Source organism: Grampus griseus (genome assembly GCF_964374135.1).
Source record: "Grampus griseus genome assembly, chromosome: 15".
Classification (NCBI taxonomy): Eukaryota; Metazoa; Chordata; class Mammalia; order Artiodactyla; family Delphinidae; genus Grampus; species Grampus griseus.
The window spans coordinates 20,770,056-21,845,504 of record NC_139009.1 but is presented as its reverse complement, the minus strand read 5'-3'; the positions used below and the strand labels follow the sequence as shown (position 1 = coordinate 21,845,504).

At 43.3% G+C, this 1,075,449-nt stretch overlaps 24 protein-coding genes, 1 long non-coding RNA gene and 3 pseudogenes across 48 annotated transcripts; 13 read left to right on the top strand and 15 right to left on the bottom strand.

The window, feature by feature from the left end:
* Positions 1-77,040: 77,040 nt before the first annotated feature.
* On the bottom strand, positions 77,041-100,427 carry FOSL2 (FOS like 2, AP-1 transcription factor subunit). Of its 2 annotated transcripts, XM_082672225.1 has the most exons (5): positions 99,566-100,427; positions 92,649-92,717; positions 89,367-89,618; positions 84,811-84,918; positions 77,041-82,355 (listed from the first exon to the last, which is right to left on the bottom strand). In XM_082672225.1, exons 1-5 carry the CDS (start codon positions 99,665-99,667, stop codon positions 81,834-81,836), a joined length of 1,053 nt encoding a protein of 350 aa, XP_082528351.1. In that variant the 5' UTR covers positions 99,668-100,427; the 3' UTR covers positions 77,041-81,833. The 2 variants fall into 2 exon arrangements, with proteins under 2 accessions (XP_082528351.1, XP_082528352.1); XM_082672226.1 differs by lacking the exon at positions 92,649-92,717.
* Positions 100,428-151,640: 51,213 nt separating this feature from the next.
* Positions 151,641-586,400, bottom strand: BABAM2 (BRISC and BRCA1 A complex member 2). 2 transcript variants are annotated; one of them, XM_082671824.1, is made up of 12 exons: positions 586,290-586,400; positions 582,500-582,651; positions 545,604-545,680; positions 500,701-500,795; positions 455,326-455,520; positions 436,697-436,771; positions 356,137-356,246; positions 251,455-251,554; positions 248,358-248,428; positions 245,475-245,557; positions 193,064-193,217; positions 151,641-151,962 (listed from the first exon to the last, which is right to left on the bottom strand). In XM_082671824.1, the coding sequence occupies exons 2-12, from the start codon at positions 582,625-582,627 to the stop codon at positions 151,899-151,901; spliced, it is 1,152 nt and encodes a 383-aa protein (XP_082527950.1). In that variant the 5' UTR covers positions 582,628-582,651; positions 586,290-586,400; the 3' UTR covers positions 151,641-151,898. The 2 variants fall into 2 exon arrangements, with proteins under 2 accessions (XP_082527950.1, XP_082527951.1); XM_082671825.1 differs by lacking the exons at positions 545,604-545,680; positions 582,500-582,651; positions 586,290-586,400 and adding an exon at positions 529,476-529,586.
* Positions 186,701-187,178, top strand: LOC309833500 (serine/arginine-rich splicing factor 5-like; the record flags this gene model as incomplete). The annotated part of the gene is given in 2 exon segments (XM_082671832.1): positions 186,701-186,755; positions 186,758-187,178. Coding segments are annotated over 2 exon segments (414 nt in total). The 3' UTR covers positions 187,117-187,178.
* Positions 187,442-188,146, top strand: LOC309833499 (annotated as a pseudogene). Its single transcript has one exon. The product of its transcript is annotated as an uncharacterized misc_RNA (transcript).
* On the bottom strand, positions 573,822-574,042 carry LOC309834009 (mitochondrial import receptor subunit TOM6 homolog; annotated as a pseudogene). Its single transcript has one exon. The product of its transcript is annotated as a mitochondrial import receptor subunit TOM6 homolog (transcript).
* A 320-nt stretch (positions 586,401-586,720) lies between the features above and the next one.
* Positions 586,721-660,715, top strand: RBKS (ribokinase). 5 transcript variants are annotated; one of them, XM_082671830.1, is made up of 8 exons: positions 586,721-586,770; positions 603,508-603,640; positions 609,765-609,828; positions 610,978-611,040; positions 614,603-614,767; positions 622,679-622,770; positions 627,910-628,098; positions 660,340-660,706. In XM_082671830.1, the coding sequence occupies exons 2-8, from the start codon at positions 603,629-603,631 to the stop codon at positions 660,511-660,513; spliced, it is 759 nt and encodes a 252-aa protein (XP_082527956.1). In that variant the 5' UTR covers positions 586,721-586,770; positions 603,508-603,628; the 3' UTR covers positions 660,514-660,706. The 5 variants fall into 5 exon arrangements, with proteins under 5 accessions (XP_082527956.1, XP_082527952.1, XP_082527955.1 ...); XM_082671826.1 differs by having other exon boundaries at positions 586,732-586,889; positions 660,340-660,710; XM_082671828.1 differs by lacking the exon at positions 586,721-586,770 and adding an exon at positions 603,111-603,361 and having other exon boundaries at positions 660,340-660,710.
* LOC309833502 lies at positions 607,763-622,905 on the bottom strand. Its single transcript, XR_014297775.1, has 4 exons — positions 622,853-622,905; positions 609,296-609,472; positions 608,241-608,383; positions 607,763-607,855 (listed from the first exon to the last, which is right to left on the bottom strand). It is a non-coding gene; the product is annotated as an uncharacterized lncRNA (long non-coding RNA).
* A 1,421-nt stretch (positions 660,716-662,136) lies between the features above and the next one.
* MRPL33 (mitochondrial ribosomal protein L33) lies at positions 662,137-671,113 on the bottom strand. Its single transcript, XM_082671833.1, has 4 exons — positions 671,019-671,113; positions 670,143-670,161; positions 667,794-667,900; positions 662,137-662,439 (listed from the first exon to the last, which is right to left on the bottom strand). Exons 1-4 carry the CDS (start codon positions 671,038-671,040, stop codon positions 662,390-662,392), a joined length of 198 nt encoding a protein of 65 aa, XP_082527959.1. The 5' UTR covers positions 671,041-671,113; the 3' UTR covers positions 662,137-662,389.
* Positions 671,114-672,734: 1,621 nt separating this feature from the next.
* Positions 672,735-673,217, top strand: LOC309833718 (cAMP-regulated phosphoprotein 19-like; annotated as a pseudogene). Its single transcript has one exon. The product of its transcript is annotated as a cAMP-regulated phosphoprotein 19-like (transcript).
* Positions 673,218-733,959: 60,742 nt separating this feature from the next.
* On the bottom strand, positions 733,960-756,622 carry SLC4A1AP (solute carrier family 4 member 1 adaptor protein; the record flags this gene model as incomplete). The annotated part of the gene is made up of 14 exons (XM_082672436.1): positions 733,960-734,373; positions 735,595-735,664; positions 737,072-737,139; positions 737,817-737,903; positions 739,915-740,161; positions 742,355-742,466; positions 745,828-746,014; positions 746,395-746,464; positions 747,755-747,915; positions 752,416-752,555; positions 753,110-753,170; positions 753,960-754,082; positions 755,545-755,740; positions 755,957-756,622. The coding sequence occupies 14 exons, from the start codon at positions 756,620-756,622 to the stop codon at positions 734,324-734,326; spliced, it is 2,238 nt and encodes a 745-aa protein (XP_082528562.1). The 3' UTR covers positions 733,960-734,323.
* An 89-nt stretch (positions 756,623-756,711) lies between these two features.
* On the top strand, positions 756,712-768,508 carry SUPT7L (SPT7 like, STAGA complex subunit gamma). 4 transcript variants are annotated; one of them, XM_082672401.1, is made up of 6 exons: positions 756,712-756,823; positions 757,925-758,025; positions 758,745-759,363; positions 762,798-763,122; positions 764,032-764,269; positions 765,850-768,508. In XM_082672401.1, the coding sequence occupies exons 3-6, from the start codon at positions 758,951-758,953 to the stop codon at positions 766,110-766,112; spliced, it is 1,239 nt and encodes a 412-aa protein (XP_082528527.1). In that variant the 5' UTR covers positions 756,712-756,823; positions 757,925-758,025; positions 758,745-758,950; the 3' UTR covers positions 766,113-768,508. The 4 variants fall into 4 exon arrangements, with proteins under 4 accessions (XP_082528527.1, XP_082528526.1, XP_082528528.1 ...); XM_082672400.1 differs by lacking the exon at positions 756,712-756,823 and adding an exon at positions 756,936-757,133; XM_082672402.1 differs by lacking the exons at positions 756,712-756,823; positions 757,925-758,025 and adding an exon at positions 758,055-758,550.
* GPN1 (GPN-loop GTPase 1) lies at positions 766,151-788,032 on the bottom strand (the record flags this gene model as incomplete). 2 transcript variants are annotated; one of them, XM_082672404.1, is made up of 14 exons in its annotated part: positions 766,151-769,168; positions 770,685-770,792; positions 773,852-773,942; positions 774,587-774,626; positions 775,938-776,020; positions 776,747-776,893; positions 777,538-777,583; positions 778,612-778,706; positions 778,913-778,991; positions 783,371-783,408; positions 784,131-784,197; positions 784,965-785,004; positions 787,090-787,183; positions 787,883-788,032. In XM_082672404.1, 14 exons carry the CDS (start codon positions 788,030-788,032, stop codon positions 769,083-769,085), a joined length of 1,164 nt encoding a protein of 387 aa, XP_082528530.1. In that variant the 3' UTR covers positions 766,151-769,082. The 2 variants fall into 2 exon arrangements, with proteins under 2 accessions (XP_082528530.1, XP_082528531.1); XM_082672405.1 differs by lacking the exon at positions 787,883-788,032 and adding an exon at positions 787,272-787,872 and having other exon boundaries at positions 766,828-769,168.
* A 6,959-nt stretch (positions 788,033-794,991) lies between these two features.
* Positions 794,992-830,356, bottom strand: ZNF512 (zinc finger protein 512). Of its 2 annotated transcripts, none has more exons than XM_082672537.1 (14): positions 830,249-830,356; positions 829,669-829,727; positions 819,295-819,482; positions 818,391-818,486; positions 817,703-817,786; positions 816,921-817,045; positions 816,296-816,382; positions 815,784-815,882; positions 815,026-815,193; positions 811,933-812,127; positions 801,479-801,580; positions 800,490-800,552; positions 799,222-799,320; positions 794,992-797,133 (listed from the first exon to the last, which is right to left on the bottom strand). In XM_082672537.1, exons 1-14 carry the CDS (start codon positions 830,276-830,278, stop codon positions 796,825-796,827), a joined length of 1,704 nt encoding a protein of 567 aa, XP_082528663.1. In that variant the 5' UTR covers positions 830,279-830,356; the 3' UTR covers positions 794,992-796,824. The 2 variants fall into 2 exon arrangements, with proteins under 2 accessions (XP_082528663.1, XP_082528662.1); XM_082672536.1 differs by having other exon boundaries at positions 819,295-819,479; positions 830,249-830,336.
* Positions 830,357-831,047: 691 nt separating this feature from the next.
* Positions 831,048-857,573, bottom strand: SPATA31H1 (SPATA31 subfamily H member 1; the record flags this gene model as incomplete). The annotated part of the gene is given in 10 exon segments (XM_082672735.1): positions 831,048-831,301; positions 831,304-831,433; positions 831,435-831,559; positions 831,562-831,820; positions 840,358-843,869; positions 844,119-848,675; positions 849,825-851,656; positions 852,055-852,150; positions 853,010-853,104; positions 857,430-857,573. Coding segments are annotated over 10 exon segments (11,004 nt in total).
* Positions 857,574-866,657: 9,084 nt separating this feature from the next.
* On the bottom strand, positions 866,658-896,439 carry GCKR (glucokinase regulator). The gene is given in 23 exon segments (XM_082672734.1): positions 866,658-866,958; positions 867,776-867,901; positions 867,905-867,910; positions 870,345-870,386; positions 878,092-878,175; positions 878,290-878,369; positions 878,567-878,663; positions 879,048-879,121; positions 879,470-879,548; positions 879,552-879,567; positions 879,800-879,846; positions 879,850-879,898; positions 880,538-880,656; positions 881,982-882,008; positions 882,010-882,088; positions 884,903-884,997; positions 886,137-886,190; positions 886,414-886,480; positions 886,789-886,862; positions 887,245-887,313; positions 888,373-888,528; positions 895,511-895,640; positions 896,261-896,439. Coding segments are annotated over 22 exon segments (1,614 nt in total). The 5' UTR covers positions 895,514-895,640; positions 896,261-896,439; the 3' UTR covers positions 866,658-866,787.
* FNDC4 (fibronectin type III domain containing 4) lies at positions 891,228-893,715 on the top strand. Its single transcript, XM_082671785.1, has 7 exons — positions 891,228-891,305; positions 891,486-891,630; positions 891,717-891,832; positions 892,064-892,268; positions 892,743-892,832; positions 893,161-893,285; positions 893,450-893,715. The coding sequence occupies exons 2-7, from the start codon at positions 891,510-891,512 to the stop codon at positions 893,483-893,485; spliced, it is 693 nt and encodes a 230-aa protein (XP_082527911.1). The 5' UTR covers positions 891,228-891,305; positions 891,486-891,509; the 3' UTR covers positions 893,486-893,715.
* Positions 896,440-896,498: 59 nt separating the features above from the next.
* Positions 896,499-938,407, top strand: IFT172 (intraflagellar transport 172). Of its 2 annotated transcripts, XM_082671975.1 has the most exons (48): positions 896,499-896,634; positions 899,229-899,372; positions 899,949-900,061; positions 900,492-900,531; positions 900,837-900,902; positions 901,114-901,193; positions 901,412-901,499; positions 902,322-902,536; positions 903,437-903,560; positions 903,972-904,067; positions 904,982-905,143; positions 905,499-905,552; positions 905,794-905,897; positions 906,072-906,157; positions 908,982-909,094; positions 910,088-910,255; positions 918,650-918,786; positions 919,019-919,126; positions 923,042-923,126; positions 923,413-923,505; positions 924,089-924,166; positions 924,404-924,652; positions 924,833-924,911; positions 925,111-925,231; positions 925,424-925,568; positions 926,614-926,703; positions 927,284-927,381; positions 927,558-927,693; positions 927,779-927,895; positions 928,235-928,377; positions 929,969-930,062; positions 930,224-930,288; positions 930,481-930,661; positions 930,903-931,012; positions 931,134-931,263; positions 933,803-933,901; positions 934,108-934,217; positions 934,348-934,411; positions 934,500-934,586; positions 934,880-934,996; positions 935,587-935,697; positions 935,885-936,004; positions 936,752-936,847; positions 937,067-937,126; positions 937,202-937,300; positions 937,619-937,772; positions 937,978-938,069; positions 938,279-938,407. In XM_082671975.1, the coding sequence occupies exons 1-48, from the start codon at positions 896,596-896,598 to the stop codon at positions 938,366-938,368; spliced, it is 5,250 nt and encodes a 1,749-aa protein (XP_082528101.1). In that variant the 5' UTR covers positions 896,499-896,595; the 3' UTR covers positions 938,369-938,407. The 2 variants fall into 2 exon arrangements, with proteins under 2 accessions (XP_082528101.1, XP_082528100.1); XM_082671974.1 differs by having other exon boundaries at positions 937,067-937,300.
* Positions 938,408-938,492: 85 nt separating this feature from the next.
* Positions 938,493-940,162, bottom strand: KRTCAP3 (keratinocyte associated protein 3). Its single transcript, XM_082671747.1, has 7 exons — positions 940,032-940,162; positions 939,692-939,876; positions 939,557-939,616; positions 939,183-939,389; positions 938,924-939,058; positions 938,709-938,822; positions 938,493-938,586 (listed from the first exon to the last, which is right to left on the bottom strand). Exons 1-6 carry the CDS (start codon positions 940,060-940,062, stop codon positions 938,748-938,750), a joined length of 693 nt encoding a protein of 230 aa, XP_082527873.1. The 5' UTR covers positions 940,063-940,162; the 3' UTR covers positions 938,493-938,586; positions 938,709-938,747.
* A 128-nt stretch (positions 940,163-940,290) lies between these two features.
* Positions 940,291-951,449, bottom strand: NRBP1 (nuclear receptor binding protein 1). The gene is made up of 18 exons (XM_082671746.1): positions 951,332-951,449; positions 948,355-948,584; positions 948,048-948,170; positions 947,758-947,859; positions 947,282-947,371; positions 947,088-947,128; positions 946,624-946,718; positions 945,035-945,118; positions 944,793-944,851; positions 944,535-944,633; positions 942,394-942,526; positions 942,088-942,193; positions 941,889-941,939; positions 941,655-941,790; positions 941,397-941,450; positions 941,246-941,309; positions 940,928-940,983; positions 940,291-940,842 (listed from the first exon to the last, which is right to left on the bottom strand). Exons 2-18 carry the CDS (start codon positions 948,562-948,564, stop codon positions 940,738-940,740), a joined length of 1,608 nt encoding a protein of 535 aa, XP_082527872.1. The 5' UTR covers positions 948,565-948,584; positions 951,332-951,449; the 3' UTR covers positions 940,291-940,737.
* A 16,143-nt stretch (positions 951,450-967,592) lies between these two features.
* On the top strand, positions 967,593-987,631 carry PPM1G (protein phosphatase, Mg2+/Mn2+ dependent 1G). The gene is made up of 10 exons (XM_082671973.1): positions 967,593-967,868; positions 982,332-982,401; positions 982,873-982,958; positions 983,301-983,433; positions 984,117-984,532; positions 985,111-985,248; positions 985,575-985,809; positions 986,195-986,324; positions 986,617-986,719; positions 987,037-987,631. Exons 1-10 carry the CDS (start codon positions 967,749-967,751, stop codon positions 987,241-987,243), a joined length of 1,638 nt encoding a protein of 545 aa, XP_082528099.1. The 5' UTR covers positions 967,593-967,748; the 3' UTR covers positions 987,244-987,631.
* Positions 987,632-988,200: 569 nt separating this feature from the next.
* ZNF513 (zinc finger protein 513) lies at positions 988,201-991,670 on the top strand (the record flags this gene model as incomplete). 3 transcript variants are annotated; one of them, XM_082672546.1, is made up of 4 exons in its annotated part: positions 988,201-988,241; positions 988,794-988,949; positions 990,166-990,753; positions 990,844-991,670. In XM_082672546.1, the coding sequence occupies exons 2-4, from the start codon at positions 988,925-988,927 to the stop codon at positions 991,668-991,670; spliced, it is 1,440 nt and encodes a 479-aa protein (XP_082528672.1). In that variant the 5' UTR covers positions 988,201-988,241; positions 988,794-988,924. The 3 variants fall into 3 exon arrangements, with proteins under 3 accessions (XP_082528672.1, XP_082528670.1, XP_082528671.1); XM_082672544.1 differs by lacking the exon at positions 988,201-988,241 and adding an exon at positions 988,390-988,535; XM_082672545.1 differs by lacking the exon at positions 988,201-988,241 and adding an exon at positions 988,681-988,707.
* An 810-nt stretch (positions 991,671-992,480) lies between these two features.
* Positions 992,481-997,891, bottom strand: SNX17 (sorting nexin 17). Of its 2 annotated transcripts, none has more exons than XM_082672547.1 (15): positions 997,722-997,891; positions 997,154-997,228; positions 996,007-996,124; positions 995,421-995,485; positions 995,030-995,140; positions 994,828-994,918; positions 994,582-994,669; positions 994,268-994,337; positions 993,880-993,972; positions 993,580-993,783; positions 993,316-993,441; positions 993,075-993,152; positions 992,848-992,922; positions 992,714-992,755; positions 992,481-992,621 (listed from the first exon to the last, which is right to left on the bottom strand). In XM_082672547.1, exons 1-15 carry the CDS (start codon positions 997,782-997,784, stop codon positions 992,508-992,510), a joined length of 1,413 nt encoding a protein of 470 aa, XP_082528673.1. In that variant the 5' UTR covers positions 997,785-997,891; the 3' UTR covers positions 992,481-992,507. The 2 variants fall into 2 exon arrangements, with proteins under 2 accessions (XP_082528673.1, XP_082528674.1); XM_082672548.1 differs by lacking the exon at positions 997,722-997,891 and adding an exon at positions 997,557-997,654.
* A 206-nt stretch (positions 997,892-998,097) lies between these two features.
* On the top strand, positions 998,098-1,003,914 carry EIF2B4 (eukaryotic translation initiation factor 2B subunit delta; the record flags this gene model as incomplete). Of its 5 annotated transcripts, none has more annotated exons than XM_082672542.1 (13): positions 998,098-998,203; positions 998,582-998,625; positions 998,949-999,084; positions 999,283-999,486; positions 999,752-999,834; positions 1,000,022-1,000,113; positions 1,000,346-1,000,460; positions 1,000,662-1,000,738; positions 1,001,436-1,001,538; positions 1,001,773-1,001,900; positions 1,002,039-1,002,216; positions 1,002,614-1,002,794; positions 1,003,473-1,003,914. In XM_082672542.1, 13 exons carry the CDS (start codon positions 998,170-998,172, stop codon positions 1,003,670-1,003,672), a joined length of 1,575 nt encoding a protein of 524 aa, XP_082528668.1. In that variant the 3' UTR covers positions 1,003,673-1,003,914. The 5 variants fall into 5 exon arrangements, with proteins under 5 accessions (XP_082528668.1, XP_082528667.1, XP_082528666.1 ...); XM_082672541.1 differs by having other exon boundaries at positions 999,280-999,486; XM_082672540.1 differs by lacking the exon at positions 998,098-998,203 and having other exon boundaries at positions 998,488-998,625.
* A 3,509-nt stretch (positions 1,003,915-1,007,423) lies between these two features.
* GTF3C2 (general transcription factor IIIC subunit 2) lies at positions 1,007,424-1,028,836 on the top strand. Of its 2 annotated transcripts, XM_082672535.1 has the most exons (20): positions 1,007,424-1,007,556; positions 1,015,161-1,015,431; positions 1,015,595-1,015,916; positions 1,016,511-1,016,796; positions 1,018,619-1,018,713; positions 1,019,517-1,019,594; positions 1,019,740-1,019,838; positions 1,020,916-1,021,143; positions 1,021,318-1,021,429; positions 1,021,635-1,021,743; positions 1,022,679-1,022,705; positions 1,023,039-1,023,064; positions 1,023,249-1,023,378; positions 1,025,363-1,025,507; positions 1,025,615-1,025,776; positions 1,025,960-1,026,047; positions 1,026,693-1,026,821; positions 1,027,116-1,027,268; positions 1,027,419-1,027,526; positions 1,027,836-1,028,836. In XM_082672535.1, the coding sequence occupies exons 2-20, from the start codon at positions 1,015,185-1,015,187 to the stop codon at positions 1,028,052-1,028,054; spliced, it is 2,763 nt and encodes a 920-aa protein (XP_082528661.1). In that variant the 5' UTR covers positions 1,007,424-1,007,556; positions 1,015,161-1,015,184; the 3' UTR covers positions 1,028,055-1,028,836. The 2 variants fall into 2 exon arrangements, with proteins under 2 accessions (XP_082528661.1, XP_082528660.1); XM_082672534.1 differs by lacking the exons at positions 1,007,424-1,007,556; positions 1,022,679-1,022,705 and having other exon boundaries at positions 1,015,155-1,015,431.
* A 2,626-nt stretch (positions 1,028,837-1,031,462) lies between these two features.
* On the top strand, positions 1,031,463-1,041,041 carry MPV17 (mitochondrial inner membrane protein MPV17). Its single transcript, XM_082672223.1, has 8 exons — positions 1,031,463-1,031,510; positions 1,031,920-1,031,994; positions 1,038,741-1,038,856; positions 1,039,054-1,039,146; positions 1,039,231-1,039,326; positions 1,039,575-1,039,607; positions 1,039,866-1,039,918; positions 1,040,907-1,041,041. The coding sequence occupies exons 2-8, from the start codon at positions 1,031,925-1,031,927 to the stop codon at positions 1,040,974-1,040,976; spliced, it is 531 nt and encodes a 176-aa protein (XP_082528349.1). The 5' UTR covers positions 1,031,463-1,031,510; positions 1,031,920-1,031,924; the 3' UTR covers positions 1,040,977-1,041,041.
* A 1,595-nt stretch (positions 1,041,042-1,042,636) lies between these two features.
* UCN (urocortin) lies at positions 1,042,637-1,043,436 on the top strand. The gene is made up of 2 exons (XM_082672224.1): positions 1,042,637-1,042,777; positions 1,043,039-1,043,436. Exon 2 carries the CDS (start codon positions 1,043,052-1,043,054, stop codon positions 1,043,430-1,043,432), a length of 381 nt encoding a protein of 126 aa, XP_082528350.1. The 5' UTR covers positions 1,042,637-1,042,777; positions 1,043,039-1,043,051; the 3' UTR covers positions 1,043,433-1,043,436.
* Positions 1,043,437-1,043,967: 531 nt separating this feature from the next.
* On the bottom strand, positions 1,043,968-1,061,087 carry TRIM54 (tripartite motif containing 54). Its single transcript, XM_082672222.1, has 9 exons — positions 1,060,579-1,061,087; positions 1,048,640-1,048,812; positions 1,047,943-1,048,114; positions 1,046,084-1,046,179; positions 1,045,172-1,045,405; positions 1,044,890-1,044,912; positions 1,044,649-1,044,773; positions 1,044,418-1,044,510; positions 1,043,968-1,044,110 (listed from the first exon to the last, which is right to left on the bottom strand). The coding sequence occupies exons 1-9, from the start codon at positions 1,060,744-1,060,746 to the stop codon at positions 1,044,100-1,044,102; spliced, it is 1,095 nt and encodes a 364-aa protein (XP_082528348.1). The 5' UTR covers positions 1,060,747-1,061,087; the 3' UTR covers positions 1,043,968-1,044,099.
* A 2,154-nt stretch (positions 1,061,088-1,063,241) lies between these two features.
* On the bottom strand, positions 1,063,242-1,064,732 carry DNAJC5G (DnaJ heat shock protein family (Hsp40) member C5 gamma; the record flags this gene model as incomplete). The annotated part of the gene is made up of 4 exons (XM_082672733.1): positions 1,063,242-1,063,297; positions 1,063,761-1,063,905; positions 1,064,102-1,064,315; positions 1,064,620-1,064,732. The coding sequence occupies 4 exons, from the start codon at positions 1,064,730-1,064,732 to the stop codon at positions 1,063,242-1,063,244; spliced, it is 528 nt and encodes a 175-aa protein (XP_082528859.1).
* Positions 1,064,733-1,075,449: the final 10,717 nt, after the last annotated feature.

The window sequence follows — 1,075,449 nt, the reverse complement described above, 5'->3', positions numbered from 1 at the left end:
ATGTGATCTATTAGCAGCTGTGAAAACAATGGACAAAGGACTTGTCAAAAGCCAGAGGCAAACTCCAAAAGCTTATAAGCTTCTCTGATTTTTGCCACTAAAATGTCCTACGAGGACATGTCCTAGAGAAGGTAAGATGCTTCACTTCAGATTTTAGCAACAATCAGCAGGTGTTCCTTTCGCGAAAGGCACAGGCCCATGAATTCAAATCTTTTAGGGATGGCAGTCCATGCCTTGGTCAGAAGGCATCTTAGTGACTAAAAAAGCTGAGAGTGTGCTGTTGTCCAAGAAACCACAAGGTGCCTGTGATTCTTTTTAATGGTTGTGAGCCGTAGTAAATAAAATTGTTCTCTTCTTTCAACAAAGGAAAACCTCATCCCTGGCTCCTGGGTGAGCTCTGCCAATGTGGTAGAATGTGTGCCGTCATTTAGGACAAGTACCCACTGGTGTCTATCTTACAAAAGACCCATGGCTAGAAGAGGAAGGGTACACACCAGAACTGTGGCAGGGGTGGAACCAGGGGTGTCAATTTCAGAATAATCTGCACGGATGCCACTCATGCCCTGAGAATTGTCTGCCCCAGTTTCAGCTTTTCTGAAGCACCTACTGGCCCTCACCATGACGGCCTCGTGTCACTCATTCCTGCATGGAACTAAGTCGCAGGATCCTGGTAGGCCTCCTGAGGGAGAAGTTGGGCCTTTCTCTTCCTGTCGTCTTGGCACCCCTGGCACCCCTCCCCACAGAGCACCTAGCTCGGTGTCCTGCACATACGAGGCCCTCAACAAATCTTCATTCATTGGTTAACTCTTCTCCAAAGGCAGAGACAACTGGTTTAACCAAGCCTGTGTTCTCCAAGCCCTTCCCAGCCACAGAAGGGAAAAGAGGCTTGGATTAGGCGTCTCCAAACCTGAATGTTACCTAGATGCCAGTGTTCCTGTGGATACAAAACACAAGCCTGGATGTACACACGTACACACACACACACACACACACACACACACGGGCAAAACACTGTCCAGTGCAAGTAACTGAGCAGATTTAGCTTCCCTGGGGAAGCGGATTTTCTTATAATCAATATACTAATGATAAGAAGAGTATAATTAAGGAATGAAAAAGTAAGAGACAAAATGAAGAAGGGACCAGCAATGCATGTCTAGAAAAAATACAATTTTCAAATATCACAGCATTAGTAATAAAAAAAAAAAAGGACAGGGCAAATCCCAGTAGAACATACACTCCATGAGACCTGTCCTCCTTGTTCTTTGCTATGTCCCCCACGGCTGGCACATTGCCTGTCATAGCAGGCATTCATTCAATGTTGGATGAATAAATAAATGAATGAAAGTCAGAATAAAAAGGAAAGAGACCGAGCCTACTATAAAAAGATCAGCTCAACAGGACAGAACAGAAAAGATGAAAGGGATACACATCATGTTTTAGGACAGAACACTGAGGAGAAAGACAGGCACAATGCTCTAATACCATGAAGCACGATGGGAAAAAATAATGGACAAGCAACATTGAAGCTCACAGCCCATGGTCTTCCCCAAGGTCACACGATTATTCTCCCAGCTCCTTGGTTCTCAAGCCTGGCTTGCACATTGGAATCACCTGGAGAGCTTTCAAGAAAAATACCTGTGCCTGGGCTTTACCCTCGGACCTTCTGAATTAATTGGCCTAGGCTGGGAGTTGGGCATCAAGTTTAATGATGGATTCCAGTTGAGCCAGGCCTGCCCAGCACTGAGGGATGAAGAGGGCTTCATCTCTCCTGTTCTGGACGAGCCAAAGGTCCCTGGGACGTGGCTTGATGCCAGAACAGGCCACGGATGCTGACAAAGTCAGACTGACCTGGCAGCCTCTCCAGAGAGGAAACCCACAGGAACCCTGGGTAAAATGCTGGAGCTTCCCTCCGAGGTCAGGGAGTAGATGGGGAAAGGGCCAGATTCTGGCGCCTGGAGAGGCCCAGTCATTGAGCACCAGGATGTGTGGGCTACAGTTCCAGAACAGCCATGGTGCCCGTTACCACCCGCAGGCTTTTCCTCTTCCTTGCATCTTGGTTTCCCGGCCTGTGAGACTGATGGCATGAATTCCATGTTCTCATGTGCAGTGTGAAGAACTGGACAACAGCCGTTGGGGAAGGGGTGAGACGAGCTGCCTACTTCAAGCATATAGGGTACCTCTCTCCCGCACAAATCTTTGTGCAGAGAAGGGCACCGTCACCAACTGGCCACCATTTACAGATGGGGAGCATGTGGCCCCCACGGCATGAGCCCTGACATCCTCCAAATCACACGCTGTTCTGCTTGTTGGTCCCTCTCTCCCCTCTCTCATCCACCATCTCCAGACTCTGAGCCCCCCAGACCCCCCAGTGCTTCCCAACCTTTATGCCTCCCAGCACACGGAAGATGGTGGTATTTGCACAACACAGAGCCTGAGCATATGGGGCGATCTGCAGCCTGAGATGATCAGCCAGACAGCCCCCAAGCCCCTTCCCACCCTCCCCCGCCCCGAGCAGGGCTTGGGGGTGTCGTCAATGCATTTCCCCATCTGTACACCTTAGTGCACCTACACCCAGGTGAAGACTTGAACAGCATTTGCTGAGCACCTACTAGGTGCCAGGCATGCTCTAATCAAACTCATAAATGAATTATCTCATTTAATATCAGCTACATTCATGAGGCTTAAAAGCCTTGACTAAGGTCACCCAACCAGTAAGTTGTAAAGAGGAGGTTCTGACCCACGTCTTCTACCTCCACAGCTGTGAGTTTCTCCCAGGCGTGACTGAGAGATGAGCCTGATGAAATGGTCTTAAACACCCTTCCGGAGGGAAACCCGGGAAGGAGTCTGATTGTGCGTTGGTGGAGGGCAGCCTCTGGCTCATGCACCCAGCTGGGCAGGAGAGTCTGGCAGTACGACCATTCCCTCCTGGGCGCTGAGTCTGAGCGGGCCACCCAGCCTGACCGCCTCACGGCCTGGGCTCCGGGTACCCACTAACCTGTGGAGGCCATCTCAGGAGGACCAGAGAACCAAACAGGGATGCTCTGCTCCATTCCAGTTGGTGGACGCCCGGCTGTGACCTCCTTTCCCCTCCTCGGGAGGATCCCACCAAGAGGCAGGAAAGCAGCAGGGACTAGGTCAGAACTGGTCAGAGAGCACCTGAACCTTAGCGGCTATCTAGTCAGTCCCCTCCACCCCCATTGCACAGAGGGGGAGACCGAGGCAGAGAAAGCCGGAGGGCCAGTCTGTGACTAAGGGTCTTGGATTCCCTGATTCAAGTCCAGGGCTCTTTCCCCATTCATCATGTAGGGCTGAATCACCCCGACCACTTGCAGCAATGGAATTTTTAGGCCAGTTTTACTGATAAGAAATGAAAACCCAGAGAGGATTAGTAACTTGCCCAATTGCTCAGCTACTCAGGGTAGAACCCAGAGTGCTTGCCCTCTCTACCACAGCCCAGGAGTGGTCAGGTTCAAGTCAGAGACACTCGACACAGACCCTGCACTAGCAGATACCAACATAAAAACCAGGGCCCGCACCTCCATTCTGGGAAGAGGGTTCCCATGGAGACAGGTCGGCCAGCATGGCCAGTAGGCACTGGAACACAGGAGAAGCTCTTCCCTGGATCTTCCAGAGCTGAGATCCCCGGGGCAGGGCCGGGGGAGTGCCCTGGGGAGAGAAGTGGTGTGAGAGTCCTCTGCCCACTGAGGGGGGTGCTCCTGAGGGAACCGTGCCATGTGGCTAAGATTTCCCTTATTCCATTTCTTTTGCATCCTTTGAGAGTTACGATCTGTTCCTCAAATCCAAAGGGAATAACCACAGTCTCCTGGCCTTTCCTGGGAACCTCGCGTGCTTAGGACCATGCCGGGAGGATCCTGGTTCCTGCAGCCCCTCGTGGCCTGACACCACATGCTTCCCTGGCCTGTGTTCAGAGTGGACCACCTGCTAGGAGGGCTTCTCCCGGACCACGGATCCGGAGACGGAAGAGCGCCTCTCTACCACCAAATCGGGGCAGCTTACCGGCTGTCGACGTCTCTCCATCCGCACTGCTGATCCAGGCTGGGGCCTCTGGGCCTTGGGCTGTGGGGCAGGAGACGGCTGTGGCCTGGCGTCACCAGCTTGCTGCGGAGCTGGGCTGTCAGCCACCCTCACACACGCTGCACGCGGTGTTGATAGCCTTAGTAATGACGACGATGCACAAGTGTGCCTGCTTGGCCGGCTCCCTGTTTACCTGTGATGGGCATCACCTGGGAAGAGGGCCGTGCAAGGGGGCTGGGAGTGGGAGGGGGCCGGCCTTCCGTCCCAGGGCGCCGATGCAGATGGGCCTGCTGGGCCAGGCGGGGCTGGGCAGGCAGATCTGCGCTGGGCTCCAGTCATCAGCGCAGCCAGGTCTAGATTAGGCACAGCCCCGCGGAGCTCTGTCACCTCAGGCTCTGTGTCCCAGGGAGCGCCTGTGTGCCTCTCTTCGGGGCACTGCTGGCTGAGGTAGGCCAGCCTGTACTCCTTTCTTCTCTCCCTGATTCTGGAAGGACCTTCTTTATAACTGCAGGGTGATAACCTGTTAGAACCCAGAAGAGAAAACCTGAGGAAAAGGAATTTTCAAATTCCCAATTTTCTCCATTCTAATCCACGTACATTTTCATACTGTAACATCTCTGAAGACAGTCTCTAAGAAACCACAGAAATGTTTAGAAGCTTGCCCAAGATCACACGGAGAGCAGGTGGTGAGACCAGATTTTTAATACTGTTTTTTCTGCCCCAAAGGCCAGTCCTCAGCCCAAGACACAATACTTCCTTACTTTTGTTCATTTCCGTTTGTTCCTTGATTGACCCTCGTAGGCCTCTTAGGGGCCAAACACGTGTGACCAGGAACACCCAGGGCTGTAGGCCTTAATCCCAGGCTCTCCAGAGAGCAGCCGGAAGCTCAGGGTGGTCTCCATGGAAACCCCGGACGCCTCCTCCTACGCCCCACTCCCTTTCATCTTTGCTCTGGGAGCCACCTGGAGCCAAGTTTCCAATTGTTCCTCTCTGCAGACATTGAGATCCAGGTTTTCTTAAGCAGAGCGAGGCGCCAGGCTCTTGACCTGTAGCATCTCTCGCCTGGATTCCTGGACCAGCCCCTGCAGGCTGGCCACCACAACCCCTCGCCCATCCCCGAGGGGTTGACCTTTTAAAACCCTTTCCCCTCGCTCATCTCCCCTGCCCTCCACTGTGGCTTCTGCTCCTGTCACTCTAGCAGACGTACTCTAAGCTCAGCAATTTGTTCAATCCAGTGGACGGTGAGGCCCTCAGACCTCGTCCTACCTGACATCTCAGCAGCATTTAACGGCTGACTGCTACCCTTCTTCTCAGAAAGTGCTGTCCTGGGCCTGCATGTCTGTAGTTTCCTGCTTTCTTCTCTCCAGTTCTTCCTTTTCAGTCTCCTTTGCCAGCTCCCCCTCTGCTTCTGGAGCTCCTCAACACTCTGGCCTGGACCTTCCTCTTTCTCTCTCTGTCTCCCAAGGTGATCTCAGCCCCCAACCACACACACACACACCCACGGCTTCATTTAAAATCTGTGCATCACTGACTCCTACCTTTCCATTTCCAGCCAGCCCTGTCTTTCAACCTTCAAACCCCATAAACTTATTGATTCATTGACTCAGCATCTCTACTTTGATGCTTCATAGGACTTCAAACTCAAGGGGTTAAGAACGGGCCGTATGCTCTTCCTGCACTCATTTGCACTCCTACAGGAAGTGGCAGCAGTGGTTGTAGACAGACCCAAGAATGATTCTTGGAAGCTTCATCTCCTCAGCCCCAACAGATCATTCATTGCTGAGTCCCATCAATTCTAGACCCTCAATCACCTCGTGAGCTCACTCATCGTTCTCTGTCTCCACCGCCCCACCCTGGGCCCATGTCACCATCTCTGCTCCCCTGAATGGCTGTAATATCTGCTCCATGTCCCCTCTTGCTTGTTCCAATCTTGTTTGGTTTTTTTTTTTCACACAGCAGCCTGAAGGATCTTTTCAAAGTGCAAATCTGATGTCACACCCTCGTATAAAAGCCTTTGACAGCTTCCCACTGCCCTTTGGACGAAGTCTAACCATCTTGGCGTGCTTTCTAAGGCCCTGCATGTCCCCCTCCTCCCTCTAGCCTTAAGCCCTCCTCTACCCTTTTGCTCGGACCCCAGGCTTGCTGGGCTCCTTTCACTTCCTTGAACGTGTCATCCTTTTTGCCACCTCAGAGCCTTAACACATGCTGTTCCCTCTGCCTGGAACTCTCAGGCCACACCAATCCCCTTCCCACCCCTTGGCCTCACTAGCTCTCCTTCCAGGCTCAGCATAAATATTTCTTCCTAAAATGCTTTCTCTGGCCCAGCGAGTGTCAGGCCCTGTCTCATGGTTCCCTGGCCTTGCTTCTCCTCCAATATTCAACACACTTGGAATTGCTCGTTCAAGGTCTATCCTGTCTTTCTGATTGCAAACTCCAGTAGGGCAAGGGCCAAATGGTTCTCTGCTGTGTCCTTAGTACTTAGCACAGGGCCTGACATCAGCAGATGCTCAACAACTGCTACATTGATGAAAATACCCAGCCTGGCTCCAGTCACCCTCCGGAGCCCCTGGTGAACAGAAGCCAGTGCTACCTCATGGCAGATTAACTGCTCCTGCCCTCTCTGTAGCTGCGTTACATCACTTACTTAATTTTGTCAGCCATCCAAACATGGGCCTATTGGAACCGCCTGCACAGTCTCTGCAAAGTCCCATTGCAGCTTTGCACACAGGAGGAAACTGTGTCCCAAGAATTGCACTCTTGGGACCAAGAACAATACATCACCACACAAAGGAAGGGAGCCCTGCTTGGTCTCTGTCTGGCCCAGGTGTCCTCCTATGCTTGAGAAATCTCTCAAAATAATCCTCCTAATAAAACCCCAGGAAAATCTGAAAATTTCCCAGTCTTGTAACTGATGGATAGTGAGCCAATCAAGGACTGGCAAATAGATTTGAAGGTCTATCAGAGTCTCCCCTGTTTCCAAGATCCCCCCGAAGAAAATGCTTGCCAATCGGAGACTGCCAGCATTTCCTCTTTCTTCCCCTATGAAACTTATTCTCCTTTCAGACACCTTTGAACCCCTGTGGAAACGAAAGTGACTGCAGACGGTACCCTGTGGCTGCAAGTTTGTAAAGAAACAGCCTTGACTAATTTTCTCTTGGGTTTTGTTTGATTTTTCTGACTGCAATCTTGGTGCCATGACTCAGCTCCAGCCTGACCTGCCTGTCACTGTGGACCGTGACTCTTGTCCAGGTGTGGTGTCCTCGAGTCTCACTGCCCGTGGACCATCGTCCATATCAACAAGTCCGTTTACGCGGGACCTCAACTCCACTCTCCTTTAGGTTCCTTGGCCGTTTTACTCACTTGTCGAATACTGGGTGTTTATACTTGGCTAGGGTTCCCCTTTAGAGCTGCGTCCTTAGTGATTTGCTTCCACCCGTCCCTTTGCTCTGTCCTGTGTGCTCGAGTGTTATTTCGTCGAGAGCAGGAGGACCACAGAGTGGAACACAGGCCTCATTCCTGTAAGCTGGCTGTTTGAACCAGCCTCACAGAACAGGGAGGTGGCAGTTCTCTGCAGATCAGCACCCTCTGAGAGCAAACTTTGCTGTAAGTCACCAATAAAGCCAGAAAAAATGTCCTCCCATCCTGGCTGTTTGTCCTGAGACCTTGATTTTGATTCGAAGAGAGCATTCTCTCTCTCTGATATATTCTACCTGCCAGGGACTCTGGTCGTTGGGTCTGTGTTCAGAGGCAGCTGACCATTAGGTCAGGGGCCCGAGACAGAAGATTGTAAGAGCAACTTCAGTTGACTGTAACTTTCAGCTGACAGTAGCCAGGAGTCTTCTCAATCCAACCTGTGTCCCCTCTAGCAGAACTTCACCAAGGATGACCTGGGCCTTCAATGGACACTTTGGGGAACACTTAAGTTTTTTCTTTAATTGAAGTATAGTCACTGCACAATATTATATAAGTTACAGGTATACAATATAGTGATTCACAGTTTTTAAAGATGATATTCCATTTATAGTTATTGTAAGATATTGGCTATCTTCCCCATGTTGTACACTTCATCCTTACAGCTTATTTTATACCTAATAGTTTTGCACTTCTTATTCCCCTACCCCTATATTGACCCTCCCTCCCTCCCTCTCCCCACTGGTAACCACTAGTTTGTTCTCTATATCTGTGAGTCTGCTTCTTTTTTGTTATATTCACTAGTTTATTGTATTTTTTAGATTCCACATATAAGTGACATCATACAGTACTTGTCTTTCTCTGTCTGACTTATTTCATTTAGCATAATGCCCTCCAAGTCCATTCATGTTGCTACAAATGGCAAAATTTCATTCTTTTTTTTTTTTTTTTTTGCAGTACGCAGTCCTCTCAGTGTTGTGGCCTCTTCCATTGCGAAGCACAGGCTCCAGACATGCAGGCTCAGCGGCCATGGCTCACGGGCCTAGCTGCTCCGTGGCATGTGGGATCTTCCTGGACCGGGGCACGAACCCGTGTCCCCTGCATCAGCAGGCGGACTCTCAACCACTGAGCCACCAGGGAAGCCCAAAATTTCATTCTTTTTAATGGTTTAGTAGTATTCCATTACATACATACCACATCTTTATTCATTCATCTGTTGGTGAACACTTAAGTCACTTCCATACCTTGGCAATTGTACATAATGCTGCTATGAACATTGGAGTGCATGTATCTTTTTTAAAAAATAAATTTATTTATTTATTTTTGGCTGTGTTGGGTCTTCGTTGCTGCACATGGGCTTTCTCTGGTTGTGGCAAGCGGGGGCTACTCTTTGTTGTGGTGAGCAGGCTTCTCATTGCGGTGGCTTCTCTTGTTGCGGACCATGGGCTCTAGGCACGTGGGCTTCAGTAGTTGCATGTGGGCTCAGCAGTTGTGGCTCGCGGCTCTAGAGCGCAGGCTCAGTAGTTGTGGCGCATGGGCTTAGTTGCTCCGCGGCATGTGGGATCTTCCTGGACCAAGGCTCGAACCTGTGTCCCCTGCATTGGCAGGCAGATTCTTAACCACTGCGCCGCCAGGGAAGCCCCTGGAGTGCATGTATCTTTTTGAATTAGGGTTTTTTTTTTTTTTCAGATATATATCCAGGAGTGAAATTGCTCGGTCATATGGTAATTCTATTTTTAGTTTTTTGGGAAACCTCCATAGTGTTTTCCACAGTGACTGCACCAATTTACATTTCTACCAACAATGTACGAGGGGGAAACACTTGATTTAAGTAGAACTGCTCATTTGAGAGGTACCTTAGAACAAGACCAGAATAAAATTCCTCAGGCCCAATGAGCAGTGTTTATTGATTGGTACCCTGACGCTTCTAAGCAGAATTCCAGTTCTTCAAATTTTTTTGGTCAAGGGTCCACAAGGAACTTGATGACTCAAAATGTAAAACATCTGGGATAAAACCGCCTCTCTCATGAACCCCCCCACTTCTAACACTCGCCGGCTCTTCATCATACACTCTCTACCACTCACACAGATCTGACCCCAACCCCTCTACCTCTTCCTTCCCCTTGTCTGGATTTCTTGCGTTTTTCTTAACGAGCCCCTTGACACTCCAAAACATCAGTTTCCTTTAAAAATACATACTGTTTGAGACTCACACATGCCACCTGCCATAGAGTTTAAACCCTGATCTCAGCACACCCAAGAACGATTGCCCAAGATTTCTCCAAATCTTGACAAGACAGACACCTCCTTTCTGAAGAATTTGGAATCTCCCAGGAGCCTATAAGCCAGGCTTGCCAGAGCTCTACCAACAAATTCGCATGTTGGTATGAAGATTAAGGGCTAAATTAGCAATGAAAAAAGCAAAATAGACCAATCCAGGGTAAGACTCAAGGAATCCCAGCATGCATGCTAAACCAGCAGCATCGAGAGAGCCCAGGAAACAGATCAGAATTTACTAAAAGTGATTTCTGGGACCGCCCCTGTCAAAATCGATTGGCATCAAGAGAATGAGAAGACAAGCCACAGACAGGAGAAAGTATCTGCAAAAGACATATCTGATGTGGGACTGTCATCCTAAATACATAAAGAAATTCTTAAAACTCAACCATAAGAATATGAACAATCTAATTAAAAAATTGGACAAAAGACCTGAAAGGATACCTCACCAGAAGACATACAAATGGAAAATGAGCATATAAAAAGATGCTTCACATCCTATTTTTAGGGAAATGCAAACTAAAATCCACCACACGCTTATTCTAGCCAAAATACAAACACTGACAACACCAAGAGCTGGTGAGAATGTGGAGCAACAGGAACTCTTATTCATGGCTGGTGGGAGTTCAAGATGGTACGGCTTCCTACAACACTAAACATACGCTTGCCCTACAATCCAGCAATCACAGCCCTTGATATTTACTCACAAGAATTAAAGATTTATGTCTACACAAAAAACAGCACATGGATGTTTATAGCAGCTTTATTCACAATGGCCCAAACTTGGAAGCAAACAAGATGTCCTTCAGTGGGTGGACTGAGAAATAAACTGTGGTACATCCATACCATGGAATATTATTCAGTGCTAAACAGAACTGAATGATCAAGCCACAAAAAGACGCGGAGAAACCTTAAATGCATATCACTAAGTGAAAGAAGCCAATATGAAAAGGCTGCATACTGTGTGATTCTAACAATGTGACATCCTGGAGAAGGCAAAACTACGGAGACGGTGAAAAGATCACTGGTTGCCGGGGGTGTCGGGGGAGAGAGGGATGAATAGGCAGAGCACAGAGGATTTCTAGGGCAGTGAAACTATTCTGTATGATGTCATGACGCTGGATACATGTTATTCCACATTTGTCTAAACCCCAGATTGTACAACACCAAGGATGAATCCTAATGTAAACTGTGGACTCTGGATGATCACGCTGTGTCAATGTTGGTTCATGGACTGTACCGGACGTACCACTCTGGGTGGGGGGGATGCTGATGGTGGCGGAAGCTGTGCGTGTGGGGTCCAGGGGATGTATGGGAACTCTCTGTACTTTCTTCTCAATTTTGCGGTGAATCTCAAACTGCTCTGAAAAATAAAGTCTATTTAAAAAATTAAAGAACATAAAAATTGATTACATCTTGATTCGGTGTAGTAAGCAGAGAAAAGATGAATCAAAAGGGAGATTTTTAGAGACAGACTAGAAATTACTTTCCAACAAGATTCAGGAGTCAGTCTCAATGCTGATATAACAGCAGTCCTCTCAAACCTGAAATCAGAGACCCAGTTTGCAAGCAAAAAGGAGAATGGGAGATAGCCCCGCTGTCTAAGCTATAGCACCTAGTGGAATACTTTGAAAGGACTTTGAAACAGAAACGATATAAAATGTAAAATAAATGCATGACTTTACAGATGAAACAATTAGATGGTCTAATTCTAATTGGCCTCAGATTGATAAAGATGCCCAGAAATACTGTAAACAGAAGGGACACTGGGACGAAAAGACCAAGCTTATGTCTTGTTAGGGGAACCCCCTTCCAGGTGTCTAATGCAGTTGCCTAGAGGCAGGCCTCCTTCTAGGTGACACTGCCTGCTCTGAATCCCTTGCAGCTTGGCTCAGGCGGCCTGACTGGAAACAGCTGCCTTCTCTTGGAGGCCCCTAGGCCAACTGTTGCCTAAATTATGGCTGAGACGGAAGCACTGGATCTGCAGCTGGACCTCACAAGCCCTGCCAACCCTCTGCCGACTGTCTTCTGGGCTCGATACACCCACGGCTGGAGTCAAGCCCCTGGGCTTCCCCAGCTGCCATGCGTGGTCCTGGGGAACCACTGTGTTTTGCATCCAAGTTTTCAGGCACACTCTATATACCAGCCTCACTTAGCCTGGCAATAGTTGGCTGAAGGTCAGTGTGTACATAGGATGGTCGAAAGGACATTAGGATGGAAAGAGGGCTTAGAGGATCTAGTTTTCCACTCAAAAAAAATACAGTCCAGGACCAGCAACCCTGGCAGCATCTGGGAGCCTGTTAGAAATCTGGGCCCTCAGGCTCACCCAGGACGTACTGAGTCAGGAAGCAGATTTTAAGGAGATCCCCAGATACTTTGTGTGCACAGTAGGATTTAAGAAGCCCTGGTCTAGAACAGTGGTTCTCAAAACTTGCTGCATATTAGAGTTGCCTGGGGCACTTTAAAAAATGACTAAGAGCCCTGTCCTAGGCCAATAGAATCAGAATCTCTAGGAGTGTGGCCCAAGCACTGTTCTTTTTGGTGTTATTGCATTGTGTTGTTGTTAGTCATGTTGTTTCCCAGGTGGTTTAGATGAGTAACCCCCAGACTGAGAACCTGGAGCATCCCAACCCTTTTATTTCAGAGAAGGGAAAACAGAGGCCCAGAGAAGGTGAGTGGGCTCAAGCCCCGGGCCCCCGACTGCTGGTGCAGAGCTCCCCTACCACCCCAACTTGTGCGCCTTCTCATTACCACGTGAGCCTTGTTGGAGCCCCTCTTGTGTACTGGGACTTGCCAGCATTGACCCCTGTAGCTTCCCAGCTCTTCTGAACAAAGCATCTGTTGTTTGAAATACTGGAAAGTCTGTAACTGTCCATCACTACGGAAGTGATTGAATAAGTTGTGGTATGGCCACGCTATGGAATACTACACAGCAATGAAAAAGAATGGGGTGGCCCACACCAACCAACAAAGCTTTGCAGGGTATAATGTTGAGTAAAGAAACTAAGAAGATAAAGGTATATATTGTGAGAGCTCTTTTTTGTGAAAAGAATAAGAAAAAACAAACAACCAACCAACAAAATACTATATTTTTCCTATAGGACTGGTGGAGCCAGAGGGACCCTGTGTGACCAGGCTGAGGAGGTGTGGCCTGTGGCAGAAAACCACAGGGAAAATAACCTCAGCGCTAGGAGAGGCTCCAAAGTGACCACAGACTCCTCCGCCAGAGAATCTGGTACCTGAAGGCAGGGCACCACGGGGAGATACAGTTGTAAAAAGTCCAGCAGGCCCTTCCCTGCCCTCCCCCGCCTTCCACCCAAGAGCACCAAGCTCTCCCAGAATGGGGAAAGGAGATGGAGACAGAAGCGGACCACTTCCCCCGTCCCACAACTTTCCCAGGCTGACTGGAAGGAAGCTGGGCATTTTGATAGCTCTCCCATGGGGCTGGATATCTTATTACATGAGAGTGACCAGAAAATCAGTAGGAGCTGCCTGGGGCTTCCCGGCAGGGAGAATGGACCCGAAGAAACATCTGCAGGGGCTGATAAGAGAATAAAGGTGCTTTCTTCATGTGCCATACGTCCAGCCCGTGCAGCACCGGGTCACCTGGGTTTCATCTGCCCCACAGCCCGGTGACCAGAACTCAGGAGCATCACCCCTGAGGGTGGCCTAAGAGCAGCACGTGCTTCGTGAGCTACTTCTACATGCGCCGTGAGGCCCTCGACCTCACGGAGCTTATATTCTAGGCAGGTAGAGAGGGAAACGTGAATTCGTTTTACAAATGCACATAAGATGATGATATGAACACATGCGGCCAGGGGACCTCTCCCAGGCTGATTTCAAGGCTCTGTGATTAGTGGGATCCTGGGAAGAGCCAGGGTGGTGACCATGCAGAGGGAAGGGAGGCTGAGGTAGGGGAGGTAGGAGGGGCTATTCAAGCCTCGTAGGCCTTGGTCCTATCTGGGTCTTTACCTTGTAGGCCTTGGTCACGTCTGGGCCTTTACCCTAAGAGAAACAAGGAGCTAATAAAGGGTCGCAAATGGGAAAGTGACAGGATCTGCCTAATATTTTAAAAAGGGGACTGATGGCTGTGTGGAGTAGGGACCATAGGGAGACAAGGAGGGGCCCAGACAGGAGGCTGTTACCCTCTGAGCAGGAGGTGGAAGAGGCTTGAAGCCAGCGGATGGTGGTGGGGATGGAGAGAAGCGGGTAGAGAGATGTTCAGGAAGTAAAGCCAATGGATTACGCGTAAGAGGGGAGAAAAAACAATGCCTCAATTTCTGCCCTGTGCACTGGCATGGACAGTGGTTCACGCACTGAGTAGGGACCACTAGGCAGGGAGGAGGTTTTTGGAGAATGCTGAGGGAGGTCATATGTTCAGGTATGGACACTCGGGAGATGCCAAAGAGGCAGCAGATAAAGGGATCGAAAACTCTGAAGAGAATTCTGGGCCAGAGTTATGCGGAAGTCAGATGGCCATTCCAGGTGTGGTGGGATGAGTCTGCCTAGGGAGAGAGGATGGGGGAAGGGGAAGAGAAACATCTAATGACTGCATCCTAAGGAACGCTGGTATTTAGTGAGCAGCTAGAGATGGAAAAACCTACAAAGGAGACAAAGAAAAACTAGCCAGAGAAGTAGAAGGTTTACGTCATGGAGAGAAGAGTGTTTCTAACATGGAGATGCTGCTGAGAAGACACGGATCTGAGACCTGGGAAACTGGGTTCTAGCAGAGGGGGCTGTTGCTGGTCTTCATGCTGTACCTTGGAGTCTTGGCTCAGCTCTGTGCCCCTGGGGACACCTATGCCCCACCTGAGACTTTTGTTTACCAGTCAATGGAGGAAGAAGTTTGGATCATCACCAAGGTCCCTTCCAGCTAAGCATCATTCCAGAGAAACATCATGGTGGAGGCACGCTTCAGCTCCTGCCTGGCCCTGCTCCCCACCTGCATCTCACCACATCCTCTGGGTATGTTTTGTGGTCACATTCCTAGAGCCACAGGGCCCATGTGTGGGTGGAAGGGAATTCCCATTCATTTGATGTTCTGTGAATGCTGGGCCTTCTATGAGCCGATCTTAGCTATTATGTGGGAGACAGAAAAGATGTAAGATGTAATCCCTACATTTAAAGATCTCATCATCTCTTTGGGGAGATAAGATGAACATACACAAAAAATGAAGCCTAGAGACTGTATAAGTAAAAGGAAAGAGCATGTAAGGGTACACAGAGCCGCCAGGCAGAGGACGAAGGGTGGGACCCTGCGGGAAAGCTACCTAGAGTAGGCAAACCTTGAGCCAGGTCTGGAAGAAGTGATGTGCGCTCATCGGAAGAGCTTGGGCAAAGGCATGGAGGAGAGCCATGAGCAGACTGATAGAGGGTTGGCAGGTCTGACGGGATGGGGTGGGGATTCCCAGAGATGGGGAGGCATGGGCGTGGCTGCTTGCATCCGGGTCCAGGGCACAGAGCCTGGCCCAGGGCAGAGCCAGCACTACAGGTCCAATATGCCTCACGGGACCTGTGAAAGCAGATATCATCCCGCGGGGACCTGCTCCCCCAAGGGTGACTTCAGGCCTGAGCGAGATACATGGACTTACGGACTCACAGCACGTCACAGCCAGGGCTGGGACTGAGGAGAATATCTGAGAATTGACTGTGCTTCTCACCAGACCCTCTCCCTTCCTCATTCCCCCAACCCAGCCAACAGAGGGTCCTTTCTCACTCTGACCGTTTACAAGCCCCCTCCTCCCTCTTCTCATTGGCCTTGCACCCGGCCTCTCGCTCTCTGCCCCAGGGTGGTGGGTACTGCTGGGTTCCTCCCTGACGGCTGCCTGCTGCACCTTCAGCCCAAGACAGTGCAGCTCTTCTCCAAGAAACCCCACTGCCCACACGAGGAAGGCGACTCCTCCCCGCTTCCCCTCACCTCCAGCTCACGTGTCCCACTGCCCTCCTTTCTCCTCGGTCTTGGTTTGCTTCTTCCCTTCTCTTTATCATTGGGCCTCCTGCCTCCATCAGGGATTCCCTTCTGGTAGGGACACAAGCCCCTGGCCCAGGCCCTCAAGCCTTCCACGATGAACCCAAGCCTCCCCTTCCCCCCTTCCCCTGAGAGACTCCCTTTGAGCAAACCACACATTTCTGGCACCACAGTGACCCCCACATCTCTGTTCAGGGTGTAACTTCAGCCTGAAATACCTTCCTCCTGTTTCCATCTAACAAGTTCCTTCCTACCCTCCAGATGCAGCTCAAACCCCATCTGTCTCATCTGGCAGCCAGGCAAAATGCATACGACTATGTGCTCTGGAGCCAGAGACTTCTGACCTTAATCTCTGCTTAGCCATTTTGAAGCTGTTTGCCCCTGGGCAAGTCACTTCCTGTCTTCTGAGCCTGTTCCCCAATCTATAAAAGGAAGGGCTGGTCCATACTTCAGCGAAGCGAGGATGAAACGAAGCCAGGAGTATGAGGTGCTCCATGCAGCATGTGGTTCCCGGCAGCGAGGCAGGAATGCTTACTATTGGAGCTTGTTTCCAGTCACCTCCTACCAGCTGTGATCTCACCCTCCTTTGAAGCTCTAGCATAGTTTGCAACTCTCTTTCGGCATCCAAATCGGCTGTCTATTATAGGTGGCAAACTTCCCTAAGGCTTTTGTGTCCCTTTGGGTCCTACACAAAAGGTATTTGTTGAATGGAAATGAGGATGGACCAGTAATGACCCATCCTGGGAAGGTCAAACACTTCCCTGTGGCTGGAGATGCCCCAAAACCAACAAAGGCCAGCAGCTACCTTCTCACCTCAAAACTACCTCACCACCTGTCTCACACCTCATCCCCAGGCACTGGGCTACCTTTGCCACCTCCCAGGTCCTCCTGTCCCTCCAACACAGTGATCTTGGGCAGGAACAGGCCTGGCTGAGCAGAGAAGACCCCTGACAATGGCCGAAGAAGAAGTTGTGCCCCAGTGGTTCCCGCCTTATCAGCTTGGCCACTCCACACGGCCTCAGGTCTTTGCACTGTGCACATGGAATGCCGCACTCGGGGAGTTTCCTTCCCAAGGCCCCTGGTGTCCTCTCCTACCAGGCGACCTCATATAGAGCCACCTCCATCCAGTAGAGATGTTAGCATCGCTGGTCCCCAGGGAGCAGGCCCTTGAGGCAGCTCACAACTGCCCACCCCTTCCCAGCACCCTTCAAGCTCTGCCTACAGAGGAATATGTGCACAGCACGGCCCACACTGTCCTGTCACACCCTTCCTCACCCCAGGAAAATAGGTGTCAACTTACAGCTGTCCATATAACTCAACGCAAAGAGAATCTGTTCAGGTGGCAAAGCAGAGTCTTTCCCTATTCAATTCCCTTCCTCTGGGATGAGAGACCAAAATGATCAGATGGACCACAGGTACCATCCACACAAAGAGACGGGGTGAGCTCCTAGTCACAGGGACTGGACCCTACTGAAAAGTTGAGTGGGGGATAGGTTCATCAGCAGGCCAGCAGCCACCCCGGCCTAGCAGATTCCCTAGAGGCCCAAGATAAATTGCCATCTGTGCCCCTGAAAACTACCTTGCCATCCCCCCTGCCCTCCTCGGTGTGCCTCCTCTGGCCAGGCCTGCTGGCACCTGGTGTCTCTCCCTAGAACAGCACTTATCCCCTGCCTTTGGCTGTCTCAACACAGATACAGAGCTCCTGGAGGGATCTGCCTCTCTATAGCCCCAACTGCCAACCATGCTGGCACATAGTAGCTGCTCAATAAAAATTTATTGACACGAATGAAGCAAAGAATTAGAATGTAGATTAAGACCTAGAATTTAAGCTTCTCCCATTGGTGCAAGGAAGAAGGAAGATGAAGCCTCCTTCTTCTGACATCCCAAACTGAGAATCTCCGTTCTCCGTCTTCCAGTTACCAAACCTCCGTATCAGACTCCTTCCTCTTCTTGCCCTTATCACCACGAAGCCTTTCCTGACTCCCCAGTCCCCAGAGACCATTTCCCTTGGTTGCCTCGGCCCTTCACCTGCTATTTGACTTGTACTATCTTGGTTCTTAATAATTTGCAAGCAAGATTTCTCTCCCTATCCAGGACTGCAAACTCCAAAAAGGCAGGAAGCCTGTGTTCTGCTTTTTTGCATCCCCCAAAGCAGCAACACAGGGTGTGGCCCAAAGTCAGCATTTTGTAAATTAGTAAAATGACTGAGTGAATTGATGAATGGCTTAATTTCCAAGGGAAGGAGAGTTTCCACATTATCCCACAACTCCATACATATCTATGGGGCACAGGGAACCTCTCGTGTCCTCTCCAGAGCACACATGCACACGGCATATGCAGGAGTATCCCACACACTCCCCTCAGGGTGCACAGGACACTCTGGGTCCCCCCCAACCCCACACCTTCTGAGTGCCCTCTGCTCCCACTCCAAGAACATATGTTTCTTTCACATCTCTAGTGCAGGAGAAATAGCTCAGGGGCTAAGACAGGCAGCCCAATGTAATCCTGACTTGGTCCTGTCTTGTTGGGAGGTTTGGCCCTATATGCCTCACATTTCTGTGTCTATTCCCTTTTCTTCTTTGTCCCTTTATTGTTACCATAAAACACACGTTTCAGCCTAGCATATAGGTATTCTCTATGATTCTCTTTGCTTTCCCTCGTGGTTGCAAAATGGCTGCCACATCTCCAAGCATCCCATGTTTATATAACAATGTCCAAAGGCAGGAAGGACACATGGCTCTTCTGGTGTATGTCTATGTTTTGTCAAGAGAAATCATTCCCAGAGGTCTCTAGCTGACTCTTCCTTGGGTCTCAGTGGGCAGAACTGGGTCAATCACTGGCAAGGGAGATGGGATTACCATGTCTAGACTAGAGCAAGCATGACTCATCTCTTAGGGCTGGTACCACCCTCCTTGAGCATACTGTTGATCAATATCTAAGCAAAATTGGGATTCTACTCACAAGGTAGAAAGTAGGAATGGCTGCTGGGAAGGCAGCCAGCAATGTCTCCCACATCACCAAGAACTCTCAGACCAGAGCAGGTTTCATCCAGTTGGGAAACAATAAAATGTGTTCAGTGGAGTACCAGGCACTTCATTTCATGTGAAAAATGCATTTTGAAAACCTGCACATTTTAAAGCTCATGCAAATTAAAACCAATCCTGACAGTGTCTGGTAGTAGTTTCTGTTTACTAGCTAAATTTGTAGCACCATGTGGTAGTAGCATAAACAGTTTATAATTCACTTGGCCTGCCAGGTTTCAAATTATGCAATTTGTGAAGAATTTATAAAACTTTGGGGGACTTGCATTATTTCATGTGTTACATATAAATGAAGCCTTCATTAATACTTTTATTAATCTTTTAAAATAAAATCGTATCTTAAAATTTATTAATATTTTATGCAAATTTTCTACTTTGCACAAAATATGATACTATCGCAAAGGTAAGTTGGTCAGGCCAGCTGTGATGCGTGTGAGTGGTAGGATGGGGTGAGGGGCAGCTGGGGTTCATTTTTCCAAAGCACAGGGAGGATGACGTGAAATAAAGGAATTAGTGAACCAGCAGCAAGACTTTAGGCAAATTACTCTCTGCCTCAGTTTACCTCATTTGGCTGGCTCGCTGGTTGAAAGGCCCCTTTTTGCTCTAAAAATCTATGGTTCTGTGGATCCCATAATGAGTGGAAAATTTTAGGATAAGCAACTACATTTTAACACTGTCTTGCACGCTTTACATTTGAACCACACAAAAGCATTTTTATGTTCACTACTTCGCAAATAGTTAAGCAAATAGTCATGGGGAAGGACAGATGAGGTCACTCAGGAAGCCAAAGGCCAAGGAAAGCCTGATTCCCTCCCCCACAGAGCAGGTAATGTTGACCAGGTGGTAATGTTCCCGCCCCTTGAGGGGGACGGGGTTGGATTCCATTCAAAACCTTCTTCCACCGCATAGCAGCCTCAAATGCTCTCTCCACCTGCCCAGAAAACACTAGTGAGACTCCAGCAAGCTCCCTCTGGCTGCTCAGATAGCAGAGCCGTTTTTCCAAGTTTAGCCCTGGCTGCAGTGTGACTTGAGAACTGTCTGGCGACACTGAAGTAAGAGGAAGTCACCAGGCTCCACCCAGCCCCAGCACCCCCCTCCAAGGCCCCCTGCTCTGCAGGTAGAGAACAGAGGTCCAAAAGAAGAACTGAGGGTCACAGGGCTTTGGTCTAGCCTGGACACTGTTGCCTCATACAATAGTTTGAATGAAAACGTTGAACTAGTTGACTTTTTAAAAGTGGGATGATTCTATATTTAAAACTTCGTATTTCTGGCTTTTTGGAAAATGTGGATGACCTTGAAACATGAGGGCCCACATTCCTGCGTGGTAATAACCGCCGGAGCAGGGTAAGTGCATCCTCCCTTAGGGGGAGTGTGCGCCTCCCAAATGCATTACAGTCCCACCACTCGTTCACCTCCCTGAAGTTATTTGGGTCTGAGACTCCCTGGTGTAGCCACAGGATGTTTAGTTCTTCCTGGGTGGGCTCGCCACACTCCTGCAGGCCTCATTCTTTCCAGGACGCCAGCTGGTGCATTTCCCCCAAGGGACCGTGCTCTGGAGGGAGGGACGCCACCCCTCCCACTCCGCCATTATTTGTGGGTGCAGGCCTCCCTCTGCTCTGACGTGGGCTGTTAATAATCCTGGGCAGCATTATTAGCCACCAAGTGCTCAGGTCACAGGAGGTGAGAGTCTCTGTCCTCTGCCCTGGTACCCCACACGAGGAGTCCAGTGGCCAATTCTGAAGGCTGGTGTTTTCACAGAATTATCAATATGTCAGAGACCTGCCCGCATCAGGAGAACAGTAAGCTGGATGCGAAGGGGCAGGAAAGCACACTACAGCAAGAAGGACTGATGGAACTGCAGGTGTTTAGCAGAGAAAAGAGAAGACCCAGGCAATGTGATGCCTTCTTTTGAACACATGAAGGGCAGTCATGTGAGAAAAGGGTTAGATTAGTTACTACTGTTAATAGCGCTAACACAACCACTGCTAGCCACTAGTAACAAATCTCTATCTAGTGCTTACTATGTGCCAGGCACTGTTCCAAGAAGACACATTGACTAATTTTGACACAAAAAGTAATAAATGGAAGCATAGGAAGACAGATTTTGGTTTAGCCAATATTGTCCAAGGATGGAAGGGGCTGCCCCAGTCAGTAGTGAGCTCACTGTCTCTGGAGGAATGCAAGCAGATACTGGAGACTACTGAGGTGCATCAAAAGGGTGGTTGTATTAAATGATTCTTAAGGTCTCTTTCATCCTCGACATTCTGTAATTCAAATATTTTAACTTCGGGGACCTCCCATGGGGACTGAGTGGGAAAGACGCAGTGCTGGGTTCAAATATCAGAGAAGCAAGGAATGAAGAGGTGCACTCAGCACTGTGGCTCTAATGTCAGGAAAGTGAGTCTGTCTGAGGTCAGGTCAAGGAGGACGAAGTGTACATTCACACAAGTGCGCTCTGAAGTTCATATATGCAAATCTCTGGGAATGGACAGATATGCCAAGATACTCAGTTGTGCAAGAGACTTCTTGGGAATTTTTGTGTGGCTCGCCACCCGCTGAGAATCAGACAGACCAGAGCTGATTAGCTTATGTGGTTAGGGTGGTGTTTTCCAAACTACTGGTTCGGACCCATTGGTGGGTTATGACATCAATTTGGTTGGTCGCAACTAGCATTAAAAGAAAAAATCAGAGTGCATCACAACTAATTACTACACACTGTTTCTTTAAAGTGTAGTTTCAATAATGCATGAGTGTATGTGTGCACTGAATTATGATGTGAAATTGGTGAATAAAAGCCAACCTCCTGGACCAACCTCTGATGGACTCTGTTCCCAGTTGTTCAAGGACAGACGGAACAAAAGTGCCCACAAAACTGAGAAGGCATCTTGAGACCAAAAATTGAGGCCGGCAGCTCCGTACAGTCCATGGGTCAGTTTATTGCAGGGTAACTTACTCACAGGGGGCATCTGGACCAGGCAGACAACAATCCAACTGAACCTGCAGCTACACTCTGTGCCGCCAAGGGGCCACTGGGACAATTTTATAGTTAACCCGGGGTAGGGGGACAGGTGCTTGGAAACAGGACCCGCATTCCTAAGATTTATGATGGGTAACTAGTCTCGTGGGTGCCAGGAATATGTAGCAAAGGTCTTCATCATTGTTTGGGGACTAACAGAGCATAGAGGTTACCAGGTCCAAATGATTATTAAGCAATATCTATTAACTACAAAGCTCTTGATGACAGAGAAGTGATTCACTGCACAGTACTTTTCCTGAGTAGTGTCAGCAAAAGGACAGGAGAAATTGTATAAGGCCCAGGATGGCATCAGTTATGCTAACAGCCATACACCGGTCAAGGAGCCAGTGGCAGAAGGCACAGGCTGATCCCAGACTTTCGTCAGGAAGATGCTGTCAATCTTCTCTGATGAGGTTGTTCCCCTGAGTGTCCCGCCACTTGTAGACATCCCTCTCCGTAATACCAGCCACGGTTTCAGTGCTTTCATTGCTCACACTCCTTACCACACCTCAGGATTAAGCCAGAGCTTCTGCACCCACTGAGCCTCTGGAGTCCGCCCAATAATCAGGTCTGTTCCCTTGACCCTTCCATCTCAGCACTTTGATGCCTCTCACCCAAGATTGCCTAAGTGCCTGAATTATGGCAAGGAATTAGCTGCATAATCCCCTTCCCAGTTTCCTGAATTACTTAACCTGCTGAATAGATTGATTTACAATTATCTGCAGACTGAAGGAACTGACCAAAGGTGGGGTGGGGGGAAAGAACAATGGTGCGGTCTATGGCAAAGCTATGCTGAGCTATTCTCCTCACACTAGCTGCCTACCAGGAACAGCTGTTCCTCAAGGACCCTTCTGGAAGACAACAGGCCATCAGTATTTGTGGAGCAGAAGTACCCTGTTGGCGCTCACCTAAGGCCTGGAGCAGATTATTTAGACACCATTTCACAAGAACTGGAGCTGGGGCAGAGTTATACAACGCCTTTTGCCTTACATTGGAACAACTTCTGTCAACAATCCATTTCTACCCACTCTGATTTATGATGAGTGCCCTGAATGGGCATTAAAAGCCAGGACGCTATGACTCATGTAGCTTGAACGTAGGATGGGTTTGTTTTGAAGTTGAACGCCAATAATAAATCAGTGAATGCTTCAAAGACTTAAATTTTCTACAATTTTTGGAATAGGTAATATATGGACATATTACAAAATTCAAAGGAATGAGAGAATGTAGGCCCTTCTCACTGCAAGTGAAATGCAAGTCTCCCTCCCTCCTCTTCCCCACTCAACCAATTCCCACCCCTACCCCCAGCCCTGCACACACCATTGAAACCACTGTCATCAGTTTCTTAAGTATCCCTCCAGAGATAGAACATTCTACATATATTATCTCAAATCGCTTAGTAGTTTTCTCAAAGAAGGGCAGCAATGGTCCACAGTAGACTAGACACCTGTGTCTAAAGCCTGAATGATATTGATTGAAATAGGGAGACTCAGACCTTCAGTCTGCTGTGGGAAAACCTGGGTCCATAATACATGCTATTTGTATAAACAGAGTAGATTATATTCTGGTCCATTATGAATGAATAAACAAATATATTTCAAGCATTAGCTATGCGCTGAAAGTAACGATGGCTGATGTCTTTTGAGCACTTACTAAGCCCTCGTATACATCATTTCACTTCATCCCGGTGATAACTTGGGAGGTGCGTGTGGACTGGCTTCCTCAGCTCCCGTAGCATCCTCCTGTGTACCTTCCTACTGCAGAAGCTAGAAAGCAGCTTGCAGCTGATGCTCTGGTTCCACCAATTAGAAGGACTTGCTTCAATTTTGGAACATGGGAGGAAGGCAGACACTGTTTCTCTGCTGTTTTCTGCACTAAACTCTGATTGATATAAACATCTATGAGGTGGATACTATTATTATGTCTGTTTTACATAGAAATTGAGGCACAGTGTAGCTAAGTAACTTGCCTGGAGCCAGGATTTGAACCTGAGCAAGATGACTCCTTTATTACACATTGCTAGGTGCTTTCATAAACCTTTCCCCTTTTAATCTTGTTGGGTCAAATATGAATCACTGCTATTTACAGATGGAGAAATTGGGGCTCAAGTGAGTTTCTCATCCAAGGTTGCATGGCTAATAAATGAAAGCCAAAATGAGCCAGTAGCTTCTGACCCCTATCCTAGTTCTTATTCCACACTTCCAAATACCACCTGAGTAGTTTCTTTAGGAGAATTCAAAGTTTTCAGGAAAACTGGCAGTCCAAATGTCTGCCAGTGACTTTATCTTAGCTGAAGATGCAGACTTGAGGGTGTGGCCAAGATGGCAGGATAGGAAGACCCTGAGCTCACCTCCTCCCACTGGCACATCAAAATCACAACTATGTACAGAGAAACAATCGAGGAGAATGAACTGAAGACCAGCAGAAGAGGTTTTTCACAACTAAAGGTATAATGAAGGAACCACAACAAGACGGGTAGGAAGGGCGAGATGTGGTGTAGTCAAGACCCATACTCCTGAGTAGGTGACCCACAAGTGAGAGATAATCACCGTTGCAGAGGTTCTCCCCAAAGAGTGAGGGGTCTGAGCCACACATTGGGCTCCCCAGCCCTAGGGGGTCCTGCACTGGGAAGATGCACCCCCAGAACATCTGGCTTTGAAGGCTGGGGGCTTGCATACAGGAGAGCCAGAGGGCTGTAGGAAACAGAGACTCTGCTGTTAAAGGGTGCACAAAATCTCACCTGCTCTGAGACCCAGCACAGAGGCAGTAATTTGAAAGGAGCCTGGGTTAAACCCACTTGCTCGTCTTAGAGGTCCTCCCAGAGAGGCAGGAGGCAAATGGGACTCCCCCGAAGACAAAGATGCTGGTGGCAGCCATTTTGGGGAACTCATTCTACCACAAACACACCGGTGCTGGCAAGTGTCATGCTGGAGTCCTCCCTCTAGCCTATTAGCACCAGGGGCTCACCACCCACTAGCCAGTCAGCACCAGTCCTGAGACCCTCTCCCCCCCACAGGCAGAGCAGCCAGGTTAGTGGTGACCTGGATCCATCCACCCTGGACCAGCCCCAGCCCCAGCCCCAGCCCCAGGATCTCCTGGACCCCGTAGCCAGCTGTACCAAGATACGGTCCTACCCACCAGCAAGCAGGCAGCCTCTGCACAAAGTAGGGCCTGGCAGCCAACAGGGCTGGTGGTGAGCCCCATCTACCAGTGTGCCCGTGGTAGTCCACCTGCCACAACAAGAGGACACATGCAGCCCATATATGGGGCATCCCTAGAGCATACAGCTCTGGTGACCAAAGGAAGTAAGTGTGTTGCTGTGTCTCATAGGATGTCTCCTACATAAGGCCACTTCTCCAAGATTGTGAAATGTAACCAACCTACCTAATACATAGAAATAAAAACAGAGAATTAGGCAACATGAGGTGACAGAGGAATATCTGCAAAATGAAGGAACAAGATAAAACCCCAGAAGAAAAACTAAGCTAAGTGGAGATAATCTACCTGATAAAGCATTCAAGGTAAGTATCATAAAGATGCTCAATGAACTTGGGAGAAGAATGGATGAACACAGTGGGAAGTTGAACAAAGAGTTAGAAAATATAAAGAAGAACCAAACAGAACTAAAGAATACAATAACTGAAATAAAAATACACTAGAAGGAATCAACAGATTAGATGATACACAGGAACAGACGAGCAAACTGGAAGACAGCGTAGTGGAACTCACCCCAGCTCATCAGGGAAAAAAAAGAACTTTAAAAAATGAAGGTAGTTTAAGAGACTTCTGGGACAACATCAAGCATGCTAACATTTGCACTGTAGGGGTCCCAGAAGAAGAAGAGAGAGAAGAAGGGGCAGAGACTATATTTGAAGAGATAATAGCTGAAAACTTCCCTAACCTGGGGAAAGAAACAGACATCTAGGTCCAGGAAGCACAGAGTCCCAAACAAGATCAACCCAAAGAGATTGAAGCCAAAATACATTTGTGATTAAAATGACAAAAATTAAAGATAAAGAGAGAATCTTAAAAGTAGCAAGGGAAAAGCAACTAGTTACATACATACAAGGGAACTCCCACAAGACTACCAGCTGACTTTTTAGCAGAAGCTTTGCAGGCTAGAAGGAAGTGGCATGATATATTTAAAGTGATGAAAAGAACAAAATCCTATGACCAAGAATATTCTACCAGGCAAGGCTATCATTCAGATTTGAAGGAGAGATAAATAGTTTTATAAACAAGCAAAAGCTAAAATTGTTCAGCACCGCTAAACCAGCTTTACAAGAAGTGTTAAAGGAACTTCTCTAAGCAGAAAAGACCACAACTAGAAATTTGAAAATAAAGAAAGGAAAACATATCACTGGTAAAGGTAAATATACAGTAAACATAGTAGATCAGCCACTTATAAAGCTGGTAGGAAGGTTAAAAGACAGAAGTAGTAAAATCATCTGTATCCACAATAAGCAGTTAAGGGATACACAAAACAGAAAGATGTAAAATATGATGTCAGAAACATTAAATGTGGCGGGGGAATAAAAATGCAGGGTTTGGTAGAATGTGTACAAATTTAAGAGATCATCAACTTAATCATATATGTTATATATTTTTATACGTATATATAGTTATACTTATTATAAACCACATGGTAACCACAAACCAAAAATCTATAATAGATGTACTCACAAAAAAGAGAAAAAAATTTAAAAAATAACACTAAAGATAGTCATCAAATCACAAGGGAAGAGAGCAAAACAAGAAAGGAAAAAAAGGAACTATGAAAACAACCAGAAAACAATTAACAAAATGGCAATAAGTATATATCAATAATTATTTTAAATGTAAATGGACTAAATGTTCCAATCAAAACACACAGAGTGGCTGATTGGATAAAAAAAAGAAAACACAAGACCCATATATATATGCTGCCTATAAGAGACTCACTTCAGATCTAAAGGTACACACAGAATGAAAGTGAGAGTATGGAAAAAGGTATTCCATGCAAATGGAAACAGAAAGCCGGGGTAGCAATACAATCAGACGAGATGGAACTTAAAACAAAGACTGCAACAAGAGACAAAGAAGGACATTACATAAGGATCAAGTGATCAATCCAACAAAAAGATATAACAATTGTAAATATATATGTACCGAATATAGGAGTACCTAAATACATAAAGCAAATATTAACAAACATAAAGGTAGAAACTAACAGTAAGACAATAATACTAGGGGACTTTAACACCCCACTGACATCGATAGACAAATCATTCAGGCAGAAAGTCAGTAAGGAAACACTGGTCTTAAATGACACAGATCAGACGGGCTCCATATACATATATAAACATTCCATCCAAAAGCAGCAGAATATGTATCCTTTTCAAGTGCACACTGAATATTCTCCAGGATAGATCACATGGTAGGCCACAAAACACGTCTCAATAAATTAAATAAAATTTTGAAAAAATTAATCTATTTATTTATTTATTTTTGGCTGCATTGGGTCTTTGTTACTGCACACAGGCTTTCTCTAGTTGTGGTGAGGGGGGACTACTCTTTGCTGCAGTGCACGGGCTTCTCCTTGCAGTGGCTTCTCTTGTTGCGGAGCATGGGCTCCAGGCACACAGGCCTCAGTAGTTGTGGCACTCGGGCTCAGTCATTGCGGCTCACAGGCTCTAGAGCACAGGCTCAGTAGTTGTGGCACATGGGCTTAGTTGCTCCGCGGTATGTGGGATCTTCCCGGACCAGGGCTCAAACCCATGTCCCCTGCATTGGCAGGATGATTCTTAACCACTGCACCACCAGAGAAGTCACAAGCCTCAATAAATTTAAGAAGACTGAAATAGTATCAAGCATCTTTACTGACCACAGTGATATGAGACTAGAAATCAACTACAAAAATAAAACTGCAAAAAACACAAACACGTGTAGGTCAAACAACATGCTACTAAACAACCAATGCATCACTGAAAATATCAAAAAGAAAATTAAAAAAAAATACCTGGAGACAAGTGAAAATGGAAGCACAATGATCCAAAATCTATGGAAAGCAGGAAAAACAATTCTAAGATAGAAGTTTATAGTGATACAGGCCTACCTCAGGAAACAAGAGAAATCTCAAATAAACCATCTCACCTTACACCTAAAGGTACTAGAAAAAGAAGAACAAACCAAAAGTTAGTAGAAGGAAAAAAAGCAGAAAGTTTAGAGCAGAAATAAATGAAATAGATACTAAGAAAACAATTTAAAATATCAATGAAACTAAGAGCTGGTTCTTGGAAAAGATTTCTAAAAATTGCTAAAGCTTTTGCCAGCCTCATCAAGAAAAAGAGAGAGGGCCCAAATAAATAAAATCAGAAATGAAAGAGAAGTTACAACTGACATCACAGAAATACAAAGGATCATAAGAGATTACTACAAACAATTATACACCAGTAAAATGGACAACCTAGATGAAATGGATAAATTCCTAGAAATGTACAATGTCCCAAAACTGAATATAGAAAAAATAGAAACTGTGAACAGATCAATTACCAGTAATGAAATTGAATCAGTAATAAAATTTTTTTAAAAACCCAACAAACAAAAATCCAGGACAAGATGGCTTCACAGGTGAATTCTACCAAACATTTAAAGAAGAGCTAACACCTATCCTTCTGAAATTCTTTCCAAAAATTGCAGAGGAAGGAATGCTTCCAAACTCATTCCACTAGGCCAGCATCACCCTGACACCAAAACTGGACAAAGACACTACAAAAAAAAAAAAAAAGAGAAAACTACAGGCCAAATCACTGATGAACATAGATGCAAAAATCCTCAATAAAATAATAACAAACTGATTCAACAATACACTAAAAGGCTCATACACCATGATTAAGTGGGATTTATCTCTGGGATGCAAGGATGTTTCAATATCCACAAATCAATCAACATGACACATCACATTAACAAATTGAAGAATAAACCATATGATCATCTCAGTAGATGCAGAAAAAGCTTTTGATTCAACATCCATCTATGATTAAAAAAAAAAAACTCTCCAAAAGTGGGCATAAAGGGAACATACCTCAACATAATAAAGGCCATATATGAGAAACCCACAGCTAACATTATACTCAATGGTGAAAAGCTGAAACAATTTCCTCTAAGATCAAGAACAAAACAAGCATACCAACTCTCACTACTTTTATTCAGCATAGTATTGGTAGTCCAAGCCATAGTCCAGCCACATCAGACAAGAAAAAGATATAAAAAGAATCAAAATTGGAAAGGAAGAAGTAAAACTGTCACTGTTTGCGAATGATGTGATACTATATATAGAAAATCCTAAAGACACCACCAAAAACTATTAGAATAAATGAATTCAGTAAAGTTGCAGGATACAAAATTAATATACATAAATCTGTTGTTTCTATACACTAACAATGAACTACCAAAAAGAGAAATTAAGAAAACAATTCCATTTTACAATTCCATCAAAAAGAATAAAACACCTAGGAATAAATCTAACCAAGGAGGTAAAAGGCCTGTACTCAAAAAAGGCTCTAAGACATTGATGAAAGAAATTGAAGATGATGCAAACAAATGAAAAGATATACCGTGTTCACAGATTGGAAGACTTAATATTGTTAAAATGCCCATACTATCCAAGGTAATATACACATTCAATGCAATCCCTATCAAAAATCTAATGGCATTTTTCACAGAACTAGAACAAATAATTCTAAAATTTGTATGGAAACACAAAAGACCTTAAATAGCCATAACAGTCTTGAGAAAGAAGAACAAAGTTGGAGGTATCATGCTCTCTGATTTCAAACTATACTATGAAGCTACAGTAATCAAAACAGTATGGTACTGGCACAAAAACAGACACATATATCAATGGAACAGAATACAGAGCCCAGAAATAAACCCACACTTATATAGCCAATTAATCTAAGACAGAGGAGACAAGAGTATATAATGGAGAAAAGATAGGGACTTCCTTCATGGTCCAGTGGTTAAGAATCCACCTTCCAATGCAGGGGATGTGTGTTTGATCCCTGGCCAGGGAACTAAGATCCCACATGCTGTGGGGCAACTAAGCCCATGTGCCACAACCACTGAGCCCGTGTGCTCTGGAGCCCATGCACCACAACTAGAGAGCCTGCACGCTGCAACTACTGAGCCCGCATGCCAAAACTAGAGAGAAGCCCACGTGCCACAACTACAGAAGATCCCGCATGTCGCAACTAGGACCCGACACAGCCAAATAAACAAATAAATAAATTTTTAGAAAAGAGAGAAAAGATAGCCTCCTCAATAAATGATGTTGGGAAAACTGGACAGCTACATGCAAAAGAATCATACTGGACTACTTTCTCACACAATATACAAAAATAAATTCAAAATGGATTAAAGACTTAAATATATGACCTGAAACTATACAAGTCCTAGAAGAAAACACAGGGAGTACACTCTTTGACATCAGTCACAGCAATATTTTTTTGGACCTGTCTCCTCAGGCAAGGCAAACAAAAGCAAAAATAAACAAATGGGACCACATCAAACTAAAAGCTTTTGTACAGCAAAGGAAATTATCAACAAAACAAAAAGGCAATCTACTGAGTGGGAGAAGATATTTGCAAATGATATATCTGATAAGGGGTTAATATCCAAAATATACAAAGAACTCATACAACTCAAAAAAAACCAAACAAACAGATTAAAAAGTGGGCAGAGAACCTGAATATTTAGACATTTCTTCAAAGAAATACAGATGGCCAACAGACACATAAAAAGATGTGCAACATCACTAATCACCAGGGAAATGCAAGTCAAAACCACAATAAGATATCACCTCACATCTGTCAGAATGGCTATTATCAAAAACAAAAATAGGGCTTCCCTGGTGGTGCAGTGGTTGAGAGTCCGCCTGCCAATGCAGGGGACGCGGGTTTGTGCCCCGGTCCGGGAGGATCCCGCATGCCGCGGAGCAGCTGGGCCCGTGGGCCATGCCGCTGGGCCTGCGCGTCCGGAGCCTGTGCTCCGCGACAGGGGAGGCCACGGCAGTGAGAGGCCCGCATACCACAAAACAACAACAACAACAAAAAAAAACAACCAAAAAAACAAAAACAAAAATAATAAGTGTTGGCAAAGATGTGGAGAGAAAGGAACACTTGTGCACTGTTGGTGGGAATGGAAATTGGTACAGCCACTACGGAAAACTGTATGGAGGTTCCTCAAAAAATTAAAAATAGAACTACCATAGGATCCAGCAATTCCACTTCTGGGTATTTTTCCAAAGAAAACAAAGACCCTAATTTGAAAAGATATGTGCACCCTAATGTTCATAGCAACATTATTTACAATAGCCAAGATGTGGAAGCAACCTAAGTGTCAACTGATAGATGAATGGATGTATACATACGTATATATGTGGTGTATATATATACAGTGGAATACTACTCAGCCATAAAAAATAAAATCTTGCCATTTGTGACACCATGGATGGACCTGGAGTCAAATAAATCAGACACAGAAAGATATACACTGTATGAGTTCACTTATATGTAGAACCTAATAACCAAAACAAATCAATAAACAAAACAGACTCATAGATACAGAAAACAAACAGATGGTTGCCAGAGCAGGCGGGAAAGGGTGGATAGGTGAAACAGGTGAGGGTGATTAGAAGGTACAAACTCCCAGTTATAAAATAAATGAGTCATGTGGATGCAATGAACAGCTCGGGAAATATAGTCATCAATATTGTAATATCTTTGTATGCTGACAAGTGGTAACTGGACTTACTGCGGTGATTATTTTGTAATGTATAGAAATAACAAATCACTATTTTGTGCACCTGGAACTAACGTAGTGTTGTAGGTCAATTAGAGTTCAATAAAGAAGGGGAGGAGGGGCAGTGAGCATGAGAAAGGGGGCGAGGGAGAGAGGGAGAAAGAGAAAAAGAAAAAAAGATACAGACTCACTGTGAAAGGTAAGTGAGAAGAGGAGACCCTCCTGTGGCTCTCTTGCCTCACACACATCTGAGGATTATCCTGTCTCAAAGGAGAAAATTTACCCTCCTGCACAACAGAAATGAAGTTCACATTGGCTATTTTCCTTGACATCAGCGTATGGTGTCTGTTGAAAATATTCCACAAGGTTGAATGGTCAGGCTAACCAAGAGGGATCAAAAAGATGACTTGTTACTCCAAAAGAACAAACTCTGGACAGTGACTCTTTTCTTTCCCATACTAAGGCTCCAGGTTGCACTGGACTTTCTGTGGAAAAGGTTTTGATCTAAAAAGGTATTTGCTAGGGATTTCCTTGGCAGTCCAGTGCTTAAGATTCTGCACTCCCAATGCAGGGGATGCGGGTTCGATCCCCGGTCAGGGAACTAAGATCCTGCATGCCAGGCAGTGTGGCCAATAAAATAAAATAAAATAAAATAAAAGATATTTGCCAGACTCAACTCCAGCTAGCTTATGTATATATCCAACACCTAATCCACCAACAAAAGACCATGATTTGTCATCTTTGAGGGTATTCAAAACATGTAGCACAGATTTTTAAAGTAATTCAAAACAGAACAGAGTCAAAAGATATTTTAAGGTGTGACAATATTCTTTGGAAGTGGCTCCCAGAAGTAAGTGAAAGAATGGCAAATACCCATTTGGACTCAGAACTTCTGGTCTGTCTATTATATGAAAGTTCATTACTTTGTAGTCATTTCTTATAAATAATAACGTTCTGGTCTATGAAAATTCATTTTTGAAAGATTCATAACAACCACATCGATCATTTAGGATGATTTTGGTCCTAAGCAACACAAAATCCAACACAAACTGGTTTAAGAAATAAAGGGGATTTCTTTTTGGCCCGCTGCCTCTTTTGACTTCCCCCTATTCTGGGTCCTCTCATAATAGTCTTTCCCACCCCCATCACATCCAATACCCAACAGCTTCTCTTCTTGCCTCCAGTTGCTATGAACGAGCTGCTCATGACTTTATCTAAGACCCACTCTCCACATGTGCACAGGATCCTGTCCCCTCTCTCTCAACACACCAATGATCCCCTCTCAATTACTTCCTACTTTAGCAAACCAACATGGTATAATTTTTCCTGATGTCAAAAATCAAAACAAAACTTCTTGACTTCATAACCCCCTCCAGCTTCAATCACATCTTTCTTCCTTCTTTGATGGTAGAAGTCCCTGATGGATTTCTCCATTCTCCTGGACTATCAATTCCTCACTTCCTTTCAGTGAGTTCTGATTCCACTAGTTGAACCACACAGTTATTCTTAGGTTTACCAATGACTTTCTTGTCGCTAAATCCAGCAGTCGGTTTTTCATCTTCATCGTGATCTACCAGCAGCATTTGATACAGTTGACTACCCTGCCTTTTTTGGAAATCCTTTCTTTTCTTGGATTTCAGGATAACTCTTTCTTGGTTCTTCTCTTCCTTTGTTGTCCACTCTTTCCTGATCTGCTTTGCTAATTTCTTCCTCATCACGCTGATCTTTAAACCCTGGAGTACACCTTGGTTTGGTTCTGGGCCTGTTCCTCTTCTACAGGTATATTCACATCTTGGTTGATTTTACCCACACCCATAACTTCATACACTATCTATATTCTTTCAAATGTTGAACGATTTCTCTCCAGGACTCTAGGTGCATACCTAACTGGCTAGTGAACATTTCCACTTGGATATCTAATGGACATCTGCAACTTAACGTGTCCAAACCAAAACTACTGACAGTTCTGTTTCCAGGATAGCTCAGTAAGCTCCTATGAGACAGACTCCTGTAGATAATAACTATGAACTCTTAAAAACTACCAGTTACCTGAAGGCCTTGGAGAGTGAACAGAAGCAATCAGTTTCTGGAGAGGAATCAACACTTGGAAAAAGCAAATGCACAGGGTGTGTTTCCTGTTTCGTTTTTGTTTTTGTTTTGCCTGAAGCAGGCCACAGTAGAGTCACAACGGGCAGATAAAATGATAGAAAACCTGCAGTCCTTCTGGCCTGAAGAAGCAAAGGAGAGCGTTTAAGGCAGCCACAGCCTTTAGAAAGTGAGGGGAGGAATCCAAGAAAAGAGAGACCCAGAGAAGAAGAACCACACATTTTATGTATAAACTCTGTCCAGGTCTCTGGCCAATTCCTGAAATGTAGCACATGAGGCAGGCTTAAGAGGCCCAGATAAGAATAAAAGAACTGAACTGAGTTTTGAACTGTGGCCCAAGAGACAGTTTATAGTTTGATACAATCAAGTTGACTGCCTGCTAAAGCAAACAGTCCAGCATTTGGGGGAGCTGCAGAACAGAATCCAGAGTATGCACAAATTAATCACAATGCCCAGCATAGCCCCAAATTTCTCAACACATGAAAAAAGTGGAAAATGTGACCTATACTCAAAAGACAGTCAACAGAAACTGAGCTGACCCAGATGTTAGAATTAGCAGATCATAATTTTAAAGTAAGCTGTTATAACTATGCTTCATGAGGTAAGCCATCATATGTTTGTAAACAATGAAAAGATAGAAAACAGCAGAGAAATAAACTCTATTTTTAAAAAACTAAATGGAAATTCTAGAACTGAAAAAGATAATATTTGAAATAAAAAATTTACTGACTAGGCTTAACAACAAAATGGGGATAACAGAGGAAAGAGTCAATGACCTTGATATTAGACCAGTAGAAAGCATCCAATCTGAAGAACAAAGAGGAAAAAAGATTGAAAAAAAAAAATGAACAGAGTCTCAGAGGCTTAAGAAACACTATCAAAATGTTTAACATCAGCTTCCCTGGTGGCGCAGTGGTTGAGAGTCCGCCTGCCGATGCAGGGGACACGGGTTCGTGCCCCGGTCCGGGAGGATCCCACATGCCGCGGAGCGGCTGGGCCCGTGAGCCATGGCCGCTGAGCCTGCGCGTCCGGAGCCTGTGCTCCGCAACGGGAGAGGCCACAACAGTGAGAGGTCAGCATACCGCAAAAAAAAAAAAAAAAAAAAAAAAAATGTTTAACATATGTAACTGGAATCCCAGAAGGAAAGGGGAGAGACTACTGGACAGAAAAAAAATAAGAAATAGCCCAAATCTCCCCCAAATTTGGTGAAAAACATACATTTACAGATTCAAGAAGCCCAGTGTACCCCAAGCAAGATAAATACAAAGAAAACTTCCTCAAGGCATGCTGTAGTTAGACTGCTAAAAACCAAAGATGAAGAGAAAATTTTGAAAGTAGCCAGAGAAAAAGGATACATTACATATAGGGGGAAAAAAACCAACTCAAATGACCCTGACTTCTCACCAGAAATAATGGAGGCCAATATCCAATAAGGGGTTAACATCCAAAATATACACAAAATTTGTATAGATATCAAGGCGGGTGGGGGCATGGGATGAACTGGGTGATCGGGATTGACATATATACATTACTATGTATAAAATAGATAACTAATGAGAACCTACTGTATAGCACAGGGAACTCTACTCAGTGCTCTGTGGTGACCTGAATGGGAAGGAAATCCAAAAAAGGGGGATATATGTATATGTATAGCTGATTCACTTTGCTATACAGCAGAAATTAACACAACATTGTAATGCAACTATACTCCAATAAAAAATATATATACACAAAATTTTATACAACTCAATAGCAAACAAACATATAACCCAACTTAAAAATGAGCAAATGACCTGAATAGACATGTTTCCAAAGAAGGTATACAGATGGTCAACAGGTACATGAAAAGGTGCTCAACACCACTAATCATCAGGGAAATTATCAAAAAAGAGAGAGAGAAAAAAATGCCGATGAAGATGTGGAGAAGAGGGAACCCTGTGCACTGTTGGTGGGAATGTAAAGTGGTACAGTTGCTACAGTATGGAGGTTCTTCAAGAAATTAAAAATAGAACTACCATATGATCCAGCAATCCCACTTCTGGATATATATCCAAAGGAAATGAAACCATTATCTCAAAGAGATATCTGTACCCCCATGTTCATTGCAGCATTATTTACAATAGCCAAGGTATAGAAACAACCTAAGTGTCTGTCAAAAGATGGATGGATAAAGGAAGCGTGGTATATGTGTACAATACTATATTGCTCAGCCTTAAAAAAGAAGGAAATCCTGTCATTTGCAACAATATGGATGAACCTGGAGGGCATTGTGCTAAGTGAAATAAGTCAGACAGGGAATGACAAATACTTGATGGTATCACTTATACGTGGAATCTTAAAGAAAGGCGGTGGGAGGGAATCAAAATCATAGAAACAGAGAGCAGAAGAGTGGTGGCCACGGGCTATAGGTCAGAAAAATAGGCAGAGGTTGGTAAAAGGGTACAAACTTTCAGGTATAAGATAAATAAAGTCTGAGGATCTAATGTGTAACATGGTGACTAAAGTTGATAACACTGTATTGTATAATTGGAATTTTCTAAGAGGAAAATTTAAATGTTCTCACCCCACCACAAAAAAAGGTAAATATGGGAGGTGATGGACGTACTAATCAATTTAGATGGGAGCAATCCTTTCACCACGGATCCTACATCAAATCGTTATGTTGTGTACTTTAGATATCTTACAGTTTTATCAGTTATACCTTAATAAAGCTGAAAAAAGGTGGGGGGCCCAGGGAGAAAAGGAACAATGAAGAAGCCAGTGGACCCACATCTCTAAAGTAACTGAGAGTAAAAACTTTCGACCCGGAATTCTGCACTCGGCAAAACTATTCTTCAAAAATGAAGGTAAAATAAAGATATTTCCAGATAAAGAAAAACTAAAAAATGTCACCATTAGCAGATCTTCAGTACAGAAAATGTTAAAGTTCTCAGGCTGAAGGAAAGTAATGTAAGAAGGAAATTTGGATTATTAGAAACAAATGGAGACCACGGTAGATACTAATAACCAGATAAATACAAAAATTTGTAATTCCCACTTCGCCCCACCCACACCTGCTTCTCCTTGTAGGTTCCTCATCTTGGTGAGGAAAACACCATCTTCACATTTCCCCAGGCAAACACCTTGGCTTAGATCCTTCTCTCACTGTCCAGCAAGTAGTCTTGGCTCTACTTTCAAATCAATATATATTCAAAATCTGACCATTTTCTCTACGTCCATTTGCCTTCCTGGTCCAAGCCACTAGTGTCTCTTGCTTGGATTACTGCAATAGCCTGCTAACCAATCTCCCTATTTCTACCCTTGCTACCATGCAGTCAATGGCATAGAACACAGCAGACAAAGGATTCCTTTTAAAGCCTATGTCAGTCCTTCCACTCTTCTGCTCAACAGGCTCCAACGGCTTCCCATCTCAGCAGGGAACAAAAAGAGTCCTTGTCACAGTCTACAAAGGCCCCATGTGATGTGGTCCCTGCTACTTCTCTGTTCTTCCTCCCTCCCTCTCTCACTCATTCTGATCTGGCCACGTTGGCTGTTCCTTGCTTCTCCTCAAACCCACCAGCATGTTCCTGCCTCAGGGACTCTGCTCTTGCCCCAAAATCCTTCTCTGATATTTATGACTCACTCCTTCAATTTTCTCCCTAAATAATGCCTTATCAGTGAAATCTTTCCTAACCATCCTCCTTCATCTTTAGTTTTAGTCATAACACTTCTTGCCTTCATATTCAGTTAAATGTTTGTTGAATGAATGAACGACACAAATACCTATAACACAAGGCTGAAAGCTCAGATAAAGGGCTATGAAAGTTCAGAGGAAGGAAACTGTTATTTCTTGAGTATCCTTCATATTCTAGCACTGTTGTTTATACCATTTAATCTTCATTACTGTCCTGTTAAGTAACTCATTGCCACTAATTTACAGAGAGATGTTGAGGCTCAGAGAGGTTGTTTGCCAAGGTCACATGCATAGTAAGTGATGGCAGCAGAATTCAACCTAGGTCTTTATAATTTCATTTATACATTCATTGCAACACACAGCTCCCAAAACCCCATCTGGCTCAGATGAGGGACAGAGAGGAAGCATCTGGAAAGACTTTCTGGAGGAGGTGGCATCCTGAATCCTGTGAGATAAGAGAAAAAATATTTATATCTATTTCTCAGTTCCTGGCACAGAGTCTTAAAACCCTTATAATTCCCTAAATGATGAGAGCCCTAGGAGCATCTTTTGTTCTCATATTGGTCTTTGACCCAGTTTTTGACACAGAATTCCTAAATCCTTTGCAATTTCCTGAGTGATAGCAGTGTCTTTTGATGTAATGAAGTGGCCCTTGGTGGGTTCTTGGATGGGGGCTGGTCACTGGAAAGACCAAGCCACGATTAGAAACTTGGAAATTTTCAGCCCCACCTCATATTCTCCAGAGAGAGGAGAGGGAAAATGGAGTTAATGATCGATCATTATGTGATGAAGCCTCCATAAAAATTCCAAAAGTATGGGGCTCAGAGAGCTTCCAGGTTGGTGGACACGTGGGGAGAACAGCGTGCACGGAGAGGGTAGGAAGTTCCTCACCACCCCCCAACCCCACACACCCTGCCCATGCATCTCTTCCATCTGGCTGTCCCTAATTATATCCTTTTATAATAAACCGGTAAACAGTAAATAAAGTGTTCCTGAGGTCTGTGAGCCATTGCAGCAAATTAGTCAAACCTCCGATTTACAGCCAATCAGTCAGCAGCACAGGTGGCAACCTGGACTTGCAACTGGCATCTGAAGTGTGCAGGGGCCACTCTTGTGGGACTAAGCCCTTAACCTGTGGCATCGGACGCTATCTCCAGGTAGACAGTGTCAGAATTGGATTAAATTCCAAATTAAATTGTAAGACACCCAGCTGGTGTCACAGAATCGCTTGGTGTCGGGAGGTGGGGACGAACCCCACACATCTGGCATCAGAAGGGCTGTGAGTGTGATAGAAGTGCGAGAGCAAAGGAGACACACAGGAGAAGTGGGTTTTCCTAACACAGTTCCCAAGGGAAAAGATATAGGCAGGAGGTGAGCATCGCTCACGATATCAAGGGGTTGGGATGGAAGATGAAACTGATAAATGGAGAGGCACATCCTAAGACACATGTAAGAGGAGGCGTGATACCAAGAGCAACCTTTGCTACTTCACGATTCTGCCTGAACTTTCCAGCAATTAGAGTTGTCCCCAGATGGAGCCAACGACCTAGGGAAGCAATAAGGATGATATTGTTTATGATTCCTTATCTGTACTGAGTGCTTCAGAATTTACACGTACTTTCACATCCATAACCTCACTGATCCTGTGACAGTTCTGTGACATAGGAAAGGGCAAGTATTCTTTCCCCGTTTTATACCTGAGGAAGATGAGGCTCAGCGATTAGGCTCAAGTCCTTTCACTTGAGGTTCAAAGCTCGTTTGAGGTAGTGAGAGCTCCGTTCTTGAGCCGTAGGGTTCCATGGGTGGGAGCCGTAGGGTTCCGTGTTGGATTGTCATAGTGGGGGGTAGTGTGAACAATGGTGAAAGAACATGATGGGCTCTGTGGACTTTATGGTCCTGGTTCAGTCTTTTTTTTAAGGTTTCTTATGGTAGTAAAATATATCTAACATAAAATTTACTCTTTTAATCATTTTTAAGTGTACAGTTCAGTGGCATTAAGTACATTCACGAAGTTGTGCAACCATCGCCACCATCCGTCTCTGGAACTTTCTCGTCATCCCAAACTGAAGCTCTGATCCCATCAAACACTAACTCCCCTTCCCTCCACCCAGCCCCTGGCAACCACCATGCTACTTTCTGTCTCTATGAATTTAGCTATTCCAGATACATAATATAAGTGAAATGACACAATATTTGTCCTTTGGTGTCTGGCTTATTTCACTTGGCAAAACGTTTTCAAGGTTCATTTGTACTGTAGCATTTATCAGAATTTCATTCCTTTAGAAGGCTGAATAATATTTCACTGTATGGTATATACATACATTTTCTGTATCCATTCCCAGGTGTTGTGGTTCAATCTTGCTAACAAAAGGAGCAGCCTCTTTCTCCAGAAATAGTTCCCCCTTTACGCTGCCAGCTCCAAGGGCAGAATATACCAGCACCCTTTCTCCTTACCCCAGGGAGGCTCTCCCCATGCAAATGGGGTCATTTGCCCAAAGAACTACCTACTTGGGGGATCAGATCCCATTGTGAACACAATGGAAGTTTCTAGTCTTCTAGAAGACAGTATCGTGTGAGGGCAAGGCACCAGAACTTCTTTCCCTGAAGAACATGAATGGCAAAATGCTCCAGGTCTCCCCCTCCCCCAAACCAAGAAATGTAGCTCGGCTGCCTGAGTTGCCTGGGAAGAGGGAGAGAGAAAGAGAGGTGGCCAATGGGGGACAGCCACCACTTCTACCTCGTTCCCTCACAGTCTCCCAAGATGCCCCTGTCCCTCTCAGTCATTACCAACTAGAGGCCGGCCAGAGCTGGGTGGTGTGGCCACCTGTTGGGGACCGGGGGTGGTGCAGCCTTGGGGCCCGGAGAGGCCCCATGCTTTCCAGCTGGACCTGCTGCAAGCACCAGGCAGCAACATCCCTGCTCCACCTCCACCACTGGGGAATGAGAGGCTGGCAGGCTGAGACTGCTGCAGGAAAAGCTAGATAGAAGCCCAGCTGAAAAACAAAAGCTGAAACAAAAGTAGCCCCTATATCCAGACAGAACTTTACTCAGCATTAAGAAGAAATGAGGGGCTTCCCTGGTGGCACAGTGGTTAAGAATCCGCCTGCCAGTGCAGGGGACACGGGTTCAAGCCCTGGTCCGGGAGGATCCCACATGCCGCAGAGCAACTACATCCGCCTGCCACAACTACTGAAGCCAGCGCCTAGAGCCCGTGCTCCGCAACAAGAGAAGCCACCGCAATGAGGAGCCCGTGCACCACGACGAAGTGTAGCCCCCTCCTCGCCGCAACTAGAGAAAGCCCGCGTGCAGCAACGAAGACCCAACGCAGGCAAAAATAAATAAATAAAATTAAAAAAAAAAAGAAGAAATGAGCTATCAAGCCATGAAAAGACATGGAGGAAATGTAAATGCAAATTACTAAAGGAAAGAAGCCAATCTCAAAAGGCTCCCTACCGTACAATTCCAACCCTATGACGTCCTGGAAAAGGCAAAACGATGGAGACAGTAAAAAGATCAGTGGTTGCCAGGGGTTTGGAGGGAGAGAGGAGTGGATAAGTAGAGCACAGGGTATTTTTAAGGCAGTGAAACTATTCTGTGTGATAGTATTATGATGGATACAGGTGTCAAAACCCATTGAGTGTACAACACTGAGAGTAAAGCCTAAGGTAATCCGTGGACTCTGGGTGATAACATGTCAGTGTAGGTTCACGGATTGTAACAGATGGACCACGCTGGTAGCGAACGTGGATGGTGGGGAGGCTGTGCATGTGTAGGGCAGGGGTACACGGGGGACCATGGGTAAATGGGAAGTCTCTGTACTTCCTGCTCAGCTTTGCTGTGAACCTCAAACTCCTCTAAAAAATAGTCTATTAAAAAAACAAAAGCAACCCTGGGTAACAGAGAGGGCCACCTCCCTCTTCAGGCCAGGAGTCACTCAGCGTTAGGCTCAGAGAGACTTGCTTGCCCCCAGGAGGGGGCAAGGCCCATTTTTCTCTTCTGATGCCATTTCTTCTTCCCAGGGGGCAGGGATGGAGAGGCACTCCTTTGCCTTTTAAGTGTAGGAAGGGGATTTCTGGAGTCCTTTAAGGCCTCTGCTTGATTCCTCAGCTCAAATCTGACACCTCACGAGGCCTCCCCTGACCTCCGTAACCCCTAGTCACTCCCCCTCCCTATCTGGAGGCCTAGTTTTCTGCCCAGCACTCTTCACCACCTGAAATTCACCTACTTGCTTTCATATGCCAAAACTAAGACAGAGCCTTGTCCCTGGTGTCCAGTGGGAGGCACAGAGTAGGAGCTCAATAAATGTTTGTTGATCAAATGAATAACTGTGTGACCAGCTGCATAACCGAGGGTGAGGCAGTTAAACCTTTCTGGACCCCAATTTCCTCATCTGTAAAATGGGCGATTAGACTTAATGACCGTGCTCTCTTCTTGCTACAATGCTCTGAGTGTTCCAGCAAGTATCAGAATGACCTTGTTTTCCCACCCAAGGGCTTCTGCCAGGCCATCAGGTGACTGCGAGGTACTTAGGAAGAGAATCCCTAGCAGCCTGATCGATGCTGTCTGCCTTCTCAGGCTAGGTCTGCAGATGCAGGAGAAAGGCCAGAGTGTGAGCTGAGCAGATTGGGGTGTGGGGAGCCCCCCGCCTAGAATGTAAGCTTTAGGTTGGCGGGGGTTCATATTTGCTTGTGTAGTCCATGTCCCTAGAACAGGGCCTGGCACACAGTGAGCTCACCAGACAGTGACCATATGAGTAAAGCAGCAGCCCTCAGAACATGTTTCCAGTCTTGGGTGAGTGTTCTGTTTGGGTTGAGTGTGGTATGAAAACAGCGACAATACTCCCTCCCATTGGTGGAGCCCTTTGCAAAGCGTTTGCACGTGCACGTTGCATTTGATTCTCATGACAGCCCCATGAGATAAGGACCATCAAGTATTATTATCCCCAGTTTACAGATGAGATAACTGAGGTTCCAAGAGTTTAGCTTGCCCGAGGCCACACAGCTGGTAAATGGCAGAGCCTGATCTCAAACCCAGGGTTTTTGTTTTTTTTGAATTTTATTTTATTTATTTTTTTTATACAGCAGGTTCTTATTAGTTATCCATTTTATACATATTAGTGTATATATGTCAATCCCAATCTCCTAAAAACTCAGGGTTTTTTGCTCCAGACCCAATGCTTGTGTGTTGCTGGTTGTGCAAAGCCCTGCAGGTGGGCTGGAGAAGGAAGCCTTATGTTAGAGCCAGGGCCCCGAGGATAGAAAAGGCGCAGAGACTGCTGCGACTGGGAGGATGAGTGAGGAGGGGATGGGGTGGGGGAGGGGGAGGACTGGGGGAGGATGAGTGAGGAGGGGATGGGGTGGGGGAGGGGAGGACTGGGGGAGGATGAGTGAGGAGGGGATGGGGTGGGGGAGGGGAGGACTGGGGGAGGATGAGTGAGGAGCACGAGGACAGCAGGCAGAGCCAGATGCTCCCTCCACTCCAGCAGTGGCTGGGACCGCTGGGTGAGAGGCTGGAGAGACCACTGGCCTCACATAGGCGCTCTGCCCCTCAGGTCCAGACATGCCCAGCTGCAAACAGGTCCTTCATGGGGCACAGATGGCAAGGATGTGGGCAAACTGGTTTGAGGAATACAAAAACCAGCTTAAAGCTTTCTTCCCTTTCCCACACAAGGCACCAGACCTGGCCCATCATCCCTATGCCAAGGAACTCTCCAGAATGGCGTCTGGCCAGCCCCCAAATCCGCCTGACTTCACCGAAGTCACTTATATGTCTCTTCAAATCATACACACACACACAGAGCCACCCCAGAGCCCTCGCCCTGGAATTCTCCAAGCTGAGCCCGCTCGGGCCCTCCCCTCACCCCCACCTGTGGAAATCCTTTGCTCCCATCCTGGTTCCCTGCGCTGGGTCCCACCTGGTGCAGGGGTCACAGATGCCGGCCGCATTGCATCAGCCCACATCGGGGAGCCCCGGGGAGCCAGCAGTTATCACAAGTCCCTGAGGCCTTCCCCAGAAACCACGAGGCAGTGATGAGGAAATGGAGGGGGACGGGTGGGTCGGGGAAGGTGGCGGCCCACCCACTGGCCTGTGTTTGTCAAGGAGGGCATGGAGCGAGCAGCAGAGTAGAGGTCATCGCGAACGCATGCGCAAGGAGGGACAGACGGGGAGACTGAGGACCCACCTGAAAACCAGCGGGAAGAGGCGCCGTGTCAAAATGTCGTCCTCTTGCTGGAGGGGTGCTTTTCTTTCCAGACGCCGCAGCAAGATCCAAAATGGCCGGAGGGGGACGTCTCGGTTAATCACTGGCCGATGTGTGGGTCTGCTCTATCGGCCCCAAGGCCCGCGCTCCTGCTGCGTGCCAGGCTCCAGAGCCAGAGTCCTCCTTCCTGCTTCACAAGGAGATTTAGATGCCGCTTCCCCGACGCCCGGCTGCAACAGGGCCCCCAGAGCTAGAGCAAACAGGTGATTACCACCACCACGTGTAGCTGGTACTTGTTTATTGATCCCACGTTTCTTGATCACCTACTCTCCCATGCCGTGTGCTAACGGGGTTCTCATTTCCTTAATAGGACGCCTCCCAGAGATGGTTCTGGCGGCCACGACGGGGAGGGTGTGCTTCTGACCTGGGTGGGGTGATCAGACGCCCCGACTTGCCTGGGACAGTCCCATTTTATGTCTGTTGTCCTAGCCTCATTGTCCGCAGAGCCCCCTCTCACTCTCAGAGGCGTCCTGGTTTGGAAGATACATGATAGGTTTGTGGGGGGCCTGGCCCGGGGACTGGCTCAGGGGAGTTGTGTGTGATGTGCCTTGTTCCCAAGAGGGGCAACTGGACTGAGAGAGGCAGACACTAGAGGGCGCCAGTTAGCTGTACTTGGCCGGCAAAGTCCCCAGGCTGTGGCCCGATTGGCTGCCAGGGGACAAGGCCTGTCTGAGGAGAGTCGCAGGCAGAGGCCGGCAGGTGGGAACCAGTGCTCAGCAGAGCCCTAGCTGAGCCCTTTCCTGGCCTACACCCAGCCTGGCCCGCCTCCCCCCACCCCCCCACCCCCGCATCCAGCCAGCAGGGTGCCAGAGCAGTGCCTACGAGGGAAGACGGGTCCTGGCACTACCTCCCCTCCTCCATTTCAGCCTGCACAGGCCCCTGCCAGCCTCTCACCCCACCCCCGGGCCCTTGGGCGTGGCATGGCCCACCCTATGGCCCACCCTTGCTGGAGACCTCAGGCCCCTGGGCCTGCTCTCCCGATGGTTTGTGGCTGGGCCTCAGATGGCCGTTCTGGAATGATAGCCAGGCCGGGTCCAAGGAAGCCTCACAGCCCTGGAGGGGTGAAGGTGGGTGGGGAGGGCAGGAGGTAGGATGTAGAAGGGACCCCGGCCACGTGGACTCAGACGCAACACTGGGGTCTGGGCATCCTCTCCTGTGGAGAGCCCAAAAGGCTTGCTGCCCATGAAGAGCCCGCTGCCCGCCGTCCTGACCTGGCCACTGCCCTGTCCACCCCACAACTGGACACAGGATTGGCCTCCAGGGAGGCAAACTCTCTGTTCCCATCTGTTCCCCAGCCCCCAGCCCCCGTGACTCCTCTCCAGCAGGTGAACCTGATGTCACCGGGCGCCAAGCAGGAGAGAGCAGGCCGCACAGAAGCTGGGTTGAGGCCTGTTAGAACCGCACGCGCCGGCATCCAGCAGGCTCGGCCCCGGGTTGCGGCTCTGATATCGGTAGCTGTGTGACGTTGGGCATGTTGTTTAACTTCACTAAGCCTCGGTTCACTCACCTAGAAAAGGTTATAAGAGCGTCTATTTCGCAAGGGTGGTGGGAGGAATAAACGTGGTAAGAACACAGAGCGCCTAGCTCAGTGCCTGGTACCCAAGCAGGCAGTGCCCACGGTGGAGGAGTCTCTGAGCAGCGCCGGCCGGGCCTTTCAGTCCCCGCCCAGCTTTCCTCCTGCAACAGGAGTCCTCGTCTGCAAGAGAACAAAGATGGACCATAAAACGTGTAATGGGGCACACGGTTCGTGTAGAGGAATTCCCTATTTGACATCACGGCTGCCTTAGTGCCAACAGCCTCAACCTCTTAAAGAATCTTTCATTCATTCGTTCATTTGTTCGTTCATGCATGAGTCCCAGGTTATAACTGTTGTCCTGACGTAATGAGTAATAGCCTCCTTTCGCTCTTGAAGTGTCCCGGTTTGGATGATCAATGATATGCATCACCCTACCTAGTGTGCCAGGTTCTGTGCCTGGCGCTAGGGATTGAGAGAGAGATGCTATATAAAGACACTGGGCCTGTAAAGCCTTATATAGGGCTCACCAGCCAGTGAGGAGACAGACAAGGAGATGACTGGAGAAGTGTGAGAAGCGTGGGGCTAGAGATGTGTGGCCAGCTGGTGCCCCTCTGCCCCATAAAACCCTCCCAAGAAGTACCCTTTGATTTATCTCTCCTTGGGTTCACTTACTTTCACTTATTTACAAACCAACTTTTTGAGGTCAGTTCATGCCATACATTTTCCACCAGATACATGAAGTAGCAGGTCCTCTTATTCATTATAATATTATTTTTCTCCAGCCTCAGAAGCTGCCTTCTATTCAGATATTTGTGGTCTTCTGTTTTAAGAGTCACAAATATCCCATCTTCTCCTTCATGATCCCATAAACATCGGTTTTCCAGAAGCAGGTACTAATTTAGTTTTTCATTCTCATGGAAAAGTACACAACTGGAAGATGGCAGTGATCTCGAGGCACACTCTGAAAGCCTAGTCCTCATAACTTAGGCCAGAAACACCTCCAAGACATTTAATGAAGTTGAGGGGAGTCTTGGGGAAAAGGAGGGAAGATGAGAGAAAAGGAGCGGGGGTGTACCCTGGGGTTGGCTGGGGGTCAGGGCTGGAGCGGTCACCTCTGGGCTCCTGCCTACTCATCTGAGTTGGGTTGGGGAAGGACAACTGCCCTCCCCAAGGGACCACAGGCAGCCAGGCATGAGTGTATGCGTGAGGGTGGTGCCCCCTCGCCACCCACACCAGAATCAGTGTTGAATGTGGAGGCTTTCAGGGTCCCAAACCTGCCAGGTTCCCACACACTGTGCCCATTCCCCTTGGCCCAGGTCTCATCAAACACCTTCCTCCTTCCCCCACCCACGCCTTTCAGGTTCCTACTCAGTTAACTCAAGGACACCAGGGTCCCACATTTGCTGCAGGGTCTCTGTGTGTGTCCAACGCGAGGTGCACCACAGGACTCATATCTGTCCCACCTTCTCACCTGGGGATGGATCTCAGGATTCTATCTCACCATTATCCAAGAGTGTAACTGGGTGAAAATCATGGCTGTACCCGGCCAGCCGCAGAGGGAGCATCACCTTATTTAGATGTGCTGCCCCCAGGGGAGGAAGGAAAGGAAGGAGGAAGAGGGAGATGAAAAGCAAATAGGACCAAAAGGAGAAGAAAGAAGAAGGCATGGGTGATTCTGAGAATCAGGGGCAACTAGTGATGTCATCACAAGGACTGTTTCACCTGGGTCAGTGGGAGGGGGCATGGTGACTCATTTATGAGACTTGCCCTCATATCCCGGAGAAGCCATTCATTTAGCAAGTCATCAAGTCTTTCAGCACATGTTTATTGAGCTGTTACCGTGTTTCAAGCACTGGACTAGGCACAGGGGAGGGAGAGAGAACTGACAAGACACAGGGAGCTTGTGGCCTAGAAGGGAAAGACAGTTCCACTGCAGAGTGTAGGTGTGCCGGGGGCAGAGGGAGATGGGGCCGGAGGCCAGGGGGCTCGGTGCCATTCAGAGGGAGTGGCAGGAAAGACTGCCCCCCAGGAGGGAAGGAGAGGGTGGGGAGGGGACTCTGTGATACGTGCTGTGGGAGGAGTAGGCAGACGCCCTATGGAGGCGGGGGAGGGGAGTTTCAGGCAGAGGAAGGAGCATCGTGCTAGAAGGCACGGAGGTTTCAGGGTGGAGGGAGATTTGGGGAACTCTAAGAGGATCCTGAAAGGGTGCAGGAGAAGGTGGCAAGAAATGAGGTTGAAGAGCTAGGGAGAGCCGATCCTGAAGGAGCTGAGATGCTCTTTCCAGGCAGTGAGGCCCCCCGAAGGTATAAACCCAGGAGAGCGTGCTCAGATCCCCTCCTGGGAGAGGAGACCCTTCGTCTAATGTGGGCAAGTAACTCTGACAGCTGGGTGACCAGCTCGCTCACAGAGAGACGGGCCCCAGTATGGAGCTCTCACGGGAGTCTGGCCTGCACTGGAGGTCTCATCACACATCGCCCCATGCCACCGTCCAGTGATCCTCGGAGGTAGATCGATTTCCCCAGTGGACGGATATAAAGGCTGAGGTGCCGTAGGCATTGAAGCTTACCCACATCACACAGCCAATAAATGGCAGAGCCAAGATCAGAAGCCAGGTTGTCTAAGCTCTTAACTGCTTCCAAAATCTACCATCCCTAGGCCTCCCTAGGACCTCCTGCTTGAACTCACTTTCCATGATTTTTCACAGCTCTTCCTCAGCCACGGCCAGTTTCATGGGATTCTCTTGAAAAAACAGCCAGGCTTCACCACGATGTGTGGCCCACCCTGGCTCGACCTTCTCACCCATGCCCCATCTTGTCCCATCATAGGACCTGGAGCCCTGGTTCCCTGAGTCAGGGGCTGAGGGGTCCTAGCTGTGTGGACCCCATACTCTCTCCCTGTCCCAAACCTCTACATCTCTGGGGAAGCTACCAGGACTCCCTCCTGGGGGAGCTGGAGCCAGGTCATCCTGTAGGCCACGGCCCACCAAGATGACTAGGGCTCCCAGGAGGGACCCTCACCCCAGAATTGCCTTTTGCAAATAGGAGACTTGGGTGAGAACCACGAGGACAGGCCCCGGCGTGACCAATAGCAACATCAGACCTCGCCCAAGCCCATGGTGGTTCCTGTTCTGCACAGAAGGAAGGAAAGACCTTTTCCACCTGGCCTAGGGTCCCAACACTGTCCATCTTTCCTGGCTGGCGATAAATTCCCAAACATGTTTTTGCCTTTCCCTCTAAAATGTAATCTTGGGTCTATTTCAAGGGAAACGCTACTCTGTCTGCTTCTGATTCATACTCACTGAGCTCATCAAAACCAGAATTATTTGGTAATCCCTGCTGGGCTTACTGGATGCCCTCTGGGATCTGTAAAAATCTCTGTTCCTCAGAAACAGGAAGTTTCAACAGAAGGACAGATGCCGGTTGCAAAAGTCAAAATTTGAATCCTCTCTGCCTACTGGAGAGGCACTTTCCTTCTTTCTGCCCATCCACAGACGTGGATTCTGTGCCTACTGTGTGCGGAACGCAGAGATGATCTTTAAAAGGGGCTCTGAATTAATTCCTTAGAGCTGCCGTAACAAAGTATTACAGATGGGGTGGCTTAAACAGAAATTTATTTTCTCACAATTCTGGAGGCAGGAAGTCCAAGATCACGGGGTCTTCAGGCTAGTTTCTTCTGAACCCTCTCGCCTTGGCTTGCAGACAGCCGCTTTCTCCCTGTGTCTTCACATGGTCTGCCCTCTGTGTGTGTCTGTGTCCCGATCTCCTCTTCTTAGAAGGACACCGGTCACATTGGATTAGAGCCCACCCGTATGACCTCATTTTAACTTAATTACCTATTTAAAGACCCTGTCTCCAAATTCAATCATGTTAGGAATTCAACATATGAATTTGGGGGACACAATTCCGCTGATAAGAGGCTCTGATCTCAAGAAGTCATTATCCTGTGACAACGGCTTTTTCTTTGATCTCGATCTGAGGTTAGGCCCTGAGATGAGGTGGTTGAGAATATATTTCCTGAGCTGTTGTAGCCTTTCTAAGGCAGGATGACTCGATAGACTAGGCACTGAGCTGTCAGATCCGGATTCAAATTTTGCCTCTTTCGCTTACTAGTTGGATAATGTAGCCCAAGTTACATAAGCTCTGAACCCTCAGTTTCTCACCCGTATAATGAGGATCATACTGCCTGCCTCACAGGGAGTTTTTGTGAGGATCCAAAAAGATAATACGTGTAAAACATAGCACAATGTCCGGGAACACAGTAGGTGCTCACCAAGGGGGAGTTCCCTTTCCAGGTGTATTTCCTGCAGGGTTTCCGCTTCCAGGGAATTAAGGATGTATTCCATCCATTCTCTGGGGAGGAGCGTGCCGGGAAACATAAGAAACTCAGGTACAGGGTTAAGATGTCAGCTTCCTCAGCCAATCCACAGCCCAAATGCCTGACCACCGTTTGGGCCAGAAGAACCCTTCCTTGGTCACCTCTTATAGTCTGGGCTGATTGGCTCACCAACTCTCCAACCTACATGTGGTCTCCTGGCTTTTCCACCTGTTACTACCTCAGAAAATATTCTACCCTGAAGGCAGCCAAGCCCCAGAGCAGGAAGAGGCAAAAGGAATCTGAACTTGAACTTCACCGGGAGCACCCACTGCCGGGACCTCTGGGAGAATGTGACGTAGGAAAGGGTGGGGATGGCTGTCGGGTCCGGGCTGAGCCCAGCTGTGGAGAGCTGGTCTGGCAGAGAAAACAAGTCCAGAGGCTGGCAAAGACCAGACCTCACAGTCCAGAGACGTAGGTGCTGGACTAGTCTAGGGACCCGGGTTCTAATGCCAGCTCTGATAGTTCCCAGTGGTGGGCAATTCACATGACCTCTCTGAGCTTCAGTTCCTCTCAGAGAGACAAATGGGATAATGTGTTAGAAAAAATCGAGTTCATATTTTATCAACAAGTCTAAAAGGTACCCTATTGGCATCTCTGGGTTACCACAATTCCCCAGCTGCCTAGGGATGAAGGGAGAAGTCCTTGTTGCTTTGGTTTCCAGTTTCCTTAAACTGCCAGCATTCTACACACACACACACACACATACACACCACTTTGCAGCAGATTAAGGATGCATTACTTCTCAAAAAGAGTAGCATTTCCAGCTCTGGAACGAGAGAGATGAGGGCTCATTCTGGGCCACATTCCCTCTTCAACATCATCCCCACCCCCACCCCTGCACAAGTGTGAGTCCTCTCCCCTTCCCCCTCCCTCCCTGAATTACTCATACTCCTGGAAACATGACTGATGACTTCGGGATGAGTAAGAGGCCCATGAGCGTCAACTGCTGGGAGGGTGAATGAGTTCAATACTCCCTCGAGCAGGGCCACTTAGACATGCGCCAGGAGTCCTGCTGGGGGAAGGGGCCACAGGACCCTGGACAGGAGCTAGCCTTTACTCAGCAATGAGCTAGAAGTCCTTTTACCCCTTCTCCCTTCTGCCAACCCCTGGGTGCCGATGGCCTTCTCAGCAGGAGGTGACAGCCCACACCCCTTTCTGGGCAGTGGGTGCAGGGCCTCTCAGTGAGCTCCAGGACACTGCATTTCTCTGACCCAAGCACCCCTGGCCTCACCCCAGCACAGCCAGGCCCAGGGCAGCCCTGAACTTGGCAGCCTAGCCTTGGTTGCTTTGAAAGGGCCCTAATCCAGGGCTCAACCTGCAGGGTGCGTATGTGGAGCGGGTGTGTGTGTTTATATGCTCCTGTCCACCCTACTCCACAGTGCCAGTTGAGCAAATAGTTTTGGTCTGTTTTCCATTTTCCACGTGTCCCATTTCTGAACATTTGGTGGAAATGAGATCCCAGCAAAGGGAGGTATTAATTCAATGTGTTTTGAAGTGTTTATTTTACATGCTTGGATAAGCAAAACAACATGCAAACTAGATTGTCCTGCACTTAATACACAGAGCTGAAGCATCAGTTTCTCCATACCTACAATGGGTGTAGTCAGGACACAGATGGCATGGAAAATAACACCAGGGCTGGGAAGCATGAGGCAGCCCTACCTCAACGTTCTCTGCAACCAGGAAAAGACAGTGCCCTCACTCTGAGTCTCAGCTCCCCAGACAGTCCCTCCGTGTAGGAAACGGGGCTCACCTCCAAGCTCGCTCCGTGAGGATCTTGAGGTGTCGGCTGGGACCCAGCATGATGTCCTTTGAATTGCTAAAGACAAGAGCAATGCATTAAGCGGAAGGACTTTATTAAGGTGTTTCGGGACAGAGGCACTAGATCGCAGAAGAACATGTTAGGAGGATCAATTGTTTGATGGCATTTTGAGATCCAAAACGCAGGGGCTGAAACATTAGTGAGGCAGGAAAATGGCCTGGCCGGGGAGCCCCCTGATTCCTCCCCACCAGCCCTTCTCCCAGCGGAAAGGAGGGCTCCTCTCCCCCATCTTCACTGTTTACTATCATTAGCCTCAGTCATTTAAATGTAGTTTGTTAGAAGTTCCATATAAAGCAGAATAAATCGTAAGCAATAAACTCAGGTGTTTTAGGATCTTTCTTTCCTTCCCTATAACTCAGCTGAAACCCCTTGCTACCAGAGTAGCAGGACATTAATCACAGTCAATTCATGATCCTTTCCCCCTTTTCTTAGGGTCAGGGCAGATCTTCTGGGAGGTTTACAGGGAACCCAAGCACCGGGGTACATGTCCATCCCTCTGTCGGGATGGCTGCTGTGCTGATCCACAGCCTGTTCAGGACACAGCTCTTCCCCAGGGCCGCAGTGAGGGTCCAGGATTCATTCTGCTGCCCTGGACCGTCAGAGACAGGGGAGGTTCTGCAAGGGTTCCCCTGCCTCCCTGAGATTCTAACCCCGACGTAGGGGAGCATGGTTGCTCTAATCCCTTCCACCCATCCTAGGGTGGGTTATCTTGTCTTAGAAGTGTTGTTGACTAGAAGCTGAGGGCGGGCTGCTCTTTATCACGTTGTGTTCCCCAAATGTTATGTCTCTATTCCTCTGAGGACTTGGGCTTTCAAAACCAAAGCAGGAAATCTCCCTTTTGTGTCTGCCCTGCATCTTGCGCTTGAGCTCGTGCTTACTTCCCCTCGGCAATCAGCACAGAACTGCCCGAGTGGTGACAAGGGCAGAGAATAAATACTGGAGGGGATTGTTGGTATTTCAAAACTGTGCTACCCCATGGAGGATTCTCACTACCTGGTTTAGGACTTGCTATAAAGCTCTAGTAATCAGGACGGTGGGTATTGACATAAGAATAGACAATGGAATCGAGGGAACAGAGTCTAGAAGTATTGAGTTCGCCAAAAAGTTCATTCGGGTTTTTTTTTTTTTTTTTTTTTTTTTTTTGCGGTACGCGGGCCTCTCACCACTGCGGCCTCTCCCGTCGTGGAGCACAGGCTCCGGACGCGCAGGCCCAGCGGCCACGGCTCACGGGCCCAGCCGCTCCGCGGCATGTGGGATCTTCCCTGACCAGGGCACGAACCCGTGTCCCCTGCATCGGCAGGTAGACTCTCAACCACTGCGCCACCAGGGAAGCCCTCATTCGGATTTTTGTAACATCTTATGGAAAAACCCGAATGAACTTTTGGCCAACCCAATGTATCCACACACACGTGGTCAACTGATTATTAGCAAATCAGCAAAGACACCAAGGTGATTCAATGGGGAAGGAAAGTCTTTCATTTTACACGGTGCTAGAACAACTGGATATTCATATATTAAAAAAATGAGCATTAACCCTTACCTCACATCATACTCAAAAATTATTTTGAGATGGATTATAGACCTAAACAGATAAGCTAAAACTATAAAGCTTCTGAAAGAAAACAGAGGAGAAAATTTTCATGATCTTGCAGAAGGCAGTTTTCTTAAACAGGTCACAAAAAGCACAAAACATTGTTTGAAAGAAAGATTTATAAATCGGACCTCATCAAGATTTTTTAAAAATCAAGAGACGTTGTTACAAAAATTGGCAAGCCAGTCTACAAAGAAATATTCACGAAACATATATCTGACGAAGTTCTGGTATCCAGCATATACAGAGAGTATCAACAGAGCAATAATAAAAAGGACTCCCCCAAATAAAGAGATAGGTAAATAAATAAAAGAGAGCAAAAGACTTGACCAGACATGTCACAAAAGAAGATTGGCCAATAAACAAATAAAGATTGCTCAACATCATTGAGTTAATCAGGAGACGCAAATAAAACCTCTGTGCGGTTTTATTTGCTACCTACTGGAAGAGCTCAACTGAAAAAGACCAGCAATTCCAAATGCTGGCGAGGACGGGGAGCAGCTGGGACTCAGACATTGTTAGCGGGGGTGTAAAATGGTCTGACCATTTTGGAAAACTGACAGTTTCTTATAAATTTAAACATACACCTGCCCTATGATTCACCAGTTCCATTCCCAAGCATTTACCAGAAAGAAATGAAAACATTATAGTCACCAAAACACTTGTCCAAAAATGTTCACAGCAGGGCTTCCCTGGTGGCGCAGTGGTTGAGAGTCCGTCTGCCGATGCAGGGGACGCGGGTTCGTGCTCCAGTCCGGGAAGATCCCACAGGCCGCGGAGCGGCTGGGCCCGTGAGCCATGGCCGCTGAGCCTGCGCGTCCGGAGCCTGTGCTCCGCAACGGGAGAGGCCATGACAGTGAGAGGCCTGCGTACCGCCAAAAAAAAAAAAAAAAAAAAAAATGTTCACAGCAGTTTTACTCGTAACAACAAGAACTGGAAACAAGCAAACATCCATCCATACGTGGATAAATGAACAAACTGTGGTATTTTTGTACACTGGAATACTACTCAGCAATAGAAATGAACAAGCTACAGGCATGCCTTGTTTTACCGTGCTTCACTTTATTGTGCTTTGAAGATATTTTGTTTTTTACAAATTAAAGGTTTATGGCAACCCTGTGTTGTCAGATGATAGGTAGCATTTTTTAGCAATAAAGTATTCTTTAATTAAGGTATGTACATTTTTTTAGACATAATGCCATTGCACACCTAATAAACTACAGTATAGTATAAACATAACTTTTATATGCACTGAGAAACCAAAAAAATTATGTGACTCGCTTTATTGCAATATTCGCTTTATTGCAGTGGTCTGCAACTGAAACTGCAAGGTCTCTGAGGTGTGCCTGTATCGATAGATGCTATATGGATGAATCTCAGCAATATTATGCTAAAAGAAATTAGCCAGCACAAAAGAGTACATATAGTATGATGACATTTATATGAAGTTCTGCAACAAGCAAAACTAATCTATAATGATAGGAATTAGAACATTGGTTGCCTCAGAGAAGGAGGTGGGGATTGACAGAAAAGTTCTGGGGATCTAATGTACAACATGGTGATTATGATTATAGTTAATAAAACTTTTTTTAAAAAAAAGAAAAAGGAAAGGAGAATAGGGCCAGTTTGTGAGGTGATGGAAAGATGCTGTATCTTGTTTGGAGACGTGGTTACACATACAGGCATCTGTCGAAACTCATCCGGTTTTACACTTAAGATCTATGCATCTCACTATATGCAGAGTATATATACCTCAATAAAAAGCAAAGAAAACAGTTTCCAGAGCCTCGGGAGATGGAGAGCTGCGGAGCTGGGTTTAATGGGTCTAGAGTTTCAGTTTTGCAAGATGAAAAACTCTGGAGATTGGTTGCATAACAATGTGAATATACTTAACACTACGGAACTGTACACCTAAAACGGTTAAGACGGTAAATTTTATGTAATGTGTATTTTACCACAATTTAAAAAAGCAAACAAAATATGCTACCACGTACAACCTAACAAACCTTACTCGTGAGGAGTCAAACACAAACAAGTTAATTTCATAATATTTATGTAGTCCTTGAACTCAAAGAAGCAAGGGAAATCGGTGGGCATGGAAGGTGGTACGGGCAGCCGTGGACAAGTAAGTGGGCACCGCCGTAGGGCTGAGGAACACGGTGGACCCTTTAAACATCCTAGGTCTCTGCCCGCTTCGGCTCCCCAGAGGACAGAGAGGATGGAGCTGGAAGATTCGGGAGACCTCTTCCATGAACCCATTTTCTGAGAACTTGGTGCAGCCAGTCCCCTGGAGGTTTGTACAGACAAGAAGGACAAGGTCCTGCCTCAGTTGTGTGCGGCAGGGCCAAAGGAAGGAGGTAGGTGAGGGGAGCGTGTTGAGTCCCTGCACCAGAGGCCTCAGCGCACTAGCCTAAGCTCCACCCCTAACACGCTATGTGGTCCTGGCCAAGTCCGTCATCTGTCACCCCCGTCGGGAGGCTAACTCAGGGCTTCCTACGCAGAGCTCCTCAGCACCCGCTGGGACTTCCCTTGGGCTCAGCTGGTCCCAAAACCAGACAGGGGCAGGCTGGGGGCCCAGGGGGCCGAGGAGCGTCGACCCCCTCCTCCCACATGTGGCTGACATCTAGGCCTGCTGCGTGGCTGACGGGTGATGCGGACGGCGGGATGGGGGTGGCGACAGTCGGGCCAAGTGGGAGGAAGGCAAGCAGAAAGGGCATCGTTGAGAAGCAGCGAATCATGAAGCATGCTGTTCATCGATTCGGGCTAATTAAGAGACCAGCATGATGGCCATAGTGCTGGTAATTTCTTAATGCCCGGTTGTCACAGTCCCTGTGGATTAGCCCCTCTACCTCCTCATCGTCCCAGAAGTGCCCTGGGGGATGTCAATGCGTTGGGGGCACCTCTAGACTCTCCTGGCCTTTGCAGTACCTGCTGCCTTGAGAGAAGGGGAAAAAGAGCTGGCGGGCACTTATTAAGCACCTCCTACGGGTCAGGTCTGTGTTAAAAATGTTCATAAGGGGTATATATCGTTTGGTCCTCCTAACACCCTGAGAGGTGGGACCCATCATTCCCATTTTGTCGATGGGAACATGGAGGCTCAGAAGGAGGAGTGGACTTGCCCAACATCTCCTGCTAAATTAGACATAGTTCCTGCCCCCTTACCTCACTCCATCACAGTGTAGAACTGTCTCATTTGTAAGACTGAAGATACTTCTAGATGTTCTACTCTGACCCCCCCCCCCCATGGCAGTCATATGCTCTAACAATTAACCTCCAGGTCTTTCCAGCGACCCTCTTCCCTTGCTTGCTGGTGATAGAAACTCCCTCCACTGAGACAGATTTTAAGGGCTTGACTGAGAATGCTCCCCAGAAGAGGGAAGGTGAGATCTTAATTTTTCTGAAATAAATTGGAAAAATGGAGGGACGGATAGCAGTTACAGTGTGCTGCAGAGGTGGATGGAAGAATGAGCTTGCCTTGTCCCAGAGCCTAAAGGAGCTGTTGTGTCTGGAGTACAGGGACTGGGGGGATGGGGGTGGGCAGAGACGAGGTTTGCATTCTCTTTTATCCCCCCGGTGTTTCTAGCAGTGTTCCCCCTGCAGCCCTGTGAAGACTGGATGAGTGGTGTCAGGTGGGCAGCTCGACAGGGTCTGGGGCTCAGCAGAGAGATCCGGGGTAGAGTGAGACCTGGAGCTGTGCCGACCAGAGACGGCTAATCTCTGGGTAACCCCAGAGCCTGCCGCGGTGCACGGCGAAGCTGCTCGATGATGGAGATGGCCGACTGGCTGAATTGCAGCAGATGCCCTCGCTGTGGCCCCAGTGCTTACGATACTGGAAAGAGATTCTAGAGGAACAGCCTGCCCCACCCCACTGGAAGTCTGGTGTCCCCAAGTTCTCCCTATGTTGCTAGACCCAGCAGCATCCACCAGCTTCCGGAACACGTTGCTACCATTGCAGTGTTCTCCTCAGGCCCCCCTGCCCTTGCCTTCCCCACAGCTCTCCCACTGAGCCCCCTGATTCCGCAGTCCCATTTCTAAGCTGGAAGCCTCCCAGCTGACAGCGGGACCCGGGATGCAAGACTCCCGGTGCTCACACACACACGTACACACACTTACACACTCACACGTACTTCAGCATCCTTCTCGACAGGCCCCATGTGTCCATCAGACTGACTCCTGCTACCGGGCAGGAGACCTGCTTCTGGAAGACAGAGAAGACACACAGAAACACACGGCATCTTGAGTCCACTTGGTCGTTACTTGGAGGACTGATTTGGTCCCGAACTCCATGAGCTGCTGAAGATCTTAGGTGACAGCCCTATCATGAAAACCAGCCAGGCCCAGGAATCCACCCTCCTGCCAGCATTTTTCAACCCAGGAAGGGATAACAGGCAGTTACGTTTGCCTGCAGAGAGCAGAGAGTAGGAAGCCCATCCTGACCGAGGTGTGGAGGATGGCCGCGGTGTGAGGCCCACCTGCCCACAATCACCCAGTGATTGCAGAAATCTTTTCCTTTTAAAATCATGGGGAAGGGGCGAGCTGAGGGAGACAAGAACCTAGGTATGTGTTTGGCGTTCTACCCTGTTTGTAATTGGGAGCAATTTTACAAACTTGCATCATCTTTCCTAATACAATAGACTTAGGGGTTCAAAAGTGCTGGCACGATGTCTTTTAAATATTTAGAAACCTTCTCCACCCCTACCACCAAAGCTGAGTATTTGTTTTTTAAAAATAAACCCTTGGCAAGGATGCCACGTGGTGTCCGCAGCACAGGTAACTGTTGTGCAAGCCGGCCCGCCCGAGGGCCGAGGGTGGGGACCTGCCCACAGCTGTCACCCTGTTCCTAACAACTCCTCGGGGCACACCCTGCTCATTAGGCCCCGGCCACGCCTGGCCGCCCAGACTCTTGGTGGAACCAGAATGCCGGGAGCGGGCGGCTCCTTGAACCCTGAACAATCGGCTGTGAGAAGTTAATCCAGACCAAGGGCCGGGGTGCCCAGAAAGCTGGGTGCTGGGAGCTCCCTCTCCCACGCCTAGGACGGGCCTGGGCAGCCTGCACACTGGCCCAGCTCCCGGGTCTCCAGGTGGCCAGGAAGCAGCAGGGGCCCCAGAGGGAGCCCAGCAGAGCTCTAGGCAGTTCAGGTGGACTTGTGTTTAGAGGCTGCCTCTCTCAGGGGAGGGCTGAGCCACGCCGACATTACCTCACTCCGGCTCAGTGACCCCCAGGCAGGTAAGGGATGGGACTTGTTTCTGCATTACAGCTGGGGAGCCCAAGCAGAGCGGATGGGCAGGCAGAGAGGGGAGGCCACCGTCAAAGCCCGGCACCTGCCCCGTCTCTGGCACCAGCTGGGCGAACGCCCATGCCGGCAGCGCTGCTGCCCCCTGGAATGGATGCTACCGTCTTGGGGTGGGGATGTGCCTCCACTGAAACAAGCTGCCTGTCCCCCACCCAGATAATCCAGGCCTGTCTCCCCTTCCCCCCGCGCGCCCCCCCCACGCCCGCATTTGCGGCCTGTGGCATGAGGAAGGATGGGGCTGCCCAGCCTGGCCCCGCCTGGGAAGTACGTCCCACTGGTGTGTCTGCCAATTCAGGATAAACCGGATTGGGGTTAGGCAGGTGGCAACACGCTGCAATTTGTGGAGGCTCCTGGCCTCTTGCTCCTGTGACACCAGGAGGGTGAGGGTGGCAGCCATCTCTGTCCATTCATGGGGCTCAGGCCTGCCAGAAGACAGGCGGGAGTCACAGGCCGCAGGCTGGAAGCACAGAATCTGCAGAGACCCAAGGAAGCTGCCGGGAAAGAGCCCTGGCTTGGGACACAGGAGTCCCCAACACAGCAAATCTAGCCCCCCACTAGTGGGCTGGGACAGCCCTCCCCTCCAGGGGCCCATCTGTCCAATGATGGATTGGATTAGATGAGATCCCCTTACTCCATACTCCTCCACTGTCATCAGGCTGGGCCCCAACTCCCAAATCCTCCATTGCTTCTCTCAATAAACCCATTCTACTGGGGAATTAGAATTAGCCTCTGTCTAAATTGAAGGCCATGCATGTGCAGCTCTGGGCGGGCAGCCCTGGGGTCTCCTGAGAAGAGAGGAGAACCAACCGAAAGACAGGGGGCCCTACCTTGTACCTCCCACCTGGCCCCCATCCCAAACCCTGACCTCGTGAGGCTTACCCGCTCTCTCCAGGTCTCCAAAGCGGGGCTGAGGCACTTGGGCCAGAACCCACTCCTGGAGACATGGGCACAGAAGCCCTGCAGGTATCATGCAGGATGGGGGGCTGTGAGCCCCGCAGTGGGGAGCCCCCCAGGGTGCCAAGGACCAGCCACAGGGCTTGAGTAGGAGTTCAAAGCCCCCCTTAAACCAACTCTGCTTCAACACTCACCCCCTAGGAAGGCCCAGAACGAAGAAAGTCCAAGCCCCACACCCCCTTTGCTAACCACTAGAATTGGTTACTCATTTGCAGAGCATGTTTTGGTCGACAACGCTTTTTCCCATATGTGATGTCATTTGATCCTCACAACAACACGATATTTCCCCATTTTACAGAGAGGGAACTAAAGCTCAGAAACTCAAGCTTCAGAAGTGGTGAAACCACAACAGGGAGCCGAGAGGTCAAGTTCCAAGGTCAGTGCTCTCTGTGGGGCGCTGTGTCCCTATCTCCAGGCCCTAGGGACCCAGAAACACGCCTCTGGGACTCAGACAGTGGGCTGAAGCCTTCCCAGCCAGCAAGGCTATGTGTCTGCAGTCCAAAGGGCCTAGAGACCCACCCACACTGTTGCTCTGGGCCCACATGCAGGTTCATAGAGAAGGTTGGTAAAGCAAAGCCATTCTGCAGTGGGCCTGAAACTCAGGGTAGACCTTCCCTGGAGACTGACAGGGCTGGATCTCTTTCCTCCTGCTGAAACCCATAGCTCTTCTCTTAGAGGAAGAGACCCATTTGCCGCCTTCAAATCTCTGAAGAGCCGTGAGGAACGGGGAATGGCCATCTTCTGTGGGGATGACGGGTGGAAGAGGCAATAAGCAGATGGGTTACAGTGCAAGGAGGGACCAATGGAAGGAAGGACCCTCCAGGCTGGGTAATCGTTCTGCCCTGGGAATGTTATATAGGAAATTCAACTCCTGTAATGCTGAGTGGGAAGAGTGGGGCTACGTGATAGTTACACCTTTTCACACCAAGAGCCTATGATGAAATGGGAACTCTCTTGGCTTCTATGGCCCTTGAATTCCCCTCTATGAGTACCATACTGGATCAAGATAAAGTTGTTGCTGAGTGTCTCTACCTCCTGCTGTTACAGACTGGGATGGAGTGGAGAGAAGAGGTCAAGAAGCAGGGATGGTGGGCTGTGTGGTGGCCCCTGGACCACAGCCAGCTGAGAGTCTGATGTGGGAAGGGTCTGCTGGAGCTCCATGCTCTGAGGGCCGAGTGCCCTGAGGCCATCTTTATCTGCTGTCCCCGAGAGGTAACTGGGGCATTCCCATTGATTTGGGCGGCCAGCCAAAGACCTGCCTGGGCCTCATGGGCAGCTGTCTCCTTTGCCACAGTGACCAGAATGAGTTGCCAGGTCAAGGCAAGCCCGGCCTCGGCCATGGGTGTTGGTCAGCCACCTGTGTCCAAGCAGCAGCTGGCCAATCACTGGCCATCCATCCTCTGCAGCTGGCCTGGATTGTCCATATCGAAGAGGAGCTCTCTTAGGACATCTGAGTAACTGAAATCTGGAATCTGGAGCTACAGGTGGAGTGATTGGACTCTAGCATCCCAACACTGTCTGCGGAACACCTCAAGCTACAAAATTGTCTGCCGCAGTTCCTTGAGGGTTAAGAGAAACCAGACCGTCCCCCTTGTCCAGAAAGCCTCCCAGGAGTGTGCTCAGTTGGTGAACAGAGGGTGGCACCATCCCTCCCCCACCACACCTCCTGGCCACCCACCTCCTGCTTGGTTCTTGGTTTTCCCCTGGAGGCATTTCCTGCCATCCTGGGGAGGTGTGGGTACAAGCAGCCTTCAGGCTCAGCCCAGCCTGGCCCATGTTCTTCTAGGAGTCCTGGGAGCTACTCCCACTCATTCATTCGTTACTCAATGCTTCCTGAGCACCCGTGCACCTGCAAACCTAAAACAGCAGATAACTCCCTCATAGAAAAATGGGCAAAGGATATGAACAGGTGATTCCCAGACCTGGCCTTGCTACTTATTTGCTGTGTAAATTTGGGGAAGTAACTTAACCACTCTGTGCCTGTTTTCTTATCTGTAAAATTGTGATAATAATGCTTCTAATTCACTGGGTTACTGTGGAAACTGAATGAGATAATCCACATGTTATGAGTAGAATTGTGTCCCCCACCAAATTCACGTGTTGAAGCCCTAACCTCCTGGTACCTCAGAATTTATTTGGAGACAGGGACTATAACGGGTGATGACGTTAAAATGAGGCCATTAGGGCCTATAAGGGGTGATGACGTTAAAATGAGGCCATTGGCCCTAATCCAATATGACTGGTATCCTTGTAAGAAGAGGAAAAGACAAAGAAATGGGCACACAGAGAAAAGACCATGTGAAGAGGTAGCAAAAGGGTGGCCAAGGAAAGAGGCTGAAGGAGAAATGAACCCTGTGGGCACCCTGATCTTGGCCGTCTAGCCTCCAGAACGCTGGGAAAATAAATGTCTGTGGTATTTTGTTATGGCAGTCCTAGCACGCTAATATACCACCCAAAGCACTAGAACAGCATCTGGCATATGGTATATACTCAATAAATACTAATTATTGCCATAAATATTATTGTTTATCTCAGCTGTATACCCACCATATTCGTTTCCTACTGCTGCTGTAGAAAATTACCCCCAAACGAACTGGCTTAAGATAACACATATTTATTTTCTTATAGTTCTGTAGGTCAGAAATCCCACTGGACTAAAATCAAGATGTCTGCACGGCTGTATTCCTTCTGGAGGCTCTAGGGAAGAACCCATTTCCTTGTCTTTTCCAGTTTCTAAAGGCCACCTCATTTCTTGGCTGGGGCCCCTTCCTTCATCTTTAAAGCCAACAGGGTAAGATGTTCCAATCGATCTTCCTCTGACCCTCCTGCCTCCCTCTTATAAAGACCCTATGATTACATGGGGCCCACCAGATGATTCAGGATCACCTTCTCATCTCAAGATCCCTAACTTAATCACACCTGCAAAGTCCCTTTTGCCATGGAAGGTCACATGTTCACAGATTTGGGGGATTAGGACATGTGCATCTTTGGGAGAAGGGCCATTTTTCTGCCCACCACACACATCATCTATGATTAAGTGAAAAAAGCGAGCCATAGAACAACACCTATAGGTTAATCTCATTTATGGAAAAAGATACTAAATCAATTTATAGAGAGAAAGAAACTCACACAACTATTAACCATGGGGAGGGAGTCGGGGCTTTTTGTGTATTGTTCTAACTTTTTCTTTTACAGTATGCACATATTCACAGATTACTTGTGTAATTTGATTTTTTTTTTTAAGTAATCCAAAGCAAGAAAGAAGAGATGTGTACCCATCCTTGGGGAGCTCAGTCTAGGGACGTCAAACAAATCAACAGCCTCAAGTCCTCTCGCTTCATGGTCTGAGAAGTGGCAGCTGGCGTGGAGGCTCCCGCCCGCCTGGGTGACACTACCTGAGGTGACACTTCTGCTGGGCTCTGAAGGATAAGAAAAAGTTTCCCAGATAGAGAGGAGGCAGAAGCGTGTTGCCAATGGCAGCGGGCCTAAAGGGGCCGCGCTTTACCGGGCGGTGTAGGAGCCATGGAGAAGAGGCCAGAGGCAGGACTGGGCTGCTTGGCTGTGGGCAGGCCCTGTGCTGAGTGGTGGTGTAGGCATTTCCTCATTAGATGTCAGTGAACTGAGGCTGTGTGTTTTGATGAGACGAGAGAAGGTCTGACTGGATGAGAAAGGGCATGAAAGCAGGTGGCAGGGCCTTGGTGCAGCTGGTGCAGACAGGGAGAGCTGGGGAAGGGGGCAGGTAGGGCAGAGCCAGAGGCAGTGCCTTCCCTCAGTCCCCACCCACCTCCCACGGCCCCATCTGCAAGCTTAGCCCCAAGGCAAGTAGCAGGAGCAGGACAAGGTCTCCGGCAGCCTCTCCTAGGGTTGTGGGAGCTTCTAGGCCTGACCTGGGACCTGCTGCCTGGGGGCTGACTGCCAGGTCTGCATGGTGTGTGCAAGGCAGCTGGCCACAGACCCGGCCAGGTCATCCTGGCAGCGAGGGGACGGCACAACACCATTTCTCTTAGTCCACTGGGGCTGCTATAACAAAATACCACTGATTGGGTGGCTTATAAACATCAGGAATGGACTTCCCTGGTGGCGCAGTGGTTAAGAAGCCGCCTGCCAATGCAGGGGACACAGGTTCGAGCCCTGGTCCGGGAAGATCCCACATGCCGCAGAGCAACTAAGCCCGTGCACCACAACTACTGAGCCTGCGCTCTAGAGCCCACGAGCCACAACTACTGAGCCCACGTGCCGCAACTACTAAAGCCTGCGCGCCTAGAGCCCGTGCTCCGCAACAAGAGAAGCCACCGCAATGAGAAGCCCACGCACCTCAACGAAGAGTAGCCCCCGCTCGCTGCAAGTAGAGAAAGCCCGCTTGCAGCAATGAAAATCAAACGCGGCCAAAAAATAAATAATTAAATAAACAAATTTATAAATAAATAAACATCAGGAATTATTTCTCACAGTTCTGCAGGCCAGAAGTCCAGGATCAGGGTACCAGCATGGTCAGGTGAGGGCCCTCCCAGGGTCTCAGGCAGCTGACTTCTTGCTGTGTCTTCACCTGGTGGAAAGGAAGCAAGGGGTGTCTCTGGGGCTGGTTTGACAAGGGTGCTCATTCCACTCATGACCTAATCACCTCCCAAAGGCCCCACTTCCTAATACCATCACCTTGGGGGTTAGGCTTCAACATTTGAATTTTGGGGGGACACAAACATTCAGATCATAGCACCCTCAAAGGGTTCCCAAGCTGGGGTGAGGCTGGGTCTGTGGGCGGGGAAAGCAGACAGAGGGCCTTCAACCCGTGGCTAGCCACCCTGTGTGCTTGTCCTGACTTGCAGAGAGAGCCCAGCCGTGTCTCGAAGATGTAACTGCAGATAACACAGAAGGCACCTGTCAGTGGCAGAGGGGAGAGGTGATTGGGTGGGTGGGATTAGCTTAGGGGGTAGCCAGTTCCCGTGTTCCAATGGCACCCTGGCCCAAATGATGGACCCACATCTCTGCTCTGCCAGTTTCAAGCTGTGTGGCATTGGACAAGTTACTTAGCCTCTCTGGGCCTCAATACACCCATCTCTAAAGTAGGGGTAATAATAGTATCTGCTTCATAGGTTACTGTCTGCTAAGTGCTTGGAACAGCCTAAGTGCTAGTGGTCATTCCTGGGGACCCTCCATGGATCTCCCAGCTCGGCCTGGCAGGCGAGGACCCCTTCAGGGTCTCCACAGCGCCTTATCCCTACCCTCAACCAGTCACCCACTCACACCTGCTCCTTGGGCCCATGGGGTGGCCCCGTCAGCAGGACCTGTGGCACAGGGAAGGGGGAGGAGTGATGGCTTATGAGGCAGTGGTTACGGGGTGCGAGGGCTCTGAAATGGTGGGAGGTGGGGACGGGAGGAAGCAGGGGTTTCAGAGTAGCAGAGACTCCCTCGGGGAGATCTGTCCAGGGCAGAGACTGCTGGTCACCGAATGCCTGGCTTTGGGGTATCAGAGCCAGCTTTGACGGGAGCCAGAGCTCCCAGCTGTGCTTCACAATGCCGAGGTGTCTGTCATTATCTGCAGGGCTGTTGCGAAATGTTCCAAGCAGAATTACATACTTTTAATTCACTTTAATTGTGTAAAAGACCTGCATGTCAGGCAGCACTTGTGAGAAGGGGATAAGGTGTCACCAAGTCAGAGAAATGCTGATGATCGGGGTCCACTCAGCAGAGTTGGGGGTGGGTGTCTGGATACTGATGTGGCTGTAGGATGAGCAGGCCAGGGGCTCTGGAATGCTAATATTGTTCTTGGAGATCTGCTGATCTGTTGGAGCCCGCAGGGAGGCCCATCTCAGATGAAGGGGGCGGAGCTCAGCACTGAGGAACTCAAGGAAATCATCCCAGTTTGCAAACTAGTGGCATAGCCGGGAAAAAGTAACAGCCTGTGGTTTTCTAATTCCATTGCCAAATGGGGGCAGGGGCCTACTGACCAGGGTGTGAAATGCAGGCTATCGATTTGTTTGATCTGTGAGGGATTCTCAGAAAAGGCCCGACCAAGGCAGGGGTGGAAATGATTGCAGAGGAAGCCCAGGCCTGCCGCAAACTGGCTGTGTAGCCTGGGACGAGCTGTTTGCACTCTCTGGGTTCCACCTCAGTCGTGTCGTAATAAGGAAGGATGGCTGCATAACGATGACACAATTATCATGCAGGGCTTACTAGGTTTGAGTCACCTTAAGTACATTATCTCACATAATCCTTCCAATAACCCTATGGAGTTATCCTCATTTTGCAGATGAGAAAATGGAAGTTCAGGGAGGTTGAGTAACTCATCCAAGTTCACTCAGCTAATGAGTGACCCAACAGGGATTTAAAGACTTGAATGGCTTTAAATGGTTGCTAGCGCCATGCTAGATCCCTCGGGGTCAGCTCTGTGCTCCATCTTGAGCGTGAAAAATAGGGAGGGGTCGCCCCCGTTCCTTTGCGCTCTACCTCACTGCTGCTTGAGGGCCGGGTCCTGGTCGATGTGCAGGCAGTGGGTTGGGATGGCCCTGGCCGCCACCAGGACCCCCGAGCACGTGGAGAGGAGGTGAGAGCCCTGGCACCTCCACAACCTATACACCTCCCGTCCCCACAGGTCTGAGAAAGGCCACGCCTTTGCTTTAAACTGAACTCTTCTCTCCAAGAGCTTATTACACATACCCTTTACACAGCAACTTAATCAAATAATAACTTCTGTGCAAACCTCTACAAAGGACCTTTTCACCCAGGGCTCATTTAATGCTCACAACCTCGCAGGTGGGGATGTTGTCATCATCACCACCATTTGGACAGTCAACTGAGGCAGAAAGGTAGCCAAGGATAGGTGCTACAGTCGCTTGTGGCTCTTCAATGACCAGCTGGGTGCCCTTGGACAAGTCACCTATCCTTCAGAGCCTGAGCGTCCTCATCTGTAACCTGGGGGTGGTTGTGAGGACTAAAGGCAGAGTGGGTGTGCAGTGCTCAGTACTCTGCTGGAACAGAGTAAGCACTCAACAGTGATAGCCTGTATGTTTTTAGGTCCCTTTTTTAAAATGGACTTAATTTTTTAGAGCAGTTTTAGGTTCACAGCAAAACTGAAAGTACAGAGAGTTCCCATACACCCTCTGGCCCCCGCCAACACACACACACACACATGGCCTCCCCACCACCAACATCCCCCACCAGCGTGGTTACAGTCCCTGAACCCACACTGACACATCATGACCACGCAGAGTCCCCAGTTTACATTAGGGTTCTTTCTCAGTGTTGTACGCTCTATGGACAAATGTATAATGCCGTTTACCCCCCATTATAATATACAGAATACTTTCACTGCCCTAGAAGTCCTCCGTGCTCTGCCCATTCATCCCTCCTTCCCCCTGAATGCTCGGCAACCACTGATCTTTTTACTATCTTCATAGTTTTGCCTTTTCCAGAATGTCATATAGTTGGAATCGCACGGTATGTAGCCTTTTTTAGACTGACTTCCTTCACTTAGCAGTATGCTTTCAAGTTTCCTCCATGTCTTTTTGTGGCTTGATCGCTCATTTCTTTTTATCACTGAAGAATATTCCATTGTCTGGATGTGCCACAGTTTCCTTCTTCATCCACCTACTGAAGGACATCTTGGTTGCTTCCAAGTTTTGGCAATTATAAATACAGCTGCTGTAAACATCCATGTACAGGGTTTTGTGTGGACATAACTTTCCAACTTGCTTGGATAAATACCTAGGAGCACCACTGTGGGTTCAAAAAGGGTATGTTTAATGTAGGCTCTTGTTTTTTTATCCAGTCGACACTATGTCTTTTGATTGGAGTATTTAGTCCATCAACATTTAAGGTAATTATTGGTAGATACATATGTATTGGAAACAACCTAAATGTCCATTGACATATGAATGGATAAAGAAGATGTGGTATGTGTGTGTGTGTATATATATATATATATGTATATATATATTACTCAGCCATAAAAAGAATGAAGTAATGCCATTTGCAGCAACATGGATGGACCTCTAGGTTATCATACTAAATGAATTAAGTCAGAAAAAGACAAATACTATATGATATCACTTAACACGTGGAATCTAAAATATGACACAAATGAACTTATCTACGAAACAGAAACAGACTCAGACATAGAGAACAGACTGGTGGTTGCCAAGGGGGAAAGGGGAGGGGGGAGGGAAGGAGTGTGAGTTTGGTATTAGCAAATGCAAGCTATTTTTTTTTAAATTTTTTTTGGCTGCATTGGGTCTTCATTGCTGCACACAGGTTTTCTCTAGTTGCAGTGAGTGGGGGCTGCTCTTCGTTGCGGTGCGCGGGCTTATTGCAGTGGCTTCTCTTGTTGTGGAGCATGGCCTCTAGGTGCACGGGCTTCAGTAGTTGCAGCACACAGGCTCAGTAGTTTGGCTCACGGGCTCTAGAGAACAGGCTCAGTAGTTGTGGCGCACGGGCTTAGTTGCTCCGTGGCACATGGGATCTTCCTGGACCAGGACTCGAACCCATGTCCCCTGCATTGGCAGGCGGATTCTTAACCTCTGTGCCACCAGGGAAGTCCATAAACTATTATATATATGTATAACTGAGTCACTTTGCTGTATACCAGAAACTAACACAACATTGTAAATCAACTATACTTCAATAAAACAAAAATTTTTTTTAAAAAGAGTATATTTAGTTTTGTAAGAAACTGCTAAACTGTCTTCCAGAGCGGCTGTACCATTCCTCTTTCCCACCAGTAATGGCTGTGGCTTTTATTTTTATTGAGAAACAAGAAGTGACTAGCTTAAGATTATACAGCCATTTGTTGGCAGAAGAAGGACCTGAGGACAGGTCCTCAGGACCTGAGGGTGGTTTCCCTTTAACCACATTGCCCCTCAGCTAGACACACCAACCTCACACCCTGACAAACACTCACACTTATTCACTATGGCTTTCAAGACCCAATTCTTGGTACAGATGTGTGTGGAGCAGTCCTCTTCTGCCCCGTCCAGGAAAGCCTGCCATCCAGTCCGTGCATCTGAGAAGATTGTGATGCTCTTGCCCCATGCCCGGGTGCATAGGGGCCAGTGTCCAGGTGTTCCAAGCTTACCTGCACCTGGAGAAGAACCAGATGTCCTGGAAGGCTCTTTCCCCTGTCAAAGCAGACCCAGCCAGCCCCACAGTCCCAGGAGTCACTGTAACTTCATCAGGGACTGGCAGAGGGAAAGAAACGGCCCCTACACTCGCCCCTTACTCCAGCTCTGAGTCCTTCCTCCCTTCCTCCCTTCTGTAGGTGAAATTCACATAATAAAATTAACCATTTTGGGGCTTCCCTGGTGGCGCAGTGGTTGAGAGTCCGCCTGCCGATGCAGGGGACACGGGTTCGTGCCCCGGTCCGGGAGGATCCCACATGCTGCGGAGCAGCTGGGCCTGTGAGCCATGGCCACTGAGCCTGCGCATCCGGAGCCTGTGCTCCACAACGGGAGAGGCCACAACAGTGAGAGGCCCACATACCGCAAAAAAAAAAAAAAAAAATTAACCATTTTTAAAGCGTACAATTCAGCGGCCTTCATAACATTTCATAATGTTGTGCAACCACCACTACCTGTTTCTAAAACATTTTTATCTCCTCAGAAGAAAAACCCTGTGCCCATTGATCTATCCCCCCCATCCTCCCTGTCCCCAGCCCCTGGCAACCACCAACTCACATGCTACCTCTTTGGGTGTACCTATTCTGTAACAGGATAAACGGAATCATATAGCCAGACCTTTGGAGTCCGGCTCCAAACACGTTTCTCGGACCACACTCTCTGTAACTCCCTGAGGAAGGAGGAGAAGCAGGGGCTTCTGCTGTTTCCTTTGCTTCCGTCCCTGCCCCCGGTCTACATTGCCCTGCACCCCCTGACCACAGCGTCTGTGGCCCACCTCATCCGTTCCATGCCATTTCCTAGTTCCTGTAACTACCCCCCAGCTGAGGACCTTGACGCTTCCTAGATTCAGTCAACAAATAGCTTCTGGGCTGGCAGGGGAGACAGACAGGTAAACAGTCATTGCAGCGGTAGGATGAGACACTGCTAGCGGGTTTTCAGAGTCAGGGGAGCCCAGAGGAGAGACACGGAACCGAGCCTCGGGCTGAGGGTGGTCAGGGAAGATAACATGGAGACTGGGGGTCCCGTCTGTCTTGTTCATGCCGTTTGTTTCCTCAGCACAGTTCCTGGCACCTAGAACAGGATGAATGACAAGTCCATCCATCAATCAAAGCAGCTCTTGGCTAAGAGCTGAAGGATGAAGTTGTTTATACCATAAATTGGGCATAACTTACCTGAAGATTGTAGGCAAAGATTCAGCGCCTATAATACCCTGAAAGACATTTCAATCTAGATCAACATGGAAGGGGACGGGGAGTCAAGTGGCAAGACGTGGGGCCAGATCACACAAGGCCTTGGAAGCGGCACAAAGGAGATTGACTTTAACCTGAGTGAAAAGAGGAAGGACTTCAAGGAGATTTGCATTTTAGGAACTCAACGTTCTAATCTAGGTTAGAGATATGATGACCTAAGGATGTGTCAGGCGGACAGAAGAGAGATCATTCTTGCCCTCCTGCAGCTGATGTTCCAGTGGGGAACAGAGATACTTAATATGCTGTTTAAAATAATTGAGTAGTCCCAAAGGTGCAAGATGATCTGAGGGATGACATGGCAGGGAAATGTTTAAATTTCAGTGACCTTTAAATTGAGTGACCTTTAAATTGAGACCTGAGAAATGAACAGGAGATGGTCAGAGAGAGAGGCAAAGAGATTTCCAGGCTACACTAAAGCTGTTATGAAGGTCCTGAGCAAAATGTGTTGAAGGAACTGAGAAAAGTCCAATGTGGCTGTTGAGAAAATGTGAGGCTGGGAGTTTGACCAGATGAGGCTGGGGAAGAAGAAGGAATCAAACCCCAAAGAATCCGCTTACACATTTTGAAATCACCCTCAGCAAAACAGGAAGTTTTTAATGATGTAAGCAGGATTCTCGTTTTCAAAATAGGATCACTTGCATTTCTCTTTTGCATTTCTGTGCATGTGACCTCCTTCCTGATCAGTGCATTCGTCTGCTTGCCTTGAAAGTGGTGTCAGAATTATCAAAGAAAAACAATTCAGAGAAGGAGATAAGTAGTATTTAGCTTCTGACGTTGAAAATAAGATTTTTCAGCCAGGCGATAGTCTTGAAAGACTCTCTATCAAGAAAAAGATGTTCTGGATGTCTTTAACTTTCTCTTTAAGATTTCAAGAAGCTAACCTGACAGAATTGATCTTAGGGCATTATCTAAAGAAGAGAGCCCAGCCAGAGGTTAGGACTCCGCGCTTCCACTGCAGGGGGCACAGGTTCGATCCCTGGTCGGGGAACTGAGATCCCGCGTGCCACACGGTGCGGCCAAATAAATAAATAAGCGTGCAAGCTACCAAAAAGAAAAAAAATGAAGAGGAGAACAGAGGAGAGAGTCTCGATCTCTAGTCTGGAGGATGTTGGGGAGGAGGTAAGAGAGGAGGCAAGTGTGGAAGGAAGTCAGGTGTGCACCCTAGTGGTCCATCCTCCAGTTGATGTCCCAGATAGCAAAGGTGTGTTAGATGAGGGAGGGAGGGGAGACTGGGAGGAGATTTCCTTAAGTATCTCTCTAGAGGTCTTCACATCAAAGTAAATTGCAGGGTGGTTAGGCACAGGGAAGGTTTGAATTTAACCTTCTGAAGCCACCCTGGGTTCCCATGCAGTGTTAAAATGATGGCTGCATTAGATCTGTAGCTGTGGGTTTTATATAAGAAATAGACAAGAAGCAGATGGATTGAAATCCTGCTAAGCATTTTTTTTAATGCATTGAACAAACAACAACAAAAAGTATTGACTATGGCCTGTCATTTAATAGTTACTTCCTTATCCAATCCCTGGGTCCCAGAACCTGCAGTCGCAGGAAGTAGACAGTGAGCACTCTGAAGGTCCCAGGGGGCCTGCTCACCAATGCCTGTTTCAGGTGTAGCCATGGGGGATAATGCACAAAGAAGGGCCTCCCAGAAGGAGAAGCCCAGAGACACAGACAGTGGACAAAGCTCCACTGCCGGGGAGGGGGCTTCCCTCCTCCAGTCTATCAGTATCTGATCGTTGCCGTGAACCAGTGTCGGATGTGTTCCCTTGATTCCCTTTTCTGAATGGGAGTCTTCACTGCAGTTATCCTATTCCTATTCCACCTGGCAAGTAAGTATGGGGTGGAGTGTTTTCACTTAGATGTGTTCAGACCATACAGAGCTTCGTCTGAAGCCCATGCAGAGGGCTGCACATCGCCTGATGATCCTGGGCCCTTGATCTGCCTGAGGCTTTGGAGTTGTCTCCCCGGGGGAGGAAAGGAAATAATAATTCAGTGTATGAGAAGAGGGAGGCATATACATTTTGGGGTGGCCAAAGGGCAGACTATGGCAGAAACCGCCCGTTGGTTACTCCAGTACCCATTCTTCCCTTCTTCCTCAATAACACAACCCCCAGTTTTATGACTAAGGCTGTGTATCACTAAGGCTCTATTTAAGATTACATTTCTCAGACTCCCTTGCAGCTAGCTCTGACCATGGGAGTAACTTCTAGCTAATAACATATAAATAGAAGTGTCATAAGGTTTTTCAGGAAACTCTCTGTAAGAGGGAAGGAGTTGAAATAAAAGAGGGGGAGGAGAAGCCTCTCTCCCATTCCACCATACTGCTTCTTGGAAAGCAAATATGATGGCTAGAGTTTGGTAGAACACAGATCATGGAAATTAGGGCCATATCTTGGGAATGGACAGGAAAGAAAAGCTAGAGGATTTTGGCCCCTGACAACTTCATGAAACCACCAGACCAGCCCTCAAGCTCTGGCTCCAGACTTTTATAGGAGAGACTAAAGCTCTGTGTGTTCAAGGTTCTGTTTATTTGGGTTTTCTGTCACCGGCAGCTGAATGTAATACTAATGGATATATCTCTACCACAGGCTTTGAGTGGGAGACTTACATAATCAATTTAGTGGTTGGGTCCCAGAACCTGCAGACTGTGAACACACAAAATGTTGGCACTATGGCTGCAGAATGGGGATTGGAGGTGACATCCCAGGTGAGGGATGACAGGGGTTTGTACGAGGATGGTGATGGTAGGGTTGGATAGCACATTCAGATCTGAAGCATATTTAGGAAGTGAGACAGGAGTTGGTGGTGGTGAGGGAGAGATGAGAGTCAAGGGCAGGAAGAGGGAAACCAAAGAAAATGGCATTGCAAGGAAGGAGCGGTGAGCAGAGCCAGCTGCCGTGCCGTGGTCAAGGAAGATGCGGGCTGAGATATATCTGTAGGATTTGGTCACAGGGAAGTAGTCTCAGGGCAGTGGAGGTGGAAGCAGACTTGAGTGGGTTGAGGAAAGAGTGGGAGGTGAAGAAGTGGGCCCAGCGAGTAAAGATAACTCCTGCGAGGCTGAAATAGGGATGGAGTCAAGGGAGGGCTCTTATCCTTTTTAAGATGGGCAAGACTGGACCTCATTTAATGGGAAGAGCCCTTAGAGAGGCAGAGGTCAACGACGGAATAAGAAGAGGTATAAGCTGCTTGAGGAAGGTCCCTGAGAAGAAGGTGGGAGGAATGAGGCTTGGGGAGCAGGAGGGACCCTTCTCTGTTAAAGCAGGCAAAGGAGGGCAGGCAGGAGACACGCTGTCTCTCTCCCGAGCTGTGGGCAGAGCCCCTGGCCTCCCTGCTCCCCGCTCCCATCTCCCCATCTTGCACATCTGCTGCCTCAATATTCCTAGTGTGTGACGGAAGCCATGTCCATACCCGCCGGGCCCCTGCCTACAGCTCCCAATACCTCAAAACAAAATTCTCATTTCTGCTTACATTTGGGGTCTCAGCTTAAATGCCACTAGTTCTGGGAAGCCCCACAGATTAGGGAAAGTCCCAGTGATAACTGCACCCATGACAGCTTTTGTGTCTTCTTTGAGATGCCCAGTGAACTTGTAATTACTTGATCGTACTCCCATTAGACGATGGCAGGGGTGTGCGTGTATGTGTATGTGTGTGTGTGCGCACGCATGTGGGTGCTTCCTTATCACCTCTATCTCCCCAGCACGGAGGACAGGGCCTGGCACGCACAGGCACTACATTGGGCTGAATGACTGACTGATGAGAAGATTCAAGCCTGTCATTGAGGCTCTCGAGATCTCAGGTTCAATTTCCAGCATCCCTTAAACCTGCCCATGCTCCAGATGTTGGGGACTACTTCCTGGTCCCCAAAGCTGTCCCACGCTTTCCTCCCGCACTGGGTCTTTGCTCAGACTGTTCCCTGTGCCAGGAATGCCTGCTCACCACTCTGTCCTGTACAGACTCCACTGCTCCTCCCAGCCCAGGGCCTCTTCCGCTGCAGAATCTTCTCTGAAACCCTCACCTGCCACAGGCTTAGCCACTTAACATCTTCCACTGTGAATGTCTGTTTTCCCTGTCCCTTTACTCCCATCAGATCGTAACCTCCTTGAGGGAAGCTTCTAGTTCATAATTGATTGTTATTTCAAATGAAAAATTTGACTGTGAGGCAAAGAGACACCTTATATAACACTTGGGTAAATAGAGTCTTATACAACTGTGTCCCCAGTGGTGGCTTTAGAGTGTCATGCACTTAGTAGGGACACAAAAATATTTTTGAATGAATATTTTCTCCCTCATACCTGCAAGACTATGATGGTGACAGTCTCCATCTGCACATTAATTTTTTTAATTAATTTAAATGTGGTTCTCCTATGTTTACAACACAGAAAAGGTGCCTGTTTTCATCCGGGAACAAAGTCTGTCTTTTCAGATTTATTCCGTCTTTACTTGAGAAACAAAGGCATGTCTTATAGAGCAGATCAAGGTGGTGACTGTCTTTGCCAGTGTACCAGATCCACCACTGCATAAGGGAAAAGGAATTTCTCCTGGAGCTGATCATTTCCAACATGTTCAGCAACATTTCTGAACAAGACCACCAGTGTAAAGGATATGAAATCTACAAAGCACTAAAGCAAGGAGGAAACTGCATCACTATTCATAGCTATTATTTTCCATGCTAATGTTTCATGATTGTTTTTTAGTTCAGAAAATAGAGTCATTGGGATTCTCAAAAATACTACCTAAATTGAAATCCATAGAGACAGAAAGCACACTGGTGGTTGCCAGGGACTGGAGGCAGGGGGGATGGGGAGTGACTGCGTAATGGGTCAGGGTTTCCTTTAGGAGTGATGAAAATGTTTTGGAACTAGATAGAAGTGGTAGTTGCACAACATTGTAAAGGTCCCAAATGCCACTGAATTGTTCACTTTAACATGGTTACTTTTATGTTATGTGAGTTTCACCTTTGGGTCAGGCCTCCAAAGGGTCCTCAGAGACATTCAGCTGAGCACCGTGACAAACCAGTTGAATGTGTGTATTTTGGTTTGTTACTCCGTTGGCTGAGTCCTTAACAAGGACTTGTTAAGGTGTTTCGTTTGATTAAGGACTTTCTAGTTCCAGAGGTGGAGCCTGAAGCAGGTTTTATTTTTTCCTTTAAACCAGGGGAACCTCCCAGAGACAACAACTCGCAGACTGTGGATGGCGCCCCAGACGCTTCTCTGGGCCGTTTGTCCGTCAGGGCCCAGTGGGGAGGAAGGAGGACAATCCTGCCCCAAAGAGCAGAGTCACAGGCTACAGTTTCTCTCCACTCCAGGCAGGTCCCACAAAGGTGAAGGCTGGTTGCAACGAATGGCGGGTGGACTTGTCCTAACAGCTCGCAGCTTCTCAGGAAGCCGTCCTTTTGTTGTCGCGTCACGGGGGGAACAGACTCCGTCAGAGAGAGCAAGGGCAGGTGCTAAAGCAACATCCTGGATCAAGTGCCAGGCTGGTGGGGACGGGCGGGGCGGCCGTCAGCCCTGCTCAGTGGGGCCTGCTGTGTGCAGGCCTGGCAGGGCCCCGGACCAGCGGCGGGGGCTGGGCTGACCACATACCAGTACCCGTCCATCTTTTAAAGACGCAGGACCCAAAGGGAAATCACACCCTTTCATTTCAAACATGGCCCGGGAGCCCAGAGCCCAGTGGCTGTGCTATAATCAAGTTGCATCAGTCAACTTTATAACCAAGTCTCCTCCTTTTTTTTTTCAGCACTTCATACCTTCTCCTATGCCTTCACATACGTGTCTCATTCAGTAACCCAAGAGACAAACACTGCTGACGGCCTTGGAAAATAGCAGCTCCAGGAGAAATTCCTTTTCCCTTATTCAGCGGCAGTCCAGTAAACAAAGAAAGCCCAGTGACAAAGTTGTGTTCACTTGGGAAACTCTAGGTCCAGCAAAAGGGGATAGTCCCAGGAGTCGCTCACCAAGTCGTCTTTCCCGAGGGAGAGAACCCCGCTTAATCTTTAGAACTCCAACTGTGTTGGATATGTAATCAATAGAGTTTACCATCAACCCAGGTCGCTGAACCAGTGACCAGTTCAAGACAGCCTAGACTCAGCAGGAATTGCAAATTCCCCAGCAGACCCTGTTAGAGCCCAGTGGAGGTGGCCCCTTATTGTTTTTCTCAATAAAAGACTAAAAAGCTGTCTGCATGTTTTGAAGGCATCGACAGCCACCCAGAGAAACAGGACTGCTTATGACTCCATCTAATAAGCGCCTGGCAACCATCAGCCTCTCTAATTGCCATGTGAGTGAAGAGGTGGGAATTTTAACAAACAAAGTCGATTTCGAAGTGTTACTGGAAGATGAAAAATGTCACAGAAGCGCCTAGCCACGAGAGGCGAGCAGAGACGCCTGCTTCTCTCAGGACAGCATAATCCCGAAAGCCGACGGAAGCCGACACGAACCCTCCCAGCACCTGCCTCCTTGACACTCACAAAGAGACACGTCAGCTGCTCAGGAAACTACAGGTACCACTGAGACACCCCAGACCCTTTCCTTGTTGTCTACTCGGGCAGAAGAGGCGGCTTGGAGGCCCGGTGCCGAGAGTTCTGAGTGCCCCGTTCCCTTATATTCCAGGCCCTCTCGAAAGGGAAAGGAGATACGGGAATCCTTCCCACGCGGGTGCTGTCACAGTATTATTGTTACCCTCACCCTCTACAGAGCGGAAACTAAGGCTCAGAGAGGTTACGAGCAGTGGGGGCAGGCCTAGGATTCAGGGCCCCTGTGACTCACAGTCCAGTGCTCTTGGGTCCTCCAGGAAACGAGGCCTACACCCTGGGCTCATCTTACGCAGATTAGGAGCAAGTGGCGTCATCTCAGGGCCCGACTCTCAGCTGGGGCCAACCATCGCGAGAGCTAACTAATGACAGGTGTGCCTCCCTACTGTTTATATTAAAGGGAACGAGCGCCCAGAATAGATGCTCCCCCATTTACCCCGGGGTTTCCTGGTCTGCAGGGCAATGGGATCTGGCTGACACTTCTCAGTGTTCCACACCCAACAAACCGGCTCTATTCAAAAAGGAAGTCCGGAGATGTGATCACCCCACTTATCTGCACACCTTGGTTGCTTCCAGAGGCCTTTCCTGTGCGTGACCTCACGTGACCACCTGGACCATCTGAGCAATACCTTAAATTGGTTTTTTGAAGATTCTTGAGTTTCCAGCAACCTTGTTGAAATATAATCCAAAGTACCCCCAGGAAGGGACAGCACTGTGAACCATTAGTGGTTTGCACTTGGCAGCCAGCTGAGAATCAGGCCCTGAGAAGTGGGAAAAAGGACTGGGAGGGTTTGGAGAGGGTCAAGAAGAGAAAGAAGCAAGAGAGAGGAGGCGGGGAAGGTCTGAGCCCCTCCCAGCAGCTCACCTCCCAGTTTTGCAGAAAGAGGTTCCCGCGGAGCCATTCCTTGCTTCCCCACTCCCACCAGAGAGACCAACTCTGCCCACGGGGCCAAAGGTAGAAAAGTCTACAAGAAAAAAGGAGACGAGACAGGAGAGATGGGAAGAAAACACAGAATAAACCAACCATCAGAGGCTCTTCAATCTTAATTCATTTTATTCTACAAAATGCTACTCAATTGAAAGTGGAGAAGCTAACCAAAAAAAAAAAAAAAAAAAAGGAAAAAAAGTTGTAATATGTTCTCTCTTCCATAGCAGCAAGCTTTTTCTAACAAGCTTTCTTTAGTGCAAATACTGTAGGCTTGTATTACAGTAAAATAACAAAACAGAACAACAACAACAAAACACCACCAGAGATGCTTTAGAGCAGAGCTACTCCTCAATTTTCAAAAGTATACAAAGATTTCTGAGATCACAGTCCTGCCTGGAGAGGCCTATTTAGCAGCCTTTCCAATGGGACCATTCCACCAATACTTAAAAAAAGAAAGAAAACAAGGTGTTCAGAAAGATAAATTCCCCATCAAGCTGTAGGAATCTTGTACAACTTTTTTTTGCCTCCAGGATCTTATAGCAGTCTTTACGCCACATCATCGACATACCTCAAATACAGATGCACAAAGCTTATGATTGTCTACTATATCCAAAATACTATATATACATCTCTCACTGCAGAAAAGACACCCTGATACCTATTCTTTATACAAAGGTGAAGATTTCCTTCCTCAATATCAAGTAACCACAAACTAAAAGAAATGGAATAAACTTTTAATCATACAGAGAAAATAATTTTTTGAGGAACAGGGCAGGTTCTCTTACAATGTAGACTTCTTGGTGACCCCTGTCCCTAGAGGAATGACAGTTCATCTTTCAAAACAGACCTTTTTTTATACAGTTTATACAGCACAAGTCACAAATCATTTTAGAAACAAAAGAAGTATCATTAGCCTAAATTTTTAAAAAAATTATAAAGAAGAAAGAGAGGGAGAGAGGAACTAAGCATTTTAATGCTATCTGTTTCTATTCAGGCTTGGTACAACACAAAGATGTAAACATTTAAAATAAATAATAAAATAAATGTCAATTTCTTCTCCCCCTCCCCTTCCCACGCCCCGCTCAAAATTTGACCCAGCTCCTCCTGAACATGTCAGCGTTAGAAAATTAAAACCCTTTTTGATGTATGACCAAAATACTAGAAGCATGAAAAGATGTCAAATAGGTAGTGGGGTGACTGGGTTTCCTTTTTAAAAGGTGCAGGAGGACATGGGCACACTTAGAAATGTACACACGAACACACACACACACACACACACACACACACACACACACACGACCTGTCAATAAATAGTGAGATGCTGGCTTTTAAGATGAATGCCAAGAAGACTCAACAAGCAGAAAATAGCAAGACCCCTTTACTTAAGTTTTTAAAAGAAAGTTACACACACCACGTATCCTATTGGTCCACAAATTCTATAAGACTCAGGTCAACCATCTGAAGAGTGCAAAGGAGCACATCCCAGGGAAAACAAGTTTAGAGGTGGAAGGATATTGTAGGGGATGGGTCTTTGAGAACAAACCTCGGACTGAAGGCAATCTTGCCTCGGATCTTTGGAGAAAGACCTTCTCACCTCCAAGTGTTTTTGTTTATTCATTACTTGTGGGCTTTTAATAAGGGAAGTCCTCATGGCTCAGTCTCACCCTAAAGAAGGTATATATATATATATATATATAAGTGCCTAACACATCGTCTGGCACATAGTAGGTGTTATTCTTTTCCTTCTTAAAGAGGCCACGTGGATGTCTCATCAGAGGAGGAAATCAACCTGAAAGTTACAAGATGAGACCGCAAGAAGCACTGGTGGTCCATCAGGGAAATGGGAGAAAAGTCCCAATGCCTGGAAGTTGAGCTCATCCTTAAAGTGGAGCCATGTGGGAGCAGAGAGGAGACTCCTTTCCCCAAAGCCTGAGAAAGGGAACCAGTAGCCTCTGATGGTTCTTGGCGTTGAGATGCTTGTGTTATTGGGCACAGTGAAGACACCTGGCCTGTCTCACAGGCAGAACAATGACTTCTTTCTGGAAACGTCCTCAATGAACTCTCTGCTTTGAGTTGGCTCTGGCAATCGCCTGAACTTCACCTGGGATCTCCTCTCTTTCCTGTGTCAGCAGCTGTCCCCATCCACCCAGCCAGGAAGAGGACTATTCCCAGAGAGGCCAGCCAGGTGGCCAAGGGGACGGTGTGTTTCACACCAGCCTGTCAAGGGGTGCCTGCCCTATGCCATCCCAGAGCTGCCTGCAGCCCAACTGGAGTCCACACCAGCTGCCTCACGGCTGGGGACACAGGGGGAGCACAGGGTTCCCTGCCCGAGCACAAAGGCCTCCCCGCTGCGGCTGCTCCCTGAGGGGGAAGAGGAGGAGGCAGGCCTGGGTCTGGTGTGAACTTGGAGAACAGCCAGGAGGAAGTGACTGAGGGTACACTAGTGTGTTAGGTGTGAACATTCCGCCTTCTCCGAATAACCTCTGGCTTTGGGGAAGCCAGACTACCTCCCAGAACAAAGCTAGAGGGTCCTGAATAGAAACACGGCTCCGGAGGCCTCAAGATCCTGAGAGGCGGCTGGGCTTTTGCTTTCTGCTGGTCCCAAAGCCAACGCAGCTTGAAATCGGAACGAAAGCCAGACACTGTCTCGGGCATGTCCAGCCCGGCCCCAAGTCACATACCGGGACCTGCCTTGGGATCAGGGCTGTGCAAAGTGGGGCACAAAGGGACTTTTAGAAATAAAACACCAGAAAGCAGCTTCGTTTAAGAAATATATATATATATGCAAAAAGAAGCAAATAGCTCCCAATTGGCCACAAACACCACTTGAGATGATTAAGCCTTTCAGAGCTGAGCACACCCCAGCTCTCTTTGCCCGTCTCCTGCTACTCCTTGCTGACTTCCACGTCCTTGATTAATCTGAAGCCAGAGAAACCCAGTGGCCCAATCTTATTAGGAGCGCCCCGCCCAGAACTTCTGGGGAACTGGGAGGGCAGTGTCACAGCCAAGGAATGTGGGAAATAACATTTTTAAAGCATTTGGGGACAAAATACTTTTTCTTTTAATCTCCTCTCTCTTCACGCCCTATCTCTCCACACGTCACTCCCAGTCACAGCAGTCTGTGTATTTTAGGCATTTGGCTGTTCCATTCTGTGTGTCTAGTGCATGGCAAGTGGATAATGGACATTAAATGCCAGCCCGCGTGCCAGGCCTGGGTACGTGAAGGGAATAGGGAACAGGGAACCATGTCACTGCTCTCTTTCTCTCTCTCTCCCCGGAGTCCAACTTTGAGTTCTAACCCCCACTGGGTTGATTTAAATAATATCTATATAATTTTAAATTATCATCCAATGATCTCTAGAGCTGAATCACAATAGCGGGGTCTCCCTCAGAGCACTAGCCCAGCAGAAGCTCATTCTGGAAGATCAACCCTGGGGAGAAAAAGGCTTTGAGGGGTGGGAGGTGGGGACCACGCTGAGCTCTGCTGAGCTGTGCTCTTGGCGAGGCTGGAGGACCCCTTCCCTGCCCCCCACCCCATGGGAAGGGAGCAGCTAGCTTGCAGCGGGAAGCAACACATCTCCTGTCTGATTTCAGCAGCCCCCAAGCATGGCATGTACGCTGCAAGCCACAGTGACAGCTCTGGGCCAGCTGCTCACAACTGGCTGATGGATCTGAGGAGCACGCTGGGGTGAGGGGCAGGGGAGTGTACAAGCAAAAGCACTAGCTCCATTAGGTAGCAGACGGCCACAGGGGGTTGAACAGGCACCTGGGTGAGAGGTGAGAAGCGGGTGCTGGGGCTGCTGCGAGGCGAACCCCACTCCGACTGCCTCCCTCCTTCCTCCCCCTGCATTTCTGTCCACAGCAGAGGCGCTTTTGAGGCTTGGGGAGGGGCCAGGCCCACGCTCATTAAACCTCCGTGGGTGGCATCACCCTGAGAGGCAGGGTGGAGGAGGGCAGAGCCGGCAGGGACTTGGAGTGATTTGTGGCTCCTAGGGAGGGATGCCTCCCTGGTCCGGAGAGAAGGGTCCGGGGCAGAACGCCGAGGCAGTAATTACAGGAGACGTCCTACTCAAGACACCCATGTGGATTGTTGGCACTATTCCTGGCCCGGTAATTAGGCATTTGGCAAACCCAATCTGTGCCCCGGCTGTCTCACTCACACCCTGTCTTTTGGCCAAGCCGCTCCTCCAAAAGCCGTCTCCGAGGATGGGGAGGAAGGGTCCTCCGAGCCTCCCAGCGGTGGCGGCATCTCCTCGAGAGCTCAGGGAGCCCTGCTGGTGGTTCTGGAGATGGTGGTGGACCGGGAGTGTCAGGGGAGGAAAGGTTCTGTATTGCACATCGACTGTCCCCTTCTGGACAAGTCAGCCCCAGCAGAAGAGTCACCTGCTGCCCCATCTCCAGAAATGAAGAGCTTTAATATTCAGACCACCCAGATGAAATGTCATGGCAAATTTGATAAAAACCAAGAGGAAGTGAAATTGACACTGGGGGAAGGAAGGGGCAAATAGTGGGAAGGTGAAACCAAAAGGCACTGAGCATGCTTGGTGGGGCAGAGAAAGACACCATCACTCCAGAGACATGTCGTGACAAAGGGACGGGAACGGTCCACACCCGCTTCAGGCTCTTCAGAAGCCAGAGAGATGCCCGGGTCCGCCGAACCAAGTTGTCCAACGTTTTTCAAGAAACAGGATTTGCTTTGCAAGATGAACGAGGGAGGAGGTCCCGTGACTTCCAAGAGATCGTCCAAGTCCTCCAGCGCCTCACTTCCAAATCCCACCTGGGTCTCCCCAGAACCAGGAAGCTCTCTGGCAGGGTCCCCTTCTTACCCTCGTGGCCCTGGAGTGCTGAAAGGTGCTGGTCCCTGGGAAGGAGGCAGTGACGAGGACGCCCCTGGGAGCTGGGTTACAGAGCCAGCAGAGTCGGGGAGTTCAAGGAGTCTGACGACTGGTCCCCACTGCTACTGCTTCTGCGGTGAGCCTTGGAGCAGGACTCAGAGGGCGACGCAGGCGACTCCTGCTCCAGGACGCTGGGGTAGGTGAAGACGAGGTTCGAGGTGCCCGGGGTGATGGCAGGAGTGGAGGTCACCACTATGGGGGTGTGCAGGGGCTCCTCCCCATAGAAGCCCCCAGCGATGCTGATGGGCTTGATCACGGAGCGCTGGGCCTTGTCCAGCCCCGCCGACGAGGACGAGGGGCTGTCCTCTTCCAGGGGCTCCTGCTTCACCACCACGGCGCCTACCCCTCCACTGCCCCCACTGCGCAGGGCCTGCAGCCCGGAGGCCGGGGGTGACCGGCGCTCCTCGGGGCTGATCTTGCACACGGGCCCGTGGGCCACCAGCATGAACTCCAGCTTCTCTTTCTCCTTCTGCAGCTCAGCGATCTCCTTCTGCAGGCCCGACTTCTCCTCCTCCAGCTCCTCCGTCTCCTGCAGGGGAAGAGGGGTACGTGAGGGACGGCAGGGGCTGCGCTGGGGGGTTGTCAAATCCGGCTGAGAAAGGGAAAGCCAGCCATGTGCTCAGAGGACAGACCATGAAGGCAGCAAGCTCACAGCCCACCTGCACGTTTAAGGTTTCCTTTTGTTTCCAAAGCTCCAGACTGAGAGAAGAGGAAAGTCAGCTTGGAGGAAGGGTGAATTAACGATCGTAGCTGTCATGATCGAGCACTTACTTTGTGCCAGGCACTGTGTTAAGCATTTCACAGGCATTATCTCATTCAACCTAGCGGTTTCTTGAAGCAGGTATCAGCAACCTGCAGGTATCAGTTTGCAGATGAAACTGAGTTTCCAAGAGGTTTAATCATTTGCCCAATGCCACAGAGCAAGCAGGTAGGGTAGCCCAGATTTGACCCCAATGTAGCTGACTCCAGAGTCCACATGCTACTACGCTCTTCTGCCTTGGTGCCAGGACCGCCCCCCGGTACGCCTGAGGGGTGAGTAATAGTGAGATCCGGTGGGGGAAGGGGGCACAGCATGCAGCTCCACCCCTCTCTCCTCGTGCCTCCTCAGCCCCATCCCGCTCGCCGTGGACACATGGACACTAAATTCTAAGCTGCGTGGCAGTGCAGATTTCTGTCTGCGCACACAAGCCCAGGACAGTGCCCAGCTTATAGGAAGATCTCAATGCATCCCGTCTGGATCTTCACCGTCCCTCTTCCCTTTTTTGCTCTAAGTAGAAAGCATATGTTTCAGGACTCACAGAAGCCCGGGAGAACATTCAGTTCAGCCCCCGAGCTTTAACAGATGAGACCCCTGCCAGCCTGAGCGGGCACGTGAGGCTGGCATGGACCTCAGCCCTTCCTTTCACACAAAGCCAGAGAAGCAACAGATGCACATGCAGGGGGTCGTTATGGAATACGGAAAGGCACGTGTCACCAGCCTCTTCCCCACTTTTCCCGAACACAGATTCCTGTTTGAGAACGAGATGACATGGGCCAGAGCTTCGCTAAGCAGCCGAGTACAGCACATTCCGAAGTGAAAAAAAGTTTCCATCTGTCTCAAGGGTCTGACGAATGTCATGAGCTTATGAGAGGCTTCCTGTGGAGGATGTGGCTCAGGGCCTGGGTGGCTGGGTCGTAGGTGGGGAGGCGCGGGGGAGTTGGGTGTGAGGCTTCTAGGGAGGTGGGGGGAAAGCTGAGGGGCCTCAGGGGGGCAGGCTCTTCTGGGGCTGGTGGCAGAAGCACCTGGGGGAGACCCAGGGGGCATGGCTCCTTGCAAGGTCAGTGGTAGGGAGGGCTCTGCTGGGGGAGTCTCCCCGGGGAGTGCTGAGCACTCATGGATCCGCCTCGCGTGACATCGGAGCACCGCCACTCCTCCTCCCCGCCTCTAACGCCGCCACGGGGCACCACTACAGGCACCGCGCGATTCACGCCGTGCACGTTCAAGACCCACGAGCGAGGGCTCCAGGATGGACAAAGGGAAGCAGAAGCCGGTGAATGGTAACTGGGAGGATTAAATAAAGTAACAGGACGTGCAAGGCAATGATCTCCAAAGCACCATCCTGGCTGGTCGTTGCAAGGATTGCCGACGGAGTCTCCCTCATCTCCTCACTTTGAACACATTCCACCCAGGAGAGTCAGTCCTGGCTTTGGGCTTCCCCCACACGGCATACGGCCCATCCTGGAGGGCGGGGCTCTGGAGGGAGTTATGTGACGTTGGTCAGGTCAAGCTTTTGAGAGGGAGGGGTAGGGCCACGGGCCCCCAGGTGTGGGCAGTTAGGCAGCAGGGGAGAATGACTCACAAAGGCAGAAGGAGGTACCAAGGTGACAGCTTCAGGCTCAGGGCAGAGGCAGGGAACCCTCCCAGCCACGAAGGATATGAGAAAACCCCAAGACAGTACAACTCAGCTGCACGTGACCCATCTCCATGAGACCTAGAGAGCGTCACGACCCCTGCAGGGGTGAAGGAGCCCAGAGAGCAGTTCCCCACAATGCTCGCCCGCCCAAACTAGATGGCTGAAGCTAGGCCGGGCCACTCCTGCTGGTGGCAGGCACCCTGGGAAGAGGAGCCCCAGAGGAGGCAGGTCTGGGCTTGCCTTGGCTCCTGGGCTCGCCAATGCCAACACCCTCTGCCATCCCTCACCCAGGAGCCCCAGCAGGTCTCAGTGCAGGGATTGCACAGGTGCTGAATGAGAAAGGGTACCAGGCCCAAGAAGCCTGTCCAATTCTCTCTGGGCCCAGGCTGGTGCTAAAGGCCAGCTCCCTCTCCCCAGCCCTCTCCTTTAATCAGGGCAGTGCTGACCCATGTGCTAAAAGGAAGCAATGTTTCTGTCTGCACTGACTCACATGTCAGCCACTAGGGGCAAGGAGGAGGGGAGGGCCGGGAGCCCTGGGGTCCCTGCTCTGGCCCGCCCAGAAATGCGCCCGCCCCACGCAGAGCTCCTCACCGCCTGCAGCTTCTCGGTCAGCTCCCGGCGGCGGTTCCGGCACTTGGCCGCGGCCAGCTTGTTCCTCTCCCTCCGGATTCGACGCTTCTCCTCCTCTTCCGGGGACAGCTAGAGGCCAAGGTCAAGGATCACGGTTAGGCTCGGATAAATGGCTCACCACCTTTTCGGCTGTTAACTGCATTTGAAGTAGGGGAAGAAGCCCTTCTGGAACTGGGGAGGGGAGGGCCGAAGGCAAGAGGAGCGCGGCTCAGAGGCCCAGAACACGCGGCTCACTGCTGTGTGGACGCCTGGGAGGGCGCTTAGAGCTGAACCCCCCCTGGAAGGTGATGTCGCGTGTTTGAAGGGAGAACAGGGTAGCCATGGGTCAGGGACTCACCAGCCCAAGCATGATGGCAGCACGTGTCAGGCCAGCCCCGACTCAGTGCCAAGGCCCGAGAGAACGGGCTGGGACTGCTTCCCGCAGAGTCCCCTCGTGCCAGGCCCGCCCCACCCACTTATGCAGCTTCCTCCACTCTCCGCCTAATTACTCCTCCCCATAACCCTGCCTGCTCTGTGAGCCTCATTATCTCCACGTGATTAAGTAGCTGGGCCCAGAGTAGGAAGCACCCAGGGGGGCATGTTCTGTTGCCAGAGGGAGGGCCACCCCACTCCCAAGCCCCTCTGCCAGCCCTCGAGTGCTGGCTGCTCACACTTCAACCCCGAGGACTCACCCGTGAGCCTGGCACAGTGCCGGGCTGGACGGGACCAGCGAAAGGAGGAGGGGCCCTGAGGCAGGTTAAACCCTGCTGCCCACCACATCCACTCATTCAGCCAATGAGCCCTTCTGCACGCCAGGCACAGTGTGAGGGCTTAGAGGTTTGTCAACAGACCAAGTGAACACAAATCCCCCCGCAGCTCCTCACACTGAGGTTGGTTAGGGGCCCGCGGCTCAGGCCAGAGGGCAAGAACTCTGCCCCCACCATCGGGGCTGACACTCTGCTTACACAGAGCCCTCCTTCCAGAGGAGGGCCACCAGCCCCTCGCAGAGGTGATGTGAGGAGATGGCTGGGGGCCAAGGCAGAAAGCAGTTCAAAAGGACAGACCACCCCTTCAGTCATCAGACTGACGGCACCCCTACAAGATGCCAAGTACAGTACTTGGGGCTTAGAAGATTCTGGGGGAATAAGACCTGAGTCCTACCCTCAAGGGATACATGGGGAAAGGGCCAAAGCCACTTTTGGAGGGGCTAAGAGAGAAGCCGCCCCACTGACGGATGCTGCCTGGACCACCAGCCATCCTGTGAGGGAGGGAGCCACTGCCCAGGCTGGGCCCAGGCCAGAGTCCCCAGGACGCTCCCTGCAGCCTTGAAGGTGTGTGGCTGTGACGTCCTGAACGGGACACAGCATCACTGCAGCAGCCTCCAGGAGGTGCGCACTGACCTGAGCCCATCCAGCCAGTAGCATCTCTGTTAGTCCTCAGGCCCCTTCCAGAGACCCAGTCTTGGAGTCCACGCTGGAGTCCCGGTTCTACTTCCCTCCTTAGGCCCCTCCTCTGCCTAGGAACCCAAAGAGCCGTTGGCTCCACGGTCTCCCTTCTGAGAGGCGTCAGGCAGCTGGGAGCCAAACGCAGGTGTGGCACTTCTGGGTGGACTTGGACAGATTACTGACCCTTCTGAGCCTCAGAGCCCCATTTGTAAAATGGGGTTAATAGGACCTGCCCTGCCTTCCACAACGTTTCTGCAATGATCAGATGAGATGCAGTGTGAGAGTCCTCTCTAAACTAGAAAGTGCTAGAAAGAAGATGCAATTCAGAGGTCTCCTCTCTGATGCCTTTTCTGCACTCACTGAGCAGCAAGTCAATTGGAGACCCAGAGTCCACAGATTCAGGCACCCTGTTCTCTGTGGAGACCAGCTGAGGTCACAAGGCCACTTGGCCAAGGCCCTGAATACTGGCTACTCCTAACCCTGTCTCAACCTGAGTCCAAGAGGGTAACCCTGCTGCAGTCGTGGGTTCAGGGCTCAGCACTGAAAGGCTACCAGGGTTCCCCTTGAGGCCCAGCTAGCCCCCCTCCTCCTTCACTGATGAGGGGCAGAAAAGATGGAGAGCTGGTCCTGGTCCACTTTGGCCTCCGTTCCCCCTTGGCTGCTTCTGGACAAATTCTGACCTCCCAATTGCCCTAGAAGCCTCGCCCCTATGTGGTGAGGTGTGGGGCAACTTGTGGGAGCTCTAGGCTTAGGAAGTGTTCAGGGGCGGTGACAACACGGTTACAACTTGAGTGTGTCAGCACCACCACATACCCATCCACAAGCCACACACACCCGCCCCTCCCCGCCACTGCTGGCCTCAGAGGGAGCCTCTGGGGCAGGTTACGGAGGAGGGCAGTGAGGCACCAGGCCAGTCCCTGGTAACAGGTTCCTCCCCCTGGGGGAGGCTGGGAAGGCGGAAGTGAGCCTCTGAGAAAAGACCCTCGGGCTAGGAACCCAAAGAGCCAAGGTTCTAGGATGCCGCCACCTAGGCTTCCTCCAAGCTGCCAGACGATTATCTGAACTCCTAACTGACATGGGATAAAACACTTCTGGCTCTCTCTTTCCCTCTCAAAAAAGGAAGGAAATTCTCCAAATTGTCTTAGGGCACGCCTAGGTGGTGCGGTAGGAAAACCACAGGGCTGAAGGTCAAAAGAGGTGGATTCCAGTCCTGGCTCTGCCACTAACTCACTGTGTGAGCCTGGACAAGGCCCTTCTTTCTGGGCCTCAGTTTCCTCATCTGTAAAATAGGTGCAGAGGGAAAATTATTGAATTTTCTATAATTATTGAAAATTATAGAAAAGCTGGTCTCCAAAGTCTCTTCCAGATATAAACTTCTAGATTTGGAGTGAGCCAGGTCCAAAAAAGGATGAAGAGTATTCAGCACATCTTGCTTTGTTGTCCTGCTAACCCAAGAGTCCCTCCCAAGCCTGGCTCTTACTCAGGGGTCCCTTACATACAGGGAGAATCCAAATCGTCAGTGGCTACAAAGCTTAGCACCCTGGGCTCCCTGAAGGAGGCACATTTATAGAGGACCTTAGGATCACTGCTACTGCAATATTTATAACTACAGGTATGGAAAGCAGCAGTGAGGGGGATACTGGCCATTTGCCCCAGCAGCAGACAGCACCCGGGAGCTGTGTCTGTTACTGTCTATTACACACACCCCTCCAAGTTGCCCCTGCACAGGGCCCTGCCACTAATAGAACCAACCAACATGTAATGGATACAAGGCCCAGCTTTTTCCTCAGAGGAACGGGGCTCCTGTGAAAGCTTCCGGTTCCTCAGAGCAGTGACCCTTGTGATTCTAAGTGTCCTGGGGACTAGTGGCACTGGATCTGCAATTATCCACTGGGCACCACGTTTGAAAGGTCCTTGGATTGGAACAAGGAGTGGAGGTGGACAGTGGTTGAAATGGGGAGGGGTTCCAAAGCTGTAACTGAAGTAATTCTTCAAGCTAACATTTCATTTGAAAAAGGGATTCTACTGCCAAAGTATCTCCCTTCCCTGGACTTGTGGTGGCATGGTGCTGGAGAAAGAGCACCGCACAGGGGTCCAGGGGCCTGGTTCTAGGCCACGCTTCCCCACTCACTTGCCAAGTAGCCCCAGGTAGCTGTGTCCAGGCCTTGGCTGTGTCATCTGTGAAGGGGGACAGATGGGGCTCTTGGAAGGCTCATTCCCTCCTTTCTGGAATTATGCATGACTCTGATTTCTCTTTTGGGAAGCAGGGGGCCATCGCTGCCCTGGTAATCTGTTAATACAGACAATGGGCCTTTTGAGTGTTGGGCCCATCTAGGTAGTGAGATGCTACCTAGAGAGCAGAGGCCCCACCCTTTGCTGGCGTCTCTCTCAGCCAGGTTGACTCCTGCTCAAAGCTGAGCCCCTTGAGGAAAAAAAAGGCTGATGATATCTGACCACCTCCCCCCCCAGCCCCGGGAGCTCAAGCAGCTGAGCAGACTCCAAAGACCCCAGCGTCCCTCCACTTCCGGAATGTGCATCCCAGGCACTTGAAACGGGGTCCTGCCTTGAGTTGGAGGCCTGAACCATGGAGGGAGAATGGAAGTAGTGTGGGCAGTACTGGTCTAGAAGGGGCGGGGGCCTTTAGGACTGCTGGGTGTCTACCAGATACTGGGAGACAGTTAAGGACTCCCCAGAAAGCTCCCAGCCAGGGTTCACTGGCTGCTTGTCCTGTGGCCCCTGTACCAAGTTATCAGAGAATGATACTGCTATAGGCAGGGCCTAAGTCCTGCCCATGTGCTGACGCCTCACCACTCACTATGTGCTTTCCCACCATGATCTCATTCGGCTGGAAGCAAGTCCTGGCCAGCAAGACCCTATCTCCATTTTGCAGCTGAGGAAACTAAGACACAGATTCTAAGGGACACAGGCGAAATGCCTGACTCTCAGGTCTCTAGCTCTGCCTCCACTGGTCCTGAGCTCCTTCATCTCCCCAGCGCTCCCGGAACGTCGACCCTGCTCCCTGCCAGTCTTCAGAGAAACACTGCGTTATAAGGCCTGGAAAGCCACCAATGCGGCTCCTGATAGGAACTGTACCTGTTCATCTCTCCTCCTGCGGCCCACAGTGGTGCCAATGGTCTTGATCACGCCGGGTCTTGGGAGGGCCATGTGCCCGGGGACAGAGGCCAGGCCCGGCAGGGGGCTATAGGGGTGCGAACGGGGGTACGGGTTGGACATGGAGGTGATCACCGTGGGCTGCACCATCCACTGCAGGTCCTGGCTGGTCGTGATGGCGTTGATGGTGGGGATGAAGGCGCTGCCTGAGCCAGGCATATCTACCCGGAATTTCTGAAATGAGGAGAAAAGTAGGATTGAGCCAATAAATACTGCAGAACAGGACAAGCAGAGCCAGGAGGCCAAAACTGGCAGAAAGTAAAGTCAGAGCCTGGGAAGCCAAGGTCAAGACACTGGGTGGACTTCCTGCACATCCAAGAATCAAGGGGATCTTAACTATTCCTGGGACCCCCATGTCAGATCTGCTCCCTGACTGAGGTCCTGGAAACTCCATCCCCAACTGGCTCAGCGAGGATGTGGTCATATCTCCAATGGCTTCTAGGATACATGTGGTCCCTAGCAGCTCACACTCAGCAGGTCCTCTCTGAAGCCCTCCAGGCCAGCTAGGCCCCCATTTGCAAGAGAGCAGGCCTTCCACCCGGGGCCTCCTGAACTTCTGGGTCACTTGCCATTATTTCCGAGGGTACCAGCTTAGGATCCCTTGAGGAGATTTGCCGACCATCTGCTTTGCAGCAACGAGGATCACCAGGAAGGTTGTTATGTCTGCTTTCGTTACTTTCCAAACAGGCTCATGATGGGGTTGTGGCCCCATCAGGGTGAGACCAGGTCCATGAAAAGATAACCTCTGACCCATGAGACTGAAAGTGGTAGCGTCTGCTGCCAGACTTCCCCTTGCTGTCCTTGTCCTCCTTGACCTTCACCCCCATCTTGCTTGGGGCAGACACACTGTGTCTCTCTTTATCTATCTACATATCTATCTATCTGTGCTCACAGGCGTGTCTGTGTGAAACTTTGCTGCTAGCTCTGAGTTTTCTCCCTGTCACTTAATTTATGCCCAGACCACGTTGCAGAGCTCTGTGGAACATGCTGCAGGAAGCATTCTATTTAAAATATAAGATGATGACAGAGTACAAAAGCTAAAATGGGCCATGCTCCTCAGCAGCTGGGCTTGACCTTCCTTCAGGGCAGCTACTAGAAAGCGAGAAGGAGGGAGAAGGGAAAGATCCCCTACTTCCAGATTTTCGGGAGAAAGCTCCCCTCCTGAAACCCTCAGCCTTGGATAATTCCTGTTTCCACAAAAAGGTTCTGCACATCCTTTCTTCCCTAACTTGGTGGATGAAATATTGACAACAATAATAACTAACACTTACTGAGCACTTATTAAATGACAGGAACCATGGTAGTGTTTAACCTAGATTGTCCCATTAATTTTCCCTCTGAGGTAAGAACTACCATTATCTCCATTTTAGAGGCAGAAATTCAGGCTTAGAGAGATTAAGTAACTTATCCAAGGCCACGTTCTAATAAGCAGTGGGGTCAGGATTCAAACCCAGTTCAGCCTGACAAAGAGGCTAGGTCTCTCAAATACAGTGCAACACCAGCTTCTGTAGCATTGTTTTTTCCTGCCTCAAAATCCAGCCCCAAGTGCTGGTATCCATCCCCACTGCCCTCGGACAGAGCATCAGGGTCATCCCCACCAAGGGTCCCTACAGACCTTCCCTCACCCAGGACTCCCCACAGGTCTGGTTGACCCCAGATGAAATCCCAATGCCATTAGCATGGATGCTATAGCATCTCCCCTGTATTGGCCCAATCAGACCAACCAGGATTAGAAGTGTCAGCAGCAGCGGCAGCTACCACCACCATGGGCTTTGCCCCTGGTGACAACAGCCGGGTTGCTTTGTGTAAATACTTCACTGCAGCTGAGGGAGCTGTGGACCCTTCGCTGTGGACCCTTCCTTGCTCACTCCCCTGCCAGCTGCCTGACCCTAGTCTGGGTAGTGGAATGTGGCTGTCTCACCTCCCAGACTGCCCTGGGGCCCCAGGTCAGGGGCATTCAGTGAAGAGAGTGACCCAGTGCAATGAATTCTGGGATTCTATGAAGTTACCAGTGCAATGGATTCTGGGAGTCCGTGAGGCGAGTTGCCCAGTGCAGTGGATTCTGGGATTCTGTGAAGTTACCAGCGCAATGGATTCTGGGAGTCCGTGAGGAGAGCTGCCCAGTGCAATGAATGGATTCTGAGTCACCTCCCAAGGCAAAGACAACTGGACTTTTTATCCGGAGCTCACTGAAAAGTAATAGGTGTATCTGGGTATGTGTGTGTGAAGGAGGGCAGGATGCAGTGAACACGGAAGGATACAAGTGGGAAATGATCTTCAAGGAGGAAAAACAGACAACCAGGGCTGGCTGTGAGGAGGCAGGGCAGTGAGAACACGTGAGCGGCTGAGTTTGTGCAGAAGCACTAAAACCCAGGCAGCTATGTTTCTCTTGGGCTGCTGGATTGGGAGGGAGAATGGGGAGTAGTCTGAGTCAGGAGGCCTGGATCTGAGGCCCTGGTGGATCACTGAGGACCCGGTTTCCCTGTCTGGAAAGGGGAGTAGTAACACCAAACTCACTGCACTATCATGAGGATTAAATAGGAAGCTGCTTGTAGTCACGGGCTCTAACAGCACACCAGCGGCTCTCAACCCCGGCTGCACGTTGGAATATTCGAGGAGCTTTTTAAGAACACCAATGCCGCAGCCAGCCTCACCATTACAGGTCTAAATGCATTGCTTTGGGGTGGGGTTCTGATAAGGTGCTTTAAAAAAATGCCTGAGGAGGTTCTAACGTGCAGCCAGGGTTGAGAAACGCTGCTCCAAATAAGCGAAAGGTGGCGTCATCGTCATCACGACCACCGTTGCCACCATCACCATCCTCAACATGCATCGTCCCTGGAAGTGTCTGTGCGCTTACAGTGCAAAAGGGGTGGCCCCAGGGAGAATGCCAGCTTCTCATTCCTGGGAAGCACCCAACATTTTTATTGTTTCTCTTCCCAAGTCCGGTCCTGGGTTTGAAAGACACCCGAGGCATCCAGCAGGATGGTTTAATGTGACCTTCCACTTCTGTGGGGGAACTGTCAGCTTTCCTTTCAGGAAAGCACCCAAGAAATTCATTCCTCCTTCCAAAAAAACAAACAAAAGGGCTCCCATTTCAGGCTGGGAGAGGGAAGCCAAAAAGCTGAAGCAAAGCTGAGAGACTAAGATCCCTTAGGACTCAGTGGCTGACTCCCAGCCCCTCTTGGGGCCCTCCGGTCCACTCACTCTGTGATGGCAGGTCCACGGAAGGCCGTGCCCAGCCATCAGCCAGACTCCTTGCAGCAATGGCTTGGTCTAGACAAAACAAGACAGCAATAAAAACAAGGCAGTAGGTAATGACTGCCTCTGAATGCATGTACAACTTGTTTCAGAGGGAGGTAAAGCCATCTGGAGAACACACTGGCTCTCAACTGCAAGGAAAACACGTCCTAGCCCCTGAGGGGACTGGGGCTGTGATAAAGAAGGCTTTTGTCTGCAGGTGGAGGCTCTCTGAGACACACACAAGTTTAAGTGAGATCTGACAGATGTGTCTTGTCTCAACTCCAAAGGTATTTTTCAGAAAGCGACACTGGGGTTGGAGAGGAGAGGAGGCCTAGGAGTCTGTGAAGCCAGAAGTCAGCCTGGCATTCTTCTCTGACAACAGACCCAAGAATCAGTCAAATGTCATGCTGGGGAGAAATCACGGCTCTCTACGAACGGGTTAACACTGAACAGAAACCAAGATGGGGTTTCCCAGCTGCGGGCATTAGGGTGGTTTGATCCCTGATGCAGCACCAGGTGTGTGCTGGGAGTGGGGGGCTACAGGAGGGAACCCAGGACCCTCACTTGACTCCCCTGGGGCTCTCCAGCCCCCCGGAAGCTCCTCCTATAGGGACAGAATCGAAGATGCTGGATGGCTGTGTGGTATTCCAGCCTGGCAGAGCCTCCAAATGCTTCCTTTCACTGTGTCATCCTGTTGACTTCTGGGTGGGCAAGAATGCCTATAAAAGGACAAACTGCCCCCCACCCCCACCAACCTCCTAGAGCATCTTGGCAAACTTCCGCTGTCAAAGGCCAGATAGTAAATATTTTAGACTCTGGGGGCCATGAGGTCTCTGTTGCAGCTACTCAACTCGGCCCTACTAGCGTGAGTGCAGCCACAGACGAGATGTAAACTAACGGGCGTGCCTGTGCTCTCTTAAGCCCTATTTACAAAAACACTCGGGCCAGAGTTTGGCAGCCTCTGTCCTAGAGGATCATTCTCATCTCTCATGCTCAGGTTAGTGGAAAAAGAATAAAGAGAGGAAGTGAGAAAGCAAAAAATCACAACTGTTCTTCTAACCCAGGGAGTGAAGGGATGGACTCTCACTAGACAGGTTGAATCTCCAGAACCTGAAGCCCAAGTTTGAGCCCTTACGAGCCTTGCTGCAGGTCTTTGGGCAGCAGAACCTCCTTATCCGGAAGCATCCTGAATTTAAGGGAGCTGCGGGGCCGCTCAGTAAGTACGTGTGTCCTCCCACTGCCTATGAGAAAGACAGCTCAGAACACAGGGCCCCTAGGGCCACCCAACTTCATCAGGTCAGACAGGTCCCTGTAGCCCAGCAGTTGCTAATTTGGGAAAATGACCTTTCTGAACTCTGCAGGGCCTTGGATTCAGAAAGAAGGGTCACAACCACGGCCTTCTGTAGAAAGGTCCAGGAAGTAGGGTTTGGGTTCCTATTTTCTGCAGATGTGGATGGGGCAGGGCTTATCCCAGAAACTCCTGGGCTGGGCAGAAATGGCATTTGAGATGGAAGTCAGAGTTGGTGTTTTGGGCCCATCACCTCAGCCAGGTGTTTCTCCATCAGATTGATTCTTGACGGGGCCACAAAGCACTCGAGCCATGAACCCCATGAGTACCTGTGACCTGCCTAGGCAGGCAGAAAGGATTATCCATATCTGGGAAGAGACTGGGTTCTTTCTCTTAAGAACCCCTTTTTTTAGTTTCCCAGCACAGGAAAAGGAAAATTCCAACATCCCAGGAGACTGGCTTGGGGAAGAGGAGAAGGCAGGGCAAATGCTGCTTCAAATGCCCCAGAATAACCTTGCTGAGGTCCAGTTTGACTCAAATGCTCTGTATTTTTACCTAACGTGGGGTGTTCTCCAAAACCTTCTATATGGAATTCAACCAATTTTCACAGATTCTGCAGTGGACATCACTTTGACCTTTGACCTTTCGTTCCTCTCTGAGGAAAGCCACTTAGCTCACCATGGAAATGGTCCTAATAACTCGTGATTTCCCCAAATTTTACAAACACTATCTCAGGTGACCTGCCTCCTGTCAGGTTCACTTGAAAGAATCATGCTATCTTTCTTCACCTAACTGCCAGGGTGAAGCACAGCAAAGAAGAAAAGAAAAAAGCAAGGAAAATAAGGCGATCGACACAGAGTTTCCAGCAGGTTCCCCAGTGTCTTTCCTCCCAGGGCCCTTCTGGACAGAAATTCCACCCCAAAGCATGAGAGGACTCTCTCCACCATTCTGTGGATCCCTTTTGTACCTCCACCAATCCTGGGACAGCTCTGCACTCCACGGGAAGGGGATGCCATCTCATCTTCTCTACAACCACAGCAGGTGAGCGTGGCCAAGTCACTGCCACGTGACAGGGTGCGAGACAGCAGCGGGCAAGAGGAGTCTTACACCCTCCCTCTCCAGCCCAGTGAGTCCAAGAGGGACAGAGTTACTGAATGGAGTTACAGATATATTTGCCTCAATCAGGGCAGCTGCCGTCATTTTGAAATGCTGTGGCCATCAAAAGATACCACATACAACACAGATGAGACACATCCATTAAACACGAATTCTTTTTCTTTCTTTCAACAAACAGACCAGAAAGTTAGCCTCCCGAATTCTCAAAATCAGTACCTTTACTCCTGTATAGCAGAGTGGGGAAACCTAAGGTAGAGGTGGCAAAGGTGCCTGCTTTTGGTGTGCCTTGTCTCGGTGACTGCTGTCCCAGGAAGACTCCTGAGATGAAGACCAACAGGATTCGGGGTCACACCCTGCTTTGGACCCAGAAGATCACCCAGACCTCATACATCACACTTGGTTCTTCATATGTCAGATCTTTTGATAACTTCCAAATATCAAATTCACCCTCAAAAGACAAAGATATGTTAGGAGGGAGGGTTTTCAAAAGAATTTGCTGAAGGCAGTCCCAAAGAGGGATGTTGTAAAACCTTTCTGAATCTAATAGCCACAGCATTCAAATAAGTATTTAGTCTTCTCAAGGAACAACAATGAAGGGGACAACAGTGATTTGGATGCGTAAGTTCGGGTGTGTTTGTAATAAGACAGAAAAGAAAAAAACAGAGCCTCCTAACTTTACACTCACCTTGCATAATGAGGCAGGCAGAAATGAAGTAATGGAAATGCACTCAGGAGTTTGGATAGGAAAATTCAACTGCCACTCAGACAATACGTGACTGCGGTTTCACCCCATTCACTTTGATGAAACAGTGACACTGACTTCCACCATCAAGAATCAGCGGAACAGACAAATTCCTGGGATAACATTTCGTTTGATCCTAATCTACAACATCTGTGAGATCAAGGCAAAAAAAAAAAAAAAAAAAAAAAAAGGCACCAGACCCTTAATATACACCTCCCACCTTCCCACCAATTCTGAAGACCACCTCCCCAAATAAAATTCCCAATGTCCTAATACAAACAATATCAAGAAAACAAGCCTTGGGAATTTGAAGACATTGTGCTGACAGATGTCAAAATAGGGAAAGAAAAAAAGCACTCCCTTTTCAACTACGTTGAAAAGAAACTGCATTTCAAAGTCAAGCAGCTCCTAGTTAACCACTGTTAAATATACGGCATTTATTTGTCCTGGATTAAAAAGAAAAAAATCCTAAGAATTCCGAAAACTCACCAGGTTAACACTCTCTGGGGCTGGAAAAATACATTCCCCAGATAGTTCTTCTAAGAATGTCCCGTAGGGGGCACTAGAGAGGTATGATTGGGGCTGACTTGGGAATCACAGTCATTTCTGGTAAAAGTTCTTTGATGTGAGGAATGTCCCAGCCTGGGTACAGTTGGCAAAAGTTCACTCTGGGGAATTTTGTGTGTGTGTGTGTGTGTGTGTGTGTGTGTGTGTGTGCGCGCGCACGGGCGCGCGCGTGTGTGTGTGTGTGTGTGTATGTGTGTATCTTGGAAAAGGATGGTTGCCAAAGAAGAGAGCTAGTCTGGTATTCCTTGAACTGTCCCCCTTGATTTATTTTCACAAGTTATCTGAGGAACAGACAAATGGCAGCCTTGGAAAAGTTCTGGGTCTTGTTTTTGTTTTGTTTTTCATTAAAAGGGGGCCCAGCTGATGAAAACAAGTTATGAAATGACCTATGTTTGTGTAACTGGCTGAATTGCGTAATGCTCAGGGCCTGAAACGGTTTAAGAGTCGTGCAGCCAGGCAGGGCATATATCTGGTAGGTGTTTTCCTAGGAAAGTTAGGAGAGAGAGAGAAAACAACAACAACAACAACAATAAAAAGAAAAAGCCAGGAGGGGGAGGTGTGTGCAACTATTAGTGACAAATCAAATCACCAATGACCAACCTCTGAGATTAAAACTATAACTGGAACAGGAAATATTTTCCATGCTTCAAGTTCCTGCCATATACAAGAACAGAGGTTTCAACAGAGTTATCTGCCCCCCACCACCTTCCCCAAGTCACTGAAACTCATGGCCATGTGTTAAGATCAAGCTTTATGAAGTGAGAGAGGAGAGGAATGTTCTAGGTTGAGTAAACAGCAACAAACTTCTCAGGAATATCAGACCCCACAAACAAAGAGAGCAGAGAAAAATAATATTCACTTGCCCAGGGTGAAACCAGAGAATGCTCTTACACTGATTGGTCCGCTGAGATGCCACAAAAGGAAGAAGGACCATCACTAACTGTCAGGAAAGTCTCCCCGTAAAGGAAGCTGAGAGAAATAAAGTGACTACAGGTTTTATCTGGTATGCAATAAAGTTACCTCGAGCCAGAGTGGGGTCACAGACTTGGGAAGTAACAAAAGCTTCTCGCGTCAGTCCTTAGGACCACAGAACAGCTCTGCTCAAAGTCACAGAGATGAGAGAAAAAAACCCTGCCTCCCTCCCCCACCCCCTCCCTCAGGGGTGGATAGGCTGAGAAACTTGTCCAAAGCTACAATACCTTGCCAATCCCTCTGGTTTGAAAGGCGCCTCACTCAAGCTGCTGGGCCGAATGGGCAGGCGTATATGCAAGAACCCCGTGCACCAGTTATTACTAATTGCAAAATCCTCATGTGTTACAGCATGCTAGGAATTAGCCAACAGCTGCTTTTTGCTTCGGTAATGAGGCCCCATTACACTCTGCTGGACTGAGTTCTCTTCCTTCTTCCTAGCACTGGTTTCCTGTCTGATTTTCTTCCAAAACAGGGAATTGCCTCCGCTCACATCCTGGGCTCAAAGCCCTAGTGACACAGATTATTCAGTTGGGGCACTGATGTCCGGTCTGACTTCCCATCTAGGCCCCAGGGTCTGAGAAAAGCCAGGCGGCGAGGTTGTAACATCTCAGTGATGAGTGCCACAGAAACGGCAGCCAAAGGAGCAGATGAGAAATCAAAAGATCCCTTCCTGGTTCGGAGAGGCAGAGAGGGACTTTTTGGGGGCTGTTGAACCGGAGAATGAGGGAATGGGTTATAAATGACTCTGACCCATTGCCTAACGATAGCTGGATTCAATACAAACCACCAATGGGGCTGCAAAGCAAACAAAATCAAACACTTTGGAACAAAATTGGAAACTCATCACCTTGGTACCCATTATTAGGGGTGCACTGGCTGCACCCTCAGTGCACAGACTAGGCTCTCTACAGTGGTGCTTATGGGGACACCAGGGCAGGTAGAGGGAAGACACAGAGAAGCCGTTTTGAGGACTCACCAGGTACGGGGAGCCACTCTGGAATAAGATACCCCTCTTCAGTTACCAAAGAGCACCGTGTCTCCATTTTATTCTCCATCAGGGTCCCTCCTCCCTGGAAGCCCACCCCAACCCCTTCTGGTTGGCTGGCGTATAGAGGCCAAGGCCACTGCCTTACCAGAGCAACTCTTGCTGCAGCCAGTTTGGCTACAGACTCTGCAGATCCTGACTGAGACGGGTTTCAGGTTCTAGCGGCCTTGTTTGTTAAGCCAGCTCCCTCACAAGCCTCGGGATGGGGGGGTGGCTGCTGCCGAGGACAGGCACCCCACCAGCACCACCAACCCAGCAGCACCCTCCTGGTATTTATTTATTCTGGTATTTATAGACAGATCGCACGCACAATCCCTCCAGTGCAAACCAGTCCGCCTGCTTTAGAAACAAGTTGTTTTTCGGCTTCCAGAACCACTCAGGAGCCCAAGCGAGGTCTCTCCACCCTCCCCGCCCCCCTTCTCTCTGCAGGCGTCCTTGCCCCAAGGTACTCCCAGACCCACAAGGCGCCCCTTCTGGTGGCAGTGCAGACTCCTTCTCCGACCCTAACAGGAGATGGATGGGCGCCGGGCACCTAGGCGCAGCCGAGCCAATCAAGGCTGACCTCCTCCTTCCTTCCTGACCTTCGCACCTGATTCCCAGAGCGCCAACCCGCACCCACTCCGGATTACTTGAAGGAGCCCAACCATGTTTCCGAGTCCCCAACATTTTTCAGAAATCAAGACCGATGGGGGCCGGGGAAGAGAAGGAGAGGGTTTTTCTCAAGAATAAGGTCCCGAGATGTAGGGAGGGGCCCGTGGGTGCAAAGATTTTTTTTTTTTTTTGTCCACCACGGAAAGAGAGGAGAATGGAGGTGGATTCCTGGGAGAGGAGGTACAGGCTCCTGGGAAAGGGACCTGCAATTCCAGGAGCTGGTCTGGATAAGATGTAGTGTGAAGGATAGGGTTTGCTGGCTGTTCCAGCCCGCTCGCCGCTCCAGTTTAAAAAAAAAAAAGAAAAAGTGTTGGCGTTGGGTAGAGGGGATGAAAGGAGGTGTGGGCAGGACAAGACGAAAATCCAGAACTTACAATGGTGGCCCGTAGGAATTTTCTCGCCAAACCAAGAAACGGAAAAGAAAGCAAGAGAGGCAGTGGCGGCGAGAGGAAGGCGGGTATCCGCCCGCGCCGCCAGGTGCACCCGGGCCCCGCACCTACCTGCTGGCCGCCGCCGCCACTGGAGTAGGACTCGGCGTGCGCAGGAGAGCCGCTGCTGCCCCGGGATGAGGTATCAAAGTTCCCGGGATAATCTTGGTACATGATCCGCGGTGGGGGCCCGAGAGGAAACAGGGTGTTTTTCTTCCCCCGCCCTCGCCGAGGCCGCGCACCGGCTGCTGAACGCTGGCTCCCTGCGGGCCGCGCCTCGGGCTCTAGTCTTCGCTCCCGGGCTTCTGCCCCTCGGCGGCGACACCCCGGGAACAGTGCCCCCCGAGCGCCGAGCGCTGCACTTCTTTCCTGCTCTACGAGCGCTGCGGGTCCGGCTGTCCACCCGGTCCCTCCCACTAAAAAGTCCGCGCGTCCCTCTGTCCCTCCCCTGCGCGCGCCCTCCTGCCCCCGCGCGCAACCGGAGCTCAGCCCGGACCGCCGGCTCAATCAAAAATTGGAAAGTAAAAAAGAATAGGAGCCCGGCGAGTCAAGCCTGCCAGGTCTGGGGACCCCCGATTTCAGGCAGGGCAAAAAAAGGCGAAAAGAAAGGCTGCCCGCTTGGAGAAACTTCTATTTCCTCCTTTTAGAAAAGGAGCTGAGAATAAACTTCCTGTGGCCGACTCGCCGCCAGAGTTTCGAGCGGTTCGGACACTTGACTAGAAGAAGGCAGCCTGCGCCCGGCCCGCGGCCGGTGGGGTTCCAGTTGAGCCGGCGCGGAGAGGGACGCGGCTCCGCTCCCCGTGCCACAGCTGCGGCGCCCGGACCTGCACCCCTTCCCCGGCGCCCGCTCCCGGACGGGCCCGTGTCGCCCGTCCGCGCCTCTCTCACTCCCTCTCTCTGTCCCCGCCGAACGCCGTTCGCTTGCTCGCTGGTTTGCTCGGAGCCCCAGCGCTCTGCCCGAGATGAGTCACTACAATGGCACGAGTTCAACTCCACACTCTTTATTCTCCAGCCCCTGCACCTCACGTCAACCCCAGACTCCACCTTGCAGGGAGGAGCGCGCGGGGAGGCGGAGGGAGAAGGCCGAGGAGGAGGAGGAGGAGGAGGAGGAGGAAGAGGCGCGGGAGGAGGCGGGCGCAGCGCCACCCTCCCTGCCCCGGCTCCCGGCCGCGCTGACGCCAGCCGCACACCCAGCGCTAGGAAGGAAGGGGGTGGCGGGTGTGGGAGCGGACCGCTGGCGCGGTTTGGGGGAGCCGAGGCTCCTGGCCCTTCCCCCCCCAGCCCACCCCCGGCCCCGCGCCCTTGGTCTGCTCCACTGGCGCATGTTGCCAAAGATGGTCATTTGCGTTAGAGGACGCGAGTGCGGGTTCCCTCGCTTTCGGGTGACGTGGAGGGAGAGGGATTCCCTCGCCGGCTCCCCAGCACGCCACGGCCTCCCCCCCTTCCACCACCCTGGGAAGGGGCGCGGGGCGGGGCCCCCGAGTGCGGCCGCAGGGGCCTCGGCGCCGGGTTTTAGAAAATAATCACAGTCCCGAAGAGCGAGACGGGCGGTTCGGTGCGGCGCCACCGCGAGGCTGGGAGCCGGGCGCGCAGAGCCGCTCGCAGGGAGGGCGCGGCCGCGCATGGTCGTCGGCGTCCTCCGCGGCGCCGCCTGAAGCAGCAGGCGCCCTGGACGCGCTGGGTATCCGCACCTCCCTGAGGCCGGGCCTTGCCGGGGCGAGGCGCCGCCGGGCGGGGCCGGCCTGCCTATTTTCCCCTCCGTGGCTGGCTGCCCACTGCTTCCCGCCCCTTCCCCCCCCCCCCGCCCCGTTTTTTCGGCCCTGAAATTAATTTGTTAGGAGTAGCCTTGAAGACGAAATTAAACAGTCAAGACATTCAGGCCGCCCTCTACGCTGGGCAATTAGGACGCATCTAATAGGAGTAATCGGGCATTATAAGCAACCTTGACTGTTACGAATTTGGAAGAAAAAAAGAAAAGGGAAGAGGGAGGCCCGGGAGAGGGTGTGCCCCAACGTTGTCTTCAGCTGTTTTGGAGCGAAGTTCAGGCAGTAGGTAGTGCGGATTCCTAGGTTCTCCCGCCTCGCTGGGCGGGGTGCGGGGTAAAGAGCACAGGCCCTGGAGTATGAACGCCAGGCTATGCTGTTTACGAGCTGTGAGACTTTGGGCGACTCCCTTAACCTCTCTGGGCTTCAGTTTCTTCCTATCAAACGAAGGGGTTGAGACATGACCTTCTAAGGCCCTTGTCAGCTCTGGAACTTCAATCCTTCTGCAGAGATGATCCGGAGGAGCACTGTACTAGGAGTCAAGGAATTTGGGTTCTGGTCCAGGCTCTGCCTTAGTCTCGCTTTACCCAACTCTTACGTGTACCATCTGTACCCCCACAGGGTCCTTGTGAGGACCCAACGGGAAGATGTGTGAAGCCTTATGCACTGTAACACATCACGGTTTCGGTCCTCAGTTTCCTTATCTTTAAAGTGGGGGTGTTGCTAAGAAAGAAAAATAGAGCCGGGAACTCAAAGCTTTCCCGGGGCTCTATATAAAGCGCTGGCGTTTCCGGGACGGCTGGCGGCATCTGGCCGCCCCAATGGCCCCAAGATACGGTAATCCCAAACAATACTCGGGGTCATTGTTTACAACTATAAAACACATTCTGTCCTGAGCTCCATCCCCAAGGACGCGCGCGAAGAGGCGAGGCTGGCCGGGCTCCTCGCACCTCCGCCGCCGCCTGCCTGGCAGAGTCCCCAACTCCCCCGGTCAGGGCGAGAAGTGTCGGGCAGACGGATGCGCGCACCCAGCGCGGGGGCTTGGCGTTTTTGTTTTTGACTTTTAAATCCTGCGTCCTGCCTGCCTGGGTGTGTTTACGCTCCTCTCTCAGCAGGACTGTGTAAATGCAGTCCTTTGACGCAAAACCGTTCAGCCCTTTCCCCAGCGGCAGCGGCAAAACCCAGAAAACTGGGGGTGGGGACGGTGGGGGGCGGGTGGAGCGCAGGAGAAGAAATCGTGACACTTTCTTCCTCGCTTCTCCGTCCCATCCCGCGCCACACGGCCCCCGGCCGCCTTGGCGAGCTCTTGGGGGGCTACAAAGGGAGTCGCGGTCTGGGCGTCCAGGGCCCTCCCGGGAGCAGCCGCGTGTCGAAGCGGCGCGAACAGACGCACTTTTAGTTTTCCTTTGAGCAGCAGCGGCTGCCCGGGCCTCCCCCGCCCCGCGCTTGAAAATCCGGATGCTTCTGCGTCTCTCCCACACAGTACTTCCAGTAATTCGGGGGGAAAGAAGGAGGGGGAAAGGGAGCGGGTTCTTCCTCGGTGGCCTCCGCCGTCCCGGGCGCGTCCAGGCCCGGGCAGGCGCCGCCGGGAGCGAGCGGGCAGGCGAGCGCACCCTAGCGCCCTCACCCGCCCCCGCCCTGCTAGCTCCCCAGCCCTTTCCTTTCTTGTGGGTTCCCGTAAAGCCCAGCAGCCCCGAGACGTCTGCAGAGCATCACGGAATCTGTGCTGATGCAAGTCGCTAGCCTCCCTTTGGTGCGCCCCGGCCTGCCTCGGAGCGCTTTGATCCCGGCCTTCCCCGACTCCAGAACTTGTGTTGGCTCCCTCTGCCCGCCGGGAGGCCTGCGTTCTGCAGCCTGCCTTCGCCCCTCAGTCCTGGAGCACCAGACACAGAGCTGCGCCCGGTGCTATGGGCAGCTATGGGCTGGTGCAGCTGGTGCCTCGGACTAACTGTGAATGCCAAACCGAGAATTTACCTTCCAAGCCCAGTTCACTGCCCCCTCCGGGGGGAATCATTCCAGGATCACCCAATTAGAAGGGATCCTCTGACTCCCGGGAATAGGATACTAAGAAGAATAGGGGCCAGTCTTTCCTGAGCACTTACCAACAGTCAGGCCCCAGGCTGAATACTTTACGGGGATTGTCCCATGCAAGCCTCCGAACAAACGTTTGAGGTGGGTATTCTTCCCTGGTTGCAGATCAAGAAAGGGAGATTAAGTAACTTGACCAGGAAAATTAGTTAGAGGGTGAGTGACCCAGTTGGAAGTGCAGCTGGTCCTCTATGACTCCAGGCTCTTCCTCTTACCTAGGACATGTGTGACCTGCCTCCTACTGGAATGTCTTTGTTTCTCTCTTACTGGTCTCCAGAAAGCGTGGACTACCTCTGGTGCATGACTTTTCCTCCACTTAGAGGTTCTCCTTAATTCTCTGCCCAGCACTATCACTCAGGGTAAGGAAAGGTCATGTCATGTGAGGGAAGAGGAGGCAGTAAGCTGGGATGGGGTCTCATTGCCTCTCTGGGTCTTGGGACCTCCCTGCACTGAAGTTAGGTGTTTCCTCCTCTGTCCCTCCTGTCCAATGTTTGGCCCCGAAATGGTTGCCTGCTCTGGGCTGCAACTGGCCCGCACATCTGAGTGCTGGACAGTTCATGAAGCCCTTTCACATACATGGCCTCGTTCTTCCTCACGTTAACATCTGCGCCAGGGATGTAACAACAGCCAGGGTGACTCTGGATTGCCAAAGTGGAGGCCGAGGAGCAGAGTGGCAAGGCAGCCTCCTCAAGATCTCCCAACCCGTGGTTGCCAGAGCCCGAACTCAAGCCCATCTCACCTGACTTTACACCCAGCCTGTTATCCATGCTCCCGGGCTTGACAGGTCAGAAGCAGAGTCCATGGCTTAATAATACATGGTCCTTTATCCACCATGCCTGAGAGAATGCCATCATTTCTGTATTGTGAACCATACATGTTGATGATGTTTGAACGTTTCTGAAAGCCAGGTACATGCTATCATCAGTGACTATTTAATACGGAAGCGTTTCTGTTTGTCCCAAGATCTCTGGATCACTCAGGAGTCCATCAGAAAACAGACCTCAACCCGGATGGTTCAAAGGAAGAGGCTTTAAAAATGAAGCATCTTCATAGAGAAGTGTGAGCAGGGCTAAGAGAGCAACAAGGGATCTTGCCACACCCAGGGCCTAGTAACAGCTGGAAACGGTGACCATGCCCAGGGTTCAAAAGGGAAGAAAATAGTGTTATTAGAACCTACTGCACATGGGACCACGGAAGAAAGGCCATCCATCAGGATAAAGAGAAGCAACCCATGCCAGAAAGACACTGAAGAGGATGGAGGAAAGGATCCCAGACCATCTCTCCCGTCCCCTGTCAGCCTCCCAGGCACAGCGAAGAGCAAGGAAGGGTGAGCAGTGGATCTGGCGGGGGTGGGAAAGGCACACTCAGCAAATGAGGAATAACCAGCAAAGATGCTATTAAACCCAGATGTATCTTCTCATGGGTGACATTTCAGGATGGGGGAAATACAGTCAATCAGTAAGTCTCACATCTCACCCCGAGTCGGGGTAAACATGAGAATAACGCGCACAGCTTTTCAAGCTGCACCTCCCCTCCCTTTAAATGCCACTGATACATTCAGCCACTAATCCAGAGGGAATGTGTTATATCGTTCAGGTGTGGGGCAGAAAGAAAGGCTGGGAACCACGGATCAGAAGAGATCAGCATCTGGAGGAAAGAGCTGGATGAATAAGCAAGGTTCACTCCTCCCTGTGGCCTTACATTCCAAGAGGGGCCCACCAGCTTCAGTATTCTGAGGCATGACATGGGCCCTCACCCACCGTGATTCCCATTTCATGTATGGGGTTCACACCAAGGAGGAGATGTGAAAGCAAGGAAGTCCAGAAACTATTGCTCTAGAGGCCGACCTAATAATAATATTAAAACGGAATGTTCTGCATCTGGGTGGTGGTTACATCTGTACATATGTGAAAAACCCATCAAGTTCTACCCTCGGATTAGGACATCTATTTACTTTTAGGACATCTATGTACTTTACTGTATGTTACCTTCAATTTAAAGAATACAAGCAGACAACCACAAGCCCTTCTGATCGCCTTAGACCACATTTAGCGTTATATTGAAGTCTGCGCAAGACTTCTCAGAAAACATAGGCAAAGGAGGCCTTTCTGGTCCCCACTTACGGCCCCCAGGAGACTCTGAGTCGTGACTGCCCTAGAAAGACTCAGGCAGAAAGAAGGTGCTTCCCCAGTTGCCCACATGTGTGTGCGTGTGTGTGTGCGTGTGTGTGTGTGTGTGTTTAAGCCGGATACATTCCAGAGATAAGTTAACCAGTGCTATTATTCAGAAATATCTTTATGAGTCACAACAGAAGTTACCTCTGGTAGGAATGTTAGTTGGGTCTGGAAAGGAGGAACAGGACCGCTTTGCTCGCTTCCTCTTCTGGGTCTAAGATCTGCATGAGGAGAGGCAGCTCAGATTGGGCTTTGAGTTGAGAAGCAGAGGTCCAAGGATGGCCCTGCTATGGCCGGCTCTGTGACCTGGGCCAAGTCCCTTGATATCTCCAGGCCCCTGCTTTCTTCTCTGCCACCAAGAGGCTGGACTGAACATAGGCCCTGTCATAGGGCAAGGGATGCACAGAAGCCCTAAAGGGGGAAACTCTTTCCCTACCATTCCTCTACTGGCATGAGTCTCCTGCCAGGCATCTTCAAGTCCCACATGAAAACACATCTCTCCCACCCTCCTATCCTGAGGACCCAGAAGCCCAGCATGAGCTTCCCCACTCCTGCCCCATCCCAGGCCAGAGGCTCTAGGCAGGCTTCCTCCACTTCTAATCTGGTCAGAGCGTGGGACCCATCAGCCTGGCCCGAGGATTTGCCCAGCATGTAGAGGAAGGGGGAGGAGAAGCCTGAAGCCTGGATGGACGCTGCCTTCAGGCAGTTCACAATCTAGCTGAGAAAAATAAAGAGAACACACACAATAGTGCGGGCATGAAGCAACAACAATGGTGACACCTATAAAAACCTTTAATAGGGCTTCCCCTGTACCAGACAGTGTTTTAATTGTCGTATATATTAACTCGGTTAATATTCACAACAACTCTATGAGGTAGCTACAATCATCCCCATTCAACAGATGAGGAAAACTGACGTCAAGAGAGGTAAATTCACCCAAGATTCCAGAGCAAAAGAGAAAGAGTTGGAATTTGAACACCTGCATTCAGGCCCCAGACTCTTGGTATAGAAGGCGCTAACGAATCTTCCCCCTAGCTCTGCATGGAATCACGACAAACCATCTCTACACGCTTAGACACCCCACCCACCAGGGTGTCATCTGATCCTCTCAACAGCCTATGCAGTAGCCAGGACCCACATTATTGGCCCTATTTTCCAGATAAAGAAACTGAGGTTCAGGAAAGGTAAGCCATGGGCTGAAGATCACACCCACCTTGCATGCAGAGCCGGGTGTACCCAGGTCTTCAGACTCCCATGTGCCAGGCCTTTGCTTTTCTCCTTCACGCGCTGGGTCCATAGCGGATACAGGAGGAGCTCAGAGAATGACCAAGGGCGGGAGGCCTCGTTGCTTGATCCAGGTCTCCTTCCTGGATCTCCTCCATACTGAAAAACATGGGGATTAAATGACATAATGTTGGGCTTCCCTGGTGGCGCAGTGGTTGAGAATCTGCCTGCCAATGCTGGGGATACGGGTTCGAGCCCTGGTCTGGGAAGATCCCACATGCTGCAGAGCAACTGGGCCCGTGAGCCACAACTACTGAGCCTGCGCGTCTGGAGCCTGTGCTCCGCAACAAGAGAGGCCGCGACAGTGAGAGGCCCGCGCACCGCGATGAAGAGTGGCCCCCGCTCGCCGCAACTGGAGAAAGCCCTCGCACAGAAACGAAGGCCCAACACAGCCAATAAATAAATAAATAAATTTATAAAAAAAAAAAAAATGACATAATGTTTGCATTTTGATTTAGAATATTTAAGCAAGGGGGGAAGCATATGTATTTTTTCACACACATATATGTATATATATATACACATATATATATTAGACACATACACAAAGTTAGCAAATATAATGAACAAAAGATGCCAGACACAAAGCAATACTGATTGTGTTGTCCCATTATATAATTTTTTAAAGGCAAAATGAATCTGTGATGTTAGAAGTCATTGCAGGTCAGGCAGAGTGGAGGGCGTGAGAGCTGAGTTCTGTTTCTTGGCTGGGTCAGGCTTACAGATGTGTTCACGTTGTGAAAACCCAGTGAGTTGTGCACACAAATTTGTATACTTGACTGGATGTATGTTTTAAACGTCAATAAACTTACCCTAAAATGCCACCCGTACACACATGCCCACGCTCACGCACGTGTGCATGAGCGGGAGAGAGATCTGAATTGTGATACATGTGAGAGGGAGAATGATCTGAGCCACATATGATCCTCCACCGATAATTTCCTAGAAGAAGACGCAACGTGAGCTACGGCCTCAAGCCTGAGTTTTCCAAACAAGTTTGAATGCTACCCTCAGGGGGAAGTTGTTTTGTTTGTATTTGCCTTACTCAGGAGACACAAATCATGGGCTACAACCAGAGAATAAAAATCTAGCTTTAAGGGGCTTCCCTGGTGGCGCAGTGGTTGAGAGTCCGCCTGCCGATGCAGGGGACATGGGTTCGTGCCCCGGTCCGGGAGGATCCCACATGCCACGGGGCGGCTGGGCCCGTGAGCCATGGCCGCTGAGCCTGCACGTCCAGAGTCTGTGCTCCGCAGCGGGAGAGGCCGCAGCAGTGAGAGGCCCGCGCGTACCACAAAAAAACAAACAAACAAACAAACAAACAAACAAAATGTAGCTTTAAGCTGATCACCCTGGTAGAGGATGGAAGGGAGGGGGAAGAGCCCAGCGTGGAGACTGAGAGGAGAGAGGTGGGGGGACCGCAGTGGGCGAGGGCCTGGGAGGGCAGCGTCCACGTTCAATGCTCCCACCCCCGCCCCCGCCGGGCAGTCCCCAGCACACCAACCATCTGGGGCGTGCTCATGTGGAGGGGGCAGATGTGCACAGACTCACAGACACCCCAAGTACAACACACACAGAGGGGGCAGGCGCTGCCAGCACCCCTACTGAGCACCACCTGGGTGTCAGCACACCCCGCCCCGGCACCCCTGTGGATCAGCTACTGTGGGTCACTGAGCGCATGGGCTGCCACGGGGACCCGCACCCCTAAAGACACACAGAGCCCAAGGAGCGGTGGCCCTGTTATCTGCCCAGTGAGCACATCACGCGATTGCCTGCCTCGGACAAGGAAGCACTTGAGAGGTAGGGGATGTTCCTGGAAGGAAGGAAGGGAGGGAGGGAGGGAAAGAGGGAGGAAAGAAGGAAGGAAGAAAGGAAGGAGGCAGGGAAGAAGGGACACCACTGGTTTTTCTTTTGAGGCAACTGAGATGTTTCAACAGCCCTAGGTGTGCAGGCGAAAGACAAGGTTTGAGTTCTGGCTCTGCTACTCAGAGCTGCAAACCCTTGACAAAATCATTTCATCTCTGTACACCTCGTTCACTCATCTGCAAAGTGGGGCAGAGAATGCTGATTTGTGCACAGCTCAGTGCTCAGAAAGGGCCATGGGCTTAGATGAGAGAGGCCTGGGTTCCAATCCTGGCTCTGCTGCCTGAGAGCCAGGGGACCTTGGGCAGTTACTGAACCCCTCCAAGCCTCACTTTCCTGCCTTGTGATGTGGTGACGATGATAACACCAAGACCTCAGGGCCATGGTGAGGATTATGCATGCATGCATTCATCTAAATATCTGTCCACTGTCTATTTATTTATACTCTGCTTATTCCCAAAAGGATTTCTGTAGCTATGGGGAAGATTCAGTGAAACAACACACAGGAAGGGCCTGAGGCATGGTTGGCTGACAGCACCGCATCCCTTTCTCTGCCTACCTCACAGGGTTGGGTTGAGCCTCCAGTGGGATAATGTTTCTGAAAATGTCTTGCAAACTAGGGAATTCGATACACATGACAGCTGGAGAACGTGGAAAAGAAAGGAAGGATTTGGGGACGCTGAGGCAGGAATGGACATCCAGCCACCTCACCGAGGAAGAGCTTGGGTTCTTGGAGCACTGAGGGTGCCCACCCACCACCAGCTAGGGGCCCATGTGCTTAATACATAAAGCAACTCTAGGAGGAGCCGTGGCTACAGGGTCCTGTAATGTCAGAGCTAGAAGGAACATGAGCGATCATAGGGTACAACCCCACCTCCCTACCCCATTTTACACATGTGGGAACCGAGGCTCAGAGAGGGAAACGGGCTTGCCTCACATCATCCAGGGCAGCAGAGGCAGAGCTGGGACAAGACTCACTTCCCGATGCAAAGTGCAGAGCACCGTTTCCACTGCCCCACGAACCTGGTACGTTTCTCCTCACTCTGGTCTGGGGCACTCCGAAGCAGGTCTGCAGGAGCCTCACTTCCTGGGGTGAATTCTGGTAGCTTAAGCCAGGAAGGTTTGCTCCCTCCCCTGGTAAGTGTGCCTGGGGCCCCACCCGGATGACACACCCAGGGGCTCCTGAGCAGTGACTATAGCCAAGAGCAAACATAGAGCCTTATTGTTAGGGACATCGATTGCTGCACTGGGTTGGGCATTTATTTATTATCACAGCTATTTCTTTTCATCAACAGAAGGCAAACATTCCCCACCCCAGTAACTGGAAGGCTACTACGTGTACCAGAGGATGGCTGATGTCTCTTGAGGCCGAGTTGGGAGCAGAACGAACCTACTTACATGGTCCTTCCATCCGATCCAATTCAGGCAAGGGTAGGAGGGACTCAGGCCCGACCTACGGGAGAACTGCCCACACCATCAGGACCCAGAGGCTGCGTTACTCAATACCTTCAAAAGCTGTGGGGTGGGATTGGGAGCCAGAGCTTGTTCTATTCCTCTCTTTGCCTCCTCAACTTTTGGCAAGATACTAAACCTCCGCCTTGGTGTGATCACCTGTAAAATATTAGGGGCTGTAAGGATTAAACAGAAGACATGTGAAAGCACCTAGCATAGTGCCTGATATACGGGTGCTCAATAAACAGTCCTGGATCTGTGTCTGAGAGCATGGTGAACCCGTATCTGCAGATGAAACCGTCAGGCCACAGCGGCTCCACACATTACAAGGTGGATCTGAGCTGGGTTGCCCCTTCTGGGGGAGGATAGTAGCCTGGCCGTAATCTCGCTTGGCGCCAGGGAAATAAACCTGGTGGCCTTCTCAGTCTATGCCAGTCTCCTTATTTAACTTTCGTGCCAACGTTCCCATCTTTCTTTTGGGCCCAGAGTTGGAGCCCTGCACCTCCACCCATCCCGTCCTCAGGCTCTCTCTCTCCTCTCCCCTTGGGACACACCTTCAGTCCCTTCTCTTCCCCCACCAGCCCCGTCTTTCCCGTGGGAGGCCTAGGTTTCTTCTTGCTCCCATTTCAGAAGATCCAACTTCTCTGGGATTTTTTTCCCCCAGCAAAGGTAGGAGGGATTTCGTTGGGACCTTTAGCAGAAAGCTCTGGAAGGGCAAGTTCCCAGGTAGCTTTCTCTAACGAGGGAGGGCCGAGCAGCTGGAGTCTGAGGTGGAGGTGAAGTTTGGATCCGAGGGATGTGGTGAGCATGTCCTGTGGGGCAGAGCAGCGGAAATGCTCTTTCCTCCGTGGCTTCCTCCCAAGGGCCCCGAGCAGGCCCGGGGCCCTTGGGAGGAGGCCTTCACCCGCAGCCTCGCCCAGGCTGTCTGCGGCTTGGGGGAAGGGCTTCTCATTTTCCAGATTCTTGACTCTCATCTTGTAATGGATCATTTGTTACTTCCAGCAAAATGCCTGGCAACAGCTCTGGGGATGGGAACCAAAGACTCGAACTCAACTGTTTGGTTTGACCTCAACAGACTGTGAAAGCTGGAAAGGATGCCCAGGCAACACAGAGACCGGTCCTCCTTCCAAAGCAGCACAGGAGTTCTGCGGGGTGATAAAAGAAAATGCTAGTCGATAAAACGACTCTATTTTCAAGTAAGTTTGGAAAAGACTGACTTCAGTGGGTTTCTCTACTCAGGACTTCTCCCAGGCTTTTGTAGGCCAGTGCAAATTATGAATGTCCAGGATGCATTTTCCAAAAGCGTCCCTTGGAAATAGCGATTCAGCCAGCCCTTTGGCATTATGGTGAGGAAACCGAGGCACAAGGTTCTAGGGACAGAGCCACCAGTGAGTCAAGGTCTCACGACCTCAGGGTCTATGCACTGTCTCTGACCCCAGGATTAAGCTGGCTCACCGTTTTCTGATTTTGTTTTTGCCTTGTAATCGGGGGCAGGAGGTAGTGGGAATAGAGTTTATTTATTTAGGTGTATTTTATGTGCTCTGAAGGACAGAACTAGGGCCAGTGGGTAGAGGTTCCTGTTGAGTGGAATTTCAACTCCACCCAAGTTAAGAACTTTAAAATAATTAGACCTGTCTGGACGCGAACTGAGCCAACCCATGAGGTAATGAGTTTCCCATCACTGGAGGGGTCCAACCCACGGCTGACTGACCACTGGGTGGGGTAACAGATGGCTCCCAAAAGATACGTCCAGGTCCACATCCCTGGATCCTAGGAATGTGGGCTTATTTGGAAAAAGGGTCTTTGCAGATGTGATGAAATTAAGGATTTCAACACGAGGAGGTCATCCTAGATCATCTGGATGGACCCTAAATCCAGTGACAAGGGTCCTTATGAGAGTGGGGCAGAGGGAGCTCACACACACACAGGAGAAGCCGATGTGAAGACAGAGCAGAGACGATGCGCTAAGGCGACAGAACGCCGCAGCTGCCAGGGCCGGGAAGAGGCCCTGCCACACCTTGAGTTTGGACCTCAGGGCTCCAGGACTGTGAGAGAATAAATTTCTGTCATTTTAGGCCAGCAAGTTTGTGGCAATTTGTTACAGTAGCCACAGGATAAGGGTTAGGGATGCTGGCAAGGGCCAGATAAGCACAGATGGGCCAGGGAGGCTTCCCCGAATGGCCCTCGGGCCTCTCCTGACTCTCTGCCCAGCGGTCGTCATGCCTCCAGGACACCTGTGACTCGGGGACTGGAAAGCTGTGCCAGGATTTCCCACCTGCCCCGGGAAGGGGGAGCCATCAGGGTCTAAGGCCTGAGCTAGGAAAAGCCAGTGGGGACAGCTTAGTGGCCGAACCCTGGCTGGTGCTCCCCACGGCCCCCAGCAAAGGCCCCCACTTTGGTGTCTTCAGCAGAGTGTCCCTTCAATTCAAAGAACCTATAAGCATCTCTACTAAGTGATCAGATGGCCTGTCAGATGGGGGCCCACGGGAGCTTCTGCGTCAACCAAGCAGGGTCTGCCCTTGGGTCCCCTGCCTCAGTGACAGAAATCAGTTCCCCCAACACACACACGCACGCACGCACGCACGCACGCACGCACGGAAGGAGGGCCAGGCACGCACTCCGAGGACAGCCTGTTCCCTCACTGCTCCACGCATGCACGTCTACACGCACGCAGGGGCCCTGTGGCAACCGCCTCTCTGCTCCCGAGACAAGTGATAACACGCCTGCCGGCCCATCTCTTCTTGCTTCAGTCCCTGGCAGAGTAAGACCCAACCCAAGTTGCAGGGCACAGCAGGATAATTGCCAGGTAAAGGAGGCGGCTGAGGTTTGACTGTCTCAGCAACAATCTGGGGAGACCTGGGGACAGGAGAGAGGGGGACTGAGGCCAGTGCCCCCCCTCAAAGCACCTGACTGCCCCCAAGACCTGCAGCCGTCTGCAAAGCCAGTGTCGGCTGCTTTGTCCCTACAGCCGAGAGCCCAGCCCGCCGGGCACCTCCTGGCTGGCTGCCGCCTGCCTCCTTGGGGGGCAGGATGAGCTCTGCCCACCTGGGCGAGCCAGGCGGGGTGCTTGGCAGGAGCCCCAAGCCCGGCACACCTGTGCATGTGGCGGCCTAGCTCATGCAGAGCCCAGCTGGCCTTGGGGGTGAGGAGGGTTAACCCCTGCCCAACTGCAGTCACAAGAGGACACCCAGCTCCCCCCTAGCTCCCACCCCACACACCCAGGAACCCGGGATCTGGTCTCAGAGGCAGCCTCGCTTCACTTCCTGGTTCCCTCTTTCCACTTTCCAAATCCTCTACAGACTTACCCCAAACACAAGAGGGAACATGGCATTCTCCCCTCTCTAGGTCACAGACGCTTTGGTAACTGCGCCCGCGGGCGCTGTAAATGCTTGCAGGCTTGTTTTGCTCAGCTGGGCCAGGGGTGGGCTGAAGCCAACCCCCAGCACCCCACCCCGCCCCCGCCCTCGATTGCCTTCTACCCCTCCTGTCACCACCCTAATTTCAGGCTCAACTGTGCGCGGTTAGGGCTTAATTAAACTCTTGTCTCGCTTTCAGAAGAGACATTTTCTGCCCCAGGGAGTTGCTACCGAGCTTTGTGAGTTAGGCAGGTCTGAGCAGGCTCTCAGGTGAAGATCTGCCTGGTGGGAGAAAAAACATCGCCTCCTAGAAGCTGCGGAGCTGTGGCCAAAGGGGAACCAGCAGGGCAGGAGGTGGGAGGCAGGGATGCCCCAGCCTTGGCAGTGAGGCCGCCCCCCGGCACGGGGGGCCTCGCTGCCTCCGCAGCAGCCATTGCGTGCAGCACTCAATTATTGCAGGTCACGCTGTCCAGGTCACACTGTTCCCGTGCCCGCCCTGCCCTGCCCTGCCCAGCCAGCAGCAGCCTCCAGCGCCTCCCGCCCACTGCTGGCCGCACCCTGGACTCAGCATCCGAGATTCCTCCCTCGGGGCCAACGCCCCACCCCCAACCCAAGGGGCCTCGGGAAGAGGAAAAGGGCCCAGCGAGTGGGCTCTGTGATCCAGGCCCTCAACCCAGGTCGGGCCTGCCCAACGCTGGTTCCAGGAGGGACTCTGTGGTATGGAACTTTCTAGAGAAATGTGTCTCAGGGAGAGGCCTGGGTCTGCCCCTTACTACTTAGGTGCCTTGAGATTACTTCCTCTTTCTGAGCCTCAGTTTCCTCATCTGTAGATTGGGCGTGCTCATATACCTCTCCCACAGGTGGGGAGGGGAATTGAAAGAGACAACACGGGAGAGAAAGCATTTTGTTAACTTGGGTAAAAGGCTGGGGCTTCCCTGGTGGCGCAGTGGTTGAGAGTCCGCCTGCCGATGCAGGGGATGCGGGTTCGTGCCCCGGTCCGGGAGGATCCCACGTGCCGCGGAGCGGCTGGGCCCGTGAGCCATGGCCGCTGAGCCTGCGCGTCCGGAGCCTGTGCTCCGCAACGGGAGAGGCCACAACAGTGAAAGGCCCGCGGACCGTAAAAAAAAAAAAGACTGTACAAATATTAGGAAGTATTTCTATCAACATTAAGCAGGCAGTGAGCAAAACCACTGCTGGAGCTGCATTCCCGCCTCCACCCCCTAGCCCCGCCGAATATCACTCCACGGTCCTCTTCCCACCCCGCGCCCTGCCCCCGACCCGTTCTACCCTGTGAGCACCGTGTCCCCTGCACGGCCCCCCACCCCGCCCCCATCTCCTCCATTTCTTTCCTCCAGCCTTCAAAGCCCCCTCAGGCGTTCCCCACAGACGTTACCAACAGGGAAACTGAGGCAAGGAGCAGGAAGACCCTTGTCCAGACCACACAGCTTGCTTGTGGGGGCCAGTGGTCGGAGCCTGGTCTCCAGACACCTTGCTCGGGCCCAAAGCTCCCACCGCTGTCACTGGGATGAATCTGCTTTATAACAAACTCTTTGGGTTCCTGTGAGGCAATCATTAAAAACAGACAAGATTCTGGGGAGTGTGGCTCTGAGTCAGGGTCTCAGGGACTGTCAGAGCTGGAAGGGACCTCAGAGGTCAACCCCCTTGGAGAACTGGGCCCCAGAGAGGGGCCCTAGCTGCCCAGTCACACGCCCTGGCCTCAAACTCTCCCTGGCCTGTGCCGGTGGGAAGGGACACCCTCAGCCCTCTGTCCCAGGAAGCCCGGTCCTGCCCAGAGGGTCCCCCAGGCAGGACATGGGAGGCCGCCCTAGAGGCCTGGAGGGAAGCCCATGGGCCACCGTCCCCAGGTGATCCCAGGTGACCATGGTGTTTATATCTTCTGAGAGCTTCCTTGTGGGATGAAAAAGAGCCCAGGACAGGAGGCTTTTCATCTTCCCCTGGGAGGACCTGGGTGCTGCCTCAGAGCACTTCAAAGCCCTTCCTGCCATGGTCTCATTCAGCCTCGCCTGAGTGCTGGGGTAGGGAGGGAGTCAGGGCTGGGGAACTCTGAGGACTTGAGGGTGGTGGGGGAAGGGAGAGGTTGTCGAAGAACATGACTTGTCCAAGGTCACACCATTGAGCAAGTCACTTTTCCTCTGCGTACCTCAGTTTCCCCATCTCTAAAATGATATCTAATAATGCCTCATGCTCCCCAGATGACTTGTGGCCCATATTGTTGACAATGAGGGCACAAGCATGTTGCTCGGTCCATGGCAGGTGAGCATAAATGGTGGCTTCTTCAACAAGCCAGTTTTCTCACTTGTGAAATGGGAGCAATATGCCTATCTCACAGGTGGGGTGTGATCAACTAACACACGTGCCTCGAACAGGGCCTTGGCACATACCAGGCGCCCTGTCAATGTTACTTCTCTTCCCAAATCACTGGACCAAACTACCAAAACCCATGCCTATGGACCTCCTCCTATGTTCCCAAGTGTCCCCAGAACTCAGTGGTCCAGACTCCCCCGGCAGCCGCTCCAGGGCTCTGGCAGGTGAGAGGCTCTGCCACTGTCCCATCAGCCTCGTTGCAGGGCTGGGCTGGAGCCCACATTTTCTGAACCTTTCCCAGGGGCCGGGGGCTGTGAGTTCTAGCCCTCATGGCGCTGCCGACTTACTGTGTGGCCTCAGGCCGACCTCCTGGATTCTCTGTTTTCCCATCAGTAAAATCAGGCTAATGACCATCAGCCTCCTGCACTGGGGTGTAGTGAGAATTAATTAAGGTTTGTAAGAGGCTTTGAGATCCATGGACGAAAGGCCCTGGAGAAGGGCAGAGTGTTGTTATCCATTATTGGTACTGCTATATTGCATCCAAAGATCTCACAGTCTCTTACAGATGGTAATTAGTACCTTGCAGGGGTGTTTTGAGGGTGATTAGTCCCATTTCACATTTGGGAAAACCAAGGCACAGAGAGAAGTTAAGTCAGAGCAGGATGGAAAAGGGAAGAGCGGGCCCAGCGTTCCTAGAATCTATTGCCACCCTGGCTCTTGTATCCTCAGCCCCCAGGGTACACTTGAGCATCTTCCTTAGGACCAATCAGCCAGGGTCCACGAGAGGCTGGTGAGGTGCCTCCTCACCTGTTCCCCTGATTCTTCCCTCGGGGAAGCCCATCCCCAGTCTGGCTGGGCAGCAGGAGCTGGCGCTGAGGGGCCTGGAAGAAAAGCCGTAGCAGGATATGAAAGCAGAGGGCACGACAGGACGGGGAGAGTGGAGACCCAGGGCAGCCCACTGCTTTGGGGTGCTGGGCACAGATGCTCCCTTTCACGCTTAGCTCCCCAAACTCCTCCTGTCGCCTTGAGGGTGGGATCGTATCAAGTTCCAGTGAACCAATGCCAGTCCAGCCTTCCAAGCTCTCTCTCCAAGGGCATTCAAGAAGGTGAAGAAGCATGAGGCTCTAAGACTAACGAGGCGGGTGTTTCTGGGCTGTCAGTCCATTGAGGACTCATTGGACTAGAGAGCCCCCGCCTGCCTTTTCTGGGGGAGGCCTGTTTGTTTCCTGGAGACAATCAGGAGGCCCCGTTGCTTGGGGTTGGCTCCCTGGTGCCCTGCTATGTGGATATGGTAAATTTTTTTTCTTTTTAAAGTGTCCCAGAGCTGGTAGTTTGAAGGCAAGTTGCACTAGTTTGCAGAATAAGCCATGATTTTAAGTACATAAAGTAACATCAGTGCTTTAACGTAGCAAGCTACAGAGGTGTTCCACAGCAAACCCAGACTGAGAGCACGAATCCCCAACAGGGCTGCCATATTACACAACTGCAGGCACTTTTCCTGCTCTCAACCCCACTCCCTAGGAACCAGAGCACCGAATGAGGGACACTGATATTCAGGGACATGCTGTAAATGTTTAATAACAAGCTCTCAGAAAACAAAACAAACCCAAAAAACTTGACATGTAGTGTTTGCCAATTTCAGTGGTATAAATACTTCTGCGGACTTCAAGCTACTGACGTGACATCGACCAGCTTACCCAATTCTCCAAACTCTGACAGTCAGCTCTCTTAAGCTGGTTCACATCAGCTTAAGATGCACACTGCCATCCCTTGAGACCATTTCCCCAAGGAGAGAGGGAGCTAATTGGTACCATAGGGAAGGAACTGGGAGGTCCCTCTCACCCAAAGTCGTTCCTTCATCGATTGTTTTGTCACCAGAAATTCCTATGAAACCTTCAGTTCCAGTAGAGCCGTGACATAGATGGAGAGGAGGGGGACTGAGGTACCTGCTCCGGGGATTGTATTTCTAAGGAAATGGGCATAAGATGGGCAGATTTTGTGAAGGGATGGAATTATAAGGGGTACAGGTAATTGTCAAAGTGAGAGGCCTCAGGATAGAGGCTCTGGGGGGAACCTGAAGCACAGCAATTTTGAGACTCTCCTGCCTCCAACTAAACAATAAGGGGCACAAGAGGCCTTTTGAAATGACCTATACTATTCAAAGAAATGAGAGAAGCTACTGCATCCATGAACTAAGAACAAGATGATATTTTAAAAGGTGACACTGGAAAATAAAAGAGCTCTTTGAAATTAATCTGATAGAAAACCTTGAAAAAATCTAACAGAAAAGTCAGAAGATAAAGTCGAGAAACTTTCCCAGAAAACTGAGTAAAAAAAGGCAAAAACTTAGGAAAGAGGAAAAGTAAAAGATAAAGAGAATTAGAGAGTGGATCCAAGAGTTCCAACATTTGCTTGTAAGTAATCTCAGAAAAAGATAATGGAGAAATTTAAGGGGAGAAATAATCAAAGAAATAACAATACAAAAAAATTTCCCAGCACTGATAAAACGGGTGACCAATATGAAAGGACCTACCAAATGCCTCACATGATAGGTGAGAAAAGACCTACACCAAGGACCATCATTGTCAATTTTCAGAATGGAGAGAAATAAAAGAACCTAAAAACTTCCAGGGTGGAAAAAAAAGCAGGTCACATGCAGAGGATCAGGAATTCAAATGAAACCAGACTTCTCAACAAAGCAAAACGACAAGGGAGCTATGTTTTTAAAATTATGAAGGATAACAATCTTTAACCAATACATGGTTAAACTAAAAACTAAGTGTGAAGATAGAAAAATATATACAAAAACTAGATATGCAAAATCTTCAGACATGCAAATCTCAAAAAAAGTTTACCGCCTATGAATCCTTTCACTGGAAGCTGTTATTTGAGGTACTTTCCCCCAAAACAAGGTGAAAAGGGGAAGAGCTAGGAAACCAGGAATGGAAACAGGTGAGTGGTGAAGAGACATCTCAGATGATAGCTGTGTCACAGTCGTGGAGAACAATCTATCCAGACCAAAGCCTAAGGCCTCTAGGAGGGGTGTCCGTCCCATGGGTGATAAATGACAGACCTGACCTGTTACCCAATGCACTGTAGTGAGGGGAGTTTTACTCTCTGTCTCAAGGTTAGATGAACCATATTGCAGTGTGTTAAGAATAAACGCTAAGGATGGATGAAAAGATGTTAGGGGAATTAAGAGAGACCCTTCATGATGTCCTATAATTTCTCTGAAAAAACGGAGTTAGGTCATCTGACAAAAGGGGAGGGAGACACAGATGCGGGCCTGAGTCAATGGCGAAAGTGTAGAGATTCTGTGTCAGGAATGAAGGGGGCAGTTAACCAGGAGCAAAAGTGCTCCTGAGCGTCGGGTACCACACGTTTGCCCCTGTCAGTAGAGCCGTGTGGGAGCTGGTGTCTGCACCAGGACTGGGTGTGAGGTTTATTCCCTGATCATTTATTTTGAAAAAACTTCAAACCTATAGAAACATTCCAAGAACAATACAAAGAATATCTATATCCCCTTCTCTGATAAACATCTTACCACATTTGTGCTCTCTCTCTCCATTTGTGCATCTGTCTCTCTCTCTCCCTCTCTCTCTTTTCTTTTTTTTTTTTTTTTTTTGCGGTTCGCAGGCCTCTCACTGTTGTGGCCTCTCCCACTGCGGAGCACAAGCTCCGGACGCACAGGCTCAGCGGCCATGGCTCACAGGCCCAGCTGCTCTGCGGCATGTGGGATCTTCCCAGACCGGGACACGAACCCGTGTCCCCTGCATCGGTAGGCGGACTCTCGACCACTGCGCCACCAGGGAAGCCCTCTCCCTCTCTCTTCATACATATATATACATCTGCCTTTTTCCGCCTGAACCATTTGATAAGAACTTGTAGACAGGTTGCCCCATGACCCCAAAATACTCCAGTTTGTACTTGCCCCAAACAACACCCTCTCCTTATTACTATCATTCAACCCTCCAAATTAGGAAATCAAAATTAGTTTAAAGCTATCCTTTAATCCATGGACCCCATCCAAGTTTCTCCCACTGTCCCAACAATGCCTCATTTGCCTTTCTGGTCCAGGATCCAAGTCAGGATTCCGAGCGGCATCTAGTTGCCATGCCTCATTAGTTTCCTTCAATCTGGAACAGGTCCATCCTTCCCTGTCTTTCACGACCTTGACAGTCTTAAAGAGTACAGGCCATTCAGTCTGAGGATGTCCCCCAATGTGAATCTTTCCAGTGTTTCCTTGTGTTCACTCTCAGGATGTGCACTCTTGGCAAGAATACCACAGAAATGGGCTTCCCCGGTGGCGCAGTGGTTGAGAGTCCGCCTGATGATGCAGGGGACGCGGGCTCGTGCCCCGGTCCGGGAAGATCCCACATGCCGTGGAGCGGCTGGACCCGTGAGCCATGGCCGCTGAGCCTGCGCGTCCGGAGCCTGTGCTCCACAACAGGAGAGGCCACAACAGCGAGAGGCCTGCGTACCGCAAAAAAAAAAAAAAAAAGAATACCACAGAAATGATGCTGTGCTCATATCAGGACATCACATCTGGGCACATGTTACTGACCTGTCCCACCAACAGTGATGTTAACCTTGATCACCAGGTCAGGTTGGTGGCTGCCAGGTCTCTCCATCATCAACTCACCATCTTTTTCTTTGCCTTTGATAAGTATGTTGTGGGGAGATACTCCAAGACTACACCAATATCCTGTTCCTCATCAAATCTCCGCCCACCAGCCTTAGCATCCTTTGATGACTCCAGCCTTATTCAACAACTAGGAAGGTTGCCAAATGGTGAATATCTATTTCCATCACTCGTTCTATACATATAGTTGGCATTCTACTGTAAGGAAGAGTTTTCCGTTCTCCGTCATTTATTCATTTATTCCCTTATATCAGTATAGACTCACGGATTCTTATTTTAATCAAACGGTTGTAATCTGTTACCATCACTATTTATTTTGATGCTCAAATTGTCCCAGATTTAGCCTTCCGGCAGATTCCTGTGTCATTTTGACATGTGCCCATTATTCTTTGACTGTTTCCTTAGTTTCTGGCACAAAAAGATGTTTTAAACTCATCTTGTAGTTTTCCTGTTCTAGCCCTGGGATCAGCTATTAACTCTGGTTCCTTTTAGTGGAGAATGATATTTTTTTAAAACTAAGAAGTGGGCTCTTGACGGCTTATTGCTACTGGGTTATCATTGCCTCTAGGCAATTGCCTCTAACCAATAGCATTGATTGTTCCAGAATAATGTTAAAGAACAGTGGCAAATCCTGGCACCCTCTTCTTGCGCCTGACCTTGATAGCAATATCCCTGATGTTTCAGCATCACACGTTGCGCTGTCTATTGGTTTGACATAGATATTTTAAAACCACATTAAAGAAGGATCCTTCTATTTCAATTTTACTAGGAGTTTATTTTTTTTATTTTATTTTTTGCGGTACGCGGGCCTCTCACTGCTGTGGCCTCTCCCGTTGCGGAGCACAGGCTCCGGATGCGCAGGCTCAGCGGCCATGGCTCATGGGTCCAGCCGCTCCGCGGCATGTAGGATCTTCCCGGACCGGGGCACGAGCCCGCGTCCCCTGCATCGGCAGGTGGACTCTCAACCACTGCGCCACCAGGGAAGCCCAGGAGTTTATTTTTTTAAAGCAGGTATGGATATTGAATTTTATAAAATATATTTTTTGGCATCCATCTAAATGGCCAAGTTGTATTTCCTCTTTTGATATATTAATATGAGTTATTGTATAAAATTTAGCAGTATTAAACCACACCTCTTTCTCTGAATAAAGTCTATTTGGTCAGGATGTACTTTTTAGAATATAATGCTTGATTTAATGTGTTAATATTTTATTTCAGAATTATGTATCAGTATTCATAAGTGAGAAGAGCCTGGCATTCCCTTTTTTTCTTGTCTTGGTTGGATGTCTTGGTGGGGTGGAAACAGGATGCAGGTGAATGTGCAACAGAAATGAGGGCTCCTGGAGTTAGGGAGGAGAGGAAGGTGGGTAGGTGGGAGAAAAGAAGGTAGAGGGGGTCCCTGGAAGGCATACAGGAGACATAGATGCACAGCAAGGTGAACTGCCTTCTGAACGGGAACTTGAAAGAATGGAGCCCTTTCCAGTGAGGTCAAGTCTCAGATTTTGGCCAGGGGGTGGCTTGCTGAAGAAAAGCTGTAAGTCATGGGGCTTGGAAAAGTCAAACTGTGAGGCAAGGATCTGGACTGTGCACCTGGCTGTCGAAATCTCCCCAGGTGGAAGCCAAGAAGCTGGCTGAGTCAGTGACAAGGCCAGTGGGGTCATGACCTGGAGGCTGATGGAGATTGCCACAGTGGGGAGGGGCAGGTGGCCTGGCTGGCTGAGAAGACCCCCAAGGGGGAGGTGACTTCTTTTTCTTTTTAATAAGGGTGAAATAGCTTGACACATGGCCAGCGGTTCAGAGCTGGGGGGGGTGCTGTCCTGTCCTCTCCTGGGCTCAGGTAAGGAGGTGAGAGAGGGGAGTTGACAGCCTGGGAGGCCAGGCGTCAGGGCAAGCAGAATTCGGTTGGCCAGAACTGCTGTTGAGGGAGGGGCGGCTTTTCTAATCTCAACTTGAGGACCGATTCAATTGAATGAGTTAATGGATGTGCCTGGCACAAAGGAAGCCCAACAGAATCACTATCATTATTATTATTTGTATTAAGTAATTAAATGTCTTTAAGTGATGCTAAAAGGCATTTGCAGACATTGCCCAAGAAATGTGATCGACACATTCTATTTACAGGGAGAACTGGTTATCTTCCCCCCCCACACCCCTGCCCCATCCTCCCTTTCCCATTTCCAGACAGCCTTTGGCATCAGCCAGTCCCCTGACTCAAATCCCAGCAGCCCAATGGCAAGTTGCAGGGACTTGAGGAAACTCGGGCCTCATCTGGAAAATGGGTAATGACACTTCCTGAAGTTGAGACAGGGCACCAGTGCCACAGGGACCACTGAATCTTGCAGCACCCTGAGCCCAGGACTGCCTAGCACTGCAGGTTTGGTGGCTACTCAGAGGCTGAGCAGATCCCGGGTTAGAAAGGGGACGAGAGGGGGAGCCCCAGCCAGGGCCTGGATTCCTGCAGCTCAGACTGAGGAGAGAAAGGGGGGGGCGGGGATGTCAAGAACAGGTTTTCCGGTCCAGAGAGGCACTAATCTGTCAAGCCTGAGATCCAGGAACTCTGGGAACTCCGCGTCAGGAGAGCATGGATAGGCAGGGAAGGGTGCCGGTCCTTGGCCTGTGGTTCGGTGGGTAGTCTCTGCAGTTCCGCATTTAAGCTGGGAACCAAGCAACCAGCCTCTACCACACGCCTCCATCCCACCCATTTCCTGCCACGCTCCTGGTCCCGAAGTCCCCTCCTGGAGCCTGTGTGGTCACAGGCCCTTCCCAGGGTCACTGCTAGGGCTGCCTCTTTCCTGGGTAGGACCCTCGCTCCTCAAGGGACAGGGCATGCTGGAAAAGCCTGGGTGAACCTGGAGCCTTGTCCTAAAAGCACCTTATCACAGAGCCAGGGAGGGAGAGGGAAGGAGGGCAGGAAGGATGCGACTCCCTCAGCAGGACGAGCCTCTCCCGGGGGAGGGCTTCCATCCGGGGCTCTGGTTGCTGAGTAATAATGATGATGATATTAATACTCATTCAGCATGTAACACGTGCCTGAATCAGAACCCGCACTTTACAGATGAGGAAACTGAAACTCAGAAGAGAGTTTGACTTACCTAAAGTAACAGAGCTGGTCAGTGTCAGGGCAGAATTCGAACCACATCTATGGAGCGCCAGGGCCTGTACTCCCGTCCGCTCCACGGTGCAGTGCATGAGTATATAGAGAGGTGGGGGGAGCTCAGCAATCAGCCAGGAGTGGGGTCAGGTGTGAGTTACTTAATCTCTCTGGGCCCCAGGTGCCTCTGGTGGAAAATGGGCATAACGATAGCTCCCACAGAGAGGCGTGGAAAAGAGCAAATCAGAAAACGTAGCTGTAGCCCAGTCGGCTGGGGTCTCACAGGATCAGTGTGAAACCCCACACCAGGCTCCGAGGAACCCAGGGCCCTCCCCAGGATTTCTGCAGATCACCCAGAGTGGGGGTGAGATGGGGGGCTTAGGTTCAGGGTCCCTTAGCCTCTGGGCCCCACCTCTGTGTTTCTCTCTCCATGCCACCCTGTGGAAGCCCAGGCTATCTGTCCCTTCCTCTCTCTCCATCAAAAGCCAGGTCTCCCACACCCAGAGGTAGAGGTCTTCACCGGCCAGTGGACAGGGAGGACAGAGAAGCAAAGAGCTTCCAAATGAACACAGCATGCTCGGGTTCTTCAAATGCCCTTCAGTCACGAGACTTCCACCTGCCCTCTCGCTGCAGGGCCCCAAAGTCCCAGGCCTCAGCTTCTCATGGGCTCCGGCACCCCCTGCTCTCTCCCCCCACCCTCCCCTCCCTGTGTGCCCTCTCCAGTTTTCTCCCTCTGTCAGGCAGTCCACTCAGCTTCCCCATCCCCTCCTGCCTGACTCCTTCTAGACCCTTCTCAGCACGTCCAAGCCAGCCAGGTGCTCAGAGCAAAATGACCTTCATCTAATGGAGCCGCCTTCTTAGACAGCAGACTACGTTACTTAAGCAGGGCAGGGGCACACAGATGAAGTGGTTTGCCTTTCCCATCACCATCATCCTTCCCTGCTGGCAACCTGCCCTTAAGAGTTGTATGGTGTAGTCGGTGTAAAAAAACAATTCTTGTGTTCTCCGTTAAGACCATTTGGAAATAAGATAGAGTTAAGTGTTCTAAGTAAACTCAGGGAGGGGAGTAACTGTAGGGAAAACAGGACGACTCGCTGTGTGGCCTCAGGAAGGTCTCACCTCCAGACTTTCCATTCACCTATGACAGGGGAAGGGGACAGGGCAGGACAAGGTGGCCCCAGAGGGCCTTCTGGCTGCTCCCCGCGTCCTGGAGAAGCTTTGGGAGGCGTGACACCCGCTTGACCGTCAGCCAAGGCCCCGGGCTAACCCTGTGGCACGTGCAGCCTGGCAGCCCCTGTCCCTACACACTGTGCCAGGGAGGCAGCCCTGCGCACGCAGCAGCTGCAGGCAGAGGGGCTGGACGCTCCACGGACAGAGGACTGTGGCTTGAGCTGTGGTTTGCGCCGCGCACCAGGAAGGCTGAGCAGGGAGAAGTGGGTCCTGCTTCCTGTCTCAACCACTGACTGTTACTTTGAACAGCGAGCTTCCTCTCTCTGAGTCTTGGTTTCTCATCTGATAAGGAGGGCCTGGCCCAGCCAGCACAGATCACTAGGCCCTGGGCCTGTGGAGCCTGTGCGGGAGGCCACTCTTTGGGGCTGGGATTGGGGGACACCCTAGCTATAGGAAGAGCTGCCTGCGGAGGCAAGAGAGACACAAGAAAGGAAACTTTAAAGACTTAGCCAGCCTCCAGACTCTATACCCTAACACACAGAAATCAACGCAAGAAAGGAAGAGATATTGTATAGCCCCAGGAGCCTAAAGTGCTAAAGAGAAGTACTTGGAACGTTGCCCCAGCGCCCTGATCCTTCAGCACTCCCTTGACCTACTTTGCGCCAGGCAAGGCCGAACCACCAATCCTGGTCACATCCACCCTGACCACATCCTCGCCAGCCCCGTCGAGGTGTTTCCTTCAGGTCCAACCACCACCAGAGTCCCTCTCCTGAACGACTCCGTCTCAGACCACCAGGACACCTGATTTCGCCCCATCAACCTTGGGTTTGGATGAATGAAGGCATGTTTTCAACAATGACTAATTACTGGTGCCAGGCTCTGAGTTATGCCCCGAGTGTGCTGGGCATCGTGATGGCCCAGCCCAATCCCCTTTGCTGAGGACTTGTTGCCCCAGTTCCTGGGAGGGCCAGCCAGTCATCTTCTCCTTCAGGCATGGCCTCAGCTATAGGCAGCTGCCTCTCCCAAGATCTCGCCTTTCCCAGGGCAGCACAGATCGATGACGGATGGATTCGAGGGTATAAAGGGCCCATTTGGAATGACTCTGGAGAGCAGCTCTGGTTCCAGAGCTCCCATGGGGCTGTCACTGGGCATCTCTGCTCGGCTCCCCTCTGCCCAGCCCTGCTTCCTTGTCCCCTTGACCCCAGGGGTTGATCCCAAGTCCACTCCCTAAGAAACATCCCGCACACTGTCTGAGAGCCTGCTTGCAGGGAACTCAGCCAGCAACACAGACGAGAGATGCGGCCCTTGCTCTGCAGAGCGCTCAGTCTCGTTGGGAATAGAAACAACAACAACAGCGGTAATAGTAACCACACAGAGCTTCCTAACGGCCGGTCACTGCTGTGCGTTTTACATCCACTGTATATCAGCCGGGCCTCAGTTGAAAGAGACAGAAACTCAGCTGAAGCAACTTAAGTAAAATAGGGACTAAATTGACTCATGCAACTGAAAAGTCCCCTAAACTTCTGGATTCAGCTCCTGTCGGCTCCGAGTGTTGCCATGGTGTCAAGAGTGTGGGTCCGAGGCCCTGTTTCCAGGGATGGCTTCAGTCTCGGGCACAGCCTCTCATTTGGTGGCTGTATTAGTTTCCTGTGGCTGCTGTTACAAACTTGGGGGGCTTAACACACAGATAGTTACTCTCTTCCAGGTGTGGAGGTCAGAAGTCTGAAATCACGGTGTTGGCGAGGCCTGTCCCTTCTGGAGGTGCCGAGCGGAAGATCGTCCCAGGCCTCTCTCCCCGCTGCTGGTGGTTACTGGCAATCCTTGTGTTCCCTGGCTTGTAGCTGCGTCACTCCCATCTCTGCCTCTGTTGCCATGTGGCCTTTTCCCTGTGTGTCTCCAGGTCTAAATTTCTCTCTTCTTATAAAGATACAGGTCATTGGATTAGGGTCCACCCTCATCCAGAACGGCTTTATCTCAACTTGCTTACATCTGCAAAGACCCTATGTTCAAATAAGATCACCTGCAGAGGCAGTTAGGACTTGACCGTATCTTTTTGGGAGACTCCATTCAACCCTTAACAATGGCTAAAGGCTCCAGCTTTCCTTCTATAAGCCTAGTAACTTCAATGGAAATGAAGTCTCAGTAGCTCCAGCTAAAGTCCCAAGTATGATTCCCACTGGCCTGGTGTGAGTCACGTGTCCATCCCTGGGAACCTATCTCTGTGGCCAGGGCAAAGGAATATCCTTATGGGCTGGGCCTGGATCATGTGCTCACGCTGGAACCAGGAAGTAAGATCAGCCCTACCTGGACCACATAGCCAAGTACAAATCCCTGATGTCACCCAAAGAAAGAGGAATGGACCCTGGAAAGGCCGAAATAACAGATGCTTCTCGGTCTCCATACTTCCAAGTACCCTGCAGGGTGGGACTTATTCCAATTTACCGAGTGGGAGATGGAAGCTCGGAAAAGCCAAGTGACTTGCAATGAGTGAATGGGATTAGAACTGAGCCAAGACTAACCCAGGTCTATCTGGCTCCCAAACTGGCTTCTCTCCCCAAGAGGTGAACCCAAGAGCTCCTAAGCTGTTCCCCCTCAGATGGGACAGTCAGGCAAAGCCTCTCGGAGGAGGTGGATCTCGGGCTGTGCCTTGACGGGAGGGAGAGGAGAAGCAGAGGCCTGGTGCCGGAGAGCGCGAGGCCTTTGCTTGGGGCAGAGGGCTCTCTTAGAGCCGTGGGGAAGGGGCTGGAGGTGTGGCTGAGGCCCACTTCGAGGCCCTGGCACTCTTCTGTTTCCCATGGGCCGTGGGGAGCCACTGAAGATTTCGGAACCGGGAAGAGACGAGGCCCTTGATCAGCTCACAGGGCGCAGTCTCAGCGGAGCATCAGTTGTGGGGGCGAGGCTTGGGCCAGGACCATCAGGAGGCTGTCGCCACAGTTCAGGTGGGAGGCGATAAGCACCAAGTGGGGCTGGAGACGAGGCAGCTCTACCCGCGGCCGCCTCACTGGCCCCCAAAGCCGAAATGGAACCCTGTCCCAGCCCAGACCCCCACCCGCCTCTGTTGCTTTCTGCCTCTTGATACCAGCTGTAAATTATAGGAGATGACCAAGGACTGGCTGGGACTTCCCTCACACTCATGTCTAGTGTCGGCCCTCAAAAACCCCTCCGGACAAACCATGCCAGTGCAGACCTCGATGTGGGCGAATCATTTCGTACTGGATGGTTATGTCCTGGCACCAAAGGCATTTCCCCAACCAAGAGGGAGGGCGGCGAGGCCAGCTGCTGGGCCAGCTCAGGGGAACGGGGATGGGGGATGGGGGTCAGCTGCCCCCTGGGGCCCCAGGAGCCGGTGCCCTTGGCAATGGGCTCCCCTGCGGGCTCTCTGCAGGGAGCAATGCAAGCAGGGGGATTTCTCCTGCTGCACAGAGGCCCGCAGCTGAGGAAGGAAGCCCACGGGCTGCTGGCAAGCCACCCCCGGGGCCTGGCTTAAGAAGGGGAGTTGGGGGGCCGCTCAGGTGGACTCCTCGAGAGCTGAGGGCTCCGTGAATCTTTCGCAAATGAGGCAGAGCCTCACAGGACAGGAGAGAGGTTCGCATTGTCCCCAGCGCCCTCTCGTGAAGTGTGTGTGTGTGTGTGTGTGTGTGTGTGTGTGTGTGTGTGTGTGTGTGTGTGTGTGTGTGTACAACATGCGTAGAATGGGGGGTGGCAGGGGAGAGGGACGCTTCGCAGTCTCCATTCTTCCTGGTGCTAAGTCTGTGGAGATGGTCTCAGGCCACACCTATGACTGCACTTCCTCTCAGGGATCCTGGAGGAGATGGAATGAGACCCTTCCCCAGTGGGTCCCCCAGTCTTTCCAGTGACTCAGTATGGAGCGCCTTGCTCACCTTCCCCTCACCTCCTGGCATTTGAGAGAAGGGGAAGTGTGTGGGCAGCTCTGGGATTTCTCGGTGACCGTTCCCAGTCCCCCTGCCCGGGGCACTTACTGCTCCGGCTGCTGGGAAGCAGCCCACGGGAGGGGGCTCGCTCTGCATCAGAGGGAAGGCCCTTCATGTCTCACTGACTTGGCTTTTCCCAGAGCTCCCCCTGGCATCAGAAGCTGTCAGCTCCACTCCCCGAGCACCTTGTCCTGGGGCGGTTGAGGCCTTCGCTTTAGGGCAGCGGTCCTAGGCTCCCAGTTCCCCAGCTTCTAGAGGCCGGGAGCGGAATGGCATGAAAAGGAGCCCCGAGTTTCTCAAGGGTGGATTCAAAAAGGTGGGGTCGGGGAGGCCAGGGGGAGGCTCTGCCCAATACCTTGTCATTTATAACGATGAAGCAGAAAAATCTATTCTCCTGAAAAGCTGGTACACTTCTTTTTATCGGAAAAAGGAGAGCTTGACACGACAGCACAGACTTTTGGACGAGTCTGCCTGGAAGCTGTGCTCAGATGCGACAGCAGCTCAGCCCACGGTTCTGGGACAACTCTCTCCTCCTCTACCCCAGCCTTGTATTCTTTTAACCTGACTTTAAAGGCCTCTTATATTTGTGTTTTCCACTGTGAGTCATCTCTAACCTATTTGGAAACAGGACAGAATGACTGAATGCATGCATGCATGCATGAATGAATGAATGGTAATCTTGACTGAGTAAATGTGCCAGGCTCTGTACTTTATGGTATCGACTTATTTAAGCCTCCCAACAACCCTCTGAGAAGATATTTTTAGCATGCCCGTTTCACAGCCAAGGGACTAAAACACAGTGAGAATAAAAGCTTACCCCAGGTCAAGGCTGCCTGGCTCTGCATCCTGCTTCCTACTGGCACTATCCTGCCCCTGAGAATGAGTGAGTGAAAAGAGCCCGTAAGTGCTGGTGAAGGAAGGGGAAGGGGCAGGGGGAGGGCAAGTGATGGTGCTGGTGCTGGAGGGTCAGAGCTGAGGCTGGAAATGCTGGTGGTGGGAGCGATGGAGGTGGGGCTGCTGAGGAATCCTTCTCACCTGGCTGCTTCCAGCTCTCCCATGAGAGGGTTCCTTCAGGTGCAAACACAAGGCAGCTGACAGTGTGGGAAGCTGGTCCCTGGCTTGCTTGTGGCCTTGGATAAGTTCCTTACCCTCTCTTGTCCTCACTCTGCCCATTTGGGAGACAGTGGGATTCAGGGATCTGGGAGGCCTTTTAGCCAAGACACACCATGCCTCTTCCCATGGATGGAGCCAGGGCAGGGGGTGAGCTCTGAGGGTCAGGCAGCCTGGCCCCAGTGGGACCTGGAGGGCATGGGAACAGGTTGGGAGGGCTCCAAGCTCTGGCAGCTCTTGGGGGCCACAGTCCTCAAGCCCAAACCACCCTGTCCTCCCTGAAAACTTCTGGGTTCTCAGAGCTGGGAAGAAACCCAGAGACCATCTAATCTGACCTTTTATTTTACAGACAAGGAAACTGATCCTGGGGAAGGGAACTCCCGGGGGCCCCCCACTAAGCCACGGCAGATGCAGGGCTAGACCCCAGCTGCCTGTCTCTCCACCCACCTTCCAATGCCCACGGCTCTCTTTCCTTAAAGCTCCAGTCACCGGCAAGAGGGCTGCAGGCAGGAGAGACCCCAGAGCATCTGGCTGGGCCAGCGGGATCTCCAGCGGTTCCTCCGGCCTTCATGTCATCCTGGGCCATGAGTCAGGGAAGCATCACTGTGACACCAACCCAGTAAACTACGACTTTTGAGGTCGAGCAGTTGCTTATGACTAACGCTCACACTAAAGGTGCTGCGTTGGCCCTGGGAAAGTGGCAAGGGAGGCTCTATCTCTTTCCGGGAGCCCCTGGGCCCCCCGGACCCTCCCTCAGCTCCACGTCTACATGCCAGGGCTCCTCAACCCCAAGCTTGCGTCTGCTCGCAGCTGGGGGTGCCTTGGAACGAATACGATGGGTAATTCATGGTAGGACGATAACAGCTGAGACAGGGAGGGAAAACCCCACAGCAAGAGCGAGGGAAAGAGAGGGAGAGAGAACTGGGCTCTGGCTCCTGCGCTGCTGACAGCTCATCATGGGCTTGTGGACAAATCCTGTCCCCTCTCTGGTCTCAGTTTTCTCCTCTATAAAATGAGAGCTTGTGCTGGCTGTCGGTGTATCGTTCTGCACGCTGACCTGGGAGGATGATGGGGTGCTATCCCTCTCACGGGGTATCTGCATTATAAGGAAAAGAACTGAAAAGGGTGAGCTTCAGCCCAAACAGCTGCGACCCCAGCGAAGAAATGTTGGCCACCTCCCCGCACTGAGCCCTCCCGTCCCCTGCCTGACACAGTGGCCCCTGAAGCCCTCAGAGCAGGTCTAAGCGGGCGCGGGGGCGGAGCAGAGGGACTGGGCCTGGGGCCTGGGGCAGGTCAGTGCACTTGGACAGTCTTGGCTGTAGAATGAGGGATCTCACCCACCCCTGTGGGCATCACACCTACCCTTACACTCCCACCCAGATCCACCCAGGGCTACAGAAAACTCCCTTAGGCACTGCCCACCCCCAACTCATGCAGCCCTGGAGAGGGGGTGTGCAGGCCCCTCCTGGTCTCCCCGTACAGCTTTCTCCCCGTACAGCTTTCTCAGGCAAGCTGTCCACTGGACCCTACTACACAGAGGTCACTCCCTCCACCTCCACTCACCAGTCCATCAGGACCAGTGCCGGGCCTGCTCTTAGAGACAGCTTCTCCAGAGAAACCTACTCAAAGCACTGAGAAAGGAATGGAATGAGACTGAAGAGTAGCGTTTGTTTCAGGAAATCTCTTAGCTTATGAGGCAGGACGTGGAGCAAAGGAAGAAACTGAGGATCGCGGAGGGTAACTCAGTAAGTAGGTGGGGACTGTGGGGCTTGAACCCGGGAAGCCTCCACACCGGCCTCGGTGTCGTTTCAAGGTTGAAAGCACAGAGGCGCACCAGCCTCTTCTCCCTCATCTCTGCGTGGGGATTGCACCAACCTCATGGGGTGCTGCTGAGGAAGTAACAGGGTAATGGACCCACATACGTGACGTTTATTGCTGTCATTACGATTATTGTTACTCATGACGCCCACCACGGCGAGCGCGATCCTCAGGGCCTCAGGTGCCCAGTAGCCACGCCGCCCATGGGGCCCCTCCCCGCAGTGCCCCAGGAAGCCGCCCTGCCTGGCCTCTGACGTCTGTCCTGTCCGGGAGCCCTCTCCTTTCTTGTGGTTCCATGTTTGAAAATCTCCCTCTGTTTTCCCAGCTCCCCTCTAACCAGAATGGCCCAGGCTCTCTGTCCCTCTCTGCACATGAGTGACTTTTGCTGAAAAGCAAACATCATTGGGCACCCAGCCTCGTGGTTTCAGGCTGTGCGGTTTACCTCATGACGTCATCTTCCTTCCTCCAGATAAACCAGAAGAGACTTAACAGCTCAAGGTCTCGGCTGGTCCTAGAAAATGGGGCCTGCACTGACTCGTCCTTTGAAGATTCAGAGCAGAGGAAGGCGTCCCCAGGCCTGGCCCAGGGTCAGGCTGACCTGGCATGGCCGAAGGGGGTTTTCTAGCACCGAGAACCTGGGTTCCTACTGGCTTGGACAGGGCTCTCTAAATGTAGGAATCAGGCTCAGGGCAGGAGCTGGGGCCCCTGAGGCTGGTAAGGAAGGGCTGGGACCTCCTGGGCCCCAGCTGACAGAGCACCGGGCCCTGAGCCGCCATCCACAGAAGGCAGGAAGGCAGTAGCAGCCTGAACCCGGGGACCCCACACCTTCCTCAGACCAGGGCACAGCCCCCCTCCCTGTCCCCTGCCAACCACACAAAGGGTGGGGTATACTGGGGCCGCTTACATCTGTGGAATACCCACCTTATCCCAGGCTCTATGCTTTATTATCTCATTTAATGTTCTAACAGCCCTTTGAAGTAGGTAATTTATAGAGTGCTCAGTGACAGATGACAGATCCAAAGCTCAGAGAGGTTTGCCCAAGGCCCCAGTTAGCAATGGGCCTGGCACACAGTCAGTGTTCAGGAATGTTTGCTGCATAGAAAGGAGCCCAGATGCTACCTTCCCTCAGAGAAGCAGAGGTCTCCAGGGCTTCCAGGACAAGACCATTTCCCTTCCGAGGGCACTCATACCCCCGGCCAGAGGGGTCCTGGCTGAGTGGGGCCTCCTCAGAAGGAGCTTGGACCTCAGGCTGGGGCTGGGGGTGGCCAGAGCAGCCCAGATTCATCTCATGTCAGACCTGTCCACTGCTGGGGAGCATCATGGTCCTTCTGTCTTCCCAGTGGGGCCCCATCTCCTTCTACTCGATCCAAATTCTTACTGGGCCTCCACCCTGTGCCAGTCCCGCTCACTCCACAGGGTGTGACAGGGAACGTAGGGAGGGGAGAGAATACAGAAACAAAAAGACATGGTTCCGGTCCTCAGGGAGCCTACGCTCTTGGCAGGGATCGTGACAGGGACAAGGGCCAGCGCCACCGCCGCAGTGTTCGTGGTCACCGCAGTACTACGTGCCTCGCCCCACACTTAGCATGTCACACACTTGTCTCATTGAATCCCTGTTAAAAAACCACCTGTGAAGTGGCCATTATTCCCATTTTACAGATGAGGCAACTGAGCCTCGGTCTCTCGCCCAAGGTCACCCAGGTAGGAAGTGGCAGAGCTGGGATTTGAATTTGGGACCGTCAGACCGTGGGACTGTGGTCCCGATCACAACACTCCAATAACTCTGACCCGAGGCAGGACCCATGTTCCAGAAAGATATACTGAGTGTGCAGAGGAAGGGACGCAGGGGAGCCAGGGCCCCGTGAAGGGAACAGAGGAGGCAAAGGGCACTCTCAAGAGCGGCCCAGCATGAGTCAAGTTTCATGGTGCACATGCGAGCAGCAAAGAGCTCCATTAGGGCAGAGCCCCGGGCCTGGGAAGCGGGGTGCCTTTGGGAAGAGAGATCAAGGACATCTGCAGGGCAGAGCAGATGCTGGGTGATAGCCTCCACCCTGCTGCAGCCTGGGCTCCTCTCAGAAGGTTGTGTCCTTGGGGTCAATGGCCAGTCCGGGAGGGAGCTTCTCCAGGGCTGGGCCACCCTCCTCTGCTCTCCGTCAACCTGCTGCCTCACTCCCTGTGGCCCAGATGCCTTCCCGGGTCAGCTGTTCGGACTAAGCAGTCCCCAAGAGGAAAGCCTGAGCAGCTCTGAGACTGCTGGGTTTGTGGGCTGAGCTGGAGGTCTGGACAATAATGAGAGCTGATAGAGCCCACGTGGGTGGCCTCCAGGAGAGCCTGGGAGGAAAGCAGGCAGGGCGCCTCTGTCCTTGGCCTGGGCTCCCAGAGCTCATTTGGAACAGGCGTGGCCATGCTGCAGGCTGGGCTGGCCGCAGCGCCTCCGGACCCTTCGGATTCTATCCCCCAAATCACGGCTGGTCATCACGAGTCACTGCTAGGTGGCCACAGCTGCCTGCAGGCCCTGATGGCGGTGGGGAGATCTTTCCTGCACTCGGGGGTTCACTCCACAGCTGGAGCCCTGGCAGCTCCTCTCTGCCCTCTGCCCTTGGCCACGCCCTTCTCTCGTCAGCCCGTCCTCTGCTCCCCCATCAACAGGAGTCACTCTTTGGGGCCCCAGAGCAGGCAGGATCCCGGGGAGGTGGACTTGGAGGTGGGGGAGGGGCACGGCCAAGGGCAGCAAGCCCGGAGCAAAGGCCTGGGACGGCGTCTGAGCTCAGCTCCCTCTGGCTCACGCTCCTGGCAGGAGGCCCAGGCTCAGGGCCAGCCTCACAGGCTGATTCGTGACTGAGAAGCTGCCTCCTGGGCCCTGCTCCGGGTGGGAGGAGCCTGGGAAAGTCAAGTTGTCGGGTTGGCCCAGGCTGAGTGCGGCGGCTCGAGAAGCACGGAAAAACCGTTGTCTTCATTAAGCATCTGGGTGGAGATTGAAGGAATCAGCAGGAAGGCTTTTCAAATTATCCAGACCTGGGCTGGCAGCCGGACCCCGGGGGAAGCAGGTTTGCCTCTTTTGGGTCTTAGAAGGCTCCTTGCTCTCCTTCCTGCCATGGTAATTAGCTGGGGCCTCTCTGAGAGGTGAGTAGCATTTTTCCGTACTGCTCTGCCATCCAGCTGCCCAGCCGAGGCCTCTGACTCTGGAACCCGGGAGGAGCAAGGTCCCCAGGACGTAGTTGCCATCCCCACAGTGGGCCTGGTGAGGCCCACCTAAAGGCCAAGCTTGGGGGAAACAGGGAGCAGAAATGCGGCCAGCCCAGGCCCTCAGGCAGCCTTGTGCACAGTGGCGGCTGTGGCCCAGTGACCTCTGCAGATGGCCGGGATGGAGAGGGTCAGCCACCAATGACCAGCCCCTTGATCTCTCTGGCAGCCATCGGCCTAGACCTCTGATCTCAAAGAGCACGACGCCCACCCGGGCGGACCCCCATCCCTAGGCACTGCTCTCTGTTTCAACTTTGGAGGCAGAGTAAGAAGGGCCAGTGACTGGTTGGATGAGGGGATTAGAGAGAGTGGGGGGTGGTCTCTTGGGCAACTTGGGGTGCCGTCGTCTGAGTCAGAGGCCCGAGGCCCCTCTGGGCCTCCTAAGTCCAGAGGATCCCCCATCCTACCCACTTCCAAGGAGGGATGACTGAGGTCACGACTGCCCAGCTCCAGTCGCTCTGTGGAGTCAGCGTTCTGGAAACTCACACAATCTTCTCTCTACCTGTAACAAAAATCATGAAATAACCCAAATACACTCAAAAGAAGGAAAAAGGAGTAGCATGAAAACCCCCCACTCCCGTGAGCCCACCACTCAGCTTCAACGCTCATCAACACTTTCTAATCTCTTTCACTTCCCACCCCACTTTAAAAAAATATTTGAAAAGAATCCTAGACATATTATTATTTTTTAACATCTTTATTGGAGTATAATTGCTTTACAATGGTGTGTTAGTTTCTGCTGTATAACAAAGTGAATCAGCTATACATATACATATATCCCCATATCCCCTCCCTCTTGAGTCTCCCTCCCACCCTCCCTATCCCACCCTTCTAGGTGGTCACAAAGCACCCAGCTGATCTCCCTGTGCTATGCGGCTTCTTCCCACTAGCTATCTGTTTTATGTTTGGCAGTGTATATATGTCCATGCCGCTCTCTCACTTCGTCCCAGCTTACCCTTCCCCCTCCCCGTGTCCTCACGTCCATTCTCTATGCTAGACATCATATTATTACCTATAAATATTTCTTGTCTCCTGGCAGTGGCCACATGGAAGTGACCTGAGCAGTTCCCACGTCAGTCTCCTTTGGGGCGGGGCCTGCCCCTGTCACCTCTGGAGCCCAGCTCCTGGCATGGTTCTTTAGGGAGAGATCACCGAGCTGAAGTGATCCAAGGGCCATGATGTGACCTGTGTGCTGTATGACAATCTCTAGGTCATCCTCCTGTGACAATCTCTAGGTCTAATTTCTATGACCTAGAAATCATGGCCCTTGGGTCACCTCGGCTCAGTAATCTCTCCCTAAAGAACTGTGTCAGGAACTGGGTTACAGAGGTGACAGGGGCAGGCCCTGCCCCAAAGGAGACTGACGTGGAAACTGCTCCAGTCACTTCCACATGGCCACTGCCAGGAGACGAGTCTTCCTAGACCAGCCTGGATCCAGAAAGATGTGGAATCCTCTCCTGCCTCCCCAGCATCCTCAGGACCAACTCAGTGGGGTTGGGAAGCCCCTTAATGGGGCCTACACCTCCCTGCGGCCCCTTTCTCACCCTCTGTCCTCTCTATGCCCCTGTGCTGGAGTGTTCAGGCCTGTCTCCTGGCCCAGAACACCCCTTCTCCCTGCCTCCAGGCCGCTGCTCAACGTCTCCTCTGAGAAGCCCTCCCTGACCAGCCTGGGGTTGCTCCTGTGCCCGCAGCCTAAACCCCCAGCCCTGTTGTGATGACAGTTCAGCGTGTCCGGGGCTTTCTGAAAGGCAGGACTGTGTCCTGAGTGTTTCACACGCAGCCAGGCCTCCTCACCAGGGATGCTCTGTATGTTTGCTGCATGACTGTTGGTGTGCAAATAAAGGAGTGAATTTGCAGAAGAACAAGTCAGTGGAGTAGAGAAACGACTGGAAGCATGTGGCAATGGGGAAATGCTCTTCCAGATTCTCTGTCCATCTTCAGAAACTGGAAAACAGATGGAGCCAGTGGAAGTGTGGGGATGCTTCTCTGCCGGCTGGAAAGAGGGTCTCCTGCCCCTACCCGTCAGCCAAGGCCTGGCCGTCCTGTCCGGTGTCCTGTGTCACTGGATTCTTGGAAGCCCCCAGGCAGTTTCTCTGCCTGGGGCGGTCTGGGAACCGGCGTGGGGCTCAGCGCGCACCCAGACCCTGCGCCTGCTGGTGGGGTCTGTTTGCACAGGGTCATCTGGTTTCAATCCAGTGAAACCTTCAAACTTTCCATGGGAACATGTTCTATTTTAAACTCTCCCGGATGGGCTGGACAAACTCAGCCCAAGCAGGCTTTGAGCCCTTGGGCAACTGCTGGGGGACTTGCCACCGCCAGCTGGCCCCCCATCAGCAGGAGCAGGCGTGGCTGGGGGGCTCTAGGATCGACGCCCAGCTCCACTCTGGACTCCCTGGACGACCTCAAGCAAGTCCCTCTGCCTTCTGGACCGCAGTCTCCTCAACCTTACTGCACAGGGTTAACAGCAGGGAGCCCGAATGCCTGGTTTCAAATCCTGGCGCCGCCCTTAGTTAACTGTGCGAATGGCGAAGTTACAGAACCTCCCGGGCTTCAGTTTCTTCATCCATAAAATGGAAATAAGCTGAGCTGTTGGGATTACCTGAGAGAAGCGCTCAGCACAGTGTCTGGGATAAGGCAAGGCCTATACTAAGCGTTGCTTATTACAGATCTGGAATTTCTTATCTGGAACCTTTGGTCACTTGTGTTTCAGAGTTCATATGTTTTTGCATTTTTAGGAAGGTAATATAATGCATAGTCCAATACCTCACATAATCCAGTGAGGGCTGGGCAGTACCCCATCATCAAACACAGTAATATTTCCTCATGAACACCCATGAATAGTCACCCTAAGGGGGAAAATTATAGGTAGCCTCACGTTTGATCAGGCCAGGTTGTGCTGCCATATAAGTTATGAAAAAAACTTTGGGTTTTCAGAGCTTTGGGGAGTTTGGAATTTCAAACAAGGGATTGGGGAAGGTGTATTGTTATTATACTGGTCTGTTTAGGAGGAAATGCTGAAATGCTTTCCACTGATCTGGGGTGGCTCCAGGGCCATGGACGGGGAGGGCAAGGTGAGCCCGCTGTCGAGCAGGGTGGCGGGCCACCCCCTCCTGCCCAACTGGGCTGCCCACCGTGGCCTGCCCACTGTGGCCTGCCCTGGACTGGGCCCAGTCATGCAGGGCCTCCACCAGAAACTGGGCACCTTTGTGTGAATTTGAATAAAGCACCCCTCCGTGCAGGCTCAGCACTCATGGGGGTGAGACTCAGTCAGCAGACAGCGAGCTTGTATGCAGAGAACTCATCCCTCCCTCTGGGCAGGCCAGCACCACGTCAGCAAACCACACAGACCAACAGGGTGGCCCTGTACCGACGGGCGCTGGAGGGGCTGGTATCACCCTCACCTCATGTGGACGCAGTGTGACGGCTCACCTTTGTCTGAGAGTCACGAATTACAGAAGCTTCCCATGGCGTAGAGCAGTGGAAGGAGCCCCTTCGGGTCAGGACATCTATCTGGGGGCGCCTGAGGCTGATTTCTGACCCACCTCCCTCCCCTGCCCTCTGCTCTGGCCACGTGGGCCCAGGAGCACAGGCTCAGGGCTATGTGGGGAGAAGGGAACAAGCTCCTTTCATCTTAGAATCCAAGTGGAAACTAGGGCTGACATCCCCACGGGGGTCATCTCAACTGACGTATGTCCCGACGGTGGACTACACTGTCCTGGATGTCTGCCCAGAGCTGAAGCACTTACAGATCACTGTCACACACTCCGATTTATTAGCCACAAGGGTCTCATTACCCCTGTCGTATATTTCAATAAAACCAGGTTCAGAGGTGAAGTGACTGGCCCAAGGTCATACAGCAGCAGTTGGCGGAACCTAGGCTTCCCGCCTCCCCTTCTAGCGCTCTCTTTCCCACAACTCATGGCCTCTGGGGCCACCACCTCACAGCTCGTCTGGCAGTGGCCTCACAGGGACACCTTCCCTGCTGCCTGGGCGGATGCTGAGGACAGATACCCAATCAAAGGCGGGTACCGGAGAAGGAGCTGGGCAGCAGCCGGGTGGGACCTGGCCCCCGGGTTCTAGTCACGCTGGCCAGGAGGCGTCCAGTGACTGCTCCACCTTGGGCTTGAGGAATTACGCCTTACTGGGTGCCCAAGGGTTAAACGCAAAACCTCAGCTCACAATAAAATACAAAGAGCAAACGAAACAACAGCCGGGGTGGATAAAGGAGATTAATGCTTATAAAAGTGCTTTGAGCCTCTGGAAGAAAGGAGACACCAAACACAAAGCTCCCTTCCCCAGCCTTGGGTCACTGTCGGGCAGCTCTGAGCCTCACGAGGGAGAGGGAAGGCGTGGGAGACGGGTGGGAGTCCACAGCTCAGGGCATCCTGTGAGGAAGGGGGATAGACACCCGCACCCAGACTCGAGGGGACAGTCTTGCTGAGATCACGCAGCCCACAAGGCAGAGGGAGGTCAGCTCTGGCCCACGCGTGGGAGGCCTCACGAGCCTCGGGGCCCCCGGACAGAATTGACGTTCAGCACAGGTGGGGAGGCTGCCAGGCCCCTAGGGGCTCGAAGCTGGGCCAGGGGCCCTGAGGACTGAGCGCTGGCCTACTGCAGCTGGACAGGTATGGCAGTCCCCCATGCGGGGTAAGGGCAGCTCCAGTGGGGCTCTGCAGGGCCCAGGGATCGGGGTGGGAAGAGGCAGGAGCCCAAAGCAGATACCTGTGGCCCTGACAGGAATCGGCACAATGAGAACAAACAGTACCTGGAAACAGACGCAGAATCGTGGCTCCCAGACGGGGCAGGAGAAAAGAGGCAACCAGCCCAGGCCCGGGCCAGCGCTCCACGCGCCACTGCCCCCTCCTGCCCTCCCTCGAGCCAAGGGGCTCTCCAACAGGGAGTTGCAGCCACCACCTCGGCCGGCCAGGGATCCTTTCCAGAATGGGCCAGGTGACGCTAATCTGGGCTGTGGGCGGTCTCTACAGGGCCTGAGGGCAAATTGGAAAAAGGTGCCCCTACTGGGCTGCTGCAGCCCCAGGCTCAGCTCCAGGGTTTGCTGAGTAGCTGGGAGGCGGGGGCTGCACTTTCACCTCCTCCCCGCCTCCCTGTACAAGGTGGGCCTGAGCTGGAAGGCTCCCTGCAAATCAGGACCCGCCTGCCTTCCACGGGGCCTCTGAGGTCTTCCTTCCCACCTTATCCCTGCACCAGCCCCGTGATGCTGGGAACCAGCCTGCTTGGTCCCTGCCTCAGCTGAGTCAAAGAGGCAGGTGAAAAAGCACTGAACTGGGAGTCAGATTGGGTTTTAGCCTCATGCTGGGTCCCTGCCCCTCTCTGGGCCTCAGTTTGCCCATCTGCGTTAGTGTTGGTCCAGATGGTCTTGATGGTCTTCAGAAGCCTGGACATTGGTGATACATTGACAAGTGCCTGAGTAAAGGTCGCCCATTGCCTGGGCAAGGCCCCCGTGCCCCCCGCTTTTCCCACAGAGTGGCAGGAGTAGAGGCAGAGATGGGGGTTGATGGTGCGGGCAGCATGGGAGGGGCTGGATTCCGGGTCTTTCCCCACTGCCTGGGTCTCCTGTGTCCCAGGGAGATGCCTCAGAGAGGGCTCGTGCTAGGGGGACAGCGTGGCTTTTCCTAGAGTGGATGACACCCTGGCTCGTGTGGGTGTGGTCACATGCCTCCCTGCAGCCTGGGAGAGGGAGCCCGGAGACCTGCGTTCTCCTCCTAGCGATGCCTATTATGAGCCGTGCGGTCACGCTATGGGGACTCCACTTTCTTGTCTGTAAAATGGGGATAAAAACTTTTACCTCTTAGGGTCGTTGTGAGGGTGAGAGATGATGTGGCGAAGGGTCTGACCCCGGGGCCGGCACGGGGTAGACAGATGGGAATTGTCATCCATCCCACCTTTGGCCCAGCCGACTCCCCTGCAGCTCCCTCCTTCTGGGATGTTCTTTCCCAGCTCCCATCCATCAGAGCCCATGGGACAGACAAGTGCCACCTCTCCCAAGTTAGATTTCATGATCCCCTAGCTGGAATCTATCTCAAGAGCCCTTTTTCGCCTCCACCATAGACTCTTCCTCTTCCCCCTATGTTCTCAGAATGTAGTTGCTTCTCTGTGGGAGGCCTTGGGGGCAGGCCAGATCTGATGTCTCTTGGAGCTGATCTCTCAGTGCCCAGCAGAGCCTGGCACACAGTAGGTGTCCTAGCAGAGTGTGTGCAGTGCCCCAACACTGAGGCTGCCGGCCGGGGCCTTCACGGGGGAAGCTCAGGGAAACCTCTGCGATGTGCTGGCCAGGCAGGTGCTGAGGGCTTAGGCCGTCCCCTCCGCAGCCGCTGCCCCCAAAGCCTCCTAGGCTGGCCAGGTGTGGCTGGGGTAGAGCTGGGGGTGGGCTGAGGGCTCCTTCATATCAGTAATGGTAGCAGCAGCTCCCATCCACTGTCTGCTTGTTACATCCCAGGTGTGTTATGTCCATTATCTTTGCCCAATCAGCACATGGTTGTTAGGTAGGTGCTCTTATCATCCCACTTGATCGACAAAGAAGCTGAGGTTCAGAGATGTGTAGGTCAGGCCAGTGAGTGGCTCAGTGAGGACTTTTGTCTCTTTGGTTCCAGACTGTTTGCTGCCTTCCCTCCAGCCTGGGGGTTCTGGGCTGTGTTCAGGTCAAGCCCCTGGGCCTCCCATAGGCCCTGGCTGGCGAGAGGCTGGCAGAGGAGGGCATTCCCACTATTCTCTGAGGCTCCGAGGCCTTCCCTTTGGATTCAGAGCTCCTCCCGCGTTGATGCCCACAGGTCTGTACATGCCAGGTTTCAGGGACTCCCTGGGGCCTCCAACTGGGCCTGCCCCCAGGCGGGCTCCCCCACCCCCCCACCCCGCCACCGGCTGCTTCCACGCCCAGGCCCTGAAGGCAGAGGACTCAGGCTCCTGCTGCCCCTGCCGGGTCCTCCAGCAGTGCGGCCTGGCCACCAGCAGGTTGCCTACCTCACGCTCTGTGCCCGCTGGTCTCAAAGCCCAGGCGCTGTCCTCGTGTGCCATCTCATTCCCATCTCTTCCTGTTCGTCCCTTCCCAGGATCTCCCCTGCTCCAGGGCCCCCACCCCGGCCTCACCTCAAGGTGAGATTCCTTCTGCAGCTGCTGGCCCTGGGCTCCTCTGCCCCTTGCTGGCTGACTTCCAGTCACCACACAGATGAACCTGCCTTAAGTATCACTTTGATTCTGTCCCTCCCCTGCTCACAAGCCTTCAGGGCTCTCTGTGTCCACCTGCAGCAGCTGGACACCTCAGCCTTCGTGGGAAGGCCTTCAGAAGCCAAGCGTTTTAGTGACTGACTGCCTCTGTTCTCCTCACCGCCCCGCTCAGCTCAGCCTGGAGACACAACACCCTCCTCGGGGTCTCACCCAAGGCACCCACCTCAGTGCTTCCTCCGCTACCCTACCAGAATATTCCAGCACCTTCCCCCATCCCCCCTGCTCTGGAGTCTCTGAGGCATGAGCTGGTCCACCACCACACGCATTCCCCTACTGCTTGCTAATTGAATCGCCCCAGATTAGTGTTGCCCTCGTGCCTTACCTACAGTAGATTTAAGTAATTATTTATGGAATACATTTATAATAGGGAAAATCAAGCAATAATTTAAATGGCCCCAAATAAAGGGCGTGGTGTAGGAACTATGGAGAAATACGAGGTAGATCTTTCAAAGATGGTCGTGCTGACTGTAGCAAGATGGCAAACCCTTATGAAATCATGTTAAGTAGAAAGAAAAACAGGATACAAAATTGTTCTGTATTGTTTCTAAACACGTTAAAAAAGAATAGAAAGAAAGACTGGAAGGAAATGCCTTTATTCCTCAGGCCTCAGCTGGGCTATCATTTCCCTCCATGGAATAGGTACAAAGAATTTGCTGCACACTGTTTAACACCCCCCCACCAAACACGGTCATGTTAGGAGGATGGGTCACGAGTGGCTTCTGTCCTCTGCTCCTTTCATATTGAGAAAAAGACTAGGATACTGACAGTGTTGATGGGAATGACGTGGAGGGTTGGCTGGGAGCTTGTTGCTGGCTGTGACACCTGCCCAGGTGCCCACCTTCCAGGTCACACCCACCTCGGGCTGATCCAGGACCCAATAAGCTGAGCTTTCAGGCAGGACTCCTTGTGGTCCCTCCTCAGCACCCTAGGGGACCCTGTTCCCCCACATCGGGTTCTCTAGAGCTGAGTGGGGGGAAAGGCGGCCCGCTGCCGGCACACCTGCCCCCCGTTCTCCCATCTACCCTCCGCTGGGCCAGCAGGGGAGGGCAGGCAGGATGGGCATCAACACACATGTCCTCTGCAGTTGGTGGTACCTTCACCGCGTCCTCAGGCACCTCTACCAGGCCCCAGCCGGGCAGCGTGAGGGCCTCTATCTTAAGTGGTGGCAGAGGCAAACTGCTTACGTAGCTGCTGCATCTCGTGGTTCCCAAAGGTTCCCCAGGCCCGGTCAGCCTTATTTTCATAATCAGCCTGTGAAAAGGGCTCATTATTTTATAGATGAGGGACCTGAGGCTCAGAGAGCAGCCAGCCAGGACTCAGCCCAGGCTTCTTGCTTCGCTGCTCTTTGCCTGCCACCTCTGGATGTTCTGGGTTCCAGGACTGACTTTCTGGGTGGGTTCCTTGGGGACCCGAGGCAAGCCCATACTGGGGCCTGGGAATGGGGCAGGTTCCAGGACAGGAAGGCGGAGGGCAGTGCCCTGCCCCTTCCACTTTCCTACTTTAGGTCTTGGCTCAAATGTCACCTCCTCAGTGAGGCCTTCCCTGAACACCCTGGTTAAAAGCGCACTCCCACTGTCCCTGCTTTATTTTTCTTCTCCTCTCATCTTCTACCATGTGCACAATTTCCTACTTATCTTGTTCATGCTCCCTCACCCCTGATGGGGCTGGAAGCTCCACGAGGGCAAGGATTGTTATGCTCTATTCACTGCTGTTATCTCCAGTGTCTAGAACAGTGCTGGGCACCAAGTAGATGCTCAAGAAATAATTGAATGCATCCGAACTAGGCATCATGAGCTCCCCAGACCAGTTGCGGAACTCGCCAGGAAGTTGAAACATCATGGTGAGGTAAAGGGATAAAATATTGGTGCGGCCAAGAGGCTGAATCTGTGCTTAGCGGACCCCTCTTCCAGGAAGCCCTCCCTGGTTTGCATGGCCTGGACATAAGGATTGTGAATCTGCTGCTCTCACCACACAGCTTATCACTGCCTCCATAGCTTATCAGCAGCAGGGGAGGGGGTACTTGCCTTATCTCCCTGGCCCTTTGTGGGCAGGGCTGGTCTTATCATCAGTACAGCCTCAGTGCCAGGATCAGTGGGGATGCTGACAGATGTCTGTCTAATGTATCAATGGGATTCAATTCTTACTTCTGCCCGGAAGCAACTCCCGCCTCTGGGCACATAGAAAGTGCTCAGTAAACAAGTGTGGAGCAGATGGAGGGCTGCCTGGCTGGGCACCGATTTCTGTTCTAATTTACATTTGTTTATCCTAACCTGTCAGGCTGGGCTCAACTGTCTCCTCCTTGAACTCAGCCCATCTTTGGGCTCCAGGATGGCCCTGGCACCTCTTCCTACAGCCTCTGCAGGCCCGCCCACCCTTCCTTGGGTGTGGGACTCTCCTCAAGGTTTCTGGATGACGCTACCGTCTCCAGACCTGGAAACCTGCTTCTCACTCTCTGGGTGCCCTGTGGAGACCAGGGAGGCTCACATGTGAACGAGTGGGGGACGGGGTGCTGGAGAGGGAGCTGTGATGGTTACACTGGGAGCTCCTCCTGTTTCTCCAGTTAGCCTGTGGGCCTGGCCCAGGCAGACCAGGCTTTCTAACAGGGGTTCCAAAAGGCAGGAAAGGGGTTAGTCATCGACAGTCAAGATTTTAAGGAAGGCTAATGTTTATTGCATGCTTACCAGCAAGAAGGAACCCCAGCTAGTAAAGGGTTCTAGTTTTGACTGGAAACATGCCCACTCAGTGAGGTAACTTCCAGTCTGCGGCGCTCACCGGAATGTAAGCAAGTATGTATGTAAGTCCTTGGTTTCAAAGGGGAAATAAATGATTACTTAAGAAATGCGGTTTAATAAGCAAAACGTTTGAAACAAGGGGGTCTTAGGAGCTTGATGGAAGTGACGAGTTGGGGACCTCAGGTCAAGCTGCCCACTCAGCACAGGCTCACTGAGGACCCCGGGAGGGGGGAGGGGCCGTGGGCCTGCTGGGGCTGGTGGAGGAGGGACAGCTGGCAGCAGGAGTGTCGCAGATGCTCTAGGAGGGAGTAGCATCTACGGGACTGGAAGCCAGGGGCAGAAAAGGGTTCTCTTTCTTTTTTGGTCAGGTGAAGCTTAAGGGTAGGGATAGGAAAGGAAAGGAAGCAGTAAAAAGAAGTCAAGGGGCAGCCTGCATCAGACATAAAAGGCACTAGCATCAAAGACACCTCGCGGGGCTTCCCTGGCGGCGCAGTGGTTGGGAGCCCGCCTGCCGATGCAGGGGACACGGGTTCGTGACCCGGTCCGGGAAGGTCCCACGTGCCGCGGAGCGGCTGGGCCCGTGAGCCATGGCCGCTGAGCCTGCGCGTCCGGAGCCTGTGCTCCGCAACGGGAGAGGCCACGGCAGTGAGAGGCCCGCGTACCGCAAAAAACAAACAAACAAAAAGACAGCCTTGCCTGAGCACTTCCTCTGCCAGCGCTGGTCTAAGCACCTCACACGTCCGGATTCACTGAGTCCTCTGCCAGGCCCAGGACGCAGGTAGTTGCCCCAGTTGCTTGCAGGGTAGGAAACTGAGGTCAAGCGGCTTGCTCAATTTCACGCCTCCGGTAAGTGGTGGAGGCGGGACTTGACCCAGGCCAGCTGGCTCCAGAGCCTGCGGGGCCTCAGCTCCTGACAAGCCAATTAGCCCAGGGCTCGGTTTCATCCACGCGAGGCTCCGGCCTGGAGAGAGTTCTGGAAGGGGTTGCTCCCCGGTGGCTGCCGGCCACTGATCAGCCAGCAGCTGGAGTGGGCGAGCGTGCGGGCCACCAGTCCTGGGAGGCTGGGGTGACAGCAGGCGAGGCAAGGGGGTGCCCCAGAGGGCAGCCTGGGTCTCAGTGAGGGCGGAAAGCGGGGAGAGGGCTGGACTGGGCGACCCGCCGGCCAATGCAGGCTGAGAGCTGTGGTGCGGAGTTGCGGTGAGGCGTCCTCCCCCAACCTGTGCCTGCGCTGAGTCCCGGGAGCGGGCACCGGGGCAGGCTAAGCAGCACCAGGTCATCTATAAAGCCCCCCCGTGTGCGTGTGTGGGTGCTTCGAGGTGGAATGCGTCTCCCCTCAGGGCAAGCTGGTCATGTCAGTGACCCCTGCCCCAGATCTCGTGCCCCCAGGCATGACACCAGCCTTCACTCAGCTGGGCTATAACATGAACCCAAGGTAAACCCCCCTGCACGAACCTACTCCAACTTACGCACCCGAATGACTCGAAATCCCTTCAAAATTTCCCCTGGGGAGGTGGACGACATTGCCTTCCTCAAATGATTTTGTACTTCTCAGGAACTGCCATCAGAGCCCTGAGGCCTCCCTTTGGCTCTCTCTGCAGCGGTGGCCTGTCCTAGTTCTCTGAAGGGTCAGAGGACCAAGAAGGGAATGGATGCAAAGGACCCGGAACAGGGCCTGGAATATCACTCAGGTGCTCAAGAGGGCGGCCGTCACTATTAACACCCACCCACCACCTAATTTCTAGGGGCGCCTGGTACCCTCCTAGCTTCTACTCTTTCGGCACCTGCCCACACAGCCACAGGTCTCTGGGAGCTGGGAGTCCCATTCTGTGGCAGAAATGTGATCATGGAGTCGAAAGGGATGAATTTTTATGAGTGGCTCCTAAACCAGCTCAAAGGGCAGATTCCAAAGAGGACCTGGAATGAGGAGACTTCTGTAGAGCGACTCTGCTCTCTGGGGGCTTCAAAGAAGGGGACGGTGGGCCCTGCTTTGGAGGAGCAAGTGTCTGTCCCACGCTATCTGGCTCATTCCAAGATGGTACCAAGGCAGCTGGCCCAGAGCAGAGAGGGCCATGCTGGTCATTCCTGGGTTGCTTGTGGGGTTACTTTTCCTGCCATCATTAGTCATAATTTATCATGACCCCAAGCATGACCTTGCAGGCTTGTTAAGTGTGGCTCTGTGAAGGGGATCAGAAAATGAAGGAGCCAACGTGGGAACCCTGGAGAAAGAAAACATGAGTTACGTTAGGAAGTAACCTTTGGAGCTACTGCATATTTAACGTGGAGTCAGTCGTGGATCCTGCTGTCTTTGGTAATACCTTCCTTTGGTAATTTTCCCTAATGATCAGAACAACTACTTTCGTCTTGTTTTTCCCAGATGTTAGGCCATTATTTCAACCAAGCGTGTGTTGGACTTTAACCTGAGAATATGGCACTAGCTTTGAAGTCAGATTTTTTTTAAAACCGTGGGCTGGCCCTGGCTCGACCATCTGAAAATCAACTGGTATTTATGTATATTTAGACAGCCACATAGCTAGACCTATCCGCATCTACAAAGACTGCTTCAAAGTATCTTAGCTGGGGACACAGACACACAGAACTGCTGTGTGAAGCCTGGCCTTGGAACCGGCATCCGACCTTGGCCAGTCCCAACCACCCCAAGCCTCTCTCCTCCTGGGGAAAATAGCAAAAACAAGTATATGAATGTCTTATACAGGGCTCTGTGTATAGTAGATGCTCAATAAATATCTCTTTATTTGGAGAAGCTGGGAAAAGGAAGTAGAAAGAAACAGAGAGACCTGAGTTCACTTCCTTTGTGTAATAAGGAAGGGGATGGAAAGGGAGAGATAGAGGGAAAGTAGATATGATGGATGAATAAGGAAATATACCCATTCCCTGTCCGTGGGTAAGTTATTTAACTTCTTTGAGGCTTAGTTTCTTTATCTATAAGATGGGGATAATAACGCCTACCTCACTTAGCTGTTAGGAGGATTAGAAAAGTAGCTAGTATGGAATGTCACTCATAGCTCACTAAGGGCGGGGATCACCGTTACCACCACTCAGTACCCTGCGTCTATCACATGTCTGGTCTACTCTCCTGACTTTTACTCTCCTAGCAGTGCCGTGAGCACCAAAGATGCATAAACATAAAGGTGATGTTTCTTCTCTTGTTTTCATTTTAAAAAGCACCAATGAATTAATCACGATGCCATTAACAGAACTCGATGTCACGTTACCATTAGATACTGTTAACATTCGCGTTAAGAACCGTGGCACAGGCCGGTCCCCACGAACTGGGGCAGGTTCTGGGCTTGTTCTATTTATAGGCCCAAGCAAGAGGCAAACCGAATGTGGTCATTTCTCTGGCTAGGCTGTGACTCCAAAACAAGGGTCTGTAGCTGTCAGGAACTGAAACTGAGTCAGAAGCAAAAGTGGCTTGTGCGGCTCTAGATTTTCCTGCCCATGGGGAGGCGGGAGGCCAGACAAAGAAGCAGGTCACTGTGAGAGGCTGAGGACCTGCCGAGAGTTCAAGCAAGACGAGCGTGGGGCAGAGGTGGAGGGAACTCTCACGGATACACCTAACCCCTCGTTCGTTAAAATCAAGATGACATCATTCTGTTTTCCTAGTCACACAGACAGGGTCACTCTTCCAAAGGGGGCGTATTCATTGGCAGGACTTTTTAACAGGGGCATTCTGCCTTTTTAGGAAAAGGCCAAAGTCAACATCAGAAAATCCTTTTTCTGGTCTGCAATAGTAACAGCCACTGTGTAGCAAACGTTTCTATGCGCCAAGCTCTGTGCTTTATATGCTTTTCTTATTTAATTCTCACAACCCTGGGAGGCAGATGGTATTTATTCCCATTTTACAGATGAGGAAAACAAAACTCAGTGAGATTAAGTAAAGATCCACACTGGAGCCCGCTCACCCCAACAGAGGCTCCCACCACTCGACGCTCCCTACTCTTCCCAAGCCTGCGTCCAGTGACCTCATGTTGGGAGCTTGGAATTGGTCATGGTGGAAGCATTTACACCATGGAAATCGGCAAACAATACAAACCAGCCCCCTCCTTTTATTTCTCTTCTCTTTTAAACTGCTGAAGAACTGCTCATTAAATATTTACCAGCCACTAAGTGGGCAGAACCAGGATTCAAATACAAGTCTCTCCTCCTCAAGCCCACCCTCTTTCCAGTTCATCCCCAGGAGAAAACGAGCTCTCTCTCTCTCTCTCTCTCTCTCTCTCTAACAAAGCACCATCTCCCTATTGTCAGTGGGTCCTCAGGAAACCGAGAGGCTGGGAGAAGGCTGAACACTGGCTGCCCCGGTCTCTTATGCCTCCTCCCCGGCCCCCCAGGAGATGCAGCCATTAGTAGTAAACACTCAGAACATCTGAGTCCTTTTCCTTGTCTGTGCTGAGCTAAGGATTCAACTGAAATTACAAGGGCCGAGTACGCTGGAGACAGGATTTACAAGGTAATAATAATGTGCTGTCGTATATGGCACTTTTGATCTTCAAAGCATTTTATAGCCATTTACTAATTAGTCCTGGGCTGCACTCTGTGCGCGGGTGCAATGCTCAGCGATGGGCTGAACTAGCAAGAAGTGTTTAAAAAATACACAGGCGACTGTCGCCTGTTTACAAGTGCCGCTTGCTTCCGCTGCTGTTGTGGGTAGAGATAAAAATCTCAAAAACACTGGTTCTGAGTCCCTGGCATTTGAAATACGAAGTGGCTATTGTCACCTTCTGTTCTTTGGCGCCGCATAAGAAAATGAGCCCAAATCTTCCCCCTGTGCGAAGGGGGCTGAAAGTCTTTTTAAAAATCATATCATCTCCATGCTCACAAACCTACACACAGTACATCATCCTTCGCTGGGGAAGAAAGAAGTCTCCGTTTGTTTACTAGAGTCACGGACGAACGTGAGAAGCGGTACTGGATCTGGAGCTGGGAGCCCGGGCTGAGTCCTGACTCTGGCACTGACTGGCTGGTGATCATGGGTAACTCACTTAACCTCTCTGATCTTGCTTCCTCATTTGTGGAACAGGGGTGACCTTCCTCACTTGCTTACCTCACAGGTCTGCTGCAGAGATGTGCTGAGATAAAGTGCAGGACAGCACTTCTGGTTGGACTGGGCCTGCTTCCCAGACGTGCAGGCTGCCGTTGACCATCTGGCCAGCCCGAGCCATCTGGACCCCAAGAGACTGGCAGGGGCAGGAGGGCCACTCCCAGGTCACACTGCCCAATACTGGCCGCTGTCACTGAGGACTGGCGATTTGAAATGCCAGGGGTCCCGGCCACGTGACCTCACCCCACCCCACAGCTGCCAACCACCCCCGGCTAGAACTGGAGCTGGAAACCCTTACTGGGGTAGGCAGCTGGCCAGGGTCAGAAGAGACTCCAGCATGGTTGCGACCACGTGCTCAACAGAATCACCTGGGGAGTTTTATCACAATCCGGACGCCCAAGCCCCAGCTAATGAGATATGATTCAGCGGGCCTGCAGCGGGACCCTGAGAAGCAGCTTTTTAGAAAGCTCGCCGGGTGGTTCTGACTACACGGAGAAGTGACTTACTCAGGGTCACACCGCCGGCTGACAGCAAAGCTACGGCGCCGACGCACGACTCTGGACTGCTCTCTGTCATGGGAATTCCCAAGGTTTCAAGGCAAAGTACTCAGGTGGTGAAAGATCCCAGAGTGGGGCAGCCCTTCGGCTGGAAGCCAAGCTGGGAGGTCTGTTCTACCTGTTCTCTCACCTCCTGAGAACATCCCTGGGTGCTGGAGAATACAGGATGGAGAGGTTCCCTCACTGGCCCCCAAAAGGGCCCCGAGCTGGCTCGCTTTCAGGCTGACGCGGTGAAACTGAGCTCCACCAACCACAAGAGGAGCTGAGGGAAGAGTGAGAGGCTGGGTTCCACCTGTGCGGGCCCTACAGCGGGAGAGAGGCAGGTGGGCTGAAGTAAGAGCACAGGCCACTCAGCCTGCTGGTTTCTCTCGCCTCCGTGCCGAGGTCCCACTTCCCTGTGTCGAAAGCCCTCAGGGTGGGACGCCGCTAAGCTAAACTAGACCTTGTCAAGCGGGCAAGTTGGCTGTGGCCAGCCTGGGTGTAAGTTGAGGGAAGTCGTGTGACGGCTCCCGACTCCCAGGTTTGCCCTAATTTGCTGGGAGAGTTTCTTTAGCTTGTGGGCCTTAGTTCTCGCCTCTGACGCTGAAGGGAGCAGCAGGGGAGAGGGGCTGGGCGTGGAAACACGGTGACTTCTCTTCTGAAACCCCGCCTGGCCCTGATGATCCGTACACTTAGGGACGATGGAGCTTGCTCGGGGCACCTTCCCCCGCTCCGTTCCCGGACGGCTGTGGAGCTGGCAGGCCTGAGCGCAGGGGTCACCCACGGGACCCAACCTGTGTCTCCCAGGTATAATTCGCACAGTGCTTCGTCAGCCCAAACAACTCTCCCATCAGCCTCGGGAGGAGGGATGGAGAGAGGGATGGGTTCCTTGATGCATTCAGCAACCTTCAGCGACTGCCTCCTGGGTCAGGATGGGCTTTGTACACGGCACACACACGGGGGCCTGGAGATGGGTGGGGGAGCGGCGTTTGACGCTGGCTCCCAATTGTTCCCGAGCGCTGGCCTAGGGCCCAGCTGGGTAGGTGGCTGAAACCTTGCCAGTTGGTCAGACTCATTCGGGCAGCACCTTTCCAGTGAGGGACTGTCCAAATGGGAAAGGTTGGGTGTGAAACACACACGCACAAGGCGCTAGTTCCAGGGGGAAAGGAAAAAGCTATCTGAAAACTTAAAAGAGGTCTCAGAGACAAAGGCTTTGGAATCAGGGCGTGTGCATTTATGATGTCTTACGTTCCCTGGAAAAGTAACAGCATCCTGATTTGTGACTTTATTTCTTCCAACTAAGAAGTATACTGAAGGAAACAAAGAGGGGGCAACCAGAGGTGGGGGGCTCTGGGACCCAGATGCTCGCCAGCCAGCTCAAGTGTGGGTTCCAGTCGGGGCGCAAAGCTGCTGTGTGAGTGAAATGCTGCCGTGAAGACATTCCAATGGCTTCCAGGAAGCGGCCATATGTGCTGACACGCATGTGGACAGAGCAGCCTGGCTGGCCACCTCTCAAGACTGGTGTTTCCTAGAGCTTTCCATTGGCAAACGCTGCCTCCTGGAACTGAGGGACAAAGGTTTTGAAATAAGCCCTGGTGGGAAAGGGGGAGAAAAAAAATTGTGGTTAGCACAAACATCTTGAAAAAAAAAAAAAGTGCAACTCAGAGCTTTCAACCTAACTCGGAACAGTTGTTATTTATTGTTCATGCATCTTGGATTGGATTTTCCTTCCCTGCTGATGCAAAGCCCTCTGGATTTTTCCAAGGGAGGTCCATACAGTTCACTACCGTGCTATCTCTCATGGATATTTAAAGGGCCTGTACCCGGACCTTCCTGGCTGCCAATTCCTATTAGACATCAGGACTCGGGTTCCGTCTGCCCTGCCCCAGGTCAAAGCCAAGGGTCCAAGCTACAAGCCAACCACCCGGTCGCTTTCGTGATCTGAAATATCAGCAAGGTTGCACTTTTACTCAGGTGGATCTCTGACTTCACAGAGACAGAGAGGGTCTAATAAGAGGGATTTCTAAGGGATCCACGGCCTCCATTCGTTGGCAGACGTATTTGTAGTTCGATCTACTGGCAAGAAAGCCAGGCTGGGTGTCAGGAGAACGTTCCCTGGTCAGCCACAGACGAGTGACAGGGTCTGGGGCAGACCGTTAGGCTTTTCCGCAACCAGGTTCGAATCTGGAGAAGCAGGCTCTCTGTCAAACGGCAGGAGAGGGGCACATGCCACACTGAGCGTGCCAGGCACTGCCTTAGGTGCCAAGGGTTGTGAGATGACCCAGATGTGTCACCTATCATGCAGGTGATCTCAGTTTAGAGAAGGAGCAGACACACGAGAGATACCAACTGCGGTGGTGAGGGCGTTTACGGCAATGCCATGAGGCACCAGCCTCGGGCCACCAGTGAAGGAGGCGGTGAAGTAGCCATTTTACAGGTGTTTGAGGCAAAAGACACAGCAGGAGCAGAGGCCTGGGGGCACGGGAGGGCTTGGCAGGAGCTGGGAACTAAACACTCTTCCGGAAGAGAAAGGGTGAGGTAGAAAGCAGAGGGAGAGGAAGCCGCAGAGGTGGCGGTGGGCACCGCGTGTGCCTGCCAGGCTTCCCTCCCGCACCCCTGATGCCTGTGAGATCAGAGCAGTCACACCGGACTTATCCAGAAGTGGCTCACCTGGACCTGTGACTTGAGCTAGGAAGGGCCACCAAGACACCTGTCACCATCAGTACCACAAAGGCCTCGGTACCTCACCCACGTCCATGTTATTTAGGACATGGTTCTCATAAGCTCGGCGCTCCAGGCTCCCAGGAGGTCAGAAGGCCCACATTAGGAGTCGGGGAGCTAACTTAAAGGCAGAGGGCAGACCTGCTGAAGCTGCGAGAGGCAACAAGGCGAAACCCGTCTGTGAGAAGAGAGCAGAGGACTGCTCAGCAGTCACGAAACTCAAAAGGGTGGTTCATTGTCGGCGGTTCAGCGTCACATGGGTGGTTCAGCGTCGGGCGAAGAGCCCCACACAACTCAGCAGCCCCGGGGTCGCCACTAAGTCGCCGCTAAGAGCAGCCATTGATGACACCTGCCTGATCCCCTCTCCTAATGCCAAGTCACCGGAAACCCTCTTTCAAATTTCCGTGCTTTGCTGAATTTTTTCAGTCCCAGTCTCTGCAGCCTCTCTGCCACATTCATGCCTGGGCCCCCGTGTCTGGAAGCTCTCTGTCCCTGGGACATTACACATCTAGACCCTCTCCGTCCCTCTTCCTCTCCCTCCCGCCTTCCCCACTCCCATAGAAATCGAGTTGGCTACTCTTCCTGTCCTGCTCGCCACTCCCCTCGCGTCCTCTCAGGCTCGAAACACCCTCAGCAGAGAATCTGCCCCTCCCCCCACCCCAAATCTGGGTCTCCAGCCCTTATTTATCTCCCAAACTTCCAGGCCCACATTTCCAACCACCTCCAGGACATTGTGACCTGGGCGTCTCTCTATAACTCAAGCCAGTGTGTTCCAAATGTACTTTTTCATCAACATTACTCATTTGAAAGTGCTTCGGCCCCCTGGTACTTCTGTAACAGAACCCTCAGTTTCCACTTCTCCCTAAACCCCTGCGGTGAAGTCATCCTGAAGTTTCTTCCTCTTCCTCCCCTGTGTCCCAACACCTGGGCTCCCTCTCTTGTTACCTTTCACAAAACTGCTGTTTCTCCCCGGGACAAAAGGCTTACTTTGCGGGCTTCCCTGGTGGCGCAGTGGTTGAGAGTCCTCCTGCCGATGCAGGGGACATGGGTTCGTGCCCCGGTCCGGGAAGATCCCACATGCCGCGGAGCGGCTGGGCCTGTGAGCCATGGCCGCTGAGCCTGCGCGTCCGGAGCCTGTGCTCCGCGACGGGAGAGGCCACAACAGTGAGAGGCCCGCGTACCACAAAAAAAAAAAAAAAAAAGGCTTACTTTGCTTTCCTGTTGCAACTAAATCAATTCTCTTTGAATGTGGGTCTCTGTCACTACCCCAACCGAGACCCTTCATCTGCCCAAACTCGCAGCCTGGCATGCCATGATTTTTACTATTTGCACTTTTCCTCGGTTACATTTTTGGGATCGTGCCTCCCCCGACCTTTGAGAAGCTAAGAAAGCTAAGGATGCTCTCCCAGAAAAACTGCAGGTAGGTCTCCTCACTGTGATGTCACATGCAGTCGGGGGACGCCGCAAGCCCCTTGAAGCCCACGCACGGTCCAGGATGCCGGCCCGCACTCCCGTCCCCTCCAGTGTGGCCACCTGCTCTTCCTCACACGTGCCATTTCCACCTTGGGGCTTTAGTCACGCTCAGGCCAAACGCCCTTGCCCCCATTAAGGCTTCCCTGGTCACCAGAAGGTCCTCTCCCTGCTTGCAGATGCTCTCTGTGCTTCTGCTGGGGCACGTGTCACGTGTGCACACGGCTTGCTGGCCGGGCTGCCCTGCCAGACCTGGAAAGCAGGGGGCATGTCCCCTTCTCTGTGACCCCACAGGCCTGCCCATACAGAGGGCCCAGTGTGGACTTCATGGCTGTAATTAAGGTAACTACCGACGGCCACGAGGTTTGCAAGAGCAGTTAAAGCACGTCCCTTGCACACTGTTGAGGAAAGTGAAAGACAGCAACCCCACAATGCAGGAGAATGCAACGTTCAGCTTCTGAGGAAGAAAACTATAAACTGTCGTCCATTCTCAAACTTCAACCTATGCCGATGGTTAGTGAGAAGGATAAACACCTTCCTCCATCTGCATCCTGACCCAGCCAGACCACCACCTTCTCTGAGACTTAGGACCTCAAACCCCTTGCCCACGATCGTCCTTATGGGAAGGGGGACTGTGTTGAGGCAGAAGGGGCCCCCGAACTAGGGTGAGGCTGGCCGGGCGAGAGAAGCCCTGAGTTTTGTTTCCCCACAGTGAGGAGGGGCAACAAGCCCACCCTGATGCGACGCTCACACACAAGACGTGCGGGAAGGAACCTTGTCAACTGGCTGCCGCCACTCGGACGTGAGGGCCGTTCGTTTCTTCCCCGTGTTTCACCTGCTGCTATTTCCCCAGCGGTATCTGTGTTTGCTGGAGGGGAGCCTGGCGGCCCTTCTGTAGAGGGTCAGATGTTGACAGGCCGCTGCCCGTCTCCGCTGCATCTGCGTTACTGCCTGAAGGACACCGTGGAGTGTGACGTACCCCAGCACCACTGGGCAGGGTGGCGTCCCTGTCGCAAGTCACAGGGGAGGACACCAGGGGCACAGGCTGTTGGCTCCAAGATAGGTGCCCGATGAGGGAGCGGTGCTGGCTGCTGCTGGAACGGGCCCTGGGCACGGGGGCAGGGGCATCTCTCCCCCGCTCTCCCTCCTCAGGCCCGGCCTCACACTGGGCAAATCTCATCAGCTCAGTTTTTCCTTGGAAACTTCTGGGGGAGGGGCCACACCAGTGCAAGCTCCTTAGACCGAAAGGTCTTGGCGAGAGGGAGCAAGCTTTGCAGCAAGCTCTCTCCTTCTTCAGAAAGTTCTGAAGTTTCCTGTTGTGTCCTGGGCTTTCCCTGCCAGGGCAAAGGGTGTGACGCCCGGGGGAAGCAGTGCGGAGAAGGGCTATTTAAAGGCATGATGCCACCAGCTGTTGTCGTGAGTGCTTCTCAACGCGGATCCTCACCAAGTCAGCTCACGGAGGCGAGGAGGAAGGGGAGAGTGACAACTGGCTCCCATCCATTTATAGGTTTTCTTTTGAAGTGCTGTTTTCATTTGTTTCAGTTTTTAATCAGAGAAGATGGAGAGCTGCCCAGAGTATATTGCCTGCCAATGGCACTAGTTGTCTGTCACCTTTTAAAAAACGCTCTCACCCAAAGACGAAGTGTATGGTAAGCTTTAAAAGTCTAAGTGTGTTACAGGGGGTGGGGGGAAGGTCTTCTCATGTCCCCCCTTAACTGGCCAAAAGGGCCCTCAGGGAGGGAGGCCTTGAGTCAGTCAAGCTCCTCATTCTACTCCCACTGGAAGAGACATTATCTTTAGACCAAATTCAAGCTAAACGTGCCTTAGGACAGCATAGGGCTCTGACCCTCTTCACTGAGCTCAGTCCCTCTGCCCTGGGTTTTATTTAGTTTTTCGGCTGCGCTGTGTGGCATGCAGGACCTTAGTTCCCCGACCAGGGATTGAACCCGTGCCCCCTGCTCTGGGAGCACAGAGTCTTAACCACTTGACCGCCAGGGAAGTCCCTTCACTCTGGGTTTTATAAGATCACAACTCCATCCAATCCCAGAGTCGCAGGCTAGCAGAATAAAACTTAAAGAACTGACCCCAGGCTAAGGCCAGGTAGGTTGTCCATGAGTTGGAAGCAGGACTGGCTCCTGGCCTCAGCTCACAGGCGCAGCAGGGGCGGAGCAGACAGACCCCTGAGGCCAGGAATCAGCATGCTGGGCTGCTCAGCAGGTCTACTCTTCTGGGCCTTGGGTCCAGGAGCAAGTCTCTTCCCTTCTCTGGGCGCCAGTCCCTCATCTTCAAGGCAGGGAGCTGTGCCTGATGATCCAAGGCCTTGCAGGCTGGAGGCTGTGAAGGGCAGGCAGTGTGGGCTCAAGGCCTGGCCCTGCCCTTTACTGGCTGTACCACCTGGGCAAGTGACTCACCGGTTTAGCTTTAATTTCTTCAACTCTAAGAGGTGAGCCACGACGCCTACCTTAAAGTATAGTCCTCACGAGGATTAAATGAGATGTTCCACGTAAGCACTTGGCCTGGTACCTGGCAAACTAGTTGATCAATAGGTGTCAACTGTTACGGTGGGGACCCAGCTGGGTCTGAGGGGGAGAGGCGGACAGCCAGGGCACTTGTGGCTGCAGAAGAGAAAACCCCTGTGTGGATGGAGAGGTCCTATGGTCCTTGCTCCCGGTTCATCCTTTCCCCTGGGCCTTCTTGGGTCATTTTTGACATATCGTATTGAGCTGGTAGCTGGAGGCACAGAGGTGGTCAGTCTCAGGATCGGACACCCAGCCAAAGTCGTTGGGACACTGCGCACCTCTTGAAATGCAGCCCGGAGCTGCTGGAGACGTGCTCGTGGTGCGAGCGGGAGGCACCCGCGCCCCGGCCGGCTTCTGCTTGAGCTGCTGCGTGTGCTCCCGTGCGTGGCTCTGGTCAAAAGCTTGGTCGGGGGGAGGTCGCAGCCGTGGACTAGATGGATGTTCAAGAATCATGTGGCTCTGGCTACCCCAGACGGGGGTATTGAAGTGGGCCCAGTCCTCAGACAGACCTTTTTCTGTCCAGGTCAAGAAGTATTATAAAGGGGAGGCGGTGGGGTAAGTGAAAAGGGCACTGAGCCATGAGGCAGAAGACATGGGCTCTAGTCCAGGCCCTGGCTCGCTGGGTCATCGGGAGCTGGGCCTCAGTTTCCTCACCTCTAACAGGAAGATGGATACTTGGCAATCTCTAAGTGCCACCCAGTAATGGTTCCGAGATACCCATGTGACCTTGAGCAAGCCACTTAACCTCTTTGCGTCTTGACTCTTCACCTGTTCAGTGAAGGCACCAGCCAAGCCCAGGCCCCGACGCACCGCAGGTGACGGTGGTGAGGGGAGACGGTGGTCGCCTTAGCTGGGATGCTTCTTCACAAACATGGCAGAGCTCTGAGCAGATGTTCAGGGAACCACAGGCAGCTGGTGAGAGGGAAGGAAGGCCTGTTCCTCTCGGCCATGTCTGCCCTCCAACTGAGAGGAGGTCCAGAGTCAGGGAGCTCAAACTAAGTTGTCAGGGGAAACAACGCCTGGAAAATCCAATCATCTATGTGTTCTGGGGAAGGGGCTCTGGGGGCACTAAAGAGAGTGGTGACAGGGAGCTGTCAGGAAGCTCCTCAGAGGCCTCGAGATGAGGGCAGTTAGGAAACTTTCTCCAACAAGTCTCATCAAAAGGGATTTTCCCCGCTGGAATTATAGGTCTAGATTTACTCAATGGACCTTTTCAAAAGAACAAAAATCCATGCAATCAACATCTGAACAATTGAATCAGTGCGGCTTTAAGAAAATGAAAACAACAACAGAGAACAAAAAGCCCTAAGAGGTTGGAGACTCCGGGGAAAGAGGAAGGAAGCCCGTAAAGCAGATTAAACATCGCACAGGTGGCACTCACAGCACTGCCGCGTGGGGCAGGAGTCAAGGTCCCATTTCGCAGGTGAGAAAACAGACGCCGAGCGAGTTTAGTTGAGATACAGCCTGAGCCCAGTGCCGCGGCGCTCCTCTTGCCGCGGGAGCGCCACTTCAAGGAGGAGGCCCTGTGATCTTGCCGCCTTCAGCCTCATATACTTGGGGCCTCGTATTTGGCAGGAGCCTAGGCAATTGCTCTCTTCCCAAACTGGACTCAGTAGCCTCTTTCTGGAATTCCCAAATGCTTTCCTCTGGGCAATCGTCAGATGAGCCTTACGACGCTTGCTGAGTCAGGCCAGGGTGGCGGTGGATAGCGCGGGGTGGGAGGAGAGGTTCGGGGACACGAACCTCCTCGTCAGGAAATCAAGGACACACAAATCAAGTCAGAATTCATTTTTGCAAATAGAGGCAAGTTCCCAAACATCTAAGGCTCCTTTCTTTTTCCAGTTTTCTTCTGCAGCTGTGACTTCAACTGGCACATGTTTTTAATCAGTCCTAAGCAAGCCGACTGTGGTCTGAAATCAAAGCAGTGCCGTAAACAGCGTAAGACAAGTCCCGCTAATCTTCCTTGTGGTCTTGCCTTGTCCTCATCGTCCCGAACGGCCACTGTAAATACTGACTCACTTGGGGTTACTGTCCCCGTGGCAAAGGGGTCATCCTTATAATAGAATCTCTATAGAGAGACCCGGTTCTGCCTCAATGCCTGTCACCCCAAACCCTCCAAAGGCCACTGTGAAGACGGCCCATCCAACTCTGGGCGCCTTGGTAAGCAAGTGCCCGGCACGATGGGACCTTATTTTGTAGCTGTGCCCTGAGCGATGTCAGCCTGGCTGCTGGTATGGGCTTTAGGAACAAACAAGTGGCTGTAACTGGTTCATGTACACGGTCTCCCTAAATGTGCCAACCCTTGGGCAGGCCTGGTTCATTTTTAGGGGGTCCAAGATCGCAAAACAAGGACACTAACACACTTGAGATGCAAAGGCTTGACATCATACCGAGAACACAGTATCACACGCTCACAGCTTCGGGCAGAGGCCCTCGCCCTCGGCTGGAATCAATCTCCCCTCTGCTGGGTTCCGTGGCACAGTGGCCTCCAACCTCAGGCCCAGCCATGGTCCGCCTTGAGTTTGAGATGTTAGACTCTGTCTTACACAGCTCGGGCTCCTTGCCCGTGAGAAGGCTGAGACCGTAGTCTCAGTATGTGTAGTCTCAGTATGTGTTGAATTAAATGAAATGCTGTTTTAGGAGGACTTCAACAAACACTCAACTGGGCTCCATTTCTAGACACCAAAGTATTGGGATGAAATCTGGCTCCTTCTCAATCACAGGGTATTTGTCAACGTGCACTGAATGCTCACAATTACCTAGTGGTTCTTCCTCCTTCTGAGACTCTCCGAGGAGGCCTCCTGGAGCCGGGCCAGTTCCTCTGGGGCTTGAGCAGCGCGCAGTCAGCTTCTGCAACTGCAGGGCCAGGCCTTGCTCAGGGGTCGGGGTGGGGGGCTGTAGTCGCCTCTGCTCCCCGGGCGCCCCCTGCTGCAGTGTCTGAGGGGAGGAGCCCACGTGGGCCAACTGGCCAAATGAGAGGGAGGGGCAGGGCAGTCCTCGTGGGCTCCCCTAGCCGCAGGGCTGCCTTCCTCCCCTGGGCTCCCAGCTCTGTCTGCAAGCGTCTGTCACAGTCCAGCCATCCCCCGACATCCCACTAGAGGCTCCTTCACGGCAAGCCCCGCTGCTCATATTCAGACATCTCTGCAGCCCAGCTTCAAGTCTAGAGCCCGACGCACAGCAATTCAACAAACATTTCTCAAACGACTGTGAAAGCTTGGCTTATTTAAAGATGTACTTTAGAATTATAAAATTTTACAACAGAAAGAAACCTTAGCGGCCATATAGTCCGATCATTACAGGGAAGGGAAAACTAAGGGCTGGAGAAGTTGATGGTCCCTCTCACATGGCCTAGCTCTTCTCTGGAAGCCCCTTGGGGGCAGAATTTGGTGGTGGTTTACCCTTAGTGCCCCATGGTGCTCACCTTCCTTAGGGCCTGACAGCAGGAATGAATGAATGAATGCATGGCTGTCCCAACGGGCTGCCCTAAGGCCCCAGAGCTAGTAGGCAGAATCTGAGCCCACCCTCCCTATCTCTTTACTCTCAGGCTGATGCTCTTTCCATCGTGAACCTGCTTGATGAGAAGCTGGGAGGAGGGGGCAGCAGCGTGGCCACTGAGAAAGGCCGGCCCCCCTCTCCTCCGGGGGTGTGTGTCAGCTGAGATGACGCAGTGCACCTGGCTGGGCTAAGGCTAGGGCAGAGAGTGGGTAGGTGGGACTAAGGAATATGGTGCTGCCTGAGGCCTGGGACCCCAGAGCAGAGCCACCACCCTTTGTTCACCTGTCTCACCATCTGCGCCTGCCTGGTGTGCCTTGGATGGCAGGTGCCTTGGCAACGGGCATCTCATGTTCTCTGCTGGCTCTGCCCAGGGCCGCACAGGTGGGAGCTCAGCCTTGGCTCTGCTCGTGGCCATGCAGATGCCTGTGGAGGGTGCTGGGATCTCCTACTCACGCAGCTCACCTGCGCTGGACTGCTGGGGAGAAGCCGCCGCCTGTCTGATGGCGGTGAGTCACCGTCAAAATCACAGATTACCCTCCTCCCCTTAATCAGCAACAGGGGAAAAACCAAAGGATGGCCCTCAAAGAGGAAGTGCTCGGGGTCCCAGGCGAGCTGACCATGCGTAGTGCGGGGCCTGGTCATGCCCCAGCGGGGATGGTGCCTCCAGGCTTCCGCTCAGCATCGCCAGGCATCGGCCTGCACAGGACAGTGCCGGACCCCCAAAGGGCTTCGAGAACGCTTAGGAGATCAACTCTTTGGAGCACGAAACAATCTTCTTCCCCCCCAGAGAGTCTCTCTGGGGCTTTTAAGTAATGCTCGCCTGGTTGTAAACCGGGTTTCTCCCAACAGACTCTCAGCATCCAGAGGCCGAAGCTCTGTCTCCTGGCGCGGCTCAGGCCCCTGCCTGCTGCCTTTTGAGCGCACACTCTGGGTGTTCGCCCTCCTAGCTGGCTGCTCACAGATACCCCCTGAAGATCTGGGGCAGGGGCAGCAAGGACGGCCATGGTCCCTCTTCAGTCTAATCCCCCCGCCCAGCAGCTGAAATGATATTCCCAGACACCTGGCTCTCTGGGTTTCCAGATGGAAAAGCAACAATTCCCAAAGAAGAAACTACTGGAAGGGAGAGGACATCCGCAGCCTACCCTCCCTGCTGGGGTGCAATGGCCTTAATGGGAACTTCAGGTGGGCTCCTGGGCTGGGAGTGTGGGCAAGTTCCACAGCAGGCTGGCAGGAGGCAGAACTTCTGCAGGTGGAGGGCCCTACGGGTCCTCTCAACCATGCTGAGGTTCATGGCAAAGATGGGGAGGGGCGCAGAAGCAGAGCTCACTTGCCCTGCAGGCCCGCAGGGCTCATTCCACCCTGCACGAGCACAGGGCCCGGCACATGCTGGCAACAGCTAGCTGTGTGGCCGTGTGCCAGTTACAAAGAGGGAGGGGGGGGGAAAGGCCTGGAAGGAAAGAAAGGACATACATACAATGTGGATAAATGATATCCACACAAGGTATGAAACAGGCTTGTTCAAACGATAGGTGTAATCCATTAGTGGGTTGTGAAATCAACCTAGTGGGTCCTGACCAGCATTAAAATAAAATGAAATCAAAATCAGAGTACATCACATGTGGCAAGTAGAATTTTTTGTGTGTGAAACTTTTGTGGATGTAAAATAAATGTCTTCCTGTGGATTGTGGTAAAAAAGTCTGGAAGCCAGGAGTATAAAGGAAGGGAGGTGCCTACCACCTGCTAGACTCCGCGCTATTTGTTTTCATCTATACTATTTTACGTTTACTCCTCCTAATGGGACTACTACCACGCAGGTATTAGTACAGGTTCCCCCCACCATCTGAAAGTAGAGCATTCCTATGAAACCTTTCGAAATGGCATAAAGCGAAGAAGCGATGAGCCTAGGACACATCTTGCTAACGGATGCAAAAATAAAATGAGACAAAGCAAGATGCTCGCAGACAGTTCAAAGCTATGGTGGCCTGATGCTGAGATGCCGAGTGTGGTTCCTGGGGAAGGAGCTTGGCGGCGCCACTCTGGCTGCTCGGGGTGTGCTCTGCCTCTACAAGGGTTTGCCACAAAACAAACGCTGAATGCTATTTTTGCTTTTTGCCTTTTTTGATAAAAGTGAAAATCCTCTTTGGATGTCTTTTAGTTACTGAAAACAGGTACTAATGTAGGTCTTTTGTAAAAGCAAAGTGGGGCTTCCCTGGTGGCGCAGTGGTTGAGAGTCTGCCTGCCGATGCAGGGGACGCGGGTTCGTGCCCTGGTCCGGGAAGATCCCACATGCCGCGGAGTGGCTGGGCCCGTGAGCCATGGCCGCTGAGCCTGCACGTCCAGAGCCTGTGCTCCGCAACGGGAGAGGCCACAACAGTGAGAGGCCTGCGTACCGCAAAAAAGAAAAAGCAAAGTGGCATAAAGCGAACTTTCAAAAAGTGGGGGACACCTATATCTTTATTTTTGCCAATGAGAAATCTACAATTCAGAGGTGCAAAGTAACTTTTCTAAGATCACACAGCTAATAGGTGGCAATGCTGTTTATGATTCCAGAGCTGCTTGACTCCAAAGAGCACATTCTTTCCACAATGCCATGATTTCCAGTGGAAAAGGCGCTGGCAGCTGAGCGCAGAGACCAGGCCTCCCCCTCGGGATCTGCTGTGGGACACTGAATCACTCCTCCGTTTCCTCATTCACACAACGAAGGCATGGGAGCGGTGATTTCTAAATTTCTTTGATTTGGTGATCCTCCCCCTCCCAAACATCATTTTAGGCATATCTCATTCTCCTTCATTAAAACTCCATAAAATTGGACTTCCCTGGTGGTGCATTGTTTAAGAATCCGCCTGCCAATGCAGGAGACATGGGTTCGAGCCCTGGTCCTGTGAGATCCCACATGCTGCAGAGCAACTAAGTCCGTGTGCCACAACTACTGAGCCTGCGCTCTAGAGCCGCGAGCCACAACTACTGAAGCCCGCTCGCCTAGAGCCCGTGCTCTGCAACAAGAGAAGCCACCGCAATGAGAAGCCTGCGCACCACAAAGAAGAGTAGCCCCTGCTCGCCACAACTAGAGAAAGCCCGTGCAGAGCAATGAAGACTCAACGCAGCCAAAAATAAAAATAAATTAATTAATTTAAAGAAGAAAGGTGCTTATGTTTTTAAAAAACAAAAACAAAAAAACTCTGTAAAACTGGAATTGCCAATGGCCCAGTAATGAATGTTGAGGGCTCCTTACTGCCAACTCCCATTACACCTACGTTTGTTCTTACAAACCCCCCTAAATGGCCCTCTTGTAGGTCTGTGTGTCCAGAGGTGGTGACTGGTATCTTTAGCTCTCATTTAGGGACCTGCATTGGGTGACTTTTCAGTAGAATTATGACTGTGATAACAAGGGATGAAAGCGATGAACTTGACCTCCCTCTCACTTGTCCACCTGGTTCCTGGAAGTATTAATGCACTCTACAGAAGAACAAGGCCTAGTCTGAATGTCTGGGAGAAGGAAAAGAAGGGCACGTGCAATTCAAACAAGTGCACATGGGAGGCACCATAAATGTTCTCTAAATAACGAGCCCCAGAAGAGCAAAGGATACCCGGAAGGTTCCTTTAACAGTAAAGTCATCTGTCATCTTAAAGCTCTCCAGGGTTGTGGAGAAGTACCACGTCCGTAAAGTACTATAAAATGGGAGGCATTATTACCCTGACATAATCAAGCTTGAGTTGTGATCCTGGCTCTGCTTCTCACCTGCTATGTGACCTTGGATGAGCCACTTCACCTCTCTGTACCCCAAATGCCTCATCTGTAAAGTGAAGGGATGGCTTCTGAGCTTACTTCCAGGTCTAACGTACAGTCATCCCCTGGTATTCGCAGGAGACTGGTTCCAGGACCCTCGCGGATACCCAAATTCAAGGATGCTCGGGCTTCCCTGGTGGCGTAGTGGTTGAGAGTCCGCCTGCCGATGCAGGGGACACGGGTTCGTGCCCTGGTCTGGGAAGATCCCACATGCTGCGGAGCGGCTGGGCCCGTGAGCCATGGCCGCTGAGCCTGTGCGTCCGGAGCCTGTGCTCTGCAACGGGAGAGGCCACAACAGTGAGAGGCCCACGTACCGCAAAAAAAAAAAAAAAAAAAAGAATGCTCAAGTCCCTTATATAAAATGGCATAGTAGGGCTTCCCTGGTGGCGCAGTGGCTAAGAATCCGCCTGTCAATGCAGGGGACACGGGTTCGAGCCCTGGTCCAGGAAGATCCCACATGTCACGGGGCAACTAAACCTGTGCTGAACCTGCGCTCTAGAGCCTGCCAGCCACAACTACTGAGCCTGTGCTCTATAGCCCACAAGCCACAACTACTGAGCCCACGTGCCACGACTACTGAGCCCACGTACCACAACTACTGAAGCCCATGCGCCTAAAGCCCGTGCTCCACAACAAAGATAAGCCACTGCAATGAGAAGCCCCCGCACCGCAATGAAGAGTAGCGCCCTCTCGCCGCAACTAGAGAAAGCCCGTGCATGGCAACGAAGACCCAACGCAGCCAAAAATAAATAAATAAAATAAATAAATTCATGTTAAAAAGAAATGGCATAGTAGTTGGCCCTCCATATCTTTGGATTCTGCAGCCTTGGATTCAAACAACTCTGGTTTTTGATACTCCGTTGGTTGAATCCGTGGATATGGAACATGCAGATACGGAGATCCGACTGTACTTGCATATGACCTATGCACAACTCCTGTATACTTTAAATCATCTCTAGATTACTTAAATACCTAATACAATGTAAATACTATGTAAATAGTTGTAAATACAATGTAAATGCTCTGTACATAGCTGCTGTGTTTGGCAAATTCAAACTTTGCTTTTTGGAACTTTTTGGAATATTTTTCTTTGAATATTTTTGAAATATTGTCCTGATGTGGAACTCACGAGACATGGAGAGCCGACTGTACCATTATCCATTATTAATATTATTGCTTTGGGATCAATTTAACCACTTAAGCCACAGACAGTTTCTTTAGTGGAAGCAGTAATTTAATAAATGACCTCTCCCTGTGCTTTGCTAAAGGGGTTCCCTCCTTAATAAGCACCATCAAAGGCATGGCAAGAGGTTTCTATCTATCTCCCTTTTGTCTCTGGGTCTGACTTAGGACCCCAAGTATGGAGGCCAGCATCCATCCTTCAGACCAGCAGACAACCAGACATTCACTCGTTCATGCCGACCGAGCTCCTGAGCTAGACAAGGGCTGGTTTCTGCAGGGGCCAAGGGATGAATCTGAGTAAGGCCTGGCCCTCAGGGGACACACAGGCCCTGGACTCGCAGTCAGACTGCTGCCTGCTCACCCTGGGTGGGAGTTGGATGGCTTCACTTCACAGTCGGGGGCCAAGCCCTCCTCCGCTGGCTCCTTCTTCCTGCTATTGCTCTGGAACAACCAGAACAAACTTTCTGCCTGGAGTTGGCTTTCATTTCTGCTCAGAGCTCTGCCAGGCCATTAGCCAGCAGGCCAGACGTCTAGCACTTTTAATGACAATAATAATAATTTGCATTTATACAAGGTCTTTCATCAGGGAATCTTAAAGTGTTTTACAAACAATAATTAATTCTCCTTGGCAATTCTGGGGGCCAGCTATGTAGGAGTCCCTTTGCTTTGCAGGTAAAGGGTACTTTCCTGAACCACGCAACATTTTGGGGGCCTCCCTATCTACCCAAAACCTACCCACACTCAAGGCCTGGCATAAGCCTCAGGCCCTCCGCAGAGCCTGCAGCACCTGTAAGAGTTATAATGTTTTTCCTTCTCCTGAGCTGGAATTTGTCCCCTGGGAACCCCTACCCACGGGGCCTCCTTTTGCCTTCTGTAACAAAACAATCCTACCTAAACTGCCTGGGGTTGCTGGTTGGCGTCCCTTATATACACGTTGTCTACCTCTGCGGTCACCCTTGGGCGGAGCTTTGTGGCTCAGTCTCGCTGAGGTTCAGTGAAGCCTTGTGAACTGAATGGCGGGAGCAGCTGAGGCCTCCACCGTGTGCTCTGAGCTCCAGGGCCAGGCTGACCTCCTGGGCAGGAGTTCCCCGGGTGTTACTGGCTCTGGAGCCGTGGGTCTGCCCATCTTTAAATGCAGCTCTTTAGATGTTTCCCCCTCTGTGTAGACACAGGAGGCTTCCTGCATTCATTTCTGGGGGCTGCACTTCAGTGACCCAGAAATACCCTAAATTTCTGTTGAATGGCTGAATGACAATGAATGGATATCCTTCTTTCCTAAATCGATCATCTTAACTCTAGGCAATAACTGTCAGTCGTTAAGGACTGGTTTTTGGAGACCAAGCCAGACAACAACCTCTTTAGTGCTTCTTTTTTCTTAAAAAAATGTTTTTTAAATCCTTTATCAGAATAAATACTTGGCGCTACACTTGAGAAAAGGATTCACTGATTGCTGAGCTGGAAACCCACACGAGGACAGGAGCTCCATGCCCCTCCTCCTCTTCCAGGGGTTAGAGACAAGGGAGGACTCAGCACTGGGGGGCAGGGGCGTGGGGGCAGAGGGGCGAATGGAATCCTTTGCTAAGTTGATTTCAAAAAGCTAGATCTTCTGGGGAAACCAACAAATCCCTTGAGTGGCTTCTGGGTCCTTGCTGGTAGCTTTACGCCTGAAAAGACACCGGCCCTCCCTCGGCCAAGAGTACATTGTTTGGGTGAGATTTTTCTCACAGCGGCTTGCCGTGGAAGGAATTCCGAGCATGCATCAAAGGCCCTTGTTCTCCTGAAACCTGCGCCCTGTGAACATGAGGTTTGGCTTGTGGTGACAGAGCCTCGTTTTGCTCTGACTTCACGTGATTCCCACTTACTGGCCTAGAATCAGGGGTGATCAGTTTTGGCTTGGATTTGGCCTGGCTTATTGACCTGGGGGAGGCTTGGGAGGAGAAAAGTGGGCTAGAGAGGAAATCTGCTACTACCCTCCCCGAGTCTCCATGTATTTCTCTCCGATGGGCCCAAAGGACCCGTGCGGTGGTTGTCAGGCAACAGTGCCAGGCACACGGTAGGAACTCAAACCAGAGTAGCTTCCTTTCCTCCCAACCTCCCCTCCCACCGCCTAGCACTTTAATTTAACACACATTTATAGAATAGCGCCTGTTTACAGGAGGGCCTGGAGTACCAGGGACACTGCCTGAAAGTACCTGCACCTAGTAGGCATTTAATAGTTGTTGGATAAGAAAATGAACTAACTTGGTCCTTGGTATTTTACAGTTTATAATATGCTTTTAAAAATAACCTCATTTTGAAAAGGGAACCCTCCTGCACTGTTGGTGGGAATGTAAATTGATACAGCCACTAGGGAGAACAGTCTGCAGGTTCCTTAGAAAACTAAAAATAGAGCTACCATACAACCCAGCAATCCCACTACTGGGCATATACCCTAAGAAAACCATAATTCAAAAAGAGACATGCACACCTATGTTCATTGCAGCTCTATTTACAATAGCCAGGACATGGAAGCAACCTAAGTGTCCATAGACAGATGAATGGATAAAGAAGATGTGGCACATATATACAATGGAATATTACTCAGCCATAAAAAGAAACAAAATTGAGTTATTTGTAGTGGGGTGGATGGACCTAGAGTCTGTCATACAGAGTGAAGTAAGTCAGAAAGAGAAAAACAAATACCGTATGTTAACACATATATATATGGAATCTAAAAAAAAAAAAAAGGTTCTGAAGAACCTAGGGGCAGGACAGGAATAAAGACACAGACATAGAGAATGGACTTGAGGACACACAGAGGGGGAAGGGTAACCTGGAATGAAATGAGAGAGTGGCATGGACATATATACACTGCCAAATGTAAAACAGGTAGCTAGTGGGAAGCAGCCACATAGCACAGGGAGATCAGCTCGGTGCTTTGTGACCGCCTGGAGGGGTGGGATAGGGAGGGTGGGAGGGAGACACAAGAGGGAAGAGATATGGGGATATATGTTTACGTATAGCTGATTCACTTTGTTATACAGCAGAAACTAACACACCATTGTAAAGCAATTATACTCCAATAAAGATGTTAAAAAAAAACACCCCAACTTCATTTTAATGCAAGCAACAGTCATGTGTGACATAGACAGCATTACTCTACTTCCACTGTACACATGAAGAAACAGGCTTGGAGAGAGTAGGTAACCTACCCAAGGTCAGGTGCGTGGTAAAGGCAGAGTGGGGTTCAGATATGAGCCAGTGCCCTGCGACAGCACACTGCCAGCCCCGGAGGGCCTTCTCTGGCCACAGGCTTGGAGCAGGAAAGGCATGGCTCTGGTGCACCCACGTTCCACTAGAAGGGTCCTTCTGAGCACTGCTCCCCACCCCATATCTGGCCATAACCTCTGCAGCTAAAGGTGTGGGGCATCTCATGCATCTGGTGACTTGGAACAGTAAAATTTTTAAATTGGGAACATTTGCTAACTGGGAGATTTCTTTCTCTTAGGCCCTGGGGCTCTGGTCCGAAACTAGTGTACAGGGCTATTCCCCAATGTCAACTTCATGGGCTCCCACCACCCTTCCCTACAGGGTGCAGCCACACTGATGCCCACACTCCACCCACTCTCCCCCCGGTCGCATCTCTCTAGGGCACAGAGAGAAGTGCTCTAGGCCACAGGACTCTAACTGCTTCTTAGCACAGCGCTCTGCACGGTTAAGGGGCTCAGAACAGTGACAAACTACATTCCTTCTTATTCCCAGAAGCTTTTTAAGATCCAAGAAAGGGAACAGGAAGTAGATACTGAATCCTCGGCTACCCCGGGCTCCCAGCCTCTTTTTCTTCCCAATCCTCTGGCCTCTGGACTGCTGGGAACCGCTGATAGATGCAGAATGAAAAGGGTAGGTTAGGAATCTTTCAAAATTTGCCCACATGGCTGGCCGGCCCCAGTACAATTTCCAATGTGAGTTGAGAGGTGGAAACCAGATCTGACCACAAAGCTGTCTCACCCACGGAGAGTTCATAACAGCCTTCTCAAAACCATGCTGACAACACGCCCTGCAGAGGAGGGTGTCCTGGCGGAATGTCGTCACCGCGCACACTGGGCGACGTGTAACCCAGCGCCTGGGGAGTGAGGTCAGTCCCCACCATCGTGAGCTCGTCTGCTCTGGCCCTCTTAGCACATTTCTTTGTGCTGCTAGCATATTACCTCTGAGATCTAACTCTGTGGAAAATTATGTGCATTCCTTAAGCGGAGCCAGTTTTAGGTCAGAAGTTGGCAAAGAAGAGCCAGGACTTGGGCTCTCCAAAATAAGCACCTCAACTAGATCAGGGCCCTTGGTGCAGCTGGGGGAGGACCATGTCTTGGTGCTCCCAGCCCCGGGGCTCTGAGCCACCCTGCACTGTGGCAGTGCTGAGGGTATGGGTATTACTGGGCGTGCTGGGGACCAGCCCAGGCTGCTGTGGTCTCAAAAACCAAGGCGAAGGAGAGTTAACCTGTTGTTGGTCAGCAGGACCCTGTGAGGGGAGCCCCCCACTAGACTTCTAAGATGCCAGGTAGCAGGAGTGGCTGCTCCATTGGGGAGGGCAGCATCTGCTCCGCACCAAGGAGTCTGGCCAAACGAGCAAGTGGGGGCTGAAATCCAGTCCCTGACCATTTACTCAGCTGTGTGCTCGCCCAGGGCTAGATGCCTAGAGAAAGGGGGAGGTTTCTCTTACCCAGAGCTATTAGCCAAGTCTGCACCAACCCAAAGGGGCACCTTTTTCTAGTCTGCACAAAAGTTCTTCATAGGCCAGAGTGGCCTTGACTGGAGGACCATGCAGTTCTGTGCTTTGGATCCCCTATTATGCCCTGGGAACGTGGGTATGGGATGCATGTCACTGGGATGCAAATTTTATGTTAGAATCTTGTTTGGACTGGCACCAGGGGAAGAAGATTAAAAAGATTAGCTCTTCCCTAGTCTCTGCAGTTTTCAAGGCTTCTTCCTGTCTTTCTCACCATGGCCACCAACCTACCTTGCCGCTTTGAGCTATCCTGCGCCATCTCACTGCTCAGACTCAGAGACAGGCAAACACAAACAGCGGGTGGGGTGGGTCCAGGCAGCCACACAGGTTCTCAAGGCAGCATCTGGCTCCCTTTCCTACCATAGTTATCAAGCAGATGAATCAGTGTTCTCCTCCACGTGGGTACAGACGGGTGTCCCACCTTGAACCATGCCACTGAATTCAGTCAGACCTATACAGCTGGGGTGTCTTTTTACCAAAATTGGTGGACACCAAGGACACCAGAGCCCTCAGACCAATAAACGAATACAGACATACAGCAAAATAAACTATACAAACACAGCAGAATAAGCCCCCTCCCTTTGTAGATTTCAGCAACCTCAAGGCGCGCTTTGCATTGTCACTGCTGCAGGGGAGAGAGAGGGCCCCTTCTAGTTAGCCCCTTATTAGGTGCTTCAGGAGCTTGTGCTGTAAAAGAACTGCACGAGTTCAAAAGCCATAGAAAGTTGGATTTGAAAACCCTAAAGGTCATCTAATCCAGGGGTGAGCAATGTTTTCCTGTAAAGGGCCAGACAGCAAGTATTTTCAGCTTTGCAGGCCATATACCCTGTCTCTGCAATTCAACTCTGCCCTTAGAGTGACAGCAGCCATGTGCAATATGTAAATGAATGGGTGGGGCTGTGTTCCAATAAAACTTTATTTATAAAAACAAGCAGCTGGCTAAACTTGCCCTGGGGCTATTGTTTGTCAATTCCTTACCTGTCCAACCCCTCTATTTGCAGAAAAGAAGTGAAGTGGCTCCTTCCCAGTCACAGGACCCACCTGAGACCATCCAAGACCAAGACCCCGGGGGAGGAACAGAGATGCTGCTGCAGGCCTCAGAGCCACCAGTGCGGAAGGCCAAAGTAGCCACTGGGATAACTGGAGGTTTTGACTCACACATTCAAGTTCTCCAGAGAGAACTAAACTACAAGTGGAAAATCACAGGTTGAAATCTAATGGGATCGGGAAAGACAACCCACATATAGAGCTCGGCTTGCAGAGATGTAACCATTGGTTATATCCTCATAAGTATATGTTGCTAACGTTCATTCATCAGTTAAACTCAGGCACTGTCTTAAAATGTCTCTGGTGAAGGGCTGGAAAAAATGGGAAACAAGGACCTGGAAAGCCACTGGCACTTGCCTGTGAACAATATGAGAAGAAAATAGCAACTTCATTTTTTCCAGTCAGCAGCTAGTCAAACATCAAACAGTACAGAAATGGTCAGAAAGGACAGACGCTCTCGTCCAGAGCCGAGAACAGGTTGTTTCGGCTGTCAAGCATTTTCAAAACAAGTTTTCTTGGTCTCATGACAGCCTGTGGCAAGAACAAGCAAAAAAAAAAAAGTGGAGGGCTTCCCTGGTGGTGCAGTGGTTGAGAGTCCGCCTGCCGATGCGGGAGGCATGGGTTCGTGCCCTGGTCCGGGAAGATCCCACATGCCGCGGAGCGGCTAGGCCCGTGAGCCATGGCCGCTGAGCCTGCGCGTCCGGAGCCTGTGCTCCGCAAAGGGAGAGGCCAGAACAGTGACAGGCCCGCGTACCACACACACACACAAAAACGTGGAAGACCCCCTGATGGCCTCTCCGGGCTTCCACGTGGGCTGGCTCTGCCCGCACGGCCAGGTTTGCTTTCTGAGTGCATGTAAAGCTGGTCTTAGGGCTAATGCCACCTTGCCAGTGACACCACTGAGTAAAGGGCTCCTCTAAGAACTCTCTGGCATCCAGATAATCATTCTAGTCTGAGGGGAACAGGTCAAAGGCACTCTTAAACCCAAGGGTGCTGTACTGCTCCAGCCTACGCCCTGCTTTGTTTTAATTTTCACCTCCTGTTACGTGGGCAAATTACTCCTCTGAAAGCGAGGTTAAAAGCCCTGTGCTTTGAGATGGATTTTTCCATCTCAACCGCTGAACACTTGGTCAGGGTGGGGCAAAGGGATCAGCAAGGAGGCACTGCTGGGGAGGAGGGCGAAGATCAAGCTGGTCTAGAAAATGCCATGAACTCCGTAGCAGGAGTGAACTTGCTCTTAGGGGCAGCAAGCATGAAGCTGAGAGCGGCAGCGCTGAAGGACATGCAGCCGAGTGGAGATCTGGAGATGACAGTTGTCAAGTAGTCCAGAGAAAATGTTCACAAGTCAACCAAGCAAGTGTGTTGGGAATTCTCAGACCCCCTGAATTAGTACAGAAGAACTCAAGGTAGTAGACCCAGGCTGAAGTTCAGACTCAAATTCTGGATAGCTGTGTGACCTTGGGCAAAGCACTTCCCTTCTCTGGGTCTTCTTTGTTTCACTTGCATAGTGAGGCAGCTGGACTGTCCTCCCAGCTCCAGTACTGTGGTCCCCAGACTCCCCAGAGCAGGGAGCATGCGGTCAGTTACTATCATGCCTGCTCTGGCCATCTCAAGTCACTCACGCCACAGGGACAGCTAAAGTCGCCACTTTTAGCAGTGTTCCTGGAAGAAGCTCTGTGAAAGAGGGCTTGCACTTATTCCGTGAGACAAGTTATCAGACCACAAAGGCTGTCTTCATTCTGCCAATTGTCTGTGAGAATGTTCTGAAGAAAGATGGCTGGGGAGATGTGAAGGCTGGTACCAGACATCCTGCCCCACTTGACCTCTGCTCCCACCCCAAACACACACAGCGGGACCCATCAGCATTTACTGTCTCTACCCAGGAAGTGATTTGAAGGCACTGCCGAAGTCTGCTGAGCAGAGCCTTTATTACCTGAGGGACGAGACTAGAAGATGGGGGGGGTCCCCCTCCCCAGGAAGGCGGACAGATTGTTCTGACCGATTCCTGAGCTGTCCCTCCACAAAGGATGCCCATATCAATTTAAATTTCAAATAAACTTCAAATAACATTTCAGTGTAAGTATGTCCTAAATTTTGCATGGGATATACTTATACTAAAATTATTTGTTGTTTATATGGAATTCAAATTTAATGGGGCAACTTGTATTTTTAATTGCTAAAACTGGAAACCCTAACTCTGGAGAATAAGAGTCAGTCTCTTGGGTATTGAGGTGGCAAAGAAAAGGTGAAAGGGCCCAAGACAAGCATTCCTTTATAGTGGTGCACAAGTGTGACCACAGATCTCAGTTTTTACTGCCTTCCTTACTATTTCCAAGGCAAGAAGGCTCTATTATGCTTTATATATCTATGCCAAGGCAGGTCACTGTATCAATATGTAATCTGCTAATTTAAGAAAAACCTTATTGCCTACAGAAAAGGAGATCAAGTGTCTTAGCACAGCAGTTAATAAGAAGTCACCATTAATTGAACATCAACAATAACCCAGACATGTTACAGTCATTTTCCCACTTAACATTCACAGTCCACTGTGAGAGAGGACTGTTATCCTCATGTACAGATGAGAAAACCAACATCCACAGCGGTAACAAAATACTGCTAGCAAGTGGTAGAACCAGGATTTGAATTCTGGCTGGTCTGATCCCAGAGCATCATTCCTTCTACCGTGCAGAACTCTGTTACCTGCCTCTTTTCTTTCCTTCTCTCCTGCCTCATCTACTGCTGCCCTCTTCAAAGGAGACTGGCCTACCTGGAACCCCATGGTTCCTGGCCTCTGAGCCTCTGTTCCCTCTGGCAGGAGTGTCCTCCCTCCATCTCTGCACATCAGTTCCTACCCACCCTCTAGAGTCAGCCACCTGAATCTCAGGAAACAGACATCATCATCTCTCCTCGGGACTCTGACTGCGTTTCACCTGCATGTTGCACATGCTGCTGCCTGATAAGTTATTTATGTAGAATTTTCATCTCACCTCTGGTCCAGTGAAGGCAGACTGTGTCCCACGCATCACTTAACATGGTGCCTGATACCTACTTTGAATTCAATAAATATTTGCTGAATGAATGAATAAAAGAATGGGAAAAATGCTGGTGATCTGGGCAGGACCTAATCAAAATGACTGCCACTACAAATCCACACTGGGGCTTGCCAAACCTGTGTGCTGACCGAGGCAGAGAACCCAGAGACTCTGCAGTTACAGACAGACAGTTGAGCTCACTTGCCTGGCAATTTTGGGATAACTCAGGCAATCAGTCTGAGGAAGAGTGGCAGGGCATTATAAGAGCAGAATGTCAGTCTAAAAGTTGGGAAACCCAAGGTATATCCTCAGTTCCTACACTAAGTTACACTGTGACCTTGGACAAGTCACTTCACTCTGTGGGGCCTCAGCTTCATCATCTGTAAAATAGGTGTAACGGCAGTACCTGTCGCATAGGGTTGTTACAAGAATCACAGGAATTAAAATATATAAAGCATTTACAGCTGTGCTGGTGCAGTGACAGCCTTCAATGCATATTTATTCTTTTCATTGTCTATAAGATGATCAGGAGAGACTGGTTGATCCATTATCACTTATTCTCAGAAAGAAACAACATAGTCTTGCCTTTACATATACGTTCCCATAAATTTCACTTTTCTGGGCAACTGAAATAATGACAATTTAAAGATTATCCGATCCCCAAAATGATCAATAATGGAAAATTTTGGTCTTCTAAATTTGATTTTTAGAAGAGCTACAGAGCTTCCCACTTTGCAATTTTGACTTGTACTCAGTGTACTGAGTAGTTAATGTCATGGATGCCCTATCATTGGAACAGAATCTCAACCAGTGATGGACGGTTCCAAAAATCAATCAGTGGGCTTTGTAGCTGGGACTCTTCACAACAGGTGGATGAGTTTTAGCGCCTGGAGGGCAGCAACCCTGTGTGTCTGTGTGTGTGTGTGTGTGCGTGTGTGTTGTGGTCCCCAGTGCTTTGCACATACTCTGTATATACAGTTGACCCTTGAACTACATGGCTTTGAACTGCATGGGTCCACTTAACCACGGAGATTTTTCAATTGTAAATACTACAGTACTACACAGTCCGTGATTGGTTGAATCCGCAGATATGGAGAAACTCTGGATACAGAGGGTCGACTGTATGTTATATGTGGATTAACCCTCGCATTGTTTGAGGGTCAACTATTGTGTATATAGCTCTTAAATGTTTGCTGAATGAATTACCAGCAATAACTTCACTGCAGAAGCCGTTGTTCCACTTGATTCTTATAATCACGGCTGCTCTAAAGCCTGTTCTCCCCATGGCCGTGGCACTTCTACCTGGCAACCCGGCCCTGACCATCCAGGGCACTTTTTCTCCTCAGAGGGGACTCTGGATAAGAACTACCCTAGGTCACTCCAGCCTCACTTCTGCTTTCTTGGCTTCCATTTTCCATTAGGCATGACTAAGTGCCAGAAGTTCTGTCTGGGAAGATAGGAGTCACTGGAATTTTTTGTCCTCTTCTTGACTGTGCAGCCTTCCTGCTGGTTTGGAGGCAGCTGTGAAGCAGTGTCTTTCCTTTGGCCTGCTCCATTATCATACCCTTCTTCTTCTTTTGCTCACTGATTATAGTAATGAGTTCAGCCACAGGAATGGTCACCTTCCCTTAAAGGTACTCAGTGCCAGGTCTCCACACTCTTAGGAGAGTTATTTCTGCTCAAGAATACCTTGGACTTTCCCCGTGGCCACAGCATCCCTCAGCCTGCTGGCTGAGCCACTAGGAAGAAGGTTCGATGCCCGGCCACCCCAAGGGAAGGTGGTGGATATGTGGATGCAGGCATGCTGCCCTCCAGCCCTTGACTCCATTGTGCTGTCCTGTGAGCAAGGGAGCGGGAAACAGGCAGAGTGAAGGGGAGAGGCCAGAGGCGGCTCGGGCCGGCCCTGGACCAGTGATCGGGTAAAAGGGCTCTCATCTTTGTACTGTATGGCCTTGAACAAGTTCTTCCAGGAAATGAAGATGATGAAGTGAATGTCAAGTTTACGCCAATCACTGGGCTGAGGGTTTTCAATATACCAATCACTGCATTTAATTTCCACCACAATGGTTAATGCTGACCATACTCGATTTGGTGGCACTAGATGCCTAAGGTTCCTTCCGTGTTCCACGTCCTGAGACTGGCCCCTACTGTCACACTTACCTTCCTAAATGCACCCCTGCTTGGTCACCCAACCTAGCTCTGCTATTGGCTGTGGATTTTGGAGGTCACTGGCATAGTGGTTACTACCCCAATATCTGCTCCCTGTTTTTGCTCACCTCTATAAAGCTGTGATTTTAACAAGTCATGAATCTAGTTCATGTTCACAGGTGGTCCCTGTGCTGAAGGATCTGACCACAGAAAAGACAGAATCCCATTTCTGCAGAAGCAAGGCCTCTGCTTGTCACTAATGATGTGCACAGATTAGACGGTCGTCCTTTGATGCTTCCCCTATTTCTAGAATGCATGCCTCAATGAGAAATGATAGAACCATGCGGCTTGGCCCTCCTGCCTTGGCTGGACTCCACATCATAAGCCCTGAGCAGCCCCGGCGGCACCTGTCAGAAACCAACACGCACATCTGAACAGTCAAGCCTAATTCCCGAGAAGCTGTTTTAACTTGACATCTGAAAAAGTATTACATCTAGAAGTATTTTACTGGGTGTGTGTGTTCAAGGCATATGTGTGCACGTCCCGCAGCTGAAGTGTTCTATAAATATTAGATACGGGCTGTACAAAAAAACATCACGTACGGAGTGTACTTAATTCCATTTAGCAATGTTTTCAATTTGTGTCTGACCTCTGGCAACAGAGATGGAATTTTGTCAACACGAACAAAAAAGTATGCTAAACTTCCTTAAACACAATTTTCACTTAAAACCCCAGAAATATGTTAGAGCTCAGTGATCATCAGCTACTAGCCCAGTACTTTCAGATGAGGGTACTGAGGCCCCGGAAGGTGAAGTGTCTTTTCCAGGTTCACACAGGAAATTAATAATGGCGTCCAAATGAGACCCAGGTCTCCTAACTCCCAGGCTGTTATTCTCTGCATTTTCTTTACTTACTGTACGTGTTCCCTTCCAACCGTTCAAAGGCAACTCCGATTCCATGAATAAGCGTGTGTTTCTACTTTCATATACTATAAAAATCCAAAACCAACTCCCCTATTCCTTCCTTTCTGACTTTATAGGACATCTGTCTATTTTTCCAAGAAAACGTAGGGTTGTAACTCACAAACAAGGAAGTAGGTGCACTTGGTTATCATGAACGTTTTCCCATCCTGGGAGGGATACCCAAGCCTGAGCTGATCAGTAGCTCTCACAACAGCACAACTAAGTGAATTCCCCCAACTAAGATGCGTTCATCTCCCAGTTACTCTGCTGTGTGCAGCTCCTTCTGGCTTGCATGACTGAGACCAGAGAGTAAAGCCTCACCCTGTTTCCCACTGAGAAAGCAGCATGGACAGGGGTTCAGTCCTGAAAACAGCCCTCAGAGTGGCCAAAGAGTGGAATCAAAGGAAGCCAGGAGCCCAGCTGGAGGGCCTGGGAGGGACGGCCCGAGAGGTCCTGTGGAAGGAGCGGGGAGGCTGCGCGGGGCTGCGAATGCTCTGTGCCTGGTACAGCCTGGTCTGCACAGGCTGGAAGTGTGGTGAGCAGCCCACTCCAGGATGAGGGCTGTATTAGCAGTAATTGATGGCCGCGCTTTTTAATGGAGCTTATCATTTCACAGCAACAGATGTCAGGTTCTAATAAATAACATGTTCTCTCTGCCCTACGCAATTTGGAGAGGATGCCTGGATGCCAGGCAGATCTGGAGTCCTCCCTGTCTCTGTTGCTCTCTCTTCTGAAGGAAAAAACAAACCAAATCCCTTGAAGATACTTTTCAAAATGATTCTCTGTGAGAGTTCAAAGATCCAAGAATTTCATGGTATTTATTTCCTTTATTTTTCTCCTCACAACTTCCTTCTCTTTAAACCCTAGGAGGGATGGGTCAGCTTGTGAACACAGGAACCCGGGGCGCGTGGGGGAGAGGAAGGTTTGGCGCCCTTAGCCTTCCCCAGTTCCTCGGGAGGCACCATCACTGGTTCCTCTCCTGTCTTCTACGGGTGCTCTCATCCCCCAAGCGAGGCCAGCCTGGGCCTGGAAAATTCCCTCTTCTCTCTTGAGGGGAGTTCAGCTGAGATGAGGTTGGGAGTTTTTAGAGGGAACTATTCCTAGGAAACTCAAGGCAAAAAAAAAAAAAAAAGAAAGAAAACCTATGAATCATAGCAGCAGCTGGGCTTGCAGGCTCTGCACTGAGGTCTGAGCTCCGATGGGGCCCGTGTGGCCGAGCTTTCTGGGAGCCCCAGCCTGGTTGCTCTGCCTAGCTCGGGGCTCTCCCTTCCATTCCCAGGACGCTTCCTGCCCAGAATGGCTCAGTTCTGCAGCTGCTCCCCTCGCAGAAAGGCTGTGAGGGTGAGCAGTCAGTGGCCACAAGTCTTACCTTCCTGGTCAACCCCTACCCCTGGGTGCCAGATGGGAGTTCCAAAAATACAGTTATAAAGGGGAGGGATGGGCGGGGGCGGGGGGGGGTGTTAGTGGTCCTGGGAGAGGGAGAGGGCTGCAAAGTCCCCGTCAGGGTTTTCCCTAACGCAGAGCGATGACTGGATACCTGGGCCCCAAAGCTGGTTCAGTCAGCGTTCCCTCTGGCCAGCTTACCAAGCACAGGGACTGCAGAGAGAGGCCTGATGCCACAATTAAATCTTACCAGGAGATGTGAGTAGGCTCACATTATAACCACTTATGCTTCAAGATCACCCTTCCCCCCACGAGCCCTACCCTGGTCTCTAAAGAATTCTCAGGCCTCAGGGCTCCTGCGACCGTACTGTGAAGTACCCTCTTAGGACTGGGATTTCCACGCAGTGCTCCATGGCATCCCAGAGGGGTCCCGGAGGCCAGAGTAAGAGAAGGGATGAGGGCACATCAGGTGGGGACATCTAACCCCCTTCTCTTGAGGAGAGAAGATCTGTTTTTACCTGTTTTACTTAGAGGGCTAATGCATAAGGCTGGACTGAAGCATTTAGCAGCTAATGAGAAGTTTGAAGGAAACAGTGTCTTTGGGAATACTAAGGTATTAACGATGAAAAATAATTGAAATAGCCCAGAATGTACAATTTTAAAAAATTATTGAAAGAGAAAGTTATTCTGCAAAGACAACAGAATGACAAATAACAGAAGTATGCACGGTGAAGAGCCACGTATGGGGAATGAGGGATTGCTTTGGGAGTATCTCGATAAGTTTCTAAATAAGAAAATAACATCTCTTTCTGACATGGAGTCAAGAGGGGAAACAACAAAATGTGTTAGAAGGCTCATGATGAATTGCTTGCATGTGTTGACCGAGAAGCTATTTTTCGAAATATTCCATTTATATAATGGATTTAATGCGTGACAAGCCACTGCAGTAGGTGGTTTTAGGGTTCAATGCTGCTCTGAGAACATACTCAGGCCCCTAGGATCAACCTAATGCTTTATACAATGAAACTCAGGGAAAACTCACTCCACTTATTCACAGATTTATCAAACTAGAAAGGATTATAAAAAATTATCTGATTCATTCATTTAGACAGAGCTAAAGCTATGTATAAGATACCAAGGTAGGTAACGAGAGGGTTCAGGTTTTTTTTTTAAGTGATAGTTGGTTTTATGTAGATTATACAGTTGAAGGATGGAGGTTTTCCACCTTTCAAACTGGCTGTACTGGCACCAAGAAGACACAACCATAGGGGACAGCAGCCATGGACGGAGCAGCCTAGAACTTAAGAATCTCTGGCCAAGTCACTGAGGTTTGAGGGACTGTTTACTCGGTTGCATGCGAAGCTAGCAATGCTGACTCCACCATCTTTTAATTAAAAATCTCTGTTTTTCCTCCAGGTATGATGACGCTGAATTCTAACATTTACTGAATGCTTATGATATGACAGATCCTATGCTGGACAATTCACCTACATTACCCTGTGTAGTAGGCAGAATTCTAAGATAGCTCCTAAGATTCCTCAGCCCCTGGTGTACACTCCCTGTATAATCCCCAGGACTGAAAAATGATGAATTTCATTCCTGTAAGTGGGTTACGTTACATGGAACCTAATGGATGACTTTAAGGAAGGGAGATTAACTGGTAGGCCTGACCTAATCAAATGAACCCTTTAAATCAGAGACTAGATGTCAGTAACACAGAAGTCAGAAATTGGAAACATGAGTGTTTGATGTACTACTGCAAGCCTGATGATGGAGGGGCCCACGTGGCAGGGAATGGCCTCCACCTGACAGCCAGCAAGGAAGCAGGGACCTCAGTCTTACAACCACAAGGATCTGAACTCTGCCAACAACCTGAATGAGCTTGGAAGAGGCCCTGGGCCTCCGATGTGGTAATGGCCCCAGCCAACACTTTGATTTTAGTCTTTTGGGACCCTAAACAGAGAAGCCAGGAAAGTTGTGTTGGATCCACAGAGAGTGTGAGATAATAATTTGTGCTGTTTTAAGATATAAAATTTGCGGAATCAACAATAGAAAATCACACACCCCATTTGATATTCTAAACTAGCTTCACTATTTTATAGATAAGGAGACAGATTCAGACTATGAATTTGCCTAAAGTCACACAGCTAGTGATAGCAGAGACAGGTTTAAACCCAACTCTCTCTTGACTTTAGGGTCAGTGCTCTTAACTGCCACATGCATTTCCTCTCTGTATTTATGTTACTCAAATGCCAGGCCTCTGAGGAGGGAGGCTCAGACAAGTGGTAAAGAGAATGGGAAACTTCATCTATCTGCCTGGGTGTGGATGTGCAGAAAGCCAGAATAAAATGGAGCATAATTTTTCTTTCTTTTCTAAAATTCTTTAGAAGTCAACTGACTATTAAAAGCCAAAGTAATAACAATGTATTGTGGGATTCATAATATATGAAGAAGTGAAACATCTGAATATAATAGCACAAGAGAATTACATTGTTTTAGGCTTCTACATTATACTTGAACTGTTGTAATATTAATTCATGGTAGACTGAGATAAATTAAGAATATATTTTAGTGTGCTAATAACTAAAATATGATACACAGAGCTATAACTAAAAGATGAATATAAGAGAGAATGGTATACTAAAAAATACTCAGATAAATCAAATGGAAGATTTGGAAGGGAAGAACAAAGGGATAAAGAACAGGGGAAATTAAACAACAAATAGTAAGAAGATAGACTTATACCCAACCAGTTCATTAATTATATGAAATATAAATGAATGAAATACTCCAATTAAAAGGCAGAGATTATCAGACTAGATTTAAAAAACCAAGTTACAAAAGGTTTCCTTGACATATAAAGGCACACATATGATGAAAGCAAAAGGATGAAAAAAGATATACCAAGCAAAAAATAGGCACAAGAAAGCAGGAATGAAGACGCAGATGTAGAGAATGGACTTGAGGACACGGGGAGGGGGAAGGGTAAGATGGGACGAAGTGACAGAGTGGCATGGACTTATGTATACTACCAAAATAGATAGCTAGTGGGAAGCAGCCGCATAGCACAGGGAGATCAGCTGGGTGCTTTGTGACCACCTAGAGGGGTGGGATAGGGAGGGTGGGCGGGAGACGCAAGAGGGAGGAGCTATGGGGATATATGTATATGTATAGCTGATTCACTTTGTTGTAAAGCAGAAACTAACACACCACTGTAAAGCAATTACACTCCAATATAGATGTTAAAAAATAAAAATTAAAAAAGAAAAAGAAAGCTGGTGTAACTATATTAATATCAGACGAAGCAGAATTCAAGTGAAGTAGTGTTATCAGAAATACCGAGAATCATTTCATAATGATAGAATGGCCAATTTATCAAGAAGACATAACAATTCCAAATATGTATGTACTTAAATAACAAAACTTCAAAATGCAAAAAGCAAAAAATGACAGAACTAAAAGGAGAAATAGACAAATACAAAATCATAGGTGGAAATTTTACCACCTCCTTTCAGTAACTGTTATAATAATAAACACAAAAAATAATAGTAAGGATATAGAAGATTTGAACAACACTAACAAGTAATTTGACTTAATATGTATATAGAACACTATATCTCAGAACTGCAGGACACACATTCTTTTCAAGTTCACATGAACTATATCAAGATGGACTATATGTTGGGCCATAAAACAAGTCTCAACAAATTTCAAAGGATTAAAATCACACAGATTATAATCTCTGACCAAAACAGAAATTAAACATCAGTAACAATAAAGCATCTAGAAAAATCCCCAAACACTTGAAATTCAAGCAGCACAATTAAAAATAACTCATGGTTCAAAAAGAAATCACAAAGGAAATTAAAAATTTTTTCTAACAAAATGATAATGGAAAAGACATACAGATCGCCAAGAAGCACATGAAAAGCTGCTCAACATCACTAATTATTAGAGAAATGCAAATCAAAACTACAATGAGGTATCACCTCACACCAGTTAGAATGGGCATCATCAGAAAATCTACAAACAACAAATGCTGGAGAGAGTGCGGAGAAAAGGGAACCCTCTTGCACTGTTGGTGGGAATGTAAATTGATACAGCCACCATGGAGAACAGTATGGAGGTTCCTTAAAAATCTAAAAATAGAACTACCATATGACCCAGAAATCCCACTACTGGGCATATACCCAGAGAAAACCATAATTCAAAAAGATACATGCACCCCAATGTTCACTGCAGCATTATTTACAATAGCCAGGTTATGGAAGAAACCTAAATGCCCATTGATGGACAAATGGATAAAGAAGATGTGGTACATATATACGATGGAATATTACTCAGCCATAAAAAGAAACGAAATTGGGTCATTTGCTGAGATGTGGATGGATCTAGAGACTGTCATACAGAGTGAAGTAAGTCAGAAAGAGAAAAACAAATATCGTATATTAACGCATATATGTGGAACCTAGAAAAATGGTACAGATGAACTGGTTTGCAGGGCAGAAATAGAGACACAGATGTCCATACAAACGTATGGACACCAAGGGGGGAAAGCGGTGGGGGGGTGGTGGTGGTGGTGGGATGAATTGGGAGATTGGGATTGACATGTATACACTGATGGGTATAAAATGGATGGCTACTAAGAACCTGCTGTATAAAAACAAAAAAAATATCAAATTTTGTGGGATACAACTAAAGCAAACTTTAGAGAGAAATTTATACCTTTAAAGGCTTATATTAAAAAAGAAGAAAAGGGGTTTCCCTGGTGGCGCAGTGGTTGAGAGTCCACCTGCCGATGCAGGGGACATGGGTTTGTGCCCCAGTCCGGGAAGATCCCACATGCCACAGAGCGTCTGGGCCCATGAGCCATGACCGCTGAGCCTGCGCGTCTGGAGCCTGTGCTCCGCAATGGGAGAGGCCACAATAGTGAGAGGCCCGCGTACCACAAAAAAAAAAAAAAAAGAAAGAAAGGATTAAAATCAATGATCTAAGTTTCTATTTTGAAAAAATTGAAAAAAATTAAACTGAAAATAAATTGAAGGAAATAATAAAGATAAAAGCATAGATTAATAAAATGGAAAACAAACCATGGATAAAATCAACAAAGTAAAAGCTTGTTTCTTTGAGAAGATCAGAAAAATTGATAAACCCCTAGGTAGACTGTTTTTAAAAAAAAAGGGAGAGGAAAAAGATACAAATTTTCACTGTAAGGAATAAAAGAAGTTATATCACTATAGCCCCCATAGATATTAAAAGGAAAATAAGACAATACCATAAACAATTCTATGGCAATCCATTCAACAACTTAAATATGATGGATAAATTTCTTAAAAAAACCCCACAACTTGCTACAACTAACACAGGAAGAAATTTTTAAAAATCTGAATATCCCTATATTTAGTATAGACATTGAATTTTTTTCCCCACAAATAAACTCTACCAAACATTTAGAAAAGAATAATGCCAAACCTACATAAACTCTTTCAGAAAACAGATAAGGAAGGAAAACTTGTCAATTCCTTTTATGAAGCCAGTGTAGTGCTATTATCAAAGTCTAACAAGGACAACACAAGAAAGGAAATTTCAGACTAGTATCATCCATGAACACAGATGTAAAACTTTTAACATAATTTTAGCAAATCAAATCTAATAATATAAAAAAGGATAAAATATCATGACTCAGAAGGGTTTATTTATCCCTGGAATGCAAGGTTGGTCTAACAGTCAAAACCTAATTATCGTAATTCACCACTCTAATAGAAGAAGAAAAGCCACAGGATCATGTCAATAGAGGCAGAAAAAGCATTCTACAGAATTCAACACTCACTCATGATAAAAACTCTTAGCAAAGTAGGAATATAAGGGAATTTCTTCAATCTGCTAAAGACATCTATGTAAAACCTACTGCTAACATCAATTTTAATGTGGAAATATAAGGCCAGATGTCTGCTCACAGCACTTGTGTACAACACTGGACTAGAGGTCCCAGTCAGTGCAAGTAGGTTAAAAAAAAAAAAAAAAAAAGAAACTAAAAAATGTAAAGATTTAAACACTAGAAAGAAAGAAGTAAAGCTGTTAACAGATGATATGACTATTTATGTAAAAAATTCTAAGAAATCTATTAAAAAAGCTACTAGAACTTAGTAGGATTGTAAATTTAGCAATGTCACAGTACACAAGGTCAATATAGAAAAATCATTTCTATTTCTATATACTAGCAACAACTGGAAAATAAAATCTGAAAAGCTATCATTCACAATAAAAGCAAAAACATTAAAAAATATCCAAGACTTCTACACTGAAATCTTAAGACATTTCTGAGGTAAATTACAGAAGATCTAAATAAAACCATGTTTACTGATAGGAAGAATTTGGTATTGTTAAAATGTCGATTCTTCCCTTGTTGACCTACAGATTCAATGCCATCCCAATCAAAATCTCAGGAGGCTTTTCTTTTGCAGGTTGGGGTTGGAAGTGGCAAACTGATTCTAAAACGTATACAGAAAAGAAAAGGACCTAGGACAGCCAAAACAATCTTTAAAAATAATAAAGTTGGAGAATTTACATTTCCTGATTCTAAGAACCATTGGTATTGGTATATAAACAGAAAAATAGATAGATGAAATAGAATATCCAGAAACAGACCCACTCATATATGGCCTATTTATTTATTTATTTATTTTTGCGGTACGCGGGCCTCTCACTGTTGTGGCCTCTCCTGTTGCGGAGCACAGGCTCCGGACGCGCAGGCTCAGCGGCCATGGCTCATGGGCCCTGCCGCTCCGCGGCATGTGGGATCTTCCCGGACCGGGGTACGAACCCATGTACCCTGCATCGGCAGGCGGACTCTCAACCACTGCGCCACCAGGGAAGCCCTGGTCTATTTATTTTTACAAAGGCATGAAGGTAATTCAATGGGGAAAGAAAGGTTTTTTTCAACAAATGTTGCTTAAATTAACCTGGAGATATATAAACAAAAAAATTAACTTTAGTCTCTACCTCATACCACATCCCCAAATTAATTTGAGATGGGTCATAGACCTAAATGTCAAACCAAAACCAAAGCTCCTAGAGAAATACACAGGAGAATCTCTTCATGACCCTGTGGAAGGTAAATAATTAAGAGGATACAAAAATATTAACATAAAAATAAAACACTGATAGGGCTTCCCCGGTGGCGCAGTGGTTAAGAATCCGCCTGCCAATGCAGGCATCACGGGTTCAAGCCCTGGTCCGGGAAGATCCCACATGCAGCAGAGCAACTAAGCCCGTGCACCACAACTACTGAGCCTGCTCTCCAGAGCCAGCGAGCCACAACTCCTGAAGCCTGGGCGCCTAGAGCCCGTGCTCTGCAACAAGAGAAGCCACCGCAATGAGAAGCCCACGCACCACAATGAAGAGTAGCCCCCGCTCACCACAACTACAGAAAGCCTGTGCGCAGCAACAAAGACCCAACGCAGCCAAAAATAAATAAATTAAATAAATAAAAACTAAAACACTGATAAAATAGATTTAATTAAAAATAAAAAATTTCTGCTCATCAAAAGATACTGTTAAGAATATGAAGAGTTGTGGAGAGACGTAGACGAGTTGAGTCCTGGTCTGCGGGGAGGCTGCCGGCTCCGTCGCAGACTACGGACCTCTCTGGGTCTCAGCTGCCAAAGATCCTGTCCGGTAGGTGAGTGGCTCACTTTGAGGGAAAGGCTTCTCGGATTGAGGCTTCTTCATGGCCGCTCAGATCGCGAGTGGTCAGGGCTGCTCTCTGTGCGGAGGATGGCGTCCAATGAGCGCAGTTTATTCGAAGAAGTACTAGCCTGACATGAGTGGCTGTCGAGTATTCATCGGGAGGCTAAATCCAGCGGCCCGGGAGAAAGATGTGAAAGATTCTTCAAGGGGTATGGACGAATACGAGATATTGATCTGAAAAGAGGCTTTGGTTTTGTGGAATTTGAGGATGCCAGGAATGCAGATGATGCTGTATATGGACTTGATGGAAAAGAACTCTGCAGTGAAAGGGTTACAGTTGAACATGCTAGGGCTCAATCTCGAGGCGGAAGAGGTAGAGGACGCTACTCAGACCGTTTTAGTAGTCGCAGACCTCGAAATGATAGACGAAACGCTCCACCTGTAAGAACAGAAAATCGGCTTATAGTTGAGAATTTATCTTCAAGAGTCAGCTGGCAGCCTATCTGTGTCGTTGGCCTTATGACGAGGAGAGCCTGTGGGTTATCCTAATTGTTGTCTCGGTCACTCTTGGTTGGGCCTGGTTGACTTTGCCAGTCAGCTCCTACAGTGATCAATTGGCCACCTCTAGATCTGTGTTTGTCGGTCTAGACGTAATCGGTGCACTTCCTTGAAGTGCCAGGTTGCAGTGATCCCAGAGCGTTGATAACGTGATCTGATCCCTAAGTTGAGAGCTGTCTTCCTGTAACGCTTCCAAATAAGAGGTCCTGGTCAAAAAGAGTTCAAAGATACGAAATTAGGTGGTCGTTGGAATCCTGATCGCAGTAAAGTGGTCCTTGGTAACTACACAAGAGTAGAACATGTCTGCATCCGCCAGTAGTCTGCTAATAGGGAGGGCTGTGCGATTAAAGGCTTCCATCGATTGGGTAGTGTCCTTCAAGTGGGTGGTGAAGAGCCAGTTGGGCATATGTCATGAAGGTTTCTCCGACCGATTAATGGTTTGCTGCTTGACTAGCCTAGGGAAATAATAATAAGGGATCTCAAAGATTTCATGAGACAAGCTGGGGAAGTAACCTTTGCGGACGCACATCGACCTAAATTAAATGAAGGGGTAGTTGAGTTTGCCTCTTATGGTGACTTAAAGAATGCTTTCTGGAAAAAAAATAAATGGGAGAAAAATCAAATTAATTGAAGGCAGCAAAAGGCACAGTAGGTCACGAAGCAGGTCTCATTCCCGGACCAGGAGTTCCTTGAGGTCTCGTAGCCGATCTCGTTCCCGGAGTCGCAAGTCTTAGAGCCGGTCCAGGATCCGGAGCCGGAGCAAGTCCCGTTCTGTTAGTAGGTCTCCTGTGCCTGAGAAGAGCCAGAGACGTGGTTCTTCAAGTAGATCTAAGTCTCCAGCATCTGTGGATCGCCAGAGGTCCAGGTCCAGGTCCCAGTCCCGGTCAAGGTCCAGATCAGTTGACAGTGGCAATTAAACTGTAAATAACTTGCCGTGGGGGCCATTTAAAAAAAAAAAAATTTTTCCCAAACCATACTTGCTAAAAATTCTGGTAAGTATGTGCTTTTCTGTGGGGGTGGGAGTTGGAGGGGGGTGGGTTGGGTTGGGCTGGGTATCTTTGTAGATGTGGACCACCAGGGGTTGTTGAAAACTAATTGTATTCAGTGTTTTTGATAAGCCTTCTGCTCACATTTTTGTGAATGTCTGAAGTATACAGTTTGTGTATATTGACAGAGCTCTTTTATAACTAAAGCAAATTTAATTTTTTTGTACTAGAAAAATTTGAACGTTTTAGTTCCTGGTTATTCAAATATGTTGATACAGAATTAGTTTAATGCCTCACTTAAACTAATTAATAGCTTTGGACACTTAAAAGAGCTCTAAATTTGCTTGTACGTAAAGGCTTAATTTGAGTTTTCCTTGTTAGGGTCAAGGGGTGTCCGTCCACCCACCCTTTAACAGCTGCCTGGCAAAGACGTTAAAGCAGCTGTTTGTTATTGATAATAAAAGATTATAAAACTGAAAAACCAAAGAATATGAAAAGGCAAGCCATAGATTAGGAGAAAATATCTCTAACACATATTTCTGACAAATATATAAAGAACTTTTAAAACTCAATAATAAATAGACCAACAACCTGATTAAAAATAGGCAAAATTTGAACAGACCCTTCACAAAAGAAAACATACCAATAAGCACATGAAAATATGCTCATCATTAATCATCAGGAAATCAAAATTAAAAACACAATGCCACATCACTTCATCCCCTATAGAACAGCTAAAATTAAAAAGACTGATAATACCAAGTGTTGGAGAGGATACGGAACAACTGGAACCCAGCATATTGCCGGTGGGAGTATAAACTGGTAGGACTTCGAAAAAGGTTGTCAGTTTCTTATAAAGTTAATCATACACATACTCCCAGGTATCTACCAACAGAATTGAAAACATATGTCTATTACAAAGCTTATATAAAAGTTCATACCAGCTCTATTCATAAAAATCCCCAAATTGGAAACAACCTAAATATAATTAGCAGATGAATGGATTAGTACATTATAGTATATTCATATAATGAAATATTGCTCAGCAGTAAAAAAAAGGAATGCCATAACAGATAACTCTAAAATAATTATGTTGAATATAAAAGACACAAAAGAGTACAATCTGTATTATTCCATTTATTAGAAGTATCTAGAAGAGGAAAAACTAAGACATGGTGATAGAAATCAGACAGCGTTGTCTTGGGGGTGAGGAGACTAATTGGAGAGGGGTAGAAGGTAACTTTGTCAAAACTCCACCAAAAGATACACTTAGGGACTTCCCTGGTGGTCCAGTGGGTAAGACTCTGCATTCCCAATGCAGGAGCCCGAGTTCGATTCCTTGTTGGGGAACTAAATCCCACATGCATGCTGCAACTAAGAGTCCGCATACTGCAACTGTGAGCCCACCTGCTGCAACTAAAAAAGATCCCGCATGCTGCAACTAAGACCCAGTGCAGCCATAAATAAATAATTGTTTTTAAAAAAGATACACTTAAATCTGTCCACTTCATTGTACGTAAATTATAAGTGTATGTCAATTACATGACAATAAATAGCTTTAAAAGATATATGCAAAACCCTTGCCTTCAAAGGACTCACAGGTCCATTAAGGAAATGAGATATATACAAAGATGTGAAAAAATCAAAGAATAATACAAAAGAGATTTCAAAGCAGTATATGACCAACAGTCAACCAAAACTGGAAAGAGGGGAACGAGCTGCCTGCAAGTTAGCATGGATGGGAAAACCATAAGGAAGAATGTGGAAGGAAGGGTAGACTTGCAGGAGCAGAAGGACAGCAGGAGGAGAGCAGTGGGCACAGGCACCGTGGGACAAAGCAGAAGCTAAACCCAACGGTCTTTCACATGTCCACCCACTGACTGACCCTTCATATCAAGCCCATCAGTAGGGAGGAGTACAGTCTTGTTTTACACGATGAAGTTCAGGAAGGTTATAGCCCTGCCCAAGGCCACAGAGCTTATAGATTAGAACTTGTGATAGGAACTGGGGAACACATGACCCTGAAGCCTGTGCTCACCTGGCAGAGGGTAATTTACTTGTGAGGACAGAATTTGCTGAACAGCCACGAGCAAGAAGTACATGTCATAGGAAGAGCCCTGGCCAGAAAGTGTCCTTTCTAAATTCACATGCTTAGAATTTTGCTCTGCAGGAGGGAATAAACAGCTGACTCCACTCAAAGGGCTCTAGTGCTGTTCATAAACCGTGAGAGTGTTTATGTCCTGGGCAGAGCTCTCCAAGTGAATTATAGCCTTTTACGCACTGTATACATACAATATTTTCAGCAGGGGGTGTAAGGAATGCTGCAGCTGACTTTTCTCTCTTTCTGTCCTGTCTCTCCACCTTCTCCACCAAACTCTGGTCTGTACTGCAGGACAGTTCTCTGGTTGTGCTTATCCATTACCTGGCCTTCTGACACAGCTCAGGGAAGTTACTCAGGTCAATTTAAGAAGGAGCTTTTAAACTATTTCTTCTTCCTAGCATGAGCTGCTGGCTTTCTCTTTTATTACATTTAAAATGGATCCATCTTCATTACAGTAGAAAGCAGACTTTTTTTAACATTACTTCGGATGTTTTCTTTAGGCTGGTAAAGTAAAGCAAATGTCTCTTGCAACTCTGAACCAATCTGTTAAGATAAACAGGCTTCACTTACGATATTCCTATACTGAAATCATAGGCTTGTGGTCTGCAACTCCTTGAAGACTCAATTCATACATTCTAAAATGTCTACTTAAGAAGCGCGCGTGTGCGTATATGGACGCACGGACACACACACACACACCGAGATAGCTTTGCCATGGAAACCACAAAAACACATCTGGTTCAGACTCCACAGCACATACCACAAATAACAGCCCATCTTCTAAGGGCAGATCCTTTGTATACACAGGGAAAGCCCGGAGAATTAAACAACTGCAATCCCTCAGATGTAAAGCTTACATCATAATCCCCCTTTTCAAGTTTATTTCAAGATAAGTCAGTCTTACTCATTGTTATTAGTCACATTTGCATATGTTTGTTATTTTCCTTAAATAGAATTTCAGACTTGGGCATCACAGACAAAAAGGAATACAGGGAGGACGGGCACACTAAAGGTTCAGGTAACAACAGCTCTGGATTCCACATGTGAATCTGGGGAGGTCTGGATTTCTAGAGAAAGCTACTCTGTCATTTAAAAGAGCCCCAACCCTGCTATGAGTGAAGGCCTTGTACTACAGAAAATATAGATGCCAGTGGGTACCTGAGGATGGAAATTGGACCCAGGGAGGGGAAGGAAAGGGCAAGAAGTCTTACCAATCAAGAGCATTCTAGGTCTGAAAGCCCAGGTTTTACTAGTAGGTACTTTAAAACCGTCACACGTTTGATATGATAAAGGCTTTGATCTCTCCTGTTGGGCTATAAATTCCATGAAGACATGGACAATTTCTAATTTATTTATCATTGTATCCCCAGCAAGGGGCACATTGCCTGGATCACGGTAGATGCTCAGTAAATACTGGATGAGCAATAAAGAGGATGCTGAATTGATATTCTTCATTTCTGTGATTCTTTGGATCTGATCATCCTTCAGCTGGGATCACAGGTGTGAGCACATGGCTGTACGGAGTGATACAGTAATAACCACCTGCCACTCTTATGATTTACTTTTGGAAACTATGGTGTTGATCCACTGTTGCTTCAATCTAGGAAGGCCATGGCTCGTGAAGACTGGTGTTCCAGATACCAAAGTCTTACCTATAAAACACTCTCTGCATTTACACTTACGTATTCCATATGACTGGTGAAAGCTTTCTACAGAGAGATTCATGTGCAATAGTTGTATCTCTAAATTCCAAGCTCCAGCTAACTTCAACCTTTATCAAATTCCCAACTTACTTCCATAGGATTTTAACAGTCCTAAGCTATCTGTGTAGCCATTTATTCAATCAAAGAAGACATAGGCCCTACTTTGGGTAATGGCTGCAGAGATGCAATGGGATATATAATTCACTCTGTTCCTTCAAAGACATTATAGTTCCATATGAAAAACTAGGTACTGGATCCATGTGTTGACTACTAGGCAAAAATTCTATTTGTTTACTGTCAGCTGAAGTTTTCCATTAAAAAAAACTGAAAGTAGCTGCCAATATTTTCTTCATCGACACCAGTTATTCCTTAACTCCAATTTCTACCTAGTACTTATTCTCTAATCTAAATAGAAAGGTAGAGGGACTTCCCCGGTGGTCCACTGGTGAAGAATCCGCCTTACAATGCAGGGGACGCGGGTTGGATCCCTGGTCAGGGAGCTAACATCCCACATGCCGCGGGGCAGCTAAACCTGTGTGCCACAACTACTGAACTCGCGCTTCTCAACTAGAGAGCCTGCGTGCCGCAAACTACAGAGCCCAAGTGCTCTGGAACCTGCTTGCCACAGCTACAGAGGCCACATACCCTGGAGCCTGCGTGCCACAACTAGAGAAGAGAAAACCGTCGTGCCACAACTCTAGAGAAGCCCGCACACCACAACGAAGAGCCTGTGCGCCGAAACTAAGACCCAACGCAGCCAAAAATAAATAAATCTTAAAAAAAGAAATAAAATAAATAGAAAGGTAGATTTCAGAAAAATCATATAACCCATTTAAAAAGTAAAAAAGGCAATCTACCTGAGGAGGCTAGATGAGGAGTTGGCTAACTTTTTCTATAAAGGGCCAAATAGCAAGTATTTTTTGCTTTCCAGGCCACATGTGGTCTGTTTCAACTACTCATTCTGCTATGGTTGCATGAAAGCAGCCATAGAAAATAAGTTTAAAAATGGGTGTGGCTGTTTCAATAAAACTTTATTTACAAAAACAGGCACAGGGCAGGATTTAGCCTCCAGGCAGTAGCTTGCCCAACTCCTGGACTAGATAAACAAAATGTTTCTATTTGCAAGAAGTAACAATTGATTCACTTACTTTGCTCTTTTGGCCATTTCATTTCCGTCCCATCTGGGGCTGTATGGATAATTTTTCTGGGCCTGGGAATAAAGCTGTCCACTGTTGGTAAAGTGATAGACGGACTGGAATGTGAGAGTCGGCTGGTCTCGAGGAAAAAACAGGGGCAGGTCAACTGCAAAGACAGAGGAAAGGAAAAGAAAGTTAGGGCTTAAATGCCTTTTAATACACTTTTTGGGCTAAACCTGAATGTTGGGTACAAGACTATTTGAACCACAAGTACTGGTTGAGGCTTAGGCAAAAGGTATGGAGAGAGAGAGACCAAGAAATACAAGGTGCCTTCCCTGTCTTCATGGAGTTTACAATCTAGGAGGAGAGGCAAATCACCCATAAATAAAAATTCAACCAATATGAGGCCTGATGTGCAGGTGCTGAAGGAAGCCTAGGAAATGGTGACAGAAGCTGGCCACCCCCAGCCACCTGACCTGCTGTGGCACTTACCTTGTCCACTATTCCACAGAGGAGTTAGTTGTATATGTGCTTTAAGTCTCCATTATATCAGAAACTCCTCAAAGGTGAGGCACTGTCTTCCTCATCTAGAATTCGATGGAGGAGGTGGGATGGAGACCATCTTTAAAGAATGGATTTGGAAAGGGGATCAAGAGGGCAAGTGATAATCTTTCTTCTTTATAGGATATGGCAACTGGGCCACCAGAAAAAAGAAAAACGTTATCACTTACTTCCAATCAAGCAGTGAATTTTGATACTCAGCAGTTTTACATTTTTCCATATGTGTTACCATACATATCTCCTAAACCAGTAGGAGCTCCTTAATGGAATGCAACAGGGACTACATATGTCTACTGTTGCAGTATAGACTGATTCTAATATTTGCTGTTAACAAGTATTATGTGCTTTATTTGTTCATTTTGGGATCCTTTAACTCAATTTTTAAAAATAAAATGACTTCCTTTAGTTGCGGCATGCGGGATCTTCAGTTGTGGCATGCATGTGGGATCTAGTTCCCCAACCAGGGAGCGAACCCGGGCACCCTGCATTGGGAGCGTGGAGTCTTAACCACTGGACCACCAGGGATCCTGCATGCTGCAACTAAAGATCCTACACGTAGCAATGAAGATCCCGTGTGCTGCAACTAAGACCTGGCGCAGCCAAATAAATAATTTAAAAAAATGACTTCCTGCTTTCAGTTGAGGCAAACCATCATTAAAAATGCAGACTGTTTCAATGGCACATGCCTCAAGGCATATTAATATGTATTTCTGTAAATGTTACCTACTTGAAGGACACAGAACAGGCACGTTAATTAATTTACAAAAAATAATAAGAAAAATGTGTATAGACTTTTATAGCTTTGCAGAGTACCTTTATATACTTTATCTGATTTGATACTTATAACTCCTTGAAGCAGACATTATTTTTACCAGCTGCATTTAACAGATGAACAGACTCCGAGAGGTTTATTAATTTGCTCAGGCCATAGCTACGCAGACACAGGACTCAAGTCTAGTCCTATGATTTAAATCCTAAGCTCCTTCTACTGGTCACATTGCCACCTGCTCTTGGGTTTACTGGTATCACCTGCTCACAACACACTCACTACGTCAAAATTACAATTTAGTAAGCTAAGGTCTCCCCTGTGAAGGAGGTATCGGCTTCAACTTTTCGGCTCCATGAGGCAAATACATGACAGAAAAATACATACTAGATAGTTATACATGTATCACCATGTCAGTGAGGGCGACATTTGACTTGGATTAGGCCCACTAAGTACCCAAAATGATTTCTTGAAGGAAGTTAGGCTTGCAGCAAACTTAAAAAACTGTCCAGTTGGTAAGGCCTCTTAGACGTCTAAGTATATCTGACTCTGACTCAGTGCTGCAGGGGGTTTCTGACAAATGAATCACACCACGACCAAAGAAAAGTGGCAAGATTTTGAATGTCCACTCTTTAATCACATTTTCCAAGTGCCTCAATGCAGTTTCAATACATGTCTATTTGTGCCAAAGCAAAGATGTGGTAACATATAGGAATAATACAAAACATGAAAAACAGAGCAATTCAAATGATAAGTCATTGCATTCAGAAAACCCTTTGGAATCCCTTCATCTTACAGAGCTTCATCTGTAATGTCTTCGGTCTTTTTGGGTGTTTTTTGTTTTTTCTTTTTTTTTTTTTTACATTTTCTTGGCTGCCCCACGTGGCATGTGGGATCTTACTTCCCCGACCGGGGATCGAACCCGCACCCCTTGGAATGGAAGAGTGGAGTCTTAGCCACTGGACCACCAGGGAAGTCCTGTCTTCAGTCACTTTGAATAAATATCGTTTTCTAAAACTGTTTATCTCTTTTCTGATCACTCATTTCATTTCCTCTCATTAATTTTAGAAAAATGCCTATTCACATATTCTTTCCTTTGATTTCAACTATGTTTATAAGTTTCCACACATTAAAATGAGATTCAGATGAACCCCCAAAGCAACAGCAATAGCACTGGTGAAAAGTGTTTAACATGCAAGCTTCCCTTCAAAACAGCAATAATTTCAAATAATAAAATTCAATGGCAATAATATACAAATTCAAAGTAAGAACAGTCACCCTTCAGTATCCCAGCAATACAGATAATACCATAGGCTTCATGATTCTCAAGCTACCAGCTTTTTGGAGCTTTGAAATGCATTATATTTTTTGTTCCTGTTATTTTGTTTTCTAGAAAATGAGTTGCTGGAAGCTTTTTTGAAGTCAATATTAAAATTCAAACACAGTGGCTACAGGGGGCACAGTGGCTGTAGCGGGGGCAGGACTGGTCAGAGTCCCTCAAAGGTAAAGTCGGTAATCCACATATTAATTCACATATGAGAAAATAAAATTAGAAAAATATAAATACCTTGCTCAGCTTAACTAGGGTATATCCTGCCTGGACCAGTCAGCAGTCACTAAAAGGATGGCTTCTTTAAAAATGGTCTATGCATAAGAAGGAGTGAATAAATAAACGATTTATGAGAAATACTTTGCATTTTTCTTAGAAGCATGATTTGAATGGTACCAATTAGTCAAAATTTTAAAAAAACTAAAACTTGTTTTCCTTATCCCCGAACGTTTCTGACACTTCAGTTTTTGCCTATAGGCTAAGTCATGATTTTCTGATGCATAGTAAAATAATGACTGGTGGGCCTTCAAACAGCTAACTTGCTTTATGGAACTCCCAAGGTTCTAAGCAGTTTGGGCTCATCATCTCAGCCATGTCAAATCTGAACATTTTAACCTTTGCTTCCTTAGAACCCAACCTGTCTACTAGCTCGGGTTTAATTCCCAGAGTAGAACCATTCCATTTGGTTCAGTTACTCGCTGTCAGTATAATGTTCACAACTGCTTCCTATTTCCTTCTTTCTGTATACAGAGACTGAATTTTGGTCAGCTCTCGAGTCAAAGAAGGCATGGTCCCCACCTGTTCAGTATAATTTCAATAACCATTTCTGAAGCATTACTTTCTTCAAGAACTTGTCGAAACAAGTCACATCCAAACACTGCTAATTCTGCTTAACCTGGGCATTTCACAGGAGTCACTCACGGGGCTCTGACACCCTGGCAGAAGGCAGGAACAATTAAGTTCTGCACCAGCTTGCCTCGTACTGGACAGTGGCTGCAGTAACAGGTTCCACTGGTCACAGTCCCAGAGCTGGTGGTGCTGTCCAAGCAACCACCCTCCGTGCAGCTTTGAGAGGGAGCTGAACGCACTGATAAACTCTGCTGCCTCTCTCTAAACCATGCTGAAGTTCCGACAGTTTTACCTTCTCTAGTAAACAAGCGTAACTGCCCCTATGTGCTCATCCTTGCACCAGAAGAAGACTTCATTAGATTTATCTAAGTTCATAAGACTCTCTAAAAACTGCTCACTTCCCCCAAAACCTCAACAATGGAAAAGTGACACTGAACAGCCAAAAGAAAGGCCACACTGTGTATCTGACCCACAGGACAGCTGCCAGATACTCACTCAACATTTCAGGCATAGTTCTAACAAGTTTGATCATATGGTTTTTCCAGAAAAAAAAAAAAAATCTAATGATAGCAAGATTAGGGCAAGGGACATTAACACCAAGTAGTGATAATTAGCAGTCTGGCATAAAGCAAGGAGAGAGAATACTAACTAAAAGCAGACTTAGGAAATCAAAAAGCAGCCGAGTCTGGGGTGATTCAGTGTAGGAGCAAAAAGCTCCACTGTCCCTCAAGCTGTAACCATACATAGTGACATCCACTCCCAATCTCGGTAATATGGCCAGCACTCTTGGTTGCTTACCCAACAGCCATTCTCCATCCTTCTTTTTTACGGGCAGAGCCCTCCTCCCACCCCATAGTCGAAGAGTGCTGGGTATTCACTCCCTCAGACTTCCCATAAAACCAAGGTATAGAAATGTGACTCAGTCCTGCCAATGGGACCTGAGGGGAAGTTGGCCAGGGGTCTTCTGAGAAATATTTTCCTCTCTAATTAAAGACACATGTACGGAGAAGCCCCCATTTCATTCTTGCCTAGATCTTATCACGTGAGATCTTGGGACTTGGAGCTGTGCACCCATCTCATGACCATGAGCTTTTGGAAAGTCAGTCTGACATCACTAAGCTGAGAATTCATCATTCTCTGGTACTGCCCAGCTCTGGATTTCTTGTTATGTGAGATGATTACAAGCCCTAACTATTTAAACCTATTTAATCAGGTCTTCTCAGACCTGCAGTCAAAGGCAACTAAAGGAAATGTTATTTCTTGCAGCTTCTGTTCAAGGAGGCAGGATAATTGTATAATCTATTTCAGAAACATTTCCACCAAGCATGGTTAAAAACATTCAAGGCGCATAAATAGGAAAGTTTTAGTTGTCTGGAAAATTCAGTTATGTGGGACAGTTCAATCCTTGAAAACGCCAAACAAACGAGGGGTTAACCATAATTGCTTCCCTGGGAGTCACATCATCAAATATTTTCGTCATTATTCACAAGTCAGCCATTATTTCATTTCTCCAAACCTTCCAAACTCTATATTCTTGTGTTCTTGGGTTAGCAGGGAAGATGCTCACGGAGTCACTCTGTGGTGGTGATGGTCCCATTGCCACTTCCAGTCCTCTCAGGCCCCTCTGGTTCCTCGAAGCCTCATTAGGAGATAGTTTTAACCCCACGTTGAATGGCTGTAAACTTCCCTTCCAAAGATGATTCCCACTGAGGTCAATTCTTCCTAAAGGTAGTTTGTACACGTCTCATTCCCAGGCTGCCCCCACAGTGGGCACACAACCAATTAGGGAAGCTGCCGTTTATTTACTGACCACCCCGATCTTACTAACCACACGCTAAACCTCTGAGACGCACAGATTCTAACCACTAGGAAGTTAAATACCATACATTGCCTACAAGAAATATAAAAGTCAAGTTTTCCAATTCAGAAGTGTCCCTACTCAAGGCATTAAAAATCAAATGGTGTCTCCTTTTACTATCACTGCCTTCCATTTAAGTGACCAAGGAGACTAAATATTAACCACATTTTATTAAACTGGTTTCAATTTTTCACTATCTTTTACTGATTTGATCACGTAAACAAATTACCTTTGGGGTTTTACTAGTATTACCAAACTAAAGCCTGAAGTTTCTTGAATTTTGCTGTAAACGCTAAAAATCCTAATATGGGAGGTGACAGCACGGTATGATGGAAAAAGGTACCTACAGCCTTTGGAGTCAGATAAAAATGGGTTCAATTGCTAGCCTCATTCATTTATTAGTGGTGAGACCATAGGCAAAATATTTCATCTCTTTGAATCTTGATTTTCTCATCTGCAAAATGAGGATAATAATTCTTATAGCATTGTTGAAAGAACTGAACAAAAAAAGAGCAGGTACTAAATAAACATTCCTTCTCTCCCCCTACTCATCCTTTTCCTTAGTTTTTTTTTTTTTTTAATCTGGCTTTATACACTCTTCCATACATGTGAAATTTCTAACTACAGCATAAATTTTCAGTGTTTAATTTTAACTATTTTGATGGATATCTTTCTAAACTTTGTACAGACTTTCACATCTCAGTAAATATAACATACTGAAAATAATTTAGCCTTTTCTCGATGACAGAGAACACATGAAAAAACCATTATACACAAGAGTCTCAAGTGTTAAGAAGACTTCGCTTGCTCTTTCACAAATACTCCCTACCAGACCCCCCCAAACCATCCTCTGTTAAAGAGTCGATGTGCCTTTAGTGTGGTACCGAGGTCCCCAGGGCTACTGGGATGTGCATGCTGCTTGCCCCCGACCACGAACTTTCTCTATTTATTTCTGTTGCCTTTTCCTAGCCAGCTCTCTTTCCTTTGCCACTTCTCACCAAGGCCAACTCAGTCTCAATATGGTCTCTCTTTCTTGCCTCTTCTCTTTGCCTTTTGTCTACTTCATCCCACATGTATCTCAGCTTCTGAAGAGTCAGGTACGGCTGCCTATCCATCCCTAGGACCAGGACCCGGCGTGGATCAGGGGCTGCACGATATGAAGTGATGCTGTGTGAGCTCGGGGTCGCTTTCCTCAGGCACTGTTCTGAGTTCAGAGACTGTCTCCTCCTCTTCCTTCTCTTGCTTTTGTTTGTTTCCTTCTGAGTTTACAGCTGCCCCAGACAGGTGAAGTTATAGGAAATCCGGCCTCTGCTTACATTGTGTTTAGCATTTGCTTTTGAGGTACTTTCTATCAATAGATACAAATTAATCATTTCAACACCCAATGAGCCAATCAAATAAAACTGTAAGAAGAATCTCAAGATGAAAGGGATGCCATAGCGCTGGCCCAGGAAGAGCCAGGTTCTCACACCTGCCCGCACAAACGAACCCAGGCTGAATTAGGCTTCTCCCGCCACGAGCTCAGAGCTTCTCAACTGGACGTGAGCATCGGCATCACCCTGGAATTAACGTTGCAGATGCTTGGGCCCCATCTCAGACCTCTGGTTCCTGAAAATGCACCTTAAGTGACTCTGATATGCCTCGCCAGGTAGGAATCACTGCAAAGACTGAGCACTCCTAAGGATCGGGGCCATGAATTAGCACTTAGCACACAGCATGACACATTGCTAAATGCTTGTTGAACTAAAGGAAAGGAGCATTTAAGGGAAATGCAAAATTAAAGCCTCAAGGAGATTCCACTTCATACCCATTAGATTGGCAAAGATTTTAAATCCCAACAATCCTCAACTGTTGTCAAGGAAGTGGAACACTGGGATTTCTCATCACATGATGCAAACGTCAATTTCTATAACCTCTTGTACAGTAAAAGCGAAGATGTACATACTTCATAACTCAACATTCCTACTCCTAAAATACTGCCGCATGTGCATAAGAAGGTAGTTAGGAGAAGGTTTGCTGTAGCAATGTTTGTGATAACAAAAATTGGAAACATCTTCAAATGTCCATCAACTGGAGACTGTGGTACATTCCTCAGTGGAAGACCTTATAGCTGTTTAAACAAATGAGCTAGGGCTACATGTACCAACATAGATAAATCTTAAGGACATAATGTTCAGTGAAAAAAGCAATTTATAGATGAACATTGTTAAGTATATACTTACAAAGTCCAAAAACATGCACACATTATTACACACTGTTTATGAATGTCTATGTGGTAAAAAGCATAAAACTGTGCACAGGAATGGTAAACACCAAATTAAGGATAGTAGTTCCCTCTGGGGGTAACGGGGAAGGAGAGAGGGACAGGAATGCATCAGGGAGGGTTACTCAGGGAGCTGCAACCAATTTGATAATGTGCTCTTTCTTTAAAAACAAAACAAAACCAAACCAGAAGCACTTATATCAAAATACTGAGATTTGGCTAAGGTGGATACACAGTATTTGTTTTTATACTTTTTATATACTTGAGTAGGCTTTAAATATTTATAATTTTTAAAAGTTTTTCAAAAAGCAAAGACACGTGTTCATAGCAGCAGAAAACAGTCAACATGATTCCATTTACATAAAGTTCAAAACCAGGAAAATTTCATGATATATTGTTTATGGACATATGTTAGGTGATAGAACTATTAAGAAAATCAAGGGCACAGTTGACATAAAATTGAGGGTAGTGGTTACTTCTGAGAAGGACACGCTTAGGGCTTCTAGGATACTGGTGTTATGTTCCATTTCTGAAGTCGGTGGTGTGTTTTTTTTTTAAGATTTAATTTAATTTATTTTTGGCTGCATTGGGTCTTCGTTGCTGCGTGCAGGCTTTCTCTAGTTGCGGCGAGCGGGGGCTACTCTTCGTTGCGGTGCGCGGGCTTCTTATTGTGGTGGTTTCTCTTGTTGCGGAGCACAGGCTCTAGGCACTCGGGCTCTAGAGCGCAGGCTCAGTAGTTGTGGCTCACGGGCTTAGTTGCTGCGTGGCATGTGGGATCTTCCCGGACCAGGGATCGAACCCATGTCCCCTGCATTGGCAGGCGGCTTCTTAACCACTGCATCACCGGGGAAGTCCTGGTGGTGTTTTATTAGTTTCTAAAGTACATAGGTATGTTTTATATGTTCCTCATATATATATATACATATATATATATATTCAAATAAATACTATTTTTAAAAATGAGAGCATTTATAAAACTAAGAGGGTCAGGAAAGCTGAATGGTCTTCATGGGAAAAAGAACACCACAGTTGTAAAGAAAAATAAAAAGCACAGAAGAAAACTGCATAAAAACTGGACTACAGCTTATACAGGCACTAAGAAGATGTAGATTCTCTCATGAGAACACTGTCAGGTTGGCAAAATCAGCTGGTCAGCTGGGTCCCTTCTTTTCTCCCAAATTTACTGAGTGGAAGGTAGGGTGCCAGGGAGAACAAAGGCGTCCATGCCCTGAGCATGGGCGGGAACAGGAGGCCCGAGAAAGGGGGAGAAGCTCCCACAGTGAAGCACGTTGGACAACAGCTGAGGCGTGAACATGGTGTCCATGCAGAGGAAGGGGGACCCTGCTTGAGGTGGAAGCTCTGCAGACGACATGCACTTTGAGTCGGTTCTAGAAGGTTAAAAGCTGAATCAGAATGGGAGTCTGGGGGATACTCCGTAGAGAGGAAAGAAGTCGGTAAAGCTTCGATACTGTGTAGACATAACAATTTTCCTTTTTTATTTGGCTCTTTTGGTATTGTATATATTCAATTTAGAAAAGCCATAACCTGCCCTCTTTTATCAATCATGCTTTCTTTTCCACCACTGCCCTCACCTTGGTACATGCGGAGAGCAACAGGTGATGCAAAGACGAAGGGAGCTGACGCTGGCCTTGGAAGCTCGTGGCCAAGCTGCTCTCCCTTCCTGGAGGGCCCTCCTCCCTTTTCTGGGTTTATCTGGGTTTCTTCTCATCAAGACTCAACTTGTAGGAAATGCCTCTGTCCTAGAACTCTGCATGCGTCCAGCTCATACTCCTGAACAAGGCCCCCTCGGGGCTGTCCTCACCAGGAGAAAAGGAGAAAACCAGGGGCTGAGGTCAGGACCGAGGGGTCCCCAGCATGAGAAACCTTCCCTACCCCAGTGCTTCTCTGTCTGCTTTCCCTGGTTCATCCGTTCCCTCACCCGTCACACGTTTTGGGAGCACATCCCATGTTGCAGGCCCCATGCTACACCTGAGGACCCACGCTTCCTGGAAGTGGATGGTAGGTTACACTTCGTGCTTCCTGCAATGCCACCTGGTTTCCGTGTCCCCTGCGGTTGCGTCCCGTTTGGATCCTGTGGATCCTGGCATTTCCTCAGTCCTGGCTTCTTGTTCAGTCCCTTCAACCTGCTCTTGCTTCTGTGGCCTTCTTCCAGGACACCTCTCTTGCCTGCTCTGTCACTCACTGAGTTCTCCATCCTCCACATTCCCATAGCCCAGCCTCGGCTGAACTGCTAACAATGAAGTGTTCTTGTTATTTTATATCCTCCGCATGTGAACACTGGGCTAGACACACAGCAATTAGTTGCTATGTATCTACGGACTGACTGGCAGAGATCATAAAAGTGAGGAGATGTTGACTGCACTAGACATGTAAAGAAGGAAACATGTGGGGCTTCCCTGGTGGCGCAGTGGTTGAGAGCCCGCCTGCCGATGCTGGGGACACGGGTTCGTGCCCCGGTCCGGGAAGATCCCACATGTTGCGGAGTGGCTGGGCCCGTGAGCCATGGCCGCTGAGCCTGCGCGTCCGGAGCCTGTGCTCCGCAACGGGAGAGACCACAACAGTGAGAGGCCCGCTTACCACAAACAAACAAACAAACAAACAAACCAAAAAACAACAACAACAAAACAAGGAAACGTGTTTCTATGAGATGCAGAAAAAAATCTAGCAACAGAGAACGCCATAAACAGCATTTAATACTGTTTAAACTTCTATTTTTAAAAGAATGTAGTCACAATAAATAAAGTCCTGGCCTGGGAGGATTAAAACAGAAATCTGGCTAAATTAAGGAAGAATTTGATTAAAATAATTCTTAAATAAATTAAAATATATTCAAATGCAAAATCCTTGGTATTTAAAAGCTGGGCAAATTCTTTAAAGAGTCATCGGCTTTTAATTTCAAAAATTCATGGATGGTGTACCAAATGCAAATGATTAGAAGGAAAGGACAAAATTTTTAAAAGTAGCAGGACCGACCCTGGTCCATTTAAATTCCAGTCTTTAAAGATTAGAACATCCTACCAGGCACAAATCTGCAAATACTGAGACTACTCCAAAGTGAAGGACGACTAACTTGGCTTTATGAAGAAAAAAAATTTTGAAACGAATCTAGTTATTTTTATTTTTGAAAGGGTCTGGTTACAAGCTTTATATCCTAGAGAAAACAGCAACAAATATCTAATTTGATGAGCATTCGTGGAGCAACTACTTTGAGCTGGCTCTAGGGAGGCCAAGCTGACCAAAGCCCGGTCCTCCCCCTGACAGGACAACACCAGCATGCACTTGATCGTCACTCTACTCAGGCAGGGAAGCGATGGTGAGGGTTATAATAAAGATAGTAACTGCCTGGGGTGTGGGGTGGAAAGATAGTCCATCTAAGGGCTTCTAGAAGGCTTGTTAGATAAGCAGGGCCTTGAAAGACAACCAGGATTCAGACAGGCAGTTGCAGTGGGAGGGTTATGACGGGGAAGGGAGAGAGAAAGGTGAGGGAATTCCAGGCAGAGGGAACAGTGTCGAGCAGTCAGAGCAAAGGAGATGAGGGAATGCGGGTGATCAGGGTAGAGGGAATACCGGCCCAGAGGACAGGATGCCGGTGCAGAGAGGCTCTGGATACAGACGCCAAACTGTGGAAAGTCGTGAGCACAAAGCAAAGGAGTGTGGATTTTCTTGCGTGGGCACTGCTAGCCTTGAACATTTCTAGGGGAGATATCCCATACCACCCACTCTGGTGGGTCAGAAATTGTCCTGTAATTTAAATACCCCCAACACGGTAGAAATCTTCTAGAATGGAGAATGTTTTGGAAGGTATAACACATAAATCAAAAATGTTATTATTTATTATTAGAGGAGCGCAGTCATTCACGTCTCAGCTTGGGAACCGATTCCTCTTTCCAACATCCCCTAAGACTTACTAGTGCATCCCTTACAGTCAAAGGGAGGCCCTGTGTGGCAAGCCTGAGGATGGCCTGTAACCGATTTACAGGAGTCTTCCGTTTTCTCTCAAACAACTCTGCCTTTCTAGGCGGACAATCCTTACCGTGGGGCCTGAGATTTGGGATTGGGTGTAAGATTGGGGTGGGACATAGCTTAGGTTAAATACATGTCAGTGCTTGGAAACCAGGCCCCTCAAGAGTGATTTTGTGTTTCCTCATAAGACAGGGTTAAAATCCTGGTCACCATGTCATTCCCCTATGCAGAAACCTACATGAACTTATTTTTTATTTGTGTATTACACATGCCAAACATCCTCCACTCCAGATTTATACTGTGCTGGGGTATCAAAATTACAGGAAAATGTCTGACCCGCTAGATTAGGTGGTTATGGAAACGTTTAAAGATAAGCCATTCCATTCTTTGGTTGCTTTAGGTTCAGTTCCATCTGGTGAGATGGACAGGAAAGAGCTTATCTCGGTGAGGCTGAATTGTCACGTGAAGAACATGTGCTCTGGAGGTGGCAACCTAGGTTCCAGTGAGAGGTTGTATCACGTTGGTAGATTAACTGAGCTTCTTTCCTCATCCATAAAACTGGAAAAACTCCAACCTCCAGGTTGAAAGTAAAGCAGGTGGTACAACATCTGGCACATAGAAAGTGCTCAATAAATAAAGGTTGGAGCCTAAAGGAATGTAAGAACAGGATGGTACAGTGGAAAGAATACGATCTTTGGAATTTGACAGATCTGGGCTTGATTCCTAGTCTACTGGTTATGACCTGAGTGACCTCAGGCAACTTATTAAACTCTCTGAGTCTAGGTTTTCTCATCTTTAAAATGGGATAATACCTACGTTGCAAGACTGTTGGGTGGTTTACGTGACATAATGAATATACATAGAACACTTGGCACATAGAAGATATTCATAAACGATACTTATTATTACTCACTTTTCTCTTAGAAGCAATTAAAACAAACAGACCTGAGTCTATATAATTTCTTTTTCTAACCTGACTCCCAGCTGAGAAAATACAACCCATAGATTAAAGGTAGCCAGGTTCTTTCAATTAAGCTTCCAAGTTAGTTCTGCCCATCATTTCACGCGGGGCAAATTCAGGAGTCTTTAGGAACTCTTCATTTTTAATTCTATAATCTTCTTCCTTCAAACTAAAAAAAAAAAAAATCATAGCTCTGGAGAATGTAAGGTCAAATGGGTTTTGCAGCAAAAGTTGACCAGAGACCAGAAAACATTTGAACAGAGGGAAAGCCTGATGAAAACTTGGTCAGTTTTCCTTTGTGCTTGGATAAAAAAGACCAGAAATGTAATCAATCTTTGTATATTTCAAGATTCCTATTTGGTCCGTGAATTATCCAAGTTTTTGTTTAGTTGTTTTCTGGCCATCTCCTTAGTCATTATTTCTTCTGTGAGAAGGGCTGGGGGATACAGTAGGAGAATGGAAATTAATTCATGCTCTTCCTTGATAGCAACTCCCCTTAGAAATTTCACTTCAGATGAAAGTATGATCGCTGTCTAAAATGATGTTTTTAAACTGTCATATTCTCCTAACTTGAATTAAAGAGAATACATTGTGAAACACAAGGTGAGCGTGTTGAGGCAAACCCTTGAGTTGCTTAACTTGTACATCCAAATGTAAAGGAATAAGATCATGTTCAAGCAAAGGTATTGGATCACCGTTCTCCTAAGAGAAGCATATTTGCACTCAATAACTGGAAGCTCCAAAACATTTTTCTTCCTTTTTATTGTTTTGATTGAAATCTTTCTAAGGCAGCCTTCACATTTACTTCTTCCATAACCCCCTTTATTTTTTTAAAATAAATTTATTTATTTTTGGCTGAGCTGGGTCTTTGTTGCTGCGCACGGGCTTTCTCTAGTTGCGGCGAGCAGGTTTCTCATTGCGGTGGCTTCTCTTGTTGTGGAGCACGGGCTCTAGGCGCGCGGGCTTAGTTGCTCCGTGGCATGTGGGATCTTCCCGGACCAGGGCTCGAACCTGTGTCCCCTGCATTGGCAGGAGGGTTCTTAACCACTGTGCCACCAGGGAAGCCCCATATCCCCCTTTAAATGACTCAAAGTCGCAATTATGAACATTAGCTCTCAGAGTGGGCCATACAGCCATGACATCAGGCTGAACGACGCAAGTGTGTCTAAGCGTCTAGTGTCTGTTGTCTATAGTTTCTTGGTTCCCTCCGCCCCCATCTCCTGGCTCAGGCTATAGGTTAGGCTATACCTATATACCACAGACCTTCTCTGGACAGTTAAGCTGCTAGGAACTACGGAACTAGTGCACCAAACTTATTAGCAGGTGTAAGAGTCAGGCCTGAGGTCCCTGTGAGTGAAACACACGGACTGAGTGAGACCTCTTTGGTCTATTCCCTTCCTTTTGGCTGTGTTTTTTGACAGCTAGGCTTTCAGGGCAGAGCTGAGCTAGGCAGGTGAGATACTTAAAACTCTCCATGTCTTATCACAACAGAGGACATACTTGTTAAATCACAGTTCAGAAAGGGGCCTTGGAAACCATCTATCCATCTGGTAACTGAGGAGCCTGTGGTACAGAGCGGTGAGCTGCTTGGGCAGCTGACAGAGAACCCCAGGTCTTGATCCCGCATCCAGCGAGCCTCACTGTCTGACGCCCCTTGTGACTTGGCAAATCTCCCTGTAGGAGGAACGTAACCGCAGCTACCAAAGCTGCTTTTACAGTACGACTTTGGGTTCTCTCTTAACCCAACTCTGAAAAATCTCTTGCTAAAAATTAGGCATGGTGGTTTTTATTTTTGTGTTCCATTCCTTGGTTTCTTTCTTTCTTTCTTTTTCTTTTTAAATGCTAAGAAAAAGGAAGGAAGTCAACATTTACTGAATACCTGCAACGTGCTGGGTGCTTCCTGCCACACGGTTCTCTCTTGCCCCTTTTTACTAGGGAGTAAGGCCATGCGCGTGGCAAGCCCAAGCGCTTTCCGGCAGCCGTGAGGAAGAGATGGGGCCAGGCTTAGCCCTGGGCCGTCTGGGTCTGAAGCCCGTGTTCTTTCTACCACAAGTGCTACAAATTAGATTTACTGCTTGTTTCTGACATTCTGGAAGGAGTTTCTACTCAGGGGCATTTTGGCTCATCTGCCATCTCAGCCAGGGGTTGCTACGGGCAAGCAACGTTCTCTGGCCATGAATCAGAAAGCGCACAGAGGTCTGAGACTGACCCGCACGGCCACGACAGACCTACAGGAGGGACAGGATGTGTTGTTTGTCCAGAACTTACGAGTTATTCCCCTGGGTACCATGAGCTCAGACTTTTAAGAATTTTTATTTTTGATGCTTTGATTTCCTTGTTTTCTTCCTTTTGATTGGGAAAGTATTTTATGGTCACATCTATGGGGTTTTAATGGCATTTGACGCTGTTGCTCAGTTCTGTTCTTCTCCCATGATTTCCACGACACCGTATTGATCTGTACTTCCCTTCCTTTTAAAATGTTTACCGTCTTCTTTTCTCCATCCGAGTAACAGCCCCTCACAAAGCTCAGGTGAGGGACTATTAACCCTGGAGGCTTGGCCCTCAGCCTTCCTCCTTTAGAAAGTTCCAGAAAGCCCAGTCTCTCAATACCCTCTGATGCCTTCAAAATCTCCACATCCTTCTCTGACTGCTCACCTTTGCAGTCTGAGAATCCCAGAGGCCTGGTGAATGCCATAATACAAGCTTTTTGGTTTAAATGTTTTCATATATATTGTCTCATCTGTGATGTTCAAGGGGGCGTATTACCCCATTCACAGGTGAGAACACTGAGACTCAGGAACAGAAGGAAGCTCATTGAGAATTCCAGTTGTGTGACAGAGCTGGACCTTGAATTCAAGTCTTTCTTCAGATTTTAACCCCCTGGTTCTGACATCGTCAGGATGTTCTGCTATCGGCAGGGGAAGAATCATGCCACATGTCTGAAATAAAAGCCGTAAGCTTGTTCCTCGCTCACCCTCACAGACTGGGTCTAATATTCGACCAAGCTCAGGACCTCTGAGTCAACTCTGACTCTTCATCCTGCTGCTTCCATTTCTGGTAAGGCTCACTGTTGGCAGCTCATCCTGGAGAGGACTGTGCACAAGGCGCTGTCCCACCGGGAGGGGACTGGTGGGGCTCGAGGCACATCTACTTCCATCGTGGACAAACAGAAGTGGGAATGTATATTTTTTAAAGTACCAGTCCACTTTACACAGCTGAATATACTTTTGGTTAAGCCTAAGAACAACTGCATTAGGCCTCCCATGCCAACCCTTTTAGGTCAGCTCCAAATACTAATCAATTCACACCTGAACTAATTCAATAAGCTTTCTCAGCAGCCAGGAATTGCTTCTCTACCTGTCCTACAAATTGGTGCCAGCTTAATTACCTTAATTCTACCCCCTGTTCTAGCCTATAGGGACTAACCAAGGTCTCCTGGATAAAAGTACAATTCTTACATGCTGGTGTGGGCAGCTCAGGGAAGGCCTACATAGGTTTTCCTTCTTAAGATGGTGGGTGTGGTACAGCCCATCAGGCTCCAGTTAAGACTAAGGTTATGAACACAGAAGCTGAAGCTCATATACACAGAGCGTTGAAGACAGATGAAAAGAATCAGATTAGGAATAAAAAAAAAAGGGAAGATCCAAAGGGCTTTAACATAAAGTACCTTAAACCTGGTCACACCTTAGCAGAGCCTGATGTGGACTCAACAGCTAATCCCTTCTCATTCAGCCTGCCTGCACTCTTACTGTAAAACGGCCATTCTCACCCACCCCACCTTATTCTTGACTCTTTACCAGTACTCTCTATGATGGAATTATCTTTGTTTCTATAAGCCAAAGGGTTCACTTTAGGTATGTTATTAATGGGTTGAATGGAGAAATAGGTTGGATTCTTTCAATGTTCAACTTGCTAAGTCATCACTTACCTCTAGCTCATGGAAAAATTAAACCAGAATCTGTAAAGGGGTGCCCTGAGTAGGCACCGATATGGATCCAGAGGAAAGGTGTGGGAACCCCAGGTCTAGAGGAATGCTTTACCAAGAGGTACCATTTTTTATATGTGCAACACACACCTCTATCTAAATATATGTATGTACATGTGTATGTATTTGGTTTAAAGTGCAGGGAAGTTTTAAGACTTGTACAAAAGAGAAGAGAGAGCTGCCTGTCTGAAACTCAGAGATGGTGGCCGTGAGCATTCCCGACCATGGGGCTCTTGACCGGTGAGAGTTACGGCATCTTTTAGCACGGCACAGAATGACCTATGGGGTTTTTTAACTATTTAAAAATCAGTTATGATTTGGTATGAGAGTAGGACCACATGCATTATTACAAGTCAAATAAGAAAAGAGTATGCGAGTTTGTACATTTAGTTATAAAGACTCCGAGTTGCCCTACCTGCACTAGCCCTGTGCAAAGGGCAGGGGCTTTTGAGATGAAGCAAAAATGTACTCTGCCCTAAAGAGCTCATCACTGGGGAAAGTCAGTAAACAAGACAATCACACTATAGAATGAGAAGTCCTGAAGTGGGAGGGTGCATTAAACGCACTGGGGTTCAGAGGAAGAGAGGCTGCCTCGCTACTACTCAGACTTTATTTTCTTCCTCTGTGTTTCATAATATGCCATTTTCCTTTGGATAATAAAAAGCAGATAGTGAGATCAATGGCCTTGCTTTGCCGATGTGCATCACTGCTGAACTGTCCCGAGGTTTCTGGCTAACTCTCACGTCCAGGGACACCTGCTTTGCCGCCACATTCACCTGCGTGTGGCAGAGAAGGCAGCGTGCAGACACCACGTGGTTCACGAGGGGCCGCTCGGGCAGGCCAGTTAGCGGCGCCAGCCGATGCTTCACCCTCTTCCATGTTTTGCTCACGAGGGGCTGAGCTCTACAGCCAAGAAATACTGTGGTTGGACAGGCCGTACTGGCTCCTGGGACTGCAGGACCAGAGCAGGGTGACAGGCCGCTGGGTGCCATCGGGGGAGGGGGGTTCCTGTGTCAAGGCCTCAGGTGGAAGTGGACGTACTGCAGAGGGGGTCGCAAATGCTCTGAGGTGAAGGGCTACTTCTGTTGTGTTTCATTTTAACTTCCAATCTGTCACAGACGGATAAAATAAAACTGAGTGACCAGAAAAACAATCATGCTCGGATGCCGGAGCAATGTCAAATTGCTGTAAAAGTTTCTGAGTGTTTACTCTCAGTGTCTCCGCGCCTCTTCACGGTCGGGTAATCAGCTGCAGGCTGCACTTTGAGCCTCCGGTCAGGGGAGCTGCAAGATGTGCCTGATACAGACTTTTTTTTTTCCCTTTTTTTTAACATCTTTATTGGAGTATAATTGCTTTACAATGGTGTGTTAGTTTGTGCTTTATAACAAAGTGAATCAGCTATACGTATACATATATCCCCATATCTCCTCCCTCTTGCGTCTCCCTCCCACCCTCCCTATCCCACCCCTCTAGGTGGTCACAAAGCACTGAGCTGATCTCCCTGTGCTATGGGGCTGCTTCCCACTAGCTATCTATTTTACATTAGGTAGTGTATATATGTCCATATCACTCCCTCACTTTGTCCCAGCTTACAGTACCCCCTCCCTGTGTCCTCAAGTAATCACATTTTCAATTTCAGTGCTTGTGACAGGTCTGTTTATAGTTTCTATTTCTTCTTGGTTCAGTCTCGGAAGATTGTGCTTTTCTAAGAATTTGTCCATTTCTTCCAGGTTGTCCATTTTATTGGCATAGAGTTGCTTGTAGTAATCTCTCATGATCCTTTGTATTTCTGCAGTGTCAGTTGTTACTTCTCCTCTTTCATTTCTAATTCTATTGATTTGATTCTTCTCCCTTTTTTTCTTGCTGAGTCTGGCTAATAGTTTATCAATTTTGTTTATCTTCTCAAAGAACCAGCTTTCAGTTTTATTGATCTTTGCTATCGTTTCCTTCATTTCTTTGTCATTTTCTTCTGATCTGATCTTTATGATTTCTTTCCTTTTGCTAACTTTGGGGGTTTTTTGTTCTTCTTTCTCTAATTGCTTTAGGGGTAAGGTTAGGCTGTTTCTTTGAGGTGCTTCTTGTTTCTTGAGGTAGGATTGTATTGCTATAAACTTCCCTCTTAGAAGGGAAGCTTTTGCGGCATCCCATAGGTTTTGGGCCATCATGTTTTCATTGTCATTTGTTTCTAGGTATTTTTTGATTTCCTCTTTGATTTCTTCAGTGATCTCTTGGTTATTTAGTAGTGTATGTTTAGTCTCCATGTGTTTGTATTTTTTACAAATTTTTTCCTGTAATTGATATCTCATCTCACAGTGTTGTGGTCAGAAAAGATACTTGATACAATTTCAATTTTCTTAAATTACCAAGGCTTGATTTGTGACCCAAGATATGATCTATCCTGATTGGGTTTTGGAGCTGGGACAGTCCAGGCCTCCGGAGTAGCTGTCCTGGAATACATGTGCTAGTGGAGGTGGCGTCCTGGACAATCCGACCACCAGTTAACTGTGGCTCTCTGAGGGTTTGCAGAACTGAAGACAGTGTCAAGTTCTCACCATGGCTTTCTCTGCTGCTGGGGCTGCCTTCTTACTCACTGTCCCTGTGCAGATCCCTAGATATCTCTTTTCTTAGCCACCTTCTCCCTAGCTAATTAGTCTCTCACTTTCAGTGAGGCTTATCTTTTATTTATTTATTTTATTTATTTGTTTTTGGTTGCATTGGGTCTTTGTTGCTGTACACAGGCTTTCTCTAGTTGCAGCGAGTGGGGGCTACTCTTGTTGCAGTGCACAGGCCTCTCATTGCGGGGACTTCTCTTGCTGCGGAGCACGGGCTCTAGGTGCACGGGCTTCAGTAGCTGTGGCTCGCGGGCTCTAGAGCACAGGCTCAGTAGTTGTGGCACAGGGGCTTAGTTGCTCCGCGGCATGTGGGATCTTCCCGGGCCAGGGCTCGAACCTGTGTCCCCTGCATTGGCAGGCGGATTGTTAACCACTGCGCCCCGGGGAAGCCCGAGGCTCATCTTTTGTAAAAAAAAAAAAAAAAAAAAAAAAAACGAAAAGAAAATCCGTCCTCCTGTCTCTTCCTAATGTCCTCTGTCACTCTGGATCTTCTCAGGATAAACACCCAGTCTGTACCGCACTGTGGTCACCTCTGCTCCTACTCCGAGAGACGCCTTCTTGTTTCTTCTCAGAATGTTCCTGCTACCTCCTTGTCTCACGTGAAACCTGGCTTTCTCCCTTGGCCACTCCCTTGAGTAGAAGCCACCTGTTTTCCCAGACTCGCCTACACACTCAGCCTTGCCCCCAAGAAAAGCATCCCCATTTGAAGCTTCTACCATTTGGCTAGATCGCTTGTGTTGGTCCTCGTTGCTGTTATCTACTCAGTCTCCTGGCTACACACTAACTTCTTGAGAACGTCTACACTGGCCTCAAGTCCTCCTCTCCACTCTGGTTTCTGTAACCATCCAGGGTAACTTCAGCATCTACAAGGGCAACCTATCCAGCGCCCACTTCCCTGGGGCCACACCCCCAACCTTATCATCTATTCATGCTCGCCGCAAAATAATAACTTCTAAAATACTACTCTGTGACCACAATTTAAAACTTCATTGATTCAGAGACATTTTTGAGTGCTGGCTATACTCCAGGCACTGCTAGGTGCTGGTAGTATAGGAAGGAAGTAAACTACTCTTAGTTTGCTGTACCAGCTCTGATGACTATGCCAAAACTTTCTGTCTCTTTAAAAAGCCGAATCCTATCCCTGACATTTTCACTCAGGAGGTAATCCAGCTTCCAAACTTCTCAGAGAAAATGGACACTCGAGGGCGAATTATCTTCCTTTCCTGGCACTTCCCCCCTCCCCACCTCTCATATATGCATCCTTTCCTTCTGTTTCAGAGGAGGCGGGGTTCCTTCTTGTCCAAAGCTCTTTCCCCGACCCGTGTTCCAGGTTCCATACTCTTAAGCCACTTCTAGGATTTTGCTCTTTCAATGATCTCTCTCTCTCTCTTTCCCCTCTAAATTGTAACTTCTCCTCCACTGGTTCCTTCTCATCCTGCTGAAGAATCTCTTCTTCCCATAAGGATCCCTCTTGACCACCACCCCTACTAGCTATTTCCCATTAGCTCTTCCTTTAATTCTCTAAACCCCGTAAAGAGGTCTGGCTCACCTTCTTCATTGTCAATTAATTCCATAACCCACTCACACCTGGCTTCCCCCAACTCTAATGCATGGATGTTTCTTTCACTGCTTTTCCCACTCTAACATGGCACATGTTAACTACCAAAGCAAATGCTTTTCACTCTCACCTCACTTGCACACCCCTGCCTTCCTGGTGTCCCTCTCTCCTGGTTCTCATCTTTCCTCGCTGCTGCTTCTTCGTCTCCATCTGTCTCCTGACTGCCACCAGCTGCCGCCGTCCCCAGAGTTGTTTTCAGTCCTCTCATGTTACAGGCTCGTCCTGTGGCCATTCCCCCAGTCCCGTGCTACATGGATCACAGACCTGCATCAGCTAGGATGGCTCTCCCTAAGCTCCAGCCTCACATCTTTGGCTATTTGTTGACTATCTCCACCTACTTACCACCTAAACACCTCAGACTCGATATATTCAAACTCATTGTCTTTCCCCTCAACTCTGGTCTCCTTCTTTTTTTTTTTTAATTTTATTTTTTTTATACAGCAGACTCTTATTAGTTATCTATTTTATACATATTAGTGTATGTATGTCAATCACAATCCCCCAATACATTCCCCCCTGCCCCCCGCTTTCCCCCCTGGGCCCCTTCTTAAGTTTCCACTCTCTACGCAGCTATCCAGCCATGAATTACACAGCAATCTGCAACCCTCCCTTACTTCCTAAATCTGAGTGTCCACAAAGGCCTGCTGGTGAGGTAGTTCCACTGTGTCTGAAGTAGTTCTAGAATCTGTCCTTTCCTCCCCCTCCCTAGTTCCACTGTTTCAGTGCCTTATATTATCTTGCCCGGACTAGTTATCCCAAGTGGTTTTCCTACCCCTGGCTTCTTCCCACTTGAATTCATCCTCCACTCTGCCATCAGACCTATGGCATATGTCACAGCTCTGTTTAGCATCCTTCCAAGACTCTCCATGCGTAATAGGACATACTCTGAACTCCTTACATGCAAGGCTCTTCATCCTCAGGCACATTTCTTTCCCGCTTCATCTCCCATTACTCCCTTAACTCACATACCCTAAACATGCAACTTTATGAATTATTCCCAATCTTCTGAATGCACCTCATCAGTCCACGAGCACTCTACTCTCTCTGGGATGTCCTCTCCTGGTTATCTCCACAGCGTAGTTCTGTTAGCACTTGAAGACGCAGCTCTAGGGCGTTTCTGTAAAACCCCACAGAAGGGGTTTTATACCCCTGTATTTTACGCCCATGTTATGGCTCTCCGCACAGGCTTGTATTACTGTATCTGCATATCTGCCTCCCGCACCGGAAGGCAAACTCCTAGGATACCTCCCCATTTCTGTGGCCACCCCTCCCAACAGACGGCTGCGTCTGTAGGAGGTCCACAAATGTCTGAGTTGAACGGACACAAGGTTTTTCTCTTTGACAACAGGACCAAGTTTTTAACCTCTGCATGCCCTGACGTTCTTTTTTTTTTTATTTTTATTTTTTTTAACATCTTTATTGGGGTATAATTACTTTACAATGGTGTGTTAGTTTCTGCTTTATAACAAAGTGAATCAGTTATACATATACATATGTTCCCATATCTCTTCCCTCTTGCGTCTCCCTCCCTCCCACCCTCCCTATCCCACCCCTCCAGGCTGTCACAAAGCACCGAGCCAATATCCCTGTGCCATGCGGCTGCTTCCCACTAGCTATCTACCTTACTACGTTTGTTAGTGTGTATATGTCCATGACTCTCTCTCGCCCCGTCACAGCTCACCCTTCCCCCTCCCCATAACCTCAAGTCCGTTCTCTAGGCCCTGACGTTCTTAATAATAGTGCTACAGAGGCACAGCAGGTGAGGAATGCAATGGTTTCACAGGTAACTGCCAGGTGACAGAACTGGCTAGAAGTGATTGTCTGTGAGCGGTGTGGGGCAGAGTACTTTCGCTTTTCACTGAATTTCTTTGTGGAGTATTTGTTTTTGTAACCATGTTCATGTTTCTTTGATAAAAGTAAAAAATATAAAATTCTTTGGGTACTTCCCTGGTGGTCCAGTGGTAAAGAATTTGCCTTCCAATGCAGGGAATGAATGCAGGTGTGATCCCTGGTTGGGGAACTAAGATCCCACATGCCACAGGGCAACTAAGCCCACGCGTCACAACTACTGAGCCCGGGCGCCTCCACGAAGATCCTGCCTGCTGCAACTAAGACCCGACGCAGCCAAAAAATAAATAAATAAAAAGAAACAAAGAAAAAAAGAAGTCAAATGTTAAAAAAAGAAAAAATTCTTTGTTGGTTATGAATAATCTATCGATATGTCTACAAACTGCAAAGGACCATTTTCTGTGTGTTTGAAAGGACGGTCAAGTTCTGAGGGCTTAACTCCAAGGGGGCTGCATAATGAGCGTGTGCCGATGACCAGGGAGCAATCCTAGCGGGAGGCTGTACCTCCAGGGTCACTTGGCCAGCAGAGCCCTGCGCCTGAGAACAAAGCAGCAGCTCCGCAGAGAGAATAACGCATTTGCTTCGACAAGTCTGCTTACGTACACAGATCATTCTTACCAATGTGTGTTCACACCCGTGGGTATGTATGTTTGTGTATATGGCTTTTAAAAAAACATACAAAAATACTTTAAGAAAATATCCTTTTGTTTCTTGTACTCCCTGACCTGGGCACAGTGTGGAGGGAGCAAGCCTTTGAAAGCTATTTCTCCCAGCTTAAGAAAACTAGAATTTTAATGTTAGGCTGAAGATTTTCACACGCACACACATTTGGTTAAAGGAAGTGGGCCTGAATGCTGGGCAGCTTAGTGCAGAAAGGGTGCAGCTGAGATCTCCACTGAGGACAGCTGTACCCTAGGGTCAGGTGGCACTGCCATGGACAGCAGCAGACCGAACGGTCGTATCAGCCAGCACGAATCACAAGTAGAGTCTTTCAAAGGCCAGAGATGAAGATAAATCAATCCTTGCTAAAAACATCCGATGGCTTTGGGGCAGAAAGGCATATTTTGCTTTGCTATGTGATTTCCTCAGTCCTTAACTACAGAAGTGTATCAGAATTGAATTCTAGTGCGCATCCTAAACGGGAGCTGAGTCACAGGTACCTCAGTGCTGCGTCTGCAGTCTCAAGCGGGTGACTCACGTCTGTAAAATTCTGAGAGAAAGTACCAACCGACCCGTTGCTTAGTCATCTTTCACATGGATGCTGGGTTCACGAGCTCTGTAAACGATAATGAGCGATCTAGCCTTTTACCATCTCTTTATTCTTTTCTAAACAGTACAAATTACATCTCTAAAAATAACCTCATGCAAGTGAGTCACTGCGACCTGACAAGCTTCCACAAGCTACCCGGCTAAACTGTAGTATTTACTTGTGAAGGTACAAATCTTACTGTCATATTAGCCCCATTTTTTTTTTTTTTAAGATCAAAATTTGGTAGACTTGGGGAAAGGAGGAGGGTTTCATCAAATGCTTTAAGGAAAACACAGTTTACTCCTAACCTTTGATATGGGCAGGGCTTTGGGGTGGAGGTGGCGGAAGAAATCCTCTGAAAGCTGTTTCTAACAGCTTATGAAAACCAGAATTTGAATATTTCAAGTTGAAGATTAATCAAAGACTCTGAACTTTTAGTAAGGGGTGCTTATTGGCTGTTGAAGGAGAAGTATCAGTAATCTTATTTACTCTAAAATCCTGAACTGTGAATTTATGACATTTTTGACAAAAGACCCAGCCACACTAATAAATGCATCTTATTAGACATTAACCTTTATCGTCCCAGCAGGCGGCTCCCTCACCACGCCCTGGATTCTCTAGCCACGCAGCTAAGCTTTGGTACCCCACCTGTTTGCTGGGTAGCTGTCCAACCCTCAGACCAGGCCTGCTGGTCTTTCGCTTGCTCGCCTTTCTGGGCCTGGCGTTGCCAGCTCTCAGCAGCCCCACCCCAGGCCTGTTCCAGTTAGTCAATAAGTACAATGAACACAACCTAAGGCAGGAGCAGGTTACCTGCAAGGAGCTTATACCTTCATAAATTAGGTAGCAATACTGAAATATCAAAGCACTGTTAATCTACACTCTGGCTGAAGCCAGAAGACTGGAAGGGTTTCCTTCTCATCAGTGTTTGGTCAGGAATGGAATTACTGATACCTCTAAACCTAGGAAGTTTCCACTGCCGTTTCAGCTTCTCCTTGAAGAGATCAGACCACTTGGCCATAATCGGATGGCCACACGATCAGCCTCCCCCAGGGCACAGGGGTGCTTTAGAATAGAAAGATGAAATCACTGGTCCATCTGAAAATTCCCCAGGAAATGGCCTACAAAGCCCACTGCATGGCTTCGACCTGGGCAGAGGCTGAGTCACATTAAATCCTTCCCATCTCCCGCTCCCTTGACTTGTCCCAAGGAGGAGGCCAGCTGGAGTCACCTGGCCTCCGCTCCTCACCCTGGGGAGCAGCTGCCCCCTGAAGGGGTACCTGCTGCAGCCTGTTGGGTCTGGTCCTTTCCGCTCGGACTTCACTAACTCAGCCTCAGTCCCGGGCACCTGCCGTGGCCTGAGCCCTACCTACAGGAGCTGTCGCTCACGTCTACACCCCACTGTGGGCTCCGCCGCACTCTGGTTTCCCTCAGGACGCACTGTCCCGTTGTCTCCCTGTCATTCTCGCAAGTTTGATGTTACTCAACCTCCCCAAGCCTCTTTCCTCACTTGCAAAATGGGGAAAATAACTATCTACCTCTCGGGGTTGAGATGACGAAAAGACACCTGTAAAGGAAAGTGCTTTATAGGCTGCAAGTGTGCTCTGAGCACCGCACCCTCCCAGCTCAGTGAGGGGGGTCCCTGGGCTCCTGCCAAGTGCCTAACACCGTGGGGGGCACTGCACATAAGAATAACATAATTTAAAAGATCAATTAGCCCTAGCAATCCTGGACCTTGGCAAGCAAATTAACGGGAATAATGAAGCAAATACGCAGGACAATTAAAGAACCATTCAATATAATACACGTTAAAGTCTCACAATTACGTTAATCAGATTGAGATGGAGGTGATCCGGTTAGAAAACTGGAGATAGGTTTTAAGAAATGGTGCAAGAAATATATGGACGTCACGGAGAGACGGCAAAGAGGCCAAAGTTGAGTGAGAGAGAAAGCCCGGTGGGCAAGGGGAGCCTTGCCCTGAGAGAGGCCGGCGGGCACTTCCGAGCAGAGGAGAAACACAATGAAGTGGTGTTTCAAGGCGATTAACTTGGTGGCGGGGCGCAGGAGCGGCAAACCAACCAGCTGCCAAGGAACAGTCCAGGAGGGAGGTGATTGGCTCTACACTGGGGTGGGGGCAGGGGAGTGGCAAACAGGGGTAAGTAGCACCTGCATTTCCAGAGCACGTGAGGGTTTCCAGTTGGCTTTCATGTGATTTAATCTTCACAAAACCCTGTGAGGTTGGCAGGATAAACAACAATACCATTTTACAGGTGAGGAGACAGTCTCAGGGCCAGTGTATGGTGAGGCTGGAAACTCAACCCAGGTTTTCTGACTGCGAGTGAGTGTTCCTTCTACTATGTGCGTGGTTCTCAAGACTAGCTACGCATCAGGCTTACCCAGGAAGCTGTTTTTAAAATATGCAAGTTCAGCAACGCCCGCCCCCTGCCCCACCCATTCTGGATTCTGATTCAGTAATAGAGGGGGGCGGGGAGAGGAGAGAGGCAGGGAGGTAGGTGTCCAGGTGTCGGGCTTTTTCAAGGCTTTGAGGGGTCCTGATGTAGGATCGGGGCTGGAACCTTGCGGGACCCAAGTGGACAAAGGGGGTGCAAGTAGAGGAGCAATTACCCTCCATTCCAAGATTTGGAGCCTCAGTTCATGGAGTCTGGTCCTGCCATTAAATGCCGGGTGGAGCAGAAGCCATTCAATCCAGGGAATCTAGCCTGGGACGCTGTTTCAGCTCCATGTGTCTGTCTTCGCTCTTATCTTTTATCTCCACCAGCCAGAGTAAAAAGAGTTCTGTGGATTCCGGAAGACTGGCGGAGAGCAGTGGCTGTGAAGACCACCTCCTGTGGTGGGGGGCTCCGCACTCTCCCAGGTCTGAGCGAGCACGGGTGCTGCTGGGCCCCAGCCTCCCCATCTCCTATCGCTCTTCACTCCACCTGCTACTTCAGCCCTGTCAGTTCCCAGTTCACATGGGGTCTTAGGGAAGCCTTGTCCAGCTTCCTCGGAACCTTCTCCAGTTCCACAGAACTCTGGAAATCCCTACCCTGCTGTGGGCTTTCTTGGTCTCACAGACTTCCCTGCTAGACACTGAGCAACTGGCTGGCAGGCACTGTCTGGCACCAGCTGGTTTTTCTGACACGGGAGAGGCTCAGTGACTATTGGTTTACCTTGTGTGGTCTCTGAATCTGAGACAAACTGAATAAACTTCTGTCCAGTTCTCAGCTTTCTGTTCCAGCCCACCACCCTTTGGGGCAGATATGAACTTCTATGAAGGCACACGTTCTGACTTACACTGAGGTTGGAATCCCGGAGTTGGGCCATGTCGGCCTTCCCCTTATTTTGCGCCTTTGTCCAAGCAATAGGTTGCCCCTTTTATTATATGGGGTTCATCCTCCACTCTATTTCCGTCCTGGAAGCTACAGGATTTAAGAGGTTTTGCCTCAATAATCATTTCCCCATGAAATAGCCACATTACTAAACCAAATTGACACAATTTCAAACCAAAGCAAAAAACTTAGTATTTCATTTATCCATGATATGAATTTATCATGGATAAGTGTTTGATTTCTATTAGGCTTTTTGAATTACAGCTCTGAACATAGTTCAGTCATGGACCACCATTGCTGATTTTGTGAATAGTTAAACTGGAATAAATACTAGAAAGAATCTCTTATCTCCTGTTTATCATACCCCACCTTCAAAGTAGAATCTTAGGGCTTCCCTGGTGGTGCAGTGGTTGAGAGTCCACCTGCCGATGCAGGGGACACGGGTTCGTGCCCCGGTCCGGGAAGATCGCACATGCCACGGAGCGGCTGGGTCCGTGAGCCATGGCTGCTGAGCCTGTGCGTCTGGAGCCTGTGCTCCACAACGGGAGAGGCCACAACAGTGAGCGGCTCACGTACAGCAAAAAAGAAAAAAGTAGAATTTTAAAACCTTTTGGATGCTTTCCCAAAAGAATTCTCCCAATTCTCTGCCAGCTAATACTAACTCTCCCTTCTCTCCTCTTAAAAGGTATTTGTGCCCACTGTATCTGTACTTTCTACAAACATGCCAACCAAAAGTTAATGCCCTTAACAGTAGAAACCACCTCTAAAATCTACCATGTGCCTAGAACTAAATGAGTAGTCATTTGAAATTATTAAATGTTACTAATTAGCATAAATTTCATAAGCTGAGGGTAATTACCAAGCTTAAGCACACATCTATGAAACTTCAAAATCCATTTTAAATTTGCCAATTTCAAATTGATAGGCAGAGTCTTCCAATGTTACAGTGTATAGTTAACCTTCCTGGTTGGCCCTTTCCCTTTTAACTAATGGCTCTATAAAGGATGAATGTGGGGGTGATACCTGCTTTCTGTATGTATCTAAAATCTTTCCCAGTATTATGGTATTGCTTCAGTTTCTATATGTTAATGGAACCCTTACTGTAAAGAGCATGGACGTTTACCATACTGCCAAAAGCAATGTACGGATTCAATGCAATTCCTATCAAAATCCCAATGGCATTCTTCACAGAAATTTTTAAAAATCCTAAAATTCATATGACACCACAAAAGACCCCAAATAGCCAAAGCAATCTTGAGCCAGAAGAACAGACCTAGAGGCATCATACTTCTTGATTACAAAATATATCACACAGCTACAGTAATCAAAACAGTATGGTACTGGCATAAAAACAGACACATAGACCAATGGAGCAGAATAGAGAGCCCAAAATAAATCTACACATTTACAGTCAACTGATCTTTGACAAGATTACCAAGAACACGCAACGGAGAAAGGATAGTCTCGGTAATAAATGGTGTTCAGAAAACTGGATATCCACTTGCAGAGGAATGAAACTGGACACTATCGCACACCATACAAAAAATCAACTCAAAACGGATTGAAGACTTGAACATAAGACCCCAAACTAAAAAACTACTAGAGGAAAACATAGAGAAAAAGCTTCTTGACATTGGTCTGGGTAAAGATTTCTTGGATATAATACCGAAAGCACAGGTAACAAAAGCAAAAATTGACAAATGGGATTGTATCAAACTAAAAAGTTACTGCACAGCAAAGGAAACAATCAACAGAGTGAAAAGACAACCTATGTGATGGAAGAAAATATTTGCAAACCATATATCCGATAAGGGGTTAATATCCAAAATATTTACGAAACTCATACTCAATAGCAAAAAACCAAGTAACCCAATTAAAAATCAGGCAAAGGACCTGAAGAGATATTTCTCAAAAGTAGACACACAAAGGGCCAACAGGTGCTCAACATCACTGATCATCAGAACCACAATGAGATATCACCTCACACTGTTAGAATGGCTCTTAGCAGAAAGACAAAAGATAACAAATGTTACCAAGGATATGGAGAAAAGGGAACTACTGATGGGAATGTAACTTGGTTCACTAATTATGAAAAATAGTATAGAGATTCCTCAATAAATTAAAAATAGAACTACCATATAATCCAGCAATCTCACTTCTGCGTATACATCCAAGGAAATGAAATCGGTATCTTGAAGAGATATCTGCATTCCCATATTCACTGTAGCATTATTCACAAGAGCCAAGATATGAAAACAACCTACATGTCCATCGAGGGATGAATGGATCAAGGTAATGTGGTTTACATAGACAATGCAGTATTAATCAGCCTTAAAAAAGAAGGAAATCTTACCATTTGTGACAAAATGGATAAACCTGGAGGGCACTGTGCTGTGTGAAATAAGTCAGACACAGAAAGACAAATATTGCATGATCTCACTTCTATGTGGAATCTTATAGTCAAACTCTTGGAAACAGAGAGTAGGACGGTGGCTGCCAGAGTTGTGGGGGAGGAAGAAATGGGGAGATGTTGGTCCAAGGGTACCAAGTTTCAATTATGCCAGATGGATAAGTTCCAGAAATCTAATGTACAGCATGGTGACTGCAGTTAACAACACTGCATTGTACACTTGAAATCTGCTAAGAGAGTAGATCTTAAATGTTGTCACCACATACAAAAATAAGAAAAGGAAAAAAAAACAGGTGACTTTATGAGGTGATACATATGTGAATTTGCTTGATGGTGTTGACCATTTCACAGTGTGTATCATAACATCTAGCTGTACACCTTAAATATATACCATTTTTATTTTTCAATTATACCTCAAAAAAGCTGAAAAAAAGAGTGGCATGGATATTTAAGAGCCTTCTTTCCTTCACAATACGTTGACAGGTTGATCTCTCAGAATTTCCTTCTTTGAACAAGAACACCAGGAACTATTTGAAGACTGGCTGAGTCACGTCCCTGCAGCTCGAGGCACAGTGGTGCCCGTGAGGGCCCGTGTTGTGAGGAGAGGAGGTTATGTTGGTTCACTCCCTGGGCGGGCGAGACCTTGAAGGAACAATGTCCCTGATGCAGCAGGAAGTAGCCCTAGTGGCAGGTGGTGGCTCTGGTCCAGCTTGAGGCCCAACCAAATCAAACACACCCAACCACCTTGCATTTACTAAAACCTCTTCTATTTGAATGAGAGGTGAAAACTCTAAGACTCTGGGTCTGCGTTCTTCTGAGGAATTCCATACATGTGAAGCAGCTGCCTCCCTTTATCTCCGACACTGTCAGACAAGTAAAGCATTCCACAGAGCTTTAGCTGTGTTCTCGGATGGCTATCATCTTCTAAATCGGGAAAACCAAATAAGATGCTCTACATCCTCTTTGTCTCCAAGGCTCTGGCACATAATCTGTATATGTCAACTTGGTGTTCACGTACCCCCTGCATAACTGACGCCCGCATCCCAGGCAAGCAGGGCAAGATCATATCATTGTAAGAGTCAAGAAATAATAGCACTACATCATTGTGTGAGTAAGATGAGGCAAGGCAGAGCTGAAAGGGCTCAGCGTTTGAATTTAAACGTTTGGGACCTGATTTAATCATTCTGCATTTACCACCTGTGGGATCTTAGGCACGTTACTAAACCCCTCTGCTTTCTACCTTTCCATCTGGAGAATGGCAATCGTGATTTTTATCTGGCAGGATTGTTGTAAGGATTATGAGACAATGCACATAAAGTATCTAACGCAGTGATTGCCTCACAGTGAGTGGTCTTTAAACGACAACTATTAGTGGGATGTGGATTGAGGGCCCAGATACTTTCTCTTCCATAGAAACAGCAGAAGATATCAACAGACTGAAGGAAGAATCTTGCCATCGGGGTGAACAGGACTCGTGGTTCAGGAGTGAGAAGATGAAGGTGGTTTCCAGTTTAGGTTCAATCACATCCATGACCAACAGCAGCAGTGGCCAAAACCCCCTCCAAAGCACAAAGCCCACAAAGTGGAAACAGAGGTACCAGCCATCAGCACTAAACGGCCTTGTTCTTAGATCTGGTCCTTTCTTAAGAGACAGTTTTAATATAATTTTCTGGAGTAGTGGGCTATACTGATGATTTTCTAATTTTAAGTTCCTTGAGGGAAGGACCGTATCTTATCTGTGTACCTGATATACTGCCTGGCTCAAGATGGGGCTTCAAAACATAATTTTTAATTGAATTAAAGTAGTGGCCTTAACCCTGTTTTCCAGGCCAGAGTAGAGAAAAATAGCACATGTACTATAAACAATGCCAAGGCAATATTCCTTCCAGCATTTTCATAATACGTATGTTAGCCAAGTACTGCTAAGTACTATTAGTCAAGTACTGTTAGAGCCTCTGATGTGATCTTCAGCGTAAAAAAAAACCCGACAAGAACAAAATCCAAAATATCTTCAGATTATTTTTATTGAACAGTCTGGGTTTGTTTTTACTCTTTCTACAGCCCATGTTCATATCTGTAGCCTCCCTTTTATGGGCTCTGAAGCTATAAATCTTAAAGAAGACAGATAAGGTAGGCACCTTGTTAAACAAAATCCCCACCAATATGACAAACATTCAAACAGGAGTGGCCTGCCTTTATCTCGTCGCCACCCAGTTTTGACGGAGTCTGTTTCCCTTTTACAAAGGGTTTGCTGTCTGAGAAGTGAACATTTTACCCAGGAGGCCAAAAGTCACTCCCCAGCAAGGTATTTCCCGAAGGAGCTGTACTGTCTGTTCCAGAGTGTGTGCTGCGGCTGCTGAACTAACTCTCCAGGCTGCCGTGAATGCCTTGATTTTTATCTATGGTTGGAGGGATTGCGTTTTCTGATAACCTCAGTCCACTCCCCTGAAAACGTGGGTACGTATCCATCTGCTGACTCATTCTGGGTGCAGAGAGCACAGAATCCCCTACAGAGGGTGGAGACTGCAGAGGCTGAAACTTCGGAGGAGGAGGAGAAGGGGGAAGGGGGTGGGATGGAGAGAACAGCAACCCAGAGGGCTGGATTGATTATTTACAAACTAGTTTGCCAGCAGCCAGATAAGGGATGGATCCCGGCTGGTGGCTGTTACCGTGCTGCTTCTCTTAGGTCTTTCACTTAATGATAAAGAAGATTTGATGTGTTTATTAAGTCATTTGGTTGCCCTGGAAGTTGGACCTGTGCCTGTGATGATAACTGTCTAGCAATGACTCCTGTTCGTTACAAGCCTCAGCTTTTGTTTGCTGAAATGTGGGATTTAGTTGCATCTTTGTAGGTAGGAGACACTTTTAAAGGGATGGTTTTGAGGAAATTTAGATACACAGAGCTTGCCTTTCACTGGGAAGGATCACGATATAGCTCTGCGGGATCTCTCTGCGAGGAATAATCCCTCGGCACACGTCAAGTCGCACTACACACTGCGAGTGTGAAGACCACTGATCCACACAGGAGAACCAGACAGGATTCTGACCAGGGCACTGGGGCTGATCAAAAGCGTGGCGGCCAACAACGTTTGTGATCTCAGGGGGACTCAGCCCCGAAGTGAGTTACGCGCACAGCATGAGGAACACCAACTGATAGTCACCTTTTCAAGGGATGGGTCTGCTCCTTGTCACATTCTTAGAATTCATAAAGATTTATTTGTGTTACTACTAATGACAGCGTTCCAGTTCTTTTAAAAAATTACTATGCAATGTTTGATACATGCCAAAAAATACTTGTAATGCACGTTTAACATAGTGAAAAAACAGAACGTGAATGAATCCACACTCCCTCTCTGAACAAAGACACTACCCACAGGTCGAAGCCCCTTGTGCGCTCCCTCTTCCACTCGATCCCCCTGCCTCTCTCCCCAGAGATAACTACTATCCTCAAATATCTGTTTGCCATTCTTTTGTTTTTTAAAAACATGGTTTTGATGCCTATTTCTGTATCCCTAAATAATATTTTATCTGGTTCTGCTTGTTTTTGAGCTTTTTATATACAAATTCTATCACATAGTATGTCTCCTGTGACTTGCTTCTTTCAGTCAACATTGGGTTTCTAACATTTCATCATTACTGTGTGCAGATATGGTTTTGTCATTTCCACAACGGTGTGATGTTCCATGGGGTGAGTTTAACACTAGTTATTTATCTACTCCCCCATTAGTTTGTACCACGACTAACAATGCCACCATGACTGTTCTTGTACATGTGCTCCTCAAACACTTTTCCTCCTGGGCAAAGTCAAACAGATTTCTCAGCCTTCCTGCGGTGAGGTAGAGTCCCATGACTGAATTCTGACCCATGGACTGTGTACGGGAGGGATAAATGCCACTTCTAGACCTGGCCCCTACCACCCTGTACGTGCTGGTCTGAGGGAGAAGATGCTGAGGCCCCAGGGAATGGTGCAGCCACTGAATAGAAGCAGCCAGGTGCCAGGACGCCTGCATGAGGCAGAGCCCTCCCCCACTCCCTAATGACGGTTGGTGAAGTGATAGCACAACAAAATAAACCTTTACTGTTAGCCACAGAGGTGGGGGTTGCTTGTTGTACGTTAGGCTTTCCTGACTACTACAACCTCCATTAAAATAGATTAGAGAGTGGGTATGTATGTAAGAAGGGGTCAGGTCAGGGCTGGGTGTGAGGAGAGAAGGAGGGAGGTGTGCCTATAAAACGGCACCAGGGGTCCTTGGGGTGATGGAGACGTTGTGCGTCTCAGTTGTGTCACTGTCAATATCTTGGTTGTTGATAATGTACCACGGTTGTTCAAGATGTTACTGCCGCTGGAGGAAACTGGGTAAAGGGCACACAGGATTCCTCTGTGTTATCTGTTACACTCACATGTAAATGTACAATTATCTCAGAAGAAAAAAGTTTTAAAAAACTACGAAAGACGGTATGGTAAATATGGAGAAGTATTAACAAAAGGAGGAAGGCAATTTCTCCCTTGTTTTTGGAAAACAGAAATGTAAAGTGGCATTAGGTACAGAGGATGGCCCTGAGACCCAGCCGTGTGCCCCAATGCACATGACTTTGCCCTTGGTTTCTTCACCTTAAAACAAGGGCAATACCTGCCCTAAAACTTCACGGGGCTTGGGGAGATACAAATTACATGAGATGATAAATAGCAAAGTACTTTGAAATATTGAAAAGTTTTATACAGGATGTTGAAGACACATTTCTAGTAACAACTTGGGAATGACAAAGCATAATACAAATCCCACCTACATTTTTAAGAGCTGGAAAGCTGCGGGCTATGAGTCTTTGTGTTAACTCAGCGACCAAGATTGAGGGGATGTTAGGGATTGCACATCTGTGGTAACAAGATAAAAGTACTTGTTCCAGGTGCAGACAGAGTGTGAAATATGCTACTTCTAATGTAAGAAAGAAAAGAATCAAGAATTTATATTTATTTTATTCACATAAAGAAACTCTGCAAGCTGGAATTGAAAAACTAATAAAAGTGACAAGAAGAGGACCAGGGTGGATTGAGCAGGGGTGAGGGTGAGACTTTCCATAGTGTGCATTTTTTTTAACTAGGTGAATATATTGCCTATTCAAACAATAAAATGCAAAATTTAAGGCACATTCTTAGGGACGGTTCCTATATTGTGTGTGTGTGTGTGTGTGTGTGAGAGAGAGAGAGAGAGAGAGAGAGAGAGAGAGAGAGAGTTACTTTTGTTTTTCTCACGGCCTTACTTAGTTCCAGGAGGATGAAGTTTGCTGAGTGTTATCACTGGGGTGTGTATTTGTGTGTTCCCATGTGTGTGTGTGTTAGTACAAGTCTGCATATGCCAGAGAATTTTGGACAAGGTCTTACCTCCTTCATGTCTCCCCACATTGGAAATACTCAGGAGTCATGGAGTGGGGACCACTGGTGCAGCAACCCCTGCTTTTCAATTTTCTGTCCCTTACCTTATTACTATGTTTAAGAACACCAACTGATTTAATTATATTATCACTTTACATGGGGAAACTGAGGCTGACCTAACTCACTTTACCAGACAAAATGAGATTAGAAATAGCAGCTGAGGTCCTTCCTCCCTCTTCTGCACTACAACCACTAGTCAGTAACTCCTTGGGTCTTACGTGGCTTAAAACACAAATGCTCTCAGGGTACCGAAGTTAAACCCAGGTTGTTTCAAAGGACTTTCTAGTTGTTACAAGAATTAAATTTGAAAAGCTGAAATCAAGAAGCAATTCTTTCTGACTGTGTTGGTTTTCTGCAGCCTCCACGATCTCGGCCATAATGGAAACAATGAACCATGTTGGAGTAAACCGTCTTTGAACCTTTGAGTGTAGAGTCTCTTTTTGTCTACTCTCTGCAGAGTCCACTAAGCCTACAATCTTGGGCTGTTCACCTCCCAGAAGAATGGGTCTTTTGAAGTATGCTGTCGTCTTGGTTGGAGGCCAACTGCACATGCTTTCATCTTCTTGTAAACACAATGTTCAAGCACTGTCCCATCGAAATGGGTTCTACCTTCTCATTGACTGACTGTGGTGGAATGATTTGAACTGAAGGTTTGGCCCACTCCATTCTTCCAACATAAAACAAAGGTTATGCCACTGGGAGATGCTTTGCTGAGACCACAATTCATTTCTGAAGTCTCAACCAAACACGAGCTGAAGGATTAACTTTGCAAATTCTTTTAATTTGTCTGACACAGGAGACAGTTTATAAAACATATGAGGTTTCCAGGCTACAGCCAAATGAAAAAATAAGAAATATTAGCATAGCCAAAGAGGTTTTAAAAGAAGACTGTTCATTGGGAGAAGCCTCAGGGAATCTGAGTACAGCAGACTATGAGTTCCTTTAGAAAATGAACATGTCCCATTCAGCCCTATATCTTTAGTATTCAGTATGGTGCCTGTCACAAAGAATATGCTTAAACATTCATGGAGTTAGTTAAATGCAGCTGCCACCTGGGAGGACATAAAAAGACAAACCCCATTTCTACAAATGTTAGAGCCTATAAAGCTAAATGAGACCCTATGTCTAACCTGACAGACTAACTGGAAAAATGCACAGAGCTAAATTTGTATCTTTATTGGGAAACAAACTGAGGGGTGACAGTGGTTTAGGTCAGAGATTGCTGGGTGCCTGGCATTTAAAATGTGAATGTAGTTTGCTAATTCCCTGGCCTCATGGATAGATTCGTTTTGTAATTATCTTCACTAGACTCACCTGTATGCAAAGTTTGCTGATCACTGGCAGGTACTATGGTTTCCCTGGAGACAGGGAATCCTTAATCCACCTTTTCAACACTTGGGAGAGTTCAAAAGACTCACAGTACAAAGAGACAGATTCATAGTTGGGAGCATCAGAAGTAGCACTGGGAGAAGTAACTCATTTACAGAAAAGAACTAAGGCTTAGGATTTGTACCCACCATGTACACTGGGGTAGGGACTGTCCTGATGATATACACACCTAGAGTCTTTTAAGTGTTATAGAAGTGGCAATACATATATACTATATTACATATATAGTGTTATACAGTATATGTACTGTGCTCCCCAGCCTCTTTCAAATCATAACATGTACTCAGAAAGTGCTGTGATTTTATGGCACTATGGGAAAAATTTATGAGGCTGGCAGAGGTCACTGACCATAGGGTCCAGCTTCTCCAAGGACTGAAACGATCAGTAGCCTGTCTGTAGCCTGTCCGCAACCCAGCAGTATGTCCTAGCGCGTGGGCTGGGAAGCTTTAGTGAACTGTTGAGAACAAGAGTTCTGGAAAGGTCTTAGTTCAAATGCTGTTCCCTTGTACTACTAGCTGTGCAACTTCTGGGAAGTTACTTCATTTCTAGGTGCTTTAGTTTCCTCTACTGTAGAATGGGGATAAGTAGCCATCTTACAGGGCTGTTGAGAGAATTACATGGAATTAGGAATGTAAAGTACTTAGTACAGTACTTTGCACATAATAAGCATTCAGTAATAAGTGACACTATTTATACAAAACAATGGCATTATCATCTTCATCATCACCACCTATCATTAGAGGTCACTTCTTATCATCTTGGTAACCTCTGATTCAGAATGAATTAGATAAAGAAAAAATACCAGGTTGACTGAGACTGATGAAATGTGAATAAGATGCCTGCCTACTAATGAACTTTTTATTTGTTCATTTTTAAAATTGTGGTAAAACATACAGAACATAAACTTACCACCTTAGCCATTTCTAAGTGTACAGTTCAGTAGCATTAAGTATACTCCACTGTTGGGTAAACATCACCACCATCTATCTCCAGGACTTTTCTCATCTTCCCAAACTGAAACTCTACCTATGAAACAACAACTCCCCACTCCCTGTCTTCCCATTCCCTTGTAACCTCTATTCTGCTTTCCGTCCCTGTGAAATTGACTACTCTAGGTACCTCATGTAAGTGCAATCACACAGTATTTGTCCTTTTAATTGTGTTTTGACATTCCCTTCACCCTCACCTATCTGAATACCAGGGTTTAAATCTAGCCAAGGGTCATTCTCAGTCTAGAAGTCACTCCTCAAAGCCTCTTTCAGTACATGCCAGGCCAGGCCATGTCAAGAATTTGGACCACCTCTATGGGAGGAAAAGTTACCAACAAGGTTTCAAGTTCCAAACCAGAACCCCATTCAGTGTGAAGTATGACTGAATCCTTTTGTTAAGGGTTCAGTCAGGCCAAATAGTTCTGAATCATCCAAACTGGGGATGACCAGGGGTTTCTAGCTTGGGATAGATTCCAGGTGAAGCTGGTGAGAGCCTCCACCATGCATTTGTTTCATGTAAATGTTCACTCGTTGACTCGTCACCTGGATATGCAGTGGCTCATAAAATTCAACATATCCCAAACTGGGCTCAACATTTCCAAATCTGCTCCTCCTAATATAATCCTTGCCTCAAATGATGGCGTCATCGGCTGTCTAGATGCCTATGGAGGAAATCTGGGAATCATCCTACTTCTTCCTAGTCCTTGACAGGGATCAACTACTAAGTTTTGCCAGTTTTACTTCCATTCTTGAAATATTTTCTTTCCCTTCATCTCTATCATGACTGCTCTAGTTCAGGTCTAATTATCTTTTCCCTAAACTATCTTTGTAGGTTTCTAGGTTCACATTTCAAATCACCTTCTACATAATATCAGAATAATCTCTTTTTATAAAAAGCAAATATATGCCCCTTCTCTACTGAGCATTCTTCAGTAACTTCTTGCTATCCTCAGGATAAAGTCCATATCCGTCAGACTGGTATACGACGCTCTCTGAGTTCTGGGCTCTTACAGACTCGCTAGGTCAATCTGACACTCTTCAGGCTCTATTATATTGATACATTAGAAGAATTCTAAGCCACTTACAGTTCCTCACATATACTCTGTGTCTTCCCACAGTGCTTTTGTTTATGCTAGCCTCTCTGTCTGAAATGTTCTTACTGCCCTCCTGTCCTACCGGGTTGGGTGTCCCTTCTCTGCATCCCCCAAACATCTGGTGTACGCCTAGCACTGCACTTTAAATGTTTCACTGTTGTTTTTATATGTTTATCCTCACTAGACTGAGCCATTCCACAACAGGCAGCATTCATCCGGTATCCCTAGAGTCTTGAAAGTGCCTGAACCAAAGCAGATGTTCAATACATGGTGAATAAAGGACTAAATCAACAAACAAATGAGAATAACTATGGCATAGGTGAGGTCTGGATGCCACTGGAAGGAAGGAAGGAAGGAAGGAAGGAAGGAAAACACATTGGAAAAGAAGAAGTAAAACTGTCTTTATTTGAAGATGACATATAGAGTGTACATAATATTCTAAGAAATCTACTAAAGGTCAACATACAGAAGTCAATTGTACCCCTATATATTAACAATGAACAATTAGACTATGAAAATTAAAAAATACTCCATGCACATTAGCTTAAAAGACTTAGGAATTAATTTAACAGAAGATGTACAAGACCTGTATACTGAAAACTATAAAACACTGCTGATGGAAACTAAAGAAGATGTAAATAAATGAAAACATACACCATGCTCATGAATCGAAAGACTCAGTGTTTCTAAGACGGCAATTCTCCCCAAATTGAGCTATATATTCAATGCAATCCCAATCATTCTTTTTGTGAAGAAACTGACAAGCTAATTCTAAAATGTATAGGAAAAGGTAGAAGATCTAAACAGCCTAAACAATTTGAAAAAAGAAACACAAGGTTAAAGACTTATCCTACCTGATTTCAAGGCTTACTATAAAATGAAAGTATAGATACATAGATCAATGGAACAGACTAGAGATTACAGAAATAGATATACACTTATTTGGTCAATTGATTTTTGGCAAAAGTGCCAAGGTAATTCAATGAGGAATGGACAGTCTTTTCAACAAATGGTGCTGGAACAAATGGTTATTAGTTTCCAAAAAAAAAAAAAAAAGAACCATGCCCCTTACCTCACACTATACACAAAAATTAACTTGAAATGGATCACAGACTTACATTTAAGAGCTAAAACTATACTCTTTTTAGAATAGACAAGGCAGAAATTCTTGCTGAACTAGATTAGGCAAGAATTTCTTAAGCAGGACACAAAAAGCATGGCCCTTAAAATCAAAAAGTAATAAAATGGACTTAATCAAAATTTATTTTTTTTGCTCTTTGAAAGACATAGTTAAGAAAATGAAAAGGCAAGCCACAGATTGGGAAAAAAGATCTTCAGAAGATATAACTGAAAAGGGGCTTGTATCCAAAATATATAAAGAATTCATAACTCAAAAATAAGACAACAATCCAATTAAAAACAGAAAAAAGATTTGAACAGACACTTCACAAAATAACTTACTTGGCAAATAAGCACATGAAAAGATGCTCAACTAGCCATTAGGGAATTGTAAATTAAAACCACAATGAGACACTACTACACACCCTATAACAACTGAAATTAAAAGGACTGATAATAGTAAGTGTTGGAGAGGATGTGAAAGAACTGAAGTCCCATACACTGTTAGTGAGAATGTAACAACTTACAGCCTTCTGGAAAACAGTATGGCAGTATGCTACTGAGTTAAACATATATTTACTATATATGATCCAGCATCCCCACTCCTAGGTTTTTACCGAAGAGAAATAAAAACATATGTCCACACAAAGACTTGTGAAAGAAAGAAAATATAAAAGACTATACTCTTTATGATTCCATTTTTGTGAAATTCTATAACAGAATAAACTATAGTAATGGAAAATATGGTCAGTGGCTCCCTGGGGCTGGAGGTCAACGGAGGGGATTCACTGCAAAGCCACGAGAGAAACTTTTTAGGGTGATGAAAATGTTCCATGTCTTGATTGCGGTGCTAGTTCTTTGACTGTACGTGGTTGCCAACATTCATTTAAGTGTTCACTTAAAATGGGTGAACTTTACTATGTGGAAATTACACCTCAAAAAAGATGGAAAAAATATGCTTCGTGGACTTACGAAAGTTGGATTTGTACAATTAGGAAGCATACAGTATGCAAAAGGAAAAGTCATTAAACCTTAAATCTGAGCATTATTTTCTGGCTTTTTCCTTATGCTGAACATTACTCAGTTCTTCAAGCTAGCGTTAAGATGTCAGCAGTACAATACTGAACACATACTGTTGTAAAAGTACTCAACCTGTCTTAGTATCTTAGAACTGAGCCATTCAAACATAGGAAAAATAATTGGATTTAAGAAACCTGGTTTCTAGTCCTATTCTTCCCCTAACATCATACATGGCCTTGGTCCAGGCATTCAGCCACATCCTAACCCTGTAATACAGAGAGTTTTCAGAGATTCTTAACCTGAGGTCCATGCACCTTCACCTCCTTCCCCTCCACAAGGGTCCTTGGATAAAATTCAGGGCATCTGGGAACTTGCACGGGAAAAATGTATGTCTTTATATTCACTACTTTTAACTGAAATTTAGCATTTCCTCTGATTATGAATGCAGGCAACCAACTGTAGCAGTGTTAGCAGTACCTTGACATCATTATCAAGAGAAATCACAGATATTTTCATATCACATTGTGGTTGTTGCTCATATCTTCAAATATTCTTTACGCTCATCACTATTTCTAAATTGCAGTGGTTATTAGATTTGCCATGGATATTGTTATTTAAGGTATTAACAAAGAAGCTCTTATATCTCTGTTATTACTTTTTAAAGATTTGATAATAGTAATTTAATATAATTGGCTTCCTTGTAGTACTATATAATTTATTTTATGCATTTTAAAACACTGAAGAAAGGATCCATAGGGTTCACCAAAGGGGTTTTTGGCACAAAAAAGTGTTAAAAACCCCTGGGCAAGATGACCTCTAACCATTCAATTAACTGCTAAGAATTCTATTCAAAACTGGCATCGAGATAGATAGCTCATATTGTAAATAAGATAATTAAAAGCACTTTAAAACTGTAAGGTGGTACACTAACTTAAGAGGTTGTCTTATATAGGCCCATGGGTGAAGCGATGTTTTCAATGATTTCACCCCTTAGTTGTTGTTTTTTTTTTTTTTTTTGCGGTACGCGGGCCTCTCACCGTTGTGGCCTCTCCCATTGCGGAGCACAGGCTCCGGACGCGCAGGCTCAGCGGCCATGGCTCACGGGCCCAGCCGCTCCGCGGCATGTGGGATACTCCCGGACCGGGGCACGAACCCGTGTCGCCAGCATCGGCAGGCGGACTCTCAACCACTGCGCCACCAGGGAAGCCCCACCCCTTACTTTCTTAACTAAATTATGGGGAAGGAAAACGGGTGGTGATATCCATTATTTGCATCCACATTTCTTTTCTAAAGAAAGATTTTCAAAATTTATGGGTCTTGACTTATTTGGATCCTGCTTTGAACAAACCAACTGTAAAAAAACATGTTTGAGACAAACAGGGAAATTTGAACATAGACTGGGTATTAGATAATATTAAAGAATTAGATGTAATAATGTTATTTTGGACACAGCTCTTTTAAAAAATTCTTATCTGTTAGAGATGCACGTTGAATTACTTACAAGTGAAATAATATTTCACATCTGCTTCAAAATATTCCAGAAAATTAAAAAAAAAAAAAAGAAAGAAGGTAGACAAAACTATAATATGGGTGATGGGTACATGGGGGTTCATTATATTTTTCTCTCTACTTTTGTGTTTTGAAATTTTTATAATAAAAAGTATTTTTAAAAAAAGATTCATAGGCTATGAGGATAGATCCAGCCCACAGAAATGCTTGGACTGTACTCTGTATAAAAAAAAAAATCAAAATCATGTAAAGGAGCATGCAGCTTGCCACAGTTCCTACCACTCCCACTTGTCTTAGAACCTGGGCTACCTCACATCTATGTTGCCTCTTTGGCTGTAGGTTTGCATGGACTTTGTATAATGAACCATTATAACTGACCACATTACTATGTCTAAACAGGTTAAATCTAGTTTTTGATAATCAGGAACTGGTAATTCTTTTCTGTTTGTTTCGTTATTGTTTTTTGTTTTTAACCCCAATCTTCATTAAAAAAAAATTGAACTATAGTTGATTTACAATATTGTGTTAGTTTCAGGTTTATAGCAAAGTGATTCAGATATATATATATATATATATATATATATATATTCTTTTTTACATTCTTTTCCATTATAGGTTATTACAAGATATTGAATATAGTTCCCTGTGCTATACAGTAAAAATCCTTGTTCATCTATTTTATATATAATGGTGTGTATCTGTTAATCCCATACTCCTAATTTCTCCCTCCCCCCCTTTCCCCTTTGGTAACCATAAGTTTGTATTCTATGTCTGTGAGTCAGTTTCTGTCTGTAAATAAGTTCATTTATATTATTTTTTAGATTCCACATATAAGTGATATCATATAATATTTGTCTTTCTCTGTCTGACTTACTTCACTTAGTATGATAATCTCTAGGTCCATCCATGTTGCTGCAAATGGCAATATTTCATTCTTTTTTATGGCTGAGTAATATTCCATTGTATATGTATACCGTATCTTCTTTATCCATGAATCTGCTGATGGCCACCTAGGTTGCTTCCCTGTCTTGGCTATTGTAAACAGCACTGTTATGAACATTGGGGTGCATGTATCTTTTGGAAATAAGAGTTTTTGTCTTTTCTGGATATATGCCCAGGAATGGGATTGCTGGATCATATGGTAACTCTATTTTTAGTTTTTTAAGGAACCTCCATGCTGTTTTCTATAGTGGCTGCAGGAGCTGATAATTCCTTAATTAAGCCACTTACTTTTCTCTTTCTATGGCCACAGAGTGAAACCCTACTTGAGCCAATATATTTGTGCCACTGGACAGGGGATCACAGCTAGACCAACTGTCACCATCACTGAGGAGTGACACTAGCTTCATGCCTCACTGCCTTCAGATCAGTAATGTCTTTGGTGAGATGTCCACTTACATTCCTGGGAGATGAGACAGTATATGCATATCTCCCAGTACATGGATGGTCACTGACCCTCTACGTTTGTTCCTGGGACTTACAGTTCTCTGTGAAACTCCAAAGGCTTTCGACATTCATCATATACGTGGGGATACTGCCAACCAATGACCTGAAGCATTATAGTAGTATCGTTTATTAGCACATAGGCTCTGGAATCAGTTCCTGGATTTAAATCCTAACTCTGTCACAGTGAATACATTTACTCTTTCTGTGCCACAGTTTTGTCATTTGTAAAATGGGGCACTACTAGTAATTATCCTCAGAAGGACGTTGTGAGGAAGAATAACAATATATATACGCAAGGTACTGAGAACAACTTCTAGAGCATGGTATACACTTAATAGCTGTTAACTATTGTTACTGTAACTATTATCTTCAACAACAGCAAAAGTTTTACAACCAAAATAATGCCCATGTTTCAATAATACTTTAAAATTGATTCTAAGAAAAGGTTATACTGCATGAGATTGATATTACAAAAGTTACTCTTTGTAAACAGCTTCCTTTCTTTCATTGAGTGAGGCGCCTTCTTGGGTTACAATTTGTTAATTTCAAAGCCGCCGCATATGTTTTTAAGTCAAAATCACTGAGTATTCATGACCTTTCTTTAATCAGATAAACTCACTTTAGCAATTACTCCAACGATTACAGTTGAAAAGAATAATATAACATATATAAGAGGGTATTTGGTATTGTGTATCTGATTTACAACCTCTTTCCTTACAAGAAGTCCTTTAAGGTCACTGAAGAGGTCTCACAAGGTATTAGAATGAAGAGAATATTCCCAATGAAAATTAATGAAATGAATTCTCAAACCAGGGTCAGAAATTACAAAAAAAAGACTTTCTGGAAGTAGACTCTAAACATGAAACAGAAGTCTCAATTTGAATCAAAATAGTGACAGTGGTTGCTAAAGGACTGGAGCTATTTGAGCTGTAAACCTTGAAGAGGGTGTGTTTGTGTGTGTAATCAGAAGACGAAAACCACTTTGCCCAGCAGAGCTAACCACTTTCAAGGAAGTCCAGGATAAAAATTAACCCAAATGTTTAAAGTATCTAAAATACCCATAGTTCTCTTAATCAAAGCAAAAAGGCATTTTGCATTAGAAAGTAGATTTTCTTTTATCTTTTTCTATATTTTTAAATCATTTTGAACAGTACAGAGAACTGATTGGTTTCACTTTTTGTTCATAATCAATTTTAGTTCCTGTTGCTTTTGATAGTTATTATTACTACTAAAATGATAAAATTAAATCACAAAGCTTTACATATTCCTGATCTGAGGTAAATATATTAATTCAAAAATAATATCGCACTTTTTATAAATCTGGCTTGAAATGAATTCTAATGCATATCATTGTGGTTCCTAATTTTAATCACTTTGTTGATTCTGATTTACTCTTCAAATCTATTTATTTACATAAAAATGAGATCTGTATCCAAAAAGCAAGCAGGTTTGGGAAACCACACAGTTTTGGTTTTACTGAATTATCTAGTAGCCATCTTGTTTGTTGCTGCTAAATATTCTACTAGACATTGTTTCTGTGGCAAAGAGATGAGTTCACACCACTTTGCTCAGGAGCTGAGTGGCTGTCAATTTCACAGCTTTGCTTTGAGTGGTGAAACGACAGTGACACATCAATGCAAATAATTTCCTTGGTTATAGTAGCAATCACACAGCCTGACACAATCAGAGCTTGGAAGGGGCATTTGCAACAATAAACAGAAGGCTCTGATTTTTACTTAAAATTTCAAAAGCTGTCCTGATTTCTAGCTTATTGGCCTTGATTACAGGCCTATGAGGAAAGAATTATTTAAATGACTAGCAGAATTAGTCTGCAGTTGTCAATTTCCTCTAGCTTTCAAAAAAAAGAAAAAAAAAGAAAAAAAAAAAGACTTACCAGAAGCTGAGCTCTCTGTAAAGCAAAATTACTGTTTTCTGGACTAATGTAAGCTTAAAACTAATGAATGTCCAAATGTGTGGAAAGAGAGACAGATAAGGACAAATACCAAAAGAAGTATATTAGGGAATCTGCGTGAACTTTAATTATTGAAAATAAAGAAAAAAAATCAGAGTAAGAAACTCATCATCTGCTAGAACAAATAAACCCTGCCACCTCCTTCTGCCTCTACTATAACAACTGTGAAATGGAGTAACAGAGCATTCAAAGTCCTACTAAGACCTACCTGAAATAATGGACAGAGCAAAATACAATGAAAATTATTTTCTTCTTTTAATTTCTTTGAAAATATAAGATTGTCTATAACTAACAGAAAAAGCTGTATTGTATTTACATGATGACATATATAGATATAACATATATGACAATAATAGCACAAACAAGGGGGAGAAGGAGGAGCAAAGCTGTTATATTTTACCAGAATTAAGTCACTATTAAACTGAAGTAGACTGTGTTAAGTTAAAGACGGATACTGCAATCTCTAGAACAAGAAAATTAAAAGAAAATTAAAAGAAAAAAACAAGATAGCTAAAATATCAACAAAGAAATTAAGATGGTACACTAAAAACATTTGTTTGACACAAAATGAGGCAGTAAAAGAGAAACAAAAAAGGAATAAGACAAACAGCAAACAATATCAAAATGGCAGGCCCCAATCCAACTATACCAATAATTACATTAAATGTCAATGGATTAAACTCTCTAATAAAACAGCAGTTTGTTTAAATGTACACAAAAGCAAAACCCAACCATATGCTGTCTACAAGAGACACACTTTAGATTTAAAGGCATTAAAAAAAAAGGTTGAAAGCAGTGGGCTGGAAAAGGTATACCAAGCAAACAAAAAACAAAATAGAGCTGGGATGGGTTATTAATATCAGATGAAATAGACTTTAAGACAAGAAATATCTAGAGACAAAAAGGAACATTCCATAACAATAAAAGGGTCAATAAGCCGGAAGATATAACAATTATAAACGTACGTGTACCTAAGAACAAAACCAACAGAACTGAAAGGAGAAATAATCCTTCCTGCATTTGTTAGTAGTAGCTACCTTCCTCAACCAAAGGCTTTCCCCAGTTCCTGCCAGGAAACCCTTTCCTACAGCTACAGCTATAGCTCCTTCCAGCTTCTGGTAGCCACACTCTCCTCTTGCCCATGCAGTCCTAGGGAAGGTAAAGACTCGCTGCTGCTAACCATCCCTTTTGGTTTTCTTTAACTCTGTCCACACCTTTGAACACAGTCCTTCCATTGAATTCTCCCTAGTTACCTGTATGATGCGCCATCTGTTTTCTGATGGAAACTTGACCTATATCTAAACTCCTCTCCTTGATTTGAAAGAGACTAGTAGTTTCTTACTAAATCGGCATTCTCTCTTTCTCACTCAAGTTAAAAGAACTCTGATTTTTAGTTGGGCGTTTGCTGTCCCAGAAAAAGAACTACATTTCCCAGTCTGCCCTAGCACACATGCTGAGGCCTTATGCACTAAGTTCTAGAACGATGACATGTAATTGGAAGTGGTGCGTGAGACTTCTTCAAAGTCTCATTACATGAGAAGGTGTGTCCCCTCCTTCCATCTTTTCTCTATTCTCTTACTTGGATTGTGACAGCTGGAGCTCCAACAGCTTTTTTGGCCTATACGCAAGAAAGTCACACCCAAGGGATTATGGAGTATAAAGCTTGAAGGAATCTGGGTCCCATGTGACCTCTGGATATGTCATTCCAGCCCTGGACTGCTTCCTTATACACAAGAAAGAAATACACTTCTACCTTGCTTAAACCATTGTTTTTCAAGCGTTTATTACCACTCCATCCCGATACACATGGCCTGTGAGGCACTATCCTATCTGGCCCTGACTCTCTTTCTAAAGTCTCTCATGTGACTCTCTTTGCTCACTGTGCTCCTGTCACACTGGCTCATGCAAAGCCCTTTGCTACCTTTTGTAGCTCTTTGCACAAGAGGACTTTCTTTCTCCTGAAATCTCTTCACTGAACCTGAATGGCTGCTCATTAAGGTCTCAGCTGAAATGTCAGCTCCTATGAGAAGGCGTCCCTGACCATCCCAGCAACAGCTCCCCTCTTAGCCTCTTTCAAAGCCCTCTGTTTTGTTCCATTACGGTACTTGTCGCCATCTGTAGCACATATTTGTTAGTTTACTTCTTTATTGTCTGTCTCTCTCATTAGACTCCATTAGGGACAGTGTCTCTCTTTCTAATTCTCTCTCATATATATAACATATGAAGTTTTCCCTGTGTCACTCATCATCACTTTGTTCCTTGCATACAGTAAGCGAGCTTAGAGAACATTTGTTTTTAAAGATGCGTATCAGTGTACCACACCTTTATCTGATCTCTTTTCTCATTAACTAGATCAGGGGTTGGCAAACTTCTTTTGTAAAGAGTCAAAGAGGAAATATTTTAGGCTTCACCATTTTTGTTGCATATTCTTCTTTTCTTTCCCCTAACAACTCTTTAAAAACATAAAAACCATTCTTAGCTCAAGGGCCATATAAGAATAGACTCAGGGTGGAGTTTGGCCCATAGGCTGTGGCCAACCAACCCTTGCTCGAGACTCTGTGTGTCTTAAGGTCAAGCCTGAATTATTTACTTATATCCCCTGGGACCTAGCACAAGCCTGAGCTTGTGAGAACAGCAGGTTCTCACAACAGCAGGTTCTCTATCAACTCAGAACTCAGGTGAATTGGATTAAATTGATTGGGTTAGGGGTCGAGAAGAGAAGAAATGAAATGGAATACCTAAAATGGTCAGATTTGGTCCAATATGTATTTTGCCAGGGAGATAAGGCCTATGGTCCAGGCTGGATGACTCAAAGGGTCATTTACCAAGGAGTTACAGGTAACTGTAAAAGATCTCAATACCCTCTCCTTCCAAGCAGCAACCCTGCGACCTTAGGCAGCTGCATTCCTTATAGTGCAGCTGACAGGGGCCCATGAAAAACAGGCCATTTTCCCCAGTGGTTGCTTTTGTTCTGTGTCACTGTGCCTTGCTATCTGGTTCTCTTGTCATCCAGTATTCTGAAAAGCTGCTGCCTTAAAGATAGCATCTACCTCCAGAGGTAAAATACAGCTTGGCAAATACAGAATTACCTACATAACCACTACAGATAATTCTTAGATGATGGCCAGGAAACCTTTCTGAAAACAGTTTCTGAATGAAAGCAAGTCCCTGATCCTGCTGTGGTTCCAACTCTTGCGATATGTTGATATGGATGAAGGAAAGAAAGAAGGAATAAATGGATGAAAATTCTCCATGGTCAGAGCTCCCCTCCTGGAACTGCCAGAACGCCAGGAAGTTGCAGTGTCTCCTGAGAGATCCCAGAATCCGTACAATGTTCTTTCTCCCCTAGGGCATTCTTACTTCCGAACACTCTGGCAAGGTCTGAGGTCACAGCCATCAGCCTCAAGAGAGGACTGCCTCTTTCCTCTAGCATCCAGAATGCTCGGAATTATTGCCAGCACCTGCCCTCTCGACAAACCTCTTCCTGGGCCTGGGCAGAACAGAGGGTGGGGGAGACCAGAGACGTTATCTGTGTCCTGCCAGGTCTTCATGCTGCATGGAGCAGTGAACCAGCCACAGAAGACTGGCTCCATCTCTAGGCGCTTCCTTCTTCCTTTTTCTTGTTCTTGAGATCTCAGAATAATTCAAGGCAATGTTCTATCATTAAGTCTCCCCACCCCATAATGCCACCCCATATTCAACTCCCATCTTCATGACGAGAAAAAAGGGAATAAGTGGTCCCATGGGGGTTGTAACCAAGCAAGCAGATGCTTCCAAAAGAAGGTAAGTTTCAGATGCTTAACTGTATGACTGAATAAAACGCATCACCTAACCAAGCTTCACTACGATGTTACAAGTCCTACATTTTAGATATAAGAAAGTAGCAGAAGGGTGGAAATAATTTATTTAAAGACAGGCTGTGAGTTAATGACGGAGCAGGAAACAGCATCAAAATCCCCTGATTCACAGACAAGGTCTTATCTGCCAAAGAGCCGAGAACGTGGGCCGTGACGCTAAGAGCGGAGAGCAAACGGCCCGGGGAGGAAAGGAGTAAGAGCCTAAGGAAACACTTAGGAAAAAGTAAATTAAACAAATCTCAGGGTCCCTGTACCTGTTCTAATGAGTGTCTGGGGGTTCTATGTTTCTGAAGAAGGTAATCAAAACTAAGTGAAAATATGACTTTAGGACTTAATTTTGCATGTGACAGAGGAAGGCAGAGAAGGGGCTGTAAGAAATAGTGGATACACAGTACTGTGGGGAAAACATTCTTTGGGGAATAGACCTTGCAAAGGAACAAGAACTGCCGTGACACTGAATGCACTGAGAGGAGAGCCGGCAGGAGCTAAGAGGTGGACGCTCTTTTATCCCGGAACAGCTCTCCTGCCAGGCCCCACCAGAACAGGCAGCCTTGAGTTGCATGTGGAAAACACAGGTGAGAAAGATCAGTGCCGAGGATATCTTTTTTCCCTTATATCTGATATGATCTGACATCATCTTTTATTTTATTATTATTATTTTTTTGTGGTACGCGGGCCTCTCACTGCTGCAGCCTCTCCCGTTGCGGAGCACAGGCTCCGGACACACAGGCTCAGCGGCCATGGCTCACGGGCCCAGCAGCTCTGCGGCATGTGGTATCTTCCCGGACCGGGGCACGAACCCATATCCCCTGCATCGGCAGGCGGACCCTCAACAACTGCGCCACCAGGGAAGCCCTGACGTCATCTTTTTTGAAAATGGAATCATGGCTAGGAGACCAAAGTAAGTTTCGGGACAAACTGTTGAGATTTCATGCCACTTTGGGATGAAGAAATTGGTTGAAGCAGTCATCTAATTTACTGTTTGTAACTGTCCTCCTGTGTGTCCTTCCTTCTGCGTCCTTCTCTCACAGCTACTCCCGGAGGCCTCAGACCATAGCCACTACCATTCATAGCAGGGTACAGGTCCCTATTGCTGAGCTGGGCTAGAGGAAACACACCAGACTAATCCCCCAGGCAGCTGTCCAGGGTCATGAGACACAAACCAAGCTTACAGTCAGGATCTGGGGTCAGGTTACCAGGCTAGAAACAGAATCACTGGGATAAAGATGGTGGGGCAAAGTGGACAGAGCAAATAGGAAGTGAGACCTCAGAAAGCAATTAACACTCAGAACAGAAAACCAAAGCCGTGATAAGGTCAGAATTAGAAGTGAGAGCTGGAAGCAGCAGTACGAAGTTCTGCTCAGTAGAGCCACAGAAGATGGTGAGCAAAGAGGAGAGTGCCAGGAGGCCTTGACTGTGGGACTTCCTCTTCCACCTGGCCCTGTATTGTAGATTAAGCTCCATCTGCTGATGTCTCCACAGGACTTACCAACCAAATCCCCAGTGACACGAGAGGGACCTAAAACAGAGGGAGGCTTGTCCTAGTGATTTGAACAAGGTCATATAATTAGTTGGAGGCACACCCAAGATGAAAATCTTCACCTCTCCAACTCTCTGCTTATCGGTACGCATAATTAATATAGAGCAACATGCTTGCATTTTTCAGATGCATTTGAAAAGATGGTCCCCATGTAAGACTAGTTATCGAGTAGGAGCTCCACATGAAGCACTGCATGACAAGGTGGTTATCACTGGGAAATGCCTTAAACGACAGGGATAACCAACTTCTTAGAAGTACGTATGGCCAACTCTCAATTATCTCTATGTAGATTATACCGTGGTAAGGTTTTCATTAGAGTTTTCTTCCCTCTACCACTATGGACATTTTGGGGTTTCTTCCCCTACTATCTGTTGATGTGACGTCAGGTAAGACAAATTAAGAACTATTTTAGCCTAAGCAAATCATAACCAAGAAAGTAAAACTGCTGGGGAAGAAAAATCGTCCCAAGTCGTTATCTTTGTACTGACAGCTTGGCTAAACAGGGCCAAAGCTGTGCATCCTGAAATAGTTTATTTAAGTCTAGGGTAGTTCCACATACTGCGTGAAGTCAACCCAAACCCACTGCTTTTGTGTAACTGGACTCGGGAGAGCTGAAACTTCTGCGCCTTTGGCTTGAAGTCTGGGCATGTTGCATATCAAATGACTAAAGAATAAAGCTCGTAGCTGACTTGCAACTCAAACCTGGCACCATGGGTCACTGGTTCTTATATAACAAAGAAATATACAAAAGAGACTCTAAATGATCCATTAAGCGAAAGCTGGAGCAATGTTTACTGACTGATTAATATCATACAACAGGAATTTAAATACGCCTACTGTGTGGAAAACACTGAGAAGTCATGTCAGGAATTCATCAAAACATAGTCCCACCTTTAAGATATATATTATATATTACCAAAGTTACAGATTTTTTTCACTTAATAAGAATGATAACCAAATGATCAAAGCAATATGTTTTGAGTAATCTTGAAAGTTTTGAGGCCTGAATCTGGAAAGATACTTTGAAAACAGAAATCTCTCTAGGGTAGGGTTTCTTAAATTCAGCACTACTGACATTGTGGACTCAATACCTTTTTGTTTTAGGGACCTGTCCTATGCACGGTAGGACGTTTAGCTGCATCTCTGACCTCTACCCACTAATGCCAGTAACAACAACCGCCAGCCCTGGTCCCCTACCCGTCGTGACAAACAAAAATGTTTCCAGACATTACCAAATGTCCCCTGAGCAGCAAATGATACCTTGTTGAGAACCACTGATCTAGAGATATTTTCTCTTGAAGACCACGCAGTAAGTAGACTTATACTAAAGTAAAAGGAACCAAGTCAGGACACTAAAGTTTGTCATATTCATTATTACATGTGGTTTAGTACATTTTTAAATGCAGGCTGACATGCTAATAGCAAAAGTATACTCACTGTGTACAAGAAAACAAAAATCTTTCCACATCAGCAACAGAGTGAGTTTTGTAAAGCCTTCTGCATCATATTCCACGACACCCCTAAGTAATAAAAACATACACACAAACAAAAAACCCTCATAAAAACAAGGGATAAAGGAGATGGAAACAAGTAAAGAATATATTCATAAAGTCAGGGTTATTGAATCCGAGATGCATTTAAGACAAGTGAGTGTTACCACAGGAAGGATGTGGGATTTGGAATGAAAGCAGCTAGGTTTAAGTTACAGCTTTGCCATTTTACTATCTGTTACAACCTCGGGCAAATCACTTAACCTTTGGAGCCTCAGTTTCCTCATCCGTAGAACAAATATAATCATATTTGTAAACTTCATCATGGAGTTGTGAAAAACAAGTAAAGTAAACCATAAAATGTTATGCAAATGTTAGTTATTAGTGATGAGCAAAAGGACAAATGAAGAAATCAGGGCAAAAATGACCCTATGTCTGTACAGTGATAGTGAAATCTCACTCACTTAGGCACTGAACAGTAACAAGCAGTGACAATATTACTAACTACAGGATTATATACTACTTTCTTCCCAAGGATTTGGAATCCTTTCTCTTGTGTCCCCCTATCCTCCCCACCAGGCTCAAGACAAAGTAGCAACGTTAGCTGGTTGGACACTGGGTTCAGATGGGAGATGCACGCTTCAAGCGTCAATGGAGAACAGCCTCTGAGCACGGAAGGGCCTGGAGAGAATTCTGATAGGCTCACCTCCCCCATTTCCCTCAAGAGCTAAGTGCTTAGGGGGTGTTACCATAATGTGCCAATACTAACCACACAGCGAGGACAAGGATAATGTTCTCTCTTGTCCATACAAGGAGGCCTTTGTTGTCCTTAGAGATGCCTTCATCCTGGCTGAGTCAGGCCAGTCAGACCATTAATACTGATGGCCTCCAGGTTTAAGTAGGAAGGAACAGTTGAACTCATTGGGAAGGTAAGGGAACTAAGGCACTGAAGGCTTAGTGATTTGCTCAAAGACTGTTGATACATCACTAAGATCTGCTGACTTAAGTCAACAACTCTGTTCACCAGTTTGTATTTCTTTTAAGGATATGTAATTTACTCAACACTATAACACTGATATCTAAACTTTTTAGATCCTGCATCCTGTAAGCAAAAACGAGCACAGAATCCTTTTCATTACGCATATAGTACAGTATATGGTAGTACTTGTATATGATTTCGTAATTGTATACAAGTACTACTATATTATATGTATAAAAAAACACAAAAATGTACATAAACCGAATGAGATTTAAAAACAAGTGTAAATTCGATTGTCACCCTTTTCGTGAATGGAGTGAGGTGGGGAACACACCCCTGAGGTATGTGTACCCTGCTTTGGAGGTTATTGTGTTAACGTCTGCATTTTCGATTATATATAAGAAAGATAATCTTACTCAAAAATGAGGAGACTAACGGTGTCATTTATTAACCACTGTTTGTATCATAAGCACTTTCTCAAAATGCTCATAAATAAAGCTGAAAAAAGTCTTAAGTATTAGAGACTCACGTAAGAGACAGTCATACTGTTTAGATATTGATACTTCTATTTTGGGGATATGACAAATTTCACTGTGGATAATGAGAAAATTTCTTGAAATTGTTTTGAGGAGTCAGAAATTTTGCTTATAATTATGCCACATTTGTAAAATTATACCCCAACCTTATTTTTTCTTAAGATTTTTTTTGACGTGGACCATTTTTAAAGTCTTTCTTAAAATTGTTTCTGTTTTATGTTTTGGTTTTTTTGGCCTCGGGGCATGTGGGATCATAGTTCCCCGACCAGGGATTGAACCCACACTCCCTGCCCTGGAAAGCGAAGTCCTAACCACTGGGCCGCCAGGGAAGTCCCCCCAACCTTATTCTTGACCTCATCTTTTCTTTCTTATTCCTTTTGCCCTAATTTCTTCATTTACTTATTTAAAATTTTAATACACACACACACACACACACACACACACACACACACACACACACACCACTTCTCTGGAATAAGGTGGGAGATAACTAGACCACTAAAACCCTTAGGGCTTAGTCCCCCCAGTAGGTAGAGGGATTCACCTTTTAAAGAAGACTGTGAGGAAAGTCCATTCTCCAACTAAGCCCTGAGGGGAAAGTTGATAAGGGCTCTACCATCATTAAGGAAACAGCTGCAGAGCAGCCCACCTCGGGCAAAGGAAAGGGCCAGAGCACAGGGAGGGTGGGAGGAGATGTCTACCCTGGAACTGCAGCTATACACTTCCCTCCTCCCTTGTGGGGCCTTCTTCCAACTCCTAATCCCAAGTGTGAGTCATCGTGATGGTGTCTAATGCCAGACTTCCTTCCCGAATCTCTGTGGCCCTGTGGGGAGCCGTGGTCCTATCAGGAGACCTGAGTCCTGGGAACAGGATCCCAGCCTGGCTTTCTCTCCCCGAGATGTGTGACTTCCGCCGGGTGCCTGAACTGGCCAAGGTTTCGGGGCTTTCTTCAGTAGAATGTGCCAGTCATGCCTGCCTGCTTCACCTCATGACTGCTCTGTGATGACGGAGGTGAAAGTGTTGTGCAGACTATAAAGAGCCTGAGAAGAAGCAGGCCTTATGCCCACTGTTACTGCAGTGTTTGGGGCTAGTCATGCGCTGCTCCAGGGAAGATATTTGATTCTACTATTTGCTAAAGAATGCTCAAGAAAAAAGTCTTCCTGGGAGCTTCAGTGTAAGCAACACACCAAGAAGAATCAAAATGGCATTCGGAGGTATCACACGGAAGAACTGCTATTTTCTTAATCAAGCCCTTATATTAGGGTCATCAGGACGTGAGTGCATCATTGATTTGTGGTTTAAACAAAGAACTTACGTGCCAAAGTGACTGAGAAAAGCAGCGATATACTCTCTTCTTTTGTGATATCCTTGAATCACATACTGCACCTGGAATAGGAACCCAAAGCTGAGAAGTGGAGTAGGAAATCATTAAACATTTTATTATGTAAAATTTCAAAGATTCAGAGAAGTAGAAAGAATAGCAAATTGAACACCCATATTCCCACACCTATATTCAACAACTGTGAATATTTTGTCTAGTTGCTTTATCCAGCCATCTACCTACCTATCAACCTGTCAATCAATCTTGCTGAAGTGTTTCAAAGGAAATTAGAGACATCATGACAGTTTGCCCCTAAACACTTAGGCATGCATCTCCGAAAAACAAGACATTTTCCTGCATAACCACAATACTGTTATCATACCAAATTTAGTAATCATTCTCTGAATTCATTTAGTACGCTGTCCATTTTCAAAACTTCCCAATTGTCCCCAAAACATTTTTGAAAAAAGCAGGGTGTAAACAGGGATCAGGCATTTAATTCAGAAAGTCTTTTACTATAGAATAATAGTACCTCCTGGGGTGTGGATGTGTGTATATAATATTGACTTTCCAAAGAGACTGGGCTAGTTGTCTTATTCTGTATTCTCGATTCTCTGATTGTTTCCTTCCTTTTTTCTCTACCTTCTGTATTTCCTAAAATTGGAAGTTAGAGCTAAAGGTGTGACTAGATTCAGGTTAAATATTTTGGGCAAGAAAACTTCCTAGGTAATACTGAGTTTGATCATTGGTTAAGGTGATGCCAGCCAGACCACTCTACTGTAAGGGGATGTTTCCCCTCTGCCATAGTGAGTAATCCAGGGGTACACCCCTCAAAGCATGGGAAGATCTAGTTCCCATGAACCTTTTACTTAATGGTTTTAGTATCTGTTGGGAGATCCTTGTCTGAATCGATTACTTCACTAGGGCCTGAAAAAATGGTGATTTTTGTATTCTCTCATTCCATCTGCATTTATCAGCTGGAATTCTCTATAAAGAAGAGCTTCCTCTCATCCAGTGGGTCTATTTGGTTATCTTGAACTACAACGCCTATTGAAACGGCACAGTAATGCTCAATTCTTTCTTTTTAAGCTCATAACGTTCAGAATAAGGAGTGTTACAACAGGAGATTTTATTTTGCCTTTTTATATTTCCTTGTTATCACCAAATGACAGTTTCTATAAAAAAAATTTGTGAACTCATTAAGCTAGGCATCTGAAAGTTAGTCATTTACCCATCAGCGTCTAACACAAAAATACATTCCTTATGAAATGTCTTCATAATGGCTGAAAGAAACAGTGGGAGAAAAAGACCCCCCAAATTGTTTATATTGGCTGTAGTCACACTGAGTTTCCATGGATAACAAAAGCCTGAGATAAAGTGCTTGAAATAACCTTGACACAATTGGTACTGATAGCCATTTGTACCCTTTAAAAGTAAAACAATTCTATTTATATAACAGGGGTTTTATGTCAATTTATAAAAACAGTGCTTGCTTTGCAGGCTTAATGCAGGATCAGAAATGTTATTTTGGGAAAAGAAAAACAGATGATAAGTTTGCTTAAGTGGCTTTGTTTAAAAAGGGGATGAAAACAGTTCTGTATACTTGATTTTAAAAACAGAAAACCATTCTAACAGAAACCCACAACAAAACTGGCTATAAAGATAGATTCCAATGTAATTATGGAAATTCATTTGAAGAGATTGTTTCTAAAAGCAGCCCATACTGTCCTCGTTTGTGGCAAGGAGAAGAACATCAATTTTAAAAGACAAGCAAAATTAATGAAAGGGAACCAGATAAGAAAAACTGACTGATTCTTGTATTTCTGGGAAAATGGTATTACAATTTTTCTGAGGAAAATGTATGACTAGAAATTAATCTCAATTGGAGAGCTTTAAAAAGGCTTTTCTTCTTGGTTCTGGAAGACCAAATTTGCATTTTTCTCTATAATACTGGGATATCTAGATTTGAAGGCAGTGCAAAGTCCCCCAGTGTAAATAAGAAATCTGTGCTCTGATCAGTTTTGTAGGAGGGCAGTGGCTGGGGGAATTTGGTCCAATGAGCAGCAACCAGTCTGTGAGAGTTAAAGACCCTGGAATCTGGGCCGAGCCCACAGACTGTGGAGTTGCCCGATTTTAGTTTCTCTGACATTTAAAAAATAATACGGAAGCCTTTGAAATATTATTATATTTCTAAAATATTTTCTATATAGAGATGAGCTATCTTTTGAATGAAAGAGACAAACAAAAGATTTATTTTCCAAGCCATTGTGAACAAGTCAACAGGAGCAAAGAAAATAGGATTTGGGGAATTAAGCAAACTGGGTCCATGTGGGAGAAGAAACAAAGTCAGTATTGCTTGCGGATTAATATCTCCGGTTTTTAGCTACATACACTGGCTGGACATTAACAAGCATATTGTATACTTTGTAGAAATAGCTGACAACAACCATTAGTGGAAGCTCAGCTACTTGCCAGTGTAAGGGCTCATTAACACAGCTAAGAGACGGCTTTAGATAATCTGATGTGCCTGACTATAAGACAAGCTGACCTGGAAATCCTGCCCCTAGAAGCAGGACTCTGGCAAACTGCTCCTAGACATGACAGGGAGAATCAAGAGCCAACTATTAAGAAGTGCAGTACAGAAAAGCAGGAAGAGATAAAAGCAGCTCTACAGAATTACTGTGATATTAACTAGTGGCAAACACACACACACACACACACACACACACACACACACACGCATGCAACAGATAATTGGGAAATGAAAGTTCAAAATTTTTAAACTGTAAGGAGGTGTAAGATCTAGCAAAAACTTAGGGCATAAAGGAAATTCAAGAAACAGGAGATATACATTTAAAAGATGAAGATAAGACTGGAACAGGAGGTCAGAATCCTCAGAAAAGGAATGAGGGCAAAGAAATCAGGAGAGAAACTGATGAGATGTAATTCAAAGTAGGAAAGGTTGATGTCAGACGGAGGCTGAAACTAAGAGGATGGGGTGCAGAGGATGGTGTGTGCACCATGATGCTGGGTAGATGACACTGGAGGAAGGAGCCTCACAAGGTGGGGGAGGCAGAGGACTTGCTTTTACCTTGTTGGTGAGCAGGTGGCACACTTGAGGAACATAATCAATGAGACATCCTCCTCCTGGAAAAGCTGGGATATGAAGAGCTGAGGAGCCGCCAAGTGCACTGAAAGGACAAGAGAACAATGGACACTTCTCTCAGGGCTCAGGCAGTTTAAGTGACACCCCAAACAGACTTGGCTTCTCGTGTCCAACTCTGCCCACCAACTGCCTGAAGTAATGACGATGGTTACAGGGGCTTCACTTTACGACTACATTTCCACATATATTCTATCCATTTTGTTAAGACAACATGTTCATGTTACACATGACTAACAGCTAACGATTAATGACAACTCCTGATCCTATCACACAACAGTACAAATTAGCAAATTTTGATTGGCATGGGTAAATGTCTTACCAACATTAATGGATTGTACCTGTTACTGAAACACAGGCTTTTATACTCTTGATTATGCCCAGTTCATAATTGGGCTGAGCAAAGGTAAGTCATTCATTAAACTGAACAAAACTGAACTGACACAACGCTGTAACAGTGTACCAAAGGGACTAGTTCTGCAGCTCACCAGCTTTGTTGCCCTGGGCAGCCTCCTTGGGCTTTAGTTTCCTCATTCTTAGTGTGAGGCAAGTGGTCTAGGGCAGGGGATGCAAAAGCCTGGGGTCTACCCAGCACAGGCAGGTTTTGTAAATGAGTGGAGAGAACCAGGTGGGGACTCTTGAAGGAACTGGGGATTTTGTGCACAGTGGGAAGGGCTCTCACTGATCAGCCCCAGCCATCTCTGACATGTAGGAATACAAGCCTGGTCTTACCAGATCCTAATTTTTCAAGTGAAGCCAGAAATCCAGATGATTTAATCTCTCAATTTTTAAATGGTGGCAATTAAATAAACATTTTCTGAAACACCGGGGTCCCGTGTCTGTGGGTCAATATGGGTAGGAAGTGTGCAACTAATCCCAGTAAACACTGATATTCAATTCATCTAAACAAGAAGGTACAGTCAAAAATCATCAATCCAAACACTAAGACGCTCTTGATTCAGAAACATTTTCCAGAACTTTCCTGGATATTCTCTTTTCAGTTTAATTAACCAGCGTTAAGATTATTTTAAAAAATTGTTCAGAACCTTATAGCATGCATTTTGTATATCATCCTTAATCTTGATTTCATCTTCTTTCCTACTCTCACTTTCCTTCGGTCCTAATTTGTTTTTCTTATTTGAATTTTATTTTAACATATATATTTCTGTAAGCCTCTTAAAGCCTCTCTGTAAGACAACGGAATATAAAAAGACCCCTAAAATCTCTTAATGTTGTGATTATTCATTATCCAAGTCCCCATAGTAACGAGGTTGTAAATGGAAGCAAAACATTTCACAACAGTAACAGTCTAGAAAATCCTTCTCAAATAGTGTAGAGCAGATTGACTCAGCCTAGAGTTTGTGGTACAAGGAACAATATATGTAACTACTCAAAGGACTCCAGATCCAGCCTGTCTCCCTATTGACTACAGATTTCTGAAATTAATTTTTCTGGTAAAAATGAATATTATGTTTATTTATTTACAGGAATGAGAAATCCCAAGAAACAAATAAAATTCCAGGTGGTGTGAGCAACTCAATATGGAGTGGAAGTATTCGCTGTTGACTTATCCTACTCAGATGGTAATTAAAAAGCACAATAACTGACAACTGAGAAAATTCTGAGACAGCGTTTGACTAAGTAGGACGTGAATATGTCATGTACACCCTGCAACTGCACAGAATCAGCAAGGACATCATTTCCATTCGCTCCTCTCAGAGTAGACATTGGATGAGACTTAGCCTCAACTCTGAAGAAGGCTAGGAAAATTCCTATGACTTTCTGTGAACGAGAGGAAGGCTTTCTGTCCCCTCTTTTCATGCAAAAGTACACAGAGGGCACACATCTCACTGGAAGTGTCTAATGGTTCCATTAGGATGGAAAACGGATTAACAAGAAAATTCTATAGTACAAGAAAAATAAATCCAGTATTTACAGCCTGTGGTTCTTGGAATATCTGCACAACAGAGAAGAACAAGATCCAGGCTTCTCATAGGTTGCTTAGAGGAACAATCCTTAACATAATAAAATTAAAAAAAAAAAATTCGGACAGTTCTCTAGAATTGATAGTAATGGCCTTTGACCTGTAAATAGCATTACAGGATAAGTTCTTAATCATTCACTAAATTGAATACAAGGAGTAAAAACAGCATGCGAGTAATCCTCTCAACCTGAAACTCTCTCTCTGCCTCTGAAATACAGCCATTAAACAAAAATTACCTATAATAATAGAAAGAAGCAGAGGTATGGAGAAATCCAATGACCAGCTGCTCTGCTGCCAGGCCCATCTCTCTGCACTCTGCTTCTGTGATTATCAAGAACTAACCCTTGTTGCTAGGTGCCTTCTCGTTATCTAATTTAATCCTCTCCACAATTCAACAAGGTGGGAATTACCACTGTGATTTTACAAGTGAAGGAATTGAGGCTCAGAGAGCAGAAGAAATTTCCCTGGGTCCACACAACTAGGAAATGGTAAAGCCAGGATCTGAACTCAGGGAAGCCTGTTGCCAGAGTCCAGGCTGCTGTTACTGCTGAATTATGTGCCTCCCTGAGAGCAGGGGGGATTTTAATCTTGAAAGGGCTACAAGGGGACTTCCTGGTGGCGCAGTGGATAAGAATCCACCTGCCAATGCAGGGGACATGCGTTTGATCCCTGGTCTGGGAAGATCCCACATGCCACAGAGCAGCTAAGCCCGTGCGCCACAACTACTGAGCCTGCGCTCTAGAGCCCACAAGCCACAACTACTGAGCCTGCGTGCCACAACTACTGAAGCTCGTGCACCTAGAGCCCATGCTCTGCAACAAGAGAAGCCACCACAATGAGAAGCCTGCGCACTGCAACGAAGAGAGCAACTAAGCCCATGCGCCACAACTACTGAAGCCCGCGCACCTAGAGCCGGTGCTCCGCAACAAGAGAAGCCACCGCAATGAGAAGCCCGCGCACCGCAAAGAAGAGTAGCCCCAGCTCGCTGCAACTAGAGAAAGCCTGCACACAGCAATGAAGACCCAATGCAGCCAAAAATAAATAAAAAATTAAATCTTAGGGAAAAAAAAAAAAGGGCTACAGGGATGGAAAGACACAGTGGGTATGGCTGGTAAGTGAGCAGGGTCAGGATTCCAGTGAGGCTAAAGGGCTTCTAGAAGCACTCAGACCACCACCGAAGCAGGCACTGTGCTGTACAGCCCATCTCCCCTTACAACTTTCCACAAGGCAGCAGGACAAGTATTCCTCCCGATTTTGTTCACACCTCAGTACTCTCCCACCCCAACCATCAAACAACCAGATTCACTGCCTCTTGGATGTGAGGGACCGACCACTCTGTCATGTCCAATCATGAATGACTTAGCTGTGCAGGGGAAGCCTCAATGTGTGAAGCACTTCAGATACCAGCAAGGATAGTTTTAAATGAGAGTTGAGTTTTTAAAGGACACTCGCTGCACGCTTTATTTAACTCAGCAGTTTCTCTGCCTGTGAGGGCTCTGAACCTGACTTCCAGCATCACACGCTGATAAGTGCCACTGATTCATGTATAAATATCCGCCTCATTGGTAAATATTTAACAGGCTTGCTATAGCCTGAATGCTGCCCTGATCGCACTGAATAAACAAAGTCAAGTGCCTTGAAATAAAAGAGCTATTATGTTTTCAAAGTGTGCAAGATGGAGGAGGTAAGGCCTTGTGATCTCGAATCCTTTAATATTCATGAATCAAAAAATACTGGGCTGAGCATGTACAACAGAAAACTCACCCTGTGCAGGGATGCCCGGCCTCACTCAGCCATTCCCAGGAATGCAGGGCTGGCTGGCGAGAAGCAGGGCCTCACTAACTCGCTAAGTGGCTGAGTTGGGGCTGGGGAAGGGGTGAGGGGGAGATGAAAGGGACCACTGGCTGTAGACTCTTCTGATCTCTGGAGCGGTGCAGGGAGAAAGCAGGGCTAAAAGGTGGGGAACCAAAATTGGTGTGACAGGGTCTCAGGCTGAACTTGGGAGAAGAAACGGGTGAAAAGGGCTGCTTTGATGAGAAAGCACCGTCTATCTCTTTATGGACTGTAATGAAACATGAAACTGCTTGATAATTCTTAGAACTGAAACTGAATCTGTGGATAGAAATTAGAAGGACAAGGCCAGAGCTCGAGAAACCTTTCCAACAGTGGAGTTGAACAGTCCGAAAGTTAGCCAGAAAAACATTTCCAGGTCTGTCTCCTTGGCTCTAAAAGTCAAATATAAGAACTGTCTATGTACTAATACTATTGTTTCCATGCAAATACAGCTAATTGAGCCCTTGTGGACCTTGCTCTGTCAGCAAATATTCAGAGCGCCTCTAATATTGAAGACTTGGATTGGCTACAGTCAACAGCATAAAGGAAATATCTTTGAGCATTTTGACATGGAAAAATGCAGGCAGTCAGCCTGTCTGCAAGCTTGACTTGGGACAATAGGGTTTTAACTCATTATGGAATAATAACTCCCTTCTCCCCATGTTGGGCTTTACCTTACTGGCCAAATAAAATGAAGAAAACATGATTTGGCACTGGAGAAAACAAGAAGGGCCAATGATTTTCAACTGTAGTTCTTGCTGCTGCCAAGTTTGCTCTCTTTGGTCTTACTCAACTTTCCATGAGTGCAGCGGGGATAACACTACTCTCAAAAGGACCCATCTCTCTCAAGGGTTAAAGTAACAATTAGAGTTACACTAATATTAAAATAGCACCATGCACCCCAAGAGAGACGTTATTCAAGAATGCCTCTTGTGTGAGTTTTCTATGTCCAGGGTTAGGTCAGAGATGCTTCAATCGGCCTTAGTGTCCCCTTCTGCCTTTGAACTGGGTTCTGAAGTTGCCCTGGTTGCCTCCTCCATAGTATGATTCAGGGGAGTGTTGGAGGGTGAAGCATGGAAATAGGGAACTTCAAGGATGATAGATGGACACCAGCAGCCACTAGGCCCCAAGCTAAGAGAAATCTAAAGAAAGGTGAGCCTTCAATTCAATCCAACAAACACGAACTGTATGCCTAAATCTGTTTAAGGACTTGAGTTTTCCATTCTGAATATGTGACTAGGGCACCACTGTTAATTCCTTTCAAGGTACAGAAATGCCAGGGACCTCAAGAATCTAGGGCACTCTATAATGACAGAGTATGTTTCCTGGTGGCTTGCCAGGAAAGCCATTACAATAAAACAAAAGTCACTGTTATTTATTGAGTATCTACTTTTGCCAGGCACTCTAATAGGCATTTCGTTATCTCTAAACCTCCCAAGAACTCTGCCAGATAGACCTAATTAGCCCAAGTTACAGATGAGGAAACTGAGGTTCTAAGAGTCTAAGTATCTTGTCCAAGATTACCCAGCAAGTAAGTTGCAGACATAGGCTTGAATCCCAGTCTTTCTGGTTCCAAAGCCTGTGTCCTTCTTCTTTAGAAATTCTTTCATAAGAAGGATGGTGTGGAATTTCTAAAACTCTTACCCCTACTAATCCCTACCTACATACTGAAACAGTAGTATAAGCGGCTGAAATTATCCTCAAAAAGCCTTCATACATGAAATTCATCACCTTGTCATCTCACTTTTTCTTAAGATATCATCTGTCACAAGAAGTTAACTGGGTAGGATTAAAAAAAAAAATCATATGTAGGTTCTGAAAACCCAAAAGTACATAAACACTACACCATGGAAACAGTCTGCTTTTTGTTTTTGTTTTTTCCTAACTGGATTTTCTTTTTCCTAGTAAAGCATTTTCTAGAGCTGCTGTAGCCCTTGTCTCATTTTATAGATTCAACTTGGAGCCATCTTAAGAGTCTCTCCACTGCTCAGTTAAACAAAATCAGGCTGTAATTCAAAATGGAAAAAAACTCAATGAATATAACAGGAGAAGAAAATAAAAGATCAGAATGACAAGTTAAGTTTATAAGTAGGAGAAAATTTGGGGAGTCGCACTGGATGAGAGGTTCACTGAAGCATCAGTGTGGGCCTGGTTGTATTACATTTATGCACCTGATCTAATATTTCCACTAAACATACTTCACAGCATAAAATCAGGTCTTCTTAGAGCACTGTATTCCATTTCTTGTTTCCCATTTTTAGAGGGACATATAAAAATGGAAACGTTCTGAGACAATGATAAGTATGATTAAACACTCAGAAAATGTTCCTATTTGGAGCAAAGTCTAAAGAAGTTGAAATTGCTAAGTTAAATTACTTAGAAGGTTATGGAATTATGAAATAGAGTAATTTAAAAATGTGGGGCTTCCCTGGTGGCATGGTGGTTGAGAGTCCGCCTGCTGATGCAGGGGACACGGGTTCGTGCCCCGGTCTGGGAAGATCCCCCATGCCGCGGAGCGGCTGGGCCCATGAGCCGTGGCCGCTGAGCCTGCGCGTCTGGAGCCTGTGCTCCGCAATGGGAGAGGCCACAACAGTGAGAGGCCCGCGTACCGCAAAAAAAAGAAAAAAATGTGAAGGCATACTACATGGATAATTTGAATCAGGTATTCTTTGCTTAGTCACAGTATAAATAAAGAGAGTTTCAAAGGCAATATGAGGGATTTAGTTGGTAAAATGAATTCTCCACAGAATGGAGTACTGAATAATAGCTCCATTTATGAAGTACTATGTATTAGGCACTATACCAAGTGCTTTTCCTATATGATATCCTCTCCTCTTCACATCAGTCTCTGAGAGAGGTGCTACCCCATTATACAGATGAGAAGGCTAGAGCTTAGAGAAGCTACATAACCATCTCTGAAATCACGTAGGTGGTAAAATGGCAGAAGGGCATCTAAATCCAGGTCTCTCTGACCTAAATCTACCCCACGCTTAGGTCTTCAATGATCACTTTTGTGACATCTGGTTCCACGTGTGTCAGATCCATCAGGCTCCTCCTGGTTTGGGTGTTTCAGGCAGATGCCTGGGCTGACTGAGCCTGTAAGGCTGTTTCCAGGAATATTAATTAAACTTATTTAGGTACCTGAACTGAAGTGGTTAGGGACGTTTTCATTCTAGGCAAATGAACCCCTGGAAACTCTGAGGGCCAGAGGACTTGATGGACACTTTCCAGGAGAGAGGAGGTGAAATGCAAGCAAGGAAACATTATACTTAAATACAAAAGACGAGAATATTGTAATTACAGAGTCTGTCTAATGACATGAACACTCACCAAGTTTTTGTTCAGAAATGTGTTTAAGTTTGTTAACATCTCAGAAAAGCCTTTGAGGGACAATCTTAACAGATGTCTACCATCAGGATTCTGTTAGCATATGGAAAAGCTTTTAAATCCCTGAAAAATGACAAATGAACTTAGCAGATGTTCTATTAGGATTTGGTATGAATCAGGCTCCCGGACTTCAGACTATACCACAAAGCTACAGTAATCAAGACAGTAGGGTACTGGCACAAAAACAGAAATATAGATCAATGGAACAGGATAGAAAGCCCAGAGATAAACCCACGTACATACGGTCACCTTATCTTTGATAAAGGAGGCAAGAGTACACAGTGGAGAAAAGACAGCCTCTTCAATAAGGTGCTGGGAAAACTGGACAGCTACATGTAAAAGAATGAAATTAGAACATTTTCTAACACCATACACAAAAATAAACTCAAAATGGATGGAAGACCTAAATGTAAGGCCAGACACTATCAAACTCTTAGAGGAAAACATAGGCAGGACACTCTATGACATAAATCACCGTAAGATCCTTTTTGACCCACCTCCTAGAGAAATGGAAATAAAAACAAAAATAAACAAATGGGACCTAATGAAACTTCAAAGCTTTTGCACAGCAAAGGAAACCATAAAAAAGACAAAAAGACACCCCTCAGAATGGGAGAAAATATTTGCAAATGAAGCAACTGACAAAGGATTAATCTCCAAGGTATACAAGCAGCTCATGCAGCTCAATATCAAAAAAACAAACAACCCAATCCAAAAATGGGCAGAAGACCTAAACAGACATTTCTCCAAAAAAGATATACAGATTGCCAACAAACACATGAAAAGATGCTCAACTTCACTAATCATTAGAGAAATGTAAATCAAAACTACAATGAGGTATCACCTCACACTAGTCAGAAGGGCCATCATCACAAAATCTACAAACAATAAATGCTGGAGAGGGTGTGGAGAAGAGGGAACCCTCTTGCACTGGTGGTGGGAATGTAAATTGACACAGCCACTATGGAGAACAGTACGGAGGTCGCTTAAAAAACTAAAAATAGAACTACCATACGACCCAGCAATCCCACTACTGGGCATATACCCTGAGAAAACCAAAATTCAAAATGAGTCACGTACCACAATGTTCATTGCAGCTCTATTTACAATAGCAGGACATGGAAGCAACCTAAGTGTCCATCGACAGATGAATGGATACAGAAGATATGGCACATATATACACTGGAATATTTCTCAGCCACAAAAAATAGACGAAATCGAGTTATTTGTAGTGAGGTGGTTGGACCTAGAGGCTGTCATACAGAGTGAAGTAAGTCAGAAAGAGAAAAACAAATACCATATACTAACACATATATATGGAATCTAAAAAAAAAAAATGGTTCTGATGAACCCAGGGGCAGGACAGGGATAAAGACACAGATGTAGAGAATGTACTTGAGGACATTCTTGAGAATGTACTTGAGGGGGAAGGGTAACGAACTGGGACGAAGTGAGAGAGTGGCATGGACATATATACACTACCAAATGTAAAATAGATAGCTAGTGGGGAGCAGCGCATAGCACAGGGAGATCAGCTTGGTGCTTTGTGACCACCTAGAGGGGTGGGATAAGGAGGGTGGGAGGGAGACGCAAGAGGGAGGGGATATGGGGATATACTTATGCATATAGCTGATTCACTTCGTTATACAGCAGAAACTAACACAATACTGTAACGCTATTATATTCCAATAAAGATGTTAAAAAAGAAAAAAAGATATGGTATGAACTACTTATAATGATGCCCGGCCACACAAGACATGAACAAGCAAAGGGAAAGAAAAGCTGGTTTCCTCTTGTTGTATCTTGATCCCTGGCCTGTTACCTGCAGTACGATTCCACCAAAATTTCTTTAAGAAGAGAAACTATTTTCAAATACTAGTCTTTAGGAATGAGTGAATTATTCTGAGTTTGTTAGAACTTTGAGGCTCCAACGAATGGCTTTACTTCTCTGCTACTGCACAGGTAGAGGTTATTTTTCCTATGAATTACTTTTGAAACATACTTACTGAAAAAAAACCCCAATACATGCATATATCAAATCATTACGTTGTACATTGTAAATATCTTACATTTTAATTTGTCGATTATACTTCAATAAAGCTGGGGGGGGGAATCAATGCATACAATAGTTACCCTAGACTAAACCCACAAGCATTTTTATAACTCCCTCCTCCTCACTGCACACAGGTTTTAATGATGGTCAAAAGAAGAGGCAGAGAAAAAATTCCCTCTGCCTGACCAGGTAGAGAAGTGTACCCACCTGATTCCTGTTTGCTGGCATTTACTAAAAGCTCAGTCCTATGAACAGCATGAGGCAACTTCACACACACATCACTGGGCTCAAAGAGCTAATCTATAGGTAGCTGGAGCCTGGCTTGCACACACAAAGAAATGAAAAGATACCAGATGCGGTTAGCCAGGCTACTGGTACACAGCGCTTTACAATTTGTTTCCAAAGTGCTCCTCATTTGGATTTTTACAACAGCCTTACACAGTAGGTAACAAGTATTAATATACTCACTATAGAGATGAGAAGACTGAGGCTTGAAATGGATGCCTTGTCCAAGGTTTAAGCCTGGCAACAGTCAAAGTGAGATTGGAATCTTTCCTCTGCGCTATTTTCATGATTGCGTAAGAATGGTCTAGGGAGCCTATTAAAAGCTCAGATACCCAGGCCCCACCCCAGAGAAGTTGATTGATTAAGTTCAGCGGGTCTGAGGTGGGACCTGCTTCCCTAGAGGATGCAGGTGCAGGTGGTCCTCACACCCTGCTCTGTACCTCACCCTGAGGATGCACAACAGGGACTGAGGACCAGAAGGTGTGTGGTAAAAGCAAATTTGCCTCCCATCCCCGAGGCATTAGGTCACTGACTATTTGAAAGGCACTGTGGACAAAAGCAGGAAGACGAAGAAAGCAGAGATATGCTCTTAAGGAGCTCCAGGCCTAGTACGGGAGATGCGACATTCATGGAAACAACTAGAAAAAAGATGATAACTGCTAAGTGTGTACATGGGCAAAATGAAGTCTAGTCACATGCAGGTAACCAAAAGGCAAGGCAAAGAGCAGTAAAACAAGACTGGGGCTGGAAGGGAGGAGGACACAGAGACTACTCAACACGGCAAGGCACATAATCATAGGCTAGGAACTCCACAGACGGCAGACCGTGGACCACAGAGAGCAGCTTTTTGCCCCGATATGAGAAAAGCCTATTTCATACTTCGGGCTGCCTGGGATATCTGCTGGTAAAAGGGCATCTGCCTGGAGAGGGAATAAGAAGCTATGATGGTCCATCCTGATGCATCGCCAATGGCGAAGTGGGCAGGAAAGAAAATTCAAGGTTAAAAAAGAAGTTCTGTTTAGTCATGGAGTGAGAGATGTCCTGGAGAGAAGGAAAGGTCTGGGGTTTGAGCCTGAATCTCAGCCAGTTTCCTTGCTTAACATACCTCTTTTACACTGACAACTTCTAAATTTATATTCTCGCTCAGACCTTTCCTGAACTCAGGACTCACATGGCCAACTGCCTACTGAACGCCTCCACTTGGATGTCTAAAATGCACATCAAACTTACCCTTCTCACCAGCACACTCTGCCTGCAAAACCTAGTGCTCCTGCTCTCATCCCGTTTCAGCCCACGGCAGCTCCAACCGATTGGTTCCTTAGGCCCAGTCCAATCTAACGTAACTTCTCCTCTGGATTCTTGCCTCCAAGGATAAGCTGGGGCTGCTCCATCTCGGCGCACTGGCTCAGTTCTTCTGCTGTTCCTCTGCCTGCAACTCTCTTCCCAGCTGTCTACTGGGCTTCCTCCCCTGCTTCAGGTCTTACTCAAATACCACCTTCTCAGTAAGGTCTCCTCAATAACCTATTTAAAATAACCCACCTTTTCCAGTAACCTCTCTTCCTTGTCTTACTTTTTTTTAATGGCGTATAAATGGCGTTTATCTCCGTAAAACATTCTACATATTGTATTTGTTTACTGTCTCCTCCCATCACCCTTCACTAGAATGTAAACTCCTCCAGAACGAGGATCTTTGTTCTGTTTACTGCTAAAACACCAGAAATAAGAATAAGGCCAAGTTCATTGTAGGCACTCAATAAATATCTGTGGTATTAAAGTTGAAAGAATAAGTAAGGAAAGATATGAGAGTTAAATTTCCAAAATGGACATTAGAAGTCAGTAAATGTATATTATCTTTTCTGAAACAGTCACTGTGAAAAAGAAGGTTTTAAGGGTCTAGGACAGGGGTTGGCAAACTTTTTCAGTAACGGGCCAGGTAGTAAGTATTGTTGGCTTTGCAGCCCTAAGGTTTCTGTCGGAACTACTAACTTCTGATGCTGTAACAGGAAGGCAGCCATACACAATATGTAAACGAGTGTGCACGGCCGTGTTCCCATAAAATTCTATGTATGAAAGCTGAAATGTGAATTTCACACGATTTTTACAAGTCACAAAATATTATTCTTTAAATGTTTTTCTAACCATTTAAAAAATGTAAAAATCATTCTGAGCTCGCAGGCCATACAAAACAGGCTGCAAGACAGATCCAACCAGTGGGCTGTAGTTTTCTGACTCTTGATCTAGGATTAAAGGATCACTTGAAAGTTCTACAGATGCTGAAGGTAGGAAAAATATCCAGGAAGAAATACAGGCCCAAAGACCTAGATTAGATTAGCCAAAATGAAAAGTGGGCCCTTGGGTCAAACCTCTTAGAAACCGTATTCGATCAGCAGGTAAACCACAAGCATTAGCCTTTGCCAGGCAAGGGTGAGGTGAACGTTAGGCAACTCGTGGACTGTGGGAGTTCTCATAATGATACTGGATTAGAACTGTGCAAGAGGGAGCTATTTATATGATCTCAAATGACGCTTGAGGCATGTTCTGGTGCTTTTACTTCTATGCTAGGTGAAAACGCTGCCTACAAAAGCCTTCCTCCCACCCGAAATACTAGCTGTTCGCTGGCGACTGATCCTCAGAAATATTAAGATGAATCATATATGCTCTTTTCACAGTGCAAAAAGAGATAATTTTAAAATTCAGAAAATGTCACTTTGGGTAGTCACAAACCACACAGTAGAAAAGCTGCCCAGCCTGAAAATTGTAAATAAATAAAATCCTGTTCCTGCATGGAAACCTTTTTCCTCATTTAGGTTCCAATGCTGCCCTGGGACTTGCCTCCAAGGTTGGCTGCTGTTTAAACGTGTTGGTTCCCATAAGCTGCTGATGGGAGGTGGCCTTTGTTCCCCAGCCCTCTTCCCCCCCCCCCCACCCCCGGCCCTCCTAGGCTAACCCCCGCTGTTCTTGGTAATGCACAGTGCTCAGCCTTGACCTCAAGCTGTGTTCTTTTTGCCTGTAGGCAGCTCTCAGCTGCTCTGTCTACTGCCCTCGGCCGGGTTGGCCTGAAAGGTGCCAGCTGATAGTGGCTCAGTCTTTACCTGGGCACGGGGAAAGGACTCCTGTGTTTCTTTCTGCTTCCTGCTTGGAGAGACAGGTATTTTTGTCTTTGATCCCTAAGCTCTGTCTTCTTTCTCCTGTCACTAACCAGTTCACTCCCTATTTCCTCCTGTGCCCCTACCCCCCGCCCGCCCTCTTCTGCAACTTCATCATTTTCCCCACATTGCACCGTTTGGCACAGGAGAAGGAGGGAACCACATCAAATAAAGGAATGCAACCACAAAAGCTGCCTTGAGAAGCAAGGCCCCAGATTCTTTTTTTTTTTTTTTTTTTTTGCCAATTTACCGTTTTTGGATTTGTTCTCCCATAATCAAATCCTCCCTATCGTGTTAACAATGTGGTGATGTGTCAATACACTGGAATTCTGCTTCAATCAGCGACCCAGAGCTTAATAGGAAAATGAAGCAATAAAATGTTGGTCTTACTGTTAACCTTAAGCTAGGTCTGTACTTAGGATGGGGATGTTGGCTTCTTGATGGTATGCGGGCCAAACCTTCAAAGTTTTGTGAGAGCTCGGGGTTGTCAGCAGAGGCCTAAAGCATTATTCAGGCGTACTTCTGCGGTCGAGAGGTGCAATCACTCCAAGTACCACTGACTGGAGCACGAAGCACCCCAAATTTTAGCAAGCCAGAGAAAGTTCAGACTGAATTTGCGTGCAGACATTGAAAAGACATATTCAGCTTACAGGCGACAGCAACTCTCGGGTCTGGCTCTGATGATGTCTGTACTTATCACAAAAGGATTTGTGTAAAGTTAAAGTGTTTTTTTTTTTTTTAAAATTAAAAACACGTGCCCAACATCCAAACCATTCAGAGACAACGATAAGGTGCCGCAACCCCCAAACGCTGGGAAGTCACTATTCCCTGTCCTTAGGATATATGTGTTATCGTTAATGTTTAACAACAGCTGGCCAATAGTCATCGTAAATGAAAACACCAGTTAGGGGTTGAGCACTTTTGATGTAGTGATTTTATCTTTTGTGACTAACTTGGTAAACCCAACTGTTCAGGGCATGAAGGGAAGTACTTTTGTTGTTTTGGTTTGGTTCACACGGCGTAGTCACATGCGATGCTGGTTAATGTTGGAAGTCAGTCTGCTCTCGAACATCATCTCTAGCAGATACAAGCAGACATGAGCGGACCACAGACAAGCCACTAGGCAGTGACCGGCCACCTTCAGCTGTCCCAGAACACCCAAGTGATGTGATATCCTCCAGAGATTCTCTTAGGGAGAGGAGAAGAAATCTCTCTCCTCCCGTCCCTCTTCTAGGGTAACATATTAGAATCTTACGATGGAAAAATGTGTGATTTAAGAAAAAAAAAAATCCTGTAGCCGGTCCTGATGTGAACTAACAGGACAGGTTTTCAACTGCCCCGGCACCATCAGAAGAATTACCGTGTCAAACATACAGAAGGAGGAGTCTTTGATCCTTACGAGTTAAGGACCTTCTCGGCTAACAGGCATTTTTTTTTTTTTTTTTTGCGGTACGCGGGCCTCTTACTGTTGTGGCCTCTCCCGTTGCGGAGCACAGGCTCCGGACGCTCAGGCTCCGAACGCGCAGGCTCAGCGGCCATGGCTCACGGGCCCAGCCGCTCCGCGGCATGGGGGATCTTCCTGGACCGGGGCACGAACCCGTGTCCCCTGCATTGGCAGGCGGACTCTCAACCACTGTGCCACCAGGGAAGCCTCCAGCTCCCCCTTTAAAAGCCAAGTCATCCATGTCATTCCAGCTGCCCGTCTTCCTGCCCCTCCTCCCCACCACATCCCCATTCTGCCCAACGGGACAGAGAGTAGGACCAAGGCAAGGCAGTGAAGGGAAGCGGGGACCGCAGGCTAGCGCCTGCGCAGAAGCCCCGCCTCTGCTCCACATTCTGCTGTTGCAGCTGAGGCGCCTGGTCCCTGTCCCAGCTACCGCCCCTGGAAAGGACCACAAATGTGAATACAGAAGTTATCATTCTACCAAAACACCACACGTCTGCTGGATGGGGGCGCTGCTCCCGTCTGCAGAAGCCCCGGTCCTCCACAAGGCATGCTCCAAAACCCACCCGGAAAGTGGGAGGACCCATTTTCTGGAGACACTGGGGAGAAGGAATTGAGGAAAAAGATGATGAAAAAGGACATCTGGGAATCTGAAGAGGTGAGGGACTGAAGAGGCGTAGTCAGAATTTTAACAAAAACAACATGTATTGAGTAGATTCCTGTCATTTAAAAAACATTTTATTTTACTAAATAAATTGTTTACTTACTAATGAAGGAAGTAGGAGTTCAGTTCTGTTAACACCCATCTGTGCAAAACCGCAGACTGCTTCTGAATATCATAATTTATTTACCTGTATCTCTTATTTCAAAAAATACCTCCATCAGTTTAAACGCTATTTCTATCCAGTTCTCTAAAATAGATGATTCAAAACAGCCACAACAGTAAACACAGGTCTACATACTCCCAGACAAAGACTGCAGGGCACGCCTGGTGAGGCGCAGCAGGAGGCCCAGGACAGCACATTGGTCCAGGCAGCTCAGGGAAATCTGGGTTTGTGGGGAACATGACAACCCCAGAAGGCAGGTGTGTTTTCTTTCTTTAACCCAGTGACACAAGATGCAACAGAAGGAGAAAGTTTGAGTCAGGAAGGAAACGAGTTCTGGTAAATGTAGACAAGGATGATGCCAATTTAATTGGTCAGATATAAATGAAATTGGCCTAATAATTTCTTTGCAACTCACTTTCTTGGTTGCTTCAGAATTTTGACTACTATCATTTTCTTAAGCTTTTAAAACCAAAACACTCAAAATTTACTAACAGAGCAATACTAATAGCACAGAGGGAGCTGTCAACATGACTTATTTAAAAAGTATGACTGGGACTTCCCTGGTGGTCCAGTGGTTAAGAATCCGCCTTCCAATGTAAGGGACACAGGTTCGATCCCTGGTCGGGGAACTAAGATCCCACATGCCGCGGGGCAACTAAGACCGCGAGCTGCAATTGAAGAGCCTGTGCGCCTCAGTGAAAGATCCCGCACGCCACAACGAAGATCCTGCATGCTGCAACTAAGACCAGACACAGCCAAATAAATAAATAAATAAATATTTTAAAAGTAAATAAATAAAAAGTATGACTGAACCATAGCTATTGAATCCTGACCCTGCAGTAGTGAGTGTATCAATATGGCATCAGTGGCATCAATTTCACCCATTCACACAAAAGAACATGCTGAATGGACCCCTTGATGTAAGGGTTCAGTTTAAGACACTCTATAGCTCTCAAGAGTCCTGAGTACTCTCCAAAAATAACAATCCCATAGAAGCCCATGTGGATAATCTTCGAGGAGAAAGGCAGAGGAGGGATCCACAATTTCGGGGCCACCTGGCAAATTCTGAGCATCAAAGTATGCAGGGCTCAGTGGTCCAACTCAGAGCTTACAGCCCCTCAGGAGCGGGCTGGGCTCACATCAGCACCTCTCCTTCCCAGTCGGACCGAGACTGCTTCTCAATACAGGTGACGGCAAACTCAGGACAACTGTCTCTTCTGAGTACTTTCTCATTTTACTGGGCACTAACATGGGATCAGGGTCTCTTCAGAGCCAGAGGAGCCCTCACACTCACTCACATTATATCCTCAAACTATAAAGCTGCAGCCATGCTCGTTGCCTGAGCAGCAAACACACCAACTGTCCTCCAGACTCAACATATGCTATCGGGCATATTCTGAGAGCCTGGAGCCTCCTCAGCAGGGTGAGGACTGAAAGCCAATTCCTGGAGAATAAATGACAGGTTCGTATGGGTAGGACCAAATCACAAACGTAAACAACAAATTTCAAACAACTGAAGTATCTGTCAATTGCAGTGTCGAATCCATTAGAGCAAAATCTTCTGATGCAGCCACGAGAAAGAATGACAGTGACTTACAGGTCCTGAGTTAGAAAACTGGCCGTGATGTATTGTTAAAGGGGAAGAAAGCAAGTTGCAGACTGGTATGCAATGTATCATACCATTTCTGTGACTAAACTAAAGCAACAACAGTAACTACAAAAACCCAAAAAGAGCTAGCAGGAACGACATTGTGAAAACACGGAGTCTACCTGCTTTGCATTTCCCAGTAAATCGTATTTCCCCTCTTTTCACTGAGGTGAAGACTTGAGGCTCATTGATTGTCCTAAGGAAGAGGGTGGTACCACACAGGCCAGAGAAGCCCCGAGCATAGGGAAGAAGATAGCTATAGCGCAGCCCCCAGACGGGAATGGAAAGAAACAGAGGCAGAAAAGGGAGAGAATCAGAGAAAACAGGGTCTGCCTGGGTGTCTTAGAGACCTTCCTTGGGCCTCAGTGTGTGTATGCGTGTGTGTGTGTGTGTGTGTGTGTGTGTGTGTGTGTGTGTGTGTGTGTGTGTGTGTGTGTGTGTGTGTGTAGAGACAGACAGACTGACAGGGTAAAAGAAATAAGTGGAGGAAGTAGGTGTGGGTATGGGGGGGTGGGCAGTGATGGGGAGAGGACAATAGGTCTAGATCACCTGAGGGAAATCCAAGTGCAGAGGAGTTTTTATTCCACTTTCCACTTGGGGCTGAGGAGATCATGCTGCAGAGTAACCTTGACTAAGGGGAAGCTATGGTCTGACACAACTATGACATTTTACCCTGTGTACTCCGTTCTTCGGTACCACTGGAAAGTTACAGTTGCCATTTATTACCTGTGTGTGGATGAGGGGGACCAGGGTATAAACAGAAGTGAATGTAAAGAATAGAAGGTCCTGAACTTGGCAGGCGAGGGTGGAAAGGGAAGGGCAAGGACCCAATGAATGGAGCACCTGAGTGGTGAGCAGAGTAGTACAGTTTGCTTCTGGGGTTGGGAACCTAAAATTCCCGAGGACATGGGGACTCCATATTATTGATCTGATTCCCACCATTATTTGGAAGAACAGTCATAACAGCTAACACATATTGAACACTTTCTGGGAGCCACGCATTGTACTGAGAACTCTCATTTATTATGTTTATTTAAGCCTTACGAAAGCCCTGTAAGGTTGATATATTTCACAGATAAACAGTAAGGCCTGGCAGGTTAAGTAACTGACTCAATTAACTCATCTGGTAAATCATGGACTGGACGGAGCCAGGACATTTAATTCCTAAAGCCACACATCTCACCACCACCCAACCCCTGGCCTCCCACCGCAGACCATCTGGCGGTGGGGCCTTGGCAATCACTTAGCTTTTCTGTTGCCCAGTTTCCTTACATGCTCAATGAGGATGGGGCCAACTAACTCTCAGATCTCTTTCGGTTCCATCATTCCACTCTGGTCTAATGCAGTGGTGTATACAGATAGGTAGCTATTTGATTCAGAAAGCTGGGAGTATCTCTTATTAAAGAAGCTTTACGAGAAATCCTGTAACACCGGAAAGATCCAATCCTAATGTACAAACTTCTCTGGCACAAAATTAAGAAAGAGTGACTAGCTGACGCAAGCACATTATTCAGAAGCAGCAGGTCTAGATGCTGTAAAGAGGGCAGGTACTAAATCCAGGGAACAGGAACACTGAGCCATTACCGTCCAACATGATTCCGCTCACCAGCCTGGGTCCAGTGAAGCCCCTGCAGAGAGCAGCACCACAGTTTTATTTTGCAACAGGGACACTTGGACATGAAGCCCTACATGCTCGCTTGACTCCTCAATGGTCTGTCCAACCTTTCAAGCACAGTTGTGGAGGCCCTGTTACTACTACATGTTTTTCTCAGCTCCCACTTGCGACTACAAGCCTATTCCTTTGAACTAAACATGAAACAATCTCTCACTGAACAGTTTCTTTGCTTGTGATCCTCTGCCTGACGTTTTGTCTGATTAAATAGAAGTAAGCTCCTAGCACAAGCCTTGAACAAGGATAAGCATTTGTGGAGGCAGGATAATGGCTCCCCAAAGATGCCCACGCTCTGTCGCCAGAACCTGTGGACATGTTACCTTACGTGGCAAAAGGGACCTTGCAATGCGATAGAGCTTAATGACCTTGACGCGATTATCCTGGATTACCTGAGCGGGCCCAGTCTGTTCACAGAGTCCTCAAAAGTGCAAGAGGCAACAGAAGAGTAGGTGAGACAGATGTGACAATGGAAGAAGAGACAGAAAAGATTTGAAGTGTGAGACGGACTGGATCTGCTGTTTTTGAAGATGGAGGAAGAGGGCCATGAGCCAATGAATGCAGGCAGCCCCTAAAAGCTAGGAAAGGCCCTCAGCCGACCTCCAGCAAGGACATGGATGTCACTTCTATGACTGCAAGGCGCTGGATTCTTCCAGCATCCCAAGGGAGCAAGGGAACAGATTCTCCACTAGAGCCTCCAAAAAGGAATACAGCCTGCTAACACCTTGATTTTAGGCCAGTGAGAACTGCACTGGACTAGTGACCTACAGAACTGTAAGATAATAAATTTATGTTGTTTTAAGCTGCTAACGTTGTGGCAATTGGTTACAGCAGCCATAGAAATCCACACAGCACTCAAAATACGACTGTTTTTTAAAGCAAATACAATGAGATGAATTTATCTTTCTTTATGCAACAAGGTAAATAATGATAGTAGTGGCGTATATTCTATGGAATAAAACAGAGTCATTAAGTCCTTTATTTTTTATTTTTTTTCAGGCTCCGGACGCACAGGCTCAGCGGCCATGGCTCACGGGCCCAGCCGCTCTGCGGCATGTGGGATCTTCCCGGACCGGGGCACAAACCCATGTCCCCTGCATCGGCAGGCGGACTCCCAACCACTGCGCCACCAGAGAAGCCCCATTAAGTCCTTTATTGACAGATGAATGGATAAATAAATAAATGAGGAAAGCTCTTTTTTACAGTAGAAAGCCAACTAATAAATGTAGAAGGAAAGATGAAGCTAGAAAATCATCAGTGGATGTTAAAACTAGTGGTTTAAAGTCTGATGAGGATACTTAACATAGTCTCAACACTTGTCTCCATGAAGTTCTTATTAATCACAGAGAGAAAATTAGTAACATTACAGTGAAGATACCTTGTGGACATTGCCTTAACCGAGCGATCAAAGCTGACATCACCAATCCTGGGACAAACTGACTTCACATGCATCTCGGTATGATGCACTCGGGACACACACCATGTCTGCAGCACTGCTACCAAATTTCATAATCTGAATCTAATCATGAGGAAGCACCAAATGAATCCAGATTGAGGAACAAAACAACTGGCCTGTACTCTTTGAAACTGTCAAGGTCAAGAGAGATAAAGACAGACTGAGAAACCATTCCAGACGAAAGAAAAACAAAGAGACACGACAACTAAAGGCAACATGTGATCCTGGACTGGATCCTGGACCAGAGCAAAAAATAGCTAACAGGGATATTATGGGAACAATTGACAAAATTAGAATATGGACTGTGGATTAGATAATAGCGCTGTGTCGGTGATACATTTCCTGACTTGATAACTGCCCTGCGGCTATGTAAGAGAAGGCCCATGTTCTTAGGAAATACAATTTGAAGCATTTAGGGTAACGTCCGTGTCCCCAGCTTACACTCAAATGGCTGAGTTAAAAATAATCATAATATATAAATACAGAGACACAGAATACTAAGGCAAATGGGGCAAAATATAAATGATTGGTGAAACCAGGTAAAAGATATAAGGCAGTTCCTCATTCTAGTAACTTTTTTCTCTTTTTAAATATCAACATAAAAAACCCTATTCCCAAACCATATAAATTATGCTTTCAATTCTTACGTTTATATTAGATCTACTGTTATATGACACACAAAGAGAATTTTAGGGAAAGCAAATATGAGTTCAATGAACTTAATTTTCTGTAGTGTAATACAATATATAAGTGGCTAGGTGACTTTTCAATTAATGTTAATATGCTATTTAATACCTTGAATACAGTAGGCAAGCAATATGTACTTGTGGGCTAAAAAGAAGTAATTTATTTTTAGTAGGAAAGTCAGCATCCCAAATAAAAGCATGGAGATACATACATGATATGAAATAAAAACTTTTTAAAAATTAGCTTAAAGTGTGAATGAGCCAGAAAAATGAGGAGGTTAAGAACTCTTGCTCTGGAATTGATGGGCTCAAGGATTTGAAATCCAATATCCACTTAGTACACTGACCTTAGGGCAAGTTGTTTAAAACTTCCCTAAGCCTCAGTTTTGCTCATCTGTAAAATGGAGATAATAATAAAGCTCACAGGGTTACTGTGAAAAGTGAATTAAAGAATCCTGTGCCTCAGACATAGTTTAAAATGTTATTTATTATTATTATCTAATGAGTTCTAATGCTTCTGTACTTGATTGTTTCTTTCATGGGAAAGAGAATCAACATTCAAACCAAACTAAAAAATAAATTCGTTTAGTGGGTATCCACTGTCAAGTGTTTGAAAAAAATCACACTTTCAATGAACTTCAAAAACCAACTTATCCTGGAGGAAAGCGTAGTTAAAGGTTCTTTTTAAACTTTCTAGGTCACTAGTCTCACTGGCCCCTCTTTCTCTCCTCTTCCCTGAGACTCCACAACTTTAGACATGTTTCTTCAAATAGAGAAATGCTTAAGCATGTTAGGCTTCCTGCTTTTTCTACTGTAGGCCCACTGTTTATTTTCTTGAATCTGGAGTGAGTCTCAGGTCAAACCTGAACTACTTCCTTAACATTCTGAAATCCATTGATCCAGCTTCCTTCACGTTCACCTTCCAAGTGGTCCCTTCACTGCAGTTCATCTGGATGCTCAAAAATGCTCTTACTGAACAAATGATCTTTGACCTCCACACAGTACTGATTAGTATAGATCGTTCCTCACACATAAAATGCCTTCTGGCCATTATGTCTGTCCAGTCATATCCATCACCTTTTCCAAAAGAAGTAAGCAGCAATCCATGGAGCCTTTCTTGACCATCATGAAATTCTTCTTCATGCACTCACTCAATGCATTCATTCAACAAATATTTATAGACATGGCAAGGAACAGGACAATTGTTCTTTCTCTTAAAGAGTTTACATTCTACTAAGGGACAAGCAATATAATAATAAATGATAATAAAATAATTGAGGAGAACAGAAAGCACAAAGAAGGAAATAAAATGTCATAACGTTAAAGAGCATGACTGTTCATGTGGGAGGCAACTTCAGTGCAGTCAAGGAAAGCCTTGCTGAGGAAATAGATTTAAACTGACACCCATATGGTAAAGTGGAGCCAAGCAAGTGAACATCTGGGGGGAAAGAGCCTTTCTGGCAGAGGAAAGAGCAAGTGCAAGTGCTCAAATGGTAGGTAAAGAACCTGGAGTGCTAGAGGCACAGAAAGAGGTCAACGAACGAGGCCAAAGTGCAGGGCACAGGGGAGGGTGGGAGAAGGTCAGATGTGCTGGCAAGGGGTGGATCGTGAAGGTGATGGTAAGGTATTTGGATTCTATTCTATGCCCAAGAGAGGGTTTTACATTGTTTCTTTCTTCTTATGGTAGATATTTCATGGGCTTATATAAGCTTTCCACACAATAGGTGCTTAATACATGCTTGTTAGGGGCATAAATTAGAAAAGCATCTAGGAGAGAAATGGAGCCAATACTCTAAGATCATGGATGATGGTTTCTGTCACCAACTTGTACCTGTGCTCCATCAACCTTGACTTAAGGTCAATAAGTTTGTTACATGGCATGAAAACAGAATTGTCATGGCAACTCTAATTAGATGGGTTTCTTTCCAAGGAGGATGAACCAAGTACTACACTTACAGGCTGGTTTGGCTCTCTAAAATACCTGAAAGAATTGCAATGCTCTACAAGTTGGAACATTTAGTACAGGGAGGGCCCAATTTACCAACAGAGTGGGTTCCTAAAGTTGGCTTGTTTGTGAGGAGTTTGGGGAATGCATTTTCCTTTAGAAAGAATGTTATAAAGGAGGTTAGACTCAGGCCAATCCATTAAAGCTTTTTAAAATTCATAAAAGTGGCAGAAATACTGTAAATTTGCATTGAGAAAATAATAGAAGTGAATTCTTTTGAAATGTAGCAATTAACCAAAAATTAAGTTGGAGCTTTTAATTTTTCTTCATACTGTCATTTGAGGAAAAGAAGTTTTAATTAAAAGAAAATGAGGAGAGAAGTAGAAAATTTAGTAGAGATTCTATTAAGGAATTCTGGGCACCATCAGGCTTTTAGACATTAATGTCACTAATTTTTTATTATTATTACTTTGGATTCAGGTGTCTCTCAGATAGCTTAGTCATGATCATGGTCGTTTTTGGCTCAGAAATAGAAGAGAGCAAACCATGAGGAGTGGCTGTCCTGAGGTTGCTGGGCCGTCTTGAGGTTCTCCAAGGAAATGGAAGAGATTAAAGAGAAAGATAGCCTAAAATACAATTATGGGAACTATGAGAAACTGAAAAAGTAAAATGAAGGAAAAAGGGAAAGAGGAAATTCCCATGAGAGTAGGCAAGAGTGGAGTGGTAGAAATTGGCTCACCTAGGACAGCTTGATTGTTAACAAAAAAACAGGGAAATGAAGAGGAAGGAGAAAGGAAGAAAAAGAGGACAGGTGCAAAGGGAAGGAGTGGGAGGGTAAGGACCAAACACTGACTGATCTTGGATGGATGGAAGAGAAGAAAGTTTTCATTCTTTTTTTTTTTTTTTTTTTTTTTTTGCGGTATGCGGGCCTCTCACCGTTGTGGCCTCTCCCGTTGCGGAGCACAGGCTCCGGACGCGCAGGCTCAGCGGCCATGGCTCACGGGCCTGGCCGCTCCACGGCATGTGGGATCTTCCCGGACTGGGGCACGAACCCGTGTCCCCTGCAACGGCAGGTGGACTCTCAACCACTGCGCCACCAGGGAAGCCCAGTTTTCATTCTTTTATTCAAATATATGGGATATTTGAAAATTAAATGGTACATTCTTCTAAGACTGAATTTGCACTTAATATAACTCTGTTGCATATTAAAGAGAGTTTAATAAATTACTGTTAAATATACAAACACTTGTATTATTTTTTGTATACAAAAATATATTGTTTTGTTGTAACAACAAAATAACAACAGCAATCACTTATTAAATGTCTATTACCTGTTAAGCATTATATATATATATATATATATATATATATATAATCTCATTTAATCCTCACAACAACATGAGATAGTTATTAGCCCCATTTATAGATGAGGAAACTGAGGCTTAGACCAGTTAAGTAGTCTGCCTAAGGTCACACAAGCTAGTAAATGATGAAGGCCATATTAGAACAAAATCTGATTCCAAAGTGCATTATCTCAACTTCTCTGCTCTATACCTGCCTCAGTAAATATTACAACAATATTACAACAATCAGACCTTCAACAAGTATTTGACTAATTCTTCTTAACATTCATAGATGTAGAATTAACAGTAACATGAATTCATATGCCAAACTGCTTTCTCTAGAATCTTCCTCTTCTTTAGATTAACATATTTTACCACTGGCAATATGAGACCTGCAATGAGCACTTGGGGAAGGCAGCAGTTACAGGATAGATGGCATTCGCCAAATCATATAAGCATATCAATAGACGCAGAAAACATACGATAAAATCCAACAGCCATTCATGACAAAAACTCTCAGCAAATTAGGAATAAAGGAGAGCGTCCTCATTTTGATCAAGAACCTCTATAAAAATCCTACAGCAAACATCATACTTAATAGTAAAAGACTGAAAGCTTCCCTACCTAGGATCAGGAACAAGGCATGAATGTCTGCTCTCACCACCCTGATTCAATAGTACTGGAGGTCCTAGCCAGTGCAATAAGGTGAGAAAATAAAATAAAAGGCATACGGATCAGAAAGGAAAGATAAAACTGTCCTTATTTGGAGATGACATGATTGCCTATGTAGAAAATCCCAAGGAATCTACTAAAAGCTCATAGAACTAATAAACAAAATCAGCAAGGTTGTAGAATATAAGAGTACCATATAAAAAGTAATCATATTACTATATATACTAGTAATGAACATATGGAAACCAAAATTAAAAGCATAGTACCTTTTATAATTGTGCTTCAAAAATAGATAGATAGATAAATAAATCTCTAAGTATAATGCAAATGTAAAATAGCACAAAGGAGTTCTTCTGTGGTGATGTAACAGTTCTAGATCATGACTGTGGAGATGGTTACATGAAACTATACATCAGATAAAATTGCACAGAGCTACATACACATGTGCATACATACACACAAATGAATGCAGGTTTAAAAAGTGATGAAGAGAGGACAGATGAAGTATGACAAAATGTTAAATATGGAGGATGACTATCTGGAGTGCACTATACTACGTTCTCTGGTTTTGCGGATGTTCGAAAACTTTCTTAAAAAGATATTTTTAAGTCCCAACCTAACTCAACGTAAAGACAACAGTTAATCAGTTTCCAAAACCAACCTGACTATTCTCTTTTGTGGTGACTAATAGGAAATTCAGACGTTAGGATGAAATTCTGTGGCACCCTCTGAAGGTTTTGGCTACTATATGCTCAGGGAATGCAAACTCACTTTATTGTCGAGCCAAGAAACGTATCATGATAAACCTGGAGGACCGAATCATATATAGATCTCATTCTGAAACCAGATTTAAAATATCTGAATTGTCTTTACCTCTGTCTTCATTTGCATAAGGAATTAAGAGTTAACCCTGATATGAAATCACTTTACATCTCTGTTCCAAAATCTCTGTTAAGTATTCTGCTTAAATGTTTTGTTTAAAAGAAATATAATCATTTCAAGGAATCTTCTCCAAGGAACTACTTTTTTTCTACCTTTTTGGAGATTCATTTCTAAGCGACTGGCCAAAAGTATTTAATGGCTAAGCTTTAATGACTACTGTGCTTCACTTTCAAGGAGCACCTAATCCAGGAGTTTCTACTGGCACTGTTAGGAGGAGGAAGGCTTGATTGCTCTTGATTTTCCTTTCTCTTGCATTTTATAACTCTCTCTCAAGGGGAAAAACAGAAAATAATTCCTTTTTCATTGGGGAAAAAAGTCACTAGAGCACATGCTTTTGACGTCTTTCTCTTTTCTTGAGACATGAAGGTGAAATACTATCTCCTGCTACCACCTTTGCCACTGGGCACATTCCAAGGCCTTCTTTAATATCCAGCCTAACCATTTTCAAACCTTGGTGAAACGCTTACTCCTTAGTCTTTCAGGAAGTTGCCAGCACTCTCTCCTATTCTAGTATACGTCATTCATAATGCAAACACAGCACTTTCTACTGGGGAAAGGGGATAAAGACTGGATTTGATCAGTCAGTGCACCACAGTCATAGTTTGCGTGTGCCAGGCATCACAGATATTCAGCCTGTACACACCAGAGCAACAACACCAACTGGTTCCATTCTGATGATGGAGTCCCATAAATTCTGATTGATCATTGCCACAGCTATACTGATTGCTAAATATTTCGGAAAGCACCATAGTGCCAAGTGTTACGGTAATTCTTTACATGCATTAAAAGTGCTCTAAAATTAGGAGTTTGGCATTAAAATATATACACCGCTATATATAAAACAGATAACCAACAAGGACCTACTGTATAGCACAGGGAACTATACTCAGTATCTTGCAATAACCTATAATGGAAAAGAATCTAAAAAAGAATAGATATATACATATATGTATATAACTGAATCACTTTGCTGTGCACCTGAAACCAATACAACATTGTAAATCAGCTATATTTCAATAAAAATTTTAAAAAGATGACACAAAGAACAATTTTAACAATACAAAATTTTTAAAATGTTAAATTTAAAAACAATTTAAAAAAATTTTTAAAAACCCAGTACTTTCTATGTTGTGGCATAATTTACTATTTCCTGTGTTGTTCTTCCTCATAGACTGTGAGCAGCTCAAGAGTGGAAACACATCTTTCTTCTTTATCTTTGTAGCTACAGGACCTGGCTCCATCCCAGACGCGTGAGAGGTACCAGATATCTTACAAATTAATACAAGGCAGGAAAGCAGGGGAGGAGAGCCACAGAAGAAAGCCTGGCCCCTACCCCTGCTCCCCCTGCACGCTTTTCTCTTTCAAGAGGCTAACGTGTTGAAGAGATGGAACGACATTATGCAAAGCCATGGAGCCAATGAGCCCAGGGATTTCTACATTTAAGGAAGGAGGCATAAGAAAAGAATGGAAAGTTCCTCTTTTAGACACTATGGAAATGGAACCACAGGGTTAACAATTAGGACAGTTAAAGGTATGTGAACAAGGTACATAATTATACCTAGACTTCTGCTTTCTCTCTATACCAATTACTTTAAATTACAGACATCTAGCTTTAGAGTTTAAGGTTACCTATTTTATGGAATAATTTTGTTTCTAAAAAGGAAAATCATACAAGAATCTCTATCTCAAGTAAACCATGCCTATATCTCAATCCCTAAGATTGGATTTGCAGCATGATCAAAAAAATCACTACCTCCTAATGGCAGGAAACCCTAACTGCAGGCCAAATGTCTAAGTAAAAACAGTCCTCAGTACTGGCCCTGAGGAATAAAGAACCCTCAGCGGCTGGACAAGTATCTGACACATGGCTGTTCAGTGAATGTATGTTGAATGAATGAATGAGTAATGTGACAACAATTACAACACGATTACAGCACATACATCATCTTCTACTAACCTGGCAGGCCTTCCCTCCTCTCAGTTGGCAATGCTTGTAAGTCAGTGTCTAGAAACTTAAAAAAATGTTTTCTGTTCCTTATCAAGGTGACCCTTTTCCCCCAGGCCACACCTTCTACAGGGAATCTGAAGATCAGGCTAAGGTCCAAAGTTTCTATTATTGGCCAAGTCTCCACCCCCAATTTGTGGGATGCCAATCCTAACAGATCGAGAATAGGTAATCGGAATCTTCTCCACCCAATGCAGCCATGACAGAAAACACTGCCTCAGAGATAAACAAAGTAATCATCACCCCAACTCCACCTCCACTCTGAGGAAGAATCAGGAGAGAGAGCTGTTGACTTCCTGCTATGGACACACACAGCCCGGGGGCCCACATTTAGCCAGGAAAGGATCTCTGAGCTGTGGGAATGGGGTGTGACAGCAACTATGACCAACTCAGCGGGACGTGAATATCCAAACTTATTACTGTAAATAACTTATGAGGGACCCTCAGACCTAATTTAGCCTCACTGTACCTTTCAGGAAACTAAGCTCAGACACGTTAAAAGACTTGCCTGAGAACACAGAGCCGGTAGAGGCAGAGCTGTGACTAGAAGCACCTGCCCGCGCTTCTCGCCTCCCGGTGGAGAAAGGGGAGCAAGGATCAAAGAAGAAAGAGGGTGAAACCTATCATCAATCAGTTCATCTGACACTCTCTTAGAGGTTGCTTACCCCATCGCCCCATTTGTCAACTCCAGAGCCCTTGCTCACCTGGTAGGTTTGTCGAATCCTATCTAAACAGGTAGAGGAGAAAATTGTTAGTAGGAACATAAGTTCCTTTATGTAAGAAACTTACATAAAGGTCTGAAGCATAGGAGAAGAGGGTGGACACTCAAGCAGGTATGCAAGAAAAAAAGAAAAGGAAACCGAAATTGTGGGAAAGGTACAATAAAAGAAGAATTTGTCTAGAAGGCGGTGCCTCAGGGGCCCTTTTTGGACATCGGAAAGACTGAGTAAGCACAATCCCATGAGGGTGGGTCCCGATTCTAAGTTGTAAATATTGGGGTTGGAAAAGGGGGTATTTTTGCTAACTTAAAAAAAACTGTTAAAGTTCTCAAAAACCACTGTCCTACAGTACTTATAAACCAAACTCAACAATTCAGTTTTTTTTTTTTTTTTTAATAGCAATACCCAGTTAAGAAATGTTCCATAAACATGCATGGCCTGCTACAGACACAACATCTTGGGCTGGGCTCTCTCTGTCTTACCCTGAATCTGTTCTGATCACAGCCGGGCTGTTCTGGACCAGCATGAACTCTGGAGAGCGGTACCCAGAGCTAACTACCTGCACAAGAATCTTCTATCACAGCTCAGTGAAATCTGCTGCAGGTGGGCAATCCCATTCTCACAGGTGTGTACATACACACACACACACACACACACACACACACACACACACACACACACACACACACACACACACACACACACACACACACCCTTTAACACCTCCCCCTCTCACTCACAATTCTTTATGAATTGCTCAGGAAAAATGTATCCTCTCTCTTTGTTCCATTTATGAAGCAAAGAAACAAAACACAAATGAAAACAATAACAGCAGAAATCAGGGACCTAAATCACAGAGGAGAAGCTACCAGAACTTAGCGGTGAACTAGACATATACTATGATGGAAAAGGAAATGAAATTAGACCTGATTAACAGTCAGCCTATACCACCAAATTTAAACTCTCTTTGAAATATCCCAAAATCACCATCATTGTTTTCACAGCAATCTTTATCTATTTTTACAGTGTCCTCTAATTTAACCTTATATTTTTTCCTCAGGTGCCAGCATTCAAGACGGTTGTGTATACAGATCATGTGAAACATTTACTGACAGAATACTGAACTAATGCTATCCCCTGGTCAAGTTTGTTGCTTTAAAAAATTGTTATTGTTTTTTATTTGATTTCTAATAGTGCAGCAATTCTGTTTTCTGAGATACTTCATCCTTAAGTATTCAGGGGAGCTACTACTATAGTGGGTAAGCCCTCAGATTTGGAGTCAGAAAGATTGGCTTCAATCCCCATTCTGCCACTTAGACAGCTAGTGTCAGTACTCACCTCACAGGGAGACTGTGAAGATCAAATGAAATAACGCGTGTACATCACTGAATGCTGTGCTTGGCGTAGGGCAAGCACTCAAGAAATATCAGATGCTATCCTCTCCCTCTCCTCCCTCTTGTAGCAGTAGTAGTAATCGTAGTAGTCGTAGTAGCAGTAGTAATAGGGGTAGTTGTTGTCATAGTGGTAAATAATGGCAAAATCACACAGAGTTTGTAGTTAGGTAGGGCTGCAGTCGAATCCTAGCACTGTCACTTAATCAGGGCTGCTGTAGGCATATAAGGAATCTTTATAAAAAGATATACCCCTCCCCCAAAGATAAATGACAAAAAGATGCCCCTTCCTCTGGATTGAGGCACATGACAAAGGGCACGGGCTTGCTAACAAGAGCAGCTGCGCAAGTGGAACACAGGTGGGATTTCAGGCCCCAATCACCATCCCATGGATCAGTAAAATCATCATCATCATCATGAAGAACCCAGAAGAAAAATGAAGACTCAGAAAAGACGTCAACAGTTCTGTTTACTCTCCATTGCTGATCTTTCTAATATTCCTGAATTCCACCTGTCTAATGGAGTCTTGGTCTATAGCTCTGATCAGGTCATCCTGATGGGAGACTCTTGGCCCTCTCTCCTTCTGGCTGAATTACATACACATTCCTAAGGCTGGCATTCAAAGTTCCCTATCTGCCTCTGAGCTTTATAACCTGGACGCTTTGTGAATACCTGCCTTATTCTTTCCTACCTTTTGCTAGAATATAAGTACCATGAGGACATAGATTTTTGCCTATTGCTCAAACATGTAGCCCCCAGCAGAGTGGGTGCTCAACAAATACTGGAAAATAAATACATTTGCTCATTTCAGACCCTTTCACCTGGAAACCCTCCCAGCCTTCAAAATTTTATCTTTCCCCCCATCTCCGTTCTACACGAAAGCTTCCCTGAGTCCTAATACATTTTCCATGGAATAATCAGAAAAAACTGCCCAATCTGAAAAGAAAGTCAGCAATGTAATTTTTTAATTTTAAAAGCTGAAGTATTGGTAAAATTATATACTCCTCTAGAAGTAGCCAAACTACTCTAGTGCCCTTTGGGAGGAATAAATTTATATTCATCCATTATAGCTATAAGTCAGGTACATATAAATGCCACAGATTGGTAATGTCTATTTAATTAAAACAAGCAAAGTAAGTTACTTAGCTTCAATCCATACTCTACAAAAGAGCTGGGACCTAAGCCAGCTGAAATTTTAGATCTCATTAATTTCACAGGAAAAACTGCATTGAAGCTAAAATGGTGGACCCTGGAGACAGAAAGTCAGAAACCTGGGCAAGTTAATCTCTCCGTGCCTTCTTCATCTGTAAAGTGGGGGATGATAACAGCACCTCCTTTATTAGTTAGGATAGGTTAGGCAATGCTGCAGTAACAAATAACTCCCCACACATCAGTGTCTTATCACAGCAAAAGCTCGTGGAAAGTCAGCTGCATGCACGAGCGACTGTCCTGGGCAGCTGTCCTCGATTCAATGGCTCAGTGATCCAGGCTGGCTGAAGAAGACAGTGACTAGAGAATCTAGTAAAAGAGGCTTTTTACCAACCCAGCGTGGAAGTGGCACTGTCGCAGTGACCCTATTTCTATAGAGACTGAGAAAAGATATTCCAGAGAGCCAGTACAAGCCCCACAGGTGACTCAAGCACTGGTTCACACTGCACATAACCGTAGGGCCTCTGTGCTTCTGCGTCCCTAAAAGTTCCTAGGTAACATTCTGCATGCTGCTTCTGTCTCAGACCAGGCTGCTTCTTAAATTCTCTAAGGTCATGGCCTAATAACAATCATAATTTTCATACCATCTACTGCCAATCTCTAGTTCAATGCAAATACAAAATTATACTTCTGGACTTCCCTGGTGGCGCAGTGGTTAAGAATCTGCCTGCCAATGCAGGGGACACAGGTTCGATCCCTGGTCCAGGAAGATCCCACATGCCGAGGAGCAACTAAGCCCGTGCGCCACAACTACTGAGCCTGCGCTCTAGAGCCCGCGAGCCACAACTACTGAGCCTGTGTGCCACAACTACTGAAGCCCTCGCACCACAACTACTGAAGCCCACACGCCTGGAGCCTACGTCCCGCAACAAGAGAAGCCACCACAAAGAGAAGACCACACAGCGCAACAAAGAGTAGCCCGTGCTCGCCTCAACTAGAGAAAGCCCATGTGAGCAATGAAGACCCAATATGGCCAAAAATAAATAAATAAAATAAATAAATTTATTTAAAAAGTTATATTTTTCCTGGAAAGCTACAAAAATTTAAATAGGATAAATAATGACATCTGTTCAAAGATGGACGTTAACAGACAAAATGAACAGATAGGTAACATACAGGGAGAAGATAACGGCAAAGACTGAAACAAGGGATTAATAACTAAAATATGTAAGGAACTCCAGGGAATCAACATGAAATAATGTAAAAATGGGCAAAGAATATGAATAGGCAATTCACAGATGGGGAAACTTAAATGGGTAAAAGCAAAGTGATGATCAGTCTCCTAGTAATCAGAGAAATAAAAATTAAAGCAAGATGCCATAAAGATTGGCAAAAATTATAAATTCATAGACTACAAAGTGTGGGCGAGGATGTGGGAGCACAAGCATCCTCCAGGGCTGCTGAGACTGGAAATCGGCACAGCCCTTCCGGAAGGGCAATCTGGCCCTGCTGTACGAATGTTCCCTGCAGCACGCTGAGACAGCTTAGCTGTTTGTCACTACGGAGATGAAAAGCAACGTGTGGTGGATGCCTGGTATGGAACCCCACGTGGCAATCAGGTTCAACAACCTACATATAAAAGGAAAGATCTTAAAAGCATAAAGCCTAGCGAATGTAAGAAACAGAACGAGAACTTGAGTGTATCACCTATGTAAATGAAAAGCATCACTTATGTAAAGTCCACAAAACTACACTATACCTATTTTAAGGGCGTATCAGAAACATTATTAATGGGAATGGGAATCGAATGGAGATGAGGGTTAAGAAGTAACGAAAGAAAATAAACAGCCCTTGAACAGACTGGTGATCATGATACTGTGCCAGCAGGACAAATTCAACTCTCCACCCTGAGGTTCCATAGACGCTCATATACCCACACAAAAAAAGTAGAAAATCATGGGCAGGAATTAGTTGATAGTTATCCATGAAGTTCTCCCTAAAATTACTGACTGAGGTATGCAGATCATTTTTGAAGCACTAAAGGCACACATTTGTATTGTGTTTTACAGGCTTTATTTTGTACTACCTGTTGAAAATTTTTATTATATTTAAGTCTCTTTTCCTTTTTGCTTTTATTTTCTCTCTCTCTTTTTCAGTACATCTAAAGAAAAGATGAGAGTTCTGATTATTTGTACTCATAGGTTCAATTTTTTCTTTTGGATATTTAAAGATAATGTTATGGACAAGTTAAATAATGCCATGACCTACTCTTCCCCCAGCTGCATGTGTTAAATTAACAAAAGCCCCAGCTAACATGTTCCCAACACATAACCTAGAGCAATAATACTAAGTTCAGCTTTGTCGAGTCCAATTCACCCTGCTGTTTCTGAAACAACTAGATGCTGGAATTAAAGTAGAATTTTCTATCCTTTGAGGAACTGTTTTTTGGGTTTTTTTAAATTTTATTTATTTATTTATTTTTTGGCTGTGTTGGGTCTTCACAGCTGCGCGTGGGCTTTCTCTAGTTGCAGCGAGCGGGGGCTACTCTTCATTGCGGTGCAGGGGCTTCTCATTGTGGTGGCTTCTCTTGTTGCGGAGCACGGGCAGGCTCAGTAGTCGTGGCACACGGGCTCAGTTGCTCTGTGGCATGTGGGATCTTCCCGGACCAGGGCTTGAACCCGTGTTCCCCGCACTGGCAGGCAGATTCCCAACCACTGTGCCACCAGGGAAGTCCTGAGGAGCTTCTTAACATGGTAAGAATACAAGCAGTCCTTGATAAAGCTACTGACAGAAAAGTCAATTCTTAAATCTGAGGGGGAGAAGGGAAGGGGGATAAGGACAGAGAAAGAAAGGGAGGGAAAGGGCACCGAAGGAGAAGGGAAGGAAGGAGGGAGGGGAGGCAACAGGAAGCAGGGGACAGGTGGGGTGGGGGAGGAGCCAGGGAGGGGGAGAGGAAGGTCAAAGCTGAGGACAACTAACAGAGCAAGGTAAAGTAATCCAATACTGGGAACACAGTAAGCACCCCGGTCACAAGTTGTCCTCCATTAAGCAGTATTTAACCAAACCTTTCTGGTATCTTCCCTAGGGTTTATTTTCCTTCTCGACCCAGCAGTGCTTTTCCAGCTGGTCGCACGCTCCTTTATCAGAGTGGAGGAGTGAACTGCCTCCAGAGATCGTTCTGAGACCTCGGAGCACTCTCAGTTCTGAAGCTTTTAACTTCCTCTGGTAAAGGATGCCCCTGGCCTGCCGTTCCCAATTGCTCCCCTGGCCAACCATCCCCGTGGCTCACCCCACATGACTCTCCTGAGGGAGGAACATCCCGTCTTTGCATCGGTACTGTGACCACGGTGATCTTTCACCATCCGGAGCTTCAGCTCTGCTTTGTGGCCAGGCCTCTACCAGTGCTTGCGTCTTGCCAGAGGCTTTGTCTTCATTTTGCAACCTGTTCCTGCTGATGCACTGCAGTTTCTTGCCAGCATCTTTGTTAAGTCTCAAGACTTAAGAAATCCCTGGCAAGAAGCTGTGGAGGATTAGATGAGGCTACAAACTGGAGATGAAACTCCTGATACAGCCAAGTCCTAAGAGTTTGGCCACGCTTGTTCTTGATTTTTTCTTTCCTTCCCTTCATATTAAAAACCCACTTAAACACAACAGAAGAGCTTTTAAGCAAAATTAACAGTGGTCTGTCCCTTGGTGTCAACTAAAGCCACAAGCCAAAGGGTGTTCCTTACGCACGTGGAGATTTAGAGTGCCATGTGGCACCTCGGCCAACATCACAGCCTCTTTGAGTGGGCACTGGCTTCCCCAAAAATATCATCTCTCTTGGCATCCTACTCGAAGCCCCATATATAAAAAATAAACATAAATGAAAATGTGTGCGTAAAGCAGCAAACAAATGTTGAGGAGACTGAGGGTCCACATTAGCCACATGGTATTTTTGCGTAAAAACAATCATTATGTGACATTAGGACCAAAGAATATGAAATTCAGATTCATCTCTAAAATCCGGCATCTTGTTTATTTCTGCTATCCTCATTGTATAATACTAGGATTCCTTCTTTCCTTATAGTTAAATCCTTAAAAACAACAAAAAAGACATTTTAATATAGAATAGCATACTGGTTTTTTTTAATGAAACACAGGACATCACTCTTTTTTTCCTACATTTTTCCCTACTTAAAAAAAAAAATGAACTGTAGTTGATTTACAATATTGTGTTAGTTTCAGGTGTACAGCTACATATATATAAATATATATAAAGTGATATATATATATCAAGTGATATATATATCTTTATATATAAAGTGATATATATATCACTTTATATATATATAAAGTGATTCAGTTACATATATATATTCTTTTTCATATTCTTTTCCATTATGGTTTATTATAGAATATTGAATATAGTTCCCTGTGCTATACAGTAGGTCCTTGTTGTTTGTTTTATATACAGTGGTGTGTCTCTGCTAATCCCATACTCCTCATTTATCCCTCTCTCCTCCACCCTCACCCCCTTTCCCCTTTGGTAACCATAAGTTTGTTTTCTACACAGGTTATAACTCTTTGGTTATTAGTGAAATTTACCACCACCCCCCCACCCCATAAAAAAAAAAAAAAGCTTGGTAAACTTATAAATGGCCTAGAGTTTTTCATTACAAAAGCCAAACCTTGTAGTTCTAGTCTATTTTTGGAAAGGTCAATGATGCTACCTATTGTTTGAATTTGATTGGCTGTTTCAGTCAAGTAAGCAAGAGGAGGAAGTTACTTAAACTATTATTTCTAGATGACGAGGCCAATTAATTGCTTCGGCAAACTCCCAGCTGCCTACTAATATGCGCTTGACCCCTGTGGCTAATTGAGTGTGTGCACAGGATGGTTACAGATGGGTAGTTCGTGGTCCTTTTTTCCATCTGAAATGATACACTCCTTTTATTAACAGGGAGTGAAGAAGAGGGTTAGTATCTATAGATAACATTATATTTCATTCACTTCTCTAACAAATTATTAGCCTTTGCAGCCTTCCATTAGTAGATGGTAATAATGTACAAGAATATTCAGCAGAGAGGCACTTGGACCTAGTGAGAGGCAAATGGTGAATGATGATCCGTGAAAAATGAACACAGAAGACTCAACAGTGACTGATGAGGGAAAGGAATTTAGTGCAAAGGCTCAACCTTTCGTCCTGCCTTCTCCTTTTAGTGTTGTGTGCTGTCAATAGCCTAATAGATAGGAAGGGTTGTTCAGAAAGTAGGTTCTAAATCAACCATGAAGAAGGTAAACAAGAGTAAAATGTGTTATTTCCCTAAAAGGCACATTTCATACATTTAGTGGAGAAGACAGCAGTGCTAACTGTGATTAGCAGTTCATTTTTATTAACATGTACAGAATGAAGAGGGGTTTCCTAATATTTACTTCACAAAATAACAGGGTGTTGGGGACTGCCTAGCTCTACCCATGCATGCCCTGCTTTACTGTCAATTACGGAGCACGCACTTTGTCTTACTGTCCAGGGTTTTTCGTTCTATACCTGACTGTGGTTCCCCAATTTTGGCCAGAAACTCAAGGGTGATAGGCTCTTGACACTTCAGTTGCTGCGTGCTGCTACCTTCCTCGAACCCAGTCTGCCAACCTTGACCCAGCACACTAGCTGGCTCTCTACTCCTCACCTGCTTTACTGCCGAATTAAGGGAGAACACAACTCCTGAGCTCTTCTCCAGTCTTGCCTTGGACACTAGTTCCTCATCTCCTTAGCTAATACCTACTCTAAGTTTTATCCTCTGGACTTTAACTTCAGTCTATACAAAATAAGAATTCATTCAGAGAATTTATTGAGCACTCACTATTTGCCAAGCACAGTTCTAGGAGTTGGGTGTACGGTAGGGAACAAAGTCATTTGTGAAAATTTTACGTTGAGAAACAAAGACTGTAATCTGCTAGAAGAACCCACAGCCGCCTGAGCAGCACATGCAGGCTAGGAATAGGAAGAGCTGGGTGGCACTAACCTGTGCCGGCCTAGCCAAGAATATGCACGTGAAACACGCCACTTGCTGCACTCAGGTAATGAAAGAGCAGAGGCTGTGAGGCGGCCAAGAAGTCAATTCAGCATGCAACGTAACAAATGCCACCTTGCTTCTGGGATTACACCAACTGGCACGATGCTTCCAAAATCAATTGTCTGTCCTCAATGCTGACCCAGCAAAGGGATTAGCATTGGATTATAAGAACGAGTCCAAGAACTGCAAAGACAAGGAAGGCACGAAAAGGTATGCTGGGACAGAACCATGGGAACAGGTACACAAATTCGAGCCAACAAACCCCAAATTCTAGCTTTTAATAATCGCACCTAAACAGCGGCCACTCCTCATCCTGCCTTCCCAGGCTGCTTAGTGGGAGCGGCCCTAGGGGCCCTAAGGCCCAGTCACCCACTTTCTCCTTCTTTGGCTGCCCTAGGGGGTCTTGCTCTGGTCAGAATGCTCCCCTCTCTGTCCTGCTGCCAAAATGACCACACTGTTAATCCACACCCCCTGGCCTCCATCCCTAAAGCCCACAAAGAGCCTGTTTTAGGGTTGTTTATTTGGGGAGGGTTATTAAGGTCAGAACTGACTTTTCATATAGTTAGGGCATAGTTAAAAAGCTCTCTTCTCTTCTCTCTTCTTCCGCCCTCCCACTTGCATCGTGCAGGTCATGGCCCAAGATTATGGATATCACAGGAGGTCTCTGCTTACCCAAAGGCCTGAGCTAAGACTGATATTAACGAAGAATACTGCAGCCAAGTAAAAGGTCTAATATCTGAAGATTGGAAGAAGACCCAGTCTCCCGGTATTCAGTCACTGGAGCTAAAGGCAAGGAGGGGGCAGGTGCTTTGAATGTAAAGCAGGAAGGCAGCTTGGGTACCAACAACCCAAAACTATGTTAAAGCAAAGTCTTTGGTTAAAGGTTTTCAGACCCTCTGACAGTATAAACGCAGGCTGCAAACTTGCTTGAAGGCCGCCTGTAGTTGTGAATCCCCAGGAAAGAGCTTTTGCTCCCTTCTATCTAATACCAAGGTCATGGCCCGCATGTTTCCTTGCTGTCCCCTTCTGTATTACAGATTCCTTTTTTTCATTTATCTTTACATGGAGGGTATTGCACTTTGGGGCCCCAATTTTATATGGGTCCCTCTTATTAGACTCCTCACCTTGGGCAAAACCTTGGATTTGGCTCCTGTCCCCTACATCCAACAAGTTATCGGAACCATGTCCAAGGGCATCATGGTCAGGTAGATGTCTCTGGGTGAAAGCGGACTTGAGTGCTAAACTACACTGCTGGATTCCTGCTTAAACATTATTTCTGGCTTTTGAGGTTATGTTACTTTCTTTCACTTTTTATTTTATGCTATTTCATTTCCAGAGCTTTTAGTCAGAGAGTTGTCAGGTACTTAATCTTACTTACGGGGAGAAACAGAAGCTGGAACGTATATTTTGTCAGAAAGTTCCCCAGATGATTCCGATGATTCAGGTGTGGTTATTAGGGCTCGAAAGCGTAGCTGTAGTAGACATAATTTCCTGATTCCTTCGAACAAAAATAGCCGTTATCTAGCTAATCTCTTTTACCGTCTTCATCTTCCATCTAGGTTTAAGGGTAGGACACGTAGATAATTGTAAAGAGGAAACGCTCTAAGCTAATAACGCCATGCCCATTTTCCATAGCGAGTGTTTGTGGTACTTATAAATGGGAGAAAAGCACATTCTGAGCGCTCACAAAGCACAGAAGTCCTCTGTTTTGTGATTTCACATACACTATTTCTTTTCACTTCTTCTTTCAGCCTAGTAAGTTAAGTATTATGAGCTGCTGCTTTACAGAGAGAGGAGGAAGCTCAGAGAGGCTAAATAAATTGGTCAAGGACACACATGCACTGAAGCTTTGAACCAAGAGTCAGTGTGACTCAAAAGAACGTATTTTCCCTCTACCCATAATGTTGTTCCTCAGTAGAAAATAAAGGCTCATGTCCTCCTGGAGCTGACATTTTCATTGGTAAACTGGTGTGTCCATTCAGAGATGAAGAAACTGAGGTTAAAAAAAAAAAGATCAGTGACAAGCGCACAGACACAGGCCAAGTGAATGGCAGAGTGGACACTGTTTGCTGAGTCCCTGGTTCCAAACACCAAGCTTAGCTTAAAAAAACAATAAAAAAAATTCTGAAAGAAGTCTTTAACTTTGGATTAATTACGCACTATTGTGAGAGCAAAGTCTGTAACTTTGGATTAATTACGCACCATTGTGAGAGGCACGATGCTCGCCATGGTGGAAGCTGGTGCTTCTGAAGTATGGCGGCTCACAGTGCAATACCTGCCAACCTGTTGGCACTAGTCACGGCCCCAGTGCCTCTGGGATGGGATTCTGTCTTTGCTTGCTCAAATTAATACTTTATGTGTGTGTTAGACTTGCCCAAAGCTACTTCTGTATTAGACAGACTTGAATTTTTAACTATTTTGTGTGGAAAATGTGTTATGTTCAAACTGGCACACTCATTTCTGCTGGTAAGTTGACTAATGGCCTGGGTCAAATACACTGACTGAGACCTTATGTCCGATGCGAGTCACTTTTTACACACACAGGTTGTTCACACACACATATGTAATGTGAACAGACAACACGTTTTTTTTTGTTCAATAATGATTCACTAGTGTACCTAGAGACTCTGGCCTTCTAAGACACCCCCCACTTAAAAGGAAGGAAACTGTGTTCCCTCGGTTGCTGAAGTATGAATCCAGGAGTTTGCTCCATGGGGTCCATGCCCTCCGCCCTTTGGAATTCTCATGTCATAGGAATTTTTTTTCCCAGATAGAAATCTGGATATAAAAACAAATAAACAATAAACTATCCTGACACCTGGGGAAAATTCTGTAAAGGTTATATCGTATTACTATCTACAAGAGACTAAGAAATCTGAAAAGTATAGAAGAAACCCTGTCCAAACACATCTAAAGCTATAAAATAGAAAGATAAAGGGAAGACCAACACAAGTACAAATAAGCAAAAACTGCAGATGTGTTCTTAACAGCATTCTTGCAACTTGCAAAAGTTAGCATACCTTCCCCAAGGTGTTTAAAAACACCAATGTGACATTTGGGAAAAGCGGAAACAGAAATTAATTATCCTACTATTAAAAAAAAACTCATTGCATTTAACCTCAGAGAGCTTCCCCTGTACTCAAATCTTTCTGGTCTTCCCTCCTAGAGCACAATTTTTCTCTCTGGTGTAGGATTCCCATTTAAAATGCCTATGTTGCAACTATACAACAAGTTGTGAGGGAAACACTGAAAAGTACGGTTTTACTAACCAGCATAAGTGACAGTCACTGTTTATTTGGAGAGGTTTCTGTTTTCTTGGCAGAAAAACAATGTAAACAAAGTCAGTTTGGTCACTATAAGCTTAGTTCCATCCAAGAAAATCTTGCCTAGCAACCTTCTTAATCTTGAGGACCGCCAACAGGACTTCACAAGGAACTTTGGGAGCTGTGAGCAGAAAACCTACTGCAGAGACAGGGAGCTGACAAACTGACCCATGGTTTCCCCTGCTCTTACCACGAGCCCCAACATGATCTGTCCCCAGAAAACATCCTCGTCTGTCTCTCGCCCACCTGCCTTCCACTGTAACCTCTGGTCATACTAAGCTCTCCTCTCAGCCTTTGCATGGGCTGTTTCTTCTGAGTGGAACGCTCGCTCCCATGCTTTGCGTGGCTAACCCTTCCTTATCCTCAGATCTCAGTTTAAAAGTCTCCTTCCCCTGACTCCCCACATCTGGGTTAGGGGGTCCAAGTGCTCCAGAGCACCTCCTCCTTTCCCCCTCATAACGCTTATCAAACTGTACCACACCCCACCTTACCCCCGCCCCCCTTCCCCCACTTTAAGGGCAGCTTCTCAAAGGCAGTGACTCATCTGTTTTCTTCCTTGTTTTATTTCTATTGCCTACAGGACCTGACACCTGGCAGGTGCTCAGGGAATATCTGCTGACTAAGTGAATGAAGCAAAATGAGGAAGCAGAGAAGGGAAGAGAAAAAAGGGAAGAGAGAACTGCTTTTGAAGGAGCAGCGGGGGGTGTCCATGGCAATAATGTCATAAGTTTTAGTGACATCATCTGTTTCTACATAGAAGTTTCATGACATAGACTTCTTTTCCTTCTTGTAAGCTGCGAAGATTACCTACCTTGGGTTTTCTTGAGCAACGAACAAGCAGGCAATGATAACGACAGAAGTGGCAATAACCCCTTGCATTTTTATGCCATTTTACAGTTTTTAAAGAATGGTCATATGACTCTCATATCAATTCTGGGAGGCAGGCAGGATGGGTATTATTATTACTCTCGTTTTACACATGAGGAAACTGGGACTGTGTGACATGACTTGCCAATGTCAAGTGTTTACTAAGTGGCACAGACACAGCCAGAGACCAGGCCTTCAGACTCCTCGCTGAGGGTTGACTTGGGTTCACTCAGTGCAGTGCATACATCTAGCGTCTTGCCTAATACCCGAGGAGGAAGGGCTCAGGAGTGCAGAATTATCAGCCTCTAACTCGAACAAATTAAAATCTAACCAAAATGTAATTTTATAATGTGCCTGATTTATTCTTCCTAGCTACAGAACTACTGCTCAAGAACAGTTTCTTTGAAACAAATGCAAACACAAGCTAAGAACAGGCGCTAGAAACCCAGTCCAGTTGACAGAGACCCACAAATTGTGATTGCTTTAGCTTTTCTACCCGGCTTCATGTATAATCTCCTGCCAACATCAGTAGGACGCTGAGCTCCTGTCGGAAACATCTCTTTGATTGATGTCATCAATTAAATGAAAATGATCATATTAAGCAATCAATATTTTTTTTTCCTACAGTTTTGAGGAAAAACTGACATAAAATAAACTGCACATTTTCAAAGCATACAATGTTAGTGACTTTTCACATATGTATACACTACACCCGAGAAACTATCATCACTATCAAGATAATGAACAGATTCATCATCCCTCAGAGTTTCTTGCACTTTGTAATCTCTCCCTTCTGCAACTATATCACTTCTACCCCCAGACAACCACTGATCGGCTTTCTGTCATTGTAGACTTGTTCACATTCTCTAGAATTTTATATAAATGGAATCATACAGTATGTACTCTTCTTTGTCTAGTTTTTTTTCCCCACTCAGAATGATTATTTTGAGATTTATCCATTGTTGGATGTTTCGATAGTACGTTCATTTTTTTTTACTGCTGAGTAATATTCCACTGTATAGGTATACCACAATGTGTTCATCCAATCACCTGCTGATGGACATTTGAGCTGTTTCCACCTTTTAGCTATTATAAAGAAAGCTGCTATGAAAATTCATCTGCAAATAGTTGTGTGGACAATGCTCTTATTTCTTCTGCTAAATACCTGGGGGTAGAATGAGTGGGTCACTTGGCAGGTATATGTTTAACTTTGTAAGAAACTGCCAGACTGCTTTTCAAAGCAGATGTGCTATTTTATATTCCCATGAAGGTTCCACTTTCTCTATATCCTTGCCAACACTTGGTTTGGTCGCTGTTTGTAATTTTAGCCATTACAGTGGGTGTATACTGTTATGTTCTTTATTGTTTCTTGTATATGTCTTCTCTGCCCAATGAAATTGAAAGCCCCTTGGGAGTAAAACTATACTTTATACTTAATTATAAATCTACAATGCTTGGAATATTGATAGGCAACAGGAAATAAATCTTTTTTTAAATGAAGGGACTCCTAAAATCAGCAAACCTTGTCTAAAACTCTAGTCTATCTGTATTCAGTACTAACTTACAATTAAGCAGATAAAGAACCCAAATATTAAATATGTGTTTGCTGTATTTAACTGTAGCCTAGAGACTAAGGGGTTCAAGGAAGTGTGGATTTGCCTTCCTGTCCTTAGGAGCTCACAAGGAAGGAAAGCATCCCACTGCACACCTAGACGGCAAAGACCATCCCACTACATACCTAGGCAGCAGTTCTAAGAGGGCCCCAAGGCCTGTTGTTGGGGGAAACCTAGTTTCATCATGGCTTCTTTCCACTTTTCCATTTCAGTCTCTGGTATATGCAGTTCTGACAAATACCTGTTACTATCTGATTGAGTCTGTTTACAAGATAGAGGCAGTTGTTTATAAGACACAGGCCAAATTCTACCCTTTGATATCCAAGAATTATTTTCAGTGATTTCAGGCCCATTACTGGATTCTGAATTCTAGCCCTAACTATTTCTCAGCATAGTTCAAGACTGTAACCAACTTGTTTTCAAGCCCTTGAACTGTAGGGTCCCCCTGACCCACATAATAAATCAGTTTCAAGCTTATTCACCACAAAGTTTAAGGAAGTCATCAACAGAGTTTGTTAAGTGGCAAGCGAGTTAGACGGTTGGGAGGTTATGCCATCGTCACATAGGTGAACGTGTAGGTAGGATGGAGAAGGTGATACATGCCCAGAAAGGAGAGCACGAAAGGCATCAGGAGCAGATATATGAGGCTGGCATTGTGTTGCAGATCATATGGCGGCAGTGTCTCAGGGTTTACCTAGTCTAGAGCTTAAAACATCAAACTTGCAAATAAGATACTTAGGATCTAGCCTATGTTTGCAATTTATCATCTTATGCAAGTCTCAACTTTTCTGAGTCCCTCCATGTCAACCATCTCAATCCACGTTGCAGGCTATAGATAACAGAGACTTTGTAAGCGAATGGCTGTGAGAGTCATATGTAATGCTGTGTTTAACAGGTAGCTGCTTAACCCAAACTCACTACAGAGAGTGCTAAGGGTCCCCCACCCAGTATTCTCTTAAAAACAAAACCAGGAATAATTTGTAAGGGACAGGTGTATTTGGGGAAAATAAACAGTGTCATCATAGCACAGTTAATTAAGAAACATTAGTTCAAAATCCACCATGCCTCATATAAAATTTGCTGGTATTTATGGACCCAAAGACATTAACAATCAATGGTGGATTTGCCTTGTATTTCTGATGCCCAGCAACCCTCAGGTTCAATCCCAGAGAATTCCTTCATATCTACTGCCTGGACTGGGGGTGGGATAAGGGGAAGCATGCCGTTGTAAATTACAAAAGTAGTAAAGAAGCATCTTTAAAAAGTAATCCCAAGGGTCCTCTTATAGAAGAACAGTAATAACAATATTATGTGTGTATATGTGTGTGTGTTTGTTTCAATTCTGTTAGTAAAAGCCAGAGGCCATTATCAAGATTTTTCTTTAGATTTCAAATATACAGATAAATTGACAGAACAGATAAAATTTTAGATTAAAAGACTCAAAGTACAAAGAATCCCCTGAACTGTTCCTATGACTCTGCTTTGTCTTTAAAGCACTGTAGAGCAGAACTGTAGGCAAAAAGGCCTCTGCAATTCCTCTTCCACTTACTCAAGTGAGAGCTTTAGAGATGGAAGAATACACTTATTGAACAAATATTTGCCAGTCACTGTGGAAGCCACAACAAAACAGACACAAAACAGACATGGCTCCTGCCCTCAAGATGCTCAGTCTAGTGGCTTTTCTCTACAGGTCTCTAGGAGCTCAATATCTTGCTACTGTCACTTTCCTAGGCAAGACCTGGGCTGAGCTACAGAGGTGCTCAGGAGAGAGAGGTGACTGCATGCGACAGAAAAAAGTCAGCAACCAAGGTTCACATACCACAGAGCCAGTAACGGGTACAATCAAAAACCTATTTCTCCATTATTAAAAATGTTGAATTCCTTATGACCCACAGTGTTACAATAAATAGTACAGAATAATGAGCTAGGCTACAGCCCTTCCTCAGTATTGTCCAATTTCACTTGCCTCTCTTCTCCTGTTTTCCCCTTTAGACCATACTTCTCACCTCCCTTTCGACAGTAATGTCCTCTAAAATTTCCCCATAAGGGTGAAAATTCTTACCACGCATTTTTGGATTTGTTTCAAAAACAATCCAGTGTATGTGTGTATGTGTGTGGGGGGCAGCTGGGACTGGGAAGTGAGTGGGGTACAACACTGACCACAGACAAAGGAAGGACGGTGATGGTTACCTGAGGTTCATTATACTATTCTACTTTTGTATACTTTTGGAATGGCCCATAAAAAGTTAAAATTAAATAATTTTTAAAAAACTTACCCACATCAACATTTTGCCCTGAAAATATGGTGGTATGTTAAGGTAGGACTTAACCATGGATTTGCAGACATAACAGAAATGCATTAATCTGTATTCATGAGCCATTCTCTTTTAAATAAGGAAGCCCTGTTTTCAGCTCGCTCTCTCTCTTCTTTACCATTTCCCACACTAAATCCTACCTTTGGGTATTCACCAGCTTTTACAGAAAGAGATCAGTGATATTCCACACAAGACCAACTCTTTAAGGACGTGCTTCGTCACATCTAAAAATAACTTTCAGCCCGCGCACCACAATGAAGAGGAGCCCCCGCTCGCCACAACTAGAGAAAGCCCGCATGCAGCAACGAAGACCCAACGCAGCCAAAAATAAATAAATAAATGATAACTTTTAAGAAAAAGATGTATTTAAAAGGACAAAAAAATACCTTAAGTGTTTAAGATAAATAATGAAAATGAAAGAAAGGTGGTGATCAAGGTAATCTGCTTTACTTTCTAGGTAGTTTGTCCCCACTCTTCTTTTTTTTTTTTTTTGCGGTACGCGGGACTCTCACTGTCGTGGCCTCTCCCGTTGCGGAGCACAGGCTCCAGACGTGCAGGTTCAGCGGCCATGGCTCACGGACCCAGCCGCTCTGCGGCATGTGGGTGCTCCGGACCAGGGCACGAACCCATGTCCCCTGCATCGGCAGGCGGACTCTCAACCACTGCGCCACCAGGGAAGCCCCCCACTCTTCTTTAATAGTAAACTGGAAAGCTTTCACACACTGACCCCTGCCCTGGGGATCACCTGTGGACCAATATGTATTCAGACAAGAGTCTCAGGCTGAAGACTGGAACTTGAGACCTAATTTATTTTCAATATAACTGAAGTTTAACATTACAGGAGTCCAAGCCAGTTCCAAAACTGTGCCCAGTGATGTTTCTGGCAGGTGTGCATTCTGGATCATCCATGAAGGTTTTTAAAATTGCTTGATATGTAACCACGATAGATTTTAAAGATCAAAACACAGGTGTGTGTCAGGGTTGCACAATTCTGCGGTAAGGGCAGAACATGAGATCATTCTACCTAGAAACACACCCAAACACAAACACCCACCAGGGGTTCAGGTGTATGGCTCTGTCTGCAGGCAGATGAATTTATCTCTGGAGTCTGTTCTAAATATAATTGTGTTCTGATATGAAATGAGGTTTTGATACATTAATACTACTCCAAACTGGGTGGGTCTTTTCAGCTGACGAGCACCTTCTATACCTGCCTTTACGTTCTTTTTAACCTATTCAAAGACCCAGTTTCTCAACATAAATGGGTTACAGTCACCCATGATTTAAATAGCCTTATTTATTCTTTTCAGCCTCAGTAAACATGAGAGAGGAGCACAAAATCTCAGAACGGTGGAGGCAGAACTCTTTTCCATCTTATTATGAACCAAGAGAGAAAATTATCAAGATAAAGTCTTAAGAAAATAAGTGACTTAATTAAAGCCACCTCACAAAGTAGTGTGTGCATGTCATCCAATGATGCATTTAATATGAAATATCTCCTATATGTAAGGCAGTATACAGTAACTGTTTTCATGAGTTGTAAAACTACTTGGAGAGAGAGAGAGAGAGAATTGAATAGAAGACAGTGCAAATAATCTTCTCAAGTCACAGCCCTGGATCTTTGGTTAAGGTTCACAGAAAGCCTGAGATTTATTTCACTTACAAAAGAAAGCTAACAATAGTAAAGGAGTTGCTGACACAACTGAGCAAGTATACACTTATCTCCTGTGCCCAAATGCAAACTTTATTGCTCAACAGACTAGGAGTTAAGTTTTGTGTGAATAAGAGCCCAAAGGAAAGGGTTAAGTATGTATCTTTGTGAGCAAATAACTACCTTGGGGCTCTCTGATACGAAGATTTCCCAAGAGAAATAAATCCTTTCTTTAAAAAAAAAAAAACTATAAAAAAGAAAAACACACACAAACATAAACAGAAGATGCATTTTGTACACCATCGCCATTTGGTTACCAGATGTTGGTGTCTGCCCTCAGCTCTCACAAACAGATCAATGCACTTTATTTTTGTGTAGCATCTTCTATCCAAAAGCAAAGTGCAAAGCTGTGTGGCTGGTTTGACAGTGTGTCTGCAGAATCTGCGTAAGAATGGTAACGGAGTGAACAGCTGCCAGGCCTGTTTAGATGTTGTCTGCACTGGTGATTGGCTCCACGGTAAGGTGGCCGCTGGGCTGAAGAAATGTTCCGCCTTTTCCCAAGTGAACCCAGGTACCATCATGTGTCACACTGTGTTGCTATGGCTTGCTTACTTCATGCCTTATTATTATATGGCCTTCACTTATATTGAGGGAAGAAGTGTATTTTTGTGAATTTTCCTGATTCAAACGGATGCTGTGGACTAATGGGAACCATAAATGACATACTTAAAAAAAAAATTCACTTCTGGATCCAAAAGAACTAGCATCTAGTCCCTACTTTATTACTTACAGTCTCCACCACCCCAAGGCTGTCAGGTAACTCCTCTGGATTTCAGTGTCCCGGCCTGTAAAGTAAGTTGGGCGGTTGGACTAGATACGCGTTTCCCAAACTTTTCAGGGATGAGGGACATTTTAACACATCAAAACCCCTCTTGGACTAATCGAATGGCAGCAGTTATACTTCAAGAATCTGTGCAATTAGAAAATAAATAATGATAAAAAGAGACTTTCAATGCAGTGACAGTTGAAAATAAAATTCCAAGTCATTAATCACAGCAGAGTCTGTATTCATTTGTAAAGGAATCGTATACAGATGTTAGACATTATTTATTTAGTCTTTAAACAACAGTTGGTGTACATATGAATTTGCAGTCTTTGCAATAATTCCACAGCAGATTCCCCCCACCCCAACTTGGTCTTCTGTTTAAAGGCTGAGAACCCTGAACTACAGCACAAACACTCCAAATCCTTTCTGACGCTGACTCTTCATAGTCCTAGTTTCTTTAGATGGTTATAAGGACCGTTTACACATCAGTGACAATTCTTTGGCAGTACACTTTTAATTCCGCCTCCTCAGCCAGCCAACCAATCAACAAGACCCATGACTGGATAATTACACAAACAACTAAAATAAAAAATGGGCCCAAGACCTTAACAGACACCACACCAAAGAAGATATGCAGATGGAAGATAAGCATATGAAAAGATGTTCCACGTCACATGTCATCAGGGAAAGAGATACCACTACACACCTATTAGAATGCCCCAAATCTAGAACACTGACATCATCAAATGCTGGTGAGGAATGTGGAGCAACAGGGACTCTCATTCATTGTTGGTAGGAATGCAAAATGGTGCAGCCACTTTGGGAGAGAGTTTGGCGGTTTCTTACAAAACTAAACATACCCTTACCACATAATTCAGCCATTGTGCTCCTTAGTATTTAGCCAAAAGAGTTGAAAACTTATGTCTACACAAAACCCTGCACATGGATGTTTATAGTAGCTTGATTCATAATGTCCAAAACTTGGAAGCAACCCAGATGTCACTCAGTAGATGAATGGTAAGTCCAGACAGTGGAATATTATTCAGCACTAAAAAGAAATGATCTATCATGCCATAAAAAGACATGAAGGAACCTTAAACACACATTACTAACTGAGCAGATAATTACTACCAATGGCCAAAAAGAAAACTCAACGCCACACATGTACACCTTTGTCCTCAGGCTATGAAATGCACACAGATTACTCCAAATTGCAGAAATAACATTAAAAAACAAAATCAAAAGAAAACTAACACCTTTTAAGACAGTTATCCCATAAACTGTATTGGGTAAAATATTTAACAACCTTTACCATCAAAAAGTTTTTACTTATATACAGCCTAAATCTTTCCTGCTGCAAATTTGCCTCCTTCTCTGTAACTGACCTCTATTGATTATCCATCATCTCATCATCAGTAGGTTTTATGTAATTCTCCTCATATAAGTGAATTAAAAAATAATAAGGCAGAGAACTTAAAGTAAAATCTTGAATTTGGGACTTCTCTGGGCTCTATTACACACTATGGCTATCTAATCAAAAGCGACTCCTGGAATAAAAGAAAGTCCCAGAGCCTAAGAAAGAAAGAAGAAGGGAAACTCCTGGCATAGAGACAAGTGCGGGGATGTACAAATTATGGTACAAATTATGGTCCGTGGGGCAAATCCAGGCTGCTGCCTGTTTTTGTGAAGTTTTATTGAACACAGCCTTGTTCCTTACTTTACATATTGTCTATGGTTGCTTTTGCGATACATTGGCAGAGTTGAATTGTTGGCCCACAAAGCATAAACTCTTTACTCTATGGCCCTTTCCAGGAAAAGTTTGCTGACATGGACTTAGACTTTCACCTTTGCCCTGGGCTGGTTCATGCTGGAGCTCCAGGGCTCAGACTCGGTCTTCTCTCCTCCATCTTACCCTTGCTTGTTACACGAGCTCATCCAGTTTCAAGACTTTAAATACCACCTATCTATCAACAACTCTCAAATACATATCTCCAGGCCAGACTTCTCCCCTGAGCTCCAGACTCACATACCCAGCTGTCTAAGTGACACATCCACTTAGAGATCTAACAGACATCTCAAGCTTAATGCATCCAAAACTCAACTCCTGATCTTCTCCTGAAAACCTGCTTTACCCACAGTGTTTCTGATTTCAGTAAAGGGCAATTCAATTCTTCAGGTTAAACCAATAAAGAACTAACCAACCAAACAAAAACCCTGGAATTACCCCTAATTCCACTCTCACTCCACATCCGGTCTATCAGCAAATCCTCAACTGTCTCAGTATACTCAGAAACCTGCCACTCGTCATCGCTTCTGCTGCTATCATTCTACTCAAAGCTACCGTCACCTCTCTCCTGGATTCTTGCAGAAGCCTCTTAATTGGTCTCCTGACTTCTACCCTTGTCCCTTTCATCCATTCACATGACAGCAGTCAGAGTGATCTTGATAAAACGACAGATCACATCATTCATCTTCCCCACTGCCACGCTGTGCTCCAGCCACACTGGGATCCTTGCTGATCCTTGATCACTGTCAGTAACCTCCCATCTCAGGCCTTTGTGCTGATTCTCCTTCCCCCAGATCTACGCATGGCTGGCTCCTGTACTTCCTTCTGCTCAAACGTCGCTTTCCCAGGGAGGCTTTTCCCCCGACCAACTTCATCTCTCACCCCTACCCCCACCCACACACCCTACCCCCTTTCCCTGCTTTATTTTTCTGCATATTTCTTGTTTATTTTATTGTCTGTCTCTACCAGCTACAGCATAATCTTCACGAGGGCAGGAATTTTTGTCCGTTCTGCTCACTGCTGTACCCCCAAGTGCCTGGAACACTGCCGGGTACATAGTAAGTACCCAATAAATACTGGTTTAATGAGTGAATGAATGGGCGAATAGGCCATCCCAAGGGTTTACAGCACAGTCCTACTAAAAACGACGTTTCTGATTTTATTACGAAGATGAATGGGAAAATTAAAACTCCTTAGTGAAAGATGCTTCACAGATAAAGTGGCTGGAAAGTACCATTCTACTCTAAAGCAAGGGATCCTGTCCCTTAATAATTTGTTTTTTACTCAAATACCTGTATACTAAAGGAGTTTTCGGTTAATCTTTATTTTCTCTTCATCCTCCTAATTCTCTTAAACTTTGTAAATCCGATTTCTCAATCTCCTCTTCATTTTACGTTTTCTCCTGGATTATATCCAAGGCTTGCAAACCCAGAGGTCATGTATCAACCTGTACCACAGAATGCTTTCAGCTGCCAGAAACTTTCACTGGCGATACAGAGCTGTCATTGATTTCCTGGCAGCACATCACTAAGTGATGCACTGATAAATCAAAAAGAAATGGCAACATCACGTTAATCCAACAACTGGACTTGACTGAGTTAAAAATCTAAAAACAGCAAGGAAAAATCAGGGACACTGTGATTCTGGCATGAAGGCAGTCTGCACACATTAAAGCCACACTCAGTGTGATCCAAAGTCTCGCCCTTGCTGCACTCCGAAACCCGGGAGCCAGATCACTGGAGTTGGCTTGGGTCACTGTAGCCGCTTTTAATGACTTCAAGTACAGCCTCCTGGTGCTCTGAACCCTAGGACATCCCAGATAGCTAATTAAAAAAGAAAACCGTCCTCACCCCTTCCTGGGCCTGTGTGGGTCTGAGGGATCTGGCAGCCTACTTGGTCCTTGCCTGAAGTCTTATGAGGCCTAGAGGCTTGGGCTGCACTGTGAACTGTGCATACTAAAGGGGGAAAAAGTAAATAGAGTCACTTATTTATATATCATTAGTCAGTTTTTGCTCAATTAGGGTCTTGTCAAAAGTAGATGGTAACCTGTACCAGGGCACCCCCCACGAGACTAACTCAGGCAAGGACTGAATGTCTGTGCCCTCCTCAAATTCATATATTGAAGCTCTAACTCTCAATGTGATGGTATTTAGAGATGGGGCTTTTGGGAGGTAATTCGGTGAGATGAAGTCATGAGGGTAAGGCCCTGGTCCAATGGGATTAGTGCCCTTATAAGAGGAGACCTAGAGGGCTTGCTCTCTCTGCCATGTGAAGAAGTGAGAAGGCAGCTCTCTGCAAGCCAGGAATAGAGCCCTCACCAGAAATTGACCAGACTGGCACCTTGAACTTAGACTTCCCAGCCTCCAGAACTGTGAGAAATGGAATTCTGTTGTTTGAGTCACCCAGTCTATGGTGTTTTGTTATGGTAGCCTGAGCTGACTAATTCACAAGGTTTTAGATTTTAAAAGTTGTTTTAAATTGCCAAGTCCCAGAAAGCATATTTGGAATGCTCTGTTGACGATACTCTAAATTTGATTTCTTTTTCTATTCAACAAGAGAATACAGGAATACTTTTGTCCTTACTTATCTCACACACACACTACTCTGAGATCAGCCACATCTTGCTGAGACAAGTCTTCTGTGCAGGGAACTATAAGCTGATAGAAAGAACATTTCCAGAATGTCCAGGGGAAAAAAAGACATGTCAAGGCAGAGTCCCACAGCCCTGGGCTTCTGGCCCCCTCCTCTTGCAGTGCTCTTCTTGTCCAAAGGAGCCAGAATCGGAACAGGGAAGCAAATGCATGCAGGGTAGGTGTACTGGGGCTAAATGTAGGGGGGCATGAAACACAGGTCATGTGTTTCAGCATCTTCCCTGCTCTGTAACCATTCAGCGGAGATTCTCCAAAGGCTTACAATAACCTGTTCTTGCCTTTTCGATAGGAAAAATTAACACAACGAACGTCCAACAATTAGAAATAGGGAGACAAATCCATGCATATTATTGTAGATGTGGTTCTTCAAAGCCCTGAACAAATGCACTCATTTGATCATGCTATCAGATGCCAGAAAAAAAGGACAGGTCATTTCTATTAAGGATGGTATGTTGAATAATGTAAACACACACATGCACCCCTCAGAAGAAAACAAAACACAACAGAGGTAGGTAATCTTCAGCACAGTTACATTTCCCGAGTTCCTCTGACTTTTTTGGTCCCTTTTAATCATATCCCTGAACTAAACTCTGAAGAACTTATACCCTGATAAGAAAGTCCTTTGTTCTAAAATGTATACACAAAGGAATCAAGTAGCCATTGTTTCTAAGTTAGCTGAACAGAAGGAAATTACATTAATTTTCAAATCTGAAGAAAATAAGGTCCAAATCTATAACCTTCTTTGACATGTCTCTTACAAGTCACTAAACATTCCAGGTGTTACACATACCCTGGAAGAGCCGGCCCTGGTATCAATGACATAATTTATTAAGTAATACTGAATTAAGTGGTACCTCAAGCAAGGGGTAAATGAAATTCTCACCCACAGCAGTCCAATTAAAAATGAGCACAAGGGGCTTTCCTGGTGGCGCAGTGGTTGAGAGACCGCCTGCCAATGCAGCGGACGTGGGTTCGTGCCCGGGTCCGGGAAGATCCCGCATGCCGCGGAGCGGCTGCGTCCGTGAGCCATGGCCGCTGGGCCTGCGCGTCCGGAGCCTGTGCTCCGCAACGGGAGAGGCCACAACAGTGAGAGGCCCGCGTACCACAAAAAAAAAAAAAAAAAAAAAAAAACCCAAAAAAACAAAAAATGAGCACAGGGCACTAAACATGAAAAACAATTAGAGCACAACGAGATCGCCCTCCTTCTTTCCCCTGTCTTCAGTTGGTATTAGTAAGGAAACACCAACTGCTAAAAAAAAAAAAGCCTTTATTTTGGGAAGACCTAGTGGACAGGAAAACAAGAATGGATTGCCTCATTTCTTGACTCCCTAACCAGAGGGCACCCCCCCCCCAACCATTAAATGAATGATCCTCTCTCCATAGCAACCTTGGAAATGCACCTGATGGTAGCCCGCTTCCAGCAGTGGAGAGCTAACCATTTCAGAAGGCAAACAAATGAGGCAAATAAGGAGATATAGGGGAAAAGCCTTCAAAACTATCAAGTGCTATAGGGATATGAGAATATCACCACCATCTCTCATCATTTGATAGATGTGACTGTTATAACAGTACTCCACAGGGTATATATAAAGATATTCATTGTTAGTGATAGTAGCAACAGACTAAAAAATGAAAACAAAAACTCATATGCCCATCAACGAGGATTTGATTAAATGAATTATGTTAAAAACATCCAATGGACCCACCTGGCTTAATATAGAACAATCTCCGTGATATACTTTGAAGTTAAAAAAAAGAAGAAAAAAAAAAGGCTGCAGCATACTTTGTATAGTTCAATATCATACAAGTGACAGAAAAGGTACATTCATAAACACTTTTATACTCATGACGAATGCACAGACTTGTAACTGGCTATCCTGGGGGAGAGGAACTGGAAGCCTAGGGGGTCTGGGAATGGAGGAAATGTACCTTGCATTGTATATCATTTCTTCACTTAAAATTTTTTAAAATTTGTATATCCTTTTATGGATATACTGTTTGATTTTTCTTTTAAAAATGTTTTAAAATGTGAGAGAGAAATTAATTTCTTGCAAAGTTAAATTCTTTTCCTTTATAGCTTCTACCCATTTATCTTTGTATAATCTCTTAGAACCATAAAATACAAAACAATAATAACCGAAACGCCCTCTAATCTCCCTCTTACAGTTGTACGATTCTGTTGTAGTTCACAAACATCTAAAAGTAACTTTTAAAAATGTGATACTTTCAATCAAACATAAAGATATGTAACATAGCTTTTAGCTATTTTAGGGAGGAATCTTTCTTATACTTTATAATTGTTCTGTATTTTCAGAGTTAATAGCTAAGTTAATTACTTTAATGGCAATTGGTGGATGGAGTTAATATTCCTAGCTTTTTACCCACACTACTTGTGATCTTTGGGTTTCAGAGAAGTCAAAATATTAGTTCTATTCCTTAAAGTATTTAAATAACATTTTTCTGAATAAAAAAAAGTAGTGCATGTTCATTGTAGAAAACTTCAAAAATAGAGAAAAGCACAGAGGAAAATTAAACAATTCATTATCCTATTACCCCAGGGAAATAGCCTTCCCTTTTAATTTCCAGTGCATGCAAGAATATATTTTTTACATAATTGGAATCAAGCTGCACATATTGTTTAAAAAGTCTACTTTAATAAATTATCACCTCTACTTATCTTTTGTTTTATAGTTTTAGTGCTTAAGATTATAAAATGTGCATTACTTGTAAAATTTCAAACAGATAAATTTTTGATTTTAATTTTTTGTTTTAGTCTGTCTGACAAATGTTACCTGAAACACAAAACTTTAAATGACTCAAAATTCACAAAGTGAAATAAGTGGAAAATAAATTTAAATAAACTTTCAAAGAATGTTTTTTGAAAATTTGAAGCATTTATACTTCTGAAGTTACTAAAACTTAAAACTGCACTTAAGGCTTTTGGAATGCCCTGTATTATAAATATATTTTCATGCCACTAATTATTTTTGAAATGGCTGACAGGATTCTGTTATACTGATATGTCACAATATACTTAGCCAACCCCTTATTACTGGATATTTAGATTGTGTCTTTGAAGAGGTCACAAAGAACATAAAGATGTCAGCTAAAAAGGCCTCAGGTTAGGTTAGATTAGACCCAGGTTAGAATTATATCAACATACTGAGATACTGGAAAAATTGATATGAACCTTTTAAAAGTTTTTAACACATATTGTCAAATTATCATCCAGAATGGGTAATAAGCAACCATGGCATCAATATTGGACATACTTAGAGTAAAATAAACATGTTTTTAAAATATAAGTGATTTTTTTCCCCCTTAACCAAAGACACCTACAACAATAATTAAAGTAATATGTTTCAAGCTTTGTTACCACAGCTTGAAATAAAATTCCAATACAGGGCTCAAAACGGCTCTTAAAAACTGACCCATAGTCCTTTACTGGGGTTTAAAAAGAAGTAAAGGTCTAAATAAACCCGTAATAAAATTCAGTTATCGGGTCTTCAGTGTGAAGCCCACATACTGGAGGTAAGCTACATCATTCATCAGTTTGCTCAGAAGCCCTACCACACCATGAGGAAGAAAAAAGGGGTATTAGTGTCAAACCAATAATTGACTGAGTAATAAGACAGAGCCCTTACTTACAGTGTCTCTGTCTTTCTGAAAGTTTGGTTGAATTAACTGAGTTGGGGAGAAGTGAGACTAAACTATCTTGCACCACAGGGGAAGTTACCAGATCTGTGCCCAGATAGGACACAAAGGAAAAAAATGTGAAGATACTAATATCTTCTTATCTGCATTTCAAGTCTGACTTGAAGCCATTCAACTTTCAGGCAGGTCCTTCAAATCCATTTAAGAGACAAGTTTCAGAGATTAGAACCTTGCTCAGAACTAATCTTCCTGTCCTCCGAGAATTATAAACACACTGATAACTTTCAACAATGCATTGGACAGAAAAGGTTCAAAGGACCTTGGGTCATAAAACCAACCCATTTCATTTTTTGGCATGCCCCCACCTTCCAAAACCACAAAATGGGGGGAGAATTTGGAATAAAGGAAAGGAGAAAATTCATAGCCACTAGGAGTGATTACTGCCCATACAAAGCAGACTGGCGAGCCCCCATGATACCACACCAGGCCACAAAAAGACTTCCAGAAGTAGCAGGCCATGGCTTATAAAAGTCACAAACATACTCTGATTATAGTATGCAAGGCTATGAGTGACGACCTTCCGAGAAAATCAGATTCTGGCGAAATTTTTAAATTTGGTACAAAGGATAAAACTTTTATAATAGCCAAATATAGAAAAGATGTATTTTGTTATCCATCCAACACAGGAAATTCTGGCCCTTTATGATAAAATGGTTCATCTCTGTCCTGGACCTTCTTTAAAAGTATTTTCCAAGTCTAGCCCACAGGAACACCTTTTATGTGAAAGTGCATTACACTGGGTTCCTTGAGTTCTTCTGTAACAAAAAGCACTTGGATGGGGTCCAAGAAAGTCTTTCCAAGTATTACTGAAAACCCTCATTTAGTCAGATAAATAGAAGAATTTGGTTCTGACATATACTAGTGGTGTGGTCTTGGGAAAATTACTAACTTCTCTAAGACTTTGTTTCATCATCAGTAATAAGAAAGATATTAATGGTATCCACCTCATGGGGTAGAAATGCAGATTAAATAAGACAGCATGGGAAAAACAATTAGCGTCTGAACATTATTATCTTCTCGATTTTATAGGTACCATAGATTAACTACTTTGGAATATATAGAGTAACTAAATCTCAGCCAACAAAGTGTTGTCTACTAAACGGACTTACACTGCTTTAACAAATAGATTAAAATGACCTGTCGTTAAATACACGGATTATAGTTGTCCCTCAGTAATCATCAGAGGTTGGTTCCAGGACCCCAGCAGATACCCAAATCCACGGATGCTCAAGTCCCTTATATAAAATGGTGTGGTATTTGCATATAACCTACATACATCCTCCCAAATACTTTAAATCATCTCTAGATTACTTATAATACCTAATGTAATGTAAATGCTATGTAAATAGTTTAAATACAATGCAAATAGTTGCCTGAGCACAGTAGATTCAAGTTTTGCTTTTCGGAACTTACTGGAATTTTTTCCCTGAATATTCCAATCCCTGGTTGGTTGAATCCACAGATGCAGAACCTGTGGATATGGAGGGCCAACGGTACTTACAAATAAATATATTTCTGAAATCCTTAAGGATTCTCAAAAATGTTTTCCTTTGTTAAGCTACTTAAATATTCTCTTTGAAAGGGTTTCACTAGTCATTGTCTTAAACGACAGAACTTTATTTTCTCACAGTTCTAGAGACTAGAGGTCCAAGATTAAGGTGTTGGCAGGGTTGGGTTTTTTTCTGAGGCTTCTTTCCCTGACTTGTAGAGGGTCTTCTCCCCGTGTCTTCACATGGTCTTCCCTCTGTATGTGTCTGTGCCCTACTCTCCTCTTTTTATAAAGACACCAGCCATATGGATTAGGGCCCACACTAATGACCTCATTTTAACTTAATTACCTCTTTAAAAACCCTATTTCCAAATGTAGTCACATTTTGACATACTCGGTGGTGGTGTTTAGGGCTTCGACATACGAATTTTGGGAGAACACAATTCACCGCATAACACTGAGTATGTATTTTCTCTGCTTAAGAGCCTTTACCGTCTCCCCCGCCGCTGCCGCATTTTCTATACAACATACCCTAGGTTTTTAAACTTGGCATGTAAAATGACCTTACCAACCTGGCTGCCTATCTTACTTTTCCAGCTTCATCTCCTGTATCTCCTGGTTTTGTACCCTAGATACTGACCCCACTGAACCAATGATCATTTTCCAAATGTACTCTTTCATACCTCCTTGTCTCTGGCTATACTGTTCTGTCTAGAATACTCTCCCATGTTAGGTACTCTGTGAAGTTATTTTTGATGCCTGAGGCAGAGCCCATTACATTCTTCCCGCTCCTCAAAGAATCTTGAACACCCTGCTATTATCGCATGTATCACCCTGAACTGCAATTAATTCTTTCCATGTCTTTTTCCACCACTATACTGGGAATTCCTTGAAGGCAAGGACCACATCTGGTTTTGCTCATTACTGATTCTTCTGCACCCAGCGCAGACCTGGTGGACACTAGAAGCTAAAAAAGTACTTCTTGAATGAAGGAAATGAGTAAGTAAATGAAAATATGAACAACCAATGATTGAGAAAAGGGCTGAATTTCTCTTTTGATACCTAGTATAGTGGTGCGGTAGTCACCAGACTTAGTACGTGCTTAATACATGATTGCTGACTAAAATACTGAAATACTTCCATAGAAGAAAACCTGCAACAATGAAGGGCTCTGGATTAATTCACTTTAAGAAAAGTTATGAAAGCTGATCGTCTTTGGGGTAAAAAGGAAATGGATTTTAAAAAGCTTATAAACTTCAGGGAAGAAGCGCCAAGATACATGCGACAAGGCAATCTGAGCTCCACTCCGATCCAAGAACAAAGGGTTCCTGGTTTAAGCTATGGGAAGGGTCTGTTCCAGAAAGCAGCTGGGCAGAATTTCCTCACACGAATAGTTCTTAATGTATGGAAAAGAAAAGAGCAAAACAAAACAAGCAAAGGCAGCAAAAGGGAATAATTAAACAGTTTCTTTTTTGTTGTTGTTGTTGTTTTAATGCACTGGACAAACCCCAAGAAGAATGCTGTGGGATAAACATCTGTCCATTGGGAACATGACAGAGCCCTTCACAGACTCTGTGGCCTGTGTGTGTCCTTATGTGCCCGAGGTTTATATTTGCGCTCCCTCTGCTCAGACAGCCTAGCAAGAGGCCTATTCCAGGCCAGGACACACTCCACTAACTCCAGCTAGGGCTGGGGGGCGGGGGGAGCTCCCACTCAGTTGTGTCTGACACGACAAAAACCACAGAGAAGGGAAGAGCAAATACCAATCGTATGTACGTGCGGAACTGCCGTGCTCTATTTGTACAGGTTTCCACCGACACTACATTTTTACTGCTTGCATTAAAGTGACCAGACATGTCACATTTAGAGGGATAAGCATTTGTTTTCCATCTCTATGGTCCCTGGCATGAAGATATTAAGTACAATAAGTTGAAAGAGTGTTTCCTTGTGCCCCTTGCAATCAGTCACCGAGGCTGGGAGTGTCTGTTAAGAAGAAAGGTCCATAGGAAAATTCTTCTCCAGTCTCCAAGATCACCTGTTAGTTTCTGCCTCCCCAACTGAGTAGAGGTGAGTAGCTGTGGGCCTAGAGGTGAACCCAGACGGGAACACTCTAGCAGTTTGCAGTGGGCAGCGCCCTCAGGGAAACATTCCCCCAAGGGTGGGTGGCCTTAATTCCCATTCTCATGACGCTAGATGACCTCAACTTAGAGTCTTGGGCCACGTGGGTCCACTTCTGTGCCCTCTGACCCAGTACCATCAGCCCAGCCCATCTTACACAAGTTTCACTCTTAGGAGTACGCAGTGTCAAGGTGGGGACAGGCTTTGCCTCACCCTTCATCTTTCTTTCTGGCTGTAGTCAAAACTTCTCTTGCTTTCTATTTATTTCCCTTTTCTCTTTCTAAGGCCTGGTAAGCACAGCTTTTTCATGATTCTCTTACATTATGGCATCCATGTCTAAATCTGGCATTTTATTAAGTACCAGGCAGTGGTGACTGCCTTACGCTTCCTTCCTAGACCTTTGCTCCTAGCTCTATGTTATTTACATAAGGAGTTTAAGTTGTGATAACCGTGGTGCCCTGATCATCTAAGTCATATGGGATTTTTTTTCAGATATCCATTTTTTGTGACCTGCCTCAAGTCCAGAAAAAAAACGGCTTTTTTCCCATAGGCATATAGCTCTCTACATCTCTAAAGCCTCCCAGTAGAGCCAGCTACTGACTTACCCCCATATAACACAAGAGGCCACATTTAACGGAAATACTTTGAAAGTAGCCAGTTGGGGCTGTTAAGGAAACTAATTATAAAACTTACCAGAGTCCACCTACTGAGTTGGCTGGAACAAGTACCAGCACTCAGAGCTTCACATTCAGAAGAAGGTCATGGAGAAAGCAGAGTAGCTGCAGGCTGGAAAGGCGTGTGGGAAGAGCAAGGCTCTCACGGGGGGAAATGCCAGAAGCCAGCCCCCAGACACAATTCCAACAGCTTTGCTTTGGGGCACCCCACTCTATCCGTCCATATACAATAAAAAATGCTTATACGTAAAGATGTTTGGTACCAGTTTTGATTTTCTATAGAATTGTGATTGAAAAACCAATTTATTCTGATGGATTGGATGGGTACTCCACAGTTTAATTTTATCTGAAGGGGAAAAAAAAAAGCTGACATCTAGCAGTTCAACAAGTCTTTGTCACCAGAGGCCTGTGACACAAATCTCGATATTTTATGGGAACATGTATAGCTTTTCTTCATTTGTGGCTATAATTGCTGCTGGAGACGCCCCAACATGTAAAGGTTGATGCTTCTGAATGTGCTGAAAGATGTTGGAACTAAACCATGCAGTGACAACTATCAAAATGTCACCAATGCAGTGTCACATTCAGTCAAGATGCTTCAAAATGCAAATGTTCAACTAACACTGTTCTAGCTGTGGAAGGAAGAGGATTACCTGGGTGGCTGATGTGGGAAATGAAATGAGCTAATGAGCGTAACAGCACTTAGTAAGGAGCCTGGCACAAAGGAGGCCACGCCGGTGAGAGCTTTCCTGCAGGGTGCTTCCTGGGTGTGGCTGTGGATGCCAGACGCCACTCTCAGTGCTTTACATGTTCTACTCAATCCCCACAACTGTCCTTATGCCCAGTTCACAGGCGACAAAACTGACTCATAAGAAACTAGTCCAGTATTACCCAGCTAGTAAGTACTGAAGGTGGGATTCAAACCCTGGTCTGACTCCAGAGTCTGTACTTTAACCATTATGCAAGTTCTAGCTTCTCACAGTGTCCTTCTGCAGAAAGTGGTAGACGTTTCAAGTGCCCTTTATCTTTACTGCCCAGGTGTGAGCCCTGCGCTCAAAGATGGTACCTTCTTCAGCTTGAGCTAAACACCTACTGGAAGCAGCATGTGAACGATAAAAGTACATTTCAAATTCCTAAACTTTCTGTCTAAACAACTGCCAAGCCCTAGCCACCTGAGCATAAATTCAAAAGGCTTCATGTGAAACCACTGGTATTCAGTTTACGAATGAGTATTTGATGTGAAGAGATGGTTACAATAGTTAAACTTTAAACTTACACTAATTAAGGCATAGCAAACAGTATAATCTAGTGAATTATGTTTGAAATTGAAAGCAACAGAAGGATGTCCAAATGTTTGGTCCTAGATCCACCAGAGTCTATCCTTGGCTTTAAATTAAACAATTAACTATCTCATCCCTCAGTTTACCACAACTGCAAAATGGAAATAGCACCTAACCCAACAGATGAGTGGTTAAATTAGCTGCAGCTGTGCCAGCCTGGCATTGAGTAACTGCTGTGCAAGATTTTTTGACCGCAAGAGAACAAACTGGAGGGGGACAAGTGCCAGAAAGGACACACCCACTTGTGTTTCCTTTTACATTATGAATGCAGGGCTCAGCATTGCTTAAGGGGTTTCAGGATAATATCCGGGACAGGTCTGCTGCAGAGCTCTGGCTGCCCCTTGTTTGAAAAGTGGAAGGAGAGTTTGGGTTCTGAGTAGTTCCAGAATAAAAGGAAGAAACAGCTAGCTCTGAGACATTAAGAGGTTGGACCAAAACAGACACTCTTTGAAAATGGGGAAAATAAATTGGCATATCCTCATCTAATCTATATCTCATTTCCGCTTTCCACCTACTCCGAGCCCAGCTCTTGTCCCCACGCCCACGACAAGCTCTGGGGCCATTTGCACTACTGAGACCTGCTCAAGCCCTGGGCGGATCGTCGGCTTCCTCCAGCGCCAGCCCCAAGCTCTGGAGCCACCCCCAAGAGCCCTAGGGGTCGCAAAGTAGCCCTGGGGTTCAGGCAACTCAAGACGAGAACGTGCCAACTAGTGTTCCTCTCCCAAAAAGAGCAATGGTTGGACATGTGCTCTTTGCCCCACAATGTCATTTTTCAAATGCTTTATAAGCCACTTGAAAAGAAAACTGCTTACCCATAATTCCCTGAAGATGTCTGACAGGTTCAAATGATTCCTCAGTTACGAGCCTTTCCTCTAATGGGAATCTGTTGGAAAGCTGACTCTTCACAATTGAAAAATGGGATCACCACGATTACAAACCACCACTAATAAACTCACAGAAAACCACACCTAATAGTTTTAACCTCCAGAAATTTGACTAAATAGCATTGAATTAAAAGAAAAGAAAAACATGACTAATAGAAATCTTCCATGTACCAGATTCTGACAATACTTAGACCACAAGTTTCTGTACTTTCCAAACTCTCCTATTCACTACTGTCACTAACACCCACCAAATCACATCCTTTGCTCATTTGCCCACACTCACCATTCATTATAAAGTCCCACCTACCACTGTTTTTGTTTTTTTAAAAACAATTTGTTGTGTCCCTTTCCAGTTCACTTAACTCAGTTCTCCGGATAAATCTATGTGATATTTGCATGTGCTAGATGCTAGTGCCTGTGCCCCCCTCCAAAAAAAAAGCCACCAAACATTTAGAAAGCGCCTCCTGGGAACTCAAATTTTTATTAGGAATAATGGGAGGGAATACAAAATACAAAATACAATGTGTGACTGCGTAGGGGCACGTGTGTGGCCTCCTTTAAATTGCTGCTTCTCCAGCCCAGCACTGTGGCCGAGTGAATGAGGGAAATGCTGTCAACATTATGTGTGAAGAGAGACACTAACCCAGCAGGCTAGGCGGCTGAGGGACCCGAAGGGACATCGGCTCCAGCCTGAACACATCGGTAAGCTATGTGCATAGGACCCAGCCAAAAAGAACATTCTAAACAACAATAATTTTGCAGTTGTTTTCGAGGATGTGGAACCCTACTGGATCATCACCTTTTAGTTAGGTACCTGGCACATGACTGAGCTACAGCTAGGATGACATACGACTAAACGCTTGTACTGGTCCCCTCACAGTGCCCCAAAATGGCAGGGACACTCTCACCTCTGGGCCTAGTTCACAAGTCCCTTCTGTCTGGAATGCTCTTCCTCTCCTTCCCCTCCGGGAAAGATGTTATTCTTCCTCCAGTGTCCTAGTCAGGAGCCACCCCTTCCGGAGCCCTGGGGCCTCCAGCAGACCGAGCTCAATGCTCTCTTGGCTAGGCTCCCGTGGTTCTGTGTGCCCACCTCCAGTACAGGACTGCTACAGTGTACCAGCTGGTTACTGCTGTGCTCCCCTCCACCAGTAGGCTGTCACTCTTGAGGCTCTGACATCTTCATCTTTATTCCACAACTCCCTACCCCCACCCAAACAGCGTTAGTAGAGTGTCTAGCATGTGACAGGCACTTCAAAAAACTGGTTGAATGAATAGAGGACTCTACTTTTCGTTTCTACAAACAAACAAACTCCTGAAATGCTTTGACATAAATCAATTCACTCAAAACGTAGGAATTTCAGATCAAATGTTTTCTCCCTCACCCACTCAAACGAAAAGAGAATGTTGTTGATGATACTAAAGCTCCAAAATATGCTTTCCATACCAGGAAAATTTCCAGGCATGAACTAAAGCAGAATTGAGGCCGCCAGATAGCTTAAACCACAGGTGATAACTTGAAACAGAGAAAGGACGGACAAAGGCCTTAATGAGAATAAACAAAAATTTCCTACTCTGCCAACTTTAACTTCTTTTCTATTTAAAAAACCTCCCACAATCCCTATCTAAAAAGTCAAAGTGTCAGTCATGCAATAATAAATAAAAATAATGCAGGAAGAAGCTGCATTAGGCAAGTAGGATCAAGAAGTAAGGTAGGAGTCTCAAGCTGTGTTACGCTGCCTTTTTATACTGTTGAAAGGTTAAGAATTTGGCTTCCAAATAACGAAGAAGACAGAGCAGGAAGGTCTAAGGAATGGAAAATGCAAATGGAAGTGTGAATATTGCCCGTCCTAAGAGATGAACCCTCTTAGCGGGGTCAAACAGTAATAGCACAGAGATCCAGAGTGGGGACAGGGAGTCCCTTACCAAAACTACCTTTGCTACTGATAGTTTTAGGACCACAAAGTGAGGCATAACGTGGGAGCTACCTTATTAAGGGAACAGCGTGCATATCAGCATTTTTTAACTTTCCTGTTACAAAGAACGTTATATAAGCAGACACTGTTGTTTTTCCTTTGGATCTCTACCTTTTCTCCCTATGTTCGCTTCTTCATTTTGAGTTTATTTGTATAGTTTTACTGTCCTGCTGACTTAAACCTGCTGCAAGTATTGTGCTGTTTTTATTTTGAATTTTTGGATTATGAGGTGCCAGTGAACATGGTTCCATATTTGTTAGTTGTCTTATTCTTTTGTAAACTGAAGGACATTATTCTTTGTCCTTTTACAAAGAGATCTTAAGTGTTCTGATCAATTTATACAGAAGTGATGTTAACTTTTGTTATATTTGTGGTAGATAACTTTCTGGTTTGTTTTTAAATTGTTTTCATCATATTCCTGACATAGAAGAAAAGTTCAGCTTGAATGGTTGGGTAAATCACTCATGGTTTTCTCATTAGTAGGTAGTGTATGTGCCATTAGAACCCAGGCCTATCTGATCCCCCAGCTCACGTCCTTAAATAACTTGCTGAACAGAATTAATGAATTTTACTCTATTAAACTCTATCGATGATACGGAGCCAACACTGCAGATGTCAGTTAATATACTGTTATTTGAGGTGGGTTTTCTTGCTGCTTTTTAAAGCTGTATTTTCTCCTGCTACCGAAAGTATACTCAGAGCAGCCGACCTGCCTTCTTATACGTTGCTTCATATATGCTATGGGTGTAAAAATAGGCTAAGCAAGTTTGCCGGGTCAGTATAAAACAAAATCAGAGTGTGTCTTTAAAACAGGCTCTTCAGTACTCAAGCTCCCCTTCTCTGAGTCCAGGGATCAAGTCCCCTTCTCTGAGTCCAGGCTCTTTTCCAGGGGGTTGCCAGGAGTCTCACCTTTGGATAAGTGGGGTTTTTCCAAGGGACTGTAATATGACCTTCCCATAGCAATCACCTGATAAATATTCATTGAAGATGATGAAATACTTTTCTTTAGAGTCCTAATTGCCCAGAAGAAACTTTTCCAGTCAAGATTAGAGAAACAGGGGCTTCCCCGGCGGCGCAGTGGTTGAGAGTCCGCCTGCCGATGCAGGGGACGTGGGTTCGTGCCCCGGTCTGGGAAGATCCCACATGCCGCGGAGCGGCTGGGCCCGTGAGCCATGGCCGCTGAGCCTGCGCGTCCGGAGCCTGTGCTCCGCAACGGGAGAGGCCACAACAGTGAGAGGCCCGCATACAGCAAAACAAACAAACAAAAAAAGATTAGAGAAACAGAAATTTTCCATACACAGGGAAATAACTGGGATGTCATTTTTATAAGAAAAAAAAAGTCTTACAATTTTCTTTAAGTTAAAGAGCTTACTATTTTCATCCTCACAGAAGTCTAAAACTTATAGACAAATGCGTTTGTTTTCTAAACAGAAACACATAATTCACTTTAAAGAAAAGTTGGCTATGAAAAAGATTTCTATCAATTGAATTGAATGGAGTGAATCACATTTTCTTATTAAGTTCCACTTAAAAGTTCATAATATTGAATCAATTTTGGCCTACTACTCAAAGATGTCCCTAGACTACTTAAACTCATTTAAAGAAAATATTTATTTCTCTTCAATCAAAGTCATAAAAAATGTATTCCAAATAAGTCGTAAAATGAAAATTCCAAATAAGTCTTAAAATTCCATAAGTCGGCTGCATGGGAGCAAACTATAGTAAGAAAAGTCAAGCCACATATATGGCATGGTCCTTGGAATGAATCCTATAACCCTTCCCCTTTTAAGATAAATGCTTCTTTCTGAAAGTCTTCTAAAATCAGTTATTTTGTAAGATGACTCCTGATAGCTTATTTATAATCCTGGGAAAGACTCCATACCATAACAACTAATAACATAATCTTCTTTAAATAGTCTATGAAGAACTATAATTCACAAATATTTAAAACTTACTTATTCTGTGATGGATACTCACCAGGTTTTGTATTTGGTTTTGTACTCAGCAGTGCGTATAGAAATATAAATACTATATGGCCTCTAGAATCTTCCAATTAGTGACAAAGATAGATAAATTGAAAAAAATTTTAATTCAATGAGATAAAAGCTATTATAGAGCATAAACAGTCATGTAGGAGTATGAAAGAGAGCACTCTTAACTCTGTCTGGTAGAATAGTGCCAAGAAAGGTTTTGGCGAGGAGGTGACATTTGATCTGAATCTTGAAGAAAGAGTAAAAACTAACTAGGAATGCAAGATTACAGGCAGAAAAAGTAGGAAATAAGTTTTCTCATGCTGTCTCTTAAGTGTGGGTACATATACTTAGAAAAAGCTATCTGTACTTGCACCCAAAATAAATTTGTAAACATCAGAAAAGGAAGAGCTAATAATAACTAGCATTATTTCATAAACAAATCACATCAGATTACTCTAATTTTCTTCTTAAAGAGAGGAGGTAAAAACAGTAAACTGATCTAGAGAATTCAGGTAAATACTGTGCCTAATATACAGGTATCTCATGTTATGAATTATCCACATATACCACAACTAGTTCCACACTTCTTCCACCTCCTCGCTATCCAGTTGGAAGCCTGATGGAACAGCAACTGAGCTGCCTATGGTTGACAGCCCCATCTGGTGGTCAGGATTGGGAACTACGTGGTTAGTATTTCTGTCCCTCTGTTTTACTTCCCCAGAGGGAAGAATAAACACTATGTTCCCTCACTGTTCCTACTTTTCTCCCTATAGCTCAGTATCTCCAGCACCTGGCCTTTAGTACATTAATATTTATTTTTTAGATTCCCAATAAATATTTACAGAGCTGAACTGTTTCAAATAAGAAGTCCCTAATTCAAGGCTTTTGTATGGCCCTTTCCATTTTTTCCCAAGTACTTTTACTGTGTATGTTTAGCTCAGTTATCTTGGTATGAAGATGAAGAACTCTGTTGCATAAATCACCAGGATTCTCATCGGCTTGCATTAAAATACAATGTACTCTATGAGGAGATGATCCCTATCAATCAATTATTTGATGAATAAATGAATAAATTTCCTATCTTCTTCTCTTCAAATTCTTAATCTGTTATCTTAGAAGCTGTTCTTCATTTTATTTGTAAGGCAAAAGTCACCAGAAATCACCCATAAGATCAGTGCTAGTTGTGTATACACTTGCAGCTGAGCTAATGGAGGCTGAAGATTGAGATAATAATAAAGAATGATTTATTTCCACAGCTGTTGAAGTGCTTAAAAAAAAAAACACTCAAATATTCCAGAAGTCTCCAAGTACTTTTTATTTTTTCTTTAAGTCTGCTTTTTCTAAATCCTAAAGATCTTCAGAATTTAAAAAAACTTATTCAATCTTATTTTTCCTGGGATATTTAATTACTTAGGATGCAATAGTATTAGTTTATAAAAGCAGAAGAGAGAGAAGGGAGATGATAGGAAGAATACAGGAAAAGCAAGTGGGAGAAAATTTAAAAGGTAGTAATAGCAAGGAAATACTGTAGGCTCAAAAGTTAAAGTTAAAAAAAAGAATATTAAAGAAAGAAAAAGGGGAAGAAAATATGGTGATAACTACACACTGTCTCTGAAGGACCTGAACTGATTCTCAACATTAAACTGTATTCATTTAATACATATTCTAGCTCATTTGAGAAAAGATATATAATAAAACATTAGAGGGGTGGGATAGGGAGGGTGGGAGGGAGGCTCAAGAGGGAGGGGATATGGGGACATGTGTATCCATATGGCTGGTTCTCTTGGTTGTGCAACTGAAACCACACAGCATTGTGAAGCAATTGTACTCCAAAAAAGATCTATTAAAAAAAAAACAACAACAACTCTGGAAACAGAGCAGAAAAGTGGTTGCCAGGATCTGGAGGTAGGGGGATTAGGGAGAAGCTGGTAAAAGGATACAAACTTTCAGCTGTAAGAGAATAAGGTCTGAGGGTCTAATGTAAAACATGGTGACAGCTGATAACACTGTAGTGCAGGATTGAAATTTGCTAAGACTACAATTTAAACGTTCATATCTCTCATACCCAAACTTTGTGGGCCATTTTGGGTGAGTCTTTTACTTAATCTTTCTAGTCCCAAGTACCTTGTCCTGTAAAACAGAGGGGCCTGATGATATGATCTTTAAGGTTTTATTTTTAATATTCTCTGACTCTATAAATGATTGAAAAATAAAGAAGGCCCAGTAAAGGAAAGGCAGATGAAGGAGTCTGAGGGAATGAGATTTATAAAATGCACAGAAATTCTAATAAAACGATGGTGTTTCCCAGGTAAACACCTCTAGTTACTAAAGGCATTAATTAAAGTAACCAAAAATGGTTGTTTTCACTCAGGATATACTCTGGAATTCCAAAATACCCTACCACTACCACTCTCCCAACTCCCCACAAATCACAAACGTTTCCTTTGAAATAATCCCGTTTCTTTAAGTTGAATGTGTCATTTATCCCAGAAAAGTGTTGAAGCTTAACTTTCTCATTCAGCTTCAGGTTCTAAATCTATAAAATGAGAAACGTAACACTGACCTCTCTTACCAGGGCGTTGCATACCATGTTTAATGTGGCACTTGAAGGCCTTGGCTTAAAGACACTTGAGAAATACAAAGTATCATTATGTTAATTACTACTATTATAAGGCTCCAGACCTTAGACTAGCTATATTCTGATGTCTAATGTACTATGTAGTCCTCTGTGACCCAGGCAGGTGATTTCCAAGCATCACGTGTAGGTCTGCTGCCCTTGTATATTTCTAAAGCGCCACACAAACAAGAGACCCAAGAGGGTCCAGTGACTTGGGTTTAGATAATACTGTTGGAGCTTAATTTTCTCTGTAACACTATTGAATACCAGGGAAAGTATGACCCTACTCTTTCTGAGGAGTATGCTTCACATAATTCAAATCAAAGAGAGTCCACAGAAAGAAAGACCCAAACTCACTCATGCATGTCCTGGAGAAAATTAGGTAATAAATCCCAAATAAATAAATGCTCAAGGCAGAACTTCCCAAACTTTATGTGCACACTACCACCTATGAAGCTTTTAAAAATCCAGATTTCTGAGCCCTCAAAATTCTGATTTGGTAGGTCTGGGATGGATTCAAGTAATCTATACTATAAACAAGTGGTCTCCTCATCACGCTCTTGAGAAGCACTGCTTTGGGGTTCCAGAAAGCCGTCTAATAAAACAGCAAAATCCTGATTCAACACGTTCAGCAAAGACAGAGAGATCTCAAAGACAGCAAAACCAAGTGAAATGAATTAATTACTTTTTAACATAGTTTCAACTAAACAGCAACTTAAGTGGCTAAGATTTGCACTAGTATTTCCAAAGTCTTGACCAAAAAGAAGCTGAATTCCAAAAATGCAGTATCAAGAAATCCACACGTATACGAACAGAATAAAGCAGAAGAAAAAAGCCTTTTAGATAGAAAAAGTGATTGTTACACGGTTTGCATTTTCAAATACACCAACTAGCAGCTCAGAGAACAGGTGTGACAAACAATGGGCCAATTTAACGCCCATTAAAGAAAAAGTATGTCCAAAAAAAAAAAAAAAAAGCCATTTGTGAATAAGCCTCTGAAAAGAGGAGCATCCAGGAAACGGGATCCAAAATCCTAACGTGTCTTTACATTCTTAAATGCTAAAGTCATGGGGGAGAAAAAAACAACTCTATGTGAAATGTTATGAGGTGTTAATGTATCAAAGTGTTACCCACTAAGAATAACACACAAAACTGCTCAAGTGATTACTGGAAGCTTTTATTACAAAGACTAGAAGAGGTAGAAGAGACACGGCTGAATGAAGCAGAGGGTGGCTTTGAAGAACAACAGGAGAACTGTCTACACCCCCCTCCCCCCTCCCCCCAGCTAAACTGCAGACTGAACTACTGGCAAGGAACAGCATTGTGTCACTTTACGTGAAACTCTTGGTATAGTCACCAGCCAAATCAACTGATCTGTAATTAGGGCTCAATGCCTAGTAGCTGGTGACTGTCCTTTAAGATTCAGCTCAAATCACACCTCTTCTGTGAAGCCTTCCCTTCCTTACCCCAGCAAGAGAAATTTACTAGTGATTACCATGCTGGTTTTCGGTATTCTGGTATCACGCTATTTTTACAAACCAAAATACTGATATTTCTGTTGGTGTTAGAGCATGAATTCATAATGGGTAGGCAGCTTCGTTTGTCCTGGGCTTTTTCCAATTGCTGGTTCTCTCCAATGCTTCCCGTCCCCAGTCCTTCCCGGCCAACCACTCACCCCAGACACCTTCACAGTAAAGCAGGGAAGCCTCCCAGCTTCTCCTTACCACTCAGCTCCTGCAAGGTCCTTTCTCCTCGCCAAAACCAAAAAAAAAAAAGGCCCACACTAGACTTGGGGAAGGGGGAAGATCTCCTGAAGTTGAGGCACCTCTTCCCTGGGGAAGGGTGACCTAGAGAGAAATCAAAGCTGTATTGAGGCCATGGGCCAGAGCTGAGAAGCTGCCCCATGTCCTGAAAGCCTGACCTGGGAAAGCATCTGAAACGTGGCAAGAAAGCTCCAAAGCTCTGCTGCAATTCTAGGATGCCAGAGCAGAGGGCCGAGGCCCAACCCCTTAGGGGTCCGTGGATCTTCATTCTGAATTTTTTTAAAGCAAGAGTTTCAAACCTTTAAAAAGAGACGTGTTGCTAAACATAAGCGTGGCTTTTTGAGCATGCGGAAGAGTGATGCTGTGGGCCATTTACTGTAGCCAAAATGCCTCAGGAAAACATAACGACCCAGTAAGTTTTCTCTTACTTATTCCATGATATATTCATCTGGATTACTCCTTTAAAAATCATTCCTTTAAAATAAAAACGGCGCCTGGAAGGATTAGGTTATCTCTCACGGTGCAGCGGCAGTCAGTAATCTGGTTGTCTTACCGTGCAAACCCGCCCACCCTCTGGTGAGTATTCATGCTGTGAGAAGTGAGGAAGACCACTGACACCAAAAGGGGTCTGACGACCCAAGAAAGCGCTGGAAATTGTCCTCTCCAAGAAAGGATTGGAACTGAATTTCCTAATTAGGGAAAGCCAGAGGTAGTTTAAACAGCAAATGTTAAAATGTTTAGTTTATTAAGGAAGAGACCAAATTGTACAAGAGTATTTTCAACGACTTGCTCTAGATTATAGTGTCCTTCATATTTATTACGTAAGCATTAGTGATTAGCTATTAGTTTTAGCTCACTATTTAAGAATTATTGTAGAAAATTCTGACTGTCCAGTGAAAGGTATGCCATTATCCTCCTTTCTCAGTTATTCCACACCTCAAGAGCAGCCTATCTGCCTGGAGCACGTACGCATAAACAAGGCATCACAAGTCATCTGAAGTCAGTGAGAAGAGTTGCAAACACAGTGTCCAAGAGAAATTTTAAAACCTCAGATATGTTTTCTTTAAAACCTATAAAGCAAAACCCCAAATCACAGGTATCTTTAAAGACCCTAAATGCTATTCTCCGGTCATTCACTAATCAATAACTATCTTACCCACAAGTTTGATAGGAGCACTACCTCCTGTGGCCCCCTATTTTCTTTAGAAAAGTCAGACCCCTGGGAGCTATTAACACTACAAAAAACTGTAATTGGCAAGGGCTTGAGTAGCAAGAAAATTGCAGTTGCTGGGAGGGCCGTCCAGTTCAGTTCCCATGTTTTACAGGTAAGGGAACTGGAACCCAGCCAGGTGAGGTGACTTACTAACCTAGGGTCACACAGCTACAGCACGGTACTCCTGCCTTCCGGGCTGGTCCTCCTTCCCCAGGTCTCACTGCCTTTCTGAGAGAGAAAAAGCGCTCTTCCCAAGCAGCTCTCTAACTGCTCAGCATGGGTAGTGTCTTTGATCGGGCCCGCCTTGAACAGCTACTAAAACACTGACACATTGCTCTTGGTTAGTTTACCTTAGTTCAACTAAGCAACAAGCTCATACATTGGAGCATTTATCAGTAGATCTATGATCCTTAGAGGAGAGAGAACGGAATGAGTTCGCTCCTTTCTGGGGGTCGTCAGGAAAAAGAAATAGCTGTCCTCCAGCTTCCCTCCCTCCCTGCTGTGTCACCCTGTGTCCAGGGCATTCTTTTGTTTGTTACTATAAGCCCTGCAAACGGCGCCCTTTGCCCAAGAGGAAGGTACGTGGCAGAGTAGACAGAACATGAGCCTCAGAACAGAGAAGTCTAGGTTTTAATATTCCCTCTACTTTTTCCTTGCAGTGTAAGTTACTTAGCTTGTCTGACCTACAGTTTCTTCACCTGTAAAATATAAAACATCATAGGGCTTTTGCAAGGACGAAATGAGATCCCATACTTGAAGCTCCTAGTTAGGTGTCTGGTTCACATGAGCTCCTCAAAGAAATGAGTTCCCTTCTCCCCTCTTCTGCTCTTATTATTAAGATTTTAGACAAGTAATTTAACTGGTTAACCTCCCCTACATAATGGAAGATAATATATGCTTCTGAAGAAAAGACTATATAAAACAAAATATGATTATTAACCATCAAGATGAATACCTGAAGGCATTCATTCACTTTATAAAATGCGCAAAGGTACCAATTCACTAATAAATATGCTATGGCAGGAGCCTGTCCTAGGGTGCCAATTTGCTGAAGTAAGAGGATGCCAGGGCCAAAGTGCCAAGAACACTGACTAGAGCAGCTAGAGAAGGAAGCTTAGTTTTCCAGAAGGAATGGTTAGTGCCAAAGTAAAGATCCAAAGAAGGAAAACAGCAAGGAATAAGCAGAGCTACAGGAAACAGCAACAGCACAGGCATACAGTGTCGTAGTGGGAAGAGCACGAGAAGCCTGGGCCCCAGAAGCCCTGAGTTCTGGCTCCAGACCTGCCGGGAGAGGGTGTGAGAGTTGGGCAAGTCCTTTAAGGTATCTGAGTATTGATTTTCACTTTAGAAAATGGAGATGGCCATACCTGTCCTATCTAGCCTGCAAAGATAACAACGGAGAATACACTTCTAAAGTCGGAAGTGCAATATACACGTAAAGTGAAAATACTGTTACTAAGCCACCATACAAAGATAGGAAATAAAAGACTAAAATAAGGAAGCCCCGAAGGGTGATGACAAGACAGATCGCCCTGACTAGAGGACACCAAGTGAACATGCTAAGGAATTAACACGGAGGGGCTGAGCACTATGTGCCCCGCGCTTGGCAGGTCGACTGTAACCCACCACGCCAGGGGACAGGGCAGGTGACAAATAGGCACCAGAAACCTTTAAGCCCAAATTCAGCTTAATTTCAAAAAAGGCAATAAAAACACGACAACAGTAATACTCTTACCATTCCTGTCTTTAGAACAGTACAATGGGTCTAGAGGTTGTTCAGTTCCTATCTTTACTGTAATAAGAGACAAATGACAGGGAAATGTGATTCATACTCAAGAACCTAGACTACGGGGTGATAAGCTTTTGTGGAGAGGCCCCCCTGTCTGGTTTGAGCTGGTTGGCTTTCTCTGGGTGACACAGGGTCCACATGGACGACTTACAGAGACAGTCATTTATTGCAAGGACATTTGATAACATAAGGAAGAAAAGAAAGTACTCCATCCGCTCTGCGTTCTTTCTGGCTCCAGTTCCCCCGGCTCCGGGATGTGGAGGGGTTGCACAAGCAATAAAGGAAAGTCGCTTCCTACTATTCCAGATAACAATCCAGAATGGAGCGACAGCTCAGCTGCTGTGAGCCCTGCATTTATACGTTGCAGAGAGCAGATACGACTGAGCTCTGGAGGCCTCTTGGTGTGTGGACTTCTGTTGGCTGAACTGAGCCTGCACAATCTGCTGTGACTGGATCACTGCTGGCCCCCTGCCATCGCCCAGCAAGGCAAGCTGCACAAGTGACAGCCACGGAAGAGAAAGAAGAGGATTGGGTTCTATCCCTCAAAATGTGGCACTGTACACGGCAGGCACTATGGCTTGAGTACATCCAGTTTCCTTGGTAACCTAACTATGTATTGAATGGTTTCTATGGCAAAACAGAGTCCAAATAATCAACATATGCATACAATTTGCAATGTAACTTCTAACTGGGGGGCTTCCCACACTTGAAAAATTAGTAAGCTTGAAAACCAGTCGTGATGACCTCACTGTGGCACCAAAGCAGACGTCTCTGTGCAGCCTGACTTGAAGGGCACAGTGTCAGGGAAGGGGAAAGCCAGACGAGAATGGGCCAGCCTGAGCTATGTGACATTGTCTCTGTGGATGCTACGTCCCAAGAGATGAGATCCTGATCTGAAAGTAACAGGCTAGACACCCACAGAATGAGAGTAAAGTACTTCTGGGACTCCTGGAAATCTCTGCTAAGAACAGGAATAAGAGTCTCACATAAGCAATCTAACAAAGTGTTCATTTTATAATCCGGAACCCAAAGGAAAAGGTTCTTACTTTCCTTCTCAACTGGGGTGATAGCACCCCCTTGGGGGCATATGGAAATATATGGGGACATATTAAGTGGTCTCAATATCTGAGGGGTTATTCATGCAGCAGGCAGGGCTAAGGATGCTAAATGTCTTGCCCTGCACAGGACAGGACCATAAAACAAAACGAGTATAACATCCACATTAGAAAATGTGTCCTGTTCCCAAAAGAATTTCCTGATGGGAAAAATGATCAATTTCTTACCACTTGTCTTTTCTTCTTTAAAAACAAAAGATAATGGGCTTTCCTGGTGGCGCAGTGGTTGAGAGTCCGCCTACCGAGGCAGGGGACGCGGGTTCGTGCCCTGGTCTGGGAAGATCCCACGTGCCGCGGAGCAGCTGGGCCCGTGAGCCATGGCCGCTGGGCCTGCACGTCCAAAGCCTGTGCTCCGCAATGAGAGAGGCCACAACAGTGAGAGGCCCGCGTATGGCAAAAAAAAAGAAGAAACAAAAAACCAAAAGATAAAAAGGGAGGGGGCAAATCTAAATAATATTTTTGAAGTTCTTAATCTGTTTGATGAGGGTGTTATATATCACAGAGATGTGAACTTAAGCAAATGATGTAAAAGAAAGGTAAAAATGACTCGTTAAAATGAAGAAGTAAGCAGCTTTAATTTCTAAGAAAGGACAGGGCTCCAAAAAGCTGGTGGGAATAGAGGCTCCATGCCAGGCTTGGTAGGGTAAAGCTGCCCTGGGGCCTGTTGTAATGTTTGAGTTCAGAACCCTTCAGCCCAAGGTCAGGGTCTATATAGGCCTTCTCTTCACTCTGCAACTAACTGAAAATCTCTAGTTGTCTGGTAAGCAAGCAATAGTGATTATGGAGAAGAACAGTGATTAAGGGCAAAATCCTCCTTTCAGATCTCCAGAAAGGCTTCAAACGATGGGCAGACCCTACTTCATCCTGCAACTAGTCCAATTTCAGGCCCAAGACAATCTGCTGAAATCAGAAGACTCCCTTAGTTCCAGGACTCCCTTTGGGAATCCTGGACACCTTTAAGTCTGGACTGAACTGAAAAGCCCGTATTGGCTTTTCTTAAAATTCCTAGAAGTTCTGGGAATCTGATCCATATAAGAGTTCTTAAGATTAAGACCCAAGCTAGGATCAGAATGAATTCACTAGAGGGCTGAAGACTTCCCAGCCTAGTTCCAATCAAAAGCCCAGTTCAGCCTTAAGATCTCACAGGCTGAGCAGCATTCAGAGTCACTCCATAGTTCTAGCCTGTCAGGAGTCTAAGGTGGTCCACTGACGGTAATGGCTGTCATAGTCATCATGACATTCTCACGTCTTCTTATATTTCCCCCGCTAGCTTACCCTACATGAATTCAGGAGACTGATATTACCTATGGTTCTGGTGGATAGTATCTGGAGTGGAATTTTCAAACACTGGGGTCTCCAAACATTTCAAGAGGAGGAGCCACGTGATGATGCTGACTGGGATGACAGTAATAATAAAACAGGAATTTACTACGTATCTAGTGTGCGCTATGCTAAATAAACCCTTTATATACATTCTCTCATTCAATCCTGACAAAAATTCTATGAGGATTACAGATGAAGAAACCGAGTTACAGAGAAATAATTTACACTAGTTCACATAACCAGAGAGTCGCAGTCAGGCAGCAAACCCAAATCTGTCTTATCGTGAAGCAGTGCTCTTAACCAGGGCCTGCCTTTATATTTCACTAGAGACTTAATCCCGATGGGAGAGGTAGGTGGCCAGAAGAGAGGTAAAGTAGCTATGGAGAGCAGAGGGGAAGATTCTGTTTTTGACTCAACTACATTTATCTCCCAAGAATTGAGAAGTGGGGCAAAAGGCAGAATCAGACCTTGGGCCCTGTTGGTCTTCGAGCTACGTTAGTCCTTGGAACTAAACTGTTGGGGGACCCTTCCAAAAAAGGCTATAAAAATCAGCCCAGAAATGTAAACATGCAAAACTGCTCTGCTCAACAAAGTCTGTGAGGAGACTGAAGACTGACTAGGAAATATGTGTCTGTGGAATGGAAAGTAGGAAAAAGCTACAAAAGGAGAAACACAATTTAAATATGGTATCAAGTGGAGACCGTGGTCTTTTTTCCTGAGAGTACGGGAGGACAGGAAGTAGACAGACGGTGAACTGGAGAGACTCTGAAAGCGAGCTGGCTATACAGCACCCATGGCATGTAAATACTAGAGGTTGTGAATAAGACATAAAAAGGGTAATAACTGGAGAGTACTATAGGGTCCAAGAGTTTATTTCAGTTTCTACCCGCTGTGCATGACCTAGGCGTCACAACCTTCATATCAATATATAATAAAGGAAAACAGTTCAATACTGTGAATAAAAGATATTTCTAAGGCTTAGCACAGGTACAAATAGACTCTTGAAGGTTCCTGAAGGATAACAGTAGACTGGTGGTTCTCAACTGGGAGTGATTTGGCATCTCCTGCCGTCCCTCACCCAGGGGACACTATAGACATTATTGGTGTCATGACTGGGGGATTGGTGGGAGCTACTGACATCGACTGTGTAGAGGTCAGGGATGCTGCTAAACATCTTTCATTGAACAGGAAAGCCCCTCACAGAAAAGAATTATCCAGCTCCAAATGTCAACAGTGATAAGGTTTGGAAACTCTAGAAGATGAGAGAGATTAAGCAAAGTACTTCAGACAATTACCAAATGTTCAGAGCCCAGCAAAAGTAGCACTTATTATATGCAGAACACAGGCTCCCCCAAAAAGTACATAAATCATCAAATGTATGGTAGATTTCTTCCAATGTGATTCTTTTCCACTTTTTTAAAAATTAATTTTAATTTCATAATTGAAATACTTAGATTCACCCTGAAGAAAATTAAAGCGTTACCAACAGTCTAAAGTTCCCTTTGATCTGTACCCTCAGTCCTGTTAGAGTCAAACTGCCTAGTCTCAAACCACAGTCCCACCACTTGCTAGGCAGGTGACTCAGCAAGGTTCTGACCCTCTCTGAATTCCAGTTTCATCATCTAGAAGATGGGGACAACAGTAGTAGCCAACTTTACAGGGATGTTGTAAGGACCGAATGAGTTAATGGGTATAGCATACTAAAAACTTGTGACATAAGTACTCATTAAGCATCAGCTATCATTAGTATCCAGGACACACACACATCCATATACACACACACTCACTTGTAGAGAACATACACTATGATTTTCATGTTTAGGTTTTTTTTAACATAAAAGTGTATGATTCTGCTCATCTTTCTGATATTTGCTCTTTTTTTTCAACTCAGAAAACTTTCCACGTGAGCAAATAGAAATCTACCTAGTCCTTTACTGCTTCCTTCTATGCCAAAGTATTTTAAGTCACTTCCCTACTGTTGACCATTTCAGCCGTTTCTATCGTTTGGACCCTTAATGTTAAATTCTCCACTGAGCGAGAACAAACAGGGCCAAGTTTATCTGCACCCTTAAGAAAGAGTGTGCAAAAAGCAAATGAACAGTCACTAACAGAGCAGAAATAACAAAAGCCAATCACCATAACAAATGATACCTACCAACAAATATTTTGAAGGGTTTCCTTATTGTATGAACAGAAAAATCTAAGATTAAAAAATAATAATACGCTCTACAATTTGTTTATTTCCCAAGGAATCCTTGATGATAGCATAATTAATAAATCCTCAAAAGCTTTCAAAATAATTTTCTTTGGCTTTAGCACACGTATTATATTGGTCACGTCAAACTCTGAAAAAATCGAAGTTAAGAAAAAAGCACTAGGTGAGAGGAGGAAATGGAAACGTGGAAGTATTATCACCGTTTTTTCATAAACTTTTCTCAGAGAAACACGGCTATAAAAATGTGTTCCAGGATGAAAACCTGGCACAAAACAACCCAATCTTACATCATCCTTTTTAAAGATTGGGGTGAAGTAGGGAAAGGAAGGATTAAAAAGTGGGAGGGAAAAGCTCTTTGCATGTAGGAAAGAAAAGCGTTGTCGGTAAAATAAACTTTCCACTGATGTACAACTTCTTTAAATGAATGGTTTGGTTTAGCTGAAATTTAGCAAGGTAACAGATTTTAGTCTTTTTCAGGAATGGGGAGGCACCTTCAAGATGGTGGAGGAAAAAGACATGGAGATCACCTTCTTCCCCACAAATACATCAAAACTACATCTACATGTGGAACAACTCCTACAGAACACCTACTGAACGCTGGCAGAAGACCTCAGACTTCCCAAAAGCCGTGTGGCTGACAGGGTCTTGGTGCTCTGGCCAGGTGTCAGGCTTGAGCCTCTGAGGTGGGAGAGCCAAGTTCAGGACATTGGTCCACCAGAGACCTCTCAGCCCCAAGTAATATCACATGGGGAAAGCTCTCCCACAGATCTCAATCTCAAAGCTAAGAACCAGCTCCACTCAACGACCAGCAAGCTACAGTGCTGGACACACTATGCCAAACAACTAGCAAGACAGGAACACAACCCTACCCATTAGCAGAGAGTCTGCTTAAAATCATAATAAGGTCACAGACACCCCAAAACATACCACCGGACGTGTTCCTGCCCACCAGAAAGACAAGATCCAGCTTCCTCAACCAGAACACAGGCACCAGTCCCCTCCACCAGGAAGCCTACACAACCCACTGAACCAACCTTACCCACTGGGAGCAGACACCAAAAACAACGGGAACTATGAACCTACAGCCTGTGAAAAGGAGACCCCAAACACAGTAACTTAAGCAAAATGAGAAGACAGAGAAATACACAGCAGATGAAGGAGCAAGGTAAAAACCCACCAGACCAAAAAAGGGAAGAGAAAATAGGCATTCAACCTGAAAAAGAATTCAGAGTAATGCTAGTAAAGATGATCCATACAGTGGAGAGAAGACAGCCTCTTCAATAAGTGGTGCTGGGAAAACTGGACAGCTACATGTAAAAGAATGAAATTAGAACAGTCCCTAACACCATACACAAAAATAAACTCAAATGGATTAAGGACCTAAAGGTAAGGCCAGACACTATAAAACTCTTAGAGGAAAACACAGACAGAACACTCCATGACATAAATCACAGCAAGATCCTTTTGGACCCACCTTCTAGAGAAATGGAATTAAAAACAAAAATAAACAAATGGGACCTAATGAAACTTAAAAGCTTTTGCACAGCAAAGGAAACCATAAACAAGACGAAAAGACACCCCTCAGAATGGGAGAAAATATTTGCAAATGAAGCAACTGACAAAGGATTTATCTCCAAAACATACAAGCAACTCATGCAGCTCAATACCAAAAAAACAAACAACCCAATCGAAAAATGGGTAGAAGACATAAACAGACATTTCTCCAAAGAAGATATTCAGATTGCCAACAAACACATGAAAGAATGCTCAACATCATTAATCATTAGAGAAATGCAAATCAAAACTACAATGACATATCTTCTCACACCTGTCAGAATGGCCATCATCAAAAAATCTACAAACAATAAATGCTGGAGAGGGTGTGAAGAAAAGGGAACCCTCTTGCACTGTTGGTGGGAATGTAAATTGGTACAGCCACTATGGAGAACAGTATGGAGGTTCCTTAAAAAACTAAAAATAGAACTACCATATGACCCAGCAATCCCACTACTGGGCATATACCCTGAGAAAACCATTATTCAAAAAGTCATGTACCACAATGTTCACTGCAGCTCTATTTACAATGCCAGGACATGGAATCAGCCTAAGTGTCCGTCCACAGATGAATGGATAAAGAAGATGTGGCACATATATACAATGGAATATTACTCAGCCATAAAACAGAATGAAACTGAGTTATTTGTAGTGAGGTGGATGGACCTCGAGTCTGTCATACAGAGTGAAGTAAGTCAGAAAGAGAAAAACAAATACCATATGTTAACACATATATATATATAGAATCTAGGGGAAAAAATGGTCAGAAGAACCTAGGGGCAGGACGGTAATAAAGATGCAGACCTACTAGACAAAGGACTTGAGGATATGGGGAGGGGGAAGGGTAAACTGGGACAAAGTGAGAGAGTGGCATGGACTTATATATACTACCAAATGTAAAATAGATAGCTAGTGAGTGGGAAGCAGCCACATAGCACAGGGAGATCAGCTCGGTGCTATGTGACCACCAAGAGGGGTGGGATAGGGAGGATGGGAGGGAGGGAGATGCAAGAAGGAAGAGATATGGGGACATATGTATATGTATAACTGATTCACTTTGTTATAAAGCAGAAAATAACACACCATTGTAAAGCAATTATACTCCAATAAAGATGTTAAAAAAAAAAAGATGATCCAAAATCTTGGAAATAGAATGGAGAAAGTACAAGAAACGTTTAACAAGGACCAAGAAGAACTAAAGAGCAAACAATGATGAACAACACAATCAATTAAATTAAAATTCTCTAGAAGGAATCAATAGCAGAATAACTGAGGCAGAAGAATGGATAAGTGACCTGGAAGATAAAATAGTAGAAATAACTACCGCAGAGCAGAATAAAGAAAACAGAATGAAAAGAATAGAGGACAATCTAAGAGACCTCTGGGACACCATTAAATGCACCAACATCTGAATTATAGGGGTCCCAGAAGAAGAAGAGAACAAAAAAGGAACTGAGAAAATATCTGAACATATTATCGTTGAAAACTGCCCTAATATGTGAAAGGAAATAGTCAATCAAGTATGGAAACGCAGAGAGTCTCATACAGGATAAATCCAAGGAGAAACATGCCAAGACACATATTAATCAAACTATCAAAAATTAAATGCAAAGAAAAAATATTAAAAGCAGCAAGGGAAAAGCAACAATTAACACACAAGGGAATCCCCATAAGGTTAACAGCTGATCTTTCAGCAGAAACTCTGCAAGCCAGAAGGGAGTGGCAGGACATACTGAAAGTGATGAAAGGGAAAAACTTACAACCAAGATGATTCTACCCAGCAAGGATCTCATCCAGAGTTGACAGAGAAATTAAAACCTTTACAGACAAGCAAAAGCGAAGAGAATTCAGCACCACCAAACCAGCTTTACAACAAATGCTAAAGGAACTACTCTAGGCAGAAAACACAAGAAAAAGAAAAGACTTACAATAACAAACCCAAAACAATTAAGAAAATGGTAATAGGAACATACATATCGATAACTACCTTAAATGTAAACAGATTAAATGCTCCAACCAAAAGACATGGCTGAATGGATACAAAAACAAGACCCGTACATATGCTGTCTACGAGAGACCCACTTCACACGTAGGGACACATACAGAATGAAAGTGAGGGGATGGAAAAAGACATTCCATGTAAATGGATATCAAAAGAAAGCTGGGGTAGCAATTCTCATATCAGACAAAATAGACTTTAAAATAAAGACTATTACAAGAGACAAAGAAGGACACTACATAATGATCAAGGGATCAATCCAAGAAGAAGATACAAAAATTGTAAATATTTATGCACCCAACATAGGGGCACCTCAATACATAAGGCAAATGCTAACAGCCATAAAAGGGGAAATCGACAGTAACACAATAATAGTAGGGGATTTTAACACCCTACTTTCACCAATGGACAGATCATCCAAAATGAAAATAAATAAGGAAACATAAGCTTTAAATGACACATTAAACAAGATGGACTTAACTGGTATTTATGGGACATTCCATCCACAAACAGCAGATAACACTTTCTTGTCAAGGGCTCATGGAACATTCTCCAGGATAGATCATATCTTGGGTCACAAATCAAGCCTTGGTAAATTTAAGAAAACTGAAATCATATCAAGTATCTATTCCAAACAAAACGCTATGAGACTAGATATCAATTACAGGAAAAAACTGTAAAAAATACAAACACATGGAGGCTAAACAATACACTATTAAATAACCAAGAGATCACTGAAGAAATCAAAGAGGAAATCAAAAAATACCAAGAAAGAAATGACAATGAAAACACGATGACCCAAAACCTATGGGATGCAGCAAAAGCAGTTCTAAGAGGGAAGTGTATAGCAATACAATCCTACCTCAAGAAACAACAAACATCTCAAATAAACATCCTAAGTTTACACCTAAAGCAATTAGAGAAAGAAGAACAAAAAATCCCCAAAGTTAGCAGAAGGAAAGAAATCATAAAGATCAGATCAGAAATAAATGAAAAAGAAATGAAGGAAACGATAGCAAAGATCAATAAAACTAAAAGCTGGTTCTTTGAGAAGATAAACAAAATTGATAAACTATTAGCCAGACTCATCAAGAAAAAAAGGGAGAAGACTCAAATCAATAGAAATAGAATTGAGAAAGGAGAAGTAACAACTGACACTGCAGAAATACAAAGGATCATGAGAGATTACTACAAGCAGCTATACGCCAATAAAATGGACAACCTGAAAGAAATGGACAAATTCTTAGAAAAGCACAATCTTCTGAGACTGAACCAGGAAGAAATAGGAAACATAAACAGGCCAATCAGAAGCAGTGAAATTGAAACTGTGATTAAAAATCTTCCAACAAACAAAAGCCCAGGACCACATGGCTTCACAGGTGAATTTTATCAAACATTTAGAGAAGAGCTACCACCTATCCTTCACAAACTCTTCCAAAACACAGCAGAGGGAGAAACACTCCCAAACTCCTTTTACAGGACCACCATCACCCTGATACCAAAACCAGACCAAGATGTCACGAAGAAAGAAAACTAAAGGCCAATATCACTGATGAACATAGATGCAAAAATCCTCAGCAAAATACTAGCAAACAGAATCCAACAAAACATTAAAAGGCTCATACACCATGATCAAGTTGGATTTATCCCAGGAATGCAAGGATTCTTCAATATATGCAACTCAATCAATGTGACACACCATATTAACAAATTGAAGGAGAAAAACCATATGATCATATCAATAGATACAGAAAAAGCTTTTGACAAAATTCAACACCCATTTATGATAAAAACCCTCCTGAAAGTAGGCATAGAGGGAACTTACCTCAACATAATAAAGGCCATATATGACAAACCCACAGCCAACGTCGTTCTCAAAGGTGAAAAACTGAAGTCATTTCCACTAAGATCAGGAACAAGACAAGGTTGCCCACTCTCACCACTATTATTCAACATAGTTTTGGAAGTTTTAGCCACAGCAATCAGAGAAGAAAAAGAAATAAAAGGAATCTAAATTGGAAAAGAAGAAGTAAAGCTGTCACTGTTTGCAGATGACATGATACTATACATACAGAATCCTGAAGATGCTACCAGAAAACTACTAATCAATGCATTTGATAAAGTAGCAGGACACATAATTAATGCACAGAAATCTCTGGCATTCCTATATATTAATGATGAAAAATCTGAAAGAGAAATTAAGGAAACACTCCCATTTACCACTGCAACAAAAAGAATAAAATGCCTAGGAATAAACCTACCTAAGGAGACAAAAAACTTGTATACAGAAAACTATAAGACACTGATGAAAGAAATGACATATGATACAAACAGATGGAGAGATATAGCACATTCTTGGATTGGAAGAATCAACATTGTGAAAATGACTATACTATACCCAAAGCAATCTACAGATTCAATGCAATCCCTATCAAACTACCAATGGCATTTTTCAGAGAACTAGAACAAAAACTTGCACGATTTGTATGGAAACACGAAAGACCTCGAAGCCAAAGCAATCTTGAGAAAGAAAAATGGAGCTGGAGGAATCAGGCTCCCAGACTTCAGACAGTACTACAAAGCTACAGTAATCAAGACAGTATGGTACTGGCACAAAAACAGAAATATAGATAAATGGAACAAGATAGAAAGCCCAGAGATAAACCCACGCACATATGGTCACCTTATCTTTGATAAAGGAGCCAAGAATATACAATGGAGAAAAGACAGCCTCTTCAATAAGTGGTGCTGGGAAAACTGGACAGCTACATGTAAAAGAATGAAATTAGAACAGTCCGTAACACCATACACAAAAATAAACTCAAAGTGCATTAAAGACCTAAATGTAAGGCCAGACACTATCAAACTCTTAGAGGAAAACAAAGGCAGAACACTCCATGACATAAATCACAGCATGAACCTTTTTGACCCACCTTCTAGAGAAATGTAAATAAAAACAAAAATAAACATATGGGACCTAATGAAACTTAAAAGATTTTGCACAGCAAAAGAAGCCATAAACAAGACGAAAAGACAGCCCTCAGAATGGGAGAAAATATTTGCAAATGAAGCAACTGACAAAGGATTAACCTCCAAAATATTCAAGTAGCTCAATATCAAGAAAACAAACAACCCAGTCCAAAAATGGGCAGAAGGCCTAAATAGACATTTCTCCAAAGAAGATATACAGATTGCCAACAAACACAAGAAAGGATGCTCAACATCATTAATCATTAGAGAAATGCAAATCAAAACTACAATGAGGTATCACCTCACACGGTCAGAATGGCCATCATCAAAAAATCTACAAGCAATAAATGCTGGAGAGGGTGTGGAGAAAAGGGAACCCTCTTGCACTGTTGGTGGGAATGTAAATTGACACAGCCACTATGGAGAACAGTATGGAGTTTCCTTAAAAAACTAAAAATAGAACTACCATATGACCCAGCAATCCCACTACTGGGCATATACCCTGAGAAAACCATAATTCAAAAAGAGTCATGTACCACAATGTTATTGCAGCACTATTTACAATAGCCAGGACATGGAAGCAACCTAAGTGTCCATCCACAGATGAATGGATAAAGAAGACGTGGCACATATATACAATGGAATATTACTCAGCCATAAAAAGAAACAAAATTGAGTTATTTGTAGTGAGGTGGATGGACTTACAGTCTGTCCTATAAATTGAAGTAAGTCAGAAAGAGAAGAACAAATACTGTATGCTAACACATATATATGGAACCTAAAAACAAGAAAAAAGAAAAAAAATGGTTCTGAAGAACCTAGGGGCAGGACAGGAATAAAAGCACAGAAGTAGCAAATGGACTTGAGGACACGGGGAGGCGGAAGGGTAAGCTGGGACAAAGTGAGAGAGTGGCATGGACGTATATACACTACCCAATGTAAAACAGATAGCTAGTGGGAAGCAGCCACATAGCATAGGGAGATCAGCTCAGTGCTTTGTGACCACCTAGAGGGGTGGGATAGGGAGGGTGGGAGGGAGATGCAAGAGGGAGGGGATATGGGGATATATGTATATGTATAGCTGATTCACTTTGTTTTCACTTTGTTATAAAGCAGAAAGTAACTCACCACTATAAAGCAATTATACTCCAATAAAACTGTTAAAAAAAAAAAAGAATGACCTCTATTTTGTTGAAGCCCTCTATAAAAGATAATGTTCACAGAGAAGATGTCCATTCCCTGTTACGGTCCTATTTACGATATTATGTTAACTCATCATTTGTTTTGTTTAAAACTAAAGGCTTCTCCATTCATTAAAGTTAATAGTGCTGCTAGTGAAAGACAGCCTGTCTGAATTTTAATAAGTCCAGAAACAATCCAGTAAAATTATTAGCCCTGAATTATGGGATTCAAAATCAGACATACCAGGATCAAATCACATGCTCTTTAATAAAATGTCACATAGTAAAATCTGAAACGTGGTGTTAGACCTTTCTTCCAACAACAGTATAAGAGGTTCCACTTTATATATAAATTTTATACACTAAGAACCTTAGTCATTACCTACTCATGCCAAACACTTGTAATCAAGAACCATGCCATTACTTTTTGGTACTAAATAATTACCCTTTGAAATCATGTTGTGGATATAACAAACCATACACATTTTCAGGGAGAAGACGAGATAGAATGACTTTATTTTTAAAACCCAACTGACTTATCCCCCTATCGACACCCACACTCTGCTCTGTAAACTAAATAAAAGATATATTAATGTAATAGACCAATTCACAGATCATGGAGATAGAAACATATTGAGAAACATGAGAACCAGTGGAACGTCTGAGAGCTAGAAGCACTGGGACAGAAGTGCTATGAACCACATGAACTTCATGGAGGTCAAGGCCTAAACACAAGAGGAAAGCTCCCAAGTGTCAGGGCTCAGTACCCTGGATCCTTGCTCCTGGAGTACCTCTGTCCCCACCGTGAGCTAAACTAAGAAACCTAGATGTTTGTGTTGGGCAGAGAGGAGTGCAAATGGCAGGGTCTTCATGAATCAGTCATTCCACTGTGAGCCAAAATAATAAGGTTAAAAGGTGCTTCCTAACATAATGATATGTTAGCTATTTTGAGAGCAAGAAAGCAGTTAAAATGTGCTCTTACTGAAGCAAATATCAATCAACAAGAACAAAAGAATTCTTAGAAAAATGGTCATTCATTATATACCCCTTATAGCGAACGTTCCCAATCTGTTGTCTTCATGACACTACAGGGCCTTAGACTTACAGGTTTACTAATTTATTGGACACCAAGCATCTGAGGACCAAATAAATGCTGTGTGTGTGTGTGTGTGTGTGTGTGTGTGTGTGTGTGTGTGTGTATGAGAGAGAGATATCACATACATAAAAATATGTATGTGTATATACATATATGTATACACACACCTACATGCATATATATACATATATATCCACAAATATACAGCATATACAAGTGTATATATGTATCCATTGTTCAAATATATATATAACCTGTTGTGATTAAAAAAATATAAGTTCATTTAAAAGGCATTTAATTCATCACTTATTAACATGAAATGCTAAAAGTATTACTTCTATCTGCATAGGTCTGTGAAATGTTTTTTTAGTTTATTTTCTACTCACAGTAAAATTCAGTCTTTGTGATGCACAGTTCTATGAGTTTTGACAAATGCATAGATTTGTATATCCACCACCACAATCATGATACAGAACAAGTCCATCATCCTAAAAAATTCTCCTGTGCTGACTCCTTGTAGTCAAGCCTTCCTTCCACCCTCATGTAAAAGGTTTTGACATTAAAGATCGTTCTTCACACTTGGAAGGAACGGGGATAAGTGCCTCATAGCACAGATGACCATCTTTTTCATAATTTCGTTTTTTACACACTAGTTTCTACTTCCACCCAGTTACTGACAAAAAGGATTAAAAAGGAAGTTAACTGAAACAACAAGATAGGAAGAAATAGACTTGGAGGAGTTCAGACTTCAAGACAGTATGAAGAAAAAAATGCTAGAACTTGAGGATATACTAGATTAGGTAGGTAGTTAAAAAAAAAAGGCATATGCCTGGGAGATATGGGGAAAAGCAACAAGTTGGATAAAGCTGGTGAGTGATCATTTATGAGGGAAGGGGATGAACTTGGCTTTTAAGCAAGAGGATGATGAGAGCAGACTTGTTCTTGGAAGTCCACTCCGCCTGCAGCGTGGCAACTAGATGGAAAAGGGGAAGGAGTGGGTGCAGGAGACCACTTAGAACAGTATTTCAATAGTCTGATGGAGAGATGACAATGGCTCAGCTAAGTTATCGGAAAGGATAGAGGTTTACTAAAAAACACAAGAAGTAAAGAAAAACAGGAAAGAGTTTCAACAGCTACACAGCAGAATATCAGTGGAATATCATTCAGAGCACATCTACAATCATAGTCGACCCTGTGGAAACCAGAACAATCAAGACACTTGGCAGAAGAACATCTTGGCAATATGGCCACCTAGATAACCTAGAGTCCTCTTGCTACAACACACCTAAAAATGTTGGATATAAAGTTTTAAACAGGGCTTCCCTGGTGGCGCAGTGGTTGAGAGTCTGCCTGCTGATGCCAGAGACACGGGTTCGTGCCCCGGTCCGGGAAGATCCCACATGCCGCGGAGCAGCTGGGCCTGTGAGCCATGGCCGCTGAGCCTGCATGTCCAGAGCCTGTGCTCCGCAACAGGAGAGGCCACAACCATGAGAGGCCCGCGTACCGCAAAAAAAAAAAAAAAAAAAAAAAAAAAAAGTTTTAAACAAATACAGCTACACTTACAAAAAAAATTAAGGAGAATCCCCAGAAGTACCTGTCCCTGGTTGCATCGCCTGTGGTTCACGTGTCTGGGATATGTGGTACACAGGGGCTGGGAGTATGGTGGGTGCTGAGCTCCTCACACAGGACAATGTAGCAGGCAGTTTTCTCGCCTGTTCAGTAAAGAGATACTAAGAGTGTTTAAGCAAGGCAGTGACATGGATGGAGTTCTGCTTTGGAAAGATTAATCTGCAAAGAGTTAGGAACATAGAGGCTTGAAACAGGGCTGGGAGGAAGGGTGAGGAGATAAATGTGAGAGACACCATCGAGGCAACATCAAGTGGCAGTTTAGATACAGGAAACAATGGCAGGAGGAAGGTCAAAAATAGGTTTCATGGCTGTGCTCAGTAGAAGGACAGTTAAGTCATTAATGAAAATAAGAACATAGGAGAAGAGGAGATTTTGAGGAAGGGGAGATGGGCAATGTTAGATGATAATTTGCACTTTAGATATTAAATCTGAAGCTTCCATGATTGTTTCAGCATGAGATGGTATAGAAGGCAAGTAACAATGAAGAAATGAAATCTAGAACAAGGATCCTTAAATGAAGTTTATCAATTGGCTTCAGGGGCAGGTGTGTTACTTTCAGAACTTTATTTAAACTTTCTGTGTCTGTACATTTTTCTGGGGTAAAGTCCGTGACTCTCCAAGATTGTCAACGAGGTTGGTGTCAATCTGCTATTCCTTTACACATAATGTGTCAATTTCAGAGACTTTTCCTCTTTGCTGTTCAGATGATGTATCTAGGTGTCAATTTCTTTTTATTTAGCCTGTTTGAGATTCCTTGTACTTCTTCTATTTGGTGCCTTCCATCAGTTCTGGAACACTCTAGACTATTTTCTCTTCCGCTTTCTTATTTCTCTGTTCCCGCCTATAACACAGCTTAATGTTTTCATGAACTACCCACTCTTTATCTCAGACCTTTCACTGAGGAATATTTTCCTACTTGTGAATAAATATAAATGAACACTGACTGCATGTAATGATCAGTGCTCAGAGCTTCGCTGTTGAGATGTACTGTTAAATTGAAAATCATAAGGTTCTCGTCTTCATTACAGAAAAAAACTCTGCACAAAATCCTTGAGATGTTTAGTAGAAAGGTGCTAGGCCTCAGCTTTTAAATGAGGACACATTATATCTTACAGCTTTAAGCTAATCATTATGCTATAGAGAGAACAGCATTTGAAAGAAACAAGACACAGAACTGCCCAAAGACACAAAATAAATCTAACACAGAGCTTAGGGGTCCAACAAGTTTAAGAAACATGTACCAGGGAGATTTAAGGTATCACAGACTTATACACATCTTCTTTCTAATTGTCTATTGTCTGCCTAAAAAGAAAGCTAGATAAAAACATTAATCTATCACTAACTTAGGCAGCTGGGGGGACAGGAGTTCTGCACCAGAATGTTTCCAAAAATATGGTATTTGGGGACTGATCGATTTTTTTCCCTGAACTAAATTCCATTCTGGTCTTTTTTATAATGTTTCCAAGTGCAGGCTGAGCTCTTGATCTTTTGGGAGGCACAGGCAAGACAAAAGGCCAAACTCACTAATGAAAACTTGCTGAACTTACTCTTCAGAATTCCATTCTAAGTCACGAAGAACCCTTCTGGCCCTGCTCCCGGACTAGTAAAATGAACATCTCAAGTCCCTAGAGACTAAGATAGCTCACTCCACTAAAACCAAATACACATCTCTCCTGACAGCTGGTTGTCTTAGCATACTCTGGACTATATATTTATCAAAGAGAAAAAAAAACCCACTCCAGGAGCACAATATTTATTATAGGATTATCTCAGTGACTCAAGCAAACGTAAGTAAGGCTAAATTAAACCATGTTTACTATGATGTTCTATTACTTAAATCCTGACACAAAATCATCCCAAGAGATCTGGGGTCTCATTTCTTGAGACAGTTGATACAGCTTTAAAAATAAAAGGCAAGATTTACTTTTCTTTTAAATCTACCTGTGTTTAGTTGCACAATTTCTTTAATTATTCTAAAAAATCTTTTGAGCATCTAAAATGAAAATTCCCCATCCTCTTAAGATGTTGTGGGAGGGGGAAGGGTGAGCTGTGACAAAGCGAGAGAGAGGCATGGACATATATACACAACCAAACGTAAGGTAGATAGCTAGTGGGAAGCAGCCGCATAGCACAGGGATATCAGCTCGGTGCTTTGTGACCGCCTGGAGGGGTGGGATAGGGAGGGTGGGAGGGAGGGAGACGCAAGAGGGAAGAGATATGGGAACATATGTATATGTATAACTAATTCACTTTGTTATAAAGCAGAAACTAACACACCATTGTAAAGCAAGTATACTCCAATAAAGATGTTAAAAAAAAAAAAAGATGTTGCATTCAGTATCAAATTTAAATAAAATCACAAAATATTGAATTTGCTCATTGCTTTAAAAAAACTTATTTTATCTGATTTATCTGAATTTAATATCCATAATCTCATGAAATCTCACCCATAATTCTAAGTATTACTTTAATATTCAGTTCTCCCCACCCCCCTTCTCTAGGCCCTTTAGTCAAATTTCCGCTTATCCCAGTCTTTGTGGATTACAGGCTATCCAAATGTTCCAAGTGACCATGTCTGTGGCCAGACACACTGTGGGGGTAAAGGCAGGGAAAGAGAGGCTGGAAAGGCCACAGTAGGAGTAGATGACAGGTCACATTAGATCAGAAGCATATGTACCACTTCCAGGATTCAGCTGATAAGCCACTCCTACAAAATAAAGCTCCACCTCTCAGAAACAAGGCCAGGGTTCACAGGGAAACAAGGCTCCTGGCTCGCCACAAAGCACAGCAACAAGAAACAACAATGGAAACCACTTGCCTTTGCAGGCACAGGGATCCAACAGGTCCAAAGCTTTCTGCCCCACCAGGGAGTCCAATATGTGGCGACTGTGGCTGAGCTCACGTGGGACCCGAGGGCAGGGTCAGCTTGGCAGGAGGTGGGCTGTGGCTCACCAACCCTCAATTGCTGGAAAAAGAAGCCCGCCCTTATAGAGTTTAGAGTCCAGGGAAACAGGATGATAATAGAGGCACAAACACAGGAGGGGAGAGTGCAGTCATGCTGGAGAGGCAGGTGGTGGTGGGCAGAAAAGTTCCACGGAGAAGGTGGCGATGGAGAAGAATAAAGAGGACAGACCCTATAGGAGAGGAAAATAAATTCAATGTCCTAGTATAAGAAGCAGTCCAAGCAAAGATACAACAATGAAAAAAGTACAAAGGGTGTTCACAGGAAATCACACACAAAAAACCAGCTTGGCTGAACAACAGGAAACATATAGAAGCCAGATCAGGGTGGAAAGGCAAGCTGGGACTAAAACAGAGAATACTTTGGATGGTGAGAGAGCTGTGCTTAATTCAGTTGGTAACAGGGAGACACTGGTGGTGTGGAGCAAGGAAAGGACACTACATGACCGGAACTTACTTCAAGAAGATAGTGAGAGTTTTGTGCAAAATAAACTGAAATAGGAGGAAAAGTTACAAGGCCATCAGGAGACATGGCAATTGAAGGACTGAAGTGAAATGACAGGAGGAATGACAAAAGTAGAGACATTGTGGAGACAGGGTTTCTAGTACAAAATAGCGGGCTGGCTATTGCCCTTGAGATGCAGCACCTGGGCACTGAAGACCATGCAAGTGCTGTGAACAGAAAGAAGGCCGTGAAGCAGAAAACACTCATCTACTGGAGGAATGATGAGTTTGGTTTTAGACACTCTGAATCTGAGGTGTCAACTGAACGCACAAAAGGATGTATCTATCAAGTGGCTAGAAAAGCAGATCTGCAAACAGGGAGAAAAGCTGGGATTAGAAATAGGGATTTGAGGGTCATCCACAAAGAGGCGAGGCCATAAAAGAGGCCTAGGGGTGGAATCAGGGAAACATAATTTAGTATAATTTAATGGATTGGAAAAGGAAGTAAAGGCAGTGAAGGATGCTAGGAAGGGTCTAAGAATTCCAGGTTTTAGAGGGAAAAAGATGTATTATAAAACTCATGCTAGACTATTCACAACAGCCAAGACATGGAAACAACCTAAATGTTCATCGACAGATGAATGATAAAGAAATTGTCGTACATATACACAATGGAATACTACTCAGCAATAAAAAGGAATGAAATAAGGCCATTTGCAGCAACATGGATGGACCTAGAGATTATCATACTAAGTGAAGTAAGTCAGAAGGAGAAAGACAAATACCATATGATATCACTTATATGTGGAATCTAGAATATGACACAAATGAACCTATCTACGAAACAGAAACAGACTCACGGACATAGAGAACAGACTTGTGGTTGCCAAGGGGGAGGGGGTTGGAGGAGGGATGGAATGGGAGGTTGGGGGTTAGCAGATGTGAGCTTTTATGTACAGAATGGATAAACAACAAGGACCTACTGTATAGCACAGGAAACTATATTCAATATCCTATGATAAACCATAATAGAAAATAATATAAAAAAAGAATGTATATATATGTATAACTGAGTCACTTTGCTGTACAGCAGAAATTAATACAACATTGTAAATCAACTATACTTCAATTAAAAAAAAAAACCTCATGCTAGGAATATTATCATGAAGATCAGATGGGACGCTAAATCTTAAAGCAATTTGAACATTTCAAAGCACAAAACAAATACATTTTTATTGTTACAGTATTACATGTTTAATCTCTAGAAAAGCCACACTGCATTGGAAGTGCCACACTTCCAAAGTTTTCCAAAGTCCCCTCCTCACAAATTGATTGGAAATGTGATCTCCTCCTCTTCCCTTGAAGTCCTTCAGTAGTTAATGTCTTTTCTTAGGTGTTTATACAACTCAAGAAGCACTAACTGAACATCAACCATGAGTCACACACTACAGTAGGCACTTTCATATATCTCCCACCTTGGAGTGGATGAAACTGCAGCCTAAGATGTATCCCCCTTTACAGAAGATGAAATGAGGCTCAAAAAGGTTAAGTATCTTGAGCAAGACTGCCAGCTCGCAAGTGGAGGAGCAGAGGGCTTCTAATGCCAAATCTAATCATGCTTTTTCTATATACAAGTTGGAACGTGTCATATTTGTTCTTACCTCCCTTACTGATTGTAAGCAAACTAAGGGCATAAGCCATATCTCATTTTGAAGCATCTAGCAAAGGGCCTTACACTTGGTCACTTTTCACTGCATTTTTTTGCCTGAAAGAATGAATGCATGGATATTTGCAGGCGCACAGGCCTCACTAATGGTGTCTGTGGGCTGGTAAGCTTTGAGTATTTATTTCCAAGGCGGGGCTGGAACTCAACAACACAAAGTTCTAAAAACAAATTCTGTACTTGTGAAAGATGCCACCTGGTGCGCCTCAGGGGCTGAAGTCCTCTTTTTATGCACAGAGTGGGAACAGCACAGGGAGTGACGAGTTGGTTTTCTTCAAACTACTCCCACAAACCAGCTCAAGCCAAGGAAAGGGCCCACACCTTTTGGGGAAGAGAACTGTGCATTCTCTGCTGCCCATTTAACCTCCAGTGTCACCACCAGAACTGCCAGCAGTCTGGGGAGGAGGGGAAGATAGAGCAGGTTTAGTGCCAGCTCTGATGACGTTATCCTACGATTCCAGCTTTTATGCCAGGAAAAAAAGCCAACTGGTTTGGAATCTAGTTCCCCCCCCCACTACTATTATTCAACCAAAATTTAATTTTCATAACTTACCACTAGCTTTTTTTGCATACTTTACCACTAACTTTTTTTAATTTAATGAACAGTCCTTTGTGTCTAATTCAACTGACTGGTTTTGGTTCCTTGGAAAACAAATGTATGGACCCTGAAATATGTGCATTTCATAAATGTCCCTTGTTGGAGAAGAACGCAAAGTTCTCAGCAGCGTTTACTTTGCAAGCCATGTACGCACACAGTGGGAGACCAGGAAACAACACGCATCTAAACGCTATAAAGGCGACCAGTCAGTCATGCTTTCCAGCGCTGCCAGAAACGCCAGACAAAAATTCCAGGACAGACTTCTGAAGTGAGATTGCATCGCAGAGCTCCATAAATTATAATACACTTGGGAGTTTTCTACCCAATGTCTCTGACAGATGTTCCCTTTTGTGGCGGTCTCTAATTTGGGGGCAGTTGGTATCCATGTCCCTAGAAATCTTTAGGGTACAGTAAATGATCCCCTTCCTCACATCTGATGACAAGACCCCAAAGTAGCCTTCTCCTATGTCTGAGACTAGTTAACGTGAGCACTTGCCTGCTGCACAGACAAGCCGGGGCAGAGATATACCAGCCAGACTGACGTGGGGTATCTCCCGAGCTCAAGATATCCTTCCACGCTCATGGAGAGTCTTTTCTTGACAATTTTTACCTAATGTGGATCAGGCTATTGGTCTCCTGGGCCTCTGCCTGTCAAATACACTGCATGGGACTTGGAACTTCCTAGAAAGAGCCACAGCAGAAGCCAAAGAGAGTACAAGCCTCGGCTAGGGCAAGCTTCTGGCATCAGCTTCGGGCGGGCCCACATGGGATGCTTTTCCCATGACTCCTGAAAGAACTCTCCAAGTCTGACTCTATAATCAATGCCTCGATAGTTAAAAGTTGACAGGATAGCATGAAACACAGAAAACAAATGAGAGCTTAACGCAATATCAAAGATAGTACCAACCTCTCTTCACTCAGTTCCTAGAGTCTATCCTATGACCTTGGCCTTAATGAAATGACATTACTTCTTTTCTATGCTCTGAACTCTGCAAGAGTTAACCAAAGATATTAATAACTTTAGCAACTAGGTAAGCCCTTAGAAGGTCATACCACAATTTGGCCACTTTCCATTTTCACCTTTCTCTAAAACCTCATTTTTACAACTTCTACTGAAGGGCATAACTTTTGTTCGTTTTTCTTTGGTATTACAAGTGCAGCTCTACTAAGTGAACTTGTATCAACCAGGAAAACTGTACAACTTCTCAGTGCAGCATCTTCACATTTTCTTGTGAGAATTACTTACTGACCTAGAACACTGACAATTATTGACTATTATTTGCTATTAGTTACTATGTACTGCATTCGTAAAAGCATTAAAGGAATGAAAAGACGTGTTCCTTGCCCTTGAGTTGCTTCATAGTTAAAAGATGAAAAAAAAAACAAAAACGCACACCACTAACTAAATCTATGGTGGGCAGAGTATAAGAGTGATATACATTCAGTGTTATAAGAACTCAGGGGAAGGCTAGACTAATTGTGCTCAGGGAAAATGGGTGGTAGACGGCGTTTGATTAAGGCCTTAGAAAATGTATAATATTTCAATGCAAAGAGGGCATTAGAGAAGGGATTTTACATGGAGGTAACAGCTTTAGCAAAGGCATGGAGGCAAGAGAGTACATGCGAATTAAGAAAACGTCAAGTGAAGCACAGGCTACAGAAGGGGAAATGACTGGAAACTGATCTGGAAAAGTAAGCTGTGGCCAGTTCTTAACATAAAAAGAGGGGGGTAAATGTAGAAAGTCAGATTTTAGAAATAGGAAATCGCTTTTAAAATATTCCCTTCACCAACAATTTTCCCCCTCATATCTTTGACTTTTAGAGTGAGAAATATTTTATTAGCAAGTTCACGTGCAAAGTAGGTGCGATCACTTCAAAGAACAGTAGCGTGGACGCTGGCAACACTGCTTTCCTCAGCTGGCAAGTTCTCGGCTGCAGCTTAACCGATACGTTCTTATTACCCACATCTTGTGATGTTTTATTGATAACTCTTTTTTGTCATCACCAAAATACCTTCTTAATTTCGCTCATTATGTATGTCCTGAGTGGCTACTCCGGAACTAGTATTCACTCACTTGTTCACTCATCCTCTCCTTTTCTGTCCCGACTTGTCCTACTAACCACTAACCCACTCACTCAGTCCCTCACTCTTCTCCTGTAAACTATATCAGTGATAATAACATTAATAGCTACTCCTTGCTATAGTGCCAGGCACTGCAGTTAATGCTTTATGAACAGTATTTAATACAATGCTCAAAACAACACTATGAAATAGGTATTATTACCCCTATTTTACGGATGAGGAAACAAGTTCAAAGATGTTACCTATTTTGCCAGCTGCTAAGTGACAGAACCCAGGTTTAAACCAGATATGCTTAACCCTGGAACCCTTGCCTGTTACCACTTCACTGTACTGCCTTCAACACCCTTTGGCCTCTTACTGCTATGGGTCAGTATTTTCAGTTATAAATGAAAACATTCATTGAGTGCCTGTTACTGTAAGATCCTGTTCTAGGTGCTGTCATGTATATAAATAGAGGAGAGAATGCCTGTGGGTTATTAATGCTCATAATCTCCCATATTTGAGGATAAACAGCCATGTCTTTTATCAGCGTGTAAGACGGTATGTCCATGATTCATAAATTAGCGCAACTAAGGACAGAGGGGGTGAAAATAGCTTAGTACATGAATGTGGATGGTGACCACATCTCAGACAGAAATCAGCCAACCCTGACTAAATGACTTACAGAGAATTTTAATAATACATTTCAATTGGTCTGTAAAAACTCTCTCTGCTGATGAAAAATCTGTCCTGTCAAAAGTTCCCAACCAAATCTGCTTACAATCCATTTTCAATGAACCTCAACTTCCTTTGAAGTAGAATAAGCTAGTAAAGCATTTTAGCCAACAATAAGCACGTTGCGAAGCTAGTCCTTATAAGATTCATTACTGATGAATAAAGTTATTGAGTTAAAACACAAACGTGATATTAAACTACTTGTACCACAGGGCCTTCAAGATGGCAGAGGACTAAGACATGGAGATCACCTTCCTCCCCACAAATAGATCAAAAATACATCTACATGTGGAACAGCTCCTACAGAACACCTACTGAACGCTGGCAGAAGACCTCACACCTCCCAAAGGCAAGAAACTCCCCACGTACCTGGGGAGGGTAAAAGAAAACAGAAAAATTAGAGACAAAAGCATAGGGACGGGACCTGCCCCTCTGGGAGGGAGCTGTGAAGGAGGAAAGGTTTCCACACACTAGGAAGGTCCTTCGCGGGTGGAGACTGCGGGTGGCAGAGGGGGGAGCTTCGGAGCCACAGAGGAAAGTGCAGCAACAGGCGTGTGGAGGGCAAAGCAGAGAGATTCCCGCACAGAGGAGCAGTGCCGACCAGCACTCACCAGCCTGAGAGGCTTCTCTGCTCACCCGCCGGGGCGGGCGGGGGCTGGGAGCTGAGGCTCGGGCTTCAGAGGTCAGATCCTAGGGAGAGAACTGGGGTTGGCTGTGTGAACACAGCCTGAAGGGGGCTGGTGTGCCACAGCTAGCGGGAGGGAGTCTGGGAAAAAGTTTGGAACTACCTAAGAGGCAAGAGACAATTGTTTCAGGGTGCGTGAGGAGAGGGGATTCCGAGCACTGCCTAAACGAGCTGCAGCGATGGGCGTGAGCCGTGTCTATCAGTGTAGACACCAGAGACGGGCATGAAACACTAAGGCTGCTGCTGCAGCCACCAAGAATCCTGTGTGCAAGCACAGGTCACTATCCACACTTCCCCTCCCAGGAGCCTGTGCAGCCCGCCACTGCCAGGGTCCCGTGATCCAGGGACAACTTCCCCGGGAGAACACACGGTGTGCCTCAGGCTGGTGCAACGTCACACTGGCCTCTGCGGCCACAGGCTCACCCCGCATTCCGTACCCCTCCCTCTCCCTGGCCTGAGTGAGCCAGAGCCCCCTATTCAGCCGCTCCATAACCCCCTCCTGTCTGGGCGAAGAACAGATGTCAGAGGTTGATCTACATGCAGAGGCAGGGCCATATCCAAGGCTGAACCCCAGGAGCTGTGCGAACAAAGAAGAGAAAGGGAAATTTCTCCCAGCAGCCTCAGAAACAAGGGATTAAGTCTCCACAATCAGCTGGGTGTACCCTGCAACTGTAGAATACCTGAATAGATAACAAATCATCCCAAAACTGAGGCGGTGAACTTTGGGAGAAACTGTAGACTTGGGGTTTGCTGTGTGCAACTGACTAGTTTCTGATTCTTATGTTTATCTCAGTATAGTTCTTAGCACTTGTTATCATTGGTGGATTTGTTTATTGGTTTGGTTGCTCTCTTCCTTTTTTTTCTTACTTAAAAAAAATTTTTTAATTAAAAAAATTTTGTAATAATATTTATTTTTTATTTTAATTTTTTTTTATTTTATTTATTTATTTTTCTTTCTTTCTTTTTTTCCTCCCTTTTCTTCTCAGCCACGTGACGGACAGGGTCTTGGCACTCCGGCCGGGTGTCAGGCCTGAGACTCTGAGGTGGGAGAGCCGAGTTCAGGACATTGGGCCACCAGAGACCTCTCAGCCCCATGTAATATAAAGCAGCAAGAACTCCCACAGAGACCTCCGTCTCAACACTAAGAACCAGAGCCACTCAACGACCAACAAGCTCCAGTGCTGGTCACCCCATGTCAAACAGCTAGCAAGACAGGAATACAACCCCACCATTAGCAGAGAGGCTGCCTAAAATCATACTAAGTTCACAGACACCCCAAAACACACTACCAGACGCAGTCCTGCCCACCAGAAAGACAAGATCCAGCCTCATCCACCAGAACACAGGAACCAGTCCCCTCCACCAGAAAGCCTACACAACCCACTGACACAACCTCACCCACTGGGGGCAGACACCAAAACAACAGGAACTACGAACCTGCAGCCTGTGAAAAGAAGACCCTAAACACAGTAAGTTAAGCAAAATGAGAAGACAGAGAAACACACAGCAGATGAAGAAGCAAAGTAAACACCCACCAGACCAAACAAATGAAGAGGAAATAGGCAGCCTACCTGAAAAAATATTCAGAGTAATGAGAGTAAAGATGATCGAGAAGCTTGGAAATAGAATGGAGAAATTACAAGAAACGTTTAAAAAGGACCTAGAAGAACTAAAGAGCAAACAAACAATGATGAACAACAAAACAAATGAAATTAAAAATTCTCTAGAAGGAATCAATAGCAGAATAACTGAGGCAAAGAACGGATAAGTGACCAGGAAGATAAAATAGTAGAAATAACTACCACATAGCAGAATAAAGAAAATAGAATGAAAACAATTGAGGACAGTCCCAGAGACCTCTGGGACAACGTTAAACGCACCAAGAGTCGAATTATAGGGGTTCCAGAAGAAGAGGAAGAGAAAAAGAGAGGGACTGAGAAAGTATTTGAAGAGATTATAGTTGAAGACTTCCCTAATATGGGAAAGGAAACAGTCAATCAAGTATGGAAGCGCAGAGAGTCCCATACAGGATAAATCCAAGGAGAAACATGCCAAGACACATATTAATCAAACTATCAAAAATTAAATGCAAAGAAAAAATATTAAAAGCAGCAAGGGAAAAACAACAATTAACACACAAGGGAATCCCCATAAGGTTAACAGCTGATCTTTCAGCAGGAACTCTGCAAGCCAGAAGGGAGTAGCAGGACCTATTGAAAGTGATGAAAGGGAAAAACCTACAACCAAGATGACTCTACCCAGCAAGGATCTCATTCAGATTAGACAGAGAAATTAAAACCTTTACAGACAAGCAAAAGTGAAGAGAATTCAGCACCACCAGACCAGCTTTACAACAAATGCTAAAGGAACTTCTCTAGGCAGGAAACACAATAGAAGGAAAAGAATTACAATAACAAACTCAAAACAATTAAGAAAATGGTAATAGGAATATACATATCGATAATTACCTTAAATGTAAATGGATTAAATGCTCCCACCAAAAGACACAAACTGGCTTAATGGATACAAAAACAAGACCTGTATATATGCTGTCCACAGGAGACCCACTTCAGACCTAGGGACACATACTACTGAAAGTGAGGCGATGGAAAAAGATATTCCATGTAAATGGATATCAAAAGAAAGCTGGAGTAGCAATTCTCATATCAGACAAAATAGACTTTAAAATAAAGACTATTACAAGAGACAAAGAAGGACACTACACAATGATCAAGGGATCAATCCAAGAAGAAGATATAAAAATAGTAAATATTTATGCACCCAACATAGGGCACCTCAATACATAAGGCAAATGATAACAGCCATAAAAGGGGAAATCAACAGTAACACAATAATAGTAGGGGATTTTAACACCCCACTTTCACCAATGGACTGATCATCCGAAATGAAAATAAGGAAACACAAGCTTTAAATGATACGTTAAACAAGATGGACTTAATTGATATTGATAGGACATTCCATCCAAAAAAAACAGAATACACTTTCTTCTCAAGTGCTCATGGAACATTTGCCAGAATAGACCATATATTCGGTCACAAATAAAGCCTTGGTAAATTTTAAAAAATTGAAATCGTATCAAGTATCTTTTGTTACCACAACACTATGAGACTAAATATCAATTACAGGAAAAAAAACTGTAAAAAATACAAACACATGGAGGCTAAACAATACACTATTAAATAACCAAGAGATCACTGAAGAAATCAAAGAGCAAATCAAAAAATACCTAGAAACAAATGACAATGAAAACATGATGACCCAAAACCTATGGGATGCAGCGAAAGCAGTTCTAAGAGGAAAGTGTATAGCAATACAATCCTACCTCAAGACACAAGAAAAATCTCCAACAACCCAACCCTACACCTAAAGCAATTAGAGGAAGAAGAACAAAAAAACCCCAAAGTTAGCAGAAGGAAAGAAATCATAAAGAACAGATCAGAAATAAATGAAAAAGAAATGAAGGAAACGATAGCAAAGATCAGTAAAACTGAACGCTGCTTCTTTGAGAAGATAAACAAAATTGATAAAACATTAGCCAGACTCATCAAGAAAAAAAGGGAGAAGACTCAAATCAACAGAATGAGAAGTGAAAAAGGAGAAGTAACAACCGACACTGCAGAAATACAAAGGATCGTGAGAGATTACTACAAGCAGCTATACACCAATAAAATGGACAACCTGGAAGAAATGGACAAATTCTTAGAAAAGCACTACCTTCCAAGACTGAACCAGGAAGAAACAGAAAATATGAACTGACCAATCACAAGCATTGAAATTGACACTGTGATTAAAAATCTTCCAACCAACAAAAGCCCAGGACCAGATGGCTTCACGGGCGAATTCTATCAAACATCTAGAGAACTAACACCTATCCTTCTCAAACTCTTCCAAAATATAGCAGATGGAGGAACACTCCCAAACTCATTCTACGAGGCCACCATCACCCTGATACCAAAACCAGACAAAATGTCACAAAAAAAGAAAACTGCAGGCCAATATCACTGATGAACATAGATGCAAAAATCCTCAACAATATACTAGCAAATGGAATCCAACAGCACATTAAAAGGGTCATACACCATGATCAAGTGGGGTTTATCCCAGGAATGCAATGATTCTTCAATATAGGCAAATCAATCAATGTGATACACCATATTAACAAATTGAAGGATAAAAACCATAAGATAATTCAACACCCATTTATGATAAACACCCTCCTGAAAGTAGGCATAGAGGGAACTTACCTCAACATAATTAAGGCTATATATGACAAACCCACAGGCAACGTCATTCTCAATGGTGAAAAACTGAAACAATTTCCACTAAGATCAGGAAGAAGACAAGGTTGCCCACTCTCACCGCTCTTATTCAACATAGTTTTGGAAGTTTTAGCCACAGCAATCAGAGAAGAAAAAGAAATAAAAGGGATCCAAATCAGAAAAGAAGTAAAACTGTCACTGTTTGCAGATGACATGATACTATACATACAGAATCCTAAAGATGCTACCAGAAAACTACTAGAGCTAATCAATGCTTTTGGTAAAGTAGCAGGATAGAAAATTAATGCACAGAAATCTCTTGCATTCCTATACACTAATGATGAAAAATCTGAAAGAGAAATTAAGGAAACACTCCCACTTACCACTGCAACAAAAAGAATAAAATACCTAGGAATAAACTTACCTAAGGAGACAAAAGACCTGTATGCAGAAAACTATAAGACACTGATGAAAGAAATGAAACATAATACAAACAGATGGCAAGATATACCATGTTCTTGGATTGGAGGAATCAACACTGTGAGAATGACTACACTGCTCAAAGCAATCTACTGATTCAATGCAATCTCTATCAAACTGTCAATGGCATTTTTCACAGAAGTAGAACAAAAAATTGCAAGATTTGTATGGAAACACAAAAGACCCCAAATAGCCAAAGCAATCTTGAGAAAGAAAAACGGAGCTGGAGCAATCAGGCTCCCTGACTTCAGACTATACTACAAAGCTACAGTGCTCAAGACCGTATGGTACTGGCACAAAAACAGAAACACAGATCAATGGAACAGGATAGAAAGTCCAGAGTTAAACTCACACACATATGGTCACCTTATCTTTGATAAAGGAGGTAAGAATATACAATGGAGAACAGACAGCCTCTTCAATAAGTGGTGCTGGGAAAACTGGACAGCTACATGTAAAAGAATGAAATTAGAACACTCCCTAACACCATACACAAAAAAAAACTCAAAATGCATTAAAGACCTAAACGTAAGGCCAGACACTATAAAACTCTTAGAGGAAAACATAGGCAGAACACTCTATGACATAAATCACTGCACGATCCTTTTTGACCCACCTCCTAGAGAAATGGAAATAAAAACAAATGGGACCTAATGAAACTTAAAAGGTTTTGCACAGCAAAAGAAGCCATAAACAAGACGAAAACAAAACCCTCAGAATGGGAGAAAATATTTGCAAATGAAGCAACTGACAAAGGATTAATCTCCAAAATATACAAGCAGCTCATGCAGCTCAATATCAAAAAAACAAACAACCCAATCCAAAAATGGGCAGAAGACCTAAATAGACATTTCTCCAAAAATGATATACAGATTGCCAACAAACACATGAAAGGATGCTCAACATCACTAATCATTAGAGAAATGCAAATCAAACTACAATGAGGTATCACCTCACACCAGCCACAATGGCCAGCATCAAAAAATCTACAAACAATAAATGCTGGAGAGGGTGTGGAGAAGAGGGACCCCTCTTGCACTGTTGGTGGGAATGTAAATTGGTACAGCCACTATGGAGAACAGTATGGAGGTTCCTTAAGAAACTAAAAATAGAACTACTATACGACCCAGCAATCCCACTACTGGGCATATACCCTGAGAAAACCATAATTCAAAAAGAGTCATGTACCACAATGTTCATTGCAGCTCTATTTACAGTAGCCAGGACATGGAAGCAACCTAAGTGTCCACTGACAGATGAATGGATAAAGAAGATGTGGCTCATATATACAATGGAATATTACTCAGCCATAAAAAGAAACGAAATTGAGTTATTTGTAGTGAGGTGGATGGACCTAGAGTCTGTCATACTAAGTGAAATAAGTTAGAAAGGGAAAAACAAATACTGTATGCTAACACATATATATGCAATCAAAAAAAAAAAAAAGGTTCTGAAGAACCTAGGAGCAGGACAGGAACAAAGATGCAGATGGAGACAATGGACTTGAGGACACGGGGAGGGGGAAGGGTAAGCTGGGACGAAGTGAGAGAGTGGCATTGACATATATACACTATCAAATGTAAAACAGATAGCTAGTGGGAAGCAGCCAAATAGCACAGGGAGATCAGCTCGGTGCTTTGTGACCACCTAGAGGGGTGGGATAGGGAGGGTGGGAGGGAGACGCAAGAGGGAGGGGATATGGGGATATATGTATACATATAGCTGATTCACTTTGTTATACAGCAGAAACTAACACAACATAATTCTAAAGCAATTATACTCCAATAAAGATGTTAAAAAAATAAAATAAAATAAACTACTTGTACCATGTAGCCTGAATGTTGTGTAAAGTTATATAGAACTATTTCAACACAGAAAAATAATTCGAACATGTCATCGTTTTAAGCTATCTGCTTATTCTATTCCCTTCACTAATCTGGATAAGTTAATACTGTCAGGATACTGGTTACATTTTTGCAAACAACTGTAAGTATTACAAATACACAAGAAATTGCATAGGATGTTGTTCAGCAGTCCTCTTTCGGGTAACCATACATACTCAGGGGCATTTGGAAGGAGTCACAATTGTGAATCCAGTCTACCAGGCACAGTATTCACATCACAAACTGCACAACTAAGTCTCATCCAAAGATCACAGTTGCAAATACCAACTGCATTTACTCTGAAATCTAAACTCTGAATAGAATTCATTTTTAAGAAAACAAAAGTCAATAAAGAGAAGTCATTTTAAGAGTTTAAGAGTGGCAAAAGAAGTAGCAAGCATGTTTGATTAACAAGGAGAAGCATCAGGCTACATAACATAAATGACACGGATACTTACTGTTCAATTCGGGGTGACAAGTACAGCTTAGGATACACCTGAGTGGCTTCAGTGTCCTCAAAACTGACAGAAAGGAGGGCCACATCTTCTCCAGGGTCTTCATTCACATCCTTAAACAGTTAGTGAAAAACACAATGCCATCAGTTCCTTCTCTCATGACATCTTTCTGGTGACCAGCTTACAGCCCACTAGCAATGAGACCAGAGGTGCGAGTTACCTGGATTCAAGACGCCACACATCCTTTGCCACCTACCTAGTCACTCTTTTAGAGTGATAGCTTTCAAACTTTCTGACCAAAGCCTACCACAGTGAGAAAAAGCCTGCCACCAATTTCACTTGTTCCCACATTCCAAGAGGGGAAAAGTGAATCTGGTGATAACAAAGAATTAGACAAAAACATAGTTAACAAATTACAGTAATCATGCTGCTAGCAAGATATATAATGGCTTATAATTTACATAATACATACAAATGGCTTAAAATTTACTTTTTCTGGGATGAAGATGCATTATAAACATGATTTATATCACTAGACAACAACAAAATCTTAAAATACCCAGTAATTTTATTATATCTACCTTGATAATATAAGTTATTTAAATGGCAAACATTACCAAGAAGCATATCACTGTGAAGTATTCCACTGTACATGCAAATGGCAGGGTGTTGATGTATATATCTGCTTTAGCAAAATGATTATGGATGATTCATATGTGAACCACAAGACATACGTATCTTAAAAGACTAGTTATAAGAATATTATGACAAAAACATTGTTGATCCAGATATGTATCAAGAAACATTGAGAGGTTAACCAAACAACCCACAATAAACTAGACTGGTAATGATAAAGCTAAACTTACTGTAATTTATAATTAAAAAGCAAGAATAGCAACAATCGAATGTCATAACCAACCCAAACCAACACGGATGATACACTGAATTGTCCTGAATTAAAATTGTGGGATTTACAACTATGTGCATGTGCTTTATGATTGCTGCCAAGCCCTGAGTATTTGCCAGGCTGCCAGAAGAAAATACCAAATTAGAATAAATTCTCATTGCATGTTGATTTCAATTTGTGAAGAGCAAATTCTAAAAACCCTTAATAATTTATTTCTGGTTGATAGTGGCTCCAAGTCAAATGCAGGTTTTTTAAAAAACTTGATAGCATTGCGCATCTTTCACCCCGAAGGACCGGTAAGAACTGACCCACATTTCCGAATCAGTTCACAGGTCCTCAGGAGGGCTCAGCAGCCATCCTAGGAGGGTCCCAACCCAGACTTTAAGAATCACTGCCCGTGAGCTGTGAGAATCTCAGATATGAAGTCCTTCCTTTGATCTAAAACTAACCTCAGCCCTGTTTCTCCTGCATCCTAGGAAGCTGGACATCATGCTCACCTGCTCACCTCTAGCATCTTCAGTGTCCTTGCTCTGCCTTCTATTGTGTCTATAGGATGCACAAGTGTGGCAAGTATACATAGGGACAAGGACTGGAAGTCTCTCCCATCTTAAAATATAAAAATTTTAAAAAGAAAGAAACGAATCATGCTCGTCTCTACCTAGTTCCCTGGGTTCTCTCTCTCCTCCCCTGCACAGACTGCTGAAAGAGTGGTCCACACTCCCTGCCTCACTCCCTCCCCTCCTCTTAGCCTCCCCTTAGCCCACTAGAGTAGCCTTCTGACCTTACTTCTTCCCACAGGCAGCCACTAAACACAGCAAATGCCTCTCGGTCCTTACCTTACTTGATCTCTAAACAGTATTTGACATGGAAATCTCTCTCCTCGGGAAATTCTCTTTCTTGCTTCTAAGAAACTATACTCTCCTGGTCTTCTTCTGTCTCTTGGCCACTTACCCTTCCCTTTTCATTCTCTCTTTTATAACTTCTCAACTGATTTTTCATTTTACATTACATTTAGCCTTGTTGTAACTAGTCAAATGATACAGAAGTTTTTAAAAGAAAAAGCATTTCCACCCTCACTTTTCAAGGTAACCAATAGTAACCGTTACATGGGCTTAAACAGCTTTTTCTATGATCATAAACACACACACACACACTTGCATATAAATAACTCTTTAACCCTGTGTCTTGTTTTCCCTAATGGAGTCATATTATACACAGGACTCTACCAACTGCTTTCTAAATAGCCACATAATATTCCACGGCATGGATTTATTTTCTATTTGACCATTCCCCTAGCAACAGACATTCAGGTTGTCTGTAGTTCTTAGCTACTTGATCGTGCTACAATAAATATCCTTGTATATATACCCTTTACTAGTGGGATTCATAGTTCTTAGGAGATAACTAAAACTCAGCTGTTGGGTCAAAGGTTATAAATATTTTACATTTTAATAGAGTTTAATAGATTGTTTTTCTAAAAATTTTGCAGCAGTTCACATTTGGACCCATGAGTTTGCATCAGTATGAGAGAGAGCCTCTTTCCGTTCATCCTGAGTCACTGGATAACACTGGCTGTTGTCACTCTTTAATTTAATGTTGGCCATCTGATAGCTGGAAAATGGTATCTCAATTTAGACTCAATGAATGAAGCTGGGCAATGTTTTTCACTTGTTTACTGGTCATTTACATTTCTCCTGTAAATTTTCCCAACAAATCCTTTACCCATTTTGCTTAAAGGTTCTTAGACTTTTTTGTTATTGCCGTGTATTAGATTTACTAACCCTTGTCTATCATGTGTATTATACATATTTTCTCTTTTTGACTTCTGACTTTGTCTAGGGGCTCTTCTGACATCAGAAGAAAATTTAGATTGCTATAGAGTTAAATCTGGTTAATAACTCAGGGGTTGTTTAACCATTTTCCTAGTTTTTCATCTAACATTGTTACAATTTTATTTTTACATGTAGATTTGCAATACACATGTATATCTGGAGTATATTTTTAGGTGGTATGACACAGGAAGTACGTACAAGGATGATTTTAGTACAGTGCCTGGAACACAGAAACCACTCAATGTCTGCTGAATGGATAAATCAATAAACAATTTAACGTTAATTCCTAACTGTATTTCTCCACTCCTAGTGATTTTCAGCAACCTGCTTTACAAAAGTTGCTGTCACCAGTGATGTCTGGAAACTAAGTACTGGCTCCTTGCTCCTGTCCTCCCCCCGCACACACACCCCCTCAGGTACACCAAGGTCCCTAGAACTAGTGGTTTTAAAAGGAAAGCCAAGATTGGGAGTCTGAGTTTATCTATCACTTTTTGCTCTTTTATAGATGATAAAGAGTCCAACCTTGAATATTCCTTTCTGCAAAGTAAGGATGGAAAATTTTAAAAATACTTATAGTCTCAACAAATAGAAACTATGTAATTATATGACTCTAAAACTCATAAAATATCTAAAATAAGGTTGAAGCTAAGCTTGAAAAAATTCACATTCAGAGGGACAAATTTATTTTATTTTATTATTTTTTTATAAATTTATTTACTTTACTTATTTATTTTTGTCTGCATTGGGTCTTCGTTGCTGTGTGTGGGCTTTCTCTAGCTAGAGCGAGAGGGGGCCACTCTTCGTTGCAGTGCGTGGGCTTCTTACTGCGGTGGCTTCTCTCGTTGCAGAGCACAGGCCCTAGAGCACGCAGGATTCAGTAGTTGTGGTGCACAGGCTCAGTAGTTGTGGCTTGCGTTGCGGGCTCTAGAGTGCAGGCTCAGTAGTTGTGGCTCACGGGCTTAGCTGCTCCACGGCATGTGGGATCTTCCCGGATCAGGGCTTGAACCGGTGTCCCCTGCATTGGCAGGCGGATTCTTAACCACTGTGCCATCAGGGAAGTCCCGGGACAAATTCATTTTATAATCTAAGTGTAGAAGTAGTCCCCCTTTCGAGTTAGGCTGGTCATCTTAAGAGAGACAATAAAAAAAGAACTAACATTGAACTGACTTTCAGATACCTTTCTCCAATGACTAAGTTTCCTTGTTAAAGGTCAAGGCTCTGACCTCAAGTCACAAAACTCTGTAAAAACAAAAAAAACACTGCAAAACTTGGGCCCACTAAAAACCCTTTTAATTAACAGCTTCATTCCATATGCCTATGGATAATTTATAATTATTTCCCTTTCCTGCTTTTTAACTTCTCATTTCACTACTATTTAAGCAAAGAACAGAAATGCTCAGAGACAGTCCTCCAAACAACCGGAATGACCCTGGTTTATATAATCAACGTTTATTATCTGGCATCCTGCAAAAAGTACACGAAACATTACTCTGAATATGAAAATAGTTGTTTCCAGGAGTTCCTTTACAAACTACTTTAATATGATTTATTCCCCTTGGTGTGGCACGTGAGTTTTCCCCGAGTTGGTATTTGATTCCTAATGGATACGTAAGTTTGACTTTGAGAGCTTAAATAAGCCCAAAGAGTTCCAAAAATACAAATCCACACAGAGCTGTTTCCAGTTTCTGCAACTCTAACAGGATTGTACATGTGTTCCTTTCCATCTGGGAAATTATAAAAGAAGCTCTTGTACCATGGCTCTTAGAAGCTAACATTACAGATGATTATTGTAACCACTAATGGCAGCATTTAGAAAACAGGGGGTGGTTACAGTGTAGTAGGGGACATTTAAAAATGTATAAGTATACATTTTCAGGGCTTTCTATCTGCGCCATTTGAAACTGCAACAAGCTAAAATGGGAGAAAGACGCCGAACATGAAGCTAAAAAAAAAAAAAATACTGACTCCTACCTTTATAAAAGCATGTCAGGCACTGATATACATAGGGTGAGGCAATAATGGCCATGATATTTTGCTGAAAACTAACTATGGATTTGGCTCGGCACTTGGCTGTAGCACAAAGGGGTTCCTACGGCTTGCAGTGAATAGTCACTAGATGGTGAGTTCCTTGCAGGCTGGGAGTTTTTCCTGTTCATTTTTGTATCCCCTGTGTCTGGAACATAGTAAATATATAGCAAATTGGTTGAAAAAAAACTGAATTAATGCAGGAATGACTGTAAGAATGAGGAAATAACGGAGTAAAACAGAAAATGCTTTTTGCTAGAAAGTTTCTCAATATTTATCTCTCTAGTTCCTTAAATCTATGACTACTTAAGATTTTATCAAAGAAAACTCAAAGCTGAACCATAGGTAAGCAAAGGGTATACCGACTAATAAAAGTTAACATTCTGCTTAGGTCATAATGGTTTATCTATACACCTATTCTCAATCGCCGCTCATTGCAAATATCCAAAGGGTGTAGAAAAGACAACAATTAGCCTTGGAAATGAAAGCAAACACAAGTACAATTTATCATTATGTTGTACCTTTCTGATATGCTAATTTTCCAAGTGAGGAAAGCAGCCATTGAACAAGCCCCTATATGTTGAGTGTCAATACAGGAACAAACTATCAATTAACTAATTGGTGATAGACATTAGCTGGACAATATATATTACAAACCACATGTCACATAGGAAGACTAAAAAAGCCACTGTATTTCTCAATTCGAAAAGGCTTACAACAAAGCTATAACCATTACTAGCAAAACCAGTTTGTGGACATAAAGACTATAAGGAAGCTATTATACTGCCTGTGAAAAATAGAGTAAGAAACATTTAGAGTTACATTTAAAATGATATTAAACAAGACCCAGGATTAATCATGATTCCTAGGGCGAAAAAACTAGGTCTGAGTAAGCACCTCATTATACAAAAGCTATGAGCTTTTGAAAAGATGTAAGCAAATTAAAAATCCCCAAAACAGAAACTTATTTTAAAATATACTAAGTGAGGTTTGTACTTTAGAGGCCCAGTATTTTGCTATTACAGATTCGTCATCAAATTACATAAATTTAGATTTTTCAAAGTCAGGTTTTTTCAAGTAAGAGAATAAGACTCTCATGATGCTACCGTTCATTTAACAAACATTTAACAAAGTAAGGAAAATAGATAATATGTTACAAATATTACGGAGAAAAATGAAAGCAGGGGAAGGGGGCAAGGAGTGAGGAGGGAATGGGAGTTTCAAGAGAGCGTTCCAAGACAGCTTGTGGAGACTCAGCAGTGGCCTCTCATTACTTGCGACAGGAGATTTAGGATGAAAAGTCCTCTTGACTCACTGCGCTATATATCAGCATAAGTAGTCCCCATCAACATTCGAATTTGTATTCTACTAGCATTAAGACATGACAATGAACATGCTAGGGAACTGAATTAAATCTAAGCAAAAGAAATATGCAAGAACGAGGAAAACGATGTACCTGACAGAAGACCTTGGTCTCACTGCTAAGGGGTCTCTGTCCAATAAAGACACTGGTCATTTTTTTTGAAATCAGGTCATTTCCTCTTCATCAAAGTGCTGGGAAATATACAAGTGCAAGGAAAGCCAGTGTAGTCGGAAAGCAAAATGGATACAAGAGTAAGGAATCGATGGGCGTCGCGTCCTGTCGGGCCCTTTTGCCCTGGGCCCCTCCTTTCCATGCAGCAGGGGTTGCTGCACTGGGGTTGGGGTTCTGAAGGCCTAGTTACTGCTTATCTCACCACATACTGAGTTCTTGCCTAAAAACTACTTTGATATATTGATATATCTTGTGAAGGTAGCCTTTAAGAGAGTTACGTCTGATTTGGTTTCTCCAAATAGAAATGGGAGTAAAAAGATTCCCTCTGCTTAGTCCAGACAAACTGGGCCACTCCCCATGCATTTTACTAGATCTTGACTAACACTTTTGCACTTGCCACTTCCCTTATCAAAAAGCTCTTTCTCTTGAGGAGGTTGGGAAGGGCAGAATAGGTGAAGGGGATGAAGAGGTACAAACCTCCAGTTATAAAATAAATAAGCCACAGGGATATAAGATACAGAATAAGGAATATGGTCAATAATATTGTAGTGATCATTTCATAATGTATGCAGATGTCAAGTCACTATGTAGTACACTTGAAGGTAACATAATATTGTACATCAACTATACTTCAATTAAAAATAAAACACAATTTAAAAATGCTCTTTCTCTCCTTTTCTTAATTGGTGTGACTTTAATTTCATTTTTCTTTTTAAAGATTTTTTTTAAGTGTGGTCCATTTTTTAAAGGCTTTATTGAATTTGTTACAATATTGCTTCTGTTTTATGTTTTGGTTTTTTGGCCGTGAGGCATGTGGGATCTTAGCTCCCCGACCAGGGGTCGAACCCGCACCCCCTGCATTGGAAGGTGACATCTTAACCACTGGACCGCCAGGGAAGTCCCAGTGACTTTAATTTCTTTAACTCTGATTGTAAATTCACTTGCTCCATTAAGATTCCTTTCAACTGCAGTGTGATCTATGCCTACCCTTGGTAGTTTTTACATGTTGCCTCATGAATTCCCCATGCCGTTTAAGCAGTGTATATTTTAAATTCCAAACAGACTGTGAATTTCTTGAGGGCAGGGTAGAGATCTCCTACTTCCTATTATGTCTAATAACAACAGCTGACGTTTATTCAATAGTCACTTTCCTTAGTGCTTTCTATGCATTATCTCATACAATTGCCATAACAGCCTTATAAGGTAGGTATTATTATTGTACATTTGCAGATGAAGAAACTGAGGCTTGAAAGTGATTAAATGGTGAAAATGAATTTTGAACCCATGTATGCTGACTCAGAACCTGGACTCTTAGCCACGATGCTATACCCACTGGCATGCTCTTGGGCACAAAGAAAAGACTCAGTATCAGTGCTCAAAGAAAGATATAAAAAACTTGGAAACCCACATGCAGAAAAGATAGCAGAGATTTACTAAACACGTACTTGTCCTCCATTTAGTGTCTAAATCCTGTGTGCTCCAAACGACCATGAGCAACTTAAGCAGCCATTTCTTATTCCCTTTTTACCCCAAATAGACTATCCTGCCTGCACCAATGGGTATTCAAAACTAATTGAGGAGTACATGCTTTATGTGTTTTAATGTTTACTTTTAGAAACTGTGGAGCAAGAAATTTAAAATTTTAAGAGTATGAAGACTAAAAGCTATAAAGGTCACCATGCCAAATAAAATGTATTTGTTTGACATCTTCACACAGACTCAGTGAAGGAAAGAGGATGGCTTCCCCAAGAACACTGATGAGGGTTGTGGAGTTCTAAGCCATAACATCAATCTTCCTTCAATTCTGTACGATTAGGCACACTCTATGATTAACTAACTGTACTCAGTGGAAATAGGAAGAGCTGATTGTTGGGTCGGGAAAGGATAACTACGATGTTCTTGAAACAGCCAGCTCTTAGAAGGGGAGTCCAGGATACCAGGAAAGAGCTGCTGTCACCTACCCGTGTTTTCTAAAAGTGATATCTTGAGTTCATTACTATGAGATGTCACGATACAGTATGGGGTTAGGGTTTTTTTTTTAAATATATCTTACTTATTAGTTTCATAAACAAAAACCATTTCACTGCTCTCATTTATGCAGGAATCTGCTTGTGAAGCTGTACTTAACCTTAATATGTTGGTTATAGCTTCTGTTTATAAAACTAAATTGAAACACATGTTGTGCAAACAACTTTGGGGAAAAAAATTCCTGGCTCTTTTAAAATAATGATGATCAAGATTTCATTGGTCAACTACTGTCCCAACCGTTATTATACCTAACAGACATAGCCTTGAGAACCACCAACTTTCTTTGAATAATCACAGCATTGACTACAAGGTGTGTAAAATGGAGCCTTCTCTCCAGAGGGTTAGAGGTTGTGGTGTGTGTGTGGGGGGGGGGGGGCGGGCGGGGGTTGCAGTACAGCCAGGGTCCTCATTGGAAGCACAGGATGTTTCCTGGCTTCCACCACCTTCTCTACTCACCAATGTTTCTAGAGAAAGAATCTGGAGTGCGGGGTTTCCCCTATTACCCTAACAATGTGTTCTTAATGAGTCTGATAGGAAGCTAAGCTTATTTATATAAGCATCAGTTTTTGTAAGTGTTTTACAAATCAAACTAAACCACATCCTCAGGCATCTGAGCTGTGATTTTATGCACACCTACAGATACAAACCTTGTGCCAGACTGTCATCCAGGAGCCCAACAAAACAAGTTAAAACAATAGTGAGTTTTCTTTAAGCGCATATGGAACAAATACGACACCATTTACCACATCCCCAGTATGGTTCCATAACTTAAGGAAAAGGTAGATAAAGCTTTTATGTAAGTAGTTCATACAGCTCTTTGTAAGGGATAGAAAAAGACATTTGAAAGGGTAGCTGATACAGTGGCTATCTGTGACACTACCTGCCTGACACCTTCTCTTCTCCTGGGAAGCCCCTCTCTCTTCTAGTCCCCACCCGTAAGTCCCGATCCTTACAGCTCATGGCAGAGATGCCAGTTCCAACCCCCTGAGAACAGCTGATGGGTCCTGGAAGAGCCCAGTCCTTTTGCACAGGCAAAAGAAACTGTCAGTAGCCATATTTCCCATTCATGGAAGAGGCCAGGCTGTAGGGTGAGAGAATAAAGCCTGCACCCTAGAGACACAGAGCTGAGAGAGAAGAGCGTCCCGGGCAGCACTCGCACCGAGTTCCCGTGGTGCTTCGTCCGGCTGCGTCCTGCCCCTACTGTTGTTTGGCTTTTCAACCTTCTCCCAGCTTTGGAAAGCCAGTAAATTGCCCTACGTGCTTTATGCTGGTTTGAAGTGGTTTCCCTTCACTTATAACCAGCATTTTCTCTTGTAAATTGTTAAACTAACTAATATAGATGATAACCACGGCAAATTGAAATTTACAGAACTAAGTGCTAAGAAGAGACTTTTGTTCCTGAGTTATCTGAATACTTGTTACGTGCTGTGGAGTGCCAGGCCCTAATCAGAGCCTAGAAGGGGCTTTTAGGACAGAGGTGAGCGGCACGCCTCCGCACGTGCCAGAAGAAAGCTTTGCTAGAGCATCGGCCGCAGCATCGGGCTTCGGCTGCAGCGAGGCTATTTTCCTGCACTTACTGCTTCTCGCCCTGGTGGACCTGAAACAGCACAGTAAGCCATCCCGGGCCTTGGATGGAAGAGCCTGCACTCCCCGCTCTCTAGTCACCCTAAACCTCACCCAGTGAATGAAAAGGTATTGGAGGTGCCAACGCTAAAGGCGGACAAGCCGCAGCAGCAAGCCGTTTGAACACACACGTTTTGCAAGTTCATCATACAATTTAACAACTGCATAGAAATGGGGATCTTTTAGCTACAGAAATAAAAAAATTTGCTAAGAGTTTGCATGTTTTTATATTTTTTCCACATGACATGCTAAATGTGGGCATTATGGAAAGCAACAGGTTTGCAAGGCTTTGGCAAATGTATATGAAAGTAGCCAAGCACAGAACCAGGCATGAAGAATGTGCCTGGTAAATGTTAAGTTTCATTTCTCTTACTCCTTCCTCCCCGACTCTTGGTCTGACATCATTTCCATTACCATGTTATTCTTTCTACTATTAAAGCTCCACCCTATCCTTTCCATGCTAGGTAGCTTTGAGTTATAGGGTTTAGAGATTCTTCCTGGGTGGTTGTGTGTGTGAGGACAGAAGGGAACGGCACCCTAGAAGTGCATAATACCTTTGCACCTACCCACCCAGCGAATCATTTGGCTCAAACAGTCTGGTGCCCATGGCAACTAGGCAACTGGTTACTTCCACGCTGTTTCAGCCACCTGGTACCGCACCCTCATTAATTGGCGACAGTCACAAGCCACAGGTGTTAAAACAGAGAACTGAGCCTACTAGACACTCTCTCCTTGAAGTAATCAGAGATCTTTCGATTTGCATATTGATGTTATCTGCAGAACCTAAAGGGCAGATAGGAGCTCTGAAAAGAACTAGAGGCTTAGAGCCATATCCCTCTGGAACTGGCTGGAGGAATGATTCCAGAGCAGAAAATGAGCTCTGAGAAGTAAATACTGCATTTCTCTCAGATTCAAAAGTGCACCCTGGATCTACAGTGGCCTGGCATTCCAGCCCCTCCAAGGTATCCTTCCAGCCTCATTTTCCCACTCTGCCGCTGACACACCCTAACTGCAGCAGCTGTCCGAACTCCATCCTGCCACTCAATCCTAAATGCCTTCTTCCTCAAACCTCCCAATTCTACCTGTTCTTTAACAGATGCCATATCCTCTCACAAGACTTCCTGATCCCGCCCTCTGAGGTAATGGTTTCTCCTCTGAAATCCTACAGGTATTTAGCTACACCCTTCATATGGTAACATTTTATTGTTTCATCTGCATTTTAAAGTTACTTAGATATGTGCTCTTATCATGTATCTGGCTGAGTTCCTTAAAGGGCAGTGTTTCATTCACTGTCGTGCTCCCACTGCCTAGAATGGTGCCTACTACAAAAATAGGTACCCAATAAGTATTTGATGAACAAATGTATGAATATGTGTATGAAAGAATGACCACATATGCTTTCCAGTAATCTGCTGATCCAAAAATGGGTTCCACAAGCAGACATCCCTAGCAGAAACAGCAGAGGTCTATGTACCTTATTAACTTGACTTTCTAATATAAATCAGTAGGTGTAATTTGGGGCAGAATGAGCCATTATCCCTTGGGTTCAGGTCATCCCCTAGAATAAGAGGAAAATTCAAGTTCAAACACTTGACTGAGAGAGCAAACCCTATAAGACAAAAAGGCAAGAGCAATCTTTTTGCCATTTCTAATCGACTTCCAAACAACACACCATGTGCTATCGCTAAGTCAATACTCATTTATGATTTACCTACCATGGGCGAGACATTTTGATGGAAACAATAAGGAAAAAAAGAATTGCAAGAATCCATCTCCCAACTTAAAGAGGCGGATGTAAACACATGAAGATGAGAAATGTTCTTTTTTGCTTCTTCAATAAGAGATCCGATAAGATAGGACATGATTAATTCTTAAAAGGTAAGGCTGAAAACGCATCAGTTTTTTCTACGTATTGAGAGTGAATTCATCAGACTCCTTCCTGGCATTAGACTTTTATAAGAGAGGAGATAAAGCAGGAGAGTAATGGGCATCCTAAGAGGAAACAAGCAAAGCTTCTAGAGGTGGTAGAAGGCAGCGAAAGGAAGCTCTGGCTTTCCCAGCCTGCACGACATTAAACAGTAAGCTTTGGACGTTTTACAGTGACGACAGTCCTACCACTTCCTTACTCCAGACTATCTAGTTCAAAATGTGTAGAGACAGGGGGGCCCAGTAACAGACCCCAAATGCAGACGTGGCATCACATTTGTGAACAGCCGGCAGCTGAATGAAGCCTGTGTGGATGGAGCCTTGCGAATCAGACTAGCAGCACCAGCTTCACCTGGGGGATACTTAACAAATGCCTAGATGATCTGTAGAACATTAAAGTTTGAGAAGCACCGGCTTAGAGAACTGACACTTAAGGGAGAGAAAATAGGTCCAAAAATAGAGAACTGAAAAGCAATGGACTAAGATATCCATCCTGTGATTAAACAGGAGGAGAACACAGATGAACTGTGATGTTGAACGGGGCTGTGGAAGACTGTGGAAGGTATCTGAGACAAAGTTTAGGATTTAAAAATAAGTATCTGTGGTATATTCCAAAACCTCAGAGTTAAATGGAGGAAAGAATCGTCGTAGAAGCGGAAAAGTACAGTAAGGTACTCTTCAAATATTCTTCTAACCGGCCACGTCCATAAGCTATGGAGGAGCCAGAGAAAGGGACCAGGTCAAGAGAGCTGGCACTGTGAACACTATCCCCTTCAGGTCAATGACGTTGGAAATGTGCCAAAGGTGAAATGACAGGAGCAAAGGGTAAATAAAATCAGAGAACGTTAGAAGTAAAAAAGAGGGCTTCCCTGGTGGCGCAGTGGTTGAGAGTCCGCCTGCCGATGCAGGGGATGCGGGTTCGTGCCCCGGTCCGGGAAGATCCCACATGCCGTGGAGCCACTGGGCCCGTGAGCCATGGCCGCTGGGCCTGCGCATCCGGAGCCTGTGCTCCGCAACGGGAGAGGCCACAACAGTGAGAGGCCCGCGTACCGCAAAAAAAAAAAGGAAAAAAGACCCCTTCGAGATCTGGGCCAGGGGTTGTTACCCTGTGTTCTGGGGAAAACTTGGGATCATGTGTACCTGAGAGTATATGTCTTAAGACATATACCGGGCATTTTGTATACCAGGCACTGGGAGAAAGATTTCATTTGTAAAAAGGTTTCTATTATATTAAAAATAAAGTTTGTAGTCATTGATTCAATACCCACACTTCATAGATTTACAGATGGAGAAACCGAGATAAGGGAAGTGATTTGTCTAATGTGCAGAGTTGATCAGTCACAGGGCTGAAACCAAAACCCATGACTGCTGACTCCTGCATCAATGCTTTTTTTCACTACGTCAATCTACTGTATACAAATCTTCTTTGAAAACTCTATGTCGCTTACTAAATGAGGTCTGTGTGAATCAAAAAGGAAATGTAAGACCCCCCCAAACAGGAGGAAATTTATTAAGAGTAGAAATTTTCATATGAAGAACATATTATACTAAAAAGTTCCCAAAATGAAAAACTCTAAATGTTGGACTTAGCATACATTAACTATTGAGTAGGTGGCTTTGTTATTTAGAACTTTACTAATTATAGAGGTGCTGATGACCAGATTTAGAAGAACTATAAATTGAGTTAGACTTTATCCTTGGCTTGGGTTGGTAAAGAATATTTCTTTAATTTCTAAGCTAATAACAGGTTTAAGATAGACCAATTGACGAACATTTGCAGTTCTGTGCTTATGAACAGAAACTGTGACATTTCATGATACATCAATGATGATGAAAGTACTGAAGCGTCCTAGCAAGTTGCAATTCTCCAGGGAAGCTACTAACAGCTTAACATTTCTTGTTCACATTAGAATGTGGATTCAACTTACTGATAAAAGTTTATATCAGATAAGCATGAAAGAATGCAATTAAGATAGCAGACTAGGTTGAACCCTTTAGCTCTTGGGTCTCTTGGGTCTGTTACTTACTGAATCAAATGTTGCTAAGTGTACATGAAAATCTGCACAACAATCCAAAACAGGTTTCACAGACTATGTCAAAAAACAAACAAGCAAACCACGTTTAAAAAAAATACACGGGCAGAAAACCTTCCCAATGCCTCAGCAAACTCAAAAGGGCTTTTCCCCCAGATAAACCATGGCTGGACCTACTAAGCCTATGCATCCTGGGCAAAATATATTGCAGATTTCTTTTATTTTCTTCTGTCTTCAATTATTTCCATTCTCCTTCTATACTGAGTATACCTTTGGGACTGACCTCAGGATTCATTCATTCATTCATTCATTCTACGAACATGTATTAATACCCTATTCTGTGTTAGGCACTACCTACAAGGTGCTAGAGACACATGCCCTCAAAGCCTTTACACACAAGTAGGAAAACTAAATAAACAATAAAAATAATAATAACTGACCACCTGATTAAAACTGTTAGAATAAAGGTGTATTATAAGAGAGGTGTGAATCTATGGCAGGAAGAAGGAGAGGTGTTAAAGAAAGGGCAAAACTGGCTGTCACATACGGCTTTTCAAGGAGGTAACATTTTTAATTGGAAGGAATCTCAGTGCTCTAAAGGAATAAAAAGTATAAGGGAGTGAAACAAAGAGAGAACAGTGCATAGAAAGACACGGGGGTACAGAGGTACATGGCACATTCAGGGCAACGTTCAGGAAGGCTGAAACAGAGGACACTAGTAAGGAGGGGTGACAGATGAAGCTGGACAAGTTTAAGGGACCGACCATAAACAACCTGGATGCATTTCAGCCAGGAGTTTGTTTTTTTAAGGGCAACACAAAAAGGGATTACAAACAAGGTAGTGAAATGATCAGATTGCTTTAGAAAGAGTATTCTGACAGCTTGGGAAAGGTGGACTGGAGAGCAAGGCTGAATGTGGGGTGAGGGTGGGAGCTCTACAGTGGTCCAGAGCAGAGCGAGAAGGATGTCTCCATAGAAAGGCAACTTGGTGTAGGGTGTTGGAGCCCAAGCAGAGTGCAGAGGGTGCCCACACGAGGGAGAGACAGCAGCAACAATGGGAGGCTGGTCACATGCGGGGGTGGGGGCTGTGTAACTAATGGAATATATCCATAATATATTATAGAGAATGGGAACGGGATTTATCACTGGGTAATATATCCACAATATATTATGGAGAACGGGAACGGGATTTATCGCTGGGTAATATATCCAAATTATATTATGGAGAATGGGAACTGGATTTATCACTTTCAAAGAAGAAAGTTACAAATACATACAAAGAGGAAGAAAACAGAACAAATCCAGCATATTAAATTGGTATTGGAGGTATCCGTATGAACATAGTTGTTTAATATACACGGATAGATATAGAAATAATATTGAGCATCAAAATAAACAATGATGTAAGTCAGAAAGAGAAAAATACCGTATGCTAACAGATATATATGGAATCTAAAAAAAAGAAAAAAAAATGGTCAGAAGAACCTAGGGGCAAGACGGGAATAAAGATACAGACCTACTAGAGAATGGACTTGAGGGTACGGGGAAGGGGAAGGGGAAGCTGGGACAAAGTGAGAGAGTGGCATAGACATATATATACTACCAAACGTAAAATAGATAGCTAGTGGGAAGCAGCCGCACAGCACAGGGAGATCAGCTCGGCGCTTTGTGACCACCTAGAGGGGTGGGATACGGAGGGTGGGAGGGAGGGAGACGCAAGAGGGAAGAGATATGGGAACATATGTATATGTATAACTAATTCACTTTGTTATAAAGCAGAAACTAACACACCATTGTAAAGCAAGTATACTCCAATAAAGATGTTAAAAAAATAAATAACTAAATAAACGATTATGGTAACTAACTATAATCCATTAAATCAAATGGGAAATCATGAGTCCATACTGCTATAAATAAAATTTCATGAAAAATGAGACATTTGTATGGTTTCAAAGGCCCTCCCCACAAAATACTTACCAATTACAAAAGAGAAAAAGTAACTTTGCAGGGGAGAGCCTTACAGACAGCACTTTAAACAAAGAAGTCATGAAGGTGAACACAACATTGGTAATGAGTCAAACAGATAGGGTGTGCCACGTGAGAGAGGGCAGTGAGAAGAACACAGCACCACTTCTGTGATATTCCTGCTACAGACGCATAAACAGAATCCAATCATGATGGAACATCAGACAACCCAAATTGAGAGACTTTTTTTTTGGAAAGCCAAGTGAAGAAAGTGTATCACTCCTTTCCTTTTTTTTTTTTTTTAACATCTTTATTGGAGTATAATTGCTTTACAATGGCGTGTTAGTTTCTGCTTTATAACAAAGTGAATCATTTATACATATACATATGTTCCCATATCTCTTCCCTATTGTGTCTCCCTCCCTCCCACCCTCCCTATCCCACCCCTCCAGGCCGTCACAAAGCACCAAGCTGATCTCCCTGTGCTATGCGGCTGCTTCCCACTAGCTATCTACCTTACATTTTGTAGTGTACATATGTCCATGCCTCTCTCTCACTTTGTCACACCTTACCCTTCCCCCTCCCCATATCCTCAAGTCCATTCTCTAGTAGGTCTAGTAGGACACAGTCTTTATTCCTGTATTACCCCTAGGTTCTTCATGACAGTTTTTTTTTCCTTAAATTCCATATATATATGTGTTAGCATACGGTATTTGTCTCTCTCTTTCTGACTTACTTCACTCTGTATGAGAGACTCTAGGTCTATCCACCTCATTACAAATAGCTCAATTTCATTTCTTTTTATGGCTGAGTAATATTCCATTGTATATATGTGCCACATCTTCTTTATCCATTCATCCAATGATGGACACTTAGGTTGTTTCCATCACCGGGCTATGGTAAATAGAGCTGCAATGAACATTTTGGTACATGACTTTGAATTATGGTTTTCTCAGGGTATATGCCCAGTAGTGGGATTGCTGGGTCATACAGCAGTTCTATTTGTAGTTTTTTAAGGAACCTCCGTACTGTTCTCCACAGTGGCTGTATCAATTTACATTCCTACCAACAGTGCAAGAGGGTTCCCTTTTCTCCACACCTTCTCCAGCATTTATTGTTTCTAGATTTTTTGATGATGGCCATTCTGACTGGTGTGAGATGATATCTCATTGTAGTTTTGATTTGCATTTCTCTAATGATTAGTGATGCTGAGCATTCTTTCATGTGTTTGTTGGCAGTCTGTAATATCTTCTTTGGAGAAATGTCTATTTAGGTCTTCTGCCCATTTTTGGATTGGGTTGTTTTTTTGTTATTAAGCTGCATGAGCTGCTTATAAATTTTGGAGATTAATCCTTTGTCAGTTGCTTCATTTGCAAATATTTTCTCCCATTCTGAGGGGTGTCTTTTCGTCTTGTTTATGGCTTCTTTTGCTGTGCAAAAGCTTTGAAGTTTCATTAGGGCCCATTTGTTTATTTTTGTTTTTATTTCCACTTCTCTAGGAGGTGGGTCAAAAAGGATCTTGCTGTGATTTATGTCATAGAGTGTCCTGCCTATGTTCTCCTCTAAGAGTTTGATAGTTTCTGGCCTTACATTTAGGTCTTTAATCCATTTTGAGTTTATTTTTGTGTATGGTGTTAGGGAGTGATCTAATCTCATACTTTTACATGTACCTGTCCAGTTTTCCCAGCACCACTTATTGAAGAGGCTGTCCTTTCTCCACTGTACATTCCTGCCTCCTTTATCAAAGACAAGGTGACCCTATGTGCATGCGTTTATCTCTGGGCTTTCTAACCTGTTCCATTGATCTATCTTTCTGTTTTTGTGCCAGTACCATACGGTCTTGAGCACTGTAGCTTTGTAGTATAGTCTGAAGTCAGGGAGGCTGATTCCTCCAGCTCCATTTTCGTTCTCAAGATTGCTTTGCCTATTCGGGGTCTTTTGTGTTTCCATACAAATTGTGAAATTTTTTGTTCTAGTTCTGTGAAAAATGCCAGTGGTAGTTTGATAGGGATTGCATTGAATCTGTAGATTGCTTTGGGTAGTAGAGTCATTTTCACAATGTTGACACTTCCAATCCAAGAACGTGGTATAGCTCTCCATCTATTTGTATCATCTTTAATTTCTTTCATCAGTGTCTTATAGTTTTCTGCATACAGGTCTTTTGTCTCCTTAGGTAAGTTTATTCCTAGGTACTTTATTCTTTTTGTTGCAATGGTAAATGGGAGTGTTTTCTTTATTTCACTTTCAGATTTTTCATCATTACTGTATAGGAATGCCAGAGATTTCTGTGCATTAATTTTGTATCCTGCTACTTTACCAAATTCATTGATTAGCTCTAGTAGTTTTCTGGTAGCATCTTTAGGATTCTCTATGTATAGGATCATGTCATCTGCAAACAGTGACAGCTTTACTTCTTCTTTTCTGATTTGGATTCCTTTTACTTCCTTTTCCTCTCTGATTGCTGTAGCTAAAACTTCCAAAACTATGTTGAATAAGAGTGGTGAGAGTGGGCAACCTTGTCTTTTTCCTGATCTTAGTTGAAATGATTTCAGTTTTTCACCATTGAGGATGATGTTGGCTGTGGGTTTGTCATATATGGCCTTTATTATGTTGAGGAAAGTTCCCTCTATGCCTAATTTCTGCAGGGTTTTTATCATAAACAGCTGTTGAATTTTGTCGAAAGCTTTCTCTGCATCTATTGAGATGATCATATGCTTTTTCTCCTTCAATTTGTTGATATGTTGTATCATGTTGATTGATTTGCGTATACTGAAGAATCCTTGCATTCCTGGAATAAACCCCACTTGATCATGGTGTATGATCCTTTTAATGTGCTGTTGGATTCTGTTTGCTAGTATTTTGTTGAGGATTTTTGCATCTATGTTCATCAGTGATATTGGCCTGTAGTTTTCTTTCTTTGTGACATCCTTGTCTGGTTTTGGTATCAGGGTGATGGTGGCCTCATAGAAAGAGTTTGGGAGTGTTCCTCCCTCTGCTATATTTTGGAAGAGTTTGAGAAGGATAAGTGTTAGCTCTTCTCTAAATGTTTGATATAATTCGCCTGTGAATCCATCTGGTCCTGGGCTTTTGTTTGTTGGAAGATTTTTAATCACAGTTTCAATTTCAGTGCTTGTGATTGGCCTGTTCATATTTTCTATTTCTTCCTGATTCAGTCTTTGCAGGTTCTGCATTTCTAAGAATTTGTCCATTTCTTCCAGGTTGTCCATTTTATTGGCGTATAGCTGCTTGTAGTAATCTCTTATGATCTTTTGTATTTCTGCAGTGTCAGTTGTTACTTCTCCTTTTTCATTTCTAAGTCTATTGATTTGAGTCTTCTCCCTTTTTTGCTTGATGAGTCTGGCTAATGGTTTATCAATTTTGTTTATCTTCTCAAAGAACCAGCTTTTAGTTTTATTGATCTTTGCTATCATTTCCTTCATTTCTTTTTCATTTATTTCTGATCTGATTTTTATGACTTCTTTCCTTCTGCTAACTTTTGGGTTTTTTGTTCTTCTTTCTCTAATTGCTTTAGGTGCAAGGTTAGGTTGTTTATTTGAGATGTTTCCTGTTTCTTAAGGTAGGATTGTGTTGCTATAAACTTCCCTCTTAGAACTGCTTTTGCCGCATCCCATAGATTTTGGGTCATCGTGGAGAGACATTTTTAAAAACTGGTCTATAATCTTCAGAAAGGTTGTGAATGTCAAGGAAAAACTGAGGAACTATTACAGATTGAAGAGACATGTCAACTTAATATAATCCATGATTCTAAACGGAATTCTTCTGCTATTAGGAAATCATTGGGATAACTGGTGAAATTTGAATGAAGTCTTAGATTTGGATGGTTGTATTGCATCAGTGTTAATTTCCTGATTTTTATGATTATACTGTGATTGTGTAGGAGACTGTACTTATTTATAAGAAATGGCTAAAGTACATGAAAGTAAAAAGGGCATCACATAACAACTTACTCTCAAATGGTTAAACAAAAACAAATGCTCTGTACTGTTCCTCCATTTCTATTATAAATTTGAGATTCCTCCAAATATAAAAAAAGAAAAGAATTAAAAGATGATAAAATCCAGACCAGGCCATACAAAGACACTGTTCTCTTAGGAACAAAAAGCAGGAGAACGTGGAAAGAGCCATAAAACAACAACAAAAAACAAACAAAAAGGAAGAGAGAAGTTGGAATCTTAAATCAGAAACCCATTATATACACATGCTTCAAAGTTTTATGGTACATATTTATGCTTAATTGCATAATAAAATATGTATAATTCTCAAATCATAACACAGGTTAAGTAATCTCCCCAAATATTGCCATTTTTGCCCAAAATAAGGAACCTTGCCAGGTTTGGTTATAGCTATCTATGTAGAATGGCTGACCTCCACCTGATCCTGGAGTCAAGATTTGATGCCTAAAGTAGTCAAACCTGGGTTAGCTGTGCTTCTTATAGAAAATCACTTAATAAGGCTGATTTCTGTCTGGGTACCATACATCACACCTAAACTTATATCACCAAAAACCCTGTAAGATAGATACAGTCATCTCTAATTTGCAGATTTAAAAATTTCTCAAAGAGATTAAGCAAAATATCCCAAATCTTCTACTAGTAAGTGGAGCATCAGGAAATAAATTCAGTCTTCTCTAACTCAGAGCACATGGCTTTCCCACTACAATCCAGTAGGCTTGTTACGTGCAAGGCATCACATGCTATTCACCACGGGAGAGACAAGATGAATAAGACATGTTCTCATGGAACTGACCACTTTTGCTTTCTCCCCTGTATGCTGTAGTCAGAATCGTCTGCCTCTTACCTCTTGCCAGATATGACTCACCCACATACCAGTTTTTATCAGTGGGTGAATGCAGAGACACAGTTTTATCTACCTTTTCCATCACTGAAGAGATGAAACAGCAATTCTGAAGATGTACAAACGTGCCTTAGAATATAAAGGCCAAAAAATGCTCTCTAAATGTACTGTGTTAACTGAGTTTTTCTGAGTATATAATGACCACTTAATCAGCTAAAACTGGAAAGAACAAAATGATACAGAAGGAGTGTAAAGAAAATAGTATTACTTCTGAACAATTTGATGCTGGATAAGAAAGCCAAAGACCAACCCAGGAAATGTCAGGAGTTCTGGACAAATGAACTGCTTACTCCCAAATTTTAATGTTTCATTTAGTAGAAGAGGTCACCTAAGAAGCTCTCAGAAGTCAAAGCCAGGCCTCTGACTAGAGCAATGGGACTGCCGCTCTATGAAGAAGCAATGGGACCTTGAAATCTTCAATTATCTCTGTGAAGATTATGGTATTCTTCTCACTTCAGTGATGGTTAAAAAGAAACTTCCTGCTCGATAAAAGCAGAGGGAGGACAATGAGATGGTACGTTACTACATCAATAATGAATTCCCTCCACCGAGCTCATAATACAAAATCTGATATGTTTAATATTATTTATCTAATCCTGATTTATCCATATGGAACACTGGATATAAGTCTTGGTAGAATTCTGAGAAGCTTATATGTATTGAGCAGATTTCCCCATAAAACAAATTCTCTAAAATTCAAGCTATCATGTAGGGAAACACATAATTACTTTCAAAGTTTTATGGAGAAAAAAGGAAGGAAACCAGAAAACAGAAAACAATAGAAAACTATAAGCTTGTTTATAGGTTATTCAAATTAACATAATTTAGAAATGATTTTAACAGGGGAACATGTAAGAAATCTCAATGCTGTTACACTTCTCATCATTAGTACTATGTCAGGCAAGTCAGTGGCTTTGGTTCAACTCCAGCGGTCTCCCTTACAAACACCAACTGACTGAGTCTATTCCTGGAATTGCTCTAACCTCCCCTAGTATTTCGTCCTTTCACACACAGTAACGCACAGGGAGCAGTGCTAATATGTGAAACAAGTTCAAAGATCCCAAAGTGGAAGACATTGTTTTCTTGCATCCTATCTACTGTAACTGAAAACTGGGAATTTACTGGAATTGAGGATTTATTATGAGTCAGATGGTTGACAGCTTTTCCAACCAAAACATCTGCTCTACAAAGGCACAACTGCTACAATCCATTTCCTCTTGGATCTGGAGAATGACCAAGCTGTAGCTTAGCCCTTTCCTTAAAGACACAGGGATCTGAAATGAGAAATGAAATAAAAGCAGACCTCTACATCACCTTCCAACCTCCACTATTTTCTTTGGTGGCATTAAAAATACAATAAAATATGAGAATTAACATAATTTTTGACCATTAAAAAATGACAATCAGCTCAGTGGAATAACCAAGGACTTTACCAAATCATTCAAATTGACAGCAGCCCAGATGAAACCAATTCTTTCTTCGGTATTTGAAGAAAGAAGGGACATGTATTACCGAAACGCAGTGGGGAAACGGTTTCATTATTTATTCATTCATTCAACGAATATTTACTGAACACTTCTATGTGTCAGGCACTATTCTAGGAACAAGAGAGGAATAGGCTAGGTAACGGCCCACCTCTTGGAGCTCACCTTTCAACAGGGGTTAACAAATAATAAACAAGTAAGCCTATTCCTAAACAGTCTTGAAAGCACTACAGGTTTCCAATAGCATATTCGTTACCATTGGCACTAAGATTTTTTTCCAGCAACTGTAAGCAGTAAGATAGTTTTTAGGGACCATACCCTAGAGCAGTGGTTTCAATTCTGGTCCCTGTTTAAAAACACATTCCTGGACCCTACCCCTGGCAAATATGATTCAGTAAGTGTGTTTGGGCCAAGGAAATTTGGACTTTTATTTTTGATTTACCAAGGGACTGAACTGCCCAACCAGGTTTGGGGTCTATTGCCCTAGAGTACTGACCTCCAAACATTTAAAATCATAAGCTGTCAGTAAAAGATGTTTGGGCTCCACATCAATATGTCTCATATGTATTTACTTGTACGCTATATACATGAACCATTGTGCCAAACATTATGAACATCAAAAAACATGCAAAAACAGTAGAAATTCTAGGAAGGTGAGATCAAAATAAATATGAACAAATATTTTCCCCCAACCTGGGTGGCTGCCTGCACAGGCTTTAGCTTACAAGGTGGGGCACCCCACGAGGCCTGCAGGTTCCTCTCGCAGACTGGGGAGCGGGGCAACCAGAGGTAAAGCCCTTTGATTCACAGCCTGGGAAGACAGACTCTACCTCAGCCCTCACTCTGCTCCATAAACTTACACAAATATCACTTCTGGCACAGGTGAGAGAAGGAGGCAGAGAAGCATTAGAACTATAATCTCAGTGGCAGGAATTTAGGAGACCTTGCTTCACTCTACCTGCCAACACATAACCTGCCAGCTCTTGTTGACATAAACTAAGTATGGGAAAGCAGACTTGAAAAACATATAACCTCCATCCTAGGTTCAGCAGCTGTAACCCAGTTGTGTCAGCCGTCTGAATCATGTGTGAATGCTTCCGTGCATGCTAGATGCCAGGCCATGTGATACAGTAGAAAGAGCACAGCCTTCGGGATTAGACAGGCTAGTGAGAATCATGGCTCCACAGCTTACTCACTATGTCAACTTGGCTGGATAAGTTATTTAAAACCTGGACGAGCCTCTGTTTCCTCAACTGTAAAATGGGAAGAGTTATAAAACTATTATATCAATAACAACATCGGTAAAGGGTAGCCAGCACTACGGCCACCATCATTGTCACTGTTACCCCAGATCACCTTGGAATACCTGACCCACCTGTTCCTTGCTATCCATGCACACTGAGCCTGGCCTATGTCCCTGGAAACGATACCTGTCGGTTGCCTTCAGTGTGGGTAAACTCTTTGTTGGCAAACCCTGGCCTATCTGTGCAGAATCACTTTCTTGTTTGGTCCCTCCTGACCATAATAAATGAGTGGCACCACAAATGATCATACTAAAGCCACTTGCTTGGCTTGGCCTACAGACAGCCCCCTGACTTTGAATTCAGGGTTACACCTCACGGACCAGCAGCTTTCACCTGCCTTTTCATTTGGCAGCTCACTTCCTGGCTGTTTTCTCTCTGTTGACACACAAAAAAACCCTCAACAGCCAATAATTTCTCTCTTTCAGTCATAGTCTCCTTTCCAGTGTCATCTTCTTTGTGCTTCCTATCACTATTCAAATAAAATGCAATAAAATCACTTGAGTGTGAAGATTAGAAGACAGTTCTCAAATGAGCTACTCATGGCTATACACATATATCCATAAAGAGAGCATTTCAACTAACAGGACTTTTACAAGTCAGGCAGCCATCTTAAGGAATACCAGGCCTCTTAAACAAAAGATTTTCCAACTGTCTAGATTACTAAGGAAATAAATAAAAACAATTAAGAATCTATCTAAAAGAATTTAGGAAAAGAGAAAAGAAGTGATATCAAAAGCAGAAAAAACATAACATTAATCCAGAGAAAAATTCATAGTATCAAATCAAGATTACTAGTTAGAAAATACTTTTTTTAAAAAAATTAGGGCACGGGACTTCCATGGCGGTCCAGTGGTTGAGACTTTGTCTTCCAGTGTAGGGGGTGCAGGTTCGATCCCTGGTCGGGGAGTCAGGGACCTGGGATCCCACATGCCTTGTGGCCAAAAAAACCCAAAAAAACCAAACACCAAGGCATGGAAGAGAAGCAATGTTGTAGCTAATTCAATGAAGACTTTGGAAATGGTCCATGTCCAAAAAAAAAAATCTTTTAAAAACTAACTAAATAAATAAAAATAAAAATTAGGGCAATATAAAATTTTAGTTACCTGGTAATAAATTTAGTAATTAAATGGGAATGGATAAAAATTCAAAATAACAAGAGAACAAAAAGGAGATATCCAGAAATAGCAAACTGGAACACACAATTTACAACAAAAAAAGAAGTTATTAGAAATTACCATTTTAAAAATGCCTACGGCCAATGAGTTTGGTAAGAATGTTTCTAAATTTTCCAAAAAATAGATAAGAATGTTATGCTTTTCAATCTACTTCACAAGGCAAATTTAGTTTTTTTTAACTGACATACATTACATTAGTTTCACAGCATAGTGATTCAACGTTTATACACATTATGAGATGAAGACAAAAATAGTTTTATTCTCAATAAACAGACAAGATATTCACAATGGTTTTTTATGAGTATGGCTCTAATAACTAATAAATAAAATACAAGACCACATTAAAATAACTTTCCATTATGAACAAGCAAAGTTTATACTTGGACTGCATGACTGGACACAAGGAAAATAATGTAATTTGTCACATGAAGAGAGGAAAGTAGTAAGAATCATAGCATCATTGCAGCAAGTGCCCGTAGAAAACTAAAATACCCATTCTCAGCCTTTTGCCAATGCAAACACCACAACCAGGTTGTTGGGCTCTCTCCAAGAGGCCTCAGGAGCAAATTTATATTCTGAGTGAGCCTTCTGGGCTCAGAAACTCGATTCTGTTTGCACATCAACTGCAGAGCCATCGCTCAGGGGTAGGTGACATACAGCCAGAATGCTAACTTGTTAGTTTACCATGGGAAATTAGGTACTAAAATAATTCTAAGTTCATATGGTAAGTGCGTTCTTTCCCCATTATGTCAGCCCATTGTTTTGTAATGATAAATCTCAGTCACAGGGAGTGGAATATTTCAAGTCCCTGTATCAGTGCATTCTCTTCCTATGAGGAAGACCCATGTGGGTTGCTAGATGAGCCAGGTGAGATAGAGGAACTGCATTTTAATAAAGCCTGATACATCAATCTCACCCTAGGAATAACCTTGTCAGTGGGGCCAATGGGACACTAGGAGTGCTTAGTCTGTGAGTTACATCCTCCTGCATCCAACTCTACTTTCAGATTATTCAAAATTCACCCATCCTTTATTCTGGATAACACTGGAGCAGTTACTGCCAAACTGACTCTATAACAATCTTTTTTTCCTGTTCTTTCCTTAGTTTTTGTTTGATACGTTCTTCCTCCAGATACATGATCACATTCAAACAGGTCTAATATTGTTCACCTGGGATCCATTTCATCTCCCAGAGAGAATATCACATGTTAATATCTTTATCCATTTATGTGCTGGCTGCAACTTTCATGGGGTAATTTGATTCCCCTACTTCCTAGTTCTTAGGGAAGCAAAAAGGTAGTTACTTCACTGAATGGGCCATTAGGTATTAGAGAAGAAAAGGATTTAAAAGTATAAACACAGAAAGGTAAGAAAAAATACGTTTTATATATGACATAATTCAGTATCATCAAGTTATAAAGTTATATGATTATATAACTCAATAAAGTCAATTTGAAATAACCAGTCATTTAAAATAACTAAGTCATTATTTAAAATAACGACTTCAGCAAAGTTGCAGGATAAAAAGCCATTTGAAACTACTACAGGCCTATGTATCATGGGCCACAGCTAGAAAATGCAGTGGAAGAGACCCCATTTATAATGCTGACAAAAAAATTCAATAAGTGTGTATTAATTTAAATCAGAAAATTGGAGACATCTTAATCAAAGATGACATGAAGTCTGACGGCAGAAATAAAGATGGATAAATGGAGAAATATAATTTGTTCCACGCTGGGAAAACTAAATATAGTAAAGATGACAACATTCCCTAAATTATTATGTAGATTAAATAAAATACTGAGTTTACAGAACTTGATATTAGTACTAAAACACATGTGCTTGAAAAGTAGGAAAAATACCAAAGGAAAAACACTGAAGTTATGATAGTGGTTTCAAACTATCAAATTTTAAACTGTTACAAAAGAAAAACTATTATCTTTTTAAGAAAGACAGGGTATTAGTTGAAGTAGAAAAAACTCAAAATAGTATTCATAAATAAATATAAAGGGTTAGTACATGATCAACCAGAAGCAATCCTATTAGAGGAAAAGGTGCTAGTGAGCAACTAAGAAGTGAACAGAAATGCAAAGAACTAACTTAGAGCCTTAAGCTCATACCATACGTGCAGGCTAAAGAGTGAAATTATATGTAGAAGATACCAGAACAGCATTATTTACTCCAACTGTGGAAGAGACAGAACTTTAAAACTGCTCCCCAAAAGTAAAATATTATCACAGACAAGATATTTTCAATTATAAAAAAATTTCTATTCCCCCAAATATATCAAATGTCAAACATACCAATATAATACAGTATTAGATAGCTAAAGGACAGAGAGAGCAGAAGAGTGAAATGTGAAAAACGTGATATAAGGTTACTATCCATAGCACATAAAAAAAAAAAAAAGTCAATAACCAGACTTTAATTGAAAAAGCAGTCCAAGAAACATGAACCCTGGAAAGATGTACAGCTTAATAAGGCAATGAAAGACCACTTTAAGGTATCATAACTATAACTACTAACTTAGCAAAATAAATTAAAATGACAAAAATCCAATTAGGCCAGGGTTGGAGTACACAAAGCTCTGCCTCGGGCTCCCACCTCCCCAGCCATCTCCCCAGCTAGTTCCAGATTTTCTGGTTATGTTTTATGGGTCTAGCCTGATTACATATGGCCAAAAACTTACTTTCTATGCATTCCAATAAAAGAATCTGGGTCTTATTTTCCTGTTCCTAGGTGCTTGGCTGCCAGGCATCATAGATCTCCTACAACTATATCCCACCTTGCTCCTGTTCATGCTCTTAGAGACCGAAATAAAATATCAATTACTGTAAACGGTCTCTCCTTCTGCCAGCTTGAATGCCTTGCCTTTATCTAGTTACCTTCCGAGAGTGACCATCCTCGCCAATGGATGGGTTTAGTTTCCAAGGCAAGGTTCTGGCTCTGATGCATCCCACAGAAAACAGAGCTTTAATTAATCACGGAGATAATTTTCACATTTTTGGGAATAAACTGGTGTAATCTTTCCTGAACTCACCTGGAAATGTGTAATAAACTGTGCTTATCCTTTGACCCAATAATTGTATTTGGGGGAATTATTCCAAGGAAATAATCCAAGAGTAAATAGCAGGAATTAGTACAAGATGTTCATGGCAGTGTTATTAGAAATAAGAGGAGAGAGGAAGGAAGGAAGGAAGGAAGGAAGGAAGGAAGGAAGGAAGGAAGGAAGGAAGGAAGGGAGGGAGGCAGGGAGGCAGGGAGGGGAAGGAGGGAGGAAGGAGAGAGAATTTAAATATCTAATGGTATGAGGAGAATGGCTGATAATACTCTGAAATATTAACATAATGGAAAATTCTATAACTACTGAAAAATGGTAACTATGTAAACCATATATACATGGAAATAGCTGGGGCATGGTTCAGTGACACTGGAAATGAAAGGACTGGGAAATTGTTGGCCTGAACTCCCGTGCTCACCCCAAAGCCTAGACTATCTAGTATTCTATCTGTACCTTCCCCCACCCCCCACCCCCACTGAGGAAAAAAAAGTTTTCCTTTAGTTTTTCCACCATAGCTTGATTTTTTTTCAGATCAATAATACTCCCAAATTGTTGCAACCTCTCTTTTTCTAAATGAGTGTCTAAACATATGTCAATAGGTTTCCAAGCTTTGCACAACTCGCGTACATTTCAATTTTTAGAACAACACTTCTGACAGATATCAGCCATTCAACCTTTGTTTTGCCTAAATTCCTTCCTGTTAGGCCCCACTTACCCTGCTCACTCAGCTGTAAGGACTACTACTAGGTTCAAGCCAGTGTGCAATACGGATGTGGCCCTTGAACTACCCACACGGGTGTCAGACTGCACTCGCTCTATGGAGCCTCTAGCATATGTGGCTAAGAGTAAGACTGGTTCTCATGCTGGTTACCTACCGAAACTCAAACTTAGTTCTGAACCTCAGGTCACTTGATGAGGGAGCTGAATTCCTCACTCTCAGGACCTGACCCTATTTCCGACGTCTCTCGCGTTTCCTCAGATACTCCTTCCTGACATTGCAACCCCTTGGAATGGACTCCACAGAAATCAACTTCTCTAGTGGTCTCTCCCTGGAAAAGAGGTCTCTCTTGGGGCGGGGTGGGGGGGATACTTGTGTTAGGTGGGCTAGTTCCTACTCCGCACAAGTCTTCACTTGCTTTGTTTTCCTCGTGAAGAGAACCCAAAAAGCCAAACCATTTATGACATTTCACGAGACCATGCATTCACTTCTGGGTTCAATTACACTGAGTTAAAATCTGTAAATCTGACTTAAGAGTTCCAGTTAGCCCCTCTGAAACTACAGAGAAAAATCTTCTACTCTATGTAAAGCCCTTCAAAATATCTAAAAGCAGAACATCTTCCTTAAATTGTCTCTTCTCCTACACAAATAGCCCTCGTTCTTTTAACATACTTGGTAGAAATCCAGATCCTCACTCTCCTAATCACCTTCCGCTGTTGGTCCTCTTCTTCACCTACACGCCTCTCAGAAGGCAGCACCCGGAATTATACTACTACCTAAAACCCCAGAGGCAGCTTTGGGAACCATCACCTCCTTCGTTCTGGAAATGGCACCTCCATTAATGAAGTCTTATATTACATGAGAATTTTAACAGCTGATTCCCAATTCTTTTCATATGACTCCTAAATACCCTAAATCTTTTTCACGTGAACAATTCTAAATACATCTCCCTATATCTTGCATTTATCTGTGTAGCTAACATGTTTTTTAAGTTGAGTATTAGAGTGAGAAATGGAACAGAATGATCTCTGGACTATGAATGAGAAGACTTAACTTGTTTCCATTCATCCGATCAACAAATATTTATCGCGCACCCACTCTGCATCAGGCCCTGTGTTGTGCTAGGTATCAGAACTATAGTGATGAACATGTAGTCAGGAAGACAGGAAAGTAAATCAACAATTACAGTACATGTGAAAAAGGCTTTGTTAGGGGAGGCAAAGGGTATTATGGAAACATGGAGGACATGCACCTGACCCAAATTTGGTCTAGAAAGGCCTCCTGGAGAAATGTCCTCACTCCATCACTCCTCACCTATAAAATGAGAGGACTGCTATGGAGGAAACTTGCCAATCCACATCAAAATTACAAATGCATTACCCTCTGACCTGGCATTCCTACTTCTGGGAATTTGGCCTACAAATATACCAGCAAACACAGGAAATAATGCATATACAAGGTTACTCACCTGCAGCTTTATTTATAATAGACAAAGTCTGGAAACAACCCGGACGTCTGTAGAGGATGATTAAAGAATCCATGATACGTCCACATAACAGACTACTAGGCATTTGTGAAAAAAATAAAAACAAAAGAGGGAGCTATATAGCAGCATGAAAAGATTGCCAAGATATATTTGTTAAGTAAAAAAACCCAAATGCAGAGTAGTGTATGTAGTATGCCACCTTCTGTATAAGGAGGAGGATAAATAAGAATATATATACACACACACATGTACTTGCATATAGAAATCCTGGAAGAATATACAAGAATAAGTAATAAAAGTGATTACCTATAGGGGACTGGAAACAGAATGGAGCACATGAAAATGGGATGGGAGTGAGTTTTTTCAATGTATACCCGCTTATATATTTCAATTTCTGAGCCATATAAATGACTGAAAACCTACTTATTTACATTAATTTTAAGACTGAACTAGATGATTTCTAAAGCTCTTCTACTCTTAACATTCTATAATTATATGACTTAACCTACATTTAACTTGTAATAATATAGCCAAATATTCATCAGATTCTTTATTAGTAAGGATGCTGAAATTTATAATTTTAAAAAAATTGAATACTTAGGTCAGACCAAGAGGAGTATCTTCAAACTCTGTATTCTGTGACTAACACAATCTTCTCTTTCTACCTATATTTAGATTGTTTTTAATGCCTCTAAATTTATTGAAATTTAATAAAGACTTATTGAGTACCTACCCTGGGCCAGGCACAGCCATGAACAAGACTAAAAAGGTCTCTGAATTAATAAAGCATTTATTATACTGACCAGAAGTCATCCTCATTACAGATGTTAACACTGAATTTAAACATAATTTTGTCATCTCTTTCTCCACATATAGATATTTGTGTTGTTTTTAATCTTTTTATGGAAAACTTTCTCAAATCTAATTTAAAACTTTTAAATTAAATTTGAGGAGGGGCCAGCTCATTGTTCTGATAATCTAACCTGGCCCTGCCCTGAACAGGCTAGAAAATACTCCTGGCTATTTTAATGTGTTCCTCAACCTAGCTCAGGACAGATAAGAATTTGGTTATCATTTCATAAATTAGCCCCCTCCAGACCTCTGGTTTCCCATATATTCATGCCACCAATCTCTCACAACAGTTTTAGTGTTTGATTCTCATATTGGGTTCAAATATTTCACAAGATAATCTGCACTTCTCTCTTAATTATTATAATAATTGATTTCTTATCCACTCCCCCACTATGAGCATTTTGAGGGCTCAGCCCCAGTCTTATTCAGTGCCTGAAATACCTAGTAGATGGTCAATAAACATTTGCTGGATGGATAAAAGAATGAACAAGTAAACAAACAAAGGAATGGTTAAATAACAACAGAACTAAATTAAGGATAAGTTAAAAATGGAAAAGGAACCAAAAAACCACAAGGAAGTTAATGTTCTATATTTATGCTCATTACAAGTAAACATAGTAGCTGGCTCTAGGCCCCAAAGGCAAGGTATGGGTATGCAGAGAATAAAGGCAGCAGAGTGCTGACGCTATGCAGATGACATGCTGTCTTCTGCAAAAAAGAGGCAAATGTCTCAGCCCAGATGGTGGTGAGTGGTGTGGTGCAGTAAAGAAAATAAAAAGACATGGGTTCAGGCCCCAGCATTACTACTTACTAGCTAGGAAACCCTGTGTAAGTTGCTTAACCTTTCTGACTCAATTTCCTCCTCTGAGAATGGAAAAAAATAGTATCTGTCCTGTCTACCACATGGAATTGTTGGCATGAGCACATAAAACACTCTTCACGAGAGTTTTGTGATGGTAAAGGTATACAAACTTAAAGGACAGAATGAATACTCTTCCACTCTGGGTCAAAATAACTCAAAGACTTGTTAATGACTAAAACTCAATAAGACTAAATATAATAGGGACAAATTGCATCTTAACTAAACTGTAAGTTCCTCAAAAGCTGCCATTTCATACTTCAGTGGAAACCACAGAGAATGGCCTGAAGATAATACCAGCAAAAGGTATTTTGCACAGCTCACTCAGTGCACGTGTGCCAGAGAGAGACTAAGCCAGATGTCGAGAATATGAAGACAAAGAAGATATGCTCCTGAACCTATAAGGGCTCACAGTCCATTGAGAGTGGCAGAAATAAGTACAAATGATCAGGGTACTATGGGTGTGTGTGTGTGTGTGTGTGTGTGTGTGTGTGTGTGTGTGAAAAGGAAGAAAGGAAGGAGGGAGGGAGGCAAAGGGAAATTGGATATAATGATTAAGATTGGCTGGTTAGGTACAAAGTACTATGGGAGATTTACGAACCCATTCTAACCTATTCTTTACCCAGGCCCCTGTTTCCAGGCATCCCAGGGTATTTTGAAGATTCCTGGGCTCCACCCACGGTTTATCTTTCCATTTTTTTAGGTCTATATTTTACCTCAGTAATATTGTGTAGATTTCAGTGTAGATATCTTCCACATCTTTGATTAAATTTATTCCTAAGTATTTTATGTTTTTGATGCTACTTTAAATGTTACTGTTTGTAACTACATTTTCTAGTTTTTCTCTTAGTATATACAATAAACTAGTTCTAATATTAACCTGGTATCCTGTGCTCTTGCTAAATTCAACCTTTGTTCTAGCAGCCTTTTTGTAGATTTTATTGGATTTTCTACACACACAATTGTAAAGTCTGCAAAGACAGTTTTGCTTCTTCCTTTCCCATCATTATGTCTTTTATTTATTTTTCTTGCCTTATTGCACAGATTAGCACATCCAGTACAATGCTGAATACAAGTAGTGAGAGCAGACATCCTTGCCTTTTTCCTGATCTTAGTGAGAACACATTCAACATTTCATCATTAAGTATGATATTAGTTACAGGTTCACTACAGACGCCCTTAATCAGATTGAAGACATTCCCTTCTACTCATAGTTTGCTGAGAGTTTTTCTTTTCTTTCATTATGAATGGGTGTTGAATTTTGTCAAATGTTTTTCCAGTTTCTACTGAGGTGATCATGTGATTTTTCTTCTTTATTTTATTAATACAGTTAATTACATTGCTTTTTGAAAGTTAAACCAACCTTGTATTCCAGGGGGAACTCCATTTGGTTGTGATGTATTATTACTATTTTAAACATAATACTAAATTCTATTTGCTAATATTGTGTTAAAACTTTCTGTATCTATGTTCACACACGAAGGATAATGGTTTGTAATTTACTATTCTTGCAGTAACCTAGATAGGTTTTGGTATTAGAGTTACTCTGACCTCATAATAACCAGTTCTACTGAACTACACTGATGGGCTGAAACTTACAGCTGATTTTAGCAATGCATAGACTGAAAATGGCAGACCCAGAGAATGGTTGCTAAATTTTATGTGTAAGACAATTAGAGAAATTATCATATAAGCATACTATACACAATTTATTGACAAAATTATTTCCCCAAGTTAGCATAAGGAGAAAACTAAGCCATATTTCACTTTAACTCCATATTCCCTGGTTCTAACAATTTACCTTTCAGAGACAAGAAGGTTATTTGGGATGACGTTAAACATCAGAGATTTGTATTTATTTACTGTTTATATCTTTATACTTACTTCCCTGACTCTGAGAAAGAAAACTGCTCCATTCACACCATAGGTAGAGATGGAACGCTACTCCATCCCATCCCTACAGTCATCCAAATACACACTCTACTCTCCCTGCCACCCTCCCCGACCCGCCCCCCCAGGAAGAGCACCCCTACTTTCCCATGCAAGTTCAACAGAAAACACTGCAACTCTGAGCAAATAACACCCAAGTATCATGTATCTATTTGGTTAAAAAACTCTCAAAGGACCTAGTATTTTTCTGTCACACCATTTTTAATCAAAACAAGGTCCTAATTGACATTAGGATGCATTTTAATTGTTTTAGGGCTGGAAAACCAAGAGGTTCTGATGGAGATCAGAGCTAATGTGAAAACAAATTGACTACTTTCCTACCTTTATATGAAATGTGAAATTGAAAAATTAAATTTATAAGGCTAGTATTACAAGGGGAAAATATATTATTAAGGCTAAGGAGTGAGGAAAATCACATTATCACCACGGTAGATTTTTTTAAATGATATCTATTACATAGCACTTGGTAGCTAAGAATGTGTTTTACACGTCTCATTTGATTCTTCCAAAACCCAGGAAAATAGAAACCTAAATAGTACTTTCCTAATCTTCATGGTGAGAAAACAGGTTCAGAAAGCTAAGCAACTTGCTCAAGGCTACACTCACAGCAAATGGCAAGTCTGGGCTTTAACCCTTGTCCTCTAATTCCAGAAACAAAGTCACTCTACTTGGCCACGGGCCCTTTGTTTGGCTACATGTATAATTTACACGTGAATATCTTCCAGAAGTAAACCAGAAGATAAATCTATCGTAAAGAATAGAGATCTTAAATAAGTATGATCGCCTTGGAGTGACCCTGAGCTAGAAGCATTTCTATCTATTTCAAGTCCAAAATAGGACTGATAGGTGATACCTCCAGGAAAGACAATGAGGACGTGAAACAACAGCTAGAATTGAAACTACAAGAGGTAATTTACTTTTCTCAATGACCTAAGTTCTTTGTGCCAGATACAAGCTCTCTGTCATTTGGCCATCTCTTGATTACTACCTTTTACTCATGTATTAGGAGTTAAGAAGTTATAAATATAATCCCTGTTAACGAAGACAGGTAAAAATTGTTCCAAGATTATCTGAACACTGGCGACTGAAAAACCCTGCCTAAGTGTAATGAGTGGCTCTGCCAACTCATCTGAGGGCAGCTTCGAATGCCCACATCTTTCTGTAAAATAATGCTAACTCATTAAACACATGCATGCACGCACGCACACACACACACACACACACACACACACGTACAAACATGTACGCACGCACACAAGCCAAAACACCCCCACAGAGCTTAACAGTGATAGCTACTAGGTAATTTCAAAACAAATATCAATGGCATTGAAACTTATTTACGGTGACTAAATTTTTTAACCATATTTAATTTCATTGCACCAAGTACAAAGTCAATCCAATCTGCCATAATGTAACAAGTAGAATATTAAGCCTCTTACTCTTAAGATTTGAAGATAGAGGACCTAGATTGAAGTCCCAAATGAGCTATTACTTGTTATGAACCTGGGCAAGTTACTCAAAGCGCATGAAAAGTATTTCCTCTTCTGTAAAATAAGGACAATAAAAATAACTATTAATTTTTTTCTCATCAGGTTGTTTACTGTAAGTTTCAAATGTAATTATGAATTTCATCATCTATTATAATACCCAGAAATCTATCATTTGGGCTCTGGCCCAAAATCTGACTGTGAAAAGAATGAAAATCAGGCCTTAAAGGTATATTTTAAAATTACTTACCAATATCAGGAAATTTGTTAAACTCACCTCAGGGCCTCCTGCATTTAGAACAATGACTAGAAGATAGAGATGGCCAAGACATAGTTGCTAAATGGAAAAATGAATCTGGTTCACAGTGATTTTTACTTTTGTATTGAGATGTTTGTTATTTCTCCAAAGGTTTGGCTCTCTGAGCTGTAGTTCTTCCTAGGCACAATGTCAGAGGTGTGTGTTTGATCATAGCCATCATAGCCCTGTGCAAACCATGGGTATTCAATACACACAGTATAGGAAAAGGAGGTCTTTTCTCACTGAATCCCACACACTCCGGGCTAGTAGAGCCCTTGAAAATCAAGAATGTGTAATGATGTTCTGACCATTTAAACAGTCTTTGCCCCCTTTTAGATTAAAAAAAAAAAGCTGAAATCATTAATTTTGCAAATATCTTTGATAACCTATTAGAACAGGGACTGTTCCAGACACTCGGGATACAATAAAAAACAGAAGGGACTGCCTTTCCTCTTACTGCTAAAGATTTGTCCCATCAAGGCAGATACACACACGCACACACACACACAATGAGCACAGCCTGTTAGTCAAAGGGTATGAAGTGGCTACCGAATCCTGCCAGGTACATATTGAGATACAGTGAGTTCAGGGATTGTTTTTCCAGATTGTCCCTGAAGATCCAGAGGGCTACTTAGAAATGAAAACATTTAATTTGTCCTTTAGAGCAGTGACTATGAAATCATCTGGAGAGCTTTACAAACTATAGATGCCTGGGTCGCCTCCCCAGAGATTCTGATTTAATTGGTCTGGGATGAGACCTAAGCACTGGGAGTTGTGAAAACTCTCCAGGTATAGCCAAGGTTGAGCACCACCGGCATCGAGCAGCTCAGAATTTCCTGGGAATTAAACAGCCACCTTGTCCTATAAAAGTTCCCTCACCTGGGAGAAGAGAATAATTGCAGAAGTCCATGCGCCACCTTCCACGCCTGCAGCTCCAGAGCAGTTCAACCTAAAGCTCTCGGGTCAGGGAGGGGATCTTAACAGTGAGCTTTAAGGCAATCACTGGGGTCCAGCTATAAAGAACTATGCTAGTCACCACCTTATGCACCCAAATGGCAAGTTTCAGTAGAATACTAGTCATTTATTATCCTAAACATCTAGATGAGAACAAGCTGAAAGAAAACAAAGAGAATCTTCTAAGTAGTAGTGAATAATTACAGGTATATTTCTGCTTTCTGAAAATTCTGTTAAACATTTTTTATTTGTAACATTATAGAGAAAATACAAATAGAAGAAAACTATCACCCACAAAAGAGGTTTATACTGTACACTCTTTTTTTGTTAACAGGCTGTTTTCAGTCAACAATATATTGTGAAGAAGACTTCCAGTTAAGACGACAGATTAAATTGCAGAAGGCCATGGTGATGAGAAGTAAATTCCCATTTGTTTCTTCACACTGGGAAAGTCCCAAAGGGCAGGACAGAGGTACTAGGTTCTGTGGGAGCTGAGGTCAGAGGCAGGGCTGAAAAGAGCGGTATTGATTCAAGGTGTGTATAAGATTGCAAAAAAGGAAGAGAACCTGTTCTATGACCGCGGGCCCCAGAAACTTCAGGTTCTCAACAGCCTTGGCTTCCAGCAATTCATCAAAATTTCTAGTTTCATCATCCTACAAGCATCCAGTGACTTCTACCTCAGGTAAGGGAATGCTTATGTCCTGCATCTACTGCAGGCCCCAGTCTCCTTCCAGGTTTTGGGATGGTCATTTGTTCTGTGACCTTAGCTCTGTGATGGTTTCACGAAAATCTGTCTGTCCAGCTTTTTTTCTTGTGGTAAGGATGGGACTTAGGTTGTTCTAGCTCTTTACATCACAGAGCTGAAAGTGGAAATTCACTCCTAGAATGTCAGCAGTCAGGCCTCTACGTTCTCACACCTCTCCTCCATCTCCAGGCAAGAGACAAAAAATCTACTCTCTGGAGAAGTTAAAAATTCCCCCCAGAAATACCTACTGACACTGGCATTTGAGGATCTCCCAATGAAAAAGATAGCTCACTGCCTGAATCTTTTCCATAGCTGAGCCCTCAATCAACAGGCACTCCCTACACACCCACAAATACACAATCAATCTCTCTTCTTCCTCTCTGTCTCTCTCACATACACACACATACACACAGAGCTTCTATTTAGACTTTTAGTATCTCATTCTTTTTTTTTTCAAGTATATGTACTCTTTATTCCATTTAAGTATCTCATTCTTAAATAGAAAAGAACCACCAGGCTTTCAAGGAAAGCTTCCAACATAAAAAAGAAGGAATTCAGAGAAAAAGTGAAATTAAAAAACCCCACAGAATTAATATCCTAAAAACATGATAGCAAAATTTTAAATTCAATGGAAAAACTTAAGATAAAGACAGAAAGTAGAATGAGAAAAGCAGAGAGAACCAGGGGAGGCATAATAAAACAAAAGGAAAGAAATCTAATCCAGGAGTCTACTTTCCAGCAAACTGGAGTTCGAGAGAAAGAGAACAAAGAAAATGAAATGGAGTAAACTTTCAAAGGAAAAATATAAGATAATTTCCTAGAACTGAAAGATAAGAGTCTCCACACTGAAAGGGTCCAAACTGCCTACACAGTCACCTTTTGTTTATCTACATTAAAGAAGGAAGAAAATGAACAGGCAGATATACTATAACGAACTACATGAGTAGATTTTTTTTTTGATTTGTTTAAAGAGCAGGGTTGCTTCTCTGCTAATTAAGATTTGCTTAAACTGATTTTAAAATTAATTTTGCATTCTTTAAATAAAAATATATCAAGAGGCTGCTAAAGTGTAGTGGCACAGCAGAGGAAAACCAAGTCAAGGTAAACATTTGTTTTCTCCCAGTTTGGAAAGTAGGTTGACTCTGTAGATACTTTGCAATATATGAAGCCATTAGAGACAATTTAAGAAACTGTGTTGGAATCAAGGAAGATACATTTATTAGAGACTTACAGGAGCACTTTTGTGCTTACCATATGAACTTTTTTGAAATTATTAATCTGAAGAGGGGAAAAGTACACCTTAAATAAGTTCTTGGATTGCTATTTCTAAGTGAAGTTTTATAGTAGTTAAATTATAAAATCATAGGACTAGAAAAATAGATAAGGCCCTTGAAAGCATATTTCAACATTTGCCTTCCTTCCTTCCTGAGGCAAAAAAAATACCTCAATCAATCACAAAAGGAACTATATGCCATGCTAACCTTTAAAAAAAGAATTGTTAACCCTGAAACAGGTATCCACATGCATTAAACAAGTATTCACTGATAAACCTGTTCATCTGTAAAGTGAAAATGTAAGCTTCTCCAAGATGGAGGCATGTTTACTTTGGGGTCTAAATTAACTCACTGTGGTTAATAAGTAATTAAATTAACTTAATTTAGTTAGAAAGAAAAAGAACTGTTTTATGAACTCAAAGGGTATTTGTGTTTTAAAGCCCAAGTCAAGTTTTTCCCTGTACTGGGGACTGTGTCAATGTGTTAGTACACTGGATCATATACAAACCAGCCTATTCTTGGATATGAGCTTTACACAGATATATTGAAAATTCTTTCTTCTATTTGTCTAAGCTCTAATCATACCTTTTTCTGCACTAGGGCATATCCTATCTACAATTTACAGATGGACAAGCTCATTTGAAAATTGACTAATTAAAATATATTGATCATAAAATACGTACTGTTATCTTTTTTCCTTAACACATCCTAAAGCCAATCTTAGCTGAAAATGTATACTTACTTATCCTTGTACAGCATAAGACAAGAATATAATTCAATGAAACCTTTACAAAATGTCAGATTAATTACGTTTTTTCAGTGCAGATGGATTTAAGGAAATCATCTCTGAAAACAGTACTTCATTTAAAGTAAAATAAAGACAAAATTTTCCCTGATAAGTCAATGTGTAGGAGATGCCAAAATATTAAAACTGCCATATATTAAAGATGCTATGATATGAATTTGTAAAGTACATACAAGTAGTTTGTGACGATCCTGAGGCAACGTCCCAGAAGCACTAAGATTCTCTTTGGGTTGCCCAACAGGAAGGAATGATAACATGATACACAAGAAATAAACTTTCAGTTATTGGGGCTAAAAATCTCAAATTTTAGAGGGATCATTAATACACAACTCAAGTAATTCAGTCATTTAACAAATATTTATTGAATATCTGCAATGTGCAGTTTTTCAACTACGTCTGTAATTCTGAACATGAAGCTGGTATGAAGCTGATCACATAGGCAAATCTTACCTCTCCCTCAACACAGGTCAGCATGACATTTCTCTAAAATGATTTCTTTATGAGGTTTTGAAATTCAGTGCCATAAAAGTCAGATGCATAAATCACTTCTGAAGAATACATTTATAATGTACAATGTATTGTGCAATGGCTTCATGTTTTGGTAGACTTGAGAGGTTTACTGTTACTTGAGTTAAACATTAACAGAGACAAAATATATTTATCTCTTTGCCCAATAAAGCTTAATATGCACCTTAAAACAACATATGTTAACACAATACAAGTAATGTTCTATTCATCCCCAATGGAAATGTGATATTTAAAACATTCCCTATGTTATATCTGATTATAAATGGCATTTAAGAGCAGTATTCAACTCAGGAAATGCACAAAGTAGAGAGGTTAAAAGTGTTATTTCTTGTAAAAATGGATTGGTAATGCCTTCCTTTTATTAGTCCTAGTACTATTTATTACTCTTCATTCTGTAAGAGCAATCTTCTTTTTATTTTTTTAAACAAAAATAAAAAAGATATTAGTTTGGTTTGCTTCTAACACTACACTAAGTAAAATGAGAGTGCCTGAATACACATTCTATCATTTAAAATAAATTACACAGGACTGGGAAAGTGTCAAAAATGGGGACACTTAAGGTTACCTTGGGTTTCTTTCTTTAACATGGTTTCCTAACAGACTATGAGAAGAAAGAAGGGCCTCGTTTTCATGGATCGTAGACCATAGCCCCTAAACTACTGTCCTAGACCAGTTGTCAGAGTCCACAACTTAGAATCCTTGGATTCCTCCAATGGATCAAATCTCTAGGATTACTCTCCCCAGCAACAGACTAAACTGTCAATAGCACATGAAGAGGCATCGATACTATCTCTTCAGGAAACCACCCAAAATGAAGACACCCAAGGGCACTTGCAAAATAAACATCTTTCTTTCCACATACCCCTTGGCTGCCTCAAGACCTATAACTCTAGAAAGGAGAAAAGGAACTGCCTGGGTTATAGAGCTCACCCAAGTTCTACTTTCAAATATAATTCAACACACACACACACACACACACACACACACACACACACACACACAATGATGGGCAGATTCCATGTATAAGCTTCTACAATGGTTTATGTATACATCGTCCTCTAGAGAAATGCCCTATCTGTGCACATCTCTCAACAGAGTCAAGGCCTGCTCTCAGGCTGTTCCAGCCAAGATTGCCACTCACATCCCTGAGATGTCCTCTGCACACCACCTCATCAAACGACACATCTCCTTTCCAAGCCCAGCTCTAATTTCCCTCATAAAACAAAACACCCTATAGGTGTGGAGAAAAGGGAACCGTCCTACACTGTTGGTGGGAATGTAAATTGGTACAGCCACTATGGAGAACAGTATGGAGTTCCTTAAAAAACTAAAAATAGAGCTACCATATGAACCAGCAATCCCACTCTTAGGCATATATCCAGAGAAAACCACAATTTGAAAGGATACATGCACCCCGATGTTCATTGCAGCACTATTTACAATAGCCAGGACATGGAAGCAACCTAAATGTCCATAGACAGAGGAATGGATAAAGAAGATATGTTACATATATACAATGGAATATTACTCAGCCATAAAAAGGAATGAAATAGTGCCATTTGCAAAGACGTGGATGGACCTAGAGATTGTCATACAGAGTGAAGTAGGTCAGAAAGAGAAAAATATCATATAATATCGCTTGTATGTGGAATCTAGAAAAATGGTACAGATGAACTTATTTGCAAAGCAGAAACAGAGTCACAGATGTAGAGAACAAACTTATGGTTACCAAGGGGGGAAAGGGGAGATGGGACAAATTGGGAGATTGGGATTGACATATACACACTACTATGTATAAAATAGATAACTAATGAGAACCTACTGTATAGCACAGGGAACTCTACTCAGTGATCTGTGGTGACCTAAATGGGAAGGAAATCTAAAAAAGAGTGGATATATGTATATGTATAACTGATTCACTTTTCTGTACAGCAGAAACTAACACAACATTGTAAAGCAGCTATACTCCAATAAAAATTAAATAAATAAAAATTTTAAAAAGCCAACACACACTCTATAGAAAGGCCGTTTCAGACCCACTATTCTAATCAATTTGGTAGTTCCTACTTTAGACCCTCTCCAAGTGTTTAGCGCAACTTTAAAAATTCTGTATGGTTGCTGGTATGTCTCCATCGCTCACGTGTATATTAACAGCTGCCGCAGTCCTGGAGTCAGAAGGAAAAGACAGCCATGCTACCCACCAAGTGGCATCTTGCTCCACCCTGCACCACAAGAAAGGGCAGGACAGTTTTTAGGTAACCAAATTCATGGTTAGAACCAAGTGCATAATAATGAAGTTTCACTTACTTAAATTAGGTGGGTATGTCTCCCTCATTATCAATTCAGAGAAACGGAGGGCGGGCTATGTGTTTTACTCTCTTTCTAATTTTCCTTACTACCTACCTAACACAGGACACTATACTCAATAAATACAGATCACGGAATAAACTGAACACACACATACAAGTAAAGAAACATCATCAGGGGCTTCCCTGGTGGCGCGGTGGTTGAGAATCCGCCTGCCAATGCAGGGGACACGGGTTCGATCCCTGGTCCGCGAAGATCCCACAGGCCGCGGAGCAACTAAGCCCGTGCGCCACAACTACTGAGCCTGCGCTCTAGAGCCCGTGAGCCACAACTACTGAGCCCATGTCAAAACTACTGAAGCCCGTGCACCTAGAGCCCGTGATCCACAACAAAGAGAAGCCACTGTAATGAGACGCCCGCGCAGCGCAACAAAGTGTAGCCCCTGCTCGCTGCAACTAGAGAAAGCCCACGCACAACAACGAAGACCCAACACAGCCCTAAATAAATAAATAAATAAATAAATAAATGAAACATCATCTATTTCAAAGATGGCCACTTTCTAAAGCTGGGACAAAGGTGAGAGTTAGATACATGCTTACTTAAAGGTTCAATCAGACTTCAGAGATACAATGCTGCCAGGTAACATTTTGTCATCAATCTCCCAGGGACAATGAGTGTACATGCACAGTAGCAAGAAACATCAATAATCTCAGTAAAGTGAGAGGCAAGATCATCTCCCAAGAGGAAGGGTGGGCTAGTTTAGAACTGGAAGCACAGGGAGAATGGAATATATATATTTTAGTCACTGAAGAGAATGTGCTACAGAATTGATAAGAAATTACTGTCGAGCCACAATAAGGGCCTAAAATGAAATTAGAATCACAAATTTGTAGTGGACCAAATCAGCATGGTTCTGGGAATTTCTTCTATAATGTTTTACCATCAGATTGCAAAAAGGGGGAACGCACACAGCGACTAACGCAGTGGACTAAGCACGTGGTTAGGAGGGCCACAGAGGTGTTACTGAAGCAGCAGGTCTCTGGGACAAGGGTGGGCAGGGAATCAGCAGCATCTAGGAGTGAATGGATCAAGGCAAGGATACAGCTCCACAGACCTGGATGGAAGAGGCAGCAGCCGAGGACTCTGCAAACAGAGGAGAGAACTGAGATCTTAGAAGTGGAGCAGTGATGATGGAGTACAAGGTACAGCAGAAAGGGGAGGTGGGGAGCAGAGATGGAGGCGTAAAGAGTCTAGCAGGCTGAAGAACGATGAATGCACCACCATCTCACATACCAAAGTTGGTAAGGAGGATGGCAGAGGATGGAAAAGAGACATGAGCCAGGTACTGAGGTTGCCTAAAAAGGTGGGAATGAGTCCTAGATGGACAAAGTCAGCATGATTACTTGAGGTGAATGGTACAGGTGGACAAATGATTACATTTTAATACTTTCTCAACAAATCAGGATAAGTGGGAAAAAATGAGGCCTCCACAAAAGAGGGAAGAATCAATTTTCACTTAGAGCAGGAGGGAAGGTACAGAAAGGAGAGGAGAAATGACTAAGAATGAAGGGGTATGTCTCCAGGTGAAAGAACATTTCTAGTCACTGTAATGTTGACTGGATTAATCAAGCTTAGAGTCTCTTAGTAAAATACTCTGAAAGCCTTTGAACTAAGGTACCACAAAAATAACAACTACCTCAACTACTATCATTTTCTGAGGATTTATATGCAAGAGACTATATGAAGTGGACATGCATTATTTACTTGCATCCTTACAATGAGACTATGAGACAGGTATTACACTCATTTTAGTGAAGAGGATACAGAGGCATAAAAAAGCTAAATAACTCGCCCATGGTCAGAGTCAGTGATAAGGCTGGGACTGGAACCCAGGGGTAACTGAGCCTTTGCTGTTTTTAACCACTAACAGAATTCAGATGGTATAAAGTATTCCCTCGTCCCATATTTCTGGTCCTCATTCTTTCATCTTTAAAATATGTCTTTTAAAGCTATGCAATGCCAATTCTCAACCACATCAGAGAACTAACACCACATATTTGCACTGCACTGAGAATGCACTGTAGTGTCTTCCCGGGAATGCAACACTTCTAACCTAAAACAGAAAAATGCATTATGCTGAAGAACAATTGCTCTTCACTTTCAAATTACTGGCATCAGAGTGAATGGCTTGGTTTTTTTTTTTCTCCCCCACGACAATGTCCCACAATCACATCAGAGTCACACCAAAGAAATGTTAGGCAGCTCTCCGATTGTTTAGTCTAAGGATTTATTTCCTCACCTCCAAAGAAAATAAACAACTTGAGGTTGTCTTCACTTTGTTACTATTAACTCATTACTAAAAAGTTATAGAACATATTATTATTATATAATAATCTATAAGAATATATATTAAGGTATTATTACCTCAATTCTTATATATAGTACAGAATTGTTTAAAAAATAAACTGCATGTAAACACATCTTTAGAAGAGCATCTGACAGAACTTATTCCTGTGCCTTTTCGGTAGCTGTCTCATTTCCACACCAAGAGAACGAAGCAGGTTTGGTCTACTGAAAGGCAATGGGTCGGAAGCAAACTAAGGAAAACATGGGTCTCTTCTAATCTGGTGTGAAAACAAATTGTCATTTCTGCTCAGCAACCTAAATTCTTTTAGGGATGTAATGAAGGAAATGGTAGTAAAAGAAGTGAGAGCAGCGTGGCTTAAAAATGTGAGAGGGGCCCAGTGTAAATCAGGCTGGTGGAAAATGTGCACTCTGAAGGTGTGTTGAAGTGTGATGACCACTTTAAGCTCCTCTCCAACCTGCAGTTCAGGTGGGCTGATGGTATTCAGCGGTGATGGTCTACAACGGCTAAGCTGCCACTGGATGCACTAAAAGTGACATTTTCTACACTGAGTAATTTGCCTCATGGAAAACAACTTAACACCAGGATATGTCCCTGATCTTAGCCATAGACTGGCAATTAGGGAAGTGTGGTTCTAGCCTGTCTTCACCAATTATCTGTACCACAGACTTTGACAAGTTCCTCTTCTAGAGAGAGGAAGCTACAACTTGTCCAGCCTGTCTTGGAGGGCTGTGGGAAGAACCACGTTAAAGTAAAGAGCTATGCAGGAAAGGAGAAGGGACTCTGGCTGCAATCAGCAGCTTCATGACCAGCCCTCAAGTCTGTGTGGCTGCACTGTGTTTCTCTGCCTTCCTCTCCCCCTACTATATAAGATTGTTTTTTAGGCTCATTATTGCTTCACACACTGCTTGCTAGGAAGGAAATATTTCTATGCAATAAAAATTCTTTTGGTGTTTTTTACTCCCTTCTCATCCATGCAAAACAGGAAAGCATGACACATTGCCTTTTATGGTTATAAAGATCCAGACTAAGGTTCTTAATGTTCTTAGACAATTGTACTCATAATATTACCACAATACTTTCCTAACTTAACACTGTTTGAAGAGGAAAAGATGCCTTACATACTCCAAGCTTAATATATCTCCAGGGAAGACATACCCTTACAAATGTATACTAAATCAAGTCACCAGTTAATCAAACAGGGAGTACAATGAAATAATAAAACTAATATGCTTGTAGAGGGCTACTAAAAATGAGAATGCCAAGGTAATTTTACGTGGTTTTAAAAGCAATTTTCTTCTATTTGAACCATGCTCTGAACAGTGTGGTCTACAGGGCACTGAAAACCAAGGGCACAATTGGTCTCTCATAACAGGATCGCTTGTTTTTTGTTCACTGTTCTTCAACAACCATCACCACAGAAGGTTCTGAGAAAACTGAATATCCACATGAAAAGCAATGAAGTTGAACCCTTACCTAACACCATATACAAAAATTAACTCAAAGTGAAAAATTAACCTAAATGTAAGAACTAAAATAATAAAACTCTTAGAAGAAAACACAGGACAAAAGTTTCACACTAGATTTGGCAATGATTTCTTGGATATGATACCAAAGGCACAGGTAAAAAAAGAAATAACATAAATTTGACTTCATGAAAATTTAAAAACTTTGTGCATCAAAAGATAGTATCAACTGAATAACAACGCAACCCACAGAATGGGAGAAAATGTTTACAAAGCATACATCTGATAAGGGATTAGTGTCTAGAATATATAGAGAACGCCTAAAACTCAACAATAAAAAACAACCCAATTCAAAAATGGGCAAAGGACTTAAACAGACATTTCTCCAAAGAAGATATAGGAATGACCAGTAAGCACATGAAAAGATGCTCAACATCACTCATTATTATGGAAATGTAAATCAAACCAATGAGACACCACCTCACACTCATTAGGACAGCTAGTCTCAAAAAAACAGAAAACAACAAGTGTTGGCAAGGATGTGGAGAAACTGAAACTCTGTGCACCATTGGTAGGAATGTAAAATGGTAAAGCTGCTGTGGAAAACAGTATGATAGTTCCTCAAAAAATTAAACATAGAAATACCAAATGATCCAGCAATTTCACTTCTGGATATATATCCAAACTGAAAGCAGGGTCTTGAAGAGATAATTGTACACCTATTTTAATATTCACAATAGCGAAAACATGGAAGCAACCCAAGTGTCCACTGAAAAATGAATGGATAAGCAAAATGTGGTATGTATGTATGTGTGTGTGTATATATATATATATATATATATATATATATATATATATAGCAATATTATTCAGCCTTAAAAAAGGAAGGAAATTCTGCAATATGCTACAACATAGATGAACTTTAAGGACATTATGCTCAGTAAAATAAGCTAGTTACAAAAAGACAAATATTATATGATTCCACTTATACAAGGTACTTGGAGTAGTCAAAATCATGCAGACAGAAAGTGTGATCGTGATTTCCAGGAGCTGAAGGGAGGGGAGAATGGGAAGTTATTGTTCAGTGGACATACAGTTTCAGTTTTACAAGTTGAAAAGAGTTATGATGATGGATGGTGGTGATAGTTGCACAACAATATGAATGTATTTAAACCACTGAACTGTATACTACCTAAAATAATTAAGATGCTAAATTTTTTTACATATATTTTACTGCAGTAAAAAAAAAAAAAGCCATCAGCTGATAGACAGCTCATCTAAAGCAGTACCATCTCTTCCGTTATTTCTGGAGATATTTTTTTCCTCTTAGATGAGGCAGGTAGTTTACGGACTCTTCTGTCTCTTCCAAGTAGTCTGCCCAACAGACAAATCTACGTTACTGAGATCAAACTCATTTTTTTTTCAATGTTCTAATACTGCTTTCATTTAAGAATACACAGGTTCTTAACAATTTTTTAAATGCTGTATGGTACAGTTGTTTTTAAAATGACATCACAGAAATTTAAGGCTGAACCTCAGAGATTATCTAGTCTAATTCTGGAATTAGAGATAAGAAGGCTGAAACTCAGAGAGGTTTCTTAACTTCCCCAGAGTCACACCATTAATTAAGGACAAATAAGATAAAGGGTACCCAATGTTAACTACTTTGAAAAATCTAATCTAAAAATTTGAACTTACAAAAAGTTATTCATTTTATAGAAGGATTGGCTGAAGGGTTCCTTAAACAATGAGCTCCTGTAGTTCCTTTTTAAGAATTCACTATGCAAAATAAATGTACACTAAATCTGTAGAAATATATCTATAGTAGAAAGTTAACTATGAGCCCAGATTCATGACTGATTTTTGGGTAACATATTTGTAAAATAGTATAAAATAACTTTCACTGTTTATGCTATCAATAAAACATTGGGATAATTCTGCCTTCTTCAAAAATGGTCCATTTGAGAACAAAAATGTAAATCTTCTAATGTCTTTGACACTGTTTCAATCAATAAAATGAAATCCACCCCCCTTTACTTCAAATTAAAGGTGGTGCATTTATTTGCAGAGGATCATATTCCTTAATAAGCACTGTAAATCCAAATAATGTAATTAAACTCTGAATTTCCCATGAAAAGAATTATGAAGGAAGGATACCTAACCAAGGGCCTAGAGCTCAAAAGTTTGTCTAAAAACATATACAATGGGAGTTACTCAGTTTTCCTGGGTCTCTCCCATGTACATGTATTGAATTTTTTGCGCTGTTACCCTGTTAAAATAACAAACAAACAAATACAATGGTCATACTTTATCAACAGTGAAATAATGTACTTACGACACATAAACAAAGTAATACTGCAATTCAATAATTAACCATAAAACTTTTCTTTAGTAAGCTATACTTCCTAATAAAGGAAGCAAAGAGCCTTTATTCACCTTTTTTATCTAATTCCTATTTACCTTCTTTTCTAATTCCTACCTTATTTGTATGACAACAAAAAGAAAATGAAGAAACACTGTCACTGGAGTCATCAAATCCTGAAGACTTTCTCTAGATATATGTGCAAGAGCTTTTTTTCCTTTAATGAAATAGTCCAGACAGGTATAATTAATGCCAATCTACCCATCATGCAGGTAAAGAAACACATGAAATCCAAAGAAGTGCCTGTGTATTCCCTACCTCTTCACATAGCCTTCCCTATCACCTTTCCCAATTACCCACCACCCTGAAATATTTTGAGACTACTTTGGCACACCTGATGGCTTTCTGAGAAATGGTTTTTATTGTCATTTTTCCCTCTGTAAACTTCCCTTACTTAGGAAGTAATTTGCTAGAGAAGTTGAGATCAATAGTCCCCAATTTATTTGAGAGTATATGTTAATTTGTATGTTCGATTAACACAAAAATAAGAGATGAAAAACTGGTTCAAGTTGCAAACATGAATAACTTTAAGATCTGAGTTGAGAATCACTTCTTTAATGAATAACAAGTGAACAAATGAGTGAATGAATAAATGAAGAACAAACAATCTAGCCAACATATTTTAACACTGGCTTCCTCTCAGTCAGTGCTCAGCAGCATTAGACACAGGTGACCAAGCTTTCTTCTGGAACATCTCCTCTCTTGGCTTCTGCAATGCCACTCTTTCCTCGTTTTTCTACCATTTCAGTAACCACCCTTGTCAGTCTCCTTTATTGACTGTTTCTCCTCTACAAGACCTCTAGATAATCCTCAGGGCTTGGGCTCTTCTGTCTCTACACTTTCTCTTCAGGTGACCAGAGGCATTCCAATGCGTCTAAGTAATGTCTCCATGCTAAATACTTCCAAGTTTATATCACCACCTCAACCTCTCTTCCAAACTCCAGACTTACAGATCCTATCTACTGGACATCTCCGCCTAGACGTCTACTAGGCAACTCCAAATTAACATGTCAAAACTGGAATTCTTAATCAACCCTTCAACCTCTTCACCCCACCCCAGACTCGTACTCTCTCCTGTCTCTATCCTCCCCATCTAAATAAATGGCACCACTATCTACCCAGTTACCCAAGCCAGAAACCTAGTGGTCATCTTTGCTTCCTCTCTGCTAGTAGTTAATTGTCTTGACATAATGGAATTCATGAAAACTACAATTAACATTGTCCTACCTTCCCAAGACACTGAAGCTCTAGTGAAACTAAAGAAAGGAAGTCTGATAACATGATCTGGTGCCATTCTCTTTAGGGTGGGATTGAGAGAGGGGGAGGGAGGTTAGGAAAAGAATTGAAGCGATATGATCAAACTAGGTATTGGGAACATTCTGGGTGTCCACAACAATCCATGCTAAAGAATATGTGTTCTTCAAAACCCAAGACAGTTGTCTCTAAAAAAAAACAAAAACCTTCATCTTTCTCTGAAATAACATTTATTTGGGTTTAAATTACCTCAAAAAGAAGAGCCTTTGTTCTTAGAATGTAAGTTTTAGAATCTTATGGGAAATTTTTTGTGAGATGAACAGCTCTTCCATACACTACCTCTTCTGAAGTCTGTAATCAAGGATAATTATACTACAGCATAAAAGCCAAAAGTTACTACAATTTTAATAGCATCTTAAACAGTCTATAAAAATATTTTAAATTCATAAAACATATAGGAACAAAGAGCTGCAGTCTTCTCTTAAGACTTTAGTCCTTAAAGAGCAAAAAGTTTACTTATATCTGCTGTAAGAAGATATTTAAATATAGAAAGTTGTGCTTTGTTGTTACAAACATTTATGTACTTTTATAACTAGTCTCTCCACTCCCATTAATTATATTTAATTCTACTGTCAATAAGTAGACAAAGCTTTGGGCAATGTTAGTGTTTGTCTCCAAAACCTCAAGGCTAAAAGGTTTGCTCAGCTTCTGAAAATGAAGGACGATAGTATTTGAGAGAATTCTTATATATTTTCCAAGTCATTTACTTCCCCTGCCAATTTACAATTAATGAAAGAATATGTTGAGGTGGAAAACACTGCTGATCACCTAAATTAGGTACTGATGATACACGACGAATAAGGCACTGAGTCTGCCTTTTAAGAGCTCATGGTACAGAAATACGGTATGAAAAAAATGAAATCATAAGATTCTTTATTAAAAATGTTAAGTGGTCATCTAGGATTTAAACAACCTCAGTTAAACTGCATGTTAAATTACTAAACCAGGAGTTACTTCCATAAACGTTTTAAATGTAAACTTTCATAAAAACAGGGATGAAATTTGCTACCTCAAGATTTTAATTAAATCTAAAAATCTATAATATATAATTTATACGATATAAAATATAACATGTATACAATAAATGAGGAAAAATCCATGAGACAATGAGGAAGTAGAGAGTCTTATTCAAATGAAGTGAAAATAATGATTGTATTATAGTTATAGGAATCACACGCCAAAGAACACTCAATTTGAGTTAGCTGCCTACTGCAGTGACTTCTGAAGTACACAACAGCAAATACTGTATACTGCATTTGAACAATTAGTTAAAATGACTTTCCATATCTGTCAAAAACTGTAGAACACAAAGACTTGTATGGTAGACAAAAGCAGGTGACGACCCTGAAAAAAGATACCCTGGGCTTTTACGTGCATACACACACACACACACACACACATTTTGTTTTTATGGTAACCCTAATTTGAAATGGTAATAGGAAGGTGTAATGCTTTTTCAAACTTAACCTTAGAATTGGTCCTTGTATCCAAGGGTTCTGCATCCATAGATTCAACCAACCACGGATTAAAAATATTTGAGGAAAAGCAATTCCAGAAAGTTCCAAAAAGCAAAACTTGAATTTGCTGAGCGTCAGCAACTAATTTCATAGTGTTTACATTGTATTTACAACAATTTGCATAACATTTACATTGAATTAGGTATTATAAGTACTCTAGAGATGATTTAAAGTATACTAGAGGAGGTGCATAGGTTATATGCAAATACTATGCTATTTTATATAAGGGATTTGAGCACCTCAGGGGTCCTGGAACCAATTCGCCACTGATTCTGAGGGATGACTGCACTTTCATCCTTTCTTTTCTTTTCTTTTTTTTTTTTTTTTAAAGAAGAGGTTGGGGGTAGGCGTTTATTAATTAATTAATTTATTTTTGCTGTGTTGGGTCTTCATTTCTGTGCGAGGGCTTTCTCTAGTTGCGGCGAGCAGGGGCCACTCTTCATCGCGGTGTGCAGGCCTCTCACTATCGCAGCCTCTCTTGTTGTGCAGCACAGGTTCCAGACACGCAGGCTCAGTAGTTGTGGCTCACGGGCCTAGCTGCTCCGCGGCATGTGGGATCCTCCCAGACCAGGGCTCGAACCCGTGTCCCCTGCATTAGCAGGCAGATTCTCAACCATTGCGCCACCAGGGAAGCCCCATCCTTTCTTAAATAAGGAAAAATTTTCCTTGCCTAGAAGGGAGTGTCAATATGAACTCGTTTACTGCAGAGGTGGGGCCCCAAGGCTGTACACCTCCCTCACTAACTTGTTAGGAGCCTGAAGGCCAAGTTAATCTGCTTAAAAAAAATTTTTTTTTAAAAGCAACCCTCTCAGCTTTTAATAGAGGTGTGGTCCAATCCAGACAATTGTGTGTCCCAGCATATTCTGCTAGATCCAAATAGTTTCCATTGTGATCAAGAAAAAAGCTTGCTTGTCAGAACTTGTATTAGCTGTACTGGGTGTACTTTGTATTAAAACTGGAAGCAGGCAAGGGCAACAGCTGACTTCTTAACTAAGTAGTATGGAAAATCTTCAAGGTTCCATACAGATGTGGTCCCGAGGGTCCATGAACTGGGAAAATCTGTGACTATCTTAGGCATGCCCTAGGGGAACGTCTTAAAAAACTGCCCTGCTTTTCCTGGTCTATACCAAACCTCCTTTCCCCAAAAATTTTTGGCAGAAGCATGATCTCAAATCCTTATTTAGTTAAATGTACACTAAAAGTATAAAGTTCACTATTCTCAAGGAAATGTTACATCTTAAACAAGAGCTTGAAAATCCAAATTTATCCAAATCAATGGGCTGTCTATGGATGGTAAACAAGTACCACCCACTGGCCCTTGTCTGCTTGGGGGACCATTCCCTGCAATAAATACGCCACACTTCATCCTTCCTCACCCCTGCTGAAGCCATGCAGGGCAGAAAAGAAGAGTGAATGTGAAAGCCCACAGAAAGGGAAATCGGTCTACTGGAGATTTACCAGTAGTATAATGACACTTAGGAAGGGTTAGGGAAGTAAAAGTCCTGTTTTATTTAAAGACACACACACAAATCTACAAAGGGCTAAATTTGGATTTTGTCCCATAAGTGTTGGTCCTCGACTCTTCTCTCAGAAATGAGGCGCTCTGCATCTGCTGAATAAAGGAATATAAATGGTACCAGTGGCAGCTGATATCTGACTAGAGATTAGAGAGAACTCCATATGGCCCTAAGAGATGTTAATCTGAACAACCAAAAGAAGTTCTAAACTTGAGCTTACACGTGAATAAACAGAGACAAAGGGAGACTTCAAAGCGCAGCAGACTCTCAACTTTTCCTAAATGAGTGCAATGAAGAAAGCTGAAGGTCAAGTGGCACCCACTTCAAGCATCTCCCTAAGCATATAACTGACTCTTTGTTAGATAATGCTTTTGCAATCCTAAATCTTAGGTAGGAGCTGAGTTCAGGGTCAGAGAAGGACTCTTGGTTGTCATGGCTCTTGTCACAAGAGTAAAGCTGTGGTAACAGATAATTCTTAATTCTTTACATACCACTTCAAACATTTCTGAAAAGTAAAACTGACGAAACGCAGTCTGCTCTCTACAACATTCAAGGTCTGGTCTCTATCAGCTTCACCAGCTCCAGCTCCAATGGAAACACCACATACACAACTGTCTAGCTGAAATAAAATTCCAGGATTACGCTCTTTGAATTCATTTGTGGTTTAGTGGATGGGGGAGTGTTAAACTCCTAAGTGAAATCATGGCCAGATAGGAAGCAGCAAAGGGCCATCACCACTAAGTAAAACTGGGGGGGGGGGTCCTCAGATGCACTGAAGACAAAGGGAGGGTGACCAGCGCTGCCGCCAGCTCCACAGAGAGAGAGCGTGGGCGCAACACAGCCAGACAGCACCGCCCAGTTTACAGACCTGTCAGGTTGAGAGTGAGCAAAACTGAACACTGTAAATCACTGTGTTGCATCAACAAGTTTTCAACATAGTCTGTTTCCCACAAATTTTCTTCATTGTTCAAAGAATAAGGCAAGAACACCTATAGTTTTACCAAACGAACTAAACCCAAGCTGTTTTCCCCCTCAAACCACTGTAACATAACATGAGAAAATCTTAACTACTTCTCAGGAATTTAATCATTATGTAAATTGGTATGAAGAGACTAAGAATTAAATTTAAACGAACAGAGTTGCATTATAGAAACAAAATTGGGGGGGGGGTGGAATTCAGTGATTTTGAACCTGCCTTTCCCATATGAACTGTATCACTGGATAACCAAATAGTAGATGAGAGAAATCATCTCCTTATTCAATTATTCCAACTAATACATAGAATGATAAAATTATAGCATTACCATTTGCAACCCCCAATGAATGAATGGATCTAAGCGTTAAGCACCAATGGCTGCTACCTTTACAAAAAGAGTGACAACCAGACATTTATGTGCCTCTTGATAAAAGAACACACTACCACCTATAGTCTTGCCAAAGGAATTAAACCCAGATCTGATTAAGCCTTTCGATTCAGCTGCCGATTTGCAGGAAATACATAGGAACATGTATTTCATGTTCACAGCACAATGAGTCTGCAATCAGCAAAATCTAGACTGTGGGAAACTCTACAAGTAAGTGACCTGGGTTCTTGACGACAACAACAACAAAAAAAGTAAAGAATAAAGGAGGAACCTGTAGACAAAAAAAGACTTAAAAGACACATCAAATTTAAAACAACAGGTAAGACACAACTATAGTTGAGGGATGCACACTTGGGTGATGAAACCATAAGGAATCTCAAGGGTTCCTTCCCAAAAAGTCAGGGCAGTGCTTACTTTTGAAGTGAGGAAGAAGGTGTGATTGGGATGGGGCACAGGAAGTCACGGCAGAGTGCTCTAATAGGTGACACTTCCGACAGATATTACTACTTTATAATTAAGGAAACTGAAGCTTAATGGGTCTGAGTAATTCACCAAGGTTCCACAGTAAGTGGTGGGCGCGTAGCCGTAGTTCCGACACAGGCCATCTGACTACAAGCTTGAGCTCTTGCCTAAGGCCTACCTGGATTTAGCACCTTTTTTTTATTTTCAAGGTATAATTTACAAAAACTAAAGTGCACCCATACTGAGTGTAACTTTTACTTGAGAGTAAAGTCCAATGAACTTTACATTTGAAAACACTACTTGCTTCTTAATATCCATAAAAATAGAGGAATGCATAATCTCTTTAAGCAAATATCTTTGCCAGTGCAAAGCTAAATTGTTGACAATTTAAGATTAATAAGGAAGGTACTTCAGAGACTACAGTAGTAAGTGAGTTTTTCCTGGAACTGGGGATAAAACAGGATGATGCTTCCTATGTGATCTAATGTTTTAGTTTTCTTTTTTTACTGGTCAAAATTAATAATTCCCTAGGGATTTTTGAAGACAGCCAAGGTGTGGGCATTGGAAGTAAGAGATAACAAAGTATTTTCTCTCCATAGGAAAAAAGAGACATGAGTGGGGCATCAGAATAGAAGCTACCGTAAATACAAACTTTCAGGTTAGCTAACAAAGGCGTAAGCTTTCGTGGCACCCCGGAGCAAGCAGAAAAAGACACGAGAAAGCTTTGTGCGAATTAAAAGATTTTCTTAAAGAAAGATTTTCCTAAAGAAAACAGAGTGAAAAAGTACTTTGATTACGGTTAGGTTTAATGAAGCTATTTGAAACTGTGCCTTAAAGTAGGTCTATTTTGAGTTTATTTATTGTAACATCTAAGCTTGGATTTGTTTGTAAATCATACTAGTTAGTAAATATTTGTCCTGTTATTTTAAGAATTCTTTTCTGTAACAATCATAGTAATAGGAATGATAATAAGTAACATGCCTAGAGTGCTCTGTGGTGGTCCCTGAACTAACCAGTTACAGGTATCAACTCATTTAATCTTCAGAGCCACTCTCTGAAGTAGGTTGTAACTGTGGAGGTACCAAGGCAAACAGCTAGTAAGCAGCAGAGTTGGAACACTGACACTTTTGTGCGTTTGCATTGATCCACTGCTTTGCAGTTACTTGGCAGTTAATCTTCTTGTTGGGCCAATCCTGCTCTAAATTAGCACCGCAATCCCCATGCTGGTGGGCAAACTTAATGGAACTTAGGAGAAACTAAGAGCTCTTTAGAGGCATGACTATCTGAGTTTGTTCCATTTCAGGGAAGGAAATATTGGAGGTAGACTTGACCTATACTTTTAACTTTCTGTAACTAACTCTTTGATCCATTATATTCCAAAGATATCTGGAAATATCAGACAGGATTTATCCTATAAACTATGGGTTTCTCTACTACAGAGGTCGGCACACAGTAGGTACTCAATATTGAATGAAAGTGAAAACGAATACACGAGCTAACAATCACAGAACTTTTAGACATATTGTATAATCTGTAGAGTACCAAGGAAGTAAACCGATCATCTCAAGTGGCCCCTTTCTTTTTAAGCAGTGTCGAAAGGTTGAACTAAAGAAAGGGATAAAAAGCGAGATCCCTGGAAAGAAGAGAGGGGAAGAAAAGGACCAATGCAGGGAGCATGTAGCTGAGAGAACCAATAAAGAGGATAGCAGGCAATGATTCAAGTTTTCTCACGAACGCATAAATTTATATGGATATTTGTCATTATTTTCAGTTTGCTAGGAGTCTCTATTATCCTGAAAGGTGAAAATATAATGAAGATGGACCCCTTCATCACCGTCATACACAGACACATACATACTTACTCCATTAAAAACATCCTCTGACTTAGAGAAAAAACTTGTGGTCACCAGGGGGGGAAGGGTGGGGGAAGGGATAGATTGGGAGTTTGGGATTGACACGTACACATCGCTATATTTATTTATTTATTTATTTAAAGCATTAGACCTATTGATTTTTAAAATTTATTTATTGATTTATTTGGCTGAATCAGGTCTTAGTTGCAGCACGCAGGATCCTGCATCATGTGGGGTCTTAGTTCTCCAAACAGGGATCGAACCCACATCCACTGAATTGGAAGGCGGATTCTTAACCACTGGCCCACCAGGCAAGTCCCCACACTGCTACATTTAAAACAGATAACCAACAAGGACCTACTGTGTAAAAAAAAAAAAGGACCTACTGTATAGCACAGGGAACTCTGCTCAATACTCTTTAATAACCTAAATGGGAAAAGAATTTGAAAAAGAATAGATACACGTATATGTATAAGTGACTCACTCTTCTGTACACCTGAAACTACTGCAACATTTTTAATCAACTATACTCCAATATAAAATAAAAGATTTTTAAAAAGTCATCTGAAATAAAAGAAAAAAAAATCAGAGCAGAGTTGTTGTTTTTTTTTTTTCATGCATCATTTTTTTGGTTTTTATCAACCCAGTTATTTTGGGTTGCTATAAACTAAAAGCTATAAGAATGTCAGTGTCGAGGCCATATGTTGAAAGTCAACAGGATTCTTTTTCTTCTAGCATTCTCTCTTTTATTGGCAGGTTTTCCTAGTAAGATCTGTCATCTGGAAGAGCTCATTCTGCACAGTTGATGATTTTCCATAGGTTATGTTTTCAGGCTGAATCATAATCTTTTGTAGCCATAATCTGCTGAAATTCTCATCACATGCATACAATATTTAAAACATTTCATTTTTTTTTTCCAAAATGTAATATACGAGTTTTCCCCCATCTTCACAATTAAACCAATATCAAAATGTCTTGGCAGAATTAATTATAGGGTGGGAAGGGTAATTAAATTTTAGAACTTAAAACCTCAAATCTACCACAGAGTTGTAAACTTAGAATTTTATGCATTCTTAACAAAGGTTGTCTGCCTCAGCCAAGTAAGTTCACAAACGTTACATTGCGTGACTTGATTCTGATTTATGGTTAAGATTGTTAGAACTTGTATTTTGTGCCCTTGCCACATATGTACATTGTAAATATTGCATGAGAACACTGGAATGCAATAGTCATAAAAATAATTGCAGGCTATTACATAATCAGAAGTCTGTTTCTATCCTTTATTAGGCTAGTCTCATCACACCAAGTAAACTATATATACCAAATAAAAATAGAATGAGTTCTAGAATTATATTTCCTTTTTCATGTTTTCTTTAGATTTAAGATTTTAATTGCTATAATGTGGATCATAATGTTTCTTTTTTAAAAAGTCAGTAGCAGAGGGAGAGTTCACTTGAATAATATACAAGTGAATATCCATCTACACTGCCATGAAATCATTCTACAGATACTGTATGCCTACACGTATGTGTTGTTTTCTTTAAAAGCAAATTCTTCCTGAGTATATAGTGTGTTCATGATGGTACACCAAAATGAAGGGAAATACAAAGGTAAATTAGACTAAGTCTGCCATAAGGAGCTTAAACTCACAAACGTCATCCTTTCCTTCCTATGTACCACTGCCAGTGTATCACTTCCCTTCTAGACTGTTGCTGTCTCCTCTAACGCATGCTCCTTGCCTCCGTGTGCCATCCGCAGTGAAATCTTAAGGCACCACCTTGACTGTACCTTGCCACTGACTTTTGAGCACGTACTAAATGAAGTTCAAACTCTTTAGTCTGGCATTCCACACTCAACAATCTTGTTTTTCCTTGAACGGAATTGAAACTTGTCTACCTTTAGGCCTTTCCTCAAACTTTCACTCCTCCTAGAAGTAACAGTGGTATAAGGCCACAACTGATGGGTAAGATTTCAACAGGTAGAAACTGCAACATAGAGGATTCCAGATTGAAGAAGACACAAAACCAAGGAAGAGTGACAAACATTCAAGCTAATTGCTTGGTATGGTTGGAATGTAAGATTGACGTAAGTAAGTAGAGGGATACAGGGATAACATAATGCTCATAAGCTTTCAGGTCCTAGTATTTATCTGTCTTTCTGTCTCCCAATTTACCTACTTACTTCCTGCGGTGGTTTTAAAATATGTTCACAAATTCCTTGAAACTCCTGCCTTCAAGAATTACAGCCTAATTGTCTTTTTCTTAATTATGGGCTGGACTTAAGCCACTACTAACGAAGTGAATGAAGGGAAGTGACACTGTGTGACTTCAGACACTAGGTCCGAAGCTTCTTCCTTACTCTCTCAGATTGTTTACCCTGGAGAAAGGTGCCATGTTGTGAGGACACTCAAGCAGCCTATAGAGAGGTCCATGTGATGAGGAATCAAGCCCTCCCACCAACAGCCCTGAGAGTGAGCCGTCTCGGAAGTGGATGCTCCAGGCCCAGATAAACCTTCAGATGACTACATCACTGCCAACATCCTGACAGCAACCACATGAAAGACTCTGAGCTGGAAACTCACAGCTAAGTGACTCCCAAATTCCTAGCCCAGAGAAGCTATGACATAATGAATGTTCACTGGTTCAAGGCACTACGTTTTGGAATAATTTCTTATGCAATAGTAAATAACTGCTATGCTACCTATGGGATAAATGTCTACCAAGAAGAATGACTTCAGATATAAATATAAATCTTTATGACAATATTCCCAAACAGTAAACTAAAGAATAAATAGCCTTTTAACCTGTGGTATCACTCATACGATTAGAAAGCACAGTGAGGACACAGATCACATATATCGTGTTTTCCACCATGTACATCCTCAGCATCAAGTACAGTGCCTAACACAGTAACAATTTGTTGAATGGATGTACCCCTTCCCAAGGATGGCTCTGAAGGAGATTTCCTTACAATATAATAGATTTCACAGCCCTGAGTTTCTCAGCAAAAGACAAGACTAGGCAGGATAAATGGAGATAAAATATAATTCCTTAAAACAGTCTACATTCACCTCTGACCAAAGTGTTCCTCTTTGGCTTACCATTTTAGAGACCTTGAGAAACTGCTTTAATCTTCCTGAAACTATTTGACCCTGACATTAACAGTACTACTTAGCAATAGACCTGATATGTTATTTAAATGAAATATTTAAATCATCTGGAACAGTTCAAGGCATAGCAGGCACCCAATAATTAAATACTGATGTTAGTATTATTATTCTCTAAATATCAAGTCTAGAAAAATACAATTTACTTACAGTACACATTGACATATATGTAAATTGTATCATTCTTATTTCTCACTAGCTATTTAAAAGGCAATGTTGGTTAATTTAAAAGTTAATCAAATGCTCTTATATGACTCAGATAATTGTTTTTTTAATGCCCTCCAGAAAATTGTCTATGTTATAAGCAGAAACTCATTTTAAGTGAAAATTACATCATAGCTGATCTTTCCTTGTGCACTTTGCAATAGTCTTTGTGCCAAAGCAATAAAATACAACATGGATACGTAAATGAAAAAAAAAAAAACTGTCTACATTCAATATATTGTTTTTATTTTTATTATTTTACCTTCTTATTGAAAAATACAACTACAAATACTGAAACTGACACAAAAAAGTATCTATAGCTTAGTGAATTACTAAAAGGCAAACACCCTCGAAAGAACCAACCAGGTCAAGAAATAGAGCTTTGCCAGCTACCCCAGGAGCCCCTCCAAACTGAGTGTGTGTGCAGATGTAGTTTCCTTTCTTACATCCTACAACTAAGAAAGGAAAGGACCAGACTACTTAGGCTTAGAAAATAGAGAGGAGATGAAAGAAGAACCAGATCCAAGGGGGTGACTCTCGTCATGGCCAGGATCTCATGAGCAGAGTTCCCACAGCACTAAGAACTGGCTGCCAACTGTAGAAACTGTGGGTGTGAAGCAAGAGCTGTATGACAGGATCATGAATGGGAAGACCCTTAATGTGAACGTATTATCTTTTTTTCTTAACATTTTAATACATGGCATAAAAGAGGCATGGATGGAATTTCTGAATGAGAGATGTGATGGTGGTAGCAGGTTCAGACGTCACACTTGTAAATATGACAGCACTCTTGCTTTGTAGATTTTAATGTTGGGGAGCTTTATGTCACATTATCCACTAAAGTTAAACTGCCTTGAACTGTTATGTTATTGTCTAATAATGAAACATCTGATAGTGTGCTAACAAGGTAAATAAATTAAGTTGAATTTCTAGCTCTGTGCCATCAGATATAAATTTCTTTTACTGAGTTTACGGATTGCCTGAGTGTTCTAGCATAAAACCCCAGCTCTGTACATGTTAATTATCAACACATGGGATTACGACAATTTCCTAAAATGGATCAACTATCAACTGAACAGCAGAGTATTGGACTGAAAAACAAAAAAGAATAGCCTAATGTTGATTTCCAGTTTTTTGCAACATCAGTTATGGCACCAAGAAAAGACTGAATCATTCTAGAATTACTGTGAGATCTTGCTTAACTATATTCAGGGTGGAAAACAGATCTTACGCAGCCTTAACAGGGCTCATAAGTCTTGCTGTTTAATGATGTAATTGTTTAGAGGTGCTAATAAAGCTGCCTGGAGAGGCTGTAATAGCTTTCAAATGAAACAAGGTTGGATGACTCCACCAGTACACAAGGCAGCACATATGTGACCACAAGACACGGAGGACTGAAGCAGGTTCCATTCACGGCCAAGTGACTTGCTGAAGTAACTTTTTAGAGAGGAGTGGAGGTGGAATACGTTCCCACCAAAAAGTCCCTGTCAAAAAAAGAAGTATTTTCATAATTCCACTATAAGGGGCTAGAAAGAACTTGGTGACCTTTGAATATGTAAGAATAAAGTTCCACCCCTTTATGTGAAGAAACAGGTCTGCTCTACCGCTAGCTTCCATGATAATTTCTTGTGGTGGAAAGAGCCTGGGCTTTCAAGTGAGACAAACCTGAACTGAAACCCTGTGCCCTGCCACATACAGATAAGGTAACCCACGTAACCCAGTTAACTTCTCTCAGCTTTAGTTTCCTCATCTAAAAAAAATGGAGACATGTCAAACTTTTTCTGATCATAAATGACAGAAACCCAAATGATACTCACTTAAGCAAAAAAGATTATTTATTGGAAAACTATTGGAAAGGCTCAAAAACTCCAAACAACAGCTTGTCATAGGAGTTAGAGCCAAGACAGGTCCTCAGACCTCAAGGAATGAAACCAAAAACCTCACCACTGACAGTACTGTTTCTCTCTCTCTCCTCTGTACTTCTTTTTCCATACTGGCTTTCTTCATTCCCACTATGTAGAGGTGTACTGTCCAATATAGTAGCCATTAACCAAATGTGACTACTGAGCATTTGGAATATGACTAGTTTGAACTAAGAGGTGGTAAAGAGTAATATACATACCAGGCTTAAAAGGCTTAGTACAAAAAATATATATAATATGTCTCATTAATAATTTTCATTTTGATTATATATTGAAATAATATTTTGAATAATGATGGATTAAATAAAATATATTATTAAAACTATTTCCACCTGTTTCTTCTTAGTTCTTTATGTGGCAACTAGAAATTACATACATAGCTCATATATGTGACTTGCATTATATTTCTACTGGGCAGTGCTACCAAAAAACTACAAAAACAACCAGAAAACAATTAACAAAATGACAGTAAGTACACACCTATCAATAATTACATTAAATGTTAACAAACTAAATGCACCAAACGGCTGAATTGTTAAAAAAAAAAAAAAAAAAGACCTCTATATAAGCTGCATATAATAGACCCACTTAAGATCTAAAGGCACACACACATTGAAAGTGAGGGAATGGAAAAAGATCTTCCATGCAAATGGAAACAAACAAACAAAAGAGCTGGGGTACCAATACTTATATCAAAATAGACTTTAAAATAAAGACTGTTACAAGAGACAAAGGACATTACATAACACTCAAGGGATCAATCCGACAAGAAGATGTAACAATTGTAAATCTAAATGCACTCAACACAGAAGCACCTAAATACAAAAATTTAATACAAAACTAAAGGGAGAAATTGACAATAACACAGTAATAGCAGGGGACTTTAAACCCCACTTACATCAGTGACAGTTCATCCGACAGAAAATCAATAAGGAAAAACTGGCTTTAAATGACACATTAGATCAAATGGACTTATATGTAAATTCATTCCATCCAAAAGCAGCAGAATACACATTCTTTTCAACTGCATATGGAATATTCCCCAAAATAGATAACATGCTAGACCACAAAACAAACCTTAATAAATTTGAAAAGAATGAAATCAAATCAAGCATCTTTTCTGATCATAACAGTAGGAGACTAGAAATCGATTACAAGGAAAAAAAATGCAAAAAACACAAACACATGGAGGCTTACAATATGCTGCTAAAGAACCGCTGGGTCACTGAAGAAATCAAAGAGTAAATAAAACTATATCTGCAGACAAATGAAAATGGAAACACAATGATACAAAATCTATGGAATACAGGGTGGAGTAAAGATGGAGTATTAGAAGGACATGGGATTCACATCTCCTCACAACTAGGGCACCTACCAGGCACCAGTGGGGGACCAAGGACACGTAAGGGGACGGGAGGAACCCCCAGTGACCGGGTAGGACATGGGGTGTGAGAGGAGTTAAGGAGGAGAAGAAGCGGAGGCAGGACGAGACTGGCACCCCAGAGGGGCGGCTAGGGAAGAGGAAGGGATCCCACACCTGAAGGGGGAGATTGGGCAACCACTGAGAGGGCAGAGAATCAAAATGTAGCGTGGCCAGGTTTCCCCTGCCCACTTGGGCCACCAGGACCCTGCTGAGATCCTGGGCCTGGTCCTCTGCCCACCTAGGACTCCTCCAGCTGTGCGAGTCCTGAGGGAGTGGGAGGGAGGGAAGGGGGAGCAAAAGTAAAAGCCAGACCTCTGGGACTGGCACCCCTGAGGGGTGGCTGGGGGAGGGGAAGGGTTCCAGCGGGACCCACCCAAGGTTAGGGGTCCAGTGGTGACACAGGAGACCCTGGGGGAGACAGTGGGGGAGGGAAGCGAAGGAACGGACGGGAATGCAGCCAGTGCTTTCCCAGTCCACTTAGGCACTGGGGAGCCTATTGGGCTCCTGGGCTTAATCCGCTGCCCTCGCAGCCTCCCTCCTGCCCTGTAGAACCCAAGGCCTGCCCCTACACCCTCACCCAGAGCCTCACCTCTACACACTGAGACCCCCTCCAATGCACTGGGCCTAAACCCCACCCACACACCCTCACTCAGGGCCCTACCTCCAAACTCTGGAACCCCACACTCCAGAGGCCCTCCTTTCAATGTGCTGCGCCTCCCCTTCTGCTTTGGTCCTAAGCAGAGGCCCCGCCCACTCTTGAACCATTGCCCCACCTAGGCCCCACCCTTGCCCCGCCGCATACTCAAACATCACCCCTCCACACCTGCCTAGGTCCCGCCCCACCCTAAACGCCACCCCTGCCTAGGTTCCACCCCCGCCTAAACTCCACCCCCATACCAAGGATTTATTTTTTTATTTATTTATTTTTTTCCTTTTCTTAGATCAGGGTTCTATTTTACCTTCTTGATTCATTGTTGTTGATACTTTTATATTTTTATTTTTCCTAATAAGGCTTTTATTTTTCTAATTTTATTTTATTCTTTATACTTTGCTATTGTTCCCTCCTTTTAGCTTGTTTCCCCCCCACCTGTTCTTTTTTCATTGTGGTTTTAATTTACCTTGTTGCATTTGTCTCAATCATAGTTTTATTTTTCCTAATATATATTATATCTTTCTAATTTTATTTTGTTTTTTATCCTTTGATATTGTACTGCTTTTTTTCTTTCTTTCTTTTACTTTTTTTTTTTTTTTTTTTACCATGCCACAAACCTTGCGGGATCTTGGTTCCCAGGCCGGAGGTCAGGCCTGAGCTCCTGTGGTGGGAGCTCCAAGTCCAAACCACTGGACTAACAGAGAACCTCGGACCCCACGGAATATCACTTGGAGTGAGGCCTCACAGAGGTCCTCATCTCAGCACCAAGACCTGGATCTATCCAACTGCCTGGAAACTCCAGTGCTGCACGTCTCAGCCAAACAACCAGTAAGACAGCAATAGTGCACCACCCATCAAAAAAAACAAAAGAAGGAAAGAAATGACAAAAAAATATGTTACAGACGAAGGAGGAAGGTAAAATCCTGCAACACCAAATAAATGAAGATGAAATAGGCAACCTACCTCAAAAAGAATTCAGAGTAATGATAGTACAGATGATCCAAAATCTCGGAAATAGAATGGAGAAAATACAAGAAATATTCAACAAGGTTCTAGAGAGCAAACAGTGATGAACAACACAATTACTGAAATTAAAAATACTCTAGAAGGAATCAATAGCAGAATAACTGAGGCAGAAGAACAGATAAGGGAGCTGGAAGATACAATGGTGGAACTAACTGCCAGGGAGCAGAATAAAGAAAAAACAATGAAAAGAATTGAGGACAGTCTCAGAGACCTCTGGGAAAACATTAAACACACCAACATCTGAATTGGAGGGGTCAGAGAAGAAGAAGAGAAAAAGAAAGGGTCTGAGAAAATACTTTAAGAGGTTATACTCTAAAACTTCCCTAACATGAGAAAGGAAATAGTCAATCAAGTCCAGGAAGCACAGAGAGTACCATACAGGATAAACCCAAAGAGAAACACACCAAGACACATACTAATCAGCTATCAAAAATTAAATACAAAGAAAAAATATTAAAAGCGGTAAGGGAAAAGCAACAAATAACATACAAGGGAATCCCTGTAAGGTTAACAGCTGATATTTCAGCAGAAACTCTGCAAGCCAGAAGGGAGTGGCAGGACATATTTAAAGTGATGAAAGGGAAAAACCTACAACCAAGATTACTCTATCTAGCAGGGATCTCATTCAGACTCGATGGAGAAATCAAAAGCTTTACAGACAGGCAAAAGCTAAGAGGATTCAGCACCACCAAACCAGCTCTACAACAAATGCTAAAGGAACTTCTCTAAGCAGGAAACACAAGAAAAGAAAAGGACCTACAAAAACAAACCCAACACAATTAAGAAAAAGGTCATAGGAACATACATATCGATAATTACCTTAAACATGAAGGGATTAAATGATCCAACCAAAAGACACAGGCTTGCTGAATGGATACAAAAACAAGACCCATATATATGCTGTCTACAAGAGACCCACTTCAGACCTAGGGACACATACAGACTGAAAGTGAGGGGATGGAAAAAGATATTCCATGCAAATGGAAATCAAAAGAAAGCTGGAGTAGCAATATTCATATCAGCTAAAATAGACTTTAAAATAAAGAATGTTACAAGAGACAAGGAAGGACACTACATAATGATCAAGGGATCAATCCAAGAAGAAGATATAACAATTAAAAATATATATGCACCCAACATAGGAGCACCTCAATACATAAGGCAACTGCTAACAGCTATAAAAGAGGAAATCGACAGTAACACAATAATAGTGCAGTACTTTAACACCTCATTTACACCAATGGACAGGCCATCCGAAATGAACATAAATAAGGAAACAGAAGCTTTAAATGACACAACAGACCAGATAGATTTAATTGATATTTATAGGACATTCCATCCAAAAACAGCAGATTACACTGTCGTCTCAAGTACGCACAGAACATTCTCCAGGATAGATCACATCATGGGTCACAAATCAAACCTCAGTAAATTTAAGAAAACTGAAATCATATCAAGCACCTTTTCTGACCACAACGCTATGAGATTAGAAATGAATTACAGGGGAAAAAAACGTAAAAAACACAAACACGTGGAGGCTAAACAATACGTTACTAAATAACCAAGAGATCACTGAAGAAATCAAAGAGGAAATCAAAACATGCCTAGAGACAAATGACAATGAAAACACGACGATCCAAAATCTATGGGATGCAGCAAAAGCAGTTCTAAGAGGGAAGTTTATAGCTATACAAGCCTACCTCAAGAAACAAGAAAAATCTCAAATAAACAATCTAACCTTACACTTAAAGGAAACAGAGAAGGAACAAACAAAATCAAACTTAGTAGAAGGAAAGAAATCATAAAGATTAGAGCACAAATAAATGAGATAGAAACAAAGAAAACAACAGCAAAGATCAATAAAACTAAAAGCTAGTTCTTTGAGAAGATAAACAAAATTGATAAACCATTAGCCAGACTAATCAAGAAAAAGATGGAGAGGACTCAAATCAATAAAATTAAAAATGAAAAAGGAGAAGTTACAACAGACACCGCAGAAATAGAAAACATCCTAAGAGACTACTACAAACAACTCTATGCCAATAAAATGGACAACCTGGAAGAAATGGACAAATTCTTGGAAAGGTATAACCTTCCAAGAATGAACCAGGAAGAAATAGAAAATATGAACAGACCAATCACAGGTAATGAAATTGAAACTATGATTAAAAATATTCCAACAAAAAAAGTCCAGGACCACAAAGCTTCACAGGTGAATTCTATCAAACATTTAGAGAAGAGCTAACACCCACCCTTCTCAAACTCTTCCAAAAAATTGCAGAGGAAGGAACACTCCCAAACTCATTCTATGAGGCCACCATCACCCAGATACCAAAACCAGAGGAAGATACTACAAAAAAAGAAAATTACAGACCAATATCACTGATGAATATAGACACAAAAACCCTCAACAAAATACTAGCAAACAGAATCCAACAACACATTAAAACGATCATACAAAATGATCAAGTTTATCCCAGGCATTCACAGATTCCTCAATATATTCAAATCAATCAATGTGACATACCATATTAACAAATTGAAGAATAAAAACCATATGATCATCTCAACAGATGCAGAAAAAGCTTTTGACAAAATTCAACACCCATTTATGATAAAAACTCTTCAGAAAGTGAGCACAGAGGGAACCTACCTCACCATAATAAAGGCCATATACAACAAACCCACAGTAAACATCATTTTCAATGGTGAAAAGCTGAAAGCATTTCCTCTAACATCAGGAACAAGACAAGGATGTCCACTCTCACCACTATTATTCAACATAGTTTTGGAAGTCCTACCCATGGCAATCAGAGAAGAAAAAGAAATAAAAGGAATACAAATTGGAAAAGAAGTAAAACTGTCACTGTTTGCAGATGACATGATACTATACATAGAGAATCCTAAAGATGCCACGAGAAAACTACTAGAGCTAATCAGTGAATTTGGTAAAGTTGCAGGATACAAAATTAATGCACAGAAATCTCTTGCATTCCTATATACTAATGATGAAAAATCTGAAAGAGAAATTAAGGAAACACTCCCATTTACCACTGCAACAAAAAAAATAAAATACCTAGGAATAAACCTACCTAGTGAGACAAAAGACCTGTATGCAGAAAACTATAAGACACTGATGAAAGAAATTAAAGATGATACCAACAGATGGAGAGCTATACCATGTTCTTGAATTGGAAGAATCAACATTGTGAAAATGATTATACTACCCAAAGCAATCTACAGATTCAATGCAATCCCTATCAAATTACCAATGGCATTTTTTGCAAAACTAGAACAAAAAATCTTAAAATCTGTATCGAGACACAAAAGACCCTGAATAGCCAAAGCAGTCTTGAGGGAAAAAAGCGGAGCTGGGGGAATCAGACTCCCTGACTTCAGACTATATTACAAAGCTACAGTAATCAAGACAATATGGTACTGGCACAAAAAAAAGAAATATAGATTAATGGAACAGGATAGAAAGCCCAGAGATAAACCCACGCACTTATGGTGAGCTAATCTATGACAAAGGAGGCAAGGATATACAATGAAGAAAAGACAGTCTCTTCAATAAGTGGTGCTGGGAAAACTGGACAGCTACATGTAAAAGAATGAAATTAGAACACTCCCTAACACCATACACAAAAATAAACTCAAAACGGATTAGAGACCTAAATGTAAGACTGGACACCATAAAACTGTTAGAGGAAAACATAGGGAAAACACTCTTTGACATAAATCATAGCAAAGTATTTTTTGATCCACCTCCTAGAGTAATGGAAATAAAAACAAAAATAAACAAATGGGACCTAATGAAACTTAAAAGCTTTTGCATAGCAAAGGAAACCATAAACAAGACAAAAAGGCAACCCTCAGAATGGGAGAAAATATTTGCAAATGAATCAACAGACAAAGGATTAATCTCCAAAATATATAAACAGCTCATGCAGCTCAATATCAAAAAAACAAACAATCCAATCAAGAAGTGGGCAGAAGACCTAAATAGACATTTCTCCAAAGAAGATATACAGACTGCCAACAAACACATGAAAAGCTGCTCAACATCACTAATTATTAGAGAAATGCAAATCAAAACTACAATGAGGTATCACCTCACACCAGTTAGAATGGGCATCATCAGCAAATCTATGAACAACAAATGCTGGAGAGGGTATGGAGAAAAGGGAACCCTCTTGCACTGTTGGTGGGAATGGAAATTGATACAGCCACTATGGAGAACAGTATGGAGGTTCCTTAAAAAACTAAAAATAGAATTACCATATGACCCAGCATCCCACTACTGGGCATATACCCACAGAAAAGCATAATTCAAAAAGACACATGCACCCCAGTGTTCATTGCAGCACTATTTACAATAGCCAGGTCATGGAAGCAGTCTAAATGCCCATCGACAGTTGAATGGATAAAGAAGATGTGGTACATATATAAAATGGAATATTACTCAGCCATCAAAAGGAACGAAACTGAGTCATTTGTTGAGATCTGGATGGATCTAGAGAGTGTCATACAGAGTGAAGTAAGTCAAAAAGAGAAAAACAAATATCGTATATTAACGCATATATGTGGAACCTAGAAAATGGTACAGATGAACCGGTTTGCAGGGCAGAAATTGAGACACAGATGTAGAGAACAAATGTATGGACACCAAGGGATGTCTGCATTTCCTAATCCTTCACAGATTGACGGCTTCATAAAATACATTAAAAATTCGTTCTTATGAAAAGAAAAAAATTTTAAACATCAAAATGCAAACCCAATATTTTTATCATTACAGTCAACAGACATGATTATTCTGTCAAATTGCTTTAAATGTTTCTAAAGACTATCAATTCTGTACTTATCTCACCATGAACCAAAACATACACTCTGGGTAGCACTGACTAGAACGTTCTGACTGCACCCTTTCCTCTCTCTCATTTTCTCAGGTTGATCATTGAGTTAGGTGAGTAAGCACGTCAGCTAACAGGTATGAAAACTTCAGCAAGTCTGAAATGTGGTCACCTAGAGCCTTAATATTCAGTTTTACATCCCTTGAACCCTGACTATCAGCCTCATTTCCCTCTTCCTTCTCTCCAATCATTTTATATATGTCTCCTGGCAGACTTCTCTTCCTAAATACAATCCCAATCATAGTACTACTCAAAGCAATTACTCAAAACAATCTCTAAACTCCCTAGTTGAATATTTAAGGCTCTGTCTGTATCATTATATCTTTAAAATGCCTTTCTTTTCTTATCTCCCACTAGTCTGTATACATGTTCTGTGATTTAGGCAAACTAGACATTTCTGCTGTTCTCCAAATGTTCTTTCATTGCCACCTAAAACCAAGCTCATATTGTCCCTAGCTTCTCTCTATCAGTACGAGTCTTTCAGGACCATTTCAAATGTCACCTCCTTTATAAAGGTCTTTTCTAACTAGATGTAATCTCTCACCAACCCATTAAAGAACTTTGTACTTCTCTTATGGTACTGAAATTATTATGACTTGCATTACTATTGACTATGCAATCATCTTATGCCCCAAACCAGATTTTACTTTTATTTGAATTGTAGGTCCGCTGATTGATGAAAATGGATTAATGGTAACAGATGACACTGATAAACTGACACTAGCCCTGTCATGTGCCAGGTGGTAACCTTATGATGTGGGGAGAGGAAATGTCACCATTGAGAAAACAGCTCCGAATAAAAAATGGTAAACCTGTAATGATCACAGCCCATAATTCCTGTTACCCTCACTGTGCTACTTGGTTCCAATCCATACTTCCCTTTCTGAATTATAGGTGGCAATACCTCCCCCATAAACAGGCTGAACAAAAAGGGTAAATTCAAAAGGACAGTATGAAGGGATTAGTCTATACTTTGCCTTAAAAAACCAGCTGCATGAAACAGGATTAGAAAAACAAGGAAGTCTGGGTTTTTTTACAAACTCAATAAATACTCAATAAATGGTGAAGTTCAAAGTTCTAATGAACACTGACCTGATCAATCCTATCTGAAATTTTGTGCTTATTTCTGGACACCACAGTTTAAGAGAGATGCTGGCAATCTGGAATACCTCCTGAAGAGAAGTATGAGGACAGAGAAGGTTTTAAAATCTTATGACATGTAAGTATAAAGGACTAAAGCTGCCTAACCTATAAAAGAACAGAATCTCTGGTTGTTTGAATGCAATTGTTTTTGCTGTAATGTGAAAATGCATTGCTTTAAAAAATTGCATTTTAGTGAACTATACATTAAGAGTAAGAGGCTTATGAGAAAAATATGGCAAGGCTAGACCTTACTTTACAGTTAGTCACTTGTACAACTTCGAAACCACAGCATTAACAAAAACCAAAGTAAATCCAATAAAACTCTAATATACTTAAAATGACATGCTATATTCGTAATAAACAAAGAATTATTATACTAAACATAGGACTTTGAAAAAGCTGAAGATAACAATGAAAGGGGCTACAAGGAAAGGTTGAAACTGCTGAGTTATGGGAAAGAGTAGAGGGACATCATCATTAGAAGTTACAGCGGAGAAGCAGGTCTTGGACAAAATGTAATGATGCCAGAGAGGGAAAGCTCTGGCTTATTGCCTTGTGTTTGTTTCTTTTCCACAAAGATGGGGAGAAACCATGCGACAAATACTTAAATACAGAGTGTACAGCAAAACTGAGCCACGTGAAAGGAATGGAGTGAATGGACATTGTATGCCATACAAAAACCCTCCACAGCTTGTTAGTTCATCTGCATTAGTGTACTTGCATTCAGCTGCTGTTATTCAGTGGTCAAACTATTAACTAAACCATGGCAACTTCTGCCTTATACTGACATACTTCCACTATTTATCAATTGTGTGTGAACTAATCCATGTTACTAAAGCATTGTATGTAACAGAATACACTGTACTTGAAGAACTATCAAGATATATGGGGACAGGGTAGCAAAGCAGGTCAACTGATAGTGATTTGAGACACAGCTCCATTCTAAAATTATAATTTAGAAGGTAAAAACACAAGTACACCATAAAAAAATAAAAGCAAAAGAAAACAATAAAAGAAAACTGAAAGGAGGAAGTTCACAGAAGCTGCCTGTGACTATTCTTCATTTTCAGTAGGGAAAAATACTACTGTCAGAATTACCATAAATTATATCTGAAAATTTGGGGCAAGTGAAAATTTGGGTTTTGAATTCTAGATGGGGGAAAAACAGGACAGAAGAAAAAAGAAGTAGTAAACATAACTCTATCTTAATTTCAATGAAATGCTTACTTTCTTCCTAGACCACAATAAATTTAATACTTTGGAATATAAATTAATGACTAAATAAAATCAAAACCATTTCTATTCTGCATTTACTCCAAGCTCAGAAATGTATTAAGGACCATAATATTCATCATCTCATTGATATTCCCAACAATCCAATGTGTTGTGCTATAGCCTAACCACATTTTAACAGTTAGGGAAACTAAGACTTGGAAGAAAATTTAGTAAACTGTATGCTGCTAACAGATTATTTAAAAATAAGAGAGAAGATGGAATAAAGGAAGGAAGAAAACAAGGAAGGAAAGGAAGAGAGGAGGGAAGAAAAGAGGGAGGGAGACTTCAACCAAGCTGAAGGTGCTCGTAAAATAAAAACGAAGAGACCATGGTATTAAAATCCACTTAAACGCACTGAACCAAATCCTTTTTCTCATCTTTCTGTGATGCCCCAGGTGCCTTTGTGAAGAATTTCCCCCACCCTCCATCCCATAATTTAGGAAAGGGACCAGCAAAAAATTGCCTGCAGTCCAAAGCCAGTCCAATGTCTATTTTTTTAAATAAAGTTTTACTGGGATTCAGACACAATCATTGATTTAGATATTGTCCGTAGCTGCTTTCATGCTGTGACAGCAAAGTTAAGTAGCTGTGATGGAGACCACATGGCCTACAAGCCTACAATTCTACTATCTTGTGATTAAGCCTCAAATGCAGATTTTGGCTCAATTTTAGCAATGATAAAGTAGAATTACTACTGGAATTAAAAGCACTCTACTTTTATGGCACGTTCTTCCAGGTACATATTCCTACTTTTATAAAAGTATGCCTACTCCTATTTGATTAGATAAGATGAGGGTTTCCTGTGAATTCTTTATGGTCTTTCAAGCACCAGACAACTGTTTTGTTTAAAACCAGATTTCACAAGACTGAGTTAAAGCAGTCTTTATTTCTAAAAGCTGCTTATTAAGTGTGACTTTATTGGATCCAAAAAATTCCCTAAACTAAAAGGTATCAAATTCCTGTCTTTCTCTTTTTAACATCTTTATTGGAGTATAATTGCTTTACAATGGTGTGTTAGTTTCTGCTTTATAACAAAGTGAATCAGCTATATATATATATATATATATATATATATATATATATATATATGTATCCCCGTATCTCCTCCCCCTTGTGTCTCCCTCTCACCCTCCCTCCCTATCCCACCCCTCTAGGTGGTCACAAAGCACCGAGCTGATCTCCCGGTGCTACGCAGCTGCTTCCCACTAGCTATCTATTTTATAGCTGGTAGTGTACATATGCCCATGCCACTCTCTCACTTCGTCCCAGCTTGCCCTTTCCACTCCCCATGTCCTCAAGTCCATTCTCTTCGTCTGTGTCTTTATTCCTGTCCTGCCCTTAGGTTCTTCAGAACCATTTTTTTTTTAGATTCCATATATACGTGTTAGCATATGGTATTTGTTCTTCTCTTTCTGACTTACTTCACTCTGTATGACAGACTCTAGGTCCATCCACCTCACTACAAATAACTCAATTTCGTTTCTTTTTATGGCTGAGTAATATTGCATTGTGCCACATCTTCTTTATCCATTCATCTGTGGATGGACGCTTAGGTTGCTTCTATGTACTGGCTATTGCAAATAATTCTGCAGTGAACATTGTGGTACATGACTCCTTTTGAATTATCGTTTTCTCAGGGTACATGTCCAGTAGTGGGATTGCTGGGTCGTAAGGTAGTGCTATTTTTAGTTTTTTAAGGAACCTCCATAATGTTCTCCATAGTGGCTGTACCAATTTACATTCCCACCAACAGTGCAAGAGGGTTCCTTTTTCTCCACACCCTCTCCAGCATTTATTGTTTGTAGATTTTTTGATGATGGCCATTCTGACCGGTGTGAGGTGATACCTCATTGCAGTTTTGATTTGTATTTCTCTAATGATTAGTGATGTTGAGCATCCTTTCATGTGTTTGTTGGCAGTCTGTATATCTTCTTTGGAGAAATGTCTATTTAGGTCTTCTGCCCATTTTTGGACTGGGTTGTTTGTTTTTTTGATATTGAGCTGCATGAGTTGCTTGTAAATTTTGGAGATTAATCCTTTGTCAGTTGCTTCATTTGCAAATATTTTCTCCCATTCTGAGGGTTGTCTTTCCGTCTTGTTTATGGTTTCCTTTGCTGTGCAAAAGCTTTTAAGTTTCATTAGGTCCCATTTGTTTATTTTTGTTTTTATTTCCATTTTTCTAGGAGGTGGGTCAAAAAGGATCTTGCTGTGATTTATGTCATAGAGTGTTCTGCCTATGTTTTCCTCTAAGAGTTTTATAGTGTCTGGCCTTACATTTAGGTCTTTAATCCATTTTGAGCTTATTTTTGTGTATGGTGTTAGGGAGTGTTCTAATTTCATTCTTTTACATGTAGCTGTCCAGTTTTCCCAGCACCATTTATTGAAGAGACTGTCTTTTCTCCATTGTATATTCTTGCCTTTAAAAGGTATCAAATTCTGAAGCATCTTTTAAAATGTGTGGTTTAGAGAAAAAATTTTGTAATGAATAGTCTTTGAATTTATATTCATTTATCAGGATCAGAGGGCTTTTTAATGTTTGCTACCTTATGCTTGCTGAGAAACAACTATAATCAATACGTATCACTCTAACAAGCTTGCTATATTTTAAAAAAGAGAATATTTGGGGGAAGATATCAGTTTCCTTCCTAGCAAATATGTAAAAATAAACGGACTTTCAAATAATAAAGAACAATGCAAGAATTCGTTAAAAAAAAAAAATCCAGGGAGATTAATCAGTCTAATTCTCTTCTTCTGGCTGCAGAGAATGCAAAATCCTCCCCGGTTCCTAAGGAAAGGTGAGGAGACTGAGGAATTTTAAAACTGCAAATTTACTAAAACTCAATCTTTGATGACAAGTCACATTTTGTGACTGTCATACACACACGTTTTCAACAGTCATGCTATTACCTATTTTCCCCTACTATATGAAAGAATGATAGTGCCCCACTCTCACCACTTTTATTCAACATAGTACTGGAAGTCCCAGCCATAGCAATCAGACAAGAAAAAGAAATAAAAGGAATCCAAGTTGGAAAGGAAGAAGTAAAACTGTCACTGTTTGCAGATGACATGATACTATACATAGAAAATCCTAAAGATGCCACCAAAAAACTACTAGAGCTCATCAATAAATCCAGTAAAGTTGCAGGATACAAAACTCATATACAGAAATCTGTTGCATCTCTATACATTAACAAAGAACTATTAGAAAGAGAAATTAAGGAAACAATCCCATTTACAATCACCTCCAAAAAAATAAAATAAAATAGCTAGGTATAAACTTACCTAAGGAAGTAAAAGACCTGTATTCAGAAAACTATAAGACACTGATGAAAGGAACTGAAGATGACACAACAGATGGAAAGATATAACATGTTCACAGATTGGAAGAATTAATATTGTTAAAATGAGCACACAACACAAGGCAAGCTACAGATTCAATACAACCCCTATCAAAATATCAATGGCATTTTTTCACTGAAGTAGAAAAAATAATTCTAAAATTCATATGGAAACACAAAAGACCCCTAATAGCCAAAAGAATTTTGAGAAAGAAGAACAAAGCTGGAGGTATCACATGCCCTGACTTCAGACTATGCCACAGAGCTACTGTAATCAAAACAGTATGGTACTGGCACAAAAAGAAACACATAGATCAATGGAACAGAATAGAGAGCCCAGAAATAAACCCACACACCTATGGTCAAATAATCTATGACAAAGGAGGCAAGAATATACAATGGAGAAAAGACAATCTCTTCAATAAGCAGTGCTGGGAAAACTGGACAGCTACATGTAAAAGAATGAAATATGAACATTTCCTTACACCATATACAAAAATAAGCTCAAAATGAGTTAAAGACCTGAATGTAAGTTCTGAAACCATAAAACTCCTAGAAGGAAACATAGGCAGAACACTCTTTTACATAAATCACAGCAATATTTTTCAGATCTGTCTCCTAAGGCAGAGAAAACAAAAGGAAAAATAAACAAACAGGACCTAATTAAACTTAAAAGCTTTTGCACAGCAAAGGAAATCATCGACAAAATGAAAAGGCAACCTACCAAATGGGAGAAAATATTTGCAAATGTTATGACCAATAAGGGGTTACTATCCAAAATATACAAACAGCTCATACAGCTCAATATCAAAAAAACAAACAACCCAATCAAAAAGTGGGCAGAAGACCTAAATAGACATTTCTCCAAAGAAGACATACAGATGGCCCATAGGCACATGAAAAGATGCTCAAAATTGCTAACTATTAGAGAAATAAATCAAAACTACAGTGAGGTATCAGCTCACACCAGTCAGAATGGCCATCATCAAAAAGTCTACAAAAAATAAATGCTGGAGAGAGTGTGGAGAAAAAAGAACCTGCCTACACTGTTGGTGGGAATGTAAATTGGTGCAGCCACTATGGAGAACATTATGGAGGTCCCTTAAAAAATTAAAAGTAGAGTTACCATATGATTCAGCAATCCCACTGTGGGCCATATATCTGGAAAAGCTGAAAACTCTAATTCGAAATTACTTAGCCATAAAAAAGAATGAAATAATGCCATCTGCAGCAACATGGATGGACCTAGAGATTATCATACTAAATGAAGTAAGTCAGACAAAGACAAATATCATATGATATCACTTATATGTGGAATCTAAAAAAAAATGATAAAAATGAACTTATTTACAAAAGAGATATAGACTCATAGACATAGAAAACAAACTTATAGTTACCAAAGGGGAATGGGGGAGGGGGGCGGAAATAAATTAGCAGTTTGGGATTAACAGATACATACTACTATACATAAAATAGATAAACAATAAGGACCTACTGTAGAGTACAGGAAACTATATTCAGTATCTTGTAATAACCTACAATGGAAAAGAATCTGAAGAAGAATACATGTATGTACAACTGAATCACTTTGTTGTACATACAATATTGTAAATCAACTATACTTCAATGAAAATTTTTTTTAAAAAAATAAAATAATAAATAAATAAACAACCGATTTAAAAATGGGCAGAATTAAAATAAACATTTTCCAAATAACAAAACAAAACATACCTTTGGCCAACAGGCACGTGAAAATATGTTCAACATCAATAATCATCAGAGAAATGCAAATCAAAACCACAATGAGATATCACCTCACACCTGTCAGAATGGCTATCATCAAAAAGGTCACAAACAACAAATGTTGGCAAAGCTGCAGAGAAAAGGGAACCCTGGTACACTGTTGGTGGGAATGTAAATTGGTGCAGCCACTGTGGTAAACAGTATGGAGGTGCCTCAGAAAACTAAAAATAGAACTACCACATGATCCAGCAATTCCACTCCTGGGTATTTACACAAAGAAAACAAAAACACTAATTCAAAAAGATACATGCACCCCCATGTTCATAGCAGCACTATTTATAATACCCAAGATATGAAAGCAACCTAAATGTCCATCAACAGATGAATGGATAAATAAGATGTACTTATATACAATGGAAAATTACTCAGTCATAAAAAAGAATGAAATTTTGCCATTTGCAACAACATGGATGGAGCGTATTCTCTTCAGTTGAGAAGTTCAGGGGTGCACCCCTGGGCCCAAGTAGGACAGACATGGGAAAGTCAGTCTATGCCTACCTGTAATTTATTTCCTGCTACATGGACTATGGAAGCAGAGGATTTGTACCACATTTCCCATTTCATTTATACTAGTTTGTGCTGGAGTCCTATCACCCAGAAATAAAGAATCCTAATCAATACAGAAGTTTTTTGTTTTTTTTTTTTTACTGACTGTGTTTTTATGTAAATGATTTATCTAACCCTTTGACTTACCACAACTAAAAATAAAACTCAGACACTAAAGTCAGGACTCATTTTCAGAATAAATTCATTCTATCCCATGTAACAACCATATACGTTGACTTCCATGATGGCACAGTGGTTAAGAATTTGCCCGCCAATGCAGGGGACACGGGTTCAAGCCCTGGTCCAGGAAGATCCCACATGCTGCGGAGCAACTAAGACCGTGTGCCACAGCTACTGAGCCTGTGCTCTAGAGCTCGCGAGCCACAACTAGTGAGCCCACGTGCCACAACTACTGAAGCCAGCACGTCTAGAGCCCGTGCTCTGTAACAAGAGAAGCCACCGAAACGAGAAGCCCCTGCACCACAGTGAAGAGCAGTCCCCCCTCACCACAACTAGAGAAAGCCCACACACAGCAACAAAGACCCAACACAGCCAAAAAAAAAAAAAGAAGAACCATATATGCTTGGAGTATAGTATAAAGCAAAATCATATCACTGAATACTTAATGGCTTTTTCATTCTAACATCAAAAAATTTCATTAGTGGATAAAACATGTGCACTTGGAAATATAAACTTATGAGTGAATGATGGCTTCATCATAGGGTTAAAATTTCACGGTAGCAAATTGGTAGGATATGTAGTCAAACTCCATGATATCTCAATATTTAAAAGTTCTACTTTACCTTTCATTTCTTTGAGATGGTGAGGCAAAACTACATTGATGTTGTGAAGAGTATCCTAACCCTAGGAATGTGAGGAAGTTACTTTTGGACTTAGACTATCAGACAGCAGGCAGGTAATTAGATCAGGAGCATCCAAATGCAAATAACATGTAGAACAGTTCCTAATGCAAACTTTGTTTTAAGCATATAGCCAAATGTCCCAAGATTATGATACAACAACTTTAGGAACTTAGATCTTAAAACCCTCAGTAGGTATTCTGGATTACTTCTGGTATGCAGGTAGGTATTTTTTTGCCGTTGTTTTGTGTTATATAAGATTTTCTCTTTTTTTATCCTTGTTGTATTTTTTACTCTCTGCAGGAACTAAAGATCCAGAAAGACATTAGTGCTGCAAGGTAGGCATTTAATCTATAGTAGAAAAATCACTTCATTGTACTTTGGGAAGGGAAAAATGCTTTCCAATTCTGCCAAAGAGGTTCCCAATTCTGTCAAATAGGTTCCACCTTTTTCCTATCTGACTGGCAAGGAAAGTTAGGGCATAACAGTTAGAAGTTAGAATAGAAATCAAGTTAGAAGTCTTAGAATAGAAAATACGGAAATTTGGTTTTGAAGAGGAAAAAATACATAGATTATGATGCAAGAAGTATGTTTTTTCCTTTGACCTTCAAGAACATGAGCAGAGACAACACTAAGTTCAAACAAACAGGACAACCATTCAAACTGAAAAGGCCCAACAGATCAAAACAAAGGAACTATAACTGTAAATTATGGATTAAAGTGATTATATAATATACTCTCATATACTACTGAATTTTGTTTTAAATGAGCAGAAATAGAGTTTTACTTGGACATATAGAGGTCAATGAGTCTGTGATCTAAGAGTTTCCAAAGAGACTGCTTGCTATTCTAATAGAGCAAAGTAATTGCTAAAACCAAATTAATTATGCTTGGTAATCACAGGTCACAACTCTTGGATACACAGTGGGAAAACAGTCAACTAGAAACTAAAAATGAAAGTTTAATGAGGCACAAAAATCCCATGTTCTACTTAGGGGAAAAGAAACTAATAAGTCCCTTGGATAGAATGTATAAAAAAAAATAAAGTGTTCCCTAATCTTTCCTATGGTCTATAGTTTATATTCCAGACTATACTGTATTTCCAGTCATTATCAAGATTAAGATCTAATGTTATTTATGACTACTATAATATGCAGGAACACTTGCACAAGGATTTTTGTCTTCTCACTACACTGTAATAAATACCATTAAGTCTCTGAACAACATCAAATTTGGAAGGCAGAAATTTTTCTTACATTAGAGCAAAGCTATATCACCATAGGCTGAAGATGGCTGAGGCGATACCTTAAATCACGACCCAAATCTACATCTATGATAAACTTAGGCCTTTGTCTTAAGGCTTCCTGTTCAGAACTTGCTGGTTCCCTGGTCCATTTAGGCTTTTTTCACACTAACCACAGCTAGTGTGGATCTGGATTTCCTCTACAAAGCATTTTGCAGACCCCTTCCCAAAGTAGCTGCACCCAAGCCACAAGTTGCCTGCATCATATCTTAAAGAATGCCATATACACTGGCCTAACTCAATTCTAGGTCTCTCCAGGACAGTCCAACTTTCAAGGTGCCCGGGATCAACTGCGACATAAATAAAGAAAATGAAACATCCTTTAGCACAGCACAGTTAATATGCAATCCTACTTAAAGACAGAATGCATGTTAAGATAATTTCTAAGAGAGTCTTTCATCCCCAAAAGATTATTAACCAAAGGCAGGTTTTGTTCCAATGTTTAATTTGCTTTTACTAATTTTGTCTTATAAGGAAAAATCCATTTTGAAATGATTCTTAGGGCTACTATTTTAGCTTTTAGGTAACAGTAACTCAGTGGAGCTTCAGGTAATATATTTTTTAATAGAATTCATCATCTGAACAAAATGCTGGCAAACCATGCAAATATTCAGAGTTAAATAATGACTTAAAAAGCTCATTTACATTCTCACACTGATAATCATATACTTTTACCTTGAGCAGGTATGTGGGAATATTGCTGAAATCCACTGGCAACTTCAAAAGGAAACGAGCTGAAAATTCACCAGTCTGCAGGGAACAAAAAGGTTTAATAATAAGATTAAAATAAAAAATAGATTGTGAAGTGACAATTACAGCCAAGGCCACAAGTTCAACCTGTTTGAACTGCAGGTATCTTCAATTTGGGTTTCCTAACATCAAGCAAGAAAAGAAGGTTGAAAAAGTAGGGGAGGATCAAAAAGCACTATTAAATTATTAGTTACTAAAAAGCACAATTAGAATTTTTTAAATTTGCATTTTAAATGTGCAATAGAATTATAACGCAGTAGTATTACCTTTTGTTTTTTAAAAGGATGAAAAGAATATATGAATGTGTGATTTTTTTTTAATCCAAACAATAGGCACAGACCTGCCCATTCGATTCATCTGACTTTACTAAAGCATTCAGACCACTTCACTAATATTTATAACCCATAAGCTAATGACATAAATCACCATCCTTTATAGTATGTCTGGAAGTAAAAACAAAGGTCAAACTTTGACCCACGCATATGAACCAGTACATCAGTGCGTACCCCAAATAAGACTCTAATCACTTGACAATCTGCTAATATCATTATCATCAACTAAAATTTTTCAGTAATTCTTTCCATGAACTAGTCTCTATAGGAAAGACGTGCAGCGGTTTGGTGATTTAAAACATTTAACTAAGCTTAAAAAATAGCTTCTATTTTTTTCTAAGAGAGAAAACTCATGTAAAAGAAAAAAGTTTCCCTCTCAATTTATGACGATGGGAAATCATAATAATATTTTTTCTTTTTTATGATGGGAAAGGCTAAGGAATCACATTTTTTTAAAAAACTTTGGCATAGTCTAGAGGAGGGGTTTTTCCAACTGGGCTATGCAGACACCTAGGGGTTCTAAGAAACCTCTGCAAAGGCAACAAAGAGGGGTGCTGAGCTGGTGGGGTCCTGGGTCTTCCAGCCTCTCTGACAGCAAGCCTGCAGTGCAGCTTGGGATTTTGACATCTTGGGTTTCATTATGAAATTCTGTTTGAATAAAGAACTCTGGGGATGATCTAGAGCTACTCTAAAGAGTGGGTCTCCACCTTTTTCATATTATGACCACTAGACAGCTCCCTGAATCTCCACTGTCTACCCCCCTTAAAAAAGTGAGCACCCTAAACTCCCTAACGCATCTTTAAACATAGCAGGCATTTACAAACAGTTTTTATGGATGGGTGGATGAACGCACATAAGGAGGCAGGCACACCTCTTACAGAAGATTCCACAAGAGCCACCACCCCTTTCTACAAACACCCAAGCAACTGGCTTCAAGGTCCTGGCCCTAGTTTTAAAACTCTGACCTAAAACCTTGAAAATGCAAACAGAAATATAAACCTTGAGCTCAAAAGATTAAAATGATAAATATAATCTGCATAGTTGTGTGTTGTTTTACTGCTTACAACATCTTTTAACTTACATCAACCTCTGGCTAAGGACAGAGCACTTCTTCATCACCACAAGCCTAACCCCATGACAGAAAAGGCAGAAAAGAGAGAACCAAATGGACAGAATCAAAGCTGAGGTCCCAGCAGTCACTGGGTGGCCAGGAATGCCAACGGTGAGAAACAGCGATACTCCTCAGAGCTGAGCGGCTGTGCTCTTCCTTTGATATTTGTTCCTCATTTCCGTAAATGGTAATTCCATTCTTTCAGTCTCTCAGACCAGAAACCTCAGGATCATTCTTGACACAGTACGGAACCCCAAACGTGCAGGCTACCTGCAACTCAACGCTTGAGAGAAGAGTTACGAGCTACTTAAGGATCTATAAACAGCTCGTCATCGTGGACGGGAGGAGGTTTGTGAAAGATCCTAATAAAATTCTTACCTTCTGTTATAGTCCAAAATTGCTAGAAAGATGTGGTTTCCGTGTAATGTTAAGCTCCTAGAGGACTAACATATCCTGTGAAATGTGATTCTTTGGCCCTAAGTACAAGAAGTCATACTTTGAAAGGGTTAAGTATAGGAGCAACAGAGTTATATGGGAACTTAAAGAGGAGCATCTAGCTCAGCAGGAGTTTGGGAAGAAGAACAGAAACGTCTTCCTTTAGTGCTGCATACAGTACTATAGAGGGAGGAACACTCACAAAAGAATACACGTTCCCAACAATTGCCTCCATTCCTTCTCCTATATTCTCTGTGTTTTCCTGTTTACCCACTCACTCCCATCAGCATGCAAACATCATTAAAAAGGTCTTTCTTGACTTCATATCCCTCTTCAGGTCCCATCTCATTTCTCTGTTCTACTTTACAAAATAATCTCCTGTAAAGAATTAGTCTATATTCAAGGTCTACATTTCCTCTTCTATTATTCTCTCCAGAACCCTCTCCCAGTCAGCCTTTCCTCCACACCTCGCTACCAAAACAGCTCATCAAGGTCACCAATGACCACACCATTGCCAAATCCAATGGTCATTTCTCAGTCCTCATCTTATTACTGTTCTATCAGCCGCATTCCGACATAGCTGATCACTTTTTTCCTGGAACATTCTTTACTTGACTTCCAGGATCCCAGTCTCTCTTGGCTCTTCTCTGCCTCTCCACGGGCCCTCCCTCTGGTCTCCCCAACCTCTAAACGCTGTAGTGTACAGCGCTTAACCCCAAGACCTCTTTTCTTTATCTACACTCCCCCAGGTGAGCTCATCCAGGTTCTTGACTTGAAATACCATTTATATGCTGATGATTCCCAACTATTTTATCTCCATCCCAGACCTCTTCCTAATTTGGGTTTCATTTATCCAACTACCACGATGAAAACCAAAATCCTGATTTTGTGCTTTTCCTTTGATATTTATTCCTCATTTCAGTGAATGGCAATTTCATTCTTTCTGTCTCTCAGGCCACAAACTTCAGCGTCATCCTTGATTCCTATCTTTCTCTTGCTTCCACATTCCAAATGGCAGCAAATCCTACTGACTCCATTGTCAATTTCTATCCTCAGTCCAGCCACTACTCACCCCCTCCACAACCACCTGATCTGAGCCATTATTATCTCCAGCCTGGATGACTGCAACTACCCCTAACTGCTTCTGCCCTTGCTCACTTGCAGTTGATTCCCATCACCACAGGCCGAGAGGTCTTTTCAACACACTCATCAGATTATGCTCCTCCTTTGCTCAAAGTCTCAAATGGTAGGGATTTATCTCCTTCACGGAGGAGTCTGACAAGGTAACAATTGAGCAAAGATGTGAAAAATACACAAAAAAATGTGTATTTTTGAAAACAACAATAAAAGGAGTGAAATGTGAGATTTAAAAAATTAAAACAGCTCTTGTACATATAAGGTAGTCGGAAAGATAATTACATATTTAGCACTTGGACTCATTTGAACTGCTAGTTATTTTAGTCCATGCACTGCACTGTAGCTCTTTTGCCCTATTTTAGTTTGTACAATGTATTTTTATTCTACTGGCTATTTTAGACCAACATTCTTTTAAAAATGCTCAGACAATCCCTACTTTATCCCTTCTCAAAATGTTGATCCTAGAACTAATATAAATTTATGTTTATTGGCAAAAGACTGATTTATACAGCTAAATTTGTAATAAGAGAAATGCTGATCTCAGGACTAATATTAATTTGTGTTTATCAGCAATGGGCTGATTTACACAACTAAATTCAAAATAAAAGAAACTTAAGTGTGAAAAGAATTTGGTCTACTGGAAACCATAAAAAGTGCTTTATCATCTCCAACTTTCAAGCCTACTATACATTCTTTATTTTGCCTTTGAGAGAATAAAGAAAACTTAGTACTTGTTTCTAACAGCGTTGGAAATGTTGGAGACTAACGTTCTAGAATTCCGTTTTCAGTTCTGCCACTGATTTTCCTTGTGACCTATAAGCTAATCTTTTTTTGTGAAACTGAGTAAATGGTGATTTAAAACATGTCTTAATGTAAATTTTGAGCCATAAACATCATATGAGGAGCAAAACACAAGTGAAAAATCCTCCTGGAGTTCTCCCTCAGACAGTGACCCTTCCTTTGTTTTTATATTTGAAGTTTCAACAGTTATTCAAGCAATTTACTGCCACTCTGTTGCAACGTCAAAGATTGCTTCCATAGCAATCTTTCCTGTAAGCCGAAAATGAGACATTTAGATGTAGCCAAGTCAACATAATCGTTTGATTTTCTTTTTATCAATCCTTGGTCAAATCTTCTCTTGGATAGACGCAGAAGATTATCTGACCTATGACTGTTAAAATGTCAGCCGTTCTGCCAACTGCCTTAATGGCAATTTTCCCAGCATTAGCAATAAATAAGTGCATCGTTCCTTTTTCAAGTTGTAGTACCTTGGCAAGTAACTTAAAATAACAACATGGAGTTTTGGCAATTTATTAAGTCTCAGCTTTTCTTCTGGTAATAGCAGCTGTGGCATAGTTCTCTTCTCCTTTCAGAAGTGACAGGTAGACATCTTGTGCAGAATGGATTCCAAACCCAGGTTGCTCTGCAAAGGGAAATTTTATTTCCTTTCTTAGAGACTGTTCGCTGTCAACAAACAAGCTGTCATCTGAAACTGACTGCTCTTACTGCTTAGGTAGCTAAAAGCTAAGAAATACTCAACAGTGGCTATAACTTTAGCTGGACAGCCTGGTAGGGATGATTCTTTAAATAGACTCTGACAACCAATAGCCTAAATCTGGAGGATGCTCCTTGTTAAACACATAATTATCTACCACATGTGAGAAGGAAAGCCAAAGTTAGTCTGATTAGAACATCTCACACTTCACAAAAATGTCTTCTAAGATATATCATTTAATTATTCCCAAACTCTGTTCAGCAGATATAATTCATTTATACCTATTTTAGAAATGAGAAAACTGAGGCTTAGTCAAGAAACCTGCCTGCAGTCGTTGAGAGAGTAATAAAGAGTCAGAACTCAACCTTAAGACTTAAAATTTATTCATCCATTCATTACTGTAGATTAAGAGCCTAAAATCTGCCAGGCCCTATACGAGGCACTGCAAATATAGTGAGTAAAAGAGACGCGATCCCTGCCCTCCCTCCTGGAGCTTACGGTCTAGTGAGTGAGTCAGACATTAATCCAAAATAACACTCCTATAAATTACAACCTGTGAAAAATACTACCCATGAAAGGGTAGAGTGCTCTGAGAGCATTTTCAAGAAGATCTGGCCTGTTCAGGCTTTGGGGCTCATGACTTGAGGGAACTTTAAAAAGCCGAGTCAAAAGACCATGTGGAAAAATAGACAATTAATACCAGCCAGGAAAACTGTGAAGAAGAAAAGCAATGAGAGGAGGCTAGTTACCCCAGATAACAAAGCATCATATAAACACACAGTAATTACAGCAGCATAGTACTGGTGTTAAATCAACAGACAGACTAATGCAACAGGAAGTAAGTCCAGAAATAAGCCCAAAAAGATTCAGTGCGTGATTGATAGTGTGGGACAACTGGAGCCATAAAGGAATAAATAAAACTTAGATCCATATTTCACATCATATATAAGGAAAAAGTCCAAGTGGATTAAGAATTTCAGTGTAAAAACTAAAACTGTAAAGAAGCAAACATTGATGAATGTCTTTATAAAACCTTGCAGTGGAGAATGACTTCCTAATTCAGAAGCCACAAAGGAAAAGATAGATAAACTTGACTACCTGAACATAAAAATTTTCTGGATGGCAAAAAAACACCACCAGCAATGTTAAAAGACAACTGGCAAACTGAGGAAAGTATATTTTCAACTCCATCACAAAGAGCTAATGCTCTTAATGAAAAAGAGATTTAAAGCCCAAGAGAATAACAGGAAAGGATAAACAGGAAAGAAATACAAATGACTCTTAAACATATGAAAATACTCTAAACCTCATTCATATCAAAAATATACAAATTAAAACTAAATTGAACATCATTTTCCACCAAACAGATTGGCAGAAATCTATCAGCATTTTAAAGATATCACTGCACTGTCTTCTCACCTCCACTGTTTTTGATGAACAGCTCGTGGTGACACAAATAATTTTCACCTACATATAAAGTGTTATTTTCTGTGGTCACTTAAAATTTTCTCCTTATGTTTGGTTTTCAGTATTTTGACTATGATGTGCCTTGTTTTTTCCTTGCATTTGTCTTGGTTGGGGTTTGTTGAGATTCTTGAATCTGTAAATGTATGTCTTCCACCGTATTTGGAAATATCTGGGCATTATTTAATCAAATATTTTCCTGCTTTCTTTCACGCATGTTAAACATTTGGATTTTGTCCCATAAGCTCTGCTTTCCCTTCTAAGTATCAACCCCCATCTAGTATCTGCTGCTTTTGATCACTCTCCAGTGCCCTGAGGCACATGGCTTTATATCTGTGGATGCATTAGTCTAATAGGAGCTACCCAGTCATTATGCAAAGTGGAACCTGACAGAAACCTGCAAATATGTTTGATTTATGATTGGCACTGCTGTGAAGAAACAACCACTCTCATATATTGCTGCTGGGTTAATAAACTGGTATAAACATTATGAGGGCATTCTGGTGATAAAATTATAAACACACATAATCTTTGATCCAGCAATTCCACTTCTAGTTATTTATCTTACAGACATACTGGAACACCTGCAAAGTGACATGTACAAGATTATTTATTCCAGTCTTACTTGTAACAGCGAAAGATTCAAAACAACTTTAATGCCCAACAACAGAATTCAAATTAAATAAATTACGGTTCAATTATTCAGTGTAATAATATACAATTATTTTTTAAAGGAACGCTTATATGGAAAAAAATCTCTGAGCTATATTAAGTCAAAAGTAAGGTGCAAAACAGAGTATATATGTTATCATTTCCATAAAAAGTATGTACTATATGTTACCATTTGCTTATATGTGCATAAAGAAACTCTGAAAAACTACAATAGGTAAAAGCTATACCAGTGCTTATCTGAGGTGGGAGAAGCAAAGGAAGGTGGTTTGATTTGGGTGGACACAAGGCAGTGATGGGAGGGAGACTTTTCACTATATATCTTTTAATACACTTTAATTTTGAACACTATGAACATATTACCCGCTCAAAGAAATTTTAAGGGATTTGAAAAGTAAAATTAAAAGTGTGTATAATGAGATGCTCATAATTCATGCACTCATTCATTTATTCAACAAACATTTATTGAGCACCTACCATGCCAAGTCCCAGGCTGGGTAATGGAGATCTTAAGACCAACAAAATACAGTCTATCTTGACTAGACAAACAAAATATTACAGTGTGATGTTTGGAGAGAGATATTTACAGGATGCGGAGGTAACTAAGTTAAGACTCTTAGTTTCAGGTGACAGAATTCTAATTCAAACTAACTTGAGCAAATAAAAGAGAATTTATTTAAAAGATATGCGGTATCTCAGGGAATCTAAGATTAAAAAAGCAGCCCACACCTAGAGGGGTGGGATAGGGAGGGAGGGAGGGAGAAGCAAGAGGGAGGAGATGTGGGAATGTATGTATACATACAGCTGATTCACTTTGTTATACAGCAGAAACTAACACACCCAGTGTAAAGCAATTATACTCCAATAAAGATGTTTAAAAAAAAAAGAAGCAGTCCAGCCTCAGTTCAAAGGACTCTAATGCCCCCAGAATTTTCTCTCTGTCTCTTATCTCTGCTCTCTCTGTGCTTTGTCTTACTTTCTATTTACCACTTTCTGATTCTTTTGACTAAATAATATGAGAAAAAAAAGGTCCTAGAGTTACATGTTACAGACCAGCTACCCATAACAAGACCAATCTCACTCTCAGAACTAACTCCAAAATCCCAAGCAAGAACTCTGTTTGGCTTAGGTGCCTCCTGATATAATCAACACTATTTCCACAGTTTTTACAGTGAAAAAGTTAATGTTAGCATAAATTCATTGAAAATAACTGAAAAACTAGGAAACTCTTCGGGGGAGGCAGGGTTGAGTTATATGTACATTTCCCAAAAGTCCTAAAAAAGTATGAGGGGCTTTCTTACAGAACACATCAAATACAAGATTCTTCATCTTTTTCCTTTTACTACGTGGAGAGAAGGCTTTAAAAAGTAGACTCAGCTGGTCCTTTGGAGAGACTCGTAGGTTCTCCTCACGCTGAGGAAATTGTGCAAGGGGTGCTCCCAACAACTAAATACCATCGAAAATGGGGCACCCAAGACTCAGAACAAACAAGTGGCTTCACAAATGCAAGTAAGCGGCACCATTCCAGCCCTCCCTCACACGCTGCTGTGCGAGGTTCAGGCAAAGGATTCCCTCTGTGTTTCATAATGTTTCCGTAAAACCAGGTCTTTTCCACTTGACTGGCCCTGCTGCTAAAGGAAACTTGAATTTTCTACTGATGCTTGTATTATATTTTTTAAAAAAAAACAGTAATAAAGGTCCTTTTAAAAGTCAGTAAGATTGGAAAAGCTATCATGTTTACTTTAAATGTCTGGAGATATAAAGCAATTTAGGTGCACACACACACGCACACACACACACACACACACTACTTTTAGTGAATAAACTAAAAAACTGAGGTATAAACTACTGTGACCAAGATCCTAAGTACTCCTACTGACATACAGGTCAAAATCCAATATAACAAATTCCATTACGCAAACAATAAAATTGTGAGAGCCTCTGCCACGGGATCATTTATTTTAAATAATGCTCAACTCATAATAGTTCCATGTGGTTAAAAACAAAAACAAACAAACAAATCTGGACAGTTCCAAGAAGTGACTATTATAGATTTGACTACCATGCTACACTCCTTCCAAAGGAGAGCCACAAGTTTATCCCTGCCACAGGTCAAATGCCATCAGAGCATAACTCCCAAGTAGCATAAATTAAAGGGGGATGATGAGAAGCCCCCTGTATCCCCTGCTCCCTGTGGCTGACTGGCATCACTGAACACCTACTCCATCCTCGTGGCCAGCGGTGAAAAGGCCATCCACTTCCAGACCCCCTCCAGCTATTCTGATTCCTCTCTGAGTACTCTCGCCCTCCTCTCCCACCATTCTAGACCAGTGCTGCCCAAGAGACAGAGAGATAGAGAGAAGGAATGCAATACACAAATGTGAGCCATATATACATATGCCATTGGAGATTATTTAACATTTTCTAACAGCCACATGTAAAAAGATAAAGAGGGACTTCCCTGGTGGCCCAGTGGTAAAGGATCTGCCTTCCAATGCAGCAGTGGCCTGGGCTCGATCCTTGGTCAGGGAAATAAGATCGCAACTAAGCCCGCACGCCACAACTACTGAGCTCACGTGCCACAACTAGAGAGCCTATGTGCTGCGAACTACAGAGCCCACGTACCCTGGAGCCTGCACGCCACAACTAGAGGAGAGAAAACCTGCGTGCCATGAAGAAAGATCCCACACACCTGAATGAAGATCCTGCGTGCCACAACTAAGACCCGATGTAGCCAGAAGTAAACATTAAATAAACAATAAATAAATCTTTTTAAAAAATAAAATAAAAAGATAAAGAAAAACAGGTGAAATTAATTTTAATAATATGTCCCAATACATCCAGAATATTATCATTTCCACATGTTATCAACATTAAAAAATTATTAACAAGATCATTTTTTGTGCCAATTCTTTGAACGCTGCTGTGTATTTCACACTTGCATACATCTCAGTTCAGACCAGCCACACTTCAAGTGCTCAACAGTCACTTATGTACAGTCAGGGGTTCCTGTTTTGGACAGCACAGTTCAAGATACTTTTCCATTAACATTAATTCCTATGTTAAGTTAGTTACTCCCTGTCACAAATACCTGAAGAGCTACCTGAGCTACCAAATGCTATGAACCTGGAACAGTCCTGACAGGAAGGTTGGTAAATGTCACCTGGTTAGTGGGAATGAACATGGGACCCATGCCTCTTGCAGCTAATATGTTTTTTCCTTCTTCCTCCAAATACTATCTGAACTTACTGCCTTTACTTTGTCTTCACCACTTCCCTTGCTGATACCCTGAAATCTGTTCCCCCAACCTCAGAACCCCACGAAAACTACTCCTGGAAAGATAAGCGACACTCTCCTTAAAAAGTAACTCTCCCTTTCCCCTTGTTTTCCATACTTAATCTGCACCTTGGTGATATCAACTTCTACTGGTCCACATATGGTACTTTATGATTAACAGCAGTTTCAGAGATAAGACAGGAACAATCACTGAACTACATTTACTGAGCAGCTACTATAATAAGTTACTTCATATATATACAAAAGAAGGCTAATAATAATAACAATAATACTTTGTATTACACAACTCCACCGTTCGCTTAATTTTGTTTGCTTCGCACACAGGGGATCTAATTTAATCTTTGTGTCAAGGTTGGGGTGACAGAGTAGTTATCTCCAGCAAAGTGACACAGGGAAAAGCTTTAGTCACACACACACAAAAACTAATGACAGGGGCTTCCCTGGTGGTCCAGTGGGTAAGACTCCGCACTCCCAATGCAAGGGGCCCAGGTTCGATCCCTGGTTGGGGAACTAGATCCCGCATGCATGCCGCAACTAAGACCCAGCACAGCCAAAATAAATAAATAAATATTTTTTAAATACAACTAATGATAGAATTAGAATCCAAAGCTCCCACCTCCCAGATCACTTCTCTCTCCAACACATTTCTACATGGCCTCTGCCCTAGAAGAGCTTACACTCTAAGCACACTGCTCTAAAAGTAATCAAGCAATGAGGCCATAAGAATGAGGCGGCTCTAATGCCTTGGTAGCCAACTTAAGCCAGAATCAATTCCTGTAAATGGCTCAAGGTTAAGAAGAACAGCCAATCCCAAACAGCCAACTAGTTTTTCCCAAAAAATGCAACCACTTCAGCTCTAGCCAATCAATTTCCTTGCTTTGCGTCCAACTCCTCTCTGTAAAAACCTTGCCTGTAACTCTTATCAGTGGAACGCTCCTAACCACCTTGCATCAGTGTTTGCTCAAATAAACTCTTAAAAATTTTAATATGTCTCAGTTTTTCTTTTAACAGTGCTCATATACTTTCCCTTCAAATGTAATATCACAGCAAGATGGGGTGACAGAAGCATCAAGTCATTAACTCAAATGAGGAGCTATCATGAAATGGCTCCTTTCATATTTTTAAATGTTGCCAGAGTTTAATTTATAAACCATAAATTTTGAAAATCTTACTGGGATTTGTGGTCAAGTACAACAAAAAAGGGGAATTGTTTCACATTCTCCAACATGTTATCATTATTAAGAAAATGCCCACAAAAGGAAAAAATCAGTTTCTAAGAAAATGTTTTATCTCACAGATCACCCACTGGTGATCATTAATATGTAAAATATGTGGCTTTAGAACATCTCAAAACCTTCGTTTCACAACAGGAAAGACAAATGCCTTTAATCAAAATATTAGGGATGATAAACTAACTTTGAGTTCTGGGAATTAAAACAAAAGCCAGGGGCTTCCCTGGTGGCACAGTGGTTGAGAGTCTGCCTGCCGATGCAGGGGACACGGGTTCGTGCCCCGGTCCGGGAAGATCCCACATGCCGCGGAGTGGCTGGGCCCGTGAGCCATGGCCGCTGGGCCTGTGCGTCCGGAGCCTGTGCTCTGCAACGGGAGAGGCCACCACAGTGAGAGGTCCGCGTACCACAAAAAAAAAAAAGGCCAAAGAAAAATTCACAAATTTGCTTACTGCACTCTGTTACCATTAACAGACTGTGGTTCTTTAGCTATAACAGACACACGCAGGAAATGCTGACAAGGCAGCTGACAGATACAATATAAAGTGAGACCTTAGGTTTTACCCATTGAGAAAACTCATAATGTACCTTTATCTTGATATGTTGTAGCAAAACAGTATATACAATTTTAACACCTATAGCTTACATTGTGACATTCACTGAAATTAAAATTCTAATCTTAATAACTCTGTTCAAAGAAGTAGCAGGAGGAAGATCTTTGTGGTAATCTGTATCTTGATTGCAGTGGTAGTTACAGGAAATTACTCATGTGATAAAATGGCATACACATACATTGTACCAATGTCAATCTCTTGGTTATGTAAAAAATAACCACTGGGAGAAACCAGGTTAGGGTATACAAGGCCTCTCTGTACTATTTTGCAACTTCTTGTGAATCTATAACTAATTAATATATCTTTTAAAATTAAATATTTTAATATATCTTTTAAAAATGATTCTGATCATGCAGGTACATTAGAATTGTTCATTCTGAACAGGTAAGCTTGCATCCCAATGTATCATCTGTTTTCTCCCAACTAAAAAAAAAATTGGTGTTTACTAAAAATTATAAAACCAGCATAGACTAAGAATACAATCTTCAAAACTCTACTTACTAAAGGAGATGGACAAAGCAATAAGAGAGATGACTTCATAAAAAGACCATGGTAAAGAATTAATAAAGAGTTTGTGTTGGTTTTTTGTTTGTTTGTTTTTTTAATGTTTACTTTCAAACGTGCACTTGCTGAAATCCTCTAACTGGAAATTGAGGAGGAAAAAGAAGAGTGTCTTCAGTGGTGTGGAGGCAGCACTGTATTTCAAATTAATATGCTTGTCAGAAGGCTGACAAGAGATCAGAGCCCTCTCCCTCTTTCTACTACATGGTTTTTAAATTTTTCCTTTTGCCAGCTGACAGTAAAATGGAAGAGGCATTTTTTAAAAGCAGGTTTTTAAAAGCCTCTTACTTTTAGAGCAGAAATGGAAGGTTAAGAATGTAAACACATGTTTCAGAAAGAAAAACTCTGTGATGCAAAGACGAAAACAAAAGGTCACCATCCTCTCAAATGAACACAGGATGTTGTAATCCAAAGGTATTCAATAATTATGCACAGTCTTGGATTCATTACAGAAAATATTTATCAGATGGACTAGTGGAATCAGGAGAATCAAAATACATGGATTCACATTTAGCCCAGGAAGAACAAATTGACTCATAATATTTTATTTAGAGAATATATTAATTTTCATATTTTATTTCCTATATCAATTTCTTTCATATTAAAATGTCCTCTTGCTTCAATAGTCCAAAAAGACATAATAGATATGATTTACTAATCAGTAAAACAGTCATATGTATGCTTATAATTCTTGTCCCCCACGTATGCTATGCCTCTAAGTTTTTCTGCAACCATATAATCCCCTGACCTCCTCTTCCTATAGTGCTGTCTACGTCCACCTTCCTTTAGGACCTAGGTCAGTTCTGGCTCATCAGTGAAGACTTTCCTTAGTCACTCCGTTTCTCAGTGATCGGCTCTTCTTCTGAATTCATGTACAGGCAGTCCATTCCATCTGAGATAATCTGTTCAGCATTGCTATTTCATTTTTTACAAATATGTGTTGAGACTTAACTGGATTCTAACACCTTCAAGAGCAAAAGCCAGGACTGCTTTTTTTTACTCCAACTAGCATAGCAGACTTTCCATATCAGTCCTATACCAGCTTAGCCCTACTAAATTATATCTTATAGGTATGGTGCAGCATTCCAGTGCATATAACTATAAAAATAATTTTAAATATTGATTCTGTAGTTCTTCATATATCTTTTCAAGCTCTGTGTTATCAGAAAAACTGAAAAGCATGCCTTTCAATAACCTAATAAAACAATGAAACGGGGTCAAAGGAGAAGCCCTGTGACATTCCACAAACACCTGATGGCTGACAAAAGGTATAGCCAATCTTTTATGTGGAGCTCTTCCATAGATTCAGACAACTAAGAAAGGAGCCCACAGTCAGTAGAATACTAAGGGAGAACAACTGAATGTTTTACTGAAAATTAGATAATCTAAGTCAATAATATTCACCTTCCTTAAAAGGATAAAGTAAGTTTGCCATGACTGTTTCTTAGTTACCCAGCTGTTGTTCCAACTGACTATTGCATTCTTATTTAAATGTATGCAAATCATCCACCTAAAGACCTGAGTGTAATTTCTTTCAAAAATCTCCAGAACGTTTTTGCTTTCTACAATCCCTAGGACCTTTCTGCTTCCCCATAATTTCTCAAAGATAACATCTCTGAAGCACATCAGCCAGTTTCTTCAGTGCCCTGAAACAGTCCCCCGCTAGAGCCTCCAGAAGGAACGCAGCCTGGACGATAATTTGATTTTAGTCCAGGGAGACCCATTTCGGACTTCTGACCACCAGAACTGTAAGATAATAAATTTGTGTTGTTTTAAGCTACCAAGTTTGTGGCAATTTGTTACAGCAGCAATAGGAAACTATTACAGTCCCTGATTCAAAAAATCTTGGCTCAAAACCAAACTGCTCTCTTTCTGCTAGGGTCCCGTGTTTGTCACCCAAATTCTTGGTCTGGATTTGTATTCCATTAGCAAGCTGTCCTTTAACATATTCCTGAAGCAGCATGCCATGCTCAAATGTGTTTCATCCTGCAAGACTCACCTTTATGCCCTGTTTCTAGACCAGGAACTAACTCACATGCCTATATTTTTACTTCTAGAGTCTCGGCTCCTGCTTCCACTGGGCCCTCCCTAGGGCTGGTCAGCTGCAAGCTTAACCTCTAATTGTCCACCTTGCCTTGTTACAGAATTCTCAGTTTCTTTACTTCCCCTAAGTCCATAATCATTGCCCTAATGCTTACAAATTACTTAACAGTATATCAAAATAAACTGGGGCAAATGGAGCAGCAGTAGGTTTAAAGAATGGAGAATCAATAACATTAAATGAGAAGTTTTAAATATACTATAAATTCAAACTACCTAGCTATTTTAAATGAATTTAAACTTCTACACTCAGAAGAACTATATCTCAAGTATTAGCTGAGCCAATGAACATAATTTTTAAAATTCTTAGATCAGAAATGGTACCATAAAACTGGATATACCTAAATTCAGCCTTAATATTAAAAGGGGGAATTAGGAGGGAAGGAAAATCCTAAAAACTAAAGACCAATTAGCTTGACAGTGATTCCAATCATGTCTTTAAAGGAATCTATCGGCACTAAAGACAACACAGACAGGTTCACCAAGAAGTCATGTCAAATTAACCTAACACCTCTTTTGAGAGGACAACTAAGTTGATTTTTTAATAAGAAGAATGTTGGGATTAGAGGATACACTAAGTTTAATAAAGTTTTCCTTACTATCCACACGAACAGATTAAAGTTTCAAAACAATAGTTTAAAACCTTGAACTCTGCACTACTGGTAGAAATGTAAAATGGTGAGGCCATTATGGAAAACAGTAGAGAGATTCCACAAAAAAAATTAAAAATAGAATTAGCAATATGATCCAGCAATCCTACTCTGGGGGATATATTCAAAAGAATTCAAAGCAAGATCTTTGTACATACCCATGTGTAGTCAGCATTATTCACAATAGCCAAGAGGTGAAAGCAATGCAAATGTCCACTGATGGATGAATGGATAAACAAAATGTGGCATATGCATGCAATGGAATACCAGGCAGTCTTAAAAAGGACAGAAATCCTGTCACATGCTACGACATGGATGAAACGATGAACCTCAAAGACATTATGCTAAGCGAGATAAGCCAATCACAAAAAGACAAATGCTGTTCGACTGCACTTATATGAGGTCTCCAAAGGAGTCAAAAATCATAGAAACAGGAAGTAGAAAGGTAGCTGCCAAGGGCTGGAGGGAAGAGGAATTAGCATTTAAATTGGTAGAGTTTCAGTTTTACAAGATGCAAAAGCTCTAGAGATCTATTGCACAACAACGTGAACATACTTAACACTACTAAACTGTGTACTTACAGATGGTTGACGGTAAATTTCATTTTGTCTTTTACCACAGTAAAATAAGCAAAATAAATTTACAAAATAACAAAAAAACCTTGAACCGAACACAGGATGATTTGTAACAAGGGTTAATTTTAGTCCTACTAATTCAAAGGCATTAATCATGTATAAAACCTTGGAAAACATGTCCTTTGAGAAAGAGCTGAAGAACAAACGGGGAAAGGTATATTAACCTCAGAAAAGAAAGACTAAGTGAAATCTAAAAGAATTGACACAGAGAAGGGAACCTAAACTTATTCTGTGCTTAAATAAACTAGAGTTTATTAATTAATTCATTCAACAAATGTTTACGGAATGTAAACAATATGGCAGGCACTGTTCTAGGCGTTTACTATATTTCCAGTGAATGGAACAAAGATCTTGGCCTTGGTGGAATTTTACATTCCGCTGGGGAGAGACAAACAAACAATAAACATAATAAGTGTGGTAGGCTCCCAGTGATCTCTGGTATTCACACTCTTATGTAATGCCTCCCCTGCGTGTAGACTGGACTTAACAAGCAGAATACATCAAAATTGATGAGATGTCACTTCTGAGATTAGGTTATGAAGACTGTGACTTCTGTCTTGCTCACATACTCACTCCTGCTTACTCGCTCTGGTGAAGCCAGCTGCCATTTTATGAGCTGCCCTGTGGAGAGGCCCTAAGAAGAGGCAAGGAACTGAGGGCAGCCTCCAGCCAACAGGCAGCACTATACTGAGACCCTCAGGTCAACAGCCCACAGGGAACTGAACGGTACCAAGAAATACATGAATGAACTTAGAATGGATCCCTCTCCAGTTGAGCCTTGAGTGACTACAGCCCTGGCCAGTACCTTGAGTGCAGCCTGTGAGAGACCCTCAAACAGAGGGACTACACAGATTTCTGGCAAACAAAATTTATGATAATAAATGCTATTGCTTTAAGCCACTAAATTCTGGTATGATTATTTTATGCGGCAACATATAACTAATACAACATGTTAATTATATAGTTTGTTAAAAAGAGATGCAAAAAAAAATGTAGAGCAGGGTCAGGGTCGGGGGAGGGTGTACAAGTTACAATTTTAAGAAGAGATGTGAGAAAAACCTGCACATGAATGTTTATACAGCATTATTCATAACAGTCAAAAAGCAGAAACAACCCAAATGCCCATCAGTTCGTGAATGGATATGTGGTATGCCCATCAAATGGACTATTACTTAGCCACAAAAAGAAATGAAGTACTGACACATGCTACAACATGGATGAACCCCACACACATTATGTAAGGGAAAAGAAGCCAGTCATAAAAGACCACATATTGTATGATTCCACCACAGGTATACCTCATTCTATTGTGCTTCGTTTTACTGTCCTTCTCAGATATTCCATTTTTTATAAATTGGAGGTTTGTAAACCTTCTGTGTTGTTAGACAATATTTGGCATTTTTTAAGCAATAAAGTACTTTTTAATTAAGGTATGTACATTGTTTTTTATAGAAATAATGCTATTGCACACTTAATAGACTACACTATGTGTAGTGTAAACATAACTTTTATATGCATTAGGAAACCAAAAAATTCGTGTAACTCACTTTATTGTGATATTTGCTTATTTGCAGTGGTCTGGAACCAAACCCGCAATACTTCCCAAGTATGCCTGTGCATGAATGTTCAGAAAAGAAAATCTATACAGACAGAAACTAGTTTAGTGGTTGCCTGAGGCTAGGGGTGGGAATAGGATTAACTATAAATGGGCATGAGGGATATTATTGGGGTGATGGAACCACTCGAAAACTGGATTGATGGTGGTTGCTCAACTTGGCAAATTTATTAAAAACCATTAAACTTTACACTTAAAACAGTTACTTTATGGTATCAAAATTATACCCAAAAAAAGTTGTTTAAAAAGAATGGGGGGGGCTTCCCTGGTGGCGCAGTGGTTGCGAGTCTGCCTGCCAATGCAGGGGACACGGGTTCGTGCCCCGGTCCGGGAAGATCCCACATGCCGCGGAGCGGCTGGGCCCGTGAGCCATGGCCGTTGAGCCTTGTGCTCTGCAACAGGAGAGGCCACAACAGTGAGAGGCCCACATACCGCAAAAAAAAAAAAAAAAAAAAAGAATGGGGGTATTAATATAGGCATTGCTGAGAACATAACACATGCGTAAAAACATTAAGGAGGAAGGATATTAGCCCTGTGAATATCCAGGGGAAATATGCCAGACAACGGGAAAGCTATGCAAAGACCCTAGGGCAGGAGCATATCTTGTGTGTCTGCAGCACAGCAAGGGTGCTAGAGAGGCTGGAGCTGATGATTTTTAGACAGGAAAGTGGGAGACGAAGAGAGAGAAGGAATGATGGATGGAGGATGGTGGTGACAGGAATCACGTAGAGCTTTTTTACACCTCTAGAAAGACTGCGGCTTTTACTATGAGAGAAGAAGAGAGGGATATGAAAGCACTGGGCAAAGGAGTGATACACTCTGACTTGCATTTTTAAAGGATCATACAATGTAAAGAAATTATAAAAGGATCCATATAAGCTGGCTACCTCCGGAGTTACCGACCCCTCTCATCTGACTGGGATACTATATACTGTCTCATAATTCAGAGTTTTGAAAAGACATTAATGTTTATCTGGTTTCTCAAGGATATCGCCCGGGAAGTTTGTAAAATTTGGAGTCTCACATCCACAGCCGCAGATATTCAGAAGTCAGGGGCTGCGGATGTGAGACTGAGAAAGTACACGGGCAACCTAAATCATGTTTATCTAAGGAAATGGCCAGGATTTATTATTAATGAATGTCTGAATTGATTATTTTATTCTATTACAGATAAAGTGACCTTTTTTCTCCCATTCTCAAAAAACCTTACCCAGCTGTTTTTTTTCCCGGCATAAATTTCCATGTTCTCTCCATACTGCGGCTCTTCCAGTAACGTCTGGTATTCAAACATGAGGCGGGAACTCTCACGGAGGCGGCTGCATTGAAATTGGTGATATTGTTGCACAAGTTCCTTCACCACAAGTAAGAGACATTCAGGATTTGATGGATTCCAGGAGGCAAGGTTCTGCAGAAGCCAAAAATAAAAGACCAGTAACAAATGCATTTTCACACAAATCCAGTATCATATTAGCACATCAATATAGAGAAAAAGAATAATGAAAATCTAAGAGAAACAGACTACTCTTTTTTTTACTGAAGTATAGTTGATTTACAATGTTGTGTTAGTTTCTGCTGTACAGCAAAGGAATTCAGCTAAACATATATGTATATATAATCTTTTCATATTCTTTTCCATATGGTTTATTACAGGATGTTGAATATAGTTCCCTGTGCTACACAGTAGGATTGTCGCTTATCTATTTTATATATATATATAAAATATATATCTGCTAATCCCAAACTTCTAATTTATCCCTCTCCCACCCCCTTCTCCCTTTGTTAACCATAAGTTTGTTTTCTATGTTTTCTATGTTTTCAAAGTTTCTTTGTATCATATTTTAGATTCCACATGTGATATCACATGGTATTTGTCTTTCTCTTTCTGATTTACTTCACTTAGTATGATAATCTCTAAGTCCATCCATGTAGCTGCAAATGGCATTATTTCATTCTCCTTTATGGCTGAGTAGTATTCCATTGTATATATGTACCACATCTTCTTTAGCCATTCATCTGCCAACAGACACTTAGGCTGCTTCCATGTCTCAGCTATTGTAAATAGTGCTGCTATGAACACTGGGGTGCATTTATCTTTTCAAATTAGAGTTTTCTCTGGATATATGCCCAGGTGTGGGATTGCTGAATCATATGGCAACTCTATTTTTAGTGTTTTTAAGGAACCTCCATACTGTTTTCCATAGTGGCTGAACCAATTTTCATTCCCACCAACAGTCTAATAGAGAAACAGACTACTCTTAATTTATGATAAACTCAGAGCTGAAGTTAGAAGGGTCTTTTGGGCTTGGTGATTTTTCCCGCCTTCTAAAAATTCTTGCAGAAAATCAAGGAGAATTCCACCGTGGGTAGGCAGAAACAGTAATGTGTAAAGTAGAGTAGTAACAAAACAAGAAACCTCAACATCCTAGAAGACCATAATTTTAGCCCTGGAAGACTGCATTTGTTTCACAGTCTTTCATAATTTTAATTTTTTTCCCTCTGCACCTAAATTCAGCATAAAAGCTAATGTCATTCAACTCAGATCCACAGACCATGTGCATCTGTAATTCCAGACATAAATAAATGCTCTGTAAACATTAGCACCCCACAGAAATATAAGCGCAATGGTGGTCGTTCAGTCTGAAAAAGATAGGAATGGAGTAGAGATGAGGGAAAATACAATTAGGAAATGCAAAGTTCAAGGAAGAAGGGAATGGCTCTGATAGCTTATGACCAGGAAAGGAGCTGGGAAAGATCTGGTAAGTATATAGTAGCTGTTAAGCTCTCATTCATTCAACAAATACTTATCAAGTACCTATTCTGTATCAGCCACTGTTCTAGGCAGTGACAGGAACAAGCCAAGTCCTTGCTAAAGGAGCTTACATTTTTGTGGGCCAAAATAAATAATAAACAATATCAGATGGTAATAAATGCTACCGAGAAAAATAAAGCATGCATCCCTGAAAAGTGATGAAGGAAGGGCTTCAAAAGGGAAGTGATCGGCTGGGTCAAATGGTGTTGAGAGTGACATGAGGCTTGGCAATTGACTGCTGGGTCTATTGACACAGGTCAACAGTTTGCTCAGCAAGTGCTACTTTGGTGAAACAGAAGCTTGACTGTGGAGGTTTAAAGATAGGATGAGTAGAAAGAAACTGCAGACAGCTAATACAGACAATTCAAACTGGTAACCAGAGGCAGATGCGGGGTCAAGAAAAAGTTGTGCTCAGATGTTTACAGCTTGATGGAATATCCCCATAGAGGGGGGAACGTGCTGATGTAAAGGGAGGTGGGGCAAGGTTCCACCAGAGAAGATGACAATTAGGGAGGTAGGGATGGGATCTCCAAGAGGGTTGCCCTAGCAATGAGCACAGGGAGTCCATCCGTAGGTACAGGAGAAGAGGCCAGCTTAGGAGTACACATGCAGGCAGGCTGCCCTAAGTGCTGATAAGAGCTCATGGTGGTTCTCTACCGGGAGCTTACGTTTTCTCCTTAAAATAAGGTCATCAGCTGAGAGTGAGGAAGAAGGAGGGGATATGGGAAGTTTAAGAAGAAGGTGTGAAATAGTCATTTAGAGCAATAAACAATAAATGAACTGGGGAAATGGGGGAGGAATAAATGGACTGGGGAAATGGAGGAGGCGTTCCAATTAGCACCAAAAGCCCCACTGAGCTTGAGGTATGACTTTTTTTTTTTGCGGTACGCGGGCCTCTCACTGTTGTGGCCTCTCCCGTTGCGGAGCACAGGCTCCGGACACGCAGGCTCAGCGGCCATGGCTCACGGGCCCAGCCGCTCTGCGGCATGGGGGACCTTCCCGAACCGGGGCACGAACCCGCATCCCCTGCATCAGCAGGCGGACTCCCAACCACTGCGCCACCAGGGAAGCCCTAGAGGTATGAGTTTTAAGTGAGACCAATTAGCATAAATTCCCTTGCCTGGGTGCAATGTGGAGTGGGAGGAATCTGGATTTAACAAAGGTTGGGATTTTGACAGGTAAGTACAAAAGAAAGAGGGGCAAGAGATCTTAGAGGGTTTGCAAAAGAATGATCATAATTATGGACCACTGACGTTAAGCCAGGAAAAAGCAAAGTAAGTTCATAAGGGAAGTGAGAGTTAGTGAAAAGGTGGTAGGACCCATGGTCCTGGTGAGCTGGAAGAATTGTTGGAGTTGAGATTCTAAAAAGAGGAAAGACACGAGGCGTGGTCAGAGAATGGGATGTTTGCAGCTGAGATGATGGAGGTGATCTACAGCGGTACTGATGAGGCCTTGGCCGAGCATGTGCCTGGCTGAGGAGGTGAAGGAAGGACGAGACCACCAGAGGAAAGGAAGTCAGGGACTGAGAGGCCTGCGTGTTGGAAGGAGCATGTGTATGAATATTAAATCACCTGGAATCACGGCAAGAGCAATAGTGCTGAGAAAATGACAGTGAGCCATGTGCTAAAATCTTGAAAGAATGTCTCTAGATAACAACAAGGAGGGGGTGGTGGGTCCCATTGCCTGAGGGCCTGAGTTTCAAGGCTGGGGGTGGGGTCAGGGAAAAGGGAATGACGTTTCCTTGGCAGCAGCACTGAGGAGCATGAACACCTACCACCCCTCCAAGTTCAGTGATACAAGAGGTGAGAGAGAAATCAGCTACAATTCGCTTGAGAACATGCAGGGAAAGACAGAATCTCAGGGTAGAGGGTCTGAACGCTCAGGCTTTAGAGTGGTGGTCATCAATCTTCAAACTGGAATCACCTAGAAATACTAATGCTTGGGCCCTACGCCCACCTCCAGACTCTGGTTTAACTGAGTTAATCTGGAGTACATCTTGGGTAATGGGGTTTGTTTGTTTGTTTTTTAAAGCTCCCCAGGCGATTCAACATGTAGCAAAGGTTGAGAACCACTGACTTAGAAGAAAAAGGGGTAGAGAAGTTAAGGATATCAGGGACTTTACTGATAACAGACCAGGCCAATACCCCAAAACACCCAATCTCCAGCAATCTAGAAATTTAGCACCTATAAAGGAAAACAGCAATACATTACGAATGTTCAACAGGTAGTAATTATATAGCTTGCTGAGTACTATAGAAGTTCTAAGAACTTTTCATATATTCAAGTTAATCCTTATGACAACCTATGTTATATTATTATACCATTTTATAGGTGAGAAAACTGAGGCCAAAAGTAGTTTGGTATCTCATCCAAGGTCACAGAGGTATTAAACAATAAAACTAGGTTTCAGACTTAAGCAATTTGACTCCAAGTCCCTGCCTAAGCACCACAGCAGAGGTTCTTACACATTTTAGTCTCAGGAACCTTTTACACTCTTAACAAGTATTGAGGACCCCAAGGAGCTTCTATATATATGAATTATATGGGTTACATTTACTATATTAAAAATGAAAACTGAGAAACTTTTTAATATTTATTAATTCATTTTAAAATAACAATCCTACTACATGTTAACATAAAAACATTTTTTAATGAAAAAACTGTATTTTCCCAAAAACTCATGAAACGCATGGCATTGTTTCATATTCTTGCAAATCTCTTTAATGTCTGGTTTAATTAAAGAGCTGGATTCTCATATGTGCTCTTACATTCAGTGTTGCAATATGTTGTTTTGGCTGAAGTATATGAAGAAAATCCAACCTCATTCAAATATGTACTTTGAAAAAAGAGGAGTATTTTAATAGCCTTTTCAAATAATTCTGGATCTTCTTCTTTGATACTACACCAAAACTCAACAAGTGGCAGTTTCTTAAAGGTTAGTTGCAATGTGGAATCTAAAACTACTTTTTTTTCTTTTCCATTATGGTTTATTACAGGATATTGAATGTAGTTCCCTGTGTTATACAGTAGGATAAAACTATATTAATAAACACTTCATACTCTTACCCTAAATTCCATTTGTCTATCCTATACTTTAAATGAAGCTTTTACTCGTGTATGACTCTGTATCATGCATTGATCATTTAGAAAATACTGATTCACTGAGTTATACAGATCTTCCAAATGTTGACACATTCATTAATATCATGATCAATCTCACCAGAAAAGTCTTCTATCAAAAGAAAACAAACAAAAGGTAAAGAAATGCATCCTTTAAAAGGATGGTAATTACTTTGCTCCACTGCGTGGGTTGATTTAGGGACTAAATGACAATGGAGACACCACTAAACTTATAGGAAAGGTAGGTCTTAAGGGATATCCAAATGAAGACTGATGAACAGAGGAAAAAGTAAGAGCTTCAGCATCCTACATTGAAGGACAGAGGGCCCTTGCTATGAAGTGATTGGACAGAAAGAGTACAAAGTCCTCACAGGCAAACCTCTGGACGTCAAGAGCCTGAGGTCCTTTGGGGCTACTCAAGACCACAGAAGGATATAACAACACAGTATAGAACTTAAAGTGATCATTATATAGCTGGCTATGCATTTCCTTCAGAGATCATCATTAAACACTGATAAATAGGAAAAATACACAATCTTCCATTTCCTGGTCAAGTATTCCTTTCAAGTCCTTGTTCCAGTACAAAAAGAAAAAGCTTTAGCTGCCTCAATTTAAACTCTTAATTCTATCATTTCTCTTTAGCTATTTGACAAGTTACAAGCTTACATCCACAAATTTTTTTTAAATTATGAAAGCATATAAGCTGGCAAACACCTCTTACCAATTTGAATTCATTTCAAGTGATTCAATCTAATTGTTAAATGCATAGTAAAGACATGCCAAGCAGTCCCTTTCCATTAAATACAACCTCCCAATACATGCAAATGCATTTGACCTCTTTGGCCATTCAATGCAGACTTCACTGGGAAATGATTTAGCTGAAAAACATTCCCATCAAGGGAAGCAGAGACATGCTTACAGTGATAAAAATTCCTCTACTACTGCTACTTGACCACTTTTACATATTAAGTAATTTGTGCTTTGAACTACTTGGCCTAAAAGGCGAGAACCCTGAAGATATACAAGATTTTTGGGATCACTTCCTAAGACTAAAGCATATTTTAAAAACAAGTCTAACAATGCAGGATATTGGGGTTTTCCACTCTCTTGAGTAGGAGATAGAGAAAAATACCCAAAGCTTCCTCAAGGAAAGGGTGAGAGAGCATAAATTAAGAGGCCTCTTTATGAAAAGAAGAAAAATAAGTTTCTCTCTCTGTGCACAAAGTTCTTATTCTGCTTATTTTTGGTAATACATGAAAGAGGAAATCTGAAATGTGGATGGTCAAGAAGAATAGGTACAGGACACATAATATACTAACATAGAAAAGAGTAATGCAAATGCATTAGGAGAAAGTGATATAATACGATAAAAGAGAGAAAAGCAAAAGAATTAACTACTATTATGAAACTTTATTCATTCTCACCAGACACCTATGAAGCAGTTCAGGGAAGGTTATCACAGCAGTGCTTTTTCCAAGACTGGTTAACTAGAGAGGTTTAATAACTCTGAGGATACTCAAGTGTAGAACCGAGAGTGTAGAATGTAAACCTGACAACCTTCCCCCGTTCAGGTCACTAAAATATCCGTTTCTAACCAAAGAATTGGCATCTGCCTCTTTGTAGTCACAACCTGTCTCCCATCTAACGATAATTCCTTTGTTTGTTTGTTTGTTTGTTTGTTTGTTTCAGTACACGGGCCTCTCACTGCTGTGGCCTCTCCCGTTGTGGAGCACAGTCTCCGGACGCGCAGGCTCAGTGGCAGTGGCTCACCGGCCTATCCACTCCGCGGCATGTGGGATCTTCCCGGACCAGGGCACGAACCCGTGTCCCCTGCATCGGCAGGCGGACTCTCAACCACTGCGCCACCAGGGAAGCCCTAGCGATAATTCTTGATTCCTCACTTTGGCTCCCTGTCCAGGCTGCCTGACTTGAGGGATGTTCCTGTTCATGTGACCCTCAACCTTCCCACATCTCTCTTATCAATACACTCCATCACGCACATTATACTCCCAAATCAATGGCCCCGCAGATTTGAAAAAGCACAACCAATCCTCAGCTCCTTATGTGAGCAACATAGCAAAGGATAACTTTTTCAGAAGCCTAACTCACTTCACCCGCAAATCACATCTCACTTATTCAAAACAAGGCTTCTCAGCCATACTGAAGCAAATTCATTCACACTGACACCAATATATGAAAAAAGCTGGGAAACAATGTACTAGGTTCACAGCGCTAGGGAGATGAACAAGGGAAATAAGCAAATTAGCAAATGAGCCCTGGGACCATCACTGCCTAATAATGAAGGGGAAAAAAAACTTCTACGGGAAAAAATTTTTCTTTTAAAAAATAAAGCTTCTAATAAAAAATTTCAATCAATAAAAGGATAAAGTACAGGCATAAATTAGAAATACTTCTTTAAAATTGTCTGAAACTTCTTACTATAAAATTTCACACAACTCTCTAGCATTGTGTACAACACAGAATATTGTACTATATAGCACTAAGTAGGCCTTCTACCTATACCACTCCAAGAGTTAAGACAGCAGAAGGATTTAGAAAGAACATTTTTTTTACAGTCAGTTAATTTACCATGTAAAATTGAAAGTTGCTAAGATAGTAAATCTTAAAAGTTCTCATCACAAGAAAAAGAAAGCTGTAACTCTGTGTGGTGATGAAAGTTAAATTTATTGTGGTATTCATTTCATAATTCATATACATATCAAATCAAAATGTTGTATACCTAAAACTAATACAATATTATATGTCAATTACATCTCAATAAAAAGTTTAAAAACAATATATGAAAAGTATGTAACCTTATTAATAAGAAAAGAAATGTGATTTTCCTGATTTCTTCTTTTTCATAAACTAATATTTCATTGAAATAGAAATATATACACGGTAAAAGTAACAGCATTTTTTTCCAATAGCATAAAAGAGTATAAAGAATAAAGGTAAATCTCCCTCCCAACCTATACTATCAGATCTCCTTCCACCACTCTCCAAGACGACTACTCTTATCCCCCAGAGGGAGCCACACTGGGACTCCGTAAAGTACCAATGTTTGGCCTTTCTTGGGTATTCCTACATATGAGCTCTGGCTGTGCTCGCTCGGAGCTTCCTCCTCTCCTCTTTGAAGTTCCATGTTCTGCTTCCCATGGTTCAACTGGCTCCCTTGGATCAGGTCTTAGTTTGAACTCATTAGCCTGACTTTTACTCCAAGACAGGGCCTCAGTCCCACAGGTTGTTTCTTGTTCCCCTGGGACTTACTAATTTGGCCTGCCCCTCACCCAGCATTCCCCACAAGAGAAGAAAATCAAGCAATAATTATTAGAAACAAAATTTACATCTTAAATTAGCCAAGTTCTTTCTGTAAACAAATAACTAATGCTGGTGAGGATGCAGTTTAACAGAAGCTTTACACATGAGAGCACAGACTGGTACAAGCATTTTATATATATGATTTTTTTAGGAAGATTTTTTTCCTATACACACACACGCGCACACACACACACACACACACACTACCATGTGTAAAACTGATAACTAGTGGGAACCTGCTGTATAGCACAGAGAGCTCAGCTCAGTGCTCTGTGATGACCTAAATGGGTGGGATGGGGTCAGGGGAGGCCCAAGAGGGAGGGGATAGATGTATACATATAGCTGATTCACTTCATTGTACAGCAGAAAATAATGTAACACTGCAAAGCAACTATACTCCAATTAAAAAAAAGAAAAAGGAATCTTAAATATGTCCATTCTCAAAACCTCAATTACCCCTAGAAATCCTATTTATCAAGAGTTTTAAAAATGTTCATTCTCAAAATCTCAATACCCTTAGAAATCCTATTTCTGGGAATCTATCTAAGAAAACAACAAAAATAAGGGGAAAAAATCTTCATAGACAAAAAAATATACTTTCAGTCATTTATAATATCATAAAATTGCAAATAACCTAAAAAGCCTGATAATAAGAAACAGTTGAAAAACTGTTATAGTCATTCAAAGGAATAATATACAGCCAATATGTTCACAAATACTATGTATCAGCATAGGAAATACTTTCATTAAAATATTAAATGAAGACAGATATAAAACTATATATACATTATGATCACAACTTTTGACTACCGCTACCCCTCCAACCCTCCACAGCAAAACCCATCTATCCACAGAAAAATTACTATAAAAAATGTTAACAACTGATGTCTATAGTTGGGAGCTTTTTAGAAGAGTTTTTCTTTTTCCTTCTTCCTAATTTTCTATATTTTCCAAATTTTCTGAGTATGTGTCTACAGATATGTATGTATATGTGCACATGCAAAAACATGCATATACCATAATGGAAAAAAGATAAATTTTAAATAAAATAGCATACTTCAGACATTTCGTTTCAACCTGCTTCTCAATCTCGAAGTTCAAGAAATTTCACTTGCCATCTACATATTTTATGAGACTTCAATCATCTCTTCTGATCAACTAAAAGTTAGTTCCACAGCCTTCTGGAGAATAAATCTTTCTAAATAAATACTGTTCAAGTAACCCTGAACCTGGTGTTTCTTAAGTTCCAAGCCTCACAGAACATTTCCAGAAAGCTAATGCAATATGCTATAATGTAACAGTCACAGTTGTAGGAATGTATTCTTCTCTCAACCAAAACTCTTTTGTATTACACTCCTGGAGTGGAAAGTCTCAGGAAATGACCAATTGACATCTTACATTTCTAACAGAACTGTAACTGAACAGCATGAATTTTTAAGATGTCACTTCATCCAGAGAATACAAAAGATAACAAAAATAATAAATTTTCTATTTGGTCTGTTTTTAAGAGAACCAAGTATTATCAGAAATGAATGTCTATACTATACATTAGAACAGTGTTGAGTATTTATAACTCCTCTAATATAGCATATGAAATAACTTAAGTGAAATTACTTTAAACATTTTTTCATACTTTCTTAAAATATACCAACTTCTTAACTTCTTCAAGTAGAGTTAACATAACATAAATTTGGGAGTGGGTGAGAGGAAAGTTGGATTAAGAGAAACTAACTTTGGGACTATACAGAGCAAGTCTATTTCCTTTTCCATATAACTTCCCTTCATATATTTATAGTCATGTAGCTAACAAAAAAGACAACACAGCACCCCCAATCATATCCCTTATAGTTATAATGAACTTGTAGTTAATGTTTTGGCATTTTATATTTGAGAAGAGTCAACTATTAAAAACAAAATGGGGCATGTGGAAGGGGAAAGAACATCATAGTTGTATTCTGCTCTAATACAATTTGTAGAGTACTCACAGAAATAAATATTGGTACAGCAAAAATTTAATTAGGGTAGTTTTATAATCCTCAGTGGCTTTATTTTCAAATATTCTAATAATTCTCTTCATTCTTGTAAGCAGAGCTGATTGAGTCTGAGATGTGAGAATGTTGCCATGTTCTTTGAAGTTGTTGTTAATTACAGTCTTGAAAACTCAGTGGCTTCTTGGAAGCAAGAAGCTAATTAGAAAGAGATGCAAATCTGTGACATCCAAATGAATAGCTAAGAAGACAACCAATATAAGGCCACTTCTGGGATTAATACGGGCTAGTAAAAGCATTACTAAAAGTACAGTTAAGTTAAATTCTCACACTTACTTAAGAACTATGTCTGACCAGTAAACTGAATGTATTCTGGTAAAATGTGGCAATTTGCAGCCTGTGTTCAGTGGCTGCTACTGAAGTAATGTGAGTAGAAGGCACTCCGACCTCTTAACCTGTTTTAACCAGGACGCCTCTGCCATTCTGCTTTTGGTTTTGGTTTGGTTGGGTTGGGTTGGGTTGGGTTTGGGTTTGGGTTTTGTTGAAGTTTTACCTAAGATGTCATTTAGAAAAAAAAAATTATTTTTTGGAAAAATGGGGCTAGTCTAAAAAGTACTGAATACTTCTCTGAAATCTTATGCTTCTTTTACCCTTCCTATTTGTGACCATCTTCATCTTGACCATGGATGCCCTCCTAGGAGCAATCCAGAATTATAAAATGGCCTGGAGGACCTTCAAGATGTGCTGAAGAAAAGTATTTTCTCTAGTTTTTAAGACTATAGTCCCAAGTCACCAAATTAGTCTATGTATACAGCTCATGCTTGGAGTAAAAGGGATTTATCTCCTTAAATCATACATATCTTGACAATAAGCAAAGTGGAACTGCCATCTTCTCAAAAAAATCTAGTCTGTTTGGGGCCAGTCATGGCAGCTTTTGCTGTGGTTCTGCCCCTGCTTTCTCTAGCGCTCTCCAAGGTTCTGATCTCCCTCTCAACCAACTTCCCGGGATTTTTTTTTTCTTTTTTTTTTTTAACCTTTTTGTGATCTAGGCTTTTCTAAACAGTCTTTTTTATTGTCTTGCAGGAAGAAAAAAATACAGCAGTTCCTTCCCTGGCTTACAATCAATCAAAATACACAAATAGCTTAGTTTATGAAAAATTACTTTCCCACATGATTAGAACCAACAGGCTCATAAGGAAGAAAAAGCAAAATAAAAAATTCTAAATCTGAATTTTTTGAAATGCCATTCAGTAGGCAGCCTCACCGACAGTTGCTAGGTAAGCGAAACTTCCAATTAACAGAGGAATTCTGGGGAATCTTCAAATATCTACCAAGAGAGGACCTACTGGTGCATCACACCAGAATTTCTCTACCATCCCAATTTTGTGCTAGGGTGACAGACTCATTGGAACTGACATACTTGTTCGCTTTCTTCCACAGTCAACCATGCTTTTCATCTAAATATACAAAAGTATCTAAAAATTATAGCTTTGGCTCCATTTAAAAAACTCAAAAAATTGTAATATCCCTTCTTGTCCATCAGAAGTTGCTCTACAGATTACCTGCCAGCTCCTCTAAAAAGAAAGTGATCAGCATGCAGCCTCACGACATGCTGAACTACCACTTCAAATAGGTCTCTAGGATCACCCCAGCACATTTTCTAAGTTCTGTTTCTTTCTTTGGAATTAGGGGTGGAGAGACGGAAGCAAGGAGGGAGGTGGGAGGGAGCAGAGGAAGAAAGGAATCTCAAACCACATCTCTTGACCCAGCCTTCCTTGTTTATTAAGAGGAAGAAGAGAGTAAAGAGCAGATTCTTTTCTATCTTGAAACCCACCTCCCCAAGTGAAACATACTTGAAAGAGTACCCTTCCCAGAGCCTTTACTAGCCTTTCTTCTCTTAACAGTACAACCACTTAGAGAATAGGGATGGTATCTTTTCCAAAACGTGTATAAAAGAACTAAGACTGGAAACACTAAAATCACTGAGCACTGAATTTAATAACAACTAAATCCACTCTATTTCTTCCCTAAGATGTTGTCTTCGTCCACACAACTTTAAGGTGCTATCTTTCAAATACAAAATCAAATCTATTTGGGGCCAAAATGCTCAAGTTTTATACCTACTGTTTCTCAAAAAAAGTACGAATAAATAATATTATTAAGTTCAATTTTGGATAAAATGCCAGTGTAGACTAAAATTTGATTAATGAACCCTAAACATTAGAAATCCTTCTGTCTGGCCAACAAAGTGTTTTAAAGAAATTTAAATTCCTTTAAGTCGTGCATGCATCCAGTTTACCAAGACCCCAACAATTACTAAAAAAAAAAAAATCCTTCTGTGACCTAAGATTGGCTGTGGCTCTGAAATAAAAGTTACTATTTACCTGAGACACTGATGCCACACACCTTCTCAATCAAGGCTACTCAGACTCTGAGAATAAAAGGCAACATTGCAATGGCAGAAAGGAAATTAGCAAATATGATTTCCAACTTAATTCAAATTGTTTTTCCTGGGGATGCATTTAAATTGTCCAGGTTGCTCGAATATCATCCAGGGATGTGATTTTCAAGGAAACAGCTTGTTACTGGTTTTCCTGGCTGTACTACAAGAAACAACAGTGTGAGCTTATTTTAAGTTAAAGTGTGCTTCTGTGTTTCTTTACAAGAAATTAACTGCAATCATTTAGTTAAAGCAAACACTTTGTTAGGGTTTCACTTTTCATTAGAAAATGTCTTCAGGAGTCTTTTAAACTTAGAAAATTAAGAATCCCATCTGCACAGAGATTTTAAGCTTGGAGCAAATTATTTAAATCATGGCAAAAGATGATTGAAGTGATCCTCTGTTGGCATTGAGTGTTTTATAGCCATAGGTGAGTCACAGCATCACAGGAGTCCTATCCATTCTCCCCTATCAAGACAACTTCTTTCTGCCTCAGTCAGGACCAGACCTCAGGGTAGATTCTCATTTCTTTCCAACTAATCACAAAGATAATCACAAAAAGACCTATAGGAATGAGCAGTATGGAACAAGACAGAGAACAAACAGCTTCAACCAAGTTGTTATTTTTTAACCAAACACCTGCAAGCTCTGACCCCTGGTTTCTGACCCCTGCCCTAGATGACTTCCCTAGCTAGACCTGGCCCCTGGGCTGCAATGACTTACACTGTACAACTGCTTCTCCTCACCTTAGCTGAGCTCCCTGGACTTAATTCTAGGCCTGCAGTATTTGCCAGACCGTCTTCCTCTTAGCCAAAATCCCAGTCCTGGGCCTTCCTGGCCAGTGGGCTTAGAGCAACCAGTGTCCTAGTAATACAGTCTGTGTGTGAATGATCAGGGGAAACTCCAACTGAAAAGGAGGCTGCCTCAAGCTCTTCTTGTTGCCGCAGCCACAGGCAGCTGTAAGAGTAAGGAAGGAAAAGCCATGTAGACTAAGGAACTAAAGGGGAACTAAAGGAAAAGACATCCGCTAAATGCAATACACTAGGTAGTAAGAGCTTTCAATGTCTTTATCCTTCCCCCTAAAAACTCTACCTCACCCTAGGTCCATATAATGTCCTTGGTCTCAACCCACATTTGTAGACATCTATTGTTTGATTTCCAACACCCATTTCTCTTCTGGTAACACAATCCCAAATGTCCTTTGGGAAACCACCCCTCCCCATTCTCAGGCATGGGTTTTGAGTAAGAACCTCCACTTCAAGCTCCACAGGTCCTGACTGCCTAACCCCATCAACATTTCCTACGCACCTAGGAAATTCAGCTACGTGCACATATCCAATCAAACCCAATGAGAAAAATGAAAGACGTCAGCTGGGACTTCTGAGAAATAAGTGTTCCTTCCTCCCATGATAGGAGAATACAAAGTCTGAATTGGAGTAACAATTTTATATTCACAAAGGAAGAGACTTGAGCCGCTGGGTGGTTATGGAGACTGAGAATAAAGTCAACACAGTGGAAGGTAGAGCAGAGAAGAAAAGAAATAGAAACTAGGTCCTTAAATGACATGATTGTAGCCACTGGACCAAGCCTTATCTGAAGCCCACCTCTGGTCTTTTAAGTTCTGTAAGCCAATGAACTCCCTCTATTGTTTAAGCCAGTTTGAATCACGTTTTCTGTCAGAAGAAGAGTAAGGAGGAGAAGGAGAAGAAAGAAGAAATAAAAGAATACTAGGGTTTCCCTGGTGGCGCAGTGGTTGAGAGTACGCCTGCCAATACAGGGGACACGGGTTCGTGCCCCGGTCCGGGAGGATCCCACATGCTGCGGAGCGGCTGGGCCCGTGAGCCATAGCCGCTGAGCCTGCGCGTCCGGAGCCTGTGCTCCGCAATGGGAGAGGCCACAACAGTGAGGGGCCCGCGTACCGCAAAAAAAAAAAAGAGTATAAGACACAGAATAGAGGGAGACATGCATAAACTCATAACTATTTAAAAGCCCTTTAATCTAAAGTATAGATTTGACGTGGGTCCTTATGTTTTCTGCTAGAGAAAAAAGTTAGACAGCTTCTTACATTATCTGCAGGAAAATCTACAGAGGATTAATCTATTTCCACTAACCCAACAATGGTTAAAATCATCTCTCTTAAGGAAAAAGTAAATTAAAAGGAGGGAAGGGAGGGAGGGAGGAAGGAAGAGTCCAGCCCTATATATTAATGTTACAACTCATTCAATACACTTTTAGTTAAAATGGATCTGAAATAGGTATCTGAGATGTTCCCCATCCCAGAGCTTTTCAAACACCAGTAAGGTAATTGATTCAGTGGGTAATAAAACGAGACTTCTGAAAAAGCCAATAGGCCCGTTGAAGGATGCAAAGGAGAAAAGTGAACAAGCGTTCCAGTCCAGATAAGGACATTTTGATTACTGGCACGTGTCTTGGGAAGGCACAACAAGCCGCAGCCCAGCCCTTCATTAGCACTGAGCTTAGAGAGGAGGTCTTCACTGGCTTCATGGTCCTGTAAACAGGAGATATTTTTACCTTTCCTCCACTTGAGTGAAACAATCAGCATGGACAAACTGTACTATGGTGTCTTATCAATGCTGGCTCCATGCCAAGCTTGAAGTGTGTAGCTTTGACTAGTAAACCTTTATATCTTTTGCACAAATTCTCTCTCTAGAGAGAGTGAAAATAGGCCCCCACAAAGCAGCCACAGTGACGGCCTCAAACCATTTGTCGACTTAGCAATACACAGTGATTACTCGGTTTCATGAATTTTCACTTCCTTAAACTCGCCCTCCCTCTCTAGCCCCCAAAGCCATTCCTCTCATCAGTTGTTTCAAAGCTGTGGTGCTCCTCACAGTCAACTAAACAAAAGCATCTATTTCAAATTGTGCCACCCACACAATCTTCCCTGGGTCTCAGTCAGGGTGAATAATCACAGATACAAACCCCTCTAGTGAAATGCCTCAAGAACCTTAACAATGCCCTTACACCCTAAGCCACCAATATCTATTACCATCAACACACTTTTATCAAACAGAATGGGGTTCTGTCTATCAATAAACACCACTTTTTAAAAAATTGTTCAATAGAGGGCTGTCAATATGCAATCTTCATTGACCAAAGAAACCTGATATCTTCCAGCAAGTATATGAAACCTTTTCTACCTACAGCTGTAGTTCCTATCCTGTCTATCATCAGAATAACTGTAAGAGTATCTTTCAAAAAGACAGATTCTCAGATCTTACACACTGAGACACTGATTCAGTAAGCCTGGAGTGATACCCACTCCTTGGCCCTAGAGAATCTGTTTCGTGATTTTTGGAGTCATGTTCAGACATTCTGATAGCACCAGAAGTTTGATCAACTTTCCGACAAATTTTCTTATCATGATCAAAGACCCAAATAATTTCACATAAACTCATTAGGCTTTCATATAAGATCCACTGTTTAAATGATGGCTAAAGACTCCATCCACTAGAACTTTCCATTCAAGTTTCCCTGCATATTTCCCAGGAAGTAACAGAATGTGTCTCCAGACCTGTGACCTGCTTCTAACAATAATTAACACCTGAAATCCAGGGCTATCCATACCCTGAAAGAAAAAAATCTTCAACGATGGAGAGCCAAGATCACTCTTGTGAATTCCTATTTCTCCTACAGTAGTAGAATCTACTAAACTTGATCCCCTCATCTGCCTAGCTCTATATCTTCCAGGCGGCTCCTCCTGGGATCCCATCATTCCTAATCCAATGTCATCTATGCCCCAGAAAAAAAACACCGAACAGCTTACCAAATGGTGTCATCATTCTTAAATTGGGAGTATTTATTTGTGTTTAATTTTAAATCACATCTTTCCTCCCAAATGCTTTTACGATGGTTCCATTTATATTAAGGAATTACAGAGGGGTTGCAAACTGGCAGCCTCAGCCTGCAGACATGCTTTCTCTGACCCACACAAAATTTTTATTTGAAAATCTTTAGACAAAACATATACACTTCAGCAGGTCACAGTCACCACCAATTGTGGTGACTGTGACCTGCTATACACTGTGCTATACACTGATCTTTTTCACTCATTTGTATTACCTGGCTGGCTCCTTTAGGCATCTGAGTTTGCAACACCTGAATTAAGACTTTAGGGAATTTACCAAGATATTTTTTAGTTCCTTCCTTGCTTCCTTCACTTGTGGTAGATACATAAGGTGTTTATTGGCATCACATAAGCAAAATGCAAAACGAATGGCTAAAGTTCCTCAGGCATTGAAAATTAAAGATAAAAAGAAAATTCTCCTATTCAATGCACACACTAATGTTCACGAAGAATGACTGTCTGGGTGATACAGTTCTTTCATATTATATTCCCTCTATTAGACTATAAACTGTCTGAGAACAGGGACAGTATCTTATTGATCTTTGCACAAGGGATGTACTAGACATCATAGGCTATTCAACGTGGGCACTCAAATTATTTGCCAAACGAATGATCACTACTATTCAATTCATCATAAACTAAGTTAAATATATTAAAGGATCCGAAAATTTTCCAGGGTCAATAAAGATACCGGCTTTTGGGAGTCAAGCTAATCTGCGGTTAAGGGCAGAAATAGACAAAAGAAAATGGGACAGCAATTCTGAAAATACAATATTGCAATACGACTAATTACAGTCATCAATCATTAAAAGTTTGAACAGTCTGACAAATATTATCTTAAAAGCATTTTAAGATATCATATCTTTCCAAAAGCTAACACACTTAAAATAAGAATTTAAAAATTATTAAAAACAAAATCAAATTATCATGGCTCAACAGACAAGGTCCAAGCGGTACAAAATAGCACATTAAATCAGTTCCCCGTTCAAAAAACCTGCATGAGCTGTTGATCTTCCTGTTTTTCATAAACCTTATAATTGTGCTTCCAGAAAACTACCAAGCATCTGCCTCTATGTAGCTAATTCTTGCCATCTTGGAGCCCTCACAAGGAAATAGAGAGTGTACTGTGCCAGGATCACTATCTTCTCTAGCCAAAATCATTATGCTTCAGAGCCAGCTTCCTCTCGGTAAATTTTGATCAAATTCCTTCAATTTGCAATTTCCTCAATACTGGTAATGGCTGCACATGTCACAAGTCAGTACCTATGTGTTATGTGTTTAACAATATTCATTATAAATTTAACAGTAGTATGTGCACATGTGCACACATGTAAACATATATCTATGTCTGCAGCCACACACATATATCCACGCATACTGGTTCCTATAAGTCTCTTTGTTTGGCTCTCTATGAACACCACAGTCACAAAGCCCATTTGGGCTTTCCTAATCCAGTGATAATTCTCTGGGAGTTAATGTTACTTTGGAAATCTGCATTAATCAACTCTACTATGCAGCTACAACATCATGACAATCGAGCTTAATAATAATTCTGATGCTACAGACAGCCCCTTAAAAGCTTCTGAATCATCAAAAAAAGATCAAATTATGTTCTAGTTTTAGTGTAAAGGGCATTTTATCAAAAATCAATTATTTTAAAAGAATTGGTGATCTATATATAACTTGCACAGTAAATTTCTATGAGTCTGAATATTTGATTAACCAGTATACCTTATTTCCCAGTTATTACTGATAAAGCAGAACTTCTATAATTTTTATATATGACTCCTATCTTTAAAATGTACATATTTACATATATTATTAACAAGAATTGCAGACTAATCACACCATATTTTACAGCTATGATATATAATTCTTCAATCCTTTAAGTGCCAAACTGTCGACTCTCTAGTTGTTGTTATTCTTTCAAAATAAGTCATATTAAATATAATTCACCTTTCCTGATGAATCAAGGTCATTTTTATGAGAGCATATTACACTGCCAGTATGTTTTTAAAAACAGTGATATCATTAGAGGTGTTTTTTTTAGAGAAAAATGAATATTTTTAATTAATTTTTATTGGAGTATAGTTGCTTTACAATGTTGTGTTATTTTCTACTGTACAGCAAAATGAATCAGCTATACACATACATATATCCCCTCTTTTTTGGATTTCCTTCCCATTTAGGTCACCACAGTGCATCAAGTAGAGTTTCCCTGTGGTATACAGTATATTCTCATTAGTTATCTATTTTATACACAGCATCAATAGTGTACATGTGTCAATCCCAGTCTCCCAATTCCTCCCACCTGTGCCTTCCCCCTTGGATCTATACATTTGTTCTCTACATCTGTGTCTCTATTTCTGCTTTGCAAATAAGATCTATACCATTTTTCTAGATTCCACATATATGCGTTAATATACGATATTTGTTTTTCTCTTTCTGACTTACTTCACTTTGTATGACAGTCTAGGTCCATCCACGTCTCTACAAATGACCCAATTTTGTTCATTTTTATGGCTGAGTATGGAGGTTCCTTAAAAAACTAAAAACAGAACTACCATATGACCTAGCAATCGCACTACTGGGCATATATCCAGAGAAAACCATAATTCAAAAAGACACATGCACTCCAATGTTCACGGCAGCTCTATTTACAATAGCCAGGACATGGAAACAACCTAAATGTCCATCAACAGAGGAATGGATAAAGATGTGGTACATATATACAGTGGATCATTAGAGGTTTTTAAGTGAATAGGCTATCCTTAAAGTGAATGAGGCCAGGATACTTTACCTTAATAATCCTTCTGTTGCTTTTGATCTTTTCTATCTACTATACAAACATTTGTCTCATTTTGCTATAACCAGTGTCACTGTAAATTTTAATCTTCAGTCATGCATTATTTACAATTATCTAAATAAAAACTAAAGATGCCTCTATAGCTCATGTATACAATACAGCATGTAGTCCCTACTGAACCTCCTTTTTTGGGAGGGTGGGGGTTACTTTTGGTTTGTGACTACATACCAGGTGGTTGAAGGTGCACAAAATCTGGGACATATTTCCACCTACCAATTCATAGGAAATGCAGAGGAACATGTTAAACTGTGCCATGGGAATACAATCAACAGAATCTAGTCTGTGGCAATTTTATAAGACAAATAGCTCTGCTTCTTCAATCATAAATTGCAAATGGGGGAAAAAAGACAGAGAAAACTTACAAGTTAAAAGATATTTAAAAGACAAAACAGGAGCTTCCCTGGTGGCGCAGTGGTTGAGAGTCCACCTGCCGATGCAGGGAACATGGGTTCGTGCCCCGGTCCGGGAAGATCCCACATGCCGCAGAGCGGCTGGGCCCGTGAGCCATGGCCGCTGAGCCTGCGCGTCGGGAGCCTGTGCTCCACAACGGGAGAGGCCACAACGGTGAGAGGCCCGCGTACCGCAAAAAAAAAAAAAAAGAACTTTGATAATTACTAATACGGATTTTCTGATTTGGTAAAAATATAATTAAGTGTGCCTATGATTTATTCACTATGAGTTACAAAAGATACATTTATAACATAAGTCTATAACTAATACCAAAATTATTTCTAGTCAGTTCTATTCATATATCAAGACGAACATACAAACTCAAATGTTGGAAACAAGTTATTTCATCTTTTCCTGACCCTAAAATGCTTTTAAATTTAATGTGGGTGGATTTAGTGAATTTGGGTTTAGTAGTGTTACCTAGGTAGGGGTTGAAAGTAAAACAAATGGTTAACTTACACTTTTAATATGATAAACTAATTTTTAAATTAAATCGAGTTTCATTGAGACAAATTTTACATTTTTAAAATAATTCCCACAGAAGCTGACTGTGCTAAAAGTTCATGTTAACCTTGAAAACATCTCCAAAGTAATAAAAGAAATAAATCCTTTTAAAATGTACCTTGAAACATACAAATTATCTACAATTGTTATATTAATTACTATTCTTACCAATAAATTTTTTCAAATCTTCTAAAGGACTCCTTTGATTTAAAAATGTGACTGATCATTTCTGGTACACTATATTTTAGACACTGTAAGTAATTAGCTGTCCTTTTAAAAATCTATAATAATCCAGACTTCTTACTTTTCAATCTGGCTTCTTCACAAATATTCTTGAAACATATTCAAGAAACTGCATTAAATATGCTGAATGTTTTGCTTATAAGAATATTGTTCTTCTATGGTATTTGCATAATCCCAACAACTTAAAAACATTTTAAAAATGTATACAGGGTCTACTGAGTCACTGTCAATTCAAGGCTACAAAGCATTTGGTGGTTAAGTGATTACATCAGACCATTGTAAGGGCTGAGCCGGCACTTTACTTTGCAGGTTTAACTATCTTGGCTCTCCAAAGCTTGTGTGGGGGCTGCAGTTTGGCATAAAATTCTCAGCCGGATACAGATAATTTATCTGAAAAACTGTTTTAAATGGCTAAGGGTTTTTTGGGGGTTTTTTTGCTTTTTAAAAATGTTGGAGAAAGCATACATTAGAATCAGTTTCAAATTTTATAATATTCTTTTCCTTTTTAATGTTCCCATCCCTGTAGATAATCCAAGTATAGCAAAATAATCCCAACCCTAAAGACTTTCAATAAGTACAAAACCTCACTTCTATATAAGTTGAAATGCAAACACAAAGATCAGAATAAATTGCTTTGAGTTATAAAGGGAAACCAGAGGACTTTTCAGAAAATACAAACATCTGCTAAACCTTCTATAGTTAAGATTATACACTGCCCTTGGTCATTTTGGCTTCTACACCTGTAGTTTTATTTCCATTTTTCCATTCAAATGTCACTTTCTTTATTCTTCACAACAGCCTTGTGAGATAAAGGTACTAATATTAGCAGTTTTATTAATAAATAAATAAATGTATAGATGCTAAGTACCTTGGTCAGCATAACCCACACAGTAATCAACAGAGCTAAAACTAGAATTCAGGTCTATCTCAACCATATTTGTTTTCAGTACCCTTAGGTCTCAGCCCTGGTCGTACACTAGAATTGGCTTTCTAAAACCACTGGTGGGGCTTCCCTGGTGGCACAGTGGTTAAGAATCCACCTGCCAATGCAGGGGACACAGGTTCGAGCCCTGGTCCAGGAAGATCCCACATGTCCCGGAGCAACTAAACCCGTGCGCCACAACTACTGAGCCTGCGCTCTAGAGCCCGCGAGCCACAACTACTGAGCCTGCGAGCCACAACTACTGAAGCCCGTGCACCTGGAGCCCGTGCTCTGCAACAAGAGAAGCCACCGCAATGAGAAGCCTGTGCACCACAACAAAGAGTAGACCCCACTTGCTGCAACTAGAGAAAGCCCGTGCACAGCAACAAAGACCCAACACAGCCAAAAATAAATAAATAAAATAAATAAATGTATTAAAAATAATAATAAAAAAACCACTGGTGCCCAGGCTCTAACCTAGACTAAATACCTAAATTAGAATCTTCAGGAGATAGGAGGCTCAGTATATTTCCAGTGGTCCGCACGAAAGGATCACAGTATTACACAAAGCAATACAAGAACAGAAGAGTAGAAGGAAGGATGGCAGACATGGTCAATATTAAGTCGACCACGTGTAAAGCCAAGCTTTAATGCTATTTTTTTCCTCACCCTATAGACACCCATATCCCCACTCCCAAGTAAACACCAAGAAAAAGTCACTTAATTTTAATATTTGCCTACATAAATTTTATTGGGAACATAAGTGCTAATATCCACCAAAATGTTTAAGATAGGTGTAGCTGAAATACCTTCTGGATGATTTATAATTTTATCCCCTCTTCACCGCTATCTCCCTTCACTGATTTTGTTGTTCTTCACTCCTTTCTGCATCTCTAACCTTCCAACGGAAATCTTTTCTTCTCCCTGAAGAATTAGTAAAGGTTTGCTGATGATAAACTCTGCTTTTGTTACCTAAAAATGTAATTATTTCACTTAAATTCTTGAAGAATATTTTTGCTAGATACAAATTTTAAATGGTTGTGGTTTTCTTTCATTACATTAAAGAAATCATTAAATTGTCTTCTATCTTCCATGTTGCCATAAGAAGTCAACTAACAGTCTAACATTTGCTCTTTTGTTTTCTCTGGCTATTTTTAGATTTTTCTTATTGTCTGGTTTTCTGTAATTTTGCCATGATGTATCTAGAAGTGCTTTTCTTTATATTACCTTCTTAGGATTAACTGGACCTCCTGAATATGAGCAATTACGTTAACTTTTGAATGCTGAATGTATTCAATTATTTTTTAAATATTTTATTGTAAAATGTAACAAATATTTAGACAACGTCACAAAACAAAAATGTATAGCTCAATTAATAATCATAAAACTAACACCTGTGAAAGGAATGGAGCACACGTACAAAGCTAGGCTGACCATCACCTTCTATCCCCCAGGCAACAATGTTCATGGATATGATGACCCAAGTGAGGCTAATCAAGACTAACAAGTTTCAATTCTAATACTTTTGGTCATGATGTCAGATTTGCTCTTCTTCTGGTATTGTGATGTTGACCTTGAGGTATTAGGAGATGCTATGAAGGGTGTGAGAACAATGTCAGCAAAGCAGGAGGCAGAGCAAAGCCCTGATGCCACTGTTTGATCCTAAAACCAGTCATACCCCAAGCTAGCTTTATCCCTGGTCTTTTTGGTTATGCGGACCAATAAATCCTCTTTTTACTTAAGCCAGTTAGGTGACATTTTCTGGCACTTGAATGCTACCAGGTTCTAATTGATACAATTCATTGTGTGATTTCCCTTCTTGAAGCATTTCTCCATCTGAATTTTGTTATTACCTTTCTTTTTTGCCTTATATCATAATTATCTGCAGCCACATTTTCTCTACTATTGAACTATGAGCATGGAGCACAGGGGCTGACACAGAGGTATTTGATAAACATGTACTGAAGAAACCGTAACTACATCAATCACTCATCTTTGTATGCCTAACACCTAGTACAAAGGCTTAAATATAGTACAGATTCAATACATGCTTGTAGAAGGAATTAACTAACAAATAAGCAGCTGGAAATAGTATTACAATAGAGCAGAGATCAGGACACACAAACGATATCTTAAAATAACCCTTTCCAGAGGCTAGAATGATCCATGTGGTCGTGGATTAGAGTTGGAGACATCAGTATAAAATCATGTTTCACTTAATATAGATACAAATGGTTAATATATACAAACATTTATAGATATGTGTGTTTCCTTGCTCTGTTAGCTCAGAGGACCCAAAAGGAATGACACCCCAGTAGCGACAAGCACACTTAGCACTCACATCTTGGTTTCTAATACCTTTGTCCAATAAGATTAAAAGAACTAGGGCTTCTTGGGGAAATGGCTGATTCCAAGACTAGAGCAGGAAAGAGATAAGATGGGCCTCAGCATCTTGTCATGCTATAAAGTAAGAAAGTGATCCAACAAACAAACCTATAATAATGGGGGCATGTTAAAAGATACAGGAGCCAACTGAATAGCTTCCAGTGGCCAAAGCTGGAACAATTTCAGCAGCAAAGTAAATAATGTAGTATTGGATTGTAACCCAAAGTATAAAATAAATAAGTCCATACTGATATAAATAAGTGATGTGGGAGAACACACAAATCTCCCATGCAGAAGAACTCCAAATAAATTATGTATATTCTGCCATTAAAGAGGTATATCATACCTCCCAATCCTTAAGTGTGGCCTGCACACAGTGACTCCCTTCTAGGGAGGACAGTATGGAAAGGAGGAGAAAGAGTAACTTTACAGTAAAGAACTGACAAACACTCTCTCAAGCCAAGTAATTAAGGTTAATATCAACAATGATAAGTCATATTGATAGTAAGCACCCTAGATATGATGTGATGAAAATGGCACATTACCTCTGAGGTCCTCCTACCAAAAGCCCATAACCGCAGTCTAACCATGAGAAAAATATTAGACAAATCCCAGTTGAGAGACATTCGATAAAATACCTTACCAGTACTCCACAAAACTGTCAAGGTCATCATAAACAAGGAAAGTCTTAGAAACTGTCACAACTACAGGAACCTAAACAGACAAAAGAACTAAATGTAATGTGGTATCTTGGATGGGATCCTAGATAGGAAAAGGACATTAGGAGAATACAAAGGAAATCTGAATAAAGTGTGGACTTTAGTTAATAATGATGAATCAACATTGGTTCATTAATTATACAAATGTATCATAGTAATGTAAGATGTTAGTGATAGGCAAAACAATGTGGGGTACACAGGAACTCTCTGTACTATCTTTGCAATTATTCTGTAAATCTAAAGCTAAAAGTTCTAAAAATTATAAGTTTATTAAAAAATAAATAGCCCTTCACTCATAAGGCCCTGCATACCAAAAGCACACAAGGTAAGCTAGCTGTAAGACCACCTTTGAAACAAGTAGAGAATGGGAAATAATCAATTTAGACATTCTGAGGGAACATAACCAACAATCAAGTACACATTTTTCTTTAAAAATGTAGAATAAAATTTGACTCCTCTGAAAAACTAATGTACACATATGAAGTTCATAACTATTTCCAGAAGTGTACTCACCAACAGGTGGCTAAAAAATAAAGTCATCAAAAATTTCTGGAATTGGGGCTTCCCTGGTGGCTTAGTGGTTGACGGTCCGCCTGCCGATGCAGGGAACACGGGTTCGTTCCCCGGTCCAGGAAGATCCCACATGCCACGGAGTGGCTGGGCCCATGAGCCACGGCCGCTGGGCCTGTGTGTCCGGAGGCTGGTCTCCGCAACAGGAGAGGCCACAACAGTGAGAGGCCCGCGTATGGAAAAAAAAAAAAAAAAAAATTCTGGAATCCTTAATACCACAGGGGAAAAAATATCTTCAACTCATGAATATCTCACAAAAGCATGTCTTGGTAAACCATATTTTTAAAAAAAAGGAAAACAAAATAAAATAAAACCTAAGACTGCAGCAGTTTCTTAAAATCACAGCCTAAATCTGTAATGAATAATCTTTTGTATCCTAAACCCCTAACAATTTTGCTTCCATCTACTTCTATAACTATACTTTCTATTCTTTTTTTTTTTTTTTTTTTTTGCGGTACGCGGGCCTCTCACCATTGTGGGCCTCTCCCACTGCGGAGCACAGGCTCCGGACACACAGGCCCAGCAGCCATGGCTCACGGGCCCAGCCGCTCCGCAGCACGCGGGATCCCCCAGACCGGGGCACGAACCCGCGCCCCTTGCATCGGCAGGTGGACTCCCAACCACTGCGCCACCAGGGAAGCCCTATACTTTCTATTCTTTACCTATGCAAACTCTACTCCAAGAAAACTGGTTTGCATAAACAAAACAAAAAGACAACCTACAGACTGGGAGAAAATATTTGCAAACGATGTGACTGAAAAGGTATTAATCTCCAAAATATACAAACAGCTCATAGAGCTTAATATCAAAAAAACAACAACAACCCAATCAAAAAATGGGTAGAAGACCTAAATAGACATTTCTCCAAAGAAGACAAACAGATAGCCAACAGGAAGATGAAAAGATGCTCAATATCACCAATTATTAGAGAAATGCAAATCAAAACTACAATGTGGTATCACCTCACACCAGTCAAAATGGCCACCATTTAAAAAGTCTACAAATAATAAATGCTGGAGAGGGTATGGAGAAAAAGGAACCCTCCTACACTGTTGGTGCGAATGTAAATTGGTACAGCCATGATAGAGAACAGTATGGAGGTTTCTTAAAAAACTAAAAATAGAGTTACCATATGATCCTGCAATCCCACTCCTGAGCATACAACCAGAGAAAGCTCTAATTTGAAAAGATACATGCACCCCAATATTCATTGCAGCACTATTTACAATAGCCAAGACATGGAAGCAACCTAAGAGTCCATCAACAGATAAATGGGTAAAGAAGATGTGGTACATACATACAATGGAATACTACTCAGCTATAAAAAAGAACAAAATAATGCCATTTGCAGCAACATGGATGCGCCTAGAAATTATCATACTAAGTAAGTCAGGCAGAGAAAGAAAATATATGATATTACTTATATGTGGAAACTAAAAAAGTGATAGAAATGAACTTATTTACAAAACAGAAATAGATTCACAGACAGAAAACAAACTTATGGTAACCAAAAAGGATAGCTCTGTGGGGGAGATAAATTAGGAGTTTGGGATTAACATACACACACTACTATATATAAAGCAGATAAATGACAAGGACCTACTGCATAGCATAGGGAACTATACTGAATATCATACACACACACACACACACACACGCACGCACCTGAATCATTTTGATGTACATCTGAAACTAACACAACACTGCAAATTAACTATACTTCAATTAAAAAAAAAAAGAAAAGAAAACCTGTTTTCTCAATGCTCCCAACATGCCATACTTGGTTTGTGATACTTCGCTGTAGGTTTGTCTTCCTGACTACAGTGCCGTTACCTCTGTCATTTTCTAAATCCTACCGCTGCTTAAAGACCCAGCTAAAACCCTTCCTCCCTCATAAAGCCTCAGATGACCATAAAGGCGCAATAATCAACACTTCCTCAGAACTCCTGTACCATTAATGTGGTACTTAGCATATTCATTCATTTAAAAATAAAACAAAACAAACCTTAGTAGTGTGTACTTACTAAATGCCTATACCACAAGTAAGTATTAGGGAAATTAAAGGTAAGATATGGTCTCTGGCAACCATCACGCTGATACCAAAACCAGACCAAGATGTCACAAAGAAAGAAAACTACAGGCCAATATCACTGATGAACATAGATGCAAAAATCCTCAACCAAATACAAGCAAACAGAATCCAATAGCACATTAAAAGGATCATACACCACGATTAAGTGGAGTTTACCCCAGGAATGCAAGGATTCCTCAATATATGCAAATCAATCAATGTCATAAACCATATTAACAAATTGAAGGAGAAAAAACATATGACTATCTCAATAGATGCAGAAAGAGCTTTCGACAAAATTCAACACCGATTTATGATAAAAACCCTCCAGAAAGTAGGCATAGAGGGAACTTTCCACAACATAATAAAGGTCATATGTGACAAACCCACAACCAACATCGTTCTCAATGGTGAAAAACTGAAATCATTTCCTCTAAGATCAGGAAAAAGACAAGGTTGTCCACTCTCACCACCATTATGCAACATAGTTTTGGAAGTTTTAGCCATAGCATTTAGAGAAGAAACAGAAATCAAAAGAATCCAAATCGGAAAAGAAGAAGTACAGCTGTCACTGTTTGCAGATGACATGATACTATACATAGAGAATCCTAAAGATGCTACCAGAAAACTACTAGAACTAATCAATGCTTTTGGTAAAGTAGCAGGATACAAAATTAATGCACAGAAATATCTTGCATTCCTACACACTAATGATGAAAAATCCAAAAGAGAAATTAAGGAAACACTCCCACTTACCATTGCAATGAAAAAATAAAATATCTAGGAATAAACCTACCAAGGAGACAAAAGACCTGTAGGCAGAAAACTATAAGACACTGATGAAAGAAATTAAACATGATACAAACAGATGGAGAGCTATACCATGTTCTTGGATTGGAAGAATCAACATTGTGAAAATGACTATACTACCCAAAGCAATCTACAGATTCATTGCAATCCCTGTCAAACTACCAATGGCATTTTTCACAGTACTAGAACAAAAAATTCTACAATTTGTATGGAAACACAAAAGACCCCAAACTGCCAAAGCAATCTTGAGAAAGAAAAATGGAGCTGGAGGAATCAGGCTCCCAGACTTCAGACTATACTAAAAAGCTACAGTAATCAAGACAGTATGGTACTGGCACAAAACAGAAATATAGATCAATAGACCAGGATAGAAAGCCCAGAGATAAACCCATACACATATGGTCACCTTATATTTGATAAAGGAGGCAAGAATATATAATGGAGAAAAGACAGCCTCTTCAACAAGTGGTGCTAGGAAAACTGGACAGCTACATGTAAAAGAATGAAATTAGAACACTCCCTAACACCACACACAAAAATAAACTCAAAATGGATTAAAGACCGAAATGTAAGGCCAGACACTATCAAACTCTTAGAGGAAAACATAGGCAAAACACTCTATGGCATAAATCACAGCAAAATCATTTTTGACCCATCTCCTAGAGAAATGGAAATAAAAACAAAAGTAAACAAATGGGACCTAATGAAACTTCAAAGCTTTTGCACAGCAAAGGAAACCATAAAAAAGACAAAAAGACACCCCTCAGAATGGGAGAAAATATTTGCAAATGAAGCAACTGACAAAGGATTAATCTCCAAGATATACAAGCAGCTCATGCAGCTCAATATCAAAAAAACAAACAACCCAATCCAAAAATGGGCAGAAGACCTACACAGACATTTCTCCAAAAATGATATACAGATTGCCAACAAACACATGAAAGGATGCTCAACATCACTAATCATTAGAGAAATGCAACTCAAAACTGCAATGAGGTATCACCTCACACCAGTCAGAATGGCCATCATCAAAAAATCTACACATAATAAATGCTGGAGAGGGTGTGGAGAAAAGGGAACCCTCTTACACTGTTGGTGGGAATGTAAATTGGTACAGCCACTATGGAGAACAATATGGAGGTCCCTTAAAAAACTAAAAATAGAACTACCATATGACCCAGCAATCCCACTACTGGGAGTATATCCTGTGAAAACGATAATTCAAAAAGAGTCACGTACCACAATGTTCATTGCAGCTCTATTTACAATAGCCAGGACATGGAAGCAACCTAAGTGTCCATCGACAGATGAATGGATAAAGAAGATGTGGCACATATATACAATGGAATATTACTCAGCCATAAAAAGAAACGAAATTGAGTTATTTGTAGTGAGGTGGATGGACCTAGAGAGTCTGTCATACAGCGTGAAGTACAGAGTGAAGTAAGTCAGAAATATAAAAACAAATACCATATGCTAACACATATATATGGAATCTAAAGAAAAAAAAAGTTCTGAAGAACCTAGGGGCAGGACAGGAATAAAGACGCAGACGTAGAGAATGGACTTGAGGACACGGGGAGGGGGAAGGGTAAGCTGGGACGAAGTGAGAGAGTGTCATGGACATATATACACTACCAGCTGTAAAACAGATAGCTAGTGGGAAGCAGCCGCATAGCACAGGGAGATCAGCTCAGTGCGCTGTGACCACCTAGAGGGGTGGGATAGGGAGGGTGGGAGGGAGAGGCAAGAGGGAGGAGATATGGAGATATATGTATATGTATAGCTGATTCACTTTGTTATAAAGCAGAAACTAACACACCATTGTCAAGCTGTTATACTCCAATAAACATGTTAAGCACCTCTGCCTGCAAGGTGCTCTCAGAATGGCAGAGGAGACAAAAATATAAATAAACAACTACTGGACAAAATAGTAGTGCTACAGAGGTATATATAATGTGTTATGACAACACACAATATTGTAGCAATATGCTACAATATTTCTCTATTTATGTTTAAGTTCACCAATTAAATCAAAGTCCTCTTGAAAGGTAGAGTTCTTTATCTCTACTCAATGCTGTATACATGTTAGCCAAAAACAATTTGGATGTTGTTTCACTAAAACCTTAATTTCACCTCTATTTTCTTAAGAGAAGTGTGGGTAGAATCCCTGTTTACAGAAATTACTTACAATGATGAACTAATATACTTTTTTAAGCAAGTTACTGTAATATTAAGTAATATTATAATCACCAACTATTAGGTATTAAGAATTCACAAATTGTTTCCATTTCACTTAAGTGAAGTTCATTGTTTTCGATGAAAAACAAACTTGAAAGTAAAGAAAAAGGACGGGTTTGAGATACACTTTTGATGTTCCTGGGGAGGCACTAACCATCAGGGACAGGGCAAAAGAATAGAAGCCAATTTTAAAAGATTCTTCAGACGAATTCATCATGTCAAAGGAAAAATGCTTACAATAATATGTAAGGTAAAAAAATATATATTGAAAACTGTAAAGGACATGTATGCGTGTGACAAAGACATAGAAAAATACTGAGAGTAAATCCACTAAAATATTAATAATACTCATCTCTAAACTGTGGGATTAAGGATTTGTTTTTCTAGGTATTTATCTGTATTTTATATGTTGTTAATAATAAAAATACACTGTTATAATTTAAAAATCTACCTCTTTGAGAAGAGTGCTGGAGAGGAAAAAAGGTGATAAAGAGAGGATGACAGAGATGACCAACCAAAGACATTGAATAATCTTCAAAACTGATCATCAAATAACTCCTCTGAATAAGCGGTTTCTGAACTGAAATGCTTCACACACAATTCAGTACCTCATTTTCCCAGAAGCATTTTTACAAATTCAGTTGAGTAAATCAAAACTGGCAATATATGCTAAATGTTATATTTGCCATTAGATTTCAAAAAATAACTTAGTTTGCCTTTTTTTCATTTGTCTTATAAGAGTGAACTTTTTTTTTGGTATTTATTTTTGTTTAACATCTTTACTGGAGCATAATTGCTTGACAGTGGTGGGTTAGTTTCTGCTTTATAACAAAGTGAATCAGCTATACATATACATATACATATATCCCCATATCTCCTCCCTCTTGCGTCTCCCTCCCACCCTCCCTATCCCACCCCTCTAGGTGGTCACAAAGCACCGAGCTGATCTCCTTGTGCTATGGGGCTGCCTCCCACTAGCTATCTATTTTACATTTGGTAGTATATATAAGTCCATGCCACTCTCTCACTTCGTCCCAGCTTACCCTTCCCCCTCCCCGTGTCCTCAAGTCCATTCTCTATGTCTGTGTCTTTATTCCTGTCCTGCCCCTAGGTTCTTCAGAACCTTTTTTTTTAATATTCCATATATATGTGTTAGCATACGGTATTTGTTTTTCTCTTTCTGACTTACTTCAAGAGTGAACATTTTAAATGTACCTTGTTTGCACTTACAAGATGTTCTGTTTTTCTACAACTGTGCTTTTAAAAGCCTTGTTTGTAACACATGCCTTCAAAATTATATGTGTGTACACTAATACTCATCTTAATCCACAGTTGGTTATGGTAGCAACACCTTTGAAAAAATAGATGAATTCACAAATCATCATTCCTAGACCAGGGGCCTTCCACTGTCTCCCCTAAGGAGGTACATTTTACAAAGAATAACAGTATCAGCATATTTCCTACCTCATAAAATGTTTCCATGGCTGATAAGGAAAAAGAGATAATGGTAGAAATACAGAGTTTTTAACTCATCAGCACATAAACCAAGTTTGCATCAAAATTTCTCGTAATTTTCTCATATTCACTTGGACCATACATTGAAGCATCCTTTGAATCCAAGCTGCTATCAGATCAAGAGAACCAGAGATGCCATCTCTAAATAACGTTTACCCTTATTTCTTTCCACCTTAGGAAAATCTACTGGAACTTAAAACCTAGGTTTTCATAAGAAAGGAAGAAGTACACTGTTTTTTGGCATTTTAATAATTTTTATTGATGTTATTGAAATTTTATTAACATTAAGTATTTTTATTATTAATAATGATTTTTCTTAATTCTGTATTCTTGCCAACATAGGAAGTGGTATTTATGGTCCACTAAGGTTTTGTACTTTTGCTTTGTTTGTTTTGTTTTGTTTTTTAATTGGAGTATAGTTGCTTTACAATATTGTGTTAGTTTATACAAAGTGAATCAGCTATAGGTATACATATATCCCCTCTTTTTTTGGGTTTCCTTCTCATTTAGGTCACCACAGAGCACTGAGTAGAGTTCCCTGTGCTATGCAGTAGGTTCTCATTAGTTATCTATTTTATACATAGTATCAATAGTGTATCTATGTCAGTAAAGGGCAAAACTATATGTAGGACAACTGACTTATGCTTCCAGATAGGATGCAGTGGCTTTGCATAAACCAGCAGTCTCAGTAAGAACAACCAGAAAGCCAGATCGCTGAAGGTATTCGACGTCTGCTGAAGCAATGAGAACCGGAGGGGCTGAGAATTCAGAAAGGAGACAGCATCAGGGAGAGGTATCCCTGGGACATTTGCAAATTCTGGGCACAGGAAGGAGGCTGAGAAACCAGGCTTTGCACAGCACAAAGTTGCTGTTGGACTCAGAAAAAACCATCAGAACAGAGTCTTGAGAGACCTCAAAAAACATGCAGCCAGTTCCCCTCAAGACATCTGATAAATTCTGGGGCAGCCCAAGGGCAAGAAGCTAAAAATTAAGCAACCACTTCTGAAAAGCAGAGCAGAGTTACCAGCAGGCTTAACAAGACAAAATTTAGAATATGAGATCTCTCAGGGCAAAGATCCATGCTGTGCAGGTGTTCAAATAATTTGATAAATAACATGGTGTCTATTTTAAAATATTTTATTGGCCAAAGCACTTAAAAGGGTCTAAGAACAGTGGCCACTCCAGACTCTTGGTTTAAAACCCTGAAGAGCTCTACTTCAGGAACAGTAGTAAAGCAGAGGTGGACCCACCCTCACCAAAGCCATAAACCAGCCTCAACCCAGCAGAGTCCCTGTCTGGATTAAGGTCATCGGTCAACATGCATCTGCCTATGAGAGGGGACAATGAACTTTCTCTCTAGAAGAAAAGAGCACCACCTGGAGCCTCTACTGTTTTTGAACTGGAATGGCTGACATCCACTCAAAACAACTAGAAACACCAAATACAGAAGCATATCACTGATAAAGAAAAAAAGCAGGCAAAACAAATAGACCCAAGAATATTCCAGATATTGGAATTGGTTCATAAGGACTTGAAAATAAATACAATTAGTATGTACAAGAAAATGGAGAAAACTATAGATGAAAAGATAAATTCACTAAAGAACTTATAGAAAAGAACCAAATGGAATTGTAGAATTGAAGGATCTATTACCTAAAATTAAGAGCTCATTAGATGGGTTTAATAGCAAATTAGACACAGCAGAAAAAATAAACTGGAAGGTAAGTTTGGTGTTACATAGTTGTGCTATTTATTCCCTTATTGCCTCTCATCTCCCAAATCTACTCTTCTTTGTCCCGCTTATGAAACTGGAACTGGGCCCTGTAAACATGTTTCCTCTGTCAACTGGTGCAATGTTTAGCTTGTCAACAGAAAGTGATGGAGGGACGGTGCAACGCATGACAGAAAGGGAGCTTCTTACCCTGGCTCTAGTGCACTTTTCAGAGCTGCACCTATGGTGCAGCTGCTAGAGGCACACAGGACACCCAGCAGTGCTCACCCTCCAGCCCGTTTAACTGGCACCTAACCCATTTCTACTTGCCAGCCTTGGCCTCCCAGCACCCCCACGTAAGGGTCTCCATCATCCAGGGGGCTGTAGCCACACCCTCTCCAACAAGGAGGTCAGAGTCTCAGCCTTGGGGGGCTGCAGGGAGCCATGAGAAAAGCGTCTTCCCAGTTTGTTCCTTTTGGGGTATTCTTCCTCTACCCTCCTCAAATTACTGATACGGTTTCTGTCTCTTGACTGAATGCTGACTGACAAAATGGTCAAGTTGTATTTTAAGTGTACCCTGTTTGTACTTTCAAGATGTTCTGTTTTTCTACGACTGTATTTTTAAAGACTTATTTATAACACATACCATCAAAATTATGTGTATGCATATGTGCGTATATTAACAGTCCTCTCCTTAACCCTCTACACAACGCGAGCCAGTGAGCCCACCCTTCAGTATACACCCATCAGAAATGCACACATATGTCCACTGAGACATACAGAATATTCATAATAGCACTATTCACAACAGCAAAGAACTGTAAATAATCCAAACGTTGATCAACACTAGAATGGATAGATGCACCGTGGTACGCTCACACAGTGAAACACTATAAGCAATGAGCATGCAACAACAACAACTACTACACGGGTAAAGCTCCCAAATAAATGTTGAGTGAAAGACGTCAGGCACACAAGTACACGCTGTTTGATTCCATTTGCAGGAAGATGAAAAAGAGGCAAATTAATAATGGTGAGAAAGTCAGCACAGTGTTTACTCTTGGGCAAGGTGGTCACAGTGATGGGAGAGGGCATGAGTGGGGCTTCTGGAAGCTGGGTATGTTCTGTTTCTTTATCTGGGTGCCGATTACATAATGTCTTTACTTTCTGGAAATTTGCCATGCTAGGTAGTTACGATTTGTACATTCTTCTGTAGGCATGTTATTCTTCAATAAGTTACATAAAATGTGTATTAGTTATAAACAACCAAATAATATGTTTCTAAGTCCTTGACACTTACTATCCATGGATCTGATAAACTGCTCCTCCTACATGTCCCCCCAGCACCCTGTGCACATATCTCTATTTCCTGCTCATATCACCCGAGGCTGCAATTCTGTTCACTTATTTGTCTTGAGCATTATGTCCAGCTGGAGGGTGAAGGATGAGTCTTTTACAGGCCTCAATTGAGGCATTAAACAGATATTTGAAAAATGCAGAGCGTTCTATCTTATAATATGTTAATGGCAATGGACATGTCGAGGAGCAGGGGCACCACACATCTGGATGGCATATTTGAATAGTGGGCCATGCAGTCTATCTCAGCTTAGTGCGTTCTTCACATATATTTCAAATATCTTTTATGTACACAGGATATGGACACTTATTTTCCATGGACACATTCAAAAGATGTCTTTCTTCAGGTAGCACAGAGACGAGCAGGGAAGGAAAAGCAACAAGGTGTGAGCACACTACTCTTTCTACGCTTACATTCCATGAGCAGAACAGAGTCAGTGAAATAATTACACAACCAGTGGGTAGTACCTGCAGTAGCGTTAGGTTCCCTACCCTGAAGATGCTTGTCGCAAACACAAAATCGTTGTCACCTTCTTCAAACCAGGAAGTCAGATATCAGTGGTTTCTAACCATGCTATAATTGCAACATGTTCTTCTCATTTAAATATATGATCCACCCTTCCTCCTTTATGCAATTTTATTTTAAATTAAAGTGAATTATCACTATTACTTTGGGGGGAAAGAATTTCACAATACCCTCTAAGTCAGCTGAACACAACACACGGTGTTGCAAAAGCGAGGCTGAAAAAATCACAGCTTCAGAGTTTCTGTTAACTGATTTTTATCCTACAAATTTCTCAAAAATTGAATCTCTTTCTTCTAGTTTGAAATTTTTATTTAAAACATTTTCTAGTCTTGGAAACCAACAAGTCCCTTAAGGATGCAGAACCTTAAAGGCAAACTGTTCATCTAACAGATACACACTGCACACCTCTATGCACCAGGTACCCTTCTAGACACTAGGATACAGCAATGAAGAAAACAAATTCCATTCTCTCAAGAAGCTTCCAATCCAGTGAATAAACAAAGGTGATCATGTATCCCAGTTTGCCTGGGACTGTCCCGTCTTAGCAGTGAACATACTAAATCCCAGAAAATCCCTCACTCTGGGACAAACAGGGCAGTTGGTCACCTTAGCAGAAACAGATACCTAATAAATAAGCAGCCCCAAATTTATCAAATGTGCAGTGAAGAAAATAAAGCAGGATAATGATGAGAAAGTAATGGGGAGAGCGTTACTACTATTTTGTATAAGGATGTCAGGGCAGGGCTCTCATATAATGACGTTTGAAGATAGAAGGAGAGCAAGCCATTCAGATAACTGGAAGAAGAAAGTTCCAGGCAGAAGGGAATGAAACTGGTAAATAGCAAATAAAAAGTTTCTAAGGAGGTCCTCAGACTTTTGGAGGAATAGCAAGGAGGCCTGCGTGGCTGGAAAAGAGTGAGAACGGAATAGAATGGAAGGAGAAGCAATTATAACCGCTAGAGCAGACCCATCACTTACAGTTCAGCACACATTCCAACTTCTTTCTGATAATTTTAATCCTGCAGTTCCAACCCATGATAATTTTCCCTTTTTCATTTTAATGGAGCCTCTGTCTTAATTTAGTGATCATCCTCTCTTCTCATATTATATAATATATGTGAAAACGCTATGTAATTATCCCACAGCACTTCTTGGTATCAAGTATTCCAGCACTGAAGTATATACCACCTATGGCCATTTGTTTTCATGTATCTATGTCTCCCTAAAATTTAGCCTCCTTGAGGTCAAATTCCATATAACACAGTGTTGGACACACAGTGTGTAATCAATAAATACCCACAGATAGGATTTTCCTCAATTTGTCTTTTGTTGATTTTTATGCTTTTTCATTAGTAAAGGAGGGCATCAATAAGTCAACCTCTTAGTTATAATATGACAGATGAAACCGTATGGCAAACACATAAGACAGAACAGAGTGACAGCAAAGCCACTGACAAATTAACTTATATGGCAGGGACAGCTCTTTAATCAGCATATGCTTCGGACTTGAGGCTCAAAGCAAAACTACTCAAAGCAAAACTACTCAAAGCAAAAAGCTCTGCAAATAACCTCTCCAACCAAGAATCAACTCTTCTTAAGTGTCCCTGAAAACTACTTCTAAGCACAGATTAACTGGATGATTAGCACGTTACTGTTGTATTAAAAACTTTCCACCACCAGCCCCAAACCAAATTAACATATCCCTCTGCCATGTACTATGTTGTATTCACATGATTTTCTCATATTGTCTATTAAATAAAGTTGTGTGCTAACCCTGCTAACCAGAGAACACACCTAGAGTATAGTTCAGGCTTTTTTTTTTTAATTGAAGTACAGTGATTTACAAGTTGTGTTAATTTCTGCTGTATAGTGAAGTGACTCAGTTATACATATATAATAAATTCTTTTCAATATTCTTTTTCATTATGATTTATCACAGGATATTGAGTACAGTTCCTTCTGTTATACAGTAGGATGTTGTTTTTCCATCCTATATATAATAGTTTGCATCTGCTAATCCTAAACTCCTAATTCTTCCCTCCCCCCCATACCCTCCTTGGCAACCACAAGTCTGTTCTCTATTCTATGAGTCTGTTTCTGTTTCATTGATACAGAAACAGTTCATTTGTGTTCTGTTCATTTGTGTCATAGTTTAGATTCCACATATACGTGATATCATATTGTATTTGTCTTTCTCTTTCTAACTTACTTTACTTAGTATGATAATCTCTAGGTCCATACATGTTGCTGCAAATGGCATTATTTCATTCTTTTTAATGCCTGAGTAATATTCCTATATATATATTCCACATCTTCTTTATCCATTCATCTGTTGACTGATATTTAGGTTGTTTCCATGTCTTGGTTATTGTAAATAGTGCTGCTATGAACATAGAGGTACATGCATCTTTTCAAATTCTAGTTTAGTCTGGATATATGCCCAGGAATGGGATAGCTGGTTCATATGGCCGTAGAGTTCAGGGTTTATCTCCATTGCTTGGGCCTTAGGTCCTAACTTTCAATTAATATTACCTTACATGGTTTGGTGAATAAATTATTAGCATATATAATGTAGAGCAAGGAGGCAAATTTTTAAGAAATCTACTACAATTTATGAATGTTGATCTTAAAAGAAGCTCCCAGACATACTGTAAGCTAATTGCAATGCTGCTTCCATTTCTATCTTATGAAATGCTTTAAGTTGAGTTTAAGAGATCAAAGGAAAAGCAATATCCGTATTTTATGACCACATCTCAATATAAAAATATGTAATCACCCAGCTTGCACAACAAACTGATTTACATCAAAAAAGTAGAAAAAGATGAAGAACGTAAGTCTGTAAAGAGATTTCTGCTCAATAGAAAGAAAAACTTTATGTTTAAAGTTAGAGCTGTAAGGTTGCTGGATACAAGATCAATATACAAAAATCAATTGTTCCTGTATAGTATCAATGTGAAAATGAAATTAAAAACAAGTTTATTTACAAAAAGAATAAAGTTCTTAGGAATAAATTTAACAAAACAAGTGTAAAATCTGTACTCTGAAAAGTACAAAAATTATTAAAAGATATTAACAAAAGACTTAAAAATGTTAAGGCATTTCATGTTCCTGGATTAGAAGACAATGTTGTTAAAATGGAAATAATCTCTAGCTGGATATACAGATTAAATGCAATCTCTTCCAAAATCCCAGTTGGATTCCTTGCAGAAATTGACAAGCTTATCCTAAAATTAATATGGAGGGCTTCCCTGGTGGCGCAGTGGTTGAGAGTCCACCTGCCGATGCAGGGGACACGGGTTCATGCCCCGGTCCGGGAGGATCCCACATGCCGCGGAGTGGCTGGGCCATGAGACATGGCCGCTGAGCCTGCACGTCCGGAGCCTGTGATCCGCAACGGGAGAGGCCACAACAGTGAGAGGCCCGCATACCGCAAAAAAAAAAAAAAAAAAAAAAAATTCATATGGAAATGAGAGCAACCCACTAGGCAAAGCAATCTTGGAAAAGAAGAACAAAATTCAAAAACTCATACTTCCCAATTTCAAAACTTATTACAAAGTCACAGAAAGCAAGACAGTGTGGTACGGGTATACAAATTGGGAGTTCAGAAACAAACCCACACACTTATAATCAATTGAGTTTCAGAATGCCAAGAATGCCAAAACAATTCAATAAGGAAAAAATAGTCTTTCCAATAAACTGTGCTTGGGGCATCTGGATCTCCACTTGTAAAATAATATAGCAAGGCCCCTACCTCACATAAGAGCAAAAATTATTAAACTTGGACTAGGCAATGGTTTCCTAGATATGAAACCAGAAGCACAAACAACAAAAGAAAAAAGACAAGTTGGACTTCCCAAAAATTAAAAATTTTTGCCCTTCAAACAGTACTATCTAGAAAGTGGAAACATAATCCATCGAATGGGAGAAAGTTTTGTAAGTCATATATCTTGATAAAGAACTTGTACCCAGAATATATAAAGAACACTTATACCTCAACAATAAAAAGACAAATAACCCAATTTAAAAATGGGCAAAGGATTTGAATAGACATTTCTACAAAGAAGATAAATAAATGGCCAATTAACACAGAAAAAGATACAAAACATCAAAAAACCACAATGAGATAACCACTTTACACCCACTAGGATGGGTCTAATCATAAAGATAGATAACAATAAGTGTTAGTGAGAATGTGAAGAAACTGGAACACTTATACACCACTGATGGGGATGTAAAATGGTACAGACACTTTGGAAAATAGTCAGGGAGTTCCTCAAAAAGTTAAACATAGTGTTACCATTTGACCCTGTAATTCCACTCCTATATATCCAAAAGGACTAAAAATATGTCCACACAACAGCAGTATTTATAATAGCCAAAATGTGTAAACAACCCAAATGTTCATCAACTGACAAAAGTACAAATAAAATGTGGTACATGTATACAATAGAATATTACTTGGCAATAAAAAATGATGTAGTGATACATGTTACATTGAAAACAGCATGCTAAGTGAAAGAAGTCAGTCACAAGCACCATATATTATATGATTCCATTTACATGAAATATCCAGAATAGGCAAATCCACAGACAGAAATATACATTAGTTATTGTTGACAGTGAACACAGGTGGGGGTGGGGAGGATAGGGAAGTGACTGCTAATAGGTTTGGAATTTCTTTTAGGGGTGATGACAATGTTCTAAATTTGACTGTGGTGATAGTTGCACAACTAAAAACCACTGAAATTAATCAAGACAGTATGGTACTGGCACAAAAACAGAAATACAGATCAATGGAACAGGATAGAAAGCCCAGAGATAAACCCATACACATATGGTCACCTTATATTCGATAAAGGAGGCAAGAATATACAATGGAGAAAAGACAGCCTCATCAACAAGTGGTGCTAGGAAAACTGGACAGCTACATGTAAAAGAATGAAATTAGAACACTTCCTAACACCATACACAAAAATAAACTCAAAATGGATTAAAGACCAAAATGTAACGCCAGACACTATTAAACTCTTAGAGGAAAACACAGGCAGAACATTCTATGACATAAATCACAGCAAGATCCTTTTTGACCCATCTCCTAGAGAAATGGAAATAAAAACAAAAATAAACAAATGGGACCTAATGAAACTTAAAAGCTTTTGCACAGCAAAGGAAACTATAAACAAGATGAAAAGACACCCCTCAGAATGGGAGAAAATATTTGCAAACGAAGCAACTGACAAAGGATTAATCTCCAAGATATACAAGCAGCTCATGCAGCTCAATATCAGAAAAACAAATAACCCAATCTAAAAATGGGCAGAAGACCTAAATAGACATTTCTCAAAAAAAGATATACAGATTGCCAACAAACACATGAAAAGATGCTTAACATCACTAATCATTAGAGAAATGCAAATCAAAACTATAACGAGGTATCACCTCACACCAGTCAGAATGGCCATCATCAAAAAATCTACAAACAATAAATGCTGGAGAGGGTGTGGAGAAAAGGGAACCCTCTTGCACTGTTAGTGGGAATGAATATTGATACAGGCACTATGGAGTGTTCTCCATATGGAGGTCCCTTAAAAAAAACTAAAAATAGAACTACCATATGACCCAGCAATCCCTACTGGGCGTATACCCTGAGAAAACCATAATTCAAAAAGAGTCATGTACCACAATGTCCATTGCAGCTCTATTTACAATAGCCAGGACATGGAAGCAACCTAAGTGTTCATCAACAGATGAATGGATAAAGAAGATGTGGCACATATATACAGTGCAATATCACTCAGCCATAAAAAGAAATGAACTTGAGTTATTTGTAGTGAGGTGGATGGACCTAGAGTCTGTCATACAGAGTGAAGTAAGTCAGAAAGAGAAAAACAAATACCATATGCTAACACATATATATGGAATCTTAAAAAAAATAAAATGGTTCTGAAGAACCTAGGAGCAGGACAGGAATAAAGACGCAGATGTAGAGAATGGACTTGAGGACCCAGGGAGTGGAAAGCGTAAGCTGGGACGAAGTGAGAGAGTGGCATGGACATATATATACACTACCAAATGTAAAACAGATAGCTAGTGGGGAGCAGCGCATAGCACAGGGAGATCAGCTCGGTGTTTTGTGTCCAACTAGAGGGGTGGGATAGGGAGGGTGGGAGGGAGATGCAAGAGGGAGGAGATGGGGGATATATGTATGTGTATAGCTGATTCACTTTGTTATAAAGCAGAAACTAACACACCATTGTAAAGCAATTATACTCCAATAAAGATGTTAAAAAAAAAGCCACTGAATTATACACTTTAAATAGGTGAATTGTATGGCATATAAATTATGTCTCAATAAAGAAGTTATTTTAAAAACATCAGAGCTATTCCCAAAATGGAAAATGATACCTCACTGGAAATAATGTCAAGCAAAGGCAAATGGCCTTCTATTGGAGATATTACTATAAGAGATGGATTCAATTAGTGGTTCCCAATAGCAGTTCACAGACTAACACATAAAAATCACCCAGGGAACTTAATGACTCTGTGGCTCCCTAAAGCATCTATCTAATTCAGTATGTCCAGTGAGGTTCAAAAATTTGTATTTTTAACAGGCTTCCTAAATTATTCTAGCATATAGCCAGAAGTGGGACCAACTATACCATTAAGATCCTAACAATAATTTTATGATTCCCTGATATCTATGAGATACCTATCTCTAGATCTGGTATCTATCTAGTACTTTCCATTCAGCTGAGAATCTCAAAGTCCATAATGAAATTCACCTTCCTGAATGAAGAGTCTGTGTTTAGAAAAAAGTGGCTTCATCAGATGGATTAGGGCACCTCATATATTTTTATTAACCTTATGTGTATCCTTTAAGCTACTTCAAACCGTTTTTTGCAAAGATACAGGGCACCCTCCAGAGCTGTGTAGACCTCACCCAGCTAGTGCAGGGTGTATCCTGGTTGCTTATCTAGACTTGTCCAGCTGACTGGTCCATGAAGAAGCACTGGGTAACCTGCCTGAGGCCTTAGATAAACTATAGCTAAAGAGAGGTGTTCCCCTAGATTTGTAATCTTTCTTTTAGATATAGTGCTTTATTTTTTTGGCTGTTCTTTTCAGCTAATTTCTCAAAAACATTTATGATAACTTCACTCAAAACTAAACATCAGGGGACTTCCCTGGTGGGGCAGTGGTTAAGACTCCACGCTCCCAATGCAGGGGGCCCAGGTTCAATCCCCGGTCAGGGAACTAGATCCCACATGCATGTCGCAACGAAGAGTTCACACGCCACAGCTAGGGAGCCTGTGTGCCGCAACTAAGGGGTTGGTGAGCCACAACTAAGAAGCCCACGAGCCACAACCGGGGAGCCCACCTGCGGCAACTAAGACCCGGAGCAATCAAATAAATAAATAAATAAAATATACACCATTAAATAAATAAATAAATAATAAAAAGGTTACACTTCTTAAAAAAAGAAAAAAAAAACTAAACATCAGAAGAGTGAAGTTATAATATCAACTCCAACACAACAATATGGTCGATTTCCCAGATGAATGGATAAAGAAGATGTGACACATAAATACAATGGAATATAACTCCACCATAAAAAGAAACGAAATTGAGTTATTTGTAATGAGGTGGATGGACCTAGAGACTGTCATACAGAGTGAAGTAAGTCAGAAAGAGAAAAACAAATACCATATGCTAACACATATATATGGAATCTTAAAAAAGAAATGGTTCTGAAGAGCCTAGGAGCAGGACAGGTATAAAGACGCAGACATAGAGAATGGACTTGAGGACACAGGGAGGGGGAAGGGTAAGCTGGGATGAACTGAGAGAGTGGCATGGACGTATACACACTACCAAATGTAAAATAGATAGCTAGTGGGAAGCAGCCCCATAGCACAGGGAGATCAGCTCGGTGCTTTGTGTCCACCTAGAGGGGTGGTATAGGGAGGGTGGGAGGGAGACACAAGAGGGAGGAGATATGGGGATATATGTATACATATAGCTGATTCACTTTGTCATACAGCAGAAACTAACACACCATTGTAAAGCAATTATACTCCAATAGAGATGTTTAAAAAATAAATAAATCTAGGTCGATTTCCTGAATATTAAAACAGAAAAGTGGAGTAAGATAAAACTTAAGGTCCTTTCTAACTTTTAAAGTCTATACTCTCACCAAAATAAATAGATAGATAGATAGATAGACAGATAAAAGATAATGTCTATACTCACAATCCTTGCCAATATTGAAGATGTGCTTTGTAAATTTTACAGGCAATTCGTAAGAGAAATTGTAAACATATATTTCCTATCCTTTCCATCATAGTGTTTCCTCTTGCATCATCCTAGCTCAAAGCCCCTTCCCCCGCACAGATTTTTACAACAGTCCTCAATCTCTCTTAATCCATTGTACTGACCACACTGCTGTTAGATAATTCTCCAAGTATCATTTCCTTCAGTGGCTCTTAACCTAGCATTCAATGCATTCCACAGTCTTATCCCAAGTTATCTTTCTAACCTTTTCTAGCCCTTCCTTATATTAACTTACCCTTCAGCAAACCTGTCAAGTACCTTCTTCTACAATATATTATACATATCATTTGTTTATGTCATTCCCCTTACTTGAAATACTCTCTGCCACACTCCCCACTTTTGTTCCATTCTTCAAGTATTATTATAAGTTTCACCTCCGCAACAAAGCCTTTTCTGACAAGCTTCTTTAAACTTCTGGAGCTCTTAGCCTGTAATATATCTTTGGCATTTAGCATATGCTACCTTCCACTGGGCAGATTTAATACAGGACAGATCTGTAGGGGCACGTCCGCCTTATTTTCTCCAGGTAAGGCCTTCAGCTTCAATATGGGGTGAATTTGTAACACAAAGCATCTAAAGGGACCATACTTAAACTACAATTTTTTAAAAAAATCAACTAAAGTAACAGTTTATGTGTAATTATTAGATTTTGCAACAAACCCATCCTACTCTTGCCAACTGTATTTTTACAGCTGTTTTCCAAAATTTAAGATAATTCTTTAGGTTTGGGTTAGTACTTCCTGTTTAATACTTCCCTTTTAAAAAAGGGAGGGGGGACAAGATTTCAAAGCAAGTCCTCAAACTTTTTTTTTTTGTGGTACGCGGGCCTCTCACTGTTGTGGCCTCTCCCGTTGCGGGTCACAGGCTCCGGACGCGCAGGCTCAGCGGCCATGGCTCACGGGCCTAGCCGCCCCGCGGCATGTGGGATCTTCCCGGACCGGGGCACGAGCTCGTGTCCCCTGCATTGGCAAGCGGACTCTCAACCACTGCGCCACCAGGGAAGCCCCCTCAAACTTTTAATTACAAAACTTCAATGAGACAAAAAAAAATTTCCAAAAAACAAAACTAAGAACAAAGTTTTTGAACAATAATAGAACCTCTCTTATGGTATAGGCATCATAGCAAAATCAAACTTGAGAAGGGAAAAAGAGAGACATTTTGTCTGGTCAGACCTTTTAAACAAAATGGTACATGCTTTTCCCCACTAGCCATGAAAAAAACACTTTTTATACAAACCACATGTGATCTGACAAGTACTACCATCCTTTTCTCTGCTTTAAATCCAGAAACATTTTACTTCAACTACAAAGTTTCTGGTCTTGCTTAATAAAGAACACTTAATCTGGTCTTTACCCTTCTGATAATAATACTGAGAAAATGCAGATGTAAGTCCAAATTTGCCACTTTCACTTCTATACAAAAAAAGGCCTCCTGAAGAGCCAAGAAACAAGCCTGAAGAGCCTAACAAGCCCCGTGATGAAGTGTTAGTAAACATTAGAAAATTGATCGCAGGCATGAAATATTAAGTTAAAACAAAGAAAATGTTTTCAACATGTCTCCTTCAGCTGAAGTAAATGTATTTTAACCAATATGCTAGAGGTTTTCATTAATTCAAAATAGTCTGAAAATAAAACTGCAGTGAAAAAAAATCTCTTAACTATTTTGGCACATAACGAGTTACACTTATTTCACAGGACAGAGAAAAAAGGGGTGGAAAAAAATCCATGTGTTCAGCAAATGTATCTGTTAAAGAATTGTCAAAAGCTAACTTGATTCTCCTTTCAGCAAACAGAGATCATCCAAACAGGCCTGCAGTACTCACATGTAGAGCAGAGGGGTCTGGCAGGAACTCAGCATCTTCTCCAAAGATAAAGTCGGGAGGCAGCTCTGGGTACTGGGCATTGAAAATGATATCCCCTGAAATAAAAGAAAATGTCAGGCTCTTCTTATTTCCTTGCAAATGTATGAACGATCTGGGGAGTGCATCAGAAAAACTTCTAAAAGAAGTTTATATTAGTTTAACAAAAATACTGAAAAGCACTTTCAGAAACAAAAGAACTGATATCTTCTTTTAAATTAACATTCACAGCATGCAATCAGAAAGTGTTACCTCCTAATACACTATAAATACCCATGTAGAAAAGTAGAAGCAACGACATCCAGAGTACATGCAGATTTTATTAATAGGAAACGTTACTGTCCAGTCACTGCCCGCTAACTAATAAGCCTTTATCAAGGACTGATTTTCTAAAGATAAAGTCCTTGCCTTGAAGAAATTAAACACACAAACCTTTGGTATAATGGAAAGAACATTTGGCTTGGAGTCCAAAAAGTCAGATTTAAAAACCACAGGATCTCCTAATTATTTATTAGTTCAAGTCATCTTGGGCAAGTTTTAACTTCTTTGGAGTTCAGTTTCCTCATCAGTAAAAAGAGGATATAATAGTTCTGACATCACGGATTTGTTGTGAGGGTAAAAAGAGATAGCATGTCTAGCTAGGTGTCTGGCATACGGTAAGCACTCAACAAGTCATACAGGAGTACTACTATTGTTAGTAATAGTGTTATTACTATCGAAAGTATTACACTGAAGCATAAGATAAATTACAAAAGCTCCTTGACAAATTTGTACTATAAGTTCTTCTACCTCTCTGTTCCTCTCCTTTCTCCTTCTTTAGCTTCCTTTTCTTCCCCTCTGCTCACCCCAAGAATCAGCCCTCATCATTCCACTTACACCAACGAGCAGATTAGTATACCCACAATCTAACACACACACTGGGTTGTAGTGTATAAGAGTGTGTATACTTGTATACATGCACACAACCTCTGTACCCATACACACACATAGTGTTGGATCAGTCCAGTCATTTTTACTGCTCAAACAATAATATCTTCATAGTGACATCTAAACTCAAACATTCAGAATTCAGTTTTCATTTGAGCCTTTCTAACCCTGTGTACTGTGTATTTCAACTTCAATCTCAACAAGTCTAAAAACATGCTCGTGACTATCCCTTTTCTCACTCCTTTCTTCCCCTAACTGACTTCCCCATTTCTAGGGATGGCACTGCTACTCCTTAATCACCCATGCTGAAACTTTAATGTCTTCTTTGAACTGACCCACACCCTTTATACTCTTAGAAAACAAGTCATCTCAATTTTTTCCCCAAAATGTTTCTCATATGCATATTTCCTACTGCTAACAGCTCAACCCAGGCCCAGATGGCTTAGTCCATACAGTTATGCATCCAAAGAACAAAAATTTGAACTCTCCTCTAGGCACTATGCTGGGCATGAAAGATCAAACAAAAAACTCTGTTTTTAAGGACTCAACAGACTAGAAGAATTATTACCATACCCTCTTAAATGGTCTCCCAATACATCCAGCCCATACTACATACTATCATAAAGTAAATTTTAAAGTACTGCTTTGCCCCAAAACACCCTAGCTCAAAAACTTTCAATGGTTCTCTAATGTCAAATGGAGTAACAGCAAACTTCTCAAACTGGCATTTAAGGCCTCCAAAATACAATGTTCCTTATTTATCCACCCTTCTCCCTATCTACAAGCCGATACCAATATTCTATTCCCATCAACATGATCCACTCGCTAACCTCCAAACTATGACACCTAGTTGAAATGCTCTTTCCCCTTTCTCAGTTCTTACTCATCCTTTATGAGCCCTCTTAATTACCTTCTCTTGCATGAAGCCTTCCCTAATAAATCCAGTACACAATGATCATTGTTACTTCTGAAATTCAACAGTACTGATTGGTTATGCCATTCAGTGAGTATTTAACTGTAGACTTATATTGGTTTTGTAGCTCCATTAATTTTAAAAATCCATAATAAACACATGGTACATGTGAGGCACTATGATACATGCTATGTCAATACAAAGACGGTTATCCTCAAGGAGCTTACATTTAGTGAGGGGGACAGAACATATACACTGCAGCACAAATACACAGCAGTACAAAGTAAGTACATATACTTGATCTTCCTAAATATATTGTAAGCATTCAGAGAATAAATATGCTCTTATTCTTATTTCATGTCTTCTCCAACAGGGCAAAGTACAATAGATACAGAATATATTCAAGAAATGCTCAATATATGAAAGAAGTTCTGTTCTCTGAATTGGTAAAGAATAGGGCTTCCCTGCTGGTGCAGTGGTTAAGAATCTGCTTGCCAATGCAGGGGACACGGGTTCAAGCCCTGGTCCAGGAAGATCCCACATGCTGCAGAGCAACTAAGCCCGTACGCCATAACTACTGAGCCTGCATTCCAGAGCCCGCGAGCCACAACTACTGAGCCTGTGTGCCACAACTACTGAAGCCCATGAGCCTACAGCCCATGCTCCATAACAAGAGAAGCCACCGCAATGAGAAGCCCGCGCACCGCAATGAAGAGTAGCCCCTGTTCACCACAAATAGAGAAAACCCGCGCGCAGCAACAAACCCCCAACGCAGCCAAAAATAAATAAATAAATTTATTTTAAAAAAAAAGAATAAAGTATGGAAGAGTTACTTCCACCACTTTCTGTAGGGAATAAATCTAAACAAGAAAATATACTCTTCAGAAGTTGGGTATGGAATTAAATGATCAAAAGTAGTACAATCACTACCTCTCCTTCACCCTACCACAATCATTACCCCTGGTTTTTAACTATATCTATTACAAATTATAAACCTCCTTCAAGTGTTCTAACTATAAAGCATTACCCCAAGCCAAGACTAAGAGGCAAAGGCAATATAAATGTACTGATTACTCATTCTTACTCAACTATACCCATAGGTTAATAGAACAGAGGCATTAAAGTTTTGGAAAAAGCCAAGCTAGAATCTATTGTGCCTTGATGTTCAAAAAATAAATAGCATGCTAAATTCCAATTGAAGAAATTTTATTACTTTTGTTACTACAGGAGGACACAAAGCTGGATTTTCAAGTTCTCAAAGGAGCACTGTCAGTAATACGTATTTCCAAACCACTAAACATTAGAAATCTGATCCAAGGATATCTACTCTTGCCAATTCTATTCAACATTGTACTGGAGGTTCTAGCCAGGGCAATTAGGCAAGAAAAAGAAATGAATGGCATCTAGATTGGAAAGAAAAACTAAACTTATCTCTATCCACAGATGACATGATCTTGCATATAGAAAACCCTAAAGAATTCACACACACACACACACACACACACAAAACTATAAGAACTAATAAACAAGTTTCGCAAGGTTGCAAGATACAAGATAGATGTATAAAATCAACTGCTTTTCTATACACTACTAACAAACAATCCTAACATAAAGTTAAGAATATAATTCCATTTACAACATCAAAAAGAATGAAATACTTAGGAATAAACTTAACGAAAGAAGTGTTAAGACTTGTACTCTAAAAACTACAAAACATTGTTGAAAGACTTTAAAGAAAGCCTACATATATGGAAGATGAACAACTCATGTTCATGGATCAGGAGACTTAATATTGTTAAGATAGCAATACTACCTAAATTAATCTACAGATTTCATGCAATACTGCTGGCTTTTTTTTTTTTTTGCAGAAATTGACAAACCACTCCTAAAAGTCATATGGAAATGCAAGGGATCCACCATAGCCAAAAAGTAATCCTGAAAAAGAGCAAAGTTGAAAGACTCACACTTCCCAATTTCGAAATTTATTACAAAGCCACAGTAATCAAGACAGTGTGGTAACGACATAAGGACAGACATACAGATCAATGGAGCAGAATTCAGACTCTGGAAATAAACTTTCATATTTATAGTCAACTGATTTTTGCCAAGGGTGCCAAGACAATTCAGTGGGGCAAAAAGAGTTTTACATCATTTGACACCCATAAGGATGACTATTAAAGAAAAAAGAGAGAGAGAATATATAACAAGTGTGGGCGAGGTTGTGGAGAAACTGGAACCCCTGTGCACCACTGGTGGGAATGTAAAATGATGCAGCTGCTATGGAAAACAATATGGCAGTACCTCAAACATTTAAAAATACAATTACCATATGACCCAGCAATTCTACTCTGGGTATATATTCAAAAGAAGTGAAATCAGTGTTAGTGTCTCAAAGAAATATTTTTATACTCAGGTTCACAGCAACATTATTCACGATAGACTAATGAAAACAACACAAGTGTCCATCGACAGATGAACGGATAAACAAAATGCAGTGTACAAATACAACGGAATATTAATCAGCTTTAAAAAAGGACATTCTGGGACTTCCCTGGCAGACCAGTGGTTAAGACTTCGCCTTCCAATGCAGGGGGTGCAGGTTAAATTCCTGGTCGGGGAGCTAAGATCCCACATGCCTTGCGGCCAAAAAACCAAAACATAAAACAGAAGCAATATTGTAACAAATTCAATAAAGACTTTAAAAATGGTCCACACACGCGCGCGCGCACACACACACAAAGACATTTTGACACATGGTATAATATGGATGAACCTTGAGGACGTTATGGAAAGTGAAATAAGCCAGTCATAAAAAACACAAATACCGTACAAGTTCACTTATATGAGGTACTCAGAGTAGTCAAATTCATAGAGGCAGAAAGGAGAATGGTGGTTAGCAGGAGCTGGGAGAAGGGGAGAATGGGAAGTTGCTGTTTAAAGGGTATAGAGTTTCAGTTTTGTAAGATGAAAAGAGTTAGGGAGATTGCACAACAACGTGAATGTACTTAACACTACTGAGATGTTTGTTATATATATTTTACACAATTTTTTTAAAAATTTTAAATAAAAGAGTCTGTTATAGACTGAATGTTTGTGCCCCTTTAAAATTCATATGTTGAAACCTAATCCCCAGTATGACAGTACTTGTAGGTGGGCCTTTGTGGGTGATTAAGTCATAAGGGCAGAGCCTTCATGAATGGGATTAGTGCCCTTATAAAAGAGACCCAAGAGGAGGCCCCTCCCGCTTCTGCCATGTGAGGTTATAACAAAAAGACAGACTGTTTATGAACCAGGAAGAAGACCCTTACCACTGACTCTGCCAGCACCTTCATCTCAGACTTCCCAGCCTCCAGAACTGTGAGAAATAAACATCTGTTTTTTAAGCCACCCAGTGTGTGGTAATCTGTTATAGCAGCCTGAACAGACTAAGACAGAGTCTTTTCAATAAATGGTGTTGGTAGAACTGGATAGCCACATGCAAAAGAATGAACTTGAGTCCCAACTCATACCATATACAAAAATTAACTCAAAATGGATCTAAGACCTAAGTGTATGAGCAGAAACTATAAAAATCTTCAAAGAAAACATACGAGTAAATCTTCATAACTAGGCAATGTTTTCTTAGATGATAAATCAAAAGTACAAGCAACAAAAGTAGGTTAACTGGACTTCATAAAAATTTAAAACTTTTGTCCTTCAAAGAACAATATCTAGAAAGTGAAAAGACAACCCACAGAATGGGAAAAAGTTTGGATTTAGGATTTGGCAAATCACACATCTGATAAAGGACTCGTACCCAGAATATAAAGAACCCTTTTACTTCAACAATAAAAGGCAAACGACCCAATTTAAAAATGAGCAAAGGATTTGAATAGACATTTCTCCAAAGAAGATACAGAAATGGTCAATAAACGTATGAAAAGATGCTCAACATCATTTGTCATTAAGGAAATGAAAATCAAAACCACAAAAAGATACCACTTCAGACCCACTATGATGGCTACAATCAAAAAGACAAATAATGACAAGTGTTGGTGAGACTGTGGAGAAACTGGAACCCTCACACAGTGCTGGTGAGAATATAAAACAGTGCCATCGCTTTGGAAAATAGTTTGGCAATCCTCAGAATGCTAAACATAGAGTTACTTCAGGACCCACCAATTCCATTCCTAGTTATATATCCAAGAAAAATGGAAACGTATGTCCACACAAAGACTTGCACATGAATGTTTGTAGCAGCATTATTCACAATAGCCAAAAAGAAACAACTCAGTGTTCATCAACTGATAAATGGATAAATAAAATGTGGTATATACATATAATAGAATATTATTCAACTATTAAAAAAAAAAAGAAGGGGCTTCCCTGGTGGAGCAGTGGTTGAGAGTCCGCCTGCCGATGCAGGGGACACAGGTTCGTGCCCCAGTCCGGGAAGATCCCACATGCCGTGGAGCGGCTAGGCCCGGGAGCCATGGCCGCTGAGCCTGCGTGTCCGGAGCCTGTGCTCCACAACAGGAGAGGCCACAACAGTGAGAGGCCCGCGTACCGCAAAAAAAAAAAAAAGAAGAAGAAGAAGTACTGATATATGCTACAATGTGGATAAACCTTGAAAACTTTATGCTAAGTGAAAACAGCTGGACACAAAAGGCCACATATTGTATGACTGTTGTGTAATTCCACTTCTATGAAATGTCCAGAATATGTAAACCCATAGCAACAGAAAGTAGATTAATGGTTGCCAGGGGCCTGGAAAGGGGGGAGTGGGGAGTTATTGCTAACAAGCACAAAGTTTCTTTTTGTGGAGATGAAAATGTTCTGGAATTTGTGTTGATGGTTGCACAACTTCATGAATGTATTAAAAACCACTAAATTGTACATTTCGAAGAGTGAATTGCATGGTATGTGAGTTATATCTCAATAAAGGCATTGTTTTTTTAATGTGATGCAAAAGTTCATCCCATTTTAATCCAAACTTAAACACAAATAAATTAGAAAGTGTTTACTCGATGGTTATGAGTAAATTATTTTTTATAAATAAAATCATCTTGAAAATGCAATTGGAGAGTTCTCCATTTAAAGAAACTCTGCAATGAGTCCTTTTTAAAAGCAAAGAATGTTTTTATAAGATGAATACTTACAAAGACCTTTATTTTTCAAGAAGTTCCCCAAATGGGTCCTTTTAAAGGAGAGTACTGGGGAGTGTTAATTTTTTTTTAATTTTCATTGATTTAAAACAATTTTTTAAAGCTGCCAAAATTATTTAAATATGCAATAAATTTTTAAAGGAAACAATGTATACCAATTATTACACCCTCAACTGAAAGGATCCTTTTAGAGAGAAAGAAAAGAGAGAGATTACCATATTACACATAGTAAAAATATTATACAAATAATTTTCAAAACAAAGAAACAAATATCTTTCAGAATTTCACACTCTTACATTTCATAATTTCTCAAAATATTACTTTCAACCTCAAAGAACTCCTAAAACACTCTACCTTAATACTCTATAGCCTCTTGGGAATAAAATGCAGCAATGTTTTCTTGCTAGGGAGAATGGTCAGTAAATCAGACAAGAACATTTATTAAAAACCCACCATGCACAGATGCACATATGAGACACCTGGGGAGTTACCTAGGAAGTAGAAAACATAGTCCCTGACCTCAAGGCAGAGATGGTGGAAAAAGACTGACACAAATCATGGAGAAGAGCAATAACATCGCATTTCCTTTATTTCACCCTGGAGAAGATGATACAAACACAGAGTACAGATCACTAGGATACTGCTTACTCCAACTTTTCATAAAAAGGAAGAGCAGGCAAGAGAACAAAGAAATAAAAATAGGATCAGAGGTGATATAAGGTGAGGTTAAGAAAGAAACAAAGAAAAGAAAGTAAAAAAACAAAACACCTAGAATGGCTAGAAGTATAACAAACACCTAACAACTAAATGGCGGTTTCAAGTGTTATTTTTCATGATTCCCTGAAAATTGACAGACGACCACTGTAGGACCAATGGGGCAGGAAAACTTCTCTTTGAAAACACACATCTACAATTCTTCATAGAAATCACAGTCGGTGCTAGAAAAGTTTTTATTTACATGCTGTGCCTTGGCAGCCGACACTCTTCAGAGCATATCAACACCATCTCAGGAAGGCCCAATCACCAGATCCACAGAGCGGGCCACATGTCCTGCTCCCCGGTTACAGAAGGAACACAGCTTGTCCACAAGCTCCTTTCCTTATTCTTATAGTATAGTGCTCTTTTGTCTATCTTAAGCTTAAATAACTGCCAGGAAAACAGAGTTTCAAAGGAGCAATTCAAATGGTATATAACTGGTATTTTGCCAATGATGGAAGAATTATTCCTATCAGTGGCTACATAAAATGATTATTTACTGAAACTCCCAATTATGGGAAGTAAGGGTCAGACAAGAGTCTTGTGGAAATGCTAGGCTGAAGGAGATTTTCAACAGAAAGGCAGGTTTAAGCAACAGTTTTACAAAAGATTTTGAAAAGGTTAACTTATTTCCAAAAGTTAGTTCTAACTCTTGACAGTGTTTCCTTACACTGAAATGCAACCTATCTTTCTCTGAAAATTTCATCTACTGGTTCTTAGGAATTTATGGAACAAGTGTAGTTTCACTTTAATATCAGAGCCCTTCAATTCTTTGCAGGCAGTTCTTGTGACCTCTCTTTCAACCCCACCATGAGTCACCTCTTGACCAGGTTAAATATCCCAGTTTCTTTCACTATTCCTCTTATGACTTGGTCTCCATTTCCTTTATCACTGTCTCCTCTCTCTTCTCTGCATGTGTACCAGTTTGTCAACAGTCCTCTTAGAGGGTAATACCCAGAACCAAACACAAGATTCCAGGTGTGCTCTAAGGAACACAGAATCGAGTAAAAAAAAAAAATCCATGCCTTCATTTTAGATACTAAACTTCTATTAATAAATACCACTGCAAACTGAAGTAGCTTTTTTGGCAGCCATATCAATGTTAACTCATATTATGCGTCCTATCAACTAAAAGCCCCAAAATTTTACATATACACTAATGCTAAGCCATATATCCCTCATTCTTAACTTGGATACCTGAATTTCGGAAGCCATTTCAGGAGTTTAAATTTATCCCTATTACATCTCAATCTTGTTAGATTCACCTCTCTATTTACAACCCATCAGAATATTCTTAGGTTCTATTCCAGTTTAGGGTTGGCACCCTCACTTTGAAGTTATACACAGACTGGCTAACCGTGCTTCTGGGAAACTCCCTCTCTGGCAGCCACAGTTCAATTATCAGTACCTCTTGGGTGCAATCATTCAAACAATAATACTTACCCCCAAATATTACAAACCTGCAGCACTGGAGCCAACAGGCTGTTGGCTGGGACTGACGGCAGCCTCTGGGAGGGCTCGCGCCAATGAGTCCTCCCCAGAACTGCCGCTGCCATTTTCTTTGTCTCCGCGGTGAGCCACAGCCGCCTCCCCACCTCTGCAGGAGACCTCCAGTACTAGCAGGATTGTGGTTATGGAGAAGGTGGAGATGCATACTGCACAGCCTGCCCTCCCCTCAGATACAAAAGCAGCTGGGGCCACCACAGATGTCAGACTTGCATCACCTGTGCCGTCATCAATCGTACCCAGAAGGCTAACTGTACAGCTACCTCTAATGCCGTCTGTGGGGACTGTCTGCCCAGGTTCTACCAAAAGACACGTACTGGAGGCCTGCAGGATCAAGAGTGTATCCCATGCACGAAGCAGACGCCCACCTCTGAGGTTCAGTGTGTGTACCCAGTTCCCTTCTCCCCTTTCTTCCCCAATCCATTGGGTGACAGCAAGACAGGGTAGTAAAAACTTCCCCTACCTCCTCATACTCCTTCCTATAGGGTAGACTGGCAAGGGAATGGGTTAGATTTGAGTAACAGTTTCACAGTATATTATCTGTGTAACCTTCTATAAATCATTGAAACTCATTGAACCTCATTTACCTCATCTGAAAAAAATGTAAGTCATGAAAATCATTGTTCTTCATACGTTATGGGATGCTGTCTAGTTCTAATGAAATAATAAATTCGAAAGCACTTTGTAACTTACAACATTTGTACACTTGTGGATTATTTATTTGAAGTTTACAGGAGTCCCTAATGCTTAGGACTAGTAAAAGGCTGAATGAAGTACTAGGATCTAGTCTATGCCCATATCACTATTCATTTATCTATCATTTTTGTCTATCTACCATCTATGTCTACTATTTTTTTAATTGATTGATATCTTTTTAAAACATGAAGTATTTCAAATATGTAGAAATATTTTAAATGCAGAAAAAAATAAAAATGTTCAGTTACACAGCATCAATAATTAATAAATCTTAAAATTTTGCAAAAAAAACCCCCTACAAACCTGAACATCCATCACAAGGATATGATGAAGAAACTTATCAAATGCCTCAAACATACACTGTTTTCCCCACAAATTCAGAGATACCGCCAATGATTCCACTGTACAGCACATTTTTTTGCCTTAAGAGGTAAAATTTGTTTTCCTATATTAAGAAAAAGAGACTATAAAGAGTTATATCTGAAAGTTGTTATAATTTGCATGAAACAGGCCCTCAAAAATTATCTGTAGAGGAAAGAATGAAAGTGGGGGTAGATTAAACTGAGATCATTTAAATTTCCCTCCTTTCCTTATGAGACTTCCTTCTGTCAGATTCCTGTCTCTAGACTGAGACCACATGTACTCCTTATTTGCATTTCCAGTACCTAAGCTGCACTGTGCAACAGAAATATAATACAAGCCATATACATAATTTAAAAATTATTAGTAGCAACTTGAAAAGAGTAAAAAGAAAAGGATGAAATTACATTTTTAACTATTTTTTTTAATTTTATATACAGTAAAATGTACTTTTTGTGTAGTTAAATGAGTTTTATCATATGTGTAGTTTCACATGCATAGATTTGTATAAATGCTACCAGAATCAGGATACAGAACAATTCTATCACCCTCCAAAATCTCTTCATGCTATGCCTTTGTCGTTGAACTTTCCCACCATCCCTCATCCCTGGCAACCTCTGATCTGTTCTCTGTCCCTTCAGTTTCACATTTTCCAGAATGTCATATTTAGAATCATATAGTAAGGTATTTAAAATCCAGCCAAGTGTACTGATACATTTAAATGCATGTATGAATAGTCTGTTCCTTTCCTTGGCTGACTAGTGTTTCATCGTATGGATGTACCACAGTTTGTTTATCCATTTACCCAATGAAGGACATTTGGGTTACTTCCAGTCTTATAATGCAGCTACAAACATACATGTACAGGTTTTTGTATGAATACAAAATTTCCATCTCTAGAAAAATGATTATCATTTCTAGTAAATGCTTAGGAGTGGAACTGCTAGGTCATATGAAAAAGTGTATCTTTAACCTTAAAACAAATTGCCAAAGTCTTTTCCAGAATGGCTGTTTCATTTAATAGTCACACAAACAATGCATGAGAGTTCCAACTGATACACATTCTCACCAACTGACTGGTCAGTTTGTTGTTCTCATTGTCCTTGTTGTTTTTAGTCCTTCTAACAGGTGTGTCATGGCATCTCATTATGGTTTTAATTTACATTTACCTAATGACTAAGTAAGTTGAGCATCTTTTTACATGCTTATTTGCTATCTGTATATCTTTTTTGGTAGACTGTTCAAATCTATTGCTCATTGCTTATTATTCAGTTGTTTGTTTTCTTATTATTGACTTTTGAGAGCTCTTTATATGTTCTTGAAATTTGTCCTCTGTTAGATATGTGATTTACAAATATTTTCTCTCACTGTGTCTTATCTTTTCACTCTCTTAACAGCATCTTCAGCAGAACAAAGGTTTTAATTTTGGTGAAATCCAATTCATCAACTTTTTTCTTTTACAGACTGTGTTTTTGATGCTGTATCTAAGAATTCATTGCCTAACTAACTCAAGTTACAAAGACTTCCTACCTGTATTTTATTCTCAGAGTTTTATAGCTTGAAATTTTACATTTCAGAACGTGATTCATTACTTTTTGTACACGGTTTAAGATACAGATGGAGGTTATTTACTTTCCCTTGGCATAGAGATGCCCAATCACTCTAGCACCATTTGTTAAGAAGACTATCCCTTTTTTCCACTGAAGTGTTTTTTTCATAATTGTGAAAAATAAACTGACCATATTTATGTGGTTCCATTATTGTACTTTGTATTTTATTTTATTGATTCATGTCTATTCTTTTGTCAATACGGCACCACCCTGATGATAAGTCTTAAAATTTAGTAGTCTGATTCCTCCAACTTTGTTCCTCTTTCCAAAATTATTTTACTATTCTAATTCCTTTGCCTTTCCAAATAAATTTTAAAATCATCTTACCAATATCTACAAAATCCTGCTGGGATTTTGATGGGAATGACACTAAAACTATAGATTAATTTACGGAAAAATGACTTAACTATATTGAGTCTTCCAATCCATCAATATGATACGTCTTTCCATTTATTGAGGTCTTTGATTCCTTTTTTTTGGCCATGCCACGTGGCATGCAGGGTCTCAGTTCCCCAACCAGGGATGGAATCCGTGCCCTCTGCAGTGGAAGCATGGAGTCTTAACCACAGCACCGCCAGGGAAGTCCGAAGGTCTTTGATTCCTTCCATCTGCATATAGATCCTGAACATATCTTATTAAATTTATAACTATTTCTTTTTTCTTTCCATTTTATTTACTGTATTTTATTTTGAGAGAGAGTAGCTATTATAACAACACTGTTTTTAAATTTTCTGTTTCCAATTGTTCTTCCTAGCGTAAAACAATATGATTGATTTTCCTGTGTTGACCTTGTATCCTACAACCACGGAAAACTCACTTATTAGTTCTAGGAGTTTTCTAGAAATTCCTTGGGATTTCCTACATAAACAATCATGTCATATCAAAGGGTTGAGATTCTTCTACTCCGTAACAGTTTCCTGTGTCACTTCCCACTAGAACACAAACAGAGGCAAACAGAGGCAGTGTTATCTCTTCCTTTCCAATCTGCATGCCTTTTATTTCTTTTACTTGCCTTACTACTCTGTCTACAATTTCTAGTATAAAGTTATACAGGAGTGGTGAAAGTGAACATCCTTGCCTTGTTCTCAATTTTAGGAGGAAAGCATTTAGTTTTTTTTACCATGTATGATGTTAGTTTTAGGTTTTGTGTAGATGTCTTTTCAGGTTCAGGTTGGGGAAATTCCCTTCTATTCCTATTCTGCTAAAAGTATTTGTTATGAACAGATTTTGTTTTTTCTGCATCTATTGATATGATCATACAGTTTACCTTGTACTAGTCTGTAAATAATGAGAATAACATTGATTGATTTTCAAATGTTGAACACGTTATTTATTCCTAGGATAAAGCCCACCTGGTCATAATACATTTTTTTGTTCTGCTAGATTCAATCTGCTGATATTTTTTGTTTTTGTTTTTGTTTTTTTGCGGTACGCGGGCCTCTCACTGCTGTGGCCTCTCCCGCTGCGGAGCACAGGCTCCGGACACACAGGCCCAGCGGCCATGGCTCACGGGCCCAGCCTCTCCGCGGCATGTGGGATCTTCCCAGACCGGGGCGTGAACCTGTGTCCCCTGCATCGGCAGGCAGACTCTCCACCACTGCGCCACCAGGGAAGCCCTGCTGATATTTTTTGAAGAGTTGCTTCTCTCTTCAAATGATGGATACTGGTATAAGCTTTGTTTTGTTTTTCTTGTATTTCTTTGACTGGTTTTTATACCCGGAGAATGTGGCCTTATGAAATGAGTTGGTAAATTTTGTGTCCACTTCAATTTCTGGAAGAGACTGTGTAGAACTGATGCTATTTCTTCCTTAAATGTTTAGTAGAATTCACCTGAGATGGTCTGGACCTGGAGTTTTATTTTTGAAAGACTGCCTTTTTTAAGCTATGAATTCAATTGTTTTAACAGATATGATATTATTCAGAGTATCTATTTCTTCTTGAGTGAGTTTTGATAATTTATGTCTTTCAAGGAGTTTGTTCATTTAAGTTGTCAAATAAGTTATGAAGTTAGGTTCAGACTGAAAGTGCTAAACTATGTTCTATGGACTTGGTTCACATGGCAGTAGAGTTTTCAAAGCCTTTTAATGCTATTCTAGTTTTCCCCAAGGGTATGCTACCCAGAGACCAGTCAGGGACCTGGGCAAGAGTCTACACCACAGTTTAATTCTCAAAGCCTTTGCTATATTGATTCTGTCCAGTTCCATACATATGCAGCTCGAAAATAAGCCTGCAATTCCATACACAAATTAAAGGATGCTTTTCTCCAGCTCCTTCCTCTCCATGATTTCCCTCTATACTCTCTGACTCCCAGGGGTGACTTTTCCTGGTGTTCCGGCTAGAAAGCAGGAGTTTTAGCCTTCCCAAGTTCTCGTGTGTTTCCCATGACTGTGTCCCCCTAAAGTTGAAGCAGCAAAAGAAAAGAGTTAGAGAGGCTGCTGCAGGAGTCCAGTTTCACCACTGGAGCTTACCTGAGTTAAGGCCAGGAGAGTTTAAAAAGCTCCATCTTAAAGCCCCCCCACCCCACCCTTTTGATCTTCTAACCCGAGAGAAAGGGTTTTCCTTGAAGCTTCTTCTGTCCATGTCCATTGCATAGTTCCAGGATCCAGGGTACTCTAGGGTCTAAACCAGGAGATGGGAAAGGAAAAATTGGCGGGGGGGAGGGGGAGGACAGGAAACTAACCTTTAACCTCTATATGGGCCGTTCTTTGAGCTTTGATCTCTCCTCTTGGTATGTCTGCTATTATTTATTTTTCTGAGTCCTCAGGTAGTTGCTGTTTATATTCTTTAGGTATTCTAGGGTTTTTAGGTATTCTAGGGTTTTTAATTGTAACCACTGAGAGAGATAGGGTGGAGAATATTCCTTCTTATCTAGAACTGATAATTAATTGCAATAAATAAATATTTAATAAATAATCATAAAACAATTAACTAAAATTAATTAATCTTAATTATTTATTTAGCCAATAGATACAAAAGTATCATTTCAACACACAATGAATATAAAGGTAATTAATGAGCTATTTTACATTATTTTTAGTACTAAGATTTCAGAATCTGTTGTGTCATATTTACAGCGCATCTCAAATTCAGATTACCCATATTTTAAATACTCCATTGCCACTTGTCGCTAGCAGTGACCACGCTGGGCAGCACAGAGCTAGAGGAACAAATAAAAGGAAAGAAGAGAACAAAGGGAATGAAGGGAAAGTAAGAAGGTCACCCAACCTTCCATGACCACTTCCAGGTAAAATGCGCTATTTCGTAGGCAGCAGATTCTGTTGCTGGGCAGTCATCAGTCGATGGATAAAGTACTATCTTGTACAGGAAAAATATATATGCCTACAGATCACTTTTACCTATTCATGGAAGTCCTACCCTAAGCATTATTCTACATGGCAGTACCTAAATCATCTGCAAATGACTTCTTCTTTTAGTCTTCTTTTCTCCAGATAAAACATGTCAGTTGTTTCAGTGGTTTATAAAAAGAGACACTTGTCAGGAAATTAAGCTACATAATTCTTAGGTATGTCAAAGGGAATTTGCTATGTTGCTGATTCTTAGAAACTTAGGCTAATTAGGAAAGGGGTATAATGTCCCATCTTCAGATGCTATGCTTTAAATGAACCTTTAACCTTGAATTTTTGTATCCTTATTTCAGCACATAAAATAACAATATTTTAAGTCAAATGCTATGAATTAGCATTACTTTATTGAGTAATAAATATTCTATTGTAGACAATTTTAATCTTAATAATTTTCTGATGCATATTCACAAAATGTTTCATTAATACAATTTGTTACCAACTTTTTTTTAATGACTAAAATGCATCTGAAACCATAAAAAGAAAGTAAGCTTCCTCAACCTTTCTATGATTGTTTTTTGTAGTTTTAAAAAGTAGTTAGGTATCAAATATAATTTTTAAACAAATCAGTAATAATGACTGTCATGACATAGTGAAACTGATGTTAATTAATTAATTTAGGTATACAGCCTCTACACTACTATGTACTTACATTTCATTTTCTGTGAACTAAATATCATGGTGAGATGGATAAAAAAGTTGATTTAAATGTACAGGGTAAGTAACTTTGCATTTACAGAGAAGAGACATTGTCATTTGGAGGATACTATGGAAAAAATCATAGTATTGTAGGTGAAGCAATACACACACACACAAAAAAGGTAACTGATTATTCTATACTTGAAGAAGCTTAAGAAAAAAGAGTATGTAACTGTAAAGATTTAGGTTGAATTGGCAGGATAAAAGAAGGCTTTTTTTCTCATTTTTAGAGAGATAACCTTTACTTGTTAATTCACCCAATACCTCAAAAAATATGGAGCATATACAATACTCTACGTCATGTCAGTAACAGAATAAGAATTAAGAGATTCTACTCCAATTAAGCTTGCAATCTAGGAGGTATGATCTTAGAGGTAAGACATTTATGAAAATAACTATAAACACTAATAAATTATTGATTCAGAATAGCATCAACCAATGGATACTAAAACCATTGGACAAAAACTTGTTGGGGAACAGGATAGTCTCAAATATCAACCCACAGATAACTAATAAATTACAATATAAAAAAAGGTATCTTTATAATGGAGAAATCTGGCAGATACTACCTTAATTTAACCATGTGGTCAAACTTAGCAACACCAACAATGGAAAAAACGGGCATCATGGACCTTATGATGACTGCACTGAGAACGATATAACACCACCTGTTTAGAAAGCTTGACAAACATGTTTAAGCTAAATGCAATCATGAAGAGATAATCAGACAAACCAAACTGTTGTCTACAAAACAACAGGCCTGGAGTCTTCAGAACCATAGATATCATGAGTGAAGGAAAAAAAAATGGTAAGAGAACTATTCTAGATTAAAGAAAATAAAAGAGGTATGAGCAGTAAATACAGTGATGATCCTTCCCTGGACCACAGATCAGGGGAAAAAAGCTAAAAGGACATTAATGGACAACTGGAAATATAAATATGAGCCACATATTAGATAATATTATTGTATCAATGTTAAATTTCTTGAGCATGATAACGGCATTGAGATTCTATAGAAGAAAAATGTCCTTTTAATGAGAGATATATACTGAAGTACTAGAGGTGAAGTATCAAAATGTTTGCAACTTACTTTAAAATGGCTATGCAAAAAGATTTAGATATATAGATATAAATATAATCTATATCTGCATACGTATGCACACATGTGTGAGTAAAGAGAGAAATAAATATGATAAAATGTTAACAACTGACAAATTAGATAAAGAGTTTACAGATGTTCATCGTACAATTTTTTCAAAATTTTTATAGGATAGATGTTATTTTTAAAAATAACAATTTGAAAGAAAAAAACAGTATAAGGTTAAAACTGATTAGTGTCACATTAAATGGACAAAATAACATGCCATGGAAATTCTGAAAATGGAGGTATTAGTAAGGAATATAAGAGATGGCTTCATCAAAGAAGTGGCACTTGAGCTGGGTGTTAGATAACAAAAACAACTCTAAAAGAAAAAAAATTTACAAAATACATTAATACATTCTTTCATAAAAAGTGAAACAATACAGAACATATACAAAAAAGTTAAAGAATGAAAAGGATTTAGAAATGAAGTTATGAAGGGAACATCGTCAGCAAAAGCAGAGTTGTAGGAAACCCAAAGCATATCCAGAGAAGTGTAGCAGATGCCGCCGGTGCCCAACACATATCCCCCTGGTCCACCCACCTCAGCACTCACTGAAGCTCTGGATTCCTGTACACCAAAGCTTCTCAACCTCAGTCCCACTGACATTTGGGGCTGGATAATTCTTTGTTGTAGGGGGCCACTCTATGAGTAGGATGTTTAGCAATATCCCTGGCCTCTACCCACTAGATGCCAGCCAGGAACACTCTCCTCCTCCCTCAGTTGTGACAACCAAAAGTATCTCCAGATATGGCCAAATGGTCTCTGGGGAGCAAAACAACTTCCCCACCCCAAACCCCACTCCCCATTTCCCTACCTCCCCTCCTTATCCTGCTACTCCCCACATACACTATAAACCGGTGGCCACCCAGCTCAAGTAATTTCACCTGTCTGCCTGAGGGCATTCTCTGGCCTAAAAGAGAGCTTGGGGGGGGGGGGGACAAACAGACAAAAAGGCTACAAGGCCTGAAAGTGAATGACACTAAGACCAAAGGATGAGAATCGATGTCTAAAGAACTTCTTTGCCCTTCCTTGGGACAATATGGAGGAGTTCTACACGGTTGGAAGGCTGGAAGTAGGCTTTAACCCCCTCTACCCACAACAATAACCCACTCATTTATGCACCCTTTTTTGGCTTTTCCCTCTCCCTTGTCTCTCTTCCCCACTCCCTCACTGTGTTTCCAGAGATCACCTTCCAAATAAACTATATGTACCCAAATCCTTGTCTCAGGCTCTGCTGTTCTAAGTATCCAAACTTAAGGCAGAAAATTTGGCTGTTCAGAGAAGAAATGTACATTCCTCCTGGAGAAATGAAATGTTTAATATCTAACCATGACTAGGTGGGAGTTTCCAAAATCACACCTCTGACAGTTTTGCTCAGCACTTGGTCTGAGCCACTAAAGTTCAGCGTCATGAGACAAGGCTCTGGTCCTTCCACTTCTATTTCACAAGCAGAAAAGGAATGCAGCATGTCTGTACTCAAAAGACAAAGAAAGGAATAAAGACTGAACAAACAAACCAAGTTACTTCAAAGAGAGGAGAATGGTTCAAACTATTAAAGCTGCCTGATCTACCAACTTAGTCAAACCAAGGGGTAACTTGAGACCTGAGAGAATCTGGCTCAGCAACTCACTAGAGACAGACACACAACTTTGCAAAGTGCAACAATTTCTTACAAGAAATTGCTTCCCGCAGTTGTTCCCTGGAGGGAGAGGAAGAGTGAAAACGCTGGCCTGAGGCCTGGAGTGAGAAAAATACAATACGAGCCTGGACTATCTGGTCATGCCAGAAGGCAAGAAAGCCATCAAAGGCTTTTGGGGTCATACTGACAAGACTCAGGAACATCACAAACAGGCTCTCACTGGCCAAAGTTGGTTCACTTCAAGCGCCAACAACAATAATAAGTGTAATGGGCTAAAACACATCAATAACCAATTAACCATGAGTTAATCATGATACACTAAAAAAAAAATCAAGTTATCTTTGGAAGATGTGAAGGAAACTACTCATCATTTTGAAAACTGATTCATACAGGAAACATAGGAGCAAATGACATGGCTGAAATCATCAAAATTCAGACGGGGGAAAACTCTATAGGACAGGGCTTCCCTGGTGGCGCAGTGGTTGAGAGTCCGCCTGCCGATGCAGGGGACATGGGTTTGTGCCCCGGTCCGGGAAGATCCCACATGCCGCGGAGCGTCTGGGCCCGTGAGCCATGGCCGCTGAGCCTGCGCGTCCGGAGCCTGTGCTCCGCAACGGGAGAGGCCACAACAGTGAGACGCCCGCGTACCGCAAAAAAAAAAAAAAAAAAAAAATCTATAGGACAAATGCCCCAGTTTCTTCACAAATAAATTGAAAATGAAAAAAAAAGAAGAAGAAGAGAGAAAAAAGACTGAAGGAGGAGGAGAGGAGGAAAGAGAATAGGAAAGAAAAATAACATGAAGAGGAAAAGGAAAAACAGGAGAAAGAAGGAGGGACCAGGGATGAGATGACTGTAAATAATACATCAGTCTATTGCAATATATACACTCTCAGTATCCAAACAAACTGTAAAACACACACACACATTTTGTTTACATATGTGTGTGTAACACACATGCACATTTTGTGTACGTGTGTGTGTGTGTGTATATATACATTGACCCAGGGAAATTTGAATACTACCTGGTAATGAAAGATTTTAGAATTAGTATCAACTTTTTAAAGTGTTACAATGATAGTAAAGTTATGTTTTAAAAAAGAGTCATTATCTCGTAGCAATACATACTGAAATATTTATAGATGATGTGATATGACACTCTGGATTGACTTCAAAATAATCCGGGAAAAAGCTGACGGAGGACTCATCAAGCATGATGGACCATGAACTGATAATTGTGAAGCTAGGTGATAGGTACCTAGGAATTCATTATACCACTCTCCCTACTTTTGCATTTGAAGTTTTCCAAAAAAAAAGTTAAGTGACTTTCTCAAAGCTTCCACATATTGACACCAGAGTTGATCTCTGATGACAAACAATATAATTTATGTTGAAATAATCTTCATTCAGCAGACACAGAGTTGGAAGGGACCTTATAATGAAGGCAATCATACAATTTATCATCCAAACTGGGACACCCTAGAGTGGGAAAGAGGGCGTTATTAATAATTAACCAGGACAAGAGATGTAAAAAGGAATACAGTTGATCGCCCTCCACATATGATAACCAGCTCAGTTTCTGACAGCTCACAATTATCCCTTAAAATACACAATGTCTCTAATAAACAAGTTATATGGAATCTATTTTAATTCTTCCAGTAACAACACCAATTACTAAAAGCTCTTTTGCAGAGCCCAAATCCTCTTCCTAATAACCTGTACCTGGTAGTATTAGTTTTAATACTTTCTGGGAGAACAGACTGTGATGAGTAGAAAGAACACTGAACTAAGAGTAGAGAATGGGATCCGCCATTAACTAATGATACCATCTTGGACAATTTACTTAACCTCTCTCAGCCTCAACTTCCAGTCCTTTTTATCTTTAAAAACTAGCACTCCTGGTTTCTTCAAGCATTGCCTATGTGTTGTGATTTCTGTCATACACACACTAGTTTGATAATGTTTCTCCTACACTGTGGTGCCCAACTGTCAATACCATACTCATGTATAGTCCACTATGTCATAGACACAGCAGAAGAACCTCATTCCAAGCCGGGGACCCAATGTTTCTGTTAATACAGCAAAAGATTGCATTAGCTTTTTCAGTAGTCACATCACGTTATTGGTTCATACTATATATCCCAGATTGTTTTTCATGTAACTGATTTCCTCTACCTACACAACTAATTTCTGAAATCTAAATAAGGGACTTTACACAGTTAAATTTCATCCTGTTGTTTTTGAACCAACATACCAGCCTACTGGGATCTGTCTGTCACGCATCATTGTATCAGTCTCTTTAAACTTGTGTTCTCCACAAGCTGAGCAAATATGTCCATATCACTCACAAAAATCTTGAACAAAACACAGTCAAAAATACAATCTTAGAGTACTTCATTCAGAGACCTTCCAATGATTGTACAATTTACTGCGAATCTACTTAACCATTTTTTGATTTAATAGCATACATATCCAGAAAGACATCACAGCAGAGTGGTCAAACTTTCTGCTGAGGGACTCCCCTGGTGGCGCAGTGCTTAAGACTCCGCGCTCCCAGTGCAGGGGACCCGGCTTTGATCCCTGATCAGGGAACTAGATCCCACATGCATGCTGCAACTACGAGTTCTCATGCCGCAACTAAGGAACCCATGTGCTGCAACTAGGGAGCCCACCTGCCGCAACGAAGACCCGGCGCAACCAAATAAATAAATAAATATTTTTTTAAAACCAGCAACAAGAAAAGCTTTCTGCTGAAATGATTTGCTATGTCAGCTGATCTACCATCAAAAAAGAAATAAGGTTAGTTTGGCATAACGTGCTTCTAAGTAAACCTATGTTGGCTACTAAAGATATAACATGTTTTAAATGCTCTCAAACCATTTGTTTAGTAACCAGCTCTTGAAGCTTACCCAACATCAATATAAAAATTAAACTGTCACTTTAAGAATATATCTCGCCTTCCTTTTCTTTAAATATTAGGACCATGTTTTTTCTTCATTGTAGTCTGCTACCATTATCCACAATTTCTCAACCCCAATAATTACTTGGTAATTCTAATAATTCCAGTAATTCCATTTTTTCAAAAAGATCACCACTATAAAAGGAATATTGGCTTGGCTAACTAATTCAAACAGGAATTCCACTGAGTGCTCCTTTCAGTACCATAAAACTGTCATGCAGATGACAAAATAAAGCTGTTTTGTCTCTGGGACAAAAATATTTTTTGAAGAGCACTGCAATGCTGTCTCATGAATAATAAGATTCCTATTAATGATAGCAGCTATATATCCACTTACCAAGGACACTACTAAAGAAATTGCTACAATCAGTAGTGGATTAGATGACATCAAAGAGTCTGTAGCTCTAAAAATAAAATTCTTTCACTTCAGTTAATTATCAGGATGACATAAATTCTAACAAATCCATGTCTCTTAAGAGGAATTGTAGCAAGACTAATAGGTTGAAGGCAGAATATTCTATTTTCATTAAATTTGCTTTTGATCATGTCTAATTTCTTTCAGTTTCCTTTTGTTTCATAAAATAAAACTGAGTATTCGATATTTAAAGCTTATGCTAAGGTCAAAATCTTTTCATGATTTCGTTTCTAAATAAATGTTAAGTACATTTTTAAATGAAAAGCCAATTTTTTCAACTCAAAAATGCCCCAAAAGTTTAGCTCTACATATCTGGTCCACCTTATTATCTTAACCTTTAAGTTATCTTGACCTTTAAGTTTTCTTCCCTCATCTTTCCCACATTAAAGCAAAACCATCCAAGTGATTTTAGAAGGTTGCTAGAAACTATTGTCTAATTTGTGATCTGACTGCAAATTAAACAACAGATTTTACTATATCACAAAGACACAATTAAGACAATGAAAGATGTATTAGGCCAGATAATAGATCTGAATCATAAAGCTATGTTGCTAAGTTAGGGTCTATAAGATAACTGAAGATCACAGGCTTAAAGACACACACAGTAAAATCAGCATTTCAGACTATTCTCTACATCTCAAAAGCTGAAACTAAGCCTTTATCTCTCATAAACCTGATTAACTTCTCATTCTATTTTCAGCAACTTCTGCTTGTGATTTTTGCCCTCAGAAAGAAAACAAAAATAACCAACCATGAGTTATTACTCTTTAAGTGTCCAAGAGAGATCCACACAAAAGTAGAAGTTTGTCATGTCAGTTCATTTCCCAGTCAGGTACTAATCAGACTGACCACCACCTTTCCCAGCTGATGTATGACTGAAGCATTAACATTTGATGTTGTGTTTACTTCCTTTTCAGCAATGCCACTGCTTGTGCTTATTCCCTGCATAACTTTCTCACCTCGTTGATTTGCTCTTATCTGCTTCTACCAAGAAGCCAATTGTGAGTGTATGGTAATAAAGATAATAATTCTTTCCCAGCATGTTACAGTGGGAAAAGCATCGGGCTTGTACTCAGAAGTCTTGGATTTGGCTCCCTGACTTGCCAGTTATGTGACCTAGTCACTTGGACTTTGTGAGTCCTCCCTTGTATGTAAAACAGGGCAACTGGCCCTCTTGAAAGTTGTTGGGCAATTACAGTGAGATCATTTAAGTAAAAATACTTTGGAAAATATGGAATGCTATATGATTGCAAATGCTTCTTTCTAATTCCTAGCTGAATTATACAAAACAAAAATTTAAAGCTGCTGTGGTCACAGCTTGACACAGACGAGCAACACTTGCCAAAAAATCAGGAGAAATAACCACAGAACGCTAGATGGGGTAAAAAAAAAAAAAAAAAAAAAAAACCACACCAATCTTTCTTTCAATTCTGAGTTCATTGTTTAGCAATGTGTCTTTTGCTGACTGCATCCACTGGCACAAACCAGCACACCAGCGGCAGAATCAAATGAGCATACAAAGAACAATCTCAGCCTGGGCCTTTGCCTTCAGCTCCCACAAAGCAAAGCTTGGAAGACTGTGCAAAAGCCCACTCAGAAACTTTCAGAAACTTTGTGAAAACCAAGCACTAGCCTGTGGAATTCATGAAAAAAAAAAAAAAACTGAATAATACTTCCTACTGTCAAATAACTCTGAAATGCCCAGCAGCTGAACCAAGAAAGATTAAAAAAAAAAAAAAATAGTATGAAAGATCCTTTGAGTTCACACAGGACAGAGTCAAACAAGTCTAACAATGAACAAAAGCAAGTCCCGTAATCCACAGAAGCTAAAGTGGGGGGAAATCTACTGAAATGAATGAAAATTTAGGATGCTGAAAAATAAGGATGAATAGATTAAAATTCTTCAAAAGTAGATAAAAGAAAATGCTTTACAGAAACAAGGAATGATAAAATTTTAAAAAATAAAACCACTACCAAAGTAAAAACAGTTAAAGCTCTAGCCAACATTCAAAAAAAAAAGAAAAAGAAAGCAACATAAAATGAACAGTTTTTTAAAAGCAATGGTATCACAATGACAGTTTTTCTGTTTGATAATTTAAGTTGATGATAACAAAGGACAGAGATGGTCAAGCTCCAGCCAGGAAAATTACACAAGTCACAAAGAAACAAATCAAGCAGGGTCTGTTATCTACATGTATCACAATTTTCAGGGAAAGGGTGGAGAAATAAGCAAAACAAGTCACAACATCTCAGAAGTGCCAAGGTCATTCCAACAGAGTGGGGGAAAAAAAAAAAACATTAAGAAATGGTATAATCTAAAAGCATGTAACAGAGACCAAGTGAAATATAGAATTCCTTATAACACAGGGGCAAATTCTATCTTGACCACAATACGTGAAGTAAAGGGTTGATACATCATGGTTACCCTGTCATGAAAGTAGCGCTCTTTTATCCAGCAATAGTATTTCAATGAGGCTACAGCATCTCTCTTCTTACAACATTAATTAAAAGATTTCAACAAATTAAATATTTTACTGAATGGAAAACTATCTAAAACTACAGGATTCCCAGACTCTTAAGAGTACACTTAGACATGGAGCTTGTAATCCTTCACAGAAACAAACTGACTTGCGTGTGGCTGGTGGCCAGACTGCTGGATGGCTAGAGAAAACAATTATTTTATAGAAGCAATTCCACCACTCAATCACAGCACGCACTGAGTCTTCACCGTGGACAAAAGCCCTCTTAAGCTCCATAACTAAAACTGTAGATTTGTTCCCCTCTTCTCTCAAGAAAGCTGCTACTTAAAATCAATGCCCCACTCCAAATGTAGGATCCCTTCCATTCCCCAAAACCACAAGCATCTTTGGGTTATTCGAAATCCTGAAGAGCCATGTTGAGGTTCAGAACTCACACAGAGTCGTGGTGGTCCAAGGCACTCCTCTGGAGAGAGTCCCCTGTACTTCTTCCAAGGGTTCCCAGTACTTCACACTGACAGTATACACTACGCACAAAGCTCACTCAAGAAAGGCACACCGTAATGACTAAACACCAAGCCTCTCTCTTTCCTCACAAGAGTATTTGTCACAGGCAAGGACCTGATGGTCAGTTATCTGCACTGTCTTGAATACTCTCCACCAGGCAGCCAAGCCCTCTCCAGACCTTCCACCCCTTGGAAGGAGACTTCAACTCCAACCTCATCCAAGTGTGAAAATAAATAATATATATTCAAATATATATACATATATATACACACATACATAATTAATGTAATAGATCATCAGTGTGAATTCCCCACCCCTCCTCCTCAAAATTTACCCATTTCTTTCCTAATCCTTTTGTCTTTTCCTCCTCCCTCTGGAGACTTCACCTCTGGTCTCTGCACTTGATCCCACCTCTGCCGTCCTCCTACAGGTTCTTGTTCCACAGCTATTCTTCAGGGTCTGTATTCTAATTACTAATGCTACTGAACAAACTACCCAAAACTCAGAGGCTTAAAATAACAACCATTTTATTATGGTCACAGATTCTGTGGGTTAGAAATCCGGGTAGAATGTAGGTGGGTGATTCTTTTGCTCTTCACAGCATTGCCTGAGATCACTCAGTGGAATTCAGCTGGTGGACAGACTAGTTTGAAGGGTCCAATATGGTTCCACTCACATGTTTGGTGCCTGGGCTGGAATAACCCCAAGGCAAGAACTGCCAACTGCAGTGCCTACACGTGAACTCTTCATGTGGCTTGGCTACCTGACAGCATGACAACCTCAAAACAGTCAGACTTCTCATGCGTTGGCTCAAAGCTCCAAACCCAAGTGTTCCTGCTAATAAGACAAACACTGAATTGCCTTTGATGACCCAGCCTCAGAGGGCAAGCAGCATTACTTGCATCATACTCTATTGATCAAAATAATCACAAGCCCACTCAGATTCAAGGGGAGGAAAATTATCCTCCAACTCTTGAAGGGGGAATGGCAAGGTCACACTCAGTATAGAAGAGCAGGCAGGACAGGAGATATTGTCGTGACCATCTTTGGACTGTCTGCCACAGTCTCCTACTTCACTACTTTGTTTCAGTTTAAAATCATGCTCAGTCTAATCAATTCTCTCTTAAAATGTCTACTCTTAGTGCTGTCCATAGTAGACTTAGATAAACAAAGAAATTTGAGAAGGTAATTCTAGGCAAGGGTAAGAGAATTAGCAAAAGTTGGGGGGTAGAAAGCAAATTATGTGCCCAGGGGATGATGAGCAGACTACACTGGTAAGAACAAGATGTTCAGAAGGGAGAGGGCAGATAGAGTTGAAAATGAAGGCTAGGGACAGATTATCCAAGTTGTCTGGTTTAGAGTAAAGAAGGGGGTAAAGAGAAGCGAGAGTGCTGGCAAGGTTATGATAGTGCCAAAGGATGGAGGCCCTCAAATACTGGGCTTCAGAATTTGGACTGAGGAGGTGCTGAGTAATGACTGGATGAGTGGATGGGAGAAAGTGCTCTGAGATTCGTGAATTCCTTCCTTTCTATAGGAGATGGCCAACCCTGAGAAAGCAAGTAAATAATCTGATGTTTGAGGGTGATTGCCTGGAACTTATCTTACCCAAGAGTAATGAAATTACACTGCGAAAAACAGAAAAGAAGAAACAGAAAGATAAGAACAATAAAAAAAAAAATTAACTGGAGAAGAAAACATTTTGCAATTTGCTCTACATTAGGATGACCAAATTGTCTGATTTCAACATGAGGTAGCCCTTATTCTTCAGTCATGACAGTCTTTAGGCATACTGTCAAGCAACGCATTTCACGTCTAACTAATCATTTCATGATCTGCTTATTGGACCCGTCCTGAAGACAGAATCGAAAGCGCTGCTACTCTCAGGATAAATTCAACTTACTCTTTTCTTCCCAATGTATTATACTCATCGTTTTAAAATAAGAGATTCATCAATTAAGAGTTGTTCTTTACAAAGTAAAGTCATCTAGTCCTATTGTAGCCAAGTGCTGGCAAAACTACTTTCGTGAGTCTTTTCCCTGGTTCTTTCTAAATATGCATACCAACCGGGTAGATTTACATAAACTTGCAGAGCTCTCTTTCCCTGTCTTCAGTGCAAAAACCATGATACCCTTTCTCAAACCTTTAGATACACCCTTGTCCCACTGAAAGTCCCACTGAAAATTAGTATCCTTCCAGGTGAGACTTTCCACATAAGATATAATCTTTTAGTGCTCTGGTCTCACTCATTTAATAAATAAGCATTTCCTGATCAGCTACTATGTGGGGCATATGGACCTTAGAGATCCCAGGGATTCTGCCCCTAGAGTTTAGCAATATGCTATTTCAGGAACCACAGATTTGATTGGATATAAATAATCTGGATAACAAATTCTCCCATGTCTTGGAATCCAAATTTCTTCCTTCATGCTCTCCTTAGTGCATTATCAGGATTCAGTCTGTTTCTATGATGAACTGCCTGATGTCCATAAATCTGACATAAAATCCACCTTCAGAAAGTTCACTTTTTCTGTAAAGCAGCACAATTTCTCTTTCCTTTCCTCTCATCTTAAGAACCAGAACACAAAAGAAACAGAGAGCTACGCTAATGATGTTGAACCTTACAGAAGATGGGGTTTTCATAAATACGAAAAGAAGAGTCAGAAGTAGAAATGATGTGTGCCAGGACAGACTGTTAAGGATGCCACTTAAAATAACTCATGCATGGGTCTGTATTCTCTTTATAGACAGGTTCTTCTCTCAGACAAACCAGGCTAAAGGTAACTCCTATTCTACATGAATAAAATCAAGTTGTCACAATGTGACCTCCAAGTCATAAGAAAGTAAGAAAATTGCTCTTTTCTAAGTCCCACAACATAGTTCACCCACTATGGCATGACAAATTAGAACGAAGATGACATTTATCTTCACATTAAGTAGTGAAGACATGTGCTTTAAATTATCTCTGCTTTCCAAAGAGTGAAAATCCAATGCAAATACTGGAGTCATATCCAAGGTGAACAGTCTTAATGGATGCTGGTAACAGGAATTGAAAATTCCCACTGTTAAGAGGAAGACACACAGAGAAGAAATAACTGGGCAACAACATGGCCTAAGTCATCAAAATATCCTTGAAAATCAAAGCCCGAAATAAAACGAAGCACCCCATGTGACTCTGAAGACTTAAGCATCGCTCATTCGCAATGGGGGGAAACTTCCACTAATGCATATACATGTGTTTGGAAAAAAACAGACAAGATTTACAAATGATGTCAGAGATCACTCAAGTTTTTGCCCTAGACCAACAAAATGGAAAGGGCAATTTCAAACTGCTACCCAGCACTTTTAGAAGTTGCCAAAGTTTGAAGATTTTTGTTCTTTCAAAGGAAGAAAGCAACGATGACTAACAATAGGGTACTTCCTGGCCTGAGGAAGAGGGAGACAGGAGCTCTCCAGCTGCACTTCCTAGAGAAGTATGCCAGCTGCCTTCTGCAAACTGAGATCAAATTTCCAAGAATTTACAGGATAGCAGTTATGATAGATGACCTAAAATACTGATCTGTTGCAAGGAGGATGCAGTGCAGACCACACAGGAACTGACAGGAAATCAGCCCTCGGGCTGGCACTTACACATTTAAGAAGGCTAGGAATTCTGGACCTTGGACAGCCAAATTTCATCATTTTCCTTTGTAGGAAGAGTTATCCTTCAGAGAGAACAGTCAGAAACATCTTGTACAAAGCTTCTTGGTGCCTATTTCTATTTAATAACACTGCCCCCTGCCTGAACCAGTGGTTTCCTCACATGTTAGAAGTCCATTTAAGGTCCTACAGCACTTACGTGACCAAAAATCACATGTTTACTGGCACACACCTTCATTTTCTCAGCCACAAGCCCACTGAATGCCATAAATGATTCACAGACTGTGATGATGCTAAGCAGAAAAACTAATATTTGGAGTTCACCAAATAATGAGTCATTCTCCTGGAAGAAAAGAAATCCTTAGGACTGGCAGCCCCATAGGACAAAATTTTAAAAATTGTTTTTAACATTAGTATTAATTCCATAAAAGTTGGCAGAATGAAAACGGTTGAGAAACATGTGACATTTGGTTTGCTCGTGCCTTCTAGAAGTCCAGTTCACGCTCCAGGAAAAAGAACGAGTAGGACATCTATTACCTATTCCTAGACCTGCCTTCTGGACTCACTGCTGCCAAGTTACTCACTCTCCCACACAACACTTTCCATACTAATTTTGACCCTTAAAAATCAAAAAGAAGCCTTGCCTTCTTTGCACCCAAATGCCAAAATGGAATCTTTTAGTATTTCACCTTTATAAAGGGAATGTTTGAAAACAGGCCTCTTTGGCTGTGACACCAGGGAGTTGCTGAGGCCTCCAAGGGCCGGAGGAAACATTCCCAGCCCCTCACAGTGCTGCCTACTCCTACGGTGCAATCTGGCAATGGCCAGGGACCAAGTCTTTAAAGCTGTTTTATGGTATTTAACATATGGTCATAAATTGCTCAGTGCTCTGAAGAGGGGCTAAATTTGCCACCCCTATTGATGAGAAATGTTCTTATTTATTTAAATTTAGTGGCAAATTGGCACTTCTCCAGATGGAGAGGTTTAGGCATAAGTACAAAGGAAGAACTAACTAGAGATGGAGTTGGAACTTTTCTATACGCTGAATGCAACCACATCAATTTAGGTTTACGGCACCACGATTAAACAGGGTTTCCCATACAGAGTGACAATAATAGGAAAAGAGTCTAATTTCCAAGGCCCAAGGAGGGGGGAAACATAAATTTTATTCAGACTGCATGAAAACTTTTTTTTTAATTTATTTCTCTTTCTCCTCAAGTTAACTCTCTCTCTTCCTTTGTGCCTCCACCTCCCCCACAAGTTAGATGTATGTGGACTTCATCTGAAGTCTATAGACCTCCTTGGAAGTTCCTAAATCCCTTCGCATCCACCCTCCTATTTTGCCACAATTTTCAACTTGCTTATTTTTTTTAATGGCTCTAACTCCCCACCACTAAAGACATGATCCTACTAGAACACTTTGTTCTCTTCCTTTTCCAACCAATCCCTGTAGCCAAAGGCAGAAGAAAAACAAGAATCTTATTTATTGATTGATTTGTTTTTTGGTGGTATCGTTACTAATGGTATTAACGTGAATGGCATCAAAAGGGAAATGGGAAAGGTAAAGCCACTTCTGGTTTTGTTTTTTATATGCTGATATAGAACCAGCAGAAGAATCAAAAGATCTCTCGCCTAACTCTGGAAATGTGAAGAAGGATTTCAATAAATTGGAGGTTTGACAGCAGCCTGGGAAAAGTATTAAAAGAACTGTTTTATGAACAGTTAGGCTGCTTATATCAAATAGAAGTCTCATTTTTTATTTTGATAGAAACAGAAGAGCCATATCTGCCACACAAATAAATATAAAGAGAGATTGATTTATTAAGAATCAACATATACAAGTTAATATGAATGATGCCACATACTAGGAAATTTAGACATGGTTCATATCCTTTGGGAGAATGGAAATATGCAATCTCAATTATTTCCCCTAAAGCAGACTAATGATCCAGTGAAAATCAATGGAGATCAGCAATCAGAAAATGTCACATAAAGCCTGCCGTGCAACCAGAAGTGATCGGGAGTGCCTGTGCCATCTGGAATGCCCATCAATGTCCCAAAAGGTCTTATGCTAACTTCTGTTGAAATATCCTGGAGGTGAGAGCAGCTCAATGTCCTTAAGGGCCAAAATAATAAAGAAAAAGGACTAGTTCAAAAGAAACAGAAGCACATCTGGGCCCTCCATACACTTCCATTAAGAACCTCGTTTCCTAAAAACCTTTAATTCTTAGGTCAGACCAGAATTTTAAAGTCTCTGCTTTACCTATTCTGAAAAACTATTAGTCCCTCTTTTCTGATATGAAGTCACTATTGCCAGTACCATAATCTTGCAAAAAAAGGGAATCATCCTAAGATACAAAGTTAATTAACAGAAATGTAGGCATGTACTGACACCAACTTTGTACCCTCACAAGATGCTATACATTTACTAAGACAGTCCATACCAGAACCCATAAAACAAGTCACAATAAATTTTAAAAGATGTAAATCATACAAAGTATGTTCTTTGACCATAATGGGACTAAATTCAAAATCACTAAAAGAAAGATATCTGAAAAATCTAGAAAATTCTGGAAACTAAATGACGTTTCTAAATAACCCATGGGTCAAAAAAGAAATCAAAGGGGAAATAAGAAATATGATGAACTAAAATGAAAATATAACATATCCAGATTTGAGGGATAGAGCTAAAGCAGTACTTAGATAGGAATTTATAGCATTAAACACCAATATCATAAAAGAAAGACCTCAAATCAATGACCTCAGCTTCCACTTAATAAACTAGAAAAAGAAGAACAAGAAAACCCAAAGTAAGAGAAGAAAGAAATATCAAAGATAAGAATAGAAATCAATAAGATAGAAAACAGAAATACAACAGAGAAGATGGATAAAGTCAAAAGATGGTTCTTTGAAAAGATAAAATTAAAAAATTAGCCAGACTGGTAAAAAGAAGAAACAAATTACCAATATCAGGAAAAACAGATGTGACAACATTATAGATTTTATATATTAAAAAAAAAAAACGAGAACATTATGCCAATAAATTCAGCAACTTGGATGAAATGGACAGATCCCTTTAAGGATACAAGCTACTGACACTTGAGAAGAAGTAGATGACTTAAGTTCTATATCTATTAAGGAAATTTAATCTGTACTTTAAAGTGGTTTCACTGGAGAATTCCACCAAACATTTAAGGAAGAAATAATATGAATTCTTCACAAACTATTCCCCAAAACTGAGGAAAATGGTTCTCATTTCACAATGCGTTCTGTGCTGAAGTCAGTTTTGCCATGATGCTAAAACCAGTAACAAGCATAAAAGAAAACTACAAACCAATATCATCCATGGACGTAAACGCAAAATTCTAAACTATTTTATTTAGCAAATTGAATCCAACAACATACAAAAAGGCTAATACATCATGACCAACTGGAGTTTACATCAGAAATGCAAGGTAAGTTGAACATTCAAAAGTCAATCCACCATACTAATAAAATTTTTTAAAAACCACATGATCATCTCAATAGATGAAGAAAGTACTTGCCAAAATACAACATCCATTCCTGATTTTAACACAAAACAAAAAACTCTCAATTAAATAGGAATAGAAGGGAACTTCCTCAAACTGATAAAGGGTGTCTGTGAAAAATATACAGCCAATATTATACTTAATGGTGAAAGACTGTATATTTTCCCCTAAAATCTGGACAAGGCAAGAATGTCTGCTCTCATCACTTGAATCCAACAACATGTAGGAGACTCTAGTCAGTGCCCTAAGGCAAGAAAAAGAAATATGGGGGGATTATATTTTCAATATATTAGCAACAAAGAGTTAGAAAAAGAAAGTTGAAAATAGATATACTATAAATTAGCATCAAAAAATATGAAATATTCAGAGGTAGATTTAACAAAATTTGTACAAGACCTGTTCATTAAAAACTACAAAATACTTAAAGAAGACCTAAATAAATGGAGAGGTTATCATTTTCATCCATTGGAAGACTCAATGTTATTGAGATCTTAATTATATGCAAATTGACCTCCAGATTCAATGCAATCTCAGCAGGATTTCTGCAGATATTAACAAGCTAATTCTAAAATTTCTATGGAAATAGAAATAGTAGAAATAGTAGGACTTATAGTACCTGACTTAAAGATTTACTACAAAGCTATAATAATCAAGGCAGGGTTATACTCACATAAGGATAGACCTATCAGTGGAATACAATGTAAAGTCCAGAAATGGGCCCACACTTAAATGGTTGATTAACATGCATACGGTCAAAGTTAACTCAAATTGGATCATAGACCAAAATGCTAAAGGTAAAAAATATAAAACTTCTAGGAGAAAATCTTTAAGACCTTCAGGTAGACAAAGATTTCTTAAACAAGAAGCCAAAAGCATAAACAACAAAGAAAAAATGTTAAATTTGACTTCATCCAAGTTAAAAAGTTGTGCTATTGGAAAGACGCCATTAAGAAAATGAAAAGAGAAGCCATAGACTATGAGAAAATATTGACAAACTGACTTCTTTTCAGACTATATAAAGAACACTTATAACTCAACAAAAAAACCAACAATCCAATCAAAACACTGAGCAAAAACATTTGAACACTTAACAAAAGATATATGAATAGCCAATAAGCACATGAGAATGCAAATCAAAACTACAATGAGGGGCTTCCCTGGTGGCGCAGTGGTTGAGAGTCCACCTGCCGATGCAGGGGACACGGGTTCGTGCCCCAGTCCAGGAAGATCCCACATGCCGCGGAGCGGCTGGGCCCGTGAGCCATGGCCACTGAGCCTGCACGTCCGGAGGCTGTGCTCCGCAACGGGAGAGGCCACAACAGTGAGAGGCCTGCGTACCAAAAAAAAAAAAACAAAAAAACAAACTAGAATGAGATACACTACACATCCACTAGAATAAATATAATTTAAAAGACGAACAATATCAAACGTTGGTAAGAATATGGAATAACTAGAGAGCCCATAAATTGCTAGTAGGAATGTAAAATAGTGCAACCACTTTGGAAAACAGTTTAATGATTAACACACACTTAGCTTACAACACAGCAGTACCATTCCTAGGTATTTACCCAAGAAAATGAGAACATATCTCCACAAAAACACATGTACAAAAATTTAACAGCAGCTTTATTCATACAAGCCAAAACCTGGAAATAACTCAGATGCCCTTCAACAGATGAATGAATTTTTGTTTTAACTGTGGTATATCCATACAATGTTCTACTGTTGGCAATAAAAGGAACAAAGCATTGACATATGGAATAGTATAGATGAATCTCAAAAACATTAAGCTGAATGAAAGAAGCCATATACCCAAAACTACATAGTATATGATTCCATTTATATGAAATTCTAAAACAGGCAAAACCGTTTACAATTTCAGAGAGAAGATAAGGATCAAGGGTTGGGGGATGGTGGTGGAAGGAACTGACTTGTGGAGGAAAGAAAATGTTCTATACTTTTGGACGATGAAAATGTTCTACGTCTTGACTGTGGTGTAGTTAAATAGCTATTTATAGCTGCCAAAATGTATGGAATCGTTCATTAAAATGGGTACTTTTTTTTTTTTTTTTTTGCAGTACGCGGGCCTCTCACTGTTGTGGCCTCTCCCGTTGCGGAGCACAGGCTCCGGACGCGCAGCCTCAGCGGCCATGGCGCACGGGCCCAGCTGCTCTGCAGCATGTGGGATCCTCCTGGACCGGGGCACAAACCTGCGTCCCCTGCATCGGCAGGCGGACTCTCAACCACTGCACCACCAGGGAAGCCCCCGGTACATTTTATTTTATGTAAATTATACTTCCATAAAGTTAATATAAAAAAGTGGGATATAAATTTCTATCTCACAGTTACTGTGTGATTAAATGAGAACATCTATATAAATAAGCCTGTCTATAAAATATCTGCTCAATAAGTTAGTCACAGCAATTTTATCAGTCACCTTTTAATAAACTATAATCAGCATCAAAGCCAGATTTTATACATATATAGTTAGCCTATAACTAAGCTGACTTCTGACTTTACAAATTTTTAATAATGTTAGTTGCTATTATTAAAAATTCTTCCAACATTCCATGAATTCCAAGAAGAAACATTCTGAAATACCAGGACAAAGGAATCCTCAAAATCTAAGGGAGAGTTAATGTCTAATCCACAAAATTAGCACTTCTTACTTGACTTTCAATGATCATTTTTTAAAACATTCACTAAATCAAAGGTGACCTGCCTCCCTAATTAGCCTCTAAAAATACCTTGAATGCTAGATAATAATAATCTTTAAGTAAATGAATCTTTTGAAAAGATAAAAATAAAGTAAAATGAAATATACTGCCAAGAAAAATTATAATGCCTCTTGGCATGATGCCAAACTAAATCCCTGGACTTGTGTGTCCAAATTTTTATTTAGCCCAATTGTTACAAGTCCTAGTAAAATTGGTTCAATCCTCCTCTCCTTGCAGGTGATCTGGAGTCCCAGCCAAGGAGCCTCACAAAGAGCACAGCCATCGGAGCAGCAGGTTGGCAGGTGCCAATGAAGAACCAGATACGTCACAGAACAGTCAGCCATTTGACTATTGCCTTGGTCCGTCCTACTGAAGACTAAACAGTGCGAACAAAAGTAGAAAGAGGGGGGCTTCGCTGGTGGCGCAGTGGTTAAGAATCTGCCTGCCAATGCAGGGGACATGGGTTCAAGCCCTGGTCCGGGAAGATCCCACATGCCGCAGAGCAACTAAGCCCATGCACCACAACTACTGAGCCGGCACTCTACAGCCTGCGAGCCACAACTACTGAGCCTGAGTGCCACAACTACTGAAGCCCACAAGTCACAACTCCTGAAGCCCACGCGCCTAGAGCCCATGCTCTGCAACAAGAGAAGCCACTGCAATGAGAAGCTCGCGCACCACAACGAAGAGTAGCTCCCACTCGCCACAACTAGAGAAAGCCTGTGCACAGCAACGAAGACCCAATACAGCCAATAAATAAATAAATGAATAAATAAATAAAAAGTAGAAAGAGGAAAGACAGGACATTTGAGAAGTACAACAAGCAAATCACTTGTATATAGGCTTTTTTTTTTTAGAGAGAGACGGAGTAGTTTAATATGATTGTTTCCAAACATGGCAGCAGCACCTAAGAATTTTTTTTTTGTTTTTTTTTTAATGCAGATACCTAGGAAACATCACAGGAAATTCAGATTCTGTAGGTCCAGACTGGGGTCTGGGAATAAAATAAGGTTGTTGGACTCTCCTTAAGGCCCTCCTCCAATTTTCCAATGTTATGATCCTGAAAGGCAGACTAATAATTAAACCCACTTTTTCCTTCACCCTCATTCTCCATGGGTTGCCGTCTGCTGTCACAGGAAACCAAGAAAGGTCACAGACCCAATTGAAAACAAAGCAAAGATAAACCACTGGTACAGGAGATTCATACAAGAGAGGAATTTAGGGAAACTGATTGGAGGGATGAAAAAGCCCTAGGAAAGGCAGGTGTTAGAGAATGGCAGAAAATAAATGAACTGAACTTCATTATATTACACGTTACATTTCCTGTCTCAGGGATTGTGAGCATCTAACACTTGGCTATTTCTTTTCCCCTCCTGTTTTAAAGTGAAAGTCTTAAAGAAAAGAAGAAAATTATGAGAATATTTTTGTTTGTACTTTATACTATTGAAGAAGGACATTAAGTGAGTTAATATAAGGCTAAATATGGAATGCATAAATATTGCGCTATAATTCCATTCCCTTTAGTAATTCAGTGAAAGATGAATCCATCCATCCTCTAGATCTTATCTAAGGAGTTGTGTTTCAGCTCCTCAAAAGCAAAGGTAGAGTCATATGGCTCCTTCAGGATGTAGGCCTCTAACGTAAGTTGCAAATACAAATATTTTGAGCGTATGTTTGCTCTTTGCTAAAAGCTCTAAATTTTTTGCATAAAGATTCTAAAATTCCAAAATTTTTACTTTTTAATGAAATTCATTGTTTTAAGGGAGAAACCTTTGAGGTCCCAGAAATTGTTCCATTTCGCCTGACTCATAATATGGTTAATGGAATGGGTCCTATGGAAACAGAATGTCTTTTTTGAAGAGCTTGTGAAATTACAATGAGGCTGATGCGAGATCAGAGAGAACCTTTAATGAGGTAATCATCTATATTTTGTAAACAATTTAATAGTAACTTTGAATGTGATTATTGGTTTCTAGGTTGTTTTCTTTACATAGAAGCTACTTTGCTGAGCCTGCGAGCCACAACTACTGAAGCCCACGCGCCTAGAACCCGTGCTCCGCAACAAGAGAAGCCACCGCAATGAGAAGCCCATGCACCGCAACGAAGAGTAGCCCCCGCTCGCCGCAAGTAGAGAAAGCCCGCGTGCAGCAACGAAGACCCAACGCAGCCAAAAATAAATAAATTGATAAATTTTTTTTAAAAAGACCGAATTGTATGGTATGTAAAATATATCTTAATAAAAGCTACTATTAAAAAAAAATCTATTTCAACCAGTACAGTGTATATAGGCTTTTGACTTGGACTGTCGTCAGCTGAGCTCCACAGAGGGGGGCCAAGGCGAGGCTGGAAGGGCAGCCTGTGACAGCCTCGAATGCTAGGCTGTGAGATTCGGTTGCTAAAATACTGAAGGGAAGGGCGAAAAGGTTAAAGCAGAAAGATTACTCGGTTAACATTTTCCAAATAGATTATTTATTTTAAACAATACAAGAAATTTTTCATAAAATAAAACTGTCATCCCAACAAAACTGCCAACAGCTACAGCCACAGCAGCCAACCTTTGAACCTACACCAAAGTTCAGAATATAAGGTATAAGAACAAAGCAAGCAAAGTGCAAAGTTCTTACAGATAAGATTAAATCAATAGAACCTTAATATCTCCTTCAGCTGATGCAACAAACTTCTCCAAAACACCACTGGGACCTTCTGGTGCCAGCAGTTTGGGGTTTAGTTTATGTTTGACAGCCATCAGGCAAAGCCCTTCAGTGTCTCTACACACCGCTACATAAGTGAAAAGGACAAAGAGCAGAGGAAAAAGAGCTTTCTGAGTTTACTATGCTGATTGGCTAAGACAAAGTAATATATAATAGACCTGAGATGCAAGAAGCACTGTGTCAATGCATACAGACAGACAGACAGACACACACACACACACACACACACACACACAAACACACACACAGAGCAGCCAAACCACTTGAGATAGGATAAAAATGAAGTCGAATTTCAAGATTCAGTAAAGCAGAAGTTCTGGAACACTATTTACAATTTGTCTATAAAAATCTTTGTGTATGTTTGACCACTGTTTAATTAAATGATACATTCCATTTAAATAGCAGTTCTGAGATTGGTTTCCTTTTGTTGTAATCATTCTCCAAAAAATACACATTTAAATTTAGTGACATAGTATCGAAGCCTTGGAAATGCTTCGATTTTATACTCCTCCTCTGAAGACAAGGAGACATAACATATTATTCAAATCATAATCTTTTTTTTTTTTCACTTTTTCATCTGAAAAAAAGGCTTTTCCTCTGGGAAAGTCTTTCAACTTCAAAACCTTTGGAGATAATTTTTTGGCATGACTTCTTGACTCTGTCACAAATGGCTTTGAAATATTCATCATTCCTCTCAGATGATAAACAATAGCACTGCTTCTATTGCTAAAGACAAAAGGAAAATGCCTCTAGTTTCATGTGGAATCTCTTTAGAAAGAACTCCTGAAACACTGTAATAGATACCTCTCTGGGTACCTGCCCAGCCCATGCTCACTTTGTGTTAAAATGGCCTCTAGTAACCATGATAGTACATGAACCAGAGCTCTTGGCTATATGACTGGATCCCAAGTGGACACCCAGCCCAAGATGCCAAACAGACCCTCTCACTCGAAGACCACAGACTGTCTCTTGTGGCCTTGAACTTAGTCACCATGTCCTAGGGGGCTCAGGAAGCCATTTCTGCTCAACATGAGGAGAAACAGAAATATGGGGGGAAAAGAATAAAGTGAATATGGTGACAAGAAAATATGTTTCAGGAGAAAGACAAAGACATACAAGAACACAGATGCTGACCAGCTACTATTGTGTCTGCCATCCTTCCAGTCCCTATCAGGCCTGGCTATACTTCCTGCCCTTGGGCACCATGGAGTTCACTTAATTCCTTATAAAGACAAACAAACTCTTTATTTACGTTTGTTCCAATGGGTTTCTTATAACCAAACAGTCCCTGATTAAAATAAATTGTTAGTATGAAAAATAGAAATTTTAAACAAAAGATAATTTCAAATTTGAAACTAGTGTTAGGAAACCATTTGATTTCGGCCACAGATTTGCTTGGTATAACTTAAAATATTTCAATTATCTCTCTTTATAGTTACATAATAGTGTTACTCAAAAAACTTGTAAAATTGAGAATATTTCAGAGTTCTGTCACTTCCTCATCAAACCTCTTCATTATCATATCCAAAGAATGAACATGGTCCATTCATTACACAAACACAAATTCCCCTCTAAATACCAGGCAATAAGGTACAGGTTACAAATAAAATACGAGCAAAACAGCTTCACACCCGCCCTATTTAAATAGGACACAAAAAAACACAAACACAATAATTTCTTCAAGAGTTAAGTGCTGTAGCGCGTGACTATTTTTACAAATATGCATTTATAAAAATCTCGCTGATCTTCCTCTGTGAATTTTGCTGTAATGGGCATATTTTCACTCATTTTAGTGGCACCATCCTAGATCTTAACATTTGTTTTATTTAGATCAATTTCATCACTGATGATTCACTTTTCCAATCCTCTTTAAGTAAGTACCAGTTGTCTCTTCTACAATCATGAAATTCAAGGACTTTTGTTTTATTAATTTTTATTGGAGTATGGTTGCTTTACGATGTTGTGTTAGAAGGACTTCTCTTTATCAGATATCCTTTGATATCGTCCATGAGAATCTTACACAAATTGGCAATGCCTTCAATGCCCAACAGTTTTCTCTTCACACTGAAAAGAGCTGAGGAGACAATAACGTCATTCCTAATGTACTGTAATCTTCTGGTCTTTTTTACTTCAATTATTTCATTTTACATGTGGGTAATTCTGTAGGAATAAATTCATGAATTCATGAGTAGAAATGTGCCCTCTCCTTTGTCTTTCATTCTCACTATCATTAACTGCAAAATTTATAGATGAACTGTTTCCTAGTATATAAAATATCTCAAAATATAAAATTTGGTTACATAATATTGTCATTAATCTGCTTTGAGAAGGCAGAGTAAAATATATAAGACGAAACAGAAACAGACTCCAAATCTGCAAAGTACTGTACGTCCTTCCTGTTTTCTGAATTGTTAAGAGCAATGTTCCAATTACAAGTTCCTTGTACAATAAATAACTTCTAAAGATTGAATTTCTGTTGGCAAAAGACTGATACAAGTAACAGAATGTCACATTCTTATTTTTCCAATTCAATAAACTTTTGTAAATACAGTTTCCATAATCAATTGTCTTTTCCTTTTATTTGGCTATGCGCTGCTTAAGGTTAGGAGTCTGACTCACCTTAATGTGCAAGAATCTCAGCATATAAAGTTCATCTATTACTCAATTATTATAGAGCATTCTACAGGCTAAATTAAGTATCTAGCATATAATGATGATATCAAGCAATAACTTAATAGGACATAACTACAAGATATGGTAAATACCAGTCCAAATACCCTTATCACCAATGTTATAAAAGCTTACAGTAGTGAGAGGATACAGGATACTAGTAAATGCTTCCTAACATAAACTCATACAGCTAGAAAGATCTTTGTGAAGTCACATTACTTCTGGCTCAAGACTGTGGACTGACCACAAACATTTATTTCCTCTCTCTCCTAAGACTCACCCTCTCATTAAATGATAGTGGAGGAACAGAAAGATAAAAATCAAAAACAACAGGAGAGTGAAGAGGAAGGGAAAACAGTAGCAACATTTCCACAAATTCCTAGAAGGCAGAATGCAGATGGAAGAGTAGTACTTGAAGAAACAGGGCAGAGAAAGCTTTAGTTGCAATAATGGGAGGAAGAGGCTACTGATGAGGAGGAAGCCATCTGTCCTGGTAAAGCCATAAAAACTTGTAGTCATCCGGTGTAAGGAGAGGCAAGAATGAGACAAGGAGCTAAGAACAGGGAGACTGACTAAAAGCTCCACAGGCAATAATCTATATACCCATCTCCCAAAAATGGCATGGTGGCCAGATATGTATCCCCAGGAAAAAAATATAGAAGACTTTCTTAAAGAACAGAATAAACTATTTGGGGGAGAGCTAGAACAGCTGAACTCCAAATATGACACGTAGGGGTGCTCATATTAACAGCCTGCCCACCATTAACCCACATACTCTATTAAGTCCTGCCCATACTGAAGTCCCAATCAGAGTTTTATCATGTTTTAAATATAAATGGTCAACCAAAACCCATCTTTTATTTGAGGAAAGCTATAGAATAACAGAGGTTAAAAAAAAAAGATGATAAAAATATAATCCCTGGGGAAAATCAAAATAATTCAGAAAACAGAAAAAAAAACTATATCCTTCAAAAACTTTTAAGATACTACATTCATAAAATAAGAACAAGATGTTGCAAAAGAGAAACAGAGCTCTTAGAGCTCTTAAAAATTAAGATACCTGGGCTTCCCTGGTGGCGCAGTGGTTAAGAATCCGCCTGCCAATGCAGGGGACACGGGTTCGAGCCCTAGGTCCGGGAAGATCCCACGTGCCATGGAGCAACTAAGCCCGTGTGCCACAACTACTGAGCCTGTGCTCTAAGGCCCACATGCCATAACTACTGAGCCCATGTGCCACAACTACTGAAACCCATGCACCCAGAGCCTGTGCTCAGCAACAAGAGAAGCCACCGCAATGAGAAGCCCATGCACCACAACAAAGAGTAGCCCCCGCTCTCGCCACAACTAGAGAAAGCTCAAGCACAGCAACAAAGACCCAATGCAGCCAAAAATAAATAAATTTATTAAAAAAGAAAATTAAGATACCTAATTATGACTGTGGTAATAAAAAATTATCAGAGGAGCTACAGGAAAGGTGGAAGGATGGAGGGAGGAGTGGAATCTGAGCAAGTTGTTTGAGACTGTGGTCCAGCAAAATAACAAGGTAACCTGTTTACCGAGACATAATTCTAAAAACACAGAATTTTCAATACACAGATTCTACACAAGGTCAAATCCAAGAGCATAATAAAGGTAAATCCCATAGTGATAACTGCAGGAGCAGGCCTGCAGAGTAATCATTCAAGCAATTTGTGGACAAAGCACAGATGGCAACTGTAGATTTAGAACAGACAGTAAATTATCACCCTGGACAATGCAAAAGGAAAATCACAGAAGACAGAAGTTGGGAGGGTGAGGATAGAGGAATGGAAGGAAGGTCAGGGGCTAACATCTTCATCTTATAAAGTGAGGAGCCAAAAGACACCGTCTATGGTTAACGGGAAACTAAATAAACGCATACTAAGTGGTCATGATTACTGCACAGAGATTTTGCCTAAGTAATAACAGTGATAACTGTGTGCCAGGCACTGACTAAGAACTTTTAGGAGCTGTTCACTTAACTATATAATACAATGCTTTAAATGATCCTTTAAAAGAAAAGAAAAGAAAAAATTTGAAGCTACAGGGTAACCAACACAGGAACCAATAGTGGTGGTAAAATTACACTACAGAGGAGAAGAGAGAGATAAAGGGTGCAGTGAAAATAGGTTGATACCTTATGCATCAGAGCAGAAAATCAAAAGATAGTAATATCTAAAATTGATAAGCCAAGAAATAGAGGCATAAGCACATTACTTAGATATGTGGCGATCATCCCCAGGAGAACTAAACACTGAAACAATTTTTTTTTTAATATTTTAAGTGGTTCCCTTGAGAAAGAGGACTAGGGTTGGGGAGAAATGGAACAGAGGACTACTGTTTTCATGTATTAAAAAATGTTTGAATTATTTACATTTTTAGTAAATGAGAATGATTTACTTTGATCATTTTCTTCAAATTTAGTCAAAAATATTTTTCCCCAAAAAAAGTAGCAACCTAGTCTGTCCTACTACCTCAGACAGGTGAAATTCTTTTATTTTAATGGTTTCCAGAGAATGATCTAACAATGAAAGGTTAGCAAGTCAGCACGTCACAAATTTTTTGGTTCACGTTGCATTTGGTAAATTAACATAAAGTGATTCTGCGAATACTAAGATGTGGCCTTTCCTAGCCTATAGTGGTCTGAAAGACACTGCTTACCCATCTGTCCCACCTTCAACATCTTTGTTCTTTATTCCTCTGTATAAGAATTGAGAGACTTTCATACCCCATTCACTAGTACAGTTTCAAGAAAGAAAATTCCTGATGAGATTATTGATACTAACCAACCAAAGCTATCATCATTTCCACACGAGGCTAGAGCTTCAGTACTGGTAAATATGGCAGAGAAGGGCTGATGCAACCTAGGCAGATGCTGTAGATGGTGGACTAAATCCTACAGTAAGTCTTGCATACTATTCATGGAGGTCACAAACCAGTGGTTCAAGAGCTCAAGCCAGGCCACAAACACATCGGTTTGGCCTGCATAATGCTGGCCCACATTGTAATTTTGAAGAAGTGGCCTACATCTAAAACTGAGAATTCAAATAAAAATTCAGATTTCTGCCTTTTCTCAATAAATCAGTAAGGGCAACCCCTCGAAACTGGGTAGGAGTGCCCCAATTTGCCACACCTAGGCTGCTTCCCTCATTCATGTTACCAGTCTGGCCTTGTAGCCATTTGTATTTCTGACCTTTGCTATAAAAGATAAAACGTGTGCATGCCCACTTGACCACAATTTACTCCCTGCCAACTGCCTTACTTTGTTTTTGTTTTTGTTTTGTTTTGTTAACATCTTTTTTGGAGTATAATTGTTTTACAATGGTGTGTTAGTTTCTGCTTTATAACAAAGTGAATCAGCTATACATATATCCCCATATCTCTTCCCTCTTGCATCTCCCTCCCTCCCGCCCTCCCTATCCCACCCCTCCAGGTGGTCACAAAGCACTGAGCTGATCTCTCTGTGCTATGCGGCTGCTTCCCACTAGCTATCTATTTTACATTTGGTAGTGTATGTATGTCCATGCCACTCTCTCACTTTGTCCCAGCTTAACCTTCCCCCTCCCCCTATCCTCAAGTCCATTCTCTAGTAGGTCTGTGTCTTTATTCCCATCTTGCCCCTAGGTTCTTCATCACCATTTTTTTTTTTTTTTAAGATTCCATATATATGTGTTAGCATACAGTATTTGTTTTTCTCTTTCTGACTTATTTCAATCTGTAGGACAGACTCTAGGTCCATCCACCTCACTACAAATAACTCAATTTTGTTTCTTTTTATGGCTGAGTAATATTGCATTGTATTTATGTGCCACATCTTTAACCATTCATCTGTCAATGGACACTTAGGTTGTTTCCATGTCCTGGCTATTGTAAATAGAGCTGCAATGAACATTGTGGTACATGAGTCTTTGAATTATGGTTTTCTCCGGGAATATGCCCAGTAGTGGGATTGCTGGGTTGTATGGTAGTTCTATTTTTAGTTTTTTAAGGAACCTCCATACTGTTCTCCATAGTGGCTGCACCAATCTACATTCCCACCAACAGTGCAAGAGGGTTCCCTTTTCTCCACACCCTCTCCAGCATTTATTATTTGTAGATTTTTTGATGATGGTCATTCTGACCGGTGAGAGATGATATCTCAATGTAGTTTTGATTTGCATTTCTCTAATGATTAATGATGTTGAGCATCCTTTCATGTGTTTGTTGGCAATCTGTGTATCTTCTTTGGAGAAATGTCTATTTAGGTCTTCTGCCCATTTTTGGATTGGGTTGTCTGTTTTTTTGATATTGAGCTGCATGCCTTACTTTGACTAGAACTAGGACTGAAAGAGAAATTTTCAAAAAGTGGTAAATCCTTCTGATCAGTATCTTAGGAGATAACACCTAAAAGCCAGAAATAAAAACTAAAGCACAAAATCCAATAGCTAGCACTGTAATCTACATTTTTCAGTAGAAGAGTCATCATTTACTTACATTTTAATGTCTCTCCAGCATATGGTATGTGCAATTTAAATCGGTCACAGTTGGGTCCAGGAGTCAATGACGTGCAGCTTTAAAAAAAAGAAAGAGAAGAAAAGAGTTTCTTAAAATCCCGCATATTTACAATATTTAATAAGTTAATAAAAAGTGATCCTTAAAGACAAACGATTAAGACACTGGCTTATAGAACAAAATAAAAGCCCTTAATGGTCATGGGGGCCAAGACACAGCAAGACTTGCACTCAAACAAATAATTCATTTCTCCCACAATAAAACCTATATGCCTTCTAACAATGAATACCAACACTGCTTCAACTACTCCTCTCAAAGCAGTGTATCTCGACTTTGAAAACAGGTATATGATCCAAAACAGGTCTGTAGTCTTTGATGTCAAGAGCTGCAAAAGAAGAGTAGTTTTGTGGTCATATTTTAAATATAGACTCTTAGTTTTCACTCAGTTAGTACTAAAAAGAGCCCACTTGTGGTCTTTTTCTGGTACCAGATGGTTTTCTCTCTTTTCCCGAAAATAAGGCGCTTCCTCTAGATTTGGCACCCCATAACTTACATCTGTAGCAGAGCACAATGCACTGCACTCAGTTTCAGATAAAATGCAAATCTAAAAGGGGGGTGAGTTAGTCACCCAGGTCTCAACAGCTTTTTTTTTTTTTAATCTATTACTTCACAAAGTTATACAATACTCTTTGTTCTTTACAGAGATTTACTTTGTAAGATATCTCTCATAATCTTCTGAGTCATAACTTCAAGTGCATAACAGCAATATTGGCTTCATAAATTAATAAAATATTAATGTGAAGTCAGTCAAGGAAGTTGTATGTCTTCATTTAGTCAAAAAAAAAGCAAGGTTTTTAATTTGTAAAGAAGGCTAATTTTCATTCATAATTCCAAAACTGCCTATGAAACATTTCTGAAAAAGAACCTACAAAAGTAGTTTAAGGAATGGAAGCATTGTTAGAACAAATGTACAACTTTCCGAGATGGCCACTTTGAAGGGCAACAGTCATTTGAAACTAAATTTAAGAAGTGCTGGCTCGAAGAAAAACTAACTCAGATCTCAGATTAACTATTACTTTTTCCCAAAACTATTTGAATGTGAAAGAGAAAAGAAGCAGACAGAAACTTTAATGTATTTAACATAAATCACTAGGTTGATTATTCCTCTTTACCTTTAGGGGCCAATAAAAATATTAGTTTATAAACTAAACAAAATTGCACTAGTCATTGCAGAGTAATCTACTTTAATGTTTTACAGGTTTTAAGAACACAGACTCCTTTACCTTTCAATATAAAAAATTCTTCAGGGCACATTTTATTAAAGGTACTAAAATATTTCTCTTATAGTATAATCTTTTCTAGCTCACAACATAGTAGTTCTTTGAAAACACTTATGGAAAACACATAAATTTTCGCATTATAAAATACAAAGGGACAGAAATGACCCTATAAGCAACACTAAGAATTTTTTCTCTTATATTGAACCAGCAATGTTTTTAAATGATTTTTTAAAAAAATATTCAATCAAGTGTCTTTTGGGGTCTTGAAGATCATCAAATTACCTACACCGCTTAATGACTGAAGTTATTAATAGTACAGGAAATCCTCAGGATTAATCTGATTCTGGTTTGTTTGAATAACTCATCCTTCTTCAATGTGAATTAGGTTTCTAAATTCTTACATTCACGGTGGGGCCACACTTTATATTATTCACTTTATGCCTTAACCACGACTAGGACAGTGTTTTTGTGCTCTGCCTCTTCACCTTCCTCCCTTCCTACTTGAAGGGCTGGTTCCAGCCACCTCAGGGTGTAGAAAAATACATTCCTCCACCTGCGTGATTCACTCGCTGATTCTCTTCACTTAGATAAGATTTATTGAACATTGTTCTATGTGTTAGGAATACAGGGTGGACAAGACAGACAAGAGCTACAGTCTCACGATAATTAAATTCTAGCGAGGGACGGAGATCTAGCGAGGGACGGAGAAATGAGAAAAAAAGGAGACAGGGCTTCCCTGGTGGCGCAGTGGTTGAGAGTCCGCCTGCCGATGCAGGGGACACGGGTTCGTGCCCCGGTCCGGGAAGATCCCACATGCCGCGGAGCGGCTGGGCCCGTGAGCCATGGCCGCTGAGCCTGCGCGTCCGGAGCCTGTGCTCCGCAACGGGAGAGGCCACAACAGTGAGAGGCCCAGTGTATCGCAAAAAAAAAAAAAAAAAAGGAGACAAACCCACAAAGATGGTTTAAGATTGCTAAATGTGATGAAGAAAATAAAACAGCGAGCTGCAATAAAACAGGAGCCACATTACATTGGAAGACTGGGGAAGACCCCTGGAGGAGGTGAAATCCGAAACCTGAATAACCCGAAGGGGCCAACCATGAAAGCTCTGGGGAAGAGCGTTCCAGCTAGAGGAAACAGCTGGTGCAAAGGCGTGAAGGCAGGAACAAGTTTGATATTTCTGGGGGAAGGAATCTTGCTAAGTCTGGGCAATGCGGCTAGAGCAGAGTGACTGAGAGAGAAAACAGCAAAAGACCAGGACAAGAGATTAAGCAAGGGACAGACCACGCAGAGCCCTGGAAGTGGTGGCGGTTGATCCAGGTTTTACTCTAAGCACAAAGGAAGGTTTTAGGAAGAGTAATATTATCTGATTCTAAGATTCTAAGCTTTTAAAAGATTACCCAGCATACTGTATGGAAAAGGGAACTGTAAAGAGGCAAAACGGAAACGAGGAGACCAGAAACGAGTCCATTTCAGGCCAAGAATGATGCTAGGTACTTGGATGAGGGAAACAGCAGTGGCAAAGGAGACCAGAAGATTTATTCAACAGGGACAACTGGCAGAGAAGCTCACATTTAGGGAGAAGGGAAGTCAAGAGCTGAAAGTGTGGATGACAGCCAAGTCTCACATGGACACAGAGGCAGATCCATAGGTGGGCCAGCCAATCTATACAGGCCACTAACACAGCACGAAAAAGAAGAAAAGATAGAAGAAAAACTCACCTTAGAAGAGTCCTGTTGTTGGAAAGATCACTTACTTGAAGTGGGGATGGTGTCAGGGGTAATACTCCTCAAACAGGAGTATAAACAGGTTATGTCACTAATCTCCAGTGAACTGTAGGGCTTCTGTTTTGCTGAGAGGTATACACAAATTTGGGGCCAAGAACTGAACTGTTCAAGGGAACAGAGGCAAGAAAGGCTAAGCTGGTCTCTCTCTCCTAAAAAGTAGTCAGCTTCTCCTCCAATTAAATACTGAGAAAATTATTTAAAATATCTTGTTATGCTCTGTCTTTCATATTACCTAGGATAAGTAGCTTTATGGGAAACAAACCAATGTCATGTTACCTAAAGGTTCTTTTAAGATTAAAATGTTTCCGCTTTTTTAATTACCTCTGTCTAAAACTGGTTTTGGATGGACTTCCCTGGTGGCGCAGTGGTTAAGAATCCACCTGCCAATGTAGGAGACAAGGGTTCGAGCCCTGGTCCGGGAAGATCCCACATGCCGCGGAACAACAAAGCCCGTGCATCACAACTACTGAGCCTGTGCTCTAGCACCTGAGAGCCACAACTACTGAGCCCGTGTGCCACAACTACTGAAGCCCAAGAGCCTAGAGCCCATGCTACGCGACAAGAGAAGCCACCACAATGAGAAGCCCACACACCGCAAAGAAGAGGAGCCCCTGCTCACCGCAAGTAGAGAAAGCCCGCGAGCAACAACGAAGACCCAGTACAGCGAAAAGTAAATAAATAAAATTTAAAAATTTATTAAAAAACATAAAAAAATAAAATAAAATTGGTTTTGGTCATGTTATTTAATATACCATGAAATTTCAAATCACACTCAAAGAGTGTTTTTCTGTTAATCAAAAAAGGGCACGGGTTAAAAAATACTGAAAACCACATACGGATAGCATGGCTCCACGTACGGAAAAGATAGATCAGTGTGTGTGTATGTCTATGTACATAACAGATTTCAAAAGGACCGTCACCAAAATGCAGCAGGATTTGGGGTGATTTTTAGAATGTTCTTCAACTACCTTTCTGCATTGTTTTGATTAATAATGAACATGAACTATTCTACAATTATATAAATATTTTAAAGCTAAATACATTCTTTTTATATTTGTCTCAGGAAACTTGGCTATGATGGCTTGATTTATCTTTTTCTTCTAAAGTGCTTCACTCCTCTTCAAAAGGAAAGAAGGCAGGATGATCTACCTATAAAGAGTCTTCACGTAAAGTGTATGAAAGTCTTTATATTGTGATATCACAAAATGTCACATTTGTAACATTTATTATCTCTCACAGTTTCTTATGTGGCAGGGTTTGGGAATGGCTTGGCAGGGCAGTTCTGGTGTAAGGCCTCCCATGAAGCTGCAGTCAAATGCAATTACAGAGAACTAATACAGTAGGAAAGTTCATTCTCCTAGAAAGGCACCTCCTTACACAAGTATGAAAATGCTAGTAAATAAAAAGCTACCAACTTCATTAAAATTATATTTGTATAATGGCAACTTGTCCTAACACACAGTTAGATCTAAGGTTTAAAAAACCAATATTCCAAACTGAGTATCTTTTAATAGTAAAATAATTTTTAAATGACTTAGAAATTGCTGACAACTTAAATGTAATTTCAAATTTGTCTCTCAACTATATTTTTTTGTTTAATTTTTTTTTTTTTTTTTTTTGCCACGCCAAGCAGAGGCTTGTGGGATCTTAGTTCCCTGATCAGGGATTGAACCCACGCCCTCAGCAGTGAAAGCACGGAGTCCTAACCACTAGACCGCCAGGGAATTCCCTCTCAACTATACTTCCTGAGTGCTTACTACAGGTCAGGCAGTGTGCTGGGCACTGGGAATACAGCAGTGACAAGAACAAAACACATATCTTGGCATTATAACATAAAAAGGATTTTTGGATGTACTATGCTCTAAAAATGTATCTTTCACTAAATTCTAATTACCTCAATATCTGGGGACTCAAGATTTTAAAGTTTAACATGTGGAAGAACAAAGTGGGTTGAGTTCCCTTTTAAAAAGATTACGCAAGTGGGAATTCTCAAGTGGGGATTCAGGTTAACAACAAACAGGCAGTTTACTCTGGTTCTTTATTACAGAAATTGCAGCTAACCATTGGCACGTTGAAATGCTAAGCATAATAACCTTCTTATACTCTCATTCCTATGATCTCTTATTTTACATCTAATCACGACTCTCAGTATTATTATTGATCTATTTTCTAATTGTGGTTTGTTTTTCCTACCAGATCTAAGATTCTTGGTGCCAAGAACTGCTTTACAGTTTTAAAAATGTCTTAGTACAGCATCTAGTACAGTGCTAAGCAATTCTACTGTATGATTGTAATCATCAGCTAAACTCAAAAACTGTCATTTTACAGATGACAACAGATTAGAAACCACTTCCACTTCTGGCCACATCTTATTCTCCTGGGCCTAAGCATCTTCTCTTTTTTTTTTTTTTTTTTTTAATTTTTATTTATTTATTTTTGGCTGTGTCAGGTCTTCACTGCTGTGTGCAGGCTTTCTCTAGTCGTGGCGAGTGGGGGCTAATAATCTTCATTGCGGTGCACGGGCTTCTCATTGCAGTGGCTTCTCTTGTTGTGGAGCACAGGCGCCAGGCGCGTGGGCTTCAGTAGTTGCGCCTCACGGGCTCTAGAGCGCAGGCTCAGTAGTTGTGGTGCATGGGCTTAGTTGCTCCGTGGCATGTGGGATCTTCCCGGACCAGGGATCAAACCTGTGTCCCCTGCACTGGCAGGCAGATTCTTATCCACTGCGCCCCCAGGGAAGCCCAAGCCTAAGCATCTTTAAATCACCTTTAAATCTCTAGAATCCAACAGCACTGGTGTCCAGAACGTGGCTACTCCACCGACTATGTATGGAGATAAAGGTTTGCTGAATGAAAGGTTTGCATAAGACTTGATTCCCGGTCCAGTGCTCTTTTCCTGACAAAAACTGATGATTTAACTGGAATTGGGAAGGCGCTCTCATCCTCACCTCTGAGAAAGCTGAAAGTGTGACTATTTGTGGAAGGTCCTCCCTTTGAAGAGTTGTGCATGCAACTCAGAATTTAAACTTAAAGTCATTACCTAAAATTACTCTGTTTTCACAAGAAATAATAATAACAACAACAGCTAACATTTGTTGGGCATTTACTATGTGGCGAGCACTGTTCTAAGTTCTTTAATTAGATTAGACTATTTAAGCCCACGGCAACCTTCAGAAATAGATGCTATTATTATCTCCATTTTACAGATGAGGAAACTGAGGCATACAGAAGACATGCAACTTGCTAGTAAGTGACAGAGCTGGGATCCAAGCCCAGGATGTCCAGCTCCAGGGCCCATTTTCTTAACCACCAAACTAAATCATCTCTCAATAATTAAAGGGGAAACCATCAGACTTACTGGAAAATGTGAATTATAACTCTTTTCAACAAATGTGTTTTTATTAAGTACTTATAATACTGGAAAGTAAAAGCTGACAATAAGTTGCCAAAAAGTGTTCAACCACATGTGCTTTAATGAAAAGAAAATGATTTCTCAGTAATAAGAACTGTATACGTGTAAATCAATGATACAAAAGAGGGAACAAGGCCCTTATAACTTGATTAAATAGGTGCTACAATGTTGACCCTCTTGATTTATTCAGCAAACTCTTTAAATAAATAGTGAAACATAAATTTGGATTTGAATCCTCTTTAAATTATTACTTGTTCCTAATTACTGAGATCAAACTCAAATTAGTAGAGTTTCACTCTAAAGAGGAAAAGGTAGGCAATTTCACAACACTTTATATGATTTGAGTGACAACCAAGAATTAATCTTGATTAACAAAGTTATATGAAGATATTCTACAACATTTAAGACATCAGCATTTTTAAGACAATGCAAAATATATACTTTCTAGTTTAATGCTAAACCTATTATTTGACATACTTTCTGGAAAAAATAATGACAAACCATTTCTATTCTTCAAGCCACCTAAAAAGAACAAAGTAGATGAGTCTAGGGTTCCTTCCCTGAGTCTACGTCAGTTTCCTTTACCCTGACTATTAATTCACCATTTGGCATGTTCTCCTACATAGCTTCCTGTTTTCTTGATAATGACGTTTGTGCTTAACCAACAATATTTAACAGCAGCTAAGAAGGAAGTCTTCAGCTTTGGCAACCTAAAATAACAGGTGAGTATAAAGAAAAAACAGGCTCAAAGACCAATAACTGCATTTTAAGTAACTATTAAGTTATAAATTAGAGTGAATTATTGTTAGTTGATATTCAGCACATTTCCATTTTAAAGAATTAATTTATTTTCTCTGAACTAAATCCAACATCAATAATTCCACTCAGACTAAATCAGTTTCAAAATTATCAGTTTCTAGACTGAAATTCAGCAGTAAGGAAGCTAGAAGACGGAAGTAGGATATCTTAACAGCTATCTAAATAATCTATAAAATGGGCATTTTATCTGTGAAGGCATCTGAACCTCTGATTCACAGAATCTTTCACCCTCAGTCTTGGAAGGGAATTATGGTACATCTAAGTTGACTATATCAAAACCCACTAGGTCAAGTCTTAGGCCTTTCTACAAGAAGACTCATGAATTAAAATTGGTAAAAGGAGGCAGCAAAATCACACTGTTTTAGATCAGGGATCCCCAACCCCCAGGCTGCGGACCAGTACCGGTCTGCAGCCTGTTAGGAACCGGGCCTCACAGCAGGAGGTGAGCAGTGGGTGAGCGAGAGAAGCTTCATTTGCCGCTCCCCATGGCTTGCATTACCACCTGAACCATCCCCCCTCCCCCGTCCATGGAAAAACTGTCTTCCATGAAACTTGTCCCTGGTGCCAAAAAGGTTGGGGACCGCTGTTTTAGATCATTATCCAGGAGAATGAAACTACCTACTTGATGACATATGATGTTCCTGATATACCAAATACATCCTCTACATCTCTAAAGCCTAAAATCTATTTCTGGGCCCTACTAGAAAGTGATAGATTTAATTCTTAGCATAGGAATCCAAAATGCCATTACCAGAATAAGTGAGTCAGCCCAGAATGTTTTAAAAATTATAAAATTAAAATATTCAAAAATATGTGTTTGCCAGTTCATGTGGCATCAACTGTTATTCTCAGTTTCCATGCTATATCTCCATTTATAAATGAGAGATTTCAACTCTACTTTAGAGTAGGGAGTATTTTTAAATCTTAGTAGGTGTTCCTATAGCAAAAATGTGGTTTAAATTGCAATATGATTTCAGTAGGAATGATGGGCTCAAATACTATTTTTAGCAGTTAACTAGGAGGGGGGGAATCCTTTAACTTTCTGAGATAGATGCTTAGCTCATTACTGTCCAACCTTTCTTCTTTTCTAATACGTGCGTTTAATTCACTCTGCTAACAGAATAAAAAAGAAAATTAAGAGGATTATCTCAATAAGTGCAGGATAAGTGTTTGATAAAATTAAATATCCATTTATGATTTTTAAAACTCTTTGAAAACAAGGACCAAAAAAAGAAACTTCTGGGGCTTCCCTGGTGGCACAGTGGTTAAGAATACACCTGCCAATGCAGGGGACACAGATTCGAGCCCTGGTCCGGGAAGATCCCACATGCTGCGGAGCAACTAAGCCCGTGCGCCACAACTATTGAGCCTGCGCTCTAGAACCTAAGAGCCACAACTACTGAGCCTGTGTGCCACAACTACTGAAGCCTGCGTGCCTAGAGCCCATGCTCCGCAGCAAGAGAAGCCACTGCAATGAGGAGCCTGTGGACCGCAATGAAGAGTAGCTCCTGCTCGCCGCAACTAAAGAAAGCCCACGTGCAGCAACGAAGACCCAATGCAGACAAAAATAAATAAAATAAATATTTTTTTTAAAAAAAGAAACTTCCTTAATATGATAAAGGCCATCTACCAAAAACCTACAGCAACATCATACTTAGTAACAAAATGTTAAAATTTTCCCTTTGAGATAGAGAATCAGACAAGGATATCCTTTCTTACTACTTTTACTTAACACTGTACTGGAGGTCCTGGCTAGTACACAGTATGTAGCATGGGGAAATAAGGGTATAAATATTGGAAAGGAAGAAATAAAACTATATTTATTTGCAGATAATATGACTGCATGTAGAAAGCTTTTAAAATCTTCATCTGCATCATTGGAAATAATATGTGAGTTTAGTAAAGTTGCTAGACGAAGAACATACAACAAAAATCAACTGTATACTGTATATGTACATCTATATACCATCAACAATCAGTTAAAAAATAAAAACTTTTAGAAAGATGCCATCGAAAATAACATCAAACAATCAAATACATAGAAACAAATGTCACAAAAGATGCACAAGAACACTATTTAGAAAGCTATTATTAAGAAGAAAATAAAAAATGAACATAGATATCGTGTTAACAGATTAAAAGAAACATAATGACAAGATGATAGTTCTCCTTAGGTTGATCTGAAACCTGAAAGGCAGATTCTAAATGGAATGTTAAGAACCAAGAATAGACCAGATTCTCTTGAAGAAGAAAACTTGAGAGAATTATTTACAATAACCAAAAGGTGGAAGCAACCCAAGTATCCACCGACTGAGGAATGGGTAAACAAAATGTAGTATATACATATAATGGAATGTTATTCAGCAGCCTTAAAAAGAAAGGAAATTTGGGGACTTCCCTCGTGGTCCAGTGGTTAAGAATCTGCCTTCCAATGCAGAGGGTTTCGAACCCTGGTCAGGGAACTAAGATCCCACATGCCACGGGGCAACTGAGCCCTCGTGCCACAACTAGAGAGTCTGCGTGCCACAACTACTGAGCCCACACACTCTGAATCCCACGCACCACAACTAGAGAGAAGCCTGTGCGCCACAACAAAGAGCCTGCCCACCGCAACGAAAGATCCTGCGTGCCACAACTAAGACCCGATGCAGCCAAAATCAATCAATAAAAAGGAAGGAAATTTTGACATATGCTACAACATGGATAAACCTTGAAGATATTATACTAAGTGAAATACGCCAGTCACAAAAGGACAAATACTGTATGATAACATTTATATGAGGTACCTAGAGTAGTCAAATTCAAAAAGACAGAAAACAGAATGATGGTTACCAGGGGCTGAGGGGAAAGGAGAAATAGTGTTTACTGGGTACAGAGTTTCAGGTTTGCAAGATGAAAAAGTTCTAGAGATGGATGGTGATGATGACTGCACAACAATCTGAATATACTTAATGCCACTGAACTGTAAACTTAAAAATGGATAAAACAGTCAATTTTATGTTATATTTTACCATAAGGAAAAAACGCAGTAGGAGAACTTACTCTATTGGATATCAAAAATTACTATAAATCATTAAAATAATGACATTGGTACAAAGACAGACAAATAGAACAGTGGAACAGAATAGAGAGTCCAGAGAAAGATCCTCACATATCTGGACAGTTGATTTATGACAAAGGCATCTTTACACAGAAGTAAGGAAAGGAAATTGTTTTCGATAAATGGTGCTGGGTCAACTGGGTATACTTACAGTGAAAAATATGAAACCTGATCCCTATCCTTGTAATATTCCACAAAAATCAAGTCTAAGTGGATTGAAGCTCTGAATGTAAACAGTGAAGAAAAATATTTTTAGAAGATAACTTGGGATGGAGAGAGATAATGTAAGAATATCTTCAAGAACTTAGGGTGAACAAAAATTCCCCAAAAGCACTAACTATAAGGGAAAAGATGGGTAAACAGGATCACCTTAATATTAGATCTCCTGTTCATCAAAAAACACCATTAAGGGAGTGAAAGACAAGCCACAGAGTGAGAGATGATATCTGCAACATATAAAATTGATTAAGGGCTCATATCCTGACCATATAAAGAACTCCTGTAGTGTTAATAAGAAAAAGATAACTAAGTTAGCAGACCCAAAGGAGCACTTCATAAAAGGAGATCCAGGGGTTTCCCTGGTGGTGCAGTGGTTGAGAGTCCGTCTGCCAATGCAGGGGACACGGGTTCGTGCCCCGGTCTCGGAAGATCCCACATGCCGCGGATCGACTGGGCCCGTGAGCCATGGCCGCTGAGCCTGCGCATCTGGAGCCTGTGCTCCGCAACGGGAGAGGCCACAACAGTGAGAGGCCCGCGTACCGCAAAAAAAAAAAAAAAAAAAAAAAAGGAGATCCAAATGGTCAATAAACTTATGAAAAAGTGCTTATGCAAGTTCACATTTTCCTTTCACATAATACTAACTCATTTTGAAACAGCTGTTTTCATGATCTTCATCTCTTTTTTCTTGGGGGGGGGGGGTACGCGGGCCTCTCACTGCTGTGGTCTCTCCCGTTGCCGAGCACAGGCTCCAGACACGCAGGCTCAGCGGCCATGGCTCACGGGCCCAGCCGCTCCGCGGCACGTGGGATCTTCCCGGACCAGGGCACGAACCCGTGTCCCCGGAATCGGCAGGCAGACTCTCAACCACTGCACCACCAGGGAAGCCCTTCACCTCTTCTTTAATTGAATTTTTCTTAACTCTTATGGAAACATTTCCAAAAATATGTGATTGGGGATACACATTTCCTTACTCCAAATCAATTTATAAGTATTTGTTGAACATTATTACTAAAATAACTATATAAAGTGTTACACCTAACAGGTCAATGGTCCATGGTCTGTCTTCAAGTGAGTATGTAAGACAACGCACTAGGTGCAGGAAGAAAAACTTAGGGGAAAAGAGTGTGTGTGTGTGTGTGTGTGTGTGTGTGTGTGTGTGTGTATGCATATATATGTATATGTATGTGTGTGTATATATATATGCAATATATGTATATGTACATGTGTATACATATATGGACAGAGAGAGAGAAATTAATCCTTACCAATATGTAGTATACAGATTGACCCTGGCACTCTCTTTCAGTTCCCATGTAGTTGTTCATGAGCCCTGAGTTTAAAAAGATTACTTTTTCAGGTATGACAAGTGAAAATGCTATATTAAAATTACGTAAATTATGTTTACAGTAGTGCTTATTTCATTTTATATCATTTTTTAAATTTTTATTTTATATTGGAGTATAGTTGATTAACAATGTGCTAGTTTCAGGTGTACAGCAAAGTGATTCAGTTATACATATACATATATCTTTTTTCAGATTCTTTCCCATATAGGTTATTACAGAATACTGAGTAGAGTTGCCTGTGCTATACAGTAGGTCCTTGTTGATTACCTACTTTATATACAGTAATAGTGTGTATATCATTCTTTTTAATATATGTCAGATATGTTTTATAATATACAAGTATGTTTAATAATTAAATAAATATGCATGTATTAGGGGTTCATAATCAAATTATTTGAGGTACATAATCAAAAAAGATAACTGCTATAAGAGTTACAGAAAGGAGTCTCTATTCTCAAGAACCTTGAACTGTAATCAGAAGACAAAAATCAAACCTGTGAAAGTCAAACAAGGCACAATTTAAATAACAATTCAAGACAACAATAGATACAAGTCACAAAGCAATTAACATGATTAATTGCCAAATTAGTGGTTAAAGAAAATAAGCACAATAGGAGTTGAGACAGCAGAGAAACCACTTTCAGCAGGTAGTCAAGGAAGGTTCACTGGAACCCGGGCTCTAAGAATTAATTGGATCTGATCAAGAGAGAGGAAGGAAAAATAAGTACCTGCAAGTGTCCTTAAATAGGGCAAAACCAAGGAGACAGATGCTCTGCTAAAACAAAAGCTCTATAATAAACTAGAGTACATTAAACCTTAGATCCCTTAATGCTCAGCAGCCTACCTGGTGGCACACAGGAGGCACCTGAAAACTACTGCATATATAGTACAGGTGAGCAAGTGGAGCCGGAGAGGACAAGTGTACCCCAAGGTCATATCAAAGTTGAAACAAATTACATAAATGTCCTGGACGGATTCCTATTCCAACTGTGGGAATGCTGGTGATTCTTACATTAAAAAATATTATAGGGCTTCCCTGGTGGCGCAGTGGTTGAGAGTCCGCCTGCCGATGCAGGGGACACGGGTTCATGCCCCGGTCCGGGAAGATCCCACATGCCGTGGAGCGGCTGGGCCCGTGAGCCATGGCCGCTGAGCCTGCGCGTACGGAGCCTGTGCTCCACAACGGGAGAGGCCACAACAGTGAGAGGCCCGCATATCACAAAAAAAAAAAAAAAATTATAGAAATCACCAGGGACAAGGCCAACTTACATACTATTTTTTACAATTAACGTACAACATAATTTTAGAAAAAGCAATTTTTATATAAAACACTTAATTTGTTCAATAAAAATATTCCTGTAACAGTTTTAGGCCACCATTTTCATTCCTTGACCCCAAACATGACCTAAATGGATGTATTCCCTATTCTCTGAACTCTGCTTTATATTTTATACCATTTATAACCTATATGCTAAATCCCAATCTCAATTCCTGCTCCTTACAGGAAAGGACTGGAGAGTATTTGTCTTGGCATGCTCCAGTGGCTCACGTTCTCAAGGGAATGAACTAGCAGAGCTTTCATCTTTCTCTTACTGATTTTCATGATATTAGTTTTATTTGTTTGTATCTCCACAGTGCCTCACACTTACTAGGTGCTCAGTATATTACTTCTTATAAAAAATAAATTTGAACACTGCTATATTTAAAATAGATAACCAACAAGAACCTACTGTATAGCACAGGGAACTCTGCTCAATATTCTGTAATAACCCAAATGGGAAAAGAATTTGAAAAAGAATACATACCTGTATATGTATAACTGAATCACTTTGCTGTACAACTGAAACTAACACAACATTGTTAATCAACTATACTCCAGTATAAAATAAAAATTTAAATAAATAAATAAATTTGAGTGAACATGAACAGTGCAAAGGTAGGGTACAGAAAAGAATAAATGGAAAACTGGTAGGGGACAGGGGAGGACAGAGAGAAAAAAAACAAGAAGAAGTAGAAGAGTGAACTGCAGTGGAAACAGACAACACAGTGAAGGTAAAAATGGAGAAGGGGAGAGAGAATGGGAGAGCGGAGGGAAGAGGGAGAGTTAATAGATCTGAAGTGTCATTAAAGGATTCCCTTTCCTGCTGGTGAGAGGTGCTTTCCAAAGATGAAAGAAAAGTTTTTTAAATTCTCAAATTCTTCTCTTTAAGTGATTATGAAAAAACTTAGCATCTGTTATATGAGCATATCTGGAACTACAAGATAATGGGACAAATGTGCCATCCACGGATTTCAGGTGTAGGTGGTTTCAGAGGATTTTTTTCTTAGATTGCCATTTGAGATACAATTGTTATACACTATGAATTTTAAAGCCTCGTGCAGGTTAAATAATCGGTCTCTTCCTTGGTTTCCTCATCTGTAAAATGGGGATGATAGTCACACTCCATGGAGCTGTCATGAGGATCCACTGACTTGATATATATAAAGTGCTTAGAACAGGGCCTGGTACAGAGTACGTAATTACTGTTAGGAGTATTCAAAAGCACAAATTGCAAAACCAGAAATATGGAGAAGGAAAGTCTATCTCAAACACTGTATTCATTAAAGCCTTAATTTTGCTTGGGTAATAATTTTCAGAATTTAAAGCAAACAAGCAAAAAAAAAATCTTCAATTGACCCCCTCACCTCACTACTATGCCTTCTTTATTCCACAGACAAAAATTATCAGAGGGGGTCCCATCGTGCAGAAATTGAATCAGAGCAGTAAAATGATTTTCCCAGGTCCCAAGTCGAATCTAATGGAGCCCAGGATGCCCCTCATGTTGCACAGCAGGACCCACAGGGGAAGAAAGAGAAGAATATCAGCTGGAGGATGTAAGTGGTGGCAGAGCCGGAAGAGAACAGGAGCCATCAGAGAAAAGCAAGGAGGGGAAGCCTCTAGTCTAGACCAGAGGCTTTCACACCTTTCTGATACACAGTAAGAAACTTATATATCACCACTTTGTACCACCACTCACTACACACACATGCGCTGAGTATATATGTACATATATGGGTACGTGTGTATACACAAGTGTCTATGTGTCTATATATACAAATTGAAACATTTTTCTGTAATACTTAGCTCTACTACATGAAATGCACTGATATTTTTTATTCAGTTCTATCCTATTTCATATTTTTTTAATGTGGATCAAGACCCACTAAAATGATTTTATAACATACCAATGGGTTACAACCTGCCAATGGTTTGCAACACAAAGCTCTGTCCAATACAACCTCAGAGAATATAATTTCCAGAAAAATGAAGATAACAGTACTGTACTCCACACTGGTTAAAACCATCCCTCAAACACGTCATTCAGCTCTAGGTATTACACTTTGAGAAGTAGAGAGACTAACTGGATCACATTCAGAAAAGCCAATAAGAATGGTAAAAGGACACAAATCACATGGTATAAGCAAAGGTTATGTGTCAGCCTGCAGAAGAGAAAAATACAAAACGTGACAGCTATCTTCATTTATGTGAAGTACTGTTGCATCGAGGATTCATTGTTTGTTCCATACTGTGTCAAGATGTAGAAGTGACACAAAAGCACTTTCTAACAGCACAGCTGCCCAATAAGTGGCCTTGGGACTCATGGAGTTTCCCTGTGACTGGAGATACTCAGGCACAGCCTGGACAGGCGCTTAGCAGGGAAGCTAAGAAGGGGCTAATATATCACATGGTGGTTGTTAGAAGGGGCTAATATATCACATGGTGGTTGTTAGGGTTTAATGTCTTCCAATCCTGAAATTCTGTTAACTCTAGACTAGATTAAGACAGTATTATACTATAACACGACTTAAAAAGCCAACACCAGTTCTTTATTAAGTTTTTATAAAAAAATGAATTCTACCATGAACTACATTAAACAACCTGAAATGGCAAATGTTGACATTTTAACAAAAAACAATATAATAAAAATTGACTTAATGTGCCCAGCCCAGTCAAAAAAAATCATCAGTTTCGACAGAAAAAGTGAAATGCCACCCAAGTCACTGGCATAGTGTTAAGATGTTTATCAACTTAGAAAATATAAATCCATATATAGCTTTAACAAGCAAATAGCAAAAAAATGTTTGATCTTTTTTTTTTTGGTGGGGGTGGGGTCCCGTGCCGCACAGCATACAGGATCTTAGTTCCCCCACCAGGGCTCAAACCCGCACTCCCTGCAGTGGAAGCGTAGAGTCCTAACCACCAGGCGGCCTAAAATGTTTGATCTTTAAAATGCGCAGGAATAAAGGAAGAAGGTTTCCCCAAAAAAGACTATATTGTAAACATTCTCTCCTTACTCAAAAGTCATGCTTCTTTGGTCTATATGTAGAATACACAAACAAAGTAATCATGCTTTGTCTGAATTTTTACTAAACCAACTAACTGAAAGTTTTGAGAGAAGTCTTCATTCTTATAACCTTCTACCACATTTGTTCGACTGTATTTGTTTCAAACGAGAAAGAAACCAGTATCTCAGATTATGCAATGTGTAGCTAGGAATTACTTATCACTAACGTACTACACTGTCTCACCCCTCAGATAGAATTCTCAAAAAGGCCAACTCCGGGACTGTCAGAATGTAGAAATCCTCTGAATAGTGACACTCAAAGTGGGGCCCATGGACCAGTACTAGACTATAAACTATTACTAATCCATGATGAGACAAGCACAGATACTGAGTAAGAATTTAGAAACTTTTAGAGCAATTTGTAAGAGTAATTTTAATTTTGATGAATCTAATATAAAGAAGAATCTAATATAAATATTTCATTTTTCTAGTAATTCTTTCTTATTATATTTTAGAAAAGTATCAGTTGGTGACAGACTGGACTTTTTTTAAAACTCTAGTCCTTCACCAAAGACAGTTTGAGAAACATTTATCTAAATATCCTTTAAATGCTGAAGGTCCTTGACCATAAAGATAAACTGCTTTACTTTGATGTCCCCCAATCTCTCTATTCCCTTTGGTTTTCCCACTACAGTAACAAACACTATTTACTCCTTGCCAAGTGTTCTTTTGATATCCCTGCTAGGTTGACAATAATATCAATATAGCTCACTGCTTAAAATTTATCATTGGATTATCTATCTGTCTGCTCAGAATTTGTAACACTACTTCATTTGCATCCAGATGTAGCGCCAACATGTTCTTGGATTCATTCCTTTTAAGAAGATATTAACTAATTTGACGATCCAGTTTGGAGGGGTCACCCAATCTTATAATATGACTGCTGGCATCATCTGTGGCAGTAAGTCATAATTTTTTAGAAAGTCTAAAGACTGTATAGCTCAGTTCTAAATCCTAGGCCTCCACACCTAAAGTAGTGGCCTGCTGCGTCCTGAACTCATGATTAAAGACCTGATACCTCTGCAATTCTGCCAATCTACCTGGACTCTCAATTCTCCATTTGAACTATTTGGTCCCCAGAATCCCTTCTGATTACACATTCTTTTGTTTCTTACACAAATATGTACAAAGATGGATATAATAAATACATAGTAGTACCCCCTTAAATGCAGTTTTCCTTTCCAAGATTTCAGTTACCAACGGTCGAAGTCTGAAAATATTACATGGGAAATTCCAGAAATAAACAGCTCATAAGATTTAAGTTTCATGCCCTTTCTGAGATCTCGGGCTGTCCCATCAGGAATCCCCAGCCATGTCACAGTCTGTTCCTGACATCCAACTGCTGACATCATCAGGGCTCAGTGATCCAGGATCACCTGAAGCAGATGGTCCTCCTCCTGACCAACCGTCAGGTCATTAGTAGCCTAACACTAAGTCACAATTCCTGTACCATTTACCTCACTTCACCTAATCATGTAGGCATTTGATCATCTCCCATCATGTTAAGAAGAAAAAGGGTACTTACAGTACAAGATATTTTGAAAGAGAGACCACAGTCACATAACTTTTTTACCGTATATTGTTATAATTGTTCTCTTTTATTATTGTTGCTGTTAAGCTCTTACTGTGCCTAATTTATAAATTAAACTTTATCATAAGTATATATGGAGCTCAGTACTATCTGTGGTTTCAAGCATCACTGGAGGTTCTTGGAACATATCTCCCATGGATAAAGGGGGACTAGTGTATTTATAAAAACCTGCCAATAACAACTCCTAAAGACATTTTTATTATCCAAAAATATAATCAATACTACTCTTAGGAAAAATTAAATAAATACACAGGGCTGTACTATAAGAAATTATTCCAGAATGCCAATAGTTACATACTTTTAGTTAAAATGTGCAACATCACTTAAGCTTCCAACCGTTCAATAACTTGAATAATGGAAAAAAGCAAAAAAAAATATGAAGGAGTCTGAGAATTTAGGTCAAAGAATGAATCAGTGACAGACAATAAAATAACTACATGTGTTTAACTTCTGCCCCAGTTCCAACTATGAAATTGTTTAGTCTTTAATTTGTAGACATCTACAAGCTCTTGTCAATTATCTACAACACTGAGAGCCAGCTCATTTATAGTAACTTATTGCCTAGAAAATATTGTTATTTTAGACAGCTACTTTTTCTGAATGACTTCTAATACCTCTTCCTGATGTTTAAGTTTTAGTCTCAACTGCCTAAGAAATTTCTGAAATCTATCCAGTAAATGGGTTTTCTTACTACCATATCTAAAGATGTTTCACAAATGTAGATGGCCAAAACACCTGTTTCACAGTATACTATATTAATAAGTGACTCCTATCTTTTTCTGGCCAATGCTTTCTTAAAAAATAAATAAATAATATCTGGTAGAGAAGACCTGGGATCCAGTCCTGTTCTCCACAACGTATCAGCTAAGTAACCCTGAATGAGTTACTTAATCTCTCTGAGATTTATGTCCTCACATGTTTTTAAAAAAATTTTAAAGGGATTATTATAAAAACATTCCTCACAGATTTACTGAGGGCAAAAAAGAGCCAATGAAAAAAGAGCTTTGTACTATTCACAAATGCTAAATACATTTATTGCCCATTTCTTTATGGTAAAAAGATGACAGATAGATAGATAGATAGATAGATAGATAGATAGATAGATAGATAGATAGAAGATAGATAGGGAGACAGATAGGGAGACAGATAGATAGATATTGTCTATTTAGAGCTCTGAATCCACTGTTGGCCATGGTCAGTATCCACTATCCAATTCACAGTAAAATAAATTTTATATTCTTTCCCAGGAATGCTATTGAAAGTTCTGTCACTCCTACAATATAAAGTATATACTCACACAAAGAGTCCTGATGATAAACCTACACCGGGAAGGGCACAAAGTGACAAAGATGCTCTCTTTTGAATTTCATTCTTCCCCAAGTCCGTTTCTTCAATCTTCTATCCCAATGTCTGTGTTTTCTCCTAATACTAATAAAAATTTCCCCTGATGCTGTCTCATCCCACTGGGTTCCTACAGCAGAAACTGTTTTTAAGCCAGATCTACCTTTTTTTAAATGAATTACACAAGTGAAAACCTTTCACTATAAAAAAATTATAATAATATGGAAATCAAAGTACCAAGTATCCCTTCACGGCTCATACTTCCCTCTCCCAAGTTAACCACTGAATTGAGGTTTTTAAATATCCTTCCAAACCTTCCTCCATACATTTAGATATACATATGTATACATCTATAGAAGACTTGTGTACACAGATACAGTCATACAATACCTGTTATACTGTAGACTGACACTTAACCTACTTGCCATTCAGTCCTGATCAACACTCCTCTAGTGGCACTTTGGCAATACAGACAATACTTCCCAGTGGTGGGTCACTGAGATCATTCCACTCACAGCACAGTTTCTTAGAGCTTCAACAAGTATTTACTGAGTGCCTACTTTGTGCCACATACAGGGTGTAAGGTCCTGAACAAAACAGGCATGGTGCCTGCCTTCACGGAGCTAAAAGTCTGGCGTTAAGACACAGCATTAAATAAATAATCAGCTGTGGGGCTTCCCTGGTGGCGCAGTGGTTGAGAGTCTGCCTGCCGATGCAGGGGACACGGGTTCGTGCCCCGGTCCGGGAAGATCCCACATGCCGCAGAGCGGCTGGGCCCGTGAGCCACGGCCGCTGAGCCTGCACGTCTGGAGCCTGTGCTCCGCAACAGGAGAGGCCACAACAGTGAGAGCTCTGCGTACCGCAAAAAAAATAAAAATAAAAAAATAATCAGCTGTGAACATAATTTCAAATGGCAGAGGTGCTAAAATCAGATGTTACAGGAGCAACCTAAATGGGAAAAGAATCTGAAAAAGAATAGATACATGTATATGTATCACTGAATCACTTTGCTGTACACCTGAAACTAACACAACACTGTTGATCAACTATACTCCAATATAAAATAAAAAGTTAAAAAAAAAAATAAGATGTTACAGGAGAACACAGCCAGGAAACCTAATTTAGCTGGGGGCTAGGAGAGCCCTCTGAAACTCTGAAAAAATTACATTCAAGCTAAATCTGAAGCATTGTAGAAATCAGACAATTCATAAAAGGAGGAGAAAGAATGATCCAGGAAAAGGAAGAAGGTGAGCAAAAGCTCCCACTGGAAAAGGGCTTGGGGCCTTCTGGTAACAACGAGGAGGTCAGTGAAGCTTCAGGGAAGTAAACGACGGGGAAAGCAACACAATATAAGGCTGAACAGGGGAGAGGTGCCCAATCACATGGCAAATCACTGAGCATTTGGAGATTTTATCCTAAGAGCAAAGGGAAGCCATTCAATAGCTCTGAATGAGTCACAAGATCTACTTTTGATTTTTAACTTACATTTATTAGATTTCCTGAAAACAATATAAATGGCTGCTAGGTAGAATACAGATTAGAGAAGAGCTGGAACACTTATGAAGAGACTGGTTAGACAACCGTTGGTGGTGCTGACAGTGCAGATGGAGAGAAATGGCTGGACTGGAGGCCAAAGAGCCTCTGAGAGGAGCTGATGAAGCTAAAGAGACATGTGCATTTCAAGAAGTAATGATATCTCGAAGTCCACACTCATGATTGCAACAGGATTCCGTTTCAGCAGCTCACTTTGCTGAGGAGTCCCTCTCAATGGCTGCATGCTTGCCTCTGGTTTTCTTCACCCTTTCTTCTCTATAATCTTTTCCTGTCCCAATTTTATCTCCCCGTATTGTCCCTCTGCCTCCCTCCATCGCTTCTTTTTTCCCTCCATAACCTTCTCCCTTACTTAGATACAATATGAAACTGAAATAATTTTTAAATGTTTACTCTACTTAATGAATAGTTCTTAATTTAAAATCCAAAGGATTCAAACATGTATACATACATTCACCGAAAGATACGTACTAGAATGTTCACATCAGCACTATTCATAAAAGACAAACACTAGGAGCTACCCAAGTGCCCTCCATCAGCTGAAGAGATAAACTGCTGTGTTCAAATAATGGACTACTCCTTGCTCAAGCAGGAGAATCAATATATCCACAACAGTATAAAATCTCACAAACATAATGTTGAAAAAAAGAAGCCAGACACCAAACGGCATTTTGTGGAATATAAATTCTACTTACATTAAGTTTTTTTTTAAAAAAAAGGCAAAACTAACCTACGCTTTCAGAAGGCAGGACAGTAGTTATCCTTGCACGTGTGATGGGGGAGGAAGAGCACCAGGAGGATGCGTGAGGAGCTGGTAACGTGTTGTGCGGGGTGCTCACTACACAAACGTGTTCAGCTTGTGAAAATTCACAGAGTTATATAACATATGATTAGGTGGACTTTTCTGAATGTATTCTGTACTTCAAAAAAAGTTTTTTAAAATCAATGAGTTTAGACCTTTAATGTCCAGGGGAAGGGAGCAGTAGCAACAACTAACCACTTTTTTGATCCATGATGCCCTCTAACGACCTTTTTTACCCCAGGACACAACTGTGATATAGCTGAACTTGGAACCACGAAATCTACTCTCAGATTCCCAGCTTTTTTTTTTCTTTCTTTTTTTTTTTTTTTGCGGTACACGGGCCTTTCACTGCTGTGGCCTCTCCCATTGCAGATCACAGGCTCCGGACGCGCAGGCTCAGCGGCCATGGCTCACGTGCCCAGCTGCTCCATGGCATGTGGGATCCTCCCGGACCGGGGCACGAACCCGTGTCCCCTGCATCGGCAGGCGGACTCTCAACCACTGCGCCACCAGGGAAGCCCAGATTCCCAGCTTTATACTTATTGTTCTTCTACTGTGCCGTGTCCTACCCTTGGCACTGAGGACACAGCTGTGATGCCAGGTGAGACCCCTGCCTTCTTTGAGGCAATATATGCTTGAAATTGGCAAGAAGCTGGATCCCGAATGGAGAAAAACAGGGGAGACCTGCTTTTGATGGAATGGTCTAGCTAGACAACCCTGAACAAGTCACTTAACTTACTTGAGTCTCAGTTACCTCATCTGCCTTAATGGATTATTATAAGGATCAAATGTGATAGGATCTTTCAAAGCACTCATAATGATAGCATTACTAATGATAACAGCTCTTATTACATTATTGTCCTTACTGCTCAATATAGAGTTGCTTGAGTTAACCAGTGTCAGCCTGGTCTACACACTAATACAGTAACAATAACAAGGAATAATATTTTGGGGGCCATTAATTCTCAATTAAGAGGTTTCTACTGTGGGTAGAAGCAGGTGTATTGATAAACAGCTCTCCACTCCCTCTAGAGGGGTGCTAACGACACAAAGGCCTGACTCAATTTCAGCACAGCCTTCTCCAGCCTTTAAAGAGAAGTAAGCACGGAAAGACGGAGCTAAGAGAGGGGCAGGCTAGAGAAGTGATAGCAGCTTCTCAGAGATCAAACTAACCAACCAAAGAATATCTATGCAGTACCTTCATTTATTATCTGACCAGCACTTTCTTGGTACCACCATGAATCAAGGTCCATACTTAAAGGAGCTTAAGATACGGTATCAGAACTAAAATCAAACAAAGACAACAAATTTAGGGGAAAGCAAAAGGACTGAGCAATCAGAGACTTGGTATCAAATCCTGGTTCTGCCACGTAGCAGCTTGGGACCCTCACCTTGACCTCTCAGGACTGCTTCCGTCCTTGTAACAAGAGGATGCCAACACCTACACCTTGTGCAGTGATGCTGCAGAAGGCAGTGTAGCTAATGTGCCTAGGACACGATGTGGTGTAGCAGCTACTATTACTGCTACCATCATCGTGATTATTTTATAGGCAGAATTCCACTAAAAGCCACTAGTAAGCAGCCCAAAGTGTCTACACGTTGGTTCCCTCTATTCTTTCTGACTGCATTCCCTAAGTCCTACACGGAGCAGTATGTACTCAGATACATTTACACTATAAGGCTAAAAATACAGTAGGAACATAAATCTATGTGCTTGCACAGACTGAAAAGGTAAAAAAGCCTCTTTGAGTTTTCAGAACCTCAGCTGCTTCTAAAACTATGAGGATGCTCTCCCTGCTACTTATTCTGGCTTAAATCTTGGGGCAGCCTCCTTTACAGAAGCTATTTTCATAAGAATTTACAGTTCAAGAATAAGTTCACAATTTCAGCACTGTTTTAGCTTTCCTCACAGTACTTAATTTAGTTTGCTTTCTCAGCCAAAGGCTTGAATCAAAGCATAAATTGAAGGAAAAAAAAACAAACAATGGTGAAAGACTGATAGCCTTTTCTGTAAGGTCAGGAATAAGACAAGGAGGCCTGCTTTCACCACTTCTATTCAAAATAGTACTGGAAGTCCTAACAAGAGAAATTAGGCAAGAAGGAGATATAAAAGGCATCCATATCGAAAAAGAAGAAGTAGAACTACCTCTGTTTACAGATGACAAGATCTAACATGCAGAAAACGCTAAAGATTCCACCAGAAAAAAACTGTTAGAACTAATAAACAAATTCACCAAAGTTGCAGGATACATAATTAACACACAAAATTCAGTGGCAGTTCCATATACTAACAATAAACAATTTGGAAAGGAAATTACAAAAACAATCCCATTTACAACAGAATCAAAAAGAATAAAATACTTAGGAATAAACTTAACCGAGAAGGCAAAAGACATGGACACTCAAAACTACAGAACATTGCTGAAAGAGATTAAAGAAGGCACAGACAAATGGAAAGACATTCTGTGTTCACTGAAGACTGTTAAAATGTTGATATTATCCAAAGCGATCTACAGAGTCAATGCAATCTCTATCAAAAGCTCAATGACATTTTTTGCAGAAATAGAAAAAGCCATCCTAAAATTCAAATGAAAGCTCAAGGGATTCCCTAATATCCAACACAATCCTGAAAAAGAAGAACAAAGTTGGAGGTCTTATACTTCCCAACTTCAAAACTTAATACAAAGCTATGGTATTCAAAAGAGTGTGAAACTGGCATAAAGACAGACATATAGATAAACTGAATAGAATAGAGAGCCCAGAAATAAGCTCTCACATATATGATCAAATGATTTTCAACAACAATACCAAAAGCATGTAATGGCAAAAAGACTGTCTTTTCAACAAATAGTGTTGGGAAAACTGGATATCCATGTGCAAAAAAAAATGAAGTTGAATCCTTATCTTACACCATACCCCCAAATTTTTAATTAAAAACTGAAAATGGATCAAAGACCTAACCATAGAGCTAAAATGATAAAGCTCTTAGAAGAAAACATAGGGGGAAAGCTTTATGACATTGGATTCAGCACTAATTTCTTGGACATGACACCAAAAGGACAGGCAACAAAAGAAAAAATAGATAAGCTAGATCTCATCAAAAGTAAAAACTCTGTGCATCAAAGGATACTGTGAACCGAGTGAAAAGGCAATCCATGGAATGGGAGAAGGTATTCGCAAATCATGTATCTGATAAGGATTTGATATCCAGAATATATAAAGGACTCCTACAACTAGGAAACATCAACAAAAATTTAAATAGGCAAAGGACTTGAATAGACATGTCTCCAAAGAAGATACACAAATGACCAATAAGCACATGAAAAGATGCTCAACAACTTTAGGGAGATGCAAATCAAAACCATAATGAGATACCACTTCATATTTGTTAGGATGACTATTATTTTTTAAAAAAATTAAAAACCAACATGTGTTGGTGAGGATATGAAAAAATTAGAACCCTTGTGCATTGCTGGTGGCAATGTAAAATGGGGCAGCCACTGTGGAAAACAGTATGGTGATATCTCAAAAAATTAAACGTAAAATTACCATATGATCCAGCAATTCCACTTCTGAGTATGTTCCTAAAAGAACTGAAAACGGACTCAGAAAGATGTTTGCACACCCGTGTTTATAGCAGCATTACTCACAATAGCCAAAAGGTGGAAGCAAACTAAGTGTCCATCAGTGGATGAATGGATAAACAAAATGTGGCATATACATGCAATGGAATATTATTCAGCCTTAAAAATGAAGACAATTTTGACACATGCTACAACGTGGATAAAACTTGAAGGTGTTATGCTAAGTGAAATTAGCCAGTTACAAAAAGACAAATTCTGCATAATTCCACTTATACAAGGTACTTAAGGTAGTAAGATTCATAGACAAAAAATAAAATGGTGATTGCCAAGGGCTGAGGGAAGGGAGGAATGGGGGGTTATTGTTTAATGCGCAAGGAGTTTCAGTTTTGCAAGATTAAAAATGTTCTGGAGATGGATGGTGGTGATGGCTGCACAACACTGTGAATGTACTTAATGACACTGAACTGTACACTTAAAAATGGTGAAAATGGTAAATTTGTGTTACGTATATTTTACCACATTAAAAACAAAGTATGTGCTAAGCCCGAAATTGAACCTCCATGTTAGTAATTTACCGAACCACAAAAATTTTTAAATAATGCTTTTTAACTGAAAAAGTCTTAGGAGTCTACAGATGAAAAAAGCAATTGTTCTGAAGGCATTATACCTACTTAACAGTAGAATATCAAGATGTTTCCCAAAACTTCCACTTGATTCCAGATCTCTTATCAATAAGTTGGCAAGAGCAAAGGCTGAGATAAAAACCTTTGCAGAAAACAAAAAGGATACGTTTTTCAAAAAGTCAAGAGAAGCAAGGTCAATGGGAAAAACAGCTTTCATAACATGCCATTAGAAAGATAACCAAATGACTCAGGAAATGTGGCCCTGGAAAGGAAAATTACGAAATTATTTCTCAAGACCGTGGCACCAAAAAGCAAGATTATTCAAGCAACATGGAAGCTAAAAAGGGGGCTGTGTTACATGTGCATAAGGAGTCCTTTAACATATGACTGATGGCACAGGACAGTTAATTTGGAGCCCTGAAACAGATTTATGTACCTATCAACATGTATTAAAAGAGCCCCGCTTTAATCTTAAAGAATTTTGCAAATTTGTCATTCTAATTAAACAAAAAACGAGTCAAAAAGTACTACCTTCAAATTGCACAGAATAGAGAGGACAAAAGATAACAGTAGGAATGATTTTTTTTCGTTCTCTTTAATAATGCAAAGTAGAGCTAGGAACAGACTAAATTAATCTTACACCCCTCTCCTTTACACGTTAGACTGGCTACTTCCCTTCATCTCTTCCCCTTCCCCAACTTCCATACCAAGTGAAGTCACCCTGAAATTAAGTCACTGCAGGGCATGAAAAGCCCAAGACTGACAAACATCTAAAACTCCGGACTCAGATTTATCCTAGCATTCACCACCCCAGGCTCTGTGTGAACACTGTGGAATCCTAGCAAAAGTTCCCAAGGCCAGTGACTGCAGGGTTCACTGAGCCAAGGCCAATAACACCACGCTGACTTTTCCAAAAAAATCCTAAGTACAAAATATCCACAACCCCACCCACCACTGCCCTCACTAGCTCTCCACCTTCCAGCAGGGCTCCCTAATCTAGCCTGCACACCATCTTACCAGGCCTTGCCAGGCAGGCTTCTTCAACCCTCTGCTAAGAACTGGTGCATGTCTCTGCCCAAGATAAACAGCGTTCAATCTCTAATAGCTGTTGAAAACTGTTAGGTTCTATCTGCTGGAAAAAAAAAAAAAAAAAGTTGGTATCTCCATGCCCATTCATTCTTCAACCTAATCAAATATTCCAAATTATATCCACCTGCAGGGTCTAAGTTAGCCACATTAACTTTTTCCTGTCTCCATAGATCTCCAAAAGGCAATGAACAGGATAGAAAGTTACCCTGGAAACAAAAGTCTCTGACTCTCCTGTTCTTTTCTGCTCTATGATTTCTGACCTTTGTAATATATGTGTGAGCTCCCTTTTTTTTTTTTTTAAAGATTTAATTTTATTTCTTTTTGGCTGCGTTGGGTCTTCGTTACTGCGAGGGCTTTCTCTAGTTGCGGCAAGCAGGGGCTACACTTCGTTGTGGTGCACGGGCTTCTCATTGCGGTGGCTTCTCTTATTGCGGAGCACAGGCTCTAGGTGCGCGGGCTTCAGTAGTTGTGGCACACAGGCTCAGTAGTTGTGGCTTGCGGGATGTAGAGCGCAGGCTCAGTAGTTGTGGCACACAGGCTTAGTTGCTCGACAGCATGTGGGATCTTCCCGGGCCAGGGCTCGAACCTGTGTCCCCTGCATTGGCAGGAGGATTCTTAACCACCCCACGACCAGGGAAGCCCCCATGTGTGAGCTCTTACCTTGCTCTGCTCACCTGGGTCTTATTAGACAGCTCCTTTATATCGTTTGCATAGACACTCATTCTTTATAGAGTCCCTGATTCTGCAATGCCAATGTGATTCTACCAACTAACAACAATAATACAGTGAAATAATAAATATATATAATATACATATAAACTATGAAAATATATTATATATACATTATACATAATGTTATAATAATAATATAATAGTAGCTACCATTTATTGAGCACTATGACCAAGCTATTCTAAGTGCTTTATATAAGCTATTTCATTTCATCTCCATAACTACTTTTTATTTTGTCTTTATGTGCAGTCTTTAGTTCAAGTATTTGTTAAAATACCATTAGGTTATTCCTCAGGACAAGAGCAAAGATCATCCCCTGCAGAAACTTAGGAACTATGTACAGAACTTTACAGAACAGAAAATAACACTTTAGCTGAAGCCTGACTGCTCACCAGTGATTGGTGTTCTGAATGGACTCAGCGAAGAAAGGAAATGAAGCAGGGAAGGAAAGGTGCCCCTCTGGGCAAGTCTTATGATGGTCACAGACTGGAGGCTCTGTTTCTGGAAGGTTCAAGTACAGCACAGGGATTCTATGTGTCTTTTTTGGCTACACGCCAGGCTGAGGGGCCATTAGTTTAATGTCACTCAAATTCCTGGCCAGCCAAACTCCCGCAGCAAAAAGTCCCAAACTGAGGATCAAGTTCTTCCAGAAATCCTATCAGGGGCGAAGTGGTAGACACCCTGAAGCCAATATCCCACGCCGTCCGGAATTTCAGGAGCTTCATTTGCCGAGCCGGCAGTGTTCATGTCAACCCCACTGGAAGCCATAGCAGCATTTTTGGGCTCCGCAAGGCCTCTCACCCCCATAACTACTTAATAAGATAATTATTAATATCATCCCCATTTAAGAGAAAGCACGGAAAGGGTATGTAACTTGCCAAAGGTCATAAGCTACTAAGCAGTAAAATCAGGATTCAAACTCAGACCTCACTGGCTGAAAAACCTACATGCTCACCATTATATCATGCTGTGATCCAACACCTCTAAAGATGGCTCACTGGGTTCCAGCCCCATCCACCCTGAGTTCTGGCTTGTGCCTACCCAGCCCCTCTCCCCAGCCTTGCTTGAGCTCTTCTGGTCCTGGCTATGTTTCTTTTCTCCAAATTCTTAAGTATTCTTAAGTATTCTGATAAGAGATTACTGAATTATTAAATTTTCCAATATGTCTCCTGAGTCTACTTTAAATTCTATAATGGCTTTCCTATATGCCAATAAACCACTAAGAATTTCTATATGATAGCAGCCAAAGAATAAACATCTAGGAAGTTAACAGTAAATGTGCAGGAACAAAATGAAGAAAACACAAACCTTTATTCACATACACAAAAACGGATGTGATTAAGAGAAATTGACCATATTCCTAAAGATGTATACTCAATATTATAAAGCAGGAATACTCAATATTGTAAGACTATGATCCAAGGGCCACTTACCTATTTTTTTAATAAAATTTTGTTAGAACACATTTATTCATTTTTGTAGATTTTGTGCTACAATGGCAAAGCTAAGTAGCCGCAACACAAACAGTAAGATGGTAAATATTTTAATACCTAAAATATTTATTATCTGACCCTTTACAGAAAGTTTGCTGACCCTTGTTGTAAAGATGTCCATTCTCTCCAAATAAATAAAGAAGTTTTATGCAATGTCAAACTCCCAGCAGGTGAGACCACAAGTACTCGAACATATTATAAAGCTATAATAATTGAAAAGCGATATAATTGTACAAGGCAAATACAGACCATTGAAAAGAAATAGAAGGTCAGAAATAAATATAAGAATTTAGCATATAAGATGGCATTTCAAAATAGTGACTGAGTAAAGGATTTATTTTATAAACAGTGTTGGAATAACTAGATAATTATTTAGAAAAGTAATAAAATCCCATTCCTACAGTGTATTATACACCAAAATAAATTCCAGATTAATTGACTACTTTTCAATAAAAATGAAACTATTACAGAAGAAAATATAGGTGGTCTCAAAGTAGAAAAGGCATTAATTGTGCAAAATGTTAAAAGAATCCATGAAGGAAATAGATTTGATGACAACTTACAAAGTAAAAGTTTTGGCATATCAAAGATAAATACAAAAGAAGATTCTTTACAACCCCATGTTATAGCAAAAGATAGATACAAACTGAACAACTATCAATAATAACTGATTAAATTATAGTACATTCACACACTGGAATATATGCAGAGATTAAAAAGGAGGCAGCAGCTCTAGAAGTACTAATATGAAATAATCTTCAAAATATCAAGTTAATATGAATGTTTAATATGTTACTATATCAGTTATCTATTACTACATAACAAGCCATTCCAAAACTTAGTGGCCTAAGAAAACAATTTTTATTTCTCATCAATCTGTGGGTTGGCCAGTCAGTTCTGCTGTTCTCTCCATGGCTCACCCACTCAGCGGTACTCAGCTGATGGGTTGGCTGTGCTCAGCTGAGCTGAGCACAGCTGGGACAGCTGGGATACCTGAGCCATTCTTTCTAAAGGAAACTGGACTAGGAGACTTCTGAACATGGTTGTGTGGCTCTTCCATGAGAGTGAAAAAGAACACAAGGCCTCTTAGGGCCTAGACTAAGAAGCCACACAACATCATTTTCACCACACTCTACTGGTAAAAGCAAGTCACAAAGCCAGCCCAGATTCAAGGGGTGAGGAAGTAGACTCTACCTGCTGATGAAAGGAAGGACAAAATCATATTCAAAGGAGAAGAGATAAATAGAGAGGCAGGCTTTATCAGGAGCCATTACTGTAATAATTTACCACAGCTATTGCTTATATAGAAATAAAAAAAAAAAAAAGAGGGCTTACATCAACAAAGAACACCTCTAAAAAGAAGTAAAAGAAGCTGGTAAGCAGTAGTTTCCTCCAGAGAAGAAAATTTGGGGAAAGGAATAGAAAGGAGACTTATCTTCTGCTTAATACCCTTTCGTATCTTTTATTTTTTTTACCTTTTATTTTTTGTATGTTGTACATTTATTACTGCCTCAAAAATGAATGCTATTTAAGATATTCTGCATATTGAATAAATTAATTTAATTGAATGACACTGAAAACTTCGGGAAAAACCATCTGTAATACCTGTGACAAAAGGTTAATCTTCCTAATACATAAAAAGTTTACAAATCAATAAGAAAAAGACAAATACCCCACCAAAAAAATGGACAAATGTCATTAATTCGTAATTTTCACACGCACACACAGACATGCAAACACATGCCAATAAATGAAGCAAAATAAAAGAGCAAATACCATTTCTGTCTATTGAATTAGCAAGTAATATTACAAAATTTATAATACTGATATTATCAAAACTAGAGGAACTAGCATCCTCATATACTACTAGTGGGAGTATAAATTGATAATACATTTCTGAAAACAAGTATGTGTACATTTCCATATCCTTACATATAAATACAATAAACCAATATATTAAATACATCAAAAGCCTTAAAATTTACATACTCTTTGGTCTAATAATTGAAATTTTGCTGACACATAGGAATATATACATCCATAGAGGCACTTTAACTTTTTATAGCCCCAGAGAAAAGACCTCCAGATAATGAAACTGACAATCACCTAATAAAAAGGCCAGGTTTTTCACTGCCTGAAAAACAGTTCCTGGACCCAATTCCAATGTACATGTGGAGGCTTCCCCATACCAACAGCAATTCTCACCCTACTGGTTTCTGACAATTCAACTCAATTCTGACACTATCTATCCAGAGATAAAATCAGATTCCACAGTTAAAGGGCTCAGTCCCATAAGACCACCTCCACTTCAGATGCCAGGGACCCACTGGCTATAAATCAGAGGTTCCCACCACCCCCTCCTCAGGTTCTACTAATTTGCAAGGACAGCTCACAGAACTCAGGAAAACCCTTTTACTCACTAGATTACTGACTCACTATAAAGGGACATTAAAGGATCAAATCAACAGCCAGAACTTCTGGGTTTTTATGGCAGCTGCATTATTACATAGGCATGATTGATTAAATCACTGGCCATTAGTGACTGATTCAACCTCTAGCCCCTCTTCCCTCCCCAAAGGTCAAGGGGTGGGACTGAAAGTTCCAACCTTCCAAGCACAGGGTTTGTTCTCCTGGCAACCAGCTCCCACCCTTGGGTGGGATCCAAAAGTCACCTTCCCTCAAGCATTTTCAGGAACTGAGGACAAGAGACCAAATATTACTTCACCGCTCTTGCCATTCAGGAAATTTCAAGGGTTTGGGAGCTATGAGCCTAGAACTGTGGCTGAAGACCAAATATATATGAGATAAATATAAATCACAACACCACACTGCTTGATCACAATGCAGTGAAGCTCAGTGGTTGACAAGCCCACCTACGCTCAAAGAGCTTCAAATTCACATTTTAGAACTTCAGCCTTTAATAGACATGGACAGCCAAGAATCATCAGTTTAAGGAAAGCCACCAACATGAAAGACAGCAAAACAGAGATGATGCAAGGTATAAAAGAAATATTTAAACATTTTTTAAACATTTAGTCAATTATACCTCAACTGAAAAAAAAAAAAAAAACTACAGTTAATATCCTACAGAAAAGAAAATACTACATCCATAAAACAACAATATGTGTTGGGGGTCCCCAAGCTTACAGATCAAGGCCTCCAAAATTCAAAAGGAAGATAATTTGCAACCTACACTTTTGCACCTGCCCAAATTATCAACCAAGTTTAAAGTAGAATAAAGATATTTTCAGACTCTCAGGTACTCAAAAATGAACCTCCTCTTCTCCTTTTCTTAGGATGCTATTGGAGTACATGCTCCAACAAAGCTAGAGGGTAAAACAAGAAAGTAAGATATGAGATTCAACACAGGAAAGAGGCAAAGGGAATGATACAGTGATACAATGAGAGCTGCCTGGCAGACCTAGACAACAATCAATCCAGATTAAAGCCGTTCCTCCATCAATCTTCTCACCTTCCCATGTCAGCAGATGGCATGACCATCTACCTACCCACTCACTCAAGCTAAAAAAGAAGTCATTCTTGATTCTCTCTCAAAACCCAAATTTGGGCTTCCCTGGTGGCGCAGTGGTTGAGAGTCCACCTGCCAATGCAGGGGACACGGGTTCGTGCCCTGGTCCGGGAGGATCCCACATGCCGCGGAGCGGCTGGGCCCGTGAGCCATGGCCGCTAAGCCTGCGTGTCCGGAGCCTGTGCTCCGCAATGGGAGAGGCCACAACAGTGAGAGGCCCGAGTACCACAAAAAAAAAAAAAAAAGGAAAACTTTAAAATTCATAGAGAAAAATATATTACTTTTGTGTAGGACAGAATTTCCTGAAGTGGTCCCTTTCTCTCTCTTACAAATACACACACACACACACGCACGCACGCACGGGCCCAAATCTAAAAAGGAAAATATTGATGAATCTGACTTCATTAAATTAAAACTTCTGGACATCAGTAGCACCAAATTAAGAACATAAGCCACAGACTAAATGCAGATATTTGTAATATATGTAACTGCCGAAAGATTAGTATCCAAAATACGTAAATAATATTTTAAGATCAATAAAAATATATAAACAATCCACTTAAAAGACGGGCAGGGCTTCCCTGGTGGCGCAGTAGTTAAGAATCCGCCTGCCAATGCAGGGGACACAGGTTCGCTCCGTGGTCCAGGAAGATCCCACATGCCACGAAGCAACTAAGCCCGTGCGCCACAACTACTGAGCCTGCGCTCTAGAGCCCGCAAGCCACACTACTGAGCCTGCGTGCCACAACTACTGAAGCCCGCGCTCCCAGAGCCTGTGCTCTGCAACAAGAGAAGCCACCACAATGAGAAGCCCACGCACCACAACGAAGAGTAGCCCCCCATCGCCACAACTAGAGAAAGCCCGCGTGCAGCAATGAAGACCCACCGCAGCCAAAAACAAATAAAAAAAAATTTTTTTAAGAGTATTAAAAAATTAATTAATTAAACAAGAATCCTGGCCTTAATACTGACAGCCTAGCAACGGAGTTTAGAAACACACATAATCTTAGATAAGGTAGAAAGATTTAGTTGCCATAAGAGAAATAAAGATGAATTGCGATTACAAAAAAAGCAAACAAAACTTACTTTGCATAGATTCTTGCCTATCTATTCCTTCTGTGAGTCAGACCTAGAATATAGATACTCTGGTACCTCATCTCTTCAAGGGCAAGTAGCTATATACAGTAACAAGACTGGTTCTTATGACCTCTAAAAATCAGTCTCCTCATTTTATACTTCCGTGTACACTGTGTCCTACAGGGTATGTGCCCGTTGAGTTAATAGAAATTCCAAATGTTAATCCCAATTCTCATAACTGAGTGCTGCTGATCTAAAAGAAAGGGAAATGCCAAAAGTGACACACCAAAAGAAAAAAATTCTCTTCTCTAACTCTGCCATTGTTTTGCTATAGAAACTTGAGGAATTCACACTTTGGTTGACGGAAGGACCGAGGAAAGAATTGTTAATGAGCTTCGAAAGAACTTTCATGAATCTTTCAGCCAAGTACTACATAAAAGGCATCAATAATGCTCTAGATTAATAAGGCTTTTCACATCATTTTATGTGTAGCAGCTTTGTTAATGTAGGTAGAGGTATTTTTATTCTTTTTTTAAATCAAAAGAAAGTAAATTCCATAAATACTACAAGTCATTAAACACTGTTTCAAATATTTTTCACAGAGCGAGTCCAGACACAGCCAGGTTTAGTGGATTCATTTCAAATTGATCATCAGATCCACTATTTGCATTTAAACACTCAACTAGGGCTTCCCTGGTGGCGCAGGGGTTGAGAATCCGCCTGCCGATGCAGGGGACACGGGTTCGTGCCCCGGTCCGAGAGGGTCCCACATGCCGTGGAGCGGCTGGGCCCGTGGGCCATGGCCACTGAGATTGCGTGTCCAGAGCCTGCGCTCCACAACGGGAGAGGCCGCAACAGTGAGAGGCCCGCGTACAGCAAAAAAAAAAAAAAAAAAACAAATAAACACTCAACTAAACATTCAGGATTTGGGAAGCACCAAAAAGGGAGTCTACAAAAAAGTAAAGTGACCTTATGTTGATGAATCCAACTGTTCTCTCAGAATACCAATAAAGGAGTAGGAAGTTCAGGTTTACACGTTTATATCATCTTACATAAACCAGTCCCCAGTCCTCTGGGCATCAATCCCCTCTCATGTCTTCAATACCTCTGAAAAGAATGCTTGTGACAAACTAAAGAAAAAAGACCTTTTTGCATGTCCTAGCCATTCAAGCCAGTAAACATCCCTGGTACACAGATGTGTTTTTTTTTTAATGACAACTTTAATGAGATATAATTCACAAACTATAAAATTCACCCTTATAGGTGCATAAATCCGTCATTTTTTGGTATATTTACAGAGTTGTGTAACCATCACCACTAACTAATTTTAGAACATTTTCATTACCCCAAAAAGGAAACCTCAGGCCTGCTGATTAATTAAATTGAAGGTAATACCAGATCTTTTAAAAAACAGCCTACCATTCCAATAAAATGTCCAACTAACCTAGTCTTCTCTAACTTACTACCTTATATCAAGGTCTTCAGCTTAGTCTGAAAATAGCAAGATTTGCAGAAGGCAAAAACAAAAGAGCTTAAAAAACAAAAGCTAAAAGAATCAAGAATGTAATGTTTCTAGTAGGAAAATGCTCAAAAAATGATGGGGATATGCTCAAAAGCCACCTTGACAGGGCTCTCAGTGACAAAGACTAGAACAACTGAGCCAAAAAAATAAATGAATATAGTATTTGGATTATAACCAACAGAATAAAATAAATACCTAAAATTTCATACTGACATAAATAAACAACAGAATAAATAAATAATTGGGGGGTGGGAAGGAATAGTGCTTCTTTACAGAATTCAAATTACTAAATGTGGGAGGAATAGGGACATTAAAAATCACCCTTATACAAGAACCACAGTAACAATTATTGCAGGCAAGAACAATTAATGGATGCTGAAATTAATGGACAAAAGTATGATGAGAAACAGAACATCTGCACAGTCTCAAAATGTCACTCCACAAGACACTTACGAATTACAAAGGGAAAGTCAGTTAACTTTACAGTAGAGAAACCTGGTACACACAATCTTAACCAAGTGGTCAAAGTTAATATACCAATAACTAGACTTATGAACATCATGTACTCCCTGATTTGATGCACTGAAAATGGTTCAACATCTCTTCTGTAGTATTCTTGGGTGGAAAAATAATGTGTTTCTCACTCTAATAAAGGGAAGACATTAGGCAAACCTGTACTGAGCAACATTTTACAAAGTAACTAACCAGTGCTACCTTTAAAAGCTTCAAAATCATGAAAGACAAAGAAAAACAGGAACTGTCACAGGTAAATGCAATTTGTATCCTGGATTGGATCCTGGACCAAAAAAGGACATTAATGGGAAAACTGGCAAAATTCAAATAAGGCTTACAGAGTAATTATCATCATGTAATGATGATAATTTTCTGTAGCATTTTTGTAACTTTTCTTTAAGTAAATGTATTTCAAAATAAAAAGTTGGGTTTGTTTTTTTTTTAATTGGGGTATAGTTGTTTTACAATGTTGTGTTAGTTTCTACTGTACAGAGAAGTGGAGTTCCCCGTGCTATATACAGCAGGTTCTTAGTAGTTATCTATTTTATACATATTAGTATATATATGTCAATCCCAATCTCCCAGTTCATCCCACTCCCCACCCCCCGCTTTCCCCCCCTTGGAAAAAGTTGGGATCTTAATGCAACATTTCTGGCCTGAGATATTACTGTTTCAACTCAGTTGTGAAAAATGACTCATTGTTGGCTAGCTATTATAAATTTCCTATTAGGAGAGGCTATCAAATAATGTCAGATTCACAATCTTAAATCCCAGCTCTTACAGTGCATACTGAATTGCAGAAGACACAGCAAGAAAACAAGTCAATGATGAAAAACACACTTGCTAAAAACCACACGGCACGCTGTTAACAAAGAGATATGCCTTTAAAATAAAAAAGAACATTCTGATCATAAAGCGATGGCCCACAGCACAGCTAAAACAACTTGAAACATAAAATGTCAAGAACTGGACAAAACCAGTCAACACGTGATAAGGTCATGACTTGATGAATTTCTGTGGTGTTCAATTTTTACAAGCCTGGTGAGAAAGGTTTGCTATTAGCTAAAGCTTGGATTGGTTCTGGTACATACCCTGATTTCAAGTCAGTTATCCTCAAACAGTTTGTAGCATCCAGTCCCACTTTCCCATTGCGGACCACGCTAGATATGAATGGGGAGAGCATTGGAGAAATTCGGTTCAAGGCCACTTCCGGAGACATTTTAACTTGACTTGCAGATCACCACTGAAAGGAGAAGGAAAGAATAATGATCAGAATATCCAAAGGAACGAGATATAACAAGCTTCCTGGAAACTAGCACAGCACACAGAAGTATCTCTTGCATGATACCTTATTTCCTGTCTTAGAGCAGCCTCTTCAAATGACCCCCTGGAAGAACCTATCTCCCTACTGCTCACCTATTCGGGACGCAGACTTTTCAGGAGCAGCAGCAACCCCTGAAATCCAATTTCCTCCCCCTTTCCAAAGCCAATTTCTACGTTGCCTCACTGTACTTAAAAGCTGTCCCACTCTATCTTACAATTGGCAGGTCCTACTTTAGTTGAAGCCTCAAGTCTTCACTGACAATCCTCTTCCGCATCACACAAAACGCACACACCACTAGGTTAGGAATCCCTCCCTCTGTGTCCCCACAAAGAGTAAGAACATGATTGATAAAACTACGTAAAATTCTAGAAGCAGCATATCCTACTTGCAATTGTTACTTACTAGAAATTATTTACTTCTGCTATACCTCCCTTAATTACTTCCCCTCCACAGTGTATTATAATTACCTGCTTAGTGATCTCTCCCCTGCAGAACTGTCTTTTTTTTTTTTTAATAAATTTATTTATTTATTTAGGCTGCGTTGGGTCTTGGTTGCTGCGTACGGGCTTTCTCTAGTGGCGGGGAGAGGGGGCTACCCTGTGTTGCGGTGCATGGGATTCTCATTGCAGTGGCTTCGCTTATTGCGGAGCATGGGCTCTAGAGTGCAGGCTCTGTAGTTGTGGTGCACGGGCTTAGTTGCTCCGCAGCATGTGGGATCTTCCTGGACCAGGGCTTGAACCCATGTCCCCTGCCTTGGCAGGAGGATTCTTAACCACTGCGCCATTAGGGAATTCACCTGCAAAACTATCTTGAATCCCTAGTGTTTAACAAAAGTACCTGGCACACACTAAGCACCCAATAAACATCTTTTAATAACTATGTGAATAAGGAGACAAAAGCTAGAGAAATGTTTAGGTATGAAGAGAAGACATTATGCCCTCAAAAAATCTGGTAGAAGATAGCATATCTGAGATGTGGCAAAAATCTACTTAACAATTAAATCATGAAAGCACACACCTATCCAGATATTAAGCAACACAAACTAACATGGATCTAAAAGTTTTTGACTTTAAGGCACTAAGAAGTTCTTAGACTTGAAAATACAAAAGTAAAAGCAATAAATCATCTCTAAATTACTTGGAAACCCACGGGGCTGGAGGAGGGAGTACCTGAATTCCTCTTAATAGATTTCTAAATGAAAGCCTCCACTTTCAGAGGTGAATAAGTCAATTTAAATGATCATTTTCTTCCTCGATCTGAAAGGATAATCCCACATCAAAAGCAAATTAATTTCCTGCAAGTTACAATTACAGGTAAATGATGTTCTCGTTCTAGTTTTCATATATTATGCCATATGAGGCTTTACAGCTCCCTGCTAAACGTTGAAAACTAGTACCTGTTTTAATCACTTCAGAGTAGTAATAAAGGGCAGAACTGCAGTGATCTTTCAAAAAATAATAACACTGTGACCCTACATAGTGATGACACCCAGAAGTACCTCTGAAGCAGAAAAAGCTTTATACTTTAGTACTCAAACCATCCTTTCTGCAAATATAAAACGACCTCCTCTTCCGACCACTTAACAGATGATCTTCCTCCACCATTCCAATATTTCATCACAAAATAAGAATAAACATCTAATGCACTGTATTCAGTCATTAAAATCATGTACATTTTCATAACACTTTATCACTTATAAAGAGCTTCCATATACATTAGTGCAGTGGACCTTCACAACTCTGGACGGTAAGGCATATATTAGAATTCCCATTTTACAGATGATATGGATAACTTTTATAATTTGTCTTTTAATAGTATACTAGACCATATTATCACTTTGAAGTCTACTTTTTTCCTATTCTGCAACATTTCCACTTTTATTTCTACCCACTGATGTCACAGTTCTTGAAAGGATGCTTATCTAGATCATATGCAAAACAGAAATACTCATCTTGGAAAAAGCAAAAGGACCTTACCTACATTACAAAATTATTCTTCCATGTATTTCCCCACAATACCTATTATTATTTGACCTCTCATTTCTATGAAAAAGGGAAACAGAACCAACACATTCTGAAAATCTACTGAGTATCAAGCACTATATTATACATCTCTATCTGTAATTTCATTTACTTCCCAATAACTACCTTGTTCTCTGATTAGTATTATTGTTCCCATTTCACAGATAAGAAAACTAACGCTCGGCAAGACTAAGTAACTTGTTCAAAGTCACAAACCTAGCAAGCAGAGGATCGGAATTCAAATTCAGATCTCTCTCAAAGTCCACTATACTCATCTTCTTCTCAAATAAACATAACTTCAATCACCAAAGAGAAAAGCATCAAAGTGAATTTATGTTTCTTTTAACACATACATCTAGTAAAATGAACAAAAAGTCATGAATTTAAACTAATGGTTGCTTGACAACTAGAAAAAATTAGACTACTCTTGGCCTACTGCTGAAGCTGGCCTGAGTGATTCACTAGGCAAATGCTAAAGGGAACAAACCTGCTCCAGAAACCAAACTATACTTCAGGTGACAACACCCCATCCAATTCAGCAACTCTCATGACCTTAGAATGACACCTGAAGGAATGAATTTGTCTTTGTTTCCAGAACAGCCATAATACTATCTTTTGACAGTGCAAGATTTCATGCAGCATTAAAATGTTTCAACCGTAGCTGTTGTGACTTCTCTGAGGAAAAAAAAAAAAAACCTGACTCCAAAATCAGAGGTCACCGAACAGCCAAAAATGATGGCTGTTTGGCATTTGAGCCAGGGACACGGATGAGAGATCACCCCCCAGTAGTAGCTTTTACACATCAAAGCACAATAATAGATCCCAGATAGTCTAAATTTTACGGTGGCCAGCCTCCCTTGAATGCCAGTTGTGCATTTTCTACTTCCTGATTTTGACGTATAACATACACAAGGAAAATGCAAAAATACAATTTTTACAGGGGTCTGCTGCCTCAAGACAGGGTCACATGAGGTCCTCTGATGGGTAGTCTGGGGAATACAAAGACGTCTAAAGCATCGCCTAGTTTCTTGCAATTAAGATGGGATGACAAACACGGAAACATGTGCCCAGCTTACGTCATGGAACGGAAAGGGGTGGCGTCCTGCTGCGTCACGTCGACGTCATACAGCGCACGAGGGAAGTTACACTGGGGAAGCAATTTCTCCAAGGGGCAACATTCAAGAAAAACAAGTCGGCTCGAACCCAAAGAATGACCACCCCGCTCTAAAAGGGAACAACTAAAAGGGGACGCTCTTCCTTCCCCCAAATTGTATGATTCCCTCATCAGGCGGGAAGGAGGGAGTCTGAGCTTATTCAGGGACCAGGGGGCGGGCTAAGTGTGGAGAGAGCAGCCTCTGGCCTTGGGGGCTCGTTCTTGAGGGGACCAGCGTCATGGGGATGAGCAGGGCATCTTTGGAACAGGGGCCTTCTCTATAGGAAGAGAAGGCGAGCCCTGGGCATATTTAAACCACGGTCCTCAGCGCCACCTGTGCGACTCGGGATCCAACCTCCCCGCACCAGCCCCAGTCCAGGTACCTGGAACTTAGTCCGATCGGTAACCGGCGACTACGTGGGGGTACAGGTTACCCGAGCGCGCCCCCGACCGACGCACCAACCTGCGCGCGCACCGCGGCCCAGATGCGTGCGCGTCCCCGGACGTCCCGCCCCGCCCCGTCCCCTCTGCGGCCCAGGAGCCGGTCGGCGTGCGCGTCCCCGGCCGCACCAGGCCGGGCGCTCGGAAGGGCGTCCCTGTAGTGCCTGAAAGTTCCTTCCTCCGCGCCTGCCTCGTGTGCGGCGAGCTGCGCGGAGCGTGGAACGATTAGGAGGGCTGTGTAACGAGATGCTGTGCAGGGAGACAATTCCTGGGAGAACTGGGGGCAGTAGGTGGGCGGGGTTATTTCGGGCATCCAGGTGGGCGACCCTCGTGGGCGTCCGGAAGGCCCGCGGCGTTAGGGAGCTTGGGAGCTGCTGGGTCTCTGGTTACGGTGTCGGGCAAAGGTTAAAGGGCAGCCTCCAGGTGGGAGAGCGCCGACTTAGCGCAATGGCCGCGTCTGGGGAGCCCGGGAGGCAGTGGCAGGACGAGGTGGCGGCGGCGGCGGTGGTGGTGGTGGGCTCCTGCATGACCGACCTGGTCAGGTTAGTCCGGGGCCCTCACGCAGAGTCTGCGGCTGGAGCGAAGGGCGGACTGCGCTCTCTCTTCTCACTGCTTTGGCACTGGGGCTTTGGGGATGTTGACTTGTGGTGTGAGCTCCAGGTGTCCGCAGCCCGCAGCGTGCCTCGATAGGGTAGAAGAAGCAGGGTTTGAGTTTGTAAACGTAACTGTCAGATGAGGGAACGTAAAGGCCGGGCTGTAGGGAAAGCTCTAGTGTAACTAGCAGCGCCTCCAAAGACCTGCTGCTGTTTCCTTGACCAGACTGCTGAACTCTCCTCTGGCTTGCCGAGTGACTTTGGCCACGTCATTTTACCCCCGAGAATGTGCCCGCCTCACAGCGTTGTTTGAAGGCTGAATGAACTAAAGTGTTTTGAGCTATAATATTATCCAGATTGGGTATTATCCGTGTGAACGTGTATAAAATGAGGGGAGCAGAGGTCAAAATTTTAGGCGGTCATCTTTCACCGTATTGATTGTTGGCTTTCCCGCATTTCATCTTTACCGCATATTCTTCACTATTAGAGTAACCATAGGTTACCTACGGCAAACCAAGTGTGAGTCAAAATAAAAACCCGTAAGCACAATATTTACAACCATTAAAAAAAAATGTGATCAAATAAACAAAATATGCTAGATGAAAATAGTTGAGTTAGGTCAGTGAGATTGGATGAAGAGATCTTCCCAATTTATCTTTTTTTTAATGAAAATGGCTTTTTTGATTGTAAAAGCAATGTTTATTTATTATAAAGAAAAAAAACATATCCCAAGAAATCCTACCATTCAGGTTGCTTCAGTTTAATTTTTTGGTGAGTGGCATTTTAGATATAATGCTATTTTTATATTATAAAAATAAAAGATGATCATACTACAGTAAGACTTTATCTGTCCTGCAACCTTGCTTTTCCAAAGGATAGCCGAGAACCTGGAAATATGAAATAAAAAGGCCTTGGGACAATCAGAATAAGTCACCAAATCCCTGCACTAAACCACCTGTGTTTTACTTAGAAAATAGTTTTAGGGCCTTCACATAACCAACTTAATCTTACATTGCTTAAAATATTTATAAACTAGGTTATCACATTTCCAGACCGAGATTAGAAAGGTGGAAATTAGAAAGGGGGAGAGACTGCAAGGGGCAGGTATAGTAATCACCAAAAACTTGTAAGTGAGGAGAGTGTATCAACAAACAACAAAAGAGTTTTAAATGCCAAGAGCCTGGGGGAATTCCCTGGCGGTCCGGTGTTTAGGACTCTGCCCTTCCACTGATGTGGGCCCAGGTTCAGTCCTTGATCAGGGAACTAAGATCCCACAGGTGTGCAAGTGTGGCAAAAAAAAAACAAAACACCAAGAGCCTTTTTTTTCCCGCAAATATTTGAGCTACATTGTGCCAAGATAGATGTGCTTCCTTTAGTGACAGAACATAAAGTCCAATCTAGTTCTGGACATTTGGTGAAGAGGCCTACACATCCTTCTCTAGAGCTAGAGTCAGCAAACCTTTCTTCAAAGAGCCAGATAGTAATTATTTTAGGCTTTCTGGGCCACATTTGGTCTCGGTCACATATTCTTTTTTATTTTATTTTTTTAACAGGTACAGAATGTGAAAACTATGCCTTACAAAATCAGCCTGCAGGCCATAGTTTGCTGACTGCTGTCTAGAGCATCACTGTCTGACAGCTCACTATAGTAATTGATGTTACTAGCGATGACTCTTTTCAAGAAAAGGGAATATGGTTATCGTTAAATTTTATTTACAAATGGGGCACGTATTTTATTTTAGAAATAGTTCCATCAAATATACTTAAAATTTAGTTACATAAAGGAATAAACCTTCAGATATCTAAAATAATTCATTCTTTAGAAAATCCATCTAGTTAAAATTTTACCATAATTCTATACGTGAAGTACAGAAGAGAAGGAAAGCTAAATAATTTTCCCATGCACCCTACCTGAATAAGAATGCCAGGGTTAGAATTCAGAGCCACCTTCTTGTTAAACTAAGTCAGAGCTTTCTGTGAAGCTTGACCATCACACATTAACAATAATTATAGTACTTTCTAAGATGAATACTCTTCAAACTTTGGGGAGGGCAGGGTCTCAAATGCCCATGTTAGCATCTGTCAGGATTTAAAAGCTTATTTCACAGCTAGAGGAATTTAGAGATTATTTATAATCTCTAAATCTCTTCAGTTTATAGATGAGTAAAGTGAGGTCCAGAGAAGAAACTCTTACATTGTGGATAACCTTTCTTTTTTTTTTTAATAAATTTATTTTATTTATTTATTTTTGGCTGCATTGGGTCTTTGTCGCTGTGCAGGCTTTCTCTAGTTGGGGTGAGCAGGGGCTACTCTTTGTAGCGGTGCGCGGGCTTTTCATTGCAGTGGCTTCTCTTGTTGTGGAGCACGGGCTCTAGGCGTGTGGGCTTCATTAGTTGTGGCTCGCGGGCTCTAGAGCGCAGGCTCAGTAGTTGTGGCTCACGGGCTTAGTTGCTCCGTGGCATGTGGGATCTTCCCGGACCAGGGCTCAAACCTGTGTCCCCTGCATTGGCAGGTGGATTCTTAACCACTGCACCACCAGGGAAGTCCCTGGATAACCTTTCTAATTTCTCTTCTCTTGCCATTTTCTTTCCTTTATAAGATATCCAGGTTTCTATTCTTCACATGAGTCACTATTAAAACTTTCATTCCCCTATAGATTCTCTCCCACGACTTTGCTAACAAACTTTTCATGATTTCTTTTCTGATTACTTCTGCCTCTGAAGATCTTTACAAAATACCTGAGTATAGGATTTTTATTTAAAAGCCTGCTTCTATGATAAACTTGGGTCCAACTTCACTGGTTATGGTACATATCATGATTGTATTATTTTTCTATTGTTTCTGTAACAAATTACCACAAACTTAATGGCTTAAACAATACAAATTTAATACTTATAATTCTGCAAGTCAGAAGTCTGACACAAGTCTCACTGGGCTAAAATCAAGTTGTAGGACTGCGTTCCTTTCTGGAGGCTCTAAGGGAAATCTTTTTCTTGCCTTTTCTAGCTTCTAGAGGCTGCTCACATTCTAGCTCATGGCCTCTTCCTCCATGTTCAAAGCCAGCAATGGCATAACTCTGACACTCACTCTTCTGCCTCCCTCTTCTACATTTTAAGAACCCTTGTGATTTCATTGCGCCCAAATGGATAATTCAGGATAATCTCGTTATTTTAAGGTAGCTTATTAGCAGCCTTTATTCCCCCCTTGCCATGTAACATTACGTATTCACAAGTTCCGGGGATTAGGATGTGGACATCTTTGAGGCAGGGTTGGTCTGGAGGTGGGGCATAATTCTGCATACCACAGTGATTAAAGTCAAAAAATCTTATAATACTTAGAGCTTGGAGAATCATTGAAGCCTAGCAGTCCATCCTCCACATTTTACAGATGAGGTAATTAAGAGAGGTTAAATGACTCACCCCAAATCATACAGCCAGTTAGTGGGAACCCAGGTTTCTCATTCTTTTTTTTTTGTCCTTCGGTATGCAGGCCTCTCACTGTTGTGGCCTCTCCCGTTGCGGAGCACAGGCTCCGGACGTGCAAGCTCAGCGGCCATGGCTCACAGGCCCAGCCGCTCCACGGCATGTGGGATCCTCCCGGACCAGGGCACGAACCCGTGTCCCCTGCATTGGCAGGCGGACTCTCAACCACTGCGCCACCAGGGAAGCCCCTCAACCTTTATCTTTCCATTGTATCATTGTACCTCTAACTCTGGCTCATATTTATTGCCCTTTTCATGTACAGTTCATTTAAGGGCGTATATTCTGTGCATTCATTAAGTGTTTACTTTGTAAAATGGCAAGGAATAACAACTTTATAATGTTCAAGGAGTAACAACTTTATAATGTTCAGATCTAAAGATAGTATCATCATTACTGTTCCTTACTTCCTATCTAAGTTTAACCATAACCAACCTGGACACCCATGCCTATACTGTAAAATCACTTCAGAAATAAAACTACTTCAATAACTTAGCCCTCTTGGATGGCATCCAAGTCCAACTCACTTTATATATTACATTACTGTGTGCCAGACACTGCTAATTCAATCAATGAGCAACTTTTTTCATTTCTAATTTCAGTCCACTATGAATAGTAAGCTCTATGTACTAATAACTTTTAAAAATCATTAGCTCATCCAACATGACAAACAATGAACATTATTTAATACCCACCTGTATTTATCATTATTCTCTTCCTCCTTGAACAGTCATCTCTGAAGTTCCACATTGCAGAGATAAGAGAAATCAAGTCTGTTCTTGTGGAAAATTAAGTCAAAGTTCCTCCAAAGACAGATTCCCATGAGAACCTAACAACAGATGAAACTTTTTAGACGTTAGGCTCATAGACCTTGGTTAATCATGCTTTCACTAATCTTTATTTCTTATGACATGTGTCACCCATTTTTTAAATTATTCAGCAAATATTTATTGATTTTATACCATGTGCCTCTGGACTTCCCAAGGTGCAGAGGATACAGCAATGAAAAACACAGCAAAAAATCCTTGCCTCATGGAGCTTACATTCTAGTGGAAGAGACAGTATCAGTTAGAAATAAGTAAAATACATTCTCTGTTAGATAAATGCTGAGGAGGAGAATAAAGCATGAAAGAGGGATGAAAGTAGTAATTTTAGATCATTGGCCACAGAAAGCCTCACTGAGAAGGTGATTTGAGTAAAGACCTAAAGGAAGAAAGGAAGCAAGCCATACAGAGAACCAGAAGAAGAGCATATGCAAAGGCCCTGAGGCAGGAGCAGACCTCTTATTATCAATGAACTACAAGGAGTCCAGTGTAGCTGAAGAAGAAAATAAGGGAGAGGGGAGGGCAATTGATGGTTAAAGGACATTGGGTCCTACCCTGGATGAAATGAAAGGCCAGTGGAGGGTTTGAGCAGACAAGTGACATAATATGACCCGCAAGGGCACAAACAGGGAGACCAGGTCAGAGTTAATTACAATAATCCAGGCAAGAAATGATGGTAGCTTGAAAACAGTGCAAGTGGGGAGAAGTGGGCATCTTCTGATTATATTTTGAGGGTAGAGCTGACAGGATTTGCTGAGGAGTACGAGATAGGTCAAGGATTACCCCAAGTTCTATGCCCTCTGCAAGTGGAAGGGGAAGTTGATGTGTGCTGAGATATAGAAGATTGTGACAGAGCAAGTTGCGTAAGGAGAGGGCAGTATCAGGAGCTCAGGCTGGACGTGTGAGATTTGAGATGCCTGTTAGACATCCAGCTGAAGGGGTCAAGAAGACAGTTAAATATATGAGTTTGGAGTTCAGAGGAGAGATCTAGCTGGAGATATGAATTTGAGAGTCATCAGTGTATAGATGGTATTTAAAGCCATGAGACAGGATGAGATCACTGAGGTCTGCGCTCCGAGGGCACTCCAACATTGAGAGGATCCATTTTACATAATTTATCTCTTGTCTTCCATCTCTCTCTACCCCTAAAACTTGTTTTGAGACAAGCTTAATACAAACCCATGTTTACATTTCCATGGCAATAGACTATGATGTCAACTAAAACCCTGTGTTATCCTTTTACATGCTCCAATTAAAAGTGATGGCTGGAGAGGTAAGGCTCATGTTCAACCAAGCATCTAAATTTAATCCTTGGCAAGTCAGGAAATGATTGCTTAATTCTCAAAAGATTTTAATTGGAAGGTGGCATAAGTGAATTTAGAAGCTTTTAGATCCAAAGTGGATGAAATGTTGGACCTAGATTACTTTAAAAAAAAAAAAAAAGGCCAAAATTTTATACTGTACCTAGAAAAGGTTACATGTGTTTGACATATTACGGTACCCTCTAACCTGCCTTCCACCAGAAGCTTCTTGTCAAATTTAGAACAGAAAAATCTCTTTGCAGTCACTTTTTCAGGAAAGTAAAAGCCAGAGGAATGTTGGTCCAAGAAGTATCGTGCGTTCCCAATAGTAGAGGAATATAATATCATCCTTCAGTATTCTTTCCGCTCCTTAAATTGGTCTTCAAAGTTGCTTATCAGTTACCAATCAACCTTTAAATTAATGTTTCATTAAACATGTTTCTGTCAACTGAATTCCCTAAATTCAAATGAAATCATTCATGGGAAGTTTGCTAATTTTGGTCCCTTCAAAGAAAATATATGTTAAAAGGTAAATTACGTATGACAAAGAAAGAGCACCTGTCGTTTGGTATTACTAAGCAGTCCCTTTTGCAATCCATTACTTGGCCAGCTCTTCGTACCCTAGTATCTGCATTCTAGGCAGAGCAAGGTGAAGTGGGCTTTTGTGATGATTGTCCCACATACCTTTATGCCATCCTGTTGCTCCAGTATTTTGATTACTTGTACGTAATACTGAAATACTGAGAGCGTGCTAAGTGCTAGGGATACTGCAATTAGTATAACATGGTCATTGCTCTTGAGGAATTTATAGTCCAAAGAAGGCAGACACAAAGATAGATCATTGTAGTATGGTGTGCTAAGTACCTGCAGGTTCTGTGGAAGAACAGGGGAAAGTTCCTGGATAAGATGCCTCCTGAGCCATGTCTTGAAAAATAAGCAGGTGCTAATCCAGGGGAAAAAAAAGAAGAAGAATTAGATAGACCTAGAGGGCATTATGCTAAGTGGAATAAGTTAGACAAATACCGTTTGAGATCACTTATATGTGGGATCTTAAAAAAAATGTATTTAATTTAAAAACTAAGCTCATAGATACAAAGAACAGATGGGTGGTTGCCAGAGGTAGGGGTGGGGGTGAGTGAAACGGGTAGGGGCTCGAAAGGAACAAACTCCCAGTTATAAAATAAATAGGTCACAGGGATGTAATGTACAACAGCATGACTATAGTTAATAATACAGTATTGCTAAGAGAGTAGATTTTTAAAGTTTTCATTTAAAACAATTGAGAGAAAGTTGATTGTCAAAGAAAGTAGCATAGAATGATTTAAAGACCATGGCAGTGGAATCTTAAGTCCAGAATTAAGATTTAGGCTCATCTACCTAACAGCTATGTACATTTTGATAAGCCATTACTTTTTTGAGTTCTCACTTCCTTCCTAAGACAGAAATGATGATAATGCCTGTCCTGACCCATCTTACAAATGTATTGTGAAGCTCAAATACAATATAATCAGTTCTTGATTATTCGTGATGATGGGAATGTGAAAGAAGCATGAGCACTAAAAACCAAACATAGTAGGTAATTTAACATTTTTAATAACTGATTCCAGAATACATTATTTTTGTGTGCTGATTTAGCCTTCTGATCATATTTTGCTTACAATAAAATTAATTCCATGTATATTTCTTTTACCTACACCAGCGGATGGCAGGAAGAACTAGCCTAGAGATAATTACAATGTGGTGACAGGAGTCATTTTGAAATTTAAAATTTACTATAATTAATTGGCAAAATAGAAAATAAAATCTTGGTGTATAGTTATTTGACACAGTCATACTTTGCTTGTCTTCTTCAATGAATTAAAACATTTTTCATCAGGAACTTTGATAAATGTCTCAGCAATTCTTTCTGCTCCTTTTTTTCTGCATCCTGATTGTCCCACATACCTTTATGCCATCCTGTAGTTGTCCAGTCCCCACTCGCTAATCCCCCATACACATACATATATGTATTTCTCCTGCCCTCTCCTCTTGCACCTTGTAGTTCCAAAATTAGCTCATTCAGCACCTCCCTATCCAAGCTTTTATTCTTTCTCCAGGACTTTTCTCAGCTGGGAGTAAGGAGGTGTGTGTGTGTATATATATATATATATATAAAATTATTCAAAAAGATTAGTTGACATTAGATGGTGTTTTAGTTTTTATATTTTTAATACTTTGACCTGTATGCCTCTGGTACCTTCTGTACTCAGTCCTCTATCCCACATTGGAAGACTGAAGAAAGACGTGAGCCTGTTTTGTCCCTGTTATTCTGACCACATTTGTTTAATAACCATTCTACTTGGGCTACAGTCATACATAGCACTTTTGCCCTGCTCTCACCTCATTGTATGATTTTTTTTTTTTTAATGCGGAGCCATATGCTTTTTTGCTTTTTTTTTTTTTCGTTGTGCTGGGTCTTAGTTGCAGCAGGCAGGCTCCTTAGTTGTGGCAGGTGGGCACCTTAGTTGCAGCTCGCCAGCTCCTTAGTTGTGGCATGTGAACCCTTAGTTATGGCATGCATGTGGGATCTAGTTCCCTGACCAGGGATAGAACCTGGGCCCCCTACATTGGGAGCACGCAGTCTTAACCACTGTGCCACCAAGGAAGTCCCTGTATGATTTATTATGTATGTGGGATTCTGTCATCCCAACTAAGTGTCTTTTAAGGTGTAGAACATTCATTCAAAAATATTTACTTCTGACCACATTAGAATAACTAGTGTAAGACTTACCTTCCCACCATAAACAACTAGAAAATGGGACAAAATATATGAAGCAACTGTTTCTGATATTGAACAACAGTAGTGTTATCCAGAAGAGAAAGGAAACAAACAAGGTAAGTCCTGGAGGCACATTACTTACCATCGCACAGAGAGGAGGAACTCAAGGGAAGCATGGCAGCATCAGTGAGTTGAGAAAACTGAGTTCATAACTTAGGAAGACTACGGTGGCTAGGATTTATGGGAACATATACTGGAAGAGAAGGAGCTAATCAGGGGAAGGTCCAGAAATCTGCAAAGGAGTCCCCTTGAGTCTGTTGCTAAATGCTAAATGGACATACATAGAAACTCCACAAAGCTGGGCAACTACTGGAGAGCTCTAAGCTGAACATGTCCCAGAAATTGTACAGGAATGGGAGGTGTTGAGTTCTGTCCAGCCAGAGACATTGTTGAACCCCTGGAGCATTCAGTGGAGATCCAAGAAGGATCACAATTTAGTTAGAAGGGGTAAACTTGCCCTAAAGTAAAGGTACTCTAAACTCACTGTAACAACTCCAAAAACATTCCTCAAAGGATCAAACAGATCCACAAATTAACTGCCTGAAAAAGTTCAACCCTTTGGAAAAATACAATAGAATTAAGACACCCGATGTAACATTTGCAATGTTTCGCATTAAATCAAAAGTCATTAGACATGCAAAGAATCAAGAAAATGTTATCCATAACTGAGGGAAAAAAAAGTCAAAGCCAACACAGAAATGACAGGGATGATGGAATTCACAGAAAGGAATTTTAGAAGAGCCCTTGTAAATATGCTCAGTGATTTAAAGAACTTGAACATAATGAGAAAAGTGGAAGACGTATAAAAGAACCAAACAGAGATTTAAGAAATGAAAGGCGCAGTATTTGAAATGAAAAATTCATTTGATGGGCTTATCAGCAGAGTAGACATTAGAGAAGAAAGGATCACTGTACTTGAAGACAGTGAATAGAGATTATCTAAATTGAAGCGTAGAGGAAAAGCATGACTGAGCAAAATGCACAGAGCCTCTGTGATATGAGACAAGCAGTCTATCGTGTGTAAATGGAATCTAAGAAGAAAAAAAGAGTGGGAGAGGCACAAAAACTATTTGAAGAAACAATGGCTGAATTTTTTTCAAATGTTATGAAAAATATAAACACATGGATCTAAGAATTTCAATGAACCCCAAGTAGGATAAACATAATGTAAACCATAGCAAAGCACACTGTAATCAAATTCCTGCAAGCCAATTAGAAACTCTTAAAAGCAACCAGAGGGAAAAATACACATTACATAAGGGGAGAAAAGATTGACTGCAGACTTCTTATTAGAAACAATGCAATCCAGAAAAAAATGAAATCTTTAAAGTACTGGAAAAATAAACTGTCAACATAAAATTCTGTATCCTTCAAATATGTTGGGGAAATAAAGACAGGAAAACAATAGCCAAGAGAATTTATTACTGGAAACTTGCACTACAATAAATAAACCCTAGATCAGTCACTTATAAAAAATAGAAAAAAAGAGGTGGGGTTAATAACACATCAATAGTGAGGAAGAAATGGAATACAATTAATCCAAAAGAAGCTAGGGCAAGAGGAAGGAAAGAAGTGAGTGTTGTAACGTTGGGCAACGGTATTGCTATGAAGAAAACTGTTGGGATGCGATGCTCCGTGAATGTTTTCACATTTGTGCATGATCATGACTTTCTGAGAAAGACGGTTGGCACTTGGATTAAAGAATGTTTGAACAGCAAACAAACTGTACAAGTCAGAGATCTCTGGAGAGATTTAGAGACTTTTTCCTTGGATACATGTATTTACATTCTAGGGACTGTAAACCTGAAGACCTCCCCCTCCTTTCCCCTAAGGGGATTTGTTTACATTACAGAGCAAAAGTCAGCAGGTCATATTCTTCTCCCCTCCCTCCCTCCCTCTCTCTGCCCCACCCCACCCGAGAGGCGAGGAAGAGCAGCAGCTGTGTCAGCTGTCCTACATCAACTCCCAAAATTCACGATTTAAAGGTTTCTCTCATCATGTCACCCCACAGGGGATTGGGACATGGAGAACTAACACAATTAAGAGTAATCAAAAGGCTGGATCTGATCCAAAATCCTAGTGTTATTTGTCAGAATGAATGAATGAATACTTTACAAAAATTCAATTAGGAAGGGGATATCTCACCTGTAAGGTGGTCTGGGAAGGCCTCTCCAAGGAGGTAACATTTGAACAGAGATGTGAATGAAAAGCCATGTAAGACTGCAACGTGGGAGAAAAGCATAACATGCTTGGCTTTACTGGCTCTCCCAATGCCTAGCATACTTTCTCACACATAAGCAAAATTTAAATAAATAAGGGTCAAGTATATGACACTCTGAAAGGCTGGCCACTTCTGACTAGAGTATTGTTTATCTATTCTATAAATTCAAGAGTAGCTGCATCTTCAGACAAAATGACTTTTTAGCCACAGCCTTGTTAGCTAGACAAAGATATGAGTTAGAAATCAAAATCAGTTAAGAACCAGCTAAAGCATAATTCATGTTTCATTTCCTTAAATAAATCATACATGTATATATGCAAATTTAGGGTTAGGCACCGCAAAATGAAGTTTTAGCTGCAAGGCTAAGTTCTTTTTACAGAGGTAGAAATAGGTATCACTAGCTTGGTTTGGGAATTACCCCATGCTTGTAAATGTGACATACACAAATGCTGGGAAGAATAGATATGGTTGAAAAATACAGGCAGTAGGAATAATAAATGAGCATAATGAATGTTAACTGGGTGATCACTAATGGTACAATCCCCTGTTAACAGGGGGGTACAGTGTCAGAAGCTTACAGCCAGAAGAGGAAAGGATGGAATTCAAAAGCCAAAAAGCAGCATATTCCTTGACTTTTGGCTGGAGCCAGTATCAGTGTAACCTCTTTGGTCAAAACGCTGCTTATCCCTGTTTCACCAGGTCATTCCTTCCTTTGATATGAATCATCTCTGAGAATCTGTAACAGGCACATCATTGTCAAGAAGTTAAAAGCAATTGATAAGTTGTTCTGGTAACACCTGTCAGTGAAATAACTCAGAGTACAAAACCCAGGCATTTAAGGAGTTGACAAGTATTATTAAACCTGTTTTGCAAGAGAAGAAGCTGGTTCAAAGAGGGAAAAGCTGTCAAAGGTAATGCAGTCTGTAAGTGGCTCAGGCCTCCTTCCTCATACAACCAAACTCTAACTGCATGACCTCTCATGGCCCAGAAGACTGGGAGGCCACCTGAACATTTATCGGTGCTTCCTTCTGTCCAGCTTTAAAATATCATGACATTTTAAAGTTACGAATTTGTTTTAAATTCAAATATATTTCTTATGACTGGTTTTCTCCTTCATTCAGAAATTTACACTATTTAAAAATTTTAAATGGTAGCAACAGTATATTTCTACCAGTACTGCTTCCCTTTTTTTTTTTTTTCCTTTGAGCACTTAATTGGTCTGTCTTTGACACCCTACTAAGAGCTCATGTTTGAATTGGGAAGAATTATGATGATGCTTTCATACAGCGGATGGTGCTTTGTGCAGGTCCTTTCCTCAACCTGACCTTAATTTCATGATTTTAATAAAGAAAAAAAGATAGAAAAACCTAATTCAAAGTAAATTAGGATCTATAATTCAGAAATGCTTCTGCCCGTTTGTAACTAATGTTCCAGTTGCTCTCCACTTCACTTTCCACTCTTTAGTTCATTCACTTTTAAAAAATAATAAATCAGCAATAAACTGTCTTTCAACAGAAAGCAGGGCAATAAGACAAAGGCTTGAGTGCACATCCTCTGTGCTGGACTGTAATCCAGGGAGCGAGAGTGAGGGCCAGGGAAAGTGAAGCCGGGAAGCAGAAGAGCTTATACCAAGATACTTGATGTGTTTAACAGGTTGCTCTGTCCTGCAGAACAGCCAGAAACAGAAACAGAAATCCTGGAGTGGGGAGAGGATGGCCCTGGGCAAGGCTCTATTAGGCTGCACCTGCAAGAAGCCAGCCGGAGGCAACTGGCGGCTAGAAAAAGATGCGGCAAGGCCAGATGAATCTGAAGTAGTAACAAGTGGCTTCCCATAAAACACAAAGATATTCTTGTTGAATATAGTAGGTCCCCTACATACGAAACTTCAAGTTGTGAACTTTCCGAGATGCGAACGTGCGTTCCATCAACGTCAGGCATGAGTTAAATTGCAGCTTACCCTCCGTCTCCTATTGCTGATGATCCTACCATCTCCCACCTCCTCTCCCTCCTCCAGTCAGTAACTCTTCTTGCCTGTTCACTCAGTGCCAGCCCCTGTATGCCAGCTGTTGTACTGTACTACCATACTTTTCAAGGTACTGTACTGTAAGATTAAAATGTTTTATTTTTTGTGTTTGCTCGTTTTTTATGTATTATTTGTATGAAAAGTATTGTAAACCTATTATTACAGTACAGTACTATATAGCCGATTGTGTTAGTTGGGTACCTAAGCTAACTTTGTTGGACTTAACGAACAAATTGGACTTTACGAATGCGTTCTCAGAATGGAACTCGTTCGTAAGTAGGGGACTTACTGTACTTCCGTGCACTTTTGCCCCCCACTCCCATCCTTCTCATGGGTATCTGTCATTAACATTTCATTTCCTATGCATTTATATATCATATGAGAACATGTATCTTTTTCCTTTTTAGAAACATGAATCAGGGCTTCCCTGGTGGTGCAGTGGTTGAGAGTCCGCCTGCCGATGCAGGGGACACGGGTTCGTGCCCCGGTCCAGGAAGATCCCACATGCCATGGAGCGGCTGGGCCCGTGAGCCATGGCCGCTGGGCCTGCGTGTTCGGATCCTGTGCCCCACAACAGGAGAGGCCACAACAGTGAGAGGCCCGCGTACCGCAAAAAAAAAAAGAAACATGAATCAGGTCATACTAATCTTATCCTGTGACATATTTTTTTCACTCATGTGTTATTAGCATCACGGTTAGGTTTTATCTCATTGTCAGCAAGCTTATTTTGCCCTTAGGAGGTTCATTGGAAAACACTGATTTAACATTTGCTGAATTAATGTGTGAATGAAGGAATGATAGTATGAATTCTAGTTATAGTTCTTGCTTATAGAAAGGAATGCTGCCAGTATTGGGAATGCAGTGGGCAAGGTCTTGTAAAACATGGAATTTTTATTGCCAGACAATTGAACAGTCATCCCAGCCTCTTCTTCCTCATTCGTCAACACCTCCACATCTTCAATTCAGAGGAAAGAACGGATGCCATACAGGGGAGACGTGGAAAAGAGATGTAGGGGTAGAAAAATAACCTTCCCTCTATCTTTCTAAGTTCTTGGCTGAGACCCCTGTAATGAAAAACAGATTAATAAGAGAAAAACAAACAAATTTATTAATGTATCCCTCAGGTATACACGGGAGATACCCAGGGAAAAAATGAATCCCCAAGGTGACTTAGAATTCGGGATTAAATAACATCTCAATAGGGAAGGGGGAGGGGAGTGTAGGTCTCTTAGGGGAGAGTGAATGATTTTTAGGTCAGATGAATGGCCCCTTAGAAGAATAGATGGGAGTTGTGACAGTCTGTGACAGTGTCTGTCTAGGCGTGGTATTGACTTCTAGTCTCTCCTGTGACAAGAGTCCATCCTCTCTGGTTGATGGAACTCCCAGGAAGGGGATTTATGGCAGTTGAGTTCCTTTGGGAGGATCTGTCCGTAGGCAGATAAGGGGAGTTCAGAGAAAGCCTCTCCCTGCATTTGCTGTTTTTCACGTGCCTACAGTCAAGATAATCAGTATACCAAAGCAGCATATTTTGCAGTAGCACGTCCTTCTCCAGTCATATTTTGGAGTAGCATATTCTGCTACCCTTCAGAGATAACAGGAGACTCTTACAAAGGTTCATTCAGTCAGCAAATGGGGATAAGATGGTGCCGACATTGGTCCCTATCCTCATGCAGGGCAAGGCGACAACTGAGGGAGGAAGGAAATAAGAATAGGACGAAGATGTAGAAGGAAAAGAAAATAGTAGTGTTCCAAAGGAGTGAGGAATTTCAGTGATGGCTAAATTAGTACAGTGCTTGTGTTAATATAAGTTGTTTAGAAATGAGTTTAAATCCCAGCCATCTGCTCCCACATCAAACACACACACGCAGTACCCCTGATTTCACTCCTCCCCCACATACACGTACATCCCAGTAATAATCTGGTGATATATTTTTCATGCCACAGTTGATAATAAAAAATACACTTAATTCAAACCAGTGAGTTATGACCCAGATCTAAGTATAAATATAGTGGAAGTCATAAGTTTCTTTAGTGACAGTCTTACTAATTATTTTGGCCTGTTTTTAGCCACATTGGATATTTTTTCTTTTTAAGGTTGCTATGAATGTTGTTTGCAGCAGCATCAATAAGCCAAGAATTCATATAGTTACTCAATCACACAGATTACTCATCATTGCCTGTTCATAACAGAATCCTAAAATGTTTAAGATTTCTGATGCAAATCAAAATCTCATCATCACTTGTCATTGCTAAATTAAATGACAGGATAATAACATTACATTAAAACCATTTTTCTCTTGATTGAGTACCTTTTTCAGAAGTGAACCTTGTAGATGTATATTTTTTTCATCAGTACTATAAATGCATTTAGAATCCAAGATAAAAATAGAATTGAAAAGGGGAGGAGTAGAGTGGGATGTTTTCAAATTATTGATGAGTCTCTTTTGAATCTCAAATAACCATATTTGACAGGGCACTGCTAGGGAATGGAGTAGTTTTGGCCCAATTTATTGAGACTTTTAGAAATACATAAGGGAGGTTCATAGGTCAAACTTCGTTTTTATTGACACGATCATGTGTTCTTGGCATCAGTCATATGTCATTCCATTGCAGACAGGCTGTTTTCAGTTAGATCACAGCCTAGGTGGGAAATGAATGTAAATTTCTAATCTGCTAAAACAGAGTAGGTTCTCAGTTATTGTGAACTTCTCTCTTGGTCTTTCTTTCCTGTCTAAAGCTAATTAACCTTTGGGGCACAACTGCCATCTCTCCATTGGCTCCGTCCGGCCCTTGGCCCTCTTTGTGGCCAGTCAACCAGTCCTCATGCCACTTGAGCTGATCTTCTCCACTTGCCCCTATACCCAGAGCTCCTTTTCCATTTAAAGTCCATTTAAAGTTCTTCAAAGATTTTGTTTCCTCGCATCTTCCACCTTCAGTGTTATGAAAATCATATCCTGGAGCAAGTCTTTTACGCTTTTTGCCTCGTTTAATATTATCTTCATTAGACAGTAACGTCAGTAAAAATCCTTAGCACTTGGAGAAGTCAGTGAAGGTACAGACTGAAACAGGATTGGCTATGAGTTGACAATAATTGAATCTGGGTGATGGGTACATGGGGATAGGGGAAGTCAATATAACATTTCCTCTAGTTTTATATGTTTGGAATTTTCCATAGTAAAAATTTTAAACTAAACTTAGATCTTTAGGATGCTTTTATATATATATATATATATATGTATGTATGCTCTTTTTGAGTCAGTGCATGAAATGGGTGGTATACAGGATGGACTAGGACCAAAACCTAATCCTGCCATCTAAATACCCCACCCCCACCCCACCCCCAAGGAAACAAATAAGATTCTTTAGTGCCCGGCATTGCAACTTCCCTCTTCTCCTTAGGTCCTGAACAGGACTACCAGAATCCTGACACACTTCCTGCTTCTTGTAAATGATCAGATAAACCTGTACAGAAATGCACAATAACTTGGTCCCATTTATTAAGTCCCACCGTGAATAAAGTTCTGTGCTGGGCATTGGGAAGGGGGAATATGAAGTTACTTCCCTCCAAGAGTTCCCCAAGATGGAAAACAGAGGCACCGGTGAACAACCCTGATGCAGTACAGACTCTAAGAGCCGTCATGTGAAGTAGAGCTACAGCAGTATGACTGTGGGGCAGTGGGGGAGAGAAGAGTTTTGTCAAGCAGACGCGTTCTTGACAGTGATGCGAACTACTGAATGTTATCTTCAAGGAAAAGGTAATCTTTCCTGCTTCTGCTTGCAGTTCTGGCTGCTAAGACTAGAGCTCCATCAGTAAACTTCCCTCTGTCTTCTGAAGAGCTTAAACTGATTGCAGTTTCCAATGTGCTTTTTTTTTTCTCCTTCTCTTTTAAAATTATGATAGCCTTACTTCTCGTCTGCCAAAAACTGGTGAAACCATCCATGGTCATAAGTTTTTTATTGGCTTTGGAGGGAAAGGTGCCAACCAGTGTGTCCAAGCAGCTAGGCTTGGAGCAAAGACATCTATGGTGTGCAAGGTAAGTGTAAAGTATGGTGGAGAGGGTTCTAGAGGCGAGAACCCGGTTTAAGACATGAGCTCATTTTTTTTAACGATTTTAAAGTGAACAATTTAGTGGCATTTAGTACATTCACAGTGTTGTACAACCACCATTTCTATCTAGTTCCAGAACATTTCCATCATTCCAAAGTAAAAACTCCTTGCCCATTAAGCAGTTTCTCCCCACTCCCCCCCTCCCCTCAGCCCCTGGCAACCACCAATCTGCCTTCTGTCTCTACGGATTTATCTATTCTGGATATTTCCTATAAATGGAATTATATGATATGTGACATTTTGTGCCTGGCTTTTTTCACTTAGCATAATGTTTTCAAGGTTCATCTACCTTATAGCATGTATTAGTACTTTATTCCTTTTGTGGCTGAATAATATTCCATTGTATATACCACAATTTCTTTATCCATTTATGTGCTGATGGGCTGTTCCCACCTTTTGGCTGTTGTGAACAGTGCTGCTATAAACAAGTACATGTACATGCATGTTTAAGTATCTGTATGAGTCTTTGAGAGGTTCGTGGTTTTTTTAACTTATTTATTTTTATTTATTTTTGGCTGTATTGGGTCTTCATCGCTGCACGCAGGCTTTCTCTAGTTGCGGCGAGCGGGGGCTACTCTTTGTTGCGGTGCACAGGCTTCTCATTGCAGTGGCTTCACTTGTTGCGGTGCACAGGCTCTAGGCACGCGGGCTTCAGTAGTTGTGGCTCGCGGGCTCTAGAGCACAGGCTCAGTAGTTGTGGTGCACGGGCTTAGTTGCTCCACAGCATGTGGGATATTCCCAGACTAGGGATCGAACCCGCGTCCCCTGCATTGGCAGGCAGATCCTTAACCACTGCGCCACCAGGGAAGCCCAGGTTTGTTGTTTTTAAAGATTTAAATAGGAGAGCGTAATCTTCCTTGTCCTTCATATTAGTTTCTACCTCACTGAATCCTCTGGGAAGTAGCAGTCCTCAAATAACTTAATGCTGCATTCCCTGAATTTAATGAGTTTATAACTGGAGTGTAAGAAGTAAGGGGAATTAGCCTACTCCAGTGGTTTTCTGTGGTCCAGCTTCTAAACAACAGCATAAATCATCCTGTTTTTAGCAGGTTTCACTCCAGTAACACAGCTCTTGGAAACTTGGTCTAATAACTGATGATTTACTCATCTCTAAGCTATTGTCTTCTAATGCTGTATCTTGGACCAGAAAGGAATCTGGGGGACTTCCCTGGTGGTGCAGTGGTTAAGAATCCACCTGCCAATGCAGGAGACACAGGTTCCATCCCTGGTCCGGGAAGATCCCACATGCTGTGGAGCAACAAAGCCGGTGCACCACAACTGCTGCGCCCACACACCATAGAGCCCGTGAGCCGCAACTACTGAGCCCGCATGCCTTCTGTTCCTCTCACATCCACTCCCATGGTTTCATGATTCATTTCCCAAGTTCAGTTTCACAATTCAAATATTTCTATTTTGCATTTTGGGAAATGTTCAAGTAAGGAGGCTGGTTAAACAGAGGTGCTATTTGTTTTATTCTGGTCTGTGTATGATGGTTATGTGAGCACCTGTACAATTTTGAAAGTTCTTTATATCTACTGTGACTGATTTAGTCGTCTGTTGTTTAGCCCCACAGTGGAATTTAGCCTGGGTGTCTGTACAGAAAGGACATGGAAACATGGCTTCAGCTAAAACCTATACGAGGTTACTTTGCTTAGATACCCTGGGACCTTTAGACATGGATTTATTTAAGCTTAAACAGATTGCATCGTATTCTTAGATTTCTTAAAAAGAAAAAATATCTTTTATAATAAGAGTTATTGTTATCCATTAATCATAATATTTCATTCAATTATGAAGTATATTTTTATTTAGCAAATTAGCCAAACTGCCTTATAGCAGGTTTCTTAAAGATAACAAATTCCAAGTAGAAAACCAAAATCATGAAATTACTCAAGCTAAAAATGAACAGATGGAGCAAAAGAAAAACAGGTAGAAAATTTTCTTAGCAGCCTTAACTTACTACTGCCCTGCAACAAGCTCAGATTCAAGCTCTGATGGAGGAGCACTGGCACAGGCACAACATCTGATACTGAGCTAAGGGGAAATATTTGTCAGGACATTGTGATGAAGGCTATTAAGCAAGAATCCATCAAGATGTGTACAGTGACACGTGTAATGAAACACTTCAAGTAGTTAAGAGTTGTGTAGTCAGTACTCAACTGAGTCACGGGCCAAGGCCACAGTCCGAGGATCATAGGGAGCCCCACCCTCCCTATCCCACCCCACTAGGCGGTCACAAAGCACCGAGCTCATCTCCCTGTGCTATGCGGCTGCTTCCCACTAGCTATCTGTTTTACATTTGGTAGTGTATATATGTCAATGCTACTCTCTCACTTCGTAAAGGACTTTTTAAATAGGACTCAGATCTCCATTGCTTTTTGTCCCCGTTTCAATACAATAAATATTGTAAGCCTGGGCATAGATATGCTCCCAGTTGGCTATATTGTTCTTATGAAAGGAATAAGATACATGGTTATATATATATGTACATATATATGTGTGTGTATGTGTGTGTGTGTATATATATATATATATATTTTTTTTTTTTTTTGGCCACAGCAGGCAGCTTGTGGGATCATAGTTCCCCAACCAGGGATCAAACCCACACCCTCGGCAGTGAAAGCGTGGAGTCCTAACCACTGTACCACCAGGGAATTCTCAAGATACGTGGTTATATTAAACAGCATTATTTACACCAAACCGTTAATGGAGCTGTTACGTTTTTACTAAAATAATAATAGTAATACAGTCTCATTTTTAAAATAATGCACCCACCTGCTTGCTTCCATGATCAATTGCTTTTCTGTTGAAGATAGGCAGCAACAGGAAGAATTAGAAGTGTCTGGGAGAACTAGATGGGCAGGAAAGTAGTTTATAAGATTGACTCCAAGCAGCAGAAGCCCTGCCCCTACCCCAAGAGAAGCAGCCACAGTAGCAGCAGTACAGCCATGATGATGATGATGATGATGATGATGATGATGATAACACCAAGTCATATTACTTAATCCTTTAAAGTTTTAAATGTCCTTTCATGCATATTATTTTATTTTACCCTCGCAGCAAACTGGCTGGGTCTTTCCAGATAAGGAAACTGAAGCCTGTAGATGGTTAAAGTGGCCTGCCCCAGATCACACAGCTAATGTGAAGGGACTTCTGACTTCCATGACACAAATGAAAATATTGTCTTCCTATTCTTAGGCTTTTTTCACTACTTTTACTTTGTAATGTATCACTACAACCTGCATGCGAAGTTAATGGAGCTAGAGTCAACTTCTTCTAATCCTCAACAGTGTTGCTATTTTTCCATTTATTTTTGACAAGAGAATACCAAAGAAGGCAAAAACAAAGGATTTTATTCCACTTCTCATGTAGAACTTAGAAGGCCAGCCAACAGATTTGCCAGGAAATCACTATTAGAATAAATCTGGAACCATAACAATCACTGAGGGATGTAGCCAATCAGGTAATTCTCTGGGCAGGAAGAAGACAGGCAGCTACTGCAGCCTCTAAAATACAGCTGCAGCAAGCCTGCAAAAGCTTCCACAGCCTGAGCATGAAATCCCTTCCTAATTAGGCCTCCGATGCACACGATATTCCACCCGGTGTTATAGCTGTGTCTCCATGTCTTATTTTCCCTCCAATATCATCAGTTTCTCGAGGGCAAAACTCCATGTTTTGGTTTCTTCCTCCCCTCCAACAATTCTTCCGAACTCTGGCACTTCCTAATGTTTGTAATATCAGCACCATCTATCAAGCCTGCCCTTGGTATTCACCTTAAACAGATTTTCCCTGTATAAAACTGATACGGAAGGGTAGAGAAGTTCCTTTGCTCTAATTTGTATCAGGCTCCACATGCCTAGGGATGGCCTTTCTTAATTCCTACAGCATTCTTATAATGATACTTTCCCAACTATACAACACTTTTGATTACCCATGGGAGACAGTTAAATAATGTAAATAAATTTTTTTTTTTAAAAGATGAGATAACAAAGATTTTGTTTTCTGGTGTGAGTCTTTGACCTAAGAAACAGGATGCCTTGGCTCTTACCTGGTAGAAAATGGCCAGCCTTCCATAAAGGAAACGTTTAGTTGATGACCTCCTTCTAAGGGGACTCTCCCCACAGCAACCCTCTGTACTTCACTGTAGAGACAGAAATTCTGCTAATAACAACTTATATATTATTTGAGATTATTGCCTAATCAGCATTTCCACCAGAAAAGGAGCACAGGGAAAAGTGTTCCTTGAGGAAGAAGGCGTCAGAGGTGGCATTTAAGTCAGAGGTCAGCAAACTGTGTCCCATGGGGCAAATCTTGGTCACCATGTACTTTTGCAAGTAAAGTTTTATTGGAACACAGCCATACCCATTTGTTTACAGATTGTCTTTGGCTGTTTTCACACTACAATAGCAGAGCTGAATAGGTGCAGGAGAGACCATCTGGCCTGCAATGTCTAAATCATTACTACCTATCTGGCCCTTGACAGAAAAAATTTTCTGACCCTTAACATAGACAGTCTAAAAGCTTACCAGGAAATGTTATCATCACTCATTGAGGTTCTTGATCAAGTTAACCTCTAGGTTTCTTTCTGTTGATATGTCCAAAGAGGAGCAGAATATACCAGGAGTGCTGACACCTAGATAGAGACGTTATCCACTGACCAAGCGCTCATCTGCAGGACAGAAAAATAGTATAGTTCAGGTGTGGCAAGCCTAAAAGCCTGTGGGGCCAAACAGGTAACATACATTGCAGTAGGCCAGGTGGGGACTATGGTGAACTAGAGAGCATGTGCTCACTAATGAGATAGGTTCAGCTCTGTTGTCTTGCAAGAATGTAGGCCTAGTGTTTACCAGGACCTCTAAATTTTCAGGACTTCCCAGAAACGTGTTTGTTTTTGTGGAGTCTCCTGATATTTAAATGGTGACAAGCTGGTTAAAAGTAAAAATAGGAGGAGATCCACACAAAAACCTGCACATGGATGTTTATAGCAGCTTAATTCACAATTGCTAAAACTTGGAAGCAACCAAGATGTCCTTCAGTGGGTGAATGGGGAAATAAACGGTACATCCATGCCATGGAATATCATTCAGCACTAAAAAGAAATGAGTAATCAGGCCACAAAAAGACACGGAGGAACCTCAGATGCATATTACTAAGTGAAAGAAGCCATTCTGAAAAGGCTACATGGTGTATGATTCCAATTATATGGCATTCTGGAAAAGACAAAACTATGGAGACAGTGAAAAGATCAGAAGTTTCTAGGGGCTAAGAGGAGGGAGGGATGAATAGGCAGAGCACGGAGGATTTTTAGGGCAGTGAAGCTACTCTGTATGAGACTATAATGGTGGATACATGTCTATACGTTTGCCAAAACCCAAAGAATGTACAATCCCAGAATCGACCCAGATGTAAGTATGGAGTTTGTGTGATAATGATGTGTCAATATAGATTCACTGATTGTAAAAAAATGTGAAACCCTAATCATGTTGTCTGTGAATGGAAGAGTCCAAAGGAAAAATCGAAATATCATTACCAGAATGGATGCTAGGATGCAAAACAACAGAATTCCACTACACCAACTTACCCAAGTTAGCAAGGACTTTTTAAATTCCCTCCTCTTTGCCCCATGTCAGGGTCAGTGGAGAAGATAAGAAGATTCTAAAACACCAGGCAGGTCATTACAAAGATGCCTTCATTTATACTGAAGTATGAACAGCTGACATTCTTCATAAATATTGATGATTGTTGATGGTGGACAGCTCTGTCTCAATGGCAATTTCCATATGAAAAGATCAAAATGAGAGTGAAGCTACAGAACTTGTGACAGTCATTAAATGTTTCACGTTTTAGGCAGGATACAAATGGAACATTAATATATAACAATTATTTGGGCTGAAATCAAGTATAGCATCTTACATTAAGAGGATTAATTAGTTAATGTTTACAAAGTACCATGCAGATATGCCCTTTTAAAATGCTAAGTATTCTAAAAACTACATTGTAGCATTTTACTAAATGTAAAAAATCTAATGTTCATCATTTCTTTGGTACAGGTTGGCAAAGATTCCTTTGGCAATGATTATATAGAAAACTTGAAACAGAATGATATTTCTACAGGTAAAATTTCATCTTTCTTAAAGTTAGTTTTTATAACTTTCTTCTGGAATCTGGTTACAAGTTGAAATTACAATAGAATTATTAGATCCTCCCCTGGTGGCCAGAGAATTTTTATGCACAGCTTTGTCTAGTCTTGCTTAAATATCCTTTGGTTAATTCTTTCATGTACGTTTCTCCAGACAGGAATAAAATGATAGGAGGTTACAAGCATTCATCTCATAGAAATCTTTCAAAAGTTGGGCTTCCCTGGTGGCACAGTGGTTGAGAGTCTGCCTGCCGATGCAGGGGACATGGGTTCGTGCCCTGGCCCGGGAAGATCCCACATGCCGCGGAGCGGCTAGGCCCATGAGCCATGGCCGCTGAGCCTGCACGTCCGGAGCCTGTGCTCCGCAACAGGAGAGGCCACAACAGTGAAAGGCCCGCGTACCGCAAAAAAAAAAAAAAAAGTAGGTGACAAGAGAAAACAGGTGCTGCATTCACAAAAGATATCTTAAGAAAAGTCATTGAATGTCATAGCTGGAAATGATCTTAGAAACCACTGATGCTGATACCATCATTTCACAAAAGAGAAAACTGAAAGCCAGATTGGTTCTGAATTTGTCCAAGAGCACACAGTTAGCTGGAGCCAGAGCCAGGACTGGAGTGCAGGTCTTTGGCTCCAGTTCAAGGCTCTTTGCTGCTGCCAAAGGCTGCCTGATCAACATTTCCATTTACACGCCAGACCATAGTTCTTGATGAGATGCGAAGCTTATGAAAATGAAGAAAATCAAACAATCTCATTTTATGAGTTTGACCTTTAGTCTTTCATCTCAAGTCTGTCATTTCTTTCACTGAAGAAAAGAAATATGGTGGTCTAGAAAAATGCATATGTGTACAACTGTGAATAATCTGAAGGCATTGGAAGCGGGGGTGGTTTGCTGGGTTGCCACTAATGTAGAAAAAAGGCGCAGCTAAGTGTGAAGACTTGTATTTTCCTCATTGTATAGGTGATGGGTATAAATTAGCACTAATTACTTACTTCTTTTTTATCATTCCAGATGGTTAAAGGTTAAAAAGTTTTTCCAAGGATTAGTGGTGCATTGAAATTGTTAAAATAGATTATCCTTGCCAGGCTGTACATACGTGACTGTGATTTCCTTTTTCTTTTAGAATTTACATATCAGACTAAAGATGCTGCGACAGGAACTGCTTCTATAATTGTCAGTAATGAAGGTATGTGTTTCACATACTGGAGTATCATTTCCAGAACTAGAGCAGAAGCATCAATTTTTACCCTATTCCCGTGGCTCTCTTACCATAACCACCACTCCAAGTTTTAATGTATGGTCTTTCCAATCTAAATATATATGTTGCCCTTTACTTATACTTCCCTAGTTGATCATTCAAATACAGAATTGTCCACCCAATACATATGAAGTGGTATAGTTGCCTCAAAATTATACTTATATTCTTTAGCATCCCATTACCCTTCATGTGAACCCAGAATTGATATTTCTCTCTAAAGTAGTTAAGTATTCATCTGTCATTTCAGTTACACTAAGTAAATAAATGTAAATAGATAGGTGCAAAAGAACGTTGATGAATCATATTTATAGAATATTTACTGAGCAAATGGCAGCAAGCAATTACTTCTAACTTATTGTTAGTGTTCAATTTTGTCTGCTCTTTAAACAGCAACCAAATCTCAAAAGTCTATATACACAGCTATGCCTGTCACGAGGCCTTGCAATAGGTGAAACATTTGTCTTTTAAAAACAGTAACTTCCAGGACTTCACTGGTGGCACAGTGGTTAAGAATCCACCTGCCAATGCAGGGGACACAGGTTCGTTCCCTGGTCCGGGAAGATCCCACATGCCGCTGAGCAACTAAGCCCGTGCGCCACAACTGCTGAGCCCGCATGCCACAACTACTGAATCCCACGCACCTAGAGCCCATGCTCTGCAACAAGAGAAGCCACCACGATGAGAAGCCCGTGCACCACAACGAAGAGTAGCCCCCACTCACTGCAACTAGAGAAACCCCGCGCACAGCAACAAGAGCCAACACAGCCAAAAATAAATTTATGGGGGGAAAAAACAGTAACTTCCCTTTACCCTCAGGTAAACTTTTCATAATTGCTGCCAACTATTTTAAGTATAAAAACACCTACATAAGATTTTTTTTCTTTTTCTTTTTCTTTTTTTGCGGTACGCGGGCCTCTCACTGCTGTGGCCTCTCCTGCCATGGAGCACAGGCTCCGGACGCGCAGGCTCATTGGCCATGACTCACGGGCCCAGCCGCTCCGCGGCACGCGGGATCCTCCCGGACCGGGGCACGAACCCGTGTCCCCTGCATCGGCAGGCAGACTCCCAACCACTGCACCACCAGGGAAGCCCTACATAAGATTTTTTAAAATTAGAATTAACATTCAGAAGGACCAAGCATTTCATGGAGCACCTAGGACAGAAGAACCTACTGCATTGTGAGAAGTCACAAGTGTGTTGTTTTAAATTAGGATTTCTCACAATACGTCTTTTATTTATAATGCAGTTTCACAAAATCATTTATCGTGAAGTTATGGTATTTTTAGTTCTACTTTAGTGATCTCAAAGTTGCAATAACAACCCCCCAAAAAATATATTCCACTTAAAGACAGTAGAAAAAAGGTTTCATTCTAACAACAGTCTGTGTCCATTATTTTAAGCTACATTTAAGTAATTATTGCTGCTAACAGCAGCTCATTCCCTGTCTTAAACCTCTGTTTTGTGTTCTAGGGATATCGAGTTCTGTTTCTTTCTTATCTGTGTAACAAAATACTGCATTTTCCGTGCAAAGATATTTAATATTGTGTATGGGGTGCCTGTTATGGTAGACTCTGTCTGGTTTATAGTGTATGGTAATGCCCTCGAGAGTATAGGTTGTAGTAGAAGAGCTAACACAAATACCCAGAGAGGCAACAATCAGCATCTTTAAATGAAGGGATGAGTAGCAGTTTTGACAAGTTTAATTTGAGGCATGAACAAGCTCGCCATATGGCAGTGTCCACCAGACAGCTTTCGTCTTGGGCTTTGTCACTCATCAGCCAAGGCCAGGCCAGAAATGTCTATTCAGGAGTCAGCAACACAGAGCAGCAGTTGACTGTAGCAGAGAGAATGAGGTCACTGAAGGAGAAAAGCGAGGAGGTATGCTGTCTTTCAGTGTGCGGGTACTTTGAATTTTTCCAGTACTGAGATAGGGTTTATGCTGAACCATCCCCACTTTATTAAGTCCTCCTTGGCCAACAGACACATCTGTGGTAAGATGATAGGCCAGCATGTGTTCTGCGGTCAGAGGTAATTTTAGGTCACGTCTATACAAGATCAGCACAAGCAGCCTAGAGCACAGAAAAGACTGATGCAACTCATCCCCCTAGGTCAGGCTGTCCTATAGAACATAATGCAAGCCACGTCCATAATTTTACATTTTCCATTAGCCACATTTTAAAAAGTAAAAAGGAACTGGTAAAATTAATCTTAATATATTCACTTAACTCAATATATCCAAAATATTGTCCTTTCAACGTGTAATCAAAATGTTCTTTAAAATTAATGAGGGACTTCCCTGGTGGTGCAGTGCTTAAGAATCCGCCCACCAATGTAGGGGACACGGGTTCGAGCCCTGGTCCAGGAAGATCCCACATGCCACAGAGCAACTAAGCCTGTACGCTACAACTACTGAGCCTGCGCTCTAGAGCCCGCGAGCCACAACTACTAAAGCCTGCGCGCCACAACTACTGAAGCCCGCGCACCTAAAGCCCGTGCTCCACAGCAAGAGAAGCCACTGCAATGAGAAGCCCACACACCGCAACAAAGAGTAGCCCCCACTCGCCGCAACTAGAGAAAGCCCACGCGCAGCAACGAAGACCCAATGCAACCAAAAATAACTTAATTAATAAATTTAAATAAATAAAATTAATGAGATATTTTACCTTCTTTTCTTACAACTTAGTCTTTGAAATCTGCCATGTATTGTACGATTGAAGTACATTGCAGTCTAGACAAGCCACATTTCAAGTGCTCGGTCACCACATGTGGCTTGTGCTCATGACTACCGTATTGGACAGCACAGCTCCTGAGAGTTCACCTGACAGAGAAAGTGCTCCACCACGCCTCCCTCACTTGCGTGGGATTGTAGAGAGTGGGTCCAAGTGATAAGCATACAAGATTCCTTAGTCCTGCTTCTGTTTGATCTAGTACAGTATAGGCCAAATATCACTCTCTCCCTGCCTTAAGTTATCTCATATAGTTTTTCATGTTTGATATCATAAAATGTGTTTTGATTTACAAAATCACTTTTCTGAATACCCTGGGGTACACACATGAACTGACTGCGTGTTAAAGAGCATGAGTTTTTAGCATTAAGCAAGCTGATTCCTATTTATCCTCATCATTATGACCTCTGTCATTTAGGATTCAGAATCTTTACCACAGATATTGTACCAGCCATGTCCCATAAGAGAAAATTTTTAAGTATGTTATATATAATTCATCAGCTAATATTCTTTGTAAATATATAAGAAGGGAAATCTTTTTAGATTTTTTCTCAAGATGATCAGAATAATGTGATACCTACAGAGATGTAAAGGAAGATCCATTAGGAATACGAAATTTAACCTGAATGGCTTAGAAATGCTAGAATTAATACTTACAACACATTTTATATATAATGACTTTCTAAGGGTGATTGTAACATTGCAGGATGTCGTTGCTTGGTTTTGCTTGATTTTTAATATAAACATGTAGAAATTCTTTATAGGCCAGAATATCATCGTTATAGTGGCTGGAGCAAATTTACTTTTGAATACTGAAGACCTGAGGGAAGCAGCCAGTGCCATTAGCAGAGCCAAAGTAATGATCTGCCAGCTAGAAGTAACTCCAGCAGCTTCTCTGGAAGCCCTGAGAATAGCCCACAGCAGTGGAGGTAATTCTACACATTTGTCCTTCTTTCTGTAAAAGCTTTTATCACTGTCTCAGTGAAAGTTAACCTTTCAAGTTAAGCAAAGCCATACTTTTTCTGCAGTAAAATATTCTTTCTCCCATCTGTGAGATTCACTGTCTTCCTGTAGTTCTCGATAATGTTAGAAAACCTTAAAAATAGTGAAAAAATAACATGAGTAGCATTTCTGATATTTTGAAATACAAATCTCCAATCTAGTTAGCAGAAATAATTCAGGTAGTAACTAGAATCTTTGAAGCAGCCCATTGTCCAAGATACACTCTAAGTAGTAGAATGAGTTCCATTCTGACAAGCAGAGGTTAAGCTGCAGGTCATGTATAATCACTGCCCAGGTACATTTGGGTAAATATCTCAAGGAACTGAAGATTTGTTCTTTCTCCTTTTTGTAAAACTTTATTGTCTTTTCTATAAACTACAAAAGATTATTTATATGTAATATTTTCTTTGTTGTCAATGTCCTTTAAGCAGCTTTTTGTTTTGTTTGATCTTTGACTTTGGAAATTTTCAAACACACAAAAGCAGGCAGAATTGTATAAGGAAACCCATCACCCAGCTTCAACAGTCATCGACTCGTGGCTAATCTTGATTCATCTGTTCTCCCACCCACTCCCCTTCTCTCAACCCCAGCACATAACCAACTTTTTAAAACTCCAGATAGTTTCTTTCTGTTTGCTTCTTTTTTACCACCGACTAGTGGGGAAAGTGTCTTCTGAGTTAGAATCCCATTTCTGTTCCTTGTTAGCTTTGTGGTCTTAGCAGAATTATCTGATTTTTCTGAGCCTTGTCTGTTAAATGCATACAGAAATACTCCCCTACAGAATTGGTCTAAGAATGAAATAAAATATGATGCCAAGAATGGTGTAGTACTTCTCAGTAAACACCAATTTTCTTTTCTCTTTCACGTCTCTCTTTAAATTAAAATTAGGATAATATCCTGATCTCAGCACTCTTTGGTCAAAAAAATCAAAATAAAAAGTAGCCACTCTAAGACAGTGGCTTCTCCTTGATATTGTGGCCATAGTTCTGTGAATTATACTAAGAAGGAAATAGGGAGAGAACCACATTGACTTTTCCAGATAAAACTTTCTCATCAAGATACAAAACCAAAAAAAAGAAGAAGAAAAAGAACAGTAAGTGTGTGTATGTATCTGTGTGTTTATATAAGTGATTCTCTCAAAGTGTATAGTGTTCTACATAGCAATAAATGGAAAATAAGTTACTGAAATGATTTTGTGGAGAATTTTAAAATGTATGTCCTGATTTAACAAATTTCCTCTTGGCAAAACAACATGCTGTGGCAAATTCTCACTGACATTTAATGTATTTTTAATGGACTCGAAGCTGTCAGAAAGAATTTTAAGCCAAAACCCATTTGGTTACATTTTCTCAGGGTGTCACAGATAAAGTCTAAGGCTTATGGTGAGCATTCTCTGCAATGACTGCACTCATCGTAATCAGGTGATGTGAGTACACCGTGCCACTTCATTCATGCTCCTGTCTTTCCTTGTACAGGTCAAAGTATATTCTCATGGAACTTCTTTTTTTCCTACTGTCCCTTGCTTCTCAGAGATGACTGTTCCCTCTGTCCTAGTCTAATGGCCTGTCACCTACCCATCTTGTGGCAGAGAGAAAGGTACAGGAACCACAGTTGAGGAGCTAACCTCTCACAGGTGAGGCTAGAGTTACCCGGAGGGACAGGCAGCCTGACTCGGGCTGTCATTTGTGTGTGTGGGGGTGTCCAGCAATGCCTCCTCCATCACCTGCCAGGCAGTTCTTCTAGTCGAGGAGCTGGAGGATCTGGGGCATCAGGAATGGGTGGGGGTAGGTGATGGAGGGCCAAAGATCACCTAGCCTACTTCACATTGTTACTGAGAGCCAGCATGCCTAAGTAGTGATTCTGCATGATCTTTCTTATATAGTAATATTGGAAGTAGTAATTCCTGCACTTATATGTACTTTACAGTTTATAAAGCACTTTCATATATATTTGATCCTCAGAAAAACCTTATGACAAAAATATGGCAGGCATTCTTCTCCCAGATTGAAGGGGAGAAGACAGACTCGGAGAGGTTAAGTAATTAGCTCAACCAAGGTCACTGTAGAAACCAGGATTCCAGACTCCAAGACCCAAGTTCTGTATCCTAGAGCACATTTTAAGTAAAGAAACTGCCACATCCCATTGATATCAAGGAACTGAGCCTTTATGAAGAGTGTCTCTAGAAAAGTGAAATCCATGAATTGTAACAATGCCCAACATGTAGCCTAAGCTTTGAGTGTTATTACTGCTCCAGTCACAGAGACAAGACCCTAGAGTGTTCTCAGCAATGTGTCCCCTATCTGCAAATGCCCATGCACACAGGAGCCTCTGTCTAGAACTCAACTGGTCCCCATTTGGTAGTTACCAGTCAGACACAGCTTAGATTTTATACTATGAGTGGTGTGTGTGTGTGTGTGTGTGTGTTTGAATTTAATGCATCTTCATTCTCACCTGAGAGAAGAGTGGTATAATGAAAGGAGCACTGATTTGGGAGTCATGAAGTACGGCTTTGAATTCAGAATCAATCACTTACCAAATAGGGGTCCTCATGCAAGTAAGTCAGTTCCTTGCACTGAGCCTCATTTTATTCTGTGAAACAAGGGAATTGGACTGAGAGCCCTCACAGTTCCTCAGTGTCACAATGTGAGAATGGGCTGATCACAGAGCAGGCCCGGCAGAGCATAAAGACCTGTTGAGTGCTGAGTGTCCTGTCCATTACCCCACAAGGCTGCATATGTGCTAATCAGCATTATTCCATCTACAAGGAAGATGGTAAAATCCATGTCTCATCATCATCTATGGGTTTATTATCACAACTCCCTTATCTATATACTTATCTGTGTACTTACAAGCAGTGACGTTTGAATTAAACACATTGTATAACTGGATTATGTATCAGTTGTTAAAATACAGAGGAAAAGACCCCCCGCCTTCATCTTTGAATATACTTTCTCAGAAATCGCTCTCTTTACCAAAATGAAAGCATTGGTTTTAAACAGCACCTGCAACACCAAAAATGACTTGGGAGCCCTCTACAGCCCCCTCCTCTCTAGGTCACAGTGGTGTGAGGTAGGCCCACGGCAGAGCTGGTGGTACAGCTGCTTGTGATGAAATTATGCCTGTTGGTTCTGGTCTTTATATCCATTTCAAAGCAAATGGGACATTACAGGAACAATTATAAATAATTGAGATTGTAAGATCGCCAAGATTAAACTCTAGGTAGGATACAAAATATCTTTTAATGACACTTTAGTCCTTTTCCATTTGGCAAACAGAATTTCTTGGCTGGCCACCTTGACTTTCACAATAACATGGTCCAGCACATAGCCCAAGCTTTGGGTGTTTTTGATGGTCAAGTCACAGAGAAGAACCTCTAGAGTGGGAGACTACCAAGCCAGTGTTTTGGGTAGCCCAACCTTCCTATGGTTTCTTTACTTAGGGTGATTTTCTTCCCGTTTCTCTGAGCTCGTTATTAGGGCCTTCTTAACTGTCCAGCCCCCTGCCCTCCATGGTGACATCATTAAGAGCTTCCACCTCATTTTCCTGTCTTTGCGCCTGTACAATTGCCTCCCTGGGCCTCACCAGTTCCGCACTGACATTATTGCACCAGCCATTGACATGCTGTTAAGACAAATGGGAGTTTAGTCCGTCATACATTGTAATGAATAATAATTACTGTTGGGTGCTGTCAGTCACCTCTGCAACTCCAAGTTACTCCATGGTACATCCTGTGTTCTCTAGTTTTGCATGGTTCCAGGATGACATCAGTTTTTTTTTTTTCATCTTGACTATCACAAATTTGCATGCTTCTTTGATGAACTACATCTACTAGTTCTTCACTTTTTTTTCATCATGGTAAAGTATTCATGCTTATTTATGGTAGCATGAGCCAAAGAGACTCCTTTCTTTATGGTATTTTCACTTTTCCCCTAAATTTAGTTATTAGACTCTAAGCCTATGTATCCAGTTTCTTTTGGTAAGAATGCTTTCCCTTGGTAAGATACAGGCAAATAAGATTTGCTTGATTTTTATACAGTATTTACAGTCAAATTAAATTGTAGAATTTCTCAATCCAGCAGTTGTTGCTTAAAATTCAATGTCACTGTTTCTTTAAAATTTGTTTTTGGGACTTCCCTGGTGATGCAGTGGTTAAGAATCCTCCTGCCAATGCAGGGGATACGGGTTCGAGCCCTGGTCCGGGAAGATCCCACATGCTATGGAGCAACTAAGACCATGTGCCACAACTACTGAGCCTGCGCTCTAGAGCCAGCGAGCCACAACTACTGAGCCCATGTGCCACAACTACTGAAGCCCACGCACCAAGAGCCCGTGCTCCTCAACAAGAGAAGCCACTGCAATGAGAAGCCTGTGCACCACAATGAGGAGTAGCCCCTGCTTGCCACAACTAGAGAAAGCCCATGTGCAGCAACTAGGACCCAGCACAGCCAAAAATAAATAAATAAAAATTTTTTTTAATTTGTTTTTATTGTGAAAAATTTCAAGTATGGTAAACTCATATATACTCTCATTTAGCTTCAACAATTATCAACACTTGGCCAATCTTGTTTCATCTATACCCCAACTTATTACTCCCATCCCCCATTGCAACCTTGGATTATTTTGAAGCAAAACCCAGACATTACATCATTTCACTCACAGTGTACTCATTTTTTCCATTACATCATTTCACTCACAGTGTACTCATTTTTTCTTTTTTTTAATCTGTTGTGTATCTATTCACTAGCAATTCTTTTTTTTTAATTAATGAATTTATTTATTAATTTTTGGCTGCGTTGGGTCTTTGTTGCCGCACGCCGGCTTTCTCTAGTTGCAGCGAACGGGGGCTACTCTTCGTTGTGGTGCGCGGGCTTCTCACTGCGGTGGCTTCTCTTGTTGCGGAGCACAGGCTTTAAGCACGCGAGCTTCAGTAGTTGTGGCACACAGGCTTAGTTGCTCCGTGGCATGTGAGATCTTCCCAGACCAGGGATTGAACCCGTGTCCCCTGCATTGGCAGGCAGATTCTTAACCACTGTGCCACCAGGGAAGCCCATGTACTCGTTTTTTGATGTGAGATATTATATATATTTTAAGAATTATGTCTTTGCATGATGTATAGCAGTTAATCTGTGGTCAGATTTATTCTCAGCCTTTTTAACTACGTACTTATTAGTTTAGTGAGTAACCTCTCAGACTTTTCTATGTAAGTGTATACATGTAAATACACATATAGTTATGTTTTATTTGTTTTGTTCAAAGTGAGGGAGATCCTACCATAGACTTTATTATAAAACTGCCTTTTTCACTTATAAATAAATTATAGAAGTCTTTATGTGGCAAAACAGAGATCTGCTTCATTCTTTTGAACAGCAGCAGGGCATTCCATTGGATGTATGTGTCATAATTTTTTATCAACTCTGATAGATACTTAGGTTTCTTTTGGTTTTTTTTCTGTTACAAGCAGAGCTGAATGAGCATCACTGTACTTCATCTTTGCAGGCCTGTGTATGTCTGTAGGACAGGGTTAGAAAAGGAATTGCTGGATCAAGGATCTTTTAGGATAAAATGGAACTTTTATAAGAAGAGTGGCTCTACCCTATGGTTGCATACTGATAGCTTGCTCTAACTTGTGCTCAGAGCTGCTGAGCGCAGCTTTGAGGATCAGATTAGGTGAGCAATGGTGTTTCAATTTAATGCTTGAGGAAAATAGGGAACAACATATTTATTTTGAAAACCTAAAAAGTAAATGGGTGTGTTAGAATGCTGGGCAATGATGGCTTTTATGCATAATTGACATCTCTGAGACCTTGCAGAAGCGGGAAAACCAATGAGGAGATTTTTGCCAGGCTAAAAACTCCATCAGAAGGCAGAAGAGATGGGTGGACAGGCGGGGGTGTTGGGCTATGGGTAAAGGACAATATAATTACAGTAATAATCCTTTATTTTTGTACAACACTTCATAGTTTACACAGGGCTCTTACATCCATGTTCTAATTTAAGCCTCACAATAACCCTGTGCAAAAATATGAGCAGCCAAAAATATACCATAGAATTTCTGTGGGTGGACATTCTGGATTCTAAAATAATGAAAATATGGGAATAGTGTTAGCCTATAAACCACTGGACGAGACCCACTGACTGAACCAAAATGTTAAGTAAGACCAAAGAAGGTGCAGCAGTAGATTAGCTAGCCTCCCCAGGCAGAAGTAGTGGACAGCTTCCACTAGTCACATGCTGATACACATCTCCCTAGGAATGTGGAATGCATCAGCGCCAAACTAGCCATGGAAGAGCCACGTGGAGAACTTGTCAATGTGCATGCTCACTGACCTTACCCCCAGAGATTCTGATTCAGTGGGTTTGAGGTGGAGCCCAGAAGTCAGGCATCTTAATAAGCTATCCTAGTGAGGCTGATATGCAGCCAAGTTGGTGAACCACTGTTCTAGAAGAGTCTCTGGGGACTGCAGCTAGAGAGTTTTACTCTATGAGTCTATAGTAAATTAAGGTTACTAAACACACATAAGTCAGTGGACCTGGGTAGAAGAAAGAAGACCAACCAATCTAGTTGGGTACTCTGGTGGATAAGTGTTTTGACATAGGGAGAGCTTCCTATGAATATAAGTTCTAAATACTTAAAAAAACAATTTACAAAGTTCCAGAACAAAGGCTGTTTTTAAATATTGTGAATTGCCATGGGGGCTTGTGTTGCTATGGACAAAGTCCTGGCCTAGAGAGGCAACCACTTTAGAAACGACCAAACCCTGGACTTCAAGCTGGAGGACCCTGGGCAGGGACCCAGCTTAACCATCTCCCAGTGTTAGGACCTTAGACTGACCTCATCTCTCTGAGGTTCACTTTCCTCCTCTGAAAAATGTACTTCTTCTAACACTGCAATGGCCGTGTTCTTATTTTTCCTCTTTCTGCTGTCCCCATCCATCCTCCTCTTGTAGTCTGAGCTAGCTCTTAGCCTCTGATTGAATTTCTCCTCCTTTATCAACCTTTCCTTTACGTTCCCAGATTGCCCACAGAAGCCAAGACTATAAGCTTTTGTGTGAATGTGTATGTTTGCATGAGTAAGTGCAACATATTTGGAAGACATACATAGGTGTTCAAAACGTGGATATGTACATGAACTTCCTACTTACCATTCTTACCAGGAAATTTTTAAGCTCTTCATTGTTTCCTTTCTATCATCTCTTTTTCACTTTCCTGGAAAATGGATTTATGAACTAGCCTTGCATCTAAGCACTCACAGTAACCCACAAAAATGTTCACCAGCCTGCATGTTCACATTTATACATGTCCTTTCATGCCACAACATTCAAATTTTTCTTTAATGTTCTTGTTGTCCTTTGCCATAACTTTGTAATCACCTTAGTTGTAAATATTGATGCTTGCCCTTGAAGCTGAAATGTTGTAAAGTAAAAAGTAGAGCAAATGGACATAACAAGGAATTGCTACTAGGCTATCACAGAGATTGAGGATCCAGACTTTTCTACATCTGTAACTAAGTTGATTTTTTTTTTTTTTTTCGCCGTACACGGGCCTCTCAGTGTTGTGGCCTCTCCCGTTGTGGAGCACAGGCTCTGGACGCTCAGGCTCAGCGGCCATGGCTCACAGGCTCAGCCGCTCCGCGGCATGTGGGATCTTCCCGGACTGGGGCACGAACCCGTGTCCCCTGCATCGGCAGGTGGACTCTCAACCACTGCGCCACCAGGGAAGCCCTGATTTTTAATCTAATGGAGAAAGTGGTTGTACTTGGGGATTTCCCTTACTCAATGTCCATAAATGCACCATGTTAAAAACGATAACCACTGAACCCCTTTTTCACTCCTTTGTAGTAAAAACACTGTTCAACCCAGCGCCTGCCATTGCTGACCTAGACCCCCAGTTCTACACTCTCTCAGATGTGTTCTGCTGCAATGAAAGTGAGGTAAGGATGGAAGGTTTTGCTCATTCCTTGAGAAACCAAAAGACTTTCATGTACGTGGATAAAGCAAAGAATCAGGACTTACCTCATCAACTTGACTGCATGTGAATTCTTGGGCATAATGAAAACAGATTTTTTTGGATGACTGGGATGTAGAAAAAAGGAAACTAGTGAGTCCTAGAAGAAAAAGGATTCCCTGAGTCATACCCATAATTGGGCATTTATCAAACCTCAGCTAATTTTAGTCCCCACCCTGCCCTCATACTATTAGTTTCTGTTTTCTTTTTTAATCATTCCATATTGTATGGACTAATTACTGTTAGTATTAGAGTTGCCAGAGATAGCAAACAAAAATACAGGATGCCCAGTTAAACTTGAATTTCAGGTAAATAAGGAATAATATACTAAACATACCATAAAATTATTTGTTGTTTATCTGAAAGTCAAGTATAACTGAGAGTCCTATGTTTTATCAAGCAGTGCTAACTAATGTACAACACTGGAGCATTTGCATTCTGTTGTGAAGACCCTGTGATTACACTGGTGGACAGACAGAGGTTCTCCATTGATGCATGGGAAGCCCTGGTGGCCACTCTGTTAGGGGAGCACCGTCTCAGTCCACCTGAGGGTCATAATGTATATATCTGCATAAAATCTCTATCAATATATTCATATTGTGCCATTCTAAAGCATTTTAGGAAGAAAATTTCAATATTTTCCCTCTTATAGGCCAAACAGTATTAGACCAGCACTCTCCTCCAACACCGGGAGGCAAGACATATTATACAATGCAACATACAGAGAAAGTTTATAATTAACGAACTATTAGTTTTTCATTTGGTGCAAAGGCTGAATGAAGGTTTCTAGGATTTCCTGACCTGCCTTTTTATTAACTTCATCTCTCAGAACATAAAGGAAATAAGAAAGAAGACTGCAACAAGGAAGCTAATTTTAAGAAGCCACAATAGGTTATGCAATATTTTTGAGCAACCACCATGGCCAGGCATTGTGCTAGGAAACAGGAATTGCTGGAGAGAGTGACCATTTCACAATAAGAAGTTAGATTACCCTCCATGCCAAACTGGCTTAGATTTCCCTGCTAGATACTTACAGAGCATCTCTAATGATTCTTCAAACACTCATCACAGCTTGGACTGCTTGTTCAATACCTCTGTCTTCTCCTGGGAAAGAACAGACATCTCTTATTCACTGTTGTATCCCAATGGCTATCTATTGCTGTATAATAAATTACCCCCAAATCTAGTAGCTTACAACAACAGGAATTATTTATTGTCTGTCATGGTATCTGTGCATCAGGAATTGAAACAGGACACAGTATGGCTTGTTTCTCCTCTACGATATCTGGGGTCTCATCTGGAAGACTCAAAGACTGGAATCATCTGAACCTTCTTTCACTCACATGCCTGCTAGTTGATGCTGGCCATTGGCCAGAACACTTACACATGGCTTCTGCTTGTGGCCTGGGCTTCCTCACCATATGGAAGCGAGGTTCCAACAAGATACAGTCTCCTGAGAAGGGGTGAGGGAGAGAGAGCGCAAGAGCCTGGCAGAAGACATGGTGGCTTTTATGACTTAGCTTTGGAAGTCACACAGCATCTCTTCTGGCCCACTCTATTGATTGACGTAGGAAAGCCCACCCTGGTACCCCACCTCTCAATAGAAGGTTGTCATTGTCACAGTGTGAAAAAAGCATGTATGATGTGATATATATTGATAGTTATCTTTAGAAATTATCATCTGTTATATTGTACTCTGCACAGAGTTGGCACCTAGTAAATGCTTATTGAATGAATGAATAAATGAATGAACTCTGGTCTTTAAGGAAATTGATCTCAAAGGGAACTCTACTCAATACTCTGTGATGACCTATATGGGAATAGAATCTAAAACATAGTGGATATATGTATATGTGTGGCTGATTCACTTTGCTGTACAGCAGAAACTAACACAGCATTGTGAATCAACTATACTCCAATAAAAATTAATTTTAAAAAACGTAATAGAAAAAAGAAAAATTTTTAAAGCTTAACATTCTCATAGATGACTTCTAATCATGATAACAATGTAAATTCATGCTTTAAGATATTCCCTCTGTGCCACACACAAACCATTGATATATAAATACTAAAAGAGACAATGAAAATATACTCACAAGCTCAAAAACAAGATAAATAACTCCACAGATCAGAAATGGAACAGAATCACAGAGATCCAGCCTTGGGTGTGCTGTACTCCAGTCCCAGAAGCTGGCATAGGTGTGTGGAAGTTTGCCTCCCATGGGTAATGGGCACTGCAAGTGTGCCACTCATAGGAGACTGGAGCAGTGCCCAGGCTAGAAACCAGAGATGCTGGGCTAAGGCTTCCCTGCTAAGGAAAAAGAGTGGAAGAAGCTGCTATGCCTGCTGCTTGAGGCTATAACATATAGAAAGCTCCCAACCTGCAGAGACAGGAGGACAGAGAGCCTGCCTCTGATCAGGAAGAAAACCAAGCCAACTGATGACTTAGTGACTGGATTGGCAGTTAGTGCCAGTACCCCCCAGAACAGGAACTCTCTGTTGCCGACCTAACACCTGGCTCTGGTTTAGAGACCCTTGGGGACCTAGTGGATGCAGCTGTAAAACCACTAGAAAGGCAGGGATAAACCTGATTGGAGTGCAATGTGCAGACTCTCCAACTCACTGCGAGCAGAGTGAGCCTGCAGATGAAGAAATGTACTGCTGCTAGAGATCCAGCAAAATCAACAATCTGAAGAGAAATTTGCCCAAGATGCAATTCAAATAATAAAACAATGCAAGAAGACTTTAAAATAAGTATGATTAAGACTCTCATTCTTTAAAAAGGAGAAGAAATTGTGAAAGAAAAACAGAAAAACAGTCTGTGAATATGAAAAACAACCAATTAGAAGTCCTGAAAATGAAAAAGTCATTGAAAAATTGTTAAAGCACTCATTAGAAAGATAAACATCAGACATGAACTGAAAGAGAATCTTGATCAATTCACCTGGAGGTAGAAAACTCAATTCACCTAGAAAATAGCATGGAAAGAAAAATAGTTTTAACTGTTAAAGAGGAAGTTAGCAGCCTGAGAGGCTTCAACATGTGTCAAATTGGAATGAAGGAAGAAGAGAACGGAGGGAACTGAAGAGAAGCTATGTTAGAGGGAAAACTGCAAGGAGTTTTCTAGAACTGAGAAAAGGCATGAGCTCTCAAAAGATCAGAAGTGTGTTAAAAGTACCGCATAAGATAAATAAATATAACTTTCTGCTAACATACATTTTAGTGGAACTGCATAAAATCAAGGGGTTTAATAAAGATAAAAATATTTTTACATAGCCAGAGGAAAAAGGATTACATGCTTGTAAAAGGGGAAAATGGAAAAAACCAAAGTGTCCATGAAAAAGAAAACAGATTTTGTTTAAACTGTAGCATATATCTGCAGTATGGAATACAGTGCAGTTTTTTTAGAAAGCTACATATATCAACACAAATTTTAAAATGTTAAGGTGAAAAGTACAATGCTAAATAATATATATGGAAGATATCATTTAACTTCTTTAAAGAAAACTACTGGAAGCAAATAAAGTAAAATTTAATAAAGTAAAATGTATTAAAGGTGGGTGGTAGGTACATGAGTGTTTGTGCATTATTTTTCATGTTCAAGATTTTTCATTAAAGAATAGCTGTTTAAAACGTTTTTAAAAACCAGAAGAAATTGATATTTCTGAAAATAAACTATCCAACTCAACACAAATATCCCAGTAATGAAGATCAATGCAAAACTTATAAAAAGAAAAAAGAAAGTGGCCTCACAGTATAACCCACACAGACTGAAAGAGAGGGTCTATGGAAAAGATGGTAAGGGCGGGGCTGGGGGGTACATGGTCAAGTTAACGAAACACATGCTCCTGGGAAGACTGACACCAAGAATGAGCAGACACTGTGGGATGATTTACAGGCACCAAGAAGGGTTAGTCCGGGCACATTCAGAGCAAGCACAGGAAGGGATATACCCATTCTTAGGAAGAGACAGTATGTGATTAAACTGTATTAGAGAAAAGACAAAATTTGGTTATAAGCTTTCTAAGTCAAAAAGTATCATATAATGCATCTAGTCCAGTGAATTTTCAGCTGCCAATCCCAGAACCATAAAGGTTCCCTGGAGATGCTGGGCGGGTACCTGGGGGATGAGGAAGCAGGGCTGCAGCCCCTCACCCCTACTTCATCCAGAGGATTTTTTATATTCTAGGAGGAAACTACTGATCCTGTCCAAGCCCTACATTTTACAGACTTTATGTGACTTGGGGAAGTTTCCAGATTTAGTGAGTAGTGGAGGTCTCTGAACATCAGCACATTGCTTTTTCTGCTGTATATCAGAGCCTCTCCTACTCTGCTTCCATTTGCTCAAGCAAAACAAAAGAAATGAGTGGTCTGCAAACTAGTAATATGCAAAAGGCATTATGGCCCAAGAGAAGCCTAAAAGAATTTAAGTGTGAAATTTATGGGTATGATTTATACCAAAAATCATTGGCAGTGGCCCCTTCCTTTCTTCTTTTCCTGCCTCCTCACTTCCCTTATTTCTTTTGTAAAACTCTCTTTGTTCCTCCTTACTCTTTACTATGAAAATCATCACAAATAAGGAAAAGCTGAATGGGCAATACAGTGAATACTCATATCCTCTCCACCAAAAAAGTTGTTAACATTTTGCTGCACTGGCTTCCCCTCTCCCCTGTGTGTATTTATTTTTGTTTTGGTTGAATTATTTGAAAGTTGTAGGCATGATCCCTCACCCCTAAATACTGCAGCTTGCATCTCCTAAGAGGAACCACAATACCATTATCACACCTAGGAAAATTATCAGTAATTCTATACTGTCATCTGATATTCAGGCCACATTCAAATTTCCCCAGTTGTCCCAAGAATGTCTTTTATAGCTTTTTTGTTGTCATTGTTATTATTGTTTTATTTTATTTATTTTCCTGAGCCAGTATCTACCAAAGTTCCCCACTGCATTGGTTGTTATGAAAAAGAAGGGAGACATCGCCTAGAAAAACAGATCTAATCTAGAAGCAGACCCAGTTACTTATTCTCACCACAGTTTCTTTTCTTTTTGTATGTATTTCAGGCTGAGATTCTGACCAGCCTTGAGGTCAGTAGCCCCTCGGATGCTGGGAAGGCTGCGTTGGTGCTCATGGAAAGGGGCTGCCAGGTTGTAATCATCACCTTAGGTGCTGAAGGATGTGTGATGATGTCACAGAAAGAACCTGTCCCAAAGCACATTCCCACAGAGAACGTCAAGGCTGTGGATACTACGGTAGGTTTTTCAATTTCAGAATCCTTTTTGTCCCTTGAAAATCGTCATTTAGTAACTAAGATACTGTACCTGAATTTTTGGATCATGCGGTAGAGGCCCTTAGAGGTAATATGGGGGAAGCGGACAATCAGGCAGGAGAACTGTATCCTAACCTTTTCTAACCCACTGTAGGACTTTATACAAGTCACTTAACCTCTCTGAGTCAGTTTTCTCATCCATAAAATTGGAATATCAGTAAAATTATAACCATATTACCTATATTCATTCATTCATTAAATATTTATTAAATACCTATTATATGCCAGTCATATATTAGGTGCATATATATAGTGATGAACAAGACAAAGTCTCTGCCCTCATGGGGCCTAGATTTTAAACAATAAACACATCGCTGGGTCTTACAAGCCTCTTGTGTGGAATGAAATCACAAGGACCACTGGTTATTATATTGTAGTAATAATAGCATTACTACGTGCTTACTGTGTCTCTTTCACATACCTCTCATTTAATCTTTACAACAACCATATGAGGCAGGTACTATTATTATCCTCATTTTACAGATTTAGAAACTTGCTCTAGATCCTAATGTAAGGAAGTAGCAGAGCTGGAGGTTCAAAACTAAGACACTTGTGTGAGGTGCTATGTTAAGGACAAGCAGGTTAAGTGGACAAGTCACGGCTACAGAGCAGGGATGAAAAGGAAACAAGTTAGAAAAAGGCTCAGGGTTCCTCTAAAGCTGGGGAAGTAAAAATTATTTGCTTATGGCCTAGACTAGAAAAGTAAGTAAACATCAAGGACAAGAAATTAGAGTTGAGGAAGAATAAAAATTTTAGAGTTTTTACCTATAAGAAACTGACATATTATTATTTATAAAATATGTTTATTTCTTTGCTTAGAAAAGACTTTAAAATGTGGGTCATTTATCAAAAAAAGAAGCCTAAGGGCATCTGATGAAGTTTTAGTTAAGAATATGCATTGAAATAGATAAGTGCAAGGAATGCTTTATTACATGAAATTACATCCTGATTGCCTTTGTGTGTGTGTGTGTGTGTGTCTTTTTTTTTTTAAGTTACTTACTTATTTATTTTGGCTGCGTTGGGTCTCCATTGCTGCATGCAGGCTTACCCTAGTTGAGGCGAGCCGGGGGGCTACTCTTCGTTGCAGTGCGTGGGCTTCTTGCTGCGGTGGCTTCTCTTGTTGTGAAGCACGCGCTCTAGGCACATGGGCTTCATTAGTTGTGGCACACAGGTTTAGTTGCTCCATGGCATATGGGATCTTCCCGGCCCAGGGTTCGAACATGTGTTCCTGCATTGGCAGGCAGATTCTTAACCACTGCACCACCAGGGAAGCCCCTGATTGCCTTTTAAAATGTGTTTTATCAGGAATTTGATAAATTATACTTGGCGATATTATTCTCATCATATTTATTTATTTCTGAAACCGTTAGTTTTTCTGTTTTGTCAAGGACAGTAACCTGAATTTGAGAGATTCCTTATTAGTTCTGAAGTCAATCCTGCATTAGACTAAAACTATTCCAGGTCCTGAACTAAAGCAGAAGAGTTTGTTCTTCTTTTGCTAAAAATAAAACGAAGGGTCCTCATGAAGCTATTGGACCTCTGTGACTGCGCAGAAGTGGCTCAGCCTCTGCTTTCAAAGTCTGTGTCAGTCACGACTCCTTTTGCTCATAAGCACCAGGAACACAACTCAAACGGCTTACACAGAACAAGGGATTTATTTGGTGCACATAAGTGGAAGGTTCGAAGGTACGCAGAATGCAGAAGCTAAACCGTGTCATGAAGACTCACTTGCTCACGCTCTCTCTGTCAGCTCTGCTTGCCTTTTGGTGGGCTTTGAGCTCAGACAGGTGCCCTCCAGGTGGTGGTCCCTGGCAGCACCCTACTCACACTGTGCCTCACATCATGCCCCCATCCCCAGTGTCAAATAAAAATCAAAGAACTCTCATAAGAGGATGGGAAATGGATACTGATAAGAGTAAAACCACCCATGCCCACCACAGAACACTCATGTAGAAACGCACTGCTTGGGCATAGGATTAAATGATGGAGAAACTGGCCTTGGAACTGTTCAAATTTGAATCAGTAGTAATAATCCTCAGTAATTTCATGTTGAAGGATTGGATTTCACAGATCATGATGGATTATAACTTTGAGCATCTTATGTACAGCGATGTGCACCAAGGAGGTTTTCACACTTTGCTGATACAGTTTTGTGCTCTTTCATTTGGTTCCTTAGCACTTGCAGTTAATTTCTAGGTTTCAGGAAAGGTGAAACACAGTGAGAGTTCAGAGAGAACAGATTGCTTAATGCTTGGAGGCAGGAGAGAGAAAATGGGATCGGGAAGATCAGGACGCTGGATCGGGATCAGCAGGTTTTTTCTGTAAAGGGCCAGATGGTAAAGTTTTAGGCTTTACAGGCCATATGCATACATGCTCTGCTACAAATACTCAGCTCTACCGTGGTAGCATGAAAGCATCCACAAACAATTTTGTATGCTATTGAAATTAAGTTAGTATTAATCTAAACTAGATTAAGGTGTTAATTGGAATCACCAGTGCAATCACTAAGAAAAGAACCAAAAAAAAAAAAACACCTAAAAGAAACAAGACGATTAAAATGGTACACTAGAAAATATTTAACAAAAACAAGACGGTAATGGAGGAATAGAGGAATAAAGAAGCTACTGGAAGATATGCTATTGTAAACTGGGATAAAACTAAGACAGGAAGATATGAGATCCAGGAAACAGGTGATGCAACTTAAGAGAGAAGTCAGTGACGATGAAGGAAAGTTCCAGGACAATAGCTATGCAGGAAGCCCGTGCCCCGTCAGTTCAGAGTAGAGCAGGAGCATGGCGGGCTCTGGAAGGAACGTCTCCCGGAAACAAAAAAGAAAAAAGGAAAAAGAAAGCAATAGTGGAATATCCAGATATCCAGTGTGTTTGAATATGCACAAAGATTTTTAGCTCTTGTAGAATTTGAGGATGAAGTAGTAATTAATATGTAGAAAACTGAGGAAATTTTTAAAAAAAGCAAATTTTTTCCTCTAGGTCATCTGGAATCTAAGGGGAAAAGGTATGGTTAAGTAAATATAAATTTTGTACACCACATGGCTATGAATGCATAGTCATAACAATGTAAATGCCAATTATTGATTTAACCAAAAATAGAGATTATAATCATACTGTGAAAATGGAAAGATAAAGTGAGTGTGTATTTGTGTGCACATAGGGGAAGATAAGAGAATTAAATGCTCATCTTCCATTGTTGGAATTCAAGAGATAATACCTAAAACAGATTTTTTTAAAAGACAACAGTATAAGCATACTACCAGAAATAGAAGATAAAATCAGAAGAAACCAGTAAAAGAATTTAAAGTATTTGCCTCATAGAAATAGGAGTGGAGAGGGATGGGCCATTTACACTTTAAGCTTTGTCTTTTTAAACTATGAATACAGATGGCTTCGATTTTTTTTTTTAAGGCAAAACACAATGAGATACCAGTTCACACCCACTAGAATGGCTATAATCAAAAACAGATACTGTTGACTAGGATGTGGAGAAATCAGAACCCTCAAACACTGCTGATAGGAATGTAAGATGGTACAGCCACTTTGGAAAATGCTCTGGAAGTGCTTCAAAAAGTTAAATTTAGAGTTACAACAGACTCAGCACTTCTACTTCCAGGTATATAGCCAAGAGAAATTAAAAAAACATATGTTACACAAAACCTTATACACAAATGTTCACACAGCATTATTCATAATAGCCCCAAATTGAAAACAAACCAAATTTTCATCAACAGATAAATGGAGAAACAAATTGTGGTATATACATATGATAGAACATTATTCAGCCATAAAAAGGAATACTGATACATGATACGGCATGGATGAACATCCAAAACATTACACTAGGTGAAAGAAGTCGGATATAAAAGGCCACATACTGTATGCTTCCATTTATATGAAATATCCAGAGTAGGTAAATCTATCAAAACAGAAAGTAAATTGACAGCAGAGGCTGGAGAGAGGGTAGAATGAGGAGTGACTGCTGATGTACACAGGGTTCCTCTTTGGGCTGATGAAAATGTCCTAGAATTAGATAGTTGTGATGGTTGTACAACCTTGTAGATATACTCAGAACCACTGAATTGTGCACTTTTTTAAGGGTGAATTTTAGGGTATGTGTATGATATCTCAATTGAGAAGACAAAGGACAAACAAAAAGAACAAAAAGGCATTTCACTAATGAGTGGATACTCTCTAGATAAAGAATCTTCTACTTAATTGCTGTACTGAATCTACTGACTGGGCGCTTAACATCCCCCCAGTGGAAGCGAGGTGACACAGGAAACAAGGGTAGTTATTTTCTGGGTGTAGTCTCCCTCAGCTTTTTCATGCTGTCTTTCTCCTCTCGTCCAGCACTCATTATTAAAATTCTTGCCTGTCCTGCACACAACTGTTCAGCTTCTTCATAAGTCTGGTAAAGAGGAGCTAATTCACCTGGTGAGTGAGGAACTCCCAGGGAGGCATTTTCTTCTCAACAGATGGGCTCCTTCCCTTTCCTGTCAGGAGGGTGTCACTTGCTCTCAGGCAGTTTGTAACCTTCTCTCTTTTCTCCTCCTCATCCCTTATGACGTTACACCTTCACAAAACAATCCTGCTGTGCAACCTAAATATAGCCAGTTTTTATTTGCCAATCATACTGGCATGGATGGTGGAAACCTCTTTAGTTAGTTGGCACGTTGTCCACTGGAGACAGCCTGCCCTAGCGGGAGCCATCGCCTACTCTACGCTGTGCCTCTGCAGACTGCTATATCCAGTTTTGCCTCAGTGTTAATAGTTGGATATATCGCCTCTATTTTTACATCTGTTTTTCCCCTTGTACTAAAGTGAGATGGTGGCAGTAGCTGCAGATGTCCTCGGCTCAGTTTGGAAGACATGACAGATGTGTCTCTTCTCCCATCTCTGGCGCTCATGTCCTCACTCAAGTCCTTGCAACCTGAAGGTCAGGGGCTTTGCCTTCTTGTGTCCATGACTGCACTGAATATTCGCTCCATAGTCAGAGTTACACACATATAAGCATGGTGACACTTTAGGATTACTGTGATAGTGTGATATATTGTAACCTTAATTATCCTTGGCCTATAAGCTCTGTAAAATTCCTGATTTATAAATTTCCTCATGTAAATGGTTAAGTCCTAAAGTCTACACTGACACTCTTAATTTCAAGAATTCAGCCCTTAAGCTAAATCTGTCTTCTCAAGAATCACTCACTTTGTAATAAATCATCACAATTCAGGATATGTAAAGCCAGAGTAATCAAAGGCAAGGGGCAGGGGGGACTCATTGTCCCTATTTTTTATTCCTCTTTCTTTCTATCCATTGCATTTGAGTCGTGTAGTATTCACGGTTATTGGTGAGGCATGAGGCAGCATCAGCCCAGCTGCATGGATGTCCCCAAGGGACAACTTGGGGCTGGAGAAGCAGCTCCAAACTAGAGACTGCACCAGTAGGAAGTGGAATCATTTCAGTCCCAGTTGGCGTGGAAGCACTCATGAGGGCAGGGTGATTGCTGGGGCTGGTGGATTACCCACAGTTTTCCAAGGTAACTCCTCCTTGGTGTATTCCCCCCATCCTGGGGTCTGGCCTTCTGCCATCCAGGCTGCTCACAAGCATAGGCTCCCATTAATCCACTTCTGAGGTACCATCCAGAATGACAGTTCAGTCATCCAACATCCGAAGTGCCATTATTTGCATCTTGGTGTGACCTTCCCCCCAGCCTACACCCTCTTCCCATCCCCAGCCACCTGGCCACTGGAAAGCCAAACTAATTTTGTCAGATGTAAGTAGAACGATTGAATTTAGGTGCTCTCAAAAGATGTTTCTCAACTCCGGCAAACTCAGACACTGTTTCCTGCTGAGCCACAGTCTTGCTGAGAGGACTGAGTACTCACCAGGTCTCCCATGGCACTGCCAGAGGTAGTCTTTGTGACGCTCCTTAAACTGTGGTTCCCCAGCAAACCATTCTTTCTTTCTCCCACCCCCTTCTTTCTGATCAACATGTACATTCCTTGCATTTGTTAATAATTGGTGGAGTTGCTGAGGGGACTCTGTAGCTCAGTAGCCATTTTGTCCTTGAATAGAGATTTTGCACATTTCTGTCCAGAAGCTTCTGTTATAGCCAAAATGTTTGAGTGCCCCTCACTGTTGATTGCCAATACTTCAGAAAGGGTTGGGCCATAAAATACAGTGGGTAAAGAATGATAGAATCTTCGGTGCCAAAGAGGTAACTATAAAATAATAAGACTAACTGTATCTCCATATCAATTTATTATCCAAGAAGTGACTGTTGTTTCCTTCAAATTTTGACTTAGGAGAATTAAGTATATACTGATACTGCCAATACTCAAAGTACCTTGCGAAATGCTCTTTTAGAATTGCTTTGAGAGCCTTCATCACCTTTACCCCACCAGTCACTCTATTATTTTTTTTACTTTCTACTCATGAAATTAATACATGGTTAGTGTTCAAGAGGAGAAAAGAGCAGACAACACAGAAAGGTATAAAAAAGTCCGGGGCCTCCCTGGTGGCACAGTGGTTGAGAGTCCGCCTGCCGATGCAGGGGACACAGGTTCGTGCCTCGGTCCGGGAAGATCCCACATGCCGCGGAGCAGCTGGGCCCGTGAGCCATGGCCGCTGAGCCTGCACGTCTGGAGCCTGTGCTCCACAACGGGAGAGGCCACAACAGTGAGAGGCCCATGTACCGCAAAAAAAAAAAAAGTCAGATATTCATGATCCTATCACTTAGATGTAACCACTGTTAACATTTTAGTGTAAATCCACCTAGATTTTTCTATGCATAATTTTGAATATCTGTACTTTGGAATATCTGTTAACAGCAAACTTGAATATTTGCAACAGCAGAGGATTAATGTGTGTCATTATGGGAAGGCTCTACATCCCCAAAAATAAATGAAACATTTCCTTAGAATAAAGTAAGTAGGCAATTCACTGAAGAAGAAATACGAAAGATAAAGAAATGAGACACTGTTCAACCCTATAAGAAATTAGGAATGTGCAAATCAAAATAACAGTGAGATTCCCTTCATTGCCCATCAGGTCAACAAAAAATAAAGACTGATAATGTCAAAGTCCAAACAAATTGGAAAAACACATGCTCTCATATAGTTCTGGTGGGAGTATAAATTCATAGAATGTTTTTGGAAGGTAATTTGACAATACCAATTTTTAAAATACGTTTTCCCTTTGACCCAGTATATCTCTTTCTAAGAATCTGTCCTACAGAAGTGTTCACATATATAAATATTTGTACAAGAATGTTTATTTCAGCTTTGTTTGTAATAACCAAAAAATCGATTAGACAGGTCTACATAATCATCAGTAGGAGAAGGTCAAATGATAATAGTATGGTACCATTGATTTAAAAATAAAATAAAATAAGCCTAGCTATCTGTAAGTAAAAGTATAATTTAAAATCCAAAACAAACAAAACCACCAAACTTTCCCATTACTCATGGGAAGGGGAACAGGATGGGGGATAGGAAAGTGTTGAAAAGGAGGACCTCTGCATTCTGCTCCATAATCTTCTGAATTGTTTGCATTTTTCCATAAACCTGTATTTTTCACGTATTACTTTGAAATTTGGAGTAAAGATGATTTGGGGACATAGCAAAAAACTATTTGGAGCCACATCTAGCAAGTAAGATAGGTGATATCCTTTCTCAAAGGGCAAACTGGGCATTATTTTCACAAAGGAGCCAAATTAGCCACTGTTCACTCTTGATCTCATAAAGAACCTCTCAAGCTTTCCCAAACCTCTATATGTGGAGGCTGAGTAGCCCTTTGACTTAGGATGACCTCTGAATGGAGAGTCCTGATGCCAAAGAAATAGATCCACATGGCTTTCAGATCCACAGCACTTCAGCCTCTGTAAATCTGGATATTTCACTACACACTTTTGACAGTTTTTTTCTTAATCTTTCTAAAGAAAAAATTTCCCTCAAAAACATGTTATTTTATACAGTTTCCTTTGGAAATATCAGAATAAATGTCAAAGCTGCACTGTTTCTGTTCATCACTCAAATGCACGGCAGGTCTTCAGAGAAACTTCACTCACGTTCAAGTTTTCTTTCTGAATGAGTCTGTTGATACATCTCGGTTTAACTCTTAAACCCTCATTCTCTCAACTGATAACAGAATGAATGAGCTAGACTTTGGCTTTGCCACATTTCTTGGTCTTTGGCTAATGAATGACCTGGAGGAGCTATAAAAGGGGCCAGGCTGTAGGAGATGCCTCATGTTGAGGTACTTAATATTTCATGTACTTCATCGTACATATACCTCTGATTTGAAACAGACCTGAATGGAAGGGCTCATGAGGGATGGAGGAACATATGTAACACAAGCCCTTGGACTGAATTGTGCTCCCCCTAAAAGTTATATGTTGAAGCCCTAACCCCCAAAGTTACTGTATTTGGAGATAGGACCTATAAGGAGGTAATTAAGATTAAATGAGGTTATAAGGGTGAAGCCCTGATCCCAATAGGATTAGCGTCCTTATAAGAAGAGACAGCAGAGAGTTCAGTCTCTCTGTATGTGCATTCAAAAAGTTCATGGGAGCACATAGCAAGGCGGAGGCCTCCTGCAAGCCAGGAGAAGAGGCCTCAGAATGAAACTTATCTTGCCAGCACCTCGATCTTGGACTTCTAGCCTCCAGAACTGTGAGGAATACATTTCTGTTGTTTAAGCCACCTAGTCTGTGGTATTTTGTTATGGTGGCCCAAGTAGACTAACATATGCAAGAAAGCAAATCAGCATGCTTCAGAAGTGACCTAAAGTGAATGCTGGAAAATCAGCTGTTCTGTGAGAAAATAAGCTGAGGCAAACTAACAGGATCAGCCTAAATCACCTTTTTAGTGAACTATCTCAAGAGTTTTTCGTATGGTTCAACTGTAATCATTGGTCCTGGTGGCTAAGGGCAGATGATGTCCTGGGTTCTAATCCTGATTTAACTAATAACTAGCAGACAGTTTGGGGCAAATGACTCATTATGTCTGGGGCTCAGGTTGTGCATCCAAACATGATGTGTCTGGAGTGGGTGATCTCTGAGTCGTCTTCAACCTCTGAAATTCCTTGATTCTTACAGATTCTTGGGGACATAAGGATCCTTTGGCTAATAATGAAAAGCAGGGCACTACTCTAGGCCAGGCATTGTGCTGGACTCTTTATGCATTTTCTCACACACTCAGAACAACCCTGCAAGACAGGCTAATGCCCACTTTAGAGAGGAGGAAGTTATACCCGCAAAGGTAAACAACCTGCCCAGAGTCATCCAGCTGGTAAATCGGCAGAGCCAGGAATTGGTTCTAGGTCTGTCTGCCTGTCTGCCTGACCCTGACATCCGTGTCCTCCTTACCACACCCTCTTGATTTGGTGGCAGTCTGCCTAGCGTCCAGTCTCTTCTATTTGGCATTCCAGCACTGACTCCTTGCCACTTGTCATGCTATAGGCTTCTGTAAGTTGCTCCATTTCTCTAGATTTTCAGAAGCTTCCACTCTTGCTTTGTGCAGTACAGTGCAGCCTCACTTAAATGCAGTAACTCATATATAGTCTAAGAACAGTGCCTGGCTCATGTAAGCACTCAGTACATCTTAGCGCTCATTAGTAGGTCCCCATGTGCCTAAATGTTCACTTTACCTGGATATCTGTGGGGAGGTGGGGCGGTGGCATAACCAGGTAGCACGTACCAGGAGCTTGCACTACTCACCATCACACAGGGTGGATATGACCTTGGCTCTGTACATTACTGGAGAGAAACCCAGGTCCCACTGCCATTCAACTCCAGCACCTTCCTGTACAGGGCAAGGAGCAGGACTGCACGGGTGGCAATGTGGCGGGATGGTGCCAGGCCAGATACCAAAGGTTCAGGCACAGATCACTTCATTCATTCTTGTCTTTGAATGATCAAGGAAGAGAGGTGCACCACTCCTAGAGTCTGTAACAAAAATATCTTTTCATTAAACTTCTTTAAGTAAGGGTCTGAACCGCTAACTAGAGAGGCTAAGGAAAATGTAATTCTTTTTTTGATCTTCCCAAACTAGTTCTCCAGTTTAAGGAAAGAAAAAACACTACTCTTTCGCTGCCTAGCAAACTCCTACCCATCCTCAAGGTCCAGCTCAGAGAGTTATTTTTGGGCAACCCCAATGCTTAATACAGTGCTTGGCATATAATAACAGGTCCTCCTGAAATAACGAAGAGTTCCAGTTCCTTCTGGGAAAATAACTAGTATGTGTGTTACAGTCACTTAGCCTCACTGAGCTCCAGTGTTCTCAGGGCACTAGAAGATCTACAGGATTCCTTATAGTCCTTCAGTGCCACACTGAATGTGCCAAGGGAAACAATCAATCTCAGATACAAATGCTCTTTTTTAATGATTTGCAAACAAAATAATTACCCAGTTTCCCATTTTTTTTTAACAGTTGTTCACAGTATTTTTATTTGTAATATTTACAAATAGTTAATTTGTAAAACAAAAAATAACCTAAATGTCCATCCAAGTGAATGGATAAAACAATTGTGCTATGTCCGTACAATGGAACACTACTCAACAATAAAAAGGAATTAACTATTTATACAGCAATAAAATAGATGAATTCAAAATAATTACACCGAGCAGAAGAAGCCAGACAATAAAGAGTACGTATATCATGATTCCATTTATATAAAAGTCTAGGAAACACAAATTTATCTATAATGAACAGAAGCAAGCCAGTGACTGCCTAAGGACAGAGCAGGATTGGGGGAGGAAGCTTTGGATTACAAAGGGTCACATAGGCACTTTTACCCAGTTTCCCATTTTAAAACATATCCTAGGATTGTTTTCCCTGGAGTCATAGAAAGGCGAGGCCAGAAAAAAAAAAAAGAAAAGAAAACTTACAGAGGGTAAATGACACCTCTGAAATTGGCATCATAGAATAAAGAAAATCCATATCCAAATGAGGCTCTGAAATAGCCGTCTTTTTTTTTTTTTTTTGGCTGCATTGGGTCTTCGTTGCTGCACATGGGCTTTCTCTAGTTGTGGCGAGCAGGGGTACTCTTTATTGCAGTGCATGGGCTTCTCATTGCAGTGGCTTCTCTTGTTGCCGAACACAGGCTCTAGGTGCACAGGCTTCAGTAGTTGTGGCACGCGGGCTCAGTAGTTGTGGCTCGTGGGCTCTAGAGCGCAGGCTCAGTAGTTGTGGCGCACGGGCTTAGTTGCTCCGCGGCATGTGGGATCTTCCCGGACCAGGGCTCGAACCCGTGTCCCCTGCATTGGCAGGCGGATTCTTAACCACTGCACCACCAGGGAAGCCCTGAAATAGCCATCTAAAACTTAGGAATGATACCAATAAATGGGCATGATGTCTGTGCAAGGTCTGCTGACTCTGGCTGCCAGAAAGGATGACGATGACAAAAAGAAGTTCACTGACTATCAAAAAAAAAAAAAAAAAAAGGACAGAGGACAAGGTAATTGCTAAAGAGACTGATCGACAAGGCACAAGACATCTGTCATGCCGGGGGGCATATTAACTCTATTACATTACTTCCACATTAGCAGATCACCTCAATTACCAGCTAATCAGGCAGAATTAAACATTTTAAATTATCTTTCTTAATCCTGCATGTGATTATTTGAAAACCCAGGGCTCTAAAAATCTAATTGTAACTGCTTACCAGAAATGTCATCTTCACTTTGAGGAACTGAAGCAGGGCCAGATACAAGACTGTTTTTTTTCCGTTTTCCTAAAGTACCGTCCCATGGCCAGAACTGGACTTGCATGTATATCTGCCTAGTGCCGGGCATATTAGGGGCTCCCAAGGGGACCTGGCCCTGCTTCAGAACTCATAATGGCCAGAGACCAAAAGAAGAGCAATGGGAGGGGAGAAGGGGGGCGTGGGGGTGGAGGGAGGATGGAGAGGAAAAAACAACTGTTAAAACCTTAGCTAGAGACTTCCCTGGTGGCGCAGTAAAGAATCCGCCTGCCAATGCAGGGGACTCAGGTTCGAGCCCTGCTCCAGGAAGATTCCCACATGCTGTGGAGCAGCTATGTTCGTGTGCCACAACTACTGAGCCTGCACTCTAGAGCCCACGAGCCACAACTACTGAGCCCATGTGCCTAGAGCCCGTGCTCCATGGCAAGAGAAGGCACTGCAATGAGAAGCCCACACACTGCAATTAAGAGTAGCCCCCGCTTGCTGCAACTAGAGGAAGTTCACGCGCAGCAACAAAGACCCAACGCAGCCAAAAAAAAAACCTTAGCAAACGTCAGGAGAGCAAAATCTAGATTTAGAGTGTTCTGTAGGCCTAGAAGGCACAGGAAACAGTCCCTCTCCCAGTAAGAAGGGATGGTATGAGGTTGTGGGAGATTGCTTACCCATCTACAGTTAAGACTTCTGAGCTTCCTACGCTTAAGCTCCTCTTCTTCCCACTCCTTCAGTGTCCTGGACATCAGTGTGATGACATGGCAGTGAGCTGGTAGTCTACTCCTTGCCCATCTTCCTAGGATGCTGCAATAGTGTCCTCAGGAGCAGAGCTGCCAGGACTGTACTGTAGGTCTCCTAAGTGGTTTCCATTGCATGAAGATGATTCTTGGGTAGGCCTAGAATTATATGGAGGTGAAAAAACGTTTGGAGCCAAAGTGTAGAGCCCCATGAGTTAGAGCCTTGCCCGCTGCCCTCAGTGCCCATTGCTGCTGATAGAGGTGGACAAGGAAGTGAGAAAACAGCTGTGTGGGTCATAGCTTGCTGAACATCTGCCTGCCCTTTGCGTGAAAGTGTGAGTATGTGTGTGTTAGGTTAGTGGTGTGTGTACTTTGTGTATTTTCAATGTGGATAATGTGTGCTCCATGTGAATGATCTATGAGTGGCATGAATGCCATGTGTTCATGTGTGCATATGTGAGTGAGTAAATGTACAACAGGGGGACAGAGTTTAAAGGGCTAACTAGTCACTCTCACTTTCCTCCTCCTACTTGCATTCCTTTAAAATCTACAGGAGGGTGCCATATGATGGGACAACCCCTGAAAAAGCTATGTGATTTGGGACCAGAAGTTAGGTGAAGTACATCTTCCTAAAAGATCCTCTAAAAACAGGAAGTTTGGGGCTTCCCTGGTGGCACAGTGGTTGAGAGTCCACCTGCCGATGCAGGGGACACGGGTTCGTGCCCTGGTCCAGGAGGATCCCACATGCCGCGGAGCGGCTAGGCCCGTGAGCCATGGCCGCTGAGCCTGCGCATCCGGAGCCTGTGCTCCGTAACGGGAGAGGCCACAGCAGTGAGAGGCCCGCATACCGCAAAAAAAAAAAAAAAAAAAAAAAACAGGAAGTTTTATATCCTTTTCCATCCTTGGTCAAAACAAACCAAAACTGGGAAAAGGAAGATCATGGTTACATTTGCTAGATGACTTCCCTATGACTGTCCTGTTCCCAGTTAGGAAAATCCTCTTTACTGAGACTTCAACTTTTAGGTTTAGCATGTGGGAATGTAATTAGAAACACGTTTGGACAGAAGAATAGTAATATTTTGTAAGAATTTCTCTTGATCTTTGCCATTCTGAAGTTTTACTGCAGTGAATTCAGATCTGAATTTATTCTTATTTATACTGCTCATGACTCTTTCTTCCTCTTGAATCTCAGTATTTGTGTTTTTCATCAATTCTGAAAAATCCTCAACCATTCTCTCTTTTATTACTACCTCTCCTCTATTTTCTCAATCCTCTCCTTCTGGAACTCCTATAAGGTATATTTTAGACCTTCTGTTTTCCATATCTTATATCTTTTAAAATTACTAGAGGGGCTTCCCTGGTGGCGCAATGGTTAAGAATCCACCTGCCAGTGCAGGGGACAAGGGTTCGAGCCCTGGTCTGGGAAGATCCCACATGCTGTGGAGCAACTAAGCCCATGCACCACAACTACTGAGTCTGTGCTCTAGAGCCCATGAGCCACAACTACTGAGCCCGTGAGCCACAACTACTGAGCCCGCGTGCCGCAACTACTGAGCCCGCGTGCCACAACTACTGACACCCGCGCACCTAAGAGCCTGTGCTCTGCAACAAGAGAAGCCACCACAATGAGAAGCCTGTGCACTACAACAAAGAGTAGCTCCTACTCGCTGCAAACAGAGAAAGCCCGCGCACAGCAATGAAGACCCAATGCAGCCAAAAATAAATAAATGTATAAATGTATTTTTTTTTAAAAAACTACTAGAGAGAGAAGCCTAAATAGGGTTTCTTCATAGTCAGGATCCTGGGGCTGCCTGGCACTTTATTCTTGTAGTTCCAGGGCTGATGAAGCAAAAGTGCCCTCTAGAACTGAAAACAGTTCTTTAAGAAATGGAAAAGACTCCTGTGGAAAATTATGGCAAAAGGGGTGAGGGGCACCCCACTGTGCACTCATTTCTTCACACTTGACCTGAATTTTCTGCGTGGTAGGGACATGCTGGTGTGATAGGACAGACCCTGGCCCCAAAGAGCTTCCGTCTAGAAGGGTATGTAGCCCACACAGAATGAGAAGTGCCGTGACAGGGATGCTCCCGAGGAGCAGCTGAGGGGTCCACCTGGCCCGAGGAGCCCAGCGGACCTGCTTCGAGGGCCAGGGAAGGAGATGAGCTGAAGGCTGTCTTCCCCTTAGTGAAGAGTAACCCAGGCAGAGGCAGGAGCTCATGAAAAGGCCAGAGGCAAGACAGCAGGTCATGTTTGTACCTTTTCAATTAGTTCTGATTGGAAAGAGCTTAGAGTACGGGAAGAGTGGGAAAGGATGAGGTACAGCTGGAACAGGGATGGGTCGTGAAGGGCTTCGTTTGCCACTCCTGGGAATTTGCACTTTCTCCTGCGGGCAGTGGGGAGCCACTGATAAGAGGTTAAGCAAGGGACGGATTTGATCAGATCTATACTTTATAAAAGATTAACATGGCTGCTGTGTGAAGAATAAATTGGAGATCATAATACTGGAGGCAGGAAGAACCATCCAGAGACTGTTACATTGAAACAGATAGCTAGTGGGAAGCAGCCAAATAGCACAGGGAGATCAGCTCCGTGTTCTGTGACCACCTAGAGGGGTGGGATAGGGAGACGCAAGAGGGAGGGGATATGGGGACATATGTATATGTATAACTGATTCACTTTGTTATACAGCAGAAACTAACACACCATTGTAAAGCAATTATACTCCAATAAAGATGTTAAAAAAAAAAAGATGTTACATTGATCTGAGAGATTATGGCAGCCTGGACTGGGAATGTGGCAACAGGGATGTGGAGAAGTGGCTTTAAGAATTCTTAAGAATTCAGAAGACACCCCACCCCACCCCCACCAAAATAAAAGAATTCAGGACATAATGGCAGTCCATTTCCTTTTTTAAAAAATTGGCGGGGGAGCCTAAGTTAGATGCTTATTTCATAGTCAAAACAAATAGCTCATTCTATCAGTCTCCATGGTTTTCAGCATCTTTTTGAGCCCTGACTCACCTAAGAGCTAAGACCTACTCCCATTAGAAACAGTTCACATCATCAGTTATTCTCTGCAGGTGGAACAGGAAGATGCCTGTGTAATTTACAAAAAAGAAAATGAAATGAAATACCCTCATGATTCCTATGTGCCCTTCTATTGGGCATGCCGGGCTGCCTGCCACCATTTGGGGGAAGCACTAATCTATGCAACAGAGAAACATCTGGGGCAGAAACTTACCCCTCATGTAAAGTAAATAACATTTGAAGGAAACTCTTTTGCAACATAGCGCTAGTTCAGATATCTCGCCCTACCACCTGTGCCCTAGACACTAGCTTACTCCTGATAGAGACACAGCCTTCACGAAACTACACACTCTCCCCCTGATGAAATGACAAATCAGCCAGCATGTGATGAATTTGGGTTGTGTAGACAAAAATACCAGGTATTCCAGCCAAGGCACACACAGTGTGCTGTGAATCATCCCCACCAGCTTTCAGCAGTTAGATTAGCAGAACAATTGCTCAGTTCCTTCCTTCGTCTTCACAGTGTAGACCTGGCCCAAGACCCAAGAGTGAAGCAGCAACTGTAAGGAAGCAGAAACATTATAAATAACCTAGAGAACCCTTTTATAACAGCAACTGCCTGCTGATTTTGTGGCCTAACAGCTCAAGCAAAAAGGATATAAATATAATATTGTGCAATGACTGATTACTCAAAATGTTGTGCATCAGCAGAAGTGGGACCTGTGGTTGGCGCTAATATTATCAGATGCCTTTGCTGTTTAATAATCTGGTAGCTCTGTATTATTTAGCATGCAGTTTTCACAGAGAACAATGATCTTATTTCAAGTACCTCTCACTGAAATAAAAAAGCAGCTGTTAGAAGATGAACATTTGGCAGAAAATGTTTTAGTGGAATCTTCGTGAGATAATAAATCATATTGGATTAACTGTTTTCTGTCTAGAATAGTGGAGTCACAAAGAAAAAAGATCGCTGACCACAGAAGGCAAGGGCAGTCTTTAGAACCCAGTGAATCACTAACAGACATTTTAGTTTTAAGTGCCATTTATTCACCAATATATAAAGTTATTTATATACAAAGCTTCCATTAATAGCGCCTGAAGAATGGGCCTTTTTTATTCCAGTTTTAGCTCATACTCAGGATTCTACTTCTCTTTCATTAATAATGGAATTCTTTAAATTATAGAATAAATTAATACACCACAGACATTTTGGGCAGAATGGGGTTTTTAACCAGTCTTAAGTCTCCACAGGCCATTCTGTGTGGCTAGCGTGCTGAGCGCATGCCGGCCCTGCCCCTGAACAGGCACCGAGGCAGCCCGCTGGGCTCCTGGGCTCCTGGCCCACCCACTCCCAGGTTGCTAGATCAGGGCCAACAATAGACCCTCACAAGTTCTTCAGGCTGGCCGGCCACTGTCAAAGTAGGGCTCTGCTGGAGAGGAAGTGACATCATGGCATAGCTACTGGGCATCGCCATTTTCAGCCAGAGAACATGATCTGCTGCTTTCATGAGGCCATATTGACTCAGGAACATTTTTCACATGAAATTATTATCACTAAAACATAAAATTCTCTTTTCTAAACTATCAAGCAATGTATAGAGCAAAGACTTTCACAGTATACTCCCAATTCCCACTCTTGGGATGGAGTGGGTGATGGGTAAAGATTAAAAATGGAGGGTTTTCAGAAATGGCTGAGGATTGCTTATAGGATAAAACTAGCTCAAAACAGCTTCATCAGAATGTCCATTTCAATACTGGTGTGACTGGCCAACCCAGAACCCATCAAAAACCAGAAGCTGAGAATGGACTCTGAGACACTGAGTTTGGCCCCAGATGGAGCCAGCAAATGACCTGTCAGTATGGACCACTGGCTGACTTAGACCAGGAATTTGTCACCAATAATGGAGCCAGACCAGTTCATGGTGCTAAGCTCTGAGGTAGAACACCTCAACCATGTACATTCAGGTGGCGAGGCCGGGATAGGTGAAACGTGCCATCAGGCTGGCAACTTCTTTTGCCTTTGATTCAATTTTAGATCAAATCAAGGTGATGCAGTTATTATGATCACTGTACTCTTGCAAATTGTTATTAAATACTAGTAGGGTACCAATAAATAAAAAATCTAGCAGTTCTGGGATGAAGGTTGGTAGAGTTTTTCTTGTTCTTTAGTAGTTGAATTTTAATCAATATGTTGAAAATTGGAAGACCAGAGTCATTTTTTAATACCCCTTACAATCTTTTGGGGCAGTAATATGCTGCCTTGAACATATATCTCCCAACCTTACTTTGACTTTGCACTCAACTCCCCATTGATCCCTCTCTGTTTTCATCCATCTAAATGAAAGAAGGCTTTGGCCCCATAAACCTCATTCCAGATGGAAATGCATAATTCAAGAGAAATAGTGATGTCAAAGAAGAGAAGGCACACCAATTTGTGTCAGCAGTTGCTATAAATTAAAGGAGTACATGGAGAGTTTAATGTAATGTAAAATTGAAAATAAAATTAGAACCAATATTTAGGCATTTCTCCACCTCTTTTTTCCCTACTGTGACATGAAGGATTGACTCCCAGCTTAAGTACCTAATGTAGTTCATTTTTCTTTTCTGCTAGAATTTTTTTCCCCATAAAATGTTGCATGTTTATCTTTGGCATCCAAAATTAGATCTCTTCACTTTTTCCATTCTATTCTCAACAGAAAAGTCAGGGTAGGAAGAGTCAAAATTTTCCCCTCATCTTCCACACCCATCATGTTTGCCGCATAGAAAGGACCCCACTCTACCAGTCTGACTAGTTCAGCTGCTGTAAATAGCTATTAATCCTTCCTTAGTATTGATTCTCTGTAATGTGGATGTCACCTACATGGTTTCTTTTGTTTTTCTAAGGCTGGAAAACAAAAGGTTGATAATGAACATCTCACACATGTACAACTGCACAAGGTGTTCCGAAACACTCAGGAAAAGCATTCTTGAGCATGCATCCAAAGGGATTAGTCTGATCAACTGCCATTATTCAGAACCTTTTTGGAGCCCTTTATGCAGATTTCCCCCAAAGCCAGTGTTGTTCTTGATAGTCACCCATTGTTTTGGCCACTGGTGGAATTTCCTAGCTTGATCTCCCCACCTTAATCACTAGATGGTTTTAAATGATTCACTCTTTCCAGAAATAAATTTCTTAGGATAGTGGTTCTCAAAGTGTGGCCAGGGACCAGTAACATCAAGATCACCTGGGAACTCTTTAGAAACACAAATCCTGGGCCCCACCCCAGATTTAATGGATCAGAAACTTTGGGAGTGGAGCCCAGCAATGTGCATTTTTTAACAAGCCCTCCAGGCAATTCTGAGGTACAATCTAGTTTGAGAACCACTGACTTAGAAGATGAAATATTGCCTTCATTGAGGATATTCAAAGATGTGCTACTGATTTTTAAGGCATTCCGAAGAACAAGTTTCCAGAAGTTTTTGAGCAAAGTTGGAGTACATGTATGGCCTCTCCGGGGGACCGCTTTAAGAGAGACTGGCCTTCCACTGAGACATCCCGGTTCTGCCACCTAGCCATTTGACCTTGAGCAAGTTCTTACACTTGGTTTCTCATCTGGAAAATGAAAGACCCACCCTTACCTACCTCACAGAATTGTAATGAGATTCAAAGTGAGTCACATCTACAGATATGCTCTGTAAACTAGAAAGTACTAAAAAATGTGGAAAGTGAAAGTCATGTCATTCCGCAGACAGGATTCTGGTAGTCTGAGCATTATGTCAGGGCAGAGAGTTGGAGAAAGGCCTGTATTTATCATTGCTTTGGCCAGATCCACCTTTTTGTCTCTATAATGACTGATTCATCACCTTAGTGGATGTGTCTAAGATTCTGCCGTTTCAGCCTACCAATTTATTTGGTGCTAAGAGAGGAAAACCATTGCCTGAATGGTGGCTACAAGGGGCTAGGAAGATGTATTCATTTTCAGACATGCTATTTTCTATGGAAAGCTTAGTGATGGTGAGTAAGGATGTACTGTGTATGTGGACACTGTACTCTCGTGCCCAGAACTTGTCACACACTAGCAGTGAAAGGGTCTGTACTGAAACTACCCATTTCAGCCCTGTGCAAGGGAGTCATGACCTTCAGCAAGGAAGCGAGTGTTCATTGCCACATACTAGTCATTGCAGAGAGGCCCAAAAAGAAAATCCCTCAAGCAAACCAAATCTATAGAAACTGAGATTTTAAAACAGACCAGTTAATGTGTCTGTGCTTGAGAAGAATGTGGGTGGATTTTCCCTCAGAGGTTAGGCTTTACAAACAACTTCACCATAGGAATTCTTTAAACACCAAGCTCCTGGTGCATTTGTAACTTAACTTTAAAGCTTTACAGACTGTTGAGTGCACATATCTGGGCAGGAAGGAAGCTAAATCTGTGCCTTAGTGCTTGCTGGGAATGCAGTTTTAGTAACACAGAAAACAGTTCCCACTAGGCCAACATCAACTTCACTTTTCACACAAAGTGGCAGCTAAAATCAAGAGATTCAATAAGAATCTAATTGGTTAATTATGATTAAATTATTGGTTAATTATGGGAAAATAAGCTGTTGGTTAATTATGGAATTAGAATAGGAAATGATTTTGCTCAAAATGTGTGCCTATTTAACAACTCTGCAGAGACAGAAAGTAGATTAGTGGTTCCTAGGCCTGGGGGGAGTGGGGAGGAATGAGGAGTAACTGTTAATGGGTCCGAGGTTTCTTTTAGGGGGGATGAAATTTCCTAAAATTGGACTGTGGTGATGGTTGCTCAACCCTGTGAATATACTAAAGAACGCTGAACTGTATACTTTAAATGGGCGGATTATTTGGCATATGAATTATATCTCAATCAAGCTGTTTTTTTAAAAAGTCAAATTGCTAATAAACTGTAGAGCCAAGGAAAACATTATGGCTGTTTAAAAGAGAAAAATCACATCAAAACTTTGTTACATGTGGTTTCGGATCGATAAGAAATAGTGATCATTTGAAATATATTAAGGCAGAAAATATTTGCTTTCTTTTAGGCAGAGTATTTTAAAAGCAGACTATCTCAGCCAAATAATTGAAATTAAAATGTAATAAATTAAGGTGGCTAATAGTTGAAGCCAAAGTCATGGACATTTATGACATAACGAGTAGTCTATGTTCCCTACAGATTTACTTAGAATAAAAATCAGCAGCACTTACACAATAATGATAAGAAAACTGGATTCTCACTGTCCATCGTGTTGCCCTAAACTGATCTGGTTAGGGAAGGCTGGAAGGTTGAAGTTGGAAAGGATAGGATCTCATCCTTATGATGTGAATATGCGCTGATAAGAGAAGACAGAAATATTCAGATTTAAGCTGTGAAATGGGGCTCTTGTATAAGCAGCTTCGTATCTCGTGGTATGTTTATCAGGCGGACTACTCAGTTTTGTCTGCCCAGGAGAGAACCTTTGCCCTTTCCTGCCTCGTTAAGATAGGCCAGGCCAGGCTAGCTCTAATCTCCTGGTTAAAGTCCTGGCTCCAGGGCTTGGGGCTTGCCTACTGGCTCACTGGTGGCCATGGAGACTGTAGATTGACGTAAACAGGAAGGGAACTGGCTGGGAGATGTAGGAATTTCTGGCTCAGTGGAAAGAAGGCACGGAGCTACCAACACCTGCCTAGCGAGCCTTGCAGTTTGGAGGCTGCTGGTTAGGGCTTCTTAATGCACCGGAAGACCCTGACTGGGCCACTGGCGGTTCTTTGCGGCAAGAGGCCCTACTTTGGTGGCGTTTCTCAAACACCATTTTTTCATTAATCACCACCCACCCACCCACCTCAAGGAGCCTTTTAAGAGATTTTTTTCCTAATTGTCCTCTTCTTCCATGAAATGTAATACCACAGATATTCATTCATATTCTCTGTGTGTGTGTGTGTGTGTGTGTGTGTGTGTGTATCTGTTTACATACTGCGGCACTCCCCCACACACAAGAATGAATTTTCAGCCCCGAGAATGCATGCCCTGGATGGAATGAAGGCTCTAGGCCGGGCCTTTCTCTTTCTCCTCACATTTGGAGTGAGTGGTGAGGCCAGTCACACGGAGAAGGTGGACAGGGTGGCCCATGCCCATCACTAACCATGAGAAGCCCTGACTCCAGGTTCCAGCATGGCTAGAGGAGTGTCCTCTCAAGTCACATTGTCCCCGCACCATCTGTTCAGCCTGCCTGCCATCCTCCGGGCTCTGCCACCACCTCTCTCCCTGGCAGGAGCCCTTTGCCCAGTGGCTGGCTGACTGTGATGGAAAGCAGGGTCCTCCATCAAAGCAGCAGCACAGGTAGAGGCACAGCTTTCCCCCCAGCAGGTCACTTCCTTCCCATGCTGTCCTCCAGCCCTTCCCAGCTCTAGGCCTCTCCCCAAACCCTCACTCACTGTTCTCTCTCTGTTCCCTCACCCAAACGAAAGCGTGAGATTTATCAGGTTCCCCAGTCTTGCACTGACTTTTATACTCTTCCATTTCACATTTCTTTAATACCCTGCTCACAAACTCTTTAAAGTTCTCAGAAAGTATCTCCCCTGCCCTCACAGAGAAATGGATTTCAGAGACCCCCAGCACATACAGATGGCCACTGCTAGAACTCTCTAGAACCTGGCTTCCTTGTAATTAAGAGCTACAGGACATACTTCTGCCTCCTCTGCCTTTCCAGACTATGAGAGCATTCCTAATGCCCTCTTCTACTTGGAGCTGGGAACATGAAGCCAGGCACAGCGTAAACCCCTGGCCCTGGGATCCGCAGGATCATGACCCTCTTTGTTCCTTAGAACCCTCTGACTTAGATCATGGGCTTTTATTTCCAAAAAAGTTAGCAAGTTAAGGGGCCTCTAAGATGGTACCATCGAGTCTCCCCCACCTTTGCTGAACACCTGCTCTGCTCCAGGCACTGTGCTAGGCCTTTTCACATACATTATCCAATTCAGTATTTACCCCCTATGAGGTAGGTTCCCATATTACAGATAAATAGTCACAAGAGAGGTCACACAAGAGGCTGAGTCACTTGCCTAAGTGGTGAAATCAGGGCTTAAAGTCAGGCCTGTTTAACTCCACACCACTTACTGCATTGTCCCAGGGGAGAAAACATGTTCCCACTTGAGAAAAACATTTTTCCCAGCTGTGTACAGAGGGGCTTCACTGTAGTTTACCATTCTCAAAAGATGACACAGTTAAAAGGGAAGAAGGTGGGATTTAATTCCAGGTGTGTGTTCCCTCGGTGCTTCTTCCCCAAGATCCATGTCTCCGGCCCGTCTGTGATTAGCCCTTTAAGGACAAAGAATGACTTTCCCTCTCCCAGGCCCCACCAGGTGTTCATGCCTCAACCTCCTGAAAACGGGAAAGAGGCAGAAGCCCCATTCTTAGAACTTGGAAGCAGGAGCAAAGCAGAAATTGCCACCAAGTTAGCCTGAGGGCAAGCCACGTCAGCGGCCCTGCCTGCACGGGGGTGGCAGGTAGCAGGGAGCCTGGTGGGTTTACACTGATCGCTGTCCCTTTCCTGAGCCCCTTGCAACATTCTTTTTTATGAAGAAGAAATAGCACATTGACTTAGGATTTAGTCATACTTCATTCATCCCATTTGCCTTTTCCCTGGCCTCTAAAACCACGAGCCTGGCTGAGGAATTCAGGTCCACAGTGTAGGCTTTGAACAGCTTTGTGTAGGGAGAGGTTTTGAAAAGAAAGGAAAGTGGTATCTACTTGTCAGATGGAATGTGTTAACAAATCAGGGAGGAATGCAAGGACTTTAACTGTTAGGGTCCCTTGGCAGTTTGGGTGATGAATCATCCAGCGTGGGTACGGATTCCTAACAAATGAAGCCTCACGATGACATCATTCTTGCAAAATCATCTGGGTTTCTGTTGTAGGCGCCTGACAAGTTCTTACCTTGGGGATTTTCACCACATGGCGTTTGTTGTTTTTTTTTTTCCCCAGCCACAATTAATACCCATCATGCCTTACAATTCACCCACTTTTCTATCAACTGGAATTTGGCAAACTAGGACTTTCACAAGTCTGTCTCACTATCATCCCTCCTACAGGGCATTCTTGGGACACCTGTGCTTCTCACCTGATCGCTCAGCACCCAGCCTCCTGATAGTCCTGGATTCAGTCAGGCTGTATTTCAGCGGCGAGCCTGGGCTTGCACTAGTCTGAGGGCGTGGACGTGATGAAGACCACAGAGGAGTGCAGGGGCATCTAGGAGGGTACCTAACCCAGACTCGTGGGATCAGGGAAAACACAGTGCTTTGAATATGGTGCCAGTCAGCAAATATATGATGACTAAGTTAATAACTGAGTTGAGTCTTAGGAGAGGAGTAGGAGTTAGTCTAAGGATGAGTTCAAGGGGAGATATCTCAATGAATGAAGACCCGTGGTTACAATGTGTGAGTAGGAAAAAGTAAGAGATGAAACTGGGTAGGTGGGCGGGAGCGCCTCATGTGCCATGCTAAGGAGCTGAAATGTTATCCTAAGAAAGATGAGAAATGATCAAAGGGCTTTGGGCATGGAAGTAAGGTGGCCTGATTTACAGCAGTATGGAGGATGGAGTGGAAGGGGCCAGACTGCGGACAGAGAGACTAGTTAGGAAGTTAACGTGGTCCTTTAGAGGTGATGTGAGCATGAAGTAGGGCAATGGGGTAGGGATGAAATGAGAGGACAGGTTAGCAAAATATTTAGAATTTACACTTGGCAACTGGTGATTATCCAGAAGACCCCCCAGATTTTCAGGGTGGAGTTGCCACAAACTGAAAAGATAAGAAGAGGCCCATGTTCAGCCAGAGTTATCAGTTCGATTCGGGTATGTTGAGTTAGAACTGCCTGCAAGAGACCTGCGGCTGGTCGAGCTGACTCACAGGTAGTTAAGATACACGAATCCCAAGACAGAGGAGAGTGTGGGCTAAAGATAATGACTTAGGACTCCTCGTGTTCATAGCAGTCAAAACCATAACAGCACAGTATTTGACACACCCAGGAAATTAGGGGAAATGAGAAGGGCAGTGGGTGAAGGACAGAACCTGAGGGAATACCAATGTGGATGGTGGGGGAGAAGGAAGACAGACCATGGCAGAGACAAAGAAGGAGGGTCAGAGAGACACGGGGGCCCAGGAGGGTGCCTTACTGCTCTGTGCTTCTCTCCCCTCTAAACCTTATGGTTGTCCTGTTCCTCATAAGTAAGCTCTTCCTCACCTCCCCATACAGCCCTTATAGGTGAAAGCGGCTCCTGATCCCAAAGCACATTCTTGCAGCTTCCAGCCATCCCTCCTCTACCCTCCTGAAGAGATTCCTGCATCTTCATGGCTCATACAATTCAGTTATAAAGCCTCAACTTCCTTTCCTGGTCATTCTCTGTTTATCTAAGCCTGGCATCTACATAACCATTTCTCTCTCCACACCTCCCCCCAATGCTACTATCACAGGACGACTTGAGTACCGTGAGGATGAACCATCACCAAGACTCACAGTTCCTAGATGCCCCCACCTCCAGGGACTCTTCACCTCCACTCCAGCCTCCCGTTCCCATGACGACCCCAGGAAATGGTTAATACCTGGCACAGCTTCAGCCCTGTGGGAATAAACCTCACATCCCACTCTGACCACAACCAGCTCTCTCACCTCTTCTCCTACACTTGTTTTCTCACTTTCCTTAGTTCCCTCCATTTCCTTCTGACCTGTTGACCCCCTCCTGACCTCTCTTCCTTCTTTACCCGGGTTAGACTCTCCAGTTATATTCATCTGGTTATTCTTTTTTTTATATAAATTTTTTTTTTAATTTTTTGGCTGTGTTGGGTCTTTGCTGCGTGCAGGCTTTCTCTAGTTGCTGCGAGTGGGGGCTGCTCTTCGTTTTGCGGTACACGGGCTCTAGGCACGTGGGCTCAGTAGTTGTGGCACGTGGGCTCAGTAGTTGCGGCACGCGGGCTCAGTAGTTGTGGCACGCAGGCTCAGTAGTTGTGGCTCACGGACTCTAGAGCACAGGCTCAGTAATTGTGGCACACGGGCTTAGTTGCTCCACGGCATGTGGGATTTTCCCGGACCAGGGATCGAACCCATGTCCCCTGCATTGGCAGGCAAAGTTTTATACACTACACCACCAGGGAAGCCCCATCTGGTTATTCTTTCCTGAAATCTTTACTCCCTTTGTACCTTCCCTCTTCCCCCACACCTGCCCAGGGCAACTCTGGTCCCCATTCTCCTCTCTGCTCCTGCCCCAAGCACACAGAGGGAAACGGGATCCCATACAGAAGAACATCATTAAAGATTCACGGTCTTCACTCTCATCCCTGTAATTCTTCATCGCTATAGAAAACATAAGCCCTTCCCATGGGGAAATAGGAAAAATTGAGCAGTAGCCCGAAGCCCAATCTCTCTCCCAAAATAGCTTCTCCACCTGCTCTACTGCTAGATTTCCACACAGATGTCCTTGGTACAATCTTGACTGCCATTTACCACATTTAGTCTTACCTTGGGCAAGTTACTTAACCTCCTTAAATCCTAGTTTCCTCAGTTTTAAAATAAGGATCCCCCAGGCTTGCTGCCAACCTCCATGGCACTTTGTGCAAATTAGAAGGCGCCTCTCTGAATAGGTGTAGCCTGGGGAGCTGAGCACAGCCTGCAGACCCACAGTCACCCCGTCACCAGGGCACCCTCGTGCAGAGCCACCTTGTATGACCAGACACTGCAGCCCCAGCTACACCCACCTCCACAGGGTTCTTAGGGAACAAAGGCGATAACCTACACAGTGCCCAGCAGAGAGGATGACCCTGAGCAGAACCTCAGCCAGAAGAGCCCTTGCGGACCACCTGGACTTGTAGGTATGCTCTGCTGGGGTGGCACCTGCAGCCACTTCAGGCATTGCCTGCCAGCTCCAAGAGGTTTATCACTGTGCTCCCCTCTCTCATCAGAGAGCAGACCCCTGAGAGACTGGGACATGTGCTGCTAAGTTCAGTGAGAGAGCAGACCAGGGTCATAGTCAAGGGCTCAGGCAGCCAAGGGGCAGTGGGAGGGAGCAGGGAGTGCAGGCAGCTAGACAGAGAGGATGGTCTGCAAGGGAGAAGGGAAATGAGCAGCCCGCCTCCCCAGGGCCACACTGCCTCCCCCCAACCCCACACCCCAGCTCTAGGTGCTGTCCTTAGGAGCACCCACCTCTCAGACTCTCCCCTTGGAGTCCTCTCACCAGCTGCTGATGAGTGTCATCCCTACGCCACCAGCCCTGCAGGGTGCCTCGCCCTCCCCCAGGCCCCCACCAGAGGGCTCAGGTATTCCATAGGGTGTGTTTTGCTCCTTCCACTTCACTGTTAATCCATCTGCCTCCCGGGTCCCACAGGCCAGAACCCCTCAGGACCCAGGAGTGTGCAGGCCCTCAGGAGAGCAGGAATTTCAGAATGCTACATCCATTCTCTAAGAGCGGCTCTTCCTTAAGGGGCAATTATTGTGAGAAGGCAATGAATAGTAGCCACGTGGGTATTTTTACTGAAGAAAGATGAATTATGTCATCACTCCTTTTGGCACAAAAATAATTTTCAGTAAAAGGTTAAAGCCATCATGTTGTATCAATGAGAACTATTCCATTATTCCAAGAATGATTGATTGGAAAGTACTTTACTTACAGGAAAATCACAGTGATACAATACAGCTTCTACTTAAAGCGCTTTCCATTAAAAAAAAATTATAACCAGTGTATAAAAATAGTTATATTGAAGATGTGAATCAACAGCCGGGTAATTTATTGGCATTTGAAAGCCCTGTGCTATAAATAGATTCAACAATGAGACTATCAAGTAACTCTGGGCTGTGGCAACCTAACCTCCATTTTTACTGACACAAAAGAAAGTCACATGTAGTTCAGCAAGGGACATCTGGCCCCCTTGGAAGAGATCACTGGAAGAGAAAAACACGATGGAACTAGGACCATGAGTCTGGCCAACTCAAACCGCTAGGTGAGGCAGTGGAAGAGACACAGGGGACAGAGATATGGTCTCTGCCCTCAGAGAGTTTTCAGGTTGTCCTAGACTGTAGGCCTGTACACACAATCGTCAGTACAATGTTTTAAATGCCTAAGAGAAGTGCAAATGAATATATCACTCCCTTTCTTTCCCTTACACTCTTCGGTGAAAGTTAAGTAGTACTTTTCTACCTTTTCACTCTTAAATTTCAAAGAGCTTTTCCACTGTTGGATGTAATGTGACTTTTAAAATAGTATTCACTGGGGCTTCCCTGGTGGCGCAGTGGTTGAGAGTCCGCCTGCAGATGCAGGGGACATGGGTTCGTGCCCCGGTCCGGGAAGAGCCCACATGCCACGGAGCGGCTAGGCCCGTGAGCCATGGCCACTAAGCCTGCGCATCCGGAGCCTGTGCTCCGCAACGGGAGAGGCCACAACAATGAGAGGCCCGCGTACAGAAAATAAATAAATAAATAAATAAAATAGTATTCACTGGCCTTCACATCTTTGAGCTGATGGCCCCAGGAGTCTCCCTACTTCTTTGTGCTTTTGGAATGAGGCGAGACTGCTGCCCTCTTTGCGAAGAAGAATGTGGATCACCACCCCTACCCCCACCATCTCACTTCCGGTGAGAAGGTGGAGACTGGGGCAGCTGAGAGTTGGCCCATCAGCAGTCATTAACTGAGCATATACTACTTTTAAGGACTGTATAACTATGGGGAGTCATCAGATAGGAAAGAACTAGACAAGATTTCTGGCCTCTCAGAGGAGTTTAATACACGGGATTGCCTCAATCAAGGTTCTTGGTTGAAAAATCGAACAGCTGTGTTACTGACATGGGGCACTGGACACCATCACAACGCTGCCACTAACATCCCAGAGTTCAGTTTTTCTGCAATCACTGTCACAGCCAGAAAATGTTCCTCCCAGTTCCCTGGACTTTGAGGAGGGTGTCTCTGCCTAGTCCTTAGTTGCAAAGGAAATTGCCTCAACGAGATGGGGTATTTCCAAATGCAGGAAAGAGGTTCTCTCAATTCAGTTTACCCCGACTTGTAGTAGATGTCTACTTAACTAAGAAAAAGAGGGAAATCATTCAGAGGCTGAAATTGGCCCATTTGCAAATTCACACAGTGACCGATCCTGATTTTTTTTTTTAACTTCTTTAGTAAAATTTCCTTTGTTAAAAACTTCTCGGGACTTCCCTGGTGGTCCAGTGGTAAAGAATCCGCCTTACAATGCGGGAGACGCGGGTTTGATCCCTGGTCAGGGAACTAAGATACCACATGCCCCAGGGCAACTAAGCCCACGCGACACAACTACTGAGCTCGCGCGCCTCAACAAGAGAGCCTGTGTGCCGCAAACTACGGGGCCCACGCCCTCTGGAACCCGTGCACCACAACTACAGAGCCCATGGGCCCTGGAGCCCGTGCACCACAGCTAGAGAAGAGAAAACGCGCACGCCACAACTAGACAGAAGCCCGCGCGCCACAACGAAGAAACCGCGCACCTCGACTAAGACCCGACACAGCCAAATAAATTAATTAAAAAAACAATTTGATAAAAATCCTTCTTCATTTTTCTCTGTATTCTTAAAAAAAATACACACATACTCATAGACACAGGTATTTTCTTTCCTCTCTCTTCCATTCCCCCCACCACCCCCGCAACCTCCTATCGATCATGATGCTGAAATCTTTTCTGGCTTAACTAATGGACATTTCTCCAGGTATGTGCATGTATTGCTAACCTTTTTGTATTAATAGCTGCATATTTTTCCATAATACAAATGTACGAGATTATTCACCCATTCTCCTATTTGATAGAAAATCACATTATTTCCAGTGTTTTGCCTTTGGAAACAATGCAGCAATAAGCATCTTTGAGCACATATCCCAATATTATAGGAGTTTTCACTTCTGTAGATTTCCAGAAGCAGGACTGCTAAATCAAAGGACACACACATTTTTTAACAAATACTGTATTACTCTTCCACAGTCCTACCAACAATATATGAGAGTATCATTGTCCTCTCCATCTTCATCTTGCTGCTCTTGCTATCAATCTTACTATTTTATCAATCTGATGGGTAAAAAATATTATTTTAATTTGCATTTTACTTAACAGCTGATAACTTAGTATCTTTTCATGTTTGTTTACTGGCCATTTACATTTCCTTTTCTGAAATTGCAGACCTATATCCTTTGTCCATTTTTATCCTGCACTTGTCTTTTTCCCAGCAATTTGAAGGTGTTCTTTGAGTATTAGGAATATGTCATATGTATTACAAGAATTTTCACCAAATTTGTGCTTTTTAACTCGGATCTTTTTTTTTTTTTTTTGCCGCACAGCACGGCATGTGGGATATTGGTTCCCCGACCAGGGCTTGTACATGCACCCACTGCAGCAGAAGCATGGGGTCTTAACCGCTGGACCGCCAGGGAAGTCCATTTGGCTTTATTTACAGTGTCTTTGGACATATTTTTTTTTATTTTTTTAAATTAAAATCTAATCTTTTTTTCATTATGGCTTTTGGGTTCACTGACTGGCTCGTGGTTTCCCTGCTTGCAATTATTCAAATATTCATCTAAATTTTCATACTATGTTACTGTTTTATTTTTTATATTCAAGCCTTTAACCTACCTGGAATTTAATTTTGTGTATGATGTAAAGAGGAATCAAGACTTGAAATTACTTAGAGTTTGCCATAACTCTTCATATGTTGTAGTATTTTCCATGTTTTCATAATACACCCTCCACCCAGCTCATAATTTCTCTGGTTTCAGACCTTTCTCTTGTCACATTGCTGTGTTGTAAACTGAGGGAGGGCATGTCTGTCTGTCTCTTTCTCCATTGTTTCCCTCAGGAAACACTTAATAAACAATTGCAAGGCACCTAGCATAGAGCTTGACATATTTTAGGTACTCAGAAAATATTTCTGGGAGGAAGGAAAGTGTTGAATTCACACCTGAGTTACTATGACTCCTTGGCAAGCTGAATATTGACTGCTTATCTTTGTTAACAAGGGGAAATGTCATTCTCCTTAAAGCCATTCAGTGTCTCATGAGTTCACTCTGTTCCTCCTCCTATATCTTTGTTCTTTGAGGCCTTCCTTCTCTCTATAAATCTGTCTCATTTCATAAGGATTCCCCTTAGGCAGGCTTTCTTCAACCATTCCTTAAAATTCAACAGTATTTATAAACTCTGCCATACTATTTAGCATTTAATCCACAATTGATTTTATTCTTTTTCAAGTACCCATCACTGTGCTAGGCACACAGCTTAGTAAATACTTAAACTGCAACTGAAACAATCATGCATACCAAGGTATAGCCTCAAGATTTGTTATGAAACCTCTTGGGACTAAGGAAGCAACAAACTGGGAAAAACTGGAAAATGACCCTGAAAGCTGTTAAATACCAGAATGATTTTTCAAGTGAAATTGTATCACATTTATTTTAAATACATTTGTTGGATGAACACATGACTAGGTACTGCCCTACCTGAAGGCAGAGGTCAACAGACTTTCTTTGGTATTTTCTATTTCCATGGGTCCCTATATGGCCTTCACCAACTTGGGCCTTTGGAGATTCAGGGGAAATGGAACTAAGCCTTATATGACCCTACATTTAGTTTGAAAATAACATCTGAATGGCTCTCACCACGTTCTGCATGAATTTTTAATGGAGAAACAGCTAATTCTAGGGCTATGGCAGAGAATATACAAGATGAGCCTGGAGCATCTTACAATGTCAGAAAATAAGAAAGTGCTCAAAAAATAAAATGATGGGAGTATGTCAAAGGGACACAAGTACCAACTGAAAGAACTCCCAACTGCCAAAGCTGGAACAATTTGAGCAACAAAATAAATAATGTAGTGCTGGATTATAGCCTAAGGAATAAAATAAATATCCCTGAGTTCATACTTATATAAGTGAGCAGCTGAATAAATAAATGAGGGAGAAGAAACAAATCTCCCATAGAGATTTCCAATTTATGGAGATACTCCATAAATGGAATTACTCCACCCTCAGGGAGGTAGAGCATAACTCTCCACCCCTTAAGTGTGGACTATACTCAGTGATTTGCTTCCAAAGAGCAAGTATAAAAAGAGAAAGTAACTTTACAATGGTGAAACCTGGCCAAGACTACCTTAGCCAAGTGCTCAAGATTAACATCATCAGTGTAAGTCATGTTGACAGTATGTACCCTTGATACGACATGATGAGAATGACACTTCACCTTTGTGGTCTTCCTCCCCAAAACCGTAAACACAGTTTAATCATGAGAAAAACAGACAAATCCCAATTGAGGTACATTCTACAAAATACTCAACCAGTCCTCAAAACTATCAAGGTCATCAAAAACAAAGAATGTCTAAAAAACTGTCACAGCCTACAGCAGTCGAAGGAGATATGACAACTAAATGTAATCCAGGTATCCTGGATGAGATCTTGGAACAGAAAATACACATTAAGCAAAACTAGTGAAATCTGAATAAAGTATGTAATTCAGTTAATATGATAATGCTATTATTTCGTTAGTGGTGACAAATGTACCATAATAATATGTTTACAGAACTAGATGTGGGGTATATGGAAATTCTCTACTATCCTTGTACCTTTTCTGTGCATCTAAAACTATTTTAAAATAAAAAGTGTACTTAAATATTTTGAAAATACAGTATGGGCAACAGATGGCTACATGCTTATCTCTACAACTGTGCTTTTCATTACAGGGCGCTGGTGATAGTTTTGTGGGAGCGCTGGCCTTCTACCTGGCTTACTACCCTAATCTGTCCTTGGAAGAAATGCTCAAGAGATCCAATTTCATCGCAGCAGTCAGTGTCCAGGCTATAGGAACACAGTCATCTTATCCATACAAAAAAGACCTGCCCCTTGATCTGTTTTGATTGCTATTAAGTCCAAAATAAATATGCCTGGAAATAAAGTATACTTGGGGATGGCCACTCTTAACTAGCAACTTACTATGTCACCTTCTCCTTTCTTTGCAAATACTATATTCATTTATTAAGTCATCCTCAAGCCTTCATTTCTTTCTTTATGATGATGATTTCTTTGCTTTTCATGCAAAAGTCAACTAGACAGAATTAAGGATTCCACAACGAAGACATGTACAAACAATACCACTATTCAGGAACCAGCAAACTCTACTGCCAACACATCATGATACTGTAATGTAACACCATACAGCAGAGGTTGCATACAACGTGTCTAGAGTCAGCAGAGAATGTTAAATAAGCGAAGGGGGCATACGAATTGGGCCACTCAAGCAGTTCCTAAGAGGGGCAGCTGACATTCAGCTTTGCCTTTAGTGTTGTCAAAGCTTCTGGTTTTGCAAGGGAAGCCAGAAGTTTGGATGTTTATTGAAATCTTTCAACATTTAGGTATCAGCAACTGATTTTAATTGTAAATACCACCTGTGGGCTGCTTTCAGCCCATGTGCTGAATAGACAAGTCATTTGCTAAGCCAGATTCTAAGTTTTTTGAAAAAAAAGGTGATTCATGCATGTCACAGACCCTTTACACTGGGCTTAGGTAGGATCAGGTGAAAGATTTTTCTTGTAACCCAAGACCACAATGTGGAGTTTCAATCTAAAAACAGCCAAGATCTCACCTAGTACTGCTTTGAATTAGAGCTTTAACAAAAGATGCCAGAAAAATAGCTGATTGACTATAATGCCACAAGCCTCTAAGATTCAACAACTGTCTAATTTTATTTCCAGAGAGCTGCGCTCACATTTCCTCAGGAGATAGATTGGGCCACAGGGAGGAACACCTGTTATTTTGGAACAACACTGGTTTCTTACTGCTTGTGGTCACGGTGAACACTTTATCCTTCTCCCCTATAAATGCAGTAGGATACGTACCAGCAGAGCTCAAAATGTGAGCTGATCCTTACCTTCAGCCAGAAATTTGACAAGTAAAGGAGAAAATGGGCAATTTTGAAAATCTGTAGTAAACAATAGCTCGAGTGGGAAAGTGTACAGATCTGGGTAGGGCAGGAGTCCTTATCTGATAGGGATTTCCAAGCTGTGTGGTACCACTGCCCCAGAAGCCCTAGCCATTAGCTTTATGGAAATACACTATAGCGCCTCTTATTTAAAAAAAAAAATCTAGGAGTTAAAGCAGTCCAGAGCTGTCCTAGAAAATCCTAGATACTACTTCGGAGACATGAGTTTGAGAATATGGACCAATGGCATTTTTCTAACTATATAAGCACAAATCAAAAATAGCAGTTCTCTTGGTTTCTTCTGTGTTACAGCTGGCTCCCTTCTTACCATTCCTGCTCACCGCGGCCATCTCTGTTATTGCATGGGAGTTCTTTCAAGATCACTCTGGACTGTGACTCTGCCTTTTCTGTGAAGTACAAGAAAGAACAGACTGGAAACTCTTGCACAAATCTCACTATGGAAAATTTTCTTTTCTTATATGAAACAATGGTTATTTTTTAGGAATGGAGTTTTTAAAATTTCAAATAGTGGGGGAAAACACCACTGAGAGACAATAGTACAGGCTATTTTAATATTTTTATTAAGGGCTATAAAAATATCCAGAAAGATAAATAAATGTGATGCAATGATATATGTCCTAATATGAAGAACTTTCTTTCACTGCATTGTTTTCCTTCACAATGGCCTTCAAATCACAGGAGGCAGTGATTCCATGCCATTTCCTCTTCTTTCATTACACGCTGCAGAATTTCTGAATCAGTATCCCGCCCTCAGTCTTCTCATTTATAAATCAAATTCATTTTCAATCCATTGTTTAGAGGGAGCGTATTTTTTTCTGTTCCACAAAGAGGACTTTTTTTTTCACTGAAGGAGGAGAAAAAAGGATTGTAGCAGAAAACTAAAAAGTATCGTCACCATTTTTTAATAAAAATACATATCAGACCATGAGCCCTCGCTTCTTTTTCTTTCCTTTGTCATGAGGATGGAGCTGACTTGCTAACTCAGTTCCTCAATCCCAGAGATCAGAGAAGACTGGAGAAAATGGTAAGGAAAACAAGGGAAGGTGCACCAGCCAATCAGTGGCATCCTTGGTACCCCACAAGGTCACATTTCAACCAATGTGAAATAATCAAATTTAAAAAAAATTACAAGCAAAAAAATGAAAAACAACGTCTTCACCCAGCTAATGTCCACTCTTGTAGGAGGTGAAGCAAGAGCTAGACTCCAGAAAAAGGGCAGTAAAAACTGAGCAGACCACAGAAGAAAAGGAAGCCTGGCTGAAAGAGTAAATACACATTAAACCTTGTACTTTCCAGAAATGGTTTCATATACCCAAATATAAATTTTCAAGTTTGGTAATAGATTTAACATCATAACCCAAATCTTATTATTTTAAACATCATAACAGAGTACAGTTCTCTGAAACACCCAAAACAAAAATGCTAACTGCCTGGATGAAAGATTAGAGACTAGATGCTAGGCAATAAGGTTTTCATAGTTCCTGTAATGCCCTATTATAGCACTTCATTAACATCACATATCTCTCCCTCCCCCGCCCCCCCCCACACACCACCTGAATTCTTCTTTGCCAAAAAAACCAAAAACAGTGCATCCAGGAAGATCCAGGAACTCAAAAGACTAAGACACAACAGCAACTCACCTGTCCCTACCACATAGAGATTTTAGCTTTGTTTTTTTGTTATTCTTCTGTATCAATATGGATACCCTGTATATGAGATTCCCAAACTGTCTGTGATTAAGAATTAGCTAGAGAGCTTATTTAAATACACTCCTACTTCTTACCTCCACCTCTACCCTAATTCTGGTTCTGTAGAACTAGAGGGGGACTGAAGTCTGTATTTTTTAAAAACCCCCAGATGATTCTGATGGGCAGCTGAAATTAATAACCATTAACCAGTCAACAGAATTTTATCTATAAAGTTAATTTAAAATACATATTTTATTACTTTGTATATAGGGATATTTTTAATATACTTCAAATCATCTAATATTAAACATAAGTAGAACTCATGCTCCTTCAAAGTCCAAGGAAGACTACAAAGCATTATAAGACAGTAGTAAAGAACCCAAACAGCTTCCTACCAGACAATGTTATTCATTGCAAGAAATATTTCCCCCATGTTTTTCTACATGGAACTAAAAAATGGATAAAAAAAAGAATCTGTCTCATGGATAACCAGTCAGGAGATTATTTAAATGACCTTGAACAGAAATAACTGATGAATATTAGTAAAGCAAGGCTTTATTCATAAAAATTTTGACTTACTTCCTGCATTCCTTCCCTTAATTCAAAGAATAAATATTTAAGTTCACAGAACTGTGCTAGGCAAAGTGGAATTTATGAAAGCGTAAAAGTCCCTGATTTAATAGCAGTGTATCATGAGGTGCCTGTATGGATGTCCAGGAAGCCCCACAGGAACCTAAAGATCAAAGGGGACTGGAATGGTGAGGGAAACGCCTCACAGAGAGGGTCAGGTTTAGCCTCTGAAGCAGCAGCATCTGGATGAGCTAAAACAGGAAAGGGCATATAGTGTAGAGAAATGGTGATAGGAGGTAAGAATGACAGTGTTGACCACAGGGGAAGGTCTTGATTTAAAAAAAAAAAAAGAAAACAGACTAATTTGGCTCCATGTAATAGAAAAAATATGGGGCCTGGAGTCAAAAAGATTGGGTTCAAACCTTGGTGCCACCATTTATCTACTGGGAGTCCTTGGGCAAATTTCTCAAAATACTCTTCCTTCAGTTTTCTTCCCTATGAGAGGGATAACTCCATCTCCCTCACAGGTTGCCAGACAGCAAACACTCAGTATGTGTTAGATGAGTTGAAATGACACACTGCTATCCACAATCATAAACATAAATTAATTTTCTGTCAAAATATTTGCTGCTTAATTCACAGAAGAATGAATCTGTCAAGTTCTTCCCCTACACCTAACCTAAATCTATTCTGCTTCAATTAAAGTCTATATTGTCTTGTTTAGTCATCCAAGGAATTAAAACTGACAAGTTTTCATTTTCTTTATAATAAACCTTCATATATTTAACAAAGTTTAATAAGCTTATGCCTCAACCTTTAATCCTTCCTCCTTGGAAATTTGCATCTAGTTTCATATAAGGAAAAGGAGTTTGAAAGGACTTAGGCAGGTTCTAGCCATAGAGTATACCATAAAGTACTCAAATAATTGGGAATTTTTCCATGTTTCCTTGCCTGATTTCCTTCATAAAGCAGACAAGCAAAACATTACCCTTAAACTAACCATTTATTCACTGCAGTAAAATATGCTGGGAGAAATGCCAAGCTATTTGGTACCCTGGGCAATGGGGCAGGCCGCAAGGCAAATATCATGCAAGTGTCCATGGCATTCAGTGAGTGGGCAGGAAGCCAAGTGCTCTGCTATCCCAGAACATTCTCTTCTTCAGAAGAGACAAAGTTGTGCTGTCATGGCTCCGACCATTCCTTATCAGAAAAGCTCTAATCATCTGTTTGAAATTTATATATGAATCTTTTCTTCCACTTTCAACTTACAGTCAGAACTGTTTATGGCTGTATCCTTTCCCAGTCTCAAAACTTAAAATCAGTCTGACAAATAGTAAGTTCCTAACACCTCCATACTAACAGTGAAAATTCCAATACATTTTCACACTTAAAATATCAGAGAAGGTTATTCAATCAACATTTATTAATGTTGTATAAGTTCCTAAAAAACTCTATAATGGAGCTAAAATGCTAGAAAAACAACTACTTTATTGTAAAGTTCATCACTTTGGGTTTTCACCAGCTGATACAAAGAAATCAGAGGGAGAAAACCACCACACCAATCCAATATCACATTGCTATGGTCTGAATGTTTGCATTCCCCCAAATTTACGTCGAAATCCTAACCTCCAGAGATGATGGTATTAGGAGTTAGGGCCTTTGGGAGGTGCTTTGGTCATGAGGGTGGAGGCTTCATGAATGCGATTCATTCTCTTATAAAAGAGACTCCAGAGCTTGCCTGCCCCTCCACCATGTGAGAACACAGCAAGAAGAACCCCTTCCTATGAACTAGAAGAGGGCCCTCGCCAGAAAGTGACCATGCTGGCACCTTGATCTCGGACGTCCCAGGTCCCAGAACTCTGAGAAAGAAAGATCTGCTGTTTATGAGTCACCCAGTCTGTGGTACTTTGTTATATCAACCCAGACTAAAACACATACCTTATCATTCTAATAATTTTTCCACCATGAGATGTCATCCTGAAATTCAGACTCCTAATTATCAGGTACAAACCTAGAATCCCCTTTTTATTATAATAAAGAATGACCAGAAATTTTAACACCAAAAGAACAGCAGGAAATTTTATTTCTGTTAAAGAATGGAATTTATACCAATTTTAGGCTGACAACTGGGCTTCTCAGAGCCCTTTTTAAATGCCTCCTTACATTGGTACAGCCCTCATTTTTTTTTTAAGGTGGTATTATTTTTGTTTTTCTTAGACATTGACAAATACAGCATAATGAACAGTGGCTGTGAGACCTTCCGTACAAACTCTGAAAGCAGCTAGTAAGGTAGCTGTCAGTCAGATTCGCATTAATGCCCAACCACAGTTCATGCACCAGTAAGTGAGTTTTAGCCTCCTATGAAATCTCTCGATAACAGGTCCATACGGAGAGTGATTCCGGGCCTAGACTTGGAGTCAGACAGTCCTGAATTCAAATTTGTATTCTGTCACATATTTTAGCTGTGTGTCCTTGATTAAGATCCTTGGTACCAGATTCCTAACCTATAAAATGGGGTTCAGATTGCCTGGAGAGTATGGGTGCTTATGTTACTATGCATTCACATATCTGAAGACCTGAAGACTTGTGTAGGTAAACAAAGAAGACAGAATTTTCCATTTGGTCTGGTTATTCACAAGCACTAGTTTGTTTCCTTTCTCTCAAGGATCACTGTCTTTTGTTGCCTATATTGTCCTTTTGTTGTTGTTGAGTTTCAAGTGGGAAAGTAAATTCGGTCCCATTGCTCCATCTTGGCCACAAGTGAGTCGATCAGGTCTTGTTCTTAGTTAAAGAAAAAGTTGATTATGACATTAAGTGCCTATCTTTCATTATATAATGGATTAATTTGGAGAAATAAGATTCTAGCACCAATTTCAACTCTGATCACCAACCAGGTGTCTCACAATTCAACTCAACTCTGACACTATCCTCCTGGAGACAGTAACTCAGGAACAGCCAGATGGAAGTGACACATAGGGCAAGGTACAGGGAAGGGGAGTGAAGCTTCCGTGCCCTCTCTGAACATGCCAGTCTCCCAGAATCGCCACGTGATTACCAACCCAGAAGCTCCGGTACCGCCATTATTAACAAGCAATTATAAAGGGGCTGTTTCGAAGCAAAGGCACAAAAATGAGATGAATGGCCTGCAGTTTTGTTTGCTAGTTAATTTTGCATAAATTGGCTCATGAAATCCAAAAACAGGATAGGCTACCACCAACAGTAATCGGGGTGCTGACCCTTTTTATCTGGACTTTGGAACATTTGTCTCTTTCAGACAAATGTTTCTATCCACTAAGGCCATTTAAAGTTATCACTTACTATGGCATTTTAGCAGATGGTAAAACAGAAAATGAAATTTCCTACCCTCCTGCTCTAATATATAGACAGCATACTCTTTAACTCGAATCTGGACCTAATTACTTGCCACTGTTGGGCAGATGACCCTAGCAGAACATTCCCTCCCTTTTTCAAGACACTCTTCTCTGTTTCCAGAACAATATCCCCTATTCTATTTACATGGCTGCTTTCTCACCTTCAAATCTTTGGTTAACCATCTCCTACTGGATAGACTTTCCCTGAACTATCCTATCTAAAGGATAAAGGTAGGATCCACCTCCCCCCAACTTCATCCTGTATCTCAGCATCCTGCTTGTTTCTCTCATAACACTTAGCATAATTTGTCATTTTTCCTTTCTCTCCCTTCCAAAACCAGACTGTAAGTGCCAATACCACAGGTACTGAGTCTATCTTGGGTCTTCGTATATCCCAGCACCTGGGATACTAACTAGCACCACGGTAAACTTTCAATATGTACTTGGAATGAATGCTATAGTGACAAAGGGGCCACAAAACTGCCGAAGATGTTCAGCATCAATCTGAACAGGGCATCAGGCCTTGAAAGCATTTGAATTTATTATGGAGCAACTTCTCTGAATCTTACCTACTGGATCATAATGCAAGAGAGTCAGTTTCTCCCGCAGTCGGCTTCTCTTAGTGTTGAAGGAAAAACCTGTTCCAGCTTGGCTCAACATTTTCACCAGAATTGTTCTAAGATTTAAAAGCAAATTGTTACAAGCTGAGGAAACAGAATAAAATCAGTCATGGGGGGATGGCACATTTTGAGAACCCTATACAGCAGTATTACTTGTGAGACATCACTTAAGCCTTAAATTCAGTTCTAAGACAGCCTATTTTTCCATAAATGACAGCTTGAATGGTTCTAATTCCCAAGATTTGTTCCATTACGCAGGGTACCTTGGTAATGACCTAACCAAAGCAACAAGAACAATCAAACCACACTGTGGGAATAGACTCAGACACCCACCTTTTAGAAAGAGCAGAAGTCAGGAGTGGGAAAAATACGCAAGTACTGGTAACCCTAGCTGGCCAGTCAGGAAGATGGCTGTCTCAGAAGAGCCCTATCTTCCATGGATGAGTAATAAGAGTAAAATCAGGAAAGGACAGAAAAAAGTATTGGAACTTTTACATTGACGATGTGCAAAACCTTGTTCCCCTTTATATTTTGTTTAAGTTGTTTAAGTTCTAGTCATCCAAAGCACTAAAGTTCATGTTTTGCCTCACTGGACCTTTTAATACCTCATACTATTTGTTACTCTTGCACGTCTTGTCTCCCTATGTAGATCATGCTATTTGATTTCTCATCTAAGTCCAAAAAAGAATTTGAAGCATTCAAATATACAATATATCTAAGATATATTACACATCTTTGCATCCCTTTCAATGTACAGCACAGTGCCTCATACTAAGAGGGATAGAATATCTGTTGATTAAGACAGACAATAATTAGTCATTCATTCAAAAAGATTCAACAAATATTAAGTGCTTACTCTGTGGAAAGCACTATAGGAAATGCAAAGCCCTGTAAGTCCACGCCTGCACCTTGGAGAACTACCAGTAATAGTATGGAAGGTGGGCCTCCCTGGTGGCACAGTGGTTGAGAGTCCGCCTGCTGATGCAGGGGACACAGGTTCGTGCCCTGGTCTGGGAGGATCCCACATGCCACGGAGCGGCTAGGCCCGTGAGCCATGGCCGCTGAGCCTGCGCGTCCGGAGCCTGTGCTCCGCAACAGAAGAGGCCACAACAGTGAGAGGCCTGCGTACCGCAAAAAAAAAAAAAAAAAAAAAAAAATAGTACACAAGGTCTGTAAGGCAAGACATACATGACAAATGGCACAAGGATTCAAAGAACATGACAGGCAGGGAGCATCTCTAAAGAAACTGAAGGCATGGGAGATTCCTACAGAACCTGAAGGTGGGAAATAAATAACTGGACTGTGGGAAAAGCTATATTAATCAATAAAAAATATTGAGGGTAAAACACTAACATACATGTGTTTCATTAAGTTTAATCCAAAAAACCTAGTTTTAAGGATTTGTGATGTGTCTTGGGTTGTAAACAAAGGCTGCTTTAGAATTTTTCTATTTTTAACACAGAAAATCTTACTTTGGTTATTGTCTACAAAATTTATTTTGAAATACCAGTTTGGTATTTATAGTCTCTCTGGTACAGCATGAAAACTTTAGCCTTTGCTATTTTTGAAATGCTTATACCATGAAGGCAAAGGATTACAAAACTCAATAAAACAGGCTCTGTCGATTAATCAAATCACAGCTTGTTCTGCTCGACTCCTGTAGTGGGCTCCAGACAAACGTCCCTTGGTCCTCAATTTGAGGAAACAGAATTACAGTGGTAGTCCAAAGAGAGCACGGGGACCCTGATGATTTGTTTAGGAACAAGACAGCAAGAGCAACTTTTTTTTTTTTTTTTTTGCTGTGTTGGGTCTTCGTTTCTGTGCGAGGGCTTTCTCTAATTGTGGCGAGGGGGGCGACTCTTCATCGCGGTGCGCAGGCCTCTCACTATCGTGGCCTCTCTTGTTGTGGAGCACAGGCTCCAGACATGCAGGCTCAGTAGTTGTGGCTCACGGGCCTAGTTGCTCCGCGGCATGTGGGATCCTCCCAGACCAGGGTTCGAACCCGTCTCCGGCATTAGCAGGCAGATTCTTAACCACTGCGCCACCAGGGAAGCCCAAGAGCAACTCTTAGTAAATTATTTGAATGTTCACTTAAGTAGGTCAGTTGGGAAGGAGGGAAAATATTTTTTGAAATAGTTCATAGGGCCAAAATAATTCATCAAGTAACTAATCCTCAAATCAACTTTTAGAAAATTGAAGCCAAATGCTTAATTTCACACAAGGATTCATTGGCAGCAGTGGGACTGATGAATCTAACATAAACAAGTAAAGTTTAAAAAGAGAAAAACTTTTACTTACTTTGACTTGGTCTTGGCAACTTTTTTTGTAGGGAGGAAAGAGAAAAGAAAAATAACGATATATTATCTTGCTTATGCAAAGCTCATATAATGTCAGGATAATCAAAATTATTTAAATCATGAAGTAGGCCATAAATTGTCACTCAAGTCACTACTCCCTAGCTATTAGGGATCCCGTTAGGATTTTATAGAAGGTTTTTAAAAATCCAATCAGACCACCACAGTTCTGGATGTAATGCTATGCAGTCTCTTTTCAGTTGGACTGGTTACCTTTTAAATCTTCCTAAACTAAGATCTGCTCCACTTGCTCCTCTTCTAAGGTGCAAACACTTGCACTAGAACAAGACTCTTGTTTGGTAAGTTAACCTTTCCAAACTCCAACAACCATCACATCAGGTGGAGAAGTGAAACTAACTCTAACCGGGAAATCAGCCTGGTGCATGGAAGAACACTGTCTTGGGAGCCAGAGGGCTTCTTTCCCAGCCCAGCTGTATGACCTAGAGTCAATCACTGCTCCTCATCTTTAGAGTTCTAAACGACTGAACTAGAGGTTTTCCCCAGTTAGCACGTCCGGAGATTCTGCTGACACACCGCTACAGAGGGCGGGGGAAAGCGCCCCACTCCTCACGGGCTGACCCTACAGTCCGAACGAACCGCAACTGATCCTGAACCAGCGCCGCAGACCCCCGAGACCCCCTAGCCCCGCAGTGAGCGCGGCGCGGGGTCACGCCGGGCGCTGTAGTCCTGAAGGCCTGGGAAGTCGCAGCGGCAGCTTCCCGACCGGCGCGCGCACCCCACCCCGCAACGTCCCGGGGCCCGCCTGTCACGGCCTCCCGCCCCCGCTCTACGCCCTGCCATCGCCTCCAGCCCCACTTACAAGTGACCGCGGACAGGAACATGGCGACAGCAGCCTCGAAAGCAGGTCCAAATTCCCTCAACAAATAACTGCTTCCGGGGCACAGGCCTGTTCCGGAAGAGGATTCCGGAAGTGCTCCGAAGCCACGCCCCCTGTTTAAATCTCAGGGCTGAGCCCGCCTCTCTCCTGTGTTCTTTACACTACAGGTGTCTCTTTCGTGGTCCTGGAGTGTGGAGTCCCCTCCCCTTTTGGAGAGGGTCTTTGTTATCGCTCAGGGTTCGCGCCCCAGACCCTGACTCCTACTTCTGGGTCAGAGTTAGGTGCATGTTTCATAAATAATCGCAGCCGCCTACATTAAAGCCACAGGAACTCCCTATGTTCCTCAGCCGCTTCGGGCTGTCGGGCTCCCGCGTCATTTCCTTAAATTTGTTGCCTTCTTTTGCTTCCTCTGGCCCATCTCCATCTCCACCTAGTTAACATCTACTCTCAGTCCCTCCAGAATTGAGAACTCCACCTGAATATCCCTATTCCTTAATTATATGTTGGATTTCTAGGAGGGCAGGGCCCTGTGCATCTTGTTAACTGCTGTATCTAAGCATCTGCGTGGCAATAGGGACCTAATAGCTGAGATTGGGAGCGCTGACATAACTTGCTTAATGTCACAAAACTAGTAAACGGCAGAGTCAGAATTTGAACCCAGCTTTTGTCTGACTGCAAAGACTCATGCCTTTCCCTCTAGACATTGGGACCTAACCACTTTGCCATCTTCCAATCTTCACCTCTCTGCAAGGAAACACCGCTCCTTCAGCACCAGGTACTTCAGCAGAAACCTCATTTCCCAATAATCAGGACTTAAGGATTTTTTTTCCAATCTGTGATTTTACCTATATATTAAATTTTACAAACATGTGAAAGATTTATTCTCATGGATCATCCTCACTGCAAGTAATAAAATTATTAAGAGAAAATGTAGCTCTCCAATACAATACAACACAATTTTTAAAATTAGGACTGTCCTTGCCCTTAGTACCTCTAATGTTTTTTGTTTTCCCCATAACTTAATTCCAGCAACTGAGCACCCTCTAGGTGCCCAAACCCTTCCTTACCTTGTGCAGTTCAGCTGCTGACAAACAAGAGCTTCAGGTGTTCAAGAAGGTAAGGTTTCTTATTTAGGAAATTCCTTTTGGGGATCTATAAGAAAGGAACACAGGACTGGAAGCCAAGGGACGTGAATTCTAGTGTTTGTTCTGTCGCTTAGAAAGTCATTTCAACTCTTCAGACCTCAGTTTCGGGCCCAGTGTGGGCACTGGATCAGTGATTCTCATTCCTGAAGGTATATCAGTCATCTAGGGTCCTTTAAAAGACCTGGATGCCAGAGGAGAGGCCCAGAGTCTGTACAGTATTTCTTCCCCCTCCCCAATTTTCTATGAAGCATTTCAAATATATCAAAAAGTAGAAAGGATAGTATAATGAACAAACTATATACCCAATTCAACAAATGTTAAGATTCTGCTATGTATATTGATGTCTATGGAATTTTTTTAAAATATGCATATGTATATGCATATATATATGGTTAGGGTTTTTGGCTAAGCTGTGTAAATGCAAATTGGAGACATAACCTTTCACTCCTAAATATTTAAGTGTGTATCTCTCAAGAATAAGATCATTATAACTACAATAGTGTTTTTATTCCTTAAAAAATTAATAGTTTGCGGGAGAAGCTGGGTAAGAGGGAGCAGTATGTTCGCGGAAGTCCCCGAGGACTTCCAGCCTCTGCAGAGGAGAAGAAGGAAATGGAAGACAAAGTGACTAGTGCAGAGAAAGCTGAAGAAGCAAACTTAAAAGCAAGATACCCTCATCTGGGACAAAAGCCTGGAGGTTCAGATTTTTTAAGGAAAGATTGCAGAAAGGGCAAAATATTTTGATTCTGGGGATTACAACATGGCTAAAGCAAAAATGAAGAGCAAGCTACTTCCTACTGCAGCCCCAGATCAGACAGAGGTCACTGGTGACCACATTCCCACTCCACAGGACCTTCCTCAACGGAAACCATCTCTTATTGCTAGCAAGCTGGCTGGCTAATTAAAAGAGCTGAACTGCATGAATCTTCTAATTCCCATTATTTCTCCTTAATATGTTACTTCTCTGCTTTTTATTTCCTTTCACTCACTAAGTCATTTGAGAATTATGGCTTTGCAGGTAGTGGTAGTGTGTATGTAAGGGAATATACATGTGTAGAGTTTTGATTAGTTTAACAGTGCACTGATAAAAAGAACATGTTAGAGCAACATAATCTACTTGAAAATAATTGTATATATTACCTAACTCCTAGTGTAGGGCTGGTTCCAACAAGTAACAAGCAAGTTTTACAATTTTAATGCTTTGGCTTTCTTTAATTCATCTTAATTATAGCTTTGTATGTTACTCTTATTTAATATAGCCTCTATTGTATTGATTTCCTCTGCATTTTCCTTTTGGATTTTGTAAAACAGAAGTTTAAGACCACAAGTTAGAAGAAAGGTCACATATTTCAAACACAAATAGATTGGGCTTCAAAAGATTTGTATCCTGTGCTTGAACTTGAATGGCCTTAAATCTGTTTCAGCTTTAACAATAGAATTTTACTTGGGCAATATTTGCCCATTCTGGTGTAACTTATGTGACTCTAGTGCTTAACAGCTGCTGTTGAAGCTAGTATTCCTATTCAGTTTTATAGTGTCAGAATACCTTTTGTTGTTGAAGATGTGAATGAAGTGTGCATGTGCATCAACTGTTAAATTCACTTTTGTGCCATTTTTGTAAGTACAGTAGTTTTGCACAACCTCTCAAAAAATCTTAATAGCTTCCTAATCTCTAAGCCATAGGCAAATTGTCTTTTATGACTGTTTTCTTCAAAAACAGTGTCCAGTCTGGGACTTCCCTGGCCGTCCAGTAGTTAAGACTCCATGCTTCCAATGCAGGGGGTGCAGGTTCAATCCCTGGTTGGGGAATTAAGATCCTGCATGCCACGTGGCATGGCCAAAAAATTTTTTAAAATAAAATTGCAAAACAAAATGTCCAGTCAAGGTTCATACATTACCTTTAGTTGTCATAAATCTTTAATCTCTTTCAAATCTAAAACAAAACCCCTCACTTTTTCTTTATCGTGATACTGAATTTTTAAAGAGACTGAGCTAGTTTCTTGTGGAGTGTCTCGTATACTGAATTTGTCTGATTGTTTTCTTATGTGGTCATTTTATTTATTCTTCTATCCCCTGTGTTTCCTGTAAGTTGGAAGGTAAATCTAAAGGCTTGAGTAGATTTCATTTAAAACACTTTTGACAAGAGGACATGATGCTCTCAGCTTCATATCCCAACATATCAGGAGGTCCAGAATGTCAGGTTGTCCCACTGCTAGTGCTAGGTTGGCTGATCTCTGGATCTCTCCGTTGTAAAAGTAGATTTTGTTTCTCTTTGCAGTTTTCTGTAGGGTGGTACTTTGGCATATGAGAATATCCTGCTTCCCAAGAACCTTTCCTCATGGTTTTAGCATCCACTGATGATCTTTTTTTTGACTCAGGAATTACATTTGGGGGTACACAATGGTAATTTTTCTAACATTTCACTTCTTATTCGTTTGCTAGTTTTCTTCTGTAAAGAAGAGCTTTCTAGGGAAAGCTGGTGGTCCAGTGGTTAAAACTCTGTGCTTCCGCTGCAGGGGATTCTGGTTCAATCCCTGGTCAGGGAACTAATATCCTGCATTTTGCATGCCTGTGCAGCATGACCAAAAATTTTTAAAAATTAAATAAATAAATAAAAGCAGAGCTTTCTATAACCAGTTGAGGCTGAATTATAGTTCCTCCTAAAAAGTCAGGGTAAATGCTAATTATTTTCTCTTTAATTACTAACGTTCAGAGTAAGAACTTAGCATGAGTCACTTCCAGTAGTGACAAAGAGGTTTTCCCCTTTCTGTAATTTTCTTTAACTTTTTAGTATCACTTTAACGGATTTTTATTCATTGTTTTATAATCAAACATGGTCATTATTATTTTTGATGTTTGAATTTTCCCAAAGTAGGTCATTAGGCTTCCCTTCAAGTTGGTCCAATGTTTTGTTTTTTTAATAAATTTATTAATTTATTTACTTTTTTCTGTTTTGGGTCTTCGTTGCTGCACATGGGCTTTCTCTAGTTGCAGCAAGCAGGGCATACTCTTCATTGTGGGGCGCGGGCTTCTCTTGTTGCACAGCCCAGGCTCTAGGCGCGTGGGCTTCAGTAGTTGTGGCGCGTGGGCTTCAGTATTTGTGGCACGTGGGCTCAGTACTTGTGGCTCACGGGCTCTAGAGTGCAGACTCAGTATTTGTGGCGCACAGGCTTAGTTGCTCCGTGGCATGTGGGATCTTCCCGGACCAGGGCTCGAACCCACTTCCCCTGCCTTGGCAGGAGGATTCTTAACCACTGCGTCACCAGGGAAGTCTCCAATGTTCTTTTGACACACTTCCTTCCTTGCTTTCTGTCACCAGCTGTCTCAGGTTGACCTTGTACTTTCCCTGGCCCAAACCTGGAATCAGCCATTTCTCCAAGGTACTCTGATTCCTTTTTGTAGAAGCCACAATCTGATGCACAGCCACTGGACTAGATTTTAGTGGATTTCAAGCTTTATTTTAAACCATAGAATCTTCATTCAAATGAAATCTGTCTCCGGAGCTCACAGTGTAAAATAAAGCTTCATCTCTTGAGGGATGTCCTCAGAATCCTAGACTCCACAGGTCACAGAAACTCTGGACTATGGAATGGCCACATTCTCTTCCAGAGCTGTTGCTCTGGATTCCAGTTTGAGGTTTCAAACCCCACCCACAGGCCCTGCAGCCTTTTGTCATACTTCCCATTACGTACTTCCTTCTCACACTGTCTGACCATGCAGAGGACTGGTCCAGCTAGGAGAGAGCCCTGGAGACACCTTGGCAGCAGCAGGAACAGCCTGGAGCAGAAGACCACTTAAGACCTCTGCTGCCTCAGAGATAGGAAACAACACTTCAGAAACAATTCGGGACCACAGTTACAGAGTATCTGCCATAGACTGAATGTTTGTGTACACCCACCCCCCCAGCCCCACACTAAATTCATGTGTTGAAACCTAATCCCCAGTGTGATGGTGTTTGCATGTGGGGCCTTTGGGAGGTGATGAGGTCATGAAGGCAGATCCAGTCCTTGGATCTCATCTCTGTCTACACTCATTCCCTTGATGGTCACATCTGGTTTGTTTTTAAAAATCTACAAGCTGAAGACTTTCAAATTTATGTCTCCAGTCCCAACCTTTCCTCCTAACTTCAGATTAGTGTATTTAACTGCCTACTTGACATCACAGGTCCAAAATCAAATTCCCAAATTTCTGCTGCACCCCACAGGCTTCCTCTAAATCAGTATGTGACAATTCCATTTTTCCAGTTGCTCAAATAAAAACCCCGGCGGCCAACTTGACACCTCTTTCTCCTACACCCTATATCTAATCCATCAACAAATCCTGTCACTCAAATGTCACCTAATCAGTGAGGCCACTCTATGTAAAAAAGCAATACACACACACAGTCCCTATTCTCCTCACTCCACTTTATATTTTCCTACAGCACTTATCACCATTTAATATTATTTGTGTACTTGTTGATTTCCTTATTGTCTATCTTCGTTCACCAGAATGTAAACATCTTAAGATCAGGAATTTTGTCTTATTCACTCACTTCTGTATTCTGGTGCCTAGAACAATGCCTGCTGCCTCTATTAAATATCTGTTGAATAAATGAATGAATAAATCTGAGAAGAGAGGCACCATACAAATGCTAAATTACTGGGAATTCCCTGGCGGTCTAATGGTTAGGACTCCGCGATTTCACTGCCAAGAGCCCAGGTTCAATCCCTGATCGGGAACTAAGATCCCACAAGCCACGAGGCATGGCCAAAGACAAAACAAACAAACAAAAGACAAATGTTAAATTATTAATAAATATTTACATTTAAATGGCAAACAATGGTAAGTATTTGTATATTGTTGATTGTTTCAGGCTTCAGAACTTATGATTACTTTTTAAAAGAGAAGCATGTACACTGTTTCTTGAAATTCTTGAATGGAGTAGAAAGGAAGCAGTGGCTTTCTAGTCTCATTTCTTCAACCTGCATCCACGTGTTATTTACACCTCACACTTCGTGGGCAGTTGGTAAGTGTTAATTAAAATGTTTATTAATACAGATGTAATTCATGATCTGGGATGTGTATGTTTGCTTGAATTTACATAATGAGCCCTCTGTGCCTTACTAAAGTGAAGAACAATTAGATCATCCTGGAAGCCCAAATGGAAAGGGTATAGTCCTTATGGGAGAGGCACTCATCCTCTTTCTGCAGCTGGGAGAAGGTATAGCCGTTTAACCTAGATTCTTAACCCAGGGAAGTAGATGGAGGAAAAGAACAAATCTTAAGAGCACCTATTATGTGTCTTGCACCCGGATCACTGGTCTGCCTCCCTGCTGGCATCTAAGTCCCCTGAGGGCCAGAGCTTCTGAATCTCCGTATATTTCCACCCCCAACAGTAGGAGCTCCTAACACAAGGCAGCTGCCCCACTCACTTTGACAAATATGAACTGAACACCTTCTGTACTAGGGAACCCTGCTCCAGTCATTCTCCGTCTCTTTAATCCTACCTCCCCTCCCATGTCTACTTGAGACAGGGAGAGTGGGAGGAACCAGGAGAAGAATAGAAGCAAAGGCAGAGAGGTGTTGAAAAAAATGAGCAGTGAGCATCCTTCTGGGGCTAGAGTGTGTGAAGAAATGAACGCAATGACTAGAAAGGATGCCTGGGGCTAGGTAACCAGGAAGGAAGGAACCAGGATGTTATCGTCGGGGGTTTGGCTTTGGTTCTGTGGGCAACAGGGGAGTTAAGTGATGTGATCAGATCTCTGTAGTGGCAGCATCTGAAATCACACGGTTTTCCTGGCTAAGTGGGAGAGAGGCAGGGCCTTTCCCATCCCACCAAACACAACATTCCCAAGTCCCCTTCACTTGTGCAGCAACAATAGGCACTTCTGCTGCTCTACGTGTTAGTGCCTGTTTATTTAGTTAACACAAGTATTTGGTGTTTCTGTAATAACTGGTAAGTTCTTCTTGTTTGTTATCTTAGACCAGTCACTGCGCCTTTTTTGAGGGGGAGAAAGGTAAGGAGAAAAGTATCATTGAAGACTTTGAGAATCTGCTAAAGGCTATGGCTTAGCTTTTCCACCAAATGCACATATGCCCATCCGGAAACAATTTTACCTGGACTTTCCAGTGGTTCTCAACCTTGGCTGCACGTCAGAATCACCTGGGGAGAGCTGTCAACCACTGGTGCCTGCCTCCCACCACCAGAGGTTTTCATTTAACTGATCTGAGTACAGTCTGGATTTCTAAGCTCCCTAGGAGATTCTAGTGTACACTCAGGATTTTACATTATTGGGCTAGGCATCTGTGGACTCCGAAAGAAGGCCCCTACCTTAGACCATAAGTTCCAGGTGTGTCCATTTAACTTTGACGGTGAGTAGCACCTACCTGTGTAGGCAGGGGAGGGGAGAACGTAGCCAGTTTGAAAGAACGAGGAAGTCTTGAAGCTGTCAGCAGAGAGGAGGTGCTCACATACATTCCAGAAGGCTGCAGAACACTTAGCAAAAGAGGGGCTGAAACAGAAGACAAAGAGCAGGAAACTTAATTGCCTTCCTGAAAGATGGATGGAAGGTCAGCAGACAACAACCTTCCCACCCACGCACTGCACCTCCGCCAAAGAGCTGAAAGCGTGATCGAGGGGCTGGCAGAATCAGTCTTTGGGGAAAGTCAACCAGTTAAACGTGTGGTCTGATTGATGGGTGACATGGGTGGGGAGAGGGTGGCAACTGTGGGTGCTGAAATAAAGCAGCTGTGAGGGTGTGGAGGTTTGACGGTAAGGGGCTGGAGGAGAGAAAGATTGGGGGCGTGGTCAAGGAGAGGCAGTCCTGGGGTGGCTGCGGTGGAAGGAGAATTTGGAGCAAGGCCCGGCCCCACCATGTACTAGCCACGGACCCTGCACAAGGACCTGGCCTCAGTTTCTTACCTGGGACTTGTGTGACAATCACTTCAGAGGAGCCCGCAATCTCAGATGATTATCGTCAGGTCAACTCTAAGGCTTTTCTCACTGTGAGGTCCCATGAGCCTAGGAAAGTGCCCTCTGAAAATGCTCTTTGAGGTTTTCAAACCTGGTATCCATCAAAATCACCTGGGGTGCTCACCACCCAATAAGACAACTCAGCGAGGGATGGGGGCGGTCCCCAGGTAGTTTATAATTCTCACCTGGTGCTTCTGATGCTTGTGCTTTGGGAACCACTGTTCTAGATCATGGTTTCTCAACTCCTGCGGATCTTGTCAAGGGGCAGATTCTCAGCCGGGAGGTCTGAAGTGAGGCCTGAGATTCTGTGTTTCTAACAGACTCACCGATGGTGCTACTGGCTGTACATCCTTGCCACTCAAAGCGTAATCCAAGCAACATCCCCAGCAGCTGCAGCAGTAGCATTTGGGAGCTTGTTAGTAATTCAGAATCTCAGGCCCCACCCTTGACCCACTGAATCAGAATCTGCAGCTCCAAGTGATTCGTATGCATACTGAAGTTTGAGAAAGGTTGTTCTAGAAGAAGTGACTTCCTGATCAGGGAACCAAGGTTGAAACTTGGGAATGGTAACACAAGACTCGGTTCCTTAAAACAGAGTATAAGTTAGAGAAAGGTGAGTATTTTATTCTGTTTTAGTTACTGGCATATTTGTGGGCCTGACACATAGTAGGTGCTCAATAAATGTTTGTCAAGTGAATGGATGAGGTAAGAGTCCAGTTTCTAGGGCCAGGGTATGAGGCTAGAGTGGGGCCAGTAACCATCATAACTAGATGCCAACTTCTGGGATCAAGGTCTTTCTAGCCCTCTGCCCAGGACAGGATTGGTCCTGATGCTGGCCCAGAGTAGAACTCATGGCCATGTGAGGTAGGAGTGTATTAACTTGTCTCATCTGTGAAGATTAAAAGGCTATATGGAAATGTAGCCAAGAAATACTCTGATGTTGTCAAGTAGGTCTGCTACAAGAAGCAGGGGCTGAGCCAACCAGTGGGGTATGGGTGGCCAAAGGAGCCCCAGCTCCAGAAATAACTCATCTGGTCTGGAGGAGGGATTCCATGAAGCTGCCTCAAGCATGTACATAAGGGGTAGAATTTAATACAGTCAGCATCTATTCTAATACTCCCCTCTTTCCTCTGTTTAAAACAGGTGCCAGGGGCTTCCCTGGTGGCGCGGTGGTTAAGAATCCTCCTGCCAATGCAGGGAACACAGGTTCGAGCCCTGGTCTGGGAAGATCCCACATGCCACGGAACAACTAAGCCCGTGTGCCGCAACTACTGAGCCTGTGCTCTAGAGCCGACGAGCCACAACTACTGAGCCCGTGTGCCACAACTACTGAAGCCCGTGCACCTAGAGCCTGTGCTCTGCACACAAGAGAAGCCACCGCAATGAGAAGCCCGAGCACCGCGACGGAGAGTAGCCCCCGCTCACCGCAACTAGAGAAAGCCCGCCCACAGCAACAAAGACCCAATGCAGCCAAAAATAAATTAATTAATTAAAAAAAAAAAAAAAAACAGATGTCAGTAAGACCTAGCCCAGGATCAAAGGCAACCAGTATGGCTCTTGTGGGTTGGGGAAACATTAAATCCTCCAAAGGACAAACAGTGTTCGTTATTAACTAGCCTTAGAGGAACAGCTCAGTAATTCGTAGTTGAAGTGATTTTATTCCTAGTCTTCAGGGGTGCCAGTCTAGAAGAGAAAGTGTTTCTCTTTGTTTTTCCTATGTGTAGCATTATCCAGACTTTCTGCATAATCCTGACAATAGAAGTTAGGATTTCAACTGAAGTAAATCCATTCTCATCCTGTCCTAGGAACAAATCGGGCTGAAGATTTCTGACAGACTCTCCAAAACACCAGGCCCCTTTTCCGAATGATTATTCTAAATATACTGTGAACATGAGAGCATGCCTTCTAAAGCAGTGTCATTTTTATCATCAATTTCATTTGCTTAATTCCTGCAAGCGAACCAAGTAGTAATTGTGCATTCCCAAGGGCTTATCTACCTCCGCCTTGGACTGGGGTCCACGTTTAAGGTAAAATGATATGACCACGGCAATGGCCATACCAGTCATAGCAAAGTTTCCATGAATAACTACTTTCAAAGGAACAATAATTTTCCATCATGGCTTCCTCCCCCCTAACCTGATCCTCAACGTAATTTCTAACTGTTCCAGAGAGGCGGGTCCCACAGAGGGACAATCCTGTGAATGTCTGCAACATCTCCCAGAAGGATGGTTCCTGCCCAGCATGCAGTCCCCCAAGTTGCTAGGTGAATGTGAGGAGGGAACATGAACTCAAACATTGTACTCATTGCCTGCCAGAAAAGTGATTTAAACTCCTGTACTTGACTGTCCTGCTACAGACGGGTGTGAATGTATCACTGCACCTTTCTTGGCTTGTGAAAAGAAAGGCTAATTAACTTTCTCAGTTGCTTTGGAATAGCATTCAATGTCAAGCTGCCATAGTTATGCATATTCTCAGTCCTTCAGAACCATTTTTGAATGGGTCTGTGTTTCTTTTTGTTGACCAAGAGAGACAGGGAATTGTCATGTTCACAAAGATGACCTAACTTGAGCTTCTGTGGTTTGGGATCCTGCCTGCCTGTGTTTCACCCTGTTTTGCCTCCAAGGCAGAAGCCTATGTCTCTAGCCAGGATATTGTGGTTAGTTTCCTGGCCTCTGACCCAGGTGGGGACACACCTGCACCCCTGAGGGAGGGAGAGCCTGTGGAGGGTTCATGAGGCCAGGGCTGAGTCACTCAGCCGGGAGACATGTGAAGCGGCATTAGAACATCAGTTTGGCACTTAAGGAGCAAGTCCCCACACAAAAATTTGTCTGTATGTTAACAATCTAGTCCATTTTCAAACTAAACCAAGGAAAGAGATTAAAGTTTTGTATCACCTATTCCAGCATTGGAGTTTGGTCATGTGAAATCACCCCAAAGGAAACCTCAGCTTCACCCACAAATCCAAGGATCCGCCCCTGATAATATTTCATCACAGGCCGCTCCCTACTACTCCTACACTTCACAGTCCTGTTCAAGGACCATGCAAATTCAAAAAACCTCGTTGCAAGTCATCAGCGTGAATTTTTCTACCCAAATCGCTTTCCTTTCTCCAGAAAATTATTTGACATGTAACTTGAATAAAACGAGCCTTCTTAAAAAAAAAGGGGGGGGGGAATTCCCTGGCAGTCCAGTGGTTAGGACTCCACGCTTTCACTGCCAAGGCCACGGGTTCAGTCCCTGGTTGGAGAACTAAGATCCCACAAGCTGCCCATGGCCAAAAAAAAAAAAGCAAAACAAAGAAACAAACAAACTGAGCCTTCTTTCTCCCTTATGAAGTTCCATCCTCACATGGTATCCATTTCAAAAGAAATGTAAGTTAAACTCCAAATGCCTTAAAAATCATGTAAATCTTTGAGAAATTTCTTGAAAAAATGGCTATTTTTCTCACCCAACGTCCCACTCAACAGCGTACCCAGCCCATTCTCTCTCCAGAGAGTAGCTTCCCCCTTTTTCTTATGTAGATTAATTTAGCCTCTTTTATGTCTATCATCCTTGCATCCTAGCCACCATCTAATTCAGCCATAAGAAATGGAGGCGGAGGGGGAGGGGGGCGCGCGGGGGAGGGGGCGGGGAAGGCAAGCAGTTCAGAATCCTCCCATAGAAAGCTAGAAGGGAAGAAAGGCTGTAACAACCTCTGCCTCAGTGTCTTGGTCCCAGAAGTAAGAAGAGGAAAAGGGAAGGAAAAGGATGCCCATAGCACTGTTAGTACCTGAGAGACCTCCATCCTCAAGACAGCAGCCTCCTGAACAGGGCTGGGTCCCAACGTGTTGCCCTGATGCTCGCCAGCAGGCAGAACACAGGCAGTGAGATCCTCGGGACCCTCCACAGGGTCCTGGGACGACTTTACCCAAACAGGGGCAATTACTGCAATGTGCATATGCCTGTCTCTCTGTGAAGCAAGAGCTTTTGAAGGATTCAGACTGTTTTGATGTAACGTGGTGTGCGGCCAAAAGGAAAATCAAGATCCACATCAGGCTTGATTTTCATTCCAGTAAGCCATTCCAAATGAAGGAGGCAAAGCCTTTCAAAAGATGTCTTCTGTGATTGGGAATAATTGGGTCCAGTTTAATCTGGCGCATGGTGAAGTTAAAGAGCTACGGGACTGCTTCTAGTGTGTTTTGCAGTTTCCAGAGTTACTAATTAGCTCCATGACATTAAGGTTAATGAGATAAAACATCTATAAATCAAGTTGACGGCCAATTCAAGAAGAAAGCCCCCAACTCCTGCACCACGATGAGAACACTACAATTTCACTCTTTCAGGCTGTCCATTTGATTAAATTTGATTATGTGTGAATACATACAAATGTATAATTATAAAATTCATACTTAAAGTATAACTACCTTGCCCAAACCTCCTTTCTAAATGTATTCAGTACCAATAAGACAGTAAGTCAGTTGTTAACTATTAACAGAATGAACTGATTTGATGAACGTTCTAGGAGTGACCCCTCCCAAAGAGCAAAAGTCTATCTGTTATGTTAAAAAAATATGTTCCTTAAAATTTGGACATACACTCCAGAAAATAAAATTATGGATTTTATTGACTGAAGCTATAGAGGAATTTGGGGTGTAGAGAACATTCTGACGAATCCTTTTGTGATTTGAAGGATTCTATCCCTCTTGAACTCTCTATTTGTAAATGTGGGTTTTTCAGATGGTTATGAGCCTAGGCTCCAGACTCAGGAGAACCAGGTTAACACCTTGGCTCTACCACTTACTAGCCCTCTGTCCTTGGGCAACTTACTTAAACTTCTGTGCCTCAGTTTCTGCATCTGTAAAATGGGGATTATAATAGACATCCTCATAGGGTTTCCGTGAGAATGAAATGTGAAAATTCATGTAAATCATTTAGCACAGGACCTGGAACATAGTAAGTAAAGTAAATCATGATGATTATGAGTGACGTAGGGCCTAATTTTACTTTGACTTTCCTTCTTGAGCCTTTTGCAGGGAATGTAGAGCTTTGAAACATAGGTTTAGTCAGACAAAGTTCTTTGCAATTTATGATGGAGGTATAGTTGCTCATCATCAAGCTAGTTTGAGTGCAATATTTAGCAATTTTCCTTTGTCAAAGACTTGATGCACCTTCTCTTTTTTCCCTCTCAGACTCTATTTTTTTTTTTTAACTTAAAAGATTATAAGAGTTATTGTGTTCTGGGCGTCCAGGTCCCTGGGATATGAAAAGTAGCCCAGAGTCTCATTTATATTTGATAGATGGGGCCTTGAATAGAAATGGCATTCCCAAGGGCATGTTTTGAGGTTTTGGCTATATAGAGGAAATTTCCAGATCTTCTGACACTCTCTGATCCTTCTGATTGGATCCACTTCCTCCTGGAAGAGCTCGTGGGAAGCACGGTCTGGTGGGAGCAGATTCTCAAAACAATTATCTTACCTCTGGATGACCCCACTGTGTGTGGCGGGGGCATGGTATGTGTGTGGTGCGTGTATATACTCACGCATGTCCACATTCCTAGCGCTCAAGGATATTCTCTTCAGCTACAGGTTAAAGAGCACCAGGGGTAAATGGACAAAGTATCAGTTACTGGCTCTGATGACCAGTCAGTGAACCGCATTTCAGCTATAAGGAGAGAAGAGGAAGCTGAAGCTCTGCAAAGGGCAGGGCCTTGCAACTGCAGCCCAGGTTGGCCGGGCCCAGTCCAGCCAACTTTTGCTTAGTCTTCGAAGAATACAGGCTTGTGCCTGCCTATTGCATCAGCTGCTCCCCAGCTGCCCTTCCCTGCCCCACCCTGGAAAGTCGTAAGGAGAGCTACGTAACAGCCTGTGAGGCAACCACTCAGGCAGGGGGAGGCCTGGGGGAGACTGTCTCACTCCTTCCAGCCAGGCCCCACCCAACAGGCACTCCTCTAATCCAAGTCCATGAAGGGAAAGAGCATCTGGGCATCGGGCCCAGAGTCCTCCCTGCTGTCCTGACACTGCACGCATCCCTCTCTACCTCCACCTGGGCATTGTGGGGTGACGGACAGGACCTCTGAGCCTCTTCTTTGGGCCAAAGCGGGCTCCAGAATCTCAGAATGGTAGGGCTGGAAGCCTTCAGAGGGCATCTGAAACAGCATCCACATTTTACAGATGATAAAATTGAGGCCCAGAGAAGCAAAATGACTTGCCAAAGAGCCCACAGCTGGATTGCATCAGCTTGTTCAGACTATAGCTCACATCTCCTCTCTCCTGCACAACCTCAGCAACAAAGGACAAAAGTGTTTGGACTTGTCCAATCTTTGAATGGAAGACAACACCAGAAATGAGTGCTCTGCCGTCTGTGAAGTCATATAAGCTGGAGAGTAGGATGTTTAGGAGATTCTAAGGAGTGAGGCTGAAATCCATTCTGAACATATGCAGAAGACTCCTTTAATAGAAGTCTTGCAGGAGAGCAGGCCAATTTCAGGCTGAGCTGGGACAGGAACAGACTGGGGAGACGGGAGAGGGGAGGGACTCAGCCTGGAGCAGTGCCAGAAAGCTTAACTGATGCCTGGCTCTTCCCCAGGCCTTCAAGCCCCCTGGATCCTGGGAAGTCCCAGGGCCACTGAGGCAGGTCATCAGGTTCCAGGTTAAACTCAACTACCAGGCCCACTGTGGGGGGCTCAGGATGGACAAAGAGAGCAGCCATCAACCGAAGGTGTTAACATGGGAATCCAGGGTACTGGGTTGATTTAGAGGGTATATTAGAAGCTATAGCTACACACAAATCCACGTACATATTCTTTTTTTTAAAAAAAAAATCATTTTATTGAGGTATGATTGACATCCAAAAAGCTGAAGATATTTAATGTACACAATCTGATGAGTTTGGAATATACACATATTCTTTATTAACGTGTAGTTCCACCGATGCACAGTCCAAGAGGTATCCAGCTTCCCTGGGTCACTTGCAGCTGACACATGCAGCCTCACTGAGCTTCAGCTGATGAAGAATCAGCATTAGCTCCTGCTCTTCCTGGGACCTTGTTTAAGAACCACCTTCTTTGGCTTTTAACCCAAGGGCTGCCAGCAACACGTGATGTCCTGCACTTTTTAGGCTTTTCCTGGACTCTGGACACCTCATGCTGAAAGTCTCTCTCTGAGGATGATGCTGATTTGACAGATACTCTGGCTGTTTATCTGGCACGTGTGGTTTTCCTGAAGGCGATATCTCCCTTGACTGACTTCTAGAACTACCCACATTCTCACAGCCTCTCAGGACTTGAGCGCTCAGCCATGTTCTCCTGCTGACACCCAGGTCCTGAGTGATTAAAATTCTTCAACCCACCTTTCTGATTCAGGGCTCTACTTTTACAATGCCATTACTTGTCTTGAATCTCCATCATCTCAAAGGGGCAGGAGGCATTCTTTCTTCTTTTCAGCCTGCTGTACGCAGGAGGTTATCCAGCTGCCAGTTAAATGCTGGGTCCCACCAGGTACGCAGGAGGCACAGCCCCACCCACTAGTAGGTGCACTCCTGGGAGAGCCCTCAGGTCCACATGAAAACAGTAGGATAGGGCTTAATGGTATCCATGGGCTCCCCCATTCGGCCACTGAGCCCCTGGTGCACCTAGGAAGTCACCCTGACACATCATCCCTCCCCCTTCCTCAGAAGGATGGTGAGTAAGCAAGGCCTGTGAATTGGGCAACCCCATGTCGAGGGGCAGGGAACGCACATGAGCTCACAGGGAGGACAGGGAGATGGTCCTGTGAGCAAGAGGGTCTGACATAGTCCCAGTGGGGAAGCAGGAGACAGGAGAGGAATCAGGGAAAAGGCCCAGGGGAGGAGCCTCGGGCAACAGAAGGGGGTCCAAAGCAGTCTCATCAAACGGTTTTCTATTCTTTGCCTAATAAAGTTTCATGAGTCAACTCAAATGTTTGCTCCCACTTCCTGCCCTTAAGGAAGAAGATGGTAGAGGATAGCTCGTCCAAGGATTTGGAATTTGGAAATGGTCAATTTCCAAGTATGGGAAAAATTCATGTAAAATGAGCACTCATACCCCGTCTTCATTCCACCACTGGTATGGACAACACATTCCAAAGGAGAGTTGAATAACAGAGCATAAAGGGAAATTAGATATGAGATCATTTCGTCAACATCCTCATTTTACAGATGAGAAAACTGAGGCCCAGAGAGGTGCTCAAAATCACCATCAATAATCGCAGAACCGGTGAGACTAGAACTCTGGCTCCTAACTCCCAGTCCACGGGTTTTCTTCCCTTCTACCTGGGGCTAGATTTCCATTCCAGCTGCCATGACTATTCAGGGATAAAGGTTTGCCTTGGAGCGCCCTCCTCTGGCTCTGCACAGCCACTGGAGTAGCTACGATGATGGAGGCCTGGGTTCTTGGACTTGACCATGCAACAGAATCACCTGCAGGTGGTCAAAACAGGCATTGCTGAGCCCACCCTAGAAGTTTCTGATTCAGTAGGCCTGGGGTGGGCCCAATAATTTGCATGTCTAACAAGTTCCCAGGTGAGGCTGATCTGCTGATTCAAAGACTCATTATTGAGAACCTCTGGTGTAGGCAGAGATCTTACGGCTCTTGCAGCAAGAATACCTGGGTTCAAGTTCCAGCTTTGCCACGCATGTACTATAACATTGAACATGATGTTGCTTAATCTCTTGGCATCTCAGTCTCTTCATCTTATGATGGTAACTGTAATAACCACCCATCAGGTAAATGTGTAAAATAAATAAAACACATGTAAAACTATCTGAGGAGTACCGTACTGATGCTGTGTGAATACATAGACTCACAGATATACGACCCTTGTCTGGAGACATAGCGCTGTGGGCCAGGAAATGTCCATGGTAACTGAAGCATTCTCTTAATACTACTCAGTAATACCACAAATGCAGCAGAAATTGTGTTCATTCTTACACAAATATTGCCTGAGGAATTATTAGGGCCCAGCACTGGTTTACAAAGGTGAATGACACAGTCTCTGCCCTAGAGGAGCAACTAGGAGGAATTTAAACATGCAAATCCTAATAATTACCCTACTGGGTGGTGAGCCAGGGAAGGAACCCTATGCCTTGGAGCACAGAGCAACCAACCCTGAGGATCAAGTAAGGCTTTGAAGAGGCAGATGACTTTTAAGTAGGCTCTTGAAGGATGAATAGGAGTTCTCCAAGAAAAGAAGTGGCAGTGGGCACTCCAGACAGAGGAAACAGAATATGCAAAGTAGCCACAGAGGCATGAACACGTATAACATGTCCAGGGCAATAGTGCAGTTTTATGTAGCTACAGCTCAGTGGGTCTGGGAAGAATAGCAGAAGAGGGGGTTGGCAAGGAAGGCCAAGGCAAGATTCTGCAGAATCCAGGATGCCAGGCTGAGAAGTTTGGACCTGATCATGAGTCTGATGAGAAGCCATTAGAAGACACCCACCTCCTCCTTGGTGGAGTCCTTGGGAAAAAATCCCTAATGAATCCCCAAGATGAGGATTTATGAGCCCAGGGCCTTCACCACCCTCCTGAGCACCCCCAGTGCCTGCAAGCCTCACCTGCCAGGAAGCCAAGCCCAGAAACGCCTCCTGAATTGGGCGGGGGCCCTCGGGAACCTGGAAGGCGTGAGGAGTAATGGGGCAGCCTCCTACCTCTTACCTTCGTCAGATAGGCCGAACTTTCCCGAAGGTTTCCTCATTCCCTCTCCCCATGGGTGTGGAGTCAGCGAGAGAACAAAAGCGTGTTATCTCAACCTAAGAGTTTTGGGAGTGGAGGAGGGAGGTGTAGGCGCCCTTGGAGGTGGAAGAATGAGCGCTGATGCAATCCCGGAAAAAGGTCTGTGGAGACCTACACCTGGGGAGGTGGCCCCTTACCTCACTGACCTGGCTGAGGTATGGAGAGTTCGGGAGCTGGAAGGGGTCTGAGAGGTTGGCTCTCCCAGGTGCCTCCTTTGAAGATGAAATAACAAACACTCAGTGGTCAGGCAAACTGACTGTGATTACTGTCTGTTCCTCTCTCCCCATATCTGACTCCAAGTGCCAGCCTCTGGGAACCTGGTGCTTTCTGTGTCCACTGACCTCCCACCCGCCTCCTGAGTCTCTCCCACACCCCACACTCCATCCCCCCACTCCCCACCCCCCATTCCCCACCCCCCAGCCAAGCCCCTGACCCTCTGTCAGACTCACGCTTTTGTTTCCAAATAGGTAGATACGAAAATGTGTAGAAAGTGGTCTCTCCTGTTTTTGAAAACTGCAATGGTGTGAAAAGAGGACAAATTGCTATGCTATACTGTGTGGGTTTGGGTTTTTAATCCCAGTTCCTCTATCTTTTCTGGAGGTGGAAGCAAATTGCTCTTGTGGGAATAATCCCTTTTGTTTTTAGGAAAATATTTTAATAGGACTTCGCGTTACGCAGGGATAAAACTTAAACCTGTTCTGGAAAAGAGACAATGCAATTCAGAACAATGTGAAACTACAGGCTCTGTGTCGTTATTATAAAAGGTGGTTTTCTTTTGGAATGAGTGGCATCTCTTCAGGGGTTATGGGGAGTTTTGTTAATGCTGCAGCCTGGCCTTGGCTGTGCTTTGGGGAGTTGAGGGTGGGGCCTGTGTCCACAGTGGGAGAGCGCAGGATTGAGCGGGCGACTGGCAGGGAGGGCAGCCCAGTCTGTGGAGAATTCCCAGGAGTTCTCGTAAACACTGGAGGAGGGAACCCAGGAAGAACGGGGCTGCCACTGGAGCTGTTTCTCTTCCGTTGTGGGGTGGGAGCTGTTCCGCTCTCTGGCAGGGATGGAAAAAACCTACTGAGCTCCTTCTAAAATGACTACAAAACTGGTCCCTCTATCCCTGGTCCTCCTGCCACTGCCAGCCGAGAACACAGCCTGTTCTTTGATGAGGTCTAGCGTCTGATGGGATGTGGACAAAACCAATAGAACCTCTCAGTTCCTAAATATTGTATTTTATTTTGAAAAATACCTTTTTCATAAATACTTTACTTTGAAAAGGTAAAAACCTTTATTTTGAAAAAAGTTGTTCTAGGACACTGGATCGTCCTGTGATTAAGGACGCATGTCCTACCAGGCGTAGGGAACTGGGTTTGAGTCAGTAACCAAGGGAAAGAATAAATGGACCTTAGGGGGTAAAGGACTTCTGTCTTATATTAGTGTAAAAATTACACTAATCTATTATTTAGATAACAATATATTATAAACATATTTCTATGTACTTATGTTTTGTAACATAAGTATATTATAAAATAATTAAAAACAATTTATAACAGGAAAAATCTATTTAATACAAATGTAATATACGACTTTATAGAAAATATAAATAATACATACATGTGTAAAAACCATAAATATCACCAATTACCCTATCACCAAAAATTAATTGATGTTAACATTTTGGGATACTGTCTTCAGATCTTCTTCTATGCATATAAACAAATAAATAAGCAAACAAATAACTAGATATATTGACCATCCATTCACACTTACTGTATAATCCCAATGGAAAGAGAACACGCTTCTTTTCCAACAGTTCTAGCAATAGTCCCAGAGCCAACTCTCATTGGCGCAGCTTGGATCATGTACCTATCCCTAAATCTAGAACACACAAAAGCCAATAACCTAAGATATAGGTTAAAACTAAATATATATTTTTATGAGTCATTATACTTAATGAAATAAATGAAACCATGCATGTTCAAGTTTTTTGCAAATGTAAGTAATTATTAAAATCATTAATTATATACGTTATTAATATCATCACTGCCCTTTCTCCATTGTCCTTTTTCCTCTCCTCTTCTCGCTTTATTTGTTTTTCTGCTTTTTCCTCTTCCTACCAAGTCTCCATCATGTCTGGGTTAACTCGGCTGTGGTGGACTAGTAAGGAGACCAAGTGCTATTTATAGCGGTGTTGCCTCAGGCGGTGTGGTGTGTGGTGATATGGGAACACACCATTAAGGGATACTTCTATCTCTCATTACAGCCAAAGTGGCTTCTGAGAACTTTGTGAGGAAGAATGTGGAGAACGCACTCCTCTCTCCCAGCAGAGACAAGCTCTACCTTTTACACCACCTGCTCAACCATTTAGGCATAGATTTGGTAGAATAAGAGTTTGTTACTCAGGGAGTATCTGGGATGATGCATTCTTGTCAGTAGACCTACAGAAGGACATTTCAGCTGGAAAGAGACCAGAAAAAAACAATCAACCCAAATCCTGGAGAGGACATCAATGTGAGAATTGGCATTTTAGTTTGGCAAACTGGGTTGGCACAGGTCAGGGACTGTAAGGACAGAGTATCATAAAGTCCTTTATGGAATCTTGGATATGTGAAATAAGTAGTTTGGGAATAATTAAATTCCTACTTTAAAAAGTGGGTCGTTGAAAACACATGTACATTGGAATTGAATAATTAAATGAATGGAAGATGGTGGGAGCCAGATTTCTTATTGTTGGAATAGATGTTTATAGACAAATAAGAGAAGGCTAGAATGATCCATGTGGTAATGAATTAGAATTGAAGACATAAGTGGGAAATCATGCTTAACTTAATATTGATACAGATGGTTACATATGGAAATATTTATAGATATACGTACATACATGGGTTAGTATACACATCTATTTCCTTGCTATGTCAGCTGAGAGGATGTAGAAGCAATGACGTCCCAGTAGCAATGAGCACACCTAGCACCCAGATCTTGGTTTCTAATACCATTCTCCAATAAAAGGACCAGGTCACCTCAGAGAAATGGTTGATTCTAGAACTGGGGCGGGAAATATACAGGATGGTCCAGGAGCATCTTATAATGCCAAAAAGTAAGGAAGTACTCAAAATTCCACAATGATGGGGGGAGGTGGTGCGGTAGAGAACACAAAGGAACACGGGAGCCAATTGAAAGAGCTTCTAATGGCTAAAGTTGTAACAATTTGAACGAGAAAATAAGATATTATCATATTATAACCCAAAGTATAAAATGAATATTCATTATAACCCAAAGTATAAAATGAATATTCAATATTAGTACATAATTTTGGAAACCATTAGTACATACTAATATGAATAAATAATTGAATAATTAGATAAATGAGGGATAATAGATAAATCTCCCATGTAGAAGAATTCCAAATAACATGTGTAGATACTCTCTGCCTTCAAGGAGATGGTGCATAACTCCTCAGTCCTTAAGTTGTAGATTGCCCATAGTGACTTCCTTCCAAAGAGAACAGTATGGAAAGTAGTGGGGGGAGTAACTTCACAGTGCAGAAACCTGTCAAATACTATCTTAGCCAGGTTATCAGGTCAACATCAACAGTAACAAGTCATGTCGATATACATACTCTTGATATGATGTGATGAGAACAGTGCTTCACCTCTGTGGTCTTCCTCCCCCAAAAATCCATACTCCAAGTCAGATGGTGAGAAAAACATCAGACAAATCCCAGCTGAAGGTCAGTCTACAAAATAACTGGCCAGTACTCCCCCACACTACTAAAGTCATCAAAAACAAGGAAATTTTGAGAAACTATCACAGTCAAGAGGAGCCTAAAGAAGCATGACAACTAGATAACGTAGTATCTTGGATGTGATCCTGAAACAGAAAAAGGAAATGAAAAAAACTGAGGAAAACTGAATAAAGATTGGACTTAACTAATAATGGTGTACCAATATTGGTCCATTAATCGTGACAAATGTGCCATACTAATGTAAGATGTTAATAATAGAAAGAGGGCTTCCCTGGTGGCGCAGTGGTTGAGAGTCCGCCTGCCGATGCAGGGGACGCGGGTTCGTGCCCCGGTCCAGGAGGATCCCATGTGCCGCGAAGCGGCTGGGCCCGTGGGCCATGGTCGCTGAGCCTGTGCGTCTGGAGCCTGTGCTCTGCAAGGGGAGAGGCCACAACAGTGAGAGGCCCGCGTACCACAAAAAAAAAAAATGGTTAGCAGTATCTCACCCAGGGTCTCAGAATGCTTTTGAGATGCAGCCATTGCATACCTGACCTTCCTACCTCCAGTCTTACCCCATCCAATCCATTCTCCACACCGCAGCCAGAGTGATTTCTCCAGAGCACACATTGGACCATGCTTAAAACACCACAGTGATTCCATTAGGTGCTAAAAGGCCTTTGCTGCTCTAGTTCCGTGTTTGTCTCCAGCTGCCCTTCTCACCGCTCCTGCTCTGTCTTTCTGCCAGTCATGCTGCACTGGTTTGCAGATCCTCAGTATGAACCGTTCTCCTGCCCTGGGCTTTTGCATATGCTATTTCCTCTACCTGGACACTGCTCATCTTTCCTCTTCCCCTCCTCCTCTTTCTTTTTCTTCTTCTTCAAGATAACACCTTCTAGGGCTTCCCTGGTGGCGCAGTGGTTGAGAGTCTGCCTGCCAATGCAGGGGACACGGGTTCGTGCCTGGGTCCGGGAAGATCCCACATGCCGCGGAGCGGCTGGGCCCGTAAGCCATGGCCGCTGAGCCTGCGCGTCCCGAGCCTGTGCTCCACAACGGGAGAGGCCACAACAGTGAGAGGCCCGCGTACCGCCAAAAAAAAAAAAAAAAGATAACACCTTCTAATCACTTAGGACTCAGTTCAGGCATGACCTCCTCCAGGGAGCCTTTCCTGGCTCCAGGAGATGGGGTGCTCCCTTAGCCCCTGATGTTCCCTCACAGAGAATATATCAGCCTGCTGGCCACGGGCCTTTTCTTTCTCCACTCTAGACTGCAAGTTGAGTTCTGGAAGGGCCAGGATTGTGGAGCTTTTTTGCTACTGTACCCTCAATCCCTAGCACATGCCTGATATACAGAGAGACTCAGTAGCTATTTATTAAATAAATGAACAGTGGGCAGAGGTAGGGATTATATCACCTTTATGTTACTGGGGAAGAACAGAAGCCTAAAGATAGTCAAGAAACAATACAGAATCGGATGGAGGTAAACTCCTTAAAATCTGGCCTCTTAGCCAGGGATCTGGTCCCAAGGTCTCATGGACCCATAATGAGCTGTCTAAAACAAACAAAGCTGACCATGTCCCTCACATGTAAAAAACAGATGATCTTTAGGAGTTTTATAAGCAAAGCAGTGCAAACGGGAGCTCCTTGGAGTTCTTTGTCTAGGAGTGTCAGTGGGTTGGGTGGCCAAAATCATGTAGGATGGTGAGAGATAAGTGTGTCCCTGACATCAGCCCTTCCCTCCTAGGCTTCTTCCCAAAAAGTCCACACTGAGTGTGTGCTCAGGTGACCCTGGAAAGGGGTCTGTGCTCCCCAACCTTCTCCACTATGCCTAGCAGAGTGAAAGCCGGCTTTCTGGAGCAGAAAGCTCCGTCCTGGGACAGGGGAGGATGCTGGGGGGGAAGGGGACAGTGCAGAAGGGCAGGGGCATAACAGATGAGGCTAAATTAATTTTGGAAACCATTAAATCTTTGAAAAGAGAGCGTGTTTTCAGCAGGGACAGTGAATCACTGTGATTTGCAGAAACAGGCACAAAGCAATTAGCCATCTGGATGCTGTGGCTTCCAGCCCCCCAGCGGAAACTTCAAGTGAGCGGAAGGCTGGTCATTACCCAGCCCAGGCCCAACTCTCCAGTCCCCACAGATAAGTCTGTGCCTCCAGCCGGCTGGGAGCCCAGAGGCCTAGGACAAAGGGCAAATTGGCAAGAGTCACAGAAGAATGGGCAGGAAATTCAACACCAGCCACAGGGAGCCAGTACTACTTCCTTCTTCCTGTGAGCGCCTCTCAAAATCCATCGTGACTGAGGGAGCAGTTCATTCACTTGGCAAGCATTTGTTAATCACCTACTATCTCCCAGACCGTGTGCTAGCACATAAATTATGTCATTTAATCCTCATGACATGCATATGAGGAGTTCCACCTGTGGCACAATTTCAAGGGGACTCATCACATGGTATTCCATGTAAATAGCACCCCCTGGAGTTATAAAGCAGAGTAGCCTTGCTGGGAGAGATTATTATCTTTTTAAATTAAATTTATTTAAACTAAAAAAACCCCCACAGTTCACCCATTATAAAAAAATTTGTTATCTTTTTTAGTGAATGAGGAAATAAAAGCTAAAAGAGAGGGCGTGAACTTGCTCAAGGTAAGTGGCAGGATTGAAAATGGAACTCAGAATTCTGTGCCCTTTCCTAGATGATCTATATTTGCCAATTACTGCTCCATCTGGCGCATCAAGTTTTGAGAACCAAATAATACACATAATAATGGATGTGAAAGGATTTATAAACCGTAAGTGCCACACACAGCTGAGCTATTTTTATAAAGTAGTTACCCTGCTTCCTTTGGAACCCTGTAATCCTCAGGCACTGCTCCTCCTTTCATTCCTAGAAACTGCTGGAGAATACTGGACAAGCCCTTCCAGGAAAAGGGTCAGCCAGCCTCTCCAGGAGGAGAACGTACCACTGACCAGAAAGAGTGCTTTGCTCGAGCAAGCCTGACTGGTCTGGACTGTGCTGTGATTTGCAGACTGCGATGGTTTTGGCCCGTTTGCACCACCAGTTTGCACCACGTGTGGCAGAAAGGCCAAATGGAGCAAGATGCTGCCAGAGGGAGCCTGCTTCCAGCGAAGGGGAGAGAAGCCAGGAAGGGAGACACCACCTAGACTGACCAGAGGTGCCCAGGTCCTCTCGCCTGCCTGAGTGGTGGTGAGACCATTGACCAATCACTTCCAGCTCCATGCATGGGTAAAGAATTGCCTCTCCAGAGCCTCCGCTGAGAGCTGGTTCGCCCAGCTTAGGACTCTGCTGAGGCCTACGAAACCCCAGACCTGGGCAGCCAGAGGGTTTTCATTTGCTGTCTGCATCTGCAGTCCATCCAGCTGCTGCTGGGAGTACCAGCTCTCTGACCAGGAAAAAGTTGAGGGGAATGCAGAGAGCATGGACCGGGAAGCAGATTACCTGGGTGAGAAGCCCAGCTCTGCCTCTCCCTGGCCAGGACCTTCGGCAAGGTTATTGACCTCTCCCCTTGCTTTCTTCATGTATAAAGTGGGGTTAATGTCTCTGGCCTCACAAGGTGATGGTGAAGCCTGAAAGAGATCACAGGTGCCCTTGGGGAATAGGCAGGTAATAGAAGGAGTGAAGAGAACTTCAACAATAAAGTTTCCTGACTTACCATGGCTGCCACACAGAACGCAGGCTCAGGAAAAATCAGAAGTCTGGATTTTTACATGAACTTTTCCAATTGTCAACAGCCTGTGAGGACAGAACAGAGCTTGACTGCTGGTGGCCAGAGCATGAACTCAGGTGATGACCACATGCCTGCTGGTCTCTGGGCTCACTCTGTGCTCAAAGTATTAGCATCCTTCCTCGTCTCCCTGCTTTACTCCTTTCTGGTTGGCTCCCTAAGGCTCTGCCCTTCCCAGGTGGTGTCGGTTACCACATTGTAAACTGAGCTGGGGTCGGCTCAGCCCTGGCGTGGCTTGAACCCAAGGCCCTGGAGCTGAGGGAGGGCAGGTCCTCTGGGGCTCTGAGGACAGGTGTTCTCAACAGAAGCAAGCTGGGTACAGGATGGCCACCTGGGAGCCCCACCGAGCCTCTTCCCCAAGAGGGAGAGAGAAGGTTGAGGAACAGGGATCTCCAGCTACAAAATGAATGAATGAATGAACAAATGGACAAGCCACTGCTGCCTCAGGCAGAACTTTGCCTGGCAGCTGGGGATCAGGATTGAAGATTCTGTTCCTCTCCATCATGTTGACGGAACTCCTAGAAGCCCTCTTGCAAAGGTCGGCGGGGCCTTGGGCTGGGAGTCCTTGCGGAACAAACAGGCTCAGGGCCAAGTGAAGCAAGATGCTTTCCAGCTCCCCATCTCCATCTCCTGCCTGATTAGAATTCGCGGCAGCCTTCTCTCCCCAATGCCTTCCAGAGAACCGAGCTGGGGCTGCCGGAAGCTGGAGGGCAGGGCACGGGAGAGGGAGGGGTATAGGGGTGGGCTCTTGCATCAAAGTCCTTCCCAGAAAGGGGCAGCTCCTTCCTAGCACTGGGCCTGCTGGTCTCCCCCACCCGCCCTTTCCCGGACATCCCCACGTCTCTCTTTGCAGCCTTTCCCAGGCGGGGCCCAGGCTGGTTGAGGCCTCAGGAGTCCTCTGTGAAGCCACAACAGGAAGCACTTGGCCCTGAGACACACCCTCTCGTTCCCTCTTAGCAGTTCCCAGGAAAGGGTGAGGGAGAAGTCCCCACAGAGCCAGTCTTTCTCGGGCACTTCCCAGGAAATCCTCCAGGTGGGGAATCTTCCACTGTGGTGTCCCCTCCCTAGTTCCTTCAGCTTCCCCTAAGCTCCTCCCCTGAGGTTGTGCCCTGGCCGGGCTTCTCCGGTCTGCAGCTGCCAGACCTGACCTCAGCGCCCACCAAATGGACACTGGAAGCTCAGCCAGCCAGACGTCAGATAAACCTAAACTGAGGGGCATTTTACAAAGCCACAGAAGGATAAAGAAGGGCTGAGGAACTGTTCCAAACTGGAAGAGACAAAGACAACCTAATGCAATGCGTGATCCTGGGTTGCATCTTGGATCAGGAAAAAAAATTGCCGCTTTAAAAGGACATAACTGGCAAAATTTAAATATAGACCATATAATAGGTGGTAATATTATACCCATGTTAAATTTCCTAAATTTGATCATTGAAATGTAGTTATGAAAAAGAATGTCCTTGGTCTGTTTTCTCTGAAGTATTTAGGGATAAAGGGGCCTGTCTGCAACTTAACTCTCAAATGGTCCAGAAGTAATAATATGCACATTAATATTCCTCAAAGAGTTAAGCATACAATTAGCATGAGACCCAGCAATTCCATTCCTATGTATATACCCAAGAGAAATGAAAACTTATGTCCACACACTTGTACACAAATGTTCATAGCAGCATTATTCATAATAGCCAAAATGTAGAAAAAACCCAAATGTCCATCAACTGATGAATGAATAAATAAAATGTAGCATACATCTATATACTGGAATGTTACTTGGCTGTAAAAAGGAATGCAGTGTGAAAGGATAAATCTTGAAAACATTATGCTAAGTGAAAGAGCGAGTCACAAAAATGACATATATAATTCCATGTCCAAAATGTGTTGAACAGAATAGGCAAATCTATAGAAACAGAGAGCAGATTCATGGTTTCTTAGGGCTGGGGGGAGTGGGGTTTATGGGGGAGATATCTAAAGGATATAGGATTTCTTTTTTGAGGTGACAAAAATGTTCTAAAGTTGACTGTGGTGATAGTTGCACATATCTGTGGATACACTAAAAACCATTGAACTGTACACATTAAATGGGTGAATTGTATGAGATGTAATACTTCAATAAAGCTGTTATAAAAAATAATAATACATATATATGAAGAGAGAGAAAGAAAGTGAGTGATAAAGCAAATGTGGCAAAACATTAATGACTGCTAAATCTTGGAGAAGGATATTCAGAAGTTCATTATACTATTCTGAGTTTGAAATTATTTCAAAATAGAAGGTCGATTTTTTAAAAGGAGAAATTTTCCTTTTACCTATCTTCCATCTAAAGGGTGGTTGCAGAGAGGCTATAGTACAGGCTCTTGAGTCTGACAAGGGTGGGCTCCAAGTTCAACCCCACTATTTACTAATTGTGTCACCTTGAGTGAGTTATTTGATCTCTCTGGACCTCAGTTTCCTCATCTGTAAAATGGTAATAATGCCAATATTACTTACCAAAGAGAACTGTTGTGAGCATTAGAGACAGTACATATAAAGTCCTTAATTTTTTTATGTGGTAAGTGCTCAAAAATTATTAGCATTATTACTCATGCCAAAACAATTTAAAAATAATTTAAATTTAGTTTGCCTTTGGTATTACAAAAGTAATACCTGCTCATTATGGAAGTTTTGGAAAATGCAGATATACAAACAAAGAAATAAAAATCACCTGTAAAGCCCAAATTCTGTGAAAATCATTGTTAACATTTTGGGATATAACTGGATTGTGATACATTTACAGTGTACACAATACAATATTTAGCAAATTGTACATATTATTTTGCAACATGCTTTGTTCACTGTACATAACAGACATCTGCTGAGTATTTAGCAAGTACTGGGTTTAATGTTGAGGAGTCTGAAATGAATAAAACAGATATCAGCCCTTAGGAGCAAAATCTAGAAGTAAGACAGACTCATTAGCCAATAATTAGAGGACAATTTGATGAGAGTCACTCACATTGAAAAAGAAGAAAGAAAAGGGCCTACCTGACTCAGCCTACAGATAGAAAGGCTTTTCAGAGGTTCTCAGTGGATATGAAATAGGAGGGCAGGGGGCAGGGCACAACCTTTAAAAGAATGACATAGCCCCAGGACACAACATAAATGGTTAGAACCAACTAGGTCCAAGATAGCAGACAAGACTTCCACTGGAGAAACTGAGTTATTTGTAGTGAGGTGGATGGACCTAGAGTCTGTCATACAGAGTGAAGTAAGTCAGAAAGAGAAAAACAAATACCGTATGCTAGCACATATATATGGAATCTAAGGGGAAAAAAAAAAAAGGTCATGAAGAACCAAGGGTTAAGATGGGAATAAAGACACAGACCTACTAGAGCATGGACTTGAGGATATGGGGAGGGGGAAAGGTAAGCTGTGACAAAGTGAGAGAGTGGCATGGACATATATACACTACCAAACGTAAAATAGATAGCTAGTGGGAAGCAGCCACAAAGCACAGGGAGATCAGCTAGGTGGTTTGTGACCACCTAGAGCAGTGGGATAGGGAGGGTGGGAGCGGGGGAGACGCAAGAGGGAAGAGATATGGGAACATATGTATATGTATAACTGATTCACTTTGTTATAAAGCAGAAACTAACACACCATTGTATAGCAATTATACTCCAATAAAGATGTTAAAAAAATAATTAATTAATTAAAACATAAAATAAAATGTAAAAAAAAAAGACTTCCACTAGACCTTGAGCCTCAGTACACACTCACTGTAACGCATCAGCATGCTAAATGACACACCCACAGGCGCCATGACAGTTCCAAGGCCAACCATAAAAGGTCAACAAGTGGGTGGTGGCGCAAATCCTGGAAATCCCGCCCCTTCCCTAAAATAGCTAGAATACTCCTCCCACTCATTAGCCTATGAAATTACCCACCCCTATAAAAACTGACAACCCCATACCCTGGTACCATTCTCGCCTTCTGAGATGGCCCACACTCTGTCTGTGGAGTGTGTTTCCCTCTAAATAAATCCACTTCTTACCTATCACTTTGTCTCTCACTGAATTCTTTCTGTGATAAGACATCAAGAATCTGAGTTTCATTAAGTCCTGAGACCAGGTGTGTGATCTCAGTTAGAAGACTGTGAGTTCAAGTCCCAATCTAAGTTGCACGGTTTCAGATAGACATTTCAGACAGAGAAATGGGGAAGTGCTGTCTGGACAGGGGAAACAGTAAGTGCAGACCAGCTGGGGCAGGTTCATGGAGTGTTTCGTAATGGATCACAGTAGGAGCAGTGTGGCTGGAACCAGATCATAAGGGGCCTTGAATGCCATGCCCATGTTTCTGGAATATAGCACTGCCCTCAAGGGTTAGAATAATCCTTCAGTCTTCTAACTCTCCCTCTTATAACACAGCGTTTAGAGTCCCTAGTTAGGAAGCAGATTGGCTGAGTTCATATCCTGGCTGTGTAGCTTACCAGCTGTGTGACCTTGGGCAAGGTATTTAACCTCTCTGAACTTTGATTTCTCATGTAGACAATGGGAAAAATAACAGACCCAAGTTCACTGGATTGTTGTGAGGATTAAGTGAATTTACAGTACATGTAACAAGCTTACAGTAATGTCTGGCACAGAGTAAGCCCTAAGTATTTGTTATTACTTTTCACCTATCATCACCTCAACCCTCTCTTCTAGCAGCTGACTCTCCAGTAATTTAACTCCAATAATATAGAGCAAGGTGGGATGCCCAGGGCCCCAGGGATCACAGAAGCAGGCTGTTTACCAGAGCTGGAGCCAAAAGCCCCTTCCAGCCAAGCCCTGGGAGTGGGAAGAGGTCAAATAAAGGAGCCTCCTTACTTCCAGGAGCCCTCACTAACATCTGATCCCCCTCTATGGGGGAAGTTGTCCCCTGGGGCTGGGACTGGGCCCACACAGCTGTCTCCTCCCTCGAAGGGAAAGCTATGATGGGAACACTTTTCTCTAGGGAGGAAATGGGCAGGGAATGACATTTGTGTCCCCACCAGTATGCAAATCATCTTGTGAGACAAATGATTTTGCAGGAAAACACATCCTGTTCCCTCCACAACATTTCCCTTGACGTCTGGGGGGAACCTGTTGGGATGATCAGGGTCAGAGCAACTGCTCAGGGAGCTCCTGACTACCAGCCCGTATCCCCCAGGAGCCAGAGGGGCTGGTGAAGACAAGAACCTATAGGCTGGGCACCCCAGGGCTTGGCTCATGTCCCCTCTCCAGCCAGCTTCCTCCAGCCCACAGGGAAGAGAGAGGAGGTCTGGTGGAGCAGTGTCTGAGGAGCCAGTAATCCTGGCTTCTAGCGCTGACTCAGCCCCTAATCCACTATGGACAAGTCATTTCTCTCTCTAGGTCTTAGTTTCCTGATCTATAAAATAAGTTGGTTAAATCAGATCAAGTGTTTGCTTAAACATAGACCCTTAAATCATAAATGGGTCCAGGAAGTTGGTGCTGCCCTCAATTGTATGCAAACCTCTTTGCATGTGTGTATTTTTCTGGGGAAGCGTGCAAAGCTGTCATCAGTTCACCGTGGCAGGGGCAGGGGTGGTTCCTGTTAGTCAGACAAAAGGTTGGGTGACCTCTGTGGTCCCTTGATCTGACTACTGGATAGATGGAAGCTTCTTGAGGACAAGGATGTGTCTTATAACAACAGCATAACCTGCTATCTGACAGACAGGAGCTGCTCAATAAATATTTTGAATGAATGAATGACACTCATCAAATGCTGGGTAATGATGACAGCAAAGGATGGAGGTGCTCATCAGTGCAGACTCCCAGCTGTGGGAGTTGAGGTGGCCAGCGGTGACAAGGCTGGGGAGGGGACAAGCTGGTGGGAAGTGAAGGAAAGCTATCTGAAGACCCATCCTGGAATCTGCACAGTTCGTGGGTTACCTGGCTTGGGTTTCTCGTCTCCACCAGACACGCACACCTCTAGCTCCTCTTGGTTTCTTACAGAAGACTCAGGCAAGCCAGACTCAGCCCAGCATTCTGCAAGTAAATCGGTTTGGTTGCCACAATTAAAATTCTCAAGTTTCTCCAACCAGAAAATCCATCGAACCTAAAGATAGGCTCACTGCCTGGTCTCTTGAGGGTCACTGGAGCAGGAGTGAAAGTAAAGCAGGGGGCAATCTGTCTCCTCGACCAGGATACCTCCAGCCCTGCCGCCTCAGCACCCTCCCTCACGGCCCCACTTGGACTCTTGGCTGAACTCCTTCACCCTGCAGCATCGTTGTGTTTCCTCCCTCCACTCCTTTGCCTAGAAATATACACTGGTTTCTACACTGGCCTCTCCTGGCCTTAATTAAAATGCCTTCACAAGTTTTTTATGACCTGGAAAAATGCTTGTGATTTGATGTTATGTGAAAAAAAAAAAAGAGAGAGAGAGAGAGATACAAAATTGTATATCTACAATAAAGTCTCAACCCCCAAAAATAAACTATATAGAAATATGGATGCTATATACATTATAATATTATAGTATCAGTATATTATATATTTATGTATATGTTTGTATAATATTATAATATTCAATGCTCTGTCTTAAGACAATATTATTTTCCCCCTATTTCTCCATTCAGAAAGCATGCTCAAGTGAGAGGCATTCTGGGAACTCAACAGCAAAGGAGGCATAGGGGCTGGGGTGTGTGCATGGCAGCGGAGATCATGAACAGGATAACTGCATGGTCCGGGACACAGAGGTCCTGGACAGGCACGCTCTGGACCTGGCTAAAGGAAGCTCATCCCACCATCATGCTCTTGGGAGGGCCAGCCCGGGAAGAAAGGTTCCAGCTGGTTGGGCCCTTCCAGGGAAGACCTCAGCCCATAGGAAGTAGGGAGGTGGGGTGTGTGCAGGACCCAGCAGGATCAAGTTCTCTTGTAGAGGGGGTGACAGGGGCTGGGGTCAGGCCTGGGGCTCCCACATCTAGTCCAGGTCATTGTCAAACTGTCCCAGCCTTTGTCATGGCAACTCCCTGGCCTTGGGAGGAGGAGTCCTGAGCTGGTGGTTTGTCTTCCTCTTCCTTTCTCCCTCTGCCCTTGCTGAGAGCATTGGGAGGAGTTGCCTTTGCAGCGATCCATTTGTAGATTACTATTAATCATAGACTATTGTAGTGTAGTGTTGTCTCCATTCAACCAACATCTATTATTATACCGAGTGCCTACTATATACCCAGAACTTCCACGGGTTCTGGGTATATAGCAGTGAGCAGAACAAATCCTTATCCTATATCGTAATAGAAATATATTGGACAAATTTTTTCAGCCTTGGATAACACCTACATAAACCCACAATGACAATGCTGGCTCAAAAGCTTTCACTATAGGGACTTACCATTTTGCCTGCCTAGAACAGCACCTCCCTTTTTTGGGGGAACGGCTCTTTCACCACTCCGACATGTAATTATGGAAAGAGCTGCCAATCAAGTGTGTTGCTCCCCTGTTCACAGGGCTGAATGTATAACCCACGTGGGGCCAGTTGTAAAACCCTAGGGGCGCCTTGACCACAGTCCATTGGTCTAGGGATAGTCACATGACCCAAGTTGAACCAATTAGAATGCTTCCATAGCTTTTTCTTTTTAAGTTTTAAAAATTAAGTTTAAATACATAAATTATACATAAATGTGTTATCATTGAAAAAATTCAAATCTGACAGTCTCCTACGATCTCCACCCCTAATCTTAGTCTCTCACCAGAACTTTTTCTATGCATTTGGATACAATTAGAAATATATGTTGTAAACATACCCACAGGTATATCTATCATTACTTCAAGGTTTTGTTTTTGGTTATGCTTAAGTTACACCATATTATGTGTCATTCTGCAAATTACTTTTTTCATTTACCAAGATATCTTAGGGGCTTATGTCAGTACATATTTCATTCTTTTTAACAGTTTCCATATTTTCAGAGTATAAAATGTACCATGGTTTAAAGATGGACATTTAAGTTATTCCTAATTTTGTGCTACAAATAACATTCCAAATAACCCTTGCCGATATTTCCTTATGCACATGTTTGAGAGTTACTGGTCAGGATTTTGAGAAGTGGCATCATCAGAGCAATAGTATCCACATTTAAAATCAGAATAGAGGGAATTCCGTGGCCATCCAGTGGTTAGGACTCTGCACTTTCATTGCCGAGGGAACAAGTTCAATCCCTGGTCGGGGAACTAAGATCCCGCAAGCCACACAGCGTGGCCAAAAAATAAATTAAAAAAATATAAAATCAGGGCTTCCCTGGTGGCACAGTGGTTGAGAATCTGCCTGCCAATGCAGGGGACACGGGTTCGAGCCCTGGTCTGGGAGGATCCCACATGCCGCAGAGCAACTGGGCCCATGAGCCACAACTACTGAGCCTGCGCGTCTGGAGCCTGTGCTCTGCAACAAGAGAGGCCGTGACAGTGAGAGGCCCGCGCACCGCGATGAAGAGTGGCCCCCGCTTGCCACAACTAGAGATAGCCCTCACACAGAAACGAAGACCCAACACAGCAAAAATAAATAAATTAATTAATAAACTCCTACCCCCAACATCTTCTAAAAAAAACATATATATATATACAAAATCAGAATAGACAGTGCCAACTGTCCCTCCAAAATGGCTGGGACAATTTACAACCCCCCAGCAGTGTATCAGAGCATTAGTGTCTCCATTTTCCCATTCCTTCACTGATAGCTGAGAGTATCAGAGTTTAACATTTTTGAAATCTGACAATTGAAAAATGGTATGCTGCTGTTTGCCAAGATGTCTCAGGGGTTTATGTCAGTAGTGGAGCTGGTGGGAGGAGCTCTCTGTGCTCCGGCATAGCCCTGAGAGCTGCAGTGGAACCAACACCCAAGAGGGGAGGGAGGGGGCAAGTCCCGAGGGTGTCCATGGACCCAGTTGTTCCCTCTCTGCTGTCTCCACAGTCAGCTCATGTGAGCCAGCACCTCCTTTGGGGCCCAAACTAACCACAGCTGTGTTTCTGTTACTTTCAGCCAAAAGATTGAACTCCTAATTAAAAGGTACAAATGACCATTGTGTCTGTGATCCATGTCACTGAGTTCACAGCGCTTACACTGATTCTCTAGCCTCTCTCATTGTTCCTTTTTTTTCTTTTCTTTTCTTTTCTTTTCTTTTCCTTTCCTTTCCTTTCCTCTCTCCTTGCTCTCCTCATTCACACATCTCTCGCCCTAGGCAACATATTCGTGTGTCCAGATCACCCCGGAAGGTCCTTTTCAGGAAGGGTAGGGCAGAGCAGCAAATAAAGCCCCTGGGAACAGTGGACGGAAAAAGCATTTGCCTGACTCCCGACTGGAGTCTTCGCAGAGTGAACACAGATATTCTTAGAACCCAATTTCTCTGCTTTGGCCTTGTCAGAGATGGCCAAAGTCAATGTTAATGGAAGGGTCAATATCTCTGTTTTAAGGGAGGAAAAAAAAAAAAGAAAGAAAAGGAAGAGAAAGAGCAAGAATGAAAGACACAGTAAAATAATCAGCCCTCCCTCTTTGTTTTAATTATCATACCCCCCAACACAGAGTGAAAACTCATTTTGTTAAAAATCTACAAAGCAGTTGCAATCGAGACAGACACAACATAAACACAGGCTGTCGATGTTCTTTTGATGATAGTATGTGTTTATTGTTTTATTTTATTAACAAAAGAATGAGGACAAGGTGCTAAATTACATCCAATTCAAAATAAAGGGGAGATGCTCAACCTTTCCTCCTGTAAACACACTGTGCTTGCTCTCCCACTGGCTGACCTAACGCTAAGAGCAAGTCACTGTCAAGTGTGTTTCTGGTTGACATGACCTACAGTGCTGGAGAGTTCTGAGTACAGTTCTTTTCAGATACGAGGTCATTTCACCCTGGAACAATTGTGAGAAGTAGAAATGGGAGAGGGACAACAACCCCATGTCAGAAAGTAGGGGCCTCCCAGTAACAGACTGTGTCCTTCAAGACCAAACAGTGACAGTGGAATGACACAAAAGCCTTCCCTCCCAAGACTGGATGTCTGTGAGAAAACTGCTGGAGAAAGGCTGGCTGGGCTGGGAGCTCATGGTGGGAGATGAAGGGAGGGAAGTGCACCCCCAGGATGGCTGCAGGGCCAAAGAGGGACTTAGGAGAAGGGTCATGTACACTGAGGATTGACTCACAGAGTGAGAGGCTGTGAGAGGGGTGATGGCCTCTCATCATGGCCCCATAAATCTTTAGCAAAATACCCCCTGCCCCATACACATATGCCCTACCCCACTCCATGTTTGGAGGGAAAAGTTTTTTTCTAGAAACTGGTAAAGGGGCTGAATTTTACATTCCATTTGCTGGGGTCAAGATATTCAGCTCACTCGCAAGAGAAGACAATCTGTGAGGCATCTGTGTGTGCTTATGTGTTCTTTCCTGCGGTATCCCCAGTACCTAGAACGGTGACTGGCATGTAGTGGATGCTCAGAAAATACTTGTGGAATAAATGTACACAACTCTTCATGTGTGCAGTTTCGGCCACACACATCGCTGTGTCTTCCTCCTTCAAAATCTGTTCAGCATTCACCAAGACTCTGCTGTGATTGACCCAGATCCTCACTCACAGCACTCAGCACCCTGCCCTGCCACTCCAGGGAGGTCCTCACCAAGATCTCTGCCTCCCACCCATGTCTAGGAAGGAGGGAGATAAGATGCATCCTGAGGAAGCTCTTCAAGCTCCGCCAGTGAGAGCGACTGGCCTCTTTTTTGTCTATGGCCAGGGTGGGGTGGCAGACTTGTCCATCTGGTTCTCAAAGCAAGGCCTCAGGTCTGCCCCCTACTGTGAGAATGGAGGAACTTCGCCCAGAGCTTCAACTCCCAGGCTCCTTGGAGCTGCAGCACACTTTATCACTTTGCTCTGTGTAAGGGTGAAGCCACCACTCTCACATGTGTTAGGACTGGTCACCCCGAGCAACGACCTAACCTCTCTCAGCCCCAGGTGGCTCATCCTGGGGACCCCATCCTGGGGAGCAGGAGGCAGCTCCCTCCCTGCTCGCCTGACTGCGACTTGGTAAGGGTCAAACGAGCTCAGACACTCGAAAGTGCCTTGAACTGTATGAAGCCCTGGCCAGGTGTGGCGCTGCCATTTCCTAACATAGGCCTCTGAACAAACACACACTCCACTACCCTATGTGCAGAGCTTACACCTCCCTTTTCCTGCAGTCCTCAGCCTGGGCACCACAGTGCCAGCTGCTGGCTGGCCGAGGGCTGCAGGCTCCTGAGCCACCTACCCGGCCTGGATGCAACACCCTGGTAGATGCTGCTGGCTGGAGCAGGAGAGCCCTGGGGCCCTTACTTGTTAGGCCTCACGATCGGGGACAGAGGGCTATCCATCCAGGTGGGGAGCCACAGGCAGGTGGAAGGCCACAGTAGCTTGGGTTAGACGCCAGCTAACCAGAAGCTGGAAGGCCATCAGGGACAGGGCATGTCTCCCCATGTGACCCTGAGCCCCACATGCTGAGGGCTGCAGAGGCTAGGTCTTAACATGGCCTCAGACAAAGGAAAATCCCACAGGCCCTGGTATGCAGGGGTCAGTGAGGTACCCCATGTGTGTCTGTCCTGTATTTAGCAAATAAAAATACAGGACAGACACCCAGTTGGACTTGAACTGCAGATAAGCATCAAATACTTTATAAAAATATAAGTATATCCCATGGAATGTTTGGGATATACTTATACTAAAAAGTATTTGTTGTTGATCTGAAATGCAAATTTAACTGGACATCCTATACTTTATCTGGAAACCCTACCCTCTCCAGCACGCCCCAAGGCTAAAAGGGCTCAAGGAGCCCAGAGCCTGAAGCCACAGATCACCGGAGGTTCTGGGAACTCTCCCAAGAGGCCACTTCCTGGCAGCCTGCCAAGGCTATGTTCTCAGTTGGTGACCTGTGCAGCCCCGCATTGGGTGGAAGAAGGAGAGGGACCATGACAGAGGGAGAACTAGGGGTCCCCTCAGGTCATTTCACCCTTGAGCCTCTGTGAGGTGAGAGTAACCCGTCTCCTTCACAGGGCCTTGTCCACATGGAAGGCAGTCACGGCGGGCAGGTGCTTTAACTTAGGACGTGCCCTCCTCCCGTGAGGGTATTGTCACGGGGCCACACCTGCCTTTGCTCACCTCTTAAGTGTTGGTGTCCCCAGTGCCCCTCCCTCTTCCCCCAGCCGTCTCACTCACTGCTTGGCTCCAGTCACCATCTCCAGAGAAATCCAGCCCCCTTTACAGGAATAAACATATACAATGTTCTCAGGGTTGACACCGTCCCAGGAGCCACTGCACACAGGCATTCCATCCACTCTCATCTGCACCATGGACACAGCCTCCCAGCGTGCCCGGCTCCAGTTCCCTGCCATGCCACCCCCAGGTCCCCTGCTTAAAACTCCTCAATGGGTTCACACTGGTCTTGGGATAAAGTCAAATCACTCCTCATCTGTCTTCTGCCCTCAGGCAGGCATATTTCTTGTCATGTCACAAACTGGCCAGCACTGTCCCTCTTCCCCAGCCCACTGTCCAACCAAAAGCCTTGCAGTTCCCCTGACAGCCGTGCCCTTCCCCGGCAAGCCTCTGTCCGTCCTGGCCCTCAATACCCTTCATGAATCTCTTTAACAGTTCCTTCGCTTGTTTGACCTTCCACGTCCTTCCCTGTCGAATGGTGATATTTGCTGCTCTGCCAGGCTTCTTAGGGTCTCAGAGAGAATCAAATGAGAAAAGAGATGTAAAACTATTTCCTAAGCTGTAAAGTTTTGTGAGAGGTGAAGAACAGAATGACAGGCAATCCAGGAGAGCCTTACAAGTCTCCTTATAAGCTGACCTCAAACGCCCACAAGAAGCGCAGGGGACAATAAAGTGAAGGGACCAAGGAAATTATGGCATTTGAGCAGGGAGGTGTGGGTGGGTGGGTAGCACCGGGGTGAGAGCCTCTAGTGGAGCAGCCATAACCTCCGCGTGGGGTCTGGGGCTGCACGGGAACCCCTGGGGAGGCAGGGTGGTGATGAGGTGTGCAGGAGAGGGGGGTTTGGCCCCTTCCTTCCAGCTCAGCAGGGTGAGTCATCCAGGAGTACGGGCCCAAATCTCACCTTCCTCCGCTGGAAGCTGAGCTGAAATGGTCCAGAGGATGTGCCCAGAGCATGGAGACTGCAGTACAGAGAATGAGTCACAGAGCTGAGTCAGAGCCCACTCAGCCCTTTTCAGGGCTCTGACGAAGGCTGTGCCAGCAGAGTGGCATTCTTCCAGCCTTGCCCCTTCACACACACACACACACACACACACACACACACACACACACACACACATTCTCCAGATCAGTGGACTCACAACATGCTTCCCCTGACTGCTAGCCTCAGTTGTATCCCAGGGTCAGTGAAATCCTACTGGGTCTCCAATGTAGCTCATAGCAGGGAGAATGAGGGAGCAGGTCCAAGACAGCCCCTCAACACTGGGATGAGTTGGGAAGTCACTGCTCAAACACCCAGCACCAGGACCCCAAGTCCTGGTGGGAACATTGAGCCTAAAGGTATGTGTCTGCACAGATTCAGAAAACATTCTGTTTTCTTCTTCTTCAAGTTAATATGGAGGCTTTGATACACGTAAGCATAACCTGAGCTCATGATCACAAAACAGGTTCTAGTCTGATCTCTCTATTTTCAGCATGAATACTGAATTCTGGCTTTGAATCTATAACAGAAAGAGCCACTTGCTTGTATCAGAGAATATACAATATCAGAACCGGGATGACTTAGAAGTCATCAACTTCTAGTCTAACTGCTTCATTTATAGAGGTAGAAACTCAAATCCAGAGAGGAGAAAGGAAGCAGAGTCTTTTGATAATTTCCAACGATTTTGCAGTTCTTAAAGAAATATAACATTTACTACAAAAATAAACCATATTACAGAAAGAATAAAAAACAAAAACCACATTAATCCCAACACTCTAACATAACCATCGATACCATTTTGCTACTATTTCTTTACGGTTTCTTATTGTACAATTGTAATCCTACATGCATATAATTTTGTTTTTTGTTTTTGGCCACGCCACATGGCATGCAGGATCGTAGTTCCCCGACCAGAGATTGAACCCATGCACCCTGCAGCAGAAGTGTGGAGTCTTAAGCACTGGACCACCAGGAAAATCCCATGCATATAATTTTGTACATTACTTTTTTCATTCTACTTTAACTTCTCAGCATTTCTACCATGTTATGAGAGTCTTTATAACCATCCTTTTTAATGACTATATAGTACTCCAGCATGGAGAAGGTCATAATTTTTTTCATGACTTATTTAACCATTCCCTTATTGAAAGACATTTAAGTCATGCCCAAATTTTGCCTATCATAATGTTAAATATTACTTTTTCATTTATTTCCTTGGGTTAGACTCCCATAAGTGGAATTGCTCTAAGGTAAAAAGTGTGAACATTTTTACGTCTCTTGATATATGTTAACAAATTGCTTTCTTTATGACTGTACTAATTAAACTGTTGCCAGCAGTACAAAGGCCTATATTCACTGCATCTTTACCCTCCACTGCATACCATGGCTTAAAATAAAATAACTCGGATAGTCTCATCCACCAGAGGGCAGACAGCAGAAGCAAGAAGAACTACAATCCTGCAGCCTGTGGAACGAAAACCACATTCACAGAAAGATAGACAAAATGAAAAGGCAGAGGACTATGTACCAGATGAAGAAACAAGATAAAACCCCAGAAAAAGAACTAAATGAAGTGGAAATAGGCAACCTTCCAGAAAAAGCATTCAGAATAATGATAGTGAAGATGATCCAGGACCTCAGAAAAAGAATGGAGGCAAAGATCGAGAAGATGCAAAAAATGTTTAACAAAGACCTAGAAGAATTAAATAACAAACACCTAGAAGAATTAAAGAACAAACAAACAGAGATGAATAATAAAATGACTGAAATGAAAAATATACCAGAAGGAAACAATAGTAGAATAACTGAGGCAGAAGAATGGATAAGTGACCTGGAAGACAGAATCGTGGAATTCACTGCCACGGAACAGAATAAAGAGAAAAGAATGAAAAGAAATTAAGATAGCCTAAGAGACTTCTGGGACAACATGAAACACACAGCATTCACATTATAGGGGTCCCAGAAGCAGAAGAGAGAGAGAAAGGACCCAAGAAAATATTTGAAGAGATTATAGTTGAAAACTTCCCTAACATGGGAAAGGAAATAGCCACCCAAGTCCAGGAAGTGCAGAGAGTCCCAAGCAGGATAAACCCAAGGAGAAACACGCCGAGACACACAGTAATCAAATTGACAAAAATTAGAGACAAAGAAAAGTTATTGAAAGCAACAAGGGAAATATGACAAATAACATACAAGGGAACTCCCATAAGGTTAACAGAGCTGATTTCTCAGCAGAAACTCTACAAGCCAGAAGGGAGTGGCACGATATATTTAAAGTGATGAAAGGGAAGAAACTACAACCAAGATTACTCTACCTGGCAAGGATCTCACTCAGATTCGATGGAGAAATCAAAAGCTTTACAGACAAGCAAATGCTAAGAGAATTCAGCACCATCAAACCAGCTCTACAACAAATGCTAAAGGAACTTCTCTAAGTGGGAAACACAGAGAAGAAAAAGACCTACAAAAACAAACCCAAAATAATTAAGAAAATGGTAATAGGAGCATACATATCGATAATTACCTTAATTGTGAGGGATTAAATGCTCCAACCAAAAGACACAGGCTCACTGAATGGATACAAAAACAAGACCCATATATATGTTGTCTACAAGAAACCCACTTCAGACCAGGGGACACATACAGACTGAAAGTGAGGGGATGGAAAAAGATATTCCATGCAAATGGAAATCAAAAGAAAGCTGGAGTAGCAATACTCATATCAGATAAAATAGACTTTAAAATAAAGAATGTTACAAGAGACACGGAAGGACACTACATAATGATCAAGGGATCAATCCAAGAAGATATAACAACTATAAATATATATGCACCCAACAAAGGAGCACCTCAATGCATAAGGCAATTGCTAACAGCTATAAAAGAAGAAGTCAACAGTAACACAATAATAGTGGGGGACTTCAACACCTCACTTACACCAAAGGACAGGTCATCCAGACAGAAAATTAATAAGGAAACACAAGCTTTAAATGACACAATAGACCAGATAGATTTAATTGATATTTATAGGACATTCCATCCGAAAACAGATTACACTTTCTTCTCAAGTGCACACGGAACACTCTCCAGGACAGATGACATCTTGGGTCACAAATCAAGCCTTGGTAAATTTAAGAAAATTGAAATCATACCAAGCATCTTTTCAGACTACAACACTATGAGATTAGAAATAAATTACAGGGAAAAAACGTAAAAAACGCAAACACATGGAGGCTAAACAATATGTTACTAAATAACCAAGAGATCACTGAGGAAATCAAAGAGGAAATCAAAAAATACCTAGAGAGAAATGACAATGAAAACAAGATGATCCAAAACCTATTGGTTGCAACAAAAGCTGTTCTAAGAGGGAAGTTTATAGCAATACAATCCTACCTTAAGAAACAAGAAAAATCTCAAATAAACAATCTAACCTTACACCTAAAGGAACTCGAGAAAGAAGAACAAACAAAACCCAAAGTTAGTAGAAGGAAAGAAATTATAAAGATCAGAGCAGAAATAAATGAAATAGAAACAAAGAAAACAATAGCAAAAATCAATAAAACTAAAAGCTGTTTCTTTGAGAAGATAAAAAAAATTGATAAACCTTTAGCCAGACTCATCAAGAAAAAGAGGAGAGGACTCAAATCAATAAAATTAGAAATGAAAAAGGAGAAGTTACAACGGACACCACAGAAATACAATGCATCATAAGAGACTACTACAAGCAACTCTATGCCAATAAAATAGAAAACCTGGAAGAAATGGACAAATTCTTAGAAAGGTATACCTTCCAAGACTGAACCAGGAAGAAATAGAAAATATGAACAGACCAATCACAAGTAATGAAATTGAAACTGTGATATTAAAAATCTTCCAACAAACAAAAGTCCAGGACCACATGGCCTCACAGGTGAATTCTATTAAGCATTTAGAGAAGCGCTAACACCCATCCTTCTCAAACTCTTCCAAAAATTTGCAGAGGAAGGAACACTCCCAAACTCATTCTACGAGGCCACTATCACCCTGATACCAAAACCAGACAAAGATACTACAAAAAAAGAAAATTAGAGACCAATATCACTGATGAATATAGATGCAAAAATCCTCAACAAAATACTAGCAAACAGAATCCAACAACACATTAAAAGGATCAAACACCATGATCAAGTGGGATTTATCCCAGGGATGCAAGGAGTCTTCAATATACACAAATCAATCAATGTGATACATCATATTAACAAATTGAAGAATAAAAACCATATGATCATCTCAATAGATGCAGAAAAAGCTTTTGAGAAAATTCAACACCCATTAATGATAGAAACTCTCCAGAAAGTGGGCATAGAGGGAACCTACCTCAACATAATAAAGCCCATATATGACAAACCCACAGCAAACATCATTCTCAATGGTGAAAAACTGAAAGCGTTTCCTCTAAGATCAGGAACAAGACAAGGATATCCACTCTCCCCACTCCTATTCAACGTCATTTTGGAAGTCCTAGCCACAGCAATCATGGAAGAAAAAGAAAAGGAATACAAATTGGAAAAGAAAGTAAAACTGTCACGGTTTGCAGATGACATGATACAGTACATAGAGAATCCTAAAGATGCCACCAGGAAACTACTAGAGCTAATCGATGAATTTAGTAAAGTTGCAGGATACAAAATTAATGCACAGAAATCTCTTGCATTCCTATACACTAACAACGAAAGATCAGAGAGAGAAATTAAGGAAACAATCCCATTCACCACTGCAAAAAAAAGAATAAAATACCTAGGAATAAACCTACCTAAGGAGGTAAAACACCTGTACTCAGTAAACTATAATACACTGATGAAAGAAATCAAAGATGACACAAACAGATGGAGAAATATACCATGTTCTTGGATTGGAAGAATCAATACTGTGAAAATGACTATTCTACCCAAAGCAAACTACAGATTCAATGCAACCCCTATCAAATTACTACTGGCATTTTTTACAGAAGTCGAACAAAAAGTCTTAAAATTTGAATGGAGACACAGAAGACCCCAAATAGCCAAAGCAGTCTTGAGGGAAAAAAAACGGAACTGGAGGAATCAGACTCCCTGACTTCAGACTATACTACAAAGTTACAGTAATCGAGACAATACGGTATTGACACAAAAAAATATATAGATCAATGGAACAGGACAGAAAGCTCAGCGATAAGCCCATGCACCTATGGTCAACTAATCTATGACAAAGGAGGCAAGGATATACAATGGAGAAAAGACAGTCTCTTCAATAAGTGGTGCTGGGAAAACTGGACAGCTACATGTGAAAAGAATGAAATTAGAACAGTCCCTAACACCATATACAAAAATAAACTCAAAATGGATTACAGACCTAAATGTAAGACCAGACACTATAAAACTCTTAGAGGAAAACATAGGAAGAACACTCTTTGACATATATCACAGCAAGATCTTTTTTGATACATCTCCTAGAGTAATGGAAATAAAAACAAAAATAAACAAATGGGACCTGATGAAACTTAAAAGCTTTTGCACAGCAAAGGAAACTATAAACAAGACAAAAAGACGACCCTCAGAATGAGAGAAAATATTTGCAAATGAATCAACAGACAAAGGATTAATCTCCAAGATATACAAGCAGCTCATGAAGCTCAATATTAAAAAAACAAACAACCCAATCAAAAAATAGGCAGAAGACCTAAATAGACATTTCCCCAAAGGAGACATATAGATGGCCAAGAGGCACATGGAAAGCTGCTCAACATCACTAATTATTAGAGAAATGCAAATCAAAACTACAATGAGGTATCACCTCACACCAGTTAGAATGGGCATCATCAGAATACCTACAAACAATAAATGCTGGAGTGGGGTGGAGAAAAGGGAACCCTCTTGCACTGTTGGTGGGAACGGAAATTGATACAGCCACTATGGAGAACAGTATGGAGATTCATTAAACACTAAAAATAGAATTGCCATATGACCCAGCAATCGCACTACTGGGCATATACCCAGAGAAAACCATAATTCAAAAAGACACATGCACCCCAATGCTCATTGCAGCACTATTTACAACAGCCAGGCCATGGAAGCAACCTAAATGCCCATTGACAGATGAATGGATAAAGAAGATGTGGTACATATATACAATGGAATATTACTCAGCCATAAAAAGGAATGAAATTGGGTCATTTGTAGAGACGTGGATGGACATAGAGAGTGTCATACAGAGTGAAGAAAGTCAGAAAGAGAAGAACAAATATCATATATTAACGCATGTATGTGGAATCTAGAAAATGCTACAGATGAACCAGTTTGCAAGGCAGAAATAGAGACACAGATGTAGAGAACTAACGTATGGACACCAAGGCTGGAAACGGTAGGGGGTAGGTGGTGGTGGTGGTGGGATGAATGGGGAGATTGGGATTGACATATATACACTAATAAGTATAAAATAGATAACTAGGGCTCCCCTGGTGGCACAGTAGTTAAGAATCCGCCTGCCAATGCAGGGGACACGGGTTTGAGCCCTCGTCCAGGAAGATCCCACATGCCGTGGAGCAAGTAAGCCCGTGTGCCACAACTACTGAACCTGAGCTCTAGAGCCCGCGAGACACAACTACTGAAGCAAGCCTGCATGCTGAGAGGCCATGCTCTGCAACAAAGGAAGCTACCACAATGAGAAGCCGTGCACCACAACGAAGAGTAGCCCCCGCTCCCTGCAACTAGAGAAAAAGCCCGCATGCAGCAACAAAGACCTGGCACGGGTTCGAGCCCTGGTCTGGGAAGATCCCACATGCCGTGGAGCAACTAAGCCCGTGCACCACAACTACTGAGCCTGCGCTCCAGAGTCCACCAGCCACAGTTACTGAGCCCATGTGCCACCACTACGGAAGCCCGCGCACCTAGAGCCTGTGCTCCACAACAAGAGAAGCCACTGCAATGAGAAGCCTGTGCACCGCAACGAAGAGTAGCCCCCGCTCGCTGCAACTAGAGAAATTCCATGTGCAGCAACGAAGGCCCAATGCAACCAAAAATAAATAATAAATGAATAAATAAACTAAAAAAAAAAAAAAGAACCTGCTGTATAAAAAAATAAAATTCAAAAAATAAATTGATTAATTAAATAACTCGTCCATTTCAAAAAGTGACTAAAATGTAAATGTTTATACCTTCTGACTCACCAATTCCCGTGTTAGAATTATGGAAATAATCTAGTGTGTACTGACACATGCAAGTTGTCCACTGAAGAGTATGATAGTGGGATACCAGGTATCTTAAAACGGAGAGGCGTGCTAAAGTCTGTGCAGAGGGGTATTATGGGGAAAGACGTCAATATTTTACTTCATACACTTCTGTGTCGTCTTAATTATTCCATGAGCATGTTTTTATAATTAGCAAAATGACAGAGATATTTCCATATCGGAGAAAAAAAAACCTTGTGGAAACCAGCAAGTTTTCATTTGCAGTTAGTGCTGCTTCAATGCATCAGAACCCCTGCCCCTAAGCCTTACATGACCTCGAATTTTCTGTCAAATGGTAATGATACTACTAATGTCATAGGGTTATTGTGTCGCTTAAATGAGATCATTCCTGTAAAATGTTTAGCACAAAGCCTTGCATTTAGTAAGTACTAATAAATGTTAACTACATAATTATTTCATTCTGACATTTGTTTTAGTCCCCTACCCACAATCTTAGCCACTATTTCTTACCACAAGTCCACTAACTCCCAGCTTCCAGGGAACAAAGCTTGTGTGAAGCCACATTAGCCACATACCTTTCCTGAGAATTCTGTTTGACAAATCATAATCCATTAACCCCAGAGCGACACAAAGGCGTGATTCAGGAGGGAGCTAGTGGCACAGGTATGTATATGGGCAGTGCACTTGAGCACCAATGAATACACTTTCCTTTCCAGATAGTGGCAAGTATGCACAGCATTTGAGACTGGCAAAAATGAGAGCTTGTTTTCAGCAACAGCTGGGGGAAAAACACCCAGAGAAGTAAAAATAAGAATATGTGATTTTTAAAAAATTGAAATCTCCAAGCACCCATAACTGCTTAGAATCTCAAATACCTTATGCTTATTTTCAGAAAAGAGCAAACAAAATAAAACAAAAATCACTCTTTAGAAAGAAAAGCTGAGTAGAAGCACACTAAGCTGAGAGGCAATGGTGTGTGAAATTCAGTAGGACCTACAGTCAGACAGCCTGGGCCCAAATCCTGGCCCTTCCCCTTGACTAGCTCTGTGAATATGGCCAAGTTAATTCATCTTTTTGTGTCTCAGTTTCATCATCTGTAAAACGGGAATAATAAAATTTCTCCTTTATGGGGTTGTGAGAATTAAGTTAGTTAATATGCAGGTATAAGTGCTCTGTGAGTACTGGCCGTTACTATTTTTGTATGTAGCTGTTTGCTTTCAGCAGGTATGTGCTGGGCGACCCTCACAGCCAGTCAGGGAACCAGACATAGCCTTGGAAGGAGGGCCAGCCCAGGTCTACAGGCAAAGCTTTTGCTTCCTCTCAATCCCTCCTGAGGCAAGGGCCGGGGTGAAGGAACCCCTGCCTGCTGGTCTTTCTGCACAGTCTCACAGCGGTGGGGATGGTGCCAGGGTCAGGGGTGGTGGCGGGGTTACTGCAGTCAGGCAGAGGGAGGCTGACCTTGAGGGCAGCTGCTCCTAGAATGACCTTTGATTACATCGCCTGGGAAGGCAGCAAGGGCCTCCACGCAGCTTCCTATTTGGAGACCAAGGCCTTGCAGTCAGAGGCTTGGAGCAGACAGGCAGGGCCTGATGGGAGGAGGTGGAAGTGGAGGTGAGAACGCACGAGGGGACTTTGGGGGAGGGAGAGGAATTGGGAAGGTAGGAGGCGGATGGCGAGGCAGAGGCAGTGGGGAAGGTGAGAGACCAAAAGTGGAGGAAGGAGGAGGAAGAGGAGAGGGGGCTTTGGGGGAGGAGTGGGGGGCGTGTGAAAAGGAAGGGGGAGGGGGAGGTTAGGGGCGACAAGAGCGGCAGGGCCCCTCCTCCCCTCAGAGTGTGGCTGTTTTCCGAGCACCCCTCTTTCCGCAGCAGAAATGCAGCCTCGGCCTTTCTGGCCTTTTCTGGCCCCGTTGCTCATCCACACGCCTCCGACGCACTTGTCAGGCAGCCACTGGGGAGGACGCGGCGGGAGCCTCAAATGCCACCTACTCCCCGGCCTCTCTCCCAGTTGATGCTTCTATTTTAGGCACCACATTATTTCCTGCTGTGATTTTTTCAGCCTTCTAATTCGGGCTCTGAGGTAAGCCGTGACATCCGCTCCGGCTCCCGCAGCCTCCCGCTCCCGCCCCCTGGAAGCTGCGCCTCGACCCTTGTCGGCTGCACTCCTGGGACTTCAGGGATTCACTCAGCCACGCCCATCCCAAAAAGAGGCTTTTAGGAGGAGGGACATTCCCCCTGTGCAGGGTGAAAGAGCCCAGCTAGAATACATTTCTAGGCAAGGATTTAGAAAAAAGACAGGGACTGGATATAAATTATACCAGTGTGTCCCAGATCCACCAAGGGGACTGCTGATGCTTCCGTATCAGTGGTTTTCAGTTTTGGGGGGGACAAGTCCCCTTTGAGAACTGATGAAAGTTATGCACCCTCTCCCCAGAAAGTGTCCACAGGCAACCCCCGACCCCTCCACCACAACACACTTTGATTCTGCTTCTAATGTCAGGGTTGTGCATGAGACCAGAGGTGTCCCAAGACCCCAGGATAAAAGCTCCAGCTCAAAGGCCCTGGGTGTCCATAGATCAGTCTCCTCTTGCCAGTCTCCTCCCAACCAGACTCACTACTCCCTTTTTCTTTCCCCTCCCCCAGGATAGGCCTCATTATATATAGATATAGATATAGATATAGATATAGATATAGATATATAGATATATAGATATATATAGCGCTATGTGGGCCTCTCACTGCTGTGGCCTCTCCCGTTGCGGAGCACAGGCTCCAGACGCACAGGCTCAACAGCCATGGCTCACGGGCCCAGCCGCTCCGCGGCATGTGGGATCTTCCCGGACTAGGGCACTAACCCGTGTCCCCTGCACCGGCAGGCGGACTCTCAACCACTGCGCCACCAGGGAAGCCCAGGCCTCATTATATTTAATCAATGTGTCTGAATGTGCAAGGATTTCACCCCCAAATGGGCAAAGGGAGGTCAGATGGTAAAGTGCTTACTGGGAGTTGGGAACATGCCCCTGGGTCTCCATTCTGATTCCTTACTTGGGCCTGCATGACCCTGGCAGTGGAAAGGACACTGCACTTGGATTCGGGGAGACTTGGGTTCAGATTCAACTCTCAGTAGCTTTGGTACATTGACCTTCCTGAGCCTCCATTTCACTCGCACAAAAGGAACTCTGACAATAAAGCTTCCCTCATAGGGCTAACCGAGGTGGTGCAAGCAGAGGCACCTTTTAAAGACCTTCTCAGTCAAGGGAAGGGGCTAGTTTACTTCTTTTGAATCACTTAGACCTTGTCTGTTGCCCCTAAGAGTGGGAAGCACCCAATAAAGTTTTGTGGTGGTTGTTTTCTAAATCCAAATAGGTAAAATGAGTCCCAAATAAGAAAGTGATGTGAGCTGAGGTATCTCCAGAAAGATGAGTGAGAAGTCAAGAGCCCATCGCCAGACAAATACAGAGCAGCTGACACGGGAATCTGCCTTTGAAGTCTGGCAGATCTTGATTCAGAAGCTTCACCTTTTCCACAGGTGCTACAAGGGGACCCTCCATCCCTTCCTCTCCACTGACGCCTCCCCTCCCACCTCCAGATACAACTCCCTCCCACCCTCCATGCTGTCTCTAGGGTGCCCTCTGGTTATGTCTTAGTTCTTTCTCCCAGCCCTGTGAGATGTCTCTAGAGTGCTGAGTGCATTCTCAGCATGATGCCCTAATGGTCCAGCTCAGGGGCCTTTTCTCAGTCCCCACTCCCTTGACTTTGGACACACTTTCTGACACTCTAGAGGGCTCTTCTAAGCCTCTCCTGAGCTCCTAGTGATACTCTATCCTGGTTCTCTTCCTGCCTCTCTGATTGATCTGTCTCTTTTGTTGCCTCCTCTCCCTCCTCTGTTATCTTTTTAAGGGTGGCTGTTACCCAGGGTTCATCACATTGCCCTTGGTTCCCTGTCCTCTGCCCTCTGGGAGGGAATCTCATCCATCTTGGTGGTTTCAACTATCTCCTCCAGGCTACCGGCTCTGACCTCTCTTTGAGTTCCACTCCCAGTTTCAACTGCCCATTGGTAAGCCCTGTTATCGTCTCAAAATCAACATATCTAGAAATAAATTCTTCATTTTCCCCCACCCAGCTTTCCCTCCTGGCTTCCCTTCTCTGTTTGGGGCATGACATTCTCCTGGTCACCCAGGGACAAAGGCTCCATCAGCTTTGACTCTTCTTTTTCCCTCTCCTCCCACCTCTGTGCAGACACTAAATCCTGTCCATCCCCCCTTTGGGATGTCTCTCTGGCATCCATCTCTTCCTTTCCTTTCCCACCTCCATTCACCTAACCCTAGCTCTTAGCTCTGATGGCTGAAATAGCTTCCCGGCTGGTTTTTCTGCCCCCAGTCTTGCCATTCTTTAGAATAAGTTAACTTCTGAGTCAGGACCCACCTCCACTATAACTTCCTTGACCATCTCAACTACTTTAGCCCATCTTGCCTGCTCCATTCACTTTGTCAGTACATCTTATCTTGCCAAGTGCTATCTCTCCTATTGCTGTTTAGCTTTTCACATTTTTCACCTAAATGAGCAGCTCTTGGGGCTCTTTCTAGCCCCTGATCTGAGCTTGCCCAGGACCAGCCAGCATCCTTGGCGCTGCACCCTGGCATGTAACACAAGTACTTCTGATTCCTCATTGTCGCCCCTGTGTTTCAGTCTGGCCACTTCAGCCCCCTTTTTAATTAACCAAGGAGTGCCCTCCACCAGAAAGCAGAGAACCCAAATTCTAATGCCTAGAGGGACCGGCCGATCATGAAGTGGGTGAGGCGGGCCAGATGTGTGCTGACAGGGAGTGGTGGGATGTAGATCCCATGTCCCCAGTCCAGAGGGCTTGCTGCTACTCAGTCCCCCTTCGTTGCCATTGGGCCCAGTGTGGACAGATTTCCCAGGTTTTCAAAAGAAACACCAAATTTGAATTTTTACAGGAAACTTCCCAGCTTTTAAAACACTGTGCAGGCTAAACAGAAAACACACTACAAGCTAAATTCAGCCTGCAGGTAACCCTGGACATAAAGGTTTCTAGCCTTGTAATTATTCTTGATGTGGCAGAAAGAACTTTGGATGGGAGGTTCCTAGTTAATAGTTATGTCAGTAATGAGCTGTGTGATCTTGGGTAAGTTACATCCCTCTCTGGGCCTCAGATTCCTCATCTGAACAATAAACAATCCTATTAAGTGATCCCTAATGCCTTTTAACATGGTTATTCTCTGGTTCTGTGGCTTATACCAAATGGTAATTTTAGGATTTCCCTAAAGAGGTAAATCCTGTTTAATTGAATCATCTGGTAAATGAGATTTACTCTAAATACACAATGAACACAGATAACCACATTTCAAAGAACTAGAATACAATAAGTCATTGGTTAACAGAAATTCTCCAGGCTTAACTGGAAAAATCCCCTTTTAATCAAGCTTATTGTTGAAAGACTTTCTAAAATACCAGAGTTCAGTTTCCTGCCTTTCTAAGCACAGGAGATGCAGCAGTGCCGGGCAGGCAAGGGGAACTGGTGAGTCAATGTCTGGATGGCCCTGCCACCTGGGCTGAAGGGGCGGCAGCAGAGCCGCGAGAGGTCCTCTCAGGCCACTCTCAGCCAGGGGGGTTGCTGGGGATCAAGGACCAGCTGGCTGGGGCCAGAAGATCACTGCACTGGGACCTCATCAGCCTCTTTGCAGGACTCGTGCCCCAGGGCTTAACATCCACTCTGGGAGTGGGAATTACCTCACTCCTAAGCTGGGAATTCATTGAAAACTGGCACTGGCGGAGATGTGTGTTGAGGTTGAAGGTCATAAAACCCAGAGCTCCTTCCCTCTGAAAAGAGTACGAGTTTGGAGCCAAACAGATCTTAGTCAGAATCTAGACTCTTCCACTTCCTAGATGTATGACTTTAGGCAAATGCCTCAAGCTTTCTGAGTCTTAGTTTCCTCATCTATAAATTGGAGATAACAATACTCTTTCAAAGAGTGGTTATGAGCACTAAATGAAATCATGTCTGCTAAATGGCTGGTGTAGTGTTAGGGATTTACTAAGTGCTAGATAAGAGGAAATTCTTCTTCCGTTAGTAAGTAACACCTTTTATTGCTTAAAATCCAGTCTGATTTTCCAGTCTTTTTTCTTAATAGGGTTAGAAAGTCAATACCAGTCACCTTCCATGATAGACTTCCACTTTCCATGATAGACATTTGAGGAACTGTTTACAGAATTGGAAGCTGTCTCTTGTTCCCTCCTCCCTTCCATCCTATGCTATCATTCTGAAATACGCCAGCCTTAAAATCAGAACCAAGATCTTGATTTTGCAACCATTTTGCTAATCATTGATTCAGTCAAGCATCATCAATGGATGGTAAAGTTTGATGAAGGCAGAGTATTCACAGGCTTAAAGTATCTCCTCTTAAATTACTTATAAATTACAAAGGGAAAAAACAGTAACTTTACCATGGAAAAACCTGGCAGACACCTTCACCTCCATTGGTGAAGTTAACATCACCAATCCTGGGACAAACAGACATCATGTTGGCTCCTGATATGATGCACTGAGATGCACAGCATCACTTCTGTGAGATTCCTGCCAACAAATGCCTAACTTTAATCTGATCACGAACAAACATCAGACTAACCCAAGCTGAGGGACAGTTTACAAAATGACTGGCCTGGATTCTTGAGAAATATCAGTGCCATGAAAGAGGAAGAAAAGCTGAGGAACTGTTTTACATTAAAAACTAAAGAGATATAAGAATTAAAAGGAATTAAAATTAAAAGAATGTATGCTCTGGATTGGATCCTGGACTAGAAAAAAATATCATTATAAAGAACATTATTGGAATAATTAGGTAAGTTTTAATATGGATTGTACATTAAATGATAGTATTATATAGACTTTAAATTCCCTGATTTCGATTTTATGGAAAAGAACATCCTTGTTCTTGAGAAATTCACACTGAAGTATTTAAGGACAAAGAGGTATAATGTCTGCAATTTACTCTAAAATAGTCGAAAAAAAGAAAAGTATAAACATGTAAAAACACGTACAAGGAGAAAGAGAATATTTAGACAAATGCAGCAAAATGTTCACATCTGGTGAACTTGAGTGAAGAGTACAGAGGAATTCTTTGTACATTGTACTAGTCTTGCAACCTTTTGGTAAGCTGAAATTATTTCAAAAGTAAAAGGAAAAAAGAAGAAAAAGTCTGAGCCAGGGGTTAGTTAGAGCCGGGCACAAAGCCTCACATCATTTGGCCTGCAGCGCGGTGAAGTAGAAAGAGCCCTGACTTGCAGACGAGGTTCAAGCCCAGCCCTGCCAACTGCAAGATACTTAACATCTCTGGATGTCTGTCTCTTTACTCCAAAATGTAGAGAATAATAGTACTGCCTCTCCCTTAGGGTTGTCAAGAGGACTAAATTAGGGAGTCGATGTAGAAAAATCCGGCACATGCCAAAATATTATTCATGTATTCTACAAGTATATGCTGCTAAGTGTCCAGAAGTGAAAAATACAAACAGAATTCTTGCCCTCAGGTAGCTTATACTCAAGTCAAAAAGGTGGAAAATAAATGACTAAATGAAGGGCAGACATATAGTTACAAACTGCCATAAATTCTATGAGGGTGACAGAGTGTGTCTAGAGAGATGGGGAGAGATGGGGAAGCCTACCACTTACAGGGTGGTCAGAGGAAATGCCATTTAAGCAGAGCCTGCAGAAGGAGGAAGAGGGAAGGGCTGGCAGTCTAGGTGGTGGGAACAGCAGGAGCAAAGGCCCTGAGGTGGGTGAGAACTTGGTATATACGAGAAATGTGACCCTCTCTCCTCAGCTAGAGCATTTATAACTCCTGTATGTTCTGTGAGGGAAGGGGCAGCATAGCACCGAGCACAGATTGGACACTCAGTGTTTGATGAGTGAATAAGCGAATGGGTGTTCTTTGGTTTCAATATTTGCCATGAGGAGATCTCTCTCTCTGCCCTTAGCTGCACTATGTGGTGAAAAGAAAGGAGGCTTCTTCTGAACTGGCAGCTCTGGAGTTTTCCTCTCTGTGGGCAACTTGCTTAGATCACAGAGCCGGGAGGGACCCCAAAAGTTCCACGCTCCCATCTCTCGTGGTAGAGGGAAGAAGCCAAGGCCCAGGCTTGGGACAGACTTGCCAGAACCCATGGATCTGGTTGGGGGCCCACGTCTGGTGCTTTCCCAGCCCCGCAGCCTGCCTTGTTTATTTGTTCAGCAGGTTTGTTCAACCATGGCACAGCCTGATTTGACTCTTTAAGAGATGAGCCAAAAAAATCACAGAAAAATGGTTTGCTCTTGGAGCTAAGGATTGGGGCAGCCAAGGTGGGAGACAGGGTTCTGGCCAGCTCTGGGGCAGAGTTTTGGCTTGTCCTCTGCTGTCTTTTTCCCTCCTGCCCTTGAGAACCAAAGGGACTCCAGTGGGATTGCCTGTCTCTCTGTCCTGTTTCTCCAGGACCTTGATGTGGCCAGCCTAGAACTTTCAACTGTTAAGATCCCTGGTTCTCATCTCCACCCTCATTAGCTCCATCCCAAACCCCAGCTTCCAGCCACCAAGTTCAAGCCACAGCCTGATCCACTTGACCAGCCCTGGGATGGAGGTGTTGGGCCCAGCACCTGGATCGTTCTGCCCCCCTCTGCCTGCATCGACCTCTTTCTCCCTGCTTGTGAACTCTTGCTTATCCTTCAAAACCCAGCTGTTATGTAAAACCTTGAACTGACTCCCCGGGTAGTCTGCCAGCTACGTTTTAAATTTTAAAAAGCCCAACCAGGATAAACAGGATAGCTAAAATGCTGGATTTCTTTGCTTTTGTGTAACTAGATACTAACTCAGTGTCATAATGTTAGTTATCTCATGTTGATCAGAAGCACTTATTTGCAGTTACATAAATGTTTGATTACAAAAAAAACTTGAACACCTTAAAAATGCAATCTGTGGGACTTCCCTGGCAGACTCTGCGCTTCTGCTGCAGGGGGCATGGGTTCAATCTCTGGTCAGGGAACAAAGATCCCACATGCCGCTTGGCTCCCCCACCCCACCCCCAAAAAAAAAGAAGGTACAAAAATGCAATTTGTAAGGCTGACAAAATAATTTATTTAAATATTAATTAAGGCCAGGTGGTAGAGGGGATGAAGTAAGGATGACAAAAGGAATCCTGGTGGTAAAAACATGACTCTAAGGTCCTCTGCAGCCTTTTGATACACAGGGCTGCCTCATTTCCCCAAAGGCTTGGTACACAGTAGGTGCTCAGAAAGTATTCATTGAATACCGTATGTGAAAGTATAGGAGTATGCAAGGATGATGACTAGAGTCACTGAAGCCTCTGTCAACCCTAGTGGCTGTCCCTTGGGGACCAGACTAATAACCAATGCAGGAGCTGTCCTAGCCTCAGGCCCTTTTCCCCTAACTGCCAATCCTTAGTGTTCACCCAAGTAGCACTGAGATTAGTCAGAACCTGGGCACGAGGCTGTGTATTCTGGAGCCCCGCCAGGAAGCAGGGGCAACAGCCTGGATTCTGATGCCCATTGCAGCCCCGTCTACCCCTTTGCTCCAGGCAGCTCCCCAAGAAGCTTGAGTCTGACCAGTTGTGGGAGGCGCTGCTCTCCTTCACTTCCAAAATTAGCTCAGACCTTAAAAATCACAGCCTGGCGCCTGCTCTTCTCATGACGAGGAAAACAGGAGATGTCAGAAGTCTCCCTAGGTATCGGCAAGAGAACAGCTCCTCTGCTCCCTCCCTTCCTTGTATGAGGTCATTGAATCAGGATGACAAAGCAAACAGTGACAGGTTGGGACTTGTTCCTGGACTGATTCCAGGGTTGCCCCAGCCCCTCCCTCCTCCTCCTCAGAATGGCAGACCCAGGTGTGGACAACAAACAGACCTGGACTCGGTCCTTGGGATCTGGGAAATGGACACTAGTTGGGAGGCATCCTCCGTGGTGGAAAAGAGGAGGTCCTGGATAGACCTTGGTGGAACTGGGAATCGTGATATTGGCACCACCGGACACCTGCACAGTTTTCCAGGCTTCAGTGTACTTTCATTTATTCTCATTTGAGTTAAGGAGGACAAGGATTCTTTTCTGACTTTACAGATGAGAAAACTGAGACTTGTTTAAGGTCAGCAACTTAATCAGGGTAACATGGCTTAAGGGTTACAGAGCCAGACATGAAAGAGTTTTGTGACTCGAGTTACAACCATCTTCCCACCTCACCACAGTTCCTTGAACTTCACTCATTGGTATACTTGTCTCATGCTTTGTACCTTGTTGCATCCCACCATACTGTTACTTACTTAATGTTCTTCTTTAAATAAACTCACTTTAAAAACTGACCTCATTCTATGCAACAATATGTATGTGCATGTTTATAAATAATAATGTATTTATATGCGTAACTGCTAAAAATTAAACATTTTCATCCTCCTCCCCTAAAGTCAACTCTCATAATGCCTGGGATACTACTACACACTTTCAGAAACTGTCCAACTGTCCTCCGCCCTCCCTGCATTACTAATGATGGATTGTCATAGGCTGGCAGCCAAGCGGCTGCCCTTGTTGAAATGCTCAGCCAGTAGGATCACTCAGGGCCACCACTGTCGTTGTTAGCGCTGTGCCTCCAAATCACAGAATTACTGAATCAGGGGGGATAAGAAAGAGATCATGGAATCCAGCTCCTAGCGGGGAGAGCCTTATACAACACACCCACTCATAGTCCTAAAGGTTAAGGGAGCACCGTTCAGAGACAGAAAGAGGAATGAGATGTAGTCTTTGCTCTTGAAACTCACAAACCTTACAAACACAAACAACTGAAAACTAGAAGGAATAAGCAAAGGATCTGGAATTATGGTTCCACCATGAACTTGGCATGCCTTTGAACAAGTCACTTCATTTTCTGAGCCTCAGTTTCCTTAAACAGAGGTGATAACATCTCCTCTTTTTACACTTTAAGACAGATAGGAGATTCAGATTTTTGAAATGAGTGTGATATATCAAAATATCAAGTTGTACACCTTAATTATATACAATTTTTGTCAATTATTCCCCAATAAAGACAGTGGGGTGGGGGGTTGGTGTGAAAAAATGCTCTGTAATACAGTGTGTAAATAATAAACAGGCAATGCCTAAACTCCTCCATAGAATATGTGCATTATGACTGGAGAATGACTTTCTCTGGGTGAAACTAAACACCAGAAACAACAGGCTGGGAAGAGATTTAGGGAACACTGTTTGGACCTTGTCAGTGTCCCTAATTTGCTGCTTTCAGGTCTTGGATCTGGGAAGACATTGGTGACCTGAACCAGCTTGCTGCCCTGAGGTCTTTCAGAACCCTGATTCTGAAAGAGTTCAGGATGTGCTTCTTACTCTTTCTTCTGCTTTGAAACATTTGTCTTCTGGCTTTCAGCTCCAAGTGCAAGTTGCTGTACAGTGATGGGTCTTTACTGCCCTCTTGTGATCACTCCCTGTCATAGTTGCATTGACTTTTGAAGGGGTGTGCGTGACAGCCTGAGGAAACCAGAGCCAACCCTCAAGATCAAGATTTTCCAGGGCCAGCACAGGGCTTAAAGCCCAAATTAAAGCCAGCTGCTGTAATCCGGAGCTCCTTGACGGGAAGGGGTAGTTCCGCCTGATTTTGCCCCAAATAGTTCAGGAATCCAGGCCTGTGCCTGCATTAACCCTGCTAAAATGGTTAGTGCTTAGATTGTCCAGCTTGTCTGGAACAAGTTCTGGAAATGAAGGCAGCTCTAAGGTCCTTTCTCTGCCTGGAAAACCCAAGCGCAGGAAGGGCCAGGACTAGAACTTGCCCTGCAACCCTCACACCTATAAAGCAACAGTTAACTGAGCACGTATTTTGTGAACTGGTAGGTGCCATGAGGTGCAGTCGGGGTACAAAATAAGATAGTTCCCATCCCCAACTCAGAAAGTTTACAAACATAAATGACCCAAGCACACATATAATTAGCCGATGTCAGGTCATCCGAGCAAGGGGTATCACAGGAGTAGAAATAAAGTGCTGTAGGGCTGGTGGGAAAAGGGAGATTAGTGACAACCAGGGGGATCACGGTTTCCTGAAGATAGTGAGACTCAAGCTGAACTTTTAAAAATGAGTAGGACCTTAACCTAGTAGACATGAGCAAGGAAGACCACAATAATGCTAATAACTACATTTTGGGGAGCTGATTGGGTGTCAAGCATGGCTAAAGGTTTTACAGATAGCTCAGCTATTTAATCTCCACAACAGTATTATGAGGTAGCTATTACTTTCTCCATTTAACAGACAAGGAAACCGAGACTCAAGGCCATGTACGGCAAGACGTGATGGAAAATACATGAAGAAGTAAAAGCAGAAGTTGTGTTTGGGGCAAATAACCTATTATTACTAGAGTATGGGTTATACTTGGCGGGTAGCAGAAAGGGACAAGAGCAGATGGGGATGAGTTATGATGATCAAAAAGTACAGGAACCCTATGATATGGGATTTAAAAGCCTCAAATGAATTTGGACCTCACCCTTTGGATAATGGAGAACGTCTTGAGGTTTCAGAGCCAAGGATTCTGCTCAGTGATGTACTTTAGGATAACTCAGATGCATGGAGGACAGCTTGATGAGGCAGAGACAAAAGGGAGGGAGATCTGCGAGGAGTCATGAGGCGAGGCGAGCTTGGGTCAGGGCAGTGGGCAATGCAGAGGAATGAATCCTAAAATCTCTACACGGAGAAATTGTTGAGATTGACTTGGGGTACTTCGATTTTTAAAAAGTGGTTAAAAAAAAAAAAGAATGCACTTTAAATGGCTGAGCAAAACAAAGTTACAGTGTTTGGCTTCAAAGACCTCGAGAGACTTAAGTTATATGCTTCATGTTATACAACCCTCAACTACAAACATTTACACACGATGGTTATAGAATCCTCTTCCAGCAAAGGTCTTATGAAGCCTGCAGAAAGGCTTCCTCAAGAGATATGATACGTATGCACTGATTTATAAGATGTTCTTTCATGGGTTAGGTGGCAAGAAAAGTTGTCCTCTATAGGAGATAAACAGACTTTTACTTTTAAGGATAAAAGAAGACTCTAAATACTACACTTAAAATTCCATATGAAATTGGCAATTAGTATGGTCAGAACCAAGAATGTGAACTAAGTTCAGATAGAGAGTTATTATTAAATCTAGAAAAATCTCACACTACATATTTCTCACACTTTGCAAATGAAATAGAAATCTGTTCAGTCATATCATCAATTTTATTGATACTTCATTAAAATGTGTTACAAGTAAATTCTATGAAGACTTGAAATTAAAAAAACAAAAAGATTGATTTGGAGGATGAAGAAGGTGGAGCTACATTCAGTGGGAACCACTGTACCCTCACATGCTGAGCCCTCAAACCTGTCATCAGTGCCAGGTCCTCTTGGGGGGAGAAAGACTTCTGGTCTCCCGTGGAATAGAGGTCTCAGTCCCACCCTGGACTGTCGTAGTGCCAAACCTCTAAAACCAAAGCAGGGCACAGTCCTCTCAGATTGCTGAGAAGAAATCTTGAAAATGGTTCTCAATGCCCACATCAAATGAGGAATCTCATGATCAAAGAGCAGCCTGTCACAAGAAGACATGATACCAGTTTGATGCCATGACCCACCCTCCACAAAGGTCAAGGAGAGTTTTACGTCATTTCCCAGCAGTTTGTCAAACCTGGTTTGGTCCAAACAGGGATGGACCAAACCTTGTATGGGAACTCAGCCATGCCAGGGGTTTGCATTCCTGCTTTTGATTGCCACAGGGCTGGCAGGCTTCCTTCCCTCTGGCTCCCACTCTCAGGAAGCCGTCCACAGCTGCTGGTCACTTGTCACACACTATCCAGGAGGTGGCAGCATTTCAATGGTAAAGCAACAGATCCCCAGGCTGTGGCTAACGACTTCAAAGTTTGATAGGAATTGTGTCATTATTTCCCAAAGAGTTAACTCCATCCAGCTACAGTGAAGTAGTAATGGGTAAAGGCTTGTAATGGGCTATAAGGAAATAATGGGACTTCATACTTCCTATGCTAGATTGGGACAATTCCAGGGAAAATATTTATAGCAGGCACTCAACAAACATTTATTGCATATACCAGGCACTATGCAAAATCCTTAGAAATGTCCTAAAGCAGACAAAGAGATTTGCTTTAAAGTCCACTCACACCCCTGACCTTTCCTTCCCGAATGATGTTCACTGTACCACTTATTTACTTTTTCCCCAAATAAATAAGTACCTATAGCCAAGAAAAACTGTTCCCAATACCAAAGATATGGAGACCAGTTGTCCAAGGCTGGGGTCTGCCTGCAAAATTCATGCCTGCCACCTGGTCTTCAAAATCACCTGAATCTTAGGCTCACCTGGTAGAAGACTGAAACTGCTCTCTAGCCCTCTCTTGAGATCCAGACCTCTACATTCAACTGCTTTCTGGACACCTTTACTTAGATGTCTTAAAGGGACATCAAGTTCAACTTGTCCAAATGGAATTCACGATCTCCTCCACCTCCACCTGGTCCTCCTCCAGTGTCCCCTCATCTCAGCAAATGACATCATCGGCCATTCAGATATATAAGCCAGTGATCTAGGAATTACCCTCCAGCTTCCTTCCCCCTTCACTCCCAGACAATCCATCACTCAGTCTCAGCCATTCTACTTGTTAAAATATTGCAGGGACCCCTTTCTATCTCTGTATCTCGATCTCCACTTAGTTCAAGCTGCCATCATCTTTCACCTGGATCTCTGCAGCAGACTTCTGACTGGTCTTCCTGCATCCTCTTGCCCTCTTCCATCCTTCCTCCAACCTGTAGCTTAAGTGTTCTTTTAAGGACCCAAATCTGACCACTTCACTATCACTAACATCCCAGTGGCTTCCCGTTGTTCTTTAAATACAGAGGCAGATATGATACAGAATTCCTGGGGAGGCCAGGAGAGACCAGGGACACCCTACTTACAGATAACCTGTTGCGTTCTTGCTGTAACAATATTTTTTTGTAATGACTAATAACCTTGCTTTCGTTTCTGTGAAAAGGAGACTAGATCACTTTGATTTCTGGTAACCAAAAAACTGCAACCCATACAGTTCAGGAGGGGGTAATTAGCCTTCTGGATAGAAACTTTTCAAATATCCTAAAGACACTGTAATGAACATCTTGAGTCAGGTGAGACCCCAAAGATGAATTTGCCTAGAGCTGAGTGGGCCAAACCTGGCCTGCCACCTGTTTTTGTTTTTAAAATATTTATTTATTTATTTGACTGTGCTGGGTCTTAGTTGTGGCGTGCTGGATCTTTAGTTGCGGCATGTGGGATCTAGGTCCCTGACCAGGGATGGAACCCAGGCCCCCTGCATTGGGAGCATGGAGTCTTAGCCACCGGACCACCAGGGAAGTCCTGCCACCTGTTTTTATAAGTAAATATTTATTGGAACACAGTCACACTCATTCATTTGTATACTGCCTATGCCATTTGCACTCCAATGGCAGAGCTGAGTAGTTGCGACAGATTATATGGCTTGCAAAGCCTCAAATACCTGGCCATTAATAAAAATGGTTTGCTGACTGCTCTAGAGGTTCTCCATTATGGGCCGCACATTAAAATCACCTGGAGTGCTTTTAAAAGGGATCAACTCAGAGATTCTGATTAAATTGATCTGCCATGGGATCCTAGTATTAGAATCAAAAACTTCAAAAATTTCCCTAGGTAATTCTAATATGCAGCTACAGTGGAGAATCACTGATATAATCCAGTCTCCTCTCACAGGTAAGTCGGCCCAGATGTCAGGATATGTCTCCTTTTTGTAATGAATAACAACTACTAATATCTACAAATCCCTGTAAAGCATATCCATCTACATGGTCTCATTTTATCCTAGAACAAATCCAAGGTCCAAAGAGCAAAAAGCGTTACTGTCCCTGCTTCACACATGACAGAATTCAGGCTCAGGGAAAGGTCATGTCCCCAAAGTCTCCTATTTAGTAAAGAGAAGCTAACACTCACGTGCAGGTCTTTTGAAACAAGTCCACTGACCACTGATATTAATTGTACAAGTTACATATTTATATTTTATTTTGGCCAATGGAGTCCTACTTGCTTTCATGCTCTCAAGACACAGGACCATACCTACCCCTCCCACAACATTTAGATATCTGCCTTCCTAAAGCAGACGATGCTCTGTGTAGTCCCTAGGATTCCTCAAGGTCACTGTGAGGGCAGAGTGAGGAGGAGAGGATTGTATGCATGCAGATATGTGTGTGTACATCCAATCCCCATCCATCCCCAACTCAATTCAACCAGAGCAGGCATATTTTTTACCTGTTCAAGTATTAGGGTTCCACATACAATTCTGTTTGAATCAGGAGTTTCACCTTTGAAGACCACTGATCTGGCTCAGACCTCAGTCCGTGGTTTTGATCCAAGGTGGCACAGACACTCTGCTCCCGAATTCCTGTCACTTCTTACATCATCAACAAGTTCTTCCCTGTTGGTCTAAATGAAGTCCAAAATAATAGTTTCTCATAATGCCAATACTGGTATTGTTTTTTGAGAAATCAGACTTATTTTTAGTAGAACAGACATCTGTTAGGGTAACTGAAGTTTCTTGTTACTGCTTCCTGCCCACCTCATGCATCCCATATAATCCATATTGGGAAAGCATCATCCTCATCCACTCCCTCTCGCTGGGCCACAGCCTTTCTCCTGCCTGCTCACTATGTCTGCCTCCAGCATAATCCACTGGTTTTCCACCTTGCTTCCACTCTTAGGCTTTCCTTTCCTGTGGAAGTGAGGCACTGATGATGGGAAGTGGGGGACGGGGTGGGAATAAGACATATTCTTCATTTCTTCATGTTTCCAGGGAGGAAGGAACGTTTATTCCCCTCTCTACAGAGGTGAGAAACCCTACAGTGGGCAGAACACATCCAGCTTTTAATTTTGTGACCTTATCTGCACCTTTCCACAAGAGGAGGAGTGACTAACCTAACTGGTCAGAGTCCAGGATTTTCAAAGAACTGAGTTTTTATCAGCATCAGTGCCTGAGTGCACGAGGTGTGCTGTGGTCCTGAACTGTGTCCTCATAAGTCAGGGTCTGTTCTCAAACCTGGCAGGAGGATTATAGTGCGAGGGAGTAGGAAGCCCCCAGTGTGTAGATATCTTTTTAGTTCCAAGAATGACATAGACACTCAGGGTTACACCCTGGCATGACCTCATATTTCAACACTTATTTGAGGAGGCAATTACCAGTGAATCCTAAAGCCTAATTGCCAGAAGCACCCTATTGCTCAGTAAAAGCGTAGTCCCTAAAGCTTAAGACAGACACTGTAGCCTTAAATAAACATGAGACATCTTCAAGTTCTCATTTAACAGAGTCATGTCTCTCACTTTACTAATTCTCAAAATATACGGTTCCTTTTTACATACATACACAAACACTTTTAAACATAAATAGCAAATTCAAAAGAATCAGATGGGTAGATAAATTTAGGAAGCCAAGAGCACAGAAGAAAAGGCCAGTCACCAGATTTTACAAATGATCATCTGAACTCCTTCTCTGGACATTCAACTTGATATATTATCCTAAATATCCCATGTCACATGGTCCACAAGGTCTTCCTTTAGGATTCGGAAGCAATCAATAGCCATACTTATCATTAAGATGGGTCCTGCCATCTCCACTTTGGCCTAGATCAGAGTAAAAAGCAGACAAAAAGCAAGCATTTTAGTACCTAAATTTCTATCATTAGTATATTAGAAACCCAATCCATAGAAAAAGCAACCTGTGATAAGCATATGGGAAAACAAGCATCTCATATATTGCCTTGAGGGTATAGTAGGAACATAAACTAGTATAATCCCTATAGAATGCAATTTAAGGTCTCTTAAAAATGTTTGTAGCCTCTGATCCAGCATGTTGACGTTTAAGAATTTTTTCCTACAAGTACACCTTTACACTTGCAAAACTACACATATTAGAGGTTACTTATTGCAGACTTGTTTGTAATGGCAAAAGACTGGAAACACAGCAAATATTCATTGAGGAAACTGGTTAAATAAATAAAGGTATATCCATACTATAAAAAAGAACTATGCTACCATTACAAAAAAAAAAGAAAAAAAGAAATCTATAAGTAGCTATGGAAGGATGTCCATATATTATTAAGTGCAAAACAGTAAGGTATAGAATATGCTTCCATTTGTGTAAAAAAAGTGATGAAATATTATGTATTTTATTGCTTACATAGGCATTTTACATTATATATGTAAGTCATAAGAAACTGATATTTGGTTATCTTTAGAAAAAAAGTGAGTAGCTAAAGCACAGCTAGAAGACTTTTTTTTCCCCTCACTTTAGAGAAAATTTAAAATACATGTAAAAGTAAGGAGAAAAATATAATGAACCTCCATGTACCCAGCACCCAGCGTTAACCATGATTGACATGTGGCAAATCCTGCTTTATCTCTTGCCTCTCCTCTATCTTCCCTCATCCTCCACCACTGGACTATTTTAAGGGAAATCCCAGGTATCATTCCATCTGTGAACACTTCTGTACATATTCCTGGAAGACAAGGACTTTTTCTAAAAAACATAACTCAGTATCACTCACACTTTAAAAAAAAATTAACAATAATTTCCTAGTATCATCACATATCTAGCTAGTGTTCAAAATTATCTGACTGGCTTATAATTTTTTTTAATAATTGTTTGTTTGAATAAAGATCCAAACAGAATACACAAATTATATTTGGTTGATATGTCTTTTAGATCCTTTAATCTACCCAGAAGGGAGACTTTTCCACTACATACTCTTGTAATGTTCTTATACTGAACCTTAAATATATATTACCTATTCAGAAACCTAAATAAATAAATATTAGAGGAAAAGAAAAGTAAAAACCATCTACCTTCAGGTGGGACCCACACACAGTAATCTGGATCATCTTCTGGATAGTTGGAGGAAAGTGTCAGTGGAAGCTGCAAAAACAGATAGGTTATTTTATTCAAAAGAATTTTAACTCTAAGAATTATTGTCCCTATCCCCGTGAGCAAACAAAAATTAAGAGAGAACAGCTTCCACTAATGATCTTGACATAAGTAACCAAAAATGGGGGAGCATTCTCTCCCTGAATCTTGTTTTTCCACAAAGCCTCAACAAGCTGATTTTCAGCCAGTGAGAGTGATGTTTTTTCTACAAGAGGCAGTCAAGACAGGTGTGACTCTAAATGATATAACCTCCACAGAGGACAATTTGACATTTGCCTTTTGACTCAGGTGCAGAAGAGTTAACAAAGCAAGCCTGACTGCTATCCTTTGAAAGGCCTGTTTGAAAGGCTTGTTGGTGGCCATCTGGGAACTTGGATTTCAAGAGGGTTCCCACTACCCTAACTGACAAAGAGTGGCCCACTGGGCCAAAACTGTTCGTAAAAACAATGTGGTTTATGCTGAACACCTGCTTTCCTCCTAGGACAATGGAATTTGGGTAGATGCCAGGCAGGGTATACCTATGTGATCAGTACCCAATATAAATCCTGGGTACTAAGCCTCTAATGAGCTTTCCTGGTTTCACAAGTTGTCACTCTTTGTGAGGGGAATTAAGCACATCCTATGTGACTTCACTGGAGAAGGACCCTTGGAAACTTGTACCTGGTTCCCCGGACTTCACTCCATGTTCCTTTTCCCTTTGCTGGTTTTGCTTACTATTCTTGTGATGTAATAAATCACAACTGTAAGTTCCACCACATGCTAAGTCCTGTGAGGCTTCTTGTGAATTACCTAGCCTAAGGGTGGTCTTAGGGACCTCCCGACACCAATTCCACTTCTGGGAACTTACAGTATCCATACAAATTATATACACATAAGGTTATTCATTATAGCACTGTTATAATAAAAGACTAGAAAGAACCCAAGTGTCCATCGATAGACACCCCCCAAAAAAATGAAGTCGATAGAGTACACCCACACAGTGGGAAGCTCTCAGTGCACTGATAGACAATGATTTCCACCACAGGTTAAAAAAAAAAAAAAAAAAAATCACAGTGTAGCATGCAGTATATTACATTCTACCTTTTGTGTAATAAAAAGAGGAAAATAATATATTATTCAAATGTCTTTGTATGGCATATTAGGATATGAAGAAAGATTCACAAATTAATAAAAGAGGTATCTGAGCAATTATAAAGAACAGAGCAGATAGAGACAAGAATAGAGAATCCAAAAATTCAAAAATACAAATAAAAGAGCCCAGATTTCTAGAAGAGAGGGTAGCAGGCAGCTGGGAATTCTGCTAAGATAATCCCTGGATTCACTCTTCTGGACATGGCCCATGGCAAAGGGGTTCATTTTTACTTTCAGAGAAATGAAGATGATGACTAAAGCACTTACTTTGCCTACACCAGGAGCTTTCTTTTTCTTCAATTCATCTCTTCTTTTCTCATATTCATTCTTTGATGCTAATTTATGAAAAAGAAAAAAAATAAAAGAGGCAATAGCTATTTCAGAAAAATAAAATGGAAAAGAAAAATTCCTCCCTAAAGAGCATTATAATTATTGAAAAAAACATCACAATCTAATTCTCAAAAATTCCTTCTACTACTGTAAAGACTATATAGAGAGAACTGTCCCTTCGTTAATAACCTTAGTTTTCAAATCCTAAGCCTAAATTTAATCACACCTTTCGAAAAGGTAAAGGAAAATGGGGCTGACTTTACTATTTTACAATTTAATCATTACAGTTAAAAGCAGTAGAAAACCGGAAAAAAACAGTCCTTTTAATAGCCCATCCTTTCAACCAATTTATTTTAATAATGTTGGAATCACCCCCATGATAGGCACATATTCAACCCTGGGAGATGTAAAATTGTAGAGAGCTTTGCATGGCCAGAGGGAAACATGAAGGCATTAGGTGCTTTGGGGGTCAGGGGGGGAAACCCAGGAGACAGAGGAGGAAAAGAAAGGCAAACAGGATGGCACCAAACATGAACCTCTCATATATTCCAACTCTGTCCACAGCCCTGGCAGTAGCATCTACCCAGTGTCTGCGCCTCTCAGGTCAGCTGCCACCCCCTCCTCTGTGACACCAGTTGGCTGCCTGTGTGTGGAGCAGCAGTGGAGTCTCTGTGCTACTTGCCTGAGGGTTCCTCACACGATGCAGCTGTCTCACTAATCTCTTGGTAACCTTTATTCTGTTCCACTTGGCTGAGTTGAGACATGTTTTCTATAAAATGCAGAACCAAAGCATATCGTATTACTTAATTCGTGGTGGGGAACCAAGAAAACAAATCAAAAGCAAGAAAAGCTAAGTACCTACATAATCATCCACTTTTACTATCATTAGCTTCAACTAACCTTAATAAGGTTTTCAATAGTAAATGTGTCTCCAGAGGTCTAACAGAGAACCACCAATTTTCCACTTCAAAAACTGGCCAACTCTGAGGTAAAACTTTTTAGCAATACTTACCAAACCCTTAAAAATGTACATATTCCTCGGCCTAGAAATTCTACTTCAAGGAACATATTCGAAGAAAATAATCAGAGATGAGCACCAAGATTTATTATATACAAGTATGTTTATAATAGCAAAAATTAACAAATAACTTACATGTATAATAATGTGGAGTTAAGTAAATTATGGCACATTCATGTAATGGACCACTTTGCCCCTTATTAAAATCACATTTTAAAAGACTATTTTAAGACATAGAAAAAAATAGGTTATAAAATAGCATGTACAATACAATCCCAATGTTATTTTATTAATAAATTAATGAATGCCTGGAGTAATCCCTAATTAGCTGCAGATTTACTAATTAATGTATCTTATAAACCAAATTTTTAAATCTGCTATTTTTATTTTATTTATTTTGCGGTACGCGGGCCTCTCACTGCCGTGGCCTCCCCCGTTGCGCAACACAGGCTCCGGACGCGCAGGCTCAGCGGCCATGGCTCACGGGCCCAGCCGCTCCGCGGCACGTGGGATCCTCCCGGACCGGGGCACGAACCCGCGGCCCCTGCATTGGCAGGCGGACTCCCAACCACTGCGCCACCAGGGAAGCCCTAAATCTGCTATTTTTAGACACACATATTTACTTCGGTCCCTTAAACAAAAAAAATACAGTACTTACTGCTCGCCTCCCCACTGACCTGTTTATGTAACACCTTTACAATGGGTGGATCAAAGATTAGACTCTGCAAAAAGGATGCTTTCCTTTTTTGAAAAGGCCAAGCATTGTGCCAATAACAAAGGAAAATGCAAAAACAAAAGATTTACTTCTCACAGATGAGGAAACAATAACTTTTCTGTGTCTAAAACAGCTGAAGGTGACTCAGGAGAAGGTCTACATACCAGGCCTAGTGTTTTTACATGGACTTGCCTGGTTTGTTTTGGAAGTCCATATGCATACATTCCCATACACGTTTAATGCCAGTGTTTTTTGCTTTTCCTCATGCTCCTTATTTTCTGTGCAGTCTTAATCTTGCTAAGCAGTTTGGCCAACCTGCAGGAAAATAACCCCTGCAGCTGACAAGGGTTAAGAGGATACTAAAAAGATAAACAATAATCTCTGGGCGTGGGAGATTCCCCTTTTCTTCTTTGGGCTTTTATGTATGATCCGAAGTTTCTAAAATGAACATATGTGCCTTTTATAATCAGAAGAAAACATATTTAAAAACTAATCAATTCCCTCTTTTATATTTTTCATCAGCCCTTCGTTGAGGTGGGTGAATACAACATGTCAGGTTCTCTGCTAGGTACCACAGACAAAAAGATGAATAAGGCATGATGCTTCCTGAGAAGTACAACCAGTGGGTACAATTATGTTTAGCCTCTGTTTCAGGGACAGGGGAGAAATGAATAAGGGGAGGCTTACCCCGAGACCACCTAATCAGGCCCCATCATCCACCCTGTTCCACTGCCCTCCAATCACAGAGTGGCAGCAGCTCAGGACTGTTCCACAGCTGCTGTGGTTTCAGATTCCACAGCTTTCAACTGTCCATAATTCTGGAACACACTGGAAATACTTGCCCTTATTTTACAATGAGGATAAATAATGACTGGCAATCAAAGAAAGACCAGGAAAGTATGTTTCCACAGAGTCAGGTGTATCACACATCACAAAGTGTCACAAAGCCAAAATGCACAGGCAAGAACTGGCTTTGCTTTTTCAAACCTATCCACGATGAATGTATATGCCCACTGAATAGCACAGGAAGGAGAAAGAAGACATTACCATGATTTTTTGTTTCTTTAGAACATGTGAAATCTGTGGGAGGACCTGTTTCCTGCACTGCTCCTTCTGGCTCTATCTCCTGCTGCAGCCTACTGCTCCCCGCCTCCATTTTCTTCTTTTCATGCTCCTCCTTTTCTTTCTCCTCCTGCTCTTCCTCCTCCTCCTCCTCCTCCTCCTCTTCTACTTCAGGCTCATCCTTCATTCTCATTAGAGTTGGAGGGAGTTCTGGACGCTTGGGGGGTAACTTCTATGAGGGAAAAAAACCCATGAACAAGCAGTTCTACAATATGACAGAGACAAATCTTTCCAAGGGGGTTAAGCTAAATGAGCAGAATGTCTAACTTCTCTAGGCGGATCAACCCTGCCGAAGTTTGTTGGAAGGAGGACTTTCACGTGAAATATTATCCATCTATGAATCCTTCTAGGGTCAAAAGAACATGAAGTATGAAACACTTGAAACATCTTGTAGGGAACAAAAACATTTATTCCAGGTATGATTTACTGAGTACCAGCTGTAGGAATTCTGTCCTGTTACCCCTCATGATATTAAATTCATTACAAATCTTTATTCATTAAAAAATCTCCTAGGGAGTAAATCAGACACACATTTCTAAAAAATATATCATTTGTGCAGCTTTTTCATTTTAGATTTAACACAATTTCAAGGAAACAAGATATGTAAATCAGTAAAACAGATCCTGAAGCAAAAGAAATTTCTTGAATAAGGTCAAATATTCTAATCAACACCTTTCAATAAAAGTAATTATTAGAGGGCTTCCCTGGTGGCGCAGTGGTTGAGAATCTGCCTGCTAATGCAGGGGACATGGGTTCGAGCCCTGGTCTGGGAGGATCCCACATGCCGTGGAGCAACGAGGCCCGTGAGCCACAACTACTGAGCCTGCACGTCTGGAGCCTGTGCTCCACAGCAAGAGAGGCCGCGATAGTGAGAGGCCCGCACACTGCGATGAAGAGTGGCCCCCGCTTGCCACAACTAGAGAAAGCCCTCGCACAGAAATGAAGACCCAACACAGCAAAAATAAATGAATAAATTAATAAACTCCTACCCCCAACATCTTAAAAAAAAAAGTAATTATTAGAAAAAGTTCATCACAGCTTAAAGAATAGGAAGAAGGTACCAAAGTATGTTAGGTATATCATTTTTTAAACATAGGATTTAGCTCAGTAATCCTAAGGAGAGCTTTTTAGTAAAGAGTTTTTCTTCTAACTAAAATACCCTCTCCCCACCTCACAGAAAAGCTTCCATCACAGGTAAACCACATGGTTCTCACTCAGGACACATGGTTGGGACTTCAGACCTCTGCCACCAGAGGACAGTTTACCCTAATTCAAGGTGTTATGGACTGAACTGTGTCCCCCCAAAATTCATGTTGAAGTCCTAACCACCAGTACCTCAAAATGTTACTTATTTGGAGATAAGGTCTTTAAAGAGTTGATTAAGTTAAAACAAGGCTGTTAGGGTGGGGCCCTAATCCAATATGACTGGTGTCCTTCTAAGAAGAAGGAAAGTCACCAGAGTTGCAAGTGTACAGAGGGATGACCATGTTAAGAGGTCATCAAGGCAACAAGAGGGCAGCCATCTGCAAGCCAAGGAAATAGCCCTCAGAGGAAACTAACCCTGCTGGCATGTTAATCATGGACTCCTAGCCTCCAGAACTGTGAGAGAATAGATTTCTTTTGTTTAAGACACCTAATGTGTGGTATTTTGTTATGGCAGCCCTAGCACATTAATACATAAGGTTATGCTCTTTGGGGTGATGAAAACCTTTTAAAAATTGAATCTATAAATAAGGATGTACAAAGAGCAAAAACATACATCAGTGAAGTATTAGAGGATAGTAGAAAGATCACAACTCAAGAGATATAAGACCTGGATTTGATTGCATCTAGCTACTTAACAATGGTGTGATCTTGAATTTAACCTCTCTGACCCTGCTCCTCAACTGTGGGCGGTAATAATTCCCACACATCATAAGGTGTTGGAAGGATTAAACAAAGTAAGAAAAACCATATGGCAGAACCAGGTGTAGAGATTATGTTACTACCAAGTGTTAGCTGACTCTGAATATTACAACATCTAACCACCAGGAAAAAAAGCAAAAAAACCCAAACAAACCCAGAAACCACAGGAGACCCTTTCTTAAACACAACATTGATCACAAATTAATAAACTGGTATTCTAATTCACAAATCGGTTACATGCAAATTGATTCACATGAATCGATTCATCAATTCTTGATAAGCCTAGGCTGAAGAGAAAAATCCAAGAACCACGTCCTGGGAAAGATGTGATCATACCAAGCCCACAGCCCCTTTTAACATGACTGTGGGATAAGTCATCTGAGTTTTGAAAAGAAAAGAGATAAATTAGCTCAGGATAACTCAAGAGCTAAAAGTTTTAACACCTTGACCCACAACTTACCCCTATTGTTCCAGTTTTTAATTTGAATTTGCTTCCTCCTTTCATGGCACCAAAGAGAGGCAGTGTAAGCTTTTTAGCTTTGTTTTCTCCATCTGTAGCCTGACTTTCAGTTCTAGGAAGAAAGAATAATTATCTATTCCAGTGAGGCCAAGGTTTTATCTAAAAATACCATGGTAAAAAAAAAAAAAAAAAATACCATGGTAAACAAATTTTTGGCACCACAAAACTTTCCACAAAGTGAACATTTATGCATACACGAATAAGAAAGAGGTATTCAGGCCAGCAAAGTTTGAATGGACAACACTGCTGATTGTCACAGACACAGAGGTATTAAGGGCAAGATAAGGATACTACCTTAGTCTAGCAATTTACAACATGCTACATGACTTCACATTAATAAAACGATGCCTACAGTACACAGGTCACTGGCAAAGGAGAATACACAGGCATGCCCCATCCCCACTAAATGGCAGGAGATGGATCCATGGTGTAAAGCCCTATTTGCCATCAACCTCTGAAGAGGACTCAGTGCTTTACTTACTTACCTGGAGGCCACACTTATCATAACCAAACACCAACAGCTCTGAGCACAGAAGTTTAAAAAAAAAAAAGTATGTGTAAAGGGTGTAGGAGGCAGGATATCCTGTGTAGTGAGTAACAACAAAGACTTAATGAGAGACCCCACAACTGGCGAGCTTGTCAATGTTCTCAGTGGCTGAATATAGTTATAAAAGTTAAGCACATGAGGGTAAAGCTGAGGAAGAGCAAAGAGAAGAGATTGTAGAAATTAGAAAAAAGCAGTGGAAAAAAGAACAAAGCAAAACAAAAAGGATGGCAGTTGAGTTGACAAGACATTCAGAGAGTAGTCAGCGGTGACAATGACAAGATAGCATGAGGAGAAAGAGGGGAGAAAGCCCTATGCTTTCTTCACATTGACTACAGGACAACCCTGCCTTCTGGAATATAAGGACAGCACTGGCCCTCCTGGCTCACAGGGACCCATACAAGAAACTGACTACGCTGCTCAACCCTGAAGCCCCATTTCCACTCCTGCCTTCTTTTACCTAAGTCTTACCCCCTCAGTGGTGCTCTTGAGCCTAGCCTCACCCCACTTCTGTACCAGAGACAGACCCACTGCCTTGCTGAGGCCATCAGAGGAAATCCTGCCTGCCTGGCCTTAAAGACGCTCTGTCAAACATCCCTCACATCCCTTCCCCACAAGCGTCAGGAAGCATGGAAAGGCAAAGGCAAGAGCAACACAGATATTTTTCAGCTCCATTAAATAGCTTGGCTGGCCTGGAGGACATGCAAAGACTCCCAAAGGAGAAGAAAAAGTAGAAGATGGGATCACAATCAAGAGTTGCTTGTGGGTGGAGCAGGGGTGGACTTAGGTAGGAAGTTTAGAAGTTCAACCCTCAAGTGAGAAGAGGAGGGAGAAAATACACAGCATCTGAAGGCCAGTATCCAAAGTAAGAAAGGGAGGAGGAACAAGGCAGACACACAGACAGCAGGAGGGGAGGCTCTGGAGGAAGCTGATGTATGTTTTCTAGCTCAGAACACCTCTCAGGGCTGACTTAGCAAATTAAAGGATTACACAGTTGGAATTAAAATTCACTGTTAATTTGTCTAACCTGGGCTATGGCTCCTGAGCTTTTACCTTTTCTCCACAAAAACGATGTCACAAATAGTTGCTAAGTATATCAATGATAGTAAAAATTACGACAATGATAATACATATGCCAGCACTTTACTAAGTGCTATTCGGTTAATCTTTGCAACATCATTATTCTAATTTACAGATGAGGAAAGTGAAGATCAAAGAAGTTACATAACTTGCCTTAAAATTCCCAAAGACTAATTGACAGAGCTGAGAATGAAACCCAGGAAGTCTAACTCTAGTGCTAATCTACCTCCTCACTGTAAGGTAACTCAAACATCATTTGCGGCAAATAGACTTCTGTAGACTGATCTATGCATCACTGTATTAAATATCCAAACTACATATAAATCTTTGAACAAACCTGCTAGTAATTTGGGGATACATCTTCTGTGCAGATGACCAAGAGCTCCAGAAATGGTTGGCCATTACATTTTTGTAAACAGAGGTGCCTCTCAATTGATAGATACTCATCTATACAATGCCCCCAGAATCAAGTTACAGGTTTTGTACACGGGGGTGAGGGGCTGAATAGACGCTACTGACAACCTAAAGCAGCACCGTCCAACAGAACTTTCTGGAATGATGGAAATGTTCTCTGTCTGCGCTGTCCAATACAGTAGCCACTAGCCACATGTGGCTATTGAGCACTTGGAATGTGGCAACTGACTGAAGAACTGAACTTTTAATTTTGTTTAATTTTAATATCGCATGTGACTATTGGGTGCTGTCCTGAACAGCACGGACCTAAAGAAAACAAGAAACCTTCTATATTGAACTACCTTCATAAGTGAGTGAACGTACCTATAGGTAATACCAGTTTTTGAGATGCCCATCTGGATTGTGTTTATTGAGGGCTGCTTACTTCTACAACCATCTACTCAACATTTTCAAAATTTGTTGACACCACAGAGAAGACAATTTTAAAATATTGTCAAGTTGAAAGACTGGATTTCTCTCTCTCTCTCTCTCTCTCTCTCTCTCTCTCACACACACACACACACACACACACACACTCACTCACTCACTCACTCACTCACTCATAAATACTAGCCACGTCTGGGAAAAATTATTCTTAAAATCTTGTTTACAAATTACTCAAAAATCTTCTGGATGTCTGCAAATGGATTTGGGTTAATCTCTTCCAATAATTTCCCCTAAATCAAAGTTAACAATAAGATCGACTTCAGGGGATTATGCTTTTACCCCTTTTTAAGGAAGAGATTCCAATTTTAAAAAGTATTTAAATATAGTGAAGAGTTATCAACTGGTTCTTAAGAATGACAGATATAGGCATTAAAATGACTATCTGTACTCATATCTTTTCATCTGTGATTTTAAAATCATAGATAAAAATGGTATTACATTGTAGTATTTGTATTTCTCTTATTATGAGTGAGGTTGAGTTTATATAGTTAAGAGTTATTTGTATTTCTTTTTCAGTGGCCTTTCAGTTGACATCCTTTGCCCATTTGTCTCTGGTGAATAGGTCTTTATATATTAGGGAAATTAACCTTTTGAGCATGTTGCTCTTTAAAGAAGTTTACTCTGCACTAAAAGTATTAAGTAAAAATTTAGAGCCCTCCAATGAAACAGGAATCAATACAGTTTTCCTTAAAAATCCTGTAGTGGTCTAAATTTCACAAATAAACTGGGTTTTTAGTTACTCCATGAAACCACTGCCTTCTGTGCTTTAAAGAGTTTCTTATAGTCTATTTCTAGTCCATAGTGATTACCTAAAAAAATAAAGATATAATTCAAAATGTTATCTTTGTGAACATGCTTATTTAAAATTCCAAGTATAACTAAGACTTACTTTTTTAGTTCTGGGATCTCTGCTGGCTTTACAATTTTTATCAACCCTTTAAGTCTCTGCTGTTCTTTTCTCAGTTCAAAAGTTCTCAGGTGAAGTTTCTTCCGGGACACACCATCTAATGCATTCCCTGATTTCATTTCTGACATGAACGCATCTAAAGAGTCCTGAGATGGTGACTCTGACAGAGCTGTCCAAGAAAGGGATAATACATGTTTAGAAAGATGGCACCAAATATTTTAAAATTCAGCCCAAGTTTCCATAGAAAAGTCACTAACTTAAAGCTGGACAGAGAACATTACTGATATTAGGAATGAGGAAACTGGTTATACCTGGGAGATCTTAGAAAGTCACTTTGCCTCAATGGGCTTCATTCCCCTCATCTATTAAATAAAGAGGTTGAACCAAATAATTTATAATGTTCTTTCTAGTTCTAAAATGCTATGCTGCTCCTTAGAAAGGCTCCATATCCTGTAAATCTTACTAACCAAAGTAGCCTTAGTACCTAGCAAAGTGCACTACACACAGTAGGTGCTCAATAAATATTTGTTTAATGAGTCATTACCTTACCTGTGCCGGAGGCTTTCAGTCTCTCAGAAATTTCAGAGAGTTCCTTTTCAGCATCATTTAACTTTGCAACCTGTAACACCCAAATTAACAGGGTTAGCAAATGTTTTTCTTCTTTCGAAATGTGGTAGCTTTCCTTTTCTTCCTCCTCTTATTTTAATTATTGTGACAAGTTTTAAGAGGATTAATTCAGAAGTCCATTTAAATCTGCTCCTCATGGAGTTAACATTTTTCATTTGTTTATTTAAATCTAATTGAATAAATATCTGAATTAAAGAATCAAGAATTAAGCAGAAGGAATGTACAGAACACAGACCTTATTTTACCCAAAAGAAAGAACTCAAGGGACTTCCCTGGTGGTCCAATGGTTAAGAATTGATCTTGCAATGCAGGGGACGCCAGTTCGACCCCTGGTAGGGGAACTAAGATCCCACATGCCTCGGGGCAACTAAGCCTGCAAGCCACAACTAGAGAGCCCACGTGCCACAACTAAGACCCAACGCAGCCAATAAATAAATAAATAAATATTTTTAAAAATAAGAAAGAACTCAAGGCATTTGTTTTCAGTGATGAATCAAAACAATAGATGTTACATAAAGTTTTAAGCTCTGAATACTACTTAATATAGTGAAAATACAGGTCATCTTATGATAATTCCATGGAAGATACACTGTTTAAAACTACAGGCATAGCTCATTTTATGGAGCTTTACTTTACTTGCACCTTGCAGATACTGCATTTTTACAAATTGGAGATTTGTGACAACCCTGCATTGACAGAATGATGGTTAACATTTTTTAGCAATAAAGTATATTGAAAATATACATTGTCTTTTTAGAGATAGTGCTATTGCACACTTAATAGACTATAGCATACCTTTTATATGCACTGGGAAACCAAAAAGTTCGTGTGACTCACTTTATTACAATTTTCATTTTATTGCAGTGGTCTGGAATTGAACCTGCAGTATCTCTAAGGTGTGCCTGTATTACCAAACTACACTCCTCAAAATTCCTTTCACGATTCTTGGCTGCCAAAAGCCTAGAGTCAATTTCACCTCAGAATGTCCCAATTTGGAACTTTTTCGTTTCTTTTTTTGGGGGTAAGATCATATCCAAAGAATGCTCATTAATGGATCACTACCCACCTAGAGATAGATATAGTCTCTAGCAACAAGCCAAACTTTTTTCCAGCTTGGATAAGACTAGTTGTTTGTTACCATCAAATTTACAGATCACAAAAATTATACTTCAGTACTAGATTTCAATGCTACTGCTTTAAAAATTATAAGACAAATTTAAATAATACATTATTTTATTTAAAAAATTAAACTACCACAGCTATTTCTATAAATAAAACTTGCCAATGATTCGAAGGTCTCTGGCTTCTCATCAATCTTCCCAGCCTTCTTCATTCGGTTCAGACGCTTCTTTTCAACCAGGCCAGTCCGATCAAGAAACGTGTCATCATCACTATCATAAAAGTCTTCATCTTCCCAGTTCTTGGCTTTCCTTTTCCGAGATACTAGAGGTAGATAAAATAAATGATAATGAATCAGGTTAAAAAAAAGAAAAAGAAAGAAGGCAAGTAGACAAGCAGCTTAAAATATCACCATCAGTTATTAAAAGAGAGGATTCAACAAGCTGCCAAACTACATATAAAAACAAAGAGCTAAAAAAAAAAAAAAAAAGAGCTAAACCTTGAAGACATTACTACAAGTGAAACGAGCCAGACACAAAAGGACACAATATTGCATGATTCCACTTACACGAGGTACATAAAATAGTCAAATTCAGAGAGACAGAAAGTAGAACACTGGTTACCAGGGGTTGGGGGGAGGAAGAATAGGAAGTTACTGTTTAATGGGTACAAGGCTTCAGAATGGGATGATGAAAAAGTTCTGAGATGGACAGTAGTGAACGTTGCACAACATGAATATATTTAATGCCACTGAACTATATACTTAAGAATGCTTAGGAACTTCCCTGGTGGTCCAGTGGTTAAGACTCCATGCTGCCACTGCAGGGGGCATGGGTTCGCTCCCTGGTTAGGGAACTTAGACCCTACACGCCGCGTGGTGCGGCCAAAAAATAAATTTAAGAAGAAAAATTTTTTTTAAATGCTTAGAATGGTAAATTTTATGTTATGTATATTTTACCACAATAAAAAAAAAAGTTAAAACAAAGGGCTAATTTATTTAATGAGCAAAAGCTCTCAAAAACCAATTAGCAAAAAAGAAAAAAGATAAATGAGGAAAGGACCAATAATCCAAAAGAAAATTTTAAAAATAATAAAAACAGTTCACAAAAAATGAAATACAAACGCCCAACAAACATTTGAAAAGATGTTAAACTTTTTTTTAATAATTAAAAAACACAAACTAAAATAATGAGATACCACTTCTTACCTATTAGACTAGAAAAAACATAAAAAGATTAATAATGCCTCATTTGGTAAGGATATGGGGAAATGGACTCTCAAACAGTTGGCTGGAATGCATATTGACACCATCTTTCTGATGGTCAATCTTACAACAGCTGTCAACATTAAAGATGCAATTAATCTAGCAATTCTACTTAAAGGAATTTATCCTATACATATCAATGAAACATTGTAACCATGAAAATCTAGAAAGCCCACCTACAGGGGACTATGGTAGCTATTACTTTTTTTGTCTACCCTATGTCATCTTACTCCCCTTGTTCTGTTAAAAGTACCCCCTTTCCTCTAGAAAATTCCTCCCCCATTCCATCTGGATTAGGGGTAGTCATGTGACCAGAGCCAGATCAATAAGAATCTTTCCCTCATAGTTACACTTAGATACAGGGAAAAAGAGGCTCTCTTTCCAATGAGGTTATTAAAGAGAGAAGATATAAATCCAGGGCTGTAAGCATCCCTCTTTTCCGTGTGGGTTAAGAATCTGTCTGCAAAATAAAACCATGCATTCATGAGACAGACTCACTCACAGATACACATGTATAAGTTGTATGTGTCCTGGTGATACTGAGTTCCGGTTCTGTAGCACTAAGTTCTGCTTCCAGAACTTGAGGTCCTGGTTCACGCAGTTCTTCCTTCAGTCCTGTGAGGTACTCTTCCCAGCTTCTGCGGCCAATAGCCTTTCCCCCTAAGCTAGTTTGAATCGGGTTTCTATTATTTGCAACCAAAACAGTCCTTATTAATATAAACCTGATAATTTCAGGTTAAGATGGTACACTGAACACACATATCTAATTTTGTTCTCGTCCCATACTCCACTAAAACTGCAGCAAAGAGATCTTTTTTTTAAAGACACTAATCTACAAAGACAGGGAGAATAGTAGTGGGGACAGTGACACCAAATTTTTGGAAATTAAAAAGCAGACAGGTAAGTGGAAACTAACTTAGCAGAAATAAAAAATGGATCCTAAACCAACAATGGGGAAAGCTGAGAACCAAACTGATTATACTACAGAATCCTCAAAAGGATCTGGAACTGGGGCTGGATAGTAGTGCTAAAATAAAGAGGACTGAGTAAAAGCTGATTGAGAAACAGATCCTTCTCCCTGGCACTCACCTCCTTCCCACCCCCAGGAAAAACACAGAGTTTAAGACAGAAAGTCTTTGAACTATGGGTTGACTAGTACAATTGAGGACATGGGTACGTACTCTCCTGAAAAAAGCTGAACGTTGAGAACACGCTCAGCCATCTCCACCATGCAGCACTAGGAATGCTGGCAGCCAGTCCTCTCCCTTCATGCAGGAGACTGGCAGAGTACTCTCTAGGGAATCTTGCCAGCAGAAGAAGGAAAATCTAAGGATACTTACATGGAGAGTTCCCCAGCAAAAGGCCCACCCACATCATCGTATAGTGTTCCTCAGACTTAACAAGCCCCACCTATATATTCCAAGCTGCCAACCACACTTTTTGTCCCTATATAAGTATCTACAACCAAGAAATACATGACATCTGAGAAAAACCTCTACCATGCACAATAGATACCAAATAAACAAAAAGAAAAAAACAACCTGGAGAAAACTGATTAGCAGAGAGATGAGACATTAATAATCCACGAACAACAACAGGATATTATGTTTTAAAAATGAATATTCAAAGAACAAAAATGAGCTTTGGAAATTAAAATCTTGATAGCAAAATGAAGATAGAAAGATAAAGTTGTAGAAATATCCCAGAAAGAACAAAAAATACAAATAGAAAAGAGAAGGGAAAAAAAGATAAGAAACTTAGATGATTGGTCCAAGAGATTCAATATCTAAAATAACAAAATTCCAGAGAACAGAGAAAACAGAGGGATGAAATGATGGAATGGCACAATTCCAGAAATGTTCCTAAACTGATTTCCAGATCAAATGGACCCAACAAGTACCCAAGGGAAATGGATGAAAATATACCCACAGAAAGGTACATCATAGTTAAGTTTCAGAGCCTTGAGAACAAAGGGAAACTTACAAACTTCTAGTGAGAGGGGGGAAAAAAAGATGACATACTAGAGATCAGGAATCTGAATAGTTTAGGACTTTGATAGCAACACTGGATGTCAGGTAAGAGCAATGCCCTCAAAGTTGTGAAGGAAAATTACTTCCAATTCAGAATTCTATTCCCAGCCAAATTATTAACCAAAAGTGAAGCTAGAACAATTATATTTTCAGAGTGGAGGTTTTAATAAAGTTGACTTGCTATATATCCTTTCTTAGGAATCCACTAGAGGATGTCCACCAAAACAACAATAGATCAGGAAAAATGGAAGATGTGAACTCCATTGAAGATTATATCTGTGCCCCCTATTGTTGTACCAGCTTTCTATCCTGCCAAAACTACAGAAAGATGTGCTCCACTAAAACAAGGGAATAAACCAAGAAACATGAGAATCTGAGAATCACAAAACAGAAAATCCATCCCTGGAGAATGAGAAAGGAAATCTCAAGGAAGACAGCAAATGAAGTCCCAAATGACTGTTCTGCAGCAGGCCTAGAGAGTGGTCATCCTTAAAAGAATGAGAAGAGTCTTCTTCAGGAGAAATGTCTCCAAAACAGTCAGAACTGATAAATTTCTTAATGTGATTGACCATATAGAAAGACAACTGAAAGGCTACTGAAAGGTGTGGGAAGAATGAGTACGAGGTACCAAAAAAATCAAACACATGAAACACATACACAATTATTAAATTTAGAAAAACAACAAAAAAATAAAACTGCTCAGTTGTGACTAATATTTGCATAAATGTAACCCTGTAAATATCAAATACTAATTTAAGTCAATAGATAATGTTTAAATGAATCAAAATATAATAGCATATTCATGTTTTTTAGAAATATGAATTTTTTTAACATTTATTCTTTTTTTATTGAAGTATAGTTGATTTATAATACTGCATTAGTTTCAGGTGTACAGCACAGTGATTCCATTTTTGTTTTGTCTTGATTTTTTGCAGGTTATATTCCATTACACGTTATTATAAGATACTGGATTAGAAATATGGATATTTTTAAAGGCCAGAAAAAATAATTGAAAGAGTTAAAAGCCTTCTAGGGATGAAGATTGGGGAGGGGCAGGACAAAGAACAGGTATATTTAGTTATAAGCCTTTGGTAGTTTTAAATTATATGTAAGTTAATTTGCAATAAAATTAATTTTAGAATAAAAAATAATTATATACCCAGACAGATTTTTAAAAAATAAGGTAAATTTAATGCAATGACATGGGTAATGTCCATGATACATTCTTATGTTAAAATGTCACCAAAGAATACTATAAGTAACATAAATGCATTTGTGTATGCGTGGTTTTTTTTGTTAAAGGATCTACTTCTGAACACACATCTATAGAAAATGTCTGGGAGAATACAAGTAAACAATGGTTACTTTTGGGTATGGAGATAGGGAATTTTTTCTTTTCACTTCATAGAATTCTGTACGATTTACATTTTCCCCCTAAAAAGAGGTTTTGTAACCTTATGTATTAAATTTCCCTTCCTTCTTTCCTTTTTTTTTTTTTTTTTTTAAAGAAAAGTGTTCCCACGTACTCACCTGCCTCCTGACGCAGCAATCCCAAAGTATCAAGGATTCGACAAGCTTCCAGTGAGCACTGGATCATTGCCTCTTTTTTCTTTCCTGAGTGAATAGCCTCAGCCACTAGCTGTTTTCCAGTTGAATCATCCACAGGTAATCTGCATTGGTTTGGGGGGAATTATAGCATGGCACTAAGCTCCAATTCTCATGAAAAAAATTAATATCTTATGGTAATAGTCATATTTTTTGAGATGGCTTTTTTTTTTTTTTTTTTTTTTTTGCGGTACGCGGGCCTCTCACTGCCGTGGCCTCCCCCGTTGCGCAACACAGGCTCCGGACGCACAGGCTCAGCGGCCATGGCTCACAGGCCCAGCCGCTCCGTGGCATGTGGGATCTTCCCAGACCGGGGCACGAACCCCTGCATCGGCAGGCGGACTCTCAACCACTGCGCCACCAGGGGAGCCCTGAGATGGCTTTTTAATCTCTCAGTTCATTTTGTTCTATCTTGCCAAGGTTGGACTTCAAATCTTTTCCTTCCACCTTTTACTCATCCCACCCTAACCCCAATGTGTTACTAAACTATCAAGGTCCAAATTCAGGAATAGGCTAAAATTAAGATTAAAGTTGATCTTTGGGTTGTTGTCTGTAACCATAAATTAAACCTGAAATTGACCACTTTCCATAAATGGACGTTAATGAGAAAAGAACATACCTCACCCTGCAAAGCCAAGTGCTATGACCCTGTTCATCAAATTCATATTCTAATTCTTCTCCTGTGGAAGGAAGAAAGACAAAACAATTTTAATAGCATCTGAAAGTTACTAGTTGATACAAAGGGAAAAGACAGCAAAGGTTAAGTAAGAATATAAAGTTCTCATACCACATTGAATACTAAATGTCAAAGCATTTCACTTCCAATTCCTAGAAATTATTATCTGATAATAAAATTAGAATGAGCTTGAGGCAGAGAAAAGCCCAAACTCAAATCAAAACAACTCTCCATACACAGGTTTGTCCCCTAAATAGGAGCTTTCACACTTATAAGTTGTAGACTTAGTGTTAATTTATCATGGTTGCCTAGTTTTTAGAAGCATAAATATTAAGTGCAGAATGCAAGCAGTTTATATATATATTTACACTCATACACACGTGCACACATACACATAGATGTTCTCTCAAAGCATTTCTACTGAAACTATTCTCTGTGGAAACATTCTTTAAATCATACAAAGTGAAAATCTATGTTAAGAATTACAAAAGATCAGGTGAATTAGAAACAAAAAAATGACAAGAAGTTGGGTCAATCTCCCCACCACCCCAGTCCTGGATCTTCTGAGAAGAAGGGGTGAAGTCAGGCAAAAGTACTTCCTTTTTTCCAAGATGTGAAAAAATAACAAAATTCTTACTATTTTCAAAATAAACCTGAAGCAACTGACCACACAGGCAAGAACTAAACAAGGAGGAGAGCAGATAAATTACAGCATTTCTAAGTACCTGAAGATCTGGAAAACCACCCTGTTGTGGATACATTATACTGGCAGTGTCAGAATCTGTTTACATACCTTCTCGGTCAAAAAAACCTTGGAGAGCCTTTTTTGGATCCTTTATATAAAAGGCCTCTCTTTCCTGCTGAAACTCTAAGACAATGGGGTTCTCTTCAGCCTCATCCTCTACAGCATCTTCTCCTACAGGATACGGGAAAGAAAAGACAATCAGACATAAGAGACTATCTGAATGACACCCATTATCCCTTCAGGCTGAATGAAGATACAGTTATCAGTGATGAAAAGAAAGGTGGGGGTGGGGGGGAGGAGGACAACCACAAGACCATCAGTATGAACATCTTCAGGTTTTCTAAATTGTGTGACAAGTTAAAACTTGTTTTCATGGCACCTTATTTTTGTTCTCCATCACTATATGTATTGATATTTTAAAAGCAAAATTACCTACCACATTCTCTATGTAAAAAAAAAAAAAAAAATGAAGTTCCTCAGCCCAGCATTCTCACTCTCTCACACCCAGGTCTAATACTTTGTCTTCAGTATAATTTCCCAATACTTATCATATCCACCAACAGACTGGTCTACTTAGTACTCCATTACAATCATCAATCCCTGCCCCAAATACCACCCCAATGCTCAGCTTCTTAAGGGCTTCTTTTCCTTTCCTTCAAGTCCCAGCTCAAAACCCTTCTGTTTATAAACTTATAAACTGTCCCAAAGATCTGTTAATGCTAGCCAACAGAAATATAATGAAAGCCATATATGCAATTTACATTTTCTAGTAGCCACACCAAAAAAGAGAAACAGGTGAAATTATTATCAAGGAATATACATAAAATATTATGAATATTTTACATTCTTTTTTCACACTAAGTCTTTGAAACCCAGTGTGTATTTTACATTTACAGCACATGTCAATTTGGACTAGCCACACTGTAAGTTCCCAATGTGGCTGATGACCACCATATTGGATAGTGCAGGTCTAGGTCCTCAGTGACTGCTCCCTTCTCTGAACCCTTACCCTAGCATACTAATGGTTTCTAGCTTTTGTTTGGCACTTACCACAAGTAATTTCATAAGATTTATCTGTCTTCCCAACAACATAGTAAGGCCATCTTCTAGCTTTTCAAAATCCTAGCTCCTGAATACCCGTCCTCTAAAATGTCTGGTGTTATGGAAAATTCAATTTATTCCTCTGATTAGATATTTTCACATTTCAGGGTATTTACCCAAAGTATGAAAAATTCAAAAGAACTCCTATACTGAATAACATTCTGTTTTATTTGATTGAATGTAGTTTCACCCCCTTTAGCAATAATCAGTACTTAAATAAATTTTAATGGTTAAAAATAATAAACTATACACTGAGGAACTTTTGAACAAAGGAGTGCACTGTAAAACACATTAAAAGAAATCAATAGTACCCATAATTCAATTTTTTAGCATCAGAAAAGTTAATAAATCTGAGTTTGAGTAACCTAATGTGCAAACTGTATTTGTCCTATCAATCTCAAAGAGTCATGAAAGCTGTATGATAAAAAGAAAAACAAAAAACCCCAAACAAAAAAACACCAAAAAACATTTAAGCGTACTAGTAGAAATGAATTTAAAATATTAACCTCTGGCAGCAATTTTGATTCCTTACCCATTCCCCAGGTGCAGCCCATTTCATCATCTTGACTACTAGTATTTCTCTTTCTTTCAGCTGTATCCGTTTCCTCTTCTTCATCTGAGTCTTCTCCCAGCATCTTCTTTTCCAACATCATTTGTTGCTGCTTACGCAATTCCTTCAATTGCGTTACTGTCAACTCAGATTCTGCCTCTCGGTCTTCCTCTGGTCCCTGATGGGTCAAGCAAAAGAATTCTTTTACAGTTGATTGTTAAAGTCACTTTCAGAAATATGGCAATGTGTACAGAGGTCTGGAGATGAGGAGCCAGATTTCTCCACTTTTGTAATCGCTGACTGAGACAATCTCCTAACTTAGTGAAAACTTAACGAGCTCAGGAACGCAGCTGGGTGCACTCCAGAGACTGCAATTCTAGGTTTTTCTACTTACCTGAAAAACAAAGAGCCGGGTGCTGCCTCCAAAGCGAAGAACATGCCCGACGTGGACCCGACAATAGGTGCGGGGGGGGATGCGGGTTTTGTTAAGAAAAGTGCCATGGGTGCTTCCCAAATCGTAGATGTAGAAGCCAGGCCCGTGGCCGTCGCATTCTGCCTCGGGACCGGACACCCTGTGCTGCAGCACAGCGTGGTAGCGAGACACCGAAGGATGCTCCAGGCACACGTCGCAGCTAGCGAGCCTCCCGAAAAGACAGCAACTCATCCCTTTCAAACTCCGAGTGCCAAGGATGGTGCCGCCCTTCAGTGTTTCTAGGCTGTAGGGGGCCGTGGCGGGGCCGCCCCACGGAGGTTCTCGGTAAGGAGGAGCCCGGGCCGGGCCGCCAGGGGAAGGGGCCGCTGTGGAGGACCGTGGCTGCTCCTCCGCTGGACCCGTAGTCTCTCCGCTGTCCAGCAGGGCTGGCGGGTCTTCAGGCTCCGCGGAATCGGAGTCCGGCAGCGCCGTGGGCCCTTCCTTCTTTACCTCCTCAGGGTTTGAAGGATTGGTGGCCGGGGCTTTGCCCCGCACCGCCGGGAGCAAGGGCAAGCCTGGCTTCTTGAAGTCGCCATTGAGTTCCTGCGAAGCCAGCGGCTCGGACTGAGAGGGACCAGCAGCCATCATCAAGCGCGTGCAGCGTCGAAATCTGTTCCAGGGAAACCTCACCCCCTCGGTCTCTACATTCCTCTCCACGCCTCCCTCTCCCCAGCCCCCAGCGGCTTCTCTGGCAGCGACGGTAAAGTTGCTCCTTCACGACCTACAGCGTTGTGAAGAAATGAGTATCCTGGGAAGTTATAAGAAGAGGAAAGCAAAAAGGCGGTCGAGGTACTGTCGCAATGGGGACATCTTTAGAGGTTGCAACTGGGTTATAACGACTTCCTGTGGCAGCGCCTGATTGAGAAGAAGCGCTTCCGGCAGTCTTGAATCACTAATCAACACACCAGCTTTCCGGGCCTGACGCGACCCTTGTCTCGGGCCTCTCGGAATCGTACAGCCGCCCAGCCCCGCACCTGCGACGTGGCAGTCCATAGTGGAGCCTCCTTGCCTCGGTCCAGGTCCAGATGTCCCTGTGTCATGGCTGCCCCAGCATTAGGGGACCCTAGGACCCTGTGATTGGCGCCTGCGCCTGCTGACGGTGACGGAGGAGCCCCCCCTAGGGACTTGGGCATTGCTTGTGCTTGGTGTCTGTCCTTCGTGCTCCTTTCGGTGAAGCTAGGGGAGAGGGCGATTTTTGTTGTCACTTGGTTCATTCATTTATTCGTTTGTTCTTTTATTCTTTCCGAAACCAATTAATGAGGCAGCATAGTGTAGTTGTTAAGAGTGCAGGCCCTGGAGCCTGGCCGTGTTGATTTTCCCTCTCAGACATTTCTGACATTAGGCAAGACAGTAGGCCTCAGCTTCCACATCTGCAAAGTGGGGTAATAATAGTATCTACTTCATAGAGAAGTTGGGAGATTGGAATTAACAGTAAAGGCAAAGCCCGGCATGTAGTAGGCACTCACTGTACTAAGATCACAGTTGTGAGAGCTAGATGGAAGAATAAAATTGAGATAAGTACTAGTTTAAATATAGGGATAAATGCTGTGATGGAGACATGCAAAGTGCTGTGAGAATATGATGAAGGGAGTTGTACTGGGGAGGTGATAGAGGGTGGTGACTTAAGCCATACTTAAGAATGAATACAAGTCTGCCAGGGATGTGGTGGGTGTCAGGGCATTTCTGGCAGAGATCACATCTTTAAGCTGTGAAAATGCATGGCATTCTCAGCCTGAGTAGTCTGATACTGGTAGATCTAAAGTGATCATTTTCTCCAGGAAGTTCCTCCTTTGTGTTTTCTCACTGCACCAGGTCTGTGTCTCTAGAACAGCTCTTACCACACATTTTAATATTGAAATGTCCTTTTTATGTTTTTCTCCCTCACTTCAGGGTAAGGATCTTGCATTAGTCTTTATCTCTTCACATGATACCTGGCATTCGGTAAATGTTTGTTGAATTTGAAGAGACATATGGGCAATGAATCTGGAAGGGTGAGTTGAAGCCAGACTGTAAACGTTGTTGAATGGTAAACCAAAAAAATTTTGACTGACTTTTTTCCAATAGGCAATGAGTTTAAAATATTAATTCTAGCATTACTGTAGAGAGTAGATTAGATATAAGGAGAGACTGAAGGAAGGGATATTTGTTAGGAGACAGCAGATATCTCAGATTCTTCCCTGTATACGTCAAGTTGAATGCATAAGACCGTTTAGGTTAGTGGTTCATAAATTTTTCCACCAGGACCAGTTAAAGGTTCCCATGCCTGGCATTCACAAATTAAGAACCACCTCAGGAATTCCCTGGTGGTCCAATGGTTAGGACTCGGCACTTTCACTACCCAGGCCTGGGTTCTATCCCTGGTCGAGGGAACTAAGATCCTACAAGCTGCATCAAAAAAAAAAAAAAAGAACCACCTTTTCCTATCTTTAACTCTATTCCCTTTTCTCCTACTAATCCAGGACAGATGTGTCAAGATACTCTGAGAAGTATTTGCCTTGCAAATCGTTCAGGACTGGGTATGATGGCAGTTCTCGTGATGAGTTAGTAGGGTGAGATGGAAAATATGGACACTATAGCCCCCGACACTCTTGCAGCTATTAATCTACTGATGACCCAAACTCTACCTTGTGGTTCAGTCCCGTAAGAATTGTCCTAGTGTGTGATTGTGATGACTGGCATCTAACAGTTATATTTCTCTTAATTTCTTCAGGGAGAACATCCTTGGTCCTACAGTGTTGCTGACACTGACATTTTTCTAAGTGGTCTTGAACTGCCTACTTTTTATGTAAATAACTGGCTAGACTTCATATTTTTCACTACAGAAGCCCATAACCTGCAGTTGCTAGAGATTTTAAAACACTGCTTTTCGGATATCATCTATATTTAACTTGAAAGCTCTTCCTTTCTTATTCCAAAATGTTGAGATACTGGGGAGAGATACCAATCTCATCAAGCCAGACCAACAGAAGTTCCTTTGACTTGCTCCCTCGGGAGTTCCGACTGGTAGAAGTCCATGACCCACCCCTGCACCAACCCTCAGCCAACAAGCCCAAGCCCCCCACTATGTTGGATATCCCCTCAGAGCCATGCAGCCTCACCATCCACACCATTCAGCTGATCCAGCACAACCGACGTCTGCGTAACCTCATTGCCACAGCTCAGGCCCAGAACCAGCAACAGACAGAAGGTGTAAAGACCGAAGAGAGTGAGCCTCTTCCGTCCTGCCCTGGGTCACCTCCTCTTCCTGATGACCTCCTTCCTTTAGATTGTAAGAATCCCAGCGCCCCATTCCACATCCGGCACAGTGACCCAGAGAGTGACTTTTATCGGTAAGGCAAGGCTTTGCTATATCTTACTTTTCTCAAAAAATCTTCCCAACAACTGTGTTAAGCAGGTAATCACATTTCCAGGAGGAAACTGAGGATGAGAGTAATTGCCTTGGCCAAAGTTGCTCAGGTAATTAGTGGGAAGTCTAGGACTTGAACCCTGATCTTCCGAATCCAGAGTCTGTTATTTTTTTATTTTCTGATGCAGCAAATATTTATGGAGTGCCTAATATGTGCCAAGCACTTTACTAGGAGTAAGTACTACACTAGTTTGTAAAATAGGCCATGGTCACATAGTCCTCAGAGTCTAGTCCTTCTGTTTCATTAAAAGGTATAATATGGGTTTAGCTCAGTGCCCTTAAAATGAGATTCATGGACTTATTCTCATACTATTAGGAATCTCCAAGTTCTATACAAGAATTTTTAATTTTGTATTTTCATTTTGATAACATACTTTAAGAAATAATAATAGAAAAATGTTCTTGATCCTTGCTACTCAAAATCCGGTCCAAGATCAGCAACATCAACATCACCTGGGAGCTTGTTAGAAATGCAGACCTGCTGAATCAGAATTTTCATTTTAACAAGACCTCCAGAATGTTCATAAGTATATTTCAATTTGAGAAGCCCTGCTCCAGGTCCTCTGAATGACTGCCTTATAACCTAGGGCTACTACTAGGTTTCAGTGTGAAAGTTTGCATTTGGTGCCAAATAATTACTTTTTCCTTTTCATTTTGAACTTTGTCAGACCTATAGAAAAGTTTAAATAATAGTATGACACACACCCAAATACCCTTCACCTGGATTCACCAATTGTTAACATTTTGCCACATTTACTTTCTCTCTGTCACGTATGTGTAAGTGTATATACACACATTTACACACAAATATACAAACATATATATATACATATACACATAAGACCTTTTTTGCCAAATATTTTAAAGTTGCAGACATTGCAATATATCACCCCTAAATTCTTCAGCATTCTTTCACCCCTAAATTCTTCAACTTATCCTAAGAATAAGGAAATTTCCTACACAATCCCAATAACCATTATCACGTCAAAGTAAATGAACACTAATTAAATACTATCATTTAATATGTCTGTATTCAGATTTCTCCAGTTGTCTCCAAAATATCTTTTGTAGGTATGTTTGTTCCCAGTCCTGGACCTAACAAAGATTCACACATTGCATTTGGTTGTTATACCTCTTCAGTGTCTTTTTTTTTTTTTTGAGGTATAGTTGATATACAATACTATATTAGTTTTAGATGTACAACATCATGATTCAATATTTTTATAGATTATACTCCTTTTAAAGTTATTATAAAATATTGGCTATATTCTCTTTGCTGTACAAGATATCCTTGTAGCTTATTTATTTGATACATAGTAGTTTATACCTCTTCATCCCCTTCTCCTATCTTGCCCCGCCCCTCTTCGCTCTCCCCCCCTGGTAACCACTAGTTTGTTCTCTATATCTGTGAGTCTATTTCTTTTCTGTTATATTCACTAGTTTGTTTTAGATTCCACATAAAAATGATATCATACAGTATTTGTCTTTCTCTGCCTCTTTAGTGTCTTTTAAGCCAGAATAGCTTCCCCCTTTTATAATACATGATATTAATCTTTTTTAAGAGTTTAGGTCACTTGTAGGCTCTCCCAAATCAGACTGGATTTGCTGATTATTTCCTCAAGATTAGATTCAAATGAAATGTTGGCAAAAATACTACATAAGTAATATTGTATATCACTTAGTGCATCTGCCTATTGATGATAATAGTTGCTACTATTTTAATTGTCCCAAACTAATGAGAAAAGAACAGAAATAGACTTGTTAAGTAAGGCTTGCAGTTGGGCCAGATGAAGGCCAGAAAATGTCATGGTGTATTGTCTAATCAAAGGCTCTGAAGACATTGGAATAGTGAAAAAGGGAGGGAGAACTGTGTCGTTACATGCTTGCCCCGTGTTAGTATAGATGTGCCTAACTTCAACACACTTACTCTATGGGAATCAGTACCAAGTTTACATTTTGAGAGCAATTTACCTTTAACAAAATAATATTGTCCTTCATATTAAATTGATGCTATTATTTAGAATTTGTACTTTTGTGACAATTTTCTAATTTTAATTGTTAGGAAGATTCTGTGAACATCAGAAGTTTAAACGTAGTTTGTTTTATACATATTTAAGAAATGGCGTACAAAAATAATTTGCATCAGCTATGGGGGTACGGGAAGAATTATGTTCCTTTGAAATGGGTCCACATATTAAGCAAAGCAATACTGATTTAGCTCTGTTTATTAGGCACTTCTGAAGCCTTTAGCTTTTGGTCCAGAGAGACTGGCCATGGGAAACGATGATGCAAACAGTGAATGAAAAGTTATTAGGCAGTTGGTTTTCTTATGTTCCAATTATTATGTGAATTACAGTAGTTGCTACTGAGCAGATAACAGCAGCATGGGTGTGCAGCTCCTCAGGCACTCTGTACAGCAAGCACAGGGTGACGCATGCCAAGTATGGACCAGGGAAAAGTAATTTTCTGTACCCTATCTTTTTTTTATCTATTTACTTTGTCAGAGGGAGGCAGAAGATAGGAAATTTCGGGAGAGTGGGTAAATTGTTAGGAGCTCATTAAAAGTTATTTTTAGGAGACCAGACAGTTTTTTGAGGTTTTTTATTTTGTTTGGGAAAGATTAGGATCTTTGTCATAGTGATTAGGCGCAAAACAGTGTATTATTAAGAACATGGGATCTAAAGGCAGAAGCTCTATCACTTAATAATACCCAAAATCTTTTGGCAAGTCAGCCCCTCTGAACTTCATTTTCTTCACCTGCCGGATAGGAATATGAAGAAATATGGACCCCTACCCACTTCACAGCATAAAACAGGATAAAAATGCTTTGTAAGCTATATATGTTTTAAATTGCTTTTATAAAATTGAGTTCCTTTCCCAGCTTTACAAATGGTCTGTTGTAGTTAAATAAGAATCTCCTAATTGCGACTGTGAATTTCTAGAAGTCCATATATTGCCCAGCATGTGAGGAACCTATGTTCTGGTGAAATAGAGCACCACTGAGCAGTATCTGAGCTATACTCTTAAAATTAATCATATCCTAAAAGTGATCAAAATCCAGCAGTTGCTATAAGGAGAAGGAAACTTCCTTTTCACTAGATACCCTTTTATACTGTTTACTACAGGCATCTATTGCCTGTTCAAACTTTATGTAATTGGAGCAGCACAGGGATATGACTGTGGGTTGTTGAGACATGCCCTGACAGCAACAAGATGGCACTGGGCTATGTAACCTGCCTAGAATTCCCCTGGAAAGCTGAGCCGGTGGTTTGATTGGGATTGTAAATTTCCTAGGGAGACAGGACAGGTCACCCCTTTGCAAGAGCACTAATAACACTAGCATGTCTCCGCTTTCAGTGGAAAAGGGGAACCTGTGACTGAACTCAGCTGGCACTCCTGCCGGCAGCTCCTCTACCAGGCAGTGGCCACAATCCTAGCCCACTCAGGCTTTGAGTGTGCTAACGAAAGTGTCCTGGAGACCCTAACTGATGTGGCACACGAGTATTGTCTTAAGTTCACCAAGTTGCTGCGCTTTGCTGTGGATCAGGAGGCCCGGCTGGGGCAGACTCCCTTCCCCGACGTGATGGAGCAGGTTTTCCATGAAGTGGGCATTGGCAGCGTGCTCTCCCTCCAGAAGTTCTGGCAGCACCGCATCAAGGACTATCACAGTTACATGCTGCAGGTGAGAGGACCCTGAGGAGAAGTGGGTAAAGATGTGTAATCTAGGGGTGTCCAGCAGGATCCCTAACACTTGCTCTAGGGTGCAGAGTACAGGGTCTTGGAACAGAGTGGACTTACCCTGCTTTCCTCTTCGGCCCTGGCTGTGTTCCACTGGCCTCATCACTGACGTGGCCAGACTCAGGGGTCTCCTTTAGTCAGTGAAATTATAGCATGTGGTTAGCATGCTTTTATTCAACGAATATTTATTGAGTGCCTATTGTGAGTCAGGCACTATGAGATTCAGCAGTTAACAAGTTCCTTGAGCTTGCACTCTTGTTGAGAGGGAAACAAAAACAAGTAAACAAATAATAATCAAAATAATTTCAGATGGCGTTAAGTGCTATGAGAAAGAAACAAAACAGAGTGAGGTGATGCTGCCCAAGGGTGGAGTGTGGTGGGGGAGACACCATTTTTGGTTAGAAACAGAAATATCTGAGCTCTTCAACCCTTGTGGCCTGAGGCATTTTGTTCACTGTTTCGGTTTCCCCAAATCTAAAATATGGTAAGGAATTCTTAACACCCAGTTGTCTTTGCTAAGCGACCCAGATTTCCTACAGTGTTCATCATCCACCTGTGGTACCTATGTCAATCTTAATTTTTATAGCTAAAAATGTGATCTTTTGTCCCAGTTCTGGTATAATAGTCTAAATATTTTTCACCTTTATGTACCTTTTAATTAATGACATACACATTCTCTGCTAAACAGATATTCTTTACATGTCTCTGTCATTTACGAATTTCAAACTCACATTCCTTCCTTTGGCAGTGATGTTTTATGCATATTCATATTCTGTTGGCTTTTCCGTGGATGCCACAAGCTGACTATCCAACTTGCTTTTAACTTGGAAAATTGACTCTTGCTTGCCAACAGATTAGTAAGCAGCTCTCTGAAGAGTACGAAAGGATTGTCAATCCTGAGAAGGCCACAGAGGACACTAAACCTGTAAAGATCAAGGAGGAACCTGTGAGCGACATCACCTTCCCTGTCAGTGAGGAACTGGAGGCTGACCTTGCTTCTGGAGACCAGTCACTGCCCATGGGAGTCCTTGGGGCTCAGAGTGAACGCTTCCCATCTAACCTGGAGGTCGAGGCTTCACCACAGGCTTCAAGTAAGAGAAAACAACTTACCCATTTTGATTCTGGGAGATCTGCCAGTCTCAGTACTTCTTGCGTTTTGGATTCAAACTCTGGAGATGGAAGAACAAAAGTGGGGATGGGCAGGAGAATGGAAAGTCTGAAAACGAATATAGCTTCACTGATCTACAGATACCAACATTCTCTTTGTAATTAAGGAAGAAAGGACTAGCAGAGCTTTACAGACATTCTTCAAAATTATTTCTAGTTAGGATGTAGATGCAATAAGTGATTAGCAGAGTTAATTCAGCTGACCCAGCTGGGTGGGCAGATGGCCTCCTGTCCTCTGTATTCTGGTCTTTCCTGCTGCTTGTACTGAATTGATTAAGGCAACTTCCAGATAGATGGAGTAATGTTAATTGCTCAGGGATGTTTGAATAGTTGGGGTTCCTTGCTAAAGTACCCCCCAACAAGTTGGAACTGAAAGGAATTGAAATAGGGCAACCCAGTTACAGGCAGCTGGCCTCTTCTTCCAGATAGACCCTGTGATTACCTTCAGAACCAGATGACTTGATCCCTAAGTCAGTTAGATTGCAAATTAGTCTAGACGCTCAGTTCTTTACAAATATAAATTGTCATGTCATCAATGCACAAATGATGCAAATAGCCAGTCCTTCAGTGTAGCCTAAACAGAATTAGGCCACATTTTTTAAAGTTTTGGGCAGAGAGCCTTTCACCATGGAAGACGTAATAACCACAGAACAGTGTTGCTAGAAGACACAGAGGCAGGAGAGCCAAAAAGAAATTGTTGCAGATGTAGGGGTCATGTCTCTTTTCAGCAGTCTGGGAACAGCTGCCAGCATTTCGTACTGGTCATTAACTTTTCATAATGTGAGAGAGGACCAGGGACCCAAACACAAGGCAGGAAAACAAGACAGCCCCATAAAAGGACAGGCCAATGTAACACCTGACTAAGAGCCCATGGTTGTGCCTGCCTTTGAACCATGAATCTTTCCACGAGCATAGTTTTACTTCCCTGGTTTAGGGGAAATGGAGGTGGATGAGCTGGGGTAAAGGAGGGTGAGGAAGTGGAAAAGAAGATATTTAGAGTTGATAACTGTTTGAGCAGAGAATAACCACCATATTCTCCAGCCAAGTAGAGAATCAGAGTGAAAACTGACCTCAAAGGTCATCAGTTGGCCCTGGGTGGTGCATGTCTCCTACTTTGTTTCAGCCTTTTTTTTTTTTTAATAGATTTTTTTAAACAAATTTATTTTATTTATTTATTTATTTTTGGCTGTGTTGGGTCTTCGTTGCTGTGCACAGGCTTTCTCTAGTTGCGGCGAGCAGGGGGCTACTCTTTGTTGTGGTGTGTGGGCTTCTCATTGCAGCGGCTTCTCGTTGCAGAGCATGGGCTCTAGAGCACAGGCTCAGTAGTTGTGGCGCACGGGCTCAGTTGCTCCGTGGCATGTGGGATCTTCCCGGACCAGGGCTCAAACCCGTGTCCCCTGCCCTGGCAGGAGGATTCTTAACCACTGTGCCACCATGGAACAGGGAAGCCCTGTTCCAGCCTTTCTTACTGCTAGTTAGTTCTACATTCTTCTTCCATTCCCAGGTACAGAAGTAAATGCTTCACTTCTTTGGAACTTGGCCCACGTGAAAATGGAGCCGCAAGAGAGTGAAGAAGGCAACGTCTCTGGGCATGGCGTGCTGGGCAGCGATGTGTTCGAGGAGCCCATGTCAGGCATGAGTGAAGCTGGTATCCCCCAGAGCCCTGATGACTCAGACAGCAGCTACGGCTCCCACTCCACTGACAGCCTCATGGGGTCCTCCCCTGTTTTCAACCAGCGCTGTAAAAAGAGGATGAGGAAAATATAAGGCAAAGAGGGAGAGTTTCTCTCCAGACCTACAAGACCCAACAGAAAACCTTGATGTATTCTAATTCGTTTCCATAAACAGTGATTTGACTTTTATTCTTAAACAGTGGATTTTCCTGATATCAGTGGAACTGGATTTAACCAAATAAGTCTGCTTTTTCCTTTTGCATCCAGTTTTTGTAGTTTTCCACAACAACCAAGCTACCTTTCACAGACATCATGACACTGGGATGGTAATCCAGAGACCAAAGCACTGTCCCTGACATCTACTGTGTGACTAGACAAGTGACTTAGCTTCTCTAGAGCTGTTTCTCTTGCACAACTGAGAAGAATCATACTGCTTTTACCTACCTTGCAGAGATATTATGAAGATGGAGATGTTGTTAAGCCTCAAAGCTGTGCTTGAATAGACTCACAAGTAAATATATGCTGGTATCAGATGTCAATTTTTTTTTAACTTGCTTCATTTTTGGTCGAAGTCCTTGGGAATCCAGTGCTAATACCTAATAGGAAATAGCTAAACATTGCATAGCTTATCTATCAGTAGTCTTGTTTTCAAACTGTTTTTGCTGCCCATGAGGTCGCCTATGAAGTCAGAGTGGTCTGTGGTAAACAGGCTTTTTGCTTTTTCATACAGCCCTCTACTATCTCAGCCACATATTTTCTTCTGCTCTAGACTTATTCCATGTATTTCCACCATCTTTATTTTTTTATTTCCATTCAGATTTTTTTTATATTTTCACCATGTACACTTTTTGGTTGCTCCTTTCATTTTTCTCCTTTGTGAATGAAGCAAACAGGACCTGTCCAAGGACAGGCTTGTGCCTATTTCATTTGTTGCATCTGCTTGGCCATCAGAGAACAGTCCATTCCTTTGCCAGAATTCCGTCTGCACATTGTGTTTCTACTGGATGGGCAGCCGCCAAAAGGATAACAGTATGCACCTTTCTGCTTTACATCGTGTCTTGAACAACTTTACTGCTGTTACTCATCCATAGCAGTACCTGCCCTGCTTGGCATCTGATAGTCTCAACCAGTATTTATTAAGTAAATGATGTAGCACTGGAATAATCAGGAGTAATTAGCAAATGTGTGCATGTTAAATACTGCTGAAGTTTGGTTTGGGGGTGCAGAATACAAGTCTTGTGAAAGTTAGAGCACTCCTTTAGTGGAGACCAGAAATCAAGGCCCACATCATTGAGTGCCTTAAATATCCAGCACTGAGAATAAATATGAATGCAATAGCAACAAAATGAGGTTATAATTTAAACTGTTACCAGATCATTTATAAGTTTGCTAATTGTACATCCTTGGCACATTTATCTAAACCCTTCCTGTTCCAGGCTTAGCTTTATTTTTGCTTATTTATTGATGAAAGTACACATCAGGTGGTCAGTTTCCATAAATTAGCCACCTAGTATTTAATTCATTCACTTAGCAAACATTTGTTGAGTACCTATTATGTACTGGGTCCTCTGCAAGGGATACACAGATGAGTAAGACTGTCTCTGCCCTTATGGAGCTTATAGCATAGGCCAGACAAGTTCCTCTTTAAGTAAAAAGTATACAAAGGCACTAAGGGAAAAAATCAGGTATGTTCAGAGTTTTGCCGTGCAAATGGTTTCCTCTCAAAGAACAGGTTCAAGTTTTTAGACCAGTGGTTTCCATTAGTTACAGAATACTGAAATTAATACTTCATGTAAAGCGAAACACTTTTATTTATTTTTAGAATGTTAGATTGGAGAATAGGCACCAGATGGTCAAGGTTGGGGTACTCTGATAAAGCAGGTGATAAGCACATTGATATCTGAGATTCACCTGGCCTAGAATTACGTCATAGGCTGTTTGAGTTAGAATATTGTTCTGAACTTAGCATGCATCAGAATCCCCTGGAGGCCTTAGTAAAACGGACTGCTAGGCCCCACACCCCCCCAGTTTCTGATATAGGGCTTGAATGTCCCATTTTTAGTAACTTCCCAGATGATGCTGCTGCTTCTGGTCCAGAGACCACACTTTGAGAACCACTGATCTGGAATACAGGTTAGGCAGGGATAAAATTTCTTAAGAGAAATGTATAATGTTATAAGATACTGTGAAGAATGTGGAGGCAAAGCAAACCCTTACCAGGGCTGTTATATATGGAATGTGCAACTGACCCAAATCTGTGGACTTTGAGTAAATCACTAAGGATACACTGCATTAAGTTAAAGTACAGTACAAACAGGGCCTGGCTTTGTACCTGGTTACTAGGTGTGGTACGTACATGGAACTTTAGTAAACAACATGTGGCTTTAAACCTCTCTTCTGAACTGCAGTGACTATTTGTGATAATTTTCTTATTTGAAATTATGACAGGCAGGCTTACAACAAAGTTAAAATTAAAAACTCTTTATCCAAGTCACCATCTAAAGTAGAATTCTTATTCGTTAACAATGTTTTGCCCACTTTCTTCAATGAACCTGGTGTTCTACAATAAGCTACCCAGTCTGAGGCACATTTCATACCAAGATTGATTGATTGCCAAGGAGACTCCAGTGCCAAGCTCTGGACAAGCTCCTGTTTCCCCCTCTCTTTCTGCTAAAAGGAGGGGAACTCGTGGTGCAGGTTCAAAGGCAAGATGCTGGAGAAGTAGAGGCTACAGATACAGCCCACTAAGTTCTCTCTCTGTTCTGTCCAGCAGCAGCAAAAGTATGTGCGTTCAAATGATAAAACTTGCAGTTTTAGGCTTGAAGGGATATGAGCATCCAAAACCAGAATATCCTTCCTTGCATAAATCCAAGGAAAATGCCAAGGGGAATCAGCATCTACCTGCCAGGTCCAAATGTATTCTATCCCTGGCTTCATCTGAGTCAGGAGATTTCACTAGTAAGAGAAACTGCTATCCTGAACAAAATTGTCCTTTATAGTAGCCCCCAATCAGAGATAAGGATAGTCCCTTCACACAGAGTTCCAAAATTTTGGACTTTAGAAACTATTTGTTGTTTCTCTTCCAGTACTGTGCCATTGATTCTTGCATAAAATTCTGGAATGCTGGCTCTTCACGGCTTTCCTCTGTAACTGCAAGGAAAAAAGAAGGTTAATTCTTTTTAAACTCTCCCATTAGACAGGTGGATTAGAGCTGCTGTCACCCATCCATCAGAAATAGTACCTTTGACCCTTGAACAACACGGGTTTGAACTGCATAGGTCCATGTATACAGGAATTTTTTTCAATCGTAAATACTACAGTACCACACGATCCACAGGTGGTGAAATCCACGAATGTGGAACCACAGATACAGAGGGCCAACTATAAGTTAATTATACAGGGATTTTAAACTGTGAGGAGGGTGGGTACCCCTAGTCTCCAAGTTGTTGAAGAGTCAACTATATTTCTAAGACACTGTATGTCCACTTCTCCCAATAAGGAAATATCTCCTAGAAGCAGGCTGTATTTATCATGTTGCCCAAAATGTACAATTTCTTTGACCTGTAAGTGGGGAGAATACCTCCTTCATAAAGTAATTAAAATGAGGTCCCACTCCTACATATTTTTAACTGAGAGAAATGAAAACCTCTGTCCACAAATACCTGTTAATGAATGTTTAGAGCAGCTTTATTCATGACAGCTAAAACCTGGCAACAACCCCAGTGTCAATCAGCTGGTGAATGGATAAACAAAGGTACATCCACATAATAGAACTATTACTCAGCAATAAAAAAGAACATATTACTGACACATGCAGTAACATGGATGGATCACAAAAGCATTACACTGAATGAAAAAAGTCAAATGCAAGTTAAATACTGTGATTCCACTTACACAACATTCTGGAAAAGGCAAAATTATAGGAATAAAAATCAGGTAAGCGGTTGCCAGGAACTGGTGTGGGGGAAGGGACTGAATAAAAGCGAGCCTGAGCGAACTTTTAGGGTGATGGAAGTGTTCTGTTTCTTGATTATAATGGTAATTACAAAACTATATATATGTATTAAAATTCATCAAGCTATACACTTTAATAAAAGGGTGGGATTTATTGTTTGTAAATTATACCTCAATAAATCTTATTAAATGATGCAATTTACATGTTAGTATCCAGCACACTGGAATAAAGAGAAGTTTGCTCTTGGGCACAGCTAGGACCTAAAAGTGTTGTTTCAAGAAACAGATTCTGTCCGCAGTCCATAAAACTATGCAAAGTGGAACACTTTTGGGTTTCCAGAGCCATTCTATCTTCAATGCTACAGTCCCTTCTGACTGGTTTAGGTCTGCTGAGGCCTCCTTTTGTATTCTTAAAACAATGATTACAATAAACAATCCTGGATTCCTCAAAATTGAGTTAGGACCTAAAGATGAGAAGACACAAGACTAATAAAAGGCCGTAATCAAGCTCAATATTAACCATTCAGTAGGAAGGCCAGGAACTTTGAATATATGGAACTCCTTCCTGGTGCTGCATCCTTTAGCATGTCCTCTCTCCCCTGTAACTGGCTTCATGCTCAAGGTCTTCCCTCAGTAGCAGGAAGCTCCCGGGCAAACAATGAAAGAATAAGCAGCTGTTCTGTTCTCATGAGCCACCTCAGCCACCTCTCACCTCTGTGGTCAATATCTTCAGTATCACTGTCTGCTTCCTCATCCTCTTCATCCAAGGTTCCCCGAGTCAGGATCAAGTCAGAAGGGTCCATCACAGGAGGTAAGCTGCCTACATAGAAAACATCTATCACTAGCATGTCATGAACATAGGCCTCCTCAAAAAAGTGATTTTGAATCGATAAGCAAGTATGATTAAAAACTGGCAGGATGAAAGTGATCATGAAAAAATGCACGATCTTATCTCTTCTAAATGTACAGTTAATACCACTTAACATTTCTATACTAGTGTATTTCACAAAGTGCTTTCATGAGGCCAGTAACCCAAGAGGTCTCATTTTCTTTTTTTTTTTTTTTTTTGCGGTACTCGGGCCTCTCACTACTGTGTCCTCTCCCGTTGTGGAGCACAGGCTCCGGACGCGCAGGCTCAGCCGTTCCGCGGCATGTGGGATCTTCCCGGACCGGGGCACAAACCCGTGTCCCCAGCATCGGCAGGCGGACTCTCAACCACTGCGCCACCAGGGAAGCCCCCAGAGGTCTCATTTTTAAGTTGAGGAAAATAACTCTCAAGTAGCTTGTCTTCATAGTCATAGTAATGTCATTTATTTGTACTAGCTCTCAGCTTAGAAGAGGCTATGGTTTTTCCTATGAAGGCTAAAGACATTTGAGCAGATCCAGTGTGCTGATAAGTCAAGAGTAAAAGTGTGGAGCGTGGAACTCACTTAACTGGTAAACCCAGCCAGGTTCCAGCACCTAATCCACCAAGTGGCTTTGCTGTTCTCTACTAGACCTATAGCAATAGCTATCATTAACAGAACTTTACTCCTTTAAAGGCCAGTCCACCAATGAGTGTGGGAGGGTGAGTGTGTATATATTTAAATTTGAGCACCAACCTAGGAACCCCTAGAGAATTAATGACAAAACTAACTCAAACAATAAAAAATGTCAGTAAAGTAGCAGAATAAAAAGACTAAAATACAGAAATGAAAAGCCTTCATAAACACAAACATAACCAGTTAGAAGAAAAATCCCATTTTCAACACTAACGAAGATACAATCCTTGGGAAAAATTTAACAAATTTAACAAAACCTACATGAGGAAAACATTCCTGGAAGACATAAAAGTAGACTGGACAAATATAAACACATTCCTTGTTCTTAGACAGGAAGAGCAACATCAAAGAGATGTCAATTAATTAATTAATTAATATAACACAATCCCAATAAAAATATCAAAGAGGTTTTTTAGAGAGCTACATTAAGTTGATACTAAAGGTCATTTGGGAAAACAAACAAGCAAGAATAGTCAGGGAAACACTAAAAAAGAAAACGTTGAGGAGGACTAGCGCTAGCAGATATTAAAACATACTATAAAGCCTCTATATGTAATTAAAGCCACACAGTAAAGGCACACAGTCTAGAGGAATAAAATAGGTAATCCAGAAATACATCCAAGTACATATGAAACTTTAGTATATGATACAGGTAGCATCTCATCACTGGGACAAAGGTAGACTTTTTAATAAATCATGTGGGTACAACTATTTATGAAAAAGGTAACACAGACCTATACCTCACACCATACCCAGGAATAAACCCTAAATGGATCAGGGTTCCAAATGTAGAAAATAAAACCATACAAGTACTACAGTAAAACATGAGTGAATGCCTCTTTAACACAGGTGTGGATAAAGGATTCCCAACTATGACTCAAAACCAGGTGCAATAAAAGATAAATAAATTTGACTACATCAAATTTATACAAAACGAAACAAACTTTTGCATGGCAAAATAACACCATGAACGAAGTCAAAGGGCAACTGACAAACAGGGAGAAAATATCTGCAACATGTATCAGGAAAATGAAGACTATCCCTACCTAGATTAATGCATATTAAAACTAATGGGTAAACATTTGAAAATTAAAAGTACATTTATCTAATCAAAGCATCACCCCACAAAATACTTATTATGAAGGGAAAAATAACTTTATGATGAAAAAACCTGGCAGACACCACTTTAAGTAAGTGATCAAAGACAGCTCATCATCATGTACCTTGTGATATGATACATGGAAAAAACACTTCACATCTGTTAACTTCTGCTAAAAAGGAGCCACCTGAATTGAACCATGAGGAAACATCAGACAAACCCAAATTGAAGAAAATTCTACAAAAATGTAAGTACCATACACTTCAAAAATATCAATGTCATGAAATGCAAAGAAAGACTAAGGAGCCATTCCAGATTAAAGGAAAATAAGAGACGTGACAACTAAATGCAACACAGATCCAGAACCTTCTCCTGCTATAGAGGGCAAATGGCTACGTCTAAATAAGGTCTATACATTAGATAATAGGAACGTGTCAATGTTAATTTCCTAGTTTTTGATAACTACAATGAGGGTATATAAAATAATGCCCTTATTTTTAAGAAAAACTCAAGGGTAAAGGTGCATCATGTCTGCAACTTACTCTTAAACGATTCAGAAAAAAGTTATATGTAATATACAAATATTTTATACGTATACTTATATATTTATATAAAATGTAAAGCCAAACATATATAACAGAAAGAATAAAGTAAATGTGGTAGATGTTAACATTTGGTGAATCTAGCTGAAGGGTATATGGCAATTCTTTGCAATTCATGAAACTCTTCTGTAAATCTAAAATTAGGCCAAAATAAACAGTAAAAGAGGGGGAGGATTAAAAAGTAATTAAAAAAAAAAGTAGACATCAAGTATCTTGCCAAAGTAAACCAAAAACTACCTGAAGAGAAAGAATCATCATATACATATGTATAAAAGTATAAACACAGATAAGATAAATGTGGTATGAGAGACACAGACAGTGGATTCCTCGTTAACACAGATGTTAGATATAGGTATGTCCGTAGGTATATATCTACATCTGTACACTTCAAAAATGTCAATGTCATGAAATACAAAAACAAAGGATCCATTCACGATTAAAGGAGACGAAGAGACAACTAAACACAATGCAGATCTAGGATTTATCTAAATTGACTGAAGAACAGATAGATAGATACACTATACAACATTTACTTTATCCTTTTCTCTTTCTCTCCCTTAAACATAAATACCTACCTACTAAGTGGAGATAAGTGTACCCCGCTCTTAGTTCCTAACACCAGAAGACCCTCCAGTACCTGTGGCAGTCCCGGTGTCCAAGGCTATAGAGCCCATATCTTTCCGAAGTCGTTCCAGTTGTTCTTTCTGCTGCTGGCTCTGTGCACTGGCCTACATACACAGAGGAAAATGTTGTCATATTAAAAAAGGAGGCCCAAGTTAGATGCCAGACTTCTAACTGGAGATGACAAATTATACAAATACTAGAGGCAGATAAGGGATGGCTGATGACAGAAACATTGAGCAGTGTGGGCCCAGATTAGCAGAAGTTCATTCTGGAGGGCTCTGCAGACTGTATTAGAGGTTTCAGAAATTAGACACAAAATCATCAAAAGAACCCTCAAACAGACACAGCAGGAAGGCTCAGTGATAAGATGTCCAATGTAGCCGATGGGGATAGGACACTTCATCATTTGGGGTAAGAGTTGTGAACTACCCTCTGTTCTTAAACAAAATTCTACAAGTAGCCTTTAAATGGACCTTGGAGTAGGGGTGGAGGTATGGCACAAGAAGGGCTCAGCATATATAAAAGGAAAAATTACTGATTTTTATTACTTCAAGTATAGAGAAGAAAAATAATTAAGGGCCTTTCTGCATCCAGACAGCATACGTACAAATTTACAGGTTTAAATTAACAAGTATCTAAAGGATACATTGAGAACCAAAACAAAAGCATTTATGGCAGAAGGATTAGTACATAGTTTGAGATTGTTTATTCAGTGGCCCTAAAATACACAAATAGCCTCTTTTCTTACCAGCGATTTCTTCAGACGTTCATATTCAGGACGATACTCTCTGGAAAGAGAAACACTTTCTAAATCCCTTTGATTAATAATCTATCCTGTCCCCGCCTCCACATCACTTCTATTTTCCTAGTACTTTGATAATAACAAAAGATCTTATGTCACCATACATCAGATGTAACAAGTCTTAGTCACTGAGATTCTATCCCTAAGGAATTAAAAGCCAAGGTGCCTGCCCCCTCCCTGAAATCAGCAACAAGACAAAAGACTGACTGCTGATCTGGGAAGATCAACTCTGGGGAGACCATGACCAATGAGTTCACCATTCACTTGGATAAACATGAGTAAAAGATGTTTAAATGATGAGTAAAAGAAGCTAGGCCTACTGGGCTCAGGAAGCCCAATACATAATTATGTCGTTTATCTGGGCAACCATGAAAGGATATAGAAAAGAGTCTATCCTGAGGCTTTGATAACACATGCAAAAAAACAAAACAAAACAAACAAAAAAACGAACCTCATCTGATGAATAAAAATCAAAATAATGTTTCTGAAAAACCACAATGTGGCTATTAGGCTCTTGCTAAGTATGAAGCTTGCTAGAAAGCAGCCAATTATCAGGCCTAAGGAAAGTGTATAGGTGCTATGACTCCACTTTGCTTTAGATAAATGGAACTCCAGTATTAACCAAGAAAATAGTTATAACAATCATTTATTAAGAAATATGCTTACTACATGTCAGCAATCGTGTTAGGTGCTTTAGATATATTATCTCAAATAATCCCCACAACGACCTTAACAATAAATACTATTACCCTTCATCTATAAATGAGGAAAACTTGCTAAGGTTACACACTTATTAATTGGAGGAAAAAGAAATCTAAACCATATCTATCTGACTCCAAAGTCTATGTTCTTCATCAGGGGTCAACCAATGTGGCAAACAGGACAAATCCAGCCCACTGCCTATTTTTATAAATAAAGTTTTATTGGAACACAGCCACGCCATTTGTTTAGGAATTGTCTATAGCTGCTTTTGCACCACAATGAGAGTTGAGGAGTTTCAACAGATAATACAACCCACAAAGCCTAAAATATTTAACACCTGGCTTTTTACAAACAATGTCTGATGACACCTGTTCTTCATCATTCAATACAGTGAAGATTTTATACTCCTATTCTTTTTTAAAAAAAGTTAACAGCTACTTGTTAACCTAAGTGTGATCAGATCCAGTGCACATCTGCATGGCAAATATAATACAAACACCATGAAAACCAAAATGTTTTGCCTGGCAAAACAGCTATCATATCAGACCTGTGGGTAACTAAGAGTGCCATCACTAGAATGTTCCTTTATCCTCACCTTTCATATTCTTCTGTGGCACTGGCAACTTGCACGAAGAGTTCATCTAAGCCTGTACCCAGAACAGCAGACACTCCCACCACCTGCCAAAAGCATCATTAATACCACTGAGGAAACAACTGTATATTTTTAAATGGCATATATTATTTGGCTCAAATTTCATAAAATCTTCACAGAAGAGGTTTGGCTACTTTAAGAAGTCTCTGGCAAAGAATGAAGCTAAAACAAGACAAAATGGCATACCTACTCAAGAGTGATGGAAATAAGTCTATGGAAAATAGAGAACTGAGAAAGATAATTAGGATCAAACAAGCAGCAGTTCATCTATTCCCTATCAAATCAAACCACAGTCTGTTCTCTATAAAAATTAGTATCTCAATGTCTTCGCTTGGGCAATTAACATACTTGCTGCTACCCACACCCACTTTTGCTTACACAAATCTTACCCATCCTTCAAAGCACACCTATATTGACTATATCCTCAAAAAATCTCTCACTTCAAAAGTGATCTACCCCATCACCACTATCAGGCCCAACTTTTAATCTTTCTTAAGATATCACAATATAAGTTACTACAATATATCATGTTTTAACTCTGCGTTTAGCCTTCTCTCCTAACTAGACCATAAACTCTCTGAGGGTAGGGTCCATATCATATTTATCTTTTAAGTCTCCAGTTTTTAATAAGCCATGCCTTAAAAATTACTTTTCAGAAGGTAATGAACTTCCTTTCCAAAATAGGTTCAAAGCCAGCCCTTTGGGTTATGAGGTTATCTGGAGAGACCAACAGCATAAGCAAGAAAGTTTACCCTGAGGGAGCTGTAAAACTCATCTAACACGAGGCTCATTGAACGAGTCAGGTTACTGACGTATGTAGTCTCTTGATTCAAGGCATCTTGGAAAGCCTCAAAATCCTGCATCCATTCCACTGCAAAGCTGTGATCAATGATGTCAGTCTGTACCAGAGAGAAGTCAACTATCAGTAACCAGGGATGAGGTCAGACATCAAACAACGGCAAAAAAAATTTTTTAATTGATGACAGCAGAGAGCAATAATTCATGTATTTTCTTTCTCTGCTTCCCCCATTTCCTCCTCCACTGCAACAAGTCACAAAGAGCCAAGACTGCTGTGCAGTATAAATAATTAAATGAAGATCTGTATATTCTAGGTTAGAACAGACCTTCACTATCCACTGCCAAGTGACCATGGCCACAGTGGAGGCCAGTACCCTCCAGGCTCTGAAGTCAAGTACATAGTCTCTTGCATCCTAGCCAACAACAGAGAAGTTTTGGTTTTGTTTAACTGCCACTTCCAACAGACTAGCAGTCCCTCCCTCATTTACACAGTCCCAATCCTGAGGGATAACCTATACGCTGTGGACCAGGGGCTACTCTATCTAGCCTAAAAAAACTTTGGAAAAGAATCAGCAATATATATTCATTCGATTTGATTGAATCCATTTCCTAGAAGTGCTCATGACTTTGCTTCAGGTTAGCTTAAATCTGCTCTCCAGCATCTGAAATAATCCTTCTCACCTACCCAAACACAAGGTTCTGATGAAAACGAAACATTCAGTCACAACAGGAAGAATCCACTTACTTTATTCATGACCACAATAAAAGGCAGCTTGGTTTTGTACAAGATGCTGAAAATCAAACATTGGGGCATTATTAGTAAAAGCACTTAAGCACCTGCTTGCCTGTTATCTGATGGAACTGAGTAATAAATAGGGAGATGGGTTCAGACTCTAAATACAGGTATCCATTCTTACACAGCACTCACATATTTTCCCCTCCCAAGCAGGAAACTACCACTACCATCAAGCAAACAACACACATACACACTCTCTCCTTTTCTTAGAGTAATAATGCTTTGGTACTGATCCTGGTTGTGTGTGTGTGTGTGTGTGTGTGTGTGTGTGTGTGTGTGTGTGTGTGTGTGTGTGTGTGTGTGTGTGTGTGTGTGTGTGTGTGTGTGTGTGTGTGTGTGTGTCACCAAATTAACTGTCTTTTAAACAATTAATATGAAGACAAAATCATGCTATCAAACATCAGATTTCTATCTAGACTAAGATTTCTAGTGTTTACCAGGAAGGGACATCCCTAGTCATAACAGAAGAGACAAATCGGGGTGATTGTTTTTGCATACCCCCAAAATAAAATTCAGCATTAATAATGGTCCGCCTTGCTCCTAGGTCTAATGCACTAATAAAGCCTAGTGAGGCATGTCCTTCCTCTCCTAATGGCACCACACTTGGGAAAACACGTGCATTTAGAATCATGGATGAATCTTTTTATTCAGTCTCTCCTCATGTTATAATTTCACTCTTCCTATCACAACACAGAAGAAAGGCATTTAGACCAGGGGCTCTATTCTATTCAGAACTGGATTTCATTCAACTTGGGGCAACTGCCAGAAGGTTCATATTCATTCATCACCTATTCTGTAACAAGCAAGGGAGGAAGATGAGAAGTGGCTGATAAGAGAATGCCAACAGTATATGTGCTTCCTTTCCCGCCCTAACCCAGAGCCCCTCCCTAACCCAGAGCCACTAAAGTGAGTGGCAAGCCTGAATGAAAACCTAGGGGTAAGCACTCAGGACTCAAAAATGATGGAAAAGAAGTGGAGACTTCATACCTTGACATAATACTATGCCCAACAATAACGCATTACCTGCAGGCATAGAGCATATTGGACATGAAGGTCACTGGGTTGATACTTCGAGATGTGTCCATTACATAAATGACAATCGTTGGAAACGAGGATGCCTAAAGCCACAAAATAATCAAAGCTTTAGTCAGAGGGTTCTTGACCTGTCCCCAAATTCTTCTCCTACCTTCCGTGGCAAGGAAGAACCACTTTAGGCAGGTGTGCAGAGCTCTATGACTCTATCCCACATAAGATCCCAAGCAATAAGAAGCTTTTCTTGTCTGGCTCTCTACTTACCCTGAGTAACAAGTCCTAGAATACTCACCAGGGCCTCAGTGATGATTGTCCCAGAAGCTGACCAGGTGAATACCTCAATCTGTCCAGGTGTGTCAATCAAGACATACCTGTGTCAAAAAAGACCATTAAAGAAGTTTTCATTTATGCATTCTGAAACATATTCCATCCCACAAAACATTAACATCTGGTTACTCAAGACTGAAATAACCTCTTCACACTGTCAAGTCTCACTTCTTCCCATTGCCCTTAAAGTGCATACCACATTCCCCTGGGTTTTGTTCAATGTCCAGTATTCAGGCTCATTGGCAGGAGCACCAATACATCACTGCTGCAAATGATCACAGAGAAAACTGACAGTTTTAGAAACACACTGCATTAAAAATGAGAGATAAGCAAAACCAGAGTGTAAATCTCTTGGGAAACCATCTGGTTACTTAGGGGTGGGGTTGGAGGAAAATGGAGGGAGGGAGAAAAAGAATAAGAAAGTGATAACTAAAGAAGAGGGTCTCTTATTGAGGGAATGAAACGTTCTAAAATTGATTGTGATGATGGCTGTACAATTCTGTAACTACACTAAAAGCCACAGAATTGTACAATTTAAATGGGTAAATTGTATGGCCTATGAACTATATCTCAATAAAGCTGTTTTTAAAAAAGCAAAGATCCACACATACATGGACAATTAATTGACAACAAAGGAGCCAAGAACATACAACGGAGAAAGGAAAGTCTCTTCAAGAAATGGTGTTGGGAAAAACAGACAGTCACATGCAAGAGAATGAAACCAGACCACTCCATACACAAAAATTAACTCAAAATGGATGAAAGACTTGAATGTAACACCTGAAAACATTAAATAAATTTCTGGAGGAAAACATAAGCAGTAACCTCACTGACATAAGTTTCTGTGGATCTGACTCCAAAGGCAAGGAAATCAAAAGCAATAATAAACAAATGAGACTACATCAAACTAAAAAGCTTCTGCACAGGAAAGGAAAACATCATCAAAACTAAAAGGTGGGAATTCCCTGGTGGTCCAGTGGTTAGGACTCAGCACGTTCACCACAGTGGCCCAGCTTCAATCCTGGTCGGGGAACTAAGATCCCGCAAGCTGCCGGGCATTGCCCAAAACAAAAAACTAAAAGGCAAGCTACTGAACAGCAGAAATTGCAAATCGTATCTCTGATTAGGGATTGGTATCCAAAATATATAAAGAACACATACAACTCCAAAACAAATAAACAACCCGATTCAAAAATGGGCAGAGGATCCGATTACGTAGACATTTCTCCAAAGACACAGATGGCTAAAAGGCACATGAAAAGATGTTCAACATCACTAATTATTAGGGAAATGCAAATCAAAACCACAATGAAGTATCACCTCACACCTGTTAGAATGGCTCTTACCAAATAGATAACAAGTGCTGAAAAGGATGTACAGAAGAGGAAACCCTCGTAAACTGTTGGCGGGAATATAAACTGGTGCAGCTACTATGAAAAACAGTAGAAAGATTCCTCAAAAAATGAAGGATAGAGCTAACCGTATGATCCAGTGATTCCACTTCCGGGTATTTATCCAAAGAATATAAAAACACTAATTAGAAAAAATATATGCACCCTTATGTTCATTGCATCATTATGTACAGTAGCCAAGACATGGAAGCAACCTAAGTGTCCACCAATGGATGAATGGATAAAGAAGATGTGGTATATACAGAGTGGAATACTATTCAGCCATAAAAGAAGAATGAAATCTTGCCACTTGCGACAACATGGATGAACAACATGAGGGTATTATGCTAAGTAAAATAAGTCAGAAGGAAAAAGACAACTACCATATGATTTCACTCACATGTGGAATAATCTGGAGGAAGGAAGGAAGGAAGGAAGGGAGGGAGGGAGGGAGGGAGGGAGGGAGAGAGGGAGGGGAAGGGAAAGGGAAGGGAAAGGGAAGGGAAAAGGAAGGGTAAGGGAAGGAAACCAACCAACCAAAAGCAAGCTCACAGATACAGAGAACAAATCCGTGGTTACCAGAGGAAAAAGGGGTTGTGGGTGGGCAAAAAGGGTGAAGGGGATCGATTGTATGGTGACCGATGGTAACTGGACTTTTGCGGGGTGATCACTTTGCAGTGTACACATGTTAAATTACAATGCGTATCTGAAACTTATTTTTAAAAAAGCAAAAAATTTGAATAGACGTTTCTCCAAATATATACCAATGGCCAAGAAGTACACTAAAAGATGCTCAACATCTGGACTTCCTGGTGGCGCAGTGGTTAAGAATCCGCCTGCCAATGCAGGGGACACGGGTTCAAGCCCTGGTCTGGGAAGATCCCACATGCTGCGGAGCAACTAAGCCCGTGCACCACAACTACTGAGCCTGAGCTCCAGAGCCCGCGAGCCACAACTACTGAGCCTACATGCCACAACTATTGCAGCCCGCATGCCTAGAGCCTGTGCTCTGCAACAAAGAGAAGCAACCACAATGAGAAGCCCAAGCACTGCAACTAGAGAAATCCCGTACACAGCAACAAAGACCCAAAGCAGCCAAAAAATAAATAAATAAATTTATTAAAACAAAAACAAAAGCAAAAACAATTACAAGTAGTGACCAGAATGTACAGAAAATGGAACCCTCCATACATTGCTGGTGAGAATGTAAAATGGTATGTGAAGCCAGCAGGAGCTTGGAGGAATGGGGAATAGAGTGACTGCTAATGAGTATGGGGTTTCTTTTGGAGATGAAAATGTTCTGAAATTAGGTAGTTCTTTTTTTTTTTTTTTAAGATTTATTTTTTATTTATTTATTTTTGGCTGCGCCAGCTCTTAATTGCAGCACCGTGGGATCTTCGTTGAGGCATGAGGGATCTTTCATTGTGGCACACGGGATTCTCTCTAGCCGTGGCGAACAGGTTTTCTCTTCTCTAGTTGTGGCGCAGGCTCTGTAGTTTGTGGCACATGGGATTTTCTCTAGCCGTCGCAAATGGGTTTTCTCTTCTCTAGTTGTGGCACGGGCTCTGTAGTTTGCGGCATGCGGGCTCTCTAGTTGAGGCGCAAGAGGTCAGTAGTTGTGGCTTGCGAGCTTAGTTGCCCCGTGGCATATGGGATCTTAGTTCCCTGACCAGGGATCGAACCTGCGTCCCCTGCATTGTAAGGCGGATTCTTTACCACTGGACCACCAGGGAAGTCCGTGAAATTAGGTACCTCTGGTCAATGCACAACTTTGTGAATATACTAAAAACCACTAAACTGTATACTTTAAAAGAGTGCACTTTATGGTCTGTGAATTCATATTGCAATAAAGCTATTACTTTAAAAAACTACTCTAGTATGATCCTATTTTTGTAAAAACACCTTATCCATCCATCCTTCTATCTATGTACACATGAATAGAAACGCCTGGGATGACAGTCACTGATAGCAATAATGATAATAATGATAGCTATTTCTAGTGACAAGAAGGGTGATAGTTTCATCTTTTAAATACTATGCATGGTAGGAATTATTTATAGTAATAAGCCTATATATCCTTTTTACAAAAATAATAAATTATCTTCCTTTCTTTTAAAAAAGCAAACCTATTAAAAATTTAACAACAGTTCATTGTGGGTAATGATAATAAGAATCTCCTATTTTATATTTTGATGCTTTTTAAATTAAAAAATATCCCCTCTGAATCATGTAAATTATATTAATTTAAACAAGGATTAGGGGCTTCCCTGGTGGCGCAGTGGTTAAGAATCCGCCCACCAATGCGAGGGACAAGGGTTCAAGCCCTGGTCCGGGAAGATCCCACATGCCGTGGAGCAACTAAGCCCCGTGCGCCACAACTACTGAGCCTGCGCTCTAGAGCCCGCAAGCCACAACTACTGAGCACGCGTGCCACAACTACTGAAGCCCGCGTGCCTAGAGCCTGTGCTCCGCAACAAGAGAAGCCACCACAATGAGAAGCCTGCGCACCGCAACGAAGAGTAGCCCCCGCTCGCCACAACTAGAGAAAGCCCACGTGCAGCAATGAAGACCCAGTGTAGCCAAAAATAAACATAAAAAAATAATAATAAAATAAAATAAAATAAACAAGGATTAGAAAGGTATTTCATAGACTTTAATGCCAACAAGCAAGAGAAGGCAAGTGGACAAGTGAATGTGGACTCAAATTCTCAAAATACCTCCTAAGAAGCTGGGAACATATACCAAAGTGATTGGGGGTGGGATACTATTAAATTGAGCTCTACACTGTAGAGCATCTTGTCGCTTTTATTTATTTATTTATGTTGGGCCACACCATGGCTTGTGGGATCTTAGTTCCCCAACCAAGTAGAGCATCTTAATGATTGTCTTCTTGCCAACAATTTTTTCACTTATCATGGTTTCATCTCAAACTACACCCTCTCAGAACTTGATAGTAACCCAAAATTCTTCAAAAAACCTAGAAACATGTCAACTACAGAGTAATAAATAGGCATTAGACTGAAATCACTTACTTAGACATGTTCTGGGCTTTCTCAATAAATTTCATCACCTAAAAGAAAAAAACGCCAATTACAACAGAATCCAAGTTCAACAAAAAAAATCACAGGGCCCTCTCTAGAGTGGCCCACCTGCAGGCACCATTAACGATTGAATCTCTATGTTCTCTGTCTGAGGACACCAACTAACGTGCTCATGGAACCAAAGAAACATAGCCACACCTGCCGTACCACAACACCCTGGAGCACAGGGCAAGGCCTAAGGAGCTGAAGACTTGATCTGTCACTGCCAGGTCTCTCTCTTGGTGCTTCAGTAAAGCGTTAACAGCCTGAATCATTGAGTGAAATCGGGGTAAAAAATCAGTGATTGCCAAACACTCTTAAGGAAGTGGAATGTGACAGAGAAAACATAACAAGATGACAACAATTTGTCACAAGTGAAAAGCCCCATAATTGTTCCATTCCCTGCCTGGTAGCCCATCCCACTCCCCATTCCTCCACCCCATCCTCAGGGTAACACTGCAAGCCAATAACAGATCAAGAAGAGAACCCAGGTCTCTTAGGTCTTTACTGGCCGCCACAACGTTCAGTGTGAAGTCTCTCACCATGTTGATCATCCTCTCATAGCCTACTTCTTTGTCCACCAAAATGCCTCCTTATATTCTGTATTGACATTGAGGTTGATTGCCCTTCTTTCCCAGTGTGATCAAGCTAAGGCATTTAAGAGTCACAGGTTCTGACACAGCCATGTCTATGTAAATAGAGACAGACATACCTGATCAAATCTGGTAGCAAAGAGATTGAGTGAGGTCACTATGCCACCATTGGGTCCAAGTCCATACCTAGACACTAAGTTGAGGATTTAAATTGCTTATAGATCAATTTAGATGATAAAGTTTATTATCTAGACAATCCCTCACAAAAACAGCGTAACGTTAGTGTTCAATTGACTAGTTTGTATCACACAATCTTAACCTCATAGGGAAACATTCACTATCGATGTCTACCTCATTCATCGTTTAGAAATGGCCAGGTGAAATGGGGCCAAAATGGAATAGACAGATGTATCAGGCATTGACAGCCTGATGGCATTAGCCATGAAGATCATTTATATACCACTCTTAGCTCTGATCCTCACTCATCAAGCCACCTGAGGATTAGAATTAGTCTTCCTATCTAGACTTACCTATAGAGAAAGTACACATTTCACACAGCAATGTACTAAGAGTTGATCTTACTAATCTTTGAGCTTCCCAGTCTAAGGGGATGGTGATCAATGGATGCATCCACCAAGACAGTACTCCCTTGTGGGACCCAGGCACGCCACCAGCTAGCGTCTCCTTCTCTGTGCTAATTACAACAGCCTGCAGTTCAGGACAAAGGCAGAAAACGGAACTCACAAGCTGAAATAGGATTTCTAATCACCTACAATGCTTCTCCCCACATTCATCTTCCCTCCTCTTCATAAAATTACCTGAAAACAATCGAATGCTTTTGCTAGTATATTTCACAAGGGAAGGCACAAACACTTTTTTCAAAGCTACACAATACACAGACAGTAAGTAGCCAGGGATGAGCCAAAAACCAAAGTAGATGTGAAAAAGGATACTGTTTCATGACTTCTTTATACTTCACAGTGTCACGAATATCTGGAGGGAAAAAAAGAGAGAATGAAATGGAATTTAACACGTAAGAAACAATACAGTTTGAGACTCCCCACCTATAATATCTAAGCCAACAGACCTCTCAAGTCATCTCTGCTTCCTCTGAGCAAACAAATCAGTTTCTCTCTTAGCATCCAAGGTACTTTTCCAATCTGTTTTCTAAATTTTCAAACTAAGATCACTGAATTGTAACAGCAAAAGAAGCAAGTTCAGGAAGAGACTAGGAGGACAAAAGGTACCCTGCAAGTACCTTCCCTCCCAGCAAGAAACTGAAACTAGCTTCTGAGGCTTCTATTGTCAGCACTGTCTTCTAGTAACTTCTCCAGCTTCACACTGGCCAAGGACAACTGCCAAGTAACCCAAGAAGAATGTTAGGCTAGGAGCTCTCAAGTTATGGTAGGGATGTTGGAGACAAAGAGAAAAGTTTTATACAACTTAAATACCTTCTCAGTGACCATATATACAGAAAAAGGGAGCTAAATAAAGAAAAAAGGTTTATTTCTTACTCCTTGCTTACTGGTAACAAAGGTAATGCAGATAACATTTTTATAAAGGCATTAACTTGGGAAGTGGATGGGTGGGGAGAGAAATAGGTGATGGAGATTAAGAGGTACAAATTTTCAGTTACAAAATAAATGAGTCATGGGGTGAGATGTACAGTGTGGGGAATACAGTCAAAAATTATATAATACCGTTGTATGGTGACAGATATTAACTAGACTCATCATAGTGATCATTTTGAAATGTACATGTATTTCAATTTACTATGTTGTATACCAGGAACTAAATACTGTGGCAGGTCAATTACACTGCAAGACAGACAAACCCACAGAAAAAGAGATTGGATTTGTAGTTACCGATCTACAAATCGGTAGAGGGTGTGGAGGGAGGGACAATTGGATGAAGGTAGTCAAAAGTACTAACTTCCAGTGAATAAATACTAGGGATGTAATATACAACATTATAAATGTAATGAGCACTGCTACATGTTATAGGTGAAAGTTGAGAGTTCTCATAACAAGGAAAAAAATTTTTTTCTATTTCTTTAATTTTGTATCTATGAGATGACAGATGTTCACTAAACTTATTCATGGTAATCATTTCATGCGTTTGTAAATCAAATCATTATGCTATACAACTTAATCATATACAATGCTGTATGTCAACTATATCTCAATAAAACTAGAAAAAAATTATTTGGATGGAATTTTAAATAAAAAGGAAATTGGTCTGTCCAGTAATATCTAACTAAACCTATCTAGCAGTCAGGAGACCTATATCCCATCAACTATTAGAGTTCCAGCCTTTAAATGAAAAGATTGAATGTTTTTTTTTTTTTCAAAATTCTTCCCATAATGATTTCTGCTTCTTAATACAAGGTCTTCCTTAATTAGTATGTTTGGAGTACAAGCTTAATAGGATTAAAAAGAGACCAGGAGGGAAAAGACTAACATCAAGGAATAGTCTGAAAATCAGGAAGCCTAGATCCTATCAAGAATCAGGACACTGGATCCCATCCATTCTTAATCTTTTTTATACAGTAGTCAGGGACTCCTCTACAAGTCTGATGATAAGAGGGAAGGAACCCGTCACCAAGACAATGCACACAGGCATATATACACACATTTTACCATGTAACTTTGCAAGATTCCTACAAATCAGTAAGCAAACTCTGCACAAAACCCACATGCTCTTAACTTGAAGAAAAAAACTATACAAACAAAGTTTATGTAACAGAGCCTGCTGAAGGGTTTACGGCTTAAAAGCCAGAGGACTGACTTTCTGTCACTTCATTTTCCCAAAGAACCATAGTCTGACACCCTTGGGTCAAAAGAGGTAGAGAGAATGGGAGTGGTAAGGAAAAAAAGGAAATTTAGGAAGAGGGAAGGAGTAAACAAAGAGAAAAAGGGAATCAGGAAGAAGCCTGTTTCAGGATGCTAGCAAATCCAAGGGAAACGAAATTAGGCAGTTTAGAAAACATTAAAAATGGAAGCATTGAAGACTCATAGGATAGGCTGACAACTTTCCATTCTCTGAGAAACTTCACACAAGTTCTGGCAGTTTACTCACCAATATTGGCAGGAAAGGGAACTTCATGCACAGCTGGATCCAGGTTGATCACATAAGGTGGACACCCTTGACTATGCAGATATCCTGTGAGCCTCTGCAGACATATGGGGAGAAGGATGGACTGAGACCAAGAGGCATAATAAAGGAAAAAGAGAGAACTTCCACCCCTTAATCCAACTTACCAGAATTCTGCACTTCCATTTCCCTCTACCTTAAATATTCGTTTCTGATCTCCACCGCCAACATTCACTCTCAGTTGAAATGCTACCTTTCTTCATCACACATCCAACAGAGCCTCCTCTACTCTCCATCACTTATTGACTTGGTGGTTTGGGGGGAGCGGGGGTTTCTATCTCCCCCACAAAAAACATTAGCTCCATTTAAGCGGGAACCTTGTCATTTCCGCTAAATCCCCAGTGCCTGAAACATGGTAGGCACCCCAGAAGGAATTCTTTAGGAATCTACACCGAAAGCCTGTGTGCAAGCACTCTATTAACAGCCAGAATTACTTGTTAAGCCTGCCTTCGAGGACTTGGCACTAGCAAGGCAATTCCAATACCAAGTACGGTCGTCACAAATAGGCACTGAGGGTGCGCAGAAGAGAGGCTGAATGAACCCAGGCTAGGATCTGAGACGGCTTCGCGGAGGAAAAAACAGGGGTTGCTGGCATCCTTGAAAGCCAGGCGCCGGTACCCTCCAACTCCCCAGAGAGACCTCCCTTTCTCCCCTGGCCTTACGCCTGCCACAGACAACTTCTCGCGCGCTCCTACTACGCCCGTGCCGTGCAGGTCACCTGTACAAAGGTGGTTTTCCCAGACCCCGCCATTCCCAACACCAGCAGACACACTGGGGGCCGGGGACCCCCGGAAGCTTGCGGCTCCGTGGCAGCTGCGAGCGCGGCCATCTTGCTCCTGGCTCCGCCCACTCGACCATAGAGACGCATGTAGCTAGAGAGGCTCCCGCGACATTCGGAACTCTGAATGAGACTAGAACAGAGCAAACCAAACCGAACCGAACCAAACCGGCCAGAGAGGGCAGGGCCACGGGGCCAGGCGTGCGCCTTTGCTCTGTCCGTCCAGACCCGGATGGGGGCCCAACTAGGGACAGAGGCGGGGAAGTGGAGACACTGGGAGGACGAGTGGAGTAGGCCACCTAAAGAGCCGCTCACCGTCGTCGGGCAGGGCCTGGGAAGGGCAAAGCTCTGGACCCCGGGCGGGCGGGACGACAAGGGACCCCCGGGCTCCCACACTATGAAAGTGAAGAGAGTGCCTTTTCCTGTCGGCCCCCCGAGAGCGGGTAACCGAGCCGCCGGAGAACCGGCCGCTAGGGCTCGTCCGGCGACTGAGGAGGTTAAGCGGCTCAGGGCTGGACGTGCCGGGACCCGGGCGGGATGCGAGCGCCGGGGTTGCTGGGCCCCGCCAAGAGCCGCAGAGACCACCCCGGAGAAACTGGAAAAACCCTCCGCACTGGGACGCCGTTTCCGCGTGTCGCCAGCCCCAGACCGTAGGGCTCTTTCCCTGGCGGTCTCCGCAAAGGTGCACCGTGACTTTGGGGAGGAACATTTGGTTGCCGAGTTTGTCAAGTAGGTACTGAGGAGGCGCTTCTCTCCACCCAGGCGCCCTCGGTACACGGAAAGGTGGTGAAAGAGCCGAGCCATGTATACACTCCTACTCCCGACCGCCCAGTTGGCTGCGGTGGCCCTTTGGAGCAGCTGTAGTGTTCAGTAAGCCGTGAGATCAGGGTTTTAGACCCAGGCTCTGCCACCCGCTGGCGGTGTACATCGTGGCCAAGTCACTTCAGTTCTCTGAACCTGTTTTCTCCTCTTTACCCTCAAGATACTACCTCGCAGGGTTGTAGAGACGGCATATTGTCAGTTGTAAACTACACTCCCTCGTCTTTACCCCTAGCTCTGTCCCCCGTGCCTTGTGTGAGGAACATCGTAGGTGCTCCCAAAGACTTGGGATATGAATTAAAGTACGTGTGCATTTTTAAAATTATTTCCTAATTTTTCGTGAAAAACATGGGGGGATGTCTCTCTTGTTCTCCCTTCAGGTTGGCTGAGGACTCCAGTAATTCCCTTCAACCGGATCTTAGTTTCATAAATTTTCTCAAGCCAGAGAAGCTAACAAAGGCAGAGAAGAGGTTTAAAGAAAAGGCAGTAGTGGAAATGATGAAGCTAGACAAGCAAATCAAAGAAACTCAAATCCGACTAGAACCGTTAGTGGAGGAAACCAGGCAGCTGCTGGCGGAAAACGTACGTGTCGAGGAGGAAAACCAGTTCTTTCTGGAATACCTGACCAAGCAAACAAAGGAGTCTAGACAGCGAACCGAGAAGCTGTGGAACTACTATTTACAACAAAGTGGGCAGATTGAACAAAGGAGACAAGAATTAACCTCCAAATATGCGGAAAAAAATTCAGCGCTTAAAACAGAGCTCTTGCAGAAAGAAAAGATCCTATCCAATTTGAATAAGCAGTTGGAGGCAATGAGGGACATTTCGATAGTAAAGGAGAAACAGGAGAGAGAAATTCAGACACTACAGCAGCAGATAAAGAAAACCCACGCTGAGACAGCTGCAAAGAAACAGGCCATGCTGGTCCAGTTCTTCCAGGATAAAGCATTACTGGAGGCACAACTGAGTGAGCTAGATGCAAGGCAGTTGGGAAAAAGACCAACAAAGGAGCTGAACAGCAAGAACAAGGCCTTGGAGAGGGCAGCAAAGCAGTACACTTCCGAGTTCCACAGTAGCATCGACAGACAGCACCAGCAGTTACAGAAGGAACTACCACAGCTAATTCAGAAATGCCAGAAGTTGGAGGCTACTCACAGCTGTTTAAAAAAGAAGCAGCTGCAGCTGCAGCAGGAGCAGTGGTACCTAGATTGCTTAAGCCGGGGGAGGCAACGGCTGCAAGAAAGGCGTAATCCGTGCCCAAAAGGACAAGGTGCTCCAAAGACCACACTGAACCCTGCCCTAGGCACCAAATCAAGGACGCATCCAAAGTAATTCCTAAAATAACACGAAGTCAGGAATGGAGCAAGGGTTCTTAGGTGCTGCGTAACATAAACCAGGTTAGGAAGGCTTTGGGATCTCAGGGTGCTGTGGTTAAATATCCATCTTGATGTGTTAGTGTGAAGGATTAGGTGCTTTTCTCCAGCAGTACTGCTAGATTATGTGTGGAACTGGCTTCCCTTAAAGTTAGGTTTTTCTTTAATTAGCTCTTGGTAATAAATGGGCTGTGCCTCACACCTCCAGATAACCCAGTACCATTTGCCAAAAACCCAGATGTGAAACTACCTCAAGAAAACCACCTTGCGGAAGTGACAGGAAAATAGTTGTGTGGTGTGTTTCACCTAGCTAAGTTAGGTTTCTTTATAGAAAAAGCCCCCTGCAGAATAGCATTTCAGATTGTTATATTCTGCTTTCTGCTCTGTAAAGAACCGATGTCCATGTATCCTCACTTCTTTGGCCACCTTAGCACACAGTGTTTTTAAGCTCTTTGTAAAGTTTGTGCTGGTGATCAGGTAGCTGCTTCTACAGTTTTCTCATGATTGAAAAACTCTTAACAGCAAGTGTAATAAGCCTTAGGCAGAGTAACCTGTCTGATGCTCAGCCCATACCATTTTTGCTTTGTGTAAACTGTGTGAAGGGAAGAGAAGATAGAGGGTATGTATACCTGGTCAGTTTTCTGTGGAGAAATACCTCTAGCCTGAATGAGGTGACTGAGTGCTTCTGCCTGTTTTAGGAAAATGTATCAAAAGAAAGTTTTCATATATTTGGAGACCTTTCTAAAGAGTCTTTTGCCATCTCTTTCCCAGGCAACATCCTCAATTTCTAAGATGACAAAGATAACTGAAGTTTCGATAGAGTGAGCACTTTAGCTTTAGGTCACTTACTACGTTTTTACTGCATAAGCACTTCCTAGTCCTTGAAATGCGTTTTGTTATTCATGTGTACCCTCTTTATGCCCCTTCAGTAGAACTAGGAATAGTATTTTAAATTAATATAGACTTTTAGGGTAGTTATATTTTTGGCACTTAGGACATACTGATGGTTAGATCAGGGATTTCTTTGAATGCTGAATCCTGGTACAGAAATGCAGCCTCATTTTAATGTTGCTCCTTTGTGGAAAAACAGAATCAACTTAATGTTTTCAAGAAATTGTCAGTGATGAAAAAGTTCATAATGGTTTTCCCAGATTTCAGTTTTATTCATATGTAAAATGAATTCTTGTACAATTAGATTCAGAAAAGGATTTTGCCTCAATGTGCCTTAACTTCTAGCTTTAACAACTTTTCTGTTAAATGTGTAATGTCTTGGTTCTTAAAATTTTGTTATTGAAAATAAACTCAGATTATAATATACCCACTGATTTCATTATTGTTCCAATGTAATGTACCTTCTACTTACCTCTCCTCATGTCTTATCAACTCTGCATGTCTTCTTCATACTAGTGTGCACATAATAAAAATGCAGTTTTAGTGCACAAAGTAGAATGTTAGGTAGCACACAGTTGCCTTAACCTGAATAGTTCTATTCAGTGGAGCTGAAAATACAGAGAGCCTGTTTAAAACTATGGTATCCAAGACACATTCAAAACCATTATTCTCTGTCGATGCAAAAAACATAGGAAGATATAAAACTAAGGATAAGGAAAGAGGGATGGGTAATCTTATTAATCTGCTGTTAATTCCCCCTCCTGCCAGTGCTGTCCAGATGAATTAATTCAGGAGTGAGTAACTTCCACCCTGTCTCAGTTTATTTTGAATTCCTCATCCCAGATAATGGATCTGATCTGGTGTACTGCTCCTGGCTGTCCCTTTGTGAGGCCTCTGAGGGCTTGAAGACTTTAAAGGGTGAATCATCTGATAAAGCAGCGGTCACCAACCTTTTTGGCACGAGGGACCGGTTTCGTGGAAGACAATTTTTCCACGGACGGGGGGTGGGGGTGGGTGGGGTGGGGTTGGGGGGGAGGGGAGGGTTCAGGCGGTAATGCGAGCGATGGGAAGCGACGGGCAGCGGCAGAGGAAGCTTTGCTCGCTCCCCCGCTGCTCACCCCCTGCTGTGCGGCCCAGTTCCTAACAGGCCGTGCACCGGTCTGTAGCCCAGGGGTTGGGGACTCCTGTTGATAAAGGCCCTTAGAAATTCCCGTCAGCAAGCCAGCAGTAGGTTTGGCCAAAGAGGATCTCAGCCTACTTTTCGTCTGCTTTCCTGTGCTGGAAAGGAAAGAGGGTGATGTTACAGAAAGTGCATTTAGATGGAAAAGACCTGTGAGGTGAAATTTAGGTTAAGACTTGAACGACATGAAGCCTGATGTACAAAAATTGGGGAAGAAGACATTCCAGACAGAGGGAACAGTGAATGCAAAGGCCCTAAGATGGGAAGGAGTTTAGTAGGATTAAGGAACAGAAGAGTCAGTGTGGCTGAGTGTAGTTGGGGAATGGCAGCGAACACGGACAGAGCAGAGGCGGATGAGGCTAAAAAGGTTAATAGAGTAGGCAGGCCTTGTAGGACAAGGTAAAGGGGATGACTTTTATTCTAAGTGCATTGGGAAATCACTAGGCTTTAAGCAAGTGAACGAGGTTGATTTACAGTATAAAAACTCACTACAGCAGTATGCGGAGTGTACCAAGCCAGTGAAAAGCAGATGGAATCCAGTTAGGAAGCTCTTGAAAAGGCAAGAGGTGATGACTGTTCGGAATGGAATGGCAAACATGGAGGTGAACAGAAGACGTGGGGGAGAGCTGATTCTTAGTGTGAGGAGAAGAGGAAGCAGAAGAAAAATTCCTAAACTGTTCCTTTTGAAGAAGGAGGTGGGCAGAGTATTTTTTCTTTCTTGTTTGTGTGAACTTTTTCTTTTCGGCCACAACATGCGGCTTGCAGGATCTTTCTTCCCAGACCAGGGATTGAACCCATGCCCCCTGCAGCGGAAGCACAGAGTCTTAACCACTGGACCACCAGAGAAGTGCCTGAACAGATTTTTAAAATGAAGCATTTCACACATAGCAAAAGATATAGAAAAGTATAACAAACTCACTATCCATTTGAAAAAATAAGAACTTACCATTCACTTGTCCCTCTGGATCCCAGAAGCATTATCTAAAGTTGATGTTTATCATGCCTGTGCATGGTTTCCTATCTTTTCTGTATTTTATTAAAATATATTTATAGGTACTATATTTATGTAGTCTATATACTTTTACTTCTATATATCCATAAACAATAGAGCATTGTTTTTCCATGTTTTTAAACCTTCCACAGATGGGACTCTTGATGTATTCTATAACTTGCTTTTCCCAGACTTTATTTTGGAGCTGTATTCATGATGATACAAGACGACCTGGTTCTTGGGGTAGTGTTAAAGGGGTAAGGTTACCTGACTGAAATGGAAAATCCAGCCCGTCCTGCATGCTGCTGCAGAGGGGCAGCCCCATCCATCATCTCAGTTCACATCTGGTGGTATCACCCCCCACCTGACACTCCCCTAGCTGTCCCCGTTGCCTTAGGAAGAAATCCACTACCTCAAGTGGCATGCAGAGACCCAGGTCCTCTCCCCCAATGACTTACCCACTGAGTCACGTAAAGGTTTTCTGTGTCTCTTGGTTGAATGAATCAGTTGTTTTAAAGAGATGTGAGGGAAAAAGTGCTTTAAAACCTATTAAACAAATGCTAATTTTTTTTAAAAGAAGACCTGGTTCTTCTGACAGCTGTACAGTATTCCTCAGGATGAAGACCACAACTTACCCATTTTCTCCTGATAATGGACAAGTAGCTTATGTAAGAGACTAGGCTCAGGAAGAGACCCAAGATTATATCATGACTCAAAGAAAAGGCATTTATTTTTTGCTCATACAATAGTCTCAGATAGATAGATCATCCTGATTGGCAAATAGTCTTTCCTGGGGTCATTCAGGGAATCGATATCTTCCATGTTATGGTCTACCATGACCTAGAGCTGCCTTATCAACTGCATCTAGCCAGAAGAAGGGGAAAGAAAGCATGGAGGTACACTCGCTCTCTTAAAAGTCCTGGCATGGAATTGACACACATCACTTGCACTCACATTCCACCAGAGAGAAGTTAGTTGGCTACCCCATCACTACAGGGGAATTGGCTGGAGGGCTGGAAGTGCAGTCTAGCCATTTCTCCTATAATCCTGTAATTCTGCAAGGTAAAGCCAATTTTGCTGGACAGCCAGTAGTCTCTGGTACAGGATGTTTCCAGTACATATTGGAAATTAGACTGCAACATCATTCTTGTAGATGTCTAGTAGAACACCTGACCAGGAGTAGTTTGTATAGCCGTAGGAGTGAAATTACTGAGTCTCAGGGCATATCTTCAATTTTAAGAGATCCTGCCAATTAGTTTTTAAATTGATTGTACCCAATGTCCATTCCAAAGTGCAGGGAGTTCACATTGCTCCAAAATCTAGCTAAACCTGATACCGCTCAACTTCAATAAATATTATTCTAATGAATTTGGTTAAAAATCTTAAAAATTCAATTAATATATTTAGGATCATCTCTAGTGAGTCCTGCTGATCCCTGGCTCAGACAGGAAAAATAAAAGGATCACCTGCAAGGGCCCTGGATGAGACTGGACAAGTTTAATCTCAAACCAATTACAGGCACACATCTGTTATTGGGGGTTTGGGTGTAGACCACCACAATAAAGTAAATTTCATAATAAAGCAAGTCACATGAATTTTTCAGTTTCCCAGTGCATATAAAAGGTATGTTTATATTATATTGTAGTCTATTTAAAGTGTGCAATACCATTATGTCTAAAACAACAATGTACATACTTTAATTAAAATCGCTATCTGTAAGAGGAAGAGCAATAAAGCAAGGTATGAGTGGATTCATTTGAACCAGCATATTTCAGGGCCTAAAGAACTACTGACACAACTGTACGTGTTACTTCTTCCAAACTCATTCCCATCTCTAGTCGTTATCTTCCCCAGACACACTGTGTCAGCAAGGAGACAGGTAGCACGTTGGAGTCAATGAACAATGGAAAACATCATTCTAACACAGAGTCATTTATTTTTCTTGCCATTGCCAAATATTCCCCAAGTCTTACTCACCAGAAATTAACAGAGCTTCTCCATTTTCCTCCCTGACAATCCTCATGTACGGAAAAGGCTTTAAGGGAGCAACTGCCAATGACAATGTCGAGTGGACAGACCACATCCTTCCCTTGTTGCAAAACTACCCGTTCTGGCAGTATCCCAATCAGGTTTCAATGCTCCCATGTTTGAAAGTGGTCTTCACAAAAGCCCACATTTTAAGGCTATATGGAGGAGCACAGAGAACAGAGTTAAAAGTGGTAACAGCCTTTCAGAATTTGAAAAGGCAGTATTGGTCCATATTAGGGTTAAGGGTCCCTGGCTTTTTATGTGGCATAAGCCACAAAAATTGGCAAGAATATAGAAGACCAATATTTATGGAAAAGGGGAAGAGAATCCAGGAATACGACAACAGAGCTGCTCTAACCAATGCTCCAGGGAAAGCCAGCCTCAAAGAGAAACAGGCTAACAGATACTATCAGGTAGGCATGAGGTTCAGAAAAAGAACTTTTCTTTCCAACTCCAGATAAATATCTACACCTGGTGTCAAAGTCTCAGGTTATAAAAAGGACAGAACACAACATCTAAAAAAGAAGGTAGAGGACAATATTCTCAGAAAATTCAAAGAGACAGACTTTGGCTAAAGGGAGATACGAGGACTTAACAGAGTGCAGACTAACAAGTCAGGTCAAGTCCAGGGGAGAAGGAATGTGCACCTTGGCTACCAATCCTCACAGGAGTACCAGCAATATTAGGGTTCTGTGTCAAACATCAGGAGCAAAAGGGTTTATTTCTCTTTCAATCCTCAAAACGTCAGGAGCAAGACAAGCTGCAGGAGGGCACTGGTCATAGCAACAGAGGAGGCCTCACACCCAGGGAAGTTGAGGCGGTATTTATTTTTGCTGCTACTTTCTTCTTTCCAGTCATTTTATGTGTGGGACACATTCCTCCTAAGGCTGCATTTCATGTGTGTAGGTCTAGTTACTTACTGCCACCTGGGACAAACAAAGCATTTCCTAGGAAAACCTGTGTCCGGAGGGTCTAGCTTTTTTATTCTAAATCTATTTTCTCACTTTCAATCCTAAAACCGTATTGAGACAACAAAGAGCCTCCATAAATTCTGTCACCCAAGCAGACGGGGGAACCTTATTAAAGGAGTGACAACAGTTCTAGGTTCTAGGCTTGTTATATCACAAATACAAAATGATAAATCAGTATGGTTTTAAAGAGTTAGTTTGGAATTGTTTTATAAGATGATGGAGTGACTACGAAATCAATGGAGCTTCCAAGAACATTCTACACCCCAGTATGGAAAGGATAATCAAACAGGTTTCTTAGTCTTGTATGGGGCAAGAAGGGCCTATAGTGGGCCTTAAGGAGGAGCTCTTTGGGCAAGATAAGAGAAAAACAGGAGGACTCCAATGAGAATAGCAGGAAAATCTACCAAAAAGGAGATGGGGGTGTGGGTGGTGGAGGGTCCACGTGAATCAATAGGGAAAACACTGAAATTTACACAGGAGGAAGGAGCTGAGAGTGCCACAGCCTTACACAAACAGCTGAAAGAGTAAATTTCTCTTCACTTGGCCCCCGTGACTCAGGCCTCTCCACACAGGTCCCTGTGACCACAGCATCCCATCCACTCTCCCAGGAGTGCTTTCACACTGACTGCCTATTTCTTTCCTCGTTTATGATTCGTCTTTGGGGGCTTGACTTTCTGGAACTGTGTTGGCACTGGCTCCTGCTCTGGTTCTTTACAGGACGTTGCCACGAGCAGTTCCTCATGACTCCTCCTCTGATCCTTCCCTACTCTAAGACTCAGCTCTGTCTCAGGAAGCTCAATGCCAGGCTGCTGCCGCCTTCTTAGAGACCTTCGGCTCCTGTGCTGCTGCCTCCGCTTTTCTTCTTCTTGCTGTCGCTGTTTTATCTTCATCAGCTTCTCAAAGCTTTTGGTCGTTGTTGGGTTTACAACAAACCAATCCTACAGAGGCAAAACAGAAACATTATCCAGTCAAAATATAGTGCACTAGGAAGTGGTATGGGAAGATTTTTTTTTAAAGGCATGATTAGGACAGAACACAGTAAAGAGGAAATAGATATGGAACCAGAGCTTAGAACTGTGTCTTTTAAACTGGAGAAATTCAGTACAGAGCAGTCATTACAAGCATTTCTTGTGTAAGACATGATTTCGGGTACTACTGATTACTTAGCATGATCCCACCCACTCCTCTCCTTTTAAAAATCTTCTCATGAGATGTAAAGCACTGAGCCATAGGAGATTTTTATTTCATGACAGTGTAGTGGTTAAGAGCATGAATTTTGCAGCCAGACCACCTGGGTGCAAATCCTAGCTCTGTTTCTAGCCATGTGACCATCAGAAAATTAACTTAACCTCTCTGAGTCTCAGTTTAAAAAAATTAAGACTTCCCTGGTGGCACAGTGGTTAAGAATCCGCCTGCTAAGGCAGGGGACATGGGTTCGAGCCTTGGTCCGGGAAGATCCCACATGCCGCGGAACAACTAAGCCCGTGCGCCACAACTACTGAGCCTGCACTCTAGAGCTCGCGAGCCACAACTACTGAGCCCATGTGCCACAACTACTGAGCCCACATGCTGCAACTACTGAAGCCCAGGAGCCTAGAGCCCATGCTCCACAACAAGAGAAGCCACCGCAATGAGAAGCCCGCACACAGCTCTCCGCAACAAGAGAAAGCCTGCGTGCAGCAACGAAGACTGAATGCAGCCAAAAAAATAAATATAATTAAAAAAAAAAAGTGAGGCAGAAAGGGAGGAACAAGGTAAACATGTTTAACACCATAAGGATTTCATAAATACAGGCATAAATTATTGAACAAATACTTGGGAGCAAGTCCCAAACTAAGTGAAATTTGTTGGTTCCAACTTTTGAAACAGAAACTGGAGAAACAAGTGAACTATACAAAGGCCAGATTTTGTCAGGAGATAATTATCTTTCAAATACTTCCCAAAGCATAGAAAGGTAACATTATTAAAAAAAAAAAGACTGCCTTCCTGAAGAAATCTCAGATATGGAAAGGGATTCCCAAAGCTTCAACCAGTAAAGCAACAGGAACCACAATGGATGACACTAACTAAAGCCCACACTGCTAAGAACTATTGCATCTGAGGGCAGAGGACAGCCGCAGGCGCTTGCTATTTTTCCTCACCAGGCAACAACAGTATCTGCAGTAAAATATGCCAAGAGAATGCACACTCTACTCCTTGAGCTTTTGCAATAAGGTATTTAATTATATGGTAGAGAATTTCTCTGTTCACCTGGACTCCTAAAAACTTTCCCCAAGAGAAAACTCTTGACCTCTGAACTTAAAGCATTTTTAACAGAATTTTTTAATTTTGAAAATTTACAAACTTTCCAGAAAAGTTACAATAGTTCAATGAACACCTAGATTGACCATTGTTACTCTCTCTTCCCCTCCTTCTCTCCCTTCTTCCCTCCCTCCCTCCCTTCCTCTGAACCATTCACAATTTAGCTACAGACATGATACTTCATCCCTAAAAACATCATGTACCTGCCTAAGAACAAGCGCATTCCCCTGCATAACTATAATACAATTATCACATTTTGGAATATTAACATTGACACATTAATATTACTTAGTAGTACAGCTAGTATTCAAGTTGCCTCAATTGTCTCAATAACATCTTTTACATTGTTTCTATATGGTATTTCAACAATATTCAAAACAGGTTGCTCCAAGATGTTGGAATACCGGAAAACAGGAGCACAGACATTGCTGTGAAACAAGAATTCCAAAGGTGTAAATGCAGCCTGGTTCCCAGATGTCTGATTTAATCGGACTTAAGATAACCAGAAGAGTCAGGGATGCTCACACCCACAGTGATTTTAAATGCTTTCACAGAAAAAAACTATTACACGCCTAATTTTAGGAAGTTTTTAAACTCTAATGTAGACCCTTTAGTCTCTCTGACAGTCTTAGCCTATAATAACAGGCACAAAATTCCCATCCCTTGTGGCATATTCATGGGGTCCACAAGAATATAAAAACACTGTGGGAAAGGAGAAACCTCACCTCAGCGTGGACAGAGTTGATGTGATACTTGACACCACTCTCTGACACAAATTCTTTTTGACATAGAAGACACTTGTATTTTCCAGCCACAAAGGTTCCCTATTTTCAAGAAAGAAAGAAAGAGAAGGGTAAATTCAGGAACACATACCTGGGCAATAGGTAGGGACTGTCAGAGATGAAAAGAGGAGATACTACTTCAGCAAAGTGAAGAAGGAAGAAAATCCGAAACACCACTATATTTAGGAAAACAAGTTTGGGCATACTATGACCATAACACATCTATCCTAATGCAGTTCTATACCAAACACTGACCCCACTGACCCTCCCCAACACAACCTGAAGTTCCCCTAATTTTATTATGTAACATGTCACGTTTTTCTATCTTCCCTTATGTCTTCCACTTCACTTGCAGGTTCTCTTGGCTCCTCCCCTCAAATTATCAAACTCCTTAAGTTCAATGAGGCACCAATGCGCAATTCTTCCCACTAGAATCAATCCACTGCTGCAAAGAGTGCCTTAGGAATCCAGAATTAGAAGAGTACCCTCCATAAGATCTAGCTGAATGACTCAGAAACTAGGATCAAGACGACGAACTCCTAAGCATTCCTGGACAGATCTGGTTTGGATGTCTCCAACTCCCTTGTTGCCTTGACTGAGACTTCTCTCTGCTCCTGAAGCTTCGGGTTTCCATGGTGCTTATTTTGTGTGAGGAGATACTTCTGAATGGGAATGGAAAGTGGCAGCCATCCCCATGACTGGTAGGTTGCAGGGCACTGGGGTCAACATGGAAAAGATTCAGTGAGGTGAATGGCTGTTAGCCTAACACCCAGGGATCGCACCTCCCATCCCCAGAAGCCGGAATAGTTCAGATGGGTTTGAGGATCTTCACCAATCCAGATAAGCACAATGTAAGTTGATTCTAGGAAGTTGAAGGCCCAATAAGATAGGGCAGGCGCAGTGTGGTAGACGCTCAGGTGGAAGAAGTTAAATCCCTGGTAGGGACTGAGAACTATATATTTTTCTCCAAATTTTTTCATTGATATGACTTACGGCTATTTTGGCCCATTCTGCATCTTGGACATACCCTGGCATCCCACCCAATTAACAGACCGAGGATCTTTGGGACAAAAAAAAACAAAACTAAACTAAACCAGCCTTTGAAGATAATAGCAAACAGGACAACTAGCTGTTCACCGAATCTGAATTCTCTTCCATGTCAGACTATTTTAGAGGTCATGTTAAGATAAATAGTTCAGAACGTTACAAACCAATGTACAAGAGCCCAGGTGAGCTTTAAGGCCAGATACACTACTGTAGACAGCCTCACAGCCCTGAAAAAGAGAAAAAGAAATCATGTGAAGACCACACCAAACAGCATCCTTTTCTTAGCAATCTGGCCATTTGCACTAACCCACTGTACCCTTGCGGGGGGAGGGAGGGGGGGAAGAAACCCAATAAATTGCACCACAAACCACACAGAAAAATATGTAAGCCAAAGAACAAAAAGAAAACCAAGGAAAGGTAAAAGAAAAAGAGGTAAAAAAGTTGTTTAAAAAAGCTTAAAACACTCTGTTCCCTAGTACTTTTCTGATACTTACAAAAATACAAAAAACTGTATGCTCAAGTTTTTCCAAAAATCAGCTTTCTTTAGTGCAAATGTGTCTCTTACTTCTTATATATCTACTCCTCCCCAAAGTACTGCATATACAGCTGTAGTAGATTAATGATGCCTGGAAATTCTCTGCCACTCTTCCCATCAAGAAGTGAGTCATTTATCCTCCCTTTGAAACTGGATAAGTCCTATTATTTTTTTGACCAACGGAATGCTATGGTAATGAGGCTGAACAAATTCTGAAGCTAGGCCTAAGAGATCTGAGCTGTTGCTTTTATGTTCTTGGAATACTCTGTCTGAGAATTCAGTCACCATGTACCCCACTGGTAACCCAACTACCATGCAAGAGAGAGAGGCCATGTGGACAATCAATCTCCCAGCTGAAGTAGCTGCTTAGAAGCCACCTGACATTCAGGCCCCATCAGAGCTTCCGGCAGAATGCAACCCATGAATGATTCCAGCTGGTGCCATATACAACTGCCCTCTGAGTCTTGACAGAATTGTTGACTTACAGAATCGTTAACAAAGTAATTGATGTTTTAAGCCTCTAAAGTTCAGGTGTTTTGTCACAAAGGAATAAATAACTGAAACAGACAGCAGATGCTTGATCAACATTTAGTGAATAAATGAATGAGAAAGAACCACCTGGTTAGGACACTGAATGCGATGATACTTCTTGATATCTGACTTCCATTTGTGTAGTACTTCCTGGCTGAAGGTCGGTAGCCCAGGACGAGTATATTTTAACTACAAGACAAGGAACATTTTATTGGAGGAATCCAACTTTCAACCAAAATACCCCAAAAGTAACAGAATTACATAACTCTTCAGGTTCATATAATTCTAGAGTTGCAGAAGTATATTTTCATACACAAAAATGATAATATGTAAGATCCTTTAAAGTTCCTGAAACACGTAAGTATAATTGCCTATTGTTCTGTCTTAAAATAGTTTGATTTTTGACAGAGGACAGGAGACTTTCAGATATAACATCTCATCTAAAGTTGAAAAAAAAAAGCTAGTGACAGAGCATTATACAGTTAAAATATTTGTTACAAAAGAGAAAGCAATATAAATTTTCCCTCTCTATATATAATATATATAATATGTATATATTATACTCAAGGGACATATATATATTACATATTCAATAGAAATATATGGATATGGGTCAAAGGCTATAAATCAAAATGTTAACAGTGGTATTCTCTGGCTGCTAGAATTTTGAGTGATTTTCATTTTTTGCCTGCTTATCTGCATTTATCATTTTTCTTCAATGACATCATGTTAATTTTTGATATTTTAAAAATTCTAACACAAAAAGATTAAGGTTCAACCTGAAAGAATGTGAGAAAACTCAGGGAATAGAACATCTATTCTTTGCTTATACTGCAAAAGTAGAATTATTCCTAGCATTTCCTTTCTCATGCTTTGACACCAGTTAGTCTCTTCTTACAACTATAACTAGTTTCCAGAAGAGTTAACACCTGTAGAGACAGTTCTTGCAAAGTTCACCATTGGTAATACACAGTCCTCCTGCTTGAAAAATGGAAGCATCTGAAAGGAAACTGATTCTCTGAGACAGAAGAACAGATCCAAGCCCATAGAGGTTAATGGAGGAAGTAAGAAAGGTAACCTAAAGAACCTTTGGTAAATCACAGTACAAAACTGGTTTTATTTATAAGCATTTCCTCTTTCTTAGTCATTTTAATAATATTAATTCTTCCAATCCATAAGCATGGTATATCTTTCCACTTGTTTCTGTTGTCTGCCATTTCTTTCATCAGTGTCTTAGTTTTCTAAGTATAGGTCTTTTACCTCCTTTGTGAGATTTATTCCTAGGTATTTCATTCTTTTTGATGCAATTGTTAATGGGATTGTTTTCTTAATTCTGATTTCTGATAGCTCGTTTTTAGTGTATAGAAACACAACAGATTTCTGTGTATTAATTTTGTACCCTGCAACTTTCCTGAATTCATTGATCAGTTCTAATAGCTTTTTGTGGTATCCTTTGGATTTTCTCTATATTGTATTATGTCATCTGCAAACAGTGACAATTTTACTTCTTTCCAATTTGGATGCCATTGATTTTATTTTCTTGTCTGATTGCTGTTGCTAGGACTTCCAAACTATGTTTAATAAAAGTGGGCATCCTTATCTTCTTGATCTTAGAAGAAATGCTTTTAGCTTTTCACTATTGAGTAGGATGTTACTGGCAGGCTTGTAACAGATGGTCTTTATTATGTTGACGTATGTTCCCTCTGTAACCACTTTGTTGAGAATTTTTATCATAGATGGATTGCATTTTGTCAAAAGTTTTTCTGTATCTATTCAGATAACCCCATACTTTCCATTCTTTAGTTTGTTAATGTGGTATATCACACTGATGGATTTGTGGATACTGAACCATCACTGCATCCCTGGGATAAATCCCACATGATCATGGTGTATGATCCTTTTAATGTATTGTTGAATTAGATTTGCTAATACTTTGTTGAGGATTTTGCTTTATGTTCATCAGTGATACCGACCTGTAATTTTCTTTTTTTGTGGTGTCTTTGTCAGGCTTTGGTATCAGGGTGATGCTGGCTTCATAGAATGAGTTCAGAAGTGTTCCTTCCTCTTCAATTTTTTGAAACAGTTTGAGAAGGACCAGTGTTCACTCTTCTTTATATGTTTTGTAGAACTGACCTATGAAGCCATCTGGTCCTGACCTTCTGTTTGTAGGGAGCTTTTAAATTACTGATTCAATTTGGTCTGTTCATATTTTCTATTTCTTCCTGATTCAGTCTTGGGAGATTGGATGTTTCCAGGAATTTATCCATTTCTTCTAGGTTGTCCTTTTTATTGGCATATACTGTAATTATTCATAGTAGTCTCTTATGATCATTTGTATTTCTCTGTTGTTAGTGGTAACCTTTCCTTTTTCCTTTTATTTATTTGGTCACTCTCTTTTTTCTTGATGAGTGTGGCTAAAGGTTTATCAGTTTTTTTTAACTTTTCATAGAACCAGCTTTTAGTTTCATTGATGTTTCCTTTTTATTTATTTATTTTTTAGTGTCTATTTCATTTACTTCTGTTCTGATTTTTATTCTTTCTTTCCTTCTACTAACTTTGGGTTTTGCTTGTTCTTCTTTTTCTAGTTCCTTTAGGTATAAGGTTAGGTTGTTTATTTGGGATTTTTCTTGTTTCCTGGGGTAGGCTTGTATCATTAGAATTTAGCAGTTCCCTCTAAGAACTGCTTTTGCTGCATCCCATAGATTTTGAATTATTGTGTTTCCATTTTCATTCATCTCCAGATATTTTTCAGTTTCCTCTGATTTCTTTAGTGACCCACTGGTTGCTGAGTAGCATATCGCTTAGCCTCCATGTGTCATACCCTTCTGGTTGGAAAAGATGCTTGATACGATTTCAATCTTCTTAAATTGAGACTTGTTCTGTGGCCTAGCGTGTGGTCTATCCTGGAGAATGTTCCATGTGCACTTGAAAATAATGTGTATTCTGCTTTTGGATGGAATGTTATATATATAAAACATATAAAGTCCATCTGGTCTAATGTGTCATTTAATGCCAGTGTTTCCTTATTGACTTTCTGTCTGGATGATCTGTCTATTGATGTAAATGGGGTGTTAAAGTCCCATACTAATATTGTGTTATTGTCGATTTCTACCCCTCCCTTTTTTTTTCTGCCATACCACACGGCATGTGGGATCTTAGTTTCCCAACCAGGGATTGAACCCACATCCCCTTCACTGGGAGCGCAGAGTCTTAACCACTGGACCACCAGGGAAGTCCCTCTCCCTTTTTGTTTGTTAACATTTGCTTTATGTATTTAGGAGCTCCTACGTTGAGTGCATATATATTTACAACTGTTATATCTTCTTTTTGGATTGATCCCTTTATCATTATGTAATGTCCTTTGTCTCTTGTTATGGTCTTTAAGACCTATTTTATCTGATATCAATATCTGATCTATTTTATCTGATATAAATATAAATATTTTATCTGATAAAAATATATTTATCTGATATAAATATAAATATCAGATATAAATATCTGATATAAATATTTTATCTGATATAAATATGGATTGATCCCTTTATCATTATGTAATGTCCTTTGTCTCTTGTTACGGTCTTTAAGACCTATTTTATCTGATATAAATATTTTATCTGATATAAATATAAATACCCCACCTTTCTTTTTGTTTCCATTTGCATGGAATACCTTTTTTCACCCCCTCACTTTCAGTCAGTCAGATCTGAAGTGAGTCTCTTTTAGACAGCATGTATACATGTTTTGTTTTTGTGTCCATTCAGCTACTCTATGTCTTTTGATTGGAGTACTTAGTCCATTTACGTCTAAAGTAATTATTGATAGTTATGTACTTATGGCCATTTAGGTAACTGTTCTCTGGGTATTTGTTGCTGTTTTTTGTTCCTTTTTCTTCTTTTGCTCTTTCCTTGTAATTTGATAACTATCTTTAGTGATAGTTTTGGACTCCTTTCTCTTTTTTCTATTGCAGATTTTTGGTTTGTGGTTACCATAAGGTTTACATACAGCAGCCCATATATATATTTTTTTTCTTTTAAGTTGATGTTCTCTTAAGTTTGAAGGCATTCTAACAACCATGCATTTTTACTCTCTCCCTCAAATGTTTTTGACATATTTTACAGCTTTCTGTTTTGTATATCACTTATGCACATAGATGATTTTACTAGTTTGTCTTTTAACCTTCCTTCTAGCTTTATAAGTGGTTGATTTCCTATTTTTACTGTATATTTGCTTTCACCAAAGAGATTTTTTCCTTTTGTAATTTTCATATTTCTAGTTGTGGTCTTCTCTTTTTCGATTAGAGAAGTCCCTTTAACATTTCTTATAAAGCTGGTTTAGTGGTGCTGAGCTCTTGTAGCTTTTATTTATCTGTAAAACCTTTTAACTCTCCTTCAAATCTGAATGATAGCTTTACTGGGAAGAGTACTTGATTGTAGGTTTTTTCATCACTTTAAATAAATCGTGCCACCCCCTTCTGGCCTGCAGTTTCAGCTGAAAAGTCAGTTGATAGTCTTGTGGGAGTTCTCTTGTACGTATCTAGTTACTTTGCTGCTTTTAAGATCTTCTGTCTTTAATTTTTGCCATTTTAATTACAATGTGTCTTGGTGCAGACCTCTTTGGGTTCGTCTTGTTTGGGACTCTTTATGCTTCCTAGACCTGGATATGTGTTTCCTTCCCCAAGTTAGGGAAGTTTTCAGCTATTATTATTATTTTTATTTATTTATTTATTTGTGGTATGCGGGCCTCTCACTGTTGTGGCCTCTCCCGTTGCAGAGCAGAGGCTCCGGACGCGCAGGCTCAGCGGCCATGGCTCACGAGCCCAGCCACTCTGCGGCACGTGGGATCCTCCCGGACCGGGGCACGAACCCGTGTCCCCTGCATCGGCAGGCGGACTCTCAACCGCTGCACCACCAGGGAAGCCCTCAGCTATTATTTTTTCAAATAAATTCTCTGCCCCCTTTTCTCTCTCTTCCCCTTCTGGGACCCCTATAATGTGAATGTTAGTTCTCATAAACTATCTTCATTTCTTAAAATTCCTTTTTCTTTTTTCTACTCAGCTTGGGTGATTTCTACTATTTTGTCCTCCAGTTCACTCTTCTGTTCTTCTGTATCATCTAATCTACTGTTGATTCCTTCTAGTGTATTTTTTATTTCAGTTACTGTATTCTTCAGTTCTTTGGTTCTTCTTTATATTTTCTAACTCTTTGTTAAACTTCTCACTGTATTCGTCCATTCTTTTCCTGATTTCACTGAGTATCTTTATGAGCATCACCTTGAACTCTATCAGGTAGAAGGCTTATCTATTCTTTCCTTAGTTCTTCTTCCAGGATTTTGTCTTGTTCCTTTGTCTGGAACACAGTCCTCTTTCTCATTTTGCCTAATTCTCTGTGTTTATTTCCATATACTAGACCGGTCAGTTACAGTTCCCCATCTTGGAGAAGTGGCCTTATGTATGAGACATCCTGTGGCACCTAGTAGCACACTCCCCTCTGGTCACCGGAACAATACGCTCTAGGGATTTCCCCCTATGTGGGCTATGTGAGCCCTTCTTTTGTGGCGGGGCTGGCTACTGCGGGCACACTGGTAGGCGGGGCTGGCACCTGGTCTAGCTGGCTGCTAGGCCCTGACTCATGCAGTGGCTGCCAGCCCACTGGTGGGCAAGACTGGGTCCCAGTGCAGCTGACAGCAGGTCCCCAGGGGGCGCTGGGACTGGTGGTGACCTGCTGGTGGGCAGAACTGGGTCCTAGGGTGGCTGGCTACCAGGCTTGGGGGCACCCAGGGATGATGCTGGCCTGATAGTGGGTGGGACAAGTCCAGTAAGGCTGGCTGCATAGCCCAGGGGGTCCTGGGGCTGGTGCCAACCCACTGTTGGGAAGGTCCAGGTCCCAGAAAAGCTGCCTGTGCAACCTGGGGCTCTTAGTGCTGGTGCTGGCCCACTGGTGAGCAGGGCCAGGCTCTTAAGGGTGTCAGGGCTGGTGCAGGCCTGCTGGTGGGTGGGGCCAGGTCCTGTGCCCAGTGGTGGAGGGAGCTGGGTCCCAGTGTGGTAGCTGCTCAGCCTGAGCCGGTCCTGGGACTGGTGCTGACTGGCTGGTGGGTGGTGAGCCCCTGGTGCTCACAGGCTAGAGGGAGGACTCCAGCATGGCACTTGCCAGCACCGGTGTCTTCGCAGTCAAACAAGCTCCCCAAAATGGCGGCCACCAGTGACTGTTTCCCCTGGGGGAGTCACAGTTGCCTCCTGCCTCTCTGGCAGGCTCTCCAAAACCAGCAAGTGGGTCTGACTCAGGCTTCTTTCCAATTACTGTCTCTGTAATGGGTCTTGGAGTGCGTGAGGTTTTTTGGTGTGCTATCTAAGAGGACAGTCTCTGTTTCCTACAGCCCTCTGGCTCTCCTGTATGCAAGCCCTGCTGGCCTTCAAAGTCAGACATTCTGGGTGCTCATCTTCCCAGTGCAGGACCCCCAGGCTGGGGAGGAGTCAGATATGGGGCTCAGACCCCTCACAGCTTGGAGAGAACCGCTGCAGTTGTGAATATTCTTCCATTTGTGGGTCACCTATCCAGGGATATGGGTCTTGACTACCATGTCTCTGCCCCTCCTACCCATCTTGTTGTAGTTCCTTCTTTACATCTTTAGTTGTGGATATAACTGCTATTTTCTGCTAGTCTTCACCTCATCCTCAAAGATAGTTGCTTTGTAAACAGGTCTGTCCATGGGAGGAGGTGAGCTCACAGTTGTACTACTCTACCATTTTGGCTACTCCCCCATGAATGGTTTAAATTAAATAGGATGTAGGGGGAACCCAAAATGTAATAAGAGTAACACATGAACCTTATTATTACAAACGAGAAATATAATTATTACAAATGAGAAACATAATGAAAGGAGTGGGGGAGGTGGGAACCAACCTAAGAAACTTTGGAAAACAGTACTTTGACTATATATGCTAAGGCTAAAGATTAAAAAAACTATATATAAATATTAGTCTCTAGTTAGTAAATTTGTTTTTTACAGAGGTATGGGTTAACAATTCTGAAACTACTTCATGTTACAGTAGGATTGAGCAAATAAATAAATATACTGTAGACAGTGACAGCCAGGATTCTCATTACTAGAGAAAGGAGTTATAAGTAAGGAAAAAAGAAGGTGTGAATGAAACTTGTAGTGTTGGACTGGAGATGAATCATGGCTTTAAACAGACAGATATAGAATAAGTACTATTATGTGTATGTGTGCATGAATATTCATACATAAATGTCATATTTCTATCCGTCAAGAGGACCCAGAAGCAATGACATCCCAGTAGGAATGAGTACACCTAGCACTCAAATCTTTGTTTCTAAATATATTCTCCAATAAAAGAAAGTAGGATTCCTTAGAGGAACAGTTGGTTCCAGGGCTGGGGCAAGAAAAATACAAGATGCACCTACAGTATCTCATGGTGTCAGAGAATTAAAAAGTGCTCAAAAAGTGATAGGGACATGCTGAAACGACACAGGAGCCCACTTGAAAGAGCCCTTGATGGCCAAATCTGGGACAATTTGAGCAGCAAAATAATAATAGCATTGGATTATAACCCTAGAATAAAGTAAGTATCCATGACTCCATACTTACATAAATAAATTAATAGAAGAAAAAGATCTTTCTCACAGGAGAATTCCAATTAACATTGAATAAGAAATGATGGAAACAGAAAATCATCATTAGACTAAAACACAATAGAAATAATTGTTGCAGGCAAGAATCACTGATGGATGCTAAAGTAGGCAGAAGCATAATAAGGCAGATTAGTTGAATGTCTCAATCTCCACACAAAATATTTATTAATTTACAAAGGGGAAAACTGTAATTTTGCCATGGATAAAACTGGACACCTAATCAAGTGACCAAGGTTACTATCATCAGTAAAAAGATACATATACCTCCTAATATGGTCCACTGTGAAGGGCCAACATTGCTTTGAAGGCATTTTTGCCAAAAACATAAAACCTTCAATCTAATCTTGAGAAAATACCAGACACACCCACATTAGGGATATTCTACAAAATAACCAGATAGTCTCTTCAAAAGTGTCAAGGGCACAAAAGACAAAGAACGTCCAAAGAACTGTAACAGATTAGAGGAGACTAAGGAGACACAGTAAACAAAATTAAATGTGGAATCCTGATGGGATGCTGATGGGATCCTGTTATACTTACATGTAAAATGTTGGCATTAGAGGAAGCTGGGTAAAGAGCACATGGAAACTCTGTACTAATTTTGCAATTATTTTGTAAGTCTAAAATTATTTCAAAATATAAAGGTTTTTTAAAAAGGAATATATATTCGTAAAACAGTAAGAAATATATATTGGTCTCTGCGCCCTAGATCCTGCTAATACTTAGTCTTTGACCCTGGTACTTGACACAGAGCTCCTAAAATTTGTAATTCCCTCAGTTATAGGAATATCTGACACAGAGGTCCTAAATCTCTTGGAATTTCCTGGGTGACAGAAGCATCTTTTGTTCTAATGAGTTGACTCTTGGTGGACTCCTAGAAGGAGGGTGGTCACCAGAAAGACAAAGCAATGATTAGAAGTTTGGAACTTTCAGGCCCACCTCCCATTCTCTGGCAAGAAGAGAGGGTATGAAAATGGAGTTAATAATCAATTATGCGTATGCGATGAACCCTCCATAAAAATCCCCAAATAACAGGGTTCAGAGAACTTCTGGGTTGGTGAACATATCTATGTGCCAGGAGAGTGACACACCCCCAACTCCACAGGACAAGAGCTCTGATGCTCAGGACTCTTCCAGACCTCACCTTATGTATCTCTTCATCTGGTTGTTCATGTGTACCCTTCATTACATCCTTTATAATAAACCAGTAAACGTGTTTCCCTGAGTTCTGTGAATCATTTGAGCAAATTATCAAACCTAAGCAAGGGGTCATGGGAACCCCAATTTATAGCCAATCCATCAGAGTACAAGTTGACAACCTGGGACTTATGACTGGAATCTGAAGTTGAAGCAGTCTTGTGGGATTGAGCCCTTAACTTATATGATCTGATATTAACTCCAAGTAGATAGTGTCAGACTATATTAAATTGTAGGATACCCAGCTGGTGTTGGAGAATTGGCCAGTGTGGGAAAACCCCACACATCTGGTATCAGAAGTGTTGTGAGTGTGTAGTAGTGTGAGAGTAAAGGAAAACACAGGAGGTTTTCCTAATCAAATTGCTTGTGTTTGCATCAAGAAACACCAGAAGGACACACAAGAAACTAGTAAGAATGGTTAATCATAGATACAGGAGAGGAAAAAGACAAATGAGAGTGAGATATCTCAATGTTTGTCATCATTTTGACTTTTGAACCACAATCCAAAAAATTAAGTTTTTATGTTAAAAAAAAAAATTATGCCTTAAAACCCATACACGGTCAAAATATAAAACTGTTTGATGATTTTGAGAAAGTATCTGCTAGGTAACAATACCAAAACTTATCAGTGAGCTAACAAATTCTCTAACGCATACCATGCAAAATGAAAGCAACTGGACTGCAATATCACAAGATATATATCACTGTGCAAAATTCACATCTAAACTGAATTTAGATAACCATGTACTTTAGCCTGTGGCAGGAAAAAAGTGGCAATAAGTCTGAAACAAGAAAGGATGTTCTGATATTGAAAAATAGGATCCAACTTCTTGGACACCAGTAGGACTGATTTTTAGACCAAATAAGAAAAAGTGTTAATTTCTAGATTTGACCTATTTTCTTATAATACATAACATTCCTCTCACATGGGTCAAAGCACCAGGCCAAATCTAAACTATTCTTCTTGACACCCTGGAGAGTAACAGACCCTTAACTCTGATCTTAGTCCTTACTGTATAGCCCTCCAACCCCTTCCCATGACTACTCCACTGTCATATACTCCTTGTCTCCTCTTGGCCAAATAGGGCTCCTTCCCTCTATGATCTGTTTATTCTAAACCAAAGGCTTCCAAGATGGGCTCTGCACCCCTCAGAAGTGCATCTGGGGCCATGGAGGGGAATGATAAAAGTATCAAGGAGAAGGCTAAGTAGACAAGCCTTTGGGCTCACTACCCCTAGTTACTCAGAGCAACTCCATTTTTAGTTATTTTATATACTGGTGTTTTGCATAAGCTTTTATTATTTGGAAAAAAAAGTAGGTGGGGAAAGGGGTTCTACTGCTATAAAAACAAACTGAAAACACCTACCTAAACTAAATATTAAACTACTACATATGAACTAACAAAGTGGAAATATACTGGGCAAAGACCAAACAAAAAAGTGACCTGGGAAGTCAGGTTCACCATGGAAGTAGCCTAAAATTAAGAGGGCTCCTTAAAGAACTTCTGAAAAGACTGTCACTCTAGGACCTACATGAATCCAAACACTGAAGCTGGATCAGATATACTCCATCTCCAAGGATAAAGGAGCAAAATATTGTCTATCATGTACTCACTCAAGTGTGTTTACTTTTCTGTATGTGGTAAGCCCAGTATCAGACATAATGGTTCAAAATTACTACTACTTTCTGCCTCACCTTCCGATCATCAGGCACCAGATCCTGAAGCACCTTTCTCTTAGGCCACTCCTTGGCCAGTTCAGCAGAGGCCAGCTCCTGCAGGTGGTATACAGCTATCTTGGCAGAACGCCTCTGAACTCGGCCCCCACTCTTTGCCTCCAAGCTCATGTCCTTCAAGCACTCTGGCTGTCCTGACTCTGGAAAGAAGGATATCTGCAAGAATAAGACACAGTAAAACACAGGCCTGAGAAATGGCTTCCATCAGATCCAGTGATTAAAGGCTGTCCTTCCTGCTCTCATATCGAAAGAGCTATTAAAAAAAAAAAAAAAAGGAAGAAAAGAAAGCTACTTACTAGCTTGCTAACCGCTAGTATAAAGCTCTACCATCTTAATGCATATTTTACTGGTAAAAAGCTTCTTAGCAGGATAAAATCTGTTGTGTTGGAATAAGTGCAAGTGGTTAAAAGTCAAGATATACCCATATACAAAGAAATAAACATCAACCCATATACAAAAATTAATTCAAAATGGATCATAGCCATAAATGTAAACCATAAAAGTATAAAAATTCTAGAAGAAACCTAGGGAGAACGTTTTGTGATCCTGGGCATGATGGTTTTTTGATGTGTCAACTTGGTGAGGCTACCGTCATCAGTTAATCAACCAAACATTAATCTAGATGCTGATGTGAAGATATTCTTATAAATCTAATATATGTCCATAATCAGTTGACTTTAAGTAGGAGAGGTGTGACAGAAAAAAGAGGCAGGAGACATTTCAAGCATGAGAGAGACTCAATACTGTTGCTGACTCGAAGATAAATGGACCATGAGCCAGGGACTGCAGGTAGCCTTTAGAAGTTGAGCACATCTCCCAGCAAACACGGAAATGAGGTCCTATGCCTGAATGGAACTGAATTCTTGAACCATCTTAATAAGCCTGGAAACAGATCGTCTCTTCGAGCCTCCAGAAAGGAACAGCCCTACCGACACTTTGATTCCAGTCTTGTGAGGCTCTATACAGTGGAACCAGCTGAGCCATGCTGTAACCTGGACTTCTGGCCTAATAAACTGTGAGATAATACAGTTGTGTTGTTTAAGCCATTAATTTTATGGTGATTGTTATAATGCAGCAAAAGAAAATTATACACTGGATTGGGCAAAGATATCTTAGATACAACAACAAAAGCATTATCCATAAAAGGAAAAAAAAGATAAACTGAACTTTATGAAAATTAAGAATTCTGCCCTTTGAAAAACACTATAAAAAATGCAAAGACAAGCTACAGACTGGGAGAAAATATCTGCAAAACATGTATCTGCTAAAACACTCGTGTCCAGGGACTTCCCTGTTGGTCCAGTGGTTAAGACTCTGCGCTCCCAATGCAAGGGGCACAGGTTTGATCCCCAGTCGGGGAATTCAGATGCTGCATTCTGCACAGTGCAGCAAAAAATAATAATAAAAAAATAAATAAAAGATATGGGAACACATGTATATGTATAACTGATTCACTTTGTTATAAAGCAGAAACTAACACACCACTGTAAAGCAATTATACTCTAATAAAGATGTGAAAAAAAAAAGGGCTTCCCTGGTGGCGCAGTGGTTGAGAGTCCGCCTGCCGATGCAGGGGATGTGGGTTTGTGCCCCAGTCCGGGAAGATCCCACATGCCACGGAGCGGCTGGGCCCGTGAGCCATGGCTGCTAAGCCCGCGCGTCCGGAGCCTGTGCTCCATGATGGGAGAGGCCACAACAGTGAGAGGCCCGCGTACCGCCAAAAAAAAAAAAAAAAAAAAAAAAAAAAAGACTTGTGTCCAGAATATGTAAAAAACTCAAAATATATTTAAAACGTAATAGCAAGACAACAAAAACTGCAACAATAAAATGAACACAGGATTTCAACAGACACTTCACTAAAGAAGAAACTTCATTAAAGACTGACATTGCCAATAAGCAGATGAAAAGATGGTCAATATCATTAGTCATTAGGGAAATGCAAATTTAAACGGCAGTAAAATACTGCTACATACCTATTAGAATGGATTTTAAAAATGAACATGACAAGGGCAAGTGCTGATAAAGACGCAAAGCTCCTGGAATTCCCATGCTTTGCTGGTGAGAATGCAAAATGGCACAGCCACTTAGGAAAACGGCTTGGCAGTTTCTCACAAAGTTACACATACACTTATCATATGACCTAACAGTCCTATTCCTAAGTATTTACCCAAGAGAAATCAAAACTTATTTTCACACAAAAACCTTTATGTAAATGTTTATAGCAGCTTATTCAAAACTGCCCCAAACTAGAAATGACTCAAATGCTCTTCAACTGGTGAATGGATAAATTGTGAAATATCCATACAGTGGAATCCTAGACAGAAACAAAAAGGAATAAACTAATGATCCATGCAACACACGGATGAATCACAAATGCATTATGCTCAGTGAAGGAAGCCAGACTCAAGAGGGTATATACTGTATGAGCCCATTTATACGACATTCCAGAAAAGGCAAAACTATAGGGACAGGAGATAGATCAGTGGTTGCCAGGGGCTGGGGATGGGAAGAACAAATGACTACAAAGGGACACAGAAGAATCTGGGGGGCATGATCAAATTGTTCTGTATCTTGATCATGGTGGTAATTACATGACTGTATGTTTTTGTCAAAACTCATAACTGTATACTAAAAAGAATGAATATTAATTACCATATGTAAGTTATATCTTGAAACTTAACGCTAAAAAAGAAAAAACGAGGTGGGGGAGCCTAGAAATGTAATCAGGAAAAGAAAAATTCAAGACAAAAAAACTGGAATAGAGGGATCGGCTGGATAGAATCCCACAAAATTTCTCACTTAGGGAGAATGCCTTAAGCTTTAAAAATATAGTAATGAGTTTACTTCTGCCCAGACTATACAATGAACTTTGATTTCTTTAACCTAATAATGATCAGACAGGAGAGCACAAAAGAACAAGGAAGAGAGAGAACAAAAACATTCAGATTAAAAGGGACTACAAATGAGGAACCAAGGATGTAGGAAAGATGCAGGGGCAAGCAGTCACCGCAGAACAGATCCCCAAACAGGGTCTGGAAAGCAATCAGTACTCACAGGCCCATGCTCTGACCTCAGATGATACGCAAGTCCAGCCTTCGATCTATATGGCTTTCCACAGTGGTGACATTTCAGGGTCATCTTCTCCAGCTCTGCAGCCCCTTTGCCACATTTTCTGACATGATACAGATATCCCATGATGCTGGTGAAGCTACTAGAGCAACTCTGAACAAAGGAGAGAGGCCTATATTATAATCTTACATATTTTTATATGATTTCTAAACTTCTAAACGGCCACATCATACAAACAGACGCTCTGATATCACTAGACCCTCTCCAGCATTTCCCATTCGCACAACTCTTCCTTGTCCCTGGCCCAACTGCTGTCCTATCTACCACCAAGTATGATATTCAATCAACTTAGTCAGCAATCAGTAAACTAAAACTGTATACCTCGTCTGTGTCACAGCTTCCTCCTTGGTCTATGATCCAACTCCACCCCAATATCAAACAGCCAGCAATATCAAAGTTCCTCACATGAGGTTACTACAATCCTCTTTATCACACTAAAGAAAGGATGACAAAGAAACTCCTTCAAACAAAGGGAAAAGGGAGAACAAATTTCTGGAGATGAGAAAGAAAATAAAGAACTGTTAATGAATTCAGGAGACCCTGAAAAACAGAAGTTGCTCTTATGCTGGAAGATGACACAAAACCAGGTCTGTAAGGGAGAAGTAGGAGACATGGAAGCAAGTAACAGAAAGACATTGACCTGAGGCTCCAGGCAGAAGGAGTTGCTGTCTTTGGGCTCTTACCTCACGCATGCACCTCAGCTTTCCCAGTCTCTTGAGAACTGTTCGGAGACGTTCCCTCTCACTTGGCTCATCTATTTCATCTCCAGCCTTCAAGATGGGCTAGAAAGCAAGAGAAGCAGACAGGCAAATGACTCATGGACAAGACAGATACAGAAAAGAAATTCTATCATAGGAGAATCAAGGACTGGACTAGTACCTAAGCTGATGCCCATGAAATCTAAGTTATCTGACTCCTGGCTTTCTCCATCTTCTCCTAAACAGTGAAGTGAATGTAAAGGAACTAAGAGTTCAAAGCCTCTACCTCCCAGGATATGAACCTTTGGGCTAACCTAAACACAAATACCTATGTATCCACATTTCATTGTGTGTAACTCTTCTATCTAAAGGGTATTCTTACTTAACATCCCATGAAGTCCCAGAGCCTTAGCCATCTCCACTGATTTATCTACATTCATCCAAGTAAAGGCATCCAAATACCACATAGGCTCACACAGCACAGAACACACTCTTACCAAGCTATTATGATTTGCCATGACATGATACTTCATCCCTGCCAGTGAACGAAGTTGTTTCCCACAATGATGACAAGTGAACATTTCCTACAAGGAAAAAACACTGCTCAGGATCAGGCTGTTCAACAGAGAAACAGAATGTCACAAAGTCCTATTCAACTGCTCTGGTCTGTATCTCCTTTATTTCCCAAATTCTATAATAGTCAATGAATCTCAAAATCCCAAAAGCTCACTGTCATGTCCTCAAGGGCAAAGAGGTAAAGGCTATTCATTTTCAAAATAATAAGAACTACCATTTACTGAGTGCCAGTATTTGCCAAGTAATGGGGTAGGCACTTAGCATGTAATATTTCTTTTTTTATCCTCTCATGGACTACACAAGGTAGTAACTATCTCTACTTTATAAATGAGAAAACTGAGGTCCACACATAAAAAGCTAAATGACACAACTAGTAAGTACCTGAATGAAGATTCAAACCCAAGTCTGTCAGACTCCAGAGTCTGTTTTCTCTATGACACAATGCTGCCTCTTCTCCACAATAATCAGCATATCCAACACAGTGCCAGAGGTTTAAAGTTTGGGTAAAAAGTCATAACAGTTATGAAATGCCACAAAATATCTAACCTGTTTGCAGTTTTCCATGTGTTTCTTTAAGCCCTCTATGGTCTTTCTCCCCACTGCCTGGCAGGTAGGACAGGAGACACTGCCTTTATCCACAATTTCTAAGTACCACTGCTCCTCTAAACTGCCTACAAAGGAGAGAAAGGAACACTTACAATTTGCAGTATTCTCCAGAAACAAAAAGCACAATCCCAGATTTTAGGAAAAGTATCATAAAGTGGCTTTTCCTCTTCCTGGGGGAAAGACTCTTGCTATATATAACTTCTAGAAATAATTTTTTTCAGACAGTGAAGAGTTTCTGAAACTCCTACTCAATTCCCCACGATCAAAACCATCCAACAACCACTCCAAAGCCCAGTGGCTTAAAGAAATGAGCAATAATTTTTTTCCAGTTTTACTGACATATAACTGTCAATGGGTAATATTTTTCATAGTAGCATATAAGAATGGGATACTGAGATATATAACAATCAGTTTGCTAAGTGTTTCCTATGTGCCTGAGACTTTGTTAAATGTTTTTATCCCATTTAATTTTCACAACAATTCTGACTGCCTTTATTATTCCTATTTAGAGACAAGGAAACTGAAGTTTGCAGAAATTAAGAGGCAGGTCAAAAAATTAATGAAGAGCCAAAACTTGAACAAACATGACTGACCTCCAAAGCCATGCGCTTAATAAGCGCCTCCCTAAAAAAATGCTTTGGTACATCATTCCTTTACCAACAACAACAAAAAAGACAGAATGAGAGAACTAGATCTCAAAAAGCTTCCAACAGAAAGCATACCTGCTGCATAAGCTGGTGGTTCCTTCCGAATACGACGAGCCTGGGCTTTGGGATTAGGCTGAGTTTTAGGCCGTTGCTTCCTCCCTGACGCAAGACAGAAACTTGAAGCCCAACACATCACCTTTTCTGACCCCTCTCTAGCACCAAAATCTCTTTCCTCTTCTTCTCAACACCCTAGGCCCCACTCCCTCAACCAAATGACTCCCTTAAGTCATGACAGAAGAAAACGGTAAAATAAGGCAGGATGGGGGGACTTCCCTGGTGGTCCAGTGGTTAAGACTCCGTGCTCCCAATGCAAGGGGCCTGGGTTCAATCGCTGGTCAGGGAACTAAGATCCCACATACCGCAACTAAGCCTACACGCTGCAACTAGAGAGCCCGCACGCTACAACTACTGAGCCTGCGAGCTCTAGAGCCCGTGAGCCTCAACCAGAGAAGCCCATGCGCCACAACTAGAGAGCCCACACGCTACAACTAGAGAAGCCCGTGCGCCGCAACGAAGATCCAGCGTAGCCAAAATTTAAAAAAAAGCAAAAAAACAAAGGCAGGATGGAGGCCATTCCTTGCCAAAAAATTCAAAGGGCTCAAAAGTGCTTAAGGGCCAAAACCTAAGGTCCCTCTCCCTTTCACCTTCAGAGAATAAAGCCCAGGCACACAGTGAAAAAGAATTAATAAAGTTACTCCCTTACCATAAAGCTTATGCTTCTTCTGAGGAAATTCTCGATAGTCTTCATCTTCTTCCTGCCTGGGTTTCCTTTTTCCTTTGGCTGATACTCCACCTGACCCTGAAATAACATAAGAAAACAAAACAAAATTTCAGTATGGTTTATATGAGAACATCTACGCCCATCTTCAAATCATCAATCACAAGACCACCAAAGAGAAAGATTATCAGCAAGCACAGGTCTTAGAGAAGTGTTTGTAACATTTTTAGGGAAGTTGGTATAATTTTTCATTAACTGACTCAATCTCCCCTTTTCCTTTTGTACTGTTCTCCATCCCAAGTGATCAACTGTTCCCTATGAAAAATAAGATCCTTCAGGCAGTGTGATTTGTTTGATCCTGATTTGAGGCTAACTGTTCAAGATAAAGGGCTACTAAGAACCCTTCAGACTATAACCACTAATAAATTCCACTTAGAATAATCCTTACACTAGCGCCTAAACCCTCAACAGAGGATCAAACTAGAACAACGGGAAAGAAAGTTCAATTCGTATGAAGAGGAAAGGCTATACCATATAACCTAGAGGAGTAAGATCAGCAGAATTTCACTCAGTAAAACAGAGGGACAGTTCATGAAGCTAAGAGTATATGACAGCCTAACACCTTAAAAAAAATTTCAGGGGACTTCTCTGGCGGTCCACTGGTTAGGACTTGGCGCTTTCACTGCCATGGCCCAGGTTCAATCCCTGGTTGGGGAACTAAGATCCCACAAGCCAAGTGGCATGGCCAAAAAAAATAAAAATAAAAATTCAACCACTAATAAGGAACACATATGTGGTACTTAATACTTTAAGAGCCATTTACAACAGATACCTCAAATATAACTTTAGAGAGTTCCCTGTCTTTGGAATAAGATACTGATACTGATACCTTCAACATGGGAAGTAGCAGCTGGCTTGATCCTTCTCATCTTCATCCAGTAGGCAGACTTTCGGAAGGAGGCTGGAAAATCACTCACCAGTTCACACGAAGAAGCAGATGATGAGCCGCTTAAGGAGTCATCATGAGGGATAGTGTACTGGAAACTATTATCCTTTATGGAGCACTGGGTCCTGCTACTAACAGGACACAAAGATAAATACCACAAAGGAGGGTCTGGAGTAAAGTTTCTATTACTTATATTACATCATAAGAAGATAACCAAGTTGGTTACCTGTGCAAAAAACGAAGAAGCCTGATAATAAAAACAATTTAGATTGTAATTTTCTAACAAATTAGTTGACCTAGTACAATATACATAATTATTATTATACTTCACTATAATCAGAAAGCATAAACAGTCCACGTAAATGATCATTCTATAGCCCAAGTAGGCATTCCTTCCTAAATCCATCAATGAAAAGAAAGTAGTAAAATAGGGTGTTCCATGACCCTTTAGAAGATGCCCTGGATCTGTAAGCAGGTGTGTCCAGGCCTCCCTATTCCTCTGGCAGAGGAACAGTAACCACTACACCTTGATGTCAGGGCACCCTGTCTTGCTTAGGCAACTTGATACTTAGATCCCATAGCTAAAGGAAGGGTGCTATCTTGTCTGAGTTAAGCTGGCCAGAAGTCTGGTATACGGCTGGATCCAAACTTCTAAATCTAAGACCAGTCAGTATGTAGTCAACAAACATTACTGAGTAGTGACAAAGTATCTTCTAGATAGCTCAAAGTGTGGTAGAGCAGCAGTTCTCAAAGTGGAGTCCACGGATCTCTGAGACACTCCTCTTCCAGCTAACTTAACTGTGTGAGGCCTGCCTTAGATTTATGGTTTAGAAATGTCACACTCTGGATGCTGTATAAAAGATGACCCATGGAGGATGAGTGAAAGAAAGGAGAAGAGTTAGCAGTTTATTGCAATAGTACGGATAAGAGATGATGAAAGCTTGAACTTGAACTAAGGTTTCATAGTAGAGATGATAAACTGACAGATTCAAGACAACACTTTAGAGGTACAGTTGGTAACAATTACACATAGAGGTTTGTGGTAGCAGGTAGTTGGAAGTAACAAAGGTGACCATTCTTAGGAATAAATAAAAGTAAAATGTGATAGATGCCTGCCAAGGAATATTATGTAGCTGTTAGAAGCAATAAACCATTTCTACACATCTAGAGATACGAACATAACTAAAAAGCATACTGTTCAATAAAAAAAAAAAAACAGAACAAGATGTACACTACAATGTCAATTCAGTAAATTAAAAACAATTACACAAGTAAACGGCACTAGCTATTTTATGAGGACTCATAAATATTTAAGGACAAATATCAAACTTGTTAGTATGGTTGTCTCTGGGAGGAAGGGGATGGATGTGGGGATAGGGAAAACAAAAAATAACAGGAACTTACAAAGTCAGTATGCTACAAAAAGGGAAAATTGATTCTCAGCTCTGTACACGAGGTCCAATATTACAAATTTAATACAGAGATGTCCTGGTTCCGGCACAGTGGCACACACCCACTATGGCCCATTCCTCTTGCTGATTACAACTAAAAACTCTGGACCTCAAAAAGTAAACAAAAGCAGGTGGGTTGTGGAGAACAGTTAAAACTGGGAGAAGTGAGTCACATGGGGTATGTTTCCCAGTTTTTTTTTTCTCTCACATGCAGCTTTGCAACAAGGGTGGCCCCCCACTCACAGACCAGCATGGGCAGCCTAAATTCTCATAGAAACTCCATCTTTCTGGCCTTAGAAACCAGGAAAAGGGGTCTCTATAGACTAGAGAATGTGGGGGAATCATGGAGAAGAGACAGGCAAAGAAGGTGACCTCATATTTCTGTGTACAAATCCACACAAATCACAGCTTAACTTGAGCTATGTATGTGCGGAGGATACACCCAAACCAGCTTAGCAAAGACTTCGAAAGTGAAATAAGATTTAAACAAACTACACAACTCTCAGCCTAACCCCTGAGCTACTACTGTGAGACAGATCCAAACCAATGTATCAAAAGCTTGGAGAACTGAAACAAGATTTGAAAAACCTGAAAAAGCCTCAAACTAACCCCTGAGCTCTAAACCATCACAGAAAAGACTCAAAAGAATGGAACCTCAGTTCCACTGAACCAATGCCTTCAGAAAGTAGGACAGAATTTATGGTCTGAACCTAAACAGGTTACCTGCTAAAATAAAAACAGCAACAATCCCTAGAAGATCCTAAAAAGACCCATGGTCTACACAAATAACATTCACAATCTTGAGAATAAATTCCAAAATTATGCAATTCACAAAGAACCAGGAAAATGTGAGCAATTCTCAAAGGACAGATGATAAACAGATGTTGGAAGATGATGCAGATGTTGGAACTATCAAAGCCTTTAAAGCAGCTATTATAATTATGCTCCACGATAGAAAGGAAAACACTGGAAATGAAGGAAAATGTAGGAATTATCAGCAGAAAAATAGAAATCATAAAAAAGAACAAATTAATTTTAAAACTGAAAAGTAACAAATAAAATAAAAACTCACTGGATGGGCTAGTAATAGAATGGAGACAGCAGAGGAAAGAATCTATGAACTTGAAGACAGATCAATAGAAATTATCCAATCTGAAGAACAAAGAGGACAAAAGACTGAAAAACAGTCAACAGAGCCCCAACAACCTGCGGTGTCAATATCAAAGATCTAATTTAAGCATAGTTGTAATCCCAGAAGAAGAGGAAAGAGAGATTGAGGAAAATTTTTTGAAAAAAATAATGGTGGAAAAATCCCCCAAATTTAATGAAAAACTTAAATTTACAGATTTAAGGAGCTCAACAAACACTCAACAGAAAAACACACCTAGATATATCTTAATGAAACTGTTTAAAACTGAAGATTTTTTAAAAATCCAGAAACCAGCTAGAAAAAAATGACATATTATTCAAATGATTGTGAATTTCTCAACAGAAACCAAGACAGCACAACAACACCTTTAAAATCCTGAGAGAAAAGATTTATCAATCCAAAATTCCATATTCAGTGAAAATAGCCTTTAGGAATATTTCTTCAGATGAAGAAAAACTAAGAAAATTTGTTGTCAGCAGACTGCTCTATGAAAAATGCTAAGGGAAATAATTCCAGCTGAAGGAAAAATGACACCAGAGAGAAATCTGGATTTTTAAGAATGAAGAAAGAGCAAGAGAAATGGCAAACAGCCAGGTAAATATTAAAAACTCTTTAAAGCAAAATTTTAGCATTATCTGGTAAGGTTTTCAATAAATGTAGATGTAATATATATGACAGCTATAATTTAATGGTCAGCAGGTATGGGGTTAAAGGAATCTAAGGCTTCTACATTTAAGCAAAGTGGTAGTATTTTAACTCTAAGTAGATGATGAAAGGGTAGGTATATATTGTAATTCCTAGAGCAACTACTACCAAACCTCCCCCTCAAAGGAAAAAAAAAGGGAGGGGGGAGCCAGAGAGAGAGCCAAAATCAAATAGATAAATTAAAATGGCACACTAAACATTTAAATAATCCAAAAGAAGGTACAGAGGAAAAAACAGAGTAGAGAGAACAAATAATTAAACGGTAGACCTAAATCCAACCATGCAATAATTAATTAAAATGTTTACGGTCTAAATACTCCAGTTAGAAGTCAGAGATTGAGAGAGTAAATAAGAAAGCAATATCCTAGTATATGCTGCCTACAGAGGCACACTTTATTTAAATATAAAGACATATGTACATTGGAAGTAAAACGATGAAAAAATTATACCATGCCATCAGCAAACACAAGAAGGCTGGAGTGGCCATTTTAATATCAGATAAAATAGACTTCAAGACAAAGAGTATTACCAGAGATAAAAAGGGACACTTCATAATAATTAAAATGACAAATCATCAGGAAGACATAATTACTCACTGCATGTGTCTAACAATAGAGGCTCAAAGCACACAAAGCAAAACTGATAGAAAAAGAAAAGTAGACAATTCTACAATCTTACCAGAAATTTTAAGTCCTCCTCCTCTTAGGAACTGACAGACTAGACAAAAATTGAGTAAAGACACAGAAGATCTGAACTACACTATTAGCCACCTTGCTGTAGCTGACATTTATAGAACACTACATCCAACACTATGGGATATACTTTCTTTCTTTTTTTTTTTTTTTGATACACGGGCCTCTCACTGTTGTGGCCTCTCCCGTTGCGGAGCACAGGCTCCGGACGTGCAGGCTCAGTGGCCATGGCTCACTGGCCTGTGGGATCTTCCCACACCAGGGCACGAACCCATGTGCCCTGCATCGGCAGGCGGACTCTCAACCACTGCGCCACCAGGGAAGCCCTGGGATATACTTTCTTTTCAAGAGCACACTGTGCATTTACAAGACAGATCATATACTGGGCTATAAACTTTAAACCTAAAAAGATGAAAATCATACATGTGTTCTCTGACCACATCAGAATTAAATTAGAAATCAAGAATAGCAAGGTATCTAAAATAAAAAATAAATCTGGCAATTAAAGAATCCAATTCTAAATAATTCATGGGTCAAAAATGAAATCACAAAGGAAATTCAAAAATATTTTAAGTGAATAACAACAAAAATATACATATCAAAATTTGTGGGATGGAACTAAAGCAGTACTTAGAAGGAAACTTAAAACTGTAAATGCTTATGTTAGAAAAGAAGATCTAAAATCAATAAGTTAAGATTTCATCTTAACGTACCTTAAAAAGAAGAGCAAAGTAAGCCCAAAGAAATAGAAGGAAGAACATAATAAAAAGGAGAAATTCACAAATTAGGAAACAGACTTTACAGAAAATCTGGTTCTTTGAAAAGATCACAAAATTGACAACACTGTAGCTAGACTGATCAAGAAAAAAAGATACCAAAGATACCACAAATACCAATGTCAGAAATGAAAGAGGGGTTATTATTATACATCATACAGACATTAAAATAATGAGAATACTTCGAAAAACTTTATGCCAAAAAAACTGACAAATTAAGATGAACAAATTTCTTAAAAACTACAACTTACCAAACTGACATAAGAAGAAACTGGAGGCATAAAGATCAGAAGGAAAAAAGTATAACTGCCCCTACTTGCAGATTTTTTTAACAGATTTTATTCAGTTTGTTTACAAAGATAATCTCAGAAAATATATGAAATAATTACTAGAATTAAAAATGAATTGAGGGACTTCCCTGGTGGTGCACTGGTTAAGAGTGCAGGGGACACGGGTTCGATCCCTAGTGCAGGAAGATCCCACATGCCACGGAGCAACTAAACCCGTTCACTACAACTACCGAGCCTGTGCTCTAGAGCCCGCAAGCCACAACTACTGAGCTCACGTGCCACAACTACTGAAGCCCGTGTGCCCTAGAGCCAGGGCTCCGCAACAAGAGAAGCCACCACAATGAGAAGCCCACACACCACAATGAAGAGTAGCCCCTGCTCACCACAACTAGAGAAAGTCTGAGCGCAGCAACGAAGACCCAACACAGCCAAAAAATTAATTAATTAATTTTTTAAAAATGAATTTAGCAAGTGACAGGATATAAGGCTAAAATACAAAAATCAATTGTGGGACTTCCCTGGTGGTGCAGTGGTCAAGACTCCACGCTCCCAATGCAGGGGGCCCGGGTTTGATCCCTGGTCAGAGAACTAGATCCCACATGCATGCTGCAACTAAGAGTTCACATGCCACAACTAAGGAGCCCACCGGCTGCAACTAAGGAGCCCATGTGCTGCAACTAAGAAGCCTGCGAACCGCAACTAAGGAGCTCACCTGCAGCAACTAAGACCCAGCACAACCAAATAAATAAATATTTTTTTAACAAGTGTACTCTTAGCTACCAGCAACAAGCAACGAGAAGATGAACTTGTAAAAACAACAGCATTTACAATAACAAAAAACACAGGAACCTAGGAACAAATCTAGGAACCTAGAAACAAATCTAACAAAAGCCATCCAAGAATTTTACAATGAAAACTACAACTCACTGGTGAGAGAAATTGAAGAGGACCTAAATAAATGGAAAAATATAACATGCTCATAAATCAGAAAATTCAATATTGTTAAAACGGCAATTCTCCCTAAATCGACCTATAGATTCAATACATATACCAATCAATACTCCAGCATGCTTCTTTTATAGAAATAACAAACTGATTGTAGAATTTATATAAAAAGGCCAAGAAAATATAATAGCTGAAACAATCTTGAAAAAAACAACAAAGTTAGATGACTTACCTTATCTGATTTCAGGACTTACTCTAATGCTACAGTATCAAAACAGTTTAGTATTGGCAAAAAGATAGACATACACATTAATGGAAGAGAATAATGAAAGTCCAGAAACAGACCGACACCTATACATGTTCAATTGATTTTTAACAAAGCTGCCAAGGCAACTGAACAGGGAAAGGATCGTCTTTTCAACAACTGGATATACAAATGGAAAGAAATTAATATTGACCTTTATAACACACCATACATACACATTAACTCTACATGAGCCATAGACCTGAATGTAAAACCTATAAAACTTCTGGAAGAAAGCAAAGGAAAAAATCTTTGCAATTAGGGGTGGCAAAGTTTTCTTAAATAGAATACAAATAGCATGAAACATAAAAGGAAAAAATGATAAAATTTTTATTATTTTTAATGATAAATTTAAAACTTTGGCTCTTCAAAAGACACCATTAAGAAAATGAAATGCAAACCACTGACGAGGAAATATTCAAGACACATATAACAAAAGAACTGTGTTCAGAAAATATTTTTAAAAAATTAAATTATACAATTTAACAGTGAGAGAAAACACAATTTTTTTTTTTTGGGGGGGTGGCAAAAGACATCAACACACTTGACAAAAAAAGATATATGAATGGCCAATAAGCACATGAACAGATGTTTTACACCACTATTCATCAGGAAAATTCTCATTAAAACCACAATGAAACACAATTATACACCCATTAAATTAGCTAAAATTAGAGACTTACTCTCCTACACTGCTGGTAGGAATGTAAAATAATACCGCCAATTTGGAAGACTGACAATTTCTTAAAGAGTGAAACATTCTCCTGACGTCGGACCCAATCAACCTAAGATGGTAAATTCCATCTTAATAAATAAATACTGTGTTAAGTATTTATCAAAAGAAACAAAAATATTTTTCCACACAGAGACTTGCCCATGAATGTTCACAGCAGTTTTACTGTAATACCTCCACACTGAGAATAACCCAAATGTCCCTCAAGATAGATGGCTAAACAAACTATGTTATATCCATAATCGAATTCTGTTTAGCAACAAAAACTATTCTTCATTCAAAATCATTATTCTGGGCTTCCCTGGTGGCGCAGTGGTTGAGAGTCCGCCTGCTGATGCAGGGGACACAGGTTCGTGCCCCAGTCCGGGAGGATCCCACATGTCGCGGAGCGGCTGGGCCCGTGAGCCATGGCCGCTGAGCCTGCGCGTCCGGAGCCTGTGCTCCGCAACGGTAGAGGCCACAACAGTGAGAAGCCCACGTACCACAAAAAAAAAAAAAAAACAACAAAAAGAAACATTATTCTGAGTGAAACAAATCATGCAAAAAGAGGACACAATGTCTGATTTCATTTATAGAAAATCCCAGAACATGCAAACCACTGTACAGTGACAGAAAACAGGTCAGGGGGTGTCTGGGGACAGGAGTGGAGGGAGGAATGAATTGCAAAGGGACGTGAAAAAACTTTTGGGAGAGATGGAAATGTTATCTTGATTGTGGTGACAGTTTCATGGGTACTTACATATGTCAAAGATGAAGATATTGTATACATACATCTGTATATGTATACAATATACTTATTGTATAAATATATGCAGTCTATTGTACTTCAATTATACCTCAATGAAGGTATAAAAAAATTTTAGTGGGAACTGGCTGTCCTCTAGGGCTAAAACACCATCCCAAACAATGGGAACTATCTGTACTAGAAAGACTTGATAGTATCAACAGGCCATTAAGAGTCAAGTCCCATCTGACTCCTCTTAGGAAACTGTCCTCAAAGAAATTTCTTTGCTGTCAATGTAGGACTTGGATATACCGACCTCCCTGCTCATGAATAAGCACGAGTATAGTGAAAAAAAAAACAACAGTTTTAACATCTTGGGGATTAAGTCAACGTGGATAGGGAATCCCTCCCTCCAGCTCTCTTTTATTTTTAAAGGACTCAACAAAAACAATTCTCAAGTATTTTACACTACCTATCAACTCAGGGTATTTGATTATTTGTTAAAAACCAGATTGGGCTTCCCTGGTGGCGTAGTGGTTGAGAGTCCGCCTGCCAGTGCAGGGAACATGGGTTCGTGCCCCGGTCCGGGAAGATCCCACATGCCGTGGAGCGGCTGGGCCTGTGAGCCATGGCCGCTGAGTCTGCACGTCCGGACCCTGTGCCCCGCAACGGGAGAGGCCACAATTGTGAGAGGCCAGCGTACCGCAAAACAAACAAACAAACAAAAAAACCCAGATTAATCTCAAACTTCTCTTTCCATAAATATGACAAGAAAAAGCTTTTGGCTCATACAATAACTATCATAATTGTAGTTACTTTAAAATAACCTGTTGTGTGTGGTACTTTCAGTCTCAGCTTCAGATCACAAAGATGAGAAGTTTAACCTATTTTCAACTCCTTTCTGATCTACCAAGAATTTTTAAGAGCCCCTAGTTCACTCTCTAGGTGCAAATATTTAGATTTCATTAAAAAGTATTTTACATTCATCTCAGTATCCTTTGCAGCCTTTTTTTATTCTACCCAATCCTTAAATACTGATGTTTTCCACGGTTTCATCCTCTACTCTCTTCTAGTCTCATTTCTCATGGAGGATTCTCAAACTTCACAATGTCCTAGGAGTCCAGTTAAAAATAAGGATTCTGATGCCCTAACTCCAATGATTCTGATTAATAGATGAGGGCCCATTAATCTTTACATTTCTGAACAATTACCCACTTGCTATTCCATTAAATCCTTTTACCCATTCACATTCTGTTCTTTCTTCTGAAAAACAAAAACAAACAAAAAAACAAAACAAAACCCTTTTCCTTCTGGCTAACTGTATTATTCCTTGACTTCCAAGTCTGTTTAGGAGTGATTTGCTCTGGCAACCCTTCCCTTCCAAATATCACTCCCCTTCCCCAAAGGCTATACTAAATTCCTGTTTAAAAACATTTCATTAGGGGCTTCCCTGGTGGCGTAGTGGTTGAGGGTCCGCCTGCCGATACGGGGATCACGGGTTCGTGCCCCGGTCCGGGAGGATCCCGCACGCCGCGGAGCGGCTGGGCCCGTGAGCCGTGGCCGCTGCGCCTGCGCGTCCGGAGCCTGTGCTCCGCAACGGAAGAAGCCACAGCGGTGAGAGGCCCGCGTACCGCAAAAAAAAAAAAAAGAAAAAATTTCATTACACTGTATTGTGTGGATCTCCTTACCTAAATAGGTTAGTCTCTTAGTTGTATATTTTTTTTTTATTTTTTTTTATTTTTTTTTTTGCGGTACGCAGGCCTCTCACTGTTGTGGCCTCTCCCGTCGCGGAGCACAGGCTCCAGATGCGCAGGCTCAATGGCCACGGCTCACGGGCCCAGCCGCTCCGCGGCATGTGGGATCTTCCCAGACCGGGGCACGAACCCATGTCCCCTGCATCGGCAGGCGGACTCTCAACCACTGCGCCACCAGGGAAGCCTTAGTTGTGTATTTTTCATGTCTGTGTATCTAACCTACCACAGAGCTGGCACAAAGCAGATATTTAGTAAATATTGTATGAATGAATTAATCCCTTCCAATGAGTATCTCCTTAACAAGAACCTTTTTTGTATTAACAAATATGGAAAAGCTTAGCACATTCAGTAAACAATATAATAAACCAGTCTTGAAGCCAAGTAGCTTACAGTCATTTTTATCAGTCCTTCCCAAGTTCATCAATGTATTCATGAGTACATATTTGATGTCTAAAGAAATGCAGGGCTACACTTAGTCACACATTCCATTTTTATTATAATTCGTACTTTTTTTTTTTGCAAGCGAAGTTTTCCTCCTCCACACTAGGATTAGACCTGCACTGTCCAATCAGGTGGCCACTAGTCACAGGTGGCTATTTAAATTAATTAAAATACAATTTAAAATTCAGCTCCTCACTGACGTAAGCCACATTTCAAGCGCTCAACAGTTATACGTGGCTAGTGGCTACAGTACTGGACAGTGCGGATACACAACATTTTCATCATCACGGGAAGTTCTATTGGACAGCGCTGGCGACACAATTATAAATGGATCGCACAAAACCTCACTTACTTCTTAGCTCCCACGATCCTCGTGCTCCTCTGCTGCTTAAAGGATGTGGGTCCCGGGGTCTAGCAAATTGCAAGCACATGAGTAAATGCTAGGGGCCTCTGAACCTTAACCACAAAAAGACGAATCCCCCTGTGCCAAGAAATGAAGCTCTCCCGGGGCTACTCCCTCAAACGGAAGAAGGCAAAACTTTTTATGAAAAATGTGCCACCCTATCTTCCTACAGGGTCAAGGCAGGTGACAACGCTAGAGCCCTCATCTCCCCCATTCTCAAAGCCCTGTCCTAGAAAGAAGCTCTAAAAGGGAGACAGAAAGCGAGGACAACGGATATGGGAGGCATTGGGGATGTAAAAGGAATAGAGACTAACGGCAATCTGACGAGGAACTGAGTCCAAGGGGGTGGGGATCGGGCAGCAGAAGTGGGGGGAAAAACGAGGGGGCTGGTATATCTGACCTAGAAGGGTGGGGCCTGCGATGGGCTCTGATAAAACCAACTCTGAGCAGGAGACAAAAGCGAGGGACCGCGTGTGGCGGGCTCGACAGCGCTACCCCTAAAGCGTAACGGTCAAACCGAGAAACTCACGGCGGGCACTGCACCGAGTCTGGAAGACATCACTGCCTCTCCACGCCTAACAAATTCACCCAAGGGCTCCGGCCAGATCAACGCCACTTCCGCTCTCCTCTCCGCTCCCGGATGTGGAGTCGGCGCGCCGCGAGCCCCGTGCCTAACGTCTACTTCCGCCTCTCAGCTTCCGAGGGGGCTGCGGCAGGGCGAGTCACGTGACCAGCCACCCCCCCCCCCAGACACCCCCGCCCCCCACACACTTCCTCTGAGACCCCGCCCCGAGAGTGCGCCTTGGGACTCGGGAAATTGGGGCTTGGTGGTTTGAACCGCTGTTTGGCCTCGGAGTCCGTCCGTCTCGTTCCCTCCGTCTGCACTACCTCTCTTGCCCCTCCACGACCCCGTGCTCCACCGGGCACGACGAGTGGTCTTTCTAGGTGCACAGGAAGGTCAATTATTACCCGTTTATTTATCTTAGGGAAATGACAGAGCCATTCCCGCCTTCCCTCCCTCCCTCCCCTCAGGTAGAAACTCTTTTATTGCTGAGGGCGCAGAAAGTGGAAGCCAGTGGCTGAGCAGGAAAGAAGCCAGGAAAAGGCAGCTTGGTGGAGACTTGAGTGAGGCAATGAATAACTGGGGCGGGTCTCTTCCCATCTTCTAGCGTCAGGCCTCCAAACTTGCCCTCCCTTGGGGATTTTTGGTGTGGTCTTTAGGAAACATGTTTGAGTTACTCCTGAAATCTTTACCTAAACTATATCTGGGCTTCTCGCTAGGTGAGCTGTGCTTGAGTCTCTCCTTGAGGGGACTTTGGTGGCTCCTCTCAGAGGGACTGTGTCCACTCTTCAGAATGACTGTGTCTGCCCCTTTCAGAGGGCCTGTACGGTCTTCTCTCAGAAGCACTGTGACCTCTCCTCTCAGAGGGACCGCGACGGATTTTCTCAAAGAGTCTGTGACATCTCTCAAAGGGACTGTGGCATCTCCTCTCAGAGGGACTGCGACATCTCTCAGAGGCCCTGTGGTGGCTCCTCTCAGAGGGACTATATTGGCTACTTCCAGAAGAATTCCATGGGGTTATTCCCTACAGAAGCTGTGGTGGTTTCGTTCCTTGTGTGTGGGTTTTTCTTTAAGGTGACTGTGTGAGGTTCTGTTCATAGGGGAACCATGTAAGAGTCTCCCTCCAGCATGAACTCTGGTTCCTGGTTTGGAGTTCTTGGCTAGAGACTTCATTTCTGTTAAAGTTTTTCTTAGCTCTGCTATTACTCTCATTTTGAACAGGACCCAAAGGCTGGCTGCTTGAGGTGTTTTTGAGAGTGGTACTTCTTTGGGAAACTATGGGCTTGGCAGTTGTATAGGTCTGGGTTGGAAAGAGCTATTTCCTGTTGGTTGTTGCGCTGATCTGAATTGGTCTGTTTCTCCCCACAATGTGCTCTCCTCCTTAATGGTTGGGTCTGTTGGCCTTAGCTTGAGAGTTGGCATCGTCTGTCTTTTGGTATCTCTTGATAAGCAATAGTCTCTGGCTTTTTGTTTTGGAAGGTAGTTTTTGCTTGACCAGAAATGGTCTGGCCTTGTCCTGTCCTCAGGCTTCTGCCAAACCTGTAGTGGGATAACTGAGGACATGGAAAGGAGACGTGACCCATGAGCCCCCCCCCACCCAGCAAACTGGGGGCTGGCGAATAAGCCAGAACTGCAAACAGTCCTGATTGCTTTGAGGCCCCCCCCCCCCGGCAAACCGGGGGCATGCGAATAAGCCAGAGTTTGAACAGTTCTGAATGCTTCGAGCGCCCCCCCCCCCCGGCAAACCGGGGGCCTGCAAAAGAAGCATTGAGTGCTTTGGGCCCTGATCCATGAGATGTCCTCAGTATAATCAGAGTGGTGGGAACGCAAGGAAATGTCCTTGTGCGACTTCAGTAAAATCAAAATAATGGTGGGAACTTTGTGCTGTTCCTGCGCTCAAGGACGAAGCACGGCAGGTGCTCACGAAAGCCAATTATTGCTTGTATAATTAATAAAAACATAGGTTGCTGCTTTGGCACTTCTGAAATGTTAAGAAAACAAGTCTTAAAGTGTAAATCTAGATAATGCTTTAATAAAAGTTACCACAGCAAGACAGACTGCGCTGTTTTGCCTGAGCGAGCGGCAGCCCTCTACTGCTGTGCTTTGGCACAATTCATCTCGTGTGATGAGCTTACTTTCGGCCCTGTCCTAAGAAACTACAACATTTGGCGCCCGAACAGGGACCTGAAGGTAAGTAATCGCGTGATCGCGGGACCGAAGGGGAAATTGGTCTGCTCAGAGTAAGAGAAACCTTCGGCAACAGTAGAGTAACTGTAATGGGGAATTCCCATTCAGTAGAATTTCAATATAGTAAACTCCTGAAACAGTTATTATGGAGTTGAGGAGTAAAAGTGAAACAGGAATCTTTTGATGAATTGTTTGCGCTGGTACGTAAACATTGTTACTGGTTTCAACCTACTGGTCATAACCAGTTAAAAGTTTGGAAACAGGTTATGCGAGCCTTAAGAAGAGCTCATCAGCATGGAGACCCTGTATCTGTCCGTGTTTGGTCTCTTTGTAAATTAATTTCCCTTGCCCTGGAACTATTACAATCTGAAATGGAAAGTGACAATGGGGCGCGTCCTCAGCGTCCGAATTCTGCTCCCGATCATTCTGCTGCTTTTCGTACTTTGTTTCGTGAGTCTCCTATAGAGGACCTTCCTCCGCCCCCTCCTCCCCTTGTGTCTGAGATACGAGAGGATTTTTCGGATTCCAGTGATGAAGGGGCTTTTTCTGATGGTAATAAAGATCGGGAGCAGGTTAGCAAACAAAATGAAATGCCACTTTCTCAACAGAATGAGATTTCTGATATACTTTCAAAGTTTAAAAATTTGATGACTAAACTGGAAGAAAATAAATACTACTACTCCTTCATATCAGGAGCCATGTCCTACTATTCCTTCGGCTCCTCCTTTAGAATTAGCAGCTTATCCTGTTGGAGACTCTCGTCAGTTTCTCTTTCCTCTAAAACCTGAATCTAATAGAATATTGTTGGAAGAAGAGGTGAATAAACAAGAAAAGCAATATTCTGAATCCTTTTTTGCTTTCCCTATTGTTAGACAAGTTATGCCTGCTAATGATCAATTTCCGAATGGATATGTAAATGTTGATTATAACCATCATGATATAAAAATTTTAAAAATGTTAAAAGAAGCCATTAATGCGTATGGGATGCATTCTAATTATGTTCAAGGACTTTTGTCTGGGTATGCTACTGAAAACATGTTAATTCCTCATGATTGGGAAGCGGTTGCCAAAACTGTTCTTGAACCTGGACAATATATGCAGTTTAAAACTTGGAGAGAGGAAGCTGAAACCATGGCAAGGACTAATGCGGCCCGCAATCCGCCAGGGCCACTTTTAGATGAATTAACAGGAGCAGGTGCATTTAGTAATCTACAAGCTCAAGCTCAATTTGATGATTTACGAATCATTCAAATACGTATGTGTTGTTTACGAGCATGGTTACGAGTGGAACCCCCTGGAAAAACAGCACAATCTTTTACTAAGTTAACGCAAGGGCCTGGTGAGCCTTACACTGGTTTCTTGTCTAGACTGCGTGCAGCCATTCAAAGAGCTGTAGCACAAATAGACGTGCAAGATTTATTATTACAATCTTTGGCTTTTGAGAATGCAAATTCTGAACGCCAGAAGGCATTGCGGCCGTTACGGGCTGTAAACGCTCCACATGAGGAGTATATAAAAGCTTGCCATGATATTGGATCTCCTACTTATCAGGCCAATTTACTTGCAGCTGCCATGAATGAAGGGTTGAAAGATAATTGTATTAAATGTTACAATTGTGGAAAGTATGGACATGTGATGCGAGATTGTCGAAAAGGGCAAGGCCAGATATCAAAACAGATTAAGAATGAGCAGCTACCTGGTATGTGTCGTCGGTGTGGTAAAGGACGACACTGGGCTAATAAATGCCGTTCAAAAAGGGATAAGTTAGGAAATCTTTTGCCTCCACGAGATGATGTCTCGGGAAACGGGAAGCTAGGCCCAACCCGGGGCCGCAACAGCAATACGGGAAAAGTGACAGTAAACTCTCAACAGTATCCAGTAAGCAATGCCAGCTTTTATCAGACATTACAGGACAGTCTCAACCTCGGCTCTTAGTTACTGATCTCATGCATGCTACCAGCGGCAGTGCTGCCGTTGACTTAATTGCTCCTCGAGATTGTATCCTTACGCCAGCAGGAGGAGTACACAAATTAGCTACAGGAGTTTATGGCCCTATACCTGCAGGAACTATGGGACTATTATTAGGACGAAGTAGTTTGACTCTGCAGGGTGTAACAATTCATACTGGAGTTATTGATGAGGATTATATTGGAGAAATTTCTATTATGATTTCTGTTTCAAAATCTATAGAATTTAATAAGGGACAAAGAATTGCTCAATTGTTATTGTTACCATATGTAAAACAAGCAGCCGCCCCCGTAAAGCGTACGGGGAGGGGCGAGGGGTTCGGCAGCACGGGAAAAAATGTTTTTTGGCAATCCTTTCTCAATGACCAACGTCCTCAATTAACGATTACTTTTAACAATAATGTGAAATTTACGGGCCTTGTTGATACGGGAGCTGTTGTGTCTATAATAAAACAGTCTGAATGGCCTTCATATTGGCCTTTGGAAAAGGTGGGAGTTACTTTTACAGGAATAGGAACATTGCATATGATTTGGCGCAGTAAGGAATTATTGGGGTGTAAAGGCCCGGAAGGACAAAAAGCTGTGTTGCAACCATATGCGGCCAATATTGGAATTAATTTATGGGGAAGAGATATACTACAACAATGGGGAACCTCTATCTCCATACCAACAATTTCCCCTGAAGCAATGCAAATGATGTCAAATAAGGAATGTGATTATTCGCAATTAAATGCTACTGAACCCAATATGTAACTAAAACGGGGCAAGATTATACTGGGCTTGGATATCCAAATTTAGTGTTGGGGCCACTGCTCGAATATTTGCATTACCATTAAAATGGTTGAAAGATGCCCCTATATGGACAGAGCAGTGGCCCTTAACTCAAGAAAAATTACAAGCATTACACCAATTAATACAAGAACAATTAATAGCAGGGCATATTGAAGTATCCACTAGCCCTTGGAATTCACCTGTTTTTGTAATTAAGAAAAAATCAGGTAAATGGAGAATGTTGACAGATTTACAAAAAATTAATGAGATTATTCAACCTATGGGGGCATTGCAACCTGGAATTCCATCTGCTGCAATGCTCCCTCGCAATTGGGAACTTATAATTATAGATTTAAAAGACTGTTTTTTTACTATACCATTACAATCTCAAGATTGTGAAAGATTTGCATTTACTGTACCAGCCTTAAATCAAGAACATCCAGCTCAGAGATTTCAATGGAAAGTTCTCCCTCAGGGGATGTTAAATAGTCCAACTATGTGCCAATTTTTTGTTAATCAGCCTCTGGAGGAATTACGTCACATGTATCCTGAGGCACGTATTCTTCATTATATGGATGACATTTTATTTGCTCATCCTCATCAGCAAACATTACAGCAGATGTTACAACAAGCAGAGTTAAAATTTAAAGAATGGGGTTTACAGATAGCTCCTGAAAAAATTCAAAAATGTGCTCCCTGGCAATATCTTGGACAAACTGTAACCAATACTCAGATTATTCCTCAGAAAGTACAAATTAGACGAGATTCTCTTGTAACATTAAATGATTTTCAAAAATTATTAGGAGATATTAATTGGTTACGTCCTAGTTTAGGAATTCCTACTTATAAGTTACAAAATTTATTTCACACCTTGGAGGGCGATCCAGCATTGAATAGTTACCGTGAACTTTCTCCCCAGGCTGAACAAGAACTTAAATGGATAGAAAAACATATACATGATGCACAATTGGATCGAATTGAATCTCTCGATCATTTACGACTTATTGTATTTCATACTCCTCATTCTCCTACTGGTTTACTACAACAACAAGATAATCTTATAGAATGGATATTTTTAGCTCATAAAGCTCAAAAGAAATTGCAATCTTATGTACAAAAAATAGCTGATATTATTATTAAAGGTAGGTTACGATTAAGGCAACTATGTGGTCAGGACCCACATGAACTTATAGTCCCTTTTTCAAACAAAGAAATACAAACTCTTTTTCAACTAGAGGATAACTGGCAAATTGCCTGTGCTCATTATATAGGTAAAATACATAATCATTATTCTTCTGATAAACGTTTACAGTTTTTGAAAAAGACTAATTGGATTTTGAAAAAAATAGTTCAATCAGATCCTGTTATAGGACCAACTTTTTTTACTGATGCCAGTAAAACGGGAAGAGCAGGATATACTAACAGTCATGATCAAAAGGTGTTACAATCTCCATATGTTTCAGTTCAAAAAGCAGAACTATTTGCTGTAATACTATTGTTACAAGATTATCCAATTGCTCTTAATATAATTACAGACTCTCAGTATGTGGAATTTACAGTTAAAAATATTGAAACTGCTTTTATCCCAGATAATGGATCAGAACTGCATTCTTTATTTTTGCAAATACAACATACAATTAGACTACGTACTGCACCACTTTATATTACTCATATTCGTGCTCATACTCATTTACCCAGTCCATTGGTAGATGGAAATGATTTTATTGATACTTTAGTGGGTACTGTACAATTAGCTACAGCAGAACATCATAGATATCATACTAATGCCAGAGGATTGAAAAATAAATTTAATCTTACATGGAAACAAGCAAAAACTATTCTCCGTACATGCCCGCAATGTGATGCTATTAATCAACCTTGTTTGAATATTGGAGTTAACCCTAAAGGCTTATCTGCTAATACTATCTGGCAAATGGATGTAACTCAATATCCTGGTTTTGGGAAGTTAAAATATATTCATCATTCTGTAGATACCTACTCTCATTTCTCATGGGCAACTCCATTATCTTCTGAAAAAGCTGATGCTGTAATAACTCATTTATTAGAAGCTTTTGCTGTTATGGGAATTCCCGACAGCATAAAAACTGATAATGCTTCTGCATATCATTCTCAAAAATGTCAGACTTTTTTTGCCACACATAATATACAGCATGTTACAGGTATCCCAGGAAACAGTACGGGACAAGCGGTTATTGAACGACAAAACCGCACTTTGAAGGACATGTTTATAAAACAAAAAGGGGGAGATGAGGTACAAAGTCCTAGGAAAAGAATACATATTGCTTTATTTACTCTTAATTTTTTGAATCATGGAGAAGATGATCTTAGTGCAGCTGACAGACATTGGACAAAAACGAGTACACAAGAACTTAGACAGCCTGTTTTTATATTAAATGAAAATACTAACACTTGGGAACCTGGTGAGGTTCTTCGTTGGGGCCGAGGATATGCTTTTGTTTCTGCAGGAGCTGAATCCTATTGGGTGCCGGCTAAGAAGATAAAGCTTCGGGCTGGCAACTAAGCGTAGCCTTGATGTGATGGGAATGACGAAGGGATGTGCGGAGATGGATTTGAGCAAGAGAGCATTCCGTATGCCATTGGATCAAACAAAGAGGGCGTCTCCATTGACCTGGGGGCAAGTGAAAAAGTTTGCAGGCACTGCTGAAAATCTTGTCATTTCACAGGGTAAACCCCTCACTAGCACCAATCTTTTTGTAGCTATGTTGGCAATGTTGTCTGCACAGGTAATAAGCATATCAGCCAATGAGATAAATTGTACTAACCATACTTATTGGACTTATATTCCTAACCCTCCTCTTAATATGGGGGTTACCTGGTGGGATGCCCCAATTCTTGTATATGTAAATGAGTCTGGATGGTTGCCTGGTCCTTTTGATGATAGAGGCCCTTTGAAGCCAGAAGAAGAAGGAAGGATAATAGAAAATAACACTGTGGGTGTTAATGGACCTCCTATTTGTATGGGAAAGGGAGATCATTGCCTTAAAATGAATTATCAGGCATCGTTAAGTGTTATCAAAAATGAAAGCAGATATCATGGGTTATATCTTTTGAGTGCTTATAGTTTTAAAAGTTTTAATTCCACACTTAATGAAAATGTTTCTGCACCTTATTTGCCTCCATGCCAGGTGCCTCTTGTGGATCGATTATCGGATTGGGTCCATTGGACTCGATGCCGAGGAGAAATGGCTCGGGTTCTTGTTAATACTTCTTGGGGAAGCGTCATTGATTGGAGCCCTTTTGGCTCCGCCCGAGGAAAAAAGGGTTTGAAGGATTTATACTGGCATAAAGAAGATAACACTATTTATAGCGATACTATTAATGATACCATAGTATGGCATGCTGGAGGGTTTTCTCCTCCTGGTCCTCACTTAAATGGCTATCCTATCCAAAAGGACTTGTGGAAGCTTATGGCAGCTCTGAGAAAGATTAATGCCTGGGTAGGACATATGGTTAATAAATCTGAAAATCATAGTTTGATTTTTCATAAAGATGTTACTCGGTATACTCGTAGTTGTGTGAAATTACCTTATATATTGTTAAAGGGACCAGCTGTATGGAATGAGACTCAAGGTATTATAATGTTTAAAAATTGCTCTCTGTATACCTGTATTAACTCTAGTATATCTTTTAACATATCTACTGAAAGTTTGTATATCTTACAAGCTCGGACAGGTCTTTGGCTTCCTGTCAATCTTGGAAGGGAATGGCAAGAATCTCTTCCTATGGCTGTTTTGCAATATTTAGTTGATGTGTTAAAAAGAAGTAAAAGATTTGTAGGAATGTTGATTGCAGCTGTCATGGGTATTATAGCCATAACAGCTACTGCTGCAGTTGCTGGAGTTGCTTTACAACAATCTATTCAGACCATTGACTGTATAACTGGCATAAAAATTCTGGAATGCTTTGGTCCTATCAACGACAAATTGATTCGGAAATATATTCGGAAATAGCGAACTTACAACAACCTGTGGTTATGTTGGGGAACCAACTTGTAAATTTACAAAGACAAATGAAGCTACGTTGTGACTGGAATCAAAGTGCCTTTTGTGTCACTTCAGTTCCATATAATCAGTCTGCATTCCCTGGGACAACAATAAAAAAGCATTTATTACATCACAAAAATTTGATAGAAGAAATTGTAAATTTACAAGGGAAAATTCAACAAACTTTCCAGAAGAAATTACAACGACTTAATTCGCAAGAAGTATGGACTGGAATTATTCAAGGACTTAATAATCTAAATCCCATGTCTAAATTACATGCTTTGGTTCTACTGCAGGATTGTTAATGCTCATTATAATAATAATCATATGTTTAGCTGTAGTTCGACGAGTTAAAGCTACCCGCCATGCAACATCGCAACAAGCTGCTGTGTTTTCCTTGATGCTGCACAAGCTGCAAAATAATTCATGTAGTTTAGTACTGAGAGTAATGCTGCCGTGTTCTCCTTGATGCTACAAAAATTGTAAAACAAAAAGGGGGAAATGTAGTGGGATAACGGAGGACATGGAAAGGAGATGTGACCCATGAGCCCCCCCCCCCCAGCAAACTGGGGGCTGGCGAATAAGCCAGAACTGCAAACAGTCCTGATTGCTTTGAGGCCCCCCACCCCCACCCCGGCAAACCGGGGGCATGCAAATAAGCCAGAGTTGTGAACAGTTCTAAATGCTTTGCGCGCCCCCCCCCGGCAAACCGGGGGCCTGCAAAAGAAGCATTGAGTGCTTTGGGCCCTGATCCATGAGATGTCCTCAGTATAATCAGAGTGGTGGGAACGCAAGGAAATGTCCTTGTGCGACTTCAGTATAATCAAAATAATGGTGGGAACTTTGTGCTGTTCCTGCGCTCAAGGACGAAGCACGGCAGGTGCTCACGAAAGCCAATTATTGCTTGTATAATTAATAAAAACATAGGTTGCTGCTTTGGCACTTCTGAAATGTTAAGAAAACAAGTCTTAAGGTGTAAATCTAGATAATACTTTAATGAAAGTTACCACAGCAGGACAGACGGCGCTCTTTTGCCTGAGCGAGCGGCAGCCCTCTACTGCTGTGCTTTGGCACAATTCATCTCGTGTGATGAGCTTACTTTCGGCCCTGTCCTAAGAAACTAAACACAAACCAAAGCCATGTGTGCTGTTTGGAATGCCTGCTTTAGGCCCCGAAAAAGGAGTTGAATGAATTGTGGTGGGGAAGATTTCTTAGGTTGTCTTTTTGAAGAGGCGGTAGTTGTCTGAGACACTCCACTCCTCTTCCTTCTTAACTGGCTTGGTAATTCCTTAGAGAACCTCTGTATTATGGCTGTACTATTTGTGTAGAACTTTGTGTTTTGTGTTCTGACGTCCCTGGGGATTCTTTTCATTGGATGTTTTGAATCATGGGTCCTTTTTGTTCTCACTTTAGCCCACTTTTCATCCTGATTGCTTCCAGAGTCACTCTCTGATAAACAGTGAACTTCAGTGAATCCATAGTGTCCAGCCTCTCTAATTTCTGTCTTTTCTACTAGGCCAGGGCTGCCGCCTTGCCTTCGCCTGATGTGGACTTGTATAGGAGCAGGACACTGGGAAGACCCAGACAGGAAATCTATTGTAGAAGTAGGACTCTTGGAAGCTTGAGTATAGCCTTTAGCTTTCCTTAGTGATGTTGATCTAAGGCTCCTTGGTGTGATGCGTCTACCTCTTCTATGAAACTCTGGGACTTGGGGTCTTTTCCTAGTTTGCAACCTAAAGCCAAGACGCAACCTGATCTCTCCACGGCCTTCAGGAGTGCTTACAAGGTGAAGCTGTGGATAGATAAGAAGATAAGTTCCAAAAGTGGCCTGTAATTTATGACAGCAATTAAATCCTGAACATCGGCCACACTGTAGGCAGATAGGGTATTTTAGAACCAGACCTGAAGCTAAAGGTGGACGTACGTTGGGGGGTATTTGACTCCTTAACAGTTTTGCTGCTATTTTTAGCTGCAGATCTTGTAGAAGCTGGAACTGTTCGGAGAAGTCAGACTTGGCCTGGGGAAGATAACTTGGCTTGAGGGAGTGTTGGGACTCAAAAATCCTTGTCTGTGAATCACTCTGTGAGTTCTTACTCTCTTCCACTGGAACAGAATCTCTCCTAGCAAAAAATACGTTGAAGGAAGACTCTGACTTTGCTGGGGCAGAAAGCTGACTCCCTGTACATGAAACAGGCATGTGCTGAGTGACTTCCTGGGATATATCACAGGGCTTTGAGTTTGTTTTCTTTATTCTCACTCTAGTGCCAGAGTAGTGCTGTATTATGGAGGACATGGAGACACGTGTCCACATCCTTAAGGCCATTCTTTTCTCATGACCATGGCATGAAGTATGTCTCTGAATGTAGTTTTTGACAACTGAAGGCTGAGAAATAGTACCTTGACCCTTCTCAAGCAGACTCTGGGAAAATGCCATCAATTCAACTGGAACCCCAAATAAATTCTGAATAGATTGACAGGTATCTGCAGTGGCTCTTTCTGTTAAAGATGTTTGAGAATAAAGCTTCCTTTCCATGCTGGTCCCCAAGACATTGCCCAGCGTTAGCATACTGGAGAGGTATTTTCGAGGTAGTCGCTGCCTCCAGGAGCGACTTTCCCAGACATTCTGTCGCCTGCCCAGGACAGGCCAGGTAAGGCCTCTTCGAGCCCCTGATCCTGCCTGGAAGATCCTAGATAGTGATCTCCAGTTTTGTGGTGGATGGTGGGAAAGGCTCCGGAGTGAGCTCCCTGACTCCTCCACCTGTTTCCTCTTAATCCTTTCATTAGATAAGACATCCATTCCTGGGATCTCAGAATTTAACTTAGAAGAATTCATACCTTGAAGTTTTGAAATGGAAGTTAATTCAGAAGTGTTTGTGCCTTGCAAATGTGGCCCGGGGTTGCATCCAGTAGAAATTACACATTGAAGTTTTGGTTCTGAAATAAATGCAGAAGAATTCACACCTTGCAAATTAGGCCCAATGCAGAGCACCTTAGATTTTCTACCTTGAAGCTGTGGACTAGGATTCAACCCAGAGGACTTTATACCTTGCACCTGTGACCCAGTGTTGACTGGCATATAATTTACACACTGAAGCTGTGGCCCTGGATTCTGTTCAGAGCATTTCCCACCTTGTAATTTAGGCTTATGCTTGAATTCCAGAAACTGCTCATCTGGAAGCTTCATTTCTGTGCTCAACTCAGGTTTTACCTCTTGCAACTGTGGTTGAGGATTGAACTCAAAATATTGAATACCGTGAAGCCTTGTTCCCAGACAAAAATCAGAAGAGTTCACATCTTGCAACTGTTGGTCAGGATTGAATTCCAAAGATTTCACATCTTGAAGCTTTGTCCCTTTACATAATTCTGAAGATTTTATATGTTGCGAATGTGTCCCAGGATTGAACACCATGACTTTTACACTTTGAAGTTCTGGCCATGGATTCAACTTATAAGATTTCTCATCTTGCCACTGCTTTCTACCACTGATCTCAGACAATATTCCACTATGAATCTTTGATTCCAAGGCCAACTCAGAGGGTTTTGCAACCTTGAATTCTAGACCAGGGTTGACCTCAGTAGAGTTCATTAGTTGAAGCTTTATATGTTCAGAAGATTTTTTTTTTTTTTTTTTTTGTTCAGAAGATTTTGCACCTTGCAATTTTGCCTCAGGGTTGAATTCCATAGATTTCACACCTTGAAGGTGTGCCTCTGGTGTCAACATAGACAATTTCCTGTCTTGTAACTGTGGAGCTGAGTTAAATCCCAAAGATTTCACATCTTGTACCTTTGTACCAAGAGTCAATTCAAAAGGTTTCATATCTTGCCACACTGGCCTGGTGATGAACTCCACAGATTCTCCACTTTGAAGCTTTGTCTCTGGTGTTAACTCTGAAGATGTCACACCCTGCAGCCATGGAACAACAGATTTCAAATCTTGAAGCCTCCACTGTAGCATCAAATCAGATTTCTCACCCTGTCTCTGTGGTCCAGGGTTGAACTCCACTGATTTCACACCTTGAAGCTTCCTCCTCTGTGTTAAATCAGATTTCCCACCTTGTAACTTCAGTCCACAGTTAAACTCTAAGGATTTTACATCTTGAAGCTTTGTCCCTTGAATCAACTCAGAAAATTTTTTGCTTTGTGTCTGTGGTCCAGAGTTGAACACTGATTTCGCTTTCTGAAGCTTTGTCCCTGGGATCACTTCAGAAGATTTCATACCTTGAAAGTGTGGTCTAGAACTTAACTGCTTAGATTTTACATCTGGAAGCTTTATACCCATGATCAGCTCAGAACATTTCATATCTTGTAAGTGTGGGCCTAAGTCCAACTCTATAGATTTCACACCTGGAAACTTCCTCCCCAGAGTCAAATCAGAAGATTTCTCACCTTGTAACTTTGGACTAGGTTTCAGTTCTACAGACTTCACACCTTGAAGCTTTTCCCTTGGGATAACTCCAGATAATTTCATACCCTGCAAGTTTGGTCCAGACCTGAAATTCATAGATTTTACATCTTGAAGCTTTATACCTGTGATTAATTTGGAAGATTTCATATCTTCCAACTGTGGACCCGACTTGAATTCCACTGATTTCACTTTTTGAAGCTTTGTCCCCAGTATCAACTCAGAAGATTTCACACCTTGCAATGGTGGCCCAGATTTGGACTTCACAGATTCAACATCTTGAAACTTTGAGTCTGAGATTAATTTAGAAGATTTCACTCTTTGCAATTGTGGCTCACAGTTGAACACGAATTTCACATTCTGAAGCTTTGATCCCAGAATCAGCTCAGAAGATTTCAGAACTTGCAACTGAGGACTGGGGCTGAATTCTTTATGTTTTACATCTTGAAGCTTTATCTTTGAGGTCCATCCAGAATATTTCACACCTTGTAACAATGACCCAGGGTTAAAATCTGTAGATTTGACACCTTGAATCTTTTTCCCCACAGTCAATTTAGAAAATGTTGTACCTTGCAGCTGTGAGTCAGAGATTAACTCAGTAAATTTCTTATCTTGGGACTTTGTCTCAAGTGGTGACTTAGAAGATTTTGGGCCTTGCCACTGTGGCCCACTGTTGAAATCCTCAGATTTCATACCTTGAAGCTCTGTCTGAAGAGTCAACTCAGATGACTTCATACTTTTCAAGTGTAGTAGGGAGTTCAACTCTATAGTTTCATCACTTTGTAATTGTGACTCTTGGTTTAATACCCCAGATTTCACCTCAGGAAACTGTGGCTCTTGTGTAAGCAATACAGACTTCACACCTTGAAGCTGTGTTCCTGGGGATGACGGTAATGGTTTCACTTCTTGAAACCATGGTCCTGGGATCAACTTAGGAGATTTTCCATCATGCAAGTGAGGCCTAGATTTGAACATCATGGGTTTTACATCACAGAGCTCTGACTTGGAAGTCAGGTCACATGATTTCTTACTTCTAAACTGTAGACAAGGTTTCAAATTGAGACCTTGAGGCTGAGGTTCTTGGAGTGATGCCAGAGATTGTATACCTTGGAGCTTTGGCCTTGGAGTCAATACCGATGGCTTCTTATCTCTTAATTGTATCAAAGGTTTCAACTCTGCTGGTTTGACACATTGAGATTGCAACCCAAGATTTAGCAGAGATTTCACACCTTGAAACACTAGTGCAGGCATCCACTGAACAGCTCTCATACTTTCAAGCTGTGGCTTTTGGTGTAACTCCACAGTTTTCCTACCTTGAAGCTGTGGCTCTGAGGTTGATGCCAAAAATTTTCCTTCTTGCAGCTGTGGTCCTGGGGATAACTCAGGAGTTTCCACACTCTGCAACTGTGGCCCAAGGTTGAAATTCATATATGTTGCACCTTGAATTTTTGGCCCCAGAGGCAATTCAGATGACTTCACATCTCTTAACTGTATTGAAGATTTCAACTTTACAGATTTGACGCCTTGAGATTGTGACTCAAGATTTGGGGTCAACTTCATAGATTTTACTCCTTGCATTTTTGGCTCTGGAGTGAACTCAAAAAAATTCACATATTGTTGTTGTTGCCCTGAGTTTAACTCTGAAGATTTCACACCTTGAGTTTGAGTTCCTGATGTCAGTTCACAAAATTTGACATCTTCTATCTGTGGCCCTGATGTTATCTCCACAGATTTCTTAACTTCCAGCTGTGGACTTGGGGTTAGCAACGTGGATTTCATACCTCTTGGACATTGTCCTGGAGTTAAGGCCACACAGTTCAGATCTTTCAACTCTGACTCTGAGATTAACAACTCAGTTTTCAAATCATGAAGTTTTGAGCCTGGGGTCATCTTTACCGGTTTCACATCTCGCACCTGTGGCCCAAGGGTCAGCACTGTAGATTTGACATTTCCCAGTTGTGGCTTTGATGTTAACTGCATAGATTTCATACTTCCCAAATGTGGCCCTGGTGTTAACTCCACAGATTTCGTATCTTCCAGCTGTGGCTCTGGCGTTAGCGCCTCAGACTGTAAACCTTGAAGCTTTGAGATTGGGGTCCACTCTACAGGTTTTACATCTTGCAACTGTGGTCTTTGGATCAATTCAGAAGATTTCACAACTTGTAACCATGGTCTTCTGGTCAACTCAGAATAGATTTCACTTGGCAACTGCGGTCTAGGAGTCAACTCCATAGATTTTGCATCTGGTATCTGTGGCTCTGAGACTAATTTATATGAAGTGTCACCTTCAAAGCTTGACATCTGGTCTACTGCCACACATTTTACACCTTGAAACAGTGGCTCTGGTACTAACATCTCAGGCTTAATGCCTTGCTGCTCAGGTCCTGGGGTCAACTTCATAGATTTTACTCCTTGCATCTTTGGCTCTGGAGTGAACTCAAAAAACTTCACATATTGTTGTTGTTGCCCTGAGTTTAACTCTGAAGATTTCACACCTTGAGTTTGAGTTCCTGATGTCAGTTCACAAAATTTGACATCTTGTAGCCGTGGCTCCACCTGTTTCACACCTTGAAGCCCTGGAGACATCTTTGCTGATTTAGAATCTTGAAGCCCTAACTCTAGAGTCGTCTCCACAGAAGTCACACTATGAAACAGTGGTCCTGGGGTTTGCTCCCCAGATTTGACACCTTGAAGCTTTGGCCCTGAAGTCAATTCAGAAAATTTGACATCTTGCTGCCTTGGCCCTAGGTTCAGTTCCTCAGATTTCACATCTTGAAATTGTAGTTTTGAGGTCAGTTTGACAGATTTCAAGCTGTGAAACTGTGATCCTTCAGTAGACAGAACAGATTTCATATTTTCAGCTGGGAGCCCTTGACTTGACTGCAAAGATGACTCTGTTACAAATCCTACAGACTTTATGTCTTGAAGCTGTGTTCCTGGTATAAACTGCACATGTTTGAAACCTTGATGCTTTGGTTCTGGGGTCAAATCAGAAAATCTGATACATTGCAAGCATGGTCCTGAGTTTGGTTCCATAAATTTCATACTTTGAGGTTGTGATTCTGCAGTCAACTGTACAGATACAACACTTTGATGTTTTGGTCCTGGGATAAAATCTGACAATTTTATTTCTTGCACTGGGGAACCTGGGGTCAAATCATCAGATTTCACACCATGATGTGGAGACCCTGAGATTAAATCTATAGGTCTTTCTCCTTGAAGTGGCAGCTCTGGAGATAACTCTGAAAATCTTACACTATGCAGCTGTGGCCCTTGGAGCTGTGCCTCCTTAGTCAATTCCTCTGATATCATGCTTTGTAGCACTGGCTCTTGTATTGGCTTCTCTGATTCTACCACTCTGGTAGTAGTTGACTGTTGAATTAAATTAACATATTTCACATCTTGTAATTTTGGCTCTGGCTCCAACTGCCTAGACTTTACTGCCTGGAGCTGTGGCTCTGGGGTCAACTCCATAACATGTGGTTTTGGTCCTGTAATAAACTGTTTAGATCCTACCACTAATAGGGATGACTCAGAGGTTAACTTCACATATTTCAAATTTTGCAGTAGTGGCTCTGATATCTCACATTGCATCCCTGGTCCTAAAGTCAACTCCAGAGATCCTTTTTCTGAATATGGTAGTACTAGTATTACCTCCTGGATGTTTTCAACTGGAAATGTTGCCAACCCCACAGTTTCTGTGTTTTCATATTCTGACCTTAGGGGTATCCCTGATGACTCTGTAACTTGAAGATGTGGCCTTAGGGGAGTCATTCCTGTAGATTCTCTAACTTGACCTATTGGTTTTTGTGTTAATGCTACTTGGGGCAAAGCCTCAGAAGTCAGCCTCACAGTTTCTGTATCTTGATAGCCTTGACCTAGAGTCATCTCTGAAAATTTTTGAAAATGTGGCCTAGGCACCACCCCAGCAGTTTTCAAGACTAGTTGTGGGATCAGTTTCACAGATTCTTCTTCTTGTGGGAAGATCTCAGCAGCTAACTCTGCAGGCTCTGTGTCTTGATGCCTTGGTCTGGAAGTTAGACCCACAGATTTCAATCCTTGTAAATGTGGTTCCATGGTCACTTTCCTTGATTCAACATGCTGTAACTGTGTCTCAGGAATTAACCTACTAGATTCTTCCAGTGGCACGTGTAAATCCACAAAATTATTATCATGCATTAATGGCCCTAGAGTCAACTCCTCAGGTTTTATACTTTTGGACTGTGGTTCTGAGGTCAATGGAACAGATTTCACATTTTGAAATTGTGGTTCCAAGATCAACTCCTCATAGTTCATAACTTCTGAATATGGTCCTAGATTCAGATGAACAAACTTCATACCTTGGGACTCTGGGGTCAACATCTTTGATTTCATACCTTGCATCTCTGATCCTGGTACCAACTCTAAAGATTCTTGTATTGTGTGCTGTGACACTGGAGTATCTCCCATGGCTTTTACACTTTGGAACATTGGCTCAAGAGTACCTTGGAATGACATTGAGTTCATCTGCATAAATTCTAAAGCTTGGCTCAGTGGCCCTGGAGTATTTCCTAAAGATGATTGTATCAACCCCCTAGATTCTTTTGCATGGTGACAAGTGTCAGAGGTAAACTTTGCTTCTGTTTCTGGATATCCTGGCTCTGAGATCATCCTTAAAGATTCTGAAGCTTGATGCCATGGGGTCAATCCTTTAGGTTCTGTGACTTGATGATTCGGTTTGAGGTTCAATTCTACAGATTTTACTGCTTGAATGTGTGCCCCTGGGATCAGTTCCTCATATTTCATATCTTCTACCTGTGTCTCAGGAATCAACCTCCTACTTTCTACCATTTGAGGAGTTTTCACATCTTCAAGCAATGATACTAGAGCTGTCTCCTCAGATCTTATATCTTGTAACCATGGCTTTGGGGCAAACTCCACAGATTTCATATCTTCTTGTACTGGTCTTAGAGTCAATTCTACAGTATTTATACCTGGAAACTCTGATGGTAGGGCCAAATGAACATATTCCATACCTTGCAACTGTGAACTGGGGACCAAGTCTATAGATTCCCTACTTTGCAACTGTGGTGCTGGGACTAACTCAGCAGATTTTTCATTTTGTTGTTGTGGTCCCAGGGTCAATTGGATAGATTTCACACCATGAAGCTGAGACCCTGGGGCTGACTGCACAGATTTCTCACTTTGCAGCTGTGGTGTGGAGGCCAACTCATCAGGTTTTATACTCTGCAGTTGTAGTTCTGGGGCCAATTCTATAGAGCTCACAGTTGGGATCAGCTGTCCATATTTTACCATTTGTGGAATTGAACCTGTGGTTATGTCTATAGATTTTGCATTTTGCAACTCTGGTCCCAAGATCAGTTTCCCAGATTTCAAATTTTGCAATCCTGGGGATAACTTCATAGAATCCATAACATTAAATTGTGGCATTGGCTTCATCCCCATATACTTCACATCTTGAAGCAGTGATGAATCTTGTAGCATTTCTTGTAGCATTTCTGTAGATTCTGTGACTTGAGGCAGTGGCTTTTGGCTCATTCCCATAGATTCTGTACCTTGACCCAGTGACCTTGGGATTGTCCCTAAAGATTCCATCATTTGATGGTGTGACTGTGTCACCTCTACAGATTTCTCCATTTGTAGCCAGGTGTCAGATGTCAAATCCATAGTTTCTGTGATGTGATGGCTTTGCCTTGGACTCATCTCTGAATACTCCAGAATTTGATGCCTTGGAGTCAACCTTGAAGACTCCATGACTTGATGAGGTGGTCCTGGGGTTAATGATATAGATTCTGTGCTTTGATGATGTGGTTGTGGAGTCATCCCCTCAGAGTCTAGCACTTGAATGCATGACTCAGGAGTTGACTCCAGAGATTCCTTGGCTTGAGATATTAGCCTTGGGGTCAAATCCTGAGTTTCTACAACTTGTGACTGTGGTGCTATGATCATTCCCATGGGTGACCCCAGTGCTGTTGGAGTTACCTTTAGAGAATGTATGGATCGTTGTGATGGCATTGGAATCAATCCTACCAATTCCATGATTTTAAGTGGTAGCTTTGGAGGTAAGCCCACAGATTCTACCACTCCACATGGACCAATAGTAGTAGGAGAGCTAGAAGAAGTCAAACCATCTGATTGAGTTGCCCTTGGGGTCAAATTTGCAATTTGAGACTGTGTGTCTGGAGTCAAACCCCCAGATTCTATAACATGTGACTGGGTTGGTGGAATTATCCCCATGAAATCCATAGCTTGTAATAGTGTCACTGGAGTTACTTCAAGGTAATCCATCACTGGATGCAATGGCCTGGTGATCATTTCAGGTGATTTTGTATTTTGACATATTGGCCTTGGAGTAATCTTCAGTGGTTCTATGACTTGACTTTGTGGCCTTGATGTTACGTCCACCGATTCCATAACTTTATGCTGTGGCCCTGGGGTCATTTCCACAGTTTCCATGACTGCATGTTGTAGCCTTGGACTCATCTTTCCTGGTTGTATGACTTCATGGTCCAACAATGTGGTCCTTTTCACTGACTCCTTGACTTGATATTGCATCCTTGGGGTCATTCCCTTTGACTGTATGATAGGTGGATGTGATTTTTTAATCATCCCCATAGAATCCATGACTTGAAGCAATGCTATAGGAGTTACCTTCACATTGACTATGACTTGATTCTGCTGTCTTGAGGTCATCTTCCTTGATTCCATAACTTGCTGCTGAGATCTTGGTGTTACCTCCACTGATTTAATGACTTGATATGATGCGTTTGGGCTTACACTCACTCTTTCCGTGGCTTCCATTGGTTTCATGACTTCATTTGGTGGCCGTGGTAACAAACCTACAGATTCTATCACTTCTGAATGTGATTCTGGAATTAACCCCATTGAATCCATGACTTGAAGTAATGCCAGTGGAGTAACCTTTATGCTATCTCTGACTTGATATGGTAGCTGTGGGGTCAGCTCCACATTAGTCACTTGGGTCTCATGCTGCTGTATCCTTTTTTCTGGAAGATCTATGACCCTCTGCTCTACACTAAGCTCTAACACACGTTTTGGGTCCTTCTGCAGTAAAGTTGTTTCCTCTTGAGCTATGTCAACTCCTAAACTTTTGGGAGGTGGAGTGCCCATTGATGTCATTAAGGGCCTGGATCCAAGGATTTGGGGGCCATCCCCAGGTTGTGACTGCTTACCTGGGATAAGAGTCTGTGAAATTTTTGTTTCTGTTCTGCTTAATCCAGATTCCGCTCCAACGTTCACGTGGAGCTGAAATGCTGGAAGGTCTGGGGATTCATTATTGATATCCTGCTCAGTGCTTTGATGAATGGGCATAGATAAGTGGATTTGGGGTTTCTGTGGTTCAGGAACTCCTCCTTGTACCTCAGTTAAATAATTCAGCATTGCCCATGATTCCCTCACAGGCAGAGGCACTGTTTGTTCCCGCAAAGTAGAAACCTTCCAAGCCATATGTCCCTCTAACTCCCGCCTAGCCAAAGGAGAGAGCTGGATTGGAGCTGACCCTGACAATAGTGGTCTCTCTTTGAAAATAGCACTTGGCCTATGATCTGTTGTCAAATGACTCTTGCTCCTTCTCTCATCCTTTGTTTTCTCTTCTTGTTTGTAGAGATTTGGGGATTCAAAAAGAGAGTTGATAAAAGTGCTTTGAGGACTTAAGGATGAAAGAGCTGCCAAATTCTGAAAAGGCTTTGATTTCCGGAAAAGCTCTGAGAGCCCAAAGGAAGGCAGGGGTGTGCCTTGGTTCCTGAACACAGGAGGTTGATTTGGGGGTAAAATAGGTAAACTGTGGCTCCGGAGTCGCCAAGTTGTTCCTTCAGAAAAGACAGGAAGGTGAGACAGGCTGGAGCTGTAGGATGATCCAGAGGAGATGCTACTGTCAGAAGAATGTTTTGCCTTCTTACAGTCACAACAGGGTAGAACAGGCCCCTGAGCCACAGAAGCAGAGGAGGTGGAAGAAGAAATCGTATCCTGTGGTTCAGGCAAACCCAATTCCATAAGACTTGATCTAAGAAATAAAGAGAAAAGTTTCTATTTGTTTTGGAAGAGGAAAAGGAAAAGTAGGAAAAGGGAAAGATAATGGCCATTTCAAATGCAAAATAATGTGGACTGAGGGAAAACAAACAAACAAAAAAGGTTGCTTTCCCCAACATCAATTATTTATGGAAAGAATTCCTCCAGCAGGACAAAGGGAGGCATTTGTCCCCATTCCAATCAGAAATGATTCACAGACCAGTTGTTCTTAAACTTTGTTCGAACCCAGAACTTCCCCCACTACCAAAACTAATTAACTAACTAACCATCTTTCTTCTCCCTCTCCTTCTCCCTCCCTCCCTCCTTCACTCTCTTCCTTCCTCCCTCTTAAAAGCTCTACCACCTTCAACCCCAACCAAGAAACTACTTGACCTTGCACTTTCCAGGTGTTGGACGACCTGTTGAAGACTCCTGTCCGTTGACCAGCATACACATTCCTGGGACCAGCCCGTAGGGAGATCTGAAAAGCTGGATGCAACAGAGTATGTCAGTGTAATTGAAGTGATATTAAAGTACTGGTAAGGAAAACAATAAGAGGAGAGACTTAGAAAGGAGACAGCTATCATAGCGAGGGAAGTAAAACAGAGCCCCAGGTATCTTACTCCTAACTTTTATAGAATTTATCAGTAGGGTAGGCTGAAGAGAGAAAGAATAGACACAGTGAAGATCGACTTTACTCACCATGTTAGGTTAGCTTCAACGCAACCCATCCTGAGATTTTCTTCCCACTGTGGATCTGGGAGTAGAGGTAAAGAATCTATTAGCATTATGACTATTGACATCACCTTAGTTCAACCCCTTCATTTTGCAAATAAGGAAACAAAGACAAAGCCATGCCTAAGATCATAAAGCTTATTAGTGGTGGAGCTCAGATTTAACCTAGCTCTCATTTTGTTTGTTTTTTTAAGCTGTAGGATGCTGTCTTCAGCATGTAGTAGATGTAAGCCATTGGAAAGAGCAGGAATAATCATGATAGGGAGATGGAGTGGGGTAAACAGAGGAATACATATCTTTGGAGGAAAAGATATGTATTATCCAGTGTCTATGCTAGAGAAAAAAGGTACCAAAACTTCCCGCATCGAACTCTTGGTAGTTACCCCTTCTTTGTTCTTCAGTCTCACCATGTTTCTTTCCTGATACTTTGAGCTTTGCACAAAAAGAGATTAGGAAAGCATGAGGATAGGAAGCATGGAAAGAATTATGGAGCCATTTACATTTCTTTGGAAGTGGAGATGCTAGAAAGAGTAGGGCTATTTCTTTCATTTACATAGTCGTTTCAACCTTTTTCCTTCCACCTGCTATTAAAGGTTATTGTCTTAAAACAGACCCCATAGTTGATTTGTCGTTAGCTTTGAACTGAAGAATAGGATCTTTCTGACCTGTGAATTTCTGGATCTTTTTCAATTTATGCTGCTTTGAAGTCTAGAAAGGAACAAAAAGAAAAAATAAAATCAGGTAATACTCTAGGTTAGAGACTTTATTGACAGCGCACTTCATCTCATAGACATAAATATTGATACTGTTGGTATCTATAACCACAGCAACAGTTATGTCATTTATTTATTCATGAATCATTTATTGAGTACTTACTTAGTTCTCAGTATTGTGTAGGGTGCTGGAACTGTAGAGATAAATATGATCCCTGTGTTCTAGGAACTTACACTAGTAGGGAAAATAGATGTCTAAACAGATAAATTACAATACCATGTGGTAAATGCTGTAACAGAAATATAAGTGTGGGGCTTCCCTGGTGGCGCAGTGGTTAAGAATCCTCCTGCCAATGCAGGGGACACGGGTTCGATCCATGGTCAAGGAAGATCCCACATGCTGCGGAGCAACTAAGCCCATGCTCCACAACTACTGAGCCCATGAGCCACAACTACTGAAGCCCATGCGCCACAACTACTGAAGCCTGCATGCCTATAGCCCCTGCTCCACAACAAGGGAAGCCACCGCAATGAGAAGCCCACACACCACAACAAAGAGTAGCCCCTGCTAGCCACAACTAGAGAAAGCCTGTGTGCAGCAACGAAGACCCAACGCAGCCATAAATAAATAAATAAATAAAATAAATCTATTAAAAAAAAAAAAAGAAATGTAAGTGTGAAGGAATAAAGAGAACAGTGATTAACTGCCTGGGAGAGAAGGGAAGAATTCCTCAAGAAGTTGCCATTTGTACTGGAGTATGAAGAATCAACAGAAGGTTTTTAGGTGAAGAAAGGGCATTCCAGGCAAGTGGGAACATCACTGAGAAGATTAGAGCATCGTGATTGTTAGGTGCACTTTTGCTAAGTAGTGAGAGATGAAGCTAAAAACATAGGTGGAAGCCAGATTATGCTAGATTATGTGGGATTTTTATTTTATCCTGCAGGTCAGAATTTCCCATCCAGTAGTTAATAAACTCCTGGGGTTTCTGCAAGGGTGTTCCAGGTCATTTTAAAGGCATAAATGACACTTGTTACAATTTCAAATAAAACTTTTTTTATTTCTTCCCTTTATATTAGGACATCAGTCTCTGAAGGTATATTAAAAGAGCCTACACAACAATTAATAGGGAATCATGAACATGCTCATAATGCAGTAGGCCAGTAGTAGAATAACCCTAGCTGCAGTGGTAGTTTTGAACTTTGGACAGTTTTAAATTGATTTTATACTTAGTCATATATTATTTAATTTATGTCCATAATGGACTGTTGATTAAAAACATAAGCAAAAGGAAAACTGATGTTGAAATACAGGTTGATGTATTTACAAATGATCTTTCTATGTATTTATCTCAAAATGATCTCTACATATCATAGACCTAAATAATCTCCCACTAGAAAACACTCGGGAATGCTGAATAAAATACAACAAACATCTTTTAAATGCAGAATGTAGCTCCTTACAAGAAAGTAAGGGAAATCTCCAGGTCAAAAATCAGAAGAAAACTGAAAAACAAGAGTGGAAACTAGTTGAGACTTCAATGCCTTAGGTCATTTGCAGTGTCAGCCACTGAGGGACTTAGGTTAACAGTAAGGTGGGGACACAGATAAGGCCCATGTGAAGTGGCTATTTAAATGAGACCCCAGGAAAAAAAGCCAGGCTTGTCAAATTGCTACACACTTGGTAAAAAGTGGCTAGAAAAAAATCTGCTCACCAGACAAGGAAACTTGAACTCTGGGTGGGAAAAAAAGCCGCCTCTGAAATTTTTAACCAAGAGTCTATCCTCACACTGGTTTGAAATTCTAATTTATATTCCTTGTGTAGTCAGGAACCCTCAAAATGAAAATAAATGTGGTCCTGGGCTGATAATGCCCCTAGGGCAAAAGGCAAAAGTAAATATAAATCTTGAAAATTGAAGTAGGAAAGAGAAGAAAAATAGTTTGAATAACTATATTAATAAATGTGAAATGCCTAATGCAATGGTTAAATTCTTAGAAAAAATATAAAATATAAAAATTGGGCAAAAAGAAATAGATCATTTGAGTAGACCAATAAGCATGAAAGCAATTGAAATGATAATCAAAGACATTATCCATCAGAGGTAATGAAAGAATTCACCAAGGTTTCTGAATACCAGAAAATCTTATAAATGTCAATAGCATTTCTCTACTGAAGCAAAAAAACTAGAAAAATATAATTTTAAATATGAAAGATATTTTCCACAATAGCAATAAAAATGATAAAGTATCAAGGTATTAACCAAAAAGAGAGAAGACCATCATGTAGAAGACTATAGAACGCTATTAAAGGACATAGAGCTGCTTGGCGAATTTGTCCACATACATTTTCCGCCCCCTGCTACACTCACAACTTCTGTCAGGTGTTTCTTATGTTGCTTAAAATGCCATCTCTTCAATCATTCAGGGTTAAAACTGAGAAGTCATCCTTTCATTTCACAAACACCTGTGGAACACTTACTATATCCCAGGCAGTATACCAGGCATAGGGGATACAAAGATGAATATAGTCCTCATAGGAAAATGATGATAATGTTTATAATTAACTCTTTATATTTGAGGCCCAATCAGGAAAAAAAAAGACTCAATCCCTTTACTCTCTTTCTGCCTCACTTCCTATAGCCGAACTTTCACCTCAGGACCCTCCTCCTCTCTCACAGTCCCGAGGGCAGAGATTTTTGTCCCTTCCATTTACTGCTGCATCCATAGTGCCCAGAGGAGTGCCTTGTACATGGTGGTGGCAGTGGGTGATAAACACCGGGGGAATGAATCAATGTCCTCTTTTCCAACTTACTGCTCTGATTCTTTCACTTCCTTCCCCCTCCTTCCCACTAAGTCTTTTTACGTGGGCTTCTCACTGTTGTGGCCTCTCCCGTTGCGGAGCACAGGCTCCAGACGCGCAGGCTCAGCGGCCATGGCTCACGGGCCCAGCCGCTCCGCGGCATGTGCGATTTTCCCGAACCGGGGCACGAACCCGTGTCCCCTGCATCGGCAGGCAGACTCTCAACCACTGCACCACCAGGGAAGCCCTCCTATTAATTCTTTAAAGTAGACTCCTATTAGATTAGCTACACCAGAGAACCACCACATGCACTCACTGGAGTTATTTAAAGCCTCACATTCAAAGCATGGTGCTTGGGACTTCCCTGGCGGTACAATGGTTAGGACTTGGTGCTTTCACTGTCATGGCCCCAGGTTCAATCCCTGGCTGGGGAACCAAGATCCCGCAACCCACATGACGCAGTCAAAAAAAAAAAAAAAAAAAGTCGAAATAAGGTATGGTGCTCAGTTCAATAGCAATAGGATCACCTGGGAGCTCATTAGAATTGCAAAATCTCAATCCCTTCCTGAATTAGAATCAGAATTCTACTGATTCAGAATCTGCTACTGAATCAGAATCTGTTTTTTAATTAGACTCCCAAGTGGTGTGTTTGAGAAAAAAAAAGTTGAGAGTTTAAACTTTTTAAAGTTTAAATTCTGTGCTCTAAAGCACAGATCTAAGCACATTTTCACCTGGCTTTAAAATCTTTGATGCCTTTCAATTGCAGACAGAATAATATTTATACAAAGTATTCAGTCTGGTGTTTGAAGCCCTCTACAATGGGACCTCTAACCACTTTGTGACATTTTCTCTCACTTTTCCCCAACCGGTTCCCTACACTTGTACACTCCATTCCTGATAGGTGTCTTCACCTCTCCTTGAACACATCCAACGCTCTTCTGCTTCCCATGCTTTCCCCCGGTCAATTCCTTCTCTCTAGAAAATCTTCCACTACTCTCCTCCACCCATCCTATCCACCTTCAAAATCCTACACTTCCTCTGAAGCACAGCTCAAACCTAAGCTCCCTGCAAAGGCATTTTATAGATCCTAGAATACTCTTTACCTCCCATCTCTTCAGCAATATTTACACCTCTATTAACTCATCCCTTTCTCTTTCCTTGGGATATATATGTATATGTCTTGGGTTTTATATATATATATATATATGTGTGTGTATATATATATATATATGTATATATGTCTGACTTTCTCCCCCACTATACCTCGAAAAGGTGGAGGTGGTGTTTTATTCTTCAATGTCTAGTATGCTGCCATATATAATAGGTGCTCAAAGTTTGTTGAAATGTATTGAAGGGAAAAGGACTGAGAGTGACTTGCAGGATGACATCCATAGGCACTACCTCAACTCCCCTCTTCCCACCATCAATTCCTCCCACTGCCCAAGATTAGGAGTTTCTATGTCTCCAGGGACAGGGGCAGGGACAGGGAGCAGTGAGTTTCAAGAGAGTGTTGCATCACATACCTCTGAGTGCGTCTTGGCTGCCACCTGTTTCCTACTGTGTTTCCCAGAAAACCTCACCCAAAGCCTCCAGACAAGGAAACCAAATAATAGTAGAAGGCTGACATATTGTGGCAGTGGGATGGTTAGCCTCCAAACCAGAGCCATTACTCAACCCCATGCCCCTCTCAGCCAGTTTTATACCTCATGACTCCATATGACATCACAGTGGGCATTCCAAGGCTCCAGCCAATGGGCTTGCTGCTTAAATCTCTTCTCTGAGCCATACACCTGCTGCCCTTTCCTTCAGCTGCCCTTGTGCCCTGCTCTGACAGCCAATGCTCAAGGAAGCTCCTTTACAATTCTTCTAGGATTGAAGAAGAATCACTTGTTATAAACCAGAGAGTATGGAGGCAAGGTTTCAAAGGAGCAGGCTTTCCAAATGGCCTGTTTTGCCCTATAAGCATCTTCTCTGGAGCCAGTCACTCCCTAGAGGTCCAGATATGGTGTCATATGTTCCAAATCACACATTAGAATACAGGGTCAAGAGCATTTAAGAACGCTTTAAGTAGGTACTCTCAGAAAATGTATGATATATGGTTTCCTAACTCCAATGCTTGACACATTTCCTAGCAGCTGTTGCATTGAGACTGAGAAGAGATATCATGTAGGGAAATTAAATGACCTTGGAGGATCACACTACTCCAAGTCTAGAATATTTTCCAAGTGTAGACGATTTATTTTGTCATCATGCCCAGAATTGACTGGATTTTCTAGAGTTAATTTTCTAGAGTTAAATTTATGAGGAACTGATTTATGCTGTAACAAAGACAAATAAAACTGGCCAGGCCATTTTTTTCTTATAGGAAAATTAATTTGGAAAGTCCATTCAATTAAATAACTACTGAATAGCAGGCACTGTCTTAGAAGAAGACAGGATCTCTCACCTCATAGAATTTTCAGTTTATTTGGGCAGCCAAAGTAATATTCTTGAAAAGCCCATCAACAAGGTGCTGGTTAAATAAATATGATATGTCCATATTATAAAATACTCTGCAGTCACTATAAAGATTATAAAAAATGAGGCCTGTTATTCTGAGCACACATTATGTGGCAGGTACTAGTTATATGCCAGCCTGGAGCTCTAAAAAGAACGTTAAGGCTGGAGGTACAGTTTTGGGCTCTTGAAACATGTATATGCTTCGACAAGAGCCTTTTTCTATATGTATATAAAAATGTATTTTTGGGGTGGCCTCAAATATTTACTCACCATTTTGTTTGAGCGTCATCACGCTATTTTGTACAGCTGAGATTCATTCACTTTTATTAGTTCATTGCATTGTATAACTATTTCATAATAAATGTATCCATTATGATGTTGGACATTTGTCTTGTTTCCATCTTTGGCTATTATCAACAATGCTATTAAAAACATGCTTGTCCATGTGTCTTGGTGAACATATATTCCTATTTCTCTATGGCAGTGGTTTTCAAGCTTTAACATGTATCAGAATCATCTGGAGGGCTTGTTAAAACACAGATTGCTGGGCACTGATTGCTGCTTAAGTTGGACTGGAGGCCAGGAATTTGGCATTTCTAGGAAGTTTCCAAATGATTCTGAGACTGTTGGTCAGGAATCACAATTTGGGAATGTCTGATAGAAGTACCTATCTAAGAGTGGAATTGCTAGGTTATAGAGTAGGTGTAACTCAAACTTTAGTAGACAGTGCCAAACTGTCTTTCCTAAGTGGTTATGTCAATTAATAGTTCCACCAGTAGTGAATAGCAGTTCTTCTTGCTCTTTTTTCATGCCAACATGGTATTGTCAGGCTGTTTAATTTTAGCCAACCTGGTATATGTGGTAATGATATTTCATTGTGGTTTTAACTTAAATTTCTCTGATTACTAGTAATTACTAACGTGTGAACACACCTTCATAAGTTAATTGGGCACTTTGTCTTTAAATGTATTGCTGCATTCCAGTTGCTAATGTTTTTTAGGATTTTTGTGACCTATTTTTATGGGTGAAGCCAACCTGTAATTTTCCTCTCTTGCTCTGTCCTTTTCAGGCTTTTGGTATCAAGGTTATACTAGACTTATGAGTTGGGGAATGTTTCCTCTTTTTTTATTTATGCTCCGAAAGAGTTTATAGAAGATGGAACTATTTGATCCTTCAGCATTTGGTACAACTCGTCGGCAAAGCCATACAAGCCTGGAGATTTCTTTGAGTGAAGATTTTTGACTACAGATTGAACTTATTTGAAGGTTATAATACTATTGACAATTTGTTTTTGTTTCGGGTTTTTGTGTTTTTTTTGAGTCAGCTTAGGAGAGCCATATTTTCTAGCAAGTTTTCTATTTAATCTACATTTTCAAATGTATTGACATAAAGCTATTCAAAGGTAGTACTGTCTCCTTTGTGTTTCTGATATTGGTTATTTGTGCCTGTCCTCCCTCTCTCTCTCTCTCTTCCTTTTCCTTTATCTGTCTTGCTAGAGATTTATCAATTGTAATTAATCCCTTCAAAGAATGAACTTTTCTGTATATTTGTACTCTATTTCAATAAGTTATACGTTTGTCTTTATTATTTCCTTACTTCTACTTTCTTCCCCCTCCCCCAGGCTTATTGAGATATAATTGACATATAACTACTTCTACTTTCTTCGGATTTATTGTGCTGGGTTTTTTTTCCCCCTAACTTCTTAAGATGAATGCCTTGATCATTCACTTTTAGCTCTTTTCCCCTAATTGTGCATTTGAAGATATAAATTTCCTCCTAATTACTACTTTAGCTTCATTCCACAAGTTATGATACATAGAATTTTTGTTATAATTCTGTTCCAACTATTTTCTAATTTCCACAATGATTTCTTCTTTGATTCATAGATTATTTAGTAGAAATTTAAAATTTTCTAGACATAAGAAGATTTTCTAGTTGTCTACCAAAGTTGCATTGTGGTCAGAATATATACTTTAATTTCAATCTTTTGAAATAGTTTTAAGACTTTATTCGCAGTTTATGGTCAATTTAAAAAATTCTATCTGTGCTTAAAGATAAGACGTATTCTGCAAGTGTTAAAAATAGTGTCTCTTCAGAGGTTCCCCTGCTGCCTGTGGCGGGGTGGAAGGTGGTGATGGTAGTCTAAGTCCATTTGGTCAATTCTGCTAATCTTTTTTTTGGTCGTGCAGGATCTTAGTTCCCCAACCAGGGATAGAACCTGTGCCCCATGCAGTGGAATTGCACAGTCTTAACCACTGGATCGCCAGGTAAGTCCAATTCTGTTAATCTTGATGTTCAAGTCTATATTATTCCTAAGCTTTTGTCTGCTCTTTTCCACCAAATACTAAGACAAGTGTGTAAAATTTCCGACTATGATTGTGCATTTGTTTATTTCTCCTTTGAGTACTGTAGATTTTTACTATATATATATATATATATATTTGTGTGTGTGTGTGGCTGTGTTTTGTCTTCGTTGCTGCGTGCGGGCTTTCTCTAGTTGTGGCAAGCGGGGGCTACTCTTCATTGCAGTGCAAGGGCTTCTCATTGTGGTGGCTTCTCTTGTTGAGGAGCACAGGCTCTAGGAGCGCAGGCTTCAGTAGTTGTGGCACGCAGGCTCAGTAGTTGTGGCTCACGGGCTCTAGAGCGCAGGCTCAGTAGTTGTGATGCAAGGGCTTAGTTGCTCCGTGGCATGTGGGATCCTCCCGGACCAGGGCTCGAACCCGTGTCCCCTGCATTGTCAGGCGGGTTCTTATCCACTGCGCCACCAGGGAAGCCCCCTTGCTTTATGTATTTTTAATTGTTATTTAAAATCATAATTTATTACTGGTGAATTAAATCTTTTATCACTATGCTGACTTTCTATCTCTAGTGATATTTTTTGCCTTAACTTACTGTGTCTAATATTAGTATTGCTATAGCAGTTTTCTTTTGGTTGGTATTTGCATGGTATATCTTTTTCCACTCTTTTACTTTCGACCATTCTATATCCCTTTGTTGTAATATAGGATACAAAATAAACCAAAATCTAAATATATGTTATTTGTTATGATATCACTTATATGTGGAATCTAAAATATGACACAAATGAACTAATCTACAAAACAGAAACAGACTCACAGATATAGAGAACAGACTTGTGGTTGCCAAGGGGGTGTGGTGTGGGAGGGATGGATTGGGAGTTTGGGAATAGCAGATACAAACTCTTACATATAGAATAGATAAATAACAAAGTCCTACTGTATAGTGCAGGGAACTATATTTAATATCCTATAATAAACCATAATGGAAAGGAATATGAAAAAGAATATTTATATAACTGAAACACTTTGCTGTACAGCAGAAATTAACACAACATTGTAAAACAACTATACTTGAATAAAATAAATATATGTTATTTGTAAGTGATACATCTAAAATAAATAGATTTTAACTGGAGCATGTATTCCACTTACATTTAATGTAATTGCTCAAATAATTAGACCAAAATCTACCCTTTTACTTTGCACTTCCTATTTTTTCCTGTTTTATATTTTTCTCTTTCTTCTTGTCTTTATTTAGACAACTAAGTATTTTAAATTAATCTCTCTATTTTCCCCTTTACTAACTGGAAGTTATACTGTCTGTTTCTGTTCTTTTAGTGCTGGGGTTGGCAAATGGTGGCAGGTGGGTCAAATCTAGCTTGCTGCTTATTTTTGTAAATGAAGAAGTTTTGGAACACAGCCACACCCATTTTATACACAGTCTGTCTGCTTTCATGCTACCACAGTAGAGTTGAGTAGTTACAACAAAGACTACAGGGGGCCTGCAAAGACGAAAATATTTCCTGTCCATCCCTTTATAGAAAGAGTTCGCCAACCCCATTTTTAGTGGATTCTTTTTAAAATGCAATATGCACATTTAACCTATCAAATTCTTAAATTAATCAAAACCTTTATCCTTTTTATGGATAAATCAAGGGCCTTAGGATATTATAACTCTACTTACCTCTTCCCACATACTTGTTACTGTAGTAATTTTAATTTTATTTTTTTTTAAACTTTATTTGAAAGCTACCATATGATCCAGCAATCCCACTCCCAGGCATATATCCAGAGAAAAACATGGTTTGAAAGGATATATGCACCCCAATGTTCATTGCAGCGCTGTTTACAATAGCCAAGACATGGAAGCAACCTAAATGTCCATCAACAAAGGAATGGATAAAGAAGTGGGGTACATATATACAATGGAATATTATTCAGCCATTAAGAAGAATGAAATAATGCCATTTGCAGCAACACAGATGCAACCAGAGATTATCATACTAAGTGAAGTAAGTCAGACAGAGAAAGAAAAATGTCATATGATATCACTTATATGTGGAATCTAAAAAACATGGATACAAATGAACTTATTTACAAAACAGAAACAGACTCACAGACTTAGAGAATAAACTTATGGTTACCAAGGTGGAAGGGTTGGGGGGAGGGATAGACTGGGAGTTTGGGATTGAAATGTACATACACACTGCTGTATTTAAAATAGATAACCAACAAGGAAAAAAATAATAATGTATTATGAATAACTTTATGACAATAAATTTGACCTTAAAAGAAAATAACACTTTATCTTGGAAACTTTTGATTTACAGAAATGTTGCAAAGGTAGCACAGTGAGTTACTGTGTGTCCTTCATCCAGTTTCACCTAATGTTTTAACTTTATTATATTTGAAAAATCTATGTGAACAACATTGGTACATTCACTATTAACTAAACTCCATACTTCATTCGAATTTCACCAGTTTTTCCCCGAACGTCCTTTTTTTGTCCAGGACCTGTATTTAGTTGTCATGCCTCCTTCATCTCCTCTGATCTTGTGATGGTTTCTCAGTTTTTCTTTTTTTTTTTTTTTCCTGATAGTTTTCTTTCTTGTCTCTTTTTTAAAAAAATTTATTTTATTGAAGTATAGTTGATTTACAATGTTGTATTAATTTCTGCTGTATAGCAAAGTGATTCAATTATACATATATATTCTTTTCCATTATGGTTTATTACAGGATACTGAATATAGTTCCACCAGTTACTAAGACAAGTGTATAAAGTTTCACTATGATCGTGGATTTGTTTATTTCTCCTTTGAGTACTGTAGGTCCTATACAGTAACAACTGTTGTTTGGTTTCTCAATCTTTGTTTTCTATGACCTTTATTGTTTTGAGGAGTACTAGGCAGTTCTTTTGTAAAACGTCCTTAAATTTGGGTTTCTCTAATGTTTTCCTTATGCTTAGACCGAGGTTTGGGGAAGAATACTGAGGTGACATGCCCTTCTCGTTACATCGTATCAGGTGGTACATGATATCAATTGGTGACACTAATTTCCAGTACTCGGTTAAGGTAGTGCTCGCCAGACTTCTCCAATGTGAAGTTTCTATTTTTCTCTTTCAATACTCTGTTCTTTGGAAGCAAGCCTCTTACTTTTGCCCATACAGGGGTTGTAGAGAGTGAGAGGTTATTAAGCTCCATTTCCTGGAGTGGGGTATATCTACATATATTATTTGGAATTCTTGTGTTAGGGAGATTTGGCTCCTTATTTATTTATTCAATTATTTTATTATAACAGTATGAACTCATGTACACCTAATTTCTATTTTGTGTTATAGTCCAATACGGCATTATTTATATCATTGCTCCAATTGTTCCAGCTTTGGCCACTGAGAGCTCTTTCAGGTGGACTCCTGGGTCCCTTTGACATGACCCCATCCTTTTGTTTTTATGAGGACGTCATTACTTTCTGGCACTACAAGGTGCTCAAGGCTCTTCTTCCTATCTCTCTCATACCACAGCACCCCAGCCACTAGTTTACAGTTAAGCCCAGTTCTTCTCTTTTCCAGGATGAAAGCATTTTGCGACCTAGGTGCAGTGCCTGTCCCGTCAGCCCTAGGATTTGACCTACCTCTCTATACCATACCTGAGTTTACATTGGATCTTAGAGAGTTTGCTGTGCTTCTAGGGCCCATCCGTAGAGCCATGTTGGGGCCCCTCTACCTCTCACCTGGTCCCCAAATCCTCCTTCAACCTTACTGTCCCATGGGAACTTGCTCCACCCTAATATTCCAGACCACCTAAGTTATAAAAAGAATAGCTGACTTGGGGGAGAGATCATGAGTTCCATCTCTAAGTACATTAAATATGAAGTATATGCAATATCCAAATATCTTCTGCCTCTGCACCTCTTATTATTGATCTAGCAAATAGATACAACAGGAAATTGTTTCCTTCATCCTCCACAATCCAACCCAGTCTTTTGGGTTAGACCCTTTTAGTCATTTCAGGAGAAATTACTGTCTTGTGTTGATACAGATTACTTTCTAGCTGTTCTTGCCCTCAGATATTTGCTTTCTCTAAACAGTGGTAAAAGTTGTCACCCTACCTTTTGCATCTGGATAGGTCTTTAAAAATCTTTGAATCTCTTTAGCTCTTCCTAGAGCTCAGGTTCCACTGACAATGACCTGACTCTCTGATATTGGATCCACACACCCATGCAAACCTCCAAACATTCCCAGGTTTTCTTTGAATGTTCCCTCACTCCACCCCAACCTCCTTCTTCCAAAGCTGTCCTTGATTCTTGGCCTACCCTGTAATATCCTCAGAACAATTCTGGCAGTTCTCTGTACCTAGCCTGCTGTTGGAATCCACCTCAATGATCTCTGTCCTGTATTGCAATTGCTCATATCTGCTTGTGAGTTCCTAGGGGGTGGGGATCAGATCTTAGTCATTTTTTTCTCCTCTACAATGCCAGAGTGTAGCCCAGCCTCTAAAGTTTCCCAAGGGGAGCAAGTATACCACCTTGTTTATAACACCTGAGTATCACATGCAACTGTATATGAATTGAATTCACTTGATATCTTTGCACCATCCAAGTACTTGGCAAGTAAAAAAAAAAAAAAGAAAGAAAGAACCTCTGGACTTCTAGTGTCCTTCTGCATCCAGCCTTGGGGAAATCTGACCCTGCACCCTATCCATCCCACATGTGGGAGGAGGGCTACTGCACATGTTGGCTCTGCCTCCTCCAGCCCTGGAAAGCTGGGTATCTTCTCTGACTTGACCTTGCTCGTGATGCCAGGATGAGAGACGAATTCACATAATTCAAGTGCATGGGGGAGAGTTGTGGGTAAAGAGAAGCTGAGAGCCTCTGCAGGATCTTTTCCTAACTTTCTTGAGTTGTAGAGTTAGGAAGAGGTGTTTGTGGAGGATAAAAACCAAATCGATGGCAGTCAGAAGGCACTAGGGGAATGGTGTTGAGGAAAGGGGCATTGGTTAAAGACCTAAGGTAGCAAAGTAAACGTAGATATATCAATAGAACAGGAAAAGAGTTCAGACAGAGGCCGGAGGCCCACAGATATAGAGAGGGAACTTATGGCTGTCTTTAAAAGATTGAATACTCTGTCTTCATAAAACTGAAATCTATTTGGTTCCTTAGCCGTCACCCTCCTGCAGAAAGGTTCAAGTGAGCTTCAGAGAGGTTTTGTCCCGAGAGAGTTCCTGAGTGTCTATTGCCTAGGTACTTCTTGACCACAAGGGGGAGCCAGCTCTCTACTACCATGGTCAGTCATAGGCACTGAAGAGCTGGCATGGGTCTGGGATGAGCGAGGGTGCCTTTGATTTGTCAAAACAGGTGACAGCTGAGGTCTAAAATGTTCAGAGTGGGGTCTCTAGTGTGTGTTGGGTCCCACTCTGGCACCCTCAGAGTTCCTTATGTTCCCTTTACAAACACTGGGTAGGGATGCAACTCTCACTTTATGGCCCAGTGTGTGGATGTAGCACTCATTCTAGTGATGATCCTGTCATGCCTAATTGGGATTGTTATTTTCTGAGTGTCCTATGTTGGGGACACAACTTCTTCCTCTTTCCTTGGAATTATCTAAGTTCCCACCTCTCCTTGCTTGTGTGATTCTTTGTAGGAGTGAAGTATGTGTGTGTGCGTGCACGTGTGCACCTACATGTTGGAGATGGGGGGATATAAAGAAGCTGGAATAAGGTTTGGGTCAGTGACCACTGAAATGGAGTTGGGAAGCAGGTGGAGACATAAAGAAACAAAACTGCTATTGGGACCGACCCATGCCACTCATCTTGTTCCACCTCTGATCTATTGACTCTGATCTCAGTAGAAAGCTAACTTTTTGAAACAAGACATTCAGTTTTATTTCTGAAATCAGAATATGCCAGGGAAAGTGGATACCACTGGGTGAACAGCAAGATCTCCCCAAAGGAGAGAGACGCTGTCTCCCCAGCCTGGGCGGCTGGTGCTCCTGGAGACTGGCCCTCTCCTCCCACTTCACGTGCTGCTGGCCCAACAAGTCCCCGTGGGGTGGGCTGGCCCCCTCCACGCACCCAGAAACACCAGTTCACGGCACAGCAGGATCTAGGGTCTCCAAGAGGTCGGCGTTGCGCTTCCGACCTGGCCGGGTGAGGGCGCTCCTGACAGCCTCACGGACAGAGGGAGCTGCAGCCAGGTATGCCTGGGCCTCAGGGATGGAGCACCGGAACAGGAGGCTCAGCAAGGCTATGGGGATCACCTGTGGGGAGGAGGCAGCGAGAACTGAAGCCTGAGAAAGTGAGGTCGTCTGAGGAAGAACCCTGGAGGAGCTAGGGCATTCAGTGTGGGAGTCAGAAGATACCAGGTTGGATGCAACAATAGAACGGAGGCGCTTCCCTGGTGGCGCAGTGGTTAAGAACCTGCCTGCCAATGCAGAGGACACGGGTTCAAGCCCTGGTCCCGGAAGATCCCACATGCCACGGAGCAGCTAAGCCCGTGTGCCACAACTACTGAGTCTGTGCTCTAGAGCCCGCGAGCCACAGCTACTGAAGCCCGCACACCCTGGAGCCCGTGCTCCACAACAGGCGAAGCCACCGCGATGAGAAGCCCACGCACCGCAACGAAGAGTAGCCCCCGCTCGTCGCAACTAGAGAAAGACTGCGTTCAGCAACGAAGACCCAACGCAGCCAAAAATAAATAAATAAAATAATAAATTAAAAAAAAGAATAGAAGGGAGTTTTCAAACACCAGAAATTGAAATGAGGTGGGTCAAGAGCAGAGAGTAGCCTTCATCCTGACCCAGAAAACTCCTATTCATCAAGACTGGTTCGTGACCCAGTTCTCCCTCTCTTTCCTGACTCCCCTCCTAGGCAAAACTGAAGACTCCTTTTCGGCACCCCTGTAGTACCTTTTTCACACTTCTCTGACTACTTGTCACAATCATGTCTCCTCCATGACCAGGGGGAGTTCCTTGCAGAGTGTCACTGAGCTTTGTAAACTCAGTGCCGAGACAAGTTCCTGACACATCGTAAGTACTCAGTAAGTGTTTGCTAGATGACTAGCAGTTCGCGAGTTACCTGTTCCTTCTCTTGTGCAACCTGGACGTGGAAGGAGATGGGAGCTGCTCGAATATCATCCGACAGTGGCTGAGGGAAGTGGATCGCCTGGAGGAGGCTCTCGATGCATCGAGATTTGGGCTGTCCCTAGAACCGCTGTGGAAGAAGTGGTAACATCCATGCTGGGCTAGAAAGCCATGGGAGCTGAGAATGGGGTCAAGGGAGAATGGGAGTCTGGGATCTCGAAGACCAGCTGTAGAGAATTCGTCCCTGTAGGCAATCCCAAACTTACAATCCCCAGCTGTAAAGGAAAACTGGGGTAAAAGGGTTGGTGGTGGGCCTTGGTTGGCTGGGTTACACTGGAGAATTAATGGCAAATTGGTCGTATTTTTGGCCATGTCCCCGCAATCCCAAAGGTTGGTCATCTTAAACTGAACTCATTCCCTCTGGTTTCCTCCCTAACCACATCCATCCTTTATACTGCTGTAAGACAGTTCATCTGCAAACACTGCTTCTATTTTTTTCACCACCCTTTTCCTCTCCATCTAGCTCAGCACTGTCCAATAGAAATATAATGAGTCACATATGTCATTTAAAATTTTCTAGCACAGCATTAAAAAAGAAACAGGTGAAATAAATTTTAGTCATGTTTTATTTCATCCAATATATCCAAAATATCATTTCAACATGTCAACAGTATTAAAAATTATGAGTGAGATATTTTACAATATTTCTGTACCATGTCTTTGAAGTCCAGTTTGTATTTTACAATTACAGCACATTTCAATTCAGGTGCTGAATTTCAATGCAAAAGTGAAATAGAGTCCTACCAAAAGAATAGAGTTGCATTTAATGAAAACTTTACATGCTTCACTTTTTAAATAAAATTTGGAGTTCAGTTCAAGTGCTCAATGGCCACGTGTGACTGGTGGCTGGACAGCACAGATCTAGCTGTGTTGGCAAGTCCCAATTCCTGTCTGGCTTTTAATCTTCCACAGTTTCTCCCCTTCCTGCTCCCTCACCACTCTGTAAAGTGACTCCAAACCTGTGTCCCTCACATATCATGCCTAGCCCTCCTCTGGGCCTTGGCTAATACTCCTTCTAACAAAAGTGCCCTTCAGTCCTTCACCTCTCCAAGCCATAACCAGTAGGCCCAGCTCAAACATTACCTCTTCCATGAAGTCTTCTGCTTTACTATAGTGCATAGGTCCTACCTTCTTTGATGTTCTGTTGGACTTCAGTAAGGATCATGCAATTTGACGCTTAATTGTTCTGTGTTTCAAGTGTTGGTTTTGTCTCTCCTCCATTAGATGGGCCACTCTGGGATGGCAAGGACTGGATCATAGGTAGCTCTGGCTCCCCCTACCTGCCCCAACTCCAGGAACTAGAAAAGCATAAAGGATTTTTTTTTTTTCCCAGTTGGTCGGTTTTACTCATTCGAGAAGGTTGTTTTAGGGCCCTGATGGCTGCTCACTAAATGCCGATTCATGGGTTCCTTTCATGTAGAGTTACCAGATTTAGCAAATAAAAATATTGGATACCCAGTTAAATGGAATTTCAGATGGATAATTTTTAAAAATTAGTATAAGTATGTCTCAAATATTGCATGGGATATACTTATACTAAAAAATATTCTTTATTTCTCTGAAATTCAAATTTAACCAGTGTCCTATATTTTTCTTTGCTATATCTAGCAACCCTACTTTCAGGACCATCTGTTGTGCTATCTGCTCAGCATCCATGCCTCCTCCTCCTGGTATCAGCACCTTGATTCTCCTCTGGGGAATTATTGCTTCCCCATTCTCAGGCCACACTGTTTGATTGAGGCTCACTTCATGCCCCTTCCTCCATTGCCATCTTAAAGGGAGAGCATGGGTGACCCAGGCCTGGGCAGAGGGCTGCTTTCCCCTGGAGAACAGTGATTGGCTCAGGGATGGGCATGTGACCCAAGACAAACCAATGAGGACCCTCCCCCAGGTATTTGCAGGAATCGCAGGGACAGATAAACTCTCCTTCTGCCAGAGTTGCTAAATTGGTAGGATGTTAGGCTGGCACTGCTAGTGGCCAATTTGCCACCTAGTGGAGAAAACCTGCCTGAGAATGAGAGCAACACAGAGGAAAGCAGAGCTAAGGGCTGAAAGTTCTGGAGCATGTCATTTTGCGTTTCTGGATCTAGCTACTGTTCAGTTACATGAACCAATCATTTGCCTTGCTTAGTTAAACCAGTACAAATTGGATTTCTGTCACACATATGTGTAACTGAAAGAATCTTGCCTAATAGTTATAATTGCGCAAACACGCACCCATGTGTGCACATATACTCCTTAGAGGAGAGGCTGGGCCTGATAGAAGGACAAGGAGAGGCACAAGAGAAAAGTCAATCCTTACCCCTTCACATCTACATACCTCTGAAATACACCCTCCTATGGCAGCCTAGGCATTGAAGCCAGGCCCCACCCAGCCCCATCCCATCATGTCCTAGCTGCAGCACGGCCAGAGCCCGCCAGAAGAACCTGGAGTTGCAAATGTGGAGGTCCAGCATGTGGTTTTGGAGGATCTTCCCAAGAAGCACGTGGGCTCCTGTACTCACCGTATTCAGCACCCACTTGGTGCTTAGCTCATGCTGGAACTTCTAAATAGGGCAGACACACGGGGATATTGAAAATCAGGGGACATTAGAGCAGCAGAGTGAACAGGGCCTTATTATCTGACAGGAATCCAGGGATCAAAAATGCAGACATAGGGACTTCCCTGGCAGTCCAGTGGTTAAGGGTCCATGCTTCCAATGGAGGGGGCATGGGTCTGAGCCCACATGATGCTCAGCACGGCCCGCCCCCAAAAAAAGTAGACATAATTTGCTCCATCAGCCAGGGCCATTCCCGGCAAACCTGGCAGCTTCACATATTTGTGGGGTTTTCTTTCTTTTTTCTTTTCTTTTCTTTTTTTTTTTTTTTTCGGTCGTTCTGCACAGCTTGCAGGATCTTAGCTCCCCAACCGAGGATTGAACCTGGGCCCATGGCAGTGAAAGTGCTGAGTCCTAACCACTGGACCACCAGGGAATTCCCCACATATTTGTGTTTTTGGCCCTTGGTAGACAGATATCTTCCCTGAGTCCTTCCACAGTAGGATTTTGCTCTTATCAGCACCTTCCTCTTGTTACTGAGGTACCAGACAAGGGAGAAGTGGAAATCCTGGGATTCATTCCACTAAACTAAAGGCTCCTTGAGAGCAGAGATGGTGTCTTATTTTGCTCAAGAGCCCCAGTCTTTTTGATAATGGCTGACACGTGATTACCGATCAATACATGTTTGTTGAAAAATTAATTCAATTTAATCCTTATAACAACCCTATGGAATAGGTTTTTTCTATCCCTGTTTCTACATATATGGAAACTAGAGGTCAGAAGTAAACTTGATAGTGAGACGTAGAATCAGGACCCAAATCCAGGTCTCCTGATTTAGTGATGAGGGCATTTCCTACTTTGCCACGATCTTTTCCCGGATGAATGAGATAATGGATGTGAAAGCACAATGAAAACTGAAATGTTATACAAACACGTGGTACTGTGGGAATAACTATCACCTGTTCTTGGCCCTCATATCTTGCACTTATAATATCTACTACCAAACTTTGAGGGCAACAGGAGTCCAGTAAAGGAATTGAGGGGGTTAAGTATTTGGTCCTAGCCAGGCTGAGGAAACAGGCTACTACTTCTACCTCCTTATTCTGCAACTCTATAAATAGCTGGTCACACAAACCCCTAGCAGGGGGTATACTGAAAATACTTAACAAGTGATCGACAAAGACACTGAGTATAAGAATAGAAATCTGACCAATCAGAATGAAGCTGGCCAGTATGCAGTACTGATGCTATAGGCTGCATGTCAGACTGCCCTGTGGGGGAGAGATCAATCAAATCTGGGTTATATCATTAACCATTTATATCACCAACCATTTATACCATTAACTACCATTAACGAAAAAATACTTTAAATTTTATATAATTTGAAGCTAGACACATTCATTTTAAAGTTCATGTGGAAAAAGGGCAGCAATTCTATAGAAGAGTGTTGAAGAGAGGACTAACTCTATCGGACATTAAATTTACCATAAAGCATCTATAATTAAACAGTATGGTACCAGCACATCAATAGACAGAAAGAAAGTCCAGAAATAAACCAGTGCACATGCGAACTGAGTGTTTGATACAGGTAGCATCTCAAATCACTCAGGAAAAGATTAACTTTAAGTATATATATTGGGACAATTGGATAGTCATTTAGAAAAATATAAAATTGGGTCCATACCTCACCCTATACACAAGAATAAACTCTTAATGATAGTTTGGAATTAACATTTACACATTACTATATATAAAATAAACAACAGGGACCTACTGTATAGCACAGGGACCTATATTCAATATCTTATAATAACCTATAATGGAAAAGAATCTGAAAAGGAATATATATATATAACTTAATCACTTTGCTGTACACCTGAAACTAACAGAACATTGTAAATTAACTATTTTGATTTAAAAAATGGTTTTAAAAAAAAGAGAGCAAGAGAAAGATCACTTTCACTAGAAGAAAACATGTACTAAAAGAAAACACAGATGGAGTGGGTGTGGCGTGAGGGGAGCTTTCTGTTCATCAAGATCCAAATTCAATAAAAGATTGATAAGTTCTACCCCAGAAAAATTAAAGGAAAGACTTTTGCATGGTTAAAACCCAAAGAAAATGGAATATATAGTTGACCCTTGAACAACACGGGTTTGAACTGCAAGGGTCCACTTATACGCAGACTTTTTTCAATAGTAAATAGTACAGTACTACAATGATCCTATCCCAGGAATGTGGATAGGGAGGAACCATGGATACAGAGGGTCAACCATAAGTTACACCATTTTCCACTGTGCAGAGGATCAGTGCCCCTAACCCCCCGCCTTGTTCAATTGTCAACTGTATAGCAGAAATAAAGGACTAATATCTCTAATTTATAAAGGACTCAAAATCAAGGGATCATCAAGACCACAATACCATTAGAAAATGAGGATATTTCATGTATTTACATGAACACACAGTTCAAATGCCCTACGTAAGAGACTGCCTGAATAACCCTCGCAAATGTGTGAGCACACCCAAATGTGAAAAATAATGAGGAAGAGTTCCATAGGCCTGCGCTCTAGAGCCTGCAAGCCACAACTACTGAAGCCCACATGCCTAGAGCCCATGCTCCGCAACAAGAGAAGCCACTGCAATGAGAAGCCTGTGCACCGCAACGGAGAGTAGCCCCCGCTCTGTGCAACTAGAGAAAGCCTGCACACAGTAATGAAGACCCAACGCAGCGAAAAATAAACTAATTAATTAATTAATTTTTTAAAAAAGAAAGAAAGAAGGAAATGCAAAGCATACACGAACACGCACACGTTTTTTTGTAAAAAGAAACACAGGAGATAAGTCAGTCAGTAATGAAATTGGTTTCTTACAGGGATGAGTGGGAATGGGATGGAAGGAATAGAGAAGGAAATGGGACATCTTTTTATACAGTTCTGACTTTTAAATCATGTTATGTTTTACATATTCAAAAGATAAAATTAGACCAAAAACTGAAAAAAACTCTAAAATTTAAAACAAATAAAAATAAATGAGCCTAACTATATATCACATTAATAACATAACCACAGAGAGAAAGAAAAAAATTAATGAAAGTGACTTTTGAACACTTTATCTAGTGGGATGTGATCAAAGGACAAAAAGAACTGCAAAAATCTCAACCACTTCTTGGTAAGTTTGTTGATGACAGTCGTATTAGGGTAGCAATTCCAAAACTGTTCGGTATGTACTGTAGGACTGAACAAATGGGTAAATACACTGATGATATTGGAGGAGAGTACGTGTGTGTGAATACACACACACACACATATATATATATATATTTCCTTGTTCTTTCTACTGAAAGGGCTTAGAGGCAAAACAAACCAGTAGCAGTGAGCATACCTAGCACCTAGATTTCTAAATACCAATCTCAACTAACAACCAGGGCTCCTTGGAAAATGATTGATTCCAGGGCTGGAACCAGGGAAAGTATAAGGTGAATGTGGCCCAACATTTTTGTGCTCCTGCATAGGAGATGACTGGGTTACACACACACACACACACACACACACACACACACAAATACACACAAACACAAATGTAAATAATGAAGAAGAGATTTTTAAACTGAAGTGGAGTGATTTTCAGTATATTTTGTTAAGCAAAAGTGCAAGGCACAAGAGTATATTGCATAAGAGAACAAGAAAAAAATTTTTTGGCAAAAAGAAATACAGCAGAGTGTTCAAATGCTAATGTGGATAGATATGTCACAAGAACACAAAGGCCAGCTTGAATGAGCTCTCATTTTGAGCATTAAAATGAATAATGGGGTTTCCCTGGTGGCGCAGTGGTTGAGAGTCCGCCTGCCGATGCAGAGGACACAGGTTCGTGTCCCGGTCCAGGAGGATCCCACATGCCGTGGAGCAGCTGGGCCCGTGAGCCATGGCCGCTGAGCCTGTGCGTCCAGAGCCTGTGCTCCGCAACGGGAGAGGCTGCAGTGGTGAGAGGCCCGCGTACCCCCACACCAAAAAAAGAATAATGACAGGAATGGATTAAAACACACAACAACAACAACAAAAATGCATGAGTCCATATCAATACTAAACAAACAAATGTAGATAAGGGGGGGAGAGAAGAAAGATTTTCTTTACAGAAGAATGCCAACTAGTAAATGGAGACAGAAGGATACAAATAGAAAAATCACCATTTTAAAACCATCATAGTAATAACTGATTCAACCAAGAATCATTAGTGGATGCTAAAACCGTGGGTGAAAGATTGCTGAGGAATAAGATACAAAGAAATCTAACAGACACCACCTTGACCAAATGATCAAACGCAGCATCACCAATAAAGGGACAAACTGATATTCGGAGCCTCTACATGTGATACACTGATAAAGGCACAGCCTCATCTATGCAGGACTCCTGCCCCAAAATTTAACGTGAATATAATGAAGAAACAATCAGGCAAATCAAAAGTGAGGCACATTCTGCAAAACAATTGGTCTAGACTTCTAAAATATCAGTGTTTTGATGAAAGAGATCAAAAACGACTGAGGAACTCAGGCAGATTAAAGAAAACTAAAGAAACACAATAACGAAATGCAACGCATTATCCTTGCTCAGATCCTGGATCTGGAAGATAAAAACAACACAGGAATAATTGGGGAAATTTGAATATAGTCTGTATATGAGATAATAGTGTTGTATTAATTGTCATTTTCTCAAGTGTGATAATTATAATTATATAGACAAATGCCTGTTGTTCTTAGGGAACACAGTAACTTGTGTCAAGTATCATATCTCCAATCGCCTTTCAAATGATTCAGGGGTAAAGAGAGATGAAGCAGCTGTGGCAAAATGTTAATAAGTGGTGAATCTAGCAAAAAGCATATGGGTGTTCGCTGTATTATTAGTATAGTATAGTATACTGTAGTATACTATAGTATCATTGATACTATTCTTGCAAGTTTTCTGCAGATTTGAAATTTTTCAAAATAAAAGTGTGGGCTGAGTTACATCAAACTATTTCTACAACGAAATATTTATAAGCTCTAAAAGAAGCCTCTGTATTTCAATTTCAGTACATTTAAAAAGATAAAAACCGGAATCAAGAAAAAAAGAAACACACAAAGATTGATAGATTTGACTATGCCAAAATGTAAATTAAATGTCTCTACATCAAAAACGTAGAAATTAATAATAACATACTGGGGGAAAACATGGAACAGCAAAAGAAGGCTACTGTCCTTGCTATATACACTCTCTCTTATAAATTAGTAAGAAAAAAAATACCCTAATAAAGAATGAGGGGCTTCTCTGGTGGCGCAGTGGTTAAGAATCTACCTGCCAGTGCAGGGGGCACAGGTTCGAGCCCTGGTCCGGGAAGATCCCACATGCCGCGGAGCAACTAAGCCCATGCGCCATGACTACTGAGCTTGTGCTCTAGAGCCCGTGAGCCACAACTACTGAAGCCCGCACACCCTAGAGCCCGTGCTCTGCGACAGGAGAAGACACCGCGATGAGAAGCCCGTGCACTGCAACGAAGAGTAGACCCCTCTCGCCGCAACTAGAGAAAGCCCGCGCGCAGCAACGAAGACCCAATGCAGCCAAAAATAAATAAATTAATTAAAAAAAAAAAGATTGGGTGAATATGCCCAAAAGATATGAAGAAGCAGTACAATAAAGAAAAAAATTCAATGGCGTATATATGTCTTTAAGGAGCCAATCTCCATAGTAATTAAATATAAATTACCACGGAAATGCCTTTCGTTTTGTTTCACTTTTTTTCCTTTGCTGATTAGCGAAGATTAAAAAGAACAATGTTACCCAGTATTTTAAGGTTGTGGGGAACAACCAATTTTACACTTTGTTTATAAACCTCTTTGGAGGTAACCACAAGCATCAAAAGCCTTAAAATTTTAAACACCCTTTGACCCATTGATTCCACTTTTGGAGGTTTACCCTAATGAGAGAGTCAAATATGTGTATAAGGATATTCTGTGCAGCATTTTAAAAAAAGCCATAATATTGAAACTATAGTGTTTGACAACTGGGGCTAGAGTAAACAAATTACAGTCCACATACCGTGGAACACATGACATTAAAAATGATGATGTAGATATATTAGTACAGAAAGGTGTTCATAATTTTAAATAAAGAGAAGCAAGTTAAAAACAGCATGTCATGTATGATGCTATTTTTATATAACTATTTTTACATATGCATAAAAAAGTAGAGAGACAGTCTCAAAATTTGTCTGAGTGGTTTTTGTTTTTGTTTTTGGAAGAAGGTAGATTATGGATGATTTTTTTCCTTTTTTTGATTTCTGTATTTTCTAAAGCTTTGACAATTAAAAAATGTATTGTTATTACAATTTTCTTTAAAAATACAGTTCTTTAAAATATCACAGATCATCATTCTCTGCTATATCCCCTATCCCTGGGATATTATCGGGCATGTGACAGGTACTCTAAAAATATTTGTTGAATGAATGAATAAATGGATCGGGCTCAATTCATGAATATGGTTGAAATTTATCTTGTATGGTGAAGTAAACCATGGATTTAGAGTCCCAAAACCTGAGTTCAAATCCTGACTCCTGTCTTATCTGTGTGGTCATGATTATAATCCCTTAATCTCTTAATTTCATCTTCCTCATCTGGGCAATGGGGACACTAAACATACATTCCTTAGGAGACTGTTAAGAGAACTGAGATAATATACCTGAAATATTGTGTAAAGTGCAAAGGCCTCTGTGTATTAGGTATTATGACTATACAATGGAACCTATAAGTATGATGGGGTATATAACATAAAGGAGGGGTCTAGAAGATGTGGGTTTCATTGGAAAAGACTTCTTAGAAGATGTGAAATCTCAAAGGTGACAATGAATGTGGAAAGCATGCCAAAAGAAGTAGGGATATGACCAATGAACACCATTTGGAAGGAAAGACAAAGATACACATTGAAAGGAGTGTGGATCCCCTGTTCCGGGGGAGAGGAGAGAATTCCATTGAGTTCTGAGGGCAGATAAGGAGCATGTCAGCTGTTGTCTGGTTAAGTTGGGAAGCTTCCTGGAGGAAGTAGTTTGAATAATGGATGAGGCCACATCTCTCCAGGGCAACCCTTCATGGGCCTGGTTCCGCCCCATGGAGGATGGAGGGCTGTCGTGTGAGAAAACTGAGGACCAGAGATGTGTAAAACTGCTTTCTTTCTTCGGCCACGAAGCAGAACTGAACTGGCATCCAGACGTCCTGCTGCCCACTCCAAACGCTAAACTGCAAAGTGCACCCAAAGTGATCATTACTTCTACGGTTATTAGCAATGCTTGTACTGGATCACAATTTCATTAGTAAACAGGGACTGTATCAGTGTACTATTATCTGCAGTGAACTCAGCATAGGACAACTTGCAAAAAAATATGTCTTAAAGGCTTTTGGACAGTGAGGATGACTATAGTATCGACAATTAACTTGTGACAAAGGACAAATGAGTATCTGTCAGCTGATTGGCGGCCTATCCTGTACTTTTGCATATTTCTCGAGAGAACTGAATGCAGTAGCCCATTGACTTGGAAACTCTGACTAGTGACCTGGTAACACTAGAACTTGCCCAGCTGGCTTTGTGGAAGTCAGACAAAGCTTTCTACCCTCCGGCCCTGGGTTTTCTAATTCCTGGAATCCCTCCTCCTCTGTGCCCCTCACTGCAGATATTACCTCCTCATTCCCCATACCTGGATGAAGTTCCCATCATATTCGAAGAAAAGCAGTGGCCATGTGATGCTGATGATGGAGGGAAAGAGCTTCTTCAGAGGGGTCTGGAGAGAGAGAGGAGCAGGAACCGCGATGGAAGTTACAGGAAGCCCTGGCTGTAACTGCTGCCCCGGGTCCCCTCCTCAAGGCTGGACCCTCTCCGGCAGGGATTGCCCTACAGTGCTGTGTGCCAAGGCCTGGATGTTGGAGGTCTTCTCTTTCACCTGCTCCACCAGCATCTGCACCTCCTTGAGGTTGTCTAGGAGAGGGGCAGGGCGTCAGAGTGGAAAGCCTGGCTCTTCAGCTGTTCTTTCTCCTCCCCTGGGGTCCAGTCAGGACACACACTCCTGTCCCTCCCTCTGAGCAGTTGCCCTAAGACCCAGAAAAGTGATAGTTCCTCTGAGTCACTCAGCTGCCTCCATCCCCTCACCCCACCACTCCCATCATCCCTCTCACCATCCAGGGTCAAAATGAAGAGCACGGTGTCAGTTTCTGCAAGGGATGGCAGGATGGAAGTCAAGAAGTCTTCGTGGGAGAAGGAGAAATGGGGACCCTGGGGCAGAGAAAGAGGAGAGAGTCCTTCCCATGGAAAACTCCAGCATATAGACTTGAAGACCAAAGAGGCCCTTAGAGGACATAATGCAGAGCTTTTATCTACAGATGTAAAAACCAAGATTCAAAGAGGTAAAGTGTTTTGCCCAAGATAATGCAGCATGCTGACGGAAGAGCACTGGACCAGAGCCAGGTTTGGGGGGTGAATCCAGAGCTTTCCACACTGTTCCTGTGCTGCCCCAAGGCCTCATGACCTTTAACCCATATTCCCTCTCTAGAAGGGAATCCCATTGTACTCCCCTACCTGTTTCCACCTTCCTCTTTTCTCCCACCCTCTGCACACCAGTTATCTTCCCAACTTCCCCAAGCCCCATCATCTTCCCACCTGGTTGAGCTCAGCCTTCTGGTTAAACATGTCACTGTGATCACCAATGAGAAAGCCATGGACATCTTGGAAATCTGGGAAGGTTAAGGACAGGGAGAGAGGAGTGATGGGCTTCAAAGGAGAGGAGGGTTCTAGGTTTGGGGAGGTGTCAGTGGGGCTGGGAGGAAAGTGGCAAGTGGGGTGCAGGGTAAGCAGTAACACACTTGGGAGGCCATAGCTAAGCATGGGGCTGGGAGCTGAAGGATCAAGGACTGAGTGAGGTTCAAAGGAAGGAGCATTTGACTGAAATGCCTATCTAGATAGGGCAGGATGGACATTGAAGGAGGAGCCTCCATGGGTTGGGAGTAGGAAAGAATTTGGAGAGCAGACCAGTTGGTTTGGATCAGGAGGAATCGGGAAGTAAGTCAACACCGGGGTCCCACCAGCACCAAAGGTGTGGATGCACTCTACTCCATCCATGATGGCAATGATGCCCAGGGTCTGCCAGCCAACCAGGTATACTCAGCCTTTTTTCTCCAGGCTGAGAATGGGTCAGAGGTCAGGACATGAGAGATCACAGTAAAGAAAATCCAGAGATCAGAGAAAGACACACACAGAAGAACACAGGAGTAAACGAACCAAAAGCCTACCCTGACCCTCCAACACGCAGACCCGCTACCCTCCCCATGTTATCATGTCTCGTAGAGTCTCCCCTGCTCTCATGACATTCCCCATCCAGGCCGCTTCCCCCCTCCAAATACACATCTACACACCTGGTGCTGACTTGCTTCATCAGGGTGGTGATCTTGGGGCTTTGACTCTAGGTCACCTGATGAGCCCACTCAAATGTCCGCAGGATTTCCAGAAGGCATCTAGGAGAAAGTCCACCAGCTCCCAGGGCAGGCCCAGTGCCCCCTCAGAAAGCCTGAGTCCCTCCCACCCTGGGGAAGGTGCAATTCCCTTGAAACTAAGTTCTGCTGGTCCCTCGTGGGGGAGCGATAAGCAGAGCCAGACTGCATTCAACAGGGGCAAAGTGGGCTTCAGCGGGAAGAAGACTAAAGAGCAGAGAGAAGAATAGGGCATCCAGAGCACTGGGAGGAGGGTGGGATCAGAGAGTTGACGAGGGGGTAAGTGAGCGACGTGGAAGCTAGGCGAGAGACCCTGGTGAGGGAGGCAGGCCCACAGCAGGATGACCTCTACCCTGCATGGCCTGGACCATCCCCACATCAAAGACTCTAGGAAGCTAGGTTAGCTTTGGATGTCCCAGGTGTGCACAGGGATCAGGTCTGGACCTGAGGAACCCAGGGTCCATTGGAAACAAGCCAGACTTTGTGACTGTGTGATGGGAACAGTGGCATCCCCCTGCCAGTTCCTTTCCCAGGGAAGGAACGGCAGGGCTGCAGTCTTGCTGCTACCAGCGCACCCTCCAGATCTGGATCTGCCATTCCCCTGCCTGCACCCTCCCACCCACTGCCTGACTCTGATCTCTCTCTGGTCCAGATCCTCCCTACCTCGGAGATGCTGCGATGCTCCGGTCCGCAGTCTTGTGAGCTGCCAGTAACAGGGTTTCCAGCAGGATCTTGGTGGCACTTCCACCCTTCATCTGGGAGGAGCCACTGAGGCCCTCAGGCTGCAGAGTGATGACACCCAGGAGAAACTGGGAGAGGAAGGAAGGTCCTGGAGTTTACTAGTTAGTGACCACTGTGCATGCAATCTGGTTAGTGGCTCTTGGACATGCGCTCTGCTTAGTGGCCACTGAGCAGGCATTTGTAGGACTGGTGGCCCCCAGTGTGCTGTGAGGAGGAGTGCTGGTTGAGGGCTTAACTGAGAGGAGAGGAGAGGAGGGAAGGGAAGGGAAGGGAAGGGAAGGGAAGGGAAGGGAAGGGAAGGGGAGGGAAGGGGAGGGAAGGGGAGGGAAGGGGAGGGAAGGGGAGGGAAGGGGAGGGGAGGGAAGGGGAGGGGAGGGGAGGGGGAAAGGGCCACTTATGGTCATTTCTATGGTACATTCAGGACTCTGGAGAGGAAGCCAGAATAATTGAGTGTCCTGTTAGCTGGGGATAAGGGTTTTTCAGAGAGGTTTTGTTTTTGTTTTTGTTTTCGTTTGCCAAGTACTTTCTCCCTCCTCCATCCCCCACTTTTTAAATAACAGTTTTTAATCCAAACACTACATTTCATGCTCCTTGGACAGACCAGTGAAGCAGCCATTGATTGTAACCATACAGATATATAATATGACACACCAAAAAGATAAAGAGATTACAGCAAGAAGAATGATAAAAGCAGTGTCTGAGAAAAGGAGATTAAAAGTAAATAATTGTAGAGAGGAGGAGAGATGAGCATCTGGGAGATGAAAGATGCAGAACTTGTGTGTAATGTGGAATTCCTGCCTTTCTATCTCGCAAAAGGAAGATCAAAGAGAATGTCACAGATGTGCCCATCCCTGGCAGAGTGGGGCAGGGCAGGGGTTTGGTTAAGGCCCTTGTAAGGTCAAAGGAAGGGCAGATGATGTTAGTGAGATGCAGCCACAATCCAGAGAAAAAAGCAACAGGAGCAGTAGAGGCTTAGAAGGGCCACACCAATTTTGGAGAGTCTTAGGCAGAAGAATGAAACTACATCCCATTTTTTCTTTAAAGCCCATATTTGAAACTGAAACATATAAAAGAGACATGAAGCAATACTTTCTACACACAGATGCAAAAGAGCTTCTTTATATAGAAACTGCCCTAGACCATTTAGGTGTTTAATGATGACTTATTTAAGAGACAGGGTCCGAATGGAAATAAAACATCTTAAGGTGAAAACCGAAACGAGAAAACAGGATTTGATTTACAACATTTTAGTAGATACACGACACCAGGAATTTAGACATGATGTAACAAAACCTAAAATCAGAGGCCCTAAGTGGCAAGCCGTCCGGAGGTGGGTGTGAGGGGTAGGGGTGGGGGCAGATCTCACCCCAGTTGCAGGATTGAGCACAAAAGCTTTCCGTTTTCTCTGGCAGTTTCTGCATCTGCTCTGCTATTTGTCGAAATGTTGAACTCCAGTCTTCAATGGGGTCATTTCTGGGGCCCAAAGAGAGACAGAGGGGGGATCATGTGTGAGGATCTAAAGGAAGGGCCTCAGATGAGAGTTGGGACCAAATACCACATTGAGATTGGGGTCAGAGGTCAACAATTTCCTAGAGAGATGTGCTTTGATGCTCATAGGGGCACTGTGTCCCTGAACCCCAAGGATGAGGGTTAATAAAACATTCAGCAATTTGAACCCAGAGCAAAGCCAACACTCAAGTAAAAAGTTCCAGCCTGAGACCAGAACTTTCTTGTGTCCTGGTCCTTGCACAGGTCTATTGCCATGTCTCCTCTGCAGAGAGAGGCAACAGTGTTTATTGTGTGGTTGAAAACTGAGATCCCCAGACTTGGCAGGTCAGCAAAATCACCTGGGGAGGCTTGTTTTTTTTTAATAACTACCCATTTCTGGTTTCCACACCCACCCTGAGAGTCTGCTTCAGTAGTTCTGGAGTGGAGCCCCCAAATCTGTATTTTTAAAAAGCTTCCCAGATGACTCTGAAGACCAGCCAAGTTTGGGAGCCACTGATTTAAGGAACAACTGGAAGATCTCCACGCCTACATTGTTTGAAATCCTTCATTTCACTTAGTCACGGTCCCTGAAATTAGCATCCACTGCAGCAGATACATTTTTGGTGAGGAAAGCCCTCCATTAAAAGAGATCATTTATACCTTCGTATGAATTACACTACATGCCTGGAATCTGGGAGCTGAAAAAGCCTCTCGGAACTCAGCTGTCCGTCTCCCCAAGACCACACTAAATACACACAGAGCTGCTCTTGAGTAGTCAGCGAGCCTTCGCTGAAATACCTCCGGTGACAGGAAGCCCTCAGCTTCACTGGGTGGCCCCCTCCGATGGTTCATTTAGCAGAGTTTCCCCAGCTTGGCTGTGCATCAGAATCTCCAAGGATGCTTGCAAAAAGTAGGTATTTCCGGGCCTTACCGCAAACCTACAACATCAGACCTCTCATACAAGAACCTTCCTTATTAACACTCCCAAGGCAGTGCGTTCACAGAATCGCACCTGAGCAGTATTGGTTTAATATGCTGGCCTTCATAACACAACACTGTAAATCAACTATACTCCAATAAAAAATTTAAAAAATATATGCTGGCCTTCTTTGAGATCGAAGTGGCCATTTAGACAGAGAATAAGAGGGAGGTGACTTGGAGGCACAGGGATCTCAGGAAAGGGGAACAGGGTGGGAGATGTGAGTAGCCAGAGGGGACCAAAGGGGCTCCTGGCATGAAGGAGAAAGGGCCTAAAATAAGGGAGCTAGGCAAAGGAGACTAGGAGGCCAGTCAGCACCCAGTATTCCTTCTTTGAAAAGATGCTGGGGACCCACCTCAGATGAAAGCACAGATCTTTGTGGTATGCGTTTTCTTGAGCCCATTCTATCCTCTGACCCACGTTTTCCTTGCCTCTTCATTCCATTTTAAATGTATGCTTTCTTATATTTTATGTAACCTTTATAAGCTGCCTTCAATTCTTTCTGAAATGAGAGAATATGCAAATTAACCAACCAACAAAAAACTTCCTAAGCTTAGGAACACCCTTTATTTACTTTATTTTTTTTAACATCTTTATTGGAGTACAATTGCTTTACAATGGTGTGTTAGTTTCTGCTTTATAACAAAGTGAATCAGCTATACGTATACATACATCCCCATATCTCCTCCCTCTTGCGTCTCCCTCCCACCCTCCCTATCCCACCCCTCTAGGTGGACACAAAGCACTGAGCTGATCTCCCTGTGCTATGCAGCTGCTTCCCACTAGCTATCTATTTTACATTTGGTAGTGTATATATGTCCATGCCACTCTCTCACTTTGTCCCAGCTTACCCTTCCCCCTCCCTGTGTCCTCACGTCCATTCTCTATGTCTGCATCTTTATTCCTGTCCTGCCCCTACGTTCTTCAGAATCACTTTTTTTTTAGATTCCATATATATGTGTTAGCATACGGTATTTGTTTTTCTCTTTCTGACTTACTTCACTCTGTATGACAGTCTCTAGGTCCATCCACCTCACTACAAATAACTCAATTTCATTTCTTTTTATGGCTGAGTAATATTCCATTGTATATATGTGCCACATCTTCTTTATCCATTCATCTGTCGATGGACATTTAGGTTGCTTCCATGTCCTGGCTATTGTAAATAGAGCTGCAATGAACACTGGGGTGCATGTGTCTTTTTGAATTATTGTTTTCTCAGGGTATATGCCCAGTAGTGGGATTGCTGGGTTGTATGGTAGCTCTATTTTTAGTTTTTTAAGGCACCTCCATACTGTTCTCCATAGTGGCTGTACCAATTCACATTCCCACCAACAGTGCAAGAGGGTTCCCTTTTCTCCACACCCTCTCCAGCATTTATTGTTTGTAGATTTTTGGATGATGGCCATTCTGACCTGTGTGAGGTGATGTCTCATTGTGGTTTTGATTTGCATTTCTCTAATGATTAGTGATGTTGAGCATCCTTTCATGTGTTTGTTGGCAGTCTGTATATCTTCTTTGGAGAAATGTCTATTTAGGTCTTCTGCCCATTTCTGGATTGGGTTGTTTGTCTTTTTGATATTGAGCTGCATAAGCTGCCTGTATATTTTGGAGATTAATCCTTTGTCAGTTGCTTCGTTTGCACCTTTATTTACTTTAATATTCTGAGATTTGGTGAACAAGAGCATATTTGCCCTGCCCTCTCCTTTGTGACTATCCTGTAGATTTTCACAGGTTCCCTCCCAGCCTCCCCCAGGGGCCTGGCCGTGACCTTTCATTACAGAAGTTCTGTGTACGACTTTTCATTACAGAAGGCTCACCTGGCCATGCTCACTGGGTGGAAACCAATCAGGACTGGCAAAAAGACCGCTGGGTTATCCATGCAGTAGTCCATCTGGGCTGCCACAGAGGGAGCCTGGTGGTAGGGAGAGAGGGGAGGGTTCGATGAGGGGGGTTACTCTAGCTCTGCCCGAGGCCCACGTACATCAGAATGCCCCGCACATGCTTGTTTAAGTGCAGATTCTGGGCCCAGTTAAAATCTACTGGATCTGAATTTGAAGGGGAGACCCCATGGACCTACATTTTTTTTTAATTAATTAACTATTATTATTATCGACCACACCGTGCAGCTTATGGGATCTTAGTTCCCCGACCAGGGATTGAACCCGGGGCCCTGGCAGTGGAAGCGCTGAGTCCTAACCACTGGACCGCCAGGGAATTCCCTAGACCTACATTTCTAACAGGTTCTCCCATGGAAATCTTCTGCGTGGTAAAGTCTGAAGATACAGAACTAAACTGTCAGCTCCATGAGGTCAGTGTCCTGCTCTCCTTGTGTGCCTCGTTCCACATCTGCTGGGGTCCAGGTCCTGCTCAGTGAATTCAGAGAGTCCGAGCTGCACAGCTGAGCGGAAACTCAGGGTCATCTAGCCCAGTGCATGTCAAACAAACCACCTGGGAATCTTGCTAAAATGCAGATTCAGACTCAGTAGGTCTGGTGTGGGGGGGCCTGATATTCTGCATTTCTAACAGATCCCAGGTGATACTGATGTTGCTGGTGTAAGGACCACACGTTAAGTAGCAAGGGACTAGTCTGGGGTCAGTTTTTTCTGTAAAGAGCTAGAAAGCAAATATTTTAAGCTTGTGGGCCCTACGATCTCTGTCCAATGACTCAGTCTTACCGTTGAAGCGTCAAAGTAGCCATGGATAATATGTAAACACAAATGGCTGAGTTCCAGTAAAACGTCATTGACAAAAACAGGGAGCAGCTGGATTGACCTGCCAGCATAGTTTGCTGAGCCCTGGACTACTCTATCTATTTTGATTGTTGAGTGGATGGGTACACAGTTATTGTGGGATAAGATCCCTTCCCCCCTTGTCCCACATTCATGCAACTGGATCCTAATCAGTGAGAGTAAAATCAAAATTCCTTACACAAGCCCTTTCTGTTTTCTAGCTAAATCTAGCTAAATCTTGTTGATTTATCTTCCATGCTGTTCCACTCCTACTCCCTGCCTCCCTATAAAATTGACCCACCCAGCCCGTCTTCACACTCACAGAGAGTCCCGCTGAAATGCCGATGACAATCACCCTCTTCTTCCCAGCAGCCACCTAGGAGAGGAGGATGGGTGAGGTAGTGCCACCAAGAGGATTCTAGGGTATAAACATATTGTGTGGGGATGTCAGGGCCAGGATGAGGTGGGGGATGGCTGGAAGGGAGTTGGGGGGCAGGGAGGAGGCAGGGGATGGGCTTTGGCTGGATGTTGGGGCTTTGATGTCCCCACGAGAAGGAACAGACAGAGGTCTATGGTTGAGTGTCAGTGGAAAACACAGACTTCTTCAGTTCCTCGATCCCATCCAGAGCACTATCTTCCATCCCCTCCCTAGAGGCCATCACAGACCTAAGAGGACAGACTCAAGGTCAGTGGCACTGCTTGGGAAGCAGAAACCTATGGTTTATTAGGGCTGCTTTGAGAGAAGGAAATGAAGAGAAAACTGTCACTGAATGGGCACCTACTATTTGTTGGGCACCATGATAAACACTCTGTAGGGTTGAAAAACTTCAATGCCTATGAGGGCTAGTCAGGCAACATAAGTACGTGAAGTGGAGAGCAAACTGGACACCATCTCCACCTGAAAGCATTCAAATTCAGTTTCTAAAAGACACTAGTTAGGCCAAACAAAATATTCATAGGCCAGCCTGGCTTACCTGTCACCTCCTGCAACGAGGTAGGTGTAAAGAGGTTTCTGTCCTAGACCTTTCATCAGCTGGTTAAAGGAGACCTGCCAAGTCGGAGAGAACATGGAGTAGTAATGACAGGGAAGGAACAATTATCTTGGATTTTCAACACCTTGAGGGTAGAGGCTGTATAATGATTCTCTTAGGTCAGTGCTTAAGCCAGCACTGCTTGGAATCTGACTCTTAAATATGCTGCTTGGAGATGATGGATTAGGGGTGTGTGGGATGTACAGACATTGGCAATAGACTGGTGGGGCTCAGATGGGCTCAGAAGAAATGGGACTCCATGTTGAGATCTAGCTTTTGGAGAAGAAAGAGAGCCGGAGCTGGAGGCGGTCCACCTAGGAGCTTAGCTATGAAGAGCTTTATGGTCCTGAGGTTCACTCCAAGAAGGCGGAGAGCAAAACCGGCGATCAAGGTACTCACCGACATGAGGAATGCCATCCTGCCAGAGGTATCCCTCCACTCAGCCCCACCAGCGCCCCCCTCAGGCTCCTGAGAAAAGAAAAATGCCTAGGTCTCCAGGTTGGGAGAAGCATATTCTCTTTTTGGTTGGTAACAGAACCCCCCTCTTATCCCCAAAGCGAACAGAACATAGAGAATATGGTGTAGCAGAAAGAACCTTGGATTTGAGAAAGAAACTTCAGTCTGATCCCCAACTCTGGTTTAGCTACTTATTCAAACCCTTACTGGACTTCCTTGGTGGGGCAGTGCTTAGGAATCCACCTCCCAGTGCAGGGGAAAACGGGTTCGATCCCTGGTCCAGGAAGATCACACATGCCGCGGGGCAACTAAGCCCGCAAGCCACAACTCCTGAGCCCGCATGCATAGAGCCCACGCTCCACAACAAGAGAAGCCACCGCAATGAGAAGCCTGCACACCACAACGAAGAGTAATTCCCACTCGCCACAACTAGAGAAAGCTTGCGCTCAGCAACAAAGACCCAACGCAGCCAAAAAAACCCCAAAAACCCTTACTTATTGCAGAAAGGACGGAAAGGAGCTTTGTCACAGATAGGAAGCAGCATTATCTGGCAATTACTAGCTGCGTGTACTTGGGCAAAAGCTACTGTGATTATCTTAAGTCTTTGTTTTCCCATCCGAAAAGTAATGGAGACAATAACACCAACTTTACAGGTTTTTGTGAAGGTAATGGGTGTGAAAGTACGTGGTCAGTTATGTAGTATTATGCAGTAATAGTTACTATAATTACTGTTGATTAATAAGATGACAATAAGGATATAGAAGTTTATAAAAGGGAAAAATAGAGACCAAGAAGAGAGAAAAGTAGAGGGAAACACGAATTTAAGCAGGGAGCAGGTGGAGAGTTGGTACCTTCGGCACTTCCTGGACTTTTCCAGCCGCTTATACCATGGTGGTCAGAGGTGACTCACTGGAGGCAACAGGCAGGCATCAACAGCCAAGAAAAGGACAGTGGGTTGGGGGGGCGGGGGAGGGGCTCCCAGACCATGGTCTGAGAGGGCAGAGGTTGAGGTGGGGTGGGGCTGCAGTGGGCATCGTTACTTGCAGTGTCCAGGGGATGCGGCTGAGTCACCTGGCATGTGGGCCTGATTTGTCCCTCCTCCTGGAAGATCTCAGCATCACGTTGCCCCAGCAATCGAACAATCTGCTCGGCATCTGCTTTGTCCAGATCCTGGGTCAGTGGGTTTGACTTCTCTATGATGGGCAGGGCTGCCTCATACCCAGACAACTAGAGGGAAGGGGGGACAAGGTCAATGGCAGGGAGCCTCATTCACGTCTGCCGAACTGGAGGTGGGTGTGGCAGCAGGCACAGTGTTGGGACACACACACACACACAAAAATGATTTAGCCTGCACTTGGTACTCTGGGCCTATCAAAGAAAGAAAATCAGGAAGGAAGATGGGAAGGAGGACGGGGAAAGCAGAAACCCGGGGTGCAGGGAAGTCCAGATGAGACAGGATTCTAGGAATCAGCACAGAAGGCCAACAGGGAGAAAGGGTCTCACCTCCCACTTGCCAGGCTCCGCGGTCTCAATTACACGTTGAAACTGTTTTGTGCCTGGCATGGTCCGACACTGTGGACACACTGTTGTGCCTCCCTCTTCAGCCACATAGCCCCTTCTGTCACACTGACACTGCTTCCAGTTGGCGGGGCCTTATCTGAGCCACAGTGGTGATGAACCCAAGTACCCTGGCCTCTCTGCACACCTCTGCCTGCACCCTTTCCTAGTCACTAGGTCCTCAGCCCTCTAGTCACCCCACGGGGGCTCCCCAGGTCCCTCTTTACAGGCACCCAGACTCCCCAGCCTCTGGTTGTCCCTGAAGAGGAAGACGCGGGGTCTTCGTTACTCTTGCCCTTCAGACAATGCCCTCTTCTCTGGAGGGCCTGGAGCCCGGAAGGACAATACCCAGGCCCAGGGCAAAAAGGATCCCTGGGCACGAGTGCTCTGGAACCAGGATGCATCAGGAGGCCAGAGATCAGGGTTCTCAGGGTCAGCAGAGGTCAGAGGACCTGGGCCATGGCTTGATCACATGCTCAGCACACACAGTCCTCCCTGTCCCACTTGCCCCATTTCACTCTCCTCTCAGAAGGAAGGCAACAGAAGCTTCAGAGCCCCAGGGGTGCACGCACTGAACTGGATATTACAGGGGAAATTGCCACAGAAATAGAAATACTGCAATGAGAATTAGAAACCAAAGTATCTGCCCTAAATACAAGTTTGGCTAACATTTATTTACACTGAACAATGCATTTGCACATACAGTATCTCATTAGATACATTAAGAAGATATTAAAAGGAATGAAATAATGCCATTTGCACCTAGAATTTATCATACTAAGTGAAGTAAGTCAGACAGAGAAAGACGGATATCATATGATATCACTTATAAGTGGAATCTAAAAAAATGATACAAATGAACTTACAAAACAGAAATAGGCTCACAGACATAGAAAACAAACTTATGGTTATCAAAGGGGAAAGGTGGGGGGGAGGGATAAATTAGGAGTTTGGGATTAACAGATACACACTACTATATATAAAATAAACAATAAGGACCTACTGTAGAGCACAGGGAACTGTATTCAATACCTTGTAATAACCTATAATGGAAGAAAATCTGGAAAAGAATATATGTATATATGTATCACTTTATTGTACACCTGAAACTAACACTTTGTAAATCAATTACGGTTCAATTTTTTTAAAAAGATGATGATATTGACACCCTCATTTTTCAGATGATGAAACTGAAGCTCAGAGAAGTTAAGTTAGTTGCTGAAGATCACACAGCTGACAGAATTGGGACCCACACCCAGGTTCTCACTCCAGATCTCATGCTCAACCAAAGCATGAAATAACTTAAGGATTTACATGTTTATTGAATAAATGAAGTAACTAACAAATTGGTGCAATTAATCATAATCTCTCATTCACACAGTGTTATAAGCTTTATAAAGATCGTTGCCTCATTTGATCCTCACAACAGCCCTGTGAGGTTTTGGATGCTCTGATTTACAGGTGGGAAACCTGAGACTTAGATTAACCTCTTTGTCTAAGGCCACACAGTAAGTCCCAGAGCTAAGACAAGAAACAGGTCGTCTCTCTTTAAATTTCCCCTATAAACCCAGCACCCTTAATAATCGCCGTATCTCCAGCTATTAACATGCCAGACATATAGAGAACGCTCAATAAATATTTGCCTAATAAATGAAAGAATGACTGAGAGAATGAAGGGAATCAAGATCAGATTATGAATGGGGAAGATACTTAAAAGCTGACGCAGTCTACAAGTAGGAGATTGTCAAAATAATTATTATCTCCATCATTGTCCCCTCCGGCACCGGAGGTGGAATTCCACTTCCCAACTCGGCTAATTCCATCTGGGGAGGGAGAGGCCTCCCAGGTGCCTGAGACCCTCGCACCTGCGCCTCTCCCGACATCCCCCCGCCCCCCACGCCCCTGCCGGGGCTTATCACACAGAGCCGGGATCGGGAGCTTTGGGGGCCCGAGAGGCCGCCAATGAGAGGGTCGTGGGAGGAGTTCCGAAAGAACCGGGTTGGGGGGGCGTTGATGACGGCGGCGAGAACCCCAGCTGGGCGGGGCGGGCCCGCACGTCCCGGCCGGGCTGCGGCGGAGCGACGGGGGCCAGCTCTGCAGAAGGCGGCGGCTGGCTCGCCGGGACGGTCACATCTGCTGCAGGGGCCGGCGGAGGCAGCCGCACCGCCTCCCGCCCCGGGGACCCAGGCCAGCCTCCGGGCCGCGCCGGCACCGCCCCCTGCTCTCGGACAGACTGCGCGGCCGGTCGGAGCTCGGGGGGCTTCGCAGCCCCGCGGCCCGCGCCCGCTACGCCTCCGCCCTCTGCCCGCAGCTTGGTCCAGCGCCGCCCGCCTCGCCGGGCCCGCGCCGGGATGGGGTAGGGACAGCGCCACGGAGTCGGGCGATGGGCCGCCCTCTGGGCACCGAGCAGCCCCCCGAGGCCTGAGCGACCGCGAGGACCGGCGGAGGTGGGTGTGGGCAGAGCAGAGCCGCGCACCAGGGGCGCCGGGATGTGGCGGGGGCCAGGAAGGCATGGGGAAAAGGGGGGCTCTGGGACTGCTGTGGGCCGTGGGGAGACCGGGAGAGCTGCTGCCCACCCGCTCGTTCTGGCAAGTCCTTGACCCTCCCACAACTCCTGCCACCTCCAGGACCCCCGCCTGGATGTCAAACGGATGCCCCAGTGCCTCCCAGAGGACTCAGTGGGGACCATGGCTTCGCTAATGCCCCTCTCTCCATATCTAAGCCCCACTGTCCTCCTGCTGGTCAGTTGTGACCTGGGCTTTGTACGAGCAGGTGCGTAAAGGGGGAGAGGGTGGGAGGTAACCAGAGTTAGTCTGTGGGTGGAACCTGTTAACCGGTTAATGCACTGGCACCCGCAGACCGGCCTCCCTCTCCTGTGAATGTGACAGTCACTCACCTCAGAGCCAACTCGGCCACTGTGTCTTGGGACGTCCCAGAAGGCAACATCGTCATTGGCTACTCCATTTCCCAGCAAGTATGAATCACCCTTCTGCTACCCCAACCCATGTCCTTGGATCTCTGAACATTCCTTCTGTCACCTCCCTCCCCACCCCAGCTCCCCTCCCAGCTGTGGGAGAATCTGGGAGCTGGGATTCCCTGGCTCACGCTGCCCTTTTCACCCTTACTCCCTTGGAGTGCTTGGATGTTCAGGAGGTGGCCTGGGACCAGGGTGAGGCTGTCCTCCTCTCTCATCAACTCCCTGCAGCGACAGAATGGACCGGGGCAACGTGTGATCCGGGAGGTGAACACCACCACTCGGGCATGTGCCCTCTGGGGCCTGGCTGAAGACAGTGACTACACAGTGCAGGTCAGGAGCATCGGCCTTCGGGGAGAGAGCCCCCCAGGGCCGCGGGTGCACTTCCGAACTCTCAAGGGTTCTGACCGGCTACCCTCAAACAGCTCGAGCCCAGGTGAGGGTCTCAGGTATTCCTTGCTCCCTAAAGCTTTGATTCTCTGGCTCTTTACCTGGTCTTTGGTCTCCTGTTTACTTCCCCAAAGCAAGCAGCCGTCTAGCTTAGATGAATAGAAGGATGATTTAATTCACTGTACTGCCAGAAAAGGAAGGAAAGCAGGTTGGCAGGGGACCGGGTATAGACAGGCTGGTAATGAATTCCTTGGGGGAAGGGCTTTTAAGCTTCCTTTTACCCAGCCTCAGTTCACAGCAGCTGCAGCCTGCATGAGTGAGTATCTGACCTGCAGCCCCCCGGCTTTTTGGTCTCTAACCACCTGTCCACCAACAGCTTCCCAGAGAGGGGCTACCAGTGACAACGCTGTGATGGGTCTTCCTTGGCTCTAATCCCCAGCGTCTCCAACCTTAACTGTCTGCACAGACATAGCTCTCTAGCTGCTCCCTGTAACCTGGGGTCCGTCTCCTTCCTTCTCAGGTGACATCACAGTGGAGGGTCTGGATGGAGAGCGACCTCTGCAGACGGGGGAAGTGGTCATCATTGTGGTGGTGTTGCTCATGTGGGCTGGTGAGTAAGCAGCTGGACAGGGGACCATGGATTGAGTGGGGCTCAGTGAAGGTGGGAGTTGGTGAAGGTTGTTGGGAGAAAGGGGGTGAGAGCAGTGGCGTGGGGAGATGTTTAGTTGAGAGGGATGGGCAGGAAAAGTTTGAAGAGAGGGAGAGGAGGCTTTGGGGAGCCCAGAGAGGATGATGAAGGTGGTGCCTGTGCATGGGGACCAGGAATTCAAAGATTTTCTTCTCGGATTTTCTAGAAACAGTGTGGGTATCTCACTGCCTTTCGAGGCTGTGAGTGGGGAGGTCAAGATCAAGGTTCAGATTGTATTGTTGTGTTTCAGCTGTAATTGGGCTATTCTGCCGTCAGTATGACATCATCAAGGACAATGACTCCAACAATAACCCCAAGGAGAAGGGGAAGGGACCGGAACAGAGTCCTCAGGGAAGGCCAGTGGGGGCGAGACAGGTGATGTGCGGCCAGAGAGGGAGGGAAGGGTGATTTTGCCTCTAGAAGCAGTAAGGGAAAGGGAGAAGGGCCACAGAGGGGCAAGAGAAGAGGGAGAATGGAAATTTGGGATGGAGGAGGCTATCGCCTTCCTGAAATGAGACTCAAGCCATCTTCTTTCACAGAAAAACTCACCCTCCATCAACACCATTGACGTATGAGTGAAGAAACAGAACCAGAAGACAGATGCACTAACATCTTGGGGATGGGGATGGGGTCAGGGAGAGCCCAAGATGGTGATTTGCCCAAGACTGAAGGATCCCACAGTCTCCCAGAGGGTAATGACACTCCCACAATCTCAGGCCTGGCATCCATTCTCTTTCCACTGTGAGCAGGGCCAGAAGGTAGGTCTGTTAGGGTCTGAGCCCCTAGACCTGGGGAGTGGATATCAGATGGGATATGTCCTTCCATCCCCCAGGTCCAGGAGAGAGTCACTTGTTCAACCCTATCCCATTAGGTCCCAAATGGGGCCCCCATTTCACCTGCATCAGAATCCTTGGCATCCCCAGCTGCCCCCACATCTTGCCTCTGGGTCTCAGAGAGGAGTGTTTCTGTGGGTACGCCACCTCCCCCAGCAAATAAAAGGAATTGTCTGGGCCTGGAGACAGATGCTGCACTGCACTACTCCAATGTCTTCCATGGAGCCTCAGGTGCGCCCCCTCTCACCTGGCAGCCCCTTCAGCTGCTGGTGATCTCACTCCTTGGACATTTTTCCAATAAAGTTTCTTGGACAAACTGGAGCCGACTGTATGGGATACTGTCTAATATGCTGAAAACATTTCTCCACTGTCTCTCCCCTGACTACAAGGGCCCTTCACACCACCACCAACTTGACAGGAGCAGACTCTTATTTGAAGGTGTTTGCTTTGATTCTCCAGCCTGGAATTGGGTGGAGCAGAGCCAGAAAGAGGCATAGAAAACCAAGGCCCTAGATCCTTTTCCTTTTTTGGGTGAGAAGGGGGAGCAGGAAAAAAAGAGGATATAAATTCTTCATGTACTAATGGAAACTAAGGTTATGGCACATGAGAGGGCCAGTAGCCTTTTTATCTTCACTGCCCACATCGGCAGCCCAGCTCCTCACCATTTATTCCTCTGATTTCATCAACCCTGAGCTAATTTTCAGAAAAGGACTGAACAGGGTCTTGGGACAAATGAAAGAACAGCTACACTAATGGATCCCTGGGTGCCAGGTGTTCCTCTCCCATGCATTTCTGTGCCTATTCTTCCCTGCCCTTGCTTTCCCTTTTGTCTGTATGTCTCTCTGTTCATTCGGTCAAAGTCAGTAATAATTGTGAAGAATAAATGAGTTTATATTCACTCTCGGCCATTATATCCAGAGGAGGATTCTGGAAATAAAACTGGGGTTGGAACTCTCTTGTCAAAATAATTATAATTTGGGGGACTTCCCTGGTGGCGCAGTGGTTAAGAATCCACCTGCCAATGCAGGGGACACAGGTTCGAGCCCTGGTCCGGGAAGATCCCACATGCCGTGGAGCAACTAAGCTCGTGCGCCACAACTACTGAAGCTCGCGTGCCTAGAGCCCATGTTCCGCAAGAAGAGAAGCCACCGCAGTGAGAAACCCGTGCACGAAAAGGAAGAGTAGCCCCCGCTGGCCGCAACTAGAGAAAGCCTGCGCACAGAAACAAAGACCCAAAACGCAGCCAAAAATAAATAAAAATTTAAAAAAACATTACTATTAACAAAAAAAAAAAAGAATTATAATTTGGGCTCTGGGGCCTACTTGTTTCCTGTGAAAATAGGGACTGTCCTCTACTTTTTCCTAAGTTCCACGGGGAGGTTGGTGCCAGTGAAAGAAACACCTGTTGACATTTGCAAGCACTCTGTGGGAAAGACTTCAGAACTGAGAATCTGTCTGGACAGCATATGCTACACTGTCTGGAAGGTAACAGTTTTCTCCACGTATGATCCTCCGGGAGGTGGCTTATGAATAACTGTCCTTTTTTGCATCTTGATCTCTCTGGTATGTTACAAGAAATTAGACCAATAATTCTGAAAGGGACCCCAATCGAAACAAAGATCAAGAAGTCAGTCAGTATCTTTTAAACCTAACCAAGCTCCACCCCCGGGTTTCACAAGACTACACCTGTCAGGTGAGCCAAGCTCTGGTCTGCCCTCTGCCCTAAACCATAAAGCATCCTGATCTAAGCAGCAGTCTTAAACTCACCATTTTCCATTTCAAAAGTAGGGTGTTTTACCTCTCTCTGACCACTGCTTCCGAAGACTCTGGATACATCATCATTTCTGGGGATAGGAGTGTCACAGGGTATGTAGTAGCATGGGATGGAGATAGGGAGCTAGAAGTTAAGAAGGAATACAAAGGGTGTTTAAATGCACCATCTCTGAGTCGAATCCCAGTCCCGTCCTTAACGCACTATGTTAGCTAAGGCAAGTGACCCCTCTAATCCTGAGTCTCATGTTATGTAAAATGGGACTAATAATGCTATCCCCTTCAAAAGGTGGCTTTGAGATTAAAGGAGACAATGCATGTGCAACACTTTGCACGGTACCTGGCAGACACATACTGAGTATTCCCTGTTACCCATCGTTATCAGCCTTGTGATCCTGTGCAAGTTACATAACCTATTTAGGATCAATTCCGTCAACTGTAAAAGGCCTATAATAGCAACTACCCTGCTTTCCTCCAGGGTTGTGTAGATTAAAAGAAGGCACTCTGGGCTTCCCTGGTGGCGCAGTGGGTGAGAGTCCGCCTGCCGATTCAGGGGACACGGGTTCGTGCCCCGGTCCGGGAAGATCCCACATGCCGCGGAGCGGCTAGGCCCGTGAGCCATGGCCGCTGAGCTTGCGCGCCCGGAGCCTGTGCTCCGCAACGGGAGAGGCCACAATAGTGAGAAGCCCGCGTACCGCAAAAATAAAAAAAAATAAAAAAAGAAGGCACTCAGCCACGCTTACGTACATCGAACAGCTAGAGAGACTACGATTACGTAGGACCCCGGAGATTGCGGAAGGCTTGTGGGCGTGGCTGGAGTTTGGGTTTGCATGCCACGATGGGATTGGTCGAGGAGAGAATTCATCAAGCCCTCTGCGCGCGTGGGGTCCCGCCCTAGACCTCACTGCGGCTGCGCGGGTTCTGTTTTGCTTCGCTGCGAACCTACGCGGTGACCTTGCGACGCGTGTCGCGCTCAGGTCGCTTCTGCGTCAGCGGCTGCCGCTGCGGCTGCGTGGCGGGTTGTCCAGGTAACCACGGGAGTTGTCCGCTGTCTGTTGGCATCTGAGAGACAGGTGTTCGTCATGCAGTTGAAGCACCTGAGGACCCTGCTGAGCCCTCAGGTGAGGAGTCGCGTGCTTCTTACCTCCCTCGCCCGCCTTAATGTTGCAAGAAGAGTGGGGGACTGAAGTTTAAAAACGTTGAGCGCCTACTGTGTGCAGAAGACCGAAGGCTATAGTTGTGATTCGGATTCTGCTACGTCCATAGAGTGTTGCGTAGGTGAGATGGAGTGCTGAGCACCGTAGCTTTCACTTCGTTCCATTAACGAATCGGTTGTGTACCAGGTCCCATGGTGGGGCTCCAGGGGATCCAGAACTTGCTCAGCTGTTGCCCCTGCCTTCAAGAGGTTCGTACTAGAGGCAGAGGCGCACGTGTAAACAACGAACATTAATCTACACCTCTCGAATGAGCGCTTTAGGTGTAAGCCCCACCTAAAGGAGTGCAAACGACCACACCGTTCGTTCTGATGGTGAAGATCTCAGATTCAGAAGAGGCTGGACACTGAGGGAGGAGCCCTAGAACATGGTGAAGAAAGGCTGGGTTTCGGAGTCAGGAGGCCAGAATTCAAGTCCTAGCGCCCCACTACTTTAAATAAATGATGTGATGCCCCTGACTTTAGCCTTTATCACACAGGCTCTCTGAGCACTCACCCAAACTTCTACATTTGGAAAACGGGAGTAATAATAATCGCAGCCTTAGGGGGTTAGGGGGAAGAATTAAAGGAAGTAGTATACACAAGAGAACGTTGTGAACTGAAAAGCAGCGTGAAAACTGATAGACGAGAGAAGGACATTCAAAATGCAAAGGACAAAATAATAGAAAGCTAATAAGAATATCTGTCATAACTGAATGTTTAAGGTGTACCAGGGCAGCATAAGTAAAGAAGCTAGTGTTGTGGATTATGGAGTCAGACACACATGGGTTTAAATCTTGGTTCTGCCACTTAAACTGTGTTTGTAAACTTGAGCAAATTACTTAACCTTTCTGTGCCTCAGTTTCCCCATCTGTAAAAGATGCATAATAATAGCTTCTACCTCAGTTATGAGATTAAATGAGATAATGCGTATCAAGCACTTAGCAAAGTGCCTAGTCCATGCTTGTTAAAGGTTAGCTATTATTCTGTTCTCTACCTCATGTAATCCTCGCTACAGTCCTGTGAGGTACGTATTGTAGAGAAAGGAGAATTGATTGATTATGAGAATCAGGAAGGCTTCACAGAGAATGTGGCTTTAAGAGAATAGAAGGAAATTAGAACAAAAGAGAGGTGTGCTCATTGCTCAGTAAACTGTTCTCTGAATCTGTATTTCTAAAATTCTTTTACCCTAATGGAATAATTGGAAATGAAATCTTCCTTCAATCTTTCAAAATAAGATGATGTCATGATGCAGGTAAGGGTTGAATGCCCAGGATTGGGCAAAATGATTAAGGAAGATGATTGGCAATAATTGATAAGCCCTCTACCCTCCTAACCTAATTTAGTCAAGAGTTGGAGGGGGCTAAAGGTGGTGGTGTGGCTATTTTCTGACTCCAGTTTGAGGACTTTGATGAAAAATGCCTTTTTTACCTCTGACTTTGGAAGTGGGTAGTTTAGGAGTAAAAATTAACAATGTTTTAAGCCAGGGCTGTAGAGCCCAAGTAGTTAAACAGTTGGAGCAGAAATTAAATTTTTTATTTCAAGGAGGGAAATCCTTAGTGCAGAACCACAGACCACCAGGGCTGGTGGTGGAAGGGACAGACATGGCAAGAATAATTCACTGGGAGTTGATCGCTTCTAACTTGGGCTTCTGTGAAGTGGATTGTTAAGGAAAAAAAAAGACAAAAACCAAAGTGGCATTGTTTATCCTAAGTCACAACTCTGATTATTTTAATTCCCATTCCAGAACTTTCACTGTCTCTCCCTTTCCTACCAAATAAGCCCAAACTCAGCCTAGCTTCAAAGACCCTTGTTGAACTGGCCTCTTGTCTGTTTTTCCTGACTTACCTCCTCTATTCTGCTATTTACAGTATAGTTTCAGCTAAATTAAATTACTATTTATTGACCAGAACCTGCCATTGCTCATGCCATTCCTTCTACCTCAGGTAATTTCCCTACCTAACTGTATCCATTCTTCAAAGCTTAATGTTGATCATTTAAGTGGAAAATTATCTCAGACTTTTCCAAACTATTACAGTGCTTTATATGTGCCTCTCTTATGGGGCTTTTCCCATTTTTTGTACCATCTTATTAGATCCTTGGGCAGGGACCATGTTTTGCTCTTTGTCTCTCTCTTAGCCCTTGGCCAAGTGCCTTTTTTTATTAAGGTACTCAAAAAACATTAATTGAATGAATGGCTAAAGACCAAAACTTTGCATTTATTTCAGTAGCAGACCTGGGGAATGAGGGAATAAGGAGGCCACTGCAGGGACACATTGGTACAGTTGATTTTCCATGTCACCTCTTAGTGCATTTGCATTATGGGTTTCTAGAAGCACTTTGTTCTCACCATCCGGGGCTCTGTGGCCTTGGAGACCTGGACGGATTATGGGGATCTCTTTGTTTTAAGGACTGTGCTAGAAGGAAAGTTGACCAGAGTCACACTAGAAGTAATGGAACTAGAAATGCTTTTGGCGTTCTAGACCAGCACCTGGGTTTATTTTTGCCCCTTTGCTTCTGCAGGATGGAGCTGCAAAGGTCACCTGCATGGCATGGTCCCAGAACAATGCCAAATTTGCTGTCTGCGCAGTGGACCGAGTGGTGTTGCTGTATGATGAACATGGGGAGCGAAGAGATAAATTCTCCACCAAACCAGCCGACATGAAGGTGAAGGGAACGTTCATGTGTACCTTAATCTGTTGATGGGACCCTATAAGTCTAGAAAACTTCCTATCCTGCTTCCTAGCCACAGGCATAGGAAATGGCCCGCCCTTCCTTTTCTCAGTATAAAGCCCTCAAGCCCACTACAGTCACACAGGCACCTTTTCTTCGTTTTTTTTCTTTTTGTAGATTAGAGCACAGTATTCTTTTTTTATATATCAAAATTTATTTATTTATTATTTATTTATTTGTGGCTGCGTTGGGTCTTCGTTGTTCCGTGAGGGCTTTCTCTAGTTGTGGCGAGCAGGGGATACTCTTCGTTGCAGTGTGTTGGCTTCTCATTGTGGTGGCTTCTCTTGTTGTGGCTCACGGGCTCTAGGCGCACAGGCTTCAGTAGTTGTGGCTCGCGGGCTTAGTTTCTCTGCGGCATGTGGGATCTTCCCGGACCAGGGCTCGAGCCCATATCCCCTGCATTGGCAGGCAAATTCTTAACCACTGTGCCACCAGGGAAGTCCACCTTTTTTTCCCTTTTAAGGATACTCATTACTTCTTTTTCTTTCCTTTTTTCTTTTTGACTCTTAGTATGGCAGGAAGAGCTATATGGTGAAGGGCATGGCTTTTTCTCCTGATTCCACCAAGATTGCCATAGGACAGACTGACAACATCATCTATGTCTACAAGATTGGAGAAGATTGGTGAGGATAGAGATTGGGAGATGGGGTGTCCCAGAGAAGAAGGGAAAGGCAGGAAGAAATGCCTCACTGGGAAGGGGGGAATAGAGAGGTTGAGGAGCCAGCTGGGGCTTGGAAGGCAGAGGCCCTCTGGAGTCCGTTGTTGTAGCTTCCCTACCTTTGCATGCACCACGTGTTCTATGATCCCATCCCTGGAAGAGTCAGTCTTAGATCAACAAGGAGGCCCTGTGAGATCCTGGGGAGCCTGGAGTGATGTTTTGTCTTTGTTATTCTTCCAAAGCTACTCAGGCTCCTTTGAGGGCTTCTATGGAGTGGTAGGAAACACTAGCGGGCCAGGGAAGGTATCTACAATTCCTCCCCTCCCCCAGCATCATTTGTGCCCGTTTATTCATGGAAGTGGTTTGTAATATGCGTCCCTCCTTTTATTTGACAGGGGTGACAAGAAAGTCATCTGTAACAAGTTCATCCAGACGGTAAAGTTCAAACCAGTCCCTGGGAGATTAGGATGAACAAGCATGTATCAGTATATCCGCTTATAAATACAACGAGAAGTTGTCTTTGTTAACATCTGGCTCTGACTTTTCCTACTGTGTGAATGGTACTGCCTGGCTGCTCATCCCCCTGTGCTTTCCTCCTTAGAGCCCAGTTGTGTCCCCTCCTCTCCTTCCCTACAGGTGGTTGGAGTGGTGGCATGTGGTGGGATGTTCAGGCTCAGGTTGTTATCAAAGTGCTAACATACATAGACAGGTTTATCCTTTTCATTCTTTCTTTCTTACAGAGTGCTGTTACTTGTCTGCAGTGGCCAGCAGAATACATCATTGTCTTTGGACTGGCTGAAGGGAAGGTAAAGGAGGGAAGAGAAATACAGGAGATATTGTGCATGGGGATAATGGTTCTGGAAAGAGGTATATGGTTAATCTTCTCCCTTAGGGTCAAGTTGTGTACTGGGGTGACTACCCAGGGAACAGTTTTTGTTTTTTTCTTTTTCTTTCCTTAGGACCTGGGTGAAATTGAAAGTAGCCTAACCAGACTTTTGTCCATTCTCCCATTTTCAGGTTCGTTTGGCAAACACCAAAACTAATAAATCATCTACCATCTATGGGACAGACTCTTACGTGGTGTCCCTGACAACGAAGTGAGTAAGGAAGAGCAGTATCCCAAAAGCTTGGAAATGGTAGGAAAAGCTATAGGGGACTCTGGACTGGGGGACCATAGTATGAAAGATGGAGAGGGCTGGTAGCAGGAACCGCAGGTAGGGTAGTGTTTGACAGACAAAGGGGACTTTCTTGTTGAGACAGGATGCTCTAATGTCTTCCTGTATTTCTCTCCTTTCCTCCTTTTCCCCTTTTTTAGTTGCTCTGGGAAAGGAATTCTCTCTGGTCATGCAGATGGCACCATTGTTAGGTACTTCTTTGATGATGAAGGCTCTGGAGAGTCACAGGTATGAATAAAGGATGCTCTGGAATGGGGGAGAAGGAAATCCCAAGAACTCTCCGAGAGGAGGTTGGACATCTAAGGACTTTAGATCATGGTGCTGGGAGAGGAGGCTAGAGGAATGAGACCTCAGGCAGAGAGACACCTGGCTGAGGCCACAGAGAGGATTTGTTTTTCGGAGGCCAGAGCTTAATATTTATGGGAAAGGATGAATCAGGTGGAAGGGACCTTGAGGCAAAGAGAAATAAAGACTCCGAGGGTAATGAAAAGTGAAAATTATTCTCATTTATGTAAAATATATATTTATGTATATAAATTCATAGAAAAAAAGGGTTGTTTACTCTTGAGAGGGAAAATATGGGGGATTAAAGGAAGGTTCATGTTTTAATCTATGTAATTCTCTATTGCTTGAATCATTTATGTTAAGAATTACTTGTGTAATCATTAAATGTATCCCTCCTGAAATAAAGGGGCCATATGCTCCCTGTGGGCCTATATGGTATTGGTTAATGTGTAGGACAGATTCCTTTGGGGGGGCCTTATTAGGTGAATATTAAAGATCTGCAGACACACGTATTTTGAGGTTCCCTCTTGAACACAAGATCAGTAAGTGTGTATATATGTCATAAAAGATGTGTGCGTGAGTGTAAGACAGAAAGATAATTTGTGACGTCTTCGGGTTAAGATGTGTTAGGGTGGGAAAGTGTTGGGAGAAAGATTCCTGCAGAGCAGGGTTGTCAGAGTGAGTGTGTCAGATGCTAGGAATGAGAAGTTTCTGAGGTGGAGTCCTCAGAGTCAGAGTGATTGAAACCCTCTACTTCTGTCTTAGGGGAAGTTGGTGAACCACCCATGCCCACCCTATGCCTTGGCTTGGGCAACCAACAGCATTGTGGCTGCAGGCTGTGATCGGAGGATTGTGGCCTATGGAAAGGAAGGCCACGTGCTACAAACTTTTGACTATAGCCGTGACCCTCAGGAACGGGAGTTCACCACAGCTGCAGCAAGTCCTGGGGGCCAGTCTGTTGTGCTGGGAAGTTATGACAGGTGGGTCTCCTTTCCAGTTGCAGCTTCTGCCTGCTTTCCCTGTGTACACTCTTCTTTAGTCCAGTTTTGCTTCTCAGCCAGAGTGGGAGACTGGATCAGAATCAAGTGATTCTTAGGTTTTAATTCGTGCACTTTCCTCTTCCTGTTCCTACCGTCCATTGGCGTGTCGGCAGTTCCAAGGTGCACCATGCTCTTGTTGTGTCTCTGCCTCTCCCCGGGGTTCCACAGCAGCATTCATCTCCACTTTCTTTGTGCTCCCTTTGCCCCTTTTCAGACCACTGGCTTAGTGTTTATCACATTATATTATAGTTTGGTGTTTGTATCTAACTGGTTAAATTGAAGAGCCCTTGAGAAGAGGGCCTATTATTCTCTTTTTTTTTAAGTCTCCAGGGCCTAGATTAGCATCTAGTATATAATACGTGCTCAAATGTTTGGTGAATGAATGAATGAATGAATGATGGAACGGTGAATAAATAGCTAGAGTCTGGGTTCCATCTCTTCCTTGGAGCGCTTTTAACCCCAGCTTTGTCAGTCCTGTCTTTCTGTCCCCTTCAGTCTCATGTGTGTCTGTCTCTTCCTTTCTTTCTTCTCTGACTCCTACCATTTCTCTTTTCTTTTTCCATATTTCTCTATCGCTAACAGCTCATTTTTCTCACCAGCCACAATCTCTTTTTATTTTCTCCACTCCTATCTCTCTTACCTCATTTTACTTTTGACTTGATTTTCCCAATTTACTTCCTTTGAACACTTTTGTCCTCTCCTACTACACCTCCCAACTTGTCTGTTCTCTTTTATTTCCTCTGTTCTCTGATGTAGCAAGACTAATTTCCTTCCGTTACAGGCCCATTTTCAGTTTTTCTCAGCCTCCAACTCTTCTAAAAGCCACATACTTAATTTCAGACTTCGGGTACTCAACTGGAGCCCTCGAAGAAGCATCTGGGAAGAGGCAAAGCCCAAGGAGATTGCCAACTTATACACCATCACTGCCTTGGCCTGGAAGCGGGATGGCTCACGACTCTGTGCGGTGTGTGACTAGTAACCCCTTTCTGCTTTGGTGACTTTTTTCAAATTAAGAAAAATCCCACCTATCCTAAAGCACCCTCTCCTGACACTAGAGAATGTCCTCTTCCCTTTTGACCACAACCTAAAACTCTGACGTTACAGGGGAAAGAGAAATGCATACCTTATTGGAGGCCACATGGGACAAGAGTTTTATAGGCAGGGATGATTTCTCCCTTATATCCCATCACTATGTGATGCTCTTGAGTCCTGCAATTGCCACCTCTTTCCTGCTGGTACTTCCAAAAACTACCAGCCCTTTTACTGCCAACTCTTCTGTAGGTTCTAGAACCTAGGATTTGAGAGTATCTCTAAATACCCTCTACATGCCTACGTACTGTGTGTGTTACCCTTCATGCTGTCACTTTCCCTCCAGGGCACACTCTGTGGTGGAGTGGAACAGTTTGACTGCTGCCTCCGAAGGAGCATTTACAAGAATAAGTTTGAGCTGACGTATGTGGGACCTAGCCAGGTAAGCGGCTGACAGCCTGCCACACTGAGATTTTGCCATGGCTCACTCATCCTTGTAGTACTTCCCTGCGGTCTGGCCTCAGCACAGAGTCAAATCAACCTCCGGCAGAGCTGTTCTGAGGAATAGAATGTGTCAGGGCAACTCTCTGGCAACTTTCCTGCTATAGTTCTTACAGCTTATTGTAAGAAAAGGATTAACCACCAGGTTTAAGGGGTACAGAGATTGCCATTTATACCTTCCTGGTTTAAAACTTCACTGCCTATAGGATGGCAACTGGGGAAGTTGATAAATAGGATTATAATTCTGAATTCTTTTGTTCTAAGGCCTCTGAACTCACTGTGTATGATGTTGCAAGCTCATTTCTTAGTTTCTGAGCCCACTTTTCTCTTTTCTCTACCTCCACCCTCCTTTCCTTCATTTATTATTCATTGATTCCTTTAGTCTTCCATTTTCTCCAGAAATATTTATCCATTCTTTATGTGTCAGCACTGTTAAGCATTGAGAATTCAAAGATAGTTATCTGTAATACATTGTCCCTTATTTGAGAAGATCGTTTTAGCAAAGGAGACAGACATATCAGAAAATAATACAGCACACTGTGGTAAAGTTATCATAAAAGTTTGTACAAAGAGCTACAGGAACATAGGGAGAGTGATTGGTTTAACCCAGTGGAACTTTCAGAATCGTATGTATTATAAACATCAAAAGAGATAATATATTAAAGTATTTCATAAATAGTAAAGCATTATGTAAATGTGAGGTGTCCCTTTTACCAAGGATATCCTAGGCCAGGCAAGGAAAAAAGATGATACTTTGTTTAGTTAGCCCTGTGAAGGTGGGCGAAGGGCACAGCATGTTCACCCCTCTTTCGGATTGGGGGAAGCCTGGGGAGCTCAGACTCGTCTCCTGCCAAGGTGATTGTGAAGAACCTCTCATCGGGGACCCGAGTGGTACTCAAGTCACACTATGGCTATGAGGTGGAAGAGGTGAAAATCCTGGGAAAAGAACGCTACCTGGTGGCCCACACGTCAGACACACTGTTGCTGGGGGACCTGAACACTAATCGCCTTAGTGAGGTAGGAACCAAAAATGGAGAGGTGGGGATGGGGCGTCCTGAGGTGCTACTCAGGCAAGCCAGAGTCCCTGGGGGAAGATCTCCATGGGAAGCTCTAACATTCTGGTGTTGGGGACCTGGCTTCAGGGGATGAGACCCGGGAGGCTTAGAATCCCGGAATATGAATCACCGTTGTTGGACTGTTTGTACACCATCTCCCAGAAGCATAGGGACTAGGGCAAAATCTGACATAGCATCTCTTTTGTGCAATGTCAAAGCCTCCCCCAACTCCATCTCTCTGCATCCCACCCTGTTCTTTCAGCATCGTCTTGGATAGTTATCCACATTGTCCCTTATGTCTTTTCCCCCCTTAACAGGTAGCTTGGCAGGGATCTGGTGGCAATGAGAAGTATTTCTTTGAAAATGAAAATGTGAGTAGAGCTTGATTCACCATCACTGTCCTGATAAGCCTCCTTCTAGCTTCTGTGTAGCAGGATGGCAAGTGGCAAGGGGTTGAGAAAACAGCAGATAAAGTGGGAGGGTGAAATAGGCAGAGGAATAGAATAAACAGAAAGGTGGGTGTCACTTTGAACTCATGGTACACCTCCCTCGACTGTTTTTCTCTTTCTTCATGTAATCTTTCCACTGTATAACAATTCCGTTCACCCCCAGGTATGCATGATCTTCAATGCTGGAGAGCTAACCCTGGTGGAATATGGGAGTAATGATACCCTGGGTTCTGTACGTACTGAATTCATGAACCCCCATCTCATCAGGTAACCCCACAAGGTTCTCTAAATTTTTGAAACCCAAAAGAATTCCTTTTGACTTCTATCTCCTATATCCTCAGGTTAATCTAAAATCTTCATCCCGTATGGTATTTCAGAGCTCCTATTAAACATCCCAGCTACCTAAGCCCATTTTGCCTCACCTGACCCTTCATGTTTCAGTGTCCGTATTAATGAGAGGCGCCAGCGAGGAACGGAGGATAATAAGAAATTGGCTTATCTTGTTGATATTAAGACTATTGCTATAGGTGAGTAAGACTCTCTCATAATTGTAATAACAAAATAGATGTTTATAAAGCACTTCCACGTCACAGGATTGTGTGCAGTGGAGAATCCGGGAATCTGAGAGGCATCGGGTAAATGTGTGACCTCATTCTTACAGGGGATATGTGAAATGTTTAAATCCATATGTCTATATCTAGAAGTCTAGATACAGATGCATTGGTATGTATAGGCCTGCCCATACAATTATTCACGTTCTCTAGGCATATATCTCAGGGCTGGAAAATTGTGAATTGTAGAAAAGAACCATTAGCAAATTTAAGAATTTTCCTGTTTAGACTTCATAGGATCACAGATTCTTAGAACTGGAAGGGGCCTTACTTTCTGTATAGTTTGTCATTAATAAGTAGTGATGACAAACTTTATGTGCATTTCACAAATGTTCACATTTATAAATTGTACTGTATATATTAATAGTTAATCTTTTATCATGGAATGTTTTAAGCACAGGAAAAAAGTATAAAGAATAGCATGGTATTCTCTAAAAAGTTTAGAGAATAACATATCCAGGTAGTGTAGGTATTAAGAACAGGGCTCTGGAGTCAAATCTCCCCACTTCTCTACTTACTACCTGTGTAATCTTAGGTAAATTACTTCACCTTTCTGTATCTCAATTTCATCTACAAAATGTACCTCATCTACAAAATGGGGATAAAAATAGGACCTACTTCATATGAAAAGCACTTAGACTAGTGCCTAGTATATAATAAGTGCTTAATAAATGTTAGCTGTTCATAATAATGATATTATTATTACTTGTGTACCCATACCCAGTTCTGTCAAATCCTCACATTTCATTATTTTTACCTTGGATCTTTTCTCTCTTCTCTCTTGATGGACATTTGTTAGTTTTTCACTGATACAGTATTTCAGTTCTCTAAGGTTTATACCCAGCATGGAATTGCTGAATCATGAAAGAGGTACATCTTCAATTTCACTAAAATATTTCCAGATTGCTCTCTGAAGAGGTTGTACCAATTTACATTCCCACCAGCAGTCACAGTTCCACTTCCTCTCCAGTGCTTGAAATTGCCTGACTTCATTATTTGGCTCAATCTGATGTATATGAAAATATATTTCATTGTTTTCATTTGTTTGTTCATTTGTTTATTGGCCATTTGGATTTCTTCTGTGAATTGCCAGTTCACATCCATTGCCTATTTTTAAAATTAGGTTGTCTTTTCTTTATTTACGTGAAGGAGTTCTGTGTGTGTGTGTATAGGCTTTGATGATTATTTGCATTGCAGCTGTTGTCTCAGCCTGTGGCTTGTCTTTTCTCTCCTTTTCAGCATTTCTTAGTATTTAGACATTTTTAAGTTTAATGTAGTCCATTTTATCACTTTTTTTTTTTACTGAAGTATAGTTCAATTTACAGTGTTGTATATACCACTTTTTAATAAATAGTTTGTGGGTTTTGAGGTCTTATTTAAGAAATCCCTCCCTACTCCCTCCTGTATTTTGGCATTTAAAATTTTGCTTTTTACCTGGAATTTATTTTTGTGCATAATGTGGGTAGGAATCTAATTTTATTTTTTTTCCATATGTTTAACCATTGCTCGAAAGTCCATTCTTCGCTCACTAGTATGTAATGTCATCTCTCATAAATCAGGTTTCCATATACATATGGGTCTGTTCTTAAGATATTTTTACATTTCATGAACTTTCTATTTCACATGAAGTTGCTGAGCTCAGAAATGTAAGTATCTATAATAGAAATAATAATACAGTCCAGTGGCTTAAGTTCTAAGTTCCAGTGGCCTAAGTTCTCTCAGCAGTAATGAGCTGTGAGATTTTGGACAAGTCACCTCTCTCTGTAGGTCTTATCTTCAATGTACATTGACAGAGTTCTTCTCTTAACCATTTTGGGTCATCGACCCCTTTGAGTGTCTAATTAAAAGCATAGATCCTTTCCCAGAAAAATATCTACATGCATAATTTTGTGTGTAATTTCAGGGTGCTCACAGAAATAGGGTCCCCACAGCTCTAGCATTCAATGGTTGTACTTATAATCGGGGCATTAAAACATGGATTTATCATTTTGCTTTTTAATTAAAGGAAAATTCATTTTTAAGTTGGTCTTCCCAGTAGTGGACATCTGCTGGCATTTGGTCTTCAGCTTAAGCGTAGGTAACAAAAGCAGGCACATTGCTTGTTGATAATGTATATCAATAAGACCTGTGAATGGGCTTTGTTCAAAAGACTCCCTGAAAGCACCCTAGCCAACCTTGAGTGGTCTGTTCTAAGCATGACTGTTTCTTATATTGCCTATGAAATTCAGACCAAACTAATATTCATCGTCTGCACTGACCAGCCTAACTTTAGTTAGAGGTTCCTCCTATTTTGTCTGTGTGCCTTCACCACTCTTTATCCCTAAGTGTTCTTATATCACTGCCAGTCAGATATGCAGGTAACTCCTTGGAGCACGTATGATCACCAGGGTCATTTCGTTCATCAGCTTTCTCTCACTGGTGTGTTTGCTCTAATTGTGGTTCATCATGAGAACAGAAGCCAGTTGCTCCATAGTTCTGACCTGCTCTGAGACAACTCCAAGAGTCCCAGAGAAGAATCACATTTCTTGATGAGTCTGGATCTTTTGAGTTAATAACTGCAGAGTTAAACAAAACCTCTATAATTTTAGAAGAAATACAGCATCTTAGCAAAGTTATGTTGTACTGCCCATTTACATTCCTGAGTGACATTCTCTAGACTAATGCAACATTCTTAAAGCCAGACTTTCACAGGCCACCTCATACCTTGTATGTGATTAACCCTGTTTCCTTTACTCTCTAGTGGACCTGATTGGTGGCTACAACATTGGCACCATCAGCCATGAGAGCCGTGTGGATTGGCTGGAACTTAACGAGACTGGGCACAAGCTTCTCTTCAGGGACCGGAAACTTCGTGTGAGGAGGGTTGCTAAGGCCTTAGCCATAGACTGGTCCATAAAGGATGTGGTACTAGCTGCCAGCAGGGACTGTGGGAGGCAGGATAGGACATAATTTCTTGGGGCTATGCCATTAGCATAGCAAAAGGCACAGAAGAATCAACATTCTTTGTATCTGCTATCACCACCCATCCCATTTTACCCTTCAGGAGGCTGTGTCATGATGGCACCGAAGTCAAGAGAGGAATTTGGGAGTTGATGTCTCTCTTAATATTCACAAATCATATTTGTGAAACATCCTCATGAAACATCCTTACGCCTGCATTCCTCTTCCTCACGCCTAGCTGACCTTAACCCACACCTACTGCTCCAGTGCTCTTCAGCTACACTTATCTGATGGCACTGAAGCTGGCTTGAGGACAGTCTCCCCCTAGCCCCTTATTGATTCTGATCTCAATATGGTACCACCAAAGAGTTCAACCTCAGGGGCAAAAGGGACTCTCTGGTGATTTTTTGTTTCATTTTCATTGTGATGCGAAAGCCATCACAAATTTCCAGACCATTTAATTTGACTGGTGCCCTTACTTGTGTAATCCAGGCTGGTAACTCTGGCCCAGAGTTATTCTAAGAATGAAAGTCTGGGACTTCCCTGGCGGTCCACTGGTTAAGACTCCACACTTCCACTGCAGGGGGTGCAGGTTCGATCCCTGGTCAGGAACTAAGATCCCACATGCCTTGCAGCGCAGCGAAAAAAAAGTCTGACCTTCACCTAACTTAAATTCCTAGAGTGTAGACCTTTGCTCTTTTGATCATCTCTTATTTGGCCAGAGTCAGAATATGTCAACTCAGCATAAACTTGAAGGGATTATAGTTGAAGATGAGTAAGCTTTGAAATTTAGCATGTACGTGACTGGTGGGTTAGCTTACCACATTTCACCATTAGGAAAATTGTCAAGATGAGAAGACACCCATATCTCCTTTTAATTGTGCTATCTACTTCTTCCTCCTTCAGTTGCACCTATATGATATTGAAAGCTGCTCTAAGACAATGATCCTCAACTTCTGCTCCTATGTGCAATGGGTCCCAGGAAGTGATGTGCTGGTAGCTCAGAACCGAAACAACCTGTGTGTGTGGTACAACATTGAGGCACCTGAGAGAGTCACCATGTCCTCTATCAGGGTATGTTGACATCAGGGCACCTCAGCCATAGTGTTGAGCTGATTAATTAGAACCTGAGTCGGCTCTGAAGTCTGCTTGGTTTCTCTGCCCACCACTCATAATCTCTTTAATGGAGTTGGCAGGTGACGCTTAGACTCCTTCCCACAGTGGACCAGGCCCCAGAGCCATCCTTGTTCAGATTCCTGACATTATATTAGACCCTTGGAGTATGGGTCTCTATTATAGTGGGAATTCACCAAGTCATAACATGAAGTTCCCTTAGGCTGGAAGATCCCCAACAGGAGGAGTAGTTCCATATCACCTCCTTGTGTGCTGATTCTCTGGTACAAAAGCCATTCATAGTTCCATTTTTTTAAGACTGCTGATCAGACCCTCTCTCCTATCCCATAACAACGTCACACACACAAGTAGTATTCCAAAATCCGGGAGGAGCCTATGCAAACAGAGAAGGCTAGGATGGTAGGCTAGGATGACTGGTGTGGGTGTGGGTAGAGCACTTGATACTTCCTTTTTGTTCTTTCTATATCTCTTTTTTTCTCCTTTTTTGCCTCATTTTAGACTGATTAAGATTGAGTTTTTGTGGGGGGATTGGGGGGTTGTCCTTTTCTAAATACTCTTCAGAGTATTTAGAGTACTCTTTAGATCAGAAGGTTATACATCCTATTTCTATAGCAGTTACCCTTAAAAGTTCACCATGTATTTAAATTAACAAAGTCTAAAGTTAATCAGCATCTAACCGCCCCCCCCGCACTGCAAACAATACAAGGACCCTAAAAGATTAAATGGGATTACCTCCCCTTTGCCACTGTTGTCTAGTATTTTGGTTCCCTTCTGTTATCCCCAAAGTTAGACATTATTATTTTATACACACAAAATTTGTATAGATTTACCGTCATAGTGCCAGTTTCTCTGTTCAACTTTTCCTTTTTCATTGCTGATCTTCTCTCTGGAGTTACTTTTCTTCCTCTTCTTGAAGAATATCATTTAGAAGTTTCTTTTTTTTTTCTTTTTGAATTTTATTTTATTTTTTATACAGCAGGTTCTTATTAGTCATCCGTTTTATACATATTAGTGTATACATGTCAATCCCAATCTCGCAATTCATCACACACACACACACCCCACTTTTCCCCCTTGGTGTCCATACGTTTGTTCTCTACATCTGTGTCTCTATTTCTGCCCTGAAAACCGGTTCATCTGTGCCAATATTCTAGGTTCCACATATATGCGTTAATATACAATATTTGTTTTTCTCTTTCTGGCTTACTTCACTCTGTATGACAGTCTCTAGATCCATCCACGTCTCTACAAATGACCCAGTTTTGTTCCTTTTTATGGCTAATATTCCATTGTATATATATACCACATCTTCTTTAATCCATTCGTCTGTCGATGGGCGTTTAGGTTGTTTCCATGACCTGGCTATTGTAAATAGTGCTGCAATGAACACTGGGGTGCATGTGTCTTTTTCAGTTATGGTTTTCTCTGGGTATATGCCCAGTAGTGGGATTGCTGGATCATATGGTAATTCTGTTTTTAGTTTTCTAAGGAACCTCCATACTGTTCTCCATAGTGGCTGTATCAATTTACATTCCCACCAACAGTGCAAGAGGGTTCCATTTTCTCCACACCCTCTCTAGCATTTGTTGTTTGTAGATTTTCTGATGATGCCCATTCTAACTGGTGTGAGGTAATACCTCGTTGTAGTTTTGATTTGCATTTCTCTAATAATTAGTGATGTTGAGCAGCTTTTCATGTGCTTTTTGGCCATCTGTATGTCTTCTTTGGAGAAATGTCTATTTAGGTCTCTGCCCATTTTTTGATTGCGTTGTTTGTTTTTTTTAATATTGAGCTGCATGAGCTGTTTATATATTTTGGAGATTAATCCTTTGTCCGTTAATTCGTTTGCAAATATTTTCTCCCATTCTGAGGGTTGTCTTTTCGTCTTGTTTGTAGTTTCATTTGCTGTGCAAAAGCTTTTAAGTTTCATTAGGTCCCATTTGTTTATTTTTTATTTCCATTACTCTAGGAGATGTATCATAAAAGATCTTGCTGTGATTTATGTCAAAGAGTGTTCTTCCTATGTTTTCTTCTAAGAGTTTTATAGTGTCCAATCTTACATTTAGTCTCTAATCCATTTTCAGTTTATTTATTTATTTTTTTCAGTTTATTTTTGTGTATGGTGTTAGGGAGTGTTTTAATTTCATTCTTTTACATGTAGCTGTCCAGTTTTCCCAGCACCACTTATTGAAGAGACTGTCTTTTCTCCATTGAATATCCTTGCCTCCTTTGTCATAGATTAGTTGACCATAGGTGCATGGGTTCATCTCTGGGCTTTCTATCCTGTTCCATTGATCTATATTTCTATTTTTGTGCCAGTACCATATTGTCTTGATTACTGTAGCTTTGTAGTATAGTCTGAAGTTAGGGAGTCTGATTACTCCAGCTCTGTTTTTTTCCCTCAAGACTGCTTTGGCTATTCGGGGTCTTCTGTGTCTCCATACAAATTTTAAGATTTCTTTGTTCTAGTTCTGTAAAAAATGCCACTGGTAATTTGATAGGGATTGCATTGAATCTGTAGATTGCTTTGGGTAGTATAGTCATTTTCACAATATTGATTCTTCCAATCAAAGGACATGATATATCTCTCCATCTGTTTGTGTCATCTTTGATTTCTTTCATCAGTGTCTTATAGTTTTCTGAGTACAGGTTTTTTACCTCCTTAGGTAGGTTTATTCCTAGGTATTTTATTCTTTTTGTTGCAGTGGTGAATGGGATTGTTTCCTTAATTTCTCTTTCTGATCTTTCATTGTTAGTGTACAGGAATGCAAGAAATTTATGTGCATTAATTTTGTATCCTGCAACTTTACCAAATTCATTGATTAGCTCTAGTAGTTTTCTGGTGGCATCTTTAGGATTCTCTATGTACTGTATCATATCATCTGCAAACAGTGACAGTTTTACTTCTTCTTTTCCAATTTGCATTCCTTTTATTTCTTTTTCTTCTCTGATTGCCGTGGCTAGGACTTCCAAAACTATGTTGAATAATAGTGGCGAGAGTGGACATCCTTGTCACGTTCCTGATCTTAGAGGAAATGCTTTCAGTTTTTCACCATTGAGAATGATGTTTGCTGTGGGTTTGTCATATATGGCCTTTATTATGTTGAGGTAGGTTCCCTCTATGCCCACTTTCTGGAGAGTTTTTATCATAAATGGGTGTTGAATTTTGTCAAAAGCTTTTTCTGAATCTACTGAGATGATCATATGGTTTTTATTCTTCAATTTGTTAATATGGTGTATCACATTGATTGATTTGCATATATTGAAGACTCCTTGCATCCCTGGGATAAATCCCACTTGATCATGGTGTATGATCCTTTTAATGTGTTGTTGAATTCTGTTTGCAAGTATTTTGTTGAGGATTTTTGCATCTATATTCATCAGTGATATTGGTCTGTAATTTTCTTTTTTTGTAGTATCTTTGTCTGGTTTTGGTATCAGGGTGATGGTGGCCTCATAGAATGAGTTTGGGAGTGTTCCTTCCTCTGCAATTTTTTGGGAGAGTTTGAGAAGGATGGGTGTTAGCTCTTCTCTAAATGTTTGATAGAATTCACCTGTGAAGACATCTGGTCCTGGACTTTTGTTTGTTGGAAGATTTTTAATCACAGTTTCAATTTCATTACTTGTGATTGGTCTGTTCAGATTTTCTATTTCTTCCTGGTTCAGTCTTGTAAGGTATACCTTTCTAAGAATTTGTCCATTTCTTCCAGGTTGTCCATTTTATTGGCATAGAGTTGCTTGTAGTAGTCTCTTAAGATGCTTTGTATTTCTGCAGTGTCTGTTGTAACTTCTCCTTTTTCACTTCAATTTTATTGATTTGAGTCCTCTCCCTCTTTTTCTAGATGAGTCTGGCTAAAGGTTTATCAATTTTGTTTACCTTCTTAAAGAACCAGCTTTTAGTTTTATTGATCTTTGCTATTGTTTTCTTGGTTTCTATTTCATTTATTTCTGCTCTGATCTTTATGATTTCTTTCCTTCTACTAACTTTGGTTTTGTTTGTTCTTTCTCTAGTTCCTTTAGATGTAAGGTTAGATTGTTTATTTGAGATTTTTCTTGTTTCTTGAGGTAGGCTTGTGTTGCTATAAACTTCTCCTCTTAGAACTCCTTTTGCTGCATCCCATAAGTTTTGGATCATCGTGTTTTCGTTGTAATTTGTGTCTAGGTATTTTTTTATTTCCTCTGATTTCTTCAGTGATCTCTTGGTTATTTAGTAATGTATTGAATAGCCTCCATGTGTTTGTGCTTTTTACTTCTTTTTCCTTGTAATTGATTTCTAATCTCATAGCGTTGTGGTCAGAAAAGATGCTTGATATGATTTCAGTTTTCTTAAATTTACTGAGGCTTGATTCGTGACCCAAGATGTGATCTATCCTGGAGAATGTTCCTTGTGCACTTGAGAAGAAAGTGTAATCTGCTGTTTTCGGATGGAATGTCCTATAAATGTCAATTAAATCTATCTGGTCTATTGTGTCATTTAAAGCTTCTGTTTCCTAATTAATTTTCTGTCTGGATGATCTGTCCATTGCTGTAAGTGAGCTGTTAAAGTCCCCCACTGTTACTGTGTTACTGTTGATTTCCTCTTTTACAGCTGTTAGTTGCCTTATGTATTGAGGTGCTCCTATGTTGGGTGCATATATATTTATAATTGTTATATCTTCTTCTTGGATTGATCCCTTGATCATTATGTAGTGTCCTTCCTTGTCTCTTGTAACATTCTTTATTTTAAAGTCTATTTTATCTGATATGAGTATTGCTACTCCAGCTTTCTTTTGATTTCCATTTGCATGGAATATCTTTTTCCATCCCCTCACTTTCAGTCTGTATGTGTCCCTAGGTCTGAAGTGTGGGTCTCTTGTAGACAGCTTATATATGGGTCTTGTTTTTGTATCCATTCAGCCAGTCTGTTTCTTTTGGTTGGAGCATTTAATCCATTCACATTTAAGGTAATATCAATATGTATGTTCCTATTACCATTTTCTTAATTATTTTGGGTTTGTTTTTGTAGGTCTTTTTCTTCTCTGTGTTTCCCACTTAGAGAAGTTCCTTTAGCATTTGTTGTAGAGCTGGTTTGGTGGTGCTGAATTCTCTTAGCTTTTGCTTGTCTGTAAAGCTTTTGATTTCTCCATCGAATCTGAATGAGTTCCTTGCTGGGTAGAGTAACCTTGGATGTGGGTTCTTCCCTTTCATCACTTTAAATATATCGTGCCACTCCCTTCTGGCTTGTAGAGTTTCTGCTGAGAAATCAGCTGTTAACCTTATGGGAGTTGCCTTGTATGTTATTTGTCATTTTTCCCTTGTTGCTTTCAATAATTTTTGTCTTTAATTTTTGTCAATTTGATTACTATGTGTCTCGGCATGTTTCTCCTGGGGTTTAATCTGCCTGGGACTCTCTGCACTTCCTGGACTTGGGTGGCTATTTCCTTTCCCATGTTAGGGAAGTTTTCGACTATAATCTCTTCAAATATTTTCTTGGGTCCTTTCTCTCTCTCTTCTCCTTCTGGGCCCCCTATACTGCAAATGTTGTTGCATTTAATGTTATCCCAGAGGTCTCTTAGGCTGTCTTCATTTCTTTTCATTCTTTTTTTCTTTATTCTGTTCTGTGGCAGTGAATTCCACCATTCTGTCTTCCAGATCACTTATCCATTCTTCTGCCTCAGTTATTCTGCTATTGATTCCTTCTAGTGTATTTTTCATTTCAGTTATTGTATTCATCTCTGTTTGTTCTTTAATTCTTCTAGGTCTTTGTTAAACATTTCTTTCATCTTCTCGATCTTTGCCTCCATTCTTTTTCTGAGGTCCTGGATCATCTTCACTATCATTATTCTGAATTCTTTTTCTGGAAGGTTGCCTATCTCCACTTCATTTAGTTGTTTTTCTGGGGTTTTATCTTGTTCCTTCATCTGGTACAAAGTCCTCTGCCTTTTCATTCTGTCTATATTTCTGTGAATGTGGTTTTTAGTTTCCTGCGGAATTGTAGTTCTTCTTGCTTCTACTGTCTGCCCTCTGGTGGATGAGGCTATCCTACAAGTTTCTTTAGTGAAAGTCTTTTTTTTTTTTTTTTTTTTTTTTTTTGCGGTACGTGGGCCTCTCACTGTTGTGGCCTCTCCCGCTGCGGAGCACAGGCTCCAGACAGACACGCAGGCTCAGCGGCCATGGCTCATGGGCCCAGCCGCTCCGCGGCCTGTGGGATCTTCCCGGACCGGGGCATGAACCCGTGTCCCCTGCATCGGCAGGCGGACTCTCAACCACTGCGCCACCAGGAAAGCCCTAGTGAAAGTCTTGTGATGATAAACGTTCAGGTTTTGATTATCTGAAAATGTTTTTATTTAGAGCTTTGCTCTTGAAAGATACTTGGACTCAGTACTGAATTCTAGATTTTTATTTGACTGTGTTGGGTCTTCGTTGCTGCACATGGGCTTTCTCTAGTTGCAGCGAGTGGGAGCTACTCTTTGTTGCAGTGCACGGGCCTCTCATTGCAGTGGCTTCTCTTTGTTGCGGAGCATGGGCTCTAGGCGCGTGGGCTGCAGTAGTTGTGGTGCTTGGGCTTCAGTAGTTGTGGCACGTGGACTTCAGTAGTTGTGGCATACGGGCTCAGTAGCTGTGGCTCACGGGCTCTAGACCGCAGGCTCAGGAGTTGTGGCACGCAGGCTCAGTAGTTGTGGTGCACGGGCTTAGTTGCTCCGCGGCATGTGAAATCTTCCCAGACCAGGGCTTGAACCCGTGTCCCCTGCATTGGCAGGCGGATTCTTAACCCCTGCACCACCAGGAAGTCCCCCCTGTTCTAGATTGACAGTTATTTTTTCTTAGCCTTTTGCAAATATTGTCCCATTGATTGACTTCTTTTGTTCTGACAAGATTATTAATAGCCCTTTCTATATAGGTGATCTGTCTTTTCTCTCTGGTTGCTTTTAAAATCTTTTTTTAGGCATGTTGAAATTTTACCACAGTGTGTCTAGCTATAAATTTCTTTTTACTTATCCTACTTGGTATATATTGTGCTACCTGTAATTGTGAGTACACATATTTCTATCAGTCTTGGAAATTTCCCAACCATAATCTCTTTAAACATTGCTTCTTCTATCATATTCTCCAGTCTCTCCATCGAAACTCTAATTAGGTATATGTTAGATTTCTTGTTCTGTCTTCTGTACCTTTTTAACCTGTCTTTCATATTTCCTTTCTCCTTCTCACTCCATGCTACATTCTGGATAATTTCTTAAGATACATCTTTTAGTTCATTAATTCATTTTCATCATTGTCTAATCTGCTATTTAAACCATCTATTGAGTTTTTTACTTCAAAAATTAAATTTTTCATAAGGTTTTATTTGGTTCTTTCTCCAACGTGACTGACCATTTTTGATAGTCTCTTGTCCCTTGCTTAATTTTTCATTTCATCTTTTAGGTCTTTAAACATCTCACACATAATTATTTTATATATCATAACTGTCTTTTTTCATAAGTATTATTTTTGATATCTGAGACCCATGGAGGTCTAAAACTGTTATTTATAGGTATTGTTTACTCATTTAACTTTTTGGTTAACTGTTTGTTAACTTATATTTTGGTACTTTTTTATTGTGAACTCATGTTACATTGAATGTAATCTTTTGGAATCCTGAGGGCCTCAAATAGGCATGTTTTCCTCCAGAGATGATTTGTGTTTGCCTCTGCAGGAATCAGGCATATTAATGACCTGTACCCCTTTGGTTCCCTTTACTGAAGAGAGGATCCCCAGTTTAATGAGGGAACCTTAGATTTGGCCTTCCCATCCTGCTGGAGGACCCAAAGTTTATTCTCCTAATACTGTGTTTGCCTTCAGGGCAACTGTATTCTTCCTACTTGCTCACCTTCCATTTTTTCCTGCTCATGTTTTTTCGGTTTTAGCTTACTGACCTCTTTCTCTCTTGCTTTCTTTTTGTGGGGACGGGGGAGGGAGTAGGAAGGATTCCTAGTGGTTTCTTCAGTTGAACCCAGCAATATATTAAGAAGTATGTTCAAGTTGAATTTTAACAGGAGGGCCTTTAAGAATACTGAGAAAGAGTACTGCTGGCAGTACTGCTGGCAGTAGCAGAAGTGGATGTCACACTTTGTCAACTTATCCCTAGCCATTAGTGCCATCATAGCTATGAGTGTACTTTAACCCAAGGATATTACCATAGATAGGGAATTTTTATCTGCCTGAGAGAAACTAAATGTTAGAAAAACAGGGGCCACTGTAATTCCCTCAGTGTACGAGCAGTAGGGTTGAATGAGGGTGGGTCTTTTCTGCAGTTGAGTCAGTGGAAATGCTAACTTGGAATTCTGGTGGGATGGGGGTGTTGAATTTTTACAGGGTGATGTTGTAGGTCTGGAGCGGGGCGGGGGAAAGACCGAGGTGATGGTGACTGAAGGTGTGACTACAGTTGCCTACACACTGGATGAGGGCCTTATTGAGTTTGGAACAGCTATTGATGACGGCAACTACACCAGGTGAGGGGCTAGACTGGTAACCAGCAAGGTGGTGGGAAATTCTGGTTCTGAGGACCTGGGATGGATAGTAAAACTGACCATGTCTAAAAAGAACGTGGTGTCCTGGGAGGAGATTAGACAAAGAGGACAAACAATTGCCTGCCCCCCTCCTCTCCTGTCCCATCGCTAGTATTCCTCGGTGTCTTCCTGACCCTGGACTCATTCCTTGTGCTTTGCTTCCTTCCCTCTCCAGGGCAGCAGCCTTCTTGGAGACTCTGGAAATGACCCCAGAAACAGAGGCAATGTGGAAAACCTTGAGTAAGCTGTCACTGGAAGCAAGGCAGCTACACATTGCTGAGAGGTGAGTTGGGCTGTAGAACCAAGGTGCCAGGCAGCTAGGAGGGAGGGATGGCCACGCAGGTATCTTCCCCGTGGGCTGCTCCTCCCCAGTGTTAAGGCAGCACTTCCCTTCCCATGCCAACAGATGTCATAGAACCCTTCCGTGGTACAGTTATTCCAAACATCCTCCCATCCTAGATTATGAGTATGTCTTTTATTTATTTTTTTCTAAATTTTTATTGGACTATAGTTGCTTTACAATGTTGTGTTAGTTTCTTGCTGTACAGCAAAGTGAATCAGTCATATATATATATATATATACATACTCTTCTACATTTCTTTCCCATTTTGGGTCACCACAGAACATTGAGTAGAGTTCCCTGTGCTATGCAGTAAGTTCTCATTAGTTATCTGTTTTATACATAGTAGTATATATATGTCAGTCCCAATCTCCCAGTTCATCCCACCCTTCCTTCCCCACTTGGTAATCATAAGTTTGTTCTCTACATCTGTGACTCTATTTCTGCTTTGCAAGTAATTTCATCTCTACCATTTTTCTAGATTCCACATATAAGCAATATTGTATGATATTTGTTTTTCTGAGTTACTTCACATAAGGGTGTGTCTTTTATTGTTGTCATTCCCCAATCTTGTAACTAGGTGCCCCTTCAAAGTTTTTAATACTCATACCCTACAATCCACGTGTTGATCTGTATATTCCAGGTGTTGTATAGGAGTGTAATTTATAGGACAAACATGGGACTCCAGACTCTCTGATTTCAAATCTTGGCTCCATTTACCAGCTGTGTAACTTGAAAGAGGTTAACTTAACCTTCCCAAGCCTTGGTTTCTCCATTTGCTCTATGAAATGGGGATGATAACAGAATTTACCCTGCAGGATGGTAAAGAAAAATGGCAGTGGTAGTGGAGAGCAAATGAGAGGACCTGTGCGAAGAGCACAGGTTGGAAGTGCTCTTTAAAGGTCAGCTGCTGCTATTTTGCCGAGGAGTCATCCTTGGTCCCTTTTTTCCCATCCCCTCACAGATAGACTCTCAGCAAGTCCTAGGGACACTGATCCAGGGTCTTCAAAACATATCCTGAAAATTAATGCACAGAAATCTCTTGCATTCCTATACACTAACAGTGAAAAATCAGAAAGAGAAATTAAGGAAACACTCCCATTTACCACTGCAACAAAAAGAATAAAATACCTAGGAATAAACCTACCTAAGGAGGCGAAAGACTTGTATGCAGAAAACTGTAAGACACTGATGAAAGAAATCAAAGAGTATACAAACAGATGGAGAGATATACCATGTTCTTGAATTGGAAGAATCAACATTGTGAAAATGACTGTACTACCCAGAGCAATCTACAGATTCAATATAATCCATATCAAACTACCAATGGTATTTTTCACAGAGCTAGAACAAAAAAATTTACAGTTTGTATGGAAACACAAAAGACCTCAAATAGTCAAAGCAATCTTCAGAAAGAAAAACGGAGCTGGAGAAATCAGGCTCCCTGACCTCAGACTATCCTACAAAGTTACAGTAATCAAGACAGTATGGTACTGGCACAAAAACAGAAATATAGATCAGTGGAACAGGATAGAAAGCCCAGAGATAAACCCACACACAAATGGTCACCTTATCTTTGACAAAGGAGGCAAGAATATACAGTGGAGAAAAGACAGTCTCTTCAATAAGTGGTGCTGGGAAAACTTCACAGCTACATGTAAAAGAATGAAATCAGAACACTTCCTAACACCATACACAAAAATAAACTCAAGATAGATTAAAGACCTAAATGTAAGGCCAGACACTATAAAACTCTTAGAGGAAAACTTAGGCAGAACACTCTATGACATAAATCACAGCAAGATCCTTTTTGACCCACCTCCTAGAGAAATGGAAATAAAAATAAAAATAAACAAATGGGATCTAATGAAACTTAAAAGCTTTTGCACAGCAGAGGAAACCGTAAACAAGACAAAAAGACAACCCTCACAATGGGAGAAAATATTTGTGAACAAAGCAACTGACAAAGGATTAATCTCCAAGATATACAAGCAGCTCATGCAGCTCAATATCAAAAAAACAAACAACCCAATCCAAAAATGGTGGAAGTCCTAAGTAGACATTTCTCCAAGGAAGACATACAGATTGCCAACAAACACATGAAAAGATGCTGAACATCACTAATCATTAGAGAAATGCAAATCAAAACCACAATGAGGTATCACCTCACACCGGTCAGAATGGCTATCATCAAAAAATCTAGAAACAATAAATGCTGGAGAAGGTGTGGAGAAAAGGGAACCCTCTTGCACTGTTGGTGGGAATCTAAATTGATACAGTCACTATGGAGAACAGTATGGAGGTTCCTTAAAAAAATAAAAATAGAACTACCCTATGACCCAGCAATCCCACTACTGGGCATATACCCTGAGAAAACCATAATTCAAAAAGAGTCATGTACCACAATGTTCATTGCAGCTCTATTTACAATAGCCAGGACATGGAAGCAACCTAAATGTCCATCAACAGATGAATGGATGAAGAAGATGTGGCACATATATACAATGGAATATTACTCAGCCATAAAAAGGAATGAAACTGAGTTACCTGTAATGAGGTGGATGGACATAGAGTCTGTCATACAGAGTGAAGTAAGTCAGAAAGGGAAAAACAAACACCATATGCTAACGCACATGTTTGGAATCTAAAAAAAACAATACTGATGAACCTAGTGGCAGGGCAGGAATAAAGACGCAGAGAATGGACTTGAGGACCCAGGGGTTGGGGAAGGGGAAGCTGGGACAAAGTGAGAGAGTAGCATTGACATAGATACACCACTAAATGTAAAATGGATGGCTAGTGGGAAGCCACAGCATAGCACAGGGAGATCAGCTTGATGCTTTGTGACTACCTAGAGGGGTGGGATAGTGAGGGTGGGAGGGAGGCTCAAAAGGGAGGGGGTATGGGGATATATGTATACATATAGCTGATTCACTTTGTTGTACAGAAAAAAGTAACAGAGCATTGTAAAGCAATTATACTCCAATAAAGATTAAAAAAAAGAAAATGCTAACAGATACAAGTATTTTGTACATGTGTACATGCATATATATATATGAACACAAAGTCAAATTCTATATGTTAAAAATAAAAAGTGATCCATGTGATTGTAAAAAAAAAAAAAAGTATCCTGAATCTCTTATTTGTTCAAGTCTACTGTGTCCACCCTGGAATAGACCACCACCATCTACATGCTATTGCAAAGCCTCTTAATTAGTCTCACTGATACGGTTCTTAAACCCCTATGATCCATTCACCTCATAGCAGCTGAGGTAATTTTTTAAAAACATAAATTAGATTGTATCATTTTCTTGCTCAGAACCTTCCAGTAACTTACTATTGTACTTTGTATAAAACCCAAACTCTTTGCATGTCCTAAGGCCCCACAAGATTTGGCCTCTGCTTTCGTCTCATATCGGGTACTTGCCCATTAGTCTCCAGCCGCACTGGCATCCTTTTGTCCCTTTGAGTGTGCCAAGCTCACTCCTGCCTTAGGGCCTTTACACTAGCTTTTCTCTCCGCCTGGAATAATTTTTCTCCATCTTGTCATGATTGGCTCTTTCTTGTATGAAGGTCTCAGCTCAGCTCCCCAAACAGGTCTTCTCTGGCTACCAACTTAAGGAGTCCCCTTAGTTTTATTTTCCATTCTTTCAAATAATCTTTGTTTATTTGTTTACTAATTGTTTCCACTAGAAAGTAAGTTCCCTAAGAGCTGGGCCCTCATCTGTCTTATCCCTTTTGTGTCCCCAGTGGCAAGAACAGTTTCTGGCATATAATAGATGCTCAGTATATCTGCTGAACCAATGAATTAATGATGATTCTATTATAATATTACTGCTATTGCTTCCATACTATAGGTGCTTTTCTGCTTTGGGCCATGTAGCAAAAGCTCGATTCCTACGTGAGACCAATGAGATTGCAGATCAAGTGTCTCGGGAATATGCAAGTATTCTCCTGATTCGTTCAGTCTTTCAAGCTGAGATTTCTCCTGGTACTCAGCCCCACGACTCTTAGCTTTCCAGCCATAGCTAACTTCCTCTACCCTGCCCCCCACACCTCTACCTTCAAGTCAGACCATTTTGGAATTGCTTGCCAAACCTCAAGCCTCTAAGCCCCATGAAGGTTTTCAGCTTCCTAAGCCTTTTAGCCTCCATGTCTCTCTGGCCACACAGACAGAATGGCTCCCGTGGCACCAACAGAATAAGCAGAACCTCCTTTTTCCCCACAGGGTGGAGAAGGAACAGACTTTTATCAGGTCCGAGCACGTCTAGCCATGCTGGAGAAGAACTACAAGCTGGCCGAAATGATCTTCTTAGAACAGGTAACAGGAACAGAAGAACTGGATGGAAGAGGGGATCAGAGAGGGAAAAATACAGAGGCAAACTCAGGAGGAATGAGCACTGGTCAGCTGGGCTACCAAAGGTCTGGGGAGAACTTTCAGAAAGGTCTATACAGTTCATTTCACTCCTCCATAATTCCCTCCTCTGTGTTAGTTCTTACAATTACTTCTTTCTTTCATAAAAAGTCTGCTGTCTCCCCGTATACTCCGGAGCCTGTCTCTGCAATTCTTGTGCGTGGAGGTAGATCCAGATTTTGTGAGGCCCAAAGCTTATACAATTTGAGGAGCCCTCTTTAAGAAAAGTTGCTTTGGAAAAAAAAATAATAATAAAAATAAAAAAAAAAAAAAAGAAAAGTTGCTTTGGAAGGAACCTGTGCAAATAAGGTGCCCTGAAGCTTAAGTTTCTTTTAGTTTCATACTAAATTCACCTCTGCTTGTGTATACGTAAAGGATGAGGCTTTCAGTCCACACAGGCTGGCATCTTAGCTGGGCTGAGGAGAGCCTGCTGATTTCTGACTCTCGTATCTTCCTGGTGTCCCTCTTTCCTCTGCCCGGGTTCCCCTAGAACGCTGTTGAGGAGGCCATGGACATGTACCAGCAGCTACATCGTTGGGACGAATGTATCGCTGTGGCTGAGGCCAAGGTACCAGTTCCGTCTTCCCCACAGTTGTTCAGAACTCACTCCCACCAATATCAGAAACCTCCTCTTGTCAAGGAGACTGTAGGAACTGCAACAGGGCGGGGGCCGGGACCTGATATGGTGAGGAGTTAGGACACTGGTGACTGGGAGGGTTTCTGTTGTTAAAGTGGGATTGGAGAAGCCTGGGAAGCAGCAGGGCAGGAGGGATGTGACTCCTGGTCTCCTCTGTTGCGTGTCCAGGGACACCCAGCCCTAGAGAAGCTGCGCCAGGGTTACTACCAGTGGCTGATGGACACACAGCAAGAGGAGCGAGCAGGCGAACTTCAGGAGAGCCAAGGGGACGGGCTAGCAGCCATCAGCCTCTACCTCAAAGCTGGGCTCCCCGCCAAAGCTGCTCGGCTGGTGCTGACCCGAGAGGAACTGCTGGCCACCACAGAGCTGGTAGAGCACATCACTGCCGCCCTTATCAAGAGCGAACTGTATGAAAGGGTATGGATGGCTTCCTATTCCTGTCCCTTACCCCCAGGGCTCAGTGCCCCTTTCCTACCCAGAGGGGTCTTGGAGTGCATAGCCCTCCCTGACTGGTGGCTGATTCGCCTCCTTTGGGGGCTGATACTTGACTTTTGTGTAGTAAGGGTATCTCTGTAGTAATACGGAATGTGTTAACAGGCAGGTGATCTCTTTGAGAAGATTCGAAATCCACAGCGGGCCCTGGAGTGCTACCGTAAAGGCAACGCATTCATGAAAGGTACGAGCCACCCACAGCCCATCCCTCAGTGTTGTGGACTGCGGCCCAAACAGTCCCCCACACCTGTTCTGTGCCTCTGCTCAGGCTGACTGTCTTCAGTGCTCCTCCGTCCCTCCACTTCTCACCTGTATTCCATGCCTCATTTCTCTATCTCACTTCTCCTGAAGTCTGAGCTGAGTGCCCTCTCTGTCTCTGGCAGCGGTGGAGCTGGCTCGATTGGCATTTCCAGTGGAGGTGGTGAGACTAGAGGAGGCGTGGGGGGACCACCTGGTGCAGCAGAAGCAGCTTGATGCGGCCATTAATCACTACATTGAAGCCAGGTGTGGTGGTCTGGGGGTGCAAAGGACATTTGAGCATGAGATGAGAGGTGATGGGGAAAGTAAGGGTGCCAGGGCCTTACTAAAATAAGAGAGATCTCAAAATGTAGGTTGGAGTATGCTTGAGGTTTCCCTTTACCTCCATCTATTTTCCTCTTTCCTCATACATATTTACACCTTTCCCAACTATGCCAGGTGCTCCATTAAGGCAATTGAGGCTGCCCTGGGTGCCCGCCAGTGGAAGAAGGCAATTTATATATTAGATCTACAGGACCAGAACACTGCGTCCAAATACTATCCTCGTGTGGCCCAACACTATGCGTCTCTGCAGGAGTATGAGGTGAGGGAGAGCCCCTTTCTGCAGCCTAAAGCAATGCAGGACAGGATGAGGAGGAGGGAACCCAAAGCAAGAAGTGTTCCAAATCCTTCTTTCTGGGACCCAACAATGTCACCACCCTGAATGGGAAGAAAGAGGTTTACTTCCCCCATTTCATTCTAACATAACATAGACCCCCCTCCCAGACATATAAAGCAAGCCTCTAGCTCTCTTCCTGTGCAAGCATGAGTGATGCTTCATGGATAACTCCAACATTAGCAGGTGCAAACTAGTATACACAGGACGGATAAACAGCAAGGTCCTACTGTATAGCACAGGGAACTATATTCAATATCCTGTGATAAACCATAATGGAAAAGAATATGAAAAAGAATATATATATACACGTATAACTGAATCACTTTGCTGTACAGCAGAAATTAACACAACATTGTAAATCAACCATACTTCAATAAAAATTTTTTTAAATTAAAATTTAAAAAAAAGAATAGGGACTTCCCTGGTGGTGCAGTGGTTAAGAATCCACCTGCCAATGCAGGGGACACGGGTTCGATCCCTGGTCTGGGAAGTCCCACGTGCCATGGAGCAACGAAGCCTGTGCACCACAACTACTGAGCCCGCACTCTAGAGCCCACGAGCCACAACTACTGAAGCCCCCGCACCTAGAGCCCATGCTCTGCAACAAAAAAAGCCACTGCAATGAGAAGCCCGCGCACAGCAATGAAGACCTAACGCAGCCAAAAATAAATTAATTAATTAAAAAAAAAAAAAAGAACTCCAACATAGTTACAGTATAGAATTGCCTTGCATTGCAGAAACATGAGGCCCTCTTAAACTCCCACTGTATTGTCCTCATATTGTTTCAGGCTGGTCTTCTTTCAAAGCAGTAGAAAGTCTGAAACACCTGTAGTCATCTTGTCTTCTCTGTGACTATAGGATAATGGTATCCCAGGCTCTGCTCCATCCCAGCTGAGGTTTGTTCTTTCCTCCTACAGGCTGCTTTCACTCTGATGCTCTGACCTTTTGCCTCTGCCTGTCTCAACCACAGATTGCTGAGGAGCTCTACACTAAGGGAGACCGGACGAAAGATGCCATAGACATGTACACCCAGGCTGGCCGCTGGGAGCAAGCCCACAAGGTAGGGAATGGGTGGAGTTCATGAGAAGAGAATTCCACCTTTGTGGTTATGTTGCCACTTTCCTTAGTCTCTGATATCCCCACTTCGCTGGGTTCCCTGAAAGCTGAGGAAGAGTACCAAAATACTTTGATCCCTAGCCATGGGGAAAGGCAAGGATGAAGAGAGGCCCTTGTTCCCAAACCTGCGATTCTGAACACAGCAGATGGGCCTGGGGGCTAGGGAATCTGAAATACCTCTGCTGAAGCTCTAGCCACAATGGTAACCATTCTCGCTTCTGCTCCCAGAGCCCAGTGGGTACAGTAGGAGTAAGGTAGTGGGAACAGGTGCCCCCAGCACAGGGTGTCTCTGACCCTCCTGCCTTAGCAGAATGTAGTTCTTACTCTGCTCATTATGGACTTGGGATTCCCTGAACTGACTAGGAGAGTGACACTAACCAAATGCCTGTGGTTGTTGGGAAGGTTCAGAGTTCCTGAGAAAACAGGCTCCCTTGAAGCCCCACTTCCCTGTCCGCTCTGCATTTCCCTCTGCTTCCCTTGGGAATTGGTGCCTGAAGCTACCCTGGCTCTGTGTGTCCACACAGCTGGCAATGAAGTGCATGAGACCAGAAGATGTGTCGGTGCTCTACATCACCCAGGCTCAGGAGATGGAGAAGCAGGGCAAGTACCGAGAGGCTGAAAGGTGAGCCGTGGCCCCAGGGGAGGTGTAGCAGGAGATGGGGCTTCAGGGCTAGAGGGAGGGATGGGGTCTGCAGATACGTGCCCTCTGCCCAGAAGGCAGTGACAGAAGCCCTTAGGAACGACTCTAGCAGCAGGAATCTGGGTCTAGGAGGCCGCAGGTATATCTCCTGTCCCCAGGCTATATGTGACAGTGGAAGAGCCTGATCTTGCCATCACCATGTTCAAAAAGCACAAGTTGTATGATGATATGATCCGCCTGGTAGGGAAGCACCACCCAGATCTCCTCAGCGACACACACCTACATCTGGGCAAGGTGAGCCCTCCTCCTGCCCCTGCCCATCTCTCCCCCAAACAGGCTCCATCTCCCCCTCTCTCCATCCTGATCCACCTCTCCCCAGGAGCTGGAGGCTGAAGGCCGACTACAGGAGGCTGAATATCACTACCTCGAGGCCCAGGAGTGGAAGGCAACAGTGAATATGTACCGGTCCAATGGGCTTTGGGAAGAGGCCTACCGGGTAAGGATTTCTTACCCTTACTGGATAAGGATGTACAGGGTTCATCCATCCCTCTTTCCCACTCTCAAGTAACTGTCTAATTCTAAACTGGTCATGGGTGTCTTTGAAAAAAGTCCACACCTACGCACAAAATTTCACATACAATTTTAATGGTTTGTGAACGACCTGAAATCCATCCTGGGACCCTAATCAGGTTAATAGACCCTGAAACTTAGCCCTCTTCCTACTGTTCTAGGAGAAGCACCTGATCTTTTTCTAAGCTGAGGTCAGGTCAGAGATGAGAAGGGAGCAGCCATGTACCCCTGTATTGGAGGATTGCCAAGTGGCTTTGCTTTTCAGGTGGCCAAGGCTCACGGAGGAGCTAATGCCCACAAACACGTGGCCTATCTGTGGGCAAAGAGCCTGGGAGGTGAGGCTGCAGTTAGACTGCTCAGTAAGCTGGGACTCCTGGAAGCTGCTCTTGACCATGCTGCTGACAACTGGTGAGGCCCCAAGCCTTCTCTCTGCTGGCCCCATTCCAGACAGAGCCTCTATATAGAGAAAGAAAATTGGTGTATAACTGAAAAGCATTTCTAGAGGCTGAAGCAAGAGTGAAGAAATGTGGTCAGGAGAGATCCTTGGAAGAACCCGATAGAGAGGCAAGAATGAATTAGTAACTCTGCTCCTGTTCCCCAGGAGGCTCAGAATGGTGTTTAATCTTTGGCTGTTCTAAGGAGAAAGGTGGAAAGAGAACAGCTTTTAAAGCTAAAATGCACTAAGCCAGTAACTTACTTCTGAGTAACGGAAGTGTGATTCCATTAAATGCAAAATGAGTTTTCTTTCTTTTTTAAAATTAAGTTAAATTAAATTATTAATTTTTTGAAGTATAGTTGATTTATAATATTAGTTTCAGGTGTCCAACATGGTGATTCAATATTTTTATAAATTATACTCTATTTAAAGTTATTATATTGGCTATATTCCCTGTGCTGTATGGCGTATTGTTGTAGCTTATTTACTTTATACATAGTAGTCTGTACCTCTTAATCTCCTAGCCCTGTCTTGACCTTCCTCCCTTTCCTCTCGCCACTGGTAACCACTAGTTTGTTCTTTATATCTGTGAGTCTGTTTCTGTTTTGTTATATTCGTTTGTTTGATTTGTTTTTTTAGATTTCACATATAAGTGACAACATACAGTATTTGTCTTTCTCTGTCTGACTTATCTCACTAAGCATAATACCCTCCAGGTCCATCCGTGTTGTTGGAAATGGCAAAATTTCATTTTTTATGGTTGAGTAGTATTCCATTGTATATATGTACCACATCTTCCTTATTCATTTATCTGTTGATGGACACTTAGGTTGCTTCCATATCTTGGCTGTTGTAAATAGTGCTGCTATGAACATTGGGGTGCATGTATCTTTTCTAATTAGTGTTTTTGTTTTCTTCAGATATATACTCAGGAGTGGAATTGTTGGATCATATGGTAGTTCTGTTTTTTAGTTTTTTGAGGAACCTCCATACTCTTTTCCCTATTGGCTGCACCAAATTCCATTTCCACCAACAGTGCACAAGAGTTCTGTTTTCTTCACATCCTCACCCACATTTGCTATTTGTAGACCTTTTTCGATGATAGACATTCTTACAGGTGCGAGTTGTTATCTCATTGTGGTTTTGACTTGCATTTCTCTGATGATTAGATGATTAGAGCATCTTTTCATGTTGACCATCTGTGTATCCTCTTTTGAAAAATGTGTATTCAGGTCTTCTGCCCAAAGTGAGCTTTTCTTAAGTAAATGTTAAGAACACCAGTAGTAATCCTGCATTGAGTCAGACTGCTACGGATAGTTTTACTTGTTTTGGGAAGATTATTTTTCTGCTAGTGTAGACGTGGCTCAGGAGGAGGTGGTCAGAGCACCAGGAGTCCTTCCTCCCTATCAGTGCTGTGCTCTCTGTGCTTCTCTATCATTTCATATTGATTGTCTTTCTTAATCTGTGCCTTTTCCTCCCCTCAATCCTTGCCCTCTGTTTTTCTTTTCCCCTTATAAAAGGAAGTATAGAGTAAGCAAACCTTATCTGCACCTTCCATTTCAGCTCCTTTGAATTTGCTTTTGAACTCTCTCGGCTGGCCCTCAAGCACAAAACCCCTGAGATTCATCTCAGATACGCTATGTACCTGGAGGATGAGGTATGGATGTGATTCTTCTCCATTGCTTTTGACTCTGACCACAGAGCCCTCCTTCCCCTCCCCTAGACCACTGCTGCCAGGCATTCAAACCTCCTGTCTCATGGCTGCCTGTGATGCCAATCTCTGTCTCATCATGTGTGGCTGCCTTTCTCTCCGTCTAGGGAAAATTTGAAGAGGCTGAAGCTGAATTCATCAGGGCTGGTAAACCCAAGGAAGCAGTCCTCATGTGAGTTACCCCGTAAATTCCTTAATCCTGTCCTCCCAGACTCAGCCCCAGGATCTTTCATTGTCATCTTCACCTTCATCTAAACCTAGTACCAATAAATCTTATACCCCCTCAGTGACATGGCTTTTTGCCTCTCATAGTGGAGGCTTCATTCCTATACTCAGCCTCCTCTCTGTCCTCATCTGGGAGCAGGTTTGTCCATAACCAGGATTGGGAGGCAGCTCAGCGTGTGGCTGAGGCCCACGACCCTGACAGTGTCGCTGAGGTGCTCGTGGGGCAGGCCCGGGGGGCCTTGGAGGAGAAAGACTTCCAGAAAGCAGAAGGGCTGCTGCTTCGGGCTCAGAGACCAGGCCTGGCCCTCAATTACTATAAGGTGGGTCAGCAGATTCAGGGCCATGAGGGCAGGGTGAGAGGATGTGAGAGCCCACAGAGCACTACACTGAGCCTGGTACTGAGAATGATACAGGAGGTTAACACTGGGGAGGGGAAGGAGACAAAGAGGAAGGGGAACAGAAGTTCAAGGACCTAGGGATCAGTGGGCCATGGCACCTGAGTGGCACTGGAAAGCTGTCATGCCTGCCGCTAACCATCCTGATACCTGGAAATCTGAGCAGGAGGCTGGACTATGGAGCGATGCCCTGCGGATCTGCAAGGACTACATGCCTGGCCAGCTGGAGGCACTGCAGGAGGAGTATGAGCGAGAAGCTACCAAGAAGGGGGCCAGGTATGAAGCCAGGGGACCCAGAAATGTCGGCAGGGCTGGGGGTGGATGGTCAGAAGGTGTGCACAGAATCGGCCACGCTGCCCCTCCCCATTCCTGGTCACGAGCACACTCATCTGCACAGGGGCATGGAGGGACTGGTGGAACAAGCTCGACAGTGGGAGCAGGCTGGAGAATACAGCCGTGCAGTCGACTGTTACCTCAAAGTGCGGGATGCAGGAAGCAGCAGCCTGGTGGAGAAGTGCTGGATGAAGGTGAGGCTGCCACACCTGCCTGGCCCTATGCTTCCAGGCCCCCATTCACATCCAGCATTCCTTCTCAGACATTCATCTTTTTCCTCCTGTGTCTTTTTGTTTTCAATCAGGTAGCAGGTATCTACTGAGTGCTTGCTAGATGCTAGATCCAGAACCTATGAAGGCTATAAAAAGGGATATAACATAGAACCCGGAGAGCCAGAAATTGGGGGAAGGTAGACTAACATGTGGCTCAATTAGTTAATATCGCAACTTAGTGAAGACTGAAGTGTGTGATTCAAGTAGAGTTCAGAGAAGGGTGAGATCTCTGTGGGCTGGGGTAGGGGAGCCCTTGTGAGGGAGGAGGTAGGCCTGGGATCAAAGCTGGAAGGGCAAATCCAGACCCTGGAGCTGGGCCAGATGGAGGCCATGAAAAAAGCAGAGGCCCCTCGTCTACCCAGCAGCTCCTGAGAAGAAGCCTCTAGGAGATTAAGCCAAGCTAATATGTTTCATCAATTCTACGATAGATTCTTGGTGTCTTTGAGATAGGGATACATGTACATTTTAATGATGTGCCTTAGATGCAGGGAAATATGGTATTAGGAGTTATGAAGGGGTGAGATGGATCAGCCCCTGAATACAATGTTGGTGTGCTGATGCCCCTGCAGAATTTCCCTTAGGTTTGTGAGGCCTTGTAATTGAATAGCCCCTAGAAGTTGGAGGGGAAGGAAGTAGAAAGGACTGAGGACTATTTAAGAGAGTTTAACAGGTTTTAATCAAGTATTAAGCATCTTCTGTATCTTACTCTGGGGCATTGTTTACTCGGGTCTGTTCATGACTATACCTTCTTCAGATTAGTCAGAGGGTGGCTTCCTGGATGGGAGCACTTTAAGCCTTGAAGGGTTTGGCAGGTAAAGAAAGAGAGGCAAGGGGCTTTCCCGGCGGCCCAATGGTTAAGACTCTGCCTTCCAGTGCAGTAGGTGTGGGTTCGATCCCTGGTCGGGGAACTAAGATCCCACATGCCATGGGGTGTGGCCAAAACCTTAAAAAAAAAAAAAGAAAGAAAGAAAGGCAAGAATAGGTGGGGGAAGACCAGGAGGATTAGCATAGACTATAGCTAAACTGGACCATGTGGAAATTAAAATCTGGTGAGGATGTCAGCATCACAGTGCAAACAGAGTGAACTCATGGAACACTTGGGTTTTTAGAATTACTGAGTTTTAGGGTTAGAAGAGGTCTCCAAGGTCATCTAGACCAACACTGTCCAGTAGAAATATAATGCAGGCCACAAAGGTTTAAGTTATACATGTAATTTTAAAATTTCTAGTAGCCCCACATTCAAATAAGTATAAAGAAACAGGTGAAAATAATTATATTCTGTTTAACCCAATATATCGAAACTATTATTTCAACATGCAATCAATATAAAAATTTATCAAGGTATTCTACATTCCTTTTTTCATACTAAAGTCTTTGAACATTTAAGGTTACAGCACATCGCAGTTGGGACTGGCCACATGTGACTAGTGGCTGCTGTTCTGGACAGTACAAACCTAGACTGACCGTCACTCTTTTTTTTTTTTTTAAAGATTCTATACTTTATTTTTTTTTAATTTATTTTTGGCTGCATTGAGTCTTCATTGCTGCACGCGAGCTTTCTCTAGTTGCGGCGAGCGGGGGCTACTCTTTGTTGTGGTGTGTGGGCTTCTCACTGCAGTGGCTTCTCTTGTTGCGGAGCGTGGGCTCTAGGCACGCAGGCTTAAGTAGTTGTGGCTCACGGGCTCAGTAGTTGTGGCTCACAGGCTCAGTAGTTGTGGCGCACAGGCTTAGTTGCTTCGCAGCATGTGGGATCTTCCCGGACCAGGGCTCGAACCCATGTCCCCTGCATCGGCAGGTGGATTCTTTTTTTTTTTTTTTTTTTGCGGTACGCGGGCCTCTCACTGATGCGGCCCCTCCCGCTGTGGAGCACAGGCTCCAGAGGCGAAGGCCCAGCGGCCACGGCTCACGGGCCCGTCCGCTCCACGGCATGTGGGATCTTCCCGGACAGGGGCACGAACCCGTGTCCCCTGCATCGGCAGGCGGACTCCCAACCACTGCGCCACCAGGGAAGCCCCGGCAGGCGGATTCTTAACCACTGTGCTACCAGGGAAGCCCTGACCATCACTCTTATGGGTGAAGAAACTGAAGCTCAGAAAAGCTTAAAACAAATAGTTGCAGAATGCCCTGGGCTCCGATTTTAGGGGTTCTTTCTCTGTACCATGCTACCAAGATTCTGTTTGGGACAAAGAACTTGAGAAACCAGTTTGTCAAAGGTGACAGGACCAAATGCAGTGATCTCAGACAGCGATGAGTGTCTGAAAGAGGATGAGTTGAGAGGAAGAGATAGGTCCTCTATTTAAAGGCTCTGATGGACCATGAGGCAGGATTTGCCCAAGAGGGCGGAAAGTGAGGGAGAGTGCAAGAAAGTTGGCAACTGGAGGGAATAAAACAGAGCAGGTCGAGGACCCCCCAGCAATATTTGTCTCTCCTACCCATTTCTATCTTCTGTTCAACCACTCAGGCAGCTGAACTCTCCATCAAGTTTCTACCTCCCCAACGCAGTCTGGAAGTAGTTCGGGCTGTGGGACCCCAGCTGATTGGAATTGGAAAGCACAGTGCAGTAAGTAGCGTGCTGGGACTGAACAGAAATAGATTGCACAGGGATGGGTGGAAGGGTGACACCTGCACTCAGAAAGCTGTATGAAGTGGGTCTCCTGGCAGGCATGGCATGCATTTCCGTTTCCCCAGAGTTCCCAGAGAGTTCCCAGAGGGGAGACTGGGGAGGGAGGGGAAAGATGATCTCGTCTCTGACTTTCCACTGTGCAGGCTGCAGAGCTCTATCTGAACCTGGACCTAGTCAAGGAAGCGATCGATGCTTTCATTGAGGGTGAGGAATGGAACAAGGCCAAGCGTGTGGCTAAGGAGTTAGATCCCCGGTAAGTTCATGACCCCTTCTCACTAGAAATTCTCTTTTACTTCCTTTTGTAAAGATTGGGAGAAAGTTCTCATGGGAAGGGTGTGCATCCCAGGAACATGAAGTGCAAGATCTCTGCACATTCTTCACAGGTATGAAGAATATGTGGACCAGCATTATAAAGAGTTCCTCAAGAACCAGGGCAAAGTGGACTCGGTGAGATTGGCAGAGTCAGCAGGAGGCAAGCTCAAGAGATTCTCTCTCCTTCTCCTCGTGTAACTCTGTCTTTTCAACTGATCCGTAGCTGGTGGGTGTGGATGTGGTGGCTGCTTTGGACCTATATGTGGAGCAGGGCCAGTGGGACAAGTGCATTGAAACAGCTACCAAGCAGGTACTCCTCTCTTCATCCCACTCCCAGCTCTTCTGTGTATTTTTCTGACTTCCCACCTGTCCCAGAGCTGTCTCTCTTACTTCCTCCAAAGCCCAAACCCCAGAGATCCCTAATCAGCGTCAGAGAGCTCAGTCTTCACACTCTGACAGTGGGGTCAGAGGCCTAGCTGGGCCTGGCTTGCATATGCCCTTGGCCGCCTAAACAAATCCATGGCCTCAAGTCAGCACCCCACCCTCACTGCTTGGTCTTACTGACCCCAACCTCCCCTTGCTTTTCCTGCACCCCTGGAACAGAACTACAAGATTCTGCACAAGTACGTGGCTTTGTATGCGACTCACCTGATCCGAGAGGGTGGCTGTGCCCAGGCACTGGCCCTGTATGTGCAACACGGAGCCCCTGCTAACCCACAGGTATCAGCCAGCTCCTTGGGGTGAACGTTTCCTCAAGGAAATTCTTACCTTCTCCTCAAGAACCACTCACGCCCTCAGGATCTGTCTTCTCAAAGGATTCTTTCATTAGAGATCATCGTCCCCAGAGACTCCACCCAGCCTCTTCAGGAATGTACAGCCTCTGTAGAGGATTTACCCTTGGAAGGAACACCCAACAACCTCCCCGTGCTCTTAGCTAACACGCAGGGAACAGTCTTTCAGAGATGACCCGCACACACCTCTAGGGCCTTCCTAACTTCCTCCAGAGCGAGCACCGCTCTCCTATCTGAGCATCACAGCTCTCCGGACACTGTCACCCCGTTAACAATGTGACTGCACATTCACAGTCCCACATTTGCCCACACCCACAGAGCGCCAGATAGGAAGAAATCGCTTTTTCTTGCCCTTCTTCTTCCTCTTCTCTTAAAATAACACTTTCTCCAGCAGCGTCCCATAGCTCCTCCGCATGCGCGCACGTTTACAGCTGGTTTTCCTCTTTGGCCCCACTTCCCCTGACTTTCTCTTCTAGTTGTGCTCTTCTCACTCAGCTCTCCTTCCCCCTCCACCTCCAGAACTTCAACATCTACAGAAGGATCTTCACTGACATGGTGAGCTCCCCTGGGACCAACAGTGCCGAGGCCTATCACAACTGGGCTGACCTTCGGGACGTCCTCTTCAACCTGGTGAGGAAGTCGGGTGGACAGCTCAGACAGGCTACTCCGCCTGTCCCTGTCCTCGTCTTTTCTTTCACGCACATAAACCTTCACCCTCAGACTCTACCTTCCTCTGTCCAGGTGGCCATCAGTTGACCACTCTGGCCCTGGCACTCCTCTGACCCCTGACCCAGGTTGTGCACTCTCCCTGCTCTAGTGTGAAAACTTGGTGAAGTCCAGTGAGGCAAACTCTCCAGCCCATGAGGAGTTCGAGACCATGCTGCTGATCGCTCATTACTATGCCACTCGCTCTGCGGCCCAGAGCATCAAACAGCTGGTGAGACAGAGTGGGGAGGAGCTCTCAGTCTTACAGACACATCTTCAAATGTGTGAAGTTGAATGAATTCAAGTTCTGGACGGTCTCAAGCTTGGCCCACTGCTCTCCTAGTTTCTCTTTACCCTTGCTGAGATGGTTTTCTTTGTATTCCTCTGACCTTCTTAGGGCTCTGTGCCCACACAGCTCCAGCCTCATTACGCTCAAACATTCAAATTCCATGATTTCTGCATTGACCTCTTATAATATATACATACCTTTGGCTTATCCATGATAGTATATTGTATATTTATTTCCTGGAGTTGGACAATAGAATTCTAGAGGTGGGAGGAAATTTAGAAATAACCTAGGTCCAGTTCTCTTGCGCAGATGAAAAAACAACTAAGACCCAGGGGCTTCCCTGGTGGCGCAGCGGTTGAGAGTCCACTTGCCGCTGCAGGGGACACGGGTTCGTGCCCTGGTCCAGGAAGATCCCACATGCCGCGGAGCGGCTAGGCCCGTGAACCATGGCCGCTGAGCCTGTGCGTCCGGAGCCTGTGCTCCGCAACGGGAGAGGCCACAACAGTGAGAGGCCCGCGTACCGCAAAAAAAAAAAAAACCAAAAACTAAGACCCAGAACTGCATGACCCAGAGCAATTTGATATTGACTGTTGGTCTTCTGGTTCTATGGCTGCCTTAGTTATAAGATCATTGGTCTGGCAGCTCAGTCACATAGTGCCAGGATCATAGTGCTTTGACTTTAATCCATAGGAAACTGTGGCTGCCAGGCTTTCTGTTTCACTCTTACGTCACACCCAGCTACTACCTGCAGACAAGGCCTTCTATGAAGCAGGCATTGCTGCCAAGGTGAGCAATGGGGCCAAGCAAGGGCGGGGCCCAGGAGAGAAGGAAATCAAAAGTTGCAAAGTAGGAAATCCCAGCTGCTCAGGTAGAGCAGAGCTGAGCGTGGGGCTGACGTTATGGAGGAGGTCATTTTCCTGTATCTTCCTGGGTTCTCCCCCTGCATCCTGGAGAAACAGCCACGCCCATCTGCTCACTCCCACTTGCACCTTTTCTCTGGTGCAGGCAGTTGGCTGGGAGAACATGGCCTTCATCTTCCTCAACCGCTTTTTGGATCTGACCGATGTGAGTAGGGCAGTTGTGCCCAGAGGTTGGGAGGTTTTCCCTGTGCCTATCTCATGGCTGCCCACTCTGCCGCAGGCAATTGAAGAAGGGACTCTGGATGCCCTTGACCACTCTGACTTTCAGGATACAGACATTCCCTTTGAGGTGCCACTCCCAGCCAAGCAGCACGTCCCGGTAAGGGCACAGGATTGGAGAACAGGAGGCCTCAGGAGTGTGAGTGCACTAGAAAGGGAGGCCACTTTAGGATGGTCCTCCCAACACTTTGTAATGACATCAGTCAGCAAAGTCTCTGGAAGGGCCTCAGCCCTCACTGTTCGTTCAGTGAAAGTAGAAGCAGAGGAAAAAGCTAAGGCTGTGACTGTGACCGCCAATCCAAGGAGGATCGTTTGTGGGTGAAAGGTGGCACACAGGATGACGGCTCAGCAAACCCTCTACCCACCACCTTCCACTTGCCCTGCCCTGCCCTGCGTGAAGCTGCTCTGTCCTTCCCAGGAGGCTCAGAGAGAAGAGGTTCGAGACTGGGTGCTCACAATCTCAATGGACCAGCGGTTGGAGCAGGTTCTACCTCGGGATGAGCGCGGTGTCTATGAGGCTTCCCTGGTGGCGGCCAGCACTGGAGTTCGGGCACTGCCCTGCCTCATTACAGGTACAGAACCCTACAGCACCCCATATTCTGTGGTGGGTGGAAAGGAGGGAAAAACAGCAGGATCAAGAAACTGTTTTACTGTGATTCAGTAAAGGATGCAGAAGACAAGAACATCCTACTTTCTACCCCTAAATTGCTCTTCATTCTTCCCCCTCAATCCATCGCAAACTCCAGTTCATCTTTTTTTCTCCCCCCACCCCTCCAGGATACCCCATTCTGAGGAACAAAATTGAATTTAAGCGGCCAGGGAAGGCAGCTAACAAGGACAACTGGAATAAGTTCCTTATGGCCATCAAGGTTAGAGAGGAAGGCTTGAGAGATGGGGGTAGGGAGAACAGCGCTGAAGAACCCACCAGCAGCCGTGCAGGGTAGGGGAGGTGGTGTCAAGAGGGCAGGTGCAGGCCTGAACCCTGCTCCCCACACTGAGATGGAACAAGTTTTCTTTGTATCAGGAATGTTTTTCCCAGCGCTGCTGAGTTCCCCTCATGCTCTCTGTTTCCTCACAGACCTCCCACAGCCCTGTGTGCCAAGACGTACTGAAGTTCATCAGTCAGTGGTGCGGGGGACTGCCCAGCACCAGCTTCTCCTTTCAGTAACTGGTAGAGTTAGTAGGTTCCATCCCTCATTAAAGTCTTGTAAGTAACTGAGACCACTGTATTCTTTGATCAAGTTCACGCCCAACACTAGCCCAGCGCCCCTTTCCCCCAAAAGGAATCATAATCAAGTAGAAGTTCTTTTATTACAACTGTTATTATATAAACATATCCTAAGGGTCAGTGGAAGATCCTTGTGGACTGAGCCTCCGGATCAGCACCTGCTTGACAGAAGGAAGAGCCTGCGTCAGAGGGCAAGCAGCATAGCAAAGGACCCAACCCAGTTCTAAGAGTGGTCCCTGCCACCACCCTTTCCCAGGCCACAATCCTCCTGGCCCATTACCTGTCCCTAAACCCAACTTTTCTGTGATATCCGGATTTCTCAAGTTTGATCCAGTAGGTGCTCATTTTCCTGCCTCTTACATTTAGGAAGTTCAAGCTCTGTCAGTTCCTCCAGCTACAGAAGAGGGTGGGGTTAGTACTCCAGCCCTGTATATAATTCAGCATCTTTACAACACATTCTGTGTTGAATGAACCCTTCCTGTGCATCTTCCTTACCTGCTCCTGTAGCCCTTCCTTCCTACAGGGCCCAACCCCACGTAGGGTGAGCGCAGCCACACAGCAGTAACCAGATAGAGCAGCCTCAGCTACAGACATGAGCAAAGAAGGGATCCAGAGAGCCAAGGCTGTATCCTAAAAGGTGAAGGAAGAGGGGGGAGGCTAGAGGAAGCAGGGCAGGAGTGGCAAGTAGGGGCGATTAAAGGGCAGGACCAAGGCTTTGTGGACCGCGAAAAGGCTGGGAAGAGAATGGACTCACATAGATTCTTGTGGGGTCAAAGGGGCAGTCATTGTGTCCAGACCCCTGGTCCAGTGGTAACAAAGGATCCAGCAGTCCTGGATGGCAGTCAGCAATAAGACGGCGGCCGCCGTTGGCCACAGTGAATGACACAGCAAGGAGGAGGCCCAGGGAGCAGGCAGCAGACAAGAGAAGGTTCACCAGAGCTAGTGCCAGCAGGGCCCAGTGCTGGCAGGGTCAGAAGGTCAAGGTGAGCAGCCTGGGGGTGGCTGCCTCTCCCACTGACACCTAGGTTACTCCATCTGGGGCTCCTCCTCCCACCAGAGATGAAGCTGAGCCAGCCCCCATTTCCCTGACTCCTGGCCTCCTCATTAAAGCTCCAGAAATCCCCTCACCAGTCGTGGGCGAAGAAGGTTCCTGGATGCCAAAAGGGCCACAAGTCCCACGGAAACGCTCTGGAAGAAACAAAACCTGAGGCCCGCGCCGCTCTCCAGCGCCAACCGCCCGCCCCACGGCCCGGCCCCGCTCACCAGCAGCCCGGAGCCCACGGAGATGACATTGGCGGTGGTGTACTCCGAGGTGACGGCGCCGCGGGGATTGGCCACGTGCCGCAGGACGGTGCCATGCAGCACGGCCCCCAGCAGCAGGTTCACGTGGCCCACCAGCAACAGCGCCAGGCCCACGTGCATGAGCCGCCGGGGCCCCCTGGCCGCGTCTGCAAAGCACGGGGGGAGGGGCAGGCCTGAGCGGGAGAGGAGACGGCCGAGTCGGCGTAGGCCCCTCGCTGCCGCCCCCAGTAGGCCACGGGGCGTAGGGCGGGTCCAGGGTGGGCGCTCAGGGGAGAACGCGACCAGAGGGGCCAGAAATTACCGAAAACGCAGAGGCGGCAGCGGCACTTCATCGGTTCCTCAGCGCTGGCCGGCCGCGGGGCAGCTCTACCTGCCCTGGCCCCGCCCTCGCTCCCCGGCCAGTTCCGCTCTCCCTGAGCACCTGCAGCCCAACCTCCGCGCCGCCTGGCGGGAGAGGCAGGCGCGCGCGCCCACACACACCCACACCCATTCTCACACACACACACCCACACACACACACACAGACACCCACCCACACCCACACACCCACACGACGCGCGTAGCAAAAAGTAGACTTTTATTACAGCAGCAACTGAGGCGAATCGAATGGCCCCCCGGGGCCACCCCTGCAGCACCACCCTTCTCTCCCGCCCCGTCCGCCCCAGCGGGATTGTAGAATTCAGCTCCCAGCGCCCGTGGGCTTCCTTTCCACACAGGCTGGGCGGGAGCCAGCAGATCAGCTACTAGCCCCCGACTAGAAGGCGGCTGCTGAGAAGGCCCAGGCCCACGTCTGTGCAAAACAAGTAAACAAAGTGCAGAGGGATGGAAGAGAAGGGGAGGGGTGGGTAGGGTGATGCTCAGAACCGGGGAGCCCCAAAGCCCTCCTGAATAATAAAGGAGAGAGGGGCTTCACAGGGTAATACTGTCTGGGGGGAAGGGGCAGGAAGGCTGTAGCACATGTCGTAGCACAGCCACAGCTCAGATTAGGGGCTGGGCCCGAGTGAGCTCTAAGAGGAGACGGTGACAGCGGCTGAGTTGAGGGTGCTGTTCCTGGCAAAATTGAACTTGCTCAGGGTCTCCTCCAGCAGAGAAGTCAGTCGCGTCTGGTCCGCCTAAAGGGGAGGAGCTCAGTGAGACCAGGCGGAGGAGAGCGGGGGCAGCCGGGGCAGCGGGGGCGGCAGGAGGCAGAAACCTCACCTCGCTAATGAAGCCCAGCTGCACCAGCTCCGCCGCCAACTCGGGGATGTTCTCATCTGACAGAGAAACAGGAGAGGGTGAGTACAGTACAGCAGCGAGGGGCACAGGGCCCTTGGAACAGCCCCAGTCAGGTGACCCTGGCTGGGAAAGAATGACACAAGCAAAACTGTCAGATCCACCCTCCAATTTTAGGGGCGACGATATTCATTCTATGTGAGTCAATGTGTTACTGCCCTGTCACCTTACCCACCCCTGAATATGTCCCTCACAGATAAGGCTCATAGACTCTCCATCCTCTGAGGGAAAGGAGAGACTCACTTGGCATCAGGTCACAGCTCAGGTGCCGGTTCAGTTTGTCCTCCAGCTTCAGCAGAAGCGTCAGCTGGAGAGTAGGACAGTCAGAAAATGAGGCTCCCCTTCCCCACCCTCTGGCCACCCAGCCCTATGCAGCCCTGGCCCTGAGCCTTACATGGTGTTTGACGCCCTCCTCCACCGACTCGATGTTGCACTGCATCAGCACCACCTAGGGAGAGGGAACAGAGAGGGTCACTAGAGTAGGGACCAGTGAGCAAAAAACCCCCAAGAGCTGGAAGCCTTTCCAGCCCACGGGACATGAACGCCAGGGAGCAGAAACACATTCTTCTCTCTAAAGGACAAAGCATTATCTGAGATGTCCTCTCTCCCTTCCACCACGACCACAGACACAGCCACACCCACACAGCCCCACCTTGCGGGTCTCCACCTCAGCGGGTTCAGGTGTTGGAGTCTTGACAGAAGGCGGCACCACAGGTGATGTCACCTCCTCCTGCTGTGGCTGCTGGGGCCGAGGCAGCCCAAAGGCCGTCAGGGGGTAGATCCCGTTCCTAAGTGGAGATCAGACAGGTCGCATGGGCTCCGTGGATGTCTTAGGACACCCACCCCTGCCTCCTCAAGGAAGCTTTTTTTCTCATTCTTCTCTCACCTGACATCTTCAAGGAATTTATCCAGTTCCAGAGCTGGTGACTGAGAGTACCTGGAGAAGAAAAGAGAAGGAAGATGGAAGGAAGGAAACGGGCAAAAACAGCAGATTCGACCACTCCCAGAGAATGGACAGTTGACAGAAACCTCAGGGTGGGAATGACCAATCTGTCCCTTTCAGAACCTCTCAGTTAGTTACTCACAACGTCTGAACTGGTTCTCTTCCTGGTCCTGCAGGGATTTCAGCCAGTACAGCACTGGTATCCATGTTTTTGGTGATCTCCTCCAGAGCATTCTCTGGGATCATGTCTGGAGGGCATGATGGAATGGGAAGTTATGGAAGGATAGTTCAGATTAATATCACAGAAGGCACAAGGGGTCCTGGGGGAGGGTGGGGGAGGAACGGAAAGAATCCCTTTGGAAGTAGAAGAGGAAAGGAAACATGCCAGTGAGAGTTACAAGGCTCCAGAATGGAAAAACAAATTCCTAGGAGGGTCAAGAGGACTCACGCTGGTGTCCCACAATGCAGTGGGCAGCAAGGAGTTTGAGCGAGGGCACTTCAAACAGTGCTGGGTGGAACAGAAGTTCTCTGGCTGTTGGTCTGCGAGCGGGTTCAGACTGCAGGCACTTTTGAATGAACTCCTAGAAAGGGGAACAAGGGAGTGGAGCAGGCATCTGGCAAGCACTCCACTGTGTTCGTCTCTCTCTCTCTCACATTGTATCTAGTACAAGGCTCTGTGCATACTAGGTGCTCAGCACTGGCTGAGGGAACAAATTGCTAATGTTTATGAAAGGACTTCGAAAACTGTAAGGTATTATATGAAAGGTATCATTCACTGTCTTTCTGGTTTTCATTATTTTTCTGCTCCCCAATCGCAAGCTTTTTTTCTTTACTGTTCAAACTTATGATTTCTTTTTTCTTATTTTCTATCTCTCTGCTTTATTAGCCCACTCACTGCCTACCTTCTCCAACCCTCACCAAATTTACCTCTCTCTTACCAAACTCATCCACTGTGGTCAATAATAGTTACCATCTTTTTATTTCCCAAGCCTACCACCACAATTTCCTTTGTCCACTACATCATTTATTAAATTCACTGGATTTCCCCATGCTCCCTCTAACCCCACAGGTCCCATGACAGTTAACCTGCTCTCCTCCTTTCAATCTGGAAGGGCAACAAGGCCATATACCTAATCTCTTACTTGAACAGCCCACCCTGACACTGAACCAGAAACTTATTCCACACTAGCCTCAAGACTTCCCACTAATCTTCCTTCTCTTCTCTCTTCCCCCACCCTTTTTATTGAATTTTTGAATTTTATTTTATTTTTTTATACAGCAGGTTCTTATTAGTTATCCATTTTATACATATTATCCTCCTCCCTTTTATAAGCATCTAATGAGTTACAAACTAACCTTGTTTGGACCTTCCTGTCCAGACCCTACTTACTATAGTCTACTTCCTGATTCATAACCCCTATATCCTTTTTTTTTTTTAATTTTTCCATTTTTTGTTTTGTGCTTTATTTGGTTGTGCCAGGTCTTAGTTGCGGCATGTGAACTCCTAGTTGCGGCATGCATGTGGGATCTAGTTCCCTGACCAGGGATCGAACCTGGGCCCCCTGCATTGGGAGCACAGAATCTTAACCACTGTGCCACCAGGGAAGTCCCGCCCTATATCCTTTAAATCTTAGCTCATTTATTTCAGGGCACTTTCCCTAACTAAAACTATATAAATATAAAACCCCAAATAACTGGTTTGAGTAATTCAAACTGATTGATTTGTTCAAAAATATCAAGATGGTTGGGACTTCCCTGGTGGTCCAGTGGCTAAGGCTCCGCGCTCCCAATGCAGGGAGCCCGGGTTTGATCGCTGGTCAGGGAACTAGATCCCACAGGCCACAACTAAGAGTTCGCGTGCCGCAACTAAAGATCCCGCATGACGCAACGAAGATCCTGCAAGCAGCAATGAAGATTCCCACGTGCCGAAACTAAGACCCGGCACAGCCAAATAAATAAATAATAAATAAATAAATAAACAAAAGGGTGTGTGCCAATAATGGTCATGCCTGTATGAAAGAAAAATACATACCAAGATGGTTGTCTGAGAGTGTATACCAATTACCTGAGGTAACCATCAAAGTAGTTTGCCTCCACATAGACAAACCTAAGTTAACACACAAACTTTAGTCCCAATATTACCCATCTTCTTCTTCTTTTTTTTTTTTTTGCGGTACGCGGGCCTCTCACTGTTGTGGCCTCTCCTGTTGCGGAGCACAGGCTCCGGACACGCAGGCTCAGCGGCCATGGCTCACGGGCCCAGCCACTCCGCGGCATGTGGGATCCTCCCAGACCGGGGCACGAACCCGCGTCCCCTGCATTGGCAGGCGGACTCCCAACCACTGCGCCACCAGGGAAGCCCCCCAATATTACTCATCTTAAACCCCTAACCTGTGAGAGAGAGAATGTGTGTGTGTGTGTGTATGTGTATACCAAAAACACCTAGGGAAATGTTCACTACTTTGAGTGCCCTTTCTGCTTTATGTTTTCTTACTCTTAGAAGAGAGCATATTCCCAGTAGGTAAAAGGAAGAAAAATCTGAAGACATTTCAAAGTCTGTTAAGGAGGAGTGATCCTGAAGATTCTTACCCTCTGTAATGGGTCTTCTAGAAGCTGAATGGCACTGCTGATGGCTTCCTGTGGCACATATGAGGACTCTCCATTGCCCTGAATCTCTAGCACTGCCATCTGCGGTGAGGAGTAATAAAAAGGAAAAATAGAGACCTAAGAACCTCAGTGCTCCCACACTCACTCCCTCAAGACCAGTACCTTACTTGTCAACCCTCCATTTCCCTTCTATCTTCTAATTTGACTCCTTTCCACTACCCACCCTTCTGGTCTCCTCACCTCCAGTGCACACATGCCAAAGGAGTAGATGTCTACTGCCGTTGTCACATTAGTGACTTCTAGGGAAAACAGAGAAGCTTTGGTGAATCAGAGGATCCGGGCAGGGCATGGCAGAGGTGTCTTAACTTTTTGCATGCCAGTAGAGAAGGACGAAAGTTTCAGTTATGTTACCTCCGACCCTCAGGTTGTAAAGTGGAAAACCTGGGGTATGGGCACAGGGCAGAGAAACTGGGATGCCTCACCTCCATATTCTGGTGCAAAGAAGTGGAGATTCTTCTGTTCTTCCCGACAAGTCTTCACATGATTGTTGATAGTGTCAGGAGCCACTGGGAGTAGGGGAGATACCCACAATCTGACCACCATCAACAAAGCACAGCCTAACTCCAGAGAGAGGCCCCCAAAAGACAAATTCTCTCCTGAAGTCTCTAACCCTCAACAGGCGCAAACCTATCCCTTTCCCATCATGAACTCCAGACTAAACATGAACACCACCTATCTCCCCTTTCTCAGGTCTACTGCTTCTCATCTAAGGTCCCTAACCCAGTAGCAGCAAAGGCTCCACACTAAACTAACAGGTACCCAGGGGCTTTGGGCTGGCATGGAAAAACACAGTCTAAGGAAAAACCCACTTGTGACCTGCTTACCTTCCCCAAAGCCCAGGTACACCTAACCCCAGATCACATGAAAACGTTTGGTCTAGTTCTTTCATCCACCCTGCAAACAATGTAAAAACACAGGCAGCCCTTCCTAATCTGTAGCAATTAAGAGACCTCAGAAACTTGGATGAAGATGGATAAGAAGGATTAACATACAACCAAGTAGACAGCCTCCTTCTTACCCACCTTTACTGACTGAAACTCAAGAACAGCTCAAAACTGAACCAATACCCTTAAATCAGTTGCACTTGTAATCCACAAAAATTTTTAGACCCCTGCTCTACTCTCTTATTCCTCAACATTGCCTGCCACAGAGCTGAACGAGGAACCAGGGCCAGGCCCAATTTGGACTCACTCGGATCATAAACAATGACTACAAGTCACAGAGAGTCTGGGAGCACAGTATGACTTAGGGAACCAGCCTGATGATGAGGGCGATTAAGAATCCTGGATGTGGATTCAGCCAGGCAGAATCCACAGGAAACAAGCAGGTTATGGAAAAGCAAGCATGGGGAGGGCTGGTAGCACAGAAGCCAAGCAGGCATAATTAGGCAGGGGAACGGTGTTTGCTCCCACGACTGCATGCACTGGGCAGCCGCAAAGGGGAGCAGAGGAAGCACAAACAGCGCCCCAAGTAGGGCAGAGGGAGCTCTCACCATTAGCAAAAATCCTATGAAAGACTGTTGGGAACAGAGCAGCCCGTAAGCGGGAGGGAGGAAAACAGAGAAAAGTTGTGAGCGATGGAGCAGCCAAGCCCCAGACAAATGGACACACAAACAACACACAGACACGGCACACAGAAATGTTAAACACTGCACACGTATACACAGCAAATGAAAGCACTCACAGCAGGCACAGCCTGGAACCTCCTTTGGTAGGGTCTGGCCCCAGGGGCTCAAATCATACCTTATACCCAACCCTTGCCCTTTCCCAACCTCCTGTCAAGATCTCTGTATTAACCCCAGTTTCCCTCCAAAAAGGTACAAGATTAGACCCTACACCTTCTCCACTAATTGACTGGCCTCTCTCTATAAATTACCCCTAGTAAGGTCCTTTCTCTTATCAGCAGCCCACACCTCAGAACTTTGCTCTGTCTTCCCCCATTCCTTTCATCTTACCCCCATGGTTCCCAAATTCCCGAGGCTCCCCTGCCCAGAACCTCTCCCTCCCCTCACCAGAGCCAATCTTGATGAGTCCGTTGTGCTGGATGAAGATGGTGTCACAGGTCAGGTTCCCATGGATGATGGGGGGGTCACAGGAGTGCAGGTAGCTGTGGGGGCACTGGGCTGTTAGAGGGGCCACTGGGAAATTAGGGCAGGGGGATCCCAAGGGCTAAGAGGAGCAAGGGCCTGCTCTCCTGCTGGTCACCACAAAGATAATACCCACACTCTGAATCTCCATTATGCCTGATGAGTTAAATAGCTGGATAAGCGCTAGGAGAAAGAAGTGGGAGACAGCATCGTGGTCAACGCATTAGGATGAACCCTTTAAAAGACCGATAGGGGCCTAATCTTGAAGTATATGACTCAAAGAAAGTGGGGAGAGGCAGAAAAGAACGGCAGAGTAGTGCCCTGAAATCTGTTTGGAGGAACTAAATCAGGAATAAATATGGGAAAGACACTAACCAGATCCTACTTACCTTAGGGCAGAGAGGATTTGTGTGCACCAACGCTTCCAAGCCTGGAACAGAGTTTGATCCAAGGGTCAGCAGTAATCCCCTCTCTTAACCCTCCAACCAGTTCCCTCCATCCCATCCTGATCAGCTTCATAATTAACATAATCTTTTTTAAACCTCCAAACCAGCCTAAAGCTTTTTCTGCTCTCCCTCCATACCTTTTCATTCATAGTCTTGTGGTTCTTTTTGGTCTTCTTCAGAAATTGCTTAAGACTCCCAGATGACATGTATTCTGTGATAAAAATGACCTGGAGAGGCAAAGCACACAAATAAAGCCTTATAGTAGAAATGATCCCTTATCTAGGTAACACATATACAACATATACATAAAATTTGGAAGCCTGGTGTTTTTCTTAATGAAGTATCTCTCTTTCGTTCTTAGCATCACTTCCTTAGATTTAATAGGGCAATGAAAACTGCTGAGCAATATGAGCTACGGGAAGGAAGAAACAAAAATTCACTGATTTCTGTCCCGACTATAACCAGACAAAAGGCACAGGTGGTGGTCATAGCCCTACTCTCATCTCAACAGCAGCTGATTCCAGCTCTGTTTCAAAACTATCTTTTTCTGAATATAGAATGAACAGTAAGTGTAGCTAGTCTCTTTGCAGTAAGCTCAGGAAAAAGTTCTTACCCTGGCCTTGTTCTCTTTAATGTCAGCCCAATACTTGTGAAACTTGACAATGTTGAGATGTTCCAACTGAATCAGATTATCAAACACAGCACGGACCTTTTCCTGGAAGCAGGGGAGACATTGGGATAACAGGGTTCAGAAAGCATTATCATCCTAAAAAGCCATTCCCTATCCCCCCTAGAAATGATCTAACCCCAATGTACTCTTCTCATAGTAGCTTCCCAACCCCAATTCCTCTTTACACCAGCATTCTAACATCCCACAGGCTGCATTCTTTCACCATTACTTACCTCCTGCAGCTTGTAGTTCTTTCGCTCAGAGAACTGTACCTCATTCCACACAACCTCTACACCCTCCTCTGTATCCATGGCCAGGTATGCACTGTCAATACCCGGTACATTCCGCTGATTCACCTGAGAAGAAATTCAAATGAAAGGGAATTAAAGTTACCACACAAAGTCTCTATTTTAATACTCCGTACGATCATCTTCTCCCAGGCTCTGACCTGTTAAAGTTTGGTCTGCCCCGCTGAGACTCTGCCCCTCCACTTTTTACCTCTTAGTTTCACTCTCTAGAGTAACACTACTACTACCTCACCTCTTCTCGCCTCTTCTGCCAGCGCCCACAGGGTGACTCTTCCAAGATCTCAGACTCATCTTCACTTTCCTCTTCTTCCTCTGGGGAAGCTGCTGAGGTTGTGGAGGTCACAGGAGGTGACACTGACGTCAGGCCAGGAGCTGAGGATGAGGATTCTACCTTTGGGTCTGAGCCACTGCTGAGTACTGTCTGGGACTCCCCCTCCGACATGCTGGAACAAACACTCAGGCCTGCATTGGTTGGAGCAAGGGTGATGGGAGAAGGCAGAGAGGGTTAGGATAGAGTCTATAAAGATTCCATCCTAATAACCTAATCTGGGGTTAAAAAGAAAACAAAACATATACCTCCCTTGTTTCCTTTAAATCCAAAATCAGAATTAGTCCTGTATGAACCCTAAACATTAACTACTCTCCTAGTCTAGAGAAGGGGAGCTATCTTGGTTGAAGATGACTCACCCAGGTCAGTGAGCAACTGAAGTATATTTTAAGCTAAAGAATATGCTGCTATGCTTAATTATGTTAATAAACATATTTTATCACTTAAAAAAAAATGACTCACCCAGGAGTGGCAAGCACAAGATTTACGGTAGTACAACCCGTGTTTAGTAAGGTCCAAATGAACAGCAAAATCAGGGGCCTCATTCCATCTCAGCAAACACTTACCCGATAGCCTTCTCTGTGAATCCTCACCTACCTCTTGCACTGTGCTCAAGAACCAAGGTACATGGGCACTATTCGGAACAGATGACTCCAGACCCCCAAATGTTCCACTGAACCAGCTCTAGATCTAGAGCTGTAGCACTCTCAACCGATTTATTCAGCTGAAACAATCAGCTGATTTATTCTACTTGAACTCATCTTGGCATTCACTGTCCATCTCTCCTATGCACAGAACGAGCCTGCCAGTCCATGATGAAGCTACCCTTGGGCCAGGTGACTGGCAGTGGCTAGTGACTTCATCCCTGATGACCTCACCCTCCCTGTGATGTGAGTGTGGCAAATGGGTGGGTATTAGCAACACTTTTTTTTTCATTCACTCATTCAACAAATGTTTATTAAGCACTTACTGCGGGCCAAGCACTGAGCTAGGTGCTTGAGATACAATAGTGAACAAAATAAATAAGATGCCCACACTCATAAAGCCGCAAATTTAAGGCAGAGCTAAGACTTTAAGCTTCCAGTTTTCATTTCATTCACATGGCTCAAAGCCTCCATCCTCTGACATAGGTATTCCTTTCAAGTACAAATAACTCAAGACACAGCCATTATAGGAAAAAGCACTATACAGTATAACATTTTATACTAACTAGTGTATAGTATTATACATTGACATAGCTACTTAAAGAAAAAGAATCCTCAAAAGCTAAATGTCACTAACTTAAGAATCACAGGACAATCCCTGAATGTTATCCCATATCTCTAAGAACGAAGGCCGTGAAGGAGTTGGAATCTGATGTGTGCTGGGCTCAAGGGAGTGCTCGCCAGGATGAAAATGATACCCTGTAAAGTACATTTGCTCCAGTAAGTCAGTTCAAAATACACAGGCTTCTGATCAACGCCAACCTTCTGAAAAGCCCTCATTTCTTTTTAGAACTCTCAGATGCCCCCTTCTGCCCATCTCTGCCCCCAACCTACACTGTGTTTAACCCAAGCCAGGAGATTTTATTAGATGACATTCCAGTAAATATCAGAGGGCAAACAAAGCACTACAGAGAAAATCTGGCAAGATGTCATTTCGCCTATGTTTTTTTCTCGGTCCTTGCCTAGCATAGATTTCAATCAATCAGTCTTAGTAATCTACCTGAAAAGTAGCTTAAAAAAAATGGTAAGAAAGTTCATATGGGTTACTTTATTTATAGAATGCATCCTTAATCTGAACAGCTAAGTAAAGTTTCCAGCTACATTATAAGAAATACCAGTGGAATTCTAATACAGGAAGCCTGTAGCCAATGGGCTCTAAAGAAATTTCTGGACCCAGGGCACAATTAATCCACAGCAGGGCACCGCAAGAGAGGGCAAACCTTCACCAGTCATAGACGCTCTTCGAATGTGCTTGTCTTCTCCCTCCCCAATCTCTCCCCCCCCCCCACACCGTAGGCAAAATGAAGGCAATGCCCAAGATCCCCCAGCACTCCCCCTGCTGATGGCAACACTGGAGTTTTTGTCTCAGGGTCGGTCGTTCAGAGGTTTAAATGAGATCACATATGGAAAAGGCCATTGACGCCCCTCAAGGGAATCTCCTCGCCACCCCGAGATGCCTAGTGTTCACTTCCGTGCAGTGTAGGTAAATCGTTGCAAAGTTTTCTCCTGCAAAGTTTTTCATTTTGGGGGCTGCAGCTTCTCAGCATTTCAACTCCTCAGCAACAGCTCACAGGCCTCTCGCCCGCCCTCACCTTCAGCGGACCAAAGAAGGCCTGAGACCTGCAGAACAAGCAAGCTCGGGGAGGAATTTCACACTCCAACAGGTCGCCTAGCCCGCTGTCGCGAGGGACCGTCGGGCCCCGGGGCCGGCCCTGCAGCGAGCCGCAGCCACCTCACCAAAGGCCAGCCCCGCGGCGCAGTCAGGGGCGCAGGCCACGCCCCCGCGCAGTCGGCGCGCCGACCCCGCGAGCAGGCGCGGCCCCGACGCTGCGCTTCCGCAGGCCGCCGGGCCCGCGACCGCCGCCCCCGCCCCCGCCCCCGCCGCCGGCCCCGCCTCTCGTCAGCCCGAGTTCGACATGAACGCCGGGGCCTCTCGCCCCGCGCCCGCAGAATTCCGGGCGCTGCCGCCGCCGCTCGGGGACGGTCGGGGAGGGCCGAGCAGGGACTGTGGGGCCGAGGTGTACTCTCGGCTCCGGCGGGCCGGGCCTTGGCTGTCGAGTGAGCAGGGCCACCTCCAGACACCCGCCTGCCGGGGTCCCACCGTCCTGGCCGCGGAGGCCGACCCTCTCGTCCTTTAGCCGAAACCTTCCCTCCCTCTCAGTCCCCTCAGCGCTCACCTCCCGACTCCGCTCCCCGCAGCCTGCGCTTCAGCTCCAGCTCGGGTTCCGGGGCCCCGGATCAGAAAGACTCGCTCACAGCTGCGCTCCGCGGCGCAACCGAACTGCGGGCCCCGCCTTCGCGGCGTCCGGACCAACAGATGGGCGGTGCCGCAGTGCCGTTGGGTTTCCATTGGACAGGGCGGCCAGGGTGGGCGGTGCCCCGGGCAGACGGTCGCTCGCAGGGGTAGTCTTCAACCCGGTTTCCTCCCCTAGAGCCTGTCCGGCTGAGACCTCTTGGAGGGTTCGGTGTTTTCGGTCTCAACTGGGGCCTGTCTCTCTGTCCACCCCTCTGTCCGGTCCTGGTGCCCCCGATGATTCTGCTGGGCGAAGGGAAGGCCTTCCCCCTCTTCTTGAAGGCGCCATGACAGTTCTAGTCCGACTCAAAGACAAAAGGAGCGAAAGACGTAGCCTCAATCTGAGAGGAGCGCCCACCCACTTTCAGTATTTGGGGGTGAGACTGCGCAGAACACCAATTCTTCAGAAAACTTTTAAAAAATTACTGAACACATTAACACTGAAAATGAATAGTTAACGCTTCGTAATTGGATAGTACTGATGTTAGCCGAAACTTTGCAAGAGGTTTTCACAGATATCTTTTGATCCTCGTAATAAATTGAAATTTTCATTCAGTAATAGTTGCCAAATGGAAAAATACTGAATCAGAGGCATTAAGCTATTCACCGAAAGTTGGTAAGAACTATATCTAGAATCCGAAACAGTTAAGATTTATCAAAGAAGACTTCCTTGAAAAGATGTTTGGAAAGAACTTAGGTTGACTGCGAGGAGGTGAAAAGAAAAAATGATAGATTGTGGGTGAGCCCATTGATCTTCGAAAGCCAAACCAGGAGCCCAAAAGAAGTTAACTCTACTCCTAGACATGTATTGTGGAGGCAGGAGGATGAATCAATCATCAGTACTTGGAAATGTCATAATCACCAAATCTGTCCATAAAGGGAATCTCTAATCCTATTTAACTGATAGAAGGCTATCTGGCAAAAATTCCCTCATTTTCCATCTCTACACCTTAAAATTTAAATCAAACTTTTATCGTTCCTTGATTCTTTCACCTTTGAAAGAGAGTGCTCAAACACTCTTTTAGAAATCTGGACCTTGTTTTGGATATTTTTAAAAGGCATTTGCCCACCAAATGTAGCATACAGTTTCAGGGAGTTGAGGTTAAGAATCTTTGTTCTAAAAAAAAAAAAAAAAGAATCTTTGTTCTAATCTCAAGGAAAGGATGCTCCTCCTGTCCAGATTAATCTCACCAGGTAGACTCCAAAGCAACTGAACACCTGGCACATGGTAAACATTCATTAAGTATCCGTTGATACTACTATTACAGTTTCCCATTCTCTTCTGTCTGGTTCTTAGTATTATCAACCTTTACCTTTCAACTAGCTCCTTTCAAATCTGCACAGAGGACCCATTAGCATCTTCAAGTTCTCGTTTTGTTTTTAACCTTTCATTCATGTTTTTTTTTGGGGGGGGTTGGTTGGTTGGTTGAGGTTTTTTTGTATGTTTTTTGTTTGTTCTTTTGGCTGCACCGCGTTCCCCCCCGCCCCCCCAACCCGTGCCCTTGCCCTGGAAGCATGGAGTCTTAACCACTGGATCTCCAGGGAAGTCCCTTTTCATTCATGTTGAAAATGTTCAAGGGGGCTTCCCTGGCAGTCTAGTGGTTAAGACTCTGCCCTTCCAATGCAGGGGGCGTGTATTCGAATCCTGGTGGGGGAAATAAGATCCCACATGCTGCAGCGGTGCAGCCAAAAAATAAAATGCTCAAATACTGCCTACATCTTCACCACATCATTTTTTTTCTGCTTTAAAAATCATACTTATTGTAACAAATCAAACTATTTCAAAAATAACATAGTATAATGTAACTTTATATAGTAGCTTGTATGTGCTATATTCCACTGTTTTAATTGCCTTATGACATATTAATTCACTTAATCCTCACAACAATCCTATGAATATTGTGAATTAACAATTGCTGTAGAAAGTGAAAATCTCTTACCTTAGTTCACCAGAATAATTAAGACTTTGATATATATTTCTCCATATTTATTTTTTCTATGTATATATTAATATATGTATATATAATTTAAAATAAAGGCAAGTGTATACCACATAATCTTTTTCAATTTACTCTTTTCACTTTTTTCCACAGCAGCACATACAGCACTATAATTTTTTAACTACTGTAGAGTATTCCATTATCCAAATGTGCCAATGTTTAATAACTACCAGGGAACTTTGAGGTTATTTCCAACATTATTTATTATAGATAAAGCTGTAATGAATATTCTGCTACATACACCTTTGCCTACTTGTGAAAATGATTTTACTCATTCTTAAAAGTGGAATTGCTAAGTCAAAGACTAAGGACATTTTGAGTAGATATTGCCAAGTCTCTCTTCAAAAAGATATCAAATAACCATATCACCATGAGTATGTTAGGGTTCCTGCTTCCCAACATCCTTACCAACATTGAATATTACCAATCTTTTCACCTTTGGTGACATATTAAGGAAAAAAAAAGATATCCTACTGTTTTAATTTACATATATTTAATTAGTAGGGAAGTTAAACATCCTTTTTTTAAAAGACTTTTTTAGAACAGTTTTACATTTACAACAAAATTGAGAGGAAGGTACAGAGATTTCCCACATACCCCTGCCCCCACATTTGCACAGCCTCCCCCATTACCAAATCACCGGAATGGTATAGGTTTTACCAAGGATGAACTTACATTGACCCATCATAATCACACAAGTCCATAGTTTACCTTAAGGTTCTTTGTGTTGTACATTCTATGGGTTTAGACAAATGCATAATGGCATATATCCATCATTATAATATCATAAAGAGTGTTTTTACTGCCCTAAAACTCCTCTGTGCTCTGCCTACCCATCCCTGGCAACCACTAATCTTGTTATTGTCTCCATAGTTTTGCCTTTTCCAGAATGTCAGAATCATACAGTACGTAGCCTTTTCAGATTTGCTTCTTTCACTTAGTAATATGCCTTTAAGTTTCCTCCATGTCTTTTTATGGCTTGATGGAGCATTTCTTTCTAGTGCTGAATAATATTCCATTGGATGTACCACAGTTTATCCATTTACCTATTGAAAGACATCTTGGTTGCTTCCAAGTTCTGGCAATTATGAATAAAGCTCCTATATACATCCATGTGCAGGTTTTCATGTGGACATAAGTTTTCATCTACCTTGGGTAAATACTAAAGAGTGCAATTTCTGGATCATACATTATGAGTATGTTTAGTTTTATAAGAAACCACTGAACAGTCTTCCAAAGTGGTTGTACCATTTTGCACTTCCGCCAGCAATGAATGAGTGTTCCTATTGCTCCACATTCTCACCAGCATTTGTCTTTTTTCCTGTTTATGGCCATTCTACTAGGTGTATAGTGGTATCCCATTGTTTTAATTTTCATTACCCTGGGACATATAATGTGGAGTATCTTTCCATATGCTTATTTGCCATCTGTATATCTTCTTTGCTAAGGTGTCTGTTAAGGTCTTTGGCCCATTTTTTAGTTGGGTTGTTTTCTTATTGTTGAGTTTCAAGGGTTTTTTAATGTACTTTGGGTAACAGTCCTTTATCATATGTCTGTTTACCAAGTATTTTCTCCCAGTTTGTGCTGTCTTCTTATTCTCTTGACATTGTCTTTCACAGAGCAGAAGTTTTTAATTTTACTGAAGTTCAGCTATCAATTATTTCTTTTATGGATCATGTCTTTGGTGTTTCATCTGAAAAGGCATCACCATACCCAAGGTCTTCTAGATTTTCTCCTATGTTATCTTCTAGTTTTATAGTTCTGCATTTCATATTTAGGTCTATGATCCACTGTGAGTTAATTTTTGTGAAGTGTATACAGCCTGTGTCTAGATTCTTTTTTTTTTTTGTATGTGGATGTCCAGTTGCTCCAATACCATTGTTTTCATATGTTTACTGCCCAATTGCATTTCCTCTTCAGTTTCTTGCCTGTACATGTTCTTTGCATATTTTTAACTAGGTTGATCATCTTTTTCTTATTGGCTTGTAAGAGCTCTTTGTATATTAGGAAAATCCCATTGTCTTCCCAATCTCCTACACTGTGAATCCCATCCTATCTCTATCTCCATTGAAACTTTACACTCAGTTTATTATAAACCTTTATTCCAAAAACCCTTTCTCATTTCCCATTCTCCATGACCTCTTTAGCATTTGGGACCACTGAACAGCACGTTCTTAAAACTCCTCTGTTACTTTTCATAATACAAATTTATTTCATTTCTCTCTCAATTCCTAATTTTTTCTCCTTTACGTTCTGTTCTTCCCTCCTTTTTTTTTTTTTTTTTTTTTTGGTCGCACCACACTGCTTGTGAGATCTTAGTTCCCTGACCAGTAATCAAACCCAAGCGAGGCCCCAGCAGTGAGAGTGCCAAGTCCTAACCACTGGACGGCCAGGAAATTTCCCCCTCCTAACTATTAATGTGCCTGTCAATGTGTCCAAAGTTATATTCTGTGTTCTCTCTACACCATCCTTTAGAAAATATGTCCATTGATGAGCTTCCAATACATCAACAGGATGACAGTTATATTTATCTCTAGCACTTCTTGCCCAAGCTCCAAGATAATATTGGATGCTCCACTCTCACTTCAAACCTAATTTGCCTAAAGATTTTCATTTCAGGTTAGTAATCTACCTCGAGAACTAATTTATTGGGAACAGAAGACAGGTGGCTGGGTGACAGAGTGGGAGGGAAACTATTTGTATGCCCATTTATGCCTTTTGTACTTTGTGCCACATGTACATACATTTTATTCCAAAAAGAAACAATATTTAACAAAGAAACAATTTATTAAATAATTGTATAATAAAGAAAGGCAATGCTTTTAGAATACCCATATATATATGACTAATTTCTAAGCTTCCCAAGTGACCTGCTGACCTCATCTCCCAAGTGGACTGTAGCTTGGATTGTGACATGCTGGTTGCACAACTCTATACATTTACTAAAAATCATTGAATTAACAGTGAGTGAATCTTATGATGTGAAAATCATACCTCAATAAAACTGTCCAAAATCTTTCAGATCTTGGTTTCCATAAATCAGGGCAATTAGAAAATCAACTGGGTTTTTGCTCAAAGCTTTTCTTCCTCAGTGTGCGACTCACTAGTCACACCTCCAAACTGATCATTCTTCTAGGAATGTGATGTGGATTCTTTTCCGAATGAAGACATAATCAAAGGAACAAAAATGTTCCTTTGCCTCAAGCTTCGCACTTACATTTCTATAGGACCTCAAACTAAAAGAAACCTAGATTTCGTGATAATTGTGAATCATCTGAGAGGTGCTTTAAAACATACACCTTCCCAGGACCCTACCTGAATCAACTGAATCTGAATCTGGGAGCCGGGGAGGACTTGATTATCTGTATGCCTAAAATTCTGCCCAGGTGATGTTGATGCAGGTAGCCTGGCTCATCATTAGGCTGAAGGGTGGTAACCATCATCATAGCTCATGCTTATTCCTGTCCAGACATTGCCTCATAACTTAGGCCTCTGAGCTTCATTGTTTAAGTTATGAAATGGGAACATGATTTGCCCTACACCTCTACGTCATGTCATAAGAAATTGAGTCAACTTCTAAAATAAACATGATAGATAAATAGGGGCACTGGGAAATTAAGAAAAAAAGCAGCTCATCTAAATTAAGAATTAGATTTATTAATTTTTAGATTATTAGATTTCCACAACTGTATTCAATTATGTTCAAATCGAATTTATTTATTATTTATTTTGCTCTGTGTTTTACTGGCATAGAGTTAATACCTATTTTATTTCACAGGGATGTTGTGAGTTTAAAATAATTATCAGGTCATTCCACAGCTTTTTCTGGGCTAAAACCCCTTTTGTTTCTCTTCATTTACTGAATTTACCTTTGTTGTAGTAATAGAGAGAAATTTCCTAAACCTAAAATTATTTCCTGAAAAAACATAGATTCAGACTTTAAGGAAAGGCCTTTGGAGATCCCTTGTAGCATTAGTAGTCTAAGATTTCATTATTTCACAGCTCACAGCCAGGCTGGAATCAGAGAACAAAATTCAATTTAACTAAACAAATATTTATTGGCTAGTAAGAGTACATGCTAGGTGCCATGCTAGGCAGACAAATCAATAAGACAAAGTTCCTGTCCTTAAAGAGCTCATATTTATTTAGGAAGATATCTGTGTAAACAAAACAGTGCCAATACTTAACAAGTACAACAGAAGTATGTATAAAGTTCCATAGGCTGAATAGAGAAGGACCTGATTGACTTCACAGAAGAAAGATACAGGGGAAGCTGTCATAGGCTGAATAATGGTCCCAAAGAGACCCATGTCCTAATCCCTGGAATTTGTGAATATCACCTCATATGGCAAAAGGTATTTTACAGATGCGATTAAATTAAACATTTTGAGATGGAGATGTTATCCTGGATTATTAGGATAGGCCCTAAATGTAATCACAAGTGCACATAAAAGAGGGAGGCAGAGGGAAATTTGACTACAGAAGAGAAAGAAATGTAACCACTGAAGCAAGAGATTGTCCTTATGCCCAGGAATGCAAGCAGCCTCCAGTAGCTAGAAAAGGAAAGGAAATGGATTCTTCCCTAGAGCCCCTAGAAGGGACCAGGACTGCTGACACCTTAACTTTAAACCAGTGAAACCAGTTTCAGACATCTGGCCTCCAGAACCGTAAGAAAATAAACAGTTGTGGGGTTTTAATCCACCAAGTTTGTGGTAACTTGTTACAGCAGCCATAGGAAACTAATACATAAAGTTTCTCAGAGAACAAGAGTGATGTCTGCCTGACCTGGGTTTTAAAGGATGAATAGGGGGCTTCCCTGGTGGCACAGTGGTTAAGAATCCGCCTGCCAATGCAGAGGACATGGGTTCAAGCCCTGGTCCGGGAAGATCCCACATGCTGCAGAGCAACTAAGCCCGTGTGCCACAACTACTGAGCCTGCGCTCTAGAGCCTGCGAGACACAACTATGAGCCCATGTCCTGCAACTACTGAAGCCAGTGAGCCTAGAGCCCGTGCTTCGCAGCAAGAGAAGCCACTGCAATGAGAAGCCCACACACCTCAATAAAGAGTAACCCCCGCTCGCTGCAACCAGAGAAAGCCTGCGTGCAGCAATGAAGACCCAATGCAGCCAAAATAAATAAATAAATAAATTTATAAAAATAAATAAGTAAATAAAGGATGAATAGGAATGTTAAGGGAAGCAGGAACAATCCAGAGAAGACTGAACCTTCTTTTTCTCTGACTCTCCAGTCTCAGAAGATAGGAAGTTGGACCTAAAACATGATTTTGTACCCCAAGTTTTGTGACATATGTCTCATTTTTTAGCAGTAAGAGTCGAAGATTTCCAACATAGGTGTTATTTTTCTTCCCTTCACTTCACCTCTGGCTTTTCAGTTTGAATTTATTTTATTTTAAAAAAATTATTTGCTTGTTTATTTATTTATTTACTTGGCTGCATCAGTTCTTAGTTGGCACATGGGATCTTTGTTGCGGCGAGTGGGCTCTGTAGCTGTGGAGCGCGGGCTTAGTTGCCCCATGGCATGTGGGATCTTAGTTCTCCAACCAGGGATCGAACCTGCGCCCCCTACACTCGATGGCAGATTCTTAACCACTGGACCAGCAGGGAGCTCCCTGAATTGAAATCTTTGTTTTTACAAAGTTTTTTACATCTGGAAGAGAAGAGACTCTCTAGGAAAAACATTCTTAAGAGAGCAAGTGAAAAAAACTAGAGAGTCTGATAAGGACACTTGTTTATTACTGGAGAAAGCTTGGAAAGAAAGTAACAAAACACTCTCCAAAAACAAGCAAAGGAACTCCTTGCCTGTTTTGTTTGGGACTAAGAGAAACAGGACAGTGAAAATAAGACATTAGTAAGAGCTCTAAACCGGGTATAACTGAAGAGAGAATAAATTACTCAGAATGCAGCACAGAAACACAAGGATATATATAGTTAAGAGAGAGGGAGGATAGATGGAGAGCTCCAACATGTATAATGAGAGTTCTAGAAGAAAATAAACAGAATGATGGTGAAACAGTGTTTGAAAATGCAAGAGATAAAATTTTAAAATATTGATGAAAGACATTAGACATCAAACTTTAAAAATAAGCCTTTAGTACTAATAAAATAAACACATGCTGAGGCACGTTATAGGAATATTTACACAACATTAAGGATAAAGAGAAAATTGTAAAAAGCTACCAGAGATGAGAGAGAAAAAACAGATTACCTATGAAACAACAGTGAAGACTGATAAAAGACTTCTCTATAGGGGGCTTCCCTGGTGGCGCAGTGGTTGAGAATCTGCCTGCTAATGCAGGGGACACGGGTTCGAGCCCTGGAGCAACTAGGCCCGTGAGCCACAACTGCTGAGCCTGCGCATCTGGAGCCTGTGCTCTGCAACAGGAGAGGCCGTGATAGTGAGAGGCCCGCGCACCGCGATGAAGAGCGGCCCCCGCTCGCCACAACTAGAGAAAGCCCTCGCACAGAAACGAAGACCCAAACACAGCAAAAATAAATGGATTGATTGGTAAACTCCTGTGCCCGGCATCTTCTTAAAAAAAGGAAAAAAAAAAAAAGACTTCCCTATAAACATAGAATTTTATCCCCATCCAAAATATCATTAGTGAGGGCAAAGTACATTTTGATATACCAGAAACAATTAAGGAATTTTTTTTAAACCACCCATACAATCTCACTGAAAAACATAGTTATAAATAACAATTTATAAAACTGCTTAGGAAAACTTCCATTTCTGGCCATGATGGTATAACAGGGACCACGTTTACCCTCCTGCCTTAATCATCTAGAAAACTGGACAAAATATATGAAGCAACAACTTTCAGACATTGGACAACAGGCAGCACAGGATAGTGATCCCTGAAAGAAGGTAAACAAATGAAGTGAATCCTATGAGTACCCCAGCTTACAGCCTAGAAAGTGTTTTCAGGCCACCTTGTAGAAAGAGGAAACTAAACAGAGCCTGACAATCTCACTGTATTGGGAAGACAGAGTTTGGAGTTCAGCGAGGCCAAGGTGGCTAACATTTTCAGGGAAGAGTGCCAGAAAGGATGGAGATACACACAGAGAGAACTATGGAGCTCTGCAGAAGGATCCTCTCAAGATCTCGGCTAAACATACTCATGCTGAAACTATCAAGGTTGAGGAAAGAACCGTTTGAGAGGAGGAGTTGGCACAATCTTCCAGTGGTAAGAAAGCCATTTTGGTGGACAGGGTAGCAGGATTCCAGCTGGCAGGTTTCCTATTACTACTGTTTGATCTTTATTCCTTAGCAAATCAAAGAGCCAAGAGATTACAAATGTGAGGTCATTTGTTACTTGGAATGTGAGCCTCAGTTAAGAACTTTTGCCCTCCTGGTGACTACAAGAACCAGCAGAATTTTTCTAAGTAACACTCTGGTTCTCTTGGGCCAATCTGTCAGACTCAACTTGTGTGTCCTCAGTTCTCAGCAGCCAACAGAGCAAAGGAGTTCTCTTACTAAAGGATTCTGAGAAATCTCTAAGGAATGGTTAAGTGTGCCACAGATCCTCACAGGAAATTACTATCACTTTTGCCAGCTGTCCCTGCTCCAAACCACTGCGGCTCTTGAACTTTGTCACCACCTCCTTCAGGCTCCCCACATGGCCCCATCCCAATGGACATAGATCTCCTCACTCGATTCCCCAAAGCTCAGTTCAGTCCAGGCTATTTAACAAGACACAGAGGCATAGACATGAAAAACAAAGAGTAGCCCACAACTGCCACTAGAAGCGGCTCTCCTTCAGATTCCTGGTAAGGCAGAGCCAGCTCAGCCCACCCAGTTTCCCCAACAGGAATCTCCAGACTGTGCCACGTCTTGGAGTCTTGATGCCAGCAACAGGCATGAGTCCAAAGAGAATCTTTCTTTTCCAGTTCAAGGCCTGCTTATTTTCACTCTAGAACATCTATCCTTTTCCTTAGGGGGAAAAACTCACCTCCACCTTGACCTGGTTGATGCAATCCCAGGAATTGTGGACACTTTCCAGGCTTCAGATAATCTGGCTCTAACTCCACTTTGTGAGATACAGTTTTTCAGACCAGTCTGTCCGGTGTGAGGTATAGAGAAAAGACTGGCACACACCTCAGGGTGGCTCCAGTTTTCTGATCACCTGCGAGCAAACACTTGAATTAAAAACAAACATTGAGGCTTCCCTGGTGGTGCAGTGGTTAAGAATCCACCTGCTAATGCAGGGGACACAGGTTCGAGCCCTGGTCCGGGAAGATCCCACATGCCGTGGAGCAACTAAGCCCGTGCACCACAACTACTGAGCCTGCGCTCTAGAGCCCATGAGCCACAACTACTGAGCCCGTGTTCCACAACTACTGAAGCCTGCGCGCCTAGAGCCCGTGCTCCACAACAAGAGAAACCACTGCAGTGAGAAGCCCCTGCACCACAACGAAGAGCAGTCCCCACTCGCTGCAACTAGAGAAAGCCCTCGCACAGCAACGAAGACCCAATGCAGCCAAAAATAAACAAATAAAAACATTGGTCTCCTAAGAACAATAAGGATTTTAAGAAACATTCCAGTCTATATAATTATTTACGGAGAAAAACGGATCTCTCTCTCCCTGCAAGGGCACAATCCTGTGAAAGACACAGATTTTAACACTAATAAATAAATTAACCTCGGCATCTCAGTCTGAAATATCTGGATTTTGGTTAATGGTCATTTCATGATTTTCTTTAGGATAAAGGTGGGTATTTGCTTTATGTATGTGTAGTGGGCCCATCCTGGTGATTTTCCTAAGTAAAGGCAGACTGCTTCAAAATGAATTTACATCTTGCCTTCTAGAAATATAAAACTGTGACTGTAAAATATAACACTTCTCTGACTTTAGAAAATGTTTCAGTTATTGGGCACCCATTAAAACTTATGAGTACAAAGAGGAGTAGGGGCTAGAACAGAACCTCAGAAATGGACTTCTTCCCTTTTCTAGTAACTTCAAAATATCTATATTCCTTCTTTCTTAGCACTAAATCTTGCCCCACTTTTTTTTTCCCTCCCTGAACCAATCTTTCACCTCTAATCACACACAGAATGGAATGTAGCATAAAAACTGCTGAGCTTCCAAAGGTAATCTTTTATGAATAGTACAATGTCATCAGAAACTGGATATGGTCAAAAACAGAATTAGGAACCCCAAGAAAAGCCTGGGTGGGGGTTAGCTTGGGAGGACTCACATCTCAATTTCTTGCCTTTTTCTCATTCTCTCCTCACTTAACATCTTCCACATGCAGGTTAGGTTTCTCAATCTGTGGTCTGTTACCCTCTGGGGGTCTTGAACTTCCAAGGCACTCTGAGTCTTCTATGAGAATTTTATTTTTTTTTTGTTTTTTTAAATTTTTTATTGGAGTATAGTTGATGTACAATGTTGTGTTAGTTCCTGCTGTACAGCAAAGTGAATCAGTTATACACATACATATGTCCACTCTTTTAGATTCTTTTCCCATATAGATCATTACGGAGTATTGAGTAGAGTTCCTTGTGCTATACAATAGGTCCTTATTAATTTTCTTTTTAAAAAAAATTATTTATTTTTGGCTGCGTTGGGTCTTTGTTGCTGCTCGCGGGCTTTCTCTAGTTGCAGCGAGCGGGGGCTACTCTTCGTTGTAGTGTGCGGGCTTCTCATTGCGATGGCTTCTCTTGTTGTGGAGCACGGGCTCTAGGTGCGTTGGCTTCAGTAGCTGTGGCACATGGGCTCAGTAGTTGTGGCTCTAGAGCGCAGGCTCAGTAGTTGCGGCGCACGGGCTTAGTTGCTCCACGGCATGTAGGATCTTCCCGGACCAGGGCTCATACCCATGTCCCCTGCATTAGCAGGCAGATTATTAACCACTGTGCCACCAGGGAAGCCCCTTATTAGTTTCCTATTGTGTATATGTCAGTCCCAATCTCCCAATTTATCCCTCCCCTCCTTCCCCCCACCCCCGGGTAACCATAGTTTGTTTTCTACATCTGTGACTCTATTTCTGTTTTGTAAATAAGTTCATTTGTACCTCTTTTTAGATTCCACATATAAGAGATATCATATATTTGTCTTTCTCTGACTTCACTTAGTATGATAATCTCTAGGTCCACCCATGTTGCTGCAAATAGCATTATTTCATGGGTTTTTTTATGGAGTAATATTCCATTGTATATATGTACCACATCTTCTTTATCCATTTCTGTCAATGGACATTTAGGTTGCTTCCATATCCTTGGCTATTTTAAACAGCGCTGCAATGAACACTGGGGTGCATGTAACCTTTTGGATTGTGGTTTTCTCTGGATATATGCCCAGAGGTGGGATTGCTGGATCAGTATATGTGCTGCCGAAATGAGCACTTCTATGAGAATTTTAAAACACTGTGTTTTAAGTTTTATAATATAAGTATGTTAGCATATTTTGGATCATCTGGATTAACATTTTATATTTTTGAGTGATCCTGAATTTATGTTTAAGTTTACAATTTAACTGGTATCACATTATACTCTGAAGTTAGCATTTAACTTTTAAGGCAATGTTGCCCAGCCCTGGGGGCCGGGGTGGGGGGGAATGAGGGATGGTCCCTTAAATCCCTTGGGATCTGTAGGTATGTCTCAGTGGTACACAATTACTCACACTTGAAAAACACTGGCTTAAGCTACCTTCTTCTCTTTTCTTCTTTCTCTTATGAGAGATAACTGGAAAGAAACTCATGAGAGGCTAATAGAAACAGACAAAAGTAGTTTTAAAAATGACAAGTATTTGTCAGTTTATTTTCAATATTCGATCAATTTGAGCAACAAGAAAATATAAGCAATCTAATTCTAAATATAAAAATCAGGAATTCCCTGGTAGTCCAGTGATTAAGGATTTGGTGCTTTCACCGCTGACACCCGGGTTCAATCCCTGGTCCAGGAACTAAGATCCTGTAAGCGGTGCAGCAAATAAATAAATAAATATTATTTTTAAAAATAAGGCAAAGGCAATACCTCAATATTGTGAATATATATAGGAATCGCCAAATGCTTAGAATTAGTTATTTTCTACCCACAACAAACCAATTCCATGCCTTTATCTCTAGTTGTTGTGTGAACTTGGTATATATTTTAGAGACCCTTTTTATATTCAGGCCAGCCCCTAAAGTACATGTTCAGAAGCTGCTTCTGTTACTATGTGTGATAGGTCAGATTTCTGAAGCTCACAGTTTACAGAAAGACTCATGAAAATCAATCTGCGAATACAGTGTTTTAGAGTATTTTTAGTTAAAAAAATTTTTTTTCCTCAAAGTATGAAACCTTTGTGTCCTCAGAAGTGTAATATAGTGGTTTGGGGGAAATGGAGATGGAATAGGGAGAGGATAACCTTCATATTCTTTGTCTCTTTCCCACCTCTTTCCATGAGTCCCTTAGTATCTCCATTTCTTCTCTCAGAGGCACCACTGCCCTCCCGCTGCCTCACTTTTTTTTTGAATAATATTTTCTTTCCCACTTTTTTCCTTATCTGTTTTTCTCCCATTTTGTTTCAGGCCTTCGTCTATTTTTTTTTTTTGTGAACATAATTTAATGTTATTTCCATTCCATATTTAGCTTGTATATATGTATACCTAATGAATGGTAGATTTTTGGTTGAATAATAATACAACATTTATGTAAACTTGGCATTTTATATTCAGTTCCTCTTAGCCTTAAAGCAATCCGAAAAAGTAGGTACTGTATGTCTGTTTTATAGATGAGGAACTGAGTCTGAGAGAGAATAAGTAACTTGTGAAAGACCACATAGGTAATATATATATCAAAACTCACGCTTTTTTCCCCACAACATCACATTCCACTCTTAGAAGAAAAAAAAAAAGAGGGGGGCTTCCCTGGTGGCACAGTGGTTGAGAGTCCGCCTGCCGATGCTGGGGACACGGGTTCGTGCCCGGGTCCGGGAAGATCCCACATGCTGCGGAGCGGCTGGGCCCATGAGCCATGGCCGCTGAGCCTGCACGTCCGGAGCCTGTGCTCCGCAACGGGAGAGGCCACAACAGTGAGAGGCCCGTGTACCGCAAAAAAAAAAAAAAAAAAAAAGAGGTTGCGGGTTTCCCTGGTGGCACAGTGGTTAGGAATCCGCCTGCCAGTGCAGGGGACACGGGTGAGAGCCCTGGTACGGGAAGATCCCACATGCTGCGGGGCAACTAAGCCCGTGCACCACAACTACGGAGCCTGCGTTCTAGAGCCCGCGAGCCACAACTACTGAGCCCATGTACCACAACCAGTGAAGCCCACGCACCTAGAGCTCGTGCTCTGCAACAAGAGAAGCCACCGCAATGAGAAGACCATGCATCGCAAAGAAGAGTAGCCCCCACTCCCCGCAACTAGAGAAAGCCCGTGTGCAGCAACAAAGACCCAACACAGCCAAAACATAAATAAATTAAAAAAAAAAAAAAAGAGGCCGAGTAATTTCATGCTCCTTTAACACTGCCTTGGTAAGAGACCTTATCCAGGTTCACGATGACCAACAGGCCTAATTAACACCTCCTACCTTCGTAGCCTAACTTCAAGCCAATATTTGCAATGTTTGTATATCTAGTTGTCACCTTAAACCAAACTAGCATTCACCCCCGCCCCCCGCCCCCATCACACCATTTTCTGTTACGGGCTCTGCCAATTTTTGTCATTCAGAGTCAAAACCTTGGTGATATTCATTCATTCAACAAGCATTTAAATACTATTGAGCACAGATAAGAATTGTGCTAGGGATGCTGGGGTATACAACAGTAAGTTTGACAGAGTTTCTGACTTCCTAAAGGCTTATAGTCTGTCAGGAAAGACACACAAGTGGGGACCCAAACCATTGTAGGGATATTAGAAAAGACTTCCTGAAGGTAGTAATGATGAGGGTGGGTGGGTGAGGAGGTTTGTTCCATGGGTGAAAGCATAGGAAGAGAAAGCATGGAGGAACCCAAAGACATACTGCTGAAGCACTGGGTAGTGGAAATGGAGAGGAATGGGAGAGACATGGAAGAAGCCTTTCAAGCATGAAGGGTCTGGTAAACTATGTTAAGGAATTTGGACTATCTGAAGAGTAGGAGGAAGCCATGATCTTTGTATTTTAAAAGAATTAATCTGCTTATCCTTTGAGAATTTTCCCTTTCTCTTCCACCCCCTGAATCCAATCTGTTACTAAATTCTGTCCATTTCTTATCGTCTAATTTGTTCCTTTATCTCTATTCCCATTGCCACCCACCTTAGTCCCTGCCCTTCTCGTCCCATGCTTAGATTAAGAGCCCTTTCACCAGTTAGTTTCCAGACTCTCCCTCCAATCTACACTGTACACGAAGACTAGACCAACAATCCCCAAGTGCTACACCAGGATAGCAGTGAAGTCCAAGTCACCCATTTTGGCGCTTGCGACCATCTCTATCCTATCTAATATTACCACTTAAAATCAATTTCCAACGAGGCCAGATAGTTTCCTCAAAAACCCTCACCAAAGCAGTTTACTTTCATTCTTCACCCTGCAACCTTGTAACATTATTCCCTTCTCCCCCTGGTATAACGCACGCCTGGGGCATCCTGAGGACCTCAAGCAACAGCTTTTCCACTCTCCTTTGATTTCTTCTCGACCAGTATAGACTGGGTCACAGATCGAGGTCTTCATTTTCTTTTGTCAGAAAGACTCTCTCACATCCTACTCGCATAGGCCTCACAAAGCCTGGCCAGGGTACTTCTTGCGCTCAGAACACGAGCCAACTTTAATTGAACTGTACGGGGCGGGGTTTGAGGGAGTCTGAGGGCGCGGTGGAGAGCGAGCTGACACGCTGGAAGATGAACCGGAAGTACCAGGTCCCGCACAAAAGAGCTTCAGACAAAACGCGAGAGGCCGGGGTAGAGGAGCGGAGGCGGGGGACAGTGGGGGACAGTTGGGGAGAGATACTGGCAAGGAACAACCTCCCAGTGTGCTCCAAGCAGGCCGCGGCCGTTGGTGGGCGTGGCCGCGCCAATCTCGCGGGAGGGCGGTTGGGCGGGCCGTTGTCCCCGCGGGCGGGGCGAGTTGCTAAGGAAATGACTGCCCGCAGCGCCGCGCCGCGCCGCGCCGGCCGGGCGGGGTCTGAAGCGGCGCCGTTTCCGCTTCCGCTCCCTCTCTGCTCCGGTCCCGTTACCGCCACCTGGGCCGCCTCGCGCCTTTCACCGGCACCTTGCGTCGGCCGCGCAGCCGGGCCCACTCCTGACACGCGCGCACCCGGGGCTCCGGCTCCGGCGCCGGCACGGGTCGCGCTCCGTTCGCCTTCCTCTGAGGCCGCCGGTCAGCCGCCGCCATGGGTGCCTACCTCTCCCAGCCCAACACGGTGAAGTGCTCTGGGGACGGGGTTGGCGCCTCGCGGCTGCCGCTGCCCTACGGCTTCTCCGCCATGCAAGGCTGGCGCGTCTCCATGGAGGTGAGGCGGGAGGGGCCCATAGGCTGACGGCTGTAGGGCGGGAACCTGACGGAGAAAGGGAGCCGGGGGGGATGGGGTCATCCCCGGGGAAGGGTCCGAATCGAGAGCCTGTGACCGCAGCGGCAGATTGGGGGGCGACAGCGAGAGCGGGGCCGGGGCCGAGAGGGAGCTGCCGGTGCTAGGAGACCGTGTGACGGTGGCCAGCTTGGCGGCGAGGGCTCGGCCATGTGGGGAGAGGCACCTTCCGCCCACTGACCGACCTCCCCGTGCCTTCGCTTCATCCTCTCGTGACAGACTAGCCCTCCAGGCTCGTAAACGGTGTGAGGTTTAATGTGGGAGTAAAGATGAAGAGAGGGACTATTTATCCATTGACTTTTGCTAGAGAGAGGCGGATAGATGTGAATGACTGTACTTAAAAAAAAAAAAGCGATGTGTGAGGCGTCTTTGGACGAGGAGTTTGACAGGAAAGGAAGCCACGCAAATAGTCCGCTTCAAAATCTTAATACCTGGATGCCTGGCCCTGGGCACCACATGTTAATTTCAGAGATTTGACTTGACCTCCAAGAATTGTCACTCATTTGTATTCTTTCAGGGCCTTTCTTGGCCTTTGGAAGCCTTGAACTGTGTCAGTCACTATAATTTCCTTTAAAATGATGCCTGATGTTTTTTCTCACTCGGAATTTCTCTAAAACTTAGTAATTGTCATTTTGCCTGTGCTTGTTGTAGCTTATAGTTTCCTTGATTTTCAATCATTTCATCAACTTTTTTTTTCTTATCCTACAGAGAACTGATTTTTCTTTTATAGAAAAATTTACTATCGATAAAAGGGAAAAATGGGAAAATTCTGGATAAAAAGGAGTAGTGTTGGGCAAATGGGTGTGAAACTACAAAGGAGAACAGAGAAAACTATGGTAGGAGGGAAAGGAAGAAAGACATGTGTAAGACGTGTTTTTGTGAAGAGTTTTGTGAAGTCTAGACAGAGGAGCCAGGGAAATGCGCTAATTATGTCTGGGATGGAAGGTTTATCCACTTACTAGGTGGGCTTCAGGTAACAGCCAAAAGTCTCCCTTGGGAATTTCATCAAATCCCTCACTCCTCCCTGTGGTTAGCTCTGGAATGACAGTATAAACTTAAATGGTTTGTTCTCAGCCTCACATTTTATACCCACGGCAGACTTTATCATCTGCTTAAAATCTCAGGAATGGAGAGGATCCTATACAGTTCATCTCACCACATTTTACAGCTCAAAAACCGACGCCCAGAGAGATTAGGTTACTTGTGCCTTGGTGGAAAGAATCTGTAGGATGAAAATTGTTCAAGACCTATACTACACACTGTTCTCATCTGTGTCAACAGATTTCTCTGTGGTGCACAGTATTGAGTTTACTGGGTGCTTGGTAAATGTAATTGTCTGGCTGGTAGAAATATCTGGATGTAGCTTCATTGTCAGTCTGGGGTTTGGGTTAGCTGGTAATTTGGAGGTTCCAGTTCTATGGCATTTTCTGTTAATATTGTAAGATTTGAGGTGACTATCTCATGTCACAGTAAGGCTTTTCCTTTGGGTTTCTTATTCCATATTTTCCACTTTCCTCTCTGCTGTGGTTGTTCCACTTCTTTGTTACGCTTTCTAGTTTTCTTTATGAATTGAGTTGCTTGGATAATCAATTTTCCAAGTCTTTTGCCCAGTGATTCTGTACTGTTTGCTTCTTCTCTGCAGGGCATTTCCCTTTATTTTTGGTTTCTCCTCTGGTAATTAGAACATAACTGTTTTCATCAGGGGCTGTTTGGTTTGTAGAGATCTTGCTAGACTATTCCTTAGATCCTAATCTTCCTCCTGAGAGATAACCACTTAGGGTTTTAAAATCTTATTATGCGATTTCTGAATTTCCCTTTGTTTGAATAGTTAAGTAGACCCAATCAAATCTTCTTGAAGTCCTGTTTGGGATCCTGTTCTGCTGCATTGATACTTTTGCTTCTGGCTTTGTTTCCTTTCTCCCTGAAGTGTAACATAGTTTCTTTGCTATGGCCAGAAGAGAACTGACTTCTAGCCTCTTGAGTGAATCTTACCTTTTCAGAAAGTGTACTCCTGTCCCTCTTAACCTTTAGGGCTGAATTTCACCAGTTTATTAATTCTATTGACCTTATTTGCCTGGTCCTAATGATTTAGTTGAGGTAAGTTTATCACACCCATACACATTATAAAGGTTACTGAAATCCTGACTGATGTATAGTCAGCCTTAGAGAGTACCGTTTTATCCCTTCTCTTGAGGCAAGAATGGCAACTATCAATAGCTGGCATTTTATACTTTCTGCCTCTCTCCAGCCCCTCTTGCTGTGGAACCAGGGTGTTTTGAGGAGGGGTAATCAAAATACCACAGTTGATGTTCCCTTCCCTTCTTCCTTCTCCATGGTTTGGAGGGACCCTCAAGCTGGTTGAGGTATGTATTTTGGGGGTTAACAGGTAGGTTGTGGAAGGGTGCCTGAGAAATATATATGGAAAGGCTCTGAGTTTCTGATGTCTAATGAGAAGTCCAATCTGAAAACAGTTTTAGTTGATGTAGTCTCAAAGAGACTAGAGTACTTTTAGTTTTTGGTTATGAGGTTCTCTGGAAGTGACAAAATTGCTTCCTGTGGGGAATTAGGATATCTATATCTATATCTATATCTTATATTTGTCCCTTTTAAAGGCAGCATCAATACCTAGAGTATAAATTTGAGTAGGCTAGCTGTTTATTGCCATATAGAAGCTGGCTTATTAGTGATCACAGAGGGTCATCTAGAATTGAATATAGATAATGTTGAGCAGAAAGTTCTTAAAGGTACATGCATGACAGTTTAAATCATTATATTAATAGGGGAAATATAAAATGAGATACCACAAGCATGCTGTGGGGTTCCCCTGGAGAGAGGGCATCTGAGGCTGAAGAGCATTTATTGTTTGTACCTCAGATTAGTGTCTCATCTTAGCTTAAAGCACTTTTTACTTACTGAACCAGATCAGAATTCCTTTGTCTAGGATACAGTTAAGCAACTTTCATAAAAGGGCATTCTTTTTGATCAGCATGCAGTTCCTATTCTTTACAATTCAAAATTAGCATGAAATGATATCGAATGTATGTCCATTAATATAAAGAAATTGTTTTCTACTATACTATTCCTTTATAAGTTTTCAAGCAACTGTAAGTTACAGTCAGAACTTATTTCTCAAGATTTCAAGAATATTTTACATTATTTCTGCTGCCCAATCCCCTAGCAGTTAATACTGCTTCTGAACCCCTGACCCTCTATTGGGTTACCATCTTGGAATTATACTTTCAGAGGTAAGGGCTTGAATTCGAGTGTGGAAATTTGACAGATCTGATCAGTAGTTCTTGCCACTGTTAGCTGCCATTAAAATTGTGCTGTCTGGAAGCACAAATCTTTAGAACTGAAAGCATCACTGATGTTTAATGACACTGTAAACTGAGTACCAGTTCCAGTGGAGTTGTTTTCTGTCTCCCTCTAAGTCTAGTTCAGAGATGGAGTGTTTCAACTTTAATCATGCATAGTACTTGAAAATGTATATACAGGTCCCTTTTTAAACAACTGTATCGAGATATAATTCAGGTACCATATCGATTTAAAGTGTACATTTCAATAGTTAATATACTCACAGAGTTGTGCAGCCATCACCACTATTAATTTTAGAACATTTTCATCACCTGAAAAAGAAATCTTGTAGCCATTATTAGTCACTGCCTATCCCCCCTCCTCTAATGCCTGGCAACCACTAATTTACATTATGGATTTGTTTATTCTGAACATTTCATATAAATATGTCACCTTTTATGTCTGGTTGCTTTTTACTAAACAATATACATATATTTTAAATTAATTAATTAATTAATTAATTTTTGGCTGCGTTGGGTCTTCGTTGCTGCGTGCCGGCTTTCTCTAGTTGCGGTGAGCTGGGGCTACTCTTCACTGCAGTGTGCAGGCTTCTCATTGCGGTGGCTTCTCTTGTTGCGGAGCACGGACTCTAGGCACGCGGGCTTCAGTAGTTGTGGCGTGCAGGCTCAATAGTTGTGGCTCGCAGGCTCTAGAGCACAGGCTCAGTAGTTGTGGCACATGGGCCTAGTTGCTCCGTGGCATGTGGGATCTTCCCGGACCAGGGCTCGAACCCATGTCCTCTGCATTGACAGGCAGATTCTTAACCACTGCACCGCCAGGGAAGCCCCTAAACAACATTTTTTTTTTTTTTAAACCCCATATTTGTTTATTTATTTATTTTTGGCTGTGTTGGGTCTTCGTTTCTGTACAAGGGCTTTCTCTAGTTGTGGCAAGCGGGGGCCACTCTTCATCGAGGTGCGCGGGCCTCTCACTGCTGTGGCCTCTCCCGTTGCGGAGCACAGGCTCCAGACGCGCAGACTCAGTAGTTGTGGCTCACGGGCCTAGTTGCTCCACAGCATGTGGGATCTTCCCGGACCAGGGCTCGAACCCATGTCCCCTGCATCGGCAGGCGGACTCTCAACCACTGCGCCACCAGGGAAGCCCCTAAACAACATTTTTAAGGGTCATCCAGGTTGTATCATGAATCAATCAGTACGTCATTCCTTTTTATGGCTGAATAATCTTCCATTGTATGCACATTTTGTTTATTCCTCCATCAGTTGATGGTGGTTTGGATTTCCACCTTTTGGCTATTATGAATAATGGTGCTATGAATATTCATGTTCAAATTTTTGTGTGGAAATAAGTTTTATTTCTCTTGAGTATATTCCTAGGAGTAGAATTGCTGGGTCATATAGTAACTCCACGTTTAACATTTTGAGGAACTGCCTGTTTTCCAAAGTGGTTGCGCCATTTTGCATTTCTACCAGCAGTATATGAGGGTGTCAGTTTCTCTACCTCCTCCCTACACCTGTTATCTTTTTTTTTTTTCCTCCAATTATAGCCATTCTGGTGGGTGTGAAATGATGTTTCATTGTGGTTTTGCTTGTATTTCCGTGATGGCTAATGATATTTGAGCATTTTTCCTTGTGCTTATTGGCCGTTTCTGTATCCTTGGAGAAATGGCTGTTCAGATCCTTCGTCCTTTTGTTTGTTTGTTTGTTTTGGCCATGCCGAGCAGCATGTGGGCATGTGGGATCTTAGTTCCCCAACCAGGGATCGAACCTGTGCTACCCTGCAGTAGACGTGCAGAGTCTTAACCACTGGACTGCCAGGGAAGCCCCTGTTGGTGTCCTTTGAAGCACAAAAGTTACTAATTTTGATGAAGTCCAGTTTATCTGTTAAGAGTTTCATAGTTTTGGCTCTTACATTTAGGTCTGTGATCCATTTTGAGTTAATTTTTGTGTATGGTGTAAAGAAGGGGTCCAAGTTCAAACTTTTACATCTGGATATGTGTTTGTCCCAGTGTCGTTTGTTTTTGTTTTTTTAGGTATTTATTTATTTATTTGGCTGCATCGAGTCTTAGTTATGGCACGCAGGATCTTCGTTGCAGCGTGTGGGCTTCTCTTTAGTTGTAGCGCATGGGCTCTAGAGGGCGAGGGCGTTGCAGCTCAGGGCTTAGTTGCCCCGCGGCATGTGGGATCTTAGTTCCCTGACCAGGGATCGAACCTGCATCCCCTTCATTGGAAGGCAGATTCGTAACCACTGAACCACCAGGGAAGTCCCCATCATTTGTTAAGAAGCGTATTCTTTGCCCTTTCTGCATTATCTTGGCATCATTGTTTAAGATCAATTGACCATAAATATGAGGGTTTATTTCTGGACTCTTAATTCCATTCCATTGATATATGGTACCACACTGTCTTGGTTACTATACCTTTGTGGTTTTGAAGTTGGGAAGTACGAGTCTTCCAGCTTTGTTCCTTTTCTTGTTTCTTCTTTTCTGGGTCCCTCGTATTTCCATATGAACTTTAGGATCAGCTTGTCAGTTTCAGTACAAAAGGCATCTGGGATTTTGATAGAAATTGTTCTGAATTTGTAGATGTATTGATGAGTATTACTGTCTTAATGATATTAAGTCTATAGTTTTCTTGTGATGTCTGTCTGGCTTTGGTATCAGGATAATACTGGCCTCATAGAATGAGTTGGGAAGTGTCACCCCGTCTTCTGTATTTTGGAAGAGTTTGTGAAGAATTGCTATTAATTAGTCTTTAAATATTTGGTAGAACTCACCAGTGATGCCATCTGAGATTGGGCTTTTCTTTGTAGGAAGTTTGTTTGTTTGCTAAAATACACATAACGTAAAATTTACCATCTTAACCATTTAAAATGTACGGTTCAGTAGCGTTAAGTAGATTCACATTGTTGTGCAACCAGTCTCCAGAATTCTTTTCATCTTTCAAAACTGAAACTCTATACCCATTAAACCCCTCCCCATTCCCCCTTCCCCCAGCCCCTGACAACCACTGTTCTACTTTCTGTCTCTATGAATTTGACTACTCTGGGTACCTCATATAAAGACAGATTTGTCTTTATGACTGGCTTATTTCACATAGCATAATGTCCTCAACGTTAATCCATGTTATAGCATGTGTCAGAATTTCCTTTCTTTTTAAGGCTTAATGATGTTCCTTTGTATGTATATATCACATTTTGTTTATCCATTCATCTGTTGATGAACACATGGGTTCTTCTACTTTTTGGCTCTTTTGAACAAAGCTGCTATGAACATGGGTGTGTAAATATCTCTTTGAGACCCTAATGGGAAGCTTAAGATCAAGGTGTCTGGAGAGGGCCCACTTCTTGGTTCATAGTGGCTGTGTTCTAGCTGTGTCCTCACAAGGCAGAGGACCTCTCTGGGGTCTTTTATAAGGGTACTAATTTCATTCATGAGGGCTCCTCCCTCATGACTTAATTACCTCCCAAAGCCCCTACCTCCAAATACCATCACTTTGGCCATGAAGTTACAACATAGGAATGTTAGGGAGACACAAAACATTCAGTCTATAGCACAGTGGTAATACATGCATATAATTTTAAAAGTCAGACAGTAATACATGACTTTTTAAAACCAAAAATGTAGTTCCCTTTCCAACCACCTTCAAAAGTTTTATCTTGAATTGCAAAGATTTAGATAAATTTAAGTATCATAAACCTAAATGATTGATCAAGTGACACAGGAGCCTTTGTGGATGTATTTGTAACCTTAGGAAATTGACATCAGGAAAGATAACCAGGTCTTTATTAATAGCAGATCCACTGGTGTCTAGAAGGTCAGAAGGGGCTATGTGATATATAATTTAGTAAAGCAAGACATAAGAGCCCTCATTCAGGTGATCTGTGTATTCTGCATCATTTCTTTCATACCACCTCAGTGGTTATTGTGTTATGATACAACTTTAGGTTTTGGGTAGTAAATGAAAGAGGAGGTATCCCTAAGATATTTGTTCTGAGGCAGCTGGGAACTCACCATCATAAGTAAACATCCTGCTGTGTTACAGAACATACTGTTAGGCCCCAGTGCTGTAAAGAAATTTAAGACAGTCTGTTTTCATGCTGTTTTGGACCTAGGACTCCCTTTTCCCCTATGGAATGTTGGATAACAATACAAGATAGCATATGCTGAATGCCAAATTATTGGTAGAAGCAATAAATATTAAAAGAGTTCGGGTGGGGAATGATCACAGAGTATTGGTGTGTTGAAGAAAGATCTCTTGGAGGTGGTGAGACTAACTGGACCTTTAGGAAAGAGTATAAATGGTAACAAATGGGGAGGAGGAAAGTGGGAGAAGAAAAGTATTAGACGAAAGGATAGGAGGAAAGACTGAAGCAGGCATGCTTACTACTTTGCTGGGGTAGGGTGTTCAGTATCAAGAGTGTCAAGAGTAGTTTCTTTTGGGGAATGGTATGTGTTAAAGAGGTTAGGTTATGGAGATGGATAGGAATGATTACTGAGTGCCTTAAATTGCCAGTAACTTGTATGGAATTAATCTAATGCAGTAGAGTCCATTGAAGGGCCTAGCAATAAAATGTTATATTAGGGAGATTAATCTGGCAGCTGGATGTATGTAGGCTGAATTACAGGGGGCAGAGAGTAGAGACAGGAGAGGAGTTAAAATACCATTAAGAATAAAGTAATCCAGGATCACAGTTATGAGGGAAGAGTCAGCAGGACTCAGTAACGGTTGGTGGAAGACAGCCAGGAAGTCAAGGAGGACTGATATTAGGTGTTGCTAGGAGAGTTAAGATTCCATTGACAGAAATAAGACATGTAGGGGAAGCTCTGATTTTTTTGGAGACTGCTAAGTTCCTGTTTACATATATTAAGCTTGAGGTGGAGAAGGGATATCCTGTAGAAACAGGCAATTGGAGGTATAGAACTATAGTTCTTCACAGAACCCAAGAGAACTTTTGAGAAAGCTGACATGGTTTGTACTATTTAATTACATACAGCCGTTGGGGAGAGTGAAGCCTGCAAAATGGCTATTTGGATTGCTGTTATAGTGACTGCCTGCTTCGTGAAGTATGATCTTGAAGGAGAAGGGTTTGAGTTTAAGAGGAAATGTTAATCTAGAAAGAGAGGAGAGGGACTTCCCTGGTGGTGCAGTGGTTAAGAACCCACCTGCCAATGCAGGGGACACAGGGTCAAACCCTGAGCCGGGAAGATCCCACATGCCGCAGAGCAGCTAAGCCCCTGTACCACAACTACTGATGCTGCACTCTAGAGCTCGTGAGCCACAACTACTGAGCCCACGTGCCACAGCTACTGAAGCCTGCACACATAGAGCCAGTGCTCTGCAGCAAGAGAAACCACTGCAGTGAGAAGCCCACTCCACACAATTGGAGAAAGCCTGCGCACAGCAACGAATAGCCAAAAATAACTAAATTTATTTTAAAAAAGAGGAGAAATATTGCTTCTGAGGCAGAAGTGAAGGAGATGTTAGATACAACTATGGAGAAATTTTGAGTTAGAATAGGGAAGATGAGGTAGATCTTGAAATAAGACCTTGATATAAGTAAAGTAAGAGGTTAGCTCATCTGCTGTGAGTGAAAGGAAAATAACATTGAGAGCTTGAATAATGTGGGAAAGGTTTGTGACTGACCGTGGTTAATATATTTAAGAGTCAATGCAGAATAGAGAAAAAAGTGCTAAATGGAAGTAGTCACCACAATCAACATGATTTCATGACATTTTATGACTAGCGATACTTAGTGGCTCTGATTCAAGTGTGAAGAAAGCATTTGGTCGGGTTATACAAGGTTGGATGAGTTTTTCTAGATTGCTAAGAGACAGAGTTGAAATATGCAGTACTTAGCTCTGACTCAGAAAAGGACAGAGACAGACAAAGGTAAAGGTATGTAAGCTATGATTGAAGATGTAAGGGGGAAATTGAAGTGCTTAGAGAAGGTAGAGCAGTTCCAAGTGATATAGATCCAAAACCTCACCAAGAAGTTGAGGAGAAGGTAATGTGGAGTGGTTTTAGGAACTGAGACCTCAAGGCATAAGATGAGTCTTTATTGTGGGCATTCCTCTTTGAGAAAAAGGATAGAGAAGACAAATGTGAACCAGGTACTGAATTTCAGAGCAGAATATATATACTTATATATTATGTTCCAGTTTACAAAGAAGTTTTACATCATCATCATGATAGTCCTGTGATGATATGAGTAATGTAGATATTCTTATTCCATACTATAGAGGGTAAAATTGAGGCACACCAATGGATAGCTGACCAGAGATCACACAGTATATGGTAGCTTGGCAGCTTAAGGACAATCATAGGTTTCTTTTGTTGTGGTCATTATTCAGAATGGAACGATATGGCTAATAAAAATAAAAATCTTGAAAAGTAGGATATAATTATTACTCAGATTTCACCCTCCACTAAGTTTGATGTGTGATCTTACAGACTTCTGACATATACATAGATACCTAATTTTTTGCTTTTTATCACAATATATTGTGAACTCATTTCTGAATGAATACATATTGATTATTTCTGACAGCTGCATATATTCCATTGGAGGGATGTACTGTTTGTAATCTAACCTATTCATGGAAATTTAGATGGTTATAATTGTTTTTTATTATAAGTAATGCTGTAATGAACATTCTTCCTATCTTTGTTTCCTTGTGTCAGTAGTCCCATAAAATAAACTTTTAGAAGTCAAATTACTAGATCAAAAGACATGCACATTGTGGCACATATTACAAAATTGCCGTCCAGGAAAACTAGTAATTTATATTCCTGTTTGATCAGAGTACATGAGAATGTGTTTTTATCTTCACTCTTATTATTACTGGATACTATTCATCTTTTTCATCATTCTAATTTGCACAAAAGGATAATTCCTTGTTTTTTTAATGTTCATTTCTTTGATTACTATTGAGGTTAAATATTTTTTCCTGTGTTCAGTGTTGCTAGATCTGCTTCAAAGTCACATGATCTTGTGAGGAACAGATGAGAAGTCAAAAAGATTTTTTTAAATAGAGGTGTGGGTTCAAAAGAGATGGTACACCAACCTAAATGTCCATCAACAGATGAATGGATAAAGAAGATGTGACACATATTTACAATGGAATATTACTCAGCCATAAAAAGAAACGAAATTGAGTTATTTGTAGTGAGGTGTATGGACCTAGAGTCTGTCTTACAGAGTGAAGTAAGTCAGAAAGAGAAAAACAAATACTGTATGTTAATGCATATATATGGAATCTAAAACAAAACAAAAAAACGGTACTGATGAACCTACTTACAGGGCAGGAGTAAAGAGGTAGACATAGAGGATGGACTTGGGAACATGGGGTGGGAGGGGGAAGCTGGGGCAAAGTGAGAGTAGCATCGACATATATACACTACCGAATGTAAAATAGTTGGCTGGTGGGAAGCAGCAGCATAGCACAGGGGGATTGGCTCCGTGCTTTGCGATGACCTAGAGGGGTGGGATAGGGAGGATGGGAGGGAGATGCAAGAGAGAGGGGATATGGGGACATGTGTATGCATATGGCTGATTCACTTTGTTGTGCAACAGAAACTTAACACAGTATTGTGAAGCAATTATACTCCAATAAAGATCTATTTTTATAAAAAAGATGATACAGCTGTGATTTAGAGTACGTTGCAGGACAGAGGAAGACCAGTTGATTCTCTTGTTCCACTGGGAAGCAGTGGACAGGAAGAGTGCTCCTCTCTCATCTACCAAAAAAGTGAAATTAGTTGGACCAGCCTCTCAAATTTTAGCATATATTGAGTCTTTTTAAAAAGACATTTCATTTACTTTTGAAAAAGCTAAACATTCCCATGGTTAAGTCTTGCTCCCATCAGTCTGTCTGCACCCTCATGCCCTCCCACAGTTTACTTTTATTAGTTTTCTGTGTGTTCTTGTAGTATTAAAGTATGAGAAGGCAAATGTCTATTCCTGTGCTCCCTCCTATACAGAAAGCAGCTTACTAAATATATCATTATGCACTTTGTTTTATTTAACAAAATATCTTGGAGATATTCCATGAATTTTTTTTGTTTGTGTTTTGTTTTTTTTAAGGAAAGCAATATTTGTGGATCTCCAATATTCACTAAAATGATTTTAATGTAATGTTACTTATATGTGTACAAACATAGAACTGGACATATGTGTACAAACATAGAACTGGACATAAATTACATGCCAACAAACCAAACTACAAAATCAACAGAATTAAAATCAACATAAATGTGACACAACTGTTTTGCTGAAACTAATCAGACACTCACAGCATGACCAAGGTAGTGACGGCTGAGGTACAGTTTCTTATGGGTTTGGCATACCTGTGCTATACTGTGTCCCATGCCCATTCTCTCACTGCTTTTGTCATCCAACCCGTCCCTTCTCACTTTTTCTTTATTTCATAGCATTACCATCTTTCCATGTGAATTATGCTATCATTCTATATGATTTACCTATTTATTGTGGTTGTTGTCTAATATCCCTCACTAGAATATAAGTGTTTTATGAAGTGTGGGTCTTTATTTTGTTCACTGATATATCCTGAGCACCCAGAACACATACTAGCACATAATGGATATTCAGATATTTGATGAATGAATGAATGAACAAATGAATTCTTAGGCACATTAAAGTCTGAGAACCACTGTAGAGGATGCTGTGGTAAAAGACAATCATAAAAGGCAAGAAAGTGCTAAGATGTTGGTGATAGGAGAGGAAGGCCCAGTAAGATAAACCCTGGTCTAGAGGGATGGGAGGTCAGTGTGGCTGGTGGTAGAGCGGTTGGAAGAGGGAGAGAGGAAGAAGATGACCTTTGGTGTGTGGTGTTCTTCTAGATCCTGGGGATGAGGCTAAGAGGCAGTTGTGTCAATGACCATAGATAAGCCATCAGAGGCCTTCTGTGGACGCCCATTAGCTTCTGGGGCACTTTCTCCTGGAGACAATCAGAGGGAAATACAAGAAAGAGTAGCTCCTTTTCAGTGCTCTCCTTCCCTACTTTAAAACCCTAAGTTTTTGTTTTTTTGTTTTTTTTTTAAAGTGAGTTTTTTTTTTTTTAATTAATTAATTTATTTTTGGCTGTGTTCGGTCTTCGTTTCTGTGCGAGGGCTTTCTCTAGTTGCGGCAAGCAGGGGCCACTCTTCATCACGGTGCACGGGCCTCTCACTGTCGCGGCCTCTCTTGTTGCAGAGCACAGGCTCCAGACGCGCAGGCTCAGTAGTTGTGGCTCACGGGCCCAGCCGCTCTGCGGCATGTGGGATTCTCCCAGACCAGGGCTCAAACCCGTGTCCCCTGCATTGGCAGGCAGACTCTCAACCACTGTGCCACCACGGAAGCCCCTTTTTTGTTTTTTTTTAAATTTATTTTTGGCTGAGTTGGGTCTTCTTTGCTGCGCATGGGCTCTCTATAGTTGCGGTGCGCGGGCTTCTCATTGTGGTGGTTCCTCTTGTTGCAGAGCACGGTCTCTAGGTGTATGGGCTTCAATAGTTGCGGGACACAGGCTCAATAGTTGTGGTGCACGGGCTTAGTTGCTCCGCAGCATGTGGGATCTTCCTGGCCCAGGGATCAAACCCGTGTCCCCTGCCTTGGCAGGCGGATTCTCAGCTACTGCGCCACCAGGGAAGCCCCCTAAGTTTTATATTCTAGACTTGTATAATTAAGGAATAGTCTTATTTTAGTGACAACAGAACTACTACATTCAGGTCTCCTGACTATCAGTATAATTAGAAAATTTTAAATACTAATATCTGAAAGACAAAGGAGAACTATTAACTTTACTAACTAATCAAAGTAAATAGCTAGGGGCTTCCCTGGTGGCGCAGTGGTTGAGAGTCCGCCTGCCGATGCAGGGGACACAGGGTCGTGCCGCGGTCTGGGAAGATCCCACATGCCGCGGAGCGGCTGGGCCCATGAGCCATGGCCGCTGAGCCTGCGCTCCGCAACGGGAGAGGCCACAACAGTGAGAGGCCCGCGTACCACACACACACACACAAAAAAAAAAGTAAATAGCTAATTATATCCTTTTTGTCTGTAGAGAATACCTGAAAGGAAGGTTGGGTTGTTTTCCAAGATGGGGCAGGGTAAGCGGCAGTACCCTTTTATCTAGGTCTGACAGTCTTGCCTGAACTTTGGCTTAGCCAGGAATATTAGTTTGGGTGGCAGTTTTATTAATAGGAGAATTTGATCAAGCCCAGCCTCCCAAATAAAACGTTCGTGTAGCAGGACCATTGCAAATTTCTCTTCAGGTGTGCTGTGCCTTCAGAGTTAAATGGTATCTCAGTTCCAGCTGGGGATAGGAGATGGGATGGCTGATTTAATGGGGCATTGTAAATTCCAGTTAACAAGTACTACACACAGTGTAGTTTAATAACTATTTGTTGGAAAGATTCCTTTTGTAAATATATCCTCCCCCTAGCCTTGGGGGTAACTTCTTAAATGAGTTAAACTTTAAGAGAAAAGGGGAGTAATTTGTTTAGATGGTGGTTTTGGGGGGGTGGGGAGTATTAAATGTATGTAGCTTTACCAATTTCTAGTGCTTTCACTCAGGCTGTCTTAGGATTCTCCTAGAAACTTTTTAGGTCGGTAATGCCCTCAGGTTGCTTTTTGCTATCTTCCCTAACATTTTCTTCCTTTAAGTTCACTGATTCATAGAATGGGTCTGGAAGTGACTTTGAAGATCCTTTATTCTGGTTCTTCCCATAGTTGCCACAAATCCAAAAGGGTCAGGTCTAGAGTTCCAACAGCCAAACATTCTGCCATCTGGACTGAGATCTCCTAGGCTGAGGCTGCTAGACTGCAGAGGTAGTGACCTGATTCATCTCTTTCCCTTCTTCCCTCCCTCCTTCCTTTCCTTTTCCCCCCTCCCTTCCTTTCTCCCTCCTGTGTACTATTCTTATTTATCATCCCATCTTCCTTTCTTATTTCTAGGCCATGTAGGTCAGCCAGGGAAGGGTTAGTGAGATTAAGGTGTAAAGGCAATCCTTAATGACCTGAGGTGCACAAGGAAGAATACCCTTTGACCTTAAGAAATGCTGATTATGCTCTTTTTCCTAGGATGCTCACAACTGTATTCCTGAGCTGGACAGTGAGACAGCTATGTTTTCTGTCTACGATGGACATGGAGGTAACTTTAGCAGATCATGTGGTAACATTCTAGGACCCCACTTCCAGGTCCTTTGTTCTTTTACTTTCCAGGGTTCTGGTCCTCAGATATAATTTCCTGCCTAGTGCTATTTTTCTCTATTCTGCCATTCGTCCTTCCCAGGAGGATAGTGTATTGGTTCTTAATCTCACCAGGCCTTGTTTCAGTCCAAGAAGTCTCTTCCTACATTAGCATTTATCTCTTTTTCACTGAAAACTAAGTATACAGGCGAGAAAAGACATGGGCTATATTAATATAGCCCTGAGAGAGGTGATGGTGAAATCCATTTTCTTGGTCAGAACTTCCCGAAACATTGTCTTTTAAATAGGTTTCAGTTGTGCTAAGACATTCATCTCCTCAATCCTTGGGATTCACTCTAGAATGGTGTGCTGATATTATATCACTTTCTATGTGTGTGAAGCTATGCTCTGGGTGACTTTACCTTTGTTCTAGGGGAGGAAGTTGCCTTGTACTGTGCCAAATATCTTCCTGATATCATCAAAGATCAGAAGGCCTACAAAGAAGGCAAGCTACAGAAGGTCTGTCTTCCCACACTGTTCATTCTCCATTTCTGCAGACTTTCCCTTTTTTTCCAGTCCTTGGCTTTTCCTTTTTCATTGCCACCCAGCTTCTTCTTATTGTATTTCTTAAAGAATTCTGTACCTAAAATGAGCTTATTCCCACTTGATCCTTTTTAGAGCTACCTTATTGATTCCTAAGTCTCTAAACTGTTTTTTATTTGTCTGTGAGTGTCTCACAGCTTGGTGGATCACACTCTAATTTGCATCTCATCCTCGTGCCCAGGCTTGTGTATAGGCAGTTCATTTTGTACCCGCCTACTTCTTCCTACACTTGCCTCATACTAGTTTGATTATATTCAGGCTTTGGAAGATGCCTTCCTGGCTATCGATGCCAAACTGACCACTGAGGAAGTCATTAAGGAGCTGGCGCAGATTGCAGGGCGACCCACTGAGGATGAGGATGAAAAAGAAAAAGTAGCTGATGAAGATGATGGTGAGTGTGGCGTCTTTTGTTTGAAAGGAAATTGGCATATTAAAGAACTGCTCTTTAATACATATTAGTTGTGTGTCAGTTCTGAAAGATGGCTTCCTAGGAACCTGGGAAATCCTCATGTTAAAGAATCTCCTGTACTACAGGTGGTTATGAAAAGGTGAGAGAGGATTAACCTTTGTTGAGTTCATAGTGTTGTAGTTGTAAGCATTTTTATATACATCATCTTTTGTCATTGCGATTGGGTCTTTCTGGTTCATTTTAATGTTTATGTGATCTATTTTTTAAGACTGGAGCTGCCTTTAGCCATAGCAGCCAGTCATTAAGCCTGAGCCCTAGGCCTGGACTAGTAGCATTGTGGACTTCCTGGGTCCTTAGCCAGATTAGGGTTTCCAACTTACCAATAAAAAATGAGAGGTGACAGGGAACGCATATAGTAACTAGTATTCCTTTGACTAAGAAGGGAGTGCAAGACAAAGACCAAAGGAAGTCTCTGGAGGCTGATGTTACTTGAGGAAAAGGGAGCAAAGGGCTGTTCTTCTGAGATTTGATAAGTGTGAGAGGAGCCTTAGGAGTGGGAGGTGGTGGGGAAGTTGGAACTCAGGTTGCAAGGGCTGTGGAGGTAGTAAGGGACTGATTCCATGAGGAGTCTGGCATGGGGTGCTGATTTAGCCTCTCCCCTGCAGTGGACAATGAGGAGGCTGCACTGCTGCATGAAGAGGCTACCATGACTATTGAAGAGCTGCTGACACGCTACGGGCAGAACTGTCACAAGGGTGCTCCCCACAGCAAATCTGGAGCTGGGACAGGCGAGGAACCAGGGTCCCAGGGCCTCAATGGCGAGGCAGGACCTGGGGACCCATCTAGGGAAACTTCTTCAGAGGAAAATGGCCCCACAGCCAAGGCTCACACGGGCCTTTCCTCCAACTCGGAATGTGGGACTGAGGCAGGCCAAGGTGGGGAGCCTGGCACTCCCACTGGTGAGGCTGGGCCTTCCTGCTCTTCAGCCTCCGACAAGCTGCCTCGAGTTGCTAAGTCCAAGTTCTTTGAGGACAGTGAGGATGAGTCAGATGAGGCGGAGGAGGAGGAGGAAGACAGCGAGGTAAGGGCCCAGTGGGGGCAGATAGACATTGAAGTTGTAGAGAGGGCCTGGTTGGTCGCCGTGCATAGCTTTCTACTCTTTTCTGTCTATTTTGACATCATCCCCCAACTACAGTCTAAGCTTTTTTAAAATTCATTATCTCCACCAACACAGGTACCATTAGCCCTCTTAACCTCTTCCTTTGTTGACATTATAACAAACAGATCTAGTTCTGGCCTTTCAGAGTCTGTCTCCTGGAGAGAGAACAAGAAGTTGGTGGTTGTTACTTTGGATATTTGGGTTTTTCTGGGCAACTTATTTTCTGGTCATGTTGCCTGGAAGGTGCTTTTGGCTAGCAGCTCTGGCCTTGCCTGAGGTTTCCTGCTGGTGACCGCTGAACCTAGTTCAGGATATTAGTTATATCCATCCTAGTCCTCTCTCCCGTCCTCCACATTTTTCTGTCATGATCATATATTTGCATCTTTCAGTGTTTTAAGGATCTATGTTCAGTCAGGGCCTCTTGGTTCTGAGCATGAGTTGAGGGGAGGGGGCAAGGAGGTCATCTCAGTCTCAGTAGCCTGGGATTGTCCCTCTGGCAGGAATGCAGTGAGGAAGAAGATGGCTACAGCAGTGAAGAGGCAGAGAATGAGGAAGACGAGGATGACACTGAGGAGGCTGAAGAGGATGAGGACGAAGAAGAGGAGATGATGGTGCCTGGGATGGAAGGCAAAGAGGAGGTGTGTGGGGAAGGGAGGGCAATGAGTCTGGAAAGCCAAGAGGCCAAGTGTGAATTCTCTGATTTTGATTTTGGGAGAAGCGTCCCTTCCTATCTTAGCACTGAAGTCATGGTCATGGAAGGATTTACTCTGCAAGGGGAGTTAGGCCTTTCGGGTAGAATTATCTCAGAAAAGGGGGAGAGCGTGCTATATCTGGAAAGATTAAAGCTGTGCTCCTCCTGTCTATTAAAGTGGTCTTGGTGGTCCTAGTGAGATGAGAAGACATAGGGGAATGATTACAGCTGGTGTCCAGAAGCTCCCATGATGGTCCTTTTCTTCCTTTTAAGCCTGGCTCTGACAGTGGTACAACAGCAGTGGTGGCTCTGATACGAGGGAAGCAGTTGATCGTAGCCAATGCAGGAGACTCCCGCTGTGTGGTGTCTGAGGCTGGCAAAGCTTTAGACATGTCCTATGACCACAAACCGGAGGATGAAGTGGAGCTAGCACGTATCAAGAATGCTGGTGGCAAGGTCACCATGGATGGGCGAGTCAATGGTGGCCTCAACCTCTCCAGAGCCATTGGTAAGGGCCAAGAAACTATGGGAAAAACTTCTGGGGTCTTGTTCTCTGTTCCAGACTACCTATAGCAAACTTTAATCTTCATGGCCTTTTTATCTTTCCAAGTATTTTTGTATCTACTACCTATGTCCCTTAATCATCGCTATGAAATAGGTAAAATAGGTATCACTTCTAGATGATGAAAAAACAGGTTAGTGACTGACCTAAGGTTCAGCAACCCAAAGACAGGGCTGAAACCAGAAAAACTAGAACTCACTTCTCCATTCCACTAGATTATGGAACTTTGTAAAGAAGGGAAATAAATGGCAGGGTTTGACTGGCCTCAAACACAAATCTGTGTGAAGTGCTCAAACTACTTACTCATCATCCATCCATTCCTTTACTTCAGGAGACCACTTCTACAAGAGAAACAAGAACTTGCCACCTGAGGAACAGATGATTTCGGCCCTTCCTGACATCAAGGTGCTGACTCTCACTGACGATCACGAATTCATGGTCATTGCCTGTGATGGCATCTGGTAAGCACTGGCGGAAAACCCTAAAATTCCCTTTTTTCCCCTGCAGCATTACTTCTAGGGCTCTGAGCTGCTTTATCTTCCTTCTAATGGCTGTAGTCAGCCCCTTTTCTCAGGCTGCTCTAGAATTAGAGCCTAGATAGGCAGCAGCTTGGTGTCAAGACCCCCAAGCCTAAGGCAAAACTGAGAAAAATCTCTGTGGGTGTTTACGTTGGCCTGAGCCATCTGTGACCTCTATCCTCTACTCTGCCTTGCTGGGACTAAAGAAGATTCTTACTGTTGTTTTTGACCCCAGGAATGTGATGAGCAGCCAGGAAGTTATAGACTTTATTCAATCGAAGATCAGTCAGCGTGATGAAAATGGGGAGCTTCGGTTATTGTCATCCATCGTGGAAGAGGTAAGTCCCAGGGTAGAGGAGAGAGGGTGTCTGGTCTGTGTATCCAGGGTTTTCTCTTTTGGCCTGAGTTAAGACCAGAGCCTGGGAGTATCACTAATTACTGACAGATACTAAACTCTGACTAGAAAGTTTCACTTTCCCTCATTTCCCTGACTTATCCTTATGCCTCATGCACTAGCAAGTGGCCTGTTTTGTGACACCTGTTGCCTGTTCCCCTCCTTCTGCCACCCTGTCTCAGCAAGGCCAGCCCTTTGAGACTTTAGGTTCCCAGGAAGGTTTTCAAACTCTGAAGCTGAGCTACCCCATCCCTTTTGTAGCTGCTGGATCAGTGCCTGGCACCAGACACTTCTGGGGACGGTACAGGATGTGACAACATGACCTGCATCATCATTTGCTTCAAGCCCCGAAACACAGCAGCACTTCAGCCAGAGAGTGGCAAGCGGAAACTGGAGGAGGTGCTCTCTACTGAGGAGGCTGAAGAAAATGGCAACAGTGACAACAAGAAGAAGGCCAAGCGGGACTAGCGGTTGTCCAGACCCCTGCCCACCTAGACTGTTTTCTGAGCCCTCCAGACTGAGACTGAGTTTTGTCTTTTTCCTTTAGCCTTAGCAGTGGTTATGAGGTGTGCAGGGGGAGCTGGGTGGCTTTGCTCAGCCCATTCCAAAGAGGGCTCTCCCTCCACACAGCAGCCTGGGAACCTCTGCTGTCCTCCCCAGCCGCCTCCTTGCTCCTTGGGGCTCATCACCGGTTCTGTGCCTGTGCTCTGTTGTGTTGGAGGGAAGGACTGGTGGTTCTGGTTTTTACTCTGTGAACTTTATTTAAGGACATTCTTTTTTATTGGCGGCTCCATGGCCCCCAGCCGCTTGTACCCGCTCTCTGTTGTACACTTTCAGTCAACACTTTTTCAGACTAAAGGCCAAAACCTAATCGTGCCCATGGTGTCCTTTTTTCTCTGCTGCCATCCTGTCCAGACCAGCCACCCAGGATGCCTTGGCTGCATAGTTGGCCCCCACCAGTAGCATCGACCTAGCCCTTCCCTGTGTGTGGGGGGGGTGTGTGTGGGGGGGGGTGAGGTGGTGTGTGCGGTGTGTGTGTGCGTGTGTGTGTGTGTGTGTGTGTGTGCGCGCGCGCACGTGCGCGCGCACCTGCCCACCTACCTGCCTGCGTGTGATGTGTGTGACTCAGGGAGAGGGGGTCGGGTATGGTAACTCCCTGAGCCGCTGGCAGCCTGGCCTGGCGTCGCGGCTCATCCTCACCCCCTCCTAGGGTGAGGAACGATTTCCTTGTTCCTCCACGGAGGGGTCAGGACCGGCCAGGCGACCCTTAAAGACTAAAGCCAGGGTCACGGTTTGACCTGCCCTCCTTGCCGGCCAGGTTTCATCTGATCCCTGATTGGCTCGCCCGATTGCTTCCGTCACAATCACTTCCTGGTCACGCTGTGGAAGCTTTCGGGGCTTCTGCTTTCCACGGACTACGCGTCCCGTGTGGCTCTGCGACAGCGGAAGCGGAAGCGAGTACGGAGGTACCAGCTGGTCTCCGTAGGGCGGGGGTAGGGGGCTCCATGAATGGACGCGGCGGCGGCGGCGGCGGCGGGAGCGGCCTGAGCTGGGCGCCGGGGCCAGGGCCGGGGGCTGCCCGGGGCCCGCGCCGCTGCATGGGGGCGGCCCGCGGGCCCTGAGAGGAAGGGCGGGCAGGCCGAATTGGGAGGGGCGGGGCCGGGCGGCCGCAGGCCGGAGGCGCGTCGGGCTGGAGCCGGTCACGATGCCCCGAAGGAAGCAAAGCCACCCGCAGCCCGTGAAATGCGAGGGGGTCAAAGGTCAGGGGTCAGGGGTCAGGGGCTGCGAGGTGGGGAGGAGCGGGGGTGGGGTCAGTGGTGTGGGTTCAGGTCTGGGTGGAGGGGGACCCTTGAGGGATGGGGTGGGCGATCTGGACTCCTAGCTTCCCATCGAGGTACTAACGGAACCCGAGAGGGTCTACGAGTGCGGGAAGTACGGTCTGCGAGGGCTAGCTTCCCGGGTGCGAATGATGGGCACAGTTCCTGAGGGAGGATCTACAAGCCTTTTCCCCTCTTCAGTGGATACTGAAGACTCCCTCGACGAAGGACCCGGGGCCCTGGTATTGGAGAGTGATTTACTACTAGGCCAGGATCTGGAGTTTGAGGAAGAAGAGGAAGAGGAGGAAGGTGACGGCAACAGCGACCAGCTCATGGGCTTCGAGAGAGACTCTGAAGGTGGGTTTGGGGGACTGACTTAAGGAAGTGACCGCTGGAACCTCAGCCTTTAGGAGGCGGGTTAGAGTATAGTGCCAGTGAGCAAAACACCGTTTCCTGCCACTGGGGCTGGTTCAGTTTAGATTTGAGCTAGATTTCTTCGTTTGCCTGATGGTCCATCACTTTGTTGAGGTCAAGTTCTGAGGCCTGGTTCAAAGGTGGTATGAATAGGACGGTAGAGGAATCACATGAAACAACTGGTTAAAAGTAAATGCCCTTTTAATAACTTTATCCCACTCCCTAGCCCATTCCTTAGATGAGTTTATTTTTAAGAGGTTCAGGGAAGCAACCTCATTCAAGCTAGTACTTATATCTAATCTAACTCCCTTTCACCTGCAGCATAAACTCCTCTTGTATGGAGGTATTAGTCTCTGCCCTCAAATATCCTTCCACATTCCTCTTCCCTTTGATCTTAGCATCACCCCAACCTAGTTTGCTGCACTACCTATCCACTAATGCCACTTCTGAAGGATGATTTTGAAAGTCATTGAGGAAATCCATGTAAAAGAGAATCCATCCTTTAGGCTTAGAAGTGGTATTACATGTGTTACTTTGTTTCCTCTTCCCTCCAAAAATTTTTTTTTTTTTTTTTTGCGGTACGCGGGCCTCTCACTGTTGTGGCCTCTCCCGTTGCGGAGCACTCCAGACGCGCAGGCTCAGCAGCCATGGCTCATGGGCCCAGCCGCTCCGCGGCATGTGGGATCTTCCCGGACTGGGGCACGAACCCGTGTACCCTGCATCGGCAGGCGGACTCTCAACCACTGCGCCACCAGGGAAGCCCTTCCCTCCAAATTTTGCCTCTTGAGATAGTATGGAGGTGGTTATAAAATAAAAACTAAGAGTCCTTACTGATAGAGGCACTAGAAAAACGTATCAGGCCTCTGCCTTGTGTATTTTTACTTATCCCAAGAATCAGTTAATTATTTAATCATTGATTCATTTCAGTATGTGGTCCACTGTGAGCCCTTGATCTTTTTCCATTCATTGGTCCTATGTACAACTCTGTCATCACTAGGTTAGTCCAGACTTGGAGGTAGATGATTTGTGTTGAATTTTTAGGATCATTGATTGAAGAGAAGGGTGGAGCCCAGCAAGTGGGGAGACCGCAAGTGAGAAAGGGAGTTTGGAGTCTGTTCCTAGCCTGTGTTGATGTCTCTTCTCATGTCTGTCTCACCAGGAGACTCTCTGGGGGCCAGGCCTGGGCTTCCCTATGGGCTGAGCGACGACGAGTCTGGGGGCGGCCGGGCACTAAGTGCGGAGAGTGAAGTTGAGGAGCCAGCCAGGGGTCCAGGGGAGGCCAGGGGTGAGAGGCCAGGCCCAGCCTGCCAGCTGTGTGGGGGGCCCACAGGTGAGGGGCCGTGTTGTGGGGCAGGAGGGCCGGGTGGGGGGCCCCCGCTGCCCCCACGGCTACTATACTCATGCCGCCTCTGCGCCTTCGTGTCCCACTACTCGAGCCACCTGAAGCGGCACATGCAGACACACAGCGGGGAGAAGCCGTTCCGCTGTGGCCGCTGCCCCTACGCCTCAGCCCAGCTCGTCAACCTGACGCGACATACTCGCACCCACACTGGCGAGAAGCCCTACCGCTGTCCCCACTGCCCCTTTGCCTGCAGCAGCCTGGGCAACCTGAGGCGGCATCAGCGCACCCATGCGGGGCCCCCCACTCCTCCCTGCCCGACCTGTGGCTTCCGCTGCTGTGCTCCACGTCCTGCCCGGCCTCCCAGTCCCACAGAGCAGGAGGGGGCAGTGCCCCGGCGACCTGAAGGTAAAAACCCAGGGACCAAAGAACCTGGGGCGTGGGTGGGTGGCCTTAGGGGGACTTGGATTCATAGCCCAGGTCTCACTGTCTCCACAGATGCCCTGCTGCTTCCAGATTTGAGCCTCCATGTGCCACCAGGCGGTGCCAGTTTCTTGCCGGACTGTGGGCAGCTGAGGAGTGAAGGGGAAGGCCTATGTGGGACTGGATCAGAACCACTGCCAGAGCTGCTGTTCCCTTGGACCTGCCGGAACTGTGGACAAGAGCTGGAAGAGGGGGAGGGTAGTCGGCTGGGAGCAGCCACTTGTGGGCGCTGCATGCGAGGAGAGACTGGAAGTGGTGCCAGTGGTGGACCCCAGGGCCCCAGTGACAAAGGCTTTGCCTGTAGCCTCTGCCCCTTTGCCACTCACTATCCCAACCACTTGGCTCGGCACATGAAGACGCACAGTGGTGAGAAGCCCTTCCGCTGTGCCCGCTGTCCTTATGCCTCTGCTCATCTGGATAACCTGAAACGGCACCAGCGCGTCCACACAGGAGAGAAGCCCTACAAGTGCCCCCTCTGCCCCTATGCCTGTGGCAACCTGGCCAACCTCAAGCGTCACGGTCGAATCCACTCTGGGGACAAACCTTTTCGGTGTAGTCTTTGCAACTACAGCTGCAACCAGAGCATGAACCTCAAACGCCACATGCTGCGGCACACAGGCGAGAAGCCCTTCCGCTGTGCCACCTGCGCCTATACCACGGGCCACTGGGACAACTACAAACGGCACCAGAAGGTGCACGGCCATGGTGGGGCAGGAGGGCCTGGCCTCTCTGCCTCTGAGGGCTGGGCGCCACCTCACAGTCCCCCCTCTGTTTTGAGCTCTCGGGGCCCAACAGCCCTGGGTGCCACTGGTAGCCGAGCTCTCCACACAGACTCACCCTGAACTAGGTCCTTCTCCCCTAGGGCTCTATGAATTAGCCCTGACCCTCCTGTATGTTTTACACAGATGGACCAGAAGCCACCTTTACCTTCCTCCCCCGCTGGCCAGGGGCTCCACACAGACTAACCTAGGCACTATACGGACCAGTCCAAACCCCATGGGCGGGGGCCCATATGGACCAGGGGGGCCTTGCCTTGACTGATGCAACTTCATAAGCTCAGTGAGAAGGGCCCTGTATCCACCTCCACTGCTCCCAGGGGCGGTGGATGAACTGGCTGGGGGACTGTCCAGCCTCGCACCTGTTTATTTAACTTATTTCAGTGCTTTATAATAAAGGAAACACTAACAAACAAAGCCACGTCTACGCTGAGTTGGCAGTGGCAAGCACCGCTTGGCCTCACCCGTAGCACAGCAGTCCATGCTGTGATGGGGGGAGCAGGGGCAGTGAGAGGGAACCAGAGGTAGGCAGCAATCAGGGTGAGTTTAATGACGGGGAGCTGGGCCAGACCATACACAGACCTCTGCCCATCCCCTTGGCTCATGGCCCCGAGAAGCCAGAAGCAGCCTGGGGGGAGTTGTGGTTCCTCCCCAGGCAGGTAGCCATGGTCCCGTGGACTTTGTGCAAAATACTAAATGCTAAGTTGGCATTGAAGGCCAGCTCTGAGCGATCCTTTGTATAGCCAGCCCTGGGGAGGGGAAGGGAAGGCAGGTTAGGAGGCCCCTGGCCGAGGAGAAAAGGGGACAATACGAAGAAAAATACCCCAGTTTGGGGGATACAGGCACAGGGCAAGTTTCTGAACACTCCTCCAGGGTAGAGGGCAGACATCCGAGCTCTGGAGATCACAGATCCTCATCTCCAATGCCCTCAAAGGCGAAATTGCCGTGGACATCACTGGCACTGGCATCTGTACTGGGAGTGCCAATCCCCCGCAAGCTCACGGCACTCAGCTTGCTCTGTAATAAAGGCAGGGTCGGGGTCAGAGGGCTCAAGGCTCCCTAAGGTCCCCTACAAACGCCAACCTCACCAACCCTCGTGGGAAACTCACTGAGAGTTTGACCATGGACTCCCGGCTGGCATCAGGTGACTCCTGGGGAGGAGGAGGCAGAGGTGTCAGAGACCTCACTGGGGAGGTGATGCAAGGCCTGGGGGCTGGGGGACTGACCAGGGAGTAGTACTTACAAGCAGCGGTGGGGACTTCACTGCTTGCTGGCTGTCTGAGCGTCTCAGGGTGCCCCCCACCCGCCGGCGTAGCATCTGGGGATGGAGACATGAGGCGCTGATAAGGGCTGATCACCCCCTTTGGCATCCCAGTCCCTTCCCCTCCCTCTCAGGAGAGGCATCACACCGAGGACAAAAGGCAGGGAGAGCACAGCCACGCAGCTGCTGGGTCTGTGCTTGCTGCTTACCTTCCTGATACTGCCGCCGGATTTCTTCACCATCAGTTCATCCACCATGGACTGCAAGCAGATGCTCATCATGATAGCCTGAGGGCAAGGAGAGAGCTCAGCCTGACTGGGTGGTCATCCTGAGCCCAGCACCCCTAAGACAAGGGCTCCCACTCACATGGAGTCCTGGAAGCCCTAGACTTGGTTATCTAAGAGAGACGGTGCAATGGGCTCCAGAGGAGGCCTGAGGGTGGGCTCACACCTGGGGGCTGGTGATGGTGACCCACTGTAGCCGGTCCTTGCTCATGAGGTATTCAAAAGCCAGTTCCAGGCGCACCTCACCCCGGCCCCGACCTGGGCTGCTTGTGCCTCCACTGGGCAGTGGCACCTGGGAGAGGAAGGGTAAGAATTAGGCTGAGCTCATTCTGACCGATGTGCCTCTCCCTGACCCACTCCAGCCCATTCCCGAAGCTCAAGGCTTGCCGGGCCTCCATCCCAAAGGTCTCCCCCTCCTACCCCAACTCACAGAGGAGGTGACCCGCCAGCACCGCATGCGGGTGACCCGAAAGGAGCCTTCACGGAGTTGCTGGCCAGGCAGGCGGAGCTGGAGGCTGAGCTCACTGTTGCCTGCGCTCACCACCACTGGACAGTCCTTCTCCGGGAAGTCAGCCACACAGGCATCGAAGCGCAAGTAGCCATAGTGCCGCAGCGTCTGGGCCAGCCGCAGGAACTGAAACCCAGTCAGCAGGCGGGACGGGTCAGGAGGGGAAGTGGGACAGCCCAGAGGAAGCAACCCCTTGGAGGGAGACAGGGAGGCAGGGCTCACCTCCTTCTTGGAGACCTTCTCTTGCAGTGATTTGAGCTGCCGGTGCTGCTCCTTGGTGACTAGGATCCACCCACGCTCAATGTCTGATACTGTCTGCGGCGGAGACAAGGGGTGGGGTGTTCGGGGCTCCCAGTCAGAGACCCAAAGAGTGTCCAGTTACCTCTGTCCAGCCTGACCCCTCACCCCACATTTGAGCAAGCTCTTCGCAGTTGAGTCCTTGACCATATCAGCTTACAAAGCAGGGAGAGTAGAGGTTGTGCCAGATGCCCTGAGAGTATTCTAGAAACTTCCCCATGAACTGGCAGTAAAGATACGAAAGGAGTTTTCTTGGCAGAGGGACACCAGAGCCATTTTCAGGGGAAGGGTTCTGAGGCAGCTCCAAGCTCACCTGAGCATAAAGCAGGTTCAGGCCAACCCGGTTCTCCATGACATCGTCATCATAGGCAGAGTCCCAATAACTGTGAGGCCAAGGGGTGGAAAGGGGTAATGGGGCTAAGCTGGGGGAAGGCAAGAGGCAGAATGGAAAAGGGGCAAAACCGGAGCAATCTGGAACTATGGGGCTAATGGTGATACAGTTGGAGGAAGTTTGGGAGGCCTGGTAGAAACACCCAGCACTACCCCCTTGTCCAGATTATTCTGTCTCAATACGTGGCCCCATAATCCAGTCCAGCACCCTCTCCCTCCTCCAAGCCCAGCCCTGACCTCTTCCTTAGCATAATCTTATACTCTTGACTCCGAAGACTGGCAACAGACACATAAGGCAGCTCAAACTCTTGCAACTTCCGTACAACTATGGGTGTAAAAAAAAAGAAAAGAAAAAGAAAATGTCATGAAACTCAGGGGAGGGAAATCAAGCGAGAAGCCCTGGGGAAATGCCACATGCTTGGGGAAGACAGGCAAGTTCACTAGTGGAAACAGAGGGAAGCTGTAAAGTCCAGACAAACTCACACGAAAAGGCTCCATCCTCTTTTTCTCGAACTAGAAAGAGACTAAAGTATCCGATCAAGTCATCTGGAAGATCCAGCTTTGCAGCCACAGCCTAGGAAAAAGGAAGGAAATACAGCTCATCATGCTGGATGGTTCCAATCACCCCAAGCCTGGGAACCTGGGGTGCAGGGGGAGGAGGAGCAGTGCAGAACAAGCGCCTCACCTCCAGGACATCCTCAGTCTGATCTGAAGTTAGCACATTGACCAGAACTTTCTGCCCGTTGCTAAGCAGCACTTCCAAGGAGACCTCTTCTGTTGGGACCTGCTGTGTCTCCTGGTTGTGAGCATACACGGGAATGGGAGGCACCTTGTTAACAACATGCCCAGCGTCCAGCTCTGACCCTTCCCAACTATGTTGTATTGTAGGTCCCTCTGGTGACTTTATTCTCAGCTGTTTAATTATAGACTGGGTTTCCTTGATTTCACTGGTACAGCAGAAGCCCCATTCCATACAGAAAGGTGCCAGGATGGCTCCTCTGTACCCACTTCATTAAAATGATGTGGCCCTGCAGGAAGGTGCTTCCCTTAAAACTTGGTCCCATCCAAAGCCTTACCTGTTGTGCCCGACGCAAGAAACTATTGAAGGTCTCACTGCTCCCAAGCAATGGGTCTTGCCGAACTGTGGGGACAAGAGAATGATGTTCTAATAACTTATGATTCCCTCTTGGATCCCCCCAGTTCTCTTTTTGGCAGCCCCCCCAGGTCCCCTTTCCTGGGCTGATGGTGGCTTGTCACATCTCCCAACTGGCCTCACCTCACTCGCTGTTTGCATAAATTCTTCACCTGCCCCACCCTTGGCTACCATCTAGTTGAGTCCAGTCTATAGAACCAGGGAAAAATAATGTTCATCTAAAGCACATCAGATACAAGTTAAGGTCTCCCCACCGATCGAAACTGCTTTAAGACTAGTTAGTGCCATATTAGTATTCCTCATAGATGTCAGTGCCCAAATTGCTTTGCTGGTACCTAGATACCACAGCATCCTTGCATGCTATTTACTTTTGCTAATTAAATAATAGATAAAACAGTAGGCTTCCCAGATGTACAGATTCCTTCAGGACCTTCTACAAAAGCAGCTGTTTTGAGTCTCTCTCCATAGTCCTCAACAGAATCAGCCTAAAGTTCCCTCCAACCACTCACCAGCTTGCATGTACTTCTCTAACTGCTCTCTCCTCTGTTCTACCTCAGCGGGTGTCAGAGAGAAAAGCTTCTTTGGGGGAAATGCAGGAAGCACATTGGCCCCGTATTCCTTCCGAAGCTATTTGGAGAAAGAGATACAACTCTTCACATAAACATAGCAAATGAGAAGAGGCAATCCACATTCATAATGTTCTCTTGGGCTCCCCTTCCCTTTCCTTAGTCCCTGCTCCCCTATCTACCCTGGTCATCCAGGAAATCATTCCTTTGGCAGGGGCAGCATCCCAAGGGAGCCGTTCCTCTGTCCTAGATATATGTTCTTTCCAATCTTACAGTGTACAAGTCTGTTCCTCCAGTGTGGGAAGGGTTTGTATAGGGCCAGGGCCTAGGGAGACCCTTGCTTATCTAGCAAAGCTGTGTTCATTGAACCCTCATAGGAAGCAAAAGGCTTGGTAAGGAAAGTTTATGTGCACAGTTAAGTAATAGCTAAATATATTCACGAAGTATTTTAGGACTTAAAGGGACTTTGCAGATCAATGACTCTATTTTTCAGTTGCAGAAGCTGAGGCCCAAAGAAATCAGGTAACTTGCTCAGGGTTGCACAACTAGTTATCAGTAAAACCAGGACTCTGTACCGAGTTAAATACAGAGCTCAGAATCTGGTGAGGAGAACAAAGAAACATTACATCACAGACACATAAGGATAGCTGGAACAGCTACACCCGCTCAGGTGAGTCAAGGAACACAGACAGAAACTGGTGAATGGTTTGTATCAATATGAGCAGGAAAAAAGAATTTCAAGTTGCAGCTCAGATGACAGGAGGAAAGTGCTTTGGCAGCTTAGGGGGGAGGGTTGTCGTTTTCTCCATGCACAGGCACAGGCAGTGTACAGGCTGTGTAAGATGGGGACAGAGAAGAAAGGAGGGAGTATGTTGAGTATAGGGAGGAGCAGTTAGGGGCAGACATTAAGCTTCCTGGGAGTTCCCCGGAAATGTCAGACGATGAGATAAAGCACCAAATCCTTCCCTGTGGCAGTGATTAAAGGGGAACTACAGCCTACGAGAAAGCGACGGGGAGGGAAATGGAGACACTGATGCCCAGGTGTAGAAAAGGGCTTGAAGCTGCCTCAAGGCAGGGGTGCTAGTCCCACCTGCTCGTGCAGCCCCAGGAGTTGGCTGTAGCGCACCCGACAGTGCAGGACTCCATTCACGTGAATGTTATAGGCCTGAGGACACAAAAGCAGGCAAGCAGTTTAGGGTCGCGATCTTGTTTAGGGTCGCTCGCCTCGCTCGCCATTTTGGCGGGGCTTGAGAACCCTGGCCGGAAGTTGCCTGCCACAGCTCCGCCTGAGCAACGCGCCGAGATCGTCCAAAGGTGCCCAGACGATTTTCCCCAGAGCCAGGTCCCAAAGCAGAAGGACCAGTCGGGGAAAACCCGGGCGCTCAGGCTGCAGTCTTCCTCCCCAAGAGGCCAGGGACGCCCACCAGAATAGCCGCGGCCCAGCCGGGGGAGGCGATGCGGCCGAACAAAGGAACTACAGGAGCTGGGGCGACCTTTGGATGAATCTGAGACGTAATATAAGCTCCCATCGAGGCCGTCGGGACTCGGCGGCCTGTCACCAGGCCCGAAAGGTGGCGGCCAGACTTCGGAGGCCGCTCGGAGAGGGCTCCGGCCCGTTATCCCCGCCCCTACCCGGCCGGGCTCCGGCCGCTCCTCACCACGTAGGCGGAGCCGCCGCTGTCCCCGCTGCGGGACTCGGTTTCAGGAATGGAAAAGTGCATGTTCCCTGCGGCAGGGCCCGGCAGGGTCCGGACTCTGAGGGCCACAGCGGCTTTGCACGCTCGCCTCCGCTCCTCAGCACGTCCCCGCAGCCTCGCTCGCCATTTTGGGGGGGGGGACTTGCGATCAGAGGTGGGAAGGGCTGGGGAAGTCCGCTCTGGGGCGCAGCGCCCCCGGCATCCTGGGAACTGTAGTCTAAAGGGCAAGAGCCGACAGCCGGGATTGGGAGCCCAAAGCTGAAAAGGCCCTTATCGCGACCCGTAGCCAGGGGCAGAGCCCCAGAGCACTTCGGGGCTTGTAGTCCGGTTGGGGCTGCGCGCCGAGGCTGTCGGCCCAGGGAGCGCTTGTAGTCCCTGTGACCCAGGCGGGCGGAGCCCAGGACGGAGGATGATGGCTGCCGTGGCCGTGGCTGTTCGCGAGGGTGAGTGAAGGGCCGGGCACACAAACAGGTACGCGAGCGGACGGGCCTCGGACGGCTACTGATGGGCCCTGAGTACCTCTGGGCCTTGTCGTTCGGTTCCCGCGCCACGCCGGACTCTGGTCCGCACTGCTTCGGGCGCACTCCGTGCCGCGGACCGGCTTGTTCCTCCGGGAGGTGTGCGTGCTTCTTCCTTCCCCCGCCCCCCTTCCCTTTGATCCTGCCGCGCACTGCGTCCCCCACGCAGATCCCCGGCTCACCTCCCGCCTGGTGGCGGACCCGTGGTCATGCAGACCCAGCAGCCAGCAGCGCCGAATACGTGTCCCCGCAAACCCTCCCGGAGCCTCTCTGGTTCACTTTGTGCCCTGTTTTCTGATGCAGACTCGGGATCTGGGATGAAGGCGGAGCTTGTTCCTCGGCCTGGGGTAAGTGCGGGTGCCCTCCCTAGCCGCCTGTCAGGCGGTACGCAGGAGGCCGTGTCAACTTCGTTCCGACCCAATCTTCATCCCCGTTTCACTTTATTTCTTGGTAAAGCCAAGAGATTTTACAGAGCTTTTTCAGCCCTAATGGTAATGTGACTGTGATCTGCAGGAGAAACTTCGATCCCTGTGGGCTCTAAGCTCGTAACAGGTAGCTTCTGAGACTTAGGAAGGATTAGGGATCCTGTGGGAGACTAGTAAGTATCCAGTAGTGTTTATTCATTTTTGGAATTGTTGGGGAAGGTTAGTGTTCTATGTCTGTGTCTTAGGCAGGGGGGAGGGAGATGACCCAAGAAGAAAAGCTGCAGCTTCGGAAGGAAAAGAAACAGCAGAAGAAGAAACGGAAGGAGGAAAAGGGGGCAGAACCAGAAACTGGCTCTGCTGTCTCTGCAGCCCAATGTCAAGGTGCGGGGGCTTTTTTAAAGGGCCGGGGTGTGGAGCTGGTAAAGGGATGTGGTGGGAGAGAAGAGGGGGAGACAGGACAAAGTTGGTTTGAACAAGTAAAAAGGGAAAAAGTTTAGATAAACAGGAAAAGAAGCTTTGGTTGGGGCATAGCTATTACCTACCTAGGGCTTGGGCACCTCTTCCTTCTACCTTCAGCAGGCCCGACCAAAGACCTGCCTGGACTGGACAGTCAGTTGGGCAGTGCCAAGGAGAAAGTTCCAGCAGGTCGGAGTAAGGCTGAACTTCGAGCTGAAAGGCGGGCCAAGCAGGAGGCTGAGCGGGCCCTGAAGCAGGCAAGAAAAGGGGACCAAGGAGGCCCACCTCCTCAGGCCTGCCCCAGCACAGCTGGAGAAACCCCCTCAGGTATCTTCACTTCAAGACCTCTGTTGATTCAAATGCCTATGTTAGCTCAGGCTTCCCCACAGTAAAACAGCTCCCAATTTTCACCTTGGTTCCCAGAGTTCACAATTCTCTCCTTAACCTCATCCTACCCCTGTTTCTTTTTCTACTCTTTTCTCCTGTTTTTTTCCATCTCTCTCTTAAATCTTTCTTGATGTCCCTTATGCCCTGAAAGCAGATTTCTCATTATCACCTACAGTGTCTTGAAAACACGATTGTTATCTTCTAGGAGTGAAGCGTCTACCCGAGCATAGTCAGGTTGATGACCCCACGCTTCTGAGGAGGCTTGTTAAAAAACCAGAACGACAGCAGGTAGGAAGTGGGTTTGGTGTGTGGCCAGAAAGAGCCTAGGGAGATGGAATAGAGGGAGGAAAGGTGCTCGGGGCGAAGTGAGACCCTGGAAAAGGATGGGTATTTGGCTCACCATCTTCTTCCTTCCCAGCATTATCCCACAGTTTTAAACTCTGGGCCCTTGGTCCTGTTCCCCTGTTTTGTCAAGGTTCCTACACGAAAGGATTATGGATCCAAAGTCAGTCTCTTCTCCCACCTACCCCAGTACAGCAGACAAAACTCTCTAACCCAGTTTATGAGGTAGGAGCTTATGAAATTGTCATAACTTTTAAGCATGAGGAGTTTTAGTAATTCTGTTTTGAAAGTGACTGGAAACTTGAGGTTGGATCTGTGGAAAGAAGCATGAACACAAGGCATGCTTCTTCAAATGGGGGTGTCTGTGCGAGTGAAGGAGGTTCCTTTTCATCAGGGGAAGGTGGGCGGTAGGTGTTCAAGTTCCCTTGCAAAGTGTGTGACACCGCCATCCCATCAGCATCCCATCCTCTGTGATCCACCCAGCCATGGTGCGACTCGGCCTGCAGTACTCCCAGGGCCTGGTCAGTGGCTCCAATGCCCGGTGCATTGCCTTGCTTCGTGCCTTGCAGCAGGTATGTCCCATCTTGTTATCTCTTATGATCCAGCCTCACCTTCCCCAACACTACCCCGGCTTCTCTCACCCAGAGTAATCTCTGGGGGGAAGAGGGAATGACTCCACCCTCAGAAGACTTTCCTCAGAGAAGCTTACCCTGTCCCCCTTTCAGAGACTTTTGTTAGGGCGCAGTTTGCTGATCAACTTGTGTACCCTACAGGTGATTCAGGATTACACCACACCTCCCAGTGAAGAACTGTCAAGGGACCTAGTGAATAAACTAAAGCCCTACTTCAGGTAAGGATGACCACTGCACATCCGCTCCCACCCCACCTTGCTCAGTCCTTTTCTTAGACCCTTTTTGTTTTTCTTTTTTTCAAAGCATAAAGGGTTTTTTTTTTTAGTATGTGTAACACAAAGTTATTTAAGTCAATAAATTTTCAAGGAATTTCACACGTTCTGATTCTTTCCACTGCCAATCACCTTAGTTCCTCCAAACTCATAATCTTCAAGATAAAAAACCCTTTCAAAAAGAAGTTGTCATGTGAGTCAGCCTACAATTCTTTTAGTTAGGCTTCTTTGATCTCCAGTGAAATGTGGACACACTTCAAAATTCCCCACCTGTAATCTTTGGGATCCAATTTCCTCAAGCGATTTACTTTAGGACCATGTTTAGGGTCAGGAGATGGATCTGCCTGGTTCTGAATTTGACACCCTAGAAAATTAGTATTAGTTACTATTGAGGACTGTCAAACTGAACAGTATGAGAAACTATAGGAATACTCTATCAGTAGAAATACCAGGTCTAACATGCACAAAGCCAAGAAAACTAACGATGCCAAATACTGAATTTATATTGCACTTGGAGCCTTTTTTCTTGCTCTTCTACCTCTATTTTCATTTTTCTGTCTTCTCTTTAAAAAAAAATGTTTTTAAATGTGAAAGCTTTGTGAGCTGTGAAGAGTTGCACAGATGCAAGGTGTTGTTTTTGTAGCTTCCTGACTCAGTGCCGTCCCCTGTCAGCGAGCATGTACAACGCCATCAAGTTCCTTAACAAGGAGATCACGGGTGTGAGCAGCTCCAAGCGGGAAGAGGAGGTGATGAGTATGAGGAATGAGCGAGGCATGCACCTGGGGGATAGAGCTGGAAACATGTTGGGGGTCCCAGAAGGGGCAACTCTCTGGTCTGCCTGGTCAAGGGTTAAGGAGATGGTGGGTCTGTCTGACCTGGGCCCCCTTTAGGCCTGTCATTATATGCATATTCAAGCATCCAGCATGATAATCAAAGGGTTGTGTCTGTTTTTTGTTTCATAAGTATCTTGCTCCATTTAGGCCAAGTCAGAACTTCGAGCAGCCATCGATCGATATGTGCAAGAGAAGATTGTGCTTGCAGCTCAGGCAATCTCACGCTCTGCTTATGAGAAGATCAGTAATGGAGATGTAATCCTGGTATATGGATGGTATGGGCCAGACCCTGTGACTGAGAAAATTGGGGAGTGAAATGATTTGAAGAAGGAACTGCCCCTTTGCCCTTTAGGAATGAGCTGACCATCAGTCAGTGACATCTATAACTGAATCCTCCTCTCCATTCACTCTAGCTCATCTCTGGTATCACGAATTCTTCAGGAGGCTTGGGCTAAGGGCCGGCGGTTTCGGGTGGTAGTGGTGGACAGCCGGCCACGGCTAGAGGGAAAGCACACACTACGTTTTCTGGTCCGTGCTGGGGTCCCTGCCTCCTACCTGCTGATTCCTGCAGCTTCCTATGTGCTCCCAGAGGTGAGGGCAGAGGAAAAGAACTCCAAAGTTGGAGTAAAAGGGTATAGTAGTATAGACATAGTCTTGCCTTCCCAACGTTGCAATTGTCTAGAAGTACTAGAATTATACAGCTGTGTTTATATTTAGTAGGAGAAGCATCTACAGCACGTTATACAGCATGTCTACCTATTGCAAGAACCTTATATAAAACTAGTAGCCGATGAGAGGGAACAGGACTAAAGAGTTTAGTTTTCCTGTGGGTGGTGCGGTGAGTCAACGGTCAGGTGTTTTCCAAGAGCCTTTATTAAGATTTGTTACCCATTGCCTTAATATTGCTGTCCTGGGTAAGAATTGGGAACCTTATTCTGCATTGGTCACACATGACATTTTTTTCCCTCCTCTCTACTCTCCAAAATAGGTTTCTAAGCTGCTGTTGGGAGCTCATGCACTCCTGGCCAACGGGTCTGTGATGTCACGGGTAGGGACAGCACAGCTGGCCCTGGTGGCACGGGCCCATAATGTGCCAGTGCTGGTCTGCTGTGAAACATACAAGTTTTGTGAGCGTGTGCAGACTGATGCCTTTGTCTCTAATGAGCTAGGTAAGGAGGCCCAGGAGGGCAGGAGAGAAGGTTCCAGGGACCTGAGAAGATTTGGGAGGGAGAGGGGAGGTTGAAGTACAACTTATTTTCTATTTTTATTTTTTTATAAATTTATTTTATTTATTTATTTTTGGCTGCGTTGGGTCTTAGTTGCTGTGCGCGAGCTTTCTCTAGTTGCGGCGAGTGGGGGGTCACTCTTCATTGCAGTGCGCGGGCTTCTCACTGCGGACACGGGCTCTAGGTGTGTAGACTTCAGTAGTTGTGGCTCACGGGCTCTAGAGCGCAGGCGCAGTAGTTGTGGCGCACGGGCTTAGTTGCTCCGCAGCATGTGGGATCTTCCTGGACCAGGGCTCGAACCTATGTCCCCTGCATTGGCAGGTGGATTCTTAACCACCGTGCCACAAGGGAAGACCACAGCTTATTTATTTATTTTTTTTTGCGGTGCACGGGCCTCTCACCGTTGTGGCCCCTCCCGTTGCGGAGCACAGGCTCCGGACGCGCAGGCTCAGCGGCCATGGCTCACGGGCCCAGCTGCTCCGCGGCATGTGGGATCTTCCCAGATGGGGCACGAACCCGTGTCCCCTGCATCGGCAGGCGGACTCTCAACCACTGCGCCACCAGGGAAGCCCCACAGCTTATTTTTTAAAAGTACATAAAAGGGTACACCTCCCATTGCAGATGACCCTGACGATCTGCTGTGTGAGCGAGGAGAACGTGTGGCCCTGGCTGACTGGCAGAACCACTCGTCCCTACGGTTGTTGAATCTGGTCTATGATGTGACCCCCCCAGAACTGGTGGATCTGGTGATCACGGAGCTGGGCATGATCCCTTGCAGTTCTGTACCTGTTGTGCTGCGAGTCAAGAGTAGTGACCAGTGAGTGGGTGAACACAGGGTCAATAAATGACATACTCCCTACACTTAGCAACTCTGCTGCCTTTTATCTCTTTTAGCATTGCCACCACTTAGGTTAGGAGTCCAGACTGTCCAGCCCCTCTTAGCACCTGCTACCAACCTCCATGCCAGTGCTTTGGGGCCAAAGTGAAGGTCAGTATGGAGACCATAAACTATCCAAGTCATCAACCATTTATTGAGTATTTATGTGCCAGACACTGAGCTAGACATGAGGAAGAGTATAATAAGGACAAATAAGAGTCCTATCCTTAGTATTTTAGTATTATTATTACATTAATATTTAAGTTAAATCAATATATTGATATTTACGTTAAATAGTTACACATTAATATATTAATATTTTGTATCCTTAGTATTGAGTATTTACTGTGTGTCATAAACTGTTGTAGTCCTGTTTTATCCATTTAGGAAGATTAATACCACTCTATGAAGTGTGATTTTATAGATGAGATCACTGGGGCACAGAGAGGTTAAGTTACTTGCCCAAGGTAACACTAACTAAACCGGCATGTGATCTCCGGCATTCTGGATCTAGAGACTGTGCCTATAATTTTTACGCTATCTGCCATTAAGGAGTACTCATCATGATGGAGGAAGACAGATGACATCTACACTATGAGATACATTCTACTAGTAGTATGAACAGAGTTCATTGGAAGTAACCTAGGATGTTGCCAGGAGATCTAGTGAGGTTGGAGAAGACTTCACAGGTAAAATCTGACCTAGTCCTTGAAGGATAAGAAGTTTCCCAGTTGGAAAAGAATGAGAACGCAGGTGAACAGAGGAAATAACTTAGACTACAGAATAGGCCTTAAAATGACTGGCCAATTCCAAAGTGTCAAGTAGTGTGGTAAAGCTAGAACCTCGGCTTATGTGGACAATTAGTGATACAGCTGCTAACGTAGGTTGGATTGGGTCCAGATTGTGAGAGTCTAACCATTGTGGTTAGCCTAAAAAATATGTTAGAGTCATCCATTTTGTGTGTGTGTGTGTGTGTGTGTATGTGTGTGTATGTTTTATTGAAAAATTTCAAGCAGCATAGAAGTACAGTGAACTATACAAAGAATCCCCATCACCAAATGTAGTAATTATCAAGATTCGCCACATATGCTTTTTTTGTTTCCCTTTTTTTCCTTGCTGAAGTTGTATTAGAGCAAATCCCAGTCATTATATCGTTTTACTCCTCCAAACGTCATTATGTCTCTAAAAAATATGGAAGCTTACCATGTCATTACACTTATTAAACTCTTCCTTATTGTCCAAGCCATAATCAAATTTCCTTGATTGTCTCAAAAGCAGCTTTTTACTGTTGAATCAGGATCCAAACAAATCCATATATTACATGTCGTTATTTTGTCTTAAATTTTTTGTAATCAAAAGCAGTCTCTCCAACCCCGCCCCTTCTTTTCTCATGACATAGACTTGTGCCAGGAACCAGGTTGAGTATGTTTCATACTGCCTTGCCATCAGGTTGGTTGGTCCATTTTCAGTGATGAAAGGGTCTAGGTGTTTTAAAGTTTCCCAACAAACTTTTATTTAGTGGTTTCATCCACTTTTATTGTTGCCTGAATTATTTCTTTAGAGGATGCAACATGGTGAATTTTTTTTCCTAATTACATCATTCCATACGTACTAGCTAATAATCTTCTATAAAGAACGCCCTCTCATCAGTTACTATTCTGAATTACAGTCCATACTGGAAAGGCAAGATAAATGTTTAATTCTTTCCTTTTAATTGCCAGTTTTCAGGATTGATCACTGGTTACTTCCAGTGGCATACAATGAGAAGTTGTTGCATTTTTGGCTTTCTCTCTATAAAGATTATGATGAATTCATGTTTTTTTACATATTGAGCATACCACTCAATCATCAAAATTAAGCAGAGGTTCAACAGGGTGAGCTCTGTGCTTTAGCTGGTAGCTGGTAGAGATTAGAGGCAGAGAACCAGATCAATTAAAAAGAGATTGCCTATCAATCAAAATCACAAATGCACCTAAACTTTGGTCCAGCAATTCTGCTTCTAGGAACTTAATGCTAGCCATATAGTTGCACATTTGAAGTAGCTTAGATACAGAGTTATTTATAGCAGCATTGTTTATAATAGCAAAAGACTGGAAACCACCTGGATATCCATTAATAATAAGGGCTAATTATTACTACATTCATATAATTACATACTAAGCAATCATAACAAAGAATAAGGAAGGTTTTTATATAGAGAAATGGAATAGTCTCCAAGGTACACTCAAAAGAAGTAAGGTGCAGGACAGTGTGTGTAGTTGCTGTTTGAATTAAAAGGGGGAAAGATTCCCTGGCTGCGGAACTAGATCCCACATGCGCAGCGCGGCCAAAAGGTTAAAAAAAAAAGGTGTGTGTGTGAGGGGGAGATATATATGTATTTGCATGTGTATAAATACAGAAAGTATCTTGGACCTGTAACAAGAAAACTGCCTGGGTGGATGTGGTCTGGGAGGCTGGAGACAGGTGAAAGGTACTCTTCACTTTATATCCTATGTATCTTTTGAATTTGCAGCCATGTGAATGTCTTATCCCCAAAATAAATACAATTATTAGTATAAAAAAGATTTTGCTTTAGGGGAAGTCAAAGATAGTCTAATCTGAGGCAACAGGAATGGAGAAGAGTCAGATTTGTTCATTACAGAAATAAATGCTTGAAAACAATTTTAATAGAAAAATAAATGCTTGAAGTTATCAAGTTGAGAGCTGTTCATCGGACAAGCACTGTAGATACCCCGTATTAGAGGAACTGCAGCCTCGACTGCACCCGATTTTGCACTCTCAGAAAGAAGTCAGTCCTAAGCCACAGCGCAGCCTTAGCTGTCTTTAGGCCACTTAGGGCAAATGGGACGGGAGCCCCCCTTGCTCTAGATTTTAAATCTTAGCTAGCTTCTCCCAAGCTTTTCTTAAATGTTTTGTGTAACCACGGTAATTTAATAGATGAGATTATCTGGGAAGAGAAAGATTGGTTTACTCCACCCTTTCCTGTTTGTTTATACATCCTGAACTCCACACTATTCGGTGTATGGAGACCTGTGAGATTTACACAGCTTTAAATGCCTCAGGAAAGGGCGGAAGTTTGTTACATTCTTTCTCCAGCAGCATCCTACTTCCCAGGGAGGGAGTGGGGCAAGGCCTACGACCAAGGGGTGGGTCCAAGCCCGAGGATCACTTGAGTAGAGCGTCCCCATGCCAGGCTTTTCTACTGCTCTTCCCTTTCACTGTGTTTCCGTCTTGGGTCCATGACTTCACTAGTGGCTGGATCTGCTGGGGGCTGCCCTGAGGGGGAAGCCGGAGTCGTCCCCCGAGGCAAGGATTCCTTTGTCTTCCAGTCTCCGGCTCGACGGCGGGGCTGCAGGTCAATATTCTCACATCGGCCCGTCCCTGCCCGCCACAGGCCGGTAGTCTCGACAGAAAGCCAGGATTCCGCGCTCGGGAGCGACACTCAGGCCTGGGCACTCGCAGTGTCGAGGCTCGAGTAGAAGCCGCGTGGGAACCGGCGGGGCGCGACGACTATCACCGCGCAGGCGTCAGTTCCCTTCGGGACACTGCAATTCCCATAAGGCCGTGCAGCGGCGTCCCCTGCGCCGCTAAGGCCCGGGAGCTGCGCCCGCTGCGACAGGGCTCGGGACGCTCGCCGCACTGCATTATGGGATACATAGTCTACTAGAAAACGTCCTGGGGCACAAACTCCCAACCAAGCCCACGTGTTTACCTTGTACACGGGGGGGGGACGTCAATGAAGAGTAGCTACCAGATTTCGTCATAAAACGGCGACCAGACAGGCGGCGCCATCTTCGAACTTGGACTTCCGGAAGGACTTTGGTGAGGGTGAGTGTACCACAGCGGGATGTGCGGGGCCCCACGATTACTACCCCCCCACCCCACTTCTTTTTCGGTAGCACTAAGATATTGGGAACCAACTCCGGCTCCGCTTTTCCGCCTCTGCACAGCATCGCGACCTCCAGCCCCTGAACTCCTCCGGAAACCGTCGTGGTCCCCACCTCCCTAACCTACGGTGGCAACCGTGCATCCCCCATCTCTGCTCTCCTCGGGTCTCGCCTTCTTTCCCCACGCGGTGTCTGTAACACCTCGTCCTGTGTCCCGGCCGCCGCGCTGCCTACATTGCAACCCTCGGACTCTGCGAACCTACCGTAGTTCTCAGCCTTACGAAACTCAGGGCTCGCTTCCCGAACAGGCTAGTGGTGAAAGCTACCCGACGCCCAGGACTGAGAAAGGGCAGGCGGTCACCTCTAGAGAGGTAGCGGGTCGGTCTTTTCATTCTGCTGTTTTCCAGCCTCTTCCTCGGTGAGGCTCTTCTAACCCTGGGGGTTGTGCCCCGCGCGCTGCAACCTCATTGGCGCAGCCAGGGGCCAGTTATGTTTCCCAATCTAGTCCTTTTATCCCGCAGCAACTTGGCTTTCTGTTGGGGAAGGCAGAGGTGGTGACTTCAGCTTCACCCGTGGTAACTCACTTTGTTAGAGGGGTGCAGGGTATGGCCAAGGCTTATAGTCCCAGGGGCATATTGTTACACAAATCTGTCATTCCTGTACCTTCGTCTCTTTTGGCCACCCCTTCTTATCAACTGTAGTATTGTTTTCTTAGTAATTTTCTTTAAATTGATTTAATTTTAAGATTTAAGTGCTTTAGTCTTGATCTAAACAATGTAGATGAAACCATGGGTTTCATGGACTAGTTGTAGTTTTCTTTTTATATATACAAGTTAAAATAAAAACACAATTAGTCAAATAAAATCGTTCATTTTTGTATCTCAGAAATCATCTTGCATACCACCAGTTGTACCATAGGAACACTTTGGGAGACAATGTATTAGACCAAACAGTGTGTGTAAAGTAACTCCATACTTGAGGAGCAGTGTTATCTAATCATTTTCCACATCTGGGGAGATCAGGCTGGCAGCCTTGGAGCAGCATGGGAACCAGACAAGTTGGGGTGCCGATGCAAAATTTCATAAACTCTGGTACACATTTACTAAACATCCTTTACTTGTGTCCAGGATTTGCATTGTGTAGTCAAAAATAGAAATTAACCACCAATGCCATGCCTTCTATGAGAAGTGAATCCTTTTAGAGATTTTTGTACCTTGAGAAGGTTGTTCAATCAACAAAGGTTAATTATTGTGCTTACCACGTACCAGGTTCTAGATACAATAGTGAGTCAGATAGACAAGAGCCCTATCTCATGAAACTTTTAAGGAAGATAGATATGGAATAAGTAAATACCCGTATCTCTTATGATAAGAAAATTCCAGATGGGCTAAAGAGCTACATGTAAAATCCAAAACTAGAAAAATTATTAGAAGAAAATAAAAGAAGATATCTTATATTCTGATATTATATCAGTGGGGTAGGAAATGCCTTTTTAAGACACAAACAGGGGAATTCCCTGGTGGTCCAGTGGTTAGGACTCTGCACTTCCACGGCAGGGGGTACGGGTTCGATCCCTGGTCAGGGAACTAAGATCCCCGCATCATGCAACATGGCCAAAAAAAAAAGACACAAACAGAAGCCAGAAAAGAGAAGACTGAGAAATTTAACTCATAAAATTTAACTTCAGTTTAGCAAGAAACATAAGCAAAGTTTTTTTAAAAGGTAGATACAGAGAGAAAATATTTGCAACATAAATAACTGCACAGATAAATAAGGAATGATCAATTTGTCCTGTAGAAATATGGGCAAATTATGTGTATCGGCAATTCATAAAAGACAGATGTCCAACATATAAAAAGTTGCTAATCTCAATTATTACCAGGACAATGCAAATAAATACAGTAGGGAAGAATTCTTTCACTCATCAGACTGGCAAAAATCAAAGATTGACAAGGGGTGGTAAAATGGGTATACCCATTTTTACAGTTAGTAAGAGTATAAATTGCTTTTCATCTTGGTGACCTGTTTGGCAGTATCTATTAAATTTTGAAATGTGTATACCCTTTAACCCAGTACAGTAATTCCACTTCAGATGATTATTCTAGAAAAATAATTTCTCATTAATGAAGAGATCTATACTAGAATATTCACTGCAGTATTATTTGTAATAGTATTATAATCCAATTGTCCATTAAATGGGAAATACCCAAATAAACTATAATCCTATGGAACACCATATAGTAACTAAGAAGAATGAAAAAGATGTATGTGGAAAAATGATATGGAAAAATCTTTAAGACATGTAGAAATTCTCTTAACTGATTCCATTTAACTAGCTCCCTCTGTTAACTGACATTTTCCATTTCCTGCATAAAGCATACTTTACTGATGCCCATAGCACACTGAATTCTCGAAGCCTGTAGATTTTTTTCCTATAGGCCCGGTCACTCTAAGTAGTTGAACTGAATGCTTGCCAAGAGTCATTGTATTGGTTCGAACATTTTTAATATAAGTTGATTTGTCACTATGTTTATATAATTGTGACATATATTTAAATTTTAAGGAAATTTGAGTATGTAAGAGTTACTGTTTCTATTAAAAGTAAGTTGAAACATGGCAGATATACAGGTGTTTTATTGTTGTTCTTTATATTCTACACTTATTTATAAGTATTTTGTATCAACTAAAGATTTTATAAAAACAATTCTAAAAAAGAAAAGAAAGCAAACTAAACTGAATACTTTGGAGAGACAAAAGTGAGTTTGCAAACAAGCAAAAAAGCTACCAAACAGGTGTAAGACACCTGTAAAAGACAGGAAATTTTGTAAACATCTGGAAGGTTACTGGACTTGAATTACTTCTCAAGAAAAGAGAATGTTTCAAGAAACAAGTGGTAAGGAGCCTTGGTGCTGCTGAGAGGTCAAGTTAAATGAGACTGAGAAGAGTATTGGACTAATTGACACAACAGTTATGGATCACTTTAGCTTCAGTGATGAGTTGAGGGCAATCTCCTAGTTAGGATGCAGCAGGGTGATTAAAACGTCAAGGGCAGACAGCTCTTAAAGTTTGACTGTGAGGGGCAGGAGGATATTAGTTGGAGAACTGGGTTTGAAGGATAGTTGTATTTGTGTTAAGATGAAAATTAAAAAATAGTTAAATGTTTATTTTTTAAATTTTATATTATTTATTTATTTTGGGGAGGCACATATTTTATTTATTTTGGCGGGAGTGGGGGGTGGCGCACCATACAGCATGCGGGTTCTTAGTTCCTCCACTAGGGATTGAACCCGTGTCCCCTGCGGTGGAAGCGCAGAGCCCTAACCACTGTACCACTAGGGAATTCCCGTTAAATTCTGTTTAGAAGGAGCCAATGGAAAGGAAAAGGATAAACATCTTCATTTTCTTTCGGTGGGGCAGGAGGGGGCATGGGACTAGAACACAAGTGGAAAGTTTGGCTTTGGAAAGTGGATGAGGGGCTCAGAGGCAGGGAGTGTTAGGTTATCTGACAAGAAATTGAAGTATGGTTTTTGATTGTTTAAGAAATCTGAGGCTAAGTTATCTGCTGAGGACTAGGGTATCAGACGTTGGAGGAGAGAGGGTATGGGAGCTGATTAGAGAGAACGTGTGCTCAACTAATGCTCAACTAGAACGCTAGTGCTCAACTAGCTTACATGCTCCCATGGAGAAGATGGGTGATTGGTTCATCCAGGCTTGAATTTTGCCGGGCCTGTGGAACAAAAAGACAAAAAGAAAGGAAGTTTGTAATATCAACAAGAGTCTGATTAAAATAAAGAAGTCTAAACTAGATGGTTTGTGGCTGACATAGGGAGAAATTGGAGAGATCAGTGGATTAATTAATGTGGTTAAAGAATAGATATAGTGATAGTAGTTGAGCAGTCTAGCTGTAACGATGGGAGGTTGTGATCAGATATTGGGTGTCTTAGTGATTTTAGAGGTTAAAAGGTTTTATATGCTGACAAGGTTCAGGTGTGACAGTGGAGTGACTAGCAGTGATTTAGCTGAACTTTACGAGCTTGGAAGGAACAAGGTTTTTACAAGATGGGGAGGACTATTGGTCAAGAATTGACACTGGAGAGGAATTGAGAAAATACTGATCCTACTTTCTACCCTGGGGTAAGTGGGATGTGAGAGAATGAGCACCCTCCATCTGAGAGCCTGGAAAGCTAGAAATTTCATTTCCTGGAATTTTTCCATCCAAGATTCTGAATATGATTTAGGCCTTGCCAATCAAATGTGCTCTTGAGGAACTCAAATTTGGACTTGAGTTTAGAGAGGAGGCAGGCCAGAAGGCATGCATTTTGCTGTTGCAGATAGTGGCAGTGATACGGCTCTGGATCTGGGAGCCAGAGAAGAGTCTTCCTCAGTTGGTCACTTTCTGATTATTGCAGAAGCAGCTTATTTATGGAGCCATCAGCTATGGCAGGGGCTTCTTGATTCAGCTGCTGGCTCCCCACCATGGCAGAGAAGAAGCCATGTGGTTCTTGAACCAGCAGCTGTAAACAACTTCTCAATTTGACAAGTACTTGTTCCTAAACGTTTTTTCCCCAACCCTTCCAGTGATCCTCTATGCAGGTGGTTTTCAAACTTGAGTATGCAGCAGAATCACCTGAAAGTCTTGCTGTAACATGAAGTGCTGGCCCCATCCCAGAGTTTCTGATTCAGTAGGTCTGGGGTAGGACTGGAAGTTTGCACTTAACTGACTTCCAAGTGATGTGCTAGTTTTGGGACCACCCTTTGAGAACCACTGATGTGAACCATTTAATACCCTGTAATAAATTCCTTTTATTTATCTTGTTTCTGTCACCTTTGTGTTGTTTTTTTTTTTCTTTTCTCTTTGTGTGTGTGTGTGCTTCCATTATTTTTAATGATCTTTTATTATGTGGTCTTTTAAAAAATTCCTTCCGTTTCTTAGCCCTATTGGGTATTTTGGAAGCAATATAGTATACTGTTTTTAGTTCTATTAAACATCTAAATGGTATTAGTAGGGAGTTCCCTGGTGGCCTAGTTGTTAGGATTCCAGGTTTTCACTGCCGTGGCTAGGGTTCAATCCCTTGTCCAGGAACTGAGATCCCGTAAGCCACACGGTGCAACCCCCCCAAAAAAAATGGTATTAGTAAATCTATATTTTTCAATTTGTCAGCCTTAGAAGCAAAATTAAGAACAACTTCTTTTGCCCCAATCTACTACAATCAGAATATTGGTATTTTTACATTGTGGGACATTGAAATTTTTAATTTATAATCTGTTTTATACCTGTAGTTACCACAGTTAATGATGTGTCACTGGGTTAAATCCTTACTGCCAGCCTTTTAATAACACAACTTCTCCATTAGCAAGTTCTTTATATTGATTTATCTTTCATTGGCTAAATTAGGTCTTCAAGTGTATTTTTTTAGAAACTTGCATATTTAGAATGTCATCCCATTACCTTTACATGAATGACAGTTAAGTAAAGAATTCTCTTGATCCTTTTAATGTTTCTTTATCTTCTGGCATCAAATGTTTCTGAGAACTCTGAGGCTGACCTGATTTTTTTTTCTCTCTCTTTGTAGGAGAAATTTAGTATCTTCACTTGTATTTCTTGGTCTTAATGAGTATTTATTGATTTTTGTCTTCCTTTTGCACCATAAGCCCGCTTGATCTATAGACTGAGATCTTCCTTTATGTTAGGAAAGTACACATTTCTAGTTTTCATTTCAGGAAATTTTCTTTTGTTAGGTCTTTGAACATGTTTTTTTTCTGTTCCCATTTTTCTTCTCTCTTCTTCAGGAACATCAGGAACATCAGCCAACATCATATGTTGGCTTTCCACTTTCTCTTTTCATCCATATCATCTTCTCACTAATCACTTTTATCTCTTTACAACCTGTGTGGTTTTTTTCAAACATGTCTTTCATATCACTGATTGTCTTTTCAGTAGTATGTATAGTTTCAGCATTTTGCTTCTCTGGTTTTCATTTCTTTGATTTTATTCTTTTACTCAGTTTCTTTCCTTATAACTGCCAGCTCATTTTTTTTTTTTGCCTTGCCATTGTTTTATTTCTTCTTTGGTCTCTTAAATCTTGGATTCCACAGTCTCTTTGGCTTTTTTGAAAGAATAGAAGCTTTTGCTGGAAAATTTCTTGTTTTCTGGAGACTTTCTTTGAAAGGGTACTTTTCACCTTTTTCATTTGTGTCCTTTATATTCTTTCCATAGTAACTATGCATAGGTCCCATTGGATCCTTTTTGCTTATTACTAATTTTGAATGGAGTAGTTCTCTCAGGGTTTGCTGTTTACCAGAGAACAATGTAGGTGGATTCTCATTGACCTCAATTTACCTTGATAGTGTTATACTATATCCCTAGCATATGATGTTATAATGTATCCTTAGCACCTGAGTTAAAGAGTTGGCTATTGTTATAGTTTATAATGATAGACTGTAGCTTCCTCAAGAGAGACAGTTGGAAACTTTAATTTGTATGATATTTCTTGTGGTATTTGTATTAGCACACTTTTCCACTGAGGCTGATGAGTTCTTTATCCTTAAGACATATATAGACCTATGGAGGGGTTCTTCCTGGGATCTGAGCTATTTCTTCCCTTTTGTTACAGACAAGTAGGTTATTCTGGCCAGAAACTGGGCCCTTGCAGAGTTCTGTGTTGCTCAGGTTTTTGGGTTGGTAGTCAGTGTTGTTTATCTCTGTCAGTTTACTTTGGTCCATGGTTGCACAGCTGGTTTCCTGGGTTTGAAGAAAATGAAGATTCATGACCATTTTTTAGTCTATTCTTCAGTGTGGAAATGGTCTCTTAATGTAGTAGGATGTTCCTTAATTGTCTCATAGGCTACCACCTCCCCCATCCAGCTGAAAGATTGCTAGCAGGACACTAGAGAATTACTTATTCTTAAATAAATCTGTACCTTGACTAATATTCACGAAGATGGATGTCAGATCTAGTCATCCTGTCCTCCTTCAATTTGATGTAAACTTTATAGTATCTGGCAGCTATTCGTTATAGTCTATTCTAGAAACTTGCGGCCCTTTCCTACATTCATAACAGGTGATTTTCTCTCTCTCTCTCTCTCTCTCTTTTTTTTTTTTTTTTTGAGGGGGAGGGGATGATTCATTTCATTGGGTTTCAGGGAGAGGAGTTAAATAATTGTTCACTCACTTTAAATCATCTAAATAAAGCACTTAGTACAATACTTGGCACATAGTAAGCATTTAATAAATGGTAGCTTTATTATTGCTTGTTTGTCTATTGTCAGCTCCACTAACATGTGAGTTCCGTGAGGTCAGGGACCTTGTCTGTCTTGCTTATTGTCATGTTACCAGTTCCTAGAATGGTGCCTGACATATAGAATATGCTTAGTAATTATTGCTGAATGAATGAATGATCAGAGAGCTTGGATTTCTGGTTGGTGGGGAAGGTGGGGGGAGGTTGGAGAAATGGTTGTGAGAAGAGAAAGACAGGAAAGTAGAAAAATCTGAGCCAGTGCAAATAGCTTTTAGCTTCTACTCACTTGTATGTCTCTTATATGCAGGCGCAGCCATTTTAGGGGGTGCTGATGGATCCCTACGGGGTCGGCTGTGTTGCTCTGGAGGAGGCCGGCCCCGTGGGGAACATGACTGTGGTAGACTCTCCTGGACAAGAGGTGCTAAAACAGCTTGATGTCAAGGCCTCTTCAGAAACAACCAGTGTGGAGGCTTCCATAGAGACATCATTATCTACCCCTTTGCCTGGATTTGAGGATTCTCTTGATGAGAGGAGGCTCCCTCCAGAACAGGAAACCCTCTCCAGACTGGAACAGCAAGGTATGTCCCTTGACCTTTCAGCTTTTTATCTCCCCATGCTCAGCTTAAGATGAACGAGAGCAGGTTGAGCTCATAGGACCTTACAAACTTGGGTATGATGTAATCTGTTCCAAAGAGGCTTGAGCTCTGGTCCCATCTCACAGACCCATATTCTTCTCTACAGATCTTTCTTCAGAGATGTCAAAGGTCCCAAAGCCTAGGGCCTCAAAGCCTGGCCCGAAGAGAGGTGGTAGGACACGGAAAGGCCCCAAAAGGCCCCAGCAGCCTAATTCTCCATCAGCCCCTCGGGTTCCTGGTCTCTTAGATCAGTCCAACCCTCTGTCCACCCCCATGCCTAAGAAACGAGGTCGAAAGTCCAAGGCAGATCTGCTACTGCTGAAGTTGTCAAAAGGCCTAGATCAGCCAGAGTCTCCACATCCAAAGAGGCCCCCTGAGGACTTTGAGACCCCTCCTGGGGAACGACCCCGCCGAAGGGCTGCCCAAGTGTAAGGATTTCGGGGCACAGCTTGGTGGAGGGGGGCTGGGTGAAGGGATGAGGGTGGGGCAGATGCTGGAGAGATGAGTGGACTGTGATGAGGTGTCAGGTAAGCAGGGGTGGTGTCTGGGTTCTGGGGACTTGAGCAATCTTCTAACTCTTACCACAGCAATTTTATCTGTGGTTAAATTTGTCTATCTGGGAGGTTCCTTTCTGTACCTCATATCCTATCGCATTTTTCACAGTGTCCTCCAAATCTTCATTGCAATTTTACTGCCCAATATGTGTCAGTATATATGTGCCCTTCCATTCTTTCCCTTTGCCCTCAATGATCTTTGACTGTGGTAGAGTGAAAAGTGCTTTGGACTTGGAGTCAGAAGAACTGGGTTCAGATTCCACATATGTGATCTGAATCATCTTGGCCAAGTCACTTAACTTTCCTGGATTTCTCTTTCTACATCTATCAAAGGGGAAGGGAAATTAATAGCCACTTCGCATGGTCACTGGGAGGATCTAGTGAGATAAGAATCAGCCAAGTGTCGGGCACAGTGGGCTCTCGGTTAAGTGTCTGTGAGTGTTGCTCTGACTCTGCCCTATCCTACAGGGCACTTCTGTATCTTCAGGAACTGGCTGAAGAGCTCTCAACAGCCCTGCCTGCTCCAGTATCCTGTCCTGAGAGCCCCAAGGTGAGCAGCCCCACCAAACCCAAGAAGAACCAGCAGCAGGCAGCCTGTCATTATGGAGAAGAAGAGGATGACACCGCACGGGACGAAGACTTCGTTCTCCAGGTTGAGGCTGAAGATGGAGAAGAAAGTGAGGCCCCAAGCGAGAGCTCGTCTGACCCCGAGCCTACAGTGCCCCGAAGCACCGCACGAGCATCCACTTCAGGGGTAACCTGAATAGACGGAGTGAATGGGGATAGCAGGATTATTAGGGGGTCAGCAGGACGCCTAGAAGGGAAGCTTTGGCCTAGTAACTAGGATGGCCAAAACAGGTAAAAGGAAAAAAGAGCAACTTCAAACACAGTTGAGATTGTAGGGGCTGCGGGTGTAACTAAACAAGATTATTCGTTCATATGTTGAGCATCTACTCTATGCTAGGAAACACAAGCATGAATAAGACAAGGTCTTGCTTTACAAAGCTCACAGTGTAATAAGTGCTGCATCAGGAGTGAACAATCTGCTTTAGGCGTATAGAGGAAGGATGATTAACTGCTTGGACTTCATGGAGAAATGATACTTGAGCTAGGTCTTGAAAGGAATAGAAGTTTGCCAGAGGGGATGGTTTTCCCAGAAATTGGTTGTGGCTGCAGCATAGGGCCTGGGGTAAAGTGGTGGGGAAGATTAAACTAGAGAAGATGAAAGGACTAAAACTGATAGGAGCCAACAAAGGGCGTGTGTGTGTGTGTGTGTGTGTGTGTGTGTGTGTGTGTTATGGTAAAGTAGATAAAACAAAATTTATCATTTTAAAATGTATAATTCATTGGCATTCAGTGCATTCACAATGTAGTGTAACCATCACCACTATCCATTTCCAAAACTTTTGTCATCCCAAACAGAAACTCTATACAACAGAGGTTTTTAGGTAGAAAAATAACATGATCAGTTAGGAAAATATATTAATTTGCAGTTGACAATAAAGAAGACAGCTTCAGTTCTCTAGTGCTCCAGAGTTAGTGAGGGCCTAAATTAAGCAGTGAAGGAAGAGAAGACGGGGAGGCAGATAAAAGAGATATATAAGAGAATTAATAGCAGTTGGGAATTGAAGGAGTAAGAGTTTCCAGCTTTGATGGTGCTCTCATACACTGAACCTGGGCACACAGAAAGAGTGGGGGACTCAGGACGGGGGAAGGTGGGCAGGCGAGGTGATGAGTTTACTTTCTGACATGTCGAGTTGGAGGTGCTGGTAGATCAAGGGCCATCCTTCTGGAGATGTCTCTTTGCCAGTCAGATATATGGGACCAGTGCCTTACTTCTCCCAGATGCAACATTTAAGGGAGCACCAAAACCCCCAGTAATCAAGATAAATATCTCGATGCAACATTTTAAAAATCAAAATTAATGCAACAAATCTGTAGTGAAGAAAATATCAAAAATTTAAATAAAGATAGAAACCATATAATTGATTTTCCCTTTTGCCTCAGGCTCTAATACGGCTCAGCACCACACTGAGTCTAGAATTTGTAGAAAAGTTGAGACTGAGTAACGTTTACATTTACTAAGATGCAGCCTTGATAATCAGGCATTAAAATGGTGGTCAAAGCCATGAGACATAGGATGAAATTACCAGGAGTACGTGTATTGAGGGCTGAGGAGACAGAGGGCCTCTAGGAAATACCGTCACTGACCAAATGGATCAGAGGAGGGAAAGCCTGCGAAGGAGACGTGGGAGGAATAAGGAGAGAGAGACTACCCCATAGGGCAGGAGTTTCAAGAAGCAAAAGGAGTCCTCTGAATCAGGTGCCATGGAGACATGCCAAGGATGATGAACAGAAAACAGAGAGCAGGTTTTGCGGTTTTGATGGAGGAATAAGAGCAGAAGATGAAGAAGTCATTGTAATGGTTGAGATACAAATCTTTTAAGATGCTGATAGGTAAAAGGTTGGAGAGGAAGTAATGCCAAGAAAAGTAAAAGTTGGGAAAGCGGTCTCCTGGGGACTTTCTCCAGCTTATGAGATTCTCTCCCTTACACTCTCTTCAATTTGATCCTCAGAAGCAGAAGCCACACTGCCGGGGAGTGGCTCCCAATGGTTTACCAAATCACATCATGGCTCCTGTTTGGAAGTGCCTTCATCTCACCAAGGACCTGTGAGGCTTGGGGAACGGGGGCTGAGGATGAAAGGGTGGTGGAGGAGTGCAAAGGACTATCTAGCAGTGGGGCTATGGGAAGGGCGCAAGGCACTTGCAGCGTAGAACACTGTGAAGACATTCATAACTAAAAGGCACTGCTCCAAAGGCAAGAGCTCTTTTTTTTTAAATTTTTATTTTATTTTATTTTTTGGTTGCATTGGGTCTTCGTTGCTGTGCGGGCTTTCTCTAGTTGTGGCGAGCGGGGGCTACTCTTCGTTGCGGTGCGCAGGCTTCTCTTGCGGTGGCTCCTCTTGTTGTGGAGCACGGGCTCTAGGCATGTGGGCTTCAGTAGTTGGGGCATGCGGGCTCATTAGTTGGGGCTCGTGGGCTCTAGAGCGTAGGCTCAGTAGTTGTGGCACGTGGGCTTTGTTGCTTTGCGGCATGTGAGATCTTCCCGGGCCAGGGATCGAACTCATGTCCCCTGCATTGGCAGGTGGATTCTTAACCACTGCGCCACGAAGGAAGTCCAAGGCGAGAGCCCTTGAGCTGTGCTGTCCAATATGGTAGCTACTAGCTGCATGAAGCCATTTAAATTTCATTTTCAATTAACTACATATAATTAAAAGTCCAGTTTCTCAGTTGCACTAGGCACATTTCAAGTGCCCAGTATCTACTTGCAGCTGGCGGCTAGCGTGTTACACAGCACAGATGATAGATCGCTCCCATCACTGGGAGCTGCTGTTGGGCAGTGCTGCTTCTGTTGGGCAGCGCTGCTCTAGAATTTCTCTCTTCCTTCATTCATGATGCTTCTGTTTCTCCAGCCGAGAACAGAAGCATTCATACTGGGAGTTTGCAGAATGGATTCCTTTAGCCTGGAAGTGGCAATTGTTATCTGAACTGTAAGTTGAAGAAACATCTTTGAAATCTAGGAGGGGTGACACCACTGGAGACAGAAGGGTAACAGAGGACTCTAGATTTATAATGGGAATCCCAGGATGGATGAAACTCTTCCAAACTTAGGCTATTCCCTTTGCCCTCCCCCAGTGAGGCAGCTCACTACCTGCCCCAGGAGGAGAAGTCGCCACTGTTTTCTGTACAACGTGAAGGACTTCCTGAAGATGGCACACTCTACCGAATAAACAGGTGACGATTGCACCTCTTTTTCTGATTCTGGGAGACAGGAAAATGAAAAATGATTGTTGAAAGGGATGATAGGTTGGCCCTGTTCTTCCCTTAATGCTGGTCCAATAGGTCCCAAGGGTAGGAGTGCTGGCTAGATCTGGTCAGCCCCCTCGAATGTGCAGTGCTTATCGCTGCTGGCCAGACTGAGGGAGCCTAGGGAGGTTTAGGGTAAAACCAGTTTTCAAGGTCACATCTACTCCGATAGACCTAGACAAACTGGCCCTAGAGAGAACACTGTAGTAAACCGGAATGCACAACCTGTCATCTTTGAAGGAAAGCCTAGGACTAGACAGACTTTGGGAAGGAAAGGAGGAAGATACAGATGGTGGCCAGGACTGGTTTCACTTGTGGACTGTGACTGGTGTTCTGGTGCTTGCTTAAGTCAGTTCACAGGAGCTCCAGGTGGAGCTCCCATTCTGTTCGCATTACTTTTTTTTTTTTCTTTTTTAAGAGCAGTTTTAGGTTCACAGCAAAATTGAGAGGGTTTTTCCCATATACTCCCTGCCCCCCACATGCACAGCCTCCCCCATTATCAACATCCCTCACCAGAGTGGCACATTTGTTACAGTTGATGAACCTACACTGACACATCATAATAGCTCAAAGTCCATAGTTTACCTTTGGGTGCACTCTTAGTGTTGTACGTTGTGTGGGCTTGGGCAAATGTATAATGACATGTATCCATCGATGTGGTATCATGCAGAGTATTTTCACTGCCCTGAAGATACTCAGTTCTGCCTATTCATCCTCCACCTCCCCCACATCTGGTTATCACTGATCATTTTACTATCTCCATAGTTTTACCTTTTCCAGAATATCTTACAGTTGGAATCATACAGTATATAGCCTTCTTTCACTTAGTAATGTGCATTTAAGGTTCCTCCATGTCTTTTCATGGCTTGATGGCTCATTTCTTTTTAGTGTGAAATAATATTCCATTGTCTGGGTGTATTACAGTTTATTTATCCATTCATCTACTGAAGTCCTTACTACCTTTTATTAACTCCTTTTTTCATCCCATCTTTGACTTTTCTCTAGATTTAGCTCTATCACAGCACACCCAGAGCGCTGGGATGTGTCTTTCTTTACGGGGGGACCGCTGTGGGCTCTGGACTGGTGCCCAGTGCCAGAGGGGGCAGCAGCCTCGCAGTATGTGGCTCTTTTCTCCAGTCCTGACATGAATGAGACACACCCACTGAGCCAGCTTTATTCGGGCCCTGGGCTGCTCCAGCTCTGGGACCTTGGGACCTTGCAGCAAGAAAGCTGGTGAGGTGGGGCTGGGACACTGCCATTGGAGGGTGGTTGAGGAGGAGAGAAGGATGGGGCTGGGCAGGGGAAGGGGGCAAGGCTCGGATTGGGTTGAGACAAGGGGAGCGCAGGCTCTGGCAGCTCCAGGCCCCTCCTTCCCACCCATTCTCCCCACATGCTTTCTCTCCTCAGTCCTGGCAACAGAGCCCACTTTGTCTATGGGATTGCTTGTGACCACGGCTGCATCTGGGACCTCAAGTTCTGCCCCAGTGGAGCGTGGGAACTTCCAGGCACCCCTCGGAAGGTACCTTCCAGTTGATTGTGGGATGGCCCTAGGACTCAGAGCCAGGACCAAGGGGCTGGCTCTGGGAGGGAGGGAGGTTAGAGAGTGGTGGGTGGAGTTTTTCCAGCAACTCCATATCATATTTTCAGGGACCAGAACCTGAAAAGTTTTCTGAGAGGTGCCTGAAGGCAGCAAGCCTCAGTGCAGATCTGGTCTCACCCTCTAGGCTCCTCTCTTGCCCCGGTTGGGTCTCCTGGCTCTTGCCTGCTCAGATGGGAAGGTGCTGCTGTTCAGTCTGCCCCATCCCGAGGCCCTGCTGGCTCAGCAGCCCCTAGGTGAGTAGCACAGCAAGGAGAATGGGGCTGCTGGATTTGTGGCCACAGCTTAGCAGGGCCTGTCTGTCTCCCCTGAAACTCCTCCAGGCCCAGTCTCTCCAGTACAAAGCCTTACCGAGTCACTCCTCCCATTCTGACTTCACACGTGTTGTTCTTGACCTCTCTCTTTGGCAGCCTGCACGCAGTCCTCTCTTTTGCAGTCTTGTAACTGCCCTCTTTCAGCACATTACCTTTTATCTCCCCGCCTTCCTTGCTCTCCTGTGCTCTCAGGTCTTCCCCCTCTTGCTACCACAGTTAATTGGCTGTGTAAAGAGCTGCTGAAGGCTGAGGATTGCGCCTGGGGCTTGTCTCCCCCGCCATATTCCTCTTCCTCCCCAGATCCTGTCCTCCACCTCTCCTGCCCTCACCACCACACATACACGTAAACACACTCTCTTTGTTGTGAAGAGAGAGAGAGAATATAGAGTTCTCCCTCTATATTCACCTTTGTGAAGGTGAACACAAAGAGGAAGGGGCAGGAAATGCAGCTCCTATTTGGTTGAATTTATTTGTTTTTCAACAGCACTGAGTAATTAAAGAAGAGGGCACCTAGGTTTGAACCCTGAGAAATCCCGTGTTCGGTGGTCTGGTGTTAGGAGTTGGCTGAGGAGGGAGTGGGAGGTGAGGAAGTGAAGACAGAAATGTATAGACAATTCTTTCAGAAGTTTGGCTGTGAAGGGGATCATATAAATGAGGGCGGTGGCTGGAGGTGAAAAAGGGGTAAAGGTGTACTTCCCTGGTAGTCCAGTGGTTAAGACTCCGTGCTTCCAGTGCAGGGGCGTGGGTTCAATCCCTGGTCAGGGAACTGAGATCCCACGTGCTGCGTGGCGCGGCCAAAAAAAAAAAAAAAAAGAATAATGGGTAAAGGAGGGTTTTGGTTTGTTCATTTGATTTAGGTAGAAGACAAGAGTGCCTGTTTACATGTGAGTATGAGAGTGACCCAATAGGGAGAGAGAAAGTGGACAGGGCAGGAGAAGGGGAGGGTAACCAAATGAGCCACGCTCTGGAAAAGGAGGGGATGAGAAGAGAGCCGAGTGGAGGGGTTAGCCATTCTGATAGGAGGAAGGGCACTATCATATAGAACAGGAGGAAAGGAGAATCTGGGGGCAGGTTCATACATTTGATGGTAGAGAGAGAAGAGTGTGAGGGAAGGGCATGGCTGAAAGGGCTGGGGGTGCTGGCCTAAGAGCAAGGCCTAATTAGGACCTCAGTCCTCTGGATGCAGAGTGTCAGTTACTGCTCTTCTTCCCTCACAGATGCAGTGAAGCCTGCCATCTATAAGGTGAGTGAGGAACCTGCTACCTTAGCCAAGGCTCCATCTTCTTGAGCCTCCCTTACTGACTCCACAGCGAGTCTCCTTCCACCTGAAAAATCTCCCACCTCCTGCTGGATTAAACAAGGATTGGAGCCTTTGTTCCAAACAGTAGTTATCCCTAACCCTAGCCTTGTCTCTCCTGTCCCTGCAGGTCCAATGTGTGGCAACCCTTCAGGTGGGGTCTATGCAAGCATCAGACCCCTCTGAGTGTGGTCAGTGCCTTAGCCTGGCTTGGATACCCACCCGGCCCCACCACCACCTGGCTGCTGGATATTATAATGGTGAAAAGCAAAGCAGAGCATAAGGAGCTACCGCTCTTGAAACTTTTATATATGCTTGTTTTTCTGTTGTGGTTTCCTTTTTGATTCAGTGTTCGCCATTATATACTTGTAACTCTTCATGAAGTGTAAAAATACACAAAGAAGAGAAAAAAAGTCACTAGAATTTTTCTACTCAGAAAGAAATAATTGAGTAGATAAACATCATTTCATGCTGCTCTCTATGCATGTATAAAGATAAAAAGATTAGATGGAGAGATAAAGAATTCTGTAAAAATGGGATCATACTCTAGATACTATTTTAAATTAAAAGGTATTAAGTTTAATTATACTTTAACTTTATGGAAGGAAAAGGCAAGTGAAACTGAAAAATTAGCTAAGGTCCCAATAAATGTTCTTTCATCACAGAGAGATTAGTTCCATAAAGATACTTTTAAGATTAAAAAGGAAAAAGGTAAAAAATTATAAATAACATTAAGTAATTGGCGTTATTAGGTTGTTATTGTTTTTAAATGACAGTTTCACTTTTAGACACACCAGCAGACTTTCTGCTAGGGTGATAAGGGAATTAGCACTCGTACACTGCTTCCTGTCATCCTCCTCACAATCTCCTAATTGTGTTTCTTTTGGTGGTCTTGTTCTTACACTGTCAAGGTATGTGATACTCAGTGCTGTTTTGCTATCTTAATTCCCAGAGTTACTTAATCTTAACTCTGTATTGAAAACGATTGCCTGTCTCCACCAGTCCTTTCATCTCGGTCTCCCCCTCCATTGCTGAATTACTTACATTGCTTAGCTGTAATTCACTGTCAAGTTTTTTCAAAAAGGCTCATAGATGCTACATTTCCTGAGTTTATGTATAAAAGGGGTTTTAGCTTCACATGCTTCCCCCAACTTTTTTTTTTAATTAATTAATTTATTTATTTATTGGCTGCGTTGGCTCTTCGTTGCTGTGCGCGGGCTTTCTCTAGTTGCGGCGAGCAGGGGCTACTCTGTTGCGGTGCGCGGGCTTCTCATTGTGGTGGCTTCTCTTATTGTGGAGCACGGGCTCTAGGCATGTGGGCTCAGTAGTTGTGGCTCACGGGCTCTAGAGCACAGGCTCAGTAGTTGTGGCGCATGGGCTTCATTGCTCCGCGGCATGTGGGATCTTCCCAGACCAGGGCTCGAACCCGGGTCCCCTGCGTTGGCAGGCAGATTCTTAACCACTGCGCCGCCAGGGAAGTCCCGGTTCCCCCCACTTTTGTTTATTAAATTCTTATTGTTCTTTAGTTTGTCTTTCACTTTTATCAAAGTTATACTTCTGGTTACTTCGTCCTCTGCCAGCCTGGTCAGGGGTCAGCTTGTTTTGGATCCGCTGAGTTAGTTTCTATTTGTCCATTTGTTTTCTATTCCTCTACATTTTGTTGCTTTTGGCTCCTTGCCTGTTCTCTTTGCCTTAGAGCAGAGTTGGCAAACATTTCTCTTAAGGTTCAGATAGTGAGTATTTTATGCCTTGTGGGTTGTTTGGCCATTGTTGGAACTATTCAGCTCTGCCATTATAAAGTGAAAGCAGCCACAGACCTTAGGTAAGCAAATGGGTGTGGTTGTGTTCCAGTCAAACTTATTTACCGAAATAGGCAGCAAGCTGTATTTGGCCCATGGGCTGTAGTTTGCCAACCCTTGTCCTGGAAGGTTTATGCTTTTTTAAAAATCCCTTTATTTTTATTTAGTAGGGAGTAGAGGACACTGGGTTCATTCAACCTATCTTTCAACTGCAGATCTCAGACTAAGCTATTACTTTTATGTTGATGAGAATTGGAACTAAAAATATCAGGTTGAGTCTTTAAACCGTGGAGGGAATGTTGACTAGCTAATCATGATCTCTATAGCCTTTCATAATGCATCAAGTCTGAGAGTAGACGACATAGACCCTAGGAGCCAGAGAAAGGAATTAGAACAAGAAGGGAGAACCTGGCTCTAATACCTACGCATTCTGTCCCTACCTCAGGCATGGTGGTTTTCTGGAACCTTCCCACGAACTCGCCTCTGCAGCGGATACGGCTCTCTGATGGCTCCTTGAAGCTCTACCCCTTCCAGTGTTTCCTAGCCCATGACCAGGCTGTGCGTACCCTTCAATGGTGCAAAGCTAACAGGTATAGAATAGGAGAGTTGTGGAGGTGGGAGGTGAAGACTGGGACAGGCTGACTCTTCCAGGCTTGTTCAGATTTGATCCTCTCTCTCTTCTCCCATCTTTCCACAGTCATTTCCTAGTCTCTGCAGGGAGTGACCGGAAAATCAAATTCTGGGACCTTCGACGACCTTATGAACCAATAAACTCTATCAAGCGCTTCTTGAGTACAGAGCTGGCCTGGCTGCTCCCTTACAATGGTGTCACTGTGGCCCAGGACAACTGCTATGCCTCGTACGGCAGGATGGAGAGAGGAGGAGCTCTGGGGACAGGCCCTAAGGGTTGGGGTGCACTGTGCCAGATGGTTGTGAGGAGAGGAGGGTTGAGGGTTGTTTCACTGAGAGAGTTTGAATTGTGGGGGAAGAAATGAATCTAACCTTAGAAAAAAGAAGGTTTTCTGTTCTCTTTCTCTTACAGTTATGGACTCTGTGGAATTCATTATATTGATGCTGGTTACCTTGGTTTCAAGGCCTACTTCACTGCTCCTCGAAAAGGCACTGTCTGGGTGAGCCCCTCTCTTCCAAACCTTCATTACACAGGAAAACGGTCCCTTTACTCACCTAGTGGTGGTCAGAAAGAGGCAGTAGTGGGTTTTTTGGTTGGTTGGTTTGTTTTGTTTTAATATTTTTTAATTTGTTTTATTCTTTTTGGCTGCGTAGGGTCTTAGTTGCGACACGCAGGATCTTCACTGAGGCACGCGGGATCTTTTTCGTTGCGACGCGTGGGCTTCTCTCTAGTTGTGGCGTGCGGGTTTTCTCTTCTCTAGTTGTGGTGCGCAGGCTCCAGGGCACATGAGCTCTAGTTGAGGCGCGTGAGCTCAGTAGTTGTGGCGCATGTTGGCTTAGTTGCCCCGCGCCATGTGGGATCTTAGTTCCCTGACCAGAGATCGAACCTGCGTCCCCTGCATTGGAAGGCGGATTCTTTACCACTGGACCACTGGGGAAGTCCCAGAGGCAGTAGTTTTGGATAAAAGGAGAAGATAGGTGTGTGGTAATTGTATCTTCAGGGATATGGGTTATGATAAACTCATATTTGTTTGTGCGAATATGTCTCTCCCCCCTCAGACTGTGAAGTTGTTACCAGTTCACAGAACTGAATAAATATGAGTGAATGAATGAATGAATGAAAAATATCTCTCTCTTCCTATTAGAGTCTTTCAGGATCCGACTGGCTCGGGACAATAGCTGCAGGAGATATATCTGGGGAGCTCATTGCAGCTATATTGCCTGATATGGCACTGAACCCAATAAATGTCAAACGACCTGTAGATCGAAGATTCGTACGTATATGAATATTTAATAGCAGCACTATCTGTTGGGTCCTAATCCACATGACCTCTCAAATTAGTGCTACCAATTAGCAGCAGAGTACAAATTAGTACTAGGTCTCCCAGCCCTGATATTCTCCCTGGAAGTCTTAGAATAGAGGTATACATAATCTCCCCTACGCTCGTGCATCTGAACATATGTTTAAACATACTACTTACAGTCTTTCCTGCTCCAAACCAATTTTCTCTTTTACTTTTATTCAGTCTTCAGTATTATAGAACCTAATCTAACATTCTTCTTTCTAGCCTATATATAAAGCAGATCTGATGCCATATCAGGACAGTCCTGAAGGTCAGGACCACTCTTCTGCGTCATCTGGGGCCCCCAACCCTCCCAAGGCTCGAACTTACGCTGAAACCGTCAACCATCACTACTTGCTCTTTCAAGACACAGATTTGGTAAACTGAGGCCAGGAGAATGGGTGTGGCATTAGAAAAAGTAAAAAACTTGAGTCCTTGTATAGTAGGGAGTCCTAAGGAGTTCCAGCAGAAAGATGCAAAACTAAGAAGCTGCTCTCTTTCTCTCTCCTATTACACCCTCCTCCCCAGAGTTCATTCCACGGTCTGCCCCACAGAGAACCAATGCTGCGCATGCAGGAGGGAGAGGGGCAAACACGGCTCTGCCTGGACCGGCTGCAGCTGGAAGCTATTCATAAGGTAGGAACCTTATCTCTCATCTTCGCCATCCTTCATCTCATTTCCTCCCAACTCTGGGCCTGTGAGCAATGAAATGGGAGATGAAAAGGTAATGGAGACGGTTAAGGCGGGGGAAACAGCTCCGGCACTCTCATCCTCCAGAGCATGATAGACATACCTCATTCATCGTCTTCTCATTCCTACCTCTCACCCCATCGTGGTCCTCCTATCCTTTCAGATTTGTGGTTTTTTTTTTTTTGCTCTTAGAGCTAAGACTCACCCTAAAGCAACAACTGTGAGCATCTCTTTTGTTTTCTATTCTCTTCACAGGTACGATTCAGCCCAAACCTGGACTCCTATGGATGGCTGGTCTCTGGGGGGCAGTCAGGGCTAGTTCGGATCCATTTTGTCCGTGCGCTCACCTGTCCACTGGGCCACCGTATGCAGCTTGAAAGCCGAGCCCACTTCAATGCTATGTTCCAGCCAGCCTCCCCCACTAAAGGGCCTGGCTTCCCTCCAACCAGCCATCGCCTTCTGCCTGGCCCCTAGTCGTGGTCCCCACAGAACACTCAGGATGAAGTCTGCCGAGAACAACTGGCCCCATGCACACAGCCGTAGGAACTGGGGCTTTCCTGGACAGTGATGCTGCCAGGCCTGGACCTTTAGACCTGCCTCCCCAGGACTCCTTAGATCCCTCTTTCCACAGACTTCTTCTGTCATCACGGCCCCCCGCGGGCAAGGGGGTTCTCCCTCCACAAACTCTCAAGTCTCCTCAGCATAAAACTATGACTCACGAGAAACACTCAGGCCTGACCTAGGCTTGGGAGTCAAACTGCTCATATTGAGCATATTGTGAAGTGGGTAAAACTAAGTAAAGGTACTGGGTGTTTTTGAGACCACATGTGAGTGGGTGTTTGGAGAACTGGAAAGGGTATCTGCATGAAGGCTCCTGTCTGACTATATTCCAGGATCCAATATTACTGCCTTCCTAACTTCCTCTTTAGAGTACCCAACACACAGGCCCACAAGGGGGTGATGGTAATTCATTGCACTGAAGCTGCTTATAGTACTTACTTAACTGAGGAACACACCACAGACACCCTGCCAACAGAACAGTGGCTCAGATCTTACTTGCTCCTGCTTATGAATATTCCCAATCACTGGTCATCTGACCCTTCTTGAGCACTCCTAGACAGTCATTTTTTAAAAATCTTCCTTTATATCAAGTCACACAGTATACCTCTATAAATTTTACCATGGGTGTTAGGAAATCTAGTCACTCTTCCCTATGATTGCCCCTCTAAGTATTTAAAAATAGCTATCATGTGTTTCCCAAGTCTTTTCTTCTCTAGATTAAATATCTTAAGTTACTTTAACCATTCTTTTACACGTCATGATTTTTGATCCTTCATTATACTGTCACATTGTTGACTTATTAAACATATTTAGCTACACTATTTCAACTATAGGAGGTATTTCAAACCCAAGCACAGTAGTGTATTATAGCTCATTTTGTTAGAATCCTCTTGTGGGATGTTGCAGACTCACGGTGACTGCAATATTGCCTCTTAAGCAAGGATAGACCCCACAAGGAGAAATAAGCAGACCATAGTCTTGGAATGTAGAAGAGTACAACCTGAGGTTTGGGGCAGGGAGTAGTCAGATGACTTCAGGAAATAGAGAAAAACACATAGCCAGCTCCTATTCAAGGGAGTGGAGATTAGTTCAGTGCCTACCTGGAACAGAACACTTTGACACTGTAGACTGATTGGCCAAATATCTGGGAACAGCTTTCTGCTTCTTCAGGGTAGGGAATTTAGCATTATGTGAGAAAATCTTTTAAGAGGAAAGGAATCAAGTAGTTCAGTTCCTCCCCTGTACAGAAGAGGAAACAGATTTGGAGGCAACCCAGACCATTAGCAGCAGAGAGACAACTCACGTCAATGCAAAGCGGCCAAGTATGCCCCATCCTATTGTGCCAGCTCAGGTTATGCCAGTTTTCTTTTTGAGAGGACTGGTAGGGAAGTGCTTTGCATTGCGGAGGAGCTTTGTTCATTCTACACAACAGCCCTTTGACACTGCCTCAGGAAATCCCACTTTCAGTGGTAGAAAAGATGGGGCCTGGGGACCCATGTCATTGAGGCTGTAGGTTGGTGTTGGCAGCCCTGCTTCTGCTGCTGGGTCTCTGCCCTAATCTCATCCTCCAAAAGAAAAGCAGGAAAATGCTTTCAGCCCTTGCTCTCTTTCTCTGCCATAAGCCCTTTTTGCCCCAGGACACTCCCCTTCCAAACTTTCTTCCTGATATATACTTGATACTATCCATAGGTTCCTGTACTTTTCTGTACTTTTCTTCCTTTGTGCCTTTGCTCACACTATTCCCTCCTCCTGCAGTGTCCTTTTCCACCATCTGCACCTAAGTCCTATTCATTGTTCAAGGCCCCCGCTCAAATTCCACCTCCACCATGGGGCTTCCCAGATTTCTCCAGTAAAAATTATTCTCCCATGCGCTCCCAAGAGAAAAGGAAGGAAAAGAGGTTAAATGAGAGTTTATTAGGCACTTGATCTATTTCAAGTACTTTAGCATATGTTACTTAATTTAACCCTATGAGGTTGGTATTGCCCCATTTTACTTGACAAAGATAAGATTCTGAGAGGTTAAGCAGTCTGAATAAGGCCACATAACTACTGAGTGGTGGTAGACAGTCTGACTTCAGAATACAACTTTCCAACTTAGCACATTTGGTCTCCTATTACTAGTGTAAATTCACTCCTCTAGCATGGTGTTTTGCATATAGAAAGCTTTAGTTAAATGTTTGTGACATCGAATTCTCTTGCCTCCTTACTGTGTTTCTCCAGTTATCTGTTACAGGATTCTCCCTGCCTTAATCATATAGGAATTGAGTAAACGGGGGCTGGAGCTAGCCAGGTAAAGACCCTGAAAGAGTCAGATATGGTTGCCTCCTTAAGTGTGAGCTCCCTAGGGATGATTAAGCAAAGGCTGTCAGCCTTGTGAATGTTTCCACTACCCTAGAAAGGATGTTGCAGTATATTCACAAAATTTTAGAATGTTAGAGCTGGAAAGGGATTAGGAAATCACCTCATCTGTTGGCTTCCTAACAGTTTTAGTTGTGGGCCCTTGTTTAAATGTGGCTTTTTCTAGAAGTATACGTGTATTTTTTAAAAGCTTAGGTAAAGAAGAACCTGTGATACCCCTTCCCCAAACATCTATAAAGCTCTAAAACTGAGGAGCCCAGTTTGAAAAACAAAGTCCAACCTCCTAATTTAACAGATGAGGAACTTCAAGTCTACTGATGACCAAGGCTGCAAACCCGCTAGTTATGAAACTAGTATCTAAACTGGAGATTCTGTAATCCGAATTATTTCCATGGAACAGTCATCTTTACGCAGCATTTCTAAAGGCTACCGTGCACAAAGCATTGAACTAGTTGCTATGAGGACGACAAATACGAACAAGACCCAGTTCCACCCATTCAGGAGCTCACAGTTGAGGCTAGTGAAGAACTTACAGACTTTTTTTTAAAAAAAGTAACACACACGCACGCATTTAACTATGGCTAATAGTTTCCAAACTGTGATTCCTGAGACCGAGAACGACGTCTGGACCTTGGCCAGTTCCGGGATGCGGGAACAGTGAGAGTCTATCCAGGTTAAGAGGCCCGTGCAGCAGGGAGAGAAGGGGCAGAAGCAGACAGAGGTCGGACCCACGTGGGCAGGCGGGCCCCGCACCAAGACTCAGCGCAGACCGAGCCGAGCCCCTCTCCACGGTATTAGTAGCTGAATCCACTCCCATTCCGGCCCTGGATGCAGGGGAAAGCCTAGGGGTCAGCCGAGCGGAAGGGGCGGGATTTGGGGCGGAAGTCCCTCCGCCGCTCAGGTCACGTGGGAGGGGCTGAGCTCGCGCGCTGGTGAGTAGCGAGAGTTCCGCGGTCACCCGCTCAAAGCGCAGCGACTCCGTAGCGGCAGCAGCGTTTGTGACCGTTCCAGGTCCAGGGAGTCAGAGGCCGTTTTTCTGGGGTGGAGTTGGGCTCAGGAAGGATGCGGGGTGGTTCCAACTGAGAGTCTGAATCTGGGGACCGACCAGGCTCTGGGTGAAAGCCAGAGCAAACCTGTCCTCTTGTGTGCCTCGGTCGGGACAGAGGCCCCCCAGATAGACCTGCTTCAGGGCTGGGGGTGGGGTGGCGGGTGGCGGCCACCGATATTCCAGAGCCGCCCACAGCCTTCCTCTCGTCCCCGATTGCCTAAGGGGATCCCTGTGACAGGAAGCTGTCCAGGAAGCCTCTGCCCATTTAGAAGCGGGAGGGGAAGAGGGAGTGGGCACAAGGGAAGGACAAAAGTCTCTTTAACTGTGGAGAGGGGCAGTGGGGGTGACCCCCCTCTCCTCTCGCCTTGACAGAAAGCATGGCACTTTGGCGGGCATACCAGCGGGCTCTGACTGCTCACCCGTGGAAAGTACAGGTCCTGACAGCTGGTAAGTGTCCCTGTGGGACCTAGTGGTACCAGCGCAGGGTGATCTGGGAGGCAGAAGCTCGCTGCACCCCCGCCATCATTATTTGCTTTTATTCAGACCCCTTGAAGGATTGGCTCTCACCCCAGTCTGTTTTGGAGGGAGGGTCCCCAAGGCTGTTCTTAAGGAAAGGGCTATGCATAGATGACCTGGCTATAAAGTAGGATCTGAAAGTCCTCACAAACCTGAGGAGTCATCCCCTTAGGATAAAGAAAGGCATTGCCCCGAGGAGGCCTTAACTTAGAAAATGAACAATAACAAAGGCTCCTTTAACATTTCACAGTGTGCAAAACACTTTCAGCACACATTATCTCATAGGGTCCCCACAAAGGTGGGGACACAAAGTGGGCTAAGATTACTTGGGTCCACATTAGATCACACACCTAATAAGTGCTGGAATCAGACTCTTACCCCAGTTTATTTTTCTTAGTATTGTTCTTATTGTGAAATATATCTTAATACACACAAAAAATGATTAAGATATGTGTGTACCATTGAAATAAAAGTAAACTGAATACTCCTGTATCAGTACCCAGCTTTGAGACCCCTTGAATGCCTGTCCCTAATTCATACATCCTAAGAAATAACCACTTTGCTGAGTTTTGTTTATATCATTCTTTTGCTTTTCTTATAGTTTACTATCTATGGATGTATCCTCAAACAATATACTAATCAAGGATTTATTTTTACTCTAAATCCAGTGATTGAGTAGCGACCTCACAAAGGTAACCCAGTGACTTACCTGTATTTATTTTCATTTCATTTTGCAGATTAGCTAATATGAGAGGAGATGGCACAGAGATAAATTTTATAGGGGGAAGGATTGGAAGGCCTGTGACTATTGGGGCAGCGCGAGAGTGACCAGTTAAGATAAGGTTTTGCCTATGTTTAGAGGAAGGGAACAGGATTCTAATGAGGACCATGGGCTTCTGAGAGGAAGACTGTTAAAAAGGGGTGGGGTGGGGGGATGCTACTGAAAGCCAGGATACAACAGAATTCCTGTTTCTGGAATAGCCCCACATCAGCACTAGGAACTTCATTGAGTGACTGGCCAAGGAGTCTTTTGCTCCTCCCTGGGCCCCTCTCCAGCCTCCTGTGCCCAGCTATCCCCCATCCTGTCCTCAGAGTGTCCGTCAGCCTGCATGACTCACCTGGCTGCGTGTGTGGTGACTCATGCTGTACTGGGTGGCTGTGATGGGAACTGACATGCTGGGCCCTTTGCCCAGCCTCAGATTCCCCCAGGGACCCTAACTGCCAGAAGGAAGTTTCCCCCCTCCCCTTTGTGGCCATCAAGAATAGGGAGGGAAGGATGGTCCTTGTGTTTCCTTACCCAAGGGATCTGCAGCTGACGAAGGCAGGAGCTAGAGCTCCAAGGGGTCCGAGTGCAGATACGTAGCTGAACTGGGGTGCTGGTCTGTCAGTGCTGGAGTGCTGTGGCTCCACACCCCGAGTCTTCCTGAGGCCGTACCAATATCTCAGCCCTGAAGCAACCTCTAGGTAGCACTTTTCTCAGACTTTCCCAGACCTTTCAGACTTTTCCTTCCCTGCTGCTCAGTGTACTCGAATCAAACTAATAAAGGGGGGAGGTGGATTTAGCTCACTGAGCTGTTTTTAGATCCCAGCACAGTAGTTCCTAAGGTCCCATGGCATAGCTCATCACACTGGAAAACAGAATAGAGATTTCAGACTTGGAGTTAGAAGACCAAGGTTTGAATCTCAGAGCCATAGCACTTAGTAGCTGTGTGAATCGGGACAAGAAAATAAACCTCTTTGAGCCTCAGTTTCCTCGTTTAGAATTTGAGTTTAGTTATATGACCTCACAGAGTCAGTGTAGGGATTATCTCTGGAAAGGCTTTAGAAATCAGAAAATGCTCAAGAAACTTAAAGGCTCCAGGAGTTGGCCCTTTGTATGAGTGTTGGCAACCCAAGAACAACAAGCTCTTATTTTTATAGTGGTGCTTGGGTTGGGTTTGTTCCACTAGCCATAAATTTGGAACATGGATAACCATCTAGCCTCGGTTCTCCAAAAAGTAGAGTCTGAAGCTTCTTTGCAGGTACTTTGTTAGGAAGTAATCCATGGTGGGGAGAGAGGGAAGAGGGACAGCCAACAGAAGGGTGCGTTATCAAATGGACACTGCTTAGGGCACATGGCTGCTCAGTCCCTTAAAACTGACTGAGAAGCTCTTTGAAATGCCTCTTAGGACTTTATGGGTGAATAGTCTTTTCTGGAGAAAAGGAGAAACCTTTACCCACCGGCTCCATCCCACGTTGGTCAAAGGTTTGCCACATGGGATGTTGATGCCCGTGCTCTGTGCTCTACCAGGTTGCACAGGCATCATCCCCAGGTAAAGCACCAGTAGCTCAGCCTCAGGTAAGGCACAGGCCTGAGACAAGGACCCATCAGCTGAACTGCAGTGGTGGCTGCAGTAAGAGATAAGAGAATCAAAAAGATCTGATATGGTTCAAAAGAAGTGTCTGGTACACCTATTTTGGGCCAAGCCAGAGTCAGGAACAGGGCAGCCTGGGCAAAGGTCTGCTGTGTGTTCTGCAGAGTCTAAGTCAGCCTTCTCTCATCCTTTCCTGAGGGCCCTTCCAGTCTCCAGGGGGCCCAGTTCCATCCATCTTAGGCCACTCTGGTCCTGCTGTGGAAGCAGCTGAGCTTCTGCAGACACTGGTTTCCCTGCAATCTGAATGTGAGAGCTCAACAGGCATGAGAGACCATCCAGTCCAGCCCCTGATACTACAGAGAAGGAAACTGAGGCACGAGGGAGGAGTGATATGCATGAGGTTTCATGGTCAGTGGTGGAGCTGGCATTAGAACCTGGGGCACTTCCCAATGCACTGCCCTGCAATTGAGACACCTGGGACCTCAGAATGCTGAGTATAGTTCCAGCTGGTCTGGGCTTAGGTACCTGACAAGCTGCAGAACCCTGCATTTTGTCTTACTTTCTAGCAGTGGGAAGGGTTCAGGCCAGGAGTGGGGAGAGCACTCCCACGGACCCCAGAGGAGGTGCTCCCCTGTCACTGCTGGGCTTCAGCTCCCTCCACGCTCCGCCAGACCAAGCCCCTACCCCAGGCGGCTATTTAATTATTGGAGACTTCTGGAGAGGAATGAGACAGCACCCTGGCCCCCTGCCAGCAGCTACACCTGCCGACCCAGGCCTCCCATAGTCAAGGACAGTTTCCTCTCCTCATTCCAACCTCCTGCCCCTCAGTTTTCTCATCTTCCATTAATACTTTGGTTTCTTGCATCTAAGACTCAACTCACAAAAGCCAGGAGAGGAACAAAATAGGGGAAGTAGAGAACTTACCCCCACCCATGCCTAGGATGAGGGCATGCAAGTTGGGGCTTTTCCACTAGCGGGCAGAAGGTGGTCCCAAATAGATCTGTGCTCAGATGCAGGCACTCCCCAACCCCTACCCCCCGCCCCACTCTGCTGAATCTGGTGGCGAGTGACGGCATGAGAACTGGCACCTACCCAGGGGCATGATGTCACACCCACGCCAGCGTCTGCCCGCTGGGCTCTGCGCCCAGCCTGGCATTGGGGCATCGCCGCCCGGCAGCCCCTTGTCCTGCCCCATCGGGGCTCAGGCATTATGTCTCGGCAGGCCTGTAGTCCCAACGCCCTGGAAACAAGTCCAAGGAAAGGGGAGCCAGAGCACTGGAGGGTCCAGGTCAACCAAATACGTCCAAGAGGACTCCCAGAGCCTAGGACGGTTGGGGTCTGTTTGGGCTCTGGGTTGGGGAAGGTGGGATGAGGAATCTGGATGTCAGCCCTTCCTGCTCAATCACTCTGACCAAAAAAGGCCTTGCTCTGTGCTTAGACCAAAGCCTTAGAGCTCCCTGGAGCTGCTGCAGGCCCACGGGGCCTCATGATCTGTGTTCCTCCAGATGAGGAACTGGGCATGGTTCTGTCTGAAATGGACAGAACTGGCAGGGCTACAGGCTACACACCACCTGCTCACTCCTGCTGCTTGGTTGTCTCTCAGGCCTGATGGGCATGGTTTGGGGGCCTGGAATCCGTCTTTCTCAAAGGCTGCAGGGTTGCAGGACTGTGGGACTGCATGTCAGGGACTTTGCTTTTCACTCCTGCTCTGCCTTTAGCTTGTGTGACTGTTGGTAAGCCGTGAAGAGTGAAAACACCCCTCTCTTTGTGACTGTTTCCTTCCCAAGAATATTGCTGCTTGCCCTCCCCACAAGGTGACAAGGAACAGAGGTGGTCACATTCTGGGGAGTGAAAGACAGAGAGGAAGTGCGTTAGTCCAGGAAGTGTCTTTGATATGCAAGCCTTTGGGGCCTTGTTTGGGCAGGAACCCCCCATGAGTAGCAGCCACAGGAGCTTCTTGGTGCCCACTGGCCCCTGAGCCCAGGTCTCAGCCTCTGCTGGGGATTCCCTGGCCTCCTGTACCCCCTTGAGAGAAGGCCTGGTTTGAGGCTCCACTCCTTAGCAAGTCACCTCATCTCTCAAAGACATTAAATGGGGGTGTGACCTCTACCTTCCAGACCTTTTGTGAGGATTAAATGTATGAGAGCCCTTTTGTATACTGTAAACATCTTGCCAAATGTCAAACTGTTAGTCCCTTCATTTAAGCAGTGACTGTCTTTCTGTTCCCCCTTCCCCAGGCCTCGTCAGGGTCACTCTTCCCTTGTGCATGGCCACAACAGCTCCCTCTCCTCCCTGGGCACGCAGCTGGTGACCCCAAGTTGTTAGGGAGAGGGGATAGGGTGTTCAGTGCCAATTGTGGAGGGGGAGCGAGCCTTCAGCCCCACTGCTCCTCACACCTTGAGCCTGGGTGCATCCTTTGGGCTACACTTGGCGTCCTCTGTGCCCTTCCCAGGGCAGTCTTGTTGTCTGGGTGGTACCTCTGACATTTCTCCCAGTTTATTTTCTGAGCACCTGCCAGGCTCGGTATGGTGGGGGATAAGAGAACAAAGACGTCTAGGATTCTGTCCTTGCCCTCTGGGAGGCCATGTCTAGCCATGTTCTGGGAAGGGCCTCCACCACTTTGGGAGTTTCAGGGAGAGGAGAGGCAGGCCTCCCTTGGTGGGTGTGCTGGGGGTCCCAGCAGCTGAGGCCAGCAGCCTAGGTCACCTGTGGGTGCCCCAGCCCGACCCCAGCTCTCAGCCTTACTCAGCTGCCTCTGACGAGGCTGCACAGGGGCAGGGCTGTGCAGGGGTGCGGGCGAAGAGCAATGAGTGTGCAGCCGGCACGGACGTCAGAGCCAGCTCCGGGCCAAGGATGAGGATGTGTTTGCCCAGTGCTAATTGAGGGCACAGGGACAGTGGTGACTATGGGGCTGGAGGGGACTCTCATTACTCACTGTGATGGACAGGCAAGCAGAAGGTCATACAGTCACTCCCAAGTGGCCCTAGTAGAAGTGTGTGTTTGCTAGAAACCATCACACCACCATCACTGACGGGGGCTCTGTAAACAGTGATGGTTTCTTTTTTTTTTTTTTGGCTGCGTTGGGTCTTCGTTGCTGCACGCGGGCTTTCTCTAGTTGCGGCGAGCAGGGGCTACTCTTCGTTGCGGTGCACGGGCTTCTCATCGCAGTGGCTTCTCTTGTTGCGGAGCACGGGCTCTAGGCACGCGGGCTTCAGTAGTTGTGGCACGCGGGCTCTAGAGCGCAGGCTCAGTAGTTGTGGCTCGTGGACTCTAGAGCGCAGGCTCAGTAGTTGTGGCGCACGGGCTTAGTTGCTCCACGGCATGTGGGATCTTCCCGGACCAGGGCTCAAACCTGTGTCCCCTGCATTGGCAGGCGGATTCTTAACCACTGCGCCACCAGCCAGGGAAGCCCAAACAGTGATGGTTTCTGTCTTGGTTTCTGGGTGTGGGTGTCCTACTAGTGCTACTTGGAGCTGGGTGTCTGTGCAAGTGAGGGGAGGGGAAGCGGGTGCAAAGACCTGGGGAGAAATGGCCTTAATACCTGTTGGCAGCTCAGTCTGAGGCTGTGAATGGGAAGTCTGGGTGTACCTGACTGTGCTGGGAGGTGTCAGGATCCTTCCTTGCAGGAACTCGTAGCAGCTCAGCCAGGCATCCTCCTGCCTGGGACCATTTGAACACTTATGTTTTAGAGTTATTCTTGCTGTTCTCCACAAACAGAGATCCCAAAACCAAGGTGAAGACATTGGCCAGGGCCTTGCCTTCGGCTGGGGGGAGAAACAACCCCAGGATCCCTTAGCGTTCTGCACATGATCTATTCATAGTAAGGCGTCCTGGAAAGAACACTGTCTAGGAAATCAAGCCACCTGGTCCTTGGCCTTGGCTCTACCACTTACTGGTTATGTGAGATCTTGGACCTTCGTTTCCATCCATAACTCTAGAGTAAGGGGTTTGCACAAAAACATCTGGAAGGCCTTTCCAATTCCGACAGTCAGTGCATCTCAGCCCCTGGCACCTCAGATTCTCCTTCCCCTACCTGCGGTTTCTGAGTCCAACTTTCCTTCATTGCTCAGTGCAGTGTTCTTGGGCCCTGGCCTGCTCAAGGCTGCTCATCCCAGTTTCTAACAGGACACATATTAAATATCACCACCCTTGGGGAGGTGTTACCATCCTTGAAGCAGCAGGAAAGACTGGCCATTTGCCCCAGAATGAAACCCCTGGCCTCAGAGTGCCAGAGCCTCATTCAGTGAGCAGACTTACCTCCCTCCTTGGGATGGCAGCTTGTCCCTGGGAGGTGTCCTGACAACACCTGTGTACCCTGCACAGGGTCTCTGATGGGCCTGGGTGATGTTATCTCACAGCAGCTGGTGGAGAGGCGAGGTCTGCAGGCACACAAGACTGGCCGGACCCTGACCATGGTCTCCGTGGGCTGTGGCTTTGTGGTAAGTTCTGCCCACAGCAGGGCTGCCGGTGGATTGGACAGTGGTTTCAGTTCCCTGTCATCCTTTAGTTTCCCTTGGACCCTCTCACATCTAAGCCAGCCTTGAGTGTCTGCTCCCCCTGGGGGAGGAGCTTTGTGATGTAAAGGCCTAATGCTCCCCTCTGCATCCCTGCTCCCCTCTTTGGGGGTTACTTTCAGGGCCCTGTAGTAGGAGGCTGGTACAAGGTTTTGGACCGGCTCATCCCTGGCACCACCAAGGTGGATGCACTAAAGAAGATGCTGTTGGATCAGGTGAGCACAAGGAAAGGGAGTTGGGGAGGGTGAGCTGTGTCAAGGGAGGGCAGGGGTTTAGGTGCTTTAATTTCTCTTCCCTAGGGGGGCTTTGCCCCATGTTTTCTGGGCTGTTTCCTCTCACTGGTAGGGACACTCAATGGACTGTCAGCCCAGGACAATTGGGCCAAACTCCAGCAGGTGAGCTGGGCAGGTGTGGGGATGATTTCTGGATGGCAGGCCGGCAGGCCCAGGGGAATGAGGCAGGCTTCATGGGGATGGGAAGGGTGGAGGTGCAGGCAGAGCCCCAGCTCTGGAGGAGAGGAGCTGAGGGGCAGTGGTGCAGGGGTGTCTTCTCTGAGCAGAAGTCTCTATGTGATACTCAGATCAGGAGGTCTGAGCTACCTGGAAATGCAAATGTTCACTTGTTCCTTCTCTTGTCTCCTCAGGATTATCCTGATGCTCTCATCACCAACTACTATGTAAGAGCTGACACCTCAGCTGCCTCTTCTTCTTTCTTGAGTCCAGAAGTGCCAGGGACTGGGGGTCCTCCTGACACAGAAATCCCTCAGTTGGGATTACTCTCTCATTCCCACATGGGCACCATACTCAGGGAAGCACTCACCCAGTTGTGCAACGTATTCTTGTCTGTAGAGGCTGGAGGCAGACCAGGCAAGGCAGGGAGTCAGGGGTCAGGTGATGGAGGCAGCCCACCAACCTTTACCTTCTCTTTGTTGTAGCTCTGGCCTGCTGTGCAGTTAGCCAACTTCTACCTGGTCCCTCTTCATTACAGGTATGACAGATCCCCACACCACCCTTCAAGGAAGATGCACATTATGAACGGTTGGAGACAAAGTGATTCTCATTTTAACCTTGAACTACCTTAGACCCCCCAGAACACTCTGCCCTGGTCAGAGCTCCTCAGACTCCTGAGCATTTTATTACAGAGCATCCCAGAGTGTCTGCCCGCTGACTTCTTTCATCTTCCTAGGGAGGATCTTGCTCCACAGTCCTTGTCTCCATCCCACCTGGGCTCTCTACCTTTGATGGCATGTCTGCAGGGGCAGGGCTACAGCCTAGGTTAGGCAGAAAGGTAGACCAAAGAGACAAGTAGGAACGTGGTCAGGTTAGTCCACTGCAAAATATTATTTTATCCTAGATAATAAAGGTAGTTGCTGAAATCTCAGTAAAAATATATAGTGCAACCAAGATGAGTGGTTAAAATTATTGGAGGTGTGGGGGCTTTGGGAACAGGGAAAAACATGAAACTCTTCAGAGGGGACAGGCTCAAAATGGACATGAGTAGCACAGCTAAAAGGAGTATAGACTTATGAACTAAATGAAACTTTAGGGTCCTTGCAGTGCTCTTTGGAACTAGAGCAAGGTATGTTTAAAATAAAGAGAAGGAGGTGCTGCTTTATATGGCAGGCAGCACATTTTTCGGAAGATGAGATCTCAGCTGTACAAGACGGACAGATGTGTATTTAGAAGGAGCCTGGACAGGAGTACGAATAATGGAGCCATGCATGGCGAGATGGCGGCTGAGGGGGGGTTAACTTTGGAGCTTTTGTCCAGGAGACAGAGCTCTGGGCTGGCACCAGAACCCGAGCTGGTTTTCCTCTCGTCTGAGCCACACATCCCTCCGTGGGGGCTGAAGGAAGGAGAGCTAAATCTGGGCATTCTTGGAAATAATCCCCTTTATCCCACTGTACTTTCCCATCTCTCCCTGCTTGCTTGTCCTTGTTCTGCTTCTTCTTCACGGTACCATCCCTGTTCCTTAGGTTGGCTGTCGTCCAGTGTGTTGCTGTTATCTGGAACTCCTACCTGTCCTGGAAGGCACATCGGCTCTAAGTCTGCCTCACTCCATCATTTCAAGCTTGCAGTGATGCAGCTTGACCCTGGAAGGGTCAAACCACCTCCTCAAAGTGGGCACATTGGTTTTCACAGGGTTTGGTGGCTGGTCAGAACTTAATGGGGTTAGCACTCTGAAGTGGCCTGTTTCACTCTAAAATGTAACCTGACTCCTACTGAAATCACTAAAACCTTTATAATGGTCTTATACCCACCACATAGTAGGCACTCCATAAATACTTGTTGAACCATATGATTTTGTCACCTTCAGTTTACACTCATATCCCGGCAAGTACCACTCATCCCCACTCTTCATAGACACATCTGGTTTTCTAACCCTTCCCAGCCCTAGTCTAGCTCCAATTTTGGGGGAGCCCCTCAAGCTCTTTGTATGGTGCCTCCATAAATATATTTCTAAATAGGTAAAATCTGGAACTTGCAGAGGCAATGAGTAAGACCCAGCAGAAACCGACTGCGGAGTCCCGTTTTCTAGAGTTTGGAGAGAGCCTGGAGATGACTAAGCCCAATCTTTTACAGATGAGGACACTGAGGTCCACAGAGGTGAGGTGCCCTGTCCACACCATGAGTTACAGGCAGAGTAGAAACTTGAACCCACATGCTATAGTTTGAATGTTTGTATACTCCCCAATTTATATGATGAAAACCTGATGCCCAAGGTGATGGTATTAGGAGGTGGGGCCTTTGGGAAGTGATTAGGTCATGAGGGCAGAGTGCTCATGGGATCAGTACACTCACAAAAGAGGCCATGTGATGAGACAGCAAGAGGCGCCATCTGTGAGCCAGAAAGCAGGTCCTCACCAGACACCAAACCTACTGGCACCCTGGTCTTGGACTTCCCAGCCTCCACAACTGTGAGAAATAAATGTCTTGTTTATAAACCACCCAGTTTATGGTATTGTTGTTGTAGCAGCTCAAACACTTAAGACCAAGTTTCCTTACTTCCTACCCAGTGATCTTAACCTGGAGGTCAAAGATAAAGTAATACTGCTGCTGTGATTCCCAGGGGAAAAATTAACTTGGCTAAACTCCTGCTTTGGGGCAAACCTATAAGCAGATGGACCAGCCTTTTGTTGTCTGAAAGCACCCTGACCAGAGGCCCTCTTTTTTATGGTGCCTCAGTCAGACAGCCCTAGAATTTAGATCCTGGGGCTAGAATGACATCAAAAGTCCTGGCAGCTTAAGCTGCCTCAGACGCCTCTTGGGTGGGCACCATGATGGTAGCTGAGTGCCAGCAGTGCTGTCCTGATTGTCTCCATTTACAGAACTGATAGCTGGGGCAAGGGACTGGGTCTGAGCAGGACAGCGTTCTCCAGAGGCCTCTGGCCCCTTCTGGAGGCTGAGGACAAGGTCAGCACCATGGACAGCCCCCGCGGTCCAGTCTTCCTTTCAAGTGTCAGAGAAGACTGCAGATCTGGACTAGTCTGGTCTGGGGACAGGCCCCCTGGTCACTGCTGGCTGTTCTAAACAGGTGAAGGACTCTCATGGCTGGAGCAGTCTTTACTCCCCAACAGGCTTCTCCCTCTCTTGAGCCAGGTGTCACTTCCAGAGACGCGCCCCACGGGGTCTCGCAGCTGCAAGGGTCGGACTCGGAGCTGCGGCCGTCATTGCTCTACAATCAGTGCATGTTCCTCGCTGACGTCAGCCGGAGCTGTCCTGGCGCTATATAAGGCTGGCAGCAGTCCCGGGACAGACCCCGTGTTCCCCAAGGCGCCCTCAGCCCGCCCCGAGGGACCGAGACGGGAGCTCCTTCCTGCAGGGTACAGACGCTCTCCGGCAAACTGTGAGTGGCTCTCAGCGTCCGCCCAGACTCCCTCAGCACCGGGACTGCGCTCAGCTCACCCACCGCGACCCGCCAAGAGGGAGGGAGGGAGAAAAGGGTGGCACAGGACTGGGCAGCGGCTGGGGCTGGAGGGAAGGCTGTGGGCACCGGGCAGCAGTCGCAGGGGCCCGACAGGGGCGCTGGAAGTGCGCGGGAAGGAGAGTGGCTCCCCCTGCGACTGCCCCTGGCGCGCCTCACCCTGCGCTGCGCCTGTGTGTCCAGGGCCGGTGGTACCATGAGGCCGGCGGGACGCGCGGCGCTGCTGGCGGCGCTGCTGCTCCTGGCACAGCTGCGCCCGGGGAGCAGCCAGTGGAGCCCGGAGGCGGCGGCGGCCGGGGTCCAGGACCCAAGTCTGCGCTGGAGCCCTGGGACACGGAACCACGGTGGAGGGGCCCGCGCGCTCCTCTTGCTGCTGGCGGAGCGCTTCCCGCGCCGCGCGGGACAGGGCCGATGGGGATCCGCGATCACAGGCGAGCGGCCGCGACGGGACGACCCTCCGCTGTCCATTGACCTCACCTTCCACCTGCTACGGACCCTGCTGGAGCTGGCGCGGACGCAGAGCCAGAGGGAGCGCGCCGAGCAGAACCGCATCATATTCGACTCGGTGGGCAAGTGATCGGCGGGGTCTGGGGCCCCGAAAATCTCGACCCCCACCCCCACCCCCGGGCTGAGACGTGCGCGACAGGAACTGACCCAGTCCCGCGGGGCTAGAGCGGCCTAGGGATACCCTGAGCACTCTCCGCATTACTAGTTTTTAATAAAAGTGCCGAAGAGCCGTTGGCCTCTGCTGCGGGGCGCGGGGAACCACAGCAGGGTGTAAACCCGTGAGAAAGTGGGGCTCCCAGGTCGGCGAGAGGGGACCAGATGCTGCGGAAGGGCTCCGCGAGAACGGCTTTCAGCCAGGGTCCTGCGGTCCCCATCGTCCCCAAGTCTCCCAGGAACTCAAGCCCCGGTGCCGCCGCACCACCACCGACCCTCTTGGCACTGGGCTTGCGAATCCGTGCCTGATATCGAGGAGGTGCCCAACAGGGGTTCATTCCACTTCCGCCCCCGAAATGGTCCCAGATTAGGAGAAGGTTGGGATGGATGGTGATGCGATCGTCGCCGAAGACGAGGCTGAGAGAGTGAGCAGTGAAAGGAGCTGCGGGTCGGGACGCATTAGCCCTTTATTGAGCCCCTCCCCCGCGGCGGCGCTCCGAGCTGGGTGGCGGGTGGTCCCTGCTCAGGTCCTTCACCACCCGAGCGCCAGGCCGCCGGTGCGCAGCCTCCCCAACAGGGGCGAGTCAGTGCAGGCCTGTCCCCGGGAAAGAAAGCTCGGTGGGCGGGCGCTCCAAAGAGACAAGGCAACTCCGAAGCCCAGCTCACTCCCTTTCCCCAGCCTGGAGGGTTTCTCCTCCACTTCCCCACCCAACTCGGACTCCCAAACCCCCAGAGGAATGGATGGTGGGAAAGAAAGTTGTACTTCAGCACGCGCGCTAGGGGGCGCACCCCTCCTGGTTGAGGTTGGGAGTAGGGGCCCCAAGCGATCCTTTATGCAGCAGAGAGGGAGATCGCCGGGGGAGGGGCGGTACCAGGCAGACCCCGCCAATGCCCACACTCACCTTCCGACGCCTCCAGCCGCTCTTCCTCTGGCCCTGCGCTGCCCTCTTCCCCGTCCAACGCTACCTCCTCATCCTCTTCCTCCCCAGAAGCGCCTGCGCGGAAGGAAGGCTGGGTGAGCTGGAGTCCCCTATTCTCTGGCCGTCTTGCACCCATCCCCCGACCCCCAACCTGGAGGGTCTGGACGCTTAGTCCTAGCGGCCCGCCGCCCCCTCCCATCCTCGCTCCCTCACCTGGCTGGAAGTCGATGGTCCTCAGCATTTCGGCCACATGCTCCACGTTCACGGTGAATTGCTCCATGCTTTCATAGCCCGGCTCCGGCCGTCCACCCAGCTCCACCTTTGACATTGTTCCGACCCTGCGGCAACCGCAGCGGCAGCGGCTCATTTGGAAGCACCCAGCACCCTCACCCCCTCCCGGTGGCAGCGGAGCCCCCGCGGCCCCTTCCTTCACCTTCCCACTCCACCTACTCACTTATTGATCAGCTCCTTGGCCTGCTGCAGGGAAGAAAAGAGGGTGAGAGTAAGCATTGTGCCAATCTCTGGCAAAGTCCCATTTCTGATGCCCAACACAGTCCTGCGGGGTCGGTGGGGATGCGCGTCCCAATTCGTTAAGGAAATAATGGACTCAGAGGGGGTGATTTGCCCAAGGCCGTGGGGCAAGTAGGTGCCAGAGATAGGACTTGAACACCGTCTCCCTGTGCCAAGGCCCCCACTGCAGCCACTAGGCAGCCTGACACCATCCCCCAAAGCCCACCTGCAGATAGAGCGCCATCTGCGGTTCCTCCATGGACTGGATGGCGGACTCCACCAGCTTAGAGGAGGCCTCCAGGTGGTCTCCGTACTGGCGGATGAGGCCCCTGACGCGCTGCAGCTTCTCCTCCTGCTTCAGGGCCAGCGCCTGCAGCAGCTCACCCTTACGCTCCTCCAGAACTGCGCACAGGGCCTCAAACCTCTGGTTTAGCAACTGCTTCTGCCTCCGGCTGTTGTCCTGAAAGACCGGAAGCAAGGATGAGACCTCGTAACTGGGAGAGCACGGGGCTACTTGTCCCACTCCCGACTTAATTGAAGTCACAGACAGCCAAGAAGAAAAGTGACCTGTCGATTACACCACAAATTAGTGGCAGAGACAGAACTCCAGCCAAGGGCTGCTGATTCCCAGATCTTTTCAGTAATAATAATGATATATATTTTGTTAAGGTTTACTTGACATATAACATTATATTAGCTTCAGGTATACAACATGATGATTCAACATTTGTATATGTTTTGAAATGATCACCACAATATGTCTGGTTAACATCCAGCACCATACATAGATTACAATTTTTTTTTTCCTGTGATGAGAACTTTTAAGATCTACTCTCTCAGCAGATAACACTATATTTTAAAGAAGCTTCATGAGTGCTGTCTATATTACTTGTATTATCTCATTTAATTCTCAAAAAGATCCAATGAGGTAGCTAACATATCATTCTCTCATCACTGTTTTATATAGTTAAAAACAAGAAAAACTGAACACAGAGAAGTTAAGTTACTGGACCAAAGTCACAGAGCTAGTCAGGGACAGAGCTGGGATTCAAACCAACAGCCTGGTAAGCACATCCCACTACTTGTGATCCACCTCCAGGAGTCCAGAAACTTTCCCTCCCTCCCATCCCAGTCTCACCTCAATGGTCTGGCACACCTCCTCCATCTGTGTGATCACTGCTTGCACACGGTCATTGCCTGCCACCAGCATCGAGATGCCATCACTGAGCTCACTCTGCCACACACACACAGGCCAGCACTTAGGGCTGGAGGACCTAGTCAAGATCTGTGCCCCTCCCACCCTGGCCAGGCTGCCCAGGAAAGGACTGCCCCCTCCACTCCACCATTAGGGCATCTTCAGGGCAGCTCTGACAGAGATCTAGAGAGTTTGGAGCCATTCAAGAAGTGTGGAAGCACACTCTATGGATTCTGGAAGGAGGTGGAGAGAGGAAGTCCTCCACCACCAAATGAGAAAGGAAGAGACATTCACCAAATATCCACCAAATGCCAGGCACTGGCCTAGATGCCTTATCTGTAGATTCATGTCTTCCATCAATTTTGAAAAATTCTTCATGATTAGCCATTAGGATAATATTGCCTCTTTTCCATTCTCTTTATTCTCTCGTTCTGTGACTCTGATTAGATATATGTTAGACCTTCTCATTCTCAACCTCCTCATCTCCCAGTGCTGTATTCTAAGTTGTTTTTTCAGTCCCCTCTTACCCATCTTTTTTTTTTTTAATTAAAAAAAATTTTTTTGCCATGCCCCGTGGCTTGTGGGATCTTAGTTCCCTGACCAGGGATTGAACGTGGGCCCTCAACAGTGAAAGTGTGGAGTCCTAACCACTGGACCGCCAGGGAATTCCCCAGTCCTCTCTTCCTGAGAGAAATCTGTCATTTAATTCATCCTTTGAATGTTTTATGTCAACAATTATATTTTCATTTCTAAAAGCTCTATTTGGTTCTTTGTCAAATCTGCATTTTTGATAGTCTATTATTGCTTTTTTAAAATATTTATTTATTTATTTTTGGCTGCATTGGGCCTTACTTGTGGCATGCAGGGTCTTTGTTGCAGCACACGGGCTCTTCATTGTGGTGTGCAGGCTTAGTTGCCCCACAGCATGTAGGATCCTAGTTCCCTGACCAGGGATCAAACCCTGGTCCCTGCATTAGAAGGCAGATTCTTAACCACTGGACCAGCAGGGAAGTCCCTATTGCTTATTTTTAAATTCCATTTTAAAGTATTTTATGCAAAGTGACTTTTCATTCTTCAGTAATTCCAGTATCTGAATTTCTTTGTGTATCTTCAATCATGAGATAATCTTTTGTTGTTCTTAATCTAAGAAAAACCCAAGGCCTAAATTGAGGGTTTTTCCTCCAGGCAGAATTTGCATTTGCTTTTGTCAAAAGCCAGGTGGCACAACTGACCACTTTAGGGATTCCTGGGATTCCAGTTTAAGCTGGGATCCTTGGGGGTCCTCACTGCAGGCCCCCCACCTTTTAGGAGTTTGGAGGCATAATCTCATCTCTCTAGTTCAGTAATAATTTGCCCTGTGGGAAATCCTGCCTTTTCCGTGCTTATCACTCAGGGTTCTGTTCTCATCCCACTTCCCCTCCTCCTCTCCCCACCTCACCGGCACTTGGAGCTTTCCTTTGCTTCCTACGTGTCTACCAATTTAACTTTTAAATTATGTTTTATGTAGAATCTAGATGTGTGACAGTGAGATGGCCTTGAGAGTCCACCATACTGCATCCATTTCTCATTTTATCCTTACAGATCTCAGGGGTAAGCATTTTCATCCCCATTTTACAAGTGAGGAACGTGAGGGCCAGAGAGGACAAGTGACTTACCCAAGGTCACACACTGAGTCACGCATAGACTTGGGACCTCAGCCCTGATCTGCCCGCCTTTGAAACCAAGTGGACTAAGAGGCTATAGTTTGAGACCCTGTCCTATGTCCCCACCCCCACACGCCTGCTCCCTCTGCTGCTTGATACCTTCTGGCGTTTGTAAATGGTGGGCAGTGGGGCCACCTCACAGTCCTTGTGGGCGCCGAAGACCTTGCAGAGAGAGCAGGTGGGCACTTCACAGCTCAGGCAGTAGATATTGATCTTCTCATCTTCATGCTCCTCGCACATGAGGTGCTGCTCAGCCTTGGAATTCAGCGGCCTGGAGGGTAGCGGGCAGGGTGGCAGGAGGGTCAGGGGCCAGGCTGGGTGGGGGGCAAGAGTGTGAGGCTCCATGAACACCTTCTCTTCAGGTGCCCAGCGCCACCTTCTCTGCCCCTGCAGCTGGTGCTGTGGCTGGGCAGGCGAGTGACTTCCACGGGGCTCTTCCTTTGAGGAATAGAGCTATGGCACAGTGGAGACCTAGATCCAAGAGTAGTTTCTATTCCAGGGCAGGGAAGTCCCGTGGGGCGGGACGTCATGGAGGGTTGGCAAGGACCTTGCTGGTGGATGGCCAGCCCCTTCCGAGGTGAAGAGGGGGAAGCACTAACCAGGAATCAGAGGCTGCCTGAGCTGGGTGACCTGACGAGCTGGGGGCAAGTCCCTCCTCTTCTCAGGTCCAGTCCTCTCATCACTAAACTGAAGAGGCAGGTTGATCGTTTCAGCTCCTCTCTTCTGGCCCTGATGGGTTCCCTGCCTGTGTCCCAGGCCCTGCACTTTAGAGAAACAAGAGACCCTAACAGCTCACCGGGAGGACTCCTGCTTGTAAATGTCGATAATGTTCTCCACTAGCAGGTTCCGCTGCAGGCCGTAGACACCATGTCGGTCCAGGACAACCTCATGCCTGCAAGACGGGCAGCGGAAACGGCCTCCTGAAGACACAGTGGTGGAGCCCCGGGATTGCCACAGAGGGTTTGAGGCCTGTGGGGACGGGGAGCGTGAGAGAAAGGCACAGTGAGTCATGGGGGAACTGGGAGGAGGCAGGGGGGATATCACGGGGACTGGGGAGTAGGAGAGTGGTGAAGAGGAAGCATCAGCTCTTTTCCATGGCTGCGCGCTCCTCTGAGAGCAGCTCCCGGTGGGTGGCCATGGAGACTTTCCCACCTTTGCCTTGTTACTCAGCCCACCTCCTTGACTGTCCCTACATCCAGAACCTAGCTTGATCAAGCCTGGGTAGGGCAAGCTCTCCTCAAAGGGGCCCAGCTTGGAGCTGTGGGGAGACATTGACCTCAGCAGGAAGACCAAAGTAGGAAATGGACTCTGAGTGTTGCAGTCCTCCAGCCTGGGGTTCTCACAGGCCACATCTGGGGGACGTTCTCTGCAGCCACGGTCAGGGGCACGGAGACAAGTGCTGAACAATGGGGCAGACCTATCGAGCTGGGTAATTCGGGAAAATCACTCCAGGGACTGGGAATCAGTAGTCCTGGGTTCTTGTGCTGCCCCAACACTGCCCTACTATGCATATTTGGGCAAGCATTCAACCTCTGTACAATTAAGGACGAGATTGGATTATTCATTCTACCGTAAACATTGAGTGTGTCAGGTAATTGCTAGGCTCTGGGGATGAAACATGAACAGGTACATCACATTACCATCAGGGAGAGCAAACTGACAACCACATCCAATGGGCTGCGTGTTATGACAGGAGGAAGCTCAGAAGAAGGGTTTACCAGAGCTGCTCACCACTTCCTCCCGCTTACACCTCTTAGGGAACTTGCTCCATCCCATCCTAAAAGGGAGAGCCCTGCCATGGCCCAGGCCACCGATGCTTGGCTCAGAATTGAGGAGGTGATCACCTGACCCAACAGGACCAATCAAATTTTCTCTCTAGGAACTTGGAATCGAGTCACAGAGGCTGAGGTGACCAGACCATGTGCAGCTTTTGAACTGAAAAAAGACTTGTGAAGTTGGGCTAAAAGCTGACATTGTGGCCACCCCAAAATCTGTGCAGGTGGACAGTGTGAGGGGTCAGACACTGTGAACAGAGAAGGCTGGTCTGCAAGGAAGAGAAAGTCAATCTGGGGAGAGCAGCAGAGATGAAAGACTTGTAAATACTGCTTATTGTTGCTTGATATTCACCCCTTCTTCTTCAATAATAGAGGCTCTGAGTTTTTAGCAAGACACATGGAATAAAGACCATGTGACCAAGCCTCCCTTCCAGTTGGGTGTGACCAGGTGACTGCGTTCTGGCCAATGGTATATAAATAGAAATGTTTTGTGCAATTTCTAGGAAGTATCTTTAATGGGAAGGGCATGCCCTACTCCTCCTCTTCTCTCCTTCCTGCTGGCTGGATTGAAGGTGGACTGGCAGGACTTCCCTGGTGGCGCAGGGGTTAAGAATCCGCCTGCCAATGCAGGGGACACGGGTTCGATCCCTGGCCTGGAAGATCCCACATGCTGCGGAGCAACTAAGCCCGTGTGCCACAATGACTGAGCCTGCGCTCTAGAGCCTGCGAGCCACAGCTACTGAAGCCCATGTGTCACAACAACTGAAACCTGTGTGCCTAGAGCCTGTGCTCCACAAGAGAAGCCACCGCAATGAGAAGCCCGTGCACCGCAACGAAGAGTAACCCCCGCTCACCGCAACTAGAGAAAGCCTGCACACAACAACGAAGACCCAACGCAGCTAAAAATAAATAAATAATGTAAATAAATTTAAAAAAAAAATATGGACTGGCGTAGGTTGAAGCAGCAATCTTGAGCCATGAAGTAGCCACATGTCGAGAATGGCAACAAGATAAAAGGAGTGAGTCTCCTATGAGACAGTCCTGGACTACCTACCCACACTTTCACTGGAGAGAAAAAACAAAGTTTTACCTACTTGAAGCCATTGTTATTTTTGGTTTTCTGTCTTTTACAGCCGAACCTAATCCTAATTGGCTGGAACACCATGAACTCCTAGAGAGTAATGGAGAGAGCAGTCACCTGTGACTTTGTATGTTCAGATGTATTTCCTGCAATTGGGTTCCATAAAATTCTCCAAATCCTTCTGCTCTACATCAACCAGGACCCTAATGCGTGTGCAGCAGCACCTACAGCACATAGAGGGCATCCAAGTCCAGAGTCTTATTTGATCCTTTGGTAGCAAGAGATGTAGGCAAGGCAGGAAATGTGGCCCCACTGTGAACTGGGTGACTTATCTTGGGGAGAGTGACAGGCACATCATAAACATTACATTTGGGGCTTCCTTGATGGCGCAGTGGTTGAGAGTCCGCCTGCCGATGCAGGGGACACGGGTTCGTGCCGCGGTCCGGGACCATCCCACATGCCGCGGAGCGGCTGGGCCCGTGAGCCATGGCCGCTGAGCCTGCACGTCCGGAGCCTGTGCTCCGCAACGGGAGAGGCCACAACAGTAAGAGCCCCGTGTACCGCAAAAAAAACACAAAAAAACCACACATGATTTTTCATGGATTTTGTCATTTAGAATGACAAATATTTCAGCTTTAAAAGTGAGTTCTGGGACTTCCCTGGTGGCGCAGTGGTTAAGAATCCGCCTGCCAATGCAGGGGACACAGGTTCGAGCCCTGGTCTGGGAAGATCCCACGTGCCATGGAGCAACGAAGCCAGTGCGCCACAGCTACTGAGCCTGCGCTCTATAGCCCGCGTGCCACAACTACTGACCCCGTGAGCCACAACTACTGAGCACGTGTGCCAAAACTACTGAAGGCCGCGTGCCTAGAGCCTGTGCTCCGCAGCAAGAGAAGCCACCGCAATGAGAAGCCCGCGCACTGCAAGGAAGAGTAGCCCCCGCTCGCCGCAACTAGAGAAAACCCGTGTGAAGCAACGAAGACCCAACGCAGCCAAAAATAAATAAATTTATTTAAAAAAAGAGTTCTTTTCCACAACATTGTTAGTCAACTATACTCCAATATATTGTAAAATAAAAAGTTTAAAAAATGTGAGTTCTTTTAAATAGAAATACTCAAGCATAGCATAGGTGGTACACAGCTTTGGCAAACATCAGGAAGGTGAAACGAGAATGAAGTTTGGGATGTTTGCTCTAACCCTTTTCTGACTCCCCTTATCAAAATTTGTGTGTCTTGTGTCCCAAACCTTTTGCAAATGCTAGGTGGCTACCTTGAGAAAGTCACCTGTACTGGATATGTAGATAAAATTGTTACCCATTCTTGGCAACATCTCTGTATTTTAACAGAGGGCATTTAATGCAGGATGATGTAGGGAAAGTAACTGATCTGAAGATCTGGTTTGGGATTTGCCATTTATGACCTTGGGAAAATAATTTCTCTTAGGGCTCAAATTTCCTCAGATCTAAAAAGAGGATTTGTACTTAGCACTAACTCCCTTCAAAGGCTGATGTTTTCTGAGCAATGAGCCTTAATGGATATATTTATGGTAAGAATACTGACCAGTGTGGGGGAAGGGAGTTGTTGGTTTTCATAACAACCTTCTCCTCTCACACCTTGCAGGCCACCCCACTCTGTTTAACCTTTTGGCTCCTGTGATCCGGTATTTCACTTGTTTTTGCCAGTCCCTAGCTGTCCCTGGATCGCCCTCTTCCTGCCTGATGCCAGCACTTTCTGAAATCCTATCTCCTCTGAAACAGCCCTAGTGTATTTAGATGGATTTATACATTCTACAATTTGTATTATCTGTGAGGTTTAAATTTTATGTAATACACCTGTATTATTTTTTGTAACCAGAATGAACAGTAAAATTGCTTTTTCAGATACTTAACGTGCTGGTTATTTAATAGTAAATATTAAATGAGTTATAGAGGAATTATTATGCAACTATCTTTAACAGTTCTTAACATGGGGAGAGACCCATGAAAAAAGCAGGATATAAGTCTATATAGACAGTAGGATCCCAATTTTGAAATGGGTGATGGGATTTACAGGATTTTAAAATTTCTTCTTTGTAGTCATCTACATTTACCCAATATCTTTGTATAGACCATGAAATTACTTTATAAAATACATAAAATAAAAATTAAACATTTTGGCAATCATTTCCATTGAGTGATAGAATTGTGGGTGATTTCTTTTTTTTTTTTTAATATAATTTCCAAATTTTGTACAAGGACTTTGGGTTTGGAGGAAGAAAAAAAACCTTTACTTTTAAAAAGTGCAATGCTCAATCCTGCCGTGAATGAAAAGGGGGCGCTAGAGTGCCAGACGAGTTAACAAGTGAAAATGCTATTTAGGAGACCGTAAGGAACTATGCTAGTGCGAGGGAGGAGCTGTTTAAGAAGATACCATTTGAAGACAGGGTAGACAGGAAGCAGGAGATGGTCGTTAGGAAAGAGTTTCAGGAGACCAGAGATACTATAGGAGTTTAGGTTACAGACAGAGGAGTCCTGAGACGGGCGTGGGTTGCGAGGTGGGGGAGGAGCTAGAAAGGTAGGTTTTACCAAGAAGGGCTTTTTTTTTTTTCTGTTTTTTTTTGGCTGCGTTGGGTCTTCGTTGCTGCACGCGGGCTTTCTCTAGTTATGGCGAGCAGGGGCTACTCTCTGTTGCGGTGTCTTCTCTTGTTGCGGAGCACGGGCTGTAGGCACGTGAGCTTCAGCAGTTGTGGCACGTGGGCTCAGTAGTTGTGGCTCGTGGGCTCTAGAGCGCAGGCTCAGTAGTTGTGGCGCACGGGCTTAGTTGCTCCGCGGCATGTGGGATCTTCCTGGACCAGGGCTCGAACCTGTGTCCCCTGCATTGGCAGGCGGATTCTTAACCACTGCACCACCAGGGAAGCCCCCAAGAAGGGCTTTTTAAAAATAATTGTGGTAAAAACATGGAGGGCTTTGAATCCAAGGGTAAAGATCTGAACTTAACTTTATAGGCAAGGTTTCTAAACTGCAAGAGAAAATTAGAATATTAATCTAACAGAGGTGATTTGGATACATGGGAGAGGAGGCTATGGCTTTTGCTCCTGATCTAAAGGCATAGATCAGAAGCAAGAGCCACAGTCAGTGCAGGTCACAGGCTTGCCCTCAGATAGTGGCAGTAATCCTGCAAAGACTAGGGATGCCAGAGGTGGAATCTGGCCAGTCACTTGGCTGTGGGTGGGCTGTGGGGAAAGGAGGGAGTGAGACAATTCAGGCATTTCAAGCCTGGATGCTTGGGAAGACACCGGAAGCTGGATGCTGTATACATTTTGTGTGACAAAATCTATAATTTTGTCAATTATACCTCAACAGAGCTGGGGAATAAATGCTGGAGAACTTAACCTGGGGGCCACAGCCCCCAAAAGATCCATGACTACAACTTAAGGAGTCTGTGAGCCTCGATGGGAAAACAATTACATCTTCATTTTCACTAACGTGCCGAGCAGAACTTGAGCGCTTTCTTCAATTATGAAGGTAGGCAACAAACCACGTAGGTTTAGCAGTACCTGTGACTTTGTCACCAACGAGTATTTTCATATCACATTATTGATCACAGTTGTTGATCAAATCTCCAAGAACAATTTATGCTTATCACTACTTCTAAACTATAGTAGTTATTAGGCCCACTGTTCCTTCTCTCTTTTTTTTTTTTGGCTGCACCGCGAGGCATGTGGGATCTTAGTTCCCTGACCAGGGATCGAACCCGTGCCCCATGCAGTGGAAGCACAGAGTCCTAACCACTGGCCCGCCAGCGAAGTCCCCCATCTCATTATTTAATGGTTTATCGAGAAGCACATATATTACTCTATCAAAAAACATGTTCTAATTATTTTGGTAATTATATTCCAGCGTTTCTCAAGCTTTTTTTCACTCCTGCCTCTTCTAAGAGCATTTTAAGACATTTCCCCCCCAATTGCTATCCCCCGCAATTAAATTTTAACACCACAAATCTTAAAAATGTCAAACTCATAGAAGCAGAGATTAGAAAGTCAGTTGCCAGAGACTTGTGGTGGGGAAATGGGTAGCTGTTGGTCAAAGGGCACAAACTTGCAGTTATAAAATGAAGTTCCCGGGAGGTGATGTACAGCATGGTGACTGTAGCTAATGACACTGTATTGTGTACTTGGCATCTGCTGAGAGAGTCTAGACCCCTCACACACAAAAATGGAAACTGTGATGAATGTGTTAACTACCTTGATTGTGGTAGTCATTTTACAATGTATAGATATATCACATGATCATGTTGTATACCTTAAATATATATAATTTTGTCAATTATACCTCAACAGAGCTGGGGAATAAATTTTACATAAGAGCAGAAAATAAATAAAATGTAAAATTGCAATAAATTTTTTTAATACCACAGATATAATTGGAGCATATCACCCCCACTGAGACTGCATGCTGTGTTCTAATGCAATTGGTTTTCTTTATAATCATATATGTTATAATTTATGCACTTAAAAACCCTGTTCTTAAAAAAACACACACATACATTGTCCTTAGGATCCATAGGCTTCACAAACTAAAAAGGGATCTATAGCACAAAAAGAGATTACTTCCTGCCCTGATCGTGAGTCCCCACATGGTCTCATCACAAACAGGAACTTTACACTCTGAGGTGCGCATGGCAACTTCCTTAGTACGTCTCCATAGCTGACAGTCTCCACCTTGGGCTAAAGATCTCTCAGCTGACCAATATCCAGTTAGCATAAGCTATCTTCTGCTTCTGTTTATCTTTCTCTTTCAAGACTAAGAAATAACTTTGCTTAAATCTTACATTTACACAAGGGAGCCAGCCCCATAAAGTAAAATTTCACAGGCCAATAATGTGATGTGTAGAGAAAATTCCATCACTCTAGGAAACAGAACACCTAGATTTACGTCCCTGCTCTGTCCCTTTGTTTGTGTGACTGTAACCTGTTTCCTGTGTTCTCCCCTGTAAAATGGAAATAACATTGATTCTAACTCAAATGGAATCACACATGTGAAGGTACTCTATAAATTATAAAGCACTGTACAAATGGTTATTAAAAATCCTAATCTAGACCTTAAAAATATATGACCACAGAGAACCACAGGACATGAAATAACTGTTCTTTCTTCACTGTGAAGGATAAAATGGAATGGAATAAATACATGGAATTCTAGGCCATGATCAGGGGTTTTGTGTGGCATAAGAGCTATATGGTGGCTTCTATTTCTTTTGTAATGGTCCATGGCATCCAATAGAAACGTTCCATCTAGAAAGATGCTCTGTGAACGCAGTTTCTCTATCAAATTCTTATCTCAGAATGTTTTCCCACTTTCCTGCTATCCAGAGTGATGCTGATTGGGGATACTGGCCCAGGATGGAAGGGGGCTTGTTGGAGGCTACCTCCCCTAAACTATTGGCCTGGCCAATGATGAATAGTGGACCATGCAAATCCTCTGGGCCAGACCCTCAGAATACACTGGAGAAACTGGGAAAATGGTGGCAGAAGACCAGACATTTGGTCTGGTGACCTTGGCCCTCTTCCTCTGAGATTTAGAAGAATACAGGCGTTGGCGGCAAAAGCTGAGCTGTGGGTGGAGAAGGGGTTTTGGGTGGTGAGCTAGCTCTGCCCGACAGAAGCTAGCAATGAGTGTGGCACAGGGGTTTGTGAACGGAGCCTGGCTGAAAGGAGGGCTGGTGAGCAGAAGAGTGAGACAAGGTAGGACGCTAGTAACAGAATGCAAAGTCCTGAAAAAATGGAAATCCATAATGACATTTCTTGAATTTGTGAAATCAGATTGTTAGAATCACAAGGATGTTAAAGATCAGTTTAAAACCTCCGTTTCGGGGACTTCCCTGGCGGTCCAGTGGTTAAGCCTTTGCCTTCCAATGCAGGGGGCGTGGGTTCGATTCCTGGTCAGGGGGCTGAGATCCCATATGCCTCGAGGCCAAAAAACCAAAAAAATAAAATAAAACCTCCGTTTCGTCCATACATGTGTAAACAGGCTTGAAGAGGTGAAATAACCTGCTTTACATCACATGACAAATTAAGGAAGAAGCTGGTGGGACTTGAGCCCAGGAATGCTGAGTCTCTATGATTTTGTTTCCCACTCAACCCAGTTTCTTCCCTAAAGGAAGATCCTAAGCCTGCTACAAGGTTAACACAATTCACAAAATTTCAGTGAACCAACTTCTCAAAAAGGAGACCTGCCCAAGGCTGGGCTGGGGAGGGGATGTCTTGGTGCCCTCAGTAGCAGGTGGAAGTGGCCGAGGAGACAGGCTGTGTAGGGTTTTCACCAGCTGGCCTATACTTGATGACAGCAGGTCCTAACAATTAGCCAGTAAAGAAGTGGAATTCGGGGATGAAGTAAAAGAGGTCATCTCCTTCCCAGACTGCCTTGATGAGAGAAGGAGGCCCCTTTCTTGCTATTCCCATCTCTGTAAATCTCTCCCTACATGGACACCGTCCAGAAAAGCTGTTTCTGATCAACCTTCTTACAAGCCCTTCTGGTTGCCTGTTAAATTACAGCAGGTTGCAGCTCATAAACAAGTGCCCACAGTGAAGTGGGGGCAGGTATAAAAATAAACCGAAGGCTGTTTTAAAGTAGTTTAGGAGTGAATAGAGTTTACAAATTCAGAAACACGGGAAGATGTTTGCGTCAAATTCCCACACCGACAGCTTTCCTCTAGTCAAAATGCTTGGTAGCTGAGTGGGTGCAAGTGCAGGGAAAGAGAGAGAGAGAAATTAGAGGGGGTTAATGTGGTGTTTTGGTGTTTTATTCTGTTTAAATTCAGAGAGAGAGAGAGAGAGAGAGAGAGCTGTATCACAGCTCTGAAGAAAACTAGTTAAATTGTGATGGCAACCAAGTAAAAATATGTATGAGACAAGCACTTGAAAATAATATGCAAACATGAAAATAATTGTGTTGGAGGAGGTGGGAATTATGGATGACTTCCTCCCAAACCTTAATACGGTTCAACATTTTCAATGAAAAAAAAATTTTTTTTCTTTTTTGGCCGTGTTGTGTGGCATGTGGGATCTTAGCTCCCCGACCAGGGATTGAACCTGGGCCCTCAGCAGTGAGAGCTCGGAGTCCTAACCACTGGACTGCCAGGGAATTATCTCAATGAAATATTTTAACTTTTAAAATTTTGCTTCCTGGCTCTTTTGTTAACCTGATGTTATAAGATCATAATCCCTCCAAATTCTTGTTTGTTGCCCATCACAGCAGTTTTTAGAACAGCAGAACACTGAGCATCATCTAAATGTTTCAGAGCGCAGATTACACAGACTGTGGCCCAGCTACAACAATGGACCACTATATAGCCATGAAAAAGGAAGGTGCATTAACTTTGTGGGTTTTTTTGGCTGTGCCGCAAGGCCTGCAGGATCTTAGTTCCCTGACCAGGGGGTCGAACCCGTGCCCTCTGCAGTGGAAGTGCAGAGCCTTAACCACTGGACCGCCGGGGAAGTCCCCAAAACGAAGGTGCATATCAGAATGTGTGGATACGAAACAATGGCCAAGAGAGTGAACAAAGGCAGGTATAGGATGAATTTAGTTTAAACGTGTGTGTATACACACACACAGAAACGTGTACCGGACCATGGAAGGGTACCCAAGAAAGTTGGTAATGGAGAAGGGAATTACATAGGGCCTGAGGTGAAGATTCACTTTTCATGATATAAATTCCTATAGCGTTTGAAAAAAAAAAAAGTGTGTGTGTGTGGGTGTATAATATACTGGTATCACTTTTCTAAGTCCTATTAACTTTCTAGGCAATGTTCTAAGGGTGTTCTTCCTAAGTAGTTTTAAGAGAGAGAAACCACAAGTCCTATTCTTGTCCCCATACTTAGAAAACAGACAATCTGATTATGCCTAGAGTTGTCAAAATGTGGAGGCAATGTGTGAGAAACTAAATATGCTCATCTTGCAGAGGGAGGTCTACTGAGATGTGTATACATAGCGCAGCTGAAGAACTGGGTCAGCCTCCCACCAGGCCACCCCAAATAAAGCAGCAAGGAAATGAGCTGTTCAACTTCTCTCCTTGGAGGGCCCAGGGGTGCCCGGCACTTTAAAGGATACACAGTAGTCCAGATGCACAGAACCATCGCAAAGCTCTGGGAATCATGTTCTCTCCCAAATATTCTGTACCAAACAATTCCCAGGTCTCTCAGGGTCCAGATCAGTATTCCAGAGCTTCAAGGAACCAAAACAGTGTGTCTAGATACAGAGGAGGGACTGAACAGCTTCTAGCCTCCATATGTAGGACCGTCCCTGGGTCCTCTACCCAATGACACTGTGTGCCAGGCACTTTAATATTCTGACCAATTTTTTACAGAACACGTTACCTTCACTCTCAAAACTTTGTTTTGCTTTCACATATTTCAGGCTCTAATGAAAAGACGTTTCACTACAAATTCATGAGAAGGGATGGCAAAATCTTTTTGTCATTCCCTCCTAGGCATTTCAGCCTGAAGGATGTTCAGCGTTACTAAGACCGAGGGAAAACCCAAGATAGTGGGCAAGGCATAGCCTCTGGTACATGACTTAGTGCCCGGGATAAGCAGATCCCAGAGAGGGAAAATCACTGGCTCCGAGGTTCTCTGGAGCCAAATAATGGCAGGTTTGGACACGTAGAGGAACAGGAGATGGGAACAAGCCTTGATGGGAAGATGGCAGGAGAGACCATGGAGTTCAGTGAAGATGGCAGACAGCAAAGGGTGGGTCACAGGGCATAGCTGTGGAATGACCTGAATTAGCCAGCCCATTATTTTCCCCAAACATGCTGCCCCTAAACAACTTAAAAGGGAAACATTTTCTTGGTTAAGTTGAAAATCACTGTGTTCAACACATTTCCTCATAATTTCTGATACAGATGAAGACTAAGTGCTCACGATGTCCCTTATCGCTGCCATGCCTACTAAGCCAGCCAGCTCTGGTCTATTCTGAGTTTCTACTTCATTTGCAAGGGTGTGTGTGTGTGTGTGTGTGTGTGTGTGTGTGTGTGTGTGTACATGCCTTTATCCCTCACTCTCCCTGATTTTTGTTCATTTTACAGGTTACTAGAACCTACACCAGGGCACAGGGCAAGAAAGAAAACCCATTTATATAAAGCATTCTGATATGTGCTTTTATTTTTGAAACCATGAGCTAAAATGATATCTGTGAACTTGATTAACTATGCTTTGCTCCATGACCACACATAAGCCAAGACTGGTTACATTTGGGGGATGTACAATTTATTCTCTGCCTTTTCCCTGCTTAAGTGACCTCAATCCATTTTAACCAGCAGGTCCCTTTACTGACCAGTCTGAGGTGGACACAGATGTGAACTTCGGCTGGGAGGATTCCCAGTCTCCTGCCCACTGTCTAACTCTGCCCCCCCACCAGAGATGGATGCGTTCAGCTTTGCTTTAAATACAAATAGTTTCACTGTCACCATGGGCCTTTCTCACAGTTTATTTTTTAATGTTTCATTATCTCACTGCTATTTTCTCCAGATTTTCCCTATTGTTCTCGAAATCTCAAACTCCAAACTGGAACGCAGAGTCTAGCACAGACTGTCACACAGCCTGGTGGAGGATCACTTCCCTCCCAGTTTCTAAGGGGGTCTCCTTTCCTCTGTAGATACCAGCATCCCAGCGGCTGTCCGTGCACTGGCTGTACTCGCCAGCCTGCAGAGCAGCTGCTGACTCATGCTTACTTTGGGATCTGCTAGGACCCCTGGCTCTTCTTCTGCTCTTCAGCCAGGACAGCCACCACCCACCTCATGGAACCCATCTCCCATCACCTCCTGGGATCTCAGCGCTGACCTGATGAGAAGTCTCCCACGAGTCTGCACTGCTTTACCCGGCCCTGCCCCTGCCCCGGCCCACCTGGAAGACGTCATTGGCACACTTGCGGCACAGGTTGTGCTGGCAGGGCAGGATCACCACCGGTTTGGAGAACATCTCCAGGCAGATGGGGCAGATGAGCTGCTTCTCCAGGCTGTCCATGCTGTGTGCATCCCCTAGCAGCGGCTTGAAACCCACTGTGAAGTTCATCCCCTCAGCAATCGTGCCTGCCCTGGCCTTGACCCTGGTCCTGGCCTTCCCTCACTGCCTCTGGACCCTTCCTCGTTTACTTTAGACAGTCTGCGTATTCTTGTGCTCCCTCACTCCCGAAATAGCTCTGCTATCTCTTCTGTCCCTTCCTCTAACAATTTGCCTTGTCTTAAATAGCTGTTTTCAGACACTTCTGTGTCTCTCTTGAGTCTCTGCTCTGTACCCCAGCCAGGCACACGTAGCTTTTTCTATCCCTCCCTCCCTGAACGGCTCTGTCCCTGGGAATTTCTCCTTTTGTTTCCCAAACCACTCTTGTCCACTCTATGGGCGGCACTGTTTGTCTCTCACTCCCCAGAGAGGAGATTATTTTTTAACGTGGGGGTGGGGAACAAGGGGCATCTGTGTGTGACATTCCAGCTCCCAATTTAGCTCATGTAAGGCGAGCCACAGCTGTCACCGAGTGACCCTGACTCACTCAGGAACGGTGACTCCCTTGAGCAAGAGGCGGGGTGAGCTTCACCGCTTATGGTGGAAGGTAGGACAGCAAAGGGGCTCTTAGGGGGCTCCTGTAAGCCCCTGACCCCCATTCTCTGGCCTGGGCCCCTCTTCCAGGGCAGTGACACAGAATCTGAATCGGCCTGTATGAGAGGTACCATCCATGGCTCAGGGTGGGAGGAAAGATCCTGCCAGACCTAGAGTCAGTGAAAGTTTCTGCCTCTGAGTCTTAGCCAGTGACCTTGGCCCTCTTCCTCTGAACCCTGTGATTCAGAACAAGGGCACCAGAGATGAGAGAGAGGCTCTGGTTCAACACTTCTGGACCCATTTTTGGTTTTGCCCAGACCTTTCTTATATCCGCCTAGGAAAAGAAGCCCAGGAGGCTGGAGCTGGCAGGTGTGCCAGGGCCTGGAACTACCTCATGAGCAAGCCCCTGAGAAAGTATGGGATTCTGGTCCATGAACACATCACTGGAGCCACTCCAAGGACTTTAAATTTGTTAGGAAATTGTGAGTAGCTGAGCAGGGCAGAAAGGACCTGAATGCCAGGGACCTATTTCGGGCACCAGGGGTATCAGTCTCCAGGGAAATTTTAGAGCACTGACAAAGTCATCATCACAAGGCTCTGGGAAGCCTCTGCCCCAGCTCCACAGCTGTCCTGGACTCCTGCTCTCCAAGGCAGGCTGGTTTCAGATGTGCACACTGGCCCTCTATCTTTTTCTCCTACTTCTTCTCTATCCCAGGCACAATTTGTCTTTTTGGGGCCCAACATATGCACTGGGATTGGACAAAAGCTCTTTTATTCACTGACATCCCTTAGCCCCTCTCCCAGTCAGGAGAGAGAACTTTGAGGAGTTACTAGACTCTGACCTTGCACAGACGAGAAATGGTGTGATGAGGATGCCAAAGAGACAGTGCGATGAGGCACACATGGGGAAAGGGTCTGTAAAAGTGCAATCTTTACCCTATCACACGTTTCATGCCCCAGTTTTAAGAACAAAACATATAGGGATGAGCTTGCATAAGACGTGGTCAAAAGGACGGAGGCAGGCAGGCACTGAGGTGTGAACTTCAGTCAACCCACAGGCGCCCTGCTCATGGTTGCTATGCTGGCAGCCGCAGTCCAGGGAGAATCCAAAGGTGAGATAACTACCCCTAAGCCTCAAATGGATTGATATTTTTCCTGAGTTGTCTCATGTGGTATGGAATGAGGCTGGCAATGCCAAAGGCATGGGCACCGAAGAAGATGAGACCAGCCCCCAGAAAGGTGTACTCGCTTAGGTACGTGGCTGACACTCAGAGTTCTTGGTACACAGAACTGCAACAAAGAAGGGTTAGCTGCTTTGGCAGCTCCAGGACAGGATCCATCCAGCTTGGCTATCGGGATCCTGATAGAGATATCGCAAGTGGCTGACCCTACCAGCTGACATTGGCTCAAATCCCAAGAAAAGCACAGGAAAAAGAACGCTCAGGAAAAGACTGTCATCACTGCCTAAGACCTCACAAGGGTAGGGATACGAGGGCTGCTCTCTAACAGACTAAAATTGGGACTGCAGCTAAAAAGAAGAATAGCTGGGTGACCCTGTATGGCCAGGGTCAGTTATACCATCAAGTACAAAGATGGCATCCTCACTGGGATGGATGCCATCGATGCTTCTGAAGATGGGAGTCTTACAAGTAGAGGGGAAAATCAGGGTCAATGTCAGGACAGGGCTACTTGCTCTTCTCTTCACCGAGTCCAGCGGACTGGGCAGCAGAAGGCACCCTCACTGGGTCAGCACCTAAGGGCAGAAGAAGATGGCATCTTATTAACCAGAAGGAATGATCACCCAGAATTTAAAGCCAACCCCCTATAGGTAAGGATACAAATACCTGTAGTCCATACTATAAAGATATAAACTTTCCACTAATGACTCATCTGAAGTTAGTGTCTAAACTTCTCTTTCTTACCCTTTAATTATTGCTGCATTTCAGTTTTCATACCTCACTCTTCTTCATCTTTTAATAATTATCATCACTAGAATTATCTTCCCCTCTTCTAAAATGTTCTCTGTGACCTGTGATGGAATTTGAAAAACACGTATTTAGTAACAAGTTTTTAGTCCACTGGTGAAAAAATGGTTACCTTGCAGTTATGCATTCACATCACTAGGTGGCACTGGTGTGAATAAGGGGGATAATCTCAGGCACTTTACCTTTCTCTCGAGTAAATGCAAAGAACTGCGTCCTCTAACTTGTCTTCGACTACTGCCTTTTCTAGGCACAGTCCCCCACCCCATTCTTTTCCTTAACTTCCACCCCATTCGTTAAGCTTAACAGTCATAGGAGGCCAACATCACATTCAAACTGTCAGTGTGTGGCATAAACAAACTCAGAAACCACGTGTATCCCCTTCTCTTTCTTCACTTTGCCCCAATACTGACTTGAGACTCCCATAGTTGGGAGTTCACAGTTTCACCCCCAACCATTTCCTGCACCCCTATTCCAGCTCTCATCCCAGTCCCTGCCTGTGGTTCTCACCTGGCCTTGGAGGCTGATTCTGGACATTCGGCTCATATTTTTTCTTAGCTGCTTCCTCGGGTGGTGGCTTAAGTGTTCCACAGCAAAAGCAGCAGCAGCAGCAGCAACAGCAACAGGTAAGCAGAGCACACAGGAGGACAAGCATCTAAAAGGTGGGAAAGAATGGCTTCAGTCCGGCAGTTCTTGTGTATTTCCATTCAAGCTCCCCTCCCTCAATCCTTCCAGCACCTGCTATATGAGACAACAGAAGCACGTGTCCTAGGAGAGGGGGATTAGCTGTCCTAATAGAGGAGGGTTGCCCCTGCTTCCTTATTCTTAAGAGACTAGGAAGAATTGTGTACCTTGAACCAACAGCTATTCAGCGTAAAATAGTATGTGACGCCTTCTTCGCCAAAGTGGTCGTATATATATATTCCCAATGAGCCATGCCGGTCGTAAATTTGCCGCTTCTTAGGGTCACTCAGTACGGAGTGGGCTGTGTTGATCTCCTTGAATATTTCTGCTGCTTGAGGGTCCCCTGGATTCTTGTCTGGATGATACTTCAAGGCCAGTCTCCTACCCAAGCAATACCCAAAGGAGGGTGGGGAGAGGATGGGAATGGCTGGGGAGGGAGGGTTAGGGTGAATGACAGGGATAGGTCTCTAGATGGTGAAAAAACAATGCATGAGATGTGGTACAAAGGATGGAGGCACGCAGCCCAAGTCTACATTCCTTCTCGTGTCACACTGAAGAGGATGATGGCCCCACCTGGTCCCAAAGTGAAGGCTTGGGGATTTAAAAATGGGTCAGAAAGCAAGGTAGAGGGAAAAGGGTTCAAGGGGGAGAATTGCAGGATTCAATAAGGGGCTGATGTCTGAACCTGTAGGCCTTTTTGACGTCTTCAGGTGAAGCACCCTTCTTAAGTTCCAGCACTGCATAGAGGGTTGATCCAGTTTTGGACAACGGGCGGGCTGCTTTGTCCACGTGAGCCATGATCTGGGTCAGAGGAGAAGCAGCATTTGTGAGAACTTCCACAGGTGAGGCCACAGAGAAGCGAACTTCCAGTGACAGGAAGCTCATCACCTTCAGGGGCGAGGCAGGTAAGTGGCTACAATGGGACAAGTATAAGACAACAGTGACTGGCATCTGTGACTAGCAGGAGAGTGCAGGTGACAAGATCTTCGAATTTTAAAGAGGAAACATCTTCTCCTCACATTTCCCAGTGTCCTTCAGATGCACAGACCTCCAGACACCCCACATTCTACAGAGGTAAAGCCAAAGGAGGTCTAAACCCTGCATAAAGATCGATTTTGTCCAGAGCTACTGGTACCTTAAGTAAACAGCCCCGAGCCTGTCCAAGCTCATTACTGGGTTTGAAAGACCAGCAGGGCCCCAGCCCCTGAACAGCTTGGGTGCGGAATCATGGCGATCCCCAATTCCCAAGGGAGAAGCAAGTCAGACGAAACCCTGCGCTGCCTAAGAGAAGTCAGGCGTCCAAAAGCCAGGCCGGGAGGCAGTGCTTGCACCTAGGCCAGACGCTTTCTTCCTCCTAACCTCCCCGCTCAAACCCTCCCACCTCTGTCCCTCAGGGAGAACAGAGGGGTGAATCAAGGGATAAAGGAGGAGCTGTGGGGCAGACCAGAGAGGTAGCAGCGAGCAGGACCCCAGAGGGCCGGGGGAGCGCTTGGGAGGCTGCGGCTTGGGAGAACCAAGGCAACAAGCTCAGAGGGAACGCTCTGGTTCCCCAGGTCCCCTCTGGCTCTGTGTGGACCCCCCACCCCCACCCAGCCTGGCGTCTACCTCGGAGTCGCTCTCTTCAGCTGGGGAGGCCTCACGCAACCTCCATCAAGGTGTGAAACTTCACACGGCAGCGGGCCAGTGGCCGACTGCGCCTGCGCGCTGCGTCAACACTAGGGGTCCCTTTTTGGCGCTGCAGGTAGGTCTGGGAGGGACTTATTTCTCTCGCGGGGAGCCTGAGCGTAGGGATCTGCCTGGCACCAGCGGCCAAGGGCTGCGGAGTGTGGGTTCCAACCGCACCCGCGGATGCAGCCTGCAGGGCCGTCCCTTCTCGGGTGGGAGGGGACTCATTCGATCAGGGACGTGGCTCACCAACTCACCTAAGGAAAGATAACGGCGCTTGCAGACCGTGGCTGTACGAGAGGTATGTTTGCTACAAACCTTTCTCAAGAGGTATATTACCTTCTCAGCCTTCTTTTACGGAATTTAGGGGTCTCCACTTGGTCCTTTTTTTCCTTTCTGCCGGGAAACTCCTACACATGCTTTAAGACCTACATCGAATGTAAGTATTCCTAGGAAACTTTCCTTCATTCCCTCAATTGTTCTCACCTTCCTCTGTAAAAGCAGTTATCCTATCATATTGTAATTAAGATGGCATGTTCCTTTAAATTGATGTCTTGAACATTTCCAAAAGTCATTACTGTTCTTCAGAAACTTTCTTTAAATACTATTACATCACGAGGATGTACCATAATATAATTATATAATCCAGATTGGATAATTGTTTATAATCATTTGATAGTATGATGACCTTATTATGAAAATTCTTATCTTTAAATCTACAAATAAATCTTTTTTTTTCTTTAGAGTAGATTCCTGGAAGTGGAATTATTGGGTCAAAGCGAATTTTTTTGAGGCTTTTGATCCACATGGCTAACTTTCTTTCCAGAAAGTTACCAAAAGTACCAATTTACCTCCTTAATTTACATGCTACTTGCAGGGCATAAGAGCACCTATTTCTACTTAATTCCTGTGATCTCCTACAGGTTTGCATCCCTTATAATTTACCACTTCATGATGTTGGTTTTCGTAACAAAGGAGCACTCAATGGCTCCTATAACATGGAATTGAAAGAACTTTATTGTTTCAGTCCTATCTCTCTGTTACCTGTCTTGTGACTTATTATCTCTTCCTTTTATTACTGTTAACCTGTGTACATTTACCTTCCCTTCTAGGTTTTAAGTTGTAAATACTGCACCCCAAAGATGTGAGCCATCTGAGCAAACTAAAGAGTCCATGTGCAACAGGCACAACGACCACTGAATTAGTTTATTTCTGTAGATCCGTGATCAGTGTAGGGGTGGGGATGAAAATCTTTGGTATCCCTCACTGAGTGCATAGGTTCTGGGTTAGATGAGTTTAGAGGTTAGTCGCCTAAAGTAAAGGAGGTAAAGCTAACAATTTTTTGATGGTTTGTACTATGCCAGATTTCTCTAACTAACCTCCAGCCTTTCGTCACCATCATGGAAGGACAGAACTAGAACAGCCCGAGTCATTTCTTTACCAGCACTGGGAAGAGAACAGAAGGCACTGGAAGTGCAGTGCATTTACAGGGAACGTCTCACCTCAGTCTACAGGCCCAGTGTGGTCCGGCCCCTGCCTCTCACTCCAGCTCTACGGAGTACCACTGTCTTGCGTGCTCTGGTCTCTGCTGCACTGCTTTTCTGTCAGTTCTTTGAAGACACCGTGTTCCCTCCCACTCCTCTGCCTGGAGGGCTCCTCCCCAGGCTACGTGCGTAGCTGACTTCTCATCCTTTGTGGCTCTCAGCTTTGTGCTTCCTCGGAGAGTCCTTCTAAATTGAGTTCCACTTCTCTCTCCCCATTTCGTTAACACCCTCACCCTGATTTGTGAATATATATTTATCTCACGTTGATTTGTTTAAGGTCTGCCTTCACCGGTAGACAGTGAACTCCATGAGGGCAGGGACCTTGTATGTTTGCTCACCATTGTATCCCCAGCACCTAGAACCATGCCTGGCTTATGATAAGTGAATTAATGATTTGCTGAATGAACTATAGCAGAGGGAGCCCTCTGCTGGTCCAGTGGAGGCCCAGAGTTTGGGCCATAGCAAGAATTGCCTGGGACAGAAGCAGATAGCTGGGGAATTGGACAGGACTGCAAAGCCCACTTTTCCTCATATGATCTGAGACAAGAAGAGACAGAAGGCACTAGGAGAGATAGTAAGGGCGATTCTGGGCTCCTTGTTTCTTGTTTGTCTTAGTTTTCCTCCAGTTCCTAACACAGTATCTGGAATATTGTAGGTACTCAATAAATGTTGGTTAAGTTGAATGAACAAGCATGCTTTTGTGTACCTTTTCTGAAGCACTTTTACCTCATTGTCTCCTTTGATCCTCACAACAGCCCTGGGAGGTGGTATGAGCCCATCCCTGCTTTACAGAAATGAGCCCAAGAAAGACGGCAAATTAGGCTCTGAGAAGAGTTAGTAAACAGCTTTCACATCTTGCCAGAGGCTCCAGAATGTTATTACTTCTTATCACTGCCCTCTGACATTCTAATTAATTCTAATCATAGTGGCTCTTGAAATAGCCATTATCTTTAAGCCTTCTGCGCCTCCGCTCTGAATGAGATGACACTGCAGCCAGCAGCTGCAGAGATGGGAATAGAGCAAGCAGGTCAGCTGGCATCCTCTGGCCAGGGGCCTCCACTTGGCCTTTACCTAGAAGCAGACCCTTTTTGACTCCATTTTCCATGCACACAACTAGGAAGAACGTACAAGCCAGGAGTCAGAAGCCCTAGATCTTTGTTTTGGCTCTGGCTCTAACAGGCTGTGTGATCTTGGACAAGTCACTTAATCTCTGAGTCTCTTCCCTCTTCTGTAAAATCCTGTGCTGTTTCACAGGGTTGAGGTCAAGACTAAATTAAATTTGGTTGTAAAAAAAAAAAAATGGAAAAAATTTGAAAAAACCATGCTAAAGAATGATGACAGACTCAAACCTTTTCTGGAATCATTTGCCCTCCCATCATATGTTGAGTCAGTGATCTTAGAAGTTTACTGTGTCACAGAGCCATTTGGTCTTTCCTGGAGAAAACCAAGAAGCATCCCTTATTTATCCACAAACAACTAAAGTTTTAGTCATATAGCTGGAATATACACATACAGACGACAGACATTGGTATATTTATACCCAAAATATCACGCTCTCCAACATATGTAGTGGGAGAGAGAGATCATAATTTGTCACACCCAACCCCCAGGTTCTAGAATCGTACAGATTTTGAGCTGGAAGGGACCTCAGAAACAACTCTCATACAATGCCTTCCTTTTGTAATTGAGAAAAGTGTGGCCTAGAGAAAGGGATTAACCTGCCCAAGGTCAACCTGTGAGGTCCAGACCTGTCTTCTGACTCCAAGTTCAGTGTCCATACTATGTCTGCTCCTCATACACACCAGCTCCCTTTCCACTTTAAAATCTAAGTGTAGAAACAGACCAAATCTGTAGTTGATATTCACCTCCTTTCATGGTGATGTCAGGTAATATCCTGCTTTCCCTCCCCCCAGTTGAAGGCATACATACTACATGTGACTAAAAATACCTCTGGCCCCGTTTGTTTGCCTGTCCTCCCCAGGGCAGACGTCTCGTGGTGGGAGGTAGAGGGCTTCCAGTTAGAGAAGCTGCTTTATACTCCTGTCCTCTCTGCCCTGCAACCCCAGACTCTGCAGACCTAAGGGCAGGCTAACAGGGCACACCTGCCTTACCTGTAAAATGGAGATAATAGTCTCTGCCTCTTAGGGTTGTTAAGAGGATTAAATATTTAATCTGAACAGTGCTTGGCATGTGGTAAGTGCTATGTCATTGTCATCATCATCATCATCATCATTCTTTCTATCCTGTCTCCTCCCAATTTTGTAAAGAGAGAAATTGCTTTCATTCTGTCTCTGGGAGGAAGGGGGTAAATCAGGGTCCTCCCTCTAAGAAGATTTGGAAATTGTCATTGGAATCCTTCCATCCCCTTTCTACATTCTTTTCTCAGCCCCTTAGAACCCTATTTTCTCATTCCTCTACCCAGTGCCCTCTGCCCTCCAAAATAGCCACAGTGTTCCCCAAGCAGTCAAAACTCCAACATTACCTCTCTCACTTCCTCTCCTTTAAACATTTCTAATAAAAATGATTACCTCCATAAAATTATCTCATCCCTATGGGTTAGGTGGAAAGCAATCTAATTAAAACCCTATAATTCTGCTTATAGTGAGAACAACTATTAATACTTCACCCTCTTAATTCTTAACCAACACAAAAGGAATAACTGGCAGAATCTCAGGCAGTATGACTGAATGAAGTGAAAACTATCAGGCTCTGCTTTGGGAAGAGACTTTGGGCCTTAAATCTCTCCTCTCCTTTCTGTTCAGCTCCACCAACTTCATGTCTTTTCAATTCTGGGGCTCTGCATTATTCTGTGTCTCCTCCTACATCTCTGATAAGTTTCCTGTCCCTTGCTGGCTCCTCTCCCTTCTTTCATTTCCTCTTTGTGGATATTCTATATGGCTTGGTCTTTAAGCTCCTGCTTCTGCTCTCTCCTCTCTACTTCAGAGATGCAGTCTATGGGCGTGGCTTCAGCGGGCACTACTCTGCTTTAGCTCAGCTTAGTGTCATCCACATGCCAGTCTCCCATTGCCTCAAAACCACACTCTGAAATCTGAGCTTATGACCTTGCCCCCAGACTGGCTGTTCCTCTTGCTTTTTCTATTTACGTTAATGTTATGACTCTTTCCAAGATAATGCTGCTCAAAACCCAAACATCAGTGGGCTGTGGACCATTATTTCCCCCAAATTCAGGCCAAAAAATCTTACGAATTTCTTTTTTCAAAATTGCTCTTTCATCGTCCCCTTCTTTTCAGCTCCCACAGCTTTGAAGCGCCTCAGTTAAAGGATTTCCATGTCACACTGACTGTTGTCCTAGCCTTCTAACTGTTCTCCCTACTGCCAGTCTCATCCTGGATACTGGTTACCAGATCACTGTTCCTAGAGCAAAGCAATGTTACCATCGTTACCACTCCTTTGCTCATAGCCTATGGGGTGCAAAACAACCCTTAAAATATGGCAATGAAATCTACAATCTGACACCGTGTTATCCCTCCAAATGCATTGTCTGCTATTGCCCTGAAGTAAACCTTCCATAACCATCAGTCTTTTTTTCCTCCTAAATATTCCTGTTCTTTCTCACCTCTATACCATTGCTCTCACACCAGTTCCCCTCATGAACTGTCCTTTTAATTAATCAGTTCACTTACTCAACAAACATCTATTAATCGTTCCTCTATGCCTAGTACTTTGGATACAGTGATAATCGGCTCTCATAGATTATAGCTTAATGTGGAAGATAGACATTCATTTATACCTTCAACAAATATTTATTAGGTGCTATCCTCTGCCAGATTCTGTTCTAGGTACTGGGGATATAGCAACATACAGAACAGACAAAAACTTCTGCCATCATGTAGCTTAAATTCTGGTGAGAGGAGATAGACAGTAAACAAGATAAGTAAAATATTCAGTATGTTAGGTGGTAATAGTTGCTATGGAGAAGCATAAAGCAGGGATGGAGATGGAAAAAATTTGAGGGAAGACTGCACTTTTTAAAAGGATAAGCAGAGAGGGCCTGTACAAGTGAGATATATATATATATATATATATGTATATTTTGTATTATTTATTTATTTATTTTTGGCTGCATCGGGTCTTAGTTGCGCCCATTGCGGTGCGCGGGCTTCTCTCTCTAGTTGTGGTTCACAGGCTTTTTAGTTGTGGTTCACAGGCTTTCTAGTTGTGGCCCGTGTGCTCAGTAGTTGCGGAACACGGGCTTAGTTGCCCCGTGGCATGTGGGATCTTAGTTCCCTGACCAGGGATCAAACCCATGTCCCCTGCATTGGAAGGCAGATTCTTAACCACTGGACTACCAGGGAAGTCCCTGTAAAAGTGATATTTGATTCAAGACCTGAAGCAGATGCTCAGGTGAGTCGTGAAGACATCTGGCAGAGTGTATTATAGTAAAGAGATAAGTAAATGCAAAGGCCCTGGGGTGGAACACACCGGGTATGTCATAGGACCCACTTGCACAAAGGCCAGAGTGGCTGGGGAGTGAGGTGGGAGTAGCATGAAATGAGATCAGAGAGGGTTAGATTGCATAGGGCTTTGCAGGCCAGTGGAAGGCCTTTGGCTGATACTGAGACAGAGACTGATGAAATCTGGCCTAGTTGCCTAGTCCGGATTGAGGATAGACTATAGGGCAACAAAGGTAGAAAAAGGAAGACAACCTAGGAGGCTACTGAAGTAATCAAGAAGGCAACGATGGTGGTTTAGACAAGGATGGGAGCAGGATTTGTTGACAGATTGGATGTGGGGTAAAAACAGAGAAGTCAAGGATGACTCTAAGGCTTCCGGTCTGAGCAAGTGGAAAGATGGAGTTCGCATGTTCTGACATGGGAGGACTGCTGGAAGAGAAGGTTTGGGATAAAGGGTGGCGATCAGGAGCTCAGTTTTTGATGAAGCTTGAGATGCCTATTAGACATTAAAGAGGAGAGGTCAAGCTGACATTTGGGTACATGAGTTCAGAGTTCAAGTGAGAGATCTGGGAATCATCATATAAGCTGCCATTTATTTTTTAAGTTTCTTTTTTTAATAGAAACTTTCAAACACATATAGAAACAGAATAGTACAATGATTCTCCATGTACCCATCACCCAGCTTCAATAATCATTGCTTCTTGCTGTTTCTAGGTAGTATTTAAAGCCTTGAGACTGGATGATATCTCCATGGGACTAAGTGTAGGAAGGTAAGAGAAGAGGGTGACCAAGTCCTGGGATATTCCAGTGTTAAAAGGTTGGGAAGATGTGGAGGAACCAGCAAAGGAGACCGAAAATAAGCAGTCAGTGAAATAGGAGGAAAACTAGATTATGGTATCCTGGAAGCCAAGTGAAAAAAGAAATAATCTCCAAATAACAATTTAATTACAGTAGGATAAGTGCTAAGGCAGGAAAAGAAGTGTGCAATGAGAATGCATAACATGCACTAGGCTGATTTGGGGGGTCAGGAAGGCTTCTCTGAGGATGTGACACGTAAGCTGCAGCCTTCCCTCATCTTCCGTATCTCCAACTAAAATCCTGCTTCCTCCATCCTGCTTCCACTCTGACAATCAGCTCCCCCTTTCTGGGATGGCTTTATCGAGGACTATGTATCAGGCACTATGGTGTGCTGGGGACACAGTGTTGAGAAAGACAACATCTGTCTTCAGAGAGCTTGTACTCTAGTGAAGAGACTGACAAGTAAACAATTTTGTTAAAACGTGTTGAGTGCTAACATCACCGAGGCACAGTGGGCCTTGAGATCACCAGGGAAGGGCACATAACCCACCCAGGGGTGGGAGGGGTCAGGAAAGGCTTTCTAGGGGTAACACCTCTGTGCATACCCTTCAGCTTAGCTTGGCCCTTTCAAGTGTTAACCCTTGCCCACAGGCTTGGATTCCAAATCTTGCCTGAGATCCCTGGCCCAGCCTAAATCCTGACCTCAGCACTGGGCTTTGCTCTCCTCTCTCAATATGAACTGTTCCAGCCTGGGTCTCCCTGAAGCCTCCTTCTAAGCTGCTCTGTTGCCTTCTGCTCTGGAAGCTGGCACTGACCTGTCCTCTCGGGAACATCAGGCCTTCCTGCCTCCACAACTAAGAGTAGACTAAGGACTCACCTTAGGGAAAATTGGTATCTGAGGAAGGCGTAAGAGCATGTGGGTAAATCAGTAACCAAAGTCTGCAGAATAGAAATCTCTTGCAATCAAGTTAAAGCCAGGATGGGAGAGAACACGTCTATCTTGTTCACCAGGAATCCGCAGCTAGGATAGCAGGGCACATGGCAGGAATAAGTGTTCAGTAAATGTTGAATGAAGACTAGAGTTCCATACAGGGCACCAGCCCTCAGCTGTCCTTCTAACTCCACAGTTTTCCTAGCTCCTGTCCAGATGCAGAATGCCTTCCTCAGACCTGGAATTCAAGAGGACCCTTTGCAAAGATTTTCATAGGGCCTTGATGGTTCTTTGAGAAACAGGTGCAAGCTGTCTGTTTCACTGCCAGGCTTTTCATGCATAAATTCCAAGCAAAAGAAACTGTTGGTATTCTCCCTGCCGTTGCACTGGACTTCTGGAGGCAGCGAGTTCCAAGGCCAGGGAGGGGAGGCGAAGGGCAGCCCTGTTATCTGTCTGCTCCGACGCCCCTTTCCAGTCCTGCCTTCTCGCTCCCCGCCGGGTGGCAGTGGCGGGGCGGGCACGTGCCGGCGTCTGCGCCCCCTCCCGGGCACCCGGGGCTGCTGTCCCTGCGCCACGGGCTGCCCAGGAAAAGAAATCCCGGAGGAAGCCATTGTTATTACCACGTCCCCCTGCTGTCGTCATTGGCCGAGGCGTTCCTAGAAGCCCGCCCCCCACACCCCGTCCCGCATAGGGTCCCGCGGTTTCTGCCCATTTTCGAGCTCGCCTGCCCCGCGCCACTTTGGGCGAGGCTACCGCATCTGAGCCCTGGAGTGAGCAGTGGCCCTCACGTCCCAGCTCCAAGGCTCTCAGAATTGGCAATGCCCCAGGCCCAGTGCGGACGGAGCTTCGAAAACCGACGGCGCCAGGCGGGACGTGCCCGGGGCCCTGACATAGGCGAGCGGGACATGAATTCCACCCCAGCTCTGACGCGGACCAACAAGGTGACCTTGCTGGTGGCTTCCCCTCTCGCCTTGCTATAACCCACGGAGGGAGCTGAGGCCCCATGCCTCTAGGGGAGGTTGGGGGACGAAAGCCACCCCCACCCTCGCTCCCTTGCTCCGCGTGGACTGTGGGCTGGGCCTTGCGGGAAGAGTGTGGAGAACAGGCTGGCGCGGGCCCCGTGCAGGGCGTGGGTGGAGGCGGCGCCGAGGGCGCGCGCAGACCCTTTCGTTCTTCCGTGCAGCAGCGCTCCCGGCGCAGTACGATCGCTTAGCACACGCCGCCCGCAAACCTTGGCACAAGCCGCACTCTCCCCGCCGGAACAGCCAGCCCGCCGCCCAGCTTGCCTAATCCGTTCAAGCCTCACCTCCTCCGCGAAGCTCTCCCAGGTTAACCCCATCACTTCCAACCACTCTAGCTGGCACGTCCTCCAGTTTTTTTTTTGTTTTTAGAAGTACGCACGGAGTCTCATTGTCTGAAAAAAAGAATGTTGGGCTTAGATGACTGTCACCAGAACCCTAAATTCATTCTGACGGGTATTCTGAAGCCTAGGGTATTCTGAAGGGTGCGTTTGATGGGTTTCTTGCCTGGGCTAGCTAACGACTCTCACCCTCCACCTTCCCCATCCATGCTTACTCTTTCCCCTCCTCCTACGGATCCTTCTCTTCACAGAGTGTCACAGCTTGGAGTGCACAATCCAGTCACCACCGCTTTTCATTGTACACTGGTGGCAGATGTGAGGGGCACAGAACATTGAGCATTTGAAGCTTCGACTCCAGGCTCAGCCACAGACTTTGCTGTAAGTCACTCCTTCCCCTGGGCTTTAGTTAAAATGAGGCAAGATGAAGTAATGCCCGGGAAGGTGCTACAGGTTTGGAGGTAAGGACAAGCTGACCGCAGCCTCCCTCCATGAACCTGGGGCTTGTGACCCCAGAGAAGTGGAGCGCTCTTCCTTTCGGCTGCCCCAGCCTCTAAGTGACAAAACTGCGGCTGTGTGCTCTCTCCAGTCGCCTTGTGGCGTCCTGAACCGGGGAGGGAGAGAGGATGGGGTTCCAGTCCCAGTCCTTTATTCACTGGTCGCATGACCCCGGACACTTCTTCCTCTGGGACTGTTACTCGTCCGAAAAATAGGGATAATAATGGATTGAAGGAGAGCTGGAAGCTTTTTGTCCGCCCCATGTCTCTATAAAAATAAATAATAATGAGCGGTACAGTGCTTGGCA

Bases quoted from the DNA above. Each gene is read 5' to 3' on its own strand.
- FOSL2 (XM_082672225.1), bottom strand. From the start codon at position 99,667: ATGTACCAAGATTATCCCGGGAACTTTGATACCTCATCCCGGGGCAGC. The intron at 89,619-92,648 runs GTGAGTGGACCG...TCCTCATTTCAG, and splicing joins CGTGGACCTGCCATCACAGA to AAATTCCGGGTAGATATGCC. The intron at 84,919-89,366 runs GTACAGTTCCTA...CTTGGCCTCTAG, and splicing joins GCAGGAGGAGAGATGAACAG to CTGTCCCCGGAAGAGGAGGA.
- BABAM2 (XM_082671824.1), bottom strand. From the start codon at position 582,627: ATGTCTCCGGAAGTGGCCTTGAACCGAATTTCTCCAATGCTCTCCCCA. The intron at 500,796-545,603 runs GTAAGTAAATGA...CTTTTATTTCAG, and splicing joins TGCTGGAGAGACATTAAAAT to GGGATATCATTTTCAATGCC. The intron at 151,963-193,063 runs GTAAGTGAATCA...CTTTCCCACCAG, and splicing joins GAAATGGCCAAAAGAGCAAA to GGCTTATTTCAAAACCTTTG.
- RBKS (XM_082671826.1), top strand. From the start codon at position 586,795: ATGGCCGCGTCTGGGGAGCCCGGGAGGCAGTGGCAGGACGAGGTGGCG. The intron at 609,829-610,977 runs GTAAAATTTCAT...TTTTTCTTTTAG, and splicing joins ACAGAATGATATTTCTACAG to AATTTACATATCAGACTAAA. The intron at 622,771-627,909 runs GTAAGGATGGAA...TATGTATTTCAG, and splicing joins TCTGCTGCAATGAAAGTGAG to GCTGAGATTCTGACCAGCCT.
- MRPL33 (XM_082671833.1), bottom strand. From the start codon at position 671,040: ATGTTCCTGTCCGCGGTCACTT. The intron at 662,440-667,793 runs GTAAGATTCAGA...CTCCTCCTTCAG, and splicing joins CTTGCATTATGATCCAGTAG to TGAAAAAAAAAGTCCTCTTT.
- SUPT7L (XM_082672401.1), top strand. From the start codon at position 758,951: ATGTTGAGATACTGGGGAGAGATACCAATCTCATCAAGCCAGACCAAC. The intron at 763,123-764,031 runs GTGAGAGGACCC...GCTTGCCAACAG, and splicing joins ATCACAGTTACATGCTGCAG to ATTAGTAAGCAGCTCTCTGA. The intron at 764,270-765,849 runs GTAAGAGAAAAC...TTCCATTCCCAG, and splicing joins GGCTTCACCACAGGCTTCAA to GTACAGAAGTAAATGCTTCA.
- ZNF512 (XM_082672537.1), bottom strand. From the start codon at position 830,278: ATGTCTTCCAGACTCGGTGCAGTGCCCGCC. The intron at 819,483-829,668 runs GTAAGTGAGGTT...GTGTCCTGTTAG, and splicing joins AGGATCGTGGGAGCTAAGAA to TAGCAGGACCCAGTGCTCCA. The intron at 815,194-815,783 runs GTAAGAGCCCAA...TCCTTTGTTCAG, and splicing joins AGCTGAGGTGCATGCGTGAG to AGTTGCTCTAGTAGCTTCAC.
- FNDC4 (XM_082671785.1), top strand. From the start codon at position 891,510: ATGCCCCAGTGCCTCCCAGAGGACTCAGTGGGGACCATGGCTTCGCTA. The intron at 891,631-891,716 runs GTGCGTAAAGGG...TGGCACCCGCAG, and splicing joins CCTGGGCTTTGTACGAGCAG to ACCGGCCTCCCTCTCCTGTG. The intron at 892,269-892,742 runs GTGAGGGTCTCA...CTTCCTTCTCAG, and splicing joins CTCAAACAGCTCGAGCCCAG to GTGACATCACAGTGGAGGGT.
- IFT172 (XM_082671974.1), top strand. From the start codon at position 896,596: ATGCAGTTGAAGCACCTGAGGACCCTGCTGAGCCCTCAG. The intron at 900,903-901,113 runs GTAAAGGAGGGA...TCCCATTTTCAG, and splicing joins TTGGACTGGCTGAAGGGAAG to GTTCGTTTGGCAAACACCAA. The intron at 925,232-925,423 runs GTGTGGTGGTCT...CAACTATGCCAG, and splicing joins AATCACTACATTGAAGCCAG to GTGCTCCATTAAGGCAATTG.
- KRTCAP3 (XM_082671747.1), bottom strand. From the start codon at position 940,062: ATGAAGTGCCGCTGCCGCCTCTGCGTTTTCG. The intron at 939,877-940,031 runs GTAATTTCTGGC...CGTGCTTTGCAG, and splicing joins CTGCCGCCTCTGCGTTTTCG to ACGCGGCCAGGGGGCCCCGG. The intron at 939,390-939,556 runs GTGAGGGGATTT...TGACCCTGCCAG, and splicing joins ACCTTCTTCGCCCACGACTG to CACTGGGCCCTGCTGGCACT.
- NRBP1 (XM_082671746.1), bottom strand. From the start codon at position 948,564: ATGTCGGAGGGGGAGTCCCAGACAGTACTCAGCAGTGGCTCAGACCCA. The intron at 941,940-942,087 runs GTGAGTAACTAA...TTTCTTCTCCAG, and splicing joins AGAGAACCAGTTCAGACGTT to GTACTCTCAGTCACCAGCTC. The intron at 941,310-941,396 runs GTAAGGCTCAGG...CCTACTCTCCAG, and splicing joins AGGAGGGCGTCAAACACCAT to CTGACGCTTCTGCTGAAGCT.
- PPM1G (XM_082671973.1), top strand. From the start codon at position 967,749: ATGGGTGCCTACCTCTCCCAGCCCAACACGGTGAAGTGCTCTGGGGAC. The intron at 967,869-982,331 runs GTGAGGCGGGAG...TCTTTTTCCTAG, and splicing joins GCTGGCGCGTCTCCATGGAG to GATGCTCACAACTGTATTCC. The intron at 986,720-987,036 runs GTAAGTCCCAGG...TCCCTTTTGTAG, and splicing joins TGTCATCCATCGTGGAAGAG to CTGCTGGATCAGTGCCTGGC.
- SNX17 (XM_082672547.1), bottom strand. From the start codon at position 997,784: ATGCACTTTTCCATTCCTGAAACCGAGTCCCGCAGCGGGGACAGCGGC. The intron at 995,141-995,420 runs GTAAGGCTTTGG...GCTCACAACCAG, and splicing joins TCTTGCGTCGGGCACAACAG to GAGACACAGCAGGTCCCAAC. The intron at 993,973-994,267 runs GTGAGCTTGGAG...TCTCCGCCGCAG, and splicing joins TGAACCTGCTTTATGCTCAG to ACAGTATCAGACATTGAGCG.
- GTF3C2 (XM_082672535.1), top strand. From the start codon at position 1,015,185: ATGGATCCCTACGGGGTCGGCTGTGTTGCTCTGGAGGAGGCCGGCCCC. The intron at 1,019,595-1,019,739 runs GTAAGTTGAAGA...GCCCTCCCCCAG, and splicing joins TGGCAATTGTTATCTGAACT to TGAGGCAGCTCACTACCTGC. The intron at 1,021,430-1,021,634 runs GTACCTTCCAGT...CTCACCCTCTAG, and splicing joins TTCCAGGCACCCCTCGGAAG to GCTCCTCTCTTGCCCCGGTT.
- MPV17 (XM_082672223.1), top strand. From the start codon at position 1,031,925: ATGGCACTTTGGCGGGCATACCAGCGGGCTCTGACTGCTCACCCGTGG. The intron at 1,039,147-1,039,230 runs GTGAGCACAAGG...TCTCTTCCCTAG, and splicing joins AGAAGATGCTGTTGGATCAG to GGGGGCTTTGCCCCATGTTT. The intron at 1,039,608-1,039,865 runs GTAAGAGCTGAC...TCTTTGTTGTAG, and splicing joins CTCTCATCACCAACTACTAT to CTCTGGCCTGCTGTGCAGTT.
- UCN (XM_082672224.1), top strand. From the start codon at position 1,043,052: ATGAGGCCGGCGGGACGCGCGGCGCTGCTGGCGGCGCTGCTGCTCCTG.
- TRIM54 (XM_082672222.1), bottom strand. From the start codon at position 1,060,746: ATGAACTTCACAGTGGGTTTCAAGCCGCTGCTAGGGGATGCACACAGC. The intron at 1,048,115-1,048,639 runs GTGAGCTGTTAG...GCTACCCTCCAG, and splicing joins TACAAGCAGGAGTCCTCCCG to GCCGCTGAATTCCAAGGCTG. The intron at 1,044,511-1,044,648 runs GTGAGGGAGCGA...CCTTCCGCGCAG, and splicing joins GACCATCGACTTCCAGCCAG to GCGCTTCTGGGGAGGAAGAG.